At 37.7% G+C, this 917,141-nt stretch overlaps 66 protein-coding genes, 14 long non-coding RNA genes and 7 other non-coding genes across 144 annotated transcripts; 38 read left to right on the top strand and 49 right to left on the bottom strand.

The window, feature by feature from the left end:
• Nucleotides 1-16,935: 16,935 nt before the first annotated feature.
• On the bottom strand, nt 16,936-87,675 carry LOC135790575 (homeotic protein antennapedia-like). Of its 4 annotated transcripts, none has more exons than XM_065300818.1 (4): nt 87,310-87,675; nt 54,567-54,692; nt 22,592-23,585; nt 16,936-19,900 (listed from the first exon to the last, which is right to left on the bottom strand). In XM_065300818.1, exons 3-4 carry the CDS (start codon nt 23,346-23,348, stop codon nt 19,650-19,652), a joined length of 1,008 nt encoding a protein of 335 aa, XP_065156890.1. In that variant the 5' UTR covers nt 23,349-23,585; nt 54,567-54,692; nt 87,310-87,675; the 3' UTR covers nt 16,936-19,649. The 4 variants fall into 4 exon arrangements, with proteins under 4 accessions (XP_065156890.1, XP_065156891.1, XP_065156892.1 ...); XM_065300819.1 differs by lacking the exon at nt 87,310-87,675 and adding an exon at nt 83,541-84,352; XM_065300820.1 differs by lacking the exons at nt 54,567-54,692; nt 87,310-87,675 and adding an exon at nt 43,941-44,548.
• LOC135790732 (retinoid-inducible serine carboxypeptidase-like) lies at nt 56,465-58,208 on the top strand. The gene is made up of 4 exons (XM_065300997.1): nt 56,465-56,595; nt 56,651-57,222; nt 57,282-57,651; nt 57,715-58,208. Exons 1-4 carry the CDS (start codon nt 56,547-56,549, stop codon nt 58,014-58,016), a joined length of 1,293 nt encoding a protein of 430 aa, XP_065157069.1. The 5' UTR covers nt 56,465-56,546; the 3' UTR covers nt 58,017-58,208.
• On the top strand, nt 58,235-59,781 carry LOC135790733 (retinoid-inducible serine carboxypeptidase-like). Its single transcript, XM_065300998.1, has 4 exons — nt 58,235-58,354; nt 58,409-58,983; nt 59,037-59,582; nt 59,652-59,781. Exons 1-4 carry the CDS (start codon nt 58,306-58,308, stop codon nt 59,718-59,720), a joined length of 1,239 nt encoding a protein of 412 aa, XP_065157070.1. The 5' UTR covers nt 58,235-58,305; the 3' UTR covers nt 59,721-59,781.
• LOC135790735 (retinoid-inducible serine carboxypeptidase-like) lies at nt 59,786-61,408 on the top strand. Its single transcript, XM_065301000.1, has 5 exons — nt 59,786-59,921; nt 59,977-60,551; nt 60,614-60,785; nt 60,843-61,216; nt 61,281-61,408. Exons 1-5 carry the CDS (start codon nt 59,873-59,875, stop codon nt 61,338-61,340), a joined length of 1,230 nt encoding a protein of 409 aa, XP_065157072.1. The 5' UTR covers nt 59,786-59,872; the 3' UTR covers nt 61,341-61,408.
• On the top strand, nt 61,408-63,006 carry LOC135790734 (retinoid-inducible serine carboxypeptidase-like). Its single transcript, XM_065300999.1, has 3 exons — nt 61,408-62,126; nt 62,192-62,743; nt 62,800-63,006. The coding sequence occupies exons 1-3, from the start codon at nt 61,500-61,502 to the stop codon at nt 62,854-62,856; spliced, it is 1,236 nt and encodes a 411-aa protein (XP_065157071.1). The 5' UTR covers nt 61,408-61,499; the 3' UTR covers nt 62,857-63,006.
• Nucleotides 87,676-107,131: 19,456 nt separating the features above from the next.
• Nucleotides 107,132-188,474, bottom strand: LOC135791336 (homeotic protein ultrabithorax). Its single transcript, XM_065301716.1, has 3 exons — nt 187,151-188,474; nt 128,958-129,300; nt 107,132-109,546 (listed from the first exon to the last, which is right to left on the bottom strand). Exons 1-2 carry the CDS (start codon nt 187,824-187,826, stop codon nt 129,026-129,028), a joined length of 951 nt encoding a protein of 316 aa, XP_065157788.1. The 5' UTR covers nt 187,827-188,474; the 3' UTR covers nt 107,132-109,546; nt 128,958-129,025.
• A 214-nt stretch (nt 188,475-188,688) lies between these two features.
• LOC135791340 (uncharacterized) lies at nt 188,689-191,479 on the top strand. Its single transcript, XR_010548009.1, has 4 exons — nt 188,689-188,864; nt 188,954-190,630; nt 190,691-190,823; nt 191,033-191,479. It is a non-coding gene; the product is annotated as an uncharacterized lncRNA (long non-coding RNA).
• On the bottom strand, nt 190,829-348,433 carry LOC135791337 (uncharacterized). Of its 3 annotated transcripts, XM_065301717.1 has the most exons (12): nt 348,257-348,433; nt 328,595-328,744; nt 311,408-311,446; nt 301,670-301,808; nt 300,675-300,793; nt 283,746-283,863; nt 275,227-275,269; nt 252,917-252,967; nt 194,242-194,497; nt 194,070-194,186; nt 193,763-193,931; nt 190,829-193,708 (listed from the first exon to the last, which is right to left on the bottom strand). In XM_065301717.1, exons 1-3 carry the CDS (start codon nt 348,431-348,433, stop codon nt 311,429-311,431), a joined length of 345 nt encoding a protein of 114 aa, XP_065157789.1. In that variant the 3' UTR covers nt 190,829-193,708; nt 193,763-193,931; nt 194,070-194,186; nt 194,242-194,497; nt 252,917-252,967; nt 275,227-275,269; nt 283,746-283,863; nt 300,675-300,793; nt 301,670-301,808; nt 311,408-311,428. The 3 variants fall into 3 exon arrangements, 1 of the variants encoding a protein (XP_065157789.1); XR_010548005.1 differs by lacking the exons at nt 190,829-193,708; nt 193,763-193,931; nt 194,070-194,186; ... (1 more) ...; nt 252,917-252,967; nt 348,257-348,433 and adding an exon at nt 334,498-334,893 and having other exon boundaries at nt 274,446-275,269; XR_010548006.1 differs by lacking the exons at nt 190,829-193,708; nt 193,763-193,931; nt 194,070-194,186; ... (3 more) ...; nt 283,746-283,863; nt 348,257-348,433 and adding an exon at nt 334,498-334,873 and having other exon boundaries at nt 300,660-300,793.
• On the top strand, nt 194,454-233,676 carry LOC135791339 (uncharacterized). Its single transcript, XR_010548008.1, has 5 exons — nt 194,454-194,579; nt 230,360-230,546; nt 230,605-230,857; nt 231,271-231,465; nt 231,611-233,676. It is a non-coding gene; the product is annotated as an uncharacterized lncRNA (long non-coding RNA).
• LOC135791335 (organic cation transporter 1-like) lies at nt 233,835-236,086 on the top strand. The gene is made up of 6 exons (XM_065301714.1): nt 233,835-233,980; nt 234,037-234,311; nt 234,376-234,945; nt 235,002-235,447; nt 235,507-235,694; nt 235,758-236,086. The coding sequence occupies exons 2-6, from the start codon at nt 234,067-234,069 to the stop codon at nt 235,986-235,988; spliced, it is 1,680 nt and encodes a 559-aa protein (XP_065157786.1). The 5' UTR covers nt 233,835-233,980; nt 234,037-234,066; the 3' UTR covers nt 235,989-236,086.
• LOC135790422 (uncharacterized) lies at nt 243,650-245,058 on the bottom strand. Its single transcript, XR_010547761.1, has 2 exons — nt 244,542-245,058; nt 243,650-244,445 (listed from the first exon to the last, which is right to left on the bottom strand). It is a non-coding gene; the product is annotated as an uncharacterized lncRNA (long non-coding RNA).
• Nucleotides 253,376-274,120, bottom strand: LOC135791390 (homeobox protein abdominal-A homolog). 4 transcript variants are annotated; one of them, XM_065301775.1, is made up of 3 exons: nt 273,005-274,120; nt 271,754-271,786; nt 253,376-257,688 (listed from the first exon to the last, which is right to left on the bottom strand). In XM_065301775.1, exons 1-3 carry the CDS (start codon nt 273,642-273,644, stop codon nt 257,252-257,254), a joined length of 1,110 nt encoding a protein of 369 aa, XP_065157847.1. In that variant the 5' UTR covers nt 273,645-274,120; the 3' UTR covers nt 253,376-257,251. The 4 variants fall into 4 exon arrangements, with proteins under 4 accessions (XP_065157847.1, XP_065157849.1, XP_065157846.1 ...); XM_065301777.1 differs by having other exon boundaries at nt 253,376-257,649; nt 273,005-274,119; XM_065301774.1 differs by having other exon boundaries at nt 271,742-271,786; nt 273,005-274,116.
• LOC135791338 (uncharacterized) lies at nt 296,806-298,802 on the top strand. Its single transcript, XR_010548007.1, has 3 exons — nt 296,806-297,163; nt 297,325-297,943; nt 298,309-298,802. It is a non-coding gene; the product is annotated as an uncharacterized lncRNA (long non-coding RNA).
• Nucleotides 339,829-350,877, top strand: LOC135791341 (uncharacterized). Of its 3 annotated transcripts, XR_010548012.1 has the most exons (4): nt 339,829-340,017; nt 344,794-344,819; nt 344,880-345,480; nt 348,284-350,877. It is a non-coding gene; the product is annotated as an uncharacterized lncRNA (long non-coding RNA). The 3 variants fall into 3 exon arrangements; XR_010548010.1 differs by having other exon boundaries at nt 344,794-345,480; XR_010548011.1 differs by lacking the exon at nt 348,284-350,877 and adding an exon at nt 345,556-346,070 and having other exon boundaries at nt 344,794-345,480.
• Nucleotides 350,878-361,904: 11,027 nt separating this feature from the next.
• Abd-B (Abdominal B) lies at nt 361,905-406,136 on the bottom strand. 3 transcript variants are annotated; one of them, XM_065300789.1, is made up of 6 exons: nt 405,779-406,136; nt 385,211-385,311; nt 368,993-369,085; nt 368,426-368,466; nt 365,357-366,175; nt 361,905-364,096 (listed from the first exon to the last, which is right to left on the bottom strand). In XM_065300789.1, exons 5-6 carry the CDS (start codon nt 366,132-366,134, stop codon nt 363,684-363,686), a joined length of 1,191 nt encoding a protein of 396 aa, XP_065156861.1. In that variant the 5' UTR covers nt 366,135-366,175; nt 368,426-368,466; nt 368,993-369,085; nt 385,211-385,311; nt 405,779-406,136; the 3' UTR covers nt 361,905-363,683. The 3 variants fall into 3 exon arrangements, with proteins under 3 accessions (XP_065156861.1, XP_065156862.1, XP_065156860.1); XM_065300790.1 differs by lacking the exon at nt 405,779-406,136 and adding an exon at nt 395,545-395,710; XM_065300788.1 differs by lacking the exons at nt 368,426-368,466; nt 368,993-369,085; nt 385,211-385,311; nt 405,779-406,136 and having other exon boundaries at nt 365,357-367,380.
• On the top strand, nt 385,953-395,273 carry LOC135790557 (uncharacterized). Of its 2 annotated transcripts, none has more exons than XR_010547815.1 (3): nt 385,953-386,114; nt 386,306-386,812; nt 394,656-395,273. It is a non-coding gene; the product is annotated as an uncharacterized lncRNA (long non-coding RNA). The 2 variants fall into 2 exon arrangements; XR_010547816.1 differs by having other exon boundaries at nt 386,306-386,493.
• A 21,054-nt stretch (nt 406,137-427,190) lies between the features above and the next one.
• On the bottom strand, nt 427,191-428,827 carry LOC135790476 (superkiller complex protein 8). Its single transcript, XM_065300695.1, has 6 exons — nt 428,556-428,827; nt 428,376-428,500; nt 428,141-428,307; nt 427,841-428,076; nt 427,404-427,763; nt 427,191-427,351 (listed from the first exon to the last, which is right to left on the bottom strand). The coding sequence occupies exons 1-6, from the start codon at nt 428,556-428,558 to the stop codon at nt 427,262-427,264; spliced, it is 981 nt and encodes a 326-aa protein (XP_065156767.1). The 5' UTR covers nt 428,559-428,827; the 3' UTR covers nt 427,191-427,261.
• Nucleotides 428,828-430,779: 1,952 nt separating this feature from the next.
• LOC135791012 (uncharacterized) lies at nt 430,780-431,562 on the bottom strand. Its single transcript, XR_010547896.1, has 3 exons — nt 431,361-431,562; nt 431,155-431,192; nt 430,780-431,100 (listed from the first exon to the last, which is right to left on the bottom strand). It is a non-coding gene; the product is annotated as an uncharacterized lncRNA (long non-coding RNA).
• An 8,807-nt stretch (nt 431,563-440,369) lies between these two features.
• On the top strand, nt 440,370-450,378 carry Vha100-1 (V-type ATPase subunit a family protein Vha100-1). Of its 6 annotated transcripts, XM_065300684.1 has the most exons (11): nt 440,370-440,731; nt 440,804-440,980; nt 441,048-441,176; nt 445,529-445,626; nt 445,917-445,958; nt 447,795-447,921; nt 447,979-448,368; nt 448,425-449,199; nt 449,263-449,712; nt 449,774-449,945; nt 450,004-450,378. In XM_065300684.1, the coding sequence occupies exons 1-11, from the start codon at nt 440,615-440,617 to the stop codon at nt 450,107-450,109; spliced, it is 2,583 nt and encodes an 860-aa protein (XP_065156756.1). In that variant the 5' UTR covers nt 440,370-440,614; the 3' UTR covers nt 450,110-450,378. The 6 variants fall into 6 exon arrangements, with proteins under 6 accessions (XP_065156756.1, XP_065156760.1, XP_065156757.1 ...); XM_065300688.1 differs by lacking the exons at nt 445,529-445,626; nt 445,917-445,958 and adding an exon at nt 441,445-441,500; XM_065300685.1 differs by lacking the exons at nt 445,529-445,626; nt 445,917-445,958 and adding an exon at nt 444,089-444,198.
• Nucleotides 450,379-450,445: 67 nt separating this feature from the next.
• Nucleotides 450,446-452,044, bottom strand: LOC135790475 (methylthioribose-1-phosphate isomerase). The gene is made up of 5 exons (XM_065300694.1): nt 451,886-452,044; nt 451,647-451,834; nt 451,126-451,570; nt 450,897-451,060; nt 450,446-450,831 (listed from the first exon to the last, which is right to left on the bottom strand). The coding sequence occupies exons 2-5, from the start codon at nt 451,776-451,778 to the stop codon at nt 450,514-450,516; spliced, it is 1,059 nt and encodes a 352-aa protein (XP_065156766.1). The 5' UTR covers nt 451,779-451,834; nt 451,886-452,044; the 3' UTR covers nt 450,446-450,513.
• Nucleotides 452,045-452,369: 325 nt separating this feature from the next.
• On the top strand, nt 452,370-455,276 carry emei (transmembrane protein 161-like emei). The gene is made up of 10 exons (XM_065300693.1): nt 452,370-452,528; nt 452,655-452,780; nt 452,848-453,219; nt 453,293-453,372; nt 453,448-453,663; nt 453,722-453,838; nt 453,900-454,040; nt 454,097-454,271; nt 454,342-454,593; nt 454,651-455,276. Exons 2-10 carry the CDS (start codon nt 452,778-452,780, stop codon nt 454,768-454,770), a joined length of 1,476 nt encoding a protein of 491 aa, XP_065156765.1. The 5' UTR covers nt 452,370-452,528; nt 452,655-452,777; the 3' UTR covers nt 454,771-455,276.
• A 939-nt stretch (nt 455,277-456,215) lies between these two features.
• Nucleotides 456,216-459,009, top strand: Hsc70-4 (Heat shock protein 70 cognate 4). Its single transcript, XM_065300690.1, has 3 exons — nt 456,216-456,362; nt 456,649-456,853; nt 457,050-459,009. Exons 2-3 carry the CDS (start codon nt 456,649-456,651, stop codon nt 458,801-458,803), a joined length of 1,959 nt encoding a protein of 652 aa, XP_065156762.1. The 5' UTR covers nt 456,216-456,362; the 3' UTR covers nt 458,804-459,009.
• A 13,269-nt stretch (nt 459,010-472,278) lies between these two features.
• On the bottom strand, nt 472,279-477,237 carry rin (ras GTPase-activating protein-binding protein 2). 4 transcript variants are annotated; one of them, XM_065301635.1, is made up of 7 exons: nt 477,034-477,235; nt 476,139-476,338; nt 475,938-476,079; nt 475,127-475,882; nt 474,870-475,062; nt 474,571-474,812; nt 472,279-474,505 (listed from the first exon to the last, which is right to left on the bottom strand). In XM_065301635.1, the coding sequence occupies exons 2-7, from the start codon at nt 476,234-476,236 to the stop codon at nt 474,200-474,202; spliced, it is 1,737 nt and encodes a 578-aa protein (XP_065157707.1). In that variant the 5' UTR covers nt 476,237-476,338; nt 477,034-477,235; the 3' UTR covers nt 472,279-474,199. The 4 variants fall into 4 exon arrangements, with proteins under 4 accessions (XP_065157707.1, XP_065157705.1, XP_065157704.1 ...); XM_065301633.1 differs by having other exon boundaries at nt 474,571-475,062; nt 477,086-477,237; XM_065301632.1 differs by having other exon boundaries at nt 474,571-475,062.
• A 385-nt stretch (nt 477,238-477,622) lies between these two features.
• sqd (RNA-binding protein squid) lies at nt 477,623-483,424 on the bottom strand. Of its 3 annotated transcripts, none has more exons than XM_065301637.1 (8): nt 483,012-483,424; nt 480,994-481,034; nt 480,658-480,932; nt 480,463-480,594; nt 480,002-480,266; nt 478,901-478,975; nt 478,462-478,596; nt 477,623-478,273 (listed from the first exon to the last, which is right to left on the bottom strand). In XM_065301637.1, exons 1-7 carry the CDS (start codon nt 483,224-483,226, stop codon nt 478,499-478,501), a joined length of 1,101 nt encoding a protein of 366 aa, XP_065157709.1. In that variant the 5' UTR covers nt 483,227-483,424; the 3' UTR covers nt 477,623-478,273; nt 478,462-478,498. The 3 variants fall into 3 exon arrangements, with proteins under 3 accessions (XP_065157709.1, XP_065157710.1, XP_065157711.1); XM_065301638.1 differs by having other exon boundaries at nt 483,027-483,423; XM_065301639.1 differs by lacking the exon at nt 478,901-478,975 and having other exon boundaries at nt 483,012-483,423.
• Nucleotides 483,425-483,589: 165 nt separating this feature from the next.
• On the bottom strand, nt 483,590-486,768 carry LOC135791275 (uncharacterized). Its single transcript, XM_065301631.1, has 9 exons — nt 486,510-486,768; nt 486,303-486,449; nt 485,643-486,250; nt 485,375-485,581; nt 485,083-485,279; nt 484,850-485,024; nt 484,539-484,798; nt 484,248-484,488; nt 483,590-483,869 (listed from the first exon to the last, which is right to left on the bottom strand). The coding sequence occupies exons 1-9, from the start codon at nt 486,643-486,645 to the stop codon at nt 483,654-483,656; spliced, it is 2,187 nt and encodes a 728-aa protein (XP_065157703.1). The 5' UTR covers nt 486,646-486,768; the 3' UTR covers nt 483,590-483,653.
• Nucleotides 486,769-486,913: 145 nt separating this feature from the next.
• Nucleotides 486,914-488,005, bottom strand: Ilp7 (Insulin-like peptide 7). The gene is given in 3 exon segments (XM_065300671.1): nt 486,914-487,078; nt 487,080-487,449; nt 487,514-488,005. Coding segments are annotated over 3 exon segments (579 nt in total). The 5' UTR covers nt 487,606-488,005; the 3' UTR covers nt 486,914-486,961.
• A 910-nt stretch (nt 488,006-488,915) lies between these two features.
• On the bottom strand, nt 488,916-490,937 carry xit (ALG6/ALG8 family glucosyltransferase xit). The gene is made up of 4 exons (XM_065301247.1): nt 490,670-490,937; nt 489,757-490,604; nt 489,409-489,682; nt 488,916-489,345 (listed from the first exon to the last, which is right to left on the bottom strand). The coding sequence occupies exons 1-4, from the start codon at nt 490,726-490,728 to the stop codon at nt 488,949-488,951; spliced, it is 1,578 nt and encodes a 525-aa protein (XP_065157319.1). The 5' UTR covers nt 490,729-490,937; the 3' UTR covers nt 488,916-488,948.
• A 2,678-nt stretch (nt 490,938-493,615) lies between these two features.
• Nucleotides 493,616-496,867, top strand: LOC135790879 (uncharacterized). Its single transcript, XM_065301164.1, has 7 exons — nt 493,616-493,686; nt 493,987-494,045; nt 495,359-495,577; nt 495,654-495,833; nt 495,893-496,231; nt 496,295-496,483; nt 496,598-496,867. The coding sequence occupies exons 1-7, from the start codon at nt 493,616-493,618 to the stop codon at nt 496,645-496,647; spliced, it is 1,107 nt and encodes a 368-aa protein (XP_065157236.1). The 3' UTR covers nt 496,648-496,867.
• Gasp (Chitin binding Peritrophin-A domain-containing protein Gasp) lies at nt 496,794-502,523 on the bottom strand. 2 transcript variants are annotated; one of them, XM_065300867.1, is made up of 5 exons: nt 502,380-502,523; nt 498,688-498,897; nt 498,416-498,604; nt 498,138-498,348; nt 496,794-497,246 (listed from the first exon to the last, which is right to left on the bottom strand). In XM_065300867.1, exons 1-5 carry the CDS (start codon nt 502,426-502,428, stop codon nt 497,192-497,194), a joined length of 714 nt encoding a protein of 237 aa, XP_065156939.1. In that variant the 5' UTR covers nt 502,429-502,523; the 3' UTR covers nt 496,794-497,191. The 2 variants fall into 2 exon arrangements, with proteins under 2 accessions (XP_065156939.1, XP_065156937.1); XM_065300865.1 differs by lacking the exon at nt 496,794-497,246 and adding an exon at nt 497,452-497,889.
• Nucleotides 502,524-512,094: 9,571 nt separating this feature from the next.
• LOC135790531 (DNA helicase MCM9-like) lies at nt 512,095-516,528 on the top strand. Of its 2 annotated transcripts, none has more exons than XM_065300763.1 (9): nt 512,095-512,227; nt 512,405-512,691; nt 512,850-513,073; nt 513,127-513,233; nt 513,290-513,503; nt 513,563-513,796; nt 513,934-514,080; nt 514,328-514,591; nt 514,658-516,528. In XM_065300763.1, exons 1-9 carry the CDS (start codon nt 512,133-512,135, stop codon nt 515,348-515,350), a joined length of 2,265 nt encoding a protein of 754 aa, XP_065156835.1. In that variant the 5' UTR covers nt 512,095-512,132; the 3' UTR covers nt 515,351-516,528. The 2 variants fall into 2 exon arrangements, with proteins under 2 accessions (XP_065156835.1, XP_065156836.1); XM_065300764.1 differs by having other exon boundaries at nt 513,130-513,233.
• Nucleotides 516,529-516,834: 306 nt separating this feature from the next.
• Nucleotides 516,835-520,759, top strand: LOC135790533 (opsin, blue-sensitive-like). The gene is made up of 3 exons (XM_065300767.1): nt 516,835-517,817; nt 519,393-519,523; nt 519,584-520,759. Exons 1-3 carry the CDS (start codon nt 517,465-517,467, stop codon nt 520,567-520,569), a joined length of 1,470 nt encoding a protein of 489 aa, XP_065156839.1. The 5' UTR covers nt 516,835-517,464; the 3' UTR covers nt 520,570-520,759.
• A 242-nt stretch (nt 520,760-521,001) lies between these two features.
• LOC135790534 (uncharacterized) lies at nt 521,002-521,666 on the bottom strand. The gene is made up of 2 exons (XM_065300768.1): nt 521,527-521,666; nt 521,002-521,436 (listed from the first exon to the last, which is right to left on the bottom strand). Exons 1-2 carry the CDS (start codon nt 521,650-521,652, stop codon nt 521,143-521,145), a joined length of 420 nt encoding a protein of 139 aa, XP_065156840.1. The 5' UTR covers nt 521,653-521,666; the 3' UTR covers nt 521,002-521,142.
• Nucleotides 521,667-523,043: 1,377 nt separating this feature from the next.
• LOC135790535 (uncharacterized) lies at nt 523,044-523,613 on the bottom strand. The gene is made up of 2 exons (XM_065300769.1): nt 523,465-523,613; nt 523,044-523,372 (listed from the first exon to the last, which is right to left on the bottom strand). Exons 1-2 carry the CDS (start codon nt 523,588-523,590, stop codon nt 523,148-523,150), a joined length of 351 nt encoding a protein of 116 aa, XP_065156841.1. The 5' UTR covers nt 523,591-523,613; the 3' UTR covers nt 523,044-523,147.
• Nucleotides 523,614-524,582: 969 nt separating this feature from the next.
• Nucleotides 524,583-526,768, top strand: LOC135790532 (juvenile hormone esterase-like). The gene is made up of 4 exons (XM_065300766.1): nt 524,583-524,719; nt 524,787-526,091; nt 526,166-526,452; nt 526,512-526,768. Exons 1-4 carry the CDS (start codon nt 524,663-524,665, stop codon nt 526,699-526,701), a joined length of 1,839 nt encoding a protein of 612 aa, XP_065156838.1. The 5' UTR covers nt 524,583-524,662; the 3' UTR covers nt 526,702-526,768.
• Nucleotides 526,769-526,888: 120 nt separating this feature from the next.
• On the top strand, nt 526,889-528,780 carry LOC135790880 (juvenile hormone esterase-like). Its single transcript, XM_065301166.1, has 4 exons — nt 526,889-526,948; nt 527,016-528,194; nt 528,253-528,539; nt 528,594-528,780. The coding sequence occupies exons 1-4, from the start codon at nt 526,889-526,891 to the stop codon at nt 528,778-528,780; spliced, it is 1,713 nt and encodes a 570-aa protein (XP_065157238.1).
• An 833-nt stretch (nt 528,781-529,613) lies between these two features.
• LOC135790537 (uncharacterized) lies at nt 529,614-530,574 on the bottom strand. Its single transcript, XR_010547807.1, has 2 exons — nt 530,402-530,574; nt 529,614-530,047 (listed from the first exon to the last, which is right to left on the bottom strand). It is a non-coding gene; the product is annotated as an uncharacterized lncRNA (long non-coding RNA).
• A 965-nt stretch (nt 530,575-531,539) lies between these two features.
• LOC135790977 (cytochrome P450 4C1-like) lies at nt 531,540-534,282 on the top strand. Its single transcript, XM_065301281.1, has 8 exons — nt 531,540-531,800; nt 532,257-532,628; nt 532,690-532,756; nt 532,834-532,960; nt 533,019-533,189; nt 533,249-533,317; nt 533,658-534,003; nt 534,066-534,282. The coding sequence occupies exons 1-8, from the start codon at nt 531,641-531,643 to the stop codon at nt 534,224-534,226; spliced, it is 1,473 nt and encodes a 490-aa protein (XP_065157353.1). The 5' UTR covers nt 531,540-531,640; the 3' UTR covers nt 534,227-534,282.
• A 303-nt stretch (nt 534,283-534,585) lies between these two features.
• LOC135790978 (ceramide synthase 6-like) lies at nt 534,586-536,510 on the bottom strand. The gene is made up of 4 exons (XM_065301282.1): nt 536,084-536,510; nt 535,709-536,032; nt 534,921-535,280; nt 534,586-534,862 (listed from the first exon to the last, which is right to left on the bottom strand). The coding sequence occupies exons 1-4, from the start codon at nt 536,266-536,268 to the stop codon at nt 534,670-534,672; spliced, it is 1,062 nt and encodes a 353-aa protein (XP_065157354.1). The 5' UTR covers nt 536,269-536,510; the 3' UTR covers nt 534,586-534,669.
• A 1,844-nt stretch (nt 536,511-538,354) lies between these two features.
• LOC135791024 (coiled-coil domain-containing protein 12) lies at nt 538,355-539,202 on the bottom strand. The gene is made up of 2 exons (XM_065301336.1): nt 538,765-539,202; nt 538,355-538,704 (listed from the first exon to the last, which is right to left on the bottom strand). The coding sequence occupies exons 1-2, from the start codon at nt 538,902-538,904 to the stop codon at nt 538,368-538,370; spliced, it is 477 nt and encodes a 158-aa protein (XP_065157408.1). The 5' UTR covers nt 538,905-539,202; the 3' UTR covers nt 538,355-538,367.
• Nucleotides 539,203-541,397: 2,195 nt separating this feature from the next.
• On the top strand, nt 541,398-544,064 carry LOC135790375 (glutathione S-transferase 1-like). Its single transcript, XM_065300579.1, has 4 exons — nt 541,398-541,537; nt 542,033-542,173; nt 543,253-543,453; nt 543,514-544,064. Exons 2-4 carry the CDS (start codon nt 542,033-542,035, stop codon nt 543,823-543,825), a joined length of 654 nt encoding a protein of 217 aa, XP_065156651.1. The 5' UTR covers nt 541,398-541,537; the 3' UTR covers nt 543,826-544,064.
• A 531-nt stretch (nt 544,065-544,595) lies between these two features.
• Nucleotides 544,596-549,675, top strand: LOC135790883 (uncharacterized). The gene is made up of 16 exons (XM_065301169.1): nt 544,596-545,012; nt 545,073-545,321; nt 545,381-545,550; nt 545,626-545,892; nt 545,957-546,059; nt 546,111-546,291; nt 546,355-546,472; nt 546,533-546,674; nt 546,865-547,047; nt 547,418-547,561; nt 547,614-547,862; nt 547,920-548,089; nt 548,156-548,546; nt 548,604-548,784; nt 548,869-549,128; nt 549,344-549,675. The coding sequence occupies exons 1-16, from the start codon at nt 544,922-544,924 to the stop codon at nt 549,526-549,528; spliced, it is 3,084 nt and encodes a 1,027-aa protein (XP_065157241.1). The 5' UTR covers nt 544,596-544,921; the 3' UTR covers nt 549,529-549,675.
• On the bottom strand, nt 549,495-564,232 carry LOC135790632 (putative mediator of RNA polymerase II transcription subunit 26). Its single transcript, XM_065300907.1, has 2 exons — nt 563,913-564,232; nt 549,495-552,132 (listed from the first exon to the last, which is right to left on the bottom strand). The coding sequence occupies exons 1-2, from the start codon at nt 563,931-563,933 to the stop codon at nt 550,000-550,002; spliced, it is 2,154 nt and encodes a 717-aa protein (XP_065156979.1). The 5' UTR covers nt 563,934-564,232; the 3' UTR covers nt 549,495-549,999.
• On the top strand, nt 554,391-555,053 carry LOC135791036 (uncharacterized). Of its 2 annotated transcripts, none has more exons than XR_010547902.1 (2): nt 554,391-554,570; nt 554,625-555,053. It is a non-coding gene; the product is annotated as an uncharacterized lncRNA (long non-coding RNA). The 2 variants fall into 2 exon arrangements; XR_010547901.1 differs by having other exon boundaries at nt 554,391-554,566.
• Nucleotides 564,233-567,500: 3,268 nt separating the features above from the next.
• LOC135791432 (uncharacterized) lies at nt 567,501-590,663 on the bottom strand. 2 transcript variants are annotated; one of them, XM_065301848.1, is made up of 9 exons: nt 590,345-590,663; nt 590,187-590,224; nt 584,916-584,942; nt 572,401-572,514; nt 571,736-571,934; nt 571,252-571,325; nt 570,526-570,941; nt 569,648-569,732; nt 567,501-568,322 (listed from the first exon to the last, which is right to left on the bottom strand). In XM_065301848.1, exons 3-9 carry the CDS (start codon nt 584,937-584,939, stop codon nt 568,164-568,166), a joined length of 1,071 nt encoding a protein of 356 aa, XP_065157920.1. In that variant the 5' UTR covers nt 584,940-584,942; nt 590,187-590,224; nt 590,345-590,663; the 3' UTR covers nt 567,501-568,163. The 2 variants fall into 2 exon arrangements, with proteins under 2 accessions (XP_065157920.1, XP_065157919.1); XM_065301847.1 differs by lacking the exons at nt 584,916-584,942; nt 590,187-590,224; nt 590,345-590,663 and adding an exon at nt 572,750-572,888.
• A 1,884-nt stretch (nt 590,664-592,547) lies between these two features.
• On the bottom strand, nt 592,548-610,643 carry qless (decaprenyl diphosphate synthase subunit 1 qless). Its single transcript, XM_065301846.1, has 8 exons — nt 610,449-610,643; nt 598,945-599,142; nt 597,482-597,621; nt 596,653-596,794; nt 594,502-594,591; nt 594,022-594,153; nt 593,764-593,958; nt 592,548-593,697 (listed from the first exon to the last, which is right to left on the bottom strand). The coding sequence occupies exons 1-8, from the start codon at nt 610,641-610,643 to the stop codon at nt 593,476-593,478; spliced, it is 1,314 nt and encodes a 437-aa protein (XP_065157918.1). The 3' UTR covers nt 592,548-593,475.
• A 144-nt stretch (nt 610,644-610,787) lies between these two features.
• mRpL32 (mitochondrial ribosomal protein L32) lies at nt 610,788-612,274 on the top strand. The gene is made up of 3 exons (XM_065301851.1): nt 610,788-610,923; nt 611,635-611,880; nt 611,943-612,274. The coding sequence occupies exons 1-3, from the start codon at nt 610,836-610,838 to the stop codon at nt 612,203-612,205; spliced, it is 597 nt and encodes a 198-aa protein (XP_065157923.1). The 5' UTR covers nt 610,788-610,835; the 3' UTR covers nt 612,206-612,274.
• A 181-nt stretch (nt 612,275-612,455) lies between these two features.
• Nucleotides 612,456-613,955, bottom strand: spn-F (Protein spindle-F). The gene has a single exon (XM_065301849.1). It carries the CDS (start codon nt 613,753-613,755, stop codon nt 612,757-612,759), a length of 999 nt encoding a protein of 332 aa, XP_065157921.1. The 5' UTR covers nt 613,756-613,955; the 3' UTR covers nt 612,456-612,756.
• A 90-nt stretch (nt 613,956-614,045) lies between these two features.
• Nucleotides 614,046-617,560, top strand: Tace (ADAM 17-like protease Tace). Of its 2 annotated transcripts, none has more exons than XM_065301845.1 (8): nt 614,046-614,324; nt 614,389-614,628; nt 614,681-614,802; nt 614,871-615,242; nt 615,296-615,490; nt 615,909-616,047; nt 616,131-616,814; nt 616,880-617,560. In XM_065301845.1, the coding sequence occupies exons 1-8, from the start codon at nt 614,264-614,266 to the stop codon at nt 617,305-617,307; spliced, it is 2,241 nt and encodes a 746-aa protein (XP_065157917.1). In that variant the 5' UTR covers nt 614,046-614,263; the 3' UTR covers nt 617,308-617,560. The 2 variants fall into 2 exon arrangements, with proteins under 2 accessions (XP_065157917.1, XP_065157915.1); XM_065301843.1 differs by lacking the exon at nt 615,909-616,047 and adding an exon at nt 615,580-615,727 and having other exon boundaries at nt 614,047-614,324.
• A 16-nt stretch (nt 617,561-617,576) lies between these two features.
• MED4 (mediator complex subunit 4) lies at nt 617,577-618,595 on the top strand. Its single transcript, XM_065301850.1, has 2 exons — nt 617,577-617,782; nt 617,839-618,595. The coding sequence occupies exons 1-2, from the start codon at nt 617,706-617,708 to the stop codon at nt 618,530-618,532; spliced, it is 771 nt and encodes a 256-aa protein (XP_065157922.1). The 5' UTR covers nt 617,577-617,705; the 3' UTR covers nt 618,533-618,595.
• On the bottom strand, nt 618,551-619,333 carry LOC135791436 (translation machinery-associated protein 16 homolog). The gene is made up of 3 exons (XM_065301852.1): nt 619,218-619,333; nt 619,077-619,156; nt 618,551-619,015 (listed from the first exon to the last, which is right to left on the bottom strand). Exons 1-3 carry the CDS (start codon nt 619,218-619,220, stop codon nt 618,577-618,579), a joined length of 522 nt encoding a protein of 173 aa, XP_065157924.1. The 5' UTR covers nt 619,221-619,333; the 3' UTR covers nt 618,551-618,576.
• A 9,532-nt stretch (nt 619,334-628,865) lies between these two features.
• Nucleotides 628,866-629,944, top strand: Adi1 (acireductone dioxygenase 1). Its single transcript, XM_065301798.1, has 3 exons — nt 628,866-629,119; nt 629,375-629,665; nt 629,723-629,944. Exons 1-3 carry the CDS (start codon nt 628,997-628,999, stop codon nt 629,858-629,860), a joined length of 552 nt encoding a protein of 183 aa, XP_065157870.1. The 5' UTR covers nt 628,866-628,996; the 3' UTR covers nt 629,861-629,944.
• On the bottom strand, nt 629,945-682,994 carry Liprin-alpha (PTPRF interacting protein alpha). Of its 11 annotated transcripts, XM_065301789.1 has the most exons (18): nt 664,759-665,770; nt 641,752-641,853; nt 637,388-637,552; nt 637,185-637,259; nt 636,998-637,114; nt 636,588-636,683; nt 636,182-636,469; nt 635,929-636,066; nt 634,230-635,174; nt 633,872-633,961; nt 633,346-633,512; nt 633,158-633,202; nt 632,686-632,869; nt 632,471-632,622; nt 631,943-632,416; nt 631,729-631,885; nt 631,550-631,666; nt 629,945-631,485 (listed from the first exon to the last, which is right to left on the bottom strand). In XM_065301789.1, exons 1-18 carry the CDS (start codon nt 665,437-665,439, stop codon nt 631,393-631,395), a joined length of 4,086 nt encoding a protein of 1,361 aa, XP_065157861.1. In that variant the 5' UTR covers nt 665,440-665,770; the 3' UTR covers nt 629,945-631,392. The 11 variants fall into 11 exon arrangements, with proteins under 11 accessions (XP_065157861.1, XP_065157868.1, XP_065157858.1 ...); XM_065301796.1 differs by lacking the exon at nt 664,759-665,770 and adding an exon at nt 682,287-682,994 and having other exon boundaries at nt 631,943-632,622; XM_065301786.1 differs by having other exon boundaries at nt 631,943-632,622; nt 635,941-636,066.
• On the bottom strand, nt 657,866-657,938 carry TRNAA-AGC (transfer RNA alanine (anticodon AGC)). The gene has a single exon. It is a non-coding gene; the product is annotated as a tRNA-Ala (tRNA).
• On the bottom strand, nt 658,155-658,227 carry TRNAA-AGC (transfer RNA alanine (anticodon AGC)). Its single transcript has one exon. It is a non-coding gene; the product is annotated as a tRNA-Ala (tRNA).
• TRNAA-AGC (transfer RNA alanine (anticodon AGC)) lies at nt 658,795-658,867 on the bottom strand. Its single transcript has one exon. It is a non-coding gene; the product is annotated as a tRNA-Ala (tRNA).
• TRNAA-AGC (transfer RNA alanine (anticodon AGC)) lies at nt 659,094-659,166 on the bottom strand. Its single transcript has one exon. It is a non-coding gene; the product is annotated as a tRNA-Ala (tRNA).
• TRNAA-AGC (transfer RNA alanine (anticodon AGC)) lies at nt 668,708-668,780 on the bottom strand. The gene has a single exon. It is a non-coding gene; the product is annotated as a tRNA-Ala (tRNA).
• On the bottom strand, nt 668,997-669,069 carry TRNAA-AGC (transfer RNA alanine (anticodon AGC)). Its single transcript has one exon. It is a non-coding gene; the product is annotated as a tRNA-Ala (tRNA).
• A 271-nt stretch (nt 682,995-683,265) lies between the features above and the next one.
• fsd (transmembrane protein fates-shifted) lies at nt 683,266-685,042 on the top strand. The gene is made up of 3 exons (XM_065301797.1): nt 683,266-683,455; nt 683,672-684,461; nt 684,529-685,042. The coding sequence occupies exons 1-3, from the start codon at nt 683,407-683,409 to the stop codon at nt 684,761-684,763; spliced, it is 1,074 nt and encodes a 357-aa protein (XP_065157869.1). The 5' UTR covers nt 683,266-683,406; the 3' UTR covers nt 684,764-685,042.
• A 277-nt stretch (nt 685,043-685,319) lies between these two features.
• Nucleotides 685,320-685,460, bottom strand: LOC135791444 (U4 spliceosomal RNA). Its single transcript, XR_010548046.1, has one exon. It is a non-coding gene; the product is annotated as a U4 spliceosomal RNA (small nuclear RNA).
• Nucleotides 685,461-690,253: 4,793 nt separating this feature from the next.
• Dh31 (diuretic hormone class 2) lies at nt 690,254-713,921 on the top strand. 2 transcript variants are annotated; one of them, XM_065301824.1, is made up of 4 exons: nt 690,254-690,492; nt 707,870-707,986; nt 710,575-710,691; nt 712,910-713,921. In XM_065301824.1, the coding sequence occupies exons 1-4, from the start codon at nt 690,275-690,277 to the stop codon at nt 713,067-713,069; spliced, it is 612 nt and encodes a 203-aa protein (XP_065157896.1). In that variant the 5' UTR covers nt 690,254-690,274; the 3' UTR covers nt 713,070-713,921. The 2 variants fall into 2 exon arrangements, with proteins under 2 accessions (XP_065157896.1, XP_065157897.1); XM_065301825.1 differs by lacking the exon at nt 712,910-713,921 and adding an exon at nt 711,689-711,913.
• Nucleotides 713,922-721,682: 7,761 nt separating this feature from the next.
• On the bottom strand, nt 721,683-723,581 carry LOC135791420 (uncharacterized). 2 transcript variants are annotated; one of them, XR_010548041.1, is made up of 4 exons: nt 723,562-723,581; nt 723,028-723,502; nt 722,877-722,965; nt 721,683-722,740 (listed from the first exon to the last, which is right to left on the bottom strand). It is a non-coding gene; the product is annotated as an uncharacterized lncRNA (long non-coding RNA). The 2 variants fall into 2 exon arrangements; XR_010548040.1 differs by having other exon boundaries at nt 721,683-722,965.
• Nucleotides 723,582-732,500: 8,919 nt separating this feature from the next.
• Pka-C1 (Protein kinase, cAMP-dependent, catalytic subunit 1) lies at nt 732,501-735,176 on the bottom strand. Its single transcript, XM_065300507.1, has one exon. The coding sequence runs from the start codon at nt 734,750-734,752 to the stop codon at nt 733,691-733,693; it is 1,062 nt and encodes a 353-aa protein (XP_065156579.1). The 5' UTR covers nt 734,753-735,176; the 3' UTR covers nt 732,501-733,690.
• Nucleotides 735,177-736,226: 1,050 nt separating this feature from the next.
• Nucleotides 736,227-739,072, top strand: LOC135791416 (glutamic acid-rich protein-like). Its single transcript, XM_065301828.1, has 3 exons — nt 736,227-736,387; nt 736,957-737,132; nt 737,613-739,072. Exons 1-3 carry the CDS (start codon nt 736,362-736,364, stop codon nt 737,768-737,770), a joined length of 360 nt encoding a protein of 119 aa, XP_065157900.1. The 5' UTR covers nt 736,227-736,361; the 3' UTR covers nt 737,771-739,072.
• A 142-nt stretch (nt 739,073-739,214) lies between these two features.
• LOC135791407 (formin-binding protein 4-like) lies at nt 739,215-742,638 on the bottom strand. Its single transcript, XM_065301816.1, has 7 exons — nt 742,410-742,638; nt 742,095-742,353; nt 741,949-742,036; nt 741,088-741,666; nt 740,892-741,025; nt 739,696-739,957; nt 739,215-739,591 (listed from the first exon to the last, which is right to left on the bottom strand). Exons 1-7 carry the CDS (start codon nt 742,492-742,494, stop codon nt 739,424-739,426), a joined length of 1,575 nt encoding a protein of 524 aa, XP_065157888.1. The 5' UTR covers nt 742,495-742,638; the 3' UTR covers nt 739,215-739,423.
• Nucleotides 742,639-742,826: 188 nt separating this feature from the next.
• LOC135791415 (complex III assembly factor LYRM7) lies at nt 742,827-743,699 on the top strand. Its single transcript, XM_065301827.1, has 4 exons — nt 742,827-742,979; nt 743,040-743,183; nt 743,245-743,326; nt 743,386-743,699. Exons 1-4 carry the CDS (start codon nt 742,953-742,955, stop codon nt 743,538-743,540), a joined length of 408 nt encoding a protein of 135 aa, XP_065157899.1. The 5' UTR covers nt 742,827-742,952; the 3' UTR covers nt 743,541-743,699.
• Nucleotides 743,700-743,884: 185 nt separating this feature from the next.
• Nucleotides 743,885-744,816, bottom strand: LOC135791417 (mitochondrial pyruvate carrier 2-like). The gene is made up of 4 exons (XM_065301829.1): nt 744,570-744,816; nt 744,468-744,508; nt 744,161-744,357; nt 743,885-744,070 (listed from the first exon to the last, which is right to left on the bottom strand). Exons 1-4 carry the CDS (start codon nt 744,652-744,654, stop codon nt 744,040-744,042), a joined length of 354 nt encoding a protein of 117 aa, XP_065157901.1. The 5' UTR covers nt 744,655-744,816; the 3' UTR covers nt 743,885-744,039.
• A 2,632-nt stretch (nt 744,817-747,448) lies between these two features.
• LOC135791414 (uncharacterized) lies at nt 747,449-748,266 on the bottom strand. Its single transcript, XM_065301826.1, has 3 exons — nt 748,106-748,266; nt 747,658-748,055; nt 747,449-747,603 (listed from the first exon to the last, which is right to left on the bottom strand). Exons 1-3 carry the CDS (start codon nt 748,115-748,117, stop codon nt 747,561-747,563), a joined length of 453 nt encoding a protein of 150 aa, XP_065157898.1. The 5' UTR covers nt 748,118-748,266; the 3' UTR covers nt 747,449-747,560.
• A 592-nt stretch (nt 748,267-748,858) lies between these two features.
• LOC135791412 (transmembrane protein 267) lies at nt 748,859-749,824 on the bottom strand. Its single transcript, XM_065301822.1, has 2 exons — nt 749,416-749,824; nt 748,859-749,332 (listed from the first exon to the last, which is right to left on the bottom strand). Exons 1-2 carry the CDS (start codon nt 749,689-749,691, stop codon nt 748,976-748,978), a joined length of 633 nt encoding a protein of 210 aa, XP_065157894.1. The 5' UTR covers nt 749,692-749,824; the 3' UTR covers nt 748,859-748,975.
• Nucleotides 749,825-750,463: 639 nt separating this feature from the next.
• LOC135790885 (membrane-bound alkaline phosphatase-like) lies at nt 750,464-751,967 on the top strand. The gene is given in 3 exon segments (XM_065301171.1): nt 750,464-750,607; nt 750,655-751,375; nt 751,378-751,967. Coding segments are annotated over 3 exon segments (1,395 nt in total). The 5' UTR covers nt 750,464-750,523.
• Nucleotides 751,968-760,811: 8,844 nt separating this feature from the next.
• LOC135790413 (uncharacterized) lies at nt 760,812-764,976 on the bottom strand. Its single transcript, XR_010547757.1, has 3 exons — nt 764,621-764,976; nt 764,460-764,497; nt 760,812-762,826 (listed from the first exon to the last, which is right to left on the bottom strand). It is a non-coding gene; the product is annotated as an uncharacterized lncRNA (long non-coding RNA).
• A 399-nt stretch (nt 764,977-765,375) lies between these two features.
• On the top strand, nt 765,376-766,874 carry LOC135791410 (putative methyltransferase C9orf114 homolog). The gene is made up of 2 exons (XM_065301820.1): nt 765,376-766,288; nt 766,350-766,874. Exons 1-2 carry the CDS (start codon nt 765,432-765,434, stop codon nt 766,747-766,749), a joined length of 1,257 nt encoding a protein of 418 aa, XP_065157892.1. The 5' UTR covers nt 765,376-765,431; the 3' UTR covers nt 766,750-766,874.
• Nucleotides 766,761-768,524, bottom strand: Rpe (ribulose-phosphate 3-epimerase). Its single transcript, XM_065301821.1, has 3 exons — nt 768,087-768,524; nt 767,680-768,009; nt 766,761-767,585 (listed from the first exon to the last, which is right to left on the bottom strand). Exons 1-3 carry the CDS (start codon nt 768,507-768,509, stop codon nt 767,469-767,471), a joined length of 870 nt encoding a protein of 289 aa, XP_065157893.1. The 5' UTR covers nt 768,510-768,524; the 3' UTR covers nt 766,761-767,468.
• Nucleotides 768,525-768,861: 337 nt separating this feature from the next.
• Nucleotides 768,862-814,613, bottom strand: Fas1 (fasciclin 1). 4 transcript variants are annotated; one of them, XM_065301812.1, is made up of 13 exons: nt 814,281-814,613; nt 777,829-777,979; nt 775,375-775,568; nt 775,162-775,295; nt 774,870-774,966; nt 774,630-774,804; nt 774,410-774,570; nt 772,815-773,072; nt 772,231-772,442; nt 771,988-772,150; nt 771,596-771,776; nt 771,394-771,423; nt 768,862-771,006 (listed from the first exon to the last, which is right to left on the bottom strand). In XM_065301812.1, exons 1-13 carry the CDS (start codon nt 814,392-814,394, stop codon nt 770,816-770,818), a joined length of 2,061 nt encoding a protein of 686 aa, XP_065157884.1. In that variant the 5' UTR covers nt 814,395-814,613; the 3' UTR covers nt 768,862-770,815. The 4 variants fall into 4 exon arrangements, with proteins under 4 accessions (XP_065157884.1, XP_065157883.1, XP_065157885.1 ...); XM_065301811.1 differs by having other exon boundaries at nt 772,231-772,451; XM_065301813.1 differs by lacking the exon at nt 771,394-771,423 and having other exon boundaries at nt 772,231-772,451; nt 814,281-814,612.
• A 335-nt stretch (nt 814,614-814,948) lies between these two features.
• LOC135791418 (uncharacterized) lies at nt 814,949-816,792 on the bottom strand. The gene is made up of 3 exons (XR_010548039.1): nt 816,458-816,792; nt 816,082-816,246; nt 814,949-815,946 (listed from the first exon to the last, which is right to left on the bottom strand). It is a non-coding gene; the product is annotated as an uncharacterized lncRNA (long non-coding RNA).
• A 419-nt stretch (nt 816,793-817,211) lies between these two features.
• On the top strand, nt 817,212-817,915 carry LOC135791421 (uncharacterized). Its single transcript, XR_010548042.1, has 2 exons — nt 817,212-817,318; nt 817,455-817,915. It is a non-coding gene; the product is annotated as an uncharacterized lncRNA (long non-coding RNA).
• Nucleotides 817,916-818,206: 291 nt separating this feature from the next.
• tmod (tropomodulin) lies at nt 818,207-852,342 on the bottom strand. Of its 13 annotated transcripts, none has more exons than XR_010548034.1 (11): nt 852,056-852,342; nt 851,373-851,402; nt 823,677-823,829; nt 823,439-823,606; nt 823,258-823,381; nt 822,733-822,953; nt 822,340-822,591; nt 822,120-822,267; nt 820,324-820,386; nt 819,833-819,892; nt 818,207-819,028 (listed from the first exon to the last, which is right to left on the bottom strand). XR_010548034.1 is itself a non-coding variant. In XM_065301819.1 (10 exons), the coding sequence occupies exons 1-9, from the start codon at nt 852,134-852,136 to the stop codon at nt 819,858-819,860; spliced, it is 1,212 nt and encodes a 403-aa protein (XP_065157891.1). In that variant the 5' UTR covers nt 852,137-852,341; the 3' UTR covers nt 818,207-819,028; nt 819,833-819,857. The 13 variants fall into 13 exon arrangements, 3 of the variants coding, with proteins under 3 accessions (XP_065157891.1, XP_065157890.1, XP_065157889.1); XR_010548029.1 differs by lacking the exon at nt 820,324-820,386 and adding an exon at nt 821,664-821,760; XR_010548030.1 differs by lacking the exon at nt 820,324-820,386 and adding an exon at nt 821,640-821,760.
• A 1,540-nt stretch (nt 852,343-853,882) lies between these two features.
• On the top strand, nt 853,883-854,758 carry LOC135790886 (chymotrypsin-1-like). The gene is made up of 2 exons (XM_065301172.1): nt 853,883-853,928; nt 854,010-854,758. The coding sequence occupies exons 1-2, from the start codon at nt 853,883-853,885 to the stop codon at nt 854,702-854,704; spliced, it is 741 nt and encodes a 246-aa protein (XP_065157244.1). The 3' UTR covers nt 854,705-854,758.
• Nucleotides 854,759-855,531: 773 nt separating this feature from the next.
• Fdx2 (Ferredoxin 2) lies at nt 855,532-856,635 on the bottom strand. Its single transcript, XM_065300172.1, has 2 exons — nt 856,240-856,635; nt 855,532-856,175 (listed from the first exon to the last, which is right to left on the bottom strand). Exons 1-2 carry the CDS (start codon nt 856,353-856,355, stop codon nt 855,836-855,838), a joined length of 456 nt encoding a protein of 151 aa, XP_065156244.1. The 5' UTR covers nt 856,356-856,635; the 3' UTR covers nt 855,532-855,835.
• Nucleotides 856,636-856,884: 249 nt separating this feature from the next.
• On the top strand, nt 856,885-865,161 carry Nrx-IV (neurexin-4). 2 transcript variants are annotated; one of them, XM_065300175.1, is made up of 8 exons: nt 856,885-857,090; nt 857,577-857,681; nt 860,365-860,561; nt 860,699-860,840; nt 860,908-861,111; nt 861,195-863,981; nt 864,042-864,179; nt 864,246-865,161. In XM_065300175.1, the coding sequence occupies exons 1-8, from the start codon at nt 857,027-857,029 to the stop codon at nt 864,434-864,436; spliced, it is 3,828 nt and encodes a 1,275-aa protein (XP_065156247.1). In that variant the 5' UTR covers nt 856,885-857,026; the 3' UTR covers nt 864,437-865,161. The 2 variants fall into 2 exon arrangements, with proteins under 2 accessions (XP_065156247.1, XP_065156246.1); XM_065300174.1 differs by lacking the exon at nt 860,365-860,561 and adding an exon at nt 859,840-860,036 and having other exon boundaries at nt 856,886-857,090.
• On the top strand, nt 857,808-858,892 carry LOC135790122 (L-aminoadipate-semialdehyde dehydrogenase-phosphopantetheinyl transferase). The gene is given in 2 exon segments (XM_065300176.1): nt 857,808-858,417; nt 858,420-858,892. Coding segments are annotated over 2 exon segments (870 nt in total). The 5' UTR covers nt 857,808-857,861; the 3' UTR covers nt 858,734-858,892.
• Nucleotides 865,162-865,503: 342 nt separating the features above from the next.
• LOC135790705 (small integral membrane protein 20) lies at nt 865,504-866,043 on the bottom strand. Its single transcript, XM_065300977.1, has 3 exons — nt 865,814-866,043; nt 865,704-865,760; nt 865,504-865,638 (listed from the first exon to the last, which is right to left on the bottom strand). Exons 1-3 carry the CDS (start codon nt 865,926-865,928, stop codon nt 865,601-865,603), a joined length of 210 nt encoding a protein of 69 aa, XP_065157049.1. The 5' UTR covers nt 865,929-866,043; the 3' UTR covers nt 865,504-865,600.
• A 115-nt stretch (nt 866,044-866,158) lies between these two features.
• On the top strand, nt 866,159-868,623 carry noi (splicing factor 3a subunit 3 noi). Its single transcript, XM_065300976.1, has 8 exons — nt 866,159-866,390; nt 866,480-866,686; nt 866,751-866,823; nt 866,882-866,973; nt 867,034-867,255; nt 867,354-867,830; nt 867,884-868,085; nt 868,153-868,623. Exons 1-8 carry the CDS (start codon nt 866,295-866,297, stop codon nt 868,284-868,286), a joined length of 1,503 nt encoding a protein of 500 aa, XP_065157048.1. The 5' UTR covers nt 866,159-866,294; the 3' UTR covers nt 868,287-868,623.
• A 2,131-nt stretch (nt 868,624-870,754) lies between these two features.
• Nucleotides 870,755-874,448, bottom strand: LOC135790374 (uncharacterized). Its single transcript, XR_010547739.1, has 5 exons — nt 874,063-874,448; nt 873,907-873,950; nt 871,277-871,382; nt 871,082-871,216; nt 870,755-871,013 (listed from the first exon to the last, which is right to left on the bottom strand). It is a non-coding gene; the product is annotated as an uncharacterized lncRNA (long non-coding RNA).
• Nucleotides 874,449-875,214: 766 nt separating this feature from the next.
• LOC135790367 (transmembrane protein 60) lies at nt 875,215-876,012 on the bottom strand. The gene is made up of 2 exons (XM_065300574.1): nt 875,737-876,012; nt 875,215-875,663 (listed from the first exon to the last, which is right to left on the bottom strand). Exon 2 carries the CDS (start codon nt 875,654-875,656, stop codon nt 875,258-875,260), a length of 399 nt encoding a protein of 132 aa, XP_065156646.1. The 5' UTR covers nt 875,657-875,663; nt 875,737-876,012; the 3' UTR covers nt 875,215-875,257.
• Nucleotides 876,013-876,197: 185 nt separating this feature from the next.
• Nucleotides 876,198-879,899, top strand: Letm1 (Leucine zipper and EF-hand containing transmembrane protein 1). 2 transcript variants are annotated; one of them, XM_065300250.1, is made up of 4 exons: nt 876,198-876,556; nt 876,807-878,713; nt 878,768-879,078; nt 879,555-879,899. In XM_065300250.1, the coding sequence occupies exons 1-4, from the start codon at nt 876,496-876,498 to the stop codon at nt 879,568-879,570; spliced, it is 2,295 nt and encodes a 764-aa protein (XP_065156322.1). In that variant the 5' UTR covers nt 876,198-876,495; the 3' UTR covers nt 879,571-879,899. The 2 variants fall into 2 exon arrangements, with proteins under 2 accessions (XP_065156322.1, XP_065156321.1); XM_065300249.1 differs by lacking the exon at nt 879,555-879,899 and having other exon boundaries at nt 878,768-879,363.
• A 96-nt stretch (nt 879,900-879,995) lies between these two features.
• LOC135790180 (pyrokinin-1 receptor-like) lies at nt 879,996-915,025 on the bottom strand. The gene is made up of 3 exons (XM_065300251.1): nt 913,579-915,025; nt 893,787-894,004; nt 879,996-881,204 (listed from the first exon to the last, which is right to left on the bottom strand). Exons 1-3 carry the CDS (start codon nt 914,474-914,476, stop codon nt 880,455-880,457), a joined length of 1,866 nt encoding a protein of 621 aa, XP_065156323.1. The 5' UTR covers nt 914,477-915,025; the 3' UTR covers nt 879,996-880,454.
• Nucleotides 915,026-917,141: the final 2,116 nt, after the last annotated feature.

The following is a 917,141-nucleotide window of genomic DNA, read 5'->3' on the forward strand; positions in this document are numbered from 1 at the left end:
CAATATCAATGTGATTCACGAAAATTGCTTCCAATTAAGATAACTTTGTTATTTTCCCGATTTCAATAGTTCCACATCAGCAACTGTTCTTTGGAACAATGTTGGAAATCTTTGACTCTTGAATTTTGCCCTTTTGTTTTTCCAATCAGTTTTTCCTTCCGTGCCTTTTTTGCTTTCCTTTCAGAGAGTAAGACCTCCATTAAGCATTTCTATTTTCAATAGAGTAGCGTAATGGCCGATGTCGACTTGATGGCCTGATTGCTACGAACCTGGATGTTTGTCGAACGCAAGAAAAGGTATATTTTTGCTGGTGAGGTTCGCCAGTTCCTTGTTACACATATCGCCCTCATCAACGTGTCCATCACTCACCCAGGAAACCCGAAAAATCGCTCCGGCGATGCAATGACAACCGCCTCAGTTCTTTCCGCTGCACCCTTCCTCTACCAAAAGAGTTCAAAGAGCATACCACCACCAGCTTAAAGAAATATTGATTGACGATGATTTTTTCTAGTTTCCGGCTCTGTTCCTTTGCATTTTTGTGCGCGAAGCTGACTCATGGCCAGCGAGATGATTGCGTGGCCTGTGTACGTTCCCTTTGCTCGCCGCAGTGATAAGACCTTTGTGTCTTTGAACATGGAGGTCATCAATAAGAACCCGGCCCCACAACCCAAAACACCGGCGTAACAGTCTGGTAATCTGCTCGCCTGCGCCACCGCCGACGTTCGCAGCAATCGTGAATGATTCTTCTCCTTTTCTTCAAACCGCCTCCTCCTCCACCCCCCGACCGCCCCGCGCACATCTCATCTGCTGGCGCGCTCGTGCCACTGCCGGCGGCTGATGCTTTTTCTTTTTTGTTTACGACTCATTTACTAGCAAATTTTTCCTTCACAGCGCGCCGCGCAGCGCTCGGAATCAGCGGGCCTCGAACGTACATTTATCATACGTACGCACGCACCATTCCATCCTAATCACCATCGGAAGAAGCAGAAAAAATAACGCACGAGACGAGCGAGCGAACGGCGAAAAACGACAATGTGCTGGCAGGCAACTTATTCTTTATTTGCGCCATTTTTTCACGTTTTCTTCGCCATCCATTGAGGTTATGTATATTTTTTGCGCGCGCTCTCTCGGATGCGATACACGAAGCCCCACGGATTAGCCGCAAGAAACGATAAATACGCCGGCAGCGCCAGAAAAAGAAGGAAGAAGGAAAATGGTCGATAAAACTGCACTTAACGACAAATACTCGCGGCATTATCCTGCTTCGCCTGCCGGTCATTAGAAAACCATCCGCGACTGACGAACGAACGAACGCTCTTTACTCGTTTATTATTAACGTTGTTTCCATACTGAACGATATTTGATTACCACCCACCATTGGTATTACTTTAAAAATATATTCAATGGTTGTAGGGTTCCTTGGAGTCCCCTAATTTAACAGAAATCAATGAATATATTATAAACTGAAACGCTTGAATATTCATAACAAGTTTTTTCACTCGTTTTTTTTGTTTTGAGGACATAAATCGAACAAAAACTGTGAAAAACATGTAAAGTGTTGTAATTGTCGTATGTTTGCGGAGTTTTTGAAACTTTTTCAATAGCTAATCAATATAGGTATACCAACAACTTGACTACCTTGACAACACAATTATACAAACACTTCTTCTTCTTCAAATTTTAAGTCTAAAATATCCGTTTCCTTTAGTTTTAGTGTGTAGGTAATCATTTCCAATCAATCAAACTCGCTTTGTTTTTCGAGTTACATGTCAATTAACTTGGCTCGTTTTTCCCATACAGTATTTCCTATGAGAAGCATTTAAATCTTCTTCTTTCTCTTTAGTGATTCGTTTCTTTATCACACGGTAATGATAAAAGCCTACACGAAAGCAAGAAGCAAAAGTCATTTTTCAACGTTGCATGTTTGTATACGCGCCACTCGTGAGTATCGGCATCGTTAAATGCATAGATTTTGGGTGTTGTTCGAGATGTCTTCTCAATGGGGTCTTCTGATCCACCTCGTGGTGTAGTTGTAGTGGGGACGTTTGACGTATCGTCTGAGGAGATACTGTCAATGCAACACAGTGATTGATTTCACTTTTTTTTTTATAAATTTATCATTAAAAACATTAAATGACAAATGGCAGGACAAAAAAATTCCTATGGAAAATGCGATTGAGTGAGTTTGAAGAAAGAATAAAAAAACATCAAAATGATGGATATGGTTCATCTTATCCCCGAGTGTGATCGAGTAATATTTCACAGCGTCAAGGGATGATGGCCGATCGGCTAGTATCCACGACATCAACACATGCATCGGTCATATTACTGCAAATTCGTAATATTATAACAGAATGTAATCAGAGCACTTGGGTTGTAAGCTGTATTGTAATTTTTTGTTGTATTTTGTTGCTTGGAAGTTAATAAATGTGGTTTTAATCTAAGTAGCCCACTCAGAGAGTGTTTAGCATTAAGGTAGCTGGAAGCACCGTAACGCATTGGATATTGTGGAATAAATTACTTCGTTTTGGTGCGAGCGCGCGGCGCACAAGAAACGCGAAGAATACGTGAATAAAACGTACATTTTTTCGAGATCGAAACGTTTAATCAAAGTCTGCTTGTGTCGCCTCCCGTCGTGCCGAATGGCGGATAGACCCCGCGCAGCAGCCGACCGAGCCGAACGGGATTTTTTCATTCCATCCACAGCAAGCATGTATCTGCTTGCCTTCGAACGGCAAACTCTTGTTGGTCTCGTCCGCCATCGGGGGCCTCGACATGGCCGCTCGGTTACGTGGTTAGGAGGAGGCGAGGAGCCGCGACCCGTCCGATGCATAATGCATGAGGTGTCTGAATTTCTACTCTCGACTTTTTTCTTATCCCTTTTTATAGTTCTTTTAGTTTTTTTATCTTTTGATCCTTCTCATCTTCCATCTTCCGATCTTCGAGCCAACAATACAACTCGAGGGTATTTCAGCACAAAACTTTAGTACTACTACTAAACTTTCAAAGCTACATTTTGAATAATCCCTCATCAAAACCCACCGTGCACAGTTATGAGATATCTAAACAGTGCATTAATCAAATTTAAGGTAGTGACCAATGTCCACTAATCAACTAATCTCGCATGACGGTCATATCGTTGGTATTTCACTTCGTATGCTCGAAACGTAATCGAATTATGCCGATTAGCGACGAGCTTACTGCTTACTTTTGTTTTCCATGCTTAGCTTGGCAGCCATGATATGTAATGGAAGCGGAATTAGGGGACTGTCCAGACACACCATGATGACAAAGAGGGACGACACGGAATGACTGATTGCGCCCTGGCGATGTCTAGCAGTGGGCGACAAACGCGCACCGCTCCCCGAAATTATTATTTAATCGCCGACCGGCTCTACGCTTCGTGGCCACATCAGACGCAACATACTGCCGGAACTAAAACACTCTTTGACACTCGCATAAAATCTCGATCCGCGAACACACATCATAATTATTTCCGAAATTTGAACGCGCGCACACGTCACACCAATTTATTCCCGGCGCATAAAAACACGAAAAATGCTGTGAAGTAATAAGAATATAAGTAATATCAGTCAAAAACTACGACAAAACAGAATAAAAATACTGTTGTGTTATAATAGGTTTTTAATTTGGTAGATTTTATTAATGTGACCTTGAGGGCTGATATTGTAACGCGGATGTAAATTTTTTATCGCAACTCGTTTAAAAACGAATTATTCCTAAATCTTATTTTTAGTCCGCACAAAATGGACGATGATGCATGAGGCGGTCGTTATTTTAATGTGATAATATAAAAGTGGACGCGTTTAGCGCCTTCTTGAGCCAATTTTTCTTTTTAATTGTGTTTTTCGTGGATTTCCGAGTGTTTTTCTTGTGTTTTGTTTTATTTGTTGGTCTGCGTTGAAATTTTTCAAGTTTGCATCATGCCGCATAAATGTGTAAATATAATTTTTTATATGATGAACATGAATCGTCGTAAAATAAATTATCATTAGGCGCGCGCGCGTTAAGAGAATAGAACGTCTTCATTTAATAAAAGCCGGCGCTCATTTTTCAAACATGTGCGCGGTCGCTACACTCACAAACCACTTTTGTTTTGTTGTTCGCTTTGTATCTCATATACAGCTCGTTACAAGAAGTGTTCGGAGCTTTAAGTGCGCATAATTTTATTACACTACTGATTGCTATATTATTTATAGCGCATTACTACCGTGTTCCACAGATTGTTCACAAATTGACTACTATGAGTAAAAAGATACCGCCTGCGATCAGATCAAGCCGTGTCTAAAGAAAGTCATTTAAATTTAAATCGAATTCAAAGCGCGTTATGCGCGCTCGCCATTTTGTGTTTCGATTATTCGAGATTTCTATTGCGTGATTAATGCTGATGAGGCTGGCGTTACATTAATGCGTTTTGTAATTTGTAGAAAATTACTCAAAACACCACATCCAGCAGTCTCAACTTCGACTTCCATTTGGACGCAAGGCGAGTGGGTGAGAGCATCACCCATCCAGTCGAAAGCAGCGCGTAACTTTTTGGCACGCCGTTGAATCCGATTCGATCTTTTCCTTCGTTACGACGCGCCATGGAAAATATAATTTCATTACGATGATTAATTAATACCGGCGTCCGCAGCGGCGGCGTCCAAGACCCCATTTCGTCTACCACTCTACATCTACATTGCTACATCAACTGCATTACCAGAGCCTTATATAAATTTAATACAACATCTACATTAGCCATCAGCATCAACACAACTCTCGCCTTTCCAGCCTTTCCCCTTTGAATATCTTCTTCTTCGTGGGCTTTGTTTTAACCGACCAGTGTGTAGACACTACACACCAGTTGATATAATACTAGACTGTAGAAAGAGAACGGTATTGTTGACGCTGTAACGGCAACGATTCGAAAATTGAGTCTTTATAGTCGCGTTGATTGAGTATCGGGTTCTTCACGTACACATCATCGTAATGCTTTAATTTTAACAACTAGTGATTCCAACTCGGATGTTCATTAGATGCGTTCGCGGATTAGATTCGCAATTTCCATCCGCGTGTTAATGTTAATGCATTCTCTAAGTCTGAGTCTGTGAGCGCTTTAAGCACGGAAAGATAATGTGCGAACCGTTCAATCATCTTCCGTCGACGGCTTTGTTTAAGTAATCTTCGTGCGATCGTGTTTATTTTAATTATTACAAAATAATATTTTTTCTTTAAAATTTTGCTTTAAACTTTTGAGTTGCATGAACGGTGACGGCGGCATCATGTTTGTGTTTTGGGTAATTTTTCACAGCGACGATCCACATTAAGTAGATGTTTATGTAGGTATAATGCGCTCTCGGAATTAGCATAATCTGGTCGCAGTTAATTCGCCGTGGAGAGCCGCGAGTCGCGCCAAACGATCGGCGCGCATGTAGCGCGCAAAGAAAACGCCAAGAAGACCGAAGCGCGACTTAAACGAGACTTTAACAACCACCCTGCAGTGTGGACGACGACGCCGCCACCGCCGCCATCAAAACTTGCATGTGTGCACGCAAGCATTTTTCAAAAATAATTTATATCGCTACATTTGCAACACTAATAAAAATTAATACTTATATAATTTATTTTATTTATGTATTTTTAATATTTTATTTTCGATCGTGGATAAAGCTTCCGTATCGACACATAATAGAGATTACTCTGGCATTGTTGCCGTCGAAATTGCGCGCACTTGCCGCCGCGCGCAATAAATTGTGCTTTGCACGCCCGCTGAAGAATTCTTGATCATCAATCGAGCGTTGCTGGCCGAACGCATTGTTCTATTGTGCGCGGCCGCGCGCAGCTCCTTGTTTACATACTTATTGTTTATTATTCCAATTATTCGCGTTTGCTTCGATACGCGAATCGATTACTTTCGCACAAGTTGTCAAACAAATCACTGCCGGCAGGGATTGTTAAGCCAGGCTGGCGTAACTATCACGCTCATATGTGGATAGTAAGTAAGGACGCGAAAGGTTGACGTCTTGAGGGTTTGTCCGAATGAGGAAAAAAACGGGTTCTAACCGACACGCACGTGAATATGGCGGCGCGCACATAATCGAAAGCGTCGATCGGACGACGCTGCGGCTCCGGCACACTCGGTTCGCCGGTTCAAGACCCCAAAACGAAGAAAACCACAAGGCAAAGAACGAGTTATCGGCTTACCATTATATCCACTGGAAGTACACCTCTCGACCGATGGTTATTACACGGCCTGGGTATAAAATATAGGCTTCGAATGTATGCGCCGCGCCGCGCATGCGATGCGATTATAAAACGTTACGAAATTGCTTTATTAACTTTATTAAATCGCGCTACGCGCCACGTCGACACATTCACAGCGGAATTCACCAACAGGAACTTTCCGACACGAAGCTAAACTGCCAACTGAAGCAAAAATTTGCTGAAAATTTTGACTTTCTAAGCTCATTCCGGGGGTGTTTATTGCTCGAGTTTACTTACTGGTTTATTGACGGTTGTTTACAATGTTTGAGGCTAGTTTTGCATAATCCCTTAGACGCAGTTCTGTTTAACCCGTGCGTTAACCGCTTGACCACTCCAAGGGCGTGAAATTGGCAAAATTTGTTTTGGCACTTTTATGCAAATGCATTCGTAAGAAAACCTCTTTTCGGAAATACAACTTACAACTTACAACCATGTTTATATTGTGCACATTGCAAAAGGGTTAGTTACGGTCCAATTTAAAATATATTTACGTTTAAGGTGTGTTGAAATGCAAATTTTAGCCTTGTATGAGGCAATTTTCATTTTTGACTTTTACTTGATCTTAGATTCTTTGTATATCTTTGCACGTGAATCTTCTGCTTGTGCACGATCACATCGAACTCTGAACCGAACACAGGACTGATATATGACGGTCATTTCACCTTCTGGACCACGTTACGCGCGCTCCGGCCATAAAGCAATTTATACTTTGGTCGCAAAGATAATTGACCGCAAATTTACTTGGGATTTGGGGATTTTCGTCTATGGTTCCAAACATTTCACCAACAAAAATCAACATAAAAATACGAAACTTCCGCTTTGCACACTTGTAAATCGAAATAAAAATAAATCTTAAAAAAAGTTCTAAAATATTTAGTATACTATAATGCACTACTTCTTTTGTTTATTTATACTCCGTTTAATTCTAAATATAGCCGAAGCATTAACTATCTCCTTTCGCACCGTAGTCGAAGCAAAATAAATATAACAAAAAACTGTCTCCTCGTAACTATTTTACTAGTGCGTCGAAGTTCAGCTTGGCACCGAAAGCAAGAGACACCTAGCTGTAACCCGCGCACGATGAAAAAGAACAAATATCAGAAGGAAAGCTCCAACTCGTGAACGCACACGCTCTACGCCAGCGAACGGCCGACGCACAGAAGAGACCAGAAAAAGCTTCTTCCTGAACACATTTTAAATTAATATTGCGCCCATTAGTTTAAGTCACGGGAGACTCCCGACTCATTAATAATAGGATTTTATATACCTAGTAGATATATATTTATTTTGCGCGCACGAAAGTGTTTTTTTTTTTTCGCTAGTGTGCGCGGGCACGAAGTGACTATGTTCAAAAATCGAAGATTAGCCTAAAAATAACACCCGCCCACACTTCCTACACATACATAATTATAATTTAACGACGTTCGAATTGATGCGCGATAAGTCGTGTCAATTTTCAGCGGATCGCATGTTTTTTGTTTGCGTTCGTGTGTCTTATTGGCGCGCCGCTTTCATGTTCTGCCAAGTTTTAGTTGTAACAATTTATTTTCCGACAGCAGTGTAAGTTATTCCCGCGCCGTTAGTGCTTAATCCAACTTTGAGCGCTGTTTTAATGCGACGAATTAATAATTTCGCTTTGTGTGGCATTTGCATGCAGATGGAAAAACATTCGAAAACATCATAATAAACAACGTTAATAATTCGAATTACAATCAAATAAAAACAATCTGATAGCCGACACCTTACACAGCAAAAAGCAGCACGTTGATGGACGGCAACAAGAGTGGTAGCAACAAATACGACATTAGCAACGCGCCATGCAAAAAATACAACAGCTAAAAACACTCAAGCTGCATCAGCACATTCAGCACAAAAGATGATGGAGGACATCAAGCATTAAACTTCAAAGGAACTCGCTTCAGTTGCCGCATGGATGCAATTTTTTGTCGTTAAGCTTATTTGATCATTTTTTTCTGCTTGTTTCATAATGAAGAAGCCTAAGTTGGTTTTCAATGAGTGCTGTGTTTAATGAGTATGAGAAAGCTGTAGTTAAATGTGTTGGAAGTGTCGGTTTTAATAGCTTTTTATAATATTTTGTATGCATCGCACGTTTTGGCTTAAGTATAGAAGTGTTTGTTTTTTTTTGCAGTTTTAATAAGCTACGGAAGGCGTTAAAATTGGATCTGCTGATTAAGCAAATAATAAAGTACAAAAATATAGCAATTGAACACGCAATATCTAAAAATTTAAAAAAATATTTTTTTTAAATTTATGTTGAATCGATGTTGATGGAAAGGTTCCAAAGCGTACAAACACTTTGTGCAGTAACCAAAAAGGAAACAATGCGTCGGAACACCATGTCGGTAATTAATCAACGTCGGATAATTTGGTGGAGACTAAAATACATTTTTCACTTGGTTACATACGTAGGTAGGTAGGTGCTGGAATCGTTCGATTGTGTTTTAATCCGTAAATTGAAGAACAACCTGTTCGAATTGCAAGTAATGCGAGCACAACGTGCGCGAATGCATCTGCAATTAAACAACGTAATTAAGCCGCGCTTGCAGCCACACATATTATGATTAATTCGGCTTACAGGATTCATTTTACTCGCCGTCTAGCAATCCGCGCAATCTATTTGCTGTCGTGCGCGTGTGTGCGCGTTTTCAATGGCATGTTTTCTTTTGGCCGGCGCGGCGCGGCGTCTCGTACATCATGCGGTTTTCCTTTTCAGCGTGATAAATACGTTTTCCACTGCGACCGTGCGGTGCAACACACAATCCCGATTTCCTATTTCTCATTGCGCATTTCGCGCCGCCACCGGTGTTCAGCATCCGACATATACTGTGCTTATTTTATTCGGAGTATCATCCGCATCGTGTTGAACACGTAAAAGTGGCAAACATGCTGTACACGACAGGGCGCGCGACACGACCTAATATAAATTTCGTACAATTTCGAGCGTAAAAAATGATGTTTTCGTTAATCATAAACGCGTAATGGCATCAGCGGTGCGGCGCGCACAACACGCCGCATAATGCGATGTTGAACATTGAAAAACGCGGCGGCCAGCCCGCGAAATAGAATGAAAAGTTCCCCAAATATGAATAGACCGACGAATAAAAGCGAACGGAATAAAGAGCCGCCCGAGCGAAATTGAAATAAATGGACGAGCCGACTTCTAATCATAATTATTTCGTTCTTTCGGCCTTTTCTACCCGCGCGATATAAATGCGTCGACATTTGTACATATTTTCCTTGTTCGTCATTTTGAATACATATTTTTATGCTGCGGTCGTATTAATTTTTATTTTCCAAGCATTTTTCATCCGCCGCTTGCGAAATATGCAAGACATAAGATATTTTTCTTTTATTTCGAATTTGAAGCGTATTTTTTGTATTTATAACAACATTGTGTTGTTTTTTTGGCAAATGCTTGATGAAACAGTTGCCAGGTTGCCATTTGCGTCGGAATTTTCGTCATATCCACACGACGCACGTCCGTCGCTTGCACCCAGAGAGAAAATCAAATGCATGTGTTCCCATAGCGGCAGACACACACACAAAGTATCTTTCTCCATCGCATGCATTTCCTTCGCTTCAGCACAAGAGCAAACGCTGTGAGCGTTGGCTGTGTGCGAAGCACAAACTGCGCGCGTACGGCCATATCAGTCTTCCTTCCACGTTGACATTTCGTCATTTGTCAGTGTCGAGGGCACCGTTTGGCGGGGCCTGTGTGTCATGTGGGACAAAACAGCGTTTCGGAGCGCCCGCCACACAGCCCCGGCGACCATTTCCAGCTGAATCCGTCAGACTGTGACTTTATATTCTGTGTTTTAACATTGCGTATGGCACATTCTCAACGAGGTACCAATGTCGTCGACACCGAGAGGGAGTGTAACGGAGAAAGGGAGAAGTATCATTAAGGCGCTGTCATGTCAATATGATATCCGAAGGGGTGGGTCGACACTCGCGCACACCGACGCACAAATGTGCGTCAGCTCGAGTTTCCTATTTTCTATGTAGCTTGGGTGACACGTCGCGGCCTGACATCGCTGTTCGTGTATTGGAGGAAAACGTAGCGCGAACGGGATGGTATTGTATCCAATTCAATGCCGGAGCGATGTGTGTTGGAGATTTTTTAATACGGCCACGAATGCGACTGCGGTTTGGGGAATTATGCCAGGGAAAACGCTCCCCGTTCTGGTTTTCATATGGAACGCGCACACGTTTGGCATTATTCAACGAATTCCGCTCTGGACGTTCTGGAGGAAGGACACTCGCGACATGTTGCGGATAACAATGACGAGGACGAAATTTTCGTTTCGTGTTTGGCGTTATTATTGTTTGGGGACCAACAAAAATGTTTTTCTCTCTAAAGTGTAATTTTTTTAAATTCATTAAAAGGACTCACCTACACAGCTAATTTTCACTAACTCACTATCCAAAGAGCATCACTAAACTAAATATTATTACGCAACTCAAACCCCCAAAACTCAAAATGAAAAAATGGAAAGTTGCGTTGAAAATTTCTAATTTCTCGGTCAGTTTTTGGACCACTTTGCATACCTAATATTCTATTCAAAGAAAACGAAGCACATTGCGTAATAGAGGGTGGTTTACCTCCTATTCAAAAATAAGTCGACAGACAATTGTTAAAATTACCACCCATAAAGTGCAATTTGCATAATGCACTAAATGCGTCGGAGTTGGATTTGTGCAATTTGAAAGCTGATTTGAGGGTTGGTGAGTAGATCAGTCACGGTCTGTGGTAGCTACTGCATTCTGTAAAGAATTTGCATTTCTTCAACAAAAGCAACACTAAAATTGGGCCAGTATTATGAATTCATCTGGTTTTGAAAATTCATATGCAAAACTTTCCTCAAAGATGTAAAAGCAACGGTCAGTTGAGTTTTGCATCATGGTCTTTGACCAAATGGTACAATTATTATGCAAATTTGTTTAACAAAGCTTCACATTTCTTATAGAAATAACTTTTAAACCGTTTAAAGTATAGTTTCACATGGTTTTACGGTGTTGAAATCTCCAAGATTAAATTGACTTAAAAAGTTACTCAAAGGTTAAGTCAACTCATTTAAGCCATAACCAAATATAAACGAAAAAACTGTTCTTGTATAAACTATTGTTGCTTATTCTCAAACCACGATCTACAGTTGGTGCATGACAGCTGCTAACATCGTTACTTAAGTTGAGTATACTATGCGCACGTTTCCATGCCTTGAAAGTCAAAAAGTGAAGCAGCCAAGATCGAAATCTACGAATTTCATCGTGATCCCACCAGACTAGTGTAGACTTTGTAGGCTGTGCTATGTTGTTAACGGTTGAAATGCATTTTAATGTAAAAAAGTTAAAAGTCAGCCGAAAACCGAAAGAAAGTTTCGACTTATCTAAGCTCTGCATGACACCCACACGCACTGCGCGCTTCATTTATTGAAACGAATCACCTGCACGTTAAATATTCCAGAAAATGTTTTCACACGTTTCGCTGACTGCCAATGCGCATTACGATTCACTTGCCACCTCAACAATCTACAAAACTAGCATGAAAATCGAAATAGCTTGGCGCGGATACAGATTCCGAACAGTAACGAGAATTTAAAAGTCACAACGTTAGAAGTGCGCGGATACTCTGATGGCTTCGTCACGAACCGTGGTAAAATATTAAAGCGAGTCGAGCATATATCGCACCCACACCTTCGCAACACCTTTTCGATTCCAATTAATCACAACCAAACATCGTGCGAGACGAAATTTTTACAAATTTTAAATTGCTGCAACGGTAGCGCTGCAATTGTTATACTTGGGGCCAGCCTACACTGTCACAATGCTTCATTCATCATTAATCATTCACTTTTATACTTCCAGCCTTATTGTTTTCCAGCGTTTAACAACATGTTGTTAATACTCACGCTTAATACCAGCTACCACACACTCGCCGTAAATTTGGGCATCGTACGCGTTGATCGTTTACGGATACATCTTGTATCTGTTGGGTGTTGGTGTTAAGAGCAAGAGTAAAAGGACTACTTGTGTTGTACCAACGGACGATGATTGATTATCTGCGTTTTCGATTTCATTAATTTCCATTATGTTTTCGTCGCCGTCAAGTTTTAACTGCAGAATTCTGTCTGTGGTGTGTCTGATCGAATCATGGTCATCATTAATAGCAAGGAATATGATGGTACATTCAATCAACTCCATGAATCATCACACGATGGATAACTACAATAATAAATTCTGTTTTATTCAGTTTTTAAATATTTGCACAAAATTTTTTGGAACCTTGAAACTTACCTATCTATTGCATTGTAAACTAAAAACTGATGAAAGACGTTTTCTCTAACACTGACACAGGAATATTTCGAGTTGAATATATACAACATCATTAATCATTAGACAATTGGAACTCGGGTATCAGGAGAAGAACAATCGCAAGGCCGGTACAAACGCACAAATGATTTTTGCTTAATTACATCTCTTTTGTTGCGTTTGTGGGCATCATCTGCGCAAGGGGATGGGAATTCACACCTTCCCGCAGATAAGCGCTAATTAATAATTCGGATAATTAATATACCTCATGATTGATGATGCATTTGTTTATCAATTCGTCTCTGGGAATACAATGAAGAAATCAATTGTGCACCGCGCACAAATTTCATGCTACATATAATTTATAAAAAACTTTTGCGTCATTGTTTATTTAAAATAAATCGCCATCAATCAACAAATGGAAACTATATCGCGCGTGCGTTGGTGTAAAACTAAATTTGATTTTTCGGTTGGCGAATGCTTTTCGGAAAAGTTTCGCGGACATTCGAGAGGGTGAACATAATGAATAATGTAACAGTGCGGGCGTTCGTGTAACCGCATGGCGAACCAAAAGAAACACAACGCTTTTTTCTTTGATTCCGCAGCATGAGCGTCTTGAGCCACCGCCGCAAAAACAAAGGCCGCCGCCGAGATGATTGAGAGATCGGACGGTGCGACCGGAATAATAAAAAGCGTCCACGTCGCCACAATCCAGGCTTTCTTCACGATCGAAACGCGTGAAAAGTCGAAATATCAAAAATCGTTCTATATGTGTGAATGAACGAATATCACCAGCAAATCACAGAATGAATATCGTCAATATCATAACAAAATAATATTTTAGTTGCAAACAAAGTTGTAGTTAGTAATGTGATATTATATGCGTTATAAATTACGTACCTCTAGATTGCAGGTTTTATTTATTTATTATTCACGCACGAAACACACTTGTGATGAACGACGTTATTGAGTGCAAGAACATTAAATTTCAACTAACTTAGATTCAAACTTTACAACAGCATAAATATCGAAAAGAGAGGTGTTTTATCTTGTCGCCAATATCAAACTGGTTTCGTGCGTATACTGATAACAAAATAAGATAGTGTTGTTGTTATTTTGAACGGTTCGAAGTATATTCTAGAAGATCTTCACGCGACGGAATGCAAAACATAAAATATTGGTTTGTGAATGTAAACAAATAAAATAATTCATTTTACACCTTGAATTATTTATAGTGCTATGTGATTTTATAATAAATGTTAGTCTAGATTTATTGTAATACAATTATTTGTTGTTGCAGTCAAAATATCTTCCGTCGGACGGTTTATTGGTTAAAATAAATTGTTTGCGTTATAAATAAGTATAAATATTATGTTTCTATATTTTTTAAAATTGTGTAGTGCGCATTTTATTAAATTTTAAGTAATATTTTGTTATTACTATTGATTATTGAGTTTATATATAAATAGGTAGGTATTTTACATCAAAAATGCTACAAATGTTTTATTTATAATCTAAAACACAGTTTGTAGCATATTTAACATTTTTAACTCATATGCAGGTAAATCTACGCTCGATTTTTATAAATATGTGTTTGTTTGCTAATATAAAATAGATGTTAACACTATGAAGGTAAAGGTAACAATAAATTAGTTCGCCTTGATGCCGCTGAAAAGTAGAGAGTCGCTACTAAGCAGGACCGTGGTTCCAAAGCAAGTTGTAGTATGAGTAGGAGGCACACGGGGCGGCAGGGGGGCCTGCGGCCTCGTCCTATGCGAGCGCGTCGCGCGTGCACACGTACGCTCAGTCACTAATCATACCCGGCCGGCGCCGCACTCGGCCAATCGGCGGCGCCGCGCGCGGGCTCAGAGGCGGCGATGGGCCCCTTGACGGATCTAGGGGCCGCGCACCATTGACAGCTCCACGACACTTACAAATCGTTCTAGGTGGAGCGCCGCGCCGAGGATCGGCCCAAATCTCAATGGCACCCGAAAACCCACTCCGTCGCGCCAAATTCAAAAAACCTCGGTTGCCCAACGCAATATTCACTAAAATAAAAATATATAAATAAAAAACGTAAAATTTCAACTAAAAATACAACACTTGTCTATTATTGATGCATGAATTCAATGCAAATATTATCTGTGGTGGTCTGTTGTTGTTCTTTGATGTGTTTACCCATTATGGTTAATGCAGTTTGATATTAGTGTCCATTAGAAGCGATTGTGTGTGCAGTGGTCAAGCCTTTTTGATGGAAGAGATATTACTAATCAATATTGCCATACTAATGTATCAAGCGTACATTGAATCCAAATAATCAAATATTTATCTGTAATTGCAAAGACATTTAAATATCCATCAGCAAACTTTCAACTAAAAAAAAAAAAACAGTCAGATCATAATTAAGGCCATTAGATACCGGCGATCAAATTGTTTTGTTCCAACCTGCCATATATCTTATCAAAATCATCAAAAATTGCCTACAAACTTTATCAAATGCATCTTGATGTTGGTGTATAACTTTGAGTCGCAGCACCCAGACTCGATTCACACGACGGTTCGGAGAGTTATGTTATTGATTTATGTGCTGGCGGCGGTGGCGGCGGCGGCGTTTTCCATAAAGCTGTTTGCGGTCCCCGAAACCCTCTCGCTCCGACCCGTCCTCGTGCACATAGTGTTTCAGCACGAGTGGCAGTATTCTTCCTTGCTGCTTCGCCACCGGAAGAGCGGAAAACGCTCCTCGCCTAAAATATATGGCCAAATAAGTGTTTAGCATGAAGATCTTTCCAAGATCACTTTTCACTTTGGCGCGCGCATTTTCGTTTTATCGACTTTTCGACAGCTTGCTTCTCACGTAATAAATTTGAAAATTGCACCTTCCACCAGCCATCCACTAACATAATTTATTAATGTGTAAAATTATGCATGACATGGTTGTATGAGTATTTAATTATCATCCAATATCTTCGCTCCTATATGGTTGACCTGATGTCCTGATGATCATCAGCATTATTGTTGGTGGGTATATAGCACACACCTCGTGGCAAGTTGTTGCACTTTGGGTTTATCTTCGGCGTGGTTTCCAGAGCGTGTGCATTATGACCGGCACGCGTTTTGCACGTTCGCGCGCCGCTGTTGCCCGGACTCGCCCTCTAGCCCGGAATGATTTACTGGGAGATTACGTTAAGAGACCACTTGTTATTGCCCATAACTTCTGATTTCCGAACCGATACACGCTCCTCCAAACCTACAACAACATTAACAGCGCTACATCAACAAAACGAACGGTAATAAAGCATTTGCGCATTCAACGCTTTACCAGAACCATAATAAATCTGATCATTTCTAGTCTCTTATGTTACCTTTATATGTTTAGATATACTCATACTCATTATGTTTATGTAGATTAGGACATTCCTTCCGGGGTGTTGTTTGTTGTGTGGTAGTTGTAGTAGGTAGGTATGCTGATTATGCTGGTTCATTCAGGATGGCAGGTTGGCAGGTATTGTTGACATTTGGTTTCAACGGCTTTGGCATTGGAGCTGATTGCATTTCCGGCATTGTTGTTCATGCACTCTACATTCCCACACAATGCTACTCAATTCCTGGACATGGGAAACTCCTCCTCCACCCCTAAATATTATACCTATCAATGTACCTATGTGGTTATAGGAATCTACTATTATAACAATTGATAGTTGGATATAATATTGCTTGGTAAAAGAAGAACAAGCAGATTCCAGTGTGTCACCCAGAATAGTTCGACTGAGTGAGTAGTGATGCTAATGCGTTGGAGAGCTGTGCAAGGGATTCGCACCCTCGTTTTCTGTATTCCTCGGCTTCCTCGCCGGGAATCATGCACATTGACATTGCGAGGCGCGTCGCACACACGCCGTGCTGCATTGAATACTAGAGTGGCTCGTCTAAAATAGCACCCGAATAGAATGGCAACCCAGGCATTGGAGGATTGGAGATTTGCTCGTTGCGAGTGTGCACACTGTGCAAAACCAAGTGTGGCTTTCAATGTATTTCTATGTGTGTGTGTGTCTAGGCCGCCCGGTGAGTTCCCTGCTCGCCCCCGATGCTCATAAAAGCCATAATAGAAACGTCTCAATTCCAATCGTATAAATTTCTCATTTGCCTACATCAACTCCCCACCAGAGTGTTACCACCATTGTCTATGACCCAACGCTTCTGCGTATATCATGCAAACAGCTTTGCAAAGCTTCGGAAGAAGAAATGTTTTCAGATTGTTTGACTTTTCACTTCTACAATTTCTGAAATTTACAATTCTATTAAACCTACATTCTGATAACAATCAAATCAAAGCACAAATCGTTATTTTTAAATATTTATATATTTTTATTACTCTTAATTCTTCAAATATATTACAATACTTTTTGTTTTATTCGGATTTTCATTGCGTCATCAATCAATATTGAAACAAATCTTGGATTTCCCATTCGGTTTTTCTTAAAAATCTTTTACAATATGTACTCCTACCATTAGAATTTTGATTTTCCATCGCGCATCTGAATGTTGTGGTTGTTTTGCAATTTTTATGATCATGTTTTATGAATTACGTATGTAAGTATGTACTTTTTCTCTCGCATTGTGTGTTTACGATACGAATACGTTTCGTTTAATCATAATAATATATATAATATATACTAAAAATATTAATTATTACACCACAGCACAAATAACTATATGCTATTATCCTTTTTGTTTTTTCGTTAATTAATTAATTCTCATAATCAATATATCCATATAGGTACAAATATACAGCATGCTCTTTTCAATCTCGTTTCACCGGGTTTGGTTGCCCCTGTCTTTTATTTTTATTTTTAGTGTATAGTGTGCAAAACCAACAGTTTTGTATTACTCAAACGAATCTGTTACGTTTAGTCGTTTATTCGGATTTGTTACATTAATAGTTTATTTCTTAGTAAAAATCTTACAACTTTTTTGAACAACATTTAATTTTGCAATATTTATCTTATTTGGGACTGTCTTTCGTGTTCGTCGTTCCTCATCATCTCTTAAATGTAGTTTATAAGTTAATTATATACAAGTTTTACGTATATCAGTTGCTTTCAAACCTGTTTATAAATATTGTACGAAAATTAATCTTTGACTAAAATTACATTCATTTGTCTCAAGTCAAACATTAAGTTTCCATGTGGAAAACAAAATTAAATGGTCTTTGGTTGACGGTGTACTGATTCTGATTCTACCAATATATAAGATTATTTTATCATTGTGTCTAAGAAGTGAAATAATAATGAAATAATCTTATATTAACAAGTTTTCTGAATAAATACGTCCAATCGCTGCGCTGCTAATTTAGTGTTTTCATTTAAATATTATTATATCATACTTCTTCATATGAATTAATTAATATCATCATATTATTGGTAATATGTACAAAAATGACTTGTTTCGTACGTGTCTGAGTACGTTCAACGAGTATACAATGTATTTTTACGTATCTGAGTTTTATTTAAGTCCAAAAATTACGTATTTCGTTTCGTTTCAAAAGTAATCGGTATTCTGCAGCAGAAAAACAAAAAATACATGCAATTAAAAGAATCCTACAAATTGAGAATTAGAAGAATAAGATAATATTATACGTATTTCTAGCTTTGGCATAAAAGTGCTTTTTATTGAGTTTTTCTTTAATTTTTTTAGAGAAAGAAGTTTTATTTTTATTTATAATCAATTTCGTATATTTCATATCCTGCTCAAAATTTTCTCATAGCTGCACATTAGACGTGTAAGCTGCGAAGTGTTAATCAATGAAACGTTTGGAAAAAAATTTTCCTTGCCCAACACGGCTGCACATCAATATCACCACGTTCGTTTTTTAAATTAAATAATTTTTTGTAATTATGTACACACCGAAAATCGCACAGACGATATTGAAGTGTAATCCGCTGTGCAAGCAATGTTTATCTAGGAAGAAGTACGCTCTATCAATCAAATATAAATATTTTTACAGTTAAAAATCATCAATTCTCCAGCATCCATCTGAATGCACACCATTAGTATTATGTTTAAATGTACAGATTTGCTATATCCTTATTTAAGTGTAACATGTTCGTACGTTCTTTATAAATTTATTAATAATTTAATTTAAGAAGGACTTTTCGGCTCTCATTTAATGACAGATTATGAAAGTCCAAGTTTTCTTTTGTGTGTGTGATGTGTTAGGAACGAAAATTTCTGCGATGCATAAATGTTGTCAAAAAAATGTCAAAAACAAATATGTAAGTAATAAACTATTCACGTATGCGCATGTCTTGTATTTATTAATTAATAAATTAATTACGTATTTGGTTTCCTCATCCCTGGACGCGCCAAAGGACGATTTATTGTTTGCTGTGTTTTTTGTTTCATTTTTTTGGAAAGTCTATCACTGACCTTGACTCGACTCCATCTTATTCATCATCCTCCACACATGTGCTCCAGCAGTTTTCTTCAGCTATATAGTACATGACGAAAGAGAAAATTATTTGTGTTTAAATTTCAGTTTTTTGCTTTAGATTAGAATAATTGCACGTCGCACTGGCCTCAATCGCAATGGTCCATTCCGCGCGATAACACTGCGTTACCTCCAACGTGTTTATTTTAGTGGTGGGCTCGTAATACGTACGTAATTATTACATCTTGAGATAAATAAATAAACTATAATTAATTAAATTTGTTTTTTAAAATTATTATAAACTCTTCGCTCGCGCCGCGCCGGCGTCGAATTAAAGTTTGTTTAAACAGTTTTAAAAGTCTCGAGGTCCGTGTGGTTTTGACTGTGTTTTTGCAATCCTTTCCGTCCTCCAAGGCGCGCTCCAGAATTCGTGACGATCGATGCAATTCCTAGATTCTCTTTGCTCCTCCGGCTCAAAGAATAGTAAACCTATGTATAAACTTGAAAAAATGCACTATGTTCATCTCAACGATGAATATGACTTGACTCGTGATCGCTGGCTTCTTCTTGAAAAAAAACCTCCATGAAAGTCCTTGATCATACTGCTAGTAGTTTTGGTTTGGCGGTCTTATTGCGGCGATCCCTGCGGACTCAGGTCGTCACCGTTGCCCTCGGAGCCGCCCTCGCCCTTGGTCTTGTTCTCCTTCTTCCACTTCATCCGTCGGTTCTGGAACCAGATCTTGATCTGCCGTTCGGTGAGGCACAACGCGTGTGCGATCTCGATGCGCCGCCGCCGCGTCAGGTACCGATTGAAGTGGAACTCCTTCTCTAGCTCCAGCGTCTGGTAGCGGGTGTACGTCTGCCTTCCCCTTTTTCTCTCTGCAACAATTGGAATATTCGCAATCAAAATCTGAGTTCTACTCGAGACAATCCTATTACTACGTATCGATTTGGCCACGTGGTATATTGTGTGCGGCAGCAGCGTGTTCTGGATGCGGCTGACACATGCGAAATGATTTATGCATCATTTATAAACTCATTATCTCGATGCAACGGCCGCGGAGAGACCGCCTAGAGCCACGCACGCTTGATTGGCGTCACAAGGACGCGTGAGTTCAAGCTGACTCTCTCATCCCGACCCCGGACCACATGTACCAATTCGCTTTTTCTTCATCATACCAGACTTTTTTCCTACCTCGTAGGTATGTAATTATCGGTGGGCAATATTCGACCAAACAAGCAGAACGAAAAAGAATCGAAGCGGATTGCAGAAAAGCTCCGGGCTGCATAATTCGAGCAATTTTCATCGAATCAACGAAACTCCGAACTCAACTAGCGACTAATGACGAAATAATTGATAAACAGGCCATGTGATTCTTCCGCGCCCAGTCTGGGTGCAATCAGAGAATAAATTTCAATCTTATTAATAGCCTAATGCAATATTCATCGATTTTAGTTCGGCGGGCGCGTTTCGCGACGTTCTGAAGTTGAAATATCGCCGGGGTTTTTTGAATGATGTGAATAGAAGCACATTGCATTGAGAGAAAGTGCCAAGGCGCTCGGGACGCGTCGCTGGGACGCCGCCACCCAACCCAACACCCAGCGCGCGCGGGCTCATCGAAATGGAACCGAGACGTGGAGAAGAAGAAAGCAGACGCCGGAGCAAAACGAAAGCGGAAAAAATTGTGACGAGGGGGTGTGCGGGCCCGACTTTAGACGTCAGCGTTGACGAAGATGAATGCCGCCCCGTTTCTTTTCGTTTGTCGGAGCGCGGGCGAGAGCCGATACTGTGGGAGACGGCAACTGCGCGCCGCGCACAACAACACAACATGCAGTTTATAAAACTCGATGCCGTATCGCCTGGATCCCGAAGCAACCTAACACACAAAAAGCAAAAAATAATGTAGGGCGCAACGGAACGAAAAACCCATGGAAGCAGACGAAACAGACACTCGTGACGCTGCTTTCTCTTTATTTTCTTTTCAAAGATGTGCTTCAAACGCTTGAAACCGCCCAAAAATTTCAACCGGCGACGAAATTCCGCATCCCAGAATAGAATAATGAACCGCAACGAAATTGAAAGGAAGGTGCAATTTTAAAATTTCGTATGCATCACGTCTACCACACTGGAGGTCATTTAATTAAAAAGATATCAAAGATGCAGGTTGTGATTTCATACGGCTCACATATCAGAATGTCGCTCTTGCATGTTGATGCCTCATCAGGCTTCGAGCAGGTTGCGCGCATCCAGCTCGGGCTCTTGATGAACGCGCACACAACCCCGAACGAGACGTGTAATTATTTTACTCGTCGTTCGTGTTTTCGGCGCGCGCTGCTCCGAATGCGCCAACCGGGTTTGATTTATACCGACACGGACGCGCGGCCCTGATTAGTTTCGATGCTTCTTTAATTAACGTTCCAAACTTTTTTCGAGGCCGGCATTTTTTCAGCGCCTCGCAGAGTAAATAAAATTTAAAAATATTTATTATTTAAAACAAAATATAGAAAAATACGTTAAGTGTTTTGTAGGTAAGTGGAAGAAAGTTTTTGCTTGGAAGATGTCCGTTCAGTTCGTTCAAAGTCTAATTATCAGCGTCGAATGTCGGAGCGCAGAATGATTGATGATGGTCCGCGCTCTCTGATTTGGCCACGCAGCGAAACGTAGGAGGGACAGCGCCTAGCAACCCTGCATTCTAATATTGTTGTCAGACCCATGTCAAAAACGAAAGAGGAAACGAATTAAGGCGCCCATGCTGCACCAGACTCTCCCGGGCAATCATGGCTGGTTTTCTCAGGAGCGGAGCTTCAAAGTGAAAACTTGAGTCCAAGTTTGGAATCAAAGTGAAAGAAAACAAAATTCCTCATAAAACTCATCTCCTAGACGCGTATAAATTACCCTGAAATTAATCTTAATCTTAAAATTTGTGTGAAATCAAAAATTCCGAATTCAATTTGGTGGTTTTTGAGCAACCTAATAATAATTACGGCATGAAAAGGGTTAAATAATTTACAGCACTATCAAATCTCATCGCGTCACAATTTATCACCGCGCGAATGCTTATTTAATGGGGGGGCCCTCCTCGGCGATGACGACGCCGCCGACTAGCGCGGGATTTGCGCACAACGCGCTCGTTCGCATAGGACGGCGGCAGCGGGTGCGCGCGAGAAGCCAACACACGAGCGCCGCGCCGCCGAAACATAAATTGCACTCAACAAGTAGCCTATATACCGGTCGGCGTGGCGCGCGCCGCCGCCGCCGCGGTTATATTGTTATTACCCTGCTTATGGTTGCCAACAGATGTAAATTCTATCTTTATTATATTAATCGCTTTATTGCGCCCGTGCACTTGAACCACATGCTTGTGTTCCACACTTAAACGTGATGCAAAAACCGAGGCTCACAAAGCGCTGCTACTTGTAGAATTATTTATTATTCCATTAGGCTGTTGTAATTAAACACATTATTTTTACCTCTAAAGGTAGAGCTTCCAAAGAGCTACCAAAAATCAAATCTGCTACACAATTTACTACATGGCCAGAAAATCGCTTGTTGTCGGATTTGAGACTTACCAAATTGACTCCTCATCCACGGGTATAGCGGACTGGGTAACGACGCAGACGTGTTGGTAGGAGGTTGTTGATTGGGCGGTTGTTGCTGTAGCGGCGGTTGCTGATGCTGTTGATGCATAGCGCCCTGCTGGCCGTACATCATGTGTTGTTGCTGTTGCTGCTGGTGATGGTTCTGTTGGTGGTGCTGCTGTGGATGTTGCTCCTGCATATGGTGACCCATATGATGATTGTTCATGCCCTGCGTGGTATCCAGCGGTGGGCTACCTGTAGGTCCTAATACCCCACCTTGCGTCACCGCCGCCGCCTGCAGTTTGCAACTAGCATATACCACGGGGGTTTGATGGCCGTTAGGTTGTCCGCCGCCCATGTGAGCCATACTAGTAGGGCTATCAGGTCGGTAACCCTGTTGGCCCATCTGCTGCTGTTGCGCTTCATAGTAACCTGCATTGCGGATATCCATGCGGTCATAAGGCGGAAAACGAGGGTAGGGCATACCTTGAGGTGGCTGACCTCCTGTTGGTGGACCACCATAGTGATGCGGAGGGATACCCTGCCGCAGACCCACTACACTCGGGTCTCCACCACAGGAATTCGGATCGGTCTGTACCCCACCTTGAGGCACCTGCACAGCCGCACCGTAATGTTGATGCTGATGCGGGTGCTCCGCGGGTACAACACCGCCATTCCGCATGTCCGGCATGTACGAATTCGCAAAGTACGAACTCATCTCCATCGTGGCGTTGGCTGAATCACACATTCAATACCGGGAAAAAGTCACTTGGTTTTAAGTCGCCTGCTGGCTGGATTTATCACAGTTTGCCACGTGGCAACAACGGCTTAGACGTGTTAGACTAAGCCCGCGCAGTGAACATTATATCTTAAGATCATTTTAGATCACACTGCTATTAAATCACTTCAATTTAGGTTTCGTTTATGCGTTAATTAATTAAGATAATCCTTGGAATGACGAGTATCCAATGTTCCAATAATGAGTCTGCAATGAAGAGAAACAAACGATTTAGAGCACAATTCACACATTATTTCAGGAGAAAATATCAAGTCAACTGGACGATGTCTAAGGTTAAACTGATTTTTCTTTGAGCTTAATGAACAACTATGTGCGGTCCAATGAAAGAAATGAGTGACATGTGTCGTGGTATTTAAAATGCTGTAAACGGAGTTCCGAAGTCGTATGCTGTCGAAGTTGATACGCTTCATCAATATGATGTATATGCATGCCACTTTACACCAATGGTGTTTCGCAAAAGTTCCTAATATGACACACACCCACAAATTTGAAAAAGAAAAAAATCTAGTGGAGTTAATTTTAATAATGGTTTTATTTTTATTTTGCACATAATGTAATCTAGGTAATCTAATGTAATCAAGGAATTCAGACGCTTCCAGATAGTTAAGATCAAAAGGCATTCAAGAAAACCGCGACTCCCATTATTAATTACACGTGTACATCATGCACCGTTGAGTCGGTTTTATTTCTGGCCAGCATTCGTTGTTGTTTTGTGCGAGCTTTGGTCGTCTTCTATGAGTGCGGCCGTTTTTGCTCCCTGGTATTTTTTGCCTTCATATTCCATTTGTCCAAGTCAGCAAACGCATTCGCTGCTCGCTTTGTGTTGATTTTTTCGGCGCGCTCGCTTTTTTGCGCATTGTATACATTCAGTACATTTGTTTCAGGCTTCGGGGGCCTGGTGGGTTCGCTTCAGTTTTCAGTTTTCGTCTCTGCCACTTCGGCTAAATGGAAACAGAAACAGAAACTAATTGCGCACACCCACAAGAGCCGCCCGGGCGCCGAGGACGTTTTGGGAAATTCGCCCCGCCGCCGCTGCGGATGCTGGCGGAAGCGCCGCGGCGCGAGTGCGTCTCGCGTGACACGCGATTTGTCAAGCTGAAAGGTTCCGCACACATGCAATTCGTTAGGTCGACGCGACCAGCCATCGTGACGCCGCCATCGCAAACCGACGCCGACGCCGAGTGACGAGACCGCGACGACGACATCAACCATTTCTGACTGCAACAGTGTGCCTCCTACCACACTCACAAAACATCACAAAATCTATTGAATTGCATTGCAACAATGAGCTTTTAAACTTTTCGGTTATTAATCGTTTGATTATGCAATCCTATAGTGTTGAATAACGATTTTCCCCGTGTGCAAGTCCTGCTCGTTCCAACAGTCATCCGAAAGGGTTATAAATTATTCATTGGTATGCAGGTTTTGTTCCACGTAGCATTTCATTTGTTTGCGAATTTGTTCTCGTCCCGACCGGTATTCAATTGGGAATTTAGAGAGGGATGTTTCATATTCCTATCCTATATCATACCGATCCCTCTCGGTCTCAACACTCTCGACCAAACCAAACAAAACTTTCCGGATCTATACGCGCCTTTCTCGCCTTAAAACCAACACAGCGCTTCGAAAAATCACATTTAGATTCTGTATTCGTGTTCGGCACACAATTGCGTTGTTTGTTCCAGGGGTGTCTCGGCTTTGATTGGATTGGATTCTATCACGGTATCAAACGGTGCGAAAAATTTAATTTTTTCATGCACCCTTCTCAATTTGCATGTCGCTATGTTGGTTTTCCGAGCTATTAACAAAAGAATTCTATGGAGATGCTCCGGGGTTCAGCCCGTGAATTAGAATTGCGCACGGCGCGCTCCAGAGGACAACTTGTAATTGGCTAAATGCTTTAATGAGATTTGCATGTAAATGGGGGCGGCTCCCCCATGACGTGCAACTTTTAATTTAATCAAAGAACTCGACGCTGATCCACGCTACCTCCCGGGTGTTTTCATCGTCCGCCTAAACTTGCTGTTGCATAAGGAAGGAAGGGTTATCTTTATCCACTGAGCATGACATTGATGATATTCAACTAAAAGCATTGATAAGTTTACTTTACGTCTGGATATGAGATATACTGAATATGCGGCCCTATGTAAGGGTGTTGGTTGAGAGAATCGGTTCACTAGTTGAGACTGAGGTGTTGTTAGAACCCGCCTTGGGTGCTTTGAAGACATTAATGTATAAGGTGCGAATGTCGCGGTTTACGACCCTTGCGAAGACCCTCCTTTCATGCCATCAAACCGCGATGCTAATTAATATTCCGCCGTCAGTTAAACCAGGAAATTTCTGGAGCACAATTCGAAATTTTCGAATATTGCAATATCGCAATACAAAACAAAATTCGTGATTACTTGCGTTCATATTTTCAGAGTGACAATATTATTTTCATGGGTGTGGGAAGCCGTAGTGCTATTCTTGTGAAGCTTAGGGTCATAAATCAATAACTTGGTGTTTGCATCGAGCTGCATAATGCTGGAAAAGCTCCCGAAGCTTTCAAAGCTCCGTAGGTAAACAAGTAGCGAACCTATTGGTGTCTGACCAAAGTAACGACTCGATGAATGACGATGACTCTTCAGCTGCCAGCGCTTGGGAAGGTAGAATTCTTCGTTGCGAGCTGCTCGTGAGTAGAAAACTGGTAGTGGAAAGAGGGGAACCCCACTCATGTGGACTCCAAGCAGTAGTTTAAAAGTTATACAATGTCAAACTTATTATGTTGTCCTAGCTACTCACAGAGTGAGCACAAGAATATAGAGTAATTAGAATTTCAGTCTGGAACCCATTCAAGAAGCCCTTCAATGGAATTTATTCAAAAACCTTTTTTTTTTACATTTGATGAATTAATTTGTTTTAAAAATGACATGGACAGAAGTAAAATTTGTTTTCTTCATAGATTACAAAGGTAAAGTATTGAAAAGGTTAGGAACTGTTTTGAAAATCGATGAATAAACAATTTATTCACGCCTATCTGGCAGCGGTAATGGAATGCTGTGGAGGTGGTGTGCGAAGGGTGAAAATAGGGAAAATACCGATGATCCGCAGCGGCGTTCTGCTGGATAGTTCTCGGTTTCGGTTTGTTATTTGCTTGTTTTCGGCGCTCGCGAGGGGGCGGTGGAGTGTCGATAGCGTGCGTTCGGAATTTTAATCGACGTAAAACAATCTGCCGCCTCCACTACGCCGCGCATTGGCATGCTCGCCGGTGTGCCGTCCCCGAATGCCATGCCGGAAGCGAGATAAATTTCAAACTCAACACACAACTATTCCGGCTCGCGCTGAACACGTAGCTTTTTCATTTCCGCTCTTGTCTCACCCATACCGCTGCCATACAATAATACAATGTCATTGGAATTTCATGCAGACTGATTGATTGATTCCCCAACAAGATTATTACATTTCAAAACAATTTAATTACGTTTATTTGTGAGTGACAATTCAATTTTGAAAGAGATAAATGTTTGAAACAATACAATACATATGAAGAGAAAAAAAAGTGTTTGTATCAATTGGCTCGGCGCCATAAATTTCTGAAAGCGTTCACGTCGTCCCCTCTAGTTGCAAAGCGATAAACTATTAAGTACCCATTTCAACACGCTCCAACCAACACAAGAAAGCTGCCTGCCGCAAGCTTGCCGAGCTTTTACGACCGTGCACGCAACGCTCACATCGATGCAGGTCAAGAAATCTCACAAATCACACCTATAGATGGCAGTAAAAGGCCATAAAGCATTCGGCGTCTTGCGGATCACTCACACGTTCAGTAAGGATGTTGGTTGTGTGTTGGGAGGGGCATGAGGAAAGCTCCCGAAATCTCGAAACACCGCCGAGCCGCGCCGAAGTCGAACGTGAAGCCATGCGAGCGCGCCTGGGACGACAGAAATGATTGAGTGCGGGGTGGAGTTACCCTTGCCAAAGAGGGTGAAGTTCGTACAACGTACAATGATGGCCGCTATTAATCAAACATGGCCGACCAAACACAACTCAACCAATCCTAATCTAAGATATTGAAATTTTTAAACCTAACTATTTAATATAATTTTAGTAAATATAAAATATTAAAATAACACCATAGATATAATAAATCAACATTTCCGTTATATGTTGAATGAATGAATGAATGAACGTAAAGTAAAATTCTATGAAAGGGTAAATTTTTTGTTGAAGCTCTGTTTTTTATCTGCTAACGCATTTGTGTTTGTTTTGGTTGTTGTAATTTTTTTGTCAGAGTCGCACAAAGCTAAAAGAGTTGAGGGTCACCCTCCAACGTTTTCTCCATGTTCCACGAAGCGTATCTGCGGATCGCCGGCGTGAGCTTTTCACGAGGGTGAAAACGCGACGCACGTGTTTTGTACTATTTTCACAGCCAGCTCCCGAAGGGGAGCAACAAAAAAAACGGAAAAACACAAAATTGAAACGTGTCCATGTATAATAATTAGTGATTATCTGATGGTATCACTCTTTTGGTGGCGTGCAGATATAAACTATAATAAGTAACTTAAAACATATTCATCCTTCATCCCTAAACTAAAAATATTTGCCGCTGTTGTTCATTATATCACACATCACTGTCTGGAACATGGCACTTTTCATTTTTGGCGCAAGTAGTGAGTGCGCGCCGACAACAATCGAATCAAAAGTGGAAGCGTTGATTTATGCGCCAAATTAAAAATAAAACGCGCATAAAAAGAGTCAACGAGCACACACAAGAGCGTCATATATAACAACTCATAAATCCCGAACCGAATTGAACCGAAAGGTCTGAATGTCCATCTCGATGCGCACTCCACACTCAGTACTCGGCGAATACATAAAAAACGCAAACACACAACATGGAAACGAAATAAATTATCGCACAAAAGGACCCGTAATAAAATGTATAGTGCATAATAAATAAAATAAAAAATTACATAATGAAATCATCGCTCACGTCTGGTTGGCTAGTGTATATATATATACACACCAACATTCAGTGGTGAATGAATTTGATAAAAATATCCCGCACACCGCACCGTTTTATTTTCGCATCATGTGTGCGACAGCGCCGACGTTTTTTATCATCGTCAACTGGTACTCGCGGCGCGTCGCATGCAAGAGTAATTTTTATAATTATTATATCTATGAATGCCATGAATATAGTGTTGTCGTAATTGTTTCGTGATTTATCGCGCTGCTTTATTACAAAAACAGTGAAATTTGTGACTGTTTTTAACCGGGTTTTAACAGTTGTTGCTTGTGCGTCGAAATTTGACTGCGGAAGACAAGCAGAACGAAAATCTAGCTCAATGCAAAAAAAATACCGTTAGTTTTTACTTATTTTCTACAATTTTAAACGCATATTTTCAGCTTGAATGCATCCCGACGTTTTGTCATCATGATTTTGACCTAACGGTACATTTTTTTCTTGTGTCGCATGAATTTTTATGACTTTTGGAGCATTTATGAGCTCGGTACGTTTCAAAAAAGAGAAAGTTTTTCTAGGTAAAGATTGCCAGTTGCACAAGTTGTAAAAAAAGACTGTGTACTGTAATAATGGCTTCTAGTTTTTATTTTTTCTAGTTTCGGGCAGTGACATTGCACCCTCGTACAAAATAAAGTTTTTCCTCCCTTGACCGAACCCCTATGGTCAACCACAGTGATCATTGCCAGTTGTGTTCGCGCCAGCAGCGTTTTCCGTGTGTGCAGGCGCTTTGTGTGCTTTCGAGCGTTCTTTAGAAAGGTTTAAGAAAGGTTAGGCTTGATAAAATCATCGTGAGGGAGCGCGCGGGAGGGCGCAGTGAAAGATGTGAATCCAAATCTATTTTTAATGACTCAATCTGAGCGCTAGCTCGTAAAACGTCGGAAGTGTGTAAAAGCAAAGTCACGCACATCAACAGCAAAAATGATGATGTTTAACTCCTAATGAAGACATAATTTTGTCTACTCATTAATATAGACTTGTTAATTTCTTTATTTTCAGTGTATTCACCATGCAAACGTATTAATTTTAATGTTAATGTGTTAATATGATTTGTGCTGTAGTTTACTATTGTTTCGATAGCGTTATCAGTGGTTATCTGCGCGCCCACATCGCGATTCCTCTGATCGCAGTGAGTTAGAACGTTTCGGCGGTCGTTTAAGCGCACATCGGCTCGTAAATCATTTCGATTTCACGCTCGCATGATAAATTCGCACAGCGCGAAAATGATGATGCAATGGAAACGGACGAGCTGCGACAAGGGAGCCGACCATAACGCAATCAACTAATTGTTGGCCAGCGCGCGAAAAGGGGAAAATTAATACGTTGCGGGTAAACCGCGGCAGCCTTCGTGCAAATTCGCGCTCCCGCGAAACCCCAAAACGCAAAACGTTCCGGTGGTCACAACCGCAGCTATTGTTTAATCCATCGATGCGCCGATTATTCGTAAACTATTTGCCGCTATTTTCGAACGTCACGAAACCAAAACCTGTGTGCGCATTCAACACAAGGTTACGACAGAAATAAATTTCGCTTGTGAGAAAATAAATCAATTGCATAATAAATAATAAATATGCAAATGTGTTTTATTAATATTTATTACGCTGCTGTTATTGAATTACAAAACAATTGTTTCCTTTTCTTCAAACAATGCAATTCAATCTGAATTAACATGTTCGACATTTGTAGCACACAGCACACAGTGCGCTGAAATGACAATAAATTAACATACCCATAGCTAATTAATTCACTCTATCAGCATAATGGTTTGTATAAATTAACGAAAATCAACGTTAAACATAAATAATACTGCAATCAAACAAATATGCAAATAAACGACACAAATTTCATGGAAATTTTTGTATGTTTTTTTTAGTTCATGCAGAATCAAGATAATTTTTCGAAATAATAACTTCATGACTTTATTTCTGAAAGTAAATAATGATTACAACGTCCATGCACACAGCAAACAACAGTTATATCCTACAATTACTGTTTGTACTGGTACTCTGGTACATTTTTCTACGCACCGCGTGTATTTTTATAATTCGTGCCTTGGATGGACGCATGGAAGTCGTTCTTCTAAGGCGAAACCACGCTAACCAGTTATTATGTGTAGCATTATGGCGGCAAGCATGTTATTATCATAATGCCCTATTAATTAAAACCATGCTCTCGCACGGCGCTCAAGTGTTCAAGCGTACGATTAGAACTGTTACACGAACGAAAAAAAAACGCAACACATAACCAAAATTCGATTGTTTATTGGAATATTTTAACCTTGAGATTTATCAAGCAGAAAAATTCTTGGCGTTGTAAACAATTCATTTCGTAGCGTTATAAGAAATGAAAGAAATTGTTCTCTATAATCATTCTATTGAGCTCCATATCCGAGCCGGCTGTGCGTCGTTTACGCTTCGAATTTGAACTTGTTACGTTGCTCGTTATACGAGTATGACAAGCGCGCGCTTAAAATTGAACTCACTTGCTGTTTGAATTGCGCGTCCAATCGCAATGCAAGAAAATATAGTAATTAAACGTGAACGTGTGCGTACGCGTTTGCCACCATACTCTGTGTGTATTGCCGAGGAAGGAGCGGACGACGGCGAAACAACTACTAAATAATAACAAACTCGGCGCGTATATAATCACTGGTTATTGTTCTCGTTCTCATTCTTTTGCGCAACGCCTAATTTTGAACTTCGCCTCCTTCACGTGTATATAACTCATTATCACCAAATCTCTCCGATGAGTTCTTGTTCAAAATAAACTTAAAACTCTGTATTTTTAAGTAATAACATTGATTTTAATACATATGGAGGCATCTAGTGTGAATAAAATAAATTAAGCTATTTGATGCAGCTGTTTTCAAGGATTTAATACAAATAAAAAATTGCTATTTTAAACCTGAAAATTATACATTAAACGTAGTGTATGTAATTTACTGTCATCTGCGTGGAGTACAGTTAGTAAGTAGGAGCGTAACGAGCATAAATTGCAAATGCGCAATAAATCAATGAGCAATTAGCGCTCTCATTTTATAGACATATCGTTTCGAAGTATCGCGCTTCTTGCACATAAATTTCTTCGAGCGGACAACTTCTAATAAATGTATCATTGACGCATTAACGCTGTGAGGTCCAAAAACTAATCAGAACACTTAACTTTTTTTGGATTTATCTTAAAATATGTTGATATTGGATACACGGATACAGAACCTAAACCTATGCTGAAGGGAAGAGGCAGAGGGCGAAACAGTGAAACTAAACTCCGTATCCTCGTCAAACTCGAACTCATCTAATCCTAATCAGTGTACACAGGATACAGCAATGCCCCCGACGCGCATAAATCACACATCGGAGCGAAGTTTCGCTGCGCCGACTTTAATGACAAATAAGACGAGCACCACAAAAAAGAAACGGAAAAACAAGATGCATATGAGGCCCAATTTCTTTTCACTTTGTGATTTATTGCCAAAAATATTCTATTTTATCTCTGCATATATTTAAAACATTTTTTGTTGTATTACAATGTAATCACTCGATATTGTTGCAATGATTAGTAGCAAACAGTCGTTTTGAAATTAATCCAATCATTAATCACTTTCCACTATAGTACTAATTAATCATTTCGCTTCGTTTCGTCCAAAGCGACGATGCATCAATAATGCCCAATGACCAAAGCCCAAAGCGCGCAAGCAAATAATTTATGCGTTTCAATTCATTGCGTTACAATATTTTCATTCATAGATAAATAAACAAATTGTAACATGTTTTTTATTTCCGCATGAAAAATAGAAAACTTTAATTATATCGCTAATGATCCACACGCACATAAATATCACAAGGATTATTTATTCGAATTGTCATTCGTTCGCATGTTATGACTAGCTAATGCGACGCTATCGTTCCTTTTGTTTTCGCTTCGATTCGGTTTTAATTTTAATTCCGTCATAATGCCGCCGCGTTGTGGGAGAGACCCCACCTGACGTTATAATAAAATACAAACGGTAGCTGAACATGCGATCGCCGTCATCGCGCGACGACCGGAGATCGGCATCGGGCGCAGAACACAACAACACTATCAGCGGCAGAAAGGTCTCTTAGTGAAGTATGGCTTTACCTGGAACAACGTACAGGACAACGTGCACTGCACCAAACATAATCATTACCGGACTCCTTGTTATAATATTCTAGCATTATCTGTCGGTTTCCATCACTCAATAATATGAATTTAAATGTCGGCATTTTTTTCAAAGATATGTGAAATGATATCAGATTATAAATCTTCAAAATGTACACCGACGTGGAATGAATATTTATGCGTGGAAACAAAGGATTTGTCATAATATTAACTTCTAAGACCACACATACTAATTTTAAACCAAATTTTGTTACACTATGACTGAAAATAATGATGTACAACTGGTAGGCACAAACAAAACAAAAAAAAAACTATTAGTGTAATATGTTAACATGTTGCAGACACGCGACTTTAATGCAAATCATCCCGGGTATAAATTACTTTTTCGGCTTCTTTTTCGATTATCGCACACATTCGTGCCGGTTGGCGTGCGCGGCACGTAAAACGCCGTCCTTTCGCCACAATAATGAAAAACGCAGTGACATAGTCGCTAGGTACGATACCATTATCTCTATTATGTCGTAATTACGAAACGACTCATTTATTTTAATTCCCAGCGAAATACAATTTACTCTACTACCGCACAATGTTACACAAAAAAAAGGTGAATATTAATTAATCACGACTAATCTTGCTAAGTTTTACTAGAGTTACCCACCGAACATTCAAAACAAACGTCAATTTCGAGCATCATTAATTTTACGAGGTACAAATAGGTTTTATCGCATTAATCGTTGCGTTAATGATTTTCTCAACTTATTCTAATAGGTTTCACACAGGAAATCAACAAATTTGTACGCATCGCATTTAAAAGTTGCATAAATAAGTGTAGAAAAGCAACAGCTGGTTTAATTTACTTGTTTACCGCCAATTGGAAACCAATTAAACTTACTCTATTGATTTTATGCTGCAGAATAATTAATTAACTCGGAAATTGTTGAAATTTTTGAGTTAACGACATTCATTAATCGCTCCGGCTGCTTAATTAGCATATCACTTGATAGTTAATTGCAAATCGCTCCACCTATTTGTTGTTTTATGTTATACCTAATGCAATCACATTCCGATTGAAAAAGTTTTAATTTTTTGTTGAGTAGGTAAGGACGAAACAAGTCTAAACTCGTTTGAAATCATTTCAGGTTAGGGATAAATAAATACGTTACGGTAAGGTCCTACTTGAACGGGTTGAATTTAAATAATAACGAATGAAAATCAAGCGTATCTGAAGCACATGTATTTATATGTGAGCGAGATGTTTCAATTATCGTTTTGTTTGTCGGCTTCTTTCTTTTCGTCTGACGCAAACTGCAAAGGTTGATTGGACCACACACCGTGCTCGAATCGGGCACCGTGACTAACATGTGATGATAATCGTATTTTTATTTTATATAATATTTAATTTATGTTATAAATGTTTACCTTGGTTATGTGCGGTGAATAATTTTTCCTGATTTCTCATTTGGTCACTAGTAAAATCACACAAAACACTAAAACAACGCAGAGCACGTTAAAGAGTAATAAATTACAATATCACAAATGAAAACTTGAAACAAAAGTTTTTTCTTTAGTTTAGTAGAAAGTAGGTAAACCACATTTGAAAATAATGCGAAGCACGTGGTTCGTTTTGCGCGTCGATCACATTTGTGAAATTTTTCAATAAAACTTTTGAAAACTAAAATTTGTAGTTGTTGCAAAAGTGAATTAATGTAGCGTCACTAATTGTCCAGAAAACTAGCGCGCGCACGTTGTGAAAAAAGTTGTGCTTCAGCGTAGGGCACACGCGTGGTGTATGAATTTCCGCGAGGACCGGCAGTGGCAGCCGCACACAGCAGACATCACGACGGTACGGTACGCGCGCGACGAAAAAGCGGGCGATACGAGCGAAACACGCCGAGACGAGAGGCGACGCGCCGCAGACGGACAGCCGTTCGCATCGCACGCTCACCGGGCTCGCAGCGGATTGGCTCAGCGCGCCGCAAACCTACGAGAAATGGTGCCTCGCGCGCTCGCAACTCACGAACAACAAACGGCCGCGCGCTCACACACTGCACGCCGCGACTAGTGCTGCTGTCAGCGTTTCGAACATCACTATAAACACCGGCACGCACTCGCTTTTGCTGTCCTCGTCACGGTTTAGATCTCCCTTTGAAAACAGCACCCCATATCGACAATTGCAGCAGTAATATATACTTTTGCATTTTTATGATTGGTAAGCATACAGATTCAGATTAGCGAATATAAATTTTGATTTTAATGCTTTAGGTGCATGTGCACTTGACTTTATACTTGGCATCGTTGCGTTGTGATGATGAAATAAATTAATCAAAAGTGCTTCTAAGGTCTCCTCTCTAAATAAGCAATTTTCGTGTCTGGCAATTTAAAATGCACTCCAAGGTCGTGCGAATGCCAGCCCAGACCACTGACGAGGTGTACAAGTATCAATACCAAATTTCACATCAACTTATCTCATCTAACTTGTATTGCAACAAAATTACGACGTTTGTTTTATATATACGCAGAGATAAATTAATATGGTACAAGGAAATGTCGTGACTCCCAAATTGTATGCTTGCATGCAAGTATAGAGTAGGTATGAGTCCGATTCAAAGTCGTGTGTTTTGGTAAGTGTGGTACGGTTGTGTAATCTTGATTTTTATGGCATCACACTGCTTTACAGTTGTTATTACCATGTTAGAACAACGTGCCGCGCCGGGCGAACACGAATTTTCTCAACGCAAAAAATACAACCGTTTATAAATATGATCGGAGGAGGAAAGAGCCTGCAAGGCTGGAACCATTTTGGAAACACGTTGAAACACATCCGAAAACGTTTTAATTATTTATAATTATGTTATCTATTTTTACAGGCGTATATAGTGTTCTCATTCCACCAGCGGCCGCTCTCTTTGCCGAAAAAAGTCGCCGTCATTGTTTGGCTTTTGCTACGACCTGATAGCGGCTTCCTTCTCGACCGGCGGACAGTCAGATCGTACACGATATAAATTTTGGGTCCGTACCCGGTGCCCCCATAGACCATGGGCGCTCGTAAATCAGAAATGGCTGACACAATTTCGAAAACTCAATTAATAATATAAAAGCCTGCCATGGTCCGGTCTTGCATCTACGTCGCCTTTCGCTGGCCGATGTGCCAATGCTTGAGACTTTCGGTTCACTTTTCGATATTCAATAGAATCGAATACACTCCTACCGCAGTCCTACCCTCGAGCCTCGTCGGCTACCGCTGTGTACGAGGCCAGCCCACGCAAAGAAAAACGTATTTCGGTGTTTGGTCATGTTTGGATGCTGTAATTGAATCTAATGCCAGCAGCAAAAAGCAGCGCACACCCAATCGCTGTTGCGATATCGGCGTTTAATATTTGCCAGCCCCAGAGTGTCAAAAGCAAGCAGTCTGAAATGGCTGAACCTTCGTGTGCCCGTGCAGAAGGGGGTGGTGTATGTGCAGCGAAGCGCGCGGACCCATTGTTGCGAGACCTTGCACGCTTTGATAGTTGATACAATGACCGGAGTGATTAATGACCTAATCCCCGCGCGGCATTCACAATGAGCGCGCACGCAGCCGGGGTGCCGCCTTCGCGCGCATTCCGGATATTAGGAATCCGCGTTCGGCGTCCTTCGCCTCCTTTAATCATCGCGCGCGCGGGAAATTCAAGACGAGCGCGCTTTAGCGTCCCCTCATCGATACCAAACAAACCATAGCGCCGCAAGGGCACAGGGTATCCAATCAGAAACAATCTTGAATTTCTATTATTAGTTCCTAAGCTGCGTGCTTCCTTGCGGGCCATTTACTTATTAAGCGGCGGATCACTGACAGCGAAATCCTTCTTACTTGAGTCATACCCGCGCGCACAGAGCAAAGATCAAAGTCTGGCCCATTCTCTGATTAAAGGAGCTAGTAATTTCTTGAACCGCGCGAGTTGTGCCCCGCGCCACAATTTATGAGCGGCAATTTGTAACGTTGCAGCTCGCGCAGTTATTGATTAGCATATACGAGTATTGTTTGCCCGAATAGCCTTCGAACCCTTCCAACCATCTTTTCACGTCTTCATCCATCGCAGGCAGTGTGAAAAAAGTTAATATGAAATATGTTTAAATCCTGATGCGGCAGCTCGTCTTCTACCTCATCGACCTTGGCGTGGACACAGCGTCTATACATAATACGCTCATGTCCGTCTGGCGCGATTTATCAAAAATATCAAAATGCATAGCAGATATATACAGCATGTTAAAAATCAGATTTATTTCTGAGCTACAATAGAATTTAATTTTGACATAAGGGTTACCAGCAGGTACACCTTCTAGAAAGGTAAAGAAAAATTTAGACCGTACGGGGTTATAATTAAGATGCCTACATTGTAAATGTCGAAAAGTGGGTTCGCTCCACACTAGGCGCTGGTTGGTCGACCAGGTTTCACAACCACTATTAGTTACCTTGTTATATATCTACAGTGTTAGGTTTTGACCATTCCGGTTAGCTTTGTTCACATTATGATGGATATGAAACGCGTGAAAAATCGGAACGACTTGGAACAAATGTCTCAATATACTCTGAGGATTCAGTGGAATAAAGGGTGGGCACCAGTTCAAGTGCACAAGAAGCGGCTAAAGTTATACAATGCAAAGGGTTGGTCGCCGCAATGCCCCTGGTTTAACGACGAGCGTAAATGGTGCTAAATATATTCATCGATTGGTGAGTAGTCGAGCTCGCAAACAAGGCTGTTGCAGTGCTGGCAGAAGCGCATAATGGTAGCACTCGTAGTAGTATGGTAGTACCCGTGTATGAAATATTGTGGTCGGATGGTATGAGGTGCGGAATGGAATGCATGGTGCGAGTGGTATGCGACTAATATTATGCGTGTTACAAGTTCTCGCCTCTCGCTTTCAGCTACGGGTTGTACATCCCCACAGTAGCGGTCCGTCCCTGAGCTTTCGCACAACGTCCCCGTCGAACGCCAGCTATGCAATCGGAATGCCATTAAAACGTTGCCGGTCGTGCTATAAATAAATACGCGCCCGCTGCTGCGATTGTCTAACTGTTTGTCGCAAAGGCGCTTATTGATTTTCCGGACGAGTTTTAAATTTCACCTTAACTTGGCGTTAAAACGTAGGATTTTTGCGCGTTTTGGCGGAAACTGATAAATGGCCGCTTGCCGATGACACCGATGAAATACGCCGAGGACGGCGGCGCAGCGTCGAGAGAGGGAGGCGGTTGGTGGAGCGCTTTTGACTGAGAGATTTCAATTAAAACCCATGTATGTGGAATAATACGGATAGCAAGGCGCTTGATTGCCTCTGATTTATGACGCATCTCGGGGTAGACTGGTTACGGCGCGCGCACGAATCAAAGACCCAAACGAAAATAACGAAAATTCACCAACAGATACGACCCGGCCGAAAAAAAGTATGAGTAATACTTTTCCCACTTTTTTGGGGTGAAAAAAAGATAAATACAATGGTCGCTAGTTGGTATCGATCCAATTGGAAATGGAATCCAATAAGATTAGGATGGACATTTTGACGCGCGCGAGCATTACCCGGCCATGCCGTTGACTGTGGGAGTACACTCACGCGCTGCAAAGCAAACCGGACTTTGAGGGATTAAGGGTGGAGGGTCTTGACAGCACGTCAAGTTATCAGACATTCGGGTTGGAGCCGCAATGAGACCGCCATAACTGAAGCCCGAAACGCAGGAGATTAGCCAACAGACCAAACCCACTACCACCACCCCTGAAAAGCACATTTAAACATTCTTCGCTTCTCTCATACCCAGTAACTAGTAACAATAAATCTTTCCATCAAACATCTTCGGATAGTATTGAATTGATAACAATGAATGAATTAGTTTCGCTACCTGTGGTAAAATTTGCTCACGCAACAAGCCATTCAAAGTTTTCTTCCTGCCATTGAACTCATTTTTTTAGCATGTTTCCTTGTTCCCCTTCAAAAGGTTTGCTTTATAAATACCACAATTCCGGGCTACAGCATAAATCATTCTCAATCAGGTTCTAATTGTCAAAACTTTAGAATACAACTTTTGGGAGCCAAAAATAACGAACGAAAGAATTTGTAATTATCAGATGTGTTACGACCATTCTGACTTGGTGCTCCCCGACCGGAGATACATTTCTATTTTGATTTGCAAGCTCACTTCTGGAGGGTTCCGGCGATAAGTAAATAGAAGAAAGTAGCAGCAGAAGCGAAGATGATTCATGTGGTGTTTATCCGATTTCGTGGCGGCTAATATTACCATTTGGTCCCTCCTCCTCTTTCTGGCGCGCATGTTGCGTTCCGGTCGCATGACTCTGTTGACTTGTGATTTGGTGTGGTCGCCAGAAACGAAAGAAGCGACGAAAAAGGCTTCTTGTAAATACGTGTAGGTACTAGATGTATCGGAGAGTACTGTCACATAAATTAGTTTAAATTTACGGGTTCCATTCCAAGGTAGAAGAGAAGGTAAAGAATTCCCGGATAGGAAAAATTTTGTCAAAGTTCAATGAGTATGTTAAAAGATGCTAGGCATTTTTATGCACACATTGCGTAATGCAGTATGCAGAATGCAAGACTTAATAAAATCGAGAGTTCAGCACCGTTCTGCTTGATACCACTGACCCAGTATACCAGATACCAGTTAGCAGTTAACTGCGTTTATGGCCGTTTGCCGCTTATCGTCGGCGCGGCGCATTCTACGAGGTTTATAGAGTGTTCGGCGTACGCTTGTAGAATGTTCAGTGAGTTCAGTCGCAAACGGGCTCCCGGCTCTCCATTCATTGCAATAAATACTCCTCGCGAGCTGTGTGGCTCCAGACCACAAGAGGAGCATGCACCACTCTACGCTTATTTCTCTCATCTCCCTTGCGTACATCTGTTCGCCATGTTCGCAATTCTTGTCTACTGATCTTTTCGCATATGCGACCAACACCGAATCTCAGAAAGGCGGGAGGTGACACCTTTGCATCTTTTACATTTTAAGCGGTAACAGCAGTGGTTAATTTATGGTCGCACGAGTAGCTATCAAGATGACGAATGAATGAATGAAATTTGGCCTTTTCGCCTTCGTGAGTTATTTCTGGTCCAAAGCTAAATGAAGTTTATTAAGTTTATAAATTTGTAATAGGCTTCGCGGTGCCGTGTTAAATTCGTTTGGCATCGAGACAAAACAATTATTTCTCGTGACGCTCGAGTGGCATAAATAAAACTGTGAACTAAAACTAAATCTACGTCTCAAAGAACTGAGTAATCGAGATGGTTGACGTCCAGAATTTTTTTGACTTACATTTCTCCATGTAAATTATCGGAGTTTTGTTTTGGAGCTATTGACTCACCTGAAACAATAGAAATAAAAATTTATTAATAAATATTTCAAATTGTTATGCTTAAATTAAGGCTTTTGTGAGTGTGTTGGGATCAAAATTTTCTTAGGCTTTAGTATCAAGTTGTTTTCGGTAGGCCTGCTCCGATATATTGCAAAACAGTGGGATTATTTTTAATCCCCGAAAAATTCTTATTAACTTTCACCCGCGAGGAGGGCGCTCCAGTGCGTTCTCGCTCTACCTCCGGCATCCTGGAAGGCGAATTCAGCTCGTCTTCTAATGCGCCTAATGCAACGCGTGTCTCTTTAATCTATCGCCGTCCTCGTCGATCGCATTCGGGTGCGTTCTCATCTCGCTGGCGGAGAGACAGGATTAAATCCCCCCGGCCTCGATTCTGATCCGTCGTACCGAACGTAAGTTGCTCGCCGCCGCCGCGCCGTGTTTCGCTTTCGTCGTCGACGTCGTCTCGCTCGCTCCGCCACAAAAAGAGCCCTCCGAACGCAGAAACCCCGCCGCCTGCTCCCGTTGCTCTCCCTCCGGCTGGTTGGGATGATGCTTTTGGATGCTGCGCTTCTCTCACTCAATGTGCCCGAGCTGTCGGGATGCCGCGGAACCATAGCAACGGAGTGCTCTCCGCTAGCCTGTCTCCTGTCCCTTGATTTATGGCGATGGAAAATGCGAGAAATGAAGAGCGGCACTGGCAGACAGCGGCCTCGCTTATACCCACACCATGTTATAACACCGAAGCCGAAGCGTTTCATCCGCGCCCAGCGCACACATCGAAACAAACGGAACGAACCAACGCAGCACCACACACCGCCAGATGAACGAAAACTTCGTTCGCCTCGTTCTTTTTGATATGTTCGCCCCGTTTTCTGCTCTGGTCCCCTCGAAACGAAAAATATCATTTTCGGCCGAGCGAGCGCGCACGACCATCGCTCCGAAACTCAGGAATAAGCGCTTTTTTCCCGCTTTTTTCTCCTGCCATTGTATCATTCGCGCTTTGGACCGTCGAAATGAAAACCCAGGCACAGAGAAAAAAAATCAACCATTACACTGATTGCTTTTATTCTTCGCTTGAGGGCTCATAAGGTTGAAAACAAGGCACAACGCGTTTTCCCCTCAGTAAAAAAAACACGTGGCAAAAATGTTTTACTTAGTTAAATGACTCAGAAATGATTTCCAACAAGGCGCCCGAGGGTGTTTCAATGTTTTCAATACGCGCAAATCAGTATCAACTACATAAAACCGTATTTTTTCCATTTCAGAACGTTTTTAAAATTGTATCGAAAGCATTAGGTCGCGCATTGTAAAATTAGCAACGCGCGGCCTCCGAAACCGGCGCGCGCCGATAAATCATCCGGCAGTCGATGGCGGACGTTCCGACGATAGAAAATTTTCAACGCAAGCGCCCGACAACAGATGCCATTTCATTTCGGCGGGTGGTGTGTGCGCGCGCTATCGATATCCATATCCGGCCCCGGCCATGACACATGAAACATGCGATTGGTTAAATCGTCAAACAATGATGCACGGGCGCTGATCGGAACCCAGGCGCAGATATATATTCGATACGCAGTCAATATAATCAATCGCAAACGGAAGGCAGACCTACCTACCTCCACGAATCCCACCCATTTGTAATGCGTGCACCCGGAACAAATGCCCAAACACGCACTTTCAATAGCGCCGATGATATGCTATCATGGAAACTTGAAAAAAACGCACAGCCGGCGTATCACTATCAATGCTGAAACGTGTTGGATGTGTATGTTCCTATTGGCGTGGGTTCGAGCAGGGAGATAACCGATAACCGTTCGTCGGCTCATCGATCGATGATTTATTGCGCGGACGGGTTGCAACGGCTAACGGATAACGTGTCCAGGCGTCGACCCATCGTCGCCACGTTTTAATAGCGTATAATAATCTGACTATGAACGAATTTTAAATTTTAGTAACCATAAAAGTGCAAGGTATGAAAAATTTGATCAATTGCTAAATAATAGTTTGTCCCCTATTCAAATAACCCAACTTTGGGTCCATATGCAGAACATAGATACTGATTCTGTGGTCGCAACTAAATAAAATGATATCGCTCACCCTCTGTGTGGGTTTTGGGACTTCCATGCGTGCGCATATACAAATCTGAGCCGCGGGTCGACGCTAATGGCATCGGAATGATATGGGCACATGGCATGTTCGTGGCGTTGACGTCGGTCGGTTATGCTGGTCGGGTAAACAGCGCGACTCGCGACACAAAAGGGTTTTCTGTGTCGGCGTGTCGCGTGGATTTTCCCGGGCATGGGCATGCATATACACACCCGTCGGTTACGCGTCGCGTATGATTTGTGAGCGTACTTTTCGCCAAACACGTCCGCCGCTTATGCAGCCCGGCGGCGACAAACATACGAAAACTGCGGGCGCGCGCAAAACCAAAAAGAAAAACTTGCGACGCGTCAAACTTTTAACACGCTCTCTCTGTGGTGCAGACTCCTCCATACACATGCACATGCTCTTCGGAAATTGTTAAAAACACACAACTGACGTGTGTGGATCTTGTTTGTTTGCTGGCAACTAGACGCTTAGGAAACTGTTTCCCGGAATTGTTCGCACAGAATTAATCGAGATGCGTATTTAACTTTGTGAATTATGCCGCCGCGCGTCGGACCAACAGCTTTCTCTTTTCCATTACGCTCACATTAAACAGAATTACGGCATAGAGGATGGTTGGGCCCTTTTGTTCACTGTTCGCACCGGCGTTACAATTTACTTACAAAACGACCTGACTTTTGACTCGGCGCGTCCTGTTTAGTATTCGCCCTGACAAAATTCCACTTTCTACATCTTTAGGCTTTATTTCTACGCAAAATCCAAAAAAATTCCATTGTTACTTGTTACAGTTTTGCGTAAGCTTTCTATTATGACAAAATGTCGAAAATTTTCTATTCACTATTTGAGTTTGCCCTAAATTTCCTTCTTTTGGGTTCTTACAGGTATGCAAAGTGAAAGTCTTCCTTGCTCGGGATGACAATGAAGAATTGTGCGTGGCGTTGAAGCGTCGTCGACTATCGACGTTTTTGATTTACGACTTGAATGACTTTAGGGACAAAAGCGCCGAGTCTGTATTTTTAAGTTCACGTACTTGCCGGTGCGCACATTGCCGTTTTCTGATATTGCATTATCCGTGATTATCATTCCATTATGTATTTACATAACATTAACGGCGATGGAATAAATATAATTATGTAGTAATAACATACTATAAACGAGTCATAAATCATTCGGATCTTGCCATGTGCAAGTGCGCATGCTGCAAGCAAGAAACTCAACAAAATGTAAACTTGAACTTAAACAAACCAAAGCATGTTTGCTCAAAACCATTGTATCCAAAATACAAGCTGTAGTAATAGAATAAATTAGTGTGTGGATCGTCATCAATAATTCTAATCACACTGATTTTTCAAGAATCTGTTTGGAATGGTGTTAGTTTTTTTTCTGAACTTCCTGGTGGGTAACAAAATTGCCCACAAGAGAGAAATCGAAAGCTAAGCACGGGTTTCTTCCTCCAAGCTCCTCGCTATTGCTCCATAACTCTCCTCGGCGGAAAGCGAGCAACTGGCATTCCACGTGGTGACCAAATCCAACCCAATCATGATGCCCATAATCCGTCACATAAATACCACAAATGGTCGCAATCAATTTCAACCTCACCCACGCCGCACAAAAAATGGTTGTTCACCTCACCAGCTCAGCAACTCGTCAGGAGTGCAAACAGCGCGACGACACAACGCAGACGAATGACAACAATTTAAAGTGGCTTGGCACAGTCCAAGCGTCCCGTGTGACACAAAAGTTTTCGGAAAGTGCAATTCGCGCTCGTTAATCATCATCTCGGGGCAGCGCTGTACGTTGGAATATTTAATTAAAGCACGACGGATTCATGTGAAGATTTACGACTTTTTGAAGGCCACACATAACTCACCAGCTAGCCCATATTAAAATTTTGATTCGTTGATAGTAGATATCTGTTTTTTGACCTTGTATATAACATGTGTGTGACGAACTCACCCAAATGCGTTGCGCTGGTTAGGTATGTTATTATCTTCTTCGGTATACACCAACTGAATTTAAACAACAGTCACAAACTAAAACAAACACACGAAATTGAAGCGTTCAGCGCACCATCGCGCTGAATGTTGCTCGCGGGCTGATGGAAACGAACGCACACGCACACCGCGCAAATAAACAAACGCGCACTGGATTATTCAATCCCCGTGCAGATGATCATAGTCCCATCAGAGTCGCGTTGATCGAACGCGTGAATGGACCCGTGCGCGTTCATCACCGCTCGCGATCGTCCACGGCCGCGAACCAAGACGCTAACGAAAACACAAACCGTTTTATTCTGCTCTTCATAACGTGCGCGTGTTAAGAGATTAGAAAAATAGTGAATCTAGCAGATGGTGAATAGTGTCAGCGGAACGACGGTGCGTCGTAGAATCATTGTCAGAGTATGTGAATAGTGAATTGTGATTGAATTTAGGCGAATTTCGAGGACGTCGTGCTTGCTTTTTATTGCAGGCGTGAATGTCATGGACGTGGCGTCGCCGCGCGAGACCGTAATGTTACTGGAGAAGCTGAACGCGCCGCGATGGACCGCGAGTTCGCCGACGCCGAATGCCGAGCCTGTGTTGGTGCGGGCGCGCGTGTAATCCGGCACTTGTGTTTGGAGGCGCCGCGACGCTCGTGCTCATGCGTCTCTCGCGCACGCCGCGCCGACCGCCCTCTCCCTCGACAACAAAAGGCCGAACGAGCTACCGAAAACTGTCGCTTCCATATTCCACGTACTGGGACAGCCCTCACAATCGAGCTATTTTCATTAAAAAGAATTTAAAGAAAAATTAAAAAAAAAATTTTTACGATATAAAATTTCGTTAAAGGTGTTCAACGAAGAAAAATAAGAAGGTGCTAAAGAATGCGTATTGGAATTTAATGTGGCGCTTTTACATAAGAAATTTAGATCCGAAAGCACCTAAAACTGTCAGCATCGATCGTAAAGCTTTCAACTTCGGTTTCGTTTCAGCTCCCCCGAATACTGAAAGCGCACATCCTCCGCCAACACCGCCCGTAGTAGTATTTTCAACGCGTTCGAACTGAATCATTACACTTGATATCCGAGCTCTTTAACCAATGTAACATTGAATCATCTCGCGCATATAAATATCCGAAACGCTTCGAATTAATACCTTCGAGCGTTTATGTTGCTGTAGCAATTTTTCAACGAATTGTAAAAACATGCATTAATCAAGGCCGAAAATAAATTTACAGCGCACAGCTAAAAGCAATTCGAAAATTGCACTTTAACAAATTTAACGAATTTCCAAAGCATGAAATTAAACTTCGACGTGGCAAACTTTTGCACACAAGTTTACAAGTTTTCTTTTCGTAACTTTGCGCGCGCGCGGGCGCAACTTTCTTGGCCCATGCACATTGTTATACTGTTTTGTTTTTCTTGTTAGGTTACGAGTTCTTTTCGCTTCCGTGCGCTGCCGAACGGCGGACAAGACAAAACGGACGTCGCCGACGAAACAAGCAAGATATACGTGTATAATTAAGTTGTTACGAGTTCGTTTCGACGATTCGACGACGACGGCGGCACCGACGAAAGGAAGACGACGGGATTCGTCCGTTCGGTTATTTTTAAATAACTACCCGCGCCAACCCCCGGTTCGCGGGACGGAAACAATAAATTTCGAAATTTCTTTGTGCCAGTCCGATTGCGCTCGCCCACGAGCGACGCGCTACACTTCGAAATTAAGTTCTTGTTTTTTTTTCTCTACGCAAGACAATATATATAATTATTTAGTGCGTTTTCCTGTTATTCCAAAGTTTTGCCATCGGTATTGTTATGTAATCAAGCAGTTATAATGCGGAAGCGTCCGATTGGCAAGCACATGTCAATAATTACAAGTAAATTGTAAGTTTCTGAATACGACGCGTCTCTTAATATCCTGTTTGTGCCGCTGCTTAAATTTGTGTATTTAATAGACCGTGAAATGGTTTTATTTACACTCAAATTGATGTCTATAATTTCCTGCGTCTTTTATACGACGAATATACTGATGCCCACCACCTACTTTCCTAATCCACTCTTGCTTTCCTTTCCTTTGCTTAGAAGCAAAATGGTTGACAACACGACATCCAATTCCAGCGCTTTTGTAATTTATAAAGAAGCTCAGCTCGCGCCCAGCGGCAGAACAGAACGAATTACCTAATGCACTCGCAGAGTCGCACTTGCGCCTTTTGGCGAAGTGTTGAACTGCTGCAATGATTAAAATAAGACCGGCGTAGAGCGAAAAACGGAAATAAGGAAAGTTCAGATGCGTGAAATTAGCATTCGCTTTGCATGCGCTTTGCATACGTCTCCATCTTGCGCAACAACAGTAAAATATAAACAACAGAATAGATTTTTTTCTTGTAAACGCGTTGCAAAATCTAGGAAAACCATGACTGTGACACGTTGTGTACCTCTCCGCATTGTGCACGTATGCTTCACCTGCATTCTGACATCATGAATTATACACGAAGTTTAAGCTCGTGAGGTAAATCGAATGCAAGTGCGCGCAAATGCGGGCACGAAGCGCGATTGAAACGCACTCGAAAGCGCCGCTATGAATGACGAATGAATAAAACCGCACGCCGCAGAAAATCCAGCCCATGTATGCGCGTAAAGTCGATGCCGACGTGCAAAAAGACGACAACCACGGCTGCTCGCCACAGTATTTGCAGTCTTCATACATTGCGACTGCGGCCGCAACTGTCGAAGGCGTGTTACAACGGTTTGTCTAACCGACGCGATATCTCTATTAATCATTTAAGTTTCGATTTATTTCCATTTACGACCGCGCTGTGTTCAACTGATGACTTAATTATGAAACAAATTGCTACCAGCTGAATTATTTGAGTCAACACTGACAAATTGTTAAGAATTCACGGGCGTAAAACCGACTTTTGCAACACTCGGGCGTCAAAAAACTTTTAACCACCACAGGTAATACACCAGTTGTTGTTTGTAGTTAATCTGAAAGAGATGTATTAATCCGAACTCTTCGCGTGTCTGAGCCAGAAAACGAAAATTTATGACCACACGGCGTTGGAGTGAATCGACCGACGGATCATGAAATGTACAGTAACCAAATAAAACCAAGATTGCTGCTTGTTGGCAGACGCAAAAAACACGCGAAATTTTCTAACATTTTTGGCAACCTTCTATCCGCCTAAACTTGAGGCTTCTAAATTATCTAAATTTAAATCTGTTGAAGATGCGATGAGAAACGAGCTCAAGGCAAGATCCTCATCTTGTGGTTGCGCTTCGCAAAACTAATTAGTCCAATTGTAATTAAAATTGAAATTAAATTTACTCGAAAAACAACTAACAAGAATCTTCTTGCTTGCAGATGACAAAAATATCTTCTTCGTAGAAAAGTTTAAAGGTCGCGTTGGTTTCTTCATTTCCCACGACTTTTTCTTTGTTTTCAACATTTGGTTTTTTGATAAGCGCGCGAGCACGGTGAGCTTATCGCGCTATTTTAATCTTAATGTGCTGTGCGTCGTTTGTGCGCGTGTCACCTCGTGTACACCTTTCGTATAAATCTGCGTAAGTACGTCTTGCGTCTCTGCATGCCTCATGGCCGTGCGTGAAAGGCTCGTTTTCAATTAGCCGGCGCGTTTTTATGCTGCCGCTGTTCCACTGTTTCGCCTAAGTCGTAATAATCATAATTGTCACTTCGTAAATCAAAGTCAACTACGTTCTGCGTTCAAGCTAGAAGCGAAGTGTCTACCAGGTTGAAAACGTAGTCGCATTCCCAGTGGGAATTAACAGAAATATTTAGCTCAACGATGCGTTAAAATTAGACTTTTTGCTTCTGCTTTCTTGTTAACGCGAATAGAATAAGCATAATAGTCAGGTTTATTTTTGAATAAGTTTTGTCATTTTGGTTTTTGGTTGTGGCTTGCCGTGATCCGGATCAATTGAAACTTTTCGGGCACGACGAAAATCTAACTTCGGGCTTCAATCGAGAAAGTTTAACAGCTGTCCGTTTCCCATCACGGTCGGAACCGCATGAAACACCAGGACCGAGGTGGAACGGCATCCCAGCCGAAACACGAAAAACTCATACGGCGATTTCCTGTGGTAGCGCTTCTACGGCTGCTCCCTGCGCTTCAGTTAGTTGTTGGTCTATGAATATGCTTCGAATGCTTCCAGCCGCGCTTCCCACCCATTCTGTACTCCTCATCTCGTCTCCTTTGCCTCAACGTCAAACGCGAATCTTTTCTCTCTCGCAATTGCTTAGACAAATGTTTGCTATCTTTGTCCCGGTTTTCTTGTTTTCTTGTAAAGTCTGTGCGAAGTGCACGTTGCGTGTGTGCGCCGATCCGACGGTCCCTCCGCCTCCTCTTTCCATCCATCTCTTTCGGTCATACTAGATACCTTCTAGCTCTCTCCGCGCCGCTATCGGAAGTTCGTCTCCGACGCCATATATAATGCGTCAGAGCGTCACGGGCTGCGCTGGCATCACACCGCCTGTCTATCTGCCTGCTTAGGAAATGCCTTCAGGGCTACGCAACTGTTCCAAACATTCTCAAACCTTCTATCTTCACAGCAAAGTATTCCAAGTCTTTGGGATAGAACGCAGAGTTTTATAAAATGTTCGAACGAATTGGTAGATATTTGCCTTTGTAAATGATACTACCGGAGCAAGCTTGGTTGTATAGATATGCAATGAGGTCCCAGCTACTAGTAAATCAATACTGAAGTTACTGCGCTGAAAGCCTGGTGATGTACCAACATCCAAACTCAAATCGAAGACCAGAAACATCAAATTGTTAAACTTTACATTGCCATATTAGGTAAACAAGTGATATCCCAATATTCCTTGTTAGATCATTGAATTAAGGTCAATTTTTGGGAGAAATTGCAAAAAATAAAAACAATAAAATGCGATTTTGATCAATTCTAGAGGTTTGTAGCAGGAAGGTAACCAATTAATTTGCAATATATTTAATGTTATCTCGAAAAAGATGAGAAATTAAGCTGTTGCGCCTTCTACGCGTGCAGTTTATGTACGGCGTGGGGCCGCGCTTGTTGAAATCCTCCCCGGCGTATTTACATGCATTTGCACACAATTACAATAAACGTTGGCGGTGCGCGCGCGCGCGCGCTAGGAGATGATAACCATCAGCAATGAACCGTCGAGCTGCGGCAGCGCAGCAACGTTGCGCGACCCGCACATAAAAATATCATTAAATTAAAAGCGACCCGAAACTATACGCAACCCCCAGGAGACCGACCCTGGCGCGGCCGGCGCATTATTCATGACTATTTCAAACTTTGCCCGTTTTTCAACGGCGCGCTGCGCGCTGACAATGAACACCTCATCAACTAGTTTATGAATTTAATGTTTTCGAAATTTACAGAATTTAAATTCGTATTTTTCAAAACAGTTTTTGTAAATTTTCAGGGTGTGTCATGAGTGTCACATGAGCTTTGCGTAAAAAGCGAAAGCGTATATCACAGAAGCCCACCACCGAAATGAATTATGTATCGCCGGATGGGTGGTTGGACGTTTCAGACACCCCTCGCGCTAAATACCACATCACACTGCAAAAAACTCCCCGAAATAAAAAGCAGCGCTAATGAAAAATACGGAATGTTGGTGGTGTTCAGACAGCGGACGCCAACGTTTTTAACATTCACGCGCTTTGAATCTAATCCAATCCAATTTTCCTGCCTACCTTGTGAGACCTAAACCAAAGTCAGCAATTTTCCAGTTCGTTATGATAATCTTCGATCAGTATCAGAACCGCCCGCACGGCCTGCTCCTGTTCTTTCCGCCGCTAAACATATGTAACATGCAGTCGGAGCTTGCGAGCGCGCTGAATTTACAAACACCGAAACACAGCCACGGCGGCGGCGGCTACACACGGAACACGCGTTTTGATTTGGTAATCAGAGTGGTAGTGCAATTCCGGTGCCATGGGGTGTCTCCGCGCACTGGCGGCGAGTTATGTGCCTTTAGCACGGCATCCGCCGACGGGTAATAAGCGTGCGATTCGTGGGCATGGCAGAATCAAAGTAAAAACAAGAACAAAGTAACCTAATAGAATTAGAAAATGGAAAACCACCACCGAAGAAACAGAAAAACAACAATGCGAGCAATTTTCAAATTGCACGCAAGGTTGTTTCTTTGTCATTTGTTCCTGGAAATTAGAAGTGAAACAATCGCAGCACGCAACAATCATGAAAAAATTCATTTTTCATTCCCGGGTAGGTTATGTGGGCTAGCCGAGTTGATTTATCCACAATTTCCCATTGTCACATGTCATTTCCGTTGACGATGGATATATTTCGCAAGTTTCCGCATTTCCCGGCTTTCCCGCGTACCGTTTTAGGGCGTTACGCATGACGGTTGGGCCTTTTACTGAAATAGTTTCTCCGTCACGTCTGGTCTGCCCCCTCCTGCAAACCGCCCGATAGACGCACAACTGCAATCTGCCATATTTTTCTTTCTTCGCAAATCCTCATTTATTCTTTGTCTCAATGCGTGGTGTATCCGGCAAGCATTACAAGATGACAACATCTCTTAATACGCCCTCGGGCGACAGCGAAGAGGGTTTGTATCCACAATTGCGCTTGAGTTGCCAGTGGGCGATCATTACTGTAAGAGCGCAATAAATATTTGTGCACGCTTCCAGCGACACCCTCCGCAAATGACCGCAGTTCGAATGGCGAGTGCACCAAATCGGCGAAAACAAAATTAAGGCATTTCGAGGAGAAAACGTGATAAATCTCACATACGCCCATTGTTATGAGAGTAATGTTGTGTTTATGTTGACAAGTCCAAACTGAACGGAAGCAGCCAGCAGGATAAACTGGTCTGGAAAACTTGGGAAGTTTTGGAAGCGTCGTAATTTCTTCATTAATAAGTTTCTCTTTGTACTTGGTCGTTGAAGCGTGTGCATCATACATTTACAAAGTGATGCGTTGCACTCAGTCAATGTCTGGAATGTTTTGAGATCTCATGATCGTAATTTTTATTTACCGCGCGTACCTTGTTTATATTCTTTATGTTCATGTTTATAAAGTTGAGGCGGTTTGTAAAAGGTGCTAGGAATCGCTGTGGTGGTTTAGCCGATAGCTCTTCGCGGCGGAGTGCGGAGTGCAGCTACAAGTGTACAAAATCCCATGGCCCCCGATGTTATTTATGACCGCCTTTTGCCGCGCTGCTACGACGCCGACGTCTCCTCGCCCGGCGTCGCCGCCGCTCCCGTTTTACTCTCTTTGCGCGTTTTCCATTTACAACCCACACCCAACGCTCAAAACTTAAACATCCCCGAAAACAAGGCGCACATTATCAAAACGAAACCCTGCATTAAATTCGAATTGTATCTGCGATACAGTACCAAACCTAAAAAATTGCCTTTCCTAACCTCAACGTAGTCTCAAATTGAATTTTCGATTATTTGATCGTCGATCCAATCAATTCAAGCATTGACCCATGTGCGTGTGCATGATTCCCCGGCGTATTCCGGCACACCCATGGTTTTGCACCCCAACTAGCAAGACACCCCATTAGAGCCGACCCCAAACCCGGGACGACGGCCGGAAAAAAGGAGGAACCAAACGCGCAGCCATGACGCTCTATGACTAGTCACCCCGTCACGGCGATCGCTTCACAAAGTGCAACCTTATAATTTCGCACAATGGGAAAACGAACTGGAACCACCTCCGAGAATAAATCTCTCGCGTGTGATTCATCATGAAAAACTCCACTCCACTTCACATCATTATGAATAACAATATTATGCAATTACATAAATTATTTCATTAGTAACTCGACCACACCACTTGCTTTTGCACAATTAAACCAAGAAGAAAAAAATTAATTAAAACATAAACTAACCAATTTATTAGCACTGCGCTAAACATTTAATTAGAGTCACCGGTTTAAAGTCCTCGCAAAATTGTGCCAACTAATTAAATAATATTAAATAAAACACAAGGCGGGTACATAAATTATGCAATTTATGCTTGGAGACGCCAGAATACGAAATGTGCACGCACGCCAGACATTCGGACGTGATACCTAGTTAAGTGGTTCTTATCGATGGACGAAATCGTTTATTTTTTTACTACCTTGTCGCACTTACAGAGCCATGTTTCAAAACCCCTCCGAAGAACCATGCTTTTTGAACTCGTTGCTGTTTCACACCACTATCCAGATGCCCACCACGTTAGTCGAAACCTGAAGCCAGGTGCTAAACGCAACTGTTGTTTTCACATTGCCACCAAACACACTCGCTCACACATATTACTGCACTCAATAAAACTGAATCATTAATTAATAAATAACTTACATCACCTCACAAATTTTGCTACGTTTCCTTACGAGTACTAAAACTAGACTAACTTTTTGCGCTTCGATTTTAGTCTACTTTGAATATATGCACTTTCAAAAGAAACTTTCTCTGCACTGTTTTGTTGTAAATCCAACAAGTCACAACAAAATTACCCAATTTTGCAGCTTGCATGAAATAGCAGCCTGCACAAAAGATTTTATGACTTTAGGGTTTTTCAGAGGATTACGGTGGGGTTTCTAGGTGCAACTATTGGAACCAAACTTTCACTTTGCACTCAATTGCCACGTTTGCATTTTATTGCGCAACAAAACCTTCCAGGGGTTGAAGGGAAAGTCGCTACCTCTCTGCAAAATGGTAACGGTCCAGGTCATCAAAATCACGTTATTCATCTGTTTCTCTTACGTCTTTCTGAAATGCACTGGTGCCTATCCATCCAGTCGTTCCGCAGCTTTGATCCCAGACTGTGAGTCTGTACATTCCGTTAGCAGATAGTTAATTCATTTTTGTGAAAATTTCGCTTACGCAAGCATTGGAAAGCGGCGTTTTTGCCGTCATCCATTTAACGCTGGCAACGATCGCTGCAAAAATGTAGCCTTGAGGTTCCAGTTGAGTTTTCTTTTTCTCGTTTTGCCAAACTAGTTAAAAGGTGCAGTGTGTGCAATGTGCTCGTGTTCTACCGCAAAAAATCTCGGTTACATCAGACGTTGAAAAAGCGTGCAAATTCATCCCTGGAGGACCATCCAACAAAGCTCAGGTTTTCTCGAAATCCGCACTGAAGTTGCAATCGATATTGGTGAGAATTTAGTTTTTTTTTTTGTTTTTTGTTTTTAGTCGGTATCTTGAGCAATGAAAGTGTAATTTCATTTTAATTCATATGCGGGGCAATTTGTACAACACGCAGCTTATTGCAGCGCCTGCCGATAATCTTGGTAATCTCCATTCTTCGCCGCACGACGCTCGCCCGGATAGTTCGGGCGCCTTTGGTTGGCATTCGGCGTCGCGGCATCCGTGGAACGTTCGATTCATTTCGAGCGTCGAAGGCGTGCGATGCCTTCGATGGCGCGTGTATCGGGGATCGGATTAAAGTTTAAAGTGATATTTATGGCTTTTCATGCAAATGTAACGCTCTAATGTAATATAAGACGGAGTTTTCGGCGGCGAGTCCTACAAACGCGACACTTTGGCTACCAAGTGTACAACAAATCGAAATTTATCATTTTCATCACTACCATCAATAAATATATAATACACCCAATAATAAACCGCATAATTGTATCATATTTGTAACCAAATTTAAAGCAATTAATCAAATTAAAACCAAAATTTGATTTTTTAATTTTCTCGTGACATTAGGTGTAGAAATAAATGAAATCAAGCCGAACCATACCCGAAGTAAACCCCAAGAGTTTTACCCCGGGTTCACATACTTGCACCAACAAACTATCGCCTATTCCTTCATCTACATTCCTCGTTTGGCTCCACGGGTATTAGACAATCCCGATTGCGACGTTTCGCGCACATGCCAATTTACAAACGAGGAAACAAACCGAACGCGTCTTTGCAGTCGATAAATTTTATTTCTGCACACCCTCGTCGGGTCGGGGGCAGGATCCGCAAGCTTTTTCAATCGACCTTTTAACTCGCGTCCTTTAGTCCTTAGCCTTTAGTCGTACTACTACCCCTAGGATCTTCCACCCCCGACCGATACGATCAACATTTACATTTCGAATTTCATTTCAGTTTCAATTTCGTCGCCGCACACATTGATACATATGGTTAATTTAAAGCAGACCAATTGGTCCTCGACATAAGAATCGGATGAACGAGGAAAAGGCGGAACTTGTTAGGAGCGTTACATGCGCCTAGGTCCTTGCGGTACTTGTCAACGTTGTCCTTTGTAAACTTTCGTCCCTTGTCCGTTTGGTTGAATCCTTCTCTAAGCCAAAGTCGACGATAAATACACTACTCGATTTTGTAACAGGGAACCTTCATTTAATTTTTGATTTTACTCAAGTTTTCTGGGTAAATCGAAGCAAAGCGGAGTGTAAATGTGCGACCGCATCTAAAGAAGGTCCTAATTGCACGAAAGCCGGTCTGTCCCTTTGTCCTTTTGTTCAAGAACTCATCTAAATGTACGCGTAGGTTTGGTTGTTAATTACGCAGGGTTTTAATTCCCTACGGTCTATTAGACCCTTTTAACCACCCACGACACAGGTTCCATTGGACCGCAGAAGAATCATGATAGTTAGTGACGTGTATTTTGGTTGGACTTACCTTAAATGTCAGAGTGATGAAGATTTATCAAATTTCTTAATATATCCAATGGTTATGAGTTGAGTTGATTATATGTAATCCACTAAGTAATCCAAAGAGTAAATCCAATTGCACTAGTTTATAAAGCTGAAACAATAAAAAATAAAAATTAATATTCAGAAGATAAAGCATCGGAAAAATTTTTGTCTCAGAGCTTGAGGTATTGTTTTGGGATTGAGAGCCATCTATGAAGAGCTTTTAAAACGCTTTAGTTGTGACTATATGCCACTAGTGGCGTTCCGTGTGTTCCCAGCATGAGCTTTGAAACTTTCACTGATCCACACTTTAACAGCCCCTTTATTCCATCCCTTACACCATACACTTTACATTGCTTTGTCTCTGATTTTCATTGCCCTTTCATAGCTTATTCATCATTCTTTCGCTTCACGCGCTGCGCTCCCTTCTGTTTACATCTAAGGGATTCCGCGCTTTACGGAGTTTCCTCCGCTGATCGCGGCTTTTTATTTCATCACAACGGGCGGCATTTACGCCCGGCGTCGGCGGCTTCGTCGTCTTTGCCCAGCATCACGGCGTCGCGGCGCGAAACGTAAAAAATCCACGATGGTGCAAGCGCGCTTATTCCATGCTCCCGCCGTGCCACCCCACCACCGGACAACCACCTACTAGGCCTGCCAACTGTTCTTTTCTTCGCCACTGAATTATTACGGCCATAATTCATACAATTGCCGCCGCGTTTCGTCGGAAATACATTTATTTTTGTGCGCCGAACTAACACATTCATGGGGGACTATCGTTCCCCCCGAACGACCTCACCAACAACGAGCGTCAACATCGTGCTGCCGACACCCGCCGCCGCCGCCAGGCAAAAAAGCCACGTTTTCGGCTATTGTCTAACGTTATCTAGTTTATGCTTGGAAAATTTTGCAAAATATAGTTTTATTTGTGTTTACACAAAAAATTACCAACACGAACATCAAAAAACGCATGGAGAACAAAGCGAAAGAGGAGAGAACTTGCATGTTGCGAGTTTCCGGTGTTCGGCGCACCCGATTAAGAACCTTTTTTGCTTTGCCGCTTTAATAAAAACCCAATCAACTAACAAGGTCATAAATTATGGCAGCCAACATATTATTATGCCTTATGATGGTTCCAAATATGCAAACACCACCAAAACAATATTGGGTATTACAGTAATCATGCAAAATCAAAAAAAAGGGCAAAAATTCTTCCTTTTTAGCACCATTAGTAAAAAAATATTTTAAGATATTTGTTGGAATCCAAAACATAATCATAAAAATTATACATAATTCGAATCAAGTTATGAAAACCTTTTTCATCTCAACATCTGCCTTTTAATTATTGTGAACCTTTTGTTCCGAGAATTGAATCATCAAACAAAAAACCCAGGTAAAACACTTCAAACTCATTTGAGACGTTTTTAATCTAATGTATATCCGATGATGATTTATAGCCATTTAAAATTTAATTTAGATGTTGATTTATTCTCTTCAGCATTTGCATATTTCTACTTAGCGCAAGTATTTCAAGTGGGAATATGACTACCGCGTGTGTTTACGCAAACAGGTGTATACGATGCGTAGAATGTTTGAACAAACATTGCCCAACATCGACACTTCAAATACTCCAAATCCACATAAATATTCAACGCGTCCAACCCATTATGACATTCGTGAGTTTCGAAAACTGCCGCTTAGTTTAAAGAACCTATTAAACGCACAATCTACACATGTTAACATTAATTTCTGATAAACTTCTCAATTTCCAACCATTCTGCAGGTTAAAAACCGTTCGATACTTTCCTTATCAAACCTACATTAATTTTTATGCGTGTAGACACCATGTAGGTATTTAATAAATAGCGATAATATCGAGTGGCAATTGCCGGTGTTTAGATATAAATAGGCACTTATCAAATTGTGCTTAGTTCATTGTTAGCTGTGATCCAAAATACCGCTAACGATGAAATTCGCGCTTGTGCTCTTGAGTGTGCTATTAGCATCAACCTATGGTATGTAAAAGTTAATCTGATCCTATAATCCTATAGAAATATTTTATCTGCACAGCTAAGGTTGGTTTCGGCCCTGGTGACCAAGAATGGGATCATGTTGAGGTGCGCGATGGGGCCTTCATGTTCTGGTGGATGTACTTTACCACTGCTGATGTTTCCAGCTACACCGAACGTCCCATCATCATCTGGTTGCAGGGTGGTCCAGGTGCGGCCTCTACAGGATACGGAAACTTTGCTGAATTAGGTCCCTTGGACACCGATTTAAACCCACGTGACTATACCTGGGTTAAAGATGCTAATGTCATGTTCATTGATAACCCAGTTGGTACCGGCTTCAGTTACGTTACGGACTCCAGCAAATACACCACGGATAACAGACAAATCGCTTTGGATCTGGTTGAAATGATGCGTGGATTCTACAAGAAACTGCCTGAGTTTAAGAGTGTTCCTTTGTACATCACTTCTGAGAGTTACGGAGGCAAAATGGCCGCTGAATTTGCTCTTGTGTTGGAGCAAGCTGTTAGGGAAGGTACCATCGAAGCCAACTTCAAGGGTGCTTTGCTTGGTGATGGATGGGTATCGCCAATTGATTCAGTTTTGACATGGGCTCCATACCTTCTACACTTTGTAGGTTTTCTAAAATTCCTTTAATAGTATAAAAAGTATAAAGTTTACTAAATTTTCAGGGTGTGGTTGATGTTGATGGTTACAACGCCGTTGATAAAGCCGCTCAGAAAACCAAGCAATACCTCGATGATGGCCAATTTGTTGCTGCTACTAACCAATGGGGTGAAACCGAAGGAGTTATTATGCAAGAAACCGACTATGTTGATTTCTACAATATTTTGAAGAAAATCTCCTGGTACAAATACAAAAACAAGCCATTCTACTACCGCCTGATCAAACCCGCCGTTAGGGACGATGATGACGACAAAATGGATAAAATCATGCCACAAGTAGCTGAGAAATTGAATATTTCACACCGATTCGACAGTCAGAGCGGCAATGTCTTCAACAAATTGAGTGGAGATTTCATGAAGGCTAATACCCACATTGGTAAATATACCCCAAACAATTAATTAACAAAATATATTATTCTTATATTCGTTTATAATATAGTTGAGGAACTCTTGAACACCACCTCCGTAAAGTGTTTCGTAATCAATGGCCAGCTAGATTTGATCGTGGACACCCCTGGAACTGTCAAATGGGTTGATGCTTTGCAATGGACTGGTAAAGATGGTTACGTTAACAAACAACGCCAATCAATGGTTGTCAATGGAATCATCGAAGGTTATGAAAAGACCTATTCCACTTTTGGAATGTTCTGGGTTAATCGTGCTGGTCACATGGTACCTGCTGATAATCCAACTGCCATGGATTACATCCTCCGGAAATTAACGGATGATTATTCTGGTTGAAGTGATTCCCAAATGATTTGTAATAACCCACTTCACATACGTTATCAATCAATACGATTTATTTATAAACCACTTATAAAATATTTAATTAGCACGTGTTCAAAATGTTTCAATTTGTTAAACAGGTACGTGAAGTACCTATCAAGATAAAATCTGTAACTGGAGTCCAAAAGTAAATCATTGAAATATGTAGTACAATGATTTAGGTACCTGATACCATCTTATCACACACTTGAAGATCTTTTATATATAAATGTTATTTCCCAAACAAAGCAGTTGATCCCTCAATATGCTTGCAAAACTTATATTCGTCCTTCTTACCCTAACTTTGGTTCAAAGTATCAAGTATAACATTAAATTAATTGCAATCAATTAACTCAATTGTGTTTCAGGCCGGGAGGGTTATGGACCTGGCGATCAAGATTGGGGCTATGTTGAAGTTCGACCCTATGCTAATATGTTCTGGTGGTTACATTACACCACCGCTGATGAGGTATCAACCAACCGGCCTTTACTAATATGGATTCAAGGTGGACCTGGTGCATCATCATCTGGAGAAGGAAACATTTATATGTCTGGGTTGGTTGATGAGAATCTGGAACCTAGGGATTTCTCCTATGTGCACCTCGCAAATATGCTCTATGTGGATAACCCGGTTGGGGCTGGTTATTCTTACGTTGACGTTGAAAAAGGAGGAAAGTTTGCAACAAACATGACAGAGCTTACAAGTGACTACATTGCATTACTCCAGGGTTTCTTCAAAGCGCATCCTGAATTTGAGGAGGTACCTCTTTATTTGTTGGGAGAATCGTTTGGAGGTAAATTTGCTCCTGCTTGTGCACAACGTATTCATGAAGAGGTTGCAAAAGGAAACTTGAAGGCCAATTTACGAGGTGTAGGAATGGCTTATCCTGCAACTAAATTAATTAATAATATTGCTTTCATGGCTGATGAACTTTTCCATGCGGTAGGAACAGAAATTAAATATATTTTTAAGCATTAATGTTATAATAATTTCAGGGTATTGTTGATTCGGATGGTTTTAAAGAAATACAACAGAGGTCAAACTCAATTCTGGATGCTTGCATTGAAAACCGATGGGTGGAAGCAGGGGACCTGCTAGATGAACTTCTTGATCATGTCATTGCAACGTATCATTTAGAATTCTTCAGTGTTACTGCCAATTCTCTGAATGAATTTGATTTATCCGAGCTTAATTCCTTCATGGATGAAAATGTCAGTCCACTTTTAAATATTTCAATACCATTTGGTACTCAACGTGACTTGGTATCAAAATCATTGGTTGATAAACTTCAGCCTACGTCCAGTTCGGTAGAGTATCTCCTTAATAATACTGATATCAAAATTGCCATTTACAATGGTCAATTAGATTGGGTTGTCAACACAGTGGGAACCTATAGTTGGGTTATGGCCCTAAATTGGTATGGGGACGTGGCATGGAATCAAGTTGAACGTAAAGCATTCTACTGGGATGGTATTCATGAAGGTCACTGTACTGAATATGATCGATTGGCTTTCTATTGGGTTAAAAGAGCTGGCCATCGGGTGAGTATCTAAAGAGACTTACTTAGAAGTAATCAATCTTTCATCTAAATTGTTTTTTTTTTGTTTCAGTTGCCAAATGATAATCCTAATGCAATGAAGTACATTTTGAAACAATTGATTGGATATCAACCAACTTAACGTAGAAAACACTTCAACTCTGCTGTGAAATGTATAAAATAAATTGACGTTCTTCAAACAATTGTGTTATCTTATCACTTTATACCCAGATAGTTAAACTCGAATATAAATTTATTTGATTCCCATAACAAATAAACGTTTTGTGGGTGACCATGTTTCTACAAGTTGTTTTGCTCTTGATTTCATTGTGCTTAACTCAAGGTTAAATTTAGATACGTTTCATATTAGTGTAAGACATAAACAATTATTATTCCAGCCCGCCCTGGATTTGGACCCGGTGATCAAGAATGGGGCTACATAACTGTCCATCCAAACAGACACATGTTTTACTGGTTACACTACACTACTGCAGATCCTGTATACACAGATAGACCCTTGTTAATATGGTTACAAGGTGGACCAGCTAGTTCTGCAGCAGGGGAAGGAAACATTTTAAATTCGGGTCTGGTGGATATGAATTTAAACATCCGAAACTATTCGTACGTCAATAAAGCAAACGTTCTGTACGTTGACAGTCCAGTTGGGGCGGGATATTCATATGTGGATATCAAAGCCGGGGGGACATTTGCTCCAAGTTGTGATGATGTGACCAAAGATTTTATTGAATTCCTGGAAGGGTTTCTTCAAAGACATTCTGAATTTAAATCTGTACCTTTATACCTACTTGGAGAGTCGTACGGAGGAAAGTTTGCAGCTATATTTGGGGAAAGACTATTACACAAAATTCATGATGGCAAAATAGAAGCAAATTTCAAAGGAGTAGGACTTGCATATCCCGCAATTGATCATGCTAGTTACTGTCATAACATTGGAGAATATTTGTATCATTCGGTGAGTTTTAAATGCCTACGAATGAATAAGCTAAATCCGTTAAATTTTAAAACAATTTACAGGGCATTGTGGATCAAACTGGTCTGGATCAAATCAACCACAAAGCAAACAAAATATTAGAAGCTACTAATGAAAGTAACTGGGAAGTTGGCAATGCATTAATGGAAGATTTACTGGGTTACATGATGGAGACCTACCAACTGCCAATTTTTAGTATTCCGGGTCTTCAATCAAGTAATAAGAGTTATCAAAGTTTGTCTTGGTTTATCGTACAACAATCAAACATTTCAGATACTGAAGAATACCCTGAAGATTTTTATTCCTTCATGGATACTACCATCAGTCCCTTACTAAATCTTACAGTAGCATTTGGAGAACAACGAGGATTAGCAGCTGAAGCAATTCTAGATAAAATGAAAGCAGCGCATTCATCAGTTGAATACCTCTTGGATCAAAACCTACAAGTCTTCATATACAATGGTCAATTAGATTGGCTTGTAACAACAATGTCAACATCTTCCTGGGTGGATAAGTTAAACTGGCACGATGCTCGCAAATGGCCCACATCAAAACGAACAGCTTTTTATGTGGATGGCATACATGAAGGACACGAAAAGCATTGTGATAATTTGGAGTTCTACTGGATCAAACGTGCTGGCCATAGAGTAAGTGGAATACTTATTGATAATCGTGTATGCCAATCTTGTATATCAATCAATTTTACTTTAGCTACCTGATCATAATCCCAAGGCCATGGACTACATCTTGACACGCTTAATTGGTTACTAAACACTTGTTACGCACACAAGGACTTAGCATATTTAAACATTAATAAATAAATAATTTCGACAAGTCAACATTGAAAGCAATCAATCATTATGTAATCCTATCGACAGTTTCTAGTGTTCTACACCTTCAAAACGTTTTAGTAGTTAGTTCAAATTTAAAATGCGTGCCGTACACTCCTCATTGTTTGTAATTTGTTTGGTGTTGACTGAAACCTCAGCCCGAAATGGCTTTGGTCCAACTGATCAAGACTGGGGATATGTTCAAGTACGATCCGAAAGTCACATGTTTTGGTGGTTACATTATGCTACAATTAATAATGCCACCGAAATTACACGCCCGTTAGTAGTTTGGTTGCAAGGTGGACCTGGGGGATCTTCGGCTGGACAAGGAAACTTTATGGCATCAGGACCTGTAGATCTAGACTTGAAGCCTCGCTCTTGGGCTTGGACAAATCGATATAACATGCTTTATGTGGACAGTCCTATTGGTGCAGGGTTCAGTTACACCACCAACAATGGATTTGCAAAGAACTCCTCAATGATTGCATCGGACTTTGTTGAATTGATGAGAGGGTTCTTAAAGGAACACCCGGAATTTGAAACAGTACCGTTGTTTATTCACGGGGAGTCTTACGGAGGTAAATCAGCGGTGTACGTTACTCAAGCACTACTAAAAGCTCAAAAAGATAAGAAAATCAATATTAATCTCCAAGGGATGAGTTTGGTCTATCCTGCTGTTGCTAGTATAGCTAGTATGGAACATTTAGGAACCAGATTATTTTACATGGTAAGCATTATCATATCAATACTATAATGCAAATTTAATACCAGTAGATGTCAAACTACTTTTAGGGTGCGGTTGATCAACAAGAGCGTGATGAGTTCAACGAAGTTGGTAAACAAATTACTGAAGCCTACTCATCTGGCGACATTGATAAAGCTAACCTACTAACTGACCAATTACTAGACCGAGCTATCTTCAATCAAAGTTTAAGCACCCACGCTGTAACTGACAATGATATTTACGGCACCTTAAACCAATTTGAAAAATTAAATGAGTTGATGAATTCCCAAGTGGGTCCTGCCCTCAATATTGCAACTGATTTCGGTGCGCAGAAACCACTGGTACCTCAAAGTCTTACTGATCTGAGCATTCAATGTATTGACATTGTGGAAGAAATTCTGAACACAAGCACCCTGAAAGTTTTTGTCTATGGTGGCCAAGTAGATTGGTTGGTCAGCGCCCATGAAACATTCCTCTGGGTAAAAGACCTCAATTGGTCAGGCAAGAAAAACTTCGCAAAGGCTATGCGTAAAACCATAGTGGTTAATGGTGTTCACGAAGGTTACGAAAAAGTCACTGAACGCCTAGGTTTCTTTTGGATAAATCGCGCCGGACACCAGGTAAGTTATGTTTTAAGAATTTACCGTTTCGAGATTATTTATTGTAATTATTGCAGCTACCTGGAGATAACCCGAATGCCATGACGTACGCAACAGAAAAGCTCTTTGGTTAGATATCACGGAAGCATGAGCTGCAACGCACCGCATGCATAATGTTACCGTTACAGGTTGTAAATGTAATTAAACGCGTAGTATGCAAGTTGTTTATCATGTTGAAATTCTTCAAAACTTCGTGGAATCATTAAAGAACATTTCGCAGCGTTTCCAACTCCTAATGAGCTTTGTACCTTGTTAACAGTGACACACGCACATCACACCTGGCGTAATCAAATATTTTAATTAACATTTTTTCGTGGAATAGTTAGATATGTGTCATTCCGAGCATATTCAAAGCAGTAATGTGTAGTTCAAGTTCAAAATTCATCGATTTTTAACAATGCACTGCAACAGGCGACTGAAAAATCGAAATATCGTTCGGCGTGATCGCGATAAGGACACGTTAAGTGTCGCGACATCGCCATTGTACTGTCCGCAAGTCTTATTTAGCATAATTTCCAATATCTTTTGCCGGCACGAGTGGCGATATGAAACACCAACGCGAGCAATCCAACCGACAACAAAAAGATCCGCTATTTTGATTCGCACTTTTTGTAAAATAGTTTAATTTAAAATCCTCCAAGGTATTTTTAAACGGCGGACGAATTAAAAAGAAAAAAACACAACAACGCAACATACGCTGAAGCGGACAGTGTGTAATAGCAATAAATCTATCAAAATCAAAGTGACCTAAAGTCTCGGACCTCGGAATGAAGGAATGAGAAGCGGGGCGAAAGAAAAGACTGTTTGGTCGAATGAGGAACGGACGAACGGGCGGATCGCGATATGATTTACGAGCACAACCTGCCACTCAGGTTGCGCATGTGATTATTATTATAATGACCCGGCGTGTACGAGTATTCGTCGACAATACGCGTGGTGTTTTTTTTTTGCTCGTGTTTTTATTCTTGGTATATTACCTACGGCTATGGCGGGAATGGAATCAAGACTAATTTTCACTCACGTTTAACTCCAAGAGAAGGACACATTTCGAGAAAATGCTCACCTGCAACAAGAAATACCATTATAAAAATCTGTTTAGATGAATGCAATAAATTTAATTATAATCATGTGTTTAACACGCACATCATAAACATAAAACTAAATGTTTCTCGTAAAAACCAACCATAAATTATTACAAACGTTAAATTTAAATTTAAATAAAATTGCTTGATAAAATGTTCAAGTCGAGTAGCGGTTGGTTAATTTATGGTTTATTATTATCGCTTATTTACAAAACAAACCATTAAGTGAATATAAATAAATAACATTAGTTTCATGTCCTGCGCAATCAATTTCACAATTTCATTCTTAATTTTTGCGATGTAAATATCGTTAATTTTCAGTGTTTCTGCGCTCCTGCACATGCGCAACATATATTTCATTCAATTTTCACCGGGCACACAGCAGCAGCGTTGAGAACGTGCGCGGTTAGTTTACGACCGCTATAAAACCGATGCCGTGACTGTTATGTGCATTAAACACGTCGTAAAATCCGTCGTAAAAGTCAACCGACTGGCAATATCATAATAATCGCTTCGAAAACGGTTCAAACATATGACAACAACATCAAACGCCTGGCGCGCGATTTCACTCTCTCCACCAGAGTTTAGCCAAATAAGATTTATTTATTAGCGCCACTCTCGTTTTCCTGCGTGCGCGCCGGCAGAGCTTTTTATGGGCGTTTTATCGAGCTTTTATGATGCGACACAATGCAAAACAAACAAACCGCGCGCCCCGTTTAGCCTTATTAAGTTTATTACGTGTTTAATGCCTTCCCAAGTGCTTCCGATGCAGTCATAATGTAATTTGAATGTGAATGAGCACAAGATGCTTTTATTACACCTCCGACCACTATTAATTAAACCACTTTGCGTTGATACCTGTTGATCTTGAATGCGAGCATTACAAAAATTACGATTTAACGAATTATTTCTTGTTTTGTATTAACACCATCGCGCAGTAGAAAGACCGAAAACCGACTGAAACCAACTTTGTGTAACATGCTTCCTCGCATGCTTTCTTCTATCTTTGATCTTGCATATCTTTTTGGCATTCGTTCGCTTTGGTTCTACCATTTTTGAGATGACGGGTGTATGTGTGCTGTTTGGAACAATGGACTTTGTTCTTTCTTCGCGCCGTATGTAGATGAATGTAAAACGCGGTCTCAAGTGTTGTGTTTATCAAGAGTACGAAAGACGCGGAAGTTTTCATAGTTTACGACCCCATTTTTAAAACCTTCAAACCAACCCACACGAGTTGGTGTTGAATTTTCGGAGGCAGAAATTGGCTAGTTACGGTATAAAACTTAATTAATTCAGCGGCGTAATTAATACGCCTGTTTCGGTGATTTATAACGACAACATTTTTTGATAGCTATCATCAATTATTACCATAGAAGGAGGAACCTTGTTAGATACCCAAGACTTAATTTAATCTGGTTCTCTACGTTATTAACAATTATGTTACAGCTTACTGTTGTAGCAAAGAATAAAAAATGTTTTTTTTAACTCCGGCGGTGTTGTGGTTTGAATTTAGGCGTTGCAGCTAGAACCACTGGCGGCATCTGCGAGCCGTCGGTCCAGGCGCGCTCGGAATAACCCGACGCGCATCCACAACGGATCGATGCGAGTTTTGCAGGCGTCCCGGAGGCGGCGCCCTAACTTTAAGCGTCTCCGCACAGAGGGCGGCACTGCATGCAACAAGCACCCCTCGCGGAAAATGGCCAAACTACCATTCAAAAATTCTGCACTTCAACGCACAATAATGTTTCACTCTTTTTGGTCCCTGGAGAATCTCAAGATTGTCGAGAATAAAGCAAACGCCGACAGTCAACGCATGGAATAATAAAATCGTAACATAACGAGCAAATCACTTCACGGCTCATAAAATCCGATCTTATATGTATACGCACGCGAAGAGAGGAAAAAACCAAAAGCGAAAGGTCGCTGGAACGCTGCTGGATGCAAAGAAAAAGGCAGCAGAAAGAAAATTGCAAAAAACATACGGCGCGATCGGCAGCGCGGCTTTATAGAGCGATAAGGTGGAGAAACGCGGCTCTATCAGCAACTCGTGCTGTCTGACGTCCGTCGGGCGAGCCGGCGGTGTTAAATGCTGACGACTTTTTGTCGTCACGGACAATTTAATAAAATACGATTTCATAAATCGTTGCGCGAGGCGTTTACTTTTTTTATATTATGTTTCGCTTGGCGTTTGCAGCAATGTTGTTTTTATATTTTCAGAATTTTAAGTATTGTATTTATATATCTAGAGAAATACTAGAATTAGATTGCACACAGTGAGGTTTCCAAGCATCAATAATTTTTGTTTTTTCAAAACAAGATAAAAAAAGTGTTTGATCTAGCCCGCTACTTAGAATCCAAAATAAACAAACCAGTATTTACATAATCGCCAAATTACTCAAGTATTACTCTATTGTTTTAAAATGATGAAGATTACCACACCGCACGCCTCAAAATTATAATATTTATGAGGTGTAAGTGTCAATTGCATTTTTATTTGACTTATCTGACCGATGGTAATGATTCCTTTTGTCTTTTGCTTCAAAACATACTTTACGATTTGGTAGTTTAGTGCTGCGTGCCCTGCGTTTGGAAATTCACGCCACCGAAGAGAGGAAAAGGATGGGGCGCCGCGTCGGCCGAAAACGTAAGTCAGATAATCATCTATTTTATGACTGGATAAACGTTTAGCCAAATTAAATGGCTATTTATAATCGCCCACTCTCGGCGGCTGCTTGTGTGTGTATGAATAGATGTGTACCGTATATGTGCACAAAACAAACAAAGCGCGAAACGAAACGAATCGCCGCGCGAAAACAAATGGAAAACAAAGTGCGCATGTAGATGTGTTTGGACGCGCATAATGTACGCTACACACAACAAATGTGCAAAGTGAGCACGCCAGAGATAGAAAGCATTTTATTTATTTTAAATTGTGCGCGTTATCAATGTTTGTCGCGCGCGTACATTTAATGCTAAGCGCTGCTCGCAAATTATCACCCAACAATCCCGAAATTACACACGCCCACGCATCAAAACAACAGATTGTGATTTTTCTCATTTATGTTTAAATTTTCGTTTATCAAGTTTATTAATTTTGTGTCGCCTCCCTTCTCTGAAGTTTAATTTAATGGCTGCCATGCGCCCAGCACATCCATCTCCTTCCAACGCAGTGATTTACCAATAGACCTCTCGTAAAAATTATGGCCGACTGCTCGTTCAACTTGTGCGCATCAATGGGAAGTGAAACTAGGGGATCAGAGGCGGTTGCATCGCACGAGACGCACCCGAATTAGGGCCGAACAAATCCACCCAAATCGTATCTGTAATGGTTGCCACCGTTGCCCTAATTTTCTAACCCAAACAGAAACTACCTGCACAAACCTATTTTTTTTTAAATTAAACTTCACATTAACTTAAAAATAAAGTAATTCTTCAAATTCTCACGGTTAAATATTATTGCTTGTTAACTTTTTAATTAAATCAAGCAGTTAATGTTTAAACATTGCCTCCAAAACGGAAAAAGATTATAATTAATTAAAATTCAGGCGAATTGAGTTCATGTTTCTACGTCTTCATTAAAAAGTCCACGTATGATATAATTGTAAGCGCTATAATGAAGTGTTAATTAAGCTTGAGTGCAATAAACGTCATAAGAAACACATTAAATGAATTAGATAATTGTTTGTATGAAAAGCACATGCGATTTTGAACTTTACCGTCAACTTCAATGAAATTTAAGACTGAATATCATCAATATACTCAAAATAAAATTTAATTAAATAATATTTAATGTGTACTTCTAATTACAACTTCATTATATTTATAATTATTACATCATGACTACCGTTTTTTTTAAATATTTTTAAATTTTATTTGCTGTTAAAACCAACGAAACATTTGTTGGTCTAATATTAATGCCATCGAGTGTTTTAAATCATTTCCATGTCAAGTTCGTCCGTCCATCTGGTAATGAATGGATTCTTTAGTGGTCAGCAATTATGAGCGGCCATTAATTATATGGTAATTAAGCACGAGCGGGCATTACCGATTTGCTTACGCGGCGGAATACGAAATTCGTTGGGGAGAACGATTATTCCCTGTGTTTACTTAGCAATTTTTCATGTTTGGTTAACATTGCCGTATTGGGTGAAGTTTCAACAGACACGATAGAGTAATTATATTTATCTTTAATTATAAACTGTCTGATCTCACTTATAATACTTTGAATGAATATTTTGAACGAACGTGAATTTTAGTGTAAAATATTAGTAGGGATAAAAAAATTGTAAAAACTCTGCGTTTGAAAGAAAAGCACGAAGCGACCAAAAGCGCAACGAAAGCAAAAAAACGTCCAGCTCACAAAAAACAAGAATTATTGCATGGTACGGCCTTCGAGGACCTTTCTTCGGATATAGTTATTGCCGGCTGGCGCGGCACTATGCTCGCAGTTGCACAAACAGGAAGAATGCACCGCACAACAAGAAACTTGCATTGATGTCGCGTCCAAGGACGCTCCGAAAGTGCCTTGCAGCAATGCCTCAAAAAACTTTAAAAAATGCATTAGATACTACCCAAAGAAAGTACTTTCTTCTTATGAATAGTGCACCAACAAAAGATGTCGAATTTTTATGGTTTTATGACAGTGCATACAAATTTTACATTAGAAAGAAACCTTGGAAGATATAATCACGTCAGATAATGATTTTTTTTTCATGGTAAAGGTAAAGTAATTATTAATTTTTCACCTTGAAAGGAAAATTTAAAATTTTAACTAAATTATAATTCTCGTGTTTTCGGCAAGTTTGCCTGCATCTAAAGTGCACATACATCATCTGCGTGTTCGTGACCCTCATTTTTCCACTGTGAACTAACAACAATCCCGTCGCACAGCGTAATAACTTATGCACGCCGGTGGGGAACAGGGGATTGGCGCGCGTAAAAGCTCAGGCAAACATGTGACACAAACTTTTTAAGTGAATTTACACGAAATTATAAAGTTTACTAATAATATCGGTTCCGGCCAAATGTGCGCTGCCTCGCGCGTTTTAGTCAACTTTGTCCACCGGAGTGCGTGTGTTGCATGTGTCCCTGCATGTCCCCTGAGTTATTATCTCCGAAACTCACGGAAAACTCGCGTCCCTCTCGCATGCGAAGGCCCGAAAAGCGTAATTTATATATAATTTTCTTAATTTGTTTTGATATACTTGCTGCAGGCCGGCGGAAATCGATAATTTTAATGGAAAACGCGTTTCTGAAGTTTAATGAAGTTTAATGCGTTATTAACAGCAGCATTATGCATGCGCACCACATAAATTCAGGCGTCTGCGTCGCGACATGCAGAAACACGCCGAGTTGACAGTTTTTTAAATTAAATTCTTATCTGGCGCGACGCGCCACCTGCTCGACACATTTTTCTTCTCTTGTTACCCATTACATACAATATTAATGGCTAAATATATCTATAAACTTACTGTCTGTTTAAACACCTATCAATTTCAATGCGAATATTCATCAGGATTTAACAACACACTCACTCACACGAGTCACAACATGCCACATTTTATTTGTTTATTGTTTACTGTTGGTTCTTTAAGAACTCGCAAATTTCTTTGTTGCTTGTGGTTTATTTTCGGCGCACTTAATAAAACTCGGTTTGTTGTTTTCTACGCGATCATAAATACGCGACTGAAACGTTCGGCGCTATTGTGCGCCCGGCAAACTCCTTCCTTCGGATGCCAAAGCCGCAAGTTATTCAAGCATGGCAGGCACCCCACAAACACACGCACACCACGGTCACACAAACACCGAGAAAGAGAGCGTGCTGAAAAAGGGACCAAGGGGTGGTTTTTGTTTAATTGCCCGTGTGTTAGAAGAGCGTGCGTGTTAAAGTGCGTGGCTTGCCCTTGGCGTGGCAAATGGTGGGGATGGCGACCATAAGGGTGTGCGCCCCGACGACCGTCAGAGATAAACCTAGTTCAATTCGGAGACCCTTTTCAAAACCGCGCTTGGTGGGCCCGGCGATTGCGTCGAGAGGGCTTTTTAAACGCTCGCCCTCGGGCGCCCCTTTTTTCGCCGAGAGATCCCTCCTTCGACCCGGCCGCGGTCCAAGGTGTAATCCATATAGATTTGTGCAGACAGATAGAAGTGGATTGCAATTAGACGCAAATTTGTTACCGCACTCGAAAGATCTATGAATAGACCTAGCTCTGCAAGCGCAAAATAAGGTTAAGTTTGTGGTTACATTCTTCATAATTTGGATCAAAGTGTGTTTCTCTAGACCCGCCAGAGTTTTCTAACTTGTGCGGAGGCAAAAGTCCCAAAGTCCGTTTGATAAAATGATTTGTGGCGTTCAGATAGGTAAACTCGGAAAAGTTTCGTGTGTGCGCATGACAGGATGACGAATGGCCGCGGCGTTTCGGCGCGTTTTTTTTTTCTTCGCCTCGTTTTCTAATTTGGAAGGAAACGCGTAGGAAGTACCCGCCTCACTTTAGTTAATAGAAAAAATATACACACACACAAAAACTCCGTTCACTCACAAACTGCAAGAATGGAAAACAAAAAAAAAAACGAAACCGTAAAAGATAAAGATCGCACTCAATTAAATTTGGATCAGCATTTTTGGACGTAAAGTCCAACATCCAAAGCTTGTTTAGTATTTTAAAGAATACTAATTGACAACGGGTGATTTTAATTTTTAAATTTTGTTATTTCTAATTTAAAACGCTTAAAAAGAGCGTTAGTAGTAGTAGAGAATTTGTGATTCCCCGATTTCACTGATTCATGCCAAAGATTACGTGTTTTTGATGAAGACATTACTCACGCACGTCGTTCACCTTTGCCAGAGTAACCAGAGTGCTTATCAATGTTGAAGGCTCCAAGTTCCAAGCACGAAGCGCGATTTACATTTTAGATTCCAGACGGATTGGTTGGCATGGCTGACATGGAAGCGAGGCGCGAAATAAGGATGGATGGACGACGTGCGCGTTGGAATGAGCGCGCTTTAATTTCTTAATTTCCTAAATTACAGCCGCGCACACTCGATGCGTGTCGTTACATTACATGTAATCAATACCTGCACACACTGTGCGCAAAATGCGTACGTGGGCATGTAATAACTAATCGACTTTGGACGCCCCGAAGCAATAAAACTGCACTCGTCGTCTTCATCTTTTCATTATTTCATCATTACCGGCTTTACATCGACGAGCAGAATATTAATACGCTGGTATTCGTGGATATAAAGTGAATCTCCAGCTCTGGGTTGGCTGAAAGTGTAATTTACATGATAAAACATTTAATAAACCGACGCGGTACCACTTTGGTGTGCATAAATCTCCCTCCTTCTTCTGCGGACAACGGGTTGTGACGTGTGGAGACCCCACAACCCTTGTCAAACGCCATCAACTCCAATTTACAGCCAATCTACACCGGAAAAAAAATTTACTTCATAATTTCTTCGCAAAGCATTTCTACGCTTTTCCAACTTTTGTACAGTGTTTTGAATGAGATGATGTTGTGGAGAAACTTAAGAGTCTTCACAAGCCCAGTAGCACTCCCTGTAGATTCGATGGAAACTTATGTAAACTAAGAAATTGCTCCGCACTCAGCTTTCAGTTGTTGAGTTGAGTTGTCGGGCGCAAGTTGTGCGCTCGCTACAGATGAAGACGAGTGTAGTTTAGCGGAACGCCGAGGCGGACGGACACAGAAGTGTCTTGTCAAAAGTTTCTTTGCAGGGCACGCCGCGAATGTACGACCGTGGAATTGTTCTTGTATCCTCGGATTCTGCATGCGCTGATATCCGAGAGTGTATGAATCTCTCGACGCGACTTTCCCATCTCTTGGCGTTTGTGTTCATTGTGCGCCGGGCGCGTGGCAAGAAGTGCGCGAAATCTACGAGCGAACATACTGCAATAGAGTTTTACCATGCCTTGTACGCGCAAGTTTACGACAACTATAATTAAAGTGGAGCGTATTGCACAATCTTGAAATTCCTCCAGATTTCCAAAATGGTTTATCGCACAACTTTCTCATTCGCCAGTTAATCAATTTTTTTTCTGTGTACAATGTTATCAAGACGAATGAGGCAATCAATCGTGGCTATCATGAAGAAATATCTGCATTGAATTGAAGCTGGGTCTGATTGCAAGATCACGAATTGCATTTTTTTTTTCATTCCCCATCGTCACGACCACAAATCATAACCGGGGTTGGTCGCAAGATAACAGCAAAAAAATGCACCCACCTCGTGAATCATCCCAGGCTCGCTGCTAGTTTAGCACTTTAGTTTGCTTACTAATAGCGTGCGGGCGCAAAAAACGCTCCATCTTGGAAAAGGGAAAAACTCTCCCAGTTTTTTTTTTCTCCTCTCTGCTTCCGATGCGCGGCGCACCTCTTCGCCATGCTATCTATATCTGCTCTCTGCGGAGCGTGCGGTGAGCGCAGGAGATAATAATAATAGCCTTTCGAGTGTCACCTAAGTACATCAACACCCCATAAAAGTTTCTTACAAATACAACCCGTGGTGCCGACGATATGAACCCAAGTACCGAGTGTGCGTGTACAAAGCAGAAGAATGAAGGACGAAGTAAAAAGCGCCATTAATCGGTCGCCGGTTTCGAAATTAAATTATGAACATACAGAAATGCGCCCTGCAGAGCAAGCTGAGTTGAGGACCACACCAATTCAATGAGAAGATTCACTGCGTTTTCAAATTCAAAAGCACCGCAATGAAAAAAAAAACACAACTAGTAATTGCCTTGCATTAATTACACAATCAAGTTATCAAAAAATAAAAAATAAAACAATTGAAATTTTTCGTCTTTCTAGTTGGAAATAGAGAAGATTTAAGTTGTGGATTGCAAACATCGACCGTCTCCGCCATGCCAGACATTAATCAAAGTCTATTTCGGATTGGAAGTTTAAAAATAATCCACGCCGCGCCGGCGTATACGCATGGTGCTTTGTTTTGGTGGAGTTCATTCATTTTGTTTTCGTTTCGCTTCGGGCACAACGCATTTCAATTTCTCCTAAATAGCATCGACGTTGTTTTTCATGTGTTTTTTCCTCACGGTATCAGTGTATAAACGCAGCGCGTCTTCGTGTCTCCGATTCCAAGTTGGTTTCTTTGCATTTCTCTACGAAAACCGGCAAAATAATGGCATTCTTTTGTTGGTTTTGTTGGGCGCACACGCTCGTTTGGTCCATTGGCGTTTGCAGCGTTCGCAGATTTTTTTCTCCTCGGCTTCTTCTATTTTTGTTGAGCTGCTGCGCCCTGTGTGCGAAAACGATAATGCACTTTGGGATTTTTGAAACAATAAAACGCTTGCATATTGCGTCGGCGAATAAATTCGCATATCGTAAATTTAAATGCATTATACGATGCGGCGTGTGCGCGTACGACGACGACGGCGGCGCGGCGGCGGCGCTTCAAGAACCGAATTTACATAGATATTGCCTGTTTTTTATGCGACGTCCTATACCCAACGCTATGCTCCCGCATTCCCAACGACCCGACAACGCACACGCAGTCGTGAGCCATCTTCTTTTAGTCGGCTTCAATTTGAAAATTTTATGTCTACGTTGACGTATTGCTTGCTCCGCCGCATTGTGGGATTTGGTATTTCAAAAAAGCGCACATCATCATCTGTCCCTTCACGCTTTTACACTACCACAACTGATAAATTTCGCTGCTGTGAGAAGATTGAACACTTGTTCAATGAAATGTAATTGAGATCTTTTTTGCTTCCACATGTCATCCCAGTGGGTTTAATTTTAACTCGATTGCCGCCATTCTTCTTCCTGCTATCTTCGATAATTCTAATGCGTATTTTTAATTGCCACGGAACAATGAGCAGCAATTGTTCAATCTGTCTCGGCCGGGATGCGATGGAAAAAGAAGCACGAGTGCTGCGCGCGCCCATACTTCAAGGTATCATCTTTCAAGCGTGTCCGGAACGCTCCGCGAACACTTAGAACACCGACCAAAGGAGCGAGCGCCGTGCTCACCCCCTACGCGGCCGCCTCCTCCCCCACCCGAACCTAGGCGATATATCACTCGTAATTTACGAGCTTAGATACGACAGGGAAATTGCAAGAATGGCGGTGTAATCTATCTTTGTTGGGCGATGAGAATACCCTCTTCTTTATCACCGCGACGCAGCAGCAGAAAGACCTGAGAGAAATGAGAAAAAAAATGCCCAAAAACGAGCACGAGATGTACAGACAAGAAAGAAATGCAGTATAAAACAAAATTCCACTCAAATATTTCGAAGAAGCAAAAACTTTGGCTTGTTGTTAGAGTTATTTGGACGAAAATCATCGTACAATCATTAAACTCCCATGATTCTCCATGTCAGAGGCGCTGAACTACGAAAAACTGGCGCTCGCATTGTTCATTATTGTCCCGCCGACAAATTGGCAACGGTGTCAACTTAATAAGCCATTAATAATGCTTCGGTCATAAATAACCTTCACGTGCATACCCCGCGCGCTCGGACAACACGCGCGCAAACACGCCGGCCACGCGAAATGGGGGAGCGAGCAGGGAGGGCGCGCGGAATCGCCACCGACACGTTATTTAATTGGATTTTAAATGAAACAATGACTAATTCCGGTCGCGTCATCCTGTGTCTTCCTCGGCAGTATATGGCCTTCTCGCTCGATCACCAAGCAGACCCAGCAGACATACATACAGGTCCATTCACCCATGTCGCATTGGGTGCTTTGGATCCTGGGTTCTCCGCTTGCAGTGCGTGCACGCACACGGGGCACAGCTGATGTTGCACAGCTGTTTTGACTAACATGCACACACAATACACAATGGGGTTGCGCGCCACCCTTCCGCACCCCTAGGACGGTCGCCATAGGCCGCTCGAAGGGGTGAGTGGTATACCCACCATCATGCTACGTGAATTCGGCACCGCCATGCCGTGCTGGCGTGCGTCCTGATTGCTTACACATTATGCATGTCGCGTACGATGGTATTGCGTGCCGACGTGGACCAGTTTCGTCGCGCATTCAATTATGTGCAATGTGGAATGTAATATAGAAATTCAAAAATATTCAAATACCGGGTTAGACGTGTGCGTACATAAAATATCTTCAAAATATGATGAATTTCTTCTGGTGTATTCCATATTCTTACTTTTATTCCACCGAAAAGTATTATATACTTCCGAAACAACATTTTTGTAGAATGTTTGGTATGTTGCGTGTTGGTTAATACGTGCAAGAATATGTTAGAAGGGTGGAACCCTCATTTTTTTACTGAAAAATGCCACCGTCATACATTAGAACTCCAGACGCTTGGAAAATTTAATAACTGCTTTCTGCGCACGGAAATTTTCCGACTTTTTCACCACTTTACTTTACAATAAACCCTTTTAGAATTTGGTATGTATTCAAACACCCTATCACAAAATTGAATCCCCAGCGGCCCGGTTTGAATGGTTTATGCTCATTTTGCTTATTGCATTGTTGCGCTGTCACAGTTGTCATCATACCACCATGATTTGATTGTAAATTGGAGTGTAAAAAATTAGTGCAACTTGATTGCGTTTTGGTGAAACGAATTGCGTGATGCGGGATGGGGCCCTAAAGTGAGGTTACAATATTTTCATATTTGGGTACCGTTATTTCTACCTAAAGCCCAAGCACGCAGCAGTAAAAAGGTAAAAACGCAATAACCGAAACGAATATTCGTTTTGAATAAACACGCCAAATGTTATGTTATGTTTTGTTACAGTTGTTGGTGCCATCATAAATATTGAAGAAATTTGTGATTTATGACTTTTGCTTTGTGTTTTTTTTTTTGCTAAAATTTTGACGGTGTCGAGAAGATTTTACTTCAAAATAGCGGTTGTTGGTTGTTGCTGATTGTGGGCTAGCGTTGAGCGGCCGAGATTCTGCAAATTTATTTTCCATTATCTATATTTCCCGGCCCTCAATCTCGGCGAGACGCCACGACTAAGGCCCATATCTCTCCGCTGCTTTGCAGCAGAACTCGCGGAAGTTTCCGTATTTTTTGCTCGCGTTCTTTTCCGAAGAGAGCTGCCGAGCTTCTCTTCCAACGGACATAACTCTCTTTCGGGCCGCATGCACTACACCTACATCGCTCCCCGAAAACTTCCCGAGATTGTATAAAGTATAATGTACAAAGAAGAAGAAAACCCCTAATGTAAAATCGATGGAACACCATTACAGTCGGCAACGACTTCTAACTACATTAAATCATTGACTGCGCCACGCTGTTGTAGAAAAGCAAGTGTGCGTGCGCGCCCAGGTTTTCCATAATATTTTCCTGCTAGCGGAAGGCGGAGCGTGGCCAAAGTAAAAATGCTTGTTTTGCCGGCGTTTTTCCACTGATAATTCAATGATTAATGATCGGTCGAATTAAATTTAGATCATCTTTACTTGCACTTTACTTCGGGGAGGTAATTTATCGCGTTTGTTTACGCTTGCACTCGCGAAGAATAAAAATATAATTAGATATTTTGCAATTTCGGCTGGTCTTAAGTGCGCCCTTCGCGGCGGTTTATCTTAAAAGCCGATCGGCATTAATGTCTTTCCGCTCTTGCGTCCTAGCCGCCAGCCGAGTGAGACAACGGAGACAATATTTTTCCTGAAAGCTGTTCATCATTTGTTTATCTCGCCGAAGGTTCTCGCTTATCTTCGAGCGGAAAATGCTCATTTAATCCTTCAAACAAATCAAGTAAACAACCGCCCGGCTGGCAAAGAACTTAAGACACACAACTTAACAACAAATCCACAAATCCAGCTCACACTGATAGCGACAACGGCGGAAGGAAGCTTCAAGGACATGCGAGGAATAATTTGTTTAGAGAATCTTGTTCCTGAATGCACAATTTCGATGTAATTTTGCCGCCAGCAAAGTCTATAATTTATCGCCAAACGCCCTTTTATTTTTAATGAAGTCATTAAGCGGCGAAAAAATCAACGATGAAAAAACTCGTCGCTGTATAGCTAATTACCTCCGAGAGTCAGTGGCGTTAGTGAATGTATCTAACGCGTTCATAATTATTCAATTAAACACGCTACTTTACAATTCTAGACACAGTCTTCAACACAACGACGCAAACGGCTGCGCGCGATGTGATTATAATACGATCCCAAGCAATTGAAAAAAGTGTGCTGTAATGCGTATCATACACCAGCGACTAGCGTGTACATCATTGTTAATTGGTATAGCCAAGCCAACTTGAAGATTTGGCGTCTGCGTATAATCCGCTGAGATCTATCCGCTGAGATACGCGACTAATTAATGTGATTTTCAATTTAATACTCATTCATTATACAACGCAACAGTAGCAGATTTAAATGAAGGCGAAATAAGTTTTGGTCAGTTGTAAGAAATAAAAATGTCTTTCTACCGCGCCCTTTACTTAGCAAACAAGCTGTAAAGCTGAAGAGTCAATTTAAAGATCATAACTTTATTTTACGACCTTTCGCGGTGCTCTTTTCCTCGCTGCTGGCGGTGTGCGCGGTTGCACAGAGGCGTAAAGTGGAAGCTCGTGAAAGGGGGCTAAGTAAAAGTGACATTAGTCCATTACAAGCACTCCTCGACCCTGATATCACAAAAGCAGCTTCAATTCATTCTTCCTTGTAAGGTTACTTTTATGTAATTTTTAAATATTGCGTGCCGTCTGGCTTTAAATTTTAATAACATGTTAATTAACACGTTACAATAATTTGCGGCTACTGCACTACTCGTCTGCTTAAACAATTATTATCAGCCGACAGTGAATATTGTATTCCTGTAGACTATACAATGAGAGATAACATTGACATGCGCAATGAGCCAATAAATAAATAATGGTTGCACTTACGAACGTAACGTAAATAAATAAATTGAGTCATTATCATCACGACATATTGCCGCACGGTGCATTCATAACATTACTTATACGGCGGTTAGCGAGATTGTAAACGTTTGCGGCCTGTTTTATCGGCCGGACGAGATCTAAGAGCGTCCAAGAAATGGCACCCAGCGACCAAGCGATACCCAAGTTCATTGAGAATTGGCCGCAATCGTAATTGTGTCCCGCGACGCGGACAAAGTGCACGCGGTTTGGACAAAACGCGTGTCCGCGCGCGCGATTTGGAATACGAAAGCGCACATGAGCATGTGCACATGCGAACAGTAAGTACACCACACAGGAAAAGAGTTGCAAGTGTTGTGTTGTTGTGAGTATACGATTGGGGCAATGGTTGCTGCGGCGCGACGGAGCACATTCGAAGCAAACGTCCGACGGGTTACAATTGACTCGGCAGTCTATAAATCTTGACCACCGTGTTCGCATTAGCCGCTACATTGATTACATGCATCGCCAGTATCCGAGTATATTTTATAACCGACCACATCCACTGTTGTGTGTGTTCCGTGCGCTTCGAGGAGCGCGAGCGCGATATATCTATGCGTGTGCGGGGACGGATGTGAAAACGATGCGCAAACCAACATTTCGAAATATTATATGATTTTGGTTGCCATTGATGCCAAGCGTATTCATAGAGCACCAAAAATTTCAGCAACAGCGCCTTTCTAACGCATTCCCTAACCCTAAAATGTAACGGAAGTAGGTACATACATGAATGTCGCCATTTTGTTTTGTTGACAACATAATATGATACAGTACTAAAGTAGATTTTCCTAACCCGAATCCGACGTGTATGAGCAGAGTGGAATATTGTGGTGCGCTTATAAATATAATCCCGATAATTAATATGGTTAATAAATCCAGCGAGATGGTAATAAATTTCCGTGCGGACGTGCGCGTCAAGATGGCAGAATTATAAGACGCGCGCATGTTGCGCCCAAGCCGCGGATGCGCTTTTCATGCTCGGTGCGCATCCGCGCGCGTCTTCTCAGCTAACGACTCCGCAAAGCTGAACAAATCCGACTCCACGTTCACAAGTCACTTCGGCGTACGCATGTTACACACGACGACGCGAGCAAAACAAGACCGCTAAGCAAAGTCCGCGCCGCACGGCAAAAATAGCTAATAAACGAAACAATAAAAGGTACGAATAAAATAACTCGACGAAAATACGCAGCGCGCCGTGTTCCCGTGATGCACCAGGCGCGTCGACACAATGCTACAAGCACCATGTCAGAAACTGTCTGGGGGTCTGTTCAAGAACTTCAGCTGGAAACCAAACGCAGCATTAAGGAATGCATTTGCTGCTATATTCTCCACATCCAAGGTTGAAGATGAAAGAATACAGAATTAGTTGTTTGATATTTCGGTAATGATTGAGTAAAACTCCATTTTTGTCAGAATTGCTTGTAAATTCAATTCGAAATATTATTGTGAATGCAAATTGGGGGAATTTAAAGTTTAGCAAATAAATGCCGCCGAATATGCAGCGAAACGATGTGCGACCAATAACAAAACATCACATAACAATAACGGGATAACAACGCGACGGTTGGCGCGGCAAAAACGGGCCATAAATTTTTGATTATTTAATTTAAATGCAGTTATCGGTATTGCGTTAATCCGGTTTATTTATTTATTAGTTGTTTATCAATAACCGGCATGTACTTGTACCACCTACCGGGGTGAACATCTCTCTGTGCAGGATTCACTGACAGCTCCAGCCAAAAACATGATTTATTGAAATAACTTAATAGTCCCAATACTAAATATTTTGATAAAATCAACCGAAATAATATATAGTTTCCTGCATAATCTTAAAGTGTGATAATTGAATTGTAGAAGGTGTTGGTGGCGGTGTAAGTTCCGTAGAGTTATGTTACAATCAATAAATTAACAGCCGCTCGCTTAACATAATAAAAGCCATGGTAGATTTTAGCCGCCACCAGCTCTCTGATTGCTTCATTATCTATGAATCTCACGCCGGTGCCAATTAAACGTTGAGCTTGAAATGTTATCAAAATTAATGCGTTCGTTGTTACACCGCTACCAACGCATATGACACCTAACTCCCAGTAGTACCAACCGTAGCACCAGTTTCAGCTCCAGTTGTTTTCATAATGGACATGGGACACCGGTCACTAACACATGATCAGGAATTAATTAATATCCCACAACAAAACAACAATTAAATTTGATCTGTTGGTCAATATTACTCGTGTTCCACGATGATTACTTCCACATGTATTTCAATGATGAAAATGAAGTTATAATTTACATTCCAATATTTTATGTGATTTTAAAGACATACAGCTAGTCTTCTTTGGCCCACATGGTGCTGAGTAAGTTCGGCGGGTATTTTTTTGGAGGGCCAGTGGGGAACCGGTTTTTTCGTTTCCCAAAGACGTCGACTCGACCAAAAAACGAAAGAAGTCGCCGCTCGCGCGCGCGTTCGACCGATATATATCCAAGCGTTTGCTTTGCAGCTTTCGAGAGCCATTGGAAGTACCATTTGCTCGTTTTGTAACACACGTCGGCTCGCTTGCTTACAAAATTACACGGAGGCGAGAGCGAGAGAGCGAAAAGGAAGAGCAAACACGCCAAGAACTGAGAACTGGTATTCATAATTTATAAAATATGGCCGCGGCTTGTAGTAGTTCTCACTACAAAACTGCATTCTTTCAGCGGCGGAAAACAAAATAAAAACAAAGAACGAGGAAAGAGGTAAAACGAGTATATATAGACAAATGGCCAAAGGAGAATAAGTAAATAAATGAAAATGAAGATATTTGATGGTGCACAAATTGATTTCGTAACCAAGATGAAATCTGCGGTCTTATGACGGGGTTTGAAGTGTAATATCTACGTGATTCTTGTTGTTACAAGCTCACGTTCCGAGTTGATTTCGTGTGATCGTGCAGGCAGCTTTAAATTGCTCCAATAACTCCATCAAAATCATCTGTAATTCATGAACGTCCAACGTGATTACTCAATAGACTTGGACGCGATGCAGTAAGAAATTCTTTTTACTCACTTGGAAGGGCATCCATCAAGATGGACGAAATTTCCAACGCAAACAACGCCGCAAGGTGGTAGGTGCAAAAAATAAGAACTGCACGCATCGGTGATCCGCACCGCCACTGGAATCGATATTCGATCAATCAATGTAACATGTCAAACGGTAAAACAATGCCATGTCGCTGTATAATTGAAGTCCATATATCATGCGTATGGGTGCGCACTGCAAACCTCTGCAGTCGGCACTCGGCACACCGCGATAAATAAATGCCGTTTCGCATGCGTGTGCACAGCAAGTGTGGTGGTTGCACTTTCCGAATTCGCAATTCACATCGAGTGTTGTTGAGTGTATCAATTCGACTTTACAAATTGACATTGTAATTCAATTTCCAAGCCAAGTTTTAAATAAATTCATTATTATACAAGCCTAGTATTAAATTATCCGTAAGACATGCAATAATGAAGTCTGATCCAATGAGGATGAGATGATTAGCATCTGATATCATGACTGCCAACCTGAGACCTGATCGTGATGATGCCCACATAATTTGAATGTGCGTTTTGCATAAACAACATTAGCATATCTTGGTACCTTTGCAGCGTCTAATTATGAAGTTAATTTTTACCTCCTTTGCTTTCTGCATGGTGCTTGTTACTTGTTACTTTCGTTTACTACATCAGCATATAAGCACATAACTATAATTAATGTATTATCATTAAAACATTCAAATTACAATGTTGTACCTGTTCAACCAGCTAGCACGAACGTGTGTATTCCTTTTATCAGGTAACCTAAATTATTATTTAATTGCATAATTACTTAATTAACTAATAACGTCTATGGGTAATAATTCATATCTGCAAATTAAGCACGACCGTTCGAATGCAAATTTTACAAGTCGGCGAAAACGTGTTCTTCAAGAAAATGATTGAAAATAAGAGAAATAAATATGACATCAGACAAATGTGTTTATTACGCATTAAAACATTGTTGTTTTGACATTGTGAATTCGCACGTTGCGCGCTCATATTTTCTCATCTTGCGGGTTATAAATTAAGTTGATTGCACGCCGCAAAGCAAATGGATGCAGTGTTTTTTTTTTTTTGTATAATTTTAATATCTCCAAGCTACCGAAATGCATGAAAGAATGAGGATCAAGGAAGTAACGACGAAACGGCCGAAATTAAACGAAGCGCACGTCCACGCGATTCAACCAAACTGAAATACGAGTGAATTTGCTGGTTTATGCATTTGTGGATAATCCAGGCGGGTCGTGCATCATGGTGGGTGTTTTTTTGAATTTATATGCGTCCACATCCACAGCCCACAACTCACAATTCCAAACACGCAATGCGTTTATTAAATTAATATTATTTCCAGGCTGACCTTTGGGCATCACTTCGTCACATCATAAAGCATAATATCTCAACTTTTAAGTGTTAGAATAAAAGCTGGTAGTCACCTTAGACTACCGAGGATGAATAATTTTATAAAGTGAGTAGGTGGTTTTTGGTCCTCGTTAATTTATGTTATGTTTCACACGTTTTATAAAATACTATGCCAAGTTTTAGACACACTGGTAGTTTTGAGAGTATCGTGTTTTTAATCGACGAGGTGTGCATGCACACTGCAGTGTGCTAGGAAAATGTATGAAGAGTAAGTGCGGCCCATTAAACACATTATAAATTTAAATTAAACCGCAGTGATTTATGCGTTTTGCCGAATCGCCGAATCGCGCGTCCGAATCGATTTATTCGAACGGCATTTGGAGTATACTTGGAGTATACATGTGTGGGTATTTAGTAGTGTGCTTGGTCGGGCGCATGCAACGTTCGCGAATTCACGAATTTCGCGAAATATTTCACCGGCCGTCCGCATTAAACGCCTGAATCGTACGTCAGTCTATTCGAACGGCATCATCATTAATCTTCGTTGCGTTTTGCCAAAAAGTTGAAACTCATTTTTACCAATTGTAAAATAAACTATAATTGTTTCAGAAATGGCAGAGTAGTGACAAGCTGGTCAAGCGCTAGCTAAATATATACATAATTTAGCTTGCAAGTAATTTTGGGCGAGCGTCCCGAAAATGTAACGGAAACTAAATTAACTCGAAATTTCCGAGCGCGATGACATAAGGTTTTCGGTGTTTAGTCAACGTGAGATTTCTCGCCTCCTCTGCTGCTGCACCAGTAAAGTTATAATCGAGTTATACGTACAAAGTTGCAACTCATCAACTTGTGCAATGAGGTATCACTATTTGGTATAATAAACTATTTCCTCCCAAATTTTGATTAATTTTTTAAAGGAATTCTAAGTAAACCAATGTTTAGAAGAAATTTTCTAAGCTTTCCAATTACCCTAAAGTCCTAATTAGACATTAGTCAAGTTATGAATTTGCGACACTCAAAATTCCAATTCGAAAAAGTTCTTCCTCGTAGGCAAGGCCCATGCCAGCCAATGATGAAAACTAAATTTAAAATAGTTATAAATAACGTCGTTCACTGCGACGCTGCCTAAACTTTAATAAAGCTACCGTTCATCTTGCCCACGAACACCTTTGCGTTCATTTTATTTGAGTTCCTCTTGCGCGACGAGACGATAGTTCCTGGTCTACTAACTAACTGTCTATACATTCCCGCATCACACATCCCACCGTTCTGCAAATGGAAAACGGCTCCAGTTGTTTGTGGTTATTAAAAGATTATGAAACATATTTATTAACTGCGTACTGCCCGAATATATCGTTCTATAAAGTATGTATCTACCTATTTTTATGTACTGCGTTCAACTGCCATAGTCCAGTCGTTTACCGTCGGACGGCGAGGCGGCTTCCAATGTCGTTTTATTTCAGAATCGTAAATCTCCAGGTGAAGTTCCGCGCACATGAGACACACATGAAATTCACATCGCTGCACACGTCCAGGGTCCAACTGGCTCCCTGGTTCGAAGGGGTGGTGACCAGGTTTCCAATTAGACGTCTATTTGCTCTCGATCTGGTTTTGGTTCCTGTGTTCTTTTTTATTCGAGGCTCCGCACGGGAAAATCTATAATCTATCGGTTGGCGGTGTTTTATATTCGCAAACTGCACGGCACACTAACACCAATGGAAGCTTTTTGCACATGGATTACGATTTACGAGCCGGTACTCATGCTCACGCGCTTGTTTCGGTTTACATTGTGTGCGGTACACCGGCAGCAACTGCGCGCAGAGACGAAGGTAAAAATTTAATTGAGAATTATGACCGCGCGGCAATTTGTCGTCTTTAAAACGCTTTTATTGAACAGTGAGCACCACAACGCCCGGCAGTACTTTACGATTATTGTACGTGTGTTATTTGTGTTTCACCTGGTACCCGATTTGATGCTTTTTTTACTGATGAGCACCTCTTATTGTTGTCCGTTCACTTTTCACAGCACTCTTACACTAGTTCCCTGCTGGCGTTCTTCGCTCTGCGGACGAAAACGACCACATAAAAATTTGGAATTTCGAAATGTCGTTTTGGTCATCCGGTGGCACGCTACACGCGCGAAAACCGTCCGCGCCGACCGTCCACATTCGCACAAGCAGCCGGACTGAGTTTGCTCGCGACTTGGGCAGCAAACAGCATCGGCTCAATAGTTGTATAAAGTTGATATTGTATATACAAACAACGGTTTTAAATATACGATGCGCTTTCGTGATGCCCGACTTGATCGGCACGCTATCAAAAACGGCTGCTACTGCGCGAATGCATTGCGCATTTAGATACAGACAAGCACTAAAAATTATACTATAGGCTTGACGGGTGTGCGTTCACTCTCAACTCGACGCACATCTCGACATATTGAGTGGAATCAATTGGTTTACATTGCCCGGAGCCGCACAAACTTGAAGTTATCAAACAAACCGTAATTTACATCCAAAAGTGTATCAAATCTGACCGTGGTAGTCATGGCTGGTGTTTCCTATCCAATGCTAGCAGCTGAACTGAATATCTCAATATTTTAAAATTCCTAAGACCCCCATAAGTTGAGAAGCAATATTCGGAGTTTTTACAATAAAAAATAAGATTTTTTATTACCGTTCAAGGCTTGTAAAAATGGACAAAAAGCAAATTGCCAGAACATAATACAATTTTTTTCTTGGTCATCGCGCAATGGGCACCCTACGTGGCCAGTAGAAAGAAGAGGCCTAGTTGAAGGCAGTAAAAAAACCGATCGTCCTTCACTTCAACATTTCCTTATACTGCGCACTGGGCCAAAATAACGGTATCGACATAATAAACCAACATTACCTACATACCCTAAAAATATCGTTTTGCATGAGGAATTGACCGTTTGAGACAGTGGTTGTTTGAGATTTTAATACACGTAATCTTGTGGTATTTCCGGATATTTACCACAGTAGCATTGAGTGTAGCGGATGACTGCAAAGTGAATACAATGAGATTTACTATCTGTGGCAGTCGGCAGCGCGAGTTTAACAATGTGTACGCTCGTAAAATCTGGCAGAAGTGTGTAATATACCAGACGCGTCACATAAAGTTGAACCTTCTTAGCTCAACAGTGTCGTAGCTCAGACCCAACCATCCGACGCACGCACGCCGCGGAGCATTTCTCCGTTTGGGTGAAACCGTGCCGCGACGTGGTAGATCCCGCAACAAATGAACGAATCGCGCTTGTCATCACTAATCAACTTGGGCCTGCGCCTTGGGGCGTGAAGATATCCAGTAAATGAGCTTCATGAGTGTCAACTCCCGCGTTGTAAAGTCTCCCAACATGACTCAACTGTCAAATACTAAAGTTTTTAACTATTTTTTGGTGCTTTTTAGAAAAAGGGTTCAATAATTGCATTTTGATTATCGGAGCAAACTTGGTGTTGAAGTTTGAAACGTGTTTGGGGTTGGATTGCTCTCTGACTGGCTGCTCCTGGCAAGTGCACGCCGAGTATCGGGTGTTGGTGTTTGCTTGAGCATGTCGGGAACGCCAATTGTCCTGGGCGCGACGAGCGCGCGGTGTGCACACCAGCGAAGGCGAATTGGCTGGTAATAGAGTGTTTACCAGCGCTCGGTGGGTCGTAATTTCGACTCATTTGTGTAGAAACGGGTCGCGTTATTATTACGGTTATGGTTATTGGCCACCTGTTTAGCGTGCCACCGCCGCCGCTTGACGGACGTTTATTATTGAATGCAAGCAAGCTTTGCAGGACTCCTCTGCATCGAACCGTTCGGGTAGGGCGAGTGAGCATCGACATTTTCGACACTTCATTCTCAATCGAACAACACTACTAGTATTTGATTGTGTTTGTTCGTATAGAACGCGTGTGAACATTTTGAATTTAGGTCTGTGAATACGGAAGTAAAGGAATAATCGAAGACGAAGACAATTATCTTTATTGCCCGTTATTGCCCAGAACATTATAGTACAACAATTAAATGTCACTTACTTTGGACGCTGTTTTACGAGCTGTTTCGAGCAATTAATTAAGGGGTTCTCGTTTACAGCGTTTTAACGATCCGCCACGCCGCCGGAATCAATTATTACGCCATAAAAAGCAAGTACATCACATAAAAATGCTCCTATCTGTTAGCACCACTTTTTGTAGGCAAATTCAGAATTAGATCGTGGTTTAACCAGTGTTACTACCACATGAAACTATAGTTAATGATTTGGTATGCCAAGAAAATAAAGCCGTTCAAGAAAAGTAAGCGCTGGAAGAGCGGGTACCCCCGATACAAGATGCAGGTTGCTGTTAGTGAATTTACGAGCGTCTCCCAGTAATTATATAGATATCAACCCATCGACCATGCACGTGGTATTCATAATTCTGCGTTCGAATTTTTGCAGAGTTTGTTCGCGAATGTCGTGACGTTGGTGCGGCACGTTGTTGTTAAACCTCCGCAGCCCAGGCGTACGGTGCAGTGTGCCGATTCACTTGACGGCAAAAACCCGTCCCTTATTTATAACTTTATTACGTTGAACCGCGCTGCACCGTTTCCAGCGTCGGTGATATCGTTCGTGTGCCTGGATTTGTCGATGTGTGCGAAAGTTCACGCGATTTCCTCCACTCCCTCGTGCGGTCTACGATGCATGAGCGCCAAAAGCACGATATTACATGTATTTCGCAAAATTCACTCATTTTAAGTCTAGCATGCTATTCCCCGGAACAATTTTATACGCAGTTATAAAGGTACAATAGGTACCAAAGCCCAAGGTACAAAATTAACCAAAACGATCAAGATATTTTTGGTTCATTGATTGGTAACTTCTGTTGTTTGTGTTTTTTGAAAACAGTAACGAATTAGATTTACATTTTACTAACCCTTCTTTGTGCCCAAAAATATGGTACCAAAAAGATTTGTAAAACTGAATAGTAACGTAATGGCCTATAAAAGTCTCGATGTTTTCACCCGCAGCGCACCATTTATCGAGTTAACTTTTCGCAGGGATTGTGCCCTATTGTTCCGACTGGCATTTGCAGTTTAAAACGATGCGATGCGAGGTCATAGGCCGGCGCACTTGTAATATTAGCAAACGGTAGGAAGTTGTACTGACCTTTTATGCGACGATTATGAGGGTCTAGCAGGTTCCGGAAGACAGCCGGATGCAAGGGACCATCGGTCAAATGCACGCTCACCCAATGATCTCCGCAGCGCCGTACCACTACCCAGATCAGATGACCGGTGTACCGAAGTCAACGTGTTTAACAGTTCGTCCTTATCGGTTAGTGTTCGCCCGCCAAAAACTCTCCAAAATACAAATCAGTATGTGAAATGCGACGCGTGGAGAACGAAAGTTCGCGACTTCCTGTTCGAGCTTTGCAGCTGCGGCCCGCGTAGAGCGCCGATCTAAACTGCTGAGGACATGTGCGTTGATAGCATTGATATCGCGAGACAAACTTGTCCGATTGCTATACGTGAGTTAAGTGTTCGCGAGAAATGGTTTACGGCCTCGGCAGCGAGACGCAGGCCGTGCGCTCCGCCCGACACAAAGCTGGCGCTTTCGTGGGGGGACGCGGGGAGACAGGCGATATCAGTTTTATGGGCGGACCGACGGAATCGCGCTCTCCTCGCCACAGCGCTCTCGCTTTGATTCGAGCGCCCAGGCAGCGGCGCGACGCAGAGGCGGCTACAAAGGGGACGCCAGATAATGGTTGCGCGCTCCCCGCTAAACACACCATGCTTTATGTGCGTCTTCTCTCTCGGTCGCGAACGCGTGCGCCGCGATTTACGAGCGCGCTCGCTCGGACACGCGTCGCCCGAAAACGGCGACGTGACGTAACGGCGTCGGGCCACGTGACTCGCGCTCGCCGTGTGGTCGACACCCTAGAGTAGCTGTAGGCCACGACGCCGCTCCACGAAATAGGCCTCTTCCAGTGCGCATTTCGCGCACGCAACACAAACACTGCTCTGCCAGCGCTCCTAAGGGTAGCTTTTTTGTATGTATAACACCCAAACCATCCAAAAAAATTAACATTAGGCCAAATATATAAACTGCACAACCTAATAAACTTTTCTTCAAACGTTCTTCTTGAATTAGACAAGTTTCTTTTGCCCTTATTTGATAGTATTTTCATTCCATCCTGCGTACTATTATTTTTTCTAATTTTCTTTTATTTTGTGTGTGCTGATGTTTTTTGTGGTAAGCCGCACGAAACGTCTTCACTCTGCTGGCCCAAGTCTGAACGAACCCAGTAATGCGATTGCACACTCTTTATTCGAATTGCGCGCTGGTATTACATTTTGCGGTAGTAAATTTGAAACGTCGCCAATAATAAATTACCAGGAGGCAGTTACTAGCTAAAATTAGCAGCATTGGATGCATTTGGAACATTTGTAAAAAATCACAATAAAAATTACCAGCACAAAACCTGAACTTCATACCAAGTAAATTCATGTTAATTTTGTTGACATGTTATTATTAAAATTGATTGGAGATTTGAATTATTCTTTTAAACTTTCAATTTCGTTTGCCTTTGGTGTGCGGCGTCAATAAATTGTGCACGCTCAGTTCATTCGAGGCCCGAGTGCCCGACACTCTCCATGGATGTACCCATTGCGGCAGTGTCTCTCTCGGGAAGGAGACGAGAACGAAATTATGTTTATAGTAACAGTTATGTTAAGGGCACACTTGTTGTGCTCCGTACAGTGTGGAACTCGGCGCGGAATCTCCATGGCTGGAAATCCTCTTGTGGAAGCCCGTGCGCGCCGTTTCTTTTCCACACTGTTTTCTGTCCTGCACTTGCCGGTGACCGCCCCATTGGCACCCTCTTGCTTTTGGCGTGCCGGTGTCAAAGCCAGACAGAGGCGGGAAACCGGGCGCATTGAGCGAGAGCTCAAGAATCGAGTTTTAGTACTTCATAAACTAGAGGCGCGCACGCGAGCTTCCGAGGTTGAAATCTTGGGTTACAGCGGAAGGCTGTTATGGTGCCCGTAAAGACTAGTGATTTGATTTTATGTGTTTCGGTTAAATATCACTTTATCCACCGTTGAGCGCTACCTTGGCTACTACCAGTGAAATGCCCCGCACTTTACACTTGCTCTTGTAAAACGATTTCACGTTTCATTGCCGCAACAGCGTTTTTATTAGCTGCTATCGACGTTGATATCATTTGCTTCTTTGACTCAATCTTCGAAAGGAAAACGTACCAAGTTCCCCCTGTTCCCCCCTATTATAATCCAAAACTAATTTGAATAAATAAAATTCTAAAATTCTGGTAAGTTACAAGATAAACATTTATATAATCCTTCCTATCTTTATCTCCGATATAAGTAATCGAGCTAATGAATTTACAGACTTTTAGTTAGCTACTTTCTACAACTTTTTAAAGTGAAAACTTCTTTAGAATCGTTGTGATTTCAAAATTAATGAAACGACACTAAAAGGAGACAAACATATTCGTTTATACGGTTCAAATATACAGTGTTTCCTATTATCTTTGTCTCCTATTTGTGAGATGCTTCGTAGCTTGCCACAAGCCACTTGATTCTGAATATTTTCTGAATATACTATAATAACGTTCATCAAGTACCTATGCCAAATACTAATGCCGACGAGGGTCGTGAATATCGGCAGAAAAATATTAAATAACTTTTACACTTGGTTCCAATATTATAATAAATAAACCCTATAATTATCCCACTCCTGATACTTACGTATCATTCTCTCGCAATGCAGTGAAGGATTCACTTCTACTGCGTGTGAACTACACACATGATTTTTTTTTGTAGGTGTCTAGGCAAGTATTTATACTGTCATCGGTATATAAATGACATGTCGCGGAAAATATAGTGTGAGAAACACCCTGTATCTCATGAATTAATTGACTTTCCTGAAGTTTCTCAGCGATATAATAGAGTTTAACAGACCCTCTTTACGATGCAATGCATCTCAGCAATCTAGGCCCTTTGGAAGTGCCTTGAAATGCCATTCAAAAGTTGACAAGTTTATGAAAATTTGAAAACATGGTGTGGAAAACACTCTGCATCTCGTGGATTATTATACTATTTTTAAGTTTCTTGATATCATATTATAGTTCAAGAGCCCTTCTTTACGATGTTTTATATTTCATTCCCTTAAACCTTCCAAAAAGTGCCTAAAATGCCCTTGGAAAGTTGGCAATTTTATGAAAATTTAAAAACATGGTGGGGAAAATGCCCTGTATCTTCTAAACTAATACACTTTTGCAAAAATTTTTCACGCCATGTTATAGTTCAAGAGACCCTCTTTACGACATATTCTATTTAAAAGCTCTAAACCTTTTAGAAGTGACCTAAAATGCCCTTTAAAAGTTGGCAATTTTTAGAAAATTTAAAAACATGGTGTGGAAAACGCCCTGTATCTCCTAAACTAATATACTTTCTCCAGGTTTTTTGACGCCATATTATAGCTCAAGAGACCCTCTTTACTATATATTTTATCTCAATCTTCTTAACCTTTTAGAAGTGCCCTAAAATGGCCTTCAAAAGTTGGCAAGTTTGTGAAAATTTGAAAACATGCTGCGGAAAACGCCCTGTATCTCGTGAACTAAAAGATTTTCTTTAAGTTTTTCAACGTTATGTTAAAGTTTTAGAAACCCTCTACAATATGCATACCTCTTTAACTTTGTAAACCCTGTGAAACTGTCTTAAAATTCCCTTTAATAATTGCCATTTTTGACCAATAAATTAAATTTTTTGGTCGAATAACAGGGTCGAACTTTTTTATTTAAATTTTTTTCTGTCGAAGGACAGAGTCGAACTTATTTTCCTAAACATTTTTTGGTCGAACAACAGAGTTAAACTTTTTTCTTAAATTTTTTTTCGGCCGAAGAACAGGGTCGAACTAATGTTCCTAAAAAAATTTCGGTCGAACAACAGGGTCCAACTTTTTTGGTAAAATTTTTTTCGGTCGAAGAACAGGGTCGAACATATTTTCCTAAAAAAATATCGACTGAACAACAGGGTCGAACTTTTTTCTTAAATTTTCCCGTGAAACCGGCGAAATTAAATTTCGATTATCTCGAGAACTAAAAGGGCTTCGGAAAAAAGGACCACATATTCTTAATCCCTAAAGAATTCTCTATAAGATGGCACTCTTTGTGAAAAACGACAAAAAGAGCATAAAAAAATTTAACGAAAAGATTTTGTTATAAAAAAGGCAAAAGATTTGCCTTTTTTATGTTCGAAATTTAACGTTGGAATTTTTAAATTGTGTTTTCGGATTCTGATCGATAATTTAATTTTGCATCGATTACTTCAGTAAGTTTTTTTGCTAACATTTACCGCTTAGGCCCTATTTGCCATTTAAAAAAAAATTAATATAATTTGAATAGCATCAAAACATGACTTTGTTAGAGTGATTATTATCAAAACACTTAATTTTAGAACAAAATTTTATTAAGATAAAGGATGCCGAATTACATGTTCTTCAATATTCTGTAATAAAAAAGTGAAATTTCTAATTTTTATTTTTTGCCTAGGAACTGATGAGAAAACGAATAAACCAGTTTTCTTACTTATCTTGAAAACCATTAGAGATAAAGAAAAACGGTTTTCATATTCGTATGTAGAATTAAATTTCACATCATATAATATGTTAAAATTTACAGTTATCAACATTTATGTAATAATTAAAAATGATCAGGAACTTAAAAACTAATTAAGATAGGGCAACTAAACCTGGATTAATGGATTCCTGGCATTGTTTTTCATCAATTTGGAAAGTTTGGGGAAAATTAGAGAGGTAGTTTTATTTGATCAGTATTGAAGTTACCACACATTTTCCAAAATAATGATGTTATCGGAAAACTGACTTGATATCTTTCATCCCCTTGGAAAACTCAATCCATTAGCGTTTTCCATCTTCTTCTAGCTTAAAAAATATTTTTGGAGTCCAAAAAGAGTCAAGTGTAACCTCTTGATTCTTTTTGAGTGGTCTTTGGTCAACTTTGGAAAATGGGAAAACTAAATCTGCCATTTGATAGATTCTTACCATGGCATGAACAAAATGAAGAAAATTCTTTTCTAACTTTATTACTTTCCGAGAAAATCGCACCGGAAAGGCACATGTTATATTTGAAATTATTAAAATGTTATCTTACCTAGAATTACATACTGAGCATAATTGTGTTTTCGGTTTTTGTTTATCGCTGCTTGTTCCCGAGATAATTGATGATGAGACTTAAGACTCTATGCGAGTGCACATTTCACTTAATAACATATACAGAAAAAAACCCTTACTGCTATTGAGTGTAATGTTGTTTAAATTGGATAATTAAATACCCCTCTACACAATGAGGTAATTCGTTTTCAATAATTAATTAAACTATGTACTTGTTAAAATGTCAGGCGCCTCCGCCATTTTTTTCGTAATTAATATTTTTTTCAAAACATTTAAATAATGTATTGTTATCACTAATTATCAAAGAGGACAATTTTATGGTGCGATTATTTTTATACATAATTTTAATTTAGACCAAGATTAAAAGTACATAGGGGAAGGTAGCATAATTTGGACCAGCGCCTAAGTTGGACCACCACGATATCCGCGGACTGTTGAAGTTTATGCAAAAATTGACTGGCCCCTTGTTTTACTCGTATTTATAAACAATTAATGCAACTATTTGGGTTAAAACTTGCCGCGTGCTTTCGTCTTGACAACAACTTCGTGTATCATTGATTATCAAATCTATTATAACGACGTAAATGCAAGAGCTGTCAAGCCGTTAAAACGTTAGTTTTACCGATTATTATTTTATCATCAGAAAGCTTCTTTATTTATCTATAATTTATAATATTAATTTTGAGAGGTTATGTTATATTAAGATTGTTGTTGATCATTATATATAAATTCTTCAAGTTGCCCAAGTTGGACCGAAGACAGACACCGGAGTTTTACAGGGAAAACGTATATCATTTTTTCGACCTCCTAGAAAAGCTTGTGGACGAGCACAAATCTTCGAAATGATCCACTGTATGAAATGCCGCACTTTGGTTTATACAAAATGTGCTTGTGTTACTGCTAAAACTAAAATTTACTATTGTGTCAATTGCCGTTAAAAAAGCATGGTCCAATTTAGGAAACCGCGTGGTCCAATTTAGGAAACCGGTTTCTTAATTTGGACCAAAAACACAATTTTTTTAAATTGAAATTTGAGGGGTATAAATATAATTTTTACTTAAACCAAAAATATCATTTTGTTGGTAAGCCTTGTGAGTTACTTTTCCGCTACTTAATTTTTATTGACAGTTTATATGTGGCTCTATAAATCAAAAAATATAAAAATGGTCCAAATATGGCTACTTTCCCCTATACACTACAATAATTGTTTAAATGTGTTCTGCCTATATTTGATCTTTACAAGGCAATAAGGTCTAAAGCAAGCGTGCTAGGAGAAAATATTAAATAAATAAATTCCAAATTTTAATTTCAAACATAAAAAAGTGAAAGATTTTCTTTTTATGTTGAAATTAAAAAGAGAAATTTTGCATTTTTGATTGAAGATTCTAAACAAGCAATTAAATTTGAGCAATTAATCTTATTAATATTTTCTCCTAGCATGCTTGGTTTAGACCTTATTGCCTTGTAAAGGTCATATAGGTATAGGCAGAACACAAAATATTGTCGTGTATTTTTTAAATCGTTGTCTAAATTAAAATTATGTATTAAAATACCCGCATTATAAAATTGTCCTCATTGTACATTATTTAAATTTTTTGAAAGAAGTTATTAATTAAGAAAAAATGGCGGAGGCGCCTGACATTTTAAAGAGTAGTTTAATTAATTATTGAAAACGAACTGCCTTATTGTGTAGAGGCGTTTTTAATTATCCAATTTAAACAACTTTTCACTTAATAGAAGTAAGGGCTTTTTTCTGTATATGTTATTAAGTGACATGTGCACTCGCAAAGAGACTTAAGAATCAATTATCTCGGGAACTAGAAGAGATAAACAAAAATCGAAAGCACAATTATCCTCAGTAAGAAATTCTAGGTAAAATAACATTTTAATAATTTTAAATATAACATGTGCCTTTAAAATTTTCCGGCGCGATTTTCTCGGAAAGTAATAAAGTTAGAAAAGAACTTTCTTCATTTTGTTCATGCCATGGTAAGGATATATCAAATGGGAGATTTAGTTTTCCCATTTTCCAAAGTTGACCAAAGACCACTCAAAAAGAGTCAAGAGGTTACACTTGACTCTTTTTGGACTCCAAAAATATTTTTTAAGCTAGAAGAAGATGGAAAACGCTAATCGATTAAGTTTTCCAAGGGGATGAAAGATATCAACTCAGTTTTCCGATAACATCATTATTTTGGAAAATGTGTGGTAACTTCAATACTGATCAAATAAAACTACCTCTCTAATTTTCCCCAAACTTTCCAAACCGATGAATAACAATGCCAGGAATGCATTAATCCAGGTTTGGTAGAGCTATCTTAATTAGTTTTTAAGTTACTGATAATTTTTAATTTTTACATAAAAGTTGATAACTGTAAGTTTTAACATGTAGGTAATATGATGTAAAATTTAATTCTACATACGAATATGAAAACCGTTTTTCTTTCTATAATGGTTCTCAAGATAAGTAAGAGAAACTGATTTATTCGATTTCTCTATCAGTTCTTAGGCAAAAAATAAAAATTGGAAATTTGCCCTTTTTTATTCCAGAATATTGAAGAACATGTAATTCTGCATACTTTATATAAATAAAATCTGGTTCTAAAATTAAGTGTTTTGATAATAATCACCCTAACAAAGTCATGTTGTGTTGTTAATCAAATTATATTATTATTTTTTTTTAATTGCTAATAGGGCCTAAACGGTAAATATTAGCAAAAAAACTTACTAAAGTGATCGATGCAAAATTAAATTATTTATCAGGATACGAAAACAGAATTTAAAAATTCCAACTTTTAATTTCGAACATAAAAAAGAAAAATCTTTTGCCTTTTTTATAACAAAATCTTTTCGTTAAATTTTTTTATGCACTTTTTGTCGTTTTTCACAAAGGATACCATCGTGTTGAGATTTTTTTAAGAATTATGAATATGTGGTCATTTTTTCCGTAGCCCTTTTAGTTTTCGAGATAATTTCGCCGGTTTCACGGGAAAATTTAAGATAAAAGTTCGACCTTGTTGTTCAGCCGAAATTTTTTTAGGAAAAAATGTTCGACCCTGTTCTTCGACCAAAAAAAATATTATCAAAAAAGTTTGACCCTGTTGTTCGACCGCAAATTTTTTTAGGAAAATTAGTTCGACCCTGTTCTTCGGCCAAAAATAATTTAGCAAAAAAGTTCGACTCTGTTGTTCGACCGAAAAATTTTTAGGAAAATAAATTCGACACTGTCTTTCGACAGAAAAAAAATTTAAATAAAAAAGTTCGACCCTGTTATTCGACCAAAAAATTAAATTTATTGGTCAAAAATGGCTATAATTACAGGGCATAAGACACTTTCACAGAGTTTACAGAGTTAGAAAGGTATGCATATTGTAGAGGGTTTCTTAAAAATTAACATGACGTTGAAAAACTTTAAGAAAATCGTTTAGTTCACGAGATACAGGGCGTTTTCCACACCATGTTTACAAATTTTCACAAACTTGCCAACTTTTGAAGGCCATTTTAAGGCACTTCTAAAAGATTTAGAGGATTTAAATATAATACATCTTAAAGAGAGTGTCTTGAACTATAATATGTCGGCAGAAAACATGATGAAAGTATATTAGTTTAGGAGTATATTATAAGTATATAAGTATATTTCGTCATAAAAAAAGGAGAAAAGATTTTCTTTTTATGTTTGAAATTAAAAGTAGGAATTTTGCGTTTTTGATTGAGGATTCTGAACAAACAATTAAATTTGAGTAATTAATCTTATTAATATTTTCTCCTAGCATGCTTGGTTTAGGCCTTATAGTCTTGTAATGGTCACATATAGGCAGAACACATTTAAACAAATATTGTCGTGTATTTTTTAAATCGTTGTCTAAGTTAAAATTATGTATTAAAATAATCGCACCATAAAATTGTCTTCTTTGATAATTAATGATAAAACAGTACATAATTTAAATTTTTTGAAAAAAGTTATTAATTATGAAAAAAATGGCGGATGCGCCTGACATTTTAAAGAGTAGTTTAATTAATTATTGGAAGCAAACTGCCTCATTGTGTAGAGGGGTTTATAATTATCCAATTTAAACAACATTACACTTAATAGCAGTAAGGGTTTTTTCTGTAGGTATATGTTATTAAGTGAAATGTGCACTCGCATAGAGACTTACGAATCAATTATCTCGGGAACTAGCAGAGATAAACAAAAACCGAAAACACAATTATGCTCAGTATGAAATTCTAGGTAAGATAATATTTTAATAATTTCAATTATAACATGTGCCTTCAAAATTTTCCGCCGCGATTTTCTCGGATAGTAATAAAGTTAGAAAAGAACTTTCTTCATTTTGTTCATGCCGTAAGGATCTATAAAATGGTAGATTTAGTTTTCCCATTTTCGAAAGTTGACCAAGGACTCCTCTAAAAGAGTCAAGAGGATTACACTTAACTCTTTTCGAACTCAAAAATATTTTTTAAGCTAGAAGGGAAATGGAAAACTCTAATCGATTGAGTTTTCCAAGGGGATGAAAGATATGAAATCAGTTTTCCGATAATAACAATATTTCAGAAAATGGGTGGTAAATTTAAAACTGATCAAACAAAACTACCTCTCCAATTTTCCCCATCCTTTCCAAACTGATGAAAAATAATGCCTGGAATTCATTAATCAAAGTTTGATTGCGCTATCTTAATTAGTTTTTAAGTTATTGGTCATTTTTAATTATCACAGAAGTGTTGATAACTGTTAAGTTTAACATGTTATATGATATGAAATTTAATTCTACATACGAATATGAAAGTCGTTTTTCTTTATCTCAAATGGTTTTCAAGAAAAATAAGAAGAACAGGTTTATTTGTTTCCTCTATCTGATAGAGTCTATCATGTCCTAGGCAAAAAATAAAAATTGAAAATTTAACTTTTTTATTGCAGAATATTGAAGAACATGTAATTCTACATACTTTATCTTAATCAAATTTTGTTCTCAAATGAAGTGTTTTGATAATAATCACCCAAACAAAGTCATGTTTTGTTGCTATTCAAATTGTCTTCATGAGAATTGACGTTTGTTAACAATTGTACATCAATGTGTTGTTTATTTATTTGAAATTTAGTCTCACTCCAACCGTTATCTAGGACAACATATTAATTTCTGACCACGCAACCGTGCAAATATTATATTTTTGAAGAAAAAAACTTCACAAATTGCTTAGGCGGGAGATAAATCATTATTATACGACAAAAAGAAGACAAATCGGCGCCTGAGAAGGAAGTAAGCTGGGTTCAAATAAGAGAGCCAAAAATACTGCCGGGTTCACTATAAATCCTTCCCGTTGTACACATACCCCTTTGCTATTTTTTCTGTGCTATTTTCTTTTCAAGCAGAACATTTTCACTCTCAAATGCTGTATAAGTATAGTTTAGACTGAGGAGCGCTCCATTGGACCAACATCCAGAACCTAAGACCCAAGTTTTCTGCTTGCAAAACTAAAACTTCTCGGGGGTAGTGTAAGTCCGCACATCGTTCAACTTGATGCATTGCCGTCGTGGTTGCGCATTAATATCAACTGGGCGGTACGTACACCTCCAAAATTGCTACGTATATGTAAGCTTATGCAGTACCTACATAGTAGGTAGTTGTGCAATTCCTCAACCTCTTTTGGAATCCTTCGCAATGACTTCGTAAGGAAATGCAACGCGATTGCAGTGTTATAAATGTCACTGAGATATTTCAAAATTTGCCTATGTGTATGTAGGTCTCTGAAGCATGGTGAAATTGTATAGTTCAGGAAAGGGTACTGTGAACTTGGTACGGTGTGCGAGTGTGCCAGGCGGGCCACACGCGGAAATCCTAACGCCCCATAATTCACATCTAGGTATTTTGAGTAATTGTCTCGATGCACGCTCGAACGCATAAATAAAAACCGATTGCGCGGGCCATACATCAATTAATCCGCGCATTAACAACCAATACATCTTGCAGAATTTAAATTTAAATTGTGCCACCATCACAGATAAACCATTGCAGTATTAATTATATTTAAAAATCATAATAATTAAACATTTTTATGTATAATAATTTTGGATATTTGAATTTCAATACATATAGGACGCAGATAGCTGCCCCATCGCCAAGGACTAACGTAGCGTATTGTGCAAAGAAGAGTGTCCTAGGCACGTCCTAGGTCCTAAGTTAAAGCGAAAAGCACTCGTCGCTCACGTCTGCGTACTTTTCATAAAGCGTGGGAGTGAAATGGAAGTACGGCATGAACGGCGTTATACGGTGCAAAGGGGGGTTCTGTGCAACGCAGATAGACCTGCGGCATGGACAATGTATCCGACGAGGACAGCGCCAACTTTTCTGACAATGACGAATGGGTTTCATTTCACGCCGAGGTCGCCCCGCGCCTCACCGCACCCAGCCGACAGCGTCCCGCATGATTTACCGGGCTACAATGTGGTAACCCATGATTTATTGCTGCCGAATGGCGGGCCCGCGAGTGCGCTTTCATACCCCTGGCACCCATGGGCGGTTTTCTCCACACTTCTCACAAACTCTAGCACTCGCGCAACTATTCGGATATTATCATTTTCGTTACCAAGCTCGCGCGCGAGCTTCGACGAAACGCGCCGACAACCACGACGCCGCAACGCCCGAATCATGCGCGTAATAATAATAACAGCAACAACGCCGCGGCCGAAAGTAACGAACAGACAATCCACGAAACGAACAACACAACAAAACGCAATTGCAAGAAGGCACGATGATGCCTTGGTGTGGATACAAGAGTCCAGCATTTGTAAAACTAGAAACCAGCATTACCAAGAACCTACAATGCTTAACTCTCGAGAACTGGGTGAATCAAGAGTTTAATCAACAATTTTAAATTTTATTTTAATCATATTTGAATAACGTATGTCGCGGAGGACATATAAATAATGGTTCTACTAAATTTACGGTTTTAATATAAAAATGACATTTTGTCAACTCGACAAAAATTTGTTCTCTAACTCTCAATACTTGAAGACAAAAAAGATGAATTAGTTTTATTGGACCTGCAGAATGTAAAACTTTATTTATTTATTTATAATATGATTTGTCAGGCGATCAAAGCAACCCCCAAATTTTAAAACAAAAAACTCGTATCCGTAAACTGGACTCTTTAGTCGGGGTCAGCGCATTCGGCCTTCAGCGCTCGCAGTTGGCAAAAAAGACCGATGGGGAGCGAATATTACATAACGACTTTTCCTTATTCCGGAGATGTTTCCCTTTTCCTTGGTTTCCTTTGGGGCGCTCGTCTCGCCAATGCCTTATTGTGTATTGTGTGCGTTACGATCGCGTGATATATGACAATATATTGCATGTTATTGTGCGCGCGCTGGAACATGTTACGTGTCTGGAGCTGAGAACAAACTTGTGCGTGCCACATCCGCGCCGCGTGGACCAATGCGGCACCGGTTATAATTTATATTTTCTCATTTTTTTCCTAATACGTTTCGTCCCTCCAAAGACATGCCGCTTGTTCCAAGGGTACAAATACGCACACGGTTCAAAACACACACGTTGTGTCAATGGTAGCCTTTGGTGTATATTCTTTGTCTTGCTAGGCTCAAGTTTTGGTTATCGGAACGTGACCATCAAAGCAATCAAAAATGGTAATTACTACTCACGGGAGTTGCGTCTAAGCTTCATTCACTGAATCATGGCTCGACGATACACCAACCAGGGATTCGTGGTTCATAATACAAAATTAAGTTGTTAAATTCGGTTTGAATTAGTTATATGGTTATCATTACAATGTGCGTACTTTTTAATGTGGTAGCATGAAGAATGCGCGAGTTAATTACGAAAACTCATCGCCCAGTCCAAGCGGGCGACAAGAGATAGACGGCCCCTCAATTAAAAATACATCGTTTATGCAAATGAACGGGAAATAATTAAAACGTGTGTCTTTTTATTTCTGTTAACTTTTATACGTTTGCTACCACAGTTTTCAATAGTGGATATCTAACAATGTTTTGTTTTCTGGTCACAACTTCAGACATGCCCCTCCTTTACTTCCTTCCTTTCCTTGCTCTCATGTGCATACATACGTACGCGGGAGTTCTGGATAGCGAATGTATCGTCAATAAATCTTGATTTTGGCAAACGTGTCAATAACATTCCTGAATAAGGGCCATAAATACTATAGGCACACCCTCCCTCCAAAGGCAACCAGAGCCCTCACGTGCTCTGCCTTTCCGCGTTTCCACTTGATTCCCGAAGCAGCCACAGCACCGATTGCAATGTGGGGGTGACCTTCATATACTTAATATTTTTTCTTGCGTTCGGGCGTCGGTCATTTATCACCCCTTCCATGAAAAGTGCTTGAATAGTGTTGGACGGCCACATTTTGGATTTCTCTGCATTTAAATCTAGCCTCCTCTCGCTAACCCTCCAAGTGCCACCGCGCTTTGCCTAGCGAGCGATAAGAAATATAACGATTTATTGCTGCTTTTCGCCTTTTTTTCATTATACTCTCCCATTAGTTATACTTATATTTGGATTTGGACGTAATCTCAAAACAAACATTTTATTCCCACTTTTCGACTTAGATAATTTAATAGATATGTTCGCACCGTTCAAAAATCACGTCCATTTTAAAGTATTCATCATTAATCCCTTCATTGTTGTGGCACGGATTGTCAAGCCCTGGAATAAACCAAAGAAAAAAGCACGTGGAGACGCGAGCATTCCATGTTTAAGTTAAAAGGTTATCTGGATGTCAGCGGTGCCAGGCGGGCAACAAGCAGGCGCGACATGAAGGCGAACGGACGTCGAAGACACTCTTACGTTGTTGTTGTCTCGCGAGGTGGATGCCGCCGACCGGTGTGATTGTGATTGTGACGGCGTTTTATTTTTAGATTTACGATGTCGCCCTCCTTGTCCGCGTGTCTCTGATTTCCATCTTTGCATGCGTGCGATGTCCATTCGGCCCGGATCTCAAACAACCAAAAGTAACCCTAGATATTTACCACAATCATACCCAACCGAAAACAAAGTGTAAAAAACGGAATGCATAATGTATTTTTGAAAGAAACTAAATTAACTAATCTTTTTCTCTTTGAAATTCTATAAATGTATAGGCGCTCACTTGCAACTATTTTGGTTAATTCCCTTGACGTTTAAAGAGACATTAGACAAACGCGACATGCGTCTTCGTGAATCGCTGGATGAAAAACGCATTAAGGGACGCTCGTGTCGAGTGTGAGAAAATAAATTTTTATTCTTTATTACCTGCGCGACTCGGTGTTTCGGGTGGCGCGTTTCAATCGCACGCGTTGCTTTTTCCGAATGTGCGCATTATGCTAATGCGTGGTGATACCCATTTCGAAAACGTCTCATCAACATCGACTGCCTTAAATTTCGATCAGTGTTTGTTGATATATGAAGTTTTAAACATTTATATAACTCTGCAAGGAGAATTAACATGTAATTTTTCTGTTTTGCGAAATAAACACCTACCATGTAATTTGATTCTTTGAATTTTTTAAACTTTCTAACACGGTGGAATCATTTGTAAAAAAAATAGCTAACAAGTGAACTTGCAGACCAGCGCCGTGTAACCTGAGCACCGCCAGAGAGTTGAAAGTTGAAAGTTTTGATTATAAATTATATGTAGACATACGCGGATAGCTCATGCGCAATTAATAAACGTCATGTCGGCCCTCGTTAATTATACATTTGACAGGTCTTAAGGTGTTAGTTTGTTGGCCATCAGCCGCGGCTTTGCAGTATTGACCAACTCAACAAACAATTCGCATACGCACGCTGAACACCACATTGGTTACCACTTTGAAAGAAGAGACGAATATGAAACGTCAAAGATTTTTAATGAATTCATCGATTTTTGCCGTGCCTCTACGACACGGCCAATGTAATGACTCGCGTGATATATGAGTGTTGGTATAGGTTCCCAATCATAAACGCGGCGTAATTTTTGATAGCGCTTTCCTGGTAATTCCTTGCACACGATGCAAGTTTTTGTGTGCGCGATAGGAAACTTAGACGCTGTGCGCCGCGATGCGAGTGTGTTGGTAGTCCAATTCTGTTCTCTCGGAGATATTGCAGCCGAGGCCGAGCATAAATTTCCAGCCAGACTTCATTTCGGAGCCGGAGCGGACCCGTTTATCTTGCACACAATAACTCACCCGGCCGTCCGCTTCTTTTTTGTTTTTTCCTCGCGCTTCGCTTTTCTAAGCTTTCCTTCTTGCGGGTGCGTCGACGGAGTCGTCGGGCGGGCAGGCGGCTCCACCGCTTTTCCAACTCGTTTTTTTTTCTCGCCCACTTTGTCTAGTTCCAGCGCACTTGTGCCGCTATCGTGCGAGTTTTTCTCGCTGTTGCGGCACACACACCGCTTGTTCTTATTGTCTTAGGAGGAGATGCAGGAAGGGCTGCGCCGACGAGATCCGAAGGGCGAAACAATCCAATAGGAAAATTGTAATCGCACCATCCCTCTACTTGTGAAATTTCCCGAAAACGGAGGCGCGACTTGACCGATATGAGTTATAGCGGAAGTTCTTATCGAATATCCAATATGAGAAAAGCTTTCAAAAACTCACACTCCAGACGGGTCAGAAATTCTCAAGATTCTTTATCTCGGGATAAGAATACCGGAAACTGTTTCAGGAGGTATTTATATAATGTGTCTTAAATCCCATACACACAATAAAGGAAGATCAAATTTCATCTGCCAACACAATATTAAGTCTTTAAGGTAACAAGATTACAATAATACTGAATTCTGATAGCCGACTGCAGCGCAAATGTGATTTTTATAAACTGTTGAGGTTGGATAATGGCATTGTTCCTCACGTAATTTCCGCAAAATTGGAGAATCTCACAATGCGCGAGAAAGCCAAGCAATGTGCCGTTAAAAATTGCGAACACAATCTTTCCATTTGTCTTCTTGCTTCTTGACTCAGCGATAAATTTCCCACCTTCGGTTCAATCCCTCACGTATGCCAGACAGCCTCATCCATCTCATAACCGAAGGAAGATTTCTGCTTAGGTTTTAGAAAATGCAGACCAGGCAGACACCCCCACATAAGAACGAATAATTAGAATACAATCATTTTCCACCTTTTCTGGAAATTCGTACATATAGATTGCGTAAAAATATCAAAAATAATTTTGTTCATTTGATTAGATGACCAAACGAAGACAAGGCGTCTCTTTATGAATCGGCTGATACAGCACAAGCAGGGAAGCAAGGGATGGCACCCACCATGTTTCGTACATATGGCATCTGCTCATATTGCACACGCAATTACTCATCCCGCGTTTCGCCTCGCGTCTCATCCTCGTCCTGATCCTCATCGTTGGCCCTCGTGCGGATTCCACCCACAGCATTGCGGAACTGTTATTGGGTGGTTATGAAGGATGTGCGCCATACGCGAGGGGATTGAGTGCATGTGCACCCTCCTGCGTCACACAATGATGGAATTAATTTGAAATTAACGGAATGAAAGGAAACCGTTCGTGGATATGAATTAAGTGGCAACGTGCTCACACAACTCAAATAAATTTGAAAATTCCATTTTACCATAGTAGGATGGTTAAGTTCAACAATTATAAAATTTAAATATTATAAAAAAATCAGTAGCACCTGTACCTATGCCAAAGGTTGGCATGGTTTTATTTTGCCAATCATGGAAGCACAAGACATGACCGAAGGCGTTGCAGCAGCTTTCGAGTGACTGGTTTACGGGCTGACGAAAACAAATTAAGTCATTTGAACCAATTATGGATAATGCCAGCCAGTGCCGAGTTTTTCACCGCGCATGAAAACGTGGTTGTAATTCCCACGTATTACGGCGATGGCGTGTGGTGCAATTTGCGCGTCGCCGCGTTGTTGTGCGCGTTCAATCGATGCCCCATAACGAACGAAAGATGCATAATGGAATGACGAAATTAACGATCCCGGCTTTACCTAATTCAGTTATTTAATTACACCGCACACTCGACCGCGTCGTAACCGCATAACTACCTTGCAGACGCTGCATGTGAAACAGTTTAAATTAGTAGATAAACGCAGGCACAACGCATCAAAGAGTGTGACAAAAACAGGTGGTAGGAAAAAAATGTCATGTTTTATCGCACTACGCAAAGGATATTTAGAACTACCCTAATAGCAAGATTGTTTTGCTGTTACCACATTCTACTTCCATTCGGAAAAGTGAAAAGTTAGTTACAACTATGTATAAATAAAGCAACATTCCCATTTCAGTAAATTCCACACGAATCACCGCGTGAAAAAGCAAAACAGTGTGTGAAGACTGGAAGACATTTTACGACACATAATAATGTTGTCTACTTGGGTTATTTGCTTCGGTTTAAGTTGTTTTATTATACAATATGTTAAACCTACCCTAAATTATTAAATCGTAAACTAAGAATGGTTAACAGTCGAATTATATGCTACAATCATAAAATAAAACAATAAAAATTCAATAAATTAAAAATGAGTTATGACTACATGTCAATCATCTACATCAAAGTAATATAGTTGTCTCAGGCACACTGTATGCTGATAGATGTATACAATATGTACACGTATTCCCTGCATGTGCAGATAGATCAGCATTAGTCACACCACTTGCACGTTCTACTCGCAGGAGGAATGCCACGGCGTGGGAGTCGCACCCTTGGCGAAATTGTAGATTTGCAGCTCTAGATTCTCAAGCTGCTTGCTGCGTGCCCGAGGCATTCCATCAAGCGTGCTGCGAAAGCAACGCCGCCTCGCGCATTTCCTGCCGTCTCGCGAAACTCGCAACTATGCGACGCAGCGCGTGCGAGGCGGCGTGCCGCATTAAAGGCCTGCGAAATATGCGCAACTTCCCAAAAAGGAATTTACTATATCACACTTAATGCAACCATTAACGGCAAAAATCATTTAACATTGTTCTGCACACGACGCGGCCCAACGTACGGTTAATTATTAAACGTGCTCGGTGCGTTAAAATTCGGCGTCAACACCTTCTCGAACTTTTCCAACAAATTCAACACAAAGTCAAATCCTCATTCGCGGTGGGAAAATTCAGAGCATGGGTGGCACGGTTTTGAAATTAATTACTTCTTCATGCATTCATCGCGTATTCATGCAGGCGATCGGTTTTAAGTTGTGGTTCGTTAATGTGCCGAATGTGCAGGAATTGAATGCGACCGTTGAATATGTATGCACAAGTTGCATTCGGCGCGATGCGGTGCACCACGTTTGGGTAATTTCGGTGTAATTCCGGTTCGGTCGACGGTGCGTGTAAGTGAGTTGAATTAAGTAATTGGCCGTTTTACGGACGGCATTAGGAAGAGTGCCAGCGCGCCGGTACCCTCTCGGAAGGAAGGCGAAGAGTGGCGGATGACCTTTGGCACAACAAATCAGCAGCGCGGAGGGTTTTGTCCAAGCAGAAAATTAAGGACGTCCATAATTCAATTGCCGAACGAATTTCGCCAAACGCAACGAACCTTTTCATGTACATGCGAACGCAAAACGATCCGGAATTAATCATCATAGAATTAAATAGATTTTTTACCCCACAATGTATTCCTTTTAAACAATACAATAAAAGTTTAGTTGTAAATATTTTAAACCACATATAAACTCTAAAGATTTTATCAGAAATAATCATTGATAAGTTATACTAGATTGCCCTGTAGATAAGACATGTGAATTCACAATTCACGTTTCGTTATTGGATTGCCACGATCTAAATGGTAAATGCGTCGATTTAACATTCGGCATTAATTTATTAAAGTCGTTCAGCTATGGACTTTAGATCATTTTTATTGTCATTAAGATGTAGCTAGGAATTGTACCAATTGTCCTCGTCTGGAAACCTGGCTGCAAGCAGAGAAAAATACGAATAGATCAGGTTGCTTGTGGCAAAGTTTCGTCCTTTGGTTTATGCGCGAACATTTGAAAGAAACGCGCGTATACGGCGAGTTATTTCCAATAATCCTCTTTTAGTTTAATTTATTAGGTAATTTATTACATCCCCTTTCTCCACTTTCTCATCCCCAGTGTAACAGGGAGGAGCACATCCGCCCGCCGCCGGTTTTCGCATCTTTTACTCTTCTTCTAATAGCAGAAACTCTCGGGCGTGTTCACCCTTGCAACCCCGCATCCCGCCAGAAACGAACCGCGCGAATAATATACGCGAATGTAATTGAACTACTTTTCACAAACCGCAGAAATAACTTAGAACATTGCCACTGGACTTAAAATACGGATTACATAATTTCTGAGTCCTTGGTAACGATATTCATTGCTTCCTAATTAATTAATTAACATAATAACTAAACATGTTTGCATTTCTGTGAAAAATTGTTTGATCTCTCTGTATTTGATAAGTTTTCCCGAACTTGTCATTTGACGTCGGTATAAAACATGTCACGCTCCCAATGCTAAAAAGAACTTGTGGATGCCACACGAGGAGCAGACGAGAAAAGGACTAAAAAATCTCGCGTCCTTTTCACCGCACGCGGTGGAAACTTTTTGCCCTCGCGCGTCTGAGAATTATGATGGCCAGCAAAATTGCCTCCGGAATATCAACGAACTTCCTTATCATAAAAGAGGAATTAAGATGAACGACGTTCGGAACATTGCTGAAATATTTATCAACGTGTATTTCATACACATCCACGATTCTTCGGGCTTTCTAAATTTAAATCAGAACGTGTGCCTGTCAAAAAGATACAACCTTTTGATACACTTATATAGGTACAAAGATGTATATTAAAAACATACTGGGTTCATTTTAAAGTTTTTAATTTTTTTATCATTTGAAATAAATTACAGTCACACAGACGACAGAGAAAGTGTTTGTGGGGTGGGTTGAAACAGGGGAGTGAGGGCCTATATTACACACTGAAAAAAAGTTCTATCGTATTTTCCACTTTGAGCAACAAATAAGCAACAAAACTTGTGTATATATAAAAAATAATAATACAATAATAGATAATTCAATAATAATAATTCAGAACAAACAAACAATAAAATATACTAATCGAATAGTATACACTCTATCCTTAACTATTATTGGAAATATTACAATATTACTTCAATATATCATGTTGCCGCATTCACGCATTCGACATTCGCGCCGTCACACACGCCTTTCAGTCAGTAATCGTTTATTTTTCGTTTGAATTTTTGTATTTTTATTATTAAATATATATGTACAAGTTCATTTTTCATCCGCGCAGAATTTCACTCCTGCTTCGCAGCGCACTGACAAACTGCGGACTCGAATCCTATCTTATGTACTTAACACGAGCGTGAGCGCTCACATCGTTTCGTTAAAGCCCATATTAAGTTTCGGAGAGCAAGGTACAGAGTTCCTCCGTTACACATTTACTGGTTTTCTTTGTGGTTAGCTTTCCTTTTGGAATTTTCAGACAGATTTACTTTTGTATCCAAAGCGCAAATGAATCTAGGGGCGCAGAGCTAAGACAATGGCAAGGTAGCGGCAAGAGAATCAAAGACTTTTGAAATTTTGATTTTAACTGTGTTTTATGCACCCCAGATTCGAATGCTGCTAGGACTGGCGTTACGTTTATTCTGTATATTTATAGCATACATATTATTTTAGTATTTAAGTACACATTAGTAGTAGTAGTTTCAATTTATGTTTACTTTATTTAAAGTTAAAAACGTATACAATTTGTTGTACTTTAGTTCATCTTATCATCAGCGTCAGTGTCGGCGTGCGACTCAATGTTGTAGAGTGTAATTTGTAAATATAAAAACAATTTCAACAAAAACAAATAAAATAAAAAGTGCGTATACAAAATGTATTCCAAAGTAATTTACAAAGAAATTGGCAAAAATAGAATTTAATTTATCGCTTCGCTTATGGTTTTTCTTAGATTTGCGCTAAGAAAAGCATTGAGAGATCCATAGTCATGTGTCGTTTGATGACACAAATTATTTAAGAAACTTACTCGATAAAATTACAACTAAATTTCGCTCAGCTCTCTTGTTAATCGTTTTGTTTTGCTTGTTTAAGTCAGTCACATGTCTGTATCTTGTTCTGTTTGCTTGCATGTATATACTAATAAATTACATACCTATATTTTGCACATTCGACTTATCATTAGGCTATAATATCATATATTTATTACAGTTAAAGTACAATTACAATTTGTTGCAATGTTAAACATCCAAATTGGTTTTTTCAAGTCATTTGTTTAGCAAGTCACCAAGTTTTCGAATTTCGTTTAATGCCACTGTGACAAATTGCATTTGCATGAATATAATTTAATTAAAAGCTGTCACTTGCTCATTTCTATACATGTTTACGTATTTTCCATTATCCTTAATGTAATATCAATTAATTACGTATATACTTAATATAAATAGGAGTATTTCAGTTTTGTCATTGATTATTACGTATATCGTTCACATGTTTGCACATGTTTTGTTCATTTATTCAATGCAATACTATCGAGTTTTAATTTCCTCTCAGTGTGATTGAGATTTACTTTTTGAGAAATATGGCACAGTTGCACAGTAACGTTTAAGTGAAACTGTTAATATTTACAATTCTCAACGTGTCCAACATTCAATTTCATCAATATTTCCAAACACTTTGCCAAAAATACACACTGCTCTCCAAATCCTTTTTGAATTCTCATGCTGCCTGCCGCACGTTCCATGTAGGTAATATATAAATACGAAATACTTTGGATTACTAATTAATTCATAATTATCTTCATATAATATCTTTTTCTCGTTGCGCACAGCAGCAGCCCACTTCGATTTACGTATAATTGTTTTCGCTGTTGCGATCGCATTCAGCGCGTACATCTTTAGTTTACAATATTATCATTCAATATATTATATCGTAATTACGTGCTATATGTAAATTTCATATCATTTTATACACCTACATTTAAAAGTATACACAATTTTCACAAGTTGGGTCCAAGTTTGGCGTAGTACGTATATAAGTTTCGTGGCTTTCCGCGCGTCATCTGAGTTTTGCTGGCGAATGCTCCTCAAATGGTGCTGGTGCTCCCCTTCTTGCAAACAGCCACCCGCAATGGATGAGATGACGAGCGTGGAAAACGTTACGTATGTGCAGAATTTCATTTAGCAAATGTGTAACTTAGTGTCAAACCGGCGAGGGTTTTACTGATTTTGTCGTCGATTTTAATTCACCGATCTGAAACAAAAACAAAGATGCCAATTAAAATCATAGCTCAAAATTTTGATAATCATAAATTTATGTTTATCACCCAGATGATTCCGAAATTAAAGTAAACAAAAACAATTTTTTATTTGCTTATGTTTTTCGTTGCATATCCGCGATTATTTATTTAGATTTATGATTATAGTATCTACATATCCGTGCAATAGCTCTTCAGATTTTTGTATGCTGTGTTGAACGAGCCAAAAGTGCTTTCCAGGACTGTATCAACACGCCCCAAGAAACCTTTGACTTGACGGTTGTTGCAAATAAGGACTGATAGAAGCCGGATCTGACCGAAAGCGGTTTATTCAAACGTATTGCTTATATCGCTGCTTCCGAATGCCGAGTGTCTTCGTGATGGTGCTTGAAACAAGCGAAGATATTTATTTATCCAGACATATATAATTTCCTTGGCTCTATGAAATTTGTCGCGCCATTTAACTTTTCCACATTGGAGGCAACGCCGTCGCTTCAAGCGGCAGAGGCTCGTGCTCATACACAGATATATCACACATAAATATCGCAACTGTTTGGTCGGATTACTTTTCTTATACTTTTCAACTTGGCTTTGTTTTGATTTTTATATAAAAGATATTTTCTGTTGTTGAAAACGTGAAATCAGACAATTTTTTAATCCTCGTTACAACTTAGAGTTACGACCGAAAGTGTTGAATGAAGATAAACTGGCGGCGAACGTGAGTGTGTGCAAAAAAAAGGGGGAAGAAAAAACCGGGCGGCGAAGATAAACCATAATTAGTCCCGGTGTCATTTACACTTGTTATTTAAATTTAAAGTGGCGCAAACGTTTGCCAGTCGCGCGCATGCATGAACGCGCGTTGTTCTTTTTTGTGTTTTATTTCGGCACGTTTTTTTCTCTGCTGGCAATTTGCGCCTGGTAGAGATAGAAATACGAATGCGGGGGGAACATCCAGCATCTCGGTGTCACCCTCGCGCCGAATCCCGTTATTAGGATAAACGGCCAGGACGCAAATACATATTTATTGTTACAATATATATAAATCAGCTTAGCGAACCGTGTGTCTAGCTGTAGATATTCGTGCAACTGTAAAAAAAAAGAAGCAACAAAATCATAGCAAATGTTTATTGTAGAAATCTAGATAAACATTGTTTGCGTCTTAAGAAGTTTGAATAATAAAGAATGTGCAATTTTCAAGCATAAACGAATTGAATGTGAGAGAACGGTATTCAAAGCGCAGAACGAGCAAATTGCGTATCGTTCCCGAGCAATTACTCATGTCCTGCGCGGTGATATACGACATGGTCCAGGTGTTTCAGTGTTCCGCTGCCGCCGCCGCCTCCGCCAGCACGCCCGTAGAGGCGGCAGCGACTTCAAACCGACGCGCTCGCACTCCTCGCTCGGCAATACGTCTCACGAACCAATTTTCGGTATTTTCCTCATTTTCCTCCACACATTTCATCCGACAAACAAACTTTGCGCGCGAAATTTACAATCGTACAATTAATAAATATCCAGTCATTAAATAAGACTCCCAGCCGGCTCCAGCAACGAATGAGATATGAATTAATTAAGATTCGAAATGTTGGATATAAATCACATGTTGGAGAAGCTTTCCGAGCATGACAGATTTCGATACTTCGAGTACTTCTTATTATGTGGGCATAATATGCGTATTGGTTGTGTGTACTCTACCTCTTCTCGTATATAGTAGGTACGTGTAACATCACTCCCATGCGTCGCACGAAATAAATTGAATTATGAGATTCCGAACGAGTTTACATAATGTTAATGCAAATCAATTGCCGACGACTACCGGCCGAGTCGTAAATCAATTTACCATAGTTTGAATTTGCTATATAGTAGTATCTGCATCACCCGGAGCGCGGAGACAGAGATGCGAAACGCTAAGGCGCACGTCGACAATGAAGCATGATTAATGTGCGCGCTGATGAATTATTATCTTTGCATTTTCGGTGCGTAAATAACAATTCGATTAATCAGTTTACCAATACTCAAATATGTATTTGCAACAACAAATAATCTTCTGCAGAAAGGAGCAAAAAACAAGAAAGATAATTTGTGTTTTTTTTTTCGGTTTCTTGATCAAATTTTCTTTTTTTTACCATGAAATTTTCAGGAAGGCGTGTATTCTAGTGCATCAGCATGTGAAGGCCTCTCTTGGAGCATGACAAAAAATAAGGCACAAATCTCTGTCCGCAACACTTCCTCGAATTTTAAAGCACTTCTTCTTATCGAAAGCGAACGATCTATATTCCAACGCCCTCCGTCACCCTACGCGTATTTTTTTCCTACTTTGTGATGCTTGGAAAGGCAGTACTTCTTGTCGGCGTTGTTGTTGTAGCCGTTTTTGGATGTTGCGCGTACATGCATCAGGGTGGAATGGTGCGCACCGAAAAAAGAAGAAGAACGAGGTGGCACACACTAGCACGCCGTTAGGGGTTGGTTGATGCGAAAGCTGGCCCCCCTTAGCAACCGCGTGCGCGCGCGAGAAGGCAATCCTTCACGTTGGAAAGACGTAAAACTCGTTGCCATGGAGATAAATCTACCCTATTCGTAATTGGCTCTCTTTTCGCTTACGTTTAATTTCGTGTTAATTCCCTACTCATTAAAACCATCTACCGACCGCACCAGTATATAAAAATAAAAATGCAACACGAGTTGAATCATAATTTGACGATGTTTTAATTATTTATTCCATAAATAAATTATTTTATGCATTAAGTATTTGTTGTGGGCGAGGAAATAAATAATAGGTAAACTAAACGTATGTAAATTGTATCCTATCCTCAATCCCGAGATTAAATTCCCCTCACGATAGCGCGAATCCCATTTATCCTGGCCGGTCCGCGCGCACATGTTATACGAAATAGAACGGCGGCTCCGGCGGCGGCGGCGCGTCCGTGAGGTCTCACCCTCAAGATGGATCGCCTGGTTTCTCCGCAGTATACTTTCAAATTAGTGTTATTGTACTACCGCCGGCAGCACAGCCCGGTGTGAGCCTTAGGTACAACATACAACTACAAATAATGTGTGTCTGCCCTTGCAATTTCTTACGGAACATTCCCGACTCAACAATTAAAAATGTTAAAAAAGGCATTCAATACGCATAAAAACCCATAACGGTAATTTTAATAGCTTTTAAGGTAAATTCTTTTGTTAATACAACCGTGGTGTCCTTGCGGGAGACAGGTAACGGTAAAAAATTTAAACGGAATATTAGCGTGCAATTTTTCGTTTACCAAGGCCGTTGGCTGTTTGCGATCGCCCAGCGTACAACAGTTGTGCAAAGAAGTGCAATAAGTCAAAATGCACCATCTGCGGCCGCTCTAAAAGCGCGCTCGCCCCGCGAACGAGAAGAAAAAGTGCGCGGACTAATCTAATTGCTTCTCCCATGCCGCCATAAAACCATCCACCATCCCGGCGTTGCGTGCGTCGACCGAGGCGAAGACACGACCACGAGGAGGCCGCGAGACGACGGATAGAGACATCTTGCGGTTCGCGGAATACGGAGTCATAAAGCAGGCCGGGCGAGGACATAAATCGCAACGCGAGAGCGGTGAGCGTGCGGGCGAAGAACCGCGCCCCGCGCGAAAAAGAGACCGCGCGTCATACAAATTCTCAATTAGTCGCTTCGGCTGCGTGCGGCGCGCGTCCCGCGGCTTCTTTATTAAACAGTAAATACCGGGTGCGTAAATTATCGGCGCATGCACCCCGGCGGAAAACACGCTCGGAGGTTTTACCTTCGGGCAAGAAGAATTACGACCGTTATGAGCAACTTTATTTCGGCTCACTATTTAAGCACGACATATAATGAATATAAATATTGCAATAAAATTGTGCTACTTAAATTATACACGCGTCGAAAGCTGCATTCTTCCTTGTAACAAGACATAATTATCAAAACTTGAGCACAATGGAAATGTGTGGAATCAGGTGGTCATGTCACGTTCCACACGACTGTCCAATAGACTTACTGAGACAGATATTCAACGAGCGAACGTTCACCTTAAAATAAAGTCGTTCGACTAACATCTTATCTTAATTTGTTCGCTTGCATTATCCGCAACTGCATCATTCCATTAATTAAAACCAAAAATCAGAAATACAAAGTCCGATTCCAGAATTGCAAGTTTGCTGAATGTGATAGAACTTAAAGCGCATTTAATGCTAAACGTTGTTTATGTGCATCGGTGCATGTCTTATCGATATCGTCGATCTGACTCCACGCGCTCGCTAGTTCTCTTTCTGCAAGTTAAAACTTAAACTCATTCCTTGGGACCACGACGATGTCTCCATCTTCAGCGTCGTTGTCGCTAGATGTATATGTCCTACATGCTTGGCAATGTCTTACAAGCAATTAAAATAAATTCAGGGTAGTACGTACCGGGTACAAATATTGCATCACGCTTTTTGTAACAGTATCACGGATCGACGCACGAAATCAAAGGGCACGAACTTCTTAATTAAAACACGACTATCTAAATCTTTTCCTTTTTTAAACGTGTTCATGGATTAAAAAAAATGAAGAATTTGCGCAAGAATATAATTTTGCAATGGAAAAAAATTGCTGGAATCATGCGAATTGTAGAAATAAGAAATATTGAGAAATGGTGAGAGGAATTGGAAGGTTCGTCCCGCCGGCATAAAGGGATGAACGAGCGCAACCGGAGCGATATCTCATAGCAGCTCCCCATATTCCCACCCGTTTGTCGCAATCAACATCCGGTTTTCCAGTCTAGTAGAGAAAGAAGTGAATTTGTAGCGCGCCATCAGCATCGGGCGCGCCTGGAAAATACAACATGCAAAGGCCAGCAAAATCCGAGCGCCATTCGTATCCCATACACTTATTCTTATTCCCATTTCGACTCCTCTCGCAATCTCTTTTATTTTTCGAGCTTTTTGCTCCGGGGGTGTCCGGACCCCGGACGATTTTTACTTTTTCGCCCAGAAACAGTGTATTGTGAATACTTTTACCAGGACTTCGACATCAACAAACGCAGATACATGAAGTTTTCGAGTCGCGAGTTGTGTCCCCTCAGGCGTGCAGCTTCTGCAGTTTTGCATCGTTCAATCTTGATCTATTTGTTTGGTGATCCCCGTCGGCGGTGCGGCGCCCCTTTGCGTTCTTATCGCAGGCTTGCACTTCTCCAGCCGAGGCGTCCAATAAAAGTTATACGCAATCGAGACAACACCAATGATGCTCCCAGAGTTTGGGAGAAGGAAAGAGGATTCAAGGTGAGCTAAGCAGGATGAGGATGAAGAATGGCGGAGAGGAGAAGCGGGCAGGATTTATGGAAGCACTCGAAATTATATTTCAAGGTATAATAATGCATCAAATTCGGTTAGATGTATGGCAAATATAAATCTAGAATTAAATATTGGAACGGGAAGAATGAACGCGGGGCTTTGGCCCTCTGCGCACGACAAAGCAAGCCAAATATGTATGCGGGTGAAAGATGTATAATATACAAGATGTTGCAAATAATTTTCTAAAAAACAAACGAAATGCCCGATTTTTTTTCATATTTTGATGAATGATTTTTCTGCAATTAGATTGATGCGTTAAATGTTTGGCATTTTTTCGGGAATCTTGTTTGTTCCAGAAGATGCGATGCGCATACCGGATGAGTTGCAGTGGAAAAGTATGGCGGGCGGTGTGCACGCTTTCCGGTACGATATATTGGGCTGCGAACGTCGGCCGACGCGGCATTACTCAACTGTAAGCCGGAACAATCCCCCAATTTATCCGAGGCCGGGCGTACGCGCCGCGGCGCGCTCAGTGTGGCAAAGGTGCAGCCGTGGATGCGCGCTCGCGCGCGGGGGCGGTCGGCGGCGGGGTGGCTTTTTGGACGGGCGGATCTCGTTGGGATTTGATGAAACTCCGAGCGCGCGCAAACCCGCTAATCCGACCGGTTAACTAGCTTTGCAAAATAGATACGCAATCCAAAAAGTTTAATTTACAGACGCGCGTGAAGCCAAGCGCCGCCGGCGGGTCGTCGGTCGGGCGGCCTGCGGCATTGCGATACCGGCCCAAACAACAAACGGGAGCCAACGGCCGTAAATCAAACAACAATTTATTGCGATCCGAACGCGCGCGCCGTCTCTCCGGATGGCGACTTGCGCGATTGAAAACGTCCCGGAAAGCTTTAAATTGGCACGGTCGTCATCGATCATTCGTCGTGTTGTGTTCGGCCGGCGCGAACTCGCGAAGGACAAGTTTGGCGAAACAAGTAATATCGGAATCGATCCGTCGGGAAATAAGTTTTTCAATGCGCGACGTGCCGCCGAGGGCCGTGGAACTGGCGAAGGAAGCCGAGTAGGCAAACAGAATTGAAAAAGTTATCGCCAAACATGGTAAAAAAAGTTTGGGAGGAAAGACGGATATAAAGAAGTTGCGCTGCAGTTTCGTATTTATTGAGTTTGAAGAAAATTCACGAAACTGCGACAAGCAGCGACACAACAGGAATAGAAAGTAATGCCCAAGTGGAAAGTCGTATACAGAACCATCCAGAAACTTCAAAAATCAAAAATATCATATTGTAAAAATCCCTCTACATTATTATAAAAATAGTCAGTAGCACAACACCCTCAATGCAATTGTAGATTTATCTGACATTAAATAGGACAGTTGAAAATGAGTTGAGAAATCCACCAAGAGATAACAAGACGAATGTGACTGGAAGTATACATTTCGAATCCCGAATCCCGGTCGCATATGTGTACGGCATGCGGGTCGCGTACAGTATATTGCGATGCTATGGCGAATCGGGATAGCCGGGTGAGTTTCGGAAGGATGGCGCACGATGCGACACAACGGCGACGCCCGTCACATTGCTCATTCTTCGCGCACTCAGCACATTTTAAAATGTATCAGCCCCACTATAAAATTACAATAAGTTATGTCTAGCTGCAACCCAGCCGCCGCCCAGGTTATACGTGCCCACGGAGCTATTCCTCCACGTTCAGCTGGTTTTGGCGTTTTATTTCGCGCGGCGCACTGGTACACGATTGCGGCATTTTTATGCTGTGTGCATGAAAAATAAACTTATCTTCATACACGACAACTCTGGCAAATAGCAAGACACTGGTCTATCGATTGTGCATCGGTGGTGCCGTGCTAAGGCGACATAAAACTAATTGGATTTTTTGAAGAATAACGAAATTGGACACAAAGATTTAAGCGGAAAATGCGAGAAGGGATAAAGAACAGATGCTCGTCGCCTGCCACTTTTCGGTGTTTTCCTCTACCATAATTGTGATTTAGGTGCACGCAAAATAGGCTCCAACAAGAAGAGAACAAGACGAGGGATGGCATTACTGCCTCTTGTGGACCAGTGGAACAAAATGTTTACAGAGCACGCGAGGCTCAAAATTAAAAATTTCCCCGTTTTTTTTCTCGACGATTATTGCGTGTTTGTGGGTTTCAAATGTCATTTATTATCGCCTGGTCCACTGGTTCGCCGCTAAAAAAATGTATTTTTATATTTATAAAGGATACAAATATGGAAGAAATGTGCGATATATGTAACAATATAGGAAATCATTATCATCGCAGACAGATAAACAAACGTATCGCGTTTCGCCAAACGGAAGTCATCCCGGAATGATTCATGCATGCGAATTTATTACGTCAGGATTCTCGCGTTGCAGCCGCAGCGAGCCAAAGAGGGACAGGATGAAAACTATGCGCCGCGCCAAGGAATGCCAGCGCCCTTGCAGCAGCCGAAAACAAATTCCCAAACTCTCCAAACTTCCAACTTCAGCCCGTCGTCGTCGTGATCGAAGCGAAAGAACCACAAAACGTACAAAAAAAAAACACGCGAAAAATTTATTCAAGTTTAACCCATTGAGCACGCCGCACAACAACTCTCGGCGAATAAACCAACAACGGCCAAATGATTTTTAGGTGCATTACGAGCGGAGACGCAGAAGTTTCCTCTCAAGATGGGAGGCGAATGGCCATTGTGATATCGGGACGGTTTTGATGGAAATGATTTACGTCGCACCTAAAAGTGTACAATAAAAAAGATAGAGCGCAAATTTAGATAATGCATATATTTCGCAGACGCATAAATCAGGGGATGCGCGCTCGCCGCGAAAGAGAGCGTCGAAGAAGGAGGAAGAAGAGTCGGGTACAGCGGACGCGCTCTCCAACTTCGCATACAAATCATACAAATGGTTTCGGCATATCGCAATAATACAAATTTACTAATGTAAAAATCATGAGAGGGATATTTATATTTACGATTTCCTAACTCGGTAAGTCTTTGCGCAAACTTTCGGTTCATCGAATCTCTTCCGGAAAAGTTTCTACCTACTTACATGTTTTGCATTTGTCAAATGCCACAAATTGCATCAATTTGTTGCATAAATGTAAAAACCGAAGAAAACGAACAAGGAGAAGTTTTACAGTGTCCGAAATGAAGTGCGTTAATCAACTGGGGGTGTTTAGTGGCGAACAAAAGGAGTGAGCGTCAGTAAGCGCTTAGCTTGGTTGGGGTCTCTCTTCGTTTCACATTGTGGTCTGGTCGCCCGAGCGCCGGCAGTAAATTATTGCATATTAATCTCTTCGGCGCAGTGCTCGTGTATTAGTTCCCTTAATTACGCACTTGCATAGCGCCTAAAGCGAGTAAGAAGCACTAAAATCAAGAATTTGCAAAAAGTCTAACTAAAAAGCAAATATTGAGTCGTACGAGTTCACAAACCATCGGGTTGAAGATTGAAAAGGGCCGTAAACAACATCGAGCGCTGGATAATTACATAATCAGTGGGCATCTATCGTGGTGATGCCAAGCATGGCCGAGTGCATCGGTGTGCTAGTAATCAATTTGGTTTTCGTTCGCGCAGCGTTTGGAGAAACGAGAAACAACTACAAATTACAATTTCCGGCCGCGCTACTGCGCTACCGATGCAAACGCAGTGCGGACAAGATATACGAGTTGTGGGTCTAATGCATAGCCATCCTCTTTCATATATACTTTCATATTACTTGCTTCAGCAGCATTATCTATTCTGCGTATGTGCCTCCCTGTATGCGTCGGCACATGCTTTGTATATGATAAAATATTACTGATTAAAAGCGTAATAAACACGTGTACGCAGGCGCACGTATGGCACTTAGTAATTAAACAAATCGAGAATCATAAAGTGCACTTTGTTATAAATTAATTTGCGTTTCGGGGCCGCCGGCCGACGACGAGAGGGCCAAAGTGTGTGCACGATGAGTGTGAGCAGATGGAAGAGAGAAGAGGCCGGAATATGTGTTAATGTGTAAATTAAAACACGCGCACTTGGCGTTTTGATCAACGATTCGTTAATGGATGTTATCAAGTTTAATATGATTTCGCGCCGACGTAATGAATTTATGCGTCCGGAATTTGTTTTCGAAACTCAATCTAGCCACAATGCGGAATTGCATTTGTTTTGGGCACTGCGATCCTCCACAACAGGGCATTAATCAAGTCTCCAAAAATTCCAAGAAGGAGTCGTAAATCTTGGAAGTCATTTGAATTTTGAATAATATCTTGTTTAGAAGCTTAGAGATCTCTACAAACAGCGCGAGTTTGTGTTCTTGTGTCTGTGGAGAACAAAGATTCAACATAAAAAATAAACCATGAAATGTAAGACAAAAGTAAAGTATAAGGTGACCACGTATTTATTTATGTGTCCTGGAGTTGGAAGAAGAACATCTCTATCTTTCCAACAGGCCTAGGAGATTTCCAGATATGATTTGAAGACGTAGTAATTCCGGTAAGAAATACAATTCTCAAGATTATAATTAAATGTATTTGTGTGTTTGTATTAAAATTGACACCAAATGAAAAATGTGGCTGCGGTTTGTTTCATAACCAAAGAGCTTGAGGCTGTATCAGCGGGGAGCATCTTCCCATTCAAGCCAACACGTGACCAACACTGCACTAAAACAGCTCGAATGTCATTTTGGCAGGTTACATTGTAATTTTGCAAGAATTAAGCAATAAATTCACGTTTCTTATGTAAAAAATCAACAAAAATGTTTAGCAATAAACTACTCGTTGATGTGCACGATGGAACGTCGAGTGGTCTCATGAAGGCACATAAATTAAAATATGGAAATGCAGAAACGGCTCCAACGACAAGTTGTCTACCGCGAAGTTACAACAACTTGACTTCGAAGCTCGTGTGGATAAAAACACGAAATACCAAGTGGTAGGTAGAGAATTCAAACACACACCGACTGCAGTAAAGAAACGGTCCTCGGAGAAAAGTTAACTAACAGTATATGTTTCCACTTTAATTTGGCAGTTTAACATTTTCGGGCGCATGCACATCGCTAGAATAGCGAAGCACTTCTCGTATAGTAATTTATCGGGCGTTGAATTGTTGCCGGCAATAAATAAACGAATAAAGAATAAAAGTAAATAAGAACAAATAAAGTCGGGCGCGAGTCGGCGCTTGTAAATAAGCGGAAAGCTTGATGTATTTGTTAGTTCAGGCGCTTCCCGGTTTAAAATATGGCCGAACGCCCGGTCCGAGTTTTCTCAGTGCGCTCACACCACCCCCGCCGTCGCCAGGGCTTCCTTCCATCCCGCGGCCTCTCCTTTCCGGCGCATCGCGGCGAGATGCAAAAATGTTGGGCGCGCACGATGCGAACGAAGGAAGTAATTTTCCAAAAGCGCGCTCGCGCTTTCTCGCTCTCTTCGTCTCTCGCATATTCATTAGGATTTTCGTGCTTACGCGCGTCCCCCTGCCGCCCATCCCGAAAAGCGCAACGCTTTTCACGCGCGTTCATTTCGTTCCTTTTTAAACGGTTTAAGTAAAGCTTTGCGCTTCGCGTTTCTGGTTTTGGCGCTGCATGAATGTTAAGCCCTGGTGTACACAATGCAAAAATTCGCTCTTTGGCGTTGAACGCCGGACCGAAATGAGATGAATGTTTGTTGATCTTTCATTTTCGAGCAGCCGACACGTTCCTCAATAAACACGTGACTGTTCCAAGCCGCGAGGTTTTCATAGGCGACGTTTCTAAGCGTCTAACTTTAGCCGTGATTTCTTTCATTTTGTTTAAACCTCGTTTGGCGAGAGAAACGCGCAGGAAATCCCCTCGAAGTAAGCCCTGATACTCCACGCCTGCTGGCCGGGGCTGCGCGGGCTGAAGCCGAAGCAATAAAACAAATCTCCGGAGAATTATGGCGCGGGCTCAACGCATGACAGCTGCGGAGCTTTCGCCTTAAGAAAATACTAATCTATATGAAATGAACGCTTGCCTTGAATCCAGTCGGAATAACGCAACGATTTTGCATATTGTCTTTACGTAAAACGTTTTTATAATTTCACCCAAAACTATTTCACAGCGAAATCTTCAGATTTCGTTTACCGTTTCGTGTTTGCCAGGTTAATAAATTCCGCGTCGGCCATCAAGATTAACTCCAGTGGCACACAATAGTTTTAGAAACTTTTTTAAAAAGACCAACTCTCCCCCCACCCCTGCCACGCTTTGGGGCGATTGCATCCAACCATCCGGGAAATGAGGCGACCGCAAAGATAAAGCTCCGTTTTCGGGTGAGAACGACCACTAACACAATACGACGCGCCGCGCGAAAGAATTATAAGAAAGACGACGCAAAACGGGCGGCTAGGCCCCCATCGTGTGAGAGCGCGAAAGAAGTCGAAAGAAATTGGATGTAAGTGGCAAATGCGTATCGCGCGCGCGAGTTCCTGCTCGTGGAATATCGTAGAAGAAGAGCTGCGAACTTTTAAAGCGAGGCCCTCGCGCCATAAATTGGTGGATACAGATGGGCCCGGTGTCGCATGGAGGCATCTGCAGATAAAGCTGTTTCGGTATACTATATACCCCCCTCGCCCCAAAAGCCGTGGCAAACGAATGCCACCCGTTCCAATTCTATTTTAACTCGTTTTTCCGCGACGCAAAGTGAACACCAAAGTCGGTCGTATATTAAACCAGGAGCCGGGAGACGTTCGAAGAAGAAATTTAAATTTAATTTGCATTCGTTTCAGCATATTTTCGCGTGCGTGAAAAATCGGCGCGGAATTAAATTCGAATACCTTAATGACCCAGATACAGTTTCGCGTAAGACCTTTTCTATTTTACGAGCGTACCTGTGGATATAAATATGTAATGCGTATCGGCGTTCGGCCTGACTTAATAACGCGCATGAATTATTCCGCAGGTAATCCGGGATTACACCGGACTTGATTACGATAAATTACGAGATTTTGTCGAATGCGTTTGAGTATAAATAATGATTTATTTAATTTATATCCTTGTCGCCTAGGTGCGCACATACTTTGCATGGCGTTTTAATTCTTTCCGCCTTTCAAATTTTACGCGCTCGCGTAATTGCAATTAGAGGCACATGCAAATAAGATGAAGTCGTCACTCGACGCGCGTCGCCCAAGCAGCACGTAGAAATGTCGTTTATAATATCAAGATGGCAGCAGATTACACTCAGATAAATAAAACGGAATGTTTAAAGTTGAAGCGTTCGTTTAAGGGGTATACGCCTAGATCTACCTCTAGTGTGATGGTCAAAGGTGAGGCGAAAGAAGAGAGAGTCCGGCTGAGATGAGTGAGGTAACGGAGAAAAAACGGCCGAACGAGAACGCAGCGATATAAATCCCGAAAACGTCGTCCATACATCTTTTTTCTAGGGTGAAATAGATACGAGTCCGGCCAATAAAAGGACCTTTTGTCCATGAAATACGAGCGCGTCGTCGTTTTCGATGGATTTTCTTCTTCTTCTCGCTTGCCAAGAAAGGAGCGCATCGTACTTCGCAATTCAAAAACAGTACCGCATTAAAAAATAAAAAAATAAACCGATATTAGTCACTTCTTTCAAGATCCCTTAACTCTCCAGTCATGATTTACAAAAGTATACTTTCTAAACACATCGTTTTGAAAGATACTAACCTGACCTTAGATTCTAGCGTGTTGGTTACCGTTTGGTGCGCATTACGACACGTATTCGTGTCCAGTCCCGGCGTGTTACCGCATATTCTAGACACCTCCAGGATGCAACCTGTCCGAGAAGTGTCAGTGACGTTATTATCGCTAGCTCATATCGGCGGCGATTTTTCTGTTGCTGTTCTATTCTTCTCTCAATTCCCGCGCAAGAACTCTCCCTAGGTGCACACCGCATGCATGGAGCAATAAAACATCTCGGTCGTGTATGAAGTCGAAGTTGAAGATATAGTTGAACTCGAAGCTCAAAGTTAAGATATACCCACTAGATGTAGCGTAGATGGCGCGGTGCGGAGCCAAAGGTGCAAGACGAAAACATGCAGATCTGTGGGGAACATCGCGATAGGTGTCAGACGAATAAGAATAACAAGAAGGCGCGAGAGGAGATCCGCGCAGGTTGGAATCTTGGAATTGTTGCATCGCAGTCGGCCTGCAGTTGTGTGTGTGTATGTGTATTCAACAGTTTATGATATATTTGCATGTTTTAAGGTCGCACCTAGGCATCGTGTAGAATGGAGCACAAACTTGCGCGCACCGAGCGCATCTCTCGCCCGAAACTGAGGTAACAACCGAGGTGCGCAACAATGGAAAGATGGAAATTATTGCCGCGCCGGGTTCTTTGTTTTCTGAGTAACTATGCATGTTTCTAGGATGCCGCGGCCCGGCGGAGGAAATGCAGCCAGCAGTGCAACTGAAACTCTCTGAAAGTGGCCGCTAAGCGCGGCGATGATGAATACGACGTGTTTGTGAAGTATGAAATTGCTGTTTCAAGAGAGTTCCACTCGGCAGGGAAGTGCATCTCGCGGTGTGCTGTTGTCGACTTGTGTCGAAATACTATGTGGACGCAGACAATGCCCAAGTCTGGATCTGATATACTTACTTATATATAGGAATATATCGTCAATTACGTGTGGCTCCTTAGGGAATGACGAATTCCCTACTCAATCAGTTGTCTCCTCCAGCAAGTAGCTCTCGATACAACTTTAACCACCATGAAGAAATTGCCATTTCACATGCGAAGTACAATTGAATTAAAATGGTAGATGTACCTCAATTGGTTCAATTTGAACCGTTGAAAATTAGTAGATCTCATATGCCCTCCCACAAAACAAAATAAAAATAAAGTCAACATAAGAAACGCGACGCGATTGCATTGGTAATAACTCGCCTCACGTCACAATCTAAACTACTCTAGAAGTTTGGTCACGCCAAATGCCTTTACGACTATCTGGGGTAATATAAAGAAAATGAAAAACACTATACGAACCCGGTGTGCATGTATCTTGCGCTCTCGCGCTCAAATTCGCATGTTACGCGTATCGCGGCTGCATGTGCCGTGAATATAAGGCAGTTACAGTCGCATTTGAAGCAAGTATATTCTTCTTCGGTCCGGGAGGCTCGCGGGGACGCTTCAAAAAGGTGATACAACAACTTGGACAACTTTCTTTAATTCCTCGCTGTTTCCTTGAGATATACACGTTGCACATACGTTCTGGTGCTGCAGTTTTCTATTTCTACGCGCGTCTGAAAGACATTACCTCATTTCGAACACCGCGGTCGGGATCCACTTTGGCTTCAGGCGTGGGGAGCGGTGTAAAGGTGTCCGCGCGCTTTTAAAATGCTAATCCCTCGCAAATGGGGTGCGCGTTATTTTGAATTATGGCCATTGTTTTACATTTTTATTGCGCCGCCCAGGCGCATCTTATAATAACGTTTTTCAATTTTACGTCACTGGCAACAAAAAAAAATGCAAACTTGACAAAAAAAAGCCAGGCGTGCACAAATTCGAAATTGTAAAAAATATCCATCATCCGCATGACTCCCGACAAACATCTGCACACAACATACTCAGCACTGGGCACGAAGACGAGAACATCCAACATGGTCACAGATAATCGCCGATAATGTCACTGCAGGAGGCCCGACGTGCTGTCTAAGACGGGACTAAAAAACGAACTGACAAAATTTTAAAACTTTTAAAAAGCTTCAAAAATTTCTGCTCCCTACTGTGAACAATTTTTTCTTCTCAAAACGAAATATTATGATTTACAACCTTTACATGACGACGTTTCATGGTCATTTCAAACATATTGAAGCTATTCTTCAAGTCAACTAGATAATTTGCTGTATCTAATGTCAGGTATACAAGTGGGTGGTAATCGTTCAATTTAAAGGGCAAATCTGCATTCTAGAGAGGGTAACGCTAAGGTATTGGTTCCTGGCTATATTCTTTACGAGTAACGATTTTCTTTCTACTCGTTCGTCCGTTGTGTGTGGGATGGCAACGCGCCGCGTGGGGCTGGCCGCCGGGGTGAAGAGGGGTGTGGGGTTGGTGCTGTTCGGAGGGAGATGTTTTATTGATCAAGCCCCCTCCTTATGGTCACGTGACGCGCGAGAGGGTATAACTCACCCCGGAGAGAGACAGACGAGCTATGGCCATGGAAGCCGCCACTACAACTAAACCCTCCAATTCTAACCTACAACACCCCCATCATATGACAAATGCAAGTGTAGTAAACAAAAACAATACAATAAATTATTTCTTACTTTATTAAAATTAGGAATGAATTGGAAGTTTATGAATGAAGTCGAGGTCACTAATGACGCTCATAAAAATCTAGAAGCAAAAAAATATATGATGGGCATTTAAAACTCCATCAAACCACGGTTGTGAGTGTTTTTTTATTTGCCGGTGAATCGGATTTGTTTGGGTGTGTGCATGGCGCGACGGAAAAGTTGAATGAAGTCCAACACCACGTTTGCACACGACCACGCCGAGCGTGAGTAGTAATAAAGCCTAAACGCACTTGGAGGTAGTTAAAGTGATTTTTATGACCTGTAAACGCGGTCGTAAAGTCGTAATGTCCCTCCTATTACACTGTTGCATGTTTACATGGTTTATAACCCGGACCCAAGTCGCGCAGTACCGGCCACCTTCACATAACCCGATCCGACGGTTAGCGAAATTTAGCAAACAGTAAATGTTTGAATCCCGTTCAACTTTCGGCTTTTATTTCATTTGGGGCATATAAAAATTGATCAAATTTCGACCGGAACACTGTGGGATACAATATGTAGAAAGTGGAGACGTGGCAAAGTAGAAGAGAATTGGTTCGAATGGTAGGCAATCCCCTCTGGTAGAATTCGGCCGAAACGCCGCCAGAGCGTGCAGGGCAAAGTGGCACTCGAAGGGGCTGAAGAGATTTACCAAGTCGCTCTCTTCTAACGCACTAAAACGCCAATAAAAGTAGCGCCCAAATGGTAGCAACGACCGCTCAGGGGTCGCCCTTAAGTGTTGCGGTTCGTATCTCAGCTAAATAAATATCAACAAGCTGTTTGCACTGATCTCAAACTCAATTCAATCAAATATATTGCGGATTTTCTCAAAAAGTGAAGTTAAATACACAAATGAAGACGTAATTCATTGCAATCCTCATATCTAATCAATCTTTTTCACACTTTACTGCCTTCGCATACAGTGCTACTGTATAAATACATGCATTTAATTGCATGATGCATAAATTTGAACGCAACCTGAACCTGAAGTCAGTCCATTGCCCATGCAAGGAGTAAAGAATGACTAAATAACTTTCCCCGTCCCGGGCAAAAATTCCGAGTCGAGAATTTACGCCTTCATGAGTAGATAAACAGATATAAATTAATTAAATAAAACATTGTTACGCGGGTGTTGGGCATCAACAAAGTCGAAGAGACAAGGCAACCAGAACATTGTTTAATTATGTAAATTGCGCGTTGGCAGCTAGGTGTACGGTATGTGGACTTGCATGTCGGGCAAACACTGTCCATCGCAATGAGATAAGACACGTTTATTGGTGAACCTAATAAATCACTAATATTTAAACACCTCCCACGCGAATAATGGTTGATCACACAAGATGGTGTATCAATAAATCGCCCCATTCATATTATGTGGTGACACAAATGCAATTTTGATTGATAAAAGGAAATTTAAAGTGTAAAGACCCCATGTCCCCATGACCTAGTGTCCGAGCGTGTCGGGGTCGGGTAGGCACTTTTAAAACCATCAAAACAAACCATAAAATACATAAAACGACGATCTGAGCAGGTCCCATTCGAATCGGATAACACCAAACTCACTCTAACTTAGCAAGCTGAGGATGGTACTCTCCTTTTTTAGCAAAAGTGAGTAGCCGAAGAGTCATTAGAGTAGTGTGGAGGACCAGACCTCAAGTGGGAGACAGAAACGGAATGGCCACACTGCTACATCAAGAGTGGGGTATATTCTATGGCTACACCATTGTATGCACGCCACTGGTGGGGAGCTCCTAGCATGCCATCGATTGCGTAAGCGGTCGCGATGACTACGCGAGTTATTCGAGTCATAACACGAGCCCGCCACCTAGCAGTCTCGGGAGCAACTGCATAAAGCATCGATTACACAAAAGCACCGCGAGAGCGAGTGCGGCGAGCGGCAAAGTTACGAGCCGGCGTTACAGTTTACGACTTTGGCGGGTCGTGCGAGAATAAAATCCCCAATTGAACTCGCACGGCGCGCTGCCTTCCACCTCGCGTCGAATCGACGAATAAAACCACTTGGTACATGCAGCCGTGAACATCGACCGCGGCGCATAAAAGTCGCAGCGTTGAAAGATTTTATGGCGTCGTAAACAAATTATTACTACTGTGCTTACGATCTGGTAGTGGTTGTAGTAAGTAGCAAAACCGGCACCACAAACGACTTCGATGACAATGTAAATTTTTTTTGTGGACCATTATTTTGACTTTATCTTATCTTTATAAAACTGTATAAAAACCGGTCGAACTGCATTAAAAAGGTAAATATATAGTAATAATTGAGGCATTCTGAAGTGAAGAAGAAGCGAATAGGGCGCCCCAACACCTACCCGACAAATATGGGAAGTTTATGTTTACGACCGCGATTAATAGAGGGCCATAAAGTTGAACTTGCGAAGGATGAACTACAAGATTTGTACTATTTGTGTAAAATTAAAATTCAAGTGGCATTTTATAAGTTGCAAATCCTAAACAAATATTATAAGGATTTGTTTTTAGTTCCCCGCACCTGGCGCATTATTTTAAATAACATTACTTCTATTGTATTCAAGTTGGTGAGGTGTCGCATTGAATGGTGCGCGCATGTGGGCGTGCTATTATGATTGTTATTTAAATTGAAATTTAAATAAACGTTCCGATGCAAATCGTAGAAAATAAATTAAACACACATGCACAGGTGACGCGTGCGTGTTGGTGTCTCGATTATCCAGCGAAAAAGGAAGGATAGACAAACGTGCGCGGCCAGCCGTGCGGCAGGAATGAAAGCGCTCCACGCTCGGAATTACTAATTAAAACATTAATCATTTAATGCAACTCGATATATCTTTGGTAATAAATATATCCCGGCCGGGCATAACGTGAACGTTTGTCGTCGGAGCACTTGAGATATTTACGCGAACCAGCGACGTTCGTATATACCTCAAGCGTGTCGCCGAGTGGAACAGCAACACACAGGAATCAGGGAATGAAGAATGAAGAATCGAGCCACGGTGTGGCTTCGAGCGTGCATGCGATATTCGTATTACGGCGTTCACGAACTCGGAGAAAACAACGAACGCGACTTGCAAGGGGATACATAAAGAACGCGCATGACTCGGCCCCAATGTGGAAATGTTGCAATGAAATGCTTAAATGCTTCGAAATTTAGCGAATCAGTAAATTTGTGATTTATTTCTTCGTCGCGTATAAAATAAACAAATGCATACGAATAGTAGGTATGCAAAAAGTACGCAGCGCGCAATTTAATGCAGATTACTTTTGTTTCGTTTTGTGCCTTATAAAGGACCAAGTTAAATTTAAGGACGTGATTTGTGCGCTTAGTAGTTAGCGAATAATATATTGTCGAATCGCGCAACCAAGAAGCCAAGAGCCTCTCACGCCCGTCCCGCCGAAAGATACTTAAAAACTGATAATTTAAATTGGAATATATACTTTATAGGTTTCGACTTTCTTATCTGTAATTTATACAAATTTATATGCACGCGGTTCGACTCCCTCAATAAATACCAAAAGGGGGGAATAAACGAATTAAGAACCCTCTAATGCTCAACGAGAAAGAAAAATTGAAGAAAAACCAAGGAGAAAATTATCTATTCCATTCGTTTATAGATAACTACCGCCATTTGTGGTCTAATCATTTTTTGATTTCCTCAATTATGGTCTAGCTCCTAGTCGCAACAAAATAACAATAGACGAAACAATTTTTGATAATTATATTCTTCAAAAAAGAGCTAACAAAAAGAATCCTAAAGGCTATTTGTCTATGCTAGTGGTCTAAAAATAAAAACATTTCAATAGTCTAACTAGAATCTAGGTTTGTGGTCTGGGCGGATATAATAAGCAGGTACTCTCTTTTCGGAGAGGCTTACCTTGTCTCCTAGGAGTCCGAAAACCGTCGCCGCTTCGCATCGCCCAAGGTGCACATCTACGACCAGCACTAGTTCTGGTCCACTATCGACGCCGCCGCCTTCTGTGCTTGCGCCTGCTTCTCCTGCTCGTTGAGCTCCTTGATCGCCTGGATCTCCTTCTTCAGCTTCATGCGGCGATTTTGAAACCAGATCTTGATCTGTCGTTCGGTGAGGCACAACGCGTGCGCCATTTCGATGCGTCTCCGCCGCGTCAGGTAGTGGTTCGTGTGGAATTCCTTCTCGAGCTCCAGCGTCTGGTATCGTGTGTAGGTCTGCCTACCCCGACGGCGTAATCCGTTCGCTCCTATACCAGCAGGAAGAAAAAACACACACAAAATTAATTTATCAATCAAACTAGCATCATCCAAATAACTAATATGAACGAATAGATACAATAACTCACTAATATCAACAGCAATTATTATTACGATGGTGTAAAATTGATTCGGTAGCGACAATAAAAGTCCAATAAATAAGCGCGCTCTATTGCCTGGCCGTGCCTTCCTACCAGCACGCATATAACTGTCTATTTATTGTGCGCTTATAATTATAGTCAATAAACACGGTGGTATACAGGTGTTTTTCAATGTTTGAATGTTTAAGTAAGCAAACAACGCATTCAGACTTAGAGAATTCGAATATTATTGATACCTGTAATAGTATTATGCACGAACACCGACCAACACAAGAACGACACCACGACTACGCGCCAAGAGAGCAAAACAACATGTATTACTCCAATATACAGGTATAGAGTAAGCAGCGCGGCGAGTTGGATTCGTGAATTCATGCGCACCTCGAGGCCAGCGGCGAGTACACGCCCCGCTTGCATCTCAGATGATTTTCCAACCGCAGGTATGCCTCATCCGCGCGCAGGTAACTAACACGACAGGCAAAAGAAATGGGTGTGCGCAAGATCGCTCAGCGGGAGCCTCAAAGATGGTTTCGATCTCGAGATGATGGAACCTAGCGGCGATACCATCATTGGACACTACTTAAATCATGAAGAAATGCAACAAGAATGTGACAAAAATATTTGGTGGTAAACCAAAGAGATTTAAAATAGAAAAAATAAAATTTCAATATTTTTTATCAAAATTTTTACTCTAAACATTTTGTTGTGGTTAATTTATTTATTTTTTACTTCTTGGGTTGGTTGTATGTAACGTCGTTTGTAATCGTTCGTGGATCGCGATATGTAAAACGAGAACACGCCGCGCACCCGAACCACCGAACGAAATCGTTAATGAAGACGCGATATCGCGATCGGGTTCAATATCTATCAGCCGCTGCTTTCCTTCTTTCCGTGCATGCACATGCGAGAAGGCTCTCGTGTTCGGAGGACGATCCTATCTGTGCGATCGTAAATATCGAATATTCGCCGACAGTGGTTCGCGCAACGCACTTCCATGCAGCTCTTTTTTTATCGCGGCACATGATGATGATATTCATACCACCTATAAGTGCGCTGGACTGCAATGCAAGCCGTGCCCATCCATCATGGCTGAGCGCTCAATGCAAGAGAGACGCGAAGAAAAAAAACATGAGATGATACCAGAGGTAGCAGGCTGTAATTAAGTTATTTACATATAAATCAAGCAATTACCATTTCGTGTGGCTGGTCAATTGCCCGGCCATCAGAGGACTAAAAACCCGTCAAAATTTAAATTATGAAACTGAATGTTTCGGATCGTAAACCAGCGCAAAATGATTGAAGAGTGAATTTGTTGTTTACTGCTTTATTGCTTCATCAAAAGTTTCTGAAGTTGTATGGCGCTGTTTATCTGCTCTCACACACGTACGTTTTCCAATTGATGGCATTAGTTAGCCCTGTTGTGGGTTGGAAGTAGCTGCGAGCGATGGAACTCCTTCTTCCCAAGGAGATGAAAATTCCCTCGAGTGAAATCAAGCGCACGGACCTCGGGAGTTCGCGCGCGCGCCAGAGTAAACATTCGAAGACGAAGATTGTCCCAAACCGCCTCCCGTTTTCCTACACAGCCAATAGTTCCTTCCCCGTGCATACAAACACAACGCACAATGCAATAAAGAAAATTACCAAATAAAAATAACTCATGGAATTTCATGGCGGTTGGACAATTTGATCAAATTTGGGGAGGCCCACTTTCAATCTACATACGTTACTATCTCATAGCTCTCTCTGCGCGTCGTCATCGTCCCCAAGGCTAGAGACATGTGCCACAATATTTTTTTTCGTTCGCAAAGAAAGTTTTAAGTCAACCCCGAAGTAGTAGACATCGGAAAAAATTATTAGAATGGGCCGGGCAAACATAATGCATTTTGCTGATTAAGCCGCCTCCCCATTGAATTAGGTATTAGATTTAACGCACAACTACACACACCCCCTTTCCATTGTTCTTCGGTCTTCATTACGCAGGCACTTCACGCACTCGCCGGCTTCTTTTCGGCGTCTTTCTGGGAGATACAGATAAATTTGATAATTTCATGGTCGTCCGGGTGGATTTATCGCGGCGGTTCGAGTTTAATTGGTCCCCACAGTTCTTAGTTAGCTCATTTTGATCATTTTTGCTTTCTTCTGCAGTCTTTTTGCAGCCTTGAGGCGTTGCAGTCGTTGAACGTAGGTAGGCAAAAATAGGGTGACAAATCATTCGAGGTGGGCGTCGCTCAACCCCCACACGCTGCACCACCCCGACCCGCCATCTGAGGTGCGCGCTGCCTCGTTTTCGCGAACATAGAAAAAGACGCCCGTTTTTCCGCCGCGCTGCAGCACGATACCAAAGAGGGTGGTATGCTTTATTCTCAACCCTTGGGCATACATACGATATCAACTAGGTGCACACAAAACGAAGTCGAGCGCGAATAAGAAAAGTAATATTACTTTCACAAGATGTCCTGAGTTATTTACGCGCATAACTAAATCGAGGGTGAATATTTACTTCATTCTACTTATTCGGCCTTTCCGGTGGGACAGGCACGAAGGGAAGCAAAGATGAGAAGATTGTTTTCGCACAATAAAATTTTCCTTTTGCAAAATACTAAAATTTTCATTAACATATTTCCATTCAGCGTATATAGGTACTTCTTGATGTGCAATAAGACTGATTGAAGTTGATTGAGTTATCGAATCACAGCATAATCCAATTGAAAGCCGACCGCACCTCCACGATACCCATGATGCAGCAATGGGTAGTCCGGATAATTATCTTTACGAGCGTCGTACGTGTCGTATTCCAATCCCACCGAATTGATTCCCTCGCACATCGCAAACACCAACTTGCGATTTGCGGTTGGCAAACAATATAAAAGCAATAAGACGAAAAAACACCATGCGAACGCTTCGCTGAGGGTCACCGAAAGCTACCAATACAGGAATAAAGCTAACAGAATGACACGCGCCCCCAAATCCATACAACTCATCCTGATTGGAACCGATGGCTGTCAATTTGCGATTTATGTTGACTGAAATGTTACCACAGAGAGAAATTAAATCCTCAGGAGGTTAGGTTGGGTTCTATAAGTTAAAAATATTGGTTCCAAGTCACCTTCCCATTAAATTTCAGAAAGGGTGTCAACTTGTGTCGCGGAACTAATTATCCTTCCGCCATGCTAAGACTGTTTTATTAACCCTCGCGTTTTCTTCACACTCTCGTCGTAGGGTTGGCCTTTTTCCGCAGGAAACCCTATTATCCTGCGCAGCAGCAATATAAATACCAAAAACCCCTTGCAAGTAGGGCAAGCTCGGTGGCTTGGCAGATCGATCAACGATGAGACTAAGTGCCCCTTGATTTAATCCTAAACTAACGCCACCCCTTTGCTTTCAGAAGCGTAATTCCTTAACGTTGGTGTTTTTCGCTTTGTTTTTGCACTTGGTAATGAGTGGGCTCAGCATTCATCATACCCTCAAAGCAGAAGTAATTTTTAATACTACCTCCCCTACCATTTGAGGGAGCAATATATTTATGTCTTATTTTTAATTGGAAGCAAAGTCCCTCCAATGTTTTCCTTCTGCAGCTACACGGCAACCCTCGAACGAATGAAACAAAAAAGTTGCGCAATTGGTGGTTTGGGAGACGTAAAAAGAAACGTAAAAAATACAGGCGAACCTGTGCACAAGTTCACTCAATTTCTGCGGATAACTTAAAAGCCTAGCTTTTATTTTCACGCTTTTGTTTTTATGCCTCCTCGGCGACGCCGTGCGCTCGTTATTCGCTCACATTTGAAAAGGTGTTTATGTTTGATGGAACATCATGATAATTAAGCACGAAAGACCTAAATCGAGCGCGGTGCTGGATGCAATTTGCAGGCGCGTTTTGTTTTGCTTAATTACTTTTTGCGTGCCGTTGGTGCACCTTGCTCGTTATTATCGCGCCGCCCGAATTCGATTCGGCGGCGGTGTGAGCTGGTTACGACCCCGACGAAATTCGCAATCGGTGCCAGGATGATTTATTCGCCAAATCTACGCCGCGCTACTAAAGCATGCCGAACGCGAGCGCGCACGCAAACTTCGAATGTAGGGCGTGGGCCTCCGGACGGAAACCAATCGAATATCGATGGTCGATAAATTTACCAGCATCATTTCGCTACTACACCTAGGATAACTCCACTTATAGACATGTTTCTACAACGCTTATTGTTCTACACCGAAAGCAGAACTGATTCTATATTTCCGTTCGAATTTAATTTAATTTAATCAAACAAATCAATGAAATTAAAGATTTCTAGAAATCTGTATATCTATATAGGTACTATATTAGTATTACGTTTTATTTTGTGCGCGGATGGAAAAATGTGGCGCAGATGTTACACACAAATCACGCCCTTTTCATCCCGTGGCGTCCTTCGCATATTGGAATCGCGGCGCCCGAACAGTTTTTATCCATTATCATCGTTATTTACCTCTTGCAGATGCGCAAAAACTTTCTAATTAACTACACGTGTCGTGCCAGCACACACTCTGCATATATTTAGGCATCTGAAGGCGTAACTAGACGCGCCGCGCGGAGAAAAAGCGTAGGCCGACGAAATTCAAAGCGATGAAACCTCTCCCGAGAGTTTCAGTTTTCCTGCTCTGCCGAAGGGAGGAGCGGTGGCAGGGTGGCGGCGGTGGTTTTCGGCCGTTACCTAGGGTCTTACGTGGCTGGGCTACACCTTGCCATAATTCACTCTGGCGACGGGAACGAGCAGTGAACCCCTCTGCGAAGGTTCGCCCTAGCAGGAACGAATATACGTAGTGCCAGCTCGACCTAGGCAGTGATGGATGTGGTATTCTCTTCTGATATGTGGCGACAGTAATTTTCCAAGACACATGGAGACACTTTTATCCCTGTGCACGATGTATTTGTATACACAAAAAAATTGTACAGAAAAAAATAACAAACTTCATGGTGTCATTCAAATTATAAGTAAAAAGAAATTTGGTGAAAGTTTCCAAGGGTTGCTAGTTGCAACTTTCACATTTTTATACTCCAAAGATCAGTTCCTTTGTTAGAAACACAAAAAAATGTCAAAAATAGCCTGTCCACCCCACGGAAATCATATTTCAATACCAAGGGTTGTCAAGAAGAAAGTTCCAAGAATAGAAAGTTGCTAACACATCTTCTGTTACATGTCAAAGACAACAAGACTGCTCATCCCTTCCGCAATCGTTGTTTCCTCAAACAATCGCCTAATGTTTGAGCCGATAGTTTATGACTTGACAAGATGGGTAGATCCTCCAAGAACAAATAAGCCTCGGCTAGAAAAGGCTTCAAGAGACCCATTAGCTTCGTTATACTCGAATAACAGTACTTGTAGTCTACGTGTATTGTGAATATTAAAATTAATTTTCATTCTTCGTTGCTCAGTCCTGTTCATTCATTAGCGATACCCAGCCACGCTGCGTGAATACGATTAGTCGTACCAGAGGCACACGAAGATAAAGGCCGGTAATGCGATCATAGATCATATTAAACCATGAGTGGCGGTGCGAGATGAAAAGCGCGCACATGTGGCCCATAGCCCACGATTGTTAGAAAAAGCTAATATCTCTCCAGTTAATAAGCTTCGACTGGTAAGTTGAAGTTGGGTTTGGAACGCAGAGGCTCGACATGTCGGCGTTCCAAAGCTTTCGATGAAACGCCAAGATGCCATTCGGCGTGAGAATGAGAATGAGACTGAGAACTAACCGCTAAGTGGGTGTACACCGCGCGTATATGCATGCGGATAGATAAACGTATGTAAAACAAGCGACAGGATGAAGGATGTGTCCGAAGATGCGACACACGACGAAAAAATATATTACACCTAGTGGACACGTGTTGTGTTTGTGGTGTCGGTTTCCGATGCCTCATAAGGTCCCATGAAGAAGAGAAACCATGCGTTTTTGACATTCTTTGCATGAATTTTTTTTTCTCGTGTGGTGGAAGTTGAGTTTGGAGTTCAGCATCCTCTCTAACTAATGTCTGTGGCTGTTTGTGCGCACAGCCACACGAGGGGGTGAGATGCGGTGGGCGATAAATCAACGCGGTTCTTGTTGGCACAGCGTGCTGCCGCGCGCGCGGTTCTTCCATGTCAGCCCGGCCATTTTGAGTGGGGTACGCGCCCGGGTCGCCGGATGCTGCGCCAGTGTGCATGGCCGCCGCGGTGTAACGACCCCCCTTCGATACATTGGCTTTCTTTCTAATTACCTCGCTCCTGAAAACTAATTCATCCTGTGCGCGCTTCCACACACACTGAGCATTCTTCATATTCTTCTGGGAAGCTTCTTAGCGCCTGCCTTGAATATGTAATTAATGCAATTATAGCTTCTCGCAGTCGGGTTGAGATTTAATCATATTTCGCGACAGTAAGCCCCCGTCGAATTCCCTCGTGCGACTCATTTGTCTTCCTCGGCGTGCCTTGCGTGCGTCTCGCGATATTTCTTTGCAATAACGCAGTGCGCGCCGACTGCGGGCGTGAGATAGCCGGAGATGTAATGCTTTTACTTGGGCCTCGCGAGGCGTGAGGTATTAGGAATGTGGTGCTCGTTTAAGGGGGGTGCGTCATTATAATGAAAGCCCAAATGGTAGTTTACAGGGCGGCGCCGCACTCGTCGTGCTCTTCGCGTAAACGTATTATAAGTTAGTGCCGGTGCGCGTAGTTTACGTGTTGCGCATAACTTTGCAAGTTTAGCATCCACCCCTAGGCCGTGAGCATCAGCAGGAACAGGAAGCTGCCGCAGCGCCTTCCGCTCGCGCTGTTTAAGTCCTTTTATGTTGTTGTAAACATGTCGCGGGCCTAAGCCCACGCGAAATTAGTAACCGACCAAAATTTATTTATAATTTTACAGCGCCATATTTCATTACTGAATCGAAAATATCAATTAGTTGTTCGTGCGCCCACTCGGGCTGAAAACAGACAATGAAAATAAAAGAAAGCTAATTGGTGTTTTTCCAGGCGGCGGTTGTCGGTGTGGGGCCACCCATTATAAACTCATAAAGAATCCTAATTTTATGGCGTTATAAACACCTCATATACCAACCAGTCCGTTTGTTCAGTTTCGTGGGTGCCCACCTAATCTACGAGCATGCTTGTTAAAAAAAAAATCGTGTCCGACCCTCAGGTCGCTGAGCCTACGCGGAAACACGATATTTTGATTCGGGGCTTCAACCTGAATCAGATTTCTGATTTCATTGTTGACCAGCCTTTGACTATATAACTATGCATACCTGAAGAGTGACTATTTGGGTTTCCTACCGAGTTCAAACCTTTGTCTAACTCTGGCTGTCTTTCATGATGTTTGAACAAGTGGAACTCCCTGTAGGACTTTCGCTCGAGTCCAATAGCATGCCTAACATAGCCGATCAGACACTCAAGATATGCGCGTAATAAATAAAACCATTTCGGAAAAAAACACACACGCAGTCGAGAGTCCCGACTATGAGCAAAAGTACGAAACGGCTAGAGTAAAAGTATTTATTCTCTTCTAGCGTCGCGGGAGGAAATGCGCGTGCCTGATATCTACACCGCGCCATCGACAATGGGGTCGCATTGATTTAATGGCACGAACATTTCGGAGACAGACAACGAACCAGCGACAGCCACGCACAAAACGTAGTTATGGCCAGCAACAAAACGAAATAAAATCGATGAAAATAGAAACTCTCACGGAAAACACGCCTTGTCCAGACCACAGCGACGATCATCCAAAGATTTATTACTTAATCGAAACCAAAATAGTTAATGGAAATGTAAATTTTTTGTGTATCACGTGAGTGCAATTATCAAAAAATGTTAATGTTATCTTAAAAGCCCTGCCCAGAGCTGCGCATATTGACTAAATTTAATGCAGTCAATAAACTTGAACACCAAGTGCGAAGGAATGATCAATCATTCAGTCGCCGCCGGGAACGATTGTTCATGCATAGGCAATCAATCATCATTCATAATCAAGCGAAGAATGACGAAACGCCTGTGTTTGGTGTTACCTTCATGTTTATCTGATTAGAAACTGTATACGCACCAACTTAGAGAAAGGTGAAGAAAATCCGAGGACCTAAAACTACTCGGTGACTAGTGGGGCCATTGTGTGCGCAAGTTTTATTCACTTATTGTTTAAAATCTCGCGAATCGACATTAGAATCGCCAGCTGCGAGAGAAAACAATAAGCGTCGAAGAGGAATAATGTCTTCATTCCCTTTAGTCGTCATTTTTTTCTGCAGCTTTTGTGCGCGGCGCGCGAACGAAATAAAAATTAAGATTTACATTATATAACGTTTTGTTCCACGTTCTTCGCGCCATGCTTTTTCATGCACTCGGGCACGTAAACACGCAATCCGTACACACTGGAACACAAATATTGCCGCGCTCCGAATGCGAGGAACGCGCGGAACGGCAGAAGGAACCAGTGTGCGAAATGGTTGTTATGGGAAGCACGGGAGTGCGGCGCGACGGGCATAAGTTCGAATCGGGCGCGCGGCACGACAACTCTTTGTTCTTTCTCATCGCGCAGCGCGAAGAATAACCGTACGCCGCGATCCGCGGTCCTCGCAAACAATGGAATGTAAAACAAGCTCGCCGGCGAGTTTACATGTAATGCAATTTTAATCAAAGGACGCGCGAAACGCCTGGAGGACGAGGATTCCTTCTTAAAACGCACCACCGTCGGTAGCAGCAATACCTAACAATTTTTCGATTTTCCCGATGCATGCGAAATTTGTGCTTATACGCACTGTGGGTACCTAATATTATTGATACACGTCGAAGCAATCGTGTGTTTACGTGGATGATTGCAGTAATTACGCGATGCCGAAAACCTGAGCGCTCGTTGTTAAGTTAACGGGTACGCTGAGGGCACGTATGTGGACCCTAATGATAGAGAGACGCCATTACAAGCGAGGAGCTGAAAATTTGTCTCAATATGGCCGTGGCAACATATATAAATAAGAAGTTATAATAAGAACAAGACGTGCAGCAACAAGGCCGAAGAAAAAACGGCAACGAAGAAGAAGACGAAATGCTCGACTTGATTTCACGTGCTATCCTCTCATGCATGCGTATGAGATATGTAGAAGAGTCGCAAGGCGACTCTGGAGTAGAGACTCCAGTCTGCGACTGCTTCTCGCGGTGAGACCTCCCAAGTCGCACGCTCCGGCACGCTGAATCCTTCTACCAAGGTGTATTTATATACATAACTAAAACGTCCCAGGTCGTCCTGCACGTCAGCTAAAAATCACCGGTAGACCGTAGACGCAAAAGAAGCGGCCCCGACGCCAATGAAGACCATAAGAAAAATTGCTACTTATTAAATATAATTGGACATCATACAGCTTCGTTTAATTATCTGGCCATTTAAAGATGGCTTCTGAAAGATGAACGTCAATAAAATGTCGATAAATTGCTGCCATGATTGATTTCTTATGACTTCTTATGGATATGATGTGAAGATACCGCGCGCGATTCTCAAGTTTGTTCATGCGAGAAGACACATCGTGAGATTCTAAGTGTCTTTCTGATTGCCGAGATTACGCGCCATGATCACAGTGGTCAGAATCCATTCGGGCGACACCTCTACGATCCATGCATGCGAAATGAAATCGGTAGTAGCTGAGCGTTTGTTTTGCTCATTAATAATGTGAGCGTGTGGAATAATTGTGTGCCATTAACAATTTGCATTCGGTGACTGTTACTGGTAGAAGCCTCGGCGCTTCGATGTGCCGATAATGCTTACCATAAGCAGAAGGAAAACGCTCCGAGAGCATTCGCAACCTATAATTAGAGACAATGAGAGGCGGTGCCCATCAGCCACGTGATTATTGCTCGCAGGTATTCACTGTCTTTGCGCCCGTTTGATCATTGCTCACACTTCTATGCTCATTACTACTTTAAATCTATTAATTTGTTATTTATTGCGCATAACGCATAACCGCGATTTGTTTGGACACGTGGTATGCGATCTAACGAGTGGAGGCATGCAGGAAAGGGCAATAAACGAACACTTTGTTATATCGTCCAGAGGTTGATTTATAGCTCTGGGCCAGGATGGATGGTATGCATGCAACCGAAAACTATGATTTATCGACCGTGGAAATTGTAATTAATGATACCCCGCGCGCGAATGACACCCTCACCGCTTGAATTTAGGTATACCTACTAAGAAACATACTGTATGCGCTCACGTTGGAGGTTCATGGTCTTTTCCTTCAGGTGCAATTAGCGAAGTGATTTTAACGAGGCGTCCTCAGCTGCTGCACTTTAGCAGCAATGCGCTGCTTGCACTCTGGGTTAATGAGGCCGCGTATTTCCAATTCCAACAACCATCGAACGAAAGGGTCAACAAGATTGCAAATTTCCTCACCAACCAACTTCGAACCGACATAGTTCCACACCTTGCAGTGGCAACAAAAATGCATAATAACGTATAATGTTTTGAATACGGAATTAATTAATTAAAATGAACAAGAGGGTTATTCTAACAAGACGAAAATTTTGAAAAGAAGGCACCTGCTTACTTTATGTTTCAGTTCCGGCGTGCGAGTATATACGCACGGCCTGTCCACTTATAATTGGATCCATTTTCCTGTGACTTGATTTTTTGTTCGCGAGTAGTCTTGATCACCCGTTGGCTTGCAGGCTGGTGGTATCAGCAGCCAACCGAAGCGAATATTTTAATAATATTAGTTTTTATGCCCTGTAGGAGCGATGCCACTTGTGTATGGGTAATTTAAAGTATGAGATGATAAATCGGCGTACGTGTCGCGCATGCACAATGGTCACCACCACCGCCTCAACCAATATCAGCACAGGAGAACACAAGAGCAAAAGAATGGCAGCGAAAAACTACAGATTGCAACCAGAGCCGGCTTATTGCTCAATTGAAAACCAAAAATTTACTTATTTTAATGGAAATATTAAATTCAATATTAAATAATAAGAGGCGATAATTTTTTTGTTTATTATTAGTCTGAGTCCGCTTCTGATTATAGGAGATTCAGATGCAAAAAGTCTGAATCTTTTGGCATGTTGGGCGCATTCGTGGCCAATTAAAATTTTCTAAGTGGCCGATTGACCGTTCCACTTATTGTCGGTGCGCGCGCGCGTTTCGTTAGCGAAGTTATTGGCGGCTGAATGCGTTCGCGCATCGTCGCGGCCCGTCCGTGGCCGGCCTTTGTTGTGTCCACATGCGTCGAAAATGAGAATCCAATTACAGCGGCGCAGTTGCGTCCGATGCGTTCATTGCTCGCGCCTACTGCGCTCGAGGTGCATCCGCGGCATTTGCACTTTAATTCGCGCTTTTTGCGTAACATTTTGGCCATCTAAGCGGCGAAATTCCGTTTAATACGCACCGAAAACGCAAAACAACGCGCGTTGCGCACCAGCTAAATTAAAATTCTTGACGGTCCGCGCGCTGAGCGCGCCTGAAAAAGCCAAGGTGGCTTCGCGCTGGCGTTGCGCTGTTAATTGCCATGAAAATTACATTTTTATGCCGTTTCTCAAAAGCGCGCGACTGCGAGTCGCGGCGGCATGCACGCCGCGCGGACGTGCGTAATGGAAGCGGCTGCGCGACACCCAACTTGGTATCGAAATCAATTAAATTCGAACCTTGCGGCAGGACGTGGCGCGACAAACGCCGACATTTTCAGGCGCTCTCGCCAATGGCCGCGCAAACGAGTAGCGCGAAGTCGCTGCTGAAGTAGGTGGAAAAAAAGTTGCGCGACGACGCACAGACACGTCGCGCGTTACAGTTCTTTCCACCTTTTTGGTGGAGCGGCGTGTGTGTCACAAAGCGGTCACAGCGCGCCGCTTTTTTCCGTCTTCGCGACTGCTTAAAAACTGCCTATTTCTGCCTGAAAACAGATAGCCCTTGCAAAGGAAGCGAGCAATTTCACGCATTAAATGCTAGCGGTGATAAATCAACACGCAAGACGCTCGAAAAGACAGCAAATTCAGAAAAGCGTGAAATATTTTATTATATCGCGAGTCAAAACATGAACACACCGGAATCGTATAAATTTTAGGTGCGCATCTGCTCGTTACCCGTCGTCATATTTAATAAAACGCCAAAAAATTAACAGGCATAGACAAAACTTGTTCCGAGTGGTTACGCAGGCGCAGCCATCTTGTCCCCTTCGATATTACACATGTGTGGTTATTGCAAAACGTCAATGCGTGATTTGTGACTCAATTTGGTTTTGCATTCGCGCCTCCTTGCGTTTTACTCTCGAATGTGAAATATGTGAGCTGCATATGCGAGCATGGTATACATGTATACCCCTAGGGTGTAACACGCCTTTATGGCTTTATTTAAAATCGCTCATCCTTCGATTTCGAGTCCGAGAACACTCCACATTGCACAATGAGTAAATAACTAAACGCAGCGAGGTGCATAATGTATTATGTATTATTTGCGAGGTTGTATCTGCTGGGCATCTGCCCGAAAGGGGCTGGGACAGATAAAGAAGTATCTGCCCAAGATGGGCACTATGGCACTCAATAAGCAATCACCTCACCCTCGATATGACTGAAGGGACACATCAATAAGTAATAAATGTCGTTTTCGTGCTACGTGCCTGCTGCATCTCTTCCTGCCCGTGGTGTGTGCCAATGTCCGACAACCCCATGCACCTATGACTCAACTGGATCTATTATGGGCCCTTGCGCGAGTTCTCGTACTACATCATCGCGCGCGCGCGCGGATTCATTGTAAACCAGGCAAAAAGCGAAGCTTTCGCCTTTCGATTCGACTCGTTTTACGTTCGGTAAACTCGCCGCTTGTTTATATCCGACAGCGGCGCTGCATACAGAAGAGTGCATGGAATGGAAAGACCCACACATGCGGTAATTCCGTGATATATGACCTAACGAGAACGCGCGCTATAACTCTATTATGGAAATTTCTGCATCATCGGTATATAGAACGAATTAAAATTTTAAATTATTCCCATTGTACTTTACTACGTGCGCTGTGTGCCTAGTGAGTGTGCATGCTCGGCTGTCGACAGTCGACATTGCCAACTAACTTATTGCGAGTCCATACGGCACCGCGTGCGTAGCAAAACGGAAATACTATCCGACAAAAATGCAACTTCAGCATCAAAGATTGTTAATGAAATTCCACCGCAGATGAATCTATGAGCGATATCCTCGATTATCTTGATTTCTCACTTGTTATGATGTGCAAACCGCATTTACGAGCGTGTTACGTACGCTTGCTGATTGTTAACTTGGCGAAATCACAAGTTGAACAATCCATAAATATTTATACGAAATTCCTCCGGCGGCGTTCATTTAAAAACAATTTAAACCGCATGTAATTACCTCAAATCGACGTTAGACGTGCGTGTGTGTACTTCGATCACAAAACGTTTCCAGCATTTTAATTTTTTTTTTTTTGCTTTACGTCGCCTGTTTTTTATTGTCTTGGTATTTTGTTGTATTTCCCAACACACATACGTAGAAACGTTGGTTTATTATACGATTTGTTTGTGCTCTTAACTCATGCGCTTTCGCTTCTCTTTAAGTCATTCATGTCATGTCAAAAGTGCGCGCTGGAATAAATACGCGTTTCGAGCTGCTCGCTAATTGTTTCTCATAAATAAAATCACAATAAAAGCGTTTTTAATGTATGTATGATAGGTTGTTGCGGCGAAATCATAAATATGGACATCGCTCGTGTTACGTCAGTGGTGCGGGATGAAATTTATAAAAGAAAAAAAAAATAGTTCGTTAATTAGGCGCAGGCCCAAAAATTTCACAAGTGAAGGATGCGAAAAATGTCGACGCTTAATGACGAACTTATTATTCATGGCCATGTATGGCGCACGCACGCAGCGGGTGCTTTAAAAGTTTTAAGTCCGACCGATTTAAACTTTAAATGGAAACTTTAACTTCGCCTGAGCTTCGACTGCTGTGTGTATAGCAGCGACTGGGATTTAAGTTGCGAGCTCAACTTTGACGAAAATCCCTTTTCCACTTGGAAAACTTCGTTTGCAATTCGTATCGGCTGAAAAATGAGGGCGATTTATCGACTCGACGAATATATTTTATTTCTTTTTCATTCATTTTTTCGCCCGCCAGCGAAAAGTATCGCATTTTTCAGCGGAATTTATGCCGGCGCTATATTCATGCGTCCATTCATGCTAGAAACTTGCGGCTTTTTTTGTACTTCGCGCATGCATGGCGCGGAAAGTTCCACTCCTTTCGCCTTCGGGGGGCGGCGCGGCGCGCGATAGTTATGTGCCCGGCTGCAATTGCCTAGCCTAACCGACAACAACACAACAATGGTCCGTCGCGACGCTTGCTCCTTCCGCCCTTCCGCGTGTACAATGCGCTGAATAATCCGCACTCGAGGCAAAAAAAAAAACTCCAACGCCGTCTCCAGTGCCAAGCTGGCGCGGAGCGCATAAAGCAGCCATTTTAAATATTTCCCAAGCAAAAAACGTGCGTTAGCAGTGCAAATGTAAATATGTTGGAATAACAAATGCATTATCAGATCAGACAACATTCTCATGTGAGGCGGGCGCCACAAAGGAAGCCATTTTCATTAAATATTTACACTGTGCGCATTCACGCATCGTAAAACAGGCAATTTTTTGAGACGAATGCGTCATGGGGTTGGTTTTATGATAGATATTTGAGGTTATGTGAAATTTAAAAACCATCATTGAATTATTTATCGTGTTTAACTTAAGAATCACCAAAAACCTAACCTCCTATCAACCTGTTTGAACACTACTAAATGATACTAAATTGAAGTCGGTATAATGTTATTGCCTACATATTCACGTTGGTAATATCCTCATATCCTAAATGGAAGCCATGATGGGGGAGTGTGTGAAGCGGTAAAATGCTTTGCGTTTGAGGGTGACACTCGGAGGGTGATATCTAAATACATATTCCACGCAATGAAAAATAAAATAAAATGCGCAAAACTGAATCAGCAAAATTTTTGTCTTGTGAGAATGATCCATCTGGTTGGACCCTTTTTGGAAGCAAGGTTATTACACGTTCCAATGGAGGCAAGGAGCGCAATATAATATCACGCCCGGTTGCTCATGAGAATATTGATGCTGGGGTCCAAAACAAGGGGTAAATAAAACCCATCTCAATAGTTTTACAAGAATTCTGCAATATCATCGAAGTTTTTGGTTTGCGCTTTTTCGTGGTGATCGCCGGTAATAAATTTGCGATAGCGTGGTGGTGGTTTTAGTGTTTAATTGCTCCAACGTCGAAGTTTCCGTTAGCTGTCGCGCACACCTTCATCCCCCACGGTGTGGCACTGCCACAAACCGCGTGCTCACGACTATACGACTATCAGTCCCCCCAAACAGACAATGGATGACGATAAAGAAGGAAGATGCGAGATTAACGCGCGAGCGCAGATCGGACGAGCGCGCCACGTTCACTGTTGGGGGCTGTAAATACAACGTGTAATATACTCGCGTCGAGCTATTGTTTGCCGGTTAATTACTAACTACCAATTCCGAACGCACAGCCCCTCGGCGGTAGCGAGCGCGCGCCACAGCATGCCGGTGGCAATCGAAACGCGCGCCGCGCCCGGGCGAGGGGACGAACGTGTGACTTTATTGCTTGTACTGTCAATAAACAACTTATAACTTATAAACTTACATTGCGCTCCGAATTTATGGCCCCTGCGGTTTGATTTTTACCTATCGCGATAATTTTGCACCCCACCACCGCGAATAAACACTCGGTAAACACTCACCTGCAACAAAACAGAACAGAAAAAATAAATTAAAATTAATACGAAGCGTCAACACAAAATATTGCAATAAATATAAATTTTCGGCGCGCGCACACGCTTTAAATATAAATTAATGGCTTAAGTATAAATATAAATACCTATATGTTAAAGGGGATAATTTGAGTTATCGGTTTTGTTTGCCCATGGTCGAATTAAAAATTATAAATTTCACCAACGCTGAATAAAAGCGTCAGAAAAGCAAACAAATTCGCCCGAATTTCCCGCAACGCACACATATATAACGCGTGGTAAACGATTATCTACGATGGGCCGTAAACATGAAGAGCAACACAGTGTATAAATTCACATTATGTTTATAACCAGCAAATGTAATCTGTCAATGGATAATTGAACTTATTGCCGATCAATATGGCCCGGCGAACGCACCGCTTCACGCCGCGGCGCTGAAGTGAGAGGGCCGTACGAGAGGACCAGAAGGACAATGGGGGGTCCTACTATATTGGCGCTCAATATGGTCTACAACAGGATACAAGCAATTTCCACATCAACTATCTACAGGAAGTTTCGGTAACGCTCACGGAATTTCATCGCATGTGATAAAAATCCAAAATATTTAAAAAAAAAAATTTAGGAAAGGACCTGTAGACAGATTTGGCGGTGGCGCACGCCGTGCATATTTATTTGGCCAGTAACACTATTGATGGCACCCAGATAGATGTGGCACATAAAAAGGTATTTACGATCGGCAATGAACACCCCATACCGATGGGTCAACATCAGTATACAAACGCTGACAAAATTGGAGAAAGTTCCAAGCTAAAGATTATAAAAAACATGAATTCACAGAAGTAGAACTTTCTAATATTTTTTTATGATTATCACACAATGCGTTTTTATATTTTTGTTATAAGGGTGTAAAAAGTAGGTAAAAAATATATTCAAAGGTGGATGTTTTGTAAAAAATTAGAAAGTTTTTTTCGAAGTGATATTTTACGCGTAGATAAATTCAAGACTTTGCAATAGTTTAGAGTGCGGTCTGTGACCAATTTGTGTGGTTTCCCTAGTTTCCTTCGCTGGGCCACAGCAAATTTCTGTATTACGAATTTCCAAAATATCGCGCACGACTGGGAAACTGACGCGTTTAATACCAGAGATCCAGAGATATCGTGGCTCTCCGGCTTGTTCTGGTGGCGCTATAGCGCGCAGAAGTGCTAAACATCGGTTTGAATAACTCACTCGTAGAAACCGCAATGTGAGTAACTGCAGGCTTAATAACGTTGGCAACATTACTCGTTGAATTGTATAATATACAACGAACGAAACACCCATATAACACAACAGAGCGCCAGTGGTGGCGGCAGAAAGGGCCTCCACAATGAGCACCACCACCCGACACCCCAGCAGCAAACGAACGAACGAATTATTAGAGCGAGCGCGGTCGGGTGTGTGCGCGAACAATTCCTCATCCCTTTACGGTTTTGCATATATTCCACGACAAGCGCTGCGGAATGAACTCACAATTTACGAGCCGCTCGTAATTGAGCAATGAGTCTAAACTTTAAGAAAACTCATTTTCTGACTCGCAACATGAAAAATTATAAGAGTGGATAAAATTAATATTTATCACGATGGTGGTCTGTTGAAAGACACCTGACGAGCTCGCTAAACAATCAAGCAGCGGCGTAATTATAATGACCGTAATTAAATATAATTGCGTCTAATCACTCTGCTTCATCGTCGTCGCACATCCCTTCCAGCAATTTCACGTATTTCCTGCACGCTGCGGCGCGCAGATAGAGCGTGCACATTCTCGACCTCATCATCAGATCGACGGTTATGTACGAAAGAAAAAAACCGCCATGTTTGCGCCTTCAACGTGCACATTATGTGCACAGCGCGCTGGTCCAACGATTAACATAATTATACTTTTTAACACGTTTTAAAATGCATTTTACAGCGCTGCGTCGTGCATGTCCTATCGAGGCGTGCACGCCGCATCGACTATATCATCACACTCTCCATTTTCTCGAAGGGGCAGACATTTTTCGTGTTTTCGTTTATATCGCGCTTTTATCAACCGGCGATAATGTAAGTAATATGTCGAAGCAAAATCGCAAATTGCACGCCATTTCCAACCACTTTACATACGTTTATAGACCATTTTATTATTATCATTATTCAACGCCGTGTGAGACACATGTCTTCAGATGAGAGGGATCCAAATGCACATTGTGCGAAAATTGTACCTCAAGGATCAAGATAAAAGATAAGATTTTTTTGGGCTATTATAGGAAATTATTGATGATTTACGCAGGATTTTATTCAATTCGTCAAATTATATATTTTAATCCAAGAATAGAGGAAAATCAAAACGCAGAAATGTGAAAAGTTCGTGTCTTGTTGAAATAAATCGTGCCGGACGTTTTCTAACGAGCAAACAACGAGAAAAACAACTCACTCGCTTGAAAATACGTGGAATAGCGCGCAGGGAATAAATCTGGATTAAAACTTAATCGTAAACATAACTGCAACAAGGCTGGGCTGGACGACGAAGCTAGGCGAAGAAATCCTCGCGTAGGAAATGCAAAAATAGTGAGTGCTCTTAATGAAAAGCGTGCTAGGAGCGCATATTTCTTAGAATTCGTATTTTTGTGAAACTAAACAAACATGCTCAACATTTTTAGAACTTTTTAAATAAAGTTGTAGATATTGAAGGTATGAGAAATAATTCACGATGGAACGCGTCGAAATTGTTTACGAGTTCAAAGTGAGCTTCATGTTTCATTTGGCGTTCGTGCGTTTCCAACCGTCTTCAATCTTTCTTCTTGCTGTGCGCGAAGAAGATGAGAATGAATCTAAGCAGCGTGCGCGTTCGCAAATAAAAATGTTACCTTTATAACTCTATAACAATCTGCATATGCTTTATTTGCCTTCTGCCCCGGCCGCATTCTTCATTTCGTGCCCTCCGCACGCCGCGCCGCGTTTTTGTTCTTGTCCTGTCTCGTGTAGGCATCGCTTATTTCTTATTTAGCCTGGCGCGCGCGCGCGTGCATGCGAAGAGAGACGACGTTAGCGCACGTTAGCCAATAACTCGTGAAATTTTTTCGCCCGGCCGCCGTCCGAGCGCCGCTGGGCCCCCTCTGGGGGGAAGCCGAGAAAGAACCGCGTGCGCGGCGAAACTTGATTTAACTACGGGCACCGTGTCGGTGTCGATAGAAGATTGTGAAATACAGGATTTGCGAGCGGAGAGGAGCAATGCGCGACGAGTATGCACACACAGTGCTGCCAATGCCTTCTTCCACCGATGGCCGAGACGTCCGAGTATATATTTTATAACTTAATAATGCAACAACGCTTGCGCCCAGCGTGGTGTACATGTACTCCTCTCGCGTTGGGTTTGATTCCGCGTGCGAACGCAATAAAGTAGAAAAATCTTAGGTTTTAGACGAACCTAGAAGAGTTGTGCATGCACGAGTGCTCCGCTGTGCGCGCACGCTGGTTCTCCATCTCCCGGCGCGGAGGAATAAATTGCTCGGGAAGCAAACAAGGGCGCAGTGAAACAAAGTGCACACACGCTGGAAATCCAATTAATCCAACTCACCACGACCACAATCGTTGGCTTGATCTTCTTTTACCTTCCTCTTCCAATCGAAGATCGGATTGCAACTTAGGAAGCCATCTCGATACCGATTGTAAATTCTGGATCTCAGTGTAAATAATTTTCAGATTAAGTAGGGGGAAGTCCCGTAACGCCGGACGGCACCTAGCACCGGACACTCGTACTATTTAAGCTAGTTTAAATCTTTTCATTTCAAAAAACAAGTGAAAGGGGCGCGGGGGGCACACAGGTACAGGATCGCTCGTCGTGGCTCGCCAGTAACGCACACGGCCACGGCGGGAGCAGCCGTTTGCTGTTTCAGGCGCAAAATCACGACGTCACCTAAATATCAATGTATGTAATACTAGTATATTTATGCATTTACATTTGAGTGGTATTCAAAGGTACAAGTAGTACTTGATTGTTATCCGTAAAATGGTAGAATATTATTAGATTTTTTAAACAATTTTGGTAGGTACCACCAAATGAACGAAAATGTCTGTCCCTTAGCACCGGACACTAAGTTGTCCCTTAGCGCCGGACAGTAAACATATTGATATTTCTTGTGAGAGAGAGAGAGTGAGGAGATGGCTATGTTGCAGTCAATGCATACAATTAGTAAATGTATACATTTACTAGTCAATGCATACATTCGCTAAAATTCGTAGTTAAAGTATTCATTGTAACTGAAATGAACACATTAGCTAGTGGATGTATGCATTCACGGGCTGCTTCTAGTCAGTGAGTTAAATCCGTTGATTAAACCGTTAAATTCTATCACCCCACCCCCCACCGCCCCATAAATAATACCAAACAAGGTAGCCTACCTAACCATATGACATATTTAAAATGTCCGGTGAGGGGGGTATGGCACAAATATGTGTCCGGTACTAGGTGCCACTTTTTAAAACTATACTTTTTATTACCAAAGTTTGATTGATAGTATTAATTATTTTTTAACAGAGGTTGCATTTTTGTTATTTTAATTTGATTTCTAACTTTGTTAACTACTATATGTCATAATTTAATTAACATTTCTTCAAATATTTTTTGATTTATTTATAAATAACCTTAGGTGTCCGCCACTAGGGGACTTCCCCCTAATAACGCATTTTATGGGATCTTGGGTGCAGTCTACATCGAAAAAAACCGGTTTGGGCCATGAAGAAAACCACAAGCTAATTGTAATGGTGGAAACGGTATAAAACTTTGAAGGTACGAACAATGAAATACAATTTTCGATAACGTTATCTACGCAGAAGAAAAGCAGTCCCCTTAATGCCCGTTATTGACTAATATCCGTTTATTAGTTCTCCAAGTTGGAGTTCCAAACCCGAAGCGGGCGTGCTCCAACGTCTTCCAGTCCTAGAGATAGCTACGTGATTGCAGCGCACTAGGTCTGTGTAATAAGTATTATATTGCTTGTTGAATGAACTGTTGGAACGTGAACAAGACAAATTATTAAAACAGGGGAAATTACTTTGTGTTAAAAATTTCAAGGTCTTCGCCGAGATAGCTATGAATCAATACCAGAGGAGCAATGCGTACGCGATGTTCAGATGAATGCGTGCAATATCGGCTTCTTTTCTGTGTCACGTACGATCTCACATCCCGATGTGTGCTGCGCTGGGCTGCGGCAGATATTGGTATTCCGGAGTTTCGCTCCCCATCGCTGCCGCTGCCGCAGCGCATATATGAAGAAATATATCATCGCCGAACGCTTTATCATCATTTGCCAACGCCTGGAACTACATATACGTTATCCGTGAGCGCGCAATACGCGCGGACGCCCCCGATACACCCAATAAAGCTTTGTCTCCAGCGCGCGCGCGAAGCACTACTCCACAACACACTACTACAGCCGGTGTAGATAGCCCAGCAATAATTTTTAAGCGGGGAAAATCCTATAGTTTACTATGGCACATCGCGAGTTGTATAAGGTGGCTGCATAGGCTTTTCCGCCCAAAAATACTCCGCGAGCAAGAGGGACAAAGAATATCTTTAATGCCGATGGGCATTATGACCCCACACATGAGTTATACATACTCGTGGTGCACTTAAAAACGAAAAAGCGATATAAATATAGGAGAAACAGGGGCCGGGATGAAAACCGCAACCCTAAAACACGTCTTGAATACTAATACATTACATTGCGCACATGGTCCTAGTTATTTTTATCAAGATGTGAATTTTCGGGGGTATGTGGAAGAAGTGTTTATGAAAGTTTTGGCTCCTCGGAAATATCTCACGATGCAAATGCGTGAAAATTTGAATAAAGTTAAGTTATTCCAAGTCCCGCTGGCGAACGAGAGGTCGATGCTTGTCGACCAGTGTAACAGCAATTGACATGTGACTGCGAGATTCATGGCGAGCCGCGACGACGACGCCGGTTCCGCTGGAGTTTCTTCACAATGCCTCATGTCGACATGAATCGAACGGTATCGCGGCTGAAGGCGAAAAATGCGCCGCAGTCATGTTGCCTGCATGTCGGCCGGTTGTGGTTGTTGTGTGGCTAGAAATCTTCATTTTGCGAGCGCGCGCGAACCAACCCAGAAAGGTAACATTCAAATCAGGAAACGTCGCAGAGCTTGGGAGAAAAACTTGACGAACCTTAGACGACGCAAAGAATGTGTGGGGAAAAAAATACGTCTCCTGTGCTACGTGTTGTCGTCTGATTTTGATCGAAAATGAGCAACAAAAGCAGCGAGAAGGTTGAAGAATGGCAGAAAAACCTGTCAGGTTATTCCATGTACTCCCGCTTGTTTACCATGCGGTATGATATCTCAATGTTCATCTTCAACTAACGCCAGGCTGACGTTGCGTATAAAGACATCTCACATTCCTTCATTTTCGAAATGTTTGTTTACGCCATTACGGTATAATTTTGATGGTTTGATTTTGTAAATTTGCACAAAATCGATGAGAAAATGCTTTTCCTGCTGGAACCAAAGCAGCTAAACAAAGAAAACCTTCGTTTTTCGTCTGTTAGAAGAAGGCAGCAGCAGCAGCATGCAGTAAGAACAAGGCGCACAGACACATTTATAAGATGGATATTCTCGAATTGTGAATACAAAAAACGAGCCGCGGCGAGTGGCGAAGATAAAAGATAGCTGGGCCAAGATGGGCAGATACTACTGGTGGGACAAGGAGCGTGCACTGCTTGGGTTCTATGTGTGCAGGTCCGTCGACTGTTAACGTCGGAGTGTGGCAGCGTGGTGGAAGCTTTATGGCGCATGGACTTATTTTTCCCGACCGAAACTAAATCAATACTCGCTGGGCGCTTTCGGCGTGGCGGCGGCGCTCCTCGCGGCGGCGACAACGCGAAAAACGCGCGCGAGGATCGTAAAAACCTCGAATGAAAATTGTGCCAATTTCCAACAACACCATCACGAAATAATCACAAGCCCAACCAGCAAAAAAAAAAAACAAATAAAGTGCTGATGTAACACATCCATAATTGATTGTAAAAATAAATAAATAAATTCCGGATAAAATCTGAATATTCCACGCGTTGCATTCGAATTTGCATTAGTGTAATTAAAGGGCAAGCCGATGATTTATACCAGTGGATTTGTCGTCGGGCAAACAACTGTCCGCGTAACGGCGTTTACCTAAACCTAACCTCGGCCAGAAATTTGGAAATCTCCTTAATAACGATCTACAAATATTAGAACCGGAAGCCGCCGGGAAGCAATGCTCTTCGCTTCCACCATACCAGACACCAATAACTTGCAGATATTGTTTGACCCATTTTAAATATCAACCAACCCCGAAACGAAACTTCACCGGCGCGGTATTATTTTAAGTTGAAATTAAGAAATTGAGGGTCACATTGCGCTGTACAGAATTAAATAACGGTAATGCGACACCAGCACGTAAATCAAGAAATTATCATGAAAAACGCACACGCACATGATGCAAAGTCAATTTAAATTGTGATAAATTGTGTGCGCTACGGATATGAAGATTGAATTACATTAACAGAGCCACTATTGTGGTTGTTCGGATCGAGGAGCGACAAGAGTCAAGAACAAGAAGAGAGCAGACACAAGTCGAGGCATGACTAGACGCATAATTCATCAAGTTTCATTTCGATTTCTTTTAATACTCTCTGACTCGAGGTCTGGGTCTCGGTTCTGAATCAGCAGCTCATGAATCAATTGTTTATTACCGCAGCAATCAAATTGTACAGATCAAGACAAAAATGTTGCTGTACTGTAAATTAATTGAAATAAAGTGATAATACAGACTCTGTATGTAAACTCCTACACGCTTTCTGTGTAGTGTTTATTTGATACGTTTATAAAAATTGCTTTTACGAGCTTTTTAAAGCCCATCAGAAGCTTCTTTCACCGCTCGACGGTGGAAGTGAAACGGTACGAAATGGGCTCGTAAAAGAGCTCAAACCGGTTCTGTTCGAGCGGGTTGAGCTTTCCTGGCGTATGCGCGCGCGAAGGGTGCGGACGCAGGCTGCCGAAAAAGCTCACGCGCAGGATCCGCGCCGTTTCGATGCGCACACGGCCATTTCGACGCGTCGCCATGTTCGACCGCACGTTCATCGCGCGTTTGCTTCTCGTCTAACCACGAAAGGAAGCACAAATATCGTCGTCGGGTGAAACATCTTCAGAAAATTGTGTTTACGCCGAAATTGTTGCTATGTTTATCTGTGCTTTTATGTGATGATGTGAACTCTCGAATGGATGGAATGGAGTGAATATGCGATGCGCGTCACACAGGGAGAAACGAACAGTGGCCATACGTCAAAAGCTCTCGCACGCACACACAAAATTAAAACACGACTGCGGTATATACAAAACTTATTATTATGCGTAAATAAAAACACAATAATGAAGTATACGGCGCATTTGCACTCGGAGCGTCCGTCGGTTTTCTTATAGCTGCGAGTTGGAACAAGTTATGTTATTATCATGTGAATATGTGAAAACAAACCATAAAAAAGCGCTGCGTCCGCCGCATTCGCGCCGTGCCCAGTCCGAAAAAAAGCGCTGCGCATCCATTATTAGGCATTAATGAAATTGACGTTAATTACTTTAATAATATCATTAAAGCGTATGCCTCCTCTCTGGCGTATATTATATATTAATTAAGTTATAAAATTATAATTAGATTTCAACGCAAGTGCGCGCGCGCGCGCGCGCGCTTCGACGGTTACTCGTCACGACTTCAGGACGCGTTTTTTGGTTTTGGGCGCTGCGACCACGTACGAAAAAGCAGCTAGGCGCTGGGGCCGTGCGTTGCGTACAAAAACTCGTCCACGCGAGCCATGAGAGTATAATTATTTTGATTAAAAACGACGCACAGGGGCCACACATTATTCGTAGGTGCGCGCGTCGAAGGTTGCCGGGCATGAAATAATTACGTTCCGATGAAATTATAACCTTACCTATACATACTCGTACAACATACAAGCATGAAACCTAAATAGGTATCAAATGCCGAATTAACTACGATAATTAGACGCACACAGAATATAAATTCACAACTTGCGTTTGAAATGTGTGACTATGCATTGTACACAAGTACAAATAAAGTTGTCATAATCGTGTATTGGGAGTGCAGGGTAGTGGTAGTGCTTTATCTTATTGAAGTTGAGCAAGTTGGCGACTCACTTGCGGGCGCATAATATTTGCATGTCGCGCGTGCATGCATGTGATGCGATGCGCAAGTTTGCGCCCAACAAGTCGCTGGCACGCCGCAGGAGGACGCGAATGAACTCTTTACCGAACCGAGCACTTGATCGGCGAACAAGCGCAACCTCTGAGCATCTAATCAAATAATCTCCATGTAGAAATCCAGGTAAAATGTCAGAGAGCACAAAATTTTATGACCTAGGTCTGTACTTTTTGCAAATCATTGGAAAGTTTGCCTTTTACGACGTTTAGGGCCTCATAAAAAAACAAAATTAGAAAGTTTTTTTCGGTACCTAGACCTTTTTACGAACAAAATATTTATTTTTTAATAATAGGGTTGTAAAAGTCGTAAAATAGCATTTTTAGCTTTCACCCACTAAAAAAAGTTTGGAAATTTTTTGTTGTAGATAAGTTAGTTTTGAATCAGCAAGCGTCCGGTTCACGTCGTGCTTCGAATCGAATTTCGAATTCGGTTGTGGTGTGCGATATAGTAAAAATCCAAATAATGGCATTATAATTGTGCGATAAAACAGCGCGATTAGAAGAGCCGCGAGCACCGTTATCTTGCTCGTTCGTTATGCGCGGTTCTGATGGCATATTAAACACAAACGAAATTAAAAGTTAAAGAGTTAAGCTAAGTGTGCCTCGACCACGTGTGCGTGCGTGTGTGTAGTGTGAGTAAATGCGAGTACGCGTTCGCACCGAGGTAATATAAACATTCTTACACAAACAAATGGCGCTTTGATAGCATAGCGCCGCGCATTCAATGACTACGAACCAACAAAATGCAAGCCATGCATACGGAGTGTCGAGTGTGTATAATATGGTAAAGTACTCGTGTATTTTCTGTTTTCTAGTGTGTGCAAGTCGTGTCGAACGCTGAAAATGTTGTTAATGCAATGTTAGCTCTGCTTACGATAGCGTAATCGTTAAAAAACAACAACTTTTCAATTACCAAACTAAAAACCCTTGAATTAGTTTAAACTTACTGAAACTTCATTGTAACTTAATTTTTAGTGAAGTTTCAAGTGTAATTTCACTCAAAACTAATGTATAAGGTGAAGAATGATATGCGTTAATTATTTAACAAAGTTTGAACGAGTTTCGAATAAGTTTTCCTTGAGATTTTGAAGGGTTAAGTTGGGTCTACCTGTGCTCGGGCGGCAAGCAGGTCGGCCATATCGACGCGCGTTGCGACGGACGCGGCACGCCCGCCATGCTGCCTCGCAGTCCCCGCAGGAGAGCTGCCAGCCAGGCCAGGCTAACCGGTCCCAGGCGCAACGTTCTCGCTGCGCGTTCGGCCCCGTCGAGCGCGCGCGCACGGCTCACCGACGGCCATTTCGCAGCTATAATATCAACCGTTTACACTTCATTCCGACGGCGTTTATAGGTAATTTTATACCGGCATAAAACGCCGACCCGACGACCGTTTCTCGCGCGCAGATAACACACACCGATCTAGTCTAGTTTTTCTACATTCAAAATCACGAAATTAATTCATTGATACCGCATTAGAACACGTGAAATAATTCTATTAATCGATAGAAAAATTAATTTATTATTAAAACTACTAAACCAATGCAATAAATCAGTTTATTGCTCTGGATGTGATTTAAAATTGGATATCCGCCGCAGTAAATAATTGTGGAGCGTTAAATTCACTGTGGTCTACAAACTATTTTTGAACATATCATTACATCAATGTAATTTATAGCGTTATAATTAATTTATAACTTTGCAACTGTGAAAATGAGCCTGCGGGGCTATAGGAGTTTGTTCTTTTTCGTTCGGTCGTTACTCATTCATCATTATGGTTATTATTGATTACGCCAATGCGTGATTCTACTCATATACTCGTGGAACTTGATGTGACATGCAAAAAAGAAAGATTTATAGGTGCGCATATATATTCAATATTCAAATGTGCGTGCGCCGCGATGGAAAATAATTAATCGCTTAATTTGTACACAAGCCCGTCGACTGGTTATTAGCTGATTTAATTAACTGGTTAATGAACAAATCGAACACACAAACAGAACGCAAATTACTTTCATCAACTAAACATAAACCATTTTTTTGTATGTTTTTGATCAATTGATATTTTCTCTTCTTATGAGCGCTTACAAGTTCACATATTTTATTCCATGTGCATCGCATGCGTTTCTCCTGCATGTTGTTGGCGTTTGTGGTGTGTGCGTGCTGTCCCTGTCGGATTCGCCGGGCCCCGGCCAGATGCCGATAAATAACGTCGCGCCGCACGTAAATCAACAAACGAGTTAATCACTTTTGCGTTCGAATGAAAATAATTACAAGGACGCGCATTTTTCCAGCCGCATACACTAACACACTCTGATGGCCTGCGCCGTGTGTAATCTATAAGTTAAGTCTTGATCACTTACTGGACAAAAGAAAAACATAAATCACAATGCAATACAAATCGCGAATTCAATTCAATTGAAGATCCAGTCCGCGGATAATAGCAAATAATAATTAATATCACGACTTCACCATTGCGGTTCTAGGTGGATAATTAGTCCTGCAGTGTCTGGGGCCCTATTTAAAAACGCATTTTTGAATAATAAGCGCAATTAATTAACATGCCAACGTTCGTTACGTTTTTAATGCGTGGTAAACAGGTTGGTAATTTTTCGTCATTTGCGCGCGGTGTCTGATCAGCGAAGCATTTCGTGATGGCTATAATAATAGTACTGATTTCGGTCTGGAGAGTGAAGATATCGCCGAGGTTAATTATCAGCGATATTCACGATGATGCGCACGCTAATAACTTTATTTGCGGTGAAATTACTTAAATACCACGTTCGTGGCAATCGGTCGAGACTCACGTCGGGGAGTCGCGCCACGTAACGCATTCGAAGATATATCAAAGAAGGTGCCCCATTACGGGCCGCGCATGTAAACGTATGTGTGCGTACATGCATCAGACTTCTTCAGCGGAGACGCTCGCTATCATTATTCAGCCGTTTCGCCATGCCGAGACGCGCGCGATTTCATTGCACAAGCGATGCACTCATATGAAGATATTACGGCTAATCGCACATGATTCGCATGTGTGTTTATGTGATATAAAGATTCAAACTTAGGGAGGTATTTGCGGTGAAAGGAGTTTTGGATTTTTAGGCGCAATTTTTACGCTGTTGAAGTTGAAGAATTGATTGATACACACAGCGATGTAGTGGCGACTCTCCATGGGAACAAAAGATCAACGCCATCGATACGCTGCCGACTTGCACATATCTTGAACCAATGCGGACGGGGAATTGTCGGATCGGAGCCCAACTACGCAGAACGGCCGACCCGACCGAGTCTCCTCGATCCTCATTACTGATTTGCGTTTTCTCAATATATCTGCGGAAATCTACGGAATCTGCGTTCTTCTTGTTTTCAATTCTGCGCCTGCCGCTCGTTTGCGTCTTGACTATACACCACACCACATCGCAATTGCGTTCGTTTGTTCAAACAACAGTTCGGTTTATACGAATATAACTAAGTACAGAGCGCGTTTTTTTTCTGCGTTTGCATTTCTCATTATTTTCCTCGTGCAGGTTTTTGTTGGTTTTGTTTGCAAACCGGCGAAAAGAAGAATTGAACAGTTGGAAAATGAAAAATGCGAGGAGTGCAACTGTTATGTGCAAAGGGGAAAGAGTTGAGCCACGAACACGGTGGATTCGTTGCATTCGTTTGCGACTGTTGGAAGATCGTTAAGAGAGTCCGACGCTACCCTGGGCCCGTGTGCTAGGTTTGCATACAGCGCGCACCGGATCTGCATATCTGCATTTCCTTCATCAATCTTGTTGCAAGCGTCTAGCTAGGACTGCAACCACGCTTACGCCGCCGCGCATAAACCTCGCCGCACTTTGTCACTTAGTTATACAATTTCACTATTCTTATGGTCGCGCAGCAGGAAAGCACATTTAAAAATTTTCATCAAAATGGAATAAAAATTCGCCAGTGCCTCACACCAATGCCAAAATTGAAGAAAAATGCGCTTCTTTTGCTTTGTAAATGTGTTCTTAATGTAGGTTTGATGTTGATGGCGCTTTTTATTTGCCCATTTTGCGTGGGCAAAAGCTTTCTTTGGACTTTTTCCACTTACATTTCACTTTCTCACAGCGAGCATTCAAGAAGTAGCACATGTGCGATTCGTCATTTTCAGAACTTCTCCTTTTTTTTGCTGGTCTCCTCCATCCAATATCGCACACACCTTCAAGTAAAACCTTAATGCGAAAAACATTTCTCAGACTGCGAATAAATCGTTCGCGTTTGTGTTGTTTTTCTGGGGTGGAACGGAATAGTTTTTTAGTTGGGCCAAGGAATATAAAAGCAATTCGTAAAGTAGACGTCGGCATTTATTTCGCAGCCCCGGAGTTTTCTCGTTTTCCACCGCGGCGTGGTGCTTCTTTTCGCAAGCGAATTCGTCCAATAAATAAACTCATACTCATTGTACTCGCACTTTCCTTGCGCATTCAATGCACCCACATCTGCATAGAGTACCTACGTCTATGACAACGAAGAGCTTTTCTGCTGTTACTGCGCCTATGGCCCATCATCGCACACACCACCAACCCACACCAGACGACGACTATTCATCCGAGCCGGGAGGCGAGTGTGCGAGAAGATCTAGATTACTCCAACCAACTCCGGCTACCGATTTCCATTTACATACGTTCGCCATACTTTGCACCTCCTCTCCATTCTTTGCAACTTGCAACACTTCTATGCAAGTTTAAGTAGACGAGGTGCATACATTTTGCATTTCTTCACTACCAGTAGCAGTCGGAGTTCCGCTACCGTTTGCTGCGTTTGAATAGAGTGGACCACTTCAATTACTGAATTCTCCCGCACACCATTTTTAATCTGAACCAACGCAACGGTCAGTGGCCCAAAAGCAACCTTTCCGCAGAAGAGAGTTTTGAATTTCTGCAAACTGCATTGTAGCAGGTTTTTTGCTCGACGCCCTTTGTTTGATCCTTTGATTGGTCGGCGGCGTTGCTTTCGTTCGTTAGTCGCCGAGGCAATTAAAACAATCATAAGTCGAGGTACGAGGCGGGCACCATGAAGAGAGGGAGTCACGCCAGGAATGAAGAGCATGTCTCTACAAGGCTCGTACGTCGTTACTCCATTATTAATAATTTATGACGCGCACCGCACTGCTTTTCAGCGCTGCGCACGCCATGCCGCAGAGCAACGACGGCTTTTTTCCGCGCATTTTTCCTTGCGATCGGACGCAGGGAATGTCATGACAATGCCGCCATCATATTAAAAATTCTAAACTCTTTAAAAGGACTCCACAACGTAAAATAAAAATATTCCGAACCAAAAAAAAAATATTGCAAAAGTGTAATTCTAAAGTGCAGAAATTTCCGGAGTTTGAAATTTTTATTTCGAATTTTGCGCCAACCAAGTGGAGCGTGCAGGCAAGCGAGCGGGATAGTTATGCGATTAGTTGGCGTGTAATAAATCAGAAGGATTTGTGGATTTTCTGCACGTCCTATGCTGCTGCGCACAAGGCGAGCGTTTTGAATGTTGAACGCTCGACATTGGTTATAATATGTTAGGTATAAAGTGCGAAAACGGTATTTTGAGTAATACAATGGGGCTTGCTTGCATCAGCTAGGGGTTTATACAACGCCCGTCCTCCTACCTACCACTACCTATATACGTGTAGGTATGAATTAAAGTGGGATTTAAAGGTCTAGAGACCAGAGTCCAAATTACGTTTACGTGTTCCATGTTCGGAACGCCACCACCACACATATGCCAGGCCCAAACTCGCCGAGGGCTGAACGTCGTGTAATTCCGTCAGATTAGCGCAATCCTGAACGCCCGCAATGAATACCCGCTCGTGTGCAATATAGCGCTTGACACATTACTACCTCATTAGATTACGACTCCACCATTGCGGGTGTGAAGGTTGAAGCGATGGTGGTCGTGAGGTCATGTGGTGCACACCCACCCAGCAAGAGGTGAGCTGTGCAATGCCCTCTATATACCCTGACTTTCTTCATCTCCGCATATAATCTTAAAACACCCAGCGTCCCAAAACTTGAAGTTCGCAGGTATTTTGGCAATACATCATTGGTGCTTGTTTTATCTCGCGATATGTCTGCCGAGGCCCCCGGGGGAGGCAGTTTCTCATCATGCCCGCCAGAATTTACATTCGAAATTATAAATTAAGCGCGCTACGAGAGCCGGGGCACTTTTGCAGCTTGTAAATTACACGCACGTGAAGTGACCGCGCAGACTCCCAAGTGGGTAACGAAATATCTGTAATTACTTAATTCGTTATTGCGCATCGCGACCGAAATTTCATGGCAGCCGGTCGTTATTTTGGGAGAGCGTCTTGGTAGGTTTTGTTCTTGTTTCTTGATCCATGGTGCGAACGAGAGGGATGTGTGGAGAAAAAAAAACAAGAACAGCCGGGCAATAGGCATGCAAATGTGGAGTTGCGTTCGGTTGGCATGGTAACGAACTGCATGTGGCATAAATTAAGCCAGCGTGCGTTTCCATGTATTACGTATTTATATCGGCCAGCAAGTCGGCGAAGAGTTGTGGGTGTGTTGGTGTTTGCAAGAGTGTGTTGGGAGTCGAAGAGCGCACACCAAAACACTACGCTGTGGAAGTCTGCGGTCGCGTATTATGCCCGCGGAGAGCAGCGCAAACCCAGCGGTGAATTGCGGCTGTATATCATTTCGGACTGTTGTTCGCCGTTGTTGCTGCGTTCGTTTTTTTTTTCGCCGTGCGCACAAAGCGCGTTCCCGACGCGCGCGTAATATGATAAAAATAATGCCCAGCGCAGAGTTTCGCAAAGTTCGCAAGTTTAAAATCGCCCGAACGGAATGACCTTATAATTCCGAATCATTAATACATACCGCCGGAAAAAAAGCGCTGCTCCACGCCATGGAATATGGGAAATTTGGCCAGCCAATTATAAGAGACAATACAATGGGGAGTTGAACTGTCGTGTAGCGTGTTTCTTGTGTTCTTGTAGATGCCATTTTCGGGACCGCAAACCCTTCAGAACTTTCGGCGCTGGTAAAAACACGTCGGCTCGACGCACAGCATACAACGACTCTGCTCTCGCTGACAGCCACTACCAACTCAACTATTGCGCGCGGCGTCTACAGGCGTACCAACAATAATAACGCGCAGAGCGACAACCGGAACAAAACAAATTAATTCGATGAAAGCACTCCACAACCCTCTAGTAAAGTTCAAAATTTGCTGTTGAACAGTGAAATTAATGAAGGACATTTAATTAAAAAACAATTAGATTTTTGAACATTTACAACCGCGCGCAAAATGCGGAAATATTTTAATTTCGCACGCTTACCAACCGTCAAATTACATTCCAGTCTGTGTAATTGTGTTTCGTAATTAAATCACAAAAAAATTAACCTACAAACATGATAAAAACACTCACAAACAATTAATGGAATTTACATTGAAAGAGATGGCAGACATGCGATTTAACCTCGAGCAGATTCCGAGAAATAAATCTCCAGATTCGAGCGCAACTGTTACACACAAGATTTCGAAATGCACTAACGACTAAGCAGAACGTCGCAGAATTAAAACATAGAAGAGAAAGGTGCAGAGACTTTATCCGACTTCACACGCTGAAAAAACGCGCGTAAAATTATTGCCTGAAACAATGCAAACGCGGCATTTTTTCGAGCTTTTCGAAGCTGAAAACTTAAGCAAAAGCCTCTTTGTATGCCGTGTATATAGCCCACATTCATGCATAAGCAAAACCGGCGCACTGAGAAGCCAAGTGAAGCGAATAAAGACGTTCCGAAGGCATCCCGCAAAACGAATATGTTATGCATGTGCATAAAATAAAATCGCCAGCTCGTTCGCTCGAGACAAAGTCGCCCAACAGAAGTCCAACTCTCCAAGTCGCCATGTCTACATACAAAAGAATAGAAACAACCAGCTTGCGTAGGTCGTACGGTTTTTCGAGCGAGAACCGAGCTATATTTTACTTATCCGAGATTTCCTGCTGCTTCTTCCCGACACGTCGTTTTTCGAACGTCTTCTTATTCAAGCGCGCAAAAGGTCGGTTTTTCTTTGCCTGGATTCTAATTGTAACAAACTCGACGAATGTTGGAGACTGCGACTTTCTTTAATTGTGAAAAATTCAATTCAATCGTAATCTGAGGAGACTAATTAAAGACAAAACACACCTAATCATTCTGTGAGACCTTTTACTCGTCGGCGACCTCGGTTTGTTGCTGTAGCTGACTCCTTCTTACGTGTGCAGGTACTGGTATTGAGCTATTCCAAAAGAGTCTACTACCAGCAGCGGCGCGATGGCCTTTTACGTGCGCTGGCGATGCCACTCTCAGTATGCCTTATAGTCCTTCGATTCGCGCGCGTAATTGGAGTTAGAGATGGACGAGCATCGATAAACGCAATACGTACACACGCTGGTGGTGATCGTGTGTGTATGCGAACTCGTACCGTTCGAATGTTAAACGATGGGAAATCGTCGTCGATGCGCGCGCCCGCCGAAGTAAATATCGCATTCAACAAAATTGTCGTTTCGTGTTCGACATTGCGTGACAATAACCGATGCGCAGTTTACTTACCACCACACCACCGCAGTAAGTCGGTTTAATTTCACTCTCCGAGAGCCGACGACATTTGGCATTTGCGAAACGTTTAGTAGATCGCAATGATTAAATTGTATCGGGAGCGTCATACAGGTTTCGGCATGCTGACAGGTGACAGCTTGCACGAGCACAGGGCAGGAAACGCGCGTCCTTGCCTGCTCACCGTGACAACAACAAGCAAACAACCGAAACTGGGCACTGGCGCTGGCATGTGGCACTGCAGTGTCGCGGGAGTGCATAAAAAGCAAGAATTTCAGAAAGCGTTGAGCATTTATCTTTCACATATGTCATCTGAAGTAACAAGGGGTCAGACTAGTATCGCATCGGACGCGAAAAACATGTCGTATGCTTTTGTTTCTAAAATAAAAACGCAGAAAGAAGTTATTAAAGGCAAAAGCTCGCCGGCCAGCGCAGCATGTGCTTATTTGTATATAATTTCACGTTGCATTCTTACTTAATGAATTCATAAATCGTGGCCACGCCGAGCAAAGTTCAAATTCAATTCTGAAATTACCGGTTAGTATTAAAAGGGTCGGTCTTGTTTGCACTGCCAGCGAAAATATTCAGGAAAATTTCTGTGTTTTCAATATGGGGTACTAACAAAATGCTGTTCTGAAATTGTGTACGTTATGTAATTTTGATTTATGACGAAGTACAGCCTTAGAACATGAAGGTACTACTCAAACAAATATTACGAGCGCTTGAATAGCGAATGAAAATTATGGAAAAACGTAACGAAACGGGATGAACGCACGCACTGCGCGCAGCCACGCGATCGCGTTCGTGCATTTTCCGCTCGCAATCGGCCAGAAAATGCAAAAATAAAATAAAAGAACGCCGCGCAGCGCGCGCGGGCAAAGATAGTGCTAGTACGAGCCGCGCCTCGGAAAGTTTAAGATCTAAGACCTTTCTTTGGAACTTTCTCCTCGTCCCTTTTCTCTCGCAGGCAAGAAGACCAACTGCGCGGCGGCGGAGAACCGGGGGTTCAGTGTTCAGGTTTCAGCCTGCCGTAGCTCCCGGTGAAATTATGTACGAGGCATTGGGAGCAATATATCTCCGGTGCGGGACGTGCCAGACAGAGTTTCGGATGGACGACTGTGTGAGTGCGCGCTGTGCGCACTGGCGAATAGAAGCCCCCTGGTATGATATTGGGAGCAGAACCTGAGGCGGTGGCGAGATGAATGTGTGTGCGCCGCCGCTGAGGAGGCAAGGAATGAAGGAAAACTCTGAATTCCCTGGGCGATCGTCGACGCGAATGAGACACTTGCCATGCCGATATCGTCATTTCGCTATATAGATACTTATAAAAGCGAGATTCGCGCGCGCGGGAACAAAAAAATATGGCGTGTCAACTGCGCGGCCATGCACACAGCACAGAAGGAGAAACATGCGGCGATAAATAACTTGTCAGAATTTAAAATTTTCCATTTGGGGAACAACTTACCCTCAGACCAAGCGTTTCTTAGGGGTGACATTCAATGCACATTCATAGCCGAGAAGCAAATGAAACGTACCTGAAACAAAAAGTAGGTTTATTTTCATGAAATCACGTTCAAAATGCGAAATTAGCATAGATAAATTCCCGGATAGTGGTTTATTTGAATTCGATGCGATGGCGGCGGCGGCGGCGGCGGTGGCAAACAGATAATACATTAAACAACAGTGAGACTAAGGCGGTTTATTTAAGCGGCGGCTTATGGCGGCGGGCGGGCCCGTACGTGGCCCACGGTCTGATTCAATTCCCACTTGTATTTTAGATCAAGTCGCACACGGCGTTGTGTGTGCATGGTCGGGGTGTGCCACCCGGTTTGCATTCGGGTGCGCCCCGAAGCGATAGAACATGCATAGAACGTGCACTTAAATTATCGGAAGTTCGCTCTGACAATTTGCAAAGCTGATATTGTGCAACGCGCCGCGCCGCCCGAAATCCCCCGACCCAACCAAAAACGAAAAATTAAACATATGGCATTCCAATTTTGAACTCTCTGCGTAACGCAATACACAACGCAATTAAAAATAGAAAATAAATTAATGGCGCGAGGGTGTGAGGCTGAATTATATCGAGGGGTAATTAGTTGTGTAAGAAAGGGTTGTTTCGCCCGCCTGTAATGGCGTTCCTCTGGCGTTGCGTAAATCTGTCCGGGCGCCATAAGTCCAATTCGAAGCGGAATAACAACACCAGCTCCGAATGAATAAAGAAACGCGGCAAGGCGGAAGAAAGGATGACTTGAAGGGAACATCTGTGGACGCACCAGAAAACGAAACGGAAAACGAAAACGCAACCTATTAGATTACTTCAGAATTCCTCGTGACTTATTGCCTTCATTTACCGAAAACCGAATACCCAAAAGCTGCTTGCGACTAATTTGCATTAAATCGTGCCAACTCAAGCCAATCTATATGCATGTGGTTCGAAAAACAATGTGAAGTTCGCCCCGGCGTAAATCTCGTGCCCGGCTTCTGATTGATTCCGAAAGTTGGGCGCCAATTTTATTTGCTCCACGCGTCCTGTGTTAGCAATAAATTCGGCGGAATATAAGTGAGGCATTCGCTCTCCACGCGGGAGAGTAAGAAAAGTGGAAAAACTTTCGTTATAAACTTGCAGGTTTGCAAGCCTGCGGCACTCGCGCCGCCGCCGCCATAACTCAGTAACCGTCACGCCGAAAATTCATTTTAATATAATGCCCGAGCGCGCTAATTTAGTGCCCGGTTTAAATTTCGAATTAGCGTCGTCTCTCCCGGCGTAGCGGCCCACACCCTCGACGCCTTCGAAGGGCGGCTGTAATGCGTTTATAACTTTCGTTTTACACACAGCATTTCTTGCAACAGAATTCGAAATAGTTGAGTGTTGGTATCTTGAAAAGGAAGGGGTCTACGTCTTCCGCCACAGGAACACATCATGAAGAAGAGAGGGGTCACAGTCGCAATTACCATTTATGCCATTTATTTGCATTAACTGGGACGCAAAGTAATACCCCGCAAAGATGACTATAATGGATTTATGTTTATACCGTGTTATTTCTTAGACTTAGAATCCATGATGGAGATTCTACTAAGGAAGCCGGCAAACAACGACCAAAGGAAAACATTCTAGAAAAACGCTTCAATTAATATTAATTGACGCACAATTAGCAGCGTAACCTGTAAGTGCGTAATGTTGAAACAAAAAATTCTAGCGGTGCTTTCAAAATTGGTAAATTGGTAAATGATTCGTGTACGATTAAAGGAAACGGAGGTTTATTTATTTAACGATGTCGCTCTCCGATGATGATACCCGAGGAAAAATGCACGCCGACGAAGTAGAAAAAAAGCAACAACATTAGATTTCGCAGAACGATTAGACGGCCGTTTAATTAATCTCCGATGGTTTGCCGACTGCCACGGTCGGAGGCATCTTGTGTGTGCAAAGTTTACAAGCAATCGCACACAACACGTGTGGTATGCGTATCTCAGTTGGCGCTGTGTGAACGCCTTTAATTACAGTTTCGCTCTTTACCACCGGAACAATTAAACAGCGCACATTGTGCAACACACAAACGACGGGCTTCCGTGTTACGTGTGGCCAAACTGGACTACGAGTACGAGAGTACATCAAATCGCAGTTAGGAAATATATAGTTAATTGATATTACGAAAAGAAACGCTGTCAAGGGAAGTGATAAATTATTTTTAGTCTAGATGGGAATATAATTAACGCTGTGTCTGCCGGAATGCATCGGGGCGATAAAATGAAGATAGTTGGAAGCTTTTAACACGTTCATTGATTTCCCGCGCGAGGTGTTTTCGGCGAATCTTGTTTGGCAACTCTTGCATACCCGCGCGCCGCGCACTGATTTACGATGGAATTTGTCGCATTAAATATTTGCAGGTATGATCGACGACGATTAAAGTGGAAAGCAGGATTTATTACAGTGCGAAATCGCGAAATTATGTCTATATATTCGCAAAAAAACGCCGATGATTTTTAAATTAAACAAAAATCTCTTGCTGGCTGGAGGTGGATATCAGTTGCAAATAAAAGCAAAAGCCTCTGACTGGATGGCCCAAGCGGGGTCCAGAGGTGAGTGTGGACGAACGAAGAACGGAATACAGCCACCAAGGAAAGAATGCGCGCGGCGGGGTCCGGTACGTGCGCGCGCGATAGCGTTTGACGGTCTTTAATGAAGTCGACATGGAGCATAAAATACAGGTTGAACAACTTCGACGCCATTACTCATCTCTTTTATTTTGATTTCGTTTTCCTTCGTCGTCGTCTGAGCGCGTTCTTCATCGCACTGCACACTGCACTTTGAGCTCGACCTTTGGGCCATAGCATAATTTTTTTCTAAATAAATAAAACTGCCATAGATATATTGTATAAGTACCAGCAAGTGTAAAAGTAGATTTTGCAACGCTTTGAGTTACAAAACTTTATTATTCTTTGCTTGAAACAGTCCGGAATGTTTGCTCAAGTAATTTTTACCGACTGGTTGCAATTTATGAAAGCTCCGGTTATATGTAGCATCGGTACAAGATAAATGCAACGCCAAACAACTTCATAGCTCTTCGTAGAAGAGAATTCCTCGCCGCGCGCGATGTGTAAATCGAAACATAAGTTGTGCGCTGATAGAAATATGAAGCACTCGGTGTCGTCCGTTCTCGCCGACCAAGAGGAGACAACTTTGTTCAGAATAATTAAGATTTAATTCCGCGCGCATCTCTCGATGGCTTGGCAAACTCCACAAGCGCATCTCTTGACAATAAAACAATAGCGGTAAAAACGCGCACGCGCTCAGGAATCTCCAGCGAGTGAAAAAATTATGCATGTAAAAATCAAGGGACGGCATGCCAGTTCGTCGCGGATCTTTCTTTCGGTCCCGTCATATGTCTAGATGCATTTTTCTTGTGATATTTTCCTTCTGGGCGCTTCGTGGAAGCGTCGCGTTCATTTTGAGCACAGTTCCGAGTTATTCCAACACGACGGCAAAGAAATAATAAGAATGCAATGTCGGCTCGATAGCGCAGCAAGAATGAAGAAACGCTGGAATGAAGCGCTGACTGTCTCGGGGACGTGTGGTGCGTTCCATCTTCAAACGCGCTGGCATCCTCTTAATGCCCGCGCGCGGCGCGTATTGAATAAGTTATCAAAGCATAGATGTGTGTACAGAAAGAAGCTGCGAGTCGCATTTGCCATTTGCAATTTTTTGTTGAACCGCTCGCCATGCTTTTCTTCGCTTGGGTTTTTCGCCGCGCGGCACCTTACACGCTCGCCACAATAGCTGCACAAAGCAGGCAATTTTCGATTTCTTCGTATACTGACCGAAAGTGTGCGCACACGCCGCAACACTCGTTTTCCTATTCGGCGCCTTTTTCAATTTCCCTGCTGAATATAGTCTGGCTATTACCATTAGCTCGTGCTAATGTCACCGCGCGCAAGCGCACAGCCGAAATAAAAAAAGAATGGAAATTCGAAAGCGATGGCGACGTGTACACGAAGGAGTTGAACGTGTTCAACGATTCTGCGCTTGCATCTCATCGCGTCGTGGAAGTGGCATTCTAGCGAAAAGTCGCGCCGCTTCACGGGTGGTCAGACTAATTAAGATTCAGGGCTGATTACGATTGCGTCCCGCTAACGGTATGGCACTCTCGTCGTCGGAGCCGACAGTCGTGTACTCGTCGAACCATTAACACTCGCACGACGCGAAATTCGATCGTGCTACCGAGAAGCTGCTGCTCACCTGAAGAAACGCACAACAAAGCAATTTCTTCTGAGTACTCAGGTATACAAATGAGGTGCAAAAGAAGGCATTTTTCGCACTATTACAGCGCACAAAAATCTAAATAAACATTCCCTGGATGCAATAAGTATTTTAACTGGCAGCAATCGACATTTAGGGTAATTGGAACTTCATAGGTATGAAACCGTGGGATAAAGTTAAAAAAAACTTGATGTCTGGCGACATTTTCACGTGCAACCTTTACACTTTCAATGCCATCATACCCATCATACCTATTATCATTCCCAAACGCCAAATTTAGCTTCTGCGTCAACCCTGTATGTGTTATCACGGTTGCATTTCATTTGCGCAACGTGTTCGTGCAACTGCAGCGTGACATAATGTCAAATAAAGAGCATTTTCCAACGAAACGCACACGAAATTAAAGCACTCGCGAGCGTGTCCCCGGAACGTGCCCTTTTTGGCGTGCAATCAATTCCAACACGCCTCGACGGTGTACATGAGTAGAAGTTGTACCTTTGACGATTCGAAAACCTTGTCAACTTTGCGCCACGTTACAATGAGTTACAATGACTACACCCATGCGCACGATATAAATATCCGTGGTGTATGTGAAGACATATTTTTAACTTGAGTTTAATTTTAACCCGGTGACTTGAAAGCCAGTCACAGTCACAGCAAAGTTCCGAACAGTGTTGAACGGCAATTACCGAAGTATCCTTGAAAGAATTGTAGCAATTTATAAACGTAAACAAACGTGATGATCGCTTGACGCTGGAGTATTTATAGTTCTTGCGTATTTGTTTCCGAAAGCCGAAAACTAGAAGAAGAATTATGCGGCAAACTTCCGAGATAAGGGAAAGTGGAAAATTGGATCCAAAGATACAAGTTCCCTCCCCTCTTGCTAAAAAAAACACAGACCAAAGTCAAATAAGAATAAGAATACGAATCGAAGCATCGAAGGAATTGAATTCGGGCTTATTTAATCAACTCAATGGCATTTGCTAACTAAAACTAATCCCATCTGAGAATCTCAGCGTCCGCGTCGGGTACTTCTTTGGTCTGCTTCTCTCCGTGCGGATGCGCTTTGCTATCAGCTCTCTCTGCCCTGCAACTCTCTGTGCACGGCAGCATAATCTTAGATCTTTTAAATTATTGCCCCCGCGCTGTGGCAGCCACTAGTATCACTATTTCTATCACCATCGCCATTCCAACTTGCTGTTCCTGCTGTATTGGCCCACACAATACAACAATATACGCAGTATAATATAACCTTTTGTTCCCGTCTTCTTTTGCGGGGAAATCATATTTTTATGTCTTGTTTTTCTATTCTGTATGATGTGCTCGGAGCGTGGGCACTTGATTTCCAAGGTAAATTAAAGTGCCTCCGATGATTAACGCACGCGTGTGCTTCGCCACAGCGTAGTATATTCATGTGATGTACGAGCATCAAGAATATGTAATACCTTCGTGCGCCCAGACCCGGGAGTGGATTAGTATTGCGAGTGTCGGCGAGTGTGTAATTCTAATATTCATAATCACGTTACACACGTTTCACTCCCGTAGTGCCGTTCCGCGCGCGCACCGCCAGCGTAATAATAAACGCGCGGAGCAACAACAAATAAAGTCGCTGGGCGCACGATGTTCCACCAACACACCACCAGAACCAGCAGCTCTTCCAAGGCCCATGGAGGAGAGAGTGTGGAACAATGTGCGGGGTGTTGGTGTGTGGATTCGCGTGTGCGCAGCACAGCGGATGAGAAATTGCCAGCCGACGACCGCAACCATAACTTTCGGCAGCGGGCCGGCGCTAACACCTAAATATATCGCCGCTCTAGACCTCCACAGGATGCAGAAAGCAGCTTTTAACATTGCACCAAATCAAATTAAAAATTACAAATCAAGGAATATATTCCTTGGTGGCGTGATCAAACGCCATAAATTCCACGTCAATATTTAATAAAATCTCTGGGTATATCCAATTAAAGGGATTCCACGAGTTGTTTGAATATCTTAATGTATCAAACTGGTTGAGTTTGATATATCAATATTTCCACTTCGTTCCGTTTCCTCCGCTGTTGACTCAAAGTCCCCCGTTAATAGTGCACACGCGTTACAACTTACGGGGAAGTTATTTGTGTACATGTTACGTCTCGCCAGTTACTACTAGTTGTAGTTGAACTGGTAGCCCGAGTAGATGAACATGCGCGTACGTGCCCTCCTGCTAGTTAGCCTGTTGGACAGCAATATGCATGTTGTAACTGTTTAGCTCCCGAGTAGGTACCATATAAGCATAAACAGAAGTTAGAAATTAAAAATTAAAGAAAACAATATTATTTATCATTCTGAAATAATTTTAATTTTGGGAAATATTGTTTTTCTGAACTTAGTAGACATTTGGTGGGCTGCCATTAAACGGTCCGGGTCCCATCTTTTTTTTCTCCCTCTCTTGCCCGGGTCGAGGGCGCCTCCCGTGACAGATTATCCGTTCGCTCCACCCGTGATTTATGGTGATTTACGACCGAAAACATGGAAGCTCTTACTCGGAAAAGAAACCATCATGGAATCCCCGGCCCACATCCCCACTACTCGACTCCGCGCTTTTCGTGTCCTAGTCTGGTGATCTAAATGTGCATTTCCTCTTTTTCCATGGCCTTGTTTTTTTTTTATTATTCCTGTGGTGGCACGCGCCGTGATCATCAAAATAAAATCTCCCTGCACGTTTTATTGCCGTGCGCGCGCGCCTATCGTCGATCGCGAATCGTAAAATTAACAAAATCACCATTCGGTAATTATCCGAATGGCGCATAAACGTCGAGTTTATTACGTTGTAATGTTGTAAAGTTGCGTTTTATGTCCGACGTCCCGCTGCGCGCACCTTTGCCACGCGCGTTTACCACTCGAGCGTTGAAAGCTCTGCGATGGGCGAGCTTTCCTGCTTCACGTATTACCTACTAGAGGGCGCCTAACTATACAAACACATAGTACACTGAGGAATCATTGGAGGGCGCTTTCAACAATGCACACGCCAGGCTTGCTCGAAAGCTCGTAAACTTTTACGCGTGGTGCATGAAAGCGTGAAGCTCGACGCGCCACTTTTGAAAACACTACCGCGTGGCGCGCACAACTACAAACAAGTTTTATATTTACCAATTTACTCGCAATTAACCGGCATTATTTGCATTTTAATACGTTTATTATTGTTTAATTTTTAATTAACTGCTGAGCGTAATTTTTGATGGCTCGTAAAAAATATGTTTATAAGGTGCGAAGTGTGCAATAAATTCTGGGAGACGTCGGAAATGTAGAAATTTATTACTCATTGCTTGTAAACAACGCAACTAAACGAATTAAAACAATCAAAGTACAATTAATTTTTTCGTGTGCCGTTCAAATTTTAATTATTAATAAACGCGCCGTTATGAATACGAATGTCTTCTTAATACCTTCCTTGTTTAACACACAGTGAATAACACGGGACGAGCTGGTTCGACGCATAACGAGTTTTCGCATAATTAATTTCCTTTTTCTTTTCGTTGTGTGGCTAAAGGGCACTCCGGGTGGGAGCCGCACTACCGGCACACCATTTGCTGCACAAAGTTCGCATTATCCGCGCCGCGCATTCATGTTATTATTATAATAACATGTAACGACGATAAGAGCGAAGATTACAACAATTTTATTGTTGCAGCAACGCCAAAAACGGTGTGCAAATGTTTGCGCACGATACCGGGCGATGTGAAAAGTGCATCACAATAAATCGGAATAAAATTTGTAGGCCCAGTATTTGTGGTATAAGGTATGAATGTGTTGAGTACTGGTATAATGATCGATGGGCCACAGCCAGCTCAACCAACGGGATGAATTTTCGACCGGGGCATCGCGGTATGTGTCTCGCAGCGATCGAAGAATGACTGCCGCTGAGCTTGTGTGCTCTGTTGAGTTCATGACCGGGTGGTCTCATCATTAGATATAATTTACCGCCATACTTTTAAAATAAGAAAAAAATTGTTTTGTACGCAACAAAACAGTAAAAATCTAATTTTTGAACAAAAAGAAAACTAGGATTTTGTGCGTGGACGTGTGCGTATAATATATCCAAAGCAGATTTATGACGAGTGTGATAAATCAACCGGGGCCAGTGTTTCATTTGTCAGGTGTATGTGTTTTGGTTGGCGGGTGATGTATTTTTATTGTGCCGGAGGGTTGGCAGCGGACACGGTATATATCGCTGACTTCTGACCAGCGTCCGCGGACGGCTGTCACAAGTGTACCTCTCATCCACTATTCGCAACTCAACTATATCCGCAACTTTCTGTAGACGACATCAACGAGTCAGTCAGTTCCATAAAAAAGTGTAATTAAATAACTCTCTAGGTACAAATCAAGTTGAATTTCTTTTTGCGTACTAGCAGCGCAACATCGTTGAGATTTTTTTTGCCATTGCCTTGATGTTTATTTGCATTTCTTTGATGTTGATGTGCTTAACATATGCGTGCGTAGTTTTTGCGGCGAGCGTCGATTTCATTAAGATTTTTCCTTGGAAACGCACCGAGCCGGATTGCATTCGCATTCGCTTTGCATCAGATTGTTGCGCAAAGCTTTTGTTTCACTAATGGTCAACGGAATCGACGGAATGAGGAGAAAAAGCGTTGATTTCCCAACAAAGCACAGCCTAATAGTTTTCTAAGCGATGGCACGATGGCGCATAATAAAAGTTTATTAGGCATTTTGCATATGTAAGCATATGGAATGGGAATGCAAACGGACGAGAAACGCCATTCTGTAAATGTGCGTTTCTTTTATTTTTCCCCGCGCAGGTTTTTTTTTTGCAAACTCGTACGCGGAACGTGTGCCTTGCTGCAAGCATTCATGGAAACACTCCAAGACGTGGAATCGTGGAATAACGCACTTAACTGTGCTAATTGACATTTTTATGCAAATCAAATGACGCCGTTTCAATTTAGAAAAAAAAGCAAAAAAAATCCAATGCATTCCTCATCACGTGAATTTTTTACGCGCACATTTTAATTAACGGTTTGTTTGCATGCACTTTGCACAGGGAAAATAAACAAAACAAATAAAAATAATAAAACGCTGGGCGTTTTACTTCGGCAGTGAGCTTCCTGGTGTAGTAACAAAATCGACAGGTGTCTAATAAAAGCTCCGTCGAGCATGGGCATGAGCATGCGAAGCGGCGAGTACGCCGCATAAACCGGAGCGTTACGGGAGTCAATATTCCACTCGGATATCAAGTCCCGAACGACGGCTTAGAACACGCCGTGTGCTTTTGCACATCTCGGATTCCCCATTCGAGCATGAGAGTTAGAGCATATTTCCGTCGTCGCAAATTGCGCATTACATCAGTAACGATTTAATTTGTGACTAGACTATCACAGTTGATTTCTCCATTTCAACTCTTAAATAAAACTAAAAATTTTACTTTCCTAGTAATTGTACGATAATGATAATAGACGTCTTGTTTGTGTGATGTTAGTGTGGTAGATGCTTTGGTTTTGTTGTAAGCGGGGACCTTCGCTTGAGGGTAATGTTTCTGAAGGCCATAATTCTTCTCGGTTTGGACCTACGACCATACAGTCTGTTCGGGCTTTTAAACATCTCTACAGACTCTGCAAAAACATCAACTTTTTGTGTTCACCACGGCGACTGATAGTAAAAAGATATTAATATTAATAATAAATATGAGCAACGCAATAAATTATCAACCGCCTAATCTAATTATATACAAAGGTATAAAAACGTCTACTAATGTGTCCTAATGTGCGGACCGGTCCCCCTTAATATCGCGCACTCCTGGGAGACAACAATGAATCATATCATTTTCACCTTCGCACTTTCGCGCGTTTTGTACATTGTACATTTTTTCAATGCAGTTGGTTCGTGCATTGCGCACATTTTCGCCGCAAAACGACCATAGAGATCATAAAAAAACCGCAAGTAAAAACATCTTGCAACTGTAAAGAGGTTCGGCTTGCGTGTGCCATCGCAGTAAGTAAAAATAACAAAAATGAGCACTCGGCATACATTTAAATCACTTTAAGTGTTCATCACGTTTATTTATCACCAGGAATTAATTACAACGTTTACCTACGGTCCGAAACTGAAATAATTGATTTCCAACTTGTTCGGACGGTTGCCACTGTGAGTGTAGGTTGGTTTTTTGGGCGAAAGATTAGGGAAAAAGGGGAACAGCTTCCCGCCGACGCGTTTTGTTCCTACTTTTGTTCGTGTGCAGGCCCGACGAACGATGGCGAAAACAAAGTGATTTATTAGGTTCAACATTCACCAACACGAATGTACGCCCAGAGCACACGTACACATTATATCTGACTGGTGGTGGGTTTACACCCCCGAAACGCAGCGCCAGACACCCGACGAAATAATGCAATACCCTAGATTATAAACGCGCATGAACATGAGCATATAAAATTTTAATTCAAATCAATTTTCACTCGAGAATCTTAAACATATGCGCGTGAATAATAACGAGTGTGTTATTGAAATTCAAATTCGCATTTAATTATACCAATTAGCGACCAGGTTAATAACTGTAATGGTTACACGATAAGTACAAGCGGCTGGGTAGATTAGTTGAGAATGTTGTTGAGAGCGTTGATCTTGAAAGCCGCTGGCGATAAAAGTGGAGAAGGCAATCGATCAAAAATTCAACAAAACATCATGAGCAATGATAAGATCAAGTTTTCGAAGTAAATTTTTACCAAAAATTCTTCGCTTGTTTGGCCTCGAGTTTTGGAGGCAAGCGCAAGATCAACCTTTGGTGTGGTAAATGGGAATTAATTAGAATTAGTCGTGCACGACCGCGAGCACAAACGCGAACGCCGGCCGCATTTATTGAAAACCAACCCCCTACTATGGTTGAGATGGCGGCGGATGCGAAAAGTGCTACACGACCGGCCCGCGCTGCAACCCGCCGTGGAGAATTCCATTTTCCCGATCAATACGTATTAATCCGAAGGTAATTAATACTATCCTCGGTCGACGGGGTCCTCTCTTGAGTCGACCGCTCCCCTAAATTACACAAAATTGCAACCAAGTTAAATCTGCTTCAGAAAAACGTCATAAACAAACAATTATGCGCTTGTCTATTGTATGTAAAAATCAATTGCAGGAAGGTAAACAAGAACAACATTGACGCAGGTAGAAATCGACAGACCGGAAATTATTAGCCACATTAAATTAACGAGCAATTAATTTAATTTCAAGCTGAAAGAATTTCATCGTGTTAAATTAATGCCGCATAGGTGTAGTAGGTGTATTTATTATATAAATAAATAATTAACCAAGGCGGTAATTTGCCTTACTAAACAATGCACACTTGATGAATATTTATTTGTACGTCCTAAGTATAACTACACATTAACACATGTAAATATAGAAAAATTACCAAAGGTATTATTGATGTTTGAAGGTCACTACTAGTAATATCATTACCGTAACATTTTTTAGAAATATTTTTAGTTGACAATCGTGACAATTACAATAACTTCTTTTTGGACACAAGTTTATGCAGGTAAATATCATAGTTCATTCACAATACACAAAAAATAACTTCAAGGCCGTTGTAACAATATTTTTATGATTTTTACCGTTAGTCGTTTCTTGTCAGTCCGTTTACTGCATTCAGTTTAGTTTAGTTCAGTTTACTACAGTTCTAGGTGCGTGAAAAGTGTTTTATTTTATTGCCGAATCAATTGCGACACCCTATACCAAAGTGTGGCGAAAATTGATGGTGGAAACAATAAAACGTGATGCATTACAACGCGCCGAAAACGCTTCCGAAATGATATTAATGAAAATTGAGTGTCGCGCCGAATTGCAGCGTGAAAATGAACTTAAAACTTACGTTCGAATAAAAGGGGAAATAAAGATGCAAAGCTGGCGAACGACAGTCGTAAATAACGCGTAAATTAAGATGGAGTGATGAAGAAAAGAAACATGGATGCCAGCAGTGACACACGCGAAAGTAAAAAATAAATAAAAATTGATTTCGTTTAGAAACAAATGAGATATTTGTGAAAGTGTAACATTTGGGGTTGCCCTGGTTGCCGTATGTAAGCTAATACTCGCTTTTGGAGTCGAAAGTGCACGGCCCATGTGTAGCTGCACCGTTCGGCGCGCTGGACGGCCATTAACTCGTCCCCGATTCCCCATCTCGCTCTTCAACACGGTCGCTTGCCACCGAACTCGAGGGTTTCTGGGTATCTAAACCACACTTCATAGAACAGCATTGCTTCACGAGCATTATAAGCCAGAAAAAGATGGAATGATCAAAAAAGTGATGATGGGATCATGGCGTGCCGGCCTAGCATAACCAACCCCCAAACCCAGTTATAGATAATTTCGTTTTGGAGCAATATGTAATATAATGACTTAATTATTTGGAAGAATTTTCCACCAACTAAAAAATTGGCTATATTTTTAGAATAAAAGTTGCTTCGGTGCAATGTTCATGTTTCGTTTAAATTTGTACCAGAGCGCAAGCCGAAAAAGACCAATGTAAATTTTCGGCGTGTGCGGGCGTCGAAAGTTTTGGCGGCGCTTCGCGGAAAGCGCGCACCTCGTGTGCAAAGCGTGGAGGAAAGCCGGGAGTCTCCATTACCAGCGCAGGAGCGGTGACAGGCAATGCATCACGCGGTCCGCTTGAGTCGCACGCCGTTTGTGTTCGGTTCGGTGTGTTAGCCCTCCGCCTATTCGCGTCCACAAACCGTACACAAACCACCACCGCCGCCGCCGGCTGAATATCCCCGTGTGGAACAGCACCTCAAATATCAAAATCTGCAGCTTGGAATTTATAAAATGCAACTCAATTTAATTTGAGGTGGATTAGTATTAATATTAGTAAAATCATGTCCTAGGATCTGGTTGCTTGTAGATAGTTTTGCAAGAGTCTAGCGCGCAAAGATGGAAGATGGGACAAACGGAACTCGGTCGAAATTTACGACCTCGCAGTTCCTCGCGCGCTGCCATAGAATCGAGCGAATCCTTGCACTCTTAAATACACACAGGACCGCTGCGCCCCACAGCGTCCTTGGTACACTTTACGCGATGATGAATTTCGGTCAACTTCACTTTATCACTTTTCCTATGCTTGCGGCCCTCTATCTTCACTCCCACTTCGCCTTCGAGGGGCATATTTCGCAAATCTAATATTTGAACGAACAAACGAATATTAATAGCGGTTAATGCCCATGTAGGTGTGTGATATAACAAGAGTGTCGCGGGGTTGCACTATCTGTGGCCGCCCGTAATGTTTGTTTAAATGAAATGGCGTCATGCTTCACGAACGCCACGTTTTAGGCACGAATCTCGTTACTGTTTACAATCTTCGCCAACCGCCTATCTTCCACTCATAATAATGTGCAGAGAGCACACAATAATAAATTTTACTACCTTTACGCTGAGCAAAAAATAAATAAAATGAATAGGTTTGCCACTACACAACTTTTCTCATCATCATCATCATCAGGTCTATTGGAAAATATAGAAATATTCAAACAAATCGATCATTTTTCGTTGTTCCGCGTGTTGTGCGTGGCATGAATATTTCGGATGACCTTGTTTCGATTTCGTTTTATTCGTGTTTACAGTTTACGGTTTGAGTGTAATCGGTATGCGACTAATATGCGTTTAGTCTTACTATCGCCGCGATGTTTTATATCTGTCTATATTATCTGGGACGACGTAACATCGCAACCGACAAGACGGCCGCATGGCGAGGCGAACGAACCGGCCCGGTCAGAGGAAAGAAACACAACCAAGCGCATCGGTATTATAATTATGGCGGCGTCGATCGTCGGATGGATGGCTGATGAACACACATTTTGATCGGATTCTCGAGCGACGCGCGTGGAGGAATATTCAATTTTCTCGATCGATTTCTCGCGAAATTACCGCCGAAATAATAGAATTTCGTGGTGGCATTAAGTGGCCCATCGTCCGCGCTCGCGTATTGATTAAATCCTCGCTGATTTATGCGCGCCCCGTCCGCGGCTTCGGCCTTTTGTTATTGATTTATTAGCAGCGCTTTTTTGTTTATCTTTTCGCCTCGATGCGAACCACGCGCCGTGCGTATGAATACAAGTGAATGAAAAAACACTCAGAGAAAACGCGTGTTGAAAGAAAAACAGAACGCCGGCGGTCGGCGGTAATAGATCACGCGCGGGGCGCTGGAATCGTGGGCTACATTTCCGCAAATATGAACTGGAAACAGAAACCGAAGTGGAAGCACACTGTAGCCGAGGACATTCCGCGACGTCTCAGTAAGTCTCCCATGATTTACGAAGTATAAAAATAAAGAGATATCTCTAATACTCTAATACATCCAGTCGTAGAAAATATTTAGGTGTTTTTATGGTGTCAGCTTCAGAAACTGTAGTCAACTGAACTATCACTATCATTATGGTAGAATAAACTTATGGATAACACTCAAAAACTTGATCGTACAATGTTCTCTATTCAATTGATACGATTGTAACGGTTTCGTGTTGTAGCTGCTGCTGTTTTCGTTGTGGTGAACGTTGACCAAGTCTGGACTTCGTTACGAGTTGTTCGGTGTGTGCGGCGAGTGGCAACTATCCGCTAATTGTGGCTATCTACGGCCCCGTCTATGACGGAACTATTCGGCATTCGGCGCAATTAAAATCAATTACTGCACATTGTCAACTCTGCGCTGTATCAACGCGCCGAAATAACTCATAACTCACGCTGAACTAATCACAATCACTAAATAACTTTACGAAAACCGCGTAAAGAGTGTGTTAACCGCACCGACGCTGGAGTTGGACTAAAATCGCCAAGCAATCGAATAAAAGTCGTTGCAACGCCAACGGTCCTAAAAAATTCAGGCTATAACGGCACACTATTATATAGGGAGTCGGATGTTCAGGGTCGCCGGCGCCATTAAAAAAGACCTTCATATCTCTATTCACTGCCAGAGCCGCACAGCACTCTCTACTCATAACTTGGAAATATTCATAACTGAACTAGTTACACGCTTCTCCACATCCGTTACGCTTTCAGTCTCTTCTACCACCTGGATTTAACGCGTACTATCATTTGGGCACATCGAGAGTCATCAATGTCCAAAATAAGAGTTTGTTGTTTTTTACAAGCGCGGGTATGATGATGGAATGAAGATGGATCCCATAAAAAGCACGCGTTTTCTGTTGAAGCCGGCTGAACTGAAGAAATGTTAAATGTTTTGAGGAGAAAAAGGAAATTTATGACCGAACGGCGCGCCGATCATCGGGGCGTATTTGTCGGCAAAGTCGGACGTGCGAGAGGTGCGCGATGATGCTGTGGCAAAAGGTAAACCACGCCGTCCGAGTGCAAAAGTGCAGCGCGCATCGGGGAGCTAATGGTCGTATGCCCGTCCGTTAATGTCTTCATTTTCGGTACCGCACGCGTAATAACTTTTTCTCGGCGCGCGCCACGTTTGGTGGTGGCGGCATCGCAGCGAAGACGCTAATTATGGTACCATATACGTCGCGCCGCTGACATGCGTTCAGGCAGCAGCGGACATGCATGCAGAATGCGGCGAAATCGAACCAAAGTTGTAGTTGTAGTTACAAATTGTCTTGCTGCCGACGCAATTAACGCGACGATCGCGCATATAACGTGAAATTTTAATTAAGTATTAGCCATTAATTAGTGTTAATAAGCCGAGGATATGTATCCGAGACATGTGTTTGTGGGATCGGTGAGTGAGTGCAAATGTTATAATTGATGAGTGAGTAAAAGACACGATGTTTAATTATCACGAACAATGTTTATTAAGAAGTATGAAGAGAAGTGAAGTTAGTAGAACTGTAGAGTTTGAAGTGTGTGGAATAACTGTAGAAGTGTCGCTTGTGAAATGTGTAGAATAACTGACCTTCCTAAACCCTTGTCACTCACCAGCAACCCTTCAGGTTGATGGGTGGTGACAAGAAATTTGGAAGTAGGAAGAAAGCGATAGGATTTGATTGGTAGAAGAAAGTCTGCATACTGGAAGAGAGGGTGTTGACCATCGGATTTTGGGAATCCGAGCCGGACCATTCATACTGACCGCACGCTAGATACAGCGTGCCAAACCGTCCGGACTCGGGGATTAGGTTTTTCTGGCGTAATAAAAGTAATTAGGAATTTTGGGAATTTGAGATGAAGAATTATGGCATGCAAATATAGATGAAGAAAAGTTATAGAGTGCATGCAATATAGATGAAGAAAATTAGAATAGATAGATAGAATAGAATTAGAATAAGCGTTGGGTAATGATCCCCACAGTACCCCCCTACCAGTGATAAAGCCACGGAAACCGGCCTGAAAAAATTGGGTGGAACATTGTTTCTGGTTGATCTTCGCACAGGGGCGGCGAAAGAAACCTTCTTCGGGAAGGCTTGGCGTGGAAGTGGACCTTGCTGTTTATCTCCGTGGCAGGCATCCCATCGGGGATGCGTGGAGACTCGATGGCGGCAGGCGGGCAGCTGTTGGTAGATGTAGTGGAATCCTGGGAACGGAGGAGTACCAGCTGCAGAGGTTTCAACGTTGGGCGTAAAGCGAAGCAGAGGGCAATACAGGGTGGGCGGTGCCCCGGCAGTGGCGCTTTGAAGTTGCTGCGATTCTGCAGGTTGCGGCACGACGAATGAATGATAATCGGGCTCTTGTGGTATAGCATGTGCCGCCTCCTTGTGTGGTGTGCAGAAAGCGGTGGTTTCACTCTCGGTCTATGGAGACGGGTGACATCCTTTCCCTTGATCCTCAGAACAAATAGTTGTCAGTGCGTCTGACGACAAAAGAAGGACCATCATAGGGTGTATTGCAGGCCCTTGCGAACTGCATCATGATCGCACGAAGGCATATGTGCAATCCCAGGTTCTCATGTACGAACGTGCGTTTCGTACCATGACGCGTACCACCGTTGGCTGATCCTGCGCATTTGTACCGCAGATCCCGCAAGAATTCGGAGCCGGCGTCGTGAATCGTTGGTGTCGCCGAGGAATCCGCTGAAGACGAAGAGCGGGTCATATAGCATTTCCGCAGTTGCTGTTTGTAAGTCCCTCCCTTTGGATGGCTGTTCGCATACCTAAGAGAACGGTGGGCAAATGCCTTTGTCCAAGCGTCTTCTTGCTGGTACACATGAGGGCTGTTTTTCAGCTGACGGTGCATGCGCTCCCACCATTCCATTGGTTTGGGGGTGGTAAGCAGTTGTCTCTAGTGGATCGATCCAAGCAAGGAGTTCTCCCAATGCCTTGAATAGATGCGACTCAAACTGCCGTCCTTTGGTCGGATGTTATGCGGAGAGGTGTTCCGAAACGACAAATCCAATGCCTGTACAACGCGCGGGCGACAGTTGGTGCTTCTTGGTCCCGGAGTGGAATCGCTCTTCCCGGCCAGCGCGAGAATCGGTCGATGATGGTCGACAATATCGAAAACCATTCGAGTACGGCAGAATTACAATGTCGATATGTAGGTGTTCGAACCTGCCTGCTGGGACCTTGAACGCTGACTGGTGAGCCATTACGTCTGACCTTGATTGCTGACATCTTAGACACTCTCGTGCCCACTGGCAACAATCGGCTTTGACGCTTAGCCAAACGAATCGTGCTGTTACCGCTTTTGTAGTAGCCTTAACGCCAGGGTGCGACAAGTTGTGGATGGTGTCGAATGCCATGCGTCGGAATGATGGTGTCAGGTACGGACGGGCTATTCTGTTGGATACGTCACATACCAAAGATGTTGTTGTTCCGGGAATACCAATTAGTTTTAATTGGAGTCCAGTGTCGTTGGACGACTCCAATTGCTGTAGCTCGATGTCTGTGCGCTGAGCCTCGGCGAGGCTCTCGTAGTTGATTGTTTCCGTTATCTCCTCAACCCTTGATAACGCATCGGCAACCACGTTCTCTTGCCCTGCGATGTGACGAATGTCGGTGGAGAACTGTCCGATGAAGGTGAAATGGCGTGCCTGGGGTGGAGATGATGGCTGCACCTTTTGTGTGAAGGCAAAAGTGAGTGGTTTATGGTAGGTAAAGATGATGAATTCGCGTGCTTCTACCATATGCCGAAAACGCCTAACGGCGGAATATATGGCTAGAAGCTCGCGATCGTACGCGCCGTACTCTGGTTTCCGCTGGACTCACCCCTAGAGAAAAATTCCAGCGGTTGCCACCATCATTGACTCTCGCTGTTGTAATACGGCGCCTAAGTGGCGGCCGGAAAGCCGCAGAAGATGGCCAGCGGTGCGTCTGGATGTGCGTGAATTCAGCAGGGCCGTCTATGCAAGACTATCCTTCCGATTTGCTAAACGCAACCTCTGCCTAGGTCCAATACGCAATTGGCTGCTCTTAACGTTACCCTGAGTAGATCGTAAGTTAAGAGGTGCTTGGGTGTCCGCCGCGCCAGGAATAAATCTGCGGTAGAAGTTGATCATCCCTTGGTACTGGCGTAGTTCCTTTGTGTGCGAAGGCCGAGGAAAATTGCGGATTGCGTCGACCTCCTCAGGGAGCGGACTGGTTCCTGCGCTCGTAACAAGGTAGCCGAGAAATTTGACCTGGCTTGCCCCGAACACACACTTGGAAGAATTGAGTACAACACCGTACTTGCTCAACCGCTCGAACAACTGGCGCAAGTGCTGATGGTGCTCTTCCTCGGACGTTGACGCGACTAGGATGTCGTCGATGTACGCGAAGCAGAAGTCCAACCCATGAAGCACCTCATCGATAAATCGCTTGAAAAGTTTGAGCGGCGTTGCGGAGACCAAACGTCATGACGGTAAACTCAAACAATCCAAAGGGTGTGGTGATTGAGGTCTTCGGGATGGCATCTTCGTCGAGTGGAATTTGGTGGAATGCGCGCACCAGATCGATCGTGGAGAAAACGGTTCTCCCGTGCAGCGCGTGGGCGAAATCTTGAATATGTCGTACTGGGTATCGGTCAGGTAATGTCCTCGCGTTGAGGGCACGATAGTCGCCACATGGTCTCCACTCTTCAGTTGTCTTTGGCACCATACATATTTGGCGACCCTGTCCGTACAAATAGGCGGCGAGTTGCCAAGACGCGGTCGGATCGCCGCGTTTATCGACCGTTCCGTGCGTTTCCGAACTCGCGTAATACGATTGCAGTGGAGGAATACACCGTTGCGCTGCTATCGCCAAACCTGTACGATACCAGCAGTAGGAATGACTGCTGGCTTGGGTGAGCGTCCCGAGCGGCTACGTTGCCGGGAAGCGGCTACGTTGGCGGTAGCGTGATGGCGGCGTCGCGTCTGACCGGGTATCGCGAATGGTCGCGGAGAAGAAGGCACCTGTCGGAGCCTACACTTCCCGCTTATTACTGCCCAGGCTGTGGTTAAATCCTGAGTTGATCGCCCGCATCGAGATCATGGTCCCTATTTCATGGACGTACGCCGGCTCGCTAGCTGCTGAAGTTGATGGTACGGGTGTCGCGGCATGGTTCTTTATGGATGCGATCGGCTACCCGCCAGTTTATCTTAAGGAGCCGTCTGATGCGGTTAAGATGTCGCGCATGTTATCGGGCAAACGGCCCATCCATAACATTTGCAGTATAGATTCGGTAATCCGCGTTTCCGCAAATTGGGCGAATGCAGATGGTGAAGAAACTGTGAAGGCACTCGCTGGTTCCAATCGGTTCGTTCTCGAGTAACCGACGCATTTTCTTCTGCTCGTTTGACTCACCTATGCGCGCTGACAGCGTCAGTCTTGAGAAATACCAGGAGCCGCCTCGGTCAATGGTCGGCGGATCAGTTCAGAGATACTACCCGGCGATCTGCAGGGAGAGATGGCGCATCACTGCAGGCGAATTTGAACTTGCCTGACACCAAGTTTTCAGCTTGAGTGTACTCAGAGCAAACCATGTTGCGATGTCGTCGTCGTTCCGGGGCGGTAGGCGAATCGCACTGCGTTGATAGCGACTGGCCCTGATGAACCCAACGCGGTCTGTGCTGAGTTGCCATTGCGTTGATTGTTGATCATACACTTGAGTTCGCACAACACAATTAATCCGCACAAATAAAATAAATAAAAGTTCTTTTCAGATCACGCAGTCGGGGTCACCAATTTTAGATCGGTGAGTGAGTGCAACGTTATAATTCGATGAGGAGTAAAAAGACACGATGTTTAATTATCACGAACAATGTTTATTAAGAAGTATGAAGAGAAGTGAAGTAGTGCAGAACTGTAGAGTTTGAAGTGTGTGGAATAACTGTAGCGCCGCTTAGAAATGTGTAGGACAACTGACCTTCTTTAAAACCTCTTTTGCTTCATCACCAGCAACCCCTTCAGGTTGATGGGTGGTGACAAGAAATTCTGGAAGTAGGAAGAAAGCGATAGATTTGATTGCAGAAGAAAGTCTGTGATACTGAAGAGAGGGGAAAGTTGACCATCGGATTTTGGGAATCCGAGCCGGACCATCTGCTACTGACCGCACGCTAGATACAGCGTGCCAAACCGTCCGACTCGGGGATTAGGTTTTTCAAGGGTAATAAAAGTAATTAGGAATTTTGGGAATTTTATACGAAGAATTATGGCATGCAATATAGATGAAGAAAGTTATAGAGTGCATGCAATATAGATGAAGAAAATTAGAATAGATAGATAGAATAGAATTAGAATAAGCGTTGGGTAATGATCCCCACATGTTATTCAACGATGACAGAATACAACAAAACAATAATTCTCTAGATTATCATTCAGTGAATGTATGTGTTTGTAATTGAATGAAACGCGTCAAATTGTTATTGTGCAATAATAAAATAATCGAGCGATAAGTCCGACATTAGTTCTGCAACTACCGCGTGTGGTGCATTTCACATTCGCCCGAACCGCAATCTTTAATGTCGCTATAAAGGCGGAGTAATGGAATATTAACGGCCGCGTTTATGAGATACCTGTTACTAGTGTAGCGACTCCTTCAACCGGCCACCTCGTTCTCGACGGATCATAAACAGTCTGAAGGTGTGCTACACGATCCGCCAGTATTACACAATTTGTACTTCTGTTTTCATGTTTACGATGTGAATTTCCAAGAATTCTCTGCGTTCTAATTTTTACGTCATGGTTGGGAGATGTTGCTACCTCGAAAGATGATTTTATTCTGAGTAGGACACATGGTATGTTGGTAGATTACCTTACCCTGTCAGGTAGGGGTGGTGCTAATAATACTAGTGGTCCAGGTATGCACCCCAAAAGAAAAATAGTGGTGGTACCCGAAATGACTGGGGGTTACCCCTTAAAATTCAAGGTTCATGGAGTTGTTTGCAGATGGCACCACCTCGCAGAAACTCAGTCAAGTCCATTGAAGAGTTAATCAAAAATAGTTCAGCATAAGATTGAAAGTTGATCGCATCCAAAGGATGACGGCAATTTGGCGAGTCGATAAACCGTGACGACCGCAACTTGTTGGTTGGTGGCTTGATTGATTACGTGTTCGATGACTATCCGTAACTCGTCACGTAACATCTCAATACAAAATCTTAATTTTATCATAAGATGATGAGAAGAGTTTAAAGCGCGTTTAACGCATATTAAAATTTTTTGTTTAAAGTTTTGAGTTGAATTTTAGCTTTCTGTTTCCTCTGCAGTTGGACGGCGATAAATTGCCGTCGTCGCCGCTTACGTTACTCGTCGGCTGCCACTTTTGAAACTACTACTACGACTACAAGCAGGCACACAAAGACGCACTTTCTACACGCATTCGCGTACGAAAAACTGGTCGTGCTTTTGGCCGAAAATAAACAAACGCCGGACGAGTCGTTCGCGGCGGCGCGCGCGCGAGAACATCGCCGCTAATTACGTCATGATTTATTAATGTGATTTTTTATACAATTTATAGCGCTCCACGCCTTCGCGCATAGACTTGCCAGAGATTTTTATTTGGAGGATTAGGTCGTGTTTATGTAGAGCGCAAATTCGGACGATCAGCTGATCGACCCTCGTGGCCCACAGACAGAAGCCGAGTGAGGTTGGAGCCCATAAAAGAAGGAGGCCGGAATTCGTGGATGGTTGTGCTCGGGTGTTGAGCGGCGCGCCACGGTGTGAGCGAGACAAGTCTACCCTGCGGCCAACGCGTCCGGCAGAGATGGAGACTCACGATAAGGGCGCATTCAACCCTGATTTTACACGCACTTGACTCGCTCGCTTTCAATAATAACGCGCATAAACATAGGACACGAGCACACACAATGGCAATCATGAAGCGAGAGCGCACGATGATGTTATTTACATACAAAGCGCGCCACGGGTCCGCATAGGTGGCAATCGAATGAATGTTTAACCATCACACCACGTGCCGCACATTTTCCGCGTGTCGGAGCGCCTCTAATTTACTTAACACGTGATGACGTGAATGTTTCAGGACTCACCTGCTATAGCCATCCAGGGGTAGAAGGTGTGATTCGACTGCTGATGAAGCTGGGTGCCGACAGGTTGCGATGAGGACGAGTTCAGTGTGCAGGGATTGTTCCATGAGCTGAGCGCGTTTGAGGATCGACCGCCGCCCGCCGCACCAGGACTTGATGAGGGATCGCCGCCGACTAGACCGACGGAGGAACCATAACCACCGACCCGAGAATCGGGCGTGCAGGCTGAAGGACGTACCGGTCCTGAGAGGCTGTTGGTAAGACTCGCACCACCTCCGGAGCTGGCGCTTTGCCACACGTCTTTTACTCCGGCTGCCGCCGCTACCACCGAAGCGTAACCATTCTGGTCGCCACCGCCGGAATTGCCCTTTGAGCAATCCGGTTTGGTATTGGAGGTGCTGTAGTTGGAATTTTGTTGCCCGTCCGATGACGATGAGGAGTAAAGTTTGCAGGCGGCTGCTACCGATGCATCGTAAGGTGAATCCTGTGGTGGTCGAGCTTGATGCAGGGAGTGATGGTGATGTTGCGAGGAGGCATACGGCGACATGCCCAGACTCAACGGAAAGGGACGGTATGCCGCCGCCGCGCTCTGGTCATGGTGGTGAGCACCAGAAACCGCGCTGGCACTCTGGTGATGGTGGCTGCCGTAGAACCCACCTTGTTCAAAATACGAGTTCATTATGGCGTTAATTTTGGCGGCTTTATTAGTTCACTGCTCAACGAGGAAACACTGGGGCTCTTTTCCAAGAAGCCACCCGATGAGAAGATCGCTTTGAGCGCGCGTAAAGACGAAAGTCTAAATTGATGGTAAGTCCTGTTGTTCTGGTTCGAGTTGGTCACAGCACTTTTCACCAGGTATTTTTTTTGAAAACTTTGCGGAAGTTTTTTTCACATGTCCATTCTCACTGACAGTTCGCGGGTAAACTCAGCACATGGTCTCACGACTTTGCCAAAAACGTTTAATACTTCCCAAAATAGCCGATTGTATTTTGGCAAACTCTTGAACGCCGAACTTTCGCGACCAGGCGAAATTTGCAAATCTTACTGGATATTCGGCATCGGCGATAATAGTTTAATCAAATGATTATTGTTACGGTTGGCGGTTACGCAATAATAGTAATAAAAGTTGTGGGGGCAATAAAAAGTGACTATGTCTTCGCGGTCTCGCAGCGCGATTCGAAAATTTCGCTTCGCGCTGTTTTCGTTCGCGTGCACGAACTGCGACTGTGCGGTGTGTGTCGTACGGAGTATTTCGAAACCGTGGTGCCCGAGCGCACTGCGCGGTAGCTCAATCCGGAATGCACGCGCTTTTACTAGTGTGGATCGCGGATCGGGACCCACTGGAGCACGGCTCGCCGGAGTCTGCTCCGACCCACACACATCCCGGCCCCTTTGCCTTCCTCGTCCCACACGGCAGCGCGGCGCTTCTCTATCGCACCAACAGACCCGCGCACGCCAACTACCCCCACCAACACAACGCGCACGACCGTCGCAAGCACGAGGCAACAATAGTCAGATCATTAACAGAAGTGACTGTTGCTACCTGTATTGTCAATTATGCCATCCATGCAGCTCGCGTGAAGAGCACACACAGATCCGCAACGAAAACAGTCGTAAAACTCGGAATTGACTCGTAAAAACTACAATACAAACGACAACACAACACTTCAGCTACTTGCAGCTGTAAACCCATCATTGGGGTCGTAAAAAATCAAAGGTGTCTTACCAAGCCTCTACCACAACAATTTTTCTTTACTATTTGTAGATATCTCAAAGAAATTATTATTGAAACATTTGAATTTTCAGTTTTTCCAAAATTCTGCCATGTGAATAACGGAGAATACCCGAGGTCAGCAGCGCTGAGCAGTAAAAAGGAGACAGTAACAATGGGACATTATGGAAGGGGATCAACGAGCGCACCAATGGCAATTGGATCCGTCACGGCGCCCACTAAAAGCTATGCGCGAGAGATCCGAAGTGTGCCGCTTCACATCGTTTCCACACACATTCGGGCACCCCACTCCGTGCAGTGGTCTCACTCGCTCCGAGCCGCAGCAGGAATTACTGCGAGTGCGGCACACGTCTAGCGCCCTCTTTGGTACAATCGCCCAACTCCAAGACCTCAGAAGAGCGTCGTCGTCCAAACGAGCAACATCATGGGCCCACAATCGCGATCGCAAACGTTTATGAACCTGCGCGCAGGAATATGCCCGCCCAAAATTGCCCATTGAACTTAAATTTCTGTAATTCAACGCCGCAAAACCGCCTTGGCGAATGGAAATGATTTCATCACATCACTTGAATCCCTGCAACTGAATTGTTTAGACGTTTGCTCGCATTAGCAGAATTCCACAATGTGGCGATAAAATTAACCAGCAATAAAAATAAAGCCGCGTGCACGGCACACGGTCGTGAGGTCGTTCCGCGGCCCGTCTTAAAGGTGTCTTGTAAATGTTTACACAAATGAATCGAAATGCCTGCGCCGCGGCTCATAAAGTGAGGTAGTGAACAAGACAATAAAATAATCGTAAAATGAAATATAAAACGCCAATAAAAAGCCAAAGAAACGACTTCATTTAATACGCATAAAACTGCTCCGGCTCGAGGATGACTGGAGCGCGCGCGCGCGGCTCACGATAATGTCGGGATTATTAACTGCCATTTAACAAGGTCGTAAAAAGATTTCGATGTGTCTTTTCTGTGTATGTGCGGGTTTTGAATGTGTCGTAAATTATTCGGAATGACGGCGAGCAAACAGTCTCAAGTCCATCGCTGAATTTGACATTTTCTAGACATTTGGTAGACATTTTACAACATTTTATAGCAACCAGAAAGTTACCAGAGCAAAATTTTGACATCTATTGCGGCTTTTCAGTGCTTTAACTACTGTTGATGCTAAGTGACGTTTATGACCACTTGAGATGGTTGTAAAAATAAGCTTAATGATCAATTAAAGAAATTGAATACATAATGACCGAAGTTAAGAGCCATAACTAATCAAATTGACAGTGGACCAAAGCGGGTACCACCCACATTCAGTAAATTTGATATTTCAAGCGCCATGTTCAATTTTAATGATCAAGATCAATATACATTTGTGGGTTATGGTTATTTATACTGCAGAACATGTTGATACTACCGGGTGACATTTACGATCACTTAAAACGGCACTAAAAATCTCACTTACAACATGAAATCATAGTGTGGCTTGCCGCACAGTAGCAATAAAATGTATTACCTTCCCTTTTTCGTTCTGGTTTCAGTTACTCACAAGAGCGCCGCTAAAAGTCACAAATTTTAGCAACAATGCATGGGAATTTTAGAAGATCTTCCATCTTGAGCTTCGGGGAGATACCTGCACGTCACATGATATGGGGTCGGTCACATAACTGCCATTACAAGCACTACCATAACTGCAACCATCGCCCCAACTGGTTCGACGCACCATTACGGACTACTCAATTGGTTACGGCATATTTTATTGTAGTTTTACGACCGCATAATCATTACATTCATAAGAATGATGACTTCATTTACTTTTAGGACTTTTTAAAAAGGGAGCTCGGTGAAAAGATTGAGAGGATTCTGTGGTATTCTCTACTCCCAGGATAAACTAGTAACCGACATAAAATTGAAACAAAATGGGGGATATAAATAGATACAGGAAATTTATGCGGTGAGTTCTTCAAAATTTTCATTTTATTTTCGTCTAGTATACACAAGTCGTAAAATGTCGATTTTACTACGGCAACTGTGAAAGCTCTGAGGCTTTTGAGTGAGGAGGGCACGTGTTGCTGGCATTTGTTGAAATTGCGTTCAAGTAGCATAAACTAACCTAGAAATTTTTATAAAGATTTAGAGATTTTTAAAACGTTTGAATTTCAGATTATATTCAAGATTTTCATGGATGATGGGATGAGTGTTAAGGGTAGTGGCGCCTCTCATGGAAGAATAGCAGAAGTTGGACACGCAGGCGTTGGAAACGAGCGGGGTCGGATCGTTCGCCGGGCGCAAGCCCGATGAGGACTGGTTCTGCGCGCAGGCCGTGAAGCAACGCGCACCGAATGCGCGGAAAAACATTTACAATCAATACAATGGTAGTTTTATGGTCAATAAGAAGTCGTTGGCGCACGCTGCGAACGACCAACGGAACGAGCCACCGAAATCGTTTCGCCGCCGCGCAAACGCCCCACGTTCCACCAACACCACCAGGCTACAAATTCTAAAATAGAAAAACTTTATATTGTAACAAAATAACACATATCTATATCTAAGTATTAAGTATAACTAGCTTGAAGAAAAGTAGTAGGTAATAATAATGTATGATGAAAATACGCATTCTGTTATTTTCTGTAATGAAGTTAATTAAGGTGTTTTGGTGTTTTCATGCGTTGCTGCGCGCATCTTGGACTCGAATCAGCACATTGCTCGAAGCGGCCAATCGTCTCATTGAACGCAGGCAACATGAAACACGAAACACATCATCAGCATGTGAAGCGCGTGAAGCTTTACGAAAGTGTATGAAATCTTGGCTTCTTAATAAAAGGGCGCTTGTTTTGAGTATTCACTGCATTGGATATTTGAAATGTCTTACATGTTAACGTTTTGGAAAATTACTATGTCAAACGTTCTCTATCGCAAGCAATATAATCACAGGCACGAATTCGAATTCGCTTGTATTATTTTTATTCAAGATAAGAAAATCGACCCAAAATCAATAAACAAAAAACAAATAAAAAGTTTCATGATAAACTAGAAAAACAAATTAAATATTTAATTTCAATCTCGTACGTGATTCTAAAAATAAATTTTACTTTAATAAATCTAAGTGATGATTGAGATTGTTTGCGTTCGCCAAAATATATCTTCCTATTTTATGTGATTTTTCTGTACCTTGAAAACCAAGGCCTTTATTCTCTTGATTTCTTGATCTCACTCTTATTATTTGTATTAGTTTAGTTTCAGTTTCTTGTCCTCGCATTTATTTTTATACCTAGTTATCGTGAGAACTTGGTTATCGCTCTGTTTGTGCAGGCGTTCATTTCTCGAAGAAAAAAAAAACATCTTCCTCTGCCCCTGATCGACGTCGTTCCACTTTGGCATAGTTGGTGCTTTTTCCATTTTTGGACGCTGCGTCGACGAGGGAAAAATAAAAGACCTCATCGCGCGTCAGGTTAGCTGACAGGCCTCCAGTCGACAAACAGAAAAGAAATTGAAAGCGATCCGCCGGCCCAAAAAATAACGTTGGAGGGTTCTCTCGGTGTTTGTTCTAGATAGCGCGATTGCCGAAAGGAAACCCGTTCCGTGATGGCGGGTATCGAGTGCCTATAACGGTAATAAAAACGGATCGGGTCTCCATCGATGATGCTCCTCGCCTTTGCTTATTATAGGTCTTTTTTTGGGCCCGCCGTGTTGTTTTCCTGTGTGTTTCCTTCGTTATTGTTGATCTGCTTCACGACATTGCTTCGCAAGGCTGTTATCTCGAGCCTATGCGGCGCATTATGCGTGAAACTGAAGCTACACACGGCGGCGCTTGGAAAATGGCAAAAAGGGGTGGCAAGAAGCGCCGTTTCGGCGGGAGGAGCGCGCGCGTGGAGCAATATCGTAGTACGTAAACGTGCCCATTGCCAGTATCGTAATGAGGCTTGTTAGTAGTTAGTAAAAGTGGTAACGGCGCGTTAAAATGTCGTAAAGCGGCTTTTTATTAGTCGTAAAGTTCGTCGTAAGGTCGAGAGGTTCGGCGTGCCGCGCACTTCTTGCACGTCGGCGACGAGTGTTTCTTCTCTTTGCGCGTCGCACAGAAGCGCGCCGCGAAGAAAGTACATGACGTTTCGCGCGCGACGGCAATAGTGCCGATAGGGCAGCCAGCGGCACGTTTAATAAACAACATGGTAAATCGGCACCTCCGCAAGAGGAAGCCGGACGGAAAACAGCGGCAGAAAAAAAATAACTGCCACCGATATGCGTCGCTGCACGTCGGTATAGTTAACTCTGGCGAAATGCGCCGGCACGTAAACAATTATTGCCCGAGTTTTTCTAACGTCGTTTACACTCGTTTAATCGCCGATTGTCAAACACATTCACCGCATTCTATAGGTGCTTACAAAACCTACAAAGCGATAATTGTTTTACACCTTCTACCCATCAACAAAGAGTAAAAACCGTTGAAATATGTTTACACAATTTTGAAGCTTTGAAGGTTGAGGGAAACTGTAAATAATCGCGGAATGCATGAAAACTGTTTGAAAGTTAAATTTCCTTTCGCTGAGCAAAGCGCAAAAGCAATGAGAACGAGCAAAATTTACACACACAGCGACTTGCATAATTCAACGAGCTTAAATCACACAATGCCGACTTTATCCGGGAGACCGACGCTCGGAGCTGCGGACGATTTATGACGTCCGCGATTTACGATTGCACGCTCGACCACACCGCAGAAATACCAAATGCACATGATTAATGCTCGATTTTTAGCGCTCTGCTAGCTCAAAATCAATTTTGTGTAAAAGAAAATAAACCTGGCATTGTAAAGATGTAAAGCAATGTTTTGCCATCATATCACTGAAACATCTTGTAATATAATTGAGTAAATATAAAAATAAGTTTTCAATTTACATTTTAATTCCTGCGTTGATTTACGAACTGCATGAAGTAGATAAACTCGTAGATCCTATTTAGATTGTAATTAAATGTTGTAAATTGCATCATGTACATGCTTGCAACTAGTTTCAAGCTCATCCCATCGTCTTGATGAATGAGACAGTCGTAATAACAGTGTAAATTTCTAAACAAAACGGAAATTGAGCTTTGATCATTTAAAATTTCTTCGTTTTTGTTATTTTTTTGCTGTGTTTTGGGTTGAATATGTATGTTAGAAAAAGATAGACGAATGTTTTTGTCGTCGGCAACACGACGTACTTACCCAGCATGCAATGCGGCAGGGAGAGCTTAATGGCCGCCGAGTAGGGCGTGGCGTAGCTTGGCGCGGCGTCGGTCCGCTAGGGACGCGGCGCATTTTGCTCCCAACACGCAACGCACACTTGACAAGCACATGCTGCGGTTAAAAAAAGTAGGTATAAGGAATAAAATCCTACCTTGATTTTGAAGCAGTAGACACAACTTTGCTGAATCTGGAGTCGCCAGGAGTTAGTTCACTATTTTGGTAGATATTCAGATCATTTTTACTGATGGCACACATGTCAAAGGGTCCCTGATGCAGCACGACTGGAGTGCGACCTGCGTCAGCCATCGTGTTCCCCTACTACTACTAGAGCATGCCCGAAAACTAACCAAACCAGTCTGCGTCGCATCGCTTGCATGTATGTCGCTTTCGCGCGTTAAAAATATAACCTGCAACAAAAATCAAAGCTGCTCTAACAACACACACATTGCCTGCTACATTTTGCTTTGCCTTTATTTTGCCGTTCTGTGGGTGAGTTCACTTGTTTTACATATTTTTGACGTATTTGGGTGTTTTAGTTGTAGTAAGCGTAGTCCTGAAGGTTAGGTGGATGTGAATTACGAGTTGTTTGTGATAAGCTTGCAAGGTTTGCAAAACAGGCAAAACTCTAGCAAAGCGCCAGCAGGCATATATTCGTGCCTGAATGCTCGTGAGGCGTTTTGATATTGCACATTCTGGAGACCGCAAAGTTTAAGACGCTAGAGCTTTGGCCGGGATTCCGGGCGACGCGCGACGAGCTTGTTTTTGTTTTTGTCGACGCTGGAAGTTGGAAAGTTTTGGAGCTGGTGCTGGCATTCTGGCAGAGAGACGCCGCGGCACGAAATTCCTCATTCTCATTACGCTTTCGAACACCCGAGCGAACCAGCTCGGATCTCCTTGTCGGATAAGTTTGTGGGTCAAGTGTTGCCGCCTCTGTCGGCGCTTTCCTGCAGCGGCTCCTGATTTCCGGCGCGCTCGTTGCGCCGCACAGCTCGTAGTCTGCCAGTTTTATTGATCAATAATATTAAAGCGTGCGCCCAAGCTGCAGCAACGCTGCTGCACAAGGCGAGAGCTCGTTCGGGAAGGCATCCAGCACCAAGTTTGGGAGCAATTTTCTTTCAATTTCAATTACACTACTGCATCAAGTAATAATTATTGTAACTATCGAGTATCACTCGGAGATTACAGTTTTGATTCATCTGAATATTATTTAGAAAGTTATCTAATAGGTCAAATGTTTGTATGATGCAGGAATTCTTGGAAATTTATCAAATTATGGGTCAGTGCACTGCTTGCTGAGAATGCTCAAAAGCTCAGCGGCGGCTCTCTCCTCGACTGCCGCTCGAGATAATTTTAAAGTGCGTGGTGCTCACGTCACATGACCCTCGCATGCTTTGGATACGAACTCATACATAAAACAAAACGCGTTCCGACGTGTTCGCATGCGAGATTTCACTCGAATTTTTCGGCCGACGCGCCAACAAACGGCGCACTTTATAAATTCAATCGTGATGCCAGTGAGTCCAGTCAAGGACTCGCTCGGTTTGGCCGGAAAGTAAAACGCAAAAGTCGACAAACTAAAATGTGCTAACATACTCTACACCAGCACCCGTTGACTGAAGACCAAGTGACGCGTTATAAATATAAATTCAAAGGTTAAAAATACCTCTCAACTATTTTTAATTTTCGGAGAATAATTTTTCATTGTGGAGGTAATTTGACATCACCACGCCTTGATGTTTCATGCAAGCACCCAACGATTAATTTTGTTCATATTAGCGTGAGTGTGTGTGCAAAAATAATGCACGTTAATTACATAAAATTGGCCTAACAGTAAAAATCCCTGCTGCATGCGCCGCCGAGTAAATTAAAGCCCTGCGATCGCATTATGCTCGCGAGCTCACATATCCACGATGGTAATGGCGGCCTGCATGCGCGCGTCGCATGTGTGTGCACCGGCGCAGACAAAACTGAAGTGTAATTTCGATATAATTGCCTTTAATAGCCGCCGCCGCGCACACGGCTGATTATTACCGAATGATTTTAGTCAGGGGCGCGGTGGTTCGCATTGATTACTCTCGATGTAGCCGGATATAATCAACGACACCAGACTCAAATTACGACCATCATCAGTGTATATCTTTAAAATCACTCTGCGGTAAATTTATCGTTTGTTATTGATATACCTAGGTATTTACGCGTTTTGCGCTAGCATCAATAAGTAATGTGCGGTTGGAGACGTGGAAATAAGGGATGCAATAATAATCTACGAAATGAAAACGGTGCCCTTTGCTTCCTCGCCACGCTGCCGGGTTTATAAACGCGCTATTTGGGCGCCTATAAACAGGAACATAACGTAGAGTGTTACGGCCGCATTTGCTTCAACCAGCTTGTTCGGTTTCCCTATGAGTAGAAAAATGTTTACAACGTTTTAACCACCTGCATGGAAAACCATCTCTTCTATACTATAGTCAACAAACATAATATTGAAAATACATGTTTGAGAACGGTTATAACCAAATTTGCAGTTTTTGTATCTAAAAATTTGCTATTTTTTATTTAAAACTTAACTAAAACTTAATTTTTTAAAGTGTAGAGTTAGTTTTGGTCTGCCATGTCTACACTATACACAATGTAAACCCAACGCAAACGGGTTTGTGCCTGGGTACGACGGTAGAGTTGAAACGCGCGCACGTCTGCACGACACTAAAATGGCGTCGTTTCCACTCGCTCGCAGCCTTTATTCGCCCATTATCTTCACTTTTACAGCTCCAAATTGGCGTTATTTTAAAACTTTGCCTCAACTCACTGCGCCCATTTTTCTGACAATTATCCAACGTGTCTTAAAACCCAAAATAAACCCGAAATTACTACAAAACCGTACAATTTCCTTGATGCAGTCTGCCGAGCGGCTTCATCCGATCCGACGGATACTGAATTTTCTCTTTCTTTGTTGATTTTAGATATTAAAATCACGATATTTGATACCAACGTACCCTCATAGGTATTACATTGAGTTAAAATTGATACGATAAGAACCACGAATAGTAAGCTTGTGGTGTAGTAAAGCACCAGTGTGTAATTTTATGCAACATATTTCGATGTGCTTGCCAGTAGGTACCTAGGGTTCTATATATGATATTTTCGTGTACTCAGGCTGCAACATGCGACATGGTCATCGCATGACTGCATGCGCACTTTACATGCATGTACGTGTTGTAAACTATGCGGCTATCACGACGCCGGCCACGATCCCGGGCGCAGGCGATGCATAATATTTAGTTTACTACCGCGCACGTAATCGGTAGTTAGCCATTTACTTATGTCAGCGATTTCAATCGGAAATCGTGAAGTTTTTCCTATAGGCACTCGGCTGTAGGCACGAGGAGCAAAAATCTTATGCGATGTTAAACTATGTATGAAAGATTAATGAAAAATGACGAAAGCGAGTCGAAACGGGCGGAGTAACTACGTGTTGGTAACGTGTAATGTGTAAGGTGAAAAAAACGTTAACTTATTGGGCTTGCAATGTGAAAGAAAAACGTGACCGTAATTGGGACTGAACTCGGGAATAATTGAGATCAAAATCGTGGCGTATCGCGCTCACGGAATAACACCGTGATAAACTCTAGATTTTAGAAGGGAAAAAATTAAATTTAGCAAACAGTTGAAATCAAAACTTGTCGGATTGTTGCGCTTGTTGGATGTTTGAGCTTTTTGGAGTTTACGATTGCTTTTACTGGCAGTAAAAATCAAAGTTATGGCTTGTTTATGTTTACTACTGTTTAGTCGTGTGTTAGTCGCAATAAATGTAACATTTGGTTATACAATGCAACGGCTATCAAACATTTCGAACCTAGGACAATATCGCACACATTGCGGTCGAATTTCATCAGACATTTAACATTTTACAATGAAGAAATTAATGTTTTGGTTGAGTAAGCCATCCAGGTTATAGATATATGTGTATTATGGGCGATAATGCGCGTAAGAAGCGTCGTTCGCATTCGCTAAATCGCATCAATGTCAGTTTTATTGACGCGTTTGATGGCCTGTTTATTATTCCGCCATGTAAATCGGACGAGCGCGCCGAAGACGCACAAACAGCACACAACTGTACGAACAGTCCACACGGACGTAATAAACGCCGCAATTCTGGATGTGTCGGAATGCGCCATTACTGGCTCTTCGCTGTTGCAGCACACATATACACACACTGCACACGGATTATTATTTTATAGGCGTTTTATTATTTTATATTAAGCTATTCATTTCGGCGAGCTCGTTTAATGGTCACTTTAAGCCTAATTTAATTACACATTTAGAATATTATATTACACTGCTTCTATATACACACACTGCACATTATACACCTCCGCATACATCCGAGTTTTTAACGAAACACATTGCACATTACCATTATTAAAGCGTTGTTTACATTCATTCGGAGGAAAATTCGTGTTTTCAGCGTTTAGGTGAGCACAGTGAGTATCTAACTAAATGGAATTTTGCTCCGGCGAGCTTTCTGTACATCCCACCCTTCTGGTTGACCCTTGAATCTCTTGGTGTGGTCAAGCACTAACCCTAAACACGGCCGAAACAATCGATGCAACGCCGATATTATTTTCGAGGTCATGTTTAATATCCGTTCCGGCTATAAATGTTTTTGCCCTTTTGTAGCGAGACTCATGGTATCCTCGGTGCATGTTGTGCGGTGGTCAGAAGGCGATGCGGGTGCCTCAACATGGGCGCAACAAACAAACCGCACCGATTGTTACAAGGGACAACAAGGTCAACGCTTTTTTTACGCCGGCCTGCGTACCCTTTAAACGGCGCACAAAAAACTATTGCTAGTGTATTCCTAGAAAGGAATTCAAGCCTTCTGCGTCATAAAAACGTGTCCTTCGATTGCTGCAAAGATTGTAAACCTTTTTAGACGTTTTAAAGCTAAGTTTATTACCTATTGGTTTTGGTTTATTGCGTGCAGAATTGAGGGGTAAATATAATTGCAGAGTTTTTTAACATCCAAGGACACATGACTCTTTTCAGAGTTCAATGCCATTGGAATATTTCTTAGAAATATTGTTTACGTTTTAAAATTCTAACCGAAAATATCCGAATCTTAAGATCTGAATGTAAATTTTTTTGCAGTCCGTGGGTTTACATGAATATGAATACATTTTTATTAAAACTTAAGATATCCCCTCTCGTGTTTTATTTCTTATAAAGTTAGCCAATTTCGAGCAGCTTCTGTTTTATTCCGCAGCTTAAAGCCTACCAGTTATGACCGTGGCAAAACGAGCGAGATTGCAATTTTAAATTTAAAAAGAAGCGGCGATTAAACGCGTGACTTTCGGAGCCATTTCGTGCGGCCATCTCGACGAGTTTTTGCATAATATCAACGCGGACCCCTCTCCGGAAAGGTGTCGGCTTATGACTCGACGCACACCGCAGCGCGCGCGCCGAAAAAGTGGCTTTCTTATAAGCATCTTGATGTTGAGCTTTCGTGCTCCTTTAAGTTACCTTCCGCACGTTGGTACTTTTGTTGCTGTACACGTATAAAGGAGGTTGCGTTTCATTAAATTTTTATGCACCCTAGATTGATATCTTAATAGTTATTGGGTCGTTGGACGTGATAAACCTGCCGTTTCGCTCTCGTTTCAAGCGCAATTCGGTGCCATTTCGGCAGCAATTTTTTCCAACTTTAACTAGATGTGAGTACAACCCTTCGGGAGATAAACTCACAATGTTTAAGTGCACAAAAGATGACTTATAACATTTTTCATTTCACAAACGTAAATTCTAATTATTTGGTAGGCATGTAAAATATTTCTTAATTTAACGTTTTAATTACTCTTGGCTAAATTTTCCAAGCAAGGGAATTTACAGCGATACCTCTATGAACAAGCGCGTTTTCATGAGTTTCATGGTAGGCGGTGCAAATGGGCAAACGTTTGTGTAAGCGGCAGTTATCAATCTTAATGTAACGGCTTATTTCTACCACGCGGCAGACAACGGTAGATACCAATTTTCGTTATAATGAAGCGCGCATTCGGCTCGGGCGCACAATTTTCCGGCGTCGCCATTAACGACGCCGCCTCACCGCCTCCGGCTGTTTTCCGGCATCCCTTATTTCAGCTTGAGGTGGCCTGAGGGCATGGCGCAGACCGGCACCGTCGAATTGCGACGATAAATCGCACTAACGTCTCCCCATACGACCCCCAACACATTTCAACCCCGCGTACCAATATAGACAGTCTTATCTTACAATGCGCTAAATAAACTCGTTACGCAAAGAATTTTACAAAAATAGTTTCTAATGTTACAAAAACAAAAAATTCTATTGGTTTATGTGAAGTCCAGCGTGAAAAGTTCACATGATGAAGTTCAGCCATAAACCAGTCATCAACTCGGGAACTTCTGGTACACGGACCAAAAATAAAGCAATGTGAGAATCGAGAAATAAGAAATAGGAACGTCGACCTGCCGGGAGAAAAATGGCAAAACCAGAAAGGCTCGCTGGCTGAGACTCCAACAGCGGACGCTCCTTTTGCGAAGCGCTGACTGAGATTTAAATCCGTTGCCAGTTCATATAGAATGCAGAAAAATGGTGGCTTGATTCACGAGACGGCGCACAGCGTTCCAACTCGTAGATAAGGCCATACCAGGGTGACCAAATAAGAACATTCTTCTATTTTATAACTTTAGTAATATTTCTACTATGCTATAGGCCCTTGATATTTGATGAATGCGCGTCGTGCGCAAGCATGAATCTTTCTTTCCGCTTGGTTCGTGGTCGCGCTGTGGTTCGTGCGATGGAATTAAACCCGAAACGAGCGTGTGCATTAAAGGTGCAAGACGCGGTTAAATATAGCCGCGACGCATATAAATTTCGCCGCGGCGCTCGTACTCGTTTTTTTCGCCACGCAGAGGGCTCGCTTTCGCATGGGTCGGCACACACAGGAAAGCGCACAGGATCGGCGGGATGCTTTATCGGCGTGTGCAAGCGCACGTAAGTGAGGCCGCCGCGAAGATTGCGTGCTAAGCTGTAAGTAATTGCCGCGGTTCGGCCGTATTTCGTACGTCGATAATATTTTACGTGCGCCCGTCCCTTTAACAACACCATTTTCTCTCTCCGCCATGTTGGTTTATTTCACGAAAGAGATTTATCCAAAGTTATTCGAATTTTTAACGATCATAACTCATAATTAACGTGAAAAAGATTTAGAATCGAATATTCAGCGAGATAAAGCTTTTGGAATGGGCTTTATCTAAGAGTAATAATTCAATGTGTATACTGGTATCTTAACAGACTCCAATCTTATGTAATTCTCCGTACACCAAAAGATCCTGTTTAGTACCACTGAAGGAAAACACTTAACACCTACTTTCGCTTGCTGAATTTTTACTCAACGATTTTCTTTCGTTCGCGTGGTCTTGAAGATCTCTGGCTGAAGTTTCCCATGTAGTTTATGACATGCCAGCGACGTGTTTTACCACGTCGCGCGTCAAGCCCGCCACAGAACGCATAAATCCCGAGATAAAGATTGTTTTTGCTTAAGTTACTCGCATGGTTACCTCACATGGTCATATACCAACAGCGGGGCCGCGCCAGTGTGGAGATATACATACTACCCAATAGGAATAGGTTTTGACGATATTTACGTACGCGACGTGCCACGAGTGTTGAGTACATGAAGTCATAATTCTTCGCGAGTGTGTCTTCGATTACCAAAGTCGCGCTGAAACTCGTTGTGTCCCACGTCTTTCGGTGCCACTTGGCATAAATCAGCGACGCGATTAAAAATTACTACAAAATATTACTAAACTATCATTTGCCACCATTAGACGTGTCGCCTAACACACTCGATCTGACATGACGAATTATAAAATATTAAATTTCAACTTTGTGGATGAAATCACACTTTGGGCATTCGAAATATTTAATCGTTTGTGGTATGACGGCATGAAGAATGAAGGCGACCATTTTGCATCCGAAGGCAGAGCACGACCACCGCGAGACGCAAAAGGAAGAGAACGAAGAATTAAAAACAGGAATGAAATAAGAAGCTCGCCGAGGCCTTCGCTTAGGTGAATTATACAATAACGCTGTGGTCATGCTAAGGCATGGAGATTTTCTTGCGCGATAAATCTTTCGTATGCTGCGCGCTGCGCTTTCGAAGAAGAGGCAAACACACGCGCGCATGTGGCATCGTAAACATCTCCACTCTCGTGGTGATGCTGCGATAATTCGTTTTGTCGAAAAAACTCAAGTCGACCATATTTTGACGCAACAACGTCTTTTATTCTAGGCGTTACAGTAGACCGAGCGTTGAGATTGTTTGTATATTTTTTTGATTTCGAATTGAAATTTAAGTGTTGCACTTTAGTTTTAATTACTAGAAACGCGTGAATTTACGCGTCCCGTCGTATTTCCTGCGCGCTGGGTTGTGCCCCGTTGTTCATTACACATGTTCGCATATTAAAACGCGCTGCACACACGCTCGTAAATAATGAAAGTGCAATTTCGTTGCGGTTTTCGCTCGCGTTTCGGGCGCGACAAGCCGCCGGCAGCGCCAGCCACTATATTTCGTCCAACAACCGAACAACGAACAACAACATTCGTTTCTGCGTTAGCTACGAGCCCAAATTTTCAACTAACTGCTACCAAAAATACCTTAGCTTATTTTTAACCCCTCAAATCACACTATGATTTAATACAGTTGCAATTTTATGGCAATTGTTCCGAATAACAAATATTTTATATAAAAATTATTTCTCAAAACAAACTGTCTATGTTGCAAATTGCATTCGTAAATTTTTGCGACACTGTGCACGAAAATCGACTATTAAATGTTGGCCACATATATTTTAACACGTTTCTCGTCTCGTTTTTTCCAAATTGTTTTTAAAAGCTAAAATAATTTATTTCTCAATCAAGCAAGTTACAAAACTTTCGATGGCGTCGTAAATCCCATCAACAACTAGTTTTTTTTGTGTTTCACTTGCCGCCGAATGTAAATTCAATGAGAGAATAACCGAGAAGTGGCCACCGGCTATCTATGCCCATTCAAGGTTGACCTGGCCTATAAGAGTCTCCATCAGTTGAAGATACTCGACAAAAATCGGTTTTTAATAGAGCGTGCCGATGCGTTATGTATCGCTCCACGAAACTAAATTATAGATTAGCCATTAACACGTGAGATAGAAGGAAAAATATAAATTATACATTATTCTATCTCTGCTAGTAGATCGAATACGAAGATGGTAATACGCCCAGAAGCCACAAACACCACATAAAACCAAATAAAAAACGTCCGAAAGGTTAACTTAGTCCATAGATTATTCCATATTGGATTTTTATTAATTATTTTGTTAATTAACTAATAACACATGGAATTAGTTATGAATTATTATTACCAATGACGTATTTAAGTTTTGGATGATTTCTGCTAAAGAGTTGTGTCCTGCTTTTTTGTAGCCGATTTCACGATGATGGAGAAATATGAAAGTACTTGTTATGATCGAGCTCGTCCTAAAATTACTCTGAAATTATTCAAATTATAGCTGATTGCATGTTCGCATCGCTTGTCGAATGACTGACTCGCATGGCCGTCTTCAGCGCTCACCACTTACTTAGCCACTTATTTTTTACCTCAATACAAGTTGTTCTCGTTCTTAAACAATAAATATTTAATATTATCTACGAATATTTCTAAAAAAATTTAAAAAACTTATAAAATTTTGTATTTTTTTGTATTTTTAAACTTTATTCACTTTTCTTTGAATAAAAAAGTGTTTCATCCGAATTTGGCACTCGTAGAATATTCTTTAAGTGGTTGTATGTTGGTCGTCGGTTGTTGTTGGTTGGTTGTTTGGTCGTTTAGATTTTATATTAAATTATAAAGAGCACGTAAAGCTAAAACGCTAAAATTCGCTTCTTTCCAAGAGCACTTACAAAGTCGCTGCAAGCGTGTTACATCCTTCTCTTGGCTGTTGGCGGAGCCACCGGCGGGAATCGTTAGCGATCGCGCGTAATTGCGGTATTATTAAATTGCCTAATTAATTTAATTAAACGTCGATATGCGTCCGAGCGCGACGCGCCAGCGACTCTAAGCGGCACTTGACGTCCGCCGCGATAATCTCATGAATTTTATGAATTTTAATTCGCGTCGAAAGCGTCCGATAATTTTATTCAATTATTTCGTGATGATCTGACCACGAAGCGTTTGCAAATTGACATAATTACGGAATAACCTAACTTTTTCTATTCTATCTTCATCCGTTTGATGTATTGGCGCTCTTATATAATTTTTATAAGTTGTATTCATTTAGAAAGTTGACAAAATGTCTAAATTAAACGCGAAATGTTGGTCATCTCTGATGGGTTGGCATAGCGGGCGATTTCAAGTTTTGTCTCTGCATTATGGACACCGCACCGCGTGGCAAGTGTTTATCGTCGCCATAAAATTTATTTTATTGCCGATTTTATTATAATTTAACGAGCCGCTTGTACGATTTCGACGATAATAAAACGCATAAGAACAAATCATTATTTTTACACCGACCTGCAGGTAGAGCAAGGCCCAGTTTACAAAGCGGCGAAACGAAAGCAAAAGAAATTCACTCCGAAGAACTCGAATGTTTTTTGCACACTCAAAAAATACAGGAATTTTAACTGAATTTTTATATAAAAACAAATTTTCCAGATTTATCTTCAAAGGAAAACGTAAATTAAATTATATCGAGCAAATTTATACGTTGTTTGAACCGCGTGCGGCTGCAACCATTAATATCAGCCGTTTTTAAAAATATGTAATTGGCGTGCAAATTCGCAATTAAAACGCGTCTGATTCGAAATGATAAACCCGGTGGTAAATTTATGCGAGTGCAACATGTACGCTCGTATTTTCCATTTCCACCACACTTGTGCTATCCGGAATAACTGCATAACTACATAAAACACAGGCGCGATTGCAAATTAAACCGAAACTTGAAACTTGAACCACCGAGTGTGAATAGCACTTACATAGTGTAACAAAATACTCCACAGTTGCAAACAACTTCAATTGGAAAAATATTTTAACTGTGGTGTTGCCATAGCAACGATGTAGAACTTGTACCGCAAGTCAATCAGTGTTTTATTTTGTGTTTTTTTAGCGAAATACTCTTTTTATTTTAAAATTGATTTTTCAACTGATTTTTAATATTTATTGCGATTCAGTAACACGCAAATATATACGAGGGTTGTTTACGTTGCACATGAATGATTTGTCATGCATAAATCATATCGTACGCATGCAAAACGACTTTCATAAATCACAGAAATTGTACACCAACAACAAATCCAGGAATTACACGTATCCGATTGGACATAAACGCAAATTGGGTCAAAATACCATTTACTACGTCACAAACACATCGTTTTGCGTTTTACATAAAGAAGAAAATGGTTAAAACACTTTAATTTCATTTCATGAATAGAAAAAGCAATTGCCGTGGGTTTAATACAAAAAACACCACATTTAAATCAAAGTAATTTATTATAATCTAGTACTATCACACTGTGAATTCTAATGCATATGAAATTGGTCACCAGCAGAGTTCTCGTGAGTCACGTGACTGCATGAGTTGCCATTTGCAGTTTTTGCTTTCAGCTCGGTTTATGCAATCCGATTTCTGCATGGCAAGTGTACCAATACCAGTTTGTCACAGCTGGATATCATTCATGTCTTCCTAGGGCTAAAATCCTTTATATAGAGATATTCTAAATAGTTTTAGTATACTACAAAAAAAGTGGTTTTAGCTTTTAATTAAAATCCAGTTTTTAAACGCATAAATTAAACATACATATTCATTAATAACTTAATTTTAATTTTTTACTGGATGTTATATGCAATATGCAATAAGAAGTTTTTACTAATATATCATATAAGGCTGGACACGAATTTAAAACTTGGATTTAAGTTGGACTTAACGAATAAATACGAGTACAGCCGCGACGTGCGACGATAAATAACGCGCGGAATAAGCGAGGCAATTAAGAACGACCGGGCCGGAGGACGTGGAGATAATAATTCTAAATCCACCAATGTTCATAACAGCCAGTCGTCCAGCGAACGAATCCGGCTGATGCTGTTGTTGTTGGCCGCCCACCACCCTGGAGTCCTTCACACTCTCAACTCGAAGATTAAAAGCGCCTTCCAAAGTGAGCAATAACTAACGTTAATGATGTCCCGTGTATAAAAGGATGACTTACGACGAAGCTGGAAGCTGGTTTGCAAAAAATCCAACTCCTCCGAACAAAATGGTGTGCTTGCGCCTTTATCAATTGTTTGCTTAAAAGTCGTAAGTCATCTTTGAATGCGCGTTCGTTGGTGGAATTCACACACTCTGCGTGTGACTTATGTGCCATGAGTGGCCACGACACTTAAGCACACTTAGGTCTGATTCGTATTTTTTTATTATTTTTTCTACTTTATTTTCCGTTTGAGTGTGTGCAGTGGCTTTTTTGTGTTGTTTGCAGTTGGGAAGACTTACAAGTAACAAGCACCAGGCGTGCAACCAACGCAAAAGCCACTCAATAACTTGTACGGCTATAGATCAGCGCTTGAGTGGTTGTTTCTTGTTACTTTGTTACATTCGGAATCTTGCTGCATGGTGAGACTCGAGACTTTTTGTCGAGGCTTGGCTTCGCGTGCGCCTCAGCATGGCCGGCGCTGTTGTTTATAACTATCGGGCGTACAACTTGAAACTGACTAGAGGACGACTAGATCTTCGTGATGCATTTCTCATTGTCGCTGAGTTCTGGCTCGTACGGTTCACACCTACCTAGAATCTAGGGTTGAAAGATTTAATGGAGGTTGCGTGATAAAAACTTAAACTAATGCTCAAAACGAAACTATCGTAAATAACAAACTAACAAACACGGACAAAAAGGAATGGATTGATATCAACTCATATAATCTCAAAATTATGCACAAAAACTACTTATAACGTTGAATATTCAAGCAAAAGATAAGAACGTTCGGAATAATCAATTAAAAGCTTTTTGAGTAGTTTTTTGCGTCTATGGAAGTGTAATGACTTCTTGATTAGGTCTAATATATTAATATTCATGTCATACAAACACCTACTTAGTAGGTAATGCGTTAAGTAGGTATCTACGTGAACAAATTGCGCAATAATTTAAAAAACAGGAAAATGTTGCGTAATTTGTCGGTTGAGTCGGTTGTGGCAATAGATGTTAATCATAATTTTGAGAAATAACGATTTTTTTAGTCATCGTATATTTTAATCACAAAAATGTTTAAAACTGTTGAAAAAATTGTATTTTACTGATGTTTATTCATTGGAATATCGGTTAATGTAACAAACGTGTAGCTGAATCAGTGAACGTGATCATGAACGTAGAATGACAATAAAATTTGAATAATTGCCGATAAGTGTAGTGTAGTAGGCTCAATCATAGGTTATGTTCAACACAAATGACATGATAATGACATAAGACTCCTTATTGTGGGAGATTGTAGAAGTTTAATTATATTCTGCAAGAATAATACGTCATTCTGTGAAGTTTTAACTATAGCAGTGCATCAGTTGGAGACAGTTTGCAAAGTTGGAAACGTGCAGAGCAGTTTGGTTCGTCGCAGCGCGCGCGCTCCTCCTGCAGTCCTGCCTTTCTTCCTTCCTCCGCAGGCGCAGCAGCAGCGCATGGCCGCGCCGCGGAGGCGAGATATATGACATAAGAAAATTGGATCTCGGGGCGAGATTTACGACGAGATTAGTATGGAAATTAGTTTTGCGAAATTGCATTTCGCCCCGAAACGCTCATCGTACGCGCGTGCGCGCCATCCGCAAGCTGTGCGCGAAACAAAATTGAAACGAAGCGAAACAACTGACATCACTGAAAAGTTTCAATTCCTTTTGCCGCTAGCTGCATCGTCTTGTGCATTACAACTACCAGATTTTCATTCACATTACAATTGCTTTCAATATATCGAATTCCCTTGCAGGATTGCAGGACAATTACGTTTTTACTGTATAGTTGGTAGCAGAATGTTGAAATTGAAAAACTTTTGATGCTGTGTGCAGTGGTTTTTCGTTTTTGAAAATTTTGTGGATTTGCAGGAATAAACTAATCCCGGACTAAACCTGCAGGATGTTAAAAAAAAAGTGTTCCTTCATGCGACGTGCGCCTGGCTCGTATCTGTGCACGGACGATGGGTTTTGAATTGCCATGATAAAATGTCGGCGAACGTTCGATGTGTATACCTAAGCGGTGAACGGCGGGCCATTTTCAGGTGGAAACGGTCCGGAAGATAATACCGCCCTAATGCTCGCCGCGTTTTTCAACCTCGCCGGCAGAAAAGTAAAACGCGCAAATCGTTTCAATACTTTCGGCATCATATACTGTCACTTGCACACATCTTGTATTAGATAAATATTATTTTTAGTTTATATGCGAATATTTTCCAGGTTACGCTCGAAATTTTCGCATTTCAATGCTAAGCTCCCCCTCCAGGGGACTAATAAAGTCGAATAAACAAAGAGATAAAATAAACGCCCATACGCAAAGCCTCTAATTGCGATAACGAACCCTCGGACGTATTCGCATCATATTTATGCGGATTAAACAAAGTTATCCGACTTGCCGAGCCCGTTTCGACTCCTAGTCGTGCGGATCACACTCCTCTCGAGCACCATTCGTGGCGCGAAGCCCTCCAGCGCTTTCGGTTAGCTTTTAAATGCATAATTCCTTTTAATACTCTCGCACACACCGGCACACTACCTAATACGATTATACTACGAATGAGGATGAACCTGAACTTCTGATCCTGCTATCAAGCTTCCAAGGTTCATTTGCAAACAATATTGGCATCAAAGTATCAAGGTCCCAAAATTTTCTCCAAATAATTGCATTAAAAGATGAATGCTATAAAACATTTTAAATTGGCCTGTGCTGTGTAGTCTGATATATGGCGCACATTGTGCAGTTGACCCGTAGGCTCCCAGGGCCAGAGAACCCACTCAAGCAAAAATGCACACAACAAGATTCGAATGGAACAGTGTCCTCGTGCACGTAGTGCAACGTGGTCTCACATGAGGTGACCCGCAAAGATTGCACTTTTTGCATTCCCAAGCACACGAACCCATGCGATGGGTCCATGTGAGCTCGCGCGGAACACACCGAGGAACAGCGATTATAAAGTGTATGCACTGTGTGCGATGTGCACACATAATTCGATGCAAATTTGTGGTCTGGCTGCAGTCGTTAGTTATCGACGCGGCGTGGAGAGATGCCTCGATTGGTCCACCACGCGGGTCCCAGCTCTCTTGTGCGTCCACGCGCTTCATAACTTATACAATCAATTCGCACAAGCAGATACAACGCTTAAATTTATTAGGCCAACAAATCATAAAAAGCACTGTGCCACAGCGCGGAAAATATAAATATTCAATTGCGAATTTTCATACATTCGCCAATTTATTATCTACTTTAATAGTAAATTATTATTTGCGAATATTTAATTTTTTTTCTGATTCTATATGATGTAATTTACGATTATTATGATTTATCTACGTATTTGTTCATATTCCCCTTGATTTTCTCGGTTCCCAGTGTATTACATGCCGATATAATGTAGTAGCCGAGAGCATGGCCGAAAGGCGACATATTCAAATAGCCATATCGCGGACGCGGCCATCGTTCCGATCGTTCGGCGCTCGCCAGCCGGAATGGGGAGCGATAGGGCGCCGGCGGCAAACAAAGAAAGCGGCAAAAAAGGGATCAAACTCGATGGCGGAGCGGAGGGATAAAGCGTAGTGACAATACAGACATAACCACTCGTTATCATTCATCTGAAATGCAGACAAAGCAATATATGCAATGGGGGGAGAGTTGGGAGATGTGCCGACGCGAAACAGACGAAGAAAGTCTGCTCAGAAAGGGACGATATCACGAGGGGTTTTCATGATACTCGTGCACTGTTTGCTTTTTGTTTCTGTCAGACTCTATCTATGTGTTTGTGTGAGTGAGCTGTGTAGTTGTGCACTCAGCTGGAAACTGGAAACGGAAGAACCCTCACCAGTGGCAGAGCCCTAGCTGCAGGGATAGTAAGTCCTATTCCATATCCGCATATCCCATATCCGCGATATGGGATCCATTGCTTTCAACGTTTCAGCGTTTCCATCTATCTGGCTGCAAATGGGCACTGCTCACTCGCACAGTTTCCGGCAGTCGCCATGTCCGCGCGCGGTGAACTGCTTCATTCGTCCCTTTTTTGAGCACACAAAAAGCGAAGAAGATAACTTGAAGCACAATACGGAAACGGAAAACAAACAAGCGATGATTTTTACAGGCTGCACGCGGATAAATAACAAAGGGATGCACATCTATTTTGTAAGGTGCGGGGACCGGGTAGAAATAGGAAGGAAGCAAAGTTGACTCAAACTTTGAATGCAGTCATGCAAAGCAAAACGAATATTTGGGCAGAATGCATTAGGGAAACGGAAATACTTATAAGAATAAAAATATATAAAATAGGAAGCGTAAATAATCAGTTGAATCACTTATGATTCATTTGACATTGAAATTGTTTGTGTTATTCTTATATTATTTTATCTATCTGTAAACATGATTCCACGCACTGCACGTATTTAGTTGCAACATGGCACCTGTATAGCCATCTCACGGTCCGAAGCTAAACCCTTTCACGTTGCGCGCCTGAAAAATCAATTCTTCGTTTTAACGTTTCAACTTCCACCTCAAACCATTCCCATCACTACAAACAAATATTATGCATTATAATAATGTGTTTAATCTCTTCCAACTCTAATTAGAAAGTTTAAATTACTCTAAAAAATGATATGGGTAGTAATAAATCGATTAGCAAACATTTCCTTCGGTAGTTTTCCCCCCGTGTAATTCGAGATGAAGTCATGAAGTTGTAAAGTGCATTTAGTACTAATTCGTTAGTCGGGCGGTCGAAATTAAGTCCCACATCCCACGCGAAGCTGGAGAGTGCGGAGGGCGCTTCAGAACCACTGCAAAGCGCATTCACGTGTACGTGGCACGTGAACGATAATGAGACTAATGAGTCCATTGTTACTTGTCGACAGTAATGCGACCGTGAAGAGGCGCTGAAAGGACATGCAGGAATCCGTGTTTCTCACGACCGAAGGTCCGAATTATTCCCTGAAGACAGTAGAAATTATGCTCTTCAGACGATATAAATTATTCCATTGCAATTATTTGCATCATTTAAGTGTTAAATGCAATTGATTGATTTAGTGCAGGCCATTGCGCAGATAATTGACGCTTGTTAATGTCTATTAAGGGCAATAAAAGCAATAAAAGTGTTGACAGTCACGATAAATATTTTTATGTCGGAGGTATTATATTTGGGGGCATATAAAATTATTTGAAAAAACAGGTATTTTATTGCTTTGGGTGAAAAATACCAACTAAAATAAAAAATATTCACTTCTAAGAAATTCTAGTAGAAGTAAAATATTTTCGTCTATCTTGCATGGATTCTTTTTGTTCTGGTCTTGATTTCTTCTCTGGTTGGCTGGTTTCTCGGATAAGACCTGAACACTCGGGCGAGATTTATCTGCTTCTCGGAGAAAATTTATATCTTCATCCAGGCGGCGTCCGCGCATGTAGCACCAAGAGACACGACACGAAACGCGACAAAGCGCGCCACAACTTATTGCACAACACGCGGCGTCTCGTTACCAGCGCCCAGATCGCCTTCTCATGCGACTTGATGCCGAAGAATATTACACACACCAGAAGGCATAACGTGCTGCGGCTGTGTGTCCTCTATTTTTACTCCGGCGCGCCGCGGTTGTTGCTCATTCGTTACTCGTAACGAAGCACTGAAATGTAACCATGATCCAGCATCCGAAGTGCATTTGCATGCGAGTTATCGGCGCACGGCGGGCGCAGTTCCTTGTCGAGTTGAAAGTTTTTGCGTGTTTGAATCGTGTAAAATTTAATGGCGCAAATCAATTACATACTGCAGCCGGTAAGTTATACCCGATGCCAGCCGGGGTTGCAAAACAACAAAAACCGATCGGATCAATCGCGCCGGTTTATTGATGAATAAATATATGTTGCAACTCTTTTTGTAACATCTGCAGAATTGAATTTTATTTATTTTTTTGTTGCATGATTCAAAATGTCCGAGGAACAAGTTTAAAACTGCTTGATTTCGAATGCGCGATGCAATGTTGAAGAAGTCATACAATTTGCATTCCCTTATTATATCAATATGTCTACGGTGGAAAATAACAAGAAAGGTAGAGACCTGCGAATGCGTGTTGAGCACTACTAAGTCCGCGCGCGCGATTCCGACCACGGTGACGGCGATAAACATTAAAACCATTAAATGTGTTTTATGTCTCAATAAAACATAATGTCTCCGCGCAGCCGAGATCACACCGAAAGCAAACTGCATTCAACAGCTTAACTCTATCACGGCCCATGCTTCTCAAAATCTGCAACACTTTATAATACAAAACTCGAGGTATTTCAACTACCAAACGACGAAACCTTTCCTTGAAACGAATCACTTGAATGGCCTTCTATTTTTTTGTAACCCAAACTCAGTTTTTTGCAAGTTTATTGCTGTTTTTTTGTCAGATTTTATTACCTTTCTTGGACCTTCGAATTTTCTGACAATAGAAGAATGCATTCTTCAGTATGACTAGCGCAATGAGCAATAAAAGGGTTTCTCATTGAACTCAAGGTCTACAAATATTACCCCTAAACGAAAACTGCATTTTTGGGAACATTTTAGTTGTAGTTTGAACTTCAAACAAATATCTCAGCGTTAGTAGACGAGAAATCATCTTTCCGGGTAATATTTAATGTGTTTTGTTTAATAAAAACAGTTCACACATAATGTAAAGTGCGTGAGTGTGTTGTGTGGTTATAAATGTATCTATTGTGTTTGGGAACTCTTCGGGGAACCACAGAGATCGCCTTCAACTCAGCAGTCATTAAGTGGAATTGATGACACGTTAAATTAGTTAATAAATAACTAAAAGAAGGGGAGAAAAACACAATTTGTTGACTGCTTTATGTCTCTATAGACCAGTATGAAGAAGATTTCAAAAATGTGGCTCACAACGAAGAAAAAAAATACAAAGAGGATATGAGAAGAATGTGAAAATATTATCTAAGTAGGTGGTCCAAGTTTTACTTCACTTTTTCGGTAAATTATATTTATTTTAAGGTAAATTATATTTTTTGCAATATAATTGTGATTAAGACGTTTCCCAATGTACCTAATACCCTTTATAAACACACATGAGTCAATTAATTAAAAGAGGCAGTATGTTCGGAAGTTATAACATAACTCGCGAGCGACGGGGGAGGGTTAGCGTTATGAACGTTTCTAGATTCAGGATTCTAGCCGTGCGCCTATTAGGTCTTCATTATTGTGCCATAACTCGCGGCGCCGGAATGGCATAACGTCCCCGGGAACATGTTGGATATACGCATAGTTCTACTCGTGGATATGTCATGTGTTCATATTAAGCAGATGGTATGCGTGTGTAAATTCCTCCAGCGCATGGAAAACTCATATATGCAGCGAGGTCGGCCAAGCGCGCGCATTCGCAATCTTTAATGGTATTTTATGAACGTTAATGTTCATTGCTATTTGTTGAGATATGATCGTAATACGGTAGCCTGGAGACTTTAAATTGCTAGATAAATAATGAAATCAATTACTAACTAGTAACTAGTAATCTATAATATAAAAATTAAACGGAAAATCTGTTGGTAAGCGCATATCTCAACAACGCCTAAACCAATTTGGCCAATTCTTTTTTTAAACTGTTTGTTAAAGTCCATGGATGGTTTTTATGGAGAGAAAAATTCGAATAATTACCTTGAAATCCCTAAAGACAGCCCTTTTCTACAGGATAAAAGTTGGTATTAAGATTCAATCATAGTTATTGTTAAATAGTAGAATCCGAGATGGCACGCTGAAGTGCATTATTAGCCATTCTTTATATAATTAATTTCTTTAAAATAAAATTGCGAATCTTATTGAAGTCGCGGACAAAAACTTGTTATTTATAAATTGAAATTTAGTTAAATTTATTTTCTGCGCTTTTTTCTGTTCTGGATCGTTACTCAACGAGATAACAGATAACACCTATCTGGTGAGTAAAGAAAAGTCCAAAGCCTACAAGAGTTATGCTAAGTGAATGATCATCATTAAGGGACTTGGAAGAATCCATGCAATCAAGGTCAATATAAAACTCCATTAACACTAAATTGAGCCATCGCGTGATTTATTACTTAAAATAAATGCTCTCAAGTTTTTTATAACGTGTAATTTAACGGTATAACTGATATCTCCATAATGGCAGGCACCTGAGCACCTGATTTAAGACTCTTGTTAGACCGAAATGGGAAAAGTTTTAGATATCGAGATGAATGTTCTGCACGTAATCAATTCCGACCATTCCGAAATCTTAGTATATTGTACTTTCCAACGCTGGTCGTGGAGGGCAAAAGGGCGAGGCACACGCCCCCGATTGGTCGCTTCTTTTCTCGGCGGCGCGTCTTCGCCGCGGTAATTTAGTTAATGGTTCCCTGCTGCGCGGCTCCCTGGCTCATAAGTCTTTGCTTACAAGAAGTAATGGCCGGCCGTCACGCGTTCGCCAACCACCCTCACCCGAAACTTGCTATACTTTTTCATCACCCTTCATGCCGCGCAGAGTACATACATACAATAGCGCGGGTAAGAGGGTGTTCGGCACAATACGATACTAGGTACCAGAGAAAAGAGTAATGGAGAGGGTAAAAGGGTAACGTAACGTTGTGTTAGATGGGGTGATGGCCCACGATCAAATAAATAACAACATTAGCTAAATTTTGTTCAAGCACGTTGTTTACATTTATTACATTCACCGCCAAATTAAAATCAAGCACAATAAAAATGTTGAGTTGAGAGTTGACTGAAAGCGTAGTATATCCAGATAATTGGATCCTGCTTAAGCCGGGTTGGATCAGTCCCAGTTAGATAACTAACCCGTTGGCGAATTGCTATAGAATGGTAATGGCGCTTACACTCAATCTCCATGTGCCTAAACCTTTGCTAAAGCTCAATTAAGGTTAGACTGTGCTGTTATCTCGCCGAAAGCTAAGCCCTGGGCTAGAGTAATACACAGTCTAACAGAATCCGGGTAAATGTAAAACTCTAGTAGTAAATCTACTTCAGGTCCGAAACCCGAAAACAATCTAAGGGATATTGCTAGGAGTGCAACAGAAAACCCAGGTGCAGCTTCATTTTGTTGAGTGGTGTAAAATATTTTGCATCAAAACACTTGTAACACTTTCTGGAGGACATGAACATCAACATTGAGCGCGCTTATATTAGCGCCATAGAAGTAAAGTAAAAGTGTGTGAAGCGCCATCCGCTTGTGCTCTTTACGATCAACTCATAACATAATCATAGAATCACCCCATGAGGGTTGAAACGCCGACGACTCTCTGAGTATTGACTACGTGTATTAAAGTCACCTCTCTGCTGTGTTCTCTGTTCGGTGCATTCTAAACTCTCACACGAAATGAGTCTATTTCGGTCTGGCACCAAGCATCAAGAGGCATTCCGGAAACGGGGTCTGATAGTAATAGGAATGGTTATTTCGTTGTCTTCCTCTTACTTTCCCTACACTGCCGTGGAGCATCCAATAAGTAGTACCGCAACTACCGATTTGGTATTACCTTTATATTGACTGCGAGTGGCAGCAAACGGAATGCTTAGACACTTAGACATTTAGATGAGGCTCGAAATTGAAACCTTGTAAAGTGAAAGCGAATTGATACCCAATTTGATATGAAATTGTTCTTTGGACCAATTGGGAATAAATAAAAACAAAGTTTTTGTTTGCATCCCTTAGGAAATCAACATGTTAAAAGTTTTATGGTTCATAACCACGTGTTGTTCTTTTTTGGAGGTTATTTTGAAGAAATTTAGATGCTTGGTAAATTGTTAAATTTTGAAGTTTATAAAATGTTTATAATACAATCTGTATGCTTCCGTGTTGGGTGTGTAAGGACGAAGGAAACGTGGAGATGGAGCAAGCAGCGCGCGCGCCCGCTCAACGCAACGACCAATTCGGCGCGCTTGAAATGGCGCTCGAATGGTGCATTTGCCGAGACCGGAATGGGCGATGACGTTCGCGCGAATTGCCCATCTTGTAACGTAGTAAACGCCGAAAACTGACGGCGGCACGCTTCCCTCTACAGTACACACCTACCCTTAGTCTACCTGGATTGAAAACCTATAGATATCAATTGAAAATTTTTCATTTTACTGGTTATACTGGTGTTTATGAATATTTATGTTTAAGCATTACGTAACATTAATTAATGTTAATGTCTATTTGCTTTAGTACTCATCAATTCCAATATGCGTAGTCCTATTATGCGTTGTCGAGTCGTTACATAATGCGTGGTGCTAAGTAATGTTGTTTGATTTTAATTATGAAATGTTGTCCCCTGGTTGTGAAACAGTTGCGAATGCTGGATCCCGAACGGATTATTTGCTAATGGACGATTGTTAATGGTCGCGAAGGGGATTGCGGACCGTCGACGGATCGGTTGTTTACGATCGCAATTCTCGATTTCCGAATGCAACGCATTTGGTCGAGCGAGCGCAAATGGCCAAACAAACAAACAAATAATTGCAATCTATGGTCAACATATATCCGTAAAACGTTATTTCTAAATTTATTATTATTCAAACTATTAAACAATACAAACACAAAGATTTTATACTTGTGGATAATTATTTTTATTAATTGAAAAAGTTAAATGTAGTTTTTGAATTTTTATGCCCTGAGCGAGTTGCAGAAGTGCGCTGCGTCGCGAATTTCCACTCCATTTCACATCCGATACAAGAAATCGATTTCGTCTATAGCCAAGCGATTTCCCGATAGGTTAATGTATTGTAAATGCGCCCCGAATGGCTGCGATGTAAATGCAATTATTGTAAATCCATCCCCATTTCCCCATTTATTCCGCACAGAGAAAAGTTGTTTTTCAACACGCGCATTCGTGCGCCTGACGTGGGTGGAGATTAAAAATAAACAATTTCGTATCCCGCACACGATATAACCTCCTTCCACTAAGGAAACGCAAGAAAATTAAAACGCTTCCCCTTGCCGCCGCACAGCGCTCCCGCATAATATTTGTTTTGAGAATAATGTTGCCATTAGAAGTGGGATAGACCGTGCAGCAACAACTTATACAGAATGTGCAATTTTCCTCTCTCCCATTCCTCCCGACGGCGCGCCGCTCCGGCACTTTTTTCGCTTTTCCCATTTTCTCATCCCAGCGAAAGCCAAGATGTACTGCGAGCGCTGCGCGCGTTTTTTCTCGTTTTCTACGCTCCACTCGCTGCCGCCAGCACCACCGCCGCCCTCCTGTGCGCTGCCAGGCGTGGATGTGGATAGTGCGCTTTCTTTTTGCGCGCAAAATGGGCGAGCGCGCAGCGGCCATACCATTCCGCCCGCCGGTGGCACCAAAGCGTTTTTCCGCATTTTTGAATACGCTCCAACGTATTCTCGCCGCTGGAAGCCCGCGGGCGTGCCGAGGGAGAAAGAGAGCCGCACTCGATGTATAGCAACGTCGACGACTTTTATGGGCCGTTAAAGGTGAATTATGTAGATTAAAAGTTGCAACTGTAATTGCGATTTAAAACTCGGTCGCGACGCAATTCCCGAGCTTTCGCAGCGCAAAGCGTGTAAGCCGGGTGGAAGTTCGGAGGCGGTCTCTTAACTTTTTCCTATATCTTCCCGAATCTAACGCTGAGCGCATAAACTTAGACATAAAAAATAAAAATGTCGAAGTGGCACTTTTGTGCTATCAGTGGAAGTAAGAATTGTAACACAAAAATCAATCCGCATCAATACAACCAGGTACAGGAATTTATAGTCGCTCGTAAAATGTTTTGTGTGATTGGGACACTTTAACGTCGTTATAATCGTCGTCAAGTAGTTAAGCATAATTTTTACGAGCGAAACAAACATAAAATCGCTAATAAAACGCTCGTAATAATTAAATACGCGGTTTATTTAATTAATAATTAATTTAATTTAATTTTCTATTCATTATCCTAAAAAATACATCATTCAGTGGCTTTAAAATATGTAGTAGCTACGTTTCATGTGCGTATCGTTAGGTTATCATTGAAATGATACTCTGATTTCAACCGTTTTCCTCCCTTTTTGTTTTTATGCGTTTTACTCACCTCCGACGCGCATTGCGTATCGCACGTATAAGCACGAAGACGTCGTCGGCTTTATTGCGTCAATGATCCCCGGGCATATAAAATAGCGCATGAGCACATCATTGGAAACATTTCGGTACTTTATACAAGACGCTTTTATACTGGAAAGTAGTGCATCTCTGTCGGTAGAAAGGGGCGAACCGAGATGACTAGCCTTGGAAGTTTTCAAAGCTTCAACTTTATTCTATGCCGCTGCATGGCGGAAAGAAAAAGATAAAAAAAATTGTAGGAAGCTCTGAGGGTGTGTACCGCGATGGAATAAGAATGTTGGGAAGAGGAAAAGGACGAGGGAATGGATCGTAGCGAGCGAGAGAACGACCGTTTTTATTGATTTCAGTGGCGCTTTTGGCTCAGCTTTCCATGCGTTTACCGACGTGTCGTCTTCCAACCGTCTGTGCTATTCTAACATCATCTTTAACTTGCTATCTTTTTTCAATATACCAATAGACCAGACAAAAAATTAAATTTTTATGTTTAAAATTAAATTTTTTCTAATTTTAAACACAAATATTAATTTAAAAAAGGCGAATAAATAATACAAGAACCATTAAAGGTTTTGAGGGAGTAGGAGTGGAAGTAGAAGGCGTTTTCTCCTCACAAACAAACCAGAAAAGAGAATTCACACACCATTTGCATACGAGTTGTTTTTACCTGCGCTGCTTGAACAGGTATGGCCAAGAACTGGTCGAACTAGTGATAAGTGGGCGATTGCTTCAACCAATAGAAAGTCATCAATACGCACCTGACCAACAATTTCATTTTCATTTAATGGTTTCTTTGATTCTAAAAAGTTAATACAATTTTCTACATTTTAATGTATTTTTTGTAATAAAATAATTGCAGACATTGCATCTTGACATGCAACTGCTTTCCAATAAACAAACCCGGTTGATATGTCTGGAAACGCGATTGAAGTGATTTACATCGATCATTAAGACGTCTTAATGATCTTAACAACGATTATGGGTGTGGTAAATCACCGTGAAAACAGTTTGGATGTCGTTTGATGTCGTAACACAGGGTGTTACACGAAACAGAATTTACATTCAATTTAAAAACAAGTTATGTTGTTTATAGAGTAGGGATTTAAATAGAGTATATACCCTGTGTAAATGTTTGTCGTTTTGTCTGTTCTTATCTACCTATATCACTGACTCAACGCTAAACTTGCTCCCGACTTTGCAAAGCGAGCAAACGTAATTTAATTTAACTGCATCGATAAATCTGACCGCGTGAGTTTTTTTGTCTTTTCTTTACGCCATTCCACCCATTACACCCCAATCTCGCCTCATGCATTCAGCACGACTGCATTTATTGAAAGACTAATGAGCGGCGCGATAAAAAGCATTCGGAAAGCGAAGAGAACGTGAAATATCTTACGACCGGCATCATGCAGTCGGTGCTTTTACATAAAGTATTTGTAATGGTCGCTAGTAGGTACTTTTCGTAATAAGTCATGAGAACAACACAAAAAAATCATCGAGAATCCGCTCGGCCGCCATTTTCGTTACATGGAAGTCACTCCTGCTGATGGGAATAAAGTGAAATATAAGAGCGCATTGTGCGCGGCATTAAATCTAAAGTTTAATTACGAAAAGGCCACTTTAAAAACACTTCCAAGTGCCATTATCGTATTTCTCCGATATAGCAGATATAGCAGCGTCGCGGAGCGAGGGCGGAATAGCTTCTCGGTGCGCCTTTCCCCCTCGTTTCCTATCGGCCGACGCTTTTCTTCGCGGGCTGCGGAGCGTGCACTTTTTTACATTTTAGTCTTTTTCCTCGCGTTGTGAAGAGTTGAGTTTCCCGAGTTGAGGAGACGCAGGCGCAAATGCTGGCAAAGATTAATCTGAAATACGACGCCGTTCATAATTGCTTTTAGGGTGCTTTAATAACCAGTTTCAAAGCATTTAGATAAGAGGAATTGCTGCATTTTTCACATTGTACGCGCGAACTTTATATTTTTGCTTTGTCATTAACAACGGTGAATCTTTGAATTTCATATTAAAAATACAAGCTGTGGAATGAGGTGAAGTCTGGACTGTCTCATATGGCAACACGTTGCTTCTCAAATTATATTTTTTTACTGTTGAAGCGATGGTGCAGAATGGCGGGCAATATAACCAATATTAAGGAATGAAATAGAAAGGAACGAACATTAGAAATACTTGTAGACGTTAGGGGAGCGGAAAGCAATAAGAAGACGCATCACGAGCACATCGAACACATGTTACACTCCACTAGAAGCGTGGAACGAACATCGAAACGCATCATAACGAGTAAAAAATGTCGAAAGTCTTCCCTCTACCCTCTTTTTTCATATTCCCTCCCCTTGTCTTATACTGATTTATAAAGAAATGTAGGAATTACATTTAAATATTCAGAGATGTTAAACTTTCCATGTGCACCCTTCTAAAATAGTTGAACCCTACCCTCACCTTGGTTGCTCACATGCAGCATGTTGTCTCGACCCTGGGTGCCTGCGAGGGCGAATATGAGATGCATTAAATTAGAGTCTTAGCCTGGCGTGGAGGAAGAAAGGCCATTTCAAGAAGCTCGCCGAAACCACATTCTCGGCGTCTTCTAATTACATTTACACTGCATGAAATGGGATACAATTATTTTATGGTACTGATTCGGAAAGCAGCTACCGCCACACTATTAATGCCACCGCGCGCGCACACACACACACAGTATAGCGGAAGTCTTCCGCCCCGCCAAACTCCAGAAAGTCTGCTCTGCGTGTTTCGTTTCGTTAATGGCGTCTAACAACATTTGAGGCTGAGCAATATCATTCCGACGTTGCGCGCCTGGATTAGTACATGTTCATCTGCGCGCTGGCGGAATGAACAGAAACTGCTGCAAACTATGACAATAATCGTAAAGGTTTTGTGTTTTCTGTCATTCTTTTCATAAAAAAAACACAATGGAATATGAGACAAAACGAAATTAATGAAAATTTCATCAAGGATCTAAGCGACTTTTACGGCTCTTGTCCAAAAAAAATGCTTCCATGTTCAGATTTCTGAAAGCCTGCCGCGAAAAGATTTACAAGTTTGTTTGTGTGTTTATTTTTGGCCTGTGTCGGAAATCAGTGGGGATGTGGGGAAGTTGGAGCAAACTTGAGAAAAATATGTATGTGTACACACAAATCGGTCGTTACCGTTTCGTCATGATGTCGGCCCTGCCGAGTCAATAAGAAAGGGTGGGGACGTGAACGAGGGTGTCCTCCCAGCACGACCGAACGACCCATGTCGAGTTAGTTATGTTACCACTATCGAGTGATTTACGAGCGCAATTTCCCACCCGGCGACTCGCGGTAGGACACCGCACGACGCCATAACCCATCTTTTCAACTTCCCCAATACGTATCGCCCGAATATACAAAGTTTCCATTTTGTTATGAATTAAACTTCTTACCGAAACTTTCGTTTCGTAGCAGAATTAAACGATTTAATGAAATCTTTTGCATCAGCAAACTTTCGCTGTTATTTTTAACGTTCTAAAATTTGCAAAATAAAGCAATAAGCTCGTTGGAAACTTTAAATTTAAGATATTTAAAACTTTCGCACGAACACGGACTTGTCAAAGTTATATCAGCACCAAACACGCATCTTCCATACACACGAAGAGTTTAAGCAGGATTCCAAATCCTGGATTCAAGGCGTAACACGATGTCTAAAACTTGGTTATTATGAGTTGTTCCCTTCGTTTCGGGCTTCTTCACGCTATTCCAGCATAGTGTGCGGTGCATTCGCGCGCCGTCGTAATGTGCGCACAAAGTTTGGAAACAAGCCGCGGCGCGTTTCTAATTAAACAACCGTTTTAATTAACACACTAAATTATACTTTGTGTGCGGCGCCGCGAACGACCACGGCTGGGGCGGCAGGAAATTCTGAGGCGAGCATTTATCTCATCAGCGCACATGGCAAGCAAACTCCTGCGATGAACAACAAAGATGCTAGCACTGATGATCAAAATTTACAAGGCCGAGACGTCTTTGCGGTCGTAAACTGCGATAATAACTGTAAATAAGGGAAATATTAGGTGGAATATTAATTTCCTCAATGCCTGCCGCAATCTTAATTCTTCATTGATATTTTAATTATTTTTATGCTTATGTCGGTTATGATACTCGTTAAAGCGACATAAAGATACGGGCTAAGATTAAAAATATTATTAGCTAAGGGATGGGTGCGAAAAAATGCTATGCAAATGATCAATTTAATGAATTTAATTAATTTGAATTGTTGTTTGTTAGTGCATCGTCTGCACTCGACGAGGACGTTATGAGGGGTGTAAAAATTCCCCTCGAAGCTTTTTTTCATTTCTAGACGACCCTTCGGCGACTCTCGGCAATTTTTTCAATTGCCTCGTCTTTGGAAAGTCTTAACGACGCCTTTACAATTCGCATTTTTAAAACTGCAAACTGCAGACGCAAGAAGGGACGCACGGCGCTGAATAAACAGAGGGTAGCGCACTCATAATGCAAAGCGTGCTAATGCAAAGTAAACTAAAGAAATTTCTCGTCAGAAGGGGGTGTGTTGCGAATACCGGGAGAATATTGTGAGCTAGAGGGTGGAATGCAAACGACGCCATCGCCAACGACGGCGTGATGATCCCTTTTAGTCTTTTAGGGTTCACCGTGCTTAAGTTCACTTTTTTCTTAAGAAGAAGGATCACTTTGATTTACATCGACGGTTAAATATATTCAAAAGCTCTTTTTGTTGGCCATACTCATGATATTATTCAACAGTCTGGAAGATTTTTTTGCGTTTCGCACATTTCGATAGTTGGAAAATGTAGATTTCATTCTATTGTTAAAATATTCGTCTCTAACTTATGATAAAACGGCAAGGCACATTGGAAACGCGAAACAAAGGCGCGGAAGAAAATGAGGGCGGTATTATGATGGGCACGTATACGCCGAATGCCGTTAAAAGCGTGGAAAAACGAAGTTATTTGTTGTTATTGCTTCGGGGAATTCGCACTTGAATAATGAACTAATATTAAGTCCGTACGTGCGAACGATGCAGCCGCCGGCTCGCATCCTTTTTCTCACTTACTTCTTGCCCATTATATCTTGGCTGGCGGGCCCGTGTGCTGGGTGAGATCGGAAAAGGGGAAAACGCGCGCCTGTTGGGACTTAGTGAAAATGCCAGAAATACCTTTCTCGCCTTCCTGGCAGACGGAACGTGCAAAACGAGGCGCGCAGTCGAAGTCGAAGGAAATGAAACTCGATAACTTAGCGCCGCGCGCACACCAGAGGAAGAACCGCCCGCCGTCTATTTTTCATTCGTGCAGAACGCACGCCCCGGCATAAAGTACTCGTACCCGAGCGTTAAAGTTGTACGTGCGAAATGCATTTGCGAGATTTTTCGGAAATAACATCGAACGTGCTGTCGTGATGCAAATGCAGGAAATCAAAACGAAACACCCACTTCAATTCTATATATTTTTTTGATCACCCCATACACACACAAGAAATAAAACGGTAACATATTCAAGAAAAAATGGAAAATTTTGCAAATTTATAAGATTGCTGATGGTGGACATAAAATGGAAATTATAAAAACATTTCCAGCGTCGGTCCGTGGAACGCGCAGTGGTTTGGAAACGTCCTCTCATTCCACCCCGCTTTGGTACACAAACATTGAATATATAAATATTGATCAAATGACGGTGTCGTGTGGTTTTCTCCAAATGCGCTTGCGGTTTCCTAACGGACAGCGACGCCGTTTGCCGCAGCATAAATAAAATGTACATTTGCGCGACTGGAGACAGACACGGCGGAACTTCGGCAGCATAGGTAGATGGATTTTTTTCTTCCGATACACATTTGGGAACTGATGCGCACCGGGCGAAATGTCGCTCGTCTTCGTGCGATAGAATGGTAAGTCCATCGAGTCTATGGAAACATCTCTGCGTATGTATTTTGAATGAGCCATTGAGTTTTATGACGCTTTATGGAGCAATTGCGAGTCCCATCGGTGTGACATCGAGGCAGTCGTGCGACCTGACCTCCCTACCTCTGTTCCAACCAAAAAAAAATCACATCGAGAATAAAATAAAATAAAACATGACATAATTAATACATTCGTGTGTGTTTGCCTCCACGCAAAATCGTTTTTATGCTGATGCGTTTTAATGCACAATTTGACAAAACACTCAATAAAAGTTTATAATTTAAAAGAAACAGTGGCGGTGTAATAAACTTGTCATTAAATGAAATTTAAGCGACGATTAAAGTCGCCATTTACACGTATCTTCTCTTCACGGTCGTTTGGAAATCCGATCGCAAGGCTAAACCAGCTGGTCTTTTTTCAACATCTTTGTATCAGCTGCCATCATCAACAATGTTGATTCAATCTGTTATCTTCGTTACACCGTTATTTATGAGCCGAGACCGGCCAATGGAGAATGTTTCAATCCATGTATCGGCGGGACTAATTGCCTGAGAGAATCGTCGGACGCCATTAACTCGCAGCGAATGGCATTTTAATTAAACGTATGCATCCGTGAGGGTATTATATACGGGATGCCACCCAATCGGATAGCCTTTGTGGCGCTGATTACGAATCATCGATAATGGCGACATGGTGACAATTCAAGCATGTTCCTTGCATAGTCGTAGAACCCTAATGTCTCGTTAAAACCACACAACCGGTAGATAAATATACAAACTGTAGTAAATCAGGTTTAATTAACTCTTGTGCACGAGAATTTTTTGAGGAAAAATGTCACTGTGAAAACAGGAAGTCGTGGGTTCCATTTTGGAACCATTTTAACTATTTTAACAATTGTATAAACAGTTGTTCTTTCTGTTCTGTATTTTTTTCACATAAATTTTTGTTTTATATTTATGGTTACGTGTTGGAAACGTCAGGAATTGCATGTCTACAAAAGCATGAAGGCTATGAAAACATGCAAGGTTTAAAAACAATTGTATAAACATACAACCCCCATTAAAACTATTAAATGCGACACATGCATTCCGAAATTATTAAAACTAAAAATACAAAGAGGAATGAAGAAATTCCAGACTCGCCTGATGTTCTGATAGTAATAAAGCTATCAAGCATATAATAAATGTGCCCATCGCGTTTTGTACCTACCTTCGTGCGTTTTTCTTTATTTTACGCATTAACAAACTGTTTCCTAGCTCGTACCAGCGTCTAACACATAATTAACGGTGTCCATTAATCAAAACCAATGACCGGGGCATTGTACATAGTGCTGGGTTTTTATAATACCTCAATTTATCCGAATATGCCCACTCTGATCTTTTGGCGTGCGAGGCTTTGGGTAAATGTCTTAATTTATGCCGGTTGATGAGTGCTGCCATGCTGGGTACACTCGTATCTCAGCTATCATAGAAACATATAGCGCTTGTGTTGCCGTTGCTAACATTTGGCGGCGGGTTTGTGTTGGGAGTCTAATATCCCATTTCGAGAATGGTCGATTATGGGACCATTATACGTAATCTAAATTATCATTTAAAAGTCCCTCGCAACGCCGTACACCTCCGATGGTCGACGAGTTCGCTGGAGGGAGCGACCCGCATGCGATCCCCGCCTTTCGGACCCGGACCCAACATTCTATATGCAATAACTCCTCGTTTCTTGTTGCCACGGTTCGTTCCAAAGTTCGTGGCAATGAGAAGAGGATAGTGTCAGGTAGATAGCGGCGCATTTCGTTTCATTTCGCACTTCATCATGGCCTCTACCTGCGTTGTTCTTGTCGGTGTGATCAACAACAGGAAAGACATGTTTATTGAGGATATTCGTTTGACCTAGGTATTAAAATTCTTTGTTTAGTAAAAATAGATTTCTCTGTTTTTGTATGGTTAATTATTGACCTGAGATTTTTACATTTAAAAAAAAGTGCCGCAGCAAATAAATTGTGTTGTATAGTCTGTAGTTTGGATACCATTCGGGTCATAGAGTGGCGAGCAGTGTTAATCCTGGTATGGAACGAGCCCAGTTCGGATTTTCCGACTAATAAATTCGAAGCTTTATATAAGCTTTTCGCGGTGCCGCACGTCGCGCCATCCCGATGCTTACACATTCATGGCGCGACTATGGAAATCTGTCGTCCGTGCCATGCCCGCCGCCCGGGAGGGTCCTGCATCCCTGGCGGCCCCTCGTTCCATTGGCGGCGGCGTGCATAGATACGTTCCGAAACGAGCGTAACAACACTCTATACATCTCAATATTATTCCACTCGACGACGCGCTCGTGGATTACCCAACATTTGCATATTCTAAATTTGAATATCGGGATTATCTCGCTTGCGCCAAAGCACCCCGGATGCATATCGCCAAGGACGGGGCTTCTAAGCCTAGCTAAAAGAGCGAAAATCTACTGCGGCGACGTCCAATTTCGGCCGTCTTCAACCATTTCTTAGCACACAATCGGAGAAATAAACAACTATAAAAAGTATAAAAGGGAACATAAAACTAGAAGCCCACCGAGATAAATTCAATTTTAATATTAGTTTTTGTTTTTGGTTTATTTCCACGACACTGATAAGAATTTCTAAAATATTTTCTTTTAGATTATTTCTGGTTGCAATTTTGAGGGTCTTTCAAAAACATTCGGTGTGCTGTGTGCAGAAGCAAGTTTCTGGTCCCAATATAAAGCACAAAGCGTTACCGTACACTTCATTTAACAGAGATAACGACCTCCAGTCTGCTTTTGCGTCGTGCGCAGGATGCCCATGATGATGGCCTGATGCCTCTTCAAGCAGGAAAGAAAGAACGTTTGCTTTCACCGTGCACACAGCGCCCGCACGGCATCTACAACTGTTATCATTCAACCATGCACCGTTTACTCCCGGCTTGCCTGCATCACCAGGTTGGGAAACGTCGGAATTGCCACGCACGCCACGACAGGCAGCGCTTTGTTCCACGTTCCATTATTCCGGCGGATAAATTGCTCGGATATCCTTCGAATTTCTTTGTTCTTATTGTTTTAAGTGTTCCTACGGCAAAACTCGAGAAAGGTGTGTCTTTCGGAGCCGGCTAATAGCCATTCGCAATTTCTCTCCTTTCAACTGCCGGCTTTTCATGCGCCGCCGGCGGTATTGTCTTCCATGGTATCATTGATCAAGCTCGCGTTGTATTTTTCAGCATCGGCGTCTTGTGCGTTTTTTGTGCTCATTGCCATTTCGCCATTTCTGCAACTCTGCTCCGGCGAGTTTGTTTCCTTTCGGTGGGCGGCTGGCTGGTTGTATATGCGTGCTGGGGGCAGTTATGCGCGAAGGGTCGTGTATTTGTTCGTTGGGGGGACGATAAAGGGTGATGGACGGATATGTCCGCACATAACCACACATCGACTGGGAAGCGCGCCCGAGTTCGCCTGCCCGCCGGCCCCGTTTTCCCATTTTCCCATTAAAACTGGAAAACGGGCTGCGGCGGCGTCGGCGGCGGCGATCTCGCGCTGCGATGCCAGTGCGGCAAGCATATATACGCGTTGTATATGTATATTGAAACGGTTTATACCCCCCGTCGCGTGTACATCTAGCGCGTTTCCAATTTTGGCCCCCAGGTTTTAACTGCGCCCACATAATACCGACATTCGTAACGTAACCCAAACGTTGGAGCAAATACAGAGTCGTGATAGCACCAGCTATGTTACATCAAATATTAATCATTCAACATGAAATTGTATCAATATTCATTCAATATTAACAATTATTATGTTAATGGTTATTCTATACTCGGTTTGCACAGAATAATATTTGTTTATTTTGTTGTTGTTATTCACGATCAAACACCATGTATGCAGAAAACTGCGAGGTGGATGAAATGAGAATTGTTGCGAATTTGGTACACGCGCCCTGCACGCTGTCCCTTCACACGGCGCGGCGAGGAGATCGACCGGAACGCAGAATATAATCGTACATCGTCGAAGATTGGACGGCGGGATTATCCGTCGACCGGCGGCCATGGCGCGGAAGGAGCGCCGCATTACCCTCCGGGAAGTGCACAGGACCCAATTTGAATTTTAATTTACGAACCGCGCGCTCGACCCCTTTCGCTTGTTGTTAGTGTGATGTTTATATTCCCGAGTGTGCGTGTCCAAAGAAGGATAGAGTGATACCCTAGTAATCAGTCGGATGCTTCGGTGGTGTGACTCAACCCTTCTATATGATAAGGCAAAAACAAACATAGAGGCTGACCAATGGTCAAATGTGACCGATGAGAAATGAGATACTATAAAAGGGTTCAGTTATCAGTTGATTATACGAGGGGGTATGATTTAATCCTTTGACAATTAGATTAACGCTCCATGGAGATGGGAGCATCAAGGAAATTCGTATATTATAATAGCTATGAGAAAAAGCTAGCAAATTTAATTCAAACTCTGTTTTATGGCACGTTTGAGACTAGTTTCAGAATAGAGGGATTTCTATCCATACACAGAACACACCTTACTATAATATTTAATGTGTTTTGTTGTTTGTTGAATTGTGCAAATCTATACCACCAGTAGGTAAAAATGTGTCAACACAATCAATTTTATGATACAACGACACTCATCTAGAGCGTACAGTCCACTTGCTCCACACGGCAGTAGTTATTAATGGTTACGAGCGTTTTTACGATTTTTACGATCAGTAAAAGTCAAGCAAACCCCCGAGACGAGCGCGTTTATTCGCCTTCAATGCTGGAAACGTTTACGCGCGCGTCTGGCGCGGTTTGTTTGTCTCTTTGCGACGGGTGCGACTTGATATTTTGACCGTTGATTCGTTTACTGTTTACTGCCGTGGCGCACGTTCGACACTTGGAAATGCACAAAACCGTGGCCGCACGCCCCAAATCCACTCGCCGACGATCGACAGCTCACAAGCGTATATAAAACCTAACATTTATGACTTGTTTTACGAGCTATCCACACTTGTAAATACTTAATAATCATGCACTATGTGGGACATAAACATCAGTGTCAAACATTCAAAAAGCAACCCCTTGGGGGTGTGAGCATAGCAAACTGATATTCAAATGATGCGCACACATGATTTGTGATTCAATTATATTTATTTGATACTTGCACGCGTATGCATTTTTATTTTAACCAAGTTACGACGCCTGAAGTTTAAATGTAAGTTGCAATTAGATTAAAAGCTTCTGGATGCAATTTGGCAATTGTAATGTGTTTGTGCAAGCGAAAACTGCAGGAAATGGCACGAAACGCAAACAAACGCGTAAATTTCACTTGCATTGTTAGCGGAGAAAAACGCGGCAATTGCGGTAATCCTGCTGGAGCTGCAATTCCGAGATTTACGAATGGAAGAAACCTAGCCAAGATTTTTTAGCGAATGCTTGGCGCAGAAAGAACTGCAAACGGCGACGACAACAGCAATGGAAAGACAAATAAAAAGTAGACTGCCGAAAAGATTGCTTGGAACTCGAAATAAAAATGAGGCGACAGATACAAAAAAGAAAAGACTTGTCCAATGGTTTATGAGTTTGTTTGGGTTTTGTACGTTGTCTTTGCATCAGTTTTAACTGTTGTAGAAACAGATTTGGCACAAAACGTAATCTACAGAAAAAAACTCAAAGATATGTTCATAATTTGTAAACATATTGGTCTGGAATTAATTAAACTTTAAGATTTTTTTTCTGTCGGAGAGCTGGTATAAATAATGCATATATTTGTGTTTTCGTTCAATGTTGATATGGTTGCTGAGGTTTATTTGGGCAGAAATGCGTTTTATCTGGTACCTTTAAATTTTCGCACGCTATTTTAATGGAAAATGGAAAATGCCTTGGCGTGGGCATTAGGTTTTACTGTTATTGTCCGCAATTCTTGCTAAATGCGCAATCTAAAGAAAAATATCGTCAGGAAAAAAACTATAACGATTCAGGAAAACTTTCTCAATCTTCATAATTCTATCAAAATGTAATTACAACGAAAGTACCAAAAACCTAAATGTATTTTCAATTTTCAGGATTCCACTGCATCCATATAATTGCAAACCGGCGAGTTCAAGTTGGACTTCGAAGTTTCATTGTGCACCGGTGTGAATGGCTGCGCGTACCTAATACAATGATAAACGTCCAAGGGGACAGTTCAGATTAAGATATCTCGAGGGGTTCCACGCTGCTCTGCGCCGCCACGCTGCGCCTAACTTGGAAGTTAGAAGTTTCTGCCCATAAATATGGCTTCCAACTAATCTATCTCTCTCTCCACTAGCTAAAAACTCTACACTACCCTTACCTACATCATGATGTATACGCCAAGGCATCTACAGACAAAAACCTTCAAAGAAATAAATTTGGACGAAAGCTGCCTGCATCACACGAGTTAAAAATAAGAAATGTTCAGCCAAAGAAAGGTATGTCGTGTTTCAGGGAGAAAGAAAAGGGATTCATGAGTAAGCGTGCAACCATGAAACCAAACCGGCACCATTAAGTCATCAGAGCGTTCGGCGGTACACAAAAGCGAGGTAAAAATAAATGCAGATAGAATGAAGAAGAGGTCTATAGTCAATATATAAAGTACAGTGAAGCTTTTGGATTGTTACATGAGTTATTAGATTAGTTTCAATCAAACAGGTTTCTTTATACTTTCTTTACTTTTCTTTTGGAGCAAACACATGACTTTAAAAAATTCTATATGCCTACATGTTGTTGTTATTCATTACAAGCGTATTTTCTACCTGCATGTGATATACTATATCAAAAGTTGTCGTAAATATTAGCGGGGTTTCAAGTTGTAACAAATCAAAGTTCATGGGAAAATTTAAAGTGAAATGTTCATTGAATGTCTTACTAAGATACTGGAGAGGGGAATTAAATAAGCATTTTTACTTTGTGAAGCACTCATCTAAACGAATTGATTTTTATGTTTTAATTTTAGGTCCAGCAATGAAGAAACCATGACGAATTGTTAGTACTTGTTGTCCTTAAAATGTACTCAACTGATAATGCTGGATTCTGCTGTGGAATATCATTTTACAACCCCTCAACGTATTCCCAAGAAGTTAATGATGCAGCAGTTGATGAATTCATTCGACTTGTCTCATTAAATTTGCGTTTACACCCATTTGCAGTAGTAAGTATGACTTCACAACTAATGCATTCAATGCATTTGAGTTTCCACGTAATTTATAACGTTTTACACTCGATTTTTTGTTTTGCATAATGTACAGAAAATATTGCCGCAATTCTTTAAACGTATATATTTATTTTTGTTTTAGGACATGTTACATTTCATGATCAGAAGGTTGTGAAAAACAAATTCCACTGTTGTCATTCGAATCAAGATCTCGATATGAATGTAATATTTTTGTGGATATTTGAGAGGGTTGGTGGAATCGTTAAGCACGCTGGAAGAACAATAAGTCGTCGATAGCAGTGGCAGCAGCAGCATCTTGGGGGATTTTGCAGCTCTGTGGAATGCATGGCCATAATGGGAATTTCACGGAAAATAAGACGAAGAATGGAAACGCTTTTGCTGGCAGTTGCCGGCCCCGCGTCGGAGGAAGCGATGGGAGCACAGGATGGATGTCGTCGGCGGATGCGGCGGCCGCCTCTCGAGCGTGCGCCGATTGGCCGTGCAGAGCGCGTCGCCCTAGCAACGGTGGCGAGAAGGTGGAGGCCGCACGGCATACCCGTCTTGATTCATCGGCACCTTGAGACGCCGCTTTAATGTTGCCTTTATTCAAATTAATCGCGTTTTTCCTCAGCGCCATCGCGCGAGCCTTCTTTCCCATGCGCCGCGTTATTTCGGCAATAACTCACCGCCGGGGATTTCATATTAGTATTGGTATCGCAGCTGCAACTTGCACCCAGGGCACTCACGACCGGAATAAAATTGAAAATTCAACTTTCAATATAAATTCAAATTCTACACCTTAGATCTTCGACTTGCAGACACTTAGAATGTGTCTATACGATATACAACGTCGGTGCATTGAAATCAGTAAATTAAACCTGCGGCCAACTTTGAAAAAAAAAGGAGACGGTTTAGAGCCTGTTGGGCATTCCGTTGGGAAATTAATTACAAACCTGCGGGGTTATTAAGAACCAGCGGTGATGCCTCTGGTGCTGCCGCCTCCAGGGTTACAGTCACTGGTACATTCTATTGTTCAAAGCAAGGCGGACGCTCACATTTACGAATATTTATTACATCGATTCGCGCGCAGCAGTGGCCTAGACTTAGAAACTGCGTTCCAAGTTTCATTAAAAGTTTCTGCGTTATTTGATACAGATTTACGTAATTTACCTATACAGGAGGCGCTTCGTTCATTATTTCCGAAAGTAATTAAAGAATAATGCTACAAATCAGATAAGATAAGAATTTGGCGTGGCAAAATATTAAGATTTTATAAAAGGAGAGTTTAAAATGAATACATTTAGGCTGAGTTTATTCTACATTATTTTGTTAAAATTAATTTGGTTTTCATTCTTAGTTATAGGTACCTACGTATTGTTAGTACATCGGAAGCATCTTGATGAAAGTACAAAATTTAGAATTACTCAATAATTGGTATAAGTTTGGAACGAGATAAATTTAGTTTATAAGATGAAATAATTAATTTGATTGTTTACGGTAGTTGTATCAAACGCATGAATGCAAATGAGTATTCATGAGTTATTTTATAATGTGATAACGAGCAAAAATTTAAGCAATAACCGGACAACGCATAATTAATTAAGCACAATGCGTTCACGCATTACACATTTAGCAATTGCATTAACATAACACTCAGCAGTCGAAATAAAACGTATATTATTCAGTGCCACGATCTTCATGAATGTCAAAATTAATTCTTTGTTTATGAATATTTTGGTTTGTTTCACACTGCTTATATTTGCACTCCATTATGCCACAGACTGTGTGCGTTAGATATTATAGTCGTATTTATTCGCAAAATAATAGGAGATATTATTATATAAACGATTTACACGTTTTCGAGGCGTACACACACGGCTTTTAATTAACGCGTCCGCTTTTCGGCGAACGCGGACTGTGTGGTGGCCGCTCGCGTCGAGCCTCAGCGCTCGTAATTCTTAATTAATTAGGCCATTAGCGCATTAGCCAATTAATTCCTTTTTGCTCCTAAATTACTAAATATGCATGACGCTGCCATGTATTTTGGCTACGGGGCTGTTTAAACTGTGTGCGCATGTATTCGGCAATGTTAATGGCGAATTATGATAATCTCTCTGGTTAATTTGATAATTGCGCCGTAAGATTTACACAAATTGTAATTTATAGTTCATTTTTATAAATAAATACTAGACATATTGACAAAAAAAATGCAAAGCAATCAAATATGTAATGTGTGGTTTAAAGATTATTTACTATGTTTCATAATCTGCCAATAACACACTTGGGTGTTTAATAAGTAAATATTGAAGTCAAACAAACGAGGGTAAACAACATGAAAACGTACGGAAGAATCTAATGTAAAACCAATTTATATTTTATCTATATATTTGCGAAACGATTTTAAGTGTTTGACTTCTTTATAAACTACTTCTTTATTAGCACTAAGTTTGCAGTTTTGTCTCATTTTGATCAAATCAAGTTGTAGTTTCGAAAGTATCTATATAATACCTAGGTATGTGTTTCGAAATTGTACCACCTCGGCTAAAATTTAATGTGTTATATTTTTAGTGATCATATTATTTGCGAAGGGACTTCAACATGGCCAAAGATGACCCTAAGGAAACATCATTCGATCTTGATATTGTCATGGAAAAAATTGGAAATGCAGGCCCATATCAAAAATCATTCTTTCTCAAGTTCAATTTGATTTTACCGGTTTTGGCAGCCATGCCATATATGAACCTAATCATCAGTTTAGCAACTCCGGATCACTGGTGTCTTGTTCCAGGCCGTGAATATACCAACTATACCATAGATGCATGGAAAAACTTGACTATTCCAAGGTAAATTACTATCCGACAATAAACGGAAACTTCAATATGAATATTATATTATATTATATTGCAGGGATATAGATTCTAAAGGTCTGCTAAGTTATTCCAAATGTAGACGGTTTGTTAGCATGGGAGATCCAGAAAAAACCGTCCAGTGCGACCATGGTTGGAGTTACGATTACACTTGGTATGATAGGACGGCATCTACTCAAAATGATTGGGTGTGTGAGAATGAAATGGTACCAGCCAATACGATTGCTGTTGGTTTTATCGGTGAAGTTGTTGGAACCTTTCTTACTGGTTATGTGTCCGATAACTACGGCAGGATGCCAATGTTTTTCATATCCCTCTCCATGGTTATGATAGGTCGCATTATGTCCTCGTTAACATCAGACTGGACGTATTTGTTTATGTTTTTTAGTTTTATTGGCTCCTTGGCCAGTACGACGTTAATTCAAGGACCACTGGTCATTGCAATGGAAATTTCACGCCCAGAAGATCGCGCACTTATTGGTATGATAGTATTCCTGGCTTGGAACGCCGGATTGTCTATTCTTCCGCTACTCATGTGGTGGCTGCGTGATTGGGTGCCGTTTTTGCTTGCAACAACATTGCCATGTGGCATTTACTTATTTTCACGACCGTAAGTTTAATCGATGTGTGTTTGATTAACTGATATCTGTATTTTATATTTAATAGTTGGATAATTGAATCACCACGCTGGTTAGTCTCTAAGGGCAAAGTTGACCGTTGTATCAAAGAATTGCAGAGCGTTGCGAATGCGAATAAAACGGAAATGCCAACGGATGTCGAAAAAATGTTGTTAATTCACTGCGACATGAACAGCAATAGAAAGCATGAAAACAGGATTTTAGGATTTTTTTCGAGCCCACGTTTAGTTAAAAATGCCATTTTACTCATGTGTTCTTATTGCATTATACTACAGATTTACATATTTCTTGTTGTTAATGTTACAAATTTGGACGGCAATCCATTCTTAAATTATCTGTTTCAAGCGTTGGCCGAATTTCCCGGGTTTGTGCTTGCAAAAGTAATTAGCGATCGTTATGGAAGGCGTTATGCAAGTTTTGTGGGCTTCAGCATGACTTTTGTATCATGTACTTTAATAACATTTTTTATTAATGGTAATATGATTAATAACTTGAGGGAAACTAAGTTATATTATTGTTTTGTATTTATTTAGGCACTTCTATGACATTCGTAATTAATGCCTTGTGCGTATTGATGAAGTTCAGTCTATCGCTAGCGTATTTATCAGTAAATCTTCAAGCTTTGGAAATATATCCCACTTGCATTCGACAAACGGGTATTTCAGTCGGGATTATCTTTGCTAGCAGCATGGGCACTTTGGTGCCATACATTATTAATCTGGTAAATGTTTTATTGTTATTTATTTATTTATTTTTATTAATTTATTATATTATTTTATTACAGGGAATATCTGTAAACGCGATACTTCCTTATATGATTTATATTTTCTGTGCATTACTGGGCATGATCTGTTGCATTTTCCTGCCGGAAACACTTGGTCACCAGTTACCGGAAACTCTCGCAGACGCGAGGATTTTTGGTGCAGAACAAGATTTATGGGGAAGATCCAGGAAACGTCATTATATGCCCGATAGAGCTGATGCACTACTAAAGGAAACAATTAATAGTTCTTAAACTTAACTTGACTTAATCGCATTGTATTATAAATTTAAACGAGTACTCTTATAAATAAGGTCGTCCTTAACTGTTGATTGCTGGTGAGAAAACTTTAATCGCGTTTCATTATTTGAAAACTTTAGCACAAGTCTTAGAACTCTTAGAAAGTGTCCCAAAATTCCAGTAAAAATTCGTGCTTTTTTTTTCTATTTTTAATTTTAGTGTCGAATATTTCGTTTATTTCAGTTTCCGAGAAAATCTTGTGGAAATTTTTTTCAAACATATCTTATATTTGAATTTTATTCAATGTTATTCTGTGTAAGATTTGGTACTGAGTTTCATATTGTTTTTGGTTTCTGTTTATCTCTATTAATTGTTGAGATAATTGATTCATTAGTTACGCTGCGAGTACACATTTCACTTAAGGCCATCTGCAGGGAAAACCATTGATACTATTAAATGAAAAATTGAATAAATTGAGTAATTAGGAGCTGCCCTACCCGATTCTATTATTAGTTGTTAGTAATACTAATTAAAATGTCAAGCGTCTCCGCCACATTTGTGTTTATTAATTGAAATTTCTCAAGATACTAAAAAAAAAACAAAAAAAAGTTTTTATTATTTAATATCATAGAATACAATTTTGTTGTGTAACTAGCTTTTGCCCGCGACACCATACATTTTTTTACTGTCATCGTATAACACAAGCCTCTTTTTAGATGATGTATGTATATTCAACTCTCTACCCAGTCAAAAAGTACCCTAAAATACTCTTTAAAATTGTCAATTTTATAAAAATTTGTAAACATGATGTAGAAAACGCCCTGTATATCATGAAGTAATTGAGTTTTTTGGAGTTTCTCACCGCCATGTCAGAGTACGAAAGTCCCTCTACATGACGCATGCTTTTCAAACCTACTAGCCCTTCCACAAGTACCTTTAATTGTTTTTAAAAACTTAGCATTAAAAAAATGAAAACATAGTGTGGAAAACACCCTGTATTTCCTAAACTAATATACTTTTTCCAGGTTTTTTGACGCCATATTATAGTTCAAGAGACCCTCTTTACGATGTATTCTATTTCAATCTTCTTAACCTTTTAGAAGTGCCCTAAAATGGCCTTCAAAAGTTGGCAAGTTTGTGAAAATTTGAAAACATGCTGTGGAAAACGCCCTGTATCTCGTGAACTAAACGATTTTCTGAAAGTTTTTCAACGTCATGTTATAGTTTAAGAAACCCTTAACAATATGCATACCTTTATAACTCTGTAAACCATGTGAAAGTGTCTTAAACTGCCCTTTAAGTATAGCCATTTTTGACCAATAAATTTCATTTCTCGGTCGAATAACAGGGTCGAACTTTTTTATTTAAATTTTTTTTCTGTCCAAGGACAGAGTCGCATTTATTTTCCTAAAAATTTTTCGGTTGAACAACAGAGTCAAACTTTTTTCTTAAAATTTTTTTCGGCCGAAGAACAGGGTCGAACTAATTTTCCTAAAAAAATTCGGTCGTACAACAGGGTCAAACTTTTTTGGTTGAAGAACAGGGTCGAACATATTTTCCTAAAAAAACTTTTGGCCGAACAACAGGGTCGAACTTTTTTCTTAAATTTTTCCCGAGAAACCGGCGAGATTAAATTGCGATTATCTCGAGAACGAAAAGGGCTACGAAAAAAAGGACCACATATTCTTAATTCTTAAAAAGTACTCTACAAGATGGCACCCTTTGCGAAAAACGACAAAAAGTGCATAAAAAAATTTAACGAAAAGATTTTGTTATAAAAAAGGCAAAAGATTTCTTTTTTTATGTTTGAAATTAAAAGTTGGAAATTTTAAATTATGTTTTCGGATTCTGATAGATAATGTAATTTTGCAAAGTAAACACTTTAATAAGTTTTTTTGCTAACATTTACCGTTTAGGCCCTATTTGCAATTTTAATAAAAAAATAATACCATTTGAATAACAACAAAACATGACTTTGATAGGGTGATTATTATCAAAACACTTAGTTTTAGAACAAAAGTAGATGTCAATAAGTAAAACGTGCATTTACATTAAGACTTAAGACTCAATTATCTCAGGAACTAAAAGAGTTAAACAAAAACCGAAAACACAATTATGCTCAGTATGAAATTCTAGGTGAGATAACATTTTAATAATTTCAACTATAACATGTGCCTTTAAAATTTTACGGCGCGATTTTCTCGGAAAGTAATAAAGTTAGAAAAGAACTTTCTTCATTTTGTTCATGCCATGGTAAGGATCTATCAAATGGCAGATTTAGTTTTCCCATTTTCCAAAGTTGACCAAAGACCACTCAAAAAGAATCAAGAGGTTACACTTGACTCTTTTTGGACTCAAAACATAATTTTTAAGCTAGAAGAAAATGGAACACGCTAATCGATTGAGTTTTCCGAGGGGATGAAAGATATCAAGTCAGTTTTCCGATAACATCATTATTTTGGAAAATGCGTGGTAACTTCAATACTGATCAAATAAAACTACCTCTCTAATTTTCCCCAAACTTTCCAAACTGATGAAAAACAATGCCAGGAATCCAATAATCCAGGTTTGGTTGCGCTATCTTAATTAGTTTTTAAGTTACTGATCATTTCTAATTATTACATAAATGTTGATAAATATAAATTTTAACATGTTATATGATGTGAAATTTAATTCTACATTCGGATATGAAAACCGTTTTTCTTTATCGCTAATGGTTTTCAAGATAAGTAAGAAAAACTGGTTTATTCGTTTTCTCTATCAGTTCCTAGGCGAAAAATAAAAATTGGAAATTTGCCTTTTTTATTACCGAATACTGAAGAACATGTAATTCTGCATACTTTATCTTAATAAATTTTTTTTTCTAAAATTAAGTGTTTTGATAATAATCACCCTCACTAAGTCATGTTTTGTTGTTTTCAAATTGTATTATTCTTTTTTTAAATTGCAAATAGAGTCTAAACGGTAAATGTTAGCAAAAAAACTTACTAAAGAAATCGATGCAAAATTAAATTATCTATCAGAATCCGAAAACAGAATTTCAAAATTCCAACTTTTAATTTCGAACATAAAAAAGAGAAATCTTTTGCCCTTTTTATAACAAAATCTTTTCGGTAAATTTTTTTATGCACTTTTTGTCGTTTTTCACAAAGGGTGCCATGTTGTAGGGAAGGTTTTAAGGATTAAGAATATGTGGTCCTTTTTTTCGTAGCCCTTTTAGTTCCCGAGATTATCGCAATTTAATCGCGCCGGTTTTACGGGAAAAATTTAATAAAAAAGTTCGACCCTGTTGTTCGGCCGAAATATTTAAGAAAATATGTTCGACCCTGTTCTTCAACCGAAAATAATTTTACCAAAAAAGTTTGACCCTGTTGTTCGACCAAAATTTTTTTTAGGAAAATTAGTTCGACCCTGTTCTTCGGCCGAAAAATTTTACCAAAAAAGTTTGACCCTGTTGTACGACCAAATTTTTTTTTTAGAAAAATTAGTTCGACCCTGTTCTTCGGCCGAAAAAATTTTTTAGAAAAAAGTTTGACTCTGTTGTTCAACCGAGACATTTTTAGGAAAATAAATTCGACTCTGTCCTTTGACGGAAAAAATTAAATAAAAAAGTTCGACCCTGTTATTCGACCAAAAAATGAAATTTATTGGTCAAAAATAGCTATATATAAAGGGCATTTTAAGACACTTTCACAGGGTTTACAGAGTTAAAAAGATGCGCATATTATGGAGGGTTTCATAAACTTTAACATGACGTTGAAATACTTTCAGAAAATTGTTTAATTCACGAGATACCGGGCGTTTTCCACAGCATGTTTTCAAATTTTCACAACCTTGCCAACTTTTGAAGGCCATTTTAGGGCACTTCTGAAAGGTTAAGAAGACTGAAATAAAATACATCGTAAAGAGGGTCTCTTGAACTATAATATGGTGTTACAAAACCTGGAAAAAGTAAATTAGTTTTGGAGATACAGGGCGTTTTTCACCACATGTTTTTTAATTTTTACAAAATTTCCAACTTGTAAAGGGCATTTTAGGGCACTTCTAAAAGGTTAAGAAGATTGAAATAAAATTCATCGTAGAGAGGGTCTCTTGAACTATTGTATGGCGTCAAAAAACCTGGAAAAAGTATATTAGTTTAGGAGATACAGGGCGTTTTCCACCGCATGTTTTCAAATTTTTACAAACTTGCCAACTTTTGAAGGCCATTTTAGGGCACTTCTGAAAGGTAAAGAAGATTGAAATAAAATACATCATAAAGAGGGTCTCTCGAGCTATAATATGGCGTCAAAAAACCTAGAAAAAGTTTAATAGTTTAGGAGCTACAGTGCGTTTTGTACACCATGTTTTTAAATTCTCATAAAATTGTCAACTTTTGAAAGACAATTTAGGGCACTTCAAAAAGGTTTAAGGGATTGAAATAAAATACATCGTAAAAAGGGTCTTTTGGACTATAATATGGCGTCAAGAAGCCAGCAGGAAGTATATTAATTAAGAAAGAAAGTGTATTTTCCTAAATAAATTCGATCGAACAACAGGGTCAAAAATTTTTCTTTTTTTCCCGTGAAACCGGCGAGATGCAATTGCGATTATCTCGAGAACTAAAAGGGCTACGGAAAAAAGGACCACATATTCTTAATCCTTAAAAAATTCTCTAAAATATGGCACCCTTTGTGAAAAATGACAAAAAGTGCATAAAAAAATTTAACGAAAAGATTTTGTTATAAAAAGGGCAAAAGAATTTTTATGTTCGGAATTAAAAGTTGGAATTTTTAAATTCTGTTTACAGATTCTGATAGATAATTTAATTTTGCATCGATTACTTTTGTATATTTTTTTGCTAACATTTACCGTTTGACCCTATTTGCAATTTTAATTAAAAAAAAAAAGAATACAATTTGAATAGCAACAAAACATGACTTTATTAGGGTGATTATTATCAAAACACTTAATTTTAGAACAACATTTAATTAAGATAAAGTATGTATAATTACATGTTCTTCAATATTCTGTAATAAAAAAGTTAAATTTCCAATTTGTATTTTTTGCCTGGGAACTGATAAAGAAAAGGAATAAACCAGTTTTTCTTATTTATCTTGAAAACCATTAGAGATAAAGAAAAACGGTTTTCATATCCGAATGTAGAATTAAATTTCACATCATATAACATGTTAAAATTTACAGTTATCAACATTTGTGTAATAATTAAAAATGATCAGTAACTTAAAAACTAATTAAGATAGCGCAACTAAACCTGGATTAATGGATTCCTGGCATTGTTATTCATCGGTTTGGAAAGTTTGGGGAAAATTAGAGAGGTAGTTTTATTTGATCAGTATTGAAGTTACCACGCATTTTCCAAAATAATGATGTTATCAGAAAACTGACTTGATATCTTTCATCCCCTTAGAAAACCCAATCGATTAGCGTTTTCCATTTTCTTCTAGCTTAGAAAATATTTTTTGAGTCCGAAAACAGTCAAGTGTAACCTCTTGACTCTTTTTGAGTGGTCTTTGGTCAACTTTGGAAAATGGGAAAACTAAATCTGCCATTTGATAGATTCTTACCATGGCATGAACAAAATGAAGAAAGTTCTTTTCTAACTTTATCACTTTCCGAGAAAATCGCGCCGGAAAATTTTAAAGGCACATGTTATATTTGAAATCATTAAAATGTTATTTTACCTAGAATTTCATACTGAGCATAATTGTGTTTTCGATTTTTGTTTATCTCTTCTAGTTCCCGAGATAATTGATTCATAAGTCTCCTTGCGAGTGCACATATACAGAAAAAAACCCTTACTTCTACTAAGTGAAAAGTTGTTTAAATTGGATAATTAAAAACGCCTCTACCCAATGAGGTAGTTTGTTTTCAATAATTAATTAAACTATTCTTTAAAATGTCAGGCGCATTTCTTTTCATTATTAATAACTTTTTTCAAAAAATTTAAATATTGTACTGTTCTATTACTAATTATCAAAGAGGACAATTTTATGGTGCGATTGTTTTAATACATAATTTTAATTTAGACAACGATTTAAAAAATACACGCCAATATTTGTTTAAATCTGTTCTGCCTATACGCGAACTTTACAAGGCAATAAGGTCTAAATCAAGCATGCTAGGAGAAAATATTAATAAAATTAATTTCTTAAATTTAATTGTTTGTTAAGAATTCTTAATCAGAAATAAAAAAATCCTGAGTATCTTTAATTTGGATACTCGATCGACTGAAGCGAGTATTCGCACCCGGTACTGAAGAAGCATCTATCGGCATCGGTCCCCTACTACAACAAGAAATCTCTGCTACCGCTCCGCCGGGCACTACCAGCGCACAAATGTGGGTCAGCCATTCACAGGTGGCTACCCAAAATTTAACTCACGGAACTTCACTTGCCGAACAAAACTATAGACTTGACACTGGAAAATATATTTAAACAAGCAATAAAAGAACATCCACAACTTAAAAACGCATAAAAAGGCAATTAATCTTTTTTATCTCGTCGATCAACGCGTCATGCCTGCGCGTCTATTTGAGGGACAAACGAAGTGTGCCCACAACATTGGTGTCAGCGGTGGCGGTAGTCGAAATGTGTTTACGTTGATTTTGATGGGTTTTTAATGGCATAACTAGCGTCGGTGCGCTTTGTTGGTGTTGTTTTATTGATCTTAAAATCATTTTAACGACCGCACATAAGCCCACTGCTTTTGCGGCCTACGAGCGCTTACACTTTACCTACTCTCTTCGAGAGCACCAAGAAGCTGATGGGCGTTTAACCCCTTGTTAACAATTTTATTATCATATAATTTTTATTGACGCCACTGCAGAGCAAGTGCCGGAATTAAATTTAACTACACACTTGTAACTATGAATGTAGCTCCTTGGAGCATTAAAACGAAAGAAAAGAAGCAAATCATCAATTCGCTGCTTTACAGTGACATCTAAAGGAGAATTCGCGGACTTGCAAAGAGTTGGCAGCACAACATCTAAATTTATTGAGACCATAAACATAAAATAATCTTGTACTATGCAATTTAAACTACAAACATTTAGGTAACGGTCGTAAAGTTGTAAATGTCTAGCGCTTTCAGCTTTGGCCCAATAACTTGTAATATGACTTTGGTAAGAAATCTATAGATGGAACCACAGTAAAAAACGCGGAGTTAATTTAAAAGTTTCAATTAAATAAAACTGGAAACCGATTTGTGAACAACCATTTGAGTTTATAATTATTTCTTTCGGTAAATATATATGTTTATCAAATTAACACTTTGTTATTCCTCCTAAATTATGTTTACGATCTTCTTCATAGGTTGTTTTTGTCAATGTATTCTATGTTCAATTCACATGGCAATTTTAGGGTTGAGTTGGCTTTTCTGGAGAAAGTAGCATGTATAAACAGCATATGCCTGCGGGCGGCAATATCATCGCACCGAAGAAAAGCCCCCCAATTTGAAAGTCGAAACGCAAATGGTTATGACATATCTTGAAGGAGTCCGCAGAATGGGGACAATGGGACACTTTAGGCCGTTTTTGGCAATTTCCTCACAGGTCTTACAACAAGCCTATGTCAGTTTCTTCACACCACCATTTCAACTCACGTTTTCACAAGTTTTCCTATCTTGTTGGTCAATTTCATCTGTAATTTTCATGCAATCATTAAATTAGCTCCCAGTGATTATAATCTTATATTTCATATATCAGATCATAACAGATTGTTTAGTTGTGAAATTGTTGGAAGTGAATGTTGTAAGATGCATTCGATCCATCTAGTCATGTCCGAGTGCCTCGAGCGGTGTTGGTGAAGTTGTGCAGACGGCGATTCTAAAATAGTCAACAATACACGACATGCCTCACAATCGGGCAGTTATTCCGTCCCGTTTGAACAACAGCAGTCTGGTGGCAGCGGCATGTCGGTGGATATAGATTTAGTGTTGCGGCTGTGTCGGTGCGTCGACCGAAGCGAGAATCGTCCAATGGCGTCGCCGTAATGGCCACGCCGCGGCACGCTTCGTTGCTCGTCCGCCAGATAGCACTTAAATAGCACGTCGTAAATTTTATGATTACGACTCCGCCCCCCGGTTCCGCGCCTGCACGCGGTTATAGGCGGTGCGTCCCTCCCGCCCTTCTGGCGCACGTTTTTTATCGGCGCGTTTGCCGCTCGCCCCACTCCACCAGCTTCCCCACCATCCGGTTTAACCATTTCCACCTACGTTAAGTGCAGAAAGCTCGAGGGTGGGGACGGTCGGAGCAGGGAATTATGAAAAACCGGTCCTGGCCGTCACAGCGCGAGTGAGCTAGCAAGCGGTGCTTTGGCAGTGCTCATTTCTCAATTTTAATTTCGACTTGCACTCACGAGCAAATTTTGGGTGTAAATATTGTTTGTTTGCACGACGTGCAAATAGCCCGGAACAGCCACCGGTTGTAATTGCACAGAATTAGCTACCCATGCATATTTTTATCTAACAAAACTGGAACAGAAAAAAAATGTTTTTTATGGATATTTGTTTATATCAACAAAGTAAACAGAATTAATTTAATACTTCAGTAAAAAATTGCACATGCACCTCGTAAACTTATAATTGCCGTCCGTGTAAGTTATATCCGGCGATATCTTTACAATCGTCAAAATAATAATAATTAATGCGACTGTTATGTAACATTATTACAGCATGCAGGTTATTTTATTTTGTGCTAAGCATCGCACGTTTTCTTCAGCACTAAAAAAAACGCTTCAATGTTCTGGTAAACATTGAACAGTAGTGAACGTTTATTAAACTTGCATGACACTGCGGCGTTATTATGACCTACGCTTATTAGTTTTATACTCGTTTTTATATATTTTATCGGCGATTTTATTTCGTTTATTGTCTTTATTATGCGTATATCAACGGAATAACTAAACGCGTCTGACCGAACGCGCCGAGCGGCTCAATGGTGGGCTTAAACTGTTTGAAATCATCAAGTAGGTCAGGATCCCAGCAGTCTGTGAGCTTTTGTCAAGCATGTTTATTTTTTCGCAATCTGACAATTCGTTATCGCCGAGTGGTGTCTCCAAGTGAGATTTTAATAGATTTTACGACTCTAATGGAAATAATGTAAACTTTAATGAATGCATTAAGTTACAGTCGTTCTATTGATTTATAGGTTTCTAAATCTACTCTTGGTGTTTCAAAATCGGTCTTTTTTTAAAGAAAAATATGCTTTTATAGAAGCGAATGCACAAAGTGAACGTGCATGTGTTTAATTTATGCGTTATTTAGCATTATTATGGCTAGCCGTCGATGTTTTATTGAATTTTTATTCTTTTATTATAAAATCTGGTATTGTTATTGTTATTGATATTGTTATGGTTATTGGTTATTGCGGCGTTATGTTTATTGGCCGGCATAACGCTGTCTTTAAAGTAGTTACGATCACGAATTGGCTTCGACCACAAATCATCCTCAACTAGCTACAAAAATCTCGGCGTGTATCAACAAATTGTTACAAATGACTACAAACTATTCCCTAGTAACATTTTCAAGTTTTCAACTTAAGTCAATTCATGCCGATTCGTTCTGGAAACTTTGATTCAAATCAAGAATCTTGGTACAAGAGAAAAAAACTTGATTCAAATGTAAAAAGTTGTTCTGTTTTCAAGCTTTTCGTAAATTTATGTGTGTTGCCACAGAGTATAAATGTGTTGAAAAAAGAGTAAAACTTTGAGTAAGACATTGGAGTGCAGAAGAAACGAGACGAACGAAAAGAAACACACGCCTCGCATGTTAAAAGAGAAAAAAAATTAAATTTATAAGCATCCAAACTAGCCGAAAAAGACAAAAACGCTAATTTATGTATTTTTGATTCCAAAGCGCGATTAACCCACAACTTATTACTATACATTCTTCTGCTGTTTCATCTTTGTTTGTTGTTATTCACGGCTTGCTCTCTGCATATTTTCATACGAAATTTGTAAGTCTATTTCTTTATCTACGTGAACATGAAAAATGTGAATTTTATAATATTCAAATGCCTTTGATACATGCCACCTCAGCCGCATAATGTAATCGCTCGATCTCGTTTATTTATATAATTAATACAGTTATAATTCGTAATTATAAACTGCTGCTTATATCGCGTTATAACTTCATATCTGTGATTTTATGCTCGACTCTGGTAGACAGTCCATCCTCTTGCATGCTAATTAAAATCTAGCAACAATGTTATAAATCAATTCGTGTCTAGTTATTATACGGAATTAACGCAAATTGTGCGCATAATTTGTGTTATAAGTACGTGCAAAATTACCAGCTTTATGGCAAGCCATAAAAATTTAATATTTTTCTATAAAGTACAATAAAATGCTACCAGGTAGAAAAAAATCAATAGGCATTTGCTACCAGAGAGTTTGTAAACAAATTTAAACACGAATCATTATTGTGTTATGCTTGAATAATGCTCCAGTGAAAATCTAAATAGATAGGTGTGCTTAGGGCGCGCTTGAGGTGCTGATGCGCTTTAGTGTCGATTTGAGTACCACGGGGCAATAAATAATGGCTAATTAGTTAATTAAACCGCATAAAATTTAATGAATAATCTTGCTACTGTATGCGAAGCTATCAGAGCTGCGTGAGTGAGAAACGCAGTGCATTTTCACATTTTCCCACCTGCATAATAAAATGTTTGATGACGTGACTGTAACATGCATATTATAACAGTTATAAACTTGTAATGCTCGTGTTAAAATCGGTGATTAACAAGTCGTTAGGCGCGTACGCTATTCTGCAGTAAACTGCAATATTAAAACCAACACAACACAAAAGAAAAACTAACAAAATGTTTTTTTGTGTTTAAATATGACATATTTAAATTTATACTATGAGGCGTGTATCCTGTAAGTTTCCTTATTTTCCAGCGAGAATCTCTTTTCCGCGAAGAGTAATTTGCTTGAGCTTAAATCACGCTGAATGACTTTTATGTACGCGCACTTGTGACGCGTGTACGCAGCGCCAGAGAAAAAAAACACTCTGTTGCGTGGAACCGAATACAAAGAACGCAAAGAGTGCGTATATTTGTGAATATACAATGTTGCACGGATAATGTATGCTTGTTTGTCAGTAATTGCTAATAGTTGATGCTAGTCGACATGGTGGCGAGTCGCGATTGATTTATGACCGTGCTACGTTTCTCTGCTTGCAGCTCTATGATTTGAGCGACACGGCGCTACGTGGAGGCGCATGACCGAGCATTAATTTTATTTTGTGCGAGCATTTAATGCTTTCCACGCGCATAATTTCAGGTTTACGATGCACAATGCGATGTGTGCCATGTCTATTCTTAAATATGTGTCATATTTCCGAGATTTGCGAAGAAAACCAGGTTGTTGTTCCAGAATCATCTGAGGTTTTTAATTGTGGTATAGTTTTCAAGTGTTTAGTACACAAATCGATACCAAAGTGCAAATGTGATATTTAGTAATTTATTGATATAAACAAGCTATATGCAGATGGGCGAGTGCCCGAGTGCGAATGATGGTACAGGAGGGTTCTGTGGAGGGTATTTCCTCCCATCGCAATATATTTTATATTTTATTCGCGCCGATAAATTCTTATTTTCATATTCCCAGAGCAGCAATGCGCGCCGAACGGGATTGCCCGGACTGCCCGGTTCTAACCCCCGGCTCTCGACTTTACCCTCGGTTCTTCTGTTCCGTGATGTTCTACCTCTACGCAGGCATCCGCTGAAAACAAAAAAAGATGGAGTCCAGCAGACGGAGAGCAAACGCATGCACGTAGATAGCATACGGATACGCCTGGGTAGAGATGTATGGCGGTGCCCGGCCGGGGCTGAGGGTGAAAGCTCTTCATGGCACATGAAGCATCGAACACGAACGAAGCGAGTGCTGGAGAGCAGCCCGGACGAAAGGAAAGTGACTGACTGACTATAGCCGTCTGGCGCACACTTTTTCTCTTAGCGCACGCAATTTTCATCTTTTTCTAGCCCGCGTCAGGTGGATATGGCTTTCCTATTTAGTTTTATAACTTGTTCAAGGCTTGCTGCTTGCTCGCACTCTTTTTGGTATGCGATGAGGGCGTAGGTGTAGCTGTGTGGTGGTGCGTAACACAATGGGGAGTAACAAATTACGATTTTAGCATTTTCCCAATTTTCGCTTGTACCCTCTTATATATTAGGGAGTGTCAAAAACAGTGGAGCTCGTGTTGGGCATGAGCAATGAGAATTACTACAAGTTTCTTCCAAAAGCATCTCCCGAACAAAAGTTACCAAAATTACAGATGAACTTTGGAAGTTCCAAGTGTGAGATATATTTCATATTTCCATTGTCATCCCCAAAGGGTTGCCGGTTGCCAATTTCATTTCTCGCTTATTGTTCTAACACTTGTGGTTCCAACCCCAAAATATACGTGGATATTCAAAATTTTCCCAAGAATATCTTTTATCTAACGTTATTAGATAGATCATGATAAATGTCCTGTTCTTTTATTCGTCCTTCATCATGTTTTGCGTACATCGTTGAATTTGCACCCTCCCCGGTGTAATCAAACATATCCATTGTCCGAGTGTCCAGTGAGAGACGAAATTATATTTTGTAGCCACATAACGTGCTTGGGGTCGGGGAATTTAGGGTTGTCTCTCTATAAACGCGCTGCGAATTGTTAACTTTATGTCTGCTTTATGCGTCCTCACTTGAATACGTCTTATTACGAGCCCTATGACGAGCATTTTGTGCATCATGGGGTGCGAACTATCCAGCGGCACCAGCACCTTAAACCGTCGTCCACAATTGGATTTTATTAGCTGTGACGCATTTTTCTGGTTTTCGGTCAAGTTTAAACGGCCACTAAACGCCATTTCTCCTTGTACGTACTATCACCCTTCTTCGCTTTCACCCTTTATTGCAACTTTCTATTCTTTTGTCGCTACCTAAGAAAAAAAATTATCAGAACTGGAGAAAGTTGTATAAGTAAGTTGCGCTGGAACATCCAGATGCTGCAAGTTAAAGATAATGTAACCGGTACACAGATATTCTTTTGAAATTGTCGAAACGGCAGGAAAACGAGGCGCGTGCGAAGCGGCGGCTGGGCGGCAGGAAAATGTGCAAGATGGCAGTTTAGCGGCTCCGGCACGACCCGAAGTAATCACTGGCAGCGCCTCGGCAGCCTGTATATTGTACTCAGGACGATCGTACACGAGCACAACTCGCGCACAGTTCTGCACGACCTTGCGGACACCTTTATGACATTCAGGCCTGAAAACTGCCAACAACTTTCCGATCATTCTGATCACTGACTTCCTAACCTAACAAAATGATTATTTCGCTGAGACAAAGAAAAGCTCAAAATTATAAATTTAAATGCGGAAAACTTATTCTGGGAGTCTGCGGCAAATGTAAATTTTGTTTTCGAGTTTAATTTCATGCTTGAACACCGTCACTTTTTCCGCTCCCGCATGGACTCTATATTTGCACAAAAGCTGCACGTTCCATGCTGCCGCTGCTGTTTCCAATACTAATGGTCTGAATGCCCCGGGAAGAAAGAGGGAGGACGCAAACAAACACTAATACCTTGCCAGTTGAAATATATACGACCGAAAGTAATGAAAGTAATGGAACATGGAACTAAAGTAGACGGGGCTGCGCCTTGCGCGCTTGCTCGTGCTATAAAGTAGAAAAACTTCCAATTTTCTTGCGCCCGCAGTTTCCCCCATCGCTTTCGCAGTCTATTCCGTTGCGCTACAATGTATCTAATTACGTTCGGGGCGCTCGCTTGCTCAAGGCGTGCGCGCACAGTTTCCAAAAGGTTTGCCACAAGATAAAACATCGCTTTCCGAAACTTTTCTCGTGAACTTTCCACCCGAACAACAACTTGATCATAAACTAAATCTGCGTTTTTTTTTCTCTCACTTTTCGGTTCTTCAATTTTCATAACTTCCATTTATCTTCTGGACATAACTTTGGTTTTAATTTTTTGAAGCGGCGTTATTTAATGCTTCTAATGGGCTGTCGGCGTTAATTAGGATATTTAGAAAATCCCGGGTTGCTGTTTGTTCTTATCTGACGCTTTAAATTAGAGACCCGGTTTGGCTGGAATGTCAAATGTAGAAAAAAACACACCCACCGCATTCTGAAATTACGACGACCGACCAAAAACTCGACAAGAACAATGAGCGTCCCAAAAGGTTACAAGAGAAAAATTACAAACATAAATTTAATGCCCATACGGGTCTAATACAAATGAACATGTGTTACAATGCTTAAAATGCATGAAATGTCTAAAACATGAAGATTTGTGTAAATGTTAGATGTAGGTATACAGAACACCCAGAAACAAAATCCAAATTCGAAATGAATTTGATGGATATTAAATGAATATCTTTCGTGTTTTTCGTGACGCAGTATCTCTCCATTCGATTCGATTTTCATGGTCATTAGTCGATACGAGTCGCAATATTATATCAATTCCCATTACCGTCTCCACTCCGCTGGCGCGCGTTTTCTGTGTCTCCCGAAATGGCCGTTCGGAGCTCCAATGCCAACACTCGAATGAGTTTGTTTATTCGATCGGAAACGAATTAAATGCGCATCGCAGGGGTTAAATAAACCATGTACGTATCGAATGCGCACGGTTTTATCGCCGTCTGATTGCTTTTCTAATATATTTATTTTGTTCCACGCATCAATCACCGAGAAAAACATTTTGTACACAAAAATTCCCTCTAATACGACTGTACCTAGATAGTAATTTTGTTTTGCGTGGAATTTATTTTCCAAAATATGGTGGATTCAATATTTAATCTGATCGTTTGTCACGTTTGAAATGGTGAATCTGGAAATGCTAGTGTCAGATACATTTGTCCACCGTGTGGAGATTCCATTGTTCTCCCTCGTTGGGATTGTTCATGGTTCATTGAAAATGCAATTAGCAGGAATTGCGCGCTGCGCGAAATGGAAGCACCGGCGTTTTCGATATTTATTGCTGCGATTAATACGCGTTTTCCATTCGGGGATTTTCACGCTTTTCACATGCTAACACACGTTAGTCCGAAAGTGCACACGGTTTTAGAAGGAGATAGATGTATAAACATTGTCCACCTTTCTATTTTATCGCGCATTGAATACAGAATGCTGGGAAGCAGTAGCTGGTCATAAACGAATAGGTATGAGGTGTTCAGCTGGGTTCAGAATAAAATTATTCTAAAAATTTCAAACATTGTTACTTACTAAATTTAAAAATCAGTATTAAACGTTTTAAAATGTTTCTGTGACTTTTTTGAGCTTTCACCTCCCTAGATTTGTACGAGTTCAACTTGCATTCCATAGTAGCATGTATACAGAAGCCTTTACATAAACATAACGACAGAAGCTGAAACTTTACGTGCACATTGCGGTTATTGAATTGATCAATTTAGTCCCTCCAGGAGTTTCATATCCCATCCAACTTACCCAGCCTCAGACGAAAAAAACTGAATTAAAGAAGGAATTAAATATGGAAAACGAATTTTTAAACAGGTAACTTTTTGATTATTTTTGCATTTTTCATTCAATTCAGGTCTGAAATTGTGCGTTGCCTTAGGAAGACGAAGAGATTTGTAGCTTGGGTGCTTGATGGAAAGACCAAGGAGCGCACACGCAAAAAAAAACGAGTCTGAACGAAGGGAGTTTTATAATTTGCATAATAAATCGCGAGAAAATACTTTCGGCGCGCAAAACGCTATCTTTATAATCGGAAGTTTTCAGCGCGGCCGTAAACTTCCCGTTTTATATGTAAACGAGTCTTCGGCTTCTCTTCGTGTGCTCCTCCGCCGCAAGACTCATGGTTGGAAGAAGCCGGCTGGAAGTTTGCGCGATTTTTCTGTGCATAGTCTTTGTTTCTGGCCTGACAATCCCAAATGCACGTAAAATGTCACTCAAGACGTAAAAGGCTTGTCGAAGCGCTACCATTGAACAGTAAATGTCTCAATATTTGAAAAAAACTTTGCACTTTCTTTTATAAACGTAGCTAATACAATTTATAGATCCGTTTGGTTGGTGTGATTGCGTGATTTTCGTAGGTGCTGCTACGGTCCTGATCGGAAGCTGTGGCTACTTAATTCAATTCAATTCTTGTCAATTTGCAACTTTATGACGCACAAAAGGTGCCGCCGAATAAACACATTGCATAGCAGTTTATATAATGTATGAAAAGTACCAAAAACACACCGTGGAACATCATAAATATTTATTTAATTGAAACGAGTTACACTAAATTAACATCAACAGTCCAGGCGATAAATGATCAAAGCACTTGTTATACTGTTTGTTTGCAATTAAACAAAAGCCTTATCTAAATTAAATCAATTTTTTTTCGAATTTTTCAACTAAATGTCATTTATATTTACATCAGTTCGGAATTTGCTCCGAATTCATGAACTGGATGAATCGATGACTCGTGAAATGCGTGCATAATTACGTCCCCAGTGCAATCAGTGGCAGGATTCTGTATATATAAACGACGCGACATCGCGTGTGGTCCAAATCACTTGGAAATGCAAAAACGCAACGCGAATGCCGATTACCAATACTGAGCAGCGGCGACCTTAAGCCAAAAGGCCAGTAGGAGCCGGCATATGCCAGCAGAAAAATGACATTATCTCGGCTGCAACTGTATTTCCACTGATTTAATTGCGAATGCACGTATGAGCGAGCCAGCAAGCCCTGTGTTTGCTGTAACTGGAAGACGGTTGGAGGAGGACCAATGCGCAGCGCAATTAAAACGCGCTTGTTACTTAACGTCTCATGTTTATGTGCGCGCAATTTACGAGGTTCTATTATTTGTTTATTTCTGATAACTGTGTGAAATTAATTACTGTTTAACTGTTATAATTCATTTGCTCTTTTGGTGGGCCATTTATTAAAAAAATAGCAAAACAGCAAAAAACGTCAATTTAATTAAATATTGCTTACCTTTTTTTCATGGATAACTCAGGAATGTTGAGAATTATTCATTTCACCTTCCTGAAAAATTAAATCAAATTTAATTTATGAAATTTAAGTGCACATGATAAAATCCAGTGTTTCCTGTAAGTAATCTGTGTGGTAACACCAAAGAAATAATTTAATCGCTCGAATAAAAACTGATTTGATTTTAATGAAGTAATTAAGTGCGCAGTTGCTCCAGAAAGATTTCCAACGTGTGGTGTACCCAGCGTATCACATTAAAAAATTGTTATTACAACACTTAATCGCAATACTTAATCCAAACGTGCTTATCGACGCCCATTCAAAAGTGTTATAAATATCGATTACGAATGGTTTCGAGCAAACGTTTAGGTGATTAATGAGGCAAACATAAATAATTCAGGTGTGAAATGACTTCATACCTCGACAAAATTTCCATACATTTAAATTTACATCGAACACAAATTTTTCCAAAGAAATATTTATTTCAGTTCAGACAATCTGTACAATTACAATGTTATAATATTAATTGGTTACACAGTAATATAAAGAACATGGCATCAAAGCAAAAATCGTAGGTATAGATAGCAACTATACGAGTTCATAATCATCGATTAAGTTTGTTTTTTCTTCCTTCAATTCAATATCAACATGGTTGTACCTCCGCAAACATTTCCATTACTTTTCCATTCAACTATCATTATCTTATTGGTATATAAGGTATGTCTAGTACACTTCTCGCTTCATCGTCCTTAAAACACATATCAATCATTAATGTTTGTATCTTGTTACGACACTGAATCAATCGTAAATTGTTACGTAATGCATGTATTTGTTACTTAACCGCTACTATTCTTACACTTATAATTACGTGTGTGTGTTTTTATTCAATTATTTTCCATATGCATCTTATCCGTTAAACTTGTAATGTATGTATGTATAAGTTATGTATCTTGCATTCCTTAAACGTTAAGACTCGTCTGTGTTACGTACATGTTTAGATTTGCGATCCACTTTGAGAGATCGTTATATATCATGGGCATGGGCGGGGGTTAGGGGGGAGGGCTGAGGATTACAAATTAATACTAGTTAGGATCTCGAAGTGTTTCCCTTCGCGCAAAACATCCTTACAAAATATAAATTAAAACAGAACCTCGTTAGTATAATACACAAAGAGATTGTTGTCGTAGAAGTGACCTCAAGTTCTTACAGATATAAACGTAATTAATTTTATCGCTTAATAATTCGGCATTTGAGAGAGATTCGAGTGCCATTTGATTCGCAAACAAACATAATTGTACTTTTCGTTTAAATCTACTCGTTCTCGCCCAAATATTTACATCTTACATAAAAATAAAAACATAAAGAATACTGCGAAGAAATACACAAACAAGCAGCGCTACACTATTTGTTATTAACTGATTGCACGAAATAATTGCGTATTGCACCTTTTCCAGCGGCGATCATTTTCTTATTATTCTGTGTTTTTAATTTTAAATCTCTCTTTTTGTCATCGAATGCAAATTTCGCTTTGATTTGAGATTTTTTTGAAAAAATCTACGAATTCTATCACAGGCTAAAGAGAGCTAAATTTTTTTTTTACTAAATTTTGTATGCTTCCAATGATGAAAATAATAGTTCAGCCACGAAACATCACAAACAGAGACAATAATTTAATTACTAAACTCCCAGCAATAAAACGAAAAACCAAAAATTTAATTATTCTGAGAGTAGTTTTTAATGTGTGTAATAAAAAACGCATGCACATTACACATTCACACATAATCGGAGAGAAATCGTTTCTTTTTGTGTAGCGTACGTTTTTGTTTAATTAAAAATTATGTTAAAGAAACATATTTACACCTGTCATGCAGTGTTCCAGCTGCAAATCAATATAATGTGTGTGCGCAGGATGGAGTTTACGAAATAAAATAAATAAATCTTAAACATTATGGCAAGTACGAAAATTCATTAATTAGTTTACTTAAATATAAACATCTGTAAGTCTCGATGATAGACGTGAAAACTGAAATTATTTACATTTAAATTAGTCACATTTAAAGCTAATCCAAAAACTCATTCGATTCGACAATGAAACAAAGCAACTTTTACATTTTGTACAGCGTATACGAATTTCTTATTACTCTTCACGTGTTTTCCAGCAATCGAATCTTAATTTATTAATGATTAATCAAAGAACCAACACTCAATTACATGCGTTAATCGCTTGCTGTGCCGAAGGACAAAGACCGAATGTATTTTTACATATTTGTTTAAATTTAATATATTTATACTGGAGATATTGTACAATTTTACGTATATGCTAATGTTTCCTTTTTGCTTGTAGGTAGGTATTACGTTTTTGAAGATTTTTATTAGTTTAGAAAGAAAATTTTCGTTTGTGTTGAAAAATGATGAATGTCTGAATTGTGTGAAGATTGTATCACTAAAAAAGTCTACGTATATATTACATTACAACATCGATTTATTTCATAGTCATCTAAGTTTCACTATTAGTACGTGTTTTGTCCTTCCGTTCATTAACCAAACCAATTTTTGATTTTTTCAAATGTAGCGTTGAGATAGAAACTGTTTACTGTATTTTCAGTGTCAATATTTCGATTTCGATTGTTCTCCGACCTCTGATTTATATTTCTTGTTAGGCTATTTTATTGAAAGAGAGTATAAGAATTTTAGTTATCAATATATCCATATCTCATTCATGGTGTACGTTTAGTTAATGTAATAAATTATCAATTTCATTATGTTCATCATTGTAATATTATCATTTAATTATTTATGTATATGTATAGTGTATGTATAATAATATAGATAGATAGTACCTTTATTCTCTTTGTTTTTATTACTTACTTTCTTTTCTTTTAAAATTTTTGTTTCATGGCGAGAAAAATGTGTAATGCTTGCATGCACTCTCTGTGTCTGAGTTATGTTTTGCAATGTAGGTATTTTTGTTTTGTCTCTTTCATTATGACTTGTTTATTCTTGTTACTACTAAAATATTAAGTTTAAGGTTTACTACCCTGACACCAAATTACGTATAATGTACTAAGAGTAAGATACTCGGCCGTTTTTGTTTGTTTGTATGTTTTGTTTGAGTTTCTGTGTGTTCGTCGGGTCGTCATAACCTCAAATCTGTGCTTTTTTTTAGTTTTTGTGACTAATTTCTCGTTTATTGCAGATAATATCAGTACGTTTCGTGTCTCCGGACGCGTCGCGCCTAGTCGTTTATAATTGGTTAATTAATTGGCACAAGGTACGGTTCTTTTTCTCTTCCAAACATACTTTGACGTAATTCTTGATTTATCTTTGTCTTCGATTTGTTTGTGTTGCGAGCAACGAATCATCCTTCCTCGATACATAGAAAAATATTTCTCCAAACAATGAATTTCTATTTGATTTACGTATTTATTTTCTTGCTTTTGTTTATTTTTGTCTAAATAATTTGCATTTGATTCTTCCGCTTTTTTTCGTTAAATGTCAGAAAGTTTCAAAAAGGGATGGACTTGTTGTTTTGTAATCGTAACATCTCATTTCACAATCGTCAACGCAATGAGAAACTAAATAAAAATCACAAATCCTTGCCTTATATCAAAGTCGAAAGCCTGCGTGTTGTTGTCTCTCTAGCTTTCAGTTCATCAACAACATGTTTCAACCAAGGAAAGAAAAGTATGATAAAGATAATAATATAATCGTAATCATCCACATAATATAATAATTAATAAAACTTAACATAATTCACTTTTAAGTAGTAAAACGAGTACACAATTCGAACACAATTTCTCAAAAAAAAATTATCAAAAAATATGTACACAATTCATATAATAATATTTCCATTGATCAAATTAACTGTTTCCTTTTCTCGCTGATGCGAACAGACGTTTTTAAACAAATATTTATAAAACAACATAATACAAACATAAATGTTCCGTCAATCGGTGAGCTGATCAACTGGACAACAACCGATCGTTTCCGTTTGATTGAAGTTCGCACTCGAAGCTTGTGTGTGTCGTGTTCCGGATCCTTCACGTTCAACGCGCACAACATTTAAACAATCATCTCACGCACGCACACAACTCTCACCGAAAGTCTCTGTCACTGAGTGGGCTTCAGAACACAACTCCAAAGAAATGTTAATAACCGATTTGATCGAACTTATATAACACATCGTCCAAAATGTCATCTACCATGTGTTTGAACAAAACACCGCACATTCATCAAAGTCTTCCTCCTCTGCTTACTCGTCCCGACTGTCCGTTAATACGCTTTAGCTAAATGTAACTTAAGTTTAACGCTTATGTACGTTTGTGGTTTGTGTGTGTCTTATGTAGGTACTTTCGAAACGGCCTTGAGCAGGTCCGCGCCGGACGACTTATCGAGACCCATCTTCATCGGGTCGTGGTGATGATGGAGCGAGTGCTGTGCGTCCAACTTCGCCTGCTGTTTCTCCTGCTGCTGCTGCTTGTGTCGTTCCTGCTCTTCGCGTTCACGTCGCGCCTGCTCGTTGATCTCCTTGACGGCGCGTAGTTCCTTTTTCAGCTTCATCCTCCGGTTCTGGAACCAGATCTTGATCTGACGCTCGGTGAGGCACAACGCGTGTGCGATCTCGATGCGTCGCCGTCGTGTCAGATAGTGATTGAAGTGGAACTCTTTCTCTAGCTCCAGCGTCTGAAAACGCGTGTAGGTCTGTCGGCCCCGTCGTCTTGGACAGCCATTCGGGCCTGTAACAGACGAGAAGATGCCCCCATCGGGAAGGGTTCCTACGTTAGAATTAAATTTCTCTTAAACACCAATCTCACTGAATGTATACTTAAAATTAAACTTAACTTAAACGTAAAGCATTGAAAACTGCGATTTTGACTCTACAAATTCATAGAAAACTTTCTCCCAGGCAATAAATAACCCAAAAGTAAAAAAGGGCTGCAATCTTTTATGGCCGTTTTGAGACTTATTGCTTCAAACTTTCTCTTTGAGACGTTTTTTTTTATATATTAACCCTAAATTTCTTTTTACTCGGTGATCAATAAAAACTTTCTTAAACACTCTTTAAAAAAAGAGGTATAAAGGGTTTTGGAAAGTGCAGAGAATAAAGAATGAACATTTGAAAGCTTTCAGCGTGGCCGGCAAGGTCCGCCACAAAAATTGGAAAGAAACTTATTGACCCTCTAAATCTTTCCACGGAAACCCCAAGCCAGCCAAGATGTGCTTGAGTATTTGCGCGCAGAAGTAAAACGTTAGTAGAAACATAAAATATAACCGTTACGAGTGTAAGCCCTGTTTATTTCCCGAATGGAAAAACGAGCAGAGTCGTAAAACATTCCGGGTCCTGCGGCATGCGACATGCGTCCGATTTGCACTACATTCCTGCCGGTCCAGAGAAAAAGTAAAGCACCCAAGCTGGACGCAAGGTCCTCCTCTACAGATCGGATCGATATGTCGATACCCCAAGACCCTAAACCCAGAGATTAAGTAAGTAATAAAAAGGCAGGCGTGTTTCTATAAACGTGCACGGCGTTTTTACTCAAAATTTAATTTTAATCAAAATAATCTTAATGAGCGTGAAAAAGTTTACACGTCATCAATGCGAGAGAATTGTGGATAAAAGTTAGCGTTTCATGTTGGAAGCCTTTAAAGCTGACATGTTTCATCATAAATCCATGGATGAAAGGGCTTTGCCAGACGACTAGGCTAAGCTAACAAACGATAATGGTAATAAGAAGAAATATCATAAACAATAAGAAATCGCGGCGCACGCTTTGCTCGCCGCCTGGTGTGAAGCAGCAATTCCTATAACACTGGAATACATGTACATGTCTGAGCATTGCGAGAATCTGGGAATGGTTGAGGCGGGCGCGCCCGGAGTCTCTTCAGTGCATCGCGCATGAAGCGCGCGACACGATGCCAACGCCAAACTAAACACAATGGCGTCAGATAGTAACGCGCTATCAGGTTATTAATGTCCTCATGCCTGTCGCTATGCGCATTACAGATAAGATACGCAGTCCAGACACGAAACCCTTTGTCGCTCGCCAGCGTGCTCACACACGAACGCGATTCTCCATCGCGCTGGACTTGGCACACTCAGAAACACTCACTTGCTTCCAAGATGGAGCAAGATAACCGATCGAGTTAGCGTCTGGCTGGCTGCGCTTACGAGTGGGATAAAGATGAAGATATTCCGCGCTTTATGTCGTGAGCTTCACAATGGAATTCAAGGTTTGAGTGTCTTCTTGCTCTGTGTGTGTGTGTGTTTGTCTTTGAATGTGTGTGATGCTGCTGCTCGAACATGGCCGTCGTGTTCGGGTTGGGCTCTGGCGGAGCGCGGGGTTGCTATGGTTACCAGGCCCTTGGGTTGCCGTTTGCCGCAGCGCTCGCCCCCATCGCCGCATGCATGCACGTCGCACACCCTAAAAACGTCATAAATCACCGACAGACTTTCCTGCGCCCGAACGCGTTCACCCTTCCAAAAACAAGGGTTCCGGCTGACGTCCTGACATTCTCCCCGACTGCCATTTCAAAAACGCGCCTAGTTTATGCACGATACCAAGGATGCTTAATTAAAAATTTCAAACGAATCAAAAATGCAAAACCTATTATTGAATAGTCTTTCAACCAAAATTGAATAGGGCCCGAATGAAGGAGATTAACAAACATCTGACGCATTCCCCAGAATCAAGAAGAGCTTCCCAAACAGAAAAAGAGCCCGTTTATGCAAATCACTTGAGAAGACAGACCTCATTCGAATGCACGACTGTTGAAAACAAAGAAGTCGGCGGCGTCTACTTTGCAGCCGGCGCGCGAAGCGTGACTTAAAAGCTCTAAAGTCAATATCAGCATTCCGTTGCAGTTCCTCAAGACGCATAAAACTTCGGGCAAAAAAAAAAGTTCAAAAACGAACGCTGACAGCTGTAAATCGACACCTCTCGCAACAAATCACTTTAAATCACATCAAACTAGTGTTTCTCGAAATACAAATGTTTTCATCGGTCGAATGACCGAAGGTTAAAATTAGTGCAGCATCAATAAATCACACAAAAGAAGTCATAACATTTCGACTTGAATTTCCATTCGAAAAAATAAAAGATTTTCTTTCTGTTTGTGGCGAGTGAAACCGTATGCACGTCGAGTTGCAGTTGCGTGCCGCCTGCACATTGAACGACGTGCGTTAATTCATAAACACTAAAAACGTACGAAACGACTTGAGCCAACGCGCCCAACGTCGCAATATGCAAGCGAACCTTATTTAAGCTCTAAACCGTGTGTGCGGATACGGCGAGAACCGCAGCGTTATTTATTTATTAATAAAATACAACGCGGAACGAACACATTTATCGCGATAACATAAGTTAAACATAAAAACATTTCATTGATTTTTTTTTATGGTAGATCTCATACTGATGCGAGAGAATTTTGCATGGTGTATTTTTACTTATTGGTTGTTTTGGTCACCCTAAATGCATTTTATGTGTCATTTCGTGTTGCATGCAAAGCGGCCTCTCGTTTTCCCTTCCCTTTCGCCTAATTACGATATTATTATTGTTTCATTATTACGACGTGTCGCAATCATAAATTTTTTATGCGCCGTCGTAAATTTCGACCGTACGCGCCAACGGTTAGTTGATTATCGCGTTCGGTTTGATAATAATTGAACCATAACCGTAAACTACATCTATTCGTGCGGCTGGTTAGGCTAAATGCACCAAATAAATGTCGCCTTTAAAATGGTTTCACACCTCAAGACACAGAGAAAAAAAAAACAATAAAACAGATAGTTTTCGGTAGAATCCGGTGTAATTTGGAAGATTACATGGTGCAAAGAGAGATTAGAGTAGTGTGGGTTATAGAAATAGAAGCTCAAGTGGTATTAGCAGAATTTGTAGTATAAAAGGAGTCAATATTCAATAAACAAGAAATATAGTACTCTGACTGAGTAGTAAATGTTAAGCATGCTTCTTGGTTTGTTTCAACTCGCATTTGCAGAGATGGACAAAAACGCTGAGCATGAAAGTCTCAGCAGTTGGCAAGTTGAAAACGCCGGCCGTCGTAAATTCACCTTTCAACGATGCATTGCAATTTCATGAAGCGATTGCACTGCGTCCGCCACGCAGATGTGCGTGCGCAATGCCGCTATTTCAATTTCTAACTCTTAAGTATTTCTATTAATGTAGCGCATGGAAAATCACAAACATAACTAACGTGAACACATGAAATCAATCCGTCTTGGAAAGAATCCGTATCGAATTTATTTATGTACCAGCTAATTGCCAATGTGAATGGAATGAGATTACTCATTAAGATACGCAAATTATAAATATTTGTCTGCAGCGAACACATAAATACAGATAAGATTGAGTAATTAAAAACACACGCAGTTATCGCTCAGTCTCAGCGTCTCAGTGTCAAGCTTCGTGTCAACTACACAATTGCATGTTTTCTTCATGTAGATACTGGGTGTTTTCTGCATGAGCCACTCGGGCAATTAGAAGGCGATGCACGATGAGCATTCGTGACACCCAAGAAGACGCCGGCGCTATCTGTTAAGGCGATGTCGTGTCATGCATCATGCACCTTTGTATAAATGGCTGTGGGAGCTACGTGCGCATGTTGCAAAACCGTCCAAGTAATGAAATATTGTGTACAGATAAGACAAGCAAACCCAGGAGGATCGTGCAGTAATTTATTGTGCTCACTATTCGCACACACTTTTCGAATGCAAATCTAATCACAACATTGTTGCAGCTAAATTTTTAGTTTTTCGGTGTTTTAAATGTAGAAAATGTTCAGTTGGAGCACGTATTAGATTTGAAATTAGTTGCACAGCTAATGTGTATGCGAGTCGTGTGCGAATGCAACTGCAAGTTGCAGTTGTGGGCCCCGCCACCGCGGTGGGTCTTGACGGGCGTTAATATGAGCGCCCGTGCTATTTAAAATGCAGAATGTGGCGGCAGCCATTCCAATTGTGCATCCCGAGTAGGATGTATTAAAATGGGTATGCGAAAACCGCCCCCCTAGGAGTTTCTGCGCAGTAGAGCCCATGATGGGCGAAAGTCATGTTTTCGCGTCCGCAGTCGCGATGCATGCATAATAACTATACCGCGCAGACGTGCCATTGCTTCATCTTTATTCCCCGCGTAGCCTGGCGCAGACCACCTTAGTAAACATGCTCGTTGAAGCTGGTCTGAGATGTGAGCACGGAGGAAAAACGGTTGAATCAGTTTAAAAGACGTGGAAATGTTGGAAACGCTGAAAACCTAAGGATATGTTCGGATAAGTTGGAATTGTCGGGCGTGGGGGCGGCGAAATGGGTTGAGCTGGTGCTGGTGTTGTGTGCTGCGCTGATAGCGGTGCGCGCGCTCGCCGTACGTATATAGCTGACGCGCTCGTTTTCATCGTTTCTCGTCGTCGTTGTGCGCCGTTTTCCTCGTCGGTATATTGCCGGATGAAATGTTCGTAATGTTTGGCTATACCACCACACTATCAACTATCGACGCTGCAGCCTTGCACACAGCACAGCACACGGTGTGCATCTAACTGCCTTTCGTGCGCGTTTCGCCCGTGTGCATCGAAATGCGCATCGCGTCGTTCGTTGCCATCGTCATGGCGTAATGTCGGCGTTATCTTCATTCGCGCCGCTCATCCCCAGTTATCCACCCTTCTCGTATACATCCGATGATATCCAATACGTTAGCTTTACTGCACGATCCACCCAATGCCATCGTCAAAAATTCCTCATACTTTTTCCAAAAATAAAACTTTTATTCGCCGAAAAATAAAATCGAATTCAATTTTCTGCAAAATTCTCTCACGAATTAAAAAATGCTTTCCAATAACCCACGATGCAGCGGTAATCGTCTGTGAAACGAGTGATGTATGCAGGGAGATGCAAAGACACCTTTATCGGCCATCCAAAGATGCTTTGATGTTTATGTCGATGTATGATGGTGTCGTTGACGATGAGGACGAGAGATTTGATGACGCGGTTGACGATGCCATAAGTCGTCATAGACCTCATGATTCATCATCGTTTGGGCTGCCATCGGGCGCGTTATAATTTAGTCGTTTTATGCCGCGCGGGTGCCTCCGACATACGCTTAAATATTTACACTCTCATAATTAGCAGACACATGCATAATTTTGCAAACCATCCAGACGGCTCCTCAAATATTCATCAATTCCTCCCGAATGCCTACCTGGCAAACTTCATTTACATAAAGCCCTTTTGGGGGGCAAAACTAAAAATTACACACGCTGCAAAGTTTACTTTTATTCCGGCTTAATTTTCAGTTTCAGGTGCCGGGGTGTAATCATGCTCCCCGATTCCGGCAGCGGAGGCGGGTCGTTAATGCAGCCGACTGGGATGTGATGGTATTACTTCTACAACACCATAACCATCCATCCTGTCGTTTTCGGCGGTGGGAATGGGGAATATCGCGACGCAGACCCTTGCTATCTGGCCAAGGTGCCCCATAACTCGCTTGTGAAACTTACTTTTCCCCCGGTATTGTTACGTGTAACCTGCTCCTGCTGTTCAAGTCTGTGTTCGAACGCCGACGAATCGATATTCACTGGCTGCCGGAAGCGTGGGAGCACTCCAGGCTGAATCTACATTCAACTCCGTTGCTGCAACGAGCGTCTGGAGTCTCGTAAATGTCCCGATTCTTTGTTTTCCAGAGAAGGGGCACAAGTTTACACTAAAGCAGAGGTCTAACCTGGACATGGACCAGATAGTCCAAATACTGATTTGGATGATAGTGATTGTGAGTGAACCCAGAGATCTGATAGAAATTCAACCAACTTTTACCAAACAAAGATGATACCTACATTCAAATACTAAGCATTTTGAAGCTCGGTTACTTGTTTCAATATTGTGATAATTTACAACGTCGAATACCGGATTTGAAGATAACTTATAATGCATGTCGGGAATTTTAACGATTTTCCCACATTGCAATGCTATATTTTTGCCGCATTAATAAACAAATCGTGCTAGGCATATTACGCGGTCATTAATTAAAGAAAAATGCCATTACACATAAACCAACCCATACCACCAACAACACAACCTGCTTCTGTATCAGAACGATGATCTAAAACCCACTAACTCACTAACACGTCCCCGGGCAGTTGTAGGCTTGGAATAGGCGTGATTGTAATGAATTTGTGTAGTCGTATCGTTTTGTACGTTTTGTAATTGTATCAATGGTGGTATGTTTGTACGGTTACGACTCTGCAATAAGTAGGCGAGCGAGAATACAAAGTGTTTTGAAAATTGAACAACCTACGATTAAACGACCGAGAACTTACGTTTTGCTGTGGAAAATTTGCTGCAGACTTTGTGATAATTTAGCGCGGCATTTAGTTTGATTTGCAAGTCAAGCGTGCAACCGCAGCGCGCACGCAACTGCGCATAATGAATGCATTATGAAGCGATTTATATCTCGATTCGCTTTTTTTTCACTTAACTAGAACCTCCGTTGTGTAGCATATAAGAGTAAATAAATATTAAACAAAATTCAATATTTTGAATTTTCTACAAAAGAAAAATTTTTGTTTTGATTTTTTCAGGAGTAAAGAATCACTAATACAAAGTATGTATGGTGGTAGTGAGGTTCCCGGTCGTAAATGTCATTTTGCAGATTTTTTAAGATGATTTACAGTTTCAACATTCTAAAGTTGCGTGTCGAAAATGACTAAACACGTTCGAGTCGACTATAAGCAGAAGGTTTCCCCGAAGCAATGCAGGAAGACGGAAAACTTCCGTTGTTCCTTCGATTCCAGGGAGCGGGCGCGAACGCTAACCGGAACGTATTGCAATAAGAACGAGCCAAGCCAGTACCGCGGGATATTTATAGCCCCGACGTAGTTTTAACCTTTTTCTTCCTTTTCTCCTTCGGGAGCGCCAAGTTGGGGCGAAGCAAACCGTGCGCGAGATTAAAACCCATAACTTATATTTTATTTCGCTCTCTTTTCTTAAACTTGCGATGATGCCTTCTGGAGAATGGGAAATCTGCAGCCGGATGATTTATGGATATAATCACTGATTTGCAATATGTCACCATACCTTCTCCTGTGCTTGATCAAATATTAATGGCTCTTCAAAATATATAGAATTGAAAATGTAAATTCCGTATAAACAAGCGCAGCGCCTGCATTCTGCCGAACGAATGGGCCCATAAAAATCCGAAAGCTATTCCGACTGTCAACATGTACGCTTCGTTGACTTCGAATGCGCGCCCGTGTGTTGTGTGTTGCAATTTACATTCACGATTACGTTCCAACACTTTAAAGTTTTTCCGATGCAATAAATCTGCGCGGATCGTAAAACGAAAAACAGGGGCTCCCCATCAGAGAGGAGGCTCCGGACCAATTCGCACTGCTCGTTATAATCCAATTGGAATTACCATTGGCCCGGCGTCAAACCAATTCGAACATGCATAATGCCGGCGATAAATTTCTATTTTAATCCTTCGAGAGTAGCGAATGCAAACATTGTAAATTGCCAATTCAGACTGCAGCCCGCCGGGGTCTAATTGGAAGTCATCCTCCCTACGAATATCTCTGATTACATTTTGGGGTTACTTTAGCTGAGGGGGCTGTTCAGGCATGCACCGTTGCCAAAATGGATGAAACTGCTTGTTCCATAATGCAAGTGATTTAAAGGGTGGGCGAAGTTCGAGCACCCGCCGTGATGCACCTGAGCCACATTAGTACCCTTTGTTCGTGTTCCATGCTAGGCCATACTTTTCGTTCATCTTCCACTTAATGTAATGCAAAGCACCTTTCTTTCCTTTCTTCGTGTTATTTTTTTTTCACGTTTTGGAACGAATCGAAGGCAGCACACTCGCGGGTTCTTTACGAGCACTGCCGGCGAACACAGAAAAGAAACGTCGCATAAATATGCCACCAATGTCTTAAATCCCCTCGGAGCTGGTCCTAGTCGGCGCGATTGGGATTGGCCGAACACAAACTCACATTACCAAAGGGATGCGCGCCGACCATTCTTTCACGCTGCCCCGGTCGCAAGATTAATGACAAGCCCATCATTTACACCGGTCTGAATAAAGAACTTGACCATCCCATACGTTCAGCGACTGCACACACACACAAACAGGTCAAGAATCAAGTTTAGTTCTTGTACGTTCTACGGAGGTCATCCAATGGAAACCAGCTAAAGCAACGCGCGGCGATAAAGATTTCTCACATTCCCAGCGAGCATGGAGGAAAAAGAAGAAGAAAAAAAAAACGAATCAAATTTATTCTCCGTCTTTTCGGATAAGAGACCGGCCTACGTATCTTATAAATAATGACCACAATAATTTACCGATACACTCGCCGCGCGACCAAAAAACGAGAAAACTGAAACGCGAGTGATTTATAAATACTGTTTGGAATATCTCACGCAAACAACTATGGTATTCAGACACTGAGTGTTGCATATCTCGAAAATATGAACACTACCTACAATTGTAGCACGTAGTAGTACCTATCTACCACCTTTTACTACCGAGTGTGTGTGTTCATGTGCGTCCGTGATATACGACAGATAATGGACAATTTATTCAAAAATTATTGAACATTACCGCCGACATTAAGGCAATAACCGTGGCCATAAGCAAGTAATTTACTAATAAGCGAGTGAAAATACATAATAAGAAAATGGGAGTTATTATATCTGTGCTTCTGCGCGTGCGCATTTGCGCCCGGACATCCATAAAGTTTATAAAGTTGGTAATTGCCCAAGTACCTACACAAATAACCAACGCGTTTATAAATCGCAGCGCAAAAAACGCTAAGCTTATATTTTGTTGTAAATTTACGAGGCGAATTTTTGTCATCGCGTGCGCGCACAAAATTTACATTGAAAATATATATTTCTAAACGTAAAACGTGCTTAATTGCGTGTTGCCGTCGTAAAAGTCTCATCTGCATCATTTTATCAACTAACCCCCGAGGTGCAAGCCCACAAAAAACATTACAGGGTACGAAATTCACGAATAAACTATTTTCAACACACTGCTGGTGACTTGGTACTTGGTGACACAGTATTTGGAAAGAAAAATACGTTATATTTTTTACCATTACCCAGATGCGTGTGCATGCACCGCGAACACGAACAAAGTAATCGCTTATTTACATGCCGTTGGAATGAGGAAATATTTTTATTTTACGATGGTCGTAAAAAAACGTTGCGTTTCGATTCTGACCGTTACCATGTGCTTTGCAAGTCGAAAAGTGTGACCTATTAATGAAGTCTTTAACTTGCTGCACGACATACAATTACATGTACGCCGCGCAATTATTCTAAATTCCGAATGCCTCGAAATGGCGCCCCGAATGTGAGAAATATTACGCGGAATTACTGAAATTGCGTATGAACTGTAGACCCTTAATGTTGGTGGCTTGTGAGCTTGCTTTCCAGGCCTGGATGAGGAAGTTTACGACGCCCGGCAGCCATTTCCGCGACGAACAACGCACATTTTACGTGCACGCGCAAAACCCGCGTTTTGCAAACACGCTGCGTGCAAGATAATGAGATCTGATAGTCTAACGGCGCATAATGGGATAATGGTCCCTCTCCAGAAAGGGGTGCCTATGGAAGTACGCGTGCTCTATCGCGATGCCGTTTGTTTATTGGCCACAGAGTGAGAGTTATGTTTGAGCAACTTCTAAAAACGCCAGCGGTTTAATTAAAAGATATTACGCATATATTATATTTAGGGGAGTTTTAATATTTTCTGATGCTGCGTTACCAATGACATTGATAAATATGACGAGGGGGAACCAAGCAGTTTTTAATTCCTTTTGTAATTAAAGCGTCCTTGAATCTCAAACACACAAAAACATTTTGTTTTTGTCGATGCGGTCTGGAGATGTGCGCGGCTGCAGCTAAATTCTTTATTAATTACATTCTCGTCGACTTTGTCGCGTCTGCGCACTCGGCTTTCTAATTACGCGCCGGCAAAAGCGGTCGGCAATCGCCTGGCAATATGCCACCTAATGGTAATGTCGTCGTAACTCATCCCGCACCGACGAAGGGTCAAATTAATTTCGTCGGAGCAAACGAAGGCTGCTGCTGCCGCCGCCGCATGTGTGTGCGTGTGCCCAAAATGGCTGCGTGCTCTCCCCCTGAAATGCGAGCGTACGCTCGTACAGTGGTGCAATTTATCGACTTACATGCGCGGAATAATTAAACACCTTCGAAGGGGAGCTTCCCGGGTGTACCAACAACTGTTGTTTGAACCGCATGCACAAATGAGAAAATTTTCGCATTTTATCTGCGTCTTTTGTGCTTAAAGCTTAAAAAGTGGCCGTTTTACCCTCGAAAGGGGTAGTTTGACATCTCGTAGAGATGCTTCCCGAGCACGCCCAGCATAAATTTATTATCTATATGCGTATCTAAATTGCGGCATGGTAATTGCGTCGGCCGTCGAGCGAACGACACAATAAGCGGGTATGATAATCACGTATCGTTTAAATTATACGAGGACTTAAAGGGCCATGCTACGCGCGTCGACCCATTGTGCGACAATGGGACCATTCCTATATATTTCCACATTCGGCGTTACTTTCGCTGCGTGAGTGTGTGCGTACGCAGGAATGGAAGAACAAAAACGATGGGGGTCGATCCCTTTTTCCCGCTTCACCATCGGAACGTGTTCGGCACATCTAAACGGGCGCGCATAACGACGCGCGATACCCGACTAGATAGACGTTATTGGCGATGAGATGAGGGGAATATCGCCCATCGTACGCCAACATGGCGGCCTTTTCCCGTGTGGACCTTTAGGGGATTTGCGGGCGACACGCGTTTGTTATCATTGCTAAAAATTATCACAGAGACAAAACAAAAGCTACATACAACTAGTGACTTTCAAAAAATAAAAAAAAATTACAAATTTTCAAAATCAACGATGGTTGTTTAAAAGTCATAAATGAACACAACGGGTTTTTATTACTTTCTAATGGAAGTAACATCCGCGCATCGTAAAAATACGACTGGCCAGCAGGAAGATGAGCAAATCAAAGAATTCCAAATTCAGTCCAAAGCAATTCAGAGTTTAGTGCTTGACTTAAGCAGCGTTAACATTAGAATGTCCTGATTAGCCAAGTGACAATAAGTGAGGTCGGTGCAAATGACCCAGCAGTTTTTCCTGCCTATTATCAAGATCACAATCAAATTTCTTCACCCACTTTTTATCTTTACTTCTGATAACCATAAAAAAAGCGCAACTTAAGCCGAATGGAAATAGGAGCACTCAGCGTACGACTACTCCTTGATGGGGCGCGTAACTATAATGACTTTACACAACCCCACGATCGACAACCCCCGCCTATGTCGTTTTGAATCAGTGACGCCTCTACGCCGTCGTAAAAATAATTGTGGGCTCGTGCCCACACTCACACACACAAGTATAATATAAGTTTCTCTCTGACTTGTCAAACATGCAATAAACTCTTTCGCACTCCATATAGCCTTTAAGATAATTGATGTCGTATAATTCCGGGGTGCTCTATTCTGTATGTCGCAACTATGGAGATGGCGCATTCCAGGTCGTTACGGCGACCACAAAACTACCGCATTTCGGGGCATAATAAACGCATAAAACGCATGAAAACATAAAAACATAACATAAACTCCACTGGGGGGACCACTACTAAGCCAACAAAGGCCTAAAATCAGCACAAAAAATCATAAACTAAAATTTGATATGAATAAACAAGAGAGTAACACAATAACTCGCTGAATATTACAATTACAATCTTAAATGTTCATTATAAATAAACAAATTAATTTCCATCGGTTAATCATATTAATGGCTTCTCGTTCATCAATTGACATAAATACATGCTGGGCGTAAGTCTTTACTTATTGTTCAGCCAATTATACCCGAAGAGCAAGCAGATGATCGACATGTACACGAGTAAATTGTGTCGCTACGTCAGCGTGTTCCTGATTAATGGATAAATTGAAAAATTATTTGTCATTGTCACGTAATTGGACACTCTCATTCCGGCAAGGTCCCACTTCTATTTATTTAGCTGGACGCATTTGAGAAATGATCAAATTAGTGTGGCTAATTACGAATATGTGTTGTAAAAAACAGCGCGAACGATGTTTAAATTAAAATGTTGGAAAATATTTTAACACGGTGGAAACTGATTGTTTTCGTAACGGTGTGCAATCGCTAAAAGATCAAAAGGAGTAGAAATTTACGCCAGGCGCACGCGAAAATGACGCATCCGATAAATTTCAGATCAAAGAAGTCGATTGGTTAAATATTTATTAGATTGTGCGATCAATTTCCGTCGATTGCTTAGCGTTTAGAAACATTTAATATTTACAACAAAAACTACCGAAAAAAAGCTGCGCAAGCCTAACGCAAATAGTAAATATGTTGGAGATGTAAATGTACCGGTTTTAGATGTACGCGCATGTCGCTTTCCTTAGACTTGTGACATGTCATACTAGATGGTAACTTGATACCTAGCCTCATGGCGCAATTCAATGTCACTGACAGCAAAACAAGCAGGAGTGAAACTAGTTTCCATTTCCGAAAATTGTAAAATTTTAAAATCGGTTGAAAATTTCACAAGTGTGAAATAAAGTTCAAGGGTATTATTTAGTATCAGATGTGTTTTCATAAAATATGCTTATTTTGGTGATTTTAATGGTGTCAACAAACCAATCAATTTATAATTTTTGATGTTATCGACGTTGTTATTATGAATTTGGTAATTTCACCAACAAATAAAACAATTAGTGCAATTTTCGGTCGTTACACTGGCCCGTGCTGTGATAGCAACAGCCACAGCACAGGCAGTAAACCACAATGTAGCCACATTATTTATGACTAAAAATAAATTCCTAATTTAGATTTCTTGCGCACACACTGTGAGAGAGGCTGGGAGTTTCATCGCGCTAACGACCAATGTTCACCAGGCCGACTGCGCGAAGAATAAAGAATACAAACTTGGCCATGAATTATGTTAAGCGTGTACTCTGTGTACGCCCGTGTAGCACGTAGGTATATAGCGCATTAAGTCTGGTATATACGAGGGGAATGACAGATGGATTTTTTTCCAGCGCGACAAGAAACGTGGTTAACCTCGACTACGACGACCAAGAGACTAGAGACTCAAAGAAAAAGAGTTTTTTTCCTAGGATTTGATGTATCAAAAGACTTTTAGGGTTGTTTAGCAAAAAACGGTTAAAGTGAAAGTTTTGCAAACGATTTAGCAACCCTTGCAAGAGGAAACTTTCTAAAAGTCTATCTTTTATTGCGCCTGGTTAAGTCAAGTTACTTAGTTTGGTGTACAGTGCCAAAATGGTACTAAAAAATCGAACGTCGACTCACACTTGGCGACTTGGCAGTTTTATTGCGTTCTGCATTGTAAACACTCACGCGGAACAGAGCCGAGCAGAGACGCGTGCGATAAACTCGTCTAAATCGGCCGAAAAATTGCTTGTTTTGAAGTTTCGAATGTGCATTAAAAATATCCACTCTTACTCTTAATTATTATAAATTTCATGTGCATGTATCCCTAGTGCAGCATGAAATTTATTGCTTTATCAGCGTTACGAAAAAAATTATTAAGTTATACTCAGACATAACATTGCAAAATTTATCAGAAAGTTTAAGTCAAAATCGCAATTTTCATAAAATTTTCTTAAAATAACTTAAATTAAACCGCATTGGAAAACGTCACCATCATCGAACATACACAATAAATACTGAATTGATGATGGCGTTTTGACCAACAAGGCAAGGAAAACTTAAAATAATATAAAAAAATAAAAAATCGATTATGTACCATTGTACTCACCGCACACCACACGGTCAAAGGGGCTCATCCAATCTGAAAGATGACATTAATTGATCGTTAATAATCAGTTTTACAATGTACGGTAATAATTCACATCGGAAATATTTCTACAGCGCAATGCATTCAACGTCATACTAGACTTAAGTCACAAAAGTCACACATCGCCGCGAGACAAGTCTATGGAGAACAATGCGCACATAAATTCTCTTAGTCATATGCGCATGCGTGGCTTTGCGGCCACGTTGCTTCAATCAAAGATAAATTGCAGTTTAGTGCACATACAATGTAAATGCAGATGATTAATATCGACGGTGTTGACTTTACTAATATACAAATTGAAAAATTTTAAGCGCGTTTTCGAGAATTGCATTGTTTCCGAGAATTACACGGCAATAAATAGAGGATTTGCTCTTTTTGAATGCGTTTACTTTTGCGTTTAACAAAGTGTTACATAATATTAATGTGTAATTGTTGAGTGTTAATCTGGTCGTTAAATTCAGTGTATTTCAATATAAACAAATATGATATAAGTGCAGCGCGGTAATGAGCACAATAAAAATGGCATTCCCCCGGATTGGTCAATCGAACATGCAGCGAGCCATTAAAATATCCTATAAAATTATTTTTATTGATATCATTTAGCATTCAGGCGCCATTAATACAAATTTAATTGCATTTTTCAGTTGTTCATTTTTTTAATTCACACAACGCGATTTATTTCTTTATTATTCGATTGTTAATGCGCTCATTATTTTGTCGTAATGTGTCACGAATGTTGCATTTTTTGCATTGCATGCTGCACTTTTAATGAGTATATATCCTGCGCTATTTATTTCCGTATTCTAGATGTGAATTGAGTCGATCGCCGATTAAATTTATTATTTATTTGTTTAGCTTAGAGTTCGGTTGTTGCCGACGGTCGATTAGCAACAAATTGAAAACCAGCGCGTTTCAACAATTTCCGATACAAGCGCGCGTAGTGCATCCGACGGACCGGTACCATTTTAATGGCGGCAATGTGTGTGTTCAGGTTTATGGCTAGTTTTATTGTTATAGCCTACTAAGTGGCCATTAAACGCATGTTTTATTGCTATTTTTTTGTCGTCCTCGTTTGTCCACCCAAAACGGTGTTGCACAATCATAACTACCCCTTGTAGTTATGGCATGAAAGTGATTTTGAAGCGCGTCCAATGTGATTAGGTCCAATTGGACGTTGAATGCGTTGAATATTGTTACGGTTTTCGAACTTACCTGTAATAGACATCCAAGGATATCGCGGAATGTCCGGAATTGGCTGCCCGCCGGGTGCCACCGGCTGGGAGCAGGAATTCAACGGATCCGCGACAGCGCTGGCGGCATGTTGGTAGAACTGTGCGGCGACGGCCATTGACGCCGAAGCGGCGCTGACGGAATTCGCAGCAGAAACAGCCACGCCGTTCTGATGATGATGGCCAAGTGCATAGTTGACCATGGAGTCCGTCGGTGCTACGTTACCAGCTAGACCAGCCGTGTATCGGCAGGATTTATCGTTGGCGGCGTCAACTGCGGCGGCGGCTGCCAATGCTGCGGTACTCGCGCTTGATGAAAAGCCCGGTACCATTGTACCGGTGGCGGCGGCATTGAAAGCGGCAACGGCTTGCTGCTGATGATGGTGGGCGGCGGCGGCCGACACGTACGGATACATTCTGGCCGCTGGCGACGTCGACGATGCGCTGCTATTGCTGTGCTGCGGCGACGATCCACTCGGCGATCCCGACGAGCTGTAATTCACCGCCGAGCTGAGGCTGGACTCGAGGTTTGATGTGGTGGTTGGGTTCGCGAACAGCTGCTGATGATGGAACTGTTGATGGTACTTCGGGAGCATGCTATCGATGATGAATTTGGAACTCATTGCTGGTTCCGTTCACTGCACCGCACACTGCCGCCGCTCATAATATACGCGAAATCAGGTCCCTTGCACTGAAGAACAACTGTGTTCGAACAAACAACTCTCGGGTGCACACTTGCAGATTACGATGCTCCGGCCGGCGGCAAAACTCTTCGAAAACGGCGAAATTTAATCGTGAACGACGCACGCGGAGCGCTATGTGGACTAGCCGACGACGACGACGACGGCGACGGGCAAAACGACGAACGTTTCGACGTACGGTACGGCCGCGCACTTAATAGGCTATTTTACTGAACGTCGTTTAACCCTATGCCCAGAGAAATTCTTACGCGTCCTTCTCCTCTACTTCTTCGAATCCTTTATGACCCATGTATGTTCGGTCTATAGCCCTCTATGCCTTATCCGCGGTACTAGAACGGTAATGGCGCCCCACCACGCCGACAGCGCTCAGAGCAGGTGCGGTCCCAGCCAATGGGTGCCCGCGTCGAGCCACGCGCGAACGCTCGATATCCGCGACGCGCGCGAGAAAGCGCCTCACCAACACAGCCGCAGCCGGCCGACGGCGGTCCCCAACCACATCGCCTGTCCCGGCTCGCCTCCATGTGCGTCGGCCCGCCGCACGCAACCGCCGCACGTTGCTGCGGAACGCCTAGCATTCCAACAATGTTACTGCTTACAAATTTTGACACCATATTTCAACAAATCGATTTATTTCAACTAATTCACAATATCTACCAATATAAAAAGGTACCATTCATGGTACCTTAACACCAAAAACACATTTTATACATTACGCATAATTTCTTAAGTGGTAAGTGCATAATTATAATTTAACACATCAATACATTGTTTTGAACACACAAAAATAAAATTAACATTCATTTATACCAAAATTTAAGTTTTTGAATAAACAACTCTTGGTGTGTAATACGTGGCGCCATCCAGCGAGTACAAGTTGAATCTCCGTCACAGTACCAAAACAAATTTCGGCAACTTACAAAATATACCTGACTACAAATTACAATAACGACAAGGATTTGTGTTAATAATAATTGTAACACTCAGAATAAGATACCAATTTAATCAACTCATATTTTCGCCACCAATAAGCAACTAAAAACCGACGCAGTTTCACATCAATAAATTATTACGACCAACGCGTTATTATCGATGTATAATAAAAGTGGCATGAACTACCATGCAATTTTCTGCGTCTTGCTCCGTCTTCCACGAGCCCATCATACCCGCCGTGTAATATATCCTACGTGAAAATATCTATCTATATTACATAATGAAGTAGTAAGAAAATGCGCCACAACGCACGCCATATACCGGAGCAATACCTCTACGTACCACAGATGGATGGCTGCCTTGGACGTCATGTCAGCTGAATGTGGGTATTATTATAACACAGTCGTAAAATATTTATCTCTTGCGAGTGAGGTTAGGTCGTGTGTTCGTGGTAACAACTGCGTACCTACATACACGTACCATTTTTTTTATATGACTTTATTTCTTTGATGTGGATAACTAGGTATGTGTTAGGTGTTGGGTGTTGGGTGTTCATATGCAAATGGTTGTTTACCTTAACTGTAGTTAAAACTTGAAAATCTGATTGAGTATTGATCCTGAAACAAATAAAAATTGTCTATATTGTTATCATGGTTCAAAATGTGGAAGTAATTTGACATATTCCCGTGTTATGACGGGTTTTGATGGAGACGCCGCTGGCTCCGGTCGTTTCTAAGCAGTTTCGGGTCGTTCTGCATGTTTTTTACTTCTGTTTTGGTCGTTCGCCTCATGCCGAGGCACATGAGCCGTTGCGTGTCGTTGGAACGTATCGTTTACGCAATATGCCCGTGTCCATTCCGTTCGCGCACGAGGCCCTCGGCGGCGAGCTCGTAATACAAACGGAAAGCATGTCGTGTCACCTCATTATGCGACATTCGAGCGAGGCATAAAAATAAGACCCCCGAGGACCACCTTTTTGCTGTTCCAGCGCTCCGCATGCAAACATACAGATTTTTAATGTTGCTTCTTCACCTATTCTATGGTTGTGAGAGCGTGCGAGGGCGGTAAACGCGGTGAATGTCAAACAAACAAAAAATACAAGTGGATGTGCAGACTTCGGAGTCGCCAGGGTGTCGGGGTGCTGCGCTGGCGATGGGAAACAAGGAACGCCTCGAAGTGTCTCTGGTGCTGGCATGAGATGTTGCCGCCTCGTAAAAGCCTCCGGAACGAGGCCGTTTTGCGGTTATTTTACTAAGTACGGTGATACAATGGGTGTTATCATCAGAAAAGCCTGCTCCTAAAACTGAGCCTATTGCTACCATCGTCATTTCCTTCTCCAAGCCTTTCGAATGTATTTCGAGAGACTTGAATTCTACTCTCAAGTGACCAAAAGTGAACAAAACAAATTTTCACGCTTCGATTTTTTTTTGCTTTGAAGATCTACCTAAATACCTGTTAGGTATATTTATTGGCAAAAGACCCACTTCTATCAATTTAATGTGACACTTCATGACTTGAAAGAAAAGTTCAAGTTCTCGTTTTGTGTCTGGCCGGCTACCGGGCCAGAGTGGCTCATGAAGATCGATAATCTTTTATAATTGGGTGTGGTATGTACCCAGGGGCCCGAGCAAAGCGGACTACGTGCGTCTGTGCAGCGCCTGGGAGCTTGCAAAGCGTGCTCTGCGTCTGATGCTGTGTGTGGCTGCTGGCAGGTCATAGTCCCGAGTCGGCGCCGCGACGCTGACGAAAACGGCGCGCGGAGGTAACGAACGCATCGACCGAAAGAGAATTTTCGTATTTTAAAAGGAATTCCGCCCCAATGGGAATTCCAATAATGCCAATCGACGAACCGCATTCTCCTCCACACTCACGCACACTCACAATTCTATCTTCGATGTGCGCTTCTGCTATTTACAAGAGAAGCGATTGTAAAGTGCAAAGGTTGAAAAGTTGAAAAGGGTGATTTGATGTTGCGCGTTGATAGTCGCCATCTCGCCGGCTGATCGAGCAGGTCTTTTCGAACGACGACGATCGCATGATATCGCCGATTCAATAGTTTCGTCTCTGTATCGGCGATAAGCAACGCAATGCCTGTTCAACGTGTGTACTCGCCCAGTGCGCGCACGTAGTGGCATGTGGAAATGGAAGGCAAACGCCAAAAAACGACCGCTTTGAAAGGGTACAGATGAGGGTTTACACAGTGTACCGGTGGCCGTTCGGGCACTTGATGAGAGTTTGGTTATTCTGGCAAGTCTGGCGCATTGATTTTTATGGAAATTTTCAATGCGCTTTTGCCAACATTCTTTAAGTTTGCACTTAACATAGAAATCGACTGTATTTCCACAGCAAGTTTTCCAGAAAATTACATAAACATGAACTTCGGAGACAATTAGTTTGTTTACTCATTTCACAATCGGCAAAAATGAAAGATTTTTAAAAGGGATTCTTATTTACTTAATACCGACACAATTCGATAGATTAAAAGGCTGAAAGTGAAAAGTGGCAAACGATTTCGGATTCGTGACGAAGCTATCTCCAAAGTTTACATTGCGCGCGGACGCTTACCACGTAGGGCTTTATTATTTTATAACGACCCATTTAAATTTATCGTCGTTTTTATTGTCCCATAAAAAGGCATGTGCTCCTTGTGATTTTTATTACCTACGTACGTTTGCGTTTTGCCGGTTGGTCGGGCTTCCTTCTTGAGCGATTCGGCGTTGTTTCTTTACAAATTACCGAACACCACAAACTACTAAACAATACAGAAACAGTGTCACACTATTTACCATCCATTAATACTCAGTTAGACGTTAAATCTCCCAGAATAAATCTCTTGGTAAAGAATTTTGGAATTTTTTAGATTAAAATATTGTGTTTTAATTTATTTTAACAAAAAAATTAAATAAATTTACTTTTGTAAAGAAAAAGTTAAAAATAACATGGAAATTACAAGTAGCCGAAAATATAAATCGATACTTCTGTATTAACACGAGGGTTGAAATCGACAGCGACATCTCGTGTTGTCTGGCTGGAAGTTTATGTGAGTGTGCACCCTCATCCAACCCCTAGCGGATGAATAGTGCTATTCTACAGTAGAAAACTTTCCAGTTGCTTCACAAGAAAAATTTAAAAAAGCTTTTTAATTATTTAATGATTGAAATTACCCAAACGATTTGTTATGATAATAAACCACTAAAAGTTTACCAGACACTGTGCGTCCGTTGTAACGCCGCATTGTAATTTTAATTGTTATTGCAATTATATTATTATTATAAGTGATTGCAATTAAAATGCATTAAGCAGCGTTTTGCATCAACAGCGAGAGACATTCGCTCAGCATCTCGCCGAGAGTCTTACAACAGTTATAAACTGACCGCGTTGGCGCCGCGAAGGTTTTAAAATTTAAAAAGCACTTAAGCCATTTAAATGCATTTTTCAAGTCCCCGGCTGAGTGCCGCGACTGCACAAAACACTACACATGATCAATTATAATGCGACGTTGTAATTATCAAAGAATACATTGTCATTACAATCACCACTTTAAAAAATATAATATTTGTGGGATTTTTTTGTGGTTTAAAATTAGGTAGATGTTAGGGTATAAGACGTATATACTTAAATGGTATATTCCAAGGGCGTAGCCGGTTCTCAAAGCCGAACAACAGCAAAGGTTGGTCGATAAAACCATCATGGCTGCTCCCCTCTCAGACTTCGGTGCTGCGCGGAGCTGCGATCAACATGGCAACCCGTCGTCTTGGCTTTGGCATTGTCCGGGGCAGGACAAAACCGAAGAAGTCAAAGAAAAGAATTCGATCAGTGAATGTGTTAGAGCAGGATAAAAAGTGTACCCATCAAGGAATGCTGGTTTTTCTTGAACTTCAAGCAATTTTTGTACTGAGATGCAAAGAAATTTTACAGAAATTTTATTTTTGGAAATTTTAGAGTTTTTAATTTTTGGTTTAATGAATTTATAAAAATTAATAAAATATTTAGTTAAAGTTAAGAATATTTTTGTTAAAATCAAGTTATTTTTATTTTTTTCATGTTTTCCAATAGTTTTTGACAGATTTGTATCTTTCCAATCGTTTTACTTGAATATTCTTCTAATCTAAACCGAAAGATGCGTTCCAAGCACAGAAAATAAATTATAGACAAGGATAACTTACTCCAACACGCCTTTTCTAAAAGAAGGCGACTGAATGTCACCGAAAATAAACTATTCCCACATGCCCCAAACAAAACTCGTCTGTCACGCTCTGTGTCAAAATTCTCGGCAACTCACAACAGCGCTACTCTTGCACAAGACTTCTCAGTAATTCTTCGGTGTTCTGGCTCATCACCGTGCGCCTCTTTCAGTGTTTCTGCATTCGTAGAGACATTCTATTGGTGTGTGTGTGTGTTGGTGTGCCCGTGCGTGTGCCCGCTCTGTCAACTCGCTGGCGACGAATGGCCGCGTGCAAGGACGAATTGCCAGCAGCACGCCGTCAGTGCCTTTGCGTTTCGCGTGTGTTGAACTTGTCGAAAAGTCGCCCCACAAGCCCAGCAACCGACGGCAGACGTATCACACAAATCTCCATACAAGGTTCGTAAAATTACAAACAAAATTCTAAAATAATTCATTAATATCTGTGTTGTTGTTTTGTTATACTTTTAGTTTGCAAACCGAAGGACATGTCAAGGTCACTGCGAGTGTGAGGTAGGTCGTAAAAATTTATCCTTGCACTATATCCTTACATTAACTAAACAATAAAAATCTAATCGTTGTTTATAACTTATAACTTAATTAAGCCTAACGCGTGGTTACAAATATCAAGCAACTATTTAACCAAATTTTATTACAATCTATTACATTTACGATCATTATAAATGTTTATATCTGTGTTCGTACGGAAGCTTTACACATGACTTCGAATAAATCGGTTTGTTTCGATTGCAATTAAATGCCACTAAACGCGTACTAATTTTACAGCGTTGTTGTTACATTATGCTGATATTATTAATAATATAATAAAATAATAATTTTAATGGCCGTCGTAAAGCGGACAGGCTATAATATTCACATACTTGCGACGCGGGGCTTTCATTCATGTGCCACACCGATACATCATAAAAAGAAAGCCATAATATCGCGCCTCACGTGTCTTATCAAATGTGTGATGATCTCGGCATGACAAAAATATAACAAGCCTGTGATTTATAGTTATGATGTAATATAAGTAACGATAAAATATTACAGCCGAAAGTAATTAGAGCAGGAATTGTTGGTAGGGAAAGGGATTTTCTGGTAGGTGGGTAATTGTTGCGTGCGATAATGCCATTGCTCTTGAACTCACAAGTGTTCATAAATTTATTGCTATACCAAAGTCTTATTTCTTATTATTTTATATAAAGTTTGTATAATATATTGTAAAATTGTGTTTTTTACGTAATTAATTACTAAAAAATTCATTTTTTAATTTTTTTTTTATAAAAATATGTAATTACTTTGTCAAAATTATATTAAAAACAGTTTTTTATCAATTTTTATAAACATATGAATGTAAACGTTGTTATTTATACAAATTCCATTTTTTATTGCAAATTACTCATTACGTAATAATATAATTATGAAAATATTTACATAATTATGTGTAGAATTTAATCTAAAATCAAATATTTTGTTTTCTTTGAAAATAATTTTTAGATAATTAATTTTAAACCACTCTATTCTTCGCTAATCATTTTTACCTAATAAGGGCGCCACGACTATACCACTTATCTAAAATTATTTTGTTTTATTACGAATATAAAATTAATTTATTCGTTTTTAATGAGCACTTACATAGTTAATATTTACTTAAAATTATTTACATAAAATATGTCTAATTATGTGAGAAGTTTTGATTTGATTTTATTTTTATCATTTAAATGGTCCTTCTATCGCCGTGTTGAAGCACAGAAATGCTCAAAATGGCAACCACGTCAAGCTTGGCCACAATCGCGCAACGGTATGAGCATTATACGCATTTTAATATATAAATATAATGTTTGAATAAAATATGTACGCGTGATATTATCGTGCGCAAAGTTATGATGTGAAACAAGCGCGAAATCGTGCGCATTCTTCGCGAGCCGTTGCGTCCGCATGCCCGCGAATATTTGCACACAACAAAACAAATCGTTACAAACGCACGCAGACACATTGTTTAAACAAAGTTCAACATGCCCCCGGTACATACTAATGCGATTCGTTTTACTTATACAGCTTTGAGCCTGAGTTATTGCTATTGCAAAAAATGTGTTTGGTTTTGAATTTATTTTACCACCATAACCTCAAATACGGGTAACCGGCATATTTACCATTTTTGCTTTCTTTGAGAAAATAACTGCGAGTGGGTTTTTGAAGTGGGTTAACAGTAGACTTGACAATTGGGCTTTAAAAATTGTATGAAAAAAAAAACGCATAAAAATAAATATAAAAGGGTTTAGAGCTGGCGAGATGATTTTCGTCTTGGTTCTTTAGACGTCCAGATCCGGAAACTGGTTGCTTTATGAGTTTTATGCCGCTTTATGCGATTTTATGTTTTTTATGCGTTTTTCTGCTGTGTGGTGTGTTCATGCTTTACGATCGACTACTTACTGTGTGTGTGTGTGTCAGCAGTGTGTCAGGGCAATGCAAAGCGAAAATCTTCGACTACTGAAACTCGAAATTACTATTTTTTTACGAGCGTCTACGGGAAGAACTCAGATTCACGCCGCATTTCGATATATTGTAATATAACAGACCACAAGCAGATAAACCGCACATGAAATATATAAAAATTTTCGCTGACCATAACCTGTCATTTGCAGCCAAACATTGTTTTAAAACAATTTCCATATATTGATATAACGCATCGTAAATTTTTGCGTTATAGACAAGTTAAAAGTTGTATTCTCACATGGATCGAATTACTGGTATAAAAGTTTGATATCATAATCACATCAAAATGCACAGAGCGAGGTGTGGAGTGGCCGAAAATTTACAATGGCATATAAAATTATTATTAGCATTAAATATTCAATCGACTTTTAGACACTTTATATTCACGTTTGTAACCGTTGCATTTACGCTTTGTAATGTTACCTACTAATGTTACACATGTCGGACATGCCATTAGCAAATAGATTGCCAATTTGTAATTTTAAATTATGAGCTCGTTTTTTGCCAATCCTATGCGTGGAATATTAATATTTATTATTTTACAACAGATGTTCTTTTTAAAATTCAAGTACTTTTAAAGGATATAAAAGTACAAGTGAGTAGGTAAGAATGACCTAATAAAAGAATAAAGTGTATTTTCACTAAATAGTTGATAAAACCGCAGGCGGTCTTAAATTTATTAAATTATTCAGCTTTTCGGCCGTTTCTTCCACAATTCAACGTTTTTGTCCCACCAAGTTGAATATGCAAACACCGTGTAGCGAAACAAAAGCGAAATATTCCGATGCAATCAGAGAATTAACTAAATCGCACGCAAATAAACAACACGAACCACGAGTCGCGCCGCGAGCACGTTTTATTTCACGCAAGCACCAATAAAGGCACGAATAAAAGACATAGAGCATTGCATAAAATAGCATTAAGTGATGTTATAACGTTCGCTAACCACTTGAAACAAACTTAAGCCTAATAAACTTGAGGCACTATGCTCGTAAAATTATTAATAAATTAATTCGTTTTCCATTAAAACATATTTTCATTATTTTTTGTTTCCTTGTGGTTTAAATGGACTTTACAGCCCTAGTGCTGTAAATATGTTTAAAATGTTCAACAGACGTCACAAGAAATTCATATAAAACATGTTTTATTAATATTTGAGTCGATTACAAGTTTTTATGTGATAATTTATTGGAAAACTGGAAACTGCGCATCTTTTATTAACCATTCAAAGTAATGAACAGTCATATTCAAAAGTAATGACAATAATAAGCAATTAGAGAACACACCACTCGTCGATGTCATCTCTATGAATGTTCGTCGCTGCTAATTAATAGTTAGCTATAACCATTCATTCAAACGGCTTCATCATCTTGGAATGGCTCGTTTTTATGCTTGAAATTGTTGAAAACAAACTTTTACGAAAATCATAAAAATACTCGGAGCAAATAAACCAAGTTGGATGAATGTGCGCGCTTGTTATTTGTTGTAATCATCACCAATATCAATAACGACAACGACAACACGATGCTGGTGAACCTTTGCCCGCCACACTCCGCACGACTGCCATAAATTATTAATTAACCGACGCCTGATAACGCCAATTTCTTACAAGTAATTGTATCGTTTAAATTACGGACTTGGGAACGCAGTGCGCATTTTTTCACAAACACGTTTATTTTTTGCCGTAAACCACTCGAGTGACATCTGAAGGGCAGTATAGTTTAGGGTTCAATAAACCATCATAAATATTTGGTCATTCAAGCCTTTTTTACTTAAGTCATGTTACCAAGGTCTTGTGCGCTTTTTATTGAGCAAAGGGTTTCTTTATGGCATGATTGCATGTTATTCTAGAGAAAGACCTTGTAGTGAATTGCCAAAAAATACGCAATAAAAAGGGTTCGGGTTGTAAATGTGTTTACAAGGACACAGATGTAAGCAGAAAAAAACCCTTGCTTTACAATGCGCATAAAACCATTAAAAATGTGTTCGGGATGCAACCTCAAGGAAAAACCAAAAAACCGCTAGGTGCAAAATTTTTTGCCAAAACATTTTCAGTCATGAAACATCATCCTACCAACGCAAACCTCAAAAAATCAAAAATTTAAAGTTAGTGTAATAAATATATCTAATAATTGTGCGGTGTTTGCGTTTAGTGCATTTTTCCTTCATCTAGACTTCATGCAGAATAAATGGCGCTTAATGAGACGACACACAGGTGAGGCACATTAAATTGCATATAAACGAATGCTCGAGTTTCCCGCTCAAAGCCGTAGTATTAACGACATAAAGTAATTACCGCGCTGTGCGCAAGCGTTAATTAATTTAAAAATCGACGCATCGATTCATAATGCTGGTAATTATTACTTTTTGATATTTTTCTACATTAATGAATAAAATATTGAAATACTCACCGATTAGAGACGTTGAATCCCGTTAGGTGTTTAATGAAATATCCGTTTTTTGCGCTTCCTGGATGTCTTTGAGCTTTGTTCACACAATCACACTTTACACTTTGATAATCACAAACACCTGAAACAAACAAAAACAAACGTCCAATTAAGCAATGCATACGACATCAATTAGTTTATTTTGTAACTGATATTATTCAAGTTGCACCTTGAATTACAACAATTAGTGTCGTTCTAACAGCAATTACAACAGCTGTATGGTGATTAGACGTTTAAAAACAACGATATAAGTGTGCAGTTAAAAATTATTATTAGGCAAGCACACAACCGAATTAATTAATCGGCTAATTAAACATTGTTCCTAAATAAATATTATAAATGTTTGTGAACAATGTATTTTTGTAAACAAGGAAAATTTTCTTTTTTTCAACTTCAACGTTGCGTGGAAATTTTTTTCTGACGTATTAATTAGGCGCTAATTAATTAATCCACAATGCAAATAAAAAAGCAATAGAAATGCAATAAAATTCTAAACGATCCTTTATGATCCGGATTGTTTGTGATGCGTTCACGTAGTTTTTTTTTAATGAATTTATGATTTACGCATCTACCATCAGCTACCATCAGTTTTTACGACCGTAATAAAGTCATTTGACTATTTTGTTATTCAATGAGTGTATTTAAATTTAAATAAACAAAACGCACAGCAGACAATTAAATATTAACGATTTTATATTATAATTGAACTTAAAGATAGATACATTGTTGTATTCTATATATTCTCCTATATAAAATTTCAGTTTTTTAGTTTAAATTTTGTTTAAAATAATTTTAAATTAAATTGTGTGGCAGCATGTTACACGTTGAGATTCCTGCTAGTAAGCGAAATATGCTCAACTCTAAGCATAATTTATATTGCAGACGCGACATTATAATACAATGTAATATTTCCTGAGAGCTGCAAAGGGCTGGGTGCACAATATCACCGAAGGAAATTTATTTAAGATTCCGCACGCTGTCTGCAAGCGTTGTCTCGACATATGCTGCGCCTGCGAGTTCAATAAGCGAACGCGACGAAACAAAATTTAATCAAAATTGAAAGCATGCGCCATGAGGCGCAGGAGTCTGCACATATTAAACATAAATCTTTTATTCAATTGAGATTCTCGTCAAGGACTCCCCAGGAAATTAAATTCACAATTTTTGCGACAAATAAATGATTATTTAATTGACACATTAGCAATATTAGCATATATGCTTTTTTACAACATTTTAATGAGTTTTTGATACATTTTTAAATTTTATCGCACGTTAAATTACGCCATTGTTTTGCATATAAAAATTTCTGATTTCTGCGGCGAGTAAAGTGTAAAAAATGTTTCACGTTATTATTTAATATAATTAAACGCATATAATTATCCCATAGTTGTTGGCGTTCTGCGCGGAGAATCGAATTAAATTAAAATTAAGTATTGAGGTAGAACTAGATAATTAGGTGTGCGGGACTATCTCGCGTTTTACGACCTCGTAAAACTCTTTTAATTCCATTTCGTTTTTTTCTTTCTTTCTTGCGCGCATGCGCACGCAACCGAAATACTGCGTGCGTACAGGAAATATAAATTTATCGCTGCGCGAACGAATATTTATTTATTCATTTATATGTAATGGAATTTATATATAACGCGCTTTGTATTTATTTATAACGTTCCATGCGATACACACTCGAAGGGTATACAAACAGTTACGAAATTCGTGAAGAAATAGACAAAACCCAGCGAATCACACTCAACTCACCATGCGCGAGGGATAAATATTTAAGCCACAAAGAAAAACACACAGAAAATGCGAAATTTAATTAAAACCATTGCGGGCCAATTAAAGAAATTCAATTAAGCGCTGACTTCTTCCATTGGGTGGTCTGGATCTCGTTAAGCAATCAAGACTTTCTTGAGTTTCTTGTTTTCATCCACTCTTTATAACTAAAGTCACATGACAGATATTTGTGGTTGCTCTATGAAAACATTTTAGTTTAACTGCATGAAAATTTATTGAAAATGTTTGTTATCTTATAAGTTATAAGTAAAATTAGTTTCTATTTCTTACGTTTTCAAAACCGGACGCATTTGCGATAAGTGAATGCATTTTAATGCGTGTGCTAACGTTCATGATGCCGATAAACGCATTTAGTAAATGCTGGTGTGTAATAATAAAAATTTAAGATCAAAGCTAGTTGAGTTGAATTTTGATGTTAGTTAGAACACTCTGTATACACTGACTAATGGCAATCCAGCGTTGATCAATAACATATTACTATTGCTGAGGATTCTCTCGCCGATGTGCATTTATATGAAAAATTATATGAATTAGTCGCGTCGAGGTTGGGCCCCAAGCTGATGGCCATAAATATAATTCTCTATTTGCCATTTAAGCGTGCGGCTGCCATTTGCTGTCTGCTCTCTTCGCCATTCACCGTTTCGGCCGTTTATCATACGCCCATGATGGTTTCGCAATTATATTTAGGGGCGTTTTGCTCCCCTACTCAATATGAATATCTAAGGGTTGGAAAATCTTCCTGCTCAACGTAATTTAAAAAAAAAAACTTTAAACGCATTGTATATCCAGTAATACTTTGACATTCCATATTTGTTCGGTTGTGTTGACTCGGCGTCATCTGTGCATGCTATCATGCTATCATTCTAAACTATCATCCGTTCATACCCATTTAACCCTGAGAATGCGAGGCCTGTTTTCTTCGCGTTTGCTTCTCAAGTCACCCCTCAGCGGCCGGCCATGATTTGATTTCCTTTCCTTCATGTCCCTAAGAACCATTCCGTGCAACTTCCACCGACCATGGACGAAGGCAACAGCTGTCCGTTGCATATTCAATTATTTCATTCTGATCGTTATCTCAAACTGCGCTTTAAAATGCAACAAAGATATCAAATAGTTTACGGTGTAAATTTTAATTAACTAAATATTTTGTATATTTTAATGAAGTGTAAATTTCCATTTCCACTGTTGTATAAAATGTAGTATTCTATATTTTGAGCCACAATAAATTTAGATGTTTTGCAAAACATTTCTATCGGTCACGTGAAAAGTGAAAAATGCGCGCTTGTGGTTGTTTGGCGCGCGAGGCATGATGTTTGGGAAATAAATCATTTGTAAAGCGGCAACAAAAGTTTTTATAGCGACTTTTATAACGTTTTAATGATCAAACATAAGTTTTATTGCGTCTTTAAATATAACTCAATTCTGCGGCGACAATGCGATCGCAATGCGCGCGCGTTTACGTTTACAGTGTGTGTGCAACTCTTCGCCAAAGGCGTCGCGTACGTTTTATAACCAAATCCATCCGGACGGCGTGTGTGTGAGGCGGCGGCAGCGGCATAAATGTGCAATGCGCGCACGTTTCGCGCCGGCTCGACGCTTCATTCCTGCACGCGCACTTCTTTTTTTCTGCTTCTTCGGGACAACCGGGACGCATTCGCAAATCAGCGCCGAGACGACGGACGGCATATGCTGCGTGCGTGACACAAATATTCGTGAATTGTTTATAAATTTGCTTTTCGCGCAGCTCCACACAGCTGAGAGTGTTTGATGTTTTGCATTACGAGCTTGTACTGCACGAATCACGCCTACTCGGCGTCGTAAATTTGATTGTTTCGCATAAATATAAATAGAAAAAAAAAATGAAGGAACGAGAAGCTGTGTGCGTTTGTGAAAGTCGAAAATATTAATATACGAGTAAACAAACCAAAAGGGTCAGTACACAGCAGGAATTTGAACCGCCCGAAGCTCGAGAAATACATATTCAGGAGAGTAAGTGTGAAAGCATGTGTTGGCTAAAAGATTGGTTTGGGATTAAATAACGTGCTATTTTTGGGGCGGCGCGTGTCCCTTAACGCAATAGGGCTTTATGTCACTCAAATATTCCCCGCGGTCGAAGAACCTTTCGATTTCACCACGGAACGATTTTTCTTGTTTTGCGTCAATGTCTATTTTTCCTCAGCTGTTAATAAATTGATGAAGATAGATCAACATTTTTCCTTACTTTTTAGAAGGTTTTGGAAAGAAAAGATCGTTATGGGTATGAACCAGGATGAAAGTTAAGCGAAAGTCGCGGCGCGCTTTTTGGTCACGAACTCAATTTTAGGGATATTGGAAAATGACGATTGCCGAGAAGCGAGCGCGCGTGCCCAAAACGATCGCAATGTTTTCCCGCACCCGAGGATCCGCTCCAACCAAACGACAAACGGTCGGGAGTTTCTTAATATCATATCGCGCCGGAAGGAACAAACCGTGCGACTATTATATACGTGATGTAAATATGAATGGACGCATTAACTCGGCAAACGCCAACGATCCGAGATGAAAATCGGCTCGAAGAAAAGGGCAGGCGTAAAACGTGTGGCGGGCGAACGCACACTGCGTGCGAAAAAATAAAAAAAACCGTGGTTAATACTTCGGCGAAACTGAGCGGAATATAAATTAAACGATTTTATTATTTAAGTTTGCAGCCGAACCGCGCGCTCCAAAGTCTAAACTCTAAACTCATTCGGCTCGAAATCGATGCTTGGAATGGCTGAACACCTCCCCATCTTGAATGTGCGCATTGTGCACTTGACAATGGCCGCGCTGCATGCAGACAGAGCAAAAGGAAGCAGGGCGGGTGTTGCGTTGTGTCACAACGACTGCTGGAGGTGATAAGGAACGCTGATGCGGGCGCAGGTTCCCTGGATAAACAACACTTTCGAGCTGAATGCTGCAGATAGCATCCGGAAAGTTGGTATAGTTTTACGCAAAACCGATCAGCAGATTATTTCTTCTTTTTTTTCGTTCGGGGGAAAACCTATCAAAAACTTCAAGGTTCTCACATGGCACCAGCATCGATTTGCCATTCAAAACTTGAATACTTGGATACAGCTGAAATATGATGAAAACTTTTTTTGATTTTTGACTCGTTTTTGAAATTCAGGAAACTTGATATGCAAGATTGGCATTTGTTCTCGCATTCAATGAAAGTTTTGCTTCCAGAAGGCTCCAGCAGAATGAAAAGAGAATTCATGCATTTTAAAGTATGCAGATTCCTCACCCACTTACGATGCGATCTAATACAAAATATACCAACAGAATCACAAATTGCTGAATCTAGCGGCTTTCAGACAAAAATATTTCCAAAACAGTTGGTATTAGATGCTTTGGGAACAAAAGTAAAAGCAAGAAGGAAAGAATCGAAGCGAGAACAATGAAAGGTTGAATAGTCTGGAACGATTCCAACTCCCCAGCGTCCACACACTACGAAGAAGTATGAGGTGTGAGGTGTGAGCATGTTGCACATAAGGGATTCTTATGACAATGGCGGCGTGCAATTTCCAGCCAACCAATAAGGTTATTTTTGCATCTTTTAACATTCCGACGATTTTTGCAAATTCAAAAGTTTGCGCAGTAGAAACTGCCTGGGAAATGCAAAACGTAGTATTATAGAAACCAGACGACGACCGAGAAGAATGCGAGAGGGGATGCAGGACGTTAGAACGGAGCTCGTTATTTCCCCGTAGTGCAGTTTGAAAACAAATTTTCTCATCTTCTGCGCAGCGCATATAAGAATAGACTATTTTTAGTGAGCGCATAAGAAGTCAAGACGTTGAGAATTTTCCATCTTTCAAGGCTAGCGAAAATAATATCCATTTAAATTCCTCAAATTTTTAATTGGTCATAGGTGTAGTGTGACTACGAGAATCTTGAAACCTCGAAACCTCAAGAAAGATTAAACAACTAACCAACGCAACAAAATTCAGTCGTAGAAGAAATGATAATGACTGGCTGTCGTTAAGCTTGTTAGAGTCGCGCAGCAAATGCGAGTGTTGAGTCCGAAACGTACAGATTTTACATTTAGACATCTTGCGTATAACTTAATACCGTCTATCTGTTGGATCTTGAATTTGTAAGAAAAAAAACTTCCCGTACGCTGTGTGGGCCGTGATTTTTCTGCTGAAGGAAATATTTTCTCATTTTCTTGCCCGCAGAGCGCGGAATAATGTGGGGAGAGCAATGCCTCTTCTTGAATTCAGAAATTCATTTACAAACTACACAAAATCTCATCTCCTGCGCATATTTTAGAGATAATATGGACCCTTTTGTAATAAATTTTGAGACTACGCCCCACAACGCCATGAACCCAGCGAACACCACCGAAAAAAAATCGTGAATACGACGGAGAGGAACAAAAATTCACCTTAATGTTAATAGGTTCTTTCCTGAGAGTTTTTTTTATAAACACGTTAATATACAGAGTGTTCATGTTTTTAAAAACTATAAAATTGTTATTTTAACACAGTTACTTGATAAAGTAACCTAACCTACCTCAACTTTATTGAATAATAGAAAACATTTGTTTGGTAATAACCTAGTACCACCCAATGCAGTTTAAAATATATTGCACGTTAAAAATTGTGTTTAAGACCTGCCACGACCAAAATGGTTAAAGTTTCAGCGTCTGCGAGTATAGTGGGCATGCGATAATGATTACTTTAAGTGGCCTTAACGTAGCAAATTAATGTGCGCAATGCGAAACCCGGTGTGGTTTTTTAATCCGCGGTGCTTTGGTATTTAGCAGTCAGTTCCAGCACTGCGGTTGACAACTAAAGAACCGAATTAACGAGCGTTATGTAAACAACAACAATGTTTCGCTCTGCTTATTGGTCTCGACTGGAGCGGCCCAAAGCCAAACAAAGAGAAGTTGCATGTCTGTGGGCTGTTTGCAAAATCGCCATGGATGGGCGAACACCAAGATGGGTCATACATTTAGGGCACTAGTTTTATAAATGATTCTTTTTTTAAGTAATTTAGAGGTTTATTTGATTTGAAAAATTTAAATTTTTGTTTTTTGAAGATAAAGTTGAAGATTTTGATTCTGTTTGATGTAGAGTGAGAATAATTGATGTTTTTTTGGTTTTAAAATTAGTTCACAGTTGTGTATTTGTAGAATTGTTTGTTATTTTGCTTCTCCCGTTTCATTTCGTGTTTTTTCGTTGGTAGTTTCGTGTATCTTCAATTAATTTCATTATTGCAATCGTAAAATCTTCAATCTATATGGCTTGATTATCTCTAACTTACCAGCAAAACGCATTTTTGTCATGCTCGTTTTCAATTCGTTTGTGCGCAGCGAACATTTCCCAAAACCGTCCTAAATTACACCTGACGCCGAACTTGAATGGTTTTTCTCTGCATTGTTCACTTTGCGCCATGCCCAGCGCTGGAATTTGCCATGAAACCCGAATAGGTTTTCGGGTGCGATGGCGCATTCCAAAAATTTTTCAACTTTGCAACTTTAACAACCGTCTGCGGTGCCGACGAAAACGCCAAAAAACGAGAGTTCGACTCTTTGGGCGTCTCCTTGAAGTTGGTACAAGTTCTTAATTAAAGTGCCTCCCACTCCTGACTTTTTGCCGTGAACTTTAACTTTATCCTATTACCGGAACAAGAGTGGCTTGGCGCACAGTCTGCCGGCATGGTGGGATGAGAGAATACGTGGAGCACCCCGCTGTGCACCCTTAAATATTAAATTAAAAGCGTCATAGGTGACGCGCTCAGCGCTATCGCCCCGGATGTCGCCCGGAAACTTTGCGCGGAGTTGAGTTTTGCATTTTGCAAACAAACCATGCGCACGCTGCAAGGTATTAGGAGAAATTAAAATTCCCGAAATTGAAAGTATTACCCAGACATTATAATTTGAATAACGCAATTAAAGCAGACTGGGGAGAGCAGCCGGGAGAAAATTTGCGTTCGCGTTCGCGTATTTCGTTATTAAAACTGAAACAACTTCAATGTTATGCATGGTATTCGTGCTCTCGCAGCGGCGGCAAAACACACCCGAGACAATCTTCGTGTTACGGATTAATTGGAGTGTTCCTGGAAGACTTAATCGTTAAGATAAAACGACGAAGCCACTGAACCGGCGGTGGCGAGCAGCGAGACAAAAATTGCACAACGAAGAAAAAAATCACAGCTGGAAAAAGCACGCAAAATTATACATCCACACAATTGTACCTATCTACAATATCACTTTTTATTTGTAGAAATTCACGACTAGTAGTGTCTGGTCTAGTTCTTGTTGAAAAGATTTCCGCTCATTCGCACACACGAAGACAAACGCAGTTTAATCTATTTTGTAAAATGAAAATGCGCAAATTGTTCCGGTTGCCGTTGGTTTCTGCCTTTTTGCGCTTTTTGCTAATAGAAAAAGCCAGATGAAACTGACTTCGGGCGGGCGCCGGAAAAACAATACAGAAGTAAAAGTATTAGAGTCGAAAACGTCGAAACGGGAGCAAAAAATAGAAGGCAAAGAAAGGTAGACACGGAAAGTGGAGAATACCATGGAGAATTTATTTTTATGAACCAATCAAGATGATTATTCCCGTAGGAAATCGAATTGTACTTGTTACAACACACGGAAACTACAAAGGTAAGAGCGGTGGACACGTTTTACTAGGCCAGGGTTGTACCAAAACAAAAATACACAAAATTCGATTTTTTACACATAAAATCAGCAATTTTATTTAAGCCTACACTGTTGGTGAGCACCAAACAGTAAAAAAAGAGATTAAGAACGACAAATAGAAGAGACCTTGACTGGGCCTGGGCCGGGTTGGGTTTTAGTCTTTATTTCCGGTTATTTATTGTTCACTTGCATGGCATTGTGCGGTGTTTAACATTTCGGTGCTCCATGATCACCAGCGTCATAAGATTCCACAACTAATGAAAAGTAGAAAGAAATACACGCCTCGGGTCGAAGCAAGAAACAACAACTTTCAATTTACGGCCAGCGTGGTCGAAGGAGGAGGCAAAGAGGACAGAAAAAAAAACGTGCGTTTGTCGTACCCATGGCTTGTATACGGGCATTCGGGCAGATTTGCTGGTAATTTATGTCGTTAAGCAGCTTCGGAGTCAACTTGGACCCGGCGTTGGTATACCTGCTCCTCGCTCAGCTCTACCAATGGTCGAGCGAACGCACCAATATGGCTGGAATTGGAAATGCTGCATGTGACGCATCGAATAATAAACTGAAGATTATATTATAGTGCGCGATTAAAAATTACACCGCTGGAATAGATAGCCCTATAAGGATTATACTTAAATATGGTCGATCTACGAAAAACAGATTTGTAGCACTTAAGGCCATTAAGTAGCATTAGAAATTGCGATATAAACTATATCAATTTATGGCGAATGCATTCGATTGTAAATTTAAACGGCGAATGGCTCTATTAGCCACGTATGATTAAGTAAATGTCGAATACTATTCTTTATCCACGATTACTGAATATTAAGTTTTTCTTCTATTTATAATTCGCTTAATCATTTCAATCAGTTAGCGGCTAACGTGACAATAACTTACACCAATTGCGTCTTTGCTTTTTTGTTTCGACGGCGGCACGCAGGTCGCAGCCGTTTTTGCATAAATAACCAGTACTTTGCGTTACTTTATGCGCCGCCGTTCTTAACAAAGTACGCATTATCAACCCATAATCAGCGAGTTAAGGCTCTGGCCGCACCGGCGGCGTCCTCTTTCAGACACACCACACCAGCACACAAACGAGACGCACTTAGATTTAATTAAATATGAAAATAATTGAAATACGTTATTAAACCGGCGAGCAAAATGCAAAAATGCACGCCATCATACTTTTTTGTGTTGTAACCAAATACGGTGTTTTTAATTAAGAGACGTCATTTACGTTTTGCGATTGTTACAATTTGCATTATAATAAATAATCTGCGATTCTATTTGAGGAACCTTGAAAACATTATATTGGTGTTCCGCGATGCAGCAGCGTTTCGAAACGGAAGGCGAAACGAGTATCAAAACGGTGCCAAGAAGGATATATGGGACAATAACATTTCATGTGTGTAATTTAATGTTATATGTGCCGCGGTGTGCGCGCGCGCTCTGCACGTTTCCGACACATACGTCTTAGCTTTTCGGCGCGAGTGCCAAGTGTGCCAAGATGGTACAGACGGAGTACAGAGCTCTGTGGAAACACATAATAGTAATAGCACTTACATGTAGTCACGGTGGTGCGTAATTTTAATCGTAAATAAACTTTGAACAAGTGCATATGAGGTTAAAGTATCAAAAAAACATTTTTTTTGAATGAATGAATTTTTTTGAAAGGTTACAAAGCAGCATTTTGTACAACAAGAGAAGAGCTTCATATTGTAGATATTTCCGACAAGATATATGGAAATAATATACGAATAGGTCGGTGGCTAGTATTCTGCACCACTCTTCGGAGTCGAAAAATGCTCGAACCGAAAAAGGGCGCGTACCGCCGGTAACGCGCATCTGCCTCCGGCTGTCCCGCTGTAAAAAGCGTGCGTTACCCTTTTGTGAAAATATAAATGTGGCGATTTAAATGAAAATTCACGTGTGCGTCACGGATGATATTTGGTGTGTTGTGCGCCCGCTGGCATTTGCAATTTTTTCCCCGGTGTCGCGCCCAGAGCGGAAAACCGGGAAGATTACAAAAGCTAACCATCAAAATGCAAAGCAGAGAGAGGAAAGGGCGGCGAAACTGAACGTAAACATTTTTCCGCGTTTGCGTTGTTGTGTTGGCGTTGGGCGCACTTTATGTTTTTTCGGCTGTTACCGTTTCAACCCCCAATTTAAATTCAACAAAACACCGCCATTAAAACGGGCGTCAAATGACGTCTCGCGCTTCCCAGAAGAAGGTAGAAACACCAAAACAAACGGCAATAACAACATGAGAAATGTGCAAACATCAAACAACACATAAAGCGCGCACTTTAGATGTGGGTAAGATGCGCGCACAAAATGTCCCCCAAAAGGAGGCCCGAAAAATGTTTGCGACGAAAGGATGAAACATTCGCCGAAATTTACCTTACCTCTACACGTCGTGCTCGTAAGTCGTGCAAAAATGGAAATTATTATGGGACGAAATTCTTCACGTCTTGCGTTTTCGCTGGAAAGCTTAATTTTACGTTGGTGCTTGATGCGCATATTCATGGCGGTGTGGTAATTCCAGACAGACGACGAAAGGGACAAATGGCCGTCGTACAAGTTATTAAACCTGTGGATTTGCATAATTGCAAATGCGTTACAGCATCGTGACTATATCCATCCAATCGCAAAGTACGAAATTCGCCAATTCATTAGAATTGCAGTTGTTGAGCAGATTTGGCGAATGTGTCATCATCCTCGTAACGATCATGTAGACTTAGGTATATACCAAAGAATGCATGCGTTGAGTGTGGAGATCCGAAGGCTATTTTAATCCAAACGCATTAGTGCATCATTGCATCATCAAACACATTTGTGTCTCGAAGTCTAGCCAACATTACAACTATAGGTCACTAAAAAACCTTTTTGCAGCAACCTTTCAACGCGTATACAAAAAAAGCGCAACACTGCGTAGAAATAGAAATAGGGGTGGCAGGAAAGTAATAAAAAGTAATCTTCATGCTCAAGGACACCATAAAACTGGGTTTTCATGAACTCCCAACGCAGTGGCGCGGAAAAAATGCAGAAATAAAAACAAAACACGTAAAATTACAAATTTATCGCTTGTTAATCGTATATTTTCTTTTCTTCTAGATGTGCTATGAAGACATTTAGCACCCAGGTTCATGCAAGTTGTACGATACGAACAATCTAAGGACGTAAGGATAAATTGTACGTTTGGAATACGTACACACGCGACAGGACGAGAGCGAACAACCCACATGGAACATCCGACAGCATCCGACCCCGCTATTAGGTATTGTATTGTATTGTCTGCGTCGCGCGCGTTCTATAAAATGTACGTTTTAAAGACCATCATGTCTTTTTCTTCCAGCGTGCGCGCGCTGCTACAGAACCAGAATGTGGAAATGTGCATCAGAATGAAAAAGAATGGCTCCGGATCACACTGAGGGTTCCAAACGCACATCTTAACACTTCAGATAGAAGTAGATGTAGGAGGTGAATTGATGACACCCGGTATGCGAACAAAGTCCGGGTTGTACTCGGAAAGCAATGAAGCAAACGAACGAATGGAAGCAATAGCAGTCTGCGGGCGCGATGGATACACATACGTTGAGGTGGTTATGTGGCTGTGCGGTGCTGGGCGGACGCTGAGATGGGAACGTACAGGGGTTCCAGGCCCATTATTTGCAGACATTACACACATAGGTGGGTTATGCGCGCGGGGTCGCGACGCCGGCCATAAGAGGGGGCATAAAATACAATACAATAGTGCGACACGCATACGTCACTCACATATATAGGTATTATCTGAATTGCATCTGCCTGCGAATTGTCATTATTCATTCAGTAGACGGCTGTAAATCTGAGCATGAGACACTTTTTTGGGGGGCCGACGCATGTGGCATACATATCATGTTGGTGTGCATGTGTGTGAGTGTGTGATGAGTACAATGCTTGGTTTGGAAGGACGATGAATGGCAGTTGAGCCCAGCAGTCAATTCGGTGACATCGCTTGATGTGGTCGTGCAAAAAGTCTAAGCCCACCTCCAAGCTTACTGTTCAGTGAGTGCAATTGTAATAGTACTCCCGTTAAAGTAAAGAGTTCAGTTAAGTGAAGCACTCCAGGCTGGTCATACTGTTTTACATCTATGTAAGGCAGGCATCCGTCGGACAAGTGTTTTGTTTCGGTTTGAAGCAAAAGCATGTGGTGCTTGTGTATAAATTCAGTGTGAACATATTATTTATTGATCTGTTATTTGCAGATTTCCAATTTGGGCTCACAGCTCAAGGATTAATTAAAATGTCGTGAGAACTACGAAACCACCCAAGGTCATTGAAGAACCGCAGATCCCATAAACCCATTAGACATCTGCGATATTTTGAGTTCACGTTGGAATAAAGTAAGTCAAAGAAAATTCTGTTAGATCTTTGGTCACAATGCCCTCTCGGGTCGAAGATCCAGCTCCTAGTTCTGGTTAGTGTCCTCAAAGATAGTTGTGCAGTGATGGCTTCTTAATCGAAATCGCTTTCCCATTGAGAGGTCTTATCGTCAATAGACGTGGGACCCTCCTTATCTATAGCAAATGGCCCGCCGGTGTCCGGTCTTTATCTCGTCGTGTCGTTTAAGTGCACGAGGGATGCGCGTCTGGTTACGCCGGCGGCCGTCGGCGCTGCGTGGCGAGTATGGCAGCACAGGACGGCCATAATCATATATTAACCGTCATCTCTCGCCATCAGAGAGAGAGTAGCGAATGACCACGCCTTTTTATAGATGTGCCCCCACCATCAGCCGCCGGCGGGTCTTCCATACTTGTATTTTGTGCGTACAGCGACGACGGTGAGAGAATGTGGTGTAGGTAGCAACTGCTCCGGTAGCGTATAATTCTATAATCCGGTCACCTCTCCGCGAGACCAGCATGACCATTCGCCATAGGTGCGACCATTGATTATACTCAATCAACAAAAAAAAAATCAACATCCGAACAGAAACTTGTTTTTTGATGTTTTAACCAGTTTCGTTCCGGATTTGTTCTCGAAGCATACCCAGAGCTAAACATGACCAAAAAATATGCTTAAACGTTTTGCGTTTTGCAGGTGATGGTCGTCTCCGTCTTCCCACCACACCCTGGATGCCGAAGGAGCGCGAGCGCAGCGATAAAGCAGTAAATCCTGCCCACAGGATAACCAACGTGCGCGGGGGAGGCCGCCCCTCGGATTGCGCTGCGTCGGCGTGCGCGGCGCACGCCAGCAAAGAAGCGGCAACTCGCGAGGAGCGTCGCGGCGCACTCGGCGCGCACACCGTCGGCGACACTCGCCGGGATCGGTCGCGCCAAACACTCACTCACCATCATCAGCATCATCATCCGATCAGCACACACGCACACACCGGCATCGAAAACATTCGAAATTTATTCGATTCGCTCGCGAAAGAAAGAGACACACAGAAGAGCAGGTATCAACCACCACCACCCAGTCACCTGAGCACGAATCAAGTCGCCAGCAGATATCGCCGAGAAAACATTGCTTTGACAGTCCGAGAAGTTGCGCCTTGTATCCAACTACCACCACCACCATCAGCCGATCGGGTGTTGTCCACGCACATGCCGCGACGAATTCGATCAAGTGTTTTCAGTTTACAATTACGAGCCAGCCGACATCCACCGAGTTTTATCCACTGATAAAACACAACGTGTGGCAAGCCAGTGTTGAACGTGTAAGTACAACAACAATTTATTTCAAATCGAAGCAAAATTAAGCAGCATTTAAACCGAAAATCGCCGTAAACTTGAAGGCATAAACGCCAGTTGCTCCCTTAGCTCGCATCGTTTCGTTGATTTACGGCCGTGAAACCCGCGAGGGACTCACCGCCAGCTAACACTACCCTCCAGCTGACTCGATTCGACAACTTCCCGTGGGTTTAGCACCCTTTTAAATCTATCGCTTATTGGATAAGGGGAGAAACATAAATTTATGACCCGCCATCAGGGAGGGTAACTTCCTCTCAAGTTTTATTTTGCTTCATGATTCGTAACACAAACTGTGCACAAATCGCAAATACTACAACTTTCTATTTTTCAGGTCAGTCCAATGGACCAATGGTGGACCCAAACATACAAAAATTGGCGAATTGCAGAATCATTGTGCTGACACATGCAGGTTTCTTCATGGTGGGGCTGTGCAGACGGGCTCACAAGTTGACTTGCATGTACAACCCCCTGTACGTATACTGAATGTATCCTGAGTGTCTTCTGTCCGGTATACTTTCAGTATACGTAACAGGAGGCTACATATCATCGTGGGATCACTTCTTCATCCAGATGACATTTGGAGACATAGATTTCACATGGTTATACAATAAATAATTCTGTTCTACTTTTGAAACACTTTGAATAAACATGTAACAGACCTTTGAATGTCAATAAAAACTACTTATACATAAACATAGATAACATGCAAATCGCTGAATATTCTTGCAAAACATTTCGGATAGTTGCTTAATTAATTACGACTATAAGTATTTATATTATGATAATGCATTTTACGAGCATCAATAAAATATTATTATTATTGAAGGTGTTTTATGAGCAATTATATAATAAAAATCATAATAATTACCAACATTAAATTAAAGCGTTTCAAGTTCGTCTCCGTCGATGTCAATCACGTTCTGAGACGCTGCGATTTTATCGTTGTTTTCAATCATAAACGTTTAATATCTTCATTTAACAAATAAATTTCCAAAAGATGTAGCAAACAACAAACGTTAATTATTTGAGAAAGACGTTGGCAGTTGCCGCGGTTCCAAATTGTAGTATGCTGGTTGGAAATACGAAAAAAAGGCAATAAAATTTTACGAGCTCATATATATTCTCTGGTGTTGCTTCAATTTCCTTACTTTCAGTCCCTACTCCTACGTTCCGGTCCTAAGCTTCTAATGAGAACGCACAGCATTTTGGAAGTCAATAAAAACTTCACAAAATAGGCAAAGATACAAAACTACGTTGTTCAAGCCCGAAAAATAGAAAGCAACGCATGTTTTCTTCTATTACTACCCCCAAAAGGGTTATGTTACTGAAAACGTGTTAGAAATCAAGTGCCAAGAGAAAGTTTCAAAGGTGCTTGTCTTGAAAAGGGTTGAAAACTTTCTAATTCCCAAATTCGATTTCTAATTTTGTGAAAGAGTTGAGTAAGGTCTCAGTTGAGTTGAATTCAGTTATGGGGTAGTTCGCGTGTGGCGAACGTGAAGACGTGACTCCAACGTGGTCGAATCTAACATTCTGCGCAATATTTCAAATTAAGTTTGACGTTTGTTTCTTTCGCGCTTTTACCGCGTTGAGTTGAGTCGAGAAACCCACCGTATTTTACAGTGTATACACGCGCGGCAGAAACTTGCAAGTTGGAAAATCGATAACCCTCGCACGCAGACTCCATACGTTCGCTGGTTTCCTATTTGTGTGTGTTTTGTTTGTGCGTGAGTAGTGGTGGCGGCTCCAGCCTCCAGCGGGAAAACCAGGGACAATTAAAAGCAGCAGCCCCCCGAACAATGTCTAGCGATATTGATTCTCAATTAGCCCCAGGCATCTACAAGCGCGACAGGGTTCGATAGAGGTTGAATTCGTGAGTTGGAAGGAATGAGGACGTTGGCAACCAGGGTGGACGCATGTGCAGACCGCGGGAACAATAGGAGCAAAAACCTTCACTTGGAACAACATCGCATGCATTTTGCAACGAGGGAGACCGGTGATGATTCCATCCCCCAAAAGGGTAGAAAGGAGATGGAGAGTGAGGGAGAGTAGAAATCATGGTGGGTATTTGGATGTGTGCGAGAGTGTAGGGTTCCCCGAACTCTCGGGGAGAATACGCCGGTTGCCGTAGCAACGATCCGGGTGGGGTCACGGTCGTCAGCCGCGCGGCCATCTTCGGATCCTTTCCAATAGCGCGAGCTTTACGCCACGAATCAGACAGAGAAAGCTCCGCAAGTAACATGGCCACTCGACGCACCAAACCAAATCAACTTTTAAAAACAGTGCACAAAATTTTTCGGACTAAAAACAAAAATACCACAATAACCAGTAGCTGAATTTTTGTACAAAATGTAGAAGAGAAGAGGTTCGTAAGTACTAGCGCTGTGTGTTTGATTTACGATTTACGAGCTCGATTCATTCGGAAACCGTTAACTGGGACCCATTAAACTTTTATTGTACTACCACGGAACTCACACTGTGGAACCCTTTGTTGTTCTTTTTATTGGTGTGGTGAAAAAACTACCAAGAACAAAGTTCTCAATGAACTAGTATTGTAGGCTTTGCAATAGAAAAAATAAAATTAAATTGTAATTACAAGATGCATTCTCGCGTGACCCTCACTTGAGTGTGATATGACGTGCATTTGTGAGGTGTGTTTACAAGATATAAAGTTAACTACGCAAGTGAAGTACAACCTACTTTATTATTACGTTTACGGCCCACCTAAACTCCGCATTAGATCTCCGACGACAATAATAAAATTAGTTTACTGCGTGTAATTTAACGCGTGCTTTGGATGTGGTGTCGATGCGGAAAAACTGAAATTAATACAATATAATCAAACCAAGAATACAATCTTCAGCGTTATTAATTTTCATGGCTATTATTAGCATTATTAGCACGTACTAACTTGGCAAAAAGAAGAAATAACAGAAGAAATGTTAATGGAAATCAAAGAAAGCAAAAAATAAAATATAAATGACCAAGATGTCTTTTTCATCACATTGTTCTTGACTTTACGTGTTTGCAGGAAAACATGTGTGGCATATGGTAATGTAAAATTGCAAGAACGTGTTACTCGTGTTAGACCTGCCGCGCAGACGTAGTGCGTCTGGAATATTAAACATGACAGTAAATAATGCTAAATTAAATGCAAGAGAAAACCAGATAAACACCCACGCTGATCCTATCTTACATTTTATGATCTATTTTATTGTTTATGTGCTGTTATCAGCGCTTTAGTTTTACTTGAAATGTATCTCTAATGACGTGAAAAAACCGTTTCGAAAATATTCGTGTGATAAAAATGCGCATGTGTTCAAGTTTTAATAAATCAATGTATTTCAAGGGCACATTACCACGTTTCTCCACGAGTTGGAGTTATGTGTTTTATGTGTGCTTGTTTTTATAGTTATGGTCTATTTTTATTGTGACAGCGCCAAATCGATAACGGCACCAAACTCAAAAATTCAAAGTACAAACGGGAATGTGAATTGCTTGCTATTGCATTGACTATTGCAGTTTGCACCTTTAAATGGCTTATTTTAATCGTTAGACTTTGCTATTATGCAGTATATAGGCAGGTTGTACCTGTGTAGTTATTTCTTATCAACATAAAAATAGATATTAATGTTCTGCAAGGTATTTGCAAAAAGCACAACATCAAACACTTATTTAAAATATCTTCAACTCACCAAATTAATTAAAAACGTCCAGGTTGTTTAATAATTCGTAATTTTTAAATTAAATCGTTATTGTTACGTTATTTAACAATACCCCCTGCCTCAGGTCACGTGTTCAGTGCGCATCATGTTGTTTTACTCCATATTTGATCTGAAACAGATTAAAACATACAAAATTATATTTAAATACTCAAAAAATGAATAAAATTGATTTTTAAAATTAATTTACGCAGTATTACGTCCTCACTGCGGCGTATTTCTAATTTTATGGCAATTACGTAACAATTATTTATGACTAACACAATCTATAAGCAACGGATTCGTGAGACGGTATGCTCAAAGAAGATGAAGTAATCTCGAATAACAGATGGTAATTTTCAAACTGAAGTTAACGTTAATGTTTGACTTAGACTACGTAGACGATGAATGAAAAAATCAAAGAAATATGGTCGAAATAATTAAACATATTGAAGGATAATAAACGAGGTTGTTTAAACTATTAACGAAAAGCCTGTGAATTTATTTTCTTAGTATAAATTGTTATATTTTTCTAAATTTTGAGAAATTGTTTTGTTCAAAATCTAAGCGAGTTAACATCGTGTCCAAGGGCGAAATGGTTCAGGCAGACGCAATTCCATTTGTCGTCATTACCTTGCGCTCGTTATCAGCGCAGACTGGTACGATCCAACGCGATACGTGCCTCCATAGCAAGAAAATAGAAACGACAAACGTGCCCCGCGTTATATCCCAAGAAACACCGTCGCAGTGAACAAGTAAAGAAAAACACCATGTTTCTAATGAAACAACTCTCACACAACATTCGTATGTGCTGGTGTTTTTGCAGAGGAATAAGAAAATTCCAAGCGGGAACAAAACAAAATTCTAACAAGACCTTTTCAGCGCAAAAGTAAATGAAAACAAGTTTCGTAATGTTGAAGAATCAAGCTGCTCACGTTGTGAACAACTGCTGGTGTGTGGGTTCATTTCGAGCAGATCGCCGATGGGGGAAATCGCGAAATGAAAGAACTCGCATGGCGACCGGCGCTATTGTTGCGCGCGGGCGGGGTGATAGGAGACATCGTGAAAGTCGGGTGTTTGCGAACAGGGAGCTTCGTGCTGTGGGGTACTAATCTCATTTTGAGTCGAGGTTAGCTTGTCTAGATGCATCAGTAGCGATACGAGGGAGGTTCAATGTGCATAACCATCCTCAACCATTTCCAAACAGTTCCTGACACGAAACACAACGATCACAGGATTTGCTTTGCGAACTAAATTGGAAGTTAATTTGTACCTCGTAAAATTATTCCAATCGTAAAAATATTAATTGCTTAATATATAACTGATTAACTTGAGTATCAAAGGAATAAATGAATGAACATTTTAAATTCATGCATCACATGACGTCAAAGCTAAACAAAAAGCTTATACAGAGCAAACAATGAATTTAATCAAAGCAAAGAATACAATTTATTCATGAATAAAATGAACGAGAATGAAAACATAATGAAATCAGAAAAATAACCAATTAATTTCTTCCGCTAGAATTCCGCTTGTGGATTCATATTCGAGTATCAAGATTACGTTTTCCATCAAAGCGCATAGAACGTCTGTTATTCAAAGTTCAAATGTTAAACGAGAATTTACTGTAGTGCACTGCTTAGTAAATTAGTTCGTGGTGGAGACTGAGTTTAATTCGTGGACATGCAATGTTGTGATGGCATATTGTGCATTCATGTGAAACTGATACGGCCATTGATTTGAAATGTGAAATTGGAAACTGTGCGCACGTTAGCTTCCATTTCGTACACCCGCTGGTGTTATTTATAGACATGGATATTGATTAATCCGCGCTGCGTCTGTTTTTATCTCGACTGTCACTGAAACCCAAACAACTGATTATTAACACAATTTAAATATGAAGTTAGAACGTTTTATAAATTTCCAATTTTGTTATGCAAATAAATGCGGCGTTTTCAATTTAGCAATGCAAATTTTCCAACATCAATTGCAATTTCTGCGTTTTGCTGGCCGTAGCATCACCAAATGGAAAAGAATAAAATCCATAGGATATGTGACACCGGCTCCGACGCGCCGGAATGGCCTCTATGCTCATAGGTGTACGCTGCGCGTGTTGATATCGTCTCTGCCGGCGCTTTCAAACCGAGCTTTGCGTATTTCATAGCGGGCTGCTGCGCAATTGCATGATGGCCGAATTGCAGTCGCATCGACGGCGGTAAAAATGAAAATCGAACAAAAATCGACCACACCATGCGAAAAACGAAACGCGAGGAAATGAAATGCAATCAATGGACATGTGCGCCATTCCGGGGCCGAAATCTATGCATAAATTCAATATAAAACCAAATACTGTTCATATGCTTGTTTGCATTTAAATATTTACGTCGAAACTGGCTAATAAATCGAATTACATTAAATTTGCAGTTAAACAAAATTCGTTATTTAAATTCAATGGTGATTGTAATTTGTGATTGTGCTATACGTGCGAATGTAAATTATTTTCAGTATTTTTCGTAATGAGAGTGAAAATATTTGAAATAATTTTTGCGGTTTTGTAACGCAAGTCAACAATTTGCATTCCACGCATGTAAAGAAACCCAAAACACAAGAAAATTGCCATTTAAATATTTCACCAAAATGTCAACAGCTACAGAGTTCAAAACCCAATGAAACACAACAAAAAAAAAAAACGAAAACATTTTGCATGCGGTACACGTTTTGCAAAATTGCAAATTCCGACAAATTTCCTACTCTTTGCAGTCCTGACACTCGTCGTCGCACGAACCAAGTAGTCTCATTCGGATGCTTTTGACCTTTTGCTTCACACTTTTTTCTCCGTTTTTTTTTTCTTGGGGAGAAACACAACAACGCAATTCCGGCGATTCCCAGCAGTGCGCGTCGAACCCAATGTCGAAACGTAGCAATATCTCACTCGACTCGAGCCGAGTCCGGGAAAAAACGAGCGGGTGCGAAATTAAAGGGAGCAGACACCCTTTGCGCGGCAACAATTTCCAAGACAACCTGCTCCCATCTAAACAGCTTCCAATGCGGGAACAGCAAGCAGAGAAACGAAATGGAAATGGAAAAGTAAATGAACAGTCCTCCCCCAGCTTCATGCATCTATAGATTGTCGTGTATATCTTGAACCCTCGACAGGTGAGGCCCCAGAGAAACAATTCCACGAGTGGAGATGTAAGAAACGCAATGGATTTGGACTTTCCCTTTTCCAAAAATGTAACTGAAGATCTAGATTTTGTATGTTTGAGCAACAACTGCCTCCCTTGTTGTTGGAAAGTGGTGCAAGTGACAGCCTTGTACAAATAAATTCATTTCGTGCGCAGCAATTTGTACAAAACGAGAAACATTTGCTACATTCGTAATGCCACATCTTGTGCTTGTATACACTTGCCGTCGAGTGTTGTACATTTACCCGAATTGTACGAATTGCAATTGCACAAGAATTTTAGGATGGATGGCGCAAACTGAAGAAAAGACGTTTATATTGCATGCGCTTGGAATTAAAACTTTCTCTTCGTTTGTAGAAAACGTTTTTAACCCTTTTTCTACACTAACAGCATGTGAAATACTAAGAAAAGTAAAAAGGGTTGAAAATGAAAGGGTTACACAAGTAACAATGAAGCGGAATCAATAAAAAGTAATAAACTTTACAACGCGACACAAAATTCCTGTTAACTACAAGCACAAAGTGAAAGTTTTATATTTTAAGGGTTAAACATCCCTTTTACACGTTTTTTGACTTCAAAAGAAATCAATGTAAAAATTTGTAATTTTTTGTTTGTTGCAGTTGATGTAATGGTGAATGCCCTTGCTGCAACATGGCGGAGATGGGTGTGCGCGCTCGATTCGCCACTAAAATTCGTAAATTATTTGCCATCTAGGTGCAGGTGTAATTCCCAGCGCCGATCCGAGCATGACGCTTTATATAAAAAGTATAACTTTATGCGACGCGCGCGCGGGCGCTTTTTTCTCCTCCAGCCGCTTTGGTCTTGTGTGCGCGCAGAAAGTGGAAACTGGCAGCCGGGGGCAGGAGACCGCCGGTCTGAACCGGTAGCCAGCGCCAGTATTTCGTCGAGTTTACGACGTCGTCAGGCCACGTCTGCGGGTCTGCGGTGCGGCGTGCCCGGAACGGAACGGAACGCAAAACGCGACGCGAGGGAGCGAAACTCTGCAAGACGAGTTGAGTTCCCCTGTGCTCTCAGGGGCGGCAAACAAAACGAGGAAGCGAGAAAGGCGACAGACACATTGCTGGTCGATGCCCAAAGATCCGAAAGTGGAACTAGAACTATACGACCCTTGTGTATATTCGGGGTGGAGGAAATTTGCGCTGCCGGAAGACTTTCCACTTATTTCTAGAATGTGTCTTATATATTATACTGATCCTTGTTATTTGTTTCTCCCCGGTGGACCGGATCATCTAAACAGATAACTCAACAACGGAAACTGTTTAAAAATTAAACAAACGCTGAATTGTTCCGTCATAAACACACTGTAAAAACGAATAAATACTGAATGAGCTTCAAAAATATCCGCGCATAAAAAAATACAATACATTCATATAAATATATATCGACGCCGGCGTTTTATTCCCTTTTTTATTTATTATTTAGATTTTTATTGTGGACACACGCATGCGGTTATTATATTACCACATTACGGTTATTGTTATTACCATTATTGTCCAATTGAGACGTCATTATGTGAGCGTTTATGTTTTATTTTGTTTTATTTCAGGTCCCGCTTCTCAGCGCTGAGAATAAACCATCACGTGTTTACCGCAGCCGGAAATTTACAAGACAATCAAGGCACTAAACAATAAAATCAAGAAATAGATTTACTACACATAAAAGCGACACTTTCACAGCGAAACTAAACCAATTAGATGTGGCGCAAGTTAAATTATAAACTGTGTTACATTTTAAGACATTTCTCACACATCACACACATCACACGTCTTGTATTGTAGCATATTGCATTCCATTCCATTTTGTTTCGGCGTATTACTCTTACCCTCACCCCATATGCTCGTATGTAGTTGAATTTCTCCAGAGTCTTACAACAAGCAATCTGCACGCGATTGCAGCGAGGAAATTGCAATAGTATTTTCCGTCCGACATTCATCTGGGACGTGTCCATGCTTCATACCTTCCCGCCCGCCATTGAAGCCTAAATTTGCCGCAATTGAAGAAGATAGAAGCGCACATAACGTGTGATGCGATTGCGTGTTCGCGCACAACAATGTGCGCCAAACGACATGTCGGAACACTTTTCCGGGTACAGACGGACGGAAGGAAGGTGGTAATGTGATTGCCATCCGTCAATTCACACGGGATTAGACAAGATAAACTGGTCTAAACAAGTTTTTTACAAAACCAACCAAAAAGTGTCTGATGCCTTGTTTTCTGAGCGAAAAAATTGCTTTTAATTTATTTAAATATTTAGATCAATGAATGTTGATGATTTTTTTCTTATTACTGCCTTGGACAAATGAACACTGCGGCCGTAAATTACGTTATAATCTCCAATAACTTGGATACTTAACGATCATCGCATTGTGACCGCGTCTTCTTGTTATTTCTTTTACTCAATACGTTGTTGTGTTCTTTTTTGTAGTGTGCATGAAGATTATGGCGAGTTGACCAGCACGCTCAGCGTTTCGGGCCGAGTCTCACCGTACGCATTCATTAAACTCATCCGACTGCCGACGGAGTCTTCGTTTTTCAAGCGGGAATAAATGATTAATAAAATTTATTGCAAAATGATCTTCGTTTCGCTTCAGAAACGCTCGGCGTCTTTGGTCTGCGCGCAAAGGTAAAATCCACGTAAAAGACGCCAAGTAAAAGGTTCGGGTAACGAGTGCATTATCAACATAAAACCGACGATTTTATTGCTCGGTGCGTGCATTACTTTTGCTTTTTTTCTACCTTTTTCTCTCCAGAAAGGCTTGCGCTGTGGATTTGACTGCATTATTCCGAGGGATTTTTTCGCAGCAACACACGCCGGGTCTCAGATCGTTTCAGATTGGCTGGGCGCGAGCATTAATTTGCGCGCTTTCTTATCTTATCGCTCTCTGCAGCGAGTGCACGCGAAAGGAACGCAACGCGTAATTTAATGCAACACTTTCGAGCTGTTTGCGTAATTTACATCAAATGCTCCACACTAATCCTGGATTTGCATTAAATGGTGGTAACACTAGTAACTGAATATTTTAATGCATTTTTCTCTACACTCCAGGTGGTTCCCAACACATTTCACTCACTTGTTAAGAAAATTTTGCAAAATAATTGATAAATAAGCAGAAATTTAGAATTAATCTTTGATTCTTTTGCTTTTAACAATATTTTTCACGCATGTAAGAGTAATGATGAGTCATTCATCGAACGCCAGCGAGACAATTGAATTATAGACGAGACAATGCGCAATTCGATTAGATTTGCGTGCTCGTCTGTGCTACGCCAAGGTAAGTACAGACATATTTATTTATGCGGAAAGTTGTCGCAGCAGACTGCAGAGCCAGCGGTCTTCCACCGCCCGGTGGACCGTAAACCGTTTATGTTTATTGAATTACACTGTTACGTCTAACGTTAATGACGACCAAGTGCACTTACGACGGCGGGGCTTCATGCCCATTCGTGCATGCCATATGCATGGACGCGACATGCCGCAAATGCAATTTGGACGCACCAACAAGAACAACAACGATAACAACAAGTTTTTGCTGTTTATAGGGTTGCCAAACACAACCAAAATCAAATTATTTAAATATAAATAGTTTTAAAGAAATATTTGGTGTCCCTATGCGTAATTCTACAATTACAAAATAATATTTTGCATTCAAACATCCCAACATCTCTTATATCAGTGGAAAATCTACATGTGTACTCATAGTCACATGATAATCTAATTTATTCATGCTGTGGCTTGAGCAAATCGCAATTATTGTCGGCGGATGCGATTATGACAATAAGCATTGCACGAAAGAAAGCAGCAGAATAAAATTGCACAGTTTATGGTGTTGTTAGCATTTGAATGTGGAACGTACCGACAAACATTAGTTTTACTTTCATGCATAGTTAGCTACGCACTGGGATGCCATATTACAACAATAATATTTGCACAAAACGACATTGGAAGGTAAATATTAAAATATTTTGATTGGTAGTGATTTTTTAAAGGTTTGTCCTCTGCGCGCGTGGTAAAAGAAAGATTTACTATGGTATCGCATTAAAAATAGATTCGTAGAACGAGGCGAGAACCTGCAATCATGCGGCAAACGTTGGTGCAAGCCCCGAACGCCCGAAAACCAATAGAGCAAAGTACTCCACATGCGCGCACTTTACGTTTCTAGCACTTTCGACGTAATTTATCGCCGCTTCATACCCGATACGGGTCTCACCTACCCGGGGCACCGGGGATTATGTAAATGTGCCGCCGCATATAGGTGTGCGGCGTATCCAATAGCGCGGTCGTAGATAAAAATGAAATGCTATTCTTGGTTAGTTTATAAATGCGGCGCGCGGCGTGTCGCATGCACGAAGGCTTCGACCTGAGAGCCCAGACCAACACAATCCGAGGCCGTGCGGCCGTGATATAATGGCCCGTTTTATTTATTCGTCTCTATTAAGCTTTTTCCTGCTTTCACTGTAGCGCCGACTTCATTATCTCACCGCTAATTGATCGTAAATCCTAATCTGTCATTGAAATTTTTGCTCTGGGGCGAATTTTTTTTAGTGAATAAATGCAGAGTATGTGCTTTTATGCATATGGCGACTGGAAAAGCTCCGTGGTGGTTTTGCGGAGCCATCTAACGGAAGTTAGCCAAACTGTGAGAGTGCGTGCGGCTGCAGGAACAATTATGGCCGTAGAGCCCCACCGGAGTAAAAGCTCCAGCTTGGGATTGGCGCAGCGGGTGTGCGGCCATCATGCCTCCCGCCGACTTTACATAATTTATGGCCCGCAGGCACGACCCCACTGAGGGTGCTGCGCCAATGAGTGGGGCGCATTGCTGGAAGCCATCATGTTTTGGGCCGTGCCCGAATTTGAGATGAACGACCTTGATCTCGGTGCCGGTTGGCTCCGAGCCAATGTGCCCAAGATGGTGGGAGCTTCATCACCACGTCGACGCACTGCCATTTCGACGGATCTGATGCTGCGCCAGCATCACACATCCAACTAGTATTTTAGGCATTCGATCTAAATTTTAGTTTTTTGATACGTAAAACCATTGAAAATATCACAGGAAGGTCATGTAGACCTCTGAGATCATACAACGCCATGTCTAACGACCTTCCACTTGACTACATGCCTACATAATTCATTAGAAATGATCTAGATACAGTATAGGAACGCGGGGCCGTAACGTCGGCTTAATTAACCGTTTTAAAATTAAAACTCGACTTAATTAGCAATATTAACACTCAAACCCAAACGCGATAGTCATATCCGCCTGCATAATTCAACGCGCATGCGCGGTTATGAAAATGGGCACATTCATCACTAATCGACATAAAACAGGTGTTAATAGCCATTTTATGTGGCCATTTATATTACCAGCCTGCATCCTGCGTTTCATTCATGCGAGATGATCATCCAGTGATGATCGCATGTTTCGCACATCGGCCGTAAACATTAAACGGTAAGTTGTAGGTTGTTAAGTGGCGTCGAGAGACAGACAACGAATTACACATGTAAGAAGCGGTATAAATCGCGGGTGGCACAGTGTGTGTGCACAAAAGAGATTGATTGTGGATCTAGTAGCTCGGAATTGCCCCATAAACGGTTACTTTTATGCGTCGTAAAGTTTTAAGAGTCAATGAAACGCGGTACACTTTCGACGGTAGACGGTAGCCGAGACGAGCGAGAGTCGCATGGCATACCGAAACTTTCAATATTCCTCACATCCGTACAATTGGCATAGTAAACGCATGCTCACTGGTCATGCGTTCTAATCGCGTAAAGAACGAATTCCAGCGTTGTTTTCCGTTATGTCATTAAACACTCCGCCGGTTTGTTGTGTTTCAGCCACCCAGCTGATTTATACGATCATTTTTATGATCCTGTCATAAAATTATGACTAATACTATACGCGTTTAGTATACATATACATCACACACGCACAAGGTGGGTGCGAAAATGTCCTGAATTCGCCAGCCACAAGCAGTGCTTTTACGACCCGAGGAACGCGTCCCTGACCTGCCGCAAAAACCGACGCACTCCTTCACGGACGCGCCCGGGCGACAAACGACGTTTTATTATTTCGTCATCGCTCTGCGTTTATTGCGTCGTTTACGCCATTTTTACGAGCGTTGCCACTATGTATACGCAATTTGTAAATGTGGTCCATTTTTACGCGGAACCGGAAAGCGGCAATTGATCAGATGACCTCTGAATGCACGCGGCTGATTCAATTGACCTCCAAGTGTAGAGAATTGATGAATGAAGAGACACACCACATACCGGTGGGTCGTGATGGCGAGAAGTTTAGTGTGCGTTTTATGTCATGTTTCGGTAGTACGGTAGTACGTTTACGCGCTCGTAAACTCATTTTATTATGGCGATTATTATTATCGAAAGTTAACACACTTCTGCTAGCGTACACACTCACACATTTAAGCGGAAACAACAAAAGTACCTGCGATTTGTTCAACTTCATTTAAAAGCGACTTAAGTTACATTTACACAACTAAAACATAAAAAATACTAAAAAAAACTCACCAAATGAAGTAATTTTTGATGTCATAGATCAATTTGATTCTGAAACAATTAAAACACTTTTAGTCAAATGAACGTTTAAGCTGAAAATCTGTCAGCACACTGAATATGTAATTTTTTACGTAATGCATTTGAGGTTATATTAATATAACCACACCACGTGGTACATGTGTGAGTGTAAAGTGTGTTTGAGTTTATTCTCGCGTTGCTAAAAATAAAAACCACAGCCGAATCTCATGAGTGCATTGGCCATGATGTCTGATGTCGCCTTGTCCACAGTCTATCCACTGCAGTCACGAATTGCTAAAATTACATCGACTGCATTCTTCCAGCTCCCCGACGCTCTGGGTATTAATTCGTTTGCTCGTTTTTCCGCGCGCGCATCTTGCTTGGCGACAGCCGGCACCCGTTTCAATAAAAAGAGCAACATTTGATGCAATGCGTCCGTTGCAGTCCTGGGGACCCGGGGACTCGTTTATCTCAATGCCTTGATATTCCGATGTCGCTGGAATGTTGGCAGTATCAACTCGGGCGAGAATTACGTGCAATTCATTGCCTTTGCGCTTCATTGCAATTGTCTAATTCCTCCGGCTTCCCGGGACAGCGCACAGAAAGGACAGGAATAGTTTTCTTCTAATACCTTGCTCACAATTAGACAAGCCTTTTACCAACAGCATTGTGAGATTAATTGCTTTGTCTGACTCGGAAAATGTCACGATCGGCATCTGCATTGTGCATTGTTCTTGTTTGTTCAGAAAAGTATGCTGCCTGAGTTTAAATGTGAAGAAATTAAAGTAATGCACCATGGTAACAGTTAGTTTTACATAACAGTTGCTACAAGTGACTCTATTGCCTTAACCCACTACACCCCAGATGAAGAAAGAAACAATATTGTATTTTTTGTATTGCTGGCTGCTGTTGCACAATATTCCAATATCGATTCCATAAATACACAAAGGGCTGTGACGCCACAGTGACCAGTTTTTGTTCGCCTCGCTTTTTGCCCGTCCGCAGCGTCGAAAATTCGAAAGAATCAACGGATTGCTGCCATCGCAGCGGGCGAGGGTTTATTTATGACACTGCGTGCTGCCACTTGCCGATCGCTTCTGCCTTCCGTCATAGTTTGCGGTTCGGAATCGGGGAATCTAACGGGATTCTGGACCCAAAGTCATTGCTTTAGTTTGCAATAGTTTTCGAAATCCACGACCACAGCATTCTCATCTTTTCCACAGCTTCATATTTTCGTTATTTCTCAATGTGTGCGCTTTTGTTCGTCTTGGGACGCATCCGGCGCACGTGACTTTACTCCAAGTCTAACTTATGAATATTGCAAAACGTCACCGAAAAAAAGCAACTTACTTACTTTATTATTTTGATTATATTCCTGCGAATTGTAACCGGGGCTATACCCAAATAAAGTCATCGTAAATTTACAAAGTTTCTGGCCCTTCTGCGCAGGAGGCAGAAGGCCAATTAACAAATTTGATAATGTCGTATAACCCTTTGCGTTTTATTTTGTTGGGCCGGCTGGGGACGTTAAAAATATGGCGCATCACGTACGCAATTAGCGAAAATGACGCCCCGACTCTCGCAAAGAACAATTATAAATGCGAGATATGTTCCGTGCGCGGCCCACGTTTTGCAATTAATATAAAATTATAATTTCGTTAAAACGTGAGAATTTTTAATTACACCCGACATTCATAATATCTTCTTCTTAAAGGAGTTTAACTTTAACAGAAAAAACAAATCGCCACAAACAAAAGTCGAAAAAATACCAAATAAGTTAATATTATGCATTCATAAATATTATTTACGGCCATTTGGAAACGTCGCGCATTTATGATCCCACCCTAATTGGTAATTACGGTACGTCGTGCTCGGCGTGCGTTGTTTTCTTCGGTGTTTTCCATTCAAATAATGAAAACAAACAATCCGCATGCGTCCCGTAACCTGTTGTTATTCATACGCTTGTGCTTCAATTGTGATTGGGCAATTGTTTAATTTATCTAAACCACATCTACAGGATTGTTATGAATCGCATCATTTTATTCAACCCTGCCATTTTAATGATCCTGTATGATAAGTTTTGAGCATTCACGCGATTCATGCGTTCAAACAATTGAAACAATCGCATGAATATTAATCACGCAGCATGAAATACACGAAACAATCTGAATAATTAGAAATAATATTATTATACCTATCGTATAGAAGCAAATATTATTATAAAATGAAATAAAAATAATTTATCAAAAGTTCATGAAAGTCAACAGGAATAAATCACAGTTTGTTATCATAACATCCAAATGTCATGTGTTGTGGCTCGTCATAAAACACAATTAACGTTTATTTGCTACGCATTGGCCGCCATTAAATGAAAAATCAATATACAAGCAAAAACAACTAGCTGCGCTAGTTATCGTTGATTAATTAAAGTAACCAGTACAAACAGTTATAGATGAATGTTATAAACATGATGAACACTACAAACCATATAAACAGAGTCACTGATTGATTGATTTATGACAATTATTGCGCGTCATTGCAGTAAATAAATCAATTGGTTTACGTGATGTGATAATAAGGACATTGATCTTATAGAATTGAATTGAATATAATAGAATATTGTTGTGTTTTTCACGTTTGTTTTTAACGGTGACATAAAAGGTAGGAATTTAGTCGAGTCATTGATAAATGCAGCGAAAAAATGTACAAGGCAAGTCGATTTTATGATGTGATATTTTTCATGTCGCCCCAGTCATGCTTTTGCTTTATTTCTTTTATGGTGTTGTTTAACGTTTCGTTTACGAGCGGTTTTACATTCGTATGGCTGTTTAAAGACTTCATACGTTGAATATTTCCAGCTCATATCGCTACCTGTGTTACGTAGTTTCGCATTCTTTACTGGCGTATTATTCGCCCAACAATTGTTTTTATTATTTCTAATAGATAAGTAAATATATGCAAAAATTAGATTTTTTTAAAATTGCGCTTCTTTTCCATTTTGTTTTATATAAAAATATTTCCCCCTAGATTTATAAGACGATGGGAATATAATCTCTCCCATCGGAGCCGAAAAAAGAAGATGAAGGTGAAAAAGTTAGAAGGGTGTATTATGTTATTAGGGGTGGTGCGCAAACAGAAGCCAAAGTAAATTACGGATTAATAAAGACAAATGGAAGCAAATGAAACGTGCTAAATGTCACTGAATTTCTAAAGACGCTGCGAAATACAAAAAGAAGTAGATAACACGCAGCATATTTTACCACAGAATGAAAATTTGATGACATTCCATCATCACCTGACGGGAAAAAAAGAACCCAAGAGGTCGACCCCGCATTGTTTGCTCCCCGCGAATAAATCCGGATTCAATTTGCGTGCTACCAATATGTGTGTTATGCTTTTGCGTTGATGGAAATCGGCGGAAGATGGAAAAGATTGTGAAGGCGCGCATACAAAAGATGAAATGGAACGAAATGAACGCTCGAGACGCCCGCCGCCACCAGCAAGTTTTCAACACGCCGGGGCGAAATTGCGAACGGAAAATTGGAAAAGTTTCCAAGTTGTTGGCCCCGCAGTGGAGGACTGCATGCTCGCCATAGCGCGAGTGTAGAAAAGTGGAAAAAAATGAAAAACGAAAAAAAACCACACAGATATTCGCAAATGGAATGGCGCTACGTGGGAATTCTATGAATTCTATGCATTTTCTAGCAGGCGAGCGAAATAATAAAAGCCCCGAGCCAGAAATTGGAAAGGTATGGAGAGCAGCGTGTGTGCATTTCGGGTCTGAACGAAAACTTTTCATCTCGCCAATACCGCGCAACGCCAAGATGGATGAAGAAACCTTGAAGCGTTGGATCCATTTCTAAATTGCGGTATTTCCAAAACTTTCGCATGATATGTTTGTTTTTTTAGCTGCTGTGGCCTTGGCCATTGGACAACCACCAAACACATCGAAATAAATTCAGATATTTATAATGAAAACACCGAAAAACATCAAAATAACAACAATTTCCTGTCTGTGCGCATTTTAAACAGCCCATTACAATTAGCATTTACGTATGGGTATGGCTTTCCGGTGTGCGGCGAGTAAAATACGTTTTGTTATTGATTCAAATGGAATGGCTCAATTACGAATTCGTGCGCACGAGCTTTTAACGCCCGTTTATTTTCACGCGCGTATATTTTCAAAACGTTCACTTGGTAAACATGTACATGGCATGGAAATAAATCACGCTCCAACGAGGCATTCCCAAGTGAACCAAAGCATCGCCGCCGCCATCTAATCATAATCAATATGCGCTGAGAAGCAACATGCGTAATGTGTGCTCTGCGTGCGTGTGATCATCACAATTCATAATTAATTTAGAGTACGTTCAAGTGCTGGGAAGACTGGTTCAGTTATTTATAAGCAAGAAAAATCGATGTTTATGTTGTTTTTTTTAAATAAATATTCTGTATAAATACTTAAAATCGCAGAAATTAATTTATATCAATTAAAAGCAAAAATTAAAACTGAGGATGTTTAAAAATGCGTAGGTACTCATTAGAATATTAATTGGATCGCTAAATGTTAATATAGTTAATGGTTTATTTAACGTTTTTAAAAACTCAATGAATAAATTAATAATTACATATATAAGTAATATTTCTTGAAAGTAATTATACGCACAGTAATTATCAAGTTTGCTTTATAAGGAAATTATACGCATTACTTTGCATTTTGCATGATATCGATTTTGTCGTGGTTTATTTCTTGTTAAACTTGCTCTTGGACGTCTGATCCTAGTATTTATACTTCGTTCCAGTCTCGTGCAGTTCACAATTGTTCATATCTTTGGTAGTTTATTGAAGGCACGTCGGCGTAAGTATGGCGAGTGCACAAATACGAATCGAATTTAATTCCGCTTAATTGACGTGTTTGCCTCCAACGCGCTCCAATCGCACACGCCGCCGAAGAATGCGAAGGAGAGCGAGAAGTGTGTGTGTGCGAGCGTTTTCATAATTCGGTATAGTTTATTGAATCATTTGCATTAGGTTGGTTCAGCGCCTTCGTGTTTGCACGCTCTGACAATGTTCATGCGACTTTGGCGACGCGGTTTTCATAAACTTGCAGAGTAAATGTGCAATGTGTACACTTTATGCGCTTGCTGCGCATAATTGTGCAACGGGAAAATAAGATGGAAACACAGCTACGCCCAAGAATCGGATAAATTCCGCCGGCGGTTGAATAAAAACAAAAACCAACGGCAGATTAGCATCAATTTGAGTTATTAATTAGCGTCAGGTTTATCTTTCGATAATTCCAGGCAACAAAGTAAACGCAGCATGACGTCTGGATGTCCACGAATAAAAAAGATAAAAAAGTAAACCGTTTCGCCGACAGAAACATTTCAAAGCACGCCGAGCGGATACTTTTTTCTTTATCTAGTTGCATATTAATTGCGCCCGTGCGTCGAGTTTTTTATTCCGGCGTTGTTTCATATTTGTACAGTTCTTTAATTAAGTCTTGGCGTTAATTAGAAATTTATGCAACCCTTTGGTGTGTGTTTGACCTCGGTGCGCGCGCGAGCACCTGCCAAACGAGCTCCAGTTTGCTAAGTACTAAAATACGCCCCGCACTCTCAAAAATATCGCGCGTCCGTCGAGCAACTATTAAAGAACAGAAAGGATTTAATTTCGGCGCTGCCACGGGGCAATTCCTACACGTGTAACGTGCAAAACGAAAAATTAAACGCCGACCGACCAAAACCTCCTAATTTCATAACCGACGTGTTCGGAATACAGAACATCGCCGAGCATGTATCAACAAAAAGGTTCATCGCCTCCAGACACACACAAACACACAAGCTGTGTGAGTTTGAGTGTGAGTGGCTGATATGAAGGCGCGCACGCGGAGATAATGTGAAGAGCCGCCGCGCCGGAGAGTTCAAGAGAGCGCGTATAATAATTTCAACAAAAAGTTAATTACAAAAGAGACCCCTCGTTCTTTTCGCCGGGCGGCGAACTGCAAGCCGGGAGTTACGCAAATTGGGAGCGCTGGGCGAATTTATGCGCGGTCGTCTTGTTTCGTTGTCGCTTTTATAATAGCCGACATTTAGATATAGAACATCGCGCAAGAATGAAAGAGTTACAGCTTCCAGCAAATACATTCAACAAAGAAATAATCTGCAACAAGGAAAGACTTTCAAAATATTTCCAGATTAGATAAGGCGCTTTTTAAACTCAACTATAAAGTTGAGTTAAGTTAAGTTATTCAATATTCGATAAAAGCTTGCATAATTCCAACATGGTCAAAACTCTGACCATGATCGTAAAGTGCTTAATATATTTATTATCTTGAAAAAATCCGACGTTTACCGTTATAAATGCCCAAAAAAAATCTCTGGGCGTTTGTATTGTAATTTACATAATTTGCATTCGTATTTCATTTATAAAACCACTCATGACGTAACCAAGTATTGATTCATCCTTGAAAGTTATTCCCAGATTGGATTTTGGAATTTTCCTCGGCGGGTGGTCGTGGTCGGGATGCAGTATTGATGCGTTGCGCACGCAGATCCCATCGGGTTTCACCCGATCGCCCTCGATTGCAACCAACTCTAACCCTCTTCGCATAGTGTTCTAGACTCCCGAGTAGACCCCTAACTATTTCATGCAATCGCTAGGTAAACACACACGTGGAATGGGTAACGAGCCGCTTTCATTTCGTTGGATAAGCAGACTGCAAGGTAAACAAAGATGTGCACTGTGTGTGTGTATGCGAGAGCGGCGCGGATGATGGGAATCGAGGGGATCGACTAACGCCCGAGACCTGAGCCGCACACGAAATGTAAATACAACCGGCGAGGGAGCGAGAAAGGCGGCACGTGAAATATGTGAATGATATGAGAGTGTATGGGTGTAGCAAGATGGAAGTTGGATGCCGAGCGGCAAGAGCCCAATCACGTGTATAGAGACCGGTTTCGATCAGGGGCGGCCATCATGAGTTCACATTTTCGATTCTTATCGCTCTATGGTATATATTTAATACGTGAGTGTGTTGTGTGTATGTGGCTGTGTGTAAATGAAACGAAACAAAATGTTTAAAAAGTATGACTTGGTTTTACTTCCAATAGTAGTCATTTTTATATCATGGAGTATGGAAGAGCTTACAAGTTAATCAAAGTGGATTTTGCCGCTGTGTGCTTATAATCTTTCCATCCGCAATAAAGTTCACCAAAGCCACAAACCAAAGTCGGGATTAATCAAGGGGATTAATTTTGAACAATTTTAAAAGTTTTCTTGTTACGCAGGCTTAGAATAATGTAATTTAAACTCTACTTTTTAAATTAAACATTTTTTTTTTAAATAAAAATTTTACCTTCTTTAAACCAAATTGGTGTTTTCTGCAGTTGATCCAATTAAAAACCACGCACAGAGAATTAAAAATAAGTTAAAACCTCATTAACCCACGCACGCACTGTTTAAAAATGAATAATTAGTTATTATCAGCGTTAGCATCGCCGAAACGCACCGGCAAGACTGACCACCAAGCAACTGACTGTGAATAAACAGCATAACCCTTTTTTACCAAAAAACATGACCGTAATGTAAGCTGCGATGTATTATGCGGAAAATATATAAAAATCCATTCGAAAAAGGGGTGGCTGCAATATAATACAACAAACAAGCGGTCGAGGTAGGTTTACACATGCATTGCGTAACTGCACTCAGCCTCAGCGGCTTCAGAAAGAGGAGAAGAAGAAGAAGACCTTCGAAAGGTCCCCGAGGTTATACGGCTTACCTATAAAAAGTTGTAAAATTTATATTTATCTTGCGTGTATGAATAGTGGCCGTCTGCGGGCGTTTATAGACTGCTCGCAACTTTCAGCTTTCAGCGTGACGCAATCGCTGTGAAACCATAACAAACACCAAACGACGGTAATAAACATTCTTCGGCGTACAATGTGTTTCTGCATCTTAAAAACGAAAGGATTGCTTTGACATGACCTTGAATTTATGAGAAAGTGAAAATCTATGAGAATTGCGTCAAATGCAGGTAAAAGGGTTGTAATTAAGTACCTGACTTTCGTTTTCAAGAAAAAAATCAATTTTTATACTTTGGGAGTAGATAGAAGTGGAAAAAAGTTTAGTTACCGAAAAACCGCGGTCCAGGGTCAGTCTATTTACTGTTGCGCTTAGGTGAAATATCGGAAACATATTACAAGGACTTTAAGGTGATTAATGTGTGCCTTAATGTAATTTCAACATTCTGAATGACGTGCAAGGCCGGTCGTTAATGTCGTTAAGTGATTTATCTGTTCATTTCCCCGGAAAGTATTAAAAAAACACCGAAAAATAAACGTGACGCTTGGAGAAGTTATTTCGACAAAAGAAGATGTGTAAGTAGATAACCAGTATGAATATTTGAGCATAATATTCGCGTCTTTGAAACAAGTTGTGGGGCCATTACGGTCCCGAAAGAGTAATTCCGGCAAAAAGTTGCGACTTGCAGTAGAGTTGCATGACCGCAGAGGACAGTGAATTTGTAAATGTTTATAAATGATGTAAATGCGTCTCGTGGTGGCCATCATAATGCATAGTAATGAATGCAACCGGCGTGCTCGGTCACGACCACCTCTAATAGTTCAGGCGATAAGCATCCCTCGTCCGTTCATTCCCCGGTATGGGATGAGAGATACAGGACTATAGTTTACTTGGTCCTAGGCTCCCTAAGGGTATGCGCTTATCGGGCGGGGCAAAGATGAACACTCAAGGGCAGCATTTGTGAAGCTATGGTGTTGGAAACTCAATGGGGTTGAAAAAAGTTTGAATTTTAATTTAAATTTTCTTGTAAAAAGACAAATCTAAAGTTTTTTCTTGGTTTTCCTTCTTAATTTTGAGATTTTTAACTTTGGGTCATAAAACACTATCAAATATCTTTTAAAATATTTGTAGAAATGTAAATAAGTGAATGAAAGTATAGAGTATTGATTTCTAAACGTATTGCAGAAGTTTTAAAGATATATTTATTGTGCAACAGCTGAGGTTGAGCTCCCGGGTCGATTTTGTTTCCTATTTATCCAAAACGACATCACGTGTGCAGGCTGGTTTTAATCAAAGTCGAAACACAAGCACCAGTTCCGACAACACGTTCCATATACGAGTTTTCATCATAGTATAAACAACAGTCAAACTTACCACGCGCAGGGTTGCCAAATATCAAATACATATTTGATTTTTTACATGCTTCCGCTTTAAACAACCTAAGCGTATAACCAGATTTGCAAACAGCGGGGCTATGCGTGTTTTAAACAGGTCATAACTCACAATAAACAAGGCAAATTCCCCCATGTATGCTTTTTGACTGTTTGACTGCGAACGCATCTTTTTTTCGCGTGTATATTCTTGAAAATAAAATTCTCGCCGAGTTCTTTGCTAAGCAACAACTTGACGACCTGACCGGGAGTGTCTACAATGTATTGTTTGACTCGCTAGTTATGTTTGCACATTGCGCACGTTGTGTAGGTACGATCGTTCAATTCGTGCGCGCAATATTTGTAGATGTAATCCACCCACGTGCGACGCCGAACACGCTCGTCCATAACGCTGAAACAACACAGTCGGAGCCTCGGTGCGCTCAACTCAAGGACATTAATAATCCTCTCTAGATTGGTTTCGCAAAGACGCCGTAGTAACACCACCCTGTTTGGTTACTGGCGTTGGTATAACGATGTCGTGGCACGTAGCTTATAGATTCTGGACGTGTCATTAACACGTTAACTGCACGACTGCATCGAAATGACTCTTCATTATTCCTGCTCGTGGCGCTGGTACTTTCTAATCAAACTTTTCCAAAGTTGGCAGTTTACCTTTAAACGCTCGTTTAGGAAAATGAGCCAGCGCTTGATTCACGCTGGCGCTGCCTGGACATGTTCAAAATTAAAGTTTCAAGTTTGCAACTTAATCATCCTCGTCCTCGTCATCATGCAAAGCATGCACTCCTGGGTGGCGAGAGGACACGTACTGATCTAACTGATGTACGATCACGCCATGACACGATCTACCATCTAGTGCATGTGCGCGCGCTAGAATGCATATCGGCATCAGCGACGACAACGACGACGACGGCGGCGACGAGGACCGTTTACAACCAAATGGCTCGCTTCCGTTCGCCCCGCGGCAGGACGTGGATGTGTGGAGACATTGTTCGCGCGAGGCTGGTCGTGTCACTGCAAGTGCAACGCTGATCACGATCAGCCCTAAACGTGCAGCACGAAGCCCGGCAGGCTAACCGGGCAGCATCAAAAGTTACGATGTTAATTTAGCAATTTCCATGGGAAGCATTAGTGTTACATGCATGTACACTACCACCTAGATACTAGATACTGAGAAAATCATCCCGGGCCATTTAAGGTTATCTCTGGAAAATTGTTAGTTTTAAAGTTTTGGAAATTCTATTCAAAGGGGTTAATGAATTTTGTTTTGCTTCAACATGAAAACGTTAATATTCCAGTGGAAATTTGGTTTGGTTGACTCATCTTCAAGCCGTGGGTGTATGAAAGTCAGTCAATTTTCCGGGATGCGCAATTCGCATGCAGCTCTTGCTTGAGCTCCGAGACATCCAGCCAGTGGCACACTTGTATTGCGTTCATGCCTTCAGTTTAGCTATTGCTCGTTCCGACGGTCCGCTTGCAAACTCCCCAACCACGGAGTTGAGGACGAGAAGTGGCAAAAACCCACTTTACCCTTTAACTTGGCAATGTGCCTGCAGCAACGCATTGAAAAATGAAACAAAATTTTGCTTAAATTAGCAAAACCTTAAAAACTTTGTATTATTGAATATAGTGCAGTAATCTTCTAACTTTGATGTGTAGAGTTATAATTCACGAATGTAATTAGCATAGTCGGACGTATAATTTCAATATCGGTAAATGTAGTGGCGGCTGTTTACATAAACAGAAACAGTTTCAAATACGCTGCGCTGGCAATACTTGAAGTTCAATATACAAGAGGAACAAGGATTTCTCTACCACCCGCATGTGCAAGTAAGATACAACGCAGGTGTACGAAAGTGGGATGGACCCGGGCAGGCGCAGGCTGAGCTCCAGCCGGGTCAACTTAACGACCAGAGTGGGGACGGCTCTTTAAACGCATATTGATAAAATAAAATGCAATGCACTGAATGTGCACTCCATCTGGCGGTGCAATCTCGAAGAATATGCGATACGCCGAAATTAGCCAGCGACGGATGCCGACTGTGAACAAATTTCCAACACTTTTTTCTCGCCGGCGATGAAAAACCAAGCGTTGTAATATCACCCAAGTGAGCAAACTTTAATAATCCAGCGAGGCGGCGAACAGAACATATATTCAAAAATTTCATCCCTTTGCGCCCGGAATTATGATTTGCTATCACCAGAAATGAGAAGAAAAGTTGGAATCCAAGGTCTGGTCGGAGATAATTTGACGAGAGCCAAATTTATCCAGTTTATCTCTTTAATAAGGTTAATTGAGGGTCTGTCGCTGGTGACAAATTATAAAACTGCACATTGTACATGAAAGAGCTGTCTGGTGTCGTGAATTGTTATTAAACACAGCCGGAGACACGTTTAATAATCAAATAATCCTTTCTGACGATAAAAATAAAAGATGTACCAAACTATAGGTATTTTTATCCGATAATGAAGTTTCTGGTTGAGAAATTGACAAAGTTTAATTAGTTTCTTGAAAATTTGCATTCTAAGCGCGGGGGTGGAGAGTGCAGGGCATATAATGTGGTCTGTGGAAAGTGCATTCGTTACCACAGCGCCAATATAATCACAAGTTTTATTTTGAACTGGAATTAGAGTCAATTTGCATGCGCGTGGTTTGCCGTCGGATACTTGCAGTCTGATAAGAACTGTCACCAAGTCAGTAAATTTCCAACCAGAAAAAAAACTGAATAGAATAGAAGATAGTGACGATACGAAGACTTTTAGATTGTTTCTTTTGTTCCGCCTCTTCTTGAAAGCGCAATTTAATCAACAACACAAAAAAACAAACAGCAAGCAGTTTTTTTGCGGAATATAAAGGGTAAAGAGCCTCGCGAGCAAAGAATCGCCGCCAATTTACTCTACAGTTTTAAAAGCATCCCCCCAAGTTGCTGTGGCGTCTAATGTGCGACCGCCTGCAATGCGTTTACCTTCTCCTCGCAGAGAGGACCATCACTTTGCAATCTCATCTCCTCTCGGCGGTAGCATCTCATCTCATCTCATCAAAGATCGAGCCGCTTCTACCGCAACACACAAGGCCGAGTGTGTGGATGATGTCAGATTACTTGACTTGATGTGTGGTATGCAGGAGAGGTGCATCTATTGCTACCAGCTCCGCAACTCCACAATGATATCAATAACATGCAAATGTGAAGGGAGCTGCATGGAGTCTTGCATTAATTTCAAGGCTGCGGGAGCAATCTTCTAGAATGAGACATGTAGAAGGAGTGCAGTGCCACTGCGGTCGCAAACCGATCGACTCGGAAAGAAGGATATTAGCGCCAACAGTCGGAGAAACGCTCAACTACATTAAGAACCGTTACAGCATCTTTTACCTGTTGCCATCGTTGCTATTCGAAGAAGAAGACAAGGCGATTCACATAATTTTACTTTTTTGAACGCTGTATAGGACGCCTACCAATTGAAAAAACTCAAGTGAATCTATTTTGAAGATGATTATGTTTTTTTTTTTTTTGGGAACATTTGTTGATTGAAAGTTGAATCTAAGCAGGTTCTGTTTCCGTGCGCGTTGTGTCGACGATCGTGTGTTTCGTAAGCGCATGCAAACTAATTTAATCTCTCGACTAATTAATATTTACTGCTGGCTGCTTGTTTAGCTTGCAGCCGTGCATTGGATGGGCTGGTTGGTTGTTAGCTGGCGGCTGGTGGCTGGCATTTTGAGTGTTTGAATGTTTGAAATGAAATCGATGCGCCGCAGCCACGCACGCACACAGCGCGCGCCTTTCGAGGCCACGTTCGTGGCGCGTTTTCGACGAGCCAAGTAAATACAATGTAGGACTGCCAGCGCAGTCAGGCGACAATTAAAACACCAACACGCACGCAATTCTCGGTGTGTGAATGTGTATTAGTGCAATATTATTAACCACAGGCCTGATCACGCAGAACTCGACTTCGTTTTACATTTAATTGCATTTAATTTCCTTAATTGATGCAATTATTGCAAAGGTAGCATGCAGTCGGAGTTGAAATGCAATGTGGTGGGAGATAGGGGGAGGAAAGTCTTCGCGATTGTCGTGAGATGGCGTCTGCTGTACCAACGCGTCGAGCTTTTCAACGGATCGATACCAGCGGCGTCGTTTGCCTGAGTTCACCCGAAAGCTTTGAAAGCGACCCAAACTAACCGCTCGGAGCCTTCAAAGAAGGATGTTACAAAAAAAGTCATGCCCAAAATTTTTTTTGCTTCCATTCTTCAAGAAAATAATAGAAATAGAAAGTTATTGGGCAAAAAATCAAGGGTTGGACAAGAAAAACGTTATAAATCAATCAATGTCAATAGAAATAATAAACTTGAATTCTTACAACCAAAGAAAAGTTGCAGAGAGTTACATAACGGGTTAAAAATGATGCTTTGCTTGTTGAGGAAAATTGATCAGTAAAACAAGATTGCTTGCTCTAATCTTTTTCGTCTCATCAATCTGGAGAGCAAATCTGTAGATCTAAAGTAACGCGTCGTTTTTCTTTCTTTTTCCTCGTTGGCGTGTCTGGCATAGTTAAACTTTTCGACACTGCTCCACACAACCTCGAATGCATTGTGTAAAATCCAAGCAAGCATGGCGAACAGCAATCAAAAGACGCTAGCGAAATAATGCTCCGCGCGGTGTGCTTCAAGTAAATAGAAGCGCGCACAGTGCACACGACAACGTAAAAATGTAAAATAAACACAAGACCGAGCCGGCGCAATCTTAGCCGACGAGTAGGTAGAGTGAAAAAAATAAAAGCCAACTAGGGTTGGATTGGTTCAGCTAAATAAAACCGCCACGTCAACGGAAAGCTGAAAAATTAAGTTAAAGAACAAAAATCACTAGAGAATCTCGTAGGTATTCTAAATTCATCAAAATTAGATTTGTTGTGTTTTTTTCGTCTGTGCACATGCCTCGTAACATCTAACAAGATGAACCTCATCTCGACTTTTTATCCGTTCTACACCAAGTCAATCTTCAGGCTGCGCTTGGAGTCTATATCTTATAGATGTAACTCATCTTGCTCGGTTCATCCTTGCTTATCCCGGATCTCATTTATTTCATGCAGCGCCGAGAAATTCATGAATTCCTGCGGAGACTTTCCAGCGCACACGAAGCACCCCTATATGGTATATTTATGTTGGTCCGAGGGGTTTACCTGTAGGCGTGCCGCCATTGCTCATATCTAGGAGTTCTAGGACTTATCGTGTGCCTTAGAGCATAGCAAATGAAACTGCGCTCGTCCTTTTCCTCATATGTGATATGAGAAGAAAACAGGTAACAAAATAAAGTTTTTTTTTCGACGAGTATATTGAACCAACGACGTTATACTTTTTTATCAACATAATGTTTATTTATGTATGCATGTATGTAAATTTGATGGGAATTCCACGAAAAACGTGCTTGCAACTTCCTAATGCGGAGATTAAACTAGTTTAAATTGCAAATACAGATTTATTTACGAAAATTTGCATCGTAAAAAACAAATTTGACTATCGGGTTTTTTGTGTGCTGTATTGATAGTATTTTTCATGTTTAAGCTGCTTGGGTGTTTCCGTCAATTTAAAGAATTGTTCAATAAGAAAGAAAAATCAGTGCCGGCATTTTGTTACGAGTGAGGGTAATTTTAATGACCTGTTGATCGTAAAACGCGCGTTTCGCGCGAAACAAGAGCCTTTTCGGTCGTTAACTCGCCGACACACATACACACAACCACAACAACTACATGACAGTACCCGCATATTACACATGAACCATGTGTACGCGTTGAAAATGGAAGAACTTCTAGCCACACATTGATAAATACAATGCTTCTTCGGCGTATCCTGTCATGTCATGACATAATAAAGTAATTCCCTTTATATTTTGCCCTCTCATCATGTGCGTACGCCTACCAACATGTTTCGCATCATTATTAATCCAAATTGGGCGACAAGGATAAAAAAAACACGCTAAGATGTTATCTCGGAATGAACAAGTTTTCGTTTGAAGCCCAACGGGTTTTACTTTATAAACTCTATGTGTGTGTAGAGCTATACACGTTTAGCGTTCCCTGGCGATTACACCATGTTCGAAATTTACACTTTACGCGCAACTGCATCAAAGCAGCGCCGGGCGCACTCTACAGAGTAAAAACGCGTCGAAAAACGTAAAACACAAACACCGGAATGTTGGAGTAAATTGATGCGGACGAGACGGCTGCTCTCGACTACCAGTTGGGAACCAGCAGAGAAAGTTGAGGAAACATCATGCCCGAAAAGTGTGTACAAAATTTACTAGAAGCATAATGTGTGTATGAAGGAAAATGAAACACACTTTATATGTGTATGTGTCACGTGCAGACGCAAAAGTAGTTTTCCCTCTTTCATATCTCACGTGCTATCTGGGAAGTCCTATTTGCAGGGAGACGGAGACATTGGAAAGACGCAATGTCATATGTAATGCAAAAGCTTCCACACAGTGCCTTCAATAAAATTTAAAAAAAAATTTAATTTTGGTGTAAAATAATTTTTAGAAATATTTTTGGATGTTTTTTTTGTAATTTTTTGCTTTTTTTGGTTGAAATTTAAAACAATTTGTATACATTTCAAGTAAATTACGCCCGGAAAAGACTCTGACTCTATGCTTCGTATGTGAATAGAGAAACGTGGTCCTTTGGACACCGAAAAAAGCGTAAAAGCCGGCACGAACTTCGTTACTCTGTGCACATGCGATGGCCGCGATGCCATTGAACATTCGGTCGAAGGTTCGGTCTGAACGATAAGAACGACCGCGCCCAGTGAGCACGTCCCGAAAAAAAGACGCACGCCGAACGCAAACGACACAAATTGGAAAATTCTTTTTGTACAAACACGCACACATCTACAGCTTCCACTGCCTCAACCGCCCGCCATTGGTAAATATAAAGCGAAAGTAAACGCGCTACGTGCGCGTGTTGGGACTTTTAAGTAACCTCTTTACGTATAGGTCTATCAAATTTGGCTTATCATTATTTGCGCTACGTTTCCTTTCAATATTTGACCGGGCGCAATAGGCGTAAGTGCGCTCTTTAAATGTTTATACATTTTTTATTTTTTAGATTCATTTAGTGGAGAGTGTTTGCAACTGTACCCTTTTTATTCCCGGAGTGAAAAATGACGCCATTTGTCTGCACTGTAAATTGCAAAGCATCAAAAATGCAAAAATAAAACAAAAAAGTACTCCGAGCGCTAAAGCTTTCCAGATATTGAATTCATTTCATTAATGCATGCGCGCCAGACAATGTTTCATTTTACTCTTGCAGAAAATGAAATTTCCCAGCGTATTGATATCGGATATCGTAAATTACGTTATTGATTTGGGGATCCAAAGCATTCCAAACTGGTTTCCAGCACGCTCACATTCATTAATTATGCCAAATAGTCACGACTAGTGGAAACCACTTTAATTTTTATCAATATCTTAAACTGGTCTACAACACTCTTCTCATCCGCAGCACGCAGCGCTGGAAACTAATAACCGCATGTCGTCGTCAAACTAAAACGATTACATGAACGGCCATGTCGTTGGGGATTGACGCGCGCGCAAAAGTCACGAAACTTCTCTTGTTATTTAATTAAAACTATCCGACCGCCCATATGGAAAGATATCCGGACGCTTCTGGTCTTATCAAAAGCTAATATGAAAACTTTCTTAATAATTCGGAATGCTGGAAAGTTGGTCGAGTTGGACAAGTATTTAGACAAGATTTCTAGGTGCTTGAGAAATATTAGACAAGTTTGCAAAGGACACAAAGTTACAAATCACCGAATATCCTCACTGGAGATTTACCCTCGTGCATTAGTGACGTTATTTTTTTCGTTTTACGCTGGTAACCCTATCTTATCTCTCGTTAAACTTTAGATTTAGGAAAATTACCAAATTGCGCTGCGCAAACAGAGCAATTCCGCAATGCAACACACAAATATTTCATTTCGACAAAGTGCACTTACCTCCTTTTTAATCAATCGGATTACCATGAGACCATGAAACCAAACGGAATGAATTCCAGTCTGATTGCATCGACGTGGACGACTGCATTTCGTTTTCGCTTGTTTCGGCACGAAATCGATTTGTTTAAGGTCTGTAATTTCATCTTGCACCTGAAATATTGCAAGAGGTAATTATTTAAACATAAAATAAATTGGGAGTTGTTAAATTATGCGCTTTGTTCATTTCTTTTCACGTGCGTTTCGTGCTAATTACAGAGCTAGAGGTTCCTGTCTTATATTTTTATAATTTTTGTTCTTTAGTTCGACGTCTCAAAATTTAATCCTTTAAATTCATTCCGCATGTTCCTGCTTAAGGGTTGGGCGTTCACGTAACGTAATGACTGCGGCATGCAGTGTCTCCATTCCTTCCTTCCCTCACTTTTCGTGCTCGGTTTGTAACACAACCACCCTCCCCAAAACTGCAGTGGACTAAATGTGCCACAAGTTGAACAAAGACAACTTTATCGTGTAAGAAAAAGATCTCTACATTGCACCCTTGTGTCCTTTTGAAAGGGCGCAAACTCGGCATGTCTCCGTGCATTGCACATGCGCACAAACCCAACATGTTTCGATCCTAACGTCGGAAACGTTCCAGCGGATAGGAAAAATCTACCGAATATATTTGTGTGTTAGAAATGAAATAAATGCACGATTATAGACACACTACCGCCATCTTCATCACCACGGCACAGTAACAGCAACGATTTTCTCCGGAATGCCGTAGGAAGGTGTTTGCCGCGCCGAGATAAACCGGCAAGACAGTGATAAACAACCAGACGAATAATACTTGCGAGTGTGAGATTGTGTGTGCTTGCTAGAGCGCAATAAACAAGGACAAAGAATGAAAGGTGTAGGCTATAAATTTGCTTTTAATTGACTTCTTTGCGTTCCACGCTGCGTGTGTAGGCCAATTACTAGGCGATGCAGAAATACACGATACAGAAAACACAAAAAAAAGCAAATGGGCTGCTAGAAACCGAATTATTTATAGAAATAGCCAAGCAAACCGTCCGAACAACTATTTATTGTCACCGGAATCAAGGAAACAGTTACGAGTCCTTGAAAACAACACCAAAAACTATTGCTTTAAAAATAAATCAAAATGGTTACAAGTAGATATTTAAGTTTACCACTTGAATACGCGTAAGACAAACGCACTTGATTGCTTCAATTGCAGCCAGAAACATTTGTAGACTAATAATTTGTTAATTCATGCGTCTGCTTCAACTCGGAGTTTAATGCACTTATAGCTCAAAGAAAAACAAAGCTGAATAATTGTATTGGACTGCAAGTGCAAGACGCATTCATACATTACGATATGGATATGCTTCTTCGCATCTTATACTTCGCATTTATACTTCATACATATTGATACGTATTGATTCAATATGCGGCCGGCGTGCGTGTTGGCTCTTATTAAAAACTGCCATCGCGAGAAACCGAGAAATATAATGAAACCAAGCGCGCTGTAATGCAATGCGAATGATAATTTAAAATAAAAAAAATAAAACATCCAATTGCCTTGTGGGATGCGACCGGACGGGTCTCAGCCGAGCGCTCATTATTGGCCGTCTCGATCGGGTCTTCGATCCGGCATCTTACGGCCCCGGCGAAGACATCGGAATGGACGGAATGAATATCAAGTGCAATCAAGCGTGCATTAAAAACGACCGCTGCGAGCGAGCCAACGACATCTGCGCGCAAAATGTTATTACACACACTCGCATCATCCAGAACAATCCGATTGTATACAGTGTGTTATTTAAACGTAATACTAACATCAAATAATCGATAAATTATTGCGATAAACACCATGTAGATATGTTAAATTTAAAATTGAGTGTAATAAGCGACAAATATGTGAATATAGCATACGATTAATATCGAATTAAACTAATAAACTCAATGAAATAGTGCACATTTGCGCTGGATATTTTTAAATTCATTTTTTTATTTCATTGCGTGCGGATAAAAATGTTAACGCTGTGTCTGTGGTGCATTTAACACTCAACCAGACCGGATTTGCATCCTAATGAACGTCTAATGAGCGAGTGCACAGCGTTATCTCACGGTTTGCTTAATTAATTTATGTTCATATTAGTATAGTTCATATCACAGTGTTAATTTATTTTATTCCGCATGCGCGCAAGTTGAAAAATGTTTTGCTAAAGTTCTTAATTAACTAAAATTAATTACGCTGATATCTGCATGTTTCGAATTCGCGTGTTTGTGTTTAATTGCTGCGGAGATAACAGCGCGCGCGCGCTTTCATCTCGATTTTATCAGATGGCATTCATTTCGTATCGATGTATATACATAACCTAAATTGGATCTCCAGCAGCGGACGTAAATTAAATTAAATTAAAACGTGTGGGGCCTACAACTGCGCCGCGGTAACTGAAAACCGTAAAAACGCAATCGGACCTTAGGATATTGCGATAGTGGTGATTGCAGAAGCACAAACAAGGCGGCCGCATGTGTAACTCAAGCCAACGAACAAACACGGCAAACAAGATAAACTGACGGTGGGTGTCTTGGATCAGTCGTTTTACATGCGCAGCCTTCGTAAACAATTTCATATTACAATTCTACAGTCATCATATTCTATTATCTTATTCACTTATACGAAAATAAAATATTAACAATCAGTGCAGCGTTAGTGTCAGCTGGCGGTAGTTTAGCAAGATTTGTGATGTCTCTCGCCCATGGGAATTACACATAACCTCACATGTGAGCTCGTATTTAGGGTGGATGGAAACAAAACAGAAAAAAATAAAATCCGCCCTCTTTCATGAAATTGAAGGTCCAAAACAACAACATTACGCTTGCAATATGTCCACGTAGGATTTCCGCACACCCAAACCTTCCAAAACGGGATCAATGTCGTTCGTTTCCACCTAAAGGTGCAGAAGGTATGAGATCTCGGTGAAATGGACATCGAGACGCGTCAACAAATAGCATTGCGCTCTACTCTAGGTGAAATAGGAGGAGAAAGCTGGCCATTTGGGAATTCAACCCCACGACGCGCAAAATTTTCTCTTTTTGTGTGCTTTGTTGGGCGCTGTAGCGTAATGAAAGTTGCACCTTTCTATTCAGCACCATAACGGTAGTGTAGGAAAAGATGATGCGCGTTGCACAATACCGACGTGCACCTAAATAAAACCGAATAGGTAAAGATATCGAAGGTATAGCCAACCAGAGATCAAACTTGTCTAGACTGCAGATGGGCCATTCGTATTTCGGTGCATTTTCGTTGCTGGAAGGAGTTTTCTCGGTTTGCTGCATTCGTGGTCTCATCAAAACTAAATTTAGCATGCAAATACGTTATGCAAACCGAAATATTATATATTAAAACAAATTTAACTAAAAAAATAAATAATACTTAGTTATTAAATTAACTACTGTTATTTTTCTTCAATTTTTGATGTTTTTATGAAGTTTTTTTAATTTTTAGATGTTTTCGATTGGAAAATTCGCACCAGGCAGTATAAAACATCATGCACAGTGAAGAGGAAAATGCGGTTGCCTTCCGAATTCACAAAAGATCTCCCGACGATGACACACCGCCGTGGAAAATAGGAAACTATGCATTCGCCGGTGGCACCGTAATAGAAGCCTGAATGAGAAGCACGAGCCGAATGGCGTTGGAAACTGAACAAATTTCGTCGGGCGAAACGTGTGCCAGCCAGTTACCGACGGCAAACGATGTCAAACTACTCCTACGATATTAGCGTCTGAATAGAAGCATCCACCTCGGCATACAGTCGAAATTTCCAGATGACATCCGCGTATTTACCGTGCAAAAAGGTGAAAATAAATTCCATCCAGAGTTAAAATTAAACGTGTAACCTTCAAATGTTTAATTTATATACAAATAAACGTCGAAAAAAGCGACAGAACAATGCACAGCTTAAATTGTTAATAAATTTAATATTGCATTGTTTCTTCAAGCCCGTTATATCGTTGAGAATAACAATACAAAACGCAATGATATTGAATAAACGTCGAAACAATGCAAATCTCAGTTGGCAAAACGCCGGCCATGTTTCGTTATCATCTTGTCATTCGTTTCGGTGATAACACGAATTGAATACGATTGCGATAATAATAATTGATTTAATTTGCAGCGACTGCAGTCACTGGAGAAAAACATTTTCAACTCATGCACACAACCATGTGACCCAGTTATTTGTTTAATCATAAATATTCAACTTTTAAAAATATAGGCACATATGAAATCTAGACGAAAATCTTTATAGATATTGTTAGTAAGTACACTACTCAAAATGTACTAAAAACAATTTTTTCGTCAATAATTTATTTAAATCGCCAAACGCGAAACATTCTGCAAGATAACCTGCATGCTGTATCGGCGGAATAAATAAATGTCACACTGGTCGTATGAATAATGCGTACCTACATATGCCAAACAATCAACGCTGTAAATAATACTGAAAATTGCAGAATAATATTGAGATAACGCGAGCAGCGAGCAACGGAGTTGTGTTTACACGTGGGTGTAGTGTTGTTGTTTTTCCAATCGCTTCATGAATATCGCAAAGTTTTCGCTGTGAAGCGAAACGGCCGAATCGATATCGTCTACGCCATATTATTTGTTATATAATTTAATTTTTCAGCACACACGCTGCATATATCTATATCTATTTTTTGCATTATTTTCGTCTGGGAGTCGTTGGAATTTATTGGAAACTTAACAACGCATACAAAGATCAGACGTCGTTTCAAAGTGTTGCAACCGGCGAAAAGTGTTCCGCTCGCCCGAGTTTCACGCTTTGTTAAACATAATTGGGCGGAGTATTTTTTTTTTTGGACTCTGAATAGAATTTTGCGCGCAAATTAATTAAAACAAATTCTTAAATTTTGCGTTGTTAAACTTGTGTGGCACTTGTTTGTTGTTTGTGTGTTAAATTCAGTACAGCGAATGCAACATGCTTATATTAGTGTTTTACTGTTTTAGTGTTTGCAATTCGGGCGAGGGAAATTGTGCGCGTTCCTTGCTCGCACTTATTACTTATTACTTCCATCATTCGAGAGCGGAACGGGAGACAAACGCAAACAAGTGTACGAGTGGCCGTGTATGAATGTTTATACCGCGCTTATATTTTATTCGCTCTACGTTTACTTTGGCCGAACGTTGTTTATTAGAGAAACGTTGTAATTCAATTTTGTAAAGTACACCACTCTTACTATGATGGGTGGGATGCATCGTTGCTTCAAAGCTGTTTTTTCAGCGGAAAAAAAAGCAAAAAGTTAAAAATTCAAAACAAATATTTTGTAAAAATCTTTAAATAATTTATTTTAGTGTTTAGATGAATTAAAATTTTGATTTTAAGAATTTTTCTTAAATTTTTTTGGAGAAAATAATTTATAATGTTAATATTTATAAGAAAAAAATATTTTTCAAAGAGTAATGATTTTCTTTTAATTTTTTCTTAATAATTTATCATTTTTTCTTTATTTTTTTGATTGATAAAGTTGCAATTTAGGAAAAAATCTCATTGCATTTGAAAGACAAATAAAATTGAACGAAATTTTGGTGCAAACATTGAACAATACTGCAACATATACGAAATTGCACCGCACTATTGCAATGCGCAAATATAAGAAAATGTGAATTGTTGAAAATACTCGTCGGTCGGCACGAAACTCAACGAAATGAACAAACAATGAAAAAACGAGGACAAACAAACCGAAACTATTTTCTTATTTTCTTCGCCACGTCGCCGCACAAAAATCTTATTTCTGTTATTACGTAAATTTGTTTTCCTCGCGCAAACAAACCGCTTGGAACTTTTTTACATTTCAACACAATCCGCCGAAATTAAATGGAAAATAAAACTCACCTCTATACTAGTAGTCTACACGTATATTTCAGCTAAGACAAGAAAGAAAATCTCTGCCGGGATGAACAACACTTTAAACTTTCAACTAGTGGAAATCTGTTGCAGGTACCAACGAGTAATGGCGATGAAGTGTCGTGGAAAGCGTCCGCTGGGCGATTTTATAGCCCCTCGATATCGCTCGTTAGGGTTAATTAAGTTTGCCTCGATATGGGATGCTGGACAATCGCCGCAACAGTGAGGCCTCTTATCAGCGTGGCAATTACGTTACACGCGCATTGTGTGCCACCGCGTGGATAATAAAAATAATGAAAAATGTCCAAACAAAGGAGCGATACCGGTGTGTTTGCTGATCATGGGAACTCGTTTTGGTGGCATATCATTAACGTGTGGAAAATTGCAAGGTGATATTTAAGACCTAACGGTTAGCCAAGAGAAACACAGTTCTTGGCTTGATACGCAAGCGACGGAAACCGTCTAGGGATTAATTTTGCATTGGAAATACACTTGTAACTTGTAACTTGTAATATTTTGTAAATTTATGAACATCTCAAAATAAAATTGTGTAATATTTTGTTTTCTCACTTCCACAACCAGTTAAATCCCATGCATTTAAATTTCTGCATGATTTCAGTTGACAATATTTAAATATTTCGTTTCCCAGCTCATTGGCAAGTAATATTCTTACCTCTGCAACACCCTGTCGATAAATTAAAACTTCTGCAATTAAAATTGATCGCACAATCAACTTTGTAGCGCGCCTCCCGCGGGTAAACATCAGACGACCAGTCAGCACGATTAAAATGCTCGCGTTAATTAAATTTGCATAATTGCTAATGAGGCTTCTCTCGTTTTTTTAAATTAAATTATCTCCGTAGGTCTAATTGCGGCAGAATCCGAAAAATGTACGATTTTATCGCTTCATGGCTGCCAATCGTCGGAAATATTAGTGCGAAAGTAAAATTAGAAATTTCCTAGATGTGAGGTGGTTGCCAACACTGTGTATCCATGATGGCTGACCCCCCGGAGCCGCCGGATCAAGCATTGCCCTCGAGTGTATAGGGTGGTGAAAACGCCAAAAAGTCGCCGGTTGATATAATTTATGAAGTCGTTCCAGCTCGCCGAACCAATGGTGCGCCGTTTGATCGGCAGGTAGGTGTGCTTAATGAGCGTGACTCGCACGGCAAAGGTATAGCCCACACATTCCCATTCCAATTCCGTTTCGATATGCCACCTCTACCAAGGCAACCCGCATAAACCCGCATAAACTCAATGCTATACTCACAACAAACGGAATAGTGTAGGTGTAGTTTGTGTGTAGTAGTGTAGACCGACGTGGATTGACTCGTCAAACCTTTCTCCCTTCTAAAGTCTTTGCTGTGAGAGAGATCCCATGAGAATAACACGAGTATACGTTGTGTTGTGCGGAAAGAGACAAGAAATGCACAACACGCAGAGTTATGAGGCATTGGACTGAAGCGCTCCTGGAGACGAAAGCCTGAACTACGGAAACGCAGCGATACGTCTTGAATTCTGCAGCTGCTGAGGACGTCGTCCACAGTATACTTGTTATGTTATAGAAGAAGATGGAAAGTGTAGTATGCGCAATCTCTCTCGGGTCTAGTTTGCTGCGTGCTGCGGCTGCCCGTTGCGCGTCTTGTTTCGTCGATACGAATGTTACTACATTCAGGCATGCGCGCAGCAGGGATGCACACAGCAGGAACGCGCTACGCTACGTCTACATTCCACCTCTCCACTCCAACTTGCGTCTTACTTCAATATAATATTCGCTCCGCTGCTACCGTCTCTATCTGGCGAATGGCGAACTGCATGCGGAATTTTATTACAAGTCGAAGCAGACGCATTTGCTCTATGAATCTAATAAACAAACTCGTTTGGAAATTCGCGTTTGTATCCAGAGTTGCATACAGTGCCAGCTCATCTTGAATTTAGATACATATTTCAAAATGGCTTTAATTTTATTTTACAAAAACTTGATGTTTTGCATACGCAAGCGTTTGGGTACAATTAGACACGCATGTGTGATTCTCAACTGGGACCAAAGCGAATTAAAACAAAAATAAGCGATGTGTGCGAATAATTATGAGTGTGGAAAAGATCAAAGACAGATTAAAGCCGCCAGCGGAGTCAAAACGTCAAAAATACATTTGAATAAATAATGTTCTGCTTTCCGTTTTCAACAAATCATTTTTTAAAAACTGTTAAGTGGGATTAAATCATTCTATATTCCAGACGACTAAAAATCAACTTTAATTAATTATAAATCTTGTAATTATATGTAAAATTAAATAATGTAGTCGAAACTATATAATTTTTAATTTACGCATGCGCAGTTTTAATTTATTTGCAAATAAATCAAACATTTAATGTAAAAAATTTACATTTTTGTAAAACTATTGTTAATTTAGTTTTTTTTACTATTGTTGACGTAAATTTTCTATGTAAAAGTTAAAGTTCACGTTAAGTACAAAGGTGTTATAATTTGCATCGTAAATTTTTACGATTTTACGAGGCGAAAAACGCGTCCAACAATATTTTCCCCGGCAACAACTTCCTTCAAGGTGAGTACTTATTAGATGCATGCAAGAAATTCAGCAATTAAGTGCACTCATCCGCACTTTAAGCTTAACTAGTAGGCAGGTACTCATTGAGCATCATAAATTTAAACCGCGAAATTAACTATTAACAAAAAGAAACCTATCAACAGTTAATCATTAACAGAAATAGTTTTGTGGTAATACAACGAAAAAAACATATTGAGATTGGTGTTAAGTGACGTATTCATTGCAGACATTAAGACGACCATTAATCAAATCTAATTGAAGCGGTCTTGCATTGTTCTCGTTTTATTAGCGTACGAGTACGCTACCGCAAACGGTACAGTAGTAATGTAATAATTGTCGAGGCATTTAACCGCACGTTAGACGATTTATAGCCGTCAATAAAGAACAGATCAACAACTTAAGTGATACATAAGATACACAGAGATTTTTCAAACTTTTGAATCAAAAAAATTGTTTATTTCAAATAAAATTTTATTTAAGCGTTTAATTGGTGACCCGTCAACATTAACAACTGTATTTTACTTAATTAACGAATAAGACATCATAAGTGTCCATGGTGAGCGGTATGTAATGCTTCATTAAGAAGAATTCGCAATAATTTCGCATTCCGCGCAAAAAATCCGCTGCACAAGCGTTGAAATGCGAGAAACTCAACAAAATGAAAACCCGCACAATAATTTAAGAGCTTTTAGTGCGGCTTTTAGTTTAAGTTACGTCCGTTCGGGTTGCAGACACGCTGAATGTTCTTGATATTTCGAATGTCGTTTCGAATTCGCATTCGTATTATTGGCGTTTCGTCGACGCGATGATTTTATGCAAATGGCCGCGTGTGAAGCGATGCGCGATACTAAACGGCGATTGGGATGTTTCAGACGCGCATATTCGATGTGCATTCTTGCGTTTACAGTTTTGCATATGGAGAGAATTGAAATCCACAGTGCAAATATACAAACTTTATATTTATTTATTTATATAAAAAAAAATGATGCGAATGCATTGAATTGAAGCTTGTTAGGTAAAATTATTTTGCTGTTGTGCACCGTGTGCAGTTGAAGTGGTTTCTAAGCAAATGGACGAGTTTTCGAAATGGAAGACACGCCTGCGAGCTTACTCAAATCCTAAAAGGATTCCTCCTTTGTACACACGCGTGGTACGTCAATGTACTATACTTAGGGCGCGTACTGAATGCGTGCGTACATCTGAACATCATGAAGATGCAAAGTACTCGAGTAAAATCCAGCCTTTCGCTGGCAAAGAGCCTTTATGGATCTCACTTGAAACGAAAAAAAAAAATAACATCACCATGTTGAGACGCAGAGAAAAAGGCAACGTAATACAACAATAAATATAAATTAGGATTTTTACAAATAAAAAAATGTCATGCTTCTGAATTTTATCATTAAACTAATTTTATCAGTGTCAATTCACTAGAATTAGGTTGATATTAAAATATTACGTTTAAAAACGTTTTGAAAGCACTTAGTATGTGCCTATAATTCCACGCAATACAAAACTAAACAATCATCAATGTGACAGCCACATTTAAAGCGTGTTTCCATCTTCTTCTTCATATCCAGTAAGTACTAGTACTATACTCCTATATTCCTACTTGATTTGACCCGTCTGTGGAGAATCAAGTCTCTTGCTTTCTTGCTTCTTATCCTTATTACAGTAATCATCAGCCATAACTTCAGCTAGATATCGTCGACGCGGTCCTATTAGCGCAAACGAAGCGTCGCCATCGCACAGAAATTCATATAATAACCCGGACGAGTGCTCGGTGTAATCGCCATGCGTGCGGGATAAAAAGTAAGAAGGGCGACTGGATAATAAGCCCAACGGAATGAGCTTATGCGAGATGGAAATAAGGAAAACAAGAAAATATACACGTCAGATACGTTCAGCGACGACGAATAACAATAATAATAAAATGACAAACAAACAAACAAACACACCAAGAAGATTCCACGGCGATGTTGACATAAAAAACAAAGAAATTACAAAGGTGGAGCAGATGTTGTTAATATTGACAAAGTTTTATTATACGCGGCGCACAACTTTGTAATTTAATAAAATAAAATAAAATAAAACAACTCACCAAAGAAAAAACACGCTTTTTTAGGTTTTTGTTTATATTGATGATATGGTAACTATTGGTAACAATTGGTAACCAAAGTTGAACGCACTGTAATCAAACACTAACTGACTAACTGACTCAAATCTAAAATTTTAACTAACGGTCCCAAACCCCTTGTAATACTATCATTTAACGACCTTGGAAGGTCGCTCACATTAAACTACTAACGGTACATTTACTTCACTCCTGATGGATGTTTACGTTGACAAAAAATGTGTTAATGATCACCCATTGAAGGTCATAAACAAACATCGATTTGTCCACGTCTTGAAGCAAACCCCCGACCTTGTTCACTCGCCTATTTCAAAGCAAAAGGATTATAAGCCCCGTTATGTAATAGCGCACACAATGGTTACGTACTGTATGCAAAAGCCAAGACGAAAAAAGAGGTATGCGTCCAAAACAAAACACTGCGCAGTCATAAACCAGGCAATAAAATGTTTTTTTTGCTTCCTGAGCCGTGGTCATCTCGGTGCATCGTGTTGGATGTTTGCGCTTCGTTATGGTTTATAATAAGCGACAACACGGCACTTGCACGCCAAACAAAACGCAATAAATACTCGTATGCGACATCCAAGGAGAGATACCGTTAGTTGAGACTCGGTCAGAGCTAATGTCGGAAGATCTAGTCAAATGTGAACATTTTGCGACGCATTCAACGTCGTCCGGTGAGCGGACAGCCACAAAGTTGATATCCGGTGTGGACGTTAATTAATGTGCATATATCAGATCAGTGATAATATAATTAATGTGTTTTGATTGGTGTGCAAAAATCGAGGTGACATTTATTTTGGTGATTCGGTAAGCGCTTTGATCTGTTTAATCATAAACCATTCTGAAATCGGTTTTTGGGTGGCCTTAATCATTTATGGTACTAACATATTTAAGTAACTAAATTCCCTAAATCGACTTGAATTCCACGCAGATATTTTTTCATGTATGCAGTGAAACTTGTCGAAGCTGAAAGTCGTGTACACGTGCAATTCCCGTAGATCTGATTTAGATAAACGCGCGAATTTGAATGCAAATGCGAGCCAACCGGCCGAGGCGAGAATGCGCGCGCGAATCGAAACGCACACATTTGCATACAAATGTTGCGCCGGCACGTCGACAAGTCCGACGACGAAGAATGCGCTTTTTAATTGGACAGCATGCGCGGACATGTTGGGCATCATGGTGGCATCGCCTGGCGACACAACGTTAATTGAAAATTATTACCATGTTGATTGCGTTTAATTTAGAAGAAGATGTTGTGTTGGATTTGCATTTGATCGGAAGGGAGCAATCTGAGCGAATGGCGATTATCATGATGTGCGCATGATAATGAAATGATGGCGCCCGAGGGGTGGAGGTTTTACATTGTTTCTTGATGCGAAGTTTAGGACCGGAGGGTTGTTGTTTTTAGCGTTTGCGATGGGTCATTTGCATTCATGAATTTTGATGAACAAAATGAGGGGTTTAAAGTTCAAGGAGAATTACAACTTTTTAAACAATGCGATTTTGATTTATTTAAAATTTTAAAATGATAAAAAATAGTTTGTCCCATGAAATTAACTAATTTGTAACTAAATTTTATGTATGATTGATGTGATATTTTAGTCACACCTACACATAAAACCGCTTTTTGCTCATAAGTATGAAAACATTAGAAGTTATGTCATTATGAAATGTTTAATTTAGAAATTATGAACGCTGTTAATTTGACGCTTGAGTGGCTCGCAGTATGCAAACGTACGTAATAACTTAACCGAGTGTAATAAGCGTAAGACAGCAAAGAACTAAACTATGACTATATGCATAACAAACTATGCACAAAGAAACACAACGCCGCTGCAAATGGCACACAACGTTGTTAAAGAGTTTTTACTCTCTCAACTGGTAGGTCTAGGCCTACCAGCCACACACACAATTCATGCATAGTGCACATTTAAGTATCCGTTTATATACGCCGCGTTGTTTGAACAACTTCGGAAAGAATTAGACCATTTAACACTCGTAAAATTCATAATTTATTGCATGCTGTTTTGCCCGCAATGCAAGAATGACGAGGTTGATTTCGTGTTGGCACGCCAAATAAATTAATCTGCATAAATAAGGGTTAATCAATTGATGTGACTCAGAATTAATGGGGAACTGGTAGAGCCGGAAGCATAAACGAGTTTATTTTCTACATGGTGGTAAAAATATGAAAAGCAGGTGTGAAAAATGTAATTCAAACTTTAGGACTTGTGCACACGAAGATCAATTTCCTAGACACAGCTGCAAATTTCCGCGTAAAATTTTCGGCGTAACATAAAATATCAAACGACAAAAGTTGACGTTTTGTGTTTGTTGTTTATTTGCAAATACTATTTGCTTTTTGCCATGACGTAGATATTTGCATGCGCTGGTAGTCAAATTAGAAGAGCTAAAAAACAGATGCAGACGGAACGTAACGCGCAAAAGTTTAAAGCCTCTTGGAAAACAAATTCGACATAATGCTACGTAACCCGGCGTAATTTTACGTAGACCTGTGCGCTCTTCGTCGAGAAGATAAAACTGGAGCGGCGAACCGAGAAAGGGCGTTTGCTGCCGTCTGCTGTCATGGCGTAACGAAGGACGGTATAAAAGTTGAATGCTCCACACATGTATATGTACGCTATCTATCTGGGACTGCAGTGCCCGAAATAAATTATCACAAACCGGATGTAAAATTATTTCAAAAACAAAAAAATATTTTTTTTTACTTTAAAATTGGATTTTCTGTACGTAGTTATATTTGTGCTGAATTTCTACAACGACAGTAATATATAAACATGTCTGGCGCGTCCCGAAGTAATGTTTTTTGGTTTGTGTGTGGGCGAGCAGGGAATTGTGTAAGAAATGCGAGACGAAAATGAAGACATTCGCAGGCAAACTGTTGCAGCGCAAATTCGAAGTCGTACCCAGCGCGAACGCTCTCGTATAACAACAAAATTCAGCGCTCTCTCGCCTTTTGCAATATATTTTTCCTTCAAGAAAATGATGCACCGACGATGGCGACGGAGTAAAAAAAATACCTATATGCGCCGGGCGAGGCCATCAGGCAAGAAAAACTTATTACTCTTATAAAAATATAGAAGTTTCAGCATAAAATTCCTTCCTCGTTTGGTGTGCGCGCCATGTTACGCGGCGTGTTTTTGCCATTCCGCCATCAAATTTAGAATGGCGTCTCTTTCATGTTCCCACCAACAATTGGGTACTAGAAAATCCTAATCAAATGCAATCCGCACATTTTTACAAGCATCCACACACAAAGATTCGTGAGATATGTTTGTGTAACTTTTAATTATACAAAAAGGAAGAAAAAAGTAAATTTTGTTTGGGTGGTCTTCGTGGTCTTGGCACTCATCGCATCATGACGTCTTTGCTTGATCTCTCATCTGCAGTGCGTTAACTCTCGCTAATCGTCCTGCTTCCATTGCAGTGTCTTGCGGTTGGTCGATAAAAATGCCACGACGACGAATGCGAACTGAAAGAAACTTCTTCCTCGCAAAATAATAAACCCTCGACGTCTCAGGGAGGGCCATAACGAGATAATTACATTAATCGTCGATAAATTTCTGACTTTATTCGCATCTGCATCTATTTAGCGCGCGGCACGCACGCCAACAAGACGATAGCCGCTGGATATTAAAAACTTTTACGATATAATTCCATTATGCTGCAGCTTAGGTCTCTTTTCAATTCACAAACCCACTTTATAAACAAATAGGAATTAAATTTTTTTCGAAAGAATTTCTTCTGTTGATAATTAAGTGGATATTTTAATTAACTTGGATGTTGTCTGCGTGTATATCATGAATGTAGATAAGTAAGGAATGCAGAACACACGTAATTAGCCATTGCATTGCTTATCTTCACTGTGCGTGCAACTGCAGCGAGCGGCCATTTTAAATTTTCACGATACGAAATTATAGTAGCTACCTGTCTACAGCTTATAATAAATTTATGGTTATCGTAGAAACGTACAAGATATTTGTGATAATTCAATTATTAATTCACGTGGCGCGGAAAGGTGAGGTGGCAAAAGGTAGACTCGTGACGTCGACATAAAGAGGAAATAGAATACTTCCTATGCGGTGGAAGGCGATACGGTCAAGATACAGTTTTATTTGCTTTAGGTTTCGCTGCTCTGCCGTGGGTAACCCATTACTGGCTCGGCTAATGCAATAAAAACGCGCTCCTGTCTACAGTACACCCAGTTTTTATTTATTTATTTTAGTTCATCTATAAAAGTGGACGCTGCTCACATCAAAAGTCGAATTACCCGCAAAATTTCAAGAAATGCAAAAAGAACTAAAAACGTTTATCAACTTGGTATCTAATTAGTGATAAGAAAGGAAACACACCCAATTTATTTATCTGTTTGTGTTTGCATTGAATGAGGGCTTGCGTGCAGCAATAAGTAAATGAAAAACTATAAACTTTATAAAAGTAATATAGAATAATCGTATTCGGAAACGAGGCACGCGGAGTCAAAGCATGGAGTTGAGTTTTGTTGTCCGGAAGCGTTTTTCTTTTTTCGCCAGCAGCGTTGTTTCTTGATGAAATGAAACGAAAACGTTTCGCTCAAGCCCCGAACTAAATTGCTCACTTGCCTCCCGAGCCCCGAGCGCGCTCGATAATATAAAGAGTATAAAGTTTACTCCGCGAGTGTATGTATAGTTTTATCGAAAAGAAAAGAAGTGGAAAGTTGGAGCGACGTTTTACAGTTTTTCAATAAATAAATTCGAGTTAACTAAACTAAAACTTGCGTCTAAACTCTCTACCAACTAGAGTATACCATACACCATAAAACTATACAAGTATCAAAGAGTACAGCAAGATATAAAAATAAAAACAACTCGAAGGAAATGAACCGAAATTGTCTCAGATTACACTTGGATACTGAACTCAATAATAGAATTATTGAGTCAATGAATTACAAACGAAAATTTATTTTACCGTAATTTCTGTTTGTGTCTTCTGTATTTTGAGATGATGAAAAACATAAACGTTGAACGCATAAACCTACGCGGAAGACTGCAAGTAATATTTCTCATCTTCATTTTGCGGAACGCGCGCAGCAAAACGAATTTCGGATAAAAATATTCATAGCCCGCCGATAGGTTGATAGGTTCGTATATTTATGCCGAAACATTTTTAGCCATCTTAGCAGTACAGCAACAGTGGATAAAATATTTTCTATAAAAATTTATGTAGATTTATAACGGGGCCTATTGATAAAGTAATTTTTTAACGATAAAATACGTGACACGTGTTGTGACAAGTTAATTTATGCACATGTTGAACAACGCTTCAAAAATTAATTTATATGAAAGTATTACGTGGGTTACAGTCATTTTGAATTGTTTTTTTGTTACTTTTGATTCATCAAAGCGTGGAATTAACAATTTATTGACCTCATTCTGAGTCTTCGCATGTCTGGATCTTATTATGACTCTAGCTAGGGTTGTACTCATTTATTAGTTATAGTCAGACTTCACAAATCATATAAAACACACACGTAGCAGGAATAAATGTAAGTTGATTAAATTTTGTTTGTTTTTGTTTCAGAAATGCAGAGAAATTCGATATGTGCTGTATGAAATTAATCTTATTAATTATTGCTGGATGCAGATGTTAACAAGGTCGAGTTGTAGGAGTATGTGACCCGTTCAAGTCGAACGCTGGTAGAGAATGAGCATGAGCACAGAATCTGAACCCGCGCCACACCCAACTGGAAGCAGCGCACGAACGCGCCAACTCGACCAGTTCACCGCGCAGCCACGAAAACATGGAAGACCGCAACAAGGACGCCCGCTTCGGTGGTTCGATCCCAGGTATATCGAAGAAAACAATCGTTTGCAGCCGAATGGCGAGCGTAAAATTCGCGTTGGAAAATCGTCGAAAATTGTAAAGATGTAAAGATTCGCCCTCTGCAGACGAATAAAGCTCGCGAGCTGAGCGGAATAATCAACGAATACGCCACGGTGACATTTGGTTTCGGTGGGATTCCAGCCCGGGCGGTGCTTGTTGACTTTATAAGCGACACATTTGTACCCGTATTAGGTAGTTGGTCCTAGGTATGGGAGTTTCGACGAGTTCGAAAGCACGACGACCGGCAAGCGAATTAGCTGATTATATCCGACCTCTCGCAAGCACGTTAAAAGCTCTCGTGCGCTTAAAGTGGAGTTGGAAAGTCATATGAGGACGGCGTGGAGCCCAGCGGGCAAGTAGACGTCGCCGTCTAATTAAGACAAGGTAATATTAGTTTGGAAATTTGCGAATCACGCAATCACGCTTCTGATGTATGTGTATGTGTACATTGGGTTGCAGTTGGTGTTCTTGTGGGTTGCGGCGGATCTGGCGCATTCTTAATAGCTCTCAAACTCTCCGGTGTCATCCGACTATTATGCACTCGCCGCGTATCGCTTAATTTATCTCTTGCTCGGCTAATCCCGTGCCCGAACGCGAGGAATGCATTAAACAGTTTAAAGTTTACGACCGAAAATCGCATATTCGCCCCGGACGCCGCGCGCCGAATTACTCACGCCCGCTGAATGTACCTATATAGTTCCGCATAACAACTATATTTTTCATGCGATGCGATGAAACAGATATATATCAAGAAAAGTTTTATACGAGTGCCCCGCGTTTTCTAATTTGCGCCGTGTTGATATTTTTTTATGCGCAAAGCGTTTTATTTCGGCCGCTCGCGTGGAAACTTTGCAGTTTGTTAATTGATCCCGTGTCGCCCCCGACAACTTTCATATTTTTAACGGCTGCGCCGTAATTTTTCACGCTGACAATTAATTCACAAGATTTTAAATAAAAAATTTGTGTCAAGATGAAAAAAATATACTGCGTTGGGTGAGTTCCAGCAGTAAAAGCTAGAAAAACAGAAAACAATCCTGCAATCCTTTCCAATTCAGTTAAGTAAAGAGCATTCCTCGTCTTCCATGGCCTGTGGACTGTAGGTTGAGGCACTCATAATAAATTCAATTAGAAAATGGACTTAGCGAAACTCATCCACAGTATGTTTATGTATATGGATCTTTTACTGTCTTGATATAAGACTGAGGCGTGCCAATTTGTTTGAGACTGACTGTATATTCAAGAGCATGTGTAATATGTAGGACTAGTTGGTTTCCTTGGCGGAATTGCATCAGTAAAACTGTTTGTGTTTGCCCAGGCGCCGCAATGGTAGCGAATTGCTACTCGCTGAAAAATGCGTCTCAGCATTTTCTTTGCGAGCGACTGGAAATAAAATCGAGGTCGGGAGTTGCATACACATCGCTAATTTTCCACTGGAAAAATATGAAATTGAAACAAAAATATAATAACACGTTGTTGTTGGTATGGTGCGAGATATGAGCAGCAAGTTATGAGCGTTTTAATAGGCAACCCTTTCCAGCTTTGGGCGAAATGAAAGAAGTCATCAACGTGCCAAAAGAAGGGTAAAACCGGACTTTATAAGACTATATAACCGAAATATTGTGCACGGCTACCTCCACGTGATGGAAGTGAATTATAGGTTATGTGTGTGTGTGTGTGTGCGTGGTCATTTCACCTTTTGCATTTTCTCGTTTAGGTCTAGCACATCTCGCAGCGGTCAAAACAATTTCGGCGTCCTTCGTGCGGATATTGGCACGCGGGACGAGTTATGAGCTGGTCCCTCGAGGGCGGCACGCACGTATATGGTTTATGTCTATTTGCTCGGTCATAACCGACAAATGAGTACACACGCGAACATATAGGTAGAGATGGTGCGCACACACAGCCAAAACCCAAATACAAAATGGAAAATATTTGGTTCTCTTCATGCAATCGACAATTTAACATTTGATATATTATACAAGCTACTCTGTAGTATAATATTTATATGTGTGGATTAATTAATACGCCAACAAAATATCTCGTAAATTTTCCTCGTAAGTATTTGAAATTATGAACGAATAGAACGCGTATCTATAAAGCGCGCGCGTTAAAATGCTCGAGACGTCTCTGCGCTTTTTAATTAGCAAATTGGCAGTGGTGCAACACTGAGAAAAGGTATGCAGACGGCGAATAAAATTGTGCCAATAAAGAAATATGCAATAAACGAATGGCGCTGCTGCACACGCGGCGCAAAGTAGTTTTTTGACGATGTCTCAAAACGCTCACGTTCACGCCTAGCCCGCATCTGCATTCGCGCATAAAGTTAGCGCAAGCGATTTGCCATTTTTGCATTCGTGGAAAATGCAAAACGGCATTACCGTGCGTTATGCACATGTTATTTACATGAAAATATTAATCTATGTTTATATTCTACACAACTAGCATAGAAATTCTTAGAAAAATTCCTGAACTTGAGTATTTACGTTGTCATGTCGCAGAAATATTTGTTATGCGTCAGAGTAGATAATATAATCTACGGATATCCGGCCGGAATCAACAATCAAATAAAATTTACACCTGAGAGGCAGTAAAATACGCGTTGAAATTAAATTTATAAAAATTTATTTAAAAAAATTAAAATTAACGAAAATATCGAAGAAATTTTAACGAAAAAATGTTTTTGGGAGTTTGAAGTGTGACTAAGAAGTTTATGACCTCTTTCAATTGCTTCCTTAGTGTTCGTGTGTGTGTATGGTGACATCATTGACATCAAGCACATAAAAGCGGCCATTATCGACCTTTAAAACCACTGCGCAGACACAGCACGTTGCAACAATCTATGAATATAATGTTAGACCAGCCATAGAACATGATAAATAAACAAAAATGTACTTATTATGATTATATTTGAACAAGCTCTTAGGATTAATCAACATTGAAGCTAAATTTGGTATCAGACGCTTTTCGTCTTCGTGTTCGTATTTGTACCCCTACTTGCCATGTTAGATAAAAGGGTGTGAGTTGCGCATGCGCAGTTTATTCTCTCATGGTGGCCATTCAATAGCAACGCAAACATTTTGAATGAAAGTTCAAAAGTTAACAATAACATCTTGATGACACATAGATATGTACGACATAAGTATGACTAAAGATCACTTACATTCTGTTTGTTTTGTGATGATTTCAGATGATGAGTTTGCACACGCTCGCTGGAGACAGGGGGTGTGCGTCCGGTGGCGGCGCATGCCGCGTCGAAGGCGCCCCGACGCACTGCGCCTCTCTCGCTCGACGGCGGCGGCGGCAGCAGCGTGCAGCACACGGGATGCACGCCCGGCATTTTCGCGAGAGGAACACGCGTGATGTACACCGCGACGCGAGACACCGCGACGCAAGAGGCGACGCACACCTACGGCGCCGCGAACACGGCGCAAATCGCACGCACACACTCGCGACACCTGCAACAATTAACAAAGATTAGTATAATAAAAAAATGTTACGGCTCTCCCGCCTCCAGCACGTCTTCCAATCTCAAACGCGTCCAGTTACAAACTAAACGTAGAGAGAAAAAAAACTAAGACTTTTTTTTTACAATTTCAACATGATTGATCAATTTATTTTAATACTTTTTATTTCAATGCGTAATTACACTCTTTATTCTTGTAAGTATAGTTAGTTTATAGCAAAACTTCAACTAGTTTGTCCTTGTTTTACGAGCGTTGTCTGACATGCGCATTAATTTGTTCAACCAGTGCTATAAATTTACTGCTTATTTACCTACTATTAATTTAGTCCGTTTACATAAACGGGCGAAAGTTTGAATTGCCGATCGATGCGATAATGCTCACAGCTTTAATTCACCGGAAGAATAATTGTCCTCGATAGTTGATCAATCATTTTAATAGTAATGTAATAAATTACTCAATGTTTGCATAACATTTGATTCCTTTCTCTTCTACGTCAGATAAATCATATTTTTAATATGATTTTCTAAAAATACATTTTCAATCCGCAATGAGGCGTGATCAATTGGCCGCGGTGGCAATTTGTTCGAGTTGAGCGAGTGCAGCATCTGCGTAAATTCTCGCGGACTTTTGACTTTTAGACGGTTTTACATCTAACGATTCGATGTGATCGCTGGCGATAAAGTTTGAATTGCGAAAACGTTAACTTTCTGTATAAACGCGTTTTCCTTTTGAAACTCTTTCCATTTGGTTTCCATTTGGCTAACGGTCAGTGAGATAAAACGCGTAAAAAATTTTTTAAAGTATCCAACGATGCATAACTAACAAAAACGTAAAAATTGGATAAGTAACTAAAGAATAAAAATAAAAACTTGGCTTTTAGATGAGAATTAGTTGTGCAAAGTATTGATTTTTATTATTTCTGTATTTAGTCATTGGAAAAACGTAAAATCGTAAAGATAACAAAAGGATTAGCCTCGATGATATGTGATAAACGAAGACATCGGTAAATTTCGAACATAATCGTTGTCTACATTGCTTTACACCATGCCGAGAGGAATAAAAACAAGCGCACGAACAAAACACATTCGAATTCTTTCTCACAAGTCACCGAATTGTGTTTTCAACCAGCAAAAGTTGTAAACTAAACGTGATAACAACACAAATTTCGCAACGCATGCGCCTGCATCGACAAAGAAGCAAAAACTAAAGCGCTTTGCTTCCACATGAGTTCGATTTATTGTTTTATCGAAGTTGAACTTCTAGTAACTATTGCCAAGATAACAAACGCTGGAAGGCATGCAGTGCAATGAAAATGCGCCACAGATATATACATTGTACGTGCTGACGTGCCAAGATTTAAAGCCAGAAGTAAAATTTATATTTTGCGCAAAACTTGCGCGGATTAAGTGCAGCGAAACGTATGAAAGCTATAGCGCTGTAAAAGTACGAAATAAATTTTTAATAGAAATAAATAAATGTGCAAACAAATTAAGCGGCAAGAAAACGAAGAGATTTGAAAGCGTAAAGTGAAGAAGTCGTAAACTTAATTAACTATCCGGCGCTCGACGGCGGACGGAACGTGTCCGGCGTCGAACTACTCGAAACACTACTTTGACTTGTCCACAGATTTGATAACAGTGCAAAAAACAAGCAGAACAAACAATCAAAGAGTAAAAAAATCACAGACTATACACACACTCATCGAAAATATGATACCTTCGTGATAGTTGCTTGCTTGTTGCTGACGCTTGTGTTTTAGCACAGAGAAAACTTAACTTTCGCAGCGAACGCCCTCTGGGAGCGTCTCAAAGTTGACGCGCTGTGTGCTCCGTCGGCATCAGGCAACTTTGTGAGGAAATTCCAGTTGCAGCTTGCTGCTTGCACAAGCTGCAACGGGAATCGTCAAGTTTGTACTTACAGATGCGAATGTCAGCCGAGTATTCACTCGGCGTTGGCCGTACAGACTTTATAACCCCCCAAGCTACCCGTTCATTTTACAAGTTTTAGTATGTACCGCTTTTCGTGTGCTCCACTAAAACTCGACGCCGTCCTCGGGCAGATAGCGGGCCAGCTCTTCAGACCAACGAATGGTATAAAGTATAAAGGAGTCGCGCCTCGGTCGCGCCAACATGATTTGTGAAGAGAACAGGAGACACAAGAGAGAAGGACCTTTTATCTGTTACAGTACAGCATTAATGCAACAAAATACAATTGCATACAATTTTATAAATTGTTAATAATTGCCGAAATGTGATCAAAATTTATTTGTAATGATTTTTTATTGATTGAAGTGAATTTAATAAATTTTGTTTGTGTGCGTGTTGTTGGATGCTTTGGTAAGCCTGACCTGAAAGGTCTAAAGTGATCACGCTAACCCGGTACATCCGAAATGGGCGAAACGTGTAACAATCGTGCATGCAAATACACCGCCATTCCCGTTTTATTCCCTCTCCTGTGCGTGGTCGAAATAAACCTCTCTTTAAATATGAACAGTGCACGAGTCTGCGCGATACAAATAACTCCAAACTTTCAGCAACAAAAAACCAACTAATTAGTTATATTAAAATCATCGAATGTCCACTAATCGTCGTGAGTTGTAGTGGTTTTCTACTAAAGTTGTTAACCTTGATTCTAGTAACTCTGTAGTGTTGTTTTCCGTCGGATAACGGGTACCGTTGTTGATTGCGCGATGGCTTCGAGCAAAATGAGTGTTCGCGGCCATAAAAGAGCCTAAAATCTCCCTCCTCGTAAGCAGGTGCTGCTGCCCATGAACGATGTTCAAAACGACGGCGAATCGCCGAACTAACGGTCGTTTTATCGCAGTGTGCGTGCGTTTATACACAAGCAAACACGAACACAATCAAGCCGGTTATAACGTTCGCGCAGGCGGCAATAACACAATAGTCTGTGGTGGTGGTCGTGGAAAAAGCCGAAATGTTGCCTTACGACTCGCGTGCGCACACACAAACCTTCAAGGCGACGACCTCGGGGCCTTCGCAGACGATTAAAGCCGAATGTAGATGGCACCAGCGTGAACCGAACGCGATAAATAATAGACGCGTTCGGAATTGGGTACAGCGCACGCCACTTGCCACAAATTCCTGCCTGCTTCAATCCAAGTCCCGGCTACGTGTCCCACATGTAAAGAGGTTGATTACACTTTTTAAACGATGTTATGGATGCTTTTTTGGTGGGTTATGATAGCTTTAGAGCTCCGCTTTTAGGCGGAAAGGTTATCGCGCCACGAACTTGAAACTTGGACTAAAAACAAATAGCGACCCCTAAAAGTGCGCGGCCGGCATGCATCGCGCCCGCACGCGTCTCGATAGTAGTAAATACATCGGATATACAACCAATAAAAATATACTCCAACGCGACGCGTATGCCGAATCACCCTTGGAGCGATCCATGTTGCATATTCGTCTCTCTTCTCCCGCGCGCCGACCAAAGCGGATAATACCCCTCCATGTACTTGCAGACTTGCACTAGGAGGGTTACAGGTATAGATCCTAACTATGGAGGGGGTAGGTATTCGAAAATCTTCAAAATTTTGACAAATTTTAAAATATTTTTAACGTTTTTCGTCCCAAATACGTAAGTAATTGTTTGTTTAAGAACTAATGAATGTGGAGTACCTAAACTCTGATCAATCTGTTTCTTCTCCTTCTCCTACTCCAACTCCACTTCACAACTACATGAACATGAATCTGTGAGTTTCCAGCACTGAAAGCTCCACTGCATTTCAAAAGCACCATGCAATATGTCAAAGAAAGATGTGTTTATATTTCTGTCTTGTTTCGTGGTACGTATGTCTGAGCTCTGTGTTATTCGAATGGTGCCTAAGCTCAACTAGCAGGACAAGAACAAGAACCTGCCCAGTCTCACCGACTGCCATGATGGCCGCGCGTTGCTAACGACACACTCACCAATCAGCGCTCCGTCCGTAGGTCGATACAGTCATGGCAACCGAACCGAGCGCAGCCCCTCCTAGCAACTCGCTGAATACTCGCACTATGCGCTCGACAGAGACAGCCAGTTCGCTCGTAAAACTCCTCATTGGAGTACAAATAGTAAAAGTTTTACGACGCGTCTGTGCGTGTTTCGTCGTTGGTTTTTTGTCGTTGGGTTTCGTTCGTACACCGCGATGTTTGTGCGTTCTGCTCCTAGATGTAGGCACAGGTCACCATTTCTACACCAAAGCAGTCGCACACACCTACCGAAAAATTGTTGAGTCCCGTCGGAACTGAGCGATTTCCCTCCAAAACTGCGCACATTACGCACGTTCACATGTGAACTGTCAACTTTGAACTTTGAACCGGTCACTTTGATCGACGTCAGAACACTGACTGTGCGAAAGAATGCGAATGAGTTTACGAGCGCTGTGCAGGTGATGGTTGCCAGGGAATGATGGCAGGTATTCGCAGGGCGGCCATTTCGCGCACGTCACCGCTGCACACGTGCATACGATTACTGCCTGATGACGGAGGAACACGACAAACCATCAACCGGCCGACGACAACATCGCGAACGCGACTGATTTGTGAAATATATATTGTGGCGGCGAGGCGCGTCGGAGCGCCCGAAAGAAAACTATAAAACAAATCCCTCCTACTCCCGCCGTGTGCCAATGTGCCAACAATATTATACGATTTTTTAATTGTCCCCTTTTTGCATGGGGTGGGAACGACTGTTTTCTCTAAGCTTAGAAGCCTAACAGAATCATATTTAACCAGTGAGAAACAAAAATCTCACCAACGTCAAAAATCAAATTTTCAGAACAAAAAATGCTTTGATTTTATTTTCCCACTATTCCATTATCCTCCAATACAAAGTAGATCGTTTAGTAAACAGTTTAATAACCATTTTGTTTGGTTTTTTTACCCTCAACAGTTGGTTTAAACGAGACCGCATTTTTCCTGTTATTTGGCGGCCATCACTGCGGCGGCATTAATTGGATCGATTCGAATCAAATTACGACAACATCATCCGACCAGATGGACGTCACATAAAACACAATTACTGATTAGCTTTCGATTAGAAAAAAGCTCCTTTGGTGATCAGCTCCAGCCGGCGTTTTAATCATCATCGAATTTTTGTTTGAAAAAACGTTGATAAAATTATTGCATGTTCGGTTTGCACGTTTGCTTAGCCGCACTAATTGAACAAAAAGGTTAAATAAGTTGATTAATTAATTTATACATGCTATGCACACAGTGTGGCACGATTAACATAAGTTAAAATTAACCTTCAAAGCGTTAAACTGCCAGATTACTTAATAAGCTATTAATTAGTTCTAATTAATAGAAATGTTGCAGTATTGGGTTATTTGAAACAAAATTTGAACAAAACATATACGTTTTAATTATAATTATTAAAAATAAACAAAAATTTAGTTAATAAATGCATGTGAATAAATAAACATAAATTCTTTCAAGTTTTTTCACGAAATGAACTTAAAAGAGCGCGAAAAATCCAACGAAAGCAAAGATCAAACAGTCAAATGTTTATGCATAAAACGAAAGTATATTTTAATACCGAAATTGTTTATCCAATCTGATCGCGAATGATTTATGGCGTGCCGCGCATTTTTCTACGTTTTATTGCGCGTGTGTTTTGTTTTGCTGACAAGTTTATAACTTCTAATGAAGCAATAAAGCATTCTGGCCGTTGTAATTGTGGTCGCGTCTATTGTTTTCAATTAGTTTTCAATGCGCTACACCGTTCGGCGTTTATCGTTTGTTAATTTTAATGCGTGCATGTGTGTTCATTCAGCAGGTAGGCGAAGCAGGCGCGCTCAATGCGCCAGCAATGTTGTGTGCATTGTATTCGTTTAACAATTGAACCGCTTACGAGGAAAACAATGAGTGTCTGTAACTAATGTTTTAATTGCGGGTGTTGACTGTGGTCATGCCGCCAATGCATAAATTGGCATAAATATTACCAATATCATCGGTATTTTACATGAAAATTTTGCAATTTTTGTTATTTGACACGTTTTTATTGATTTTTTTCTGTTTTTGATAATTTTTTGTGGCAAAATATATGAAATTGCGCAGTAGAACGTAAATTATTCATCAAAATATGTGTGTATTGCAAATATTCGCTTATTTAACATTAAAATTATTGAATATTGTTTTAAATTTGCTAAAAATAATCACAAAAACGCATAAAATATAAAATATCAGGTTAAAAACCTTGAATTTGAGAAAGAGAGAATTTTTTTAACAAAAATACAAAGTTTTAGCAATGTTTATTACGTTTTTATTGCGAATTATCGCAATATATTCAAAAACTTATTTATTGTTAAATTTAATTGTTATATTTGTATAAAATATTTATGATTTTCACTCTTAGTGTAAAATTTTGCATTGTTCAATGTTTAATCAACTGTAAAATCTTTTCAGGCAATTTAATCCAATCTATGCTGATTGTTCCCGACATGATTTAAACAAATTGTTTTGGTAGCCGTAGTCGAACTAATTTCCGAATAATTTACATATAATAAATTAAATTATACTACTCCACCCGCTTCTGTTATATTTGTTAGGTAATATTTATGAACTTGTGGGCGGTTTTAGATTTTTGTTCAACTGTCATCCAACTCCGTGTTGGATTCTTACTAATATCTTTTGGCGTTATATGATGTTAATAAATTCAGCACAATATGTAACGTATTTATTGCGTGTTCTACTCACAAGTCATTCTGCACGTTGGCGGCACTCCAATGAAATAAATTCACGCACGCAGCGCGAACACCCACTTCCTGGTATCAACATGACCGACACGAAACTAATCCGATGCACACACAATCCGCGGTAGTGTATCTCATGCTGTGTGCGCCGTCTCGCAATCCGCGTATATACTCGGAGGTTTTTCACGCCTTCTAGGAAACAAGGCATGCAGCCATGACAAAAGCAATCGCTGAACGTCTCGTCGTGTCTTCTTCGATTGCACATTCGCATTGCGTATTTATTCAAACGGATTCACTCCCACTGCCATGACTTTATAACGCAATCTTTTCCAAGACATATTTTCAGCTTTTATTATGCATGCTCAATTCGAGAATATGTGATGGGTACCCAAAAATCCCTTGTTTGCTCGCCTGACAATGGCGGATCCTTTTTTGCGACCCTTTCTTGCCTGGCCTTTCCAAAAGGGTCATTTAAATATTCAGATCTCTACAGACAAAAGTTTTTTTTATATAAAGCCGCAATGTTTTGCAAATGCCGCCGAGGGAAATTTGGAAACTTTCTAAAATGTTTGACCCTTGAGGTCCTATTGGAAAAAAAAAGATGCCTGCGTGACCTACTTTGGATGACCAACCCTCTTGGAAATTAGAAACCTCCATTGAAAAAACCACAAGAAAAAAAAGAGAAATCGCCATTTATCTTGGAAATATCTTTGATTCATCCCCACAAAACCAAAAAAAAAAAACAAGAAAGTCAAAGATTTGTATCTTGGAAGAAAGCTAAACATTTTCTTGCTTAGTATCATTTTGAATTTCATCGAGTGAATGTCTAAATATTTTTATTTTTATAATTATGTGTATATTGGAAAAGTGCAAAGTGTGCCTCATTTAAAATGTAAATTATGTTAATATAAATAACGTAATTGTTAAGTTGTGTTACCACGCGTGTTTGTAACGTCGAATAATTACACTTAATTGAAGTAATTACACGTGAACATTCATTAGTGACATGAGTGCTAAAGTCAATGTTTTACCACAATTAAATACCTACAACACAACGCAGAGAAAGGAAAAAAGATAATCTTACGTCAATTCTAAAAGTAAGCAGAATATTAATCTACTTAATGTCATAAATAATTATGAGTAAGTTATATTTTTGTTAATTATGATAACCTTTGACTTTGAATGTGATACAACTAATAAAAGTTGTCAGGTCGATGATGATTGATCTTGTGTACAAGACTGGATGCGCGGGCGTCGCGCGCACACCGCGTCGCGACGCTCGTCGATATATCAAGATGGCCGACTTTCACAAAGTCTCAATTCAAACATTAGGGTGCGACGCTATGTTATATTATTATCAAAATTTTAGATTAATGTAGAAAATTACTTATTCAGAATTAATTTGTGATAAATACCTAACAAACAAATCAAATATTTACCGCGTGCGGCGCAATGTAGGCGCTTATTCATACAAAAAGCCGCGAGGCATCGTGTAGACGTCTGGGGGCCGCCCTGAATTAACACATTCTCACACGCACACGCACGCACAATTTGTGTTTGTGATTTTCAGTGTAAAACATGCACAACCCCCATGGTGATTAGGTAAATCGGAACAAATGTAAATTAAACATTATGTGATAAATTACATTAAACACAATTAAATTTCAATCAAAAACAAATAAAAAATTAAACAATTTTTGATTTGATTAAGTTTTTCGTGAATGTTATTCAAGTAAGAAAGTTTGTAGTTGTATTTTACGATAAGGGCGCGGTGCCCGAACAATACGCGTCTGTGAAGTCCTATAGAATGACAAAGTTTTCCGGATTCCCGACCGGGGATCTCGTTATCTTTCTAGCCCGCTTCGCGTTTCCCTTCCGCAACAATCTGCGAAGGCCTTATGTTCGTTAACACATTTATACACATAGAAACAGGGTTGGAGTTTGTAAAGTAGTCCACATCCGGATGCAACAGTTTAATTAATTTACAATGGACGCAGATACCAAAATCAAAGCAGATTCTTGTGTGTAAGCATGCGATGTGAGCGTGGAAAAGGGTTAAAACATGCAGAGTGGAAGGCACGCACGGGTCGCCAATTAACTCGTCGCACAGCGTTAATTAACTGGGAGACCGTGGCGACCATGGCTGACAGCACTCTGGCTCTAAATTTATAATTCATGCCGGCAGTCCACATGCGAGCAATTAATGAGCTAAAAACCTGCTAAACGCTTCAACAAAACGCTGTTGGTTTTGGTTCTTGATTTCACTTTTATCGGCGTCTATTTTACACAGCTTCACATTGAATTTAGTTTCGACTAGTTGGATGGTGACTAGTTTAGGTAGGGATTATCTCGTTGAGTGTGCGTGTGTGTCAACTAATGGCTTTCGGTTGTTTATTTATAGATTAGAATGGTACTTACCAACGTGTTGGTTTGTTGGCAGCGGTTGTCGGTTGGAAACACACATGGCGTCTGGTCGGTGCCGGCACGATGCTAATCGGCGAACGCGACGCGTGCAATTAGCGTTGACGGTGGTGGCGGTGGCGGCGGCGCCGAAATTCTGTGTGTGCTATATATCGGTACGCGATGCACCGCTTCGGCGCTCTCACCTATCGCGAGTCGATGGTCGCCCGCGGCTGTCGAACACGACTAATGACTGTCACAGCACCGGCACCCTGCACGCTCGGCCTCGGCCTCATACCTATAGGTATATGGCATGCGGATTGCATATAGCATATAGGAGGGGCCCCAGCGCAGTCGTATACATCTTAGTGTTATGGCCGCTACTCACATTGGAAGATAGGCCATCAAGCATGTCGTATATACCGCACAGCGAGAGAGCTGGCGATTGTAAAACTTTTAGGACACTTTGCGAACCCCCCTAACCGGCGCGCGGCTCGCTTCTCGCCGACGACGGCGGATACGCGCGACGCGCTCTTCTAATATCCGGATGAATGGCGGCGGCGGTGGCTCGCCGAGAGACGCTCTTCGTCCGACGCACATGCCTACATAGGGGACCCCTCCGCGTCTCCGCGCGGCCGTGCCGTACCGCCGTGCGCTTCCACTCTTTTCTGTTTTCGTTTAATGCGTTTCTGTTTTCCTTTTCGTTTCGTCTCTGTGTGCAATGCTCTAATATACGCCGGGATCCGGAGCGCGGCTCATAAATCGTAAACATCCCCCGTCGGTTCTTCCAGGCGCGCTCTCCTTCGTGAGAACCCACCCCTTCTTTGGCGCGTCAGAGCCAGCAGCTTGGAACGGCGAGCATATTCGTCAAATAAGGCGAAAACGAAACACGTCGGGCGGTGGGAAAAGGAAAACACCCTTATTTTTCGATGGAGACCTGCTCCACAGCTAGTAGAACTGTTCGGAACAACGCATGCAATGCACGTACCTACTGCATTTCTGCACTTTTTGCAGTGTCTAAATAACTCTACTTAGAGACACTAATTATACCTCTGAGAGAAGACATCCAGAGGGGAAAACTTGCGGCAAGCCGACTCATTATGTACCTTCAACTTGAAACAGATTTTTGGTCCTAACCTACAATTAATTCAAGTAAAACATTTTGTGTCTTCTTGTAAAACATTTATCTCTGGAGTAAGAACATTTATTTCACTACAATAAATTTATTTCTTATTTAAACAACCCTTTAGAGGCATTTATATTCAGAACAACAAAATATTCTCCAACTGGATATAAATTTTGTGTAAAACAATGAGTCCTATAAAAGTCTCTTCCACAGACAACAAATAACAAAACAGGAAATATTAATTTGTGTTAATTTAACGTCCAAGCCAAGCTGAATGTTAATGTGTCTGTAACTTAAACAAAAAATAAAGAAAGAGAATATCAGTTGAATAATACACAAAAACAACTCTTACTTTCATTCCGTAAGCAGTTGTGACTTGTGACCAAAACTGTGTAACTTTAATTCTGGTGTGGCCAATGGTGCAATTGAAGCACTTGATGAAGCATAAAAGCTTCAACCAGAACACATTTCAGATGAGATACGAGCACACATTTAAGATGATATCAATTTTAAGGCCTCACAAAAAGTGTAACAGACAGTATTGTTGACGCAAAGCAGACGCTTGTTAAGACAAAATATGATCCTACACGCTGCACGCCCAACAAACACCCAACATCTTGCGTGCTTCACATACTTATATTGCCCGTCTGTTTGTTCAACCTGTCTTGGAGACATGAATTAATGTGCAAACACCGTATATAAGCAATTTGGGTCTGTGCCATTGGTGTGTTCATGAATTCTCTTCTTGATGCAATGCCAAACTTAAACAAACTAAAATCTACAAATATTTGTAAGCTACTTAAGTCAATTCCACGGACGACGAATAAAATAATAAATCCAACGGGACAAAAATGGCTGTTGTAGTCTGATCCGCTCATAACTTATTCATATCCAATATTTTAGAATCAACGACCATGAAATATGAAACATTTTCAGTGGAGGGTTTCTGAAAAGAGGGAAAAACTTGCGCGGCGGCAAATGGCTCGTGACGCCGGAGCTTTTACTTAATTTGTTTGCTTCTCGGGCTGGTGCACTTTCGTACATTTTGTTTTTCGGATTAAAGACAACAGCGACGGAGGAATCACGACGGACGTTTCCACTCGGTTTGATTCTCTCATTTCCTTAATGCGCCTTCCAGACTGCTTAGCAGCAGCGGACGAGCCGCACAAAAACGAACAACAAATCTGTGCGGAGAAGATGTGGCTGCTAGAAATGAGAAATATCCACACAAAAGATCACAACACATCCGAATAACCAGTTTCACTAATCTACAGCAATGGGATTCATTTGGAAAAACAACAACTTGCAATCATGCAACTTTGTATTTTGTGGTATTCTAAAGATAATAAAATAACTTCTGCATTTAAGTGTATAAGGGTTTCAAGTTGCTATGTGGGCGCAAAATATTTATGGTATTTTCTATCAAAACAAAGAATTTGTATCTTAAGTGCAATTATAAGTCACTCAATTTGTATTGAGGTAATTTTGAGTCATTTTTTTACATCTACGCGTGAAATAATAATTTATGACATTTTGTATCATGACAATTATGCAACACCAACATAAATCACGTCCTGCATAAAATCCAAAGTTTTTACTTTCATCTTACTCATACTATTACTAAATTAAACAATTTTTTAAATAAATTTTTCTATACCTACAAAAATAAATAGGTATCTGATACTTTCAACTTGCAAAAAACACTGCAGAAGTTCCTGCAAGTAAAACAAGATCCTCCGCGTTGTAGCAACTCTACGCAAGCTCGTTTTCTGTTCCCCTTCCTTTAAAATTCTGCGCTATGAAACAGTATTACGATAAAGAAACAAGCGAGAGTGAAAAAGCAGCAGGGATATTTGAGCAGCGCTCACCAAACTGAGAGAGAAATGATACTGTCTCTTTTTCTATCGATGGGAGGAGTCAGGCAAACCGGTTTGACGCCCGTTACAACGCAGTGTAACGATTTGTCGGAGCGCACCGACGCGCTCTGCTGTTCTCCTGATCAATTTTACCCGCTCGTTCGTTCGGCAACCGAACGAACTGAATTGCCGAACGAGTCGAATGCGAACGAACACGAATGCAGTACACACACAAGTCAGGCAGAGAAAGAACCCAACTGCAAAAAAGCTCTATATAGTTATAGACGGAATCAGAAGCAGTTACGGTGAGAGTTTTTACTTGATAACTTTTTTTAAGTTGCTTAATCAGCAGGTTTATTTATTTTGTGATTGTTTATTTATTTTGTAAGGCATATTAACTGCATTTTCAATGTAATTTTAGCTTGTTTTTAACACGCGCGAAATTTTTGTCAAATTTTTACGCTGTTTTCAGAACGGAGTAAAAAAAAAGTTTATTTTAGCGTTTAAAAATTTTTAACGGCTTCTAAAACCTTATAAATATCATTAAAACGCTAAAAAATTGTAAATTTTTAAATCGGTGCCAATCGTTTGTGGTCGGAGCACGTGGTCTCCCACTCCTAGCTCATTTCCGATCTTACCTACTCTACCTACTCAAATAGTAAGCAGGTAGTAGTAAATTCGCTTAATCTATGCCAGCAGTAGTATTTTACAACCACAGCATACAAAAGCAACTCTCATGCTTCATTATAACACCAAATATATTAAATATTATCTTCATTTACCTTTTGTTGCATATTTCTCGACAATCTTCCGCTAGAAACACATAAAAATAAAAATTTAACAATTTTTTGTAAAATTAAGGAAATCATGGGCATTACTTCTAAAAGCATTTTTTGTTCATCATTGTCTTGCAGTGTCTTAATTCCGGCACTCTACTTACTCAGATCGTAATCGTTTATAATAAGTTTTCATTCATTTTTCTCATGTGTATTACATTTATACATAAACACAACAATGCATTTTGAACACAACAAGTTAAAAAATAATCAATCATAAAAATATAATAGGTACTTTCAAATCGACAATAAAAATTAAATCGCTTAACGTATTTAGGTACAAAGAATTAATTCATAATTAATTTCTAAACGTATTAACTCTTCGCATACACACACAAACACGACTTACACATTCATACAGTCATACCCACGTGTTTTATTCTTCGTTGTTACATCTTGACGAATTTCCATCGGTTTGCAATAATTTTACAATGCTTGTCATTTATTTTATATTCAAGTATTATGCAATAATTACAATAGTTTATTCATTTAGATAATTAATTAATTAAGAGATCAATAAATATTCAGTTTATATTATTATGTATAAGTGCTAAGAATCCAACGAATCGGCCATCATTTAAAAGTCATTCTAGTACGTTGTTTGTCACCCGAGAGAGGATCAATCAATCAATGCGAAATCAAGAGGACTGTGAGAAGGATGAGAGAAGAGAAATAATAATCATTATAATTATCATATATCCGATTATGTACAACATGTTATTTAGTATTAGTGTTTAATTTACTCATTATCATTAGAATAAGGTAATCCTTACTTATGCGTGCGTTCGTCCTCCGCCAGGAATGACAAATTGCACCAATTTATTTCCGCTCCGAATGATAATAGACGGCAGGCGGCAGAGACATCACACACTTTTGTTAATAAATTCGGTTTCTAGATGAGGTCCTGACGAGCTCGTCTCTTGCTTGCTTACATATTTAATACCTCTTACAGGGGCATCTAAAGGTCATTACATACAACGTAATATTACTGCAATGTGTGTGGACTCATAACGTATACAAGAAGCGCCGATATTTACAAAATTCGCTGTTTTTTTGGATACGGGAGGTTCGAAAGCGCACTGTAGATGTCGAACGAATGATGCTCAGAGTGTTTATCCGATGTTTACTGGCCTTTCGGCTTGTGATAAACGCGCGCGCGTTTGATGTGGCTCTGAAATCCCGACACGTCGTACTTACTTATCGCATAGTTTATATTGTTGTGTGTGTTTGAATAACCTTACATATATATGTACTTATTTCTTCTTTGCAATAATTTACTATACACATTCAGACTACGGCAACATTGAATACATAGTAAAATACCATATAATAACGACTTACATCATAATGTTATAACCTACTAAAAAGACATTGACAGTCGAATATGTACAGAGTATATTAATTGTAATTAATATTTGTGTGTTTTTTGTATGTTTGTGTGTGTGTTTTGAATATTTGTGTTTTGTGTGTGTGTGTACCTTGCAAATAATTAATTATTCAAAGTCGCTTTTCGTCTACTGCTGCTTCGTTTTTTTCTTTTAATTAATTAATATATATTTATATTTATATACTTTTTGTCGTTCATAATTATTTATCATTTAGGTAGTTAATTATAATGTATTACTTTATTTAAAGTGACTCGTTCTCCTGAAGTCTCTCGGCGTCTCCTAGCTCTCAATCGCGGAATGCTTTGCATCCGATTTCAGCGCTCAAAATTACAAAATTACAAAACAATTAATCATAAAACAATGCATCCGATCAAAACAAAAGTAATGTTGCACAAGCCCTAAACGTACTAAATATCAACCATGTGTGCGAATTCTCATCATCATTGATTTCATTTCATTTGAGTTCTATACGCATAAATTCCCTCTTCACATCTTTGGCACAGCAAAGAACTTATACTTATCTAATTAAATATTACAAACTTTGAGGTCCTCAGTCGTCGTCGGAGGTGTCGTCGAGGAGCCTCTCCCACCACGCAAGTCCACGCGTTACGTCCGTGTTCGTTTGCACAGTTTACAACACACAATGATGAAAAAAAAACAAGAAAACAGGAAACAAAGAGTTCAATTCAATAAGTATGCATCATTATCAAAAACTAAAACAGTCCCCTTATCCCCCTCCCACGGTAAATCGGCAGCAAAAGAGAGTTCGTCCCAATTAGGCGGCCAGCCCGTGGTGACCCAACACGACCCCGGAGAACCCCGTCGGTCACTGATGATGCTTGAGCGCTCCGTTCGCCGCCACGTGATGATTAACAACGTGGTGCTGCGAGTGCACGTGGTGATGCGCCGACGGATGATGCCCGTGATGGTTCTGGTTGTTCGTGTTGGCGTTGTTATTGTTCTGCGGCTGGTTGGTCTGCCGCTGCTGCGTCTTCTTGTTCTTCATCCGCCGATTCTGGAACCAGATCTTCACCTGTCGCTCGGTGAGGTTGAGGTTGCGCGCGAGCTCCCAGCGCTTCTGTTTGCTGACGTACGCGTTGAAGAGGAACTCTTTCTCTAGTTCGAGCGTCTGAAACTTCGAATATGGTTTGCGCTTCTTCCGCACCGTCACCTGACCGGTCCATTCCAGTGGGTTGGCGCCGGCGCAGGGGACACTCACTCCCATTGAACTTAGTGAACCTGTCGGACAAAACAGAACAAAATCCACATAATATTAACATAACACACAACGTATATTTGTATGTGTGTAAAATGTGTAAGGGAGCATTCCGTGACTTTCTACAATCAGCTGTTTTCCAGCCTGGTGGATGACGTCACCCTCGACATCGAGTCGAGTCGGATATAATGTGCGGTCGTTATTCTTCGAACCCTACACAGACCCAAAGTGTTCCATCTCTTTCTAATATAAGCATGACACAAGTATACGGAACAGAAATTTTTGGTCCCGTTGATAAACTTGAATTTTTTCTTCTTAAAATTTTGACCTGATTTAATAATTGATGTTTTTACTAGAAAATAATTCATCACTGGAGAGTACACACATTTACCAAAACAAAACGACAGTTTTATGCCATTACTACATTATTTTACTATGTAATAAAACTGACCTAGGCAATGAAGTCGTTTAAAATCGTGAATGAAGCTATTAATTATTATTGCACGTCTATAAAATGCTTTTGTAAATATATAGGTACCTACATATGAACGAATATATTAGGTATATGAAACGAAACGGTTAATTTTATTGACTCTTAAATGTTTGCGCGGTGTGTTATTGTAGTAATTTTTTCGTGTATGGTAAATATTTTCGCGCGCGCGAGCTTAATTAGTCCGTTTTTCCTGGTTGCTATTTTCGGAATGCTTTTGAAATAAGCGCGGCAGCAGCATATATTTCGATTAAATCACCGAGCTCCCAAGGCCAACTTGTTAACGTTACGACACACTACTTCTCGCGTTGTTGTTTTTTGTTTTATTTTTTTCGGTTGTTATTGCGTAAGTTTACAATGAATTTTCAGCGAGGAATAGTTTTCGAGGGTGACGCAGCGTGTGCACGAGGAAACACATTCGCTCAACGAGGGGAACTTTTCCTTGGAGCCACACAGCCAGGTCTAATCTAATGGGCTGCTTCTGTCTCTCTCTGTCGCGCTGATTGTTGAGACGGTTGAGGAAACAGTGTGGGGCAAGGCTCGAGTCAGCATGCAGCATGTGGAACGTGCCGTTTCGGTGCGTGTCTCACTCGGTCGGTTATGCGAGCTCATCACGTTTACGTGTGTTGTAACAGAGCGATGTGCTCACACTATTTAGCTCACAAAAACTAAAACCTTATGCCATCTAGTGTGCGTTGTGGGAAGTAGCTGGTTCATTCATGCTTTGCGTTTTATTGGTTTCGATTGCGGCGTGTGTTTGTGTGTGTATAATGTGTGAGAGTATTTTTATTACCTGGCGGTGGGTAAGGTGTAGACGGCAGAGGTTCGGAAGCGTAGTTCCGCAGGCCGTAGCCGCCGTCGTGTGCGTGCGCAAAGCCGGCCGACTCGGCGGCCATCGCCGCCGCCGCCACCACGCGGTTGCGTTCATCGGCGGGCGTCAAATAGGGGACGGGTTGATGCGCGTCGACATGGTGTCGTGATGCCGCCGACGAGTACGGCGAGTAGTTGCACCAGGACGACGACGAGAAGCTCTGATGGCACGATGAGACTGTTGGGTCAGCGCTGGGCCCCGCTGCCGACACTGCCGAGTATTTATACTCAGGAGTGCCACCAGCAGCGGCAGTGGCAGCAGGTGACCAGAAGGATAATGCCCCTTTGCGTGAATCCCGCCCGCCCGTAGGGTCAGCCGCCAGGTTGTAATAGGTAGGCGCATTGGCGTACTGATGGTGGTTGAGACCCACAGTGGATTCGAAGGCGGTGGCGCCCGCATGGTGGTTATCCGAGGGAGAGTAATTCCACGGTTGACCATGATGCGAGTGCCGGATGACACTTGGCTCTGCACACTCCCCATACCCGCCTGCTGAACCCAGCCGCTTTGCGGGAATATGCAGTGGCCCCGCTGATCCACTGTTGCTCGTCACGCTCGCCGGTGATGAACTGGACGTGGCCGAGGTGGTCGCCGTGGGCGGCGGCACCGTCGCCGGGCTGGTCATGCCGCTGTTGCTGATCGGCGTTGCTGCACTCTGCGGGGCGGGCGGGGGGCTTTCCTCGTACAGGCCGCCGTTCATCATCGACCACCACGTCACCCCGGTGGAAGTCCCCGCTCCGGTGGCTGGGGAGGATCCGGGGGGATGCACATGGTCGTACAGGGTGGGCGCCGCGCACGCCACGGGGTCCGCGATGGTGAGGATGATTGTTGCCGCAAGGGGATCACAGCATCGGAGGGGAGCGGAGCGCGCGAGCGAAGCCCGGTGTGTTGGCGCGTATCAGTCAGGCGGCAGACGTCACGCAGGGATGATGTTAGCACACAAGACGCGCACGCAGGAATCAAGACGATGGAGTTTATGAAAACAATAACAGTACTCAAATGAGTTACAATTTCACACACCACTTTGAGAGTCAGTCAAATATTCGGTAGATACAAGTTGACGAGTTGTGCTTGTTTTACTTTTACTTTCAACGCAACACTGTGTGCTATTTGCTTAAACACTATAAATATATTAGTGCGTTATTAGCGCCCGGGTATAAATCATAAGGTGATCCACACACACATGCACACCGGCACGAGAGCAGCTATTACACCCGTTTTATGGACTGTAAATTAATTTATTGACGGTCGTAACTTTTGATTTGTTTGCGACTATTATAATATTTTATTTTTATTGTGGGCACGTTGTATTTTCATTGAAGCCACTCGAATGCATCGTCCACGCAGAGTCAAATTGATGAATTGATCCAATTGGATTTGCTGAACGAGGTGTCACTAAATGGTGCACTATTTCAAGTCCCCGAAAAGCTAGACCAGCTGATTGAGAAGACCTTGATGCCTTCGTTAGCTGAACACCTCGTCCCACCAAGCTGGCAGGCAGGCAGCAATTTCACTCTCTGTTATGAGGTCGTATTTCAATAATTTGTGCCCTTTTCTAACAGGCACAATGGTTGTGGCCCACCGCACTTCACAAATCTTCTAGTTTATGATAGGTTTTTTTTGTCCTTTTCTTGTAGATTGCTGATTTTTTTTCTGTCGTAGTAAATATGACAATAGGACGTAAGCCGGGTATCCAAAACTTTCCAAACTTTTTTTTTTCACGTAAAACCTTTTTGTGCTTTTAAACTTTCCAACAACTTTTTCTCGTTGCAGTTGTTGTGTGTATAAACTCGCGAAGTGCCGATGTGTCGCAGCGAGCGTGTGATGTGCTTTTACGCGGAGAGTTGCGTCAAGTTCGCGATGTCATGTGTGGACTCGGATCGTGGCGACTGACAGCGACGGACAGGTTGCAGGCGCACACTGAACGCTCGACGTCTCGCGCTTATTCCTCGTTGCTCGACGGCCGCGTCTCCGGCGGCAAGCGGTCGGCTGGCATCGGCGACGCGCGCGCTTTCTACCGGCCGCTCGCAGGACTCCCGACAAGCTACACGCGAGCAGCGCGACGCGAGGGAAAGCTCCTAAGCTCGCCAGCGCTCGCACGCATCCTGCGCGCCGTTGCGCGATCACAGACACACGTCCCGAGGCGGGTTCATGTCAGGCACGCGTTGCAAGCACCAACAACGCGAGCTTTTGTTCGCATGCAACACACACATTTATTCTATTCTAAGCGCATTTCAATCAAGATTTATACCAGTTAAAAAATTTTAAACCAAGAAAATTGTTTTGTCTACTTATTAATTATTTTTAAATTTTATTTTAAAATTTTTATTAATTTTGTTCAAAATTTTATTGCAAAACCTCAACTTTGAGTCCATTTCAAACCCCTTGCTTAATATTCATTAATTTCTCTGCAACGAATGTATGTGGTAAAGTAATACGCGAGACTTTGGGACTTGTTACTGCAAAGGGGCCTTCTATTACAATTCAACAATGAAATTGCGCTTGTTATGCCGTTAAAATTGGTCACGAGGACTGCGCGCTCGTAAAATTCCAACGCCCGCAGGTAGAGATACAAGAGATACACCGTTGATGCTCGAGCACAATCCGTAAATCGTATCTTTTTGTATGCGCAAAGTTTTCGTCATGTTTTTATCAAAATACAAGCGAAATTAATCAATTTACAAGTTTTACACATTGAAGTTTCAAGTAGTTTGCACGTTTAAAGCTTTCCGTGATTACTGATCACAATATGGTAGAGTTTGCGAACATGGCGCGCGTCACCCCGCCTCCAGCGCGAGCATGGCGTGTATTTATACGCGGGGCTGTGCGCCAATCTTGGTAGCCTAACCCCCAGACGCAAACTTCCATTAAAAACTCAATATTTTTTAAAATTTTCATTAAAAATCAATTTTTAACTTGTTTTAGTTATCAACTCGTCAACTGTGTGTACCAAAAAATTATTTTATTTAATAAAAGCTCAAATTTAATACAAACCTTGGTGAAACCCGGAACGAGCGGAGAATACTCTCGAGAGTCTGCGAAATCAACACAACATATTAAATAAGCACATATTAATAACAGCTTTTATCTTAACGAGCACAATAACGGTAGATAATTTCGCGCATAATGCAGCTGTTACTATGTTGTTTATTTTGCCACGTAACACGGATATTTGATATCTGGGCGGAGTAAATGTAGGAGAAATCAAACAAGAGGGCAATGAATGCGTTTAGGTATAGTGATACAAATATCCAAGGCTCGGATACGTCGGCGCTAATAGCAACTGTGAGTTTATGTCTGCAGCAAAAGCAAAATAAACACGTCTTCCGGCATGCAGCTGAAAATTATGTGACAGCATAAGCTGCGAGCGGAGATTAACTCTCAACTTATCGAAGCGATGTGGATATTGGTACGGCACGTTCGCAATCTGCCCTCGGTGAGCTTTGACTTTGCGCGTTCGACAAACTTGTAACATATTATCGCAACATACAACAAAAAAACATGGCGGACAACTCACACCTATTATAAGGGTATTATTTTGTGTTTTGTGGCGGTACGCACCTGCTAGACAACTCGAAAGGATGAAATACTCGCTCCACGTCGGTGAACAGCTTGAAGCATTAATAGAAAACGGTGCTTAATTGAAAATCAAGCCTGAAACAAACAAAAAAAGACAAAAATTTAACATTTTTTTGTTTTATTTTCTGCGTACCAGCCCCCGAAGGGGTGAAAATGGTTATAAAACTCCACCACTGTGTTTAATTGGGGCGCGCGTTTGGAGAAATGTTAAAATAATGCAAATGACGTCCGACATTGTCTCTATACGCACGACAAAAGCTTCCTTTCACAAAAGGCGCAAATATAAAGCGCGCCTAGAAGAAATAAAAAAGAACAATAGCCCAGAACCGAATGGCGCACGAAACACAACGAAAAATAAAGACATAACAATAACGAGGAAGAAAATTTATTCAAAATGGTTATAATAAAGATATCACGCGAGGAAAGACGCCTCGAAACGCCTTAGGGCCATCATCATCAAGCACACAAGCCGGCGGACAGATTTCTATACGAAAGAAAATATCAATTTCATCAACATTCATAGACACTCACCAAAAAAAGCATCATGTGAATTGTGAAACAAAAAAAAAGTCGCTTTTGGCATTGAAATAAATTTTGCAGTGAATTTTCTTTGTTATTAGCTTTACTACTGTGTTTTTTGTGGGCGCTTCACTTCAATTAAACTAAGAGCCGTTTAATTATTGCATAAACACGTCGTTACGATAATAATTAAGTTAATATACGTTTTAGCATACCATATGCACACACCACGCCGCATTTCCATAACCATCGCGGGCTCTAGATTTAATGTCGCCGTTTACGAATGCGATGAGATGCTGTGTGTGCCGCATTTAATATAAAAATGTATGTCGCCATAAAAATGATTTATTGTTTGCTGTGCGGTGTGTATGAGTGCGGCCGCGGCGTGAAATACCGTAAGAAGTGGTCATTTGTGCGCTTTTTGCATTTTTTTACACTTTTTTTGCTTAATGCGTGTGACAATGCAAGCACGTGGGCTAGAAAATTGCATTTACGTGTAATTCGGTTTCTAAACCGGAAAAAAACAACTGTAAACGGAACTAAAATAACTGCGAGCGCTTTTATTTGAGATTTGTCTTTGTGTACATGTTTATAAGGCCTATGCGCCTATAGTAAATCATATTTTTTTATGATAACAACTCCCGGGTTGGCGCGTGGTCGTTTTGTTTTCCCTTTGCGGATATTCCACCCCCGCGATGGTGGAATATAGTATAGTGCGCATGTAAATGTTGTGTGCGTATGCGATTTTTCCGAGATTGCTCCCAGTTCTCCTGCGTATATGGAAATATTTCCAATTCACCAAATTGATTCTTTTTTATTACGCCGCGTTCCATCTCTGTCTGTGTTTGCCAATCGACCAATATAGATATGTTCAGAAACAAACAAAAGGGTAAGGGTAAGAGTTGATCAATATTTGGAAATTTTGGTTTTCGGCTGGTAAAACTTTTGCAATTTCTGAATCACGATAGAAATCAGTCAACCAAACACAATAATCAAACTTTTTTGTTATTCAAGCAGATAATCAGTAAACAAGTTAATTTTTTTCTCTCTGATGTTTCCCAATTTGCTCTACAGCTCATGTCCAAGGGGTTAAAAGTTATGACGTAGCAGGGAGTCTACCGCCAAGGGAATTAAGACATGATGGCAAAGGGACTATATTGTTGTCCGTGCAAACTCTAATATACAACAAACTATGCCCCTACAAAACACAACGCACATCTCTGCAGTCTTATCATGTCCAATGTCTTAGTATAATTGATATTTGTGGCTTTTGCGGCGGCGTCCCTTTTGTCCTCCCAAACTAACGCGCGCGGACCTTTTGTCGCCCTGCACCAGCTTGGACACAGAATTACGCAGCAGACTATTTGCCGTTTTGGCGAGCGAACACACAACCGGGCCCAAAATGAAATCGTCTTCGTCGGGGTTGTCGGGGTCCAGTTGCGCTTTATCTCTCCCCAAGATGTCTCCATAAACTCTGATTACACGCCCCAAGTTAACCCGCGTGCATGTATACAGACGCACATCGCAATAACACGCAGGCCTTCGTCTTCACTCATCTTTCCATTCTTTCATTTTCTCATCTCGTCTCATTGCGTTTGTTCAATTTCCCAGGCAGATATTACCAGCAGACGGCCATGGTGAGGCGGAGCACGGGGATGCCGACGAAAGTCGTCAAAAGAAAGAACAATTAAACTTTTTTTTCTTCACTGCCATGCAAAGAAGACGCATAAAGTGTATAAAAATTATGCCATTCAAAACGTGGAATGGTGGTAATAATTTTGAATCAAACCCCTGCTTATATTTAGGGACGATCATATTATAAGAAGCTTAAAAGTCCCCTTTGCCACGCAAAAATAAAACATTCAAAAGTTTTAAATAAGAAAATTTTGTTTTTGAACAGTTTTTTAGATAAAAGCAATTTTTTGTTGATAAAGTTTTATGAAATCAATTATGTGCTGCTTGTAGGCGATCACAAGCCAATGAGAAATCGCCCCGGAGGTCGAAAGCAAACCCATGTCGGCACTCAACTAGTAGTTCCTTAGTTCCTTGGCCTTCGACCAGGCTCTCTCATTTTCTCTCCGCTGTTATACTTGTTTGCCACGAGAAAGTTGCGCTTTCGGGCATAATAATAATAAAAAAAACCGCCCTCAACGTTCGGACTTTTACTTATTCATTGCCCATTGGCCATATAAAAGGGTCACTTAGATATTGCCCCTGGACTTTCTCCATTCGAAAGCCAGTCCGTTGCTGGGACGAGGAATGAACAATGAAGAAGGAAGACGGCGTGGCGAAAACAAGCAAAAACTCTTTAGTAACTCTTGAGCGACCATGCTCGAAATTGCATCCACGGTGAAGAGCATAGCGAATACGAATGCAATTTCGTTGATGATTTCAGTTTGTATCCTGCGCATGCAAAAACAAAAGAAAGCCTTGAAAGGATTTGAAAAAACAAAACGTCGAAGTGAATTTCTCAGAAATAAAACCGGAAATCAACAGAATGCAGAAAAACACGCAAGTTGAATAAAGGAGATAAAGAACGCGTTGAATTATTCCACACACACGCAAAGTGTTTTCACGTGAAACAAGTTCCCGGTTTCGCGTCTAGATCTAATCGAGCATCTTGCACTTTTCTGTAGCAACTTTTCCACGCGCCAGACGCTTTTCACATCACGTCACTCGGTTTCTTTTTTCTTGACGTTTTTCTGTGCAACATAAGCCATAAATTCTATTCATCACTGGATTTCAAATCCAACCAATCCCTCTCGGAGTGGAGTTGAAGTCAACACGCCATGCTGTTCACATATTTCGTTGCATTTTATTGAGCTTTCGCATTGTAGACGTGTTCGCATTGCTAATTTTGTTGTTACACCCAGGATTAAGTTCATAATTTAGATTAATGTCAGTTTATGTTAAAAATTTAAGGCGGAGAAGAAGAAGAAAAATACCTGCTGCATAATACGAACAGCGACCGGTTAATAATCATATTTTTGTGTCATTTTAATTCTCCAATTCCATTATTTTTATTCATTTTATACTCGCGCAGAGTCTGCGTTCGCACATGTGTTTTAATGACAATCTGCACCTTGTGATAGCGATCTCTTCGTGTGTGCGAATGCTTAATATGGAAGGTTAATATCAATCTGACGATCGCAGAGGGCCGCGCGGGATGTCTGCGATTAATAAATTCGTTTAATTTATTTTTACAATAATAACGGCGTTCCGCGTCCTGGCGTCTCTCGGCCAATCGACACTCGAGCCGCACTCGCGCCGACACCGTACTTATTTACATACAAATTGTTCAGGTTTCCGCGCGCATTTTTATTCCTGCGTGTGCGCACACACATGTGTAGCCTATACTGCGTCGAGATTTGTATGTTTTTTCTGAAATTTATTTTCGTATCAATGCGTTACGCCGCAAGGCATTTACGTATTCCAATCGGAGAGGCCTTGACGGCGACGTTTACATGCTGTGACTGATAAATAAGCTAGAAACTAGAATTCTACAAGAATGTTATTTTAACTGAAGAAATTTTTAGTATAATTTTCATTAACCGATAGAAATCTTAATCTGGTGATTGCCTCCGGCCTTCCAGAGCTCTTTTAGCGACTTTTCAAAGTAAATCTCTCCGTTGGTGAAGTGTCATCAAGATGATTGAGTTTCAGCTCCGTGGAGCAATCTGATGCACGTCTCTGAACGTGGAATATGCAAACTGATAGTCTACGCGAGAGGATCTCAAAGATATAAGATTGCTAAAGGGCGCACAGGCGTACGGCTTTCAGAGAAAAGTATTGGAAAAGAATTGAAGGTCTTATCGATAAAGGGCCTCAGCCTCAAGTTCGGTGAACGAAAGCAGCCCGCCTCATCTTTTCTCTGTGTTTGTCTGTGTATATGTGTGAGGTGGCTGCTGAAAGACGTAGAAAAGAACGCTCGACGCAATGAAACGGAGGGTGCTTACCAAAAGACGCCTCGAACGATAGAACGATGGCTGAATGCAAAAGGAGGGATTTATTCACACGCACACACATTTCCATCCACACCTACCTACAGTGTACATTGTGTTTCTAACCAAGGTAAACTCAAAACTCTCTACAAGCTCCAAACACTTTGATTAGACTCCAAATTGGTCATCAGCGTCTCCTCTTGCATCCGCATCAAATCCCGACGAAACTAATTATCAAATTCCATTTTGAACTCATCACGCTACAAGTTCTAACACATGGTAGATGAATCAGACAAAGACAATCAGCAACCAAACACACACAGACGCAGAATTGTTCCCGAGCTCTTTTATTTTGCGCCCAGCACGCACACGAAAATATATCAGAGCGTTCAGTGGAAGATGATATACGAGGACGGCTTGGCGTGGCATAAGCGTCGGAAAGGATTTGAAAGTTGAAGCCTCCGAACGCTTTCGGTTTATGGTTTCCCAGCGCCCGTGCATGTTTGGTGTGTTTTTTTATTCGCATAGAAAGCGATGGATATTTTTAAAAGTTTTTAGACTATTTTACATGTATTTTACCCTTAAACGTCTCCGAGTAGAAAATTCATGCTTTCTATGAATTTATATAAGCACTGCAGTGATTTTAAGAAATAAAATCACAGAATATCAAAATACAAAACATTCGAAACATTTAGAAATGAAACTGGATAACGCCATATACGATTATAACTATATTTTACTACAGTGCGCATTAATTATGGAATTTTCGAGTTTTTAGCTTTTAAAAGTCTGTGTGTACAGAACGCGCGCTTAAAACGTAATATAGATATAAATTCAACTGTGATCCACACACTTATACACTAATAGTAAGAGTTCGTTGATCACAATAAAGATACGACTACTTTAAACGCGTTTAAAACGTTTTTGTGTGTGCTAGGTGAACGTAGAAAATGTATAAATCAAGTAAAGGAATAAAGGTGCAGACAGTGGCAGAACAATTCGAATGCAAATTTTGTTTTTATAACAAAAATGCCGCACATAAAGGTATCGCCCATTCCGATCTAATTAGTATCCGGGAAATTACAATTGTTGAGCAGTTGTGGTTGTTATTAACGACTAAAGACTAAAGACACTCAAGTGCACAACATGCACAACAGATGACTATGACTGTTGAGTAGTCAGTCTTGTTATAAGTTAACTTATGTGAGCAAAGCGGCATCTGTTTGGTTGCGCACTGCGGTTGGAAGAAAAAGGGTGGTCGTTAGCTGCTTCGTTAATCAAGATAAATTTAGATCAGAATGGCACGTGAAGGGGTGGCACGTCGGCAGTTGGATGTTGTGCATGTTAAAAAGCTTCCTGTTTTACGGCGAGAGGTGTATTTTTACATTTTTCTCTGCTCCCTCTTAATACAAATGAAGGATAATGAGGCACGGCAACCCCACAAGAACAAAAATCTCTTAAATTCTTATCAGGAGAAGAGCGGCAGTAAAATGAAAAGAAAAAAAAACTTTAAAGATATTGACTGGTTGAATAATTCATTAATCACTAAACTATGGCTGTCTTTTTATACTTAAGTCAAGATGGTGACATCCTTTGGACCTATGAGAAGGAATTGAATATGATAATTTTGTAATATCAACGTCGCGCATTCGTAATGAATGCATACGAGTAGTAGGTACCTAGTGAAACTCCCAAAGTTATAACTAAGCTTTCGGAAGTAAAGCCGAAACACTTTGGGATGAATATTAACCCCGAGGATTCTCGGAGCAAGTTGCCGCGTTGTAATTTCCATTCGCATCTCGCATCTCCCATCCTCATTCGCATCTTTAGGTTGCCTGGTTTGTGTCGTCGAGCGTTTCGCATTGTTAACCACTTTTCCTCGCTACACACGCCACAGCGAACCCTTTCGGGGCTGACAACATTTCAGCCGGAAAGGGGTGTGCACACTGCTGGGCATTAAAGAAACGGCGTCGTTAGGACCCGACCAAGAATCCTAGGAAATGAAGGAACGAAGGAATCGTCGTTCCACGCCCTTGACAACGGCCGAAAAGTCATCGTTCACAGTATTCTACCAACTCCAACTCCAACTTGTTCTGCTCTCTTTTGCAATAAAACATCTCCAACACCGAAAAAGCTGGGTATTTTACATTTCATTAAACATTCAACTTTAACTCGACAAAAATTCCTTCCTTTGTTGAATCACATCAACACAATTCTTTTGAATACATTGAATTCAGAAGGAAACCATGTTGGAAGTAGGCAGCGGCAGGTATAGACTGACTATTCACAGCGACTACCAATGCCGAAGCGCATTGCGAGGTCGACAGACATTCGCTCGGTGAGTGTAGCTTGATGGTCTCTCCACGACTGCAAACTGCAAGCTTACTGATACGCTGCATAAACTATTGTTGCTTAAGGGGTGGGGGAACAAGACCCACTCCATGATTTTACTACAGCTGGACTATGGTTGAGTCTAGGCTAGACTAACTATCACCTCTACCTGTGTAACATGCTGTGCTCCTGTCACAAAATATATTCAGAATGCAATGTATATTAGTTTAAATAATACAAAAGAACGATTGTTTATATAAATATCACGTGGTTGGCGAGTGTGAAATCGTGCGTGGATTTTTATGCGTGCGCTGCCATCAATGAGGAGGAACCAGAATTAGCACGACGCACGCATGTTTTTTTGTCAAGTGGAATGAATAAAGCATGGTTTGTGTAGTTAGAGTGGGGGTAATAATTTTTATATTCAAAATAAATGAATAAAAATGGCCAAAATGATTTTTTAAGTAAAAACTTAAATTTTATGTAAAATTCTTAAATTTTTCAATTTTGAAGTTTGCAATGGTTGCACGCATCTCTTCTTCTTTCTGATTGATAATAAACCTTCCCACCATGCTTCCCAAACCGATGGTTCTACTCCTCTATAAAATGGATTCATACACAGCCAGCCATTTGCTTTGGCTTCGCCTGCGTTTTCTATTTCGTTTCTATTCCTAGTTCTAAGTCTATCGCCGCATGGCCGAAGGTGGTTTTAGGCCAAGAGTATGATCTATTGCTACATACTTGCGACCAGGAGCGCAGCAGGCGTATGCAGGTGTGCTGCGCGCGATGCACTGGATGCACTCCGCGGCCAGTGCAACTGCAGCGCCGACCCACTCCGACTCTCCAATACTGCGACCTGTCCGACCTGCTTCGCGTTGACCACTCATGGTCAAGCACTACTAACTACCAACTTACAACTCCAGTAGGTATGGTAGATATTATAATTATACACTACTAAAATTATACTAGCCAATTGTTGCACTTTATCCTTGTGCTATTATAAATTTATTTAAATAAATTGCAGGTTGATAGATTTTTAGATTCTGGTCGCAAAAATACAATTTATTGAGACGTGTGGAGAATAAGAAGTTAATAAGACCGGGAAAACTACTTAGGAACGTTATATAAAGCGAGGAAAAACGCCACATGCGACAAATGGTTCTGATTGCATGATACGTGCCCAGAGGAAACAAAAAAAGAAAAAATATTTTTTCTTTAGTAAAAATGATTGGAAATGAAATAAAAGCAAAAAACCCTTCTTCCAAGTAATATCTTCGAAAATGTGACCCAAAAATGAATTCCTATAGCAAATTCCTACAAAGTTGCTAATAGCCCATAAATAAATCTCAATTTTTTGTTCCAGCTGTCCTAATTCTCCTAAAATTGTCTCCAAAAAGAGTTAAATATCCCAGATGTCAAAATCAAAACAAAAAATACGTCGTAAATGTATCCTCACCATGACCTAATTTTTTCCGTCACAATTTCTTCCGCTTTTGATCAACCATCGACCAGAGCGGTCCGGTGTGTGCGTGATAAACGCTGGGTTCGTTTAAGGCTTCAGAGGTTTACGACGTGGCCGCACTCGCTGATATAATACAGTTATAAGATGCGAGAATGAGCAGAAGATCCTCGGCGCAACCCGCAATACCGTAAAATATTCAGTTTTTGCTCCCAGTGAGCGGACCCAGCCTTCCGTCTTGTGGTTAGACATGGTTTTTCACAAAAGGCAAAGAGAAACACGCAAAAACGGCCACTGCTCGCCCGGTGGTAGGTGCATAACCAAAATAAAGCATTTAAATGCATGAAGGAATTTTACAGTGTTTCCCCAACGGGGAATACGCTCACTGTGGAAGAAAAGAGCACCTCTTTAAACGAAAACAGAATTGAAATTTTCATTTTCCCCTTTTTTCTTCTTCTTTTTTTCTTTATTCTTCAAACAATGAGTTTTTATATAGATTTTTTTATATCAGCTTGTTTGTGTGTGTTTGTTGGGTAGAATAAGAAAAAAATTAGAAAGTTTGTGGTCGGTTTGTGTGTTGTTGGGACAATATTTCGTGTTCTTCATTTCTTCGGCCGGCTCAGTTGCGCGCCACGTCCGCAATCGAACGCATGCGACTGTGACTGTGTGTTCATCTGCGCAAAATGAATTCTCCGAGCGTGGAAGAAGTGGTTCGTAATATACGGCGAATAAATGAGAATCGTGCGCGCGCGAGTGTCGTAAGCATCGTGGGTTTATTCCCGACACAAATAGCATCAAGTTAGTCGACGCTAATGCTAATTTACAACGATTGCATTCGTCCGAACAGCGCGCTTAATGCCGTGCGCGTCGGAACCCGGCGAAGAAGTAGCGTTCCAAAGCTCACACAAACTCACACACACATTTATTACACATACATATAAACAGTGTTCACAGCAGTGGAATGAAGTCGGAATGGTGCAGACCGCTGAGATGGCCGACCGGCAAGAGTTTTTATTTTATTATGCAGAGGCAGGACCAGCAGGACTCGGCGAAAAGAAGCAGAAGAAAAAAAACCACCACGCCGCCGACATTCGCGCGCACTGCCAGAGACAAGGTTTTAAATTAAAATTTAAATAAAATGTCTGCATTTTGTTGCTTTGTTTTGCGGCCGGCGGCGAATATTAGCGGGAAGTTGCAGAGTGCAAGACAAGGAGATATTCCTCCTCGCGGTAAACTCATTGGCGTTGGCAAAAGGAGCAAGTGCATATTCTGGCATTGCTCGTGCGGCAAGTGGTCATTAGGTTTTATTCAACGCGCACATTTATGGACATTGATAGGCGTAATATACGATTGTGCTGCGGATAGACGCGTCTCACGATTCTTACAAAGGCACAGATTACGCGAATTAAAACCGAGACATAAACCTTATAGATGATGAGCAATTATATAATTTTTATTTCAATACAATATTATTTTACCTTAAATAAAAGAAATTTTTTAACTTAAAGTTGATACATTTAAAAGCACTACGAATTGTTTCTGTCGGCTTAAAATATCAAAGCACTAAATGACTTCTTCTTGATATAAAAAGCTTCCTTTAAGATAAAAATATAGCCGATACCTCGTCTGATTTACGAAAGTACTTAATAAAAGTCGCTTCACCTATTAACTAAGACTAAGACGGCTTAAAGAAACTTCCCCTCGATACACATTTAATTTCGTCTTTATACCGAAAGCATGCCCCGCGATTCAGAAGCTTTTAACGCGTTTAACTAAGTGTGTGCAAACTAAACGAATAAATGTAGGTTACACGATTAAAAATATGCTGTCATATGTTGGAATCTGCTTGTGCGGTGTGGTTTGGTATGTGATAAACAGCTCGATTTGAGTTAATTTACGATGCCGATAAATACGTACACAAAAAACGGAAAAACCGAAAAATACGCGAAAAACTGATAAATCACATCAAAAAGTGAAAATATATTGCGCAGAATATGAATATACGTACATAGAAGCGATATTAATTCAATTCTTATTATTTTAGCGCAAATATTAATAAAAATAAGTAAATAATACAATATAACCTAATTGATTTTGATATGAAGTGAAACAATATATGCAACACACCACGCAGCGATGGTGAATAAGATGCGTGCTGTCCACGTTGAATGACATGACAAGTCGATCATAAAATGATCGTAAAAACTAATTTTATGATTCGGATTATGTACGTTGTACTACTCGATGTCAAGCAGGCAGATTCACATTCTTTTTTTCCTGTAGATTTTGCACAAAAAAACCACTCATACATATTTCAAATTTTTGAAATCAATTTATTTAATTAACGGCTTCAAGTGGTGTAACCATTCGATGTTTTCGTGTGTTTGTTTTTACGCGAATGTCACTTGTGATATTTTGAGAGCTCATAAATTTCTCACGTTTAGCCGTAAATATTTCCAATGCATAGATAAGCTAGACATTTCCATGAAGTCACGAAATTTGACAATTTCTTTTCGTAGTAATCTCGGTAAATCATGTGAAGCGTGAGAATATGAACGAAAGAAATTCGAGAGAATATTCAAATATTGTAAAAGTGTTTTTTGGCCAAATAGCAACATGGTTCAAGTTTCGACCGCGGCACACGAACATGGAACACATGCTAAAAATATCAGCACGTCGCTTGCGTCGTGAATACAAAAAAACTCTGACGCCATTACGCGTTGGAAGTAAACAGGCACGAATTCAAGATTACACGACGTCTAAACACACAGCCATCTTGTGCGATGTCTGCGTTTCACATCGTGGGGGCATTCAACAGTGCCACTTGTGTGTTGAGAGTGACGTGTGAGTGATATTTCGAAAGAAGTCAGATTAAATTGGAATTAGACTACGAGGCGAAGAAAAGCTCAGTGTAAACAAAAACAGAAATGTTTTATACTAACCAGACGCTGAATACCAAAATGAATAATGACATGGACAGTAAAATAAAACAACAACAAAAATAGAATATGATGTTGGTGTAATTTGTTAAAGCGTACATAAACACCTTTCGCTCTTAAATCGATCATAAAGTACCTACTTGAGTTTATTGTTTTATGATGCAACCAGGTGCAGTTGGAGATGAATGTGCCTCTCGGACCTTTTCTACCATTTATCAAATGTCGCGCTGAATGCGTGTCCTCGCTGCTTGCTTATTCAAATTCGTCTGGGTCTTTAGTTTTAAGTGTGACTTGGCTGCGTTTGTTTGCTAATGTGACTCAATATGCATGAGGAGAATAATGTACAGATTATCCACGTTGTATTAACGCAATAACAAACGCCATTTAAGCAAACAAACAGGTTGAAATCATTAGAATAAAAATTGTATGAAATAATTTTTTGATATTTTTGTTTGTTATTTCAGTTTGAATTTACGGATTTATCAGGAAGTTTGTTATTCCACGACGGAAATTACGACGGATATGGCTTCCACTCGACAAGGTACACACGAATTTCACTCGCCGGATATTAAATACCAACCAAGGTGGAAAGCTCAATTTTCTATCCCGGCATTAAAGTGAAATTTGCATCAATGCAATGCAAAAACAATTAACATTTAATTCCTTTTTATTACCGTCCAACTTCCAAGATTAAAATGAAATAGTTTTATCTGCATCTATATATTACTTACTTGCATAATGTAAATTTTACATTTGACAAGTATACGAGTAGTCATACTAACTGAAGCTAATACCTTCGCTTGGATGTTTCAGTAGATGTGAAGTTTGAAAATGTCAGCGGAATATTTCAACTTTTCGGAGCAAAGTCGGAAAGTTCCCCAATGCCGTCAGAGGAAAGCAATTAAGAAAATACGCTCAGTCAGCGCGCGGCGTTCCAAATGAGCGCACCGCTCACGCTGGGTGGTCCTGGGAGAGATGCGAAGGAACGCACGAATAACTTATCCGCGCGACGCGCAGGATTGGACGTTTGGGGCGCATCAACTCAACGAAGAATGGAATGACGGAATGGCAGAATGGCAGAATAGCAGAACGCGCTTATTACCGGAGATCAAAAAGACGAAATTCTTCGGCGCTGCTTTTTAATGATAATAAATATGCGGTGCATGTGAGCGCATCAATCAACGATTTTTGCCACCATTCGTGTGTCTGAACTTGTACTTGTTAAAGTTATTGATGCCATTAAACTTGCTTCAAAGTTATATTGTATGTAATTGGATCAAATGTCGTTAAACATTTTTTTTAATTCATTGATTTATTTGAATATTGATTGGTTAATTATTAAACTTCTATCTGTGTACTCGTACTACAAATCAATTTATTCGATTAATTCATGAGTTTAAGTGAAGTAATTCTTGTGGAAAGTAATAAAAGCATACAATCCCGTTCGCTGGGAGCCGCGCTGCTACAAAATGTATTAATAATTTATAATTAATTGCAGGCAAGTCAGCAGCGTATATGAAGATACCCAGCACAGGTAGAAGCCAGGAAGCCAGGGTATTGAGCGCTGTGGCCGCGCGAATCAGATATCGGGATTAAATTCGCGTTTATCATGAGAACGCGGCCGGCCAACAAAGAGCGAGCAAAACGAAGGCGAACGCAAAGGAAGCCGCCGCACGCACGACGCCGACACAACACACGGGCGTATCGAGCGGAAGTCGCATGCAAACTGAATCAAGGAAAAAATCAAGAAATATTATTCATACAGGAATTATATTAGAATATATAATATAGTTTAGTTACTCAAACAAAACATTTTGTAATAAAACAGCCATCTAGCGGTAGAATTTAGAACTATTGACGTTTGACAGTTCATTTTACAACGTTGCCAAATATATTTTTTCTGAAATTTATTAAAATTTATTTTTGAAAGCAAAACAATGTTAAAATATTAATATATTAATAAATTCAAAGCATAAAATCGAAAAAAATGCGTTGATAGGTTATTCCTAGTCAAAAACTAATGAATTTATGACTTTGCACTCTCGCACTGACTTTTTGCATGCGTCCAATCTAAATTATATTTTAGTCTGTTAATTAACTGATAATATGGGAATAAAAACATTATCGATTTTTGATTAGCACGAATGTCCTCGACTTTTAAACATTATATCATGAATTATTAACCACCGTCGCAAAAAATTATACACTACGCATTAAACAGTTCTATATAATTATTATACATACCTATGTAATATAAATATAAATAATGCATTCAGTTAAACAAATATATAAATCAAAATTAATTTATGAGGGAACTTGCATGGCAAAATGCCACTATATGAATTGTATATTTAATTAGTAAGAAATTTTAATTAGGCAAACGGAATAATTTATAATATAAAGACGTTGAAGTCAAAAATTAAGCGCATAATTAATTAAGTAGATTCTAATTATTATAAATGTTTTATTTCAAAATTTTGGACATTTTTTCTACTTTTTGTTGATTTAGTGTTATGCAACCCAATAAACATAACTTAGTTTACTAGCACATACACAGATGTCCTGTCAATGTGTATTTATACCTAAATAGCGTCATGTTTATTAAATATGTATGTTTTTATTGTTCTAAATAAGATGTACAACGAAATAAAACATAAATTATGCAGAAATTCGGAATAATTTTCGTACGTCAGCGCGCAAATTGAATGTAATGTTCGTGCGTGCGTAGTGCCCATATTAAATGACTGATGCATGACACACGTTCATACCACACATTGTAACGAATGAATTTATGAGGCATTTATTACGTTTGTATCTATTTGTTGCTAATTAATTTTTTATTGGCATCAATTTAGCCTCCTTGCGAGCGTGATGATTGTTTTATTTGTTTAATTTGTTGTTTTCTTATCGAACACCCACGATATGAGATATAAACAGACTTAAATTAGATTTAATTAAGCAGGAGAATACGTGAGTAGTAGTAGGCAGTAAATTTACATTGTAAATTCTGTATTCTAACCTCAAAATTTTAATTATCCAAAACAGACGGTGTAATCCTGTCATATTTAAACACACACACGTGTATATATGTTAAGCACCCTGATGAGTAAACGAGCATACAAAATAAGCAAGGATAATCCACAACGAGAGTCCTTAAACGCCTTTATTTGCATCTTTATGTGCCTACAAAGTTATCCGCTGCGAAAAGGTGCGACGGTAGTTTTCATCCCAAGCATGAAAATTGTTTTACTCTCGATGTACACGCGCCAGGTGAAAATTAAAACCATTAGTTTAATTGCCGGTCAGTTTTAGCCACGTCCTTACATTATTTTAACTTTAACGCGTGAAATAAACCAATTTAGCGTTGAATTTATTGTAAAGATGAGCAAATAAATAAGATATTAGCATTTACATTAGGCGATAGGTAATATTAATTTTATGTTTAGTTTAATAACCCATTATTGGACTTTTATAACACCCAGCATCAACACTCGATGCCCAATTACCCAAATCGTTGCATTAAATTGCCAATAACATTCACACGTGATGACAGAACAATCAATTAAATAATAAGCCAATTAAAGCAAATCGTGCTACGTTTAAATAAGCAGATAAAATTTTACAATTCACGGTTGTAGTTGGATCTATTCAAAATGTAGCGAGAATGAATATAGTAGGGATAGATGTGTTGCACACGTTTGAGCTTTTTACTAGCGCCCTCTCTCAGTGAGCCTACCAAGTAACAAGCGTATTATATAAATCCTGTCTATAGTTTCCGCTGTTCTTCTGTTCAACAGTCATCAAATACAATTTTTGAATTTTGTTTAAATTTGTTCTATTTTACAAGTATTGATAACGTTTGTTTTTAGTACAAGTAAATTTTTGTGAATCCCATTAACGTGGTTGTATTTTTTTGGTTTCGATAATGTTTTAAGTGTTTTTCGATTGTTTTAAGTGTTTTTTCTACACCAATTTTCATTTATTCGTTGCTCATTTTATTGTCTAATGTTTATTTAGTGTCCAAACGCGTACGGCGTTCGTCGCGCATGTTTCACGCCGGCGTACGGCTGGTTTCAAAGCGCTGTTGTTTTTCGATTAAGTGTTGAAAGGCAAATAACAATAAAATATACCTACTTAAGGACACTAACAACGGCCGTTAAAATTTTAAGTCGCGTTGTTTCTCGCCTTCGAAAAAAAAAACAGTAAAATCCAAGGAACGACACCGTGGAAACAATTTACTATTGGATTTGTAAGTACTTATTTAAAACACGGGTAACTCTACGATTTATTTTGAGTGCCTGGGAATTTAGGCAAAATTTGTATGAATGTACAAAAAGTTTTATAGTTAGAAAAGGGATAATTGAGTTTACAAATATTGTAGGTCTATGCAAGCAAAAAATCAGCACAACAAATTGAGTTTAAAGATTTCTTCCGATGGCCTTCGATTCCCAAACTTTCGGTACAAAGTAAAGCAAAAAATCAGAGCAATAAAAGTGAAATCGTATCTACAAGGCTGACAATTACTCAAACCCATATTTTTTTGTTTAAAATTTAAACTACAAAGCTCAGAATACTTTTCATTTTAATTTAACTTAATTCTTTGTCAGCCATCTTGAAATAAAGCACTTAATGAAGACCGCCTGACAGAAACAAGCTCACAGCACACAAAAAACGCTCTCAGACGACTTGGAAACCAAAAGCATCCTGCACGTTTCATTCTACACCGCATACCGGCTTCTACCACACCAACAGCAGCTTGCCAGTGCGTTTTTTTCTTTTTCATTCCAGACACAAGAGTCAAAAGACATCAGATTACCGCGCAGGTTGCTTCGACCACACTTGACTGGCTATCTCAAGATGGCAACCCACAAAACACGTTTGTGCAGCCGGTTTCACAGGCTGCATCAAATAAATATGTCATCTTTGCTTCCAAACTCCGCCCTTGTAATCTTTTAAAACCGCTCACTCTATATTCCCATTTAAATAAAATATATCCAAATGCATAACTTACCAAATTTGGCTGGGAAGCGTCGTTAATGTCCTGAAGACACCAGAATTATTCTCAAAACGTCATCAAATGAACATCGTGTATTTGAGTGGATTTCAGAGTTCCTGTAAGCAAAATATTTTCATAAATTATTGTGGCTATGGCGAATTGCACGCTGGAAAGAAAAGCGATTATAATCAAGTTCGTAATTTTCCAGTTGGCGTGTCCGCCCAACATTGAGACTTGAATGTTTTGTGTTATGTGAGCGTGGTGCTGTGGTTCATGGCCTCGTATATTTAACTCTCAGCAAATGGCGGGCGCGAGCGCTATCCGAACCACGTCCCACAGCGCAGCAGAGCGAGTTCTTGTGACGGTGAGCCCGCCGGACGTTTCCAGCAATCCGGCAAAACGCGCGCACATTACATGTCAAGTGGATGGTAATAATGTAAGAAGTTTATGATACATATCCTAGCCGAATGGCTGACATTTACCATGTGCGCATTAAGTACCTGCGATGTAAGGCAAGCCCAGCACACACCAGGATCATTTACTCGCATTCTTAAAAAGCAATCATCAAAATAACTTAGTTTTAGTTGATTTTATTCGCATTTTTATTTGAATTTTAAATTATAGTTGAGATTTTTCTCGAAGAGGGCGCTGACGTCGAAAAATTTGAATTTGAATTGCACCGCTGGGGTCAAATCAGCGGTCATAAATTAGCGTGCGTTGCTTTTGTACTCCGCCGTTGTTTTCCGGTGAGCGTGACTTGAGCGAGTGAAGCTGCGTGGGGCCGGTGAATAATTAAGAAGAAAAAAGTAATTAAAATGTGTTTTGCTGAAGAATGAAGATTGGTAGTAAGTAAGTTGCAAGCAGAGTGTCCATCAGTGCCGGTAAGCGCCCAGCTAACATCATATATTCATCAAAAAAGGTAGATTACTTTCATTATAACCTCCACACATGTGTGTGGTTCACCGCGCAAATCCATCTTATGGAAATGTGCAAGAAGTGCAACGATAAGAATAAAAATGTAGTGTATTATGATCTATCTGATAAGGAAAGTATTAATCCAATGAATTGAGTTGTGGTGCAAATAATTTCAACTTATTTTTATTGTTTTAGTTCATCAATCATCTGAACAAAGGAATCTCAGTACACCATGCATATCACTACACACTTTTTCTACACACATTAATGAAAAACCACATTATTTCACCGGACACCACAATCATTCAACGTTATTCAACGCTATCATTGGAAATGTAGATGTTGGAGCTGAGTTGTTTGCGGTTAACTCACAATGCAGAAAGGTTCTCATCAATTTCCCTATCATTCATGTAATTAAACGCCTTTTACGGAGCTAATTGATTACGCAAGCATCGCGACGTGTAAACGAAGCATGTTGACTTAGGAGCGGCAGGCGCGTACGAGTAAGCAAATAAAAGTGTTGCCGCCTGGGCGTCGCATCGGCCTGCCCGACGCAATGATTAATGATTTACGCGAGGACACATTGTTCCAACGACAGCACGTCCAGCCAGAAAACATAAACAGGCACGTTGCGTAAATTACAAGCGCAATTATCGCAATTGCTCGTTTTCCAGCTTTCCGAGCGCCGCAAGCAATTGCCTGGTAAGTTTAAGCATTTATGACGCAAAAAAAGGTAAAAGCACCGAGTTTATTGGCGATTGTACTGGTGAAAGTGTCAAATATTTTCACCAAGCGTAAACAAACAGACGGATGACCCATTGGAGGTTGTAAAATGCTCCAAAGGGTTGACCATGACACACTTTTCTGATTGTATTCACCCTAAATATTTACGTCCAAATATTGACAAACTCACATCTTCTGAATAGTCAGAAAGTTAGTTGATTGTGAGTGAGTTAAGCTCAGTTTTGACGCAAACCCTGATGATGTAACAAGTTACAAGTCAAGGGTCTCTCAATAAGCCCGCATGTTTGTTTTAATTTATCTCTAAATATTCATATCAAAAGTGTTAAATTTATGAATGCGTGCACCAATAACATACCAGCAATCCGTGATTGGATTAATCAACGCACGCATATTGAGCAAATGAAGCAGCGCGGTTGAAATTTAACGACGATTTTATTCGATTGTGATTACTCGCGGATGGCACGGCGTACACACACTCTTCGCGCACACAATTTATTGTAATCCTGGGCGTGTGCAATGTGTAATAAAATTATGTGCGGGCTTTTTTTTTTTAATTGCGACACCAAATCCGAGTCACACGCGACGATCCACGCCGAAACAAAATGGGAGTCACAGCGCGGTCGATGCTCATTTAAGCACACGTAAGTTTTAAGCCGCAAACAAGTTTTACCTGTTTCGGGCGATTTTTTAAGCTTTTCATGGTGGAACCGTTCAAAAAACGACTCGGGGCGTAGTTTTTTTCGTGTACCTGCGTTAACAAAACGTAACAAACCAGAACACTTGACCGCATCGCGAATGAAATCTTTCGGAAAAGAACATGGAATCGTTGAAAGCACGCAGGGAAAGACATAAATTCCCATGAATAGAATATGTAGGCTGTTGTAGGTAAAAGCTGCGTCTTGATAAGGCATGTGGCTGCACAAAAAATGGAAATGTCAGATGGTTTTATTGCCGTGGCTGACAGTATCTAACCAATATAATCTGACCAAATTTATACACACACACACCACAAGTTGAAAGAAAGAGAAAAGATTTTAAATTAGAAATTTCTACAATAATTAACTGGGATCAATTTTCCTGGTAACTATATTTTAAAATATAAATCATCGTTTGAGTTTGAGTGCACTCACAGATTGTGATTTATAGAAAAGTTTCTTGACTTAACTGAAAGCCGTTAAATCCAGCCGCAAGCCACGAAAGTTTCATTAACAAAAATGTTTTCGAGCTAAATTAGTTTTCCTCGTTTGTTGGGTCTGAGTCTGGCACCGGGGTTGTCTAGCGATAATAATGAACCGAATGATTTTCCTTCGTTAAAGTACCAGCGGCCCGAAACGCGCAAACGTTCGAAAACAGAAACGTAAATTCCGTATTATTTATAGCGACCGAGCCGAATGTTTACGAGTTGTTTTCATTGTAAATCACAATATTTTTCTCCGCATCATTCATGCGCTCGTGGTGCGGTCGTGCGATGAAATAGAAGGAAGCCTAGATAAAGCAGCAGCCATATGTGAGCGCGGTGTTCAGTTTTGTTCAGTTCGTTAGCAAGAAGTAAAAATAATTTCGATGGAAAGAAGCACGCACTACAAAAATATTGTAGGTAATTTAGTCTATAGACCGGGGAGACAATATTTGTTGAGTGTGAGTGATATTGACGTTTTTATGTCGTTTAAATATTGAATGACGGCGACAGACAGGAAGTGAGGGTTGTGTTTTTGCTGGAATTGGATTCATATTAGCCGACCAAATATGAATTTTTGTAGTTTTCTTGCGTTTGCGTTATCTTTTATCTTTTTTGGAAAATCTAAAAAGCATTTGAGACCCTGAGATCCAGGATCACTGGAGATATACGAGGAAACATGGCTTGCAATTTATTTTATTCCCCCCGAATCCATTCCAGACTCCGCGCACGTATAAACCGCCCCGCTTGCGTCTGCCGCCCCCGAGCGTGCAACGATTTTCATCTTTACGTATACGCGGCATAAAGGTATAGCGCTGCAGTAAACGCCCGTCGTTAAGGTCCACTCCATTGGAGCGTGAAGCGAAACGCTGCAGACGCAAGGGCGCGCACGACGCTAGGTAGGAGATATCCGACGACGACGACGCACACAAAAACCAGTGGGTGGGTAGGGTGAGGAAATGGCGTTGTCGTGTCGGCGCGGCCCTAATGCACATTACCCGGGCGGCCATCTTGCGCGCACCCCTCTCGAGGGATCAATACGTTCGTTCCGCTCGCCCAGGAGCCCGCCGCTCGATACAGCCGCTATGGCACGCCACGCATGCGTCGCCAACACGCCATCATGGAAGCTGCACGCCGGAGATCCCTTCTACTTTCATCAGTTCACAAGACCAGAACCAAGACCTAAAAAAGCCGAGCCCGAGATAATTAGAATTTATCGACGTAATCCGACAGTCGACACTGGCGCGCACTTTTTAATAAAGCAATTAATATGAAAAGCGCGCGGGACGCATTTTAAATTTATATTTTTCGTAATTAGTTCATCAAAGCCTCAAACTTTATACCTATATCTACCTAGATGTAGCCTCAACGGATGGGCATGTCTTCTACGCCAAAGAAGGACTGAAGCGCATCGTCGTCATCGTCGGCATTGGAGCCTTTCAACTTGTTTCAACATCGCGTATAAATCAAAGTCTTTGCCTTGCTGGTCGTCGCTGACTCAGAGAGTCGACCGTAATATTGCTGCTTCTTTAGTCTTTCTGTTTTTCACGGTTATTTTGTCTCTTGCGGCGAACGCGCGATGGTAAAACAAGAGTATGGTGCGTTTCGAAACAAATTAAGAAAAATCGTATGGTAGAAGCATAATATAGTGAAAAATGCGCACGGGCAGAGAGAATAGGCACCATGGCCGACCATAAACGTCATTCTCGGCATACGCTATAAACTAACATGATTATCTGAGTGCACGCAAAATGTGAATATTCTTCGATGGAAATTTAATACATATTTACATTCCTGCGTTCGATAGTTGCAAAATGACCGGCGTGAGATTTTAAGATATAGTACATTTTTATGAAAATTACCAAAGTACGGAATAAATTTTGTTCCAAGCTGAGAATTAAACGATTCCATGCTGGTTTTTTTTGCGTAGTTAGCATTTGTCTGAAAATATAGCTACCGGCTATAAACTGTGAGAAAACGAATTCTACAGATAATTTCCTTTCGTCTATACCGTAGTGTGCAGCGCTCGTTTTGGCGTGTTTCCTATGTTCTCCAGCTCGCGTTTCGTATTACACTTCTTTTTGCGTTTGATTGCCTCTGCACCCAACGCGCGCTTTCAACAAAACGTCTAGTAAAATCTTTCAACTCGGCTCCGCTCGAAATTGCTCTACGACTCGTTGGAGAGAAAAAAAAAGCGCCGCACCGCCGGAATGAAACGAGCACGCTCCGCACGAGGAATCGTGTGCACGTTCACGACGCCGACCAGATAAGAAAAGGCAAGCTGTGGAGACGGCGGCGTAAAACGTAAAATATAAAACGCAAAAAGGAAGAAACGAGCGCAGCTCGAGCGCGCGAACGTGGCGTGGAGAGTTGTTACACACCAACACACGCCTGGATTTTATACGAAAATCGATTTTGACTATACACTCGTACACATACAAATGTCGATGTCGACGTGAAATAGCGTATACCCCTTTATTCCGCTTATTTTCCTTTTATATCTTTTTTCGGTGCGCGAGCCGCTTTTCCAAAGCGATTTCTAACAAATTCCCCAACGAAAAAAGAACCGTTGAAGACAATAATTTACGGCAACACGATTTTATCATTAAATTTAATTAGGATTTACTTCGGGAGCGCAAGCAGACATTTTTAAACTGCGGCCACACCCTAAAAACCAAAGTAAAAGTATTCGTTGCAAATTTTAAAATATGTAACTATTCTAGATAGATATCTACAAAATATTCTAGTTTCTCATGTCTTGCGCAGCTCGTAAAATAAGTTAATTCTTAAATTTAAAAAAATCGTTAGACTAATTAGGCACACGTAATGCTGTGCGATCGAAAATATTAAGTCATAAAATCGACTTTGACCCACAGCATCGAACCGCACGATTTTAATTATAATACGCTAGATGGTTTTTAATCGGGTGGCGTCTTCGTGCTGTGCATCCGTCCGTAGCCGGGGCCGACGTCGATAACATCGTAAAATCGTGGCGTACAATGTAAGAATGCCGCGACCGCCACCGACGTGAACTCTCGCTGCTGCGCGTCCCGACCGCAACAGGACTCAAGATTGAGACTCTCTCCGAAGGGCGCAGCGCTCACATTGGTGGAACATGCATGCTTGCATATTCTTTATTTATGCGTCCGATGGTCGGGAAATGAAATACGAGTCGTCGTAAAGCGGCGCTGTAATTGCAGACCGAGTTTAAAAATATACGCTGAAGCAACTACGGCAACAAAAAGTAATCATTTGCTTACAATGAAACGGTAGTACCGCTTCAAAAAACGCCATGGTAATTGCGTATAAGCTGCGCAAATGAAGTGCATTAGAATAAATGCGTTGGTAAATTGTTGAGGTGTCGAGTTGGAGCAGGACGCGACGAAAACAATCCAACAGGTCCGTCAATCATATTCGAAATTAAATTTTTATTGACATATAAAAGTGGTGTGTTGTAACTATACACACATATTGGTATGTGTGTGTCAAATGTTTAGATGTGGTAGATACGTTTATTGATGTAACAATATCATTATGGGTCGTTCGGCCACGTGCGAACTGCCGCACCACTAAAAACGGCCGATAAAACTTTTTAATGACATTCGTCACTCTTCTCAAGTGCGCGCGCAAACGTAAAAACGTAAAACAAGCAGAAACGCCTAAGCGTAAAGGGTAAACACGTAAGATGCAACTGCAGGAAGACCATTTCGAGCCTTCAGGTACACTTGAGACACTCCATTCAAGGCGAATGCAAACTGAATGATTGTGTGTTTCGCCTACATCCACACACTTTGATTTCCTGACACTATATCGTAATGGCTATCATAAAGCCATTAACTTTATACCACTGCCATTAACTTAAATATTATTGCCGGTGTGTGTCGCGTGGCATGTATCATCTCGTCTGTCAAAGCTGAGCACATTGTTTTTGTCGGTGAACGACCAAGTGCACCGTTAAGATGACATCGTAAGCGCCGCGCGAAACGTCAGGTGTGTGTGCATAAATATTATTCAACTTAAATAAGTGCGACGTGTAGGTAAATGCTAGACGAGCAGTATTTGTGTACGATTGTGACTGATTTATGATTCAAGCGCGAGATGATGGTCATAAACTACGCTACTAGTTTCGGTAGCATCCACGGTAGTCAAATGAAGAAAACAAAAACTGAAAATGTGTGTTAATTGTTTATGCAGCAGCAGCAACAGCCGTACCGTACACTTTTATTTGAGCAGTTGGAAAGTTTTTATTAGATTCAACAAGCGCAACCATTATATTACCATGATTTCATCTTTTTATGCAGTCTAATTGCAGTTGAAATTTAATTAATTTGTGATAAATTGTAAATTTAATTTACAAACGAAATTACTGATGGTAATTAAACTTTACTACTTGTAGAATGCGGAAAACACAATGTTTTGACGTGAAATTAAACACAATTCGAGTTAAATTTAATTTTTCATCTGAAAATTTGAATTTTAACAAAAAATACAAAAGACATTTGTGTATAATGGAAGCAATGTTCCATTTAAGTTCGCGACAACATAATTTGCTTTGTTTTACTTGTGGTGTGTGCGGTTTTCGTTGACGGAAAGCCACAGACAGTAATAGTTCGTCTTCATCAAGCAACTGTTTGTCAAGTCAATAAAACGTTACAAAGTAGTTATTTACACCGCAATGGAGAATGAACAAAGTTTTAGATTAAAATTTCTTGTGTTTCGCGCTGGTACTTGGTATATTTTGCGCTCTTTTTTGTTGCTGTTTCGTTCACTTGCAGCGCATGTAGAATGTTGTTCGCTACGTGTTTTTCTCTGATTTGTTACGGCGTTGTTCGCGACGTCCGAGAAGAAAAATGGCTGCAGAAAGGCTACATAAATTGCCGTCGGGCACGCGGCTTAACTGCAATCCGTTGTCGCTGCTTGCACACGTGCAGGGCGCGCGCGCCGAGAGAGCTTAGAAAGCTCCAACCAGCGACCAGCACAAGAAAGACGTCCTGTCGTCTATAAATTATATTCAAATAATATTTACGGCCGCGCGGCGCACGTTTTCGGACGTGCGCATACCTAAAACAGTGTTGCAACGAAAGTTGAACCATGAGCGCATACATGCTGGATGATAAGCATGAAAAGCCTTTGCGAGGACAATAAAACGTAAATTATTTATGCGACGGCCGAAGCAGCCGAGCGAAACCTCGCGCGCATTTCAAACTCTCATTAGGTAATGAGTCAATTGATGGTTGTAGTTAGTTATATGTAAGCATACAAGAAAAAATTACGCCGCTTTTTTTGTTGGTTTTGTTGTTTCAAATGTTGAAATTTGACGCAGCGGGCGTGTGTGTTGAAGTATTGCCGGGCAATTCGACACTTTTTCCGCATTTATTAGCTTCATAAAATTATGTTTATGGCGGAATAATTAAATAACATCTTTTGGCATCAAATGTCTAGTTTAGTGATGCATAAAATCTACAGCAACAAATTGGTCAAATGATGTTAGATCAGTAGTAAATATGATACAACACTCAAAGTGCTTTTTAAATAGTGGATAGGTGTAACTAGGTAGAGAGACTGAAAAAGTTTACAATTCCGGAGCAATTAATCTGATTTACAGTCGGCAAAAAGGCTAAAGATTTACGAGCTTAAATGTTAGTGCATTTTTATTGACTTTCAGCACTGTTTTTAAGAGTTTCTCGTTTCATAACTAAATTATATGCGCCAAATAATTAATTTCTGAACTAAATACGCAAATGCCCGGCGCATCCACCTGCAATTAGTTTTTCAAATTTTGCGTTTTGCGGTTTTGCACTTTGCGCGGACGTGAGTAAAATGAACGCCGCCCAAACTCGTTTTCCGCCAAAGTTGGGAGCTTAAAGCAGCGTAGCGCGCGCGCGCGCAAGGCATAAGAAAACGCAATCATGGTTTGTATCTGGGATAAGATTTTACGAGCAAATGTTGGACATAAAACGAAGACATGTTTATTATGATTGCTTAGTCTGCAAATACGGATTTCTTCTTGTGGCGTGCGCGTCTTCAACGCGCCCCGAAGTGCGTAATTCATTTTCGACGCTTATTCCTCATTTGCGCGCGCCGCAAAAAGTTGTAAACTATGCGCGACAAAGCGTTTAACCGGCTTTGCTAGGCGCGAAACGCTAATCGCACATTAGTCGCGAGTTATCGGCCGGCGCGCAATTCCAAAACCACCGTTTGCTTAATCACTTCTTTTGCAAGCGTATTTTGATACGCGTGACTTGAACGTATAAGGCGCACAATGCGTAAACAAATGTTGAGACCGTGTAACTAAACGTGATACTCAATCACTTATTAATTTTGTCGCCATTGTCGAACGAATTGTCGACGATTTGTGTTTGTGTTTTTGCACGAACTCCAGGGTTGCCATAGGTAAACCAGCGCGAAAATCTCCGCGTATATGAACGATTATTTTATGCATAATTATTTGCTTTGCCCTTGCGTATATTTATCGGCGCAATGTGCACGCAATGATAACCGAAACGAAATGCTATAAATTATTATGCTGCGCTTATTGCGAAACTTCCAACACAACACTACAAAACGAAATATAATTTTTTTACCATTAATTTTGTATGGATCCCTTTTTTTGTTTGATTTCAGAATTCTGCCACACTTTCACTTGCCACTCGAAAACTATTGTCACTATTGCCGAAAAATGTGATTCAATTGTCGGCGCGCACACAATCACTGATGAATGCTGGTTGATGGTAACCCGTATTCGTTGGCTCGCGACGTGCTGCGACCCGCCGGCGAGTGGGCTCGAATGCTTGGAATTAAAAACGTGCGGCTTAAAAAAAAGTATCAAAGCGACGACCATGGTGTGTAAGCGAGCGGCCGAAATCTATGCCATACCATCATGTTGCCCCGACCAGCCAACCAGCGTGCGGCACGCATGGGCCAAGGGGTTGCCGGAGGGATTGCCTACCTAAACTATGCGGCCCATTATACGCACGCATGGATTGTGGACATCCACGAGGTCGTGGTCTCAAGTTATCTTGACGAGGATCGCCTGTCAGCAAAAAATGCACATGGGGCAACCGAAAGTTGACTCGCAATAGAGACAACAATAGCCAATATGCATAATTGGAGTAGACGGGCTGCGACTTTTATGAAGATACCAATAAAGCAATAAAACCCTTCCTCTCGGGCGCGCTTAGAACTTTTCGGCACGCCACGAAAATTTACAATTTGTTTGCGCTCGTAAAGCGGCGAGTCAAATTTCGCACGTTGTTGGTTTTTTTTTTGCGCAATAGTTTCACTTTTCAAACCGAAAGTTTCACTTTTACAGGCGTTGAATTACAGGAATTACGCAGGCAAGCAAAAAAGGGTTGTAACAACGGCCACATTAAAAATATTTTGGTTTATGCGGTTTCGCTATGAAACCACAAATTGTCCGCGCCTCAGTCTTCAAACGTCGCCTCGACTGAGTAACATGTCATCGCGCGCACGCGGGTTTTAATCTAAGGCAGTTTATTTTGAAATTGTTTACCTTGTGTGATCGCAGTGCATTCGTATAATCCGCTATAAAATAAATGATGATCACTGTGAGTATTATCGCGACACTTGAGCGATGTGATTGTGCGTTTTGGTGCGACATGGTCAAGTGCGACTCATTATGATGGCTGCTGGCGCGGCGTCACTACTTAAGTTAAGTCACAGTTGGAAACACAGGCGCGCAATTGGTGACCTAGCAGGGAACCCACCGTTCACTATAGATACGTGTAAAGCGACTGCAACGCGCTCGCGATCACATACGAGCATGTGTGGCAGCGCGGGCCTGACTTAAGCCACACGAACCAATTGCGTTATGCCAGCCAACCTGCACCACACAGCGACGGGAGGTAAAATTCACTCTACAAAACTTTTAAAACGTTTGTTTCGCTATAGCATCACAATATTCTGATTCGGTTTATTTTAAAGTGTGACTTGGAATAACAAATATTCAATCAGCACATCCGTAATATGTTCACAAGTGCTTTTGAAAGCATTTTAAGTATTTGCATACTTAGTTACTTCGAAAATGTTTATTTAGTGTCAAATTAGTGAATTTATTGTTTATTATTCCAACTGAGTTTGGTTGGTGCGACGTCCATTTTGGGCGCATTCAACTGATTTGCCTCCAAATCACTTTTCTGGGTGTCGCATAGTCACATTTACATATTTGACGCTAACGCATTTTTATCTCGTTTACGATTTTCCTCTCTAAGTCCGTTGAGTAACGTAGAAACGTAGCACTTAACGTAATTTAATTTCGAGCCGATTGGAACGCTTACGACGTACGTAGGCAGATAAAAAGCGCCGAAGGAAATACTGATCGTCGATAACGATTGCTTGAAAATCGAATTAAAGACGTATTTTTATTTGTGTGTTTTATCCACTGATGGACTGCCATTACTTGCTTTTTGGAAACTTTTTGGGAAAGACTCCAAAGGAACACTTAAAGTTTTTCCTAAAAAACGTATTTTATTATGGTTTATTTCTATTAATCGATACTGTGAAATCTTTACAATTACCAAGGCAATTGTTTTTCGTACGCCCGCGTTGTCGTCGCGTCGTATTTCCACAATTGGTTCTCGCATTCGCCCGTCGACGTTGTTATCATCGACAAATCTTAACTTCATTAGTGCGCTCCGTTCTTGTTTATGGCTCTCAATGCAATCAAGGGAATCGAGCGAAAAGAGCAATAAAAACATGAGAAAATTATGTTTCGACCCGTTCGTTCCAACGTCGCACACCTTGATTATTGCACTTGAAACTTTTACGCTTCGAGCAAAAATATCCGTCTACTTGTTTTATTTTTGCGAATTACACCAATACCACCACTGCGATAATTTCAAAATTTAATTAAATCGGGCTTAACAAAAGGGGAGATTCTAAAATTGGCAACTGCAACATGGTGTTGGCTGTGCATGCAAATTATTTTCCGAAAGGGGTGCGGCGTGATTCAATTACCTAAATCTGTTTAGTCCTACAACCCTTTCGGCGTTAAATTTAGCTTTAGCTTCAACTCGTTTTGTTTTATTTGCGCTTGAGTAACGCTTGTATTTTTTGTAATTTGTCAAAAAGCCATCCACTCTGGTCCAATCACATTTGTACTCCAGCGTCCATGCATGTCCACCTCCGTTATCCTCGTCCCATTTAACGACTCGCCTTTCGTCGAGCGCGCACACACAACTCTAATAAGTGTACAAAGCGATTGGCAAATGTTTACTCAGCCTATGGACCTTGTGCTCTGCGTGTGTGTGTGATCACGAAGTTTGCTAAATTTGACGTAATGGCTCTTTCCTTCGTCCCTTTTCCGCACAGACAGGAAACGGCTAAACGACTTGATGAGCTTACGCCGGGTTTAGATGCGCGCATCCGAGGTATCCGGTAACGACTTTAGTTTCGCCAGAAATGGTATCCAAGTCTCTCTCTAAAAGTGTGCAGAGGTATATAGGAGATGGGAACGCATATAAACTATCAGCTTTTCGCAGGGCGCAAGTTTCGTAGGCTCGTGAGTGGGCGAGGGTGGATGGATAATGTTAAAGCGCTAAAGCTCATCTGATGTCGCTTCCCCGAGGAGCGCCGCGATCCGCACACACGGAAAGCAATCAACCCATTGCGTGATGTCGTAAAGTGGAGGTATAAGCAAACCTTTAATGGGAAGAACGCTGCAACGATGATTACGTGAGCTTTGTGTAACGTTTATACAAGCTCCTCAACAAAATGCACAAAAATTAAATTTTTCAAAACAAAATAAAAACGTTTTTTAAGTTTAACAAGTATTTTATAAGATTTACAATTCGCATTATTTTTCTATGTGATTATTGGAAACACTTTGTATATCCTATCATTTATTATGATGCGTGTAGATTCTCAACGACAAACTTCCCACTTACGTTTTGCCTTTTCGCGTGTATATATCGTTCATCAAGTTATCAATGAATAGCACAAGGCTTTTAGTTTTAGTGACTACTGAAGAACTTAAGCCCAAGTCACTCATTCTCCTATTTAATTGCTTCTTGCATCACGCAACGCGAATATTAACTCGAATATTTCGGGGGAGATGATGTAGCAATTTAATCCGGGCGTTCATTACACTAGAAAGAGGCGATATTTATACGAAAGCTTAAAAGTAGTATAAATATAATCTCCTCGCTGTTGTGGTCATGAGGGCCTGAACCTGAACCCGAACCCGGTTCTGTCATGGCCGCTGTGTGAGAAGACGAAAACGAAAAAAAAAAACCATACCAACCGAACCAGCCACGTTGATTCCACCGGGGACGCAACAACGCTGAGGCCCAACGAAAGCGCACGGCATCTCCACTGCGCGCCGCACTGTCACATAAATTACTTATATCTTGGAGGGGTAATGCAACAAAATGTTATTTATAGACCCCTATGGCATCTCGGCAGCCGAGGCGCAGCCGTTCCATATCTCTGCGTGATCCGCCGCGCCGCCGCTAAAAGGAGACACGAGAGGCAATGGATGAAGCAGGACGGTCGTATATTACACTCGCCCTGCGCCGCTGCGCCGAAGATATAAGCAGATATAAGATATAAATAAACATGCGCGCCGGCTGCCTTTCTATACCCAGTTTCTTCAATTATATCCTCGCAGCAGCGGCATGCAGACGATCCGATTCCCGCGGATGGCACACGGTCTTATATTACCGGCTTACCAACATTTTCTGTGCAATTATGACAGCCTATTAGGTTCGCGTTCATTATTATTCATATTGTATGTTGTTTCATGCGAAGCCGACGGCGGAAATTGCTTTGCAAAAATTACCACTGCGTATCTTGAGATTTTCTTATAATGCAATGCCAGCTACCGAGTTGTAGTTAGGTAGAAGATAAGTTGAAGTAGTCGGAGGTCAGAATGCAAAAACGAAAGTGTCAAAAAGATTTTTTGCCGTTTTCAAGGCTTCGTTGCTTATACGGTCATTCCACGTATTTCGTTCGCTTTGCTTTTTTTGTCTTCGGCGGCGCATTGAAGCCATCGGGCATAAATTCAAGCAATTTCAGTCGCAATATTATTGCAAGCGTTCTGGCATGCCGCACCGAGCCAACTCCAAGGTCGATACGGTTTTCAAAAGGTCTCTAACCTGCGTCGGACGCGTGCTTTCGTATTATTCGCATTTGCTTATTCATACGTCTAGTAATAACAGACAATAGATGCAAAAACATGCTCTATATTGCCTGCGTCAAGGCGCTTTAAATCGGTAATAATAAATATAGTGTTTAATTAGATGGGAATTAAACTATTCGTATTATGCGGAGTAATTATAAATTAATTGCTTCCACTGGAAATTTAATTTATTTAAATATTTTTTTCCAAATTAATGCGATGGGAATGACAAGTTCGTTCGCATCGAGAAGGCGGGGCTTTCGAATAGGACCCTCGAGGAGCAACAAAAATAAATTGATGTGTTTATCAAGCCTGTTCCTCCGGCGGCGAGGGTCACGTCACAATGTATATTTGAAGGGCGCCACGATATAAAGAAGGGGAGATATATTCATGGCTGCCAACGCGCTTCAATCTTCAAATTTTGCGCTTTAATTAAAACTCAAATATTTATGAAGTGTAAGAAAAACGCAGCGCGCTTTCGCTCGAAATTTTGTGCTTTTCACAGGTATAACACTTTTTACGAGGCGCTGACTTGATGAATACATTAAGTCTTATATATTTTGCATCAAAATTTAACAAAGAATTTTAAAGTGAAGACGTTTCAAGCGGCGAAGCGCGATGGAAATCTTGAATTATTGTTTTGTAACAATGGCAGCGTCGTAAAACTTAGACACCACTTATCATTCCGCATCATAAAAAATAGGGATAGTTTTAGGGGGATGCAGATGGAGGAGACAAATTTATTTGTTGTCTGATATTCACACAAATTTACAACGTACAAATTTTGATTTTCCCCTAATCTAAGGTCGAATTTGTTTTCTTGCGTTTAGTTTTGTGCACATCGTAAATCTAGACTAATGCGACAAATCGCCGAGGTACCAGTTTCATAAAAGTTATCATCATAATATACAACCCCTAAATTTATTTGTGTGTTAGAATTCCGGCGGTAATTGGTAGCGTTAAATTTACATCAATACAATGTTGTTGTAAGGGAGAAAATCGTATGAAAAAAACGCGCAACGAGAATAGTAAACATAAAATATTAAACTCTGCATGCAGAAGGTAGAAAACATGAAAGACATTTTATTAGGTTTAGCTAATTTGTCACATGCATAAGAAGTGGTCATGATACATATCTAATTCCAACTTCTAGTATGAGTTATTTAATGTTTTTGTTTTGTGTTTTCGCGGAGTCGATTTCTATATAAAACAAGTTACTGAATGGGAGTGACTGTCGCCCTTGCAATTTCGACGTATCAGTTATTGTAGGGGAGGAAAATGTATGAGAAATTTTCCACCCCTTTGCTTGGGTCTAAGTTATTGCAAGCCGTTTGCTTTGCATACCAAAACGTAGGTCTACTTACAAAGAAAACACGCGCAAAACCAGCGCCGATTGAGAAAAGTAAAAGAAGGGAAAAACGTATAAAAATACGAATTTTCTGCTGAGACGCATAGTCTCACTCGCAATTTTCCGTCGTTTCTTTCTTTTTTTTACATTTCCCCATTTGGCGCAGACCTTTTTCGTGCTTGTGCTTGTCTTGCACGAACCCCATGATGCTGTTTTTGCATTCTGTTCCCTTTTTCCTTAGTCGGTTTTTTTTATTTCCTCTTTTGCCGGCGTGAAGTTTGCGCAACCCGGGGTTTGCTTGCTTTCATATCGCCGGGAGGCGGAAAACGAAAGACGTCACGTAGACGTTTTCCGACGGGCGGCGCGCACACAGTTCGGAAAAGCCGGGTTTTGTTGGCAGGCACACGCGGTTTACGACCGAATCGCCCTTTTTCCTTTTTGTGTGTGTTTGCCATTCAACATCCGACGTGTTCAATGTTCGCTTCGACATTTTCCAGCGAGCAAAGCTTAACGATATTCCACCGCGGACCGAAAGGTTTTCATCTTAGTTTCCGCACAGAAATAAAATCAAAAAATATATTCGTTGGCAGTATTTTTGGAGAAAATTAACCAAATTAGACGTAAAACAAATAAACACAGTCAAATCAAACGTAAAATCAATATCAAAATCAAATTCGCATAAAGTTTCACAACAAAGATGATTATGACCATGAGGCTATAACAAAAACGTTTACGTTTACGACAATATACACACACTCAGTGTGAAGCTAGCGAGAAAAAGCTATCGCCGCACACAACAATCGTAATAATAAAATAATAGCCACTACTTGCTCGTTCATTTCGTAATTTTAAATCTCTTTTAATTTTATTGCATTGCAATATAGGTCATAAAACAACACCAGTGAGTAAGATGTTTACTTATTTACGCGGTGGAAAAAGACAGGCATTCTTAAAGGTGTGTTTGAACTCGTTAGAAAACTAATTTAGCGTTAAATACAGTGGTTATTTAAACATTGCTATTAGAAATAAGTACTTACTCACATTTTTTTAGAGAATTTGAGCATTCTAGAGAAAAATATTTACAATTTCCACGATAATATTGCTTTCCGGCAAGTATTGAAACTTTGTACCAAAATGTTTTAAAACAAAAATTTTTAATAGAAATTCCTGGCGTCACATGTGAGCAAGCATGCAAAAGAATGGCGCCAATGCGACCAAAGCACGACTATTTTAATCTCGCCAGCGTGCCCCAAGCGCGTCTGTGGAATTTTCGCTCGGCCGCTGCATTCGTTCATTAGGCGCTGCCGGGTTGATATGTAGATTCAAAAACCCCGCACATGCGGCTGTGTGTAATTAAACCAATACGCGTCCCCGATAGCCGATGGCTTTCCGTGCACCAACCGAGATAAACACGCTGATAGAGATAATGGCTGAATGGAGATACGAAGCAATTACGCCCGAAAGCGACGCTGACGCTCATGGTCAATGTTGTCCGGTTTTATTATTATGCGACGGCAAATGTGACCAAAAAGGGTTCGCCCAACCCTTTTTAGAACTATAAATATATATGAAAACAACACGTTGTGCGAATAACAAGGGTTTAACATGAATCATAAAAAGTTCACTTTAATCCCATGCGCGAGAATTTTCATTGGTTGTGCCTGGTGCCTACCGGTTTGGAAAACAAATATTTCCGTGGGGCGGTTGTATTAAACAAAGCCACCATTCTCGAAACGTTGGATTCTATTATGTGTACAAAAGGGGGCTGGATTGTGGTGTTGTGCGGAAAGTTTTGAGACGGAGCGCAAACTTTGTCTCCGGCGCAGCGTCGCCATAAACATAACTCGAGTTAATTTAGCGAAAACTCGCCCCTGCGTTGCTTCCGCGCTGCCTTCAGTCGTAAACGAAGTTCGTGGAGCGCATGATGCGATAGGAGAAGGAAACACAGCCAGTGATAGTGAGCCGTCGGACGCCGGCGGAATTTAATTTCCGTGAAATAGTATCTATAATAAATTTGCATCCAGCAATGCTCGACCCTTTTCCAAGACGCGCGCAGAGCCGAAAATCCCAACATGGCAACCCCTTCGCGACGCATTGCCAAATCGACCAAAAAACGCATAAATAACGCATAAAAAATCTAGGCAAACAAATGTATAAAAACGGGCAGAACGCGTCCACAAACTATGTTTTTTTTTTACTTTTTACGAGCTTTTGCGTTGCTTGACAAACGTATAAAAATGCATTACTTACAAATACAGCTACGAGAAAGCATAAAAATCTCAATTTGCATAAATTTGTAATATGGAAAAGACAGCATTAAACCTCAAACTTATATGCGAAGTGTTAAAACAATTTTTTGTTTGCGACTGACAACGCTGATAATATGAGTCAAAAAATAAAGTTTTATTCGTTTTTTTACAACTTACATGTCTGTTTCACCTGCTGTTGTCTACAGAGGTGCTATTAGTGTGATTAAAATGGAAAATTATTTTAATACTATGTGGTTACTCTGTACGAACTATCTAGACACCTTGGATATTTGCATAATACAATTGACAAAGCAGGATAGAAAAAAAATGCAGTTATATGCGTAATATTAACCACAGAACACAAGTTAAATTAAAAAATAAACAAGAAAATGGAAATGTTAGAAAATAAATGCTCTCTGGGCATGTTTTCAAGGGTCAATTCAGAAGCCATCTGATGGCAAATAGACCAACTAACAAAGATTTCTGAAAACAGATTGACGAAGAAGAGAAAGTAGCGATTTCATTTTACAGATGGTAGTATAGTAAATATTTTAATTTTATTTTGTATTGCCATGAGAACCGGGTTTAAAATATTTTTGTAATTACCTGGTTAATTTATTACTTTGCTCATATTTAGTCAATTTATTCTAAACATTTCAAAAAGTTCCCATGGTGGCGTTTCACTGAACTATTGAGCTTTCCCATAGTTGGAAAAGAAAGGAAATACTTTTGATATGCGCATTTCACTTCAGCATTAGTATCAAAAGCTTCTGCTAAAAGCTTTCTTTGATCTCTCTCACCACGCTTGCTAGATATTCTCTATCTTTGTTTAGATTTTCTAGCGCCCACGGCGTCAAACACCCGAACTAACTTGATTTATTACAGCGGTAGGAATGGATTCGGGTGTTTGCTGCGTGCGATTGGTCACAGAGGGCTTCTTGGTGTAGAGGGGAGATATGTGTCAGGTATACAGCGCTGACGCCGATTGGGCTGCTGACGCGACGGCCATTAACGCAGCGTCAGCGTTCCGCCTCTTTTCCCACCGGCCATCATGCATCACCATGGCAACGTGCGCCTGAGACCAGGCGAGTATCGATTGCCGCCAAGGACGCGTGCGCGCTACCGCTCACTAATGGCAGACACCCGAGAACACAATTCTCGGTTAGATAATTCGCTACGCATTTTTAAGCCTCATTTATCACGCGCTCGCGCGCAGTGAATGAATAACGCGCGCGCAGTTGATAAATGGCAATGACAAATTGCAAATAAGCATTGCCTGACTTAGCTAATGACACAACTTTGCGAATTGTTTTTGTTTCTTGACAAGCATTGTAGGCACACACACGCAATTTGTTTTTGCAAACCAGTTTTGCAAGGCCAAACTAAAACTATTACAGGTATTTGTTAATTAAGCGGATAAATAAATAACCACAAGTTATATGAATCAGTTTAGGGACTTGTTTGGACAGCAGAAGAAAAGTTCAAACAACCGAAAGCAAACATTTGTTTAAACTAGATTTATACTCTGTGGTTACTCGTTTTTTTTTCGTTCAGCGTCGCGTTGAAACGGCTCATGAAGACACCAATAACTTAACTTTAATGCCGCTTAAGTCAATGTTTGTTTTTATTGTTTTATTGTTTGCTCGAGCGGTACTTATGATATTTATGTATTTATTTACCCACGTTGAAATGTCTATTATGCCATTTGCTTTACGCATTAGAACGATACGGGCCGATTTGCGCGCCACGACAAAACCCAACGAAAACGAAAGCATGGAATGCAAAGTGGCACTAAAATACACACTTAAACCGATTCCGGGCGCGTGAAGAAATGCAAAAAAGCTTTTGCTTGCGAGAGCGCACGCGGCCACCGCGTCGTCCGGCGGGTGTAAAGATAAGCCTCGGTAATTAAATCGAGCACGTAAATAATTTAGTTAATTGGTTGATGAAAAATATGTCGGTGTGGGAATTTTGATGACCCATCCCGGCTGTCGATGTCGATGTTTATTGGCGGTAATTAAACGCATAATGCACTGTAACCGCGGTGCGTCTGAGAAAGACATTAGTCAAAGTCGAAATTAATGTTGAACTTTAATGTTTGTTGCAGCCGCTCGTACAAATTACGCCGACATGCGAGTACGTACGCAGATACTTACATGCAAAGTAAAGAAAGTAGTCGGTGTGCACCATAAAACAATGTTTTATTTGTTTTTGAGCTGTTTTATTAATGTTTCGCTGATTTTTATTGCCATTGCTTAATAAATGGAAAATTAGTGGAAATTGTACGGATTTAATCGTTTTAATGAAATGTTGAAAGAAAATTCGTAGGTGGTTATTGTCAACCAACAATTTATAATTTATTGTGTTTTCACACAGTTTTGGTGGTTGCAGGTGGCCTGAAACGGAAATTAATTGGTAACGCTACCTTACAAAATAAGTAAAAAATATTTTTGCTTGTGTTCCGCACAAAATATAAAAAATACGCAATTTATTTTATTTATTTCGGATAAAAATCGTGTATTAAATAAAATATTTATGATGATTCACGGATAAATTGACCGAGTTAAGCCAAGTACCCAGATAGGTACCGTCACATCACAATTTACTATTACTACGACTTTAGAGCAGTTGTAACTTGCGCACATTGTCGTGATATGGCATGTCATGATGCCATTCATTGCACTGAAACATTTCATGCCAAGTGGCATATAAAATGTTATTAAGTGCCCCATAAGGCACAATAAAATTGCATTAATAACTTAATAAAAACAATAATAAATGCAAATAAAATTAACACTTGTAAAACGCGTGCTTAAACCATCGCGTGAATTATCGCCGCCGCATTGAGCATCATAAAGTGATTAACGCATAGACAATCAAACATTTTAAAGACCCAACAATATAGTTAAACAGTTGTAAATATTTGCTATGACAAACGGTGGTAACGTGTGGTAATGTCCGATGTCATAAAAGTCAAAAATAAGAAGTGTGAATATATGGAAGATTAACTCACCAAATTAGGTATTATAAATTTTTTGAGGGTGCAAGTTGAGTTATTTCTGATGCAAAGATGAGTCCTTTGGATAAATTGAAAAAACAACACAATGTCGCACTTTTCTGCTTTTCCCGTCGGAAAAATTGCACTAAATTATTTGACGCAAACTTTTCTCGTTGGAAACTTTAAGATGCTTTGTGGTAAATTAGTTGTCGTTGAAGACTGTTGTCGTAGCACTTGATCGACACCCGCAGAGAACTTTTTATTCCGGTACCGAAGCCATGACAGTCGCGGCGGTCATCCGGAGTTGCGTGCCGTAGCAATGCCGAGCGTATGGTTACGCCCGCCGCGCTGCAGATACGACGTTGGTTCAGGGCGCACGCGTGAGCTGTGCGACGATCGCCGGCGTTTGGTGGAAAAAGTCCCCGCCGGTTGCGAGCAATCGACGCGCGCATGCGGCTTCAGCGCTTTGGCGGACATGTTGCCATTTCGTTCTGCCATGATGGAATCAGGTGGAATGGAGAATCCACATCAATTTTCACCAAACAAAAAAAAAGAATCAAGTTTTGCTTTTGTTTCGCAATTTGAATAAAAAATAATTTATTGCTTTCAGACACGAGACCAAAAAAACTGGTCCAACTCATCAAATGACTATTAGGATGGTTAGCTATCATAAACTATTTCAGTTTAATTGTCTATCACACCTAATTAACGGCGCAAAAATAGCATCAGTGTAGTAGAGTCATAAAAATATTTCACAATGTCTTGCTGGAGGGCCAATTAGAACTTCCGAAAGTCATAACAAGCTTTGCGCGCATTCCTCGCCGACAGTCAAAAATCAAACATCCGCGCACGATTCCAATTTTGAATGGTACCCAATGAAGTGCCAAAATTAGTCAGTGTTTGTCTCAATTCAAAACACTGAACAAATAAGCACAAGCTGCGCCTTCGCGCATAGGTAAACATTCACATCGCACAGAACCAAACTTCAACGAAAATAGGTTGTGAATGGGAACAAACAAGAAAAAGTCTGCTCATTGGCAAAGAGAAGAACGTGTAAACCTATGTAGACAGATACACATCAGTATAAATTTTCAAAATTTCCGTGCAACAACAGGAATACCGAATTTTACATAATAGTTTTGTTGTGGTTAAAATAAAATGTTCACTTAATGCTTGAGTGCATCTATGTCAGACAAACAAATGTTTTATACACCCAGACGCAAATATTTTCGTTGTGGTTTTAGCGCACACGCTGTAGTAGTCTAAAAATTATTTATTATTCTGCAACGCATGTAATGTAAAATTAAACAGTAACTGGAACTAGCTCTCAGTACGTTAATACGTCATTTCGTGCATTTGCTTGTTTGTTTTTAGCTTGTTACTCGCTGGTTTAGTTTGTCGCGCCGCGATATCATAAATTGCGCACTGTTGGTTTTGTATTCGTTGGGTGCCAAGATTTCCAACCTGATTTTCCAGTTATTTTAAGGTTTAACACACAAATTATATGTAGGTACCTACCTATCATTTTTATTTAAATTTTTCTTTAAGTATTTTGTGTGTTAAATAGGCAATACCCACTTTTTGTATTTATTCTCTTTCTTGAGGAATAGGCGAGCTTCGACTTTTTTTCTACTTGGAAGGTTTTATGGCTGTCCGATGAATAAAAGGCGCGCCAGCGACTAATTCAGATAAGGCTCGAATTTATTGTCGCTGCAAACGCGCAGGATTTCAGTTCACTTCCAGTCTTATCTTAGGTTCAAGCCTCGGCCTCGCCTGGACAACCAAACCGATCGTTATCATCATCATCATCAACCAACCCAGGCTTTTCTACAAAAACAACGACACAAAAAATCGAAAAAAATACTAAAAGAGATAAAATAAAAGACGGGGAGAAAACCAATCAAGAAAATAAGCCGAAATTTCGAGCGGAATGTAAAAAATACGAAAGCGATAAAACAAAAGTAAGATTTGGAAATGGAGCTGAAAGAATCGTGAAAATGGCCGAACAAAAAACACATTTCGTTTACGACTTACATCCCCATATTCATGGCTTTAAGGAAAACTGCAGATTTTTGTGTGTCTGAGCGTAAACCAAACGAAAAAAGAGCACACACGGTTTGTCTTCAGACGTTCACATGTCTCTTCCAACATCCGTCGGCATCCATTTCACAAACCATGAATGCGTCTGATGAGAAACTTCACAAACTCCACTTGTGTTTAGTGTTTACGTATTGGATTTATTTATATATTCCACTGTTTACTGCACTGCTCACAATGCACATGTTTTCGTGAATGTTTCCAAATTAACACCGAAACGTCTCTATGTTAATTCTTTTCCAACACAATCAATGTTCCAAAACGCAGAATATTGAATTAATTAGTTGATTGTTGTATTATTTGCGTGTATTTTTTGATTTCGAATCACATTTTAATTTTTATTGATGATTTCTAACACATATTGTTCAGTTTAGCACGGTGCTTATGCTATGTTCCCGTTAGAACTCGTGAATATAATCCTTGCACGTGCTATCATAGCGTCGCTGGCATTTTCCGCGCGAGGCGCGCGCGCACGTCGCGCTTTTGACTTAAGTCAGAGACGCGCGACTTGACGCAAACCGAATTTGTAAAGAACACGTCTCTCGAACACACCGCCGCCAGAACTAAAGCGTCCCATAGAAGCGCGGCGTGCAGCTCGTGCACAAAAGCGCACGGCGCGCACAACGGCGGCGGAATCGGGCGCAGCTGGGTTATGGAATTTCTTACATAGGTGTTAATTACTTCGGCAATCCAATGCGCCTTTTCGGCGAACAGCCGCAACGCTTTTCAAGACCTGATAGTCTCTAAACTCTTTCAACTGCCTGCAACGTGCCTTTTTGTGCTGTTCGCGCACCAAGCACAACTTCAGTGCTTATTTTAAACACCCATATTTACAAACGCTGGCAGATACGCATCACAAGCAAAGCGCACAAACGAAAATGGCAAATAAAACTCCACAGCCATTGAATGCCAAACAATTGAAGTTCTTATTAATTAGAAATCTGATATATGCGTGCATAGCAAGTGCTGTGAGCCACTTCGATCGTTAGAATAATACGACGCCGAAGAAACGAAAAAAAAAAATGAAATCAAGATGTGAGAACGGAGCACGCAGCGCACCGAACGCAAAAGGTTTAATAACGCCATCGAGTTTCGTTGTTGGTGCCTCACATTTTGATTGTAAAAATGTTTCGAGCGTAATTTACGACTGAAACGTGTGGCGGGTCATTAAAGTCGATTCTTCATTCCGCCGAGCCAGGATTTATAATACGGGTTACGGGTTCACGTTCATCTTTATCGTCAAGTTCAAGCACAACCCACAGGCCTTCTTAAAATTGTCTCTACGCCTTTCCAGCGTAAGTAGGTATGTCTCAGCATCGTTACAAATTAAAATAATGAGTTTTCCTTACTTGTATCAAATTCTAGTGCAATTTAAAGTTCAATAATCACAAAAATGGTCAAAAATTAAAATTTTAGAGGTATTTTACGTGCATGCCGGATATTATAACATTATAATTATCAGTGCACGGTAAAAATGTTAAACATATCTTTAAAAACGTTAAAAAGATCATTTGTTCACTAATCTGCGTTCTTTGTTCGAGCTGCGTGGCTGCTAAAAGTTACTAATTATTCATTGAAGAGGCGAGTTTGCCGACCACGACCGCCAGACAAAGCCGCACGAATTGCGATAATTGAATGCGCAAACGGCGAGCGATGCACACGCCGCACGGAAAAACATCTCGACCGGCGGCGATTTACCGAAGCGAGTCAACAGCGCGCGGACGTGCCGAGGCATAACAATAGAACGGTGACCGACGGCAAACGAAGGCAATTTTCACAAATTACATACGAAAAAAAACGCAATCCGCCTAAACACACAGGGCCAAAAACACGAATTTAGGTATACCGTGCATATCATATTGTCACTCACATATGTTATCTTGCATGACACTCGTTTCGATAATCCGGACATATTCCCGACACGCAAACATTACCAAATTATTTTCCATTATCATTAGACATTGCTAATAACGCGATTTAGTACAAACATGAGTACATGACATGACATGCACACTCATAAAACGCAAAATGACAAATTTAGGTGAACATTATTAGAACATCAGGTTTAATCAGTGTTTTAATTACTTTATTCAAAGCTATCCAGGTGAATTCCATAAAAAAGTAGTTTAAATTTTCATTTGTGTATTAAACACCAAGAAAAACTATTTATTTCTAATTTTAAAAAGTTGTCAACTTTCGGTTTAAACTTATTAGGCACTTAAAGGTACCTACAACATTATTCCCTTACTATAGGCACTCGTATTCTTAACAAACAGCTTTAATGAATGAGCGTTTCCGTTGGACGCAATTAAAAATAATTTACAACTTCATCCAGTTCAAGTCGAGACATGAATTTTATATACCTATTATTTTTTCTTTCTTTTTTACATCTACCAACACTAGTTAGATATAAATAAGTACCCATACCTATGCGGTTCCGGCGTTTGTGTTTATATCCTTAGTGATATTTTATTTTTATTTATTTAGATAACGTTGCCTGAAGTAGGTATAACCATCAAAATGAACTTGTATTACGAGACGCAGTGGCTATAAACGCAATCAGTAGTTTGCACCTAATAATAAGTTAATTTCACTTGCTTCAATGATGATAAACGTAATTGAATGAGTGGAATCATGCAGGTAGCAATGAGTTTAACCGCATTTTACCGCATAAAATAATTAAATATTAAAATTATTTCGAATTTTCTTGGTTTTTCCAAGTTTTTAGTTTTTGGAGTTGAGTTTGAGTCACGTGAACATGGTTACTTATGCACACGCAACGTTTCAGTGCCTCCTTGCATCGTGCCATCGCCGGATTATAAATATTAATGTGGAGCGCCCCGGTGCCCCCGGTATAAATATATACCGCCACGGCGTGGAAAAAGGTACAACGAAACACAAAAAACGCGCGCCGTGAAGAACATGGTGAACACGCAGCTTGGGCAGCCATCAAGAAAGACCTATGAATATGTATTATTCAAGGCGAGCGACCGGAGGCGAACGAACGTAGAAGGGACTTACACAAACGACGTGCCGCCATCGCATCGACATAGAATAACTCGGAAAAAAACATTCTATACGAAACAAATTACTACCTACACAAGTTGGTAGCTATATAGCTTCAAACAACTTTCAAAAAACTAATTTTTACTATAAGATTTGTGCTAAAACTGAGATTTTTATTTTAAAGGGTTTCAAAGCATTTGGTGCGACTTTTGTTTGGTTTCTATTCGAAACTGAAAGCGAAAGTTTGTTTTGGTTTCACACTTTAGTCAACCAGTGTGAAAAAGTGCCGCCGGTCACAGAGGAATATTGTGCGATTCGTAATAGCGGGCTGCACGGTTATAAAAATAAACTGTTCACAGAAAGGGCTGTTGTGGGAGAGCAAAAACTAGCTTCTGAAACTCTTCAACTTGGTAAATTACAGGGTAAAGTAGAGTAAATGCACAGTATTCCAGCAGAAAATATTTATTATTCGTGATTCATCTAAATTTTGCAAATTTCTACTTTAGTATTACTAAAGAATAATAAAATTTATGCAGCGTATCGTGCACACAAGCAGAAAAAGCAAGAAAAGCAACTTAATTATACAAACAGTATGCGTTTCATGTGTAACATAATCTTCAAAGCGTCCATCATGAATTTGCACCCCACCCAGAGCGGTGCCGACAGATGAATGCCACCCTTGTATATATTTTTTATATTTCCTAATCTTCGACTTTGCATGAAAGCACTATGCGCAGCCCTTCGCGATGAAGACATTAAATCGAGGCTATAATTCTAAGATTTGACATTCGGATAGCATTTCGAAGTTTTCGGGCGCGCACACACAAGACATTTTCACATTTCGAGTTGCATCAAGGGTGGAGTTGCATGGCGAATGAACGTCGAATGGAAAATGTAGCATTAGTAACGCTGAGAAACGTGACAGCACGAAAATTTATGGTTTTTTGAAGGGTCTGTATTAATTTAAAGAACCGAAAGATTCAAAAAGTCGTAAAGTTTGAAATTTTAACATTTTCAACGTTTCGTGAATACTAATAGACCAAACAGGGCTCTTATTAGGTCTGCAAATGTATTTTTCCATATTATATTTATTCTTTATAGTGTAGTATTAGCGCAAACTGCTAAATCAATTTGCTAAATTTACTCCACGCTCCGTTATTTGCAGGCGAGTATCCTGGCAACAGATTTATGGCAGTTTTTCCAGGAACACGTTTCCCCTCTTAGCGTAGATTGCTTCGATATAATTGAATATCAGAGGGTGGTGTGTGCATGGCGCGTGCACGACTACTAATGTAATGTGGGTGGTGTAGATGTACGCCTTCGTGCGCTACCCTCCAAGGAAGACTCATTTAATTGCTTCTTCTGCACATTAAAACCAGAAATACAATTTATTTCAGATAATACCGAATTAAACTTAAAATGTATTTCTGAATGATTTACAAATTGGTTTATTTTATTTATTAGTGTTTAAAATAGGCGGTTTAGTGAAGGTTTTTTGTTGTAATAGCCTGTAGATCAGCTTATTCTGAATGTGCAGTTACGTAAGTTCGTAGATTTGTCGATTGCTAACGTGCCGAAGCATTTATGCGGCGTGTACGTGTGTGCACTGCGCACAGGCTTCATCGGCAAGGCATAAACCGAGGCCGGCGATGTGTGGGTGCGCGTTTTGTTGGGCGAACGCGTTAAATCCAGCTCGGCGGCGGGCATTTTCGTTGAGCGAAGCATTTCGGAGTTTCAGACCTTTATATTGCTCCGGTTCTTCGTAAACGTCGCCTTCCTATGCGCCAACGTGGCGTCCACTAAGTGTTACACAAAATTCCCCAACTAAAACATTCGTTAACAAAAAGATTTAAGAAATATTAGACAGAAAAACTTTAATTGAAAATATTTTCTATAAATCTAAACGTGTTGTGCTTAGATATGGAGTGATGTGATTTTTAATGCGTGGTTTTATTTAGAGCAGGGTGTATGTGTCGTTCAAAGCTTGGCGCTTAAACGAATAAAACTTTATTTGATATGCTTGCGCTAACAGTAACGCGCATAAACGTTAACTAAATTAGGTTCGAGATAAGGTTTTGCCAGGCGTACAATGGCGACTCAGCAAATATATCCTCACAGGATAATAGATGAAAATGCAAATAAGATGAACTAGAAAAGTCTTCAGGAAAACGTTGAGAACACAAAAATTCATGAAACATGAAACCTTCCAACGTCCCACAACCCATTAGAGCAAATTTCGTGTGGGATAGGTACCTACACCATTGGAATATTCGACTTTCGTTCGCTCTTCTTTGTTTAACGACGTAGTTCTCCGTCGTGTGCACGTAAGGGTCTTCTGAACGTCCCGACGTTAAAACCAGTCATGTTTTATCCATGGGCAGCTGTCACATAATTTATCCGCCCGGCCCTCCCCGCTGGCAGCCGGCAGCCATCGACCGAGAGAAGACACCCATATCGGAACGCGGTCGGATGTCAGAGTGGGTTCTTAAAAATGTACCCTCTTCACTTCTTCAGCCAGCAGCCATCATTTTCTTTGCTTCACATGTTGCTCACGTTCCAACTCAAAAAATATCCAACAAAAAATTAAATTTTCAAAAATTTATTCGGAATAATACTTTGGTATTAATCTCTCGTATCAGCATGATAAAGAATTAATTTTATTGTGTCAATTAAACGGTAATTTACACGCTTTACCAACGCAACGCAACGCAATACAATAAATTAATTAAACTACGATAAAACAAGCCCCCATCATAATTACTTAGCGCCTTTTATACTTCTCATTTGATGTAATATAAGCACATATTAACGGATGCAAACAAATAATACCAAATTGCCTGCGTTTATTACCGTCATGTGTCACACACGGACGATGGCAAGAAACAAACACCAGGAATAAATCACAAACAACAAATTAAACACCAACTGTTCAAAAATTCAGGTGTAATATTGCTAAATACACATAATTATTTTTTTTGTGATTTAGACACAAAGGAAAAAATACAAAAACAACAAGTACCTGTAAATACGCGTGGAAATACATAAACAAGATATAAGTGTAATAAAATTAATTGCCGAGTCAGCAATAAATTAAAGTTTACGTGCTGATCGTATTTATTGTCACATATAATACATTATATGTTTGTTATTATTATTATTATTATTAATCTGATCACGCTCTGACTGCTGTATAACAATCAGTTTTTAATTCGTGAGAAAAAACGTTTTTAGATAATTTTTCGTATTAGTTTCATATGTGAAGTGTTTAAAGATGAAATTTTGGGCACTTTGCGTGGCTAATGACAAAATATGTTGCTTTTTTTATGTAAGTTTAGTTTAGCAGTTAAAAAGTACCATTAAAACCCAAAATTCTAAACACACATGCTACCACAAAGCACGCAAAGATAATACGCGTACAGCAAAACCCTTTTCATTATAAATTCAAATTTTACAACGACCACTAAAATCCGCCCGCCATTTAATGCCCCTTTACGCATAATGGCCTCCCACACGAATGCGCCTACTGTTCTATAGATACACAGCACTATACGGATTGCCATCAGTCAACAGTGGCACGGTTGTTTGCTCGTGTCGGCCTTATCTAAATTCAATTAAATTCAGTGCGCAACTCAGCAGCATGAAAGCAGCCTTTCATCCTGCGCATCCTTCCGCAGGGACGGGACTCAGATAAAGAGTTGTTATATCTCTTTATTTCCTTCTCTCTCTCTCCTGCTATAGCTTTGTTTCATGTGTCGTGTGTTTTGGAGGCAGGCAGCACCCACACTTGCTTTTGCTTTATCAACCAAAGAGACTGCTACTTAAACGACGCGCACGTTCGTTTTATCACGTTATAATTCAATTTCAATGACGCCTCTGTGAGTCCCGCACCCGCATGTGATGCTATAACATCATCAAAAGTACAGTCTGACTCAAAATCCACCCAAAAATTATTTTCGAAAATGCTGCAGGTGATTTTTGTGTGTTTTTATGTGTTGTTGATCGCATCGAGGCTGATTTACGATAGCTGTTACATACACAACATGTTGATGTTTTTCAGATGATTTTGGTGAAATAAAAATGGTCCCTGGTCCACCAGCATGCGCACTGCGTGTGTCCGAAACTTTAACGACACCCTCGGAGCCATTATTTCCATCACAAGGTTCTAATTAAGGTTATGTAAAGTTATATCCATGAGGAAAGTTCCAACCTCAAAATGCTGGATATAATTTATCGTTCATTACTAGGTACAGTATAAAAACTTCTAGTAAAAGTCAGGACACTTGACGCAACACACGGAATATCAGATAACATCATAAAATTAATAATATACGAGCTGATTTACATTTTTTCGTATTGATAAATCCACTTGGTACTTACTCGGCTGAGAAATCAGCCATTTTGTTATTTCGTGCGTGTGTTTTTTTTTCTTCGTTTCTTGACTTGAACTTGATGTTTAAGTTAAACTTGGAGTTTAACGTGGTCTTCGATAAAATCTCTAATTTATGTAGCAGGTTTCCCACACGAAACGGGCGCACGTTGGCATTCCAGATGGGATTAATTTATATTCATGATACGAACGATATGGCCGAGAGAGAAATGTCGAGAATAAATTATGATCGCCACGGCAACCACCAACCAAACGCACCAACAAAAGCCTGGCCTGGCTGGCGAGGTAAGCATGGAGGTACAAAAAATAAAATCGACTCGCGCCATCTTGAATGTTGAACTACACAGTGGAAGACAAGAGGAAATGTCAATCAGAGCGCTTGGAATAACAAAGCTGTGTTGTTTTTCTTTTTCGTTTTGTTTCAGGTGCTTTGTTTTTTGTGAATCATTTTAATGATCTCATTGTTATTTGCTGACAACCCACCACATTACACCCTCAACGGTGTGGTGTTAATATTATTGTTCGGGCATCAAATCGCCATAATTCTTGGATGCATACAACACGCGCCGGCACGCACGTGGAAGAATACTGCACATCGCACATTCGAACGAGTTAACAGCCAACAATGTATTTTTAAGTGCTCATAACCATTTAGTCGTAGTGCCCGCAGTCATAATGTATGTGAGCTTTTTCGTTTTGTTTTTTAGGCATGCTGGGCAAAGCACAAATCACAACAACAACAATGCTGCATTTTTTTCGGTTTCAGAGAAGTCCTCGTTACGGGATTTCACAACTTTTGTTTTAGGTAAGTGGAAAAAGTCCTGACGTAAATAAAATAAAAGAAAATGAAGCAATTTGTTAGAAAAACAAAGTTAAAAATTTTTTTAATTAAAAAAAAGTTTCATATTGTAGGAAAAACTCCTTTAAATGTATCTATATTTAAACAATATGAAAAGTTCATTATTGTTGTTGAATTTTATGCCAAAAAGCGGAAAATTCAACCAATATTTAAATAGTTTTCTGTATGCGTAACCGTTAATAAAACCCACCTTAATCATATTTTTTATTGCACTTTTCATATCGATTTGAATACAGAAATAAAATATAACTCGATTCAATTTTTCGTTTTTTTCGTTTATTGAGTCATAAAATACATTAAGCAAACACGGGGCACACAATAGTTGTTTTGTGCATGTTTTTGCTAATTTTATAGAAGCAATTAATTATCTTAATTACCATTTAATTGCGCTGCGTTTTTCTTTTTCGTTGAAGGATATTTGCACATTTCACATTAATTTATTACGATCGCAAAGTGCCAGCTGCATTTGAAACTTATTTATTGTCTTTTCTTTATATATAAAAAAAAAACTAATTTTAATGGTATTACAATTTATTTTAGTTATATTTATACGACTCCATAGAAAACTACTGTATGACCAATTTTACTGTTCTGTACGGTGCATAACGCAGGTAATGAGAAACGCAGGAAAATGTGCATATAAAAAATCATATTTCTGTGATAATAAAGCCTGAAAACTCCATCAGTTGTAGCAAAAGTTAAAATGCATAAAATTTTCACTATATTTCATAAATATTACTTTATAAAATTAACGTAATTATACCTAGGTATTGCTACTGATGATTGAGATACTGTTTGTTTAGTTTCTTTGAAATTTTTGGCAAGCGCAGAAAATGAAACAAATTTGCATCCGAAGTAAGTCGTTAATTTCGCAGCAATAAATATTTACGCTTGAATGTTTGATGACTGTGGTGTTGAAACTGACTTACGAGTATGTCTGATTTAACTTCTAGTTACCTATCATGTTTAACAGTTAAACAGAAAACAGATTTACATTTTGTTTATAAGTCGTGGTCATCTACCTACCTGAAAAGCGCCCTCTAACGGAAAAATTCACAAAGTTTTTTTGTATCTGTTGGGTATTTTGGTGGTTGTGAATGTTCTTTGTGTTACAGGAATGGTACAGCAACGACAAAAGAAAAAGATCCAATAGCGTCACGTCCATAAATCCTTTTTGCGAATTGCGCGAGTTGCGCCAACCGTCTCGAACGCAATTTCCGCCAGCGCCGCTCGTAAAATTTTACTTCCATCCCCCTGCGTTCATCCTCGGCGCGCGTTATTCTTGGACCGCGCCTTTCCGGTTCGTCCTGATAGCAGAAACACATCTACACGCATTCGTGCGCCATTTCCTCGGAGTGCCGCCGGTGGAAAACTTTAATATTAAAAATATAAAAATATAAAAATGTTTTTATAGCCACATGTAGGTATTCCAAGCACATAAAAGCACTAGGTGTGTATATTTTTTCAGAAAATTTCAAATTTTCACCAAACATTTTTACAGAATATCCTGGATCATGGATTAGACATCACCGAAGTCAAACAATTCCTATTCATGGCTATCCATAAACCAAATCGAAGCATAACTCTCCGAATAAACAGGAATAAACTCCACATAAAAGGACGAAATGGAACGGATACAGCGTCAGAGGGGTGCATTTCAATATTTATTTACGATTCATAATGCATTCGATATATTTTGATGACTTTTTTAGCTTTCTTTGTTTGGCTGCAAGAAAAAAACATAAAACAAATGAAGTGTAAGTGCATTGGTAAACTATGAAAAGCTAAATCGCAAGATCATGAAATGTTACAACTTTTGAATGATACACTTGGACATTATGACTGACCAAAGCTCTAAAGTACACTGTGTAGTTAAATTGTACTCCGAGCAACAATTTGTTGTCACTTTAAAGCGTGGTAAAACTTCAAAATCACCATTTTGTGTCGTATTGTTTAGCGTGTAAGCATTTATATGTTATGCTGGTTGCATAGTGTTTATTTTATTGCCGAATTCATAATCGCTGATAATTTATAGCCGCGTCGCTTTTATTGGCCGGTGTAAAAATTAAGTGTGTCTGAGATGAGTGGCGCAGAGTTGTGCCTACACGTTTGTCACATGCGCGACGCGTTTGAACTTGCAAAAAACTCTTCATTGGACAATTTACATGTTGGACGCGATGATTTATTTTACGGCTATGCTTCAAGTCACGGTGTGTCTTCGTCAGATTTGATGCCAGATTAGGTACCTAAGATATATGTAAGTGTGCATCAAGTTAATTTTTTTTTTGAGAAAATTTAACTTTATAAAACTGATTTCGCTCTGATTTTTTAATCTTTGCGAGTTTATGCGAGATTTTAATGAAATTTTCCGGATGCACGTTTTGCGAAATGTTAGTTCGGATACGGGGAAATGGGGAATGTGCGCCGCCGGCGGCGTATTCGATGCGCATAATATGAAAATGTTTGATCCATTCGGCAACTGCATTAATAAAACGCGGCGCGTTATTGATCAATAAAGCAAACTTAATACGCCTATTAAAAGTTTTAAATGTCTACGAGCGCGCGTATAAAACGAGATAAACTCGTGCAGGATTTGCATTTATGGCCGACGCGAGCGAAACAAACTTCCATGCGGATTCCATCGCAAAATGGCGCAGAGTATGCAAACTCAACACACGAAATAGTTTTCCAGCATATAAAATATTTGAGCAATATTTTAAAACAAATCCACTATTTTTACTAGCACACAGTATTTTTCTTTAAAATTTGGTTTTATGAATAAACTAGTATCGGAGGGTGTGTTGGATGGTTGGGCAAATGCAAAAGCATCCATGCACCGGCATTAAAATGCGCCCCTTTGATGCTGGCTGCATTCAGCGTTCCGGCAGCCGTATGTAACTAACGGTTTAGTGCCGTTTTACACCTCGGTGTTACGACGCCGTCATGATATCGCATTACATCCCATGAATACGAAATCATCCGTGCACGCTGGCGAACGACTGATATTGCATCCGACGGTGCGATATGCGTAATGCATTTCCAAACACTCCTCCACACACATCCACGCACCATTTGCATTTCGGTATGTGTGTGCTGATGAAAAGCACCATGAGCTGTCATCGGCATGCAGAAAATGCAATCGTAATGTTTCGCGTAACACGCTTTTCCACTTTTTGATAATGCCTATTAAACCGTGCGTGAGAATACTATGCTGGTGGGTACTTTTATTTGCAAACTTATAAAATCACCATTTTTGTTTGTTTGGTTGAAAAGAAATCAAAATCTTGCATTTCGTAGGTAAATATTTAAGATTTTTAATTAAAATTCCCTTGTTTGTTCATCGCTTGCATGTTTACCTCTAAAACTCATAATACTTTAACCTTTAATACCGCTTTTATTTCCGTCGTAATTAATGTTTGCGTTTCGTGTGCTATGAGGGTTTTTTGCTGATTAAGGGATCCTGCCTTGGCGGCAAGTCTTCAGAGTAAACTGGAAAAGTTTTTACTGATCGCTCGGATGATGGAAAGCTATATAAAAGGATCGCAACCCTCCTGCGTCCTTCAGAACTCTAACTCCATGAAAAGAAAATGGTGATAGGAAGGACCTTTCGAAAAGGACTCAGCGGCGCGAAAGAATAATTATACCAGCGAGGGTGCGGTGCGCAGAATAGAAGGGTGTGTTGGGGTAAAAGTGCCGATAAAATTCTTGCTGATGAAGAGGGGTTACGAAATGAAAGTTTTTCGTTGTGAGGCGAAAACGTATCTTACCATTTTAAATAAAAAAAAAGTCTATAGGCAACCAACCATACAAAAAGTAATGGTATAAATATAATAACACTATTAGTGTACAAACAAACGTTTTATAATGTTGTAGTAGTAAATAACAATTAGCATAGACCTAATTATCATGTCATAATTTAGTGTTTTTTCGGTAATTTGCTTTATTGGTACTCAATCTTCTAAGCACTCGTCCAGCAATTGCTACTTGCATTACGCGCCAACGGAGCTCATTGCTCGTTATTCGTTTAACATTTCCTATGTCGTATTTGGTCTTTTCGTTTATTGCGTTTAGCACGTTACACTGAGTCTAGGCGCACGCATTTTATTGTTTTAGTGTGCGTGCCTTAAACGACGTGAGCATAAAAAACGTTTAACAATAAACCAAAGATAGAAGACGAAAAAATCCACCTAATAAAATCATTTGTGTTTATTATTAGCCAATGGGAATTGGATTATAAGAGAAAATAGATTTTAATTTCAGAAATCTATTTTTTTATTATTTATTTAAATTGACATAAGAAATAAAGCGCCGTGCGACATTTTTTCTCATATTTTTCCTTTTCTCAATTAATGATCCATTTATATTGATTATGCACGCAGTTTCACAGACGTTAAACCTTTTAACACTTACAATCGACTCTTTGAATGGTTCATATACGGTTTAATAGTGCGATTTAAAAGAACTTAATTTTCCGGCATAAATCTCAATCCTACGAGCGTTTCTTGACTCAGTTACATGCATTGGTTTTTTGTAACCGCTTCACACATAGATGTCTACATAATTTCGTATTGAGTGTTTGTTTTAACACACAAACGCGTGTGTTATACCTATGATATAATACGAATGCGCTTTATAAACGTGAAAGCACACGAGCAATAAGTGTCGGAAGTCGTTTGTTAACTTGATGCCTTGATGGTAATGTTAATTGCGATTTAATGATTCATAACCGAACGTTTTATATATTTACACAGCGCACGCGGTACATTGTGTGCCGCGCGCGGATTTAAATGTTTCATGCGTCTTTTTTATTGGCGATCACCGGCGCAAAGTCATTTGTTTAAAGTTATTGCTCGCAAGGACGACGAACACACGCGGTGAAATATTAACGATTATTGTGGGTACATATCAATGTGTGTGGTGATAAATCTCATTTAAAACAAATAATTTTAATCCAGAAATTATTGTTTTATTATATTTATTGTAATGATTATTTATATGTGCGCATTAACTATTGCGCATTGTCATTTGTATTGATTTTTAAGGGTGGGTTTGTAATTTTGGTTGCCTATAGTGAAAAAGCTCTTCACGATGTTGTCGGTGGCGCATTCTGACGGCCACTTGCCCAAGTTTACATTTAAGGGAGGGAATGGATCAATAAAAGCTCTGAGCTTTTATTCTATAGGGTGTTGCAAATGCATTGCACAAAATATTTTATTTGCAAGTTGAAAAATAATGTGGCTGTTTCAAAGTTGATTTAATAAATCAAAGCAAAACTAAAGAAGGCAATAACCAGACGTTACAAACGGTGGTTGATCTTTTGAGACGGTTATATTTCATGCCTCCATGCGAGTTTGTAAACAATCTGTTGCACACCGAGAAAAAGGCGACAAAATAAAATAAAAATACGCATAAAACGGAACCTTGAAATGTTTTATTGCGTTTTATTTGTGTGTGCATGTTTTATGTACGAATTGGTGCTATTGAAAGGGTTCTTTACTTTTATTGGCTCACTTTTTTGCCCGGGCCCTGAAGTTTCGTTACAAAGTTTACATTTAAGTAGGCATAGTTTCACACGGATTATGATGGTTGGTGTTTATTTCCATATTATATTAACAAAGTAAATGCCAAATAATTATTTTATCGTAATACAAGTAATATTTTAAAGAATATTTAAATTTTTGGAGTTTTATGCTTAAAAGGCGACCTTGAGCAAGAAAACGTGCGTAATTTTTATGAAAAGGATTTAATTTTAGTTTAAAAGGTAGTAATTTTTATGTGTTTCGAGTATTCAATGAATGGTTCCTGCAATTTATTACATTTTTAGTTTCTGCGTTTGCTGTTCCTTCCCGGGTTCAAATCAGTTCCGTTTTGACACTCGCGTTTGCCTGATCGAATAATGTTAGTTCAAACTTTTGTGTAAATTAATATAAATTCAGTGGTAATACAGTGTTCAAGCTTTGTATCTACTTGGTAGTTGGTGTGTGGCAAATCTTAACGTGGAGAAATTGGTGTATAAGAAGAATACATTATTTAAATATCCATTTGTGCGTTTAAAAAATTAATTAATATTGCATTCTGAATTATTGTGAGTGTAAAAAGTGATGGAAGTTCGTTAGTGAATTTGTTATTTTATGTGAAACATCATGGCCGACTGCATGACGCATGACTCCTCTGGACCCTAAGTTTCATCCCCCTTGGATATCTGAACACGCGCACGCATTAATCATGATTTATAGTCCTTTGCCTTGTGGTTTTATTCCTCTTCCATTTTAGGGGAATGCGAGGGTACTGCCTCTTTTCGAATGGCTTCTCTTTCAACAGAATATTGCGAAGAGTTGTATTTTTTTGCTGTACTTCTAAAAATAAGAAAAAATAATTAACATCCTGATGAGTTCACAAAAACCATAACCATGAAATAAGTAATTTGAAATATTAAAAAAAAAATAGAAATATTAATTGAGTTAGGTTATGAATGCAAAATAATCCGTAAACTAACCTTTGAAAGTAACAAGACTTAACTACATTCGTATAGGTACAACCGAATAACGACGCACTGATAACAAATAACGAAATACAAAACATTGTGTATGATTATTCTTATATCAAGTACATTTTCTGATTGATGCCAGTAAAGTAAATTTTTATAGCAACTTAATGCTTAGTGCAGTATTTTACATGTTTAAATGATTATGGATAATATAAAATGAGAGAAAAATGCCTGTGTAATTATTAATTGCAAATGTACAAAACTAATGACCAAATTTATTGATTTATAGACGAAATTTTCGATTAAACGAAATGTAGGAACCGATTTCTCTAAAAATTCGAAAAATGACTAAGATCCTTTTTGGGAATTTACAAAAACCATAACCATGGAATAAGTTGACTGAAATATCTATAAAAAGATTAATTGAGTAAGATTACGAGTATTAATGATGTAACTCACTGAATGAACAAGTTGGTTAGAATACGCATAGTAATCTCCAATCATAATCGCGATTATTTTGTTTGAGTTTAAATGCATCAACATCAGATATTTCGAACTTTTTAAATCACCATCCCAAGGACAAGCAAAGTAAAGTTCATGGCGATATTTTTCCACCTATAAAAAATTACGCATTTATAATATTTTCTGATATTCCTTTTAAATAACGTAGTTAATTACCATTTCTGCAAGTTTTTCGCCAATTATTCCAAACGTTGCCAGTGCGCATAAGTAACCAAAAATCTGTATAGCAACTATTAAATCAAACTTCTACAAAAATAAATACAAGCAGTTTTATCGAATTTTTAACGAGATCATCAAACAATATCTTACAATCATACAGCTTATTGTCAGTAAAGAAATTATTAAACTACTCGAAACGATTTGTACTAGTAGATTCCATTTATAGATCGATATAAAAATATTCCAAAATCTAAAATTGTTTATAAAACATAATTATAAACATCAGAAACAATATAAATTTAGGTACTCCATGATAAGTAATTGTGCACGATACACTTCGGCAATTCGGTGATGTCTTTGTTTCCAATTAGGAGAACATTTTAACTCACGCAACGTGCAAATCATTTTTCTGAAGCAAATTTCTAATATTTCAATGATAAACAGCATCATCAAAACACAATTTACAGCTGGTGTAAGCAAATATACGGTAGTTAAAATATGAATTAAAGTTATAACATTTCTTGTCGGTCTATCAGTGTCTGTAAAGAAATACTGTAAATAAAAAAATAATCATGAATTTTATTGATAGAAGGCATAGAATCAATAATGTTTTGCTTACACTGGGAACTATGAATCCACATGTGAATGGTTCCTGGATAACATCGCATTTTTCGGTTATTTTCATTATAAATCCACATATTAGCACGATATAAGTGATAGTAAGCGCAATTTTAAGCAGTTTATTATATTTAGAAATTATATGCGAGACTTGATGGATATTAAGAAATTCGATTATTTTGTCTAAAAGTTTTAACCCGCGGCAGGCTTTCGAATATGTATTAATTTTCATGCTCAAAACAACAAACAAAATAAAACTGGTGGATATAAACTGCGCAAACGTGTTGATTATAGGGACCAAATTAGAAAAATCTGTAAAACATTGAAAAGTTTTGAAATTTTGTTAATGTTATTAATTTTTTATTAATTTTATGAATTTAAGTAATTTAAGTACCTTTGAAAGTAACTAGATAGCCCATAGCACCGAATAATGATGCAATTATAACAATCACATACAAAACACTTTGTAGAATTATTATTAATTTCGTTTCATTTTCTGATCGATGCCAGTAAAAGGATAAAACTTGCAGCATATATAATGACTTCCAAGGGGCCACATTTTTTAAACGAAGATTATCTACCAAATATTCAATATCAACGATGTTTAATGATCACTTTTTTGGGTGTTTTTATGCCGTCTGTCCACATTAAACTAATGTTATACAAATTATATAAAGCATAGGTATAGAAAAAAGTCAGTAATGATAGTTATAAATATACCTAACAAATATAGGCAAATCTATCTACCTAGATAGGGCAAATGAGACTACTTTCCTATATAGGTATTTACTGGTAAATAATATTTTTTGTGAATAATTAAATGATGACTCTAACTGAAAAACATTAAAATTGTGTAAGTTTGGGGCGAGGTCGATGATAATCTTGACACAAAAATAGCAAGACAACAAACGATTTTTTGTTGACATTATTATATTTTCTAAATTGGGATTCTGCGTTTAATCAAAATTTAATCCATTTTTTAAATAAATTGTAGTACCTATTAGGAAAACGAATGATAGGGTCATAGGGTCCTATTATTGATAAGTATTTTAATGCGTAGATTATTATGAATAATATCGGGTGAGAAATAAATGACAATATAAATAATAATAATAAATCTACGAAACTAATGACGAATTTTAGTTATTTATAGACGAAGTTTTGGATTAAACAATATATCTACGAGTATACCTACCTAACTCTACGCATTATTTAGCTTTTTAACATAAGAAAAGTAAATGTTTCTCAATGTAAACGGTGGGAAAAGCTATAAAACAAAGCATTTATTCAAAATAGCTTTTTTCTTTAACTTTTCTTAAATCTCATTCTAAATTTACGGTTTATTAAATATTTCTGCAACGCCTGAGACAAACTGACAATTCAAATTGAAAGTGATATCTATCGCCCGCCAACTATAAATTAAAGTACATTAACAACTACAATTATTACAAAATTCGTTTTCTTTGCAAACATAAATTTTAATGTTTTATTAAAGTTTGTAAATCCGCAAAGAAAAACCGCAAATCTGCTTAGGTAAAACAGCTTTTGACTCGTTTCTAAAGTGTCATGATAATTGTAATATTAGGTTTGGATTAATGTTATTTTTATGTTATACCTAAATTCACGCAAAAAGCAACTAATTTTGGGTTTGCATCCTACCTACGTAGCTACTTATTAGTCAAGAATAAATATTAGGTATGCATTTTGAGCCACAGCAGTCTCAAAAAGCATATTAAACAAAACCATAAATCAAAGCATAAATTCGAACATAATTCAAAAAAGAATTCTTAACTTTTGCTTTAAATCTCTTTCTAATTTCAAGGTTTTTTACTATTCTTCTAGCGTCTCAAACTGTCAACTCAAACTCAAACTCTGGTCCCTAACCCACCGGCATCCATGAATTAAAGTGATTTATATTCGAATTTACATTCCCAAGGACAATTTTTAATTCGTTTTCTTTGAAATGTGTTTTGAATAAGGACCTATCTCTAACCAAGCGCATTTTTAACCTTTTTTTCATTGCTGCTGCATTCACAATATTCAACATTCATTCAATTTCCGTCATGGCCGCCTGTGCTTGCCCGCTTTTGTAATCCGCTAGAAGCATGCGGATATCATACATCCCCAAGTCGTAAAACCAACCCTAAGAGCACTTTGGCCAATGGCGAGCGAGTTAAGCAATCGTGGTCCATTTATGTGCGCCGACCCTCTTGCTTCTCAACTAATATCCAGCCACGGCGGAGGGTTGATGTTGGTCGCCAGGGAGAGCACGGAGGGCGCGTTTTACGAGCGCGCATGCAGCGCGCTCATAATGCCATCTTTAACGACTCGCATGGCCTCGCGTTGCGAAGATATTGCAAAGATGGGAACTTTTAGGGGTCGCTCTTGGCGCACGTACCAATGGCGTACGTCTATCTGGACGAATTGGGGAAAATGTCGGCGTCGTAAAAGCTTTATGGCCGCAGAAGTTATCCACATATATTGCGCGCAGATAAGTGCAGTGTGCAGATGGTCGCTCAATCAAATGTGTTTCATTTTAGCGAAATAATAGCAAAATTCGGCGTTTAATTGGGACGAAAGTTACTCATATCGATAAAACCAATGCTATAATATCGTCATCAGCCAAATTGTTGATGTAAAGTCAGTGTAGGATCGTAAATTATGAAAATGAATTTGATCTGTGGGCATTCAATTAATATTGATGAGAAATTATCTTAATAGTGAATTGTTTAGATATGGTTTTATTGATTAATATTTAATTTCATACATAATAAACTGGTTTTGCTTCTTTAGTGCCATTTACCAACTATTTTTTGTTTTAAAACTGAATAATGATTTTATACAGTAAAAATTTCAAATTTTCTATTAATTTAACCAAGTCTATTACAGTAATTATTAATTTTTAGGCTTATTTTTCTGCTAAATACGTTCTAAATTTACTAGAAGGCCTATTGCAACGCTTTGAACAAAGCAATATAGGTAAAATGTTCTTTTGTGCAGAAATATCAATATTTTGCTTGTAATTTTTTATTTAAAGTGTAAATTTTAACAAATAATTATAATTTGAATCAAATTATTCAATATCAAATAGATTATAAGTTTACAAAACGTGAATAATGCATTTTAAGTACGTATTTGTGAATTTTGTAGTTGCAACACTCGGTGTACATGATATTCGTTTCCGTGCCTCATATAGGCAACCCAATTGACACCTGAAGCTATTTTGAAGCTATACCATCAGTTACTACCTTGTTTTACATAAAAAAAACTAATACTGAATATTATTACAGTATAAAAATTAAAGTTATTTATTGATTGAATTAATTATACTTCTAAATTATTTAAAAAGTACTTAAAATCTGTTTACACAGGACAGGAATACACGTTTAAATGTTTATCTTCTGATACAGACATGATTTTAGTATTGTCCGGACTGAATTTCACGCCCCACACCTATAATAAACAATTATTTAAATAAAATCAATCAAATCTCACGACAACGTACCTGATCCTGATGTTCTGAAAATGTATGAATGCATTTCTTGGTGGCAACTTCCCAAACTTTAACTGTTTTGTCCGAGCTTCCCGAAACAAAGTGTTTTCCATCAGGAGAAAACGCCGCACTTAAAACCCAAGATGCATGACCTGACAGTGTTCCCACTACATCTGCTTGTTGCACGTCGTAGAGTTTTAGATGACCATCATCAGACGCGGTGAGCAAAAACATAGAATCTGGCGAAAAGCTTAACGAACGAATTGGCATAGCATGACCTTCTAATGTGTGGCATAATTTATTGGCTTCAACATCAAAAATATTGATAATGCCATCAATAGCACCACTAGCAATGTATTTTCCATCAGGGCTCTGAAAATCATTATAATCCAGAGATTATTTGTTTAATATTAACTAAACATGGATAAATAGATACTAAAATCACATACATAAGCTATACTCAAAGAGAATTTGCCTCTAGTGTCATATGTTTGTTCAGCTTTTGCAGTTTCAACATTGTACAGAGTAATTATTCCCGCTTGTGAGCCAGATATGATAAACTTATCATCAGGACTGAAAGCAACAGTCCATAAATCCATTGGACCAGTCTCAATATTGGAGATTTTTTCTCCTTTATCCAGGTCCCATATTCTCATACTAGAATCTAGAGAACTAGATGCACATACTAAAAACAAACAAAACAAACTTTAATATAAAGTACAATCGGTATATTTATAAATGCATCTTACATTTGCCATTATTGCTAATAGCAACAGAAACAATACCAAGTGAATGGCCTTCTAGATTATGCTGCAGATTGATTTCATCTTTGTCTAGAGTCCAGACTTTAACCAAGTCATCGAGACCACCTGTGATGATGAAATCTTGTCCATTAGCTTCATTAGTTATGGAACTTCTGAAAGTGATTAGGTAGTAATGATCACTAACATATGTTTATTAAGAATTAAGTTGAAAATAGTTCACCTTGAGTTTTCATTCTCTGGATCATCTTCTTTTTCTTTAGATTCCTTTGGTTTGGTTGTTTTCCCCCAAGCACAACTCCAAATACTATCTTCGTGGGCATTTTCACGTTTTGCCAATACAGAATACTAAAAACCAAGCTAGAAGTATAGATAGCTTGTAAAATATTATAGTTGTACCTACCATTATTTAGCAATTCTCTTGCCGGCGTATTTACAAATGTTTGAAAAGTCTTTTCGAGGTTAGAGTATGCACGAGAATGCTGGTAGAAAGCAGAAATATTGTTTTAAGCGGGTGAGTGAGAATTTTGATTTCTTTATTCGCCTTTACAAATTACACATGTCAGAATCTAATATTATACGTATGCATTATAAATACTTTGAATGTAATTGCTATTGATTTCGAATTATATCAAACTTCACGCAATTACCCGCGGGGAAATTTTTATTCTAAATATTTCCTGAATACATTAAGTGATCGTTGAATAAATCATCTAAATCGTGCTAGCCATTTTGAAGCACACGAATTACATTCATACACTCATTCATTTTGATTATTATTATATTTGGATTATAATTTTACTTATAATATTAATTACATTATATGATTAAGTATAAGTATAACTTTAAGTGTGTACATTCTGCAGTCGGTTCCGATATAACATTGTCAGCGAATACATTGAATTGAAGACCTAAACTCAAATACAAAATGATTATTCAATTTTTAATTTTTGATACTTTCTAACCTGTAATGCTATTTCATTTGAATGAGTCATAAAGTTGCCAATATGTAGAACAATTGGATGTTTAAATTTCATATGGAAAAATATTAATGCTTTCGTAAATTTAATATCTCCATCCCATGGTATAGCATAAAACAATTCAAGTTCCAGGTCATCATTCTAACAAAAATTTAAACAAGTTAAATGTATAGCAATTCGAATATATGCAATTCGAAATTCTGCAGAAATAACTTTTGTATTATTTGAAGTTTATAAAATCATTATTTTTTACGGTAAGGACACTTATGGTCATAAAACTAAGAACAACTCCAGAGTATACTAATTGAAGCATAATTGGCCATTTGTAGATATCATCAATTTCTTGCCATAATCTAAAACAATAATTGTACCAAATGGACCTAGATAGGTTCATATTTAATAGTTTCCTACTTTTCAATATGTTTGCTGACTTGAACTACGTACACTAATTTCGAATAACGATTTTTACTTGATTTGGTTTTCTTTAGAGTACGTAGAATAAGTGTCATTTCAATGTAATGAAACTGTACAAAATTGAATGATTGCATCAACATTAGAATACAATTTAGTGGACAACAAAACAGATACATTAATACAAAGCTAAAGAATATGTTAATAAAATACTTATACGAAGCTTCGTACACATCAATAGGAAATGCCTAAAAATAAAAATATATCATACATTAAGGTCAATAAGAAATTATGGGATAATAATTATGATTACGCATGGTATTAACAATCCACACGAATATTTATCTTTCGTTTCGCAATTTTCCACTGCTCGCAGAAACATGTGTCCCACAATAAGATTCGCCATAGAAATATATAGAAATTTTGCAAGTAAACTGTACTTATCCACCAATTTCTGCCATTTTGCCTTGGTAGTAATCAAATATTGAGTGTTATTAAATTGTTCAAACACTATCTGCATCTTGTGTGAGAAATAATACAAGAAATAAGTGACACTTATTCCAAAAGTTATTGATACAATACATGATAAATCAAACAGCATTTCATTATATCTTTCGTAATCTAAAACAGACATCACAATGTTTTTGTAAACAAAATATGTGTTTAAACTTACGTAGCATGAGCAACGCGTGATTTGCCGGCCATAGAAAAAATTGACTGCATCCAATAATATTTAATAAAATTAATAAAACATTTTTCTTATAACTATTGCGTAGCCAATAAACTTTTGTAAAAACTATGTACAAAAACGAAGAATCTGTAAATTTTTGTGCTTTGCGACGTGGAGCTAGCTCCATGATTCTTATTGGTATGATAAAAACCGAAAATTCATGTAATTCTGAAGCTTAACGTATATAATTTTAATGCGTAGAAATTGAAATAAAATATTAAAACGTTACCGCTATCTATGTACATTAATCAAATTAGTATTGAGTTGAACTGATGAAACTTGCGTAATGCCTAAAACGATTAACAGCAAGATACTCGTAATTCGATTCAGAATTGCGCAGGCGAAAGTTTATCTCCGTGACTAAAGCTCGTGACTAAAGTGCTTTTGTCACTGCCCTGGCCGTCCGGGTTTAAAGTAGGTATCACTTTTTGTGTCAAAAAGCATGGAAAAACTGACGCTTTATTGGTGCAAGTAGAAAAAAATAATTTTTAAATCAAATGACCGAAAATGTTTGATTTTTTTTATTTGAGTTAACAACTTACACATGCTAGAATCTAATATTATATCAACACAAGTTAATCCCTTCTTTTACACCCTTCAAGTTACATCAAACTTCACACAATTAACCGTAGAGTTTGTTAATCTAAACATTTTCTAAATAATTAATCTAAATCGGTCTAGTCATTTTGGGAATAATAAATTACTCATCACTACTTTTGATCACTACATTATATACTATGAAGTTCCACAGAAAAAAAAGTTTAAGTGTGTATTTTCTGCAGTCGATTACGATATAACATTGTCAGCGAATACATTGAATTGAAGACCTAAACTCAAACACAAAATAATTATTCAATTATTAATTTTTAATACTTTCTTACCTTTAATGCTATTTCATTTGAATGAGTCATAAAGTTGCCTATATGTAGAACAATTGGATGTTTGAATTTCATATGGAAAAAAATAATCGCTTTCGTTAATTTACTGTCTCCATCCCATGGTATAGCATAAAACAATTCAAGTTCCAGCTCATCATTCTAACAAAAATTTAATGAACTTAGATGTGTAACACTTTGTTAATACATACATTTTGTTGTAATTTTTCACCGATGAGCGCAAACGCCAACGTCCCGAACAAATATGCAGAAGCATGGAAAGCCAGTGTAATGAATACATACAATTGATCGTTGTCTTGTACAGTAAGGGCACTTATTGACAAAAACTGAGAACAACTCCCGAGTATGTCAATTGAAGCATTATTGGCCATTTATAGATATCATCAATTTCCCGCCATAATCTAAACTAAAACATATATGTGTTTAATAATATCATACTTTTCAATATGTTTGCTGACTTGAACTACGTAAACTAACTTCGAATAACGACTTTTCTCAAATTTACTCTCATTTAGTGAACGCAGAATAAGTGTCATTTCAGTGTAATGAAACTGTACAAAATTAAATGATTGTATCAACATTAGAATACAATTTAGTGGACAACACAACAGATACATTATTACCAAGCAAAAGAATATGTTAATACAATACTTATACGAAGCGTCGTAGACATCAATAGGAAATACCTAAAAACAAAAATATATCATACATTAAAATCAATAAGAAATTATAGAATAATAAATCTGATTACACAAGGTAATGCTAATCCACACGAATATTTATCTTTTCCGTCGCAATTTTCCGCAGCTCTCAATAACAAGTGAAGCACAAGAATGCACGCAATTAAAATATATAAAAATTTCGTAAATAAATTGTAATTAACTACATATTTCTGCCATTTTGCGTTGGTAGTAATCAAATATTGAGTTTTATTAAATTGTTCAAAAACAATTCGCATCTTGTGTGAGAAATAATACATGAAATAAGTGACACTTATTCCTAAGTGGAATGATGCAATAAATGATAAATCAAACAGAAATTCCGTATATCTTTCATAATCTAAAACAGGCATCAGAAGGTTTTTGTTATAAAATTAATGTTTAAAAACTTACAAATCATGCGCAAAGCGTGTTTAAATGACCATAGGAATAATTGACTGCTTCCAATGATATTTAATAAAATTAGTAAAACATTTTCCTTATAATTATTGCGTAGCCAATAAATTTTAGCAAAAACTTCGTACAAAAACGAAGCATCTTTAAATTTTTGGGGATGACACATCGGGATTGTTTCATGATTACTAATGGTCTAATAAAACTACAAATACATATATATACAGAAGTTTTACGAGGGTAGTTTTAATGAGAACAATTTGAAATAAAATATTAAAACATTACCTTTATTTTTCTTCGAGTAGGTACATCAACCAAATTAGTATTGACTCGAGGTGATGAATGTTACAAATTATTCACAAACATAATGTCTTAAAGTATTAACAACGAGATAACTCGAAAACATAAAATTCTCTTCTTCTTCTATTTTTGAGACGTATGTCAAATATAATTTTAATACTGTGATATTTAATGTTATAAAAATATTTTTAGATGAAAATTTTACTGAAATGGCATATGCTTTCTCAATTTTGGCCTCAGCAGGGTTTGGATGCTGTATAGTGTTTCATATTAAATTTCTAGTGATGCGTCATGTACGAAACTTCTATAATATGATGTTAAACAATCCATATCTGGATATCTATATATATAAAAGAAAGTCGTGTTAGTTACCTTGCTTAGAACTAAAGAACGGCTAAACCAATTTAGCTAAAAATTGGTGGAGAGGTAGCTTAGGGCCATGAGAAGGTAATGGGATACTTTTGAAGTGAAAACTTTTCTAAAAAGGCACTAAACGACACTAATAAGAGACAAACATATTTGCGTATGTGGATTATCTTGCGGGAGAATAAGAGAACTCAAATACAAAGTTTTCTATTATCCCCGTCTCCTCTTTGTGCGATGCTTCGTAGCTTCCCTCCTCAGCATAGACGTGTGTATGTGTGTACGTGTGAGTTGAAGTTGACCGGTTGATGTTTTTGTTTGGAGGAGGTTACTAGGATACTTTTGAAGTGAAAACTCCTTTAGAGAACACTAAACGACACTAAAAGGAAACAAACATATTCGCTTATATGGTTTAGCCTACGGGAAAAAGAGCACACAAATATAATGTTTTTATCTCCGTCTCCCCTTTGTGCGATTCGTAGGGTCCCCTAAGCATAGACGTGCGTGGGTTTGTACGTGTTGGTTGAAGTTGCCCGGTTGATGTGTTTGTTTGAATAAGACTTACCTAGTAAGTGTAGGATACTTTTTAATACTTTTGAAATGAAAACTTCTTTGGAAGATACTAAACGAGTTTTCTCCGTCTCTTCTTTGTGCGATGCTTCGTTGCTTCCTATGCAGCGACCAAAACGAATAAATCTTATCCGACAAAACCGTAATGCAACTAGGATTCGAAGGATTGCGAATGAAAGGACTGAAGAAGAACAAGAAATTGCACGTGAAAAGCGAGGCGGAACAAAGTTTGCCGGGTCAGCTAGTTAATAATAAGTCTTGGTGTACTGAACGTATGCGAGTTGAGAAAGTAGGTACTTCAAATCGTGCATGTTTTGATTGTTCTCTCGTTTTCAATTGGATTCATATTGGTAGTGTTACAAGAATGTGACAATCATGACAATCTTCATATATGTGGATATTTAATTCCCACGGTACCTATATTTATTTAAATAGTATTTTTTGTATAAAATAATCATAATAATTTCATTTAGTATTACTTTGTTGAGTTACCTATGGCTTGTCGGTTTTTAATAAAGTGCTTGTTATGCTTTAATGGGAATATATGTAGTTGTACCTATATTGAATGGGTTTGCATTAATGGTAACAATTCTTCTTTATCTACGTGTTGCATTCAATGAAGTAATCAAAACTTTACGAAGTCTAAAATAGGGAGGGTGGGGCAAAGTGGGCCCCAAAAGCGAAAAAAGGGAATTTGTTTACTTTTTTACTCGTTACACTATTTTTACATCCTTGTTCAGTATTCAATATTAATAAGACGTGTCTATCAAAATAAAAAAATCAGAATATGGGGCAAAGTGGGCCCCACTCATAAAAATTAGGCTCTTACCTTTGTATCAATTTTTGCTTATATTATTTTCTTTTTTATTTCTTACTTCAATTTGTTGTGGATAAGTTGTTCTTGCAACTTCATCTTATATATCAAAAATTTTAGGGGCCCACTTTGACCCTCAATTTTTAAGCCTCCTGAATTTCAGGGGCCCACTTTACCCCAGGGGCCCACTTTGCCCCCTTCCCTATATTATATGCATTACTGGAGTATTCGACATCAGAAACTTGTAGATGTCTATAAACAACAAATATAATTTACAAGTTGAGAATCTAGTATGGTAGTACAGTCATTTGGTGCTAAAAAACGTGGTTGCTTGGAAAATAGTGCGGGATTGTTGAAAATTGGTATTCATATAGATTTCGATGTGCTCTTTACGAATTTAAACTTTGCCACCTCGTATCTTGTTCGCTCGCGCCATCATCTTGGAAAAATGGTGTCTAAGAACAGTTTTTTGACCATATCTCCTTTCCGACTCATTTTACGATAAACAAACCTATATAATAAATTAAACTAGAGAAAATTTCCTATAATTTATGTAAGTACCTTTTTCTTGTAAAATTAGTAGTTTTAGCGTACGGGCGCCGCAAAGTCTACTTCAACATTCGTTTTTGTCAAAAACTCATTTCCATGTCATCATGACTGCTATTTTTGCTTGCTATGATTTGAGGGTGCTCCTGCTTCTCCTTGCTTGTTTGAAAGTTTCGCCGGCCGAGTTTACTTTTGTTTTATTATTTCTTCATTGAGTCATTATTACATATTTATCGTTCTGAATAGTCGTGTTGTTTGCAGTTTTGAAGCCATGGTTGATAACGTAAATTGTTTTATTTGTAAAACTCCATTGCAAGATAGTGAAGTGATTGAAGTGAAAGAAAAAGGATTGGAGACCTTTTGTAAGTCAAGCGATAAAAGAAAGGATAATAAGGGTAAACTTTTAGAGGGATTGAGATCGGTAGTTGTTCACGAGATATGTCGAAAACGATATAATAATGAGAAATTGATCATTGCGTATAAAAAGGAAGTGTTGTCACGACTTCTCAACCTCAACTGCGATCCACGTGCCCAACATTCTCATTTAAAGATCATTGTTTTTTGTGCACTGCTGAAATAACAGCAGAATTTATAGCGAAACAAAAACGGATACGTTTGAGTGATCGAAATATTGTGTATAGCGTACATAAATTATCGATGAAAAACACTATTTCAGAACGTCTTAGAGCACGTAATGATGATTGGGGTAGAACAATTGTTGAATGTCTCAACCGTGTTTATAATTTGGTCGCAGCCAATGCACAGTATCACAATTCGTGCAGGTTATCGGCGAAGATGTAGATCTTCTTATTCTTTTAACGGCGCTATCAATGTGTTTAAACATATATTTGCTAAAACCAGAAAAAGAAAAAAATTTGCAAAAGATCTATTCAACCAAAAGCATCATCGATCAAACAGCGGCAGATCACATATTATTCTTACACGCTTTTAGTGGCTGTGATACAACATCTGCAATCTTTCATCAAGGAAAATTAAAATTTATTAATGTACTCCGCAAAATCCAGATTTAAACGAAGTTATCCAGGTATTTAAAACCCAAAGGCTGGCTTCCTTCTTAAATTATACAGATACAGTGATGTGAAAACAATGTAAAATATGTCTTTAAACATCTATAGATATGCCAGCTTCGATACAATACATGATAAGTCAAACAGCATTACCTTTCGTAATCTAAAACAGACATCACAATGTTTTTGTAAACAAAATATGTGTTTAAACTTACGTAGCATGAGCAACGCGTGATTTGCCGGCCATTAGAAACAATTGACTGCATCCAATAATCACTACATAGTATAAAGTAAAGTCGCTTTTTTTTCCGGTCCCTTTGTATGCTTAAATCTTTGAAACTACGCAACGAATTTTGATGCGGTTTTTTACTTCCGTGCGAAGCCGGGGCGGGTCGCTAGTATTTAATAAAATTAATAAAACATTTTTCTTATAACTATTGCGTAGCAAATAAACTTTAGTGAAAACTATGTACAAAAACGTAGAATATGTAAATTTTGTGGTTTGTGACGTGGAGCTAGCTCCATGATTCTTATTGGTATGATAAAACCGAAAATTCATATAATTCTGAAGCTTAATGTAGGTATATAATGTTAATGCGTAGAAATTAAACAAAATATTAAAACGTTCCCGCTATCTATGTACACGCGTCTGCGATGCGCAAATGCGCAGGCGAAAGTTCATCTCCGTGACTAAAGCTCGTGACTAAAGTGCTTTTGTCACTGCCCGGGCCGTCCGGTTTTAAAGTATCACTTTTTATGTCAAAAAGCATGGAAAAACTGACGCTTTATAGGTGCAAGTAGAAAAAATATTTTTAAGTTGATCCCTTCTTTTGCACCCTTCAAGTTACATCAAACTTCACCCAATTACCCGTAGAGTTTGTTAATCTAAACATTTTCTAAATAATTAATCTAAATCGATCTAGCCATTTTGGGGCTCATAAATTACTCATCCATTTTGATCACTGCATTATATACTATGAAGTTCCGCAGAAAAAATGTTTAAGTGTGTATTTTCTGCAGTCGATTACGATATAACATTGTCAACGAATACATTGAATTGAAGACCTAAACTCAAACACAAAATAATTATTCAATTATTAATTTTGATACTTTCTAACCTTTAATGCTATTTGATTTGAATGAGTCATAAAGTTGCCTATATGTAGAACAATTGGATGTTTGAATTTCATATGGAAAAAAATAATCGCTTTCGTTAATTTACTGTCTCCATCCCATGGTATAGCATAAAACAATTCAAGTTCCAGCTCATCATTCTAACAAAAATTTAATGAACTTAGATGTGTAACACTTTGTTAATACATACATTTTGTTGTAATTTTTCACCGATGAGCGCAAACGCCAAGGTTGCGAACAAATATGCAGAAGCATGGAACGCTAGTATAATGAATACATACAATTGATCGTGGTCTTCTACAGTAAGGGCACTTATTGACAAAAAACTAAGAACAACTCCCGAGTATATCAATTGAAGCATAATTGGCCATTTATATATATCATCAATTTCCTGCCATAAGCTAAAACAATAAATCGCACCAAAACATTTTTAAATTTTTTTAAACTTTTAAAAGTTTCCTACTTTTCAATATGTTTGCTGACTTGTACTACGTAAACTAATTTCGAATAACGCTTTTTCTCATTTTTGATCTTCTTTAGTGTACGTAGAATAAGTATCATTTCAATGTAATGAAACTGAACAAAATTAAATGATTGCATCAACATTAGAATACAATTTAGTGGACAACACAACAGATACATTATTACAACCATAAGAAATATGTTAATAAAATCCTTATATGGAGCTTCGTACACATCAATAGGAAATACCTAAAAACAAAAATATATCATACATCAAGATCAATAAGAAATTATAGGATATTAATTCTGATTACGCATGGTATTGCCAATCCACACGAATGTTTATCTTTTTCTTCACAATTTTCCACAGCTCTCAATAACAAGTGAAGCACAAGAATGCACGCAATTAAAATATATAAAAGTCTCGTAAATAAACTGTAATTAACTACATATTTCTGCCATTTTGCGTTGGTAGTAATCAAATACCGGGTGTTATCAAATTGTTCAAAAACAATTCGCATCTTGTGTGAGAAATAATACAAGAAATAAGTGACACTTATTCCAAAGTTGAATGATGCAATAAATGATAAGTCAAACAGAAATTCAGTATATCTTTCATAATCTAAAACAGATATCAAATTGTTTTTATAAACAAAATATTTGCTTAAACTTACAAATCATGCGCAAAGCGTGATTAAATGACCACAGAAATAATTGACTGCATCCAAAAATATTTAATAAAATTAATAAAACATTTTTGGTATAATTATTGCGTAGCCAATAAATTTTAGCAAAAACTTGGTACAAAAACGAAGCATCTTTAAATTTTTTGGGGATGACACATCGGGATTGTTTCATGATTACTAATGATCTAATAAAAACTACAAATTCATATAATTCCGAAGTTTTACGAGGATAGTTTTAATGAGTAGAATTTGGAATAAAATATTAAAACATTACCTTTATTTTTGTTCGAGTAGGTACATCAACCATTGACTCGAGGTGATGAATGTTACAAATTATTCACAAAATTATTCTAACATAATGTCTCAAAGTATTAACAACGAGATAACTCGAAAACATAAAATTGTAACGCTATATTCCTTTCCATTATTCAAACGAATGCATTTATTATACTGGCATGAACATAGTTTTGGAAGAAATATGATTCTTAATCTTATATTCATTTTCTTTTGTTTACTATTACTAGGTCCAATTAATTATCTTCTATTTTTGAGACGTATTTTAATACTGTGATATTTAATGTTATAAAAATATTTTTAGATGAAAATTTTGCTTAAATGGCTTATGCTTTCTCAATTTTGGCCTCAGCAGGGTTTGGATGTTGTATTTCATATTAAATTTCTAGTGATGCGTCATGTACGAAACTTCTTTAATATGATGTTAAACAATCCATATCTGGAAATTAATAATAAGTCTTGGTGTACTGAACGTATGCGAGTTGAGAAAGTAGGTACTTCAAATCGTGCATGTTTTGATTGTTCTCTCGTTTTCAATTGGATTCATATTGGTAGTGTTACAAGAATGTGACAATCATGACAATCTTCATATATGTGGATATTTAATTCCCACGGTATATTTATTTAATTAGTATTATAAATACAGTCTAATTACATATAATAATTTTGTTTAGTATTACTTTGTTGAGTTACCTATGACTTGTCGTTTTATATTAAATGCGTGTTATGCCTTAATGGGAATATATGTAGTTGAATGGGTTTGCATTAATGGTAACAATTCTTCTTTATCTACGTGTTGCATTCAATGAAGTAATCAAAACTTTACGAAGTCTAAAATATATGCATTACTGGAGTATTCGACATCAGAAACTTGTAGATGTCTATAAACAACAAATATATATTTATATGTTGAGAATATTGTAATGTGTTATATTTGTTGATAATTTTATATGTGAATTTTGTAGGATTTGGTCTGAATTCACACATTGTTATAAATGGATGTTGCTTTTTCAATTTGTTGCTGGCAGTTTCATCTTGGGAATACTCTTAATTAGCGTTATCACCGTACGTATCATTTATATATAAATTAAATAGCTAATTTATTAGTAATTTTATTGTTTTTATGTATGAATTACCAAAATTTGATGGGTAACACTCGCATAATTCAATAATACTGAGATGTTCTAACTGCAAAATTCCTCTTGTTGATGCATTTGAATTCAAATAACACTGTGGAATTGCCAATTGGCACTTACTATGTTTATTCAAATGCGGTTGTATTTGATGTATGATGGATTATCTGTAAATACTTGTTAGGATATGTGTAATATTGTGATTTATTTGTAGATTTATAAAATGGCTTATTCTGTTGTGATGATGTATGTAAATCAATAGAAATAAGAAATAATATCATGCGCTAAGAGAGTAGATATAAAATTGGTTGTTTGACTTCAAATTACAGTTAACAGGGGGCGCTACCTACACGATTTTTACATTTTGTACTCATAAAGTTTCGCAAACACCAACAAGATGCAGAGATTAGTATGTTCTACAATGCTGACAAGTAATTAATATTGTATAAAAATCATGAACAAGAATTACACAATTAAATATTAAACCGGTACTTATAACTCCATTAGTTAATATTGGAAGACTTTTTTGTTGAATGAGAAATGGCATTCGTGATTGTAATGGATGTAGGCGGAAAATTGAATTTTAGATTTGATTACTATTTAGATAGGTATATTTTCATGCATTATATTATAACACCACAAACAAGCAAATGTTTCGAAACCCTGGTCTAGTCAAAGCTTTTAAAGGTGTCCGCTAGGAGTCGCTTAATGCGCCTAAAATTGTGCTCTATAGTTGTCTGCTGTGCGCAAGTCATGCCAGTGGTGTCACTCGTGGCTGGATCGATAGCCTCTGTCTTGTCTGGTCTTGTCTGTCGCAGTGGGTTCGTGTGTTCGTGCTCGCGCATTCATCCTGCAGTGGCCGTGCTAACCGCGCTCCTGCATTGTGCGCATCCATTGACAATCCATTATATCAAATATCATTCGTTCGTACTATGATAGTGTCGATAGTGTAAATACGCACGCAGATACAGTGAATCAACCGTAGTCATCATCTGTGGTCATCATGGGGTCGCTATTTCGCAGTGCGGAGATGACTCTCTGCCAGCTCTTCTTGCAGAGCGAAGCAGCATACGCTTGCGTGTCGGAACTGGGCGAGCTGGGTCTGGTACAATTCCGCGACGTACGTACATTCTTTTCACTTCACGGCGATACTGGTATATTTAGGTTTACATAATTTGGTTTCACTTTGCAGTTGAATCCGGACGTCAATGCCTTCCAACGCAAGTTCGTCAACGAGGTTCGTCGCTGCGATGAAATGGAACGCAAACTGCGTTACCTCGAGAAGGAGATTAAGAAGGACGGTATTCCTATGCTCGATACCGGTGAGAGCCCCGAGGCGCCTCAACCTAGAGAAATGATTGATCTTGAGGTAAAATATATGCCAAACTATAGAATTAATCATTTATTTTGCAATTCTCTTCATTTTTGTTCTTTAGGCTACATTTGAGAAGCTAGAAAATGAGTTGCGTGAAGTAAATCAGAATGCCGAGGCGCTCAAACGCAACTTCCTGGAGCTCACTGAACTCAAACAGATCCTGCGTAAGACTCAAGTCTTCTTCGACGAGGTTAGTACATAAATCTCCACAAATATTTCGAATATGATTAAATCTTACGCAGATTGAAGGGCTAATTTGAGAGTAATTCAGCATGTCAGGAATGAGACTAATCAATATTTTAATAGCACATTCTGGATTATAAGCGCATCCCCGAAATGCAAATGCATCTCTTAATCAATTTAATATCCGATCACGCCAACAATTAATGAATAATTATTAACGCACAATAACCAGTAACAATCAAGTTATAGCATAACTATAATTGGAATGAATGCAGGGTGCATCGTCGCAACAACGACGTCGATCGATTGTCCCGGACTTGTTTACGTTTTTGTAAGTGCAACAACCAAGCAACAAGTGCGCCGGTTTCAACTCCGGTTTTAAAGTTTGTCGTTTGCACGACCAATAATACTTATTGATCTAACAAATGATCGTCTCAATTAACATATTATTATACTATTAAATTAGCGTGTTTTAGCGTGTGTTATCGTTGTTTACTGAGTGCATTAATAATTATTGCGTTGATTGTCATCATGTTGAGTACCGAGTCGAAATTTCGATTTTATTCTGCATGCCAATTTGCTAGAAGCTTTGATTAAGGTGCTTAAAGTCAAATAATTGAAAATTGAAAATATTGTGCAAGTTTTGGGAAGGTTTTAAAGGGAATTGATTGTATATTGTTGACCTTAAAGAAGATCAACGGGTAAGAGTATTCTTATTAATATGGAATGATGGAAAATGGAGAAACAAGGAACTTGCATGCCGTGTGCCTGGCCTCATTGTTGCGGCTGTTTATTTCCGACTTGATTCATTCTGCCCCCAGCGTGTTAGCAAGTCAAATCATGATCATTGTTAAACAATAATAGGAAAGTGTCTATTACTCGCCTCAAAGTGGAGGAAAAAGTGTTTTGTTGCGTGTGTGAGTGTGTTTTTATAAAAATGTTCTAGATCAGCCTGGAGTCTACACAATTCGCCCAAATTGCCCTAAATATTTATTAATTCTAGCTAGTTATAGGGAAATCTCTCCTGATAATCACTTTATCCATAATTATTTTGAGTATTTTGCTTTTGGTTTAGTTTGGTTTTGGTTTTTGGATCTTCTAATTACTTTTCTATGCTTATTATCATATTTTTAAACGGTTATAAACGAAAGGACGAATTCGAAGCGTGGTGTTTGTATAATGTAGATGTGAATGTCATGCCCATGAAAATTTCATGAGCTTTGTGTGTTTGCGTTTGTAACGTGCGCGCGCATTCATGGTTGTTTCAAGTTATTTATTGTCATTTGTCGACGTACATTTTTTACGCTTATCTTACATCAGCTACGATTAGCTACTGTTTTCTTCACATTAACAAATCATTATCAGTGTAGAAATTCGTATATAATTAGTATGAGTTAAAAACTTTAATTTTACCTAAAAATATCTTCTAAATTTTCATTTCAACGATTGTTACAAACATATTCAGTAATTTTAGTATAAAATTAGCACAAACTATGGTTTTTACCAATAATTAATCATAATCAAATTTGGTTTATAGTTTTTGAAGAGAAAAACCTAAATATTTATTCTAACTTCAATAGTTTTTCAGTTATTTCCAAATAACTAACAGTAAACACTCCAGTTTAAAACAATTATACTACACTTCTACCTTAATCAGTCTGTATGAATCGATTGCTTAGTTTGCAGTCTGATTGTAACATTGGAAAGTTCTACCAAGTGACCGCAATTAAAATGCTTAACTCGCGCTTAGCACTAAACGCCAAACGAAAAATGTAATACGCACGTGACGCCCGATTGCGTGTCATTCAAATCGCGAATGTGATTAATAAACTCGGACATATTAGTCTCGACCGGGTTTTTTTTATCTTTTGTTTGTCATAACATACTTGTAACGAAAGTTAAAGTTAGCTTTGGGAATTTTGACAAACAGCATCAATTAGCAGCGATTTTTGAGTGTGAATTTTGCTATTTGTCTGTCTTTTGTCATAATTATTATTGAGCAAATTCGGCACGAACTACAATACCGTGGCTGTAAATTATAAACCTCGTGACATGCGTGACTAATTCGACTTGCGTGGTTTTTTTTGTTGCTTCAAACACAATTACGAAAAAATTCCGTGTCTTAAAAAACTTTTGCCTGCGTATAAGATTAATATCACGTTCTTATCTTCGTGGATTATACTATTATACCGGTCATAAACTAAACTAGGCGCTTTGGAAGCCCATTTTTCGTCAAACTGATTTTTGTGCGCGGCTTAACTAAAGCAATAAAGCAATTTACGTGATCGATTTCACGTGAGTTGTGTGCTTGCGTCAGCAAGGGATCAATATAATAAATTAATTCCCGGCTGGATCAATGTTTAAACTCGTGCCGTGTTCAAATAATATGTTATTAGATAATCTTTCAATTTACAAACGTACGTGCTGGATCACCGCAAAAAAAGAGACGTTAGAATTGTGTTGTTCAGGCGTTTACTTCGAATTCTTTAATGAGCAATAAAAATAAACGCTGTGAATACCAGTATTGATTTGGATTACATCATCATCATTGCATCGCAACATTCGAAGCCTTTATTTATAACAATTGACTGCAGCTCACTAACATTATGCTTATTTTGCTTTAATTATTTATTTCTTGTTTTAGCAATTGTATAAGTTGATTTGTTTTTACATTGTTTGAACAATTAATTTATATTCTACCCATTTTTAACACTCTCTGTTAATTTTCACTCCAGTACCGCTTAAATTTATCTCAAGAAAAAAATTATTCTGGTTTTGGTTACACATTATTACCCATTCCTATCCTTTAAAAGTTTTTGAAAGAATTTAAAGTTTTATTGATACGCGAGACAAAAAAAAAAACGAGGGTAGTTCCTAGTGGGTAGTTTAGGTATTTTTGTGGGCATTGTGTGTCGCCAGGCTGAACGTGTTGGGTCTGCTCAGATGGCCGATCCGTCGCGGGAAGAGGAGCAGGTGACCCTGCTGGGCGAGGAGGGTTTGCGTGCCGGCGGACAGGCGCTCAAGCTCGGGTAAACCATCAATTTATTTCACTTTCAGAAATGGAAAAGCTAAGGCAATTCAGCGCGTATCTATAAATATCATTCCTGCCTTTCTCAATCAATTCAATGCAATAGTTTGAAATTTAATCCTCAACCACTTCAATTGTAAATACTCCCCCTGAAAATATCATTGTTGTGGTTCTTACAGCACTTTGAGATGATTGTGGCGGATCCCGGCAGCTTTCGATCGACGTTAAGGCAAGCCAACGCGTGGTGTGACTTAAAAATATCTATATTGAGTGTGTTGCCGAAATTAGCGTTTAGCACTGGTAGTAGAAAATTAATACTGCTGCAGGGTGTCGCTTCTAAACACCGAAAAAAAAAGTCGACGCAATTTTACGGCCTGTGCGAGCGCGATAAACAGCGACAGGCGCATTACGTAACGCAAATGTTTGCAAATATTTAGATTAGCGTAACACTCCCTAGGTGTATGTTACACATGCTAATGTCTACGATATGATATCGGGTACTATCAGCGCGATGATAGTTTTCGGTTGTCGAATCGGCGGAATGTTAAATTGGATGCGTAATAAAAATTCATAGTGGCGGCACTTTAGAATTATTAAATGTCTAACATGTAGATATTACGTATATTGTCAACGGCAAAGTGATAACATTTAACAGCTTGATTCAAGGTTGATTAAATAACGAATACGGAAAGTCTGAAATTTCTAAGCGAAAATTCACGCAAATATTTACAAATGAAGCATGTTATTTGTACCTAGGACTTTTTTGTAATAGTTTGGCTTGGAACGTTTTAGATTGTTTGAATTTTCGAAACGAAGCGAAATATTCGCATAATTTTTTTTGTTGACAGTAATGATTACGCCAGGTGAAGCAATGAAACTTTTATATTGTTTGTTTTATGAATTTTAAGGTTTTGAGAACTTAAAATTTCACTTCTACGTTAAACTAGTTTCATTTGCTTATCGTGGATATTAATTTAGGTTTATTATGTGTGTGATTGTGATTGTGTGAATTTCTAACACTTTTTATTGTGTAGTTTTGTTTGTAAATTTTCTTACAATAACCAAACTAAACTTTGCTTGCTAACCAGCTATATCAAATAACAAAGTAAAAGATACTAATGATGATTAATTGAAATTTGATTAACACAATGTTGGTTTTGGCGTGTTTCTGTTTATTTTGATGTCATTCTTTACCTAAATCTCATAATTCAGCCTTATTTTGATGATTTGTTCTGTATTTTTTATTGTTGTTTGTTTAATTTTGTATAATTTGTTTATGTTGTTGAGTGTGTGTGTTTTTTTTTATTTGCTAATGTGTTGTGTTGTGGCAGCACGAAGGTGGTGTAAATCCCACCGAGTCTATGACCAGGGCCCTCATTAGCGACGACTCGATTGCCCGACAAGGCGCCCTTGGCCCCGTGCAACTCGGGTACGTATCTCACGCCCAAAACGCCAAAAATCAAAATGCAGCACTATACGCGTTATCATTATGATTTTGTATAGCTCAAGTTTCGTCACTATTAGTAATCATAACCATTAACATTATCTATTTATCTATGCATATTTCTTTCTTTATCTTCCATTTATTACTAACTGCATTGAGTTTGTTTCGCAACTTAGTTTAGCATTTAGCGAAATCATTATCATTTTCTAAAAGCTCATCCACTCAATCAATGAGTTGCCGATTAACGACTACTACTATGTTTGTTTTTTGAACAGTTTTCCGGAAAAAGCTATTGATCCCGAAGATTTTCTTCCATGGTCAGTAATATTCGAATATTAAATGTTGTTTAATGTTTCGATAAGTCACTACTCTCTTTTATTTAATGATTGTATTTGTTTTCTAAGTTTGGAGCTATATAGACGTAGTAGCGTAGAGAGAGAGCACTGCGAACTTTTCAGGGACAATTTAATATCGTTTCGATATTGGGTGTAATTATCGTACAGATCACAGGATGCACCGAATTGTATCTAAATTTAGACTTCTGCTATCAGCACACACAATGCTACTTTTAGACGTGCACCACACACTAATTGCACGATTGTGAATGCTTTTCATGTTGTTGCTTATTTTTGTTTCTTGTTTTTGCTTTGTGTGATTATTTATAATTTAACAATTTTTTGAGTTTTTTATGAGTCCATGTTGCGTTTTGAGCGAGGTGCAATTAACTTCAATTCGATAGGATATTGTTTTCAAAATAAACCAGCAATAAATCGATTAATCGAGTTATTCGTGCCGAAAACGTGTTTCAATGTGTAGGGAAGGTTGGCCAAGTCGTACCTCTAAAATACAATTTGCCCTAGATTGAAAGTTTTGCAACATAATGTCAGTTTTTCGACATATTTACCTGCTTTAGTTAATATAGATTTAATTCGTATGAGAAAAATTATTCAGAAATGTTTATATTTTTGTAAAACATCGATTTAACAAAATGTGTGAACGGTACGACTTAACAAACCGGTACCCTAAGTCGTACCTTCGATACCCTAAGTCGTACCTATGCCAAAGAAATAGCAAAATAAGAATATATATTAGTTTAATAATAATGTATTTATTTGCAAGGTATTTTATACTCGTTTGGACACCAAAACACATTTGTCATGCATCCAAATTTTGCATTTGAGGCGCTGAATCATACTATCTTCCCTATTCTCATCACGCTAGTAAAGTATCTTCGGCGCGCAACCGTAGCGCCGCCTCGTGGCGCAGCTGAAACCTTGAGTCCCATATGTTCTATAGGTACGACTTAAAAAGCGCAAAGGGGTACGAGTTAGCAAACATGTGCTTCCCGCTTAAAACAACCTTAAACAATATATCAGAAGGAATATTTAACAAAATCCATGTAGAAAACAATACATGGATAGATGTATATCCAATATTTAACATGCAACACATATTTAGTGGTGTTTTTCTCACCACCAATGCTTTCAAGCTCCACGAGAAATTGGATGAGCACGAGGAGCAAAACTATTTTTGCGCATAACTTCTCAATTCTGATTCGGCGGGAACTGATTAAAGAATATGCTTCTAGTATGATTTCATGCTGTCCGAATACAGCATTTTAAGTTGCATAAAGTGCCTTCAAGTTAGAGAAAAGACCGAGGTACGACTTACGTGACGGTACGACTTAAGCGACTTTCCCCTACATATTATAATCCCGATGATTTATTAATATTTGAATGATAATAAATAATACAATAACAAAGTGCTGATAAGACCACATCCGGAAATCGCATTTATATTAATATAAAATTGTAACTATCCGAAAGATGATAACAAAACAAATGCGATTTTCATACCTAACATTAAAAAAAATCAAATGACTAAAATCCTGTGTTGGGTTGATGATTTTGCCTGCATTAATATTTCTTTCAGAAATTGTTAAATTATAACGTCAACTGCAATTCTCTAATTTTTTATTAATTTTTGGTTAATGTATGCAACGGAATTGATAACTGAATGTCTTAACTTTTTCCGTTTTAATCTTTTTTTAAATTCGTAAAGTTTAGTAGCCAATCGCCGATTCAGTTTTGCGCTTGCTACTCTACTTTGATTCATGTCTGTGTAAAAATTAATAATTGTATTTGTGAGTTTAGTTTTGTCGCCGGCGTGATTCTTCGTGAACGCATCCCGGCTTTCGAACGTATGTTATGGCGCGCTTGTCGTGGCAACGTGTTTCTTCGCCAGGCTGAAATCGAAACACCATTGGAAGATCCATCAAGTGTAAATATTATTTTACTGTATTTTACAGTGAACAGAAATTTATAGGCGTATTTGCAGGGTGACCAAGTATTCAAGTCGGTGTTCATCATCTTCTTCCAAGGTGACCAATTGAAAACGCGCGTGAAAAAGATCTGTGAAGGATTCCGCGCCACGCTGTACCCATGCCCCGAGGCGCCTGCTGATCGCCGTGAAATGGCGATGGGTGTTATGACTCGCATTGAAGATCTGAACACTGTTCTTGGGCAGACACAGGATCATCGCCATCGTGTGCTCGTGGCAGCCGCTAAGAACATCAAGAATTGGTTCGTCAAGGTTCGCAAGATTAAAGCGATTTATCACACGTTGAATTTGTTCAACTTGGACGTTACCCAGAAGTGTCTCATTGCTGAGTGTTGGGTACCTGTGTTGGATCTGGAGAATATTCAATTGGCCCTACGTCGTGGAACTGTGAGTTCTTTTTATTTTCAGGAGTTAGTTTTTATTATAAATTTTAATTGATATAGGAACGTAGTGGAAGTTCTGTGCCACCGATTTTGAACCGAATGGAAACCTGTGAGGACCCACCGACTTATAACCACACCAATAAGTTTACAGCGGGTTTCCAAGCGTTGATCGACTCTTACGGTATTGCTTCTTACCGCGAAATGAACCCAGCTCCTTATACAATCATTACGTTCCCCTTCTTATTCGCTGTAATGTTTGGTGATTTTGGTCACGGTGCACTCATGGCTATGTTTGGCGGTTGGATGATTCTCAAAGAGAAGCCACTCGCCGCCAAGAAAGTCGACAGTGAGATCTGGAATATATTCTTCGGCGGTCGATATATTATCTTCCTCATGGGCGTATTTTCGATGTACACCGGTCTGATCTACAACGACGTCTTCTCGAAGAGCATGAATATCTTCGGCTCCAAGTGGCAGGTGGTCACTAATATGACTGGCGCTCATATTTTGGCGCATGAAGCCACTATGACGCTCAATCCTGCTTCGAGTGCATACGCGCAGTATCCGTATCCATTCGGGCTGGATCCCGTCTGGCAGCTCGCTAAGAATAAGATCATCTTCCAGAACGCGTATAAGATGAAGATCTCGATCATTCTGGGCATTTGTCACATGTTGTTTGGTGTCAGCATGTCGCTGTGGAACAACTTGTACTTCAAGAACAAACTGGACATCATCTTTCAGTTCGTTCCACAGGTGATCTTCTTGTGCTTCTTGTTCTTGTACATGGTGTTGTTGATGTTTATCAAGTGGGTAACATACTTTCCAACTGATGATTGTGAGTATTCATATTTATTAACAAAATGAACAACATAGAACCTATTTTTGTAAAAATTTCCAGTGGATCTTGTAAAATGGAGTCCGCATTGCGCGCCGTCCATCTTGATTACATTCATCAACATGGTGTTGTTCAAGGAGACCAAAGTAGACAAGGTGTGCGACCCCACGATGTACGCAGGTCAAATCGGCCTCCAGAAATTGCTCGTTGTATGCGCGATGTTGTGTATTCCGTGGATGTTACTCGCCAAACCCATTCATATTATGCGCGCCGCGCAGAGGAACAACTTTTCGGTCTCGCACCAGCAGATGCAATCGGCCACTGAGAATGGCGACGCCGAGCAGCCGATGCAGAATAATACTCAGGAGGTGGCCAAGGGTGGTGGTCACGACAGCGAAGAGATGTCGGAGATGTTTATCCACCAGGGTATCCATACCATCGAATATGTACTTGGGTCGGTCTCGCACACTGCGTCTTATCTACGTTTGTGGGCTTTGTCTTTGGCTCATGCTCGTAAGTACACAGAGAAATAAAGACTTCTGCAGTGAATAAAACAATTAAAAATAATTTTCAGAGTTATCCGAAGTACTGTGGAACATGGTGTTGAGCAAGGGTCTTCAGGTGGATGACTGGAGAGGTGGTATCGCGCTGTACATTATTTTCAGCTTCTGGGCGTGTCTCACCGTCTCCATCTTGGTGTTGATGGAGGGTTTGTCCGCTTTCTTGCACACTTTGCGTTTGCATTGGTAAGTTTAGAATTCACAAACATTACAGCAGTGTTAAATAATTTGTACTGAATATTAGGGTGGAGTTCCAAAGCAAGTTCTACGCTGGTCTAGGTCATGCGTTCCAACCGTTCTCATTCGAAACCATCTTGGACACTGCTTCCACCGCTCCCGGCGAGGAGTAATTCCATTGAAGCATGGAAACGTAGTTTGAATATACCACAAGCTTAGAAAAAGTAACACCTTGCCGTTTGAAATAATTTAAATTAATTATTCTATATATTAATGAATTTAATAATAAATCATTAACCTATTAACAATTCATTCACGCGAATGAATATCAGATTATAGCCAAGCAGACATTAATTTATGTACTTAAGCAGTACACAATGGACGCTTTTGATGTTGTGAAAAAAATCAAATTAATTGAAAATATATGTGTAGCAAATGAAAATTTATAAAGTTATAATTAAATTTGATGATTTTTACAGGATCTCGCGAAGAAAGCATAACAATTACCGTGGTATATAAAATATTTAATGTTTGAAAAGGTAATAAAACTTCAACAAGACGCAGATATTTCCATAGATCAATGGTATTCCAAAGTTGCCAATTCGGCCGGCCGGAAAACGCCCTTTTCTGTGATAATACCAGCGATCAAATCTGCCGGGGTTACATCGAATGCAGGATTCCAACAGGCGATACCCTGCGCAGCAATCCGATGATCACCAACATGCGTCATCTCCCGGTCGGGCCTCTCTTCAATTTTGATATAATCACCGCTGACTATGTTCATATCGATGGACGTGAAGGGCGCAGCGATGTAGAAAGGCACGTTGTGGTGTTTTGCCAACACGGCGATTTGATAAGTGCCGATTTTATTCGCTGTGTCGCCATTTGAAGCAACCTAAGGGTGATTTTAAATTTTAGTTATTATTTTCAGCGTGTAATGTGAACAAAGTTCATTGTTACCCTATCAGCGCCGACAACAACAGCTGATATCCGCCGCTGCTTCATCAAAGTAGCCACCATGCTGTCGACAATCAGCGTCGCTGGAATTTTATCGTGAACTAGCTCATAGGCGGTCAACCGCGCGCCTTGATTGTACGGTCTTGTTTCCGTGCAGTAAACATGTTCTATTAGATAAACATACACAAACGCGATTAGAAAATCTATTCACTTGTTGGAAGGCCTTGTTTACCTAATTTTTGGGACGAATGTAATGTGCGAATTACGCCTAGAGCAGTACCATACCCAGCTGTGGCTAGTGATCCGGTATTACAATGTGTCAATATCCGGAATTGATTTTCTTTTGGATATTGACTGATGATTTCCTTCTCCCCATACATTCCAATTGCCTTGTTATCAGCAATATCCCTATCTAACATGTCTTCTATTCTTGTAATAAACCTTTGCTTCATTGTTTCTATGGTCAAACTTTCATCATCACACAGAATGTTAGCAAATTGAATTAAATCATCTGCAGCCAGTTTCATGTTAACTGCTGTAGGTCTAGAAGACACTAAATAATTCAGTCTGCCCTCAATTTCCTGTCGAAGAGCCTTTTTGCTCTCAAATTTTTCCTCATTTATTTGCACTGCTAAACTGAGACAACCAACAATTGCAATGGCAGGCGCACCTCGAACCTGCAACAACAATTTAAGTCCAGTATTCGTAAGAATCCCAATTTATGAATAAGAAGGAAAAAAACGTGGAACATACTTGCATTTTGTTTATAACTTTCCAGCCATCTTCGACGGTTTTCACCTGGAGATATTTGCATTGTGCGGGCAGTAGCAACTGGTCCAGTACTTCCAGGTTGCCCTTAGCGTACCTAATCGACTGCAGCGTCATATTCAGGCAAGTTTATTTAATTTCACAGTTCAATTAGCTATTCTTCTTATCTAAAACTACTTAACCTTTAAAATATCAAGACTTTCGCGCAGAAATTCAAAAGCTACCGAAAACAACTGAGTACATTATTTTAACTTGCATACTGAGTACGGTCGACGACAACGGACGACAGTTTGTCTCGATTACTCAACCGAGGTCGATTCAGATTAGGCTAAATGTTTAATTAAGATAATTTGTAGCACTTCACGGCATACTCATGTAAATGAAAAAATGTCTAAAATCAACACTCTACACGCGCAAGTTTAATGTTAAAGATATTAATTAAATATTCGAAAACGGAACATAGTCCAACTCATATTCTTGGAAAATTTTATTCTGTTGTTTATTCTACAATAATTTATTTAAGGAATCATAATTTACCCATTTAATTTATTTAGTAAAGTAACAAAACGTTTTAAACTTTCATATGCAAGCGCATATTTAAGTTTTTTACTATTTTTATTAAAAGTTATATAGGAATTACAGTTTCATTAACTTTATAAAGTCCTATGCATCAAATTCTGTTAAATTTTAAGTTTTATACAAGAGAAAATATGTTAAAACCCAAGGAAAATTATGATTTTAAAACTTGTCATTTGTTCTCATCCGCTGCTAATATGCGCGAGCGTCATTTAATACAACTCATGCAACGATAAGGCGTGCACGTCGACGTCCTCGAGATGATAAGGAAGTGCTCCTATTGGATTACGCGTGAGTAATAACATAAGAAGAATAATAAAGAGTGCGCGGGGCGCATAGTTGCATAATGTATCTCTTGCCGCTACCGTGGGACGAAATGAACATGAAATGAATCTAAAATCTAAATATATTTTTCAGGTTAGGCAGGCGCAGTGCGAGTCCCAGCGAATCCTTAAATTCCTATAAATACAATGACACAATAAAATATGCGGCACGTGTGATTTTTCTTATCCGGCGCAGTGTTAATTAGATCTATTGAAAATGGTAAATATTCTCATAAATAATAAGCAGTAAATAAAAGTCATGTTTAATTTACATTTGTGTTTTCCAGGCACTCCTTGGCGCTCAACTAGTTATCACTCTGGTGATGATCAGCATCATCCAGAAGCTCGGACCACATTTTTCCCTAGCCAGGTGGATATTGTGTTCAACTGGTTTAATAAGATATCTGTATCCAACCAATACAGAACTCCGGCAGGTTGCCAATGTGCCTAAGGATAAAGCAAAGAATAAGAAGGCAGGCAAGCAGAATGGAAGAATTGAGCACAAGGCAGAGACATTTCATATACCCAGGAATGTTGATGTTGAGCTGGAAACTGCCAAAGTATGCAGCCTAGATGTGATTCATCTCAGATATTATCCAGAGTATCAGTGGCTTGTTGATTTCTCTTTATATGCTGCTTTAGTGTATATTGTGACTGAGGTAAATTAAGTTTTCTTTAAGAATATGTCTTAAAAGCTACAAAATTTTCTAAAAAAAATTGTTTTGATTGTAGGTGTATCAAATATGGTTCCCCATCAAAGATGAAATTAACTTAAGCATGCTCTGGTGCTTTTTAGTAATTATTTTCTCAATGTATCCTTTTCAAATAAGTAATTTTATTACTTTAAACAACAAAAACTTTTCATATTTTTCTTAATGTTTAAATAGCAAAATTCTGTTATCATTAACCGTCCAATACTTTCGAGGTGAAGAATCGGTCGGCGAAAGGTCCACCTGCATCTGCATGGGCTTTACCTATTTATTAATATCGATGATGGTGTTGATTGTCGATGAGAACACCTTAGAAGTTGGTCTGGAAACGGCGTACACCAGCTTCAACAAAAGTGCGGCCATCTTCCTTGATCGACAAGGCTTAAGCTCAACGTAAATATATATACAGAGCTCTAAAAAGTTGCTTTTAATTATTAAATATTGTTTTTAGTGGTCCGGCATCGAAAATCGTCCTGAAATTCTTCATGGCTCTGTGGTGTGGACTTTTGGGCGCATTGTTAACTTTCCCTGGTCTGCGAATTGCCCGAATGCATTGGGATATGTTAAAGTAAAGAAATGAATGGTTAAATTAATAATTTCTATTAATTATTGATTTTTCTATAATTTAGATACTTTAGAGATCGTCGGGTGGTGCAGTTGTTATTAAATCTAAGTTTTGCTCTACCTTTCCTTCTGGTCATCGCGTGGATCAAACCAGTAAGTCGCAACTACTTGACTGTCAGGATATTCAGTGGAATGACAGAACCATTGTAAGTTTAACATTTGTACCAACAAATTTTCTTGCTAAAAATTTTTGTTTATTCAGATTGACTCCGGCCGCATTCGATACGCTCCGAATTGTCGCCATCGTTTTTACTTTCTTACTGAAGTTGTGTATTATGCCGTGGTATCTTCAAGCCTATCTCGATATGGCATATCATCGTGTTGAGGAACAAAAAAAGGAAGCTGGACGTATAACAAATGTTGACTTCCAGAAAAAAGTACAGTATAATATTTTATTTTTTCAACGTAGCGCATAAAATTACTTTTTGGCTATCTTATTAATTACAGATTGCTGCCGTATTTTACTACTTATGTGTTGTGACGATACAATACCTGGCACCGCTGATAATGTGCCTCTACATGGGAATAATGTACAAAACGCTGGGCGAGTACAGTTGGAGAGGGCTGTACGTCGAACCAGCCGACGAAGAATGCGCATTGGGGGCGCCACCCTCCGTAGTTGGCGATTCATCAGAGGCAGCTGATTCCATTGTGAAAAGTGCCGAAAACTTTCACATGGCGCTTGATAGTCTCAAATCAGTAAAAAATATAATCAGATCTAAAATATTTAAATATTAACATTGTAATTTTATGCAGGTGTTCACAGTGGACGTCTTCCGTGGCCTCTTTGGATTCGGCACGTGGTGGTGCTGCTTCCTATACTTCGGAACTACCTCAGTAGGATTAGTATATCAATCGTACTTTTCACAGTCATAACGTTAGCCACTTCACAGCCGTAATAAGTAAACCGCGAACATTTTCAAACCTCATTTTCCTAAGCTTACGCGTGCAAGTATTCTAGGAAGTTTAGTCATGTAAGTTTATAAAACGATGTTAATTGATATCAAAACCAAATGATAAGATTAACACGCGCAACACGTGAACGTTTGAAACGAATTTGCGCGAATCATCATTACCGACATCGAGTAGCATTTGCGAACGTGATCGCAGCCCGCTGCTTGGAAACCAGTCGCGGCGATTAATAAACAGCGTAGATCGAGTGACGCAGCAACAATGACAATTGTAAACGCGTCTAGACTTTGCTTGCATCAAGTTGGTGCGAAACTTGGAGGCAAGAATTTACGTATTCAGAGTTAATTTTTGACTGTGTGCAGTTTTTGTATCTAGCGTCGATTTTACGCATGTGTATCACGTCATTAACATGCGTTCAATTGTTTCTTTTTGTTTGTTCTTCATGTCCACAAATAAATATTTACCAAAAATGTTTTTTATTGTTTAGTTAATACAGCTTTACGCCTTTATATTAGGCATAAACAAGAAAAGAAAAAACCGTTGAAACACATGGTTGCTGCTCTCAAAATGGAGGCAGACGCGGAAGTCGTTAAGAAAAATTTAAAGCGTGATCCAAAATGGGAAAAAGAAAGGCTGAGCGCCGCACCGAGGGACATTCCCCTGTTTGTGCATTCAAGTTGAAGGTGCAAGCAGCTGCATCTCTTTTCTTAGAACTTGTGCTAGTCCCATTTTGAAAAAAAAAACTATACCTGGGCATTTACAAACCGTTAAATTTCAATACAATGACTCAATATTCCCATGCATTTTACCTATGCGACCATGTCTTGCTTGAATATACGCATGTTATATTGCGAAACCTTGAAACGACGAACAGATCGCATTGCGACAACGACCACGTGTTTAGCACTCGATGAACGCGCTGAACGGTTCAAGTTCATTTCGAATTGTCGCCTTTTACAGATTTGGATAATCTCAACATCCTCAACACTGCACAACATTGTGATTTGGTATCTGCTAAGAATGACTCATTATATTCATTATGATTTGTGCTGAATTTAATGAAACAGTTCAAAATGCTGACGAGTATTTATTTTCTCTTGAATTCTCCGGAACTATCTAGAATTCTAGAATAACGTATACTACACCGAAAGAAATTTTAAATATCGCGGGCTATCCATACTCGTGCCCATGGATATTCTGATTTTGGATAATAAAGAGTTACTTATATTTATTTTTACACTCAATGAACCTTAAAAATATTGTAAATAATACTGTGCATATATTATTAATATTATACTATTATTTTGTTTATAATACGCCGGAATTATAACCGGAAATGTTGAGAAGCGTCATTTCGACCAATCGGAGCGCACTGCGTCACGCGCCTCGTTCGCCGGTTGGCCGCGTTCCGGAATATTCTAGAAGCGGCATTGATCCGGTGTATAAAACCGGCCATTGCGAGCCTCCCGTCCCGATTTCAAGCTAAGACGTTGTGCAGTGAACTTCTGCGCGTGAATAATTCAAGTTTTATCTGCATTTATACATAAATCTATAAGGTACGTGAGGTCTATCGATCAACTAACTTCCCTCTATTACGATTAGATATTATTTAGAAGGCTTAGGCGTCAACTGTTTTCATTTTCTACATTTGTGTGACGCACGTGTTTAAGGCGCGTTCCACCAAAAATTACTTGTTCTCGAATCTTCTATTATTTTTCATTGATTCAAAGTAAGAATACAGCGCGTATAAAATCAATAATTAATTAATTACACATGTTGATCGTCACATTGATAATAGCCCAATAGTGTAGCAAGAAATTTATTGTGTTCTTTCATTCTCAGATGGCTAAGGCACCAGCAGTTGGTATTGATCTTGGAACCACCTATTCCTGTGTGGGTGTTTTCCAACATGGAAAGGTCGAAATTATTGCTAACGATCAAGGAAACAGGACAACACCATCCTATGTTGCCTTCACAGACACTGAGCGTCTCATCGGTGATGCCGCCAAGAACCAAGTTGCGATGAACCCCAATAACACAATTTTTGGTAAGATTTGACTGTTAATTCTATGCTTCAGTCCCCCATATATATGAAATGATGATACCAAATGTCATGCCAGACTAGAGTTTATGAGCTACATTATGATTAGTCAAAATATCTGAAGAATGCCTAAAATTCTATTCTCATTCTCATAGATAGCTTGTTTTACTTCAGCCATTAATTTCGTTCTTTATTTTCTTAGATGCTAAACGTCTTATTGGGCGCAAGTTTGAAGACACCACTGTCCAGAGTGATATGAAGCACTGGCCGTTCGAGGTCATCAGCGACGGTGGCAAACCAAAGATCAAGGTTGACTACAAGGGTGAAGCCAAGAGCTTCTTCCCCGAGGAGGTCAGCTCCATGGTTTTGGTTAAGATGAAGGAAACTGCTGAAGCTTATCTTGGCAAGACTGTCACAAATGCTGTCATCACCGTACCCGCATATTTCAACGACTCTCAGCGTCAGGCCACCAAGGATGCCGGTACCATCTCCGGTCTGCAGGTTTTGCGTATCATCAACGAACCCACCGCGGCTGCCATCGCCTACGGTTTGGACAAGAAGGGTGTCGGCGAGCGCAATGTTCTTATCTTTGATTTGGGCGGTGGTACCTTCGATGTGTCCATCTTGACCATTGAAGACGGTATCTTTGAGGTCAAGTCTACCGCTGGTGACACTCACTTGGGCGGTGAAGATTTTGACAATCGTATGGTTAACCACTTTGTGCAGGAATTCAAGCGCAAATACAAGAAGGATTTGACTAGCAACAAGCGTGCCCTGCGTCGTCTGCGCACATCTTGCGAACGTGCGAAGCGTACCCTGTCATCCTCCACCCAGGCGTCCATTGAAATCGATTCCTTGTTCGAGGGTATTGATTTCTACACCTCCATCACCAGGGCTCGTTTCGAAGAGTTGAACGCTGACTTGTTCCGCTCCACCATGGAACCCGTCGAGAAGTCGATCCGCGACGCCAAGATGGACAAAGCTCATATCCACGACATCGTACTTGTCGGTGGTTCTACTCGTATCCCGAAAGTCCAGAAGTTGTTGCAAGACTTCTTCAATGGCAAGGAGTTGAACAAATCGATCAACCCCGATGAAGCCGTCGCGTACGGTGCTGCCGTCCAGGCTGCCATCTTGCACGGTGACAAGTCCGAAGAGGTGCAGGATCTGCTCCTCCTCGACGTAACTCCATTGTCTTTGGGTATCGAAACTGCTGGCGGTGTGATGACTGCTTTGATTAAGCGTAACACTACCATTCCCACCAAGCAGACTCAGACCTTCACGACCTACTCAGACAACCAACCTGGTGTCTTGATCCAGGTTTACGAAGGTGAACGTGCCATGACTAAGGACAACAATATCCTTGGAAAGTTCGAGCTCACCGGCATTCCACCAGCGCCCCGTGGTGTTCCTCAAATCGAAGTCACCTTCGACATTGACGCCAACGGTATCTTGAACGTAACTGCTATCGAGAAGTCCACCAACAAGGAGAACAAGATCACCATTACCAACGACAAGGGTCGTCTCAGTAAGGAGGAAATCGAGCGTATGGTTAACGAAGCTGAGAAATACCGCAACGAAGATGAGAAACAGAAGAGCACAATTTCCGCCAAGAACGGTCTCGAATCTTACTGCTTCAACATCAAGAGCACTATGGAGGATGACAAGATCAAGGAGAAGATCAGTGACGCCGAAAAAACTCAGGTCATGGACAAGGTTAACGAAGTCATCGCCTGGTTGGATGCCAACCAGTTGGGCGAGAAGGAAGAATACGAACACAAGCAGAAGGAATTGGAGGGCTTGTGCAATCCGATCATTGCCAAGTTGTACCAGGGAGGCGCCGGTGGTGCTCCGGGCGGTATGCCTGGTGGATTCCCTGGTGCTGGCGGTGCTGCCCCCGGTGCAGGTGCTCCGGGCGCTGGCGGTGCCGGTCCGACCATCGAAGAAGTCGATTAAATAACTCCACATTCCTTACTCCAGTATTATTTGCAGAATTTGCCTAATTTATACGTCACCGTTTTAATATGAATCTGATTTTTCACCAAAGATGACAAACTGTTTGTTCGAGGGTGTTTTTGAATGGAAACATCTCTTCAAATTTTCGTATTTCTGAACTAGGAAACTTGAATTGTTCAATAAAGCGTCGAAATCCTTACATAAAACTTTGTTATATATTGTGCTAACCATCCCTGAATATCCTGCGCCGCCTCTCGTTAGGCGAGCGGAACGAACTTTTATTTTCATCCTGCTACTTTCGTAAACATTCATTTTAGTTCACTTCCATCACTCTAGGTACGAACACATATCTCGCGTGGTTTATACGATTTTTATTTCCATGAATCTCTTGTTTGTCTCTGCTTTGTAACTAATATTCGGCAACATTCAGTGGTAATTCACGTGTGTTGTGTGTTGGTCAATTTAATTTGGATGGCGCATTTTTATTCTTTCTCATCATGGTCTGTTTGTTATTGTCTGCAGTAACTAACTTTGCATGCAATTAAAGTGTTTTCGCAAATTTATTTCAAAATTTAAAGAAACTTACGTTTGTAAGGCAATATTTTTTAAACGAGCACTTATTTTGTTCCCACAATGAAAATTAGATGTAATTAAACTGAAACACGCTTGTGGCTACAATACTTCCTTGAATCAGGGTTTTATTTCTGGTTTTCTCTTAATGTCAAGCATCTTATTTTAATATAGATTTTTTCCTACGAAGCACGATACAATGGTAAGTTACTAATTCCACCATTTTGATCGTTCATTTATATTTATAAAACGTGGATAATAGAATAGTTAGAAAATTAACATCCATCATTATGGATTGAATATTAGATGTTCTTTTTCAACAATATAAATGATTCTCTTCAAACATTTATACTCTGTATCTAAACAACCTTTTCACCTTCAACAAGTGCCGTTTGCATAAAGTCGCTTCGTGCGTTCGATCAGTGCGCACAATCCGCGTTCGGCACAAGCAGTATCAGCGCACGCTTTATTCGCGTCGTTCGAGTTTACTTGATCGTAGTAGAACATAGTCGTCGGTTGATGCACACGCGTTTCTTGCGAGTTGTCTCCTTGTTCTCTTGTGAATTTGTTTGTGCTACTACCGTACGGTTGTGCTCTCGATCTATTGTTTATTTGCCGGGCGTGCACAAGAAACTTAACTTGCATTATTCCGAGGAATAAAATTGATACTTATAAATTATATTCGTTTCCAAATTCGTGTAATATCTGTTTTTATCAATTTTGTGTCACAAACCAGTGAATTCCACAATCGCCACAATCGATTCAGCATCGATTCCATGGGATTGCTGCAAACTGCGTGGGACATCAGTTACAGTTCGTCGCCGATACCCTGGTAACTTTATAATTGATTTAATATTTTTGATTTATGTACTCTTGCATTTTTGAAATGAATTATTATTGACTTCCTTGATATCATAGTGATAGTATGCACGCGAGAATATTATTCATCTACTAAATTCTTTCAACGTGGTAAAACTTAGTTGGTACTCACATGGAATTGTTTTTGTTTTCTTCTCTTCGCGCTTATCACTGCCCGTGGGTAAACAACTTTTTTTAAAGGCAAGTCTGTTCGCACGTAGTTGCAGTGTTTACAAGTCGCAGCATGGCTTAGCATACGTACATTAACAATGCTTAAATGTTACGTTTTAAAACATAATAAGTTAAAAACAAACTTGCACTTAAACACGGATTGTACATACACAGAGGTAAAGCGTGAGTGATATTCCGTCGGCCGTCGGATACTCTTTTTGTATTATACGCGTATTTCATCGTTCCTACAATGTGCTTAATTAAGGTCCTTTCAACCTATTAGTAATGCCAAAAGCGTATGTTATCGCATTTCTTCAACCATATGAAAATCAAATCTGTTGTTGACTTTACTTGTTTTTTTTTACCTCAACCGCGTGCTCTCTTAGCAGACAAATAATTGTTGTTTCTGTTTCAATACCCACTCTTAAACTTCCGCGAAATACGGTCGTAACTGCCTCAAAATGGCCGCCAAAGTTTGCCTTTTTTTTTACATTTTCCAAAACATGCGGTGGAAAACGGGTCATATCACGCGAACCCTTCGCGATATTTTTATTTTTTCTTTGAATTCTGTTAGATTAAGAGTTCTTTTTTAAAATGCATTCCTAAACTTCCGCGAAATTCGGCCGCAACTGCCTCAAAATGGCCGCCAAAGTTTGCCCTTTTTTAGCATTTTCCAAAACATGCGGTGGAAAACGGGTCATATCTCGCGAACCCTTCGCGATATTTTTATTTTTTCTTTGAATTCTGTTAGATTAAGAGTTCTTTTTTAAAATGCACTCTTAAACTCCCGCGGTATTTGGTTGTAACTGCTTTAAAATGGCCGCCAAAGTTTGCCCTTTTTTTACATTTTCCAAAACATGCGGTGGAAAACGGGTCATATCTCGCGAACCCTTCGCGATATTATTATTTTTTCCTTGAATTCTTTTAGATTAAGAGTTCTTTTTTAAAATGCACTCTTAAATTCCCGCGAAATTCGGTCCTAACTGCTTCAAAATGGCCAAAGGAACACCTACCCTACCAACCTGGTGAAGATCAGCTGCGTTTCTATGGGATGCGATACTTTTTGAATTTGTCCCATATTTTTCAAACCAGTGCAAATAATGCGTACAGGGAAGGACAGAAAAGAAATCTCCCGACTTTGAAACCACGGCACATTTTTCTATTTCACTTTGAATTAGAATTGTATATGTTTAGGGAACTTTGACAATTAATTTAATGAATGCTTGTGGAATAGCAATCTGTGTAAACTTTTTATTACGATACTTACTAAAATTAATTGATTTAAGTTTACTTATCCAGCCTTCTTGTACATATTTCAACGTCATTATAAAGGTTATCAAGAGTTTACATTGTATTGCACATTTAATCGCTTCACGACTTTTACTGTATCGTATTATTGCTTGTTGTTGTGCGAATGGGGCGAGTTTACGTTGTATTTGTTGGTGGTAATGCGGAATGGTAATTGCCGCACTGTTGTTATTATCTACCTTTAACTCGCGTAGGGGGCGTCTATAGAAATGTCAAATTATAGCAATATGCAAATAATAAACAAAAATTATAGCAATACTAGTAACATTATGTTGTCCATGCAATAACTTTTGTGATTTTCTCACATTTTGAGCCCCAAAATTGCATTTTATATTCGAAGGACTAATTTTTGCTGGTTTCAGGGATTTTGCACGTGAGTCTGACATCGTAGAAGGACCATTTTTGCACCAGATAGTAAGTATTTAATTTCTTTATCATTTTGCTAATTAACTTTTGTGATTATTGTGTAATTGGCCCCCTAAATTTATGTTTGTGTGTTTTCTTTCATAAAGAATATTTTTTAAGTTTTTCTAATTATAATTATTTCTGTTATTTCAACTTGATCACATATTTAACGACTCCTTAAACCAAAGAAATTTTTGACTTTTTTTATGACGAAATCTTTTTTTTAACAAATGCAACTTTTGAAATAATTGGAATATTTAGTTTCAAAATTTAAGTTTGTTATTAAAAGTTCCATGCAGAGTACTAGTACAATTCTTTTCCTGTTCGGCATGTACTGAAAGTATCTATGTTTTCTAACAAACAAGGTTTTCTTATCTCGTGCAATTTTTGTGCCTTCGCCACGCGGTTAGCTCGCGTAGCACGTTAGTCTCATTTTTGTCGTCGGGTGATGCGCACGCACATTTTCTTCATTATTCTTGAGTTTCTTAATTTACCTTCGCGTTGTTACGTAATAATTTTGAATGCTTTTTGGATTGTACGCGCGTGATGTGCGGCTGCGTTTTGTCCGGATTGCACTTTTATTGCGGCAGAAATTGTTAGCTGTTGATATTTTGTAACTGTAATGTAACTATTGTTAATTGTTGTCAATAAAACACAATGTTTGATTATAATCTCATTCATATTTTTTTGTGGTATCCTTTTTGTCGTTTTCAGTTTTAAATAATATGGCATATAAGTCTTATGTGTGAGCAGCGGGTATAAGATAACTAACTGTTACTTGAATTGTGTTGTTGTTTTTAAAAACATGATAAAAGTCGAAACATAAATAGAAGAATCAAATGACAACAATAAAAACACTCGGTGGTCGAGTGGAGACGTGCACCTGCTGGCATGCTAGCAGACACGGATCGAATCTCAGGTATGGAAGGCATTTTTCTCAAATATAAAAATATCAGGTGTAATTTGGGTTGCATATATGAATTGCAACGAAATATAAGAGAAATTGAAATACAAGTGAAGGCAATATGAGAAGAAATAAGAAAGCAAGTGGAGAAATGGAAGAAGAAGGAAGGAGTAGTAGAGAATGGGAGAAGATAGAAGGAAGAGAACAGAGAGTAGAGTAGAGTAGAGAAGAGGAGGAGATAGAAGAAAGAGAACAGGGGAGAACAGATTTTTAAATTTTTTGGCACGTGTCGTTATAAGACAGTCTACGGCCCACTGCTTCGATCCGTCCATTGCTCCCGGCCCATCCTACAGCTACGATGTCTCTGCGCTTCATCCCCGAAATTATCAGACATATCAACAATTTTTATGGTGGGGGATCACCCCCAGAGAGGGGGATCTCCTTATAAGGACAATCCTTATAAGGTCTTGTTCAAATATTTCTAAGTTTTGTCGCCTCAAGAGAGGTGACACTTAAAAATATTCTTACAAGTTCTGACCTGTTGCTGAAATGAAAGAAGGAGCACACAAATCACACAGGATACCTTAACAATTTTTATAGTGGGGATCATCCCCTGAGAGAGGGAACTCTCTTAGAGACCTGTTCCTGAAATGATAGAAGGAGTGCACAAATCAAAGAAGTCAATATATCTTACTATTTATTTATTAACAATAGAATACAAGTATATATTTTACAAGTCAACAGAATACATGCCGGCATATTGACACCGAACTTACGACCTGCATCATCGCGCACATATAAGCAAGTAACACATCAAAATGTTCTAGCGGGATAAAGAATTTAGCAAATTGTCCATTTTCTAGGTGATGGAAAATGGAAACAAATATACAGGGTGTCACAAAAGAAAAATTTTAAGTGCATACAGGAAAACATATATTAACACTCAAATATCACTCGTTTTTCACCGTTACTCTGGGAAACAAATATACAGGGCGTTACAAAAAGAAAATTCAAAGTGCAAGAAGTTAAATTCTGATAACAGTTAAAGCAAAATTTTCAGGGATGTGAAGGAAAAGGATTATACAAGGTGTCACAATTAGAAAATTCACCCATCAAAGAGGAAAACATCTGAACACTACGAGTACAAATATTACTCGTGTTCACCCGATGCTCCGGGAAACTAATAAACAGGGTGTTACAAAAAAAATAGAGTGCAAAAAGATAGCCCTAAAACCGCAGTTGAAGGAAAATTTTCACGGACACAAAGAAAAGCGAACAAGCGAACAAATAACACTCAAAACTCACAAATAAAAGCGATTTACTACGTACTGTTAGGAACAACTAATATACAGGGTGTTGCAAAAGGAAAATTTTAAAAACTACAAATATGGTCAATATTCACTTCATGACGAGAGAAATTTATTCCAAAACAACTGTATTTTAACATAAATTCAAAGATTTTTCCCGAAAATCATTGGAAAATTGAGTAAGAAAGGTGCTACAAGAATAAAACACTTACATTTTAATTTATTGTGTATATATTTATCATTTGATGATGGCATCAACTGCATAAGGTAACCGAGGGGTGAAGAATCATCATAAATTTAGAGAACATCCGGTGGAAAACATCCAAATCAGCAGACGGCAAGCGACGGCGCGTAGTAATACAGTAGGTAAATACGATTAAAATAACTATTTGTTTGTAAATATTAAGATATATGGAGACTATGATAGCAAAAAACTATTCAACGTACAAGATTTTATTAGATCAACAAGAAACTTTTTAATTTAATGATGCTATGGAGTGTAATTCGATTAAAAACGTTCAGCGAAAAGAGGAGGTCGAGCCGACGGTCGACGGCAAAGTGAGCGTGGTCGACCACATGATTATTGTCATTTTAATAATCCTCAGATACTTTTTTTTAACAATGCATGTAATAATTAAATCATGCATGTTATTTTCGGGAACAGGGCTATGAATTCAGATAAAAAATGCTACCACGTGTTTGTAATTTGCAAAATTAATATCCCTCAAATGGGATAATCAATTTAATATAAACCGTCTTAACTTTGCGCGAAAAAAAAATTACACACCTACCAGTGCAATGATGAAGAGATTTTAGATCCACGAATATTTCTTACTTAAGAACACTTTAACCGCCACAACTCATCAAACAAAACAGCCACACATGCTCGTTACGTATATTTTGCTGATGACGAAAAGAATACACGACGATTAATTGAATAATTGAAGTCTGAAAACGCGTGGCAAGTAGTCAGACGCGCTCGCGGACCATGCGGTGAAACGACTGCCGTGTGCGCTGCGCGTTGCCAGATACAAGGCAGGTACGTCGCGATAATACGTCCAACAAAAAAGTTGTTTATAAACAAACGTAGTGGTAAACACGTATTTGAGAAGACGAAAGTAAAAATTCACAATATTGAAGTAACACACATACACGAAACTACTTTTACTTATTTATATATTGGTTTTGGAATGCAATAAGGATGAGGAAAAACAGGAATTTGTAATTTACCAATACAAATAAATAATTTATTGTCTTCTAAGTGTCATCGTATAAGTTTACTGTATACGTTAGTTAATTTAATTATTGATGTTCACAACATCGCACCGAATTTAAATATTCTCTAAAAAATAAAGTATTAAAATCGAAAGTATTAGAATCGGAAAAATAAGAAGTGAAAATAATTCATAACAAAAAAATACAATTTTCTTTCCATTCCGAATTGTACAATTTATATTTTATGAACACGACTCACTACCGCTACCTTCGAACGGTGCCCTGAACACGAGTCACTTCTACCGCTACCTTTGTACGGTGCCCTGAACACAAGTCACTTATACGGCTACCCTCGTACGGTGCCCCGAACACGAGTCACTTCTACCGCTACCTTCGTAGAAATGTCCTGAACACAAGTCACTTCTACCGCTACCTTTGTATGGTGCCCTGAACACGAGTCACTTCTACCGCTACCTTCGTACGGTGCCCTGAACACGAATCACTTCTACCGCTACCTTCGAAGGGTGCCCTAAACACGAGTAATTCTACCGCAACCACAAGAACGGATTTCAAATTCTAAATATACACCCAAAACTTACAATATAACTCGCGTTACGGAATTTTCTTGCAATAAATTTCTATACAGGAAGATACAGAATTAAATTTCCCATCTAGGAAAATTATTTCGAACTAATTGTAACAACGAGTTCGTGTGTTATATTAAAAAAACTACAATTCCTAGCGCAACGAGTACTACGGCGCACACACACAACTTTCAATATAACTTGCGTTACGAAATTTTTTCGCAACAAATTTCTATACAGGGAGATACAGAATTAAATTCCTCATCCAGCAAAATTATTTCGAAGTAATTGTAACCCCGCGTTCGCGTGTTATACTAAAAAAATTACAATTCCTAGCGCAACGGGTGCTACGGCGCACACACACAACTTTCAATATAACTCGCGTTACGGAATGTTCTCGCAATAAGATTCTATACAAGGAGATACAGAATTAAATTCCCCGTCCAACAAAATTATTTCGAAGTAGTTGTAACCCCGCGTTTGCGTGTTATACTAAAAAAAATACAATTCCTAGCGCAACGAGTACTACGGTGCACACACACAACTTTCAATATAACTAGCGGTACGGAATTTTCTGGTAATAACTTTTTATTTAGGTAGATACAGAATTAAATTTCCCGTCTAGTAAAATTATTTCGAAATAAATGTAGCACCGCGTTCGTGTGTTATACTAAAAAAACTACAATTCCTAGCGCAACGAGTACTACGGCGCACACACACAACTTTCAATATAACCCGCGTTACAGAATTTTCTCGCAATAAATTTCTATACAGTGAGATACAAAAATAAATTCCCCATCCAGCAAAATTATTTCAAGTAATTGTAACACCGCGTTTGCGTGTTATACTAAAAAAATTGCAATTCCTAGCGCCACAAGTACTACGGCGCACACATACATCCTTCAATATAACTAGCGGTACGGAATTTTTTTTTAATAAATTTCTATATAGGAAGATACAGAATTAAATTCCCAATCTAGGAACATTATTCTAAAATAACTGTAACACCGCGTTCGGGTGTTATATTAAAAAAAAACTACAATTCCTAGCGCAACGAGTACTACGGCGCACACACACAACTTTCAATATAACTCGCGTTACGGAATTTTCTAGCAATAAATCTCTATACAGAGAGATACAGAATTAAATTCCCCATCTAGTCAAATTATTTCGATATAAATGTAACACCACGTTCGTGTGTTATACTAAAAAACTACAATTCCTAGCGCAACGAGTACTACGGCGCACACACACAACTTTCAATATAACTCGCGTTACGGAATTTTCTCGCAATAAATTTCTATACAGGAGGATACAGAATTAAATTCCCCATCTAGTCAAATTATTTCAAAATAAATGTAACACCGCGTTCGTGTGTTATACTAAAAAAACTACAATTCCTAGCGCAACGAGTACTACAGCGCACACACACAAATTTCAATATAACTCGCGTTACGAAATTTTCTAGCAATAAATCTCTATACAAAAACTACAATTCCTAGCGCAACGAGTACTACGGCGCACACATACATCTTTCAATATAACTCGCGTTACGGAATTTTCTAGCAATAAATCTATATACAGAGAGATACAGATTTAAATTCCACATCTAGTCAAATTATTTCGGAATAAATATAACACCACGTTTGTGTGTTATGCTAAAAAAAACAACAATTCCTAGCGCAACGAGTACTACGGCGCACACACACAACTTTCAATATAACTCGCGTTACCGAATTTTCTAGCAATAAATTTTTATACAGGAGGATACAGAATTAAATTCCTTATATAGAAAAATTATTTCGAAATAAATGTAACACCGCGTTCGTGTGTTATACTACAAAAAACTACAATTCTTAGCGCAACGAGTACTACGGCGCACACACACAAATTTCAATATAACTCGTGTTACGAAATTTTCTAGCAATAAATCTCTATACAAAGAGATACAGAATTAAATTCCCCATCTAGTGAAATTATTTCGAAATAAATGTAACACCACGTTCGTGTGTTATACTAAAAAAAACTACAATTCCTAGCGCAACGAGTATTACGGCGAACACACAAATTTCAATATAACTTGCGCTACAGAATCTTTTCGCAATAACTTTCTATACAGGTAGATACAGAATTAAATTCCCCGTCCACGAAAATTATTTGGAAGTAATTGTATCCCCGCGTTCGCATGTTATACTAAAAAAACAACAATTCCTAGCGCAACGAGTACTACGGCGTACACACACAACTTTCAATATAACTCGCGTTACGGAATTTTCTAGCAATAAATCTTTATACAGAGAGATACAGAATTAAATTTCCGATCTAGTCAAATTATGTCAAAATAAATGTAACACCGCTTTCGTGTGTTATACTAAAAAAACTACAATTCCTAGCTCAACAAGTACTACGGCGCACACACAAATTTCAATATAACTTGCGCTACAGAATCTTTTCGCAATAACTTTCTATACAAGTAGATACAGAATTAAATTCCCCGTCCACTAAAATTATTTGGAAGTAATTATAACCTCGCGTTCGCGTGTTATACTAAAAAAACTACAATTCCTAGTGCAACGAGTACTACGGCGCACACACACAACTTTCAATATAACTCGCGTTACGGAATTTTGTAGCAATAAATTTTTATACAAGAGGATACAGAATTAAATTCCTTATATAGAAAAATTATTTCGAAATAAATGTTACACCGCGTTTGTGTGTTATACTACAAAAAACTACAATTCCTAGCGCAACGAGTACGACGGCGCACACACACACAATTTTCAATATAACTCGCGTTACGGAATCTTTTCGCAATAACTTTTTATACAGGTAAAAATTGCCAGGGGGTGCTTGATTTTTTTGACGTGATAACGTCTTTAAAATCGTTTTAGTCGGGTGACATGTTCAGAAACTTGTGTCACGAGGCCTCAATAGGCCGATCGCAGGTATAAGAGAGAGAGCAGGTATAGGAGAGAGAGACGGACCGATCTCCCGTCTCATCTCGAGCGCTGCCAGTCATTCCGTGAAACTTGACACGCGGAATCCACACGAGCGGAGGCAGGCATAGCGTTCGAGTGAGTGGACCGATCTTCCGTCTCTCTCACTCTAGCGGCATACAAACGAAAGGAGATTTTCTCGTGCGGTTAAGTTTTCGTTGAATGTTTAACAGTGAAACAAAATGTGAAGTGCAAGTGAAGTGTTACAACAATTGCAACAAAAAAAACTTATATCACCAATAAGACGTTATCACGTAAACATCTCGATCGTAAACCTACTTTACAAACAACCATTTTTTTTTCTATGATTTTTAATAATTAATATCTCTTAAACTAAAAGCGATAGCAACCAACGAATTGCTGATTATGAAAGATTGGAAAATTCTCTATCAGATAAATATATAAAATAATTATAATATGTCCTGCAGTAAAAGGTAGAAAGACGCGACTAAAACTGCTAAAAAGTGATATTTTTTAAATTTTGACGATTTTATTCAATCGCGAATATCTCGTAAACTAAAGAAGATAAATAAGATCTGATCGCAGCGTTTTAATCTACGGACTTTTCTTTATAAGATAGGCTAGTTAAAGCGGAAATCTGAGAGATGCTTGATACTTTTTTTCGACGATTTTTGATAATTAATATCTCTAAAACTAAAAGCGATTGCAACCAACGAATTGCTGATTATGAAAGATTGGAAAATTCTCTATTGGATCAGAGTTTAAAATTATATAATTTAATAAACTAAAAAGTCGAGAAATTCGATTAAAAATGTAAAAAGGTAAAAGTTTTCAATTTTTGCTCATTTCTTTCAATCGCGCATATTTCGTAAACTAAAAGAGATAGAAAATTTTAATTCGAAAGAAAAAAAGGGCGAATGACTATACATTCATCCTCGTAACACGAACACGATTCACTTCTACCGTCACCTCCTACGGTGCTCTGAACACGAGTCACTTCTATCGACACCCTGCTACGGTACACCAAATGAGACTCAACTAAATCAACAAAAAAAATTAACAAAACCCCTCTTGCGCCATCAGAATCTGATAAAAAATTTGAACATTTTACAAACGTTTTCCGCAATATGATCCGTTTTCCAAATTACCCGTAAGTGAAATAAATACGGCACCTCTCATTAGCGGGCTATTGCAATACGCAGGAAAAATGTGATAAAACATTTAACCGAAAAATATAACTTAATTATAAGCTTACCAATGCAGCCCTCATCGGATTGCAAGGGTACGACAAGTACTGTAATTAAAAGAAAACATAAGTTAAAACAAAAACATTTCATACAATATGATAATAGTATATTCACACATGGGAGAAAACAAACTTTCTGTGCTGAGTATCGCAATGGTCACATAAAAGCAACTTACTCAAGCACAAATAGGTTTCCGATTGATCTAGCGACCGACCACGTCCCATAATAGAAATATTTGATTTGAAATATAGACATTAAAAGCAAGCAAAAAACATTTATGCACATTAAACGCACAATAACTTATTGAGAAAACACTGCAGTTGCATATTACGACTAAGTCTATTGATGACCGAATATAATGCAAACTTTGAAAAATGCAAACTGATAAAACGAAACGCGTTGCGCGATATAGGCACGTCTGGATACGCCAGAGACCGGCACGAAACCAGCTGCAATCCATCAATTGAGCATGCCGAAACTGCGCACGCAAGGATGCGACAGTTCCCAGTAAGACTCTGTGCCTGCTGCATAAATCCGGTAGGTAAAAGCAATAGATGCGCAAAGCCAGTGCGTCGATACCACGCGACCTTGTGCGCGAATTGCAATAGATGCGCAAAGCCGGCGGCTCGTCGATGGCACGCGACCTTGTGCATGAATTGCAATAGACACGGTACCTGTGATAAGAACTACGAGTAAACTAAAATGTGCTGCATGCGGCAGCGCGACGAGAATCTTACGCGTAGCACCTCGCACGGCGAATGCGATAAGAAAGTTGTTTATACACAAACGCTGATATGATTCAAAACGAATATAATTCTATTTTATGATTAAAATTATAATATGACTAAAATTTAAATCATGAAATTATGATTTGAGTTTTATTGAAGCATTTAGTGAATCAAAAATTTCCGCAAAAGATATCAATTTTGGTAATCAAGATTGGAAAATTCTGATGGAAATTTAGATTAATTTAATTTAATGAGGTAAAAGGTCTGCGACTGAAAGTGCTAAAATTGCAATTTTTAAAATGTGACAATTGATTTCAATTGCGAATATCTTGTAAACTAAAAGAGATAAAAGAAACAAATCGCAGAGCGTTAATCTACGGAAAATTCTTTATCAAATAAGTTAGTTAAATTGAAAATTTAAGAGATAAAATTTTAATTCTTATGAAAAATTGCCAATTTTCGATAATTAATATCTCTTAAACTAAAAGAGCTAGCAGCTAACGCATACACATACGCATACAATGCATACTACACTATGAGAAAAACACGAACAGCAATATTAAATCAATTATAAAGTTACCTGGGTATCGGTGCCGAACTGTAACTGATGTCCCACGCAGTTTGCCGCAGGGGATGTGTGCCATGGGATGGCACATCGATGCTGTATCGATTGTCGAATTCACTGGTTTGCGACACAAAACTGATAAGAACGGAGCTGACAGGAATTTGGAAACGAGTATACTTAATAAATATCCACTTAATTACTCGGAATGATAGAAGTTAAGTTTCTTGCGCACGCCCGGAAAATAAACAATAGCTCGAGAGCACAACACCACGGTAGTAGCACAAACAAATTCACAAGAAAACATGGCGGCAGCTCGCAAGAAACGCGTGTGTATCAACCGACGACTATGTTCCACTACGATCAAGTCGACTCGAACGACGCGAATAAAGCGTGCGCTGATACTGCTTGCGCCGAACGCGGATTGTGCGCACTGATCGAACGCACGAAGCGACTTTATGCAAACTGCACTTGTTGAAGGTGAAAAGGTTGTTTAGATACAGAGTATAAATATTTGAAGAGGAACAATTACATTGTTGAAAAAGAACATCTAATACTCAACCAGGGATGATGGATGATACGTGAACTACTCGTAGGTTTCTAGAACATCGGAAAGACTGGTTCAAGTTCGGAATCACATTCGCTCAACACTAATAGTTGTAATAATTCTTGTTTAATTGTTACTCATACAAAAATTTGAAAAGAAATAATGAAACAACGGACCGAAAAAGTGTCCTAACTGCTACAATATCGGTTTGTTTCGCAATTTATTACAATATTTTGCAATCGCATGCATTTGTTGTTTTGTTTATTGGGTTTTATCATTATGTTTCCTGCAATTGTATAATTATTTATGCAAAAGTAGTTCTATCACGCTGGTACATAAGAATACAGACACTAGTCGATTTCGTTTGTAACACATTCGATCAATGACTTGCAGACATCTTGGTTTTTATAGTTTTTATGAGACGATAACGAAATGCCGTAAAAACACAAAATACAAATAGGCACAGACTCATTACAATCTCATACACTTGCTGTTATCATCTGGTAAAATTTACTAGGATTAGTCGTACTGGTAGGAAAGAAACCAACTTGATACAATATTAGTTTAGTTCAGTTAATTAATAATGTAATTAACTAGCTAAGAAATAAAATTAGTAGTTTTTTTTTTCAGCCTTAATGATAGTCATTTCTTGGTTACTCGGTGATTAATTTCCAGGAATCGTTCGTAATCAACGATATCGGTTAGTGATATTATGAAGGTGCGTTACAATGAATAAACGTGACATTATTTTTTTGTGTTTATGCTGGTTTTTCGTTTTTAGCAGATGCTCAACTGAATATTGATTCCAAACGCTTAAAATGATACAAACATATCGGTACAAAAGTTCACAATCAAAAATAAAAACTCCCCTGTGTCGGCAAACGCTAAACAAAAAATGAGAGACTGGATAAACAAACATAAATGAGAATTTTACAAAATACTATCCATACTTTTTTTATACGCGATTTCGCATTGTTTTTAACGTTATTTAAGTCACTCGTTTTAGCCTTATATATTTTTTCGTTTGCGCATCAATATCTTTAGCCGCCGCGCCACCAATCAGATACAACATTTCAATTTTATTGCTATTCGCTGCAAACAACGAATGACGATATCAAATTACTTGGTGATAATTAGAGAATAAAAGTTACAATAAAATAAATAGTCTCACATAAAAGAAATAGTATATCTAACATCCCTGTTAAATTTAAAAGGTGGAAAATGATCTAACAGATTTGTTACTGCCAGAGGCGGCGCTGTGTACCCTATTTAAAATGAGAGTTCAATTTCTTTATGTTTACTAGGTCAGTAGTCGTTTCCATTTAGGTAGTAGCTAGGAATATGATGCAAATAACGTCACGTTCCGTGCGTGTTTTACTCCGCGTTAGATATTGATTACAATACTCTTCGATATTTAAATGCATTTTATCATATTCCCCGCTATACCCCTCTATCCTCAGTTTCGTTTGGTTGCACAGCCAAGAATGACAAATGTTTACAAATAACTCAAATATCGCTGCGAGTCGCAGGCATACACAAGTTAAGTAATGTTTGACAAACAAAAAATGAAGGTAAAAGGGACATCGTTTGAGCTAATTGCTAAGTTAAGAGTAAAGTTTGTTTGTATAATGTGTAGCAATACAACTTAAAATTTCATCGCTGGCTGGGTGCGGTTTTTTTTATAATATATAAAGTTGATACCCAGTCAGCTGGTAATATTTAAAGAATTAAATTATTACAATGTTTTTTAGCTTTCGTGTTTCCTCGCTCGCCGCCAACATAGCTCTCCTCAATTGAATAGCATAGTAGCGTTTTGTTCCAACACTCGCTTGTTGTTGTTTGTTTCTTTTTTTTGTTTGCGCTAATCACACAATTGGCACCAAAATAATAAAATGATACGTTGAACAGCTCTTATTCCAACAGCCTTATCGAACACTGTACACATCCCACACACTGAATTACTGATCCATCCACACCACGAGAGAACTAGAATGATAAGTGTTTGTGTCCGTGCCGTAGAGATGGGCGCGCTAGCGGCGAGTGTACGTGTTTGGCCCGCCGGCGCGGTTCGCCTGTCCGCCGCCACGATTGAAAGTGTTGGGGCGTTGACCACCACCTCCACCGCCACCCATTGGCCCGCCGGCACTGCGTGGCTGTCCACCTCCAGGAAGCGGGCCACGACGTGGGCCAGTATTATCTCTCGGCGGACGCGGGCTAAGGTTGTCGTTTGGGTTGTTGCGCATGTTGTTCGAGTAGCTCGTGCGCTCCTTCACTTTCTTCTCTTCGACATTCAAAACTGCTGAAGCGGCGCTGTTCTTATCTTGTAGTGAAATCGGCTGGAAACACAAATTAATTATAGACGAATTAAATTTAACATCTATTTAAATGAACAATCGCTTACTTTTGCCTCCAGACATGCCTGAACGCCAGCGGGTGACTCGTAGGTGATGAATCCGTAGTTCGGGGGCGCGCGGGCTCCAGGTACGCCCGGTTTGTTGCCCTTGCTGAGAATACGAAGATCGGCAATGGTACCGAATTTCTCAAAGAGTTCACGAAGGTCATCCTCGCTGGCCCAGAGAGGTATGTTGCCAAGGAAGAGCTGGTTGCTGTCCGCGAAGCCACCCTGTGAGCGTCGGCGTTCTTCTGCGAATTTATTCGGTTTAAAACCTCCAGGAGCTTCGTTAATCGGTGGGTAGTTACCTCCATCGGCGGGGATATCACGCGGTACGCTGGTGCGCATATCCGTACGCGGTCCTCGCATCGGCGGCCCGCCACTAGGCCGACCATTGTTGCGTTGATCGCGGTTGTCGTTACGATGGCTGCGTGGTAGGTTACCCGCCGTTGAATTGAATTGATTGTCGCGGTCACGGTTGTCAATTTTCATCATCGGTGGCTTGAAATGAAACATTAAGCATAATCAATCAGCACTAGGGTGTATTTCAATAACGCATACTTACAGGTGAGGTTGTTTTCGGCGGTTGGTTGCTGGACTGGTAAATATTACCACCGGAAACTGGGAAGGGCGCGCTGCTGGACTTGAAAAGGTTGGCGAAGGTCTTGGGTTCGTTGGAGACGGGTTCACTGCTCATCTGCATATGATCTGGTTCAGGGGCCTTGGTTTGTCCATCCATGTACTGGTTCTTATCGCCGATATCGCCGGCGCCTTCTTCAACAGCTGGCGCCTGAAACTCGTCCACAATTGGCACAGTAACAGGCAGCTCGTTCTTGATAAGCTCGGCGCCCATTGGTTGAAGCGTTTGCCCACCAATATGTGGTGGCATCACCTCCTCTTGGTGCACGGCGCCGTTAACAATCGGCAGCGGCGCAGGAGTCGGCTGCACCACCGGCACTTGCTGCGGCTGCTGTTGTTGCTGCGGCGGTGGCACCGGCTGCATAACATGATGCTGCTGATGATGCGGCGGCACCTGCGGATTGTAATAGTTGGCCATGTTCTGCTGGCCAAGCTGTTGCATCTCCGGACGCTCCTGGTTCATGTCCGCTTCATCGCCCGATCGTGCATCATTGTCGCATTCCTCATCTGAGATAATCTCATCCTGGTAACGGAAGATGTCGTTGTGCACGTAATACTTCTTCGGACTTTGAGCAGCGAGCACGAACGTCTGCGTGAAGCGACGCATGGGCTGGCCGGCGTTTGAGAGTTCGCCGGTGACCTGCACCACGACGCCGTTTCCCAACGTCGCCTGCGCATCAACCTACAAACACTTCATAATAAGCACACTAAACTAAAATAAGAAATATGAAATTTACCTGGGTGATCTTAGCATGGCAGTCCTGGAAGTTTAGTTGTTGGATCTTCTGGTGAATCTGCTTCTGGCCTATCATGGGCATGGTCTCCCTGTGAGGTGGGTCCAAACCGCCATGGACAAATGATGATTGATTGTTGTAAAACCTAATAAGAAATAGCCAGAGTGTCAAACACTAAATTGATCACACGAAATGGCGGCTTACCGATGCAAATGAGCAGGAGCCTTGTTCAACAGGGTGTAGTACTGTCGGACGAACTCCCGTCCTACATTAGCGGGAGATGGGGGAGCCTCCATGACCATTCCTGATTTGCTGAGCGACCGCGAGATGAGAAAACAGCCGAATTCGGCGGATGATGACCAAGCCAATCAAGAGATGCTGTAGTAGGCGCTGAGCTGAGGATCCTATACGCGTGAAAACATCCAAGAATTAGCTTCGAATGCGTCACAAATTCAACACATTGCAGTATCGATAAAATGCCTTAAAACGCAATAAGGTATGCTAGTCGCAGATAGCCCAAAATTTGCATGCGGTTGCAAAAACCCGTCATGTTGCAATTCGAGTCAGCGCTCCGCTGCTCACAAAGGAGAAACGAAAGCAAAAAAGATCGCGCCCGTCGAGAACAAACAACAACACGGCTGAAAAGCACATGGAGGGAGGCTGATGCCGAAATTAATTGCCGGCTCGCCAGCTTACCGGCATCCAAACGATTTATTCAATGCAAGAACAAAAACGTAAATGATTTTCAATCGTACTCGCGTCTAACCTATGCCCAACAAACGCATCGTAAACGTAAATGAAATCACAATTCACAATCGTACATCTACCTACATGTACCGTGCCGCCTCTCTTCACATGCAATGTGTTTCGAGAATCAAGCAACTACGGGCCTAGGCGGCACACACCCTCGTGCGATATTCACTCACGGGTCGAAAACGTCGGAAAATTGCAGTAAACACGCCGGGCGTGAATTTGGAAAAGCAGAAAATCGCAAAAGCGTGAGACTTCCAGGCAAGCGCGGGCGCGTGTGCTTGTATTCGAGCATGGGCGAGCAAGGAAAACTGAACGCGGCGGCGTGCCGGCCTCGCGATGAACTCACCTGCCGCTTCGCTGATGTTAGGAGACGGCGTCCAACGACATTCAACACTCACCAGGGCTGACGGAGACGCACTCGATGGACGAACGAAAGCGAAATTCTAGAAACGCCGCAAATGTAGAGATTGTACAGGGTGTAAACTTCATGTATGTCTGTCGTTTTTCGAGCTGACTGCCCACCTAATGCGAGCTGCGCTCAACGACGGCGCTACGATCGTAGATGAATGCAAGGAACGCCGATGCTCTGCGCGTGCGTACTTATGACTTCCGGTTGATCGACAAACCGAATACACCCGATGTTTAAAAAGTGAAACCATCGCTCGATTGGGATCTGAAAATGTTCGCGTAAAAAACAGCGATAATTGTCGAGTACACATACTTACTATAACTATAATCATATAGAATTAATGTAGACTGGGTTGCATATTGATGTAATCAATAATCTCACAGAGAATTTATTTTTCAGCGACAACAAAATAAAAACTTGTAATAAATTAAGTTGGAAAAGTTTCGTACAAAATTAGTTTGGTGTTGAAAAAATGTAAGTAGTTTGTTTGCATTCGATTTTTCAGTAATTATTGTTTGCTCAAGAATGAAGAGTACAATTATATTTCAATTACACCATTACATTCGGCGACACAACTCATAAGTATATAAATAAAAAAATGTAATACAGGAAGATACTATGTTACCTACTTTACTAAGTTTTAAAACAAATAGTAGCGCGTCTCCGCGTTCATGTCTTATTTCTTAAATATTAAAAAATTAAAACTGCTTTTCTCTGCTTTGTCTGCGGTTTGCATCTAATACACAGTTAGACTTTTTAACGTTCTTTGTTTAGATTTAGACTTATACGTTAATGGAGAGAGTTAGCATGCTGCGTGTCGGGCACACAATGCATTTCTATCATATTTTACTTTATTTATAGTTTTATTTAAATTTTAACTTCATTCTGATAAATAAAAAGACATTCTTCGATGAGTTTTTTTCTTTCTTGTTTGTTTAAGTAATCCGCAATCGCGCGCGTGATCTTTTCAATTTTAATTGTCATATACATACACTTAATCTGTCTCCAAAATTAAATAGTAAGGATTAAACTAAAACGAGTAAATTGCGATTTGTTGCTTGCGACGATGGGCGCCGGTCCTCGGAAAACGATTACAAATGGAATGACTTTAACTAGTGCGTGTTCCAAGTTGTCTGGCTGCTAAATGAAATCGTAGGCTAATGAGATAAATGAAGTTCTGCAACAAACAAGTACAAAATTATTCAACAATTCACAATTTAGTTAAATGACAAAGTTTGGATATAATTTTAATTAAATCAGGAGTGGAAGAATCGTCATTGTCATTCTGTAGCAGAACTGGATGATTGTTTCATCATATAAATTGAAATATCGTGAAATTGTATAAAATTGTAGAATTATGCTTACCGAAAAACAAAGGTACTGATCACAATTATTCGTAAAATTAATATGGTTGAGTTCTTTGGTTGCGGCCACCACGTCCGCCCTGTTGTTTGCCGCCATTGTAGCCACCACCGCCTCCGCCACCACCACCGCCGGAACCTAAAACCGAGAAAAGATTAGAGCAGCTGCACCATGTCGCCCGCACACCAAACAAACGCTCAAACTCAAAACAGGCTCAAAAGTCAAAGTCAACACCACGACAAACTGAAGAAAATGCGAGACAACAAAAACGATGAGACAAAGAACAAAACTGAGGGGTCCAACCACGAGCACAATTTTATCCACGCCACGCTCAGTCTGTGCCCCAAGCTAGCTAAAGCTAGAGGTGGCTACTATAGTCGACTGTGTTTTCAGGAATGATTAAAACGAAAAGTATCGCTGCAGCCCAGCGATAGGGTTGTACCTTTGCCGCGATTGCCCCCTCTGCCACCACCACCGCCGCCGCCGCCGTAGCCGCCATCATACCCGTGGCCGTAATCTGCGTGCCGAGCGCCGGGACAACAAAAATTTCTCATTAGCTTGCTGGGAATTTTGCAAATGCACTGGATGTGTTGCACCGAGAGAACGGCGCGCGACGGAAACTTAAATAACGGCGTGTGTGTTCGGAGAGCGTCCATCATCGCGTCGTTACTGCACTTTTTGTCACCATTCGCAGACTATCGATGCGTGCGCCGTTGTTTAAATTTTGCTGCGACATCGTTCCTCGACGAGAGAGACACAATGAGTAAATAATGGAGAACACATTATGAAATTTATTTGGTTTCAACAAACGCTTTATTCAAGCTTTCATTTGGATATTTCACAATGTATTTCCATATTATAAAGGTCAACATGCAAAAATAATAGTTCCATCTACTTATATAAATATATATATATATATAGATTATATGCATCAATTATGTTATCATCAATCAAAATATATAGAATATATATTTGTGAATGTCTGTCTTATGTGTTCGTTCCGTCTGCGCTGTTGCATTCTGCATAGGAACACATAACATTTGCTGCTGGCTCTCGCTGGTTCAATCGTTAAAAACTAAATCGCTATTCATCTCCTACGATGGTGTCTTCTTCTCGTGTGTTACTTGTTGGTTATTTTGATTAATCGTTTGATTGTTCATATTTCACATTCGTCGTACTTTTATGAGCAAATACTCTGCTGTTGGCTTTGATAAGAAATGTCTACGTTGGCATGCAGTAACGACGGATGATGGCCACAACACTGCCCGCAATGCGAATTTCGACTCGTGTTCGACATTACAAATAAATAAAACACGCCACAAGTTAAAAACGAGACGCAACTATTTAGTCGTGTTATAAGAAACATTCAATGAAATCGGCTATCGTTATATGTGAACTAAACGCTAAAAAATGTTCTCTTAGCTCTAGCGATGGTTTGTGTTTTTTGCTTTTGTAGTTTTTTATATAGAAAAATAATGAACTCCCACTACTGAACGCCAACGCCTACGTTTTTAGGTAACTTAATGCCTGTTAGAGTATTTACCATAATTGCCGCCATAGCTTGAGTAGTCGTAGCCTCCGTATCCGCCGTAACCGCCGCCGTAGTAATCATAGCCACCGCTGTAGCCATCGTAATTGCCACCGTAGCCACTCTGACCGTAGCCGCCGTACGCACCGTAACCCTGATTGCCCCAGTTCTGATTGCCGTAATTACCCCGTCCGCGGCCACGACCGCCACCGCGCATCATGCGGCCGCCCCGCATATTGCCCATTGCATCGGGCTTGGGTGTCGCCTTCTTGACGTCCACCTGCAACCGAAAACAATGACCGTCATTACTAACCCACCAAAAAAAAACTCCATCTAGATATTATTTTAATGCAAAATTAAAGAAAGATCAGTAAGTGGTAAGTTATCTTCAACGCTACTCAGTAGCAGAACTGACTAAATCAGGCATCATTTCAAAATTTGCACCGTCGAATAAAGTAAAAAATTCCAACACGTACCTCTTTATCATTGATAGTCTGTTTGGGTGTCTTGAGAAGCTCGTTAACGACTTGCTCCGATTCGAATGTGATGAAGCAGAATCCTTTGCGCTGGTTCTTCGTCTTGTCGAATGGCATTTCAACTTCGACGATCTGTGATTCAAACACCGCAATAAAATTAATCGAAGTTTCAACAAACCGGTCTCATCTGCTTACTGTGCCAAATTGCGTGAAGTAATTCCGGATGTCATCGTCTGTTAGCTCGTTGGTGAGGCCACCGACAAAGATTTTACCATGGCGCGCTTTAGCTTTCTTCGGATCCACTTTCTTGCCATTGATTACATGTTCTCCGGCTTCAACAACCTTGTCTATGGCGTCGGGGGTGTTAAACACGATGAAAGCAAAGCCTCGCGACCTGCCAGTGTTTGGATCTGTCTTGACATTTATACTTTCGATCTCGCCGTATTTGCCGAAGTGTTCTCGTAGTTCAACTGCAAAAAGGGACACATTTAGTTAGAAATTATTACAAATGAAAGTCTGAAATAAACTTACTATCTCTAGTCTCCCAGCTAAGTCCACCAACAAACAATTTCCTGTGAACAAAAACAAGCAACATTAGTTATGGATTCGGCGAGATAGCTGTGGAAGGCAATTGGCCGTTTGGCAAATCTAATTTTGTTATTTACTAGATTAATATTTGTTTGATAATGACTCATTTGTTTCTATCGATTCGAATATTGTAATAATAGTAAGAATGGCAAGTAGAATATAATTATTATTATTATTATTGTTACAGCAGTTTGTCAATGTGTAATTCTGAACTTGATTCCTAGTTCAATCTCAATCAATTGGATAGCACCGCAAATTGAATCTGTAAAATCTAAGAATGAATGAATACAAAAAGATCAAAAATTAATTGACATAGAACTCTGCAAAATGCAAAACAAGAAACTTAACAATTAGTTAATAATAAATCATCAAAGAGAGCAAGATAGAGCAAGTTACATTTACAAATTTCGTGATTCTCGTTTCTCTAGACTTCTAGAATTGATTCAATGGCATACTGATTCGCCCAAAACTTAATTATTGCTTCGCATCTTGTCCATTGTCAAAGATACCCACATCCCCCAAATAAATAATCTGAACACAAACACACTGACGACCTCCTTGTGAGCTGGAAATTTCGATGCAATGTCAATGCGAAGGTATTTTGCGAATGGACAAGAGACAAAGTGTTAACTGTATTGGTAGAGGTAGGTAACTAGACGTGTTACTAGTTAGGTAAGATTGGCAGTAGAAGGTGCCCAAGGATAAATACCATGGGTCCCAATCTCGAAGTCGAAGCGCTTAGCTCGCACACCCATCGCATCACATCGCCCCTTCCTTTTCTAGGGTAATCAGCATACACCTGGAGGAAAGGAAGCCTGGTTAATGTATAGACATCGCTATATAACCCTGCCAGCCTACGCGCAGCCCCAAACAAAGTTAACAAAACTCTGCCTCGAACACGACTTGCAAATTCGAATGAAATGTGTGCTGTTCGGGGAACTCGGCTCGAGCAAAAATTGTTGCGAAATTTATCCGTTCGGTTCGTTCGTGCTTTGTATGTCCGCTCTGATCTCGTACTCGTTCGTTCTCAGTTCGCAAAATTGAAATGACTAAATTACTAGATATCAAAAAGGCAACAATTAAAATAGATTACAACAAGACGACAATCAAATAGTTGAGATATATAATGTTAAGAATCGATATCTTAATGTGAGGCTGAAAATTTCAACAGTTACAATTTTTCATTACAACAAAGTTAATACTTAACGGTAAGAGTAAATAATTAGGAAGAAAACGCACCGGCGACGAAGCGTTTGTGGCCAGGAGAAGTCAAAACATCCAAACAACATGTGCGCTGGGTTGCGCGCACTCACGAATGCGCGCGCAGCCGGATATTTGTTTGTCATGCCCGCGCGCGCGCGCGCCGAAAGAAATGCCGGCTATTTATATCGCCATGTTTGATAATGTTTGGTTTGGATGCATGACTCGTCCCGACCCAAAACACGACGAGGCGGCCACACAATATCACAAAAGTTTTTCCAACAATATTATGTAATTCGAATCGAGTTTTCTACTAAAATGAGCATTTCTTATTTATACTTGATAGCATCAAATGTGTACGCTGCACGAGTGAGTCTACTCGGACGCCATTTTCTCTGATCGCAAGCCACTCCGTTCGGGCGAGCAAACAAATGTTATCATGTACAAAACGCAATAAATATCACAATTTAAGAACAAATGAGCGTGCAGACGCAATAACGGTCGTTATCGTGTGTTTGAAATGTGCACGATGGCGCCGATGGAACAAGATTCCGATCAGTCTTACCCGATTTGTGTATGTATGAGGCAAAAAATGGAATCGATTCGAGCCGGCATTATAAGGCGTGTGGCTGCGCACTCACCCGTGTTCATTGCTACGCGAAAGCGTAACCGCGCGCCGAAAATCGCAAGGCGCATATTATATCGCGCGCTTGCGACTTCGTTTAGCGCGCATTGATATAAGTAATAAAAAAAGCAATTACGTTTTCGGTACGTACCTGTCGTCACCGCGACCGGGCGCATCGGCGGCACCGCTGTCCACCGGCAGGTCATCATCTTCCTCGCCACCGTTGTTTTCGCCATTCTGTTCACTGTTCTGTCCGTTCATTTGATCGTCTTGCACGAAATTGGGTTCCGCTTTCACGTCCTGCGAGAAATCTTCGCCGTTTTCCATGTTGTCGTCTTGACTGTTAGCCATTCAACAACTCAAAGAAACCGGTAGCGTGATGCGCCTACTCTCTACTGTTCGAACTCGCCGGGCAAAGTGTCTCAGGAGTTCAACGAAATAAGAGAGCGTCACCACTCGTTTGGATTAAACTCGATATCACTCAACGTACGCGAACGTCCACTCTTGGCAAATGCTCAACGGCGAAGAGGGAGCGTAGAGGGAGCCGACGCCGGAAAGAGACTCTGACGCATGCCGGGAGTTTGCGCGTACCGCAATCGCACCAATCACAGCGCGCCGATGCGGCGTTCACCGGATACACAACCGAAAGTACACGAACACAGCGACCTCTACTCCACGCTACTTCACAATCCCCAACTAACAAATGAACAGCGCTACATTCAAATGTGAATTTATTCTGATCACAAAAACTTCAAATTTTACAAACAGTAATTGCAATTTAAAACGGATTATACTTGTCAGTAGCATGCAGGATATCCAATGCTTTAATAAAAGCGCGATAATCAATTTCGTCGCGTAATCCACGTTCGAAACTGAAGCATTTGCAGATCATGTCGAATTCCGACCGGGAAATCAAGTTATACATGCCTCGTAGCGATAACGCCTTCAAGAAATGCTCTTGGGAAATCGTGCCACACTTCGTCTTGTCGTAGTCCTGCACGGGCAAAGCAAACAAAGTAATTTACGCGCTGTCTTTCACCGCGCCGCAATCATTAGGAATTGTGTCGCGCAAATGTTTGCCGAAGGTTTTATTTCGCGCCGCAAGGCGGTCGTAACTTTTAATAAGGGTTGATACGCGCATAGTAAACACGGGCCTTCTTGGAATTTCACCGCCAATAGAAAATAACTAGCAATCGACGCCGCCGCAACAAGTGTGAACATCAATTCACTACAGCACAACAAATCGAAATCGCAAATCATGAAATAGTATTACGAATACAAATCGGAATGGCAACGATTCCGTTGTTAAAAATGATGTCAACCTAAGTAAGGCAATAGATTGCGTGGGATACACGCGGGGGCGGCTTGTTACCTCAAAGATCGACATTAGATTCATCTGCAATTCCGGCTTCTTGCTCAGCTTCTGAATGCCGATTGAAAGTGTGCGGCGCTCGTCGAAGTTGAGGAAGTTGCGTTCACAATCACGCGTTGGCACATGCTGTACTGGAATAATCAGTGGAGCACGCTCCAGACATGCTTGCGTGAACGCTTCTTCGATTACCTCAGCAAAACGCTTGTAATCAACACAACCAGGTCGAACCGGCGACGCAAACCTAAAATTTACTTCATAAGTAAAATGATATCAACGATAAATAATATTTACACTTTAAACAGCGTTTCATATTCGGTATCTGTCAAATGAAATCGGCAATTTGACAAAGCACGCTTGAAATTCTCTTTGAGAATGACTTGCTGGTTGCATACATCGAAATCTTCCAAGAATTGTAAAACTCTTATGCGTTCACGCACTGCTTTTCCTTTTATCTTCGCCAAGATTAAAATAATATCGTGTTCTTTACGATCGACAGGTTTGCATTTCTTCGGAGCGTTTACTTTTTGCATTGCTTCGAAAAACCCGGTAAACTACAAACAATAATCATTAAAATTTGATTTTAAAATGTATAATCTATTAACTAATGGTTCCTCATGTGGTTTAGGTTCAACTTCTCGCAAGAACCAAAAGTAATTGAAGCCAATATCATCATTAAAACGTTCTTCAAGCGCATATAATTCTTCATCAGACAAGAGAATTCCATTCGAAAGCATACTCTGACGCATTTGCGAACGTGAAACATGACCATTATTGTGTCTACAATAGAAAATTATCATTAATATACATTTATTGCAGATTATAGAAAGAGTATTACTTGTCATAGTCGCGGAAGACTGGTTTAAGAAGGATTCGGCGCCGCATGATGCGGTTCTTAACTTTGCTAACGGTCTCTTCGCAGAGTTCACGACGGGAGACTTCGACCTTCGCCCAGTCTCTTGAGCCGATATTGGGGAGTTCTTCGACTTCACGGGGTGGCGAGACAACTTGTAACATTGGCGCTTTTTCTAATTCCTAGAAATATGTAAATTTTAGAAATTATAGTCATAAACGTGCAGGTAAGGAGAGGTTATGTATAAACATTAAGGTTATAAAATATTTCTACTTACTTTGACTGTAAAAACTTGATTTACATCGTCTTCGAATGTCTTCCAGCACACCCTCGATGGATCTATCGGATCTGCATATTGTATACAAATTGTCTTCACTTCAGGTAGCGATAAATACAACCGACGTAAACCGCTCATTCCCATTGCGTCTAACCCTCGATGAAACTGTGAAACCGTTACTTTTCCTTGTCCCAACGGATCAAAGTTCTATTATGCAGTAAAAACTACGTTAGTAAATATAAAAAGGTAATTATAAAGTTATATATACTGTAAACCACTCGTTGACACGTATTCTATTCTGATAAACATATCTCTGGATGGATCTGATCAATTCAATCAATGTTTTAGTCTGTGGTGGAAGTTCCAACGCTGGATGAAAGATGCTTTGCTTTCCGAAGACACTCGCCGCCATTACTTTCCCTATTTCAGGCCGTGGAAGTTTTGGAAGTTCTGCATTTATCACTCTTCCAGGGAATTGACTCATCAAGTCACCTCCGAGGTCCAAGACGCCATGTTTTTCTAGGTATTGAACTGTTTCTTCAATAGCAGCGACAAATGCTACATAATTAACTGTGTAGGAGTCTTTTAAGTATTTTTTCACTAATAAATTGAAGTCATCAGCGGATAGTGTGATGTTTAAAAAGTTTAACACTCGCGCAAAGTGAGCGAGTGTAACGGTGCCATTGTTTTTCGCAACTAATTCATAATCCTGAAAAAACGGACGCAAAACAAGTTTGCGTAGATTGACGACGCATGCTACTTTGGTGATGAGAAGACTCAAACGGCGTTCTTCGGATTGACTTAAGCGGTTTACTTGAAGTGGGTCTTCCCATTCAAGACCAGTGACAAGGTTTGCGTTTTGGGTAAATTCCGGAACTGCAGGAATAATATTTATGCATAAAATTAGTGGAAATAGTAAAAAATATACCGCTGTTGTTGATAACTTCACAAAACTGTGTGTAGAATATTCTCCCGTCGGAAACACGGAAGTAATCAGTCAATTCTCCGATTTCATAATCAGATAAACCAATGGTTGATCGAAGGGGACCATTTAGAACCGACACAAACGCAGATTCTATTTAAAAATGTTTAAAAAGTTAAAAAAATAACAAGAAAAGTAAAAATGTTTAAGAACCTGAGATTAATCCGTTTTTATATGGATCCAAAGGTGCATAATAATCCCACAAATTGAACCCAACACGGAAAATGGCGGCGCGGATCTTGTTACATATCCGCCACACGTCGGTGAGTTTCATTTGCTTGTAATGCATCTTGGAAATTTGTCAAAATAGTAAAAAATAAAGAAATATTGCACAAAAAATAAAGCCAAATGTTTAATAGTTGGAAAAAAATTATTGACATTAAATTAAACTGTCAAAACATGATTTTTAATAAAAAAAAACACAAAAAAACAAAATGATGGATAAATACATAGAAATACACAAATATCATTATATTAAACTTTATTTATTTATATTTCAATGATATATAACCAACAAAAGTTAAAATTCCAGCCACAAACGTAAATTGTTTAAATATTTATAAACTTAATACATTTCCCATAATATATTGATGTTAATTGATTTCTTATTTCATTATTGATGTGTCTTTAATAGTCGTAAACGTACTGGTATCGTTTGTGTGGTACTTTTCGATTGTTTTGCGTACAATACTCGGCGTATTCCTCCCAGGTGCATCCTTTGGGACTGCAACATTCTTGAGTGATAACACCGGACCTTTTGGAGAGTCCACGCCTGGTGCGTATGAGTCCCATCGCTAGTTTTTGGTTTAACCATGGATATTTATCATATTCCTCTGTTTCGAGTATTTCTGGTTGACTTTCTGTGTCTTTAAAGGCGTTGACATTATTGATTGTGAATTTTTCTTCTTCATCTTCGGTTTCTTCATTGGGTTGAATGTTTTCGGAGCGTTTGAGGGCGAAAATATCTCTGGCTTCAGATCGTTTTAGTTTGTAGATGTCTTTTTCGCAGGCCCAGCGAAGATGGCGCGTGATACTGTCGCGACAACGCGAGTACCTCTCCTGGTGCCATTCTTTTTCCCATTCGCCTGGTGTTCTATGTTTTAAAAACAAAATTTTAAGGTTTTTTTGATGTTTTTTATGAATATAATGCTTTGTACCTCAATTGAAATTTTAATTCCAACTCGCGATTCGTCAAAGTGTCGACGAGAAATACGCAAACGGCGAAGAATGCCGTCAGCGACAACCACATCCTTCGACCACTACTGCAACCACCTTTTTGCGCAATCCTCTTGATACTTGTTCAATAGTTGTGTGTTTGCTGGCACTCGATAAAATTGTAGGATGTTATCTCTTCGATAGTTGGCAAAGAACTGCGTAACTTGGTCGGTGGTGGAGTAACTGCCTCTTGGGGTAGATAGAGGTGTTTTTAAGCGCAGCCGCCACCGACGCACTGATTGCGTTGGTTTCGCGTATGAATGCAAGAGCGTGGGGCGGTTTGTGACGGTATAATCGCCTGCCAACTTTGATCAAACACACATTTTACGATGTTTGATGACACGAGATGGTCGCAGGGCCATTTCAGCGTGATTATTGCTACATTAGCGAAAGCGTTGAGTGGGTTTTGTGTAAACAATCCGTACGAAATTAATTAGTAAGAGAATTATCACTTAAATGTGATTAAAATCAATTTAAAAGCAAAAGTATAGTGGAAATGTTTTGTAATGGAATAATACAAGGAATCGCAGATTATTTGAGTTGTTTAACATGTTCAGGACTTGATTAATACTTGATTAATGAAGAATAAATTTCAATAAATAAAGAAATTAATTTTTTTGTAGAAAATTTTTGATTTTTGTTAGATTTTAGACAGTGAAATGTATTTTTATATTTTGTATCAAATTGAATTCAGTAAAGAGTCATGGCGAACGGATTATTATCTGCTTATCACGCAATAGTGGGTTGAATCGAGTTTTTTTTTAGAAACAAAGAGTATTACAGCATTACAGTAGATGTAATACAAAAATACTAATACTAAACTAACGCACAACTCACTCACACCAACAAACATTTGCTGAGAAATCAGCTCCACGACTTTAATCCAGAAAAGTGCATTTTAGCATCATCTAAATATAATAAAGACTATATTTTCCTCTTTGCTTATTTTTATTCAATTTATTTATATTTTAAAATTCAATTTTATTTAGATTTTCTATAAAATAGTGAAACTCATATTTGAGTTATACTGAACCAGTGTGTTTATCTGGTTATCGCGCGATAAAACAAGATATATCGAATGTATAGTTTTTTGTCAAAACAAACAAACACGTAGAACTGCAAACCGAGAACTAAAAATCTCCGTAACGAATTTATTTCAGAATAGTGCATCCTAGCGCCATCCCGCGGTCCCATTAATAATCAAACTATAAAAACAATGGCAGCTGATGTTTGCAATATTTCTTTAATTTACTTCTGATGAAATGATATGCAATGGATAAATAATGTTAAAATGACTTAGATATCAACCTAAACTTATTGCGTCCATTCAAAACTAATGAACAATTTAAATGTAACCATCTACAACTTTTATTAACACTATTTACACTTCATAAGAAAATAGACATAATATTTAACGTATGAATAAGTCACTCCTAGTGCACAGTATACAGAAGTAATCATCAACGGCAGAAACTGATAGCCGTTGATAACTGGAATAAAACCGTGCAGAATTTCGCAGTACAAGAAAACTGGCAGCAAGCCCAATGTGTACATACTCTCTACACTGTTGAGCATCGGTAGCGTAAACTGACAAAATTGAAATGGATGCAAATTGTGCAAACTATAAAACGCGTACGCGGAATGTAAAATCACCAAAGTCAATTTGATGAATAACAAATTCGGAGGGAATAAGAGCGGAAACAAAGAAAAGTGTCCTACAGTAGATAGTAGAAGATAAACTTTGGTATCGCCTGGTTCAACTACTGCCAAAATGCTGTAAAAAATAAATTTATATTTTAATTTATTGATGTATATTAATATATGTTATATAAATTACCATAAAGGAATGATTGCCATTAAAATAGCCTTCTCATGGACATGCCATCCAAACATAAACGAAGATAATGCGCATAACACAATACATCTGATGAAATTATTCGGTTTGTGCGTAGATTTCGCTAGTTTTACTATAGCAGGCATCATTGTGATGGCTACAAGAAGAATTGTCATCTTTGGTGAAATGTTAGGTAACACATTGTGGGAATATTCCTTGACTAGTCCACCTGTCATCGAGGCTTTTTCCATGTTTAAATTTAAACCCATTTTTGATACTAAAATATTGATTTTTATATTTAAAATTTGTTTTTTTTAGAATTTATTAGTTTTTTGATGTTTTTGAACTTACCTACAATCATTGCAGCTTTGTCACCTAAATTATACAAAGCCCAGAAGTTAGGAGCCCAATAAGCATGGCACAATCCTCGTTTGAACGGAAACAAACGACTTAGCACTTGATCAATGTGACCAACAAATGGCAGGAATGTAATCACAGCTATCCCAACAACAATAGCACCTAATTTTAAACAATTGATAAAATTCAACTTAATAACCATGGATTCCTCTGTTTCATTGCCATTTTTTCCATTATCTTTAACTTTAGCTTTCTCTTTTGAAGGTTTATTGTTGATAGCACTAGGTTTTGATTTAATTGTCAGGCAATAAGTTGTCAATAAGTAGATGAAGTAAGCAGGTGCAATGTATACATAAATATGTTTCATGCACAGCAGAATTGTGAACCAAAACGCACCCTGCAGTACTTTTCTCTGCATAATTTTACAAATTGAAATCAATAATATTCCATACATTATACCATTGTACTGGAAATGTACATGATCCACCATCAGTAGGCCAGGATTTGCCAACATCAAAATTGGCAAAATTATCTCTGATCTTTTGCCTTTACCCAAGATGGTTATACACAAATATACACCATAAAAATACACAATATCAGTGATAATTACTGACATTCTTTGAAATAGCACTGTATTTTCTGATGCATAGTTTAAATTCTCTACTTTCAACATATCAGCATCAAAAAACTGTGCAAATTGAGAGAGGATAAACTCAAACCAAGCAAATAAAGGTGGATAGTCCAGTGTCCATTCAGATGTTTCTTCAAAATACCATTGAGAAATGCTTATGTTGTGTGTTATAGCCAGCCAATTTCGATGGACTTCAAAATCAGTTGATCGACTAGAGTGAAACATATTAAAGTTAGTTATATTTGTATTTTTGTTTATATGTGTCTTTTTACTTACTATGCAGGAATAAGAAGTGCTTTGATGCAAGAGATTAAAACAGTGTATGCCCAGAACATGTTTATTGTTTGATTTTGTCACTTTGTGGTTAAATATTGTTAATTTTAGTGATTACATTGCTGTTTTTTAGTTGGGGATAACCTAGTCATGATTGCTAGTTAGCACATCTTCACTTACTTCACTAATCTTTACTTGAAACACGTAAAAAGCTTGAAATCAAAAGGTGGCCAACATGACGATCATATACGCGGACTGTAAAGATTTGTTTTGATTCAGTTCGGAGTTCTCGGCGCATTGCAGATTTTGGTTAGGAATCAAATGTTGTGTATGATTTCTATGCAGACAGAGTTGTATTTAATTTAAGATAATTTTATTTTTAGCAATAAATTGACTATAAACGTGTTATTAACTTTTAAAACTAAACAAACTTGATAGTTTATTTGTACTTTTGCTTTGTTTAAAATTTTTACAGAGTTATGTTAATGTAAAACACAAAAAACAAGCAAATAACGTTAATAATCAAAACTGACAACTATTTTTATTTAATTTTAAACTAAATAAACTTAAAAACTAACAAATTCTTGTTTTAACCAAGTTGTAAGTTAAGATTGAGTTTAACTAAAGCTTAAACTTAAAATAATTGGATGCATTGTATAAATGAATTGTATTCTCTTTGATTTGCGTGGAATGTTGAACACAAAAAAGCTTTCAACGTGTTTGAAGCGCTTCTCTTTCTTAAAATATCTTCAGAGTCTTCTTTACTCGATTTCGCAAGTCAACCTCCACCAAGGCGGCGCTTTAATTGAACACATAAGTCTTTCAAGTTTACAAAAAGCTGATTTATACCGCAATCAATGCAAATTTAACACAAATCACTAAAAAAAAACTAATAAAATATATTATAATTAAAGATTAATTATGTAAATTGTGTTTTTAGTTAATATCTAACTGTTTTTGTGAGTTTTATTATTTACACTCCAAAATTCACAAGAACAAAGTGTCGATGAACTTTTTCGGCTGATTTCATCTGTGTTGGCGTCTCGTGACGCAATATTTGCTCTCGCGACCGATGATGTCAAGTGCATTTGTATATTTCTGCATTCTGCAGGGTTCCACAGGCAGAAAAAGGTGTGCGATGGTCCTGCAACGGGATATCCAAACGATCAACATTCATTTTATTCGCGGGATGTGGCCGTGTCCAATGCATCGCATGCAACGGGACTTTTTCTTAAGTAATCTACATTTAAAGGTGTAAAAATTGCCTGGTCATTACTCATTGTAAGAAGGGCTGTATTTTTTAACTTGAGAGCTTTTTCATTGCGTTATCATGTCTGAAACCGCAACATTAATTGATAATTATGCATCGGACATGCACATAATGAAATTTAAAACCAAAAAAGGCGTAAAAATAAAATAAAACGTGATTTATATTGAATCTAGCTTTTGCCCACGACTTCGTCTCGGTAATTTTTAATAAAAATGTAATTCGTTTTTACTCTCTTGTTCTAGACATAGTATGTGTCAATTCTATCAATAAGATTCGCAATTTTATTTTGAAGAAATTAATTATATAAAGAATCCCTACTAATATTATAAATGCGAAAGTCCTGATGTTTGTTACACTTTCACGCAAAAACTACTTAACCGATCATCATGAAAATTTGTACACATATTCTTAGTGGTCCCCGAATGGTTATAGGCTACTTTTTATTTAATAAAAAAATTCTTTTTTAAATAAAATAAAGAAATTGTTTAGCCAATAATACCTCTGCATCTGGCTATTTGACTACTTTAACGCCATCTAGCATTCCAGCAATGAAGCTCAAACCTAAGTACTATAGTACCATCACACTGTATTATCACACTGTATTACCGACAGCTGCGTCAACATCAAATCCAAGTGACTACAATATGGAGACGGTACACTATACTTCCATAGACTATACTTTCAGCCATTTTAAATTTCCCGCCCTTCTACTTCATTGTTACTTCTTCTGTGACTACCTACGCGTACGGAAGCAAATTCATTATTTTAGATATTCGCGAGCGAAGCCGTGGGTTAAAGCTAGTAGCTAATAATTCACTTCAGCGCGCCATCTCGGATTCAACTATTTAACTATAACTATGATTGAAGCTCAATGCCAACTTTTATCCTGTAGAAAAGGGCTGCCTTTAAGGTTTTCCCGGCAATTATTCGAATTTTTTTTGCCGTATAAACCATCCTTGGACTTTAACGAACACTTTAAAAAAAGAATTGGCCCAATTGGTCTAGGCGTTGTTGAGTTATGCGCTTACCAACAGATTTTGCGATTCATTTTTATATTAGAGATAAAAAAAATTAAATGGAAAATATTTGAGATTGAAAAGAAAAAAATTATATACAGTCAGATTGTGAGTGACATGTTAATAAATCAACTTAGTTTATCATTCATCTTCGTTTGACGTTCTGAAAGTCTAAAGAAGTCCAAATCGTCTGAAACTAAAGCAGATTCTTCACAAACAAAAATCGAAAACAACAAACAATGAAAAATGACTCCAACTTCAAACTGTTTCGACTGTTTCACAATGTTCTCTTGTATCAACCTTGAAATATTTAATAGATTTGGTCAAATGAAGACTAATTTGTGCAAAACTGTAATTATATTCATTATAACATGTAGAAAACCTCAAAAAACACTTTAAACTTTATTTTATTTTTAATTCCAAGTAAATCTAATGCCTCCAATTTTCTCTGCGTCTTTAAGGTCAACATATTTATTCAACTGATTGTTTTACACACATTTTAACGCATTAATTTCTTTATATTTGCTTTTAAATGTTTTATTAAGTTGGGATTTTACGCTTGATTGACTTTTCGCTCATCGCGTGCTTTTTATTTGCTTTAATGAAGTAACGATACGTGCCCTGAACCCTCAAAAGACAGGTCTTTAAGATGGTTAGCCAAAGATGCAGACGAAGACGAAGAAGACGAGTTTGCGTAAGAGGATGAAGAAGAATAGCGATCCGCAATCAGCCCGGCGAGAAATAATGACGTCCACGGGCAAAAGCCGAGCCGAAAAGGCGCGACCACCAAAAATACTCACAATAAAAATAAACCGAAAAGAAAAAAAACTGTTTTTGGCCAATGACGTACGCAGAAAAAAGCGTTGCGGTTCCTCAGCGAAGATATAAAGCGATGCACTTGACATTGCATCGCCAAAATTCGAATTATTATCGCTGGTGAAACATTAATTCATTTAGAAAGACAAAAAATATAAAAAAATGATTATAGTATCAAAAAATAAATTAATTTATATTTTATTGATTGCTATCAATAGTTTTTGTGTTTTAAATGGAAAATTATTAAGAGTTTATGAAGAAAATCCGTTCCTCAATGGTAAGTCACTTAAATATCATTTATATTTCGATTTAACTTCCTGTCTTTCACAATTAAAACATTGAAAATACAAGAAATGACTTCCTTTTGCTCTTTACAGTCATTAACTTCTTGATAAATGAAGATTTATAACATTATAACATCAGTAATCGTACGCAATGAAAATTTACACTCGGTTTGTTACGCGTTTTGTTTCGTTTAATTCGATTCAAGTTCAACGCGACATAATCATCGCTCTGTCTGCTGAAGTGGACTCGAATCACCGTGAGACAAATTTGGCGAGTTTCCGAGTATATAACAACATTTCAATGTCGTATGCTTCACAATCCGACAAAAGTCTTCAACAAGTTCAAATGTTTCAAGTCGTTTTTTGAATTTATTTTATACGAAAATAATCATAATAAAATTGGAGATAATGATAAAGAATGTAGAGCTAGTATTGTTTAGTGTTATATTAATTAAAGTGAATTGTCAAACAAGTGGAGTATTACAAAGTGTAGGATTTAATAACTCCGCGAACACAAAAGAAGATCAAAGTCGAGAAAAACCGGAGTCGACAACGTCGGCGGAGTATTATGAGCTTACTTTTTCTGTTAACGGTATGAGAGTCTCAATTTACTTGGCGTAATTCATATTAATTCAACGTATACATGATATTACGATATTACGAAGAAGAAATTGTGATGTTTATTAAAGCGAATCAAGGAAATATTGAAACGTGGATGATATGAATTTTAATATTAGGGAAATAAGCTCCAAACATTTTTTTGATGTAAAATTATGCGAATAATTTTTTTTTACTTAGTAATATACTAAAATTTGAGATGGCGCTACAGTGCATTATAAGCATTTCTTATTTATTTAAATAAAATTGCAAATTTTGTTGTTGGAATTGACAAATACAAGTGAAAGGTAAAAATTTATGACATTTTTATTGAAAACTATGGAGACAAAGTCGCGATATAAAGCAAGATTTACCATAAAATATTTTTGAGTGTCTATAGGCAACCAAACAAACACTCCACATATAATAATACTTGCAACCCTGCATTTTACAGTATTTTTTTCTATTAAAAACTTTGTGCAAGTCATGAACTTCATTATGCGGTGCAAAAATTCACCAACCGTGATTCCTGACAACTCCTTTTAAGTGTAAGACATCGATCGTTATCGCATGCGCAAGTTATAATAGGATACCCAAACCTTACATATAATTATTTTTCATTTTGCTATAAAATTTTTTAAAAGTGTTGTTAATCTTTTGTAATTTTATAGTTACATAACTATACCTACTTTATATAAACTTTTTGCAGGCGAATTTCAACCGGGCATTAACGTGCCGCAGGGCCCGGTTAATGATCCAGGCGAGTACGAAAACGGCAATTCGCCGCCGATCATCGAGCCAATTCATGTGAATCACCGTCCAACAATCAGGCCCGTCCAGCCCATCGGTCCAATACTGCCTCCTGTGAAACCTCCTGTACAACCACCTGTAGTTCAACCTCCTTCACTACCACCATCATCATCAAACGGTAAGTTAAAATTTGTGATACAATAAAAAAAAGTTTTAAAGGTTTTAAAAGTTGTTAATTGAGGTTATGTTTATAGATTTATATAAATATTGTCTTCACCCACGTGGAACATTCCAAAGTCGTTATTGTAATGCTTTCGTAAACTGTTGGGACGGTAATGTTGTTGAACAATTTTGCGGAGCAACTTTAGTGTTTAATCCCAAAGGATTCTGTGATTATATTTGGAATGTTAACTGCAATGGTAAACCAATTAAAGGTAATTTAGTCAAATAAATTAATTTATTACCTTCTTTATAAAATTTGTTTGTTTTATAGAAATCCCAGTAGTTTTGGGCGGTTCAAACGGTTGGCCAACAGATGGCAGCTATGTACCTCCAACATCACCACCTTCATTACCACCTGGTCCCAAACCAACAGTCAAACCTCCACCAATACAAGCAGTGCCTCCAGTAATTATCGACCCGATAAGACCTCCGTATAGACCTAATCCAGGTGGACCTATTTATACTATTGAACCACCTGGATTCGGAAATCCTCCACAAGTTTCCACTCCAAGACCTGTTATATTACCACATCCTACTACTACCACTACAACAACATGGCGGCCGATTGTAACGCATCCAACACTGCCACCTGTTGTTACATTCCCAACACGTAAGTATAAATCATTATTTTAATAAAAACATTATTTATGTTATAAAAAATAATAATTTTCAGCTGGAAATCCTGATTTGAAGAAATATTGTCTTCATCCACGTGGCCAATTTGCTGGACCTCATTGTAATAAGTTTATTAATTGCTGGGATGACGTTGTAATCGAACAAGACTGTCCATATGGACTTAACTTTAATCCCAATAAACATTATTGTGATTTTCCTTATAATTATCCTTGCAGGATATTTAAAGGTAATTATAACATATTATTATTTTAAAAATACATTGGAAAACATATGTTCGGAACTTATACCGCAACTCCAACATTGTCTTATTACAAATTTTTGAAATATTTTCTATTTTTAGATGCTGATCAATTCCAAAATGAATTTCAAGGAAACCAATTGGGATTTTAAACCATAAAACATCATAAAATATCATAAAACACTAAAACAACTTGAAATCAACAATTTTTTTTGACAATTAAAAAATTAATTGTTGATTTTGACTATTCACTTCCATACGTAAGTAAATTTAAGTAACTTTAAAATAATTATTCCTATTTTTGTATTTAATTTGTTTATTTGTTTATTATTGACTTAATCAATATATATACGAAAACTTAATTGTAATATATTACATGATTTGTGATTTATTACACGTACATCGAATAAAAATACTAGCTAATCGCATAAATCCATAAAACAATAACAATTTATGTATTTTTTCATGTTTCTCGGTTTGTATCTTGTCTTGATGTCTAAATTGTGATCCTGGCAAGTAATTAACACATAAAATAATAAACAAAATATAAAAAAAAACTAATTAGTGACTCGGCGATTTGTCGTAAATCGTTTCTCGATTTGGAAGAGTTTAGTGTTGACACCCGGTGAGGAAGTCGCGGTCGCAGGACGACAAGGACGATCGGACAGCTTCTCGTTAATCACACAGTTCGTCCTGTTAATATCCTAATTTCTTTAACGCCTTCAAGTCGACGTCTTTGTAATAATCCTCGCTATAAAATCAAACAATTTATTTTTAAACAAATTAAAAAATTTAAAAAAAATTTGAGTTATTTTTTAGTTGTGACTCATTAATATTATTAAAATATAAATAATAGAGTGCAAGAGAAAGTAATTTAAGAACATTAATTAATAAGAATTAATTTTTAGAGAGTGTGATTCATGGAATGCTGGTGTATCGATCAAAAACTAAACGTCTTCCTTAATAATAATAGTTTATTCTTATTTTTTTACAAAAAAAGATGAAGCGTCATCGCAATCGCTTTCCATTAATAATAAAAAAAGAAAAAACAAACAAAAACAATTTCACTAAATTAAAAAAAAAACCATTTGTTTCTTTGTTTCTTGTTTTCGACACACGCATAATTTGTTTTCGGTGGGTACGAATGATCTCGACTTGAATTTTGTTTTGATGGTGTTGTGGAGGGGGTTAAATTTCAACACAAAGGGGCTTGGGATTTAATTTAAGCCTGGTCCTGGTTGGGGCGCGCATTGGCCGTGGGACGTGGCTGTTGTTTAGTTTTGGGAGCCGCCGCCGTGTTCGTCTTGCTCTTGTGGCTGGAGCTGGAGCTCAGACCGGCGAGGAGTTCGCTCTTGCGGATGCTCTTCAGGTCCAGGTCACCGTAGTAATCCTCGCTGTGGACACACACGCAAACACAATGCAAAATATCGCCAAAGAGAAAAAAACCCATCAAATTTTTACATTTACAACACCAGCAAATTTAAATTTAAAAAAATAAACATTCAGGGACATTTTGTTCAAAGTGTAAAGTGTCATGTGACATGCAATTAGTATATATTACATTATTTTGTTATAGAATGTAGAAAATTAAAGAAAAAGTTGAAAATTTAGAATTTTTTAGAGTTTTTTGAGGTTAACTTACCATCCGGGAACATCTTCGGGGTCTTCACAGTTGCCAGTGCCATCTGAGTCACCAATTTTGAAAACGGTGCCAATAGGGCATCCATATTCTCTTGGTACACCTTCCAAACAGATGTAATACTTGCGGCAGTCTTCTGGATGGGCATGACGCGAGAATGTACCAGAGTTGGATACTTCACCAGCGGCTGGGCAAGCGAAACCACCAGCAACTTCTATAAATCAAAAAAAAAAAAAAAATTTAACTTTTTTATTAAAAAAAAAATAAAAATTAATTCTAACCTTCATTTTTGCATTCTGGTACTTGATCAGCCCACATACAAACACGAGCTTCACGATCATAAGCCAAACCAGGTGAGCATTGATAACGAGAAGCTTCACCGTTCCAGCAGTTCCAGAAAACGTCACATTTGGCAGCATCAGCAAAGATACCATACAAACGTTCACAATGCGTTGTACCAATTGGTGGTTCTATAAAAAAACATAAAAATATATCCAAGAGCCACGCCTACTGGCAAAATGTTGGTTTTGCACTACTGCGCATGCGCACTCACCCAATTGTGACCTCTCCCCACATTCGACATTATGAATGTAGTCGCAGTTCTCAGTGAGGAACTTGGAGTCACTGGCATCGAACGCCAAGCCATTACCGCACGTCTTCAATTCGGCGACATTGTTATCACACTTCCAGTATTTATCGCAGGATGTGTGATGTGGATAGAAGCCGAAATCATCGGGGCATTTGAAGCTCTCCTGTGCGTATGCTAAAAACCACAAAAATTTCAAATTTTAATGACATAAGTTGAACTAATGCTTCTTATCAATATAATCACTTAATCCTTGCATGCATGTAATTTATGTAGAAGCCATGTGAAAGTTACATCACTGACATTTCCAAGCACACCGCGTCAACATTTGAAGGCGTGTTTAATTTAAAAATGACATTTGCACTGCGCAGGATGGCAGAAATTAACATTTTAACGAGTCTCTTGGAATTTGAGTGTTAAAATACTTTACTTATGCAATATGTGCTTTCAAAACCCATCTGAGTGTGTGCATTTGGTTGCCTAGCATTAGAATAAAGTGAAATGTAAATGAAAACGCTCCGCACCTTCAGTTTCAATCATGACACAGATGTAAATTATTCAAATGCGACAATCGAAAGTCACAAATCTTCGCTTTGCTTTGCAATGCCATAAATGTGTCCTTCAAACACGACTGTGGTAATTATCGTTTTGATATTCACCTTTCTATATAATACAGTTAATTTTTCAAGCCGTGTGCTCGTTGTATGCCCGCATTTGCTGTTTTTCCAATGGAATGCAACGCGTAAACGGCGTTTAATGTCCCGTGACGAACGAAATTCAATTAATATTTGTTCCAAGTGCCAACTTTTCTCCTTTCCTTCGCGTGGCGGCTTTCTAGGCCTTAAAACGCTAATTACCGCCACGGCATTGATTAGATAGCGCCGCTGCACGAACACGCACTCTCTTCTTTCGCACATTTCAAAGAAAATCCATCATCCACAAAGCGCAAGGTCGATTCAGTCAATATCGATCCGTACAATTAGTCGCACACTGCGCCGACGCGAGTGAAAGATTGCAATTAGCCGATTAATTATTAGGTCGATGCTCAACAACTCAACTTCAACGCGCGTAATTGAATTCAATTTCTATTTCATCGTGTCCATGATCATTATCAATTTTCTTTCACATCCAACACGTTGTAATTGGCATTTACAGCATGTGATATTGGTTGCCTATTGTTTCATCGGGTGTGTTGCCTAGATTAGCGCTATTTTACATATGGGCGTTGTTTGGAGCAAGATGTCGGCCGATTTTGATCGCGACGCAATGGAATGGAACATTTTTAAGAAAGCGAAGCGTTATTGATCGCTTTTGGTGCTTTCTCTTATTAAAATACGGCGTCGGTGATCACAGAATGCGCTTGTTTCCGCTTAAGCATTGTGCGCATACAAATTGCACTCAATTTTTGGCAAAATACGCGCGGTGAATTTAAAAACCGACCGAAGTTCAACGACCAAAATCTAAAGTATTTATTTATATCAAAAGGAAATAGTTTTATTTTATTTGCAGCTCTTCCGCTGTACTGTTACAATTCCTTATTTAAAAGAAGAATAATAATAAAAAAAGTTGATTAGCTTGTTTGTTTCAATTGTTTTCACGGTGTTTTAATCATGCGCTTCTTCCTTCCTCATCAATGTTTGTATACAGTGTAAAGATATAAAAATATGTCCTGATGAAACCAGTCAGAGTGACATTTCTCTCACGCGGCGCGAGTTTCCGATTTCTTTCGTCCGCGTTACATTTCTTTTGCGACCGACCGCCGACTTCTGGTCACCAGTGCGCATGAAAGTGGCCACACAATCGACTTTCCAACGAAAACACCAGAAATCACGCTGTGACACCAACAAAACTATTAAAAAAATCACAAAGCAACAAAATCCACATATTTTGTCATATTTTAATTTTTTGCAATTATTTTAATAAAAAACATCAGACGAGTATCAAAATCAATAAAATTCGATACAAAATTAAACAAACTAAAGTTTACAATCAATATTTACTTAATTTCGAGCGTGATTTGCAAGTATTTTAATAAAATCTAAAAGAAAAATTCATATTTTGTTATTTTTAGTCTTCTGTTTGCATTTTCTGCTTTGTTTGTTATTATTTTATTGAAATCTAAACCATTTTCACTTTCTTCCTGTATTGGGCGATATTCATCACTCAATATCACATAATACGCATTAAATATGCGCGTAATATTTGTATTTAGCGGCCGCAACCAGTTTCTTCGCAATACGAAACAAAATTTACAGCAACAAAAACACAAACTTCTCGTATTGGAACGCGTCGCGGCTGCGTTACGCAATACTTTCTAACTTTAACATCGCACGCACGCACTCGAGCACCGAGTTATTTAATATATACGGATTTTACGTGATTAAATAATGCCCAACTTTTGCTGCATGTTCGAAGGCGGATAATTTAATTAAATCGCAATTAACATTAACATTAGCCACGCTGCCTCGCAGAAATCAGGCTGATAACAAAACAACCAATAGGAATGCATAGAAACTTGTTTTAGGAAATAAATGTTGAGTTGGTAAGCAATATTATGCAAGAAGCAGGAATTGACGCAAAAGATTTAACAATTTAACTAAATGCGCTATTAATTTCCTAGCCAGGAATTGAAAAATCGCTTTACTGCATTGATTTACATGTAGTTATAACCTAAAAGTGGTTTTGTGCTATTGTATGCGTTCGATGTGTGCTTAACCGGTTGCGGTCCGTGGGCGTCATGTTTTTACTTTCACCATTTTCCACCGCGCTCGACAAAACACTTCTTAACAGATGGAATTTGTCGTTTTTAGTGCACAAAATCACATTTCTATTAAAAACACTTAATATATACACTTAAAACACTAACCTCAATTTTCAGCTAGTAAAAGTATGCAACCAAATGAATGACCTTCATCTAGCAATGCGATGAAACCGCATTAGAAAACGATTCGCGAGAGTTAAATTAGCAATGAAAAAGTTCAATGTCATTTCGAATGCAATGTGTGTCTCGCGAGTTGTAAGTAATTAACTAGGAATAATTTTTTAATTGAGTTCCGCATTCCGTAAAAATAAAATTTTTTTCTTTGGATTGTTTGTGGCAAAACAAAAAGAAAAACGTCCATAACCTATTTTTGCGTTCGTCTACATCCATTGTTTCACGCGAAGAAAAAAAAAAACAAAAAACAAAACAAAACTTCATTCATTGCAAGTAGAATGCAGATTTATCTGCAGAGTTTGGCGAGTTCGGAGTGTTCGGTCACTGTGTTGTTAATTAAACGCACTTTTAATTACCAGCAGCCGGGGCGCGCGCATGCATTGTTTAAACTTTCGATTGTTTAGACTCACTGCTGTATTGTGCGAAAATGTCAGACGTCAAGCATTTAACTGCGATTAGGATCACATTTAAAGTTTTAAAGTTTCGTAAATGTTTGCGAAAACTACGTTTTGAATTATCTAGGCAACCAAATATACATACAATGCTTATTAAATTTAACTTTACGTTTAAACTTAAATGTGGGACAAAAGTGAAGACATTTTCTTTGAATTTCTCGACGTTGACATTTAAATGTGTCCTAAATGTGTAACGATATTTAAATATCATTTGTTTTATAAGAAATATTTGTGTTTTTGTGTGTTTTTCGGTTGTTTTGTGTACTTACCAGAATATGTGAGCGCACTGACGATGAGAACACACGCAAGACTCCTCATTTTGGCAAACGAATTAAACAACAACAAAAAAAATAATGTTTAAAGTTAGCGTCACTACAATACGAACTAAAGGTAGACTGCGGGCGACCGGCCACTTTCTCACCTATATATCACGACCTCCCTGCCACGCTCCACCTTCTTCTACTTCTTCTCGGCCAGCAAAACGACGTCGTCGTGGCAAAGACGTATCCAAGCCCACCCGAACTCGTGTCGTACAACTAGAAAACTCGTAAACACTTAAAAACACCCAAAAAAACAAAAATTTTCTTTAAAAAATTTCAGGTTATGTTATGTTACACATTCCAACCTATAAATATTTTTAAAAAAATGTTATTTGGGTTGCATAACATAAATTTTTCTAGAAATTCAAAAAATCACCTGAACTCAAATTAAACTCAATTAAACGATTAAATAGACGTACATAATTTGATGTGTTGCATAAAATGCGTAACATGTGTGATTAAAGTAGAGTTCGTTCGCCAATGCAAAGAATGAGATCAAGATCGAGCCAAACCCTGCTTGATGAATTTATTACGGCTACCTGTGTTGCTTTTATTTTTTCATATCGCGTCTTTTTCTTGTAATCCACATCATGATTCAGAGTAGATCATATTTAGCACTCAATATATTAAGACTTTTTTTTATAGTGCACTACAAAATCAGAATTTAATGTGACATTGTCACAAAGTTATAAATTATTTACATAACTACTTTTTATACCGACTGAAGGTGAGAGCATTGTATCTCATTAAAAATTTTATCATGATCTCGTTTTCATCCTGATTTTTTGCGTGGAATGTCAAGTCATCAATGTTATTAAATTATTAAAAGAACAGGTGAGTCAAGTGTTTACTACGATTGCGAATTTGGTTTTTAGTGAGGTGTGGACGGAAATATTGCAAGAATGGACAACGTGTTATTAAATTCCGTGAAATATTAATGAAATCACCTTCAAACAAACTACACGGAGATAAAATAATAAAATTACTTCTTTGGTTGGTAATGTAGAAGTGTAATAATTGCTTTTTTGCGAGTATTATGCAAATTATAGGTTTAATACTCACATTTTAAGGATATTTGAAGAATGAAGATTCGTTGCAACCAGTTATACAAGTATTTACTTTAATAGGACCACCAAGTGTCTAATTTAATCAAAACTTTACAAATAACTTAATTTTTAAATAAAATGTGTTCTTAAAATTGGTAATTTATAGTTTGATCAATGTTTTTTACTATTATTATGCTAATTATTTGTATAATACTTTCATTTTTAGGTTATTTCAATAGTAAGAACTGTTTGTAACTAGTATTAACTCTAAAAATGACCACCAGATGTCTGATTCACTCTAAGCAATGCAAAATACTCTAGAAAATTGTTTGCAACCAGTTATACATGTTTTTAGTTCCAAAATGCCCACCAGATGGCATATTAAACCACCCAACTACTTTTTTCCAATAAAAAGTGTCAAGTTGTCGCAATCATCTGAATAAAACTCGAACATTTGCTCGATTTATGAAATCTTTGCCGGCTGAAAACATCGGTGTAACTTTTCTCATCGTCTAAAACGAGCAAACTCGCTCAGTTCTTACGCCAACGCTTGTGTAATGCGTTGGAAAACGCGATTCGGATGACTTGAATGCATCGACGCGACGCCGTCGCAGCGTAATGTCATCATGTCATCGACTTCTTGCGCGGTCTACAGCCGCTGCGCGCTTATTGAATTATCAAACGAGGAGCAATCCTGTCAATGCACACGTTTGGCGATTGCCTATTTATAAATGCTATTCATGATTAGTCTGGCCTGTGTGCTTGAAATCACTGCAATAGACAAGTCGCTGCAGTAATAACATGCACGCAGACATGCAGAGAATGAAGTATTGAAGGCAGGATTCGAGGAAAGATGCGACAAAAGGAAATTGAATTGATATGAGCGGCGAGACGTGCGGCCGACGCAACGGTCGTTCATTAAACGGTTCTTAGATGTAATCCGCCGTTAAGTTTATTAGCATTGGCGATGCGTCGAGATGGCAATAACCGGCGTCATGATAAACACATTACTAACATAGAAATATTTAATTTTTTAGTAAATCTAAACAAAAATTAAAAAAAAAATTTTTTTCAAAAAATTTAACCAAATTTGTTAATTTTTGGCCGCTAGATGTCACCACTAGCAATTTAAACATGATTTTAACATTTTCGCAATTTTAATGTGCAAATATTTGCCTATAATACGTAATAGTGCATTAACATTTGTACTTTGCGTATTCCGACCGCTCTGTAATTGATTCGGTAATAGATTTTATTGATTGTGGAGCGCAACGCGCATTATTATCGGCGGGCGATGTGCGCGCAAAATTCAAATTCGCGTCGACGTAACCGTGCGACGACCTAAGCGGCGCGCTGCGAAATGGTGAATTATGAATTTTAATTAGCCACGAACACACACCTAAAATATTCGCAAAGCGCTATTGTGTCAACCGGTGTCGTTGATGAACGATCTGCGCTTCACTTTCACTACCAGTTGCTCTTAGCCCACGTGCTGAATGCAAAACAAGCGAAAAAGACAAAAACAACAAAAACGCTGTTGTTAATTGTGAGATTACCGTATAGAAGTTCAAGTTTTTTATGGGTTAACATCAAATAGAACATAAGAGACATTAAAAGCATGCGTTACGAGTAATAAACTACAGGTAAACTCCTTTCACTGTTTGGAGAATGTTTTGTAAAAGGTTAGAGCTCAAAATTTGTGTTTAAAAGTGTTTTTGTTGTTAAAACTTCAAATTAAAACAAAAATTGGAAAAATTGTTTTATGCAACCCAAATTACATATTGTGTTGTATAATTGGTTGCATATGTAGCTATTTTTATTATTTTTTAAATTATTTGCTTAAAATGTAATAAAATTACACTTAAACTTAATTTTAATCGAATATTTTAACATTTTAAGGACTTGCATCATTCTATCACGATGAGAAAATATTTATTAATTGATAATTTAATGTGATGCATATATTAACCCATTTTGCACTGCGTTTATGACTCTAACCAAATAAAATTCAATAAAAATCAAAGTCATATTAATATTTCATTAATTTATGCACAATATCATCGCGTGATATTATTTTGATTAATGAATGTTTAGTCCGTGTCGGTCACCAAATCACCAATCACCAAATGTGTTTTAAGTCCAGCTGCGCTCAATGCAACTAAGTAAATATGCAAATTGTAGGCTTTTGTGATGTATCTCTTGATTGGCTCTTGGTTTTTGATTGTGTCGCGCGGTCGCCTCGCCTATTCGTCTGGGATTCGCGTGAAACGCGCAAAGTGGAGCAAGTTCAACACGTTTTTATGGATTTTTAACGCGGCTGCGACCTTCACGTCCGATGAATGCGATTTAAACTGATCGAATTTTGATGCAAACTGACCGAAAACGAAAATTGATCTGGAAGTGATTGAAAGTTGTCAAAATTGTAAATTATTGATCGAAGACTATACAATTATTACTTGAAACATTGAAAATTTGACACTGAACTAGAAATTTTGCATTTTTTTAAATAATTTGAGTTTATAAATAAATAATAAAGTGTTTTTTTATCGTTTTATTATAATAACTAGCTTTTGTCCGCGACTTGGTCCCGGTAGTGTTTAATAAAAATGTAATTCCTTTTTACTCTCTTGTTCTTGACAATAGTATGTGTCAATTCTATCAATAAGATTCGCAATTTTATTTTAAAGGAATTAAATATATAAAGAATTGCTAATAATGCACTTCAGCGCGCCATCTCGGATTCAACTATTTAACTATAACTATGATTGAATCTCAATGCCAAATTTTATCCTATAGAAAAAGGCGGTTTTTAGGGTTTTCCCGGCAATTATTCAAATTTATCTAGCCGTAAAAACCATCCTTGGACTTGGACAAACATTTAAAAAAAAGAATTGACCAAATTGATCTATGCGTTGTTGAGTTATGCGCATACCAACAGATTTTACAATTCATTTTAATATAATGGATAAAGTAAAAATTTTAAAAATGTGAAATATTTTTATGCAAACGAGTTAAACACGAGCATTTAAATATAATAATATTATAATAACGTGTTTGCATGCGTTTAAAATGCGCCGTACTCATTAATCACACTAATTATTGACAACCACCTCGTTACAACTTGAAGGAATGCAAAAAAATCAATTAAACCCAAATAATCACCTAAACATCGCGCGTAATCACTTGTTGTCGTAATTAATTCCAACGAAAAGTGCCAAAAATCATTATAAAAATATTATTTACGTTAATTAACGCTGTGCGTGCCCAAACAAACATAATTACCGGCGTAACATTACGAGCATATATTTACATGCATCATAAATTAAAAAGTATTTGCGTAGCGCACGCAAAATAACTATTTGAACTTAAATATAGAAATTGTTTGTTTATTTATTTATTTAATATATATTTGGTGTTATTGTTAGAATTTAAAGAAACATAACCTCGCTTCTATGCTTTACTCATGCGGAATGCGCTGCGAGATGAATGCGTTATGCAAAAATTCACATAACACTGCGTTTGTACCTTGCGGAGCATAAAAATCGATGAACGCTTGACATTTAGCTGATGAAAAATGCGGAGAGGAGTCAGCAGGCTAAAACATACACAAACATAAACACGAACGGAGACGTGTGGCGTGGATTTCTTAAGTTTGAGATGTTTTTAAATAGCTAATAATGATGAGTGTTTTTTTGCATGTACATCTTGTCTTCCTGGTTAAATAACAAATATCAAGGTTTAAAGCTGAGATTTTTAATTTTAACACTTGCAAAATAAGAGTATTCTATTCTCTTTTATTTTTTATAAATAACTAGCTGTTGCCCGCGACTTCGTCCTGGTAGTGTTTAATATAAATGTAATTCGTTTTTACTCTCTTGTTCAAGACATAGTATGTGTCAATTCTATCAATAAGATTTGCAATTTTATTTTAAAGCAATTAATTATATAATAAATTGATAATAATGCACTTCAGCGCGCCATCTCGGATTCAACTATTTAACTATAACTATGTTTAAATCTCAATGCCTATTTTTATCTTATAGAAAAGGGCTGTCTTTAGGATTTTCCCGGCAATTATTCGATTTTTTCTTGCTGTAAAAACCATCCTTGGACTTTAACGAACATTAAAAAAAAAGAATTGGCCAAATTGATCCAGGCGTTGTTGAGTTATGCGCTTACCAACAGATTTTGCGCTTTATTTTTATATTATAGATATATATTTCTTGAAGCAATTTTTAAGTCAACAAAAAATAAAAATTAGGTTTTTATTGAAATTATTTTCAGAGTTATTGGCAATTAAACAAGTAAATCTATGAAAATATTAAAATTTCCCTGTTTGACTAAAAATCTATAAATACATTTTTATTCGGTTACCATAGTGACAGATTCCATTAGATATAAAAGCATGAAATTTTCATGTGCTGAAAAATATCGGCGTCTAGTTTCTAACAAATCATTTATTTTTAAATTATAGTTTAAAAAAATGAAAACGTGTACAATATCCCCATTTAATCAAAATATAATAAATATTCCAAGTGAAACTAGCAGAACTCAATTAGAATTAATTCATGACATAATATTAGACACTTACAAATTGAATTTCTATGCTCCGCGTGCAACGCGCCGGGAAAACTGAAGGGAAATGGCTGAAAACACCTCGACATGAAAATTCCTCGCTTGCACCTCATTGAAATGTCAATAACACATCCTTGAAGGCTGTACACATTTAAACTTGGATGCAATTTCCGGTTCGTAGAACTCTAACAAGTGCAAAAATGCGTTTCAACTTTTCACATCAATATAAACTAAAATTTTCATTAAATATTTCAGGAAAAATAAAACAAAAATATTTTTCACTCGCTGAATACATGGAATAAATAGAATAATTGAATTGAATTTTACGTTGGACACCAGATGGGAGCGGCACATTTGATTGTCCACATCGAGCGCAATAAAAAAAGTGTGCGCACTCAAGTGGTTAGTCATAGTCGCGCAATAGGTATATTATTTACTGCAAGTACCTAGACCTACGTAATGCGCGCAGGAGTGAGTGCATAAGTGCAAATCAGCTAAATTACGAAACGGGCGAAACTATTCAATGTCGCAATTTGAATTTCTCGCATTCAGAAGTTGTAAATCAACCTGCCAATTACTACAAATCCAAAAAAACTAAATTTATATCAACATAACCTAAAAAACTACGTTTAAACATACATAACCTCAATAATATTAAAATTTACTTACATTTCTCTTTAAAGTAATAAATTATTTCATTTTTATGTGTATACTGCTTCCTTTTTAGACAAAACAATAGTTTATTAAGACGTCATGCTAATAAAACTTACCAAACATGGCTGAAGAAGATGTTAAACATTCCTAACCTTAAAAACCAAACAATTTCAACGCCTACTTTATCTAAAAATCATAATAAAACATAAATAAACGCAATAAATTAAATTCATTGCCACTTACGTAAAAAATCTAAAAGCAATTACTCTCGCCGATTGAAGAAATGAAGAGTGTGCTTTCACGTTCAATCGTTACGTTTCATTGCATAAACTTGATCAAACCGATTAAGTGCTTTCGTTATTAGACTATACATACATTTAAAATATGCCCGCGCGTTGATTCAATGGAATGTAGTTCCGACGACGCCGACACTTTTATAACCTAACTTATTCAGCTCCATGTGACACGCTCCATCTAACCTCAAGAATGCGTAATACGCATGGTCAGTTAATAAGCTTATACCTTATACCTGATGATGTCAATATTGATGGCTGGATTGAATTTTCGGCGGTTATGTTAATTTCGGTGGCGTTTACTATTGAATTCTTTATTATGCGAACGCATTACATTACGCGTTACGCGCGCCGGCGATGTTATGAGAGCACGCCGAGAAAAGAGCTTTTTTCGAGTCGGACGTGCGAGAACGCCGAGACCACACCGGCCAACACCGCCTTTTTTTAAACTTTCACTCGCGCCCGCGAGACACAAGCAACTTGAGCATTGATTAAACATTCAAGTATGTAAGTACAATGTACTCTGCAGTGTGTTACATTTATAACAAGTTTGAAAGAAGTTATTTTTAGAACAAAACAAAAACTAGGGGAAGATTGGTTGACCAATCAGAGGGCCGGATGATACTTACACAGACGTAAAATATGCGGACCCCTTGTTTGTTGTCATGGCAACACCAAACAAACGTCACTCGTTGCACTCCAGCGACACATTCAAACATCACTAGAATATAATAATTATACAGAGGTTAAAAAGAGAACGTTGATTTGAAATACACAAAATCAAAACAAATTTTAATTAAAAAGAGATGAACTGAGTTGTTTGTGACATATGAACTCCCATGTGATGTGAGTTTGCGCAAAACACGCGGCAGTCAAAAAAGTTAAATTGCATTCGAAGTTTGGCAAACGAATTGCACAACCATCTCTTTCACACAGCACGATGCATTGCATGAATGTGCGCGAATTTAAGATGCTCCCAATTTAATCTGCAGCGCGATATGGTAAGTGATCAACATTCAAACATTCAAACATTCAAACTCAAACTCGAAATCTTCGAATACACATTTCAAAAGTTACTTTTGCTTGTATTTCTCAACCGCCATGCGAATTAAGTAAGCGATTCGATGGTTTTGGTGCGATGCGTTGTGAAAACTCGAACGAGAACTTAAAAAAAAACGAAAAGTTAAGTAATATCAAATCAATATCAACATATGACTAATAAATCATTCATTTTTATTATTTTTTTAGTTGGTATGCGTTATATTTTATTTTGTGGCTTTTTTTGGTGGATATTTATTACATTTGGATGGTTTTAAAAGGTTTATCAAATATTTACGAATGAAATATTTCGTGGTTTATGAATTTTGAAGAATTTCACGTCAATCATTTGGCTTCATTGATCCCAAGCGGCATGTGCATCGATCATGATCGAGTTGCGTTAGTCGCTCGCTCGCCGGAGATTTAATTAGAAAAGGTGAAATGAAAAGTGGACGTCCTTGAAGGACGCTGTCGCCGACGTTGCTCCGAATCCTCCGAAAACTCACAAACATCGAATGAAAAAACAACAAGAACCAGACGAAGTGGATTCGAGATGATGATGAGTGCGAGAAGAAGTCGGACTGGTACGACTGGCACACTGAACGAACTTTTATATTAATGCTGCTACCTAGGTACCAAAATAACTGTGTTATAACTCTTGAAATGTTCATCGGGAGATCACGAAAAGACGATTACCGAACGCGCGTTGTTCAAACGACCAAAAACCAGATACGGGAGATTAATAATCGGACACCATTAATCATTCCAAAGCGCTGAACAGATATTTTTGTGTTCTACAACTTCACAAGCGCAACTGCAGTTACAAACCCCGCCAAAACCAGCAAATAAACAACATGATGGAAGCTGTTGCGATGCGAAAACAACTTTATGACAACTATTACTACGCGTATCAACATTGGCAGAATGTAGAAATGCAAGTGATAATTAATTACGACCATATCTTGCACTTTTCACTACATATTTGGTTATATGTCATTAATTTTACTAATATTTTAGGTTATTTAGGTTATGCATGGCCATAAAACTTTTCTCTTAATAAGTTTACATTTCACTTTAAATAGTGCTTTAAATGATTTGAATCTGTTTGAAATTGTAATACTCTGTATAAATCTAGACTTATCTTGTATTGTTAATGTTAATATCGCTGGCTTGGCTGGGCTAGCGCTGGACGTTCTCGAAATGATCAATATGCATGAGTAAAATTCACTTTCACTGTAAGTACGCACGCTGCGCGGCCCGTGCGTCCACGCCTTCAGCCATCGCATGTCTGGGCACTTCAAAAATTCAACGATTTCAATCTGTAATCACTTTAATACTTTTTTTTTATAAAAATCTGATATCTGTATGCAAGAGACTAGATTTTTTAAGGTTAGTTTTTTGTATTATTGGTTGCCTATATATTGTAAGTGGGATCAAGTTGAATAGAGTTGAAATTCGAGTGAAAAAATGAACGCAATCGGAATATTTATTAAGATTTATTGTTGAATTCGTAGTAATGAACGATAAATATTTATTTAAAAGACAATCGTGTTGTGATATACATACTAAATAAAACTATTGTATATATTTAGTTTTTGCAGAAAGAAAATGTAACATTTAATTTATATTGATTTATTATTTTAACTCTTCAATGTGAAATTAAATGCGTTAACGATAATTTGCTATTCCACGACTTCGCAAACATTGTATTATAGGCAAATTAACTTGTCGAAACCACTTCAATGTGTTTGAACTATCGAACGCAAATGAAGCGTAAGTACATCCACTTTGTTAAGGTTTATGGTTTAACTAGTTAATTAACTAATACAAACTAATATGTCAGTTATTGTTGTTGTTGATGTATTCTCAATCATACGTTGTATTCTACCGCAATCTCTGACTTTATGTTTAGCCTTGTTGCTAAACAAAAACAAACCGATAAAAATTTAATACATTTTAATCATGCTAGTGCCATCTACCGACTATTTTTCTAACCACAATTTAAAACGATTTACCGCGCTACCCGCGTTTAGTAACTTCTTATAACCTTAGATTAATTTTCAAGACTTAAAACGCTTTAAAATATAATAAAGAAAATGTTTGCAGCTTATTTACTCCGAGAACATAAAAGCAGGCTGTGTGAAATTTTATCTTCAAGCGATACTACAATACATCATTCTATTAACATCCTGTAAGTTAACTTTTTTAAGTTTGACTTTGTTTATCTTTAAGGTTATCATACATGATTATAATAAATCTGTTTTATCTTTCTTATGCTATGTTCTTAATAAATAAACAATATAGTAAATTATGCATTCCATGTAGCTTTAGTAAATTAGTAAATGTATTCCTATGAATATTTATACAGGTTTGTACATCTTTGGGAAGAAGAGCCCTCATTAGCTGCTTTGCTTTTGCACTCCCCTGATGAAGCAATAAAAAAACTCAATGAACATTTACAGGCCGTGCAGGATGAAATACAAGTGCAACTTTCAGAGTTGGAAACAAATCCTGGGAGACTGCAGCTGTTAATAGACAATTGCAACAGTTTTAAGGGCAAAATTCATTTGAGAGTGTATGATTTGCACTTTTGTACTGAATTAAACCGACATGAATTTCCCAAGTGTGAGGAATCATCATATCTGCAAATATCAGGTGGGTAAATATATTTTTATTGAATAAAAATGCCTAACACTAAAACATAATTTAAAATTTTGTTCAGTTATAATTTGTTTCGTGTTATGCAACCAAGTATACACGAAACAAACAAAAGTATTATTTTGTTTAAATTAAGTTTTATAATTTTTAATTAGGAACTGTTACGAGAATCTCAGCTGTAAAGCTGCTACGATACAAAAGGGACTACATATGCCTGAAATGTAAAGCTTCTGCAACGATAACGGCCGCGTATGAGACGAAATATCGAATAATTGCGCCGCGTCGCTGCTCAAACGAGAATTGCAATAGTACACAAATGAAAGAAGTCGATGAAAACCAACCATTATACTGCCGAGACTACCAGGAGATTAAAATTCAAGTTTGTATCAAAGTTATTAGTTCCGGATAGTTCCATATATAATTTGTTCCTAGGAGGATTTAACACGTTTAGGGTCCGGCGTTGTGCCACACTCGATGTGGGTAACTTTAGAGGATGATTTAGCAGATATCTGCAAACCGGGCGACTCTGTCACAGTTTGGTAAATATTTGTACATTGTCCAAGACTTGCATATTACTAATAACTGCATCCAAAAGCGGAATAGTTAAACGTCGCTGGGGTCCTCCAGTGAAGGGAAAACGCGTCGAAGTCACACTCGCATTACAAGCACACCACGTCACAATTAACAACATCCCCGACTTTGGTATTGGACCGCGAGCACGCCGCACCAACTTCGAAAGTTTCTGGCGAACGCGTCGCGAAGACGAACTACGCGGACGGGACGTAATCCTGCGGTCATTCTCGCCGGAGGTGAGAAAATGTCGAATCAGAAAGTTAAATCTACGAGTATTGAATGATGGTGATTGCAGATTCACGGACTCTACTTGGTAAAACTAGCTGTGGCGGTTGTCCTGGCCGGTGGCATTGGGGGTGGGGGCGTAAGCGGGTCACAGACGCGCGTCCAGCCTCATCTGTTGCTGGTGGGCGATCCCGGCACCGGCAAATCACAATTACTACGACAAGCAGCTAAGGTTATTCCACGATCTGTATGCACCACAGGAATCGGATCCACGTCGGCCGGACTCACGGTCACCGCAATAATGGTAATTACAGCGTGCCACAATAGGAACATATTACAACCAAGCTTTTGTTCTTTAAAATTAAAAACCCCAGCAATAATAGTTAAAATGTAATGTGGGTAATCTATGTTGTGATCTGTTTTGGTTGAAAATTTCATTAGGAAGATGGCGAATGGCAACTGGAAGCGGGTGCACTCGTGTTATCCGACGGCGGCATCTGCTGCATCGATGAGTTCCACACGATGCGCGAACACGACAGAACCAGCATCCACGAAGCAATGGAACAGCAATCAATCAGCGTCGCCAAAGTAAGCACTCCATCATTTTTTTACCATTACAAGTCACAATTCATCCACAACAACATAAATTTCCTTAAAAACACTGCACATTCAAGTGTAAATACTTTATTGTGCAATTTCTATTCACTTGGCATTCACAACGCAGTGAATTTAAAAGTTTTTCAGAGTAACTGTAAACATTTGTTGCTTGTTATATTCGCAACGCTGCCGCGAGGCGTTTTTATCTCCCGTGACCGTATTTTTTCTGTTTGCGCAGGCAAGTATTGTGTGTAAATTAAACACGCGCTGCTCTATCCTGGCGGCGGCGAATCCACAGGGCCCGCTCGACGGCAGCCAAACGCTTTCGTGTAATATTGCGCTCGCCAGTCCGCTATTGAGTCGTTTCGACCTTATCCTTACACTCAAGGACACCGTTGACGAAGTACGCGACGCGCGCGTTGCTGATTTTATCCTTCGCAGGTACGGTCCTAAGCCTGACACAGCCGTTGCCAAAGAGATTTGGAGCTTGGACACGTTGAAAGTAAGTAGAGCGTCATAAAACAAAACTTAATACAGTTTACACCACACTTAGTTTATTTTCCACTAGGATTACTATTTGGAAATACGCAAGCGCAGACCTTGCCTAACGCCAAAAGTGACTCCCATCCTGAATGCATATTATCAGTATCGTAGAAAAAGGAAGTTCAGGAACGAAGCACGTACAACTGTTCGGTTATTGGATAGTTTGGTACGTTTATCGAAAGCACACGCTAAGTTAATGTATCGCGACGAGGTTAATATTGTTGATGCTGTAATGGCGATAGCGTTACTTGAAGCATCCGTAGTGCTAGATTCACCGGACGTTGGAACGATGTTCGATCCGCAGATTGAGTTTCCCGAAGATCCAACCGAGTGGTATAAACGTGTTGAAGGCATCATTTTTGACAAGCTGCACTTGGATATTACCCAGTTTGCTGACTCAGTTGACATCCACGAGTGTACAACTCGATTGGATACGGTGGACTTTGAATGTTCGGAAAATATTGCGGAGAATTCTGCGCGAATTGAAAATAAGCCGAGGTTGCGAAATGAACAACATGTTCAAGATGAATCAGAGTGTCAGTCTACTCAAGGTATAGTGGATCACTTCGCGGGAAGAAATGATAACACATTTGCTGGTCCGCCTGGCGTTTTTGTTCAAGCGGATGCAAACGAAGTCGAGTGCAATACAACCCGCAATGCCAACATGAACATATTTGCGCCGCTTGATGATTTCGACGACCAAGACTTGGAGTTTTAAATCCAGCCGCGAATGGCACGAAAAGCGGGGGAGATGCAGCATACGTTACCATTTCATGCATTTTTATGAGCTGCTCATGAATATCCAGGGGAATGTCTGTGAAAATGTTATCATATTGTTTGACACGTGGCTAATTAATGCGTCACATTAATTTCACTCTTGTTGTGCAACGCCAACGAAGCCATTTTGATATATGACATTCATTTGCTAAGATTTCCTGTTCATTTTCTTGTTTGTGATTTGTTTTCAACCCACAGTCGCGTGAGATAAATTTGCGTTTAATTTATATTTCCAGGGCCGCATTCCATGCTTTGATTTAGATAGTTGTAAAGGTCTTAAATTGTTTCCGAGTGTAAAGTGCAGCATCAAGAGATATTTTCGTACTCTGTGCGCATGTGAACGCGACATGCGGCCGATGTCAACTGCGAACTTCGCTGAAGTTACAACTGCATTAACGCCATTACCCGCGGCACACTGGAAAGTTAACGTTTTGTGCAAACTTTTGTTTTGTCTACGTTTAAGTACCGCGTGAAAACTCCGCGTTGATTTATTGTAGACGTTGCGGGTGATGCGTTTCAAGCAGCTTTCATAAATTGGCTTTGATTGAAACGAATTTTTGCACTTTCCTATGTAAATACTAAGTATAATACAAAATGGTTGCCAGAGTAACCTTTTATTACCGCACCTGGCAATAAAATAACTATTTTGTGTGATTATACTTATTCACTTATTTTGTGTCATGCCAAAAATGAAAATATCAACGCAAACGATGACTGATACTTAGATTGTGTGTCGCATTGCTGTCGTGCGTTTAAGCGATTCCATATGTTAAACAGTTTATGCATCTGCAGTATCAGCGTGCCTAAAATTCACCGGCTGCAATTTATTGCACAATGATCGCATAAAACTGGTTGAAATATACGGATTATGTAAATGCACCAGTTGCAAGTCGCGCAGATTTCATAATCTGCATATTATCTTCAGAATTCAACTTATTTAGTTAATATTATGTCGCCATGTTGAGTTTTCTTGATTGTCAAAAGTTTTCATCATTAAAATTCACTCTTGAGTCTAAACCAGACGAATATTTAATGATATTGTAATGTATTATTTAGTTTCTGTATAATTACTAACGCCAACAAATGTAAATTCAATCGAATGACATTTTTATATGAAAATTATGCATTTGTGAACAATTGGACCGACAAAAAGGTGTTTGCATCCTGTAACCTTGGTTCTAAGTGTGATCAATGACCTAAAATTCCCACCGACGCCATTTTTGACTAAATATAACCAAAGTTTTGCTATGTAATGTAATTTTTATGCATTTTTTCGGGGAAAAACTAAGATAATTCAAGAAATATCAAATTTTCCTTCATGCACCGCATGCTATAATGTCTTGAAACACAATTGCAACTCGTTTGGCTTGTTTGTCATGCTTGAAACTTGGGCGCAACTTTTGTCTACTTGATTTACCGAGATTTATATAGCCTGCAAGAATGGCTGAGGCGGAAATTTGTGTGTGCACCGAGTGTGAACGAAATATGAGATTGTGCGGGTGTTCAAGCATAGAGAGCGCGTGAGTGTATCACGTTTTGCACTGGGAAACGTGCGCAATCGATGCACGCCCGTCGATGATGTGCGGATGAGCGTCGCGTTTTCGTTTTCCGCGTGCCGCAGTCTGCGAACGTTCGCCGCCGCGTTGACCACGCGAGATTTCCATCAAAATATAAAATCAAAAACAAAAATTACGTAAACTCCCCAAAGAATATTATATAACCCACAAAGTAATTTGATTAAAGTGCGCACTTTAAATTACACAACCTTAAAAATGACTAATATAAGATTTCCCCGCGGAAGATAAAATAAGTTAATCAGAATTTTGATTGCGTGCGCGCGTGTATCTTCCACATTTCATCCCCTGCCGACTACCTGTAGCCACCCCCAAACCATGCCCGTGATATATAAACCCGTGCGGTGCATTGCTTCACGTCATTCATGTCAACCACAGCGTCATGCGGTGGAGTTTTCAAAAACTTCAAAATAAAATCAAGCCACTTGCGGAAAATGTGACTCAACAGTTCGCGGGTGTAAATGTTGTGTGTTGGTAGAGGATGTCGAGGATAATAGTAATGTTAGTGATGGTTATGGGGTTGTGGTGTGTGGTGAAAGCGGTGGAATCGAATGACACGTGGACTTTATTGGAGCGTGGTGCGGGTAACGTCAGTGAAGAGGTGCAAGAGTATAATTTACCCGAATTGATCAAACGCTTTGAGATGCTGTATCCGATTGAGGAGTGGATGGCAGCCGGATATTTCACCAGAGATTATCTGACGATCGTCAATCCGCATTGGTTGCGTTTTGCGCCGAGACCGAAATGGCAGCATTATGCGTTGGCGATCAGTTATATGGTTATTATGTTTGTGGGAGTTACTGGGAACTTTCTTGTTATTTATTTATTTGCAAGGTGAATATTAAACAAAAAATATTTTATATTTATGTAGATTTTGTGATAGTTAAGTGATTTTAAATTTGTCAATTTATTTTGGGCAATTTTTGTTTACTTTCGGAAAAAATATTTTTTATTAAAAAGTCTTCGTAACATTCTTGAAAATATCTCTATTAAATTGCATGTTGATTGATTAAGTAGTTTCCGCGTGAAAGCGTAACAAACAAACTGATTTTCATATTTAACCTCAAATATAAAGATAATTTATTGAAAATTTGAATTTTTTTGACAGAATATTAGTTTTTTGAGGTTAAAAACAATAATTTTCCGACTTTTACTCACTTTTCATCAAATAAACTAAAATTTCTACTCAATAATTTAATAATAACACTAAAATATTAATAATTACATCATATTTTCTCATTTTTTCTTCTTAAAAAATAAAATTACCAAAATCTTAAACTTTTGAACCATTTAATATGATAAGCACACTTTTAGACACACTCTATGCACAGTTATATAAAACCCTTTTATGTGCACGTCCTTAGCATGCACTTTTTACCCTTTGTCGACGTTTAGCAAGCAAGAAAATTGATGCAATTCACTTGAGCCAACTCCAGCTTCCAACCCGCTGCATGTTACTCACTGTCAAGCACACGTGACGACAAGTTATACACACTTCAGCTTGCATCCAACCACATTATATTCTTCCTTTGAAGTTTGCAGCGAAATTGCTGCAAATGTCGTAAATTAATGTAATTACGCACAATACACGCACAAATTAACTGCGGCAGCGCAACCCAATTGACAAATTCACGCGTTTAACGTTTAATTTCGTGTGAATGCAGTTGCATACCATAAAAAATGAAAAAAACAAATAGTGCATCATTAAACTGACGCAATCAATCGGAATTACCGGCCCACTTACGCTGCAATTAATTACTAGTTAGTGCACATTGTAAAAACATACCTACATATTTGCTCTGCACTGTTATAAATTAATAGAAATTAATTATTACTATTAATGGAGATGATTGAATTCACTCGAATAATAAAAGATAATAAAATTAACTTGTTTACGAATTGGTGCATTAGTCATGCATAATAATGCGACAATAAAAGAAAAGTTGGTGAAATCAATCAAGAAAAATGTTTTTCTCCAATATGCTTTCTTCATAATTCAAAACTTTTATAAATTCACATTGTTATTTAAATTATCCTGTCTAAAATGAATATTTCCACGTGCATTTGACATTTTTTCGATTTTATTTTCTCTCGTGCTGATTCTTCACTTCACCCAACTCAATTTTTCATGTTCATTCGTCTATAATACGAGTACGTAACTTCCATTTCTAAGATTTGTCCTTTCCAGAGATTAAAAACCTTTTTTCATTTTTTTATTTTTTAATTTTTTATTCAACTTTATAAACCTCATCCTACATAATGGTATTGTTCGTCCCTCTAAATGCACTCAATTTAACTTTTGCTATTACAAGATAGTAAATACAGATTAATGCAGTAACAGCTGCGTTTACTCTAAATTCCAAAATGAAGCCGTCAACTTTAACGATGCGTGTGTTGTGTGTGTTGCAGATGTAAAGCACTGCGCACACCTGCCAACATTCTCGTCATCAGTCTCGCCTGCAGCGACCTGCTGATGATGCTCAAGATGCCCATCTTCATCTACAACAGCCTCCACCTAGGTCCAGCCCTAGGCGACAAAGGTAAACCTAGCCACGTGCACATAACCTCAAATAAGTCTGAAATTAGTGTGTTTGTTAAAGCGTGTCGTTTGTATGGTTTTGTCGGTGGTCTCAGCGGCACGTGTTCAATCTGTACAATCACCGCCATCTCTCTGGACCGTTTCTACGTAGTCAAATATCCGCTTAAGAATCGTTTCTCTTCACAACGAGCGAAACTCTGCGTATCTTTCTCCTGGTTATACGCTGGGTCATTTTCTATCATCCCACTGCTTGATATTGGATACGGACGTTATGTACCTGAAGGATTCCTCACTTCCTGCAGTTTTGATTATCTTACTGATAATAATTCCGCGAAGTCTTTTATTTGGGTTTTTAGCTTTGGAGCTTTCGTCCTGCCGATTACACTGATAACATTTTTTTATTCTTCTATTCTACGTGTAGTGGTTCAGAAGAAACCTGTTCCCGGCAAGCAGCGTTTGACAGGACGTGAATCACAACGACATATGAAAGTCGAAGATAAGAGGAAACAAGAACTGCGTGTTACAGCGGTGGTTTTCAGTGTGATTGTTGTGTGGTTTCTAGCGTGGACACCTTATGCAATAATAGCACTTTTGGGTATCTGTGGACAAAATGATATCATCTATCCGTTGAGTTCAATGATACCTGCGTTGTTTTGTAAATCCGCTGCGTGTTGTGATCCGTTTATTTACGCCCTGACTCATCCGAAGTTCAAAAGTGAACTTGAGAAACTTTGTTGTCGGAAAGCAAGAGTTCGCAGGACATTCACCGCACGTAGTACTTATACAAGTACACATGGTGATGTTTCACATGTGGAGTCTAGTATAATGGCGGATGATGGTCCCAATAATGTCACAGGTACCAAAACGAAGTATTGGTGGAATAAACCGGGGTTTAATGTGCATTCAAGCAGTTTAAAGACACTTTCCAGGGGATTCAGTCAGCGGAGGAGGTCGAGTTCTTCTACAATTCAAAAAGCGCAACTGTGTGAAGATGGCGTTGAAGTGTTTGTGTTGAATAACCTAAAAGAACGCGAGGAGTATATGTAGGCGATGTTGACTATACCAGCTTGTTGGTAAATCATTTGAGTGGATAACACGAGGACTTTAATGTGATTTGATGTGATGTTTAAACATATACAGGGAGATGGGCTGAGAAATGATATTTATGGCAACGAATATGTGTTGTAGATCATTGTTGTCCTTAAATGTATTTTTGTACGCTGTGTGAAGTAGTGTATACAAAATAAATGTTTTTATCCCTTATTATAAAATTATATCAATTATTTTGACAGGGAAATCTATTAATCTATAAAAATAAATCGCAAAATTTGTTGGTAAGCGCATAACTCAACAACGGTTTGACCAATTTGGCCAATTCTTTTTTTAAAATGTTTGTTAATGTCCAAGGATGGTTTTTACGGCGAGAAAAATTCGAATAATTGCCGGGAAAACCCTAAAGAAAGAAAAAACAAAAAACAATTATTTTGGGATGCTCGTATACAGTTTATTAACAATTAATTATTACAATAATGCACATGGCATTAAAACAAGAAACAAGATAACAATTTAAAGTGAAGACGCATTGGTCGATGTCGATAATAACATACTTGTTTTGAATTATTAACCAGTGAGAGGAAGGCTACCAAAAATGGATGAAAGGTTTAAAAGGCCTGTTAGCAATCCGAAAACTACAGCCAAAATGGATCCAAGTGGTCCAAGGCCTTGAAAAACTGATAGAATTGCTCCAAGTCCTCCAAGGGCCGATCCTGGGGTGGTTGAGACGGATGGATCAGTACTGGCTGCATCATTAGATGGTACTACACTTGACAGCACGTCACCAACAATAGGAACATTGCCCGCAAGGTTTGTCAAAATTCCCAGCGGATCGCCTCCTAGGTTCCCTAGTTCATTAGCCTATTCAAAAGAAATGTTATTTTAATTTAAAACAAATACTATGATTTGCAAATTAAACATATTATTGTTAACAATATATTTTGAACTTACTTGAGCTCCGTAGATAACGGCGAAGAGGGCCAGAGCAATGGTAAGTTTGAATGCCATTTTGTTGATTGGTGTCTTGACTGGTTGGTCGGTGGATGTCAGTAAACTGATGATTGTAGTCAGTATCATGCCAGTTTTTATACAACTTTTTTTTTAAATTTTTACCATGAGCAGAGATTAAAGGATGTGTCTGAAATACGTCAAAACTTAACATTTACGTTAATATTTTAATGTTTTAACAAGATTTAGATATGATTATATTTTTAACTTATTCTTAAATTGTGCGTCAAACTGGGGCTTTTGTAAAATAAAATATTATTGGGTTTATACTAACGTAAATCTTCAAAATGTACTCGTATACGTGAATGTATTTAATAAGCTCGGAATTGACGTATGTAGATATTGAAAAAGATTAAAATTTTGCCTTCAAAAGGTGGATGTAATTTTGTATTTAATTGTTTGTTTCTTAAAGGATATTACATCTGGACTTTAGATTAGTGTTCTTCATATCATGAATCAGTTTTTTTTTATGCAAAACTATTATAAATGTGTATTTTATATTTTAAAGTTTCATAAAATATTAAATTCATTAACATTTGCAACCGAAACAAATCTAATGAGAGAATTTTAATTTATTTTTTTATTTTTTTAGTTTTTTTTATGACATTGATTGCTTTTATAATTGGTGCGAATATTTTGAAAATATAATACAATATCTATAATATAAAAATGAATCGCAAAATCTGTTGGTAAGCGCATAACTCAACAACGCCTAGGCCAATTTGGCTAATTCTTTTTTTTAAAATGTTCGTTAATGTTCAAGCATGGTTTTTACGGCGAGAAAAATTTGAATAATTGCCGGGAAAACCCTAAAGGCAGCCCTTTTCTATAGGATAAAAGTTGCCATTGAGATTCAATCATAGTTATAGTTAAATATGTAGTTGAATCCAAGGTGGCGCGCTGAAGTGCATTATTAGCAATTCTATATATAATTAATTTCTTTACAATAAAATTGCGACTCTTATTTATAGAATTGACACATACTATGTCTAGAACAAGAGAGTAAAAACGAATTACATTTTTATTAAACACTACCAGGACGAAGTCGTGGGCGAAAGTCAGTTGATTCTAAATTTTATTAACGATTAGTGTAATCCCTACTAATATTATAAATGCAATAGTCCTGATGTTTGTTACACTTTCACGAAAAAACTACTTAACAGATCATCATGAAAATTTGTACACATATTCTTAGTGGTCCCCGAATGGTTATAGGCTACTTTTTATTTAATAAAAAAATTATTTTTTAAATAAAATTAAGCAATTGTTTAGCCAATAATACCTCTGCATCTAGCCAAGCAATGAAATATACATTCTTTCTATCAATCCGTTTCAACTATGTATAATGATTTCAAATATTTCTTTGATGGATTCAACGCGAGTGAAGCCGCGGGTTAAAGCTAGTGTGTAATAAACTGAAATGATAAGTACATAAGATAATCTCAATAAAAAATGTCGAATTATTTAGATGCTCGTATATAGTTTATTAAGAATTAATCATTACAATTGTGCAAATGGCAGAAAAACAAGGAAAAACGATGACTTAAACATTTGATAGATCTACTCAGATACCACCCACACCCGAGGTTGCACCCTTCAAAGCAGCCAACAGGCTTTCCAATATGGCGAGTACTGGGGCTATTAAATTTAAGAGGTCATCAAGACCACCAAGTGGAGAAGTACTGGCTGCGGTGGTTGAGACGGATGAATCGGTACTGGCTGGTGTAGATGATGACGCCTGGCCACCACCAAGAGGAAGATCACCCAGAAGATTAGTCAAAGGAGTAGCCTATTCAAAAGAAATATTATTTTAATTTACACAAATTCAATGATTTGCAAATTGCTAAACATATTATTGCTACCAATATATTTTGAACTTACTTGGGCTGCGTAGATAACGGCGAAGAGGGCCAGAGCAATGGTAAGTTTGAATGCCATTTTGTTGATTGGTTTTTTGACTGGTTGGTCGGTGAATGTCAGTAAACTGATGATTGTAGTCAGTATCATCCCAGTTTTTATACAACTTTTTTTCTTATTTTTGCCATGAGCAGAGATTAAAGGATGTGTCTGAAATACGTCAAGACTTAACATTTACATTAATATTTTAATGATTACATCAACATTGAGATAACATAAACTTTTTGTTTTTTTGCTTAAATCATGCGTCAAATAAGTATATTTAAAAGGTAAAAGTATTATTTATATCAGACAAGTAGAAAATATTTTATTTTGAAGTAATTCTATGATATCTATTCTTAAAACATGTCAAAATGTAATTCTTGTTATTTTATATTTGTAATAAAGTCATTAGCATTCATTTTCTGTTAGTTTTTAAGACTTTTATAAAATAATTTGTTGCAATTTACGTTAATTTTGAAAATTATTACAGAATCCAATATTATTAAATATCTAATGTTTATTTTATATGTAAGAGTGAAGAAAATGAACAAGAAAACTTCATATCATTTAAATTTTTATTTTCTTTTCTTTTAATTGTGAATTAATGAGAATTATATAACCACACATTGATAAACATTTGAAAATATAGCATAAAAATCTCTGTCACTGAATTTATCTTATAAAATATAATAAATAAAACACAAATATTAACTAGCAACAAATATTTTCAAAAAAAAGTTTCAAAATTAGGTTTTTAATTAAATTAAAACATGGTTTTACACTAAGTGATAATGCAGATTACTTAATTCTTTAAGACTATACTTAAAATCGTTTTCATTTTTATCACTATGTAACTAGAGCTTATTTATTAACTTTATTTATTTAATCAATCAAATGTTATGCAAATAGTATCATAATCAAATTAATTATAACCTAAAAAAAAAGTAAAAATTGCAATTTGAACGCAAATCAAACACTTCCAGAGGAAAATAGCGTTAAGTCATTGTAATACCCAAAAATTAAAACCCTAATCCTCAAGATTAGCAAGATTTACAAAACGTCCTTTATTAAAAATTATTTTTTTATTTACACTTAATCTTTAAATCCTAAAATAACAAGGCATTACAAAAAGATATAAATATTTCTTAAAACATGTTGGGTATCACATGCAACTTCCACCATGAATGGAAAGCTCATCGTGTTGGTGGCGCTCATAGCCATCGCCTCGTCACAAAGCGTAAGTCCACATATATCATAACATTCCTCTCTACTTAAATTAAAAAATTTAAAAAAAAATTTAATAGATACCAGGTTTATCAGATGCCGCAAATTTACTCGAACTGCCCAACAATGGCCTGTCTCAACTCCTCAACACATTATCCGATGTTATCAGCCAACTCCTAGACACCATCATTCTCCTCCTGGTAACCCTATTGCGACCACTCTTCATAGCAGAACCCATTGTGGTGGATGTCCCTGGATTGGGTCAAGTTAAAGGATTAGAAAAGAAATACGAATCAGACCCATCCAATGTCTTCTACTCCTTCAAAGGTATACCATATGCTGAATCAACACCAAGATTTAATGTCTCCCAAAAAAAGCAACCGTGGAATGGTGTTCATGATGGCACCATTGAAGGCAAAGTCTGCCCACAATTCACTGGCCAGATATTCTACACTGGTCAAATCAGTGAGGATTGTCTACTCTTAACAGTAACCACCCCAGTAAATCCTAAGAATTTCACAACTCCTGCCCCAGTACTTGTTTTTGTCCATGGAGGTTTCTATGCAATTGGATCCTCACGTACCGCATGGTATGATCCGGAATTACTTGTTCAGGAAGGTCTTGTTGTGGTTAACCTACAATATCGTCTGAGTATCTTCGGGTACGTCACTGATGGTAACATAATCCCCAAGAATCTTGGTCTGAAGGATATCCGATTGGCTCTTAAATGGGTAAAGGATAACATTGCTGCATTTGGAGGTGATCCCAATAAGGTTACCATTCATGGTGAGTCCGCTGGTGCAATGGCAGTATCTGCTATTTACCAATCGACCAGGACCAGGCATTTATGTGATGGTATCTTCATGCAATCTGGTAATATCATCACTCCGTTCGCAATGAACAAGAACCCTCCACTGGCTTTCAGTAGGATTGTCAACTCGACCAGATGTGCAATCACAGCTTTATCAACTCCTCAACAACAAGTTGATTGTCTTAGACAACTGTCAATGGCCGAGTTGAGTTTGAATGCTGGGGTTTTGCTTATTACTGAAGATATTATGAATGCTGGAGTTATTAATGGTGGTGTTGCTGCTTTGGTCATGGAAGACGCTAGTGATTCTGAAGCTATTATCATTGAAAAACCTGTAGAGCAGTTGTTTGCTGGTGATATCCCTAAAGATAAACCTATTCTGATGACCATCACTAGTGAAGAGATGTTTACATTCGAAGGAGCTTTGAATGTCCTCCGTGGAAGGAGTAACGCTGGTTTGGTACCTATGGGTATGGCAGCTAGTGATCCCAATGAAGTTGGTAAGCTGATTAAGATTGAATATGCCGGAAGTGAAGCTGAATGGGATTTCGTGTATCAAGATGTTTACACAAGTGTAAGTTGGTTAAATATTACAATAATCTACAGAGAATGATTTTTATTTATTTATTTATTTATTTATTTGTTTAGTATGGTAGTGATGTTATCTTCAACTTCCCATCGCGTCTCTATGCTCATACAGCCGCACCTAACCTCAATCCCAACGTAGGAATTTACTTTATGCAATTCTCTGATGCTAGTGTTATTAGTTTGCTCAATGATGGTCAATCTAAGGTTGGTCATGCTGGTGATCTCATGCATACATGGAAGATCCAGGCTGTTACCTTTGATGCTACTAGGAAGCTGTTGTACTCAGAGAATGACGTTAAAAGACGCAACCAGTTGAACAGACTCATTGCCAACTTCGTCAAATACGGGTATGCAACTCTCCTTACTTTTTATTGCAAATTATATTATTAATTGTGTTGAATTATAGAAACCCAACACCAGCACCTGAACTATTGTTGGATAACCTCGACTGGCCCCAGGTCAGCGATCCAAATCTCATGAATTACCTGGACTTTACTTCTGATGGTTTGAATGTTTTGCAAGAGCCCAAGAATGAACACTACCAGTTCTGGATCAATACTTATGCCAACTATGGTAATCCTACCATTGGGTTGTAATCATTTTTAGATACAAAGTTTGTTGTTGGTTAAAACTAATAATAATAAAACTGTCAATTGTTTACAATATTTTTATTTACCCACAACTTTTTTATTGCCAAATATGTAATAAAAGCAATCAACCTTGTTTAAATAATATAAAAGTACACTTTAACATGTTTCAAAAGTCATTTTTACTATTTTTACCATGGTTGGAAAGTTGTTTTTTGTTATTTTTGCATTTTTTGTTGTTAAATCTCACCAAAATGTAAGTAAATCAATTTTAATCTCTGTGCATTAATAAAACATATTTTTTAATAAACATATTCTATTAGTTATTAGATTTATCACTTGTGGATGTACCTGAAGTAGGTTTAATCAAAGGTTTAGTAAAATACTTTGAAACCAACAAATCACAAGTCTATTATCAGTACAAAGGCATACCATATGCTGAACCCCCAGAAAGGTTTACTATCTCCCAAGTTAAAGAACCATGGTTGGGTATACATGATGGTACAGTTGAAGGTAACGTCTGCCCACAATCAACAGGTGATTTATCCTACACTGGTCAATTTAGTGAAGATTGCCTTGTGTTAACTGTAACCACACCACTAAACCCCAATAATTTTACGTGTACTAATACCACTACTAGTAATATTCCTGTACTTGTTTTTGTCCATGGTGGGTTTTATGCCTTTGGATCAGCGGAAACCAAATGGTATGACCCGGAATTGTTAGTTCAGGAAAATATCCTTGTGGTACAGATACAATACCGTCTCAGTGCCTTTGGTTACATCACAGATGGAAAAATAATTCCTAAAAACATTGGTTTGAAAGATATTCGCTTAGCTCTACAATGGGTAAAGAAGAACATTGGTTCCTTTGGAGGTGATTCTAATATGATTACAATTCATGGTGAATCTGCTGGTGCTATGGCACTTTCAGCCATATATCAATCTCCACGTACTTCTCATCTTTGTAATAATATCATCATGCAGTCGGGGAATATCATAAGTCCCTTGGCGATGAATAAAAACCCTAAACAGGCGTTTCACACATTATTAATGAATACCAGATGTGCAATAACAGCTGTTTTGCCTGTTCAATATCAAGTTGAATGTCTTAAACAGCTTACAATATCAGAATTAAATCTGGATGATGGTGAATTGTTATTGTTTCAAGACATTGATAACACAGGTGTTATAAATGGTATTGTTGCGGCTTTGGTTATGGAAGATGAAAATGATCCGGATGCGATAATCATCAAATCGCCTTTGAATCAATTGCAAAATAAAAATTTACCAGAAAATAAATCTGTGTTAATTAGTATAACAAGTGAAGAAGCATTTACTTTTGAGGCGTCGTTACATTTTCTCAGAGGAAAGCCTAATGCTGGTTTAGTACCATTGGGTATGGTAGCTAATGATCCTGATGATGTAGGTAGGAGAATTAAGGAGGAATATGCAGGGAGTGAAGCAGGTTGGAATACTGCAAATATTTCAGCGTATAGTAATGTAAAATTATTAATAATTAAATTTTTATGGTTTATTTTAATGTTTTGATTGTTTTCAGTATATTAGTGATGTAATATTTAATGTCCCATCGCGTTATTACGCCAAAATGGCGGCGGGTGTTGTTGATGATCAACATGGAGTGTATTTTATGCAATTTTCATACACCAGTATTATAGGATTGCTTAATGATGGAGAGAAAAGAGTGGGACATGCTGATGATCTTGCTTACACATGGAAACAAGAGGCTGTTTCACATGAAACCATTAAAAAGAACTTTTATTTGGCTAAAGACATCAAAAAACGCAATCAATTGAATAGAATTATCTCAAATTTTGTTAAATATGGGTAAACTCTTTTAAATATGTTTTAATTGTATTTATTGTTATTATATTGTTGCAGTAATCCAACTCCAGTGCCTGAACCACTTTTAGACAACATTTCTTGGCCCAAAATAAGCGATTCTGACAATATGAGTTATTTATACTTTGGAAATGAATTACTTGTGAAACAAAATCCAAAAAATCAACATTTTCAATTTTGGATGGACAGATATGAACAAGATGGCAATCCTACTATAGGATTATGATTGAAATAACATTTATTATTAGTCAACAATATTTTATTGCTGTACAGGTATGTTAAGACATATTGCTTAAAAGGGAAGCAAGTAGATTTCCCAGAGTTTGCAACAACCCAAACAACACATTTAATAGTGATAATATTGGGTTAGTTGCTGCGTTGCTGCTGTTATTGTTGCCTAACATATCATCGATTCCACTGAAGTCGCCCTCTGACAACCAGGACAAAAGATTCGCCAATGGTTCAGGGATAGATAATGCGTCTGCAGTAAAACCTAAAAGTGTTAAAATTCGAAGGATGCTTAACAATTCAGACAGATCAATAGAAGTTTCAGTGGATGATTCAGTTGTTATTGTTGTTTCTTCAGTTGAATTAGGTGTAGAAGATATTAGTTCATCAGATTCTCCAGAATCTGAAGAATCTGATTCATCACTACCGCTATCGTCAGTAATTAATTCAATAATATCATCGGATATAGATGGAGCGGACTAAAAAATAAATCAAATGAACAATAAACCAAAGTAAAAAATGTGAAAATTAATTACCTGACTTTCGATAATGAATCCACAAGTCAAAACCAAAAACAATGCTAATTTTACTGCTTTCATGTTGTTAAACAATTCGTTAAATTGTTAAAATAAATCTGTTAACGTGTTCCCTTTTACCTTCAACTTATAAATACCTGAATCCTAATACTTATCATCACATATAAAAGTCTATATTTGTTTATATTTAATACATGACGTGCGTATTTTTAACATTAAAATTCCTTTAACAATAAACAATATAATATAATATAATCCAAATCTTACAAAATAAATAAAAAATAAAAGAATATGATTTACAACTCAAAATTTAACGATTTTTATTTGAGATTTACAATTTTTAACAAATTAATAAAATTTGGCACTGAACCAATCAAACAACACAGTAAAAACAGGCTCAACAACAAATAAATTAGCAAGGGTTTTCAATAGAACATAAATGAGGGTTACGAGGCCTTGCATTGGATTACTACTGGAAACAAGAAGATTGCTCAACAATGTATTGATAATACCTAAGTTGCCTGAAATGATAGGAATCAAAATAGGTCCGATTATAACTTGGCCAAGGAGTGTGTTAAGACTGATAGATTGCCATGACGGAGGAACACCCGGAACAAAACCAAACAGTGCAAACGATGCTAATTGATTCAGACCAGCGATGTCAATGGGTGGTAGTGCCGCAGGTGTGAGCGATGGGGCATTAATCGGGATGATATTAGCAGATCCAGACTAAGAAACAAAAAATTTTAATAATATTAGCTTTAAACTTTAAATCATTTTTTCTATTTTCACCTTTAAAGCCAATGCCGTGATTAAAGTACTTTAGTCACGGGTTTTAGTCACGAGGTGGAGCATGCGCATGCGCATTTCCCTTCAGTGCACATTTCTCAGTTAAATTGCGAGTAAATTTCAAAGATTTAAAGTAAAAAGTTTAAATACAAAAACTTAACGTGGAAATTAAGTGAAAGTAGAAAAATAGCGTAAGCATCACGTGGCAAAACGTTGTTAAACAAAAACTCAAAACAGACAAAAACTCCCATTTAACCACTTGATACTTAATATACTATACTAAATAAAAATTACCTGACTTTGGAAAGCAAGTCCAAAGAGTACAAGCAAAAATGTGTTTCTTGCAGCTGCCATCTTGATATGAAATTAAATTCAAGATTGAGAAAATGGTAAAAAACTGCAAGGATTTATAACGCTTTCCAGAGCGTGCAAATGATTAGTATTATTATGGATTAAAACAAAAAACAAATGACGCAGATTGACTTAAGTCATAAGAACTGCTATATCTAGCTTAAGTAATATAATATAAATAACATAAATAAAGTAAGCATATATTTTTTTAAATTAATGTTTATCATATAATCTATTTAGAAGAGGTTTAGTTTTGAGGTTTTGTTAATAAAAATCCATTATTTGCTTTATATTTTTGATTAAACTTAAGTTTTTATACAAAAGTATATAAATTATTTCATAAATTTACAATATTTTATTTTAAAAAATGAATAAAAAAATATTGTTGTGTTTTATTTTTGTGTTAGCACTTTCATCATCTGTGAAAGCGGTAAAAATATAAACTGAATAAATTTTATGTCTTAGAAAATTCTATATTTATTAAATAACGTAAACAACTAAACAAAATTTTATTATTTTCTAAGTTGAATACGTAATCCATGGTAGTAATTTATAAAATATTTTTATTAAAATCACAAATTATTTTAATAAATATATTTTATAAAATAACTAAACAAAATAATAGCTAATTTCATCAAAGAATCAAATCACACACCTGATGTTTGCGGGGATCCTGACTTAGACAATTTCATATGGCCTAAAGTGAGTGACATTGACTCAGTTGAATATCTTAACTTTAATGAAGCATTAACACTTGAAACCAATCCAGTTGATGAAAATTACAGTTTTTGGATGTATTTATACATTAATTACGGACACGCAGTTGTCAGTTTGTAATAATTACAGTAATAATAAACAAAACGATAACATAAAAATTTATTGCTCGTAAAATTATATAACAGGAAGACGTTTGCGCAAGTTCGAATTATTCAAATATAGATTCAAATGTATTTCGTGTAGGTATCTACGTCGTACTTTTTTTACTGTTGAAGCCTATCTGCTAATTAAATATTCATAAACTTGTTCGTGTAGTTTTGCAGACTTGTGAGATAATTAAATATTTATAGTTCCTGACGCTCTTAGCAAGTTTCGGAACTAAAAAATACGCCGTTATCGAAATTGATAAATATCTGTGGCTTGGGCAGTATATGTTTAGTTGGTGTTGTTTAGGTGGTCGGCAACATGATTCTTCTTACTGTGATCTTTGTGGTTTTAGTTGTTTTGTTTTATAATCGACGGACGGTTTATTTAACATGGAAGTATCCAAAAGTGAGGACAATGACTTATTTTCCTATTGTGGGACATCTTGGAATGATTAAATATATTAATCCTAGTGTAAAAAGTAAGAATTTAAGTATTTTAATTAATTTCTTTTGTTTACTTCGGTTTTTATTGAGTTTTTGAAATCACTAAAATTATTTTTGTACTTCCACCTTTAAAACGCTAGTTTTTCACGATTTTTAAACACAAAAAGTGGTAATTTAAACACAGGCCGTGAGTAAAGTACTTTAGTCACGGGTTTTAGTTACGGGGTGGAGCTTGCGCCTGTGCAATTGCCTACGGTGCCGCACAAAACCGTATTAAATCATATTGCCAAGCATCACGTGGCTAAACGGTGTTAAACACTCGATTGATTAAACACTCGTGACTTAAACTGACATTTAGCCACTTGACACTTTTATTATATATATTCTATTATTTTCATTTTAGATATTATGTAGTATTACAATTTATTTTTAACTTTTGACATGTTATGCCTTAGTAGGATTGAAAACTCTTATTTTAATTCGTGTTTAAGGTTTTATGGAGTTTTGGTCTTTGTTGACATCCGATTCCGGCCGACTTTTACAAGTTCTCAATATAAAAATGATGATGGTTTATAAAGTGGAAGATGTAGAAGTACTTTTAACACATGAAAACACCCAAAATAAGCATTATGTTTACGATTTCTTAAAACTAGCAATTGGTGATAGTATTATGCGTGCAAAAGGACAAGTCTGGAAGGATAAAACTAAAGCTATGCGACCAACAATGCACACGAAAACAGTCAGTACTTATACGGAAGATATGTGTAAATGCGTTGAGATTTTAGCTGACAAATGGACAAATATTGATAAAACATTCGATGCAATGCAAGATGTTGCTAAATGTTTATTGGACATGTTATTCAGTGAGTAAATATTTAATTAATAACAAAATATACACAAAATATTTACTTAAAAACTTTTTAGCGACTTCTTTCGGTGTAAATTTAAACTGTCAAGCTAATCAAACAAAATTTGATGAATATTCAGAAAGGTGAGATAATTTTTTTGTTATTCAAATTAGTTTTAGATAAGTTTTAAATATTTAAAAATTTTAATTTTTCATTGAAGTTTTGCTGAGTTATTTATGGATCGTTCAATGTCCGCGTGGAAACATCCTGACTTTGTGTATAATTTGACTTTTAGTAGCAAAAAGTTAAAAAATGTTATACATCATATTTCAGAAACAACTGATCAAGTAATATTAATTGTTTATTGTAATATTTCATCAATTATCAATCAATCATTTTTTTCAGATATTTACTGAAAGAAAAGAGATTTACAGTTTAGAACAAGAATTGGCAAAAGACGAAATATGTTTGGATGATAAACCGATAAGAAACATGAAATTTATTGATTACATGTTGGATTTACACACATTTAACGATCAAGAAATAAAGGATGAAGTTAACACTTTTACTTTTGCGGTAAATTGGTTAAAAAATCATTTTATTTTAAGTATTTAGTAAAAAATGAATACTTTTAGGGTTTTGATACGTGTAAAGCTGGAGTTTCTTTCACATTAATCGCATTGGCGCTACATCAAGATATGCAGGTATTTATTTATTTATTTATTTACTGTCTTGTTTTGTGGACATTTTATGTGCTCATAGTGATTCGTAGCGCCATCTCGGTGTTAATTATGTAACTAAAAGCATTATTAAATCCACCAACATTTTTTATTTCTAAATATTTCTCTCTAAAAGTTATATTTTTGCAACAAAAAATAATCTGCTTACATTTCCAGGATTAAAAATATTTCTCTACCAAAATTTATTAATATTTGTTCAGTGGTTTAAACGCAAAAGTGTCAAAAAGTTTTTTTTTTACAAAAAAAAAACTCACATCCGCATTTATTATATTACAGATTATTATTATTATTTTAAATATTATAGGAAAAGGTATATCAAGAAATTCTTGATGTAATCGGTGCGGACAGAACGTTATCATATGAAGACCTTTCCAAACTGGTTTACCTAGACAAATTCCTGAAGGAAACTATGCGTTTGTTCCCGCCAGTGACGATAATCGCCCGCATTGCCGATGACGAGTTCCCATTGGGCGCCCACATCGTGCCCAAAGGCACGCAAGTGATGTGCAATATTCTGGCCACTCATCGATCCAGTCTGTATTGGGAAAATCCTTTGAAGTTTGATCCAGAGCGATTCAGCGCCGAAGGGCTCGCAAAGCAAAGAAAATTCAGTTACATTCCTTTTTTGGCTGGCACACGAGCTTGTTTTGGTATGACATTCAACATTTATACAAAGCATTAATGAAAACTATCTTAAAATTATATTTTTTAGGTACAAAAGTTGCAATGTTGTCATTAAAATCAGCAATTGTAACATTAATCAGGAAATATAAGTTTTACACGCCGTATAAGTCCATCGAAGATGTTAAATTGGAAGTTAAGGTCACATTATCAGCAGAAAAGGGCATTTTGTTAAGATTAGAGAAACGATAATAATTAATTTTATATAAAAAGTGTTTAGTGTTTAATAAATATGTAATTCCTTTTTACTCTCTTGTTCTAGACATAGTATGTGTCAATTCTATCAATTTTATTTTAAAGAAATTAATTATATAAAGAATTGCTAATAATGCAATTCAGCGCGCCATCTCGGATTCAACTATTTAACTATATCTATGATTGAATCTCAATGCCTACTTTTATCCTATTTAAAAGGGCTGTCTTTAGGGTTTTCCCGGCAATTATTTGAATTTTTCTCGCCGTAAAAACCATCCTTGGGCTTTAACAAACATTTAAAAAAAGAATTGGCCAAATTGGTCTACGCGTTGTTGAGTTATTCGCTTACCAACAGATTTTACGATTAATTTTTATATTTTAGATTAAGAAAAAAGTCTATTTTAAATTTTTACATTAAAAACCTGATTTTAAACATTGTTTTAATCAGAATCTTCATCTTCACTGCTTGAGCGTACGTCCTTCTCCATGGAACCAGTCTTCAACGTATTCTGAAGAATCCTCAGCATTAAATACGTCCAAAACACGTGCAATGCCAGCAACCCAATGAGCAGCGAGTTAAAAATGTAATAAGCCGGAAACATTGGCACTATTTTCGCAGCATCAAACATTGTGCTAAAATAAAACAAATATAATTATTTAATCATCAAACAAATAAAAGTATACAAGTTACTTTCTTAGAATCCAAAGTGGATAAACTCCAATTCTTGTCCCTGTCCACAACGGAACAAAAATAACAAACATACAATCGCAGATACGTTGACACTTTGCATATTTCGTCATTTTGGCAGCTTCCAGGATAATATCAGCGGCGTCATGCAAGAAAATAACCAACGAACCAATTCTAGTCATGTTACACACCCATGAGAAGCTCATCAAAGCGATTGTAGCGAGGTGATGTGCAAACATTTGCCAAAAATCACTGCGTTTCACATCGATAAACTGTGTGAAGCAGAGGCACCAGTAAAATGATAAACTGACCATGTAATACCACCAAATTGATACTTCTACTGATTGATGCGGATAATTACTCCTTAAATAATTTAAAAACAAACAAAAATTATTTTTAAATTAGCGACTTCGTTCCGGGAGTATTTAATAAAAATGTAGTTCGTTTTTACTATCTTGTTTTAGACATAGTATGCGTCAATTCTATCAATAAGATTTGCAATTTTATTTTAAAGAAATTAATTACATAAAGAATAGCTAATAATGCACTTCAGCATTACTATAACTATGATTGAATCTCAATGCCAACTTTTATCCTATAGAAAAGGGCTGTCTTCAGGGTTTTCCGGCAATTATTCAAATTTTTCTCGCTGTAAGAACCATCCTTGGACTTTAACAAACATTTTAAAAAGAATTGCCCAAATTGGTCTTAGGGTTGTTGAGTTATGCGCTTACCAACAGATTTTTTCATTTTTATATTATAGATTAAATTTTTTTTAAATATCTACTCACCAACACTTTTGAATATCCCACAACCACTCCTTATCCCATAAAACAATCCACCCGTAGATAAACGAAAGTGTATAGTACAAACCACGCCAACCACACTCCACAAATTTGACTAATGTTGACGGTTTGTCTTGTAAACGCCTTGCTCTGAACCATCGTTCAACTTGAATCTCTTCCCAATCAAGTTGTTTCACTAATCCTTTTATAACCGAAACTTTTGGATATCTGGACCTTGAAAACGCTGCTTCCAAGTGTTTATTGGCAGGAGCTTTCTTTGGTGCAGTGTTTTTTATGCCTAGATATAATCCAAAAGGTGACAAACAATATCTGTAATAAAATTTTAACGTAAAAAGTGTTAAAATGAGAAAAAATAATTACTTTTCAAATAAACGCCTAAAAATAAATAAACACATTGCCATTGGTATTGGATACAGTAAGTGAGTTGAGTCTGCATGATGAATATGTGGATTTGAATTGGGTGCGATGTCCTTCCATGTTGTGTTCGGCGGCAGCCAAATGTCTGAATCCCAAAAAACGTCCGAAACTCCACGAATTATATTCATGCTTCCGTAGTTAACAAATTTTTACACTAAATTAGAAACAATTAAGCACGAAACTTTTTGAAATGTTATAAGTACATTGTGGGCTGTTTTACGAGTGTGAGTTGTTAAGTTTTATAGCAGTTTGCTTTGATTACAGTTAGACTTTAACGCATCGAAAGTAATGACGATGTGAAACGAATTAGTCGGGCGCATAACAAGCGAGGAGTGCTGATAAAAGTGAAGCGTGAGATATAACTCCCAGCGAGTCTTATTTTTTGTATTAAATACATGCGCAACTGCAGATAACGTCGAACTTATCTTTCAAACATGCGTTTTTTATCGTTTGTATACAGACGCCGCCTACATCGTCACCGTCAGGCGTCGCAAGTGTGACATCGCACATAAATGTCTATGATTTTTGCGTGGTTTTGGAATTATTATTGGATTACTCATGCAATTACATTTGATCAGGTGTTGTAATTATCTAGATCAGGCGTGTTTTTCCCATATGACCGGAAATGAAGAAAAATTATTTAAAAACAAAGATAATGCAGGAAACAGGAAACACAATTTTTGAATAAAAATTAAAAATTCCGTTTTAAACAATTGGGTAGGAAAATTATTCATCATTTCTCTTTACTACATTACATTTTATGTTATTTTATGCAATAAAAACATTTTAATTGTTATTAATTTGCAGTTTCTTTTTTTATAAGTAAAAGATTTTGATGTTTTAATTTCAGATGATGGTTGAGTACACGATTGTAAATAATATACAGATATAGAAATGTCTATTCAACCTTGTGGGTCATGTGATATTCTTTGTTATTGAGTTTATTTCTTGACTTCAGAATATATTTCAAGATTGTCTGCATTTATTTTAGTTAAAAAGTGCATCCTAGCGACATCTAGGTATTTTTGAATAGTTAACAGTGTAAATAAAACTATGTTTACTCCACTATCAAACGATAAGCACATTATCAGTTTCAATCGATCTGAATCGAACACAAAATTTTATGTGGAATGAATTATATTTCAGAATATTATAGCAAATACCTTTTACTATTTTTTAATTCTTTTCTAAATGAAATATAATTGTCCTAATAATACTAGACTAATAATTTAACATAAATTATAAATTCGTTGAACTTATTTTACTCCTGATCCCTTATCACTAATATAATGTATGCTTTAAATTAGAATAGATATTGACACCCTGCCAAATGTGACAACGTAGCTTATCGCACGTGAACCTCAAATAATTCCCAAGTAAATAAAAAGTCCCGGTTGTATGCATCATTGCATCTAGCAAGTGAAATGTTTGTAGTAATATAATGAAAGGTGTGTTTAAATGAACCACATAATCTTCATTAGTCCATTCATAAACTATTTTCTTTCAGAATGTGCAACATGTTCACACCAGTTCACTTCCAAGACAATTTCCAGACAGTATTCAAACCTGCTGCATTCAGCTTCGTATCAACAACAACCTTGCTAGTAGTGCTACACTTCATCAATGCAATTAAAACAATAGGCTACCTGCAATCACTGTACATTCCAGTGATAATAACCTGTCTAGACATTGTGAAAAATGTGATATTTACTGGATTGCCCACAATTAATGGCAGCAAACAAACAAAATGGACTGTGCTCAAAGCTTTAGTCTTAATATTTATAAGCATTGTATCATTTTTCATCCTGGCTATTTTATATGGAGCCAAAGCTTTCTCTGAGCATGAACAAACTTTAATGTTTTCTATATTTATGACTGTTTGCACCACAATACACTGCATAATCAACATGGGATATAAAGACTTCAACACAATGTTGACAAAACAAAGTAATACACCAGAATTGGTATTGAATTCATCGCAAGTGGTAGCAATATGTAGTATTATTGGTTGTTGGTCATCAGCAATAGTGATACCTTTGGACTGGGACAGATGGTGGCAACAATGGCCTATTCCAAGTATTTTGGGATGTTTATTGGGATACAATCTGGGATTTGTGGTTATAATTTTACTTAGTTACATGAATATTCAGACTAATTTAAACAAGAGAAAAAGGCAGGTGTAATAAATGAATAAATCACAATAAACACTCAAAATTGCAAAAAATATCTATACTAATTTATTTGTTGGCACATCAGCTGTTCCATCATTTACAAGTGCTGCTAAATCTTGTTGTCTTTGTTTTAACCTATCCCTAATCAATTCAGCAATAGCTCGCTGAGTTCTCCTTTCTAGTTTCTCTAATTTCTTGGCCACATCGCGTTTTAGATCCCAGTCGGGTTTGCGTGGCGCAAGATTAGTTATATCCAATTCATCAATTACAACTTTTGTCTTTGCTGCATCAAGCTGGTCTTTGATTTCTTCATTGATGTTAGGAATTTCTGCTTCTGGCAATGTGTGTGCTTTAAGAGTCTCTGCACCTGGTTGATAACTTCGAAATTTAGGTCTGGAACATATAATATTCATTATTAAACATGTAGCAGTAGAAAAAATAAGAAATATTTACTTTGGAAGTTCAATTTGTACAGAATTGTCAGATGTTGGGTCACTTGTGTCTTCTTTTTTTCTTTTCAATGCTCTCAGTCGTTCTTTGCGTTTTAAGGCTTGTTCTTCTAATGTTCCAGTCTCCGACATATTTAATACCATTTAATTTCTAACTATATTACTTTATTTTAGTTTTTATTTGGATTAATGTTGGTTTTAATGCGTTCCAAACAAGCGTTGTTTGTTCACAGTGGTTAATATAATGAAGTGGGAAACATAACCCTATTAATTGATGTTAAATGTTTGTAGGTTGTTTGGAAGTTTAAAAAATCAAAAATCAACCAAGCTAAAGTTATGTCTTGCAAGTAAAAACAATTTAGAACAAAAAGTTAGACTCAGTCTTTCGAATGAACATATTTTTCATTATAACTCCATGAATCTCTCATAGATGTCGCTGCAATGCACTTATTTGCTTTAATTAGGTTTATCGCCATTGACTTTGTTGGCGTTAGTGAATTGTCGATATGATGCGTGTAATCTCACGCGATTTCGTACAACAGTTGTACCTGCTTGCGTGTTTTAAAATAAACCACGATTGACACACAATTTGTTTGGTAACCAGACAACTTTATCTACTGTCTTCAATGATAAAATAATACATATTCACGCATATTAATAATAACTAATTAATACTAAATTTATCTGGAAGTATCTCAGACAATTTATTATAAAATATAATTAATTTGACTTTAGACTAAATAAATACCAAATTTAGTTATGGAACTGTGACTGGACATTATTTAGAATTGTTACGCTAGAATCAAAATAAAAACCTATTTAAAATAAGTTAAAACAAAAGAAACGAATATAATTATTTAACGCATATTGCACTTTCAATCGATTTTATATTACTGCATGCATACATCAACCTTGAAACACAATACCACGCAATTACAATGCGTGCAATGTCGAGAGCGTGCAATAATTCAGGCAAAAAGTTAAGTTATTTCTTCAATTCCTTGCGGCCGTAAATTTTATTACCGCTTATTTAAATACATCTAAACACATACAAATAAACACATATTGCGTTATTGACAATCTCAACTGTTGAATGATTAGCATGACTTTCATCTTTTAAGTTGATACTTTAACGATTAATGAATGACACGCATTTTACGCAAATCACATCGAAAAATCTAGAAAACTGAAACGAATGATTCATATGCCTCATTACTTAACGTAATGTATAGTTTACCAGTCTTACATTCACAGGAAATTGTAATTGATTTGTTGATTGTAACCTTAAGACAAATATTAACAATTTTGACACTTACTCAGCAATATTCTCAATGGAAAATAACAAACAATAAAGTTGAATTTTAAACCACAATTAAATTTTTAATAATTCAAGTTTTTATTTGATTATCGCACACCACAATAAGTGAAATACAAAGCGATAATTAAATTCAGTCAATTACCTAACCTAACTTAATCTAAACATAACCTAATCTCACCTATCCTAACCTTAAGACAAATATTAACAATTTTGACACTTACTGAGCAATATTCTCAATGGAAAATAACAAAAAATAAAGTTGAATTTTAAACCACAATTAAATTTTTAATAATTCAAGTTTTTATTTGATTATCTCACACTGCTACAAGTGAAATACTAAATGATAAAAATTCAGTCCTAACCTAACTTAAACTAATCTAACCTATCCTAACCTTGAAACAAAGATTAACAATTTTGACACTTATTCAGCAATATTCTTAATAGAAAATAACAAAAAACAAAGTTGAATATTGAACCACCATCAAATGGAATTAAATTTTTAATAATTCAAGTTTTGATTCAACTATCTCACATCACAACAAGTAAAATACAAAGCGATAATTAAATTCAGTCAATTATACTTTGATTTGTTGAAATGCAAAGTGCAATCAACGAAATGACACCAAAGTAATCAGATTTTTTTCAGTGCGAGTTATTTTTGGACGTTGTGGAGGCAATTTCAATCTTCATTTCACAGTGCATTTTTTCGTAAACATTTAAGGTATTATCAAATTTATTTTGAATGGAATGCATTAAATAGCTTCTGTTTGCAAATTTATCAAAATGAAGTATTTCGAGAATGTGCTGAGTAACAATTGCTGTAAATGCTCGGATTACTTGTTATGTGGCAATCATCACTTTATACAAAAACTTTAATCAATTCGTCATGAAAAGAAAACATTTTAATTGAAATGGCAACCAAAACAACAACAGGTTACAGTATGTGTTGAAACAGTTGCATACAGTTGATACAGTTGACTTATTAGGCAATATTTCAACATTTTAGGAACTAATTTATATTAATTTAGTATTAAAACATAACCATTTATTTGTTTTAACCTAAAAGTGAATTATACTAAAAATCTCTCTATAAAACTTTCCGTAAAACAATAGAATTAATTTTACTACAATATTTATTTATAGCTAAAACCTTATAACTAATAATAATAATTGCAATCTTTCAATATCATTCATTTTGATGAGCTTACCGGCCGGCTTATGCTCCACCGCGTGATTTCAAACGTTGCATCTACTTTGTTCGTTTGTCTCGTGGCCGAGAAGCGAGAAAACAAACCCACGTAGATATCTTTTAAAGCGTTACGACCGGATTTCGAAAGGGGGGACATGTGGAAGCCTCATTATAAAACTAAATTGAATTGCCGGCCGGCTTTCAGTCGACTTGTGACGTTCATTTAAGCGTGTCTCCAGTTTGATTGCAGTGTAAAACTTTCCATACAAAGTAAGCAAAATATATTATCATTTACCATAATTATACAAACATTTATTAAAATACTAATTATAATCTAAATAAGTAATGAATAAAATTATATTATAATAAAACAAGTCGTATATGATATAATTTACGATATGATTCTCAACGTGGAATGCTGGTGGAACTCGTTCATTGGTTGCATCGCGAACAAATATAACTCTAGAGTCATTATATTTAAACTTACACTCGGCAACTCTTATCAAATTGTGCACACAACACCGGCAACTCAAAACACGGTTAATAACAAATATTTACTTGATTTTAATTATGTTACTATGTTTAAACAAAATGGCTTCGTGTTGCTATGTTTGTACAATTGTATTACATAGGAATTCATTGCATTGCGTTGTGTTACATGCTTATTAATGACTCACGGTCATCGAGAGTAATTAATGTACATGGTTAGCATGTCCGCAATAATTGACGGCTTGAATGCTTATAACACGCCATATTTTTTTGCAGATGACGATTGACTTCTACTATGTGCCTGGCAGTGCTCCATGCCGCGCCGTTCTCTTGGCCGCCAAAGCCGTTGGCATCGAGTTGAATCTCCATCATGTGGATCTGATGAAGGGCGAGCAATTGGCTCCTGAATTTGTTAAGGTATAACTATAATCACAATACAAAACAGTGAAAGTTTAAAAATTCATGTTAAATTTGTTAGAAAACAATTTACTCTAGATTTTTAGTATGAGAATATCATAATTATTGTGTGGGAGTTTCATTTCCATGTTTGAATAACGAAATTCTAATTTACACCCAAGTATCAACACGCTTGTACATGCAAATTGCATTTTGCAAGAAAGGAAGTGGCAATTTAATGCTACACACAAGCACAAGTACTATTTGTGTACACATTCCGTGAAAAAGCAAGAGCAGAGCTGCAGCAGTAAAAGAGAAAGTTGATTCGATTCACTTCACATACCACGCACACGGATTATTTCATTAAACTGAAATTAAACCACATACATACACATATATAAACAATTTAGACGTACAGATGGGTGACATGCTCTGCATTCTTCATTTTATTGCAGTTTTACTAAAAATAAACATGCTCTAATAAAATCAACTTGGCAACTGCAAGTAAAACACAAATTTCATATTTATAATTGATTCAGAATCGATAATAATTATTGTTACTTTGATTGTAGATATTGGTTTTATGTTTCAAAACGCTAAAAAAGTGTTTGTTACGCGTGGATGAACTTGTGGAACAGCTAGTTAGATAGTTAGATAGAGAAACTTTAAATTTAACATGAAACAATGATGATTATTCTTTATTCTGTTCCGAAATAGACGAGTTATTCACTCTCGGTTGAAGTGAAACCTTGATAGTGACCTGAGAGCTCAAGGTCTCTCGGTTTTTGCCTCCTCACGGTTCATCCTCAACACATGCGTCAAGCAAGAGAACAAAATTAGATTTTGATGAACACTACTAGTAGTATTCCAGTGGAACTTAATTATTTTGTGATGATTGCAGTGTTGTACGTTGTTTCTATTATAGTAGTTTGTTTGCCCTTGAAATTTCTAAATTGATACATCCTGTCTCTCTCTCAGTATTTTGTAGTATGTAGAATTATCATATAAACGCATAAATGCATATAAATAATGAATTCATCAATATAAACGATATAATAATGAATTATTAATAAATATGTTATGTTTTTGTTGTTTTTTAGATGAATCCTCAACACACAGTGCCCACTGTGAATGACAATGGCTTCTGTCTATGGGAAAGCCGTGCTATCATGAGTTACTTCGCCAGTCAATATGGCAAGGACGAATGCTTGTATCCCAAGGACGCCAAGAAGCGTGCTCTTGTTGATCAACGCATGTATTTCGACATGGGAACACTCTACGCACGTTTTGCTGATTATTACGTATGAAATTAACTTTAATGTCTTTAAAAACAAATATTTAACATGTATTTTATTCTTTAGTACCCTGTAATGTTTGCTGGTGGTGCCTACGACCCTGCCAAGTTGACCAAAATCCAGGAAGCCTTCCAACTCTTCGAAACTTTCTTGGGCTGCTCTCCCTACGCCGCCGGTGATTGTTTAACTCTTGCGGATTTGACTCTGGTTGCTACTGTGACCACCTTCGAAGCCGTCGGTTTTGACCTCACCCCCTACCCGAAGGTCTGCGCTTGGCTCGCCAAGATCAAATCCGAAGCTGTTGGCTACGAAGAGGCCAACGGCAAGAACGCACTGCTCTTCAAGCAATTGTTTGAGCAATGCACCAAGGGCAAATAAATACTTTGTTTTAAGATAATATCATGCACGTTATACACGCAAATTGTTCACGAAAGTTAATTACCTGTAATTGAATATTATATTTTTTTATAAATCTGTTTGTTTTCGGATAGTGTTTGAGATGTTAGAGGTTGTAATATGGAAAGATAACTGTTTTAATGACAATTGTACTAAGTATCACTTTGTAATCACTGTGTTCAACACACTTATGTGTAATACATTCTAAATTATAAACAAAATTGTATTTTTCCTTTTATGCGATCTGAAAGTTAAGGAATTTTGATAGTTACGAATGAACGGTTGCCTACCTTTCAAATCCTGTGGATTAGTCGCACGCCAGGCTTCAAATCATGAATTATTCGATGAATTCTGTACCTAGAAATATTGATGGCTAACAGAATGACTTTGTAACACCAAATGGATGCCTCTTCGCGTTCTAGTCATTGCTTATAAAGAAAAAACGATATTTCAATGTTAAACTACATATTTTTATCTATTCTGCGCATCAAGCAATGAATATTAGTTCACATTTCAGTCGATAGATGTCTCTAGCTGTCCATATATGAAAATTTATTAATTTTTTACATTCAACAATTCTACACAGCACAACAATCAACATACTTCATGATAACAGCATACAAAACACAACACTTAACTGAATACAATATGAATTCTTAATATTCAATGCCAAACAAAAAATAACGTTGCTAGTTTAAAGATAAAATGTCCGCATTTTTATTTATTCACAAACACATTACCCAACCGACCTATAATCTAATCTAAATAGTAACGATGTGAATAATGATGTGCAAAAATTTGAATTGGTACTTCGCAAATAATACAAAGCACGTCGATAATGATACAATACAGATAATAATAAAACAACATCATATGACCTGAATTCGTAAATACTTAAATAATCGTCAATTGTCGGTTATTTCAAACGTTGAAACGTTGTACTTGTGACTTGATCATACCGCCATAAAATTATCTATAATCGTTTTCTGCTTACATAATGTCTTTAATATAACATTTGATGATCCATAACTGCGTATAAAACTTTCATTCGACGTCAATCGCAACGAAAAGTTATAAAATGATATTAATTCTAGTGTTTGTTTTAATAGTGCTACTTGTAATCTATACAATTGTTTTAAATCGGAATAGACCAGCCAATTTTCCGCCAGGTTAGATAAAGTCTACTTTAATTAAGTAACAAATTAAAATTAATGTTTTTGGTGTGATAGGTCCTCCGAGACTTCCAATTGTTGGTAGTTATCTGCATATTTTATTCGCGGACTACAAATATTCTCATCTTGCGTTGCTTAAGCTTGCAAAACACTACAATACAAAGGTTTTGGGGTTTTATTTGGGTGATACTCCAGCCATTTCAACTTTTGACTGGGATTTAACTAAAGAATGTTTTGTTAAGAATGAATTTAATGGTAAAGGATTCGGTATTTTGAGTTCAGCTCGTGGACAAGGAAAAGCGCAAGGTAAAACTATTAATTTAACAATAAAATAAATTATTTGCTTATTATTATTGTATTTCTAGGGATATTTTTTGTCGAGGGACAATTTTGGATCGATCAACGTCGTTTTTCACTGAGTACTTTACGAGATTTTGGTTTTGGAAGACGTTTGCAATGTTTTGAAGAAGTTGTCGGTCAACAAGTGAAAGAATTAGTTGATTTACTACAAAACAAACCGATTGAAAGTGATAGTGTATGTATAAATATATCCTAACCTAATTTTCCTAATTTTTACAACATAACCAAACTTAATATCTTTTATTATTAGGATGTGCATCGAAATATTGGAGAAGTTCTTGTCCCTGATATATTTTTCGGGTATTTTATGAATTGTATGTGGTATATATTGTCTGGTAGTTTCCATGATCAACACGATTTGCGCGATTTGTGTCGTTCAGCGATGGGATTTCAAAGATGCACTGATGCACTTGGTGGGCTGATAACCTTAGCTCCATGGGTGAGACATATTGCACCGAAATTATCTGGGTATCAAGCTGCAGTTGATGATAACTACGACATGTATTTGTATTGCAAAGTAATAATAATTATTTATTTACTAAAAATACATTTTTATGATTTGTTAATTTTATATTTTTTAGAAATTTGTAGATGAGCACTTGGAAACCTATGCAGAAGAACACATGCGTGATTTTATCGATGTTTATATATCAAAAATCAAAGAACATGAAGAAGGTTTTCATGGTAAATATTAATAAAATATTGTGTAAAACGTATTAAAACTTATATTTTTAGTGGAACAATTAATATTTATGGTGTTAGACTACATGTTTCCTGCTGGTGTGGCAATGGGACATTCAGTAAACTTTGTTTTTGGTTATTTGGTAAATTATCCTGAAATTCAACAGAAAATGCAACAACAAATTGATGAAGTTGTTGGACAATCACGGATGCCTAATCTAAATGATAGAATGAAGTAAGAAATCCATTAATTAAACTTAAAATTAACGAAATTCTTATGTTTTTCTAATATTTTTAGTTTACCATATGTTGACGCAGTTATCAAAGAAACTTTGCGAATAGAACCTGCAAATCCTATAAGTTTAGGACGTGTGTGTACTGATGATACAACACTTGGAGGTTATGACATTCCAAAAGTATGTAAATCATAATTTATTATTTATTATTTCAAATTTTATTAAAAATAATATTTCCAGGGGACATTTGTGGTTCCAAATGTGTGGCACGCTCATAACGATCCAAAAGTTTGGGGTGATCCTGAAAATTTCCGCCCGGAACGTTGGTTGACCGAAGAAGGACGTTTAATTAAACAAGATAAAACCATGGGTTTCGGTGGTGGTAAGTTAATAACCCAACAAAAACAATAAAATAATTAATTAAAAATTAAACAAGGTTATGACACTATATGCAACTTTTTATACGTATTTTGTATTTTGTGTTGCCTAATCACGTCTGACTTAATTTTTCTTCATTTTGATTTATCTTGTTGTTTATTTATTACACTCAATAATTATGTTATTGTTTACAGGAAGAAGAATATGCGCTGGTGAAACGTTCGCCAGACAAACAATGTTTCTCTTTATCTCGTCTCTATTGCAACATTATTCATTCGGTCCATGTGACAACGAACCGCGCGTTGATTTAACCGACATTATCCCAGGAATCAATATGAGTTTACAAAATTACTGGATTAAAGCTACACCAAGAAATTAAACACAAAAATATTAATTAAACGTAATAATAATCAACCACAACAATGTTACAATGTTTATATTTGTAATGATTACTTAAAAATCCTATAAACCTTTGAGACATGTCCAAAAATTATAACAAGAGTAAACCATATCTGCATTTATTAAACTAGTCGAATAATATTTACAACGTTAATCAGTATTTGTTTAATTTTGTTAATATAGGTCGGCGCGCATATAACTCACTCATCAATTTTATAAACTTTTCATTGTGATATCGACTTGCATTTGTGTTCAGCGATAAATCCCATTGCATTGCAATATATATATAAATATAAATCCTTTGCGGGGCGAAAGTGGTTTGTGTTTTCGATTATCACTTCTCTTGAGGTTCGTCTTTACACTTGCATTCATACTTGCAATTTCAACAGATCAACATGTTGGCTGTGCCTGTACTCTTCGTGGTTGTTGTAGTGTTGGTTGCAGTTTTATTTCTTAGAGAATTCGGCAAGAAACCAGCGAATTTTCCGCCAGGTATTAATCAAAAATTATTCTTTTATTGTTTATTTATTGTTTGATATTGAAGGACCTCCTAAACTTCCATTATGGTTTGGTTATTGGACAATATTAAAAGAAAACTTTTTCTATCCGCACATTGGGTTGGTTAAACTGACAAAAAAATACAAAACTAAATTATTAGGTTTTTATCTTGGTGATACTGCAGTTGTGACAACGCATGATTATGATTTAATCAAAGAAATTTTGTGGAGAGATGAATTTGCAGCCAGAGCTGAAAATGTTATTGTTGAAAATCGTGGAAATGGAAAATACGTTGGTAAATTAATAAAATTATATTTAAAATATCAAAATAAAAAGAATAAAATGTATTTAGGTATATTTTTCACTGGTGGAGCATCTTGGAAAGACCAGCGTTGGTTTTCTCTGCGTTTTATGCGAGATTACGGCTTTGGGAGACGTGATCAAAGCATGGAACAAACAGCAGCTGATGAAGTGCGTGGTTTAATACAATTTTTCACCAGTAAACCAAAACCTGAAGATTCTGTAAGCTTTAAAACTTTTTAATTAATTTTTTGACTTTTTACTTTATTTTTTATTATTTTATATTAGGATATTTGTACGACAACCGGTATAGTCAAAATGCCCGATACAATTTACGCCCCTGCTGTAAATTGCATTCAACACACACTTTCCAGCCGCCATTATGATAATTACCGTGAATTACGAGAAATTGGCCGAGCTGCGACAAATTTCTTGAAATGCATTGATTCGACCGGTAACGCCATCTGTATCACACCATGGTTACGATTTTTTGCTCCAAAATACTTCGGTTGGACTTCCAGTTTTAAAGATAGTGCTGTAATCACTAAATTCGCCAAGAAAATCATCGAAGAACGCAAATTAATTCATCAGGAAGACGTTGTTGATAATTTCATTGATGTTTATCTAAATGAGATGAAATATTTGAAAAATAATAACAAGAGTGAAACATCTTTCAATGGTAATTATTAAATTTTAACTAAAATGTATTTATTTTTGATTATTTTTTATTCTGTAGAGGACCAGATGATTTATACAATCGCTGATTACACTTTCCCTGCACCGGTTGGAATTGGCCATACGCTCAACATCATCTTCGCATACCTGCTGCATCAACCTGATATTCAGGTGAAAGCGCAAGAAGAAATCGATCGTGTCGTGGGTAGAGGACGTCTGCCAACATTGGATGATCGCAAAGAGTAAAAATTTCAATTTTTTTAAAATTTTTTAAAATTAAACTTACATAACCTATATTTACACATCGGCCATTTTGTTTTGTTTAGCATGCCATATACAGAAGCATTACTTCGTGAAGGCTTGCGAAAAGACCCGATTGTTCCTTTGTGCATCACAAGAAGATGTACAGTTGACACCTATTTAGGAGGATATTTCATCCCGAAGGGAACAGTAATCTTCCCGAATCTCTGGGGGACACATAACGATCCCAATCTGTGGGATAAACCGGAAGTGTTTAATCCAATGAGATTCTTGGATGAAGATGGGAATTTATTGAAGAAAGATATGACGTTGGGATTTGGTGCTGGTGAGTACACAATACCACAACATAACCTCAATTGTAAAAATAGTGAAATATTGAAGTATTGACATTTATGCATTGATTAAATCAAATTTATGACATGTTAGTGAACCTGAGGGTCATCCGGGTTGAACAACATATTATCAATCACATACGTGTCCTCATTACTGCTTGATTAATGACTGTTGATTAATTAAATAACTATTTTTTGCATTTTACAGGCAAACGCTTGTGTGCTGGTGAGACCTTTGCACGCAACACAATGTTCATCTTCGTTTCTGGAATCCTACAGAATTTCACGCTTGCTGTGCCTGCAGGACACAAAAAACCTGACTTTTCAAAGTTTATCAATGGAATCACCATCAGTCTGCCTGATTATTACCTGCAGATGATTCCTAGGCCTTAAATATTCATTTTATTACCTAAAACTAACATAAAAATGAATAAAAGTAGTATTTTTATATTTTTTATACAAATATAATCATTTCGTATGTAATTTTACATGTTTTTATTAAAGTAAATACAAAATAAAGGTGTAAAACTCGAAAAATAATTTCTAGCGATGTTCAGTCCTTAAATTACATCAAAACTATCATATTTTTAAGGTTAAGTATAAAAATAACTAACACTATGATTGTACTTGCATTACATAAGTAATTTTCGTAAGATACAGGCAGAAACAATGAATAAATAGGCGCAAGAGTTCAGGAAGTACATTTGTGGCACTGAAATTGATTCCATTCGGTTTGAAATGTAAAAACTATGATTTCACATGATTTTATTCATGATTTTAGATTTAGACTAACACTACGTTTAAATATTTATGACTATGACTCATTTTCATATGGTTTTTTTCTTTCTTTCCTCTTTAATATAATTAATGTTTAACTCGTTGTTCGTGAACTCTTGATCCTGCGTAGACATTATCTCTGCCCAAATTAAAAGACAAAATCTTCGAAACAATGTGTAAATCATCATTCTGCCTCACATTTCTTGTGATACCAGAATGATACAGTAGGGTATTCAATTGTTGGTTGACATTTTGTGGTTGGTAAACGTTTTTGTTGACTAAACCAGGCGCAGTTTGGAATTGTTCACTGTTTGAGCGGAAGAAACGCGATGGTGGTTCAAGTGACTGCTGAATACTGAAACTTTGCGCTTGATTGTTGAAGTTTTGATTTGTGTTTTGGTTGAAATTGTTATTAAAACCAAAATTGGCAGTGTTGGATTCTTGACGGAAGACTCGTGTGCCTTGTCGTACATTATTAAAGTTATTATTATTATTATTAGGGAAAGATTGGAATGAATTAGGGAAAAACTGTTGTTGTTGGTTGAGTAGAGTTGGTTGCCTAAAGTTAAAGTTATTATTCAGGTTGAGATTAGGGTTAGGAGACTGATGGAAATCAATCGCATTCCTCACAGGTAATATTTGAGCGTTTAACGGGAGTTTACCAGATTGTAAATCCCCTGGAGACAATGATAACGACGATTGTAAAGACACAACTGTATTCTGGAACTTATTAAATTTAGAGTTTTGATTTGTATTACCATTTAAGTTATTAAAATTGTTATTGAAAGTGTTTTTGAAGTTTCCATTGAAATTATTACCATTTTGATTGAGGTTAGAGTTAACATTATTAAGGTTATTAAAATTATTATTAAAACGAAGTTGGTTTTGATTCTGATTCAAATTCTGGTTAAAAAGAGGACTTGGTGTAGTCAAAGGTAACTCTTGGAAGAATTTTGGAGGAGATGGTGGTAAACTATTACTAACACCATTCAAACTCAAAGGATTAGGTGTAGATTGAATATTTCCCCCTCCATTAAAATTAGTTATAGTCGGATTAATCTCCCTAGCCTTCTGGAAGGTATTAAAACTATTACTGCTCGTCGTAGTAAAAAAGACAGGCCTCTCAGTAGTGCTATGAACACTATTCAAAATCGGTAAAAATGGCCGATCGTTCTGATTTAACCTCGCTTGTTCCTCCAATAACCTCTGATGTTGTAACTGTTGATCTTGAATAATCCTTTGTTGTCTTACAAGATATTCCTGTTGTTGTTTTTGTTGTTCTTGCAAAGTCTTCAATTGAAACTCCAATGATTTTTGTTTTGCTTCTGCTTCAAGTTGTCTTCGATATTCTTCACGTTTGATCTCTTCCTGCCTCAATACTTCTTGTCTCTGCTTGTCAGCAACTTCAGAAACACTCACAGCACTCTGTCCGGCTTGTTTGAAAATCGGTTCGACTTTATTTGGCAATCCACGCTCGTCCTGATGCACTGTGAAAGCTGCGACAAGCGGTGCTGAAAAAAATTGCACATCTTCAACTTTAGCTTCACTTTCTTCTGTTGTTGGAGTCGGTCTAGGCGTTGTGGTCGAACCTGTTTCGTATTTCGGTGTAATGGACACAGATTTAACTCCGGGTGTGAATGATTTATCATTTACGGTAACTGCGTTCAGATTGAGGTTATTGACGGGTTTCGGTGAGCTTCGTATGAAATTATTCTTGTTTGTCTCATCATGGAATGAACTCGAAGCACTTAGACTTAATGCTTCATTAGTTTCTTCGTTATTCTCGTTAAGAACGGAGATAATTGGTCTGTGTTGAACTCCGTCGGATTTTTGAATGATTACGATTGGTTTTTCAGTTTTTTCTTCTTCTTGTTGATCAGAATCTTCATTTTTGGATGTTTCTGTTGTAGATTTAACTGGTTCTTCACTGTTGTCATTCGCAAGGAAAGAAATTGCTGATGCAGAAGCTTTTTCTATGATACGTTCTGGAGTTTTGGCTGTGGTGGAAAAAAATATCGTTTTTGACGAGATATCATCATCGTCCTTCTGAACTTCTTCGTTTTCTAACTCTGTTAAGGCTCGTAATAATGCTTTTCGAAGATTTATCGAGTCCAGACTGTTTGCGGTTGTACTGGCGAATGATTCTGATATGTCATTATCAATATCATTCTTCGCAGTTGCAGGAGTAGTGATTAAAAGTGCTCCGAGGACAAAAAACACCTGAAACAATATTTAAAATTATATAAAAATGAATTGTAAAATGTGTTAGTAAGCGCATAACTCAACAACGCCTACACCAATTTAGCCAATTCTTTTTTTAAATGTTTGTTAAAGTCCAAGGATGTTTTTTACGGCGAGAAAAATTAGAATAATTGCCTGGAAAACCCAAAAGACCGCCCTTTTCTATAGGATAAAACTTGGTATTGAGAATTAATCATAGTTATAGTTAAATAGTTGAATCCGAGATGGCGCGCTGAAGTGCATTATTAGCTATTTTTTATATAATTAATTTCTTTAAAATAAAATTGCGAATCTTATTGATAGAATTAACACTATGTCTAGAACAAAAGAGTAAAAACGAATTACATTTTTATTAAACACTACCGGGACGAAGTCGCGGGCAAAAAGTTTTTAATGATATTAAAAACATATTGTATATTACATGTGAAAACAGAAGCTAAAGGTGTTTATAAACAATTATAAACAATTACAATGCATTTTCTTCAATTTCACGCGAGTGGTGAAACAATTCTCACTTGTTGATTAAATTACGACGATATTAAGTTGCCTACGTATTGATATCTTAATCTTGGGAATTTTTTGCTCGCGCTGAAAATGTCATTGTTTCTTGCTTTTCTATGAATGGCTGATTGAGATGTCTAATCGATGAATACACAATGAATCAACAAAAACAATGAACTTAACTTTTAACGCAATATTTCCAGGAAGGAGACAATGTTAAGGTTGAATTTATATACAGTTTGGTTAGTAAATTGTTTCAATTTTCAAAAATCAAAAAAAAATTTTAAAAATTGTAATTTAGTTTTAAGGTTATGACTTTTGACACTGTGCGCATGCTCAATATAATTTTTGACACCCAATTCACTATTTTTAAACCAAAATTTTATTAATTTCATATAAAAAACGCAGAAAAAATGAAATTTACACACTGTATACATTTGAATAAAAAAATTAGCGTTATTGAGATGAAGAGATATTAGACATAAACGGATATGATAATAACGCGCGCACACAATGCGAAGAAATGTGGAAAAGAACTCTCGTGACCCGAAGAGTGAAAGCTACTCATTCTGTGGTCCTCCGGAGGCTTATTCCATGTACTCGTCTGCGTATGCAAGACGCACAACGTATTTGTCTATTCCGAAGACAAGTTTAGTTGTTTCATGTTAATACGAGGACCTAGACCCGATTGCAATGAAGAATTTAATCATCAAACGCATCAATAACTCAAAAATAAGGTTATGATTGCTTTCTGAAATCAAACTCATCTGCTTGTTAGCATGGAGCATGGAAATGAGAAAATCTCGAGTTTAACTTTGGGTTGGGCTTTGAAATCTAATTAGAAACATGATTTATATTCATGTTAATTGTTGAACCTTTGAGAACACCACCAACACATAAATTTTACATAAATCAATATTAATTAATCATTCGGGGATTCTCATTGTGTGTTGTGGAAAATAAAAAACATAACCTGTTCGTAAGCACTTAAATTTCGTTGATTTGTTTGACTTGCAGCAGATTTTCTTCAGTCGCTGGAGTGATTAAGATGAACGTGCATCCTGAAGCGGCGAGCGTGCAGGCCGTGAACGTGAAATCGGACGGAAATGAAAAACCTCGCGAAGAATGCCAAGATTGATGATAACCGCGCGGCGCAGCCATTAAACATATTAAACTATTATCGCTATTACGTGGTCGATTCGCTTGGAAAATCTATAATAATAGCAAGACACGAAGAAAGACCACTTTATACGCTTAACGCTCATCAGCTCAACAACTTAGAAGAGATGAAATTATCGTTTTTCAAAGCTTTACGAAATTAATTTTTTTGCATCATTTGGATGGTTTAATTGACATTTCGACAGTTTTCCATTTCGAAATGCAAGTGTTATGTGTTTGGGAAGGTAGTAAATGTAATTAGTCATGAAATTTTATTGTTTTCTCATAATTACAGCTCACGCATTTTTGACAGACGAAAATTAAGTTTCTCTTTACGTTTAGCTAAAATGGAGGCTGGTGTTTTGATTTGCATTGAAAAATTACTGGAATTATGTAATATGTCATCATAATTCATCATTAATCATCACCAAATACTTAAATTTGTTTTTATATAACTTTTTTAGTTAATGTGATTTTATTTTTGTTGTATAGATGGCGCTGGCAGTCAAAATCAGTCAAAATCAAGCGAAATAAATGATGTCAAACGTGATTTTTGACAGAAATAGTTCAAAAATAGTTTTGACAGTGTTTTAAGTTGATTTATGCAGATTTTTTAATATTTTCAGTCATAAAACTAATAAACAATAATTTTTATTTTGTAAACATTCATAAATCAAGCAAATGTTTCGTCTTCCATCTAAATATTTATTACAATTAGAAAAAAAGTAATAAAATAGCAATAAAACTAAAAGTTGTAGGTATGCTTGTAAATAACGCATTAATCCGTAATAAGACTTTAAATCGCATTTCAGCCGGAAAGAAAGAAATTTATCAACATCTGTGCAGCGCAATGTCTCGCAATGTCTTGGGAAAAGCGCAAACCGGACGGAAAGTGAAATCTTTTCCATTTTTTTCCATGATGGCGTTTTGAATTCTGCAAATCTTATTAATTTCTTTATCGTACAACATCTGTCTACCACGCACAGCTAAAAATCTTAAATTCTTAAATTATTCACAGGTATGCATAATCATTGACAATATTTTTGTATCGGAGATTTGTATTTTGAAATGCGATTGCAATTTGTAAATTGTACTTGAACATTTGTTAACCTTTAACTTCTTCATTTCGACTCTCAAGTGCACAAGCGAAGATTTCACACGAGATGGCAAATCGTTGTGACTGAATACCTACAAGTGCGACCGTTAATATTACACTTGAATAAATACGCAGATAGCATTGATGTATACATATTGATGTCGTGTACATGTGCAGAATGCAAAACAAGAAACTCCAGCGGAGAGTTATTCATCATTATGCAGTCGGCAACTTTATTATCTTGATAGAAATCACTTAATTTATTTTGTCATAGGGAAATTTACTAGTAATTTGTAATTAAAACTAAATATTTCGAGTTTGTTAAATTTGTGCAGCTTTTAAAATTTATGTATTGTAGAAAGTGATTTTTTGTAATTATTTTACTTAGTTTTACTTAGTTTGCACGTTAAAAATTATATTTTTGCAATGAAAAGTAGCTTATTTTATTTTCCTTGGTCTAAAATATTTGTATACAAAATTTATCGAAATTGGTTGAGTGGTTTTGCGTGAATGCGACACAAACATACTTTATTAACTCACTTATGCATTTATCATGTTAGGTAGAAGCCCGCATGCGAGTGACAGTTGCTACTGCGCGCTACTCAAAACCTTCGTTGATTGGTGATTGCATTCGGGTGAGAACGCAGTTGATATGTTGACCTTCTAACAGTTAGCATATTATGCCTAATAGTGCGCAACCCAATATACACCAATGTATACCTACAACACCAACAGCAAAAATTCTGTTTTTTTAAATTTTAAATATAAATCTACTGAAATAATTTTTAAAATATATATTTTTATTTTGTTATTTTTGCCAATATATCATGAATATCACCTCCATAAATTCGACTGCAATAACTACAATCACTTTCATCGTTCCTATTTCGAAAACACGCGCATTGATCTTGTTTCAGGCACTATAATTTATATTTTATAAACACACACCGTCGCGCAATAAACGAAACAATGGCTTTTAAATTTTTCCACTTTAAACTGGTTCATAAATCATCATCATCCGCAATACATTTATATATTATACAAAGATTTATTCTCACATTGTTTGGATATAAATAAAAATACGCGCATAAACGTCGAATGAAAATATATACCAACGTTCATTTTACTCTACATTCTCATCACGTATAAATATATTTTTTCAAAAGGTAATTTTAGCGACACAGTCAGATTTTAATTAGTTGTTTTCGGTTTCTAGCGCCTGAGATGTGAACCGAAATCAACGCCACGCACTCACTAATTAATTGATGAATAACCTGTAATTACTTACTTAATAATCCATGAGAAAATTGAAAATTAACATGCAATATGCATACATAACCTCAAAAGTGTAAGCTATTCAAAAATTTGTGTTTTTTTGTTTTTTCAAGCAAAAAGTGGATATTGTGAGAATTAGTAAAAATATCAGTATTAAAATGAAATTAAAACTAAATATTTCCCACGCGTATGTCTGCTGTTGTTGTTTGTGCGTCGTTATTTGCTGATGTTGATGTGTTTTGCTTCACTTTAGTTTAGATACGCCTCACTACCGGTAATTTACACTCACGGTGTTCGCGCACTTACAAATTCATTAGGAAGTAGAGGAAGTCAGTATTCGGTTACTTCTACGAAAGGTAATTATGAACCAACTTGTAGTTTGATTGCTCGCATGAATATGGCTCTCAAAACGTCTCTCAATGCGTCGATTTATTATAAATTACGCTTGAATTCACGTCCGAAATGTGTTAATTTACAAAGTTAGGCATTCAACTCTTAAATTTGTATTTTATTATTTATGTTGATGAAAGTTGATGGAATATGCCTGATAATGAAGATATTAAACAATATTACACTCATTTTTTTATGGCGTCGTTAATAAAAAGTTTAAAGTTTTATGTTTTGGATGAAAATCATGCTGTAAATTACTTTTTGACTTACATTTTCCATTAAATTTAACGAATATTTATTGCTTAGATGTAAAAATTTAATTTTATTACTAATTTTGCTTTGAACTTTGAACATTTGTTTTTAGGCAACCAGTTAACAGCGTGTTTTACATCCTACACGTCAATAAACGAGCATAATACATTTATTGAACGTTAAATTTCTAAACGGGCACTTAAAATCATAATTATATTCATTGTTTTATACGTGTTTCATAAATAGACTTCGATTTGTGCCAAAGTATTTAAGAAGTTGGTGCGTAGTCAAATGCGTCGTAAATTTTGAATTGCAATAGAAATAAATTGGCAGGCGTTGAATGAGTTTGAATTTTCAATAAGAAACTTTCTTTAACAACGACATTTGCACGTTTGGGATCATTAAGTGTTAAATTTCTCATCGACAACACTTAGAAATAATTGTTTTATAAATCTTTTGTTTAAACATATATTAAAATTAGTAAAGAGATAAGTATTTGACTTGCGGACATCCTGGTAATGACAAACTATTTTAAAGCATGTATATTTGGTTGCCTACTAATATTTTAATTTAAGGTAAGATAAACACTTAATAATGATTTGTTTCTAATTGAACCTTTTTAATATTTTTTCTAATAACCCAACTATACTAAGGTAATATATAAAAATAATTATTACTATATTTGTTCATGTTCTATTGAACACCGAAGATCGATTCGTCGCGAGTCATAAACGTCCGACGCGCCGCAGCTCGCAAAGAAATGCAGAAAAAAGAAACGAAACTTCACCCGTTGGTGAAAGTTATAACATAAAATTTAAAACATTGATGCGCTCCCAAACCGACGATAAAACCGGCGTCGGCAGCGCGCAGCAATAAACACACGCGACTTATCCGTTTTCGCGGAGAAGATCTGCACCGACTTCTTCGACGGATTTCTCCAAAGCGTCCAAAGTCAAGTATAAGCCACGCCGCGCCGAGATGAAAACGATCAAAGTGCGCATTGTATGCGTAAAACACCTACCTGTGTGAACAAACACACAAAACAAAAATGTTTAATCAAGAAATAAAAACATAAAATCAAAAATCAGTTCATGTATATAGGCAACTTTCAATACATCTATAGGTTATAGGTATACTCGTACACTAATAAAACTCTCAGAAACAGAAAAAATTCAGCTCCAGGCGAGTCTATTTGTTGAATACATAACAAACTAATACAATCTACGTGAGTATAGTTCAAAATCATAAAAGTTCAGCCTCTGGAGAGCATGTTATTAATTTTCTTACATTACAGTTCGCTGGATGTGTGATACAATCTGAAATTACTTAAATGAGTTGTTAGATGATATCATTCATCATTCATCAGCAGATCAAAGAATACACTGTGTATATTATGCGTTCGTGGGCATACATAAAACTATAATAATAAGGCGGATATCAGCAGGATAATTAAAACTAGTTTAAATTGTTACATGCGCGTGTAAAACGTGATCGCCCGAAAACATCATCACAAAAATTGTAACCATGTAATCCTATATAAGGTATGCAACACAAAAATAGAGTTATATTAGTGTGAAATCAAATTTAATTAATCTTATTTTCACTTTTTGGCTGGATCAACACTCAAGTTTTGAGTGCGTAGTTAAATGCACAGAATTAAGCAAATTAATTACAGTTTCTTCCGCCGTGGGCGCTGTCTTCGTCACGATATTATCTCGTGAATCTTCGCGAATCGTAAGTCTCCAACTACTTCACCTCGAGTATGCGAGTATAAAATACGTGATGCTTCCACTAAGATTATGATACTTATGGTTTTCATGTCATGGCATTCCAACAGCGATAATTTCTCTTATTCTTGCGTTAAATGTTATATTTCGCGTGTATTCGAATATACCGAGTTCAGGAGGCGTGACGTGGCTGCAAATTGTATTTTATACTCAACCCACAACCAACAATAACTAACAGATCACTAACGAAGAAATTATGCACCTGGTGAGTGAGAAATTTCTTCGATATCTGTTCCGCAACGCATTTAATTTTAATAAGTATATAAACGTGCAAATTCCACGCAGAGATCATGTTACCACTTGGTAACTCAAGTCAGAAAACATAAAACTTAACCTCAAATATGTTATAGTTTAATATCGTTATTTTAGAGTTATTTGTTTTGCCTAGATATAAAAATGATAAGGAATGTGGTTAGGAATATGCATGCGTGCAAATGTCAGATAATAGTTTCCTGATTTCTCCTAATTTTAACGCAAACCATCACAGGAGGTTTAATAAAAACAATTTCTCGTGTTTGGTTTTACATTACATAAGGTCTACTTAGGAAAACACGTAAATTTGCTGTAAATTATATTAGATATAAATATTTACGGTGTTACTTAACATAATATATCATTTACGCCATCTAGGAGTCATAAACTAAACTAAACGCAATATAACCTCAAACTTTTTTTGTTAGTTTAGCAATTTTGTATGTTTTTTCTTGAAAACAGTAAATTTTTTACTTTAAAAGTACATAACAAGTTGATTTAAACAATTTAAACGTTTTATATTGATATAAAACGAAAGAATAATTTTATGGTTATAAATTAACGAAATCAGAACTAAAATAACTTTATTCGTTTATGAGATATAACAAATTTAAGTTTTAATGTTTTAAAAAAATGATTTCTGCGTCGATGTAAATGCGTAAATTAATAAATTCCCTAATGATGATTATTAGTGAAGTTGAAGATGAGAAGCCTAATTACGTCGCGTTAATACACCGCATTAAAACATCCATCAATCAATTGTAATTCACGCGTGGTTAATTTTGAAATTACCGCTCAACTTGTACGTTGTACGTCATATAATGCAGATGCACATCAGACAGCTAATTAATAACCAAAAAATAATTAAATTCATTTTTCTGGTTATGTGAGGTTAGATTATACTTTTCTACAATTCAACTGAATATGATGAGAAATGAGAAATTCATGACTAAGAAAATAAAACAATAAAACCTTCGCTTTTTTCTGGTTTAAGCGACATTCAACAGCAATACTTAAAGATTCATTAAGGTGACATAAGTACAAGAACTACACAGGTAGCATCATACAATTCCCAAGGTAGTATGAGTTTTATACTTTGTAATTGATGCGTTTTCGTGAATCTTCTCGGTGCCAGACAAGAAATTAATGTCGAGGTGTCACCAATGTCACTTAAATCCTTTTGACTTATTTTTATGTTACTTAGCATGAGAATACAACACTATAAACTTTCTAATAGAATAGTTTTAATTGAATTAATTTAGTTTTGTGTAACGCTTGAATTTATTTTTTCAATATTAAGCAATCACACAACAATAATTAAATTTGCGTGGGTGTATTATTTGATTTTCTTGCTTTCCATAGTTACTTAAGTTAGTTACGGTTAAAGTTCATGGTATTCGTTGAATAAACACAAAACGCACATCGGAAACTTTCTTTCTTTTTTAAACTCGTTGCGCTGTACTTGTATCTATATTTCTACCGCTGCTAGTTAAGCAGATGTAAAATGTGAGATCGGTAATTAATTCGATCGTGATTAGCTCATTGACTCATCGCGGCTTCTTCACCACAGTATCCACATTATAAATTTTTACGAGTCGCACGAGCGAATGCTACTTGACGCGAGAATCCGAGAATTGAATAAATTTAATGACGTTAATTATATATTCATAGCATAAATTTTAGGTGTGCGCTGTTTATCTTTCGACGCATCTACGCATCTCATATTCACGTTTTGAAGGTGTTGAAATCTGATAATAAGCGTGAAAATCACGCAGTCATCAATTTTACAAATTTATGAGAAAATATTTTTGACATTTTTAATGATTTTTTGATTGTTTTGTTAGGTTTGATCAACTTTCGCGAATAAAGTATCAACAATCGTGACATTGTGACCTTTGTGCACTTGCAGTTTCTTGCTAGCTTTCTGATATGTTTGTATCCGGCTGAAATCTGTTACAAAGTCATTAATTTTGTTGATTTTGCATTAAAAATGTCATTTTATGCACGAATAGTTCACAATGTCACCGCCAGTAGCGCTAGTTGCCCCCAAAAAGGTTAAAACTTCTAAAAAAAGCAAATTAATGATGAATTGTTTGATTTTGATCGATTAACTAAACAACAGTTCAATTGTTTAATAATTGAGGTTAAAAATAAAACAATCTATAATTAAATTTCAATTTTGTCGATTTTGCTTAAAAGAATTACATATTATGCACGAATAGTTCACAATGTCACCGCCATTAGCGCTAGTTGCCCCCAAAAAGGTTAAAACTTCTAAAAACCAAATTAATGATGAATTGTTTTGATTTTCATCGATAAACTAAACAACAGTTCAATTGTTTATTAATTGAGGTTAGAAAACAAAACAATCTCTAATCAAATCTCAAATTCAAACATTTTTAATCTGTGATGCAAATATCTTTGCAATTTTACGCATGACTTACCCTAATTAATCTTAAATTGAGCTCATTTTCTGTTTCTGTTTGCTTGCTTTAAAACAATCATCAACCTACTCGTACAATCCAGTAATCTTTCCAAAACGCGTTGTGTTGAGTAATCCTCACTTGTAGTTGTCAGTCCTAACCTTATTACCTTGTTACAAAACGGACAACAATCGTTTAGTTTTTTTGTTCGTTTTAATGAATTCTCTTGTCTGCAGGCGGGAAAACTTGTTAAGACTCTCGTAACTTACAACAGCCGCACTCTTAAATGCACCAAAAGAACAATACACCTCTAATGGTGCCAAACAATTATTTATAACCTCAAAAACCTAAGAAAAACATTCGAACAAGTGAGTGTATCTATTGTTTTGGCTTAAATATGCAATATTTGTTCATTATTCGTTAAAAAGTGTTTTTAATTAATTTCTTGTATATTTTATCATTTTGTGGAATATTCAAGTTAAAAACAATGAATTAACCTATTTTAACTACTATTTAATGCTTTTATTGTGTGTAACAGTTTAATTTTCATCAAAATAACGCAAAACTCTAAAAATTTGCATAATTTGTGCTTAAAATGTAAGATTTGCATCATTTTACATTAACTAAACTTGAGATATACTTAATTAATAATTATGTAATACATAAGTAATGCAGCAGCCATTCCAATTTCATCGCAATTGAAATTTAAATTTAACTTAAACTTTTACCAATGAAAAGTAGAAGCAGAAATAAATTGAAATTCAGATAAGCACTCCTCGCTTAGTGCTATGTAACTCACACTCATCGAATTAGCATCATTAGTGCCAGTCTGAGCGCAATCTGCAATTGATTGAAAAATGGCGGAGCATGCAGTTGCGCATTAGTAACACTAATAAATGTAAGTGTTAAGTGTTTAGGTGATAGAAGTTGTAATTCGATTAAATAACACTCGTGAAATTGCAATTTACGTTAACAATATTTTCTGATTGCGAACGAGAGTGACAATATGAAGTTCTAGAAAATGGAAAATGTTTTCGCTCTTCGCTGTGTCAATGACGCGCACAGTGCACTCAACTCGTCAATCTTCATTCAGTCGTAAACGTACTTAAGTCCGTATGAGCTGTGACTATCTAGAAATCGAAATCTAAGTCACGTGGCGCGCAATTTCTCATATTTTTTTTTTGCCAATTTGTCAAATTTGCACAACTTCTATATAATATAAAATTTAACGACCGATAAAATTCATTTTGTTGTTAACCCAAATTTAACTTTTTGAATAATAGGCCTATTATGGACTTTTCTTGTAATTTTCTCTTATTCCTATTCGTGTAGGTTAGGTTTTCGTGCATTTTCGTGTTAAACACAGTGATTGCTTGCGCTTGTTCTCACTTTTCAGGTTAAGTATAGAAAAGTGCTTATTTGTATTTTGTAAAGTATATGGTCGTGTTCGTGTTAGCATATATTTGTATTGTGCTAACTGCGTTGAAGACGTTTGAAGCCGTTGACATTCGCGCAATTTCTAATCCGACGTGCGACGTGATGTTCGACATTGAACGGCAATGCGCGCCGGATGAGTGAAATTTTTGTTGATTTTACTGCGTATATTTAATGCAACAATGGCTCAATGGGAAAATCATACGCGCGTGAACTTTAAGATGCTAAGTCATGGTTGGCTGCGTTATAACATTATAAAACATTGTGATAGCTTTGCATAAAGGACATCAAATTAGTAAATGATATTGTATTGTGCAAAAAGTTTTGTGAGTCAATATTGAAAGTTCAACGTATTTTTTAAATTATTTTGTTAAATGTGAGAGCAATTGTATTAAATCTTTTAATAACTCATTAAAAATTAGATTCTCTATTTATACATGTAAAGATATTGTTGATAGCATTATTTTAACAAAAGTTATTAGCAATTAAAGTTGGTTTTAGTAAAAATTTATAAATTTGGGATAAATTAGTCTATAATTTATGATTTAAACTTTTTCTAAATAATATTTTTGCTTATTTACATGAAGAATTAAATATTTTAAAGATTTATGAAAAATTTGTTTAAATATCTCATTTGGGTGCTTAATAAATCAAATTTTTGCATTATTATTTTTGTAGCTGAAACAACTCTAGCACAATAATATTAAATTTATAGTTATTGCTTAATTACCGGAAAATTAACAAAGAAATTTATTGTTTTCATTCATAAGTAAAAACAAAATTAAGTTCTATAAATCAAATAAAAAACTTTTTGTTGTTAGCATAATTTTACAAGAAGTTATAAACAATTAAACAAAAAAACATGAAAATCGCAACACCATGTTTTATAGCTATTAATTTAAAAATTATAAACCAATAAAAAGACAATATTAATATTGCTGCTTGTAAAATTTACTTCGGAACAAATTTATAAGAAATTAATTAATTTAAATTGATTAGTTTTGAAATTAATAATAAATAACTATTACTAGTTCCAGTGTAATACAAAATATAATGAAAATTGATTGAAAATCTAATTATTGAGCGTGAAAGTAAATTATAAGAACTATAATTACACACGTAAAATTCCACAATTGCAAGGAAATCACCAACCAGATTGATAATTAACTAATTTCAACAATTTCAACTTACCACGTTCATGTTTCGCTCCATAGTTATAAACTATTCATTAACTTTCTTTAATTTTGATGTCTTTTCTTCTTCTTAAATTGTCAAATTCAAAGTTTCAATATTTAAATCTTCACTAACACGTTTAATATTTAATTGTTTATATTCACTACATAAACGTTCACATAAGAAGTGTGAAAATATTTCTTTGCGCACATCCAGTAAACGCAACTTTTTTTATTTTTAAATTTAAACAAAAGTTGTTGCAGCACGCGTTACGCGTTTACTTCGCACCGCTTCAGACCCAGATCAGCTCTCGATGAAGGCGCGCGAAGAAGTGAAGAAGGCAGTCGGTCGGCGCGGGAGTCATTGAGTCCTTTGGCGTGGCAAGCAGACGACAAGCCAGCTCAAGAAGAAGACACACACATACATGCACTCCAGTGACGCAGAAATTGCTTTTCGATTTCGTTTACGTTTACATTTTCAGTTCTCGATTTCGATGGCCCACTCTCTACACACAGACGAAAATTTAAATATTTTTTACTTTAGGAAGGGTTAACAATCAAGTTGTAGTGTGATGTGATCACTTTTTATCTCAGGTGTCTCTTGGCGTCTTCCTCATTGACAATTAACATGAGGCGATAATGATAAATTTCAACAAACATTGGACTTGACTGGACTTGACTTGAATGCTTGAGGCGCTTCTCTTAATTCGTAAAATTACTGTGAGTAAGCAGGCAGGCGGCGAAACTTGACGCTTTGACACCGATATATGCGATATGCAATATAAGATATGCGATGCGAAACAAAGAGAAAATAAAATTGGTATGCGTCGGAATTGAATAAAAGTGAAAACGTGCGTTGAGGCACACCCGAAATAAAGGATGCGCGCCGTCAGCTTCGAGTAGAAAACATGGCTAATGCTAAAACTCTACGTGTCAGTATGAAAATAGTGTGATTTATCATTATCACCTGTAACACATCGCAATTAACATTAACATACAATTTTTACGGATTTATTTGATCAGAGAACATTGAGGAACATTAATAAAACAACAAATCGTGTTATATTATAATTTTTTAATGATAATAATATTTTGATTCATCAATTATTGTCATAATTAACCCCAGACAATTAAATTTTATTCAATTAGAGTTTCAATCAACAAGTTCACAAGGATCAAATCCCAGATTGAACAAACTGCAAATTGAACAAACGTGTCATTAATTTTTCGATGTTTTTAAGAAAGTTTACTAATATTCCTAATAATAATAATAGAAACGTTTGAATAAATTGATACACCGCAGGAACACTCCTTCAATGAGTCAAACAGACGTCCATTAAAATTAATTTGAGTTTTTTTGTTATTTAAATTCATTAGCGACTTTTTCTTTTATTGTTTTAAGCAATTAGGAAACAAAATGATAAACACAACAAACACAAATCAAAATTAATCAATTTTTAGTGAAATTTATGTTTTTGAGGTTATTTTTGTTATTTGAGATGGAAATGTAGTATTTTTGAAGGAAAAAGTGGTTTATTGGGGCAAATATATATTGAATTTGTAACATTTAAAACTTTTGTGTTGAGTGGTAAGATTTGCTACGAGTGTTGAGTACTTGTATGTACCTTTCAATCGTGTACCAGAAGCAGAGTCACGTTTTAAACGTTTTCGTGTTCGTTGCGATTCCGTTTCAACGCAATAAATTCCAATTAGATAGTGTTGGCATTCCAAGAAATTCACGAATTTGTTTTTATTGCCTATTTTATCAGTGAGTATTGATTTGATAAAAATATTTTGAAATCTATGTCAAAATACACCAAAAATACAAATAAAAATCAAAGAAAGTCATAAAAATAATTACAAAATACTATTTATATTGTTGCATTTAATTTAATTACCTACTTAATACAGTATTTATTGAGTAATTATATGCGTGCAATATGTTAAATGTCAATTTCCTTAAATAAATCGCGCGTGGATGAGTTATGATGAAATTTGGCGGTTTAAGGACACAATGCCAGACTGGTTTTTTGGGAAACACCTGATCTTTACGCTTCTTTCTTCATTACAATTTCATGCGGATCGCTGATTTCTCATTTCACTTTCTAATTAGAAGTCTGGATATAAACCATTTCTGCAACTGCATGCACACACACATAGCTTAAAAGGACACAATTGAATCTTGATAATACCAAATCGGTAACAAAAGTTACTTAAATTACTTTAGTCAGGCTTCTGCAAGCAGATCGATAAATTAAGATAGCTGTAATTGTGTAATATTAATGCATAAGTTTAGTAAACAATGAAGGTTATGATATACAAATTTATTATTTAAATGTATTTATTATAAAGTTGAATTTTGACATTTTTTGAGTTTTAAGTTCAATTTATTCAAAATTTTAAGAATTGGATTGAAATTAATTGCTTTAAACTTGTTCCTGTCTTGTAACATAAATTATTTCAACTTATCTTGTGTTTTTGTTTGTATTCGAGCATTGCAACATGGCCGCCAAACAGCGCACCAATTCCTAACTTCAAAATGCTTCATGAATGTATTAACTCCTATACTATTTAAAAAAGATAGGTATGTAATGACAAAAGGTCACCCAAAAGTAAAATTTCGCCAACGCCTTAAATTTACAACCAGCATGCTTTCTTTTCGCATGTGAAACATTAACCACTTTTTCTGCTTTGCGCGATTCGATGCGCGATTAGCATTTTAAGAATATATTTTATTTATATGCCGGTTTCACTTTGGACTTTGCATTGCATTCCGCTGAGTTGTTCTCTGAACGCATGCAAATTCCATTGTGAGCGGTGCGTTGTAAACTGTAAGCCCACTGAATAGAAAAATCCATCAATATCGAAATTCACGCGCGCCAAAAACTCGCGAATTGCAAAACAAACACGAAATAAATTTTGAATAAGCAAGAAGAAAGCAATTGGAGTTGTTTTATACTATCATGCCTACACTTAAGTGGGTAATAAACTAAATGTAAATGCTATATATCACATTTTAAAACATTTAAACATTTAAAACAGTTTTATTGTTGTTTTTTGATTGATGATCAAATATTCTGAAATGAATTTAAACATTTAAACATAAACATCGAGTGCAAATTGAAATTTATTGCATAACAAAAATAAAAGTAAGACATCTTAATAGTTTAATGATTTATTGATTATTTATCCATGTAATTTTGATGGTTATGAGTTACAACAACTTATATAAATACTTTTAAGTCAAATTTCTAGTTAAACTTACTTTAACTTTAACATATGTGCAAATATTTGTTTCACAGGTTAATATTTGCTTTGTTTTAATTGTTTAAGTACTTCTAGACTTTTACTTTTTAAAAATAAACAGTTGGTGATATATTTTAGTATTTACTACTTTCGTATTACAACTTGTATTACGGTGCAATATAAATTGCATACATTATATTCTTATATGTACGTTGGGTTGCATATACAATACAAATATTCAATTTCGATGTCAATATCAAGTGATTTCTCTTATACAGATAAATTTAACGTTAAAAGACAAAACAGTTGTTAAAAACCAACTTTGGTAATCAAAATGACATGTACCTGCCTTGAGAAAGGAAGTAACACAAGAATTAACGAACCAAACCCATTTTAGAAATTTGAAATCTTCAAATAAACTTCAAGTATCCACTTGAAATGCGTCCACTACTTAAAGCCATGTAAACGTGAGCTTTGTGTGCTTTAAAGAGTTATTTACATTTTTTTATTGCACCTTCACAATATACAAAACACTAAAAAAAGTAAGAGTAAAGGTGAAGTCGTTAACTCGTGAACTTTGTCGATTTCAATTTCATTTCAAGTTTACTAATAATAATAATAACTAACTATAATGATTCACATTACCAACTATGTATCAATACTTTAGATACACATAATTCCGAAACGGTTTAAATGTGAAATGTGATTGTGAGTTAGTTTTAATGCTGATGTCGACAAAAACGAAGATTGAATGTTAACTACATTGTAATGAAATTAAATCGATGTTTAATGCGATGTAGTGCCATAAAAAGAGACTAAATCGTATCAAATTGATTAAGTAGTAAAAGTTAATCATACGTGTAATTAATCAATTGCATGATCTTTTTATAATTATATTAATAAAGTTGAATAACAAAATTATAGGGTTAAATGTTCTGTCATAAATTATAGGCAACTTTAATTACATCTACATCTACATCTACACATAACCAAAAATTGTTTTTTTTTAGTTTTTTTTGTTACTTTAAGCTACAGCAACTGGTAATCGTCCACCGTACAATAATTTATCAATTGCTCCTTTTTTCAAGGCAGATCTTGGAGCTCCATGGCCAGGACGTCCCCAAAAATTATCCAATGTGTTGAAATGTTTCCTGGTGCTCTCTAATTCTTTCATTCGAAGTTCCTAAATAAATAAAAAACACATAAAAATAAGGTTTTGCCAGTGACTTCGTCCCGGTAGTGTTTAATAAAAATGTAATACGTTTTTTTCTCTTGTTGTTCTTCTTGTTCTATCAATAAGATTCGCAATTTTATTTTAAAGAAATTAATTATATCAAGAATTGCTAATAATGCACTTCAGCGCGCCATCTCGGATTCAACTATTTAACTATAACTATGATTGAATCTCAATGCAAACTTTTATCCTATAGAAAAGAGCTGTCTTTAGAGTTTTCCCGGTAATTATTCATTTTTTTCTCGCCGTAAAAACCATCCTTGAACTTCAACAAACATTTTACAAAAAGAATTGGCCAAATTGGTCTAGGCATTGTTGAGTTATGCGCTTACTAACAGATTTTGCGATTCATTTTTATATTATAGACACTGTTTAATCAATATATCCAATTTTATGCAATTAATTTGAGTAGTTTTAAATGGCATTCCATGTTATATTATAATATATTCTATATTTATAGCTGCAATAGATTATATTTTCTTTCTCTTCGTAAATTTATTCCTTTATTCTTCCGAAATGCCACATTTCACAATAATTTATGAGTCAACCTGTTTTATGTCCCCCCAATTTCTAAAACATCAGCGTAATAAAACTCAGTAGATTATTCGCCGCAGCACAAGTGTAAAACATCGCTAATGAATTAATTGATGGAATGCTGATATTTATTTATGTTGATGTGTGACTTTCTCCGGTCGGACGCGTCTTCGGTGGTTTATGATTCGTTACAAAACAGTGTAAACGAAACCAAAAACGCAAATCGAAAAACGAAAACGAAAACAGAGGACAGCGTGATTTATGAAGATTGTAGAAACTTTTTTTAAGATATCATCTTTATAATTATTAATAATAAGTAAAGATTGTTTTTCTGTGTGTTTTTAAAGGTTTTGTTATCGGATTATGTATATTTGTCGTGTTTATCATGAAATATTAATGTGGTTGAGAGCAAAGGCGACAGGAACGAAAGAAAGTTGAACTTTTGAATAAACATTTATCGCGTGCAACAGATTTTCTGATGTGACACTCTAGTGACATGCCATTTATGCTCTTTTATGCAAAACTTTTAATGCAAAGACTTATAAGTGCATCTTGATGCTAAAATGTGAATTCGATTTGAAATGAACTTCCCGAACCTACCGCAGTGAAATGTCTTAATTAGCATTTGCATTAGTTTCGCATAATTTATTAGATTTATGACAAATGTTAATTTTAAACATAAAATACCACAAATACCAAAAAGGTGAATGTAATAAAACTTTAATTATTACTAAACTTACCTTTAATTCATTAAGTTTGGAATTCATTTGTTTCGAGAGTTCACGGAGATAAATTTGCCCGTCGACCACCCACTTGGGCGCACCACTGCTGGGAAATAAAATAGAAAATGAAATCTGACGGATTTTCACAATAAACGCTGATAATGGTGCGCTGGTGATTCTAATGAGATGTGATGGAAACAACTTAAATGCTATAAATGTTGGTATTAATGAGGATTCAACGATACGATTAATGTAAGATGGAAACTATAGGTGCGGCGTGTTTTCGTTGTTGTTGGTTTTGCAACTTGGCAATTTGCAATTATTTGTCGAGATTCGTTGTTGGCGACGTCGTCACGTTAAGGTTTTAAAATTTTAATCGAAAGAGAAATTGACTGTCACATACTCGTGCTATCAAAGGAAAACGTCAAAATTTAATAAGAAATTTTGTATTAATTTTAAATTGTATTAAAACAATGAGTGTTTTGGTATTTATTTAACAATAACATGAATTTTATTATTTTCAAGACTTTTTTTAGAGTATTTAATGTAAAATAAGTTGCCTATTGTTAAAATTTTACATTTTAAAAGGTTAAATTCTCCTGAAATTTATTTTTTTTTAATTTTTAATTTTTTAAACAAAATCGAAGACCAGATGTGCTGTTACGTCGCACTTTTGTAGTAGCAATACCCGAACGTGATTCGTGATTTCGTTTTCGATGCGTAATGCATGCGTGCGAATAAAGCAAAAAGTAAAAAAGAAAGCGAAACCGATCTTGGCTCTTTAAGAACACAACTAAAGGGCAAACGGCTATAAGCGATCGGAATGTATTAATGTATCAATGTATCACTATAAAGCCTAAAATACAAAGTAAAGAAATATATTAATCAAAACTTACACGTATTTGTTTTTAGTCACATCGGTAGTACCCAAAGCGTGATTATTTGATTGCATACGTCGTTTCTCTATCATTAGCGGCACCAACTCGATCCCAGTTTCCTTACTCTCATCGCGTAAAGGGGTGAGTCGGTCCAAATTGTTTCTGGTTGTTGTAATCGTAGTTGTAAAAGGATTTACAACGTTTACATTCTTTGCATTTGCATTTGCTGTTGTTGATGTCGCGTTATTTTGACAATGATGTAGATTTTTCATGTTTTCACTTGTTCCATGCACTGATTTATAATTTCGTGGAACAGGTTTTAAATTCGGCAGAGTTTTTAAGTCGTTGTAACGTATACGTTTGGTATGTGCTTTTGTATCTTTCTCAATACGTTCAAAAACACCGTGACTTTTGGTTTTTCCGTTTGTGTAACCCTAAAATTAAAATTTAAAATTTAAATTTTTGGTTTTTTATTGTTTTGAGAGTCATTTTGGCGGGTGTAAAGTTTTATCGGCATGAAATTGTAATTATACATAAAATAATAAAGTTTTTCGTTGTTTTGTGTCAATTGCTACTCGAAATTTTGAAATTTCTAGTAGCTTACCAAAGAATGAAAGAAATTCTTGCCGATGGCATTTGGGTGTCTCCATTGCAAACCGCCAGGACCACATTTGCCCCATGGCGAAGAAATTAACAACTTTTAAACATAATTTAAATAATTTAAAGCTTAAACTATCAACTTACAAGTGCATTATCCTTTGCCAATTCATCAATACGTTCCTTTTCTTTTTGCTTAAATTTTTCCGCAACCAATTTATCTGAAACAAACAAAATATTACCGACAAATATTAGGAAAGTTAATATGGAAATTTAAAATATTCATCTTTGTGACAGGTGAGAGAAAATAATAAAACTAAATTTAAATAAATTTCAAATCAAATTTTTTCACTCAATTCACTTTCTGTTTTATGTTTTCTTTGCGTCTTCGGATGCTTTGTTAGGCAACTTAAAAATGCATATATTTACCATTCGGTAAATGCTAATTAACACATGTGTTTGCTTTTGTGTCATATAAGCAGGTAGAAAACAATTTCGCTTCCACATTTCGCAAGCAGCCAAGAAAAAGAAGATGACTTTCAAGGTGTCTTTGACATTGACGCTGGACGCTTTCACTCACTCAACACACACTCAATATGTGCATAACTTTATTAGTAATATATTAAATTACCTAATTCTCGTTTGTATTGCGCTTGTTCTTCTTTATTCATACGATATCTTAGAGTGTTATCCACACATTTGCGAAGATCTTTACCCCATTGAAATCGCAGTAGAGGATCTTCTTTGGTTTTGTAGATTCTGCCGCCATGTTCGTTTACATTTGGAGCACCTCCACCGGGACGTCCCATTCGTAAAACAGTTCGTTTTGCCTTTAAATTATAAATTAAAAAAAATAATTTAGTTACTAGCTTTTGCCCGCGACTTCGTCCCGGTAGTGTTTAATAAAAATGTAATTCGTTTTTACTCTCTTGTTCTAGACATAGTATGTGTCAATTCTATCAATAAGATTCGCAATTTTATTTTAAAGAAATTAATTATATAAAGAATAGCTAATAATGCACTTCAGCGCGCCATCTCGGATTCAACTATTTAACTATAACTATGATTGAATCTCAATGCCAACTTTTATCCTATAGAAAAAGGCTGTCTTTAGGGTTTTCCCGGCAATTATTCGAATTTTTCTCGCCGTAAAAACCATCCTTGGACTTCAACAAACATTTAAAAAAGAATTGGCTAAACTGGACTAGGCGTTGTTGAGTTATGCGCTTACCAATACATTTTGCGTTTCATTTTTATATTATCGATAAAAATATTTTTATTTTATTGTATTTTTACTTTTTCAAAGTCTTGATGTGGAAATAGTCCCTCCAGACGTAAATTGCGCAATCCTCTTGGTTTGTTTTCATGCTGCGCGCCCCAGGGCCAGTGCCTTTCGAGCAACTCGCGCGTCTGTAATTAAAACCAGCAATTAGTTAACTCTTCACCGTAGCCTGTTATTTTTTACTACCAAAAACGATGTAATTAAATCATTTGTGTAATTTTTATACATCTAACATGCATTTTTATTACTACCTGGAGTAGAAAAAGAGAAATTTGATTAATCAAAAATATTAATCAACATTTAACATTTAACACATAAATCTAAATGTTATAATTTTATTTTTTGTATAAATTTATAATATACCTGATTTTGTTCTTGGATTTTCTTTAATCTTGCAGCTTCACGTTCCTTTTGCCATACTAAACTGTCATTTATGCGAGGATCATAATTAATTGTTTTAAATAAATCGTTCTGATTTTGTGCACTTAGAAACATTTTATTAATTTGTGAATAAATTATTTTTTTAGTTTTATGGTTGTGTTAACTTCAAATGGCTTTGGAAGACTGACAAAATATGTACTAGGACGAGAAGGACTCCGTTTCTAAACTACTGTCGTGTCTTTTGTGCTTCGTGCATTTTGCTACCAATCAGAATTAAATCGCTATAAATCCGTTTGCTAGATCAAACAAAAAGAAGTAGAAACACGTCATAAGGAAATATACGAGCTCGCAATTTTCTCCGATGATATTATTAGATGAATTATTATGCAAAAGTAGATCGTTTGTGGGTTATAGCTATAATCTATAATTGCGATTTGTCGTTGTTGTCGTTTCTGGATTTTTTATTGTGTCGGTTGTGTCATTCGGTAACCGGTACAAAGATTCACGATTTTCTGGCGTTTTTAGGTGGTTGCCACGGATTTCCACGTGGTTAATGAGAGTAAAATGAGGCTAACAAATATTTAACTCAGGGATGGCTTCAAATAATTTTAGGGATTGTTAAGAAATATATATTTAGAAGTGTTTGAATTATTCATCATAATTAAATATATTAAATTAATTAATTAATTAATTTTTGAAGTTTAGCTTTTAGTTCAGCTCTGTAGTCCCAAGCACGGACGTGCTGTAGTTGCAGTTTATTCTGCAATTCGTTGGCTGTTTTCCATGGATACAATGACATAACAACTCCAACCATTACAAAACATGCAGGGTAAGATGTATCAAAGGCGCTTTTCGCCATGATACTAGCGCCATCCAAAAAAGTAAAATATTATACAATTTGTTTATTGTCAATTTGCTTAATTTTTTTTAAATACCATTTTGCATGGGGAATTCCACTAAACAAGTTTTCTAGTCTCATTTTTTTTAAGTTGGCCATCCTGCATGCAACCTTGTTTGCTGCAAATATTACGCGTTTTAGTGCGCCGTGCGAGCAGGATTTTCGCGCGTGCTGTGCGCCGTAGCTAATTGCACTGCGTGGTGTTCTCAGCACAGTCTTGTGCCGGTCGTTCGGTCAGGCGTCATTTTATTTTGAGTTTGCAATTCGGTAAATCGCGTTCATTTCGATCATCCATCGACTGCATTTAGCTATTAGTGAGGTGTTTGTGTATTACTACGAACTCGTTAATATTCTTTGCGTCCGTTGTGCGTATTGTATGATCGTCGCGTGCTATCAACTTGTTTACACTGCATGTTCGCGAGATAAAGGTAGCAAGCAACTTCGTGCAATGTTTGTGGTGATATTATTTGGACAATAGATTGGAACATGGACAGTGTTCATCGTGGAAGCCGAAAGAGAATGGTACAGTGCAGACTTTTTTAAATTTTCATTTACCTATTTATGTATACATTGTTCTACTAGTTTTATTACATTATTTAATTTTGTATTATAATACATTTGCGTGTATTTAGTACTGTTAAATGTGATCATCTAGTTTCTTTATGTTCATTTCAATTATTCTCTTGTTTTATCATACAAAGAATTTTTTGAAGTTTTAGAATCTTAAGTCCGTTGGCCGCTATTGCTTTTAGTTTAAAATTTCCAATGTAACTAGTTTATCTTATAGGAATTTTTCTTAGATTCGCAGGTATCGTGCCTATTGCAATTCGCGCACAAGGTCGCGTACCGTCTACGCGCTGAGTTTGCGCATCTATTGCTTTTATCTACGGGGTTAATGCAGCAGGCACAGAGTCTTATTGTGAATTGTCACATCGTAAATTCTATTCAGAGATGGCACTAGCATGAGCTAAAAATCATAAAATAGAATTGTATTTGTTTTTAATCATATCAGCGTTTGTGTATAAACCACTTTCTTATCGCATTCGCCGTGCGAGGTGCTACGTGTAAGATTCTCGTCTCGATTCTGTCGCATGCAGCACATTTTAGTTTAGTTCTTATCACAGGTACCGTGACGATTGCAATTCGTGCACAAGGTTGGGTGCCATCGGCGCGCCGCCGGCTTTGCGCATCTATTGCAATTCGCGCACAAGGTCGCGTGATATCGACGCACTGGCTTTGCGCACCTCTTGCTTTCTTATCATAAACTGACGCGTCGTTGCTTGCACGGCTGCGGAATGCGCTATCGATGGTTCGCAGTCCGTTTCGGGTCGGTTTCCGATTGATCCAGACGTATTTTGATCGACATGTATTATTTGTTCGGATTTCTGCTTTCTAAATTTGTATTATATTTGATCACCCATCGATTATATAATTGTAAATACTATCGTAATGTTATTTACTATTTGCGCGTTTAATGTACATTATTGTACAAAAGTGGTGATATTTGATCGCGTTTCGTGTGCATCCTTATGCAAGTTACATGGTTCAGTTTCGGTTGCTAAATGAATCGGATATCGGTTTGTCTCCCATGTAGATTTATTCATCATTATCTTTGTGTAAGTAACTTTTAACTTAGCAATACATATTGTATTTTTTCTTCTATGTATGCATATATTATAATTAAATCTTATGAAATGTTTCAACTTCTTTTCTTTTAATTACAGCACATGCTGTGCCTTGGTGACTGAAGAGCACAACGATTGGTAAGTGTATTCAATTGTATTTTTATTCCAATTTACGCAACAAACATTTATTGCGCCACAATTTTACAAAATTTACGGTAGAAAACTTGCGAACCCTTCGCGATATTTTTATTTTATTGGCGGATTCTGTTACCGCAAGAGTTCTTCTTGAAGATGCAATTCAGACTCGTCGCAAAATCAGGCTCAAATTGTATCAAAATGGCCGCTAAAGTTTGTTTTCTTTTGAATTTTCCACACTGGCCGCCATAAACTGCCCTTTTTTTAACATTTTCCAAAACATGCGGTGGAAAACGGGTCATATCTCGCGAACCCTTTGCGATGTTTTTATATCTTCATCGAATTCTGATAGATTAAGAGTCCTTTCTTAAAATGCGCCCTTAAACTCCCGCGAAATTCGGTCGCAACTGCCTCAAAATGGCCGCCAAAACTTGCCCTTTTTAGCATTTTCCAAAACATGCGGTGGAAAACGGATTATATCTCGCGAACCCTTCGCGATATTTTTATTTTTCTTTGGATTCTGTTAGATTAAGAGTTCTTTTTTAAAATGCATCCCTAAACTCCCGCGAAATTCGGTCGCAACTGCCTCAAAATGGCCGCCAAAGTTTGCCCTTTTTTTAGATTTTCCAAAACTTGCGGTGGAAAACGGGTCATATCTCGCGAACCCTTCGCGATATTTTTATTGTTTCTTTGAATTCTGTTAGATTAAGAGTTCTTTTTAAAATGCACTCTTAAATTCCCGCGAAATTCGGTCGTAACTGCTTCAAAATGGCCGCCAAAGTTTGCCCTTTTTTAGCATTTTCCAAAACATGCGGTGGAAAACGGGTCATATCTCGCGAACCCTTCGCGATATTTTTATTTTTTCTTTGAATTCTGTTAGATTAAGAGTTCTTTTTTAAAATGCATCCCTAAACTCCCGCGAAATTCGGTTGTAACTGCTTCAAAATGGCCGCCAAAGTTTGCCCTTTTTTAGCATTTTCCAAAACATGCGGTGGAAAACGGGTCATATCTCGCGAACCCTTCGCGATATTTTTATTGTTTCTTTGAATTCTGTTCAATTAAGAGTTCTTTTTTAAAATGCACCCCTAAACTCCCGCGAAATTCGGTCGCAACTGCCTCAAAATGGCCGCCAAAGTTTGCCCTTTTTACATTTTCCAAAACATGCGGTGGAAAACGGGTCATATCTCGCGAACCCTTCGCGATATTTTTATTTTTCTTTGGATTCTGTTAGATTAAGAGTTCTTTTTTAAAATGCACTCTTAAACTCCCGCGAAATTCGGTCGTAACTGCTTCAAAATGGCCGCCAAAGTTTGCCCTTTTTTACATTTTCCAAAACATGCGGTGGAAAACGGGTCATATCTCGCGAACCCTTTGCGATATTTTTATTTTTTCTTTGAATTCTGTTAGATTAAGAGTTCTTTTTAAAATGCACCCTAAACTCCCACGAAATTCGGTCGTAACTGCTTCAAAATGGCCGCCAAAGTTTGCCCTTTTTACATTTTCCAAAACATGCGGTGGAAAACGGGTCATATCTCGCGAACCCTTCGCGATATTTTTATTTTTTCTTTGAATTCTGTTAGATTAAGAGTTCTTTTTTAAAATGCACTCTTAAACTCCCGCGAAATTCGGTCGTAACTGCTTCAAAATGGCCGCCAAAGTTTGCCCTTTTTACATTTTCCAAAACATGCGGTGGAAAACGAGTCATATCTCGCGAACCCTTCGCGATATTTTTATTTTTTCTTTGAATTCTGTTAGATTGAGAGTTCTTTTTTAAAATGCATCCCTAAACTCCCGCGAAATTCGGTCGTAACTGCTTCAAAATGGCCGCCAAAGTTTGCCCTTTTTTTACATTTTCCAAAACATGCGGTGGAAAACGGGTCATATCTCGCGAAACCTTCGCGATATTTTTATTTTTTCTTTGAATTCTGTTAGGATATGAGTTCTTTTTAAAAATGCATCCCTAAACTCTCGCGAAATTCGGCCGCAACCGCCTCAAAATAGCCGCCAAAGTTTGCCCTTTTTTTACATTTTCCAAAACATGCGGTGGAAATCGGGTCATATCTCGCGAACCCTTCGCGATATTTTTATTTTTTCTTTGGATTCTGTTAGATTAAGAGTTCTTTTTTAAAATGCACTCTTAAACTCCCGCGAAATTCGGTCGTAACTGCTTCAAAATGGCCGCCAAAGTTTGTCCTTTTTACATTTTCCAAAACATGCGGTGGAAAACGGATCATATCTCGCGAACCCTTTACGATGTTTTTATATTTTCATCGATTTCTGATAGATTAAGAGTCCTTTCTTAAAATGCGCCCTTAAACTCCCGCGAAATTCGGTCGCAACTGCCTCAAAATGGCCGCCAAAACTTGCCCATTTTTAGCATTTTCCAAAACATGCGGTGGAAAACGGATTATATCTCGCGAACCCTTCGCGATATTTTTATTTTTCTTTGAATTCTGTTAGATTAAGAGTTCTTTTTTAAAATGCACTCTTAAACTCCCGCGAAATTCGGTCGTAACTGCTTCAAAATGGCCGCCAAAGTTTGTCCTTTTTTTACATTTTCCAAAACATGCGGTGGAAAACGGGTCATATCTCGCGAACCCTTTGCGATATTTTTATTTTTTCAATGAATTCCGTTAGATTAAGAGTTCTTTTTAAAATGCACTCTTAAACTCCCGCGAAATTCGGTGCTAACTGCCTCAAAATGGCCGCCAAAGTTTGCCCTTTTTTCATTTTCCAAAACATGCGGTGGAAAACGGGTCATATCTCGCGAACCTTTTGCGATATTTTTATTGTTTCTTTGAATTCTGTTCAATTAAGAGTTCTTTTTTAAAATGCATCCCTAAACTCCCGCGAAATTCGGTCGCAACTGCCTCAAAATGGCCGCCAAAGTTTGCCCTTTTTTTCATTTTCCAAAACATGCGGTGGAAAAAGGTTCATATTTTGCGAACCCTGCGGTGGAAAATACATTGGTGAAACCGCTCTCACTTCGCGGGCCACATCGCCTGACATCAACCAAAGGAACACCTACCCTACCAACCTGGTGAAGAACAGCTGCGTTTCGATGGGAGGCGATACTTTTTGAATTTGTCGCTTTTCTTGCGCTTTTCGACTTTGAAACCACGGCACATTTTTTTATTTCACTTTGAATTAGAATTGTATATGTTTAGGGAACTTTGACAATTAATTTAATGAATGCTTGTGGAATAGCAATCTGTGTAAACTTTTTATAACGATACTTACTAAAATTAATTGATTTAAGTTTACTTATCCAGCCATTTGCCACAAAGCAACCTTCTTGTACATATTTCAACGTCATTATAAAGGTTATCAAGAGTTTACATTGTATTGCACATTTAATCGCTTCACGACTTTTACTGTATCGTATTATTGCTTGTTGTTGTGCGAATGGGACGAGTTTACGTTGTATTTGTTGGAGGTAATGCGGATAAGGGTATTTGGTAATTGTCGCACTGTTGTTAATAACTAGCTTTAACTCGCGTAGGGGGCGTCTATAGAAGTGTCAAATTATAGCAATATGCAAATAATAAACAAAAATTATAGCAATACTAGTAACATTATGTTGTCCATGCAATAACTTTTGTGATTATCTCACGTTTTGAGCCCCAAAATTGCACTTTATATTCGAAGGACTAATTTTTGCTGGTTTCAGGGATTTTGCACGTGAGTCTGACATCGTAGAAGGACCATTTTTGCACCAGATTGTAAGTATTTAATTTCTTTATCATTTTGCTAATTAACTTTTGTGATTATTGTGTAATTGGCCCCCTAAATTTATGTTTGTGTGTTTTCTTTTATAAAGAATAATGTTATTTCAACTTGATCACATATTTAACGACTCCTTAAACCAAAGAAATCTTTTACTTTTTTTATGACGAAATCTTTTTTTTAACAAATGCAACTTTTGAAATAATTGGAATATTTAGTTTCAAAATTTAAGTTTGATATTAAAAGTTCCATGCAGAGTACTAGTACAATTCTTTTCCTATTCGGCATGTACTGAAAGTATCTATGTTTACTAACAAACAAGTTTTTCTTATCTCGTGCAATTTTTGTGCGGTCGTCACGCGGTTGGCTTGCGTAGCACGTTAGTCTCACTTTTGTCGTCAGGTGATGTGCACGCACATTTTCTTCATTATTCTTGAGTTTCTTAATTTATCTTCGCGTTGTTACGTAATAATTTTGAATGCTTTTTGGATTGTGCGCGCGTGATGTGCGGCTTCGTTTAGTCCGGATTGCACTTTTATTGCGGCAGAAATTGTTAGCTGTTGATATTTTGTAACTGTAATGTAACTATTGTTAAATGTTGTCAATAAAACACAATGTTTGATTATAATCTCATTCATATTTTTTTGTGGTATCCTCTTTGTCGTTTTCAGTTTTAAATAATATGGCATATAAGTCTTATGTGTGAGCAGCGGGTATAAGATAACTAACTGTTACTTGAATTGTGTTGTTGTTTTTAAAAACATGATAAAAGTCGAAACATAAATAGAAGAATCAAATAACAACAATAAAAACACTCGGTGGTCGAGTGGAGACGTGCACCTGCTGGCATGCTAGCAGACACGGATCGAATCTCAGGTACAGAAGGCATTTTTCTCAAATATAAAAATATCAGGTGAAATTTGGGTTGCATATATGAATTGCAACGAATATAAGAGAAATTGAAATAAAAGTGAAGGTAATATGAGAAGAAATAAGAAAGCAAGAGCAAGTGAAACGGAGAACAGGGATATAGAAGAAGCAGAGAATAGGAGAAGATAGAAGGAAGAGAACAGAGAGTAGAGTAGAGAAGAAAGAGAACAGGGGAGGATCAGATTTTTAAATTTTTTGGCACGTGTCGTTATAAGACAGCACTACTTCGATCTGTCCATTGCTCCCGGCCCATCCTACAGCTACGATGTCTCTGCGCTTCATCCCCGGAATTATCAGGCATATCAACAATTTTTATGGTGGGGGATCATCCCCATAGAGAGGGAACTCCTTATAAGGACAATCCTTATAAAGTCTTGTTCAAATATTTCTAAGTTTTAAGTCGTCTCAAGAGAGGCGACACTTAAAAATATTCTTACCTCTGACCTGTAGCAGAAATGAAAGAAGGAGTACACAAATCATACAGGTTACCTTAACAATTTTTATAGAGGGATCATCCCTGAGAGAGGGAACTCTCTTCTAGACCTGTTCCTGAAATGATAGAAGGAGTGCACAAATCAAAGAAGTCAATATATTTTACTATTTCTTTATTAACAATAGAATACAAGTTTAGATTTTACAAGCCAACAAAATACATGCCGTCATATTGACACAGAACTTTCAACCTGCATCGTCGCGTACATGTAAGCAAGTAGCACGTCAAAATGTTCTACCGGGATAAAGAAATTAGCAAATTGCCCATTTTCTAGGTGATGGAAAATGGAAACAATTATACAGGGTGTCACAAAAGAAAATTCATAGTGCAAGAAGTTAAATTCTAATAACAGTTAAACCAAAATTTTCAGGGATGTGCAGGAAAAGGATTATACAAGGTGTCACAATTAGAAAATTCAACCATCAAAGAGGAAAACATCAAACACTACAAATAGTGCTCGTGTTCACCCGATGCTCCGGGAACCTAATAAACAGGGTGTTACAAAAAAAAATAGAGTGCAAAAAGATAGCCCTAAAACCGCAGTTGAAGGAAAATTTTCACGGACACAAAGAAAAACGTTTAAAACAAAGAACACTCAAAACTCACAAATAAAAGCGATTTACTACGTACTGTTGCAAATGGAAGATTTTATAAACTACAAACTTGGTCAATATTCTCTTCATGACGAGAGAAATTTATACCGAAATCATCGGAAACGTTGAGGAAAAAAGGTGCTACAAGAATAAAACACTTACATTTTAATTTATTGTGAATATATTTGTCATTTGATGATAGCATCAACTATATAAGGTAACTGACGGGTGAAGTATCATCATAAATTGATAGAACATGAACAACGAGTACTGCGGCGCACACACACAACTTTTAATATAACTCGCGTTACGGAATTTTCTCGCAATAACTTTTAATTCTGGGAGAAACAAAATTAAATTCCCAATCTAGGAAAATCATTTCGAAATAAATGTAATGTTAAAATTAAATGTTTGTATGTTATACTAAAAACTACAATTCCTAGCGCAACGAGTACTACGGCGCACACCCAACTTTCAATATAACACGCGTTACGGAATTTTCTCGCAATAACTTTTAATTCTGGGAGAAACAAAATTAAATTCCCAATCTAGGAAAATCATTTCGAAATAAATGTAACACCGCGTTCGTGTGTTATACTAAAAAAACTACAATTCCTAGCGCAACGAGTACTACGGCGCACACACAACTTTCAATATAACACGCGTTACGGAATTTTCACGAAATAATTTTCTATACAGGAGATACAGAATTAAATTTGTCATATAGGAAAATTATTTCGAAATAAATGTAACACCGCGTTCGTGTTTTATACTAAAAACTACAATTCCTAGCGCAACGAGTACTACGGCGCACACACAACTTTCAATATAACACGCGTTACGGAATTTTCTCGCAATAAATTTCTATACAGGGAGATAACGAAATAAATTCCTCATCTAGTAAAATTATTTCGAAATAAATGTAACACCGCGTTCGTGTGTTATACTAAAAAAGACTGCAATTTCTGGCGCAACGAGTACTACGGCGCACACACACAACTTTCAATAAAGCCCGCGTTACGGAATTTTCACGAAATAATTTTCTATACAGGGAGATACAGAATTAAATTTGTCATATACGAAAACTATTTCGAAATAAATGTAACACCGCATTCGTGTGTTATACTAAAAAAACTACAATTCCTAGCGCAACGAGTACTGCGGCGCACGCACACAACTTTCAATACAACTTGCGTTACGGAATTTTCTCGCAATAACTTTCAACTCGGGGAGATACAGAATTAAGTTCAAAATCTAGGAAAATTATTTCTAAATAAATATAACACCGCGTTCGTGTTTTATACTAAAAACTACAATTCCTAGCGCAACGAGTACTACGGCGCACACATACAACTTTCAATATAACTCGCGTTACGGAATTTTTTCGCAATAAATTTCTATACAGGGAGATAAAGAATTAAATTCCCCATCTAGTGTAATTATGCTAAAATAAATGTAACACCGCGTTCGTGTGTTATACAAAAAACTACAATTCCTAGCGCAACGAGTACTACGGCGCACACACACAACTTTCAATGCAACTCGCGCTACGGAATTTTCTCGCAATAACTTTCAATACTGGGAGATACAGAATTAAATTCCCAATCTAGGAAAATTATTTCGAAATAAATGTAACACCGCGTTCGTGTTTTATACAGGAAAAACTACAGAATCCTAAATTCGAGTACATCTAGTGTAATTATTTCAAAATAACTCGCGTTACGGACCGCGTTCAATAAATTTCTATACAGGAAGATACAGAATTAAATTCCCCATCTAGTGTAATTATAATAAATTTAACACCGCGTTCGTGTTTTATACTAAAAACTACAATTCCTAGCGCAACGAGTACTACGGCGCACACACAAACTATCAATATAACACGCGTTACGGAATTTTCACGCAATAAATTGCTATACAGGGAGATACAGAATTAAATTCCCCATCTAGTGTAATTATGCTAAAATAAATGTAACACCGCGTTCGTGTGTTATACAAAAAACTACAATTCCTAGCGCAACGAGTACTACGGCGCACACACACAACTTTCAATAAAGCCCGCGTTACGGAATTTTCCCGCAATAACTTTCAATTCTGGGAGATGCAGAATTAAATTCCCAATCTAGGAAAATTATTTCGAAATAAATATAACACCGCATTCGTGTGTTATACTAAAAAAACTACAATTCCTAGCGCAACGAGTACTACGGCGCACACACAACTATCAATATAACACGCGTTACGGAATTTTCACGCAATAAATTGCTATACAGGGAGATACAGAATTAAAATCCCCATCTAACAGTATTATTTTGAAATAAATGTAACACCGCGTTCGTGTTTTATACTAAAAAACTACAATTCCTAGCGCAACGAGTACTACGGCGCACACACAACTATCAATATAACATGCGTTACGGAATTTTCACGCAATAAATTGCTATACAGGAGATACAGAATTAAATTCCCCATCTAACAGTATTATTTTGAAATAAATGTAACACCGCGTTCGTGTGTTATATTAAGAAAACTAAAATTCCTAGCGAACGAGTGCTACGGCGCACACACACAACTCTCAATATAACTCACGTTACGGAATTTTCTCGCAATAAATTGCTATACAGGAGATACAAAATTAAATTCCCCATCTCGTAGTATTATTTCGAAATAAATGTGACACCGCGTTCATGTGTTATATTAAGAAAACTAAAATTCCTAGCGAAACGAGTGCTACGGCGCACACACACAACTTTTAATATAACTTACGTTACGGAATTTTCTCGCAATAAACTTCTATACAGGGAAATAAAGAATTAAATTCCGCATCTGCGAAAATTAATCCGAACTTAGTTTAAGACCACGTTCGCGTGTTATAGTAAAAACAAACTACAATTCCTAGCGCAATGAGTACTATTGCGTATATGCGTATACACACCACTATCATTATAACTCGCGTTACGGAATTTTCTCGCAATAAATTTCGATACGGGGAAATAAAGAATTAAATTCCGCATCTGGGAAAATCAATCCGAACTTATTGTAAGACCGGGTTCGCGTGTTATAATAAAAAAACTACAATTCCTAGCGCAACGAGTACTATTGCGTATGCAAACAACTATCATTATAACTCACGTTACGGAATTTTCTCGCCATCAATATCAACACAGGGAGATACAGAATTCAATTCTGCATCTGAAAAATTATTTCGAATTGTGACACCACGTTCACGTGTTATACTAAAAAATACAATTTCTAGCGTAACGAGCGCTACGGCGCACACACACAGAAACTAAACGCGATAGAAAGGTACGGATTGAATATTCTTAATTCTCTATAAGATAAACGAATTAAATTGAAAATCTAATAAAGAAAAAAATAATTTTAAAAGGGTAGCGGTAGAAGTGACTCCCATTCAGGGCACCGTACGAGGCTAGCGGTAAAAGTGACTCGTGTTCAGGGCACCGTAGGGAGTAACGGTAGAAGTGATTCCCATTGATGAGAAAATAATTAAAATACGGAGTGTAAAGGTTCTGAAATTGTGTATAAAAGTGCAAAAAAGCAATTTTTTTCATTTTTGGAGAGTTTTCTCCGATTGTGAATAACTAAAAGAGATACAGAGGAGCGGATTGAAACGCGACTGTCTTGTGTCTTTGCAATACGCGGTGGAACGCAAAAAAAACTACGTAAATAAAAACTTACGTACGACGCAGGAATTAAAATGAAAAATATAATTGAATTATAAACTTACCAATGCAGATCCAAGGCACGGCATATACTGTAAATAAGAAAAGAAAACATTATATTAATGTAATATTATATTCAAACAGCAGAGAAAAATAAACATCTATGCTGTTTACGTAAAAGTTACTTATTACCTGCAATCAAAACTAAAATATGATGCAGCAATGCGATAAGAAAGTGTGAATTGTGTTCAAACAAACACAATTCTCGTGTCGAATGCTCACGCTTGCCGATAAATATAGAAATAAACAATATGATATATATGAATATTTTACGATTTTTGGGCCATCTATGAATGATACAGTAGTTTCAAAATTTAGATTATTAAAAAGTAATGAAAAATTAAAATTCGATTACTGTAATTCTGTTTTCTTATGCTGACAGAGTGCCAGATTTTATATAAAATACTTTAGTGATATCTGTTTCAGTGATCTGCTGATAATAAAAATGTTTTGCATTATTGATGATTATTATAATAAACTATTAAAATTAATATAAAACTGTTAGTTATATTCATGAAAGAATTGAAGAATATTTGCTTAAATTTACGATGCTAAAATACCAAACACCACGAAATAAAGATTCGATACCTGCAGGTAAAGAAACTTATCTCTTACGCGAAATCGCGTGATCGCACACGGACACGATGTGCACTCACTACCACCGACAAGCAATATTTAACGCGAAAACGTGCATCGTACTGCCATCTAACCGACTATCTAGTAATGGCAGGTTTAAATTTAAAACACATTTTATCAAATATGCAACAAAGTTGATATTGCATGAAAATGCCAGTCATAAGCAATTTAATAATGTCTATCAGATTGCAATATTTCTTTAATATATATTCTATATCACAACATAATAATATTATATTCACCCACACAAACATTCGGTGCGGAGTATCGAAATGGTGAGATAAAAGTTACTTACTCAAGCACGAAGGGACCTGCTAAGAACGGGGAACAACATGGCAATCACTTAATGTCGATTAATTTCGCGATGGTCGATTAATGACCGAATATAATGCAAATGTAGCAAATAGAAGTCCGATAAAACAATACGCGTCGCGCGAAATGCGTCTGGATACGCCAGCGCAAGGCTCGAAACTGGCTGCAAACTATCGATAGCATATGCCGAAGCCGTGCCAGTAACGCCGCGAGAGTTTATGATAACAAAGCAAGAAACGCGCAAAGCCGGTGATCTTGTGCGCGAATTACATTTGGCACTTTGCGACCTAAACTATACTACAATGTACTGCATGCGATTCTAATTTCTCTCGATTTCCTCAAAAACTAAACGCGATAGAAAGAAACAGATTGAAATTTTTCAAACTACGAAAAATTTTCTATAAAATAGAAACGTGGTTAAGTGTGCTAAAAAGGACATTTTTCAATTCTTGACGATTTTCTTCAATCACAAATATCTCGTAAACTAAAAGAGATAAAAAGGAACAAATCACAGAGACTTTTCTACGGACTATTCTCTATTAGATAGGCTAGTTAAAACGGAAAGCGAAGAGATGAAATTTTAATTCTTAAGAAAAAATAACCAAGGATCGACGATTTTTGATAATTAATATCTCGTAAACTAAAAGCTATAGCAACCAACGAATTACTGATTATGAAAGATTATAAAATTCTCTATCAGATAAAAATATAAAATAATTCTATTTGCTACAACAACAGGTCGAAAAACGCGGCTGAAAGTGCTAAAAAGTGACAATTTGCAATTTTTGACGATTTTTTTCAATCGCGAATATCTCGTAAACTAAAAGAGATAAATAAGATCTGATCGCAGTGTTTTAATCTACGAATTATTCTCTATAAGCTGGAACAGTTAAAACGGAAATCTGAGAGATGAAATTTTCCTTCTTAAGAAAAAATTGCCAAGGGGGGGTGCTTGATACTTTTTTTCGACGATTTTTGATAATTAATATCTCGTAAACTAAAAGCTATAGCAACCAACGAATTACTGATTATGAAAGATTATAAAATTCTCTATCAGATAAAAATATAAAATAATTATATTTGTAAGAGTAAAAGGTCAAAAAACGCGGCTGAAAGTGCTAAAAAGTGACAATTTGCAATTTTTGACGATTTTTTTCAATCGCGAATATCTCGTAAACTAAAAGAGATAAATAATAATTTTTAATCTACGAACTATTCTCTACAAGATAAGCTAGTTAAAACGGAAATTTGAGAGAAAAATTTTAATTCTTAAGAAAAATTTTTGACGATTTTTTTCAATCGCGAATATCTCGTAAACTAAAAGAGATAAATAAGATCTGATCGCAGCGTTTTAATCTACGAACTATACTCTATAAGATAAGCTAGTTAAAACGGAAATCTGAGAGATGAAATTTTCATTCTTAAGAAAAAATTGCCAAGGGGGGGTGCTTGATACTTTTTTTCGACGATTTTTGATAATTAATATCTCTTAAACTAAAAGCAATAGCAACCAACGAATTACTGATTATGAAAGATTATAAAATTCTCTATCAGATAAAAATATAAAATAATTATATTTGTAAGAGTAAAAGGTCAAAAAACGCGGCTGAAAGTGCTAAAAAGTGACATTTTTCAATTTTTGACGATTTTTTTCAATCGCGAATATCTCGTAAACTAAAAGAGAAAGATAGGCTAGTTAAAACGGAAATCTGAGAGATGAAATTTTCATTCTTAAGAAAAAATTGCCAAGGGGGGGTGCTTGATACTTTTTTTCGACGATTTTTGATAATTAATATCTCTTAAACTAAAAGCAATAGCAACCAACGAATCACTGATTATGAAAGATTGAAAAATTCTCTATCAGATAAAAATATAAAATAATTGTATTTGTAAGAGTAAAAGGTCAAAAAACGCGGCTGAAAGTGCTAAAAAGTGACATTTTTCAATTTTTGACGATTTTTTTCAATCGCGAATATCTCGTAAACTAAAAGAGATAAATAAGATCTGATCGCAGCGTTTTAATCTACGAACTATACTCTATAAGATAAGCTAGTTAAAACGGAAATCTGAGAGATGAAATTTTCATTCTTAAGAAAAAATTGCCAAGGGGGGGTGCTTGATACTTTTTTTCGACGATTTTTGATAATTAATATCTCGCAAACTAAAAGCTATAGCAACCAACGAATTACTGATTATGAAAGATTATAAAATTCTCTATCAGATAAAAATATAAAATAATTATATTTGTAAGAGTAAAAGGTCAAAAAACGCGGCTGAAAGTGCTAAAAAGTGACATTTTGCAATTTTTGACGATTTTTTTCAATCGCGAATATCTCGTAAACTAAAAGAGATAAATAAGATCTGATCGCAGCGTTTTAATCTACGAACTATACCCTATAAGATAAGCTTGTTAAAACGGAAATCTGAGAGATGAAATTTTCATTCTTAAGAAAAAATTGCCAAGGGGGGGTGCTTGATACTTTTTTTCGACGATTTTTGATAATTAATATCTCGCAAACTAAAAGCTATAGCAACCAACGAATTACTGATTATGAAAGATTATAAAATTCTCTATCAGATAAAAATATAAAATAATTATATTTGTAAGAGTAAAAGGTCAAAAAACGCGGCTGAAAGTGCTAAAAAGTGACATTTTGCAATTTTTGACGATTTTTTTCAATCGCGAATATCTCGTAAACTAAAAGAGATAAATAAGATCTGATCGCAGCGTTTTAATCTACGAACTATACTCTATAAGATAAGCTAGTTAAAACGGAAATCAGAGAGATGAAATTTTCATTCTTAAGAAAAAATTGCCAAGGGGGTGCTTGATACTTTTTTTCGACAATTTTGATAATTAATATCTCTTAAAGTAAAAGCTATAGCAACCAACGAATTACTGATTATGAAAGATTATAAAATTCTCTATCAAATAAAAATATAAAATAATTATATTTGTAAGAGTAAAAGATCAAAAAACGCGGCTGAAAGTGCTAAAAAGTGACATTTTGCAATTTTCGACGATTTTTTTCAATCGCGAATATCTCGTAAACTAAAAGAGATAAATAAGATCTGATCGCAGCGTTTTAATCTACGAACTCTTCTCTATAAGATAGAACAGTTAAAACGGAAATCTGAGAGATGAAATTTTCATTCTTAAGAAAAAATTGCCAAGGGGGGGGTGCTTGATACTTTTTTTCGACGATTTTTGATAATTAATATCTCGCAAACTAAAAGCTATAGCAACCAACGAATTACTGATTATGAAAGATTATAAAATTCTCTATCAAATAAAAATATAAAATTATATTTCCTAGAGTAAAAGGTCAAAAACGCGACTGAAAGTGCTAAAAAGTGACATTTTGCAATTTTCGACGATTTTTTTCAATCGCGAATATCTCGTAAACTAAAAGAGATAAATAAGATCTGATCGCAGCGTTTTAATCTACGAACTCTTCTCTATAAGATAGAACAGTTAAAACGGAAATCTGAGAGATGAAATTTTCATTCTTAAGAAAAAATTGCCAAGGGGGGGTGCTTGATACTTTTTTTCGACGATTTTTGATAATTAATATCTCTTAAAGTAAAAGCTATAGCAACCAACGAATTACTGATTATGAAAGATTATAAAATTCTCTATCAAATAAAAATATAAAATTATATTTCTTAGAGTAAAAGGTCAAAAAACGCGACTGAAAGTGCTGAAAAGTGACAATTTTCTATTTTTGTCAATTTTTTTCAATCGCGAATAACTCGTAAACTAAAAGAGATAAATAAGATCTGATCGCAGCGTCTTAATCTACGGACTATTCTCTACAGGATAGGATCATACAAAAATTAGACAAAAGTATAAAATAATTTAATTTAATGGGGTAAAAGGTCGCTAATCGCGACTGAAAGTGCTCAAAATTGCAATTTTCCAATGTCCCGAAGCGTTCCCGAGATATAGCTCATTTTCCACCGCAACTTTTAAAAGATGCAAAAATGTGCAAATTAAATTAGATTGTTAAGGGGAAGTGTGGGAAAGGGTGCCATTATTTATTCTCTTTTAAATTTGGAGGCGACCGACGAAACTAATCAAATTCGCATTCTAAATTGGTCACGACTAGACAATCGGAACTCAATAGTAACAAAAAGTCTTAAAAGTGACTCGTATTCAAGGCACCGTAGGAGGGTGACAGTAGAAGTGACTCGTAGTCAGGACAACGTACAAAGGAAGCTGTAGATTGTTAAACTGTCGGTGCCACGCGATAAAAAAACTACATAAATACAAACAAATGTACGACGCAGAAATTATAACGAAAAATAGCATTGAATTATAAACTTACCAATGCAGAACTCTTTGAACTCCAAGGCACTGCAAATACTGTAAATAAAAAAGAAATATATTAGTTAAAACAAAAATATTTTATACGATTTAGTAATATTATATTCACACAGCGGGGAAAAACAAACCATCTGTGCTGTTTAGTTAAAAGTTACTTACCCCAGCACGTTGGGTAATTCTAATGATGAATAAATCAACATGAGGTGATATTTATTCGATTCACCTGGCAACTCGACACCTTGTGACTTGCAATATACACCTTCAGCGCGATCAAAAACAGGCCGGACAATAAACGCGCAAATAGTAAATCGCACTACTATAGTAGTTACAATTAAATAGTCGATTGATGATCGAATTTAATGTGAATATGGAAAGTAGAAGACCAAACAAACAAAATACGAGTCGCGAGAAATAAGTCTGGACCAACCAGAGACCGGCACGAAACTGGCTGCAAACTGTGCAAGCAACGACGCGACAGTTTATGATAAGAAAGCAGTAGATGCGCAAAGCCAGTGCGTCGATCGCACGCGACCTTGTGCACGAATTTCATATGGCGCGTTACCTGCGATCAAAACTAAACTAAGATGCGCCAACATGCGGCGTGCAGGGATGGCAACGGACGGCACTCGTGAATCTCATGCGTTGCATTCCACGCGGCGGAAGCGATAAGAAAGCAAATTGTGTTCAAAACAAACACCAATCTCGTGCTGAATGTCCACGTTTGCCGATAAATATAGAAATAAACAATTCAATTCTATTTTATGATTTTTAGTTCATGCTAGCGACATCCGAGTTGTGTAATTCAGATTTCTTATGCCAAAAGATTGCCTGATTTTACATCAATTATTTTAGTGATATTTAATTTAATAGAACAAGACGGATTGAAGGTTCTTAAAGCGGAAAAGTATTTGCTCATTTGCTCAAATGGCGAGAACATTTTATAACAACATCCGCAATAAAAAGTTTCAATTTTCATATTTAATTTTTCGCCGGTAAATATGAATCACCTTTGGTCAAATTATGGGGAAACTATAATTATAGCAATGACAATATTTACCAGGTCCGTGTTCCGAGATTGATGAAAAATACTTTGCACAAGTTAATTTATTATTGGCGTTCACAAACAATCACCGGCCGGTGTCCGACGGAACCCACTCACAGATTGTTTGTGAATCAGTACGACTACACTAAACACACTAAACTCACAAAACTACACTAAACTCGCAAAATTTACATTTACGAAGATTATAAAGCGATTATGGACAATAATCGCGCAAAGAGTAAATAACATTACTATAGTTGCAAGTAAAAATTAAATAGTCGACTGCTGATCGAATATAATGCAAATTTAGAAAACAGAAGACCGAACAAACAATACGAGTCGCGAGAAATATTCAGATTGCTTTATATTCAGAGAAAATACGGTACATTTTTTACACATAGGTTTTCCGAATTAATTGAATAACTGACCCGTGTGGTTTGAAAGTGGCCTAACTCCATTTATAGTTACATCAAGGTATTTACTATTGATAATGTCGGAAAGCAGCGATGAAGGTAATTTCAATTAATTAGTATCTACAAGTCCACCTCATTTTTGGGACAATTGCGTTAGTTAATTAACCTGTACGTTTAATTAATATAAAACTTAAAATTTACTATCAAATTATAGAAATTATTGCACCCATGAGGAAGAACCGAAGAAGACCACTTAGTTCAGATAGTGAAAAAGATATAGTAATTAATACCTAATTAAAAAAAAAGCGAATAAGAAAAAGAGTTATAAAACAATATTCCTCGTCAGAGGATGAAGATTCAAATAACAGTGGAGAAAAGATTGATGCACCATATATCCAAAAAGTGCGAAAGATAAAACGGAATTCAGGAAAAGATATTGCAGTGTCTGGATTTACCAGAGACCGACACGAAACTAGCTGCAAACAGTGCAAGCAACGACGCGATAGTTTATGATAAGAAAGCAAGAGGTGCGCAAAGCCGACGCGTCGATAGCCCGAGATCTTGTGCGCGTTGGCTGCGATCAAAACTAAACTAAGATGCGCCAACATGCGGCGTGCGGGGAAGGCAACGGACGACACTCGTGAATCTCATGCGTTGCATTCCAAGCGGCGCAAGCGATAAGAAAGTAAATAGTGTTCAAAACAAACACAATTCTCTTGCCGAATGCCCACGTTTGCCGATAAATAGAGAAATAAACAATACAATTCTATTTTATGATTTTTAGTTCATGCTACCGCCATCTCTGAATGCTACAACTAAGAGTCCCGGAATTTAAATTATTAAAATTAATAAAACATAGCGTAATTTTACATTAACTATTAAAGTGGTGTTTTCTTAACATTCAATATGCGTAGCTAATATATCTTTACTTTATTTATAGTAAGTTACTCCTATTCATATAATTTTACAATAATTAAATTTGCAATATTTAATTACAATAATTACGAAAACGAAAAATATACTCATATAAGTGTGTTCATGATAATATAGATATACTGGTACTTAATATACTCAACTACAGCTAACACTGAATTTAATTTACTGCATACTATCGAGGTGCACTCGCATACCTATATTTTAAACAATTTCTAAACAATTAAACATTATTTGAGCATGTTTGGAAAATGAAAACTTTTAAAAGACGTTACATAGATTATTCTACAGATAAGAACTGGGGCACGTTCATATTTCTAATATTTTAAGGACACTTAGCTTCAAATTCCACAATTGCTGTCCACCCCAAAAATGATAACATGTTGTGTCATTGTTTACATTGTTTACAAGATAATTACATCGCATTATTAAAGCATTACATAATATTATAACAATTGTGCATAATATTGTCGAATGATAAATAAATACCAACCCGTTATTTATAAATTTTACTTCGTGTTCTTACTCAACTGTGACAATCATCTTAAGATGATTGTTCGTTTTAATTATTGCATTCTTCATGTATAGTTTAACAATATTAACATATGTAATAACATTAATAACTTTAAGTTTTACGTTTACTCATTCATATAGCTTAATTTCATGCATTTTAATGCATGTTTTAATTAATTTTATTATTCTCCGTGTGCGTGTCGCAATATTTAACCGTCAACCAAATCTGGAAATGCGTCTGGACATCCTACAAGTTTATTTCAATCATACAAACGTTTAAAAAATCAACTGACTCTTTCGATAAATATCTACACGTGATAAAAACCGCGCTCGAACAAGTGTCACCTGTCGCCACAGTGCGCTATTACCGCCGCCCCCGGTGCTGAATACTATTTCATGCGGTTGAGCACGTAGTCGGCTGCCACTACTAATCCCTTCTGATAGGGACTCTCAGCGATGAGGTTCGCAAGGCGTGCAGCCTCCTGGCAGTGCTGTTTGGCTAAAAATTGTGTTTGCTCCAGGCCGCGCGACTTGTGCACCAGCTCAAACGCCTTTTCAACATCGCCGGGTTCTTGGAAACGTCGCATTATCATAGGGTTTAATTCAGGATACTGAAATGTAAAATAAAAAATTTTTAAGTAAAAATATTAAAATTAAAATTTGGTTTTGAAAGTTACCTTCTCACAAGCAAATAGAACCGGGGCGGTAGCCAAACCGAGTTTTAAATCCGCAGCTGTCGGTTTGCCCATTGCGGCTGATGATGATACAAAATCAAGCAAATCGTCAACAAGTTGAAAAGCGAGTCCTAAATTCCTGCCGTATTGATAGGCGACTTCGGCGAGCTCTTCATCAGCTCCGGCAAGCATTGTCACCTAAAATATTCACAAATAAATCAATAAAACTATTTTCTGGAGCAAAAAATAAAATTTTCTTACCGATTTGACTGAATTTGCTATCAATGATGCGGTCTTGCGATAAGTTTTGGTGAGGTAGTGTGCGAATCGTTCGTTCTCCGTTTCCTTTGATCCCAACTGCATGAATTCGCCTTGGACTAGGTCAGTAATTACCTAAACAAACATTAAACCACATAAAAACCTCAACATGCGTGCGTTTTCTTTGTTTTTCTCTACGTTTGCTCAATCGCATCAAAATTTTTATCGAAAAAACATGGTCCATAAAGCAGTTTTACGACAGGCGCGCTCCACAGGTTGCCCAACTGTGGTGTGTGCGAATAATGCACACACTTGTAAATAAATTACAACCGCTGACAATTAAGCGATGCTCTTACGTGACGCAGAAGCACGCGCACGAGTGAAAAATACGAGTTCATCGAGCTGCAACACAACAGGCAAAACTGTTCGATTAGCTGCATTAGTCTCGTGCGAAAACGCAATTGTAGCGGCGCGACAACTTACCTGGCTAAGTACTAGAGTTACATCATCGTTTCTTAATTTGGCTATCATCATTGAGGCAACCGCTAATATAAAGTCGCCTGCCATCGTGACCTATAAAGAAAAAAAAACGCATATAAGTAAAAGGAACCATATCATATTTGAAAAAAAACTGAAAAAGCAAACAATTTACAGCGGCAAATTTTTCGACCATGTAATAACATGTGATAATGTCAATATTGGTGGATTTCTTAAGCGGCACAATTTTCTATTTGCATCCGTATCGATTTTATAACTTTTCGACGGGCGCGCGTTTCGAATTATTAACACATCGTGACGCAAGCATAAATTACGCGCGCGGGCCAAACTCATACAAACACACACATACGATCATCGTATGCAAATTAAGATTTCGATTCTCTGCATGTGTGTACTTAATCGTTTTGTTTCGGCTCTAGGCGTTGTAATAATTTATAAATTTCAACTTTCAGTCCAATATCCCGCGATGGTCCGCATTCACTCAATTGTCTTGTGGATCCACAGCGATGATGCAAAGGCCATATGTCAAGGGAAAGTTTCCCTCCGGTGAGAAAAATTCAAGACCCGACTTGACCAAACAGACACACACAAACACGCAGACGCGTATAATCAAGCTGCTCAAGAGCAGATGTAGAGAATCTGGTGCGGAATGAATATATTTCTGGTTTCGGGTTTCTGAAAACACAGCCGAGATGAGGATGAGTTGAAGTTTAGTCAATTCGTAATCAGTTTCGGCACGACAACGAAATAACTTTCTTTTTTCCGCGTAATCGCTGTTTATGGACGCTGTAAATGAGTAGGTGCAAGATGGGTTGTATTAAATATTAGCTAAATGTTTAAGCGATCATTCAATATTGACTAGTGTACAAGAAAAAGTTTTTAAATCAACGTATTTCTTAGTGTTTTGTGAAGAAAATGTTAGGTTAAGTCAAGTTAGGTTAAGTACAACAAGCGCCCTCTATATGTTTAAATTGCGCATATCTCAGCATACATCTCACCTACAGTAGGTTGAATTTGTCATCGATCATAATTAAATTAACACCTGTTATGCGCAGATAGCAAAAGTGAAATACCGGGACGTGCTCGCGCTCACGCGAACACACATTAACGCAGTGAAAGTGATCGCACGATCGAAGATCAAAAACTGCGTATCGTAAAGAACCTGCTCCTCGAAAGCGACGCGCAAATCGTCTTCTTACTCGTATTTGCGCCAACAAACCAACTTGATATCCAAACATTTAAACTAAACATTCCCCTCGGTTTTCGATTTGATTCAAACAAAAGCAGCGTTAACTAAGAAATGAATTTTCATTCTACACAAATAAATCCACGTCGACCACACGAATATAAAATACAAGACACACAAACAAGATGCTTGTCTGACCGGGCACGTCGGTAAAAAGAAAAGATCGCGTTATATAACACAGGCCAGGCAGGTTGTGTCTGTCGGCATCGGCTGGAATTGCCTTTGGGCGCTTCATCGAACAAACTACAATATGCAAGACACAACAACCGGAGAGGAGAGAAAGTGTTTACAAAATCTCCAGCGCCGCCGTCTGCACGCTCACCGCAGAATCCGATCAAGTCTGGTCTCCAATTCGGATTATTAAGATAATTCAGATAATACTCATGCGACGATGGGAACATCTCAACATTTCAGTTAATATTCAACTTAAAATTCAAACAAATAGGACAAAAAGTCAAAGTCAATGTCATGCCGTAATTATATCAATTTCGCGCATTGCTATCATACTAAACAGACATGACCTAATGAAGTCGACTCAATTAAATGCAATTTAATCCAATCTGCGATTGATAACTATAATGAATACGTACTTTCCTGCGCACCGCAACACGCAAACCGCATTAGAAACTAATAAGATATCACTAAATTCCATTGCAATTTCGACGCATGTGAATGAAATCATTTCACGCACGCACGCGACCACATCACATTAATTTTCAACTGGAAAAAGTTACGCACAACATGCGTCGCGCTTAACAATTAGTTATAGTACATGCGCGCATGCGCATCAATTATTCATTGGGCGTTGTTTACACGACGCGTCGCAATAATAAACTAATAAGTGCGTCTCAACTTTCTAACAAAGTTTAAGTTGAAGTAAAATGTCAAACCTTTTTGTGATTCCACATCACATTGACACTGGGCTTGCCTCGGCGGAAATCCGATTGATCGATGACGTCGTCGTGGACTAGAGAGGCGGTGTGGATCATTTCCGAAATCATTGCCACTTCCCTTTGTGAAGTAAGCAGACCACTGCAATGCATAAAATTTTCAACGGTCATTAAATGAATTAAAAATAAAATAAAACCATCCACACAAAAATTCCAGCGAAAGATAGCCCGGTAATTTGATTTGGTTACGAGATAATCAATGACGAATGCGCCGCCAGCTAATAGAATCATGTGTAATTTAAAGAACAAGTCTCATCCGAGCATGAATATCTACATTCGTAGATAAACTTGCATCGAAGCTGAAGACCGAAGACAGATTCTCTTCGCTTGCTGGTCGAGGGTAACGGGTTCAATGACGAAAGAGCAATTACTACACACGCATAATATCCAAGAGGCGCGGTGTGTTCGTACGTGCTTCTCAAGTTTTTTTTTAACATCTACTTGATGGTGATGAAACAAATTCTTCGACTTCCCAAAAATTCCGAATGCAGAGGATGTTAGTATAGAGTAAGGAGAACGTCTCAAGTTGTACATAAATTATTTATATCGCTTACACGGATGTTGGATGTGTCGTATTACGACATTAAACATTTCACTAAATTAAAAGATATTAATATCTATCTCGTGGTTAAAATTGAAAAAAGAAATGGATGTGAATTTAGTCACGATTTTAAATGTTAGTGGGTATTGGATATACAAGTATCGAGTTGCAATCACGTTTTGTTGGATGTGTAATGTTGGATCGTGTGCAATGAAATTTACTACTCACCTATTTTCTTTGTACATGTGATAATTGATCGCTCTGGCGACGAGGATCGCCACCATCGGTCGTATAGCTTTGCCCTGTCCATCGAAGTAATACGTCGCTATTTCGTGCAGTTCTTCCTGATAGGTATTCCTACGTAATGCCTAAGAACATATAAAGAAAAATTTAAGAAAAAAAACTGGTAAAAGGAATAAAAAATAAAAAAATGAGCGAAAACATGATTGAGTCATGTGTCAATTATAAACAGAGAAGAGTTCTGCATTATTACTAATTTCGTTTTTTTTTTCTCAGTGTAATCTGCATATTTCGACTTTAGTTACTTTTATTATTCGAATTTTTTTCTACAGTTTTTCCACGATTTTGAGACACAAAAAGTGATAATTTAATCACGGACGGCTAAAGCCGTGACTAAAGTAGTTTAATTACGGTCTTTAGTCACAGGGTGGAGCTTGCGCATGCGCATTTGGAAGTAAAGAAATTAGCGTAAGATGAACGTTGTTACAAAAACTTTAGCATATCTTGTCAAATTAACACTTTTAACAATCGGAAACTTTATAAGATTTAATTTATTTTCGCGATGTTTTGTTTAATATTTTATTTGTGTTGTTATTCTCTGTTTTGTAGGAATAACACAGAAATACTATTATGTTATTATCAGTTCGCAAATATCTATAATAAATCATAAACTATGCAAAAAACCTAATTGAATAATTATAGAAATACAATTGCAAAATAATCTTAATACACGTATCGATAAATAACTTCACGAATAACTTCACTTGGTTCCCCACGAGAAGAGCAATCCGAGTAGGTTAGCAATAAATCACGCTAATAAATAAATTCAACACGCCAATCAGGGTCAAATCTAAGTGCGCGCGTAATATATCTCGCAGCGCGTAATAATAACCCGAAGAAAAATGAAAATCCCAACGCACCACACGCTGTGACCGCGTTTCGTCAAAGCTCATATGCTCAAACAGAATCAAGTGCGTATGTCACAACATCTCACATACACACACACCTAATAAACATGTTTGCAGTGCAAGTGAACGAACTCACCGCCACGATCCAATTAACCGCCAAGCGCTTACTTGCACCTTGTACAGATTGTATTTTTTTATTTTTATAAATGCATGCGTATAGATTAAATACACGGTCTAATCGAAAGTAATCGATTGCAGCGTGCGATCTCGCAAAGAGCGACTTCAAGAGCGGCGGTACCGCGCGCGAGCCTTGAAACACCGCCGAGAATGTGCGCGTATTGCGCCACCGAGTGCTAAACCGATGCAAAATTACCGATAATTATCGAGTTATTGGGCCAATGGCTTTGGCATACATGCTTTACACGTGTTAAGTTCACTGCAACACGATTTTTATTTTCAGAAAGAAAAATTAAACTTTAAGGTTAGGTCTTTAATTGTGAGGTTAGGATTATATAGCTATGCATTTAATTTAATTTATATTACCTGTCTAATATATCCGTACACATCCTTAAGATCGTCATCCAGCAACAAGTAAGGATCCACCTGATACTCGGGCATCGATCCGGGCTGTTGCGTTCGCATCGTGGCGAAGTTCCTTCGCGTCGCGGTCGTGAGCACTTCCGGACGATTGCACGGATGTAGACATGAGGACGACGCTGTCATGGCGGCCGACACCAAACACTGAAAATACAAATCGTGAACTTTAGAACTTTTGACCTAAACATTTATTCGAAATATCAAATTTCTAAAACGTTTAAATCACCAAAAATATAAAAAATAAATAAAAACACTTCCTTTGCTTTAAAATTCAATTGTTCACATTACATTGTCAAAAAATAATTAGATAATCTCGCTGAATTTACAAGTTTTACACATTCAACTAGAATGCTTGAACAATGTGTAATTACACGCATGCGTAGCTAGTGTGAATGCAGTCATCTTCCTTTCTTTGATTGCAGCAAAATTTTTGCGAAATTTAAACAATAAGCACTTAAATTTTTTGTTGTTAGAGCCGCAAGTGTTACACTTTGATATTTTTAACACTTTCGACGTGAAAATACATAAATCCTTATTAAATAATTACATAATTAAATTTAAACAAAAAAAAAGAAAAAACTAAATTTATCGTAAAAAATTCTAATTTTAGCCGTAAGTTTAAATTAAAATCACATTTTGTGTCATAAAAATGTAAATTTTAAAATGAAATAAAAACTTCATGGAGTCATAACTAAAACATGACACTTACCACCATATAACTCTCTTGCAGCGTTAATTACGTGTCGGTTATTACTACTATTAGACAACCCAAACAGATGTTTATTCATTTCGCTACAAATGAAAGTAAAATGTGTGCATTCACGTTTTTATTTCTATTTCTTTTTATTTTTTAGGTTAGTTATAATAACCTGCAGTAACATCTCAAGGTGTAATCACAAATTACTATTTATCTATCCATCAATTAATTAATTATATTATTTTTAATTAATCTTTTGTTTCTTATATTTCTTCTATTATGATAAATACAAGAAAAAAATGGAATTACAACGTATTTGTGCAATAATTAGCCGAACGCGATTAATGAGCAAGAGTTGCAGTCGCTAATTAATGATCATGTGCTTAGCTACGCAACACAGATTCCATTAATACGATGAATCTGATACGTCCCATGCTGCATCTTTAATTATATCGCAAATATTGCAGCACGCCGCGTAATTGACATCAATATGCATCGAAAATTAATTAATACATAATCGTTGACTTGTGGGTGTGCAGTTGGTAATTTAATTGAAATTGCATACGAAATGGTAAAATTTGAAGGTTTTCTTGCACAATTGCATTCGACATTCATGTCGAATGTAAAAATCAAATTATTTCTAGAAGCGAAAAAAGTAGCGCCGAAAAATGTTGCAAGAATTATGTTTCTATCAAATTTGTGGCTGATGATTGTTGTTATTAGATTGTTTGATGCAACACATATGATTATATAGTGTTTTTTGTTGATTATATAGATTATTTGTGGTTTTATTAGTGTTATTATTGTTGTATTATTGTGAGATTATACAAGTGTGTAAAATAGCACATCATTTTGTAACTTTTTGAATATGTAGGTTACAAAATCCTAACTAATACATATTACCAATGCGTATGTGAGTATATTTGTTTGTTTGTTACTCTTTCACGCAAAAATTATTGAATCAATTTTGATGAAACTGAAAAATTTTAGAGCTTATTCATCAAAATAGAAAATAGGCTACTTTTTATGGCAAAAATAAAACATAAAAGGTGTTAAACTATGAATAAAAGAAATTTATCACCTCTACTTCTATATTTTTTGAGCAGTAGATTCCTGTTAATATACAAGAAAAATTGTTTGATTTTGTGTTATATTTTATACTAATGAATAGAATAATTGCAAAAATTACAATAAAATCATTATTTTATAAATTATTTAAAAAAAATTGGAAGAAATTTTGTTTTTTGTTAAAGAAAAGCAAGTAAATTACTTCTTCTATTGTAAATTACTAAAGCACCTGTTTTTCCACGATTTTAAGGCACAAAAAGTGGTACTTTAAACACGGACGACCAAGGTCGTGACTAAAGTACTTTATTGTATAATGTTAATATTTTTTGTGCCTCAAAACCATAGAAAAACTGACTCTTTAAAAGCGGAAGTAGAAAAACTGTATTATTAGTATTTTTCATTCCTTTAAATTAAAATTTAGAATCTTTTTGACAAAGTCAACGCAAAAAAAGAATCAAGAAACAAGAAAGTAATTAATTCGGCTACTATGGAATAAAATCTATCCTGAGGAAATCGCAAGCTCCTTTTTCTTATTTTTTTATTATTACAGTTGAAAACACTTAATCTCAGTTAATACCGGATGTTACTAAACCCTGACGTCACAATTTAAAGAGCTGCACCTATTGTTGTAAAATATTTAAATAACACGTTGTTTTCAATTTTTATGTTTACCGAACGTTTTACGATTTGTTTTTATTGATGCAAGCGCTCGATGTCCTTTGCGTTTTCACGCTAATTGTGCGTTAATTATACACGCACTTACTACCTTCACGCTCATCTCGCATGTCAAGACGCTGCTGTTGTTGTTGTTGTATCGAATTGTTCGGATTTGCATCGAGTAATTGCAAAATCACAACTGAAGGATGCTCATTAAACGCCACCGCAGTATAAACCATTTCAGCATGAAATCCTGAACGTAATTATAATGCTTAACATAACAACGCATCAAATAAGTATCTACATGTTAATAAATAAATAAATCTCGGCGTGTAAGCAAATTAAAATCGTTTGTTGATTTCACCTAGGATTATATGACTTTTACGATGTATTGTGCGCATAAAGTAGGAAAATTATGGATTAATATCCATACGTCGAGGAATTTACAAAGAAAACTTTCTGATCAGGTTTGATCCTGACCTATTCACACATAAATTATGACAAATTAATATTTACTTTATAAAACGATTTGTTTTAAAAATAATTATGTTATTCTCGATGCATTTATCGAAGAAAACAAGATAAAAATTGGATAGTTTTAGCCATGACCTGCATTACATGCCAAAAACTAGTTAAGTTGGATTTGATTGACTTAAGTAATGAATTCATGCGCGAAGCTGTCATTAATCGATTTGTGGCGCTGCGTGCAATTTGTCCTTGTATTCAGATAATTTGGCAATTTCACAAATAATCTTTGAAATTAGTGAGAAAAAGCGGTAGATTTTATTTCTTTTGTCTTTAGAAATTATTTGTTTATTGTCCAATAAACACTATTAAACAACTTAATTTATGTTAATTCATGTGTAAGTAAATATCTAAGTAGGTAAAAAGTTTATAGAGAGGTTTTCGTACGAATTTTTGGTGTGTCTTGAATTGTTTGGAATTAATTTAAATATATTTCACCGATGAAACGGGCAGGAATGTGAAATTTCACTAAATCAACACAGCCAATACGTAATTTATTGCTTTTTCGACCGTATTTAGCGTTTTACATTCATTTCGTCAATTTGGAAAAACGTGTTTAAGACTTCCTAAATTTTTAGGAGTACGAACAGTTATATTACGATAACTCAAAAACTTATCAACTTATCATAATGATTTTTTTACAAAATTATTTAGCATTAAATTTTGCATTTATTAAAATGGAAATTTATTAATTTCTGTGATCTAATAACAAATTATCAAAATTTTAAAAAAATGATGAAATTTTTATAGGTTTAACTTTAATTGTTAATAACTTTTATCTCAATAGACTTATTAACAAAATTTTTGTTTTGTGAAATAAAGAATTTAATTAAGAATAAGTACTGAAAATTTTATAGTTGTACAAATAAGTTTTGAGTAACTAATTATCCGTTTTTAAAAAAATTGTGAAATTTTTGTAGGTTTAACTTTAATTGTTAATAACTTTTATCTCAATAGACTGGTTAACAAAATGTTTGTTTAGTGAAATAAGGAATTTAAATAAGAATAATTACTGTAAATTTTATAGTTGTACAAATAAGTTTAGAGTAATTAATTCTCAACTAAGCTTTTAAAATTATCACGCGCGTACTACTCAAAGAAAAATCCTACTTAATGCTTAGCAATAACTGAACCGATATTGAAAATTGATGTGCATTGCGTAAAAGTGGCGTATGAGGAAATGCGTCGCAGCCACCCAATTGGCTTGCGTCGTTGGTATTCACAAAAGCAGGAAAATGCCCGTTTATCGAGCGGCGCGGACGGCCTACAAACCTGCTCGAAATTCTTCCACACGATTGCGCAACGCTATCAACAGGTATGGCTTAAAACTCAGCTTAAGCGGACTCAATGAAAAGGCGGAATTGAAACCAAGCCGATTTACAATCGAATCATTCGATACAACGCGCGTTAAATTAAGTTGGTGATAATTAAACAACATGTGGTGGAATACGCAAACACTTTCCTTATTTAACTTAAGTCACTATTGATAAAATTGATAATATTGATAATATTATACAAATATTTATATAAAAAATATATCAACGTGCAAATTTAAAGATTTAAAAGATTTTGTATCATCGGCGAAAATTTTGACACATTTAAAACATGATTTTCGATCAAATAGTTTCAAGGAGAAAGTATCTACATTATGGAAGCAAATATGGAAGCATAAATATTAATATTTATAAAGTGACACAAGCCCAACACAAACGTAACACGTGAATAATTTTGTAGGCAATAGAAAATGTCGAATGGAAACTATATAGGTACTATAATGTAAGTAAGAAGTCAATAATTTGTTTACAACCGATACAGTACAATAGTGATTGAAATCTATATCAATAAATATTTAAATCGATGAATTGTCCTGACAATCATGTGAAATGAAGTACCAACTAGTCAGTAGGAATTGAGTCGTATTAGTCATCGGATATTAACATGATATATTTGCTAATAAAATTTGAATAATTGATGTTGGATGAAAGATGAATGAAAATAAAATAGGTATGGAGTTGAATACAGGTAGAAGTAATGGATATTATTTAATTAATCAGAAAGTATAAAAGGTAGATGTGTAGTTTTTGCAGAAATAAATTCTTGATTAAATTCTATACCAAGTGTTTCAATTTTTTTCTTTTTAAATTAATGAAAATTTGTTGGTTTTGACGTTTTTACGCAAAAACCATTAAACTTTAACCTTAAATTTTTACAAATTTTAGTATATAGATATTAATGATCAAGAAAAAGCAAAAGAGTGAAAAATAAAGGATGAAAGTTAGTATGGATATTCAATTATTGGTATAATTATGCAAATTAAACCAAGACTAAATTCTAAATACATTATGAGCATTTTTCATTTCTTTAAATTACAATTGAGAGTCTTATACCCGCAGTCGGTTCATATTAAGCGCAAGAGCCAAGAAAGTAATTAGTTACGCTACTTTTCAACCAAATATTCGCAAGCAAAGGTTAGTTGCACATAAAGTTATAAACAATTAAAATTGGATGACAAAAGTTGACTGAATATGTATAGACACGAATTAAATTGGTCTATAATTTATCATATAACAATGTTTACAATTAATTTTTGGCATGAAAATATCCACAATTTAATATTTAATAAATTAGTAAAAAATAATTATTTTAAAAAGTTAATTAGTTTTCAAGTTATTAAATAAAAACTAAACAAAATTGAAAATTTTAAATTTGCAAAACACGAGAAAACTGTCGCATTATTTCACAATATTCTGAATTTATTACAACAATATAAAAATAATAAAAATTAATTTAATAAATTATTGCACAGATAAATAAAATAATTTTTATTTTATCAGACTTTTTACTATAAAATAATTTACTTTTCTATAATGTTTGTATCTCAGATCTATAATTCTGTTACCCGAGCACATTTCTCAACCTTTTAGCACTAACCAGAACAAATTCACAAGCTCTAATTAATTCCCTATCTAAAGCATTAGACAGTTAGATTCTATTGCGCATCGGTGTGCAATCCGCGCGCATTTCGCATCAAATGCATTCAACAAACAAAACAACAAAAGAAAAAAAAACGAAAACGAAAGAAATTTAAAATTTACTGACTATAAACGTGGCAAGTTATATTTCGTAAATTTTATAAATGATTTATTATCATTTATAGCGTGAATCGAAGAGTGTAAAAGAACATGAATATTATATTATTGCAACACATTGTTTTACACGTGTTTTCCACTCGTCTGCAACTCGTCGCAGAAATTCTAACCGCGAGATGCGGTTTGCAATAATAATACTGCGCAAGATTACAATTTTTTTTTTCATTTAATCTCTATCTTTATTTATTCGAGAATTCAACTTTAACGAGAATTTAAATTTAATTAACACTTTACCACTGTAAAAGAGTAAAAAATGAATAAATTGTTGTCTGAAAAAATGTGTCAAACTCATTAGTCAAATTATAACTATAACTACCATCGTTAGCAAATCGAATAAATTGTGCGTTCGTGTTCAGTTGCGATTATTGAATTATAATCCGCCGGCGCGAGCGCAGATAGATGTAGCAAAAAAGTGAAAACGGCGCATTAAGGCATTATATGCATTACAGGCGCATTATGTAATATTAATATAATTATTTACACGTGGACAAAAGAAAATAAAAAGCGTTGCGAATCGCGCCCGGCATTACATTATCATTGATAGATAAATAAATGAAAGACTAACACGCCGGGCACCGGGAGGTGTCATTACAGTTAGTGTGTCATTGTCAGCGCAATTGTTGGTCATTTGTCCAATTATCTTCATCGACATGCAATAAGTTTACAAAGTTTACTCGAATTTATCAATAAAATTTTTAAAAATGGTTTAAATTTTACTCCTAATGTAAAATATTTAATATAATAATATTTAAGAGGATTATATTAATTTATTTTTAGATATTTAAATTAAAAATTAATGATGTAGAAGTTCCCGACGCCGTCGCGCGCCATTTTCCCCCTAATTGCGCATTACGACCGATTCAACAATGAACGCACCACGCTAATGCGAAAACGATTGAGTAATTTTATGCGTTATTTCATTTCGTCTGGATGCAAACCACTACTACTACTACTACTACTACTAGAAGAAACAAGCGACGAGCAAAGAATATTATTGAGTAACGTGAAGAAATGTCACGTTCAATCTGCGATAATCGCAATAAAATTGCGACATTTCGCCGTTTTAAAGTGAAATAAATCATTCGGCACGAGCGGCGGACACCTTAAATTCATATTTATCGTCGGTTTATTTAAATCACTCGTGTTTGAGTGCCAATAAACTTTGAAACAACGAATATATTACTTATAAATTTTCTTTCATGTAGAAAATAAAATAGAAAATAAAAATGTGGCGATCATTTCATTGTTTTTAATGACAATAAAATGTTATTACACATTAAAAATTCTTCTAATTATTAAACTAAATAAGACTTAACATATTTGTTGTATGTTTGTCGTTTTTATTTTATTTCTATTGAATAACAGATGAAAAATTCATTTTTGAATCATTTTTATCATTTTAACAATCATTAATAGCATTAATAATCTAATGAAAAGTGCATATAAGTGCAGAATAAATCAGAGAAAAGTAATATTATTTTGTAATTACTATATTATTATAAAAAATGCTATAAACAATGCTATAAAAGGTAAATTTTCAATTTAATTGAAAAAGAATGGAATTTGATAGATAATTGCACTTTAACTCTTCATAAAACATTGTTATCAATAAATCTGAACATGGAAAGATTCAAAATTAAATACTGAATAAGTTATAACAAAATTATGGATATGATTTAATTAGTTGAGATGTAATTCATAAATTATTAAAACTATAAAGCTATAAATATTCTCGCGTCGAAATTAATAACTTGTATAACCACCGAAAGTAATATGCATAAGTTAAAAATGGCAAATAAAACGAAAAATTGTCCGTTAACCAGATTGTTATGCCATTAGCTTAAAACACATTGAATCCGCCCAAACTACGACTTTCTACTTGACCAAGTATCAAGCTTCCATTCGTATATTCACCGTTCAATATTTCTGAATAATTAAATAAAATATTGTATTAAACTACTAATGCTAAGTATAATAATTTCTATTGTTTCAACCAATAATAGCGTACATTGTCCTCGTACACGGCATCCTAAGATGTTTTACGTGTTTGACCGCGTAACGCAAATCAAAAGTGTAAATATACGCGCCGCATAAACAATTTGTAAATCGCGCGCTCGTCAAATTTGGGACAAGTCCGCATTCTTTCGGTGTGTGTACGATTTTTTTTGCTTCTCGTCGTGCGTGGAATTTCACTTTCAACCGAGTGTGCCACAAAACAATCTAATGTCAAACGCAAATATTTGCGCGTTACATAAAACAACGACATAGAAAAAAATCAAAAAAAGAAAGAAAAAAATCAATAAATTCACCTGTGTAAGCAATTCCATGAATGAATAAATAAATAAACATTTTATTCTGTTTCTTAACTACACGAGTAATTAAAATTCTTATTGCATTGCATCCAGTGCGAAAATGTATGCAATGAAACAGAAAAAAACGGCACTTGCTTGAGAAAGTTTAGCAACAACAAGTCTTGATCAAATTACGTACCAACGGAGATGCTGTCTGTGAATTGGCATCAACTCATCGATTATATAACAAGAAAAAACGTACGCTGACGAGAAGAGAGCGAGTAATTGCAGGTAATTCGGTAATCGGTCAATAACAGCTCTGCAAAATTAACTTGAATGAAACCTGCCGCAGTAATTTCACATTAAAATAAATTCACGTTCACATCAAAAAGGCGGTTGTGATTCTGCAAGAACAACTGCAAAAAATAATGCTAATCACATTTAAAGAACAATACAACGAATAAATTCGGCAAATTTCACTCCGACACTCTTCTCAAATTAATTATTAATTCAAGTGAGTTGAGTAAGTACCCACTTAGTTAGTGTCAAACAAGTGTAAGGTTTGTTTAACTCGTGTGACCCACTTGTGGGGGAGCAAGGCCACTCTCACTCTGAGAAAGAACCGAAGACCGATTCATGTAATCACGCTTGGTTGATTCACATTTAAACAAAAAAATCAAAAAAATCGATAATTACAGATCATGTATCATCAAAAAACCTTGAAAAGTTCATCCATCACGCTAATTCAAAAGAAAATTCAACATTTGACCTCAGACACTTAACCGTAAGAAAGTTACAGTGTAATTACTTTAAACTTGACTCAAAATTTTCATTCAAAGCGTTTTATAATGATATTCATTACACATGTTAAAAAACATGTTAAAGCACTTAAATCTCCGAATGATACAGTGTCTTGGCGTGGCGGATAATTGTCATTGCGTTGAAATTGTGCAACAAGTTCTTGAACACACACGAATATCATCAAAATCGAACCTTGACATGCAGGAAATCGTTAGCACTCAGCGCCGAAAAATGTTTGCGCATGCGCACACAAAAGAGGCATTCAAGTACGTAAAAGTTTTGACACAAAAAGTGACGATTCATAAAGCTTTTACTTAATAAACAGCGAAAAGTCACACTATGGACCTTGGTTACTTGGTTGCGGGTCATTCAAACTATAAAATCATAAAAATCCAAGTGTTTAGAGCCTGTTATGTCATTGAATGTGTTGTAATTTGTAATAAAACAAAGAAAATTAATATTTTTTTAAGTAAAGTTATGAATTAATTATGTTAAAATGATAAAACGTTCAAAAAATGATTTTTTGTTTGTTTTACATGAAAAAAGATTAAATGTTTGTTGTGTTTTCTTTGTACACTTGTACAACTAGAGTTTTTCAAGTTTGCGAAATTAAGTGTGCTGTTTGCATAGAATTCCTGACATATTGGCTTATTGGGCGGCTGGCGTGCGGCGCGTGCGTTTAAAAGAAAGTTCAGACGAAGACGGCGCGCGCGAGAAAGTCCACTTGCGCGATCGCTTTCTTTCTATTTCTATGCGTATCAAGTCTCTCCAGAAGTTAGGCGCGACTCCACATTACGATATTAGCGCAATCGCAATCGGCGCGCAAGCGCATTGCCGCATTAAGCCGCTGCTATCAGCGATATATCACATTTTTGCGCGCGCGCACACACACACAAACGATTTATTTATATTCCGACTGCATGTTTCGCGTGCATCGGAATGCGTGTAATTCCGTGGACGTATTAAGTGCACGCACACACGGCTTAATTACGCGCCTGTTAGCCACTCGGCGTTTTAATTATTATAATACCATAATAACGCACTTAGTGAACAGACTAAACAGACTGAGCATAGAAAACAATATCGTAAAGATTTTTCGACGTATTTTCATTTAAACTCAAATATTTCCAATGCGATAAAAGTAATTGAACACGTGTGCAATTAAATTGCATTGAAAAAACTTTCTACTGCATTTTATTCGGAAAGCAATTTTTTATTGAAAAATGAAATTCGCGGTTGACTGTATGCAACCAAATCAACATTTTCACTTGTTGCGCGTTGAAAAACTTCAAAAACAACGCGCGTTGTTTAAAATTTTGATTTGAATATGAATCCACTAATAAAGAATGTCAAAACGGACAAATATTTATTCCATAATGCAATGAAAGACAACTTTTACTTTTTATTATGCGGCTAAAATTTGAATTTCGTTTGAATAAAACGTCGAAAACGTTTGTTAACACGAATTTCATTCGCGTATTTTTATTGTGGTTTGATGTGTACATAAGCAATAAAAGTAAAACTGAATCCGTTTGTGATCCGACATTGAAAGCGTTTTCTTTGCGCATTTCTTCCGATTCGGGTGCGCGTTTTCGTGCAAAACGTTTCTAGTCTACTAATCGCCCTAACAAGCGACGTGTGTAAAAATTTATTAAACACATCGCATCACCACGCGCGCAACTTTCAAACGATTTCGATTTTGTTATTAATACACGCGGTGAAACTCTCCCTCAAACTTAAAATCTGGGTGTAAACGTTTAAATTTTTGTTTCTGCAGCGGATATTACTGTTAATTCAAAAATAACGCGTAAAATTCAACGAATTTCATGTGGTTTCGTATTTTTGATTAATGCCAACTTAATTTTTATTTAAAATATGTTATTTGTTTCTTGCGGCTGTTAGCAATTGGCGAAATAATAAGAAATGCGTTTGCGAGACGAACGCTACATCGGCAAATATTCATTACAAGCACAGTGATAGTGAAATGAAATTCCAAGAAATTTCTCTTCACTTTCTTCAACCTTTTTTGTTTATAACACATTTGTGTGCGCCATTTTACACCAGGTGTTTTGCTCAAATATGTGATAAACACTTACTTAGAATATTACAACTGAATCGATTAAACTTGAAACAATTTTCTGTCAAATTTTGTGTTGGTTTGATTTAAGGTCAAAGGGCACACGCGTAATGTTGGTTGCATAATATACGCAAAAAAATTTAAATCAGTGTAAAGTTTGAGTAAATGTTTAAGGGATGATTTACCTGTGGTTGGTCGTAGGCGAAGGGTATCCGGAAGGGCTTGAATCCGACACTGGCGGCGTTTTGCACTAGCGATGTCGCCGCCGCCGTCGTCGTGGAGGCGGCGCGGCGCCGCGACGCCTGTGCATGCCCCCACTGGCACAACAACAATTTCTCCTGCACGCGAACGCACAACCTACTCGACCCAGCGCAAGCCATCGCTAAGACTGATGTGGCGCGCGGCGAGGAAGAGACTCGCGCGACTTGCCGACGACCCGCCGCTGCGTCCCCTCTTGAGGCGCGCACTCAGCTGATCGCCCCGTCGCCGCCGTCACCACCCGTCACCTGAGACTCGCGCAGCACGCTGCTGCTGCTCGCTTGGAATTTTTCGGCGGATTTCACTGGAATATTATGGCCGGCCTGCTGCGCAACGTTCACCTCGCCCTGCGGAGGCTCGAGCTGCACATCGCGAACGCGCTCGCCCGACAATTTCCACCAGGTGGGTAATGTTAGAAATTATGTAATGGTTGCAAGCCCAGCACGACGAGCATGCTGACCTAACCCTACTTTTTTGACAACTCGCAAACAAATTACCAACAAATGGCATTTTCATCGAGATAACAATATAAATTAAACTAGGATTAATGCTTATGTATTTTTAAATATTTACCATCAAATTGCACGAAATTTTGCTTTTAATTTATCTTTAGAACGTTAATTAGTACCAAAATAATAAAAGCAGCTCAAATTATTATCTAATTTTATTAGTTACAAACTGCAAAACCATTGTTCAGAAGAATATTGCTCATGTGCAATGCTTAGAGGAATTTGCAACAATTAAAATTTGTGTTAAAACAAAAATATGATTCTATAATGCCTAACATTTCAAGCAGTAACAACTTTCACCTATGTAATAGGTAATTATGCTATAAAAGGTGCCCAATTAATAAATTTTTGATTTTTAGCTAGTTATTTTGTAATTTTATAATTTTGGGGTAGAAATTTGCATTTAAACATGTTCTCAGCATACCACAAGATACAAAAATTAATTATTTGCTTGCTTTCTACTTCTTTTTAACATCTAAAAGTGTCTTATAACATTTTATGATTTATTTAGATCAGTTACATACAAAATTGTTAGTAAAATGAATAATTATTAATATTTTATGCTGATTAATAAATATACTTATATTATATTTTAATATTTCAGAAGCTTATGCATTAAATGTGTTACATCTTGATGATACACCAACAAAACAAGGAAAATCATTCAGTTTAAAGGATATACTTAATGATGCATTCCTATACGCCGTGCCTAAGCATCGCAGGTCTCTAGAAAAACGCCAAAAACGTCGATTTGGCCTCCCAGAGTACAACTGGAAAATGTTATCACCGAAAACCAACATTCGAACTTGCAACGTATGTGGGGATGACCATGAAGCTGGTAAACTGTGCCGTAAGTTTACATTTCTGTACACAAAAAGAATTAAATTAATTAAAACTCTGTTATTTGTGCAGCTACTTGTTATAGCAAAGTCATAGAAGAAACAAAACGAATGCAAGACAAAATCCAAGCCGAATTGAAACTGGAGCCGGTTGAAAAAGAAGTCGTTGTGCTTTACGAAGGCGAGAAAGATGATAAACCAGCTGAATTCTGGAAGGGTAAGCGGATTGTCGAGATGGAAACCACACGTCCTGCTTGGTTTAGTAAGAATTTAACTGAAAAGACAACACAGCAACCAGCTACGACCAAAGATGTCAAACCGAATCAATTGGGATAAATATGTTCAAGTAGTATTATAGTTTTCATCAACTTTAAATCAAATATATCAATAATAATTGGTACAAAAGTGAATATTTTTTATTTGAGAGTGATTTATAACTTGAGTTTTCCAAAACATCTTAAATATTATTAAGTACCTAGTATAGCGTACAGTAAGTGTTTACTTAACTTTACTTAGTAAGTACCTAGTAAATAAAAACATTTTCTTCAAAAAGGTAAAAAGGAACAGTTCAGACGCCATTTTGTGATTTTTGCCTAGATGTCATAAAAATTTGCAGAATTGGACGTAATTTTAACTAAATTAGGAACAAAATCATTGTTACAATAAGGTTTTAATAATTTTTTAGCTGATTTACTGAATTAACGCATTCAAAAATAGAAAAAACAGCAGTTCGAGCGGTAGAAGACGGCCATTTTGTTATTTAGAAATATTTTTCATAGTTTTCAGTGCTTCAAAGTGATAGAAATTATATAAAAACACAACTGCCATAAAATTCCACCTTAACATCCGAAAACATGCAATAAATAAATACAATTTACTCATATTAATCATAACCTTAACAGATTATTGTCTAAAAAATGTTCCTCCACATGCCGCGTAAACACATCGAAATCCACATCAAAGTGAAATTTCTGATTGCACATTGGACAAATCTTATCACTATTCCTATCCAGCTTCAAGGAACTATCCGGTGTACCCCAATGTTGTTGTTCAGATATTTTACTCTCCTCCTTTTCTTTTTCTTTCGCCAATTCCCTTTCTTCATCTTCAATGTTAACTTGAATGGTTTTTGTCGCGCATCGCTCCAATTTCCTCTTCTCTTGCAATTCTTTGCTTGTTTCTAAATCTAATTTATGTATTATCAAATGATCCACAGATGTCCTCAACTTGTCATTATGATGTGTGAGCATTACTTTAATATTCTTCAAATCAATCAAATGCTGTTCAATGCAATCACTCAGTGAATCATCAATATCTTCATCTTCTAGATAATTAAATCCTAGGGAATCCAAGCTGCCTTCTAGGCTAGTTATGTCTATTTCTGGCACAGCCACATCTTCATTTATGTGATTTGCTTCATCATTTTGTAGTTTTAATGAAATATCTTCTAGTTCTAAGCTGACTTTATCATTCTCTGATAAAACCTTATGTAGATGTTTGGTATGAGGTGCTTCTTGTGTGAAAGTCCTGGATCTTATCAGAGGCATGTGAGTCTTTTCATTTGGGCTTAGATTGTCTATTTTGGAACCAAAAGACTTGCTGTCATGGGTTAATCTGGAAAGACTTGACCACAGCTGTTTATTCTCTGATGCAACCATTGTTATGGTGTTTTTCAGTTGGTTTCTCTCTTCTGTTAGCTTGGAGACTTTAATTTCTAGTGAATTATGTGAGATATTGTCATGGATTTGTGGTGAGTTGGCTTTTAGTGCAATGTTTTCTTCTTGTAATGTGGCTACTCTCTTCTGCAGCTGCATACACCTTTCTTTCATTGTTTGTAGCGCCAATTGGAGGGCATAATTACTGTTAGGTACTGGGCAATCATCCATTATTAATTATTTACTAGAAGTATACATTTCTTTAAAAGAGCCCTTAAGTTCTGCTTGGTTTGTTTTCACTACTTTGGACAAGGATGTGGTTAGATGTCAAACATATTCAAGTATGACACACATTTTAAAACTTTAATTTTTAGCAGAAAATTAAGTTAAAATACAAATTTTTTGTATGATTTATTGCTATTAGCTATTAAACTACTTATTTATAATTTAATAACTTAATATGCTTTTATTTTAAGTTTAATACTTATATTTTTAAACATATATATTTGAGGTTTGACAGATTTACCAGCTGACAAGGTTGTAATTGTGCTAGAGTAGTGGGTGTTCTCGGTGCTCAGGTGTTTTTCGTTAATTGACGATAAATAAATAGCATACCTTGTACTATGTATCAGTTAGAACTATTTATCTTAACGTACAAACAATGTAAAAATGAGTCATAACCGCGTTTTGTAACAGTGGTGCTAAAAATTGTGGACACTGAAGAATCCATGACTGGAAAATGTTTGTTCTGAGCTTAATTCACATTGTCTGCTTATTCTTTTGTTTCAACAACATCAATGGTGAGTTTTACTTATTCATATTATTTAACTACAATATTATCTTGATTCTTTAATATAATTTCAGCTTCGATTCATGATAACATCAAATATTTTGAGACAATTCATGCTGATCAAGTGAAACACACAATAGTAAAAAGGGGTTTGAAGGAGAGTAATCATCCATACAACAAAATCAAAGAAATTAACTTTTCTGCACTTGGTCAGGACTTCAGGGTGATACTTACACCAAAAAGAGGTGTTCTGCATCCAAAATTCAAAGCTTACAGTGTGGATGGAGATGGGAAGGAAACAACTATTCATTTAGGTAATAATTAACTTGTATTTTAATAAAAATTTTAAGTAAAACAACATTTTAGATCATGATCAATTTTTTGATGGAAGAGTTTTTGGTGAAAAGGATTCACATGCAAGTTTCCACATTAATGATGGTGTCATGACAGGAACAATTCATTTGTCTGATGAGACATATCACTTTGAGGTAAACAATAACTACTAAAACTCATATAATAATCAAACTATTTACTGAATTGTGCAATTGTTTTGCAGCCATCTTGGCGTCATATTTCGCATCTAGACAATCGCTCAATGATCGCATACAAAGCCTCAGATGTGCAATTTAGTTGGGATAAAGACCACAGACATGGACATGCACATCCACACGGCGCCCCCGGTCCGAAAACTTGTGGATATGTTAAAGAAGGAGAAGAATTAGAGGAAGATGATGATGAAGATGATGAACCGCAGCCAAGTCCGTGGACGGAAGCATTACATCAGTCGAAACAGGAACGAAAAAAGCGACAAATTGATCAATATGAATACACACCAACCAAAACAAGATGTCCACTACTACTGGTAGCAGATTATAGATTCTTCCAAGAGATGGGAGGCAGTAATACCAAGACAACTATTAATTACTTGGTAAATATGATTTTAATTCGTTTTAAATTAAAAATTAAAAAATTGGGGTTTAGATTAGTTTAATTGATCGTGTGCACAAAATCTACAACGATACAACATGGCAAGACCGGCAGGAAACAGACGGTTTCAAAGGGATGGGTTTTGTTATCAAAAAGATTGTGGTTCACAGTGAACCGACGCATGTTCGACCTGGAGATGCTCATTATAACATGGTTCGTGACAAGTGGGACGTCAGAAATCTGTTAGAGGTATAAAAATAACTAAAAATCACATTTTGAAGACTAATTTGATTGTATTTGGTTTTTATTTTTGTTTGACTGATGTTTATTTAATTTAGTTGTTCTCACGCGAGAGGGCGAACAAGGGCTGTTGCTTAGCGCACTTGTTCACGCACCAGACGTTCCGCGCACGAGACTCGGTCGTTTTGGGCCTAGCATACATTGCATCCCCGAGGTTAAACTCGCACGGCGGCATTTGTAGTCACGGTTAATATTATTTCATTTATTTTCTTATCGAAAAACAATTGAAGTTTCATTGGTAATCTATTTTTATAAGTTTCAATTGTTTTTCATCGCTTTTTTCATATAATTCTTGTAGATATTAACATTATTAACATATTAACATGTTTCTATGGCTTTTGTGCTGCTAATCGGTGCGGTGGTGAAGGTATTTAGTCGTGAGTACAGTCACAAAGATTTCTGTCTTGCGCATCTCTTTACCGACCTGAAATTTGAGGGCGGCATCTTGGGCTTGGCTTATGTGGGCTCGCCGAGGAGGAATTCAGTCGGTGGTATTTGCACTCCAGGTACCACCTAATGCATAACATAAACATAAAATAATCAAAATAAGTTAAAAGTAATTTTTAACATTTTCAATATAAATTTACAGAATACTTCAAAAATGGTTACACTCTCTACTTAAACTCTGGTCTGAGCTCATCACGAAATCATTACGGACAAAGAGTCATAACACGTGAAGCTGATTTAGTCACAGCGCACGAGTTCGGTCATAATTGGGGCTCGGAACATGACCCGGACGTTCCGGAATGTTCTCCAAGTGCTAGTCAAGGCGGGTCATACTTGATGTATACCTACAGTGTGAGCGGATATGACGTAAACAATAAAAAGTTTTCGCCGTGCAGTCTTAGATCGATTAAGAAAGTCCTGCAGGCAAAGTCGGGACGGTGTTTCTCTGAACCCGAAGAGAGTTTCTGCGGTAATTTGCGAGTTGAAGGTGATGAAGAATGCGATGCTGGTTTGCTGGGCACGGAGGATAATGACGCATGTTGTGATAAAGAGTGTAAATTGCGGCGTAACCAAGGAGCGGTTTGCAGTGATAAGAATTCACCATGTTGTCAGAATTGCCAGTTTATGATGAAGGGGATTAAATGTCGCGAAGCGCAGTATGCAACCTGTGAACAGGAGTCAAGATGTACAGGTTCCACAGCGGATTGTCCGAAAAGTCCAGCAATGGCGGATCAAACCGATTGCCAAGAACGAGGCAAGTGTAGGAATGGTAAATGTACACCTTACTGCGAGACGCAGGGGCTGCAAAGTTGTATGTGTGATATAAGTACGTATAATTATCATTATTCCAGGTGCAATTGTTAATATTTATAATATTTACCATTTTTACAGTTGAAAACGCCTGCAAACGTTGCTGTCGAACAAACATGAATGAAACATGCTTCCCTGTTGAACCCGCTGACATTCTCCCCGATGGCACTCCTTGTATCCAAGGATTCTGTAACAAAGGCAACTGTGAGAAGACAATTCAGGACGTTGTGGAGCGATTTTGGGACATCATTGAAGACATCAACATCAACAAAGTGTTGCTATTTTTGCGCGATAATATCGTCGGCACAATAGTGCTGGTAACAGCGCTAATATGGATTCCAGCTAGTTGTATTGTAAATTATGTTGATCACAAGCGCCGAAAGGAAGATATGAAGAGGAGAGAATGGAAGCGGCGCAGCGAGTTGATTCATCCAATGGACAGCAAGCGTGTTTTGAATATTACAGTACCTGCGCAGAGGCAGCCAATGCAGATGAGATCAAATGAATGAATACGTAACTTAATAAGTAATGAAGTTAAATATTTATTACCTCAAGTTTCATTTTCTACTAGATTAAGCAGTTTCTTTGTTGTACATTACCAGTTATGTGTGTAAATTGTTTAGTTTATCAGTATTGATGTCACCTAATGTAGTTCATACATGTTACTGTGCAGTGAAGTCATTTTTCTTACCATTATTAACCAAAAACTGTCGTATGCATTGAAATTAACGTAATTGTTACGAAATATACATCATCTATACAGTACAATTAAATTAATTTCTTGCGTTCTTCAAATGAATTGAAATACAAGATGGCGCCACGATCTCTTGATGTTTGTGATGAAATTCGCGTATGTTTCTTTGGGTAGTTTGGGTTAGCAGCTGAACACCGGTGAATTATCAACAAAATGTCGAATATGTCTTCGCAAATAAGCACCCGCGATAAATTACTTTACATAGTTGATGATATCGAACTAATTTCAAAGTAAGCTGGTGCATTTTAATCCCTAAAACAATGTCTAACCTGTTTTATTTCAACAGAGAAATGATCGAGAATGCCATTGCACCGAAACACGCAAAACTTTCCGCCGTCGACTATGCACAACTCACTGAACTTTTGGTCGCCAAAGACAACGAACTCAAAAACATGCTCAAACAAGCCAGTGAGCAGGCTGAGATTGAGAAGAAAATGGATCTACTGCAGGCAGAAGTCAACAGACAGGATGAAGATATCAATCAACTACAGAAACAACTGAAAGAAGCTGAACAAATTCTTTCCACTGCAATATACCAAGCAAATCAGAAACTTCAGAGTATTGCCAAGGCTAACAAGAGACCAGTGCCACCTGAAGAGTTGATTAAATTTGCACACAGAATCAGTGCTTCTAATGCTGTGTGTGCACCTTTGACATGGCAACAAGGAGATCCCAGAAGACCTTATCCTACAGATATTGAGATGAGATTAGGGTTCTTGGGCAGATTGAGTGATCCTATAAATGGACATTTATTACAGAATCCAAACAGTATGTCAGACTTGCATAGGCCAGGTGGGCATTCAGAGATTCCTGCCTCACAACAAAATCAATTTGCTTGGCATCCTTCTGGGGAGATACACATGGCTGTTGGGCAGGGTGGTAGTGTCCCAATGGATACTAGGAATCATAAACAGGAAAATGAGGATGTGGAAGTTATGTCAACAGATTCCAGCAGCAGTTCATCAAGTGATTCTCAGTAGTTTTAATAATATTAAGTATTTTTAGGTGTAAGAATAAATTTTATTCATTTTTTTGTACCAGTATTCAATGCCTGTTTGCTAAACCTTTTTAATTTAATATTCTGCAGAAATCTAAGCTCTCCCTCCCATTTGCATACTGTATCTACATTGAGTGCATTTGTAAAGTCAGGAATTTCAAGTCCACAAGTATTGTATTCTTGTGTTTCTCTTTGAAGTGTCATTTTGATGACATCTTCCCTGCCTGCATGTTGTCTGTTGTTCTTTCTCATGCCAATTGATCTTTTAAGTTTAATCTGTTCCAATTCTTCATCAAATCTGGTTAAATATAGTTCTATCATGGCTGAAATGTGTTCTGGAGCACATGTTGTGATATTCTCAGCCTGTCGTAGTGCAATAAGTTGTTCTCTGAACCAGGATATTCTTTCAGCTATTAAATTCTGTTTGATTGCTGTACCTAGTTTAGCCTTCTCACGGTTGGATTCCCTAAAAATTAACGTATTTTGTTATATATTGTGTAATACAGTTGTAAAGGTATGTTATGTACTTTTTCATTTGTTTTACAAAAGCTATGGTCTTCCTGCTGTTGGGATGCTTGCATTCCGATATGTCCTTAGGTTTCTTCCCCTGAAAAATATGTATATTAGTGAAAATATTTATAACATGAGCTTGCATATAATATTCTTACCATTTTAATTTATTTATTGAGTTTCAAATGTAATAAACGTAAAACATGCGTACAACCTCAAAATTCATGCGCGTAACACTTGAATATTATAATTTTGTAAGAAAGACAGGGCCGAACTATTTTCTTAAAATTAATTGTGGATAAAAAACTGACTAGTTTTATTGAAAAAAAGAACTCCAAATCCAGTTTATTTTTAAAAGTGATTTTCGGCAGGAGAATCTCCAGTTTTAATTCATTCAAAACTGAAATGTGTGCGTAGCGTTCATTACCCATAAGGAGTAGTTATTACCTAAGTAAATAGTCTGATAACAAAATATTACTAAGATAAATTATTCATAATCTACTTTTTTGCAATTTTCTTGCAAACGATTAAAGTTAGAAGCAAAATGCTTTCAGATTCTTATTCAAAGCACAACTCTATATTATGTGGCACTTGAAAATTTGCAATTATCTACACTAATGTAATAACTGAAAATGGTCAATAACTTGAAAACTACCAATTCCATCATTTTAATCGTTCATTTATATTTATAAAACGTGAATAAATTTTTTTCAACAATGTAAATGTTTCTCTTCAAACATTTATACTCTGTATCTACCTTATTCTCCTTCAAAAAGTGCACTGCGTACAATTTGCGTTCGGTGCAAGCAGTATCAGCGCACGCTTTATTCGCGTCGGTCGAGTTTACTTGATCGTAGTGGATCATAGTCGTCGGTTGATGCACACGCGTTTCTTGCGAGCTGCGGCCTTGTTCTCTTGTGAAATTGTTTGTGCTACTACCGTGGGGTTGTGCTCTCGATCTATTGTTTATTTGCCGGGCGTGCACAAGAAACTTAATTTGCATCATTCAGAGGAAGAAAATTGATACTTATTAAATATATTCGTTTCCAAATTCCTGTCATCTCCGTTCTTATCAGTTTTGTGTCGCAAACCAGTGAATTCCACAATCGCCACAATCGATTCAGCATCGATGCCATGGGAATGCTGCAAACTGCGTGGGACATCAGTTACAGTTCGTCACCGATACCCTGGTAACTTTATAATTGATTTAATATTTTTGATTCATGTACTCTTGCATTTTTGAAATCAATTATTATTGACTTCCTTGATGTCATAGTGATAATATGCACGCGAGAATATTATCCATCTATTAAATTCTTCCAACGTGGTGAAAATTAGTTGGTACACGCATAGAATTGTTTTTGTTTTCTTCTCTTCGCGCTTGTTTCTGCCCGTGTGTAAACAACTTTTTTTAAAGGCAAGCCTAATCGCGCGTAGTTGCTGTGTTTACAAGTCGCACCATGGCTTAGCATACGTACATGCCCATTAATAGTTGGCAATTTTATAAAAATTTGAAAACATGGTGTGGAAAACACTCGGCATCTCCTGAACTAATAAACTTTCTCCAAGCTTCTTGACGCCATATTATAGTCCAAGAGACGCTTTGTACAATGCATTTCATTTCAATCATCTAGACCGTTTGGAAGAGCCATAAAATGCCTTTTAATAGTTGGCAATTTATAAAAAATTGAAAAAATGGTGTGGAAAACACCCTGTATCTCCTGAATTAATAAATTCCCTCCAAGTTTTTTGACGCCATATTATAGTTCAAGAGACCCTTTGTACAATGCATTTTATTTTAACCTTCTAGACCATTTGGAAGTACCCTAAAATGCCTTTTAATAGTTGGCAATTTATGAAAATTTGAAAACATGGTGTGGGAAACACCCTGTATCTCCTGAACTAATAAACTCTCTCGACGTTTCTTGACGCCATATTATAGCCCAAGAGACTCTTTGTACAATGCATTTTATTTCAACCTTCTAGATCATTTGCAAGTTCCCTAAAATGCCTTTTAATAGTTGGCAATTTATAAAAATTTGAAAACATGGTGTGGAAAGCACCCTGTATCTCCTGAACTAATATACTTTTTCCAAGTTTCCTAACGCCATATTACAGTCCAAGAGACCCTTTTTTACGATGCATTCTATATAAACCCTCTAAACCCTTTGGAAGCGCCATAAAATGCTTTTCAAAAGTTAGCAATTTTATAAAAATTTGAAAACATAGTGTGGAAAACGCCCTGTACCTCCTGCGCTAATATATTTTCTCCAAGTTTCTCGGCGCCATATTATAGTTCAAGAGACCTGTTTTACGTTGCACTTTATTTCAACCCTCTAGACCGGTTGTAAGTGCCGTAAAATTACCTTCTAAAGTTGGCAATTTAATGAAAATTTGAAAACATGGTGTGCAAAACGACCTGTATCTTCTGAACTAATTGATTTTTTTGACGTTTCTCAGCGTCATGTTAGAATTCAAGAGACCCTCAACGCTATACATATCTTTTTAACCCTATAAACCCTTTGAAAGTGTCTTAAAATAGCCTTCGAATATTGCAACCAATAATTTTCATTTTTTGTTCGAATAACAGGGTCGAACTTTTTTACTTAAAATTTTTTGGTCGAAACACAGGGTCGAACTTTATTGTTAAAATTTTTTCGGTCGAAAAACAGAGTCAAACTATTTTACATAAATTTTTTCGGTCGAATTTTTTTGTTAAAATTTTTTCGGTAGAATTTTTTTGTAAAAATTTTTTCGGTCGAAAAACAGGATCGAACTTTTTTACTGAAAATTTTTCGGTGGAATTTTTTTGTTAAAATTTTTCGGTCGAAAAACAGGGTCGAAATTTTTTACTTCAAAATTTTTCGGTCGAATTTTTTTGTTAAAATTTTTTCAGTCGAAAAACAGGGTTGAACTTTTTGACTTAAAATATTTCGGTTGAACTTTTTTACTTAAAATTTTTTCGGTCAAAAAACAGGGTCTAACTATTTTGTTAAAATGTTTTTGGGTCGAAGAACAGGGTCGATTTTTTTGGAGATTAACTCAAGAACAAAAATGTCTATGAAAAACGAATGCATTCTTCTCTAAAATTGTAAATAGGGTCTAAAATTTAATCGAAATTAATAGTTCCATGCATAGTACAAGTACAATTCTATTCATGTTCTACACTACCACACTGAAAGTGTCAGTGTTCACAAATAAACATGTTTTCTTATCTCGTGCAATTCTTGTGCGATCGCCACGCGAACACCACGTTAGTCTCATTTTTGTTGTCAGGTGATCTGCACGTACATTTTCTTTATTATTTTTGAATTTCTAAATGCTTCTTCAACTGTGCGCGATTGTTGTGCGCCGTTCGTACCACGCGGTACGCCGCACGTACCACTCAGAGGTAAAGCGTGAGTGATGTTCCGTCGGCCGTCGAATTGTTTTGGTATTATACGCGCATTTCATCGTTCCTACATTGTGCATAATTAAGGTCCTTACAATTTATTGGATATGCCAAAAGCGTAAAATTTATTTTGCATCTAGGTATGTTCTCGCATTTCTTCATTCATATTAAAATCAATTTCATTATTTACTTTACTTGTGCTTACTTCAACCGCGTGGTCTTTACGCAGATAAATAATTTTTGTCTCTGTTTCAATACCTACCGTTGGCTTGCGTAGCACGTTAGTCTCACTTTTGTCGTCAGGTGATGCGCACGCACATTTTCTTCATTATTCTTGAGTTTCTTAATTTATCTTCGCGTTGTTACGTAATAATTTTGAATGCTTTTTGGATTGTGCGCGCGTGATGTGCGGCTTCGTTTAGTCCGGATTGCACTTTTATTGCGGCAGAAATTGTTAGCTGTTGATATTTTGTAACTGTAATGTAACTATTGTTAAATGTTGTCAATAAAACACAATGTTTGATTATAATCTCATTCATATTTTTTTGTGGTATCCTCTTTGTCGTTTTCAGTTTTAAATAAAATTGCACATAAGTCTTATGTGTGAGCAGCGATGTAAGATAACTAACTGTTACTCGAATTGTGTTGTTGTTTTTAAAAACATGATAAAAGTAGAAACATAAATAGAAGAATCAAATAAGAACAATAAAAACACTCGGTGGTCGAGTGGAGACGTGCACCTGCTGGCATGCTAGCAGACACGGATCGAAACTCAGGTGTTGAAGGCATTTTTCTCAAATATAAAAATATCAGATGTAATTTGGGTTGCATATATGAATTGCAACGAAATATGAGAGAAATTGAAATACAAGTGAAGGCAATATGAGAAGAAATAAGAAAGCAAGTGGAGAAATGGAGAACAGAGAAATAGAAAAAGAAGAAGTAGAGAATAGGAGAAGGTAGAAGGAAGAGAACAGAGGGTAGAGTGAGAAGAGGAGGAGATAGAAGAAAGACAACAGGGGAGGATCAGATTTTTAAATTTTTTGGCACGTGTCGTTATAACTGCCCACTACATCGATCCGTCCATTGCTCCCGGCCCATCCTACAGCTACGATGTCTCTGCGCTTCATCCCCGAAATTATCGGGCATATCAACAATTTTTATGGTGGGGGATCATCCCCAGAGAGAGGGAACTCCTTATAAGGACATTCCTTATGAGGACTTGTAAGAATATTTCTGAGTTTTAAGTCGTCTCAAGAGAGGTGACACTTAAAAATATTTTTACAAGTTCTGACCTGCACCTGAAATGAGAGAAGGAGCACACAAATCACACAGGATACCTTAACAATTTATATAGTGGGGATCATCCCCAGAGAGAGGGAACTCTCTTCGAGACCTGTTCCTGAAATGATAGAAGGGGTACACAAATTAAACAAGTGAATATATCTTACTATTTCTTTATTAACAATAGAATACAAGTTTAGATTTTACTAGTCAACAAAATACATGGCGCCATATTGACATCGAACTTACGACCTGCATCGTCGCGCACATATAAGCAAGTAACATGTCAAAATGTTCTGCCGGGATAAAGAAATTAGCAAATTGGCCATTTTCTAGGTGATGGAAATTGAAATCAAAAATTGAGGGTGTTACAAAAGAAAAATTTAAGTGCAGACAGGAAAAAATCTAAACACACTAATATCGCTTGTTTTTCACCGTTACTCTGGGAAACAAATGTACAGGACGTTACCAAAAGAAAATTCAAAGTGTACGAAGTTAAATTCTAAAACAGTCAAAGCAAAATTTTCAAGGATGTGAAGAAAAACGATTATACAAGGAGTCACAAATAGAAAATTCAACCATCAAAGAGGAAAACATCTAAACACTACAAATATTGCTCGTGTTCACCCGATGCTCCGGGAAACTAATAAACAGGGTGTTACAAAAATTAGAGTACAAAAAGAAATCCCTAAAACCACAGCTGAAGGAACATTTTCACGGACACAAAGAAAAGCAAATATACAGGGTGTTTCAGAAGGAAATGCCCAAGTTTAAAACAAAGAATACTCAAAACTCACAAATAAAAGCGATTTACTACGTAATGTTAGAAAAACTAATATACAGGGTGTTAAAATGGAAAATTTTAAAACCACAAATATGGTCATTATTCATATCAAGTCGAGAGAAATTTATACGGGCACAAATATATTTTAACATAAATTCACAGATTTTACCCGAAAATAATCGGAAAATAGGTGCTACAAGAACAAAAACAAAAATATATTGTGTATATATTTATAATTTGATGATACGAGTAGCATCAACTGCATAAGGTAACCAACGCGTGAAGCATCATCACAAAACATCCGGCGGAAAACATTCAAATTAGCCGACGGCAAGCGACGGCGCGTAGCAATAATACAGCCGGTAAATACTATAAAAATAACTAGTTACTTGTAAATATTAAAATATATGGAGACTATGATAGCGAAAAACTATTCAACGTACAAGATTTTGTTAGATCAACAAGAAACTTTTTAATTAAATGATGCTAAAGAGTGTAATTCGATTAAAAATGTTCAGCGAAAAGAGGAACGAGGAACAAAGGTCGACGGCAAAGTGAGCGTGGTTGACCACATGAATATTGTCATTTTAATAATTCTCAGATACTTTTTTATGATAATGCTTGTAATCATTAAATAATCATGCTTGTTATTTTCGGACACAGGGCTATGCATTCAGATAAAAATGCTACCACGTGTTAGTAATTTGCAAAATTAATATCCCTCAAATGGAATAATTAATTAATATAAACCGACTTAACTTTCCGCAAAAAAAATTACACACCTACCAGTGCAATGATGAAGAGATTTTTGATCCAGGAATATATCTTATCATCTGAAAACTCGTGCAGAAATTAACACACTTATTTGTGACTTAAGAACACTCTAACCGCCACAACTCATCAAACAAAACAGCTACACATGCTCGTTACGAATATTTTGCTGATGACGAAAAGAATACACGACGATTAATTGAATAATTGAAGTCTGAAAACGCGTGGCTAGTAGTGAGACGCGCTCGCGGACCATGCGGTGAAACGACTGCCGTGTGCGCTGCGCGTTGCCAGGTACAAGGCAGGTACGTCGCGATAATACACTTCAGTCCAACAAAAACGTTGTTTATAAAAATTCACAATATTGAAGTAACACACATACACGAAACTACTTTTACTTTCAATATTTCTCGGCATACGAAAAGAATATATTGGTTTTGGAATGCAATAAGGATGAGGAAAAACGGAAATTTGTAATTTACCAATACAAATAAATAATTTATTGTCTTCTAAGTGTCATCGAATAAGTTTACTGTATACGTTAGTTAATTATATTATTGATGTTCACAACATCGCGACTAATTTAAATATTCTCTATAAAAGAAAGTATTAAAATCGAAAGTATTAGAATCGGAAAAATAAGAAGTGAAAATAATTCATAACAAAAAAATACAAAAGGCGGTATGACCCTTTTATCCTAGTTTTTTTTTTCCATTCCGAATAGTACAATTTATATTTTATATTTTATGAACACGACTCACTACCGCTACCTTCGAACGGAGCCCTGAACACGAGTCACTTCTACCGCCACCTTCGTGGAAATGCCCTGAACACAAGTCACTTCTACCCAGGGCGTAGCTACCGCCGTATTTGCCGTATCAATTATACGGGGCCCCGGGCCACGGGGCCCCAAAGTGTGTAAAGAAAAGTTTACCTCCATATAAGAGCCTCCAAAAATTTTTATACGGGGCCCCGACAAGGCACGCTACGCCGCTGCTTCTACCGCTACCTTTGTACGGTGCCCTGAACACGAGTCACTTCTACCGCTACCTTTGTACGGTGCCCTGAACACGAGTCACTTCTACCGCTACCTTTGTACGGTGCCCTGAACACGAGTGACTTCTATCGCTACCTTTGTACGGTGCCCTGAACACGAGTCACTTCTACCGCTACCTTCGTACGGTGCCCTGAACACGAGTCACTTCTACCGCTACCTTTGTACGGTGCCCTGAACACGAGTGACTTCTATCGCTACCTTTGTACGGTGCCCTGAACACGAGTCACTTCTACCGCTACCTTCGTACGGTGCCCTGAACACGAGTCACTTCTACCGCTACATTCGTAGGGTGCCCTGAACACAAGTCACTTCTACCGCCGTCATGCTATGGTACACCGAATGAAACTAGCAAAACCCCCCTTGCGATATCAGAATCCGATAAAGAATTTAAACATTTCACAAAGGTTTTTCGCAATGTGATTCGTTTACCATATTACCAGTAAATTAAATATGTACGGCCCCCCTAATTTGCGGGCTGATTGAACACGCAAGTGAAATGTGAAAAAACATTTAACCGAGTAACATAACTAATTATAAACTTACCAATGCACCGCTCATCGGATTGGAAGGGTACGGCAAGTACTGTAATTAAAAGAAAACATAAGTTAAAACAAAAACATTTAATACAATATGATAATATTATATTCACACATGGGAGGAAACAAACTTTCTGTGCTAAGTATCGCAATGGTCAGATAGAAGTAACTTACTCAAACACGAATAGGTTTCCGATTGATCTAGCGACCGACCACCACCCACAATAACCGACAATATAACCGCACCATTATAATTTAAAATATAAACATCAAAAGCAAGCAAAAGAACATTTATGCACATTAAACGCACAATTACTTATTAAGAGCACACTGCAGATGCATATTACGACTAAGTCTATTGATGACCGAATATAATGCAAACTGATAAAACGAAACGCGTTGCGCGATATAGGCACGTCTGGATACGCCAGAGACCCGCACGAAACTAGCTGCAATCCATCAATAGAGCATTCACAATAAGACTCTGTGCCTGCTGCATAAACCCGGCAGGTAAAAGCCATAGATGCGCAAAGCCAGCGCGTGGATGCCACGCGACCTAGTGCGCGAATTCAATAGACGCGCAAAGGCGGCGGCGCGCTGAAGGCACGCGACCTTGTGGACGAATTGCAATAGACACGGTACCTGTGATAAGAACTAAACTAAAATGTGCTGCATGCGACAGCGCGACGAGAATTTTACGCGTTGCATCTCGCACGGCGAATGCGATAAGGAAGTTGTTTATACACAAACGCTGATATGATTCAAAACGAATACAATTCTATTTTATGATTTTTAGTTCATACTAGTGAACTAAAATTTAAATCATGAAATTATGATTTATATTTTATTGAAGCATTTATAGAAGCAGAGATTTTCGCAAAAGATATCAATTTTCTAATTGCAAAAAATCAGGAAAACATATAGTATAAATGATGCAATAATTTTACCTACCAGTGTATCAAACACCGCAATTCAAATGTGAGTAGATATTGAAATAAAGAAGAAACAAAACATTAGTTACATAAATTCGGACAATGAGATCCGGCGGAACCCAAAGTTTACCATAAATTTCATCTTGTTCTCCGTAATTATTTAAATTAGTATTCGTACCAGGTAACACATTGAGCCAACGAGTTGTGCACAAGTCAAAAATGGTTCGCACAAGTCCAAAATATAAATAATTCAAAATCACACACAAAGTCTGCCGGCCGGCGTCCGACGACACCCGATCAGAAATCCACGCGAAAATGCAATAAACACAAAAATTATTGAATTCCGAAAATTACATACGTGATAAATATTTACCGAATGACCAAACACGGCAATTAACACTAAATTCAATAAAATATAACGCGATATACCGAATTTACAACGAGAAACACGAATACTCGACGGATTATTCTTATCTGCCGCACGAAGTAAGAGCTGCCTGCGTGCCGGCATCACAACTGTGCACGTCGACTTTCACTCGCAGGAATATTTTTAGTTAAAACGTGTATCGTTGCGCTACCTGAGAATACTTTATTGTACCTCCAGCAAATACAAAGCGTTTCAAAAACTGTGGCGTACCTACATATGAGGCAGTGAGCGATTGCCTATGTATCAGTGAGTGGTTACGCACTTAAGTGGCCGTGTCCGTGTATCACACGTACACGAAAGTGCGCAAGCACCACCCTATCTAAACAAATAGCAATTTTTACACATAACTCAAAACTTAAAAGTCAAATATAAGAGTCAATAGGATATACTTATTCAAAATAAATGAATGAACGAATCGCAGATTCTTAATCTACGGACAATTCTCTATATAATGACAATGTTTTAATAATTTTTAATCAAATATCTAATTCCATAATGAAATCCCTACTTTGTATATAACTACATGCATGCATACTCACATTCATACTTAGTTAACTAAATTTAACTAAGTAATATTCGCATGCGCACAAGTACTGAGCGCTAGAGCTGACGTAATAAAACTCACTTTATCAGCTGTTTACTGTTTTTGTAAGTTTAGTGCAAGTGCGCAGATGCGAGTATCAGTAAGGTCAAGCGGTCGAAGTAATTGGAAATTAATATTACTTTTGTGAAGATATATTGCTAAATAGAACAGGATGGTCAAGGCATGGTTTATGGATAATAACCCAGAGAATCCCTGCACAGAACACCATAAGACACCTCCAGAATATGTCTCTTTAGATGATTTATTTGAATCCACAGCAGTGGAATATTTCTATGTGAGTTTTTACTTTTGTTTCTAATTTTCCGTGTCAATTTTAATGTCTGAGGCTTTATCAAGAAAACTAAACAAAACAAAAAATAAAAATTGTAAATTTGAATTTCTTATAACAGACTGATGATGAATATATGATTTTGAATACTTTATCTCAATAAAATTTAGTTCTATGATGTACCGTTTTATTAATAATTACTATTTTTCAATTCGTTTCTGTGCAAATTCAATTTTCTGGTTAAAATTGGCTGTATTATAGATAAATCCTGATGATAGAAGCAAACTCGATATAATCCGAAAGGAACGCGGCTACTCTTACGAAGATGAAATCAACTGCTCGGAAGGATGCCTCCCAAACTTCGAAGAAAAATTAAAAATGTTCTATCAGGAGCATCTGCACACCGATGAGGAAATCCGTTACGTTTTGGAAGGCTCCGGCTACTTTGACGTGCGCGATCGCAATGATAAATGGATCCGAATCCAGGTGAATCGGGGCGACTTAATCATCATTCCGAGCGGAATCTACCACCGGTTTACATTGGACACCACGGCAAGTTAAATCCGCACAGCCCCCTTAACGAATGTTTTACCTTTTAATCATTTCCAGAGATTCATCAGAACAAAACGCTACTTTGTCGGTGAACCTGTTTGGGTGGCTCACAATCGCCCTGCCGATGAGATGGAGTCCCGTAGGGAGTACTTGCAAAAGCTGGAAAACAAGCAATTCACACAGAAAATCTATTAATACACACGCCGCATGCAAATGAAAGTTATAAACAATGAATAAACCTATGGCGACAGAGGTCACACTCCATCACAGCCACAGCAATGCCTTTGTTATTATTTATTTAATGATCGAGTCTCATCGTTTATATTTATGTATAATACAATGTACATAAATTAACACTATTATTAGATCAATTACGAGTAATGACAATCATTCCCAGAGTATACACACTCGGCATCGCAATCAATAACAAGGTTTATGTATATGTTAGGTTTATGTGGTAATGTAGTTTATTTTACTTATGAGTTTTGTTTCGTCTTGTATGTTTAATAAGCATTACAATTAACATTACTTCTCCCCTCTGGTAAGTAGTTTCCGTTTAGTTAGTAGTATTTGTCATAGTTTCCATCATCGCATTATCAATTCGAAATAATAAATAACGTGTAAGAACAGAATACGAATATGTTGTATAAAAACTTAGAAAAAAGTACGTCTTTTATCTGTATAATATATACAGACGGTCGTCCATTAACATTTTATTATCTTTTAATATTTTGTAACAATGCTTCAAAAATGGTATGTTTTGTTTAGGGCTTGACTTATATAGCATATTTAGCATGTGTATACAATACGTTTTTCTCGCTAATTACATAATTTTAATTACTGTAATGGTATTTGTGTTTTCATTCATATCATCGATTTATTATCAACGTCGCGGCGTCGCCATCGTCCACGGAAACTGATCGTCAATGTATATATAAAAAACTGGAATAACGGAAATAACTGTCATCGTCTCATGCTCGCGCTGATCACATCGCATAAATTATTTACTTTAGGTATCGGTTACTTACACTCGGAAGAATCCCATTTCAAGCAGCTTCACAACGTGAAGATGCTTTTATTCTATTATACACGCACGCAAGTCTTACATAAATCTGTGTGTTTCGGTCGCATACGTCTCGCCCGCCGTGTGTTTGTCAATGAAATTTCTTGCTAATACATTGGTATCGTAATAATAAAACATAATTTCATAATGTGTCTACAAAGCAGGCAGCAGGCACACGCGTGTTTAATACTGACTGGCGCTGCCCTAACAACCCCAACAAAGAACAACAACAATTTGTCTCTCGAATGTACACGTTATCAATAATATTTACGATACAGGCTTACTCAATTACTTGCATTTGCGCTTTGCTTCCTCGGGTACGATTCGCATTCGGAATTTGCGCGTTGTGTGGGTACGTGTCGTGTGTATTTGTGTGTGTGTGTGTGTGGGTACATGTTGTGGTGGGGGTTCGGTTGGTCGTCCTTGTAACATCCTAGCTTCCTTATACACTTACTATTTATTACTAAATGTGTGTCGAGTGATGGCGATCTGTAAATGTGTATGTTTATTTCTTGCATTAATGCGCCGTCGTCACTTTTATAAGTGTAAGTTGTGTTGTAAAATTGTATCATAAAGCTCTTGTCGAAGCTCTGGAATGGAACGGCGACGAGAGGGAGGTAGAGCACTACTGGTTCGCTGCGAGCGACTGTTCGGAGCTGAATGATCAGGAGCAGCGGCTCAAGTCGTCCGGGTGCGACGCGCCGCCTCTGGCGATGCGTAGAAGATTGATGAATTCCACTTCCAGCACCTGCCTTGCCTAAAAGCAAATCGCACAAATGAGAAACGCCGCGCTCTAAAGTATGAACAGCAAATATTCTTACTTGAGTGTTCTGCGTTGGGATCTGCAGAGCAAGTGCCATGCTGTTGGCATCAAAATTTTCGTCCAACGCTAACAAAGCTCCATGAAGACCAGATTCCAACAAGTTGTTACCATATTCCTAGAGGGATAATCACAAGACAATTAAATTATGCCATTATGTATTGGAGGAGAAAATATTACCTTTAATCCTATCGAAGTGACCCATCTAATGATCCTTTCATTGCTCCAGACTAAAACATCCGAAATCACATTCTCGCAGTTTTTCCTCCTTTCTTCTAGTGCATGCCTATCGTAGTTAATCCTCTTTAAACACTGAATACCGAATTGCAGACTTGTTCTGTAAGTTGAAACACATCATAAATACTGCGTGATAATAATAATTAAAATGTTGTACCTATGAAAACTATCAACCATCTTTAGCTGCCCACGCAAATCCTTCTTGTTGAGATGATCCAACATGCGTGCATCGACCAAACACTCCATAAATGTGGTCCGGTACTGCGGCAGTCCAAGTGCTGGCAGCCATGCGTTTCCAATCCACTCGTGGTTCATATCCCCGAAGGCCAAGGTGGTGCGCGACGTCTTTGGTGCACTGGGCGACGTCAACGAAACCATCTCCTGAATGGCTAAGCGTAGCTTCAGTCGGTGCAGCGGATTGCTGATGCCGATCTCGCGCTGAATCTCGGTGTCGCTGAGCGCGCTCATGATGGCACCCGACTTGACATTGGCGCGACACGCGGCCACATACCACGCAGGCATACCCACCCACAGCTCCAGCCAGGCGACTATCGTCGGCCCGTTCCAGAGCGCAAATGGCGTACCTGCTTTCATCGCCTCGGCGAGCAGCTCGTGCCGGTAGTCGCGTTCCCTGGAATAGTCATGCATTAGCACTGACGACGCACTGCTGTTTGGTTGACCATACTTCTTCTTCTGTCGGCGATCGAAATCGCCCTTCTGTCCCATTTGCCCTAATTTGCCTGATATGCTCATTGAATCACTAAGTTCCCCGTCCGCTAGACCAATACTGGCTTGACTAAGACTAAGATTGCTTTCGCTGATTTCCTTGCCTTTGACCTGTACAAAAATAAAACAAATTATTGAAGTGAATTTCAGAATGTCCAGGGTTGTAATCAGTACCTTATCCTTTTTACTGAAGAATCTACCCAATGAAGACTTGATGCCCTTCTTCTTCTGTGCTGCGGCTGCTGCCGCCACTGCCGCCGCGGACGCGTCCCTCGGCATGCCCACCATTGCATTTTTGTGCAGACTCTCCTGGCTGCTATGACGAGAGGATAATGGTGACGGGGGTGTCTGGCCCGGCCTAAACACACTGTTCTACTCTAATCTAATCTCTAACAAGCGTACAGAGTAAACCCAGAAAGCAGCGATGGTTCGGAAAGGAGAAGTAAAATACGCATGCATCAAATAAATATGTACAAATGAATACTACCATCGTAGAGATGAGGAAAGGTTCAGATTTGAAGAAATAAATATCACAATATAAAGAGACAACCAAAACCAGCGACTAGACACAAAGTGTGACGGAATCAATGCAGTGATAAAATTCAACCAAAAATAAATAAAATTTATTGGTAAAACATTGAATAACCTGTATGTGGCAACTCCTGTGGGGAATCCACCTGCACCGGTTCGTCTAGATGTTGAACAACGGATTGGTTAGTGAAGGGAAAATGATTTGAAACATATTAGTCACAGATTGATACCCAACTTCCAAGTGATTCGTTAATTTTCGAAATCGAAAGCATCGCATTTTCCGTAAGTTTGAGCAAAACATACCTTCGCAGTTCCTCCTGACTGTGCGCCAACGCTTGTGCGACCCTTTCCAGACGCATGGAGCGCGCCGTTAGCGGCGATGCGCCGCCTCCGCTGCTGCTGTCGCCCATGAGCATGTCCTCGCGCGACATTTCCGCGCTGATGGGTGCCAATTGTAGCTGCATGGGAAGCTTAATAAGTTTATTAGGCAAACGACGATCGGCAAAGCAAGACACGAAAAAGGCAATTTAGAGATATCAAAGACAAGAACAAGAAGAGACAAAGACAGCATGCGGCGATAGTGTCTGGTGGCTGTTGGTGATCGATGTTGGGTGGGTGTGTGTGAGTCGTTTGTTAAAGCTTTTGTATTCATTACGCATTCGACTAGAATGGCGGCAACCACAACGGTATGTATAAGCGTTATCGCGATTCAATTCAAAGACGACGCTGGATGCCACGGCAAATGGCGTCCGCTTCGCTGATTCACATTCCAGTATACAAATTGTTACAAGATGGCGGGCTCGAAGGGTGTGATGTGTTCAACACAAACCTGGCTGTTCGGCAGCGACTCGGATAAGGCGCCTGGACTCATCATGCCATGATACTGGTGCAAATGCGCTGGTGACATTGAGGCCGGGGCCTTTTTAAACAACATTAGAAGACCATTTTTAGAGTTTCCCCAACATACATTCCGGCACACCAGAATGAGCGATTCGTCGATGCGTCGTCGGATTACATCGAAATGATTTGTGCGAGAAATGAATTCGTGTACATTGTACAATATGTTAACAATTTGGAAAAGTTGAAACGTTAATTATTGAAGATAATGATAATGATAGTAAAACACCAAACATTAGTAATGATCTAACATCATTGTCTAGTAGCCATGTGAAAAATTGATTGCTTACCGTGTGATATTTATGCATGTAGTCCCTCTGTGGCGAGTGGTGGCTCTTGGGAGTTGAGCGTCCACTGACCGGTGGACTCTGCCGCTCCAAACTTCTCCCTCTGGCCAAAAGATTCATATGTTCCATACTACCAACACGTGACTCCAACTCCTCAGCTCTCGCCTCGGTGGTTTGTTTCTCTTCCTGTATCAACCGAATCTCGTTGTTGATGGCGTCCAACTGCTCCTGCAGCATCATCGCCAACGTCTGTGCGTCCGTATGCCCCGAGGGGGATAAAATGTCCGCCGTACTAAAGAGACTCTCATTGTCGTCGCATTCAGCGTCACTGGAAACATCAAACGCCTGCTGTACATTGGCAAGCACATGCGCCTGCTGCAGCTTCTCCCATTCCTGTTCAGTCATCGAACGCGCAGCGAACGCAATCTTATTGGGATCGTCGTCGATCGGGGTGCGCGTTTTATTCGTCCGACGCGGCAGCGAATGAGTGTCGAAACTGGAATGACTAGCACTGCGCGAAAAGGACGCCGGGTCCACGGCGTTCGGAGACAGGCTACGCGTGAGCGCATCCGTCTGCTGAATGTTGTAGGCAATCTCCTGCTGAAGCATCTGGCGCTTGACATTGTCAATCTCCAATCGGGACTTGCCCAGCTCCTTCATGATCTCGGCCTTTTGCATTTCCGTCTCCTCCATGTACTTGCGCGTCTTTTCAAGTTCGGCGGTGAGGCCGTTCTTCTCCTCCAGGGCGTGCATGCGTTCCTTGAGGTGCACCTGCAGACGATCATTAGACTCCGAAAGCAGCTTGTCCACAGTGGTCGACAAGCGCGTGTTATGCTCCTCGTTCATCTTGAGTCTTTGGTTAAGGCGAACGAGTTCCGCGTTCTTCTCCTCCAAAGTGGCTTCGAGCCTTTGGATCCTATCCTCTGCGGAACCGTGGCGTTCTTGGGCCTGTTTCAAGTAAGGACAATCAAGCATCAATCATAACAGCGTGACATGGTAAACAGTCACTTGCTAGCAAAACTATTTTAGACTAAAAACTACAAAAACGGTTCTTCAATACTGTACAAGAAAATATAATTACAAACACTAAATAAATCATCACAATTGTATTTTTTGAACCGCTTTTGAGAGCTAAGATGAAGATGTATTCGTGCAATTGCCAGGTACAAGGCTTCTAGGCTCACAATCAATCAAATTCTGTCATTTTCAATCTACAAGATAGCTGTACATATAATTTCAGTACCGACATATTAAGTAATTGTTTGATTAAAATTTAGTTCTGTCTACAACTACAGCTAACACATCGAAAGCAACTCGCGTCATTTTACAATTTACTTATTTGCATATCGGCCAGAAAACTAATTTCCACACAAAACACTTATGAATATGCATAAATGTGCAGCTGCACTTCTTAAAATGCACAAGATTGAAATTGTTCCAGTGACAAGTTTTTCTTTTGCTTTTGTTCTCGTGCTCGAAACTCGCAAGACCAAAGTGTAATTAGAATTCTATACATATTCATCATTCAAAATATGAATACGCTGTGTAAATATAATATTTATTAAAAAAGTGAGTAGAAATTGAAAAAGTGGAGTAGAAACAAAGCAATCCGTCGAAATACGCACATTGAAAATAATAGAACTAGACATTTATTATGATTATTATTATTAGAAATGTATATAAGTGAGCTTGGACCGCGTACCTGGTTTCTCACCTGCGTCAGCGCCTCCATGCGCGCCTTCAGCTGCTCCTCCATCTCGGGCATCTTGGCAAACTGCGCCAGTTTTTGTTCGGCCAGCTCGAGCTTCTCCTGAATGGCGGCGATCTTCTCCTCTTGCAGCTGGAAGCGATCACACGCAAAAAATGATTAATCGTCGCAGGATGAGCATGTGGAATCGCCGCAGCGTAATGAAACGTGAGAACCGAATAAATCTGCTGAAAAGATTTGATGATACCTTCAGTTGTGCCTCCTTGTGCTGCAGTTCCTGCTCCAGTTTCTCGTTGAGGTCGTGAAGCGAGGTGGACTCACGCTGTGCGCTCAAATAACGCTTCTCCAGAGTGGTGATGCGCTCCTCCTGGTCTTCCTTCTGCGCGACATTCTCGCGCAGATCACGCTGCAGCTTCGAGTTGGCGTCCTGGGACTTGAGAAGCTCCTTCTGCGTCTTGGCGAGATTCTCCTCCAACTCACCGACGCGGTTCGTCATCTCGGCGACGCGCCGCTGCCACGTGCTGATCTCTCCAGTCTATCCAAACACAAACACACCACATGTCATAAATCACAACAAAAATAAACTTACAAAAGAGGATATAAAAGACTACGCTAACTAGTGTCCACTACAAGCGAAGAGTCGTAGAGTTTACCTGTTGTTCGAGGGCCGTTTGCAGGTCGGCGATGCGTGCCGCACTATCAGTATCCGACTCGACACCACCGTTCGTCAGTCGTGGTTTTCCAGCAGCCTAGAGAATACGGACACAAACATGCCACATCACGACATCTAATTACATGATGGCAACGCATGCTGGTTATCACTGAGAGTTGAATTCGCAGGGAGGTCAACAAATTTAGTTTTTGGAATGATTATAATCACGAAAGTCAGAAGAGAATAAATAGAATACTCAAGGCTTCGAAGAGAAAGAATTTGAAGAAAATTTTGGAAAGCTCAATTCTGATCGGGTGGATCAGGTCATGCCTAAAGCAGCGATCGAAACAGTTGTCAACCTGTCCCTTCAATCGAAACATTCAAACTCCAGCCGCGTACAAATCAGTTTACCTTATGTGAAATATTGTTCGTGACTTGGTCCCCGGACTCGATCTGGCCATTCTCCTTCGGTTTATCTTCTACAGCAGGTACATTTGAGGGCGGGCCCCCAAGTTTATATTGTTGCAACTGCACAACCAAAACATCATTCATTATCATCTTGTAAATCTAGTTAAACGTGATATAATAAAATACATACTTCTTCTTTGGTTAATGCTAACTCCTCTTCTAACGACGAATTTCTTTCTAATGCTACCCTTAATCTTTCCCTGACCTGCAAAGAAAACGGAAACACATTTTCAGCACACACGTTCGACGTTCATTAAAAAGAGATTTATGAGGTGTGTGCAGGGGACGAAAAAGTTTGCCTCCCGACGGTTGGTTTATTATTAGCGCACGTACTTTTTCATCCAGCGCTTTGTGATGTTCGAAGAGACTTTTCAACGCCTTCAGGACCTCCACCTCGCTCGACACGCCCGACTGCGCGGCCGCCTGTCGCTTCACCACCGTCATCCTCAAGGAGCGCTCGTGTCTGGATACCAGGCATTCCAAGTGTTCCAGGAGCAGCTGAAAATGAGAAATCCCATCGATTAGCGACCAAATGACAAATTGCGATACATTCGCGGTAAACATCTCGACAATTTATCAACACACAAAATGCTGCTACGAGGAGGAGAAAATACTCGTCGTAAATATTCTCCTCCGGATATTTAATTTTATTCCCTCATTCGATGCCAGCATAAACCATTTCCTCTGTGAAATGGCATTTGTTTATGTTTGTTTACGCGTTATAGATCTGCAAGATAAATAAAATCGAGTTCAGCCCGGGATTCAATACCTAGCCCCGAGAAATTTCCATAATGCAGAAATCGCTCCTAAAAACGATAGCACTGCAGTGCACCGGAATGAAATTGCATTTGCTTTATTGCCTAGCGGCATCATGCGTTCGCCTCTGGGGAGAAAGCAATTTTCAGGTAGTAATCTAAGCGTTGTATAAACAAGAGATGGCTTTAAATATTCAATAAAGCTAACACGGCCGTCCGCCCCCGGTTTCCAACCTCCGCGGCCTTCTTCAGCCCGATCGAAACACAATCTCGATTATATATATAAAGTTTGCTCGGCTATGAAATATCCGGCAAAGCTCCGCCAACCAGTCAACCAACCAACCAACCCAAAATCGGTTAGCAGAAAGAATCGGATACTTACAGCCTAAATTCCAGACTCCAGGCTCAAAAGGACCGCAGAACCGCGAGCAAAATCAGAGAAAACTCCCTCGACGTGCGCGTGGTTTACAGTTCTCTGTTTTTCGGCGATTTGGCGAGTCTTAAGCCCCGGCAGATAACCCGCGCTATCTGACACGACTCCCGCCTGGTCAATTAATTTGTTTCTTTCATCCGCCGGAAAAGCCCCTTAACAAACCTCTTACAACTCGCACATTCTCCACCCCACCACCGCTGGCATCTTCGGGGCTAATCTCAAGACGAGCGCCTGTGTGCATCTGTAGTCGGTGGGATTACGCGGCTGAACGATCGAAAGGGTGCTCGAAAGGCTAAAGAGCTTCGGCGCTCAGCCCTCTCGACTCGATAAATTTTATAAACCTTGCCTTCACTTTGCTTACCTAAAATGGTAGTAGTAGCAGCACGCACCCTAACTTTTCCGGTTACGATGATATAATATATCCGGAATATATCGAATGCACCCCCGGACACTAAACTAAGCATATAAGGAGCGTTTTTTCTTCTTCTGGGGCCGGTTGTGCCTCATGTGCGTGTGCATCATTAATATCGTGTTGACACCTTCGCCGCCCCCGCACGACAGCCCGACTTCAATTTGCAGTATTTCTTGTGTGCTGCGCGCCAAGGTTCCTTTTTCATTTTTGCCACGCTCGGACCATTATTCCAAAAACGTCCCGGGCGCGTTTTTAAGAAAGCGTGTAGGGTAGGAAAAAACAGACTGACCGAAAAGAAGAATTATGTATTCGGCAAGACCTTTAAACGTTTGCAACTTTCCAAGGGGTAAAAGCAGTCTCAAATTAGAAGAGAAAAAACGACGATGAGAAAAAACTTTACCCCCACCACGCAAAACTGTTTCGGGGACTAAATGAAATTTGCGCCAAACTGATATTAATTTTCAACACACCGCATCAAGGGTCACTGCGTCGGAGGAGGGCGCAAAAGTTCATCAACCACCCCGCCAAACACATGGCAAACACATTTTAATATCGAGAGCAGAGGCAAAATGAAAATTTATACTCGTCGAGGGGGTGGGATGGCGGTGGGACTATTAGCGCGCAATTCATAACCTCTATGAATTTGTAAGCATACACTCTCGCACACACAAAGACATAAATTCCGCAAGCATATTGGCGAACGAATCAGAAATTACGCATTATATCGAACGCGCGAATAAATACCAAGAGCGCTAAGGGTAGTTTGGTATTTTACAGCATCGTCGAGGCGCATTATGGTTCACCGAGATGATGGACTAAAATGATAAAAATTGCCGGCCAACTTTTTAAGTGCGCCGAGTTTTAAAATATAATTTTATCCACCACTAAGCCCGAAACCAAGAGGGGTGATTTTCTAAAGAGGTGTAAGTAAAAAGTTTTTCAAGAGCATGGCAAGAGACCCGCACACAAAACTGCGCTTCTATGCGTCGCGGCAAGTTTTTATTACTCGAAGCCCTCTATGTGTGCTCTGATCGCTTCGACGCGACGCGTATATTTTTATATGCCCTGCACAAACCATTTTCATTTGCACTAGCTTTACTGCGCCAGCGTTAAACTAAATTAGCACCTCGTCTATTGGGGCGTAAAACGGCGGGCGCGTATTTTCTCGACTCAGTGAACCTTTCCGCGACGCTGCAAAAGGTATCGCCGGTGTGTCGAAGGGGTGTCGACACGCATTCATCCACACATCGCCCCGCCAACGTACGTGAAGGCTAATATGCTCGACTTGGTGCGTTTAACCACCACCCACATACACACACACATGGATGTACCCGCCGTCATCGATCGCCTTCGACACGAACGATTGATTAATATGCATGCGTTGCCATCGCATTCTAATTAGCAGGTTTGGTGCTGGTGGGTAATCATCCCTCTTGCATCTTCACGTCATTTACCATACATAACCACAACCATGCATCATCCAAATGGTTCCAGATGAGATTAAAATAAATTTTTAAACAAACCAACTATAAATCACATTTTTTCATTTTTCATCCCCCAAAGAGATAAATTTCCAACTGTCGTTTAAAAGTTGGCTTTAGTTTAGCACCGCATATGTATCTCTAGCAGTGCAAACTTTTACGTAACAAATTGTCAACGCTGTTCCACTTTTATAATACTACGCTGGGTTGTTCTTTTGTGATATTAATGTTTCGTGTTTGGGTGTTTGCTCGAGCGCGAATTTGACTGCGAAAGTTTTGCGCGTGCATCAAACACACTCAACATCGACGCGGACTCACGAATGCACTGGAACGCAATAATCCGCGGGCATAATTCAATTCGTGTCGATGGCGCGCGCGCTACCAGCCGAGGGAATTTGTGTGCTCGATGTAAATGCAAACTACTCGACAACTTTGGCATCTAACTTTTGAACCCCCGCCGAAAACTCATCCGCACAAAGTGCAACACTAATCTATTTTATCTAATAATTTTGATGCATTTAGCGCAACCACAAAATTACAAACTAAATCTAAAGGATTTATGTATTATGTAGACTTTGTAGGCCTGCAGGAATTCGTACAACTTGTCTAACTTGTAAATTTTAGTAGCGCAGAGAGTAAATAAAGAAGTTGTAAATGGTGTTCCGTTTTCGGCGTTTCAGCTGGCAGATTGATGGTGTCAATATCCAAGCAACTTGCGTTCATTAAGTAAGCGATTTCGGGCTGTTTTACACGAATTTATACGAGCGCACGACGTGCGAAATGAAGCCAAATAAAACAACATCCATAAAACGTCTAAAATCAAATTTTACTGATATAAAAAAACACACGCGCACTGACCGAAGTAAAATGCTTGTTTCTGTCAAATAAAACTTTCGAGTAAATAATATATACACTCAAGCATATGTGTGGGTGGTGGTTGCGACGATAAAGTATCAAATATATTCGCCGGTTATTCCCAAACATTGCGCACAGCAGCAAACTTTTCGAAGTAATTTCGCGCGTTGAATTATTTAACACGACGCATCCACCATCGCCATCGATTCGGCTGTCGTGCTTAAAACTTATTTTTCCAGTCAGAGGGAAAACCAACCACCTGTATTCAACGTCCAACGTAAAGACATCCGCGCGCGGAATACGAAAACAGCCGCCGTCAGTTCGAGCATCTCCACGGAGCCCGAAATATCGGCGTTTGCACGTGCGCTCGTGTTTTTCTTTGCGCGCACGCCGCTATGATATGGGAATATAATTTCTCCCAAATGGCGCGTACGCTTCAGATAGTCGGAGCATCATTATTTCTAGTTGATGTACATACGAGTAGTGAAACATATTACCGCATGTTTTATCGTCAAATTGTAAATTGTGCTTTAATTTAGTGTTATTGAGTCGTAAAAACCTTTAAAAAATGTTTTTAAATTTATTATTTTCTAGGTAATAAAAAAAATCTTGACAGAGTATTAAAAAATACTCCGAATTCAATTCTTCACGTCGTAATTGCGAGACTTGTTCGTCGGTTACAGGGAGAAGAAGCTCGCGGAATGCACTTTGGTTGGTCGGAAATTTACTGCGAGCGCGGGCCGAAAATGGCAATAACTCACCCGCGTGTTGTTGCGTTCCGCCTTCAGCTCGGAGATCTCCTCTTCGCGCTCGAGCAGATGTTCGCGCGCGCCATTCAATTCCTTGGTGAGCGTCGCAAATTCCTGCAAGCAGAGAAAAAGAAACAATAAGAAAGTGGAATATATTCGAGGCGCATTTAATATGCGTCGGGCGCGCGCCGCATCACCATCACCAATTGCAGAAACTGGGTGCAAAGTGGCAACACCACGTCGACCATCCCCTGGATTACATTTGCAAATTCTCAACTCCCAGCGCATGTTTGCGTACATAGTGCTTGCACTACCGCAATTCTATCGGGTCTATTAAATTCCCAGATAACGCCCGGATTTAATTCACTTCGCTCTTCCGCAGCTTCCTGGTCGCACGAGTCACCAAAACAGTAGAAAAAGAAGCACCGCATGAATTTCCACCTCTCCAAGGATGTAATTCATGCGATAACGTTGTCCGGGCAGTAATTAATTGAGCTTACATAAACTTAATTATAAAAAAAACGAACACATTGTAATTAATAGTTCAAGTTGAAGCAAAGTTTACAATTACAATTTTTCATTCGGAATGTTTCTCGAATTGAAAGTTCTCTTCATAACAAATGCAGCAATAAAGTGAACTCCAACTGTTCATTTATCAACGCTAGCAAGCGCAGCGACGGCGCGCCGTGGAAAACAAGTCCACAAAAATAAATCGAAGCAAAGTGCGCGCCATTAAAGTGGAAATTCAAGAATAGCAGTACAGAGCGCGCAAAGAGTGGTAGAGTACAGATTGTTGTTCATATACACAAATGCCGCGTGGCAGCGTGTGGCAGATGCAGCACGCGCCCCCCAACGCGAACTCTTTTTCGCCTTGTTACATTAATACTTTTCCATTTGCGGGGGCGGCGAGTGCGTTTCACTTCACCCGCTACAATTTTATTATCGCCGGAGCGTGAAAAGAAAATAACATTCGATAGATTGTAACAAAGCAGCTCAACAACACAACAACACGAAGAACACAAAAATAACGCAAGCAAACAGAAGAAACGAAGGAATACAATGTCGAATCATTTATTATACGCCATACACGTACGTATTGTTATTCAATCCAGACTTATTAAATTATATCCAAAGCCCTCAGCAGTAAGATTACTGCTAAATCATGAAAACGTAAAGATAACGCAATTGTATCAACATACAGAATGCGAGAAATTAACTAAACAAGGATGATATCCTTTCAGTCGTAGTCGTAAACTTGATGTTAATTAATTTCTGTGTCGCAGCATCGGAAGTTGATTTGATCATGACGCCAATGCGCGTGCAAATATTGCGGACGCAACAATCGAGATTAATTGAATCAACAACAACATGAGCATCATGCGTGACGCGCATTGCGAGGTGTCAGGTGTAAGTGGGACTCGTGTCGATTGTGAAATTTAAATAGAGAGCCCGGTGCACAGCTGCCGCCAACATTGTGCACTAATATGGATCTATAGAGATAGTGTGAGTGCTTTCAGCACAATTACCGACAGCCAGACATAGCAACAAAAGCGCGCATCGGATATGTGCAAATAGCGAGTGCTATTTTATGTAATTTCCCGGCTAAAAAAATAAAAGGCAACATTTTTACAGCATACAACATGCGTAACCAAGTGTAAACTCAACTCAGTAAAATGCGAAGAGAATACAGATAGAAATTGAAATGAAAACGGCGAAAGGGACCCTTAAGAGACTCGACTAACCACCACACCGCTTGAATTGCCCCAAAACCGTCGGACTATTCAACATTTGTTTGACGGTAATATTCTGGACTTCCGGTGCGCGAATAATATCATCGCGCGCCTCAGCGGCAATGAACAATGCTGTTTTCTTCGACGTGAATGTTTTGTGCGCCGCGCGCACACACAACGACTAATTGTGAACATTCATTCGGAATATTAGCGCGCAAACACAATTCCACAACGGGCAAGAACTATAGAATGGAGTGTGTGTGAAGAAGACATAAGCGAGGACATGTGTAGAGGAGAAGAGTACTTTGATATCTCACCTGGAAATAAATAGGAGTAATACTGGAGCGTGGACGAAGCATCAGCGTGTCGTTAGCATTGTTCCAAGTTGCTCAGCGAGCATGTTTGCATTAATTACGAAATTAGTGCAAAGTGTACTCTAACGTTAAACAGGGATAAATAATCATAATGAAAATAAAAATAAAATTACGAAAACTATGTTTTTGCATCTGACAGAAAGTAATTTAGTGGAAGATATCAAAATGCCACACAAAACGAATCCGTAGAAATATAAAATAATCTTTTGTAAGGAAATGAATTTTCTTTCCTTTCTAAAAATCAATAATCGTATCAAAATTCAAATATTACCATATTTATTATTAATTAATTCGCCTGAGGAGGAATCGCAATTGCGGTTTGGAAATAAAATTGTTTTCTGCGCTACGAAACCCTCGTCGCCGTCGTCCCATTCGTAGCACGCACGTATGCTCCCAGCCGCCCCCGCCGCGTGCATGCACAAAGTCGAGTGCGTTAACGAATAATCGCGGCTTCGTTAGAACAAACCACGGCTGATGCTCGACACAACGCGCGCCCATTAGAATTTATATTGGCTGATTTTCATATTTAACCGGCTTATAAACGAAACATGCAAAGAATAATGCAAAACCCTATGACAATCTCTACACTCGCTCGTACTAGTTACCAGTTTTATTTGTTTGCATTACGAGCACAATCAAAATCAGCGTATAAAACAAACATTTTATGAAATCACAACTTTAATTCCGAGGTATTAAGATGGTTCAGTTTATAGTTGTGTGTGAAATAAGTTATAATCACAATTTATAAAGCTACAACAACGTAAATCCAATCGAAGTTGGCGTTTTTTTCCAGTTCGGGACAAAGTTTAATGCGGTTAAGGGATTACGACAACTCCGCGGTTATGTGACACGAGCTTTAAAGCATCGAAAGTAATAAAACTTTTTCCCGATACACACAAAACTAAATTATTTAAACCCCTTGGAGTAAAAAAAACTTCAAATCAAACATTTACCACACATAAATCATCATTAAACTTTAAAATTTCTACAAAAATATAAAAAAAAATTAAAATTTACATACGTGATAAGTTAACTCTTGTTTAACGCATAAAACACGATAGATTAATAGTGGTGGAGGTATTCAAGGGTCAAGATTGATTTGAATTGCCCTCGATACACCTTTATCCTTTATCAATCGCCCGTATAACAGGCGATTGAAGGCACGTAGGCGCCTCCACCATATAAAAACCAACAAGCATTCATCTTCAGCCAGTGAGAAACACACGCGCAAGAAAAAATAAAAACGAGGTCGATTGACTAGACACTTGACTTGTGTTGCTTTTGAGCTTCAATCTGCGGGGACCTTTGACCTTTCCCTCTCACCTGGATTAACCACGTTCAATTGTCTTTTAATATCGCAGGTGAATCTGTTCGCTTCAGTTCAGCGCATGAGATTTTATTGATTAATTCCGCGCAGGAATGAAATATTTACCAGCACCAGCACCTTTCTAGTGAACGATCGTCAAGCATGCATTAAAAGTAATGAGGACGTGAAGACGCGAAGTGTGGAGACAGCGTGTGGAGGAGTCAAGCAGTGACATCATGAAAACTTCCCGCTGGTCTTATTTCCGTCCCTCATCGTGTCGACCGCATGTTTATATTTATGATATTGGACATCTCGAGTGCATCTAGATGCTGGTCACGAGTTGACTCTATAGACTAGGGGCCCATGTCCAAAAATTTATGGGTCATATGAACCATCAGGTGACCTATTTAGGACGATATAAGATCATAAAATAATAAGATTTAACACTATGCCGTCACTTGTAAGCTGTCCAACTGAGTGCTGGTGAGAATTTGAAAGTACAGGCAGAGTGAGTACATTTCGGTCATATATTTTTGTACGGCATTTTTACCATCGATAGATCTTTAAAAAATAATAAGAAAGCGCGCAGTGCCGTAAAAAAATAGTGCGCCACAAAGTCGGTAAATTTTTCTGATTTTCGAAAATTTCCAGGGTAAATTTGGTCATTCGATTTTGTACGGCATCAGTTTCGTACTGTTTCAATACAGCTTCTAATCCATTATTCCGCAACGCCGTACAAAAAATCATGCGACAAGGGGAAAAATTGAGGGTTGCAACCCCCTCTCTTTCCGTGGTCCAGGGGGTGATTTGAAACAACCCAAAATTAATTTATTTCGAAAGTATTTTATGCATAGATAATATTTTTTTACATGCCGTACATTTTCGTTGGTCCAAAGGTTTGTAGGGAAAAAAAATTCAAGGAAAAATTCATATAACGAAATGTAAGAAAAATCCATATAACGAAATGTAAGGTGAAATCCATGACGATATTTTTTTATACGGCATTTAGATAGTTTATTGTCACTTAATGCAATAATTTATAAAAAGTTAATGCCGTACAAATCTGAAAGTTCATATTGATAAAAAAGTGATAAAAATATTAAATAAATATAATTTACATATATATCGCTTACGGAGCGACGTTCTGTTACGACGTTTATAGTATTATAGTATTATAGTTTATAGTATTATAGTAGTTTATAGTATTATAGTATATAGTAGTTTATAGTATTATAGTAGTTTATAAAAATAGTTGTTTTATTTATTCACATCATTATAATGAAACAAATCAATTATATATATTTATCAATAATGTTTGAAGCATATACTAAACCAAAAGTATACAAAACTGTTGATACTGGGATTGACAGTTTCAATTCTTGGATATTATATACACACCGTTTCACTTCAGTTAGACGTCATAATGATTTTATCATATTATCAATTGTTCTCTTCAAAAATATGTTAATGCCGTACAGTATCAGATGGCCATAAAGTACCCTTAAAATGGTAGCGTCATTTTCATCAGCCTAAAAGATATGGTCTGCATTAAAATGTACGGCATTATTTTTTCCTAATTTAATTACCTTAATACTATTTAAAACAAGGGAAAAATGTAGAAAATTGCTATCTTTCATTAATCTATGAATATTTAAACTTTTGCAATAATTTAAAAAATTTCAGTTTTTGTATTTCTCTGTAATTTTTTTTTGAACAGTTTCTTTTGAACGGCAATACTATATAACCATTGTATTTCACAATATCATGTTAAAAAAAAAGTTCCCGTACAGGGTCAAATGGTTTTACAGCTTTATACATCAAGTATACCATGAAATTAAGATAATTATTAATATACATTCAAATGAACAATAATTTTTTGACGGCATTATTTTTAATAGTACTTTTGAGTGCTAGAGAATGTTTTGGAACCGATGCCGTACTTTTTCAAATCACCCCCTGGACCACGGAAAGAGAGGGGGTTGCAACCCTCAATTTTTCCCCTTGTCGCATGATTTTTTGTACGGCGTTGCGGAATAATGGATTAGAAGCTGTATTGAAACAGTACGAAACTGATGCCGTACAAAATCGAATGACCAAATTTACCCTGGAAATTTTCGAAAATCAAAAAAATTTACCGACTTTGTGGCGCACTATTTTTTTACGGCACTGCGCGCTTTCTTATTATTTTTTAAAGATCTATCGATGGTAAAAATGCCGTACAAAAATATATGACCGAAATGTACTCACTCTGCCTGTACTTTCAAATTCTCACCAGCACTCAGTTGGACAGCTTACAAGTGACGGCATAGTGTTAAATCTTATTATTTTATGATCTTATATCGTCCTAAATAGGTCACCTGATGGTTCATATGACCCATAAATTTTTTGGACATGGGCCCTAGTCTACTAGTGATAGAAAAGGCATTCGTAATGAAACCGGAAAAAAATGCAAAATTCTTCAATTGACTGCGTTTTTTTTCTTTCTCTCGAGTGCCTAAATTATGTAAAATTATAATATATCTTCAGTGAAAATTGAAAGAGCGATAATAAGTTCCTAATTTCGGTCGAGTGGCGGTCGGCGGTTGGTTTTCGTCCTCTCGGCCGCACTTAACGCAATAATTAATTAGCGAATACACAAGTTGATACTCGCCAGCATGCAAGTATGCAAATGAATGTAAATTCCGCATAATTGGGTTAAACAACTTGAGAATTTTAATTAATTTTGTATTTGAACATCGAATTTTATCGCGGTGCGCGGCTGACTTTATTCTCGCACCGTCCGAAAATATTCCGCAACAATAAAAATGATGAAAAACACACCGACTGGCTCTCTCCGCCGGTAAAGAAAGTTGTGAGTGGTGACGTTTTGAGAAACGCTTGCATGTAAATTACGACGTAATGCGCACAATAGGGCATTGTTCCAAGGCAGGCCGCCCGCCCGCTGCGGTGACATTTGCGCGCACATTTTAACGCGAAATAAAAGCCCCTCGGCCGCCATTTTGTTTCCTCCGGGAGACATGATTTAAGCCTGTGTGTCGGCACTCACATTGTGTGCTCGAGAATGCGAATGCATTTAGAACATTCATTCACCGCCGTTTTGCCCACTTTAAGAGTGGATTAATTAAGCGAATTAAAGGTTGAACATTATTTTTCACACATTAGCAATTAATTAACGCGCAAATGAACGCCGTCGCCTCGGGGTACTTTGCAATAGGGGGCGATTAACTGTTATTAACTTCAAATTGCCATCATGGTCGTCGATTATTGTGGGCGTGAATGATTTAATTGTAACTAATTGCAGACGCAATATTTCACTCCCACCCTTTGCAGATATGCGTTGATTGCCAATTAAGTGACCGTATAATAACTTTAAATAATCACTTGCAATCAAAGGGTCTTTCAAATCCTAATATTATCTCATAACTAGCTAAAAACCCTCAAGGCAATAGAAAAATAATCAAATTTATTGATTTTGATAAAATAAAAAATAGGGGTTGCGATCTGGCAGTGAAATATAAAAAATCGAAACACCCGCAGTGGCAAAATTATCCCGCCTGCGGGATGCTATAATTCCTAAAGATAAATTAGTGCTATTAAAACGTTTGTGTTCTTCGAAAGCCATAAATTACTGCATTAAGCTTTACCATGGACACCAACTACATTCTGCATGGGGGCCTGCTATTGGGGGTGGTAAATTCGGCGTGGCATATAAAACATTATTTGTTCAAACGGGCGCATGACAAAATAAACTACTACAATCTATAATAGTGGCGCGGTGCGCTCCAACCAAAGCACAATACTTATTAAATTAATTAATTACTTGGAAACCAATCAAGTTATGTTATTGATTTCTTTCGAAATCGCCACAGTGTTAAATTCTGAATCAGCCAACGTAATAATTTAATTAGCATCATCTTTTATTCAAGAGTTACTGAATAATTTAAATAGAATTTATGAATTCTGCACAAAATCATAAATTTTGTGAATAACTCTTTATATAATGCTAAAATAAACAAAAATTTTGAACATACAGACACAGAATTTAATTACGAATCTATTGTTGAAAGAATTACAACTGCAACACCAATGGTTTTCGAGTAATTAAATAATAAATATTAAAATTACATTCAATCAATTAAAAATTGATTTCTGTACAAGTACCTCATTATCCATGATAAGTGTAATGATTACCGCGTGCGTTAATGTCGATATTTACCCAAAGTCGTACCACCCGAGTGTTTTCCAATTAAATTCCTGCGCATCATTAATGCAACCCGCCTCACCTCCCACAAATCTCCACACCGACATGCATTCCAAATTACACCCGCACACATCCACATAAATAAACATAGAATACCAACGTAAAAATCTTATCGAACATACCTATATACCTATATATAAACCTGTAGACTTTGTCTAGTGCAATAGGGTGAAATATACGCCCAGATTGCTCGAGGGTGTGCGCGCGCGGAATGAAAGACTTTGCAAACTTTGCGCCCTTCAAAAGAATCAAACACGCTCGACGCGATGGCTTATTTATAGCGCGCGCGCAAACTTCGTAAAAAATGCAATAGCATGTATCACAGCATTGGAAAAGGAGTTAAAATTCAGCGCACTGAAGAAGGTGGAGGTGCAAACATATTTTTATGTTCACTCAGCGCGCAGATATGATGATGTTGCAGGACGAGTTTGAGAGCTGGAGGAAAACCCAAGAAATACACCGAGTTTCATTTATCAAATTCCCGCAAGCATCGTGCAAGGTGCTAGAGGAAACGTCGAGAAGCGTTCGAGTGCGTTTTTGTTGCGCGGAAAAGCTTCATTTCGAGCATGTTCGACAAATATTACAAATATTTACAAGTACGAGTACTACTTCCAGAAGGAGGATATAACAACTTTACAGCATGTTATTTTTTTCTGTTGCTGTCTGTAACTTTACAACTGGTAAATTCTAATTGAATTACAAGTACACCCAAGCGCGCGGATGCAAAATTGAACACTCTGGCTTATTGTTGCCGAATGTCTGTGGCAAAATGCACTGTAATTAATCCCGAACGCGTCGAACAATGAAGATGCTCCGAGGTGGTATGTCAGTATGCGAGTCACGTTAATTATTATTCGAAGCGCGCGCGGACGTGCGGCCCCCGGCCGAAGGGTAACACGCCAATATGGCGCATGGAGCATGGTAAATTCGTCCATTGACAGGCGGAGGAGGTGGAATTTTGCTGTGGATATCTATCGGCACTATCGGAACACACTAGACCTGATTAACACGCTTCACGGTGTGATATTAGAATTTATCGATGGCCAAATATGCAAATGTTCTCTTTCTCTATTGATAAAATATTCAAATTGCATTATTCCGCGCCCGCATTTGCGGCTTCAAATCAGATTTTGATCAAATTTAAATTTTGGATGATTTTCCTCCATACACTATATTAATCATGATGCATAACTACTTAAACTTGAAAGCAGTTTGGCGTATATATTCTTGTTAATCATGCCTTGGAATCGGGGAAAACGTTTAATCTCAATTTGCATATTAATCTATCGAATGGATTTGTCAAAGCCGCCGCGCCGCCACTTGCGCCATTGTGATTGTAATGGTGACATCATGCAAACGCAAACGAAATGTATGCCGAGATGTGCTCTTCACGTATTGATCTGTAAAGCTAAAATTAACTTTCCAGTTGACACCATCACGGTTTCCACACAGAAAATACAAGCGGAAAGATTAAGAGTGTAATCAATGCTTAGAAATGTCGAAAGAAAAAATACAATAAACTGAAAACATGCAGCAGTTTTAAAAGACCAACACACCGAACGAATGGAATTTACATTAAGATTAAGCACGTCTCATCCATCAACATCACCACCGCGCGTATTAAAATGAGCACGCAGAGGAAGAAGTAAAGGATGCCGGGGCGAGAAAGCCGCGAAAAGGAAATTTTAACGTGCGGCGAGCTGCGAAACACTTAATTTTTGCTTCCCTTCAACCGACCTGCCCCTCAGTGGATGGTTGCGGTGTCATAAATTATAATCCATCAGCATCAAGCTGGATAGAGTCGACTTAACTTCACTAACGTCATAATGTATTTTGTTTGGACAAACGAACGCCCCACCAGCATGCAGGCAGAAACAAAAATTGGTGAAAGCTATAAATACCTACGGCACCAAGAGGTAGACGTGGATATTTATAGATTTTTTTTATGCTGTAGGATGGATAATGTTGGCAATAATTGGTTTCAAGTTACAATTAACTACTCCCATCGAGGGAAGGAAAACACGAGTCGAGGAGTGAACGAGGGAAGAAACCCCAAAGTCGAGCGAAGTAATTTCCTCTCTCGGCCGAAACTCGTGCCGTCGACAGATTCATAAAATATTCGTCTAATAATAAAAAATAGTTTTCAAAGCATTATAATCTAATAATCAAATGTTTTGTTGACTTTTGCAGTTGTAATATCGGATTGATTCCGTTTTTCAATAAAAGCCCAAACAATTTGTACGAATTCGTGTTAGGCGTGTTATGCTAGCCAATACAAAAAGCCCCTACGACATAAACGGCCAACAATAAGTTTACAATCCCAAGATTCCCCAAGCTCCGGCCACTGCCGGCAATTTTATCTACACCCCCACAATCCCATCCTATATGTGATCCTTTCTCTGTCACTGCTGCTGCCCTCACACTCAGAGACACAAAAAAAAATAAAAAAAAGGTGGGTGCCAAATGTAAAAAGGTAGTATAGTCGCCAGCAGCGCGAACAAAACGCACAAAACGATAGAATATACCGAGAAAAAAAGAAAGATAACCACACACACACACAGAAAAGATCGAAAAAATTGCACGCACGCCTGAATGGGAATTCGATGTCTTCGGGGAGGTGTGCGAAATGCAATTTGAATTCAGAAAGACGTGAACGAAATCGCATTAAATTCGAATTCACCGCAAGAACCGCAAAATGAAGCAGCGCTGGAAAAGTCGGCATGTGGATTGCTTCATTACTAACAAAATACTTTGCAATCACTCTTGCAGCAGTAAAAACCCCGTCGCACCTCGACGCAGTTAATTAAATCCTTTATCTACTTCAGTGCAGAAGTAAAGCCTCCGCTGCCACCACCACACGTCTAGAACCAAAATAATCAACGGGGTTGATTTTAATAATTAGATCATTTTATAGCCGCGCGGCTGATGTGGGTGTTGCGTTTTAATTCAATTATAAGCTTCCAACAGTTTCCATTAGTCGGTTAAGCTGGCAGCGCGCGCGCGCTTGTTATGCAATCAATCGAAACCTTATTAACGATATCGCGCCGCAAATGTAATCCGGGGCTTGCATAACAATGCACATCATAATTACCACCGGGAAATAACAATTTTCAATCAAAACCATTCGCCGAAAGTGCTTGGCATGTAGAGATATTTACAACCATTTTGATACACGGCGCAATACAAAGCACTTAAATTGTTTCCCATCCGGATGTTTCTTGTTCTGGTGTTCTTGTGTAGTCGGTAGCTGCTCTGTATGCAGTTATATTGTTTTACGTTTTCCTCTTCCTCTCTAGAGCTATACATATGTAAGCTCATATGCACGCACAGCAGTGGCGGAAGAAGAACGGATTCGGATTTGCAACTCTGGTTTTCCACCCTCCACGTTGCGTGTGCATATATCACTCGACGCCCGCCATAGTAAATTGGTCCTCGTTAGTTGTTAAAACGCGAGCCTGCCGACGCGGGAAATGTTCAGCTTACGGCCCCGAAAACCAACCCACACGTGTTCCGACCGACGGAGCGTAATTCAACGCTACATTTTCACCAACTACATGTTCTCCAACTATCATCAACCATTAGAAAGAAGAAATTGAAATAAAAGAACAAAACTATTTTATGCAATTTTTTTTAAATCCTGTTTGCTGTTTACCTATGCAGGGGAATATAATCAACGTGCCGCAATGAAAATGCAAACGACGTCGTAAAATATTGATGCGCAGCGTAAATATCTCCGCCGCGTGTTTTGATTAATTAACGCCGGGGCTATAATTCAAGACGGGTGGTAGTGGGGCCGTTATATCCGCATTTAGCTTGTTAGATGGCGATGTAAATCCCGGCGGGCATAGGTAAAGTGCATAATTCCTCATCCGAACAATACAAAACGTCGGAAAATAGGAAATATCAACATACAGCTAATACCACAACGTGAATCCATAAAATAAAGCTTAAAATGACCAGAAATACGGGTAAATTCTTTATGAACCAAAATCTCCATTTTTACCGCCCCACAAAAAAAGATTTACCATTCTGGACGACTTTAAACGCAGTAACTTAGCAAGAAACCATTTCGGTTTCCACACCGGTGCGTTTTCCACATCCACATCCAGATCCACATTCACGACTTGGGATTATGGTTTATTTAAGCAATTACTTTGCCCATGACATACCGTTATAACCGTTAGTTCTTGCGCCCAACGTGTTCTTGTCCGTCGACGTTTTGCTTTCGCACAACTTCCTGTGATGGCAGCAGCAGCAGCAGCGGCGGCGGCAACGTGGTGAGATGATGTTGATTGTAAAGGTTCGGTAGCTTAGCATTCGCCAGCCTCGTGCATCCCCGGTATTAATTAAAGTTAGTTCGTTAGACTATGTGTGGCTGACTGCGCGTCCCCCAATACTTTGAAGGTAAACTTTCAAGCCGACAGAGAGTGTGTGCGCCGGGGAGAAGCAAATTAACCTGGATTTGTGCGCTGCATAATAACGATACAGCTACAGAGATCCACTGGACTTGCATCCGAGATGGACAGGTTGAGAAAAACAATTGTTAAACTTTAAACCCAGGTGATTGGTAATTGTAAATTAGTGTTTTGTTGAAAATTCAGCCGAAATTAGCGCACACCCACCGCAATCACAGATGCGCGCATCATAAATGTTTACGCAAACTGTAACATCCACCAAATTAGTTTGTTAATTACTTCAGCAACATAATTCGAGTTCTAATTAACTTTAAACGTATCACCACCGCAATTCTACACGCAAAAATAATAAAAATCAAGATATTGTCTTGTATATCATCTCAAGCAATTCGATAATCCAATAAATCAACACTACAGAACACAAAGGGCATGAGGTCAGACATTTGCGAGCGACAGCAATAAACCAGGGAGCATTCGGAGAGAGGAAAACACCAACCCTCGTCTTGCCAACCGCCGCCGATCCTTCGTTATCGAATATATTCGCTGGCGGAAAGGATTCGCCCACGGAATGCTCGAATATAGAGCAGGAAACGAGCGGGACACGTAGAGCACGTCTGACCAGACCATCGGGGCCACGTAGTGCCCAGTGTCCGTCTGTCCGCACCAAGAGCGAAATCAATTTTTTCTTTTTGCGTTTGTCCAGACGGCACGCAGAACGTCCGCACATAAAAAACGCACATAAAATTGCTACCTTATGCCCGACGTGTTGTCGAGACGAAATCAACTCGAATGACCACCAAATGAAAAATAAAATAAAAAAACAAACAAAATAATCGAATATTCGGTGAATCTGATGGACTGATTTCGCGGTATAATTGGACTGTAAAACGTGTTGTTGACGTGATGAAAAAGCGCCGAGCTAGTTTTCCACTCGAGTGGATGATTTAATAATACGAGAGATTGGAATTATTGGTAAAAATTCAATTGAACAATATACAATATTGCATTGTTTGTTTTCAATGATTGCCATTATTGTACAAGCGCAGCGATTACCAAATATAGATTTCATCAATTTTTGATTACATTCACAACCATTATTGATAAAAGCACACAAGTTTTCGGGACGTAGAAACATCGCCAGCAATTAATAAAAGTCAAAAACGACGAAGAAAAAAAAAAGTAAATGGCGAACGCACGAAAATAATGGAATAATAATAGAATGAAACACCGAAGGAAACCTGCGTCCGGAACACTGACTTTCCGCTGCTAATTCAGCCCAGCGACTACAACCCTCTGAATATAAAAAAAAATGCGCGCTATCGGATAACACGCTTAATGGCATTGTCGTCAGTCAGTCAGTCGTCAGTCAGAGTCATTCATTGCGCGCTCGATTCATCTTTCATCCCTCAAGCTCAATGATCGAACGGTTCGATAGGGGCTGGCGCGGGCGTACAGCATGCATGTGGGGGCGGCTTACGCTTAAACACACATCACATCTAGTCATCTACATATTCGACATTCGAAAGTTTTCAGCGCCGGAATTTGTTATCGCGCTCGGAGTCTCACATCGTATCAATATGTGTTTAAACCCGCAACACGCGCACACGCATCATGCAAGTTTCGGTTTTGTTTGCACATCGGCTTGACTCTCACATCGTCGTGGCAATGAATTCGCTAATTGCATAGATTTGCATTGTTAATTGCAGCAAGTGCATGCAAATCTTTGCGGGCGCGTAATTGGACGCGCGCGAGTCCTCCTCTTCTACCCTTGGCTGGGCGAAGTAATTAAAACACGCCGCACGTCGATGCAAGTGCAACAAAAACTTTTTTAAATTCTTGATGCTTTTTGACCATCGCCGGCGCAGAACTTCGTTAGCTCAATTCCGGCGAATTTTTGAAACTCGCAAAGTACACGTATATCCACCTAATAGAAATAAAACGTATAAAACGACACTGTAAATTAATTACACGAGTAATTAAAACTCAAAGCGAGGTTCTTTTCATCGCGAGCTGCTTTGCGTTTACGATTTAGATACGCGTTTCAAAAGCAAGTTATAAGCATGCCACACCCCCCAAAGGATCACATTATTCACCCTCTCTCGGCACTTATAACTTAAACGCGTATCGCGCCGCTAACTGTCGAGAAACGCAACAGAAAAAAAAAATAAAGAAAAGCTAAAAGTGCTACGTCAAATGTTTCAGGCGGTTTAAATAGTGTAATGGTCAGAGTATAGCAGAGAGAAGAGAAAACCTCTGGAAAACTGAAAGACGGCTAAAGGTCGCCCGGCGATAGGGGCATCCCGGCATCTGTTTATGAGTTTTTCACGTGGCACAGACTCGTGACGTGCAAAACTTACATAATTCAAAAGTTTTTCCTCCATTCTCTGGCTTCGCTTGCGGCGCAGCAAGGCTGTGTGGATTATTTTCGTACGTCGAGTGGAAATTCTCGTAAAGCATACGTTTTCATTAAATAATAAATACAGCGCAACGAGAGAATAAAATCCGCCGGAGTCGGACAGACGACATCTTGACATTCACAAACAATATCTCGGATTTTTAAATTTTATCAAACCTTCAAAAGGAGATTTCTCGAACTGCATAACATACCTGAAACAATGAAAGAATAAAAATTATTATATTTAGTTTATTTTATTATTAGTATGTATAGTAATTGTGAGGTTGATAATGTAATGTAATTCAGTTTTGGCATTACAGAAAGCGATAACATTAATGCAGAAACCTAATCGCACTTAGCGAGAGAATGGCCAGCGAGAACGATCGCGTTTCGCTCATTGCCCGTGCCTCACCACATTTCCACGCCGTATTTTTTCCCGTCCTTTATTAAATTTCCCACCACCGCCGCCACCGTGCGCGGCGTCTCGTTTCGTTGGGTTGCGTTTCACTCGAAAACATTTTCATTACGGTGTGTTACCTATAGTCGACGCGTGTTATATCACAAACGCACGTGATGCGTCAATTAACGGAAAATATAAACAATTCAATATCTCACCGCGGCAATTATTGATAAACATCTTCATCTTGGAATTGTAAATATTATGCTAAATTGCGATTTATTTTTGCTAGTGTTTAATAAAATGTAATTCGTTTTTACTCTCTTGTTCTAGACATAGTATGTGTCAATTCTATCAATAAGATTCGCAATTTTATTTTAAAGAAATTAATTATATAAAGAATTGCTAATAATGCACTTCAGCGCGCCATCTCGGATTCAACTATTTAACTATAACTATGATTGAATCTCAATGCCAACTTTTATCCTATAGAAAAAGGCTGTCTTTAGGGTTTTCCCGGCAATTATTCGAATTTTTCTCGCCGTAAAAACCATCCTTGGACTTTAACGAACATTTTAAAAAAGAATTGACCTAATTGGTCAAGGCGTTGTTGAGTTATGCGCTTACCAACAGATTTTGCGATTCATTTTATATTATAAATTTAAGGGCAACATCTGTTTAATGCGCGGATTACGCAAGCATCGATTATGGAGAGAAAAGTTGCTGTTGCGTCTCTGTAAACTTTGTTAATGTTGTATATATTTGTTTATGTATAGGATTGACAAAAGTTGTGGAAAGTTTTATGTGTTTCGAATTACGATGTTGTGTTTATCAAGTTCGGGGCGCAGGGCGCGTGCCTCGGCTGTGTGCTGTTATGTGATTTATTTGCATTTTACTCGTTTCTGTCCGGAGCAGGCAGATTTATTAATGCACGCATTCTGGGTCTTGAAGCGACATTGGCAAATTCCGGCGCGTGGTAGTGGGTCGAGTATCGGGAAACTCATCAGTTGATTGGAAATTTATTTATCGAGGTTTCCCGACCGCACAGAACAGCACAGCAATCAAAGAGAGAAAACATATTTCGAATGTAAATCCATAAAATTTAACAAGATTACGATCGACAGCAGATATGATACAAAATGCACAAATGAAATTAAGATTGAATGAGTTCAAATAGTAGGATAAAAATGTTTGCTGGGTAAAATTAATATTTTGATTGAAAATTATTGTTTTTAAAAGGAAAAGATTTGGAGGCGCCGGGTATCGATCCCGGTACCTCTCGCATGCTAAGCGAGCGCTCTCCCATCTGAGCTACGCCCCCTGATATCTTAAGATGTTGTGGTCATCGAGTTGTTTAAATAATTGGACTACTTTCACTTTTTAAGCGATCAAAACCACATTAATAGTGAAATATAAAGTTTAACTAACTTCTACATCAATTGGTCCTACCTAGCAGAGTTTTAAGTGCAAAATTTGTTGATTTTTCTCGAAAAAAATTGAAATAATAAATGTTCTTCATAAAAAACACGAAAAACTTTGGAGGCGCCGGGTATCGATCCCGGTACCTCTCGCATGCTAAGCGAGCGCTCTACCATCTGAGCTACGCCCCCTGATATTTTAACAACAATTTGTTACGGAATTGTTTAAACAATTGTTCTATTTTCGCTTTTCTGCTCGTTGAAGATCAGTCCACAAAACAATCAACTATAAGACACTATATATCTATTACTTGTATTCTATCGGCGCGGTTTAGGTAACTAGAACATCCTAATTATAGCATTCGGGTTTATTACGGTTAAGCATATCATGAAATTATTATTAATTTAGCGCTTTCAGCAGTCCGCTGACTTCTCAGATAAACATAGTGTCGTAAACACCGAGTGTGTAATAAAACATTCTCGAGTCTAATTTTCTCCAACTGAATTTCCAGTCTAATCCGTATTCCCTATTTTAGATTTTCAATTTTTACGACAAATTGTTTATTACGTGCTACTCCGATATATAAACAATAAAATTGCATATTTTTAACTGCATCTTACAAGGAAACCGACATCAAAGTATCTAGATATGATCCTATAATAACTTTGAACTAATTGTTTCATTTGCAACACTTTTACTATAAAAATTTGTTAATTTTAAAATAATACTAATTTTTCCTCACCAAAACAGAAAAACTTTGGAGGCGCCGGGTATCGATCCCGGTACCTCTCGCATGCTAAGCGAGCGCTCTCCCATCTGAGCTACGCCCCCTGATATCTTAAGATGCTGTGGTCCTCGCGTTGTTTAAACAATTGGTCTACTTTCACTTTTTAAGCAATCAAAATATTCAAAACCATATCAACAATGAAACATAGTCTAAGTTACATTTACATGAAATGGTCCGACCTAGTGGACAATTTTAGGTGGAAAATTTGTTAATTTTTATTAAAAAAATTGGAAAACTTAATTTTTCTCCATGAAAAACCGGAAAAAATTTTGGAGGCGCCGGGTATCGATCCCGGTACCTCTCGCATGCTAAGCGAGCGCTCTCCCATCTGAGCTACGCCCCCCGATATAAACATAACTTTTGGTCAACAAATTTCGTATTCTTTGTGGCCCACTTTCGAATTTTATTTAAACCGTGTTGTTATACGTGCCTGCATTCAATCAAGACCACTCGCTTCATTCACGACCAACCGGCCACACCCAGCAATCATGTAACAATCGTAAAAATAACTCGAATGTTGAATGCCAGTCGAGAATCAACAATTCAAGCATCTGCATGCTAAAAATGGTAAAACGCTCAGCAGAAATACTAGCTAGGTACACAAATATAACATGAATTTTAAATTTTTCCTATTCCAGCCACAAGCATAGCGAAAACAAGAAACAAGCGTTAAAAGAAAACGTAAAACTTGCAGCCGTATATAAATTGCGCAAAAATAAAAGTTAAATAGAAATATGCCTTACAAAATGCCTTAATACTTTGCGTTGTACTTTCGCAATACGATTGTCGACTTTTCCTCTCTTGCATTTGAGTTTGAGTTAAGAGTTTGCGTTTGCCCTTTCGCAAGAACAAGCCGGCAATCGAGGCAAATAGCAATAGGAAAGAGCATAAGCTACACCTCGCCGCGCCGGCGAGTGAAAACTTATAAAATATTCGAGCGTCTCGCACAGCGCAAAAATAAAAAAAGTCACCCGTGCAGTTTTCCCCCTGCAGCGGCGTCAACGCGAGAAACCAAACCAGCCAAGACACGAGCGCGAGGAAATATTGTGATATTGTAAAAATATGAATGGCCTGGCGTCGCTGCATACATCATGCAATTGTGTTCAATGCATGCGTAAAAATTCGGCAGACGGAAAAGTTATACAAGCGAAAAATAAAAAATAAAACAATTCCAAGCATAATTTTCACGCCTTCAACAAGTTTCAATATAAAACAATGTAATTTACATTTAAACAGCGACTTTATAACAGAAATTGACATTAAAATACTAGAAAAATATAAAATGTTTAAATTCGCATGGAAATATTGAAATTTATGTCCCCACGGTAAATGTGGTAGATAGATATTTATTCTCCATTCATAAATTCACCTCCAGATGTTAGACGCCACTCTCATTTGTTCAATTTCTCAAGTTTTTTCCGGCCAAACTTGCAATATCTACAGATACAAGTCGAATGGAATAATAGCTATATTTCCCGAGGCAAATTTCTCGTCCTTCTTACTGCAAGGACAAATAGACGACTAGGAATAAATATGACATATCGTAGAGTAATGCATGGCCAAGCAGATACGAGCGAAGAATATTGATGACTTCATAGAGCAATGAAGAAAAAATAATTCAAGAAATTCAAGAGTTGATAACAAGTCTAAGTAAGTATGAGTATAAAACTCAAAAATGATTTTCAACTTTCCCTGCACAGTTTTGAGCATGTCCACAATCTCATTACTCATCCGTGCAGCGTATTTGAATGATGATATTTCAGCGCGTAATTTATGTTTATTGGACTTTGCTGCACTTGTCAAAACAATGTTCGAACAAAAATCTGTTTCCGAAATGTTTGGCGAATTTTCGTCTTTTTGTGTAATAGCAGCCTAAAACGCTTTATCACCCATAATAAAAATATGCAAATGCGTCGCAACATAAATTCAACGCAAACAACAAACGCGTTGACATTTTTTTCACGTCCAATTTTTCTTCGAGGCGTCTAAAATTACTCTCCTTGACAAAAATAAACACAAAATGTAAAACGAAATTTTTTCAGGTTATAAAAAGAAACCTACAATGTGTGAACGCTGAGATTCAACAATAAAATATGTTTATTATTATTATAGCGCAAGTTAAGACTGAAAAATTGCACTTTTATTAAATATTTTCGCATTGCGCACATTCGCGAGTGCTTTTAATTAAGCGCAAGAAGAGCAGTTGCACATGCACCAGGATATTCAGGACATTACGTCAAAAGTTAGCTCATAACTTCCTTAGCCGCTCGAAACAATTCAGCGCATTCATCGCAACACAAACACAACTTTTATCAACGCCATTGTCTCGGCATCGATCCACAACCAGCTTTAATTTTACACTTTAATTAAAAAACATATTTAAGTCGAATATAAAATAAAATTAGCCGAAATGAAATAAAGCAATTAACCAAGTGTCAAGTATACAGCAAGTGTAGTTTGCGCCGCGCGCGCAACAACTAGCAACTCACACAGCTTGCAGATTAAATTTAAATTTACTCCAGACCGTAGAAATTTACAGTCACAGTTGTTTAGTAGTGTATGTATGTGTGTGTTCAGTCTAGCTCGACAAATATAACGACTTCGTCTAGAGTCTAGACCAGAATCCATGCACCACCAGCATCCTCCTCTCATGGAAGCCCGACGAGGGAAGTAAAGTCGTTTGGATGTCTGCTTCGCTACGTCTACGACAACTACCAACATTTGCAGCACCTCGCTGTTATCCAACGAAAACGCAACGAGCACGTAAAGCTAAACATTTTACTTTTGCGCACAAATTCGATAAAAACTCATTTATCTTGCGCTTTCTACAGGATAATACAAAATTTTGCCTAGAATTAATTTTAATCTAGAGCAGAGTTAAAAATGAGCGCATTCTAGTGCAATAAACTCATTTCATATATATTTATATATATTTTCTCGACAAAGTTTAAAATAGCTCAACTAAAACTTACGTACAGAGTTGTAACGCGGAGTCTTTCAATTGTAATTTCTAAAGTGTCGCCAGAGGTACTGAGGTAGATTTACTAACCTGTAACAAAAGAAGCCGGCTATTAATAACGGGAAGAGAACACGAACAAAAACAACAAGGCACAAGACGCTGGATAAGAAAACGGAGCAGCGTTTACCGAGCGCAGCAGATGAAAGAATGTCTCACGGGTATTCCAAAGCCATGTAACAATTAGTAAAATGACAATAGCGCGGATAATAAATACCCAAGGATGGCTGCAGTTAGCAGGTTGCATTCTCGAAATTACATTTCAATAGAATACAATTGAAAACTATTCAAAGCGCAGTTACTGTAATTTTAATTACGTTTTTATTTTTTAAATTTCTATTTACCCTGTATAACAAGTCTATGTTAGATTTTCTTTCATTAAAGCTTCAGTCAGACTGGTAAAAATAAAATAAAATAAAATAAACTAGAATACAGACGAAGAAATGGCCCCAGATGCAAGTAGGAAAAGGGTCAGTGCAAGGCGCAAAGAAAAACTGCCATCAGACTGACATCTGCGCGACGTTTAGGAACGAATGTCCACATAGTGTCCACAACATCACACAAAAGTCGAAATCCCGGCCGAGGATTGGCCGTGGAATGAGCTCTGGCGAAGGAAGAAGCATGACGACGTTACCGAAATGGTTCAACGCTCAGCCGGATATCCGGTTTTAAAGGCAAGCGGTGCTGCGATTTTGCGCGAAAAACGAAGGAAATTGAATGAATCCAGCCGAGACGAATCGAATAACCAGCGTCGGCATCGAATAACGATCTAATGCACCTAAATAACCACACGAATCGAATTAAATTGAAAATTTCCTCGACGCATTTCATTTGTGTGTACCTAACTAAACTCACTCAGTATAATCAATAATTAATAAATTAAATTCCATATAGAAATAGTTAATTTAAATTTGAATAAAATTAATTTCTATTAGAAATATTGCATTACTAAACATTAAACATTAATATAAATTATAAATTACCAATTGGTAATGATACTCTTCGCATTTAGATTTTAATTTTAATCACATTATTTAATTTAATTGAATCCCACTTACGAGCAAAGTGATTCTAATGGACGATTATTTTATTTATATTTACATTATCCATACCCACATATACAACAGACTTTTGTGTAGATTAAATTTAATTAAACCCAAATGAAAAAGATGAGATGGATTAAAAAGCAGCAATTATACAAAGTGATAAAAAGTTTCTCTTAGGTATGAATATAGGTGATGAAAATATCCAAATATTCAAATTTTAACCATAAAACCATTGAGGTGGTGCTGAAATAATGCTCGACAGCCAACCAAATGTGGATTAATTTTATCGTTTTTAATTTCGTTCGTAAAATTAAAAGCACACGCATTGAATCCACGCGCGCGCGCGCCAGCTGAGCTTCAATTTACCTTCAACTTCTGGCCATTAGCCGTTATTTAACTTACTATTCGTGATTGAGATAAATGACTTTCGGACCGAGTGCAATTTATGCTGGCGTTTAACTTTTTTTTTCAGCGCGCAAAAATTCGAATCGCTCGTTTATAATCCGCAGAAACATTCATTTCAATTTGTGCGATTACAAATTTCGCATCTTTGGACACGACAAACATTTTTAAAATTAAATTCAAATATTTATAGTCTTCGCGACTTCGTTCCAGTAGTGTTTAATAAAAATGTAATTCGTTTCTACTCTCTTGTTCTAGACAAAAATAATTATATAAAGAATTGCTAATAATGCACTTCAGCGCGCCATCTCGGATTCAACTATTTAACTATAACTATGATTGAATCTCAATGCCAACTTTTATCCTATAGAAAATGGCTGTTTTTAGGGTTTTCCCGGCAATTATTCGAATTTTTCTCGCCGTTAAAACCATCCTTGGACTTTAATGGACATTTTAAAAAAAGAATTGACCAAATTGTTCTAGGCGTTGTTGAGTTATGCGCTTACAAACAGATTTTGAATAAGAATTTTTACAAATTTAGACTTCAGGAAGTTGTAAGTTTCTGAATCTGAACCAAACAAACCGAAAGCAAAGACAATGAATCCCCCAACACGGAAACAGGCTGAAATACAACGTAATTGAACTTCCCATGCATTAGTACCGCCTGCAAAACGACTTCCTGCAATCACAGGAATTATTTTCCTAACATTTGCATTGCGCCCCAGCGCAGAACAAACGGATTTAGTCTTAGAATTATTTTTTTTATTACAGCGCGCGCTTCTGCCTCTTGAAATATAAAGACACATCCTTCAGGAAAAAAGGTGTTATTTATGCTTCCGGTGCGAGTAATATTTGCCAGTCAAATGAAAGTACGCAGCACACACGCGTTCGGAAACGCATATAAATTACACTTAGAACAACTCGACGCGTTCGTACGCCACCACGCATCGCAAAACTCTTCGACTTGTTTCGCACGTCTTACCATCCCGCCCGCCCCCAAGCAAAACGCAACCACTGTGTGCGTGAGGCATGTACGTCTTTTCAATTCCCACTTGTGGGGGGCGACGTGCGTGAGACGCACATAATTTAAACTTTCGACTCGCATTTTTACTAATATCACAACACGCAAATTTTTTGCACCTCAAAAAATATACAGGGTGTTTAATAATAAAATATTCGCTGAATTTTAATGAAAAATGATTTGAAAAAATGAGGACAACGTGTAGAAAACAGGAATGCGCTGTTTTGTGCCTGAGCAACGCGCCAGGATGTGCGAAAAGGGACATAAATTATTGTCAAAAATAAAAATAGCATATAATGCTGCCTCGGCCGCCGCAGTGCGCCGGATGAATACGATTTTGAATAAAAGCACAAGAGCAAACTTTGTTTTACATTTTTGGTGAGTCTGATTAAAACCGGCATTGTCTAAAATTTAATATCACACTTTTTTTTTCTGCTAACCATGACCAACCTTAACAAACTGCCTGATGCAATCATTCCCGTGTTCCCTCAGGAACGCCTGCAGTGTCTCCATGCCTTGCGCAGACAACAGTCTATATCCATTATTCCCATTATTCGCCGTCAGCTTGGCCAAATCAGCAATATTTGCGAAATTCGTTATGTTCGCCAAATTATCCACATTACAGTTAGCATTCGTCAAAATAGGCGATGGTAACACCTTGGTATTACTGATACCAGTATTGGTAATACCAACAGGTTCGTTACCATTTACAACCACCTGCGGACGGTTTGCATTCCCATTTGGCACACCATGCCCATTGGTAACCACCACAGTATTAGCATTGCCATTCTGGATCGGTTTCGGCGTCGCCGGCGGATTACCATTGGGTAAATTGGGCATGTGTGGCATCAGATTGGTGGGATTGCCATTGAGATGGTTCTGCGCATTGTGGTTGTTGTTGCGCTGCACGTTGCGCGGCAGCGGGCCGTGCGGCACCGTCGGTAATGCGGGCGGCACGCCACCGGCACCACCGCCGCCGCCAACACCCCCGGCTCCATTTACAATGTGGTTGTGGTTGATGTTGTTATTATTGATATTGTTGCCGGCGTTTCCGTTGTTAAATCCATTGTGTGCCAGAGGGTTGGGTGTGTTGCCAATGGCAAAAAACACGCTATTAGGGCCGTTTTGCATTGTTTTGAGTTAATTCTTCTTTATAAATCACATTATTATGACTATCAACTAAAACTGCACTGACTCACACACTGGATGAACACAGATAATGTTTATATTTAAATTTATAGCCGCAAAACTTTCATAAACAAGATAAGATTAAATTCTAAGCCAGTGCGACAAGAAGTTATGTGAACTCTGACTCTCGTGCACTCGTTCAACTTTATAGTTTGTAGTCACAGTTGAGTTTTATTTTCTTTTGTTTACACACCGGCGGCGGCGGCGGCAGACAATTTACGCACACCGGAAAGACACAGACCGGGATATAACACACCACCGCGTCGGGACCGCGCTGCTAGCTTACTGAAAGAGCGTCTGGACGCCGCGCCGCCGTCCGATCCCCCCACCACTGGCGGCGGCGGCGGCTGCTGCGATGCATAGAGGTGGAGGCGGCGGCAAAAGCGGCGGAATGCGTTTCACCTCGCATCTCGTTTCATGATCAACACCATAACGCATAATGCACGACGAAAATTTTCAACTATGCAAAAACCCACCACCAGCCGGCCGGTCAGAAACGAGCAAAACATTGCACATCGTCTGGTTTTCCACCATTACCAACAAAACATTATAACTCATTCATGCGTGTTCCCAAACATAATTTTTAACATTTCATTAAATTTAAGACATCAAACCCTAAAGGGCCTAAACACTTGTGACCAGCAAGACACAAGAAACTAATAAAAATGCCGCAAGAATGTCCAATATCTACAATTCAAGCATCTGGAGAGCAAAAAAAAGAAAAGAATGCGGTATGTCCTATGGTGGGCAAAGACTTTTTATGCCACATCATCATCATCTTCCGCCGAGGGTGGTTCATAATGTCGAATTGTCGCGACCATTCGCCCAAACAACCACCTCCCGAAGCGATGACAACGCCGGAGCGGGTCTAATAAAAGCGAATTTATTTCGGCGGCGCGTGGAAGTAATATACGTACATAAGTAATATTGTGTGTACGCAGCCGCCGCGCCAACTATAACGCCGAGGGTAACTAACCCCCTAATGTTTCCAGATAATTAACATGTTTTTATGGATGCTGCATCCTCCATCCATAAACGCGCAGAGAAAAAAATATATAATGACAAAAGTAATATCTGTTTATACAAAAAAATAAAAAATAAAATATTTCTCTTTTAAATACTGTATTTTTCTTGAATTGACAGTCGTGGAATGCAATTTCCTATAATTTCCGGTAACAATGTTGCCATTCTAGGAAAATATTCAATGCCAACCTTAGGATTTGGTCCACCTAGTTGGGATTATTACCATTACGCGCACATAACCAAAATATTCACGAGAATAATTTCCATATTGTGCCGAGCAATGCCGAAGCAAACGTACAACATTGTGTAAATATCCCCGGCGTTGATGCACAGATAGATGTCTAGATAGAGACACGAAAAGCGCCTTACCGAAACTATTCCCGTACTGGCGCTACCCCGACAGCGGCACGCGTGGAACACCGGAAATGGGAATAAGAGAATAAGAAAATAAGACAATGTGGATTCCGCGCAAAACGGAACACTGAATAGCAAAACATTTTGCGAAAGCAGGGGCGATCAAAAACGCGCGCGATGTATATACAGATACACAGATATACAGCGGATCCGATCCGATGCGAATGTACTGCATATTTACATAAAGTTATATCCACGGGTAAGAAGATGAATAAAAGCAAAATGAGAATCTGAATCGATGATCACACAACACAATACACAATATAGGTACCTCTACGACGAAATGGAATCACGAATATTGAATATGGAATCTACAAGCGCGCGCGCAAAAATAAACGCAACGAATTTAATTGCATTAAATTTTCATGAGTTTTCTTCTGCTTCCCACTCTTCACTGCCATGTTATCCGAGGTGTAAATTGTGAGGAATGGACGTGCTTGGAGGAATTTATAGTTTTCTCCAGAGATCAATAGTACTGGGCAGTGCTGGATGCAGTTTAACATCAATTTACTAAACTTCAATTCGAAACAAATCGAAAAATATTAGATATTAATTTTTTTAACGTAAAATTGTTATTTTAACTAATTTCCTTAGATTTTCTTCAATTTTTTTTCATCACTTGAACCTTCTTAAGATTTGTACAAATATTTTAAAACAAAAATCAATCAAATCGGTTCAATATTTCTCGAGTTTTTGTAAAAAAAAAAAGCTTTTTTTTTATTCAAATAAATTAATCATAATGTAAATATTGAAATTGTAGATTTTAGAAAACTCCCAAAAATCCTCCGTGCGTAAAACATTTTGTATTTTCGTATTTTTTACCGGTCCTATCAAGCGAGATAACCCCGTGCCACCGAAAAATGTTGCAACACGTTTTGCATCCCTCTCATGACAATATTTGCACAGGATAGCAGTAGATAGTACATAGGTACATAGAGATGGGCGCAATGATGGCGGCGCGGATGGTGTGAGAAGGTGATATGAGATATGGCCAATTATTCAGGCATGCTCTTGATTAAGCGGGGCATGTAACCCGGCTCGCACCAGCATTCGCAGCGATATCATAGCTTTTGTCGCTGCTGGCATGCCGAAATACAGAACCTACTACACCTACTCATACTAGCAATTTCAGTACCGCACTCGTAACTATTCAACTCTCATTTTTTCTTTTTCCTGGTCCCCCTTCGTGGGAAATTAAACTTTGACAATACCGCCGTAAAAGAAAAAAGAAAACCAATTGCAATTCGAAAACACTGCTCGAGAAGTAGAAATTGAAATTTCGCTTGTTTTGCAATTATTCTTTTGACATGTGAATACATTTGAAATTTACAACAGCCCGCAGGGAAAATCCGTGAAATTTATTATCCGAAAATGCGTGCGTGTGGTGGAGTTAAGTTTATTATTAATACAAACGCGTGTGTAGCGCGTGAGTTTAACTTTATCTCGACACTATTTAGCACTATTTTCCGCAGAGGGACAAAGGCCGGGTGCGTTTGCAGACGAGGGATGCAAAACCGATATCAATCAGTCACGGATTAAATTTAAAGCGGGCGCAAAGCGGCCAGAGTAGGTGCCGCCGCTGCCGGCGGGGCTGTAACTAAAGCCGTTCACTCATGTGTGCGATGAACAAATGAATACATGAGCACGAGCACAATGCGAGCGGAAATGTGTCGTGCGAAAACACGAAAATGTTTATAGAGAGGCGCTTTAGTACTTTGTATCATCCACACTGAAATTTTAAAATTTATACTGTAAATTATTTCTAAAAAGGATTTGGAGGCGCCGGGTATCGATCCCGGTACCTCTCGCATGCTAAGCGAGCGCTCTCCCATCTGAGCTACGCCCCCTGATATCTTAAGATGTTGTGGTCATCGAGTTGTTTAAATAATTGGACTACTTTCACTTTTTAAGCGATCAAAACCACAATAATAGCGAAATATAAAGTTTAACTACATTCTACATCAATTGGTCCTACCTAGCAGGGTTTTAACTGCAAAATTTGTTGATTTTTCTCGAAAAAATTGAAATAATTAATTTTTCTCTATGAAAAACACGAAAAACTTTGGAGGCGCCGGGTATCGATCCCGGTACCTCTCGCATGCTAAGCGAGCGCTCTACCATCTGAGCTACGCCCCCTGATACTTATACAAGTAGTGATCTCTGAGATCGCGTTATTTTCGGCCTACTTTTAAACTATTACACAATTTACATAAAATTTCAATGTCACAACGTCGATTTACTCACTCCATAAACTCAAAAACCAGTTTCGACATTCAAGTCAAATAATACACCTCACAAACTCTGCCAATCGAGAACCAAACCAAACCGAAAAAATGTCAAAACTCGCCCACCGGTAAACAAACACGATTAATGCACGCCGCACGCGAAGTGCGTCGGTTGATTGAACGCGTCCGGCTCTGTTTGATTATAAACACAGGTGAGCGGTGTTCAATTGAATTCCAAACAGACCCGACAATGCGTTAATCCATTTACGCATCCCTCCTCGCCCAAAACCCCCCGGCAGCAGAAAAAAAAAGAAACGCCTGCTTGTCACTACGCCAAAGGGAATTCGGGATATGAATTGAGCGTGTTATTGCATTTTTTGCATATTACTCATACCGACAGCAGCGCAACCAACAAATAAAAAGCCCGTCGGTTAATTAAGATTTATTAACGGTGTACTTTTCATCAGTTTAACAATGTGAATTACTCAAAAATCATTTTTAACGCGTGATAAATTCTCGTTACAAAATCCACACACGTTTTGCAAACACAGAGAAAAATATATATTCCGCGAATTGTTTGCAATTTAAATTAAAACAACCAGATATTGCAATATCACGCAAATATTAAATCCCCACACCCATACCCATACACAAAACCCGAAAATTGTAATTAAATTCGGCGCACTCATACATCGACAATATTTACATTTAAACATAGTCTGTGTTGTGTGTCCTCTCATGCGTATAAAATATTATTTAATTTTTAGAAACAAAAAAACCGGTGTTTTTACACCGTGGAGCATTGACCTGTCAAAAAATTCCCATCTTCACTCCCTTTGCAGTCATTTTTCTTCCCTGAACACTAATGAATGCAATAATGAAACAGAAAAAAACTTCATTAGCTGCAAATCCTCAAAAGCCTACGAAATATAATGAGCCGTGAAAAAAATTAATCCAACAATTGAAAATATGTATTTTCGTTACGTCAACATTGTACCATTACCGAAAAAAAGCTAAAATATAAAAAAAAAACCTAAAGAAGCAAAGCGTCGAGAGGAAAAATCCAGCGACACGCTTCGAAGAGTCCCAACTCTGAACTCTGAAGGCATTAACACTTTTTCGCGCTCGCTGCGAACGAGAAAGCTTTTTTCAGCTATTCCTATACTAATTGTGTAAGCGGGGGCGGGTGCAGAGCGAAAGGGGGTAGAAAACCCAGGCGTTGAACTTAAACGATGCCAATTTATACAATACGCAGCCATTTCGAGGCGTTTGATTGATTTTTAACGATTTTTCATGTTTTTCTCTCCGGGAACACAATGGCCCAAGCATTTTTCATCGATAAATTTTTTTATATCCAATTATAAATTTAATTATATTCTAAAATAAAAAATAAATAAAATACACTGCAGCACAACTACTTTTGCCTTTTAAAACCCGACTAATTTCCATTATTGTCATGATCCTATTAACGCTGGTTGAGTCTCAATGCGAGCATTTAATTAAATTTCTTTGACTCGATACTAACTAAACAACTGCGAGTCGTGCACAACCCAAGGGTTACATTGAAGCGAACTTAATTAAGAATCGTCCATTATCATAATTAAATATCTTCTTCTCTTCACAGTGCACATAAAACCAAAACGCATAAGTAGGTAAGGTAAACATTCGTGCGACTTAAAATGCGACTTAAAATTTAAAATCAACTTTTCCGGTTTTCGGTGGTTGTACGTCAACCATGGTGATGCTGACTGGAGTCGAACGTTTAAGAGTCGTTAAGCGGCTTCGTTCGTCGCCTAATCGCATTGTGCTCTCAGTCAAAAGCCATCGGGATCCGCAGAGACAACATTCAATCACGCTCAAACCCTCCGACACATCTGAGAGCGCGCGCGGATAAATTCATTAAAACTTTTAGTCGTGCACGCGATTCATTTGTCTCTGCAGCGCGCGAAAGAAGAGACAAGACAAGATGAATAATATTGCTATACGATGGAGTTATTAAAGGGGTTAACGCAGACAAGCCTCGACATTTTGATTTTACGATAGGCATTCGAGTGGAGTAATGAAGCAGAGTGTCATCAGCAATTTGCATTTTTTTGATAAAGCAAAGAATAAAGCAAAAGAAGCACAAATAATTGATTGAAAGACTGAAATATCACAATGTATTACTATTACAATGATTCCAATCGCGATTGGAGGCATAAAACTTTATCGTTTGCCATTATACGAAATCCACTCGGATATTGAAGCTGTCCATCAAAGAAATGCATCGAGACCTAAACAAAGCGTTTAAAGTGAAAGTTTGGCGAAAAAATCACGCGCTGGCGGTTAAAGGTGTCGATAAACAAACAAACTTTTGTATGCCGTTTTGTGTAATGCGCTAATTACACGTCAGTTTAAGCGCATAACTTTGCAAATTTATAATTAACGAGCGAAACTTCAACCGCAGAGCCGCGTAAATTACGCAATGTTAAACAAGGTCAACCTTTACCCTTGCGTCCGTTTTTGACAAATAGCGAAACCGAAATTAAGTTTTTATGTTAATTCTGAGACCTGCCAAAGTTTTTCCACAAAGTGCGTAACCTGTCGCAATGTTTCTTCTCGCATAAATAGCCTGCGGAGGAAAAATAATGGCAGGGTGAAGTTGGCATTTAACAAAAACCTATTGGGTGCTTCAATTTGCACAAAAACAGCGAAGACATTCATATTACATGTAAAACTTTGTTGGATAAATTTATGTAACACTCTGTATAAGTCTAAAAGACTAAACCACGAGATGTGGTTGGTTTCGTCCGAGGAGGAGAAAAGGATTGCGATGTAAATGCCAACGTCCTCCGGTGACTTGATATAGACTTGCCGCCGCAAGGAAACTCACTCTGGTTGTTGCGAGCGGTCGGGGACGGCGGCCAGCCATCGGGAACAGACGCGCGACACGTCGAATCGCGCACCGAGCGCGCGCAAATCACCTTTCGTCCTTTCGGCAAATCTTGATAAATGCGCAGCGCAAAAAGTGCAAGCCCATTATATTTTTCACGACTCGCGGGGATGCCAATCCCGAGACGAGGCAAGATGAGACGGCGATTTATCTGATCTTATTATAAATAGAAAATTTAAAACTCCGGAAAGACTCAGGAAAGACAAGATATTTTATCAGAAAATTTCTACATTTTTAGGTAAAATATTGCTGATTTCTGAACAACAAGTTTAGCCATTATTAGTTTATCGGCAGACGCATCTTGAATCTACTTGAACGCGTCAACATTTCCATTAAATTCCCATCAATCATTCTCTTTCTGCTGTATTATTCAATAAAACATAGTGCATAAAATACAAATACACTATCATAAGTAGGGGGAAGTCCCCTAGTGGCGGACACCTAAGGTTATTTATAAATAAATCAAAAAATATTTGAAGAAATGTTAATTAAATTATGACATATAGTAGATAACAAAGTTAGAAATCAAATTAAAATAACAAAAATGCAACCTCTGTTAAAAAATAATTAATACTATCAATCAAACTTTGGTAATAAAAAGTATAGTTTTAAAAAGTGGAACCTAGTACCGGACACATATTTGTGCCATACCCCCCTCGCCGGACATTTCAAATATGTCATATGGTTAGGTAGGCTACCTTGTTTGGTATTATTTATGGGGCGGTGGGGGGTGGGGTGATAGAATTTAACGATTTAATCAACGGATTTAACTCACTGACTAGAAGCAGCCCGTGAATGCATACATCCACTAGCTAATGTGTTCATTTCAGTTACAATGAATACTTTAACTACGAATTTTAGCGAATGTATGCATTGACTAGTAAATGTATACATTTACTAAATGTATTCATTGACTGCAACATAGCCATCTCCTCACTCTCTCTCTCTCTCTCACAAGAAATATCAATATGTTTACTGTCCGGCGCTAAGGGACAACTTAGTGTCCGGTGCTAAGGGACAGACATTTTCGTTCATTTGGTGGTACCTACTAAAATTGTTTAAAAAATCTAATAATATTCTACCATTTTACGGATAACAATCAAGTACTACTTGTATCTTTGAATACCACTCAAATGAAAATGCATAAATATACTAGAATTACATACATTGATATTTAGGTGACGTCGTGATTTTGCGCCTGAAACAGCAAACGGCTGCCCCCGCCGTGGCCGTGTGCGTTACTGGCGAGCCACGACGAGTGATCCTGTACCTGTGTGCCCCCCGCGCCCCTTTCACTTGTTTTTTGAAATGAAAAGATTTAAACTAGCTTAAATAGTACGAGTGTCCGGTGCTAGGTGCCGTCCGGCGTTACGGGACTTCCCCCTATATTGTTATTCTTCAGATAAATTCTTTTAGTATATTAAATATCAAGTGGATAAACGAGAGTTTTTGTCACGAGATTGATTAAAAGCGAGTGTGGCAAGCGTTTAATCAATCGAGTGTTTAATAACGTTTAGCCACGTGATGCTTACGCTATTTTTTCTACTTCTACTTTATTTTCAAGTTGAGGTTTTTGTTTTTGAATTTTTGTTTGACAAACGCGCAGGCGCAAGCTCCACCCCGTGACTAAAACCCGGGACTAAAGTACTTTAGTCACGACTGTGGCCATCCGTACCACTTTCTATGCCTCAAAACCTTAGAAAAACTGGCATTTTAAAGGTGAAAGTAGAAAAAAATTATTTTTTCCTATTTTTTCACTTGCAAGATAGTTTCAAACAAAATTTCAACTCAAGAAAATAAACCTCCTACCTTATGGCCAGCAAAACAACTCGGGGTCCTAGTGGACTCCTTACAGGACATAACAACTCACCTGTAACAAAGAAATAAATAAGAATTTACGACCGGATAAAAGCTTTTATTTCAAATAAAATTTAGACACTCGAAATAAAATAAATCGGCACCTGCGCGAAATTTATTTCAAGATGCTACGCTGCGCTGTAGTAAATGTGATAAATAAATTCAAGAGTTTTAAAGCGTCATAGGAATAAATTAACTCGATGAAAATTATGCTTATGCGCTAATAAAATAAGGAAGATTGAGAGACAGTTGCCCCGGCGCGATTTAAAGCCACTTTAAGGACGTGTTTGTGCGAAATTTATTGCGACCGCAGATGCACTCAAGTGCGGCCAATTTCAGGCGCGCGCACCCGAAAATATTAACCACGCCATTCGAATGTTAGCCCAACTGGCTAAAGACTTTGAGTGTCTTTGCGGTTCATAGACTTATCCAACTATTAGGATAAGTACAAGGACTTTCAATTCAAATAATAATAATAATAAAAGTGCAATTAATCTGAATTAATATTCACGTAATGTGTTGGAACATAAAAAGCGTGAAACAATTAAATTTTCCGCAACTAGCCGAAAAAAGAAACTCATTACATCACTCACAATGCCTGCAGTGGAGCAGTGGAAAGTTGAATATGTAGAATATATAGAATAAACAAAGCGTAAAATAAAATTTTCTAAACATCCAAATTTATACGCCCGTGCAGGATGAATTTTTCATTTGGGAAATCATAAATGCGGCGAATGCGGACGACGTCCAGCTGCGCGCTCGATCTCTGTGCACCGAGAGGCAAAATTCGACGTCAAACAGTCAAGCCGGCAGACATTAACATTACCGGTGTAAAACAGCAGATAAAAATGAAACAAAAGACCAGAAAACACGAAATAAATGCAGTCATTAAACGAGGCAGTACTACAATCAGGAATATTCACGAGTAGACATTAAAAATATATTATTACCCGACATAATGAATAAAATAAAAATAAATATTATATGAGGTGATATAATGAAATATTTTGTGTTTTATATATCAAAACGGATATAGTGCGGCCATCTATAAATTTCAACTGAAAGCAAAGCCGTGCACTGGCCGCAGAGACAGTAGAAAACCGTCTCCGCGCTGTGCTTCGTGTAGTGAACGCCGGGTGGCGCAACAAACACATATCAACGCTAAAAATACAAAAACATAAAAAATAAAAACCAGAAAATCCCAGTTTCTATGATATCACCTTCTAAATAATCCTTTCGAACATAATTTCCGCAATTTAAACATAAACAAACAACTGGAAATTCCCCAAAAGATAACTTATTGAGCACATCATAATCTATAATTGCATCAGCGTTTATTTTCGTTTTTTATCTCCCCCGAGTGCAATTTGCACACAGTCGATGGATTTTCATCTCTTGTGTATGGAAAAAAGTCTTCCGTTTCATTGGCACATTTTGCATCGACTAGCCAGAGGAAAAAAAAGTGTTATAATTGAGGGCTTGCGTTGGTGTGCGCGCGCTCCCCACCGAATTATTAACGAAAAAGCGTTCGATCGACGCGCGAGTTTTTCTCTTCGGCAACGCGAAAGAAAAAGCGAAATAAAAAACGCGCCGTGTTTCGCATTTCGTTCGCTACGTTTTTGTTATCTCATTCTTCACCAGCAGCTACGGCTAAATCTTTACTTCGATAGAAACGGTACACGTGAATACAAGCAAAATAATCTATAATATAAAAATGAATCGCAAAATCTGTTGGTAAGCGCATAACTCAACAACGCTTAGACCAATTGGGCTAATTCTTTTTTTAAATGTTGGTTAAAGTTCAATGATGGTTTTTACAGCGAGAAAAATTCGAATAATTGCCGGGAAACCCCTAAAAACAGCCCTTTTCTATAGGATAAAAGTTGGCATTAAGAGATTCAATCATAGTTATAGTTAAATAGGTGAATCCGAGATGGCGCGCTGAAGTGCATTATTAGCAATTCTTTATATAATTAATTTGTTTAAAATAAAATTGCGAATCTTCTTGACAGAATTGGCACATACTGTTTTTAGAACAAGAGAGTAAAAACAAATTACATTTTTATTAAAAACTAGCGGGACGAAGTCGAGAGCAAAAGTAAAAAATAAAAATTTCGTGGAATTATTGCAGAAAATATAAAAATATTGAAAAATTTAATATTTTAATAAAATTTTGATTTGTCAAGTTAGAAAAGCGCATTAAAAGACTTTTCTCCTTTTACGACCAATTAAACCCTCTCACCCTTGTGTAATCTTACTCAAATTCTCAAAACTTCGCAAACAATCATTTCGAAAAACATAATTTCGCTTGAATTATCTAATTTCCTAATAAACTACAAAACTTTACGATGAGTAATCGTAAATAATTGACGCTGTAATGACTCCTCCACATGCATGCACACGCAAATCACACGCGCTTGTTTTCCACGTGCATATATGTATGTATGAATGTTTGCTGCACTGTTTACAAATAGAAAACACGTGTTGTATTCGTCGTCGGCTTTCCGCCGGGGCTATTTCTGAACGGACGCAGTGTTCGCGCGCGGGCAATGATTACACACGTCCTTCGGCATCTTTCCTAGCCTGCACACATTGCCCCTTGACTTTTAAATTGCTCATGTACCAGAAGCACAAGCAGGATATAAGTGTATAGTGTAAGTGAGTATCAAGGGAGAGAGCGGAATGAGTGCTCTTGACTGCCATTGTCCTTCAACTTGTATGTACGCACAGAAAAGAAAAAAAAAGTGAAGAGAAAAAGTTTTATTATATTTATAAAATTTCTAAAGTGTAAAAATTTCAAAGTATAATTTCCATTTCCACTTTAAATGTGTTTAGGCCTTTGGAAGTTGTGCTAAGCTGTTGTAAAGTAGCTGAGGGTCGATATAACAAGGGTGCGCTGACCCCAAAAACTTTACATTTAAGAAAATTTACTTCATAAAATATTAATCTATTATAATATACTAAGTTTTACACGCGTATTTTTAGTAAAAATGTAATTAATCGTTATTTTCTTGTTAAAAACGTAAAATGTTTCTATTTAACCAAAAAAAATCAGAATTCTATTTTTTTAATTAAATAAAAATAATGTTCATGCGGTTTAACGCCATCTCTGATGGAATTATTTAACTATAACTATCATAAAATCTAAATATTAACTTTCAACCCATATTTAACACCCTATATATAAAAAATTTCAATATTTTAATAATTATTATTTTATTCTATACCCAAATGCATCCAATAAATCCTAGATAATCAAAATCTGTCCAGTAGTTCTTGAGTTATAACTGATGTAACTAACATAAAATGTTTATACCTATATAAAATTATTTTTAAAAAGCCTGGCTGCGTTTTACGCATAAAATAACTAATTACTATCCGCTAGTGTGCACCCTGCACCTGTTGATAAAAGCAACAATCGTAAAACGGTCGCATGGAATTTTCATTCCATTCTAATTGTTCCTTTATACATCCGTAGTGCGCACCACCGCGCCCGTGTCGCATTACGCGCGCTCTGGCGCGCCGCTGCTCTGTGGTTCAATTTACATTTGATACCACTGCCGGCGCTGTGATTCTTTTGTGGAAGCAGGCAGGGCGCATAAAACGCGACGCGCACCCATTAAAAACCCCAAAGGCACCGACACCGCGCATATCTGCTTAAACACGCGGGCGCCACACACACACAGCGAGTTTGAGTTTATCCCGCCGTCGCCGTCAACCCCGGGGATCTTCTTCTTACGACAAGTAGCCTTCGCCCTTCGCCCTTCCCGCTGCTCTGCCACAAGTGTGCAGAGCCGCGTTTGATGTTCGCGTTCATGTTCATGAGGGCAATTTCGTCACCACCGCCAGTGTTATAGAGGGGCGGTTTTTGCTTCTGCTTTACTGTGCCATACTACTTATAGCTTCTGAATGAACGCGAAAAAAAAAGATTTTTTATGTTTCTTTTCTTTTACTTATTTTACCTTTCTATGGCTATGGCTAAGAAAAGTAAATGTAGGAGTAGAGTACACGTAATAAACGCCTACGAATCGAGTTGATGCCGAGACGCGGAAATGCAATTCATCAAGCGCGCCCGCAACTTGCATTAAGATCAAATTGCTGTTATTTGATTTATGATCGGCGACATGCGAGCACCGCGCGCGCGTTTTTAAGACTCTCGTCGGCTCGTAAATCTTTCCGCAGAAAGAAGTTCTCAAAGTGCACAGCATTATTTTCAATTCATTACACGATACTAAAAATAAACATATAATACCGGTACCTATTACCTACTTAAGATACGAGTATAAAAGTATGTTTATTTGAATGCTACAACAAATATTCTTTATCCGTTATTTGCAGAGTTGGGTATTTGAGGACTGCTTGATGGCTGATTTCGCCATGGTATACACATGCGACACACTCGACGCGCGCGGATTTGTGTCCGCGCGTGTAACGATTGCGCAACGCCGCACGCCCACACACAGCTCGCAAAGCTTTGCAGACAGCCAAGACAGTCGAGATATAAATCCTCGAAAAGCAACGGCCGCAGCGGCGGAAAGAGTGTGTGTGTGTGTGTGCGGAAGAAGAAAAAGGAAAAGCAAGACGTCGTACATCCTAGTCCTAGATTGTCAAGACGCACGACGACGTTAGCTAGATATCAAGAGGGCGGATAATCACATATCTTACAGCGACACAACCAGCGATCACTAAGAGGAGACGAGGAGAAGTTCTTGTGTGCAGGCGTATGAGTTATACAATTATATGCACAGTTATATTAAGTAAAATGTGAAATTGTATGTTTGTTAAGCTTTTATACGAAAATCATTGAACGGATTTTGATAAAATTTTGTATAAAGATACTTTTGATCATGGAAAAGTAAATAGACTACTTTTAACCACAAAATATAAGAAAATGTTAGTTACAACACTTATAACTCAAGAACGACTGAACAGATTTTGATGATCTATGATTTATTACATACGTCTAGGCGTGGAATAAAAGAATAATTATTAAAATATCAAAAATTATGACATACAGGGTGTAAATTAGAGATTTAAATTGTTATTGAGATTCAATCATAGTTATAGCTAAATAATTGAATCAAAGATAAACTAAATTAATATTATTAGCATTTCCCACGCTTTTAAATAAAAATTCATAAATTTAATATCAGATTTAACTCATAATAAGTCGAAAAAACAAGAAACTCTTAAATAACACTACATTTTATCAAAATAAAAAGTAAAATCTGAAAATGATTTATGAGAAAATCCACAATCCACAACAAAGCGTGTAATATAAGATTTTATGCATGAACGTGACTTTGGTAATAGTAAAACGTAAGTAAAATGGTTCACCAACTCGATTTTGCTGGGAAAAAAGCCCATTCATACGAAATAAATAACAATCGCATGGGAGCGACGATTAATGAACGGAGTGAGCGCGCGCGGCCTGAACGAGAGACGACAAACCCGCGTCTTGTGCGCCACACGTAAATTACAATTTACACGCGAGTACGAGTGCAATTGTGCGCGTGCACACGCGTTCGCCATACGCAACGAACGACATCCACCCACCCACCCAGGGTGTCACGAGTGTAACGAGCGACAGCTTGTTACTCGCCGCACATTTATCTGCTAGGCGATAAACTCGCGCCATTCGCGACACTCGTGCATGTATGCATTTAATTTGATTAATCATAGACAACACGTAATTTGGAATAATCAAATGATAATAAAAGATGTCGGTTTTAATCAAAATGAATCATATTTTGTGTAATTTCATGTAAAACTTGTTATATCTTTCAAGATAATAAATTTATGTTAAAAACGTCTTTAAAACTATATTTAGATTTAAATACTGAATCTTGAAATGTAAATATGTCATCGTTAGCAGTTTCTAAGAATAAGTAACAAGAGAAGTTAAGTAGCTTTCGTGAATTTTTACTAAATCAATTTTAATTGTGTATAACTTTTTTCGTTATAAGCTGATCAACAAAAAGTCCGCGTACTTCGATGAAGAATTTAGTGCTAAATATATACTAAATAAATCATTATTGCTGCGCTATAGCAATCGGAGTAATTAACTATTAATTGGAACAATTGCAGTTCAAGAGACATTTTCAAGTAACAGCGCGTATTTTAAAAGAAAAACTCTAATTACGTAAAAACCAGCTGACGTATTTCAATGATTTCTTCAATAATTCGTTTAATATTAACTACTGAACCAAAAACGGTCAAGATTACTTAGATAACATCTTGTAATCAACTGCTACAAGACAATTTAAGTCAATGTTCGTAATTTAAACAAAATAAACTTGAATTGTTCATAACTTTTGAAGTAGAAATCCTAGCAACAAAATTTTTATGTCATTTCATAGAGAATTTAATGCTAAACATTTTAAGAAATAAGTAATAATTACTTCGCATTTAATTTCGTGGTAATTAATAAATAACTGAAACTATCTCACTTCCTCTGTCGTTTTACCTAAAAACCCATTCATTTTTAAACAAAAATTTTAATTACTTGTAAACTAATTAACTTAAATCATTGATTTCTTCAAAAATGTATTGAGTATTAACTGTCAAATATTATCCTCAAAAATTGTATTGATAACACTATGTTATCACAAGATACAAGACCATTTATCTCAATTCCACAAAAAAATCTAAACCTAAGCTAAACCTAACTTTGATTGTTTATAACTTTGTGTATAATACTCCAATCAATAAAATCTTTGTTTAATATGATAAATAATTTAATTTTAAATATATTGCGAGCAAAAACCATAACTCTACTCTTATTACTTTAAAAGTAATTAATAAATAAACAAAACTATCAAATTTTCCCACGCGCGTTAGTTAGACTCCCTCCAAAGCACTAATATTTCTTACACCACCCTATCGTGGTGTAAATGTGAATTATACTTCGATATGATTTCCGCTTGACGTCCGCCGAGATGAGCGCGAGCACGTCGCGCATAATACCAATGCAGGAATGCCAATATCCGACCCCCGGATTCGATTAAATTATGCCAACAGCGGCGCGAACGTTTGACATAGAAACCCATTTTCAATTTCATCCACCCATCTTCAAGACTTCCAATATATATCTACAGATAGATATCCATCGCGTATCCCTCGTTATTAAATTAAATCTCAATTTAATTTCCATCTATTGACAGAGGCAATAATGCCCATCAAAAATTACCAATTAAATTCCCAACCCAAAATAAATCTGCGTGCGCGGTGGAGATTACAATAAATAGCTAATGAAGCCGCACGTCGCGGAGAGAGATTCGCGCATTTGCCTCCTCCGCCGTGTGTGTGTGTGCGCGCGCTGCGCGCGCGATATGAATGAACTTTACGCGAAATACGAGCGGCCGTATAATGACAGGCGAGTCGGACGCGAGAGTAGACCGGGAACAATCAATAAAGCTCTCGAGGACACGCGCGCACCCACACAGGCGAAGAGGCGCGGCGGTGTGTGCGCGCCGCCGCCACCAGTCACAAACACACACACACAAGCGCCGGCAAACGCGCGTGGTGGAGGCGCCGGTGCAAAGAAAACACGCAAGAGACGCAAGACATCGCCAAACCACAAACATATTCAACTCAACCGAAAAAAATAAAATAAAATAAATCATTTCATTTTTATAATCACATCAATCAATCAATCATTACTCAAAAAAAAACTCATCAACGCGTGTAATAAAACAATTGAAGCGTGGGATCATCTCATACACCCACACTCACATTTCTAACATGCCAACGTCGTTAATTAATTATTAATTGATGACAAAACGCGCCTGGGTTGCGCTGGACGGAATGAAAAGTGCAAGTGCATTAATAACCCACGAGATAGAAACGCATTGCGCGCATTACGACCGGCCCACTCACTCTGTGTGTCTGTAAACGCTTTCGATTTCAACATTATTGCATTATTTCATGTCATTATGATGAAGAAACAAACCACCACGCCTAGCCAACAGCGCGATATCGGCAATATTTGCGTGCGAAAACCCGAGAACGACAAACAACAAACAGTCCGATGGATTAAACGTGCAAACAATTGCGCTGCGAGCCAAAGTTGAATAAATAAACACCAAATCAGATAATGAATCGACTGATTTACAGTTTTTTGTTAATAACTTTTCTAATTCTTCATAAATCACCATGAAAATTTGTATGGTGGTCAATAATGTCTGTATTTACTTAAATCCGGTTGAATATTTAAGAGTTATTAACACAAAACTTGGGAAATCGTGTTTTTTGTCGAAAGTTGAGATTTTCTTTGGTTTTTTGTCGATTTCGCACCTAAAATACAAAATGTAATGAGTTGTTATGTGGGAGTAGGTTACCTGAGGTAGATTCGCAGCAATCTGCCGAAGAAGAGCATCGCGTTCCTTCTCGACCTCCTGCAGCTTGATGTCGGTATCACCGAGGCGCTCCTGCGTCTCGCGCAGACTGTCCATGAGCTTATCGCGCTCATCGAGCATGGATACCATCAGCTGCTCGAAGTTGCCATCCTCAGCGGAGAACTGCGAGCTGCGCTGGCTGATGCTGTCCTCCGAGATGGTCGGCATCACGTCGCACATCATGTTCCACATGACGGCCGGCGGCGGCTACCGCCCGGGCCCCGAAGACGTCGTTGAACGCCGAATATACACGCGCGCTATCGCCGCCGGTCGGGCATCACGACGGCGAGGACGACGCTGGTGGGCCCAGCGGGCGGCCGGATCGAAGCGGCGGCGCCTTTCCGCCCTCTCCGCCGACGGCGTATCGATATCAACACACGGCGTGCCCGCGGACGCGGACGGTTCGCGCACACCGAGGATGAACTGCCCCGTGCCGGCAGCGAGCGAGTCAACTGAGGCGCGCCGCGGTCGCCGCGAGCGAATGGCACGTGCACGCTTTAATTGATAACAGGTCCTTCTTCGTCATTATCGACATTCTAGTCCTGGCGATGAGCACCGACACACCTACGAATCACACGCCGCACACAGTTAAACGCCGCGATACTGTCGTCCCCCGACGAGCCGGACAGCCATTTTGGAATATATGTCAATGTCGCCGCGTCGGTAACGCAGCGGTACAGGTTTCTGTAAACGCACGCCACAACTGCCACTACCAATCTCAAACTTCAAATAATTTCAACTGACAAACATGAAAAACTAACTAAAAACATGAATAAAACATCAAACTATACCGTATTTATACAAATAAATAATTTCTTTACCTACAATCAACATTTATACTGCAGAAAACATAAAAATTGTGCAGAAAAATTCAAAAATTAACCGTGTTAGGTTGGTAGCCCGCTGACATTGAAAACATATGTTTGCCCTGTTTCTCCACTTCAGTCCATCATGGCAATTGATAGTGGTGGTGCTCAGAATTTGTTAAATCGTTCTATACTCGATAAAACAACAAAATGCATCCGTTCAAGTATTTGACGAAGGGGCACTGGTCATCTAAAACATGTCCAAGCAGAAAAAGCCCCGCAAAGGGCAAACGAAAACTCTTGGGGGTGAGTATCGTTAGCACAATCGACCGTCTTTTGTTTTCTTTGTCAACATTTCACAATCACCATTAAAAAAAAGCAATTTTAAACATGAAAACGTGCTTTTAGAACATGATTTTAAACAAATATCAATATAACATACACATTTACACCATACAAAAGTAATTTTATAGTGTAAATTTCATTTTTCTTAATTTTACAAATAAAAATCTAAATTTTTAGATGTCACGATCAACGACTTCGCGAATTCTTCAGCTCCTAAGCATCGGCCTAAGAAGTCCAGTACCAGCGTCACGACCATCATCAAGCAACTAGAAGATCACGAAACTCAAACTCAATCAAAATCATGGGATGACCAAGAATTAGATGATTACGACTACATTAAGCAAGAAAATGAAGATGGTGAAGTAATTTACGTACTTAAAAAGGTTAAGAAAGTCAATTTAAACACAACAGATGTCACTGAATCAACAATTGACACTGGCAAAGACTATCCTGTCGATATCTGGTTCCTAATATCAGAATATATCAAACCGGAAGACATTGGTACTTTTGCGCGCATCTGCCGCACTTCTTACAGCATAACAAACACCGGCAAGTTTTGGTTCTCATTATATAAACGATATTATAAGAAAACAGTCGAATTACCAAGAAGACTACAGCCAGATTGTATGTTTCGGTTGTATGGCATCCGAATGCTCGTTATCAAATCTTTATATTATACGTATCCGCTGTTTGTGAATCAGTTGAAAGTCATCAAGACTGAAGAGCATCCGGATGTGTTGACCAAACGTATGTGCACGTTGATGTGGCATGTGAAATTCAAAAATCATTGGGTGTATTATTTTAAACTCAAAGAAATGGTGTATCCACCGCATTTAATATCGAATCGGGATGAAAAACGTGTGGATTTGATTGAATTGTTGGAAGATGTCGCTGCGAACGTTGAAGAAAACTGTAGAGTTCTGCAGATTACATGTTTGAGTTTCATTCCGGTACTTTCTGTGCAAGGGTATGTACTTAATTATTATAAGTTTTGCATTATCATGGTAATACTTAACTTGTTTGTATTATTTTAGGTTATTTCTTACATCTGTTGGTGTGACACTATCGCAAGGTTTTCGTCACAATCGTGTACAGCTAATATTCAACACCAATTTGATGCATGGAAAGTCCACAACTGAAGGAACAGTCTGTATTCTTTTGGATCCGGTAATAAATGTGCGTATTTTGGACTGGTGGCACCCATTGTATCCGCATAACTACAATCTGAACCTGTTGGTAAATCAAAACTTGAAAGAAATTGAATATTAAGAATAAATATTAACTAGAAAATTACATGTCGATAAAATTAAGTGTTTTGAGATGGAACCAGATACAAATTTAACTCAAAATCAAAATATTTGTGGGATATTAATATGATTATTACATTATAATCAAGGTTGTACAATAATTTTTATGCTTATGCTATGTTAAATAGTTTAGAGGTTTATTTCGGGGTTTATTTGTAAAAATATTCTTGTTACTATTTTATTACTATTATGGGATGCATTCTTATTTCAAATAAAAATTATGACCAATTTTGCTTAGAAACGTGTCTTTTGGGTTTGTTTGACTTGTAAGACGTGGATTAATATCATCAGTGAATATTTGATCAGTTATTTTGGGTTAAACATGACAAAACTTAATTTTGAATGAACATCTTCAACAAACATCGTAAAAAAGCAAGAAAACGACATATTTCTGCAATAATTACGAAATAAAACTCGAAAATTTACGAAAACAGTGAATAATTCAAGATAAAATTAAATAATTTTGAGTTTTATTGCTTAAAATACAAAGAATATTTTTGTTTAGATATAATTATGCCCCCTTTCAAGGGCTCCCAAAAATTGCCGTAGCGGCTGGTATTTCACAGCCTCATGGCGGGGTATTGGTTAAAGTTTTCAACTAGCAATAATCGCACCTCGGATAAACCTCATTGGTTACGATATCGCCTCTGCGCAAAGCTAACGACTACCTGTACCTGACCCTTCTTATTCCCATAACACAAGTTTTCTCCGAGAGAATAATTATAACTGCCATCTACATTTCTAAAAATTCATCACATAATCATATTTTTTTTTGTAAAATATCGTCATAGTACAAGTCACGTAATCATAAAAAGTAGAACTAACTCTTTCGAGCACCCAGCGTCCATCAATGAAGACAGCAAAGTCAATATTATGACTTTTTCCATTGCAAACACTTGAAACCGGACGAGCAGCACAATCGCCATGGCAAAAATTGGAAAATCAAGAGTATAACAGAAGAAAGAAGTGGCAGGACAATAAGAAAACTTAATCGCACATAATTTCGTTTGCACTTCCTACTTGTACTCTCAACTCACGAGTTTTATCACAAAACGAACGAGTTACAAAAAATTGAAGTTAATTCACGTCGTTGTCATATTTCCGCGAATTCTGCTCTGCAGAAATACATTGTGATTTTATTTCGTTTATTGTACACTAGTTTTCGTCCGCGATTTCTAAAATTTTTCTAAAATTTCAATTTTTTTATTATTTTTTTGTTTGACTTAAAAATTGCTACAAGAAAATATATTTCGAACTAGTTTTGCACGCGACTGCGTCTCGGTAGTGTTTAATAAAAATGTAATTCGTTTTTACTCCTTACTAATATTATAAATGCGAATGTCCTGATGTTTGTTACACTTTCACGCAAAAACTACTTAACCGATCATCATGAAAATTTGTACACATAATCTTAGTGGTCCCCGAATGGTTATAGGCTACTTTTTATTTAATAAAAAAAATTATTTTTTAAATAAAATAAAGAAATTGTTTAGCCAATAATACCTCTGCATCTGGCTATTTGACTACTTTAACGCCATCTAGCATTCCAGCAATGAAGCTCAAACCTAAGTACTATAGTACCATCACACTGTATTATCACACTGTATTACCGACAGCTACGTCAACATCAAATCCAATTGACTACACTATGGAGACTGTACACTATACTTCCATAGACTATACTTTCAGCCATTTTAAACTTCCCGCCATTCTACTTCATTGTTACTTCTTCTGTGACTACAGACGCGTACGGAAGCAACTTCATTATTTTAGATATTCGTGAGCGAAGCCGCGGGTTAAAGCTAGTTAATTATATAAAGAATTGCTAATAATACACTTCAGCGCGCCATCTCGGATGCAACTATTTAACTATAACTATGATTGAATCACAATGCCAACTTTTATCCTATAGAAAAAGGCTTTTTAGGGTTTTCCCGGCAATTATTCAATTTTTCTCGCCGTAAAAACCATCCTTGGACTTTAACGAACATTTTAAAAAAGAATTGGCCAAATTGATCTAAGCGTTGTTGAGTTATGCGCTTACCAACACATTTTGCGATGCATTTTTATATTATAGACTTCTACGAGTACTGGCAATAGGTTACAGTTATGTTTGCACCTGTTAACTACTTATTAAACGCTTCCCCAAGCAGAAATCCATCGAAACGCGTAAATCACGTTCGCGGGCGGCAAGCTGGTTACCATCTTGTTACCATATTCAACATGGCGGTGTCGGAAGGTGATAAATAAGTTTATAAAAAGTCGACTCCAGGGAAGAGCACGTGCCCACGATTTCAAATAAATCGCATTATCTACTCGTCATCATTGCGTGCCGCCAGCGCAGCATCCACATCCTCATGCAAAAGGGGCGATTATCGATTGGCACCGCGCACAGGTAGTACAAGTGTAGGTCCAGGTTATTGCTCCAGTTTCACCTCTTACCGTTTCACGTCGTTGCCAACACCGATGTCAATTATTATTATTTTATTACGATTTTTATAAAAATTTTCTTTAAATTTTTTTAATTTTTGTTTTTAAGTGTTTTGTGGTTGGAATCTTGAGTTAAAATGAATGATGCACTTGAAAGGGAAGTCGGTTAGTTTTATTGAGCATTTCTCCGAGGAATCCGCGAGCGTTATCTATGAATATTTCCTAGTTTTCCGTCTCGGCGCGCCGCGAATCTTTTTACGAGCCGCGCGCGTCCATAACTTCGCGCCGTCATTTTCGCAATTTACATCGCCGCCGTTTTCATATCTCTTAATATCACTGTTTGCTATTTTCATTACTCCAACATGCGTAAACATCATCTATGCACAAAGTTACAGCGAGGTGGAGTGTTGTAACAATGTTGTTGAATTTAATTAACAAATAACTGCATTAAAAGCACTAACAGAGATCAAAAGTCAAGAATTAACTCAAAAACACAGAAAAAACATTTCCACTTTAATTTTAGCAGATGGATAATATTATTTTATTTCTTTAGAAGATTAAAACGGTTTATTGCATTTTTACGCGTTTGATGGGATTTTTGACTGTCAAAATGTCAAAAACTAACATAACCCATAATAATAACTAGTGGGCTATATAATATTGTGTGTACAACTTATAGAAAATGCATATTGTCTATTGGTTGATGATTTTTACGATTTTATAAATTTCCAACCAATATTTTACTTTTTAAAGAAATAAAAACAATTTTTTGCATTTTTTACAAGTTTTTCAAGTTTTTTGACGGTTAAAATATCAAAAACAAACATAACCTATAATATTAACCCGTGGGTGACCTAATATTATGTGTACTACTTGTAGAAAGTGCATATTATTTATGAGTTGATACATTTTTTGATTTTATAAACTACAAAGTAATATTTGACTCTTTTAGAGCAATTAAAACAATTTTTTGCATTTTTTACACGTTTAGAAGTTTTTTGACTGTCAAAATGTCAAAAACTCACCTAACCTATAATAATTCCTCCTGGATGATATAATATTATGTGTACATTTTGTATAAATTGCCAATTGTTTATTGGTTGATGAACTTTAGTGATTTTGTAGGTTATTGTGGGAGTTTGCAACAGATGTGCATCTGTGCGTTTTCATGAATACCCATTCTGACCCGCAAATTGATTTCCAAACTCAGCGAAAGGCCACAATGCGCGGCGATGACAAGAATTGCATTTATCAAGCACCGCGCGCGGCGGGTTTAATAAGGACACTCCTTCGCGTGCGCGTATTGCGCGAAAATCTCATTTCCTCAAAACTACCAACTACGCTGAAACCGGCAAACAACGACCCCGCAATTTACGGCATGCTAACAATTTATTGACCTACTCCTACAAAATGTAGTCAAGTCAAGTGATATTTTGTTATAATAAACAATAATCTATTAATATAAAAATAAATCGCAAAATTTGTTGGTAAGCGCATAACTCAACAACGCCTCGACCAAATTGGCCAATTCTTTTTTTAAATGTTCGTTAAAGTCCAAGGATGGTTTTTACAGCGAGAAAAATTCGAATAATGGCCGGGAAAACCCTAAAACAGCCGTTTTCTATAGGATAAAAGTTGGCATTGAGATTCAATCATAGTTATAGTTAAATAGTTGAATCCGAGATGGCGCGCTGAAGTGCATTATTAGCAATTCTTTATATAATTAATTTCTTTAAAATAAAATTGCGAATCTTATTGATAGAATTGACACATACTATGTCTAGAACAAGATAGTTTAAACGAATTACATTTTTGTTAAACACTAATTATTAAATATTAGCATTTTTTAGTATCAAAAATGATGTTCGAAAACTTTTTGAATAAAAGGCCAACTTTAAATGGGTTGAATTTTAAGTTCGTTGTTGCGGGAACTTTGTGCGTCGACACCGCATATCAAAAGTGCGAAGCTGTCACGAGTGCAAAAACTAATTTCGCCGCGCCCGGCGCTAACTAACTGACTATGACTAACACAATTATGTTCATTGACTTCTAATTTGGACCAAGTGGTGTGGCATAAATTTATTAACAATGTTAACATTAAACCCGATAACATTTTCTATTTTTATTCATTGTTTTATGCCCGGGAAGGGTGACTGCGCATATTTTTGCTTTTATCTTATTGCAATATTCCTAAACATCACAACAAATGTTGGTTTAAAGATAGTCACGGTGATTAACACGCAATCTTGCGTATCAGTGGCAATTAAACGCAGCGCGCACATCCGGTGGGTGTTTACATGCGGTTTTTCCCAAAAAAAAGAGAAAAAATGCGAAAAAATTACAAAATTGGCAAAAAATTATTTAAAAAATTTAATAACAGCAAAACTTGAATGTTTATTTAAACAAAACCTATTTTATATGATAGAGGGATTATTAATCAACCTGTGAGAATTTTTTTACGCAAAAATATTAATTATTATAAGAGATATCAACAAATTACTAAAAAAAGCGTAAAATTGCTTTAAAAACGTGTTTTTCTGCTGATTTTTCATGCTTATTTTAAAATTTAGAACAAAATTTAACAATTTACAAGACAATTTATTTGTTAATTTAAAAATCTAACTTTTTAACCAAAATTTTACCAAAATAACGGCTTTTAAACCTTCTAAACTCCCCAAAAATCAATTTAATTTAAAAATTTTTCCCTAACCCCCATTAATCTACTGATACGTGCAATATATTTTCTTTACTCTGCATATCTCCGCCGTGCACACAGCCCGCCACCCAACACCCGCAATTCAGCACGCAATAAACTAAAAAATAACAACAATTGTTGCACCATCATTTTAGCGCGCACATCGCTGGTGCGTAGGCAGCGGCGGTGCGCCGGTGGCGGCACCAAAGAAGACGATGGATGCATGGAAAATCGAGAAGACCAGCAACACACATACCCATATCTCTGGGAAGTGGGCGCTGAGGACGCGAGAAGGATAACGTTGCGCGAGGCGGCGCGGTTGGCGGACGCGCCGCCAATGGGTGGAGCATGCCGCCGCCGATTTCGGCTATAAAAGAAGCGGCCGCGGCGGCAGCGGTCGTCCGCAACGCAGGTAGACGCGCACACCGCCGCTGGATACCACCATCTGAAGAGCTCACGATTCGCAACCCAACGAGCAGCAGGCCGACGCATCGGAAGCAACTTCATCAAACTTACAAGTTTTCACGCATATTCACGCAGTTTTCGACTACTACAAGACAAGTAAAGTGAGTAGAAGTTATTTTTATTATTATTATGGTAGATTTATGGTAGTTTTTGGTGGTTTTTGACAGTTTTTTGCAATTTTTTGACAAAATTTTTTAAAAAATTTGATTTTTGGCATTAAAAGTTAATTTTTTGGCTAAATATTAAGGAAAATCTTATGAAAATTTAATTTTTTATTAAATTTATCAAAAACACGTTTTATTTCGGTTTATTTTCGAGATTTTTTTGATTTTTTGCAAATTTTTAAGAAAATTTTTCTAAAAATCATTTTTTTTTGATAAAATCTTTAATTTTACTTTAGAATTCCACTGGCTAATGTAAAATAATATTTATTTAAATAATTAGTTCAATTTTTTCCATCAAAAACAACTAAAAACCCCAAATTTTAAACATTTTCATGGTGAATGCGCCGGTTTCCCACGCAAAATCCCATTTAAATTGAAAAAACCACTATAGTTACGTTGTTTTGTCTTTTATCAATGACTATCGACTTATATTGAAATGCGTGTGTTCGAAGCGTATTAAATGCGATCGAGAAGTGATTGACGCGCTTTTATCGTCGCTTAAAACCGGTGACTTGCAGCGTTGTCAACGATTGATAGTCACGTGCGTGACAGCTAGTTTAAAAGCAACAACCAAACAAAAAAATAAAAAATAAAAACACAAAATGTTATAAAATTTAATTTTTGAAAGAAATTCATTGTTGCGGTATCGTGATACGCTTCAATTAACATTTTACGACACCCGTGATACTTGAATGTTAATTAATGCAAAACGTGTTGCGTATAATTGAGTCACACACGTTCGCAGATTGTTTTCGTTATTTTTCCCTGCATAAATTTATGCAGGTGCAAATGGTACTTCATTTAAATAACATGTATAGCAATAATTTTCAAAAAATAGAAAGAAATTTTATTTTTAAAGAAGTTTTGATCAAAAAATGGATAAAAATTGATAGTTGACCTTTATTTGTGAATTTCCGTGGTTGTTTTCGTTAAATGTGTGTTATCCTGGCAAGGGGCAATTGCCTCAAGTTAAGGGTGAGTGCCGCACACGAGGGTGGTACGATCGTACGTGCTCTTGACACGCTTCGCTGCGATTTTTCGTGTTTTCCGGAATATCGCGTCGAGCACAACAATTGCAGACGGCGAAACGCGAACGACACGAACGAGCGAACGCTTACGACCGCAATTGTGCATAAACATTTATGCTTATTATCGCAATTGATAATATTTAAACTGGTTAACTGGTTATTTTATTGGGTAGAGATTGTGTGATGAATAGTTTGAGTTTTGCACGTTTTTTGGATTAAGAACTATGTAAAAGTGTTAGGTAAATACATTTTGGTGAAATTTTGTTGGTAATTATTGAATTATTTTAGAAATTTAAATTGATAATGATAAAGGATTAAATCTTTTATTGGGAAATATAATTTTTATTGAGATTTTGTTTATAGTTTGTTAGTTATTAACGTTTAAAGTTAATATTAATAAAAAGTCAATTTGAAGAAAATAAAAATTGAAATTGTTTGGTTTTTTGGTCATAACTTTTACAAATATTATTATTTTCACGATTTTCTTTTATAATATTAAAAAGGAATAAAATTGTTTTATGAAATCATAAAAATATAATAAAATTGTTGTTATTTTATTGTGTTAATAACGATTTAAAAGTAGTTGTTCATTTTTAAATTTTTTTCTTGCAATTTCACTTAAAACTTGAAAAATCATTATAAATAATAACATTTTTAAACAAAACTTTGATAAAACAAAAACTAGATAAAATTCCCTATATTTTACCGTTTATTTCATAAAAATTAATAAAACCACAACGCCGAAATCTTTTTTTGAACAATTTTTATCTCAAACTATTAAAAACTATTGTAAACATCATTATCCCTGCAATTTTTTACTATTTATTAATTAAAGTAATTAACTGCACAACAAACTTGATATCGATTGCGTCACGTCGTTAATAACAATCAATCGGGCGCAACTCCTAGAACGCAAACATTAATATCGCGTCCTGTGCGATGCTCCACAGCTCGTGACACTCGTGGCACGCGTGCGATGCTCACGTGTGTTTGCACAATATTTCCCAAGCGCGCCGAAAAACCCCAGCCGCCTATACAACCGCCGCCGCCGCCGTCGAGCGCTATCGGCGTTCATTACTCATTCATTTATTTCTAATCGGCGCATAAATTACTCCGCGTAATTGTGCGGCAGCCTTAATCAAACAAGTCGACAAGCGTTTAATATGGCAGCGATGGCAGTGATTAAGTTTGTTAGCACGAATAGACAATACAATACGACAAAAATTATCAAAAGAATAGAATAAACATGATAATATAACAACAACAATAAAGTTTAACATGTGAAAAAGTGTAAAAAGCGAAAAATGCACGATGGGATAATGTATACCTGCGAGTATGAACACATCAAACGCTTGTTTGGTTTTCAGGCGTTTTTCGAAATTACCATCGAGGTAGAAATAAAAATGTTACATGCTCGACATGTAGGGAAGCAAAAAGTTTGTTGTGTTTTACACATCCGCAATTTTTTTGAATTTTTATTAGGGTTTTATGTTCTGTTGGAGGTTTTTGCGCGATTTTTTATTTTGTAAACAAAAATTTGCTTATAATTCAAAGAATTATGATTTGTAATGTAATTTTTAAAATTTAAATCGGATTTATTTTTAAATTATTTACTTGTCAATAAAATAATCGTTCAGTATTAATTTTTAATGCAATTTTTGATTTTTTATGAAATTTTGTTTTATTTTAAACGCGCAAGCTCCACCCCGTGACTAAAACCCGTGACTAAAGTACTTTAGTCACAGCCTTGGCCGCTCCGTGTTTAAAATACCACTTTTTGCGTCTAAAAACCGTGGAAACCGTTTTAAAAAATTGAAATTGAAAATTTTTAATGCAATTTTTGCTATTTTTAACAAAATTTTGTTTTATTTTGTTGTGTTTAGTAGTTTTTTTAAGTTTTTACTTTACTACCATGTTTTTAAGATGTTTTTAATAAAATAATTTCTAAAAGCAAACAGTCAACTGACAAACGTTTACGAAACGTTAGCACTAATTACAAAACGCTCTCGAGAACAAAGTAAAAGGTGCGGTAGTCGCCTACACTTCATAATTAGGCCAGAACATAATTAACTGATTAAATAGGACCCTTATTTTTTAAATTATGATTACCCAAAACTCAAAACAAACACCAGAACACAATAATATTATCTTCTTCTTATAATTTCCGTCAAAAAACGTTAAAAACAAAAATATTAAAAAATAATTTTAAAAATCAATAAAATTGAATGTATCGAATGATATTAGAGGTAATTTCAATGATTTTAAGGGTTGAAATTTCCATAACAAGCCATTAACGATGCCATTACCTAATAGACATTTACGACAATATCAACATAATCATAATCGTAATCATTGCAGTAGTTTAAACCCATGTTTAAGCCGAAACAACGGTTGACAATTTAATGCACCGCCGTGCTCGGTAATGGCGCATTGATTTTATCTAATAAACGAAGTACATATTAATTGTTAATTGAAAACATCAACAAATCGACAACTAAATGCACCCAAGCACGAAATCAATGATTATTTAATTCACATTGTGTAATTGAAACTTTAATTGCCGATTGTAATTGTAATTAGTGCGTGAATAAATTAACATTATTCAATTAACTTAATAATTATACATTTCAATAACTAAACCAAAATAAAATTAATTTTAATTTAGTGTAAATCATGTGTATGCAATTATATTAACATGAGTGTATAATTGGTTGCCTATACTTTGAAATAAAGAAAAAGTAAAATATAAAACTTTCTTCTTTATATAATGCATTACTTGTTGCTGGTGGGTGCAACGCAAGGAACCAAACGAGTAAACTTGTCGTAACTACGCAAACATTAAACTTTGATTACCAATATTGGCCTGATCCGTCCGCCGCATCGTTTCATCGCTCGTTAAACAAGACGCATTCGAACCACCAACAGCGCGAGTAACTTTAAAGAATAATGTACATAATGTGCTCGAAGCAATTGAAAGACGACGCCAACGCACAAAACCGAGCGCAGTGTGTGTGCGTGTGTTGTCGTCGTCGCAATGAGCTGCATGTCGACGACGAGATCTTTTCAAATATTGAATCATTATCTGGATGATACTCACGATACTCGCTGTCAATCAATAACGAGCGTTTGCTTGCGCTGTAGTTCTGCGTAGGCTTTGGTTTATGATGCGATGCAGCACAAATGATTGAAGCAAACTTAAATAAATACTACTTGTAGACACAATTGAGCATGTAATATGTATGCAGCTTGAATAAATGATTGTTTCAATTGCTATTTTCGTCGTGGAACTTCGAATCAAATCAAAAATTGAAAAAGCTTAAAGGTTTACTGACAACTGTCAAACGTGAAAAGTGAAGTTACAGGAATCACCGCTAGGGGCGCGCATGTATTATGAAGTTAATATGTATACAAAGTCACGTACCTTGCAATATTTTCAAAATAAAAAACATAAAAACAAACTAAAAACAATGATAAAACATAAAATATACATGGTAAACACTTTATTTTTATATAACAACGCAAACAAATCACTACTTCACTATTTCCCTTCAGTATTTTAACGTTTTTCACCTTTTTTGGAGACATTGAGACGAAAAACAAACCTACTCGACTAATAGCACCAAAATAAAGCAAAAATAAAGTGATTCTAAGTGCTATTGGAAGGTAGAAGTGAGTGGAAAGGTCCAAAGACACCCAAAACCACATTAACAATGAATAGGCACAAATAAAAGTCGTTTTCTTAGCCCTCGAGTTCTTTACGAACGAAATTACTTTGCAAACGGTGCATATTCGATGTGTTTGCTTTCAGCCGAACATCCACGCTGAGAAAGACAAGTTAGACAAGTTAAAACATTCAGATACAATTAGTTAGCTCCACTAGATGATAAATGAAGTAATTATTTCATGCAGATATAGAACTGCGATTAATTTTATCTTCGGATGCGAGTAAATTGCGCACGTGTCAGAATTTCCATACAAAGTCGTGAAATTGACAGCAAGAAATGCGGAAAGAGAGAAATCGGAATAATATCGTTACAGGCACATGGTTAATTCGCTAGGATTTTGATTTGGTTTATTATCTACCCACACACAACAAATAATTAATTAATAAATCGTGATTTATATCTTTTTTGAGGTTAAAAATACATAACCACACTTTTAGACTATATTTCAAGGGTTATAACATGTTTAACCTCAAATTAATACTCAGATACACCCGATACATAGACTATTGTTAGGTTAATTGCTTTGTTATTGATTCAATAGTTCCAAAACTCAATTTAAACTTGAATTCGACTCTTATCTCATCCGGAAACAGGTAATTATTCATCAATATTCAAATGTGAATGGCGTCTGGCCCGCCATTCGTATTTTCAAGCACTTGAAGTCATAATATCGATGATTGATTGAACTCAATTTCCGGAGTTTTATTGTGATGAGCCAACAAGCGTGAAATTGCTACAAACGGCAATAAAACGTAATAAAAAGCTAAGAAAACGTTTACTAACGTAGTAACGCATGTGTATGGATCATATACATCTATATGATCCTTGGAATTTACTAGATTTACTACATTTAATAGAAAATCGTGTTTAATAGAGTTAATAACGTCGCTGGTCAGTGTTAATAACACGTTCTAAAGGTTGCGCTGCCCACAACTCCAACCAAAACCATCAAATCGTCAAACGTTATGGCTTTTCAGGGTTAGGGCAAGCTGCGTTGTGAACTTTGTGCTTTGTGCCTCAAGGAGTGGAAAAGTTATAAAAGCCAAGCACGCACAGCGTCTTTATTAAGAAATAAATTCACTTCATTCCTCGTTTTTTTTCACTCGTTTTGATTTACAACTATTCAAGCAGAAATAATTAGATAATTATAATTTCATTTCATTTTTCGCCTTTTTCAGTCATTAAATTAATTTATTGATTATTTTTCTTGAGTGACATGATGATTATATTCATTATTTCAATTACTTTACTAATGAAAACATAATCTTTGCGTGGTTGTAATATTCGTAATCCAGTCTGATGTGTGTTGGGTTGCCTAACACGTTTGTTCCACGTTAGCTCAGGCTGCTTTGGTATTTGGTATTTGGTCTTTTGATGTGACACTCGACACTGAATAGAAAATCACAAACGCAAAGCTAATACAATTACAATACATTGCGGAATTCGACCAGCCGCAAGCGATTGACAAAATCGACAAAATGGCGTGTTTACCGCGCGGAAAGCAAACCGCAAAATGGCGTACAATCAATGAATCTCTAATCAATCCGTACTTGATTCTGATTCTCCGGCAAACAGCAAAGTTTTAAGTGGTGATTTATTGATCATTGCACTGCCAATTAATTTTTAATCTTTTTAGACGTTTAATCTTATATTTCATCGGATTAATTAATGAAATTAGCTCGTTATGCATTTCGTCTTGTTCATGAATTTATTTTATCTTGAATCATGAATAAATATTCGCGGATAATGCGCTTTTTATGCGGTAGAGAGTAAAAATATGGCTTGAGGGTAGTATAACTTTGCGTTCTTGATGCTCTTGTAATCATCTAACCCCCGTAACAACCTAACCTCATTTGCTACGTAAGATATACACGAGTACGTTGAGGTTTTTTTTTTCGTAGACTGAAAATTTAAATCCAATTCCAATTCCGACGGCGCGTCGTTAATGCGTTTCCTTATTAAATCCGTCGCTTTCCAATCTGCTCGACGCGTGCTTTTAATTTCGCACCTTTCGCGTCCTAAATGTTGAGTCGTTAACCTAAAAATGCGAAAAAAGCGTAAAATCAATTTTTTGTTAGAAAAAAATAATTGATCTGTCAGTATATTTCAATAAATTGTTGTTTTGTTATAATTTATAGAATTTTTAACATTTTATGCAAATTTTTCGATTGTGTATTTTAATTGAAAGTAAATCCAAGTTTGTGTTAAACAATTTTGTACGTGCGCGTAAAATTCTCATCAAAAACTTGATGAATTTGTTTTCAATTTTAATTAAAACGTATAAATAAATTTAATTCAACACCAGAATTAATAATTAACTCGTTTGTCACTCAACGTGGATTAACACGGCGTCAACCTGTGGATATATAGGTAATAATGAATAATTTAACTTTTATAATAATGAAATTATTAAACTTTTATTTGTGACTAGATTTTGCCCGCGACTTCGTCCCGGTAGTGTTTAATAAAAATGTAATTTGTTTTTACTCTCTTGTTCTAGACATAGTATGTGTCAATTCTATCAATAAAATTCGCAATTTTATTTAAAAAATTAATTATATAAAGAATTGCTAATAATGCACTTCAGCGCGCCATCTCGGATTCAACTATTTAACTATAACTATGATTGAATCTCAATGCCAACTTTTATCTTATAGAAAAAGGATGTTTTTAGGGTTTTCCCGGCAATTATTCAAATTTTTCTCGCCGTAAAAACCATCCTTGGACTTTAACGAACATTTTAAAAAAAGAATTGGCCAAATTGGTCGAGGCGTTGTTGAGTTATGCGCTTACTAACAAATTTTGCGTTTCATTTTTATATTATACATTCATTTAACAAATGATAAACATACAAGAATATATTTTACTTCAATGAAATAAAAGTAACGTTTGTGTATTTTCTTTTTCTTTTTCTTTTTTCGTTTTTTGTCTTTTTGAGGTTATCGTCTGCTATTTCTGCATTGTCACAAGTCACAATAAAGATACCAACTTGATGGAGGACGAAATGTTGGTCCCCCGACCCGACTAAAGTATGCACGCAAATATGTCGAAACAAAAATGTTGCCACCGCGTAATATCTTTTACTCTTTCAGGCGAGTCCTTTTTGTCATAATATTCACATAAGTTTTGGGGCGTCCTTTGTGTGACTGCGGTATTATACCTACGAGTATGTTTGAAGTACATAAAAGTTTCCAAAACATAAATTTTCCTCCAAAAATACAAAAAATTATTTATTTACTTGTTACACGTTTTATTTTCTCTCCTTTTATTGAAAATAGACATGAAGAGTAAAATAAAAGACGTTTTGTAGGTTATTTTGCAAAAAAAGAGGTTAAAACTGTCAAATAACATAAAATTCTTAGAGGTTATAAAGACTTTGCACTTCTATTGTGTCAATAGATCATATATAATCAATGATTATGAATTTATTCCAATTTCTATTGAAAAAATAGGCAAATGTGTAGGCGCACGCTCTAGCCCGTGACTAAAGCCCATAACTAAAGTACTTTAGTCACGGCCTTGACTATCCGTGTTTAAAGCACCACTTTTTATGTCTAAAAACTGTAGAAAAATGCAAATAATTGAGATATACGTATCTGCTGTATCAAAAGATCTTATATAATCATTGATTATAAAAATTTTCTCTTTTAATACAAAACCGTTATAACTCCTAAAATAAAAAGATAAAAACATAATTTTTGTTACAATTGATAGATTTAAACATAACCTATGATATGCGCCACTCATTTATTAATATTTACCCAAAATTAAAGAGAAAAACTCAAAAAACAACAAACGAGTTGATTTGTATTCTAAATATTTTGTAACACCCTTTATTGTATTTACAACAAAATACAAACCACGTAGGTATTGTATCAGTTACGACTTTGACTTTGTTCCAAAACTTCGTTATTCGTTGTTTTATAATTTAAACTTGCCTGACTCCACGACTGCCATGACTCCGCTTTGTGTGCAACTTAATTAAACTCAACTTGTGGCAAACTTCCATTCCAAAAGACTAATTGATCCGGCTACTTATACTCAGCCTGCTTAATATTAAAATATCTAAACATAAATACAATCAAATCACAATCAAAAAAACTTCTACCTCTCTGAATTTATTTACGTACAATGCATTTCCATAGAATTCACTTCACCTTGTTCGTTATCAACGTTATCTACGTTCATCTGATGTAGCAATTTTGATAGTATTACGGATTTCAATAGCCGACTGCATGGCTATTGAATGAATAGCTCTGAATCGCTTCAATGGCTGAATTTGCGGAAGGCAGGTAATGCCAAGGCGCAAAATTGGATCATTTGCGTCAGAGATTTCTCGGAAAACTTGGCGATCAAATAATTTAAGTGATATTGCAATATTCATATCTATATCAATATGGGAAATTGTGTTATAAATTTTTTTTATAAATAAATTGTTAGTGAGGTGTTGCAGCATAATGTCAAATAAGTTGCATATTAAATTTTTACATTGTGGTTATGTTAGGGGATTGAAACAGGTATTCTTAAGGGATGAACCGAGGAAAAGTATGTCACGCGGATAATGCGGACGTGTTTTTGCCACCGGGGAGTTTTATATTACACAGAGTTGGACAATGGAAAGTTTATAAATCTCCATTTACTGAATTGAATGAAACTTTGTCAACATAGAGTTTATTTAGTTAGGTAATTACATAGTAGATGGCACTGTAAGCAAAAAATAACCGAATTAAATTTAAAAATTGCAATTTATTAAAAATTAGTGTTTTTTCATTGAATTTGTTGGCGCAGTTCATTGAAAATATGTAATTAATTTGTATTTTTTTGTTTAACACCCTGTATATGTTGATTTTTTCAATAATATTCATAAATTTATTTTAAACTAGCTTTAACCCTTGGCTTCGCTCGCGACTATCTAAAATAATGAAATTGCTTCCGTACGCGTGTGTAGTCAGAGAAGAAGTAACAATGAAGTAGAATGGCGGGAAGTTTAAAATGGCTGAAAGTATAGTCTATGGAAGTATAGTGTACAGTCTCCATAGTGTAGTCAATTGGATTTGATGTTGACGTAGCTGTCGGTAATACAGTGTGATAATACAGTGTGATGGTACTATAGTACTTAGGTTTGAGCTTCATTGCTGGAATTCTAGATGGCGTTAAAGTAGTCAAATAGCCAGATGCAGAGGTATTATTGGCTAAAAAAATTTCTTTATTTTATTTAAAAAATATTTTTTTTTATTAAATAAAAAGTAGCCTATAACCATTCGGGGACCACTAAGAATATGTGTACAAATTTTCATGATGATCGGTTAAGTAGTTTTTGCGTGAAAGTGTAACAAACATCAGGACTTTCGCATTTATAATATTAGTAGGGATTAATTAAAAATGATAATAATGCACTTAGCGCCATCTAGGAATTAATTATTTAACTTTAACTATGATTTAATTTTTTTAATCCTTAATTTTACATCCTTCCTATCATAATTTTTAATATTTTAATATATATTCTCCTATTTTGAGCTAAGATAAATCCAAATAATCATAGATCATCAAAATCTGTCCAGCCGTTCTTGAGTTATAAGTGTTTTAACTAACACACGTTTTTTATAAATTTTTATATACATTTAAACATTTGAAACTTTAGTAAATGTAAAATTTATAAAAACATGTGAATAAGTAGAGGTCTTCCAGAATATATCACAAAAAAAACCTTCCAGTTGCTGTGAATTTGTAAAAAACGAATTGCGTGAATCTAGAGTAAAGCACAATCGCCAAGAATGAATGCTTCTGTAAATCCCTATGTGTTCTGTTTCTTCATATGCACGCAACCAAACATACACCCTCGCGTTTTTCAATTCGTCCGTATAAGAAAAACACGACGTCGATAGCTTCCCGCTTCGATTGTAAGTCAAAAAAGCATTCGCATCCTCTACGATCCACACGATCATCGAATCATTTATTCGCAAAATACGATTTGATGCGAGCACACGTCTCAAAAGTGAATAACTCGCAAAAGTTACACGAATTGAATTACAATTTGATCAGCACACATAGCAAACACAAGCAAACTTTATTCTGAAAATTAAATTTTAGTTAAATTCACAAAGTTTTTAGTTTTGGTGTATGGTGTATGTTAAGTTGCCATTAGTTTCAATTTGGGGTGTAGAAGCTGTCAAAACTACGTCTACGATGTCTACGCGTTAGTTTCATGTCGTAACAGGATACATTTCTTGTTTGGTATTCCTTGTCAGTCGTACGTCTTGTTATTTCCTCGCGCATGTGAAACAAGAAAAAACAAATAAATTGCTAGATGCAAAGGTTCATGACGCCTTTTCAAGTGCGACGGCTGTGCCCAGAGGAAATGCAAATATTTCGCGACGTTTTTTCTCGTGGGTGGAATATTGCTTGAGGAAATAGTAAAGACAGAAACAAAAACAAAAAAGAAGTAAATAAAAGAAGCAAACGATGATACGGACGATATAATAATATGAAACACACACAAAAATGAGAAAAATATACGGAAATAAGAAAAAGATTATAAAATATTGCTTTTTGAATATTTAAACAATTTCCAACGAAAGGATGAGGATGAATTTGTTTTACTTGTAGAAAGAACGTGTAGAAAGGAAAGGAAATTGTAGATGTTTTAGATCCAGATGTACTAGTACAAGAATATAAAATGTACATTTTCTGTTTTCTAGGTTAATGTTGTTATGGGATTGTGGAATGATATTCATGAGATTTCTTATATTCATAACACAATCATGATTATTATTGTTATCTTACAAGAGATCGGGATTAGTTAAAATTTACATTTTCATTAGAAAAAGATTTTTAGTGTCGTAGGTGTCTTAAAAAATAAATTTTTAATAAAATATTTTTATTGGGATTGAAATTGAAAATTTAAATTACAATTTTATGTTTTTCTTGGAAAATACTGTTTTGAATTGAAATTTTATGCAATTTTATATTATTTTATTCAAAAGTACATCAGAAAAAAAGGTTCACAATGGAAAATATACTAATTGGCTCATTATTTGCCAAATTATAAGCATTCAATAAATGAAAACACGTAAAATATGATTTTTAAAAATATTTTTTTACTTTTACCTTTAAATCAACATTTTTTCTTTGTTTTGAGACATAAAAAGTGGTATTTTAAACACGGACGGCCAAAGTCGTGACTAAAGTACTTTAGTCACGGGTTTTAGTCACGGGGTGGAGTTTTCACCTAAAATTCATGTTTCAAATGTTTAACTAAAGCAAAATGTCTTAAAATTTACTAGAAAAAATGTTAAAATAACAGATTTTACTTTTATAACCTTAAATTTTCATTCACTTGTCTCTTAAAAAACATAAATAACCTCAAATATGACTTAAAATGAAAACATTAATACAAATACATACATTACCCTTCCTTAATTTCTCCTCCAAATACAATTTTTATCAAGCGCGTAATTTTCACTTAACCTTCAATTTTCAAACGGATATGAAAGTAGTGCGAGAATTCTTCATATCCGCTCGTCGCACTGAAACTTTTTTCCGACTTCCTCAATCGATTCCACCCGCCAACTCAATCCAAACACTCCCTCGTGGATATACAACACACACAAAATGACAACTTGAGTTGATTTTTACACTTTGATCAAAGTTCCTTCCACGGGAAAATCCTTTGGTAATCCAACTTTCATTTTGCATAATTCAGATCTCCTAACCACAAACACTAACTATACCAACACCCAAGGTATACGAGTACACTACACCTGTATATCAGTATGTTGATATGTATAAGTTTGATTGAGGAATTTCGAATGGTATAGTTGGGTCTGGCGGCGATTGTGGCAACTTTATCTCGAAACGCCTCAAACGCTTTATGCGAAACTATTATGCGAATGTCGTGCGTACAGAATGTGAAGTGGAACTGAGGCTGGTTTTAATTATGCAGGCACGTGTGCCAGGTGAGCAAATTCCCGAAAATTTAGAATGCAAACAAGCAAACCAGCTAACCAGCAAACAAGCATATTGTTCAAACGTGTCCGACGGGTTTCATACATCATGTAAATCATGTAAATCGGTAAATCTAATTCGTTGATTTCTATTGTATGCAACTCAGCATACATCAAAATGTGTATTGGGTTGCCTAACACACAAAACCATTTTTTTCTCAAATTTTTATATTTTATTGTTTTTCTTTGTAAACAAAGCAGTTTTAATAATTTATCAATAGTTTATTACGTGTAAACATTACTAATTACCACTATTTACGTTTTATTATTTGTTTTCTCAATTTTCTTGGGTCCAAAAGAAGCAAACCAAGATAAATAGCACATAATTAATGCTTCCTAAACAAATTACACCTTTGGAGCACAGTTTTACCGGTACACAAAGAGCGTAATTAAAATTTTATGTTACAACATTATTTATCTTGACTGGTTTTGTTGGTAAATCATTTATTTATTAAATTTTATTAATAATTGTGCTTTAAAAACACGAATCGAACGGAAGTTGTGCTTTCCAGTTCTTGATTAACAAGATACCAATTTTAATGATTAATTAGGGCAATATTTAAATGAAACATTGTATTTTCGAATGCTCGCTTCATAACTCACAGCCTCAGGCACATAAACATGGAGAGAAATCGAAGAGGACAAAGAGAACAAAGTTGATTAGGGAAAATGTACTGTTTTCACAGCGACACTCAATACACGGTGTATTTTCATTGATTTTGAGGTTATGTGAAAGGGTATTGGTAGGTTAGGTTATACCAACGCCATCTATGGTCATTTATTTGTAAATTAAGCATTAATTGATGGATTTTTATTAGATTTACGTGAATTTTTGCTTAAAATTGCATAAAAATGCGTTAAAATAGGTTTTAATGAGAAAAAAAGAAGAAAACTGTTTGATATTGCATTGGAATGTCAATAAAAACGAATTTTAGTAGAAATAAATTGATATTTTGTCATTTTTTACATTTTTTCTTTCAAATTACACAATTTCATATTTTATTTCATTTGATACAAAGAAAAACTGTTACCTATGGTTACCCCTGCATATTCTACCGTTTACTGAAGGTGAATAATGAAAACAGAGTGCTTGCCGACTCGCTGATGGTTATTATAACGTAGGGAATATGCGAATACCCTAATAATTCATAATAGAGTTTACTTTTCCGTAAAGGTTTCACGTAACGCAGTTCAAAACGCGATAAAACCGAAAAAACCCAAAACGAGTTAAAAGTGAGGTTGTATTTTAAGGTTAGAGTATTTGACAATGACGTTTACCATGTTAACAACGCTAATAATTGCAAACAGTCGAAAGCAAACAACATTTATGCACAATATTCGTGCTTGTTAACTTGTATCAGGAAAGTTTGTTCACATGGACGACACAACAGAGAAAATGGCGCAAATTGTGCAAATGGTGCATGAAACCTATCTGCGTTAGGTAAATACAAACCTGTGGGACTGTTTTGATAGAACAATATCAAATATCTGCACCCGGGAGATGATATACTGAGTAAATGCGAAGAACCAACATTATTTTAACTTCCTGGTGTTTTTCTTTGGTTTTTATTGAGTTGTAAAGAAAATATGGATAAAATATTAATGTGGTTGTGTTAATCTTTTGGTTTAAGAGGGTTTTTAGGTTAAAAAAGTATTTTTAGAAATATTTAAGGAGGAAAGTGTGAACATCATAAAAAGTTTACACGTTGCGCTAAAATACAGCATAATAAAATGTTGTGCGGTGATGTTACGCAGCCAGAACGCAAAATGTCGAAAGTTTGCGAAGTTAAACGAACATTCAACCTCACGCAGACCACAAATACCACACAACTCGCAATAAAAGCTGTATTTGTATACAACGTAATTAGTATGTTTTGTTTTACGCAAATATTACTTGTTGCTTTATAATTTCTAAATTTTTAATTGAATTATACAATAATAACGTGTATACTTGGTTGCATACAGTTGCTTCTCTGTTATTTTAAGCTAAAAAAGTAAAATTATTATTTTTCTGCATTTGCTCTGCGATTTCGCAGTTTGTCAAAGTGCCGAGTCGGTAAGTTGCGAAATCGACTTGAAATCGACAACAAACTCTTCTTCGTTTTTCGCTTCAGGTTAAAACAGCGTTCTCTGTGCGCTGTTGACAGAGTGTAAAAAAAGGGTAAAAAGAGTCGCATCAAAGTCGTAAAAGCTTGAACCTTTCACATTTCAGCATGGCGCATATTCCACCTCATTTTCAGTGTGTTGTAACACGCATCAACACGTTGCTGCACGTTCCAGAGCGTCCGAGAGTGTCGGCGTTTAGTAAAACACGCACAAACAATGTATATAATCGGGGAGAAACCGGTAATAAAAGTAATACCCGCCTGGGAGCTGGCAGACAAATATTGCTTCAGTGCGAAACGGCGTAGTTACGCGCTGGGAATCTTCTTGGAGCGATAAAATATGAAAATCATGTAAATTAAGTGGTATTCAAGATTACTGCTTAATATTTAAGGTTAAAATCTAAGATTTTCATAATTATTAGATTGACATCACTATAGGCAACCCAATATACATCTATGTTAATTGTAAGTTGTCTATAGTTAAAAATTATGTTTTAAAGCTTAAAAATGTGTTTTAAAGAGGTAAATATGTTGATATAATGTTAAATATGTGTTTATTGCTATGAAATTGTTATTTTAGACATTTTTATCGATCCGCAGCGCGTTTATGGAATTCAATCGTGTGCAAACGCAATATTGAGTGATTAAATTCACGGAACTCGAAAAATATCAAAGCAAAAGCAAAAAATGACAAACATACGTCGTTATAAAGTTCAATATACATTTAAACTCACATAAATATAATAAAAATAAGGAAATATGTGAAGATATCATTCAATTTCGCTTGAATTTTGATCATTATTCAAGATATTATCGAACACAACTAGTTATTTTATGTATTTTTGAGTCAAAACGATAAAACGACATAAAACCAAAGTAATAGACCTGATTTGTAGATTTATGCGTCAATTTGCAAATAAAAAACGCACGCAAAAGCAACGCACGTGGGAACATCGCCATAAATAACGCCATTATTAATGCCGCCATTGTCGGCGGTATCAGTGGAAGCAAACAGCGTATCGCAGCGTTCACATCCTGGCGATTTTCCTCTGAATTGCATTCACTTCATATATGATTCACCTGTAATGTGCGCGCCCGTTGTAGATAACCTACTTGTGTGTTGTATGTTGGGTTGCATAAGTTGTAGTTACATGTTGCATTGGTAGCCTGCTTTTCACTGCGTAATACATCGATTGATCAAAGTATCCCTAAGTATTTTGATAAATATTAATTAATTTAGCATTTAAAAACTTTATTTTTCAAGTTTCTTGTCATGAGTCCGAAACAAAGCTTAATTTGTTTCATCACAGCACTGTTTGAATTGAGACTGTGTTGTTGGAATGTTGTCTGAATGAAGTTGAACGGAAAGTAAACTCGCAAATCTTTGCGCTGAACTTGCTTTTGCTTCGCCGTCGCGAAAGCCTATAATGATTATGAAACTTCGGATAAAGCGAGCGGGCGTTGTGAAAGATAAATGCGTGTCCGGAACGTTTCGAGAACGCCCCCGATGGACTCCGATGGAAACGTGCGTTCCATTCGCAGAAAATCGTTTCTCATTTCAATTCGTAATTTGCATAATTTACTTTGTTATCCACTTTTCTTGTCGCTGCTTTTTTTTGCTTCGACTCTAATTCGGAGTTATTTGCTTCTGTTCAAAAGAAGAGCGTTTCACTTTTACTACCCTCAAGCGTATCAAGTCTTGATAATCTAATTGTAATCTAAAAATGGAAACAAAATGTTATTAAATGATCAAAATATAATTATAATTTAGATATTTACTTATTTTGGTTACCATAAAATGCATTTAAGAGGTTAAAAGTTTATTTTTGAGGTTATGATTGTTTTTTGACACTTTTAATGCGTAAAATAGATAAAAAGTGAGGTTATGCAGCTATATTAGCTATTAATTACTTATATAATTAATATTAGTAATATTTTATCAATTTTGAAGCACAAAACTATTTTATTTGTTACAAATTGACTCAAAAAAGTAAAAAACTTTTATTTTAAAGTTTTTAGTAATTTAAGTCAAAGGTATTTAAATGCTATGCAAATAAACGTGAGGATAATTAATGTCATCAGATGTAAAACGTGTTAACTTTGGCTTTTACACGAATTTCAACGAAATTCCCAGCTTTTTCAATGCTTTTCAATGATTTTCAACTTTGTTTTCATCAGAAGTCAGCGCTAATTTTACCATTTTGCACCGGTTGAGTTCAGTTCAATTGACTATTTTATACTTACGGCTACAAGTGATATTTCTAGGTATAACGTTAATTTTGGGTATATTTATTACCTAATTGCTAAAATATATGCAACACAAAGACATTTCTTAAAATTAAAGAAACTTTGAAAGAAAGCTTCAAGTGTAATTCATATAATTTATCTAATTGAACTTGTTTAACTTGTTTTATGCTTTGGTATGCCCGTAATGAAAACGGTTTTGTTTGCAGGATGAAATTCATGGTCCAGCCACGCATCAACGGCATTCCAATGACGCTCTTCGTCGCCGCCATCGTGCTCCTCACCGTGGCGCAATTAAGTTCTGCAAGTCCAATGATTCCCAACTAGTAAGCAATTAATTATTAAAATTTAATTATTCAATATTAATCCATATTATCATTATAAATGCCAATGTAAGTTTGTACTTGTATGTTCGTTACGCTTTCACGCGAAAACTACTGAACCAATCTTTATGAAATTTTGTTGATATACTTTCAAAGATATTGCGAAGAACATAGAAAACTTTTTAATTAAAAATTATAACTTAAAGGGTGTTAAATAAGGGATGAAAATTGGTATAGAGAAAGACTCATAGTAATAGTTGAATAATTCAATTACAGATGGCGTTATAGTGCTTTATTGGCATTTTTCCTTTTTCTTCAATTAAAATTGCGGATTTTATTGATTAAATTGACACTTGATATCGCAATCAATATTTGTAACATTGTAAAATTGGATTTACGAGTTGCTAACCCACCATTGACGTCATTAACAACATCCAATGTATCGCTGCGAGTTAAATTACTTTTTTTTCTACTTCCACCATTAAAGCACCACTTTTTCTACGGTTTTGAAGCACAAAAAGTAGTACTTTAATCACGGCCGTGACTAAAGTACTTTATTTATTACTTTCTTTAGCGAATACGTAATCCATTTTATATTTGAAATATTTATTTATAATTTTCGTGAATATAAATTGTAAATCCAATATTCACGAAAAATTATAAATAAATATTTCAAATATAAAATACTTTATTCATGTTCTTTAGTCACGGGGTGGAGCTCGATGATATTAAAAAAAACATATATTGAGTATAAATTACATCTTCATATCAAAACTGAATTAAATTCACTTATAAATCAATAAACTTTTAATTAAACTCTAAAATAGATAATACAGGAACAATTAGTTAATCCTAAAATTGCCATCCACCGCCAACTTCAATTTGTCAATTCGTAATTTGTGTATCGTTTAATCTTGACCAAGCAACAATTAACACCATCACGTCGCCGGTAATGATGCGTGTTAGTCCAGCGTTAATTAAGCAGCCCTCGAATACCAAACAATTTATCAACGTATCTCCACATAACCCACCAACCAACATGAAATGACATACTGATGTAATGTCATATTGTCCCTCCACACATCATACACACATATGTATGACACACACCTAACCTCATTTCGACACTTTAAAGCGAATTGTTGCATAATATATTCGCGAATATGCGCGTAGAAACAGCGCGCGGCAAAGACACAGCCCGACGCATGTTGGAGACACATTGTCTTGTGTTACTAATGCGTGTCGTTGTCGAGTTATAGTCAATTATCGTCGCGCTTAATGAACTCGGTGGGACAATTAAGCTCGAGCGAGCCTGTCAGCTCCTTGTAAACTAGCATTGGATGTGCTGAATTCAATTACGTCAAATCAAATCAAATCAAATCAAAATAACACATAATTACATAGATAGATAATATAGAATAATAATAATAACTTGGATGTGTATTTAGTTTGAGGAGATATATCTATATATATAAAATTTGCGTGTCACAGTGTTTGTTTCCATACTCCTCCGAAACGGCTTTACCGATTTTACCAAATTTTATATGCGTATTCAGTAGGTCTGAGAATCGGCTAACATCTATTTTTCATACCCTAAGTGATAAGGGTTGTTCAACCTTAACTTTTTTAAATTTTTGGACAAATTCTTTTGTTTTTATTTTTTTATAATGTGGAATTAAAAAATACATACAACCCTAAATTTTTAGTTTTTTATCACCAACCCCTATTTCTTTATAGCCATTTTAGTAATTTAATCATTTTTCATCCCGCTCAAAGAAAATTTTTATATGCGTATTCAGTAGGTCTGAGAATCGGTAACTTCATATCTCTAAGAGATAAGGGTTGTTCACCCTTAATTTATTTTAAATTTTGGTCGAAATTTTTTGTTTTTATTTTTTTAATGTGGCATTAAAATATACATACAACCCTAAATTTTTGGTTTCTTATCACCAACCCCTATTTTTTATAATAAGTAAGTTACTTTTTGTCTACACTAAAATTTATCTAGGAACTAGAAATAATTTATATGGCAAAACAACGTTTGCCCGGTTAACTAGTATTAATATAATATAAAGAGTAGTCTAATTAATTATGTTCATGATTATTTAGTAATTATGCTAATATTGAATCAAAATCGGCAATAAAAAGAGAAAAATTTAAATTTAAAAATAAGAAATGTTAAAAATGCACTTTAACGCCATCTCAATTTGAATTTTGTTACTAAAATTAGAAGAAATCTCTTGAATTGCTATTTTAACTTTAATCCCTTATTTTACCCCCTTCTAGTTAAATTTTTATGACAAAAAGTAGCCTATTTCATTTTCCATGCTCTAAAGTATGTCTATACAAAAATTTATCAAAATTAATTCATTGGTTCACCCGTGAATGCGTAACAAACAAACACATACGAATGGCGACTACATGATAATAGAATATTAACATCCCAAAAACATTGTTTTTACTTTTTAAGTAATTTTGAACATAAGCCTACTTAAAGTTGTAGATAATTCCCCCTAAGATTTTACAATGTGAATAATTTATTGTTTGAAGTTTGTAGACATTTAATGCTTCTTGTTTTGTGCTTTTCGCAGCTTTGATTACGACATGCATCAGAAGCAGAACGTGCAGGCGCCTGACTTCACCAAAGCAGGAATCCAATCGACCCTGGAATACCTGCAAAACGCTCTGAATGCTTTGAACTTGGAAAAGTAAGTAGTTTTTCTATTTTTACATTTATTTACATTTTAGAAAGTTTTTATAATAGAGGTTATGTTAACAATTTGACAATTTTGACAGATATACGAAGAGTAAATCTATCTAATAAACTGCAACATTTTAGGTTATGTGTTGTGTGTATCGTATTGTACTCGCGGATATTTGCGCTCAGTGTCAATATTTCGGCAGTGATTTATGCTGATTGAATATTAGTGTGCGACACGATGCTGAGCCGCATGCGGCGTGTGTTTTATTGTTAATGGATTATTCCGTTTTCGAATTATTTTCATCCGCACTCGCAACAGTTTATATACATTTCCAAAAGTTTAACTAAATAATAACAATAATAATACTCTACTGATAGGTAGAGTAGAGTATTAGTAGAAACTGATAATAATTTGTTATTTTTAATTTTGCGTTTCTCTTGTAAATTTTGAGGTTATATTAATCACAAATGCAATGTGAAGGATGTAAATGTGGATATTCAGTGTAATTCATTGTAAATTCGGTAATTTATTCAATTCGTGTTTCCGGTTTTCGGTTTTGTTACTGGCTATAAATTACAAAATCAATTTGCTAATTATGATACAAATTTGTGCAGTCAGTTGACATCATTTCATAACGAACGATTAATGATTATTCAAATTTATTTTCATTTTTAATTGCTGTGTTGTGTTTCAATTGTGAGTTGAAAATTAAGCGAAACATGTCGAATATAAAGCAATTTGTAACCCAACACGATATTTAAAAATTAAAAATGGAAATAAATGTTTTAAGTGATTACTGATCACAATAGACACCAAATGTTATTTAAATGGAAAAAATTATTTATTTTATTTTATTGTTTTGGCAAAAATTATATTTTAAGCGGAAATGATGGCAAATAATTTCAAAATAATCACATTTCTCATATTTTTTATTCTTTAAATGATTTGATTGATTTTATTTATTATATTTTGTTTTATTTTTATTTTGTTTGTTTATCTTTAGATCAGAAATATATACGCCGATTACTTCACGCTCGGACCGATACTCTTTGCCACTCGACGGCGGTCTTACTAGGGACAATAGCGGGAAATGGACGTATGAAATACTGAAAACAATTAATAAGATAAACAACCCGAATCAGTAAAACCCACAATTCACTTAAAATATTGACATATCGAATATCAAAATATCCATTTATAAAAATAAATATCATTGCATCACGTAAAACACTTCAATTTTTAACCCATGCATAAAAAATAATACTTTTTGTATTTAAAATAATAGAATATTAAGTATCAAGTGGCTAAACGAGAGTTTTTGTCACGAGTGTTTAATCAATCGAGTGTATAACAACGTTTAGCCACATGATGCTTACGCTATTTTTTCTATTTCCACTTTATTTCTGTTTGGTTTTTGAATTTGAACTTTTTATTTTAAATCATCAAAGGCGCAGGCGCAAGCTCCACCCCGTGACTAAAACCCGTGATTAAAGTACTTTAGTCACGGTTTTGACCGTTCGTGCGGAAAGCACAACTTTTTATGTCTAAAAGCCATAAAAAAAAACAGGCGTTTTAAAAGTGGAAATAGACAAAATAAATAAAATGAAATTATTATCAATAATCAACAAGTTAATACGTTATTATTTTATCACCCATGAATACGTGATGAGAAACGTTTATTTTAATGCCTAGGCAGTAAATAATTCCAATTAACGAAATAATATATCTCTTAATGTGTTCTTATCTCATCTATTACAAAAAAAGAAAAAGAACATAAATTGTCCATAAAATAGATAGATTGCAATAAATGATTGTCGTCTACACAGGTAATCTTATTATTTCATTATTTATTTACGAGTATCGTTATCTATTATGTTATTACGTTTTGTGTTTTTTTCATTAATTATTAATCATGTAATTGCTTCTAGTCTCGTCTAGCATAAAAAAATTATTTTTTCACATTTATTTTAATATAATTTATTTATTTTCATTTAATTTAAAGAAAAACACATAAAAAGCTATTCATATGAAAGAAAAGTTTTATAATAATATTAATTACACATTTTCATTAACCCAACCAAAATATTCTCAACATATTAATAATAATAATAATAATAATAAATGAAAATCTGCTTCTGTTTTCGTGTGAAAATTAATAATTATGTTTAATAATTCAATGTTTTTGTAACTAATTGAATCTAAAACAAAATTCAAAATGTTTTAGCACCAAGAGAGGAATCGACTTGGGTCTGGGCCGTGGCTTCTCCGGCTCGCAGGCAGCCAAACATCTGATGGGTCTTGCCGCCGCCAACTTCGCCGGCGGTCCAGGCCGGCGACGACGTGCCGCACCCGTCGCCAGCATGCGCGACGACTTGGACGTCTAAATCCAGCCGCCGCCGTCGCCGCACGCATAATCTAAACCACTTAAACAATTACCATGTACTACACCTAACACACTAGACACATGCAGTCCTCCAACACCATCGGGACACAAATATCAATAATTATTAAATATTATTAATGTGTCATTGTACTTCTTCTCAAATAGACACTTTATCCAAACAGAATAAAAAATTTTGATTTTTTTTCATTTTGACATTTGATATTTGACAGTTGGCACTTTTTGACAACTGAACTTAGGTTAGATTCTCTTATGTCACACACACACGATGTCAAAATGTCGAATATCTAAGATGTCTATTTTATAAGTAAAAGTTTAATCCAACTTATCGATAAACATAATATCTATTGGTGTTGCTTCACTCAATAAGCTCAACAAATCAAAACTCAAATTCAAGAAGAAAAAAACAAAAACAAAATGGCGAAATGTTGAATGTTGGCCTAAAAATTCGGTATACTTATCAACTTAACCTCAAAAGCAACTGTCGCAACTATTCAATTATTTGTTAAATCTAAGAGATTGCACAAAGAAACGAAAAAGTTTATTAAAGTTTGAAACTTATAATAAAAAACCAGGGGAAGTCGGAGAGAATAATGAATAATGAATTAAATAAATTGATGTATTTTCTGATGTATTTATCTTAACTTTAAAGCATAGCATGGTGAATGATGGAATTATTTTCAAAGCAAATTAAAAGCAAAGCGCATAAAAATGAAATGATAATTAATTTAAAGATTAAAGATTAATGAATTAAAGTTATGAACGTGTGCTATATGTATTGTTAGCGGATAGTTACACATAGTTAGCAATAGAATAAATAGTTTCTGATTGCAAAGCGTGTTTGTTATTTATTATTAATTTATTACCTTGTAGTTGTTTGCTTTACAGATTTTCGTTCGTTTTCGGATGAAAATGATTGTAATTGAAGCTAATGCGACGTGAACGATTTCAATTTGTTGCATGAGATGCACGAGAAATTGCGCGCGGTGGGTCTTTGATGTTGGTTGAGGTTATGTTGCGTCCTTTATTAGCTTCCGGTCTGCCATGGGCGATTACATCCGGTGGAGAGTGGGTAAACCACGACGTGCGCATCACCAACCGCGAAATATTAAATATAAACGAGCGAAACAAGATGAAATTAATGAATGCTAATCAGGTTTAATAAAAAGTGTACACGTAGATTGTTTTGCAAGATGAATAAATATTGTTTTTGGGTTTTTTCCTTGAAAATACAGAAAATATGTTGATTTGATACTCCTAGCGACCTCTACATGCAAGTATTGTGACTAAAAGAGTATTAAAAGTATTTCTATTCTATATTTTTCAAAAAAATAACAAAAAACTTATTATTTTGTTATATTCTCACCCAAAAATATTTAAAATGATTGGTTTTTATTTTTGTACGATTTAAATTAAGTTATTTCGTGTTTTTTAATAATTTTAATAATACTAATAGGAAGTTTAAAACCCGCTTAGCCTTCGAAATGCGCATCGCGACATTAAAGTTATTTGTGAGACGGGTTTTAAACTTCCTATTAGTATTTGTTTACTCACAGTGCATCAAGTAGTGTAAATTTTAATAATTTTTAACGTGTTTATGCTGGTTTAGTACATGAAGCGCCATCTACACACCAATCTCTGAACTAAACATATTTTAAGATTTCTGTACGTCCTTTACGCTTGATTTGAAAATGCTGCACACTCTGAACGTCGTTTGTTATTATGGATTAAATCCTTGCTCGTGGCACGAGCTTCACGATCGTGAATGTTTCATGACTGCCTAATAAAAGCGACGCTAAACTGCGAAGCAACTAGTTCGCAAATGACTTATTGCGCTGCGCGACGTTTTCACGTCCAAAGTTTTAAAGTTCACGTACGTTTTCCTTCAACATCGATGACGAACGATACAAAACCAGTCGCAGATATTGTCATGATTGTCATTTGTTGGTTCGTTATTTTTGTAGCAATGCACTTGAAACGTACGTAATTGACTCAACAATAATCGTGGCATTAATAAAACGCAGCAATTAGACGCGTAAATACGCGATGTTCCACTAGTTGAGCCTGAAACTAGTTTGAGACATTTGTCGCATGTTTAATTCATCGTTTATGTAATCAACGAAACAAAAACAAGTCGCAATTGCGAAAAAAACACACGAGAATTGAATATTATGCTTGTTTTTGAGTTGTGAGAGAATGACTCGATAGATTTTCATTAAATAAGTGTTAATTTGTTGTTTACATTGTGTGCTAATCGATATTCTAAGAAAAAATCATCCAAAACTCTTGCAAATAATTTTAAATTAATTTTAGAGATAAAATTTAATAAAAACTGCTATAAAATTGATTAAATTTTTATTTTTATTCAAATTAATACCGCATTGCTATTTTTATTGCAATGGAAATAAAATACTGGATTACTGTTTGGCTCAGAACTGAATTTTCAAATATGAAAATCTAAAATGTCTGCAAATATCAGATTGAAGTGATATATCAGAGCTGCGTGCCAGCATCACACCACATAGGCAAACACACATACACGCACACACAAGCTGCTTCCCTATATATCTGGCTATAGATAGAAATTCGAAAGTTAAAAATAGTTTTCGTGGAGGCTGTTTAGCGGTTTGAACATGCCGCCTTGCAAAGCACCTGTTGTCAACGATTTTATATAATAAAATCGCGCGCGTACGCCGCTAATAAAATAAACTCCAGTGGAAAATCAAATAAACCGAGCTTAAATTGTATCCGGATGAAGATGACGCTGTCAAGGATGTGGGAGACATAAAAATTGATTAGTTTTCATTGAAAATGACTTTAAAGTGATTTTGTGTCAATATTTAAACTCTAGGCAACCAAACAAGCATAAAATATTAATAAGCAAATGGTAAAAAGTCAAAAAGTCATAAAAATTTGTTTTAAAGTGAATTAAAACACTTTTTGACATTTTTGGTTTTAGTCAAACTATAGGCAACCAAACAAACATAAAATTTTAATAAGCAATTGGTAAAAAGTCAAAAAGTCATAATAATTTGTTTTAAAGTGAATTAAAACACTTTTTGACATTTCTGGACTTTAGGCATACTGTAGGCAACCAAACAAGCAGAAAATATTAATAAACACAAGGCAAATCGTTCAGGAAATTCAAAAAAGTCTTAAATATTCGTAATAATTTGATACAAAATGATTTAAAACACTTTTTGACATTTCTTGACTTTATCCATACTATAGGCAACCAAATACACACAAATTCTATAAAAGCAAATGACCAACTTGTGCTTTGAAGTTAATTTACTGCCATTAAACGCTTGAAATAAAAAGAAATCAAAAATGATTACAATAATTTCGAATTTGTCCAGGTGATGAGAGATAAGACACACACAGTGGTGCGCGTTACGCCTACGCGCTATGATTGTTTGCTTAATTCGTTTGTAAATCAAACATTTGCTCACAGCTTACACACGCACGCACACATACACCACGTAAATTTAATATATATTATCGCGACGTAGATAAACGCGGCCGATTTTTGGCGGCTTTATCGTGCGTCGCCCGAGTATTTTAAACCACGCGCCTTCGACTGTTATTCATTTCTAGCCGTACAGTCGTAACCTACATTATAAATAACGTTTTATACCTATAAGCCAACGACAACATAATATAACCACACAGCGCTATTTTAGCTCCTGGATGCATTCGAAACACTTTGCACGGCTTTTTGCGCGGAAAAATCAAGAAATTGATCGCTCAATTTAAATTTAATCTTGCGGCCGTTTTTTTTTCCAGTAAACTTTTTTAATTATCTCGATAAAATCGCACCGCTGCGAGATGTTGAAGGGGGAAATGTTTGACCTTTGTCATAACTCATCAGTAGCTTTTTTCTGGAGGCTAAAAGAGTAAAATTTGTTAAAATCAGCGCTGAAAATTAATAAATACTTGTTGAATTGACCTTTGACTTATTATCAACGCAAACGCAAGCTATGATCTTAGTTACATCACTTCCTTCCGTCTGGTTAATGGTACTCACATTATAAAACACAATTATTATTTCCTTGAAGCTGAAACTGATTCTTTTATGTTTCGATTTCATCGTGTAATAATTTAGTTATGTAACTGTATACTATAGTTGTGTATATTTGGTTGCCTATGTTACGTGTATTACTACGTATGCATAACCGCTGCATGAAGTTTAACCTGAAATATTATGTAAAGTTGTTTTACGACGTTGGCAGTGATTGAAAGTTGATTTGTGCCCTGAGGCCGACCCGCGATATCCTATCACACAGCATCACATACCCAATTTGCGCCGAGATGTCGACTTTGGCGTTTGGCTGTGTGTATGCGTGTGTAAATAGTTTGGAAAGGCGTCGCTGGCGTCGCCGTGTGTCTAATTAGGTATGGATTTGGGTCGGCGCACAAATCGGCATCGGCATCGGCATATCTTGTTTTGGAAAACATTCCATTCCGAAATTAATTTGGTTCGTCGAGAGGAACACCGCATACATTTATATGCAGAACAGGTGAGTACATATGGTTGATTATGCAGTAAATTATTACCAATGACGCAATCGTACACGTTTTGATCGGGTGCGAATGTGTGCGACCAGTTTTTTACGTTTTAATATTTCAATTGGTTTCCTCGGAGGCGTTTCCATTTCGATTTCGATTTCGATTTCAATTTCAAGTTGATTTGCGTGCTCGACACCTTCATTGGGTACCTGTTTTAGAATATACCGAGTGTACAATATTTTTAACAATCAAAAAAGTTTCTTTAGTTTTCCATAGTTATATAGGCAACCAATATTACACATTTTCATTACATTTACTTATACGTTAATTAAGTTGCCTATATTCCGGCGTAAATTAATAGAAATACACTGTATATTAATTTATTGTCATTTTTAATCATTAAAATAATCATAATATTAAATTGATTGTTTTTGTTTTATTAAATGATTAAAATAAAAAAAATTAAAGCAGCGTGGGTTAAAAATATATAACGCGCGTTATTAAAGCACACATTGAGCGTTGAAAAAATGAAAAGAAAACTAAAAAGTGCAAACGGTGATTACGAGTGTCTATTTGTGGCGCAGACAGTCTCTGCCGTCATTAATTTCATTTCGCCGAGAGTTCACATTTGCACATGTTAGCGACACAAGCAATTTTCACAGAAATTATATAATTTCGCCGATAAAGTTTTTCCACTAACTGAAATTATTGACGTTGAAACAGAAAATAGATATTTTAAATAAATAAATATATACTTTTTATTTGATTTCAATTTACCGTACACTAATTTGATTAAAGCTTTAAAAATATATCTAAAAATAAATACCGTTTATAAATAGAAAATAAAAATTCAAATCGTTATAACTTTATAACTAACATTAATATTTGATTTTTCTTTTTGATGTTGATGCAGATTTTTATTGGTGATATAATAATTAACTTTGATGCAGTGGCGGATTACGGCCTAGGCGCACTAGGCGCGCGCCTAGGGCCCCGGCTGCCTGGGGGGCCCCGGCTGCCTGAGGGGCCCCTGGCACTTATATGTCCCATATAGACATAGTAATTCCACAAATACTTCATCAGTTGGTTTTGACCTCAGCCTTTATGAATAGCGTATTGGTTTTCACTTGGCGCCCAAAACGGCATTTCACACGTGTTCGCAAAGCAACCGTCACGGATATATAGCTGACTTAAAACTTTTTATCTCCGATTTTATTTCTTTATGACAAACTGTTTAAAATAAAATTTGGATGTTTTCTGCCACGTATTTTTGTGACCTTTTCTTGAATATTGCATTAGAAAGTTGTAGCTATAATGCGAGTAGTATATTGCCAATTTTTTTTTAAATTTCGAACATCTGTGGAGTTGAGGAATATTCCATTAAGGTTGTAAAATAGCGGGTAACTCTCTTTTTTGGAATATTAATTATTTCGTCTTTCTATCATTTTTTCACATCTGCGGAACACGTTGTACCAACGTTTATCCTCCTACAATTTTTATCTAGATTTTTGGGGTGGTAGTTGGATTAAAAAAAAAACAGAGTTCAAAAGAGTTCGATCAATTTGAGACGGCACTGTTAACAATTTTCTGGAACAAACTCCTACAGAGAATCGAAATTACCAGCAAATACTTGCAGGAACCAAAGACAAATACATATTCTTAATAGTGTTAGTTTATTAAAATCATTAAACGAATTTATAACAGTGGTCAGAAATAATTTCGAAACTGTTGAAGAGGAGGCTAAATCCCTAACAGCTCATCATTCTTATAAAGAGATGAGACAAAGAAAACGCAAATATCCATATGATAAAACGAACAAAAATGATACAGCATTTTCGTCAAGAAATTTTTTTATTGTCAACATTTTTTATATTGTATTAAAATTTTCTTTGATTTAAAATTAAGCCGTGTTGAGACTAATAATTGTGTAGAGCGATTATTGTCTAAGTATGAAAAAGATATTGAGCCAGAATATTTCACTGATGAGTTAACTCATTTTCTAAAATACGTACAAGAAGAAAATATTAGAGATCCACATGAAATGTATGCAACATTAAGTAATGGTCTAAAATCAACTTTTCCAAATATACACACAATACTGCAAATTTTTTTGACCTTGCCCGTTTCTAATGCAAGTGGAGAAAGGACATTTTCAGTTTTAAAACGAGTCAAAAACTATCTGCGCAATAGTCTTTCACAAGAGCACTTAAATGACTTCGCATTAATGTCTATAGAAAATGATATTTTTAAAAAACTAGAGTACGACAAAATTATTGAAATCTTTGCCCAAGAGAAGGCAAGAAAAGTAAATTAGTAATTTGTATTTAAATACGATTACCGTTTTTGAGCACACGTACGATGAACTCGAGAACCAAGATAGCATTGAAAACGATAATCCCATCGATCGGTTCTGAAATCAATTAACGCACAACACCTGGTCCACCGCGAAGAGCGAATCGGAAGATAATCCATTAAATTTTGGAATAGTGCATGTGGATTAGGCCTGCTGGGGATACCACGATAAAAAAAAAACGCGCCACGTACTCTACCTCATGGTGGTGTGGAAATGAGTTTTTGGCACAAACGAATGTTGAAGTAGACTTTGCGGCGCCCGTACGTTAAAACTATTAATTTTACTGGGCTAATAACCGTTTTTGAAAATTTTCGGATTTAGGGGCCCCAAACTTGATTTGCGCCTAGGGCCCCACTGAAGTATAATCCGCCACTGCTTTGATGTTGTTTTTATATAGTAGATATAAAAATTATAAGCAAAAAACGATATAATTTAGTGAGATCGTAACGTTTGATAAAAAAAGTTGTATAACTCAAGTAGGAATGCAGATAATTACATTTTTCTTTTTGTTAATGAATTAAACAACTCTTTGAGAGTATTATTAGTAAATATTATAAAATATATTTATTAATACGAGCAGAATAAGTAAAAATTTTCATTTTTACTAAAGAAAACGATTAAGTTTAAATGTGAAAATAAAAATTGATTTTGCTCCTTTATAACTTTAAAACTAATATAGATAAATGAAATTTTCTTGTGTAAAATAATAAAACAACTACTTGGGAATATTATTACAAAATTTTATGAAATTCTACAAATTATTACAAAAATTATTAGGAAAATACTATTTATTTTCATTTAAAAAAAAGTTATGTTGAATAGCAAGATTAAAGTCAACTTGGCGCCGTTATATCTCAAAAACTAATAGAGATAAATTAAATTTTCTTTTTTAAAATAATAAAACAACTAATTGGAAATATTGTGAGCAAATTTTATGAAATTTTGTTGATTAGTTCAAAAATTATTAGAGAAAAACTACATATTTTCATTTTAAAAAAGTTAGGTATATACGTTAAGATAAACATCAATTTTCCGCTTAGATATCTCAAAAACTTATAAAGATAAATTAAATTTTCTTTTTCCAAATGATAAAACAACTAATTGGGAACATTATTAGGAGATTTTATGAAATTCTGCTAATTATTACAAAAATTATCAAAGAAAAACTATTTATATTCATTTTTAAAAACGTTATGTTGATTAGTAAGATTAAAGTCAACTTTGTGCCTTTATATCTCTAAAACTAATAAAAATAAATTAAATTTTCTTTTTTTAAATAATAAAACAACTAATTGGGAACATTATTAGGAGATTTTATGAAATTCTGCTAATTATTACAAAAATTATCAAAGAAAAACTATTTATATTCATTTTTAAAAACGTTATGTTGATTAGTAAGATTAAAGTCAACTTTGTGCCTTTATATCTCAAAAACTAATAAAGATAAATTAAATTTTCTTTTTTTAAATCATAAAACAACTCCTTCAGAACATAATTGAGCAATTTAACTTGATTCAGTTCAGTAGTACTAATATTATAATTCAAAAACTCGCAATTTTCATTATAAAATAATTATTTTTCTAAATAATCATTTCTCACTTTTATAACACAAAAACTATTAAACTTAAACCAAATTTTCGTTTTTTAATGATTCCGCAATTAATGTTTATTAATAAAATTGCATTTTATAGATTTCAACAAAATTACAGTGAAATAATACCGAGGAAACCGATATACTATATATTTTTAATGAAAAGGCGGTGATTACTATAATTAAAATCGAAACAAACACAAAATGAACAATGGTAAATTAACCACTTCATTGTTCTCATTAAACTTGATACAAATATGAGGGTTGAACGCAATTTGTACCAATAACTGCCATCCCGTAATTCATTATTTTCCACGCTGTAATTTTTCTGAGCTTATGCAAATACCGCTGTCATTCCGCTCGGTTTTTTTCCCTGCGCGCGCGCCCATCCCAAAATCCCATCATTCCCATCGCCGGATTAATACATTAATACAAGCGGGCGTACACTTTTACGTCGCGCACGGGAATTACGTCGATGTTTGCAAACACGCCGCGCCGCGACTATAAATAGCGACGCGCCCGGCCGACCAAAATGAACCCGACCGGCAAGAGCGATGCGAAAATAATGTCGATACATGTGTGTGCACCGCCCCGGCTCGCATTCGATTAGATTCCAAGCGCTAACCCATAACCCAAACTTCCAACTCAAACTGAAAACTCAAATATGCCGAAACAGGCGCAAGAGCCGTTTCCTGCCGGCGCGCATGTAGGCAACCCAATGTACATCCAACTGCCAGCTACCATAAAACGCAGCGTCACGCTGTCTCCGGACACAACTAAATACACGCGCACACTCGTACGTAAGCAAAACCTATTAGCACATCCATACACAATCACTAATAGAATTAGAATCGAACATAACGTGTGCGAATATTGAACGCCCGTGAACGCGCGTTTGCATAAAGCTCGTCGGCTCGTCACTGTGTCCAAATACGTGCACGAAACAAAAGATTTCGATGTGGTTTATATGTTAATATGGTTGCATATTCATGCAATTTCTAACATGCGTACGTACGCGTGATTATGCATGATTTAGGCGATGTTTCAAGTGTAAAGTGTAATTTTAGTCCGAAGTACAACTTGCAGCCGAGTGCCGAGCAAGTGTGTAGGCAGAGCAACAGCGTTTATGAACGCAAACTGACAGAAAATGTAACGCGGCGATAATAAATAATGAAGTCATGCCACCAGCTGGAAAAACGAGCTGTAATCAACGAAAATATGCTTAGAAATAGAACTCTACTCACTCGAAGATAATAGAAAGTGTGGCAGTGTATTGATTACACTGGTTTTTCAGTTGAAAAATGAAAATAACTGAAAGTTTCATAATATTTACATACATTTCAATATTATGGCGCATTCTGGGAGGCTGGCGTAAACAAATTTTGATTTAAATAATGTTATACAGCCATATTTTGCCAACTTGCACCTAAAAATACAAAATTTAATAAAACTATGTAAGAATCTCAATTTTTAACCTCAAAATTTTACCGTCTGACGTAACATTCTTCTATTTTCATTCATATTTGTGGCTGACATCGATACGTGGTGTAATTCAGTAATTTTATTGATCAATTAAAAGGCGTTTGCTCGGAATCGCCAGCGGTCAGAGGTGAATCGAAACGTGTGCGCAAACCACACAAAGCGTTAATTGAAGCAAACGCACTCGGTTTGTTTTTTCGTTTGTCGTTTGTTTGATCCGGGCGTGAGTGAGTTGGTTGTATATTCAGCATTGTGTATTGTACATTGTGACATTCCATGTTACAGTCTCTTACTCATCGTCATCTTGTATTCTGTATTCACTTGGTTAATCATTCCGTCGGGCAACTAATAACGACCACGCGCTCGACGACCACAAGCGACTGAAAGTGAATCGGGCAAATAAAGGCTTGTTCTGCGTGCGATTATTCAATTAGTCCGCGGCGAATTTAGCGCAATGCGGAGTCAAGTTCAAGTCTGGATGTTTCTAGAAAATATAAATGTATGAGAAAAAACTGTAAGGAGAATGTTTGAACATGTGCTCACCTGTTTGTAGTACATTCACTTTTTGAGGTTAAATGGTAGTTGGGTTGCCTACATTTAGGATGAGTTTATAAAAACTTACAATAATCATGAAAATTCATGAAAAATTCATAAAATTATAATTTTAAAGACTGGTAATTATAAATTAAGACTTTTTAGTATTTTCTACACTTGATAAACATATTTTTCATTGTTTTTGTACAAAATTAAAGCAAAAGATCAAATTTTTAACGTAAAATTGACTAAAAATAAAATAAAATCAAATTTTTAGGTTATTTTTATGTTTTAACACATTTACAACATAAAAGTTGATCGTGCAGCCACAAAACTCGAAAACACAGCTCCGAAATTACCGGCCAGTGTAAAATATCACCGCAAATTGTTCGCGGTAATTAGTTGATGGAAGCAATTTAGCGTGCTGCGCCCGCTGCATTATCGAAGCGTCCTGCATTCGGTGCGTCCTGCGGAATTAAATATAGCCCAGCGTTGTCGTCGTCCTGCGAATGTGCGAGCGTGCAGCGAATCCTGCAACGATGTCAGGCCGGTGACGCCGGTGCATAAAAGCGATAGCGGTGCATCGCGTTATTAAATTAGTTACGGCCTCGGCGAGGATGCGGCCTCTCCGGACAATGATATATCACATGGACTGAAAATGAACAGGATTTCTGTGTGTGCATGCATTAAACACGCGTATAAACATAAATTTGTTTCCGGTAGGCTTCTAGATATTAATTATTAGACACAAATACCACCATTATTTCTGCGCTATCAAACAATGCGACATTTTGAGGTTATATGATGGAACATAACCTGATTTAGTAAAATATTGGACGTGATTTTTATCTTGATTACTTTATGCTGTGGAAATGTTGAGTGTTTTGTTTTAATTATGTTAACTCGTTGTTAATTGCGGTAATTCGTGGCACGCGTTTATTTTTATGACTTGAACTGCGGTAGCAAGCGGAAGGTATAATTAGATTAGGATAAAGTTCATTTTGGGTAAATCACAGATCACAAAAAAATTACATTTTTTAACGTCGGATATCTCAGGAACTAATTATTATATTGACTTAAAATTAGTGGCAAATTAAAGATAATTTAAGTGGGTATAACTGTTAATAATTTGGTTTGTTTAGTATTAAAATAAATTTGATATTTTTTATTTTTTCAAAATTTTCATAATTTATGAACAGAAATTATAACGACTTGTTTGAAAACTTAATTAATGACTAACAGTTCAAACAAAATATAAAATTACTAATTGCGTGTGGTGTAAAATTTAATTAGTTCGCGAGTTATGATGCAAAAATGAAAACATTACGCAACAAACTAAAAAATTACTTTTTCGAACTTCAGACTTAAATTAAGTAATAATTATCATTTGTAAAACAATAATTTTTTATATTGTTATATGCAGAATTTAATTATCTATAATTTGATGCGAAATTTATTCTTTTATCACTTTTTATAATCAAATTATCATCAAAAATATAAAAAATGCAAAAAATTCAAAACATAAATATAAAAATTGCTTTGTTATGCAATTTGCAAATGAATTTCGATTAGTTTTCCCACTTTGAAGGTATAAAGGGCTTCCGAAGAGTCCAAAGGTAATGTACGAGCGTGTGAGCGCAGATAATCGCGTCCTTATCCTTGAATTAATGTTTATTTCAGTAATGCGCGATAATCTGCCCGCGTGGCACGAGCGCAATAAATATCTATGCATGCCGCCGCCGTTGCCGCCGCCGCCGCCATCGTGTGTTTCCACCATGCGCATTTATTCATTTTCTTTTCTATTATTATCCGCGTATATCCATGGGATGCGGATGGACACATTCACACATCGCGCTCGATACGTTCTCGAATGCGCACTAATAAAATTCTATTTCAGTGTAAACAAAACAAAGGTGTGCGCGAATGGAATTCAAAGCGCTAAACAAGAATTGTGCACAATGTGCAAGATAGTCCAACTATAGGGTAGTATTTTATATTTATGATTTACAGGGTGTTATTTTTAAAATTTTGTATGAAAATAGAGAAAAATCAAATATTTGCGAACATTTGAGGGCTTTTTGGGTCTAAAACTTTTAATTTTGGTTTTATGAACAAAAGTTGCTAAAATAATTTGTTTACAATGAAATTATCTATAGGAAGTCATTTAAAATATTTCTCCATTTATTTAATTAATAAAGATATTTGAATTCAAACTTTAAGTTTTCAAGGTTACTTGGAAATAACAAAACTTGCAATATTTTAGTATAACTTGCTAAATTTTTACTTTAATAACAAAAGTTACTAAAATAATTTGTTTACAATGAAATTATCTATAATGAATCACTTAAAACATTATTTTATTTATTCAATTAACAAAGATATTTGAATTCAAACTTTAAATATTCATGGTTACTCGGAAAATGTTCAAAACTTTCAATATTTTAGAATAACTTGCGTAATTTTTATTTTATTGACAAAAGTTACTAAAATAATTTGTTTATAATTAGATTATTTATAAATTATCGTTTGAATTATTTTTCTATCTACAAAATTACCGAAGATATTTGATGAAAAAGTTGATTGTTTCTAGTCTCAGAACTCATTACAATCATAAATTTCAATATTTTTTAAATTGTTTATAATTCGTGCAATTTTAGCGCTAGAAAATAATTTTACTAAAATAATTTGTTTATCATTAAATAATTTATCAAATGATTCATTAAATACGTTTGCAGCTATTAAATTAACAGAGTAATTAGACTGCAAACTTTGAAAACAAAATAATTTTGAAGAAAAAATAAATTCTTAAATATTTAAACATATTTTAACGGTAATTTAACCTTTTCAAAACATTTTAAGTAAAATTAAACGCTTCCCCTTAAAATTATCTACAAATCAACCCTTAAATCACACTCCTCAGATAATAAACACCACAGTTATTCACAACTAAAACAAAATATTCATATTTTTACACTTTTGAAGCTCTCAATCAACTTTTCCAACTTACTGCGGATTACCTTGTATGCAAAAATACTAATACATCCTCATTTGCATGCCCAAAGTGATTCGCCATTGATGTGTGTCCACAGCGGGCGCTGAACAATTAGTGTAATCGAGTGTGACGCGCGCCGTTGCGTCCATCCGACTGTGAGAGCCAACCTTTGATCATCGTCGACGTCTCTGCACGACGCGGCCGAAGATATGAATACATTTCATACGACCGCACCAATACACTAATACACACACGCCGGTATCGTGCATTGGTGTAGTGTGTGGATTTGCATGCGGCGTGGCGCTTATGTGCCTCATGTGGGTTTAATGTCTAAGCATGCATAACCGAAACTTTGCCCTCGAATTGAACTCGAGCAGCGCGCTGCGCACCGGGATGACAACAGAGTGGGGGTGTAATGCCCTAGCGAACAAATCTATAACCAGCTATATATCAGTATATCTCTTAAAATCAATAATTTTAATGCGCGATGAATGAAGATATAGGTTAATCAAATCAGTTAACCTCAAATTTTAGCAGATTTAGGAAAAAAATAAAATTTGTTGTTGTTTTCGTGTTTTTTCTTCAAATTTGATAAAATTATCAAGTAAAATATGCAGTGTGACGTCACATACACAAGATGGAGCAATGATTTTGTCTTAAAAACATTTTTTCTTAAATTTATGAAGATAAAACAAAGTTGTGTTAGTTAAAACACTTATAACTCAAGAACGACTCGACAGATTTTGATGATCAATGATTTATTGGATTCATCTCCGTCCAAAATAGCAGAATAACTATTAAGATATAAAAAATTGTGATATACAGGGTGTTTAAAATAGGATGAAAGTTAATATACAGATTTTATGATGTTTATAGTTAAAGAATTGAATTCCAGATGGCGCTAATGTGCAATATCACCATTTCTCGTTACTTTAAAATTAAATTAAAGTTTTTTCTCCAAAAATTCAAAGAAAAAATAATAAAATCTAAAAATACCGTGCAAATACCAAATTCTATATATTTATGTATTATTTATATTTGCCTGGAATCAACAATTATTACAATTAACTGATAGAGATAAGTTATCAATGCGTCAACTGTTGATTCAGATCAAGCCGACGCGAATTTCGGCTGTGTTGGTGCACAATGTGTAACCTGCACGTATCTACGAGTACTTTACACGTACTGATGAGTGTTGTATTTATTTACACGACTCTCTGCGCGTGTGTGCGTTTGAGGTGTACAAATATTTATCGACCGATCGACCGACCGGTCAATGTCAATCGAGCGATAGACTCGCGCGGAGGCGATAGAAAATCAATAAAAAAAACCTATTTAACAATTTGTGCAGTGTGCGTAGTGTTTATCTGTAATTATCTGCAATTCTGCATGTTGTACTCGACGTCTAATTGAGTAAATGGTTTCGCGTGACTTTTAAGGAGGGAATTTAATCATGTTGTGAAGAATTTTAGGAAATTTGAGTTTGGGGAGTTAATTTTGGTTTTGAGAAAAAAGTTATTAAAATAATTTGTTGTAAATTTAATTATTTATATAATAACATTGGGAATGTTTTGATTTTTGGTGAATTACAAAAGTTATTTGTAATAATGTAAAATTTTCTTTAAATTTTAATTTTTTTTAAGTTTTATTGATTTTTTTGTGCCTGGAACAAACAATTTTGATTTTATAAACAAAAGTTGCTAAAATAATTTATTTATAATGAAATTATCTATAAAGAATCATTTAAAATATTTTTCTATTTATTCAATTAACAGAGATATTTGAATTCAAACTTTAAGTCTTCATGGTTACTCGGAAAATGTACAAAACTTTCAATATTTTAGTATAACTTGCGCAATTTTTATTTTATTGACAAAAGTTACTAAAATAATTTGTTTATAATTATATTATCTATAAATTATCGTTTAAAATATCTTTCTATCTATAAAATTACCGAAGATATTTGAGGTAAAAGTCAATTGCCTTTAGTCACAGAACTCATAACTATCATAAATATCAATATTTTTTAAATTGTTTATAATATGTGCAATTTTAGCGCTAGAAAATAAATTTACTAAAATAATTTATTGATCATTAAATAATCTTTAAAATTATACATTAAATACTTTTACAGCTATCAAATTAACAGAGTAATTAAACTGCAAAAATTAAAAAACAAAATAATTTTGAAGAAAAAAAATTTCTCAAATATAAACTTAATTAAACGGTTTATTAAATCAATAATTTTGTTGTTATTTTATAAATTATAAGATTTTAAACATAAGCATACTCACTGTATGTAATAAACATCCCCTACGTCAATTTATCACATTCAAAATTTGTTAATTTGATTGTCTGATCCTTTGATCCATCAAGAATTGCAGCAAAAAAAACTGAAATAAAACGGATTCGTGAAATAAAGCTGCGGATGATACCCTCGTTCGGACAGGTTTATCCTATCCTGCAAGCGCGCCCACACGCACATATTTACCCAAGCAGGACTGCTCGCTTCGCGTCGTCCATCCGCCTGATGAGTTTAAAAGCGCTGGAATGCGTAAAACGCAGCAGCCGAACCTAGCAACAGTCCTGCGCGCAGCAAGTCCGAAAGGATAAGAAATAAGGAGTGTAAGAATATTACCTCTATGCATGCATGTGTGTGGATTCAGGAGTGGAATGAAGTGGAGCCTGTCGAGAATACAATAACCTTGCGGGGCGCACGAGCGCGTGTCATACAAGGTAGTAAAAAGTTCGTCTTGCGCACGGACTAATTGATTCGTGTCCGAGGGCGATTTCGTGATGAGGCGACACATGTGAACCAGGATGAGGACGCAAACATAAAACAGGGCTAAAGTTTATTTTTACGTCGTCATAAAAAACACAGGAAAAAACATCGAAAAGTTTTCCACAACAATTAATTTTTTATTTTTATTTTTTTTATTAAAATAGAAATAAAAGTTTAATGTAACATCCTGTATGAATATATCTACGGGTATCTACGTAATGTATTCTTCTTGTATGTACGTTGTACGTATACTTCGTTTTGTCGCCATTGCCACGACGAAGAAATAAAACATAGAGATAAGAATGCGTCCGCGCTGGAAATAAAAATTTGATTCATGTCAACGACCATGATGAAGACATCGGCGTGTACGAGAGGCGACACTGGAGGCGACGCAGAAGCTGCTTTGCCAATAAAACATTTCCACTCGTTTTTCTTTGCGCCGCTGGTTCGTCTCGGGAGACACTGCAGCACGGCGACGCATTCAATTTCATTCATACATATTTATATGTAAGTATTTTGTTGTACAGGTACTGAGCATGCGCGGTTTTCATTCATTTGTAGGTTATGTAAGTATTTACGAATTAAAATTGCTTTTTGACTTGTTTGTAGTATTTTTTGAGTTAATTTTTATTTTTAGGAGAAAAATGATGGAGATATATATTTGGAATTAAATTATCTAAGTAAATGTTTTTATTTTATGCTATTATCTTGTAAATTGCCGGAGATATAAGCAAAAATGTATGGTGGTAAATTTTTTGTCAATTTTTTTGTCATTCGAACGTAATATTTGGTAATTTTGCGTCTAGATCGGTTAATATTAATGTTACAAAGGAAAGTAACTAAAATAATTTGTTCGTAATCAAATTGTTTATCAAAATACGTTTAAACTATTTTCTTATTACGTAAATTACGCGATTTATAAGCATAAAAATGTAGGGTTGTCTATTTTTTCTCAGTTTTCAATGTTCCAATATGATTTTTTCATTATTTTTATTTTAAACTCGGTAAATTTTGATTATATGATCAAAAGTTATTAAAATAAGTTGTTCACAATTAAATTATCTATACAATTCCCTTTTTATTATTTTGTTATCTTAAAAATTATAAGATATACAGACAAAAATGCGACGCGTTCTTTTATTTCCCAATTTTCATGTTTTACTTGCTATTTTTGTGTTTTGATCGTGTAATTTTGATTTTACGAAGAAAAGTTATTTAAATAATTTGTTCGCAATTCGGTTATCTACCAAGAAATGTTTAAACTATTTGCTTATCATATAAATTACGTGAAATATAAGCAAAAATGTGTAGTTGTCACTTACTCGCATTGTTTGCAACCTTTCTATGCGATTTTTTAAGTATTTTTGATTTTGAGGCTGTAAATTTTCATTTTATACACAAAAGTTACTAAAATAATTTATCCACAATTAAATTATCTACCCAAAAATGTTTGAATCATTTTTTCCCTTAAAAATTACCAAAGTTACACGCAAAAAGGCAATCATATTTTTATCAGTTTTAAATTGTGTTTTTCTTCCTATTTTTGAGTTTAGTATAGTAAATTAAGTCTTTATAAACAAAATAATTTATTCCTAGATAAACAATCAATCAAACAACATTTTAATAACACCGATTTATTTTAAAATGCAATTTTTCCCGGATGAAACAATTTTCTGAAGATTTCCCTAACTCACAGGTATTCCGCCGCCGAAGAAAGTAGAAATCCTGAAAAGTCCCAGCTAACAACCCTTCGGGCGATGACGGCAGCGCGTAAATCCTTTCGGCGATCGATAGACGCCTCTTTCGCGCACACGGCGCCCCGAGGATACCCACTCGCGGCTAGCACCGCCGGCGGCGGATGAATATGTTAGATATGCGGTCTGGAAATGTGTTTACTGATGGACTCGCGCGCGCGAACGGATGCGAGAGCTTTCGCGTACAATTGATTCCGAATTCGCTGTGCCAACTGCCGGCGCGGGGCGATAGTCGCCGTGGGAAAGTCCGAAAGTCCTTTATTGATCACTCGTTGACTGAAAGTTAAGCTGAAGAGCTCACGATATTGACCCGTAAATTTATCACATGCACATCGAAACACAAAAATATATTAAAAAAAATTACACATGGGTTCAAGGGCGACGCGACACTCTGTAATCAGCTGACATAAAAAAAAAAGTTTAAATTACGAGCAACAAGCTAAAAATACACACGACAAATAATTCTTACCTTGAATGAATGCAGAATAAGCTAAAAACATTTTTAGTTTTTTTTTTTATAAAAAAAACTTTTTAACAAAGAAATTTTTTGGTAATTTTTAATGTATTTTTCATTTTCTCTTTTTTACTTTATACTATGCAGTATATATATACAACAACACAATAAAACATAAATTATATTATTATTCATACGCGATTCAAAGGATAGGAGATTTCTTTCTCTCTGGGTAAGGTAGGTTAGATCGATGGTGGTGTGTGTTGTGTGTGTGGTCGTGAACTGGCGTACATCCTAATCATAATCATGGATATCGCACACACCTTTCACATAATATTCACATTATTCAGATATCCTGCCTGCGAACTCTACAATCGCTCGCTGGGCGCACAAATCATCTCAATACATAATTCAAACTCGAAAATAAAAATATATAAAAATGTCATTCAATCAACATTTTTATATAATTTTGTTTCTACAACTTCTGGACATGATTGTACATCGTGTATGCATGTGGCTGTGTGATAAAAATTGCACTAGAGTTACATAATGCTGAGATTTTCGAGATTTTCAGTTGTACTCACTTAACTAGGACGCTCACATCAAATAAAATCTAATAAAACAAGTGTGTGTATATAAATAACATGGCTAACAATATTAACAGCTTTAAAACGTAATCGTGTTTCGCGCCGGATCAAATATACATATAATGATAATACAATAGACAAGTGTTGCAGGTAATAGATCGCTAGATCACTAGAAAACCAACAAACAAAACGTAAAACGTAAAAACACATATATACAGTGTGTTTGAGACACAAATCGCGTGTACGGGTCCGAAAATTGATTGCATCTTGTTTTTTATTTATGCACGCGAGCGCTTAAAATTTCTAAATAATTTTTGATGATTCACATTGCACATACGTTTCCATTTCTTTAGGTGTGTTTTTTTTATGTAAGTGTGTGTGTAGGTGTGAGAGTGTATTCGGTAATTGCCTAATTAATCGCAGATCATTATTACATCATTTTACACTTTGACAATCGTGTTGCAGCTCGCAGGAGAGACGAGAAGTTGGCCTCCTCCTCCTAGCTCTATCGACTTAAAAAAGGAAATTTCATATATAACTATATAGCACGATCCATCTTAATGAACAATTATATCCTAATTTTAAATTAAAAATTACTTTTAATCGCACCCGCATCATCATCATCATCATATTTTTTTTTTGCATTTTTCATTTTAAATCTTTTTAAATTCAAAAACAGTGAAGCTCATGTTTGTTTATGTTTACAATATTATCATCATTACATCATTATCGGTTTTCCTTGTTGCTTTCGACACGCATACGTTGCATGTGTGTCCAAAAGTCAGCAGCGCACGGCGAAAGGTAAGATAACATTTCATTTTTGCGTTCAGGGAGGTTTCAAAATTTAAGTATAAGAAGAATCTTACAAGAGATTGTTGCTGGAGTGGCTGGTTTGTTTCCTAGCTGCGCGCCAGTAGGTAAATGGTAATATCTCGTTTCTTGTGTTATTCGTGTGTGCTTCTTGCGCAATCAGCATTATATAGTGTGGTTACCTTGGAAAGTTATCACTTAAAATATTCGAATAAATCAATTCGGTGAGTGGTATCGGTCGCGTATGCCTATAATTCGAGGACATTTCGAGTTTATTTTTATTTCTATGTTTTCTTGAGGCAAAAATATGCAGATCACGCAAGATGTGTGTTTGTGTTTTTGTGTGTTTCAGCCCGGAAATAGGGTCGTACTCGTCGAACGCTGCACTCGCAGAGGAATAAATGTAATTCATTGAATCGTTAATTAGTTGATAATATAAAGGTGATGCGTATTAACTCTATAATTACAGATGCTGCACTCCCCGCGTCCACATCTCCCTCCGGCCGCCCGCGCTCATCCTCATAGAATTATGTTATCAATATGTACTTACTTAAAATTATTACACTTTTCATTTGAGACTAGAGATTGTGTGTGTGCAGAGCAGTTGACCGACCGTTGCACAGCGTTCGTTTGTTGTTGATGTTGTTGATGTTGTTGTTGTTGGGTTGGTTTTTTTTTGGTGGCGACGGCGTCCTGGTAGGAGGAGACAGCAAGGCTACTTACACACAATGACACACTTGGGCGCGCTTGTGCACCCGCTTAGAACTCGGCGAACTCCTTGGCGCACTTCTCCGTCGACGAGATGCGCAGCACCTCCTCCTCGTAGTCGTCGAAGTTGGAGGTGTCGCCGGGGCCCTTGCAGCGCGGTATGAACGGCGCCTCGATCTTCTTCTGGAAGATGGCGATCCAGTCGGTGGAGGCGAACCACTTGTGGCCCTTGATGTCGTTGACGCCGGCCTTGAGATTGCCGTAGCGTTTGGTGAGGTCGACCTGCAGCAGGTTGCGCAGTAGGTCCTTGAGGTCGGAGCCGAAGTGCGACGGGAAGCGCACCTTGCCCGAGACGATCTTCTCGTAGATCTGGATGGGTTGATCAGCGAAGAATGGCGGATAGCCAGCGGCCATTTCATAGACGAGCACACCGAGCGCCCACCAGTCGACTGCCTTGTTGTAACCCTTGCTGAGGATGATCTCAGGTGCGAGGTACTCCGGCGTGCCGCACAACGTCCAGGTGCGGCCTTTGACGCGCTTCGCAAAGCCAAAGTCGGTCACCTTGAGGTAGCCCTGCGAGTCGATGAGCAGGTTCTCCGGCTTGAGGTCGCGATAGATCAGGTCCAGGTAATGCAGGTACTCGAAGGCGAGTACAATTTGCGCGGCATAGAAGCGCGAGTGCGGCTCGGAGAAACGGCCCACCTTTCGGAGGTGCGAGAACATCTCGCCGCCGGGCACGTATTCCAGCACCATGTACAGGTTGGAATTGTCTTTGAAATGGAACCGGAGGCTGACGAGGAACGGGAAGCTGATCGCCTGCAGGATGCGCTTCTCGTTGAGCGTGTGCTCCACCTGCTTCAGCTTCACAACCTTCTGCTTGTCGAGAATTTTCATCGCGTAGTACTCCTTGGTGGGCTTGTGCTGGACGATCATCACGCGCCCGAATGAGCCCGTACCGAGTGTCTTGATGCGGTCAAAGTCGTCGAGGCTGGCGGTGTTGGTCGGGTTCTTCTTCCATTTCTCCTCGAAGTCTTCCTTTGCCTGATCCAAGAATTCCTTGACGCTCTCGGCGGCGTCCACCTTCTTGTTGGCCGTCGCCGCATTGTTGCCCATGTTGACGAGGGGCCACGCACTTCACGCACGCACTCCTGGTGCTAGAGTCCACCTCCCTCCTGCTCCTGGTGATCACCGAGTCCTGCCGCTGCAAGGGCTGCAAGCACTCCGCGCGCTGTGCCTACTGTCCTGTGTCAACACTCGCGCATCGCCGCCGACATCTTGCAGTCCTGCGGTCGTCGTCGGGCGCACCGATTACGTTCGCCTCCGGCTCGATAATCGCGCACTCAGCGATGCCGTGGCCGAGAGGAAGTCGTTAATCCACGTAGATGGCACGCACAGAACACAGCACAGGCTAGGCGGATGACACGAGAAAATGGCTTCCAGGTGCCCAGATTTTCATTTCGTTTTGTACCGACCGACAGATCGAGATCGTACGCGGACTGGCCGAGCGGCAGCACAAACAGTCGAGGAGAGCAGCAGTCGCTGCGGCGATCGCCACGCAGCCGATCGAAGAACCCTTTCGCATTCGCGGGTGCTGCCATCCTTTACAACCGATGACGACCCATGCAAGAACTTTGCAGAGGGCGCCACCTCCCGGCCCGCTACACTACATCACGCAGGTATATTTAACAGAAAAAGTCTCTTAAAACATTAATAAACAATAAAAACAAACAATGAAAAATTTTATACTTAATACACAATTGTTATTTTAACTTTAGTTCAATTTAAATTATTATAAGCAACGAAATAAACCAATGATAAACTATCTTACGCCAGTACAGATTTCATGTGTACTAACAGCGTTTCACATAAAGATGGCGCTGCATGCGCACCAATTTAGAAGTCATTAATTTATTCCTCAACCCGAGTTCAAATCTATAAATTACTCCGCAATGAAAACAACCAGTAAACGTACAATGCACCACTCGCACTAAATCGTTAAAATCTATTATGTAATTGTAGGAATGATACTAATTAATCAATGTTGCACCGAAACCTTGTTATGCTAATCAATATTTAGACAATGTATTCATTTGTTTCATTTCGAGTTAAATATTAAGCAATCATCATAATTAAATACTCATATGACCTGTATTAGTAGTATTTGTACTATAGTAATAACACAAATGCGTTTTTGTTGATTTTTTTACTAAGAATTGTGTCATTATGATTAGATTAAGTTTTTTTGGGAAGATTATGTAGTAGATGGCAGCACAAACCGGGCAAAACGGTGCAAACGGTGCAAGAGAGCGGAAGAAGCGAAAGATTTATGCATCAGGTGCCCGTGCCGCTCCAGCCAACAACGTAAACTCGATCACCAGCAAGCATGTAATTCAAATAGAAAATTCCACGAAGTGAAACTATTGCGGGATGTGCGGGTTGTAGCGGTTGTAGACGCCGGTTGGCATACGAAATGCGCATGCGCATATACAATACGCTTGCTTACGGACGCGCACGACCCGTCGCTGTACGCGAGCGGAAGTCGCCGAAGCAACCGCCATCATGACCGCACAACCAATCAGCGTGCAGCGTTCTGGCGTCGTCTCGGTCGCTCGCGTTTCTCTTTCATTTTGAGTGCTGTTTTCGTTGGCGTGCGTTCGTTACACCGCTTCTCGCAGTTCTTTGTACATTTCACCGGCCGAAAAAACCCAAAACATCAACAGCAATGGCAGATAAGATCGTCGAACAACCGTGAGTATTGAATTCCTGCAAAAAACCGCCGAGTTTTGCGCCCTTTCGAGCGCAAATCGTGATGATATTGTTTTGGCGGCCGGGGCGCAAACATGGCGTTGGGCAAGCGGCGCGCGCGAAAAAGCCGGCAAGCGCGTACGCGGCGAGGCCTTGAGCCCCGCGATGCGTTTCGCGTCGATATCGCGCCGCTATCGACCATTCCCGGCTCACTTGCGTACACTCTGGCAATAATTTTTTTTCGTGCATTTGAGATGCGTGCATTGCTTCCGCTGCCTTCGCGCAATTAGCGGCAAAGACCCGGCGTGACCCGTTACTTTGTACTTCCTCGTTCGCCTCCTACAATTCTTCGCGAGCACATGAACGTGAAACGCGTGCAATCAAGATAACTGACTAGCTGGAGTGTGACCACGCTCTGCATTGCTTCACAATACATAACAAACTCTCTCACAAGTTTCTTAACTATTCATTCAAGTCAAATAGTGCTGAAATTTTTAAAAATTTCTTAAATTTAAGTAAAAATCTACAAAATTTCAAGCAAAAATTATAAATTTTTATTTTATGTATTGCAGTGAAGTAGCAGTTGAGGAAGTCGAAAAAGACCTGAAGGAAAAGAAGGTCGAGGAGGTCGTAGACGCTGAGGAGAAGGCCGAAGACGCCGAGGAAGAAGAAGAGGCGAAGGAGAACGGCGCCGAGAAAGAGACAAATGGCAAGGAAGCCACCAACGGCGACAGCACACCCGCAGCTGGTTTGTATTCATATTCACTCCCATCATTCTATCCAAATGTACAACTTTTCCATTCAATAATTTGTGAATCTATGAAACACGTAACAAACGAACATTCATTGAAACCTTTTAGCTGACACTTGAAGACAGGTAACTAAGGTGATATTCCAGACCAACCTTGTATGTACGAATTATTGCTTCACTTTATTCCAAGTCTTGTTTTGTTGTTAGCCTTACGAAGCTTTTTCCAGCTTAATTTATTCTTTGATAACACACAGGAAGCCTTTGTATTATCACTTTCTATTTAACTTAACTCATAGAGCTTGAAAAATGAAACGAAAAAGTGCTGTGTAAGCATATTTATTATGCTTCACATGTTACATTACCCAATTAGAGTTTTTTTTTATATAAATTTTAACTTCGTTCAGAATAAGTTGCGTTATTTTTTTGGACAATTTCAAGGCTGTGCTTGATTGTAATGTTTGTGCAATGTTGTTCTAGACGAGGAGGAGCAAGACAAGTGCTGCATAAAGAGGAAATCCACCGGCGGTGAGACGGAGGAAGCGAAAGCCGACGAGGTGATTCCCGAAAAGAAGGCCAAATTGGATGAGGACGTGCCCGCGGAAGCAGAGTCCAACGGCGCTGAGGTCGCCGCTTAGACGAGGCGCGTCTCTTTCCACATTCGCCGTCACCCCAAGTCCGCATTTTAACCACCGTCGCCACACGCCGCATATTACAGAGACTAAACAACAGCCGAACATATTTATATCACAATCCTTCCTATGACTAATTTACTATTACACCCTCCGTACCACACGATTCGTAAATTGATCATTCGCGCGTGACACGACGTTCTTTTAAAGTTTAGATATCAGCTGATAAGTTGAGAGTGAGAAGACGCAGAAAGTAAACTATTATTTTTTAGGAAATTGCATTTAATTTTAGTCGCACTTACATAATTTAACGTTTAACATTCCTATACATACGCTGCGTGTAAACATTTGGTTTAATTAACGAATGCCGCAAACGAGAATCGACGCAAGACTCGAATAATAACCTAAACTAACCACTATACGACTACTTGGTGCGTTTGTACTTAATTGCTACTGGAATTTTTTTACTTAATGTTTAGTATTGTTAATGTACGCAACGGAAATTCTTGCTTTTTGGTATTATTTGTAATAAGTTTAATTTAATTTTATATACACGATAAATTATTGCGTTTGCGAGCCGGACCGAAAATATGACACGAGAGTTATTTAGTGGAAACCGTATATTGTACAGTTGGTATTAATTTTTTTTGGAATTAACCCGCGACGCGACGAAAATGAATTTTGAATGCATTGTTACGAACCGAGTCGGAATCTCATATCCTCTCTCACATACACACGACACGCGTTGATTCACACGAAAACAATATTTATGACAAGAAATTGTATTACCTAGACTTAAAACGAATGAAAGCTCTGCCATTGCCACGAGAGTTGTAAAACACATTCACACACACATACACACAGAAAAAGAGCGAATTTTATGTGTTCATATATCATTACCTATCTTATGTTGATGCTAATATCACCAACAGCTGCAAATAAACAATACTTGCGAGAGCAGTTGATCCGTAAAGTGAAGATGAGTGTGGATCACTTTAGTTTTAACCACCTGTAACTGTACTGATTTGTAGTTTTGACCGAATGTGTGTGATGTGAAGGTGAAGCGCAGTATTATGATGTGAATTTTAATCAAATAGTTGACATGTTTGATCTAACAGTATATATATATCAAAGTGTATTAATAGCGCATTGAGTAAAGTTTAATGTATGTATTCAAGTTTGACGCTTAGTGGCTAACTGGACGAATTGGTACAAATTGCAAACAAATGTGACTAAGATTTACAAAAAACAAACAAACAATACACGTGTACTTATATTGGTATGGCAATAAAGAGTTTAGTTTCCGGACATTTTTTGCTGTGGACACGAATTATTTCATCATTATTCGTGTTAAAAAATATGTATAACACCCAAATTGGTTAGTGGTGTTGTTGGTTGCCTATATTAAGAGGTTGAGATCAACGGTTAAGTGTAGCATAACCTGTTGTAGTTGTGTAGTGGTAAAATTTTATTATCTCCGTCAATTTACAAGTTAATAAATAATGGTAAGTTGTTACTATTAGTCAAGATCTTTCTGCACGTTCTTCCACTTCTCAACTAATTGCGAAACGCCTTTCTTTTTCATTGAAATGCCTTGCGACATTTTAACTTTTCGTTTCTTTTTCACTGGTTCTGCGCTGGGGTTATCTTTAACCTCTTTTACTTCTGAAATTGTTGCTTTCGCGGGGGTAAACTCTGTGCAGGTATTTCCGGCGTTTTCGGTTTCGATGCATCTTTAACTTCTTGTTGCTCTGCTTCGGTTTCAATCGCAGCAATATGCGAATAAAACGAATCTAGTTCCGAGCTCAGCGCTTGAGCATCATGTCTCTGAAAAATATCAACCAATCAGCGCGCGGTATTTTTATGATGGCCGACTTTGCTACATTTTTAAGCAAAATCCCTAAAAAAAGTAACAATTTTGTGCAAGTCACCTTGGAAGCATCATCTTTGTGAGTTTCATCCGTAGCAGACGCGCAGATAGTTGTAACTTCAATATTAGACCCATCTGATTGAGCGTCCATCGGTGGCGGTGTCGTGCAAATATCCATTGCGTCGTCGTCATCATCCGCTACTTTACCGACATTTTGGTCGCCATTTAATTCAACCACTTCCTCTGTTGGTTTAGACGGCTGCGGATACTCCCACTGGCACGCGTCTGAAGACTTGTTGCGGTAGAAATAACGCTTCTCCTGCCTAAAACACCCAGCGGGAAAAGAAATACACAGTGTTAGTACCCAGGAAGCTGATGGTGCGCTCGCATGTGAATCAAAAACCGGTGAGTAACTTTAAATCGCAATAACACGATTGATTTGAATAAGTTCTTAGCGTAGAGAATCATTTGCATTGTTAATCGTGACATGGGCATTAACAATGCAGATGAGATTATACGTTACCTATTTGTCGAGTTAAACAATTTGAATTTCGGTTTGAATAATTTGAATAAGATTTGAACAAATGAAAAACAACAAAACGGGGCAATTGCTGTTGTAATTGAATACAATGACAATTTTGTGTGGGTTAAAATGATGATTGAAGAGTAGAAACGTCGCCACACATGGGAATTGAACCTAGAGCATAGAAAAACATGTTATTTTATGTCACATTCAACACAAATCACAAGTAAAACAACATAATTTATAAGAATTATAAATATTATTACTGTTGAAAGAGTCGAAAGCACAAACCTGCATTCAAATCTGAAATACAACCGTTTTAACAATACAATAACAACAAATTATCACTGTGTTTTTTTTAAACAAATCAGTCTTTATTTATCGATTAAAGCTTCCGTGACTTTTTAAGATCATTGAAATGATTTAAAATAGAGATTTACTACATAATAAAGTAAAAAAAGGTTACAAGTGTCCTTACCTTAAATAAAAAGAAGGTAAAGATGACCATCCTGGGCCACATCTAACATCGCAATACAATTCTCGAAAACTCGATACAATTTGGCGCTGTTTATAAGTGATTAACAAATTTAAAACACAAGAGGGTCATAGGTTAACAGGTTAATTCACTTGATGAAGAATTTATGACAAGGAAAGGCGGGTTTTTATGATTTTTATGAATTTTATGTTTGGAAGAGAGGATGGAGATTAGCAAAAAGTAAATAATAAGTTTATACCTATCCCATTCCAAATTCCAGCCTTCGGGCGTCGCGTCTTCTTCCAATTTTATAAGATTACTGCTCACATCTTTGATCCACGATGAAAAATACGCGGTGTTTAAATATCCGGACTTCCAAGCAATGAATAATATCTAATTAAAGTGTTAGATATTAAAAATTATAAGTTTAAGTATAAAATTTAAGTGTAATTTACCTCTAGTTGAATTGACATGATTTGTACAGGACTAATAGCATCTTTGCCTTCACACAAGAAAGCTAACTTTTCTTTTAGTGTCGTTTGTGTTGCGACCATATCACTATCATTTGATTCTTCATCATTTGAGTTTGAAGAAATAGTCGGTTGTAATGTATCGCCCTGTATGAAGTTCATACTAAATTTCTTCTTTAAACTCTCAGCATTTGATGTTTCTGTGGAGTCATTCTTTGTTTCTATAATAACTTCTCGTTTTGGATGGTTGACTAGATGCACGCCAATGCGTCGTTTTCTTTTGAACGCTTTCACATCAATCTCTTCGGTTTCTTGCGGTAATTCTTTATCGTTTGTTTCCTGTGTGAATTGTTTCACGTCGATTGGTTTGGTGACAGGAAACAGTGTGCTGTGTGCTTCACTTTGAGGTGTTTTAGGCGCGTCTTGTGACTCATCATGAGAATCTTCTTCTTCTTCGTCTGAGTAATTACCGTAGTTTGCGAGTAGAGAGAAACCTAAGGTTGGTTTTACTTCGTCTACGGTTTCAGCGTCGCTGTTTGCTCGACTTGAATGAAACGGTGAATTCTAAAATGTCATTTTTTAGTAAATATGATTAATGGTATATGATTTAATGGTTTAGTTAAATTGAGCTTCAGCAACTGTTCATTCTCAACATTTGTTGTTTAAAGAAACACAAAATGGAGAACTCTAACAGCAATTTCATCATAAGCTCACTTAAAAATTTAAGTTCAGATTGAAAACTTTGAGAATCAACACATTAATGTTTATATTAATGTTCAATGCAATATTAGTCATCATTTACAACAAAATTTCAACAAAAATTTGGAAAAGATAATGAATACTTACTGTATTTGATCCATTTCTGCTTAGTGAATTAGCTTCCCTGCTATCATGATCACTATCCACTGAATAAGCTGATAACAAACTAATTTTTCTACAAACAAAAATTATTACTGAAATATCATGAATCACGATTGATTATAACAACTTACTTGACATCATGACTTGAACTACTGCATTTAGAGGCAGTAATTGTTTTAGTCTCTCCTGCAGATTGAGATGATTTAGTCACAGATGGAAATAAAGGTCCCTTTGAATTACTATCTGTACTTTCATGCTGAGTAGTTTTTGAGACTTTAGTCTTATCCAGCCATGCTTGATATTCTGGAGGCATTTCCCATGTGACTACATTTGTGTGCATGTTCCAATAGTATGGATAGCCAGAAGTATCATCAAAACATTCTTGCCACACTATAATATTCAAAGTTTAAGTAATAACTGGTAATTGTGGTAATAAAACATCTTACCACATTCACTTGTGCTTCTGACTTTGGTAACAGGCGGTACAATTTCGTTGATTTCGTTGAAGAAATCGTTTACTCTTGCATCCATTGTTGTAATATAAATAGGTAACTAACAAGTGATTAAGTTAATAGTAAAATTGTTGAATAATGCGTTGAATTGACGAAGTAATCACAAGTTATATTCAGCAATATTTTTGAGAAGAATCAACTTATCAACTAACCTCAAACGAATGAAAATGAAACGAAGTTTCGTGACATTACCAGCGGTGTAGTAAGATTTAACTAAAATTAGGTTTAATTTATTAAATACATTATACTATATCAAGATAACAGTTGATTTAAAGTTTAATCGCGTGAAATTAAACTTTTTTGCTTACCTTTCTTTAGAAATCAGTAATATTTAGTCTATTTTTACTTAAAATTAATTTAGTGCAACTCTGTTGAATTCTAACCATATTGTCAACCTAAAAACTACGTTCAAATCGTTGATCTAAAGTCAGAAGTAAAAATTACATTTAGATAAGTTTCCAATCATTTTTTACAATCATGGCAACTGGTAACTTACGCAGAGAGGTATGTGATACAATATATTTAGAAAATAGAGTTTTTTATTGAGATGTTTCTTCTTGTAAGGTTCTAAATAGCTTTAAAGCACTGCACAAAACCAGATTGAAGGTATTTGATGGTGATATGAGAGCACTAAACTTCGCACGTGAGAAAATCAATGAAAGTTATAAGAACAACAAGAATATCACAGAAGAAAATATTATTACAGAGGTAAAAATGTTACTTGTTTGTGACAACCTATGAAATTCATGTTTATTTGCTAATCTTTTAGCAATTAGCTCTTGCTAAAGCAGTAGAAGTTGAAATGAGAACTACAATTGTACAAGCAAAAGAAGTCAAACCAGGTGTTTATGGTAAGCAAGTAATATAATTATCATGAATCATAGAATTAAAGTGGTTGACTAATTTGTAGAGGCTAAATTCAATCCTGAGACTGTAAAAATGGACAATATTCCATTTAATGACAGTGAAACAGAAATTGAATTTACCACCAAAAGAAAAGGCAATAAGGTTGAGATAACTAAGAAAAATGTTGGATGTTGTCAGCAACAGGGACAATCAACTTGAATCTTAATTAATATCATAGACTTTGCTTTAGTGTCTTAGCAAATAGCAAATTACAGTAAGTAGAACAGAATTTTTAACTTCTACATTATTTCTAGTCAAGATCTTGTTTTGTATATTAATAAAAATGAAAAGACAACTCCATGAACAAAATTTAACGAATTTCTGTTTTTTTTATTAACAAATAGCGTTTGTTTTTCTATAATTCAATGTAAAATTATTATTAACGCTTGGTTAATCATTTGCATGAATAAAATTGTTGGTAATTTGCCAGATTATCCACACTCGTGCGAAACAAAATGTTTGACAACATTACAACTTGGCGACATACTCGAATAATCGCAATATTTATAAACATTAAAAACCCACCCAACGTTTTATTCTCGTTATCGTAACAATTGTATAATATTTACATAAACATTTTAATGGTAAATGTAAAGGTACACACATGTACTGTGTACCTATACATAAAAATTTAATATTCGCCTAGGATCGTTGAAATTCATGCGGCAGCCTTTAAGCTCTGTTGATAACTGCAACACATGAAACATAGAAAGCGTTTATTGTGGTTAATGCGTTTAATCTACGCGCGATGTGCGCGAAAAATATGATTAGGTCATTACCGTACGGCGCGGAACAGTTGATACAGCTGCGTGACGGCGACGAACGAATTGACGCTCAATAAACTGTAGTTTTTCGGGATGATAACAACGGAGTAACGCGCCCATATCACACCGGTTGCTGCCAATGCTGCTGTTTGTGGTATACTGATTGAGTCCACAGGTCTTTGTAAATCGCTTATTCCTGCGACAACTAATCCCTAATAAGGAAAAAAAATAGTTTTATGTAAAAAAAGGGTGAAATCTTGCCGTTTTGTTGATATTTTTATGTTTTTAACAACATAAAGACATAACTATGGTGTATATTTACCCATTTGAATATAGGAGCCCAAAAGAAAACTGTTTTTGGTCCTAAAACACACAAAAATCACATAAATTTTATGTTTTCAATTAAAAATGAATGTTTTAATACCTGCAGGATGTTGCCACAGAGGTCGTAGTTTGTTAGGCACGAATTTATCCAAAGCTGCCATGGAATTATGATAAATTGCAGACATTTTTACGTTGTATAATTAATAATAATAATAAAAAAACACAAGGTTTGTTCAGTGTTTAGCGACGGCACGCAATCCGATGTGATCTCTTCAGGTACAAAATGTTACTAACGGTGAACATGCGCGCTAGAAAATGTTCAACTGGTTTTGCGTCGGGCAGTTAGCAGCGTCGGTGATTCGTCACTTGGTCGCTACGTAAGCAACACGCGGTTACCACTGTTACCAGTGTTACCAGTCCAACTATCAACGCACAAGGCCGTTTATTTCCATTCGTTTTCTACGCGATGCTGCGTGCGCGAGAATTGGCTGCGATTACTTGAATGGGTTGAATGGATTGTAATCAATGCATTGTCCATTACGAGATAGTGCGCTCGAGGCGTGATGCTGTGAACTGTAATGCAGTAAGTTGGACTGTTATTACATATTTTGAAAATTTCAAGTTTGGGTTTTTTTTTCTCTTAATGTGGTTTGTGATAATTTAATTGATTGGATGCAAAGTGTATGACTTTATGCATGAATAATTTATGTCATTTCTGCGATGCGAAGGTGAGCACGAACTAGTTTTGAACTTGGAACACGCTTCGATCAGTTGTTTATTATTTAACTTTTTGCGCATGTTATCTTGCCCACACGCGTCAAAATCACCTTAACTGGAATGCACACCTAGAGATTATTGGTTGTTTATTTATAGTATTGAATTGTCTGCAACATTATTCTTTTATTCTTCTATTTTTATTCTTTTATTTAATTATTATAGTATTTTTAATGATTTTTGGCACTAAAAGGTTTTTGGCTTTAATTTTTGGTGTATGTTGGAATTAAATTTACTGATGTCATTTTTGTGACATTATTACGGTTTTGGGCAGGTTTTGTTCAAAGCACTAACGACACTTTAAAACAGATTCTTTTGTTTTGCATTCCCAAAACATTATAAAACATGACTAATCATTTAAAGTGCGTTGGTATAGTGCATTTGCGAATGTTGTGTATTTAATATTTTCTAAGATATTCTAGTTTTACTGGAAGTAGATTTTTGAATTTAGCCGCATTGAAAGTTTCAGCCAATTTTTGAATAAGGAACGTGTGTGTCAACGTAGGCAACACATTATTCCTCATTCAAATGTATAATTTATATACAGCATGTCACATATAAACAAACAGAAGCCACATAAAACACGTGGTTGGGCGTGTGTATTCTTACTTTTCACAATCAGCCTCCGGAAATGCGCGCATTGAAAGCGCATGGCGTGCAAATACCTGTCAGAAATGGCACAGAAACAAGAAATGCTGCTCTTTACCCTTAACTTTTTTGTTTATGTTGGACACTGTGTATATGTCAATGTAAGTAGGGTAGTTTGTTACTATTTCGTCATCACGGAAAAAATCCTGAATCTGGTGCTTTTGCTTAAAGACGCCTTAGTGGCCTTACTTACTTACTCGATTTCAATTATTTAACAATTCTGTGAAATTCATTATAAAATAATTCATTAAACGAGTTGGTTATAGAATGAATGCTTTTCATAAGATTTCTAATAATTTGATATCTGAATTAGACAAATAAAACTGTAGTATTTTGCCCCTTTTTAATTAGTCTTATCTCTTATCTTAAATATTTCATTTTTTTTCAATTTCCCCTTGACTCAAATCTTTTTGAAAAACATTACAAAATTATCTTCACGTGTGGAACAAAATAGTCACAATCTAATATACACCATCAAAGGTTTTTTGTTTTTGATTTTGATATGATATAGACATTTTTGCACGACAATTCTTAGAACGCCGACATTGAGTTAATCATTTAGGTCTAGTTACCGTAATCTTAAATAAACAGATACCCAGATAAACACACAATGAAATACGACATTGATAATTTACAAATTTTATTAATTTATCAACAATTTATTATTATTGTATCAAGTAATTAATAAGACACATTCTGCATATTCGCTTGGAACAGACTTGAAGCTCTCCTAAAAATAAAAATACATTTATTAAAAAATATATATCTTTTAAACCAGATCAAAATTTATGAAAAAAGAAACTTACGACTGATTTCCACTATTATATTCACCATGTGGTCTCGTGTTTACATGCATTAAATTCTCAGCAGTTAGAGAGTTCATTTTATTTAAAGGATTTCGAGGAACCGCAGGATTCTGCGGTCGGAAATCATGTTCCGAAACATTACCAAAAGGAATCCTGGGAGTATTATATTCCGAACGTTGTTGAAAATCTTGTCGTTCAGATTGTAATCTCGGTTGGTAATATTCTGGTTGTCTGGACTGCGGATACTTATTTTGCGTCCGCACCATTTCTTTAATTTTGTACACTTCGTAACAAAGGTGAATTACACCCACAATTAACACAAAACAAACACTACCAAAAACTCCACTTAAAATGTAAATATTTCGTTCTAAATCGTCAACCACAGAAAAATCCTAAAAGTTATTATTTGATATATTCTTAATTTAAAAAATTAAAGTTTTTAATTAAATATTTACCATATTTCGTTGTTTAATGTAATATAAGTATTTAAAGAATTAAATGAGGAAGGTTCGTGATGAAATTTTACTCGAATAGAAAAGTTTTATGTTTTCTAAGAATATATAGCGCAATACAATGGATTAAAACGATTGGAAAATTGGTTTATCTACTAGATAAGAAGCATTTCTAATGTGTAATCCATGGTATAAATTGCACATCGGTGAATCATGAAGAATAAAGTAAAAAACAAACAGTAACTACTTTTTATGGTCATGTGTTAGTGAATTTGATGTGATTGAGATTGAAACGCCAGTTTTATCTATGAAATGTTATCATATTTTCAACTCTAAGGTGTACATTTAATGATACGTAATAACAAATTATTGAAACGTGTTGGTTTTGAGTAATAAATATTTTCGATATGTTTAATATCCCACGTTGTTATTGTATGCCGCGCCGGGATTACCTCTAAAACCAAGATTCAATGATAACAATTTATTACGATCGCGGTTTTTTCCTTACGGTCGTTGCGAAAGTGGGAATGGTCTGTCTACATTAGCTGTGGGCGGCCTGAAGTTGTTCCTGTTGCCAACATGGGGCAGGCTGTGGCCGCCATTGTTCCATTGCGCGTCCTGATGCCTGAGATTGTCGGCGGTCAAGCTCTGTATGCGGGGCATTGGCGCGCTGTATAGGGATGGGTTGCGATTCAGGTCGGGACGTTCACTCTCCACTGGCCCACCCAAGAATGGTGCTGGGCCACCAATTTGGCCTTTGTTGGCTTTAGACCTAAGTTGGTATATCATATGGCCAAAGACAGCGACAATTACCAGCAGGATTGCACACGTCGCACCAAAAACCGCACTCAAAATATAAACGTTTGTTTCGACTGTATCGAGCCGGTCGAGAAAATCTTTGGCTTGCTAAAAAATGAGGATTTTAAATGAGGTTGTAAGTGAATGAGTTTACATACCTGAGCGGACATTTTGTTTGTGGTTGAAAGTTGCACGTTCGCGACTGAATTAAATAACGCCCAAATTGCAAATTTGATTCAGATGAAACACTTGCAAATGTGTGACATGGATTATATACGAACTTTTGGAATTATCAGTTTCTGATAACTGAAAATCCAATTGAAAAAGATGTATATCGTTAAGTACCATATAAGTGAAATTAATTACGACATCGTTTTGTTTCTTAACTTTTGATCGTAGAAATATTTTATTCTATGTACAATATTGAAGAATTTTAAGTGTTTTTAAAAATTGTCGATTTTATATTATATTACTACGACAGTATAAGATGATTAGGAACATAGAATTGGAACTTTGTACTTCAAGGCACATATTTTTATTTGTTTTGGCAAAATTCAATAGAAAAAAGTTGAATAAAGTGAAATCAACTTTGACCCTGCTAAGAATCGGGAAGATTCCTTAAATCATTTCAAAGTTTAGTAGATTTAGTTTGATTTTATTTCTGTTTGCATTAAATTACAGCGGTAGCTGTTGTTTAACAGCGTTTTTTTATACAATTAACAGTTTATTATTTTATAAACTGTAAAATTATATCAATTATACAACACGTTTGCGGAACTAAACATTAACTATTCTGCTTTCTGATAATTTCTTAAAGTTTATATTCATATACTTTTCTACTTCGACCTTTAAAGCGCCAGTTTTTCCATGGTTTTGAAACATAAAAGTGTTTAACAACAACGTTTTAACAATATGTTTAACAATTACATTTATTTGTTAATAATTTATGCATTTAACAATTATTTGATTTTTATAATAATTTTTATAAATATAGAATTTCTAACATTTGTCAACATCGCTTTAAATATCTAAACATCAACCAAATATTGCACATCATCAGAATAATCAGTCATGGTGATAGTGGTTAATCTTCTTGAGAGCTTAAAATATTTACACCACAATACCACACCATATGGAATCAAAATAGTGATGAACAAATAACAGAAATATGACAATGGTGGTGTTGAACCAAAAGGAGCCAACCAATACCCTCTTCTGTAAGCGTCCCTGGTGTGATGTGTGCCAAAGGCCACAAACATAATCAAAGCTATTTTTTCCATATATACATTGTTTGTTGAATGTGCCCATCCTAATAAAACCAGAATAATTGTCAATGGGAGTGTTGACAAATGCAGAAAAGGCCTGTGATTCAAAGAAGTTGCATCCTAAAAAAATGACCATTTAAATTATTATCATGCCAATCAAATCTTCTTTTAAATTGAATTAAAATGGTTTAAATAAAATATACCTGTAAAGATATTGATTTGGCTGCACAAAAGTGATCCATATCAATTAGGGATGCAATTAGGAGACATAATATTGAATCCACAAGTAAATACAAAGTGTTTGTATACTTTATATTCAGAGAGACAATGATCCAACCCAGAAATCCAATTAATGCATGTGTGATATTGTCTGCAAATGCTTTGTACACTGGAGTTCTTACATTTTCGAGAAGATTGTCACCAATGTGTGCTGTAACAATTATTGTTATAATACAAAGTAACTGATAAAAGTACCACATTATTAGCCATTCTCCATTAAATTATGCATCACAATTTTGATAATTTTTGCAAATTAAATCATCCGAACCAATTATTGCAACACATTTAATCAAAATAACCTCCACTGGTCATAAAAACAAGTCTGACCCTGAAATTCCATGTATATTAGGTTGCATATAAACAGAACGCATTTACAGGAATTTGTTATGAAATTTATAAATTCAGGACATTCCCTTGAAAAAAATAATAAATAATTTCGAAATGTTAAGTTATTGTCTGCTTTTTACTGATAAAAGATTAAAAATAATCTTGAAATAAACAAAATAACAAACGTCTGGGCAATATATCGGCCAGAAATGTTTTAAACATTTTTATTCTGATTTTTATTCATTCATTAATTAATTAACAATATAATCATGTACAAAATCTCTGTATGTTTTTTATTTTATCTTGTGTGTGAAGCATCTAGACTTCCGGATAATTATAAAGGCCGATGTAAGTAGAAAAAATGATAAAATGTAAAACAAAAATATATAATTTGAAATAATTAATTAAATAATTAGTAACTAGAGATATCTATCACGACTTCCTGGAGTATTTTAACGATCTCTATCAGGATTATTACGCTGATGAAAATGAAAACGATTCTGAATATTGGCTGGAAGAAGGACAAAACACTTTGAAAGAAAAAATCGGACAACGTTTAAATACAAGTATGTAGTTTTTATTAACAAAAATTATTGTCTTGAATCTAACAATATTTTTAAATGTATTTTTAGATCAGGCAAAAATGTTATTTTATTTTTGGGTGATGGCTGTTCATTTTCTACTTGGTTTGCAACTAGAGTTTACATGGCACAATCAAGAAACATCTCAGACGGTGGTGAAGAACTTAAACTCACAGTGGAACGCTTTCCTTATGCAGGACTTTCAAAAGTATGATTTGATTTATTCAACTTTATAATTTAACACTTATTTTGTAGACTTACTGTGTAGATTCTCAAGTAGCTGACTCTGCATGCTCCGCAACTGCTTACCACACCGGTGTAAAAGGTAACATTGGTACAATTGGCGTCAATGGTAACGTAGGTTTAAAAGATTGTGAAGCATCTATGGACCCAAGTACTCATACCATGTCAATAGCAAGAGCTTTCCAACAAGCCGGAAGGAAAACCGGAATAGTTACCACAACTCGTGTTACTCATGCATCTCCTGCTGGAGCATACGCCAGTGTGGCTTACAGAGAATGGGAAAATGATGCGCATATGTTAACAGACAACGTTGATCCTACTCAGTGTCCTGATATCGCCATGCAGTTGATGAAAGGTGAAACTGGTAAGAATTTGAATGTAATCCTAGGTGGAGGATGGCAAAATTTCCTGCCAACCAATGAGAATGATCCAGCTGGTGAAGCAGGACAAAGAGCAGATGGGAGAAATCTCATCAACGAATGGAAACAAGCTAAAGGTAGTTCCGGTGTCTACGTTACAAATAGAGATGAGTTATTATCAACGACAAAAATAGATTACCTACTTGGAATTTTCGCCAGTAGTCACATGGAATATCATCTTAAAGCACCGAAAACACAACCTAGTTTGAAAGATATGACACAGGTAGCCATTAAACAGCTCACATGCGATAAAGGTTTCTTTCTTTTCGTGGAAGGTGGCAGAATTGATCATGGCCATCACAATAACCGAGCTAAAAGGCCCTGGATGAAACTGCTGAGTTCGATGACGCAATCGCTGCAGCTTTAGAGATGACTTCCGAACTGGATACGTTGATTCTTGTTACTTCTGATCATTCACATGCTATGATCACTTCCGGTTATGCAAAGCGAGGTAATAATATATTTGAGATTGCGGGGAAAGGATCTGATGGTATAGTTTATTCCACATTGTCTTACGCATCGGGTAAATATGGATTTAAGGGTGAAAATGGCGAGCGATATAATATTAGTGATGATGATACTAAGAATGTGGAATATCGGTTTCCGGCGTTTGTGCCAATGAGTAGTGCGGCGCATGCTGGGGAGGATGTAGGTATTTTCTGTTTGGGACCTTGGGCACATTTTTGTAGCGGGGTAGTTGAACAAAATTATATTCCACATTTGTTTGCGTATGCTGCATGTGTTGGTTCCGGTCTCAAATCGTGTGATCCTCGTTACGAAACTAATTCTTTTGAACGATTTTCGACGTCATCCTCGGAGATTTCATTAAATTATTATAACCATAATAAACATTATTCTCGGCGTATTAATCATCATAGTAATAATTATAATTATAGAAAACATTAACAAAATAAGTTAAATGTGTTCAACACGTCAGTCATTTTCACTAAATCTTACAAGACTTACTAGATGTTTTTACCACTCGTGGAAAACACGAGCTGTTTCAAAGTGGTCGGCAACAGGCTACAATTGTTCATAATTTTCTAAACTTGCTATAGAAATTGGTAATTTTCTCGAGAATCATTTGTCACATTTTCATGCTTCTATCATATTCTGATAGAGTTTTTCTTTGCTTCTTTTTCTTTCTTTTTTAGTTTAGTTTAAAAATAAAAAGAACATGGAGAATCGTAATAAACAGTTGAAATTGTTCAATTCTCATATAATAATCTAAATAGGGCTAAAACAATATAAGAGAATATAATTAAACATCACTTTAATATTTGATGTAAAAGCGGGCAATCATACGAAATAAGGTTTACATAAATCGTATTTTAATTTTTCGTTACTTTTAATAATCTTAATTGAGGCAGATAGTCATCATTCATAGATGTCACTAGCATGAACTAAAAATCATAAAATAGAATTGTATTGTTTATTTTTATATTTACCGGCAAACATGGGCATTCGGCACGAGAATTGTGTTTGTTTTGTTGAACGTACACTTTCTTATCGCATACCCGTGTGTCGTCGTTGCCATCTTCTCACGCCGCACGATGCCGCATCATAGTTTAGTTTTGATCGCAGGTAACGTGCCAAATGCAATTCGCGTACAAGGTCTCGGGTTATCGACGCACTGGCTTTGCGCATCTCTTGCTTTCTTATCATAAACTATCGCGCCGTTGCTTGCTCGCGGCTACGGCATGCGCTCTCTGCGAATTGCGGCCAGTTTCGGGCTGGTCTCTGGTTGATCCAGAAGTATTTCTCGCGACTCGTTTTGTTTGTTTAGTCTTTTGCTATCTAAATATGCATTATATTCGGTCAGCAGTCGACTATTTAATTTTAACTTGCGACTATAGTAATATTATTATTGTTCTTAATCACTTCATATTTGGTTGATCACCGGTGATAATTAGTGTTTATAGTCGTGTTTGGCAATTCAATAAAAATTTATCGCTCGTATAATCTTCGTTAATCTAAATTTTGTGAGTTTAGTGTACTTATTCATAAACACACTGTGAGTGAGTGAGTGGGTTGCGTCGGACGCCGGCCAGTCATAGCTTGTGAACGCCAATACGCTAGTAAAGTATCTACCTTAGCGCCGCCTCGTGGCTTATTTCTTAAATAGTGAGATCTGAAACCTTGAGTACCATATGTTATATATATACTAGTTAACCGGGCAAACGTTGTTTTGCCATATAAATTATTTCTAGTTTCTAGATAAATTTTAGTGTAGACAAAGAGTAACTTACTTATTATAAGTGTGTCAGTATGAAAAATTTAATTAACTGAACTAATTGTGCCAAATACACTTAAAATTAATAATTTTATTATTATGAATAAAATAGTAATCTATAATATAAAAATGAATCGCAAAAGTGTTGTTAACCATTGTAAACGTTACTTACTACACTTGATACGTATACCATAATGATGGCCGAAAACTGTGTAGGGTGTGACAGAAGTCTTATTGTGTGAGTGAAAAAGAAGACCGGCTTCAGTCTCATTCCTTCAAGCGGTATGAAAAGTGAATAAATTACTAAAATGGCTATAAAAATAGGGTATTTAGTTCTTTTTCACTAAACATGATTATTCAATTTTAATAGCAAACAAATAATTTCAATTATTGTCACAATTTTATAAGTAAAGCTCTGATTGCAGGAGTGATGGAAAACCGTGGCAGCCTGGAAAAAATTCCAGAATTTGCAGTGCACATTTTGTTGGGGGTGAAAAATCTAACAATCCACTCAATGAATCTTATCACCCAACTATATTTCCTCTAATATACGTAAAAAAAAAGAAATTCTAATGCAGGTTTACGAGCTGAGAGATTGCGAAAACGACGGGAAAGAATTTCATCTGCAATAATTAATACAGCTCCAGCAGATGCTGCAGTTGATGAAATAGTTGTTTCTGAGAAACATGATATTGGCATACAAACAAAAATATTTTTTTGTCGACATTTTTTTTAAATGTTTAATTATTGATAATATATTCAATAAGAAAGTGTAAACATTAGCTTGACAGGTGTAGCTTACCCACCATTTAAAAAATAAGCCACGAGGCGGCGCTAAGGTAGATACTTTACTAGCGTATAATAAATTCACTTGTGCAAAGTATTCTTCATCAACCTCAGAACACGGACCTGGTAAATATTATCATTCCTATAATTATAGTTTCTCCACTATTGGACCAAATGTGATTCATATTTACCGGCGAAAAATTAAATTTGAAAATTGAAACTGTTTATTGCGGATAGTCTTATCATAAGTTTGTTAAGTCATATTACTGACTATTTGCGCGTTGAATGTACTAAAATGGTAAATATTTCGTGCATACAAGGTTAGATGGCTAAATCGCGCCCATGTAGATTTATTCATCATTATCCTAGTGTACTTATGTCACTTTTAACTCAACAACATATAGTGCTTTTTCTCCGATGTATTAATATATTTATTTATATCATAATTTCTTTCTTTGTTTTAGCAATCGCCTTCTAATTCCGATGGCCGCGTCACGAGCTAAATTAAAATGCGAATTTGATTCGCTTCGTCGGCGGACCCCCGATTTAAAAATAAATAATAACACCCCTTCCTTTACTTCCCGTTAACCATCTAATTTATTTCGCAGTTTTTTATCATCTTCAACATTAGTGTGAGTGTTGCAACGCGTGAAATACTGGTATGTGGTATGTGTAATTAAGTGTTTGTTTTGTATTTATCCATACGTGCTCGTAATATGTATGTCTTTTTAGTCATTGCACGCGAACGGGTGTCACACAAACTTGAGCCAGGTGTCCAGAGATGTAGAATTAAATTCTCCGTCGGGTTGTATTTGTGTGTTGCAGGAATTCGACCTGCAACCGGCGAAAATTTGCATAAAAGGGTGATTTTTGTCACCCTTTCTCGTGAAATGTATGTATTTTTTCGTGTTTGCCCGCTATCTAGGCGGCTTACAAACTTCAGCGTGACGTCTAGAGATGCGGAATTAAATTCTCCGTCGGGCTGTATTTGTTTGTTGCAGGAATTCGACCTGCAACCGGCGATAATTTGCATAAAAGAGTGATTTGTCACCCTTTCTCGTGAAAAGTTTGTATTTTTTCGTGTTTGCGCGCTATCTAGGCGGCTTACAAACTTCAGCACGACGTCTAGAGATGCGGAATTAAATTCTCCGTCGGGTTGTATTTGTTTGTTGCAGGAATTCGACCTGTAACCCGCGAAAATTTGCATAAAAGGGTGATTTTTGTCACCCTTTCTCGTGAAATGTTTGTATTTTTTCGTGTTTGCGCGCGATCTAGGCGGCTTACAAACTTCGGCACGACGTCTAGAGATGCGGAATTAAATTCTCCGTCGGGTTGTATTTGTTTGTTGCAGGAATTCGACCTGTAACCCGCAAAATTTGCATTAAAGGGTGATTTTGTCACTCTTTCTCGTGAAATGCTTGTATTTTTTCGTGCTGGCGCGCGATCTAGGTGGATTACAAACTTCAGCGCGGCGTCTAGAGATGCGGAATTAAATTCTCCGTCGGGTTGTATTTGTTTGTTGCAGGAATTCGACCTGCAACCGGCGAAAATTTGCATAAAAGGGTGATTTATGTCACCCTTTCTCGTGAAATGTTTGTATTTTTCGTGTTTGCGCGCTATCTAGGCGGCTTACAAACTTCAGCACGACGTCTAGAGATGCGGAATTAAATTCTCCGTCGGGTTGTATTTGTTTGTTGCAGGAATTCGACCTGCAACCGGCGAAAATTTGCATAAAAGGGTGATTTTTGTCACCCTTTCTCGTGAAATGTTTGTATTTTTTCGTGCTTGCGCGCGATCTAGGTGGCTTACAAACTTCAGCGCGGCGTCTAGAGATGCGGAATTAAATTCTCCGTCGGGTTGTATTTGTTTGTTGCAGGAATTCGACCTGTAACCCGCAAAATTTGCATTAAAGGGTGATTTTGTCACTCTTTCTCGTGAAATGCTTGTATTTTTTCGTGCTTGCGCGCGATCTAGGTGGCTTACAAACTTCAGCGCGGCGTCTAGAGATGCGGAATTAAATTCTCCGTCGGGTTGTATTTGTTTGTTGCAGGAATTCGACCTGCAACCGGCGAAAATTTGCATAAAAGGGTGATTTTTGTCACCCTTTCTCGTGAAATGTTTGTATTTTTTCGTGTTTGCGCGCTATCTAGGCGGCTTACAAACTTCAGCACGACGTCTAGAGATGCGGAATTAAATTCTCCGTCGGGTTGTATTTGTTTGTTGCAGGAATTCGACCTGTAACCCGCGAAAATTTGCATAAAAGGGTGATTTTTGTCACCCTTTCTCGTGAAATGTTTGTATTTTTTCGTGTTTGCGCGCGATCTAGGCGGCTTACAAACTTCAGCGCGGCGTCTAGAGATGCGGAATTAAATTCTCCGTCGGGTTGTATTTGTTTGTTGCAGGAATTCGACCTGTAACCCGCGAAAATTTGCATAAAAGGGTGATTTTTGTCACCCTTTCTCGTGAAATGTTTGTATTTTTTCGTGTTTGCGCGCGATCTAGGTGGCTTACAAACTTCAGCGCGGCGTCTAGAGATGCGGAATTAAATTCTCCGTCGGGTTGTATTTGTTTGTTGCAGGAATTCGACCTGTAACCCGCGAAAATTTGCATAAAAGGGTGATTTTTGTCACCCTTTCTCGTGAAATGTATGTATTTTTTCGTGTTTGCCCGCTATCTAGGCGGCTTACAAACTTCAGCGTGACGTCTAGAGATGCGGAATTAAATTCTCCGTCGGGCTGTATTTGTTTGTTGCAGGAATTCGACCTGTAACCCGCGAAAATTTGCATAAAAGTGTGATTTTTGTCACCCTTTCTCGTGAAATGTTTGTATTTTTTCGTGTTTGCGCGCTATCTAGGCGGCTTACAAACTTCAGCACGACGTCTAGAGATGCGGAATTAAATTCTCCGTCGGGTTGTATTTGCTTGTTGCAGGAATTCGACCTGCAACCGGCGAAAATTTGCATAAAAGGGTGATTTTTGTCACCCTTTCTCGTGAAATGTTTGTATTTTTTCGTGTTTGCGCGCTATCTAGGCGGCTTACAAACTTCAGCGCGACGTCTAGAGATGCGGAATTAAATTCTCCGTCGGGTTGTATTTGTTTGTTGCAGGAATTCGACCTGTAACCCGCGAAAATTTGCATAAAAGTGTGATTTTTGTCACCCTTTCTCGTGAAATGTTTGTATTTTTTCGTGTTTGCGCGCTATCTAGGCGGCTTACAAACTTCGGCACGACGTCTAGAGATGCGGAATTAAATTCTCCGTCGGGTTGTATTTGTTTGTTGCAGGAATTCGACCTGCAACCCGCGAAAATTTGCATAAAAGTGTGATTTTTGTCACCCTTTCTCGTGAAATGTTTGTATTTTTTCGTGTTTGCGCGCGATCTAGGCGGCTTACAAACTTCAGCACGACGTCTAGAGATGCGGAATTAAATTCTCCGTCGGGTTGTATTTGTTTGTTGCAGGAATTCGACCTGCAACCGGCGAAAATTTGCATAAAAGGGTGATTTGTCACCCTTTCTCGTGAAATGTTTGTATTTTTTCGTGTTTGCGCGCTATCTAGGCGGCTTACAAACTTCAGCACGACGTCTAGAGATGCGGAATTAAATTCTCCGTCGGGTTGTATTTGTTTGTTGCAGGAATTCGACCTGTAACCCGCGAAAATTTGCATAAAAGGGTGATTTTTGTCAAATTTTTTACTTCAAATTTTTCGTTCGAATTTTTTTGCTAAAATTTTTTCGGTCGAAAAACAGGGTCGAACTTTTTTGTTATAATGTTTGTCGGTCGAAGAAGATGGTCGAATTTTTTGGCGATTATGTCAAGAACAAAAATGTCTACGAAAAATGAATGCATTTTTCTCTTAAATTATAAATAGGGTTTAAACGGTTAATGTTATCAAAAAAGGTTATCGAAATAATGGATGTAGAATTAAATTGTCTATCAGGTATCCGATTTAAAATTTAATCGTAATTAATAGTGCCATGCATAGTACGAGTATAATTCTGTTCATGCTCTGCACTACAACACTGAAACTGTCAGTGTTTACAAACAAACATGTTTTCTTATCTCTTGCAATTTTTCTACGGTCGTCACGCGTTTGGTTTGAGCACCACGTTAGTCTCATTTTTGTCGTCAGGTGATCTGCACGCACATTTTCTTCATTATTCTTGAGTTCCTTAATTTATCTTCGCGTTGTTACGCAATATTTTTGAATGCTTTATGGATTGTGCGCGCGTGTTGTGCGGCTTCGTTAAATGCGGATTGCACCTTTATTGCGGCAGAAATTGTTAGCTGTTGATATTTTGTAACTGTAATGTAACTATTGTTAAATGTTGTCAATAAAACACAATCTATAATTATAATCTCATTCATATTTTTTGTGGTATCCTCTTTGTCGTTTTCAGTTTTAAATAATATGGCATATAAGTCTTATGTGTGAGCAGCGGGTATAATAAGATAACTCACTGTTACTTGAATTGTGCTGTTGTTTTTAAAAACATGATAAAAGTCGAAACATAAATAGAAGAATCAAATGACAACAATAAAAACACTCGGTGGTCGAGTGGAGACGTGCACCTGCTGGCATGCTAGCAGACACGGATCGAATCTCAGGTGTAGAAGGCATTTTTCTCAAATATAAAAATATCAGGTGTAATTTGAGTTGCATATATGAATTGCAACGAAATATAAGAGAAATTGAAATACAAGTGAAGGCAATATGAGAAGAAATAAGAAAGCAAGTGGAGAAACGGAGAGACAGAGAAATAGAAAAAGAAGAAGGAATAGTAGAGAATAGGAGAAGATAGAAGGAAGAGAACAGAGAGTAGAGTAGAGAAGAAAGAGAATCAGGGGAGGATCAGATTTTTAAATTTTTTGGCACGTGTCGTTATAAGACAGTCACAGGTCGATCGCCCACTGCTTCGATCCGTCCATTGCTCCCGGCCCATCCTACAGCTACGATGTCTCTGCGCTTCATCCCCGAAATTATCAGGCATATCAACAATTTTTATGGTGGGGGATCACCCCCAGAGAGGGGGAACTCCTTATAAGGACAATCCTTATAAGGTCTTGTTCAAATATTTCTAAGTTTTGTCGCCTCAAGAGAGGTGACACTTAAAAATATTCTTACAAGTTCTGACCTGTTGCTGAAATGAAAGAAGGAGCACACAAATCACACAGGATACCTTAACAATATTTATAGTGGGGATCATCCCCTGTGAGAGGGGACTCTCTTTGAGACCTGTTCCTGAAATGATAGAAGGAGTGTACAAATCAAAGAAGTCAATATATCTTACTATTTATTTATTAACAATAGAATACAAGTTTATATTTTACAAGTCAACAGAATACATGCCGCCATATTGACACCGAACTTACGACCTGCATCATCGCGCACATGTAAGCAAGTAACACATCAAAATGTTCTAGCGGGATAAATAATTTAGCAAATTGTCCATTTTCTAGGTGATGGAAAATGGAAACAAATATACAGGGTGTCACAAAAGAAAATTTTTAAGTGCATACAGGAAAACATATAAACACTCAAATATCACTCGTTTTTCACCGTTACTCTGGGAAACAAATATACAGGGCGTTACTAAAAGAAAATTTAAAGTGCAAGAAGTTAAATTCTAATATCAGTCAAAGCAAAATTTTCAGGGATGTGAAGGAAAAGGATTATACAAGGTGTCACAATTAGAAAATTCAACCATAAAAGAGAAAAACATCTAAACACTACAAATATTGCTCGTGTTCACCCGTTGCTCCGGGAAACTAATAAACAGAGTGTTACAAAAATATAGACTGCAAAAAGATAGCCCTAAAACCGCAGTTTAAGGAAAATTTACACGAACACAAAGAAAAGCGAACATACAGGGTGTCCCAGAAGGAAAATCCCAAGTTTAAAACAAAGAACACTCAAAACTCACAAATTTACTACGTACTGTTAGAAAAAACTATTATACAGGGTGCTACAAAAGCAAAATTTTAAAAACTACAAATATGGTCAATATTCACTTCATGACGAGAGAAATTTATACCGAAACAACTGTATTTTAACATAAATTCAAAGATTTTACCCGAACATCATCGGAAAACTTGAGTAAGATAGGTGCTACAAGAATAAAACACTTACATTTTAATTTATTGTGTATATATTTATCATTTGATTATGGCATCAACTGCATAAAGTAACCGACGGGTGAAGTATCACCATAAATTGATAGAACATCCGGCGGAAAACATCCAAATCTGCAGACGGCAAGCGACGGCGCGTGGTAATACAGTAGGTAAATACGATAAAAATAACTATTTACTTGTAAATATTAAGATATATGGAGACTACGATAGCGAAAAACTCAACGTACAAGATTTTATTAGAAATAATAAAAAACAAGAAACTTTTTAATTTAATGATGCAAAGGAGTGTAATTCGATTAAAAACGTTCAGCGAAAAGAGGAACGAGTCGACGGTCGACGGCAAAGAGAGCGTGGTCATGATTATTGTCATTTTAATAATCCTCAGATACTTTTTAATAACATTACACGTAATAATTAAATCATGCATGTTATTTTCGGGAACAGGGCTATGAATTCAGATAAGAAATGCTACCACGTGTTTGTAATTTGCAAAATTAATATCCCTCAAATGGAATAATCAATTTAACATCTACCAGTGCAATGATGAAGTGATTTTAGATCCAGGAATATTTCTTATCATCTGAAAACTCGTGCAGAAATTAACAGACACTTATTTGTGACTTAAGAACACTCTAACCGCCACAACTCATCAAACAAAACAGCCACACATGCTCGTTACGAATATTATGCTGATGGCGAAAAGAATACACGACGATTAATTGAATAATTGAAGTCTGAAAACGCGTGGCTAGTAGTGAGACGCGCTCGCGGACCATGCGGTGAAACGACTGCCGTGTGCGCTGCGCATTGCCAGGTACAAGGCAGGTACGTCGCGATAATACACTTCAGTCCAACAAAAAAGTTGTTTATAAACAAACGTAGTAGTAAACACGTACTTGAGAAGACGAAAGTAAAAATTCACAATATAGAAGTAACACACATACACGAAACTACTTTTACTTACTTATATATTGGTTTTGGAATGCAATAAGGATGGGGAAAAACAGGAATTTGTAATTTACCAATACAAATAAATAATTTATTGTCTTCTAAGTGTCTTTGTATAAGTTTACTGTATACGTTAGTTAATTAAATTATTGATGTTCACAACATCGCGACTAATTTAAATATTCTCTATAAAATAAAGTATTAAAATCGAAAGTATTAGAATCGGAAAAATAAGAAGTGAAAATAATTCATAACAAAAAAATACAAGAGACGGTACGGCCTTTTTATCCCAGTTTTTTTCATTCCAAATAGTACAATTTATATTTTATATTTTATGAACACGACTCACTTCCGCTACCTTCGTAAGGTGCCCTGAACACGAGTCACTTCTACCGCTACCTTCGTACCGTGCCCTGAACACGAGTAATTTCTACCGCTACCATCGTACGGGGCCCTGAACACGAGTCACTTCTACCGCAACGACAAGAACGGATTTCAAATTCTTAATATACACACAAAACTTTCAATATAACTCGCGTCACGAAATTTTCTGGCAATAAATTTCTATACAGGGAGATACAGAATCAAATTCCGCATCCGGGAAAATGATTTCAAACTTATTGTGACACCGCGTTCGTGTGTTATAACAAAAAAAAACTACAATTCCTAGCGCAACGAGAACTACGGCGCACACACACAACTTTCAATATAACTCGCGTTACGGATTTTTCTTGCAATAAATTTCAATACAGGGAGATACAGAATTAAATTCCGCATCAGGCAAAATGATTTCGAACTTATTGTGATACCGCGTTCGTGTGTTATATCAAAACAACTACAATTCCTAGCGCAACGAGAACTACGGCGCACACACACAACTTTCAATATAACTCGCGTTACGGAATTTTCTGGCAATAAATTTCAATACAGGGAGATACAGAATTAAATTCCGCATCAGGAAAAATGATTTCGAACTTATTGAGACACCGCGTTCATGTGTTATAACAAAAAAAACTACAATTCCTAGCGCAACGAGAACTACGACGCACACACAACTTTCAATATAACTCGCGTCACGGAATTTTCTTGCAATAAATTTCAATACAGGGAGATACAGAATTAAATTCCGCATCAGGGAAAATGATTTCGAACTTATTGTGATACCGCGTTCGTGTGTTATAACAAAAAAACTACAATTCCTAGCGCAACGAGAACTAGGGCGTACACACACAACTTTCAATATAACTCGCGTTACGGAATTTTCTTGCAATAAATTTCAATACAGGGAGATACAGAATTAAATTCCGCATCAGGGAAAATGATTTCGAACTTATTGTGATACCGCGTTCGTGTGTTATAACAAAAAAAAACTACAATTCCTAAGGCAACGAGTACTACGGCGCACACACACAACTTTCAATATAACTCGCGTTACGGAATTTTCTTGCAATAAATTTCTATACAGGGAGATACAGAATTAAATTCCGCATCAGAGCAAATGATTTCGAACTAATTGTAACACTGCGTTCGTGTGTTATGGCAAAAAAACTACAATACCTAACGCAACGAGTACTACGGCATATTAACTACTTTCACCTAAAAATATAATTGAATTAAGAACTTACCAGGGTACTTATCGGACTGCCAGGCACATCGAGAGCTGTAACTAAAGAAAAACTTAATTAAAACAAAAATATTTCATACAATTGAATTAGGTTAGAATTAACAATCAACACAAAATAAACATTCTATGCTGTTTAGTTAAAAAATACTTACACGAGCCTGATGGATCTTTCTGAATGATGAGAATCAACATGGGGCCGATATATATCCGATTAATTTAGTAACCGACACCAAACACAACGCCGAGTAAAGAATGTTCTCAAATCCACTATCACGTGACTTGTAATATACATAACAAACGCGATAAACAACCGGTATTTCCAAACATTAAACAAATTACTATAGTCGCAAAGTACAAATAAAAGTCGATTGATCTTCGAGTATAACACAGATTTAGAATATTGAAGTCCGAATAAACGATATAAGTCTCTCAAAACACGACTGGATTAATCAGCGACCGGCACAAAACTGACTGCAATCCACCGATAGTGCATGCCGAAACTGCGTAAACCACGACGGGACAGTATATGATAAGAAAGCAAGAGATGCGCAATGACGGTGCGTCGAAGGCACGCGACCTTGTGCGCGAATTTGCAATTGGCACATTACCTGTGATCAAAACTAAACTAGACTTCGCTGCGTGCAGAAAGTTGATACGGACTATTCTCTATAAAATGGGATAGTTAAAACGGAAATCTGAGAGATGAAATTTTAATTCTTAAGAAAAAATTGCCAAGGGGGGGCGCTTGATGATTTTTATCGACGATTTTCAATAATTAATATCTCTTAAACTAAAAGAGATAGCAACCAACGAATTGCTGATTATGAAAGATTGAACAATTCTCTATCAGATAATCATATAAAATAATTATATTTCCAACAGTAAAAGGTCAAAAACGCCACTAAAAGTACTAAAAGTGACATTTTCAATTTTTGCCCATTTTATTCAATCGCGAATATCTCGTGAACTAAAAGAGATAATTAAGTTCGCGTCGCAGCGTCTTAATCTGCAGACTATTTTCTATAAGATAGGATAGTTAAAACAGAAATCTGAGAGATAAAATTTTAAATCTTAAGAAAAATTGCCAAGGGGGTGCTTGATAATTTTTATCGACGATTTTTGATAATTAATATCTCTTAAACTAAAAGAGATAGCAACCAACAAATTGCTGATTATGAAAGATTGAACAATTCTCTATCAGATAATCATATAAAATAATTATATTTCCAACAGTAAAAGGTAAAAAACGCCACTAAAAGTACTAAAAAGTGACATTTTTCAATTTTTGTCCATTTTATTCTTAATCTACGGACTCTTGTGCTATCAGAATATGATAACATAAAAATATGACAAATGGTTCTCAAGAAAATTATCAATTTCCACAGCAAGTTTAGAAAATTATGAACAACTGCAGCGTTTTGGCGGCCATTTTCAAACAGCTAGTGCTTAATTTCCACGAGTGGTAAAAACACGTTTAGAAAAACTTTCATGCTTTGAATACACGAAAATTTTAAATTTACACCAATGGTTCGCGAAATTAAATCGTCATTGGTTATTGATAGGTATCAGTAAAAACCGGAATGTGATACAAACACGTATAACAAACACAAGTTGAATGCGATAAAAAAACACAATTTGTATACCGACAAATGTTGGAATCTAATTATAAACTTACCAATGAATAGTCTATTGAATCCCAGGGCATAAGATGTACTGTAATTAAAAAAAATCATCAGTTAGGCCATTCCAGTACATGTAATAACATCAAGCAACAGAAGAAGCAACACCATCAGTGTTCACAATAATTATGTTCAGATTTATGTTACTCGTACTCACCCAAATAAAAAATTGCAATCCAAGCCGAAGTGCATCTCACTTAATAATGCAAACCACCAGAAATGTGCGATTCATTCGGCGAGCGAACAACCCATAATTTGCTGTGGGTGCGGAGCATACAGCGATGGCACTTGAGACTGCAGGATGTTACAAACACAGCCATTTTGGGAATCACGATTCGCACAACAACGCGAACAAATAACTAGCGTTTGTGAACATTTAACGCGCGATTAATCATTAATAAAACATTAAACACACTAGTTACAACTAAATAATTGATTGCCGAACGAATATAACACGATTTGCCGAATTAAAATCTAAAAATTCGTTGGAGCTCGGAGATATACTCCCGGATCAACAAGCGACCGGCACAGAACTACCTGCAATATGCGGACACAGCATGTCATCCGACAGCTACGAATGTGATAAGACTAGTCTCTAACCCCCCACTTAAAGCCTGACTTGCGCAAAGCCGTCACGCTGATGGTACGCAGCAATCATGAACGTAATGTAATACTTCCCGAATTCCTTCACAGGAAGGCATATTCGCTCAGGACGATTAAATATAAGGCAGCTTGGCTTCGCAGCAGTTCGATTTTTTACGAAAATATAAGCCGTTTAGCATTGATTCAAATGTTACATGTGATAATAATTTATGTAAAATTGTGTACGAATCGTGTAGTCTTTTTATTCTTCATTTAAATCATTGTTGACAACGTTGAGTACTTAATTTCAGAAACTAAATTTTAAGTTAGGCAACCAACCGAACAGGTTCATTTGAACGTGCTCCGCACATAACCCAATAATTATCATGCCAAACGAAAAAGTGAGCATGGCCCAGGAAAAGCCACAGAAAAAACAGACCGAGTCAAAATCTTGGAAAGATACAAATAGAATACGAAAAATAGAACGTAAGAAATGGAAGGAAGAACGCGCTATCAAGAAAGCCGAAAAAGCAAAACTCCAAGAAGCTGCCAAAGAAGCACTACAAGCAGCAGAACATCAAAAATCACAAGAAAAACCAAGAGAACTCTCCACAATGAGCTTGGCAGTGCCTGGTTCAATCTTAGATAATGCACAATCCGCTGAACTACGAACCTATCTCGCTGGACAAATCGCTAGGGCAGCATGCATCTTTCAAGTAGATGAAGTAGTAGTCTATGATGACAAAAACTCATCTTCCACAGCCAAGAAATCAACAATTGATGATGCTCAAGGAACTAAAGTATCAAGACAATGCTGTGTACAATTAGGAAGAATATTACAGTACCTTGAATGCCCACAATATCTCAGGAAGCACTTCTTTCCCATTCACAATGACTTGAAATTTGCTGGTATCTTAAATCCTCTGGATGCACCACACCACCTAAGAGAACAAAATAACTTCAAGTTTAGAGAAGGTGTTGTGACTAACAAACCAGTTGGTAATGGGAAAGGATCTTTGGTGTATGTAGGACTTAAAGCAGATGCACATGTAGACAAAATACTTACACCAGGGTTGAGATGTACTGTTAGACTTGATCCTCAACCTGAAGGCAGTAAGAAACTCAGAGGAACTGTGGTTACACCATCTCAGCCTAGACTTGAGACTGGTGTGTATTGGGGGTATAATGTACGCATCGCCAACTCGTTATCACAGGTTTTCAGTCAGAGTCCTTATAAAAATGGGTAAGAAACAAGAAAATATTTTTAAAAAATTGCTAAATCAAATGTAAATCAAAATTTTCAGTTATGATTTGACTATTGGGACATCAGATAAAGGAGATTCAATTGATACCTTTGAAAGTCCAAGTTACAAGCACGCGCTTGTAGTTTTCGGTGGTCTGGATGGTTTGGAATCCGCGCTGGAGTGGGATGAAGTCTTAAAAGCTGAAGATCCATCTTTGTTATTCGACAGTTACTTGAACACGGTGCCCGATCAAGGTTCCAGGACTATACGGACAGAGGAAGCTATTCTTGTAACAATGGCCGCGCTACGTTCAAGATTAAACCCTGAAGAAAAACCGATTGCCTTCGAACATTCCGAAGAAATCGCACAGAGTTCTGTTTCTACATTTCCACAAAAATTCACACCGCAAAAATCTACCGACAATAATACTACTACTAATGATCTATCACGTTTTGATTAGATGATTCCAACTTGTTACGTTTTCAAGTATATATTGTATAAGTAATAATCTTAATATAGTTAGTAATAAATTCGTTTAACAAGGACCAATAAAGGCGGTCGGCCAAACATTACGATTAACAAGTCGTTAGTTGATCGGTTTTCTGCGTTATTTTTTTTTGCATTAATAAGTAACTTTTGTGTTCTCAAGTCGATTCGTAAGTCACATGCGAGACGAAAAAGTCTTGATTTCTCATAGCAACGCAACGATCGCTTCAAACAAATACTTGTACAACAAAAACGTAACGAAAGAATAAACTTAATAATTCGTACAAAAAGAGTTCCCCAACAAATCTTATTGTTAAAGACACAATTTCCCCAGCATCAACATGCAACCAAACAACATGCGCCAAAGAAACAATACATGTTGATGTTGTCCGAGGAATACCCCGTATAATTAATGGCAAGTGCAAGTGCTTTGACTTGCTGGATTTCTTTACTGTTACTTTACTTGTTTTGTTTTATCAAATACGCGTATTGACTTTTTGATTGAAGCACACGATCCAACTGCCTCAGCGCTTGCTTAATGGTTACTGTAACCTGAACTTGTACTTGTTAGCTAGTTGAATGCCCCCTGCCCACCGTGTCAAAATTAATTCTCTATCAAACACTTGCTTGTGATTACATTGCTTTTGTTGCGCTTGGTTTTTGTATTTTTTGGTTTTTTGTTGCTTATTGTAACTAAACGCTGCACTTGTGTATGGAACTTTCGACAGTCTCACGAAGGCTGGCGATGACTGCGCGTTGATCCGGTGCGTTTATTATCGCCGTCCCACTTACAATCATGTTTGCACCAGCCTGAAAACAAAAATTCATTTAATTCATCATCATGTCATTTTAAAGACTTAACAGTCTGTATCAATCAAATATAAAGGAGTAATTTATAACTTACATCTGCACATGCTGCAATTGTGTTCAAGCCAACTCCCCCATCAACCTCCACGTCAAGCAGAGGATAATTATGCCTAAGCCATTGTACTTTAGGCATCATATCAGTCATGAACTTCTGCCCACCAAAACCAGGCTCCACTGTCATGATCAAGATCATATCAGCTTGATCAATGAATTGCCTCACTGCATCAATTTCAGTCCCAGGTTTCAGTGCCAGCCCAACTTTCATGCCTGCCTCTCTCACTTTCCTGCAAGTCTTGATGATCTCCTTCACAGGCTCAATATGGAATGTGTACTGGTCGACGCCGGCGTCTGCCATCGGTTCAATCCACTGCAGCAGAGTAAAACAACATTATTATCAATTTAACCTCTATGGTAAAACTAGTGAATGCAACACAATGCACTTACTTGTTCGGGATTTTGCACCATCATGTGCGTTTCAAAGAAGGCATGCCGGATCTTCGAACGCAGACACTTGACCACCGGTGCACCGAAGGTGAGATTCGGCACAAAGTGTCCATCCATCACGTCCAGGTGCAGATAGTCGGCCCCATTGTCGAGTAATCGCTGTGATTCTTTGTACAGTTGGGAGAGATCGGCGTTGAGGATCGACGGACCGATCTTACACTTGAGGCGGTCGTTCATGGCTGTGGACGCGGCGATGCGGATGGGTGTTCCCGTCTGGCAGGACGCAGCAGTGTGTAAGGAGGCTAAGGATGTGTGCGGGCACAAACACTTGTTGCACGCCGTCGGCGCGCAGGAATGAGCAGGAAGCGGGCGGAATGCTGCTGTGCGTTGCGCGCCTGGAAGGTTATTGCAAGGACGCCGCATTGAAACGCGGTTGCGGTTGACCTTTGACAATAACACGCGCGATATCGAAACGTACGTATTTAAAAATGTTTCTAAACTCATATCCACCTAAAATACAGAATCAGCTAAATAAATATAAGTGTTTTAGGTCATTAAATTCCTTGTTTTTGTAGAATGCAATATTATTGGTTGAAAAATTCATTTAGCCAATCAGCGAGCTACTTTTTCCATGATGGCCGACCACCGTGTATTCTTATGGACTGTTTCCATGACAACCGCACCAAACAAACTCAACTCCCTCTAACCTTACTCAATTGGAACAAGCAGGATAGCAAATAAAATCACATTTCACAGGAAAAATAATGAAACATGATGAACTTAGAGCACTGAATGCTTTATTTCTTCATTGAAAGATTTACTCAATAAATGCTCGATGATATAATGCGGTTGATGATGTAAAACGTGTGTGATTAATTACAAGTTAGAAGTACATAGTTTAAAAAATAATCATGTCGCCTTGTCAACTAGTAAAATAACACTTTAGTATGATTCTCAAACGCGTTCGCTATAAATTTTACGTAAAGACTACCTTCTACATATCTTTAATTTAATTTCATCATCTTGCAAATAATACAAAAATGGTATCGGTTATCGCTTTTTTATCAACACTTTTGTTTGACCGCTTTACAAATAGTTTTGTTTGTCTTCGTCGATAGTTATAGTATGTTTCATTTTTAGTTTCACAAATGGCAGTGCAATCTTATACACACATAGAGTATAATTGTACATCTAAAACATTATTGACTAACATGTTCATTATGTTTAGTTTTTAAGCCTTATAACATCCAATTATTCGTTTCTGTCATCGCATGATTACATGATTACACGTGTATGTATATTTTTTACTTGGTTTCGTACAGTAGTTTTAGCAGTATCTTGTGTTTACGGTTATACATTAGATTTCACTTCGATAGTTAGTTATTAAAACGGTACAGTCAGTCCAATACACATATTACTTCAATTAGAGATGTAGTGTTTTGTTCTTGTTTCGTTTGATTTGATTCTTGGTACAATAATGTCAAGTGTGTTTGTCGTGTGTATGTTGTTGGAGACGTGTCCGGTGTACATTTATTGATAATTTGATAATCGCTTAATTGTATCGTTAGTTAGTATTTTAGTTGATAAGATAGTAGCAAACTGGACGTAACGAACGTAAGCCTTACACGTTTACTTGCAGCGTCCTCTCATTAACTCTATTATACCTTAATAGTTTCGTATTTATGAAGCATTTCAGTGCCCGAAGAGGAAAAGCCAAACCATTCTTACGTAATTAATCTTTGTCTGTGTGTACTCGTAGTTTAATATGCGGATTTACATTAAAAAGCAATGTTTATACCCCCGTTGCATCTCTCTCTTTAAATTGTAAGCAAAAACTTACGCTCTCAAATAGAATCGACAATGGTCTAACATTTATAAACATTTCTTGCATGTCAAAAATATGAACATTTATACACATTCACGCATTTAATATGTACATAATTAATTCATAAATTACGCTTTATCCCCTCTTATATCCTCCTATTATAGGTATCTAATAAACTTTTCTTTACGTCTCGTCGTGTTAAAACCAGAACTCTCAAAGCGGAAACGCACAAAATCACTCAAATTAGCATAGAATATAATACAAAGTAAGCAGTTCTTACGTTTAGGGTAATTCCGAGGCGTCACAATTTCACTTGTTCACGTTTACGCTCAGTATTATGCTAAAAATAACTTACGCTTCAGTCGCTTGCTGATTAATCGAATAATTTTAGGTGAACTCGCTCTATAAGCCGTACGTTTTACTTTGTTATCACATTGCTGTGTAATTATTATCCTTCTTTTACAAATCTACTCAATCCCAGTCTATAGATTCTTGCCCAAAAGTGTGTAATTTATATATCGAAAACGGTCGCTCGTGCAAGCATTCCACATGTACAGGAAGTGTCATCAATGTGTGTGTGTGAGTGTGTTTTAAACTGAAATGCTTCATTTCTTAATTTATTGTTTCTCAAATTGCTTCGCGGAGTGTCTTTGGAATGTATCTCCAGCGTAATCGAAGCTTGCGCGTCGAAATTCGCGTATTTCGACAAATTTTCATGACTTTCCAGTGAAATACGTGAATTTCGGCTGAAAGAATAGTTAAAATGCAAATAATTTGTTCCATGCGTGCTGTTTTTCCTGTCCTTTTAAGATCAAAACATCCTCAATGCTCGTTTCCCGTGTGAATGTGTGTGTTTTTATTGTTTTGGTAGAAATAATTAGTCTATAAATCTACCCGCACGGCATTATAGCAGCAGCCATTTGGCGATAACGAGCATCAATAGGTGAGGCGCAAGTGCGGCGGTCGGCGCGCCGGAAACCCGGATGTCGCCCTCCTTTAAGAACGGCGCGTCGATGACGTGGATGATGCCATTCGTGCACTCGATGTTCGGTCGAAAGACCGGAATCTTCTCGCCCTTCCAGTGGATGATGAAACCTGTAACAGTTTCAAATCGGTCGCATCAAACCAAACGATCACATTCGCCATCATTCCGAAAACACGTGTATGATACAAAAAAAAGGACCAGAGATACGCGTTTCGTATCCCAATGTGGTGTACTGCATGTTCACAATCAAAATAATGTACATATTGACTTGTATTCTACCGCACAAAGCACAAAGATGGCTTCTAGAATGAGAAGTAAGCAGATATAGTTGATACATTCATGAGAATTTTGTATAATTCTGTTCGGTACTTGTAACACCCAATAAAACAGAAACAAAAGACACCAAAAAATCAAAGAAAGAAACTGAATGGAAACGAGTTGACTGTAAGCGGTGCAATTCTGATCGATTAGCACGTCAAATGCACTCCAAAACTTACTTTTGTTAGTTTTGCTTTGCTCATCCGTATCTATGAAAATACATAAACGTTACTAACACAATAAATAAACGCAAACATAAAGGTGGTGTTCCGTGTGTGTTCCAGGGAGGATAAAACGGCACTCAAAATACCTCTGAAGCTCACACAAACAGAGGATGTACACGCGGTGAAAAGCTGGGTGCAAAATGATGTTGCAACTTACTGTGATCCTGTCGCTCCTCGACGAACATGCTCAGGCTGTCGCGTACTGTCGGCAATTCGATTTCCTTGTGCTTGTAGTAGTTAAACGGAGTCGTATTGGTATCACCAGTGAGGACTTTGATCTTTTCCATTGTGTACGCCACATCGGAGATGACCAAGTGTCTTTCCAAGATTTGAGTCACCTAGGCACAAATCATTTATTAGGTAAGTGTCATGGCGGCCAATAAAGTTTAATGGAAACTTGAAATAAAATTTGATTTTTATTGCAAATTGAAATTCGAAATGTATCGTAAATGTCCCAGTTTATCGCCTTAAGTGACAAGCGTTGCCTGCGAGTGATATTTATGATAATTTCAATTCGGTGCCGTAGTAAAGCAGTGAAATATGTCTCACGTGATATGTGAAGTCAGGCATGAAGAGCTTCTTAATCTCCGAGGGGAAGCGGATTCGAGCGTCGGCCCAGGCCTTGTCGCGTGGAACAAAATAGGTGTACTTGCGAGTGGTGTCATTCAGCTGCTGGTTGAAACCGCTACGGCTTCCCAGGAAGAGCGTGTCGCTGAAAACATACAACATTTACCTCACATGCTCAAGTGAACTTAATCGCGCTAATTTCCGAAATCGTGCATGTGAACTTACTTCAGCTGAGCGTCGTTACGCAGCTTGTCGATGATGGTGGTGTATGGTACGCCGAGCACACGATCAATGATGTGGATAACGCCGTTCTTCGCTGCAATGTCCGGCTGGATGACTGTGGCGTTGACACCGCCGCCATCGACCGTCAGCGTGCGATTGTTGCCGATCAATGCCACGTTGAAGATGAGCGTCTTCTTCGGATTCAGCGTTGCTGCCTGGTAATCCTATCGATAAATTACACGCTCTAGCAAAAGCACGCTCTGCCGCACTGCCCCACTGTTTTTCTTTGTTTTGTTTTACACTCAACAACAAACATATTGAGAGAGAAGGAAACAAACGTGGTTTATGCGTGTGCGAACTCAAAAAAGAACTACTCCATGACAGAAAACAGCGCATATCAAAAACCTCAAGACTTCTAAATCAATCAATTCAGTTTTGGTTAAAAGCGAACAACAAAACTTGTAAAAATTCAAAGCGTCTGCCTTGTGTCAATGGTTACAGACTACGTCTAGAAGTATTCGCATGGAAAAAACTAGACTATTCTATCAAAAAGCCAAAGAAATCAAGCGAGAAAACAGAAACCGTACGTGTCGCTTGTGTGAATCGGCGATGTTCTCGAGGAATAGACGCTTGTCGAGGACCAAATGCATGTAGAGGATCTCCTTCATGCTCTGCGGATCACGCAGCAGATTCTTCAGGTTACCATCGTCCCAGGCGGCATTCGAGGGTGCAAAGAGCGTGATGCTCTCATGCGCACGTTCGATTGTCCTCATGAACTCCTGGCCAACTTCGCCGGCATCCGCGATTTCCTGGCAGAATTTACTCAGGGGACCGTCCTCTTTATCCTGATCATGTGACAAAGCAAACATAACAAATAAAAACCGTAAATAAGTAAAACGGAGCAAGAAACAGTTAGGTTTTGAGTCAGATTATTACAAAATAACACAGATTAACCGAGTTACGGTGACATGCAAGTTTAAGTACACATTAATTAACAAAACGGTAGATTAAATGATAAGTTTCATTCGAAACCAAAGAAAATTAACGTGTACAATCGTAAAAACAACGTTTGCACGTTCAAAACAAACATTTTAAGTGTCAAACATAAAACATAAAATCATTCATGCGTAGTATAATAATATATCCATGCTAAATCCAAATTATCTTCTTAAACATATTAAACAAATCGTTTAGTAAGAACATTCCAGAACTTCTCGTGTTAGTGGCGCATTGTTCACATAATTAAACAAGTCCAATATCCCCGATGTGAGTTGGTGAGTTTTGTGAGGGTTTTGCAATTACTGGTGCGTGTTAGACAACAACAACGAAAAAAGGTATCGCATAAAAGTCCAGTTGCTTGTGTGTTAATAAACGGTGTATTAATTCGGTTATTGTTTCGAGATGGAACAAAATCCGCTATGCGGAAACACATTTTTTTACCTTGTACTGCAAACGACGTCCGTTTTGTTAGAGGTTTTTCAGTGATTTTCAGGCAACACGGTTGGAAATAGAATGAAAAGACTCATTAAAATGCAAACACACAAATTCAAAAACAAACCGAGCGCAGTTCACAAAATCATTCTTTTGTCCATTTTAAAATCTACGCGCTTGAATAAATATTATTCTTCGAGTGTAACGAGTGTATTTACGTTTCGAATTGATAGAATGATAGTATCTTCAACACCAGCGCCATGTGCACCTCGTAAAAGTTTATGCTCGGCGCTGAGAGCACATGTGTGCACTATTGCACATTATGTAAGAGCATGAAACATACATAAAAAGATGTGTCCACACCCTCTAGAATGCCCTATAGCCCTGTGCAACCGTGTGAGCTGTTAGATAATTTAAATTTGCATAATTAGCGTGGGTGTGTGCATTAACTGCATTCTAATTTCAACCGTCTCTGTGGCAGTTTCTACTTAGTTGAAATTTAATTAACGCCGCGTTTGTGAAAAACGCACGCCCCTCTTCCCCCTTGATTTACTCGACGTTCAGCCCTGCAAATCCTGTCTTTAAACGTACGTAATCGTCTTTAAACCAGCGCTGCAGGGAAGCAAATTGCCGGAAGTAAATCACCTCCGTAAACAATAGACTTGCAAGCTATGGATACAGCGCTGCGAGAGGCATTTTTACATTTTTCCACGTTGCACGTTGTGAAAGTACACAAAAAAAACTAATTTACCTGAAGGAAATCCTTGACGGTCTTGTCCACGACCATTAAAGGTTTGTTGATCAAATGCACAACACCATTCTTTACAGGAATGTTAGCCTTGACGATTTCGGCCAGTACTACACCCTTGGAATGTGTGTTATCACCAAGGATGTTATGAGACTTGATATAAACTATAATTAAAATAAATTTAAAAAAAAAACCTTAAATTTTTATTATTTTGAAGTCTTACTAGTCGTGGTACGTCCATGAGTCTCCTCTGAGAAAGTAATATATACTTTCATGTTGTCCCCGTCGGCCATAGTGGGATAAGGCATGTCCTTCGCAGTTGGAGCAGTAAACAGGACCATTTTGGGGATGACATGCCCGTCGATCACTTTGGAATCGATCGAATCCGCGTGTGAATTCTATTCGCACATAAATAAATTAATATCTTGTTCCAGAAAAGTAATTTTTTATGTTTTTCGTTTACCTTGAAACCCTCATCGACAGGAATGAAAAATGTATGGCCTCCCTCGTTACGGAAGATGTCCTCCTTGCGCGTGCGCACGATTCGTTCGCGGAACAATCTGCGTTCATAAATTATTTAAACTTAATGCGCGCGGCAGCAATTTATCTACAGGCGTTTGAAATTGAGAACGAGAAGACGTGCCAGATTCTAATCTCGTCCTCCATCTCCATCAATTTTATCATTGGAGAAGTTTGAATTAAGTTTCTATTCGGGGACGGTTGGAAATTATTTTTTAAGCTATAAGTCAACCTACCGTACTCTGAAGGGATTAATATTCAGTGATTCGTAGTGTTCGAGGAAGTCCCACGCGTGCGGGTTGTAAAGTTTAGTCGCTGCCGTGCTGGGAGATATTACCGGGACCAAGACTTCGTCGATTTTATGCAGGACCTATGGATAATAACATAAAATCATTGATATATTTGTAGATTATGATTAGAAAATGATTAATTTTGATTCAATGAGTCACCTGTTCCATGTGCCTTGAATTCTTTGCTTTGAAGTTCGATTGGCTAACGAGGAGACGCGCGTTGTTGATGTAAACATCGTCATGATAGGAGCCCTTCTTGGTGGTCACCCAGAGGCGAGGATTGCCTTCTAATTCAGAGGTCAGCGACGTCGACGAGCCGGTTACAAATTGGTCGGTTGTCTGCGGCAAGTTCGCTGTGGGCACGCAAATCAAACAAAAGTGTGAGTGCTTCGTCATCATCAAAATCAACATCAAAAAGGGAAAATGAAAGTGCATATCGATTTTCATCATGTGCACGATGCAAACAAAACCGCGCATGATGCATATGCGTCGCTGACGGTGACAAAAGGTAATTTTCTAATCGGGAGAGGGTGAAACGCTAAAAAAATGTAAACGAAAACGAAAGGGTGGCTTGTCTGTTAAGGGCGTTCGAAACGCCGCATTGTCACGCACCGTCTAGACAATTTGGTGTGCATTTAAAATGAGGCGGGAGATTATAACCGCCGCGACGCGTGCCGTCAAGGGTTGAGGTTGATGCCTTCCGTTTGATTGCTTCGCATTGCATTTAATGCTTGCAGAACGTTTTATTACAACGTCAACTATACAATTCACAAGTTTATGGTTTAATTAATAATTAATTATTAACAGTCGCATTAAAAATTCATATTAATTTCGTACAAATTAAATGAAAAAGTTAGGCAACTCATATAACACAAAACATATGCAACCCAACATATCCAAATCGATGTGATCACGTCGCGCTCGTAAATCGTGAAATTTGTTCGCACTCGTAATTAAACAAGTTTAGCTGGTGTGCGCCCCATATTAGAGATGGTCCAGCATGGTGGAATTCTTGCCAAAGGGATATTTCTCACGTCCGCGCAGGATGCAACAGCGGTCAGCGTGTTTTACGACCACAATCGATTGCTGCACTCGCAATTAAATTGAAATTCAAGTCGAAACTATTTTAATGCCTTTGCCATTTCTATTACTATTACCACGATCGCAATGATAACGCGAAAAACTATCAGATATCATTATCACCAACTCGTAAAACAAAAATTGTATAAATTGCGTTAAGAGCATGAATATTTCATTATAAAAGTATGAAAGTTGGTAATGCGTACTAAGTATTATCAACGTTGTGGTAAGTTGGCGAACAAAAACGAAGTAAATTATAAGTTTCATGAGTGTATGTTCTTTGGCGATATAGTTTTTCGCGTTAATTAAAATCCCCGCGGCGGCCGTTCGGGTCGGACCTTATTGGTCCCCTTCGTCGGATGATTCTGCTTCTTGCTACGTCTTTGTCGGAGAGCTTACGCGGGCGGAAAGCTCATGAATATTAACGATGGCACTTTTGGAGATTGAGAACTACGGCTTTTGCTTAATGCGAACGCGTGTCACATACAAAAACATTGCAGGACGTAAATAAACTTTTTTTGAAAATAAATTATTCAAACAACGCCATCTAGGTTTGAATTACGTAACTACAACTATGATTGTTTGGTAACAAAACTTTTTCGCTTATTTTGCATCGTTAAACTTATATTTTTGCAATAAAAAGTTGCTTATGTTATTTTCCACTGTCTAATCCATCACTATTCAAAAATCATGAAAATTTGTTTAGTGGTTTGGGCGTGAAAGTATAACAAACATCCACATGAAAATTTTGGTGGTATGCAATAAGAATATTTTAGTTCTGAATTTGGTAGACTATTAAATATTAAATTACCGTTATTTATGAATAGTTTATGTTGTTGAGAGGATGTTTAAAGTATGAAAATAAATTACACCTACGTCAAACAAAAGTTGAAAATTTACAAATTTCCCCCCTGCAATGTTGGTTGCAGCATGTTAATATATGAATATTAACATCGGAACATTTCACGAATTTAGGAATATTCACGACGCCGTAATGTCCAATTACACCAACAACGAAAATGTTTTACATATTTCAACGCGTCGTATTTTCGTGAGCATTTTCGTTGCATATTGCATCTCGGCGATGTTTCCGTGAGCGTTTCTGCATTTCCGCACCGCTGCATTTCTACGTTCGCGAATTAATTGCGGCGAAACCGAGAAATGGCGAGAGTTGCTTCATATCAGTCGACAGAGCGCGCCGGGTAATTATTATCCAGCTACCTGCGGCTTTGGCGGCGTTTCCGCGAGTTGAATTGAGATGAAGTGCGCGCGAATTCCTGGTCGTGCGGAATGTCTTTGTCGACTAATTGAAATTAACGCATCGGGCGTCATCCGGTGACGTGCAACAACGGGAACAATTAGTTGCGATTCCAAGTCACAATCAAATTAATCGATCGCGCAGCCAATACCTATGCAACCACCAATACATAACCATTTAATATAGGCAACTTTTCTTACACCAAATATAAAGTCGTGTGAGTGTATTATTCACATTTTTATGTTAAAAGTGAGTATAATTTAAAGAAAACTTACTCATATGATATAAAACCAATTCCTTATCAAGTTCGTCATCGTAGGGTGTCTTATAACGTTGGAAGGCTTCATTCGTCGGCGCAAATATCGTCACCTTCTTGAGGCGCAGCGACATATTGGCGATATCGTTGCGATGCAGCATCGAATAGAACTGTAACAAATAGAACACAATCAGCAAATAAATCAGCGTCGTGAAATCGATATCTGCAATTGATATCTTCGCCCTTTTCGGCGTTTTATTTGCTCGGGGGCGAGGGCAACGACAGCAAAACGAAGACAGCGCCATCGTTCATCCGCGCGTGGATAATACAGATGGTAAAAGACATGTCGAATAAAAAGCTTTCGCCGAGTTTGGGCAATATCGGATGGAAATAATTGATTCGCTCGAAGGCGGAGGGCAATTTCAAAGAGCCGGGTGGTCTCTTTTAAGTTGAAGTTTACTGCAGCGTAAGCGCACATTTTATTAAGTCTCAACTGATAACACGTCTCTATATATTATTTCATGCCGCGTGTAAGTAAACAAGTGTTTAAATTGAAAGCGGCGTGAATAAATTGTTTCAGGCGCCTTGCATTCATTCAATTCGACGACAAGAAAGAAAAGGGTCTTCGTATTTTCGTCATGCAAATTAAGCGATCTTATTACAACAAACACACGCGTTAGTTATGGTGATAATCGACGTTGTTCAGCTGCGCGCGGACAATATGAACCCCAAGCGCGCTGCGGGTCTTAAACTAGTACTTCCGGCGCCCACCAGTGTTACCAACTGTAAGCTAGCGTTAGAGGAGATCAGTCACTGCCCTCCGCGTTTGACCTCGTGATTAATCGCCACTTCTCGGCGCGACTCCTCTGTTGGCGACAAACCGGCCGCAATTATTCAGCTAATGAACTTGAACTTACTAATTGCCAGCACGCTTTGATGCAGAGTAGCTTAATCAATAAATAATTAATTATATAATAATTGAATGCATAAATTAAAGCGCACAGAAACAGGAAAAGGAGATGCGCACTGCGCTTCGTTACACATTCTATTGTTATTTTAATTTTAATCTAGAACTCCGCATTTTATTCAAAAAAAAACCAATTTAGTGATGATATTAATTTTGCTTCGCATGTGTTTTATGAGTTTTTGCTAGAATGAAATAGTTTTGGTTGGATACATTTACGCTAGACATGAAAATATCCAAACTTTCCGGCTGCATGCGAGAAACTTTAGATTTCGAAACCACGCGGAATTATTTTAAAGAGTTTCGCATGCATGCGGCCCTCTCAACATGCGATATTTGCCGGATTCCTTAACAAAATAAATTTTCTTTAGGAATTTAAAGGAGAACTTTGTAACAAATTAATTTAAGTAAAGAATTTTTTTACTTTAAATTAAAATATTATGAAAAAAAAGATGATTATGTGGTGTAATCAATCATCAATCAATTCCTAACGAGGCAAAAATTGTTGTGTAATGCATATGCATCAGACCGGTTCAATGCACATTCAGGTACCTAGTATGTAATTACGCGCAAAAATTACGCAACGCGTGTAGCGCTGTTGACAGAAATTTAAATTTTCATTTCGGCAGCTTTTAATCGCCCTCGGCAAGCTCCCAAAATCCAATTATTCTATTTTTAAGTTTTTCCATGCTCTAAATAACCTAAAATACAATTATGAAATTTTTAGGTTATGTTATCACCTAAAAACTAATTAATTTTTATATCGAGTTTTCCACCATGGTCGTAAGCTTGTTATTATGTCACATACTGCTTTTCTAGTCGTTAACCATCGGAAAATCAATGGAAATAATTTCTAACCGAAGTACTGTGACCTTATTTCACTCTAATGTAATTATTTTTCGAACAATAAAGCTTCGTCAACATAAAAAGAATTTTACTACGTGCAATTTGTAGATAATATCGTTTGGCGAAAGTTTGGTTAGTATTGTTCTCTTGTGTTGTATTTGTGTGTATACAATAAAAGAACAAAATATTCAAGACGTAGGCTGTTTTAGAGGCTAGCCAGGGCTTACATAAGAGATCGATAAGGATACGGGTCGCGAGCGCCACGCGAACGCATAAACAACATAAAAACGCCAAGATTATGACCGAGGGTGAGCGAGAAATAAGCGAAAAAGTCGAACGCCCCTAATGCTAGACTTCCCAAAGCACCTTGCCTAACCTAAAAGGACGCGTTAAGATAGTCGTCGCCTTCGATGCCGGAACGAATGCTACGTGTGGTGGGGCAGACCAGCGGTTTAACCACTTTAAAAATTGCTGGGGTGTGCTAAGTGGATTTCTGGGGGTCGACCGAGACCGCTAAATATTTCAGCAATGCCTAGCTACACCGTCAGGCAAATGGACAAATAAATTTCGAAACTTCATGAGTATCTACGCACTTTCAGCGACATCTGGAGCGCCATCTAGGATTTTATAGTGAAAGTAGTAAATTAAATGCATGGCGGTGGCATGTTGTTTTTGTAGGTTAGGTGCATGCAAAAATTCGCTAAATTAGTTTTGCGCTTGTATCTCTTATAATTAAGTCGGAGACAATGAAGCGGAGTAACAAAGCTGTTCGTGAGCGATAGCGCGCGAGCTCTCAGCCTCTAACTTTCCGGCAAGTTCATTCAAAGCTCTCCCCTATTCGAAGGGCTGTGTCGATGTCATTTAGGGTCGACCGCAAGGTGCGCTGCGCTCATCACATAACAAAGCAACGTGGTAAGAAACTCAATTTTCCACCTCGAATTATTTAAATTAAATATTAAAACGTATAATACTCAAAAAGCTCAACACAGAAAAAAACCGTTTGGTTTTATGGGTTTTAAGATGGAAAAAGACGAGATTTGAAGACATTCAATGCACGTAGGAAACACGACGGGTGCTGATAGCAAAACCGTGAAATCTTATTTCGTTATACTCTTTAGATGTCGTTTTAGACTGCGTTGGAAAATCCAGATTTACAAATTCCGGATTTTAATGAATAAAATTGAAAGAAATTGAAACAGCAAAAAGATTCCGATTTCATTCCGGGCTGATGGCAATTTAATGAAGAACTTGAACTTTTACGCGGTTGCAGCTGCGGTTTGCAAAAACCACGCGCGCACAAAAGCAGCGAAGGCAATGCAAGCAAACAAACTGGAATAAACCTCAAAACCTCGCCTAGGTGAAGGAGATTCAAGCGATTCCAAGACAATTCCCCACATTGCACTCGAAGCCGGTTACTAGTAGAAGTGTACTGCCAGCAGAAGCAACGATGTAATTAGGAAATAGGAAATCCAGCCAGCGTCCGGACGTCGCACTCCATTTTCTTCCTCCTGCAGGCGCCGACCGAGACGCTTACATCATACTTACGCGCAGGAAATCTCTATTTAATCGCAGGAACACGCAAAAAACAATTCACTTCACTAGCCGCTGTGTACTGGGTGTGCAGACGGGTAAGTAAGGAGAGGAAAAGATTCACCTGTCATTTCCGCGCGTGTCGAAACAATGCTGTACACAATACATATAAGCCTTTGTACTGTTAATCCACCCTTGGGTAAAGGGCGCGCGTATTCATTGTGTGGGGGTGTACATGCCAAAAACAGCAAATTACGAGCACCTACGTGGAATACCGGATGATTTATTGCATTATTTCATGATAGTCACGGCTTATTGCATGTGAAAATAATATTTTTTGATGTATTTGTTTATAAAGTGTTGCAGAATATGATTTGCAGTCAGGAAATTTAAAAAACTGAATGAAATTGCAAATGCATAATCAAAATGACAAAAAATTTGATATTTTTAGGCATTTTTAGACATTTTGCACATAAAAACATAAAAGTTTCGATTTAAAAACTTGAAAAGAGGTAAATTTATTCATTTTGCAATTAAAATGAATATATTTCCTACATTTGACCTCAACATAACCTCAAAATATAAATATTTTACTTTTTGACCTTAACATAACCTCAAAATATCAATATTTCACTTTTTGATCGCAACATAACCTTAAAACATCAATATTTTATATTTTTACCTAAACATAACCTCAAAATACCAATATTTTACTTTTTAACTTCAACATAACCTCGAAATTTCATTATTTTACCCTTTTGATCCCAAAACCCTAATTTTTCGTTCGTTTTGCTTTATTTTCGGATAAAATTCAGTTCAATTCCGTTGAGTGCTCCGCACACAACGTATCCTACCCCTCCCCCCTGTTGCGCCCGCATGTGCAATGTAAATTCGCAGTTTTTATTAAATTTCAATGCATCCAGCGCTTAATACATTAATTGCAGTAAATAAAATTATCAGCCGTGCGGCGATGCTCTCTCATAATAGATGGCAACCAGCAACCGCGCATTGCCATTAGTTACGCCGCGCGGCGATTCCCGGTGGAAATTGCAGCATTGTTTAATAACATTACGCGCCGTGCTCGTATATTACAATAGGAGCGGAACGACTTGAATTACAGATAGCCGCAGCGAATTCGATTTCAGGTGTGTTATACTTTCACAAACGGTTCAAAACATACCAAAGGGGACATTTTACATTTTACTTGCATTTAAACTATAGGGATATCCAGAAAAATATTTTGTAACACTCTGTATATGGCTATTAAACAACCCTACATCCCTACGTATAAAATATGTATGCAAATCGTTCTGTAAACCCGTTCCAATCGTATAAACTTCGATTGCAAGCACGCCGAAAACTTTTTTTGATTTCTTTTCCTCTTCGGCTGCTTGTGAACATATTTCTTATTTATGTTGAAGTGCTGGTTCTTCACACGTTGCGCCATTGTTTCCTTACTGACAAAACACGCATGAATTACTAAAGCACCGCGCTGTGCAGTTACATCGCAAGATGTAAGTTGTAAACCCTTCAAGGATGCAGATTGTATAGCTTGAGGAGAGTGGTGAAATACTTAAAGGACACTGAGATACACCCGGCGAAGTGCGAATCAAGTCGACTTCTTGTTTCCGGACGGCGATGGTCGAATAGGAAATGCTAAACCGGAAACACAGCGAACAGAGTCCACACTCGAATATTAATAGTGAACGCTCAAAGGATGGAAACTGCTGGGAGTAGTACACTATGAGAGGAGGAATATTTGCGCAGATTGCAGCGATGCATTTGCACTTGATTCTTATTACATGAGCCGGAAAGCCGGAAGCTGAACAATACACGACAAACATCTCGAAAATGACGTGTCAACAGTTTCACACGTTGGAGAATTTCATATTTACCGTTTAGACTTGTAACATTATGCAGAATCGTTTTACACAGGTTAACAAAATAGTTCATAACCTTAAAAAACGTATTTCAAAACCCGCGACTTCGTCCCGGTAGTATTTAATAAAAGTGTAATTCGTTTTTACTCTCTAGTTCTAGACATAGTATATGTCAATTCTATCAATAAGAGTCGCAATTTTATTTTAAAGAAATTAATTATATAAAGAATTGCTAATAATGCACTTCACCGCGCCATCTCGGATTCAACTATTTAACTATAACTATCATTGAATCTCAATGCCAACTTTTATCCTATAGAAAGAGCTGTCTTTAGGGTTTTCCCGGCAATTATTCGAATTTTTCTCGCCGTAAAAACCATCCTTGGACTTTAACAAACATTTAAAAAAAATAATTGGCCAAATTGGTCGAGGCGTTGTTGAGTTATGCGCTTACCAACAGATTTTGCGATTCATTTTTATATTATAAACTAGCTTTAACTCGCGGCTTCGCTCGCGAATATCTAAAATAATGAAGTTGCTTCCGTGCGCGTCTGTAGTCACAGAAGAAGTAACAATGAAGTAGAATGGCGGGAAGTTTAAAATGGCTGAAAGTATAGTCTATGGAAGTATAGTGTACAGTCTCCATAGTGTAGTCAATTGGATTTGATGTTGACGTAGCTGTCGGTAATACAGTGTGATAATACAGTGTGATGGTACTATAGTACTTAGGTTTGAGCTTCATTGCTGGAATGCTAGATGGCGTTAAAGTAGTCAATTAGCCAGATGCAGAGGTATTATTGGCTAAACAATCTCTTTATTTTATTAAAATATTTTTTTTTATTAAATAAAAAGTAGCCTATAACCATTCGGGGACCACTAAGAATATGTGTACAAATTTTCATGTTGATCGGTTAAGTCGTTTTTGCGTGAAAGTGTAACAAACATCAGGACTTTCGCATTTATAATATTAGTAGGGATGTGTAGTACCTATAAACGCCACCGCGCGCTTTTTATGCACGTAGAATAGACGTATGTAGTGTTGCCTATGTTTAAAATCAATTACCAACAAGTTTTTTAAAAACATTCAAATTCTAAACCAAAACTCTCAAAAATACTGCTTTTCAATTCAGCTACTAAATAATTTCCTAATGTAGTGTTTGTAAATGTTTTGATACACTTCGTACAAGATGATGATAATAATAATGAGCGTGTGGCTGTTATCACGCGTTACATGCCATCAGGAATGGCGTTGTATGTGTCATGGTTGTCTCGCGCACATATTAAATCCGCACCGGCGTCACGGGGCTGCAAGACGGATTAATCCGTGCCACTACCACAATTATGACGGAATTCGACGAGCGACAAACGCCTTCGGGGAAAGCGGCGAATGCAATCGGTGAACTGCATTAGTTGTTGGTATTAATTCGCGGCTTAAACAAGCAGAAGCAGAACATCCGCTCGGATTCATAGTTGTAATACTCGAATGTGATTATAACTTTTGGTAGCAAATATTCATCCGCGTAAATTGCGTCCGTGAGCAGTGTTAATTATAAAATCAATCACGAGCGTGGAATAAATTTCGCGTTTTTATGATTGAGTAGCAAACTGTGAATTTGTTACCGTGGACTTTTTAATTAACATTTTAATCAATATTGAACTTTATGATTGAAAAATTTCATTTTAAATTTTTTTATAAAAAACAGTCTTAAGTTTTAATTACATATGTCCTTGAATATATATTTAATAATGGTATATTAAGTATGAAGTGGCTAAATGTGAATTTTTGTCACGAGATTGATTTTTAGCGAAAGTAGCAAGCGTTTAATCAATCGAGTTTTTAATAAACTTAAGCCACGTATCGCTTACGCTATTTCTAAAGTACTTTAGTCACTACTTTAACCATCAGAGTTTAAAGTACCACTGTTTGTGTCTAAAAACAATGAAAAAACTGGTGCTTTAGTAGAAAAAAATACAAAAACAGCTCAATTTTAAATTTTAGCATAAAAAGTTGGAATAAATGCTAACGACCAAAATACAAATACTCTGAATCATATTGGTGCGTAATAATTCGTTTTACAAAATGCCAAACTTTGAAAATATGCAATCAATGCTTTTGATCTCTAAAAAACAAAACAAAAATGATGAAAAGGCTTAAAAAATTCAATTTTTTGCACCAAAATGCTTGCAACTTTTGCAGAAAAACAAATAATACGCAAAAATCCAACAGTCATTTATAAAATATCAATTTTTTTAATATCCTACCAATATTTTGTTAAAAACCAAAATAAATATCCTGAGAAACAAAGAAAATGTAAAATTCACGTAAATTTGACTCCAAATAAAACTCCTTTGCCTTCTTTCACTTTAATAAATTGTGATTTATATTAACTGAATATTTTCTGCAGCTGTCAGTCTCCTGTTAAATATTTCATGCTGCAGCACATCACCGAAACAATGTTTCCGTCAACAGGAACGAAAATCTTTCACTTGTCAGCATGCAAACATCCTCCAAGTCAAACCCTTTGTTTCGCGCACAGAACGCCTCGCAAAAAGCAACAAAAAACCGATGAAAACAGCGTCGAAAAAGAAAACAATATATCTTCAGTCATCCGTAATGTCAAAACAAAACAAGCAAACATCTTGAATCATGTTGAAAACGCTTCAAGCGCGTTTTACTTCCTTAGTTTACACAGAAAACAATAAAATGCACAAAAAAGACACAAAAAAGACACAAAAAGTCATTGGTGGCAATAACATTTTAGTACATCTTGTATCTTATGTCTTAAATGTAAGTGTTGCATATCTTTAAGATTATCACCATGTGGGTACATGGAATGCCTAATGAAGCGCATTAATATAGCGCGCAACGAGGCCACATCGTAATGAATATTAGCTGCGCGTATTAATTACGCACACAAACACACGCAGGAAGGAGGAATAGGCGTGGTGAGTGACTAATTAAGTCAATTAATAATTTTACAGCGCATAGACTCGTGGTCATCAAACTGCCGGGTGTTTTCATTAGCTATATATGTCGACGTGGTGCGGTTGCCTACATCTAACAAAACCATCATGTATCAAGAAACCTGCTAACTGGGTAACATAAGCGTATTATGTTACTAATAACTGTATAATATTTATGGTTAAAAATCTACCGGAAAGGCAAGAAGAGTATGTTTGGTTGCATAAATACATTAGGGTGCATATGAAATTCCGGTATTAATTATTTATTTTAATTGGATTGCAGATTATTCCCGGTTATTGCGATGAATTCCAAGTGAATGAATAAATTTCGCCCCTCGGGCAAAGTACTCGATCGAAATACAGCGCGTTAATAAAATTTCTCCATGATTTAAATAATTTTTACGCCTCGTTTGAATTTATTCTATGTAAATTTATTAATTTTATTATTAAGGAGGTTGTGATGATTTTATGTTGAATATTCTAAGGTATACTTCACAACACACATAAAAATTATGGGTTTGTAGCGCCATCTAACGGATTAAACCTAAAATTTGTTTATTTTAGCATGAAATTTTATTTTTGTTGCGTGCTGTATAAGAAAATGCCTTCGTAATGATGTCGTTGGTAGTAAAATCTTTTTTTGTTCATTTCCTCTCTCTTCCTCTTCGTTTTTAATGCCCGTTCGTGCTGGTGCATTGACAAATTCATTTCTCGAGGCGTAAAGCGAGCAAAATAAAAGTCGAAAACGCGAATATGAATGCAAACTTGCTTGCGCGAATCGATATATGAGGCGTTGAAAAATTATGCAAATGAAAAAATAAACAGCCGACAAACGATTTGATTGTGTTTGCGGTAATTTATGTTCGCCGAGCGTAATTTATGGAAGCGCCGCGGACTTAGATCGACAAAACGTGCGCAACCCGCGCGGCATCAGCGCAAAAAGTTATATTGCGTTATTTATGATGTAATTAGGACATCATTAATTTTACTTTTGTCCACCACATCCGACAGAGGATACTGGGTATGTGGGGTTTTATCCTTGAAACACAAGTTAATCTATTTATATGAATAAATAAATACAAACAAAACTAGATTTCGGAAGCATAGAGTTTTCAAACTCATATTTTTCGGTTTTATAGTTTTAATTTCGCGAAAAAATTAGTCTATGGTTTTCTTTAAGATCAAATCTATCACTATGCAAAAATGTAGAAAAATTTTTGGGTAGTTTTGCTTGAAAGAGGAACAAACATAAAATTTTACCAAAAGTTGCGTTTTCTACATTACCAATATATAATACGATGATTTTATTCAAAAGTAACCTAAAATCATTTTAAAACTATGATTAAATCAATAATCCAACTTTCAACCCTTATTTTACACCCTTCCGGTTTAATTTTTGCAACAAAAACCCGTCTATCTCTTATTCTACTTAATAACCTACATCACTATAAAATTTAATCAAAATCGCATGAATACTTTTTACGTAAAAGTGCAACAAACAAACAATTCGCATTTAAAATATTATCATACGATCATGATTACAAAGTAGAAAATCAAATGCACGCATGAAATTCTAATTTCCTCATTTCCTGATTGCACAAGCGCAATTTTTTCCTCTCTCTACTTTCACACATGCGCACACAATGTATAATTGCAGCGGAAACGTCAGAGGCGCATCGCATGATCACATGCGACCGCACAAATCCGAATAATTTGTTCCTTGCACGAGCTTGCGATTGGCAGCGCGTCAATCCGGACGTCACGTGGCTTGTCAATGCGTTCAAACGCGTGCGTACCCCGCGGGGGTTGTTTAACCCTCTTACCCCCTGTCGTGCACAGACGCAACGACACAAACGCAATGAATTTAATCTTAATTTCGTATTTTCTATTTTCATTAATATGTGTTGAAGAATTTTGTGCGAAATCCAAAGTGGAGTGTTGATAAAACCGGGGATTTACGTAACTTCGACAGTAACAGGATTTGCACGGGGGTGTTATCTGTATTCTCGGCATTCTTGGGCTCTAGGAATAAAGAGGATCAATATTTGCTTGGAGTCTTGTAACCTTGACTTAGTTTCGTGTGTTTTTCTTGGTAAAATGGTAAATTTTAATGTTTTTGATTATTTTTTGATTTTTCCGGAAAAAATAAATAAATTTGTCTTATTAGTAGTTTAGTGTTATTGACTCGTTCATTTCGTGGAGGCGCCTCAGTGTTTGACATAAACACATCTCAGTATTTAGGCTTTTCCGGGCAGAACGTCGCCAAGCCCGGCGCATTCACCCAAAGCTCAACATCTCCACACTCCGCAAAAGGCGATGAGCATTGAGGACGAAACCGAGGCCAAAAACACCAACAAACGTGTCGTGTAGCGTCTAGAAATCGATATAGCAATATCAACGTGTGAGAGTTTTGATGTGCACTTTCGGATCGCCCTGTGCCTGCGCCGCCACCGAGTCGTGGGGGCGGCTGACTGGCGCCAGGCACGGCGGCGCCAGGCGCGAGCAAATAAAGAGGGATCCAAGCCCACAGTACCCACACATCGAAACAAGAGAAAACGACACGACATCAACATTCAGAGAGTCTAGAGAATTTCGTCTCTAAAGTCAAACACCGCAGATCCCAGAGTTCCAGTTCGGAAGGGATCCGGAACATTATCATCCCCCGTTTGAATAGCGTGTGTTTTGGTGACGCACAAAGCGTCCATCAACGGGTGGTGTTTGCAGAAACAGGAATGGAACAGCGGTCAAACACGTTTTACCTGAGTTTACCTCTGAGTGAATTTGAATTCGTCAAGAACATTACGGTAATGAAGTAGTATTCTCATCAAGCGAAAACCGGAAGTTCTATGCGTGGACTCACCTGAAACAACAGAAACACGCCGATTAGTAAACACAAAGATCAACAAGATCGGTATCATATGATTAGGAAATTAGTTCCGGTTGTGCAAATTCACTAAATTCGGATTTGGTATCAGAGTATTGGATATCATCTGGTTATCATCTTATATAGATGAATCTAGGACTCAGAGGTTTACGATTCACTGCTTTAATATACGTTTGATAGACCGGACCATTGATCCTCTTAGCTATTTTATCTAGACTGGATAAAATATATTAATAGCAACTGGTATCTATGTATTTATCTATATAAAACAAAATTGTGTTAGTTACATCGCTTATAACTCAAGAACCGTTGGACAGATTTTGATGATCTATGATTTTTAAGATTCATCTGCTCCTGGAATAGGAGAATAAATACTAAAATATCAAAAATCATAACATACGGGGTGTTAAATAAGTTCTGAAAGTTAAAATAAAAATTCAGTAGCTATTCTTGTTATTTTATGTGTTTTGATCAATTTAAATTATTTCTAGTATTAGACGCCATCTTAAAACACTCAAAATGATCAAATAAGGTTATGTTATTTGACTTTACGCGCACATAACCAAATTTCTGTATTTCCTGATGTGTTAAATTTGTTATTTACTTAAATTTCATTTCATTTCATTTCACATGACAAGCATTCCTTTGACGACTGCTTCTCTACACAAAAATATACACATCACTTCCGTTTCCGGTCTCTTTGCAGTTTTTGCCCGCATTTCCACCGTCACAATCATTGTTTCTTCCTTTTCCTTTCCACAGGAAGAAAAAATAAATTTAGGGTGGTATGCAAAGCCCGTAAAACATGCCACTGCCACTGCACATGCACATACATGATAGGTACACGCAAGCATCACTACCCGTGCAGAATTTATTTGCGAAGGGTGGAGACACTGACACATCGATGCGAGTTTGAGTTTGACCGAGACTTCCGTTTCGGTTAAGTAATTTTACGACTGTGACCGACGTCGCCGACGACTCCAACTGCTTCACGCTCCGCTTGATAAACTTTAAAACGAGTGAATAGTTTATGTCGCTACTAACATAGCGGTGAATTTAACGTAAGAATGGGGGTTTATAAATAAGTGGTGGGTTTTTAAATGTATTAGAATTAAGTTATATTATAAATGTTAATGTGAGTATGTTTGTTTCGCTTTGACGGGAAAAGCCCTGAAGTGATTTTGGTAAAATTTGGTATAAAGATATTTTTGATAAAGGAGAAGCACATAGACTACTTTTTATCCGAAAAATTTTACTTGAAGGGTGAAAAATAAGGGAAGAAAGTTTTTATGGAGATTTAATCAAAGTTATAGTTATAAAATTTCACCCTAGGTGGCGTTAAGTTTAATTTTCATTGCACATCAAGTTAATATAAAGATTCAATCAAAGTTATTTACAAAATTCAAACCTAGAGGGCGCCAGAATACATTTTGTAACATTTTTCATGTTTTTAACGAAAATTTGCAATTTTATAGACGAATTCGACTGATAATACACCCAAGAAACAAATAGAAACTATTTAGGCTACTTTTCAATCAAAATTGCGAGAAGTCACGCGTAAAAACTGTGTTATTGTTGATGATTCCTAATTATAATGAATAGTCAATTGTTTTAAGTTCCCAACACGTAACACCGTGTCGTGTTTCATGTTTGACACTATCATAATTAACCACATGTTCACGCCCGTGACTCAAATAAACGCTGCCGATTTGAAAATGACGATAATGGCATACCAATTAGCGGAGAGTGAATGAGTCATCAATATCCTGCGAAATCAACGCACACAATCAATTTATTCACATTATTCATACTCGTGACTAACTACCTGCACGTATGACTAACTAAAAAACAATAAAAATTAAAATTACATAAAAATAAAATTAAAAAAAAACATTTAAACACTTTACGTTGTACGTGTACTAAACATTGTACGTTTTCTTGTATCAATTAATCAAGAGAAGCAAATTCCTATTCATTTCGCTTGTATTGTATTCTCTTTACATTTACATTATTCTCCGAGCTTTGTGTGTGGGAAGACTGATAGGACGGCTTGAAGCTCAGATTACCAAAGTTACAGTGCGCTTCTCTTGACAAAATCTCGAAATCGCGAAAATCTCGAACACGCTCAGATCTCATCACCGTGCAGTACTCGCCTCGTCGAGGGATTACGCCACTTTGTTATCTCATCCGCGGTGTAGGTGTATATATAATCGATCTGCATACGTTTAACTATAATCTTGCACTAATAATACTCACTTTACAAAAGCTGCATTTTCATGTGCGATGTGCAATGTTTAAATTCAGCTACTAGGTTAGAATAAGGTTAGTATGAGGAGTGCATGCAGCAGTAAATACGTATGTGTATAACTGGTTGCCTAGGGTATACAATAACTAAGTTAAATTGAGTTGAACTGAACTGAACTGAATGCAGGTTGTAGATGTAGTAACGTGAGTTAGAGGTTATAAATCATATTGCATGATTGCAAAGTCAGACGCAGTCGAGTTCGATAATCGGTTTTATTAAAGTATTACATATCTGAGCAATAAACAATAAACAAACACTAGAAATTTATTCCTATCATCGATATTTTCATAATATTAATATTATTTTATATTTTAATTGTAAAAATTTGTTTTCAATTTATTTCTGTGTTGTTTTATTGTTAAAAACTTTAAATTACGTGTTTAAACAAATGAGACATAAGCAGCTTTACGTTTAGTCGCTGTCTGTCTGTTAGACTTTTGCAGTATTTCACTCGCTTTTCTTTTATTTTCAGCTCTGCGCTGAACTTCAGTGAAATATTTAAATCAAACCCGCTTAAATCTCACTTCCGACTTCCGGTAGCGCGCCGTATGCCTGCTGTGCTTCATTATATTAATTATGAAAATATGAAAATAATGGAAATTCAAATCCGCGCGATGCCCGTTAAATTAATTAACCAAAATTCGAGTGCACTGATGTTAACTGGCGTTAATTACGCTCGTGCAAAATATTACTCGGAATAACTTTTATTAAAATTATTACGCGCGCGGAGGTCAAAGGATAATATTGCGCTGGAAAATTGAAAGTTGCGAGAGGATAAAAGTTTTCGAAACTTATTAAAACTTACTCGCTGCGTTGCGCTCTGCCAGTGTTCTGTAGTTTATTATTTCACATTTTGTTCGGGACAATAACCGTTTACGTGCGAGCATTTTACGTCCCATGGGATGGAATGAAATAAAAAGATAAACAAAAAGGTGAACTAACCGATTGGACGGAAGACAACAATCAGCCAATGTTTGCAGGACGATAAAAAGAATCCTTAGAGATGTCAGTACTACGTAAATTTAGAAAAAATATTTGTTGGGTGTTTGTTACGCTTTCACGCGAAAACTAACGAAGCAATTTTGATAAAATTTTGTGTGGAGATATTTTTGAGTTAAGAAAATAAAATAGGCTACTTTTTGTTGCGAAAAATTAACTTAAAGGGTGTAAAATAAGGGATGAAAGTTAATATGGAGATTTAATTATAGTTTTAGTTGTATAATTCGAATCTAGATGGCGCTAATACACAATTATTAGCATTGAATTAAAATTTTGAATCATATTGACGCATTCAACCAAAAAATCCCTTAAAAAACAATAAACTGATAAGTTAGGCAACTTTTTATACATATATTCGTTGATGAAGTTGCAGGTAAAAGTTACTATAACTTATTTATTTATAACTGAATTGTCGCCTATTTAACTTTTTCTTATTGAAGTTATATTGAACAAGTATATCAAAACAAAACTTTTCACCCGGTGCTTGATCTCAAAGTCAAACTTATTAAAATATTCATGACTACTATATACCGTGGGCTGTCGCTGGGGTTTTTGTCCGACGAGAAAAACGCCCGCGTTGATGCTTTGAACTCGAAACAAAAGTACCAATTCAAGCGGGACACGAAAAACGAAGTGTAAACACAAAGGAATAAGATGTAAATTGTCACGGTGCACAAATGTCTATTTTAACGCGTTCGAAGTAACAAAACCAACTTTTTTAAAAGGATTTTATCAATTCCAGTGCATCTGTTGCAGACACGTCTCGCTGGTACGTGCATCGGACTTTTATTATTTCCAATACTTTCGAGGATTTCGACCCGGAACAAGTTAAAAGCACAATTAAACAATTTTATTGTTTTAGGAGAGCATCACGTAATTTTTTCAATATAGGCAACCCAAAATACGTTCGGGAGTTTATAAGGAAAGATTTTTGCTTTGCGCATTTGTCGATTTATCGAGTCAAGTGGGCGAGAATCACTAAAAATCGAAACGAGTTTGTCTCGAAAGCGACAGATGCTTTTTATGCGCGTGGAGTGTGTTCAGTTTAGTTGTTTGCAGACGACCGGCGAGCGCATCAATAGTTTTCCGCTCGTTTTGGAAACGCTGGCGGAGAGAGCGGAAAAAATAAATAAAAATAAAAGCAGCGTTTGATGTTTGGGATGAAAGCCCGCATCGCATATCTGCACGAGTAGCATTAATACAGCTTTCCTACCAGAAAATTTTAAATTTTGTAATCGTGAAAGTAAAATTATCGCGCAAAATGTAAAAAAAGACAAAAAATTATTTTTATATAAAAAAATTGATATTTAACACGAATGAATACAGTGAAATTATTGCGAAAGGTCAAAAGTGCGAGGCGTAAATTTAGACGGTGACCTTCTAGGTATTGATCCCGATTTTGAGCCCCCGAACGAGGGTTCAAGGCAAAATACGCACTGGAAACACGATGATTTTTCCAAAACAAATTTCATAACATAACATAAAATACAAATATTTTCTCGTCTATTGCCCGCCGACGACTCTCAACTCGCAAATTGATGTAACGCGTTCCAATTTCATTTTCAAGGAAAAACCATTTTACTTTTATCATTTCACCTATTGTGCGCGCGTGGAGGAAACGAGAATATGTGAATATAAAGAGGATCAAAATGAATGAGTTATTGCTGCTGTGAGTTGCCAAAGGATCTGCGAGTATTTCACAATTTACAATTTAAATTTAACTAGTTTAACGTGCCTGCCGAGAGAGTAATTTTTCACTGTGAATGTGTGCGTTACGTAACACGAATAGTTTGCGTTTTTTATGTCACTGTGCGTGTTGCTGTTGGCGGTTAAAGATCACTCACCTGCAACGGAAAGCCCGAATGCTATTTAATGGCGTCGTAAAATAGTATTTCATAAAAATTGAGGTGGAAGAGAATAAAACGAAGAATTTGTAGATTTTTATTGTTAATATAGGAGAAATTTTAAATTTTTTGTGTTTTTGTATGTTTGTAACGCGTTTACGCAAAATCTACTGAAGCAATTTTAATAAATTTTTGTATAAATATAGTTTTGGACAAGGAAAAAGAAATAGACTACTTTTTATCGCGAAAAAATAACTTTAAGGGTGTGAAATAAGGGATGAAAGTTTATATGGAGATTTTATCATATTTATAATTCTGTAATTCAAAGCTTGGTGGCGCTAAATTACATTTTTATTTATTAAGATTAAATTTACGAGCATAATTGACAGATTTAACAAATAATAACCTCAAAAAACAAGATACCTAATTAATTAATCAAATTTTTATGAAAATCCACGTGGACATGACCGCAGGCAAAAGCTAGTTATTAATATACAGAGAATACACCGCGTTGGATAAGGTCAAAGTTCATTATTTGTGACATGACGCATTATTCTGATGATAATGGCAGCAAGCTGCAGTGCGCTGCATGATTTAAATTGTTGGCTCTTCGTACACCGAGCACACCGTCCATGTATCATCAGAAGTACATCACGAGTACAAGTACATCCATTAAAGGCCGCAAATCCGGCCAAACTCACAAAATAAACCCGAAAAATCCGCTTAAAAACGAGCGTTATTCAAAAGTGAAGAGTGAACCAACACGATAGCAATGCACGATTTATGACGGCGCAGAGAAGTGAGAGGAATGTAAAAAGATGATAAACGAACGAATAAAAAACTCATACCTAATACTACACTGTGTATAAACTGGGAAAAAATATTTTCGTATCATTCAATTCGGTGTCTATTGTACTCCGATTGAAATCAATAACAATGTAGGCAACCAAGCGTACACGAAACAAATCTACTGCTTGAATACTATTGCCACTGGTTTGCTAGTGGTGTAGTATGATATTAACAAAAAGCGACAAACTATTGTCGTGTTTACTGTGCTATTCACCACCGACGTCAATCAATGAGCTGTACAAATTGCCACCGGCGGAACATTTGCACCGAGAGCTTAATAATTACAAACTTTTAAAATGAAAAAATCGTATTTTTATGCGTAAAAATTCATTTAAAATGTAAGAAAACTCGTTATTTAAGATAACAATGAGAAAATGTGTTTCAGAGCGGAATTTGCAACAATACGTACCGAAAAACATTGATTTTTGTTATTTTTGGTTAAAATAAAATTTCCGGCTGAAACGAGAGTAGAGCCCGCCGCGCGTAATAATAAAACCAACGGAGCGAATTTACCTACATCGCGCATGGACGACCACAGAGAAACGGCTACAACGGGAAAGACAGACGTCGTCATGCCCCAGGTCTCTGAACAACCCAAAACGCAGAAAATGTACGTTTTGCTTTTTGTGCGTCCCGAAAATCCGGTCATAACCTCGAGCTACTTTTCCTCGATTCGATTAAATCCTTTATTTCCGCTCATAAATAAAATCTCGGCATTTCCGGAATCGGAATATTTAGTTTTAGTATTTAGTATTTTAATTTAAATCTAAACGAGGAATGAAGTGAGTCTTTTTTGCATTTTGCGCACACTGTTAATCCCTCTAATCAAGCCCGCCATTCAATCAACTATTCATTCAAATAACGCGCGGCCATTAATAACCGAGTCTAACCGTCATGACATTTCGAAAAATGCGTACAACCCTCGCACAATCACAGCAATTCTTCGTTTGATTAATGACACATCATCAAAAAAGGTCAATAATTTTCATTTTTGTTTGTATCAAACAAAACACATTCATTGATAAGAAATGAAATGAAAAGATAGATTAGATTTGAAAATGTGATAGTTGGAATGAGTCATTTATCGTTACATCCGGGGCAGGAATAGGTATGAAGTGAATAAGTGAAATTCATGGGTGGCGTGTGTGGAGTGCAAGCTGCATTTTTACGTGCGGCGTGCGCACGTGCAACTTGCACATTCCAACTGGGCACGTAAGCTGCATACAAACATTACTTGCATGATTAAACTCCCCTCTTGTATGTGACGTGTAGTACATTCATTTTTCTCACAACTGGACACTGCATATCACTTTCGAATTATATAGGTGGGTAGATTGTATTTGGTAGATGTGCAACTGTTGTGTTGTGTAAATGTGCGTTTTATTGCGCAAATTTCGGTGAAATTTTGTTTTTTGTTTGTCATGGAGGGTGATCGACGGGGATTGATAAGATAATTCCATGTGTAATGTGTAATTTGTAATTTTTAAAACTAGAAAGTGATATTTATGAGTAATAAATGTGTTTTCCTGTGCGAAATATAAATTTAAAGTAAAATAAAGTACTTTAGTCACGGCTTTGGTCGTCCGTGTTTAAAGTACCACTTTTTGTCTCTCAAAACCGTGGAAAAACAGAATTTTTAGTCATTTTTGAATAAAATATAATACTTATATTATGCTATATACAAAATTATGAAATAATAATGTGTATGGACAACAAAAATGTAGAAATTAACGAAATTCACCGCAAAAAATCACATTTGACGCAACAAAATGATAAAAGCGGCAGATATTATTTTATTTCTGCTATTTTCGAGTTTTAAGCTTAATAATCCATACATTTTCCACTGAATAAAATAGTAATAAAATAGAATTCGTTAATTTTTAAAGAAAACTCATATTTATTCATATTCTACCCAACATATTATCTAAACTATATTTTATGATATTAAATAAAATAAAGTATAGAAAAATGAGGAAATTATTATTATTTGCCAACAAAATGCTTAAAAATTAATTTAAAAAATTAAAAATCACAATATTATGAGGTAAACGCAATAAAATAAAATAAATATTAATCCCTACTAATATTATAAATGCGAAAGTCCTGATGTTTGTTACACTTTCACGCAAAAACTACTTAACCGATCATCATGAAAATTTGTACACATATTCTTAGTGGTGCCCGAATGGTTATAGGCTACTTTTTATTTAATAAAAAAAATATTTTTAAATAAAATAAAGAAATTGTTTAGCCAATAATACCTCTGCATCTGGCTATTTGACTACTTTAACGCCATCTAGCATTCCAGCAATGAAGCTCAAACCTAAGTACTATAGTACCATCACACTGTATTATCACACTGTATTACCGACAGCTACGTCAACATCAAATCCAATTGACTACACTATGGAGACTGTTCACTATACTTCCATAGATTATACTTTCAACCATTTTAAACTTCCCGCCATTCTACTTCATTGTTACTTCTTCTGTAACTACAGACGCGTACGGAAGCAACTTCATTATTTTAGATATTCGCGAGCGAAACCGCGGGTTAAAGCTAGTTATGAAATAATAATGTGTATGGACAACAAAAAGTATGAAAATGAATTAAATTCACCGAAAAAAATCACATTTTACACCATAAAATGATAAAAGCGGCAGACATTATTTTATATTTGCTATTTTCGAGTTTTAAGCTTAATAATCCATACATTTTCCACTGAATAAAATAGTAGTTAAAAAGAATTCGTTAATTTTTGAAAGAAAAACTCATATTTATTCATATTCTACACAAAATATTATCTAAAATATATTTTTTTATATTTAATAAAATAAAATATAGAAAAATGAGGAAATTATTATTATTTGCCAACAAAATGCTTAAAAATTAATTTAAAAAATTAAAAATCACAATATTATGAGGTAAACGCAATAAAATAAATATTAATATATAATCAATATTATTAGTATTTAATTTAATTTATTTCCCTACAATTTTCTACTAATTTTCAAATAAAATACCATTTTTACTATTTTGAAGCACAGAACAAAATATAATCCAAATTATTCATGACAGATGAACATAAATACACCGAAATATGATCAGTTTTAACGTCTCATTTTAACCCGATCAAATATAATCTCACATTTGCATCACAAAGCCGCCCCTAATGTACATGTTATTAACTTCCGAATGCAAACATCAGCAAACACTAAAACACAATGCGCACACAAGCAGCAAGCGCAGTTATAAAAAGGGGCAAGCGGCCGTGACAGCCGAAAAATTCAATTCACCAAACTAAACAGCGCGTTAAAGTGCTCCACAACAATTTTTTCCACTCGCAACTCACAACAAACGCATTGTTTGTAATGAAGTCTCTCAGCACCCAACCAACAGCCTAGGAGAGGGTTAAAGACCGAACACAGGAGAATAATATACTACACTACACAGTGTAACAAGAATGTTTGTAGTTTGTAGTTGTAGTCAATTCGGATGTGAGCATTCACACGTGAAACGCGAATAAAAAGGGGTGAGAGTTGTTGAAAGGCAGAAGCAAAGGTACAGGGTGCAAAGCTAAGAGGGTTGGCGCATACATTGTGTCATGTGTCATATCACGTGAAGGTAGAAAAGTACAGAGGCACATATGGTGCATTACACGCCACTAGACATGCGGCACCCCCTGCACCCCTAAGTGCATTATTTGCTTCCGTAGACTCCCAAGGGTGGCATTTTTGTACTTTTCAACGATTGTAGCTTTCACAACAACAACAACACAACTAAAATAGGTACAAACACATTGAGAGAAGGTAAAAGTACCTATCGACAAGAAACAACCCTTAAACAACTAGAATTTGGGATGAAATTGCAAAGAATTAAATTCACACCGAAGAGAAGAGGGTAGTTTTAACAGAGTAGTCAATAATTCATGGATAATTCAACTTTATATACCCGGGTGGTAGTTAAGTGTAAAAATTGTTATACAGAGTGTCCCAAAACAAAAAACAAGAAAAATTTATTCAATTTTTCGTGTTTTTGTGAGTTTCCAAAACCCTCTGATGAAAAATAGTCAATTACACGCGTATTCCCTCATAAAATTTCAATTTCACACCAATACATACCCTTTACAAGTTAGGGGATGATGTGTGAAGCATCAATCAACCCTTAATATAGATGAATGTCGCCAATATCCCACACTAATTAAAAAATAGAGTGTTGGTGTTATTTTTTGTGATAGTAAATTTTATACCGGCGTATTTCATTTAAGGGTTGAATGTGTGTCTGGGAAAGTCATAAACAAGTCGTAACACTTTTAATCTGTATTCCCTAAATACCGTGTTGCGAAAGTACCAGCGAGTGGAAAAAATATTCACCGTAAAAAAGTTGTGAGTAAAGTTGGGAAAAATGTGCAAAGTTGAACGCGGCGAACAAATGTTACCAAAGCTTTTAATACAGATTAAACTCTGAATGAGGAGAAGTATGAGTCTGGACAATATACATATGAAAATGTTGCATGTTGAGAATTATTATATCTATGGGAATGCAAGATTAATGTAAGAATCAAAAATGTGAAATCTTGACTTGTAACTTCTTAGAATTTATATTAGAATTTAAAGTTAAAAGTTAAAACTTAAGTTTTAGTTGAGTTTGAGGAAAGTTGGACATTATCTATGATTTTAGCAAGTTGTACATGAATTAAGCTGGTGTAAATTGCACATGATACGAAGTTCATTATCAATTAAGATAGAATTTAAGTTTGGCGGTGATGAATTACTGATAAGTTGAGTTTCTGCACATTTCGTACGTGGATACTTGTTAAGTTAACTTTGGAGTGGTTTGATATTTTGAATTAATATAAATTTGTTAATTGCTAGAGTACTATTGATGTAATAATTATGATTCTTTCAGGGTATGTTCTTAATTAATTTCTACGTCTATCTGTGTAAATGGTTTGTTGATATGATTGTTGTGTAAAAGTTATAAACAATTAAAGTTAAGTTTACGAAAAAATGAAAATTTTGTTTATTTGTTTAATAACTACTGATAAAAATGTGATAAGAACAAAATTTTGATAAAATATGATGGGGAATTAAATATTGTATATATTTGTGAAGAATTTATTAAAATTAATTAAAAGGTTTTCGAGTTATTAATAAATAACTAAAAAGTTTACTCGTAAATGAAGTCATATGAAAATAACACGTTATTAATTTATTATTTAATTAATTACGGCAAATCTACTCACCCAAATCACATAATTCTTTCAGAAATATTTAAAGAATTTAATTCTCTATTTAATTAATCAAAGAATTTTCTCCTATCATTAATATAACAAAAGTTATAAGCTTTCAAAGTTTAATTTTAAATTTGTAAATATATAAAACATGTTTGTACTAATTTTATTAAACTTCCTATACTAAATAAATATTAACACATGAAAATATAGTGGTTGAAAATTAATTAAACAATAACACTGCATTAAAACCAAATTAATAATAAATTCTCTAATTGCCAATCAATTAAAAATTCATAATAAAATTACCAAAAATATACAATTTCATAAACTGGTTTATTTGTATTAACCACGTGCGTAATTATTACTCGAATTTATTAGATCAGTACCTATACAGGATTTCGAACTTCCAAACTTTATTTTCACACATTCGCTGCCGCTTTCCACACCGCGGTATTCATTACGCGGCGCACCCCAAGACTCAAGTCACAAGACACTGGGAAACACCCGAAACAAAAGCCCCGCGCGCGCGTTTATCAAAGGATTTCGAGGGGAAACTTTGGCGCTCAAGCGGTTGTAAATTATATTCCTAATAGGCACTAACAACAGTTGTGTGCGCCATCGTGAAAATCATTATAATTGGAGACATTGACTACCATTAAGCTGCGAGAAGTTTGGGTGGAAGCATAAAGTTCGATATTTATAGGTGTAGAGCACTTCATTGCATACAAGAGTAAATTAATAACACTGGTAAACAAAAATTATGTTTTGGAGATATATTACGTGATTATTGAAGGTTAAGTCACCATGTGACTAAACAGCGTGTCTAAAGTACTTTAGTCACAGTCATGGCTTTCCATTGCTTAAAATCACAATTTTTGTGTAAAAAAAAAACATGAAAATTTGTTTTTCGCAGTTTTTCGTTATTGTATAAACAAACTGTCATCGTACAACCTTAGTGGATGTTTACCTGACACTGTACTAAAAGTTTCAAGCTAGAAATCTAAACAAACGACCAGAAAATCAATTTTGAAGGTTAAATATTGAGGAAAACCAGTTTTTCAAAATAAAAAAGTTTATTTATCGACCAGTGTTATATATTTAGTATTTATATGCACTAATCAATAATTGTGGGAAACGATTACGTTGCTTTTTATTGATAGAAAAGTAATTGGAACCATGTGTGAACGTGCGGGTTCTTAAAATACCCATAAAAATACACAGAGAAAAATAAACATAAAAACGTATTACCGATATGAACTAAATGACGTTTTGTAATTTAATTGCACCGATAAGTAATTGCTGATATTATTCATGAGAAATATTTTTGAAAAAGATAACAAAACTTCCAGGAATCCAAAAATAATTTCTAAAAGTTTAAATATTTTTAATTAAGTTTAGATTGTAATAATATTTTATTAATTATTACAGGTTAGAATTTAATTTATCACCTCTAAATCTGCAAAAGATAGTTTCGACGAGTTTGCGAAATGAAACGCATTTTCATTTGTTCACTACTCCAGCGCGCGCGTTTAGGAAAGCAGTTACAACTTTTGCGAATAAAACTTGAACACGAGCAATCATCAATCACTTGAAATCGTTGCTCGCAGCTCTTATATTTCCGCCCCAAGCACATTCACACTGTAAAACTCAACAAAAGTGTTTAAACCAGCTGCAAACTAAGAACTAAAAACTAAGATCTGTTCATAGTGCAATACAAAAAATAAAACAAAATGAAAAGACTTTTTCAAGTTAGATTCGCTGCGATGTATACTCGAATGCGTCAGTTAATTGAATCAAGAGGTTAAATTCGGAAAACTCTCTAGCGTATGGTCATTCAGGTGTGTAAAACTGATGTATTTTTAATCAAGCGATTGCGACGCGAACATTGCGCGCGCCGGGCACCAAGTGGAAAAGCTGAAACGCGGAATTCGTACTCTCGTTTGCTCGGAATAGTACTCTGTGTTCGGATTTCAATTCGTGCCGGTGGAATTTTTGTGCGTCGAGTAATCAAATCGTTTGGATTTCGATAGGTTTGAATTTTTGAGCACTCACAAAGCGCAAAAAACGTTACAGTTTGCATTGATTTATAATTAAAAGTGCACGAAATTAGAAGTAGAATTTAATCTGGTAAGAAATAAATTATAAAAAGTTTCTAATCGGTTTGAAAGCGACAAAATCACGTTTTGAACATTAATATTAAAGAATATTAATCAGAAAGTATTTTTTTACTTTCAGTTTTTTCACGGTTTTGATACAGAAAAAGTTATACTTTAGTCACAGCCGTGACTAAAGTACTTTAAGCCTCCCATAATCGGAAAAATAAATTTTAAAAACTTAAAATCTTTTTACTTACACTCAAAAACTTAAATTCGATGATAAAAGACAAAAAACCAACCTGAAACAAACAAAAATTACAATTAATACAATTATTTTCATTATTTTCATGAAATCAATGCATATTAACCTCAAAATCTCATGTTTTTGTTCGTTTTTCTGTTACATAAATATCCCCGTAATATAATTCATGTCTTGACAGCATAATCGCTGCGTAAAAATAATAAAATATGTTTTATGCTGTCGGGTTTCAAACGAAAACCGCAAACGATTTTTTACTTCCGGACTTTTGCACATGGATGCTTTACCGTTCGTTTTTTTCATAAACGAGCACCACACATGTGTCTGCGTGTGGTCAAAACGTATGTCCGTGTCCGAAAGCAGCCCACCAAACCGAAAAGTTAATTAAATGTGATGCACACGCAGATAAATTACGCTTTGTTTTGTGTTGTACAAACTACCTATTTAAATATCCACGTGGTTTTTGTTCAATTTACAAAAATGTTTAAAATGTGAAAAACTCATCAGATAAACATAGATGGGTTTTGTTTTGTGACTTTTGTGACATTTGTGTTTTGTTGGAGTTATATTAGCAGCGTTATGTTATCAGGATGTAGCAAAAGGTTCAATATGATAATATGCACGGTCATTAATTTAATTCCGCCCAGCGAACGCGTTGCGCTGCGTTGCAATCATGTTATCGCCTAATTGGGATGTTAATTGAGTGATTACACTGAGTCATTTGCATATTGTACCGTTCATGGAGTGCTCTTACAGTTATGATTAAATATTTAAATTTAAACACTACTTATAACTAACTAATAACTGGTGTTTTGCTGGTTGAGTGCAGAAAGTTTTAGGTTTATGCACACAGATAGTAATAGAAGTAATGGAAGTAAGGGAAGTGTGTTTTTACGTTGGGATTATCTTAATATGATATTTATTTATTAAATAGAAACCCTTTGGGAATAGGGGAAAGAGGGATTGACCCAAGTCAACCCAAAAAGAGAATAAAGAACGTATTATTATAACTATTTTAAAGAAGCACTAGCTTTAACCCTTGGCTTCGCTCGCGAATATCTAAAATAATGAAGTTGCTTCCGTACGCGTCTGTAGTCACAGAAGAAGTAACAATGAAGTAGAATGGCGGGAAGTTTAAAATGGCTGAAAGTATAGTCTATGGAAGTATAGTGTAGTCAATTGGATTTGATGTTGACGTAGCTGTCGGTAATACAGTGTGATGGTACTATAGTACTTAGGTTTGAGCTTCATTGCTGGAATGCTAGATGGCGTTAAAGTAGTCAAATAGCCAGATGCAGAGGTATTATTGGCTAAACAATTTCTTTATTTTATTTAAAAATTATTTTTTTATTACATAAAAAGTAGCCTATAACCATTCGGGGATCTCTAAGAATATGTGTACAAATTTTCATGATGATCGGTCAAGTAGTTTTTGCGTGAAAGTGTAACAAACATCAGGACTTTCGCATTTATAATATTAGTAGGGATAGGGATTCAACCCGTGAAAAATAAGGAGTAAGTCAAATGTTTGGTTCGCGCGCTTTGTGATTCACATTCATGTTTGCCTACCCCCACCACTATTTGCGGGTAGTCCGCAGGTATAAAAGCACAACACGCGTTGCGCACCGCGCTCAGTCTTGCCCGAGTCATCCAACAGTTCAGTCTCCCTTTTCCTTTCTCTTTGTCTCTCTTTCTCCAATATTATTTGGGTCACCAATTAAATACCACCTTATACACACTGTATGTCCTCATAAATTTCTTCGCTTATTACATTTAGACCTTCCACCAATCCAATCAATATAAATTGACAAATAATTACATTCCAATACTAGGTCATGAAATATGTCCTCTCTACAAGGCAACCAACCCTCCACGCCCGAAATACCAAACCTCAAAGCACAATACCGAAAATTAGATCCCTATCGCAAAGCACCAGACCCAAGTGCTAAATTTCGAAATGCAGAAGCAACAAATAATTCCCCAATACGCAATCCATAATACCATATCTTTCTAATACCCAAAACATCAAATTCTAATTGGATATAATTTAATTTTTGCATTTCTAGAAATTAATCTTCTAAAAGAAGTAAAAAAGGATTTTACGGTAACAAAGAGGATTGTATCGCTCAAAGTCGTTGCCGATGGTGACAATGAAAGGTGTTCGCTTTGTGCGTGTCGGGAGGATGTCACGAATGACACCCTTTGTGTGTCGGTCACTGTGCTTCCGTTGAAAGCCACGTTCGACGTTAGAGGCATAGATACAACACGTAGAATATAAGCTGCAAAGTTTCATTCCGTTCAGAGTTCACAAACACAAACAAAAGAAAAAGAAAAACAAGAAAAATACTAAATCCTTATTACACTCATAAAAATATTTTATAGTTTTTATGTCACCAGGGATATTTATATACTAGTAAAATATATAAAATGGCGTATAACGCTAAGAAAACAAAATTTTCTTTTATTTTTTGTTCAATATGAACAAACAGTCACGTTTTGAGTCTTTGTTACTGGTTTTGAGGTTATGTGTGAGTGTGGATGCAGCTTTTCCATCAGTAATCATGTCAAACAACCACGAGCTTAATAACAGCAGGATTATCGTGTAGCATGTACAAAACTGTCACAACAACTCACGGTGCTACCAGGGTTGCCTACAGTAATACCAACATACAGAAAATAACGAAATAAAACCCTAAAAACACCAACTTTGAAATTAAAATTAAAATGAAAATTCGCACTTTGCAAACAATGATAAAATAATTATTTATAGAGACCGACCGAAATTTCGGTTTCGGTTTCGGTTTCGGCCAGTTTCGGCCAAGAATTCGAGTTTCGGCTTCAGTTTCGGTTTCGGCAAAAAATGGCCGAAACTTTCGGCCGCACCGAAACTCACTTTTCGTGAATTGTCGTGCATCGCTCGGCTAACTTCGCGGCTAATGGCGGTCGTTACTTGCCATCTTAGTTCGCTCATATTAATACTATATTAATACTATATTAAGTATCAAGTGACTAAACGAGAACTTTACTCCCGAAATGGTTTAAGTATCTAAAAAACGTGGAAAAACTGGCGATGTGTAGGTAAAAGTAGAAAAATATGTTTATGTAAATTAGTTTCGGTTTCGGTTTCGGCCGAAACTGATTGCAGGGCGGAAATTTCGGTTTCGGCTAAAATCCAGTTTCGGTCGGACTCTAATTATTTAGTTTGTCGTGTAGAATTAGCATGTATGTCCCCTTGTACAGCATCTAATTCGTGCACTCACGTCATGAATTTTCCACTCTAACTGGACGGCGGTGCATCCGCGCTTTTGCTTCTCCCTTGAGTTTTCCAAGCGTCAACAGCCGGACAAACAAACCGAAAACAGGACGAATATCCGAAACAAGAACCGGACTGTTCACACACACACCCACATAATTTACATTTTAATTAAGGAGTGCGCATCGTAAAGCCCCGACGTATTATCATCATAGCGGAATTATCAAAATGAATATTCGAGTTTGTCGACATCAATTTTTGACTCACGAAACAAGCAAATATCACGATTTGCTCATAAAATAGAAATAAGAGAAAGATTCGTTCTGCGCTATAAATTCGTGACAGTTTATCTACGTAAAGTTAAAAACCCAAAAAACACAAATTACACACTCGTATTTCGAATACAAAAAATAACTGTAAATGTTTTGAACTTTTTGTTGCTTTTTTTTCGGCAGTGCGATGGCCGTTAAAGTGCCGACAGGTAACGCACTCGTGTATGAAGGTAAAAAACCTCTATTTGCAACATTTAACTTTTAATTAATTATTATTAGTAGTATTTTATATATTTTTTGGAGGATATTGCGCATGCGTATTTTTTATTTTCCGCGCCATTACATGCTGTACATAAAAACGTCTTGCCGCCTTATTAATTTTCGCAGCATTGATCCCCGCAGCACATAAATATAATTTACGAGCGCGGCCGGAAAGGGAGCGCCGAGAATGCCCTCTTCTAGGCTAGGGGAATCCACCCTCACGCTCGTCCTTATTTTAGAAAGTTTCGCAACTTGCAATTCTACACAAGTTGTGTCTGAGGATACGTATAAGTATAGCGTATCATGCTTCACTAAACTGCAACCACCCTTACGTTTTAACTCGCAAGGGTTGAAAATTTTCAATTTATAATAAAAAATAGCTACTATTTCACGCGCATGCGTAGAAGATATTAAATCACAGTATTGGCATTACTTGTTTTTAGAAGATTTTAGGTTATTTTTGACAGGTTTTGATAATATCTGAATATTTTTGAAGAAAATCTATCAGAAAAATTGTCAATTGTCAAAATTTTGAACTGCAGCGCGCGGTGGTGGTTACAGGTACTATACATTTTGTTCAGTCGTGAAGACTCGTTCACGATCGCCATTTGTCAGAATTCCCGTCTCGAACCGCAGCGCGCGGCGGCGTTTGTAGGTACTACACATTCTATTCATTTTATATTAGTTTTTAAGTTAAAATAAGTATAAAATACGTATATCAACTCAATAAATACGAAACTATATACAACATAAAGTTAAACATACGAAAACTTGTTTCTGGATTTTTTTATTTTAAATTATATTTTTAAATGAATTTTTAAGGTTATAAACCAATTCCAACCCTAACCATGTTTTTTCTACCCTTTACAAAACTATTTCTCATATAACCAGTTGCCTATAATCCAAAATTATTCACCCTATGCAATTTCTTACTTCCTTATATTAATACAACCGCATTACTCACGCTCAGATATGAATTCAATGAGGCATGAAGCATAACCTCTTTCCACTACTACTCCTCGCCTTCAGAAAGCTTTATTTATGCGAATATTACGCATGAATGAATAAAGACGTCTCGTTATCATCATTATGATTATATTATAATGGTTATGAGTTTGCACCGACAATTGTCACACCACCTCTACCCTTCCACCCTCGCATCCACAATCCCCAATCTCCTATTCGATTATCTCCTCATAATAATGTCAACAACAGAAAATGAATTTGTGTCTGTGAATACTGACTACTAGCAAATTGAAGCAAAAGTATAATGATTATACAGTCAATCTATAGTCACACAGAGGCGACGAGTTTAATTAGTATGACATTGACACGATAAATGCTCGCCGCGCAGATGAATGAAGCGAAACGCGCCGTTATTAACACGTAGTGTAAATAAATATTCACTCATTCATTTGTTACTCATTGTAATTTGTTAATTCTTGTTTGCGCTCATTGCTAGCCAGCCCGGCATGAATCATACATGTATAAACTAATTGCATATTAATTTGTTTTTAACAATTCCGCGACGACACTATATTTTTATCATGAAATTAGACTCATTGTCGCCTTTTCTAGATACAAACAAACAAACAAAAAGAAGAAAAAATGGTGATGTTGAAATATTAAGCTTGTTTTAATTAAACGCAATTGTCTTTAATCAAGAAAAGTTTTAATTTCCTCGCGAGAACATAAATTCAACTACTTCTTTCTGCGCATGCGCAGTTTGTTAATTTGTTTCTTTTTGCATTTATTTGCTGAAAAAGAATAAAAATAAAACTATTAATGACCATCTTGCCACTACTATGGGCTTGAGGGTCAATTGACGTAGCAATTGAAAATAGTCCGGTAGTTATCTGTAGTTTGCCGCGCAGATAATAATGAGAAAATTGCAACCGAGCGTAAAATTACCCAACACTCTCGTCTTCGCACTCGGAATCCGTACAAGCGCAACAACAATCTCGGGACGACTCGAAACACGCCAAGATGTAAAATGAACTAGAAAACTAATGGAAATGAACGAATGAATGTACAAGTATTCGTATGTGTATATATGATGAATGTAAATGTAAGTAACAATTTGAGAAATTAAACACACGCCAGTCGAGTGAGTTCTTCTTCGGCTTGTTTTTAATAACGAACGTTAAACTGAGTTAAACGTTCAGCTACCACCCGGCAATCATAAATTGTGTTCTACATGCTGTGAATTTAATGAATGCAACATTGTGAAGCATCATAAAATTTAAGAAAACTTAAGTTTAAGTTTTTGAAGAGATAGAAGCCATAAATTAACTTTTTTTTTTAAAAAAATCTTTAGCTTTATTTTCTTCCTAGATAATTGTTATCTGCGTATTTTATGAAGTTTTATGTCTGGAAGTAAGTAAAATTGGTAATAGTAATAGCTATGAATTGAATTCTGAGATTCAAGACTTGTTACCATACGACCTTGGCACGTTGGACATAATTACCTGGTGTAACCAGCACTCAGCACTCACTGACGCCGTGATTAGGTACCTACGAGTACGCTCGACAACAAAACACAAACCACGACACGAAATTGTAGTGGTAGTCATAATCGACTTAACCTGGCATTAAAATTAAATAAAAGAATCTCTGTTATGATTAACTGTAATGTTTTTGTGGTTTCACGAATAAAACTATTACTTTGTAAGAAAAAGAAGTCTAATTAATTATTTTCTTGTTTTTTGACTCATTTTTTGGCAAATTTATCAATAAAATTCTCAATTTTTCTCTCAAAACACGAAAAATACGAATAATGCCCTTTTACGCCATCTAGATTCGAATTATGTAACAAAAACTATGATTTAAGCTCCATATAAGCTTTCAACTCATATTTTACACCCTTAAAATTATATTTTGGTGATAAAAGTGGCCTATTTTATTTTTCATACCTAAAAATATGTCTATACCAAAATTTATAAAAATTACTTCAGTAGATTATCCGTGAATGCGTAACAAACAAACAAATAAACTCACATTCACATTTATACTCATACCTAGGCTAGCCACTTCACTCCTCTTACTATATTTGAACTAAATTTAATATATTTAGTTGCCTATATTAAATTTTATATTTTTAAAAATTATATTCTAAATAAAATTACATTTGCTGCCAATTAAAAGCGAATTTTTTATTGTGTAATGTAATTAATGCTCCGGTGCGTTATTCACATCTTCCCTAACTATATTCGCCTAACGAGCGTAATAAGCACACAACATAATTAAAAATATATGCACAAATAAAACATTTGCACATAAAATATGTCCACAAATGCACAACATTTGTAATAATTTCAAAAGGGATTGAAATATATCAGCGATTTATTTATTACACTCTGCTAATTAGGATATTTAAACAGACAAATCGGCATTCGAAATTCGAAACACGTATAATTATTGTAATCAATCGAATGAGATGAAACAGATGTTCATGCAATATTTTAATCAAAATCCAAAGTATTATAAATTTTCATTCAAAAATGATTTAATTATTTGATAAAATAGAATAGAATTCAATAAATAAATATTTGCGCATGCGTAGGTGCTTATTGAGTAAGCCAACTAGCCTTAACTTAAGTCAGTGAACTCCAAGTCGACTTTGAACTTGGCGCGCGTTACAAACAAGAAAAGAAAGAACTCGTTAAAAGAGAAAACATTAACCTTAACCTAGAATCATCTCCGAATCTACTTCTCTCTTCCACTCTCCTTTGAAACGAAAGACTTAATTTGAATCTACTTCTACTTCGCTTTTATTTTCTTTATTATTAATTTCATCGCACATGCTCAAGAAGTAAGATGCACGTTTGTAAGAAGTGGTTTTCTGTGTCTGTGTACCCTTGATGACTCGATGCGGTGGCATTTTATAAAGATAGCCGAGCGCGTCGCCTATAATTACATTTCCTGCTCCTGCTCGTGGCGACCGCGACAAAAAATGGATAACGCATCAAAATGCGGGCGGATTCATGAGCATGACGAGTTGCATACATGCACTCAGACTCTTGGTGCAGCAACCCGCGGGTATACATTATAGATTAATCATGCTACGGATGGATGAAAAGATGAAAAGTTACGAAATGCTTCCAGGTCCTGATGTTTGTTACACTTTCACGCAAAAACTACTTAACCGATCATCATGAAAATTTGTACACATATTCTTAGTGGTCCCCGAATGGTTATAGGCTACTTTTTATTTAATAAAAAGAATTATTTTTTAAATAAAATAAAAAAATTGTTTAGCCAATAATACCTCTGCATCTGGCTATTTGACTACTTTAACGCCATCTAGCATTCCAGCAATGAAGCTCAAACCTAAGTACTATAGTACCATCACACTGTATTATCACACTGTATTACCGACAGATACGTCAACATCAAATCCAATTGACTACACTATGGAGACTGTACACTATACTTCCATAGACTATACTTTCAGCCATTTTAAACTTCCCGCCATTCTACTTCATTGTTACTTCTTCTGTGACTACAGACGCGTACGGAAGCAACTTCATTATTTTAGATATTCGCGAGCGAAGCCGCGGGTTAAAGCTAGTAAACAAATAAAAATCATTTTGAAAAAAAACCTGAATTTTCCTCCGAAATAAATTAATTTCATGTTTTTTTTAATCAAAAAACTTTCACAAACGTGATTCTTTTCGATTTTTTTTTTATTTGATGCTATTCATGACGCTAGCGACTTATTAAATTAAATTCCGAAACTCTTCGAGACGAATTACTCGCCGGTGCTATGCAATAATCGCATTTTTACGTTCGGACATTTTGTCCTACGCCGTGACGTGCACGTCGTTTACAAAGTTGGCAATTTAATTCGCGTCGGCCGAAATAAATACACGACGTTCGCAAAAACTGCACAAAATATAAATATTTTGAGTGCGGGATTATTTATGAGCGAAGTATAAACATGAGAGAGGCTGATGAGAAGAGTGTGAAAAAATAAAGATGACGCGCATCCGAATGCAGGCTAATCCAATAAGTACGCAGCAGAATTCGGGCACATCTGGCAACGGGCGACCAAGCATCAAGAGATGACGCGGAGTTTCTTTATTTGAGCGGAAATTCCAGACGCGAAAGAAGTTAAATCTTGAATTACACGTGAAAAAACTAAATAAATATTTCAAGTAAGTGTTACAGGGGCGTAATTAATTGTATTCAGCGCCATCTGGTGGCAAATTACATCAAAAACAAAATTTAGAGAAAAAGTTGTGCAAAAGTACTTTTTTCGCTTGTTTAGCTATTAATTTAGCTGTAAGACGTGTCTAAAAGACCAATTTTACGAAGTTTATATTTAATATTACTTAAACATTGACTTAAATTAGTAAAAAATGATTTTAAGGACAAAAACAGTTGAAATTGATAAAAATAATTTTTTTATGCTCGTTTATCATCAAATTTTAGTTTTTCCACGGTTTTGAGGCACGAAAAGTGGTTCTTTAAACACGAACGACCAAAATTAGTCACGGCCGTGACTAAAGTACTTTATAATGTTTAAATTCTGACCTAAAATGACAAAAACGACTTTGTAAACACAAAACACATAAAATATCCACCGCAGCATGTCTAAAACCCCCATTTTCCGCACTTAATACACAATAAATTATTTTTTAAATATTTATCTTTCCTGTGTGCCCGAGTACACACATCGCTGTAAGAGTCGTGCGCGCCGCACACAATGTTTGCATAGCGACCAAAATGCATTGCAAAAGTACACTCGTTATCTGCTCTAGTGGATTCGAAATTATGCCGCGCCATTAAATTCCATTTGAACAATTCGCCGGCGTTGCGCGCGCGTTTTCGGGCGGCGTGCGGCCATCCGAAGCCCTTCACCCACACGAGACCGCGAGCAGGAAGCGCATAACCACACTCGGCGGCCTTGCCGCCGTCGAGCATAAACATATCTCGGTATATCTCGGCCGGGGATCGGATTTTATAGTCCATCGTTTGCGTAAGAGTGTGTCGAGTACCCTCGGGGAGGAAAAGTCCTGTTGGAGGACCTGGACGCATACAAAGTAGGCATTATGAACACCGGAAGTGAATATTGATATTGCACACATTTTACTATTAACCTAAACATAACCTGCATTGCAACTCAATTTGTTTTTAGTAAAATTTAAAAAATAATTTAAAAAAATACTTGACAATGACTAGCAGAGTTTTGTGGTTCGGGTTGTGAAATACTTGAATCTGTAGAATTCCACAGACCGGCAAATACCGGACGCACCGGACGTCTTACTTCTTACTGCGAAAGAGCACAGCTCGTAAAAAAGGGGACGACGGCTGGCGTGCGACACGAGCTGTCACGCGAAGAGCGCGCAGCGCCCAAGAAGAGGGCATTGTGCACACTCGAGGCGAGCGCAAGTACAAGAGCACTTTGTTTACTCGCCATCAAGCGGCCAACCTGCGCGCCCAAAGGCAGGCAGGTGTTGCTGACCTTTTCTTTACAGGTCTGGAGATTCAGTGCCTCTCAATGCAGAGTCAACAGGGTGAAATATTCATTATACACAAAATACAAAAACATATTGTAAATATAACAGAGTATAAAACAATCTCTTAAAAATAAAATAAATTTTTTGAGTTTTTGAAGAAAAGCAGAATTTTTTAAGTTTTAAACCGAAAAATGCAAAAAAAAAAAACTTTTAAGCACTGGTTTCAAATTCTTTAAAATTTAATAAAGGTAAAAGAAAATTTTAAAAATATAAAAGAAAAATATTGAAATTATTAGTTTTTCTAAGAAATTAAAAAAACATTTTGAGAAGCACTGGTTTCAACCTCTTTAAAAAATATTGAAAAGCAATTTTTTTCGAGTTTTCTTTAAAAATATAAAATAAAAATATTAAAATTTTCAGTTTTTCCAAGAAAAAATTTTTTTAAAAACTTTTGAGAAGCACTGGTTTTACTTAAAATTCAGGTGCGCATGGAAACCCTTCCTAATAGAATACCTTCCTACCTGCCCGCAATAAAAAACACCAACAACATAAAATAATTAAGCATTTTTTGCGCAATTTAAAAATTTAAATCACAATAACAGTACCTAAATGCTTCCAGAATGTAAAATAAAAACGTACAATAAACAAATGTAGTTATAAAATTACAGCATCATCTCATGCGCAGCGAATAGCACAGCAAAAGTTGCAGTAATAATGTATAAATTCCCCGAGAACATGAATAAACATTAAATATTACAGCGCAGTATTCAATTTTATATTCCCAACGATAGTAAAATCGCAGTGATATCATTTTAATAGTTGAAGTACTATCAAATCGCAGGGTACGTAAAGGTTATATTTTGTTATTGTAAACATTTCGTATTATGATTAAATCCACATAGAAAATAATAATAATTTATTAGTTATAGCATGAATTGATGGCATTTCAAACCATTATGTTTTCTATTTTTGGGCCCCAGGGGCGGTTAGGTGGTCGCGAGGGTTGTAAGCCATGTAATATTTCCACTGAACATTGATTGGAGCAGTTGGAAGGTTGCCAAACAGCCATGAACTCAAATAGTCACAAATATCAAGTCAAACAAGGGTTTTTTCTTTGTTATTTTGTAAAATTTTCATGTTTTTAAAATTTTTTGCGGTTTTATGTTTTTTTTAGTGTTGATGTGATGAAAAAAATATGAAGTACGAGTAAAGTTTATGAGAATCGATATATGTCCGTCGGTGGCTATGGCTTCGATCGACCATCCGCTGCGACGGCGGCATTTATTCGATTTTGCGGGCCGACGCCGACGTCAGCGGCGACGCATCGTTACGTAACTTAAAACTACTCGCCAGCAGAGTCGGCAGGAAGCGGCAAAGCCTTCTAAACTAGGACGAAACTCTATAACCACTTCATATAACACATACACATATCGGTCTCCCCATCATAATATAAATTAATTCTATCTCTGCATTACACATTAAACGCATGGATGTTATTCGAACTTATTTGAAAGTTATGTAAAAAAGCCGTTTGCGTTTGACCTTGAGCGCGCGCGTTCGGTTTTACCTGAGATAAATCCGGATCGTCGCGCATTTTCTCCTCGATGGTCACGGAGAACGTGCCCGGTAATGCGATGGCAGCGAAGAGGCCCAACGTCACCAACAGCATGCTTGTTGCCATCGTGTGTAACACTTAAATATTGTTTCTTTTTGATGCTCGGGCGCAAAACGACGCACAATGTATAATCTCGCACACTCGGTGGCGCGCGCGCGAACTCGACAGGCACACAACTGCGGACCGGGCGCAAGAGCCGAAGTACTACCAACCACACACAAGAGCAGAGAGCGCGCAACTCGCAACACACCGGCGCACCGCACGCGCAACTTCGACTGACTGGCGGACGGTGACGCGCGCCGACTCACCGCGTACCGTTTGCGCGTTCTTCTTCGCTTCTCTCCTTCTGCCGATATCGCCGCCGACACAAACACAATAACTGATATCTCGTGCGAATCTTACAAGCGCAGTGACAAAAATTGAATCGTCATTTTATATCTATAGAATTATCTAGATGTTAGATGTTTACTCTGTGTTGTTGTTTTGGTTTTGGTTTGCGTATTCAAATGTTTCTTTGTTATTCCAGAATATTCCTGAGTGTCCCTGAACTCGAATGCCTTTGGGATTCGTTTATTTGCCGTCTGTACGTCGACTGTCTGCCGGGGTATTTGTAATATTCATTTTTCTTGTTTCTACAATCGCGTAATGTCATTCACGGCAATTATTTAGATTAATTTTCTTTGCTACACTTCACAAGTCTTTTCTGAGTGACATTTTACTATTTGCACAACACCTTTATATCATAAAACTTTTAAAAATGTCAATTCAATTGATTATAACCTTTTTATGTATAGTAATGGTGTATGTGTGGTTGCCTAACATAGATATAATTACAAAACCACTAACCTTCAAGTATTCATAATAAATATACAAAATTTAGAAAGATTTTACATATTTTGACCCAAAATATACTCTAAACTATTCTTTAAAACATGATTTTTCTTTCCAGCTTCCATTTTAGGCCTTGCGACGTGAGACCATTTAAATCCTTGCAATCTCGCGCATGAATCCTTCATTCTGACGTCGTTCATGCACTAAAAAAGAAAGAAAATGAAACAAATCTCGTGCGTTTTGGTTTGTTTTCGGCTCCCATCTCGGACGTGTTACTTGCTCCTCAAGTGAAACTGGCGCAGTGCTTCAGTATGCAAAACTGGCGACGTTTCACGCTCCATTAACACCAACGACTAAATAATTGCACTTAAACGTGATCCAACACGAAACAAACATAAAAATGTATCACTTTTAACATGAACAAGTATTTCAAACTAAATATTTGCATCTCATATATATAAAAAACATTTTAACCTTTAAATTCAATTAGGTAATTGAGGTTAAATTGGTATTCGCTGATAAAATAGTTGAAACAAGTGACAAATCACTGCAAAGGCATTGAAATCCATTCGTGCGAACGTGTAGCTCAAACTCACTCGAAACTTGCTGCTTGCTGCTAGCTGGAAACTGCATTGTCTTCAATCTCAATCGTCTACAACTACAACTACCGCAACTATTTCGAATCTAATGAATGTTTGCAACTATGCGCTGCATGTAGAATGAAAAGTATCATTGCATCCGGTTGGAACAACACTCTTCCTTTCCTTTGATGACAAATGACAATTATCTACAAAAAAAGTATAAAACATTAACTGCAGCAGGAGATAATCACTTCTTTTTTTTTCAAGTGGAAGTAGAAACAGGTACTGTGTACTCTCAACATTGAAAATGATAAAGAAAAAGAAAAAGAAAAATCACTTACAAGATTTTATATGACATAATAACACTGTAATTGGCTGAATCACAAGCGAATGCGACGTATTTCCGCTTGAGTTAATCCCCAGACATAACCTATCAATAGTTAGCAACCAGTCTTGCAGGAAACAATAATTTTTTATATTTTCGTTGAATGTTTTCACACAAATACCTGAAAATGTCAATTATTTTTATTAGAATACTATCACGATATATTAAAAGAGTAAAGTATGGAAATTTTTACAAAATATTTACAAAAATGAAATTTTTGCTGAATAGAAATGCCAATAAATATGTTTCATATATTTTTCTGTACAAAGAGCTGTAAATTCTCTTTCATTTTAGTGGAGCGTAACAATATGTGAAGTTTTTTATTGTCTCACCTTGTATTTATCAATAAACCAATATGTGTGGCGCCGATATCAAATAAAATGCATTTTGGGCTGCGGCAAATAGTCAACAGTTTTATTTCGCGCAATTATTTTAACTCGCGCGTGTTTCGCATGTTTATCCTATGCCGTTGAAGTATATCCGTTGAAAATGTACGCGCAATTGTTGATTCCATTAACCGGCGTGGTTTGTTTACCTGCCGGAGTTGAAAAATTTACACTCACGAGTCGAGAAACAATGACCGCTGCTTTTCTAGCGTTATTCTCTTTTAAATTTTAATTAAACTTTTGTTTCTCGTGAAAAATATGCATGACTGACTTTTCTTACATTATTTATTGACAATAATAGTTTTATAAACCTGCTTTTAACTTGCTTACCTGATTTAACAATTTCCAGCACGATTTGAAACTTGTAACGATTTTTCTATTTTTATAGGTTATGTAACACTATATACATCAACACTGTATGTAACACTGTATGCATCTAAGCGCGCAAAACGTCAAGGACACAATAAAAACAACGATTTTCACAATGAAATAAATTAATTAGTTAATTAAAGAGTAATGGTGGATATAAAAACATTATTTGATAAACCATTGACGTTCCCAGTATAAAAATACGATGGAATTTTATGAAGTGCAGTTTTTATTGCAGTCACGTAAATAGCACAGCGCACGATGAAATTGCATCATCATAACACTCATCATCATCATCATCATAATTGCTAAAAGCGAAAACAACGAAAGACGTTAGCGTTCAAACTCATACACGAAGCATAAATGATGATTCGTGCTCGTTTTGCACTTGTTTCCACAGCGAAATTCCGCAGAATGCGTCGTCATTTCACTAAACAGGTGCGCATTTTGCAAATTTGCCGATTAATCGTACTTAGATTCAATAAATGACCGCATCAGCATTGTATTAAAGTCAAAACAATAACAATACTACTTTAGGAATATAATTAGGTCATATTTTAATAAGTTATTGTAGTGTTTAACAGGTTTTCTTCTGGTGAATTGCAAGTTTTGTAAACTTCAACTCCTGAAAACATAGAAACTCACCCGAAATAGTTACGTAACACGAATGCCACATATCGATCATTTGCGGCAAGGATTTCCACCCGTCCTTGACCTAAACAACTCGCGGCCCAGTTATGCGTGGGTGTTTGTTCGACCGCCGCCCCCACACTTTCCCGCCAGGCACGAATATCTTGCGCATAATAGAAATAAATATTGATATTTTGACAAAAGCGTTATTTCAACATAGGCAACCAAATATACACCAATGTCAATTTTATACTTCTGAACTCATTTCAACATTTAAAAATGTGATTAATAAAGTTTATGCCTGGTTTTATGTGGTTAATTGCTTTAATGTATCCCAAAGTGTTCACATCGAGCTAAATCAAGCTAAACACGTCTAGTTTATTCCGCAAAAACTGCTTCCTTTCGGTTTTCTATCATTATATCATTGAGCTGTATTGTATTGTATGCATTGCACGGCAGGTTTACACAGTAAACCGTAAAACATTTCAAGCGTTTGCAGCGTTATACATGTTACACATCATATCCTTACTACCCCCGCCCTCACATCATGTCATCCTTTCTTGATAAGGCCACGATAAACCACAGTAGGCGAAAGAAAACAATATTTACACATACAATTATTACTTAGACAACTAAAAGTGTAGATTAATGTATTAATCAAGAGCATATTAGCGTAGTTTGCTTAGCTGGAGGTGGTTGACGATTAAAATCTCTTTTACATTTATTCATTATCATCTCTAGGCGATAAATTTACAAGTTATAATCAATAATATAGGTCAGTTCACCTCTCCACGTCAATAAATCATTGAATCAAATGATAAAACAAATAAAAATAAACAATGTTCACATCCTAACAACTCAATAACAATTTGCCTATATGAATCAATTTGTAGATATTTGCAATTTCAATTAAAGTTTATCACAATAAGAATTATTTACGTTTGAATTTTGGCAGTGATAAACTGTTTGATAGATCCGATTTGGCAGGCAAACAAAATACAAATACTAGAACGAAGATGTTGAACAAAACTATAACAACGCGACACTTAATACAATCGAACTATATATGAATTAAAAAGTAATCGTTGTACGATCTACTGGTGTGTCTACCTAAAATGTACGATATATGTATATGTATAAACTTAGAAATAAATTAATGTTACGACGTTATTTCATAAATGTATATAGTAGAGTAGAATTTATCTTATTCATGTCTGGGCGATGTTGGTTGAAAGTTGTCCATTCCATCAGCATTTGTTTTATAAATTAATCATTAACTTTATCCATTATGTTAGGTTAGTAGTACAATTAATGAAGCCCGTGCGGCGGCGGCTAGGAATCGCGATCCGGCTACTGAATGCTTTGTTCGCAGTGTTGGAGAGAATTGTATTGTGTGTGGATGTGTGTGTGTTGTAGTGCAAAAGAAGCGATGTTTGCAGCTCTGGAGAAGACTTAATGTCTAATTGATCCATCCGACCAGGTAGTTGCGCGGAAGGCCGATGCGGCGCTGGCGTCCCACTGAAACACACCAATTTTAAGGTTATAATATTATGTTTTGACATTTTTTCATGGCAGCCATTTTACATAACCTATCACCATATAAATAATATTTTATTCTAAATAACATCGAGATCTAAACATTAACTAAACACTTAAACTTAAGCTGATTGCTTCTTGTATGCTGAATGTTTTGATAAAGTGTAATTTATTTTAGTTTTTTGTGAATAACTTTTAAACTATTTGACTAATCATCATGAAATTTTCAGAAGTGATTAAACATGATTACTTAAAGATATTTCAGAAATATCATCAAATTCGACGCTTTCAATAAAAAGTTATCAACAAAAATGTTGAATATGTAATATCTGTTGTGTTGTGTAGATGCTTACAGTTTGAAAGGAGGATAAATGTTATTTGTAGAATGTAGTGTTTGTTATTCAAGCATTCATGCGATCATCCACAAGATGCAACGTGCAGTAATCATTAAATGAAGCACTCTTGTGATTACACTCCAAACCAAAAACAAAAGCGATAGCTACGACAGTAAGCGGCGTTGAAATAGTCCTTAATCAGCTGCATCGGCTGAAAAAGCATAAACTGCGTGTAAAATCATTGGTGTTGTACAATTTTACAATCATCTACAATGAAAAAAATGTTAAATTAGTGTTAAATAAGCAATGAAACGTTTGTCATCAGTCACTCCACGTGACTTTGCTTGTAATATTGTACAACTGATGGATATATACATATAGATGTGTCGTCGGTGATTTTTGCAACTAGAAATCAAAAATTAAAAAATATAAGTAATAAACTCTTACGTACTTTATTGCGACACAAAGCGCGCACACTACGAGCTGGTCGCTCCCAGCCGAGACCGACGTTCTGTGAACAGAGAGTACAGCACATTTCAATTGACACACGTTTCAAGGGGCTGCAGGCCGAGAAGAAAACCAAACAACGTCAAACAAATGATTAATATACAACGAAAAATCATGCCTGCAAACATTATTACTTCATCATGTCATCACACACTGTTAATTCAGTATTAATATTTTTTGGTTATGTTATGTTGTTATGTATGCAACCATCAACACACCGAATAATTGTTAGGTTAGTTCTTGGTGAGCTACGTCAATTTCCTTTATCGTTGGAACTTTTGCTTTCGTTCAGTATTCGAATTTTAATGTGTAAATGAGCAGAAAGAGAGTAGAAGGTGAAGAGAAAGTGTTTCAAGAGATAGAAATAAAGAGAATCCATTGTTTTTTTGCTACGACAACACAGATATAACCAAAAAATGCACGCGAAAATTTTACCTAACCACAAAATAAAAGTGTCCTAAAGTGTATGCTCATTGCCTATATCTAACTCCCTGGAATCTGTGAAGAAAAAACATTGTTTTCATTTGCCAATCAGTAGGTATTTTACTTTGTTTTTTGTTGTGATATTGTTTTTGATAATATTGACGTACCATACCATATTTTCCAGGCAATTAATAGGAAAACCAAGCAAAACGTGCAATTGACAGCTTGAAATAATGAAAAAACGAAGAAAATAATTCAATAATGAGCTAAAACTAAAAGAAAAACAAAAAAATGATAACAAGCACATGCCGTGTCGTGTTAATTAAGTCGATTTTGTATTTTTATACGACGCGAATTTATTCATTAAAGTTTAGAGAGTATATCCCGTGGATTCATTTAAGATTGCAATCTTTATATTTAATTTTTATATATTTTTTTAAATTAGTTTTAAGCTCAAGCATTAACTTAATGTGCAAAAAAAAACTCTACGGAGTGCAATCCAACGAAATGAATGCACAAAAATATAACCAAAATAAAAAAAAATACAAAATAAACCGAGAATTTATTTATAAAGTTGTGGAATAAAAAACAGTGATGTTTGTTGTAAGTCGAAAGTCACTGGCAAAAACGATTATCACGATTACATTACTAAGTCATTAAAGACGTGGTCATTTATGGTAGAAGGGTTAAAAGAGTTACACTGCACGAACATAGGTACCTTCAGTTTATGAGGGGTGTTTTCCTATGGTTAAAGAATCGGAACCGCAATCGCAGTGTTAAGTCTTTGCGAACTATAATTGGACAAACAAAAAAAGAACAACATGTTCGGGTAAGACGACATAACTCCACTGGGAAGAGAGAAAGAAAAAGAGAAATTTACGAGAAACAAAAGGATTGATAACAAAAACAAAGAGAAAAAAAATCGTTTTCGCGAGCGAAATGTGTTTATCGGTGTGAATGGTTGTCGTTTGTGCGTGCGTATTTCTTGCGTTAGCGCGCCATCTAGTAATAAAAACGAAAACAAAAGGACTGCAAAACAAAACGTAAACGAAAATAATAGACGATTTCGTAAACACGACGAATCGTAGATAAATATAAAGAAAAATTAAAGAATAAAAGTAAAGCGGAACGAAATTTCGTCATCCAGCTGATGTCGCTTGCAGCTGGTGCCAGATTAACAATTATTTATACAAATTGCATCAAATTTTTATGCGCTATGCCTATTATATTATATGTATATGCGGAAACGGATTAATCAAAAAGAATCTCAGCGCTTTGCGGCGGATTTTGTTGTTTTTTCTGATTTTTTTGTCTTCAATGCAACTCACGCATGTTCGCTCAACGCTTCGCACCTGATCACACCCTGAATTCACAACGTTTGCTCAATCTTAATCGCGGCGCCCGAAGCGCCCAGCGTTATCTTGTAATTCGCTTTCATTACACGCCCATCTACAAGCGAAATGCACAAAAATTGCAATTGTCTAAATTAAAGGCCCTTCAGATATAGTGTGTGTTTGTGTTGATGTAAGATGGCGTCGTGATGCAAATCACACACACGGACGCTCGTCTAAATTTAACTTTTGTTTACACTTTGGTAGCCAATTTATCATTTTCTTTTTACACAAAACGCAAAACGCACAAAAACGCGATATGCTCCTGAAAAGTAAAGGCATGATCTTCAAAAATTAATGATCAATGATGTCAAAATTTACCACCACCACCACCACTACGGTATCAAAAATAAAAATGATTTAAAATACTGGTTTTCAATAGAATTGGCGTGATGAGAGAATGTATGAGACGCTTACTTGTGTCAACGTTGCGTTGTAAATGTGTGGCGATGCGGTGACGCGCATCGTTGTACTCTAAATGCAAGCCCAACCTCAGCAGCGTCGGATTCTTCTCCACGAGGTTTGTGATTTCCATTTCGATTTTGTTACCCAACACGCTCGATCTCTGTTATGAGTGTTGTGAAATAAAACAATTAATGTCGGTAAGGAAGGAATTTATATATTTTTTGACATTTACCTGATTTGTTCCTCTGAATTCTTCCATGGATTTCGTCTTAAGCAGGGCTTTGACCAGGCGAACGATACCCGCAGGCGAGATGAAGTTGGTCTCAACGTTGAGCACTCGAATGGTGTGGTTGAGCTCCAGCGCATCGGCCAGTTTGTTCGAGTGCCGGTCGCTCAGACCCACATTGACTAGGTTGAGCGTTTCGAGGTGTGTGTTTTCTTTGAGCGCTTCGAATAAGCTTTCAAACTTTTCATCAGAGATATTCTAAAACAAAAATATAAGTAAAAACATTAAAATATTTGGATTACTAACTTTAAAAACCTCTATTATTTGAGGTTATAAGGCGGCCATTTTGTAATAATGCATATAATTGATGCTTTTCTGAATAGATTGATTTGTATTTACCTTAATATTATTCCAATTGAGGTCAATCAGTTTAGGATCGTCGTTCTGCACCTGTTTGATGGTTTCGTCCGGATCGGTGTTGTTTGGCGGCTCGGCAGGAAACAGCTTCTGCTTGGAAGCTTTCGTAATGCCGTCCCAGCCCATGCCCACCGGCTGTCCCTTGTTCAGCAGCGACGCATGGTACTGATCCTGATTCATCATCGAGTGGAAGCCGAGAATAGCTAGAAAAAAGCAATTAGACCATATTTAGCCGCACCATACTCCATTCAACTCGCACATTCAATCATTACGCAATATATTGACCACCATTTAAGGTATGCAACTTGATAAACGATTACCACACGTCCAAATTAATACATAAAAACATATTTTTGCATTATTTCATTATCTATACTCAAATAAATGGCTTAAAACATGAAATTTTAGGTTAAAATACTACTCATGCTGTTTAAACACGCCATTTTGCAATGAATCAATGCAAATAGTTGATAATACACCTCAAAATGTAATTTAATATGCACTTACCAGCCAAGTCAATGATCTCCTCTTGTGTGGCTTCTGACAAAGCCTGTTCATACTCATCACCCATATCAATGGCTATCTGTTCACCTGCTTCTTGTTCTTTGATTGGAATTGGCGGTGGGATCCACTGCAAAAACATAAAAATCAATAATAAAACATTTGAAACAAAAATAGTAAAACATACTTTCTTGCCACGAATTGTCCCAGCCACATATGGCTTCAACTCAGGCTGGTCTGGTGTTTCCAGAGCCTGTTTATTGATGTGTTCGATGAGTTGCTTGCGATTGAGTGGTCCAGTTGGTTCTTTTTCACAATCATAACTGCATCTTTGTGAAGGTGGCAAGAAACTATCCTGCAATGCCACCACAAACAAAATATAAGTAAAATTTAGCTGATTATGAATGATTTATGTTTGTACTTACATCAGGATCAACTTCTTTGGCAAGAATATTTATTTCTTCAGGTGACAGCTTAGCAAGCAGCTCCTCGACGTCGATTTCATCGTATTCGCTGAGATCTTTACCGTAGAGCTTCGCCGGGGTGGTCATTGTTGTGGTTTTGGTTTTCGACGACGTCTGCAAGTCAAATCAACACGAATTGTAGATTAAAAGTGTGGAAACAATTCACAATCGCCGCTTGCACACACAATGGCATTGAAGATTGTTGAATTATTGATATAATCATATTCAGCGATCGATTTCGCAATGTATATCGCAGCGTACCTCTCTATGTGGTACTCGGATGCTTTTACTTTTCAATTTCCAGCACGCGCACGGTAATAAATGCTTACAATTTATTCCACACCCAAAAACAGTCGACACTTCTCCACCTCCAACGCAATTCTATACTGTGCAGTACCTTCACCGCATGCAATGAAGGTTTATGCGAGTGTGGCGAGTGCAACAACGACTAATCAGTTGCGATCTGCGATATTGTCGAGTTTGAGGTTGAGGAGTGGTAAACAGGTAAAGAGCGGAGCGAACTCACGAACTTGAGGAATGATTGTGTGAGCAGCAGCAGTGAGCGACGCCTAAACATCAACTAGTTGATGACCCTAATTCACGTGATGATTCAACGCTAATCAATAATTTGCGTTCCTAGCATTCACAATTATCTTCCAACAAAAATTTGACAAGTTTATTACTTCATATTGACAATGTTATCATGATTTATATCAGTAATTAATAGAATTTAAAGAGGAATTTTCTTAGAAAATATGTGTATTGACTATAGGCAACTTTTTATACACCAATTTACATTGAGGTATAAATGACAGTTTATGAGATAATAACTAAAAATAAACATGATGAAACATTAAAAACAAATAATACATCACTAAGTGTTAATTTGTTAAGTATATATGTTGTGTTTAATGTGATAATTATTAAAAATAAAAGGAAATACTTTTGCTCTTCTCTGATTGGTCACGAGGGTTGATTTCAAAGATGGCTGTATGCATCTGTTAGTTTGTGTAATAAATTCAAATTGAAATAATAATAATAACATTGGAATGTGATTGTCATGCATATTTAATTATTACAATAGTTGTAATAATAAGTGAAGGTCATGGTTTGATATGCCATTTAAGTTTTGCGCGAGATTTTCGCAACAGCGCGCGGACGTTGCGAAAAATCCCGCGGCAGTGCGCCGCGCTGTTTTGATTAGTTTCTTTGTAGTCTGGGCTCTCCGGGGGCCGGAACAGGCCGCACTGGCAGCAGCCCAACGCGCTATACTTGGCGATTCGCGGCTATGAAAACTGATTGTTTATTTATAGCGGCAAGGAGCGCGCGCGCGAGCGCACCGCGTCGGCCACTGGCCTTCCGTGGAAATGCGCGCCGGAAAAACGCCGCAAGACGCAAGAAAATCCGATTGCCCGTGACCTACGCTTTCATTCACACCTTTCCCGAACGCATACCACGTTGCACATCAAAAAATTAACAAAAACTACAAAAATTCATTTAAATGATATTTTAGACTGTATGCAACCAAATATACACAAATGTAACACCTAAATACATAAATCTAATGAGGTTAGATTTATCTTTAGAAGAGTATAAAGTTAAGCGCATTGTTTAGTCTTCGTAGATTCGTTGATGTTGTAAGTATTGTAAGTAATTAACATGTTTCGCGCGAGTAAAACGAACGCATACGATATGTGAAGCGCAACGGGCCGTAACGAAGCAACAATTTCGGCCAACACGTAACACGGCTGCGCTGTGTGAGCTAAGCTTTATTCGCAATAAAAACATTATGTCATCAGCTGCCCACTAAAAGCGACGGCCAACAATAAAAATATCAGCTTTTTGAAATAGACACACTTTTGCGAACTATCTGCGCATTTTCGACCAAAACAAAACAAAAACAACGCCAAACAAAAGTTGAAAAATTAATAACAATTATTACGCAAGCGCAACTTGTAAAAATAAAATAAAAACAGTTATAATTTATGCAGTTACGGTAAACGCGCACAAAACGAACAAAAATAAAAATAAAAATACTTTCATATCAGTTGGATTTAAATACAAAAAATGCCTTTGTTTACAGTATTATTGAATTGTCGGATTTAGCTAGCAATAAAAATTGCGTCCTTAAGACTAAATACGCGCGTCTCGAGCTATTTATACCTTATTAATAAAATAAACGCCGCCATCGCACGTCGACTTGGGCATTTAGCGAAGGATTTGCCACGCGGACGAAAATAGTTTCGTGTGCGACGCGAAATCAACAACACTTTTGCGTGTTTTATGCTGCTACTCGTGTTTTACTCCAGCTGTATGCGAACAATCACAAATCACAAGCGTATAATCAACCTAACCTTTTAAATTTTTAAACATAACCAAAAAATGAATTTTTATAGGTTATGTAGTCAAATTAATAGGAATTGATGTTTATTTATAATTTTTTGAAGAATATGAACAAAATATTTATGTTTATGATTCATATTTAAAGTAAAAAGTAGGAATTAATGCTTATTCTGTTAAATTTTTGAATTTTTCGTACTTTTTCTTGTGTTTTACTTCAGTTATTTGTGAATAAATTTGAAAAACATTAACCTAACCTTTAAAATCAATAAACACAACTAAAAAATTGACCTAACCTAAAAATTATTGCCAATATTTAATTATTTTGAGGTTATATATAAAAGTACCTATGATTTTGAGTAAAATTTGAAGTAAAAATGAAGAATTATTGCATACTAGCTTTGACCCGTGGCTTCGCTCGCGAATATCTAAAATAATGAAGTTGCTTCCGTACGCGTCTGTAGTCACAGAAGAAGTAACAATGAAGTAGAATGGCGGGAAGTTTAAAATGGCTGAAAGTATAGTCTATGGAAGTATAGTGTACAGTCTCCATAGTGTAGTCAATTGGATTTGATGTTGACGTAGCTGTCGGTAATACAGTGTGATGGTACTATAGTACTTAGGTTTGAGTTTCATTGCTGGAATGCTAGATGGCGTTAAAGTAGTCAAATAGCCAGATGCAGAGGTATTATTGGCTAAACAATTTCTTTATTTTATTTAAAAAATATTTTTTTTATTAAATAAAAAGTAGCCTATAACCATTCGGGGACCACTAAGAATATGTGTACAAATTTTCATGATGATCGGTTAAGTAGTTTTTGCGTGAAAGTGAAACAAACATCAGCACTTTCGCATTTATTATATTAGTAGGGATTTCTACCAATATTTGCATTTTTCGTATTTAGCTTGTGTTTTACTTCAATTCTGTGCAAATAAACACAAAAAACAATCAACATAACCTTTAAAATTGCCTAACATAACCAACAAAACATTATTTTAGGTTATAAACACTAAAAAATCAAAACTTAACCTAAAATAACCTAAAAATCACCGCAAATTCCAATTTCAAAGGTTAAAAAACCCAAAACTTAAAATTTTGGTTACAAGAAGTGTGTATGAATGTGTATTTCTGTAAATCAATGAAAAATGTTTATTTTTACGCCCCCCGCCGCGTGCGCAATCACTCCGAATGAAAGCACCACACGCATTAGCAATATTTACATCTCACTGGCGCAGTAAACAAGCGCTTACTTTTCTATTAATAAATAAATGCAGATATATTTGCGCTTTATTACAATATTTGCAACACACTACTTCATTATTATTATTATTATAGCACGCAAACGCCGCGGCTCTTTCTATGAACAGCAACAATAAATCCACGCTCGTAAACTTGCGTATAACTTTTATTATTCAAACGAATCACGCTGACAATACGCGAAGTCAACAAGCGGGTAAAATTAGCACAAGTCGCGTAAATCATGTCAAGTGTTAATCGCGCTAATTAATTGAATAATTAATTAGTGCACATTGTGTCTTGTCTCTGCCTGCAGTGAAAATTGTGCCAAGTGTTTAACGTTTTGTGCGACAATCCAAGCCAATTAGGAGTTAATTAATTAGTCGGCGAATATTTGCCATCAATAGTTCAAACACCGATGCCGGGTGAGAGCCGGACGTGATGAGAGAGATGCAGTTTTGTTTAATTTTGGAACAAGTTGCAAGAGAGTCGTTTGTAAACGCCGGCGAGGCGAATTAAGTTCGTTAGCGACGCGCGGTGCTTCTTCACACCCTAGTTAATCACGAAACGAGCTGTTCTAGTACCACTCGGATAGCAATTTGTTACTTAGCTCACTTAATTCACGTCAAAAACAATTTTTTTTTAATTTTTACTTAAAAACAAAAATATTTAAAAAATATTTTTAGGTTATTTTTGAGGTTAATAATATTTTTATTAGTAATATTTTGTGTAACACCCTGTATATTTTTCACGGTTGAGCTGAAATTGCGTCAAATGTTAACGAAGCATCCATTTCACGCTTTGCACTTCACATATCAAGACTTTATACTTATTTTTGCATAGTATTTAAGGTTATAAATTATTTTGAGGTTAGGTTTGTCTATGTATGGCATGCTGCGCATGTATTATTAACACTTGGCGCGCGCGCATCGTGTCCCCAATGCAAATCTAGATTAATACGCTTCGATTTATTATTTATTTTTGCTGTAATCCGGCGGCGAGACGCTGCGCGTGATTTAACACTGGACAAGTGTCGTTAAATGCACTCGCGCATGCGTATTGCGGATGGAATTAGGAAAGTGATAGGAATATATACGTAATTTATCGAAGTCGGATGTGTGTAATAAAAGACCGAGCGCAATAAAACGCGCAAAGGATTACAACTGCTCACGAGCCTAAAACTAACCTAAAAATAAACTTTGTTAGATTTGGTTGTGTGTGTGTGTGTGTTGGACCGATGGTCAGCGTTAAACGATGAGCGCCCGACATCTGATTTATATTGATTGTAAATTACGAGTGTTGGAGAGATCACTGACTCGCAAGATGGCCGCCAGTCGTCGTCGTGTGCAATACATATTCAGATATACATATTGAATATTTAATGTTATGATTGGTGAGTGCGTGTGCGTAAATATTTATGGTAAATTGTCAGTGCGGCGCCGAATTTAGCGCGTTACGGATGTTTATTGATAGAAGTAGTGTTTTTGAGGTTAAAAATGTCATGTCAATCGCATTGGTCAATGGCCGCGCATGCGCACATGCGCGGTAATATAATAGGCGGAGGGTAATATGATCGTAAAGTGTCTGTGGGTAATTAAAATGAATTTATTTCGAAGATGAAGTAATTTAAGGCGACGCTAAAGACGCTATAAATATTTTTCGTCATTTTTGGCGCGCGGATGGGCGCACAGTGCGTTGCACAATGTTTTCTCGTATAAATAATCAAGTTTAGACATAAATTGCACGCTGGGTGCCAAATGCATGTGATGGGGTTTTTATTTTGTGATGAGGAGAAAAAATGCAGCTACTCAGGTGCAATTTAAGTTAAAGGTCATGCTAAATATATTTAGTCAGATATTACAAGAATAATAAAACATAATCTTAAAATTTATATCAAGTGTTGTCTTCAATTAGACTGATTATCTGATTAGCAGATAAAACTTTTAAAAAGTTTTTAAAAAGTTTGAATTTTCACTAATCACACGCATACCAAAGATTGATAAACCTTTCAATAATAAAAATTGAATACACGAAAGCTAATAAATATGTCAGTGACATAATTTTAATAATCTTAACAACAAATTACAACTTAATGTGTTTGTATCGTTTGTATTGTATTGTGAGTATTTTTTTATTTACACACAAGCCAGATGCAATTATAATAATATGTACTGTACTTAAATACAATTTCAATGCTGAAATGGTTCTTTCAATTGTTTAAATTTGTTTATTCCATTTAAATGACATACGAGTATGTAAATTGCTATTGAAATAGTAATTTGTGCTAAGAAATGAATTGTAAAATTGTTTTCTACTCAAATTACAGAATAAATACTTAAAAATCGAAAAATTATAGAGTGAAATATTAAGTTAAGTGCAATTAACTATAGTAGGTAATAGTATATTAAGAATCAAGTGGCTAAACAGGAGTTTTTGTCACGAGATTGATTGAGAGTAAGTGTAACAAGCTTTAATCAATCGAGTGTTTTACAATGTTTAGCCACGTGATGCTTATGCTATTTTTTCTACTTCCACTTTATTTCCACGTTTAGTTTTTGTATTTGAACTTTGATTTTAAATCTTAGAAATTCGCTTGCACACTACTAGGAAATTTAAGGTTATAAATGTCGTGATGCGTCGACACGAGCAGCAACAGCGCATGCTTTGATTTGTTTGACGGACGACAAATGACATTTTATATGGTCTTGTGCAGCACCGTAGGCAAATGCGCAGGCGCAAGTTCCACCCCGTGACTAAAACCCGTGACTAAAGTACTTTATTCACGGCCATGTTTAAAGTACCATTTTTTTTGTCTAAAAACCATGAAAAACTAGCGTTTTAAAAGTGGAAATAAAAAAAATAATAAAATTATAATAAATCAATCAGGCAATATTAAATTTTCCGACACCTTTGGTTTTTTAAAACAAAATAATACCACTTCCAAAATAAAAACCACAAAACTAAAACTCAATCCCCCAATCAACCAATAAAAAGCCCCTATAACCACCTCCAATTTAACATCTGCATATCTATACTCCTCAATATACGGATGATAAATCCAATGAATATTCTTCAAAACAACAAAATTCAACAACTTCCCCTTCTTCATAAAATACTCAACAAAACCATGCTCCCTCAAAAGTAGCATCATTTCATTAATCCTCCTCCTAAACGGCGAATTCAACACCAGCGGTAAAATCATATACATTTCACCAAAACACTCTTTCAACAACATCAATTTCTTAAACAACCCAGCATCCAATTGATCAATCCTTGCAATCAAACCATTACCAAAAACATGCACAGAAAACGCCATCTTTTCTTATAAATCTCCTCATCCCTTTTCTCAAAAGACGGATAAATCTTATACTGCTTAAAAAGCGGATCCAATCTTTCATTGGAAATCGTCTTATAAAGCACATAAGTATTCGGCAGTTCTTCACCCCATTCTATACCAGACTCAATCAAATCATTCACAGTTTTAATTTGTTTCTCAAACCGTGGATAATGAAACGTCATCGCAAAAGACGCCATGAACATCGTACACAATAAAATCCCAGCGTAACTTATCAAAGCTGTCATTATCCTTAGATAAGTCACATTGGGGAACTGTTTGTTGCAACTACCAATCAACAATTGCATTGTTTTCATCACAGAATCCACAATATTTCTATGTTTAACATTATATAATAAACTTAGGACCAAAAATCCAAAAATGACACATAACCAAACTGTCATATTAAACGGTTGGAATACAAATGTGGATAATGGTAATCTCTCGGGTTTAGACACTAAAAAATTCAAGCAAACTTGTACTAAACCATCGGTACGATCCATGGGTAAAGAAGCAGTTGGTCCAGCCATATGTGCACAAATCATTGCATCCACTGTCCTGTTAACAACCTCTTCAGCTCCTTCTAAGTAATACCCACTTGGTCTTGCTTCAAAAGTATAAGGCCAGTTTAATTTATTCATCATTAGGTTGAAGATATCATATTCCCATCCTCCATAAAAACCTTTTTCTTTATCGTAATAAACATGAGGTCTGCAATCAAACGCGAGAATTTTGAAGATTTTTTTCGAGGTTGTGAAATCCGGCTCCCAGTAACCTATAGGTTCAGATACGTTTGTGTTTTCTCTTAGGGAAGTCACATGCATGTTGGTTATGTTAAAATGGTTCCATTTGTTGGTTATGTTTACGTATATTTTATTCACTGCTATGTCTAAACCTTCAGTGGATAATAAACTTTTGAATGGTTCGGTGTTTTTTATTTGTTTATCAATTATTTCTGGTTGTTCTGCATTTGTTGTATTGAGAAAATAAACAATGTAGATTGTTCTTTGTACTCTGAATATATTGGTACTTACTAAATTTTTTAGGTTATGGAAATCATCGGCTATTATAAGATATCCTCGTGAGTTTACTTCGGTGTTTGATTTATCCGAGAATGCAAAGTTGGATTCTTTGAATAATTCAGCGAAAATGCTTAAACTGAGGGCGTTGTTTGTTGCACAAAATATTCTTAGGTTATATTTGAGAGATATTGCGTTGTCTAGGGTTTTTGTGAACATTTCCTTCCAGAAATTCATGATGAATGAATAGGTGAAGTTTATTTGGGTGAAAATTACGAAGAATGTTAAAAAATTCATTATTTTATTGACGTGCTTGTTTGATAGTTCTCAATGAATTGACTATGAACTAGAAATATGAAGAATGTCGGATGAGTTTTGTGCATTCATTGAAAGAAAAACGATCAAAACGCTATTACTTAATTATAACGATAACGACATGAAATGGATGTTATTAGGTCATGAATGAAGTGCGGAATCAATAATATTACATAATTTATTGTTTTTCTAGTTCCACTTATAAAGCACAAGTTTTTTCTTTGTTTTTTTTTTTGACACAAAAAGTGATATTTTAAACGCGGATGGCTCAAGCCATGATTAAAGTACTTTAGTCACGGGTTTTAGTCACGGGGTGAAGCTTGCGCCTGCGTATTTGCAAAAGTGCAGTTCAAGACTATATGAAATGCCATGTGCTGTCAGTTAAACAAATCAAAGCAAGCATTTCTGAATAAAAATATAAATTTTATTTTAAATTTTACTTAAAGTTGCATCAAACAAAAATTTCAATTATCAAGTATTTTTGAACATATAGATGAAAATTTATGCAGAAATAATAAAAATATCACGGAAAACTTTTTGATATTCATGTTAAACTAATATTTTGATGCGTTTCATAGGAAAATCAATTGGTTTATTGTTATTATTCAGTGGTCCAAAAAATTCTCCAAAATTGTAGGTAAACAAAACGTATATTTATATTGTGTAATACATTTATATTTACCTCATTTTATGACACCTTAAATGCTCTATTAATAACAATATAATAACAAATATTATGTTAATGTTCCTTTTACTCTATTTTACTTTATTCAACTCTATTTTACTCTATGAAACCTTTTATATAAAACTTCCACAATAAAAACCACAAAACTAATACTCAACCCTAATATTAACCAATAAAACGCCCCTGAAACAGTTTTCAACTTAATATCTGAATATTTATACTCCTCCCCATAAGGCGTATACAACCAATGCACATTTTTCAAAACCTCGAAATTTTTATATTTTACTTTCTGTAAAATATACTCAATAAATCCATGTTCTCTTAGTCTCAGCAACATTCGATTAAAACCACTTAAATACGGTGAATTTGACACTAGGGGTATAGTAACGTACATTTCACCAAAACATTCTTTCATCAACATTAATTTCTTCAAATGTACAGCGTGTAATGAATCTACTTTCGTCAGTACACCACTTCCTAAGATTTGAGCAGAAATTACAAATTTTTTCCGAAAAATCTGCGCGTTTCTTGCCTCTACAGAAGGATACAACACAAATTTATCTAAAATAGGTTGTAAACGATCATTTGTGATGGATTCATATAGAATATAACTAGCTTGTAATTGTTCACCCCATTCAAAATGACTTTCAAGCAAATCCGTCAAGGTTAAAATAGGTTTATTAAACCTAGGCTGTCGGAAAATAGTCGCAAAGGATGCCATGAACATAGTACACAATAAAATCGCCAAATAACTTGTCACTGTCACCAATATTCTCAAATACAAAATTTTAGGTAATTTTTTATTACCACTGCCTATCAATACTTGCAAAATTCTTATAATCGACAGCGATAAATCATTATTTTTATAATTATAGAATACTCCCAACAGTAGGCAACCAATTATGACCCCTAACCAAACAGTTAGTCTAAGCGGCTGGAAGACAAACGTCCCAACAGGGAGTTTCTCAGGCTTAGGAACTAGAAATGTCAAACAAGCCTGTACGTGACCATTGGTTCTATCAATTTGACGATCAAATTTTACAGTAGGACCATATAATTGTGAGCAAATAGTTGCATCAACACTTCTGTTAATAACCTCACTTATAGCATCCACGAAATATCCAGGTGGTCTTAGATCGAATTTATACGGCCATTTTGTTTGTTCCATTACAAGGTCAATCATATCCTTCTCCCAACCTCCGTAAAATCCTCGTTTTTCATCGTAGTAGACATAAGGACGACAATCAAACGCGATTATTTTCAATACTTTTTTTGAGGTTATGAAATCCGGTTTCCATGGTGTTAGGGTTTTGAATGCAGTGGTGCCATTTCTTAGTGATGTAACATGCATGTTGGTTATGTTAAAATGGTTCCATTTGTTGGTTATGTTTACATAAATTTTATTTATGATAATATCAACACCTTCGGTTGATAGTAACTTGTTGAAAGGTTCACTTGTTTTAAATTGATTATCAATCACTTCCGGTTTAATATTTTCAGTAATATTATTTGTTTCAATAAAATAAGCGATGTATATTGTTCTTTGTACTCTAAATATTTTATTTCTTGATAAATTTTGTAATTTTTCTATGTTATCACCGAATAATAAATATCCAGTTGTTGTAAAGTCACCTTTTGATTTATATGAGCAAGCGAAGTTTAAATTTTTGTATAATTCATGTAGAATATTTAAATTTAGTGAATTGTTTGTTGTAGGATAAATTCTTACGTTGAATTTTGAATGAAAAGCGTTGTTTAATGTTGTTGAAAATATGGGTTTCCAAAAATCAATTGTTTCAGAAGATATTGTGTGTAATTTGATCAAAATTGTTAAAAGTGTTAACAAATACATTTTACATTGACTTATATTGTAAGTATTGTTTTATTGGTATGTTAGTGGTATGCAAGTCAGCGTAATGAAATTGTGTTTTATTGTTGAGTTTTCTTGGAATAATAATGAAAGTAGCTTCATCAATCAATATCAAGGCAAGGAAATGATGAGTTGTTTAATGTATTGTAACGTATTATTTATTTTACGTAAAGTTTAACGTTTAATCTACTAAATTGTCTATAATTTATTGTAATGCAAGCTTTCAGTAAGAATTATTTTTTTTCTTTTTAATTTTGTGATGTTTACATAACATATGTTTATAATATTTTATTTTTATGTGATTATGCATTCTTAAATTATTATAAATTATTTTTTTTATGCTTCCACCTTTAAAAAGCCAGTTTTTCGAGGTTTTGAGACACAAAAAGTGGTAATTTAAACACGGACTGCTAAAATCGTGTTTAAAGTACTTTAGTCACGGGCTATAGTCACAGGGTGAACCTTGCGCCTCAAATATAAAAATTTAAACTTGGAAATAGAATGGAAGTAGAAAAAATAGCGTAAGCATCTCGTGACTAAACGTTGTTAAACACTCAATTGATTAAACGCTCGCTACGCCCACTCTTAATCAATGTCATGACTAAAACTCCCGTTTAGCCACTTGATACTTAACATACTAATAAAATTATTGACTTAAATTACGTATTTAAAGAACAAAAACGAAAAAACCTATTTTATTAGTATTTTCAGAGCTTTACAAAATTTTTCCCAAAATACTTCACCGAGAAAAACCAAAAAACAAAAACTCAAACCCATAATCAACCAATAAAAAGCCCCGGAAATATTTTCCACTGTTATATCTGAATATTCATACTCCTCCGAATAAGGAACATATAACCACCGTATGTTTTCCAAAACAGTGACATTCTGATACCTAACCTTTTTCAAAAAATACTGTATAAACCCATGCTCTCTAAACCTAAGCAACATTTCATTAAAAACCCTTAAATACGGCGAATTTGCCACTAAAGGTATTGTCATATACATTTCACCAAAACATTCCTTTAAAAACATCAACTTCCTAAAACTTTTAGCATCTAACCCATCTATTTTCGCTATCAGACCCTCACCTAAAATATGCGCGGACATCGCCATCTTCTTTTTAAAAAACTGCGCATCCCTCGCTTCCATTGATGAATAAGTCACATATCTATCCAAAATAGGTTGTAATCGATCACTTGAAATCGATTTATACAGTGTTAAAGTAACCGGAAACTGTTCCCCCCACTCTATATCAGTATCCATCATATCATTAAGAGTTCTAATTGGTTTATGATATCTAGGATGTTGGATTATCGTTGCTAAACCAGCCATGAATGTCGCACAGACCAAAATACCAATAACAGCTGTAGAAGTAGTCATAACTCTTAAATACAAAACTTCCGGAAACTTTTTGTTACCACTCCCAATCAAAAGTTGCAGAATTTTCACAAAAGACTCAGAAAAACCTTTATTTCTGATATTATAAAAGAAACTCAACATCATCAGAGCCATAAACAAACCAATCCACACCCTAACCTCAAAAGGTTGGAAAACAAACGTAGACATCGGTAGCATTTCCGGTTTTGTAACCAGATACGTCAAACAAACTTGTACATGTCCATCAGTACGATCCAGACGATAATTAGAAATAGGTCCGTACATATTAGCACAAATCGCAGCGTCTACTGTTTGATTGACAACTTCTTCAGCAGCCGCCATGTTGTATCCAGGAGGTCTAAGTTCAAATTGATATGGCCATCCTGTACGCTCCATTAATAAATCAATCAGATTTTTCTCCCAACCTCCGAAAAATCCTCGTGTTTTATCGTAGTAAACATATGGACGACAATCAAACGCGATTATTTTGAATGTTTTGTTTGAGGTTATGAAATCAGGCTCCCAATAACCTAGTTTTTTATAGACACTGGTACCATTTCTTAGGGATGTAACATGCATGTTGGTTATATTTGTGTAGTTCCATTTTGAGACTATGTTTATGTAAATTTTATTCACTACAATGTCAACTCCTTTACTAGCGAGTAATGTTTTATAAGGTTCACTTTGTTTAAATTTGTTGTCAATTATTTCAGGTTCCTTTTGGTCGTTTGTGTATAGAAAGTAGACTATGTATAAGGTTCTCTGCACTCTGAAGACTTTTGAAGCTATTAAACTTTGTAGGTTATGAAAATCATCGCCGATTATAAGATATCCACGTGAATGGATTTCGGAGTTTGATTTGTGGGAGCATGCGAAGTTGGATTCGTGGAATAATTCGTATAGAATGCTTAAACTGAGGGAGTTGTTTGTTGCGCGGAATAGTCGTAGGTTGTATTTGTGATGTATTGCATTGTTGAGGGTTTTAGCGAATATAGGTGTCCAGAAACTGACTGGTTCACTAATTATTGAGGCCAGTTTGATTAAAAGGATGAAAATTATTAAAAACATTTTTTTATGTTTTTCTGAATGAATTATTTTGTTAGTTGAGTGAAAGTTGTTAATGTTCAACTAAAATTGTGGTAGGTAAGATGGAAGTTTGATAAAACGATCGAAAACTATCTAAGGTTAATTATATAGAAATGGATATAGTGTTGTTACGGTGTCATCAATCAGTGAGTGAATTTCGTGGTATGAAAATGTAAATGTAATGTAAACGGAACGTATTATTTGTTTTGTATGATTAAACATTTCTGGTTTAATATACGAGTAAACACAGAATGATTTGTACTCGTATTATATTTGAGTAGTTGAGGTCATTTCCGAGTTGAATAGATGAATAATTATTTAAACTGCGGAAAATTTTAAGAAAAAAATATAATGAAAGAAAAAGAAGTAAAGTTTGTATCAGTGAGGTTATTGTGTTTGACAGTATGCGCGCGCATCAGCTATAGTGTGTACTGCACCGTTTGACAGTTGATTTGATTTAGAAAGTAGTGCAATGCAACCAACAGTGCACTGCAAATCACTTCGATTCGCTTCAATAGAGCAAATGACTTGATGTCACATGAATTACATGAATTTTTAAAGATATTAAAAATATTTCAAGTTGAAATTTCATTTTATCGGAATAATATCAAAACTGAACTCAATTTTGGTAAAAATAACTTAAAATGAAATTAATTGTAGAAGATGGTTGCTTAAGTAATAAAATTGTATCCAAAGGTCCATTCATTCTCAAACTTTTAGATCTATTGAAATCTATAATATAAAAATGAATCGCAAAATCTGTTGGTAAGCGCATAACTCAACAACGCCTAAACCAATTTGGCCAATTCTTTTTAAAATGTTCGTTAAAGTCCAAGGATGGTTTTTACGACGAGAAAAATTCGAATAATTGCCGGGAAAACCCTAAAGACAGCCCTTTTCTATAGGATAAAAGTTGGCATTGAGATTCAATCATAGTTATAGTTAAATAGTTGAATCCGAGATGGCGCGCTGAAGTGCATTATTAGCAATTCTTTATATAATTAATTTCTTTAAAATAAAATTGCGAATCTTATTGATAGAATTGACACATACTATGTCTAGAACAAGAGAGTAAAAACAAATTACATTTTTATTTAACAATACCAGGACGAAGTCGCGGTCAAAAGCTAGTTTAGTATAAAATATTATGTAGGCAACCAAGATTGCACTAAATTAGTTCCATATACTCTCATAGATGGCTTGTAGTTGCATATTAAATAAAATGAATAAAAACAAAATAATTGGAGGATAAAATACTAAGAAATGCTAAATTGGACTAGCAGAACAAATTAAGAATTATTTCCAAAACCTAATTTTTCTAAAAAACTTTGCCAACGCAAAATAAACTAATATAAAATGACTCAAAACTTTCGACGCAAATTAATGTTGTTTTTCATAAACTAGAATTTTTCACCAACCATTCTGTAACTTGTTTCATAACTAATCATGATTCAAACAAAGTATAATAAAAGTGAATATACAAAAACGTACATACACTCCTCTTATCCCACATCTGAATATAAATATAAATAGTAAAATCACGAGTGAATCATGTTATGAAAACTCTCTTGGCAAACGCCTGGCGATTTTGTAGCGATTTGTAAGCACAATTTTCGTATTTTCACTTGGAAATCGATTGCGAGCGACACAACCAACAGCTTTTACGACTCTAACCACCATACGCATCTCTCACCATCCCAAAAATCACAACTTTAAAATAATATTCACTCCAAAAGCCATAAAATCACGGAAGTCACACAAATTTTTGCACTTTTGCGCAATAGAAATTATTTACGAGACAATTATCCATGCAATAACATTTGGAAACATCCAACTCGCGCGTATTTCGATATTTTTGATTAAATCTGTCATCACGGCGTCAATTTGGTCCTATTTTCGTTTATCTGAAATTCGGAAAGCGTCCGCAGCGACAAGGTCAAGATGTTTATCCACTTTGCGCGTGGTTATAATTTTAAATCCGCGCTGCAGCGCAATTTTCGATCAGAAAGTTGGCGTAGCCGACGGAAAACTTTTCCTTGATTGAAATATCATCAAACACGCAAAGCTTACAACTCGTTTCGTGGTTGTTTTCGTCGTGGTGGTGGTGGTAGTCTCCGTCTCTTCCTTGTCCCAGTCTTGGAAGTACTCCATTCCCATTATATTTTGAAAAAAACTTTTTTGGGTAAAAAATTTGTTTTTTCACTAAATAACTACGAGAAAAAAGGTTTTTACGTGTTTTAAATGTTTTTTAATGTTTTATGTTTCACTGTGCACAGGATTTCTGTAGTTTTATGTCGGTTTAAGTGTTTTTACGAGTGTTTTTCATGCATCAGATATTTTGATCTGATTAATTAAGATTGCATTGATGGTGGACCATGCGGAGCTTTCCGCACGATCAGCGGCGTTCGACTAATCGGCGTTCGGTCGGTGGCTGCGTCGCGACGCTCTCACCTACGCGCTCTTCGCGCACTCATATATCGCAGTTTATGTGGTTTATGTATTTATGAAATCCTGAAATCATCGCAGCTTTGGTGCGCTCCACTTCGTTGTCGCCGTCTCGCTCGCCCGGCGGCGGCGTCGCTTTTCAAACATTTTCAAACATTCGCAGCGTATAAATTATAACATTATGTTTGGTATGTTTCCGTATTTGTGTGTTATCGTCGGTTGCCAACGCTCAACGCTCAACATTCAACATTCAACATTCAAGGAGCAGCTGGCAAGCAAATTTCAATTTTTTTCAGGTTTTAAATTAAAAAATGTTATAATCCGTTACACTTTGTATAGGATAACATATAGGCAACCAATATTGCTCTAAATTAGTACCAAATTAACTGGTAGATGGCGTAAAGTGAAATATTATGTGAAATGGATAAAAATAAAATAATTGGAGGATAAAATGATTAGAAAGTCACAAAAGTGTAAGTTGGAGTTTCAGTTTCACGCATTTGTGAACGCCGGCGCTCATCCAACTTTCCTAATGAAGTAGACATTAATCAAGAGGAGATGTTGAATGCGTTGATGACTTTTCTACCCACACGTCACGTCTCGCAACGTCATGGAATTGAAAAATGAAAGCGACAGCCGTCATTCTTTATAATTTTTTCTTTTTCACTGCGCATGCGCGTACATAACCTGCAAATAACCTTTATTTACGTTGAAATAAAAATAATTCTTCTAACTATGTAATTTTTACTCATATTATTAGTTTTATTACTTTACTAGTTTTTTCTCGCGAATTCGTTCCGGTAGTGTTTAATAAAAATGTAATTTGTTTTTACTCTCTTGTTCTAGACATAGTATGTGTCAATTCTATCAATAAGATTCGCAATTTTATTTTAAACAAATTAATTATATAAAGAATTGCTTATAATGCACTTCAGCGCGCCATCTCGGATTCAACTATTTAACTATAACTATGATTGAATCTCAATGCCAACTTTTATCCTATAGAAAAATGTTTTTAGGGTTTTCCCGACAATTATTCGAAATTTTCTCGCTGTAAAAACCATCCATGGACTTTAATAAACATTTAAAAAAATAATTGACCAAATTGGTCAAGACGTTGTTGAGTTATGCGCTTACCAACATATTTTGCGATTCATTTTTATATTATAGAAGATTACTTGAACTACAAAACCGTAAAAATATTTTTAGATACTTTTTGATGATTCTTTAACTCTTCCACGTTCACTTGCATGTCCAACGTCGACGGAGTGGAAAACGCGTTGGTATTTCAGAGCTTTAAAGCTCATTGCTCAGAAGCTCAAGAGACACTTTGAAGACGCATGAAATTCTGCTCGATTTAGAAATATAAATTACTGTTTTGTCTAACTTTACCTCAACTGTAGTCTAAAAAGTCTTTAAAACTGCATATTTATCTAAAAAGATTTTAATTTGCTATTTTTTGTGTTTTTATTAGTTTTACGAGCCAAAATGCAACAGAAAACTTGCTTGTGCTTGATTTTACGACGCGCAAACAGGAAATGCAGATTGAAGACGTGGTTCACGCGGTGTTAATCTGTCGCCGCGCTTTAAACGATCCACTTATACAACGTAAAACGTGTAAATTGTAAATGAGAGCTTTCCGACTTTACGACTCTCCAACTGCCGCCAATCTCAAATCGTTTAAGCCGAGTTTTATTTTCCTTGCCTCCTACACCACGGATTAAACCGCAGTTTTGTAATCTTGATTTAATCCTTAAGAAAACTCATCTTATTATGTTTTTATGTGTTTATATTCGTGATGCGATTGAAACCGGAAGTAATTTCCTACTTGTAGTTTATTATAAATTTCATAAAGTCTAATTTTATGTCTCTCTGAGTGAGAGGAGTTGAGTTTTGTATTTTTGGTTGTGTTTAATGCGTCGTTATCGTCGTTATCCTTTTTGACGGTTTACTTCTTGCGTTGTTGCTGGTAGATGCGTCGGTATTAATAGCTTAGTTACTTTTGCGCATCATTCGCGATGAGTGCGGTCGCCCGCACCTGTTGTTTATCAATTTACGCTCAAAATGTTTGAAAAAATATGAAAATTTTGTGCGTAAAGTGTTGGAAATGCTTAAAAAGTGTCAAAAAACTTGAAAAATTTAGATTTTTAGTACAAAAACATTAAATTTGTTTAAAAAATTATACAAAAGCTCAAATTTAACCTCAAAATGTCAAAAATGCTTAAAAAGGTGTCAAAAAACATGAAAAATTTAGATTTTTAGTACAAAAACACAAAATTTATTCAAAAAAATTCTGAAAAACGCAAATTTAATCTCAAAAATGTCAAAAATGCTTAAAAAGGTGTCAAAAAACATGAAAAATTTAGATATTTAGTACAAAAACACAAAATATATTCAAAAAAATTAGAAAAACTAAAATTTAACCTCAAAAATGTCAAAATGCTTAAAAAGATGTCAAAAACATGAAAATTTTAGTATAAATGCGTTTTTTATTACAAAAACACTAAAATAAAACAAAATTTATTTAAAAAATTATAAAATGTTTAAATTTAACCTCAAAAAATTGAGCAAAACAACAAAATCTTAAAATTAACCTATAAAAATCTTAAATTTTATGCATTTTGGAAGTGTGAGGTTATGTTTCGAGTTTATAACTTTAATTAAGACCTAAGACGTTGCGCAATAAATAATATTTTCTTGGCATGACTTGGCATTAACGATCGCTGCTGGCATGCGCCTGTGCGTTTGAACAGTTTGCAGTTTACAGCGCGGAATGTGCGCGCATCGTCGCAGCTTCGTCCTGCGAGCCTTGAAAAGCGCGCGGCTGGCACTTTTCAAGTTCACATGTTCGCCCGCAACGCGTTGAAAACGTCGCGCATATGATTCGTCGTCATTAATTCGAGCAAAACAGCACACAAACAGATTCCCTGCAGCTCAGAAAAGTCTCAAACGGGTTTGTCATGATTTATAATTCGTATAAATGTCAATTGAAAATAGATAATGTGTGTGCAATGCTTAAAAAAAGCATTGGGTAGCTTTAATGTTGGCAACCCAACACTTTCGACAGCGATTTACGACTCTAATGATGTAAACCCAACAGGTTGAGGCTCGGAAAATCGTACAAACGTTAATTCTTTTATTTAAGACGTTTTTAAAGCACTCAGTTCGTTGACTTTTTTACAAAATAATTAAAAGTTAAGTTTACGCAACAAAAACGCGTAAAATATTTGTTTTTATGTTAAAACTTTAATAAAAATGTAATTTGTTTCTACTCTCTTGTTCTAGACATAGTATTTTTCAATTTTATCAATAAGATTCGCAATTTTATAAAAAAAAATTAATTATATAAAGAATAAGCTAATAGCTAATAATGCACTTCAGTGCGCCATCTCGGATTCAACTATTTAACTATAACTATGATTGAATCTCAATGCCAACTTTTATCCTATAGAAAAAGGCTGTCTTTAGTGTTTTCCCTGCAATTATTCAAATTTTTCTCGCTGTAAAAACCATCCTTGGACTTTAACAAACATTTGAAAAAATAAATTGGCCAAATTAGTCTAAGCGTTGTTGAGTTATGCGCTTACAAACAGATTTTTCGATTCATTTTTATATTAAAGACATTAAAAAACAATGTTTTGTCATTCAACTAAATTTATAATCAAAGGTTAAACGCTGTGATTCAATCTAATCCGACGGATTCTAGCACGCTGGTTATTTTCGTGCTGTTTCATAAGTTTCAGACATTTTTTTTTTCAAACAAGCAAGGTTTTGCAAAACGGACCGGATGATCTCATAAAAATATTCGAAATAGTTTCCTTCGCATTGATTCGCACCCGTTTATATCCGGTGATAACCTTCATGAAGCAAAAAATCATAAACAGGAAGAAATATTACGTAAAACGTCAATTAAAGTCGTTTTTTCAAAACAAAAATTTATTATTTAACTAATTATTGACGATTAATTAATAGTGATAAATGTTTTTAATATTTTTATGAAGTTTTTATGAAGTTTCACCGCTGAAAACTGCTTTTGATCTATAAAAAGCATTTTCGGTGTTGCGTGTTATGCAAAAGTGCGTTTCCATGTGTATTTTGGGTTGCCTACATCTCGGCGCGTGAGTTTCCCGCAAACAGCATAATATTTCCCTTTACACGCTGTTTTAAATGTGAAAATGTTAAAAAATAAAAATAAAAACGATGCAATTAAATTTTAACGCTTCGGGTTTTTATTTGAGCGTTTGAAGCCAGATGCCTCGACGTTTTTAATCCATCACATTATAACGTCTTGCGTTTTAACGCTGAAAACTTCTATTAATACACATCGACGCTCTACGAATCGTGTAATGCACAGTATTTACTATTCAAAACGCCCTTTTATTGTTCAACGTTATTTGTATTTCGTTGACGACAGTAAATTCCATTGTTTTGCCAAGTTTTACATTTACAAATCTTGCTTCATTTAATTTTACGCTCCTAACACAAGAATTTATCAGATTTCTTCGTGGATCGTGAATCGTGAAGAGGAAAGCAACAATTAACGGCCCGTGAAAATCTGTCACGCTTGGCGTCCTCCACAGATAAGAAAAAATCATTCAATTGTTGTTTTTCGAATGAAACAGACCTAAAATTAACGCTTAACAAAGTCTGCTTTGTTTCAAAACGTAAATATAAAGCACAGTTATAATTATCAACAAAGCATGTGAGTTTCATGTTGTTATTTTGGCTTTTTAGGTAATTATTTCATGTAATTTTCCGTCTTGTGCGTCTGAAATTTTGAACAGATTGCAACTTTTGTTTTTCACGCGAAAAACAAAACGCGCCGCAGGCTGCTTTGGCCGCCAGCCAGGATTGTCAACTGATTTTTGAATATTCGAGAAAATACAGATTCACAAAACAAAATAAAAATTTATTTTATTCAAGAAGATAACAAATGCTTTTGTCATCAAAAATGTGATTAGAAATTTTTTGTTGATTATTTACTAATGTTAAAAGTCAATAAATTCGATTCTAAATTGCAAGAAGCGTGTTAGAGCATTGTTTGCTTTGCGCATTTTCGCAATCGCCGAAAAGTAGGTCTACGCAACGCAATTTCACGTTAAAGTCGAATTTTCTTGAAACAACAAACGCAACACAACGTCACGCCGTGTTTTTTAAAGTTTTATAGCAGTTACGCATGTTAGCCATGCGGCATTCATCATTTTAGATACTATTTCAACATAACCTATCAAAACATAACCTAATTTAAAGTTTTGGATGATTTTTATCAATTTTTAGTAAAAATTGAGATGAAATTGCAGTCTTGAAACGCAGAATCATAAAAGTGCGTCATTGTGTACGAGTATTTGCGCCGCGCATTATCCACGCACATTATATGCCCAAAAATAAAATCGTAACCTCTAATGTTTTTCCGGAAACCGCGGCGCGCATTTTGCGAAGCCCGAGGTTACCGTAGGTCAACGATATTTATGTTTATACAAGCAAAAATCATTCTAAATGTAAAAATAACAAGTATCTATCATTTAAAATCTAAAATTTTATAAATCTGAGTAATTTATTTGATTTTTTTGATAAATTTGAAAGGAAATGCATGTATTTCCGTGATTTTGCAAAAAAACATCCGTTTATCCTTGATTCGTTTAATTTCGCGACGAGAAACAAGCGAATAAATTTTCGCATCAAGGTTTTCGGTCAACTTTGCCAAAAATTTATCATCGCATCGATTTAATCACACAATTTAGCGAAGAAAAACCTTGATACATTTAAATATGATTTGTTTTATTGTTTGTTGTGTTTTGTGGTCACAATTGTACACAATTATGTTACGGTTGATAGACTACGACCTAAATGTTTAATTTTGTTGTTATCATTTTTAGAGATAGTATAATACAACATTAAGACCGAAATACAGTTAGACGTGGAGTTTTTTTTAAGTTCTAGGCGTAATTACGGTTTATTTTGCGGTTTGCGCTAAATAACACATAGATTAGTTTTATGGTTGGGAAATAAACACAGTAAAGTAATTAATTTTGATTAATTTTGGTCATAGAAAAGCAAATAAGCTTAAAATAAAGTTAAAATGGTATAAAATAAGGGTTGAAAGTTGATATGAAGGGTATATCAGAGTTATAGTTGTTTAATTTAATACTAGATGGCGTTAAAGTGCATTATTAGCATGAGACGTTTGTTTGTTACTCTTTTACGCATAAACCACTAAAGCAATTTTGATAAATTTTGGTATAAAAATATTTCTGATCATGGAAAATAAAATAGACTACTTTTTGTCACAAAAATTTAATATACAGGGTGTATAATAAGCATTAAAAAATTAAATCATAATTATTGTTACAAAACTACCCTAGATGGCGCAAAAGTATATTTTTGAGATTTTTTATTTATGTTTTAAATGAATTACGGTTTATTTTGCGGTTTGCGCTAAATAACACATAGATTAGTTTTATGTTTGGGAAATAAACACAGGAAAGTAATTAATTTTGATAAATTTTGGCCATAGAAAAGCAAATAAGCTTAAAATAAAGTAAAAATGGTATAAAATAAGGGTTAAAAGTTGATATGAAGAGTATATCAGAGTTATAGTTGTTTAATTTAATACTAGATGGCGTTAATGTGCATTATTGGCATGAGATGTTTGTTTGTTACTCTTTTACGCATAAACCACTAAAGCAATTTTGATAAATTTTGGTATAAAAATATTTCTGATCATGGAAAATAAAATAGACTACTTTTTGTCACAAAAATTTAATATACAGGGTGTATAATAAGCGTTAAAAAATTAAATCATAATTATAGTTACATAATTCTAACACAGATGGCGTATTATTAATTTTTTTAATTTAAAAAAATTAATTACGGTTTATTTTGCGGTTTTGAGCTGAATAACACATAGATTAGTTTTACAATTAGAAAATAAACCCAACAAAGTAATTAATTTTGACTACGTGATACATAAAACTTATTAAATTGATGAATCAAGCAGAGAACCAGTTAGTTGTTGCATCGCGCAAAACAAGTTCTGATCTGTTTTTGCATCGTGTGTGTGTTTTATTGGCAGAATGCATGTTTGCCTGTTTGCGAATTGCGTCGTTGAATGTATGTACTCGCATTCAACGCATGATTCAACTCATTGAATGAAAGAAACAGTTGCACATTTTCAGACGAATAAATTTATTTCGTGGAAAATATTTATATCGGCGAGACGCGAGACGCGAGACTTAAAAAGTGTGATTTTTGCCAGTTTTCAAGTTCAAATTGTGTGCAGTAGTTGAGATAAACACGAATTTATTTACTTCAACTTATCTTGTGTTAGCAATCAAAGAAAAACTAAAAAAAAATCGCGTTGAAAAGATGCGACGGGTAAAATGATGGCAATAACTGTCGGAGTCAATCGAGTATGAAATAAAACCGCGTGGTTTTCAGACAAAGTGTGAAGAATACAGTTTTAACGGACAAATCTGACAATTTCCAACGGAAAATTCGCTTGGAAATAAATAAAATGTGTTGTTATTGATGTAAAACTGTTCTTTGAACGGATATCTATTGAATTTGTTTATTTATTAACCATTTCCATAGAAATATCTCACTTTTTGCGCAACTTAACCTATAAATACGCGTTTTTAACAAAAATAACCTCAAAAGTTGTTATTATTCCTGTAAAACTGTGCTTTTCACGGATATCTCTTGTATTTGTCTATTTAATATTGATTTTCATAGAAATATTTAACTTTTTTGGTAACATAACCTATAATTTTGCGTTTTTAACAAAAATAACCTAAAAAATTGTTGTTATTGATGTAAAACTGTTCTTTCAATGAATATCTTTTCTATTTGTTTATTAACTAATCATTTCCATAGAAATATCTCACTTTTTTGTAACATAACCTATAAATACGCGTTTTTAAGTAAAATAACCTCAAAAGTTGTTATTATTGATGTAAAACTGCACTTTCAACAAATATCTGTTAAATTTGTTTGTTTATTAATCATTTTCATAAAAATATCTTACTTTTTTCGTAACATAACCTATAAAAACGTGTTTTTAACAAAATTAACCTCAAAAGTTGTTATTATTAATGTAAAATTGTATTTTCAGCGTATATCTTTGATATTTATTTGTTTAAAATTCATTTTTACGGAAATATCTCACTTTTTCCATTACATAACCTATAATTACGCCTTTATAACCAAACTAACCTCAAATTCTGCGCGATAAAATTTTAACCCGTAAAAAGTAACTTGTAGTGCCCTTCACGATGACATTAATGTCCCAATTCGTAGAATTCCTCGCCTGCCAGCTTCCACATCAGCCATCTTGGCCTATAAATCACGCAGCAATAAGAAGAGACGAAAAACTCGTACGACTTGTACCTGCAACTTTTGCATAATGCATGCGTATTATGATTTATACGTCGTAATTATAGTGCACACTTGTTACACATGCATAAACTAGGTACGCAGTGCGCAGTGCACATTGCGACCTTATGCGCGCTTTTCCATTTCTTTTTTCAATTCGCATTATGCATTATTGCGCCGTCGCCTCGCTGAGAGAGAGGTTGATGCACCTAAAATTAATTCCGAGCGTAGTGCATCGACATTTGTCTGGAATGTCTTCTAAATTAATTTTGTTATGCATAGGAATATAAAGTGTATTGATATTATTTGTATGAATGCAAATTTGAGATTTTTTGTTTGTTTGTTACTGATGTACTCGTAAACCATTGAAGCGATTTTGATAAATTTTGGTGTAGAGATATTTTTGGTGATGGAAAAGGATATAAGCTACTTTTTGTTGCAAAAATATAATATACAGGGTGTAAAACAAGCATTGAAAGTTGATATATTAATTAAATCATTATTATAGTTATGTAATTCTAACACAGATGGCGCAAAACTGTATTATTGACATTTTTTTATATTTTTAAACTAAAATTTAAAATTTTTTTGAAAATTTGGCACATTTGGCAATTAATTAAGCTGTTTCTCGATTAAAATTCACGCAGACAAAATTCTAGATAAAAACTAGTTGAATATATGATAAAAAAAAGTGTGTCACACGCACTCCCCGATAAATTCACGTGCAATATATTTATTTCAACTCAGTGAGAGGAATTGTTGATGTTGGACGCGGTGCAAATTCGGAAAGCGCCAAAATTCGCCGCGAATAAATTTAAAATTCCGCGTGTGTGCACACACGTGGCGCGTGAAAATATTTAGTTCGCGCATTTAAATCTAATACCAATTCTAAATAATTTACATTTACACAATTGTTAACACACGCACACGCGATAGAAATAATCACAAGACAAGGCGGAAATTGCTTTTAATTTTTGATCTTGTTGATGATCTTGTCATTTTGGGTCAGGTTTAAATTTGCAATTTCATGCATCACTCACGTGATGGACAACTTTAATTTGATGAATAATCTCCGGATATTTATTTTCCGAGTACGAGTAAAGTTTGCAGTTTGGAAATTTATTTGAAGTGCTTATAATTTATGACTAATCAAAAAGCTCCCACTTGACTTTGAATACATACATTAACTCCATATCGTAACGCATGTCCGTGCGCAAATCCCAACGAAAATAACCTCAATCCACTCCACATCCATACGAATTAGCATTAACTTGATATCTTGGCTAACAGACAGATTTCTCGTTCGCTTCGCATTTCACATTTCATCAAAATCAACATGGAAACTTCAGTTTCAGTTAAACATACAATGTAAAACGCTTTAATTTCGAATTTGCATTTCCGTGTTTGCATGAAAAACGACTTCCGCATTTAACGCAGTAATAAATTTACTCAGATTTCCAAAAATTTTATTTTTATTTTTGGTTTTGTGTATTTTTGCTGTTCGGTGATGATCTGTGAGACAGTGACAAAGATTGGCTATTATTGTGATTTTGGTTCGGCCGCTGCGCACCATTGAGCCGAGGTTTTCCGGCTGCGTTTCCGCGCGTCGGTCGGACGACGCTAAATCAGTCCCTGTTTGAATATCGACGGCGAGGAAGCGCCGGGACGCCGAGGCGGCCGTCGCACCGAAATAGCGACCATTACCGGCGACTATCTTTAAACGCCTGGCGAACGTCATGCATTTTCTACACGGACTTACCAAGTACTACAAGAAGTTATTACGGTTTATTATTACAATAGGAAATGATTTTTACTCGTTTTCGCCTGTTTTCAATTTTAAATCTCAAAAAACTTGGTAAAATAGCAATATCAACGTAATTTAGCATCATTTTTATTATTTCTAGTTAAATATTGTTATTTTTAAGCAAAATAAACTAAAAAAATCAATTTTTTGACATTTTTCATGTAAATTTGAATATAAAACTAATTTAAAGCCATTAAAACCGTGTTAGATTATAAAATTTATTTATAAGGAATCATTTGTACCACTTGGCATTCATTGCTCGTGAATATAAACTACTATTATACATAAAAATGTAAATTTGTATGTTTGTTTCGCTTTCACGTGAAAACCACTAAACCAATTTTAATAAATTTTGGTATAAAAATATTTCAGATCAAGCAAAAAAACATAGACTACTTTTTATCTCAAAAATATAACTTACAGGGTGTTAAATAAGAATTTAAAGTTTAAAAAACAATTCAAGCACTCTTATAATACTTAATATAATTAGTTAAGCATATTATTAAAAGTAAATATTAAATCGTGATATATTCATGGCCCCATCGTTTAAAATAAAAACCGTTCGCGCGGATCTGGTGTCTGATTGAAAGCCAGCGCGCGTCACGGCGCGCGCAACAGCTGTTGTGTGCGCCGCGGCGGGCGTCGTTGCGCGACGCGTCCGAAGATTGAAATAATACGAAAATACACAAAACGCACACGCATTACGGTAATGTATACGCGTAAGTAAGTAGCGCGCAGAACCGTCCGAGATTATTCGTTATTCACGCGCGTTCAATAAACACAGCGAACGCGTAACGCGTGTTTTGATGAATCGAAGCGCGACGTGCGTTGTGCAACAGCATTACGCGATTTAAAAGAATGAGAAAAACGCCATGTGTGAATGATTGACAAGCACATTGATCAGAAAATGTTATATTTTCATAGGGAGATGAGAAAAATGCATGAATAAAAATATTTGTTAGTTTGAACACGTATAACTCAAAAACGGCTGGACAGATTTTTATGATCTATGACTTTTTGGATTCATCTTTGTCAAGAATAGAAGAATAAATAATAAAATATTGCAAAATTTGATATACAGGGTGTTGAAAAAGGGTTGAAAGTTCATATACGGATTTAATGATAGTTATAGTTGAATAATTCGATTATAGAGGGCGCTAAAGTGCATTATAAGCAAAACTACGTATTTTAAATCGCGAACAGAAGCAAACAAAAAAAAAAAAATGAATCTTATGCTTCCATTTAACCTAACTTTTAACTTCTTTGTTATTTTCTAGTTAGAAACACGCTAACACACATTCCACGTGTTAATTTAATTTAACAATTCGTCACGGTGTTTTCGTGCTCACCGCTCCCCATTGTGTTCTCGCTGATTTTTCGCTCGTTTTATTTTCTCATTCAATTTTATTACACGTTAAAGCCGTTATTGTCTTAACAACAACAGTACATACCAACAAAACGGGTGAAACTTATAATCATTTCAACTTTTACTGCTTTTGTTCCTCAACACAAAACAATTTCGGTAATTAAAACGTGTCTAACACAATAATCAACACCCAACAATTTAATAATAATTAAATACTGATTGTTTACTTCCGGTTGCAACTTTCTTTCACGTCTTAATCCAATTCTTTTATTGTATCTTCATTAGATTAATCTTATTATTGTTAGAAACAAGAATAGAAACGAAATGTCAAGCAGAATCACGACACAAAAGTCCAAGTCACGAGTTTAAGACACAAACAAAGACCAACAACATTAAAAATGCGCACCTCGTCTTCGCTGTCAACTCCTTTGTCATCCTAAAAGCAGAAAAGCAAAGCGTTTCAAAGCATAGCAAAGCAAAAATCAAATTAAACGCAATTAGCACCGAAAATCAAGCTGTAATCGGCGCTGAAAGCCAATTAAAAACAGTTTTAATGTGTTAATTCCCTGTCGCGACGAACATAACCTCAATTTACAGCTATAATCGCCGCCTGGCGGTTAAGATTATTAATACAGGAATAAATTGAAAGCAGAAAACAATTTCGATATCTATTTCTATTCGCAGGCTAATAAACGACAGGAAGTAAGAATCTTCAATGCATAAAGTGTTCATATTATAGAGCAACAGGTGATCTTAATGGTTGAATGTATGTGTGTGTGCGTAAATTTATCACAAAAGTATAGTTTAAGTACAGATTTGCGCGTATTTGTGTTGTGTTAACACTGCGCGCGCCGAAAACGCTCAAAGTTATGTCGGAAAGCGTGGTAAACGTTACAACGAATAAATAGTGCGCAAGTTTGGACCGGCGGCGAGCGTTTCGAGATGGAAATGTGTGCGTGTGGCTCGCGGCGAGCTATTTTTGAATGGATCCGTCATTAACTCGGCTTGACGGTGCTTTATCTCCGTGGAGTTGCGCGATTGCGATGGTTTTTCGCATGATTCAATGATTTTTTCAATGTTTTTACTTACTTCTTCGATTTTGATGCTGCGCCGCACTGTTTTGGTACTTCGCACTTCCTCGTACGTCTCCTCGACGGTGTCGGAATCCATTTTTAGGCGTGAAGTGTCACTAATAACTTTTTTTGTCTTTTATGTTATGCACTACGTTTGTAGGATGAGTTTTTGGTTTTTAGGGGTTACACGGTGTTGTAGATAGGCCGGTATGAAGGCCGGGGTCCGTTTACGATGAGACTCGGTATGATACTGATTGGATTGGCGAAATGCGACGGGCGTTCGACAGTGTACGGCGTGCGCGCAGTGTGATTTTCCTGCTGAGCGCGTGGAGTGTGGAGTGTGGTGGTGATGCGCAAGACGCTTGCGATGAGCGGCTTTCTCTCTTTCTCTCGCAGGACTGGCTTACGGTGGGTCTAAATTTAAGTTTTGGTTCTGGCCGGCTTGGAAACGGCAGGTGATTTGTACGTGTGCTGTGCACACAACAGTACTGGTACTAATGGTGTAAGAGTTAAAATTTTGAATTTTTTAATTTGTAGGTTGTAAATTTAAATTTTCTATTTAATGCTAATAGTAATTATGGTATTTATTGTAAATTGTAAAAATAGATTATTTAATTAGGTTATTTGTGTGGTTCTTTTTATTACTTTTTCATTGTTGTTTAATTTTTCGTTGTTACAGGTATCTATTGTTGTATTTTAATATAGGCAACCAAGAAAGCATGTATTCTTCAGCAGGGACAATTTTACTTGACAGTTATTTTGGAAAATATAAGTTTTTGCTTTAAAAGTATATCACAGAGTATGTAAAACCCCGAATGCACAATATATCAATATAAATCTGTACTGTAGTTTACGTAGAATATGAAATACCGAGTGTTTTCTATTACAACTTCTAAAATTTTGAAAAATTCAAACATTTTTCTTAGTTTTACGGCATTTTATTTGGGTTTAAACATAAAAAATCCAAATTATTTTTATTATTGAAAATTTTTGGAAAATGGCAGTTTTTCTTTGGTATTTTTAAGTATATAACTTACTAGCTTTAACCCGCGGCTTCGCTCGCGAATATCTAAAATAATATAGTTGCTTCCGTACGCGTCTGTAGTCACAGAAGAAGTAACAATGAAGTAGAATGGCGGGAAGTTTAAAATGGCTGAAAGTATAGTCTATGGAAGTATAGTGAACAGTCTCCATAGTGTAGTCAATTGGATTTGATGTTGACGTAGCTGTCGGTAATACAGTGTGATAATACAGTGTGATGGTACTATAGTACTTAGGTTTGAGCTTCATTGCTGGAATGCTAGATGGCGTTAAAGTAGTCAAATAGCCAGATGCAGAGGTATGATTGGCTAAACAATTTCTTTAATTTATTTAAAAAATAATTTTTTTTATTAAATAAAAAGTAGCCTATAACCATTCGGGGACCACTAAGAATATGTGTACAAATTTTCATGATGATCGGTTAAGTAGTTTTGGCGTGAAAGTGTAACAAACATCAGGACTTTCGCATTACTTCCTATACCTATAGTAAAACTTAGTTACATGTAAATATCTGCATGAAGGCTTCACCAAAAGTGAAAATTACGTAAAAGTAATATTAAAATCAATTAGCAAATGCTAACACCATAACACAACAGATTCTTGTTGAATATTAAACATTACTTATAATGAATATTTCAAATATTATCTTCTTATCTCTGATAAGTATAATATGATGCAAGAATCACTTCTCAAAATATTACCCAAAATGTGATTTCCAATTTGGCCGCGAAATTGATAAGCACTACTATAAAAACATAAACGCTTGTCACAAAATAACATCATACTTGTACTAACTTCCATGATGAAGACCACCATCTTAATTCTCTGCGCAGCTTCCGTTGCTTTAGGTAAGTCGCATTATTGAAAGTTAATTTTCATTTAAATTGATAATTTTAACATTTTATTTATTAAACATTATTTATTTATAGCCTCTCCACCCAGTTCCCGCGTCGTTGGAGGTGCAAACGCTGACAATGGTCAATTCCCCTACATGGTTTCACTCCGTGAAAATGGCGAACATGTCTGCGGAGGCGCCATTCTCGATGAAATCAACATCTTAACCACTGCACGTTGCATCCGTGATTTAGACATCTCCACTCTTACTATCAAAGTCGGTAACAACTCACTCAACGCCCAAACTGAAGAATACCCCGTCTCAAAACTCATCCCACATGAAGATTATGACCACACAAAAGCTTCAAATGACATTGCTATTATCAAAGTAGCTAATCCAATCGAATTCCGTGAAGGGGCTGTCCAACCCGTTACTTTAAGACAGACAAACATTGACGATCTTGTCTGGGTTATTCTTTCCGGTTGGGGTCATACTTCTTCTAATGGTAACAAGCCTAACAAACTGCAGGCTATTTACTTGAAGACACTCAATTATGAAACGTGTGCTGAATCTCACAGTTCAAGCTGGCCAGTGACGGAAAGCAACGTTTGTACTTTCACTACTTATGGGGAAGGTCTTTGTGAGGGTGACACCGGAAGTCCATTGGTTGACATGTTGTACAGGCTTGTGGGGCTGTCATCTTTTGGGAAAGGATGCGGGATTGGTTATCCTGATGTTTATACAAGGGTTTATTCTTATTTGGACTGGATTGAAGTTAATCGCTCTTAAATCAACTAAAAGTTATTATTGATATTGATAATAAATAAATTTTACTTTGAGAAACATAGTATTTGATTCAAAATGGCGATTTTCATCATAACCTAAAAATATTGAGTAAAACCTTCAATTTATTGTTTTTAGTTGTGTTTGTTTCATATTTAGACTGAGAACTACTGAAATTATCTAAATTTGTGAAATTTTACCTTCTATTTTAAGTGGTCCACTTGAAACAGACTGCAAATGCCCTCTATCAGTGCTATTATTTAACTTGGATAACATTTAATCAAAATAACGCCATTTTGAAGTTAAAAAGCATCAAATTCTACTCAATATTACAATATTTTTAATTCAAGTAAACTTCTCAATAGATTGTTCAACAAAACTTGATAAAACCGGAGCAAATCAATGCTAATATTTGGTAAACTTGAGATAGACGGCCATTTTGACTATTAGAAGTTTTGACAGCACATTTACTGCTTTGACAACCACCTGCATCAACTTCTGAGTCATTTTCAATACAGATTTACCTAAATCTTGCCATTTTCACATATCAATACATACTTTTCATACAATTTTAATAGAATTTGAGGTTTTTCTTAATTCAAACTGATCTAATCATCATTCAATCAATTTTTTCCACTTTTGCAACCAATCTACACCATTCTTATCAGCTATTATACAGATATCACAATAAAGTATTGAATGACAAGCATAAACTTATTTCAAGAGCATAGACATTGATAAGAAAACAAACAACAAGAAAATAACGATATTTTATCACAATTTTAATTAACACACTTACTAATAATAAAACTCATTACAAACAACAAAACTGGTTCATTCAATTGCAATTATTTATTACAATAAACAATTGTAACATAAACTTAATAAATAACAAAATAATAATAGTATATATTTACTTAGAAATACTTAAATAAACAAAATTATATATTAAATAAGCATAAAAACGCAAATTGATTAGGTTTACACATTGAAAACAATTAGAAATTGACCTGATGATTACCACGACAGTAATTTACAATAATTACAAGTAATATTGCCTAATAATAATATAACTATCATAAAAATAGATTTATTTAGTTCATTTTGTCATCCAAATGTAATATGCACCATTTTGTATTAATTTCCTCTTTGATCGTTGATTGTAGAAGGAAGCTGCACTTCTAACCCATCCAGTTTCTCAGTGAGGATAATTTGACAGCCTAATCTGGATGTATCAGTGAGTTCATAAGCCAAATCCAACATATCCAGCTCTTCCTCAGTGGCTTTGTCAGGCAGCGAATCAAAGTCAGGTTTCTTAAAAATTAGATGGCAGGTTGAACAGGTGAGTGTGCCTTCACACGCACCAAATCCATCAAGGTCCACATTGTTGTTCACAACAACATCCAGCAGCGATTCACCAATTTTTCCTTTTGCTTGTATCCTGTCACCGTTTGCCTTCACAAATGTGACTTTTACTCTATGAATAATTAAGATTTATTTAGAAAGTTTTGTGTGTATTTAAATTTCATTAGTTAACTTACTCTTTTTTGTCTAATTTGGGAGCAGTAGTGTATAATAATTGTGTTGGTAGATTTAGGCGTGTGTTGAGTAGCGGTCGCAGTTTGCTAGCACCTCGTAGTACGTTCGTCAGCACCATTTTGAAATAATGTGTTTATTAATCGAAATTTTTATTGTAATAGATATTATGTAAGTTGTGAGCAGAAGCTCCAGGCGAGCGAGCGACTAAAAGTGAAATCTACGTCGCGCAGCGCTAGCTAATATCCACATGAATCACATGTAGTAGAGTAGGAGGGTGCTGAAGGTTCATAATAATTATCTATTTGAGCTGGAGTGGCCCGCGACTATTCCAAACATTGATAATTATTTATTTAACCAGGCGAGACAAGAATTGCACGATTTCAAGGATTTCAAGGTGAAATGTCAACGTTGAAGGAATTTCGGCTATGTTCGGCATTTCTGTCAAAAGTTTTTACCTGATATTTTCTTTAATATCTATTAAATTATTTTAAGTATCACAAAACTTAAAACAAACATTAATTACTAAAATTACTTTATTATACATATTTTGCAAAATAAGTTTTATGGCGATTTAAATTTTTGTTGTAAATTTTATTATTTTGACAGATGTTTTGTGCGCAAGCGCCATCACGCACACGCGGCACAAATTGTAACCATTCGCATTCGCATGCTCGAAGATCTTTTCCAGTTCCACCACTTTCAACAAACGAAGCATCGCGGCGAGTGCAGCGCGTTCTCGATAGTGAGAGTCGGGTTTGGGTGTAACCAGTAGTGGCGTGTCATGTAGTCATGGATATCGTAAACTTACAATTTTTGTTGTTTTTTACACTGGTTTATTCATCAGCGAACGCAGGTAAATACCATCTTCGCTTACAATTCATCCCTCGTGTCGGGGTGTCGTTCATTTAGGCTAGGGATGCGCGTGCCGTCATTTTACAAGTAAAAACGCAACTCACGAACGCGAATGTATCGCTTGCATACGTAATAACGGTCACATACCAAGCGTAAACAAACAAAAGACAATCGCGAAGAGGGTAAACAAAACACGATCGGATTATGTTATTTTTGTTTTTGCAAGTCAGTCTGAAATTCTAGTAGGATTTAATGTTTTAATTCTTATTATTGTTAATAATTAACACAACTAGCTAGTAAATATCAAGTGAGTCATTCAATTGAAGAGTGTTTATTTTATCTTAGGAGGTGGAAAATGTGATTCATTATTGTATGACATTCTTGGTATGGAATGCGGTGTTATAACCTGCAAAGGGATTTTTCACGAAGATGAAAATTCCAACGTGGCGGCATAAAACATGACATTTAATTTTTGTCGAATTTTCAGGTATATACTATGAGTATGAATGCAACTACCCACTACTAGAGAAGGCAGCAATCAAAGCAACTTCATCATTGAGTGAAAGAGGTCCTGAAAACGCCATTCTCTATGGTAAGTCAAAAATTAAATTATTTTATAAACGCGTATATTAATAGAATGAGAATGATTCTTCAAATTCAAACTTTAAATTTGATTTTCTCTCAATTAATTCCTGTGAAACTTGATCTCAATTAGGTTAGCCGATCAAGTTTCCGCAAATTAACTTCTCCACAATCCGCCGCCCTCATAAAAATGTCATCGGCACGCTGGGCCTTCGACTTTTCGCGTTGGCATCCGACCGAATCCGACCTGCTGCTGGCCACGTCCTGCGTGCAAAGCGAGGAAAAGGAGCGCCTGGCACGTTTCGTCTTCCGCAAAGATTTCAAAGCATCGCTTATAGGCCGTTTACTAATGCGCAAATACATTCACACAACCACGCACATCCCTTATGAATCAATTCGTTTCCATCGCGATGAGAAAGGCAAACCGTATTGCGATACCTCCGAAATCGCGTTTAATGTTTCACATCAAGGGAATTTCGCTGTGTTGGCTGGTAGTGATAAACCCACACAAGATTATCAATTAGGGGTTGATATTATGAAACTAGAATATACTGGTGGTAAAAATTTAGAGGATTTTTTCCGGATAATGACCAAACATTTTTCTCAGCATGAATGGGCGACAATTCGCGGTGAAAACACAGAAAAACATAGAATAGCTATGTTTTGTAGGCATTGGGCGTTGAAAGAAAGTTATGTAAAGGCTATAGGTGTAGGTATCACGGTTAACTTACAGGATATTAGTTTTAAAATAATTACGAAACGTTTAAGCACCAGGAATTGGTAACAGACACGCGGTTATTTTTAAAAGGCGTGAAACAAGACTGGCGCTTTGAGGAGCAACTGCTTGATGAGGAACATTGCGTGTCAGTGGCGATAAAATGCACGACAGAAACTGAAAAGGGCGCTGAACCGAAGGGGTTGTTTGAGATTTTAACATTTGACACGCTTATGGATGGTGCTGTGCGGTTATTAAGCGAGGATATTGATTATGTTCGCGATTATGCCAAAAGTTGGAGAAAAATTAAAATACTGGTTTATTTTACCCAAAAGGGAAAGTTTTAGAAAGTTTAGAGGGTTGTTAATTGGTATAATAGTAAAAGGGAGAAAGTAAAATTAAGTTTAATGTTTGAAGAATCATTCTATGAATAATTATGTGATTTTTGGTTGATGTTATCCTTACCCCAGTCGCATATTTCTTTAAAATAAACTCTAATAACAATATTTGGTGCCTATGGTATTTGATGTTTATAAATTAAAAGTAAATACAGTCACGGTTTGTTTACGAGTGCATCACTTCACTGTAGATGTTGATTTATTTTCGAAAATAGATTTGACGTGCCATAAATTATGAAACTTGGCTTTGATCAAATTAAAAATCAAAATTTTTCGATAAATTTTTGCTTAAAACTTAAAATTTTGATTAAATATGAAGCGTGAAACAAAAATTTGTGTTATTTTGACTCTAGAAGTTCATAACCCCTGAAGAAATCAACAATATAATTTTTAATAACACGCAATTTGTTACGACAGCTCACGCGATGCCAAAAAGCGTTTTATCAATGAAATTTCCAGCATGTAAGCACTCAGTAACTCATGAGTTATTCGACTTTTGACATCTGCGCGGATATTAAGAAGCAATTTATTTGACCGGCACTGAATGGCACCGAACGAAGTTTTTATTACTGTGTTATTACCATTTCCGTAACGTCCACAATCCGCATTTGTGTCCTAATAGGCGATTTGTTTGATTTATCAATTTGTTTCGCCATCCCTCATCGGAAATGTTGCGACTGCAACACGAAATCTGCGTGCTGAGGGTTACATTTCCCCATTCCTTACTGTACATACACACATTTTTTACTCCGACCGGAATAGAATTGCATGCCAAGTAAAAAACGAGGAATATTATATACACACGCGTATGAAATTAGTCACAGTTCGTGTAAACTGCCAGGGGTGGTAAATGTGTAACGTAATTTATTGTTTTCGCATGCGAAATAGTCGTTTTTTTTTTTATGTGAAAAATTAAATTGCGATATTTTTAGTCTTAGATGCTTTAAAATACGATTTTAGTGCTTCTATTGTATTAATTTGTGTTTAGTTGATGTCGTAGTGGTAGTTTTTTGGTTTATTTTGCATTATTTTGTGTTTCTCCACGCGAAAATCAGGCGCAAATGCGTGGACGGCCGCCTCGAGCGACTTCGACCAGCAGCTTATCATCGACCTGGGGCAGATAATGAACGTGACACGCATTTGGACGCAAGGGCGCGCTCACAGTCCTGAATATGTGATGGAGTACAGCATCAGTTATGGCACCAACGGACTTGATTATGCCGATTTTAAAGAACCCGGCGGTAACATCATGGTGAGACCTAAAACAAAACATTACAACAACCGAATTAATTATAAATATATATATAAATAGTTGTTTTTAACATATGTATAACATTTTGATTAATTAACATTTAGCACGCTTGTGTTTCGCATGCATCGATTTCGTGTCTAACCGTAGTTTAAGCTCTCTATTTCTTTGATTGCACGCTTAGTTTCGCTTTGTTTTTCGCTCTCACAATACACACAACCCCCTTGATTCCACAACTTCCTAAAACATTAACAACAAACGAGGAGGTTTTCTGGAGGTGAAAACGCGGTTGGATCATTGTTCGCTTACTAACAAAACCATTCCTAACTAGGGGATTCGGCATGGAGTCCGGTGGAGAGCACGTACTATCACTTTCTCACGTTCGACCTGGGCGGCCGGTTCGAGGTGCGCTCCGTCGCCACGCAGGGCCGGTCGCACTCGAACGAGTACGTCACTGAATACGTTGTGCAATTCTCTGACGACGGCGAGGCGTGGAGGAGTTTTACTGACACACGGGGCGAAGTTCAGGTGCTTACATTCTTTTATTCTTCCGCCAAAAACTGTAACAAATGCAATTATTACGCTTTGTGCCTTGAAATATTTACTTAAACATCAACAAAATCAAAAATGTCTCCATTTTAATCATGCGCATGCGTGTTACCCAGATGTTCAAAGGTAATGTCGACGGAAATTCGGTTGTGAAGAACGAATTCGAAGTTCCAATCATCGCGCAATGGATTCGTGTGAATCCAACGCGTTGGCGCGATCGTATTTCCCTGCGTGTCGAGCTCTACGGCTGCGACTATGGTGAGCAAATTAACTCTGAAATTACCATTTTCGATTTAATTATTGATTTACATTTGCATCGGCACAGCTTCGGAGACGATGTACTTCAATGGCAGCTCACTGCTGCGCATGGATTTACTCCGTGCGCCGATTTCGGCCGCGCGGGAGACTTTCCGCTTCCGGTTCAAGACCATCGCCGCCAATGGCATTCTGATTTATTCCAGAGGGACGCAGGGTGATTACATCGCGCTGCAATTACGCGATAATCGAATGCTGCTAAATATAGATCTTGGTAAGTTAATAAAGAAACAATTTTCTTTTCTTTTGTGTTGATGACTTGTTGATGAATGTATTAATAAATTAATGGGTTATTAGGTTCTGGCATTGTGACGAGTCTATCAGTCGGCTCCCTGCTGGATGATAACATTTGGCACGACGTTGTGATATCCCGCAACCGGCGCGATATATTATTCTCTGTTGATCGGGTTATTGTTCATGGTCGTATCAATGGCGAGTTTATGCGACTTAACCTCAATCGTGGGTTCTATATCGGCGGCGTGCCTAATAATCAAGAGGGTTTGCTTGTCGTGCAGAACTACACCGGTTGCATTGAGAACTTTTACATCAACTCAACAAGCGTTTTTCTTGATATCAAAGAAGCCAATGAATGGGGCGAAGCTCTCAAATATGAACGTATCAACACGATGGAATCCTGCCCGGAGCCGCCGATTATTCCTGTCACATTCCTCACGGCTAACTCCTTTGCAAGACTCAAGGGTTACGAAGGCATGACTTCTTTAAACTCATCATTCCACTTTAGAACCTATGAAAAAACAGGCCTGATGTTATACCATGCGTTTTCTTCATCCGGACACGTCGCCATCTTTCTGGAAACCGGTAAAATAAAAGTGGAGCTGGTCACGCCGGATAACCCTCGCGTGATTTTGGATAATTACCAGGAGACCTTTAACGACGGCAAATGGCACAGTGTTGTACTGACAATCAACACCAACACCTTAGTCCTGAGTGTGGATTATCGGCCAATGAAGACAACGCGCAGGTTGAAGATCGTCACCGGTGGCATTTACATGATTGCCGGTGGCATTTCCGGAACCATTGGTGATCAAATCCAAGCGCATATGCCTGGATTCATTGGCTGCATGCGCACGATTTCGATCGATGGGAATTTCAAACTGCCCACGGATTGGTCCAAGGAGGAGTATTGCTGTGAGGATGAAGTTGTGTTTGATGCTTGTAGGATGATTGACCGATGCAATCCGAATCCATGCGAACACGGAGGTATTTGCAAGCAGAATTCTTTGGAATTTATGTGTGATTGTACTGATTCTGGTTATGGTGGTTCTGTCTGTCATACATCATTACATCCGTTGTCTTGCGAGGCGTATAAAAATGTCTATTCAGTAGGACCCAAGCATAATATTAAAGTAGATGTTGATGGAAGTGGACCTTTGGATCCCTTTCAAGTTACCTGCGAGTTTTATTCCGATGGCAGGACGGCTACAGTGTTACAACACAGCAATGAACATGTAACACATGTTGATGGTTTTCAAGAACCTGGCAGTTTCCGGCAGGATATTCAATATGACGCGAATGATGATCAAATCGAAGCGTTACTCAACAGATCCCTAACTTGCCGACAACACATTCAATACTCATGTAAATCTTCAAGATTATTTAATTCTCCTTCGGATGAATTAAACTACAAACCTTTCTCGTGGTGGGTGTCACGGCATAATCAACGTATGGATTATTGGGGCGGTGCACTGCCTGGATCAAGAAAATGCGAGTGTGGAATATTGGGAAATTGTCGTGATCCAACAAAATGGTGTAACTGCGACGCTAACTACGATGATTGGGCGATGGATGGCGGTGATATCACTGAAAAAGAAAATTTACCAGTGAGACAATTGCGTTTTGGTGATACTGGTAATGCTCTGGATGAAAAAGAAGGACGATATGCGCTCGGACCATTGATCTGCGAAGGTGATGACTTGTTTAACAATGTTGTTACATTCCGCATTTCTGATGCTACAATTGGGTTGCCTACATTTGACATGGGTCACAGTGGTGATATTTACTTCGAGTTTAAGACAACGATTGAAAACGCTGTTTTGTTCCACTCGAAAGGACCCAGCGATTACATCAAGTTGAGTATTATCGGTGGGACACAACTACAGTTTCAATATCAAGTCGGTTCCGGCCCGCTTGCTGTAACACGCGAGACTTCTTATAAACTAGCCGATGACAATTGGCATTCTGTTTCGGTGGAAAGAAATCGTAAATCCGCTCGGTTGGTGATCGATGGCGCATTGAAATCGGAAATCAGGGAACCTCCAGGTCCAGTGAGAGCTTTGCATCTTACTTCTGAATTGATGTTGGGAGCTACTACGGATTACCGAGATGGTTTCACTGGTTGCATACGTTCGTTTTTGATTAATGGCGTCCATGTTGATTTGAGATCCTATGCGCGACGTGGATTATATGGTATCTCCGAGGGTTGTGTTGGTAAATGTCAGAGTAATCCTTGTTTGAATAATGGTACTTGTCACGAGCGTTATGATGGGTATTGGTGTGACTGTCGTTGGACCGCATTCAAGGGTCCAATTTGCGCTGATGAAATCGGTGTTAATCTTAGGCAAAGTTCTTTGATCAAATACGACTTTATGGGTTCATGGAGATCAACTATTTCTGAAAATATCCGTGTTGGGTTTACTACTACTAATCCCAAAGGTTTCCTATTGGGTTTCTCTTCGAATATAACCGGAGAATACTTGACTATCATGATTTCCAACTCGGGTCATTTACGAATCGTGTTTGACTTTGGTTTTGAACGCCAAGAAGTTATCTATCCGAATAAACACTTTGGTCTTGGGCAATACCATGATCTACACTTGTCAAGAAAGAATGGTGGGGCGACTCTGGTGTTACAAGTGGATAACTATGAACCAGTCGAGTTCCACTTTAATATTAAAGCGTCTGCAGATGCGCAATTCAACAATATTCAATATATGTACATCGGAAAGAACGAATCAATGACAGAGGGTTTCATTGGGTGTGTTTCAAGAGTGGAATTTGATGATATTTATCCATTGAAGTTACTATTCCAACAGGAAGGACCTGGCAATGTTAATTCATTAGGAAGTAAGTTTTAAATCATCAAATTTTATGAATTAACTCTAAATTAATAAAAATTATTTACAGCTCCATTAACTGAAGACTTCTGTGGAGTGGAACCAATCACTCATCCTCCGAACATTGTCGAAACTCGTCCACCACCAATCGTTGACGAAGAAAAACTTAGGAAGGCCTACAATCAAACGGACTCTGCTATCTTGGGCAGTAAGTATATTAATATTTTATTATCATTTAAAATTAAAATATTTAATCATTTTTGTGTGTTTCTAGGTGTTTTAGCAATATTATTCTTAGCACTTGTAATTCTCGCTGTTCTGATTGGTCGTTACCTGCATCGACACAAGGGCGAGTATTTGACGCAAGAGGACGCTGGTGCTGACACAGCACTAGATCCGGACACTGCAGTTGTCCACGGAACAACCGGGCATCACGTGCAAAAGAAAAAGGAGTGGTTCATTTAAACCAAAAACAAGAAGAAAAAGAGAAGAGAAAACTCATGTAGGCCTCAATAGTACAACGTGTTTCATTATTTTTACTTTAATTGCGTAATGCAAGAAAAAATTGTTTAGTTAATTTAGCCGAGAACAACCGAAGGAGTATTAGTTGCATCTTAAACTTTATGTTTCCGTCCATACGTTTGTTTTGTACTAATTTATTTTTATTTGTTTTTGACAAGATTCTATTCGCGGCTTTATTTTACATTTTTATATGTTTCTTACATGCGATGTAGATGAAGAAGAAGGGAAAGATAGTTATAAGCTAGACATGTACATTCCGATCGTCGATCAATTAGGAAAAGATGAGAATGGATCTTCCACGACACGATATGCAAAAGTTTTTCACATTGTATTTTAATACTGCGAGCGTTTTTCGATGATTGTCCGGATAGAAACGCGACGTGCCTTTCTGTGGCATTCATTATCAACCCGTGTGATTTGTACAGACCCCGAGATCAATATTCATCTTTGAACACAATTTTCAAGAGTCTTTACCGATAATGAATATTACTAGGATACCGATTTAACGCAGTCGTTTAAAAATTTTTCAAATGCGGTGCAGTGGTGCAACCGGATGAATTGTTTGCATTTAATCTTTGCATTCTGTTTTTAGGATACCGATAATTCGACTAATTTTTCACATTGATTGAATAAATAAGAATAAAACTTTTATTAGAAAAATAATAAAAGTAAGCATTTTTAATGTTCTTGTTTAACGTTTAGGAGCTACACCCGGGTATTGTACCTTCGCACGTTAGTAACTAGAGGTCAGCCTACCTTCCCCACTTCTTTTTACGGGTTGACAGAGGGTGTAAAAGATCAGCGCGCATGCGCAGGTACCAAAGAGTTCAGTTGTGCTTAAGTCGTTGGTTTTTAGCTTCCTCTCTCCATTCCTATCAGATCTTTGGTTCTATTTAAGTTTCATATGGAAAATAAGTCTCAAATGATGCTTTTTTAAACGTATTGCAGTTTATGTTCTTTAAGTTAAGATTTGATGCAATATTTTCTTTAAATCCTTTATAAAAACAGAATTTATTCATAAATATTGCATCTACTTCTAAACTAGATGCAGAAAATAACATATTATACACAACTAATTAATATCCCATGTCTACCAATTCTATTAATCTATTTTCGATCAAATGGATCAGACCACACCTTCATATCTAAATCAAAAACATATCATAATTGATTATAATGAAAAATGTATTCATTTAATAGTTTAACTTACTTCCTGGTTGAATTTCACTTTGAATTACATTCCTCCTATTCTCTTTCTGTATTGCTTCTGTAAAATTACACCAGAAAATGATATATTTTAGGTTGTAAGGTAAAACTTACTATATTCTTCAATGTGCTGCATGGGATAGATGGCAATTGGATAGATAGTAATGCCAATCACTCCTACAATCGAAGTAATCAATGCCGTATACCGCCATCCTCGCCAATAACTCATTTTGTTTAATTATTTCTTATGTATATGGTTAATCAAAGACAGTTTGAATTTTTTTAAAGGTTAGAATTGTAGTCATGGAGTAGTTATACAGGATGTTTTAAAGAAAATGGCGATTGTTAAAGAAGATATAGATATAGAATTTGCTGAGGAACGTATCTACAAGGATTGTACGGTGATTTATTTATTCAATTTTGCCTTCATGCAACTTTGCAGCTGTTGTGTGTATGTAATTCTGTAATCATGAAAAGACGCCATGTTTTGCCCCTCTACTTTCTCCCAACGTTTGTTTACGACGAACGATTCCATTTATTCGAGGTTAAAGAATCAAAATTCCGTTTCTACGCTGTGCAAATTACCAATTGAAACATGGAAACAATATTGGAACAGCAGCGAAGATATCATGAAGAACGTGAGCGTTTAGTCGATGCCATGGTGAAGGAAATGCTCTTCAAAAAATCAACAGTAAGTTCACATTACCTAACCAAAGAAAAACATTAAAATTTTATCAAATTAAATCGCAAAAATGATCAAAAATTTGCTTTTATTTATAGTATCGTGAAGGTATTAACTCGGACCATCGATTAAAATATCTCCTGGACAAGTACATTGAAGGTACAGGGCGTTTAATCGATTTGTATGAAGATAAAGATGGTGTTCGAAAGGCTGAAGTTGCTGCACTTACTGGACCTAATGAATTTCAAGAGTTTTACAACAGGTTGAAGCAAATTAAAGATTTCTACAGGAAACATCCAAATGAGGTAATATACAATTAGATTCATAAGTATTTATGACAATATCACTATAAATTTATTAAATTTTTAGATCAGTGTTCCAATGTCAGTTGAATTTGATGAATTGACCAAGGCCAGAGAGAATCCAAGTGAAGAAATGGCCAGTAAGTAAAGTGTATACTTATATTGTTTCAAGTTAATATTGTTTATCTTGTTTTACAGATATGGTGGAATTTTCTGATGAAGAAGGCTATGGAAAGTTCCTTGATCTTCATGAGTGCTATGAAAAGTACATTAATTTGAAAGGCATTGAAGTAAGCATCATCATAATTAATTTTAGTACAATTATTTTATTATTTTTACATTTTTTTCAGAAACTGGATTACATTACTTACCTGGGAATGTTTGATCAACTGTATGACATTGCAAAAGAGCGCAAAACAGGCGAATATCGTCGATATTTACTCTCGTTGATTGAGTATCTCACTTGGTTTGTTCAAAGGATTAAACCTCTAATGGATATGGAAACCGAGTTGCGCAGGGAAGCAGATGTGGTGCTGGTACAATGGGAATCAGGATCAGTTCCTGGATGGCCGGTAAGTTAACTTCGTTTTTTTTTTTTTTAAACAAAATTTTTGATAAATTTTGATAAATTGATCATGTTTGATAATCAAAAATATATTTATAATTATAGAAAGAAACGGGTTCTGCTCTTGCTAATGTCGGTGCCCATCTAGAACTCTCCGCATTTTCATCCTGGGAGGAACTCGCCTCTTTAGGTCTTGACAGATTAAAATCCGCTTTGATGGCGCTGGGTTTAAAATGTGGTGGGACTTTAGAAGAACGCGCGCAAAGACTTTTTGCTACCAAAGGCATGACTTCTTTGGATCCATCATTGCTAGCAAAAAACAAAGCTGGCAGAGCATCGAAAGAAAAAGAACAACTACGCCATCGTGAGTTGGCGTGTATGGAAGCACAGGTTTACCGCTTAGCCGAGTTGGTTTCCGTTCAACGTGCGGCTACGAAAGAGAACGTACAACGTAAACAGGCGCGCACAGATGGGGAAAGAGACGATAGTGAAAACGAGGAGAGTGATGAGGAGAGTATTGAAGATGATTCCGATGAAGTGCCGTATAATCCGAAGAATTTACCGCTTGGATGGGACGGAAAGGTAAAGAATTTGCATCAAAATAACATGAATAATATATCATTCATATTTTTTAGCCTATTCCATATTGGTTGTACAAACTCCATGGTTTGAACATCAGTTACAACTGTGAAATTTGTGGTAATTATGTGTACAAAGGACCGAAAGCCTTTCAGCGACATTTTGCTGAGTGGAGACACGCGCATGGTATGAGGTGCTTAGGCATCCCGAATACAGCGCATTTTGCTAATGTCACACAAATTGAGGATGCGTTAGCACGTAAGTACATTGACTATAACCGAACATATTCTTGATAAACTAATTATTATTTTTATTTTTGTTTCAGTATGGGAGAAACTTAAGGTTCAGAAGCAGACGGAACGTTGGCAGCCGGAGACCGAAGAGGAATACGAAGATTCTCAAGGAAATGTTGTCAATCGGAAGACTTACGAGGATCTCAAGCGACAGGGACTGCTTTAATTTAGAAACATTTTATTGCTTAATTTTATAAATACTTACTATTATAACAATTGTCTTGTCTTGTCATGTCACAAAAGAGATGGAAACAGCATTTTTCGGTTATAATTATATGTATTTTGTTTATACCTAATCTTTACATTTGCATTCAGTGGGAATCAGGATTAGAACATGAGCATAATATAATTAAGCTTAAAAAAGTGTGTATTAGGTGCATATTGGGTTGCTTATTAATTATAGAAAAAATTGATTTTATTTGAACATGTTTTAAATTAATATTTAATGTTTAAATACAATGATATTATTTTATGAATAAATTTTGTACCTTTAGAAAGTATAACTCAAGGCTTTTTTAGATGATGTATGTATATTCAACCCTCTACCCAGTCCAAAAGTACCCTAAAATGCCATTTAAAATACTCAATTTTATAAAAATTTGTAAGCATAATGTGAAAAACGCCCTGTATCTCCTGAAGTAATTAATTTTTTTGTAGTTTCTCACCGCCATGTCAGAGCTCGAAAGTCCCTCTACATGACACATGCCTTTTAAACCGTCTAGCCCTTTCTCAAGTACCTTTTAATGGTCTTTAAAAATTAACATTTTTACAAACAAAATGAAAACATAGTGTGGAAAACACCCTGTATCTCCTGAACTTATTGAATTTATGAAAGTTTCTTACTGCTATGTCAAAATTGGAGAGTTCTGCTACGCAATGAATAACTTTTCAAGTTCCTAGCTCTTTTGGAAGTGCGCTAAAATGCCCTTTAAAAATCACCATTTTTCAAAAAAATATGAAAACATAATGTGGAAAACACCCTGTATCAAGAGAACTAACTGACTTTCCTGTACTATCTCAGCGTCATATTAAAGCTCAATAGACCCTCTTTACGATGCATTTTATTTCAGCAATCTAGGCCCTTTGTAAGTGCCCTGAAATGCCCTTTAAAAGTAGGCAATTCTATAAAAAATTGAAAACATGGTGTGGAAAACACTCTGTATCTCGTAAACCAACTGATTTTTTGAAGTTTCTCAACGTCATGTTAAAGTTTGAGAGTCCCTCTACACAATGTATACCTATTTAACTTTATTAATTCTGGGAAAGTGTCTTAAAATACCCTTAGAATATTACTGTTTTGTGCAATAAATTTCATTTTTGGTCGAATAACAGAGTCGAACTTTATTGTTAAAATTCTTTTTGGCCGAAGAACAGGGTCAAACTTATTTTCTTAAAAAAAATTTTTGGTCGAACAACAGGGTCGCACTTTTTTGTTAAAATATTTTTGGCCGAAGAACAGGGTCAAACTTATTTACCTAAAATTTTTTTGCTCGAACAACAGGGTCGGACTTTTTTCTTTAATTTTTCCCTTGAAAGCGGCGACATTAAATTGCGATTATCTCGAGAACAAAAAGGGCTACGGAAAAAAATACTTCATATTCTTGATCCTTATGGAATTCTCTGCAAGATCGCACTCTTCTCAAAAAAGACCAAAAATGCATAAAAAAATTTACCGAAAAGATTTTGTTATAAATAAGGCAAAAGATTTCTCTTTTTTATGTTGTAAATTAAAGATTGGAATTTTTGAATTCTGATTTCGGATTCTGATAGACATTTTAATTCTATATCAATTATTCTAGTGACATTTTTTGCTAACGTTAACCGTTTAGGCCCTATTAGCAATTTGAATGAAACATGTGCATGCCGTCGGAATAGTTAAATTTAAAAGATTAAATGGTAATTATCTCGACAACTAAAAGGACTAGAAAAAAAAAGAACTACATATTCTTGATCCTTAAAAAATTCCCTACAAGATGGTACCCTAATTAAAAAATTATGAAAATGGCACAAAAAATTTTTAAAGAAAAGATTTCGTCATAAAAAAGGCAAAGATTTCTCTTTTTTATGTTGAAAATTAAATATTGGAATTTTTAAATTCTGATTTCGGATTCTGATAGACAATTTAATTCTATATCAATTATTCGAGTAAAATATTTTGCTAGCATTAACGGTTTAGGCCCTATTTGCAATTTTATTGAAAAAATTGAATATGTACCGAAACAAATTAAAATAATACATATAATAATCTGGCGGGAACTGTCTGTCCACTTTCTGCGTTCCTAATACTATATAGACTGATGAACAGCAACATTTCAGCAAATTTCTCGTCAAATTATGTCGAGAAAGCCATTGAAATTGGTAACAAAATTCTTTTGAATATTAGGATCGCAGAAAGTGCAGTAGGCTGAATCTCCAGCAATCTTGAATAGCGGCATAGTTTAGTTACTCGTGGATAGATGACACTAGTGATACCATTTTTAAATTAATATTGATACAAAATAAAATTGATTTTGAACTATTTTCCATATCTAGCAGCGACATTTTCATTAAAGTTTTAGGGATTTATGAATTAATTAAAGGAGTAACGATGTTGCGAGCTATGTTCCCCGTTTGGAACAAATAAAACAATAAAAATTTATAGTTAAAAATATAAAACAACAATTTTATTAAAACATGAAGAATATACACAGCCAACTCATTTTCTAAATATGTACAGCATTTTTAACAATATGAAAACAAGGTAATAATATGCAATTACATAATGCTCTTTTTATAACTTTTAACAAAATAAACAAAAATGATATCAATAACAGCATCCAAATGTTGTAAATTCATTCAATCGTATTTGGAATCATCATCAACACCGGCAATCCAATCTTCAATTTCTTGGACACTATAAACCAGAATAAATAACAGAATAGTAAAGAATAAAATATTATAAATTGCCAAAATATAACATACGTTCTTGAAACTTTTGTCCAGTTGACACATCCGTCTTCAGTAATCAAAACGTCCACCAGTACCACGGAACTTCTCCAGTTGATCCTTATTGATAAACTTGGCCATCTCAGGATAAGCCAATGCTTCATGCAACAACTGAAAAATATTTATATAAATGAAATATACATATACATAAATTAAATTAATTTTTCTTACAGGATCCATAAAGACTCCCATTTAGGGCACCGTGCAAAGGTAGCGGTAGAAGTGACTCCCATTCAAGGCACCGTACAAAGGTAGCAGTAGAAGGGTACGGCGAATACTGAAAAAAAGAAACATAAGTTAAAACAACTTGCTTAAGTATGCATACAGAATACGATCAAGAATTACCATTTTTGTTCAATAATGTACATTATTATAGTTTATTTAGTATAGTTTAGTTTAGTTTAGTATAGTTTAGATACTAGAATGTGCTGCATGCGGCAAAAGGCATCAGCTTGAGAGGATGACAACCAAGGTAAATCCTCTAATTTTTCTCGACATTCTCAAAAACTAAACGTGATACAGAGGAATTGATAGAAAATTTTAAAACTTCGGAAAATTAAAAAAAAAAAATTAACTACTTAAAATGAAAATCCAGAAAATAAAATTTTAAGTTAGAAGAAAAAATGGGCTTGATAATCTATCAGATAAAAATATAAAATAATTATATTTCCTGCAGTAAAAGGTCGAAAAACGCGACTAAAAGTGCTAAAAAGTGACATTTTTCAATTTTTGCCCATTTTATTCAATCGCGAATATCTCGTAAACTAAAAGAGATAAATAGGATCTGATCGCAGCGTCTTAATCTACGGACTATTCTCAATCAGATAGGATAGTTAAAACGGAAATCTGAGAGATGAAATTTTCATTCTTAAGAAAAAATTGCCAAGGGGGGGTGCTTGATACTTTTTTTTGACAATTTTTGAAAATTCATATCTCTTTAACTAAAAGCCACAGCAATCAATAAATTGCTGATTATGATAGATTGGAAAATTCTCTATCAGATAAAAATAGAAAATAATTATATTTCCTATAGTAACAGGTCGAAAAACGCGACTAAAAGTGCTAAAAAGTGACATTTATCAATTTTTGCCCATTTTATTCAATCGCGAATATCTCGTAAACTAAAAGAGATAAATAGGATCTGATCGCAGCGTCTTAATCTACGGACTATTCTCTATCAGATAGAACAGTTAAAACGGAAATCTGAGAGATGAAATTTTCATTCTTAAGAAAAAATTGCCAAGGGGGGGTGCTTGATACTTTTTTTTGACAATTTTTGAAAATTCATATCTCTTTAACTAAAAGCCACAGCAATCAATAAATTGCTGATTATGATAGATTGGAAAATTCTCTATCAGATAAAAATAGAAAATAATTATATTTCCTATAGTAACAGGTCGAAAAACGCGACTAAAAGTGCTAAAAAGTGACATTTATCAATTTTTGCCCATTTTATTCAATCGCGAATATCTCGTAAACTAAAAGAGATAAATAGGATCTGATCGCAGCGTCTTAATCTACGGACTATTCTCTATCAGATAGAACAGTTAAAACGGAAATCTGAGAGATGAAATTTTCATTCTTAAGAAAAAATTGCCAAGGGGGTGCTTGATACTTTTTTTTGACAATTTTTGAAAATTCATATCTCTTTAACTAAAAGCCACAGCAATCAATAAATTGCTGATTATGATAGATTGGAAAATTCTCTATCAGATAAAAATAGAAAATAATTATATTTCCTATAGTAACAGGTCGAAAAACGCGACTAAAAGTGCTAAAAAGTGACATTTATCAATTTTTGCCCATTTTATTCAATCGCGAATATCTCGTAAACTAAAAGAGATAAATAGGATCTGATCGCAGCGTCTTAATCTACGGACTATTCTCTATCAGATAGAACAGTTAAAACGGAAATCTGAGAGATGAAATTTTCATTCTTAAGAAAAAATTGCCAAGGGGGGGTGCTTGATACTTTTTTTTGACAATTTTTGAAAATTCATATCTCTTTAACTAAAAGCCACAGCAATCAATAAATTGCTGATTATGATAGATTGGAAAATTCTGTATCAGATAAAAATATAAAATAATTATATTTCCTATAGTAACAGGTCGAAAAACGCGACTAAAAGTGCTAAAAAGTGACATTTTTCAATTTTTGCCCATTTTATTCAATCGCGAATATCTCGTAAACTAAAACAGATAGAAAGGAACGCATTGCAGTGTCTTAATCTACGGACAATTCTGTATCAAATAAGGTGGTTAAATTGGAAATCTAAGAAATTAAATTTTAATTCATAAGAAGAAATGCGTAAATGAGGGTCAGCTATACATTCATTCACGTAAGGTGCCCTGAACCCGAGTCACTTCTACCGCTACCCTCATACGGTGCTGGGAACACAAGTCACTTCTATCGACACCCTGCTACGGTAAACCAAATGAGACTCAACTATACAATTGCGATTAATTGCAATATAACTAAATAAACAAGGAAAAATCAACGATCTTGACATATTCGAGTTTATAAACGATAAAAGTGCATATCTTTTAAACTAAAAGCTATAGCGACCAACGGATTGAAAGTTATGAAAGATTTGAAAATTCTGCATTAGATAAGTGTTTAAAATAATTTAATTTCGTGGGATAAAAGGACCAAAAACTTGACTAAAAATGCAAAGTTTCTTTTATGCCCTTTTTTGAATTGCGAATATCTATCTCCTAATTATGTCCCACCATGCCCGTCGTCTAATTTAGTACAGGTAGCAAATGTAAATTTGAAAAATATAATTGAATTATAAACTTACCCGTGTACAGCTTATCGGACTGCCAGGCACAACGAGTGCTGTAACTAAACGAAAACATACATTAAAACAACACTATTTCATACAATTGAATTATGTTATAATTAACAATCAACACAAAATAAACAATCTGCGCTGTTTAGTTAAAAAAATACTTACACGAGCCTGATGGATTTTTCTTAATGATGAGAATCAACATGGGCCGGTATATATCCGATTAATATAGTAACCGACACCACACACAACGCCGAATGAAGAATGTTATCAAATCCACTATCACGTGACTGTAATATACCTAACAAACGCGATCAAAAACCGGCATTTCCGAACATTAAACAAATTACTATAGTCGCAAAGTACTAATAAATAGTCGATTGATCATCGAGTATAACACAAATTTAGAATATTGAAGTCCGAATAAACGATATAAGATATAAGTCTCTCAAAACACAACTAGATTAAACAGCGACCGACACGAAACTGGCTGCAATCCACCAATAGTGCATGCCGAAATTGCGTAAACAACGACGGGACAGTATATGATAAGAAAGCAAGAGAGCGCAAAGACGGCGCGTCGACATCACGCGACCTTGTCCGCGAATTTGCAATTGATACATTACCTGTGATCTAAACTAAACTAGACTTCGCTGCATGCAGCAAGTTGATGCGGCGCTAGGAGACAGCGCGCGGGACACATGCGAAGAAAAAGTTGTTTACACCGAATCGCAGATAACAGCATTGTATACAAAACTATTCTCGTGGCGACGTTTGTCGATAAATATCAAAATAAGCCGTATAATTCGATTTTATAATTTTTATTGCATCCTAGTGCTATCTATGAATGCGACAGATACAAGTCCCACAATTTAGACTATTATAATCAATAATTATTGTTTCCACGTGTTTCTACTGTTGTATGCAGTTCATATTATCAATTAACATGTAGAGCGTCTCATAAACTATAACATGGCCTTTAGAAACTCACAAAATGTGTATTAGTTCACGAGATTCAGGCTGTTATCTAAGCGAAATTTTTGAAATGTAAAAATATTATCGATTTGTAAGCCATTTTAAGAATACTTGTAGAAGGTTAAAAGGGTCGGGAAGATGCGTAAGTTATTAAAGAACTCTTATCATATGAGCACAAGATGTTGTGATTTATTCCATTGGTGCAAGATAAATCAGGTCCCTGTCCCCAGCTCCTCATTATTTCAGAATTCAGCAAGCTGTCCCAAATCATAAAGGATTATTTACAAACATCGACTAAAACACATAAAAGATGTTTAAAATTTTCAGAAACTTTCTAGAAAATAGGTTTTAATTTTAATCAGTCGATTTTACATAAATACAATACTTAATTATAGCTTTGACTACTTTTATGATACAAAGTAACAGTAACATTGCATATTAATATAGGCAGGAGCAACCAGAGAGGCAGTAAAACATGTATTAAGCTTAGATCCCAACTGGTATACTCCAGCTTCAAACATATCAATATCTGAGCTGCTACTTTTAACAGCACAATAAAAATAACATAGTTATCTTTCTTGCTAATAATTCGCTTGAATGATTCATGCTTGCAATGCATTGCAAAGGTGGCAATTGCATCAATGAACAGCACCAAGTCATAGAGCCATACTGGGAAGAAGATAAAAAACCAGTTCCAGTTAATTCTTCCTTCAAGCCTCAGCAGGAGGAACACCACAAATATCAGGAGAATAAACCATGTGAATAATGCTCTGTGCATTACCATTATTTACCTAAAACGTAAAAAATATGATAAATAAGAGGAATGTTAAGTTTAAGACGTTTAGAATTTGTTATTATACATACTGTCTTATCGCTTTTGAGCACGACCCAAGATGTAAACAACAAACATTAATCAGCTGCTACTGAAAGTATAAGCAGGAGGAGAGTAAAAACAGTTGGTAACCTCATTTTAGTTTTTCGAATATTTTGAACTCGAATTAGTTGTTTAAATGGTAAATTTTGAGATTGGTACATGTATTTTAATAGTTTTTGTATAACCAATATCTATTTTTGTTCAGTTTAATCTTGATTACCTACATTTAAATTTGATAAAACTTGTGAGACGTCGAACAGTTTGTTACATAAACGTCACTGGATGTCACTGTTAGTTTTAATTCTGATCATGAATTGATTTATTCATTTAATGCGGTATTTCAATCAAGAAGACTAAATTTTATAGTAAAACAACCTTCAATTGGCATCTACACACCTAATTTTATTCTCATTCAAAGCTTTTATTGTTTAAATATTAACGAAAAGCAGTTTATTTTGAGTATTGAGTTGCCTATATCGAGAGCGTGAGTCTCTCGTGTGGCAGCTCGTGCACCTTGCCGTCTCTGCAGGCCGTCAGACACAGTGCGAAACACGATCGTGACAGGGATGATGTCACATTTTACTATCTGGAAAATTTCTAAATCAGTCTAACCTCCGGCCGCCCAACGAAAGCGACTCGCAGACTCGCATCTTCGGCAAGTGTTGATGGCAATTGCGAGCAGAGAACGCATCGCGTAGACACGGACACATCAATTTACACAACAGCGATCAGCAGCAGGGCGATTCAAAATGCAAGTGTTCCTACGATCGCCGAATTTGCGCAACGGACATTACGGCATCATAAAAAAATGTAAGTTGTGCATGATGTACGCGAGTTTATTTTGCATGACAGCCGATCGTTTGGGTAGAATCGCGCAAACATTGCGAGTACATTTCACGGCTTTGCATAACCTAGCATTCCGCCGTTCCTGCAGACACGGCAGGCCGCAGGAAGTGATGTTATGTTGTGCAAACACAAAGCATTGTTATTGTTACATGTTTTATGTTTGTGCTGATAAATTTACATGAAATATTCTAATTTTATTGTTTAAATGCTTTAGGTTCGCTGCATTGCAATGTAATCACCTGCCCATCACTAAACAAGTCATTTGAGTTCAACAAAGAGCACCCGGCTTCAAAATCCAACACTTTGTCGCGACCCCAGCCGCTACTTTCGTTCCTTCTGCGGCCTAACACGTTACCATTGTCGGTGCGCCACATATCCACCACACCGATTCGATATGATGAGCCTTTGAAGCCTTCCTCGAAAGTGGAAGCAACAGTAAAGGCAATCAAAGAAAAAGCAGAAAAGGAAGCCGCTGCTGTGCCAGCTGAAACACCTCCCAAAGCTGTGGTGAAAAAGAGTATAAAAGATAAAGTCCTGGACGAACTGCGTCACTACTATCATGGATTCAGGCTGCTTTTCATTGACATACGAATTTCGTACGGATTACTATGGCGAGTACTCAATGGTAACACATTAACACGTCGAGAATATCGCTTGTTAATGCGCACTGTGGGTGACATGTTCCGCCTGGTACCATTTTCTGTTTTCCTCATCGTACCCTTCATGGAATTCTTGCTGCCGTTTTTTATAAAATTCTTCCCTGGTATGCTGCCGTCCACTTTTCAGTCTGCGACCGAGAAAGAGGATAAACTCAAGCAGAGCTTGAAAGTTAAGCTGGAAATGGCGAAATTCTTACAGCAGACTTTGGATGACATGTCCGTGCAGCACAAGGACCATAATTCACAACAAGCGAAGGAATTCTCTGAGTGGTTTAACAAGGTGCGCACCTCTGGAGAACAAGTATCCAACGAGGAAATCCTCAAATTCTCTAAACTGTTTCAAGATGAAATCACGCTTGATTCACTATCAAGAAATCAACTGGTTGCACTCTGTCGTGTGCTTGAGGTGCAGACTCTCGGCACTAATAATTTACTTCGTTTTCAATTGAGGATGAAGTTAAGATCATTAGCAGCCGATGATAAAATGATCCAGAAAGAAGGCGTGGATTCTCTCAGCTTGTGGGAGGTGCAACAGGCGTGTCGTGCACGTGGCATGCGTGCATTTGGCGTCACAGAAGCGAGGTTACGTGCGCAGCTTCAGGATTGGTTGGATTTGAGCTTAAATGAAAAAGTACCGCCATCTTTACTGCTACTTTCACGCGCATTGATGTTACCAGAGACAATTCCTACCAGTGATAAACTTAAAGCGACTATCAGCGCACTACCGGATACTATTGTAACACAGACCAAACATGCGATTGGCGAGAGTGAAGGTAAAATCGACAACAAGGTACAACTGGAGGTTATTATGGAAGAGGCTAGGAAAATTAAGGAAGAACGCAAGGAATTGGGTGAGGATATTCTCGCGATTGCCGAGAGACAAATCCGTGAGAAAGAATTACTCAAGGATACTGCACCCATATTGACAGATGAGTCAGGCGTGAAAGATCCGCATGTAGCACAACACTCAACTGTCAAGGAAAGTCACACACCTCCTCCGAAGTTAGAAGTGTTGCATACCAAGGATGTCGAGGCTTTGGAAGACGCGCTGGACGCGATTTCCAAGGAGAAGAAACCGATTGTTGAAAAGGCTGAGATTGAAGAGTTGAAGGAGCAAATGGCTGACTACACTGAAGATGTACAGGATTTGAAAAAGGCTGCGTTACCTGATATCAAAGAAACAAAAGCAGCGAAGAGGTTGTTTAATCGCGTGACGAAGATGATCAGCGGTATGGATGAAGTGTTGCGTGAGTTGGAGAAGAAAGAAGCAAAACTTAAGAAGGATATGGACGTGGCTAAAGGTGCCAAGGAGGAGGAGCTGCTGAAAATCGACGAGATCATGGCGGCCATTAAGAAGATTCAAAAAGTACCTGATGATTCGCGATTGAAGCAAATCGAGACGGTTTTGAGTAAAATTGACGTCGATCGGGATGGATCCATTAAAGTTGAGGATGTACTTAAGGTATAGTTAATATTATTACTCAAAAAGCAGAAAATAAAACATTTTTTGTTGTAGGTGATTGAAATTATCGGTAAAGAGAATGTACAGCTAAGTTCCAAGCAGGTAGATGAACTTTTGGAGCTGCTCGACAAGGAGGAAATCCTTGAAGTCGAAGACAAGATTGAGAAAGCTCTCAAACGCGAAATCGAAGCGAAAATGAGCGCTGTCGCGCATCCTGACGCTGGTGTGGTACCACCCCCATCGGTGGCTACACCCACAACAACCACACCTTCTGATTCCACCACTAGCACTACCACAGCAGCTCCCAAGGCTGACGAAACGAAAAAGACGAGTACAGCGGATCCGAACGACGCCTCTAAAAAAGGGTATGACTCTGCCGTGGGCACGGCAACAAGTGCAACATCAAACAACGACAAATTCAAAGTGCCGACCGCGTCGAGCATGCCCATCGTGCCGCCGGCGGCCGTACCCGCGAAGCAGGCAACACCCGAACCGAAAAAGCTCTAAAAAATATATATATCATCCACCTCCAGCTATCTCTTGCTAGGTAATTTAATTTAATTCCGAATCCTGTATAAAGTTGCCTCCTGATCACGCTCTGTCATTGATTTTTGACTCTATTTGATTAAAAAAAAAACGCATGCAATGTATTTTTCTAGTATATTTTCGTATATCGATTTGCACCGCAGGGTTGATTTGACACTTCATGCGTACCTTGGTTGCAATTTTGTATTGATCACGATTGAATGATGGTGAAACTTGTTGTCTGCTGCTGGCACCGATCAATCGATTATTATTATCGTTGTTGTTACTGTTGATAATTTTATTTATATTTTTCTAGAAGAGATCCACGATGATAACGATTGACGCGTGTGCCGACGTTTGTAATTGTTATTGAGTACACGAATGTGATGGCTGCGCCAAACAAACAAAAACTAAGTGCGAGACTAATCAGCGCACGCGCTGCACACACATACACTAAGAAACTTTACAATAAAATAAACAGATGTATATTTATAATGTGTTGGGGGTTGCAGAATAATGTGTTGGTTCGATTACGAATGGTTCTATTTTGTAATATTGATTTTTGTCTGTGAGATGGGTCTCTGGTGGTGTAAACCAATTTTTGTAAATAATTTAGTAGCGAAAATAATTGAATATGGAACAACATGTGTTGCATACATTACTTTTTAGTTGTTTTTATATCCTTATTGCATAATATACATGAAGTACAAACTTTGATTTACAGTTTTGTAACTCTGTGCTGTGGACGCCTGCGGAATATTTGTTAAAATATTTATTAATCTCTTCGTTCATAACAGTTGGACATAAATAATCTTACATGCTGAACGTTATTAATTACTCTTAGGCCATAAATATTTGACTTTGACTTGGAAACATTACATTTTGACACAGATTTAATGCAGAATGCACATTGATGGAGCATGGGGGCAGCACTGTAACATTAATCAAAATGGCGGCGCAGATTACGAATGACATAACACTTAGATTATAATAGATTCGTACATGCAACTTGTTTGCAAGCTCGATGTTTGATTTAAGTCATTTAAGTGTACTCAATACTTTCTGTATCAAGTTTGATTTTGATTACGTTACGTATTTAGTATGCGTTGAAGAATCAATTCAGATCTTCAGTCATCTTGCTCTCTTCGACCTCATCACATTCTTCTATGTCAGACTTTCCTTGGAACATTGCTCTGGCAACGATTCGCCCCATGTGCTATGTATTTGCGGAGTTTGAATTCACTGTGAGGTCAACATTCACCTCCTCCATGTATTTCATCAGATCTGTACTGGAATACTCCATCTCTTCACAGTCCTGTAGACTTGAATTGCTGATATCATCGTTAACGAGCATTTTACCATTGGCTTCCTCGTCGTTATCGATTCCGCTATCTTTCTCCTTGCGTTGCTTTCGTTTGGTTTTGATCTTCTGCTTACATTTGCGGTCTGGTTTACTCTCGTCGTTGTGGTTGAAGATCTTAAAGAACTTCACGAAGTATTTATTATTGTCGGTTTCTTTGAGAGTCTTCAGGTGTGGTTGGTAACTTTTATCGGATGGTAAGTTGTTGCTGATTGTTGTCACGATTGTGGTATTACTGGATTGGGAGTGGACTCTTGTACGGTATCCTTCTGTGGATGTGGTTTTGTTTTGTTGTAAAAGAGGTTTGTTTGTTGAAGAGTTTATGTTTGTTTCGGCGTGGTTGTGTCCGTGTCCATTCGTGTGTTGATGGTGGACGGTGTGACCAGTGTGGCCGTTGTGTTTTAGACTGGAGCGTTTTGTTCCGTGTGGATTGTTGGCGTTTTGGAGGTCCATCATGTAGAGTTGTTCTTCTCCAGCGCAGTTTTGAACGCCGTCGGAGACTGAGCGTTGATAGTTGCGCATTGATGGTGGACATCTTGATAAGACTGAGTATGTTCGTTGGCGTTTTTCTGGGGTGCCACGATTGCATAGGCCATAAAATGTATTCTGAAAAAAGGGAAATAATTAAAGTTTAATGGATTTTTATATTGTTTCACAAAAAAAATTAATTTTAATATAAGTTATAATGTTTGGTATGAAAAACAGCTCATGTCTATGGTTAAAATGTAAAATGTAAAATTATGTTTTAAAATACCACATACGCACCATAAAATTGTCTTTTTTGATAATTATTGATAAACAATTAATTTGTTAATTTTTTTGAAACAAGTTATGAATTATGACAAAAATGGCGGATGCGCCTGCTATTTTAAAGAGTAGTATAATAATAAAAACAAACTACCCCATTGTGTAGGGGGCTCTTAATTATCAAATTTAAACATTTTTTCACTTAATAACACAAAGGGTTTTTTTCTGTAGATGTCAATAAGTAAAACGTGTATTCACATGGAGACTTAAGAATCAATTATCTCAGGAACTAGAAGAGATAAACAAAAACCGAAATCACGGTAATGCTTAGTATGAAATTCTAGACCAGATAACGTTTAAAAACTTTTAAAAATAGCATATGCCTAAAAATTTTTCCAACGCAATTTTCTCGGAAAGTAATAAAGCTAAAAAAAAACTTTCTTCATTTTGTTCATGTCGTGATAAGGATCTACAAAATGGCAGATTTAGTTTTCCCATTTTCCAAAGTTGACCAAAGACCACTCAAAAAGAGTCAAGAGGTTACACTTGACTCTTTTTGGGCTGCAAAATATTTTTTTACGCTAGAAGAAAATTGAAAACGCTAATCGATTGAGTTTTCCAAGGGGATGAAAGATGTGAAGTCAGTTTTCCGATAACATCAATATTTCGGAAAATGGGTGGTAAATTCAAAACTGATTAAATAAAACTACCTCTCCAATTTTCCCCAAACTCTCCAAACTGATGAAAAACAATACCAGGAATCCATTAATCCAAGTTTGGTTGCGCTATCTTAATTAGTTTTTAAGTTATTGGTAATTTTTAATTATTACATAAGTGTTGATAACTGTAAATTTTAACATGTTATATGATGTGAAATTTAATTCTACGTACGAATATGGAAACCGTTTTTCTTTTTCTTTAATGATTTTCAAGATAAATAAGAAAAACTGGTTTATTCGTTTTCTCTATCAGATCCTAGGCAAAAAATAAAAATTGGAAATTTGACTTTTTTGTTACTGAATATTGAAGAACATGTAATTCTACATATTTTATCTTAATAAAATTATGTTCTAAAATGAAGTGCTTTGATAATAATCACCCTAACAAAGTCATGTTTTGTTGCTATTCAAATTGTATTATTTTCTTTATTAAAATTGCAAATAGGGCCTAAACGATAATTTTTAGCAAAAAAAGTTACTAAAGTAATCGATGCAAAAAAATTTATGCATTTTTTGTCGTTTTTCAGGGAATTTTTTAAGGATTAAGAATATGTGGTCCTTTTTTCCGTAGCCCTTTTAGTTCTCAAGATAATCGCAATTTAATCTCGCCGGTTTCACGGGAAAATTTTAAGAAAAAAGTTCGACCCTGTTGTTCGACCGAAATTTTTTTTAGGAAAATTAGTTCGACCCTGTTCTTCGGCCGAAAAAAATTTTACGAAAAAAGTTTGACCCTGTTGTTCGACCGAAAAATTTGTTTGGAAAATTAGTTCGATCCTGTTATTCGACCAAAACATGAAATTTATTGGTCAAAAATAGCAATATTTAAAGGGCATTTTAAGACACTTTCACAGGGTTACACAGAGTTAAAAAGGTATGCATATTGTAGAGGGTTTCTTAAACTTTAACATGACGTTGAAAAACTTTAAGAAAATCGTTTAGTTCACGAGATACAGGGCGTTTTCCACAGCATGTTTTCAAATTTTCACAAACTTGCCAACTTTTGAAGGCCATTTTAGGACACTTTTAAAAGTCCTAGATTGCTAAAATAAAATTCTTCGTAAAGAGAGTATGTTGAACTCTAGTATGAGGCTGAAAACCTTTAGGAAAGTCAATTAATTCAGAAGATACAGGGTGTTTTCCACACTTTTAAGCCATTTAATTTTTTTTGAAAAATGCTAAATTTTAAAGGGCATTTTAGCGCACTTCCAAAAGGGCTAGGGAGTTAAAAAAGTATTCATCGCGTAGCGGAACCTTCTAGCTCTGACATAGAGGTGAGAAACTTAGATAAAATCAATTAGTTTACGAGATACAGGGTGTTTTGTACACAATGTTTTTAAATTGATTGAAAAATGCTTATTTTTAAAGGGCAATTTAGCGCACTTTTAAAAGGGCTAGGAACTTGAAAAAGCATTCATCGCGTAGTGAAACACTCCAGCTCTGATATAGCAGTGAGAAACTTTGATAAAGTCAATTAGTGTACAAGAAATGGGGTGTTTTCCACACTATGTTTTTATTTTTTTGGAAAAAATGCTAATTTAGGGCATTTAAAAGTACCTACTTGTGGAAGGGATTGAAGGTTTGAAAAGCATTTATTGATTACTAGACTTCATGCATTACAATTTCCGTACATTTTCCTGTTTTCCTCTACTCAAAGGCGCATGAAGTGCTCTAAAATGCCCATTAAAACGGTTATTATTTTCATTATTGTTCATTTTATAGTCGAAACACAGGTTTGAAAGTAATTTTAAATTTTAATTTGACCGTAAAACGTTGATATATTTATTTAATTTTCAAACTAATTTTAGTAGTGAAGTAAATTGCATTATTAATGAAGAGCACAGTCAAAATAGACAGTTTCAGTACGAAGCGAGTGCCGAATTGTATTCAGAATTCATGTTGTTCATTTATATATCACTTGTTTTAGTTTTTTTGTTAGTGGTAGTGAGCCTACATTGAGATAAAGAGTAATGCCAGTTTGTGTACATGTAAAGTCAACCAAAGATAAATATAACTGTACAATTTCATAATATTCTATTGTTACGTGATTATGAACTGCAATTTTTAATTTAAAGTTACAGTTTTTGACTCGAGGGCATCGTTAAAAATAGAGTTTTGTAATTTATTTAATTTAAGTTGTAATATATTCTAATAATCACGTAAATATAAATTTTTTAAATTGTAAACGTGCATTGCTTATTCAAAGTCAAGGATAAATACAAGTTAACAATATATTTCTATAATTTGATAAGAGATGGCGCAAGAATGCACTTATCTGCATTAAATTTCGTTCAACACGCAGATTGCACCTGCAATTTATGTTGATATACCTATATTTAAGTAAACAAACATGCATTGAAGTAATTAATACCGATGCTTTATTTCAGATTCTAATTTCCTACTTTTAAAATTGTTTAATTTGAATTAGAAACTAAGTATAAATTACATTTCGATTTTCCACTTTATTTCATTAATTTGCAACTTTTTAAAAGGTTATTTACAGTTTATACATTCCAACTATCTGAAAATGCAATTCAAACTCAACGTGCACGTAATTCGTTAAAAACCCAGCGCAGCTTTATTGCATTTTTAAAACAACATAAAATATACGAAACTACCTCACGTTCAATCCCAAAACGCAAACATTATAAAAACCAAAATGTAACAAACACCCACCAAAAAATGTAGGTTTACTCTGAATATTGATGTTTTAATTCACATTCATTATTTTAATTAAATTAAATAAATTAAAATAAATTAAAATTAAAACAATTCAACAAAGTGTAACTCTTAAAAAAAAAATTCAAACGTGCGCAATCAACTATAAAAATGTCTGTGAATTCGTTGAAACAAACAAAGCTTACATTCCGATCCCGTTGAATGGTTGAATATCGACAGCTAAAAATTCAAAATAAACCGTGAATGTTATAAGCAATGGAATCCCATCGACGCCTTCAATCATTCAACGATTTGCATGCAAATCGATTGGATCACCACAATCATGTGACTAGATCTCGATATATTCAGATTCCAGCTGAAGGGAGATGATGAAACGTGACGAAAGTGATGTCAAGTCAATATTTTAATCTTTGTTTTTTAAAAACTGCAGAGTAGAATTTTTATAGTGACTGTCAGTATAGTTTAGTCAGATGATTAATAGGATTAATACAAGAGCAAACGCGGATGCGGGCGTAATGTAAACCAAACAGATTGTGAACGAGACGCGTCTGTGGCCTGAAATTCGCGATAACAACGCATTCATGCTTGTGACTGCTGCCACCATCAAAAGGGAAAACAATTCATATCTAAAAAAAATTTTTTAAATTTTTGTTGAATTTTTATCTCAATAAATCTAAATTTCCGAATATTTATTATTTCATTGTTAACTTTGGTTGTTTCCCGATGTGCAGTGCGGGATTCTAAAGTTAAAACCGTTTTGCGGGATTTGAAAGGAGTTCTGTGCATCCGTACTCGAATCCTCGAATCACTCACGCTCTATTTCCGGCCACTGCAGGGCGGTTTTTGCGTCGCCGTCGTCGCCATTCAGAAAACACGCTCGAACGCTTGTAACGCAGGCGAGCTTAGCGATTATTTGCGTGCCGGATTGTTTTCCGGCTATATTTTATCCTCCGGCAACATGTGTGCAATGTGCATATACTTCATAAGAGCCAACGGCGGAAGAATGCAATAACTATGCTAAGCATTTTTCAATTTTGCAATTTTCTCCTTGAAGAAAAATCCAAAATAAAAATAAAACTAAAACATTTTTACTTCAAAAATGTGTAAATAATGTTTAAAAGTAGTTAAAATGTTAATTTTAGTCCAAGAAAAAGTAAATTCCAATCAAAGTGTGTCGTAGCTAAATTTAGAACTAAATTAACTTCTTTTTTCATTCCAGAGTTTTTTTTCGTGAAGAAAAAAAGCAAACAATGTTATTTCAATTATCTGCCTTCTACCTTGGCGTGTCTGAATAAATAAGAATATATTTCTTAATCCCGTATAAGATTTTTGACCATAAAAAGTTGCGGCAAGTTTTTTTATTGCCATAAAAAAGTTTTAAGCTGTTTTTAAAGCTTGATGTGCGGTGGAAACTCATGGAAAGCTCCTAAAGTGAATGTGGAGTTCTTAATAATGATTCTGGTGCTTGATAACGATGTTACACGAGCGTGCGCCACCGAAAACAGCATTAGGGTTGACCTGCAATAGCTAAGGGTGTTTTCTTTGTATAATTGTTATTTATTACCACTGAAAGTCGCTTAGTGGCTTCTTTCTAGCACTTTCAATTTCGTTTTATTTTCGTGCAAAGGTCAGAACGCATTTTACGCCTTAAAAAACTTCATGTTTGATTAAACTTAATTTTTAGCTAAGAATCTACCAAATCTACGCTTGGGTAATTTAGTAAATTCAAGCGTAAAATTAATTTAAACTTTAAATCTACCCCCCGCTGGCGGCTTTACGTGTTACTTCAGTCAAAATTCCGAATTCATTCATAATGCGATCTGCAATACAATCGATTATTATCGCAGCGGTGGTTGCGTTGGTGGTGCGTTAATTTGGCTCAACTCTTGCTTCAATCCACGGCGATAAGGGTAATTTTGTTGACGCACGCCGGCGCCTGGGGCGGGCATGTGCATAATCGAAAGAGATTCATGCGTGAATCAAGCCGGTTGTGTGTGAGTGAATGGTTAATTCAATACAAAGTGGTTCAAAGCGAACAAAAGCTCTCGACCAAGACTCTGACTCCACCAAAGGTCAAAGATTCAAATATTTTTCTATATTGCAACATATTTCAGAAAATACAAAGCCATATTTTCTATGTTGACAAAATATGTTTTTCTCGGCATGAAAATGAAAAATTATTAATCATTTTGTGTGTGGCCACATGAAAAATGAATTTTTCTTGACAAGTAATTAAAATCCGCACGCAAAATGCAAACTATATCAACAATAACATAAAAAATTACAACGCTGACAGTTTTTAATGAAAAACTTGAAGATTTAAAGAGATAATAAAAGAGAGATCCAACAATTGTGAAATTTTCAGTTTAATTAAACATAATCTACGTTGTAAAGCCAGAAATTTATCTCTTTCATTAAAAATGCATTTTCTAATTGTACCAGATGCGACATATGTGGTTGAATGAAAGAATAGAAAAAAGTTTCATTCACAATTAAATTAATTTGTCTGGGTATGCATAGCGTTTCTCGCAGGTTTTTTGTATGCGCACGTTGGAAAATTTCGACGAGCGACGGTACAATATGAAATTTTCCGGGTTTTCGCCGCTTGCAGCTAGTTAACGTCGGCGCGTCGGTGAGAAGAGAGTGTGTTTATTATCGTTTATTGTCGGCTCGTTTGCAGCAATGCAGCAAGCGGCAATATCGTCGGCAGGTGGTGGACAATTTTCCACGCATGCACTCGAAACTAGCTGGCGTAGAATAGACTATTGGTAGATAGCTGGAAAATTGCTCAGGATAAAAAATATCGTGAATGCAAAACGTGAGAAGTGCTTTTCATAGAAAGCAGGGGTAAAAAATTAGGTTAAAGGGGTTTTTTGTCATAATTTGTGTTAAAATTGGCAAAATTATGGCAATTTGTTATAATTTGCGCAATATTTGTGAATTATTTGACGATTTTAAATTTTAAACCAATTTTTGACGTTTATAAATGTTTTAATTTTAAGAAAATGAGTAATAATGCACTTTTGCGCCATCTACATTCGAATTAAAAAAACTAAAACTATGATTAGACCATTATATCAACTTTCATCCCTTATTTCACACCCTTAAAGTTTAATTTTTGCAACAAAAAGTAGCCTATATTATTTTTTTAAGTCGAAACTATGTCTATACCAAATTTTATTAATATTTCTTCAGTGGTTTTCTCGTGAAAGCGACACAAACATACAAAACCACATTTTCATCATAAAATTTCATAATCTAAACAAAAATAACGTGTTTTATACTTCTTTTAGACCTGAATTAATAATAAATAATAAATTTTCATTACTTTCTTACTATTTATAGCCAAAAACCACAAAACAATCATTAATTGATCACACAATAATTAAAACACACGTAATCTGTGTTATTAATTGTTCCTGCGTTGAATTAACCCGCATCCCTTTCAATTCCGCGCGAAATTAATCAGTGCGCCGTCTTTATGATGACAGGATCACAGGATATTAAGCAAACTTTGCCTTTACCATCCCGTTCATGGCTAATAATTTAATCTGCCAACAGATGTTTTAATTTACCTTGATCTAAGCGCCCAAGTAAAATATTGCAGTTTAAAAACTTTAAAAACTTCAAAGTGCAGCGTGAGAATTTAATATCTTAAAGTTTCAACTTAAAATTTATAACATGCTAATAATATTATGCAAAAGATCTCATTACACTGCCGATTTCAGTTGGGCGACAGTCAAAAGTCACGAAACTAACACTTAAAGTTAAACTAAAGCAGAATATGTAAAACTTTTGCGACTTTTGCGGAAGGAACCAGGAAATGCGGGAATATTTGGTGCGAAATTTAGCACATTCCCGATTCCGTTTCGTCTATTCTTAGAACTTCAGAGATTTCTAAGAACAATACTTCAAAGTTTTGCGTAGCAATATAAAGAAATATAAAAATATAAATAAAAAACCAAATATGTTTGCTTTTGTTCCTATTTTACGTAAATAAATAAGAAAATAAATTTTAAATAAATAAATTCAACGAATGTTCAAATTTGACGTCATAGATTTGCTGAACAAATAAATTTCAATTCGATGATGCAGCGCAAAAAGCTTTACAAAGCGTCTCGCGTTTCAGTACCGCATCGCTGCAAAGCATCCGTTTATTTCGACGTCGTCCTGCATTCCGAATTGAATTTTTGCGGATTCGTCCGCGGGTCGCGCATAACTCGATTGCGAAAAAGCAACATGACATAGCGGAAGCCTTGCCGGGCGATTGTAGCAAAGCAATTTTCGACTTTTTATCGACTTGTTTGTCATGGCACATGGCACACGTTGCTCTTAAATTTTTTCCTCCTCGTTTGTGGTTAAGACCGGAAGGCTATTTGTGGAGCGTAGGCAACACATCATTCCTCTGCGTGAGAGCTGGGTCACAGTGTAAAGGACGAAAGGATATCACAACAAACGCTCGCGCTGTGTGCAACGACAACAAATACTAGTACTACTTTACCAGTAGTCGGAAGATTTGATAAGACTCGAGACACGTTTGAACTGTTTGTGCAAAACATCAACAAAATCTGACACAGATTCGCAAAGCTCGGCAGTCAGTAAGTCACTCAGTCATTGGATCAGTGTAGCAACACGTCTGCTTTCGCATCGCTGCTCCTAAGTTTAAAAAGAAGAAGGAAAAAGTGTGGAAATCTTTCTACGTGATGTTAATCCTTATTCTTTTCGATAAACAACATTTCCGTAGTCGTAGTCGTACTCGTAGTCGATATATTTACCGATTTGTGTGTTGGACATCCAAACTGCTGCTCTCTCTACATTGGTATTTACTGTTCAAGTTGCAGTGGCAGCTTCGAGAGCTTAAAGTCCACCCTTCTCGGTCTTGCGGAGTAGTTTTAGTTTTGTGTACAGTGTAGAGTGTACACTGTATCCGCGCAGAAGTTACAAGCGGACGGGAACGCACTTCGTAATGTTTATTTCAACGCTAACGTTCGAGCGCTCTAACGATGAAACAAGCTGGATGAGATTGAGTTGAGTAAAGCTCGCGGAAGAGTTTCCAGCTTCACACCGAAACTAGACTAATTTAGAATGACCTTGAAAGTGGTGTTTTTTAGGTTAAAAACTGTTTCTAAAACTTAAAAATCATATTAATTGGTGTAACAAGGCATAAAACGGGTTTATTTTAATACTTACATGAATATATTTTGTTTTAATTTAATTTTAACTGAATAAATCTTCTATTTTGAGAAATTTTCAAGAAATAAAACATTTTAAATATTACCAACCTTTCTTGAGTTAAAAATAAAGTAACTATAAAAGTAACTAATAAATTTCAAGTTGGTACCCGTTGTAACCAAAAAGTGTAAGATATGCAACCCAAAAAACACTTGAAAGTATGCAAATGAACAAAAGCAGCAAATATACAGACATAAAACGCAGCAGTAAACAAAATTCACGTTCCAGTTTCAGCTTTATGAAAGTAATTTGTAACCTGCTTGTGCATGCGCCGGAAAATACGTACTCTTCGCAAGTCATAGCAGTGCACGTGAAATTTATTACTGCCCAAGGAAAAGCAATAATCGCGCGATTCTAAAGTTGTTGTAAATTGCAAAACGAAGCAAACGAAGTGAAAATACACAAAGTAAGAGAAAATCGAGAAGAAAGCATTGAAATTAAGTGGTACGCAGAGGTCACAGCATGACGACGGCGTAATTTATTACAACCCTCACGAATATTTTGCAAATGTGCCAATGAACCGACCGCGCGCGCAATGGGAGACGTGTAATTTAATGCACGTGGCAAAAAAGTCAAAGGTGGAGCCACACGCGGTGAGTATGTCAAAGTTTTAATGGGGTAGCAATATATTTATGTTAATTAACGTTGAATTTAATTAATATGAAATTGAAAATGAAAGAAATATAAATTCATATTTCTTTGAAATGTATGACATAATATTTTGTGTGATTGCAGTGTAAACATGTTTACGCGTTCAATTTTCGCATTTTTTCATTGTTTGCGCGTCCAGATGAAGCCACGTGTAAACTATTAAAACACGTTCTTGTAAAGCGATGAAAAAAATGGCTGCAGGCTTGGCTTATAACTGGTAAACAAATAAAACTTAAGAATCTGTCTGTTGGTAGCGCGTATTTTACATTTTTCAACACGTTTCTGTGTTTTTTGTCTTCCTGGGGCGTTTCCAACGCTTATCGTCTGTAAAATGCCATCCTTCCTGCGTTCCAGGATTCAGGCAGGCATTTCGAGCAGTTTTTATTGCCTTGTTTATACACGTTGTGTTTTATCTTATCTTTTGGGATCTGTTTTCTCAAGACGAAGCGAAAGTCACGCGATTCTCCGAATGACAGAATTTTTTTTCGGCGTTTATTTTGAAAACTTGTTGCTGCTTGCCAAAAATAAACAAAAAACATTCGGAAAATGATAAGAAAATAAGTGAAAAACGTACTTTTCATAAGAAATTGTTAATGTTTTCCCTTTTTTAACTGAAAGAAGCGAAATTTAAATAAAGTCGAAGAATTTCCAAGCAATTTGTGTTTCAATTAATTTTTTTTCAAAAGAAATTTATTTTTTGTGCGTAATTCTTTGAGTTAAACGTATTGCTAATTTCTTTGCGTATTTTTTTTGTTGTTGCTGGTTGCGCGCGGAAAGTTCTGTTCAATTAATTCGGTTGTGTAGATCTTTTTTCAGTCGTTAAACTTGTCAAACTTGATGCGAAATTAAGCGAACTTTATTTTACGATCCGCGCTCGACTGCAACCGCGAAAGAGTTGGGATAAAAATTAAATCGAACGGGAATAAAACTTTAATTCTGCGTTTCGAGGGAGAATCTGCTTTATATTTAACCTACTTTTAGGTTTTATGAAGAGATTTCTTGGAAATTCACTTTAAAATTAGACTAATTAAAATTTTGCAATAAAAATACTTTTATTTCACTTGTAATTAAGTTAAAAAAGTTTATTATTTTAATATTTTTATATAAAATGTACTAGACAACTGATTTTATACATGTAAATGTCAGTTTGTATGTTTGTTCTGCTTTCAAGTGAAAACCACTCATGTGATTTTTATAAATTTTGGTATAAAAATAATTTTGACAATGGAAAATAAAATAGACTACTTTTTGTTGTAAAAATTTAACTAGGCGTAAAATATGGAATAAAAGTTTATATCGAGATTAAATCGTAGTTATAGTTATATAACTCAACCCTAGATGGCGCTAAACTACATTATTAGCTTTTCTCTTTCATTTAAAATAAAATTCATAATCTTTTCATCGTATTCAGCTCATAATACGTCTCAGAAACAAGAAAATAATTACTTTTATTAAATTCTACGATGAAATCGCAGACAAAACTAATAAAATCTAATATTTCAAAAATCCTTGAATAAAATAAATATATCTTCTTGCAAGTATGAAAGCAGATCAGCGAAAGAAATCACAGGCAATGATTTCGGCGTCCGTGCATAATAAAACAATAAAAACGGTGGACGTGCGCCATTATTGCTAATAAGATGTCAGGCGAAACGCCGGCGCAAAGAGGACTAAAATTGGCGAGCAGTTTCCGCTTGCAATGCATGAAAAGCAAGCACAAGAAGAAAAAAAAAACGTGGAAAAACAAGTCGATGTGAAACCGAGCCGATAGAAATAAGATAATCGCATAAAACAGAGAAAACCGAAGCAACAAAAAAATACATAAAAAGAATTGACTGAAAAACGAAAATTCCGATGCTTGCAATAACAATATTCGTGGAATTCTTTAAAATAACAAGGCGACGATGTTGCCAATGCAATAAAATGTATGAAATATTAGCAGAAACCATCGAAAACTTTTATTGTTTTCATCAATTGGCTATTTATAAAGTAGTTTTCAAGTTAGTCATCACGGAAAAAATAAAATAAGAAGAATTATGATAATTTAATGCAGTTAAAACCATAAATATTCAGATTTTTTGTTTCATTTTCATTTTTTATAAGAAAACTTAAGGAAACGTGAAAGTTTAACGAAATAAATTGAGTGTGATAAACGCGATAAGAATTTTAAGCGGAAAACTTTTATTTTTGCATTTTTCAAAGTTTTTGGCTATCGATACACAAGAATCACTTGAAACTGTCGAAGGGAGTCATAAAAAAGCATAAAAAATGGAAAAAGTTAAAGTGCTAGTTGAAAACTAAAAAAATCCAAACATTTTTTGCCATTTTCAGAGCGGTTGACCGCGTTTGACGATTTTGATTCACGATTTCCGCATGCATAGCGTGTTTACCCATCGAGATCGAAACATTGCAATCAATTTCACGGCTCGACAAATCCTTTAAATAAATTTAAATAAATTGCAATTTTCAAATGGTTAATTTCAACCGAAACAAATTCATTTCTAAGTAATTTGCACACAAAATAAAAGAAAAGTCAAGCAATATTCATTTATAGACGCATATCTCTCGAATAAATAATCAAAACTGCATACGTGCTGACGTGCTGTATATACAGGATGTTTTAAATTTCGAAATAAACGAAATTTTATGAGCATTTAAACGGATTATGACTTGCGTCGTGTGAATAATGCTGGGCTGATTTTAGCGCAGAGTGCAACATGGGAATGTGAATGCGCTAAATATTTACAGCCGTAAATTAAATTTATGTGCACTTTTTCAACTCAACTGAGGCCGTATCTTCCACGAGCCGGGCATTAACTCGATGCCGTTGGAACACACTCTGCACTTCCGTTTTATTTTAAAGCTTTCCGAAATAAATTAAGTGCTAATTTGGTTTTCCAACGCAAATTACCAACTTTTAAGATTAAATTTTCAACTGGCTAAGCATCTGCAGTATATATAGATGTTAGGCAACCAAGTATACACAAAATTTATTACTTTGTGTTACTTTATTACTAAATGCACGTTTTAAGTTTTAAGTTTTAAGTTTTGATGTGAATAGATTATACACCTGTTCAGATTGTTATCATTGGATGAGTGCCAGAGTGTGCTTATGAGAGTTTGGAAGTTATGAAGTTGTTTAATGTTCATCATCGTGACTTACCTTGAATGCCTGTCGAAATTTGTTCGACATAATGTGATAGAGAATTGGGTTGACCATGGTTGAAAGGAAGTAGAGCACGCCGGAAATGTACATCAGAGCGATGTAGATCTCAATGCACATCTTCTGCGCTTCCGGGGACGCGGCGCTCAAGTACACCGCCAGTAGACGTTGGGCGTGGAATGGAGCCCAGCAGATGAAGAAAGCCACCACTACAGCAACTATAAATAGAACATTTATTAAAATTTATAATATAAAAATCTGTTGGTAAGCGCATAACTCAACAACGCTTCGACCAATTTGGCCAATTCTTTTTTTAAAATGTTCGTTAAAGTCCAAGGATGGTTTTTACAGCGAGAAAAATTTAAATAATTGCCGGGAAAACACTAAAGACAGCCATTTTCTATAGGATAAAAGTTGGCATTGAGATACAATCATAGGTATAATTAAATAGTTGAATCCGAGATGGCGCGCTGAAGTGCATTATTAGCAATTCTTTATATAATTAATTTCTTTAAAATAAAATTGCGAATCTTATTGATAGAATTGACACATACTACGAGTATGTCTAGAACAAGAGAGTAAAAACGAATTACATTTTTATTAAACACTAGTTTAATATAAAATTATTTTCTTTTAATGAGTATAAAGATATATCTAGTAGAATATTAACTGATACTGATTGTTATTTATTGTTTATTATCTCTTTGCTTAGTTTCATTTAGCTTCATTGCGTTTGGAATTATTTGGAATTATTATATTTCAGTTGACTGAATTGAGTTCGACGCGCTTTGTTATTGGAAAAGTTTAATTTGATTTGCGCGCCTCGTCGATTTCGCTAGATTGCCACGCGCTTTTTCATCCGCTATTACTTTTTGTTACTTCAGACGACGCGAATTATCCGCCAACACGATGCCCTACATAAATACCGTTTGTTTTTGACGCCTACACGCCGCAAACTGCTTTCGAAGAGTTAATTTAATCAAAGAAAAGAAAAATGTTGAAATCAATTTGTATAGTGTATGCAACCCAGAAAGCAGGAAACATTTAACCTATACACAACCACAACCACAAAATCAATTATTTAATTGTAAGCAAGCAATTTAAATATGTAAATTAATTTAAATTGGTTTTAACTTAAAGCTAACATAAAACTTACTTGGTTTTACTCTGTTAGTAAAAAATGAACTGCTGAACTGCTTTTTATTATCCCTGATTTGTTGGGATTGTTATTATCCCAATCATTTGACAGCTTATCCCCACTAATATTATAAATGCAAAAGTCCTGATGTTTGTTACACTTTCACGCAAAAACTACTTAACCGATCATCATGAAAATTTGTACACATATTCTTAGTGGTCCCCGAATGGTTATAGGCTACTTTTTATTTAATAAAAAAAATTATTTTTTAAAATAAAATAAAGAAATTGTTTAGCCAATAATACCCCTGCATCTGGCTATTTGACTACTTTAACGCCATCTAGCATTCCAGCAATAAAGCTCAAACCTAAGTACTATAGTACCATCACACTGTAGTATCACACTGTATTACCGACAGCTATGTCAACATCAAATCCAATTGACTACACTATGGAGACTGTACACTATACTTCCATATACTATACTTTCAGCCATTTTAAACTTCCCGCCATTCTACTTCATTGTTACTTCTTCTGTGACTACAGACGCGTACGGAAGCAACTTCATTATTTTAGATATTCGCGAGCGAAGCCAAGGGTTAAAGCTAGTTCATAATATAGGCAACCAATATAACACAAATCGTTTTGATTTATTTCAATAAAGCAAATAATTTGCATCTTCTTGAATTACATGAATTTCTATACTACTGAAACACATTTTATGCTAAACATTACTTTTATCTTATCAACAACTGCATAATCCGCATAAATTCAATTAAAAATTAATTTAATTACTCAAATAAACCGTAATAACATAAAATTTAACTTATAAAATTAAAGTTTTAATAAAAGTTATTGAAGTAATGTTTAAACACATTGTGTTACTAGTTTGTCCACTGGTCACGATTCGTAAATCTAATTTCCATGCCAAAACGAACGCGAATTGTGCACTTTGCGGAATGATTTACGACGAACGTGCGGTAGCAACAGGAAGATGAATAATTATGAAGTCAGTGATTATTAATGCACATTTGATTATATCCTCTTCAAATCTGCACGGCGCGCAGTATTATTAAGTGTTGGTGGTTGTTATCGATTCGTGATAACCTATTGATAAATGACAATACAGTTGACTATCAATTGTTACTACACAACATCACATCAAAAATAAAAACAGGAGTATAATAGGAGCAAATATTGATTATAATTATTTATCATGATTAAAATAATTATTTGTGTTGGGGCTTTCGGATGGCATTCAATTAGTAAAATGTAAAATTAACTGCAATTGCGCTGGGCATATTGGAGTGCGCTAGATAATTAGCCAGGGCTTTTAATTCTTGATTCTCTGATCGCTAATTGGCTCAAAACATTCTGTTCGCAAAAAAATTAAAAAATTAATTTTAAGATTAATTAACTTATAATTTATTTCTTAAATTAATTAAAAAACATCAAAAAACTTAATTTTTACAAAATTAATATTTTTGTTAATAAAACACCCTGTATAAAAATGCATTTATGGTTGCCTATAATAGAATGTCGAACATTTCGTTCGTCGGCTATCGGCGGCGAACATCTGGCCGAGTCATCTCATTATCCAGCCGCGCCGAGCGACATAACCTAACTTAACACAACTTAACCTAACTTTCGGTAATCTAATTCCCTCTAATTTGCGACTCAAACACATCATCCTTATACTTGCGTGTGGAATGTCACTGAAAGACAGAAGCAAGTACAAGGACAATAAGCTAGGTATTTGCTATATTGAGGATAATAAGCGAGTTTAACCCCCAAAGGCATTGCTCTATATTTAAGCCGAGAGAGAGATATTAAAAGGAATGATAACCCTGGATATTGAGAAATGCAAAAAAGTGGAATGATGATGAAAAAAAGGATAATCTGATCGGATGAGATGTGAAAGTGGAAATGAGGAAATGCGGAAATGAAATGATCAAAGTCTCTTCCTGGCGTGGAAGTGGAGTGGCTAGGAATGGATTTCAATTGAAACAATTCAATTCATTTTCTTACTTTGCGTTGAATTAAAATTTTTCTTCCTTTTTTGGTTTCTTTACGTGTTAATTATATTAATATAACATAGACTAGGTTATGTCAACTCGTAAACATAACCTATTTTAATTTCTACTTAATATTTTTTCTTTTTTTTGATTTTCTGCTTTTTAAGGGTCTTAAGACTTAGAATATAAAGCAATTGTGTTCTGGTTGTGATAAATTCTCTTAATGCGAAGTTTGTGTTAATGATTCGGTTGGTTATCGCCGGATCGCGTGGGTTCTTAATGGCGGCAAGAGCGTCTGCGGATAATGTAGCTGTTTTAATCATAATGTTCTGAGTTTCAGACAGATGCTCAAAACGTTTCTTAAATTACCATTGGCATTGGCGTTATTTTCTCTGAACATTTCTCTAAAAATATTTTGATGTTATTTGGGTTGCATACATTTTCACTGTCAAAATCAATGTATTTTAATATTTAACGGGTATTTAACGTTCAATATTTGATATATGATATTACTGAGCATATTTTAATATCTATCATCATAAAATAAATGTATTCACCCTTGAAACATTCCCGAAAAATAAAAAAGATGAAATATTCAATAAAAATGTATGCCCCACATGCCCAAAACATGTTTTTACTCTTTTCCCAGTTTACCCTCGGTGTGCTTGACTTGTTTTCGTGCGTTTCTTGCTTTTTGAGGCTGGGAATTTGACGCGACACGCATCACAAACCGCCCAGCATCAATGTTTAACTACGCAGAAGTGTAGAAACACTAGAAATGTACTCTACTTTACCACAACCACCACCAAAACCATCAAAAAACATTACATTCCTGAAGAACAAAGATAACCAAAGATAAGATAAGATAAAAGTGGTTTAGGATTAGGATTGTATAATTTTACAACATTATTTTCTTCACAAACGTAATTTTCCACCAAAAACCACCAAAAACCCGAAAATAAATTAGATTTAAACCGAAAATGTCAGCCGTTTAAATTATGCATGTACTATTAACTTTCTACGCATGATATAATCTCATGACCTTGTTAGTGAAGAAAAGTGTCGCGTGGATGAAAGTATCTCCTCGTCGAATGTTATCAACGCGCGGCACGTCCGCTTCCAATAGCCTTAAATGTCGAACGCGACGACCGGTCGTATATTAGCCGGGGTGGAGCGGAGGAAAAATCAAGTAAATTTCCAAAGGGAGAGGAACTATGCCAACTAACCACCACCACTACTACTACCACGGTGTTTTATTCATGAATCCAGCGAGATGCTCACAAAATGTGATATACTAGAAATGCAAAAAAGCGAAACTTGAAACAAGGGAACGTGAAATAGCCAGGAGGAAATTCCACGCGCAGGTATAACAACCCCATGGAGACTGGGAGATAACAAAATTCAAACTGGAACTGAAACTGAAACTGAAACTAACCTAGACAAAAGAACAATGGAATTGAAAACAATGTTAACAATGCATCAAAACTAAGAATAACTAGATTGGGGTTAACTTAACCTCAAAAAGATTTTTTAGGTTAAGTTGTGATTTGTATTTAATGTGAACATCAACAAAAAAACAATGGAGGAGTAAATAAGGTAAATTGTCCATGAAAATGGTTAATATTTGATTTTAAGCAAATTTAACCTCAACTTTTTTAGGTTATGTATTATGTATTGACTAATATTTGATGAAAACATTGAAACAAAGACAATAGGAGTATAAACAATGTTTGCAAATTCCTAAAAACTAAAAATAATTATTTTAAAGCAAATCTAACCTTAAAATATTTTTTTGGTTATGTATTTAATAATATTTGATAAAACCTAAGAATCAAAACAATAGAATTCTAAAAAACATAAAAACACAAGAAAACTCTGAGAAAGTATTTGAAGGTCAATATAACCTTCAAAAAACATTTTCTAGGTTATGTATCAAATAATATTTGATGTAAACTTCAACATAAGAACAATAGAATTGTAAACAATGTAAAAAACACACGAAAAACTAAAAATAAGTATAAAAAATAATTACCTAACCTTAAAATACATTTTTCTTGAAGGTTATGCTATAAAATATTATTTGATCTGAAATATCTAAAGTAAAGCAATTTTGTGTGTGCCTTGACTTTGTCTCCAATATTTGTTCGAAAACAAAACTTTGTGCGTCTGTGGTCTGGCATAGTTTGATGTGAAATCGGGTGGTTTGTGACTTGTGAGTCGGACTAAGCGGGCGATAAATAACCAGCCGGACGCGGCGGACAAATTGGTCCTTAAAGTCCTTTTTGATTTACGCTCTCTTGGCAAGCATAAGGTCGCAGAGGGAAGCAGAATCAGTACGGTTTATTGATTTAAGAGTTACAGCGCGCTTGTTCATTGCATATCACGAGATATCTTTGTAATAAAATGCTATTTTTGATTTGAGTATTAAATTAACAGTGTAATATTATTATGCGCATGCGCAGTACATTCTATTACAGTAGTAACGTATTATAACCTAATTTTCATAACATAAGATTTATTTTAATGAAATAAAATTTTATTTTTGACTTTTTTGTTAAACTAGCAGAGAAATATTAATTTGCGCATGCGCAGTGTGACCTATGACAGTACAATCGCATTATAACCTAATAAAACTTAATTTAACTTTTAATTCAACGTAGTAAAATTTTATTTTTAATTTTTCTATTAAACCAACACTGTAATAGTATTATGCGCATGCGTAGATTGTTCTACTGCAGCACTACCATTATATAACCTCTCATAACCTAACCTAATTTATATTTAAACTGCAATATTAAAGCAATAATCATCTATAATTCCACAATTGTGTAATATATAGATTCACCGCAATTCCTCGCAATTCTTTTGTTAATCAATCATAGTTGATTACTGCAATTTCGATAATAATATTCGCGCGGCACGAATCACATGCACCAGTGCATTTCTATTGCACTTGCTGTATTGTTACTTATCCGTTTTCACACAATATTCGCTGATGCCGCTGACGTCGGCGTAGGCAACATGTTCAACATGTGCGTTGACGTACGCTTCGCTTCTTTTTTTGCGTGCGTCGTGAGATGAGATGAGAGATGAGCGAACAAGTGTTTCATCAATCAATCGTGTGCAATTAAACCGTAGATTAATCAGGACGCCATCATCAAGCAACGCTCACGGCTAAGCCTCAATCTATTTCTGTCTGTTTTGTAATTTCATATTGTTTTTGTGCAACAAGTAAACATTTCAACGCGGATTATTAACGAAAATTGATGAAAAACTGTTATTTGGGTGTCGATTTCATTAACTACGAATCAGAATTTATTGTAATATAGTGTAATAATCTGTTTTTAATAGGTTTTGAGGCATTTAATCAAGAAATAAATCGATTTAATTGATAATTTTCATTATTTTTGTAACAAAAATTAAAATCTGTTATTTTTCCAACAAAAATTAAAAAATATTATTTAGATGTAAATTTTATTACAAACGTTTAATTATTTAATTATTAAAATAAATATAACCTATTTTTAATAGTTTTTGCTTTCGCCGTAAGATGGCGCTACTTTAAAATAGTAAAAAATAATTTTTGAACTTTCACCTTTAAAGAAACAATTTTTCACGGTTTTAAGACGTAAAAGTGTTAATTTAAACACAGACGGCCAAGGCCGTGACTAAAGTACTTTAGCCACAGGTTTTAGTCACGGGGCGGAGCTTGCGCCTGCTAAAACACCGATTTAACCATTAAAAACTTTAAAAATCGTAAAAATTTCTTCCTAAAAATTTAATTAATTACCCACAACATTAAAACAACTTTTAATCAATATAATTACAATTACTACAAAATAATTTTCTAAATTTTTCAATCAAATCACCTTTAAATTACTATTAATTCCAAAAAAGCAGTTCAAAGTAAAAGGGAATCTAACTGGCAGAGTGCGAATCTAGTCCAGTAATGTGCCCCGCATGGCTGGCGCATCCACCATGCTCGTTAATTAATTTTTACGACGAATAGCGTGTCCTTGTGCGCGTGCAGTTTCCGTCTGAGTAGCGCTAGTGCAGGACAAATTGCACGTGTGCATGACACATGCGATATTGCCGACATGGCGACATTGCGACATGCGACCAGCCAGCGACATGCGATCGCAAGAGTTAAGTTGTTTTCCTCGTGCAAATTCGCCAATTCTTTACGGTCACTCTCGTTCTCATACTCACAGCGTATTAAATTACGTATTAATCAACTCGAGCTTTAGACTGGAACATACAACATATTACATTGTACTTATTACAATGCAATTGACATTTCAGTCAATTATCAGTGTTATTATTTAATTTATTTAAGATTTTTGTTGTTTTTGCATTGAATTTGTGAGAAAATTTTGATTTTTATTAAAATATAAGCGTGACAATGTTTTTATGGTTGCATGTATGTTTGTTACTCAATCACGCCTAAACTACCGAACCGATTTTTATCAAATTTGGTATAGAGATAGATTAGAAGATGGAAAAAGACATAAGCTACTTTTTGTTTTAAAAAATTAACTTAAAATGGCTGAAATTGAGGTTTAAAAACTGAAAACACAAAAATTACATTTATAGTCACTTATTTGAAGCATAGATGACGTTACCTTGTATTAAATTAATGATAAAAATTAAATCTACCTCTATTTATATATTTAATGATTATTTGAACAATCTGGACAAAGAAAAAAAGACTTTTGTTAAGTAAAGATTCCGTTATCTATGAAAAAACTCTCCAAAGACGTCAGAAACCTCTCAATATCTAAAAATAGAAACTACTATTAGATTTGAGATGTTTATTTACCTAGGATGAAAACTTACAACTCTACAACCTTCTCCAACCTTCGACACACGAAATAAAATGGTGAGCATGCGACACAATCGGCACAAAAACGATTTCGCAGATGAAAGTGATGAAAACGCTGAGAGGCGACTGTGCACAAGATGCTATTCCGCCATATTCTGTTATATTCCACTCGTTGGCGGCGAATAACTACAATAACTTGTATTTTTTGTCGGTTGATAGAGTTTTCAACGTTTGTAGAGATTCAAGATTCTGGAATACATTGTGCAAGCACAATAAATGCTCGTATATTTTATAAACGTGTATTCGCCACGTTGCTAACAACAATTTGTTGTGTGTTTTTTTTTTGATCGCGTAACGTGTGCAGCGTAGAATTCTGGTTTTGTTCGATACAATAAATTCATATCGGTGTACACGGAGTTTCACGTAAATACGATCAATGACAATAAAAATAGCTTATATTCTTAGAGAAATATAAGATGATATCGTGGAGAATTTCTTTATTTTATTAGGAAATAAATGAAAAATATTATTATGCAAGTGCCAGGATAGGAAAAATGCAGTAATATTAATTTTTAGAGCTTAACTTTGCTTGTTTTTAGTGTTTTTAAGTCGAATTATGTTTTCAGTTGAGTGAATTTAATTGAAATCTGCTGTAATTTCAATTTCTTGGTGTTTTTAAAATATTTTTTTACTTTTCTGCGTTAAAACGCAGGTTTTTCGCGGTTTTCAGACATAAAAAGTTATACTTTAAACACGGATGGCTAAAACTGTGAATAAAGTAGTTTAGTTACGGGTTTTAGCCACGGGGTGGAGCAAAATGTCATAAAATACAGAAAACTGTAAAAATTTGAATTATAACCTTAAAATTTAAGTAATATTAATTTTTAGAGCTTAACTTTGCTTGTTTTTAGAGTTTTTAAGTTGAATTATGTTTTCAGTTGAGTGAATTTAATTGAAATCTGATGTAATTTTAATTTCTTGATATATTTTTATATTTTTTTACTTTCCTGCTTTAAAATGCCAGTTTTTCTTGGTTTTGAGCCATAAAAAGTTATACTTTAAACACGGATGGCTAAAACTGTGAATAAACTAGTTTAGTTACGGGTTTTAGCCACGGGGTGGAAACAAAATGCCATAAAATACAGAAAACTGTAAAAATTTGAATTATAACCTTAAAATTTAACCTAAAATGAATAAAAACTTGATGTAATATTAAAAATTTATTTTTTATCTCAAATTTATTTGAGGTTAATAACAATATAATTAGTTTTATACAAAAAAAAGCATCCAATGAATTTGAAACACTTGATTTTTATCATGTTTGCTTCATTTTTTTTCCTGTTCGTTTTGAATAATCTACGTAATACGTTTTATCTTTGATTTAATCCCTGTAAATAAAATCCGGCACAAAATGTTAACATTTTCTCTTCTCATCTTCAGCGCATTGCATTTTTTTTTCTGCTGGCGTGTTTTTCCTTCTTTTTTATAATTCACTCCGACGTATATGCTCCTTTTTTACTTTTTATCAGTTCAAAGGTTTTTTCATTCATTCATTGCTCATTCTGGGCTTCAGTCACTTTGTATCGTTTCTGATATTCGTTGCGAAATACGAGTACACGCGTATTATATTCTACTGTCCACAAAATAAAAATACGGCAAGGAAGGAATACAAAATACAAAAATGTAATAAAATCTGATATTCAAACATATTTTACAACAAACAAATTGTTTTTAATACAAATGCAAAAATCCGTCAATAAGTAAGAATATATTTATTTAATAAGATTGTGTATTGTATTCACTTGATTTGAACGATTAAAAGTTAAAAATAAAACAGTTTGAGTGTTTTTATAAGTTAAACATTTTTTCGCAGTGAAACTAACCTTAAAATTGTTTAAAATACTTAAAATCAAATAAAATGCGAAACTAGGACAAAAACACTCTGTATTTTGTTAACAAACAGAATAATATAATTTTTTTAATTAAAATTGAATAGGTTATGACTGTTTCTATAACCTACACATTTTTTATGCAGTAAAACTAACCTCAAAATAGACTAAATTTGTCGAAATAAAATAAATTATATTTCAATAAGTAAAAATATATTTATTATATAAGATTTTGCATTGTATTCAATAGATTTGGATAAATAAAAGTTAAAAATAAAAGAAATTGAGTGTTTTTATAACTTTGACATTTTTCTCGCAGTGAAACTAACCTCAAAATTGCTTAAAATATTCAAAATCAAATAAAATGCAAAAATACGACAAAAACACTCTGAATTTTGTTAACAAACAGAATAATTTAATCTTTTTAATTAAAATTGAATAGATTATGAGTGTTTTTATAACCTTCACATTTTTTACTCAGTAAATCTAACCTCAAAATGGTCCAAAATGGTCAAAATATAATAATTTTTTTTTCAATAAGTAAAAATATATTTATTTTATAAGATTTTTCTTTGTATTCACTAGATTTGAATAATTAAAAGTTAAAAATAAAACAGTTTGAGTGTTTTTATAAGTTAAACATTTTTTTCGCAGTGAAACTAACCTCAAAATGGCTTAAAATACTCAAAATCAAATAAAATGTAAAAATACGACAAAAACACCCTGTATTTTGTTAACAAACAGAATAATATAATCTTTTTAATTAAAATTAAATAGGTTATGAGTGTTTCTATAAACTACACATTTTTTACTCAGTAAAACTAACCTCAAAATGGTCCAAAATGGTCAAAATATAATAATTTTTTTTAAGTAAAAATATAATTATTTTATAAGATTTTATAAGATTCACTTGATTTGCGCGATTACAAGTTAAAAATAAAAGAAAAAATACAAAAGTAGATAATAAGTGAGTTAATGAAGTATGAAAACCTTGAAGAATTCACATTATTCACTCAACTGTAGAGTTAATAAGGATGCGAAACCGAGAACAACGGAAACCGAGCATTACCCAGCACAAAAACAAAAGTTTCAAATAAAAAGAAAAGCAAGTGATTGACAGTCTCGGACGTTTACGGAATTGCCAATTGTATTCTCCACGACTTTGCAAATTACTTTCTTCTATTTAAAAAAATCGTTTAACCTAGAAATGCACCACATAAACACCACAAACACCAGAAACACATAAATTTTATTCCGCATTTAAATGGTTTTATTTTTTATTTTATATTTTTTTATAAAAGAAAGTTTCCTAGAAGCGCGGGAAATATGAGTAACATTCATTTAATTTACGTATCTGTTTGTGCGTCTTGCGGCTTAAATAATATCAGAACTACGACTCGGGTGGAAACTTATCGAATTGTATTTTCGAAATTTACTCAATATAGTCTGCTTTATTATTACCTATCGCGCAAAAATATCTCCGTCGATGATAAACTTTGCTAAATAATCAAACTAGAAGCGGAGAAGCACGCAAACTTTTCCGTTTATTCAATATATTCAATAACAGAATATTAGTTTGTGTATTTGGTTGCCTACTTATACTTAATCTCCCAAACAAACAATTCAACCTATATTTTTGCTTATTTTTGTTTATATTTGTTTACAGTTGAGTAAAAAATATGTTAACCAGCTTTTGCCAGCGACTTAGTCCCAGTATCCCTATTAATATTATAAATGCGAAAGTTCTGATGTTTGTTACAGTTTCACGCAAAAACTACTTAACCGATCATCATGAAAATTTGTACCCATATTCTTAGTGGTCCCCGAATGGTTATAGGCTACTTTTTATTTAATAAAAAAAATTATTTTTTAAATAAATTAAAGAAATTGTTTAGCCAATAATACTTCTGCATCTGGCTATTTGACTACTTTAACGCCATCTAGCATTCCAGCAATGAAGCTCAAACCTAAGTACTATAGTACCATCACACTGTATTATCACACTGTATTACCGACAGCTACGTCAACATCAAATCCAATTGACTACACTATGGAGACTGTACACTATACTTCCATAGACTATACTTTCAGCCATTTTAAACTTCCCGCCATTCTACTTCATTGTTACTTCATCTGTGACTACTGACGCGTACGGAAGCAACTTCATTATTTTAGATATTCGCGAGCGAAGCCAAGGGTTAAAGCTAGTTGTTTAATAAAAATGTAAGTTTTTTATATTCTCTTGTTCTAGACATAGTAGGTGTCAATTCTATCAATAAGATTCGCAATTTTATTTTAAAGAAATTAATTATATAAAGAATAGCGAATAATGCACTTCAGCGCGCCATCTCGGATTCAACTATGTAATTATAACTATGATTGAATCTCAATGCCAACTTTTATCCTATAGAAAAAGGCTGTCTTTAACGTTTTCCCGGCAATTATTCAAATTTTTCTCGCTGTAAAAACCATCCTTGGACATTAACAAACATTTTAAAAAAAGAATTAGCCAAATTCGTCTAAACGTTGTTGAGTTATGCGCTTACAAACAGATTTTCCGATTCATTTTTATATTATAGATGTTTCGCACACCGATAAACAACAAAATATACGATGATATTAGTATAGTCATAATCTGGCATGAAATATAATCGTAATGAAGTTATAACTCGTCACCGGTTAAGAGGTTGCTGGTTGCTGGCATAAAGGTATGTAATAACTCCGTTTACAACTGTGAGCAGTCACAGGCGTCACAAGCAATCCACGTGCATTCGCCCGGTGCCATATTCATGTCTTGTATCCAACTGTGTTCGTGTTCGTTATCTGTGTGTGGGCGTCAAGCTCAAACTAGAAACTGAACGACGTCGCGCGACGCTTTTCTTCGTTAACTAGGTTTACGTGACTATACCGCGAAGAGATATAATCTGAAGTTATGCAAATACTTTGAATTTATTAGATGTGCACCGCAGTCGCATCGTTACGCTTGAATAACTTAGGGATTTTTATTAAATTAGTTATAAATGGAAAAAATGAGATAAAAAAGTTAGTGTTTGATTTTTTTACAAAACACTCTGTATCTTTTAAAGTAATAAAAAGTTTTTATTTTTTATTTGGAAATTTGGTAGTTTATAAGTGATTTTATAAAGTTGATATCTTTTACGCTGTGAATCTAACCTCAAAATAGGTTAAAAATTAAAAATAAAACAGAAAAAGTGAAAAAAAAAAGTTTTTGATGATATTTTATACAAAACACGCTGAATTTTATAAACAAATGTAATATTTTTAATTTTTCTTTAAAATTTTGGTAGTTAATGAATGTTTCTATAACCTAGACTTTTTTTTCTCAGTAAAACTAACCTCAAAATGGCTTAAAATGGCCAAAATAAAATAAAATGCAAACATTTGTCAAAAAATCAGTTTATGTTAATATTTTTACAAAAAACTCTGTATTTTATAAACAAATACAAAGTTTTTAAATATTTTAATAAAATTAGATAGATTATGAGTGCTCCTAACCCCTAAATATTTTTTCCTAGTGAAACTAACCTCAAAACAGCCTAAAACGCCAAAAATAAAACACATATTCCATTTTCAATATTCCCGCATGATAAACGTTTTCCAATATAAATGTATAGTATCCACCTAAAGACGCGAAACGGTTAGAAGGCTAGTAGTATCCGTGTGGGTCATTTACCGTTTTCCGGTCGACGGAAAACATATCCGACATATCCGGCCGGCAACAACGCCCAACAAACAGGCCAATAGGATACGCAATGAGATACACAACGAGCACATTTGCGACAAAATGAGCGCTCGCCAACGAAGCAATCGGAAACAGGCACGCGGCGGATAATGCCTACAAAAGGACACGCACAACACACGCACAGACATTTTATTCATTAATCCATTTATCTAATGACTATCAATTTGAGCTGATTTATATTCCCGCTGGAGGTAATAGATGTATAGTGTGAGGTTATGTGTCTAGTGGGTTAACTACCGCAGGAGTAATGCAATGTAAATTGGATGTAAACTGAAACTGTCAAATAAAGTGCGATACACGCGGTGTAAACCGCATCTGCAGCGAATTCCGCATCGATTTACCATTGATAGTACTGAATTTAGGTTATGGAGGTTTCAGGAATGTATAAAATGGTGGATAAGCATCAAAAACATATGAATTTAGAGTAAAAAACGTAAAATTTTAAAAAAACAAAGTTAAATTGTTAATAACTTTTAAGTCATTAAAGTTACCAACAAAATGTTTTTACAATTAGACGTAGAATTTAATTTTGAATCTGCTTATGAAAGAAATTTTATTCTAACATTAATAGTTTACGAGATATTCATAAAAAACTAAAGCAAAAAATTATTACTTTTGATATTTTATACAAAACTTAAATAATTCACACGTAGATGGCGTTTGTAAGTATTAGTAAGTTAATAGTAACCTAGTTTACATCAAGGACATTCTAGTGAATACTCCAGATGGCGCTGCAGTCATTTCAATAACCTAGTTTCAAACCAATCTGTTTTGATTGAATACAAATCACAAAATAAAATTATTTATTAATATCGGTCATAAAAGTTGCACACGTCCAACCATAGTATTAATATCCCCGCATTCAAATATTTACACCCCTTGCATGTTATAATATATCGAACTGCGTTTGTAATTACAATTCGCTGCGGTGAATTTCTATTAAAACTTTGTCGTAATTTCCTTCACTTTCTCGACCAAAATGCAATATCAAATTAATAATTTCTAATTATACTTTATTTTGCCGGAATCCTCGAAAACTCGAAATTCCCGCTGATTTCTAATTAATAAACGTCAATGTAAAGCAAATAAGGGTAGTGGTAGTATTGGTATGTTAAAGCCGTGCAAGTTGCGTGTGAATGGTTCGAAAACATTTGATGGTTCTGAAAGTCGACTGTCAATTCGCTTCGACATGTTAATTAGTCGACTCGCGGCCGCCGCACAAATACGAATTTAAAGTTATCAATAAAGTTTAATTGCACGCACCGGTTTGGCGGATTTTGCTACATGGTTGGTGCATTTGTTGAGGTTTTTCCTGCTTGCAAGCGGAAAGTTTTCGTTACTGCGTCAATGGAAGAGCAGCGATAATTGCAACAAATTGTTAGGTTAATGCATATCTTGTTTTGGTTTTTATTTTGCATATTTTAAGCGCGGTAATTTGTTAATTCACATCTTTTGACATTTTTTCTGACGTAAAATGAATTTAAAATTGATTTTTAATGTTTTTATATTTTAAACAGAAAAAAATTGGTTTTATAAAGATTTAAGAGTCTTGGCATCTTTTTATTAAGTTGATTTATTGATTGAAGGAATAATTAATTATTAATTCAGTAATTTTACAAGGTTTTTCTTGATTAAAATGAATATTTTATGAATTTTTCAAATTTTTTTCTTTTTTTCTTTAAAACGTTATTTTTTTCGGTTTTGAGACACAAAAAGTGGTATTTTAAACATGGAGGGTCAAGTTCGTGACTAAAGTACGTTAGTCACGGGTTTTAGTCACGGGGTGAAGCTTACGCCTGTTTATTTGCCTTTTGTGCGGCATAAAACCATATAAATCTCTATTTTATAAACAAATAAATTAATTTTGTATGTTTGTGACGTTTTAACGCGAGAACCACTCGACCGATTTTATTATATTTTGTTATAAATCTATTTTAGTTCATGGAAAAGCAAATAGACTACTTTTGATCGCAAAATTTTAATTTAAAAAGCATAAAACAAGAGTTAAAAGTTTGTATTCGTTATAAATCATAATTATAGTTGCATAATTCAAACCTAGATGGCGTAAAAATACAAAATTGCATTTCTCACTTTTTTTAAATAAAAATTAAAAATTTTATGAAACAAAACGCAAGAAACTAATTAATTTCTACTACTTAATCCCTCCATCAATGTAAACAAATTAAAACTTTACATTATAACTGTCTCTGTGTCTGGGTCCCAAGACGATGAATCTTGCGACAATAATAATACACTAATAACGATCATTAAATCAAGACGCTGACGCTCCTCACTCATAGAGAGGTTGTCATCGCCGATGCTAATTAAACCTCTCCGCGGCGGACGACAACACAAATAAATAAGCTCGTGCCGTGCGTTGGGACGTCCGGTATTGCGGTTTGCATTTCGCCAAGAATAGACGCGATCCAACACCGCTAACGCGTAACGAGACTTTGCATGCGAACAATCTCTGCGCATCACCGCATTCTCGGCTCGGGCCAAAGTGAACATGTCATTGCACGAGCGGATGAAAGAACCTGAATAAAAATGCAATTTCAATACGTCGCGCTATATCAATGTACAGGCAATGCATAGTAATTTAGTTACTTTAATTTAGAGAAATAAAAAATATAAAAAATGTATTTTTAGTTGGTTAATTTATGTTTTGTTAGTTTGAATGCTTATAACTCGAGAACGGTTGGATGGATTTTTATGATTTATAGTTCATTGGATTTGTCTTGGTCCTGAATAGGAGAATATGTGCTAAAATATTAGAAATTATTATTTCAAGGGTGTTAAATAAGTGTTGAAATTTTATATGGGGATTTATTCATGTTATAGTTAATAAATTCGACTGTAGATGGCGCTATAGTGTTTTATATGCAATTTCAACACGTCGCGCTGTATCAATGTACAGGCAATGCATAGTAATTTAGTTACTTTAATTTAGAGAAATAAAAAATAGAAATAATACAATTTTAGTTGGTTAATTTATGTTTTGTTAGTTTGAATGCTTATAACTCGAGAACGGATGGATGGATTTTGATGATTTATGTTTTTTTGGATTTGTCTTGGTCCTAAATAGTAGAATATGTGTTAAAATATTTGAAATTTTTATTTAAAGGGTGTTAAATTAGAGTTGAAAGTTTATATGGGGATTTATTCATGTTATAGTTGAATAATTTGACTGTAGATGGCGCTAAAGTGTATAATAAGCATTTATCATGTCTTTTAAATAAAATTACGAATTTTATTGATGTTTTCAGTTCATAATTTGTCCAGGAAAGTAAAAATAACATTTTTTTACTAAAAAATCAACGAGGACGAAGTCTAGTTGTAAATATCACAAAGCAAAAATGACATCAACACAATAAACACAAATAAATTTGTTGTATAAAGTTGTTTGTGATATCGCGAATGCATTAATTATTTATTTAAATGTGCGCATTGTGTGTGGATAAACAGACACAATTTATAGCAAGCCAGACAAGGCGGATTAAATATTTCGATTCAAGGTTGTGATCGGCGATTAGGTTTCTAAATAATTGCCATTTGCCAACGTTGTGCGGTTTCCTCGCCGGTGCAGTCGCATGCTTGTTGATGTTCAATTTGTTTTCCAATAAACGCAAACGTAAACGTGAAATCAAACAAAAGTGAGCAAAAGTGCGTGTTTATATTTGTACTGCGTTAGATTTATTTATACGTGTATTGTTGGCTATTGGCTTGTATTATTGAGTTGAGTTGAAAGTTAGTGGTTGAAAGTTTGATAAGCGGAAAATATTGAATTCTTAATTTAAAATTATTAATTCTGTAATTTTACAAGGTTTTTCTTAATTAAAATGAATATTTTATGAATTTTTAAAATTTTTATACTTTTTTTTTCTTTAAAACGTTGTTTTTCTACGGTTTTGAGACACAAAAAGTGGTATTTTAAATATGGACGGCCAAGGTCGTGACTAAAGTACTTTAGTCACGGGTTTTAGTCACTGGGTGGAGCTTGCGCCTGCTTATTTGCCTTTGATTCAGCATAAAACCATATAAATCTCTATTTTATAAACAAATAAATTAATTTTGTATGTTTGTGACGTTTTAACGCGAGTACCACTCGACCGATTTTATTATATTTTGTTATAAATCTATTTTAGTTCAGGAAAAAGCAAATAGACTACTTTTGATCGCAAAATTTTAATTTAAAAAGCATAAAATAAGAGTTAAAAGTTTGTATTAGTTATAAATCATAATTATAGTTGCATAATTCAAACCTAGATGGCGCAAAAATACAAAATTCGCATTTCTCACTTTTTTTAAATAAAAATTCAATATTTTATGAAACAAAGACCAAGAAACTAATTAATTTCTACTACTCAATCCCTCCATCAATGTAAACAAGTCAAAACTTTACATTTTAACTGTCTCTGTGCTTGTTGATGTTTAATTTGTTTTCCAATAAACGTAAACGTGAAATCAAACAAAAGTGAGCAAAAGTGCGTGTTTATACGATACTTGTACTGCGTTAGATTTATTTATACGTGTATTGTTGGCTATTGGCTTGTATTATTGAGTTGAGTTGAAAGTTAGTGGTTGAAAGTTTGCTAACCGGGAAAATATTGATTGCTTAATTTAAAATTTATTAAAATTTTTGTAATTGAATGAAGCCATTTATTATTTAATTGATAGAATATTTATTAGGTGAAGTAGTAAACGAGTTTTGTGAGCAAAACCACAATCTGTTGCGTTTTTAATTATTTCATGATAAATATGCATATGAATGTGTGTATGTGAACTGGAAGTTATAATTTTTGTAAAAATGAAATCATAATTCAATGTAAATTCTATTAAACAAGTTAAAAATAACTTTAATGGTTGTAATGGAGATAAAACAATCATTTTTGTTTCTTTTTTTCTTTAAAACTAAAGTAAATGGTTGAAACTAATTCATGGATGATTAAATCATTAATTATTAAAGAAAAACTTGAAATTATACGCGTTTTTAAACGTTTTTCTTAAAATTTTAATTTAAATTCGTCATAACTTTTGTATAAATACAGATAAAACAGTTATTTTGGTTTATAATTTCAGATCTTATCAAAATCTGTTCAGGAAGTATCTTAAAAACTTTTCTGGCTTCGTTAATTCCTTTTTATTTACTTAAAACTATCGAAAAACAGTAAAAAATTAATTTTCTTTAAAAATCAAGTTAAAAGCAGTATAATTTTAACAATAATAATTATAAAGTACTAAATATAGTCCCAATATATAGATATTATCAAGAATTTATTAGTTAATAACTGAAAAGACTTGATAATGCTTTGAATTTTCAGTAATTTAAAGAAAACTGTAAAAAATCATGAAAATAACTTTGTTTCTTTGTATTGCAGGTTAAAAACACTACAACTTTGTTGATAATAAAAATAAAACAAATATTTTGCTGTCTACTTATTAATATTAATTATGTCTTTATATTGTAATACTTAAAATATTTGCAAACGCCATTAATAACTCTCTAAGTAAAGAAAACTAAAAAATTAAAAAAAAAAAAAAAAAACATAAAAATTGATGCATCACAGACAAGTTTCCATGCATTTTATATTAGAAATCATTATAATTATTAACTTTTTAGATAATATTACAACTTTGCTTCAAAATTAGTATTTTATCAAATATTAACAGCAAAATAAATATTTTTTTCCCAAAAATATTGATAAATCATTAAATCTTTGAGTATTTCAAGAAAATCTTTCTAAAAATGACAAAAATATACCATTTATCCTATGTTTTCCTTAAAATTCAGACATAAACTAGTCCTAGCATTGTATAAACGATGTTTTTGTTTAGTAATTTGCGTTTCAACTCTACCCAATTTACGACAAAAAGTAAATATTGACTTGCGACGTAATGAGGCGATAAAAAAGTATACCTCATCAAAAAAACGCCAAACAAAAATCACATCTCACACATTTTAAACTCATTTTTATCATCAGTCCGCATTGAATTAATTACTTAACACATTTAATTTGCTTATTCATGCGTATTTTAACGCGTTTACGACTCGTTTCACATAAATCAATGTCACATTCACGTTTTTCTCTTCGTTTTTTCGCTTTGCAAACACAATAATTACATCATAACAAGTAAGTAAACTAAATAATAATATACTTCAACTTACCTAACATCTTGATGACACGATTCTGCGCTTGCATCTTTTTCGACGCACGGGAAACCACAACCTCACCACCGCCAATCGCCATTGCACTACAGGTTGCATTCGATGCAAGTGACGCCCTCTGTTGTTTGCTATTCCTCAGCATTTTCGACTTATTCAATTTAATAGCGATTAAAATATACAACACTGTTATAAGTGTCATCGGACCAACAAAAATCATAAACGTCGAAATCTCAAACGCATGTTGAAAGAAATCATTCGCCACCACTGTGCAGCGACTCAACTCGACGCCATTTTTTCTTTCATATTCCACACCGAATTGAATCGCCTGCGGTGCAGCCAGACACAATGCAATCACCCAGATCGCCAGGATATATTTTATAGCACGCGATAGATTACTCATCGTATGCGATAGAAAGGGATGACATATAGCTAAATATCGCTCAACGGTGAAAGCAGTGATGGTTAACACGGTAGCGTTCGCTGAAGTCTCAGCGGCGAATCCCTGCAACACGCAGAACGCCTCACCGAAAACATACGTTGCAGGCGACCAGATGCGGTACATCTCGGGTGGTAATCCTGATATTAACAGAAGCAGATCAGAGATGGCGATACTGAAGAGATAGTAGTTGGTGACGGTGTGTAGGGACTTGTTGCGTGCGATGACTATGCAAGTTGACACATTTCCCACCAAACCAAAGATGAATATAATGCCGTAGACTACTGTGATTGGTATTACCCATTCTATTGGATAGAGCACGTCTTCGTCTTCATTGCGAGGGGTCGAGTTGATGTTTAGCGGAGGGTGAGTGTGAGTCATGCGGAAAGTTTCGTTGTGCTCAAACTCAATAATTGAGGTTAGGTTACTGTCTATTGTGAGTAGTGATTCGTTGAGTATCATTTTAAAAACACGTAAGTTTTAGTTTTTAATTGTTTTTTGTTTGTTTTTTAGATAAAATCCTTGAAAATAACATTTATTATGTTTATTTTAATTATTTTTATAGAAAAAATACGTTTTTTAATAACATTTTGAGGTTATTTCACTGTTTTTTCATGTTTTGACATTTTACACATACACACTGTATATAATTATAATGGTTTTGATCACGCCGCTTGTGTTTGTGAAGATTTGCGTGCGTTAATCACTCTAATCACTCGCGATAAAATTTTATTCGCGTGTGTCGTGCGATTGTTTTCGATTTTCGCGACGCACACGAGCTGCTTCCTTGCGGCGCGATGCGTGGAAAGCGACTGACAGGTAGTTTTCCTCCATCGCCGCTCGGAGGCTACGGTTTTTGCGGCTTGTAAGACGAATGCGCGTATAATATAATGGATTTTTAGCGAGTTTTATTTTTTTGAATTCGCGTGTGCTTTTTGTGCGTCGAGATTGTGGGAGAGTTGCGTTGCAGCGGTTTGGAGCGCCGGGAGCGGCGAGTTGCGGGAGCGGCGAGTGATGCGACGCTACTGAGTGTGGAAGCCTGCTGGGATGTTGCTCTAGCCGCCAAAAAGAGGCTGGAGCATCTCGCGTGATCAGCTCCGCTCAAAATATTAAAAAATTGAGTTTTTAAGTTTAAAAAATTTATTTTTACATTTTTTTGTTTAAAATTTGAAAAAATTAAATTTAAACTTTTTAAAATTGTTAATAATTAATTTTTTATTCTATAAATTAATTTATTTCATAAAATTTTGTGAAATTTAAAGAGTTTTAAACTAATTTAAAGTTTTTATTCATTTTAATTTCAAAATTTCATTAAAAATGCTTAAAAACTTTTATTTTAAAGGTTTTTTGGTAAAAATTGTAATATTATTAATAAAATATGCTAGTGATATTATTAAACTGATATAATTAAGGCTTAAAAGTGTAATAAATAGAATATTAATGAAATTATTCAAGAATATTGTATGTTGGGTTGCCTATCGTTGATTAACACAATTTATACTAAAACTTCTTAAAAAATCGTTACAAATCATTTTTTCTTTAATAAATTTGATCAAATTTACAAATTTAAAAACAATTTAAAGTTTTTTTTCACTGAATTTTAATTTTTTAATCAAAATTCCTTGAAAACTTTCATATTAAACATAAATTTTGCAAATATTGTAATATTATCAATAATATATGCACAGCGAATTATAAAACTGATATAATAATCGCATAAAAGTAAAATAAATACAATATTACAGATATTATATAAACCTATTGTACGTTTGGTTGCCTACTGATAAAATTAAGCATATTAACACATAATAACTACCGGCGTGTGATAAAACGTGATAAAAACAATAATAAACACTGAAATAATGATTCCATTTAACTCCGAAGCGATCAATAATGTGTCAGTAAATACATAATCGTAAAACGCCCATCAAGCGAATGATAAATGTACTATAAACATTGATTTGCGCTTTGCGCGCTTTGTGCGCTGTGCGCTGAAATAAAACACCGCGCTGATAGCAGTAAATATAAAATAGCGTTTTTATCATCGAGATATTTCTATATAATAAATTTGAATTGATGATATAATTAGTTTCCACCGACTGGAAAATTGAATGCGCTTTTGCCACATCATTAATTAATTAATTACGAGCAATTAACTCGCGAGTATCCTGCGTGCGATGACAAACGCATGGTAATAACGTTCATAAAACGCGATTGATTTATGTGACCCGTAAATGAACTATTAATTCATGACCACTGGCATCAACAAGATTGTTAATTGCCTACCTGTTGGTTTAAAATGGCTGCCAGTGCGTGTTTACTATAGTAATACTAGCTTTAACCCGCGGCTTCGCTTGCGAATATCTAAAATAATGAAGTTGCTTCCGTACGCGTCTGCAGTCACAGATGAAGTAACAATGAAGTAGAATGGCGGGAAGTTTAAAATGGCTGAAAGTATAGTCTATGGAAGTATAGTGTACAGTCTCCATAGTGTAGTCAATTGGATTTGATGTTGACGTAGCTGTCGGTAATACAGTGTGATAATACAGTGTGATGGTACTATAGTACTTAGGTTTGAGCTTCATTGCTGGAATGCTAGATGGCGTTAAAGTAGTCAAATAACCAGATGCAGAGGTATTATTGGCCAAACAATTTCTTTATTTTATTTAAAAAATAATTTTTTTTATTAAATAAATAGTAGCCTATAACCATTCGGGGACCACTAAGAATATGTGTACAAATTTTCATGATGATCGGTTAAGTAGTTTTTGCGTGAAAGTGTAACAAACATCAGGACATTCGCATTTATAATATTAGTAGGGAAGTAGAGATTCGTAATTTGTGTTTTGGGACGAATTTCGTTAACTTTCGTTTATTTTTGTTTATTTTCGTGTCCTTGATACAGTAATATCTGAATCAGAAACAATCTGTCAAAACGCTTTAAATGCTGTCAAACTGTTTTTGACGGTTGAGTTGATGCGCGCGCATCGCTAACCAACATAACCTCACAAAATTCAAATCATTTTCCTTTCTAAATTAATTTCTGTGAGTATTTTCATTGTTTTAATTGTTTTTCTGTACTTCTGCATGAAAATTAACCTAAAAATTCAAAGTTTTTAATGATTTT

The sequence above is a fragment of the Atheta coriaria genome, unplaced genomic scaffold (assembly GCF_025399875.1).
Source record: "Atheta coriaria isolate IRGN ID8LTWV9N9 unplaced genomic scaffold, Caltech_Dcor_3.1 hic_scaffold_4_pilon, whole genome shotgun sequence".
In the NCBI taxonomy this organism is placed as follows: Eukaryota; Metazoa; Arthropoda; class Insecta; order Coleoptera; family Staphylinidae; genus Dalotia; species Dalotia coriaria.

Coding starts and splice junctions, on each gene's coding strand:
- LOC135790575 (XM_065300818.1), bottom strand. CDS start 23,348: ATGTGTGATTCAGCCAACGCCACGATGGAGATGAGTTCGTACTTTGCG. Junction 19,901..22,591: donor GTGGATGAGGAGTCAATTTG/GTAAGTCTCAAA, acceptor CAATTGTTGCAG/AGAGAAAAAGGGGAAGGCAG.
- LOC135790732 (XM_065300997.1), top strand. CDS start 56,547: ATGAAATTCGCGCTTGTGCTCTTGAGTGTGCTATTAGCATCAACCTAT. Junction 56,596..56,650: donor GCTATTAGCATCAACCTATG/GTATGTAAAAGT, acceptor TTATCTGCACAG/CTAAGGTTGGTTTCGGCCCT. Junction 57,652..57,714: donor GAAGGCTAATACCCACATTG/GTAAATATACCC, acceptor TTTATAATATAG/TTGAGGAACTCTTGAACACC.
- LOC135790733 (XM_065300998.1), top strand. CDS start 58,306: ATGCTTGCAAAACTTATATTCGTCCTTCTTACCCTAACTTTGGTTCAA. Junction 58,984..59,036: donor CTGATGAACTTTTCCATGCG/GTAGGAACAGAA, acceptor TAATAATTTCAG/GGTATTGTTGATTCGGATGG. Junction 59,583..59,651: donor TTAAAAGAGCTGGCCATCGG/GTGAGTATCTAA, acceptor TTTTTGTTTCAG/TTGCCAAATGATAATCCTAA.
- LOC135790735 (XM_065301000.1), top strand. CDS start 59,873: ATGTTTCTACAAGTTGTTTTGCTCTTGATTTCATTGTGCTTAACTCAA. Junction 60,552..60,613: donor GAGAATATTTGTATCATTCG/GTGAGTTTTAAA, acceptor AACAATTTACAG/GGCATTGTGGATCAAACTGG. Junction 60,786..60,842: donor TATTCCGGGTCTTCAATCAA/GTAATAAGAGTT, acceptor CAAACATTTCAG/ATACTGAAGAATACCCTGAA.
- LOC135790734 (XM_065300999.1), top strand. CDS start 61,500: ATGCGTGCCGTACACTCCTCATTGTTTGTAATTTGTTTGGTGTTGACT. Junction 62,127..62,191: donor GAACCAGATTATTTTACATG/GTAAGCATTATC, acceptor AACTACTTTTAG/GGTGCGGTTGATCAACAAGA. Junction 62,744..62,799: donor TAAATCGCGCCGGACACCAG/GTAAGTTATGTT, acceptor TAATTATTGCAG/CTACCTGGAGATAACCCGAA.
- LOC135791336 (XM_065301716.1), bottom strand. CDS start 187,826: ATGAACTCGTATTTTGAACAAGGTGGGTTCTACGGCAGCCACCATCAC. Junction 129,301..187,150: donor CCCCTGGATGGCTATAGCAG/GTGAGTCCTGAA, acceptor CTGCTGGTATAG/GAGCGAACGGATTACGCCGT.
- LOC135791335 (XM_065301714.1), top strand. CDS start 234,067: ATGGCCAAAGATGACCCTAAGGAAACATCATTCGATCTTGATATTGTC. Junction 234,312..234,375: donor AAAAACTTGACTATTCCAAG/GTAAATTACTAT, acceptor ATTATATTGCAG/GGATATAGATTCTAAAGGTC. Junction 235,695..235,757: donor TGCCATACATTATTAATCTG/GTAAATGTTTTA, acceptor ATTTTATTACAG/GGAATATCTGTAAACGCGAT.
- LOC135791390 (XM_065301774.1), bottom strand. CDS start 273,644: ATGAGTTCCAAATTCATCATCGATAGCATGCTCCCGAAGTACCATCAA. Junction 271,787..273,004: donor TCCTTGGATGTCTATTACAG/GTAAGTTCGAAA, acceptor GTCATCTTTCAG/ATTGGATGAGCCCCTTTGAC. Junction 257,689..271,741: donor GGTGTGCGGTGAGTACAATG/GTACATAATCGA, acceptor ATTCTAACGTAG/GAACCCTTCCCGATGGGGGC.
- LOC135791337 (XM_065301717.1), bottom strand. CDS start 348,433: ATGCCGGGCGTGCATCCCGTGTGCTGCACGCTGCTGCCGCCGCCGCCG. Junction 328,745..348,256: donor CATCACAAAACAAACAGAAT/GTAAGTGATCTT, acceptor GCAATATTTCAG/GTGCAAGATGAAATTACAGA.
- Abd-B (XM_065300789.1), bottom strand. CDS start 366,134: ATGATGAACGGCGGCCTGTACGAGGAAAGCCCCCCGCCCGCCCCGCAG. Junction 364,097..365,356: donor TACACCTTACCCACCGCCAG/GTAATAAAAATA, acceptor TTTGTCCGACAG/GTTCACTAAGTTCAATGGGA.
- LOC135790476 (XM_065300695.1), bottom strand. Junction 427,764..427,840: donor TCTCTTTGAGTATAGCTTAT/GTATGTGATTTT, acceptor AATGATTTTCAG/AGCCCTGATGGAAAATACAT. Junction 427,352..427,403: donor TTTCAGAACATCAGGATCAG/GTACGTTGTCGT, acceptor TGTTTATTATAG/GTGTGGGGCGTGAAATTCAG.
- Vha100-1 (XM_065300684.1), top strand. CDS start 440,615: ATGGGGTCGCTATTTCGCAGTGCGGAGATGACTCTCTGCCAGCTCTTC. Junction 441,177..445,528: donor CTCAAGTCTTCTTCGACGAG/GTTAGTACATAA, acceptor GTGTTGTGGCAG/CACGAAGGTGGTGTAAATCC. Junction 449,946..450,003: donor CACACTTTGCGTTTGCATTG/GTAAGTTTAGAA, acceptor ACTGAATATTAG/GGTGGAGTTCCAAAGCAAGT.
- LOC135790475 (XM_065300694.1), bottom strand. CDS start 451,778: ATGACGCTGCAGTCGATTAGGTACGCTAAGGGCAACCTGGAAGTACTG. Junction 451,061..451,125: donor ACATTCGTCCCAAAAATTAG/GTAAACAAGGCC, acceptor TTTATCTAATAG/AACATGTTTACTGCACGGAA. Junction 450,832..450,896: donor TTGTTGTCGGCGCTGATAGG/GTAACAATGAAC, acceptor AATCACCCTTAG/GTTGCTTCAAATGGCGACAC.
- emei (XM_065300693.1), top strand. Junction 453,664..453,721: donor CGACAAGGCTTAAGCTCAAC/GTAAATATATAT, acceptor TATTGTTTTTAG/TGGTCCGGCATCGAAAATCG. Junction 453,839..453,899: donor ATGCATTGGGATATGTTAAA/GTAAAGAAATGA, acceptor TCTATAATTTAG/ATACTTTAGAGATCGTCGGG.
- Hsc70-4 (XM_065300690.1), top strand. CDS start 456,649: ATGGCTAAGGCACCAGCAGTTGGTATTGATCTTGGAACCACCTATTCC. Junction 456,854..457,049: donor CCCCAATAACACAATTTTTG/GTAAGATTTGAC, acceptor TTATTTTCTTAG/ATGCTAAACGTCTTATTGGG.
- rin (XM_065301633.1), bottom strand. CDS start 476,236: ATGGTCATGGAGGCTCCCCCATCTCCCGCTAATGTAGGACGGGAGTTC. Junction 476,080..476,138: donor GCTCCTGCTCATTTGCATCG/GTAAGCCGCCAT, acceptor ATTTCTTATTAG/GTTTTACAACAATCAATCAT. Junction 475,063..475,126: donor CGCCGAAAACAACCTCACCT/GTAAGTATGCGT, acceptor TTTCATTTCAAG/CCACCGATGATGAAAATTGA.
- sqd (XM_065301637.1), bottom strand. CDS start 483,226: ATGGCTAACAGTCAAGACGACAACATGGAAAACGGCGAAGATTTCTCG. Junction 481,035..483,011: donor GACAGGTACGTACCGAAAAC/GTAATTGCTTTT, acceptor TTTTGTTCACAG/GAAATTGTTTGTTGGTGGAC. Junction 478,976..480,001: donor AAGCTATGGCGGCAATTATG/GTAAATACTCTA, acceptor CTCGGCACGCAG/ATTACGGCCACGGGTATGAT.
- LOC135791275 (XM_065301631.1), bottom strand. CDS start 486,645: ATGCATTACAAGCAAATGAAACTCACCGACGTGTGGCGGATATGTAAC. Junction 486,251..486,302: donor TGAAGTTATCAACAACAGCG/GTATATTTTTTA, acceptor TTATTCCTGCAG/TTCCGGAATTTACCCAAAAC. Junction 484,799..484,849: donor AACCACATGAGGAACCATTA/GTTAATAGATTA, acceptor TATTGTTTGTAG/TTTACCGGGTTTTTCGAAGC.
- xit (XM_065301247.1), bottom strand. CDS start 490,728: ATGTTCTGGGCATACACTGTTTTAATCTCTTGCATCAAAGCACTTCTT. Junction 489,683..489,756: donor CAAAGCTGCAATGATTGTAG/GTAAGTTCAAAA, acceptor TCAATATTTTAG/TATCAAAAATGGGTTTAAAT. Junction 489,346..489,408: donor ATGGCAATCATTCCTTTATG/GTAATTTATATA, acceptor TATTTTTTACAG/CATTTTGGCAGTAGTTGAAC.
- LOC135790879 (XM_065301164.1), top strand. CDS start 493,616: ATGCAGACGAAGACGAAGAAGACGAGTTTGCGTAAGAGGATGAAGAAG. Junction 494,046..495,358: donor AGAAAATCCGTTCCTCAATG/GTAAGTCACTTA, acceptor AACTTTTTGCAG/GCGAATTTCAACCGGGCATT. Junction 496,484..496,597: donor TCCTTGCAGGATATTTAAAG/GTAATTATAACA, acceptor TTCTATTTTTAG/ATGCTGATCAATTCCAAAAT.
- Gasp (XM_065300865.1), bottom strand. CDS start 502,428: ATGAGGAGTCTTGCGTGTGTTCTCATCGTCAGTGCGCTCACATATTCT. Junction 498,898..502,379: donor CAGTGCGCTCACATATTCTG/GTAAGTACACAA, acceptor TGTGGTTTTTAG/CATACGCACAGGAGAGCTTC. Junction 498,349..498,415: donor ACCAGAATGCAAAAATGAAG/GTTAGAATTAAT, acceptor TTTGATTTATAG/AAGTTGCTGGTGGTTTCGCT.
- LOC135790531 (XM_065300763.1), top strand. CDS start 512,133: ATGTTTGCAGCTTATTTACTCCGAGAACATAAAAGCAGGCTGTGTGAA. Junction 513,234..513,289: donor GGCGACTCTGTCACAGTTTG/GTAAATATTTGT, acceptor TGCATCCAAAAG/CGGAATAGTTAAACGTCGCT. Junction 514,081..514,327: donor AATCAATCAGCGTCGCCAAA/GTAAGCACTCCA, acceptor CTGTTTGCGCAG/GCAAGTATTGTGTGTAAATT.
- LOC135790533 (XM_065300767.1), top strand. CDS start 517,465: ATGTCGAGGATAATAGTAATGTTAGTGATGGTTATGGGGTTGTGGTGT. Junction 517,818..519,392: donor GTTATTTATTTATTTGCAAG/GTGAATATTAAA, acceptor TGTGTGTTGCAG/ATGTAAAGCACTGCGCACAC. Junction 519,524..519,583: donor TCCAGCCCTAGGCGACAAAG/GTAAACCTAGCC, acceptor TGTTTGTTAAAG/CGTGTCGTTTGTATGGTTTT.
- LOC135790534 (XM_065300768.1), bottom strand. CDS start 521,652: ATGATACTGACTACAATCATCAGTTTACTGACATCCACCGACCAACCA. Junction 521,437..521,526: donor CCGTTATCTACGGAGCTCAA/GTAAGTTCAAAA, acceptor TCTTTTGAATAG/GCTAATGAACTAGGGAACCT.
- LOC135790535 (XM_065300769.1), bottom strand. CDS start 523,590: ATGATACTGACTACAATCATCAGTTTACTGACATTCACCGACCAACCA. Junction 523,373..523,464: donor CCGTTATCTACGCAGCCCAA/GTAAGTTCAAAA, acceptor TCTTTTGAATAG/GCTACTCCTTTGACTAATCT.
- LOC135790532 (XM_065300766.1), top strand. CDS start 524,663: ATGAATGGAAAGCTCATCGTGTTGGTGGCGCTCATAGCCATCGCCTCG. Junction 524,720..524,786: donor CCATCGCCTCGTCACAAAGC/GTAAGTCCACAT, acceptor AAAATTTAATAG/ATACCAGGTTTATCAGATGC. Junction 526,453..526,511: donor GCCAACTTCGTCAAATACGG/GTATGCAACTCT, acceptor GTTGAATTATAG/AAACCCAACACCAGCACCTG.
- LOC135790880 (XM_065301166.1), top strand. CDS start 526,889: ATGGTTGGAAAGTTGTTTTTTGTTATTTTTGCATTTTTTGTTGTTAAA. Junction 528,195..528,252: donor ATATTTCAGCGTATAGTAAT/GTAAAATTATTA, acceptor GATTGTTTTCAG/TATATTAGTGATGTAATATT. Junction 528,540..528,593: donor TCAAATTTTGTTAAATATGG/GTAAACTCTTTT, acceptor ATATTGTTGCAG/TAATCCAACTCCAGTGCCTG.
- LOC135790977 (XM_065301281.1), top strand. CDS start 531,641: ATGATTCTTCTTACTGTGATCTTTGTGGTTTTAGTTGTTTTGTTTTAT. Junction 532,629..532,689: donor TTTATTGGACATGTTATTCA/GTGAGTAAATAT, acceptor AAAACTTTTTAG/CGACTTCTTTCGGTGTAAAT. Junction 533,318..533,657: donor CGCTACATCAAGATATGCAG/GTATTTATTTAT, acceptor TAAATATTATAG/GAAAAGGTATATCAAGAAAT.
- LOC135790978 (XM_065301282.1), bottom strand. CDS start 536,268: ATGAATATAATTCGTGGAGTTTCGGACGTTTTTTGGGATTCAGACATT. Junction 535,281..535,708: donor TGGGATATTCAAAAGTGTTG/GTGAGTAGATAT, acceptor AAATTATTTAAG/GAGTAATTATCCGCATCAAT. Junction 534,863..534,920: donor CCACTTTGGATTCTAAGAAA/GTAACTTGTATA, acceptor GTTTTATTTTAG/CACAATGTTTGATGCTGCGA.
- LOC135791024 (XM_065301336.1), bottom strand. CDS start 538,904: ATGGTATTAAATATGTCGGAGACTGGAACATTAGAAGAACAAGCCTTA. Junction 538,705..538,764: donor GTACAAATTGAACTTCCAAA/GTAAATATTTCT, acceptor TATATGTTCCAG/ACCTAAATTTCGAAGTTATC.
- LOC135790375 (XM_065300579.1), top strand. CDS start 542,033: ATGACGATTGACTTCTACTATGTGCCTGGCAGTGCTCCATGCCGCGCC. Junction 542,174..543,252: donor TGGCTCCTGAATTTGTTAAG/GTATAACTATAA, acceptor GTTGTTTTTTAG/ATGAATCCTCAACACACAGT. Junction 543,454..543,513: donor CACGTTTTGCTGATTATTAC/GTATGAAATTAA, acceptor TTTATTCTTTAG/TACCCTGTAATGTTTGCTGG.
- LOC135790883 (XM_065301169.1), top strand. CDS start 544,922: ATGATATTAATTCTAGTGTTTGTTTTAATAGTGCTACTTGTAATCTAT. Junction 545,013..545,072: donor ACCAGCCAATTTTCCGCCAG/GTTAGATAAAGT, acceptor TTGGTGTGATAG/GTCCTCCGAGACTTCCAATT. Junction 547,048..547,417: donor TAAAGCTACACCAAGAAATT/AAACACAAAAAT, acceptor ACTTCTCTTGAG/GTTCGTCTTTACACTTGCAT.
- LOC135790632 (XM_065300907.1), bottom strand. CDS start 563,933: ATGGAGCGAAACATGAACGTG. Junction 552,133..563,912: donor TGGAGCGAAACATGAACGTG/GTAAGTTGAAAT, acceptor ATATTGTTTCAG/GTGTTTTTTGTCCTCGGAGC.
- LOC135791432 (XM_065301847.1), bottom strand. CDS start 572,881: ATGTTTCTAAGTGCACAAAATCAGAACGATTTATTTAAAACAATTAAT. Junction 571,326..571,735: donor GCAATACAAACGAGAATTAG/GTAATTTAATAT, acceptor TGTTTGTTTCAG/ATAAATTGGTTGCGGAAAAA. Junction 568,323..569,647: donor CCAAACTTAATGAATTAAAG/GTAAGTTTAGTA, acceptor TTATTTATTTAG/GAACTTCGAATGAAAGAATT.
- qless (XM_065301846.1), bottom strand. CDS start 610,643: ATGGCTTGCGCTGGGTCGAGTAGGTTGTGCGTTCGCGTGCAGGAGAAA. Junction 599,143..610,448: donor TCGCCTACGACCAACCACAG/GTAAATCATCCC, acceptor TTGTATTTTCAG/TGTTTGGTGTCGGCCGCCAT. Junction 593,698..593,763: donor TTCTATTTGCTTGTGAGAAG/GTAACTTTCAAA, acceptor TTTACATTTCAG/TATCCTGAATTAAACCCTAT.
- mRpL32 (XM_065301851.1), top strand. CDS start 610,836: ATGGCCGGCCTGCTGCGCAACGTTCACCTCGCCCTGCGGAGGCTCGAG. Junction 610,924..611,634: donor CGCCCGACAATTTCCACCAG/GTGGGTAATGTT, acceptor TTAATATTTCAG/AAGCTTATGCATTAAATGTG. Junction 611,881..611,942: donor TGAAGCTGGTAAACTGTGCC/GTAAGTTTACAT, acceptor TTATTTGTGCAG/CTACTTGTTATAGCAAAGTC.
- spn-F (XM_065301849.1), bottom strand. CDS start 613,755: ATGGATGATTGCCCAGTACCTAACAGTAATTATGCCCTCCAATTGGCG.
- Tace (XM_065301843.1), top strand. CDS start 614,264: ATGTTTGTTCTGAGCTTAATTCACATTGTCTGCTTATTCTTTTGTTTC. Junction 614,803..614,870: donor ATGAGACATATCACTTTGAG/GTAAACAATAAC, acceptor ATTGTTTTGCAG/CCATCTTGGCGTCATATTTC. Junction 615,243..615,295: donor AGACAACTATTAATTACTTG/GTAAATATGATT, acceptor ATTGGGGTTTAG/ATTAGTTTAATTGATCGTGT.
- MED4 (XM_065301850.1), top strand. CDS start 617,706: ATGTCGAATATGTCTTCGCAAATAAGCACCCGCGATAAATTACTTTAC. Junction 617,783..617,838: donor GATATCGAACTAATTTCAAA/GTAAGCTGGTGC, acceptor TTATTTCAACAG/AGAAATGATCGAGAATGCCA.
- LOC135791436 (XM_065301852.1), bottom strand. Junction 619,016..619,076: donor TTTGTAAAACAAATGAAAAA/GTACATAACATA, acceptor GTTAATTTTTAG/GGAATCCAACCGTGAGAAGG.
- Adi1 (XM_065301798.1), top strand. CDS start 628,997: ATGGTCAAGGCATGGTTTATGGATAATAACCCAGAGAATCCCTGCACA. Junction 629,120..629,374: donor CAGCAGTGGAATATTTCTAT/GTGAGTTTTTAC, acceptor GCTGTATTATAG/ATAAATCCTGATGATAGAAG. Junction 629,666..629,722: donor GGTTTACATTGGACACCACG/GCAAGTTAAATC, acceptor AATCATTTCCAG/AGATTCATCAGAACAAAACG.
- Liprin-alpha (XM_065301785.1), bottom strand. CDS start 665,439: ATGCAAAACGGCCCTAATAGCGTGTTTTTTGCCATTGGCAACACACCC. Junction 637,260..637,387: donor ACAAAGCGCTGGATGAAAAA/GTACGTGCGCTA, acceptor TTTTCTTTGCAG/GTCAGGGAAAGATTAAGGGT. Junction 633,513..633,871: donor AGTCGCTGCCGAACAGCCAG/GTTTGTGTTGAA, acceptor AAACTTATTAAG/CTTCCCATGCAGCTACAATT.
- fsd (XM_065301797.1), top strand. CDS start 683,407: ATGTCCAAGCAGAAAAAGCCCCGCAAAGGGCAAACGAAAACTCTTGGG. Junction 683,456..683,671: donor GCAAACGAAAACTCTTGGGG/GTGAGTATCGTT, acceptor CTAAATTTTTAG/ATGTCACGATCAACGACTTC. Junction 684,462..684,528: donor CCGGTACTTTCTGTGCAAGG/GTATGTACTTAA, acceptor GTATTATTTTAG/GTTATTTCTTACATCTGTTG.
- Dh31 (XM_065301824.1), top strand. CDS start 690,275: ATGCCGCCGCCGATTTCGGCTATAAAAGAAGCGGCCGCGGCGGCAGCG. Junction 690,493..707,869: donor ACTACTACAAGACAAGTAAA/GTGAGTAGAAGT, acceptor TTTTGTTTGCAG/GATGAAATTCATGGTCCAGC. Junction 707,987..710,574: donor AGTCCAATGATTCCCAACTA/GTAAGCAATTAA, acceptor TGCTTTTCGCAG/CTTTGATTACGACATGCATC.
- Pka-C1 (XM_065300507.1), bottom strand. CDS start 734,752: ATGGGCAACAATGCGGCGACGGCCAACAAGAAGGTGGACGCCGCCGAG.
- LOC135791416 (XM_065301828.1), top strand. CDS start 736,362: ATGGCAGATAAGATCGTCGAACAACC. Junction 736,388..736,956: donor GATAAGATCGTCGAACAACC/GTGAGTATTGAA, acceptor TATGTATTGCAG/TGAAGTAGCAGTTGAGGAAG. Junction 737,133..737,612: donor CGACAGCACACCCGCAGCTG/GTTTGTATTCAT, acceptor ATGTTGTTCTAG/ACGAGGAGGAGCAAGACAAG.
- LOC135791407 (XM_065301816.1), bottom strand. CDS start 742,494: ATGGATGCAAGAGTAAACGATTTCTTCAACGAAATCAACGAAATTGTA. Junction 742,037..742,094: donor AGTTCAAGTCATGATGTCAA/GTAAGTTGTTAT, acceptor TTTTGTTTGTAG/AAAAATTAGTTTGTTATCAG. Junction 739,592..739,695: donor ACAAAGATGATGCTTCCAAG/GTGACTTGCACA, acceptor GATATTTTTCAG/AGACATGATGCTCAAGCGCT.
- LOC135791415 (XM_065301827.1), top strand. CDS start 742,953: ATGGCAACTGGTAACTTACGCAGAGAG. Junction 743,184..743,244: donor AAGAAAATATTATTACAGAG/GTAAAAATGTTA, acceptor CTAATCTTTTAG/CAATTAGCTCTTGCTAAAGC. Junction 743,327..743,385: donor AGTCAAACCAGGTGTTTATG/GTAAGCAAGTAA, acceptor ACTAATTTGTAG/AGGCTAAATTCAATCCTGAG.
- LOC135791417 (XM_065301829.1), bottom strand. CDS start 744,654: ATGTCTGCAATTTATCATAATTCCATGGCAGCTTTGGATAAATTCGTG. Junction 744,509..744,569: donor TCTGTGGCAACATCCTGCAG/GTATTAAAACAT, acceptor TGTGTGTTTTAG/GACCAAAAACAGTTTTCTTT. Junction 744,358..744,467: donor GGGCTCCTATATTCAAATGG/GTAAATATACAC, acceptor TTTCCTTATTAG/GGATTAGTTGTCGCAGGAAT.
- LOC135791414 (XM_065301826.1), bottom strand. Junction 747,604..747,657: donor TTCCCACTTTCGCAACGACC/GTAAGGAAAAAA, acceptor TCTTGGTTTTAG/AGGTAATCCCGGCGCGGCAT.
- LOC135791412 (XM_065301822.1), bottom strand. CDS start 749,691: ATGTGGTACTTTTATCAGTTACTTTGTATTATAACAATAATTGTTACA. Junction 749,333..749,415: donor CCAAATCAATATCTTTACAG/GTATATTTTATT, acceptor TCATTTTTTTAG/GATGCAACTTCTTTGAATCA.
- LOC135791410 (XM_065301820.1), top strand. CDS start 765,432: ATGCCAAACGAAAAAGTGAGCATGGCCCAGGAAAAGCCACAGAAAAAA. Junction 766,289..766,349: donor CAGAGTCCTTATAAAAATGG/GTAAGAAACAAG, acceptor CAAAATTTTCAG/TTATGATTTGACTATTGGGA.
- Rpe (XM_065301821.1), bottom strand. CDS start 768,509: ATGCGGCGTCCTTGCAATAACCTTCCAGGCGCGCAACGCACAGCAGCA. Junction 768,010..768,086: donor TGGTGCAAAATCCCGAACAA/GTAAGTGCATTG, acceptor ACTCTGCTGCAG/TGGATTGAACCGATGGCAGA. Junction 767,586..767,679: donor CAATTGCAGCATGTGCAGAT/GTAAGTTATAAA, acceptor TTTTGTTTTCAG/GCTGGTGCAAACATGATTGT.
- Fas1 (XM_065301811.1), bottom strand. CDS start 814,394: ATGGCAACAAGCATGCTGTTGGTGACGTTGGGCCTCTTCGCTGCCATC. Junction 775,296..775,374: donor ATTCAAGGCACATGGAACAG/GTGACTCATTGA, acceptor TATTATCCATAG/GTCCTGCATAAAATCGACGA. Junction 773,073..774,409: donor CCGTCAAGGATTTCCTTCAG/GTAAATTAGTTT, acceptor TCACATGATCAG/GATAAAGAGGACGGTCCCCT.
- tmod (XM_065301817.1), bottom strand. CDS start 852,136: ATGGATTCCGACACCGTCGAGGAGACGTACGAGGAAGTGCGAAGTACC. Junction 851,403..852,055: donor GCAGCATCAAAATCGAAGAA/GTAAGTAAAAAC, acceptor TTCTGCTTTTAG/GATGACAAAGGAGTTGACAG. Junction 821,103..822,119: donor ACAACGCAACGTTGACACAA/GTAAGCGTCTCA, acceptor GTCCAATTATAG/TTCGCAAAGACTTAACACTG.
- LOC135790886 (XM_065301172.1), top strand. CDS start 853,883: ATGAAGACCACCATCTTAATTCTCTGCGCAGCTTCCGTTGCTTTAG. Junction 853,929..854,009: donor CGCAGCTTCCGTTGCTTTAG/GTAAGTCGCATT, acceptor ATTTATTTATAG/CCTCTCCACCCAGTTCCCGC.
- Fdx2 (XM_065300172.1), bottom strand. CDS start 856,355: ATGGTGCTGACGAACGTACTACGAGGTGCTAGCAAACTGCGACCGCTA. Junction 856,176..856,239: donor CCCAAATTAGACAAAAAAGA/GTAAGTTAACTA, acceptor AATTATTCATAG/AGTAAAAGTCACATTTGTGA.
- Nrx-IV (XM_065300175.1), top strand. CDS start 857,027: ATGGATATCGTAAACTTACAATTTTTGTTGTTTTTTACACTGGTTTAT. Junction 860,562..860,698: donor ACACACGGGGCGAAGTTCAG/GTGCTTACATTC, acceptor CGTGTTACCCAG/ATGTTCAAAGGTAATGTCGA. Junction 863,982..864,041: donor CAATGTTAATTCATTAGGAA/GTAAGTTTTAAA, acceptor AATTATTTACAG/CTCCATTAACTGAAGACTTC.
- LOC135790705 (XM_065300977.1), bottom strand. CDS start 865,928: ATGAGTTATTGGCGAGGATGGCGGTATACGGCATTGATTACTTCGATT. Junction 865,761..865,813: donor GCAGCACATTGAAGAATATA/GTAAGTTTTACC, acceptor GTAATTTTACAG/AAGCAATACAGAAAGAGAAT. Junction 865,639..865,703: donor AAGTGAAATTCAACCAGGAA/GTAAGTTAAACT, acceptor TTTTTGATTTAG/ATATGAAGGTGTGGTCTGAT.
- noi (XM_065300976.1), top strand. CDS start 866,295: ATGGAAACAATATTGGAACAGCAGCGAAGATATCATGAAGAACGTGAG. Junction 866,687..866,750: donor ACAGGAAACATCCAAATGAG/GTAATATACAAT, acceptor TTAAATTTTTAG/ATCAGTGTTCCAATGTCAGT. Junction 866,974..867,033: donor TTAATTTGAAAGGCATTGAA/GTAAGCATCATC, acceptor CATTTTTTTCAG/AAACTGGATTACATTACTTA.
- LOC135790367 (XM_065300574.1), bottom strand. CDS start 875,656: ATGGTAATGCACAGAGCATTATTCACATGGTTTATTCTCCTGATATTT.
- Letm1 (XM_065300249.1), top strand. CDS start 876,496: ATGCAAGTGTTCCTACGATCGCCGAATTTGCGCAACGGACATTACGGC. Junction 876,557..876,806: donor TTACGGCATCATAAAAAAAT/GTAAGTTGTGCA, acceptor TAAATGCTTTAG/GTTCGCTGCATTGCAATGTA. Junction 878,714..878,767: donor AAGTTGAGGATGTACTTAAG/GTATAGTTAATA, acceptor TTTTTGTTGTAG/GTGATTGAAATTATCGGTAA.
- LOC135790180 (XM_065300251.1), bottom strand. CDS start 914,476: ATGATACTCAACGAATCACTACTCACAATAGACAGTAACCTAACCTCA. Junction 894,005..913,578: donor TCGTGTCATCAAGATGTTAG/GTAAGTTGAAGT, acceptor TTCTATTTATAG/TTGCTGTAGTGGTGGCTTTC. Junction 881,205..893,786: donor AATTTCGACAGGCATTCAAG/GTAAGTCACGAT, acceptor CCCTTTTTTCAG/AATACATTTTATGGCCTATG.